Here is a 989881-nt window from a genome sequence, read left to right on the forward strand (position 1 = left end):
CTCCTTCCCCTGGGCATCGGCGCGGCTGCCTCAGATACCTGAGGGCTCCAGTGGAGGCGGGCACAAAGGTTTCCTGAATGATAAGGCTGCCACCACCTCTTGGCTTCACCAGAAAGTGATTTCCTCCTCCAGGAAGTGTGGACTTGAGCCTCCCGCTTGGACCTGTCTTTAGAGAAACCTGAACGTGTCCTTGACTCCCTGAGCCCTTTCTACCACATTTTGCTGTTTCTAGTGTCCTCTTCAGAGCAGAGGTCCTTTAATTTTTATGTTTTACTTCTGGGGTCTTCGAAGGAGTTTCACATCTTGCTTGAGAACAGGTTTTTTTGTTGTTTTCAATCTTTTTTTTTTTTTTTTTTCTGAGATGGAGTTTCGCTCTGTCGCCCAGGCTGGAGTGCAGTGGTGCCATCTCGGCTCACTGCAACCTCCACCTCCCGGGTTCAAGCAATTCTCCTGCGTTAGTCTCCTGAGTAGCTGGGACTACAGGCACACACCACCATGCTTGGCTCATTTTTGTATTTTTGGTAGAGACAGAGTTTTACCATGTTGGCCAGGCTGATCTTGTGCTCCTCACCTCAAGTGATCTGCCTGCCTCAGCCTCCCAAAGTGCTGGGATTACAGGCGTGAGCCACCACATCTACCCAATTTTTTTTTTTTTATTGAGACACTCTGGCACCCAGGCTGGAGTGCAGTAGCGCGATCATAGTTCATTGCAGCCTTGACCTCCTGGGCTCAAGCAATCCTCCCGCTTCAGCCTTCTGAGTAGCTGGGACTACAAGCACATGCCACCATGTCTGACTAATTGAAAAAAAATTTTTTTGTAGGGATAAAGTTTCATTATGTTGCCCAGGCTGGTCTCAAACTCCTGGCCTCATTCCATCCTCCTGCCTCAACCTCCCAAAGTGTTGGGATTAGAGATGTGCGCCATCTCGCAGGTAGAGAGCAGGTTTTGAAAGGGAAAAAACTGGGCCCTGGGGAGAAAGGGAGAGTCTGCAGTCCACGGTCTTTGAGCAACTGAGCAACCTGACCCAACTAAGGCCACTCCTGTTCACCCACCCAACCCTGTGTCCCTCTTCCACCCTTTCCCCGGAGAAATCCAGAGCTCTTGCCTGGAAGAGGGAGGTCTGTTTTAAAGATAAGTGTGAAGTAATATGCCAGAATCTGCCTCAAAATTGTGCTGTTTCACAAGCCTCACCATCTTCACGTTGCCTGCCATAAGATGATAGAGAAACAGAAACAGAAAATGGAGAAAGGACAATCAGGGACCGGGATAAACAGATAAAGTGAGGGGCGTGAATGGAGTGTTTTTAAGGGTAAGTGGATGTATCTTCTGAATCCATGGGGGTTACACATGGTTATATGCATAAGGTGTGTGCAAATACATATGTAAAGCCCATGCATGTGGGGAAACAGGTGCCCAGGTACTTAGCACAGTGCCTGACATGCAGGAGCTCATCACCTGTGTGCCATCAGAGTGAATAAGTGGGGTTTGGGGGAGTAAAGGTGTCTGTGCGGGTTTTTGAGACAGGGTCTCACTCTGTCACCCAGGCTGGGTGACGTGATGCAATCACAGCTCACTGCAGCCTCGAATTGCTGGCCTCCAATGATCCTCCTGCCTCAGCTTAGCTTCCCAAGTAGCTGGGACTACAGGTGCACATCAGCACACCCAGTTAATTAAAAAAAAATTTTTTTTGGCTGGGTGCGGTGGCTCATGTCTGCAGTCCTAGCACTTTGGGAGGCCGAGGCTGGCAGATCACTTCAGGTCATGAGTTCAAGACCAGCCTGGTCAACATGGTGAAACCCAGTCTCTACTAAAAATACAAAAATTAGCCAGGCATCGTGGAGGGCACCTGTCATCCCAGCTACTCGGGAGGCCAAGGCAGGAGAATCACTTGAACCCAGGAGGCAGAGGTTGCAGTGAGCTGAGATCGCACCGCTATACTCCAGGCTGTGTTTTTTTAGAGAGATGGGGTCTTGTCATCTTTCCCAGGCTAGTCTCAAACCTCTGGGCTCAAGTGATCCTCTCACCTCAGGTAATTTTTCTTCACAAGAAAGTAAAGGCAATAAAAAAGCATTAGAATAACAGAAACTGGCTGGGCTAGGTGGTTCACGCCTGTAATCCCAACACTGTAGGAAGCCAAGGTAGGAAGATCGTTTGAGGACAGGAGTTCAAGACTGGCCTGGGAAACATAGTGAGACCACCTCTCTACAACAACAAAATTAGCTGGGTGTGGTGGCATGCGCCTGTAGTCCCAGCTACTCAGGTGGCTGAGGTTGAAGGATCGCTTGAGCCGGGGAGGTAGAGGCTGCAGTGAGCCATGATCCCACCACTGCACTCCAGCCTGGGCAACAGAGCAAGAACCTGTCTCAGTTAAAAAACAAAACAAATAGAAACTGAGAGTAGTATGGTGTGACATGAGGTTGTCTGTAGAATGCTGACCAGCTTGGTCAACATGGCGAAACCCCGTCTTTGCCAAAAATACAAAAATTAGCTGGGCGTGGTGGTGTGTGCCGGTGGTCCCAGCTACTCGTAGGCTGAAGCAAGAGAATTGCTTAAGCCTGGGAGGTGGAGGATGCAGTGAGCCGAGATCGCACCACTGCACTCCAGCCTGGGCGACAGAGCGAAACTCTTGTCTCAATATATATATATGTATATATTAAAAGTAATTTTTGTTAGAAAATTTATTGAGGATTTTTCCTGAACAAAAAATACTTAAAAAAAAATGTTAACTCCATCTCCCTTTCATATTTGATCTTTACCATGATGTTGTAAAGTAGATGGGGGCAGGGATATTTCCTATTCCTAAACCCAAATCTAACATGGAGAAACTGCATCTACAGAGGTGCAGTTTTGCCTGAGTTCGGCCTGAATTCACTCTGCTAATGCAAGACAAACCACACCAAAAGGCCAGTTGCCTACCCATCCCAATATCCTTTCTACTGTATCCATCGCATTGATTTGTGGTAATCTGGAGTTGACAGCAAATTGTGCACTGTATATTTTTCAGACACACTAAAAGATGAGATTTTTGTATTGTGAAGAGTGCAAAAAGATTTGTTATATTTCCATTTTCTCCAAACTTCGGAATTTTTTTCTCACCAGGATTCCAAAAAAATTTAGATACTCTGCATATTAAGGCATAGTCTCTCACCTGGGGGGTGCAGCCATCTAGTAAAGGATACAGCGCACAATTGTAAATCAGGATACATGGGTCCGGCAAAGAACTTTCTTTCTCGTTTGCAAATATAATTATTTGCAAAGCCTGATCAATGTATATAAATTGTTAAATTATGTAATGGATTCTGTCTATTGAGAAGAATCAATTGACACAACCTCAGGGCTCTTCTGAGAATACTGAGACACACTAAGGGGCTAGGAAGTTTGGTTGGAGAAGGAGTGGAGTTTTAGTTACACTTTGAGGGATGGGCACGTTTGGTGGGTCACAGATTAGGGGGATGGAGCACAGGGGAAGATCGAGGGCGCCCAGACGCAGGCAAGGGAAGACCGCTGTGTATGGCCGGGATAAGGGAATGGAAGAGCAGTCAAGGTGAGACGAGATGAATTAGGGAATAGTGGGCCTTAAGGGGAAGTCCAGGGAGTCTGGGTCTGAGGCCACTGCAGGTTTCTGAGAAGGGAAGATCCAGCAGGCAACTGTGCTGGGGCGATCTGGGGAGGCCGGAGCGTGGCACGCAGGAGCCGAGCGCCTGCCCCTGGGCCTGCTGCGTGGGGTCTCTGTCCTCCCCCGATGCTGCCCCACTCCAATTCGATGCCAGCGCCCCACAAGGCGGTCGTGAGCAGAAGCCCATCCACCCCATCGGCCTGGCCTTGCCGGGGGACCCCGCCCGCCGCAGGCAGGCGCCAATGTGTCCTTTCTCTGAATCCTTTGGGAATCAATTAAGATCGCGGTGACAGGGCCCCCAGGCTGTAGGGGGACCCGGACCGCCGCTCCCCGCGCGGCGTGGACGGGCTTCCGGCATCCGTGCGAGGACAGGACTGGAGGCTTCGGTGACCACGGCCGGGTCCGGCCACTCTTCCTTCGTCTGAAGGAAAACGTCGCGGCTGGGGAGGGCCTCAGATTTCCGCGGCATGCGTCCTCTCCTTAGTGGGGAAACTGAGGCCCGGGGCAGGGCAGTTCTGGACCAGGATCATGACGGTGGGGAAAGTGGGCACCTGGCTGAATCTGGCCTTGTCCTTCGCGCCCAGATCCTCACACGCTGTCCCCGACCCTGCGGACAGGGATCGATTCCGCGACCACTCAGCAGTGCCACATTGCCCACCGGCCAGCTCGCCTCGCGCATGCGCACCGCCTTCCCTTCGGGCTCGGGCTCGGCCCCGCCCCCTCCAGGCCGCCCTCTTCGGACCGAGTCCGGGGCTGAGGTCAGCGCAGGCGCAGACGCGTAGCGGTGGAGCTGCCTGAGCGCGGCGCTCGGGAAAGCCTCGGGGCGGGCGGCGCCTCGGCGCTGGGGGCGGGGCGGGGCGGGGCGGGGCGGGGCGGGGCGGGGCGGGCAGGCGCCCACTGCCTGAGCCGGATGGCAGAGCCGCCCCTCCGCCCTCTCCCAGCGCTGGCTTGCGTCCCTGGGTTCCGAGCCCAGCGGCGCGCAAGCTCCGTGGCCGCCAGGGCCAGCCCTGCCCCCTCAGCTGAGGAAGCCGCTCCCAGCCTTCTCCGCCTCATGCCGCGGACTCAGCTCCCGGGCCTTGCGGGCGCTGCCTGTGGGGTGGGGAGGGCAGCGAACCTCTGTCCTCTCGCCGTCACCGCGCGATTGGGAGGGCGCCAGGAGGCCGAGGCCCAGGCTGCCGTGCGCTGCCGGTGCCTCACCCCGCAGGTCGGCCCGCCTCGTGGGCAGTGGGGCGGACGACCGGGAAGCCCCGAGATCTCCAGATCCTCGATCGGGACCGAAAAAGCCCTGAACTTGCGCAGTGACTTCCTATTGAGTCCGCGAGGTTCTGGAGACACGGGAGACGGAAGGAACACCCAAGGCCGACTGCTGCCCTCAGTTATTGGGGTGAGGTTTCCACCTGAGGCCAGCGCCCAGGGCAAACAGGAAATGAGAGTTTTAGGAGATTCTCCAACCGGAATGTCACCTCCCTTCCCCGCCAGAAACGAACCGCCCTCTCCTCTTGTAATTGAAAACGGAAGGGCAGCCCTTAGGGCGAATGAAAACTCCCGAAACCTGGAGGGTCAGGGAGGGTCATCATCTGAATAGAATGACTCTTGTGGCTCCTGGGGTTCCCTGAATCAGGCAATTTAGGAACTGAAAAGGCCTTACGCTCCAGGATCAAGTAGTCATTAGCCTCTCCCTCCCTCCCTGAATCAGTCATTTTAGGAACCGAAAAGGCCTTACCCTCGAGGATCAAGTACTCATTAGCCTCTCTTTTTTTTCCTTCCTTCCTTCCTTCCTTCCTTCCTTCCTTCCTTCCTTCCTTCCTTCCTTCCTTCCTTCCTTCCTTCCTTCCTTCCTTCCTTCCTTCCTTCCCTCCTTCCCTCCCTCCCTCCCTCCCTCCCTCCCTCCCTCCCTTTTTCTTTTCTTTTTTGAGACTCGAACTCCCTGGGCTCAGGTGATCCTCCCGCCTCAGCCTCCCGAGTACTTGGAATTACAGGCGCGCGCCACCATGCCCGGCTGATTTATTTTTACTTTTTTTTAATCTTTTTTGAGACGGAGTCTTGCTCTGTCGCCCAGGCTGGAAGGCAGTAGTAGCCCGATCTCAGCTCACTGCAGCCTCAAACTCCCAGGCTGGAGTGATCCTCCTGCTCCAGCCTTCCCAGTAGCTGGGACAACAGGTGTGCATCATTACGCCTGGCTAATTTTTTTTTTTTTTGAGACGGAGTCTCGCTCTGTCACCCAGGCTGGAGTACAGTGGCCGGATCTCAGCTCACTGCAAGCTCTGTCTCCCAGGTTTATGCCATTCTCCTGCCTCAGCCTCCCGAGTAGCTGGGACTACAGGCGCCCGCCACCTCGCCCGGCTAGTTTTTTTGTATTTTTAGTAGAGACGGGGTTTCACCGTGTTAGCCAGGATGGTCTTGATCTCCTGACCTCGTGATCCGCCCGTCTCGGCCTCCCAAAGTGCTGGGATTACAGGCTTGAGCCACCCCGCCCGACCTTAATTTTTTATTTAAAAGAATTTTTGCTAACTCGGCGCTTGGTGGCTCATGCCTGTAATCCCAGCTCTTATGAGACGCCGAGGCGGGCGGATCACAAAGTCAGGAGTTTGAGACCAGCCTGGCCAATATAGTGAAACCCTGTTTCTACTAAAAATACAAAAATTAGCCGGGCGTGGTGGCGTTCGCCTGTAGTCGAAGCTACTCGGGGAGGCTGAGGCCAGGACAATTGCTTGAAGCTGGGAGGCCGAGGCTGCAGTGAGATGAGATCACGCCACTGCACTCCAGCCTGCCCGACAAGGCGAGACTCTGTCTCAAACACAAAAACAACAAAAAACTTGACTGGGCGTGGTGGCTCACGCCTGTAATCCCAGTATTTTGGGAGGCTAAGGCAGGTGGATCACTTGAGATTGGGAGTTCGAGACCAGCCTGACCAACATGGTAAAACCCGTCTCTACTAAAAATACAAAATTAGCCAGGTATGGAGGCATAAACCTGTGGTCCCAGCTACTCAGGAGGCTTAGACAGGAAGATCGCTTAAAAACAGGAGGTGGAGGCTGCAGTGAGCCGAGATCATGCCCGTGCACTCCAGCCTGGGCAACAAGAGTGAAACTCCGTCTCAAAAATACAATAAATTGGGCTTCTCGCTCTGTCACCAGGCTGGTCTCAAACTTCTTATCTCAAGCAATTCTCCCGCCGCAGCCTCTGTGCTGGGATTACAGGTATGAGCCACTGTACCCGCCTGGCCTCTCTTTGAAACCTGCCCAGTGACAGGGATCTCAATGCAGGGCATTGCATGTCTTCTGACAGGATGCTGGTTTAGGTCACTCCCTCTGCCCTGCAAGCCAGCTGTGTCCCCAGCGTTTCCCAGGGCAGAGACAGATCACTCCCTGTGAGATTGTTTTGGTGGCAGCGTGGAATGGCTTCCCTGTTTGGCCCCCTGGGTATACTGGAACCTGGGAAGGGACCTCTGCAGCTAACCCAGGGCTGGGCAGTGAGTTACTGAAAGGAAAAGGAATTTATTTTTAATTTCCTGGGTTTTCTTGGCTGTTGCTTTGGAGTGGAGATCATTTAGGCATCTGGTACCCTGATGACTTGAGAGGAGAAGGAAAGTCCTTGGAAAGGAGTTAGGTGACTTCTGGGTAAGAATGAGCTGATACAAGGGTGGAGGGTGGGGAAAGCTGCTTAGTGACCAACCTGACCATCCTTGCCCTCTTCACTAGGGAGCTTTTATTCTCATCTGTGTCCTCCTCCTGTAACTTAACACCCAGAAGTGGCAGGGAATTGGATCATGAAAGAGCCATGTAGTCCAATCCACTCATTTGTGTGTGTGTGTAACTGTGACTGCCTATCTATCTATCTATCTATCTATCTATATGTGTGTGTGTGTGTGTGTGTATATATATATGGTTTTTTTTTTTTTTTTTTAGAGACAAGGTCTCACTGTGTTGTCCAGGCTTAAACTCCTGGCCTCAAGCAATACTCCTACCTCAGCCTCCCAAAGGGCTGGGATTACAAGCATGAGCCACCGCGCCCAGCCCCAACCCACTAATTTTCAAGGTGAGGAAACTTGAGGCCTGGAAATGGAAAAATGTGACCCAGGGTCACAGAGGGAGCTGGTGGCAAAGATGAGACTTAAATTCAGGTCTCCCGATTCCCAGGCCTGCCCTTGTTCTACACCCTGTGTATTAGTCAGGATCCAGCAGAAAACGGATTAAATTGGGGACATTTAAAGTGGGGGCTTTGAGGTAGGATATAGGGAAACTGCTATGGAACGTGGAATATTCTGGGGCTGGTGACAGTGGGATCTTACCACCTCTGCACCTGGAGGCAGGCTGTGTGGAGGGCAGGCTTATTAGAGCTGGGACTTTAAGTCAAGGAACTCAAAAAGGGACGTGGAGGAATAAAAACCAAACCCTGTCTCCCCCTTCTCCCTCCCTCTGGTTTTGGTTCCAGGCTCCACATGGACCAAACCCAGCTGGCAGTCAGAGGCCAAGAGCATCTTGATGCACGGCATACTGACCGATTCCAGGGTGCAGTGCACGATGGAAAAGGAGGAACGTACCTGAAGACGCAAATGAAAGATATCCAGCATCACAGGCAACCTTGCTTCTATTACCATAAAAATAGTTTACATTTCTTGAGCACTTAGTCTGTGTCACGCATGTCCATTATCTCATTGCGTCTTCCCATAAACCCGGTTTCCTCCATTGGACAGATAAAGAAACTGACTAGTGAAACAGCTTGAGGGACGGAGGTATGGACAGCTAAGCTGACATCTTCCCATCCAGAGTCTTAACTGGTGAATAGTAGTTCCCCTGTGAATGTTTGTGGAATGAATGAATGAATGAGGAGCAGACATATATAGGGTTAGATGGCAAACCTCCCTGAGGAGCCTTAGCGGGGCGTCTTCTCCATGGGACTCGGAGGGTCTCTGCAGAGATGAGCCCTATGCCTTTTGCTATGTCTCCTGTCAGCTTGTAATAGGCCAGCTTCTTCAGGTTAAAAGGGCAGGCATGAAAGTCTGAAAAAAACCCTTGGACTTGTGCTTGACTTTCCTAGTGGAGGTTAGCTTTTGGAATTAAAAAAGTCTAGGCTGGGCATGGTGGCTTACACCTGTAATCCCAAGGTGTGCGGATCACCTGAGGTCAGGAGTTTGAGACCAGCCTGGCCAACATGGCGAAACCCTGTCTCTACTAAAAATACAAAAATTAGCCGGGCGTGGTAGCGGGCACCTGTAATCCCAGCTACTTGGGAGGCTGAGGCAGGAGAATTGCTTGAGCCTGGGAGGCGGAGGTTGCAGTGAGCCGAGATTGCACCACTGCACTCCCACCTGGACAACAGAGTGAGACTCTGTCTCAAAACAAACAAACAAACACAGTCTCTCTGAAGCCATCTTTACCCACCCTTTGATTCCTAATACCCCCACAGTCTGGGCAGGAGCCCAAGGTGCTACCTCTCTCGCTGCTCAACTCATCCCCACGGTTCCACCCACGAGCTCAGTTCTGCTAATTGCATTACTGGTGCTGCTGCTGGAACACAGTGTTCAGGGATGAACCAACAACCAGTTTGGTGAGTGTTTCACCAGCACCCTGCAAGTGGCCTGCTGTGGAGCAGAAACCTCTGCTGGAAAGCGCCGAGCCATTTCTTCCATGCCTTCCTCTTGCTTTACTGCCTTTTCCCCTTTTTACTGGCCTCTTCTTTCCTAGAGGGTCCCATGAAGTCTTTCAGTTGTTGTTCATAATCTAAGCCCCTCAAGCATAGAAAAGGAACCGGATATATATTGATCACATGCTATGTGCCTGACATGCTGTGCCAGATGCTTCATATCTAGATCTCATTTAATTTCATAGCAATTTATTAGGTAAAAAAGGCAGAGAGCTCACAGCTGAGAAAACTAAGACTGGTTAGGGAATGTGTGGAAGATTACACAGCTGTTAAGAGGGGAGCTGGCATTTGAACTCTGGTCTAATCCCAAAGTCCATTCTGACACACTTCACACTCAGAATAAACCCTATGCCTGGGCAACAGTGAGATCCCCATCTCTACAAAAAATTAAAAACAAAATTAACTGGGCTTGGCCAGGCGCAGTGGCTCACGCCTGTAATCCCAGCACTTTGGGAGGCTCAAGCAGGTGGATCATGAGGTCAGGAAATCGAGACCATCCTGGCTAACACGGTGAAACCCCATCTCCACTAAAAATACAAAAAATTAGCCGGGCATGGTGGCGGGCGCCTGTGGTCCCAGCTATTCGGGAGGCTGAGGCAGGAGAATGGTGTGAACCTGGGAGGCTGAGCTCGCAGTAAGCGGAGATCGCCCCACTGCACTCCACCCTGGGTGACAAAGTGAGAGTCCACCTCAAAAAAATAAAAAAATAAAAAATTTGGCCGGGCGCGGTGGCTCACACCTGTCATCCCAGCACTTTGGGAGGCCGAGACGGGTGGATCACAAGGTCAGGAGATCGAGACCATCCTGGCTAACACGGTGAAACCCCGTCTCTACTAAAAATACAAAAAACTAGCTGGGTGCGGTGGCGGGCGCCTGTCCTCCCAGCTACTCTGGAGGCTGAGGCAGGAGAATGGCCTGAACCCAGGGAGGCGGAGCTTGCAATGAGCCGAGATTGCGCCACTGCACCCCAGCATGGGGGACAGAGCAAGACTCCGTCTCAAAATGAAAATAAAAATAAAAAATTAACTGGGCATGGTGGTGCACGCCTTTAGTCCTGGCTGCCTGGGAGTCCAAGGTGGAAGAATCACTTGAGCCCGGGAGGTCGAGGCTGCAGTGAGCCGTGATCGGGCCACTGTGCTCCAGCCTGGGCGACAGAGCAAGACCCTGTCTTGAAAAACAAAGAAAGAATAAACCCTGCTGCTGCAGGATTTGGGTTTAACTTGTACCTTTGTGAGTCAGAGCCTTTTCCTTGGGCCGTTACCTGTACCCCTGGGGCTCGGGTGTGTGGAAGGTGCAGTCTCAGCTCACCCTTGTGGGTTTCCATGTGGAGTGCCTAACATTTCATTCCGTCCATCGTCTGTCAACTTACATCCATCTATTCCTTTGCTGCTGATGGCTCCTCCATCTGGGAGGCCATTTCATCTGTTTCTGAATGGCAACATCCAAGCCCAGTTCAAATGCCACCTCCGCCATTGTCTCCCTTGGATCTCATTTGCCTCCGGATTCCCAAACTTACCTTTGTTACCCTTCCCTGAAGGATTTCTTACATTACTCCCCATGTTACAGTAATCTGGGCATGTAATTAATTTTCCTTGTTGTGGGAGGCAGGGATTATTCTGCATTAGTACTCGAATCTCTCCACGACCTTAAACTAGCAAGCCGCCAGTGAATACACACATCAGGGGAGCCCTTTATGGGGAAAAGGGTTTGTAAAGTGAAGATGTCTTCCTCTACTTTACATGTTAACTTTGCTTAAAAACAATATTCAGGCCGGGCGCGGTGGCTCAAGCCTGTAATCCCAGCACTTTGGGAGGCCGAGACGGGCGGATCACGAGGTCAGGAGATCGAGACCATCCTGGCTAACCTGGTGAAACCCCGTCTCTACTAAAAAATACAAAAAACTAGCCGGGCGCGGTGGTGGGCGCCTGTAGTCCCAGCTACTCGGGAGGCTGAGGCAGGAGAATGGCATGAACCCGGGAGGCGGAGCTTGCAGTGAGCTGAGATCCGGCCACTGCATTCCAGCCTGGGCGACAGAGCGAGACTCCGTCTCAAAAAAAAAAAAAAACCAAAAAAACCCAATATTCAGCTGTATGATAAATGTCCTGGTTGAGTCTAGGGTGATAGTAGGGCACTCCTAGGGAGAAATTCCTTGTGTTTTCCTTGAGAGCTTCGAATTTTTTTTTTTTTTTTTTTTGAGACAGGGTCTCACTCTATCACCCAGGCTGGAGTGCGGTGGTGTGATCTGGCTCACCGCAACCTCCACTTCCCAGGTTCAAGTGATTCTCCTGCCTCAGCCTCCCGAGTAGCTGGGACTACAGGCACGCGCCACCATGCCTAGCTAACTTTTGTATTTTTAGTGGAAACAGGGTTTCACCATGTTGACCAGGGTACTCTCGAACTCCTGACCTCAGTTAATCCACCTGTCTTGTCCTCCCAAAGTGCTGGGATTAGAGGCATAAGCCACTGCGTCTGGCAAGAGAGCTTCGAATGTGGGGAAGTGAAGAGGCACCAATGAGGGCAGGCAGTGGAGAACAGGCTGCTTAGGTAAAAGGCCCCCCAGATCCCACGTATTCGACTCTCCAGATGGGGCCCAGCAGAGTGGTGAGCTGTGTCCTTTGACTTTTATCACACGCTGCAGCTTTTCTGAGGCCACCACTTGTGCTCCCAAGTCCCTTTATGTTTGTTCTGATCAACGAAGGCCATCACTCCTCCTGTGTTCACCACTGGGGATGAGGGAGACCTTGGCCATAATGGCAGTCCTCCCTCCCTGGGACCCCAGTCAGTTCAGAGCACCTATTTCCCATCACACCCAAGACAGACAGATGCTAGGGCCCTTCAGCAGAGAACGGGTGTGGGCTGGGATGACTCACCTGCTCTGTGGCCGCCTACAGTGCAGCTCAAAGCCCTTGGGAATCAAAACACTTCCTTAGGACAGGCACAGAGGCTCTCCTTAGAGACAGCAGTTTGGGTTCCTGCTTTTGCAAATGCCTGTCACCATACTGATATTTCAAAGTCCAGGTCAGTGAGGAGCCATCCAGCTGGATGGCCATGGAGAACAGGCAGAATCAGTAGCCTCAGAAAGCAGTGCCCTGATCTGGGTATCAGATGACCCAGGTCTCACTTGGGCTTTTCCAGGAGCTCACTGTGTGTTTATAAAGGAAGATCATTCGATTTTTTTTTTTTTTTTTTTGAGATGGAGTTTCGCTCTTGTTGCCCAGGCTGGAGTGCAGTCGCACGATCTTGACTCACTGCAACCTGCACCTTCCGGGTTCAAGCGATTCTCCTGCCTCAGCGTCCTGAGTAGCTGGGATTATAGGTGCATGCCACCACACCTGGCTAATTTTTGTATTTTTAGTAGACAGGGTTTCACCATGTTGGCCAGGCTGGTCTCGAACTCCTAACCTCAGGTGATCCACCTGCCTTGACCTCCCAAAGTGCTGGGATTACAAGCGTGAGCCACCACACCTGGTCTAAGAGCATTCATTCTTTTTTTTTTTTTTTTTTTTTTAAAGACGGAGTCTTGCTCTGTCACCCAGGCTGGAGTGCAGTGGCCGGATCTCAGCTCACTGCAAGCTCCGCCTCCCGGGTTTACGCCATTCTCCTGCCTCAGCCTCCCGAGTAGCTGGGACTACAGGCGCCCGCCACCTCGCCCGGCTAGTTTTTTTGTATTTTTTAGTAGAGACGGGGTTTCACCGTGTTAGCCGGGATCGTCTCTCGATCTCCTGACCTCGTGATCCGCCCGTCTCGGCCTCCCAAAGTGCTGGGATTACAGGCTTGAGCCACCGCGCCCGGCCAGAGCATTCATTCTTTAAGTAAAGTTTTTTTTTTTTTTTTGAGTCAGAGTCTTGTTTTGTTGCCCAGGCTAGAGTGAAGTGATGCCATCATGGGCTCAAGCGATCCTCCCACCTCATCCTCTTTAGGAATCTGGGACTACAGTCCCACCACACCTGGCTAATTTAAAAAAAAAAAAAAAAAATTTTTTTTTTTTTAGGGGTAGGATTTCACCATCTTGCCCAGGCTGGTCTCCAACTCCTGGGCTCAAGCGATCCTCCTGCCTTGGCCAACCAAAGTGCTTGGATTACAGGAACGTGCCACTGCACAAGGCTTAAACTTTTTTTTTTTTTTTTTCTGGGTCCCCTGACTTCTGCTGTGATAACTAAGGACAGAGAGGGTTATGAGAAATCCAAATCTATCCCTCACCATGATGGTCTCTCAGTCTCTGTAAATGAATACAAGTCAGGGTAATGAATGTAATACTGCACTAAGGTGTTTTGAAGTATGGAAGAGAAACTAATATCCTAGGGGAAATGATTGAGTCAGGTTAGATTTAATTGAAGAGATGACATTTGAGCTAGCCCTTGAAACTGGAATTCCTTTGGCCGATTGGAGTAAGTCTGTTGCATCTCTGGGGAATATTGTCAGAGGACTGAAGAAGAGGGTGAGGGTGAAGAGAGACAAGATTTGAAGGTCCGTCTGGTCTCAGGAGTCAAGGGCCTTGGTAGAACATGTGAACTTCGGACCTTATCCTGAAGGCAGCAAGACGTGATCAGATCTGTGTTGCAGAAAGATCACTGTGGCTGCAACGTGGAGGATGAATTAAAAGGGTCAAAGATGAAGAGAGAGACACCAATTACAAGGTTAGACTATTACAGGAAAGTTTGAGGACCTCAACTAGGGTATTACAGAAAAGAATTGCTCTAGATAATCCCTAAAACCAAAGTTTTATGCTCCTGAACCCACCAGTGCTTTGGTGTTTTTTTTTTTTTTTTCTTCTTTCTTTCTTTATCTCTCTCTCTCTTTCTTTTTTTTTTTTTTTTTTTTTTTTTTTTTGAGACGGAGTCTCGCTCTGTCACCCAGGCTGGAGTGCAGTGGCCGGATCTCAGCTCACTGCAAGCTCCGCCTCCCGGGTTCACGCCATTCTCCTGCCTCAGCCTCCCAAGTAGCTGGGACTACAGGCGCCTGCCACCTCGCCCGGCTAGTTTTTTGTAGTTTTTAGTAGAGACGGGGTTTCACAGTGTCAGCCAGGATGGTCTCGATCTCCTGACCTCGTGATCCGCCCGTCTCGGCCTCCCAAAGTGCTAGGATTACAGGCTTGAGCCACCGCGCCCGGCCTCTCTTTCTTTTTTTTTTTTTTTTTTTTTTTTTTGAGATGGAGTCTCATGCTGTTGCCCAGGCCTGAGTACAATGGCGCAATCTCGACTCACTGCAACCTCTGGCCTCCTGGGTTCAAGTGGTTCTCCTGCCTCAGTCTCCCAGGTAGTTGGGATTACAGGCACACGCCACCACACCCAGCTCATTTTTTTTTTGTATCTTTTTTTTTTTGGGACAGAGTCTCGCCGTTAGCCAGGCTGGAGTGCAGTGGCGTGATCTCGGCTCACTGCAACCTCCACCTCTTGGATTCAAGCGATTCTCCTGCCTCAGCCTCCCGAGTAGCTGGGACTATAGGCACGTGCCACCATGCCTGGCTAATTTTTTGTATCTTTAGTAGAGATGGGGTTTCACCATGTTGGCCAGGCTGGTCTCAAACTCTTGACCTCGTGATCCACCCACCTTGGCCTCCCAAAGTGCTGGGATTACAGGCGTGAGCCACCATGCCCGGCTGCTTTGGTGCTTTTCGTACCTGCCTCCTCCCACCCCACTCCTAGCTGATTGTCCTGATTGCTTGCTCATGACCCATCCTTGGGGGACGGTGACCAGTTTGGGTTTTGAACCAATCCAATTTCCCTGTTTATCTGTTCTGTTCATCCCTGAAGTCTTACTTCAGATGAGACTCAGCTCATTGGAGACCAACTAGGAGGAAGCTGTTATCTGTCTCAGAGTCCTTCCCACTCCCACCTCCAGCCCCCTCTCTCCTCTGGCATTGGATTTGAGGTCTTCAGATTGGTGCTGGCGTCTATGCCATCCTTCCCATTACTCTTTCCAGGAGGAAAGATGAGACACCAGGTCTCATTGGAAGATGTTGATGAACAGGAAGTAGGAAAATGGTTTAAAGACTGAGTTTCTGACCTTGGTCTAAGAGCAGAAGGTGAGATACAGGGCAGTCATTGAGCCAGTCTGAGTACCTTGACCTAAATTTAGACCATTTCTATAAAATGTAATCCAAAAACCAGAAGTACATCCCTTCTTCTAATTCCTTCACTGTTTCTGTTCCTGGCCAAGGTTACACATCCTACCTCTTCTTGCTCTTATTGTTTGTAAAACAGTCATCTTGTGATTCTTTTTTGTTTGTTTGTTTATTTGTTTTTGAGACAGAGTCCCGCTTTGTCACCCAGGCTGGAATGCAATGGCATAATTTCGACTCACTACAACCTCTGCCTCTCGGGTTCATGAGATTCTCCTGCCTCAGGCTCCCACCACCACGCCTGGCTAATTTTTGTATTTTTAGTAGGGACAGGGTTTCACCATGTTGGCCAGGCTGGTCTTGAACTCTGGACCTCAGGTGATCCACCCCACTTCAGCCTCTCGAAGTGCTGAGATTATAGGTGTGAGCCACCGTGCCCTGTCCATCTTATGATTCTTAGACCTGTAGACTTTAGCAGTCAACAAATAGATTGGGAGTGCCTATGGTGTGCCTAGCTTGATAGTAGCTGCGACAGGATAGATACACCCCCTGGCTATGTTCTCAAGGAATCAGGAGACTGGTATTTTAGAGTAGTTGGGAAAGCAAAACACAAGAGCTAATTATAGAAAAGAAAATGAGAGTAGTTAAAAGGGTGTTTAGAATTTGGTGATACAGGCCGGACACGGTGGCTCATGCCTGTAATCCTAGCAATTTGGGAGGCCAAGGTGGGTGGATGGCTTCAGCTCAGGAGTTTGAGACTAACCTGGGCAGCATGGTGAAATCCTGTCTACAAAAAATACAAAAATTGGCCAGGCGCAGTGGCTCACGCCTGTAATCTCAGCACTTTGGGAGGCTGAGGCAGGTGGATCACCTGAAGTCAACAGTTCGAGACCAGCCTGGCCAACATGGTGAAGCCTTGTCTCTACCAAAAATTCAAAAAAAATTAGCTGGGCATGATGGCATGCACCTGTAGTCCCAGCTACTTGGGGAGGCTGAGGCAGGAGAATCACTTGAACCCAGGAGACTGAGGTTGCAGTGAACCAAGATCGCACCACTGCACTCCAGCCTGGGTGACAGAGGGAGACTCCATCTCAAAAAAAAAAAAAAAAAAAAAAAAAAAAAAAATTAGCCAGGCTTGGTTGCATGTGCCTATGGGTCCCAGCTACTCGAGAGGCTAAGGTGGGAGAATTGCTTGAGCCCAGGAGGTTGAGGCTACAGTGAGCCGTGATCGCGCCACTGCACTCCAGTCTGGGTGATGGAGCAAGACCCTGTTTCAAAAAAAAAAAAAAAAAAAAAAAAAGAATTTGAGGCCAGGCACAGTGGCTCACGCCTGTAATCTCAGCACTTTGGGAGGCTGAGGTGGGCAGATCACGAAGTCAGGAGTTCAAGACCAGAATGGCCAACATAGTGAAACCCTGTCTCTACTAAAAATACAAAAATTAGCCGGGTGTGGTGGCATGTGCCTGTTGTCCTAGCTACTTGGGAGGCTGAGGCGGGAGAATTGCTTGAACCCGGGAGGCGGAGGTTGCAGTGAGCCGAGACCACGCTGTTGCACTCCAGCCTGGGTGACAGAGTGAGACTCAGTTTCAAAAAAAAAAAAAAAAAATTAATGGTACAGGCTGTAGATACTGCAGAGCCCTAGAAAAGGGAGCAAGTGGCTGGGCGCAGTGGCTCATGCCTGTAATCCCAGCACTTTGGGAGGCCAAAGCAGGCAGATCACTTGAGGTCAGGAGTTTGAGACCAGCCTGGCCAACATGGTGAAACCCCACCATCCCTACTAAAAATACAAAAAATAGCCAGATGTGGTGGCACACGCCTGTAATCCTAGTTACTTGGGAGGCTGAGGGAGGAGAATCTCTTGAACCCGGGAGGAGGAGGTTGCAGTGAGCTGAGATGGTGCCACTACACTCCAGCCTGGGCAACAGAGTGAGACCCTATCTCAACAAAAGAAAAAAAAAAAAAAGGAGCAAGTGGTGTCTAGTTATCTCTAGGTGTCTTGGGTTTCCTCGAGTTTGGAGTTGGATCCACCTAGATCTAGCCTGAGGGTCTGAGCTAGATCCCAGCTAGTCTTAGTGTGGTGTTGGGGGCCAAGCAGCACTTTATGTGGCCTTCCTGGGGAGGCATCCCTATCATCCAAATGTTTATGTTCTTTTCTCAGTCTGCATCTTCCTACTCATCAAGAGTCCCTATTCATCCTTCACGGCCCAGCCCAAATGCCTATATTTTCATGAAGACACTTTTTTCTCATCAGTTAGGATTGTTGCTGTCCTCTGTGTTCCTCTGCAGTCCTTTGTTTACAACTTTATTGTGATATTTATTTTATCTCATCATGTATTTATGAGTGTTTTCATCTGTTCCACAAGACTGTGAGCATCTTGTTAGCAGGGACTATATCTGATTCATTTCCCTAACTCCTGATGACTAGCTTAGAGTGTTATTCTGTTCAGAAAATGTTTGCTAAACGAGTGAACAGATTCTATTCCCTCTGGTATTTGAGTCCTAAAGAATCAGTTCTAGGCTGGGTGTCATGGCTCATGCTTGTAATCTCAGTGATTTGGGAGGCTGAGGCAGAAGGTTCCCTTGAGGCCAGAAATTTGAGGCCAGAAATTCGAGACCAGCCTGGGCAATACATAAAAGAATACAAATAATAAAATAATAAAAATACAAGAAATAAAAATTAAAAAATTAGCAGTGTGTTGGCCAGGCGTGGTGGCTCACACCTGTAATCCTAGCACTTTGGGAGGCTGAGGCGGGTGGATCACAAGGTCAGGAGTTTGAGACCAGCCTGACCAACATGGTGAAACCCCATCTCTACTAAAAATACAGAAATTAGCTGGGCGTGGTAGTGCATGCCTGTAATCCCAGCTACTCATGAGGCTGAGGCAGGAGAATGGCTTCAACCCAGGAGGCGGAGATTGCAGTAAGCCAAGATCACACCACTGCACTCCAGCCTGGGCGACAGAGCGAGACTTTTATCTCAAAAAAAAAAAAAAAAATAGCTGGGTGTGGTGGTGCATGCCTGTAGTTCTAGCTACTCGGGAGGCTGAGGTGGGAGGATCCCTTGGCCCAGGAGGTTGAGGCTGCGGTGAGCTATGATGGCCCCACTGCACTCCCACTTGGGTGGGTGACAGTAAAGTAATCCTAAAACCAGAAGGGAGAAGGGTTGTTTGTAGGGCCAGTTTTTGGCAGAGGAACGCATAGTGAGATTAAAAGTCATTTTAAGTAGGACTTGTGTGGACATACAAAAGAAGGGTGTCAGTCTTCTTTTGGTTTTGACCCTTTAAGACCAAAGGAGCAACAGTAGAGTGTGAGTGCTGGGAAGGCCTCCTCTGGTGTATGGAAACAGCATTGGAATCAGAATCGGGGATTAGTTCTGATGCAATCTCTGGTGACATTATTTGCTTTGTTAACCTGATGAGATTGTTCTGAGAACCAAGTGAGATAAGAAAGATGTGAGTTCTTTGAACTCTCAGATCATCAGCTACTAAGGTCAGCTTGAGCTTGGCCCATCTCCATTTGAATTCAGATCTAGTCCCAAGAGTAGATCCAAGTGGTAAAAAGAGAAGAACACTGTGTGACTTGGGTAAATCCCTTCTAGTCTGTGAGCATCAGTTTTCTTATTTGTGAAACAGAGATAATAATCTCTACCCCACCCAGGCCGGGCGCGGTGGCTCATGCCTGTAATCCCAGCACTTTGGGAGGCTGAGGTGAGTGGATCACAAGGTCAGGAGATCGAGACCATTCCTGGCTATCACGGTGAAACCCTGTCTCTACTAAAAATACAAAAAAAAAAAAAAAAAAAAAAAAAAATTAGCCGGGCATGGTAGCGGGTGCCTATGGTCCCAGCTACTCAAGAGGCTGAGGCAGGAGAATGGCGTGAACCCGGGAGGCGGAGCTTGCAGTGAGCTGAGATCACACCACTGCACTCCAGCCTGGGCAACAGAGCAAACTCCGTCTCAAAAAAAACAGCAATAATAGGCCGGGCGCGGTGGCTCAAGCCTGTAATCCCAGCACTTTGGGAGGCCGAGACGGGCGGATCACGAGGTCAGGAGATTGAGACCATCCTGGGTAACACGATGAAACCCCGTCTCTACTAAAAAATACAAAAAAAAACTAGCTGGGCAAGGTGGCGGGCGCCTGTAGTCTCAGCTACTTAGGAGGGTGAGGCGGGAGAATGGCGTAAACCCGGGAGGCAGAGCTTGGAGTGAGCTGAGATCCGGCCACTGCACTCCAGCCTGGGGGACACAGCGAGACTCCACCTCAAAAAAAAAAACCAAAAAAACCAATAATAATAATAATCTCTACCCCACCTAATTTCTTGGGCTCCTTAGGAGGATTAACTGATAATGAATATGACACTGCCTTGTAAACTATAAGGGCCTGTGCAAATGCTATGCATTTATTTTTAATTAAATAATTTATTTTTAAGGCAGAGTCTTGTGTTGTCACCCAGGCTGGAGTGCAGTGGTGTAATCTTGGCTCACTGCAACCTCTGTCTCCTGGGTTCAAGGGATTCTCGTACCTCAGCCTCTTGAGTAGCTGGGATTACAGGCACCTGTGATTACAGGCACCTGCCACCCCACTCGGCTAATTTTTGCATTTTTAGTAGAGACAGAGTTTTACCATGTTGCCCAGGCTGGTCTCAAAATCTTTGACCTCAAGTGATCCACCTGCCTTGGCCTCCCAAAGTGCTGGGATTATAGGCATGAGCCACTGTGGCCTGGATTTAGTTTTTAATCTGTGTTTGAGGGCTCTGAATGAAATTTGCCAAGGCTGTTGCACATCTAGACAGTGATGTCATATACATGTTATTGAGGTCCAGGGTGGGGCACAGAAGACAGACCCAGAGTCGTGGGGGCAGGGAAGAACACAGTAGGGAACCCCACCCGTTGTCTGCCTGTAGAAGGCCTGATTCTGTTGTCACTCATTTGTCTGACTTGAGGAAATTTGGTCTCCGGGTTTCCAAACTGTCACAGACTCCACCATGACCTCTGTGATCAGGGGTTACTTTGATTAAAGCTCTAGAGTAAGGGTCACTCTAGTTTTTTTCTCTGTCTCCAGGGTTGAGCTTGGTGCATGGACACAAGAGACATTCAGGATAAGTTTGTTGTTGAACAAAATGCAAGTAATGCATTTGTGAGACCTCATTCTTACTTCCTTTGTTTTACAAAGTCAGTTGCACATCAGCCTAAAAACCCAGGACATGATTCACACAAATGGAGCTTGAAAGCATGACTGGTCAATATTAATCAAAGGCCAAGCGACCAGGCACGGTGGCTCACACCTGTGATCCCGGCACTTTGGGAAGTTGAGGCGGGTGGATTGCCTGAGCTCAGGAGTTCATGACCAGCCTGGGCAACAGGGTGAAACCCTGTCTCAACTAAAATACAAAAAATTAGCTGGCCATGGTGGTGTGCACCTGTAGTCCCAGCTACTTGGGAGACTGAGGCAGGAGAATTGCTTGAACCCGGGAGGCAAAGGTTGCAGTGAGCCAAGATCACACGACTGCACTCCAGCCTGGGTGGCAGAGTGAGACTCCGCCTCAAAAAAAAAAAAAAAAAAAAAAAAAAAGATCAAGCTTCAGAAATGGCATGTTACCATCCAAGCGCTTTGTGAATCCCGGGAAGTCACAAAGCCAGAGTCTGATGGGAAAGGCTTTCTGTCTGCCTGTCGCCAGGCAGTTTTTGAACCCCTTCATTGGTCCTGCTGGCCACAGGAGCTGAAAGAAAATGGCGGAATCAGCAAATATTTATTGTGTGCCTGCTCTGTGTTGGGTGCTTTGGAGAATAAGAATAAGGTCAAGTCAAAGAGGAGCAGGGAATTCCTGCCTACAGGCAGTGTTTGCCCAGGGCCAAGGGAGTGGGAGATACTCAGTGACACAGGACCCACTGGGGCTGGGAAGGCTTCTAGAGGGGAAGGAGATGTGTGAAGAAGACATAGTTAGTCGTGGAGACTCACCTCTGCCCGTGAAATGTCTGGTTTTGGTAACTGGCCCCAGTTAGGAGACTATATTAGTTTTCTATTGCTGCGTAACATATGCCCACACAATGTGGCAGCTTAAACCAGCGTCCATTTATCATCTCACAGTTCCATAGGTCAGAAGTCCAGGCAGGCTCTACCGGGCCCTCTGCTCAGGACCTGGAAAGGCTGAAATCAAGGTGTGAGCTGGCCAGGCACTCATCCAGAGGTTCCAGGAAAGAACCCACTTCCGAGCTAACGGAGGTGGGGGCTATTCCATCCTTTCAGCTGTAGGATGAGACCCGGGTTTCCCTGCTGGCTGTCCTCAGGGTGCTGCTCTCCACTCCTAGAGGCCACTCTCTGGTCCTTTCCTCCATTTCCAATCTAGCAGCAGTGCATCAAATCCCCCTCCTATTTTGAGTACCTGACTTCCTCTTCTGTTACCACCTGGAGAAAATAGTCTGCTTTTTAAAAAGAAAATTTCGGCTGGGCACGGTGGCTGATGCCTGTAATCCCAGCACTTTGGGAGGCTGAGGTGGGTGGATCACCTGATGTCAGGAGACCAGGCTGGTCAACATGGCAAAACCCCATCTGTACTAAAAATACAAAAATTACCCAGGCGTGGTGGTGTGCACTTGTAGTCCCACCTACTTGGGAGGCTGAGGCAGGAGAATTGCTTAAACCCGGGAGGTGAAGGTTGCAGAGAGTCAAGATCTCGCTACTACACTCCAACCTGAGTGAGAGTGAGACTCCATCTCAAAAAAAAAAAAAAAAAAAAAGGTGGAATCCAAGATGATCAGCAAGTCTAGAGCATGGGGAAGAAGATGGCAGGATCATTAATAGAAATACAGTCATGCGTCGCTTAATGATGGGAATACGTATGTTCTAAGAAATGCATCATTAGGTGATTTAGTCATTGTGCAAACATCACCGAGTGCACTTACACAAACCTAGATGGCACAGCCTACTGCACACCAATGCTATATGGCGAGCAGTTCAAACCTGTACAGCAGGCTACTGTGCTGAATACTGTAGGCAACTATAACATAATGGTATGTATTTGTATATCTGAACACATCTAAACATAGAAAAGGTACAGAAAATATACTGTACTGTATTATAACCTTATAGAGCCACTGTTGCAGGCTGGGCGTGGTGGCTTATGCCTGCAATCCCAGCACTTTGGGAGGCTGGGATGGGCAGATTGCTTGAGTCCAGTAGTTTGAGACCGGCCTGGGCAACATAGTGAAACCCCTGTCTCTACAAAAAATACACAAATTAGCTGGGCGTGGTGATGCATGCCTATAGTCTCAGCTACTCGGGAGATTGAGGTGGGAGGATTGCTTGAGCCTGGGAGGTCGAGCCTGCATTGAACCTAGAGTGTGCCACACTGCATTCCCACTCCAGCCTGGGTGACAGTGAGAACCTGTCTCAGAAAAAAAGAAAAAGAAGAAAAAAAAAACCACCGTTGCATATGCGGTTCATCATTGACTAAAATATCAGTATCCAGTGTGTGACTGTAAACCCCAAGGCTAATTCTGCGGTGACAGGAAGGGCACCAAGTTTCTGTGTGGATTTCAAATATTCTGTATCCTCAGGCTTTGTTAATCCATGTCTTCTGCCTTCAGAGAAGTCAGTTCCCCCAGCAAGGAGCGGTCAGGGCCACCCAGCTTTATGCCTTGACTCCTGGTTACTGTTTTGAGGCCTAGGAACAGCTGAGACCCTGCAGGTGTTAAGACCCAAACAGGGTGAGGGTGAGGGCGTCAGAATCACCACCAGCCGATGTCAGCATCTGGAGCTGAATACAGAGACCCCTCTTGGCCAAATGTTCTGGGCAGCATCCATGTGCAGGTGGGACTGACTTTTTGGACGCTGCCTGGGAGCTCACACGGACGGTCACACTGCGATGTCAGTGGGGCTGTGAGCAGTCATCGCACCTCCCAGCTGTTCCTCCAGGACAGTCATTTCTGGGCATATCTGCTGGCAAATTAGATCATTGGTCATTTATATTTTTCTTTCCCTATCTCTCTCTACCCATTCTGTTTTCAACAGGTGATGATAATAAAGGTGCTTTCATGGAAAATATGGGATCTCTGTAAAGAGAAGATCCCGTTCTGCGAGTATGGCTTGCTAAGTTGGGTAATTTATCTGTTGACACGCTTCTCAGTCACTTTTTCACCTTGGTTTTTCCAGATGGCTGGGGCTTGATCACTCACAGGAGGAGGGAACTTCTTTGTGTTCTGTTCTTGCACTATTTGGAGAGTTACCATCTCAACAATGCCAACACCCCTAAAACAACAGTCAACATCAGACACGTAATCAAGAGCTTCAGCGGGAAGGATGGCCAAGTTGGATGCTTTCCATCAGGGCCATTCCAGCTGTGATTCTCTGTGCAATGGGAGTCTGGTTGAGAGGGACATCAGAAAGATGACAGCGAGGAAGGGACCTTTTATACTAGGTGTTAAGGGATGGCTGGGACTGGATTAAGTAGGCAGAGATGGGAAGACCTTGCAGGCTTGGTGAGAGCTGAGTAAAGCCATTCAGATTTGAATCAGCATGGTTTATTTATGGAGTGTGAGGCGGCTGCCTTGGACCAAGGGAGGTGTTTCTTCTTAATCTAAGAAAATGGGCCGGGCGCAGTGCTCATGCCTATAATCCCAGCACTTTGGGAGGCTGAGGCGGGCAAATCAATTGAGGTCAGGAATTCGAGACCAGCCTGACCAACATGGCGAAATCCCATGTCTACTAAAAATAAATTAGCTGGGTGTGGTGGGCGCCTGTAGTCCCAGCTACTTGGGAGGCTGAGGCAGGAGAATTGCTTGAACTCGGGAGGCAGAGGTTGCAGCGCGCTGATATCACACCACTGCGCTCCAGTCTTGGTGGCAGAGCAAGACTCTGTCTCAAAGAAAAAAAAAAAGAAAAGAAAAGAAAGAAAATGACTCCCTGCCCTCTTCCTTCTCCCTCATATTAAAGCTTAGGATTTCTGAACTTTTCTCTGTTCCCTAGGGGTCCAGATGAATTTGTAGGGAACCACCCTCTCTGGCTTGGCCTCAACCTCAAGGGCACATCTGTGGGATGCTGTTTTCCCTTTAAGTTTACTCCTTGCCTCCTAGTCAAGGTCTTTTCCCTTGCCCTTACCTGTTTGCTTTAAAAAGCACTATTTTTTTTTGTTTGTTTGTTTTGGTTCAAGTGATTCTCCTGCCTCAGCCTCCTGAGTAGCTGGGATTACAGGCGTGTGCCACCACACCTGGCTAATTTTTATATTTTAGTAGAGACGAGGGTTTCACCATGTTGACCAGGCTGGTCTCGAACTCCTGACCTCAGGTGATCCGCTTGCCTTGCCCTCCCAAAGTGCTGGGATTACAGGCATGAGCCACTGGGCCCAGCCAATTAAAAAGCACTATTTTTAACCAAGGAACTTTACTTGCTTTGTTTTCGTTTTTGCAGACAGATGCAGTATTAAAGTTGAGTGCATTTGAATGCCATTACTGTCCATAGTTCAACATTTGACCTCTTTGGCAACTAAGCAGTATTTTATATATATTATGTTGTTGCACATTTTCTAGAGGAGCATGGCGGGATGGGGTCTGTTTTTGGTCCTCATGTCTTGAAGAGCTTTTTCCTCTTCATGCTGGTGGGCCACACTTCGCTAGAGATTCTTTTCTGTTCTTTGAATCCAGACTACAATAGGACAAATTAACTCCAGTGGTCATACAAGTCATGAAGAAATGAATTTAATAGTGTATCAGTTAGGATTCTGTTATGACATGTACCCAAATCATCTGGAAATAGTTTAAGCCAAAGAGAAGAATTTATTTAAAAGATTCAGGAACATACGAGATCTAAGGCCAGGAATACAACTGTGACTCAGGAAGGGACTTTAAGTAGGAATGGGAAAACCAGCAAGAAGCCAGGCATCCCCTTGGTGTGCTTGCTGCGACGTGCACTCTGTGCAGAGTGGCTGTCCCTGCTTCCAGTCCACCCAGAAGGCAAGAAAGGGCCAGCCTGAGGCCCTCAGATTGTAATCCCCTTCATTCAAGAGAACAGCCAAGGCTGTCTGTGGTGGCTCATGGCTCATCCCAGCACTTTGGGAGGCCGAGGTGGAAGGATCATTTGAGTCCAGGAATGTGAGACCAGCCTGGGCAACATAGTGAGACCCCACCTCTACAAAAAATACAAAAGAATTAGCTAAGCATGGTGGCACATGCCTGTAGTTCCAGCTACTCAAGAGGCTGAGGTAGGAGGATTGCTTGAGCCTGGGAAGTCAGAGGCTGCAGTGAGCAGTGATTGTGCCAGTGCACTCCAGCCTGGGTGACGGAGCAAGACCATCTTAAAAAAAAAAAAAAAAGATAGATCAGGAGACTGGCCAAGACTCAATGAGGATCTGTTTGTCTCATTTCCAAAGGTGTCCTGGAGAACCAACGTTAGTGCAGTCAATAGTGGTCAGTGTGGAGTCGCAAAACACAAACTCCAGCTGTTGGAAGCCTGGCCTCTAGGAGGGGTCCACTTCCTCCAAAGGCACCTGCTTCAAATGTCCCCCCTGCTAAACCAGAATCATTGCTGTTAGGATGACCGTTCTATTTCAGAAGGAACTAGAGGACTCTGCAGAGATGGTGGCGGAGGCGAGATCTATGTCTGGAAGGGCCATGTATAAAAAACAGGGACCTGCCGTGTTTCTGCTCCTTACCACTTCTGAGTTGTCCGATTTTACAGAAGAGGACTTGAAAGATGTAAGACATGGCCAATAACTCATCATCTGCCTCTGCTCCAAAACCACATTCTACTAAAAAAAGGTACTCACAGTGAATTGTTTGAAGGTTTGTTGTTGTTGTTGTTGTAAAGGATGCAGACTTAAAAATTATTTTTGGAAGACAGTTTGCAAACTATTAGTAGAGAATACTAAGAGGAAGCTTTCTGGGGTGGATTTGTTTAAACAGGCCCCTAGCTGATGGGAGAATGGCTGTTTTCATGTTCCTTGAGAACCGTTGTGTTTTAATAGAGACAGCATCGATTCTGGAGTCAGAAGACTAGATTGGGTCTCAACTCTGACACCAGGTTTGTGGCTTTGGACAAGTTATTTTATCTCTACACCTCAGTTCTAATTCTGAGAAGTGAGATAAGTATCATATTAAAATCTACTTCCTGGTGTCAGGAAGAGTAGATGAATTAATGCACATTTATGTACTTGGCATTCTTCTTTGCGCTTAAGCATTCAGTAAATAGTCTTATAAAAATGATGACACCTGTTTGATATTAGTGAAGGGTTAATGAGAAAAGATCAAATTGTGCTTGAGTGTTAATTTTTTAAAGCATATTCTGTGAATCATATTTCTTTAAAAAGCATTTTGCTAATGTTGTCTATGTTTAGCTATTTAATAAAAAGTTATATTTTTATTTTTAAAAGGAAAAAAAGTGAGTGTTTTGTGTGTCATAAGAAAGGCACCCCTGGCCTATGCCTTTTGATGTGGGTCATGAGATTTGTTGTTTGATTTTATTTTATTTTTGAAACAGAGTTTTGCTCTGTTGCCCAGGCTGGAGTGCAGCAGTACAATCTCGGCTCACTGCAAACTCTGCCTCCCGGGCTCAGGCAATTCTCCTGCTTCAGCCTCCTGAGTAGCTGGGATTACAGGCATGAACCACCATGCCCAGCTAATTTCATATTTTTAGTAGAGACGGGGTTTTGCCATATTGGCCAGGCTGGTCTCAAACTCCTGACCTCAGGTGATCCACTCGCCTTAGCCTCCCAAAGTGCTGAGATTACAGGTGTGAGCCACCACACCCAGTCAATTTTTTTGTTTGTTTTAAATTATAATAAAATACACATAACATAAAACTTACTAACTCGGCTGGGTGTGGTGGTTCACACCTGTAAATCCAGCACTTTGGGAGGCTGAGGTGGGTGGATCACGAGGTCAGGAGATCAAGATCAGCCTGGCCAACATGGTGAAATCCCATCTCTACTAAAAATACAAAAAATTAGCTGGGCATGGTGGTGCATGCCTGTAGTCCCAGCTACTCAGGAGGCTGAGGCAGAAGAACCACTTGAACCTAGGAGGCAGAGGTTGCAGTGAGCCGAGATTGTGCCACTGCACTCCAGCCTGGGTGACAGAGTAAGACTCTGTCTCACAAAAACAAAAAACAAAAACCAAAAAAACAAAAAAATTTACTACCTCAAGGATTTTAAAGTGTATAGCTAAATAGTAGTAACAACATTCACATGGTTGTGTAACCATCACCAATCTATCTCCAGAACTCTTTTCATCTTGCAAAACTGAAACTCTCTACCCATTAAACCATAACTCAGCCAGGTGCTGCACACCTGGGAGGTTGAGGCAGGAGGATCCCTTGAGCTCAGGAGTTCAAGATCAGCCTGGGTAACATAGTGAGACCTCATCTCTACAAAAAAGTCTAAAAATTAGCCAGGTGTGGTGGCACATGCCTATAATCTCAGCTACTTGGGAGGCTGAGGTGGGAGGATGGCTTGGACCCAGGAGGTTGAGGCTGCATTGAGCTGTGATTGTACCACTGCACTCCAGATTGTACCACTGGGTAATAAAGTGAGACCCTGCCTCAAAAATAAAATAAAATAAACAATAACTCCCCATCCTTCCATTTGGCAATCACCATCCTACTTTCAATCTCTAGGAATTTGACTCTTCTAGGTAACTCATATAAGTGGACTCATACAGCATTTGTCTTATTTCATTTAAGATAATGTCCTCAAGGTTCATGCACATTGTAGCATGTGTTGTGTTGCCCAGGCTGGTCTTGAACTCCTGGCTTTAAGCTATTCTCCTACCTCAGCCTTCCCAGTAGCTGGGACTACAGGTGTGCACCACCATACCCAGCTAGAATTTCCTTGCTTTTTGTTTGTTTGTTTTGAGATGGAGTTTTGCTCTTATTGTCCAGGCTGGAGTGCAATGGTGCAGTCTCGGCTCACTGCAACCTCTGCCTACTGGATTCAAGCAATTCTCCTGCCTCAGCCTCCCGAATAGCTGGGACTACAGGCATGCACTACCACCCTCAGCTAATTTTTGTATTTTTAGTAGAGATGAAGTTTCACCATGTTGATCAGGCTGGTCTCAAACTCCTGACCTCAGGTAATCCACCTGCCTCGGCATCCCAAAGTGCTGGGATTATAGGCATGAGCTACCGTGCCCAGCCTGTTTGTTTGTTTTTTTGTTATTTTTTGAGACAGAGTCTGGCTCTGTCACCCAGGATGGAGTGCAGTGGTGTGATCTTGGCTCACTGGAACCTCTGCCCCTCAAGCTCAAGCCATCCTCCTACCTCAGCCTCCTGAGTAGCTGGGACTACAGGTGTGCGTCACCGTGCCTGGTTAATTTTTGTATTTTTTGTAGAGACAAGGTCTCACTTTGTTGCCCAGGATGCTGGACTTGAACTCCTAAGCTCAAGCGATCTACCTGCCTTGGCCTCCCGAAGTGCTGGGATTACAGGTGTGAACGACCGCACCCGGCCATAGAATTTCTTTACTTTTTGGCCAGGCATGTTGGCTCACACCTGTAATCCCAGCGGTTTAGGAGGCCGAGGTGGGCGGATCAGTTGAGGTCAGGAGTTCGAGACCAGCTTGGCCAACATGGTGAAACCCCGTCTCTACTAAAAGTATAAAAATTAGCCAGGCGTGGTAGCGGATGCCTGTGATCCAGCTACTCAGGAGGCTGAGGTGGGAGAATTGCTTGAACCTGGGAGGTAAAGGTTGCAGTGAGCTGAGATAGTGCCACTGCACTCTAGCCGGCGTGACAGAGCGAGACTCTGTCCCCCCCCCAAAAAAAAAAAACCTTTACTTTTTAGTAGAGATGGGGTTTCGCCATGTTGGCCCAAAAAAAAAAAAAATTTTTTTTTTTGTATGTATAGACCACATTTTGTTTATTTGTTTATTCATTCATCTGTAGATGGACAGTCGGGTTGATGGACAGCTGGCTATTGAGAATAATGCTACGGACAGGGTGTACAGATATCTCCTAGAGGCCCTGCTTTCCGTTCTTTTGGGTATATACCCGGAAGTGGAATCGCTGATAAGTAGTTCTATTATTAGTTTTTCAAGGAACCACCACGCTGTTTTTCACAGCAGCTGAACTATTTTCCATTTCCACCAACAATGTACAAGGGTTCCAATTTCTCCACATCCTGGCCAATGCTTGTTATTTTCTGTTTTCTTGACAGTAGCCAACCAGATGGTTGCAAGATGGTATCTCATTGTGGTTTTCGATTTGTATTTCCCTAATGACCAGTGATGTTGAGCATATTTTCATGGTTTTTTTGGCCATTTATATATGGGTCGTGAGTTCTTGATTAGACAGTGCTATATGATGATGCTATACTTAGTTGTAGGAAATGTCCCTAATGGGGCAAAATGCTATGTTTTACATCTCTAGAGACAGGAAGTAGATTGGTGGTTGCCTAGGGCTGGGGCAAAATGAGAGTGACTACTAATCGGCAGGGGCTGCTTTCTGCAAACGGTGAAATGTAGTGAAATAGATGGTGGTGGTGATGACTATACAATTCTAGGAACATACTAAAAACCATTGAATTGTACACTTTAAATGGGTGAATTTTATGTTCTCTAGTGTCTCAATAAAGCTGGTCTAATATGCTTTTTTTGGAAAATAGACCTAAAACAGGAGCAGTGATGGTAGGTAGCAAAGGTTGCCACTTCATTGGCCAACTTTACCCAGTAGGAGGGAATGTTCCACGTTTTTGGTGAATTTACAACCAAGAGGTTCTCTCCTTGGAAAATCTGGAGGAGTGCCCCCTTGCAAGCTCACTTCCTGGACCAGGGAGAAAGATCAGTGACTAATAAAGCTAGAGGAAAGACCACAAATGATTTGAGTTTAGAGGTGCTAGAAACGCATTTTAGTAGAGTTTGGGGTAGAGGGTGTTGAGGCCCCTTTCCAACAGTGATACCATCAGAGACCTCAGGTGTTACCGAAGAGAACACCGCCCCTTCACACCTCCTCTCTGTCCTTTTCAAAATGAGGAAAGGGCTGGGCGCCGTGGCTCATGCCTGTAATCCCAACAGTTTGAGAGGCTGCCAGTAGATCACCTGAGGTCAGGGAGTTCCAGACCAGCCTGGCCAACATGGCGAAATCCTGTCTCTACTGAAAATACAAAAATTAGGCCGGGCGCAGTAGATTACACCTGTAATCCCAGCACTTTGGGAGGCCAAGGCGGGCAGATCACGAGGTCAAGAGATCGAGACCATCCTGGTCAACATGGTGAAACCCCATCTCTACTAAAAATACAAAAATTTGCTGGGCATGGTAGCGCATGCCCGTAGTCCCAGCTACTCGGGAGGCTGAGGCATTAGAATCACTTGAAGCCAGGAGGCAGAGGTTGCAGTGAGCCAAGATCATACCACTGAACTCCAGCCTGGGTGACAGAGTGAGAGTCTGTCTCAAAATAAACAAACAAACAAACAAACAAACACACAAACAAACAGAATGAGGAAATGGATCCAGCGAGAGGAAATGACTGAGCCTAGGTGCATGGCCAATTAGTAGCAGAGCCAGAGCTTCTAGCTCTCTTGCCTGGGCAGCTTCATTCAAGCTCCACGCATCCAATCTAGTCCAGCCAACAGCCTCTGTCTCCAGAGCATCAGCTGCTGAGGAGGAGTAGGGATGACGGATACCAACTGCAACCCTCTCCAGAGGGCCTCTGTCCGTGCGCACTGCAAATGTCTGACTTTCCCCACATGTGGTTCCGGCAGCTTTCGTTGGAGCAGCATTCTCTCCTGTTCTCACTCAGCTGCAACTCCCTTCCTGCACCATCTGGAACGCGGCTAGGGCTCTCCATCACTTTGCCCACCCGCTCCGCCATGTTCTGTTGAGTGTGGGCCCACACCAACGCAGATCTCCTAAGTACAGAGAGTTCTCCTTTTATTTATTTCTGATTGCTCAGGGAGGAAAAAACGTTGCTTCTCAAGCTTCAGAATCTTTGCACATAAGCAGTGACAACTAAGAACAAATTTGCAAAATCTTCCCCTTGGTCTGAACTACAGGCCTCCTCTGCCTACACACGGTCCCTGGTCGAGACCTGCATCAGGGACAAGGTTAGTGGTTTAAAGGGGTTTGATCCCTGGGCTACAAGGGGGGCGATTCTGTCCCCTCAGCCTCATAGACTGCTCCTCTGCCACAGCCCTGATCTTATTCTCTGACGTCAGGAGTCCTAGAGAGCTCTACATAATCTTGGAAAGTCTGGCCTGTAACTCAGTCCTTCTGCAAAGGGGGGATGCTCCATCCCCTCTCCTCTCCAACCCCTTCTTCTTCTCCTTCTCCTTCTCCTTCTTCTTCTTTTGTTTTTTGAGATGCTGTCTCACTCTGTTGCCCAGGCTGGAGTGCAGTGGTGCTATCTCCGCCTCCCGGGTTCAAGCGATTTTCCTGCCTCAGCCTCCCGAGTAGATGGGACTACAGACGCGTGCCACTACGCCCGGCTAATTTTTGTATTTTTAGTAGAGATGGGGTTTAACCACCTTGGCCAGGCTGGTCTTGAACTCCAGACCTCAAGTGATCCACCCACCTTGGCCTCCCAAAAGTGCTGCGATTACAGATGTGAGCCACTGCGCCTGGCCCGACCCCACCATCTTTTCCTCTCCTTTCCTTCTTCCTCCTTCCTTCCTTCCTTCCTTCCTCCTTCCTTCCTTCCTTCCTCCCTCCCCTCCCTCCCTCCCTCCCTCCCTCCCCTTCCCTCCTTCCTCCTTCCTTCCTTCCTTCCTTCCTTCCTTCCTTCCTTCCTTCCTTCCTTCCTTCCTTCCTTCCTTTTGTTCTTCTTCTTTCTTCTCCTCCTTCTCCTTCTTCTTTTTTTTTTTTTTTTTTTGAGACGGAGTCTCGCTCTGTCGCCCAGGCTGGAGTGCGGTGGCCGGATCTCAGCTCACTGCAAGCTCTGCCTCCTGGATTTACGCCATTCTCCTGCCTCAGCCTCCCGAGCAGCTGGGACTACAGGCGCCCGCCACCTCGCCCGGCTAGTTTTTTGTGTTTTTTAGTAGAGACGGGGTTTCACCGTGTTAGCCAGGATGGTCTCGATCTCCTGACCTCGTGATCCGCCCGTCTCGGCCTCCCAAAGTGCTGGGATTACAAGCTTGAGCCACCGCGCCCGGCCCTCCTTCTTCTTTTTTTGAGACAGGGTATTGTTCTGTCACCCAGGCTGGAGTGCAGTGGTGCAGTCATAGCTCACCACAACATTAACCTCCTGGGCTCAAGCAATCCTCCAACCTCAGCCTCCTGAGTAGCTGGGACAACAGGTGTACACTATGATGCCCAACTAATGTTTTGTTTATTTTCGTGGAGATGGGGTCTCACTATGTTGCCCAGGCTGGCATCTTCTTTTCATCTCCAGATTTTCTCACCCTTGTGAGCAAACATCATCCAGTTACTATCCATGGGTAACGCTGTCTCAAAGATGTGGCTATTTTCCGCATGCAGCTATGATCATACAGTTGGCTCGTTCATTTCATTTGCAATACAAACCATCTGGCAATGTCTCGGACCAGAAACCAGCTGGAGAAGTTAGGGTGTTCAGGCAGAAATCTCTTTCTCTTTATTTTACTCATGAAGGTGGAAATGAAAGGGTTTTGTTGCCTCTTGGTGCAGGGTGTGACGGGAGCAATGCACACGGAGGTGTCCCTGGTAGTGGCGCTGGCATTCAAAGGGAGAGAAATTCCAGGCAAGGTGTCACCCAGGAGAAACAGGGGCAGAGGTGCTCAGCTCAGTTTTTTTTTTTTTTTTTTTCACCTGGAGCTCCTCTTTATGACGATGAACACAGATTCGGGATATGTAGGAAGGGTATCCCCAGAACCTTCCCTGTCTTTGCCATGAACCTTCCTGCATTGGCCCCTGTATTTGCCTTTTTTTTTTTTGAGATGAAGTCTCACTCTGTCACCCAGGCTAGAGTACAGTGGTGCAATCTAGGCTCACTGCAGCCTCCACCTCCTGGGTTCAAGCGATTCTCCTGCCTCAGGGTCCTGAGTAGCTGGGATTATAGGCACGTGCCACCACGCCCAGCTAATTTTTGTATTTTTAGTAGAGATGGGGGTTTCACCATGTTGGCCAGGCTGGTCTCGAACTCCTGACCTCAGGTGATCTACCCACCTCGGCCTCCCAAAGCGCTGGGATGACAGGCGTGAGCCACAGTGCCTGGGCTGGCCTTCTTATTTGACTAAGAAAGGGTCCAAGAAGCAGCTATGCAGCAATTGTCTGCACTTTGTAATCAGGAAGCACCTATCCCAGCCTCTGACCTCTGTTCTGGTCATACCCAATTCGTCCGTACTTCCCCATATCTCCTCTAGCCTCCATTTGGTAAACATGCTTCCAAGGTCCAAGACCTTGTCTCTACAAAAAAATAAAAATAAAAAAAATTATCCAGGCACATGTGCCTGTAGTCCTAGCTACTCAGGAGACTGAGGTGGGAGGATTGCTTGAGCCCAGAAGCTCAAGGTTGCTGTGAGCATTGTGATCAGCCTGGGTTGCACTGTGGCTCACTCCAGCCTTTGGGAGGCCAAGGTGATCACAAGGTCAGAGTCGAGACTGTCTCAAAAAAAGAAAAAAGGCGGAGCTTGCAGTATCGCGCCACTGACTTTGGGCAACCGTGAGATCTGATTGGATTCCCTTTGCTCTCTCAGCTCTTTGCCCAGCTGAGTAAGACCTGTTGTACTGCAACACTCTGTCATCTGCGAAGCTGGATTTGTTGGCTCTCTTCTGTGCTGCATTTTCCTCTGCCTACCTTCTTCAAAGCTTTTATCTCTTAGCTGGGCGTGGTAGCGTGCACCTGTAGTCCCAGATACTCAGGAGGCCGAGACAGGAGAATTGCTTGAACCTGGGAGGTAGAGGTTGCAGTGAGCTGAGATCGCGCACTGCACTCCAGCCTTGGTGACAGAGTAAGACTCTGTCTCAAAAAAAAAAAAAAAAAAAAAAGCCTTTAAAAAAATTATTATACTTTAAGTTCTGGGATACAGGTGCAGAACATGCAGGTTTGTTGCACATGTATACACATGCCATGGTGGTTTGCTGCACCTGTCAACCTGTCATCTACGTTAGGTATTTCTCCTAATGCTATCCCTCCCCTAGCCCCCCACCCCCCTGACAGACTGTGGTATGTGATGTTCCCCACGCTGTGTCCATGTGTTCTCATTGTTCAACTCCCACTTGTGAGTGAGAACATGTGGTGTTCAGTTTTATGTTCCTGTGTTAGTTTGCTGAGAATGATGGTTTCCAGCTTCATCCATGTCCCTGCAAAGGACATGAACTCATCCTTTTTTATGGCTGTGTAGTATTCCATGGTGTATATGTACCACATTTTCTTTATCCAGTCTGTCATTGATGGGCATTTGGGTTGGTTCCAAGTCTTTGCTATTGTGAACAGTGCTGCAATATACATACATGTGCATGTGTCTTTATAGTAGAATGATTTATGATCCTTTGGGTGTATACCCAGTAATGGGATTGCTGGGTCAAATGGTATTTCTGATTCTGGATCCTTGAGGATTTGCCACACTGTCTCCCACAATGTTTGAACTAATTTACACTCCCACCAACAATGTAAAAGCATTCCTATTTCTCCACATCCTCTCCAGCATCTATTGTTTCCTGACTTTTTAATGATCACCATTCTAACTGGCATGAGATGGTATCTCATTGTGGTTTCGATTTGCATTTCTCTTAATGACCCGTGATGATGAACTTAAAAAAAAAAAAAAAAAGCTTTTATCTCCTTGTGTTGCAACTACCTGTTGACAAGTCTGTGTCCCCCACTAGATTCTGGGCTCTCTAAGGGCAGGGATGTTGATATGAATCATGGTCTTAGCTCCATTCCTGTCACTTGCTGGGTGAATGAATGAATGGAATGGCAAATGCACCCATGTTTGCCAAACATGCATGTGCATTCTAGCCCTTTCTGATCAAATGAAATCTCCAGAGGGAAATGTATGTACTTGAGGTGTTGAGAAGGGGACTGTGTAGGGCAGATGTGTGAATTGAATTTCCACTGATGCTGCGGGGTACTAGTTTCCCACTGCCGCTGTAACAAGTTATACAAATGGAACGGCTCAAAACAAAATATGAGGCTGGGCATGGTGGCCCACGCCTGTAATCCCAGCACTTTGGGAGGCCAAGGTAGGTGGATCACTTGAGGTCAGGAGTTCAAGACCAGCCTGACCAACATGGTAAAACCCCGTCTCTACTAAAAATACAAAAATTTGCTGGGCGTGCTGGAGTGTGCCTGTAATCCCAGCTACTTGGGAGGCTGAGGCAGATGAATCACTTGAACCTGGGAGGCAGAGGTTGAAGCGAACTGAGATCACGCCACTGCACTCCAGCCTGGGCAACAGAGTGAGACTCCATCTCAAACAACAACAACAACAACAACAACAAAAAACCACACACTCGTTTGTTGTTCTGCAGTTCTGAAGCTCAGAAGTCTGAAGTGAGTCTTAAAAAATGGAGCTAAAATCAAGGTGTCTGCAGGTCTGTTCTCCTTCTGGAGGCTTCAGAGAGAATCAATCTCCTTGCCTTTGCAGCTTCTAGAGTCTGCCTGCATTTCTTGGCTCATGGCCCCTTCCTCACACGGCTCCAGTCTCTTGCTGGTACTCACTCTGCTCTCCTGCCTCCCACTTATAAGGGCCCTTGTGATTAAATTGGGCCCAGTTGAATAACGCAGGCTGATCTCTCAAGATCTTTAACTTGATCTCACATCCGCAAAGTCCCTTTGACCATATAAGGTGACATCTTCACAGGTTTTGGGGATTGGAAGTTGGACATCTCTGAGGAGGCAGTTGTCCAGTTTACCACATTCGGAAAGCTCCTGACATGACTTCATATTTTTATTTTATTTTATTTTATTTTTTAGACAGAGTCTCTCTCTGTCACCCAGGCTAGAGTGCAATGGCGTGATCTTGGCTCACTGCAACCTCCACCTCCTGGGTTCAAGTGACTCTCCTGCCTCAGCCTCCTGAGTAGCTGGGATTACAGGTGCCCACCACCACACCCAGCTAATATTTTGTTTTTATTTTTAATTTTTTTTTTGAAACGGAGTCTCGTTCTATTGCCCAGGCTGAAGTACAGTGGTGCAATCTCGGCTCACTGCAAGCTCCGCCTCCCGGGTTCACACCATTCTCCTGCCTCAGCCTCCCCAGTAGCCAGGACTACAGGAACCCGCCACCATGCCCGGCTAATTTTTTGCATTTTTAATAGAGACAGGGTTTCACCGTGTTAGCCAGGATGGTCTCGATCTCCTGACCTCGTGATCCGCCCGCCTCGGCCTCCCAAAGTGCTAGGATTACAGGCGTGAGCCACCGCGCCTGGCTCCCAGCTAATATTTTGTATTTTTTTTTAGTAGAGATGGGGTTTCACCATGTTGGCCAGGCTGGTCTCGAACTCTTGACCTTAGGTTATCTGCCCACCTCGGCCTTCCAAAGTGCAAGTGTAATCCCAAAGTGCTGAGATTACGGGCGTGAGATATCATCCCCGGGCCTGCCATGCCTGCTTATCTGTACGTGTCTAAAGTCTTCCCATCATTCAAGACCTCTGCTGCCTCCTCCAGGAAGTCTTCCTTGAGTCCCTCCATCTGGATGCTCTTCAGCCTTGGTTCCTGCTGCTGCCCTCCACCGTGAGCACATCTGTGGTCAAACAGAGGCCCCTCTTTGGTCTGGGCACATTTCCGCCTCTACTCTTTTACTATGAGAGCCTTCTTTTTCCCTGGAGCTTGCTCACTGCAAGCTCCGCCTCCCGGGTTCATGGCATTCTCCTGCCTCAGCCTCCCAAGTAGCTGGGAATACAGGTGCCTGCCACCATGCCCGGCTAATTTTTTTGTATTTTATTTTATTTTTTTTAGTAGAGACAGGTTTCACTGCATTAGCCGGGATGGTCTTGATCTCCTGACCTCGTGATCCTCCCACCTTGGCCTCCCAAAGTGCTGGGATTACAGGTGTGAGTCACGGCGCCCTGCCTGGTCAGTTTTTGTTTTCGGCATGTGCTCTGCTGCCTGCCCCACCCTCACACACAACAGGACTGAGGTCTCCAGTGCTGTACACAGGGGTTTGCAACCACTAGATGTGTACTAGGTCGAGCTGCATGAAAATGCCACGATTCGGCTGTTTTTTTTTTTTTTTTTTTTTCCCAAGACGGAGTCTTGCCCTGCCACCTAGGCTGGAGTGCAGTGGTGCAATCTCGGCTCACTGCAACCTCCACCTCCCGGGTTCAAGTGATTCTCCTGCCTCAGCCTCCTGAGTAGCTGGGACTACAGACACATGCCACCACGCCTGGCTAATTTTTGTATTTTCAGTAGAGACAAGCTTTCACTATGTTGGCCAGGCTGGTCTTGAACTCCTGACTTGAGGTGATCCACCTGCCTTGGCCTCCCAAAATGCTGGGATTACAGGCTTGAGCCACCATACCCATCCTTTTTTTTTTTTTGGAGACAGAGTCTAGCTCTGTTGCCCAGGCTGGAGTGCAATGGCATGATCTCGGCTCACTGCAACTTCCGGATTTAAGCGATTCTCCTGCCTCAGCCTCCTAAGTAGCTGGGATTACAAGTGTGCGCCACCACGCCCTGCTAATTTTTGTATTTTTGGTAGAGACTGGGTTTCACCGTGTTGGCCAGGCTGGTCTCAATCTCCTGACTTTGTGATCTGCCCGCCTCGGCCTCCCAAAGTGCTGGGATTACTGGCATGTGCCACTGCACCTGGCCGATTTGGCTGTTTTTAACCTACATAATGCTACGTATCTTTGGACAAGGAGACATAGTATTCATTGCTGAGGTGTCCTGACCCAGGGCCTTGGCCTGAGGCCTCCTTCCCGGTGGTGGAGTCCCTGTGCCCTACTGCCTCCCATCCCTCACCGCTCCTGGACACTGCCTCCATTCTGGCTGACAACAAACTGTTTTTGAAATGTGAAATCAGATGTCAATGTACTGATTCACATTGAGAAATAGAACCGCCAGACTAACCAGATATCATCTCTCTCTTGGAGCAGGAAAATCTACCCTGGAGGTCAATTTGCCATGACAAAGTTGCTCTGTAAGAAACTCCCAGGACGTATGCTCAGACTCAGGGGCCTGTGCAGGGATGGGCCAGCCTGAAGCAGACGGGCTGCAGCCCCGCAGGGTCCCTTCTTCAGCAAGGAGGACAGCGTGACAGCTGGGTCGTCTTCGCAGGACTGAATGTGCCCTGTTGCAGATCATGAGAACTGAATGGTGAGCATGCCAGATAATCTCAGGGGTGTGGGGTGATCCTGGGCACAGCTTGGTCCCTATGGAGAGCAGTTTGCAGCCTACTGGGGATACCTGTGGTGTTTGACTATGTGATTTTTCACCCCTGAAATAACTCATGCTGGCCCTCCTTCCCTCCCTGTCTCCCTGCCCTTCTTCCTGTGTTCTGTCTTTATTCCTTTCTTTTGGGGGCTCTTTTTTTTTTCTAATTGTAATTTACTCACAATAAAATGGATATTATATATTTTTAATTTTTATTTGTTTTTGTTATTTTATTTTATTTTTGAGACGGAGTCTCACTCTGTAGCCCAGGCTGGAGTGCAGTGGTGCAATCTTGGCTTACTGAAACCTCTGCCTCCCGGGTTCAAGCGATTCTCCTGCCTCAGCCTCCCGAGTAGCTGGGATTACAGGCTCCCACCGCCACGCCTGGCTAATTTTTGTATTTTTGGTAGAGACAGAGTTTCACCATGTTGGCCAGGCTGGCCTCGAACTCCTGACCTCAGGTGATCTGCCCGCCTCGGCCTCCCAAAGTGCTGGGATCACAGGTGTGAGCCACTATGCCCAGCCTTATTTTATTTTATTTTTTGACATGACGTCTCACTTTGTCACCCAGGCTGGAGTGCAGTGGCGTGATCTCAGCCCACTGCAACTTCTGCCTCCCAGATTCAAGTGATTCTCCTGCCTCAGCCTCCCAAGTAGCTAGGATTACAGATGTGTGCTATCATCCCTGGCTAATTTTTGTATTTTTAATAGAAACGGGGTTTCATCATATTGCCCAGGCTGGTCTCAAACTCCTGGCCTCAAGTGATCCACCTGCCTCGGCCTCTGAAAGTGCTGGGATTACAGGTGTGAGCAACCATGCCTGGGCTATATATCATATTTTAGGGATGGGGTCTTGCTATGTTGCTCAGGCTGAAGTGTGGTGGCTACTCACAGGCGTGATCACAGCTCACTACAGTCTCTAACTCCTAGACTCAAGCGATCCTTGATTTCTAGGCTAAAATGCACATATTTAAAAGGTACAGCTCAAAATGTTTTAACAAGTATGTACATGCATGTAACTCCCATGTCAATCAAGATGTAAAATATCTCCATCATCACTCCAGAAGGTTCCCTTGTACCTTTTCCAGTCAAGCCCCTTCCCAGATGTCCACCTACTGAAATGATAAATGAATAAATGAGCCTAACATGGTCTATCAATACAACAGAATATGATTGAGCCATAAACAGAAGGATGTTGTGACACATGCTACAGCATGGAGGAACCTTGAAAACATGATGCTGAGTGAAAGAAGCCAGTCACAAAGGGTCACATGTTGTATGATTTTTATTTTTATTTTTTTGGAGATGGAGTCTCACTCTGTTGCCAGGCTAGAGTGCAGGGGTTGCGATCTTGGCCTGCTGCAACCTCTGCCTCCCGGGTTCAAGTCATCCTCCTGCCTCAGCTTTCCGAGTAGCTGGGATTACAGGCATGCACCACCACACTCAGCTAATTTTTGTATTTTTAGTAGAGACGGGGTTTCACCATGTTGGCCAGGCTGGTCTCAAACTCCTGACCTCAGGTTATCAGTCTGTCTCGGCCTCCGAAAGTGCTGGGATTATAGGTGTGAGCCACCACGCCCTGCTTTTTTTTTTTTTTTTTTTTTTTTTTTTTTTTTTTGAGACAGGGTCTTGCTTTATCGCCCAGGCTGGAATGCAGTGACATGATCATAGCTCACTGCAACCTTGACCTCCTGGGCTCAAGCAATCCTCCTGGCTCAGCCTCTCCAGTAGCTGGGATTACAGGCACACACCACCATGCCTGGCTAAGTTTTTTTGTATTTGTTGTAGAGATTTTTTTTTTTTTTTTTTTTTAGTCGGAGTCTTGCTCTGTCACCCAGGCTGGAGCACAATGGCACGATCTCGGCTCACTGTAACATCTACCTCTCAGGTTCAAGCAATTCTCCTGCCTCAGCCTCCTGAGTAGCTGGGATTACAGGTGTGTGCCACCGTGCCATGCTTATTTTTGTATTTTTAGTAGAGAAAGGGTTTCTCCATGTTGGCCAGGGTGGTCTCAAACACCTGACTTCAGGTGATTCACCTGCCTTGGTTTCCCACAATGTTGAGATTACAAATGTGAGCCACTTCGCCCAGCCAATATTTGTATTTTTGTAGAGACATGGGGTTTTGCCATTTTGCCCAAGCTGGTCTTGAACTCCTGGGCTTAAGCTATCAACCTGCCTTGGCCTCCTAAAGTGCTGAGATTACAGGCATGAGCCATCGCACCTGGCCTAAAAAGGTGAATCACCACACTCAGCTAATTTTTGTATTTTTAGTAGAGATGGGGTTTCACCATGTTGGCCAGGCTGATCTTAAACTCCTGACCTTAGGTAATCTGCCCATCTTGGCCTCCCAAAGTGCTGGGATTACAGGTGTGAGCCACCGTGCCCCGCCAAGCATTATGTCTTTGAGATTTGTCTGTGTCATTGTGATAGTACCTTTTGCCTTTCCCACCACCCAAATATGTGACTTTGCCACAGTTTATCCATTTTCTTATAAACAGACACTAGAGGCCACTTCTGTTTTTTGACTATTACAAATAATTTTGCATGAGGCTTTTCATGGACATTTGAAATGGAGTTGCTGAAAAAACAAAATTGCTGGGTCATAAGATTGTACTTTTTAGTTTAATAAAGAAACCAGGTTGGGCACAGTGGTTCACCTGCCTCTTTGGGAGGTCGAGGCAGGAGGACTGCTTGAGCCCGGGAATTCAAGGCCAGCCTGGGCAACATAGTGGGATGCAATCTCTATAAAACACAAAACGAAAGGTGGGGTGCGGTGGCTCATGCCTGTAATCCCAGCACTTTGGGAGGCCGAGACAGACTGATCACCTGAGGTCAGGAGTTCCAGACCAGCCTGGCCAACATGGTGAAACCCCATCTCTACTAAAAATACAAAAATTAGCTGAGTGTGGTGATGCACGCCTATAGTTCCAGCTACCTGGGAGGCTGAGGCAGGAGAATAGCCTGAACCCAGGAGGTGGAGGTTGCAGTGATCCAAGATCATGCCACTGCACTCCAGCCTGTGCAACAGAGCGAGACTCCATCTCAAAAAAAAAAAAAAAAAAAGAAAAGAGAAAGAGAACTTTAGCTGGGCCTGGTGTCACATGCCTATACTCCCAGCTACTTGGGAAGCTTAGATGGGAGGATGGCTTGAGGCCAGGAGGTTGAGGCTGCAGTGAGCAGTGATTGCACCATCGCACTCCAGCCTGGGCAACAGAAACAGACCCTGTCTCAAAAAAAAAAAAAAAAAAAGAGAGAGAAACTGATAGACAGTTTTCCAAAGCAGTTTTTGTTTTGTTTTGTTTTTGAGACGGAGTCTCTGTCACCAGGCTAGAGTGCAGTGGCACGATCTTGGCTCACTGCAGTCTCCGCCTCCCGAGTTCAAGCAATTCTCCTGCCTCAGCCTCCAGAGTAGCTGGGACTACAGGCGCCTGCCACCATGCCCGGCTGATTTTTTTTTGGATTTTTAGTAGAGACGGAGTTTCACTACGTTTGCCAGGATGGTCTTATCTCCCGACCTCGTGATCCACCCACCTCGGCCTCCCAAAGTGCTGGGATTACAGGCGTGAGCCATCGCGCCCAGCCCAAAGCGGTTTTATTATTTTACACTCCCATCAACAACATACAACGGTTCTAGTTACTCGGTATTTTTGCCAACATTTGGTGTTGTCAGTCTGCTTAATTGTAGCCATTCTGGTGACTGTATTCAAAATTTTAAATTTTGATGAATTTGTTTATTAATTTTTTATGGAATGCTTTTTGTGTTTTACCTTAGAAATATTTGCCCATGTCAAAGTCGTGAAGATATTTTCCTATGTTTTCTTTTAGATGCTTTATGAATTTAAATTTTTATTTGGCTTTTGGATCCATTTCAATTTAAGTTTTTAGTGTGATGTAAGGAGTTGAGGTTCATTTGTTTTCCTTACAAATAGACAATTTGCTTTTCCTTACAAATAGACAATTATTCTAGCCCATTTGTTGAAAGGGTTTTCTTTCTCCATTGAATTACCTTGGTACATTTGTTGAGAATCAGTTGGCCATATTTATGTAGGTCTATTTTTGGACTCTGTTTTCTGCTCCATTGATTCTATTTTGTGTATCCTAATGCCACTACCAAATGGTCTTAGCTACTGCTGTTTATAGTAGGCCTTCGAATCAGCCAGTGTTTAAGTCCTCTGAATTTTTTCCTTATTAGGATTATTTTGGCTACTCTAGGTCCTTTTCATTTCCACTTACATTTTAGAATCTGCTTGCCAATTTCTAAAAAAAGCTTTTTTTTTTTTTTTTTTTTTTTTTTTTTTTTTTATGAGAGAGGGTCTTTTTCTGTCACCCAGGCTGGAGTGCAGTGGCATGATCATAGTCACTGCAGCTTCAACCTCCTGGGCTCAAGCAATCCTCCCACCTCAGTCTCCTGAGTAGCTGGGACTATAGGCACGTTCCACCATGACTGGTTAATACTTCTAATTTTGTAGAGATGAGGTTTTGTCATGTTGCCTAGGCTGGTCTCAAACTCCTGAGCTCAAGTGATCCTTCTGCTTTGGCCATGCCGGGCTGCCTTCTGTAATTTTACTTGGGATTACATTGAGTCTATAGATCAATTTGAGACAATTGACCCTCACAGTATTGAATCTTCCAGTCCATGAACATGGTACATTTCTTCATTTATTTAGATTTTCTTTAATTTCTTTCAACAATGTGTTACAGCTTTCAGTGGAGAAGATTTGCATATCTTTTATTAAATTTATTCCCAAATAGCATTTTTTATTTTAATGAAGGAAACTGGAAGCCCCAGAGAGGTGAAGGTGAAATGGTAGATGGACAATTATGGGGCTGATGTTTGGGGTTGGAGCTCGATTCAGCACCCAAAATGATTACCGTCAAGAAGCAGCTGGTCATGTGGGGTGATTCTCACTTTGTCCTCTCCATGTGGATGTCATAATCAAGCCAAGTTGCTGTCTGGGGGACATGACAGCTAGGAAGGCTGTGTTCTATTGCAGTGAACACCTTCTTGGTCCTCTCTTCTCGACCCTGGGTGTCCCGCAGAGGTCAGCCACAAGCTGGCTGTGCTTACAGTCCCCTCCTGAGAGAAGCTTCAGTGTCTCCAGCTTCTGATGCACATTGTCAGGCTTTCCCCTGAGCAACAGTGGCCAGTGGCCTCGGTGAGACCCAGGCTTGGACAGCCCTGTCCTAGGGGACTAGAAAATGTAGTAACAACCACGGACTTGGTAGGAGAGGAAAAGCCAAGAAATGGATAAGAAGAGGCAGAGCATGAGAGGGGAGCTGAGTGCTTTAATGGCAGAGCACTGGGGAGGGGGCCCATGAATGGGTCTACCAGACAGGCTGCTCTCCGAACAGCCTTGGGCTTCCAATGGACTTCTGGTTCTGGTGCCTGGTGGGGGGCCTCGCTTTCCTGGGACTCTTGCTTTCCCCAGAAGGCTTAGGTGTTTTGACTTTCCCAAGGCTCCTTTGAGGGCTGGCCATGGCTAAGCTTCCTCTCTTCCTTATGCCACAAGCATCCCGACTGTGCTGCCCACCCACTGTGAGAACTGACTCGGAATCGCTGCCGCTGGTGTCTAGGAGTGCCACACTCACGCAACTGTGGCTGCTCTCGCGGCTCTTGTGTTCCCTCAGTTGGAAGCCTTTTGTTTTCTCTAGGTTACTAGGCTATGTCAATGTGCGGGTGCATACACAAAAATAATTGGGACAACACACTTTGTCTTTACAGTTTTGTCACGCACAGGCAGAGGTCTTAGTGATAATTTGGAGTGGGCCAATCAGAGGCATCCTGGATAGCGGGGAGTCTGAAAGGCAGGCCAGGCCAGGCAAGGCAGCTCACATCCATCATCCCAGCACTTCAGGAGGCTGAGGTGGGAGGATCGTTTGAGCCCAGGAGTTTGAGACCAGCCTGGGCGACAAAGGGACACCCCATCTCTATAAAAATTTGCTGGGGCTGGGTGTGGTGGCTCACGCCTGTAATCCCAGCTGAGGGACTTTGGGAGCTAAGGCAAATGGATTGTCTGAGCTCAGGAGTTCGAGACCAGCCTGGCCAACAAAGTGAAACCCCGTCTCTACTAAAAATACAAAGATTAGCCGGGTGTGGTGGCGCATGCCTGTAACCCCAGCTACTCGGGAGGCTGAGGCAGGAGAATCTCTTGAACCCAGGAGGCGGAGGTTGCAGTGAGCCAAATTGCACCACTGTACTCCAGCCTGGGTGACAAGAGTGAAACTCCACCCCCACCCCAACCAAAAAAAAAAAAAAATTAGCTGGACGTGATGGTGCATACCTGTGGTCCCAGCTACTTAGGAGGCCGAGGCAGGAGAATCTCTCCTTGCCCAGTAGGTTGAGACTGCAGTGAACCACGTTCATGCTACTGCACTCCAGCCTGGGTGACAGAGTGAGACCCTGATTCCAAAAAAAAAAAAAAAAAAAAAGGCTGCAAGGAAGGCCTGGGAAAGCTGGGGTTCGCAGGACAGATGCTTGGGGAGCTTGCGAGACTGCCTTGAAGTAGAACGTTTGCTCCCAATGCCATATGGGGAGGGGAGGAGCTTTCTAGGAGCTGTACAGTCATGGGACAGGCTTCCTGGGACTCTGATTTCTCTATCCCTGGAATAAACAAGCAGATGCTGACAGAGACGCCTGCACTGGGCAGGGTCATGAACTCTTCAAGATCCATTTGACACTGTTTCTAACACTTTACCAGGAGTCAATTCATGAGCTCTCAAGAAAAGCTCTTCAGGGAAGGAGCCCCCCAGAATTATTTTTTTGTTTTTGGAGGCAGAGTCTCACTCTGTCACCCAGGCAGAAGTGAATGCAGTGGTGGGGTCATGGTTCACTGCAGCCTTTACCCCCTAGGCTCAAGAGATCCTACCTCTTCAGCCTCCCTGAGTAGCTAGGACTGCAGGCCTGTGGTCTGGTTAATTATTATTTGTTTATTTTTGAGACAGAGTCTCTGTTCCCCAGGCTGGAGTGCAGTGGCTAGATCTTGGCTCACTGCAGCCTCTGCCTCCTGGGTTCAAGCAATTCTCCTGCCTCAGCCTCCCGAGCAGCTGGGATTATAAGTGCCTGCCACCATGCCTGACTAATTTTTGTGTTTTTAGTAGAGACAGGGTTTCACCATGTTGGCCAGGCTGGTCTCAAACTCCTGAGCCCAAGTGATTCTCCCATCTCAGCCTCCCAAAGTGTTGGGATTACAGGTGTGAGTCACCATGCCTGGTCTGGTTAAGTTTTTTAAAAATTGTATAGAGACAGAGTCTTGCTATGTTGCCCAGGCTGATGTTGAACTCCTGGCCTCAAGTGATTCTCATACTTTGACCTGCCAAAGTTTTGGGATTCTAGGTGTCAGCCACCGTGCCCCAGAAAGACATTTTGTGTGTGTTTGTCTGTTTTTTGAGACGGAGTCTCATTCTGTCACCCAGGCTGGAGTGCAGTGGCGTGATCTCGGCTCACTGTAACCTCTACCTCCCAGGTTCAAGAGATTCTTCTTTCTCAGTCTCCTGAGCAACTGGGGCCACAGGCACATGTCACCATGCCTGGCTAATTTTTTTTTTTTTTTTTTTTTTGAGATGGAGTCTCGCTCAGGCTGGAGTGCCATGGCGCGATCTCGGCTCACTGCAAGCTCTGCCTCCCAGGTTCACGCCATTCTCCTGCCTCAGCCTCCCGAGTAGCTGGGACTACAGGTGCCCACCACCACGCCTGGCTAATTTTTTGCATTTTTAGCAGAGATGAGGTTTCATCGTGTTAGCCAGGATGGGCTCGATCTCCTGACCTCAGGTGATCCACCCGCGTCGGCCTCCCAAAGTGCTGGGATTATAGGCGTGAGCCACTGAGCCCAGCCCACGCCTGGCTAATTTTTGTGTGTGTGTGTGTGTGTGTGTGTGTGTGTGTGTGTGTGTGTATATTTAGAGATGGGTTCTCACTGTGTTGCCCAGACTGGTCTTGAACTCCTGGGCTCAAGTAGTTCTTCTGCCTTGGCCTCCTAAAGTGCTGGGATGACAGGCATGAGCCGCTGCACCTGGCCAATTTCACTTTAAGGGGTCCCATGCTGCTATATGAGAGGCAGCCAACATACCTGGCGTACCCGGCCTTCCTGGCCTTCCTCTTCACCTTTGAAAATGACTTTCCAGGCTAGCCTGTAGACTACAGATGATTTCTCCAGGTGAACCTATTAATTGCAGAAGAGATTCCAGAAATCTCAAAAAAAAAAAAAAAAAAAAGATTTAAAAGTGAAACTGGTTGGCTGACACTTTGGAGCAGAGACTCTTATCATTTACCTCTTTTTAGTTGGCCTGGAAAGTACAGGCCCTGCCCACAGCAGAAGCTCATCGATGTTTTTTGATGATCCAGTGAGTGTCTTTCACCAGTTACAGGATTCCTGAGACAGGCTATAAGATGAATGAACCTTGAGGACACTGTGGTAAGTGAAATAAGCCAGATACAAAAGGACAATATTGCGTAATTTCACTTACAGGAAGGACCTAGAATAATTAAACTCATGGAGACAGAAAATGGAATGATGTTTGTCAGGGAATGGGGAGGAGGGGTGAGGAGTTAGTATTTAATGGGGACAAAGGTTCAGTTTGAGATGATGAAAAAATCTGAAGATAGATGGTGGTAATGGTTGCACAACAATGTGAATATACTTTTTCTTTTCTTTTTTTATTGAGATGGAGTCACTCTCTGTTGCCCAGGCTGAAGTACAATGGCGTGATCTCGGCTCACTGCAACTTCTGCCTCCCAGGTTCAAGTGATTCTCCTGCCTCAGTCTCCTGAGTAGCTGGGATTACAGGCGCCCGCCACCACGCCTGGCTAATTTTTGTATTTTAGTAGAGATGGGTTTTTTCCATGTTGGCCAGGCTGTTCTCTAACTCATGGCCTCAAGAGATCCGCCAGCCTCGGCCTACCAAAGTGCTGGATTACAGGCGTGAGCCACCGCGCCCTGCCAACAATGTGAATATACTTAATGTCACTGAATTGCACATTTTAAAAATGGTTACAGTGGTAAATTTTATGTTACATATATTTTACCACAATCAAAATTATGTGTTTGTAATCTAATCGGCGACCTAAATTTTTGCAATTATTATATAATCAATGATTTCTCAAAGGTGATACAGTCCACCAATATTCGTGAGGTGTAAAAACATTGCTGGGTTTGTTCATTTATTCAGCCAACATGCCTTGGCTGCCTGCTGTGTCAGAGCTCCTGAGCTAAGCTTGAGGATGTAAAGTCAATCATCTCACCACTTTGGGAGGCCATGGAGGAACAGTTAAGGTCAGAGTTTGAGACCAGCCTGAGCAACACAGCAAGACCCCTCTGTAAAAAAAAAAAAAAAAAAAAAAAAAAAATAGAATCACTCAGATGCCTACTCTTTCCGAACTAGGTTCTGAGGGTGAGGATCAAGAGCCAGCCCATGAACCCCTGATTCGGCACGTGAAGCTTGTACTCTGGCAGAACGTCCAGCCTGGCATCTGAGGCAGCACTTATCTGGAGCCTCTTGTATGAGGAGGATCTCAAAAGAACCAGGGGGGAGCCCTGGGAGAGGAACCTGGGGCCAGCCGTGGACACAGACATGGATTCGAGACGGTGTCAGGCCAGCCTGAGAAATAGCAGGAAACCTGGCATGGCGTAGGGTGGGGCTCTAGGTGCCTGATGAAAGTGGGATGGAGGGAGTGCATCGTGGTGACTGCAGAGTCCTCAAAGCCACTGTTACCCTCACCTCCACCTCCTGTCAGCTTGTGACCTTGGTAAGGTTGAAAAAAAAATCTCTTGGGGCTGAACATGGTGGCTTATGCTTGTAATCCCAATGCTTTGGGAGGATGAGGCAGGTGGATTGCCTGAGGCCAGGAGTTTGAGTCCAGCCTGGGCAACATAGCAAGACCCCATCTCTACAAATAATAATAAAAAAAAAAGTCAGGCATGGTGGCATATGCCTATGGTCCCAGGTACTTGGGAAGCTGAGACAGGAGGAAGCTTGAGCCCAGTAGTTTGAGGCTGCAGTGAGCCGTGATCACACCACTGCACACCAGCCTGGGCAACAGAGCAAGGCACTGTCCACCCACTAAAAAAAATGAACAAACGAAACTCTGTAAATCTGTTTTTCTCATTAATAAAACAGATAATACTTCTCACACTGATAGGATTAAATCAGAAAATCTGTGTAAAGTGTTTAGCTGAGATATATTTTTTTTTTTTTTTTTTTTGAAATGGAGTCTTACTCTGTTGCCCAGGCTGGAGTGCAGTGGTGCAATCTTGGTTCACTGAAACCTCCACCTCCCGGGTTCAAGTGATTGTCATCCTTCAGCCTCCCGAGTAATAGCTGAGATATATCTATATTTACATCTCTACCTACAGATGATACCATCTTGTCTATATCTGTATGTACACACACACGCAAGACAGGGCAGGGTGCAAGAACTCTGAAGGTTTGGAAACAAGCCTTGATTATTTATAGGTTTTGCTTCTCTGTTTTGCAGCCAGGGCATTTGGCTCTGAGAAGTGGTGAGAACATCCTGGGTGTGTCTGGCGCCCTGGGTATCTCCAGCCCAGCATCTTTGTCAGAGTGTAGCTGGGGGTGTGGAACCAAGGACAGAGGGAATGGGTGGGGCCTGGGAGTGGCAGCAAGCATGGGTGTTGAGGCCAGGGAAGCCTAAGACTGGTTCTTTCATGGGTTACCATATTGGGGCCCGGGTGAGAAGTCTAATCCTTTGTGTGGCCCAATTTGACTTGCTGCCACAGAAACCTCACCATCTCAGCACGATCCATCCACCCGCTTCCTGCAAAAGCAGTTTGGGAGGCAATTGGATCATTTTATTATTATTTCTTTTTAAAAAACAGAGATGGGGTTTTGCCATGTTGTCCAGGCTGGTCTCGAACTCCTGGGCTCAAGCGGTCTGCCTGCCTTGGCCTCCCGAGGTGCTGGGATTATAGGCGTGAGCCACCGCGCCCGGCCAATTGGATCATTTTCATCAATGAAAGATGGTGCATTCTCACACCTGCATGGGTGTCACATGTGAATGACGTAAATGTGATAGAGCCCAAAGAAACGATTTGCTCAGGAACGGACCGTTGAGGGAGGAAAATGGAGTCAACTCAGGAACCTCTATTAGCCATTTTTGGATGGAAAGAAATTGCATTTTCATTTTTATGAATTCCAAATAAGGACATTTTTATGTCCATCCATTATGAGTATGGCAACAGACCACAGTATTATTTACGGGGCCGTAGCTTCATTGAAGTGGATAGCACAGATACTTAAAGAAGACTGACGTGGAAAATCAGTGAAAAGATCTAGGCTATCTTCTCCACTTTGGCTTCTGCAAGATATGGGGACACAAATGGCATTTGTTCCATTGCTTTACGAGCCATGTCTACTTAACTATTAAGGGAAGATGCCTGGTGTGCTGCCCATGAGGCATCCGGAGCAAACACTTCAGGTTATCATTGGTGGAAATTTCCACAGATGCGTCTTCAGGCTGAGAGGTCAATTTATTGGGCTCATGTGGAAGTCTGGAAAGGCTTCATTAACTAGTCAGTGTCATTCACTTTTTCTTTTTTTTTTTTTTTTTGCCTGAGATGCAGTCTGACTCTGTTGCCTAGGCTGGAGTGCAGGGGCGAGATCTCAACTCACTGCAACCTCCACCTCCTGGATTCAAGCGATTCTCCCACCTTAGCCTCCTAAGTAGCTGGGACTACAGGTGCACGCCACCATACCTAGCTAATTTTTGTATTTTTTAGTAGAGATGGGCTTTTGCCATGTTGGCCAGGCTGGTCTCCAACTCCTAACCTCAGGTGATCCGCCCACCTCGGCCTCCCAAAGTGCTGGGATTACAGGTGTGAGCCACTGCGCCTGGCCTGTTATATTAATTTACTTTAAAGGAAAGTATTTGCCAAAGGACCTTTTCTCATGAGGAATGTTTTGACTAATCACCTTCTTTGTGTCAATGTTAATACTGTCATTTTCCTTACCTATGAGATGTCTGAGTATTCTCAAATTACTCAGCCTTCCCGTGATTTTAACATCTTTCATCCAATCTTCAAATTTTACTTTCACTTCCACACTCTTGTCCAGCTCAGTAGGTAAAAGTTGCATGCCTGGGCATGTTCCCTAGCTGGGCTCTCAGCATAAATTAGATACTGTATCAATTTGGAGTGCATACGGAGGCAAGTAACAGAAAGCCCTGTTTTAGAGGCTGATGACAATAAAGAAGTCCTTTTTCCTGGGTAGGAAAAAGTTCACGGTAGGCACTTCGGAGCTGGTATCCGTATTGGTTAATTCTCACATTGCTATAAAGAAATGCCTGAGGCTGGGTAATTTATAAAGAAAAGAGATTGAATTTGTTCACAGTTCCATAGACTGTACAGGAAGCACGGTGCTGGCATCTGCTCAGCTTCCAAGGAGGCCTTAGGAATCCTACAATTATGGTGGAAGGTGAAGGGGAAGCAGGCTTGTCCTACATGGTTGGAGCAGGAGCAAGAGAAAGAGAGAGGGGAGGTGCTGTCTGTCTCGTTCCTGCTCTACCGATCACTGTCACTATCGTAACAACAGCACCAAAGGGGGATGGTGTTAAACTGTGAGAAACTGCCCGATGATCCAATCACCTCCCACCAGGCCCCACTTCCAGCACTGGGCAGCAAGGAGAGACATGCTGGCGGTTTGCTAAGACCTGAGTGAGGTGTCCTGGGTTATTTTAGAAACCCGGTTCTAGGGTTCAGAATGTGGGCTAATAACCCCTTGCCTGGGGGATTGTATACTTCGAAATCGTACCTTCCTGTCCACGCCCAGGTCTCTCGTGAGAAGCTGGTTGATCAGGGCTAGGACCAGCGTTCAAGTACAGCCTAGGGATTACATTTCAACATGAGATTTGGGTGGGGACACAGATTCAAACTGTATCAGTATTAATGACCATTGATGCCTTCGAGAACCCAGGCTCTTCCCATTTTTCTGTTCCTCTGTCCTTAGCATAGACCTCATTCTCAAGCCTCTTGTCTCATGGTTGCAAGATGGCTGCTGCACCTCCACACCTCACACTGATGTTCTAGGCAGAAAGAAGAGGAAGGGCGAAAGGATGAAAGGCTTTCCCTTAGCAAGTCCTTACCTTCTTATTCAGGAGGGGGAAATCCTCCCCAGAGCTTGGATGAGCCCATCAACAGTGTCTATTTTATATTAACTATCTCATTTAATCCCTATTTTAACCCTTGAGGTAGGGAATTTTTTTTTCTTGAGTCGGAGTCTCACTCTGTCGCCCAGGCTGGAGTGCAGTGGCGCCATCTTGGCTCACTGCAACCTCCACCTCTTGAGGGTTCAAGCAATTCTCCTGCCTCACCCTCCTGAGTAGCCGGAATTACAGGCGCCTGCTACTATGCCCAGCTAATTTTTTGTATTTTTAGTAGAGACAGGGTTTCGCCATGCTGGCCAGGGTGTTATGGAACTCCGCCCACCTCAGCCTCCCAAAGTGCTGGGGTTACAGATTATTTTAGGTAAAAGATTACCTAAAACGGCACCAGGGTTTAGGTAATCTTTTCATAAGCTGGGCGTGGTGGCTCATGCCTATAATCCCTGCACTTTGGGAGGCCGAGGTGGGTGGGTCTCCTGAGGTCAGGAGTTAGAGACCAGCCTGGCTGGCATGGCGAAACCCTGTCTCTACTAAAAATACAAAAAATTAGCCAGGTGTGGTGGTGGGCGCCTGTAGTCCCAGCTACTCAGGAGGCTGAGGCAGGATCACTTGAACCCGGGAGGTGGAGGTTGCGGTGAGCCAAGATTGCGCCACTGCACTCCAGCCTGGACGATAAGAGTGAAACTCTGTCTCAAAAAATAAACTTAATAAATATTTTCTCTGCCTTACAGATGAGGAAACTTAGAGTACTTGTGGAATGTGCCCAAGGTCACACCGTAAGTGGCAGACCTAAGACTAATGAGAACAGACGATATTTCTTTCTAGCCTGTGTTTCCTCTTTATACACAAAGCACCTGCTTATTCATGTTTTCTTTTGGGTCTCCCAGAACTCTTTGAGATGGGCAAGGCAGGTATTAGAATATCCTCATTTTCGGCCGGGCGCGGTGGCTCAAGCCTGTAATCCCAGCACTTTGGGAGGCCGAGACGGGCGGATCATGAGTTCAGGAGATCGAGACCATCCTGGCTAACACGGTGAAACCCCGTCTCTACTAAAATAGAAAAAAAATTAGCCGGGCGAGGTGGCGGGCGCCTGTACTCCCAGCTACTCGGGAGGCGGAGGCAGGAGAATGGCGTGAACCCAGGAGGCGGGGCTTGCAGTGACCTGAGATCAGGCCACTGCACTCCAGCCTGGGCAACAGAGCCAGACTCCGTCTCAAAAAAAAAAAAAAAAAAAAAAAAAAAAAAAAGAATATCCTCATTTTCCAGAACAGGAACTGCAGACCCAAAGAGGTAAACCAGGCCTTGCCTGAGGTACCCAGGTGGCAACTTTCAGAGCTGGGATTCAATCTCAGGTCCAGTGTCCTGTCTTCTGGACCCCGCTGGCTGGGTGTGATCAATGGGCAATCAACTCACTGAGAGATACAGACACACAGAAGCAAAAGGGACAGATGGACTTCACGTGCTTCAGTTTTGCACAAGTCTACTTTTTTTTTTTTTTTTTTTTTTTGAGACAGGGTCTCACTCTGTTGCTCAGGCTGTACTGCAGTGGTGCGATCATGGCTCACTGCAGCCTCTAACTCCCCAGGCTCTGGTGATCCTCTCACCTCGGCCTCCCTAGCAGCTGGGACTACAGGCACATGCCACCATGCTCAGCTAATTTTTGTATTTTTTGTAGAGTTGGGGTTTCATCATGTTTCCCAGGCTGGTCTTGAACTCCTGGCCTCAAGTGATCCACCTCCCTCAGCCTCCCAAAGTGCTGGGATTACAGGCGTGAGCCAACGCTCCTGGCCTGGCGCAGCTTTTTGTGGTGTTTTTGTCATTTCCCTGGCGGGGATGGCAGGTGTATCTGGGACCACAGGGTGATGAGCCAACACTTGGTCTTGGACTCAGCCTTGCACACAGACGTGGTCTGCATTACCTTTTTCTACCAACTGATCTCACGCCTTTTATGTGTGCGTTTTCCAGCCTTGCTTCCAGACTAGTATTTGGTGCCAGAAAGGGAATTTTCTAGATCGAAAAGTCAGACTTTATCTCAATTGTTATCTTCCTCTCCTTGAACACAGGTAGCACAGAGAAGTGGATGTTTCTTGACAACCCAGTCTAGTCATACGGCAAAATAAATGAAAAAACAGAACCCTTGTCCAAGTGAGTTTTCTGCTTGTCTTGATAGAATTAATTATGGTTGGAAGCCAGGCACGGTGGTGCACACCTGTAGGCCTGGGCAAGATGGCAAGACCCCATCTCTACAAAAATAAAGAATAAAAACCATTAGCTGGGTGCAGCAGTGCACATCTGTGGTTCCTGCTACTGGGGAGGCTGAGGTGGGAGGATCTGTTGAGTCTAGGAGCTTGAGGTAGCTGTGAGCCACAGTGATTGCACCACTGCATTCCAGCCTGGGGGACAAAGCTGCAACCTATCTCTTAATTTTTTTTTTTTTTCTTGCAGTTCTGGAGGCTGGGAAGTCCATGATTAAGTGCTGGCAGATTCAGTGTCTGGTGAGGGCTGCTTCCTGGTTCGTAGATGTGCCTTCTTGCTGAGATCTCAGATGGTGGGCGGGGCTTGGCAGCTCTGGAGCCTCTTATAAGGGCACTAATCCCATTCATAAAGGCATCATCCTCATGACCTGATCACCTCTCAAAAATCCCACCTCCTAACACTATCACCTCTGAGGTTATGGATTTTGTTGGAGACAGAAACATTCAGACCATAGTGGTACTCGATAAAATGTTTATTAATATGTATTAATTCTGGGAGTCAAGCAAACCTAATGAATTGATCACTGGGATTTTGGCACCACAATCAGATAAACAATCTAAAAATATGTTGCATATTCTGCGGTTATTCCATGACTCAAAGTTATGTATTAAAATAAACCACTGTCAACTTTAGGAGACTGAGGCGGGTGGATCACCTGAGGTCAGGAGTTCGAGACCAGCCTGGCCAACATGGTGAAACCCCATCTCTAGTAAAAATACAAAATTAGCTGGGCATGGTGGCAGGCACTTGTGATTGCAGCTACTTGGGAGGCCGAGGCAGGAGAATCACTTGAAACCAGGAGACGGAGTTTCCAGTGAGCCGAGATCGCACCATTGCATTCCAACCTGGGCAACAAGAGTGAAACTCCGTCTCAAAAAAATAAAAAATAAAATGAAATAAATAAAATAAACCACGGTCAAAGTAGTGTTGAAAATTAGGGGATGAAGGCTGAATTTAAATCTGCTTCCATCAAGGAAACTTCATATGGTAATCATTTCTTTTCCACTTTCACTAGTGGTCTGAAATGTGGACAGCATTTGCTGCTGACAGAAGCAAGCCGGCTGCCTGCTGGGTGCCCATCAGCTTTTGATTGACACAAAGGAGGGGGCTGCCTGTGGGAGAAATGACATAAATGAATGATGTGGTGTGGCAGGCAGGGCACTGCTGGATGTGACTTGGGAGGAGGGCGTTTAGGCGGTCACAACCACTTGCTGTCCTGTGTACAGTGGAAGCAACTGGGGAAATTCCCTTTCTGTTTGTCAACCAAGAAACAGAGTCCGTGTATTTTGCAAACTCCATGTGTTGTCAAACTAGGTGCTGTTTAATAATGAGCTGCATAATCTGTTTTTTGTTCCAACCTGCATCATCTTGAAGTGGCTTTTTTCTTTCTCTTTCTTTTCTTTCTTTCTTTTTCTTTCTTTCTTTCTTTCTTTCTTTCTTTCTTTCTTTCTCTTTTCTTTCTCTCTCTTTCCTTTCTTTCTTCTTTCTGTCTTTCTTTCTTTCTCTTTTCTTTCTTTCTCTTTCTCTCTTCTCCCCTTCCTTCCTCTTCTTTCTTTCTCTTTCTTTCTTTCTTTCTTTCTTTCTTTCTTTCTTTCTTTCTTTCTTTCTTTCTTTCTTCTCTCTCTCTTTCTTTCTTCCTTCTTTCTTTCTCTTTTTTTTTTTTTTACTTTCTTCTCTCTCTCTCTCTGATGAGGTCTTTTTGTGTTACCCAGGCTGATCTCAAACTCCTAGGCTCAAGTGATCCTTCCACCTCAGCCTACCAAAGTGCTGGGATTATAGGCGTGAGCCACCTCACCAAGCCAAAAAAAGAGCAGAGACTTAAAACAGATATCTATACATGCATGTTCATAGCAGTAATATGTACAGTAGCCAAAAGGTGAAACAAACCAAATTTCCATCAGCAAATGAGTGAATAAACAAAATGCGCTCTATCCATGCAGTGGAATATTATGCAGTCTTCAATAGGAATGATATGATTGCACGAGCCATTAGAAAGGGCAGGCAGAACTCCTGCTCCCTGCACAAAGCCTGTTAATAAGGAAGAAAGAAGCCCCTAGAGCTGAATGACTCCAGGCCAGGCACAGTGGCTCAAGCCTATAATCCCAGCACTTTGGGAGGCTGAGGTGGGCAGATCACCTGAGGTCGGAGTTCGAGACCAGCCCAGACAACGTGGTGAAACCCCATCTCTACTGAAAATACAAAAATTAGGCCAGGCATGGTGGCTCATGCCTGTAGTCACAGCACTTTAGGAGGCTAAGGCAGGCAGATCACGAGGTCAGGAGTTTGAGACCAGCCTGGCCAACATGGTGAAACCCCGTCTCTACCACAAATACAAATATTAGCCGGGCGTGGTGGCGGGTGCCTATAATCCCAGCTACTCAGGAGGCTGAGGCAATATAATTGCTTGAACCCGGGAGGCAGAGGTTACAGTGAGCTGAGATTATACCATTGCACTCCAGCCTGGGCGGCAAGAGTGAAACTCCGTCTCTAGCAATAACAGCAAAAGAACTGAATGACTCCACCTTGTCTCCAGGAACGAGGTGCTGGCCATTTGCCCATGTGACCTGGCAAGTGATGCCATTTAGCTGCCGTGTTTGAGCCAGGCTCACTGACCAAGGGCAGCTCCTAGAACTTCCGGTGGGGACAATATCCACTGAGCACCAGGCTGTGAGCAGGGCTTGTGGATGAAGCCAGCTTGCACTGCCCACCTTCCAGAACGTTTTGTCAGCGGGGTGCTGCTCTCTCACGACAGCCATAACTTCAGGATCTCCTGAGCCTCAAAAATGCACCAGGAATTCACTTTGCAGCAAGGCACATTCCAGATCCCCATGTAGGGCGGCCACACCCAGATTCCAAAGGAGAACCTGGGCAGACTCGGCTCCTCCTTCAGGCCTTCCCCCCTTCTCAGGTGTTTCTGCCCTTGTGACTTTGAGCCGTGGTGTGGCAGGAATGTGGTCTGCTTCTGTACTTGTGCGTGACATCATTTGTCCCCGTCGAGGAACAGGTTTCTTCATTTGAAGCAAATTTCTACAGCTGTCCTGCTTTCACTTTGGCAGCAGATATAGCAGGGGAGTGTGCATGGCTGGCTTTGTGCATGCCTCTTCCTCAAGGACAGCCCTGAGCTCACTCTCTGCCTCTCCATCTTCCAAAGGCTTCCAGCTGGGTGCTGAGCTGCCCTGCACCATGACTGCAACCTGCAGTTCTGCTTCATTTCCTGATGTCTTCTCTTGCGCCTTGTGCCAGGTGGCTTCACTGGTCTGCTTGATCCTCCATAGCACAGCCCACGCTCTTGGGCTTTGTCTGGGACATTTGTCCTTGTGTCTTCTGGCCACTAATCTGACTATATTAGAGTTCTGTGGAGAAACAGAACTGATAGGATATGTGGACAGATAAATGGATAGATAGCTAGATCTGTATCTGTCTATCCATCCACCCACCCATCCATCCATCCACCCACCCACCCATCCAACCAACCGTCCATCCACCCAGCCAGCCAGCCAACCATCCACCCACCCACCTATCCATCCATCCATCCATCCATCCATCCATCCATCCATCCATCCATCCATCCACCCACCCATCCAACCAACCGTCCATCCAGCCAGCCAGCCAGCCAACCATCCACCCACCCACCTATCCATCCATCCATCTATCCATCCATCCATCCATCCATCCATCCATCCATCCATCCATCCATCCACCCACCCACTCACCAATCCAACCAACCATCCATCTATCCATCCATCCATCCATCTATCCATCTATTCATCCATCCATCCATCCCTATCCTCTACCTACCTACCTAAAGGAATTGTCAGTTGGGTGCAGTGGCTTATGCCTACAATCCCAGCAATTTAGGATGCTGAGATGGGAGAATCTCTTGAACCCAGAAATTTGAGAACAGCCTGTACAACATAATGGGACCCCATCTCTACAAAAAATTTTGAAATTATTTGAGCATGGTGGCATGTACCTGTAGTCCCAACTACTCTGCAGGCTGAGGCAGGAGGATTGCTTGAGCCTGGGAGGTCAAGGCTGCAATGAGCTATGATCATACTGCTGCAGTCTGGCCTAGGTGACAGAGTGACACCCTCTCTCTAAATAAATAAATAGTTTTGTGGGATTGGGGGGCCAGCAAGTCTGAAATCTGTAGAGCAGCTCAGCAGGCTGGAGACTCAGGGAAGACCTGATGCTGCAGTCTTGGTTTTTTTTTTTTTGAGATGGAGTCTCACTCTGTCACTCAGGCTGGAGTCCAGTGGCATGATCTGGGCTCACTGCAACCTTTGCCTCCCAGGTTCAAGCAATTCTCCTGCCTCAGCCTCCTGAGTAGCTGGGACTACAGGAGTGCGCCACCACGCCCGGCTAATTTTTCTATTTTTAGTAGAGATGGGGTTTCAGCATGTTGACTAGGCTGGTCTTGAACTTCTGACCTCAGGTGATCCGCCCACCTCAGCCTCCCAAAGTGCTGGGATTACAGGCCTGAGCCACCGCACCCAGCCAGTGCTGCAGCCTTGAGCCTGGAGGCAGAATCTCTTATTTCTCTGGGAACCTCAGTCTTTTCTCTTAAGGCCTTCAACTGATTGGATAAAGCCCACCCACAAAGCGAAGGGTGATTTCCTTTACTCAGAGTCTACTAATTTAAATATGAATTAATCACACCTAAAACAGTACCTTCACAGCAGCAACTGAACTGGCGTTTGACCAAACAACCAAATACCGTAGCCTGGTCAAGCTGACACATAAAACCACACCCTCCTTCAAGGCTTCCCTCCAGTGTGGCTGGTTGATAATAAGCCGGTGTTAGTTGAGTATTTATGGCATACCAGGAATTGTGTGAAGTGCTTTTTTTGGCTTGTTTGATTTAATCCTCATAATAGCCCTATGATGTAGGTTCTATTTTGGTCTTCGGTTGACAGGGAAGAGACCTGAGGTTGAGAGAGGTTGAGTAACTATCCCAAGGTTGCACAGCAAGCTGAAGAGCCAAGGTGTGAAGCCAGGCAGTCCCACCGCGGAGCCCGCTGCTTTAGCTCTTCCAGAACCCGCAGGGACTCCGTCCACTTATCTAACCCCTGGCTCCCAGCTGTCTTCTAACTGGCCGGTTTTGGAGGCACTTTCCCTTCATCTGCCTACATCTTATCCTCCTTCCCTATTTGCTGAGAGCAGATAATGGGTTTGTTGCATTTAAATGAAGCCCAGGATTGCCTGTGGCCAGGCGCCTCTGACCTCTATCACTCTGGAAGCCAGGTTGCTCCTGAATGGCCACTGTCCCTGGCTGGGCACTGCTGAGGCCATACCTCCTGCAAAAGGCATTGTGAACCCCCGGCCCTTATAGTTCCAGCGGATACCAAACCAGGAGCAAGCCCCGCTATGGTCTGAGGGGGTCACACAAGATTAGCCCCCAGCAGGGCGCCGTGGCCTGGCCTCGGCAGAGGCGATTAACACAATTTCCACGATTTCCACCTTCTCAGGAGACTTAAGGAGCCCAGGAATGTGATGTTAGCACTGTCCTGGCAGTGTTGCCCTAGCTCTCTGGGCTTTGCTTGCTTTCCTCGACCTCCCTGAGCCTCATGAACCACTGATTTCTGCCCTGCCTGGCCCTGCGTTCTACCTACTTGCTGCCCAGGGAATCAGCATGCTGGCCCTGTTCTCTGATTCTTGGATGGACGGGTTGCCCAGACCCGCCCAGGGCTGATTCTGCTTCCCACTGCCTGCCTGCCTGCCCCAGGCCTGACCCTTCCTAGGGTTGTGGCAGAGGCAGTTACCCCTGAGGACTGGGGATGCTGTAGGCCCGAATCTGCTTCGTCCCTGAATCAGGTTGGACAGTATTCCCCCAAAAAGACATGTGCAATTCTTAAACCTAGTCCCTGTGAATATGACCTTATTTGGAAATGAGGTCTTTGTGGATATAATTAACCTAAGGATCTCGAGATGTGATTACCTGGGTGGGCCCTAAATCCAATGACAGGTGTCCTTTTAAGAGTGGCCAACATGGCAAAACTCTGTCTCTACCAAAAATATAAAAAATTAGCCAGACGTGGTGGTGCGCACCTGTGGTCCCAGCTACTTGGGAGGCTGAGGTGGGAGGATTGCTTGAGCCTGGGAGACAGAGGTCACAGTGAGCCAAGATCGTGCCACTGCACTCCAGCCAAGGTGACAGAGTGAGACTCCGTCTCAAAAAAAAAAAAAAAAAAAAAAAAGTGGAACTGAACTGGAAGAGAAGTAATTAATGCAGCTGATTAGAAGGCGGCCTTCAAGGACACACCTGAGTTCAATGCTTCCTCTAGTATTTGTTGGCTGAATTTGATTTCCTCAATGGGTGGTTGTGGATCGAAGGAAATAATAAGTGGAAAATGACTGTCACAGAGTAAGTGACCATAAATGGTGGTTATTATTCTAAGGGTCAAGCAGAGAGGAACACTGGGATAGAAACCCGGGGTTCGAGCCCCAGATTCCTCCTCTATCATGGGATGGCTGTGACTTTCCGGGAGGCATTTACACTGGCTCTGAGTCTCAGAGCCTGCATCTGTCTGTCCGAGGGGGCTGGTTTATCCTGTCCTCTTACTTGCAGGACTACTGTGAGACTCGCAGGACTTTGGGTGCAACCCTCTTTTTCCTTTTGAGACAGAGTCTTGCTTTGTTGCCCAGGCTGGAGTGCAATGACGTAATCTCGGTTCACTGCAACCTCTGCCTCCTGAGTTCAAGCAATTCTCCTGCCTCAGCCTCCCAAGTAGCTGGGATTACAGGCGCCTGCTAATTTTTTGTATTTTCAGCTTATTTTTTGTATTACATGCTCAGCTAATTTTTTGTATTTTCAGTAGAGAAGGGGTTTTGCCATGTTGGCCAGGCTGGTTTTGAACTCCTGACCTCAGGTGATCCACCCACCTTAGCCTCTCAAAGAGCTGAGATTATAGGCATGAGCCACCACGCCTGGACTCTTTTTTTTTTTTTTTTTGAGACCGAGTCTCACTCTGTTGCCCAGGCTTTAGTGCAGTGGCGTGATCTCAGCTCACTGCAACCTCCGCCTCCCAGGTTCAAGCGATTCTCCTGCCTCAGCCTCCCAAGCAGCTGGGATTACACGTACCTGCCACCATGCACAGCTAATTTTTGTAATTTTAGTAGAGACGGGGTTTCACCATGTTGGGCAGGCTGGTCTTGAACTCCTGATATGAAGTGAACTCCTCACCTCAGCCTCCCAAAGTGCTGGGATTACAGGTGTGAGCCACTGCGCCTGGCCCAAGAGTTTGGGTGCAACCCTCTTGCAAGCTATTTTTCAAAAGCCCAGGGTGTTTGTATGATGATTTCACATAATACAATGTCCCAGCGTGTTGCACCCTGGTATCTGTGAATGCACTTTTGTGCAACTCAAGAGGTGGGAAAAGGTGGTTTCAGGCTTTGGATTTTACCAGGATTTGACTTGTGCTTTACAAGAGGTGGGAAAAGGTGGTTTCAGGCTTTGGATTTTACCAGGATTTGAACTGTGCTTACTAAAGAAAGTTGACTCTCAACCAGGGAGAACGAAACTGCAAACAAGCATTCCCTTTTCAGCACTGCATGATTTTGCAGCTGCTTCTTGCTTCGTGTGGCCTTCCCTCTCTCCAACTGTGGTCACCGATGCGCTTCTGGTAGCAGGTATGATGAGGGACACTGAAGTGCAGACGGTCTGCACTGAAGCCCCAGAGCCCAGGAGCCAGGCTGCCCCATTGCCGGCCCTTCCTGCACCCCATGTGGGATGAGCCTGAACCTCTGAGCCCCGCTGGGACTGCTTACCCAGGATTATTTCCTCAGGTGGCATAAATGTGACCAGATCATCGCCTTCCAGCTGTTAGAGCCTCAGGTGACACGCACCTAATTTAAAATTTCATGGTGGTAAATAACAGACGCAGGTCCAGACCGCGAGGGGAACACAGGCGAGAGGTCAGCTTTTTCATCTTGGGGAAGTGAATGAAAGCCTCACCTGGCAGCTTTTCTTGGAGTTATTCCCGTGATGAATCCCATCCCAAGAACCTCATATTCCCATCCCTGAAGATTCATGACGAGAGAGGTACATGCAAGAGGGGTAATTGTGCAGGGTGAGGGGTGTGGTTGGGAGAGCCAGAAAAATGACTGTGCAGTGGAAGTAGAAAAAAAAATTAAATTTAAAGTAACAAATACTTTTTTTTTTTTTGAGATGGAGTCCCGCTCTGTCGCCCAGGCTGGAATGCAGTGGTGCAATCTCGGCTCACTACAACCTCCGCCTCCCAGGTTCAAGCGATTCTCCTGCCTCAGCCTCCCTAGTAGCTGGGATTACAGGCACCCACCACCCCACCCGGCTAATTTTTGTATTTTCAGTAGAGACGAGGTTTCACCATGTTGACCAGGCTGGTCTCAAATTCCTGACCTTCGGTGATCCACCTGCCTTCGCCTCCCAAAGTGCTGGGATAACAGGCGTGAGCCACTGCAGTCGGCCACAAATACACTTTTAATTGATCTCAGATAAAAACTACTCAGGGAAGGTCAATAATCGTTTAAGCCCGTAATTTGTTAGAACTTTATCCTAAGTAGCCTTGAGGTTGGGTTAGCTGATTCTTTCCTCTAGTTCCCCCCATCCACTGTGTTAGAAAAAACAAGGCATTGTCTCAGTTTAGGACAAAGGCGTGGCTGGCAACCAATTCCAGTCTCTCGTACTCTGAATTTTTTCTTTAACTCTTCTACTTTGTTGACGTAAGCTTTAGCTTTCGTGGGATCTTCCTTGGCAGCCGCTTTCAGCGCATTCCAGGGATCCCACTTGGCCTTGCCCTTGAAGTCCAGCATCCTGGGCCGCTGTGTATTGATGTTGCCTGCAGTCACTGGTGTATAGCGTCCAGAGAGGACAGCATCTCATCATACGCTGGCTTCATCTTGAAGTGCTTAATATCCTGCACAGCTTTTTCTTTTTGTTTTTTGGAGACAGGGTCCTACTCTGTCGCCCAGGCTGGAGTGCAGTGGCGCCATCTCAGCTAACTGCAACCTCCTCTTTCCGGGCTCAGGTGATTCTCCTGCCTCAGCCTCCTGAGTAGCTTTGATTACAGGTACATGCCAGCCATGCCCCGCTAATTTTTGTATTTTTAGTAGAGACGGGTTTCACCATGTTGGACAGGCTGGTCTGGAACGCCTGACCTCAGGTAATCCGCCTGCCTTGGCCTCCCAAAATGCTGGGATTACAGGTGTGAGCCAGCACACCCGGCCCTCCACAACTTTCTGAAACTCAGCCTGAGACTGACTTGCAAGGACTCCAGGGAGCTGGAGGAGGAGGTAAGGAGCAGGACGCGATTGCTAGGACTGCACTGGCAAGCGCCTTTAGGGGAGGCGCAGCCCCACGCTCTCCGACCCTGCTCGGGAAGTAGAAATGTAAAAATACTGTTTCTCAGGCCAGGTGCAGTGGCTGATGCTTGTAATCCCAGCACTTTGGGTGGCCGAGGTGGGAGGACCACCTGGGCAACATAGTGAGACCACGCCTCTTCAAAAAAAAAAAAAAAAAAAAAAAAAAAAGCTGGGCATGGTGTGTGCAGCTGCAGTCTCAGCTACTCAGGAAGCTAAAGTGGGAGGATTACTTAAGCCTGGGAAAGGGGAGGTTGCAGTGAGCCGTGATTGTGCCACTGTACTCAGCCTGGGCTACAGAGTGAGATTCTGTCTCAAAAAAAGTAAAAAAATAAAATACTAATAAAATAAAATAAAAATAAATTAAAAGCTTTCCTTGCATGATGGGGCAGAATGTGGAATGACTTTCATCCTGACTTTTCAGCCTGGCCCTACCCACCGACCCTTTGGCCTGCTTATCTAGTCCTGCACCTCCTGGCTTGGCCACTTACCTGCCCAGGCCACACCACGAGCTGCTTCTCACAATGCACCCGCTCCCTGGCCCTCAGTGCCTTTCTTTCTGGAACTCTTCCCTCATAGCCCCATGGCTGCCTGGCAGGGTCCTACCACCTCTTTCAAGACACCGTCCTCACCCTTCCTGTACCAAAGATGCTTTTCCAAATCTGCTCTGTCCACATGAACCTCCTGTCTTTCTGCGCTCCCCCCCCGGTCCCTTTCTAATGACACTCACGATAGCCTCCTCTGTTCTGAGCTGTGGGCAGTCTGTACGCTCTAGGAAGGCAGGTGGTGGTGGTTTTCCACTTGCATGTTCTTAGGCTTATGATTTTATTTTCATTATTATTATTTAGAGACAGAGTCTTGCTCTGTTGCCCAGGCTGGAGGGCAGTGGTGCAATCATAGCTCACAGCAGCCTTCAATTCCTGGGCTTAAGTGATCCTCCTGCCTCAGCCTCCTGAGTAGGTGGGACTACAGGCAGAAACCACCACACCCACCTGTTTTTTATTTTTTAAAATTTTTTAGTCCAGGTGCAGTGCCTCATGCCTGTAATCCCAGCACTTTGAGAGGCTGAGGTGGGCGGACCACTTGAGGTCAGGAGCTTGAGACCAGCGTGGCCAACACGGTGAAACCCCATCTCTACTAAAAATGCAAAAAATTTAGCCAGGCATGGTAGCACACGCCTGTAATGCTAGCTACTTGGGAGGCTGAGTTTGGGAGGATGGCTTGAACCCAGGAGGCAGAGGTTGCAGTGAGCAGATATTGTGCCACTGCATTCCAGCATGGGTGACAGACTGAGACTCCATCTCAAAAAAAAAAAAAAAAATTTAGCCGGGCATGGTGGCACACACCTGTAATCTCAGCTGCTCGGGAGGCAGAGGTTGCAGTGAGCCGAGATGGTGCCACTGCACTCCAGCCTGGGAGACAGAGGGAGTCCTTGTGTCAAAAAGAAAAAAAAATTTTTTTTGTAGAGATGGAATCTTGTGTCCTTGCCCAGGCTGGTCTTCAACTGGCCTCAAGCAATCCTCCTGCCTTATGTCCCAAAGCACTGGGATTATAGGCACGGGCGACCATGCCCAGCCTATTATTACTATTATTAATTGTGGTAAAATACACATACCAGAAGGTTTACCACCGGATTAGTTTGTTAGGGCTGCCATATGTAAGTATTGCTGACGAGGCAGCTTAAACAACAGAAATGTACGTTCTCACAGTTCTGGGGCCTAGAAGGCTGACAGCATGGTGTGAATAGGGTTGGTTTCTTCTGAGGCCTCTCTCCTCTGCTCGTAGATGGCTGTCTTTTCCCTGTGTCTCCTCATCATCCTCCTTCTGTGCCTCTGTATGTCCTAATTTCCTCCTCTTTTTTTTTTTTTTTTTCTTGAGACGGAGCCTTGCTCTGTTGCCAGGCTGGAGGGCAGTGGCTTGATCTCAGCTCACTGCAACCTCCACCTCCTGGGTGCAAGTGATTTTCTTGCCTCAGCCTCCCCAGTAGCTGGGACCACAGGTACTGGCATTCGCCACTACGCCTGGCTAATTTTTATATTTTTAGTAGAGACGGGGTTTCACCATGTTGGCCAGGCTGGTCTCAAACTCCTGACCTTGTGATCTGCCTGCCTCTGCCTCCCAAAGTGCTGGGATTACAGGCTAGAGCTGCCGTGCCTGGTCCCTAGTTTCCTCTTCTTATAAGAATACCAGTCATATGGGTGGATCATGAGGTCAGGAGTTCAAGGCCAGCCTGGCAAAGATGCTGAAACCCCATCTCTACTAAAAACACAAAAATTAGCCAGGTTTGGTGTCACGTGCCTGTAATCCCAGCTACTTGGGAGGCTGAGGCAGGAGAATTGCGTGAATCTGGGCGGCAGAGGTTGCAGTGAGCCGAGATCATGCCACTGCACTTCAGCCTGGGCGACAGAGCAAGACTTCGTCTCAAAAAAAAAAAAAAAAAAAAAAGGATACCAGTCATAGGCTGGGCACAGTGACTCACGCCTGTAATCCCAGCACTTTGGGAGGCTGAGTTGGGTGAATCACCTGAGGTCAGGAGTTGGAGATCAGCCTGGCCAACATGGCAAAACCCTGTTTCTATGAAAAATACAAAATTAGCCAGGCGTGGTGGTGCATGCCTGTAGTCCCAGCTACTTGGGAGGCTGAGGCAGGAGACTCGCTTGAACCCGGGAGGCAGAGCTTGCAGTGAGCTGAGATTGTGCCACTGCACTCCAGCCTGGGTGGCAGAGTGAGACTCCATCACAAAAAAAAAAAAAAAAAAAAAAAAAAAGAATACCAGTCATAAGCCAGGCGCGGTGGTTCATGCCTGTAATCCCAGCACTTTGGGAGGCTGAGGCAGGTGACCAACTGAGGTCAGGGGTTCGAGACTAGCCTGGCCAACATGATGAAGCCCCGTCTCTACTAAAAACACAAAAATTAGCCAGGTGTGGTGGGATGAGCCTGTAATCCCAGCTACTCGGGAGGCTGAGGCAGGAGAATCACCTGAACCTGAGAGGCGGAGGCTGGGCAACAGAGTGAGACTCCATCTGGAAAAAAAAAAAAAAAAGAATACCAGTCATAATGAATGAGGGCCCATCCTAATGACCTCATTTTAACTTAATCACCTCTTCAAAGACCTTATCTCCAAATGCAGTCACATTCTCAGGCACCAGGTTGGGGACTTTGTCATCTGGAATTTGGAAGGATACAGTTCTGCCCTTAACATCACCATAACCATTAAAACATTTTTTGTGAGACAGGGTCTCACTCTGTCGCCCAACTTGGGTGCAGAGGTGTGATGACGGCTCACTGCAGCCTCAAACTCCCAGGCTCAAGTGATCCTCCTGCTTTAGCCTCCTGAGGTGCCAGGACCACAGGTGCATGCCATCACACCCGGCTAATTTTTTAAAAAACTTTTTAGCCAGGCGTGGTGGCTCATACCTGTAATCCTAGCACTTTGGGAGGCCGAGGCAGGCAGATCACTTGAGGTCAAGAGTTTAAGACCAACCTGGCCAACATGGCGAAACCCCGTCTGTACTAAAAATACAAAAATTAGCCAGAAATCGTTTGAACCCAGGAGGTGGAGGTTGCACTGAGCCGAGATTGTGCCACTGCAATCCAGCCTGAGCAACAGAGTGAGACTCTGTCTCAAAAAAAAAAATTTTTTTTTTTTTTTGTAGAGATGGGGTCTCATCACCATGTTGCCCAGGCTGGTCATGAACCCCTGGCCTCAACGCCACCCCCCCCCCCCACCCCGCTTTGGCTTCCCAAAGTGTTGAGATTACAGGCATGAGCCACTGCACCTTTTTTTTTTTGAGACAGAGTCTCGCTCTGTTGCCCAGGCTGGAGTGTAGTGTCGTGATCTTGGCTCACTGCAAGTTCTGCCTCTCGGGTTCATGCCATTCTTCTGCTTCAGCCTCCTGAGTAGCTGGGATTATAGGCGCCCACCACCACGCCTGGCTAAATTTTTGTATTTTTAGTGGAGACGGGGTTTCACCGTGTTAGCCAGGATGGTCTTGATCTCCTGACCTCGTGATCTGCCCGCCTTGGCCTCCCAAAGGGCTGGGATTACAGGTGTGAGCCACTGCACCCAGCCGGGTGTATAACCATTTTTAAGTGTACAGTTCAGTGGCATTAAGTATATTTATGTTGTTGTGCAGTGATTATCACCATCTGTCTCCAGAACTGTTTTCATCTTACAAACCTCAGACTCTTTATCGGTTAAATAACTCCCCATTACCTCCACCCTGGTCCCTGGCAACCAGCAGTTTCTTTCCTGTCTCTGTGAATTTGACTACTTTAAGTGCCTCATGTAAGAGGAATCGTATAGTATCTGTCTTTTTGTGTCTGGCACGTTTCACTCAGCATAATGTCCTCCAGGTTCATCCGTGTTGTAGCATGTCAGAATTCCATTCCTTTTTAAGGCTGAACAATATTATACATAGGAAAGCAGGTTAGTTTTACATTTATCTGTAGTATTCAGCGATTTACCACATTGCTTTGTCACCCACATTGCAGTGAGCTGACATACAATCAGGATTTGTTTCATTGAATTGGGTTAATCTACCTGAAGGGCTGGGGTGGAGAATGGGGTCTAGGAAGAACTCTGTGGTACTCAGCTGTCATTCCTAGAACTCAGACTTTCTTTTTTCAATATCAATACAAAGCTATTTTGATAGTCTCTAAAGTATTTTAGACATAGCCTAAAAGTAGAGTTCCAGTTTTTATCAGGGAATTAAGGCCCAAAAAGTATTAGATTGGCCAGGCACAGTGGCTCATGCCTGTAATCCCAGCACTCTGGGAGGCCGAGGCGGGTGGATCACTTGAGGTTAGGAGTTCGAGACCAGCCTGGGCAACATGGTGAAACCCCATCTCTACTAAAAAACACAAAAATTAGCCGGGCATGGTGGCGCACGCCTGTAATCCCATCTACTTGGGAGGCTGAGGTAGGAGAATGGCATGAACCTGGGAGGCAGAGGTTGCAGTGAGCCGAGATCACACCACTGCACTCCAGCCTGGATAACAGAGCAAGACTGCGTCTCGAAAGAAAAAAAAAGCATTAGATTGACTAGAAAAAACTTACAGACCTTGCAAGCCCTAGTTAACTCTTTTTGGTCTGAATAGCTCTTTGGAGTAAGAAGAGATTGTCTCAACACAGTGGGAACCCAGAGTCCCATACCTCTCCTTCCACGGCTCCCACGAACTGAGCCAGAGCGAGTGATAGTGAAGCGTTCAGCGCCTGGGCATGGTGGTGTGAGGCAGGGGGTTTGATTCTTCCCGTCAAGGCCCCAAATCCCCTAGGCCTTTGGAGATGTAGAACAAGGCTTGGACTTGAGGCTACTCTGAGATACTCTCGGTTTCATTTCCAGCCGTGATGGCCTTAAGGTTCCCTCCAAATGGGATGATGCGTGCCCTAGGTTACGAAGGGCAGAGGGGTCAAATGGTGCCCCTGCAGAAAGTTGGTAGTAACTCCCACCTGCCTTACGGATTCGTTCCCGTACTTACGTTTGAGCATGCATGTGTCAGATATTCTGGGAAAGCACTGCCAATGCGATAGTGAAGCCACACTAATGAAGACCTGGCCCTGAAGAAGCTGGGAAGCCATCCAGCTTCCACCTCCTGCCCCTGCTCACCTCCTCCCTGGAACCCGCTGCATGCTGGGAAGAGAGAATGCGTCTCTCAGACTGACTCAGAGTGTTGAAGTAATGTCCGTTAACCACACGCTCCTCGGGGCTGAATTCACAGCATAGACGCCCAGTGATGTATTCCAGCAGTGTGTGTGTCTCTCAGCAACAGTACACATCGCCAAAACAGACCCACACCTAAACACCCCGAGATGGGGAGGGACCAGAGAGAATACAGAATGCGGACCCACTGTCCCCTCCTCCTGGACAGCTGCTCATGGCTGCGTCTGAGAGCATGTGGGTGCTGTTCCAAATGAAAACATGATACCTAGAAAACCGTAAGCTTATGGCTACCAAGAACAGTAAGACTTTTATTATTTATTGATTTTATTTGTATTCTTTGAAACAAGGTCTCACTCTGTCACCCAGACTGGAGTGCAGCAATGCAATCACAGCTCACTGTAGCCTCTACCTTCCGGACTCAAGCTATCTTCCCACCTCAGCCTCCTGAGCAGCTGAGACTGCAGGCATGTGCCACCATGACCGGGTGATTTTTGAATTTTTTGTAGAGACAGGATCTCATCATGTTGCCCAGGCTGGTCTGGAATTCCTGGGATCAAGCGATCCTCCTGCCTCGGCCTCCCAAAGTGTTGGGATTACAGGCGTGAGCCACCGCGCCTGGCTTCTCCTGGAGTTTTTCTGTTTGAGAAAACCTTATTATCTATTGGCATTGTGATCATATCTGTCTGGCTCACAAACTTATTTTATGTTTTTTTGAGATGGGGTCTCCCTTTGTCACCCAGCCTGGAGTGCAGAGGCATGATCTCGGCTCACTGTGGCCTTCGCCTCCTGAGTTCAAGTAATTCTCCTACCTCAGCCTCCCAAGTAGCTGGGATTACAGGTGTGTGCCACCACGCCCAGCTAAATTTTGTATTTTTAGTTATTTTTAGGAGAGATGGGGTTTCATCATGTTGGCCAGGTTAGTCTTGAACTCCTGACCTCAGACGATCTGCCCTCCTCAGCCTCCCAGAGTACTGGGATTACAGTCATGAGCCACTGCACACAACCGGTAAACTTATTTATTTATTTATTTATTTATTTTTGAGACAGAGTCTCGCTTAGTCGCCCAGCCTGGAGTGCAGTGGCGCGATCTCGGCTCACTGCAAGCTCCGCCTCCCGGGTTCACGCCATTCTCCTGCCTCAGCCTCCCGAGTAGCTGGGACTACAGGCGCCCGCCGCCTCGCCCGGCTAATTTTTTGCATTTTTAGTAGAGACAGGGTTTCACAGTGTTAGTCAGGATGGTCTCGATCTCCTGACCTTGTGATCCGCCCGCCTCGGCCTCCCAAAGTGCTGGGATTACAGGCGTGAGCCACCGCGCCCGGCCGGTAAACTTATTTTTGAGTAATGTTAATGATATTTTGGTACTACCCTGTGACTAAAATAAACACGCATCTTCCTAACAAGCCTGCAAGTTTCTCCCGTGCTGGCTACAGAGGCATGCTTCCAAGGACGTTCAGGTTCATCATGGTAGATCCAGCCCCGTCTGCAAGTGACGGCCACAGAACTTCAGGGCAAAGGTCGGCAGCACGCCAATAGGATTGAAGCTATCCCTATGATGGTTTGCTAAGCGAAGGTTTTGATACTGAAGGCTGAGACGACTTCCAGCCTTCCGCCCCTCTCCGCTGAGTGGCAGCAGGCAGGAAGGGTGTTCTCTGGAAAATCTGACTAATTAATCCAAGGAAAAATACCAGCAGATGGTGACACAGGGGTGGGATCCCCTACGAAATGACCTGGCCTGATTATTCTAAAGAACACGTGATTATGAGAATCACCCTGGGAGATTTCCATGCCTGTCTGCGCCCCTTCCCCATCCCCAGATGGTTGCATCCAGGTGGCATCCTCATTCTCCACCCTCTGTTTGAAACCTGCTTTTTCTCTCCAGAGCTTCTCCCTATAGCTCTCTGTAAGTTCTGAAGTTGCACCGCGCTGTGTCTTGGTGTGGGTCTATTTCCAGTCATTGTGTTGGCCACTTGCTGGTCCTTTTCAATCACATCCTTCATTTAGGAAAACATTTCTTGAATGGTTCCTCAGTAGTTTCTCCCTTCTGTGTTCCCTCTTCTTTCTGAAACTATTATTTGGATGCTGGGTTTCTCGGGCTGTTCTTCTCATTTTCTTGTAGAGACAAGAAAATTCCATTACTCTTTTTTTTTCGAGCCGGAGTCTTGCTCTGTTGCCCAGGTTGGAGCGCAGTGGTACAATCTCAGTTCACTGCAATCTCCGCCTCCCGGGCTCAAGTGATTCTCCTGCCTCAGCCTCCCGAGTAGCTGAGATTATAGGTGCCCACCACCACTCCTGGCAAATTTTTGTATTTTTAGTAGAGATGGGGTTTCTCCATGTTGGCCAGGCTGGTCTCAGACTCTTGACTTCAGGTGATCCACCCGCCTTGGCCTCCCAAAGTGCTGGGATTACACGTGTGAGCCACTGTGCCTGGCCCCATCTCTCTGATTTCTTTCTCTCACAGTTCTGGAGGCCAGAAGTGTGAAATCAAAGTGTCCGCAGAGCCACGTTTCTTCTGAAAGTTCTAGGGCAGGATCCCGCCTTGTCTCTTTCAGCCTCTGGAGGCTTCCAGGACCACTTGGGGTTCCTTGGCTGGTGGCTGCATCACTCTTATCTCTGCCTCTGTCTTTATATGTCTTCTGCCTCTGTCTTTATATGTCTTCTGTCTTATCTGTCTTCTCCTTCCCTGCGTGTCTTGTGTCTCTGTGTCTTCTCCTCTTCTTTTTCTTTTTTTAATCTTTAAATATTTTTTTTTGAGACTCTGTCTCACTCTGTCGCCCAGGCTGGAGTGCAGTGGCACGATCTCAGCTCACTGCAAGCTCCGCCTCCCAGGTTCACGCCATTCTCCTGCCTCAGCCTCCCGAGTAGCTGGGACTACAGGCGCCCGCCACCTCGCCCAGCTAATTTTTTTGTATTTGTAGTAGAGACAGGGTTTCACCATGTTAGCCAGGATGGTCTCGATCTCCTGACCTCATGATCCACCTGCCTCAGCCTCCCAAAGTGCTGAGATTACAGGCGTGAGCCACTGCACCGGCTTTCAGTTTAATTTTTTATTTTGAGACAGGGCGCCCAGGCTGGAATACAGTGGCGCAATCACAACTCACTGCACCCTTGAACTCCTGGGTTAAGTGATCTTCCCACCTGAACCTTCTGAGTAGCTGGGACCACAGGTGCGTGCCATCACACCCAGCTAATTAAAAAAAAAACATTTTTGGGCTGGGTGCGGTGGCTCATACCTGTAATTCCAGCACTCTGAGAGGCCAAGGCAGGTGGTTCGCTTTAGTCCAGGAGTTTGAGACCAGCCTAGGTGACATGGCAAAACGCCGTCTCTCTAAAAATACAAAAATTAGCCAGGCTAATGGACCACAGGCATGGTGGTGCATGCCTGTGGTCCCAGCTGCTTGGGAGGCTGAGGTGGAGGGATCACTTGAGCCTGGGAGGAGGACGTTGCAGTGAACCAAGATCATGCCACTGCACTCCAGCCTGGGCAACAGAGCAAGGCCCCATCTCAAACAAAACAAAACAAAACAAAACCATGCAGGGCTCACTCTGTTGTCTGCGTTGGTCTCAAACTCTTGGGCTCAAGTGATCCTCCTGCCTTGGCCTCCCAAAGCCTTAAGGATAGGCATGAGCCACAGTGCCTGGTTCCTCTTCTTAAAATGATGCCAGCCATCAGATTTAGGGCCATGTAGTCCAGTACGACGGTATCTTAACTAATTATGTGTGCAAAAACCCATTTCCAAATAAGGTCACATTCTGAGGATCCTGGTGGACATGAATTTTGAGGGGACATTGTTCAACGCACTTCACAGCTCTTGCATAGTTTTTCCTACACCCAATCCTGGGCTCCTCACCATTGTTCCACACAGGATGGAACGGAAGTTCCAGCAGGAGCTGTGCCAGGTGACAAAGCTGAGTGACAGACACCATGCTTTACTTTGAATCTCCCATCTAAGCTCATCTTGTTGGGGCCACCAATCGGCTCCTCCTTACCTTAAAATGTGATTGCCGGCTGGGTGCGGTGGCTCACGCCTGTAATCCCAGCACTTTGGGAGGCCGAAGCAGGTGGATCACTTGAAGTCAGGAGTTTGAGACCAGCCTGGCCAACATGGTGAAACCCTGTCTCTACTAAAAATACAAAAATTAGCTGGGTGTGGTGGTGCATGCCTATATTTCCAGCTACTCGGAGGCTAAGACAGGAGAATTGCTTGAACCCATTAAAAAATATATATATATATTAATATAACTCCCATAAGCAGTCATTCAATGAATATGTATTGGCCTCTGAACTGGGCACAGCTGGATTTAGAATCTATGAATGTGGCTAGATGGAATACACCTGGTTATGGAGGCACCTGCAAGGTATTTTGGTGATCTTCTCCAAAAGATCTTTTGCTTTGCTGAGACACCTGATCCTCTTGTCAATATGAAGGCAGCTGCTGGAGACTTGTGAACAGCCACCAGGATCAAGGAAGTCAATGGTAGGGAAAAAATGTGGGTACAGGCTAAGCACGTGGCTCACGCCTGTAATCCCAGCACTTTGGGAGGCCGAGGCAGGAGGATCACTTGAGGTCAGGAGTTCAAGACCAGCCTGGCCAACATGGTGAAACCCCTCCTCTACTAAAAATACAAAAATTAGCTGTGTGTGGTGGCATACACTCATAGTCTCAGCTACTTTGGAGGCTGAGGCAGGACAATTGTTTGAACCTGGGAAATGGAGGTTGCAGTGAGCTGAGATCATGCTACTACACTCTAGTCTGGGCGACAGAGTGAGACTCCATCTCGAAAAAAAAAAAAAAAAAGGTGGGTACATTCCTACAAACTCACCCTCATCAGTTGAAAGAGAAAAAGACTCAAAGCTTGTAACTGCAGCTTTGGATGCATGATCAGGCAATAGCAGGGAATCCCATCTTCTAGCAGATGGTTCTCCAAGATTGTTGTCCACCTGACAAATGAAAATCACGTAGGCACTGCCAAGTCCTCAGGGGCCGGTGTGATGAGAATGGCTACAGCTCAATCATTAGGCAGCTTATCTCAAAGCCTATCATGGTTGCCACCCAGTCTGACCTCTGATATCCTGGAGCCAAGGTCCTCACCCATCATGTGAATTTGCATGTGAGGGAGGGTGAGGAGGAGACACGGAGGCCGGCAAGGCGTTCTGCAAGCTTTTGCAGAGTTTGCATGGACACATTCTGATTCCCGCTGTGTCCGGGTGGGAGTTCTGTACACATCACAGACGGAAAAAAGAAAATGTCTGTGGATTTGGCAGCACCCTGGATTGGACGTTTGAAGAAAGCTGTTGCATCTGCCCCATATCTTCTGTGAATCAGGTACCTTTATGCTTCTGGGAGGTCAAGGAGAGAACCCAGAACCCTCCGGTGACTTCCCTTTGGATCCTGGCACTATGAGAAGACGGTTAACCTCCTTTATAGAACTCTCCTTCACATCCAGTCCTTCAGACAAACTAACTGATCCCATCTTCTTAACCCAACCTCTCCCCTGGACATCGTTCCCAAGCCCCTTAAAGAGACAGGTGACGGCCGGCCCGGTGGCTCACGCCTGTAATCCCAGCACTTTGGGAGGCAGAGGCACGCGAATCACGAGGTCAGAAGTTCGAGACCAGCCTGATTAATATGGTGAAACTATGTCTCTGCTAAAAATACAAAAATTAGCTGGGCATGGTGGCGGGTGCCTGTAGTCCCAGCTACACTGGAGGCTGAGGCAGGAGAATTGCTTGAACCCGGGAGGCAAAGGTTGCAGTGAGCCAAGATTGTACCATTGCACTCTAGCCTGGGTGACAAAGCGAGACTCCGTCTCAAAAAAAAAGAAAAAAAAAGAAAAAAGAAAAAAGAAAGAAAAAAGAAGATAAGGATGGCATATCCTTGTACCTCCAGGGCCTGACACACAGTGCCAGGCACCACATCCCCAGTCCCCCGAGGCTGATGGCATGATACACACTCTGACCTGGACACTGGGGAGGTTTTGCCAGCTTATAGGTTTCAACAGCAGTTTCAACAGCAGGGAAAGTGGCCGAATTGCTTCCAGAGAAGTAGGGAGGTGAGTATGATCATTACTTGTGTCTAAAAATCCGACATGACCAATTTACAAACACACAAGTCACCACAAATGATTTGGAGAGGAGAAGAAAAGTGCAGACAGGCGACCTTTCACATGGTTTCAGCGAACCAGGAAGCGGGGAGCACAGCAGTGCAGCCAGCGGCGGGAGATGTAAGCTGTGAGCCCAGGCTCTGAGGGCCTCCCGTCCAGCTGGGCTGATGGAGGAGACGGGTCCAGTCTGTGCTGGGCCATCGTGAGGCTTGCAGAGGGTAGTGCCAGGGTCGTGCAGGGCATCGTGGCCTCAGAAGTCTGAGATCCGCTTTTCAATCTGAACTCATCACCCTTAGTAGGAAACCTAGGATCCGTTTCTCTTCAATCCTGGGTTTCATTTCACATCTTTAAACAAGGGACAATAGTATCTACCTCAGAGGGTTGCGGCAATGACCAAATGTGTCACAGGTGAAAATGTCCAGTAGTTTCTGGCATTTATGACATGTTCTGTCAATGATAGTTCACTATTATTATCCCATTTACTAAGCAAATGCCTGTGATGCACCATGCGTTTCTGAACCTCATATGTGAGAGTGCCTGGCATAGAGTTGATGTTCATTAAAGGTTTATTTTTTAAATTTTTAGATAAACTTATTTTGAAATAGTTTTAGACTTGAAGAGTTGCAAAAATACTCGCGAGTTTCCCTATATCCCACATCCAGCTTCCCTTAATGTTTTTTTTTCCCCCAAGATGGGGTCTTGCTCTGTCGCCCAGACTGGAGTGTAGTGGCACTATCTTGGCTCACTGCAACCTCCATCTCCTGGATTCAAGTGATTCTCGTGCCTCAGCCTCCCAGTTACCCTCCTGAGTAACTGGGATTACAGGCACATGCCACCAGGCCCAACTAATTTCTGTATTTTTAGTAGAGATGGGGTTTCACCATACTGGCCAGGCTGGTCTTGAACTCCTAACCTCAGGAGGTCTGCCTGCCTCAGCTTCCCAAAGTGCTGGGATTACAGGTGTGAGCCACTGTGCCGGGCTCAGCTTCCCCTAATATTAACATCTTACCTAACTATAGTAAGAGGATCAGAACCAGGAAATTAACAACGGCACAATGCTTTTAACTAAATTGCAGATCTTAGGTGAATTTCGCCCGCTCTCCTGCCACTGTCCTTTCCTGTTGCATGTTCCCAACCAGGATCCCATGTTCCATTTAGTTGTTGTATCTATCCCCTTAGGGACGATTCCTAGTTTGTGACAGTTTCTCAGTCTTTGTCTTTCATGACCCGTAAGTGTCCAAAGACACTTTTGATGGGTACTGGTTAATCACTTTGTAGAACAGGTCTCAGTCGGGGTTTGTCTGGTGTTTTCTTGTGATTAGATTGACATTACACACTTCTGCAGGAATACCACAGCAATATGTTACTTCTAGTTTTTTCCTCCTTTGTTGTAGTAAAATACACTCAACATAACATTTACCATTTAAACCACTTTATGTTATTTATTTATTTTTTTGAGACGGAGTTTCACTCTTGTTGCCCAGGCTGGAGTGCAATGGTGTGATCTCGGCTCACCACAACCTCCGCCTCCTGGGTTCAAGCAATTCTCCTGCCGCAGTCTCTCGAATAGCTGGGATTACAGGCACGTGCCACCACGTGCGGCTAATTTTTGTATTTTTAGTGGAGACGGGGTTTCTCTGTGTTGGTCAGGCTGGTTTCGAACTCCCGATCTCGGGTGATCCGCCCGCCTCGGCCTCCCAAAGTGCTGGGATTACAGGCGTGAGCCACCGCGCCCGCCTTAAACTCACTTTAAAGTGTGATTCAAGGGCACTATGTAGATTCATCCTGTTGGATCATTTCTAAACTTTTTCATCATCCTAAAAGGAAACCCCAAGCTTCTTATCTTCCTCCCCTAGCACCTAGCAACCACCAATCTGTATTGCCTCTACGGATTTGCCAATTCGAGACATTTCAGCTGGATAGAATCATACGATATGTGACCTTTTGTGTTTGGCTTCTTTTACTAGCATAATGTTTCCCGGGTTCCTCCACACTGCAGTACGCATCGGTGCTCCATTCCTTTTTGTAGCCGAATAATATTCCATTGCATGGACAGACCACATTTTACTTTTATTTTCTAATTCAACAGTGAGAGCTGGTGTGGGCCCCGGCCCTGGGCGGCGACGGAGGGGATGGAAGAGAGCCCCGTGACTGGCAGGAGGCACTGTGGAGTGTGGGGAGAAAGGGTCGGGGTCTGCATGCTAGGGAGAATAGAATTTTATTTACACGTGGCAATGTTTATGGAGGCCAATGCAGAACTGCCGTTATGGGATGCGAACTCCTTTGAAAGTCTCATTTGTGTAAAAGGAAAAGCAGTAGTTCATGAGGAGGGGGAGAAGGGCTTAAGGGCAGCAAAGGAAACTCCCCCTGGGGCGGGGGAACGGGGTCGTCGGTGGGCCCAGCTATGGAGGGTTGGCCCGCGAAGGTCGCCCCGTGAGCAGGTCTAGGGCAGGCCGAGTGCCCCGGGGCCCGCATTCATTGCTTACAGAGCAAAGGGAGCCTCCCGGGAGGGAAATCCAACGGTTGGAAACTTCGATTTATCCCAAAGGCGTGCCGAGTGGGAAGGCAACATTTTGATTTCCTAAACGTTGCGCCCAGCGGCTCCCTTCCACGGCGCGCGCCTTCAGGTCTCTCCGCAGCCCGGGACCCCGGGCAGCGAGTGGTCTCTGGGGCGCCCAGAGAGGCCCGGCCCGCAGCGCCCGGAGCGCCCGCAGTGTACGCAGCGCGCGGCCGAGGAGCGGCGCCGCCCGGGGCGGAGGGCGGAGCCGAGTGCGCGCCCCGCCCCGCCCCGCAGCCCGGAGCCCAGCGCGCGCACCAAGGCGGGGGGCGGCGCGCGGCCCGTGCGCGTGTCCGGGGCCAGGAGGCGGCGGCGGCGTGCGCGGGGCGCGCGTGCGCGCTGCGGCGGGGCGAGGGGCGGCGCGGGCGCGCGTCTGTCAGTGACAGCGGGCGGGGCAGGGGCCGGAGGTGGTGGCGGCGGCTGCTCTTCCGACATGAGGCAGCGGCCGCGGGGGACACGGCGGCGGGCGCGGCGGCGGCCGCATCTCTAGCTCTGGGAGGCTGCCCCCGGCGTGGGCGCGGGCGGGCGGGCGTCCCGGCTGGCGTCGCAGGAGCCCGGCTCTGCGGCAGCGTCTGCACCGCCGCCCGGCGAGGGGCCCGCGTCCGTGGTTCCACGCGCTCGGTCCCGGGACAGCGGCGGTCCCGGCGGGGGCGGCGGCGCGCTCGGGGGGAAGCAGGCCCCGCTAGACGGGCCGCGCCGACGGGCTCCGCGCACTCGCAGCCCGGGGCGCCCCCACCCCCGGCGCCCGCCGCCGCGGGCAGGGCCGGCCCGGAGTGCGGGAGGCGGCCGGGGAGCGCGGGCCGGGGGCGCCCGCCGAAGCTCGCGGCTCCGGGTCGGGGCCGGGGCCGGCCGCGCGCCGCCTTTGACGCATCGGAGCGCGGCTCCTGCAGGATGGAGGGCTCCGCGCCGCCGGCGGAGTTGTTTGTGCGCAGGCGGCTCGCGGGGCTGGGAGCGCTCAAGGTCTGAACTTCCCTCCGGAGCCGCAGCTGGAGGAGGCGAGCGCGCAAGGAGGAGAAGCCGCGCGGCGCGGAGGCCACCCTCGGGGCGAGCGGCGCTGAAGGCGAGCGAGCACAGCGGTCCCGGACCCACGGCGGCCACGCGGCGGGGACCCCCGGGCGCTCTAGGTCCGTCCCGAGCGGTTCTCGTCCGCCTCGAAGGTAGGGGCGGTGGGGGTACGGCTGAGCCGGGATCCACAGTTTCGGGGAGCAGATGGTGCCTGTCCAAGTCGCGTGCTGGAGCCGCCACCTAGGACGGGAGCAGGTCCCCGGCCTGCAGGTGTGCATGCCTAGGTGGGAGCGCAGCTAACTCTCCCGGTTTTGCTGGCAGGTACTGGTGACCCCGGCCCGGGCAGGCCCCGGGACTCGACAACATGGCTTCCCCGCCCCACCAGCAGCTGCTGCATCACCACAGCACCGAGGTGAGTTGCGACTCCAGCGGGGACAGCAACAGCGTGCGCGTCAAGATCAACCCCAAGCAGCTGTCCTCCAACAGCCATCCCAAGCACTGCAAATACAGCATCTCCTCCAGCTGCAGCAGCTCCGGGGATTCCGGGGGCGTCCCCCGGCGAGTGGGCGGCGGAGGCCGGCTGCGCAGGCAGAAGAAGCTGCCCCAGCTGTTCGAGAGGGCCTCCAGCCGCTGGTGGGACCCCAAGTTCGACTCGGTGAACCTGGAGGAGGCCTGCCGGGAGCGCTGCTTCCCGCAGACCCAGCGCCGGTTCCGGTATGCGCTCTTCTACATCGGCTTCGCCTGTCTTCTGTGGAGCATCTATTTTGCGGTGCACATGAGATCCAGACTGATCGTCATGGTTGCCCCCGCGCTGTGCTTCCTCGTGGTGTGTGTGGGCTTCTTTCTGTTTACCTTCACCAAGCTGTACGCCCGGCATTACGCGTGGACCTCGCTGGCTCTCACCCTGCTGGTGTTCGCCCTGACCCTGGCTGCGCAGTTCCAGGTCTTGACGCCTGTCTCAGGACGCGGCGACAGCTCCAACCTTACGGCCACAGCCCAGCCCACAGATACTTGCTTATCTCAAGTGGGGAGCTTCTCCATGTGCATCGAAGTGCTCTTTTTGCTCTATACCGTCATGCACTTACCTTTGTACCTGAGCTTGTGTCTGGGGGTGGCCTACTCTGTCCTTTTCGAGACCTTTGGCTACCATTTCCGGGATGAAGCCTGCTTCCCCTCGCCCGGAGCCGGGGCCCTGCACTGGGAGCTGCTGAGCAGGGCGCTGCTCCACGGCTGCATCCATGCCATCGGGGTCCACCTGTTCATCATGTCCCAGGTGAGGTCCAGGAGCACCTTCCTCAAGGTAGGGCAATCCATTATGCACGGGAAGGACCTGGAAGTGGAAAAAGCCCTCAAAGAGAGGATGATTCATTCCGTGATGCCAAGAATCATAGCCGATGACTTAATGAAGCAGGGGGATGAGGAGAGTGAGAATTCTGTCAAGAGGCATGCCACCTCGAGCCCCAAGAACAGGAAGAAAAAGTCTTCCATCCAAAAAGCGCCTATAGCCTTCCGCCCTTTCAAGATGCAGCAGATCGAAGAAGTCAGTATTTTATTTGCAGATATCGTGGGCTTCACCAAGATGAGTGCCAACAAGTCCGCCCACGCCCTGGTGGGTCTCCTGAACGATCTGTTCGGTCGCTTCGACCGCCTGTGTGAGGAAACCAAGTGTGAGAAAATCAGCACTCTGGGAGACTGTTACTATTGCGTGGCGGGCTGTCCCGAGCCCCGGGCCGACCATGCCTACTGCTGCATCGAGATGGGCCTGGGCATGATCAAGGCCATCGAGCAGTTCTGCCAGGAGAAGAAGGAGATGGTGAACATGCGAGTCGGGGTGCACACGGGTACCGTCCTGTGTGGCATCCTGGGCATGAGGAGGTTTAAATTTGATGTGTGGTCCAACGATGTGAACCTGGCCAATCTCATGGAGCAGCTGGGAGTGGCCGGCAAAGTTCACATTTCTGAGGCCACTGCAAAATACTTAGATGACCGGTACGAAATGGAAGACGGGAAAGTTATCGAACGGCTGGGCCACAGCGTGGTTGCTGACCAGTTGAAAGGTATGTGCACTTCTTTACCTCAGTATCCCCCCTCCCTGAAACTGATTGTATTAAAAAAGAAACACACACACACACACACAAACTTTCAACCTCAGTGTGTAGAGGCAGCTCAGGTATCTCAGAATGCCTTACCATGGGGGGATCTCAGGGTCAGTGTGACTTTTCCTCCAGCGGGTCAAATATCACAGATCTCTTCACACGGCAGAAAGGGACGCTGTACAGACGTGACCTAGATGCGACCTGTAGAAGGAAGGAGAGCTTTGAACGAGCATAACCACGGTTGGCTGAAGTGCGGGGGTACGTCCGGTGAACGTAAGAGTATGGAGCCGTTCAGCATTCAGCACTTTTCAGCACTTAAGGAAATTGCCTTTGCGTTTCATTTGGTCACCCCGAAGTCCCATCCAAATGTTTCTCTGTGCCCTTTTTGCGAAAACGTGGAGAATAAAACCTTTCTCCTCTCTGGGCCTCACTTTGCTCGTCCTCAAAATAGGGATAGGAAGTCGGCGCAGCCCTGCAGGACTCTGGAGAACTGGAAGGAGTTACTTACCTCTGAGTGCACACTGCCTTTTATCTAGGTCTTTTAAAAAAAGTTTGCATTTTCAGCTTTCAGCCGTCATTTGTTTAAGGATATTTTATTATCACAGTATTTGCCTTAAGTGAAGAACCAGGCATTTTAGAATATTGAGCTTCTGCAGCCGCCGGGTGATCTGGAAGGGAGAGACGTACCCACAGAAGAGCTGGTATTCTCCTCCCTCATCCTCTCAGGTTTGGATCTGGTGCCTGGTCCCTGGTTTCAAGCTCCCTACTGCTATTCTTGATGTTTTTACTGGGCTGCTGCTTTTTTCTAATACAGGACAAAAGTCTTTGAGATCTGGAAAATGATGTTAAAATAAGTAGACGAGAAAGAAAGATTTTAAGTAATCTGCTATATTTCTTCCCCCCTTCTTCCTTTTTAAACAGCCCTTATGTTTTAGCAAAATCTTCAGGATTGAGGGGAACATCTATTTTGGAAGTATGTAGAGAAAATAACGCTGATTTTTTTAAAGCCTGCTTTTGTGAAGCTGTATTGTATTTTGTGGCCTCCCCACACCGCATACTTACACAGTTAACAGCCTCAGGAAAGGGAATCCTCGGAAGGAGAAGTAGTGAATAGTTCCAGAGATGGCAGAGGTAATACTTTCAATCAGAGACGGCAGAAGTAGTAATGTCAGTCAGAGACGGCCAGTGGTTCAGGTAGGGCCTGCACAGGTCGTTGGTGTGAGATCATCCTATATCCCCAGTTGGCATTCTCTTTCTCTGGCTTGTGATCTGAGCTCCTGTATCTTTTATGTATTTGTTATCTGGCAAGGGAACATCATCTTTCTTCTGATTTTTCTTTATTTTACTAACTTTGCTGATGAAGATTTATGGATGTAGACGAAAACTATTTTCACCAAGAATTCCCCTAACCTAGAGCGCTTTAAGGACTATGTTGACGAGATCAGAAACTACACTTTGCCGTTCACTTGAAAGATGCTGCCGTGACAAGTTCTTTCTGTTTAGGGTAGTGGCACTTGCTCTTGAGCCTGAAGGTGTCAGTGGATGGGGCTGTGGGTGTAACCCCTGCTTGACACCTTGGCATTTTTAGGGCCCAGGTGTTGGGAGCTCTGTCCTGGGGGACTGGGGGACGGTGGAGCTGGGCGGCAGTACATTAAATGATATATGTTGGCCCACAGGACAATGAGAACAGTTTTGTAAGCTGTACTTTGTATGCTGTATTACTCGAATTTCAAAAATGAAAAGGGTGTAATCATTTGGAAATTGCCAAGTCATTGAATACCTATTTTGTGAATTTATGAGTAGTTTTAGTTTAAGTTTATAGATCAGGGGACTCAGACACTGAGGCAAAAAAAAAAAAATGCTAGAGTGGGTTTGTGTGTGTATGTGTTTTTAAACCTCAAATAGTGTAAATTTGGTAAATTAACTTTTCTTGACATTTGTGTACATTGTACATTTATAAAAGGTTTAGTACTGTAGGGAGTAGGGAAGAAAGAAGGCTTAGCCAAGCTGCTGATTTTTTAAATGTGATATTCTTCCCTGTAGCTGTTTCCCTGAGACCATGATTTTGTTTTCTTGAGCTCATTTTGCAAACCTTTGTGGATAGGACTCCAGGAATAGAGCATGTCTACACAACTTCCTGGCCCTTTTGGAAACTGTCCTTACAAAGCTAAATTAAGATGATAGCACAGTTTGTGGAAGACCCTTTCACCCACATCGTTAAGCTTATCTACATGTAAGATCGATTTTCGCCTCTGCCTTTAGGCTGGTGGCAAATGTTTTCTCTATACAATGTTGGGTATTGTGGGAGGCTGAGGCAGGAGAATTGTTTGAACCCGGGAGGAGGAGGTTGTAGTGAGCCGAGGCTGTGCCACTGCACTCTGGCCTGGGCAACAGAGCAAGACTCTGTCTTAAAAAACAACAACAACAAAAAACAAAAAAACCCCAATATTGGGTATTATCCTTTCCCTCGTACCCCCTTTTCTGATCCCAGGGTTAAAAAGCACCCAGTAGCGGCCCAGCAGGAGCGGGCATCCGTAGAATGAGAAGGGGCTTCTAGAACTAGCCTGGGAGCACAGAAGGAAGCTCCTCTCATTCGAATTTATCTGAACAGGCTTTGCAGAAGGGTAGTTTCATGATTTCTGCACATTCCCTCACTCTGAAATCTGTGCTGTGCCCCGGCACCGACTGTGCACCTGGCACTGTGGATGTGGAGGAGGATCCGTGATCGTGAGGTAGGGGGTGGGACTTGACTCCAGAGGTAGGGCACAGATGCCAGACCGAATTGGGGACTAGCTAATACAGGGATGGGGCCGAAGCAGCGTTCTGCAAGGTACACCCACCAGTGTGCCATGTTAGTTTACTGTCACCATGGCCACACCTGGAGTTACTGCCTCGTTCCATGGCCATGACCTGACAACTCAGAAGCTACCACCCTTTTCCTAGAAATTTCTGCCTAAGCCGCCCCTTACTCTACATGAAATTAAAAGTAGGTATAAAGTAAGGCCAGGCGCAGTGGCTCACGCCTATAACCCCAGCACTTTGGGAGGCCAAGGTGTGTGGATCACCTGTAGTCATGAGTTCGAGACCAGTGTGGCCAACATAGTGAAAGCCCGTCTCTACTAAAAATACAAAAATTACCCAGGTGTGGTGGTTCGCGCCTGTAATCCCAGGTGCTCGGGAGGCTGAGGCAGAAGAATCGCTTGAACCCAGGAGGTGGAGGTTGCAGTGAGCTGTCATCATGGCCACTGCACTCCAGCCTGGGCGATAGCCTAGGCGAGGCTGTGTCTCAAAAAAAAAAAAAAAAAAAAAAAAAGTGATATAAGTATGATTGCAAAACTGCCCTGAGCTGCTACTTTCTGCCTTTGGGGGAGCCCAGCTCTGCAGGAGCAGTCACGGAGCTGTAACACTGCCTGCCTCTTCAATAAAGCTGTTTTCTTTCCTGCCACCGGCTCACTCTTGAATTATTTCCTGGGCAAAGCCAAGAACCCTCTTGGGCTCTGCCCCACTTTGGGTCTCGCCTCCCCTGCGTTTATAGTTCCCACCCTCCATGAGGTCACAGTTGAAAGTGTTGTGGAGTATGTCCGGGAGTGGGGAGCGCTTTAGAGAGGGCTCCTGCTGGAGCTGGGTCCTGAGATCAGGCCATGGCTCTCCAGATGGACAGAAGAGCAAGGGGCAGAGCGGAGAGGTGGGCGTGGCTGGGCCCTGTGCTTCTCTGTGGGGGCAGGCGATTGTTAGTCGTTGGTCAGGACAAGGAAGGCCACGGGTAACGTGGGAAGGACTTTGGATTTGATCCTGTGGGTGTCAGGGAACCACTAAACAGGGACTTAGGCGATCTGACTTGCAGTTTTAGAAAGTTCACTCTTTCAGAGCTAGTGAGTGTGGGTTGGAAAGAGATTAATGAGGTGTTGAGTAAATCCCAGGTAGGGGTGATGGTGGCCCAATCCAAGGTCACAGTAGCAGTGATGGAGGTGATGGGATGTGAGTGGCGTTAGGAAGACCAGCTTGATGAGACTGCAAGCCAGATTTAAACAGACGACTGGCAGGAGGGGAAGGGCTTAACCATGTGAATGGGAAGTGGCATTTTAAGTTTCTGGAAGTGACTTGGCGACAATGTGGAGTCAGGAATGGGTGAGGGGCCTTTGAAGTTGCTATGGTATGAATGGAGAATGCAGGATGGACTTACAGAAGGAGGCCCGGAACCCCCGGCTTGCTTATTCATTCAGCGAATCATTTACTCTGTGCCAGGCACGGTTCTGGGTTCTGGCAATACAGCTGTAAACAAAACAGATTCCTGCTCTTGTAATAGAGGACAAGAATTTTTAAGTCGGTAATATAGGAGGATCGCTGGAGCCCAGGAGGTCGAGGCTGCAGAGAGCCGTGATTGCACCACTGCATTCCAGCCTGGGCGACAGAGTGAGACCCTGTCTCTAAGAAACAAAAACCAGGCCTTCTAATAGGGGAGATCTAATAGAGGGGACAACAGGCGAGTCAAACCATAAATAAGATAGAAAAAGTGTTTTGTGAAAAAACGTAAAGCAGGAAGGGGATGTAGAAGATAGGGTGTACGTGTGAGAAATCTTATCTAGGGTGGCCAGGCACTGGGAGAAGGTTGCAGGAATTTTTAGCATACTGCTAGGATTTTGGAAATAATTTAAAAAGTGAGGGGCCGGGCATGGTGGCTCACGCCTGTAATCCCAACACCTTGGGAGGCCGAGGTAGGCAGATCACCTGAGGTCAGGAGTTTGAGACCAGCCTGGCCAATATGGTGAAACCCCATCTGTACTAAAAATACAAAAATTTACCAGGTGTGGTGGCAGGTAATCCCAGCTACTCAGGAGACTGAGACAGGAGAATTGCTTGAACCTGGGAGGCGGAGGTTGCAGTGAGCCAAGATCGCACCATTGCACTCCAGCCTGGGCGACAAGAATGAGACCCTGTCTTAAAAAAAAAAAAAAAACAAGTGAAGCACAGTTATTAAAGATATGGAGAAATGGGCGGGGTGTGGTGGCTCATGCCTGTAATCCCAGCCCTTTGGGAGGCCGAGGTGGGCAGATCACGAGGTCAGGAGTTCGAGACCAGCCCGGCTAACATGGTGAAACTCCGTCTCTACTGAAAATGCAATAATTGACTGGGCATGGTGACAGGCGCCTGTAGTCCCAGCTACTTGGGAAGCTGAGGCAGGAGAATCGTTGGAACCTGGGAGGCGGAGGTTGCAGTGAGCCGAGATAGCGCCACTGCACTCCAGCCTGGGCGATAGGGTGAGACTTCATCGCAAAAAAAAAAAAAAAAAAAAAAAAAAAAAAGGGTCTGATTCAGGTGAGGGACCTTCCACAGCATTTGGGGTGAAACTGCTAGGCCTGAGGGAACCGTGGCTGTTGTATTCTGCCTTGGGCCACAAGCAAAAAACGGTGCGATATGTTATCTTGAGCTGTTGGCTTTTCCTGTCATAGATACAGGGTCACAAAGACAGAAAGTGAAACCGTTAGAAAATATCTACAGGCATCTTCTTTTCCCCGGTAAATATTAGGAAGACAGAATGAAGATGCTCCGCCACTCCCATCCACACCCATGGTGATATCTCTGAAGCAGGGAATACCGGGTAGCAATCACGTTGTCAGATGCAGAAATTAAAAAAGCCTTTTTTCCCCAGCCAAACTTTATGCTTGTGGAGTAGCTGGGGGAAGAGACCACTGGTGTGCATTTGGGCAGATTGTCACCTGTTGGCCACTTCTGTGACCAAGACCTTCGCCTTAAAGGAGTTCCTATCTAGACCCTGTCTGGTGGGCCGACAGACCGACGGTGGACGGAGGCATTCTGTATGCGTTAGCCTCTGCAAACACCTGTCTCATGCTGGAAATCTGGGTGCCCTGTGAACCGTGGTCACGGGCCTGCCAGCTGACAGAACCCTAGCTAGGTGTTGGTTTGGGGTTCAGTTGCATGCTCAGGTGTTCCCCTTCCTTCCTCCGTTAGCTTAGGTAGCTTGTCCCCACCTGAGCCTGCAACCCTTGCCACTGGGATGCTAACCCGTGAGCACAGCCCAGTCTCCTTGCTTGGAAATTCTGTGTTGACCTGCATTCTTTTTTTTTTTTTTTTTTGAGACAGAGTCTTGCTGTGTCGCTCAGGCTGGAGTGTCATGGCGTGATATCAGCTCACTGCAACCTCTGCCTCCGGGGTTCAAGTGGTTCTCCTGCCTCAGCCTCCTGAGTAGCTGGGATTACAGGCAAGTGCCACCATGCCCAGCTAATTTTTGTATTTTTAGTAGAGATGGGGTTTCACCATGTAGGCCAGGCTGGTCTCGAACTCCTGACCTCAGGTGATCCACCCGCCTCAACCTGCCAAAGTGCTGGGATTATAGGCGTGAGCCAGCCTTGACCCGCATTCTTGAGCAGGATCTCTAGTGCACTTGGAAATGCAGCCTCTCAGATAGCAAATGGCAGAGATGAGATGAAGCACACAGTTGCCCTCCACAGCTGGGGTGGGAGACAGAAAACAGCTATAGAGTCGACTCTCAAGCCACCCCCAGTGACCATTTGTTCAGGCTCTTTGAGACCTGGCTTCCAGTGATAAGGACAGAGCTGTTAATTCTGAAGACAAGCTTTCGAGTAGAAGTAACCTCTGGTGAAGCGAGAGAAGGTTAAGGTTTGCTGCATTGCCGACGGGATGAAGAAGGAAGGGAAGGCTGTCTTTTCAGGTAGAATGCCTAAGGAAGGGAAACATGGAGAAGGAACAATTAGAGCAAGTCAAGAAGTTTCAAGATTTTTGTCTGCTGGCCAGCTTGGTTAGATAGTAATTATGTTTCTGCATATTGGTCAGTGTTGCCTGTGTACTTTGCTGTGGAATAGTAATCTTGGAAAAAAACAAACCCACATTAATCTGTCCATGTCTGGGCACAGAGTGTGCACGAGCCTGCGTGGGCCGTAAGTCTTGTCTTTCTCTTGGTTGGTGATTTCCGTATTGGCATGTTTGCTGGAATTTCAATATTGTAAGAGTGTGATCATTCACCATTAGAATTCTGCAGGTCCCCTCCTGACTCTGGACTGGCTGAGCTGAGGGGCCTGTCATCCATCTGGCCCTGGGCATATCATTTGTACTTTGCCTGTGACACACCTCAAGACCTTTTCCAACAGGAACTAGCACCCCTCCAGGAAATTTTGTGAAGAGATGAGAGTTTGTGAAACAGGAAGGGAGCTGGCAAGGGAAGTGGCCAGGCACCGGTGCTGCCGCGGAACAGGAGGGAAGGGACTGGGCTGCATCAGAGGGTGGAGGTGGAGCCCCCACCCATGGGTGAGGGCCAAGGGTAGGGTGGTCCTCCCCTGGGAAGACTACAGACAGCAGTGATATTCTTGTAGTCTTGTGGATGTACCCAGTGAACCACACCAGCCAAGCCAACCTGTGGCTAAATTTTAGTCAACTTAGGCAAAGAAGACTGCCCCTTGTAAAACTTGTCTGCTCTTAGAAATCAGGTTTTTGGTCTCATTTTCTCCAGCCTTTGCTAGCATTGCACTTGTAAAAAATTCCTGGCATCCTTTCTGTAGAGTTAAGTGGGGAGGCTCAGTGTTCTGGGATAGGGGGGAACATCGAACCCGCTAGAGGCTGGTGGTGGCAGTGGAGGCAGAACGAGTTGTAGCAGTAGTGGTGGCAGGAGTGTGACCTAGAGGGCAGAAGCTGGGAAACAGGGTGAAATGCTGGGCCCCTGACACTCAGGGATAGCTGCATCTAGTTTATATGCCTTCCTCTAACCCGGTAGAAATTGTTGTTTCTGTAGGTTTTTTTCTTTTCTTTTTTTTTTTGAGACGGAGTCTCGCTCTGTCACCCAGGCTGGAGTGCAATGGCCGGATCTCAGCTCACTGCAAGCCCCGCCTCCCAGGTTTACGCCATTCTCCTGCCTCAGCCTCCGGAATAGCTGGGACTATAGGCGCCTGCCACCTCGCCCGGCTAAGTTTTTGTATTTTTAGTAGAGACGGGGTTTCACTGTGTTAGCCAGGATGGTCTCGATCTCCTGACCTTGTGATCCGCCCGTCTCGGCCTCCCAAAGTGCTGGGATTACAGGCTTGAGCCACCGCGCCCGGCCGGTTTTTTTCTTTTCTTTTTGAGACAGGGTCTTGCTGTGTTGCCCAGGCTGGAGTGCAGTGGTACAGTCACAGCTCACTGCAGCCTCGACCTCCTGTACTCAGATAATCCTCCCTTGTCAGCCTCTCGAGTAGCTGTGACCATAGGTGCATGCCGCCACACCCAACTAGGTTTTTTTTTGAGACAGAGTCTCACTCTTGCCCAGGCTGGAGAGCAGTGGTGTGATCTTAACTCACTGCAACCTCTGCCTCCCGGGTTCAAGCAATTCTCATGTCTCAGCCTCCCCTGTAGCTGGGATTACAGATGCATACCACCATGCCCAGGCGATTTTTTTTTTTTTTGTATTTTTGGTAGAGATGGGGTTTCACCATGTTGGTCAGGCTGGTGTCTAACTCTTGGCCTCAAGTGATCCACCCACCTCAGCCTCCCAAAGTGCTAGAATTATAGGTGTGAGCCACCACGCCTGGCCTAATTTTAAAAATTATTTGTAGAGATTGTGTCTTCCTATGTTGCCCAGGCTTATGTACGTTATTTATATAGGTTGTCTATTGATATTTACAGTATTAGAAATTGAAACAAACTGAGAAGCTTAAAAATATTTTCTTAATTTATTTCAAAATAATAATGAATTCATTTCACTCATTGCATGTTAATATAAGTAACATTTTTATAAAAGTAACTATATTTTTTAAAATGAAAAAATTTGATGAGAAGGGTGGCACTGCCACACATTTTTGCAAATCTCTTTAGTGTCTGGATTAATAAATGGGTGAAGTTTTTTTTTTTTTTTTTTTGATGGATTTTTTTTCCCTCTTGTTGCCCACGTTGGAGTGCAATGGCACAATCTCGGCTTATTGCAACCTCTGCCTCCCGGGTTCAAGCAATTCTCCTGCCTCAGCCTCTCAAGTAGCTGGGATCACAGGTGCGCGTCACCATGCCTGGCTAATTTTTTGTATTTTTAGTAGAAACGGGGTTTCACCATCTTAGCCACCTCGCCTGACCCATGGCTGAAGTTTTTTTTTTTGAGACGGAGTCTAGCTCTGTCGCCCAGGCTGGAGTGCAGTGGCAAGATCTCAGCTCACTGCAAGCTCCGCCTCCCGGGTTCCCGCCATTCTCCTGCCTCAGCCTCCCGAGTAGCTGGGACTACAGGCGCCCGCCACCTCGCCCAGCTAGTTTTTTGTATTTTTTAGTAGAGACGGGGTTTCACCGTGTTAGCCAGAATGGTCTCTATCTCCTGACCTCATGATCCGCCCGTCTCGGCCTCCCAAAGTGCTGGGATTACAGGCTTGAGCCACCGCGCCCTGCCTGAAGTTTTTTAAGTGATGAAATGTACCATGTTAAACACTTTTAAGTGTGTTCGCTGAATTTTCTTAGCTGCTTTGGCCTTCAATTTGTTGCAATATGTTGGACAATGTGTAGAAAATCTGGTTTTATAGAGATACGTAGTTGGGAGAGCATTTTCATAGCCTTTTTGTGTAATTCTGGATTTTTTTCTTTGATTCTGTAGAAACATTCAACAAGTGAGTAGTAGTTTCTTTTTCTTTTTCTGAGATGGGGTCCTGCTCTGTCACCCAGGCTGGAGTGCATTGGTGCTGCCATAGCTCACTGCAGCCTTGACCTCCTGGGCTCAAGTGATTCTCCTGCCTTGGCCTACCAAGTAGCTGGAACTACAGGCATGCACCACCACACCCTGCTGATGTTTTATTTTGAGCGGTAGTTTCTTAAGGGTTAGTTGTAATATGGAATCTGAAATTTTATTATCTTTTTTTTGTACACAATTATATTAAACGCTGTTGGGTTTTTACCCAGGTGTGATTGTATCATGCACTAGTCATTTGGAAAATACTGGTCTTTTGAATGATGCAGCTCTTCCACATGTTGACATCAGTTAGTTCTAATAGTCTGAAGATGTGGACTTCATCACAGTGGCTGATGTAAGTTTTCCAAAAACCCTACTTGAAAATGGGAATTTTTATCTTTGGCAGCAAAAACTGTCAGTTGTTTTCCTGGAAGTGACAGACTCATCCATATCCCCAGGAATGGTCTGCCTGTACTCAAGTCTGAACAACCGTAGTTTGTCTGTAGGTCAGGTATAAGTGACGTTCTACCAAAAAGGTGGCCAATTCAGCCTGCAGCCTGAACAGCTGCATAGCTGCTTTTCTCGAAGACCACTGTGCTTTGACGGGCAGCATCGTCGTAGGCGTGCCTCTCATTTTATCCCTCAGACTATTCAAAAGACACCTACTCAAGCTTGCGATTTAACACAGTCGTTCATGTTGACAGCTTCATCAGGGACATTCTTTCTTTTTTTTTTCTTTTTTTTCTTTTTTTGAGACAGAGTCTCGCTCTGTCACCCGGGCTGGAGTGCAGTGGTGCGATCTTGGCTCACTGCAACCTCCGCCTCCTGGGTTCACATGATTCTCATGCCTCAGCCTCCCACGTAGCTGGAATTTACAGGTGTGTGCCACCACACCTGGCTAATTTTTTTACTTAGAGTAGAGTCAGGGTTTCACCATATTGGCCAGGCTGGTCTTGAATTCCTGACCTCAGGTGATCTGCCCACCTCGGCCTCCCAAAGTGCTGGGATTACAGGCATGAGCCACTGCGCTCGGCCCATCAGGGACATTCTTAAGCGAAGCTGTCTGCCTTTCCTTTCGTAAGTGTGGCGTGGTGAAGGACATGCTGAGGGCTAGCGCGGTTTGGTGCCCCTGCCTTGGGATGTGCTCAGGCACTAGGAGTTCCACCCATGGCTGCTTCTGCACTGCCACTGCAGATGTCAACACTGAAGAAGGCAAATGCTGTCTTAGTGTCATTGTGCAAATAGTTGAGACTCTGCAGATGCCTTGCAAAGGCCTCAAGGACCTCTGAGGATCTGCGGACCACACTTTGAGAACTGCTTCCCTAGCTGGGCTGCAATACGGGAAGACTGAGGGTTTTGTATGTGCCACCCAAACATGCGTTCTCGTGCATGTGGAACAGCGCCAGCTGGAGTCGTGACACACATTACATGTTTCTTGTGGAAATAGCAAGTGACCTTAGTTCATACATTGACGTTTTCTTACAAAATCCTTAAAAATCCTTTGTGATGTCGGTAAGTCTTTGTTGCTCATGTTCAAGGTGTGTGATAAAGACCATCAACTTTGAACTGGCCACGGCTCATGCCTGTAATTCAAGCACTTTGGGGGGCCGAGGTGGGTGGATCACCTGAGATCAAGAGTTGGAGACCAGCCTGGCCAACATGGTGAAGCTCCGTCTCTCCTAAAAATACTAAAATGAGCCGGGCGTGGTGGTGGGCACCCAGCTATTCAGGAGAGCTGAGGCAGGAGAATCACTTAAACTTGAGAGGCAGAGGCTGCAGTGAGCTGAGATGGTGCCACTGCACTCCAGCCTGGGCAACAGAGTGAGACTCTGTCTCAAAAAACAAAACAACGGTTGGGCGCAGTGACTCACGCCTGTAATCCCAGCACTTTGGGAGGCCGAGGCGGGCAGATCACCTGAGGTCGGGAGTTCGAGACCAGCCTGACCAACATGGAGAAACCCTGTCTCTACTAAAAACACAAAATTAGCCAGGTGTGGTGGCACATGCCTGTAGTCCCATCTACTTGGGAGGCTGAGGTAGGAGAATTGCTTGAATCCAGAAGGCGGAGGTTGCAGTGAGCTGAGATCATGCCACTGTGCTCCAGCATGGGCAACAAAAGCGAAACTCCATCTCAAAAACAAAGAAAGAAAGAAACGACCATCAACTTTGTTCCTGTGAATTTTTTTTGGAAGGGCTCACCCTTCGGTTAGGTGCTTGGATTTTGATTTCTGATACATTCGGGCTTAATTCTTGGTTATATGGTTTCCTAACTCTGGGAAGCTTCCTAGAGGCTCTGCAATTTATAGGAATGATGGTGTCTTTGTCAGAGGGTTGTTGGGAGAATCAGCTGAGATAATTCAAGACAAGCGCTTATTTGCATAGTGACTGATGGCGGACAGCCATTCCGTCAATAACTCGCCCTCCCCGCTGGCTGAGTCACATTTTGTATTGCACTAAAGGGTGTTTCTTTCTTCCTGCGCTCAATCCGGCGCACATCTTGTATAATTCAGTACCGAAACCAAGAACACACTAGGGACTGTGATTGTGTCAGTTTCTCGTACTAAAAAGGGCAAGTGTCCAAAATACAAAACGCTGATAGCTCGCCCTGGTTAAACTCTAGCTGCTGAACTTGGCTGCTGCTTTACTGAAAACCCTCGGGGGTTCAGCAGTCTTGTTCCTAGGCTGCTTCAGGTCCCCAGAGTTCTTAAGATGATGGGCCCCTCGATGGTTGAGGAATTATGAGCAAATCTTCAGCTTTGCAACTCGAGGTATTGGCTGTGGTTTGAACTAGAGCGGTTTTTTCAACTGTACTGTATCCTACTGTAAACTCATTTATTTATTCATTAAATATTGAATGGGTTCTTACCATTGGCAAGGCCAGGACTAGGTTCTGGAGATAGAGGGGTGGCCCCTGCCCTCTTGGGGCATAACGCCTAGAAAGGGAAGTAGACAGTGATCAAATAATCTGTACAGGCCAGGTGCAGTGGCTCACGTCTGTAATCCCAGTACTTTGGAAGGCCAGGGTAGGAGGATCACTTGAGTCCAGGAGCTGGAGACCAGTCTAGGCAACATAGCGAGACCCTGTCTCTAAAAACAATAAACAATTAGCCATGCATGATGGCATATGCCTGTATTCCAAGCTACTTGGAAGGCTGAAGTGGGAGGATCGTTTGAGCCCGGGAGGTCGAGGCTGTAGTGAGCTGTGATTGCACCACTATACTCAGCCTGGGTGACAGAGCGAGACTCTGTCTCAAAAATAAATAAATAAATAAATAAAAATGAATAAATTCACCTGAACAAATATTGTGCTAGACTTCTTGATTGTATTACAGATACGGCTGAGATGATCTCCATTTTATAGATGAGAGGACTAAAGCACAGAGAGGTTAGATAACTTGTGATGATCACACAGCCAGAAAGGGATACTAAATGGTGGAGCCAGTATTTAAACCCAAAGGCTGTGTTAGAAAACACTAGTACCCATCTCACAGAATTGCTGCGAGGATTAAATGAGAAAATACAAGCTCTTAGAAAAGTTCTTGGCACATAGTACCTCTCAGTAGAGAAGAGCTAGTATTACTGAAAGTAGGAATAATTTTCTTAGCAGTGGCAGCAACAGCCAAAACATCTATACCTGTCTTTAGCTCTCTCCATTTACAAGGTGCTCTCAGGTACACTGCTGTCTCAGCCATGGTGAAATCCTAGGATCCTGGGAGCCGTGTATGTTTAGATGCTTTTATTTGCTTGGTTCTTTCCCTTTCTATACCATTTACAGACTGAGTTTGTTTTTTTCTTTTTCTTTTTTTGAGACAGGATCTCACTCCGTTGCCCAGGCTGGAGTGCAGTGGCGCAATCTCAGCTCACTGTAGCCTCCACCTGTATCAGACCATTTTCACACTGCTATAAAGATGCTACCTGAGGCCAGGTGCAGTGGCTCATGCCTGTAATCCCAGCACTTTCGGAGGCTGAGGCGGGCGGATCACTTGAGCTCAGGAGTTCGAGACCAGCTTGTCCAACATGGCAAAACCCCGTGTCTACTAAAAATACAGAAAATTAGCCAGGCGTGGTGGCATACACCTCTAATCCCAGCTACTTGGAAGGCTGAGGCAGGAGAATCCCTAGAACCTAGGAGGTGGAGGTTACAGTGAGTCAAGATGGCGCCACTGTACCTCCAGCCTGGGCAACAGAGTGAGACTCCATCTCAGAAACAAACAAAAAAGATGCTACCTGAGATGGGGTAATTTATAAAGAAAGCAGGTTTAATTGGCACAGTTCTGCATGGCTAGGGAGGCATCAGGAAACTTACAATCATGACAGAAGATGAAGGGGAAGCAAGGCACATCTTACATGGTGTCGGGAGAGAGAGTGAGAGAGCGAGCATGTGCAGGGCAAACTGCCACTTTTAAACCATCGGATCTTGTGAGAACTCCCTCAGTATCAGGAGAACAGGATCGGGGGAACCACCCCATGATCCAATCCCCTCCCACCAGGCCCCTCTCTCGACTCGTGGGAATTACAATTCAAGATGAGATTTGGGTGGGGACACGGAGCTAAACCATATCAACCTCCCAGGGTCAAGTGCTCCTCCTGCCTCAGCCTCCCCAGTAGATGAGACTACAGATGTGCACCACCACGCCCAGCTGATTTTTAAAAATTTTTGGTAGAGACAGGGTCTTGCCATGTTGCCTAGGCTGGTCTCAAACTCCTGGGCTCAAGCCATCCTCCTGCCTTGGCCTCCCGTGCTTGTAATCCCAGCACTTGCCTCCCAAAGTGCTGGGATTACAGGCGTGAGCCAAGGCACCCAGCTGAGTTGGTTTCCTAACATCCCCCAAAGGTGATTTTTTTTTCAAGAATCACTCTAAACTCTTGAATTTTAACTTGTTTGGTGTATTTCATTCCATTACAGATGTATTATTTTTGATGCTCAAATTGTCCCATTTGGGGCCCATGGGAGCCCCTTTAAGTTGGCTGCTGAGTCCTCTTCATGCAACCGCGGTGGTCTTTGATAACCTTCGTGCCCATTTAGTAACATTTTTAAAGAGTTGAGAAATTACAGGTATTAAAATCTCATTAATTCTGTTTGTCTGATATGTTTATTCAGAGAGACTGAACTAAAGTTTACCCTCATCTTTTTTGAAAAGAAAATGAATAGAATGTGCATGTTTCTATGAGGAAATAATGCCACCCAAGAAACGGTTCGTGCATCTTCGAGTTCCTTGGAAGCGTTAATTTGCATTCCTACAATTGAGAGCAACGTAGAATTTCTTTCTGTATCTTCCCACTGATGCCTGTTGAGGGGCAGGTGCCTGTGACTGTAGGTAAATCGTGATAAAAAACAATAAAAAGGCCGGGTGTGGTGGCTCACGTCTGTAATCCCAGCACTTTGGGAAGCCGAGGCGGGCAAATCACTTGAGGTCAGGAGTTTGAGACCAGCCTGGCCAACATGGTGAAACCCCCTTCTCTACTAAAAATATAAAAATTAGCTGGGTGTGGTGGCGCGCGCCTGTAGTCACAACTACTTGGGAAGCTGAGGCAGGAGAATTGTTTCAACCTGGGAGGCAGAGGTTGCAGAGAGCCGAGATCGCATCACTGCACTCCAGCCTGGGCAACAGAGTGAGAGCTCTGTCTCCAAAAACAAAACAAAACAAAACAAAACAAACCAATAAAAAAAAATATCCCAAACCAAAATGTAGATGACCTGTTTGCAGACTGAGGAGTCCTGCAGTAAACTCCATCCTCCAGGACAGCTGTGGAATGTTCTAGAAGGCCCAACTCCAGGAATTCCCTTAGTAGGAGCCTTGCTCTCAACAGTGCCTCCTGGAACAATGGGCCAGCCACTGTCTTTTCCATCTTGCATCATATGTCTTTGACTTACTTTGTTTATAATCTGTTTCCACGCCACTGGAATGCATCTTAAGAGCAGGAATTTTCCATGTTTTACTTCCTGCTGTGTTCCTAGTGTTGGGAATATAGCCAGGCATATAATACATGCCTGATAATACTGGTTGAACAAATGAATGAATATTATAGGCCGTACACAGTGGCTCATGCCTGTAATCCCAGCAGTTGGGGAGGCTGAGGCTGGCGGATCACCTGAGGTCGGGAGTTCAAGACCAGCCTAGCCAACATGGTGAAACCCCGTCTCTACTAAAAGTACAAAAATTAGCTGGGCGTGGTGGCGGGTGCCTGTAGTCCCAGTTACTCGGGAAAGTGAGACAGGAGAATTGCTTGAACCCGGGAGGCAGAGGTTGCTGAGACTGCACCACTGCACTCCAGCCTGGGTGACAGAGTGAGACTCTGTCTCCGAAATAAAATAAAATAAAATAAAATAAAATAAAACCCAAAAGAAACAGTAAAAAGAAATCCCAAACCAAAATGTAGATGACCTGTTTGCAGACTGAGGAGTCCTCCCCCAGTCCAGCAAACCCCATCCCTCAGGACAGCTGTGGAACATTCCAGAAGGCCCAACTCCAGGAATTCCTTAGTAGGAGCCTTGCTTTCGACAGTGCCTCCTGGAACGATGGGCCAGCCACTCTCTTTTCCATCTTGCATCATATGTATTTGACTTAATTTTGTTTATAATCTGTTTCTACGCCACTGGAATGCATCTTAAGAGCAGGAATTTTCCATGTTTTATTTCCTGCTGTGTTCCTAGCAGTGGGAATAGAGCCATGTGTGATCATATTTGCTGATAAATGAATGAATAAATAAATAAATATAAGCCGGGCACGGTGGCTCACGCCTGTAATCCCAGTACTTTGGGAGGCCAAGGCAGGCAGATCACCTGAGGTCAGGAGTTCAAGAACAGCCTGGCCAACATGGAGAAACCCCATCTCTACTAAAAATACAAAAATTAGCTGGGCATGGTGGTGGGCACCTGTAATCCCAGTTACTCGGGAAGCTGAGGCGAGAGAATCGCTTGAGCCTGGGAGATGGAGGTTGCTGAGACTGCGCCCCTGCACTCCAGCCTGGTGACAGAGTGATGTTCTTTTTTTTTTTTTTTTTTTTTTTTTGAGACGGAGTCTCGCTCTGTCGCCCAGGCTGGAGTGCAATGGCCGGATCTCAGCTTACTGCAAGCTCCGCCTCCCGGGTTCACACCATTCTCCTGCCTCAGCCTCCCGAGTAGCTGGGATTACAGGCACCTGCCACCACGCCCAGCTAGTTTTTTGTATTTTTTAGTAGAGACGGGGTTTCACCATGTTAGCCAGGATGGTCTCGATTTCCTGACCTCGTGATCCGCCCGTGTCGGCCTCCCAAAGTGCTGGGATTACAGGCTTGAGCCACCGCGCCCGGCCCCCGCGATGTTCTGTCTTAAAAAAAAAACAAACTATAACTCCACATGTGAGTACCCTGTTAGGTGTGAAACCACACCCCAAACATCTACATGGAACAAGCCAGAAAGTAGAGGAAAGGCAATAACCACTTTGCTGGAATGACTGAGTGGTTCATTTAAATAGGGAAGGTCTTGAGAGGCTCTAGTAAAGGTGGTGGCGGAGAGAGCTGACCAGTGCACGGTGCCTGGGAACGTGAATGGGCCCAGGGGCGCCTGAGTGTGGACAGCGTGGGACTGTGGGCTCCGAGGTGCTGCATTGAGGGCGTGGGGCGTAGGGCGGAAACACAGAGGACTGAGTGCTTAGGGAAGGTCCGGGAAATGTGGTGTTGAACGGCTTAGTTCTGGCAATTATTTTTAAGCTTTGTTAAGATGGAGATTTCAAGAAGTATATTTATCTTTAATATTGTAGCTCCTGGTAATTCTTATTTGATTACCATTTATACACATGGAAAACCAGCATACCTTTTTCTGGCAAAGCTCCAGGGTCGTCTTTGTGCATAATTTCCAGGATTTTTATATAATGCTATTAAAATCTGTTTTTTTTTCCCCTTCCAAAGGGGAAGAAGCAGCTTTTGAATCGGTTACGTTCGTGTTTGAGTTGTTTGGGAAATATTAACTACATTTTCTAACGCTCTAGCCTGGAGAAAGGAAGAAACCCCACATGCGTGTGATTCATTTCCTTGTGTATGGATATTAAATGCAATATACCATTCAGGCTATGACATTTTGAGTGAAAGGGTTTACTGCATGTCGATTCAGTTAGTTTTACCCTATTGTGTTACTATTTAAAGTGTGGATTGCATTGCATTCTGGAACCTCATAAATGAGTTCTTTTTCCCATGAGAAAAGGCCACTGCTTCTGATGTTCATTAATGTGATTTTTGTGTGTGTAAATGAGCTGCCTAAAAACTGGGTGTGGTGAGGGTGGTTTCTGAAAGGGAAGCACTTTCATAGCATGATCTTATTTAATTTGTTGTTGTAAATTAGCTTTTGGTGTTAATACATTTCCTCCACTAACGAGCACTTTTGGGCAAATAATTTAACCTCTCTGGTTCTGTTTTTTTGGTATTGGTAAAATATAAAGTTTGAGCTAGATATGCTTAAAATATCCACCATTGTCTAAGAATAGCTGAGATTCTCACAGGATTGGGACAGAGTGCTCGTTCTTAATATGAAGAGTGGTGTTTTCTTTGTCCACTTGTTTAAACTACGAACCCGCATTTAGACAAATTTAGCATAGGGAAGCTCTGATCTATAGAACCACTAAATTGCAGGGCGTGTGTGACATTCGTAACTTCGTAAAAGATTCTTTACTTCCTTTAAATATAAATACGTAAGATTGAGTTCTAGAAGTATAATTTACACATGGTTTCCTGAGGATCACGTTTCCTGAATAAAGCCGGGTATCGTTAGAGGAACCCCATTTGATATTTTTTTGTTTGGTTGCTGTTTTGTTTTGTTTTGAGACAGAGTCTTGCTCTGTCACCCAGGGTAGAGTGCAGTGGTGTGATCTCAGCTCACTGCAACCTCCGCCTCCTGGGTTCAGGTGATTCTTGTGCCTCAGCCTCTCGAGTAGCTGGGACTATAGGCATGCAACATCATGTCCATCTAATTTTTGTGTATTTTGTAGAGATGGGATTTTATCATGTTGCCCAGGCTGGTCTTGAGCTCCGGAGCTCAAGCAATCTAACTGCCTTGGCCTCCAAAAGTGCTGGGATTACAGGTGTGACCCACGGCACCTGGCCTGGGAACCCCGTTTGATTTTGAAAGTCTGAGAAACACTTTTGAAATGGCTTGGAGAAAATGTGAAGTGAATAATTATGATTTTTAAAATGTACTTCAGTTTCCATGTGAACATTAGTTTAGAGAGAGATTGGAAGGTTGGTTGCCAGTAAAATGAATTTCACTGCGTTGGCAAGTTTTTCACTGGTAGGACTGAGCGAATCCTGGACTGACGGTCTTCTTACCGATGATTCCATTGACGAAGGACTTGCTTGCTCTTGTTGCTCTTGACGGTGAGCTTCTGGGTCTACTGGCCCTATGTTGAGGTGCAAGGAGACGTGTTAGTCCTCTAGTTGTCCCCCACATTAATGCATCTGGAAAGTGTCTACCTTAGATCTTGTAATTAGAAATTAGAGGGCTGGGCATGGTGGCTCATGCCTGTCATCCCAGCACTTTGGAGGCAGAGGCGGGCGGATCACCTGAGGTCAGGAGTTCGAGACTAGCCTGGCCAACATGGCGAAACCCTGTCTCTACTAAAAATACAAAAATTAGCCGGGCACGGTGGCAGACACCTGTAATCCCAGTTACTCAGAGGCTGAGACAGGAGAATCACTTGAACCTGGGAGGCAGAGGTTGCCGTGAGCTGAGATCGCGCCATTGTACTGCAGCCTGAGTGACAGAGACGGTCTCAAAAAAAAAAAAAAAAAAAAAAAAAATTAAATGTCACCGATGTTGAAAGGAAACTTGGATTTTGTCAAAGATTTATAAAAAGTTTTGAATGATTTTCTTTATTTTTTTTCACTCAGAAGCATACTTTCCCTCTTAAAATCCCCGATGTGGATCATTTGGTTCCCTGTCATTTCCATTTTCTTTGTTTGGAGTGTCTCCTCTGGATCTCCTGAGTTTCTGTGTGTGTTTTCTTCCTTTTTGCTCAAATGATGAGCACACATGAAAGCTTTTCCTCCTTTGCCTGGGTGAGGTGGTGTTCCAGGTGTGATCTGCAGTATCTGATTATTATATTGTATTAATCTCCTCAATTTTATTTTCTGGCTTGTCTGCATTTTTCCTGTTCTTTCTTCTTCTTTTATTTTTTGTCTTAGTAGAGATGGAGTCTTGCTATGTTGCCTGGCCTCAAGCGATCGTCCCACTTTGGCCTCCCAAAGTGCTAGGATTACAGGCATGAGCCACAGTGCCTGGCCTCCTTTTCTTTATAGTAATTTGAATGTGGTGATTTTAATCCTCCATGGTTTTCTTACCCTTCTTCAGCAAACAGCAAAGAGGCTCCTGGAAAGCCACATGACATTTGCTGTGATTTGCACGGCTGATGGGAAAACAGGACTTGGTTTTGAAGGACAGGGTTGTCATTGGATACCTTTGCCCTCTGCCCCGAGTGAGAATCTCACCTGGACAAAGACCCGAGTTTTGAAATCACATAGAGAAAGTGTGATTCCGAACCTACTGCCGTCCTGTGCTTCCTGAGGACAAGTGAGTGACTGACTCGTGTGCCAGGAATTGCAGGAGGTTAAAAACTTTCAGAACTACCATGCAGATGAGAAACTTCAAAGGACATTTCTCTCACACACATTTCACAGTGAATGTCTCAGCTGGATTAACATAATTAACGCTGTGTTCTTTCTGGCTCCCGAAAGAAACTGTGATTAGGAACACTTTCAGGGCTGATGAGTCTGAGAGATCAACTTTGTCCCTTCCGCCACTTGAAGTTCAAATGGAAATGTTTGCTTTCATAGCTGCAGTCATGATGTTACTTTATTTAGTAGGTATTAAGTTTCTGATTCCATAGACTCCTGGGAGGTGTTGCAGTTCGCACTGAGGCTTCTGTTGCTTTTAGCACCAGTGTGTATGGTGTGCGGAGCGTTCCTGAACAAGGAATAGCAACAACGTTGTTAGCTTAGTAATCATTTTAAGCTATTCTTTGATTTTTTTAAACAATTAATTAATTAATTATTTTGAAACAGGGTCTGGCTCTGTCGCCCAGGCTGGAGTGCAGTGGCCCGATCTCAGCTCATTGCAGCCTCCGCCTCCTGGGCTCAAGCCATTCTCCAGCTTCAGCCTCCCGAGTAGCTGGGACTACAGGCGCCTGCCACCGTGACTGACTAATTTTTGTATCTTTTGTAGGGACAAAAAATACTTTTTTTATGTAGAGACAAAAAAAAAAATGTTGAATGATAAAAAAGTCTTTTATGACTTAATAATATACTTTGAGATTTAGCCGTTTCATTTTCACTAGTGTCCCGACGTTTTCCTGAAAGACGTGATTCCAGAAGATTTAATACTGAATTGTAATTTGACGTAAATGTTTTATATAACCAGTTTTATTTTTTTAAACAGTAGCCTCTTTTCTAGGCCTGCTCTAGGTTGATTAAATACTAAGTTTTCTGATCAGCCAGATCCTTAATAGAGAGCTTCAGGGGTAGCAAATGGTTGACTATGAAGCCAACCTCATTTGCCATGTTGTTAGATATAAATGTCAGTGATAGCACTTTCTGGATAGTTGAATTTTCTGAAGAGTAGAGGATTTTCTCTTTTAGTCAATCAGATAATTTTCTGTTTTAACCAATTCAAACGTTTGATTTTATGTTTCTGAAATAGATAAAACACTTTCATAAAAATGGACTATGCCAAATAAGATGTAATTTTCTTGATGACTCAGTTATTTTTGCTGCTTGTTATTTGGCTTTTACTAATATAGCAATTTCCCTATAAAAATAGGAATCTTTGCTTTTTTAAAAAAACTGAGATCGTTCTGTTTTTCCAGTTCTTATGTTTTTAAAAATAATTTTTTGGGCTTCTTTTGCTATCAATGTATGTAGCTGTTAGTGTGCTTTCTTGTAACACATTTGCTCCTGGTTTTTACTTTGTTACATTAAAAAACCAGACCAACAAGTAATTAAGCTCCTTCAGCCTGCAGATATCGTTTGATGGAAAGGGCTAAGGATTCCGCCTTTGTGCAGGTTTTTGGTTGTCAGCTATAGTCTGAGTAAGTGAGGTTGCTAGGTACATGCATTCAGGGTGAGTAAGATGTTATTACAGTTATTTTTAGTGTATTATTAAGGGGGAGGAGGAGAAAGAGAAATTTGAATCAAATTTGTGTCTTATTAAATAGGGCATGTTTTCCACAAGACCAAAAGGACATTTCTTGTGCTTATGTACTAGAAATGGAAAATGGGAATTAGAGATTAGATTGTATAATTGAACGTCAATTAGAATTAATGAACAAGTCTATAACTAGTTATATGATAAGCTAAAATGTGAATGTTAAATTAGGAAAGTATTGATTTTTATGAAAATTTACCTGAAGTTCAGGAAAGCACTTTGTTTACTTTCCCAAGAAACGTCTGGTAGGAGTCACTGTAGAAGTTGTGTGTGTTCTCTACAACACTGCCCAGGAGCAACTGGCCACATTTCTTCCTACTTGGTTCTTTTGTTTGTTTGTTTTTTGAGACAGGGTCTTGCTCTGTCACCTAGACCAGAATGCAGTGGTATGATCTCGGCTCACTGCAACCTCTGCCTCCTGGATTCAAGCAATTGTCGTGCCTCAGCCTCCCAACTACTGGTAATTACAGGCACCCGCCACCACACCTGGCTAATTTTTTGTATTTTTAGTAGAGACAGGGTTTCACCATGTTGGCCAGGCTGGCCTTGTACTCCCAATCGCAGATGGTCCACCCGCCTCGGCCTACCAGACTGCTGGGATTACAGGCACGAGCCACGGTACCCAACCTGATTTATTTTTAATTGAGGCTAAATTCACATAACTTAATGATTTTTAAGGTGAGCAGTTCAGTGGCATATCGGACATTCACAGTGTTGTGCAACCATCCCCTGGGTCTAATTCCGAAGCGCTTTCATCACCCCCAGAAGGAAACCCTACACCCACTAAGCAGCCACTTGCCAGTTCCCAAACCCTAGCACCTGGCAGCCGCTGTGCTGCGCTTTCCATCTGCAGGATGTACCTAGTCTGGACGTTTCATATACTTGGAATCATGGGGTATGTGGATTCTTCCACTCAGCGTATTTTCAAGGTTCATTCATGTTGTGGCATGGAGTAGTACCTCCTTTTGATGACGGGTGCATCACATTCCGTTGTATGGCTAGACCACATTTTGTTTTTCCATCATCCACTGATGGACACTGGGGCTGTTTCTGCCTTTTGGCTATTGTGAACGGTGCTGCTGGGAGCAGTCGTGTTCGCGTTTTTGTTTGAGTGTCTGTTTTCTCAGTTCTTTGGGGCACAGACCTGGGCATGGAGTTTCTGGGTCACACGGTCACTCTGTTAACTTTTTGACAAACCTCTGCCACTTTTAAAATGAGGAACTTGGGCTGGGCACAGTGGCTCACGCCTGTAATCCCAACACTTTGGGAGGCAGGAGCATCACTTGAGGTCAGGAGTTCGAGACCAGCCTGGCCAATAGGGTGAAACTCTGTCTCTACAAAAAATAGAAAAATCAGCTGTGCGTGGTGGCGGGCGCCTATGATCCCAGCTACTTGGGAGGCTGAGGCAGGAGAATCGCTTGAACCTGGAAGGCAGAGGTTGCCGTGAGCCAAGGTCATGCCACCGCACTCCAGCCTGGGTGACAGAGTGAGACTCGGTCTCAAAAAATAATAAAATGAAATAAAATAAAATAGGAACTTGTATGAAGACCCTGTAAAAAGTTACCTACAGCAGTCGGATGTTTTGGAAAACATCCGAAAGCTTAGGTCAAGTTGGTAATAGATGTGGCTGGCCATTATGTTTTCTTGATTGCAATAATTACTTTGTTCACTACCCTTCAGAATAGTTTTGTGATTAGGATAAAAATTATAATGTAGATAGAAGAGCCTAGAGACTCTTTATGTGAACGCATGAGTTTTGGCTGTTCCCTTCAAACTGGCCTGAGGCTTGGTGACATTGGAATTGTGTGTTAGATAAACAGTTGGTATCTAGGGCAAGCTTGAAAAAAAAGTACTATTTAAATATTGACCAAAAAAAAAAAAAAAAAAAAATCCCAAACAACTGTAGGAACTTTCGTGTTCAAATGAATCCACACCGTCTAAATACAGCGTGGTAACATTAGGCTTCCCCTCTGGTTTCCGTGGGGTCGAGTGAGCCCTGAGCCTCTCGTGCCCTGCCAGGACTTTGCCTGCTGGCTGGCTTTGGAGCACAGGGAGGTGGGACGGTTTCCACGGCCAGCAGTGTTCCCACAGCACTTCCTTAATATAGAACGTTTTTAAAAGCAGCACTGGCCACCGAAAAAGCTCAACTCCCAAACACGGTCATCAGTTCATAGTTCATTTTTATTTTGTTTTCATGTTGTTAAAACAAGAAATAGCATGTAAACATGTCTGCGTTACCGAACATCAGTAGTGTTTAGGATAGAAGAGGAAAACATTGAGTTTCTAAGCAGAAAAAAAATCTGTTTGTCCTTAAAGGCAAAGGAAGGGGCAAGGTCTGTCCTTGAGTAAGTGGATGAGGTTCGAGGCCTCTAGCCGCGTTTGCTAAGTTGTGGGGCTTGAAAGTGTCCATAGGATGTGGGGGGTGTGCTCCAGGGCTGACCTCGGCTGGAGTCCCCTCCAAGTCAGGGTGTCGCTCCGCACGCATTTGTATGAGTTCACCTGAAATGTGCCCTTGTGGGGGGAGCTTGGAATGGCCTGTGGGGCAGCTGGGTCCCAGTGGCTGCCGGGGATGCCTGCCAAGCTGTTAGGCAGCCCTCGGGCTGCGGAGTCCCAGCAAGTGTGGTTTACTGTTTGTTAGGATGTAATTCAAGCCTGTGGGTAGGTAAAACTACCCAGGATAAGGGGGGTTGGCTTTTCCAGGGAACAAAAGGATCCCACCAGGGAGAGGACTGTTCCGGAAAGTGGCCTGGTCCTCTGCAGCCGGGCTTGGTTTGCTCTCTGTTGGAAAGCAAGCTTGGCACGCATGCACCGGTTGAAAAGTTTTGGAGTACCTGCGGGAGGCTGAAGACATGAGCATGAAGAAACCATGGGCCTTGTCTCGGGAACCTCCCAGACTTCCCCCTTCACGGCTAGTGGGAACATGAAATGGTACACTTGCTACAAAAGACAGTCTGGCAGGTACCCAAAAGGTTAAGCATGGAGCTACTGTAGGGCCCAGCAATGCCACTCCTGGGTTTGTGCCTGAGAGGTGAAAACACACATCCACACAGAACTTACAGGAGTGCCCATAGCAGCATTATCCACAATTGCCAAAAAGTGGAAACAGCCCAAATGCCTGTCTGCTGATGAACACATAAACAAAACAAATAACATATCAACAACACGTAACGCCTCCATAGGATAGCGTACGATTCAGCCTTAAAAAGGAATGAAGTTACATGTGACAACATGGACGAATACTGAAAACATGCCGAGTGAAAAAAGCCAGACCACAAAGGCTGCTTTTGGATCGCTTGAGCCCAGGCATTCGAGACCAGCCTGGGCAACATGTCAAAATCCCGTCTCTACTGAAAAAAAAAAAAAAACACACAAAAAAACAAAATTAGCCAAGCATGGTGTCTTGCACCTGTGGTCCCAGCTACTCAGGAGGCTGAGGTGGGAGGAACACCTGCGCCCAGGAGGTGGCGGTTGCAGTGACCTGAGATTGCGCCACTGCACTTCAGTCTGGGTGACAGAGCAAGACTCTGTTTCGAAACAAAACAAAACAAAAACCCAAAATGCCACGTTTTATATGATTCAATTTCTAGGAACTCCAGAATTACTGACACAGAGAGTAGATTAGTGATGGCCAGGGCTGGGGAACTGAAGGGAAATGGGAGGTGACTGCCGATGGGCATGGGGTTTCCTTCTGGGGTGATGAAAATGTTCTCAAATGGGCTGTGGTGATGGTTGCACGACTCTGTGTGTGAAACCTCACTGAATTATAAACTATAAACGAGAGAATTACACGGTATATGAATTCTCTCTCTATAAAGCTGTTTTGAAAAGCGAACCTGGGCCGCGCGCGGTGGCTCACGCCTGTAATCCCAGCACTTTGGGAGGCCGAGGTGGGCGGATCACGAGGTCAGGAGATCGAGACCATCCTGGCTAACACGGTGAAACCCCGTCTCTACTAAAAATACAAAAAACTAGCCGGGCGCGGTGGCGGGCGCCTGTAGTCCCAGCTACTCGGGAGGCTAAGGCAGGAGAATGGCGTGAACCCGGGAGGCGGAGCTTGCAGTGAGCCGAGATCGCACCACCGCACTCTAGCCTGGGCGACAAAGCGAGACTCCGTCTCAAAAAAAAAAGAAAAAGAAAAAGCGAACCTACCAGACCAACATTAACAATTAGAGCATATTGTAGTGCAAGACAGTTGTAGATTGGCGAGATAAGATTGGACATAGAGATTTTGTAGATTGTGGAGCAGAGAGGGGTGAGGTGGACGGTGCTGTTGCAGCCTCTTAGGAGGGACAGAGATACTCAGGTGATGACTGAGCTTCAGGATCTTGTTCGTAATTTTAAGATTAAGAATCTTGGTTTGGGCCGGGCGCGGTGGCTCAAGCCTGTAATCCCAGCACTTTGGGAGGCCGAGGCGGGTGGATCAAGAGGTCAGGAGATCGAGACCATCCTGGCTAACATGGTGAAACCCCGTCTCTACTAAAAATACAAAAAAAATTAGCCGGGTGTGCTGGTGGGCGCCTGTAGTACCAGTTACTCGGGAGGCTGAGGCAGGAGAGTGGCGTGAACCCAGGAGGCGGAGCTTGTAGTGAGCCGAGATTGCGCCACTGCACTCCAGCCTGGGAGACAGGGAGACTCCGTCTCAAAAAAGAAAAAGAATCTTGGTTTGGAATCCCATGCCTGTCATCCCAGCACTTTGGGAGGCCAAGGTGGGCAGATGGCTTGAGCTCAGGAGTTTGAGACCAGCCTGGGTCACATGGTGAAATCCTGTCTCTACAAAATGCAAAAACTAGATGGAAATGGTGGCACGTGCCTGTAGTCCCAGCTATTCTGGAGGCTGAGGTGGGAGGGTCGCTTGAGCCTGGCAAGTTGAGGCTGCAGTGAACTGAGATCGTGCCACTGCACTCCAGCCGGGGCAGCACAGCAAGACCCTATCTAAATCAAAAACAAACCAGAATCTTCATTTCCATCAGTCTTCAGAATTGTGTGAGTTTAGGAGTCGTGATTCATGCTAACCATGAGACCAATGTATAAAGCAGGTGCCAATGTATTAAGTTACTTTGGGGAATATGATGTACTTTTCCAGTGGCTGGAATATTAATATCTACTTCCCAAAGTACTTCCTCCATGAGATCAAGGTATCTGGGAGGCCTAATTAATAGTAACAAGTTAGCCGGGCATGGTGGCACACGCCTATAGTCTCAGCTACTGGGGAGGTTGAGGCAGGAGCATCTCTCGAGCTCACACTGCTGCACACCAGCCTAGGTAACAAAGTGACACTGTGTCACACAAAAAATACAAAAAAAAAAAAACGAAAGAAAGAAAGGAAGAAAGAAAGGAAAGAAAGGGAGAAAGGGGGAGAGAGAGAGAAACAGAAAGAAAAGAAGAAAGGAAAGAAGGAAGGAAAAAAGAAAGAAAGAGAAAGAAAGAACATAAATAGTAACAGGATTGCTTCAGGACTGTAGTATCCGAGCAAAGGATCTGATTTTATTCAGCACATCCCACGAGGGACTGAGTGCTTATGCCTGCCAGAGTCAGTGCCCTCTCTGAACTGTGCAGAGTAAACTCTGCCAAGCTGTTAGCTGTTGTTCTTTTTTTTTTTTTTTTTTTTGAGACGGAATCTCACTCTGTTGCCCAGGCTGGAGTGCAGTGACGCGATCATAGCTCACTACAGCCTCCACCTCTTGGGTTCAAGCAATTCTCATGTCTCAGCCTCCCAAGAAGCTGGGATTACAGGCATGTGCCACCATCCCTGGCTAATTTTTTGTATTTTTAGTAGAGACAGCGTTTTGCCCTGTTGGCCAGGCTGGTCTGCCCACCTCAGCCTCCCAAAGTGCTGGGATGACAGATGTGAGCCACCGCACCCGGCCTTCCTTGTTCTTTTTTTTTTTTTTTTTTTTTTTGAGACGGAGTCTCGCTCTGTCACCCAGGCTGGAGTGCAGTGGCCGGATCTCAGCTCACTGCAAGCTCCGCCTCCCGGGTTCACGCCATTCTCCTGCCTCAGCCTCCCGAGTAGCTGGGACTACAGGCGCCCGCCACCTCGCCCGGCTAGTTTTTTGTATTTTTTAGTAGAGACGGGGTTTCACCGTGTTAACCAGGATGGTCTCGATCTCCCGACCTCGTGATCCACCCGTCTCGGCCTCCCAAAGTGCTGGGATTACAGGCTTGAGCCACCGCACCCGGCCTCCTTGTTCTTAAAGAAGGAGATGTCACAGAACAAACAAAGCTCCATGCAAAACAAAACCTCACCATAAACGAGGAAACTCCCCGCTTCCTGAGGGATGCAGGTAAATGTAGAAAGGCTCACCAAGAAAGCCACAATGGATTTTACGTTGATAGAATGCAGGTAAAAGACGTACCTTGTTGGGATGTAGGGTGCAGTATCAGAATGGAATAGGGTTCAGGCGAGCTCCTGGGATGACAGGATTTGAAGAAGGAGCAGCGCCTTGATTAGGGGAGAATGAAGAAGCTTTGGAGGGCTGGGTGTGGTGGCTCACGCCTATAATCCCAGCACTCTGGGAGGCCTAGGTGGGAGGATCACCTGAGGTCAGGGGTTTGAGACCAGCCTGGGAACATGGTGAAACCCTATCTCTACTAAAAATACAAAAATTAGCTGGGCATGGTGGCGCATGCCTGTAATCCCAGCTACTAGGGAGGCTGAGGCGGGAGGATCGCTTGAACCCAGGAGGCAGAGGTTTCAGTGAGCTGAGATCATGCCATTGCACTTCAGCCTGGGTGACAGAATGAGACCCTGTCTTAAAAAAATCAATAAAAATTAAAAACAGTCCAATGTTTTTGAGATACTTACCGAAGTATTAATGGATAAAATCTCCATTTTGCACTGGTGCTGAGAGTGAGCCGTCCGTCCCCTAAGTAGATTACATTTCATGGTTTTGTGTCAACTTTCTCCGGGCTGATGGGCCCTCTTTGGACACTGACTCAGTCTCCTCACGTCCATGATCCCTCCTGGGTCGGTGCCAGCTGCACGTGTCATCGGAGCGGAGCGTGCGCTTGTCCTTCGTCACAGGCCTGCGTGATGTGTGGCTGACGTGCGTCACATGGGATAGGCTCTCTGATCTCAGGGCTCAGGCTGCCACTCCTGCCACGTGGCTGATTTTCCACTTGCTTGCAATAGACCCTCTGTGGAAGGAACTGGAGAGGCAGTTTCCCTGTCTCTTCTCCTTCTGTGTCGCCCTCCTCCCCCTCAGTAGACGTGACCTCCCCGCTTTGTGCCAGGGTCTGGCAGCACTTGATTTTTTTCTCCTCGTCCTCCCTGTTTTCACTGCGTCATCACCTTCCCCATCCCCAAGCAGCATCCCTCTACCCCTTGGTGCTCTCCGTGTGGCCGTCTGCCTACCTTTGAGTACCCTGACCTGGGCTGGATGACGCCCTACGCATTAGTGGAGTCTTTCTCATTTTTTTTAGGATACAGTAGATACTCAGCGAGTGTGTGTGTGTGTTTTTAAATTACGGAATAAATGAATGGATGTCCGGACACCACCCTGAACACCAACACCCACTGGTCATCCCTGGACATGCATGGGTGGAAGGACCACACTGATTGTCCCCGGAAGAGTAGCTCACCCTCGAGCCTGTATCAACGTCATCTGAGTCAACACGCAGACGTCTGGGCCCCACCCCCGAGAGTCTGGCTCCGCGGGTCCAGGGTGGGGCAAGAATGTGCATTCCTGCGAGTTCCCAGGTGATCCTGAGGCAGCTGCGGGGGGATCCCATTTCAAGAAGCACTGCTCGGAGGCAATGCAGACCTCCCCTCCCTTGTCGACCCTCTGCTGCAGCTCTTGGGAGCCTCTGCTTTAGATGAGTTCCTCCCTGCTCTGACTGGGAGTTGCTGTTTCTATACCGCCTCAGTTGATAGTGTTCACACACACGTTCATTCCACACACATTTATGGAGGGCTCCTGGGTGCTGGGTGCGCGCACTTTCTGCTGCTCTCTTTTGGAACCGGGTGCCTTCTGTCTCTTCTTCATTTCTGAGACAGAGTCTTGCTCTGTCACCCAGGCTGGAGTGCAGGGATGCGATTGCGGCTCATGGCAGTCTCCGCATCCCAGGCTCAAGTGATTCTCCCACCTCAGCCTCCCGAGTAGCTGGGGCTACAGGTGTGCGCCACCGCACCCAGCTAATTTTTGTATTTTTAGTGGAGACGGAGTTTCGCCGTGTTGGCCAGGCCGGTCTCGAACTCCCGACCTCAAGTGATCTGCTTACCTTAACCTCCCAAAGTGCTGGGATTACAGGTATAAGCCACTGCATCCAGCCTCCAGTGTCCTCTCTTTCATCCTCTGGGTGTTGCCAGCCAGTGCCACCACTCAGCCCTGTTTATACCTAAGGCACCAATGGGTAAATGAAGAGACAGGCGTCTGAAGACTTGTAAAAATGTGTGCTTTATTTGGCCTGTAGCTAAACCAGTTAGAAAGCCGGGAGTTGAAGTTGATGTGAGTATTAGAAATGCCCAAGTTAAGTAGTTACTTAAGAAGTCACAGGAATGTGGGTTGTCCCTTGGTGGTTTTCTGATAACCAGCACGCAGCTCAGTTTGGCTATGTTGTAATAGAAACACAGAGATTGCCACTAATTCTGTCACAACATTTCCTGTTTGTTTGTTTTTGTTTTTGAGACAGTCTCACTCTGTCATCCAGGCTGGAGTGGAGTGGTGCAATCATGGCTCACTGCAGCCTCGACCACCGAGGCTCAAGTGATCCTCCCACTTCAGCCTCTGGAGTAGCTGGAGCTACAGGTGTGCACCATCTAATTTTTAAACTTTCTGCATTTTTTGTAGATATGGGGTCTCACTGTGTTGCCCAGTCTGGTTTCAAACCCCTGACCTCAAACAATAACCCCACCTTGGCCTCCCAAAGTATTGAGATTACAGGTGGGAGCCACCATACCCAACCAACATTTCATTTTTTAAAAAATGTTTTATTGAGGCTGGGCCTGGTGGCTAACACCTGTAATCCCAGCACTTTGGGAGGCTGAGGCAGGCGGATCACTTGAGGTCAGGAGTTCGAGACCAGCCTGGCCAATGTGGTAAAACCCTGTCTCTACCAAAAATATAAAAATTAGCCGGGCGTGGTGGTGGGTGCCTGTAGTCCCAGCTACTTGGGAGGCTAAGGCAGGAGAATCACTTGAACCCAGGAGATGGAGGTTGCTGTGAGCCAAGATTGTACCACTGAACTCCAGCCTGGGTGACAGAGGGAGACCCTGTGTCACAAAAAAAAAAAAAAAAAAAAAAAAAATGCTTTATTGAGATATAATTCACATGCCACACAATTCAGCAGTTTAAGTGTACAGTTCCTATACTTTGACATCCATCACCACAGACAATTTGGGGATGGTTTCTTCACTCGACAGAGAAGCCCGGCACCCCTGAGCTCCCACCCCCAGTGTTCCCAGCCCCTGATAGCCCCTAAGCTGCCTTCTGTCTCTATGCATTTGCCTGTTCTGGACATTTCAGCAAAATGGGAATCACATCATATGTGGTCCTTCATGACTGGCTTCTCTCACTGAGCCTCATGTTTTCCGGATCCACCCCTGGCGTAGTGTGTATTCTCGCTTTGTTCCTTTTCATGGCTGAATACTATTCCATTGCATTTGGTTTATCTTTGTTCATTATCAGTTCCTCAGTTGATTGACATTTGGGTAGTTTCACTTTTTGACTGTGATGAATAGTGTTTCTATGAATGTTGGCAGACACGTTTTCCTGTGGACATATGTTTTCATTTCTCTTGGGTATGTACCTTGGAGCGGAATTGCTGGGTCCTATGGTAACTCTATGTTTAACTTTTTGAGGAACGTCCAGAGTGTGTTCCAAAGTGGCTGTGCCATTTTCTCTTCCCACCAGAGTGTGCATGGGCCCTGATTTCCCACGTCCCCACACACAGTTGTTGCTGTTTGTCTTTTTGATTATAGCCACACTACTGGAAAGACACTTTTGTATCAAACACAAACAGAAAACTTATGTATTGGTGATTTTTCTAAAAAAAAGACTTTACGTTTTGATAAAATAAGCTCGTTGTATTGGTTAAGATGGTTTTTGTTGTGAGTTAGTGAACACCTAACTAAAATTACCTGAAACAAACAAACAAAAAAATGAATTTACTATCTCATGTAACAAGAAGTATGGCAGTTCTGGGGTTGATTAATTCAGAGGTTTGATGACATTTCCAGGACCCCAGGTGCTTTTCATCTTTGCTCTCTGCTGTCCTTGCCATGTGGGAGATGTCTTCCCTTGTGGCACAAGGTGGCGGCAGCCATGCCGAATGACACAGTGACATCTAGTAAAGAAGAAGGCCTTTTCCAATCCTGCATGTCTTATTTTACTAGCACGGAAACTTCCCAGACGTCCCCAAGTAGACATCTCTCAGCTGCCTTTGGCCAAGGCGGGGCCATGTGCCACATCCTCCTCAGTCACTGGAGAGGGGAGGGAAGCCCCATTGGGGTGTACATACCCTGCTTCATCTATTTACTGCGGGTGGGCTGTGTGTGTGCATGCATGTGTGTGTGTGTGTGCATGCATGTGTGTGTGTGCGCATGCATGTGTGTGCATGCATGTGTGTGTGCATGCATGTGTGTGTGCATGCATGTGTGTGTGCGCATGCATGTGTGTGTGCATGCATGTGTGTGTGTGCATGCATGTGTGTGTGTGCGCATGCATGTGTGTGTGCGCATGCGTGTGTGTGTGCATGCATGGGTGTGCGTGTGTGTGCATGTGTGCGTGTGTGTGCGTGTGTGCGTGCGTGTGTGTGCATGCATGTGTGTGTGCATGCATGTGTGTGTGTGCGTGCATGTGTGTATGCGCATGCATGTGTGTGTGCGCGTGCATGTGTGTGCGTGTGCATGTGTGTGCGCGTGCATGTGTGTGCGCACATGTATGTGTGTGTGCATGCATGTGTGTGTGCATGCATGGGTGTGCGTGTGTGTGCATGTGTGCATGTGTGTGTGCGTGTGTGCGCGTGTGTGCATCTCCTTCCTAAGCAGGTAGAAAGGAGATCCCCCAAGCAGAATCAGGCTTCTGCTAGTAAGGAAGATAGGTGTGTGGGAACAGGGAGGACATGAAGAAAGAAAATGATTCTTAGGGATGCAGTGCATTAGTGGCTGTGACTAGTTAAAATGTAGAATTTTGTTTGTTTGTTTTTTTTCTTTTGAGACAGGGTCCTGTTCTGTTGCCGAGGCTGGTGGGCAGTGGCAATAGTGGCTCACTGTTGATCTCCTGGGCTCTAGCCATCCTCCTGCCTTAACCTCTTGAGTAGCTTGGAATACAGGCGCGTACCACCATGCCTGGCTAATTAAAAAAAAATTTTTTTTTATAAGGACAGGGTCTCGCTGTGTTGCCCAGGCTGGTCTTGAACTCCTGACGTCAAGTGATACTCTTGCCTCAGCCTCCCAAAGTGCTGGGATTACAGGTGTGAGCCACTGCCCAACCTTCATGCAGCATTTAAAAAATGAAAATGTAGGTGCTTGTTCTAGGAGAAACTTGTGAAATTGGATCATTTAACCAACTGTGCCTGTGCGTGACTTGCCTTCAGTTCTCCAGCTTGGCCTCAATCCCTTCTTCTTGCTGCTTGGAACCCACATCCCCACCAGTGACCTCACAAGGCAGTGCCCCTCCGCACCCCTCCCCTCTCCAAGACTGCCCCGCCATCCCCTCTCTTGCTCTTACCCGCACGCCCCCGCAGACACAGCACCCTCCCCCCACCCCCACTGTCGCACCCTCTCTCGCTCTTACCCACACGCCCCTGCAGACACAGCGCCCTCCTCCCCTGCCGCACCCTGGGCTCCCCGCATGTGCTGTGGTGTTGAAGGTGTGGGTGTCAGGATGAAAGGAAGAAATCTAGATTTGATGTGGTGGGAGGTAAAAGCACTCTTGAAGGCTTTCGAGCCGGGCTATGACTGTCAAGATGAATGTGGTTTTAATGTGTGGAAGAGATTTATTCCTTTAATAGTCACCTGTTAAGAGTCTTAGATTTCACTGATGTGTCTTGTTAAGAAACCTTATAACAAATGTATTTCTTAAACTTACATCTGGAGCTCTGCAAAGCGTTAGCTGTTCTGCAGGAATGACAGAGGGTCTCCTGTGTGGCCAGCTCCTCTGGAGTCAGGGAGCCACAGAGCCGCTCCTGGTTCTGAGGATGGTGACAGCAGGAGATGGAGATGGCTTCATGGTCTGGTGTGAGCAACGTGCAACCTCCTCCCTGCTGTTAAGTGACTGGATTTCCCAAGTGCTGGCTACTGATTAGTTCCAGTTTGTATTCCACGAGAGCAGATGTGTGTGGGGTGCAGGGAATGCCCCCCTGCAGGAGATGGTTTTCTCCTGCCTCGTCCCTCCCCAGGCCATGCCATCCACACACAAGAGCACGCCCGTCTTCCTTTCTCATAAAGCACAGACCTAGGAATATTTCTCAGTTTAAAAATAGTGTTTTCCCTACCTCGAGTCAAGGTTCAGTTCTCATCTCTCTAATTTTAGTTCCTTGTTTTTATGAACTTGGAAATGTTTTCCTTAACCAGAAAACAGAGAAAAGTGCTCACAGAGACAAGGGCAATTTCTTGCTCCATTTCCCTGTAGTGAAGGCATTTCTATGTGAGATTTTCTTTTTTTTCTTGAGCAGGTTATTTAAAACCAAAATTTTGAATTAGGGACTTAAAGAAGAGGCAAGGGGGAAAAAGTGCTCTCTATGGGACTTTGGTTGCCGTGTGGAATGTTTTTTGGAGTGTAAAATTGATATTTTACAAAAAAAAAAAAAAATGTTTCTGGTAGAGGCCTGGAGAACGCTGTCATGGTTCTGAAGGTGTATATATTTTTTATTCTTCCTATCAAACTAATTTTATATAAGACATTAATGAAAAGGTCAAAACACATAATTCTCTGAAGCCTATTATAAAAATTACTTCTGTTGGGCTGGGAACGGTGGGTCATGCCTGTAATCCCAGCACTTTGGGAGGCTGAGGTGGGAGGATCACTCTTGAGGCCAAGAGTTTGAGACTAGCCTGGCCAACATGGCAAAACCCCATCTCTATAAAAAAAAAATTATATATATATGTATATATGCGTGTGTGTGTGTGTGTGTGTGTGTATATATATATACACACACACATAGACACAAAAATTGGTTGGGCATGGTGACACACGCCTGTAGTCTCAGCTACTTGGGAGGCTAAGGCAGGAGAATCACTTGAGCCTGGGAGGTGGAGGTTACAGTGAGCTGAGATTGAGCCACTGCGCTAGAGCCTGGGCAACAGAGCAAGACTGTCTCAGAAAAAGTAAAGAAAAGAAACATTACCTCTGTTAACTTCTTTAAATTCTTAGGTACAGGTGGTAATTTTTTTCTTTGTTAAAATTGATGTCAAGTCATTTTGTGTTTCAGTTTTCTTTTGCTATTTCTTGGGGATTTTTCCATGCACCTACATAATATAGTAGAATTTCTTTGAATTAATATGCTATAGTTTAATCATTTCCTGTTTGAGCTTTTTAGATTGCTTGAAGATTTTTCTTTCCTTTGTAAATATTGCAACTTTAAGGAATTTGTGACTTTTGAAGCTGTTTAGGCAGATGGCAAAGGAGTGACCATCTTATTTTTATTAATTTTTTATTATAAAAGTAAAATATGCTTTTGGTGTTTTAGAAAAGACAGATAAGCAAAAAGAAGATTAAAAAACATTTACCAACTAGAGATAGCCATTTTGAATGTTTCAACATGAGGTTTTTAGACTCTTTCAGTACATATACAATATATATCAAATATAAATATTTATTCAAAATCAAATATATGTCAGTGCATATAAATATATATAGATATAATGGTGTCATATGAAACACACTGTCTTATAACCCCTTTTTTTAACCTAATGGATCATGAATACCTTTCTACTTAAATCTGTATATACATCTTTGTTTATTTTATTTTATTTTATCTTATTTTTTTATTTTATTTTAGTTTATTTTTGAGACAGAGTCTTGCTCTGTCACCTAGGCTGGAGTACAGGGGCGTGATCTCGGCTCACTGCAACCTCTGCCTCCTGGGTTCAAGAGATTCTCCTGCCTCAGACTCCCCAGTAGCTGGGACTACAGGCGTCCACCACCACACCCAGCTAATTTTTGTATTTTTAGTAGAGACGGGGTTTCACCATGTGGGCCAGGATGGTCTCCAACTCCTGACCTCAGGTGATCCACCCACCTCAGCCTCCCAAAGTCCTGGGATTACAGGCATGAGCCACCGTGCCTGGCCAAGGCTGTATATACATCTGTGTCGTCATTTTAAATGACTAATATTTTATTCTGGGGATGTACTATAATTTATTCAGGAAATATCTCTTGTTGCAAATGTAGATTGTTTCCAATTTTGAATCATTGTATATCACAATACCACGCTGTTGATAATCCAGCCATCCCTCAAATCAGAATGCATTTTATAATTTAATGGTATGTCATAGTTTAACTGGCAGCACTTCGTGTTATTTTTTAATAGGACAAAAAGTAATGAAACATCTTATATCATTAACATCTTAGACTCGATGAAATATAATATTGTCAGTTATAACAGTGTGACGAATATCCGTATTTGCCGTTGTTTTTGTCCACAATAATTAGTAGCGGGGCCAAATCCCTTTTTCATATGTGTGTTGCCCTTTTGTATTTCTTTATGAGTTGCCTGTAAATTGCTTGTCTTTTCCTTATTGATTTGTGAAAGTTCTTTATTTATGTAAGTATCTTTAATCTTCGTCTTCCATATATGTTGTAAAATGTGTCCCATTTTCTCATTTGTCTTTCAATTGTGATACTTCTTGATATGTGGAAATTTAAAATCTTTATGTTGGTCTTATCTATCCATCATTGTTTATGATTTCTACCTTTGGTAACATGGTTAGAAAAGCCTTCCACACCTGAGGACTATGTAAAATATTAACCTGTATTTTCTTCTAATATTTTTATGTTTTTCTTTTCTTTTTTTTTCTTTCTTGAGGCAGGGTCTCACTCTGGGCAGGCTGGAGTGCAGTGGCGTGATCTCACTGCAGCTTCGATCTCCTGGGCTTAGGTGATCTTCCCACCTCAGCCTCCCAAGTAGCTGGGATGTGGTTTTAACGTGTGGAAGAGGTTTATTCCTTTAACAGTCACCTGTTAAGAGTCTTAGATTTCACTGATGTGTCTTGTTAAGAAACCTTATAACAAATGTATTTCTTAAACTTACATCTGGAGCTCTGCAAAGCGTTAGCTGTTCTGCAGGAGTGACAGAGGGTCTCCTGTGTGACCAGCTCCTCTGGAGCCAGGGAGCCACGGAGCCGCTCCTGGTTCTGAGGATGGTGACAGTGGGAGGTGGAGATGGCTTCATGGTACACCACCACACCCAACTAATTTTTAAGTATTTGGTAGAGATGGGGGTCTCATTATATTGCCCAGTCTGGTCTCGAACTTCTGGGTTCAAGCTCTCTTCCCACCTTGGCCTCCCAAAGTGCTGGGATAACAAGCATGAACCATTGTGCCTGGACTGGGCATACCACAAGTTAAAAAATTCAGTATATCCGTTGATGAATATTTGAGTTGTTTCCAGTTTTTGGCTATTATGAATAGAGTTGCTGTGAACATTCACAAGTCTTTTGTGCATGTGTATTTTTATTTCTTTTGGTTAAATGCATAGGAGTGGAGTGACTGGGTTGTGTGATGAGTGTGTTTAACTTTATAGGAAACCATGAAGCTGAAAGTGTTGTTTCTTTGTAACTGGCCACTTAATTGAATGCTTATTCTGTTTTTTTTTCTTTTTTTTTTCCCTGAGACAGAGTCTCACTTTATTGCCCAGGCTGGAGTGCAGTGGCACCATCTTGGCTCACTGCCACCTCTGCCTCCTGGGTTCAAGCAATTCTCCTGCCTAAGGCTCCCAAGTACCTAGGATTACAGGTATGCGCCACCATGCCTGGCTAATTTCTTTCATATTTTTAGTAGAGATGGCATTTTGCCATGCTGGCCAGGCTGGTCTCAAACTCCTGACATCGAGTGATCCACCCACCTCAGCCTCCCAAAGTACTGGGATTACAGGTGTGAGTCACCGTGCCTGGCCTGTGTCTGATTTTTAAAAATCAGAGAGCCTTAGATTTTTCTTGGCAGAAAATCATATAAATTTTAAATCCCCTCCTTTTCAGTTTTTACATCTCATTTTAAAAAATTGGACTGAAACGTAAAGGCCAAATATATGCCTGTTCTCTGCTTAGGAGTTACAGTAACATTTGATGTGTGTGTGTGTGTGTGTGTGTGTGTGTGTGTGTACATACCTGTGTGCGTGTGTGTGGGTGTTTTCCCTCTGTAAGAAAAGAAAGCATGATGTAATGTGCAGGGAATAATCATAATAAAGAAAATGCTGGTGTGCTTCTTGAGTGCGCGTTGTTGCTAAATTGGCCATTTACTCCTAAAGGACCTTGGGGAAGGGTGTTTGATCTCTCTACAGCCAAAAAGACCACCTGAAAACCCTCCTGGGCCTCCTGAATGTGCTCGTCTCTCCAGATGTCACAGGAACTGTCCTCGGGGGGCGACGAGGCTGTGCTGTTCCATGCCGGCACAGTCTCAAGCTGTTCCCAATTGCGAGTGAGTTTTGAACAAAACTATAACTTCCTTGCATAGGGCTTACAATTGTCCTCATCTTACACCCCATAGTCCAGTGAGTCTGCACGCTAGCTGTGGAAAGCATGTACAGAAAGGAGTCTGATTTTTTTTTTTTTTTTTTTTTTTGAGACGAAGTCTCGTTCTTGTCACCCAGGCTGGAGTGCAGTGACGCAGTCTCGGCTCATTGCAACCCCACCTCCCGGGTTCAGGTGATTCTTCTGCCGCAGCCCCCTGAGCAGCTGGGATTACAGGCACCCGCCACCATACTCGGCTGATTTTTGTATTTTTAGTAGATACGGCGTTTTGCCATGTTGACCAGGCTGGTCTCGGACTCCTGACCTCAGGTGATCTGCCCGCCTCGGCCTCCCAAAGTGCTGGGATTACAGGTGTGAGCCACTGCACCCAGCCAGGAGGCTGATTCTTAATTATCGATGTCTGGGCCGGACACGAACTCCTGGGCTCAAGTGGTCCTCCCACCTCAGCCTCCCAAGTAGCTGGGACCGCAGGCATGTGCTACCCCACCCAGCTGTATTTTGCATTTGCTCTGTCATCACTTTGTGCTTTTGTGCCTTTCTTTTCTCCTCATTAACTGGGTATCTGTCACTTAAAGAAATAACACCGATGTGTTTCAGGATAATAGAACCCCTATGAACTCTTCCAGACTTAAAATTCATCCGTTTCTCCAAAAAACCCTGCCTGCATTTTTCCCAGATAAGGCAGACGCTCTCAGTAGCTGGGTATCTGCAGGTTGGACCCCTGCCCACCTTACAAGATCCAGTAACATTTCCTTTGGAAAGTTTTTCCTGACTCCTCCCCCCCGCCCCCTCCCGCCCTAGCCGCCATTCCTTGCCAGGTCTCTGTTTAGCTCCTTTCGCCTTAATGGGTCTTTGGAATTGTGTCTTCCCTTCACTGAGCTCTCCAGGACACATTTTGCAACATTTTTGTGTCCCTGGTGTATGGTGCTTAGCAGACGCTCAGTATTTACATGTTGACAGATTGCACACATGGGACCAAGTAAATTTCTCGCCAGTACATCCAGTTTTCCCTCACCTCTTCTGCAGTAAATTAATGTTCCTCTGAGATTTAAAAAATTAACTCAGTGGTTGGCCGGGCACGGTGGCTCACGCCTGTAATCCCAGCACTTTGGGAGGCCGAGGCGGGTGGATCACTAGGTCAGGAGATCTAGATCCTGGCTAACACACTGAAACCCCGTCTCTAATGAAGAATACAAAAAATTAGCCGGGCGTGGTGGCGAGCGCCTGTAGTCCCAGCTACTTGGGAGGCTGAGGCAGGAGAATGGCGTGAACCCGGGAGGCGGAGGTTGCAGTGAGCCGAGATTGTGCCACTGCACTCCAGCCTGGGCGACAGAGCAAGACTCCGTCTCAAAAAAAAAAAAAAAAAAAAAAAAAAAAAATTAACTCAGTGGTTAAAGTAAGAGATTAAAATTAGGCACTGACCAGGCACGGTGGCTCATGCCTGTAATCCCAGCACTTTGGGAGGCTGATGCGGACGGATCAGCAGAGGTAAGGAGTTCAAGACCAGCCTGGCCAACATGGCGAAACCCCGTCTCTACTAAAAATACAAAAGTTATCTGGGCGAGATGGCATGTGCCTGTAATCCCAGCTACTTGGGAGGCTGAGACAGGAGAATCACTTGAACTCAGGAGGTGGAGGTTGCAGTGAGCCGAGATGGTGCCACTGCACTCCACATATATGTATATGTGTGTGTGTATATATACACATACAGGTCTCACGTTGTCACTCAGGCTGGAGTGGAGTGGCATGATCACACGTCACTGTAGCCTCAGCTTCCTGGGCTGAAGTGATCCTCCCACTTCAGCCTCCTGAGTAGCTGGGACTACAGGCATGCACCACCATAGCTGGCTAATTTTTCTATTTTTTCGTGGAGACAGGGTCTCACCACGTTGCCCAGGCTGGTCTTGAACTCCTGGGCTCAAGTGATCCTCCTGCCTCAGCCTCTCAAAGGGATTACAGGTGTGAGCCACTATACCTGGCCATAAAGTAGTAGTTAAAAGTATAACAATTTTACTTAAATCTTTGTTAGATTCAGAATAACCTTTTGAATTTTCTGTGTAAAGAAATACTGAACTTCTTTTTTTTCCCCTCAATCACTTTTTAACCTTACACTTAGTAGACAGTTTGCTAGTGTGTTTTCTTTTTCTTTTTTTTTCTTGCCACAGGGTGTTGCCCTGTCATCCGGACCCGGGTACAGTGGCGTGATCGTAGCTCACTGAAGCCTTGACCTCCTGGGTTCAAATGACCCACTCGCCACTGTTGCCCAAGTAGCTGGGATTATAGGCATACACCACCATGCCTGGCTAATTGTTTTTTTAGTTTAATTTTTTTTTTTTTTTTTGTAGAGACAGAACAACACTATGTTGCCCAGCCTGGTCTTGAACTCCTGGCCTCAAGTGCTCCTCCCACCTCAATCTCCCAAAGTGCTGGGATTACAGGCATGAGCCACTGTGCCCAGCCAGATTTTTTGTCATGATTCTATTTTTATCTCTTCTATCGATTTTTTTCTTATATCTTTTTTCTCACTTATTTTAAGTGATTGCCCGAAATTTACAATGTACATTTTTTATCAGTCTGCCTCCAAATATTATACCATTTGTTATATAAGAAGCTTGTAAGAATTCTTCATAACTATAAGTTACTACAAGGTTCTATAAGAACCTTGTAAACATTTATGATGCTCATAGTGTCATAACAATGTGTTTTATATATATTATAAACCCATAATATGTTGTTGTTATTTTTACAGGAAATTACCTTTTAGAAAAATGTTGTTCGATTAAACTTCCTGCAATGATGGAAATGGTTTGTATCTAGACTATACAATATGGTAGCCACTATCTATGTGTGAACATTGAGTACCAGAAAACAACTGAATTTTAAATAAACTAGTTTAATTTAAATAATTTAAATTTAAGTGGCTGCCATATAGACAGTGTAGTTTTAGAACAATGAAAGATTTGAAAATCTTTCTTCTTTTTAGGCCACTTCAGGAACTCTTCGTTTCTTTGTGTAGATCTATAGATTTCTGTCTCATATCATCTTCTGACTGAAAAACTTCCCTTAACATTTTTTATGCTATAGGTCTTCTAGGAATAAATGATCTCAGCCTTTCTCTGTCTGAAAAAGTTTTTTTTTTTTTTGTTGTTGTTTTTTTTTTGTTTTTTTTTGTTTTTTTTTTGAGACGGAGTCTTGCTCTGTCGCCCAGGCTGGGGTGCAGTGGCCGGATCTCAGCTCACTGCAAGCTCCGCCTCCCAGGTTTACACCATTCTCCTGCCTCAGCCTCCCGAGTAGCTGGGACTACAGGCGCCCGCCAACCCGCCCGGCTAGTTTTTTTGCATTTTTTAGTAGAGATGGGGTTTCACCGTGTTAGCGAGGATGGTCTCGATCTCCTGACCTTGTGATCCGCCCGTCTCGGCCTCCCAAAGTGCTGGGATTACAGGCTTGAGCCACCGCGCCCGGCCCTGAAAAAGTTTTTATTTCCCTCCCATTAAAAAATGTTTTTAGGCCGGGCACAATGGCTCACGCCTATAATCCCAGCACTTTGGGAAGCCAAGGTAGGTGGATCACCTGCAGTCAGGAGTTCAAGACCAGCCTGGCCAACATGGCAAACCCCCGTCTCTACTAAAAATACAAAAATTAGCTGGGTGTGGTGGCGGGTGCCTGTAATCCCAGCTACTCGGGAGGCTGAGGCAGGAGAATCACTTGAACCCGGGAGGCAGAGGTTGCAGTGAGCTGAGATCGCGTCATTGCACTCCAGTCTGGGCAACTGAGTGAGACTTCTGTCTCAAAAAAAAAAAAAAAAAAAAAGTGTTTTTAAAGAGGGTCGGGCGCGGTGACTCACACTTGTAATTCCAGCACTTTGGGAGGGTGAGGCGAGTTGATCACTTGAGGCCAGGAGTTGGAGACCTGCCTGGCTGACAAGGCGAAACCCCATCTCTACCAAAAATTAGCCGGGCATGGTGGCGCATGCCTATTAGTTCCCGCTACTTGGGAGGCCGAGGCAGGAGAATTGCTTGAACCCAGGAGGTGGAGGTTGCAGAGAGCCGAGATCACGTCACCGCATTCCAGCCTGGGCAATAGAGTGAGACCCTTTCTTAAAAAAAAAAAGTTAAGAAAAAATTTCCAAGCAGATCCAAGAGACACTCATTTTTAAGAGTTGGGCTTTTGTTTGTTTGTTTGTTTCTGGTTTTTTTTTTTTTTAGGATATAGAAGTTTGTGTTGAAAAAATTTTTTTGCAACTTATTCTTTAGTACTTTAAAGATACCACACCGCTGTCTTCTGGCTTGTGTTGTTTTGATGAGAAGTCTGCTATAATTCTTCTCTTTGTTCCTCTGAATGTAATATGTTTCCCAGTTCCCACTCTCACCCTGGCAGCTTTTAAGATTTTCTCTTTATTTTTAGTGTTCGACAGTTTGGACATGATGCGGTTTTGGTATTTCTCTTTTTTGGAGTCTTCTAAACTTCTTGGATCTGTGCTTTGATGTCTTTTATTATGTTTAAAAAATTATTGGCCATTATCTCTTCAAATATTTCCTTCTATTCTTTCTTTCTTCTTCAAGCATTTTCTTTTTCTTAGAAATATTTAATAGGGGCTTATGAACAGAAGCTATGTCTGTTCTCAGGCTTCTGTTCATTAGTCTGTGAACTGGGGCTGCAGCAAGACGAGACGGTGGATCCCTGCACCATTATTCCCGGCCCCAGGGCTTGTACACCGTAGGGAAGGGGTGATTCAGCGGGATGTGTAGGTCAGTGTGAGTACAATAACCTCAAAGCTGTTTGACCTAAGGTCAGGATTTATGGTAAGAACTTGGTCTTACACAAGGAACAGTGCATCAACTGGAAATCTTAGAGGGCTTCCCGGAACTGGGGTTAATCAGAAGCCAGCATGTCGGAGTAGTATCCAAGACGGAGCTACTTCAGCCTCCACAGTCCACTCCTGTAATCCAGCTGTTGTAATCTCACATGCCCTCTTCTTCCTTGATGGTCCCTGAGCCTTTAAGGAGGGTGCTTGACACTGTATAGCTTTAGCAGCAGTGCCTTGGTCCTGGAAAACAGATCGGGCCCAGTGGGATTCCAAACGAGGGAGATTCACGGGCTGTTGAATCACCTTCAGTTCTCAGAATGCCGTGGCTTTGGTTCTCTCAGAATAGGCAACACAATGTGAGATACAGAACATCAATCACTTGAATAGTAGAATACTGTGCACACAGAGATTACAATAGAAAGAGAATCCCAGCTACTCAGGAGGTTAAGGCATGAGAACTGCTTGAACCCAGGAGGTGGAGGTTGCAGTGAGCCAAGATTGCACCACTGCACTCCAGCCTGGATGACAGTGAGACTCCATCTCAAACAAACAAACAACAAACAAAACCCAGAACTTGTGTGCCAGAACAACAGTGAAAAAAGAATGTGTTCTGTTAAGGGAGCCAACGAAAATGCATCATGATGAAAATTAAAACTCAGTTCTTCTTTAGAGACTTGTTGCAGCCAGGAAATAATTCAGGATTAGCCCAAATTGTAGGCAGATAATAAAAACTCAAAAGCAATGGTTAAGGCTAGAATCTAAATTGTTCTTTCTCTAGTTTCCCCATTTCTACCAAGGATACATTATATATATGATAGTAAGACCAATTTATTTGCAAAACAAATTTTAGTTGCTTTATACTTGGCCTGATGATTTGCATCAAATGTAGCAAGAATCGTGATCTGCCATACGGGCCCTTTTTAAGTTTACTTTGTAGGAACCTTTATAAGGAATTTGACTTCTTGAAAGCCTCAAGACCAGACACTGATCTGTTTTCAACTTTTTCGATTGATTTATTTATTTAGAGACAGAGTTTCGCTCTTGTTGCCCAGGCTGGAGTGCAGTAGCACCATCTTGGCTCACTGCAACTTCCACCTCTCAAGTTCGATGGATTCTCCTGCCTCAGCCTCCCGAGTAGCCGGGATTACAGACATGGATCACCATGGCTGGCTAATTTTTGTATTTTTAGTAGAGATGGGATTTTAGCATATCAACCAGGCTGGCCTCGAACTCCTGGCCTCAAGTCATCCACCACCTGGGCCTCCCAAAGTGCTGGGATTACAGGTGTGAGCCAAGACGCCTGACCACTACTTGGTTACTTTGTAACCCCACCTCTTTGATGGGTCAAGAAAAGTTGTGGTTATATTGTTGATCTTGGTTTTTATTAATATTATTTTATTTTTTGAGGCAGAGCCTCTCTCTGTTGCCCAGGCTGGAGTGCAGTGGTCTGATCGTGGCTCACTGCAGCCTTGACCTTCTGGGCTCAAAGTAATCCTCCCATCTCAGACTATTGAGTAGCTAGAACTATAGGCATGCATCACAACACCCAGCTAATATTTATGTATTTTTGTGTGTTGATGGGGTCTTACTATGTTGCTCAGGCTGGTCTTGAACTCCTGGGGTCAAGTAATCCTCCTGCCTTGGCCTCCCAAAGTGATAGGATTACAGGTGTGAGCCACTGCACTTGGCTTTTTTTCTTTTTAAAGAGAAAGGATCCCTCTGTGTTGCCCAGGCTGGACTTGACCTCCTGAACTCAAGCGATCCTCCTGCCTTGGCCTTTGAAAGCACTGGGATTACAGGTGTGAGCCACCAGGCGCAGCCAGTTTTAATTTTTGTTAGGTGGAATGACATTCCAGGTTTCTAAAAATAACTTCTACTTGGTTATTTTTCAAAAATTTTGTTGAGTTCAGTAATTATGTGAGATTGATCACATAATGTTATTTGAAACTTTTGTCCACGTCCTTTTCTTTACTGATAGAGAAAAGCCAGGTATAAGAAATACATGTGTGTTTGTCTTTTATAAATATATGTTACCCAGTTTTCCAGTTACTAGCTGCAAGTTTTTTTTCCAGGTCATAATTTGGAGAAAAATATATGCGTGAAAATGGTAACGATAAAGCTTATTTTCTATACGACAAACAGTGAGTGAGATGGAAATGTATGTCCTTACTAGTAGTTTTAAAAGTACAAAAGAGAGTGCCTTAAAAGTACACACACACACACACACACACACACACAATTTTTTTGAGACAGAGGCTCACTCAGTTGCCCAGGCTGGAGTGCAGTGGCGCAATCTTGACTCACTGCAACCTTTGCCTCCTGGATTCAAACAATTCTTGTGACTCACCCTCCTGAGTGGCTGGGATTACAGGCGTGTGCCACCACGCCTGGCTAATTTTTTTGTACTTTTAGTAGAGACAGGGTTTCACCACCTTGGCCAGACTGGTTGCTAACTCCTGCCCTCAAGTGATCCACCTGCCTCAGCCTCCCAAAGTGCTGGGATGACAAGTGTGAGCCACCACGCCCAGCTGCATTATATACTTTTTAAGGCAGAGAAAATTTTCTAAAACTTGATGGGTGGCCTATCGTTGCTGGTTCACTTCTTCTAAAGAACAGAAGTGAGAACTATAATGCTGTCCGAATCCTGGAAGATGAGCCTTAGAAGATGGTCCTGTAGATACAAGAGAACAGTTTACTCAATGATACGAATATGATTGAGAATAGCAAAAACTGAACAGCAGCCAAATTCCTGCCAATAGGTGATCAGTGAGATACCTCTGGCAAGTCAACCTGATAGAATATATTCCATTTATTCATTGTTCATAGGATATATTCTCTTTATTCGTTGTTCTTCCAACCTTTGTTGAAGCCCCACTCTGTGTCAGACTCGGCACGAAGTGTCCGAGATGCCTTCTCTTATTACGTCTTCACGGCTCCCCCGAGAAGTAGACATTAGTTTCATTATCTCCATTTTACAACCAAGGAACCAAGGCACAGAAATATTAAATTACTTCCCTAGGTCATGCAGCTAGTGTGTGGTGGGCTAAATGTACAATCCCACTAATAATAATAATGAATTACAGCAGCAGCATATTGAAATAAGAATACAAATTCGAAAAATCTCTTTGATTCATAAAGATGAAAAAACTGGTTCTAGTTGGTGGTGGTGCGAGGAAAGGGAACCCAGGCGCTCTGAAACACTGTTGGTGGGACTACGAATTGCAGAAATCTTTCTGGAGGACATTTTGTGTATCTTCAGTTTCACATGTCATGCCGTTTCACCAAGTCCTCTCACTTTTAGAGATTTACCCTATGGTGATATTTGCCTAAGTGCAAAAATGTATTTATGAGAATCTTGGTTACTGTCTTTCTTGTAATAGCAGAAAATTAGAAATCACTTGAACATCTATCAAGTGAAAATTATGGTCTGTCCTTATGGTGGAATACTTGTAACCATTTGTAAGAATGAGGTAGATCTGTGTGTACCCATATGTGCAAAAGAGCCATCGTGAATTGTTAATTGAAAAAAGCAGGCAACTGTACCATATGTAAAACATGATCTCATTTTCCATAAAACAGTGTGTTTGATAACGTGGGTCTAGAGAGATAATAATACATGTATTGAAGGATATATACAAATTTATATATAGTGAGTGTCCTCTACAGTGGCATTAGAGCAACTTGTACTAATATGTTTTGTTTCGTTGTTTCTTTTTTTTTTTTACAAGTATAATTTTTTTATCAGAAAAACAAGATTTTTAAAAAACCATTATATGAGTTATCCTAGTTGGCAAAAATGTATGTTTTTCCTCACTTAAGTGAGGAAAAGAGATGCAAAATCAACCTTGGCTGTATAAGGAGTGCAGGTGGAATATGAACTTGTCTGGGTGTGAGAGTATCATGTCCTGTGCATTTTTTTATTTCCTAAACTGCTTAAATTATAAATCATTAATGATAATTATTAAAAGACTTTGTTTTCCCTACAGTTAGAAAAACTTGTTTGAAGACCTCAAATCCCAAAAGTGAAAGAGGAAAAAAAAATTATTGCTGCGTTTTTTTCGCTTAACCCATTTAATTAAAGAATTAATTAAATTCTATGTTGCAGTTTTTCGCCAAAAGTGCAACATAGAGTTAGTTCAGTCACCACAGAAAGATTCAGAGATTGGATTTTGCTGACTTAGGGAAGCTACTAAGATACAAATTCACAAAGTAAATGTTTGCACACATTAGCTACAGTGGCAGAGTGTTTGGGAGGTTGCAGCCGACCTCCCGGGGAGGGAGATCCATCCTCTTGGTCAGCAAAGGCCCTGAATTGAGCCACTCCCCAGGGTCAGCTGCAGGCTGTGTTGATCTCGGAACTTCTCTGGGGGTCCAGTTCTGTTTAGGACAGACCATAAAATACATCTCTCTAGGGTGGGTAGAGCTACCCCATTACTTACCCTTGAAATGGACTCAGCCGTCCCTGGAGGGTGACTCAGTTGAGGCAGAACCGTCTTAATTTGGTAACTCTCCTAATTGGAGCCAGAAGTCCTGGGTTTGACCCAGACCCCTCTTGGTCTGGAGTGGAGTTGTGGTGTGTCTAATGCTGCCAGATCATGTTCACTGTTAGAAGCCTGGGGAAGGGAAGGAACTTGTTCAGCCAACTCAGAAACAGGCATAGCACAAGGAGGAGGATTTTAATAATTTTACTATATAATAAATAGAGTAAACTGATAGTATTTTACTATCCTTGTGAGCTGGTGTTGTTGACAAATATTATTTCAATCTGTTGAACGATTTTAAGAATTCGTATTTTACTACCCTTGTGAGCTGGTGTTGTTTCTGAATATTATTTCGATCTGTTTAACAGTTCCATTTTTTTAAAACCCTGCACTTTGGGCAGGAGTTCTTATTTCTAATTTAGGATGAATTTTTTCTCATCTCCCCCCATTCTGTGATTCTAATTTTTTTTAAAGTTATTTCCGTTCTTAAAACTCTTTCCTAGAGCTGGGCATCAGCTGCAATTTTCTCTGAATCTGTCCCAGATGAGCACTTGCAGCCTAATTGTCTAAAAGATCAGGAAATGCCATAGTGAAGTTGCACTTGCTTTGATGTAATAATGAATGTTTCCTTCATCTGAAGAACATTTGAAATTTACGGAAAAGTAAATCTTTTCTTTGAATTATATGTAAATGAAAATGTTGGGCTGGACCAGGTTATGTTTAACTGGGCAGTTTTGAAATTCTAATAGCTCCTACAAGTGGGAATGTTTTAAAGCTAATTTTTTGATATGAATTATTTATCATTCTAAAGAATAATATTCACTTTTTTTTTTTCCTGGATCTCATGTAAATGTTATTGGACAATATGACCCATGTCTTTAAAAAGTGAAATTGTTGGCCGGGAGCTGTGGCTCGCACTTATAATCCCAGCACTTTGGGAGGCTGAGGCAGGAGGATCACTTGAGCCCAGGCATTTGAGACCAGCCTGGGCAACAGCGAGACCTCATTTCTACAAATAATAAAAAAATTAGCTGGATGTGGTGTCTTGCACCTTTGGTCCAAGCTACTCTGAAGGCTGAGGTAGGAGGATTGTTTGAACCTGGGAGGTGGAGCCTGCAGTGAGCCCTGATCATGCCACTGCACTCCAGCCTGGGCAGCAGAGTGAGACCCCCCAGCTCTAAGTAAATAAATAAAGGTAAAATTGCTGATCGGTCACTAGGGAGAGGAGAGAGAAAAGTAAATATACTCAAAGAGTGGGAAAGGCTTTGAAGTGGCATATCAAAATGAAAAAAACAAGAGTTTTTTTACAGACAAAAGATTTATGGGGAATTATATATTAGAACTATTTAAGACTTCTTTTTTTTTTTTTTTTTTTGAGACGGAGTCTCGCTCTGTCGCCCAGGCTGGAGTGCAGTGGCCGGATCTCAGCTCACTGCAAGCTCCGCCTCCCGGGTTCGGGCCATTCTCCGGTCTCAGCCTCCTGAGTAGCTGGGACTACAGGCGCCCGCCACCTCGCCCGGCTAGTTTTTTTTTTTTTTGTATTTTTTAGTAGAGACGGGGTTTCACCGTGTTAGCCAGGATGGTCTCGATCTCCTGACCTAGTGATCCGCCCGTCTCGGCCTCCCAAAGTGCTGGGATTACAGGCTTGAGCCACCGCGCCCGGCCAAGACTTCTTAACACTTCACGATTGTATGGTTTTGTGGGGCTTTTGGGGATTTTCATAATGAGATGTAGATGGAATGTTCCCATTGCCCATCACAGATTATTCAGGCAAGTTCATACCCACTCCTAGAATGGAGAAGGGTCGCCTTCTCTGTGGTGAGGAAGTGCCCCTGTTCCTTAAGAGGCAGCAGCAGGAGGTGGAACACAACATCCCGCTTGTTAAACTCATGGGCCTTAGGCTGGGCGCAGTGGCTCACGCCCGTAATCCCAGCACTTTGGGAGGTCAAGGCGGGTGGTTCACCTGAGGTCAGGAGTTCGATACTAGCCTGTCCAACATGGAGCAATCCAGTCACTACTAAAAATACAAAACTGAGCTGGGTGTGGTGGCGGGCACCTGTAATCCCAGCACTTTGGGAGGCCGAGGCGGGCAGATCACCTGAGGTCAGGAGTTCCAGACCAGCCTGACCAACATGGAGAAACCCTACCTCTACTAAAAATGCAAAAATTAGCCGGGTGTGGTGGCATACACCTGTAATCCCAGCTACTCGGGAGGCTGAGGCAGGAGAATCGCTTAAACGCGGGAGGCTGAGGTGGTGGTGAGCTGAGATCGTGCTATTGCACTCCAGCCTGGGCAACAGAGTGAGACTCCATCTCAAAAAATAAATACATAAATAAATAAAAATAAAGTCATGGGCCTCGATGGGAGGCTGTACGTTGACATGTGACATTAGACTTCTGCCATTGTTTCAGATTTCACACCTGCCCTTCTGGCAACATGGTGTTGCTGTGAGATCTCGAGAGGAGATGAATGATGCTTTCCAAGTAGTAATATTCCATTAGGGAAAATAGGAATAAAATTGGAAAGCATCAGATATTTGAAAGGAAACGAAAACAGGGCTTACTTTCCCTTTCAGTCGGCGTTAGGAGGGTGCACTTTGGAATGAAAGTGAAAGGAGCATGCAGGTGTTTGGGGCAGGGTGGGGGGAGAGTGAAGATAATTTTAAAGACCCTGGTGCTTTGATCTTAGAGCATCCCTCATTTGTACTCAGTTCAGAGCTAAGTGAATTACTGTGCGGATGACATGACGAGAGAGGGGTACTTTCCAATAGCAGCTTCAGGTCTGGCACGTGGGCCAGTTAGAGATTGACACACGCGGTCGGGGAGCTGCTATAAATTGAAGCCTGGTGATGGACATACTACAGGCTTGGCTGCAGCGAATGCTCATGACCTTTCACTTCTCCTTCCTCTGTCACACTGCGTATTCGCTCTCTCCATTTTCCTCCCTCACCTATTCACCAGCCATGAATCAGGAGTGGACTGATTCATGTGGACTGATTCAGTGGCAAGGATCAGCCTGTAGGGAAGTGATGTGGGCCGAGGGATCTCGCCCTGTGGCCCAGGCTGGAATGCAGTGGCACAATACTGGCTCACTGCAGCTTCCACCTTCTAGGCTTAAGAGATTCTCTCACCTCAGCCCCCAAGTAGCCGAGACTACAGGTGTGTACCATTGGGCCAGCTAATTTTTATTTTTATTTTTTGTAGACACAGGGTCTTACTATATACCCAGGCTCTTCTTGAAGTCCTGTACTCTAGCAGTCGTCCCACCCTGGCCTTCCAAAGTGTTGAGATGACAGGTGTGAGCCACTGTGCCCTGCTGATGCTCAGGTTATTAACTTGAGACTTTTCTTTTTTTCTGATACAGGCTTTTAACATTATACATTTCTCCCTAAGTACTTCTCATATAGCTGCATCCATAAATTTTGATCTGCTGTGTTTTTCTTTTCCTGCAGTTTGAAGTATTTTTAAACTTCCCTTGTGATTTCTTCTTTGACTTTTGAATTATTTAGATATGTTTTCTAATTTCTAAGTAGTTGAGGAGTCCACAAATTTCTTTCTGTTCTTGATTTTTTAAAATTCCATTTTGGTAGAGAACATGCTTTATATGATTTTAATTCTTTTAAATTTATTGACACTTATGCTATGACCTAGTCCATGATTCATTCTAAACAATGCGGTATGTACACTTGAAAAGAATATATATTCTATTTGTTGTTGCTTGACATGGTCTACAGATGTTAGTTAGGTCAAGTTGGTTGACGATGCTGTTCAAAGTACTGATTTTCTATTTAACTGTTATGTCAGTTATTGAGAGTGGAATATTGAAGTCTCCAAACATTATTGTGAATTGTCTATTTCTCCCTTCAGTTCAGTCAGTGTTTGCTTTATTGTATTTTCGCTCTGTTATTAAGTGCATATATGTTTATATTTTTATATATTCCTCATGAATTGACCCTTTCATTGTTACAAAATTTCTTCTTTTTCTCTCATAACTTTTTTGTCTTACAGTTTTAGTCTGTGGGACTTTTTGTGTTTTTGTTTGTTTGTTTGTTTTGAGACAGGGTATCACTCTGTCACCCAGGCTGGCGTACAGTGGCACAATCATAGCTTACTGTAACCTTGAATTCCTGTACTCAAGCAATCCTCCTGCCACAGCCTCCCATACTTTCTCTGATATTATTATAGCTACTGCAAAGCAAATTTCTTATGGTTTTGTTTGCTTAGTACCTTTTTCTCCATCTGCATCTCTTGCAGACAGCACATGGTTGGGACTTCTAAAAAATTTAGTCTGACAGTCTTCACCTTTTATTGGAGTGTTTAATCCATTTACATTTAATGTAATTATTGATATGCTTGGATTACATCTAACATTTTGCTATGTTTTCTGTCTCATATCTTTCTGTTCTATTTCTCCTTACTATTTTCTTTTGTGTTAAATAGATATTTTCTAGTGTTCTGTTTTCATCTGTTTGGTGAGGTTTTTAATACTTCTTTGTATATTTTTAGTGGTTACTCTAAGGATTGCAATATGCTTCTCATCACGGTCTACTTTTTAAATATCTATATATAGTTTTTAAAAAGTAGAGATGGGGTTTTGCCATGTTGTCCAGGCTGGTTTCAAACTCTTGAATTCAAGTGATCCTCCCATCTTAGCCTCCCAAAGTGCTGGGATTACAGGCATGAGCCACCATGCCCAGCCCACAGTCTACTTTAGATTAATGCTAATTCGTTTTCAATAAAATATAGAAACTTTGTTCCATTAAATGTCTATGTCTATCTATCTCTTTTGTGGTAATATGTCATATATATTATATCTTCATATGTTATAAGCCCAGTAGTAAAAGTCTGCAGTTACTGTTGTATGTACTTGTCTTTTAAATCAGCTAAGTGTAAAAAAGAGAATATTTATAAATCTGGTATATATTTGCTTATGTAATTAGTATTACTAGCATTCTTTATTTCTTCATGTGGATTCAGGATATAATCTCGTGTTTTTTTTTCTTTCATCTTGAAGGTCTTCCTTTAGTATTTCTTGTAAGCAGGGTCTGCCAGTAACATATTTTCTGTCTTTTAGATGAAAGGAATATCTTTATTTCTACTTTTTAGTTTTGGGGTATAGTTTTGATGGATATGGACTTCTTGATTGGAAGTTTTTCTTTCAGTGCTTTGAATATGTCATTTTACTGTTTTCTGGTCTCTGTTTCTAACATGAAGTCAGCTGTTAATCTTATGGTAGTGCTCCTTTACATGAAGAACCATTTCGTCTTGATGCAGTCAAGATTTTCTCTTTGTTTTTGGCTTTCAGCAGTTTGGCTATGATGTGTCATGGTGGCTCAGTTTATTGAGTTGGTGTATTTTGAGCTTACTTTGAGTTTGTTAGGTGTGAAGATTAATTTTTTAAAATCAAATTTGAGAAGTTTAGGCCGTTAGTTTTTCAAAAAATTTTTTCTGTTTCCTTTTGCTGCTGCTTCTTTTGAGACTTCCTTTATATATATGTTGGTATGCTTGATGGTATCCCATGTGTTTCTGAGGTTCTTTTTATTTTTCTTTATGCTTTTTTATTTCTTCTTCAGATTGGATAATTTTAAGATCACTGATTTTTTCTTCTCCCATGTCATAGCCGCTCTAGTGAACTTTTCATTACAGTTATTATACTTTTGAACTCTAGAATTTCTGTTTATTTTCTTTTTATAATTTCTCTTTACTAGTATTCTCTATTTGATGAGTCATTGTTATCATACTTTCCTTTAATTCTTTAAACATGAATTCCTTCAGTTCCATTCTTATAGCAGTTTCTTATAACTTTGAAATCTTTGTTAAGTCCAATATCTGGGCCCCTTTAGAGTTTCCAGTTATGACTCTTGCCTGAGTATAATTCACAACACTTTATGTTTCTTTGCATGTCTTGTATTTTATTTTTTTATTTTTTATTTATTTATTTTTTTTGAGACTGAGTCTGGCTCTGTCGCCCAGGCTGGAGTGCAGTGGCCGGATCTCAGCTCACTGCAAGCTCCGCCTCCCGGGTTTACGCCATTCTCCTGCCTCAGCCTCCGGAGTAGCTGGGACCACAGGCGCCCGCCACCTCGCCCGGCTAGTTTTTTGTATTTTTTTTTTTAGTAGAGACGGGGTTTCACCGTGTTAGCCAGGATGGTCTCGATCTCCTGACCTTGTGATCCGCCCGTCTCGGCCTCCCAAAGTGCTGGGATTACAGGCTTGAGCCACCGCGCCCGGCCTGTATTTTATTTTTTTAAACTCTGTATTTTAGGTAATACATTGTAGCACCTCTGGATTATGATCACCTTTGGCAAAATGCAGGTTTGTTGTTTGTTTCTTTTTGTTTGTGACTTTCCTGGACTAATTCTATGAAGTCTGTTTCTGTAGCAGCTGCTGATGATCCTGCTCATTTTTTTTTCTTATTTTTAAAATGTGTTTAAGCCTGGCTTTGCGGGGGTTACCCCTAGGTCACCATCGCTTAGTGGTCAGGCAGTGATTGTTCAGAGGTGTGCTGAAACACCTTGAGCTACTAACGCTTCTCACAATTTGCAGTGGATATGTGTGTGGGTTTAGGGACATGTTCAGAATTCAGACATATATTATACGAGTCTGCCTTGGTTTTTCCTTTTTGCCAGGCCTTTTCTGGCCTCCTTTGTGCATGGGGTAGGCCTCACTTTAGCCAGGGATGAGTGGATAACTAGGACCCTCTTCAGTCTTTCCTGCCTGTGTGCAGCCTTCCAGAGCATGAAGAATGTGTGGGGCTTTACCACTGCCCACGATAGCTCCCTTATTCTCTGTATCTTCTGGCTAGGTTTTTGGCTGGTCTGCTGATCTGTAGGCTGCCACAACCAGTATTGCAGGCTCAGAGTGGCTGAGATGTTGACCTTCTGTACATTTCCTGTTGTTTACAGGAAATCACTGTGGTTTATGTCAGTGCCTTTGGGCATGTGCTCTCCTCCATATCAAGTCAACCCCTCCAGCAGTGGAGCCACCAATTTTCACAGCTTGTCCCAGCCTGGTAGATGTATCAGCACGGGTGAACTAAGGGGAAAGAGAGGAGCCCCTCAGGCCAAAGCATCGCAGAACACCACTGCTCTAACTCAAGGTTTGGTCATTTTTCTTCTTCATTTTATTTTTTAATTCTTGAGATGAGGCCTTGCTCTGTCACTCAAGCTGGCATGCAGTGGCACAGTCATAGCTCACTGTAGCCTCAAACTCCCAGGCTCAAGATATTTTCCTCCTTTTTAAAAAAGGAGCCTCCTGAGTGGCTGAGACTACAGGTGTGCACCACCATGCCAGGCTGACTTTTTGTTTTTTGTCAAGGCGGGGTCTTGATATGTTGCCCAGGCTGGTCTCGAACTCCCAGCCTCAAGCAATCCCCTGGCCTCGGCCTCCCGAAGTGCTACGATTGCAGGTGGGAACCACCATGCCCAGCGGCGTATTTTTTCTTGAATAAACATTTTTCAATTTTTTGTACGTCTTTGGTTGATTTCCATCCCTGTAGTGGTTGTTTTGACAGACTTGTCTAATTTTATTGTTACTTTTTGAGGAGACGTTTTGCCAAGCTTCTCACTTCATTATTCCAGAAGTTCTGCCCCTCTCCCCAGGTCATCTTTTTGTTTTTTTCTTCTAACTTTCTTTCTTTCTTTTTTTTTTTGAGATGGAGTCTCGCTTTGTTGCCCAGGCTGGAGTGCAGTGGCATGATCTCGGCTCACTGCAGCCTCCACCTTCCAGGTTCTAGCAGTTCTCCTGCCTCAGCCTCCCAGGTAGCTGGGATTATAGGCACCTGCCACCATGCCCAACTGATTTTTGTATTTTTTAGTAGGGATGGGTTTTCACCATGTTGGCCAGGCTGGTCTCGAACTCCTGACCTCAGGTGATCTGCCCGCCTCGGCCTCCCAGAGTGCTGGGATTACAGACGTGAGCCATCGTCCCCAGCCGGTTTTTCTTCCAACTTTCTAAGTACTATAAGCTTGTTGTAAAATTTGGCAATATAGAAATGCAAATGGAAATGAAAATCTTTACTAATCCCATCCCTTAAAGATAGCCACTGTTAATAAGTTAGTGAATTGTTTTCCAGGCTAAGGTCTTTCTTTAATCATCATATTTTTGATTATATCCTCTTACCAAAATTCCTTTACACCTTACCACAAAGGTTTCTAATTCAGAGACTTCCTTTAGCTCTCTTGATTCAAGGAGATAAAGTTAATTAGCAATCAGGAGATGACGACAGAATTCTAAGACGGGGGGAGTTTTAGATCCTCAGTGAACCCAGTTCTGCTGCACCTTTCTCAGCATCGTGCCTGCTGGGTCTCCTCCCTGCAGTTTTCTCGTTCCCTGGCTTTTTATCCTCCTGATCACACATACCTTCCCAGGTTCTCCAGGAAGGTAGCGGATCAGTCACTTCCCCTGTGACGTCATTGTAGGCATGATTACGTCTTGAAGCATTCTCTCAACAAGACTCAGTGTAGCATGGGGTTCCAGGCCTGAGCTCTGCTGTCACATTGCTTGGAGTTCAACTTTCAATTCTCCTTTTTTTTTTCCTTGGAGACAAGAGTTTCTCTGTCACCCAGGCTGGAGTGCAGTGGGGCGATCTTAGCTCACTGCAACCTCTACCTCCCAGGTTCATGCCATTCTCCTGCCTCAGCTTCCCGAGTAGCTGATACTACAGGCGCATGCTACCACGCCTGGCTAATTTTTTGTATTTTTAGTAGAGACAGGGTTTCACCATGTTGGCCAGGGTGGTTTTGAACCCGTGACCTCAAGTGATCTGCTTACCTTGGCCTCCCAAAATGTTGGGATTACAGGCATAAGCTACTGTGCCCAGCCTCAACTCTCCTTTTTTTTTTGACAGTCTCACTCTGTCACCCAGGCTGGAATGCAGTGGCGCGATCTCAGCTCACTGCAGCCTCCACCTCCTGGGTTCAAGCGATTCTTCTGCCTCGGCCTCCCAAGTAGCTGGGATTACAGGTGCCTACCACCACGTCCGGCTAATTTTTGTATTTTTAGTAGAGATGGTATTTCACTATGTTGGCCAGGCTGGTCTCGAACTCCTGACCTGAAGCGATCTGCCCACCTCGGCCTCCCAAAGTGCTGGGATTACTCAACTCTCCTTCTTACAGTCCTTTGTGACCTTGGGTTCCCTGGGCCTTGGTTTTCTCATCTCTGAAGTGAGGCCGGGAGCAACCCTTGCAGCACTGGGTTGTGTTCAGGGTTTAGCAGGGCACTGTGTGGAACGTGCTGGCCATGGTGCTCACACATCGAGAACACGCCATAAATGCTCCCCAGGCCTCCGCTTCCTGGTGTCGTCATCCTTATTCAGAACGAACAAGAAATCACTCCTTCAGAGTAACATTTCAGACAGAGGAGAGAGCTTTGAGGGGGCCTCTGGCGTGCTCACAGAAGCTTTGGTATTCGTTCAACCACGTAGGAGCCAAGCATTTCCTACAGAATGCAGGGAGCAGGGCTGGCGGGGAGATAGTGGGTGAAAAGAGAGGCTGGTGTTGGGAAGGAAAGAGACAGAACCGTGGCTGGCAGACACACGAGATAAGCCAGAATGATGGAGTCACTGCAGCTGGGTGCGGAGTTTCTTTCTGGGGTGATGAAAGTGTTCTAGGTTGGTTCTGTGTGAATATGCCAGGCACCACTGAATTGTACCCTGGAAATGGGTGAATTGTATGGTAAGTGATTTATATCTCAATAAAGCTGTTATTTAAAAAATGATGGACAGTCCCAGCTACTCAGGAAGCTGAGGCAGGAGAATTGCTTGAGGCCAGGGGTTGGAGGCTGCAGTGAGCTGAGATTGCACCACAGCACGCCAGCCTAGGCAACAGAACCAGACCCTGTCTCTTTAAACAAAAACCTAAACAATTGTAGATTTTTTTAAAAGGAGGTTTTTTTGTTTTTGTTTTTGTTTTCCTGCCAAAACCCTTCATAGACATGAAATAACGGAAGAGTAAGATTTGTGTGTGGCCGGGGGTGGGGTTCATTAGTACAGGTTACCCGAAAGAACCGAGTTGTTGGTCTGACCTCTGCTGGGACTCGCCATGTGTCATGGCAGGCCTGGCACCCGAAGGAGAGCTTGAGCACTTTGCACTCACATCACCCGGGGCCCGACGTGGGTGATGGTCACTGTCATGACACAGCTTGAGAACAGGCAACCTGGGTGTGGCCACCGTGTCAACCGGAGATAATAAAAACACACAGGTAAACCTCCGCACCTCCATCGTCATGCCACATGATAACAACAGCACGTATTTGCTGAAGTCCTACTATGCACTAGGCATGCTGCTGAGTGCCCGTGATGCAGAGAGGAATTTGGGTGTCAGTCATTTCTGTCCCCGCAGATCACACACTGCTTTCCAGTGTTCCCAGGAGATGAGTTTTCAGGTTAGAATTCTGCTTCTTCCAGTGAGGACTGATTCTGACTCCTGGGAGAATGAAAGCCCCTTTTAAATTTACTTTGGCTGGGTGTGGTGGCTCACACCTGTAATCCCAGCACTTTGGGAGGCCGAGGCAGGTGGATCACTTGAGGTCAGGAGTTAGAGACCAGCCTGGCCAACGTGGTGAAACACAATCTCTACTAAAAATACAAAAATTACCTGAGCGTGGTGGCGCACGTCTATAGTCCCAGCTGCTTGGGAGGCTGAGACAAGAGAATTGCTGGAGCCCGGGAGCGGAGGTTGCAGTGAGCTGAGATTGCACCATTCCACTCCAGCCTGGACGAGAGAGCAAGACTCCGTCTCAAAAACAAAACAAAACAAAACAAAACATTACTTTGAAGCCACAGCATTTTTGCACAGGTAGGAAAACTGCTGGGCCTGGAGATTTTCTATAAATGTGTTGAGATCTGATGTTGAAGAGATTATTGAAGAATCCTGATGTCACAGAGTTTTCTGAAGACAGCCTCCTTGCGGGGAGAAATGAACTTGCAGGTGAACCTGACCGGCTCCTTGGTTGCAGCTTTCGGGTTCCGTATCGCACAACACTGGCTGGGAGCTCCCTGCATGTGTGTTTCCAGCACTGCCTGTCTATGGGAGCTAAGGAAGTGGCTTCAAAACCACTTGCCAGAGATGTGCAGTCACCCAGTCGTTGCGGCGCGTGTACTTGTAGGAGCTGTCTTGCAGGCTCAGGCATCTTTGATAAGGAATTCCTCATACTTAGAAGCGGCACCTTTGTTTTGCTCGCGAATTGTTCCCCAAATACATCTTTTTGTTTTGTTTTTTTGAGACACTCTTGCTCTGTCACCCAGGCAGGAGTACAATGGCCCGATCTTGGCTCACTGCAACCTCCACCTCCTGGCTTCAAGCAATTCTCCTGCCTCAGCCTCCCAAGTAGCTGGGATTATAGGTGCGCACCACTATGCCTGGCTAATTTTTTGCATGTTTAGTAGAGACGGGGTTTCACCATGTTGGCCAGGTTGGTCTTGAACTCCTGACCTCAAGTGATCTGCTCGCCTCAGCCTCCCAAAGTACTGGGATTACAGGTGTCAGCCACTGTGCCTGGTCCCAAAAGACATCTAAAAAGCCTTCTTCACTTGTGAATTCTGCTGAATAGAGCCAGCTTCCTGAGGCCCGGGGGCCCTTCCCAGTGTGGAAGAACGGCTCTGCTGTTGGCTACCACCGTGCTGGGACCTGTACTTGCGCCTCCCCTGCCTCTCTCTGCCTTGTGCACCTCCCCTTCCATGGGGGCCCTGCTCTCTGCCTCTTTCTGACCTTCCAGAGTTTTTGAGTTATAAGTGTATTGTTGAATTTCATTTACATAATAATTAGAGTCAGGGTTTCATGATCTACTTATGTAAAACCCACAAAAACCCTAAAATATCTAGTGTTGTTGTACAGCATGTGGGATTCTTTTGTATAACTTGATGATTTTCAAAATATCCATTTAGGCCGGGCATGGTGGCTCACGCCTGTAATCTCAGCACTTTAGGAGGTCGAGGCAGGTGGATCACGAGGTCAGGAGATTTAGACTGTCCTGGCTAACACAGTTAAACCCCATCTCTACTAAAAATACAAAAGTTAGCTGGGCATGTTGGCAGGCACCTGTAATCCCAGCTACTGAGGAGGCTGAGACAGGAGAATTGTTTGAACTCGGGAGGTGGAGGTTACAGTGAGCCAAGATTGCGCCACTGCACTCCAGCCTGGGTGACAGAGCTAGACTCCGTCTCAAAAAAAAAAAAAGAAAAAAAAATATTCATTTATCAGAGCCATACTTGTTGATTAGCACAGGTGCTTCCCGTGTCTAATACCTCCAGCAAGAAGGTTTGTGAAATGGGCAGAGAGTAATCTGAAGAGTTTCAGGAAGATCGTTTGAGTGAAAATCATTTCAGAACCGAGCTCTGCAAGGTCTTGGTTTCTGCATTCCACCACACTTTGGGAAAATCGAGAATTTTGTTTAGTCCATTTCTATTTTTGTGCACCACAAATATGTAAACAAAGCTGGGATCTTCGTCGGGAGTGGGGGGAAGGGCGACAGAACCCTGACATCTAATACTGGTCATCGGTATTTCCATGTGTTTCCTGATCCCATTGTCTCTGCTATTTAAATTAATTAATTCCACAAGTATGCACTCAGTAAATATTGTGAGCCAGGCACTATTCTCGGCTCTGTGGTTGCATCAGTGAACAAAACAGACGCTAATCCTGCTTTCGTGAGCCATCTGTAATAGAATGGGTGAGTCAAGAAGTGGACACATGCATTAGAATAATATGTAGCGTGTCGCTGGTAAGTGCTTGAGAGCTCATCAGGGAAAGGCAGGGGTTCGTGGAGTGGGGGTGAGGGATGTGGGGCGGGGCGGGGCGAGGGCGGTAAGAGGCCCAGGGCTGCTGGTTGCAATTGTAACCAGAGTGGCCAGGGAAATCCTTGCTCCTGTGGGTAATGCCCTATCCGGAAGACCCTTGCAAATTTATAAAATGCTGTGTTTTATTACCGAGAAAGAGTCGTCTGGGAGCTCTCCGAGGCAAATAACTTTTGAAGTTGGCATGAGCAGGATATTGTGCAATGGGGCTCACTGGCAGCGTCCCAGGCCTCCGCGTCTGATGTGAACCACAGCTTTGCAGCCGGTCCCCGTGCCATCCAAAAATATTTCGTGACCTTGCCCGTTGGCAGTTTTTTTAAAATGTTATTTTCAGTCTCCAAAAAAGGGAAACATCAAAGTGCAGGCTGTCCACTCCTGCCCTTCTTGATAGACACAGGCAGCTGGACCACACAATCAGCCATTGTGGCGACGAGTGCCCAACTGTTATAAATAGACGGCGGGCTCGCACGTGAAGCGCTCCAGAGGAAGGGCAAGTGCTCTGGGGAGGCTGCCAACTGCTGTTTCCGTCGAGAGCCCTTCTCAAAGATCAATATTATTTTATGTCTCAGCGACTGAATTTGAAAAAACAACGACTGTGAAAGCGCCGAGTAACTTAACTATCTCCAGGATTCTACTCCAAACGCATCTGCTCTCTCCACTGTTAATCTGGGATGTTTCCCGTGCTGCTTTAGTAATGACTGCGTTTTACAGTCTCACGCGGCTCAGTTGAAATGGTAGTTATGGATAACCGTGTGGACGTACGTACGTGTGAACATGGCCGGAAGCGCATGCCCGTTAAATAAATCACGTTCGTCCCATATCTTAGCCCCTCTTCCAAGAAACTTTTATTGTCATTTACGTGTGACATGTCAAGACATTTTAAAACTATGCCATTCATGTAGTAGGCTCTCAGTGATTAAAAAATCAGTTTGTCTCTTAAGGAAAAAAAGAATAACAGCATGTGACTCTTGTGAGTCCCTGACAAAGAATCCATTGTTCCTCGTACACTTGAAGAGCTGCTCATGTCAAGAAGAAACTTGTGATTATTGCAGTGTGTGACTTCAGACATTGTCAGATGCGTTCGGCTGAAACGGGACCCCGTCCCAGCAGTTTACCTTACTAAGTTAACATGGTGAGTGAGATTTTAGTATTGTAGAAAAAGCCACATTCAATATTCTTTGAGTAGCATATTCATTTCCTAGGGCTACTGTACCAAAGTACCTCAAACCAGGTGGCTTCAGACAACAGAGTTACACACTTCATTGCTATCTAGTGATTCAAACAACGGAATTCCACACTAGTTGATACCTAGGAATGCTGAGTGAGCGATAGAGGGGGTTTTGGTGGCATCATATTCTAATTTTGAACTAAGTCCAGATTTACAGAGGAGCTCCCAAACAATATAAAGAATTCCCAAATGCTCTTCACCCAGATTCCCTGAATTAACATTCTGACATGTGTGTCTGTTCCTCCTTATACACACATCCCTTTTTTCCGGAATAATTTGAGAATAGACTGCAGAGTGCCCCAGATTCCTCTGTGTGAGTTTCCTAAAAACAAGGATGCCCTCCCGTATAGCCTGCACCGACCTGTCCAAATCAGGACATGGGCACTGGCACGCCACGCCACCAAATTCAGAGGCCCTGGAGCCCGCTCAGGACCACGGGCACGGTCTGTGTCAATGGCTCTCAAGTCTCCTTCAATCTGGGGCCGTTCCTTCATCTGTCTTTCGGGACCTTGACATTTTTGAAGAGAACAGGCCAGTTACTTTGTAGAGTGTCCCTTGGTTTGGGCTGGTCTCATATTCCTTTGTGATTAGAATCAGGCTGTAGGTTCCTGGCAGGAGAGTCCCTGCAGGGATGTCACAGGGATGTCACGACTGGAACACACACAGGTCTGATCAGTCCCATTTCTAGAGGAGTTAACTCTTCTCATTTGGTTGAGGTGGTGTCTACCGGGTTTCTCCACTGTAAAATTAGTTAATTGGTATTTTGTAATTATCGGTGAAAAAGTACTGTTTTTGGTGGGGAGACTTTTTGGGGACTCGGAAGATATCCTGTTTCTCATGAAGCTTTCGCCCATTTGTTTTGGCATCCTTGGATGATTCTTGCCTGAGGGGATCAGTATGAGTTTTGCCAAATGGTGATGTTTCTAGTTGCATTGTTTCTTTTGCATTTATTAGTTGGCATGCCACTGCAAGCTGGAGCTTGCCTGCTGTCTTTCCCTCCTTCCTGTCAATACACTCACAGACTCCTATTTTACCCATTGGGTTATAATTCATTACCATCATCATTTGCTTCGATACCCAGATTGTCCCTGATTTGGCCAACAGGAGCGCCTCCGAGCCGGCCCCTGTGTCCTTTTGATATGTTCATGTCATTCTTTGAGCACATCTTTACTACTTCTTTTTTTTTTTTTTTTTTTTGAGATGGAGTCTCACTCTGTTGCCCAGGCTGGAGTGCAGTGGTGTGATCTCGGCTCACTGCAACCTCCACCTCCTGGGTTCAATCAATTCTCCTGCCTTAGCCTCCCACGTAGCTGGGGTTACAGGCGCGCACCACCACACCCAGCTAATTTTTGTATATTTAGGAGAGATGGGGTTTCACCATGTTGGCCAGGCTGATCTCCAACTCCTAACCTCAGATGATCTGCCTGCCTCGCCCTCCCAAAGTGCTAGGATGACAGGCGTGAGCCACTGCGTCCAGCCGCATCTTTAGTTACTGGTTCTAGGCTCATCTGGAACTTGCTCCAGCCCTGGAATCAACCATTTCTCCAATAAGCCCTGGTTCCTTTTAGTAGAAAGTGGTAGAAACCAGGATCTAAGCATTAGGTGTGTTCACGCTACTGAGCTATTACGGCTACAAGGGCTTCTCAAGCAGCGTAGTTAGTAATTTTTTTTTTTTTTTTTGAGATGGAGTTTTGCTATTGTTGCCAAGGCTGTCATGCAGTGGCATGAACTTGGCTCACCACAATCTCCGCCTCCTGGGTTCAAGCAATCCTCCTGCCTTAGCCTCCCAAGCACCTGGGATTACAGGCATGCACCACCACATCTGGCTAATCTTGTATTTTTAGTAGAGATAGGGTTTCACCATGTTGGTCAGGCTGGGTCTCAAACTCCTGACCTCAGGTGATCTGCCTGCCTCAGCCTCCCAGAGTGCTGGGATTACAGGCCTGAGCCACCACGCCTGGTGTAGCTAGGAAATTAAACATATGCATGTACTTCCCTACATGTACACATGTTTGTATATACACACAGACGGGCACACATACATTTATAGTTCTGTCTATCCATCTGTCCCTCTAGTAGCTATCTATCCATTCATCTAATATAGAAACCATGATACCATCTGAGTCACGTGGTTTGTTTTAGCTTTCTCCTCTTTCCTCGGCTGTGCCCCTCTTTTCTAACAATAACAGTAACAGATAGCTCTTACTATATTAACTATTTTTATTTATTGACTGGTCCCCTTGTATGTAACCAGTCTTCTGACATGCAGGCCATCCAGTCCATGTTCCCGGCCCAGGAACATGGCAGCCAAGGGTCCCCACCCCCACTTCGGCCCCCAGCAGTAGACTCTCGGGATAGTTCTTTTTTTTTTTTTTTTTTTTTTTTTTGAGACACAGTCTCACTCTGTCACCCAGGCTGGAGTATAGTGGTGTGATCATGGCTCACTGCAGCCTCGAACTCCAGGGTTCAAGCGATCCTCCCACCCTGGCTTCCTGAGTAGCTGGGACTACAGGTGTACACTATCATATGTGGCTAATTTTTGTATTTTTTGTAGAAACAGGGTCTTACCTTGTTGCCCAGGCTTGTGGATAGTTCTTTATAGCACTAGCCTAAACAGAAAAACATATCCAACATAAGCTAAGAAAAAGGCCTCCCTTATCGATATTTCTGGGTTAATCTGAAAGACTGACGTTTTGAAGCATCAGCTGGTTGTTGGTAAAGGGACTGTGGACATGGAGGATGCGGCAAGGCTGTGTTGGAGGCGGGAGGTGAGTTTCATGAGCTGTTTTTGACTCAGAGGATTACTTTTATTGTTCTGCTTTGTACCCAGAAGAAAAATCTTCTCACCTGGTTTTGGCTCAGAAGTATCTTAGAGAGTAGACTAAAGAGATTGAAGTTGACATTCCAGTGACTTTTTAAGGATAATTTAAGGTGTTTACTATTTGATTAGCCAGCATCCTTGGGCTCAGCTGGGGTCTTGGTCTGGTCTGAGAACGTGTCGGGGGATTGTGCTGGTGTCGGTGGTGGGTGTCTGTTCGTGGTCATCTGTCGGCAGCTAGGAGTGGGTGCCGCCCCTTCCGACTTTCTCTCCAGTGCAGAGATGAAGCCTTCAGCGTCATTTCCCTGGACCCTCTTCTCTGTGGTCCCAGGTGAGGTTCCGCAGAGCAGTGGAAGGCAGGGGAGAGGATGCCCACGCTGTGCGTGGCCGTTTGGAGCAGACTCAGGGACCAGTGGGACCTCATCTTCTGGGTGAGCTTGGCGGCCACTCTTTTAGAAATTCAAGTTTGTAATGCCTTCCAGGTGAGTCCTGTGAGTCACTTGCTCTTAGTAGTATCCTTTGCTGCCCCAGCCCTCCGCTTCCCTGTATTTAAAACCTTTCTGAGCCAGGATTACGATTTCCTGATAGCATGACTGACCCTCGGTCATTGCGAGTCCTGACGGTCCCAGGAGCTTTTCCTTTATTTGCTTGGGTTTTGAGTTGTGAGCTGGAGACCAGGGGTTTTGCTTGATGGGGACATTACTGGCTCTTCTCCTGGGGAGTGACCATGGGCCTTGCCTAGGTGGGACCCTCTGGATTGGGAGGAGGGACTTGAGCAGCCTCACTAGAGTGCCGCCGATGGGAATACTCTGCATCACCTGTCCAAGCCAGCATCTATCGGACGCTCACTGTGCGTGAGACACGGAGCTTATCCAGCAAGGGCAGAAATGGCAACTCTTGGGAAAGAAGGGAGTGGGGCATGGCTGTGTTCCCTATTATTTGCCACTGTGGCCTCCCTCTCCGGGTGCACCGAGGGGCCCATCTGTGTGATTCTCGAAGGGGTGCTGACGTCCCTTTCATCTCACCCATGTCCCTCGCAAGTGCCGGAGTTGTAGGGCTGTGTTATTCTTAGGTAGCTTTAATGGATCCATTTTCATAATAAACTCTGTTTTATTTTGTTTGCCATTGTACTGCCATTGGCGGAACAAAGAGGAGTTACATAAACCGCAGAAGGGGCAGAATGTGACCCAGGAATAAACTGTTGTGTTTCACAGTAAGTGTATGGAACTAATTTAGGATGATTTTTCATTGTCAAACAAAGAACAAATGGAAATTTGAACAATGCGTGGTTACTTTTCTTTTAACAAAGACTTCATTTTAATGTTATTAGTGTTTTCTCATTTTCAAATGGCAGTGCAAATATAACCTTAAAATAGGATTTATGACTCATTACCTTTCTGTTTTGTATGTCTGACAATTTCCAATTATTGGGTGTTTGTGTTCCCCAGCCCGCCCTCCCCCAAAAATGACAGGGAACAGAAACCAGTGAAAAGATCTCTCTTTGGCGGCCTTCCCAGACTGGGACCTGTTTTGTTCAGGAGGAGCACAGAGGAGAACTGGGTCCTCTTGTCAGGCCGAAGGGGACATCACACAAGCCCCAAGTGGGTCAGGGCGGAGTGTCAGCCAGAACCGCCAGGGCTCACTCCCAAGCTTCAGTCGCCAGAGGCTTCGTGGCTACCTGGGTCAGGGAGGGTTCAGGGCAAGTTAGGGACTGTCTGCAATGAGAAAACAACCCACTCTGGCCGGATGCGGTGGCTCCCGCCTGTAATCCCAGCCCTTTGGGAGGCCGAGGCGGGTGGATCAGCTGAGGTCAGGAGTTTGGGACCATCCTGGGCCAACATGGTGAAACCATGTTTCACCATTACAAAAATACAAAATACAAAATACAAAAATTAGCTGGATGTGGTGGCGCACGCCTGTGCCTGTAATCCTAGCTACTCAGGAGGCTGAGACAGGAGAATCGCTTGAACCCGGGAGGCAGAAGTTGCAGTGAGTCGAGATCACACCACTGCACTCCAGCCTGGGCAACGGAGTGAAACTCCGTCTCAAAAAAAAAAGAAGAAAAAGGAGAAGAAGAAAAAACAAAATCAACACACTCTGGAGGGGATGAGACATCACCCCCCAAAAAAAGGTCTTTTCTCTTGCGTTCTTGGAACTTGTTCTGCGATTTTCAGACTCTGTAAGTAAAGTCTCTTAAGTCACCAGGGAGCCGTCTCCCACCTCTGTCCCTCTGTCCCGCAGCAGCCCACCTGTCTCTGCATGGCCCACCCACCATCCGGGCCAGTACGGACCCAAGAGCAAGATCCCGTCCAAGTTCCCTGACCTCCACATGCCGCTGAAGCTTGGCGCTGGCACTCTGCTTCCATCTGCGCCCGGGAACTGGCTCTGCGTTGTCTCAGTTTGCTTCCTGTTGCTTATAACAGAATACCTGAAACCGGGAAATGTATAAAGACTCTGCAGGGTCCCGAGAAGGTTCAGGGCATCACATGGCGAGGGGGCTGACTGCTCACTCAGGTCTCTCTTCCTCCTCTCATAAAGCTACCAGTCCCACTCCCATGAGAAGCCATTCATCTGTTAACTCATTCATCCATTAACCCACCTGCCGGGCATCACCTCTTAGAGGCCCCACCTCTCAATACTGCCACACTGGAGGTTCAGTTTCAGCATGAGTTTTGGACACACAATCGAACCACAGCAGCATTTCAGTGTATTTTTAAAAAAGAAACGTGCTTCCTGTAGTCTGCCCCACTAGAAAAACTAATCATTAGGGAATGCCCATCCTCACTATGGAGGATAACTGTGCCCTCTGCAAGGACTTGAACCCACGTGTGTACGGTATCAGAAGCAAAGAAGGAAAGATGTCCAAAATTCCATGTATTTTTAATTGTGTGTTGGGCGCCTCTGTACCTGGAGAGGGACAAGGACAGGGAGGGCTGTGATAACCTGGCTGATGTTACAGCAAAAGACTTCAACCAAAGGACGTGATTGGTGGTGGATTTCAACCAAGGACCTGATTGGTCATGGATTTCAACCAAAGGGACCTGATTGGTCATGGATCTCAACCAAAGGACCTGATTGGTCATGGGTTTCAACCAAAGGACCTGATTGGTCATGGATGTCAACCAAGGACCTGATTGGTCATGGATTTCAACCAGAGGACCTGATTGGTCATGGATTTCAACCAGAGGACCTGATTGGTCATGGATTTCAACCAGAGGACCTCATTGGTCATGGATTTCAACCAAAGGACCTGATTGGTCAAGCAGACAGAACTTTGAAGGCTGTCATGAGTGGTGTCCATGCCGTTTCGTTTTCCGTCTTGAAGGAATACCGTTGTGTGTCTAACAGCTCACACAGAAGCCCATTGGTTACAAAGGAGTTGCGATTGTCAATCCAATTGCCCCCAAAAGAGAACAGAAGATTTTTAAATAATGTCTTTGTAACAGTTATGTAATTCCCCCGGCCATTAACTAGAGAAACCACATCACAGAATTTTATTTACTTTATAAATTCTAATATTTTAGAATTAAGATACTTTGTAGTTTAGATGATTTTTGTTAAACTAGTTCTTTTTCTCTCTTCCTTTCTCTCTTTTCCTTCTTTCTTTGACAGTCTCAAAAAAAAAAAAAGGAGAAGGGTTTCCAAACATCCTGGATGAAAATGGCTCCATCCTATCATAGAATTTTATTTACTTTATAAATCCTAATATTTTAGAATTTTAAAAAGATACTTTGTAGTTTCAATGGTTATAGTTAAGCTATTTCATTTTTTTAAAAAGGAAGAAATTAGCATCCAATGTCTGTCTAGAAAACGATCTTATATACAGTCCTTACATGCAGATCTTTTTTGTGGAATATGTTTTCGTGTTTTTGTTTTTGTTTTTGTTTTTTTCAGATTGGGTCTTGCTCTGTTGACCAGGTTGGAGTCCAGTGGTACACTCATAGCTTACTGTAGCCTTGACCTCCAGAGCTCAGTCAGTCCTCCTACCTCAGCCTCCCGAGTCGCTGGGACTGCAGGTGCATGCCACCACACTTGGATAATTAAAAAAAAAAAATTTGTTGTTGTTTTGTTGAGTTGGGGTCTCATTTATGTTGCCAAGGCTGGTCTCGAACTTCTGGGATCTAGCGAAGCTCTTTCATTTTAGAAAAGGACCATAACACCTCGATATGTGAGGTCTGTGGAAAATCTTGGTTTAAGATGATCTGCATGAACTAGTAGCCTAGATTATTAAGAGTCTTATTTTCTTCAGAACTCTGATAGGCACAATTACTAGATTTAAGTTAAAGGGCTGTAAAACAGCCTCAGTACTTTTTCATGAAGTAGACAAGTTTCACGGTGCTTTGGAAATGACTTCTAAGTGACTCCCAGCCCGCTCATTGAGAACTCACGATTCCCTTTGGATAAGTGGAAATGTTGTTGGTTCTGCATTTATGTCATCAGTGCTTAGGAAACACACACACAAGCAACGTGTGCTGGCCCATGCAGTTTTTCCGTATTTACAAAGCTCATGTGAGAATTGTGGCTCTGCTCGTTCATGCATCTGCATGACATATGTTGATGAATATAAGTTCGGGGCCATGGGGGGAGAGGGCACATGTGCTGTGGTACAGTGCTGGGCACTGTCTGCTTCGGTTCAGTGCTGGGCACTGCGTGCTGCGGTTCAGTGCTGGGCACCACGTGTTGCTGTTCAGTGCTGGGTACTTTGTGCTGTGGTTCATTGCTGGGCACTGTGCTGTGGTTCAGTGCTGGGTACTCTGCTGTGGTTCAGTGCTGGGCACCACATGTTGAGATTCAATGCTGGGTACTCTGTGCTATGGTTCAGTGCTGGGCAGTGTGCTGTGGTTCAGTGCTGGGTACTCTGCTGTGGTTCAGTGCTGGGCACTCTGTGCTATGGTTCAGTGCTGGGCACTGTGCTGTGGTTCAGTGATGGGTACTCTGCTTCGGTTCAGTGCTGGGCGCTGCTTGCTGCCGTTCAGCGCTGGGCGCTGTGTGCTGCGGTTCAGTGCTGGGCGCTCTGTGCTGCGGTTCTGGGCTGGGCGCTCTGTGCTGCGGTTCTGGGCTGGGCGCTCTGTGCTGCGGTTCTGGGCTGGGCGCTGTGTGCTGCGGTTCTGGGCTGGGCGCTCTGTGCTGCGGTTCTGGGCTGGGCGCTCTGTGCTGCGGTTCAGCGCTGGGCGCTCTGTGCTGCGGTTCTGGGCTGGGCGCTCTGTGCTGCGGTTCTGGGCTGGGCGCTCTGTGCTGCGGTTCTGGGCTGGGCGCTGTGTGCTGCGGTTCTGGGCTGGGCGCTCTGTGCTGCGGTTCTGGGCTGGGCGCTCTGTGCTGCGGTTCTGGGCTGGGCGCTCTGTGCTGCGGTTCTGGGCTGGGCGCTCTGTGCTGCGGTTCTGGGCTGGGCGCTCTGTGCTGCGGTTCTGGGCTGGGCGCTCTGTGCTGCGGTTCTGGGCTGGGCGCTCTGTGCTGCGGTTCTGGGCTGGGCGCTCTGTGCTGCGGTTCTGGCTGGGCGCTGTGTGCTGCGGTTCTGGGCTGGGCGCTCTGTGCTGTGGTTCAGTGGGCGCTCTGTGCTGCGGTTCTGGGCTGGGCGCTCTGTGCTGCGGTTCTGCAACCCCTGACAGATACGGTTAAGGCTGGGCGCTGTGTGCTGCGGTTCTGTGCTGGGCACTGAATCGGTTCAAACTGGGCGCTCTGTGCTGCCTGGGTGCTGTGGCTGCACTGGGCTGGGCGCTGTGTGATGCGGTTCCAGCACTGTTTGCGGAGTGCTGGCGCAGGAGCTGCGGTTCTGGGCTGGGCGCCTGTGCATGGATGGTTCAGTGCGAGGTACTCCTGCTGTGGTTCAAACATGGGCGCTGTGCTGAAGCAACCCCCATCTCTAGCCCAGGTTCATCAAAATATGAAAAAAATTCAGACCCGGTGTGGTGGTATGCACCTGTGTTCCAACTTTGGGGAGGCTGAAGGGAGGATCGCTTGAGCCCAGGAGTTCAAGACCAGCCAGGGAAACATAGGATGAAACCTCATGTCTACAAAAAAAAAAAAAAAAAAAAAAGCAGGTGTGCTGCATGTCTGTAGTTCCAACTACTGGGGAGGCTGAGATGGGAGGATCGCTTTAGCCTAGGAGTTCAAGACCAGCCAGGGCAACAGGATGAAACCTCATGTCTCAAAAAAAAAAAAAAAAAAAGCATGGTGCTGCATGTCTGTAGTCCCAGCTACTCGGGAGGCTGAGGTGGGAGGATCACTTGAGCCCAGGAGGTCGAGGCTGCAGTGAGCCAAGATTGCACCACTGTACTCCAGCCTGGGCAACAGAGTGAGACCCTGTCTCAAAAAATCCACAAGGATTTTCAAAGCTAGTTACTACCTGAGATCATCTTCCCCTCTTGCATGGATCAAGAAAATTGGGAGGCAAAATTATTTGGCTCCTTCTTTTTTTTTTTATTTTTTTTTTATTTTTATTGATTTTTTTTTAAAGACAGCCTGCTCTGTCGCCCAGGCTGGAGTGCAGTGGTGCGATCTTGGCTCACTGTAACCTTAGCTTCCTGGATTCAAGTGATTCTCCTACCTCAGCCTCCTGAGTGGCTGGGAGTAGAAGTACATGCCACCGTACCCGGCTAATTTTTGTATTTTTGGTGGAGACCGGGTTTCACTATGTTAGGCTGGTCTCTCACTCCTGACCTTGTGATCTGCCCGCCTTGGCCTCTGAAAGTGCTGGGATTACAGGCGTGAACCACCGTGCCCAGCTGCATTTGGCTCCTTCCTAACTAAACAGAGATTAAACTGTTTATTCTTACCTGGGCTTTAATTTTTTCATTGCAGTCACTTTGTTTTCATCTTTTTATCCTTAGCTTCCCCTCAAATATTTATCAAGTGTCTACCAAGGCTGGGAATGATAGTAAAAGGAATTTAAAAAAGAAAAAATAAAAGCTCTAAAAATGGTACTAGACTCTTCCATTCAGGACTTTGTTCAAAGCCTCACTTACAGTGCTTTTGTGGTTTATCCTTATTCCCATAAACTCAGATGATACAAATTCATAGAAGTTTACATTAATAAATATTTCTTGCATGCTTGTCTCATGAGCCATACCGAGCCAGCACAGCCTCATCTCGCAAAGAATTGACAGTCACGTGCGGGAGTGGGGAGCCAGTCGACGTGAGGCCGGGAAGTGGATTGTTGGTCTGGGGAAAGATATATTTTCTGGGGGCAAAAGAGGCGGAGTGGAGAGTCCGTCTGCCTGCCTGGAGTGCTGATGTGGCCTCAGAGCTAGGTCCTGAAACATTGCTGGGATTTAGATGCAGGCTCTCCATCTACAGACATTATTTAAATGTATAATGGTTGAGAAGTGACACTCTCTTGCTATGTTTCTGTTAAAATAGATCAGCCTTCTCTGTTGGGATTTATGAAGCTCCAAAGATAAAACTGATATACATTAAAGTGGCTCGTGGTTAAAGGAAGTATGTTTGTTACTATTAAACCAAGGTTTCTCTGTTAACTAGATTTTAAATGATCTGATTCCATAGGTTTATAACAGAGAAGTCCAGATCTCCAAAATGTGTTTTATTATTTGGGAACCCTTTTTTTTTATTTCCTTTGCTGCATTTGGTAAATAGCCTGGATGAAAATGGCTCTGTCCTGTCATAGAATTTTATTATTTACTTCATAAATCCCAGTGTTTTAGATTTTTTTTTTTTTTTTTTAGATGGAGTCTCACTCTGTCGCTCAGACTGGAGTGCAGTGGTGCAATCTCGACCCAGTGCAACCTCTGCCTCCTGGGTTCAAGCGACTCTCCTGCCTCAGCTTCCCGAGTAGCTGGGATTACAGGCGCACGCCACCACGCCCAGCTAATTTTTATATTTTTAGTAGAGATGGGGTTTCACCATGTTGGCCAGACTGGTGTCGAACTCCTGATCTCAGGTGATCTGTCCACCTAGGCCTCCCAAAGTGCTGGGATTACAGGCATGAGCCACCGTGCCTGGCCTAGAATTTTAAAAAGATTCTTTGTAGTTTAGATGGTTCTAGTTAAGCTATTTCATTTTTTTAAAAAGGAAGAAACTAGCATTCAGTGTCTACCTAGAAAACAAAAATTAAAAAACAACAAAAAAGGAAGAAACTGAGGTCCGTGGCACTTAAGTGCCCTGCTCAAGGTTACAGAGTTCTTAGTGATGTTATTTTTTAATGTACTTTTCTTCTCCTTCTCTCTCTTTTTTTTTTTAAATTTTGGCAGACGATTTTACCAAAGCTTAACTGTACTTTTCTTAATGAACTTTGGAATTAATTTTGAATGTACTCATTCCTACAACGCACAGAAAATTCTAGGCAAAGAAAAAAAGACTTCACATTATTATTTATTATTATTATTGTTTTTGAGATGTAGTCTTGCTCTGTTGCCCAGGCTGGAGTGCAGTGGCGCAATCTCAGCTCACTGCAACCTCTGCCTCCCAGATTCAAGTGATTCTCCTGCCTCAGCCTCCCAAGCAGCTGAGATTACAGGTATGCGCCACCACGCCCGGCTAATTTTTGTATTTTTAGTAGAGACGGGGTTTCACCATGTTGGCCAAGCTGGTCTCAAACTCCTGACCTCAAGTGATCCTCCTGCTTCGGCCTCCCAAAGTGCCGGGATTACAGGCAGGAGTCACCGGACCCAGCCAGACTCCATGTTATGAGAAAACGAGGGAACTGCTTCTGATTTTGTTCCAGTGGTGTATTCCTCTGTCTTATTATAATGCTTTATGTTTACATGTAACACATTATATGATTTTGAAAGCAACCCCACAGGGAAGAGTTTTAATATTTTTAGTCCTGTTTTACAAAGGGGAGAAACGAGGCACAGAGAAGTTTAGGAACTTGCCAAAATCGGACAGTTGATAAGTTAGCAGACCACAGCCGGAATCGTCCAAGTGGAGTGGCACCCAGAAAGCCTTGAAAAAGCATGTATTTTATAGGTAAAGTCACATCCTACACTGTAAATAAAAACCTCTTGGAACACAGAGTTCGTCAGGTGGCTGTTGGATTTTCATCTCAGCGCTGGTCTAGCTCCGTTTTCCAGGATTTTTTGTTGTTGTTATCACTGTATACACTAAAAATAACTATATGTTCATTTCCACTCTTTCCGATAATTAATATTTATGAATCCTAGTCACTAGGAAATACAGTTCAACCAACAATTGAATTGAATGCAGGTCCTCTGGGAACTTACTAAAATTAAATCCTATTTTACCAGAATTAGCCAGATTAAGGTCATGGTGTAAAAATTGATTTTTCAGAAGGAAATGAAAATGCAAAATATCCTAAGAATTCGTTTTGTAAATAATTTAATCAAATAACAGTGGGGCGGGGAAGGAGTCATATATTTTTCCTCTCTTTTTAGAAATGAAGTCAAGGCCAGGCATGGTGGTTCACACCTGTAATCCCGGCACTTTGGGAGGCCAAGCAGGAGAATTGCTTAAGCCCAAGAGTTTGAGACCAGCCTGGGCAACCTAGGGAAACCCTGTCTCTACAAAAAATTAAAAAACTTAGCCAGGTCAGCCAGGCACCATGGCTCACGCCTGTAATCCAAGCACTTTGGGAGGCCAAGGTGGATGGATCACAAGGTCAGGAGTTTGAGACCAGCCTGGCCAGCATGGAGAAACCCTGTCTCTACTAAAAATACAAAAATCAGCTGGGCGTGGTGGTGGGCACCTGTAGTCCCAGCTACTCAGGAGGCTGAGGCAGGAGAATTGTTTGAAACCAGGAGGCGGAGGTTGCAGCGACTCGAGATCATGCCACTATACTTCAGCCTGGGCGACAGAGCAAGACTCCATTTCAAAAAAAAAAAAAAAACTTACCTGGGCACAGTGACACATCCCTGAGGTCCCAGCTACTTGGCAGGCCGAGGCGGGAAGATGGCTTGGGCCCAGGTGATGTAGGCTGCAGTGAGCTATGATTATGCCACTGTACTCCAGCATGTGCAACACAGTGAAACCTTGTCTCAAAAAAAAAAAAAAAAAAGATAAATAAAAACAAAAAATTGTTTAAACTCATGAATCATCAACTTTTTCTTTGCCTGTTTTCTTTTTTTAGTATTAGTGTAGCCTTAAAGTAGTAGTATATAAAGATGGAATTTGTTAGTACTTTATTTGTAATTCCAGAGTTCTATGCTACTGCAATCAAGTCTTCCTTGAATTCAGCAGTAGATTTAAAAGTTTAGAAAAAGCCTAGCTTTTGTTTTTTTGGTGTTAAGACGGGGCCTTGCTCTGTCAGCCTTGCTCGATCGCCCAGTGATCTCGGCTCACTGAACCTCTGCCTCCTCGGTTCAGGTGGTCCTCCTGCCTCAGCCTCCCAAGTAGCTGGGATGACAGGCTTGAGCCGCTATGCCCAGCTACATTTTGTATTTTTAGTAGAGATGGGGGTTTCACCATGTTGGCCAGGCTGGTCTCAAACTCCTGACCTCAGGTGATCCACCCGCCTTGGCCTCCCATAGTGCTGGGATTACAGGTGTGAGCCACCACGCCCGGCCCAAGTCTAGCTCCTTAAAAGGAAAAAACGAGACTTTTCATGCACTTGCAGATTTAGGGGCTCTGTCTATCTTGGAGCATAAATGTCCACTGAATTATTAACAAAATGATTTGTTCACAGAAACCAAAATTTTAGCCTAGATGAAAGCCATCATTGGAGTTATTTATATGAAAAGGCATGTTAAGCTAAATGGTTTTCTTTTCTTTTTGCTTTTCTTGTAAATTTGCGACAGGGTTTTGCTCTGCCACCCAGCCTGGAGTGCAGTGGCACAATCATGGGTCACTGCAGCCCCCACCTCCTGGGCTCAGGTGATCCTCCCACTTCAGCCTCCCGAGTAGCTGGGACTACAGGCATGCACCACCATCCCAGCTAATTTTTGCATTTTTTGTAGAGATGGGGTCTCACTATGTTACCCCAGGCTGGTCTTGAACACCTGGGCTTAAGCGATCCACCTGCCTCAGCCTCCCAGAGTGCTGGGATTACAAGCCTGAGTTCCTGCACCTGACCTCAGTTGTTCCTTTCAGTTAAAGTAAAATTTTAATTTTCAAGGGTGCAAGCCTGCCTTTTTTTTTTTTTTTTTTTTTTTTTTTTTTTGAGACAGAGTTTCGCTCTTGTTGCCCAGGCCGGAATGAAATGGTGCAATCTCGGCTCACTGCAACTTCTGCCTCCCAGGTTCAAGTGATTCTCCTGTCTCAGCCTCCCGAGTAGTTGAGATTACAGGTGCATGCCACCATGCCCGGCTAATTTTTGTATTTTTAGTAGAGATGGGGTTTCATCTTATTGGTCAGGCTGACCTTGAACTCCTGACCTCAGGTCATCTGCTCACCTCAGCCTCCCAAAGTGCTGGGATTACAGACATGAGCCACTGTACCCGGCCTGCAATCCTGCATTTAAAGCATTTTTAAAGTGTCATCGGGCCCTGTGTTCATCATAGCACTGGTCACAATAGCAAAGACATGGAGTCAACGCATCCATCATCAAATGGATGGGTAAAGAAAATGTGGTATATGTATATGCAGCGGAATACTGTCCAGCCATCAGGGAGAACAAAACCCTGTTATTTATAATAACGTGGATGGAACGGAAGGTCATTATTATTACAATTATTTTTATTATTTTTATTTTTTAGAGACAGATTCTTGCTCTGTTGCCCAGGTTAGAGTACAGTGGCATAATCACAGCTCACTGTGCCTTGACCTCCTGGGCTCAAGTGATCCTCCCGCCTCAGCTACCCGAGTAGTTGGAACCACAGGCATCTGCCACCACACCTGTCTAATTTTGTTTATTTTTTGTAGAGATGGGGTCTCACTATGTTGCCCAGGCTGGTCTTGAACTCCTGGGGCTCAAGCAGTCCTCCCACTTTGGCCTCCTGAAGTTCTGGAGTTACAGGCATGAACCACCATGCCCAGCTTGAAAGTCGTTAACTGAGAGAAGCCAGACACAAAAGACAAATATTGCATGTTTTTATATGTGGAAGCTAAAAGGTTTGATCACATGGAGGTAGAGTGGAAAGATGGATAACAGAGGCTGGGAAGGGTGAGTGGCGGGGAGGGGAAGGGTCAAGAGAAGTCGGTTAAAGGGAACAAGCATGCAGTAAGGTAGAAAGAATAAGTTCAAGGCTTGAGAGCAGAGTAATATTATTCTAAAAATTCTAATATATATATATATTCTAACCTAACAAAAAATGTATTGCGGCCAGGCGCGGTGGCTCACGCCTGTAATCCCAACACTTTGGGAGGCCGAGGTGGGCGGATCACCTGAGGTCAGGAATTCGAGACCAGCCTGGCCAACATGGCGAAACCCTGTCTCTACTAAAAATACAAAAATTAAGTGGGTGGTGGGTGCCTGTAATCCCAGCTACTCTGGAGGCTGAGGCAGGAGAATTGCTTGAACCTGGGAGGCGGAGGTTGCAGTGCACCAAGATTACACCACTGCACTCCAGCCTGGGTGACAGAGCGAGATTGTCTAAAAAAAAAAAAAAAAAGACCAAAGCCAAAATGTATTGTATTTGTGTGATGGACACCCTGAATGCCCTGACTTCATCACTGTGCATTATATACATGCCATAAAATTTCTCATCTATCCTCCAAGTTTGTACCAATGAAAAGGGGGCATTGAATAAAGACTTTCAAAGAAAAAGCATTCTGCTCAAAACTCAGAACGGGGTGTGGTATGTATGTGAGTTCTGAAGGAAGTTTGAAGGACTGGGGTTGACCACATGATCGTGGGAAACAGCAGCTCCTGGGTTGTTTCGAGATGCTGTGGCTGTTGGTGGATGAGATCAGCCTACTAGGAGATACGAAGATGCAAGGAGCTTCTCCATTGTGCTGGGAGATCACAGCTCTGACATCATGGGTTCTAAGGAACTGGCTTGTCTTTGGTGAAGACAGTGGGGCTGGGGCCCCTTGGAATCTTTTTTCTTTTTTTTTTTTTTTTTTTTGTGAGACAGAGTTTCACTCATTTGCCCAGGCTGGAGTGCAATGGCATGATTTCGGCTCACTGCAACCTCCGCCTCTCAGGTTCAAGCGATTCTCCACCCTCAGCCTCCCGAGTAGCTGGGATTACAGGCATGCGCTACCACGCCTGGCTAATTTTGTATTTTTAGTAGAGATGGGGTTTTTCCATGTTGATCAGGCTGGTCTCAAAACTCCCGACCTCAGGTAATCAGCCTGCCTCAGCCTCCCCAAGTGCTGGGATTACAGGCGTGAGCCACCACGCCTGGCCCCCTTGGAATCTGTAAGGGCAAGGCCTGGGAGGCTGGAGGTTGAGCATGAAACGAAGTGAAATTTCCCTGAGAAGGAAGAAAGAAGTGAGGATTCCCTGAAACCAAGAAGCAGCTCTGTGTTCCCGTCTTTCCTCATGTGTGTCATTGGCTTCCCATGCATATAGGCTTTGCGAGGCAATCTGAGCATGTGTGCACGTGCGTTTCGTGTTTTTGTGTATAATTGAGTATGGTTGACTTTTGAGTGGGCACCCATAATCACTCAGTATGTCAATTACGCTTATATTAACTTTAATGCATTTCAGAGTAATGACTCATATAATATTTGTTACCCACATATCACTGCGTATTATATATTAAGTCATTATTAAGGTATAATAGCTGTCTTGTGGTTCTTTCTGCAGTTCTGGAATGCATAATTAAATATACGTCTACTTAGCAACTAGCAGAATTCTGACACTGGTTCCCTGGAGTGAGACTGTTATGGTAGCAAAGGCCAAGTAGAAGCTGCCAGAACTGCCTCTATCTACCAAAATAGTCAACCCAAAGCAATGATCACATGCCTGGAAGGATGGCAGAGATGAGTGCCACCATCAGGGACTTGAAAGATGCAAGGGTGGTGATCCTGTCACATCTCCATTTAACCCATGTTTGGCTCGTCTAGAAGACGGATGGATCTTAGAGAATGACAGCGGGTTGTCATAAACTTAACTGGGCGGCGACTCCAGTTACAGCTGCTGTGCCAGATGCGTTTCTGTTGCTGGAACAAATTAACGTGTTTCCTGGCACCTGGTATGCGGCGAATGTCTTCTCCTTCTCTACCTGGTGGTAAATATGACCAGAGGGTCTTGCTTCCAGCCGGCAGGGTCCACAGCCTGCCTTCATAGTTACACTTCAGTGGTCTGTCAGTTCCCAGCCTTATGTCATCACTTCAGTCTCCTCCTTCATTCCACAGGGTGCCAACGGGTAACCACTCAGATAGAATGTAAAAGGACTTTGGGCCAGGTGCGGCGGCTCACACCTGTAATCCCCAGTGCTTTGGGAGGCTGAGGTCGGCGGATCACTTGAGGTCAGGAGTTTGAGACCAGCCTGGTCAACAAGGTGAAACCCCATCTCTACTAAAATACAAAAAATTAGCCGGGCATTGGGACGTGTGTCTGTAGTCCCAGGAGGCTGAGGCAGGGGAATCGCTTGAACCTGGGAGGTGGAGGTTGCAGTGAGCTGAGATCGTGCCACTGCACTCCAGCCTGGCGACAGAGCAAGACTCTGTCTCAGAAAAAAAAAAAAAAATTACTTCAAGGGGAGACTCCTGAGGGTTCCTCCATCTCATGTGTGGACAGAATTTGGCCTCCATTTGGAATCTTGCATATTTAGTTCTGCAGTAAGTGAATCTATGGAAGCAACTCATTTGGAATTAGATTCCAAGCTGTCATACATAATATATTTTTTGTCTCTGGCATTTTTGTAGTAATAGCAAGAGAAAAGAATTTAGGACCAAAACTTATGAGAGTTTTAAATATGTTTTGCTAAGTGCTTATATGTGATTTATGGGAAAATCATAATTTTCACCCTGGAAGACAAACTTACTCAAAAAGCATGGCCATCTTGCAACACCTCCAGGACATTAGTCTGAAGTCTAAGTTAGGTGTGTTTGAATAGCAACCAAATGGCGAGAGCATTTAGTAGCTAGGGGACGGTGGCATTGTTGTGATTGGGTTGCCACGTAGTGGGGCGGGTGAGGGACGGCAGCAGACCTTGGCAGAGCGGAGCTGCGTGGCCGACTGCTTCCTCTTTCTTCCTCCAGTGTCCGATCATAACTTGTTGCTCATGCACTGGCATGCAGCTCTACTTGCTCAGTCTGTTTTTTCTGTAAAGTCTCTTTTTTAAAAAGCGTTATGATACAGGCTGGGCACGGTGGCTCGTGCCTGTAATTCAAGCACTTTGGGAGGCCGAGGTGGGCGGATCACTTGAGGTCAGGAGTTCAAGACCAGCCTGGCCAACATGGTGAAACCTCGACTCTACTAAAAATACAAAAAATAAGCCGGACCTGTTGGTGGGCACCTGTAATCCCAGCTACATGGGAGGCTGAGGCAAGAGAATCGGTTGAAGCAGGGAGGCAGAGGTTGCAGTGAGCCAAGACCTCGCCATTGTACTCTGACCTGGGCAACAAGAGCAAAACTCCATCTCAAAAAAAAAAAAAAAAAAAAAAAATTGTACAATATAGATGGAAGACCCCATAAAATAAATGTATAATCTTTTTATTATAAGGTGACCACCTTTGCATAGCTATCAGGCAGGTTGCAGGAGAACACAGCCAGCCACCCAGCAGCCGTCCTGCCTTCCACCTGCCGCAGAGGGCCAGGTCTTGCCATTCCTGGTGGTCCCGTCTCTGCTCTTCTTGGTTTTCTTTCTTTCTTTTTCTTTCTTTTCTTTTCTTTCTTTCTTTTTTTTAGACAGAGTCTTGCTCTGCTGCCCAGGCTGGAGTGCAGTGGCACCATCTCTGCTCACTATAACCTCCACCTCCTGAGTTCAAGCAATTCTATTGCCTCAGCCTCCTGAGTAGCTGGAACTACAGGCGCGGGCCACCACACCCAGCTAATTTTTGTATTTTTAGTAGAGATGGGGTTTCACCATGTTGGCCTGGCTGGTCTTGAACTCCTGACCCTGTGATCCGCCCAGCTCGGCCTCCCAAAATGCTGGGATTACAGGGGTGAGCCACTGTGCCTGGACTTCTTCTTGGTTTTCTTATCCAACTGTGATTCCTTCAACACTTGGCGTGGGGTGTTTGGCTTGCCTGTTTTTTGGCTTGCTTTTGCGTTTTTCTCCGACTTTTTATTTTATTTTAATTAATTAATTTTATTTATTTATTGAGACAGAGTCTCACTGTGTCACCCAGGCTGCAGTGCAGTGGCACGATAATGTCTGATGCCTCGACCTCCCAGGCTCAGGTGATCCTCCCACCTCTGCCTCCTGAGGATCTGGAACTGCAGGTGTGCACCACCATACCTGGTTAATTTTTGTATTATCCAGTGGTTTCGCCACATTACCCAGGCTGGTCTCAAACTCCTGGGCTCAAACAATTCACCCGCCTCGGCCTCCCAAAGTGCTGAGATTCCAGATATGAGCCACTGTTCCTGGCCTTCCCAACCTTTAATTTTGATAAATTTCAAACTTACAGAAAAGTTGAAATAATAGTATAGTGAACACTAATATCCCACTTCACCTGATTGACCCGTGGTTAACATTTTGCCAAATTTCTTTGGCTCTCTCGGTGCATGTATGTATATAATTATACAGACATTTGTGCAAGAACTCTGAACGGGATATAATACAGTACACACATATGTATGTGCATATGTGCATGTGTGTGTATCTGTCTATATTTGTCCTCTTTTTTCTTTGCTGAGCCATTGAACCGTTACTGACTAAATTGCAGGCATTGTGGCCCTGCACCCTTAAATTCTTCAGCATGTATCTCCTAAGAACAAGGACATTCTCCTGTACAGACAAAACAAAATATCCTACTCAAGAAGTTTAACATTGACAAAATCCTCTTATATATAGTTCATGTTCAAATTTCCCCAGCGTCTAACCGTATCCTTTAGAGCTTTTATGATGTTCATCCAGGGTCCAGTCAGGGATGATCTTTTCCTCGAAAGAGGACACTGAAGATCTAGATCTAGAACGGTTCCCCACATTTTTTTTCTTTACTGCTGCTGGCATTTTTGAAGAGTTTTTTTTTTTTTTTTTTGAGACGGAGTCTCGCTCTGTCACCCAGGCTGGAGTGCAGTGGCCGGATCTCAGCTCACTGCAAGCTCCGCCTCTCGGGTTCACGCCATTCTCCTGCCTCAGCCTCCCGAGTAGCTGGGACTATAGGTGCCCGCCACCTCGCCTGGCTAGGTTTTTGTATTTTTTTAGTAGAGACGGGGTTTCACCGTGTTAGCCAGGATGGTCTCGATCAACTGACCTCTTGATCTGCCTGTCTCGGCCTCCCAAAGTGCTGGGATTACAGGCTTGAGCCACTGCGCCCAGCCTTTTGAAGAGTTTTATTTCCTGTTTTTTAAAATAAATTTTGCATTGAAGTGTAATATGCACACATAAAAATGCAGGAGTTATAAGCGTACAGTTTGAAGAATTATCACAAAAGAAACACACCCACTAAACCAGCACCCAGATGACATAGAACATCCCAGAAGCCTTCCTTGTGTCCTCCCAGCGCTACCCACTTCCTCCTCCTAAAGGTAACTCTGTCCTGACTGCCGGCACCATAAATTGCATTTGCCTGTGTTTGAATTTCATACAGTTGGAACCTGCAGTGTGTATTCTGTTTTGTTTTGTTTTGTTTTTTTGAGACAGAGTTTCGCTCTTGTTGCCCAGGCTGGCGTGTGATGCTGACCTCGGCTCACTGCAACTTCCGCCTCCCAGGTTCAAGCGATTCTTCTGCCTCAGCCTCCTGAGGAGCTGGGACTACAGGCACCCACCACCATGTCTGGCTGATTTTTTGTATTTTTAGTAGAGACGGGGTTTCACCATGTTGGCCAGGCTGGTCTCGAACTCGTGATCTCAGGTGATCCGCCCGCCTCAGCCTCCCAAAGTGCTGGGATTACAGACTTGAGCCACCGCGTCCGGCTAGTATGTATTCTTTTGTGGCTGCCTCTGTCACTCAGTGTTAAGTTTGCGAGCTTCATTCCTGTTGCCTGTTGCTTATGCTGGGGTTCCTGCATCGTCACTGCTGTTGTGCCTTCTCTGTCACATCACAATGTATCCATCCATCCTCTTGACGGACATGTGGGTGGTTTCCGGCCTTTGGCTTTTACAGTAGTCCCTGTAGATATTTACATGCTGTATCCTGATGCACACTTGCATGCATTTCTTTGGCGGAAATCAATGTCTAGAAGGGGAATTATTGAGCCATACAGTATGAGTGTCTTCACCTTCCATCGGTAATACCAACGTGTTTTACAAATGGCAATGCCAATGTATACGCCCCTCAGCAGGGCATGAGAGTTCCTGTGGCTCTGCATCCTCACCAGTGCTTGCCTGTTGAATTTCAGCCACTCTGGTAGGTGGGGGTGGTTTCTTTTGGTCATTTTCATTTGTAATTCTGTGTTTGATTTGCCTTTCCCTGGCTGAGTGTCTTTTCCTGTGTCTGCTGGCCACCTGGGTTGACTCTTCAGTGAAGTGCCTGTTCAGCTTTCTTTTTTTTTTTTTTTGAGACGGAGTCTCACTCTGTCGCCCAGGCTGGAGTGCAGTGGTGCGATCTCGGCTCACCGCAAGCTCTGCCTCCCGGGTTCACGTCGTACTCCTGCCTCAGCCTCTCAAGTAGCTGGGACTACAGGTACCCGCCACCACGCCCGGCTAATTTTTTGTATTTTTAGTAGAGACGGGGTTTCACCGTATTAGCCAGGATGGTCTCGATCTCCTGACCTCATGATCCACCCGTCTCAGCCTCCCAAAGTGCTGGGATTACAGGCGTGAGTCACCGCGCCCAGCTGCCTGTTCAGCTTTCTTACTCATTTTTCTAAGTGGTCTGGTTTTGTTTTCTTATTGTTGGGTTTTGTTTTTGTTTTTGTTTTTGTTTTTTGAGACAGAGTTTCACTGTCACCCAGGCTGGAGTGTAGTGGTGCGATCTCGGCTCATTGCAACCTCTGCCTCCTGGGTTCAACAGATTCTCTTGCCTCAGTCTCCCAAGTAGCTGGGATTACAGGTGCACGCCACCACGCCTGGCTAATTTTTGTATTTTTACTAGAGACAGGGTTTTACCATGTTGGCCAGGCTGCTCTTGAACTCCCGACCTCAGGTGATCCACCCGCCTTGGCCTCCTAAAGTGCTGGGATTACAGGCGTGAGCCCCCGGGGCCTAGCCTCTTACTGATTTTGAGGAGTTCTTTATATTCAGGCTGCCAGCCCTCTGTCAGTTATATCGGGAGGCAAATACCTTCTACCACTCTAGTCTTGCCTTTTTACTATGAAATTGCCATTTTTGAGGGTCAAAATGGTTAAATATTGGCAATTGGCATATAGTTCACCCTACCATAAAATCGATCCACTTTTTCCTTTGTTAGGCGAGGGCTTTTTTTCCGTCCTATTTCTCTACTTCTGAGGTCATGAAGCTATAATATTATTTCCTAGATACTCTATCGTTTTGCTTTTCAGATTTATATCTGTAATCCACGTGAAATGTGAACTGGTATTTTTTGTGTACACTATGAGGTAGGGATCAAGTTTTACTTTAGCTAGGCTGGTTGCGGTGGCTCACGTCTGTAATCCCAGCACTTGGGGAGGCTGAGGCGGTTGGATCATGAGGTGAGGAGTTCGAGACCAGCCTGACTAAGATGGTAAAACCCCGTCTCTACTAAAAATACAAAAATTAGCCATGTGCAGTGGCAGGTGCCTATAATCCCAACTACTCGGGAGGCTGAGGCAGGAGAATTGCTTGAATCTGGGAGGCAGAGGTTGCAGTGAGCTGAGATCACACCACGGCACTCCAGCCTGGGCGACAGAGCAAGACTCTGTCTCAAAGGAAAAAAAAAAAGAAAAAAAGAAAAAAGTAGATAGTGAATTGAGCACTTTTTATTAAAAGCTTTTATTAAAGTATCATTTGCATACTATGAAACTCAGCTCTGAAAAGTATACAATTTTATTTTTAGAAAATTTAGGGTGTCATCTGGTTTTAGAACATTTCCATCATCCCATGAGGTCCGTCATACCTGGTTTCAGGCAGTACCTGCTCCCAGCCCCAAACCACGAATCAACTTTCTGTCTCTATAGATTTGCTTTTTCTAGACATTTCATACAATTGGAATTATGCACTATTGTGGTCTTTTGTAGCTGACTTCTCACTTAGCATATTGTTTTTGAGGTTCTTCTGTATTGTAGCACGGATCAACTATTTAGGTCCTTTTTATTGAGTTAGATTCGGTGGTGTGGATATACCACAGTGTGTCCATCCATTCACCAGCTGCTGGACACGTGGATTATTCCCACATCTTGTCTGTGATAAACAGAGCTGCTCTGAATGTTGCATGCAAGTCTTAGTTGTTTCCATTTCTCGTGAGTAGAGGCTTGGATTGGACTTGCAAGATCGTATGGTAACATATAATTTTATTTTGCTAATTATCATTTGTAAATTGACTTTTTTCTCTTGCTACACGGTTCTAAGGGTCATAACACATGGATAGGTTTTGTAGCCACCAGTACAATCAGGATACAGAACAGTTTCATCACCCCCTGGTGTTGATCTTTTAGTATGGGTTGGCTGTGTCCCCACCCAAATCTCATCTTGAATTGTGACTCCCACAGTTCCCATATGTTGTGAGAAGGACCCAGTGATTGGTAATTGAATCATGGGGGCAGGTCATTCCCATGCTGTTCTCGGGATAGTGAATAAGTCTCTCGAGATCTGATGGTTTTTTTTTTTTTTTTTTGGAAACAGAGTTTTGCTCTTGTCACCCAGGCTGGAGTTCAATGGCACAATCTTGGCTCACTGCAACCTCCGCCTCCTGGGTTCAAGCGATTCTCCTGCCTCAGCCTCCCGAGTAGCTGGGATTACAAGCATGGACCACCACACCCAGCTAATTTTTGTATTATTAGTAGAGATGGGGTTTCACCGTGTTGGCCAGGCTGGTCTCGAACTCTTGAGCTCAGGTGATACTCCCACCTCAGCCTCCCACAGTGCTGGGATTACAGGCGTGAGCCACCGGGCCCAGTTGATCTGATGGTTTGTTGTTTTTTTTTTTTTCTTTTTTGAGACGGAGTCTCGCTCTGTCACCCAGGCTGGAGTGCAGTGGCCGGATCTCAGCTCACTGCAAGCTCCGCCTCCCGGGTTCACGCCATTCTCCTGCCTCAGCCTCCCGAGTAGCTGGGACTACAGGCGCCCGCCACCTCGCCCGGCTAGGTTTTTTGTATTTTTTAGTAGAGACGAGGTTTCACCGTGTTAGCCAGGATGGTCTCGATCTCCTGACCTTGTGATCCGCCCGTCTTGGCCTCCCAAAGTGCTGGGATTACAGGCTTGAGCCACCGCGCCCGGCCGATCTGATGGTTTTATAAAAAGGAGTTCCCCTGCACACGCTCTCTCTCTTCCCTGCCGTCATGGAGGGTGTGACTTACTCCTCCTTGCCCTCTGCCATAATTGTGATGCCTCTCTAGCCACGGGGAACTGCGAGTCAGTTAAACCTCTTTCCTTCATAATTACCCAGTCTCGGATAATTATAAAGTCTTTATTGCAGCGTGAAAACAGACTAATACACCCTTTACAGGTGTTACCAGCAGAGGGTCTTGACTACAAGTTGTCTGGGTTCTTGGCCGGGTTCTTGGCATTTTGCACAAAGAATTGGACAAAATGCACAAACAAAGCAACGAGAAAATGAAGCAAGGGAAGCACAGATTTACTGAAATGAAAGTACACTCCACAGAATGGGAGCGGGCTCGAGCAGGAGCAAGCAGCTGATTAGAGAATTTTCTGGAGCTTAAATACCCTATAGAGGTTTCCCATTTGTTACCTGGTTACACCCTATGTAAGTGAAGGAGTGGCCTGTGGCCAGTCTGATTGGTTGCAGGAGGCGACCAATCAGAGGCTGAAGTGAAGTTGCAAAGTTACATCTGAAGGCCTGGCCTGGGACCAGTCTGGTTTCTTGCAGGAGGGAACCAATCAGAGGTACTTTACATTTTTCATCTGCCACAAGGTGCAAAGGGAGGAGCCTCTGATCCTTTTGTTACCTGGGTGTGGTTTTCGTTTTGATTCAGTTCTAAAAAGTCAGGGTGAATCAGCCTTAGGTTCCCTGCCTCCAGGCCCCTGCCGAGCCAGTGACAACTATCCATTCCCTGTAGTTTTGCTTTTGGGAGCCTGCATTAAAATGGAACGACACAGCATGTACCCTTTGAAGACTGGTTTCTTCCACTTAGTCTGGAGCTATTGAGATTCGTCCTGGGTGCTGCGTGGGTCTCTAGTTCATTCCTTGTGATGCTGAGTAGCGCCCCGTTGTGGGGAGGGACCACCGTGTGTTTATCCATTCATCCTGGGAAGGATATTAGATTGGTTTCCAGGTTTTGGCAATTATGAATAGTGCCGCTACAAGCATCTGTGTACAGCATTTTTTGTAAACATAAGGTTTGATTTCTCTAGGGTAAACATCCAGGATTGGGGTTTCTGGCCATATGGTCATTGCATGATTAATTTTTTTTTTTTTTTTTTTTTTTTTTTTTTTGAGATGGAGTCTTGCTGTTGTTGGCCCAGGCTGGAATGCAATGGCATGATGTTGGCTCACTGCAATGTCCGCCTCCCCGGTTCAAGTAATTCTCCTGCCTCCAGCCTCCCAAGTAGCTGGGACTACAGGTGCACACCACCACGCCCAGCTAATTTTTGTATTTTTAGTATAGACAGGGTTTCACCATGTTGGCCAGGCTGGTCTCAAACTCCTGACCTTGGGTGATCCACCTGCCTTGACCTCCCAAAGTGCTGGGATTACAGGCGTGAGCCACCGTGCCCGGCCTCTACTTTACTTTCGTTATGGGCTTTAATTTTTGAATTAACTTCTTGATGCATCTGCTCATCCATGCATTCATTCATTCATTTCTATATTCACCCAACAAATAGTTAAGTGCCTTACTTGTACCTTTGCTATTTCTTTGCCTTTGGAGCACTGTTTTGAAAGAGCCAGCACCAACTGTCAGCTGTCCAGCTGGTAGCACTGTCATCTGGAAGATTTTAGATACTTTCTCATGAGTGAATCTACACCAGCCTGACTCTCACACCACCCGACATCCTCTCAGGCATAGCCACACTCAAGGGTCCTACTTTGCTGTCTGCACTGCCACCAGATCAAACACACCCCCTTCCCTGAAAGTCTGGGAGTCTGTTTCTTCTTCACAATAGAAGTTGGCCTCTGCTGGTCGTGCCCCAAACCTTCTGGAACTACGGGTTCCGCCTTCTCTGCAGCCGCCTTCCACTGGACCCTCCTGGTCGGTGCAGGACATGGTGCAGCACCTCTGTTCTGCCACACCCCCCAGGCCATTTCCTCGCCAGGGCTCATGCCAGACTTCTGCAAAGGACTGACCATGTGTGCCTTCTCCACCTTGCTCACGCTCGCACGCCAACCCGCCTAACCTGGCCCGTGCCCTTTGCTGCCCAAATGCACCTCTCCCTGGTGTGGTCACTGACAGTCTTCGTGTGGCCAAACCCAGGCTGGCTTTCCTAGTGGCCTCATCTTTTGTCTGCAGCATTTGCAGTGATCAATTCTTTTTTTTTTTTTTTTTGAGACAGAGTCTTGCTCTGTCGCCCAGGCTGGAGTGCAGTGGCACTGTCTCCGCTCACTGCAACCTCCACCTCCTGGGTTCAAGTGATTCTCCTGCTTCAGTCTCTTGAGTAGCTGGGATTACAGGCGCATGCCAGCATGCCTGGCTAATTTTTGTATTTTTTTTAATTAAACAGAGACGGGGGTTTCACCGTGTTAGCCAGGCTGGTCTCAAACTCCTGACCTCAGGTGATTCACCAGCCTTGCCCTCCCAAAGTGCTGGGATTACAGGCATGAGCCACTGCACCCGGCCCCCCTCCCCACCGCTTTGTCCCTCCTCAGAGCCCTGCTGGCCTACCTCCCTGGCCGTTCAAACCACTGCAGCTCCAAGGCTGCTTCCCAGGCCTCCCCAGCCTGCCATCTTCTCCATGGTAATATTATGGACAGCGGATCTCTGGCCCTGAGCCTCCCTTCTGATCTCATGGTGTAGCCTCCTCCTTGTCCCCGTCACTTGAGCGTATCACTGGCGTCTTCAGCTTGAGAGGTCCAGAACTGAGCTCCTGATTTTGCCCCCTAAACTTACACCTCTTCTGGTCTCACTCATCCATCCCCGTACTGAAGGCAGAACCCAGGAACTCGGGAAGTGTACTTGTTCCCTTTGTTCACATCCTGTCGGCTCTGCCTAGACCTTGAATCATGAACCTGACTTAAGGCCACTCCAGCGTTTCCCTGGACCACAGCAACAGGCTAGGAATGAGCCCCCAGTTCTAATCCTGACTCCTCCAGAGCCGTTCACCACCCACAGCGGGAACATAAATCCTGGAACATAAATCAGGTGAAAAATTGGTGAAACTCAAATCAAGTTCATCGTCTAGTTAATAACATTGTACCCATGTTAATTTCCTGTTCTTGATTATGGAGCTGTGCTTAATGTCGTACAATAAGCCATTCACATTAGGAGAAGAAGTGGAGCGAGGGATATATGAGAACTCCCTGTACCGTATATGTAACTTTTCTGTGTGGCTATCATTCGTTAGAATTAAAAAGTTAAAAATATTGGACGGGTGCGGTGGCTCACACCTGTAATCCCAGCACTTTGGGAGGCCGAGGCAGGCGGATCACAAGGTCAGGACTTTGAGACCAGCCTGACCAACATGGTGAAACCCCGTCTCTACTAAAAATACAAAAATTAGCCAGGCATGGTGGTTGGCGCCTGTAATCCCAGCTACTCAGGAGACTGAGGCAGGAGAATCGCTTGAACCCGGGAGGTGGAGGTTGCAGTGAGCCAACATCATGCCATTGCACTCCAGGAGTCTCAAAAGAAAAAAAAAAATCGCTTGTAATCCCAACTTGGGAGGCCGAGGTTGCAGTCGAGACCATCCTGGCTAATACGGTGAAACTACTAAAAAATCAAAAAATAGCCCATTGGCGGGTGCCTGTAGTCCCACTACCAGGCTGAGGCAGGAGAATGGCGTGAACCCGAGAGGAGGAGCTTGCAGTGAGCTGAGGGCACTCCAACAGAGCAAGACTCCGTCTCAAAAAAAAAAAAAAAAGGAAAAAAAAAGAAAAAAAAAGTTAAATAAGAAAGAATCGAATTGTGTGCTCTCTTACTTAAAACACTGCAGAGCTCTTCTGTGTGCCTAGCATGTAAAGTTAGATGCCTCTTGTCGTTTTGAGACAGTCTCCCACTGTCCTCCAGGCTGGAGTGCAGTAGTGTAATCTCGGCTCACTGCAGCCTCCACCTCCTGGGTTCAAGCGATTCTTGTGCCTCAGCCTCCCGAGTAGCTAGGATCACAGGTACGCACTCTGCCTGGCCAATTTTTGTATTTTTAGTAGAGATGGGGTTTCACCATGTTAGCCAGGCTGTTCTCGAACTCCTGACCTCAAGTGATCCACCTACCTTGGACTCCCAAAGTGCTGGGATTACAGGTGTGAACCACTACACCTGGCCAGGCAGACACCTCTTAATGGCACCTGGTCCACCTCATCTCATGCCCCACTTTCTTCCTTCAGTCTGCATCGGGGGCAGTTGCCACCTTTCAGCCAGGTGAGCATGCTGGGATTGTCCTTTCCTTGCCGATCCCTGCATCCCACGTGCCTTCCCGAGACCTACACCACCACGATGGCCTCTGTCTCACTGTGATGTCTCCACTTCAGTCTCATTTCTTCAGCTAGGACGTCCCTGACTCTCTGTCCAAACCACGTGTTGGGTATTCTCTATGGCAGGAAGCTTTTGCTTTTTTCCTGGCTCTCAATCAGAGCTGGTGACTTGGGTCCTTGCTTGTGGATTCTCCCTGCTGCAGGTTCCTACCGCTGAGTGAGATGATGATGGATGCCGTGTTCACAGTTTTATCCCCAGCGTCTAGCCTGGCGTGCTGTGGGTACTCCATGGAACCCATAAACAAACCACTTCTTGTTTCTTATTATGTGAAGAACGTTGATCTGTGTAATTCACTCTCCAGAGAAACGACAGAGGTTTCAGTACTTTGTTCTGCCCTTCCTTGTTCTCTGTGCTGTTTGTGGATGGACCATCGTTGTAGAGACGTGATTCAATTCTTGACGTTTCCGAGTGTCCACGGTGTTGGGCCTTCCCCCAGGTACTACAGTACTGAGATTAGTAAGAGAGTCAATGTAAGGTGTTAGTAGGATTTAGAATAGGTCTAATCTCATTCTTAACGGATTTCAGGAGCTTATTATGTGTTGAAAGAATGAATAGGATACAAGTTATTAAGAAATTTTCTCCATTTAATTTTTATTTATTTATGTATATTTTAGAGACAGGGTCTTACTCTGACACCCAGGCTGGAGTGCAGTGGTGCAGTCACAGCTCACTGAGGCTTTGAGTTCCTGGGCTCATGCAATGCTCCTGCCTCAGCCTCCCAAATTGCTGGGATTACAGGCACGAGCCACCGGATCTGGCCTGTTATCTCCTTTTTAAAAACCTTGCTGCAGATATACACATATACACAAATGCACAGATATACACATATAAATATGTACCTTATACATACATGTATATAATAAATACATACATATACAGAATTGTGGCAGTCTTTTTTTTTTTTTTTTTTTTTTGAGACAGAGTCTCACTCTGTGGCCCAGGCTGGAGTGCAGTGGCGTGATCTGGGTTCACTGCAACCTCCATCTCCTGGGTTCAAGCTATTCTCCTGCCTCAGCCTCCAGAGGAACTGTGATTACAGCGTGCGCCACCAGGCCTGGCTAATTTTTGTGTTTTTGGTAGAGACGGGGTTTCACCATGTTGGCCAGGCTGGTCTCAAACTCCTGGCCTCAAGTGATCCTCCCACCTTGGCCTCCCAAAGTGCTGGAATTACAAGCATGAGCCCCCACGCCTGGTTGTATTTAGTCTTTAACCTGTCCTCAGGCTGATTCCCTCTGGGCAGGGAGAAGCATGGAAAGGGGGATGGGCCCTGGTGGCCATCTTTGAAGCATGGAGGCTCCGATGCCACCCTGCCCTTAGGCTGGGTGCAAAGGTGGCTGAGGGAAGGCTAGTTAGCCGCTGTAGGTGTCCTTTATGGTCTCAGTGATTAAAGGTTGTATTGTCCATGAATTTAATTTTATTTCATGATGGAAAAGAAGACATTGCAAATTAATATGTCACAGAAAGGTAAAGAGTCACCGGGTCTGAAGGTTGAGGGTGAGTGGCTTGCCATCCAGTTTCCAGAAGGCGTTATTACAGATCCTAAAGGGAATTTCATGCGTTTCAAAGACTAACAGAAGTGTTCTGATGAAGTGGAGTCTGGTGCGGGGACCCGCCACTTCAGCCTGGAATTGCCCTCCTGTAAGGCGCTGTAGAAACTCAGAATGGTTGTCGGCCATAAGGGAATTTCTGGGATATGATGGGGGGAACGAATATTGTCACCTCCATTTGTGTCAGGAAGTCTCAGTATGCAGATGAGTCAGCTGCAGGAGGTGGCTGCATGAGGCTGCTGGTGGAGCCCGGAAGCAGTGGGCAGGAGTCTGGCCTCTGATGCTCTCGTAGCTCTGAGTTGGGATGGAGCTTGTGTATCTACAGTGTGCTCACGCAGCCTTGGTGCTGGTGGATGGTGAGGGGATTAGGTTGGCAGGTGGGTAGGGGCCCTCGCAAGGCAGTAGGGTCCTGGAGAGGCTGGTAGAAAGTGGAGATTGGCCAAAGTGACCTGAGTTAGATTCTACCTGGTTTTTGCCTGAGGCTAAGGCTTCAGCGCAAGGGACGGTAGAGTCATACCTTTCCTGAAACACCTGCTGCCGGCGTGGCCTTGTCGGTCTCTGCCAGATCCTGTTAGCACTGTGGCTTCGAGCCTAGTTAAACATTCAAGCCCCATGCAGTCAGAGAGCACCCCTGGCACGCCCGTTGTGCAGTGGGGTGTTTAATACATGTGTTGCTTTTAATGGTGTGAAAGATCAGACAGCTTGGGTGTGTGTTTTACCAACTGCTTTTTAAACTCACATAGTAAAATGTAAAGTATATAAAAAGCAGAAAATACGGTGTATCTTCTAAATACTCACATTTAAAACGTTTTTTAGAAATAATGTATGCCAAGCAAGGTCAAGCTAATGTGTTTCTGTAGGCTCTAAATTAGAGTTGTGAACCAATATCTTATCCCACTTATAGGGTTTTTTTGGAAAATACTCAAATGTTTCCAAGCTCTTTTGTTTCTTTATTCTTAAAGATTATCTACTATTTTGTTTGATAGAGTAACTGTTTCTATTCCACTTGCTTTTTTTTTTTTTTTTGAGACAGAGTCTTGTTCTGTTACCCAGGCTGGAGTGCAGTGGTACGATCTTGGCTCTCTGCAACCTCCACCTCCTGCGTTCAAGTGATTCTCCTGCCTCAGCCTCCTGAGCAGCTGGGACTACAGACATGTGCCACCTAGCCTGGCTAATTTTTTTGTATATTTTTTAGGAGAGAGGGGGTTTCACCTTGTTGGCCAGGCTGGTCTCGAACTCCTGGCCTCAAGTGATCCACCCGCCTCGGCCTCTCAAAGTGCTGGGATTATAGACATGAGCCACCACGCCTGGCCTATTCCACTTTCTTTTTTTTTTTTTTTTTTTTTTTTTTTTTTTTTTTTTTTGAGACGGAGTCTCGCTCTGCCGCCCAGGCTGGAGGGCAATGGCCGGATCTCAGCTCACTGCAAGCTCCGCCTCCCGGGTTCACGCCATTCTGCTGCCTCAGTCTCCTGAGTAGTTGGGACTACAGGCGCCCGCCACCTCGCCCGGCTAATTTTTTGTATTTTTAGTAGAGACGGGGTTTCACCGTGTTAGCCAGGATGGTCTCGATCTCCTGACCTCGTGATCCGCCCGTCTCGGCCTCCTAAAGTGCTGGGATTACAGGCTTGAGCCACCGTGCCCGGCCATATTCCACTTTCTAATTGGCTCTTCCTGCTATTAATATACAGGGCACTCTCCCTCTTATATTTGGGTCTAAATGTCATCTATAATAAATAACAGTGAATACTTACTGGTTTCATATTTAGTTTTACTTTTATCCCGCCCATTTTCTTTTAGTAGTTCTTACAACTTCGCCTTTATTTAATAAAGGTAAAAAAGAGCTTTCTGTTTCCAGTTCAATCCTTTCACCAGTGAGGAAGGAGGTAGATCATTGCTGCTTAATACGTAGCTGCCAGCCTCATGTAGCTGTTTAAGATTTAAATTATAATTGAAATCATTAAAAAATTAGTTCCTTATGCATACTAACTACATTTCGAGTGGTCAGTAGCCAGACGTGGCTGGAGGCCACAGAACTGGACGGCTATAGGACATGCCCATCATCACAGGAAGTTCATAGAAAGTTCGTTCTTTTAGTTCTTTTTTTTTTTTTTTTTTTTTTGAGATGGAGTCTTGCTCTGTGGCCCAGGCTGGAGTGCGGTGACGCGATCTTGGCTCACTGCAACCTTCGCATCCTGGGTTCAAGAGATTCTCGTGCCTCGGCCTCCCGAGTAGCTGGGATTACAGGTGCCTGCCACCACGCCCGGTTAATTTTTGTATTTTTAGTAGAGACAGGGTTTCACCATGTTGGCCAAACTGGTCTCAAACTCTTGACCTCAAGTGATCTGTCTACCTTTGCCTCCCAAAGTGCTGAGATTACAGGCGCGAGCTACCATGCCTGGCATATATCCCTTCTTCTCTCAGTGCCCAGCTGTCTTGTTTGAGGCCAGTACCTCCACTAGTCTGGAACCCTCCTTCCTGGGCTTTCTGCCCACTTCTCTCTCTCCTTTGACAACAGTGGTTTTTCCAGGGTCTGTGCAGAGCTCAGCTTTCTGGCATAAGACAGGCAAGTTTCTGAAGACTCCTCACCCCTTTTGGGAGTGGGGGCTGCTGACTGAAGCTCCAGGGCACTGTTTTATAAAGCACTGTTTTGTGAAGCTCTCCATGTGGTGATGGCCCGGGACCCAGCCTTTGTCCCGTCCTCGGGCACTCACTACTTGCGCCCTCGGTTTTGCTTTCAGTTTTGATTGTGCATTGAGTCCACAACTTGAATGGGATTTTCTTAAGGCATAAATGACAGTTGCCCAGTGTGCAGTGGGAGAACAAATCGCCCAGCCTGGGACATCCCTGGGTGGCAGAGTGGTCCTGCTCTCAACTTGTGGAATGTGCAGCAACACCTTGAGGTTATTAAAAAATACCTGAGTCTGGGCACAGTGGCTCATGCCTGTAATTCCAGCACTTTGGGAGGCTGAGACCAGAGGATCACTTCAGGCCAGGAGTTCAAGCCCAGCCTGGGCAACATAGTGAGACTCCATCTCTACAAAACAAATTTTTTTTTAAAAAAGGTGGGCTTGGTGGTGTACACCTGTCATCCCAGCTACTTGGGAAGCTGAGGTGGGAGGATCGCTTGAGCCCAGGAGGTGGAGGCCGCAGTGAGCTGTGATTGCACCACCGCACTGCAGCCTGGGTAACAGAGAAAGACCTTGTCTTTTAAAAAAACAAAACCACACACACACACACACACACAAATACAAATACAAGTTTGATTCTTCCAGAAAAGGTCAGAAAAAGAAAGTCCAAAATACATAGTCCATAGGATTTCAGCCACTAGCACTGCTGAAGTGAAATTGGAGACAGCAGAGATATCTCGGGAGGAAAATGGAGGTTTTTGGGTTTCTCTGTTAGATGACTTGAGCAAGTCTGCATGTGCTCTGTAAACAAGAAAACAGTCTGGGAAACTGTCAGCCTCTGCCCCAGCCAGTGTGCAAAATACTCTTCAAAAGAGAGAAAACTGGAAAACAAGTTGAAAACCGGGTGATCTGACAAGTGTGGAAATTCACAGCAAGCATGTGCCTGTGCTGCAAATATTATCTGGGAGAGAGCCAAGAGCCTGATCAACATTTCCAGGAAGCAACAGGTGGTGAAGGCAGTGGCATGACTGCTCCCACGGAAGGTTAGTCACGAATGTTCAGCATCGACCGGGTGCGGTGGCTCATGCCTGTAATCCCAACACTTTGGGAGGCCGAGGCGGGCAGATCACTTGAGGTTAGAAGTTCAAGACCAGCCTGGCCAACGTGGTGAAACCCCGCCTCTACTAAAAATGCAAAAATTAGCCAGGCATGGTGGCAGGTGCCTGTAATCTCAGCTACTCGGGAGGCTGAGGCAGGAGAATCGCTTGAACCCAGGAGGCACAGGTTGCAATGAGCCGAGATGACGCCACTGCCCTCCAGCCTGGGCAACAGAGCGAGACTCCGTCTCAAAAAAAAAAAAAAAAAAAAAAAAAAAAAAGAATATTCAGCATCTTGTTTTTTCCTTTGCATGATACGATGTTTATGGGCGAGGTGGCTTCACGGCCTCGGTGGCCTTTCTTCCAGCTGACGATGCCCACAGGAGGTGTCAGTGGAAGAATAACCACCTGTGGGTCAGAAGAAAATGCCTTTGCAAGTAAATGCCCTCCTGGATGAGAAGGTCCATCTGTGTTCCAGGCAAGGACAATGGCCCCTTCTGTGTTTCTGTGGCCAAGCGTCCGGCGTGTGGGTGTGCTGTGCGGGCCACACCTGCGGCAGGAGAAGTGTGTGTGCTTGAAGAAGACAATGTGGGTGTTGGCCCAGCATTTTTAGGTTGGACTACAATAGTGAGAGCTGCAAATTGAATAATTCTTGGAGCTATTTCATGAAGGTCAAATTTTCTTTTGTTTTGTTTTATTTAATCTCTCCCAGACTTCTGAACTCCTGCCATGTTGAATTTTTAGTTCTTCAAGGTTATTTGGCCTTATTCTTGACTTACATGTTTTTCTGCCCTAGCTCTACCACATTATCTAATTTTTTTTTTTTTTTTTTTTGAGGAGTTTCACTCTGCTGCCCAGGCTGGAGTGCAATGGCGCGATCTTGGCTCACTGCAACCTCTACCTCCTGGGTTCAAATGATCCTCCTGCCTCAGCTTCCCGAGTAACTGGGATTACAGGCATGCACCACCATGCCCGGCTAATTTTTGTATTTTCAGTAGAGACAAGGTTTAACCATGTTGGCCAGGCTGGTCTCGAGCTCCTCACCTCAAGCGATCTCCCCAGCCTCAGCCTCCCAAAGTGCTGGGATTACAGGTGTGAGCCACCATACCTGGCTCACGTTATCTATTTCTAAGCCTTTCATATTTTTCATTTACCTGCTATGGCTCACTCTATCTTCTGTTCTTGGGGAGGGTGTGTTTCTTCCCAGCTTTATTTTATTTCTTCTCTAAATCTCAGAATTATTGCACCTTGTTGATGTTCACATTGCTGTATTTAGTTTATTTTATTGTATAATTATATTTGAGACAGAGTCTCACCCTGTCACCTAGGCTGGAGCGTAGTGGCGCAGTCAGAGCTCGCTGTAGCCTCCACTTCCTGGGCTCAAGCCATTCTCCTGCCTCAGCCTCCCAAGTAGCTGAGACCACAGAAATGCACGACCACACCGAGCTTCCTTTTCTTTTTCAAAAAACAGCTTTATTGAAGTATAATTCACATACAATGCAATTCACCCTCTCGGGTGTACAATTCGGTGGTTTTTAGTGTATTCATGGTGTTGTGCAACCATCACCACAACCTAATTTTACATTTTCATCACCCCAAAAAGTAACCCTGCATCTGTTTAGCAGTCATACCCTCTCCTAAACCCATGGCAGCCACTCATCTGCTTTCTGTGTCTACAGATCTCCCCATGCTAGACATTTCATATAAATGGGATCACATGGTGTGTGGCCTTTTGGGACTGGTTTCTTTCACTAAACATCATACAGCTTTCTTTCCATTGTCAATGCATTCCTTTTTTTTTTTGTTTTCAAGTATTTAGCGGCTACCTAGTCTCCGATTTTAAATTTAGTTTTTCATTTCTCTTCTTTCTGTTATTTCTCATCATCTACATTCTGTACTTGAATCAGCATCCTCTTAGAAACCTTCGGATGAGCTGTCAGCTCTCTAGGGACACGAGTGCGGTCTGGGACCCCCCGCCCCCCGCCCCGTCCCTGCTGCAGATATGACCCAACTCCCTCCCTCTGCAGATGTGACTCATCCCCCTCCCTCCCGTCTGTGGCATCTGGTGCATTTGGTGCTGTCACTTCACAGATAGAAACTGATCAGCTGGTGGTCGGTTTCAGTTCTGGTATCTTTCCCCAGCTCTCCTGTTTCATAGCCTCTTCCCATTGTTTAAACTCGGCTCCATGACAGCATTCTTAATAGTTATTGCAGACCTTCTTTTCCATTTTGTTGTCGGCAACTCATTGTTGAAGTGCTGTTTGTTGCTTCTGAACAGCCTATGCACACTTGAACTTGAATGTGTGTGTCTCTCTCTTCTTGTGGGTCCAGATCGTCACTCACTCACTGTCCTCACATTCACGGCTATTCTCAGGACAAGCACCGTCTTTCCCTTTTTCGCATGTCCCTATTTACATGAATGAACTCATTTAATCCTCACAACAGCCCTGTGCTGTGGTATGACCATCACATCATAGTAGTTTCCTTTTCTTTTTTATATTTTTATTTTTATTTTTTTGAGACGGGGTCTCACTCTATTACCCAGGCCAGAGTGCAGTGGCGTGATCTCGGCTATCTGCAACCTCTGCCTCCCGGGTTCGAGAGATTTTCCTGCCTCAGCCTCCTGAGTAGCTGCGACTACAGGCGCCTGCCGCCACACCTGGTTAATTTTTGTATTTTTAGTAGAGACAGGGTTTTGCTATGTTGGCCAGGCTGGTCTTGAACTCCTGACCTCAAGTGATCCACCCACCTCGGCCTCCCAAAGTTCTGGGATTACGAGCGTGAGCCACCACACCGACTAGCATTTCCATGATCTAGGCAAGGGAACTAAGGTCAAGCACTGAAGTGAAAGTCACCTAGGTTGCTTTTTTTCTTTTTTAACCTATTTATTTCTTTCAACCCTTAGCCCAGATCCTAATCTTCGGTAAGTACTCAGTAAGCATTTAGTTTTCTGGGTGCGTGAATGAGCAAATGAGCCAGTGGATGACAGAGATGGCACCTGGTGGGCTGTTCACAGACGTGCCGGATGTGCTGGGTGTCGTCTCTGAGGCTCGTTCTGCAGTCTTTGTGAAGGCTTGTGCTGGTAAACCCTAATTCAAGAGGTCTCTTAGAGGTGGGAGGCGAGGGTCTCTGAAGTGTGTGACTCCGGGACTCTCCCTGTGTCAGCATTCTGGAATGTAGCAGTGGGATATTTATTAACGCAGAATACAGAAGATAAGAAACCAGGCCGGGCGCGGTGGCTCACGCCTGTAATCCCAGCACTTTGGGAGGCCGAGACAGGCGGATCATGAGGTCAGGAGATCGAGACCGTCCTGGCTAACATGGTGAAATCCCGTCTCTACTAAAAATACAAAAAAAAATTAGCCAGGCGTGGCGGCGGGCGCCTGTAGTCCCAGCCACTTGGGAGGCTGAGGCAGGAGAATGGCGTGAACACAGGAGGCGGAGCTTGCAGTGAGCCGAGTGAGCCACTGCACTCCGGCTTGGGCGACAGAGCGAGACTCCGTCTCCAAAAAACAGAAGCCAGAACAGGGGAATGTGGTCATTCAGGGGGGTGCCTGTCATTCCCATTTGGCTGTGATGGCAGCTGTTTAGCCATTACTGGGAGAGACAGGGAAGCTGGGTATAGAAGGTACCTGTTTAGAAGCAGGGGTGGGGAAGCGGGAGAGAGAGAGAGTATGCGTGCACACACTAAAATTTTGTTTTCTGGCTGGGTGTGGTGGCTCACGCCTTTAATCCCAGCACTTTGGGAGACAGAGGCAGGCGGATCACTTGAGGTCAGGAGTTCAAGACCAGCCTGTCCAGCTTGGCAAAACCCCGTCTCTACTAAAAACAGAAAAATTAGCCAGGCATGGTGGCACACACCTGTAATTCTAGCTACTCCGGAGGCTGAGGCAGGAGAATTGCTTGAACCCGGGAGGCAGAGGTTGCAGTGAGCTGAGGTTGTGCCACTGCACTCTGGCCTGGGCAATAGAGCGAGACTCTATCTCAAAAAAACAAAAACATTTTTTTTTGGTTAGGCAGAAGATCAAGTTAAACAGGCAGAGTGAACAGCCTTTGTTTCTTTCACGTTCTTCCATAAATCCATCTCATATTTTATTATTTGGAACTTCTTTTTTTTTTTTTTTTGAGACGAAGTCTCACTTTGTCGCCAAGGCTGGAGTGTAATGGCATGATCTCGGCTGACTGCAAGCTCCGCCTCCTGGGTTCAAGCAATTCTCCTGCCTCAACCTCCTAAGTAGCTGGGATTACAGGCGTGCGCCACCGTGCCCAGTTAATTTTTGTACTTTTAGTAGAGACGGGATTTCGCCATGTTGGCCGGGCTGGTCTCAAACTCCTGAGCTCAAGTGATCCTCCCGTCTCGGCCTCCCAAAGTGCTGGGATTACAGGCGTGAACCACCGTGCCTGGCCTGGGACTTCATATGTTAAGAAGAGGTTAAGTTTCGCCAGCAGCGATTTGTAGTAAGACCTTGTGATTTATCATCAAATATTAGGACAACCAGAATAAATCAGTCCTTATGATTATTTATTGTACATATGAGTAGGAAGGACTTACACCCCTCCGGAGATCATTTTAACGTAAACACGTGATAAATATTCTCTCTTTTGTACCAAAACTTTTGTTCTTCTTACGCAGAAAGAATAGATAATTATAAAATATATCTATAACTCCATAGGCTTTGGCTATTTGATAGATTAAAAGCATTTTTTAACTTTATTTTTCTTATTGGCTGGTTACAGTTTAGTTTAAATAATTCTCATGCTGCTTGGTCATTTCTGACCTAGTCATGAGGAAGAATGCGATGCAAAATGAAAGACGTTTCTGGAATGTTTCTGAACCAGCCCAAGCTGATTGCCTCTCTTCTGTTTATTGTTTTAAGTCATAAGTGACGTAAGCTTCTAGGTGTTTGTTATGCTATGTGGCTGGCTCCCAAAGTCATGTCTTAAAACATTCTTTCCTTCCTGATTATTCTTCTCCTTCTTGTTTTTCTTCTTTTTCTTTTTCTTTTTTTTTTTTTTTGAGATGGAGTTTCATTCTTGTTGCCCAGGCTGGAGTACATGGCGTGATCTCAGCTCACTGCAACCTCCGCCTCCCAAGTTTAAGCAATTCTCCTGCCTCAGCCTCTGAAGTAGCTGGGATTTACAGCGTGTGCTGCCACACCCAGCTTGTTTTTCTTTTCTTTTTTTTCTTTTTCTTTTTTTGAGACAGGGTCTTGCTGTCTTGCCCAGGCTGGTGTGTAGTGGTGCAGTCACAGCTCACTGCAGCGTCGACCTCCTGGGCTCAAGTGATCCTCCCGTCTTAGCCTCCTGGGTAGCTGGGACCACAGGTGCCACCACACCCAGCTGATGCTTAAATTTTTTATAGAGACGGAATTTCACTATGTTGTCCAGGCTGGTCCCAAACTCCTGGGCTCAAGTGATCCTCCTGCCTCAGCCTCCTAAAGTGCTGGGGTCACAGCTGTGACCCCCGTGCCCAGCTGTTTTTCTCTTTCTGTTGAGTTGGCAGTCATGTCCTTGATTCTTGGTGGCTGAGGGTATCTCAGTCCAAGGCAAGAATCCCACAGAAAGAGACCAGGACAAATGAGGCCAGAATTGTCTTTCTTTTCCATAATGGGCTTTGTCAGTGACTCTTCCTATGCTCAGGTCACCAAACCTGATCATCACTATGTGCAAAGCGCAGTTTTAGTTTTCAGAGAAGTGACACTATACTTAAGAATACTTAAGAACGTTAACTGTGTTAGCCTCCTCCACGCACGCAGCCATAGGCAGGTTCCCCCGTCACACAGGAACCCATTAGGAAATGCCCGCCTCTCTCTGCATCCTTTGTAAAATTAAGCTGATAAAAGGCATCACTGTTGTTGAGGTTTAAAATCAATGGATAACCAGGAAAGAACATAAGAAATCATATTAATTATTCTCCTGTTTACACTATACTTAAATCATTTAGCTGCCTTTTTTTTTTTTTTTTTTTTTTTTTTTTTTTTTTTTTGGACCTTCTGCTGTAAAAGAGCCATTCTAATGAACTTGGACCCCAGGCTCCATGTGTGTGGTTATTCATTAAATCATGTTGCTGCAGATTCTCCTGACTTAAGACTTTGGCTGGGCTTGAACTCAGTAACCTGTCCTGATATATTTCTCAGCCGTTTCTGATCAGGCAGCTGCATTCTGCCTTAGCTGTTATGAGGATAACCTTCTGGTTCTGGCAAAAGGTTTCACTTTAACTTAAGCTTTCCATATGGAAGCCTAAATGAAAAGATAACGTATTTCCCGGTTTTGCTCGTTGTGGACTCGGAGGTGTGTTTGGCCTTTGTCACACTAGTAGGATCATGTTATCACTACAGGTTGGTCATTCAGTGCTTCCTAAAGAAAAACTCAAGTCAGGAGCAATTATTGATTTAACAGTTTTGCAAATGCTTTTGTACATAGAAGGTGCATGAAAAAGATTCCAGTGACACGCAGATCAAACACCGTGTCGATAATCACAGCTAATGTCTAGTGCTTGCTGCATGCCGGGCAGTTGTAGAGGCTGTGTGCGTGTTGGTCATCTAAGCCTCACATGTGAGCCGTGGGGTAAGCCGTGCTCCTGTCCTCACCTTAGAGATGAGGAAACCGAGAGGCAGAGATGAAGCAGCTCACTTAGGTCACGGGATTAGGGGGCAGACCTGGACCTGACTCCGAGGCCCCCTCCAGCAGCCAGGTCTCCGCCCATCACGCTTGATTGCTTGTAATCGGAGCCTTGCCTCTTGCTGCCAGTTTGCGGGGAGTAAGTTTCCCGTTTCCACCGTTATTTCCTGACTCCCGTGCCTCCCAACTTCCCACCCGCTGTGGCTGGCATTTCCACCGGCTCCCTGGCTTGTCCTATGCCTCATGCCTCCTATGTGGCTCTTCCTCCTGCTTCCGCCCCCCTGCCGCCGGTAACCCCAGGATGGAGGCTTCCCGGGACGGCCCATACAGTGCCCTGCACAGGTGCTGCGGCTCAGCCCTGGCCATTCCCCACACACATTCTCTGTTCCAGCCACACTGAGTTAAAAGCCATCCTTTAGCTGTGCCTGCTGCAGTCCCCCTCTGTAGAGGACCTTTCATGACCCATTCTAGTAACCCCCCTGCCTGGCGTCAGCCACCCCTGCCCCTTGCCCGGTTTGCTGTTGCCAGGCTGACCTCCCCACGTCTTTCAGTTCTCCGTGTGGAGGGCGCTGATCCGTCTGTCTCCCTCTGCTTGGGAAGCAGTAACAGAACAGCATAGGCTGGGTAATCGATACAGCACGGGAATTTATGTCCTCATGCTTCTGGAGGCTGGGAAGTCCAAGATCAAGGCACCAGCAGGTTCAGGTGTCTGGGGAGGGCTGCATCTTCTGGAAGGGAGAAGAAACGGGAGGGCAAGCGAGAGAACCCCTTGCAGCAAGCCCCTTTATGCAGGTGCTTGATCCCATTGCAGGGGAGGAGCCCTCCTGGCCTCGTCACCTCTTAAAGTCCTGCTTCCTTAAGACTGTCACTCCACAACGCCTGAAATTTGGAGAGGACACATTCGAGCCACAGCCCCTTCCTTCTCGAGGCTTCCTGACATGCCCCGTCCTGTGCTTCCTGGAGCAGCCGTCCTTCCTCGTCCTGGGACTTGGCGTGCCTGACCAGAGTCACACCTGCTTGTCCTTTTGGCCCCTCTTCAGGTGATGGGCTCCACACGGGTCACGATCTTGGCCAAAATAGTCACACATCGTCCCTGTACCTATCAGTGTTTAGTAAACAGGAAGTGCTTAATAAATGTTTGATGAATTAAGAGTGACTCAGTAACCCCAGTTCAAACAAGCAACAGCAGACGTTGGAGATGTGCATGAGGCACGTGCCCAGCTTGTGAGCAGAGGTGGCCGCTGCTGCTCCATGCTACTGCGGGGTGCTCCCTGCTGCGTGCGCCCTGTGGACTGCTGTGCCGAGCGCTGTGAATGTGCCGGCTGTCCCATCGTGCTGCAGCTCTTCAGGCCTCCCTGCCCAGCCTCTCTCCACTTCAGTTCCCACGCACTTCCAGGAGAGGCTGTCTTGACTTTCTCTTGCAGTTCTGGAGCCACACAGGGAGCAGGTACGCAGTTACCTGGGCGAGGGCCCCTTCCTGGGTTTGAGGGGCAGCCCAGTTCATGCTCCCAGGGCAGCCCTTGTGCACCGGGAGCCATAGCCTCAGGCAGGGGCACCCTGAGCCGCCAGCACGTTGCAGGGCCAGCCACAGACATAGTGGAAAACCTCACCCTTCAGCTGCAACTTTTCCTCCCTCCCACCAAAAAAATGGCCTTCCTCTCTCAGTGTGTGGGGACTACGGTCTCCAGAGTGGCCATCCACAGTCACACTGGCTGTCAGTGGCTCCTGTCACCACCCTGCCACCTGGTGACTTGTGGGCCACACTCAGGAGTCACGGGAAGGAGACCCTTAGAGCAGCCCCAGGACAGAAGTTCTCACGTGTACTTCTTTGATGAAGGCGGGAATAAGCCCTGGCAGCTCATTGTCTTCTCTTGTGTCCCCATTGTTTGCATTTTTTTTTTTTTTTTTTTTTTTTTTTTTTTTTTTTTGAGACGGAGTCTTGCTCTGTCGCTCAGGCTGGAGTGCAGTGGCTGGATCTCAGCTCACTGCAAGCTCCGCCTCCCTGGTTCACGCCATTCTCCTGACTGAGCCTCCTGAGTAGCTGGGACTACAGGCACCTGCCACCTCGCCCGGCTAGTTTTTTGTATTTTTTAGTAGAGACGGGGTTTCACCGTGTTAGCCAGGATGGTCTCGATCTCCTGATCTCGTGATCCGCCCGTCTCGGCCTCCCAAAGTGCTGGGATTACAGGCTTGAGCCACCGCGCCTGGCCCGGTTGCATTTTTTAACTCTGGCAAAGTGAAATGGCAGAGTTGGTCCATTGTCGCCTGGGACAGGTCTGAGAAATTGGTGTAAAGATGCCTTCACTGCTACATCATATTCCAGTTCATGTTTCCATTTTGGTGCATACATGTTACAGCCGTGGTTGATCCTGTATATAAATTGGGATGTGGGTTTTTGTTGGAGAAAAAAAATGCACAAAAGTTCAGGACCTAAGTAAGAGTAAAAGATTTCCATTGACCAGCTGCGGTGGCTCACACCTGTAATCCCAGCACTTTGGGAGGCCAAAGTGGGCGGATCACTTGAGCCTAGGAGTTCGAGACCAGCCTGGCCAATACAGTGAGACCCCATCTCAAAAAAAAAAAAAGAAGAAAGAAAGAAATAGCTAGGCATAGTGGCACACGTCTGTAGTCCCAGCTACTCAGGAGGCTGAGGCTATAGGAGGTGGAGGCTATAGGGAGCCATGGTTGCACCACTGCTCTCCAGCCTGGGCAACAGAGCAAGACCCTATCTCTAAAGGAAAAATAAACCATGAAGGGTTTCTTGGGGCCAGTTGGCATCTGAAAATATCTAAGTCTTTTGGTTCTCAGCTATGACCTGGCTACGCTCTAGGATGTCTTTACATGTGTCCAGGACTCTTGGCAAATTCTCAGAACACTTGACTTAAAAAGATAAGCCATGTAGTATTTTGACAAGTAGAGAGGGAGGTGAAATGATGAGATGGGGCCATACTTATAAAATCATTCGGGACCGTTGATGAAGTAGTCCCTGGGTTTCTAATGAATGAATTTTAAAGCACTGACCAAATATGTACCCAGTGTAAGAAGCCAGAGTCGATCAGTGTCGTAGACACGTTGCCTCTTGATGGAATATTTCCGTGCCACACCCTTCACAACCTGAAGCTGGAGCTTCAGCCCTTCAAGAAGGGTCCCTACAACCGGGTGCAGTGGCTCGCACCTGTAATCTTTGGCAGGCCAAGGTGGGCAGATCACTTGAGGTCAGGAGTTCTAGACCAGTCTGGCCGACATGGAGAAACCCCATCTCTACTAAAAATGTATAAATTAGCCAGGCATGGTGGTGCACACCTGTAATCCCCGCTGCTCAGGAGGCTGAGGCAGGAGAATTGCTTGAACCCAGGAGGTGGAGGATGCAGTGAACCGAGATCGCACCGTTGCACTCCAGCCTGGGCAACAGAGTGAGACTCCATCTCAATTAAAGAAAAAAAGAAGGGACCCTGCTTTGTTCATGATTTTATTCTCAGTGCCTGGCATACACCAGGCCTGAAATAAATGTTATTTAAATGTTAAATTACATTGTCCCTCCTTCCGATACATTTGCCATCTGGTTAAATTCCAGTGAAGACAAAGGATGGATTTGTTTAAATAAAGTTTGCTTCTTTTTCAAAAATTCCTTGGGCTTTTCCTGGAAAAGCTGCTCCTTTGCCATCTTCTCAGCAGATTCCCGGGGCGGGATCCACCCGCCTGTTCACAGCTCCTTCCGGTGCGGCGTGGGTCCAGGTGTTAGTTCAGCCTCCAAGGAGAATTGTAAAGATATATGTCAAGTGTCCTTTTGACCACCTTTTTTTTTGTTTCTGTAGAGGGGATTTTGTGAGAGAATAATATGCATGTGGACCTCAGCTTAACAAAAGCTGAATGTTCCTGGGGTGAGTGTTTGAATCCAACAGGAAATAGATGCTCGACGGCTCTGAGTCAGGGGAGGTTTTAATGGCCTGTTGGTGCATGGTAGGGTCTCGTTTTTCGGGGTAGTTTTGCAATCTCTGACACAGGTAAGATGGTCAGTGCCGAAGGCTGCCATGACGTCTACACTGACCGTTGTGAAGGTACTCACCAGACTGGTGTTTACAGAGAGAAATAAACCCAAGCAGGGTCTAGGGTCAACCAGTCTGCTTTGCTGCCTTCACAGGGAGGTCCTGGGACCCTTTTATGGAGGAAGTTTTTAATGCTTATTTTAACCCTGAAGGTAAAACATGAAACACGCAGCCGTTACTCCAAGAAAACGTAATGTGGGTAACAAGTGTCTCGGGGGCCCACGGTCTCCCTGAGGCCGCATCTCTCCAGAGAGATCGTGGACGTCCGTCGTAAACTATGACCTGTTCACATTTTCACTTTACTCTCAACTTTCCAGGAGTGAGTCGTCTCCAGAGAGCAAGACGGAGCTGCGTTTCAACAGACGGTGCTTTCAATCTGTGCTGACTGTAACTTTTATCCATCATAGGTTTGAAGACTTACCTGATATCGGGTCAGAGAGCCAAGGAGTCTCGCTGCAGCTGTGCAGAGGCCTTGCTTTCTGGCTTTGAGATCATTGACGGCTCACAGGTGTCCTCAGGCCCTAGGGGACAGGGGACAGCGTCATCAGGGAATGTCAGTGACTTGGCGCAGACTGTCAAAACCTTTGATAACCTTAAGGTTAGTTTTTTTTTTTTTTTTTTTCCTACTTCTAAAACTTTCTATTAATTCTGCAGTAGAGCACGTGAAATAATAAACAGCCTCCAGGTCTGAGGCAGACAACGTGGAATAACCTTCTATTTGGTTTTCACGATTTTAATATTTAGTCTAAAGTTAGTAGCATTTTGTATTTTTAATATCCTTGCTTTTTGACATACTACGCACCTCCATTTCCTTTCCATTGCATAAGGATGCTTCTCATTTGAATTATTAGTTATTTTCTCCTCCTGGGACCTGTGGTGTTTTGGGATTTCTAGAAGCTAGTAATAAATGACAGTAAAGGTGGCTCTCCTTGGCACCTTGGGTGGAGAGCTAGTTGATAATCTGATTTCAGAGACCACTTTCTCAAATACTTCTACGTCTCTTGAAATCCACTATTTTATGATTATTTGAAATGATGTTGGTGTGGGTAAATCCTAGGACACAGCTCACTGAGAGGACAGGCTGCCGAGAACATTGTAGTATTTCATTATTGGAACCGGGATTTCCTGGTAGCTGCCTAGAAGTGCCTGTTTCTGGACTGACCTGTCATCATAAATTACCAAGGAACTGGCGCGGTCGACCTTGGGTGTGTGAAATCATTTCAGTTTATGAGCTGTTCCTCCGCTTTCACGTTTGATTTAGTTTCCCCACTGGTACCTTCTGTTTATTTTTATAGTTTACACATCTCCTATCTCCATTCTTAAAATGAGAGAGAGAGAGAATCACAACAGCTCCCCTGCGCTGCTTTGTGTTGTCAGATAACACAGTGGGGTATGCATGAGGATGGCGGCCAGTGGTTACGGCTTCACCCAGTGTGTCCCTGCCTCTCCACGTTCATTCACAGGCTTGAAAGCTGCTGTTGGTGTTTACGATGAACAGCCTTCATCATGTGGCAGTCAGCCGGGGTATCCAGATTATTTACTGGGTCAGGATACATAGTGCCTGTCGCCCAGTTACCTGTAACGATGACACCCGGGTTCTGTCAACCCCGCTCGTGTATCATGTTGGTTGGGTGCTTTGTTAGTGTAACGCAGGGCTTCTCACCTTGGCACCGCTGGCACTTTGGACCTGGTAGTCCTGTGTGGTGGGGCTGTCCTGTGCCGTGTCAGATGGCTGGCAGCATCCCTAGCCTCCACCTGCCAGATGCCAGCATACCCACCCGTACCCTACTCCCCAACTGTGCCAACCAATAATGTCTCCGGACATGGCCCAGTGTCCCCTGGGGGTGCAGAGTCATCCCTGAGTGAAAACCACCGGGACAGTGGTGTTGGACCCTCTCTTCCCCGTACTCTTGGCACACGCGTAAAGCTCATGTATCTGAGATTCCCTGGATGCCTGCAAACTTTAGAGACAGCCATCTCGCCTGGGCTGACGTTTTGCAGGAGTCAGAAAATGGAGCTCTGGGCTCCTAGACAGCGGACCCGGGCAGGGAGGGGCTGGCGTGGGGAGGAGTCGGGAATGGTTTTGCTATTTGGGGAAAAATGGTTTCCTCCAGCCTGCACACTGAGCTCTATTGAAGTAGTGAAAGACAGCCCAAGCCAAAAATAAATAATTTGTTGTGTTTGCCATTTTAGCGTCCACATATGTGTGTTTCTGTCCGTTAGGGGATGCGGTTGCAGAGTTCCCCATATCACACGCTCACAGGTTTAGTGACCACGAGTTTAGCCATGGCGATGCAACACTGCTTTGTACTCATCTATATATTTGTTTTGATCAGAATGAGCAAAAACCATTTAGCATATCTCCTTGGCATGTGGAGATTTTCCAAATATCGTTGAACGTTTCTGAGAATCCTGTAATCTATCTCAGGTTGACAGAAGGCCAGGCAGGGTGGCTCACGCCTGTAATCCTGGCACTTTGGGCGGCCGAGGTGGGAGGAACGGCTGAGGCTAGGATATTGAGAACAGCTTGGTCATCGTAGCAAGATATCATCTCTGCAAAAAAATTTTTTTTAATTAACTGGGCTTGGTGGCATGTGCCTGTCATCCCACCTACTCGGGAGGCTGAGCCAAGAGGATCACTTGAGCCCAGGAATTTAAGGCTGCAGGGAGCAGTGATTGTACTGCTGCACTCTAGCCTGGGCCACAGAGTGAGACCTTGCCCTGTCTCAAAAAAAAGGAGGAGGGGTGTCACTCAGTGGTAAAGTAAATTCGGGAACCTCTGGATATTCAACACAGAAAGGGTTTCTTTACTGCAGGACTTCTCAGAGCCTTCGCTACGCTAGTAGATAGTATCTAGGCCTTCGGAAGAGGACGCGGTGTATGCCGCACTCTCAGGCCTCTTTGAGCACAGTTGTTTTCTTCAAGCTGCACCTTGCAGGGCTCATGTGGTCTCACCTTTTGGGGGAAATGCTCATGTAGTGAAAGGAGTTTCATGCCAAGGACCAACACATTAGAGAAAAGGTGTTCAGGAAGCGTTCCCTGAAGGAACACGCGTAGATTTTCGCCTGTGTCCTGTTCCTGCTGCCGCTCACTTGCGATACGCATGGCTTCGCTTTCCCTCTGAACTCCTGGCTGCGTTCACTGTTCAGCTCCACCACGCTTTCCTGTGCCTTCCCAGCCAATAACGCTGTTCCCTCGTCTCCAAATTCTCAGTCCCTTCAGTCTGTCCCACTTGGCTGTAACATACACGATCTTAAATCTTTGTTTCCTATGCGCCTTCCTGTGAGCTCTTTGCATTCAGAGACTGTGTGTTAAATAACTTAAATATTTCCCAAGTGTCGAGCATGGTGCCTGGCATGTAGTAATTAACAGTTTCTTTTTGGCTTAAGTTTTTAATTCTTTAATTAAACACACAGAGCGATGCAGCTCTGCAGAGCCAGGCGAAGGACTGAAGTCAGAAGCCCAAGCAGAACTGTGTAGAACCAGGGCAGCCCCCATGAATGTGTGTCCTGTGTGACCTTAAGTCATCTCCCAGGTCATAGCTGGAAAATTCTTACCTAATGTGACATAAGCTGTGTACTGTAACGACCTACCAGGAAATGGTAGTGATGTCAAAAGCCAGAACTTTGGTCCTGAAGTCATAGCTCCAAGGGAACCCTTTCTACACCCAACTGTCGGCTTCTTTTTGTTTGTTTGTTTAAGAGATGGGGTCTCGCTCTGTTGCCCAGGCTAAAGTACCAGTGGCATGATCTTAGCTCACTGCAGCTCAGACTCCTGGACTCAAGTGATCCTCCCAAGTCAACCTCCTGAGTAGCTAGGGCCACAGGCATGTGCCACCATGCCTAGCTAATTTTTAAATTTATTTTGCTATATTGCCCGGGATGGTTGCAAACTCTCGGGGGTCATACCATCTTCCTGCATTGGCCTTTTAAAATGCTGGGATTACAGGCATGAACCACTGTGCCTAGCCTTGGGTTTTTTTTTTTTTTTTTTTTTTGAGACGGAGTCTCGCTCTGTCACCTAGGCTGGAGTGCAGTGGCACAATCTCTGCTCACTGCAAGCTCCGCCTCCCGGGTTCACGCCATTCTCCCGCCTCAGCCTCCGGAGTAGCTGGGACTACAGGCGCCTGCCACCACGCCCGGCTAATTTTTTGTATTTTTAGTAGAGACAGGGTTTCACCGTGTTAGCCAGGATGGTCTCAATCTCCTGACCTTGTGATCCGCCTGCCTCCCAAAGTGCTGGGATTACAGGCGTGAGCCACTGCGCCTGGCCCCTTGGATTCTTGAAGTGACCAACAGTGAGAGATCCTCACCCGAAGGGCCCTGATATTGCATAATGTGGGGGGACAGATGCTGCCCAAGTGAAGGAAGGAGGGGTCAAGAAGGAAACCAAGGAGTGAGCATTAGAGGTGAGGACACTACTGTCAGCGTTACAGAGGGGAGGCGGAGCATGGCGGGAAGGGCCGCAATTTGAAACAAGACCCTTCTCAAAGCCTTGGCTTTGCCACTGTGAAGAAATTGCAGCCAGGTGCCGTGGCTCACGCCTGTAGTCCTAGCCACTCAGATGGCTGAGGCAGGAGGATCGCTTGAGCCCGGGAGTTTGAGGCTGCAGTAAGCTATATGATGGTGCCACCACACTCCAACTGGGGTGACAGAACCAGATGCTGTCTCAAAAAAAAAAGAAAGGGAAAAGAAAAAAAGGAAGAGAAAACACACACTTAATTCCTCTAAGCAAGAGTTTTCCTCGTCAGTGCAGTGGTGATGAGGAAGGGACCTCTCGGGATTGCTGGGAAATTAGCTGGAGTGGCGCCTGCAGACGCTAGGGCTGAGGAGAAGCCCTGCTCGCACTGGACACTCCTTCACTCCACATAGAGCAGGGACAGTGACCATAGACGGAGCCATGGAGGGCTGGGAGAGGCCGAGAGATGGTCCTGGCTTGCCTGCAAGAGGTCACTGACTCACTGGGGAAGGTCCCATCTTCTCCGCGGTTCCGACTCGAGGGAGATTCTCAGTGATTGTGGCTGACCATTGCTGTGGGTTGGATGCTCTCGGCCATAACCAAGTCACTGGTATGACACGGGAGCATGTGTGCCTTGGCCTGTTGAATGTGACGTCAGCACTCCAGCGGGCGTTTGCTTTCCATTTTCTCATAAACCCTGTGGGTGGTGAGTGGATCTAGATGCCATATGTCAATAAAAACAGCTTTTCCAACATCTTCATGAAGAAAAAGAAAACCCAGCTGGGCTCCGTGGCTCACGCCTGTAATCCCAGCACTTTGGGAGGCCGAGGCAGACAGATCACCTGAGGTCAGGAATTCAAGACCAGCCTGGCCAACATGGTAAAACCCCATCTCTACTAAAAATACAAAAATTAGCCAGGTGTGGTGACATATGCCTGTAGTCCTAGCTACTCAGGAGGCTGAGGCAGGAGGATCCCTTGAACCTAGGAGGTGAAGGTTGCAGTGAGCCGAGACCATGCCACTGCACTTCAGCCTGGGCAATAGAGTGAGACTCCATCTTGAGAAGAAAAGAAAACCCAAAATTGAATTACTTTTATCACATTAGTTCTGATCAGTGAACCATTCGAGCTGTGAAAGCATCTTGGTTCATCTCTGAAAGGCCTCCCCGGGAGTGCACCTGCGTGGCTGGTCTTCCTGAGTTTACCTTCATCTATTATTCAGAACCCCAGGCTGCTTGGCCACTGGGTGTTTCTACATGGACCAGTCAGTAACAAAGCTAATGATGTATATTTACCCATATGGGGATGATTCAGGGAGGACCTGTCTTGCTTTCAAAAGCTTTCTCCTTCCCCTTTGAGGCCACTCACCTCAGGAACCATCCTTTTGTGACAGTGAATTTTGAAAATGATCCTCAATAAATGATCACTTCTTTCATCTACTTGTTTTCTGTGTGTCAAGTCATTATGAATAGGCTCAGCCAGCCTGATTTGAGGAAGGAAGGGGCTTTTCATTCATTACAGAAATTGAAAAAATGATTTTATAGACACATACATATATAAATATATACAGCTTAGAAATTAAATAGGTATTTATTATAAGCGGTAGTCTGAATTGATAGTGGTGATGCTTGCACATCCCTGTGAATATGCTAAAAACCCTGGAGTTATATACTTTAAATGGGTGCATTATATGCTGTACGAATTACATCTTAATAAAGCTGTTGTAAAACCAAAGGGTAGTCTGTGTCAGGTGAGGTGGTCACGCCTGTAATCCCAGCACTTTGGGAGGCCAAGGTAGACGGATCACCTGAGGTCAGGAGTTCGAGACCAGCCTGGCCAACATGGTGAAACCCCATGTCTACTAAAAATAAAAAAATTAGCCAGGCGTGGTGGCGCGCACCTGTAATCCCAGCTACTTGGGAGACTGAGGCAGCAGAATCTCTTGAACCTAGAGATGGAGGTTGCAGTGATCTGAGATCATATCACTGCTCTCTAGCCTGGGTGACAGAGTGAGATTCCATCTCAAAAAACAAAACAATTGAAAAAAAAAAAAAAACCCATCTCTACAAAAACTGTAAAAATTAGCCAGGCATGTTGGTATCCACCTGTAGTCCTAGCTACCTGGAGGCTGAGGTGGGAGGATCTCTTGAGCCTGGGAGGCAGAGGGTGCAATGAGCCAAGAGCGCACCATTGCACTCTAGCCTGGGCACTAGAATGAGACCTCATCTCAAAAAAGAAAGGTGGGGTGGGGGAGGAATAGGAACTTCACAGTGGACAAACCAGGCAGACGCCACCTTCACCTAATGATCCAGGTGAGCCTCCCTGCTAGGACGACACATGGCCATCCTGTACCCCAGTGTGGTGTCCTGAGAAGGGCATGTCACCTCTGCGGCATTCTTTCCGCAAACCCCAAACCTCAGTCTGCTCTGAGAAAGCACCAGGCAGGTCCAGATCCGGACATTTGACAAAATACCTGGCCGGGACTTCAGACACAGCAGGGCCAGGAGACACAGGGAAAGATAGGGGAACCCCCATATGCTGGGGGTGAGCAGGAGGCGTGAGGACTAAATGCAACACGGGACCTAGAGGAGACCCCGAACAGCAAAGGGACATCAGGGAAACCGGGGACATCCTGCAGATGTAAATAAAGCCTGCAGCTTAGCTAACAGTATCGCTCCAGCATGAGTTGCTTCGGTCTTGATAACCGTACTGCGGGTCTGTACGAAGGATATACGCAGACTCCTTGAACTGTCTTTCCCACTCTCTGCAAGTCTAAAATTATTTCCAAGTAAGAAATTATATATGTGTGTAGAGAGAGGGATGGAAATGTATGTGCGGAATCACTGAACTGGCATCGCCCGAGAGTGAAATATTGCACTTCCATGAAGTTTCCCCAAATGCCAAATATTTTCTTATTTTGACTTCATGGAGGACTGTTTCCACAGCTGGTAACAGTCTTCCTGCCTGACAGTCTGCTGAGTATATTTTCATCTATTTTTGACTCGGGTCGTCATCACCAGCCTGGTTATTGAGCCTAGTGGTCCTTTAGGGCTCCGCCCCGTGTGGTTCTGAGATCGTGTGTGTGAGTTTTACACGTGTGTGTTCGTGTGGTGCGTTGTCTGGTATTCTCAGGCCATCTGCTGTCTGTTCTTACCGCTTTGGGGATGTAAGAAAATTTCTTTTTCTGTGATAATTACTGCTTATCTTTTCTTCTAATATTCTACTTCTATCTTACCCTAATGTTTCGTTAGCAGAAATGCTCTATTTTGAAGTACGTATGCCTGTACCTAACCTGTTAGCTTAAACAGCAATGCCAGGGACATAGAGTGTGCCCGGTGGCTCTGCCGCACTGATGGGCTGCCCCGTTCACCTGGAGATTTCCGGGGCCGGGAGCTCTGCTGCCTGGGCTCACCACCCGCTTTATGCGGTTCCAGCCGTACCATGTGGTTCTGGGCCGGTGCCTGCTCTGTCTCAATGTCCTCATCTGTAAAATGGAACCGATCTTAGTACCTGCATCGTGGGTGCTTACGAGGGCTAAGTAGATACAAGGAGTTTCAAAGAACACCTCAGGAAACTGTATTTGTGGTTATTGTGGGTGCATGCCATGACTATTCCTGTTCGCCATGTTCAACATCATTTTGAGTTTGGGAGCAAAGGATGTTTCTGATAACATGACATCTTGCAAAACAGTCCTGTTGAGAAGACGAAGCAGGCAAAGCCAGGGCTCTTCTAGTGGTGTATCCTCCTCATTTCTGAGAAAAGAGGTTTCCCCACTCCCTCCCTTGACAGTTTTGAAAAGGGACAGCTGTTGGCTGAGAAATGATTTATCTTGTGATGAGAAATAACCTTGAAGAAAAAACGGTTTTATAGCTTTGTGCCATATATTTTGACCGGAATGTAGGGTGCACGTCCTGAAATGTGTTAAAAACAAATGCAAATGTGCCCAAGTGTGTTAGAGAAATGGCTACACTCTTCCCTCCAAAGCCCACGTCCACATGGGGGAAGGAGCAAAGATAATCCGGGAAAATGCAGAGTTTGCTCTTGGGCGTTCTCCAGGGAATCTCAGGTTACCCAGGCAACAGCCAGCAAACTCCTTGGCCCGCCAAGCGCGCTGCTGGGAGGACCTTAGAAGTCTTGAGACTTCCCTTGGTGCCCAAGGGCCCAGGGTGCTGCTCGGAAGAACCAAGAGGACAGGCATAGCTGCTCAGGTCACTCTGGGGGAACAAGGCCCAGGAGAGCAAGGTGCCAGGATTATTGCTGGGTCCTCCTTGTGCCAGGAAAGGGGGCCAGAGCCGTACAACGGTGGTCCGGGTCCAGGGCCCTGGGGTCTGTGGCCGTCCGCAGAGCGATCATTGCTGCCTCGCAGTGTGGCTGCAAAGGACAAGATCGCACAGTGGAGACTGCAGATACCACGTGAATAGGGGCGCGACTGGTTCCTGGGTAGGACCTTGGCACATAGACATTCCTAAGTCATGGTAGCTGCTGTCTTTATGACGCTGCTTTTTCTCTAACGTGCCTGCCCATGTGGCTCCCTGTGAGCCAGCCGCTAGGGTTGTCTCCCCAGGCAGTGAGGTGCTTCCACGCCTGGAGCTTCCTGGAGTCAGAAATACCCTTCCCAGGGAGGGCTCAGCAGGGGTGGAGAGGCCTGCAGCTGTGCAGGGGGAGACGCTGTTTAGCCAGCTGGGAAACGTTTCACAGAGGCATCCGTGTTTGGCAAAAAAACAGTTCGTGAAATGTCTTAATCCAGATTAAAATGAAGCTAGCGAATTGCTCAAGGAAAATTGCTGTGGGGGGTGGGAGGTAGGAGGTTGGGGGAGGGAAACAAACCCACCCACCGTGGCATGGTAGGACCCTCCTGGCACAGAAGGGACCTCTAACTACTGCTCAGAAGGGAATGTTGAGATGTGAGAATCTCTCCATTGGGTAGATGGATGTCTGTCTCTTTTTTCTTCTTCTTTTTTTTTTTTTTTTTTTTTGAGACGGAGTTTTGCTCTTGTTGCCCAGGCTGGAGTGCAGCGGCGTGATCTCGGCTCACGGCAACCTCTACCTCCCGGGTTCAAGCGATTCCCCTGCCTCAGCTTCCCCAGTAGCTAAAACTACAGGCGCACACCACCACGCCTCGCTAATTTTTTATATTTTAGTAGAGACGGGGTTTCACTATGTTAACCAGGATGGTCTCAATCTCCTGACCTCATGATCCACCCACCTTGGCCTTCCAGAGTGCTGGGATTACAGGTGTGAGACACCACCCTCGGCCTTTTTTTTTTTTTTTTTTAAAGAGACAGGGTCTTGCTCTGTGACCCAGTTTGCAGTGGAGTGGCACAACCATAGCTCACTGCAGCCTCTCCCTCCTGGGCTCAAGCGACCCTCCCACCTCAGCCTCCTGAGTAGCTGGGACTATAGGCACACACCACTATGCCTAGCTAATTTTTAAAATTTTTAAATAGCTTTTGTAGAGATGGGGTATTGCTACATTGCCCAGGTTGATCTCAAACTCCTGGGCTCAAGCAAGCCATCACACCCAGCTCTAAGATTTCTTTTGTTTCATTTGTTTTAAAGATTTTATCTAGAAAATTTATCCCCCAAAAGGAAAGTAGCTGAGGAAGAAACAGAAAAACAGAAATCCACTTTTTTTTTTGAGCTGGAGTCTTGCTCTGTTGCCCAGGCTGGAGTGCAAATGGCACGATCTGGGCTCACTGCAACCTCCGCCTCCTGGGTCCAAGTGACTCTCCTGCCTCAGTCTCCCCAGTAGCTGGGATTACAGGCATGTGCCACCATGCCCAGCTAATTTTTGTATTTTTAGTAGAGACAGGGTTTTGCCATGTCGACCAGGCTGGTCTTGAACTCCTGACCTCAGGTGATCCACCCTCTTCAGCCTCCCAAAGGGCTAGGATTACAGGAATGAGCCACCACGCCCAGCCAAAATCCAAATTTTCAAAGTGCAGTAAAATGATGGCTGCTGGGTTCGGGTGACACAGGTCCGTGGGGCCACGCCACCCAGCGTGGCCTGGAGTCTGCACCTGGCTCTCCCCCCACCTCCCATACCCCCACTTCCTGGACAAACCTGTTGGGAATGGAATAGGCAGTGAGCACTATCCCGGCCCTCAGGAGGCCGGAGCCTGGGTGTCTACAGCTGGCCATGTGACCCACGCAGCCTTTTCCTTCTGCAAGCACAACCTCTTCTGCCGTTTGTGGGCAGCTCTGCAGGACCTCACTTCTGTATCAGAACTTCTTATCACCGCTGGGTGCAGGCCTCGGCCTCTGTTCAAGGGGATTGTAAGCAAAGCACTGAGTTCCCCACCTGTAGAGACCACTGCCCCAGGCTCCCCAGAGAGCAACCTCATCCTATTGGGCACTCCCGGGCTCCACCGGCCTTCCGGCCCCTCCAAGGGAAGTCCTTGCAGAGGGCATGGAGCCCCCGCTGTCCTCAGTGTGCCCTCTGGTGCCAAGTTGGTTTGACTGTCACGGTGGCATATTCATGGCTTTAAATGCATAGAAAATCTCATAAAGCCAGGAAAGCCAGTGTGCTGTAGGGGGCACTGAAGAAGCAGGTGGCCTCGTCTTAAAGCACAGCAGGGTTGGCCGGGCACGGTGGCTAATACCTGTAATCCCAGCACTTTGGGAGGCTGAGGCAGGCAGAGCACTTGAGGCCAGGAGTTCGAGACCAGCCTGACCAATGTGGTGAAACCCCATCTGTACTGAAAATACAAAAATTAGCCAGGCGTGTTGGTGGGTGCCTGTAATCCCAGCTACTCAGGAGGCTGAGGCAGCAGAACTGCTTGAACCCGAGAGGTGGAGGTTGCAGTGAGCCGAGATCGCCCCGCTGCACTCCAGCCTGGGTGATAGAGGGAGACTCAGTCTCAAAAAAAAAAAAAAAAGAGAGAAACGCACAGCAGATGAACTTGAGGCAAGAAAAATACCTGAAACAGACTGATGCCAGGAGATTCCTGTGACTAAATGGCTACAGAAGAATGATACCAATGGCTGTTCTGTCTGTAATCAAGGACACTGAATTACCAGATGAACTCTTTATGACCAGACAGCATAGTTAACAGAAGTTTTCATATTCACTGCCAGCGTTTACCAAGCACTCACTTACACTTCAGGCTTCGGCTGAGCCAAGTGGGCTCAGTCTTTCACACCTCTGGCTTCCTTTCCTGGTCTACCAGTTAGCCCCTGAAATGGCTGTTGTGCCCCATCAAGCACCAAGCACCAAGCACCCCACCTTAGCCACACCAGAGAGTTCTCTCAGGCATCTGTTATGCATGGTATCAGGCATGCCTACTTTATTTTTCTCTTGGTATTAGATTTTTTTTTCATTTAATAAGATCAGTGGTCTCATTGGCAAGTATGTATATATATACACACACACACATATACACACACACATATACACACACATATACACACACACACATACACACATACACCCACACACATATATATACACCTACACAAATATACACACACATCACACATACACCCACACACATATATATGCACCCACACATATATATACACACATATATACACACACTCACATATATACACACACATACACACACACATATATTTATATATATATATTTTTTGAGACTGGGTTTGCTCTGTCACCCACGCTGGAGTGCAGTGGCACAGTCACAGTTCACTGCAGCCTTGACTTCCTGGGCTCAAGCAATCCTCCTGCCTCAGCCTCCCAAGTAACTAGGGCCACAGGCACGTGCCATCACGCTCAGCTAATTTGTTTTATTTTTGATAGAGACAAGGTCTCCCTATGTTGCCCAGGCTGGTCTTGAACTCCTGTCCTCAAGCGATCCTCCCGCCTCGACCTCCCAAAGTTCTGGGATTACAGGTGTGAGCCAGCACGCCAGCAAAATGTTTGGAAGTTTAACTCTGCCAGTCAATACCAAGAGATGCTTTCAGATAGACTCACTGTATGTTATTGACAACTAGAACATTTGACCTCTGTTGATGATGTCAGTTTTTAAAGAGCTATAAGCAAATGTTATGTGGATGCCATTATTTGTTCAGATATGTTAGTTAATGATTTCGCTAGCTGTTTTGGCGTGTATATTTTCATTTTTTGAATGCATACAAATGTTCAAATTTAGCTTGTGTGTTACATCAGATTCCCAAACTATACAACCCTGTAGAATCTTTGTTTCTTTTATTTAATATAGTACAGGCCTGCAGTTTAACTTAAAATACAACCTGGGTCATATCTTTGCCCTTAGGTAGTGACACTTATTTTAAATTTCCAAAATAATATCTGGCCTCCCATAATTTATTTCAATGTTTTACAGTTCTTACTGCAAGGAAATTGCTTTTGAGTCCTAAAAAAAAAAAATCTTTCTTGCCACAGTTGTCTTCTTCATTGGAAGCTGTTAGTTGCTTTCTTAGACAGTTCCTAGGTTACTGGGTCACATTAATAATAATAATGAGTTTATTAAGGGTATACTGTATGCCAGGAACTGTGCTAGGCTATATATATACTTATTTAATTATTATTATTATTTTTAAGACAGGGTTTTTGTCTCTTGCCCCAGGCTGGAGTGCAGTGGCGCCATCAAAGCTCACTGCAGCCTTGACCTCCCAGGCTCAAACAGCTCTCCCATCTCAGCCCCACAAGTAACTGGGACTACAGGCACACGCCACCAGGCCAGGCTCATTTTTATACTTTTTGTTGAGGCAGGGTTTTGCCATGTTGCCCAGGCTGGCCTCAAATTCCTGCACTCAAGCCATCCTCCCACTCCAGCCTCCCAAAGTGCTGGGATTACAGATGTGAGCCACCACACCCGGCCAATTTAATTTAATTTAATTTAATTCTTAGCAACATACCTTCACTCTTGTTTTATACATGAGGGAACTGAGGTAAAGTGATTTGAACAGAGTCTCCTAGCTAGTAAGTACTTGACTAGGGTTTGAATCCTAGTTTGTGAGAAATAAAGGCTTTGTTCTTTTTAGTGTACCTGTATTAAATCTTGCCTTCTCTTTTCTAGGTCCATTAATTCCTATAAACTTTTAATTACTCCTAGATCTGGAAATCATGTACCTCTGATTATTCAGCCCATCTTATGAGACTAGCTCACCATCACACGGAGCTTAAGAACCTTGGATTTGTGTCCTAGCATAGTTGGTGACCACTTTATTTACTTAATAACAGCTTTGTTGAGATATAATTCACATACTATAACATGGATCTTTTTGGCTAGGCTGGTGGCTCGTGCCTGTAATCCCAGCACTTTGGGAGGCCAAGATGGGTGGATCACCTGAGGTCAGGAGCTCAAGACCAGCCTGGCCAACATGGCAAAACCGCATTTCTAGTAAAAACACAAAAAAATTAGCCAGGTGTGGTGGCGGGTGCCTGTAATCCCAACTACTTGGGAGGCTGAGGCAGGAGAATCACTTGAACCCAGGAGGCGGAGGTTGCAGTGAGCCAAGATCGTGCCACTGTACTCCAGCCTGGGCAACAAGAGTGAAACTCCATCTCAAAAAAAGTTAAAAAATAAATCTTTTCAAAGTGTACAGTTCAGTGGTTTTTAGTATATTTAGCAAAAGGTTGTACAACCATCACCATGGTCAATTTTAGAACATTTTTATCATCCCAAAGAGAAACCCTGTTGAAATACCACAAACCAGGTGGCTTTTAAACAACAGAAATATATTTCTCACAGTTCTGGAGGCTGGGAAGTCCGAGATCAAGGTCCCAGAAGATTCAGTGTCCAGTGAGGACCCGTTCCTGTTTCCCAGATGGTGCCTTCTCCCAGGGCGGGAGGGACGAGGGATTTCTCTGGGGCCTCTTTTATGAGGGCACTAATCCCATTTTGAAGGCTTGTCCCCCATGACCTAATTACCTCCCAAGGCTTTGCCCCCCCTAATGCCATCCCCTTGGGAATTAGGATTTCAGCATCTGACTTTTGAGGAGACACAAACATTTGAACCGTAGCAAACCCCACACCCCTTAGCAGCCACTCCCCCTTCCTGCTCCCATCCCACCTGGTCACCATGAATCTGCCTTCTCCCTCTAAGGATTCACCTTTTCTGAATATTTCACGTAGACGGGATCACGTAATATCTGTGCTGTGTCTGGCCTCCCTCACCGTGCTGCGGCAGGCGTCAGTGTTGCCATCTTTTTCGTGGCTAACAGCCTATCGTTCGAATAGACCACAGTTTGTTGATCCATTGTCCGGTCAGTGAACATTCCCGGTTCCACGTTTCGGGTCACGCTGCGTTCGTGCACGGGTTTCTGTGTGTTTCCGTTGTCACAGGTGGCTTTCAGCTCTTCCCCGAGTGGTTCTGTGCGCCTTCCCCTTGCTCACCACCATGCTGCGTGACGGCAGATTGCAACAGCGGGGCCTGCCTGAATTCAGGGGGGCAGTCGTGGTTTCTGGGTGTGTCCCCACAGTCTGTGTTTTTCCTCTAGACCTGCCCTTCATGCGGAATCACATTTGCTCCCAAATCTGAAGCCGGCGCCGAGGGAGGAGCACCTCAAAACGGCTGCCAAGACGAGCATAAAAACAGCACCAAGGTAACAAGCTCATGGCTGTTGTTCCTGTCAGTTCCTCTCCTGGCGCATCCACCCAAGGTGACATTCCTGTCTTGTCGGCTTCTTAGTTCTGAGAGTAACTCCTCTTGGGTAACACCACTCCGCACCCACGGGTCCTCTGGGTGTTGAAGAGACCGGCAGGGAGCTCGAGGGAGGGTCCGCAGGAACCCACGTGGAATCCAGCGCTCAGGGGCGGAGCTGGGCGGGACTCCTTTAAAGGCCAATAAGGGTTTAAAACGCGTGGATTCGAGTGTTTCAGGGGAAATTTGTGGCACTGGAAGCTGGACTCAATTTATGATAGGATATAGACGGGCGGATACAAGAGGGGGTCTTCACAGCGAGAAAGGCTGGGTGAAGAGAGAGGGTGGGAGTTAGGGCAGGCGGCAGGAAGGCTGCCAGGAAAACCAGACTTGGACACCAGGGCCAGGACTGAGCCCACCCATGAGAGCCTGTCGGGGGCTCATGCAGGGGGCTCCCCTGGGGCGCAGGCTCTCATCCTCCATCTGCCAAAGGATTGTGGGTACACGTCACCCTGTGTCTTCCCACAGCCATGGTGGACACCCCGAACACAAGCCCCTATTTCCATCCACCTTCCCTGTGCCCTGACAGCCCTGGACCCCTTGTCATACTTCTCCCAGCCCCCCAACCCATGCACCCTGTCCCCGGAACCCTGGTGCTGGCCTAAGCAGACTCTGGGGGCCTGGGCTCCTCACTTTCCTCCCTTCCCCTCCACCTCCTCATCAACTCTTCCCATGTCTCACTTTCCTGGCGGCCTGAACACCCAGCATTACCACTGGGCGCTGTTGGGTAACAGGGAGGAGCAGACGGGTAGTCAGGGCTGGGATTGGAGCAGGTCTGCAGGCACAGGGCAGCGGGGGGCCCTTGCAGGGCAGAAGGTCCCATGCCCAGTGCAGTGGGGCCCCGCAGCAGAGGTCAGGGTGGGACCGGCGTGCGTGCCCAGTGCCCGGTGCCACTTCACTTCCCGTGTCTGCGTCCTCTTTGTCTCGAGGCAGGCTTCTGGAGGACCTAATCCCAAAACTCAGAACGGGCTTCTGAGCCCTCCCCAAGAGGAGAAGCTCACCAACAGTCAGACCTCTCTGTGTGAGATCTTGCAGGAGAAGGGAAGGTGGGCAGGGGTGAGCCTGGACCAGTCGGCTCTCCTTCCGCTGAGGTTCAAGAACATCCGGGAGAAAACGGACGCCCACTTTGTGGACGTTATCAAAGAAGACAGGTACGATTGGGGCCATCTGGGAAAAAGCAAAGGTTGCAGGCAGAAGCCTCTCTGCCTTTTTCTTTTCTTTCTTTTTTTTTTTTTTTTAAGACGGAGTCTCGCTCTGTCGCTCAGGCTGGAGTGCAGTGGCGCGATCTTAGCTCACTGAAGCCTCCACCTCCCAGGTTCAAGTGATTCTCCTGCCTCAGCCTCCCGAGTAGCTGGGATTACTGGCACCCACCACCACGCCTGGCTAATTTTTGTATTTTTAGTATAGAGATGGAATTTCACCCGTGGGCCAGGCTGGTCTCCAACTCCTGACCTAGGTGATTCACCTACCCCAGCCTCCCAGAGAGCTGGGATTACAGGCGTGAGCCACCACACCTGGCTTTTTTTTTTTTTTTTTTTTAAAGACTAGGTCTTGCTGTGTTGCCCAGGCTGTAGTGCAGTGGCTCAATCTCAGTTCACTGCAACCTCTGCCTCCCGAGTTGAAGTGATTCTCCTGCATCAGCCTCTCAGGTAGCTGGGACTACAGGTGCACACAACCATGCCTAGCTAATTTTTGTGTTTTTAGTAGAGGTGGATTTTTAACATGTTGGCCAGGCACGTCTCGAACTCTTGGCCTCAGGTGATCTGCCCGCCTTGGCCTCCCAAAGTGCTGGGATTACAGGTGTGAACCTGTGCCCAGCCTAATGTTTGCATTTTGAAATACACAGGCCCAGTCCTTTTATCAAATATTCCTGAAGTTGGGTTGGTTAGATTCAGGCTGTCCCTCTGGCCAGGTAGAGACTGCAGAAGGGATGCCGTGTCCTTCTCAGGGTGTCCTTTCCAGGGACACGCGGTGCCTGTGTGTTCCTCATTAGTGATACTAATTTTGATTAATTAGGCAAGGTGGTGCCAGGTTCTCCGATCTAGGGTTATTATCTTCCTCTTATGACTAATAAGCAATCTGTGGGAAGATACTTGAAGATCTTGTAAATATTTCATTCCCCATCAGAATTCCCTAGATTTAGCATTCACGGATGATTCTTGCCTCAGTCTTCACTATGATGCCTCAAAGGGTGATTTTCAGCCGGGCGTGGTGGCTCACGCCTGTAATCCCAGCATTTTGGGAGGCCGAGGCAGGTAGATCACCTGAAGTCAGGAGTTCAAGACCAGCCTGGCCAACATGGTGAAACCCCCGTCTCAACTGCAAATACAAAAATTAGCTGGGCATGGTGGCAGGTGCCTGTAATCCCAGCTACTCGGGAGACTGAGCTAGGAGAATCGCTGGAACCTGGGAGGCAGAGGCTGCAGTGAGCCAAGATCCCCCCACTGTGCTCCAGCCTGGACAACAGAGCGAGACTCTGTCTCAAAAAATAAATAATAAATAAATAAATGGAGCAGCACAGCTTATCGCAGGGTCACTTCTGCCACTTGTCTGCTAAAATGTGGCCTTGTGCACATCCTCTCTGCAGCTGTGTGGTGGCTCTTCTCAGTCCACAGTCCCTGAGTTGGGAGGAGAGAGGGTCAATGTCCTGGGACAGAATTATTTCTCTTCTGAGTCTGAGGATGTAGGAAGTTACTGGATACGTGGCACAGAAAGGAGAGTGTCCGCTGCACTGCAAGGAGAGGAAGGGGCACACGTGATGAGCTCTACTTTGTGTTGGGTGCACGTGAGGCACTGGACGTATTTCACCTGATTTACTTCATTTTTTCTTTCTCTTTTTTTGAGATGTAGTCTTGCTGTGTTGCCCAGGCTGGAGTGCAGTGGCGCCGTTTCGACTCACTGCACCCTCCGTCTCTCAGGTTCAAGCGATTCTCCTGCCTCAGCCGCCCGAGTAGCTGGAATTACAGGCACCTGCCACCATGCCCGGCTAATTTTTGTGTTTTTAGTAGAAATGGGGTTTCACCACATTGGTGAGGCTGGTCTCGAGCTCCTGACCTCAGATGATCCGCCCGCCTCGGCCTCACAAAGGGCTGGGGATTACAAGGATGCGCCCACACGCCCAGCCTCATCTAATTTACTTCTGATAGTCACTGTATGAGGGACAGAGGCTAACACAGCTATATTTGCTTTCTGAAATCATGTTAACATTCCTTAGTTTCTAGTAATTTTCTGCCCTATAGAAAGGATATTACTATTTGCTGGCAATTCATAAATGAACGAAAGAGTCATGGAAAGCGGGTTTGATTTCCCTGCTATTAAAATCACTGAGCTTTATCATTTTGCAGGTTTCACATGCAATCTGCATATGTGACAATAGCACCAAAATTACGCTAACTATAAACACAATTTTGTGATAACAACCTGTTAGCTTTTACGGTGGCAATTACTGTCAGTGCTCTGAATGACAGGACCGCCGGTTCTGAATTATGGTTTCATTTGAAGCCTCCAAATCCGCGTAAGTACTCTCAGCACAGTGATCTGCGTGTTCTTCACCAAAGACTGTTTCACAGAACAGAAAAGCTGCCCTCATCTCCGAATCCTGGACATGAGGAATGTGTTTTCAAAAACAAGCCTCAGCGGCTCATGCCTGTCACCCCAGCACTTTGGGAGGCCAAGACAGGGAGATCTCTTAAGCCCAGGAGTTCGAGACCAGCCTGACCAACCTGGTGAAACCCTGCGTCTACTAAAAAATACAAAAATTAGCCGGGCGTGGTGGCAGGCGCCTGTAATCCCAGCTACTCGGGAGCCTGAGGCAGGAGAATCGCTTGAAGCTGAGAGGCAGAGGTCGCAGGGAACCGAGATTGCCGTGCCACTGCACTCCAGCCTGGGCAACGGAGTGAGACCCTGACTCAAAAAAACCCCCAAAAAACCAAGGTTCCGATGATGTGTGTTATAATCATGGTGGATGGTCATTCCTTAATGGAGGCGGACCACAAAATATGATTATGCTTAGAGGCACAGAGGACTTCCCAGAGATCTGTTTGAACAAGGGGCAGCTGAGCGGCGTCTGGTCTGCGGACGCTTTGAGACGCAGCTGTTGTAGTGACCTAATGAGCAGCGTTTTGGTCGCTAATTGTGATCTGAAAACATCGGTACGGTGATGGTGCTGGGCATTGATCGACTGCATTTGTTGTGTCTTCCAGCCTGATGAAAGATTATTTTTTTAAGCCGCCCATTAACCAGTTCAGCCTGAACTTCCTGGATCAGGAGCTGGAGCGATCCTACAGGACCAGCTATCAAGAAGAGGTGTGCTCGTTTCTCCTTGTGCTTTTACTGAGAATGTGTCTGTTGTTCTCACGGGGTCATTCACTGTTAGTTTTGTGCTTTAGCAAGGGATGGGAACGTGAAGGCTAACATTCATTTCCCACACTCTGTAAATCCTGAGTGGCAACTGTACGTGAAATGTCTCTTTGCAAAGGAGGAAAAAAACCTTTCTTTAGCCCTTTGTCTTAAAGCGCAGCCTCGCCATTAGTAGACCCTTTCCTCTGCAGTGGCGTCTCCAGGACCCTGTGGCTATCCCCAGTCTTGGAAGGGACCGCCCCCACCTCTCCTGAAAGGGAGCCCCCCACACCTGCCCTGGAAGGGATCCCCTAACCTGCCCTGGAAAGGGGGCCCCCCACCTGCCCTAGAAGGGGCCCCCCCACCTGCCCTGGAAAGGGGATCCCCACCTACCCTGGAAGGGCACCCCCGCCTGCCCTGGAAAGGGGGTCCCCCCAACCTGTCCTGGAGTCTTGGGTGAGGCTCTTCTCTACCTGTTGCCCTCCCTGCTTTCTTTCCCTGAGAAGGACCCAGGAGACCTTCACTTCTCTCTCTAACTCCGGCTCCACGTTTCCTCCGCCGCCCCCACCACCTTAACCCCTTTTCCTTGACCTCTCAGCCCATCGCCCAATCCCACTTCCTCCAAGAAGCTCTCCCTGACCGCAGACTGGATTGTACTTCCCTTCATACACTTCCTTCTCCATGTGTGCCCCATTTTGGAATCTTGTGTGGTTCTGGGTTCGTGTTCCTCCCTCCCTAGATGCTCAGCTTGTGAGGTAGGACCCCAGTCCCTCTCCTCCAGCCTCTCTCACAGCCTCCAGCACAGTCCCAGCGCTCACAGTGCTCTGTAGGGACTTGCTGGAAGGAATAATACAAGAATCTGGAGCCTGGTTTGAATCCTGGCGGCTTCCTAAGTGCATTCTCTCCTCTGGCCCCAAACCTAACCTCTGAGTGTTCCCAACTCAAGAGTGGGTGCCCTCCCCACCCAGAGCAAAAGGGATTTCTCACTCTAATTCCCTTGGTTCCTCCAGCAGGTCTTCATTAAACTCTGTGGTGTCCTGGCCTGGGCTCTAGAAAGACCCTGGTGAGCCCGGTAGAGCCAGTTTATGCCTCGTGGGGTGGGAGGTGCCCCCTTCCGTCAGCCTCCAAGGGACAGTGAATATCCGTTAATGTCCCAGACACAGCTCCCGGAGTGGACTTGCAAGTTGGCTGGTTGGTGGCCTGTAAGGCACAATATCATCTCATTTAATCCTCATAGCAATGCTGTAGGGAAGCTGATGATTATCCTCATTTTACCAAAGAGAAAGCTGAGGCTGAGAAAGGCTGAACAGGTGGCGTGGTCCCATAGCCGGGGTTGGACACGAGCGGTCTGGCTGCCAAGCCAGGCGTCTGGGCCGCTTCTTGCCCTGCACTGCTGAGCCTCCCAGACAGCAGACACCTCTGCCATCCCTTCCTAAAGGCACCAAATGTACGCTCAGCCTCTGCTCTGCCAGGGACTGTTCTTGGTGCTGGGGAAGGGGGAAAGATGTGGCCTGATAGGGAACAGGAATTAGAAACAACATCCGAAGCTGGAGGTCTGCAAATGCCCTCCCAGCACCCGGCAAGGCACCAAGCTCAGGCTGGGGGCTCCAAGAGGGGAGCTCCTGAGCTTGTCTCGGTGGGGAGACTAGGAATTAATGGAATGTAGGAATGAGGGAACATTCTGGAGAGTGGGGCAAGCACCCACAAACGTTAGAGATACCAAAGAGCCCGGTGCATCCAGGGAGTTGCAGGTGCGTCCAGGGCGGGAGTGGCAGGAGGTGGCAGAGGCTAGTTTATGGCTCCCATACCATGGACTGTATGGCAAAGGCCACGGGGAGCTGTTGAAGGATCTGGAACAGGTTGTGTTTTAAGATCACACAGCTCACACCTGTAATCCCAATTACTCAGGGAGCTGAGGCGGGAGGATCACTTGAGGCCAGGAGACAGACCAGCCTGAGCAATACAGTGAGACCCTGTCTCTTCCAACAAAAGGAAAAAAAACATGGCCGGGTGCGGTGGCTCACGCCTGTAATCCCAGCCCTTTGGGAGGCTGAGGTGGGCGGATTGCCTGAGGTCAGGAGTTTGAGACCAGCCTGGCCAACATGGTGAAACCCCGTCTCTACTGAAAACACAAAACTTAGCTGGATATGGTGGTGGGTGCCTGTGATCCCAGCTACTTGGGAAACTGAGACAGAATCACTTGAACCCGGGAGGCGGAGGTTGCGGTGAGCCGAGACCACACCATTGCACTGTTGCACTCCAGCCTGGGCAAGAATAGCGAAACTCTGTCTCAAAAAAAAAAAAAAAAAAAAAAGAGAGAAAAAAGAAAAACATGTATCAGCTGAGTTTTGGAGGGTGATAAGAGTGTGGACAAGACAGGAGGCCACATGACAGGTGGGAGGCTGTTACCGAAACTCAGGGCGGGCGGCCACAGGGTCCCGGTGGGTAGGAAAGGACAGACACCGGGACAAGGGAGCCTCCCAGCTGGCCTGCGTGTGGGGACTCATCGTGCTGAGGGCTCCACATGGGTGCGTTCCTAGCCTAACATCCCACTGCCCACAAGGTGCGAGTACTGGTTTGTGCCTGGTTTTGGATAGAGACTGAGGCATGGCTGGGTGGGTATCACAGCTAGTCATGGCGGAGTGACTTGAGCCCTGGCAGCCCCGCCGTAGAGCCTGCGCTCTGAGGATGGTGGGACGGCCACACCCGGAGGCCCCGGGATGTGGGCAGTGAGCAGGGCGGAGCCAGTGGCACTGTCCCTGGGTTTGGAGCCCACGGGAGAGAGGGCGAAAGAGTGTCATGATGTGGGGGAGCATCATTCTCAGTGGGACTGGGACAGGCGGCACTGCCAGGATGCACAGGGGTAGGGCAGGTGGGCCCGGGGAGCCTCTGGCATCAGGGCCGGAGGTGGCCCAGAGGGAAAGGCTGGGGCCGGGACAGGTGTCTCTGGGAAGCAGCAGGGCAGGCAGGAGAGACCACAAGGGAGGTAGAGGGAGGAGCGGGGCCTCTGCCAGCGTCCATGGATGGGGCAGTTCTACAGAGGACATAGTAGCCCCAAGAGAGAAAGGCCCTGCATGCGAGCCCTTGGCTTGGAAGGTGGGAGGTGTGGGCTCTTGGAAGGACAGCAGCCTGTGTGGAAACCTTCTGGTCTCACATGTGGGCAAGGCAGTGAGGTCTCGGGGGACATGCATGCACCCGGCCCTAACTAGGACCCCTGATGGGCACTAGATGGAGCCCCAGAGAAAGGGGACGTGCGTGTGCCTCTGCCAAGGTGGGTGGGCATGGGCAGTGTCACCCCTGAAATTCCCACACCTGGCCAGGTGCGGTGGCTCACACCTGTAATCCCAGCACTCTGGGAGGCCGAGGCAGGCAGATCATGAGGTCAAGAGATAGAGACCAGGCCGGGCGCGGTGGCTCAAGCCTGTAATCCCAGCACTTTGGGAGGCCAAGATGGGCAGATCACGAGGTCAGGAGGTCGAGACCATCCTAGCTAATGCGGTGAAACCCCGTCTCTACTAAAAAATACAAAAAACTAGCCGGGCGAGGTGGCGGGCACCTGTAGTCCCAGCTACTCGGGAGGCTGAGGCAGGAGAATGGCGTGAACCCAGGAGGCGGAGCTTGCAGCGAGCTGAGATCCGGCCACTGCACTCCAGCCCGGGCGACAGAGCAAGACTCCGTCTCAAAAAAAAAAAAAAAAAAAAAAAAAAAAGAGATAGAGACCATTCTGGCCAACTTGGTGAAACTCCATCTCTACTAATAGTGCAAAAATTAGCCGGGCGTAGTACCACGTGCCTGTAGTTCCAGCTACTCCGGAGGCTGAGGCAGAAGAATTGCTTGAATCCGGGAGGCGGAGGTTGCAGTGAGCCGAGATCGCGTCACTGCACTCCAGCCTGGCGACAGTGAGACTCTGTCCCCCCTGCCTCCGAAAAAAAAAAGAAATTCCCACACCTTCTGAAGGGATTCCAGTGTTGGGACCGGACTTGCCCTTCCGGGGCACATGGACACCTACAGAGCCTCTAGGTTCTTTGGAGGGAATTTGGAACCAAACCCCGCCCCCAGGTTGCCCTGGCGGGGTCCAGCCTGGCATCAGGGCTGACTGGCAGCCTTGCTCCCACCGTCCAGACTCCCCCTCCTCCCTTCCCGCCTAGTTCCTGGGTGTGGTCAGGACACCCGGAGCTGGTTTGTCCCGCGGAACGCACACTGCACCCAGGGCTGCCATGAGACCTCTCCGCTCCCTGCGCCTCCAGCCCCCGCCCCCAGTCCGAGCCCGGCTGGGATGCTGAGTGGACACCCATGGCCTTTTGGGTTGCCAGAAGGTTGCAAGGCCAAATGGAAAGGAGCTGAACTTTCTGCATCCCTCCCTTTCCCAACCACAGCCTCTGCCTTTGGGTCCTGCTCCTTCCTCTAGGTTAGGGGCACACTCAGGAGTCAACCGGTCCACGCCGAGTCCTGGCCTGGCTCCTTGTTCACTGTGTGCCCTCGGGGTAGCCCCTGGCCTTGGCCTCCCAATCTGTACACCCAGATGGGTGGTGTTTCCTGCCTGTGGGGTGTTGTGAGCATCAGTGGAGATCGCACCCCTCTCAGAGCCCTGCAGGGCCTGGGCCTGGTGCACCTCTTGGACATGTCAGCATCATTATTTCTCCCCCTCAACTGCCGAACACTGGTGCAGGCCTCTCTAGTGTACTTGGCACACCTGCCTGTGTTTCCTATCCCTGTCCCTCCTACCTTCCGCTGTGAGCTGCCCAAGGGCATCATTTTGCGTGGGCCCCAGCCCCAAGCACAGAGCCAGGCCCCGTAGGTTCCCAGGCAACGATGTGCCACTTAAATCCCCCTCAGCCAGTTCTGCCCTGAAGCCCCACTTTTGCACCTGCTGAACCTAGGGCTCCGCCAGGCGGCAGAGCTCCCTGCACATTGCTGTCGTGCAACTGCCTTACAGATGCAGAGGCCTCACCTGCGCCAGTCAGTCACTCATCTTTCAGCTAAATATGTAACGTGTCTGTGAGAATGTGCTGGGTCATAATCAGTTGCTCTGTGACCCTGGCAGGGTTTTTTTTTGTTTGTTTGTTTGTTTGTTTTTTGGAAACAGGGTATCATTCTGTAGTGGTGTGATCATAGTTCACTGCAGCTTCAAACTCCGGGCTCAAGCGATCTTCCCACCTCAGCCCCCCAAGTACCTGGGACTACAGGCACGAACCACTAGGCCCGGCTAATTAGTTTATTTTTGGTAGACGGGGTCTCTCTCTGTTGCCCAGGCTGGAGTGCAGTGGCATGATTATAGCTCACTGCAGCCTCAAACTCCTGGGCTCACACAATCCTCCTGCCTCAGCCTCCCGAGTAGCTGGGACCACAGTCACGCGCTGCCATGCCTGGCTAATTTTAAACTTTTTTGTAGAGATGGGGTCTCACTGTGTTACTCAGGCTGGCGTTGAACTTCTGGGCTCCAACGACCCTCCTGCCTCAGCCTCCCAAAGTGTTTGGATTATAGGCGTGAACCCGTGCCCGGCCCCCTGGACAAGTTTAATTTCTCTGTGCCTTGGACTCCCCAGTGTTAAATGGGGTAGTAGAGGGAGACAGTCCTCCGAGAGCCTTCCCGCCCCGTGCCTGGTCCAGAGCAGCAGCGCTCAGCATGTGTTGCCTGTTTCTCCATCCGAACTGTGCTCCTGGCCGCCCGGGGCCACCCAGTCATTCTGCTCCACTCCTGCTCCAAACAGGTCATAAAGAACTCCCCTGTGAAGACGTTTGCTAGTCCCACCTTCAGCTCCCTCCTGGATGTGTTTCTGTCGACCATAGTGTTTCTGACGCTGTCCACCACCTGCTTCCTGAAGTACGAGGCGGCCACCACGCCTCCCCCACCCGCCGCCCTGGCTGTCTTCAGCGCGGCCCTGCTGCTGGAGGTGCTGTCCCTCGCAGTGTCCATCAGGTAAGCGCCGCGTGGGCCGGGTCTCCAGCTCTGAGCCGTTAGCTCCCTCTTCTGGCTCTATGGCTTATGGCTGAGCAGTTGGACTGGTCTCCAGCCAGCTGTCCCTGCTGGCTGATTTCTGGAGATGGGCCCCCGTGTCCTCCCCCGGCCCTGTGCCCCGGCATCCTCCCTCCCTCACATTGGTCCAGATGCAGGGGGACCACCTCACTGGAGGGGGCAGTGCCCCGCAGCCCCGCACCCCGCAGCTCATCCCCGGATCTCCAGGGTGAGAGACTGCAGAGGAGAAGGTGAGAAGATAGGAAATGATCTGGAGGAAGGAAAGGAAAATACATGAGTCGGGGCAGATGATAGGTGGGGCCGAGTCAGCAGGTGCCTCTTCAGAGTGCAGGAGCCAAACATAGACCCATAGCAGCATCTCCGCGTGCTTGCCTCAGGCGGTGGTCTCTTGGGTGTGACGCCAGCAGGAGAAAGAGACAAGCTCAACTTCATCAAAAGTTAAGCCGTTGTGCCGCAAAGAACATCAGGAAAGCGAAAGAACCCGCAGAATGGGAGGGAACATTTGCAGATCAGGCCTCGGACAAGGTCTAACATGTAGAATGGATAAAGAACTCATACAGCCCAATAATAAAAAGCTCACTTTAAAGGGGACAGAGGCTCCGAACAGACCACAGCTGCGTCTTGGGGAAGCCGGGCCCTTAGGACCAGCCCGGCTCCCTGAGGGGGCTTGCAGCGTCTCAGTATTCCTGAGCAGGCAGGTGGCCCTGCGTGGTCCCCATCCTGGGCACCACAAGCCCCTTTCGTGGTCCTGTCACCCTCAACAGGACGGCTGCCAGCCTAGCAGAGTCCCACTAGCAACTGTGCCCAGGAGCTGGGCTTCAAACAGACATGGGGAAGCAGCCCTGACCTTGAGCGTCTGCTGCCCTTATCCAACATCCCAAGGCAGAGACGAATGGCTTTGAGTCTGGCCCGAAGTTCCGGAATGCTGGCTTCTCCCATCTGAGGTGGGCAGGCCGGGATTCCTGCCTCCTCCCTCCCACCTGTGCTGTACCCAGGACCCTTTCGCCGTGGGTCATGCTCTCTGCGGCACATGCTCAGTGTTTCCCAGAACTCTGTGGGCTCACGACCCATTGCCCACAGCGAGCAGCCCTCTTCCTAGCACAACCTCCCGTCCTGCCTCAGTGCCCACCTGTGCTTCTGGGGACCCCTCCCAAAGGAGCCGTCGTCCGAAAGCCCTTCCAGGGCCTGCTTCCCAAGAACCCAAACCAGACATCCTCAGGCCCCTGGTTGGTTTGTTTTTCCTCTTTAAAAAGATCAGCTTTAGGCCGGGTGTGGTGGCTCACACCTGTAATCCCAGCACTTTGGGAGGCTGAGGCAGGTGGATCACCTGAGGCTGGGAGTTCGAGACCAGTCTGGCCAACATGGCGAAACCCTGTCTTTACTAAAAATACAAAAAAAAGAAAGCCGGTCTTGGTGGTGGGTGCCTGTAATTCCAGCTACTCGGGAGGCTAAGGCAGGAGAATCACTTGAACCCAGGAGGTGGAGGTTGCAGTGAGCCGAGATCACACCATTGCACTCCAGCCTACGTGACCCTATCTCAAAAAAGAAAAAAGGATCAGCTTTATTGTGACATGATTTACATACAATAAAGTCATTCAAGTGGGCAAAACTCAGTGATTTCTAGTAAATTTGAAGAATTGTATGAATATCACTACTATGTAACTATCGGGCACCTCCATCACCCCAAAAAGAAACCCGTCCCGGTGGGCAGTCACTCCCCCAGGTCTGCCCTCCCTGGCCCACCACCAGGTTTTCCTCTAATATGGGTGGTTGTAGCGTCTGGAGGGCTCTGAGGCCCGCATTGTCTCCACGCCTTTTTACTTTCACCCTTTAGCCATTATGCCCTACTCCTTCAGACCCAATTCTAAAGCATGGAGGCCAACCCCGGTCTAGACTGCCGAGGGCGGGGGTGAGGTGTGCGGGGACACACTCCCCAAGCTTCTGGTGAAGGTGGTGGCTGCTGCACCCCTAAACAGGCCTCTGGTGGGCTTTAGTTCCATTTACCAGGAATCGTCAAGCCTGGGAGGGGCCCAGACCCTGAAAGGCTTCCCTGGCCCCTCTGAGGGCCGTGTTTTTGACCCCAGCTTGACGGGAGCCTGCGCTGTGGGGCGTACGGGCGCCCCATCCCTTTCCTGTACAGGAGGAAAGCCAGGCGCCTTCTCAGTGACTGGCCCGGGCCCCGCCTACCGCCTCCGGGAGGCTTCCTGCGTCTCCCTCTCTACTCTGCCCCGGCAGGCGTGAGGATGGCAGGTCTCCTTTTCAGATCCCTGCAGTCTCAGGGACCAGCATGAAGGCCCCCCACCACCTCGCATCTTTCCTACTCCTGACTGGGAACTCGGTTCCCTCTGTCCCCCCTCCTGGGGCCTCTGTATTCTGCATATTTGTGGTTATTCTTGGAAATATTCCAAAGCCTTCATTATCCTTTAAATATCAGGAAACCAGGGCTGTCCAGTACCCTAAAAGGGTGAGACTGTGCCTGCGTCCGTGTGGGGAATGGCTGGAGGGTGAGCGTTTCCTCTCCTGGCCACACCACGCAGCCAAGAGGTAGAGGCATGGTAGGTGTTCAGGCCCGAAGGCCGGGCCGCCGGGCGGGGCGGGGGGGCTTTGTGCCAGAGGCTCTTCAACAGCGGCCCCCGTCCAGCCTCTCCTGAGGCAGGGACAGCAGGCCCGTCCCCGGCTGCCTGGCAGCAACCTTGAGAGAAGGACTGTCTCCCCACGAGGACCCCACACCCTCTCTTCGTCTCCCCATGTGCCCCCATCCATTGGCCCAGGGGTCCCTGGGCTCAGCCAAGACCTGTTCCTCCTCCTCACAGTGGTTCTTGGCCCACACGCTCCGCTGCTGCTTTATACAGAACTTTTTATTGTGTCAACATCACCCTCCTGAAACGGGGCCCGCGGAGACACACAGCTGCGGAAGGAGTCAGTGCATACCGTCGCTCTGCTCAGAACGACGAAGTCTTTTCACACAAAATACGTGGTGCTGGACCTCACGAACGACAGGGCCCCGCTGCCTGGAGAGTCCTGAAGCCGCACACACGCGTGATGAACGTGACAGCCCAGATGCAGACAGCACGCGTGTGCGGGTTTAGTGGTCCAGGCGCCACGAGCCGGGTTCGGCCTGTGATGTGATTTTCTGAAACACGGAACAGGCCTTGGTGATGCCCCAAACAGAGCAGAGATGACCGCCACTCAGTTTTCACAGGAGCTGCCCTCCGGGAAATCCAGTGTGTCAGCGTCACCGCAGAGCACTCTCTGTTTGTAGATGGGACACAGGCTCTGGGCTAAGATGCTGTCGGCAGCCTTCCGCCTTTGTGGGTGCCCAGGGGCGTGACTGCTGTGTGGGGTGCAGGGCAGAACCTCCCTGGGTAGCACCTGCCCACATGCAGGACGCCTCTGTCCCTGGCGCCTTCCCACCGGATGCCAGGACCACCTCTCCTGCTGCGACAACTGCAGGGGCTCCTCAGAATTCCGGGGTGCCTCCAGAGCTGCCCCCATCAAGACCTCCTGCCTCAGAAGCTGATGGGAGCAGGTGACGGCAGCGTGGTGACCGCCAGGAGACTCTCCTTGGGGCCTGTAATACTCTCACGTGCTCTCTGAGACGAGCGAAGCGTGTGCTTTTCACAAGCATATTTTATCAGAACACAACATGTGACCCTAGAGTCGGGTACAATGAGCTGAGCCCGGCTTCCTTGCCTTCTACCAAAAGTGAGGGAGACAGACCCCCCACCCCACACCTGCTTCCATGCCCATCCCAGGGGCAGCATGGGAGAGAGCGGAGGGCAGTGCTGGCTGCAGCCTTGCGCTTGTCTCCTGGCCCATGACCCACCCCAGGCCCCATCACTCCTGCTAACCCCTGTCCCTCTCGCAGGATGGTGTTCTTCCTGGAGGATGTCATGGCCTGCACCAAGCGCCTGCTGGAGTGGATCGCCGGCTGGCTACCGCGTCACTGCATCGGGGCCATCCTGGTGTCGCTCCCTGCACTGGCTGTCTACTCCCATGTCACCTCCGAATTTGAGACGAACGTACACGTAAGTAAAGGCTCAGCTGTTTTATTTCCACGTTCTCCTGGACTCCCTAATCTCTCTCTTTAACTCACTTGGGATAGCAATTTAAAAATAAACCCTTTGGCTGGGCACGGTGGCTCACACCTATAATCCCAGCACTTTGGGAGGCCAAGGCGGGCGGATCACTTTTAATCCCAGCTACTCGGGAGGCTGAGGCCGGAGAATCTCTTGAACCCGGGAGGCGGAGGTTGCAGTGAGCTGAGATTGCACCACCGCACTACAGCCTGGGTGACAGAGCGAGACTCTGTCACAAAATAAAATAAAATGGGGCCGGGCACAGTGGCTCACGCCTGTAATCCCAGCACTTTGGGAGGCCGAGGCGGGTGTATCACCAGGTCAGGAGATTGAGACCATCCTGGCTAACACGGTGAAACCCCGTCTCTACTGAAAATACAAAAAATTAGCCAGGCGTGGTGGTGGGCACCTGTAGTCCCAGCCACTTGGGAGGCTGAGGCAGGAGAATGACCTGAACCCACAAGGCGGAGCTTGCAGTGAGCAGAGATCGCACCACTGCATTCCAGCCTGGGCGAAAGAGTGAGACTCCATCTCAAAACAAAATAAAAATAAAATTAAAAACAAAATAAAATAAAAATAAACCCTCGAAGAGGCATGAACTCTTTTGCTATCCTGAGTCGACTTAACACCGGGCTGCCCAGATGCTCACGCCCTGGCAATGGCCGGGCTGGGGAGTCCCCAGTGGGCACAAGTCCCTGCCAATGTGCCTTGTTCTTCATCAAGTTCCAAATGAGTCATTTTCCTTTACACTTTACAAACAAGCGTCTGCCCCACGTTTCCTAACCGTGTGAGAAGCATACCTGGCAGACAGAATTGACTCGTGCCCGGATCGGCTGCTGCTGGTCGGGAAGGGACCTTTGCTAAACTCCGTGGAGAGGGAACCAGCGCGGCCGTGGGAGATGATGCTTCTGGTGCATGGGCTTCCAGGCGGGCTGATGGTGTTTGGCACTTTAGCCCCACATCACATCTCATTGGGCCCTGAGGAAAAGCTTTTTGAAGGAAGCTGATCACACAGTGGTTCTCGAACGAGGGGGCCTCCCTTCCCTTTCCACGGAGACACGTGGCGTTTCCCACGCCTGCAGAGGCGCGTGATACCATGTGAACAGGGAGCCTCATGCTTGCTAGTGAACCTACAGGCTTGATCTGTCCTTGACACTGCCCACTAGCAAAAGTAAGACTGACTGGGGATAGTAAGCAATCAGATGGTATTGGTGATATTTTTAGATTACACAGAAACATGGATTAGGCCGGGCACAGTGGCTCACGCCTGTAATCCTAGACACTTTGGGAGGCCGAGGCAGGTGGATCACCTGAGGTCAGGAGTTCGAGACCAGCCTGGCCAGAGATGGTGAAACCCCGTCTCTACTAAAAATACAAAAATTAGCCAGGCGTGGTGTCAGGAGCCTGTCATCCCAGCTACTCAGGAGGCTGAGGCAGGGGAATCACTTGAACCCGGGAGGCAGAGTTTGCAATGAGCTGAGATCGCACTGCTGCACTCCAGCCTGGGCGACAGAGCGAGACTCTGTCTCAGAAAAAAAAAAAAAAAGAAGGAAACAAGGATTAGTGGTGAATGTTTTGGCGGCCCAGGTATACTGGTGGTGGTTGGGGGGCCCTGGGCGGCTGTCCTAACCCTTCCCCTCTTGCAGTTCCCAGTGTTCACAGGCTCTGCCGCGCTGATTGCCGTCGTGCACTACTGTAACTTCTGCCAGCTCAGCTCCTGGATGAGGTCCTCTCTCGCCACCGTTGTGGGGGCCGGGCCGCTGCTCCTGCTCTACGTCTCCCTGTGCCCAGACAGGTACGCGGCCGGCACTGCGTGCGGGCAGCAGGGTGCGTGACCACCTTTCCTGAGGTCGCTTAGGGCCTGACTGCATTTGCACATTGCTTCTCACGTCTAGATAGAGATGTTTCCCATCATGACCCAAAGTGGCTTTCAGCACATATCATGTCAAAGAGCTAACGAGATGCCCTTAGAATAATATGCAAAAGAAAGAAAAAGAGTGTCATTTAGAACATCACTCTGGATGTTTGAATGTAGACGTCCTGGAAAACATAATGCCGCCATTGCAGGCGTGAGGTGACTTCTGATGAATGGGATGAAATCTAAGAAAGTGGGGCCTGAAGGATTTCATAGAAGATGGTCGAGGCCATGAAAGGGCGGAGGTACAGGTGGACATGAAGGTGGAGAGGAAGCTGGTGCTGACTTTCCTTGAGTAGGGTAGTGTTCGTGAACCAGGACGGGTCACAGCCTGGAAGGAGGAGTGAAGACGTAGGATGATCTGGCAAGTCACCTGGGCCTCATTTCTAAATATTATGTCAGGCTGGGCGCGGTGGCTCACGCCTGTAATCCCAGCACTTTGGGAAGCGGAGGCAGGCAGATCATCTGAGCTCAGGAGTTCAAGACCAGCCTGGCCAACATGGTGAAACCCCGTCTCTACTAAAAATACAAAAATTAGTTGGGCATGGTGGCGAGCACCTGTAATCCTAGCTACTTGGGAGGCTAAGGTAGGAGAACTGGTTGAACCCAGGAGGCGGAGGTTGCCGTGAGCTGAGATTGTGCCACTGCACTCCAGCCTGGGCGACAAGAGTGAGACTACATATCAAAAACAAACAAAAAATAATAAATAGGTCAAAACGATTCCCCATATGATGTCATGAGACATAGGATTAATGATCAGTCATTGAACATAGGTCTTTTATTTTGAAATCCTCTGTATATATTGATTTCTTAAAAATAAGTCCCAGCCAGGCACGGTGCTCACACATATAATCGTAGCACTTTTGGGAGGCTGAAGCATGTGGATTGTCTGAGCTCAGGAGTTCAAGACTAGCCTGGGCAACATGGTGAAACCCTGTCTCTACGAAAAATATAAAAAATTAGCCAGGTGTGGCATTGTGCACCTGTAATCCCAGCTACTCGGGAGGCTGAGGCAGGAGAATTGCTTGACCCCGGGAGGTGGAGGTTGCAGTGAACCGAGATCGTGCCACTGCACTCCAGCCTGGGTGACACAGCGAGACTCTGTCTCCAAAAATAAAAATAAAAAATAAGTCCCAAATTGCCTATTGCACACTTGCAACTGGTTTCAGGGTATTTTAAGCCTTTTCAACAAAATATGTTGTTGGAAATACAGTAATACCTTGGATAGCAGATGTAAGCAGTAGACAGTTTATTCAAATATTTCGTGATATCTTAAACCCATTAAGCTTCCATTCATGTAATAAACTTCTCCCAAATACTGGGCTTTTTCTATAACTGCTTATAAAAATGTTTCACTGTTAGTGTGTATTGAAGAACCGCCTGTTTGCAATTACAGAGGGTTTAGGTGCACAGAATATTTTGAAGTCACATGGGATATTTCTTCCTTGTCCTTGCAGGAGATTTAACATTCTGGCTCCCTGAGTTATTAAGAGAACCAGAGGGACCCCTGGCATTTCCAAAATGCCCCCTTGGAGTGGCATTACTGTCGCCAAGGACCTCTGCTTGAATAAATTCAAAAGCACAAAATGATTCCAGTTGCCGCAATGTTGTCAGTATCAGATGGAGTAGGCATGGGTACCTTTGGTTAAGCAGTCCAGCCATGGGCAGCGTGAGCATCCGTCCTCAGTTTACTCAAGAATCACAATACGGAAGACATTTAAATTCCCTGCAAATTAAGATCAAAAAGGGAATGTGAAATAGGACTGTCATTCAGTACTTGAAACTTTAACAAATAGATTAAGCAAAATAAAGCAGACTTGGATTTTTCTGAAGGTGTGACCATCTAGAACGATGGTCACGATAAGCTCTTTCTCGAGAGTATGAAATCCAGCAAGCTGCTTGTTACCTTTTAAATCCATCACAGGTCCCTCGTCGGGCATTCACAGTGGCCTTTAGTTGTGGCCGCGGGATTTTTCCACCTGGAGCTGGAGAGCCACAGTGATGGGGGACCCTTCTGCCGCCCTTGCGCCCAGAGTTCAAGTAGCAGATCTGGGGTAGGGATGGTGGTTGAAGTTCCCCTCGGCCCAGAACTCCTCCATCCACGTGAGACCCTCAGAGCCCCTAATCCCATCATGGTTGCTAAGCCTCACAAGGATAGAGAGGATGCTGGATGGTAAACAAAGACATAAACTCAGCTTTACCCAGGGAACTGCCCCCAGCATTGGGAGACACAGGCGTGAAGGAAGAGGTAGAAGCAGGTGGCTTTATGTCGATTTCACAATCGCGTCTAAAACAGGAACGTAGTTTGTTCAGACTCCTCAGGTTGTCTTGTAGAACGCCTTCTTTGCTCTTTATAATAACATTTTTCTGCATTTTAATTTCAGTTCTGTATTAACTTCGCCCCTTGACGCAGTACAGAATTTCAGGTAAGCTTTTAATATTGTGCCTCTGTCTGAATAAACGAGAGTGACTATATTACCCCCTCCATTTCTAAGCTTCCTGAAAACAGTGGGATCTTGAATAAAATGAACAATATGTGCAATTCTTATAACAGAAACTAGAAAGTGTGTCCTTGTTGAAATATATCATAGTTATAATGTCTAATGGGGAAAATAAAATTTGTTTTATTATTTTAATAAGACATTAAAGTCATCGTAATTTTATGTAAGACTTTCGCATGCAACAAAGGAAATCTCGCAAATCAAAGAAAAGTTATTTTGTAAAATATTTTAAAATAACTCACTTGAAATTCAAAATACTAAATGTTTGAACCTTGCTTTACTGTAAACATCAGAATAAATTCTAAATAAATCGAAGAGTCGGAAATAAAAATTAAATAATATAAAATCTAGAAAAAGTAAAATTCAATAGTTTTCAAGCCTCTAAAACTGAGATAACTTTCCAGGCTTACAAATAATAACTAGTACCACAAAGAGAAGATGGACAGGTTTGAGAGGAAGGGAGAGAAAATCAAAGAGACAGGAAAAGACCGGACGTGGGGACTCACGCCTATAATCCCAGCACTTTGGGAGGCCAAGGTGGGAAGATTACTTGATGCCTGGAGTTCTAGACCAGCCTGGACAACATAGCAGAATCCTGTTTCTGCAAAAAATTTAAAAAATTAGCCAGGTGTGGTGGTATGCACGTGTAGTCCCAGCTACTCGGGAGGCTAAGGTGGACTTGAGGCCAGGAATTCGAGGCTGTATCGAGCTGTGATGGTGCCCTTGCACCCCAGCCTGGTTGTCACAGCAAGACTCTGTCTCAAAAAAAGAAAAGAAAAAGAAAAAAGAAAACGGCCAGGCATGCTGGCTCACGCCTGTAATCCCAGCACTTTGGGAGGCTGAGGTGGGTGGATCACCTGAGGTCAGGACTTCAAGACCAGCCTAGCCAACATGGCAAAACCCCGTGTCTACTAAAAATACAAAAATTAGCCGGGGTGGTGGGGTGGCACCTGTCATCCTAGCTACTTGGGAGGCTGAGGCATGAGAATTGCTTGAACCCGGAATGCGGGGGTCGCAGTGAGCCGAGATTGGCCACTGCACTCCAGCCTGGGCAACAGAGTGAGATTCTGTCTCAAAAAAAAAAAAAAAAAAGATTCGTTAGCAACTGCAGTTGTCAATAATAAATAAATTAATTGATTCTACATTTATTCAAATATTACAACTGTGAAAATGCAGCAAATATGGAAAACATGTAAGATTTTCATTTACTAGGTGAAATTATGTACTGTAGGTACAACTAGGTATTTGTAATATAGTAGAGATTTGTATGAGATGTAATACTTAGGTTATAATGAATGAGTAATGATTACAGCTGTAGTATTTAAAAGTAAAGCACCTAGCACCTTTTTTTAACCTTTTATTCATGTATATGTCAGTATGCACAGAAGAATACCTGATCATAAAAGGATAGCTCAGTACATTTTCACCAGAGAACACTCTCATTTAGCTACCACCCACACCAAGAAGTAAAGCATTACCAGCACCCCAGAAGTCCCCTAACCCCACCGCTGGTGACTCCCTCTCCCCTGACCTGACCACATCCCTAGGGTAGATTTTAAATGGCACTGAAATATACCAAGGTGTTCACCGAAGCCACATTTGGCTGGTTGGCCCTGCAAGTGATGTTTGCTTTCTGTTTTTCTCGATGTGTCTATCCTTCTTCTCCATGATAATAGATTACACTGTATTTTACTCTAACTTCCATTTATGACTTAAAAATTCACTCCTGCATTTAGTCACATGAAATTCCTCTTTTTGAGCCGGGCATGGTGGCTCGCACCTGTAATCCCAACACTTTGGGAGGCTGAGTGGGTGGATCACCTGAGGTCAGGAGTTCAACACCAGCCTGAAAACATGTTTGTGAAACCCCATCCCTACTAAAAATTCAAAAATTAGCTGGATGTGGTGGCGGGCGCCTGTAATTCCAGCTACTCAGGAGGCTGAGGCAGGAGAAGCACTAGAACCCGGGAGGCAGAGGTTGCAGTGAGCTGAAATGGCGCCATGGCACTCCAGCCTGGGGGACAGAGCAAGACTCCGTCTCAAAAAAAAAAAAAAAATCCCTCTTTTTGAAATGGACCTTTGCTATTTGAATTTAGGAATAGGATCAGCTCCTTGTTCCTTTGGTATTAGAACAGGAAACGCAGGTTCTAGCTGGGAAGCTTCCCTCGTACCTGTTTGTCACAGATGCCTTCTGCGGCAAGGCAGCCCCCTTGGTTTCTGAGTGCACGTCCTGTGTATGATGACTTCTCTTCCTTGGAAGCAAAGGTGGAAAGCAGACTCCATGCTCTGCCTCCCTCTCCCTCTGGCACTAGCCCATGTGCAGCTGTCCCTCCTCTGCCTGGAGGGGCCTGGCCTGCGCCCATCTCCAGAGTCGGCCGTGCTGCTGGCTCCGGCTCCCACAGATTAGAGCAGGCCGCACAAGCGATAACCGATTGAGAAGCCCAGACACAGTCTCCCGTTTCCACCACAGAGACTGGAAACGCCCCCCTGCATGTAACGGGGATGTGAGACCTTGGTGACACCTGCTCCTGAAGGGGACTGTTCTCGGTGTCACCACTTTGAGAAATCAAAAGAAAGGTCAACTCCTCATCCAACAAGACGGGCTCCCAAAAGCTTCCCCCTAGTCCACATTCTCTTCCTGCTCTATTTAAAACCAACCAGAGTGCTCAAGGAGCTGGACAGAAATATGTTTGAGTCATCATCGTGACAAATGGTTATTTTGCTTAGTACTTGGGACGTAGGGTACGTAGTGTCATTTGTTTCAATAACAGTTCGCGAAATGAGTCAGTGAGGCACACGGTGTCTTCCTGCGAAGGACTCTTGGTTCCTGGTCATAGGCATTGAGTCAGAGAAGTCATATCAGGGCTCCCAAGACCAGCTGCGGGTGGACTCCGGACTCCGCAATCCGCTCTCTCATGGCTGTGATTTATTACAGTAAAAAGACATAAAGTAGAATCAGCAAAGGGAAGGGTGTCTGAGTTGATGTTTGGAGGAAGCCAGCACCAGCTTCCAGGAGTCTTCTCGTGGAGTCACACGGGATGGGCTTACTTCCTCCAGCAGTGAGTGGTGACAACACTTGTAACATGCTGTCTACCAGGGAACCTCATTAAACACTCGGTGTCCAGGCTTTGTATTAGGGGCTGTTCAGGGCGGCAGCCTCTGCCTAGCATGTGTAAATTCCAGACTTCCAGCAGGAAAGCGGGTATTCAGTGTAAACGTCCTTGTTTATGCAGTGTGGGCATCGTGAGCCACTCTTGTCAAGGAATGGCAGGAACCCTCCCCAAATCCCAGCTCCCCGGTGCCAGCCACCACCTTTGCAGGCAGGCCTTTCCTGCACAGAACCTTAGGCCAGAAGGGAGGTAGCCATGCTCCAGTCCATATTCACAGCTCACATGCGAGGAAACCGAGACCCAGAACGATGGCATGGCCTAGCCAAGATGCTGGAACTCCCCCGCGGTCCAGCCAGGATGGAGCCCCGGGGTTCTGTTCCACCCACGGCCAGGGCTTTTGCGGTTGTGCTTCACAGAGGACCATGATGACCACACAGGTCAAGCTCATTGTTTTTTAATATCCCAAGTCACAGTTAGTAAAACTCATTAAACCCTTTGATTAAAGAATTGAGCTTTTGGCCAGGCATGGTGGCTCGTGCCTGTAATCCCAGCACTTTGGGAGGCCAAGGCAGGTGGATCACCTGAGGTCAGGAGTTCGAGACCAGCCTGGCCAACATGGTGAAACCTCATTTCTACTAAAAATACAAAAATTAGCCAGGCATGGTGGCACACACCTGTAGTCCCAGCTACTCGGGAGACTGAGACAGGAGAATCGCTTGAACCTGGAGGCGGAGGTTGCAGTGAGCCAAGATTGCACCACTGCACTCCAGCCAGGGCAACAGAGCAAGGAAAAAAAAAATGAGTTTTGGCCGGGTGCGGTGGCTCATCCCCTTAATCCCAGCACTTTGGGAAGCCAAGGCAGACAGATTGCTTGAGCTCAGGAGTTCAAGACCAGCCTGGGCAACATGGTGAGAGCGTGTCTCTAAAAGAAAGAGAATTGAGCTTTCCAGTGTGATGGAGCTGTCTGAACTGTGGATCCGCCTATCGCATATAGAAGTGTGTAGTGACCAAGCCCATTATTGCATCAAATCAACGTTTGCGTGAACAGAACAGTCACGGTGTTGTGAAAAAGAAAAGGACTAGAAGGCAGTTCAACAAATGTTAATAGTGATTGCCTCTGGATGGCAGGACGATGGAGGAATCTTTTTTTTCTGTTTTATTTCTACATTTCCTATGATAAGTGTGTAGTATTTTTAAATGGGAAAAAATGTATTCCAGCCCACTGGGGAGGCAGAAGCAGAATTGTTTGAACCCAAGACTTTGAGACCAGCCTGGGCAACATAGTAAGGCCTCATCTCTACAAAAGGTTCAAAAAATTAGCCAGGTGTGGTGGTGCATGCTTGTAGGCCCAGCTAATCTGGAGACTGAGGCGGGAGGATCGCTTTAGCCTGGGAGGTCCAAGCTGCAGTGAGCTAGGATCGCACCACTGCAGTCCAGCTTGGGTGACAGAGAAAGACCCTGTCTCTTAAAAAAAAAAAAATTTTATATATATATATATATATATATGTATATATGTGTGTGTAGATATGTATGTGTGTATATATATATATTCCAAACAAACTTTAAGAAATTATGCTACTCAGCCAGGTGTGGTGGCTCACACCTATAATCCCAGCACTTTGGGAGGCCAAGGCAGGCAGATCATTTGAGGTCAGGAGTTTGAGACCAGCACAGCCAACGTGGTGAAACCCCGTTTCTACCAAAACAAAAAATAATAATAATCTGGGCATGGTGGCGTGCACCTGTCGTCCGAGCTACGCAGAAGGCTGAGGCAGGAGAGTTGCTTGAACCCAGGAGGCAGAGTTTGCGGTGAGATGAGATCACACCACTGCACTTTAACCTGGGTGACAGAGCGAGACTCCTTCTCAAAAAAAAAGGAGGGGGAGCAGAAACTGGTTCAGCCTTGTTTAGAAGGGCAATTTGGAAATTTCTAAGGAAATTCCAAATGTGCAATATTTAAAATGACTCAGCACTTCCATACGCACAAAGATAGGAGTAGACGAATATTCCCTGTGACACTGTTTGTGGTAGAAAAAGACAGACTCGGGCCCAGTTCCATCAGGAGGAATCTGGTTAAATTACAGAATTTCCGAGTGCTAGAACACCGCACAGCCATGAGAAAATAACAGCACCGGGTAAACTGTTAGCATTGTCCTGAGTGATTTCGGCAAAAAGAATTAACCCAGAATCGGGGAAATGGTGTCTTATCAAACTTTTTTAAATAGGTAGAGAGTATAGAACTCATAAAAGCTGTTTGTAAAATGACAAGTTTATTGGATTAGAAATCTAAAAACCAAGGCCAGGCACGGTGGCTCACGCGTGTAATCCCAGCACTTTGGGAGGCTGACTTGGGCGGGTCACCTGAGGTTGGGAGTTTGAGATCAGCCTGACCAACATGGAGAAACCCCGTCTCTAATAAAAATACAAAATTAGCCAGGCATGGTGGCACACGCCTGTAAACTCAGCTACTCGGGAGGCTGAGGCAGGAGAATCTCTTGAACCTGGGAGGCAGAGGTTGTAGTGAGCCAAGATCTTGCCACTGCACTCCAGCCTGGTAAACGAGCAAAACTCCATCTCAAAAAAGAAAAAAAAAAAAAAAAAAAAAGAAATATAAGAACCAAATATGTCAGAGAATGTTAAATTTCTTGGGTATGATGATGATATTGTAGTTACACAGGGAAACATCCTTATTCTTAGGAGATATATACTGAACTATTTAGAGCCGAAGTGTCATGTCAGCAACTTATTTTCAAAATATTCATTCAGCAAAAAGCCGGCTACAGTGGCTCACACCTGTCATCCCAGAACTGAGGCAGGCAGATCACTTCGAGGTCAGGAGTTTGAGACTGGCCTGGCCAACATGATGAAACCCTGTCTCTACTAAAAATACAAAAATTAGCCAGGCATGGTGGCACATGCCTATAGTCCCAGCTCAGAGAGGCTGAGGCAGGAGGATCACTTGAACTCAGGAAGTAGAAGTTGCAGTGAGCCAAGATCGTACCACTGCACTCCAGCCTGGGCAACAGAGCAAGACTCAATCTTAAAAAAAAAAAAAAAAAAAAAAAAAAAAAAGATGGTAGGCCAGGCACAGTTAAAACCTGTAATCCCGGCACTTTGGAAGGCCAAGGTGGGAGGATGGCTTGAAGTTAGGAGTTTCAGTACAGCCTTGGCAACCAGCAAGACCCTGTCTCTTCAAAAAAAAAAATTTTTTTAATGAGCCGGGTGTGGTGGTGCCTGCCTGTAATCCCAGCTACTTAGGAGGCTGAGGCAGGAGGATCGTTTGAGCCCAGGAGTTTAAGGCTGCAGTGAGCCATGATTGTGCCATTGCACTCCAGCCTGGACAGCAGAGACCATGTCTCTAAAAAAACAAAGGAGAGAGAAAAGAAAAGATTTTTGAAAGAAGCTAAAGACTTCTTAAAAAAAAAAAAAGAAAAGAAAAGAAAAGAAAAATTACCAAACACTTAAAAGAAGTTAGTTACAGGGCTGGGCACAGCAGCGCATGCCTGTAATTCCAGCACTTTCAGAGGCCAAGGCAGGAGGAGCCCAGGAGTGCAAGACCCACCTGGGCAACACGGTGAGACCCCACCTCTATTTAAGAAAATCAAATAAATCAGTTTCAAAAGTTAGTCTTTATTCCTCCACACCTTCAGCCAGCCCGAACCAGAAATGGGCAGCTTGACAGCTTCAGGTTGTTGAAGGCCTGGACTCAACAACGCTTTGCATAGCTAGCGGGGCTGTTCTGAACTTGGAAGCACCGAGCAGTAACCTCTCCCTTTCCCGTGTCTTTGCTCTCCAGTTCCGAGAGGAACCCGTGCAATAGCTCAGTGCCACGTGACCTCCGGCGGCCGGCCAGCCTCATCGGCCAGGAGGTGGTTCTCGTCTTCTTTCTCCTGCTCTTGTTGGTCTGGTTCCTGAATCGCGAATTCGAAGTCAGCTACCGTCTCCACTACCACGGGGACGTGGAAGCGGATCTTCACCGCACCAAGATCCAGAGCATGCGGGATCAGGCGGACTGGCTGCTGAGAAACATCATCCCCTACCACGTGGCTGAGCAGCTGAAGGTGTCCCAGACCTACTCCAAGAACCACGACAGCGGAGGGGTGATCTTCGCCAGCATCGTCAACTTCAGCGAGTTCTACGAGGAGAACTACGAGGGTGGCAAGGAGTGCTACCGGGTCCTCAACGAGCTCATCGGGGACTTCGATGAGCTCCTAAGCAAGCCGGACTACAGCAGCATTGAGAAGATCAAGACCATCGGAGCCACATACATGGCGGCGTCGGGGCTGAACACCGCACAGGCCCAGGATGGCGGCCACCCACAGGAGCATCTGCAGATCCTGTTCGAGTTCGCCAAGGAGATGATGCGTGTGGTGGACGACTTCAACAGCAACATGCTGTGGTTCAACTTCAAGCTCCGCGTCGGCTTCAACCACGGGCCCCTCACGGCCGGGGTCATCGGCACCACCAAGCTGCTGTACGACATCTGGGGAGACACCGTCAACATCGCCAGCAGGATGGACACCACCGGCGTGGAGTGCCGCATCCAGGTGAGCGAAGAGAGCTACCGCGTCTTGAGCAAGATGGGCTACGACTTCGACTACAGAGGGACCGTGAACGTCAAGGGGAAAGGCCAGATGAAAACCTACTTGTACCCAAAGTGCACGGACCACGGGGTCTTCCCGCAGCACCAGCTGTCCATCTCCCCAGACATCCGCGTCCAGGTGGATGGCAGCATCGGACGGTCTCCCACAGACGAGATTGCCAACCTGGTGCCTTCTGTCCAGTATGTGGACAAGACATCTCTGGGTTCTGAGAGCAGCACGCAGGCCAAGGACGCCCACCTGTCCCCCAAGAGACCCTGGAAAGAGCCCGTCAAAGCCGAAGAAAGGGGTCGATTTGGCAGAGCCATAGAGAAAGACGACTGTGACGAAACAGGAGTAGAAGAAGCCAACGAACTCACCAAGCTCAACGTTTCAAAGAGTGTGTGAGGCGGCGCCCACCCGCTGCCCGAGGTGCTCTGTTTGTCGAAACACAATAATATTTGTATTTGGCTGTTGTGCTTTCAAAGTGCCACAGTTTCCCTCCCTGGACGTGGTGTTATGTGGTCATTTCAGCCCTAACTTCTGTGTGGATCACAGTTATTCAGGGTTCATTTTCATCCATTTCTTTCGCCCCATTCCCTGGAAACCCTGCTGCCTCTGGGTCATCCGTTCAGCACGTGGTGGAGAACAAGTGCCTTCAGGGCTGGCCTCAGCCTCGAGTTTTGGGACAGAGGCCGCCAGTGGAGATCATGGCTTTAGGTATTATTTGACTTTTAGAACAAAAGCTGTGGTTAAGATCTCATTTTTATTGCTTTTTCCCACGTCCCGTGAGACTCTATTTTCGGTTCCCTGGCTAATACCCTGTTTTTGAGTTTATTTTGTTTCTGTCTACGTCGCAGTGTTCCCCAGCGACCCGACCTCTCTATGTAAGCACACATGCGCACACACTTGCATTCATGAATCTGATATAAAGTGCCAGTAATCCACCAAGAGGGGGTGCAAAGGGGGAGCATCAGGACAGCTCTGCCACCCCCATTGCCCACCCGCACTTTCCCGGAGCACCGGGCCCCGTGGGCTGTGGGTGATCCACACTCCCTGCACTGAGCGGGTTCAGGGGCTCCCCCACATGCATGCAGGCCAAGACGGCAAATGCCAGCTGGGCACAACGCCCATGTGGCCAGGCCTTGGGGTCTCAGAGCCGCCTCTCACCCCCGACCCTCCACCCAAGGGGTCTCCCTGTCGGGAGGGGAGGCGTTGGTCCCGGAAACTGACTCATCGGAGAGGGAAACACCAAATACACATCCGAGGTTGCATTTATTTATTTATTTATTTATCCGGAAGCATGTGCGCTCCCGGGAAGGGGTGCTGGGTCCTCAGGGTGGGGGGACGTAGCCACAGGGGAGGGCAGTTCCCAGGAAGATAACCAGAGGTCTCTTTTGTGTTTTGGCCACCTGGGGCCACCCCCAACCTCCCCACCCCAAGAGGGGTCTGAGAGAGACCCCAAAGCATGGCCAGTGCGATTCTGAGGCTAGGGGAATAGAAGCCCAGCAGCTGCCCCTGCCGCCCACGGGGGCTCCTCCCTGCCAGGGTCCAGCTCAGGACCACAGGGGTCTGGGCCGGCAGCACTAGCACCATCTTGGCTTCCACAAATTCAGGAAGTTTCTTGGCTCCCTCCCGCTGTCAGACGGCACAGGCCTGTCTGTGGCCGGATTTAATCCGGGGAGCGAATTCCAGCCTCTGAGACGGAGTTCTCACACCGTATCTAGGGACAGAGTCAACTGGGTGCAAACGCGGGGTTTGTGGGGGGCGGAATCCTGAGGGTGGCGTGAGAGACCCAGGGGAGCTCCCTCCGGGCGCTCAGCTGCTGGTCCTGTCTGATTATGTTTTGCCGCATTGAGTCTGAAGTTTATGTGGAAGTGAACTCGCCCGAGTTGTCCAGTTGGAGTCGTAGCCACTCTTTCAGGGGACCCGGCGACGCCGATGAGGCCCTGGGCGCGCTCCTTGTCATTCTTGTCCGATGTCCCTATGCATTTTGCTTTCCGCTGTCAAATCTCACTGTCTCATTCTCACACCGCATCAGTCCCCATCATCACTCCTCCTCCCCAAAGAGATACAGATTGCCCTCATCTCCGGCATGAAGAAGTCACGATTCTGACCCGCCGCCTCTCCAGGGGCGGTGCCCGGGACGGCCACCCAGCAGGACAGCCGGAGCCGGGGTCCCGGCGTCCAGGGGGTCCAGGGCACCCCCGTTAGCTGTAAGGTTTTCCATCAGGTGTGACTGTCAGTTTGCTGGTCTTCCAATACCGAAGAAAGGGTGGTTGTGACAATACCTCTTGCTTCTAAAGAATGTATATTATGAAACACGGCAGATTTTTTTTTTCCTTAAAAAACACTACCTGATACTTTCCTTGTTTGTGGGGATTGTGGTCACATGAAGCTCTTTCTGCATCAGTATTAAGGTGTGTATTTGAATGTCCTCCCCACCCCTTTCCCCTCTGGGCTGTGTAGCTTTGAGGGGCTGGGCGTTTGCTCATGTCCTTGCTGTCTCGCTCAGAACATGCTCTGCAAAGTTTTTCTCTGCACACACTTCTTCCCCATCAAGCCCTTTTCCTTCCCCTACCACAAAGGTCTTTGTGATTCCTCAGCCCGGGAACCCAAGGAGCTGCAAAGTGGAGTCTGGTTCAGCCCCGTGCAAACTCACCCAGAGCTTAACGTTGTCTTTAAAAACACCCTGAGCCTTCCTAACCAGCCAGTGCAGACGTTCTCTCTGGGCCACGAAGCCCCTCGGGTCCTCCCCGTCCCCTGCTCCGAAGCATACCTCAGTGCAGAACCGTGGAGTCTCTGCGGCAGAAACGCCGTGCATCTCCGTCTGTTGGCAGTGAGCACGTCGTGCTGGAGACACGAGTTTCTAAGCAGCTGGCACGAGGGCTGCTGACGGCATGGGTCGTGCTTCAGGGTGGCAATACCTCTTAGGAACTTAGGGCAGGAAGCAATACTGCAGCATTGAATGTGTGTAAATAGTTGCTTTGAGTTGCAATTGCTATTTTCTCAGCCCCAGCTCAGATGGAATTATATATCCATATAGATATATGGTAAACAAGCACACACAATTTTATCCAATGCAAACAAATGTAGAGCATCAGTTACAAAACCCTCGAATAGCTTGAGAGTCCCACAGGCTCTGCCACACCTGTGACTCCATCCACACTGACGTCACCCGCGGGGTCCCACCTGCACATTTGCACACGGTCCGGAGAGCCAAAGGCCGCGTGCTTCCTGTTACATGGGCTGCAATCATTTGTAGTTTCCAAAGACACGTCTGCATTTGAATTTCTAGATTTACGAGGTAAGGAGTTTTTTTTTTTTTTTTTTTAATTGGTTGTTTGGAAAATCACATCATGCCTAGAATCTGAAATTGAATTAGCAAGAACCGACTGTTTGCATTTTCCATATTTCCTTTGATCTGCTCTTTTTAAATTGTTAATTCCAATAATTTCAAAATGCATTCACTGAAGAAATGGACATTAAAATATTCTAAAATTTAAATATTTGGTGCCTGGTATTTTCTTATGGAAAAGATGAGCACTGCTTCAGGGAGGAGGGCCGTCTTCCTGGGACGTCTCGTGTTTCCTGCGATCTGTGGCTCCCTGGGTGGGTTTGCCTTGCCTTCACATCATGACTTCAGAAACAGGGCAAGTAAAAAACCCTGTGTGTGTGTGTGTGTTATTTTTTTAATTGGATATATTTGCTGCAGTTAACTTGAGTTGACAAGTATTTTTACACAGAATTTTTTAAACCATAAAAATAAGGTTGCAGGACAAGTTCTGCTTGTGAGATTTTCCCTGTCAGGCCTTCTCAATCGTTTTCTGCAACATCTTTAGAGAAGGAATTGAGGGGGAAGAGAAAAAAAGCAGGTTTTCTGGCCGGGCGCGGTGGCTCAAGCCTGTAATCCCAGCACTTTGGGAGGCCGAGACGGGTGGATCACGAGGTCAGGAGATCGAGACCATCCTGGCTAACACGGTGAAACCCCGTCTCTACTAAAAATACAAAAAACTAGCCGGGCGAGGTGGTGGGCGCCTGTAGTCCCAGCTACTCAGGAGGCTGCGGCAGGAGAATGGCGTAAACCTGGGAGGCGGAGCTTGCAGTGAGCTGAGATCCAGCCACTGCACTCCAGCCTGGGCGGCAGAGCGAGACTCCGTCTCAAAAAAAAAAAAAGTAGGTTTTCTGAATAGGAAAGAGTGATTTCAGGTACACAGATCACTGGGGTCCCCCGGGTTTTAAGGAAGTCACAGTGCCACTTCAGAATCTGCTTAAAGTCACACAGCCTTTTCCCAGAAAAACACGCATGCCATTTTCTGTGCCTCTTGTGAGTTCACCACACTCCCAAATCTGAGGCCAAACTATGGACCTTCTAGGGGTTAGAGCCACTTCCCCTGTAGGGGTTTTTCTGATGAGTTTATTTATTTATTTATTTATTTAGAGTCTCGCTCTGTCACCCAGGCTGGAGTGCAGTGGTGCGATCTCAGCTCACTGCAACCTCTGCCTCCTGGGTTCAAGCAATTCTCGTGCCTCAGCCTCCCTAGCAGCTGGGATTATAGGCACCCACCATCACACCCGGGTAATTTTTTTTTTTTTTTTTAGTAGAGACAGGGTTTCACCATGTTGGCCAGACCGGTCTCGAACTCCTGGCCTCAAGTGATCCGTATGCCTCAGCCTCCCAAACTGCGGGGATTACAGGTGTGAGCCACTGTGCCCGGCCTCGTGAGTTAAGTATTTATGACCAACTTCAGGGCACAAAGATTCTCTTGTAGACTCCGCAAAGGGAGCTGAATTCACGGATTCCGGTGGTTGCTCACGGACTTGTGGGGGTGCAGCCTCCAGGTGATCCTCTGCTGAAGCCCGGGCCAATGAGGATGCTGTTGGATGAGGTCACTCTCCTCCGAGTCGTCACGGAAGGCCTCCCTGGCCACCTTCCCAGTTTAGGGAATAACCGTCTTTGCTGCCTTGAGGGTCTTGTAAGAATAGAGGTTTTGTTTGGTTGGTTTTTTTGGAGACAGGGTCTCATTTTGTCACCCAGGCCGGAGTGCAGTGACCATCAGGGCTCAGTGCAGCCTTGACCTCCCCGAGCTCAGGTGATCCTCCCACCTCAGCCTCCTGAGTAGCTGGGACTATAGGTGCGCAACACCATGCCCAGCTAATTTTTGTGTTTTTTGCAGAGACGGGGTCTTGCCATGTTGGCCAGGCTGGTCTCAAACTCCTGGATTCAAGTGATCCGTCCTCCTCAGCCTCCCAAAGTGCTGGGATTACAAGCGTGAGCCACCGTGCCCGGCCAAAACGTGGGTCTTTCTACTGGAAGGGGCACCCAGGAACTTAGAGGATTTCTCAAACAACCAAGAAAGGCAGCCTCTAATTTTTGCAAGCAGCCCCAGAACTGATCATTTGCGGTTTCTCTTTCGTCTGAAATCTTGTTCACATGTTGCCTTTCCCCGCTGTGGGAATCTATTGCCGTGGCCACCTGGAATAGATCCCACGTACTCGGAAAGTGAAACTAACTGGAGAAAGCCAAGAGGAAGCAATCAAGAAAAAGTACACACTTGCACGCGATGGACGTGTACATTTAAAATCTTCCCAAGTGTCTATTTTTATACAAAGTTCCTTTGTACAAGTTGTTTTTTAAATAACATGACTCTAAAGAGTCGTTTAGAATATTAGAGTAATTTAAGCTTGGGGAATTCTCGTATCCCTGCTGGGCCTGAAAGTCTGAAGGAGATGTGAATTAAGTAATCCACGTGCCTGTTAGAATCTCATTCAACAGCAGGGATTCTTAATTGTTTTTGTTTTTGTTTTTTTTCAGTGAGAGAGGTTTGGCTCACAAAGGCTTTGATAATTTGATGAAGGTTATGCTTCCTTTGTCCAGAAAAAATACACGTAAAAACAACTCTTGATTTTTTTTCTTTGTTTTGTTTTGTTTTGTTTTTGAGACAGAGTCTGGCTCTCTCGCCCAGGCTGGAGTGCAGTGGTGCGATCTCGGCTCACTGCAACCTCCGCCTCCCAGGTTCAAGTGATTCTCCTGCCTCAGTTTCCCTAGTAGCTGGGACTATACACTCGTGCCACCACTCCCGGCTAACTTTTATATTTTTAGTAGAGACGGGGTTTCACCATGTTAGCCAGGCTGGTCTCGAACTCCAGACCTCAGGGGATCCGCCTGCCTCAGCTTCCCAAAGTGCTGGGATTACAGGCATGAGCCACCATGCCCGGCCAAATCTTTTGGTTTTATATATAATTTCAGGAGTCCACGAATGCAAATAAAGTGCCCCTAATCCACAGCAACCAGAGAAAGGATGACTTTTCATTTCAACTCTCTGCAGATGAGGTTTCCTAGCGTTCTGGACTCCCCGTTGGAAACCTGATTCGGCATGTTAATACTACTCATTGATACATGCATTTTTATTTTATTTATTTATTTTTTTGAGACAAAGCCTCACTCTGTTGCCTAGGCTGGAGTGCAGTGGCACGATCTCAGCTCACCACAACCTGCACCTCCTGGGTTCAAACAATTCTCCTGCCTCAGCCTCCTGAGTAGCTGGGATTACAGGCATGTGCCACCACACCCAGATAAATTTTGTTTTTTTAATAGAGATGGGGTTTCACCATGTTGGCCAGGCTGGTCTCGAACTCCTGACTTCAGGTGATCCACCCGTCTCAGCCTCCCAGAGTGCTAGGATTACAGCCATGAGCCACTGTGCCCAGCCTTGATACATGCATTTTTAATCAAAATTATATTTTAGAATTTAATGTGTGAGTTATCTAAATATATTTGAAGAGCTGCTTAAAAAACATTTCAGTACACACAATGTTAGTTGAATTATTTCCAACAGATAAGTAACATCCAGCCAGTATTCGTTAAGTGCCTATTATGTGCCAAATAATGCCCTAAACTCCCTTTACTTAGGTTTTTTAATTTACCTAGGTTGTTAAATTTGCTGCAATACATGAGAGCATTTGAGAAACAGCTGTGATTAGAAGCTGTGCTTTTCCCAGTGGCGTTACCACTATGAATTCCACTAGTAAACTGAAGGGACTTTCCAGATACGAGGAATCGAGAGACTTTTTTTTTTTTTTTTTTTTTTTTTTGAGATTAGAGTCTCTGTCATCCAAGCTGGAATGCAGTGGCTCAATCACAGCTCACAGAAGCCTCAACCTCCCCGGGCTCAAGCGATCCTCCTATCTCTGCATCCCAGGTAGCTGGGACTACAGTGCACGCCACTATGCCCTGCTAGTTTTTGTATTTTTTGTGGAGATGGGTCACCATGTTGCTCAGGCTGGTCTCAAACTCCTGGGCTCAAGTGATCCACCCACCTCAGCCTCCCAAAGTGCTGGGACTACAGGCGTGAGCCACCATGCCTGGCCGACATTTGTAAATAGGGCTCTCAGTGTCAACCCTAATGCATGCGAGATGATTTTCTTGTCCATGGCTTTATGGAGAATTCAAACTCTGAATAAAAAGCAACCGAGGCCGGGCACGGTGGCTCCCGTCTGTAGTCCCAGCACTTTGGGAGGCCGAGGTGGGAGGATCACCTGAGGTCAGGAGCTCAAGACCAGCCTGGCCAACATGGTGAAACCCTGTCTCTACTAAAAGTACAAAAATCAAATCAGCCAGGCGTGGTGATGTGCGCCTGTGGTCCCAGCTACTTGGGAGGCTAAGGCACGAGAATCCCTTGAACCCAGGAGGCAGAGGTTGCAGTGAGCCAGGATTGCACCACTGCACTCTGGGCGACAGAGGGAGACTCTCAAAAAAAAAAAAAAAAGTAACCGACGAGAAAGATTCAGAGAAAACAACTGCACCACTTCTGTGTTTGTTCCTCCATGAAGGAGCTCATTCCAGCTGCTGCCCATAAGATGATCTTTTTTTTTTTTTTTTTGAGACAGAGTTTCACTCTTGTTGCCCAGGCCGGAGTGCAATGGCGCAATCTCGGCTCACTGCATCCTCTGCCTCCCAGGTTCAAGCGATTCTCCGCCTCAGCCTCCCAAGTAACTGGGATTACAGGTGTGCACCACCACACCTGGCTAATTTTTTGTATTTTTAGTAGAGACGGGGTTTCACCATGGCCAGGCTGGTCTTGAACTGCTGATCTCAGGTGATCTGCCTGCCTCAGCCTACCAGAGTGCTGAGATTACAGGCGTGAGCCACTGTGCCCGGCCCATCCATTTTATTTTTATTTTTTTATTTTTTTTGAGACAGATTCTTGCTCTGTCACCCAGGCTGGAGTGCAGTGGCACGATCTCAGCTCACTGCAAGCTCTGCCTCCCGGGTTCACGTCGTTCTCCTGCCTCAGCCTCCCGAGTAGCTGGGACTACAGGTGCCCACCACCACGCTGGCTTTTTGTATTTTTAATAGAGATGGGGTTTAACCGTGTTAGCCAGGATGGTCTCGATCTCCTGACCTCGTGATCCACCCGGTCTCGGCCTCCCAAAGTGCTGGGATTACAGGCGTGAGTCACCACGGCCCATCCATTTTATTTTTAAAACTCCTCCCCCAGCAGTGTTTGGGGTCCCGGCAGGAGGGTCCCAGAGCCAGGCAGAACAAACACTGGCTTGGGTTGGCTGGCGAGAGCCTTTCAGGGTAGTGTACCCTCCCGCAGGGCCCCCGCTGCTCTTTGAGGGAAGAGCTGATGGTTGGGGACCCACTCATCTCTGCCAATCACCCCCAGCCCAGGCACAGTGGAGGCAGCGCTGGCTCGGCCTCCAGCAGCCTTCCCGAGAGCTGCTCTTTCTGTGTCCAGTCTCCCTCTGACCTTCTTTATTTTCTCATCAAACAAAATCCGTGCCCTCTAGGATGGGAGGGAGATGAACGGGACCAGAAAGAGTCTGGATTTGTGCATGTGATTCTGGGAGAACGCAAACAGGATCAAGAAGGATGTGAAAGGGTTCAGGGAGAGAGGAGCGAAATGCACCCCCGCCCCGCCCTGACACCCCGCTCTGCTCAGGACGCCCGGGGGCACAGACTTGCTTGTGCCAAGACACACCTGAACTGCTCCCCAGCCCTGCCCTCCCAGGCACTCCATCCCGTAGTCTCCGTGGCTTTTTAGCCTTCTCTGTCTCCTCCAGAACTGGCCTGTGGGAACTCCCGGGTCTCAGCTCAGCCCAGCTCCAGCTTTGGTTCTGAGTCTCTAGGACACTTATTCCTCTCCAGGGACACACCTGCCTTCCTCAAGCCCCAGGATGCCAGGGTTCTCCACTCCACCTGTGGCCTCCACCCCCATTCGGCCATCGTCCTCCCTCCCTGACTCTAGGAATATAGGTAAATGTTCAGCAACAAGATCATCAGGCACGGCTTTGACTTCAAGAGAATGACTTTTCCACCTGTAAATTCTGTTTTCACATTTGCAAATATGCCCCTGCCTGGAAGGTAGTCTCCTGTTATGCGATGCTTTTCTGCCAATGAGCTCAAAACCCCTGGAGCCTCGTCTGGCTTCACGATGCCCCACTGAAGTGCTGGCAGAAGCCTTTTCTGTTTAACAGGTTAGAAAGCTCAGGTTCTAACCTGAGCTTCATTGACCGCAGTCTTTCTGCTGGTTGCAGAGCCAGAAACAGAGCACGCTGCTACATCCAAACAGTTTCTTTTCCTTCCTCCTTTTCTTTTTCTTTTTTTTTTTTTTTTTTTTTTTTTTTTGAGACGGAGTCTCGCTTTGTCGCCCAGGCTGGAGTGCAGTGGCCGGATCTCAGCTCACTGCAAGCTCCGCCTCCCGGGTTCACGCCATTCTCCTGCCTCAGCCTCCCGAGTAGCTGGGACTACAGGCGCCCGTCACCTCGCCCGGCTAGTTTTTTGTATTTTTAGTAGAGACGGGGTTTCACCATGTTAGCCAGGATGGTCTCGATCTCCTGACCTTGTGTTCCACCCGTCTCGGCCTCCCAAAGTGCTGGGATTACAGGCTTGAGCCACCGCGCCCGGCCTACTTTTTTTTTTTTTTTTTTTTTTTTTGAGGCGGAGTCTCGCTCTGTAGCCCGGGCTGGAGTGCAGTGGCCGGATCTCAGCTCACTGCAAGCTCCGCCTCCCAGGTTTAAGCCATTCTCCTGCCTCAGCCTCCCGAGTAGCTGGGACTACAGGCGCCCGCCACCTTGCCCAGCTAGTTTTTTGTATTTTTTAGTAGAGACGGGGTTTCACCGTGTTAGCCAGGATGGTCTCGATCTCCTGACCTCGTGATCCACCCGTCTCGGCCTCCCAAAGTGCTGGGATTACAGGCTTGAGCCACCGCGCCTGGCCTACTTTTTTTTTTTTAATGAGAGACATCTGAGGCAATTTTCCAGATAATTTTGGATAAAAGCATGCCTTTTTCCTAAAATATTTCAAATGAGACAAAGTGATTTTATTGTATGAATCAGACAGTGACCCCAATTCTTCTGGGTCACTATTTACTTTTCTTACACAGCCAGCACCAGCGACCACTTTCTCTCCTTTTCAGCTCCTCATTTCCCAGTTTCCCGTCTCTTCATTCACCTGTCTGTTTTATTGGCAGAATGATGACAGCCTCAGACCTGCATGCTTTGAGAGAAAATCTAGCATGTTCTAATACGCTAACCTTGTGGCATGACATGTATGTGTGTCCCCTCGGCCTCTACCTTGGGATAGGTAACAAAACTCCAAAACTGTGTTCCCAACCAATGGCTCTGTCACTGCCTCACACACAGGACCTCCCCATCCGTGTCCACAGCAGTCGTCCCTGTGGATGGCTCCTGCCAAGAGCTCCCCTGTGTGGACGGCAGTGTTGCGTGTGTTCTGAGACGGCCTCTTCCTTTCCTTACTGCCACAGGCAGCAACCTCCCAGCATCAACCTGCGATGCTGGCCCTCAGCCTGCCCCCCAGCCTGCCCCCTTGGCTTCTTGGTGAACCTCGGGTTCCGTTTCTGACGCTTTTCCTGGTCTGGACCTTACACACTGGCCCAGAGGGAGACACTCCTAGCCATTCCCCGTAAGCTGCCACTAAGTCCCAGAGGTCCCTTCTGGTTTCAGCACCAGGCAGCTGCCCAAGCTGCGAGCTGGGAGTTCTGGGCCTGATCCCAGCTCAGAAAGAGGAACTTCATCCATTCACTCCTGGGCTGGCCCAGCAGCAGCATGCCAGGCTCCCAGGCCAGTGTGGGGCCCAGAGAGCCCCACCCAATCCCACCAATGGGAATTAGGGGAGGGGAGGGGAGGGAAGGGGAGGGGAGGGGAGGGGAGGGACAGAGCAGTGAACCAGACTGGGAATGCCCAGAAGAGTGGATGTGGAAGCATCATTGTTCACCAGCACCCAGTGTCTGCAGAGCTCAGCTCCCAGCCTGCCCCGGCCAGCTCGGCAACCCCCATCCTGCAGCTCTGCATGTCAGAAGCCATCGTACGGGGTGCAGCAGTGGGGCTTCTGGGCACATCCTCCTCACCCTGCAGCATTAAACCAAAGTGCTGATAATAACACCCAGATGAGCGCCAAGTGGAAAAATCAGAACCTTAACATCCTCTGTGAAATCCTGAGTCAGTTTCACGCTTTATAGGCTTTTTAGGATTTAGCCATCCCTGAGATGATCCAGTTATTACAATCAAATTCCATTTTCTCAACCCATGCAGCAATCCTCACACCAAAAGCAATTCTGGGAGGCGTAAGAGCTGTGACACGGCTCTGACAGCAACCTCCCCATGTTGATGGTCACTTTGTCCCGATGGGTTGCCAGGACCTGAGGTTTTTGCTGTTCGTGGTGTTGGATGGCTGCAAAGGGGTGACAGCAGTTCAAGCAGGCTTCTGACTTGTCCGTCATATCCCAAAACTGGCACTTTTTCCACACACACTGGCTGAAGCTTCCTGCCTGTGGGCATGGCACCTTGCTAGTCAAAAAATAAGGAAATCACAGATTTTAAAGTATCTGTCCATTCCAAAAGCATGGATAGTTTTTTCTTAATCATCATGTATTCTAGAAATTGCTCGTTTTTTCTTTCTTTCCTCCCCTCCAACCTTCTTCTTACCCGCATTTTCCCATCTTTTATCCAGAAGACAAAAACCCTGTGGAGAGGGGAGACGTCAACTTTCCCTTCAGTTCACGGCAAGAGAGTTGCTGTTCAGGAGCTTAATTGTAAATTTGAAAAAATTAAAACTTGCTTATGCTCCGTCAGTAACCAAAACCAGGAAGGACTGTATCTGTGAAATACATATATATTTTTTGAGACGGAGTCTCTCTGTGTCGCCCAGGCTGGAATGCGGTGATGTGATCTTGGCTCACTGCACCTCTGCCTCCCAGGTTCAAGTGATTCTCCTGCCTCAGCCTCCCAAGTAGCTGGGACTATAGGCATGTGCTACCACGCCCAGCTAATTTTTGTATTTTTAGTAGAGATGGGGTTTCACCATGTTGGCCAGGCTGGCCTCGAACTCCTGACCTTGTGATCCGCCCGCCTCAGCCTCCCAAAGTGCTGGGATTACAGGCGTGAGCTGCTGTGCCCCGCCTGGTTATTGCATTTTTTTTTTTTTTTTTTTTTTTTTTTAAATGAGGCAGAGTCTCGCTCTGTCGCCCAGGCTGGAGTGCAGTGGCGCGATCTCGGCTCACTGCAAGCTCCGCTTCCCAGGTTCATGCCATTCTCCTGCCTCAGCCTCCTGAGTAGCTGAGACTACGGGCGCCCGCCACCACACCCAGCTAATTTTTTTGTATTTTTTAATAGACACGGGGTTTCACCGTGTTAGCCAGGATGGTCTCGATCTCCTGACCTCAGGTGATCCACCCACCTCGGCCTCCCAAAGTACTGGGATTACAGGCGTGAGCCACCACGCCCGGCCAGTTGTTGCATTTTAATCTACCAAGCCAAGCACCAGGCTCCAGGGGCACTACTACTAGGTGGCCGGTCCTTGGCTCTGACGCAGGCGCTTCCAGGAAGAACGGGCTGCGGCTCTGTGCAGCCTGCCTGTGCTGGGGCACCGTCAGCTCCCCTTGCTCGAACAGGATTGGCCAGAACACGCCCTGTGGCTGCGAGCAGCCTTGAATGCCACTGGGGACTGATGTTTAGGCATCCCGTTCCTTGAGCGGGAATCTCTGCAGAAAGGCAATTAGAGGAACAAAGTGCCCTCTCCCTGACGGTCTATCTCCCTGACACCAAAAAGGAAGGTGAAGCATCCTTTTTTGTTGTTGTTGTTGAGACGGAGTCTTGCTCTGTCACCCAGGCTGGGGTGCAGTGGCGGGATCTCAGCTCACTGCAAGCTCCGCCTCCCGGGTTCACGCCATTCTCCTGCCTCAGCCTCCCAAGTAGCTGGGACTACAGGCGCCCGCCACCTCGCCCGGCTAATTTTTTGTATTTTTTAGTAGAGACGGGGTTTCACCGCATTAGCCAGGATGGTCTCGATCTCCTGGCCTCGTGATTCACCCGTCTCGGCCTCCCAAAGTGCTGGGATTACAGACGTGAGCCATCGCACCCAGCCGAAGCATCCTTTTTAAGGAGACCCCTTTTTAAGAACCTGGGGCAGGTGCGGTGGTTCACGTCTATAATCCCAGTGCTTTAGGAGGCCAAAGTGGGAGGATCACTTCAGCCCAGGAGTTTGGGACCAACATTGGCAACAGGAGTTGGAGGCTGCAGTGAGCTATGATCGTGCCACTGCACTCCACCCTGGGCAACATAGTGAGACCCCATTTCTACAAATAATATAAAAGCAGCTGGGGGTGGTGGTGCTGGAATATATACCAGCTATTCAGAAGACTGAGGCAGGAGAATCGCTGGAGTCCAGGAGTTCGAGACTGCGGTGAACTGTGACTGTGCCGCTGCGCTCCGGCCTGGGCAATAGAGTGAGACGCTATCTCTTAAAAAAAAAAAGAAGAAGAAACGTGTGAGATACAGCGCTGCAAATCTGGTTCCAACTTTCTCTGTGATTTTGCTGGAGTTTGTTCAACACTGAGCTCACAGGCAGGAGTGAACCAACACTTGTTTTCTTTGGACTACTTTGAGCAAAAATAGAAGAAAGGGGCTCATTTTTCTCCAGTGATTTTTTATTTTTCATCAATAGTGCAGATCCAATGTAAGTATTTATTCACTGGCCTGATTTCCCAATCTTTTAACTTATAAGTGTGATTGCCAATTTCCTAGGTTTTTAAGAATACGCTGAAAACAAGCCGCCAAGCTTAGGCACCAGGAATCATAGAAAGTTTGTCCACGTGCTTGGACCAGATTTCCAGCACAAACTGTGATGTGTACAACTCTTGACTCTGAGTTTGACTTTTGTTGGCTGTTGTTGGGTGAACAGGTGTGTGAAGCAGATTAGTAACAGAATACAAAGAGAAGTTGTACTTCCGCTGGGAGGAGAATGGGCATTTGGGTTTTTGTTGTTGTTGCTTTTTTAATTTCAGCTCAACTGTTTAGAAAGAAAATTCTTGCTCTCTTTACCACTTCGTGCTGCACAGGAAGGTGGGAAGAATGATTTTAGACGTGCATATTAACGAATGCTCTTATGGGCCGGGCGCAGTGGCTCACGCCTGTAATCCCAGCACTTTGGGAGGCTGAGGCTGGCGGATCACAAGGTCAGGAAATCGAGACCATCCTGGCTAACACAGTGAAACCCCGTCTCTTACTAAAAAAAAAAAAAATACAAAAATTAACCGGGCGTGTTGGCGGGTGCCTGTAGTCCCAGCTACTTGGGAGGCTGAGGCAGGAGAATGGCATGAACCTGGGAGGCAGAGCTTGCAGTGAGCCAAGATCAGGCCACTGCACTCCAGCCTGGGCAACACAGCAACATTCCGTCTCAAAAAAAAAAAAAAAATGTTCTTCTGGCTACATTTTTTGATCCATGCAAAAAAAAAAAAAAAAAAAGCTGGTCTTTTCTTTTATCCAGTTATCAAGTTTGTGTAAAAATAAGAAAGTATATCCTTAAATAGAATTGTGCCCTGGAAGGGACCCAGATGGCTCTCCTGAGATTAAAATAGTCATCCCAGCCGGGCACAGTGGATTATGCCTGTAATCCCAGCACTTTGGGAGGCCAAGGCAGGAAGACTGCTTGAGGCCAGGAGTTTGAGACCAGTCTGGCCGTCTTTACTAAAAATAACAAAAATTAGCTGGGAGTGGTGGTGGGCGCCTATAATTCCAGTGACTCGGGAGACTGAGGCAGGACAATCACCTGAACCCAGGAGGTGGAGGTTGCAGTGACCCAAGATCGCGCCACTGCACTCTAGCCTGGGCAACAAGAGTGAAACTGTCTCAAAAAAAAAAAAAAAAAAACAATTAGGGACATCATTCTCAATTTTTTTGAAGGATACTAGTTTTACCAATTTTGATTTACCAATTTATGATTCTGAGACGTTTCTTCAATTAAATGAGTCACTTTTAGGCACTCATTCTAATTTCATGGCTCTCAGTTTACAGGAACGTAACATTTGATGCCAATGAAATTCATTAGAATTCTGCACGATCCTGTGAACTGCATGCCCATCTGTCTTGTATGTGTTTCCAGGGGTGGTTTACAACAGTCTTCGCCATGTACTGGATGGACGTGTACTTATGAACACTCACACCGTGAGACCCAAGACGGTCCGTCTTAAAACAAGGCCATATCTGATTTGGATTAAAATCCCCATGGAGAGCCTGATGTCACCCAGGAAAGTGCACGTCTACTTGCATGCTCTTGAGAAATGGTTGAGAAAACAGTCCTTCCAGCTCGGCAAATACCATTTTGTTTCTGTCTGCTCACCACCCTTGCATTTGCAATAAACCTGACAAAAACTTCGAGAGCGAAAATGAGAATGTTCATATTTGAAGGAGATGTTGGCAGACGGCCACAGTCTTCAAGTACGCAAGCTCATTCCGCTCTTGCTTTTCTGCCAGTAACTCCTTGGCCTCCGCACACGCTGCACAGGCAGGGCCTGAGGACGGATCATGAACGTGTCCGATGATCATGGACCCGCCGAAGACTCCCGATGGAGACGCGATGAGTCACAGCCAAGTGAACTTTCTCTGCTCCTGAACAAATTGCTTCTCCTCCTCGTCCCACTCCAAAGCTAGAGGTGGGGCAACCCCAGCATCCCGGGCGTGAACGCACCCAGCTTGATTATCTGGAGACCTCACGCCTGCCTGGCATAGGCCAACCCAGTAATGTTCATTTAAAGCTGGCTTTACTGGTCCTTCCTCCACAATAAGAGGTGACCCTTCACTTCACCGAGAAAGGAAGGAAGAAAGGTGGGTGCAGGAAGGAAGGAGAGAGGGGGGAAGGGAGATGGACTGAGCGGGGTGAGAAAGAACGAGAAAGAGGAAAGAGTCAAATGCGTTTACTGCTTTTAAAGTGGATTTGATGGCCGGTAGGATTACAGGCCGGGCGCGGTGGCGCACATCTGTAATCCCAGCACGTTGGGAAGCCAAGGGGGGTGGATTTGAGGTCAGGAGTTCAAGACCAGCCTGGCCAACATAGTGAAATCCCACCTCTACTGAAAAATACAAAAACTGGCGGGGCGTGGTGGCACACACCTGTAGTCCTAGATACTCAGGAGGCTGAGGCACGGGAATCGCTTGAACCCAGGAGGCAGAGGTTGCAGTGAGCTGAGATCATGCCACTGTACTCCAGCCTGGGCGACAGAGCAAGACTCTGTCTCCAAAAAAAGACAGTTGAGGTCACCTCAGGAGACCCAGGGATCAGCTCAGCAGGAGCAGGCCCCTCCCCACAACAACAGATCCTAGAATGTTCCAGAAACATTTTAAAAATTGTGTTCTATGATATTTGTCAACGAATTCAGCCTCCACTATCCCCACTCTTCTCCTGGTTGGCTGGACACAGCCAGACTCTCGGAAAGTGGGTGGGGGTGGGGAGAGTGGTCCCAGGAGTGGGGCCGAGGGTAGGAGGAAGGGACTGATGACCGAGGCTATAAATAGCCAGGCAGCTGCTCAGCAGCTGGTGCAGGGAATTGTCTGGACCAGGGGACGCATCCAGGAAGGGAACAATGAAACCGCACTGGTCACCAGTCAGAGAGCAGAGAAGGAGGCGGTGGGGCGAGGGGTGGAGTCGTTCTGGTCCTTCCTCCCCCTCAGGTGTGACTCTGCACTTTTGGAGGCGCAGAGGGGAACCCTGGACAGCTCTAGAGGCAGTGGAGGGAGCCTCGTGCTTCACCTCTTTGTGCCCAGAACCCACCCCTGGCTTAGGACTGGACGAAAGAAAGACAGCCTGTCACCTAAACTTTTGCATCGGAGGAGTCTGCCCGCTGGGGCGGCCATGTTGTTTGCACGTCAGTGTAGGCAATTTTTTAAAACCCTTTAACTTTTTGTTGGGGTGCAACTTCCATCAGTAAAGCGCACATAACTCAGTGAGTTTTCACACATTGATGCACCCATACAACTATCACTGCGAACAAGATATATGATATTTTTAGAAGCTCAGCAGACTCCCTCTGCCACCCAAGGGTCACCTCTGTTTCCATCACTGTCATCCTAGATTGCATCTTCCTTTTGACTTCGGGGTTGAGTCATATCACAGAAATCATGCAGTAAGGACTGTTCTGTGTCTGGCTTCTTTCAATCATCAATCTGCCTAGGAGATTCCTCCCTGCCATGTGCAGCAGAATTTTGTTTCTTTTCATTGCAGCATAATATTTCGTTGTGTGAAGAGGCCATGATTTCTTCATTCCGCTGAGGATCACTTGAGCTGTTTCCAGTTTGGGGCGTTATGAACAATGCCGCAGTGAGCATTCTTGTCAGTGCTGGCGTATCTCATGGTAGGTTTGGAAATAAATTCTGATGGGAATTAAAACTGGTGTAACCTCTATAAAGGGCAACTTAGCAAGAGCTGTCAAAATTTAAAAAACACGTGCCCTTCTGGGAATTAATTCTACAGATCTGCCCAAACATGCAAAATGTCTCATGCACCAGGTTCTTCTTTGCAGCATTTATTTGCAAAAGGTGAGGGTAGAGACAACCTAAATATCCATCAATAAATATTTATCCATCCGTAGACTAGAATACCAGGCAGCCATCAGAAGGAACGAGAAAGCTCAGTACCAGCAGGACCTCCAAGTTAAGTAAAAAAGCAAGATGCTGAGCAGTACATATAGTTCTCTACCATGTAGATTAAAAAGGGATGGAATATATTTGCTTGTATTTGCATAAAATATCTATGAGTATACTCAAAAAATAGATAATATGATCTATGTATGCGGGACGGGGGGAAGGAAGATGTTTCCATGTATATTCCTTTGTAATCATTGAATTTTAAGCCATATGAATGCATTGTCTACTCAAAAACTCAATTTATTGTGAAAAGACTAAAAACCACTGAACAGTACACATTAAAATTCTATGGTATATGATTTAGATCTCAATGAAAAATGTATATTGAGGCTGGACGTGGTGGCTCATGCCTATAATCCCAGCACTTTGGGAGTCCGAGGCAGGTGGATCACTTGAAGTCAGGAGTTTGAGACCAGCCTGGCCAACATGGTGAAACCCTGTCTCTACTAAAATACATAAATGAGCTAGGCATGGTGGGGGGTGCGCTTGTAATCCCAGCTACTCAGGATGCCAAGGCAGGAGAATCACTTGACCCTGGGAGGAGGCAGAGGTTGCAGTGAACCCAGATCACACCACTGCACTCCAGCATGGGCGACAGAGCAAGACTCTATCTCAAAAAAAAAAAAATTACATTTAAAAAAGCTCAGGCTATAGGGTCCGGCATGGAGGCTCACACATGTAATTCCAACATTTTGGGAGGCTGATGCAGGAGAATCACTTAAGCCCAAGAGTTCAGGACCAGCTTGAGCAACAGTGAGATTCCGTCTGTATTAAAAAAAAAAAAAAAATTAGCCAGGCACGGTGTCACACATTTGTAGTCCCAGCTGCTCAGGAGGCTGAGGCAGGAGGATCACTTGAGCCTGGGAGTTTGAGGCTGAAGTGAGCTATGATGGCGCCACGACGTTCCAGCCTGGGCGACAGAGTGAGAGCCTGTCTCTAAACAATATATAATAATAATAATAATAATAATAAATAATTAAATACATAATAAGGCTTAGACTAAGAGGGAAGGCAGAGCACACTCAGGTGCATTCGGCCTTCTGGATGCTACCAGGGAATGCCAGACTTCAGGGAGAAACAAAAACCCACCTGTTGTCAGGGTGCCCAGCCCAACCTGTGGCCCTCCAGAAACTGTCGTGGTCGTCATCCATTCATCCATCTATTCATTCATCAGTTCACCCTTCAGAGAGCTGCAGAGGGCCTACGATCGCCAGGAATCTCTCCATGAGCAAACTGTGGGGCATTGGGAAGACAGTGGCCACAGTTAGAGGTGGGAGCTGCACAGACAGATGGAACCGCAGCGGCCGCAGGCCCTGGCGGATCTTTGGCCATCCGTGCTGGCTTGGAGGCCCTCCTGGGTTTCTTCACACGGACTTAGGGCTTCGGGGACCCTGACTGGGACAGCCTCAACCTGTGCTGAGCCTCTGAAGATTCCTGTAGGCGCTGCACCCCGAGTGGAGACTGCAGCTTGGCCTCCCTACGTCTGCACTGCCTCCCCTGCTGCAGGGGTGTCCCCGAGGGCCCGGGCCGTGCTCCTCCTACCGCAGCTCCTGGTCCTGGTGCCTCCTCCATCCAGAGACACAAGCGGCCTCCCGCGTCAGACCTCATCTCAAGCACCAGGCAATACTCATTAAATCAAAATGTGCTAGAACTGCAAGGAATAAATCTCTCACTATGATGGATTCCTGGGGTTCCAACAACCCCTCAGCAACGAGTATATTAATTCTAATAAAATGTTTGAAAATTCAGTAAAATGCAAGGAATCTCATTTTACAAGAAGGCAAACAAAGGCTCAGGCATATGGAGGGCACACAGGGAGTGACGGCCAACCTGGGAATTGGACTAAGGTTTCTTTCCTCTCTGTGCCTTGGTAGAGAATCCACCTCAGCTCCAGAACTTGCAGCAGAAACAGGGTCCTCTTCCCACACCCCACTTCTCGGGAAGGGCTCAAGCCGCGTCTGCCTCTGGAAGCAGATATCCGTGACTATAATGGCTCCTTGGAAGGCAGCCAGGCATGAGCTTGTGGCTTACATTCCTTAATGCTCAAGCACATTCCTTCATGTTCAAGTATACGTGGTTGGCTCGAGCACAGAAGTACAGAGCTGAGCAAAATATTCAGCGCCTTTTTCAGAGAACGCTGGCTGGTGCTGGTGGATGTTCCCGCACCTTCCTCCACCATGAAATATATATATATATATATATATTTTTTTTTTTTTTTTTTTTTTTGAGACGGAGTCTCACTCTGTCGCCCAGGCTGGAGTGCAGTGGCACGATCTCGGCTCACTGCAAGCTCCGCCCCCCGGATTCACGCCATTCTCCGGCCTCAGCCTCCTGAGTAGCTGGGACTACAGGCGCCCGCCACCTTGCCTGGACTAATTTTTTTTGTATTTTTAGTAGAGACGGGGTTTCACCGTGTTACCCAGGATGGTCTCTATCTCTTGACCTCGTGATCCGCCCGTCTCGGCCTCCCAAAGTGCTGAGATTACAGGCGTGAGCCACCATACCTGGCCCACTATGAATATTTTTTAAAATTAAGGGGAGGCCGGGTACAGTGGCTCATGCCTGTAATCCCAGCACTTTGGGAGGCTGAGATGGGAAGATTGCTTGAGTCCAGGAGTTTGAGACCAGCCTGGGCAACACAGTGAGACCCCATCTCTACAAAAACTAAAAAATTAGCCAGGCAGGGTGTCATGTGCCTATAGTCCTCGCTACTCAGGAGTCTGAGGTAGGAGGATCACTTGAGCCCAGGAAGTTGAGGCTTCCATGAACCATGTTTGTGATGCTGCACTCCAGCCTGGGTGACAAAGTGAAACCCTATCTCAAAAAGAAAAAAGAAGAAAAGAGCCCAGGCACAGTAGCCCACACCTGTAATCCCAGCACTTTTGGGAGGCTGAGTTGGGTGGATCACCTGAGGTCAGGAGTTCGAGACCAGCCTGGGCAACATGGTGAAACCCCATTTCTACTAAAAACACAAAAATTAGTTGGGCATGGTGGCAGGTACCTGTAGTCTCAGCTACTCGGGAGGCTGAGGCAGGAGAATCGCTTGAACCCAGGATGGGGAGGTTGCAGTGAGCCGACATGGTGCCACTACACTCCAGCTTGGGCGACAGAGTGAGACTCTGTCTCAAAAAAAAAAAAAAAAAAAGTCCAGAAAAGGCAAATCTATAGAGACAGAAAGATCAATGGTTGCTGGGGCAAGGGAGGAGAACTGTCACAAGTTGAGAGTAAAATTTTTAGGATGTATAGGGATGTTCTAAAAATTGGATCATGTTGGTTACATGACTCTATTAAAAAGCATTGCTTATACATTGAGAGTGGGTGAATTTTACTATATGTAACTATATCTAAATAACACTGTAAAAATAAAAGAAAGTAACCTGCAAGGTAGTAAGGCCTAGATGAAACAGTTGGCAATAGGATAATCATTTTGTAAGTTGGGTAATGGGTAACAGGATTCATTATACTATTATTTTTGTTTACACTTGAAAATTTTCATTATACTAAGTTTAAAAAATTAATACTTGCTCCTCTGTGCTTCCAAACACAAAAATACATGTGATCCCATGAAATCACAAGCACACTGTATTGGCATCATTTACAAGCCTTCCTTTCTACCGAGTTAGTTAGTGAGTTTCCTACAGGCCGGGATGCTTTCCCATTATTTTCTCCTTTTTTGTATTTCCAGGATCTGACTTTGAAGGCTGGCAAATAGATGTTAATTGAATAAGTTATTTAAGTAAAATGAGGAGAGAAAAAACGAGAAATATCTAGTAACATAGAAAAGATCATTTTCCGGCCGGGCGCGGTGGCTCACGCCTGTAATCCCAGCACTTTGGGAGGCCGAGACGGGCGGATCACGAGGTCAGGAGATCGAGACCATCCTGGCTAACACGGTGAAACCCCGTCTCTACTAAAAAATACAAAAAACTAGCCGGGCGAGGTGGCGGGCGCCTGTAGTCCCAGCTACTCGGGAGGCTGAGGCAGGAGAATGGCGTAAACCCGGGAGGCGGAACTTGCAGTGAGCTGAGATCCGGCCACTGCACTCCAGCCTGGGCAACAGAGCAAGACTCCGTCTCCAAAAAAAAAAAAAAAAAGAAAAGATCATTTTCCAAAAGCCAACTTGAGTTTCTTGAAAGGAAATCTTTGCAATTCTCAGAGCTTCGAGAGACCATCTTATTTCCATGTATGTTTGGCTATTGCCTTTTTGTTTGTTTTTGGATTGTCCTGCTTTAGGGAGAGCTACTGTCAGTAGAAGCATGAGAAATGGATTCCTTGTTCTATTTTTTAAAAAATTATTAAAGCACTCTAAATGAAGATAATGCTGAACAAAATTGGATTCTTCTTCTTTTTTTTTTTTGGAGGTGGAGTTTTGCTCTTGTCCCCCAGACTGTGGGTGCAATGGTATGATCTCAACTCATTGCAACCTCCGCCTCCCAGGTTCAAGCGATTCTCCTGCCTCAGCCTGCTGCGTAGATAGGGTTACAGGTAGGCACCACCACGCCTAACTAATTTTTTTTTTTAGTAGAGATGGTGTTTCACCATGTTGGCCAGGCTGATCTCAAACTCCTGACATCAGGTGATCCATCCGCCTCAGCCTCCCAAAGTGTTGGGATTACAGGCATGAGCCACCGCACCCAGCCTGGATTCTTCTTGATTAATTATTTTTTTTTTTTTTCTGAGACAGAGTTTCGCTCTGTTGCCCAGGCTGGAGTGCAGTGGCGCGATCTCGGCTCACTGCAACCTCCGCCTCCCGGGTTCAAGTGATTCTCCTGCCTCAGCCTCCTGAGTAGCTGGGACTTGAGGCACGTGCCACCACGCCTGGCTAATTTTTGTATTTTTAGTAGAGATGGGGTTTCACTATGTTGCCCAGGCTGGTCTCGAACTGCCGACCTCAAGTGATCCACCTGCCGTGGCCTCCCAAAGTGCTGGGATTACAGATGTGAGCCATCACTCCTGGCCAACATTTTGTAATGTCTCAAAGCCCTCATTGGGAATCTCCTTTCCCATCACATTGAGATAGGAAGCGGAACTTGATTCCTGGTGGAGACCAAATTGAGGACTAGCTAAAACAGGGCCTGGGCATAAGCAAATGTTCACAAGACCTGCCCACCAGTGCACTGGGTTGGTTTACCGTTGCCATGGCAACACCTGGGCGTTACCACCCCTTTCCATGGCAACGACCCAGCACCCAGAAGTTACCACCCTTTTCCTAGATTCTGCATAATCTGCCCCTTAATTTGCATGTAATTAAAAGCGGGTATAAATATGACGGCAGCACTGCCTCTGAGCTGCTACTCTGGGCACACCGCCTGTGGGGTAGCCCTGTGTGGCAGGGAGCAGTCCCTCTGCTGCTGCTGGACACTGCCGCTCCAATGTAAGTTGCTGTGTAACACCACTGGCTTGCCCTTGAATTCTTTCCTGGGTGAGGCCAAGAACCCTCCGGGGCTAAGCCCCAGTTTGGGGGCTCACCTGCCCCGCATCAACATTAGCATAGAAAATACACTTATTTGAGTCTGTTCTGATAAATTTCCTGTTTTTTAAAATATGTGATTTTTTCTTGCCAATTGACAGGGAGGCACAGGAAAATTTTGAAGAATCTTCCAGATGTGGCTAACAGATGCGCATGACCTCACAAGACAGATGTGCCACTTGGACCCTTTCAAGAGCAGACCGGAGGGAAGGGGGGTGACGTGGATCAATCACAGATGTGGGTGGCTTTATTTTTTATTTTTTGTTTTATTTTGAGGTGGAATCTCCCTCTGCCACCTAAGCTGGAGTGCAGTGGTACAATCTCAGCTCACTGCAACCTCCGCCTCCCGGGTGCAAGTGATTCTCCTGCCTCAGCCTCCCAAGTAGCTGGGACTATAGGCACACGCCACCACGCCTGGCTAATTTTGTATTTTTAGTAGGGACAGGGTTTCACTATGTTGGCCAGGCTGGTCTTGAACTCCTGACCTCAGGTGATCCGCCCACCTTGGACTCCCAAAGTGCTGGGATTACAGGTGTGAGCCACCGTGCCCAACCTGTGTGTTGCTTATTGACGGACACCCCTGAGAAAGTCGACATAAGGCAATTCCGTCATTGTGTGAACATCACAGGTGCACCTACACAGACCTAGATGTCACAGCCTACCACACACCTAGGCCACATGGTGTAGCCTATTGCTCCTACACTACCAACCTGTACAGCTTGTTACCCCACTGAAGACTGTAGGCAACTGCAACAAAAGGGTAAGTGATTGTGTATCTAAACACTTCTTTTTTATTGTTATTATTGTACCTTAAGTTCTAGGGTACATGTGCACAACATGCAGGTTTGTTACATAGGTATACATGTGCCATGTTGGTTTGCTGCACCCATTAACTTGTCATTTACATTAGGTATTTCTCCTAATACTATCCCTCCCCCTGCTCCCCACCCCATGATAGGTCCCAGTGTGTGATGTTGCCCACCCTGTATCCAAGTGTTCTTATTGTTCAATTCCCACCTATGGGTGAGAACATGCGGTGTTTGGTTTTCTGTCCTTGTGATAGTTTGCTGAGAATGATGGTTTCCAGCTTCATCCATGTCCCTGCAAAGGACATGAACTCCTCCTTTTTCATGGCTGCATAGTATTCCATGGTGTATATGTGCCACATGTTCTTTTTCCAGTCTATCATTGATGGACATTTGGGTTCCAAGTTTTTGCTATTGTGAATAGTGCCGCAATAAACATACATGTGCATGTGTCTGTATAGTAGCATGATTTATAATATTTTGGGTATATACCCAGTAATAGGATCGCTGGGTCAAATGGTATTTCTCGTTCTAGATCCTTGAGGAATCGCCACACTGTCTTCCTCAATGGTTGAACTAGTTTACACTCCCACCAACAGTGTAAAAGCATTCCTGTTTCTCCACATCCTCTCCAGCATCTGTTGTTTCCTGACTTTTTAATGATCGCCATTCTAACTGGTGTGAGATGGTATCTCATTATGGTTTTGATTTGCATTTCTCTGATGACCAAACACTTCTAAACACAAAAAATGCACAGCACAAATACAGTATAAAAGATTAAAAATGGACCGCACGGTGGCTCATGCCTGTAATCCCAGCAACTTGGGAGGCCAAGGCAGGTGGATCACCTGAGGTCAGGAGTTCGAGACCAGCCTGGCCAACATAGTGAAACCCTGTCTCTACTGAAAATACAAAAATTAGCTGGGCATGGTGGTGGGCACCTGTAATCCCAGCTACTTCGGAGGCTGAGGCAGGAGAATCGCTTGAACCTGGGAGGCGGAGGTTGCCGTGAGCCGAGATTGCACCACTGCACTCCAGCCTGGGCAACAGAGTGAGACTCCATCTCAGAAAAAAATAGATTAAAAATGACACACCTGTATAGGGCACTTACCATAAATGGAGCTTGCAGGACTGGAAGTTGCTCTGGGTGGTGAGTGGATGTGAAGGCCTGGGACGTGACTTTGCACCACTGTGGACTTTATAGATACTGCACACTGAGACCACATGCAATTTATTTAAAATTTGGTTTTTTCTTCTTCAATAATAAATTAACCTTAGCTTACTAGAACTTTTTACTTTATAAACTTTTTAATTTTTTTAACTTTTTTACTTTTTTGTAATAACACTTAGCTTAAAACACAAACACATCAAACATATTATACAAAAATTTATTTTATGTCTTTATTCTACTAGCTTTTTTTTTTTTTTTTTTTTTAGATAGGGTCTCACTCTGTCACCCAGGCTGGTGTACAGTGGCACAATCTTGGCTCTCTGCAGCCTTGACCTCCCAGGCTCAAGCGATCTTCCCATCTCAGCCTCTCAAATAGCTGGGACTACAGATGCACATCACCACCACCGGCTAATTTTTGTATTTTTTGTAGAGACAGGGTTTCGCCACCTTACCCAGGCTGGTCTCAAACTCCTGAGTTCAAGTAGTCCACCCAATTCTGCCCCCCAAAGTGCTGGGATTACAGGTATGAGCCACTGCGCCTGGCCCTGTTAACTTTTTTCTTCTTCTGGACAGAGCCTCATTCTGTTGCCCAGGCTGGAGTGCAGTGGCATGATCTCGGCTTACTGCAACCTCCATCTCCTGAGTTCAAGCAATTAATTCTTCCTGCCTCAGCCTCCCACGTAGCTGGGATTACAGGTGCCCACTACCATGCCTGGCTAATTTTTGTATTTTTTTAATGGAGATGGGGTTTCACTATGTTGGCCAGGCTGGTCTCTAACTCCTGACCTCAGGTGATCTGCCCGCCTCCCAAAGTGTTGGGATTACAGACGTGAGCTACTGTGCCCGGACAGCCTTTTCTATCAAATTTTTTTTAACTTTTTAAACTTTTTTATTAAAAACTAAGACACACATACACATTAGCCTAGGCCTACCCAGATTCAGGATCATGAATGTCACTGTCTTCCACCTCCACATCTTACCCACTGGAAGGTCTTCAGAGGCAATGTGTATGGAGACTGTCATCGCCTATGATAATAATGTTTTCTTCTAGAATACCTCCTGAAAGGCCTGCCCGAGGCTGTTTTACAGGTGACTTTTAAAAAAATATGAGTGCCCTCTAAGTAACAATAAGGGCCAGGCCCTGTGGCTCAGGCCTGTAATCCCAGCACTTTGGGAGGCCAAGGTCGGAGGATCGTTTGAGCTCAGGAGTTCAAGGCCAACCTGGGCAACTTAGTGAAACCTTGTCTCTACTAAAAATTTTTTAAAAATAGCCAGGAGTGGTGGCGCACACCTGTAGTCTCAGGTACTCGGGAGACTGAGACAGAAGGATTGTTTGAGCTCCAAAGGCCACGGCTACAGAGAGCTATGGTCGCACCACTGCACTCCAGCCTAGGCAACAGAGCGAGACTCTGTCTCCATAAAAACAAAACAAAATGAAATGAAAAAAGTATAGTGTAGTAAATACCTAAGCCAGTAACACAGTTATTATCATTACCGAGTATTATGTATGGTACATAATTACATGTGCTAGACTTTTATATGACTGGCAGCACGGTAGGTTGGTTTACACCAGCATCACCACAAACTCGTGAGGAATGCGTTCCCCTATGAAGTCTCTAGGCCATAAGAATTTTAAGAATTTTTCAGCTCCATGAAAATCTTATGGGACCCAGGTGCTATATGCAGGCTGTTGACCCACACCTCTATGGGATGCACGACTATCCATCCCTCCCATGGGCTGGGCCAAGTGCTGGGCCTTGAAAAGGCATTGCATGGCACCGCCCAAGGATCCTATAACTGGGCCACGCAGGGGGTTGATGATCTGCCTGCGCCAGAGCAGGGAGACCCCGGCCGGCTTCAGGTTTCCCCAGGGAGAGCCTGGAGCGCTCTCGGGCGCCACCTAGCGCCAGCCGGAGCCGGAGCGCTCAGGCTTGAGACCCCAAACCCCAAAAGAGGCCCCGCGGCTTCAGGAGCCCCAGGCTCCGGGACCGAGCGAGCGTGGCCTGGGCATCCTGGGATTCAGAGCCAGCCTCTGGGCGCCCTCGGGACAGGCGTCCGCAGCCAGCGTCCCCCACGCGGCGTCCTGCCTGGGGTCCAGGCGCTCTCCCTGTTGGGTTTCTGGAGGCGCCGTGCCAGGGGTGGGACGGGCGCTGGCTCAGGAACGGGGATGGGGTCCTAGTCCCTCCTCAGTCCTCCCGGCACCCCTTTCTTCATGCAGGCGGAAGTGGCCCCAATGCCACTCAGGGGCTCTTCCAGCTCTGCAAACACGAGACCAATTGCACAGACCACCTCCAGCCCCTGACCCATCCTTGGAAGCCGCCCAGACTCCTGCAGTTTCTTAACTGTGCAGGTCACATTGGAGTCACTGTGAAACTTTAAAAAAAAGACAAGTATCTGGGTCCCACTTTAGACCAGTCGAATTGGGGGTGGGGGCGCTGGATGTCAGTATTCTTCCCGTTCACCAGGCGATCCCAATCCTCTGCTAAGCGTTGAAAACGCCGCCTTACGCTTAGCGCGCGTCCCCTTTGCACGCCCATGCACTCCTTTCCTGCAAAATCTCACCTTGCCCTGGAAAGCATCCGCTTGGGGTCTAGCTCTGGTGTGTCTGACCGAACCTCTCTCTCAGCCTGGATGGTGGAGGCAGTGGGGGAGTTGGAGAGGGGCTTCTTTTAACCAGAGGCCTGAGAAGCAGTACTCTCTTTGCTCCAACTCCTGGTTAGCGCAAAGCCAGGACTAGAATCTGGATCTTTGAACTTTTTGTACCGTGAATGTTTCCAGATTTAGCAAATAAAAATACAGGGTATACACGTAACTATGAGGGTCAGATCAACAATGAATAATTTTTTGGTATAAGTGTATCCCAAATATGCATGAGTTGGGATATATTACATTAAAAAAATAATTTGACATTTGAAATTATTTGAAATTCAAATTTCGGCCGGGCGCAGTGGCCCACGCCTGTAATCCCAGCACTTTGGGAGGCTGAGGCAGGAGGATCACCTGAGGTCAGGAGTTTGAGACCAGCCTGACCAACATGGTGAAACCCCGTCTCTACTGAAAATACATAAATTAACCGGTCATGGTGGCACATGCCTGTGATCCCAGCTGCTTGGGAGGCTGTGGCAGGAGAATCGCTTGAATCTGGGAGGTGGAGGTTGCTGTGAGTGGAGATCGTACCACTGCCCTCCAGTCTGGATGACAGAGTGAGAGTCTGCCTCAAAGAAAAAAAATAAAAATAAAATAGATAAATGTAATAGGGTATACTGTTTTTTCAGGCAAAATTACATCTATGTCTATCCATTTATACATATGTAAATAATATAGCTGGTTAAAAATTGCCCAGTGCCTTTTATCCAGGGCCAGCAGCTACCCTTCTCCCCAGGCTGGTGTACACCCATGCCAAATACTGAGCACCCCTGGCTGGCCCTTCGAGAGTGCTTCCCCGCTAGCCTGAGACACCTCCACCCCAGCTCTGCCTGGAGAGCCTGGCTTGCTGCCCACTGACCGTAAGGAAGGTGGCTGGAGCCTGTGGTGTCTTATTGGACATGCCCTCGTAGCTGGGGAGCCCAGGGAAGCTGAGATGTCTACAGTAGTGTCCTTAACTAAAATGCTCAGCAAAATGGGCCAGCTACTGGCAACATAAAGACACAAGTTTAGAGTTTTATCCAATCCATATTCCTCTAGTTTCTTTCTTCTTTCTTTTTTCTTTCTTTGAAACAGAGTCTGGCTTTGTCACCCAGGTTAGAGCTCAATGATGTGATCTCAGCTCACTGCCACCTCTGCCTCCTGGGTTCAAGCCATCCATCCTGCTTCAGCCTCTCAAGCAGCTGGGACTAAGACTACAGATGTACACCACCACACCCAGCTGATTTTTGTATTTTTTGCCTCACCACATTGGCCAGGCTGGTCTCGAACTCCTGAACTCAAGAGGTCTGTCCACCTCGGCCAGTGAAAGTGCTGGGATTACAGGCGTGAGCCACCATGCCCGGACGTATTCCTGAACAGTTTCTTGAACTTCCCTGACAATAAGAATCCCTGAGATTGGAGCCAGTTGCATAAATTTTAGGGCCCAGTTCTAAACGAAAATGAAGGACCCCTTATTCAAAAAGTTGGATCAGGCTAGGTGCCATGGCTCAAACCTATAATCCCAGCACTTTGGGAGGATGAGGCAGGAGGATTGCTTGAGCCCAGGAGTTCGAGACCAGCCTGGGCAACATAGGGAGACCCCTGTCTCTACAAAAAAAAATTTAAATTAGCCAGGCATAGTGATGTGTGCCTGTAGTCCCAGCTACTTAGAAGGCTGAGGTGGGAGGATCACTTGAGCCCGGGCAGTTGAGGCTGCAGTGAGCTGTGATCATGCCACCTCACTCTAGCCTGGGCAACAGAGGGAGATGCCATCTTAAAAAAAAATTGTTTTTTTTAAGTTAGAACAAAGTGCTATGAAAGTTGTTAACGTGTAAACTTTCTTCCTTTCTTCCATGGTCTCTCTCCCTTGACTCGTCACAGTGTTATTTTTTTATTTCTGTTTAATGTCATCCTACGTAAAGAAAAATAAAATTGTAAATTATCAGCATGAACTTTACTGTTCATCCATATATTGTGCAATGCCAGTTTTAAGTGCAAATATGAGAGCATTTAACTTGCGTGCAGAATCACAGAAATTACACCATTTGTGTTGTGCTTTTGTCCTTGGGCGCGCTGAAAGAGACCAATGCAGGCCTGACTCTGAGAGGATGGAAGGAGGAAAAGGGGGTCCCCAGGCATGGAGCTCAGGCAGGGCGCGTGGGGACCCTCTGCGGAGGTCGAGCCAGGCATCTCTTCTCCCATATGCTCACTGCCCCACTGCATTGCAGACAGGGACCCCCAGGGATTTTGAACATCTGTGCCAAGAGGGGCGGGGCTCACCAACCCCACCAAGACAGGTATGCCCGGCGCTGTCAGCCCGGGGCAGGAATGGCCACAACCCCACAATGTTGCAGGCAGCACACCCGACTCCAGTCCTTCCCACACTTGTGCCCAGGCCCTCTGGGGACAAAGGATAAACGGCAGAGCATGGCAGTGCACGAGGCAGGGGCAGGTAGGGGAACCAAGCCTGGGGCATCCAGGTGTGGGGGGACTCCAGGGAGAGCCTTCCCAGGGAGGCAGAGGGTGGGTCGGGGGTGAGATCACAGGTGCGTAGAGCCCGAGCCCCTGGCGCACATCACACTGTCCATCACTTACAAAACACACATTCGAAGATTATCTTATTAAGAATTTCAGCCCAGCGTGGTGGCTTACACCTGTAATCCAGCACTTTGGGAGGCCAAGCGGGGCGGATCGCTTGAGGTCAGGAGTTTGAGGCCAGCCTGGCCAACATGGTGAAACCCCATCTCTACTAAAAATACAAAAATTAGCTCGCCATGGTGGCACGTGCCTGTAGTCCCAGCTACTCGGGAGGCTGAGGCACGAGACTCACGTGAACCTGGGAGGCACAAGTTACAGTGAACCAAGATTGCGCCACTGTACTTCAGCCTGGGCAACAGAGTGAGACTGTCTCAAAAAAAAAAAAAAATGAATTTCAGGCTGTTGACTGCTGAGGTTTGAAGCAAGCATGGCCCCTCGAGGGTGAGCTGTCAGTGGCTGCTCAGGTCTGGGAAGCTGGGCCCGCCTGGGACCCTTGCTGGTTCCTGGGTCCTGCCTCAGACCCAGGAAATAGAATCTCCGAGACGCCCTGGAATCCTAGAGTTAAAGAATGCACCAGGCGGTTATTATCAGGGAGTTGGGAGCCAATGCCCCAGGTTTCCAGATCTGGGGATCATTAGATTCCTGTGCCCCCTCCCCTGCTGACTCACATTGAAAATCCCTAAATTCTGCTCTCCTCTTCCCTCCCCACCACTGCATGGAATTCTGCTAGATTTTTAGAGCCGCTCTGCCTGGATCCCGTAAGTGCCACCCCTACTATCCACTAGCTGCGTGATTATAAACAAGCTGTGTAAACTCTCTGTGCCTCACTTTTCTTATCTGTGAATGGGGGGAGGATAATTGAACCTTCCTCCTGGAGTTGTAAGGATTCAGTGAGTTGCTGTAGACAAAGGGTTCAGAATGATGTCGGCTACATTGTAAGTCCAAAGGAATAGCTGTAGCTGTTTTTATGACCACGGGTTCTCAGCGCAGGGCTGCGTATGACAATAACTGTTGTTTGCTTTCTTTGTTTGTTTTTAGTTTGTTTTTAAATACCAGTGCCTGGGTCTCACTGGAGAACAATGACATGCGAATCGCACAGTGATTCTGATGCATGAGGACTGAGGCACGCTGATACTGAATTGGGATTCGCTTTGTTCATTCCCGTGTGTGTCATGGAGTTCCTTCCTTATATGAGGATATACAGATCCACACTATCATTTTCAAAAACTTTTTATTTTTGAGGCCTGACCTGGTGCCTTATGCCTGTAATCCCAGCCGTTTGGGAGGCCGAAGTGGGCGGATCACCTGAGCTCAAGAGTTCAAGACCAGCCTGGCCAACATAGTAAAACCCCGTCTCTACTAAAAATACAAAAATTAGCTGTGTGTGGTGGTGGGTGCCTGTAATCCCAGCTACTAAGGAGGCTGAGGCAGGAGAATCGCTTGAACCAAGGAGACGGAGGTTGCGGTGAGCCAAGATGGTATCACTGCATTCCAGCCTGGGTGACAGAGTGAGACTCTGTCTCAAAAAAAAAGAAAAAATAATAACTTTTTATTTTTGAGGTAGTTACCCTATCATTTTAACTGCTTTATGTATTCCATGGCACAGACACATCACAATCTAGTTAATCCCATGTATTTTTGGTGTTTTGTTTTTGCTTTTTGAGATAGGATCTGGCTTCGTCGCCCAGGCTGGAGTACAGTGGCACAATCACGGCTCACTGTAGCCTCAACATCCTGGGCTCAAGCAATCTTCCCACCTCAGCCTCCCAAGTAGCTGAAGTGTATGCCACTATGCCCAGATGATTTTTTAATTTTTGTAGAGACAGGTGTTTCATTGTGTTGCCCAGGCTGCTCTCAAACTGGCAGACTCAAGCAATCTGCCTGCCTTGGCCTCCCAAAGTGCTGGGATTATAGGTGTGAGCCACCATGGCAGGCCTAATCCCATGTTATTGCTATTGGCCTAATCCCATGTTATTGCTATTGTTCCACTGTGCTCATCCCAAAACTCTGTGAGATAAAACTATATCCCCCTTTATGCCCGGGGATCGCCCCAGTCAAGTTCAGAGATGTTAAACACCTTATCCAAGGTCACACAGTTAGAAAATAGCAAAACAGATAATGGATCCAGTCTTTTTTTTTTTTTTTTTTTTTTGAGGCAAGGTGTCACTCTGTCACCCAGGCTGGAGTGCAGTAGCGTGGTCATGGCTCACTGTAGACTCAAACCTCCCAGGCTCATGGCATCCTCCCACCTCAGCTTCCTGAGTAACTGATACCACAGCTGTGTGCCACCAAGCCCAGCTAATTTTTACATGTTTTGTAGAGACGAGGTCTCCCTAAATTACCCAGGCTGGTCTCAAACTCCTGGACTCAAGCAATCCTCCTGCCTTGGCCTCCCAAAATGCTGGGATTACAGACGTGAGCCACAGCACCCAGCCTGAACTTTTTGATTGCTTATGTTTTTGGGGATTAGTTTGCCAAGTTGTATTTTTTCAAAAGAACTGTTGGGATGTTCACTGGGGTTACACTGGATCCGTAGATCAGTCTGAAAATTGATGTACTTTCATTATTGAATCTTCTTATCAATGAATGTTTTATTGTATCTCTCCATGTTTTGAGGACTTTTAAAAATTTCTTGTAATAACTTAATTTTTTGTTTCCTATTTACAGGTCTTTGCATATCTTTTGCTCGTTTTAGTCCTAGGCAATGACATATTTTAAAGGTATTGTAAATCAAATCTCTTTTAAATGTATTTTTCTGTTTACTTTCTAAATGCTCTTGATTTCTGTATATTGACTCTATATCCATTAACCTTGCTAACATCTTTTAACTTTAATGTTTATCAGTAGATTCTTTTGGATTTTCTTCAAATAGAATTGTTATATAAGAATAATGGCTCTTGGCCGGGCTTAGTGGCTCACGCCTGTAATCCCAGCACTTTGGGAGACCAAGGGAGGTGGATCACCCGAGGTCAGGAGTTCAAGACCATCCAGCCTGATCAACATGGTGAAATCCCTTCTCTACTAAAAATACAAAAACGGGCATGGTGGCGCATGCCTGTAACCCCAGCTACTTTGGAGGCTGAGGCAGGAGAAAGGCTTGAACCTAGGAGGTGGAGGTTGCAGTGAGCCGAGATTGCGCCATTGCACTCCAGCCTGGGTAACAAAAGCAAAACTCCGTCTTAAAAAAGAATAATAAAATAAAATAAATAATGATTGTTTTAGGTGGGTTTTTCCCCACTTCCTAACCCTTTATACTTTTTTTTTTTTTTTTTTTAAAGAGACAGGGTCTTCTTTTGTCACCCAGGCTGGAGAGCAGTGGTACAATCATAGCTTACTGTAACCTTGAACTCCTGGGCTCAAACGATCCTCCTGCCTCACCCTCCTGAGTAGCTGGGACTACAGGCATGCATCACCATGCCCAGCTAATTTTTTGTAGACACAGGGTCTCACTATATTGCCCAGGCTGTTTTCAAACTCCTGGCCTCAAGCTGTCCTCACGCTGTGGCCCTCTCAAAACACTTGGCTTCAGTTTGGCTTCTCAAAGTACAGGCAGGAGCCACCACACCAGCTGAATTTCCTCCTTCAGTCTATTACCATGGTGGGGTCTATCCACTGATTTCCTAATGTTACACCAAAGCTGCATTCCTGGAATAAATCCAATATGGTCGTTATGTATAATCCTTTTATATGTTGCTTGATCTGACTTGCGAATATTTTGTCTAGGATATTTGCAGTTATATTATGAGTGAAATCATCTGTATCTTTCTTTCTTTCTTTTCTTTCTTCTTTCTTTCTTCTTTCTTCTTTCTTCCTTCTTTCTTTCTCTCTCTCTCTCTCTCTCTTTCAACTGTTCTTGTTGGGTGTTAGTATAAAGGTTATGCTAGTCTCCCAAAATTAGTTCGTGATTCTTTTTCTGCTCTCTGGAAAAATATGTTATAACTTAGCTTTATTTCTTTCTTCAATGTTTAGTCTTATTCCCTAATGAAGGAATTTTGTCCCCGAGTTTTTACCATAGCATGTTTTTAAATTGCAGTGTAGTTTATCTGATAGTTACAGGACTAAGATTTTCTTTTTTTATTTTTCTTTTGAGACGAAGTCTCAGTCTTATCCCCCAGGCTGGAATGCAATGGTGCGATCTCAGCTCACTGCACCCTCCTCTTCCCAGGTTCAAGCAATTCTCCTGCCTCAGCCTCCTGAGTAGCTGGGATTCCAGGCGCCCGCCACCATGCCCGGCTAATTTTTGTATTTTTAGTAGAGATGGGGTTTCACCATGTTGGCCAGGCTGGTCTCGAACTCCTGACCTCAGGTGATCCGCCCGCCTCAGCTCCCAAAGTGCTGGGATTACAGGCGTGAGCCACCATGCCCAGCCTTTTCTTTTTCTATTTTCTTTTTCTTTTCACAGATGCCTTTGGTGAAAACTGTCAATTCATTTCCTTTTAATCATTCTCATAAGGTGTTAGTCAATTTTATTAGTGGTTTCAATTTTGGCTTTGTTGATTCTCTCTGTTGTGTGTTTGTTTTTATACTTATTATAGATTTAAATCATTTCCTCCTGTCTACTTTTGTTGGGTTTCTTGGGTTGTCCTTTTCCTGACATCTTAAAATTAATGGGCTTAGCTCATTCTATTTTAAGCCTTTCTTCTTCCCTAAAATACGCAATTAAGGCTATAAATTTCCCTCCAAGCACTGCATTAGCTTTACTCCATAAGGTTTGTTGTATTTTGTCTTTTATTACATATAGTATAGTTCAAAGTAATTTCAAATTTCCATTTTTATTTCTTCTGAAACCCATGCGTTATTTGGAAGTATATTTTAGAAGCATGTTACTCGAAAGTATCATTTTCAAAGATACAGGGACTTTTTAATATTTTTGTTATCGATTCTTAAACTATTTGCAATATGTTAGGATAACATTATCTGCTTTATTTTAATCCTTTGAAATGTGTTGAAACTTGCATTTTGGCCCAGCAGATCATCATATTTTAAAATGGATGATATCTTCTTGAAAATAACATATTTTTCACTTGTTGGATGCACAGTTCTCCATATGTTCATACAACAAGATTGTTCATTATGTTGTTTCAAATCTTCTACAGTGTTATTGATTTCTTGTCTGCCTGTTCCATTGATTACTGAAAAAGCTGTGTCAGACATCCCACTATGAATATGGACTTGTCTATTTCTCCATATAATTCTGTTCACATTTGCTCTATGTATCATGTAACTAGGTACATACAAATTTAGAATAATCATTTATTATTATAGAGTGACCCTCCTTACCCTCCTTAATTCTAGAGACTTTTCTTTTTCTTTATCAAGCAAACATATGTTTGCTTGATATTGGGATTTACTACACTGGCTGACCTAATAGTATTTCAATTGTATATAATTTTTTATTATTTTCCTTTCAGTCTTGCTTTATCTCTCAGTATTACATGTGTCTCTTGTATTTAATATGTGTTGGATTTGGTGTCTATCCAGTATGATAATCTTTGTCTTTTAGCTGGAGCATTTAACCCACTTACCATTAATGTAATTATTGATATGCAGTTTGCCATGAATGGGCTTTCTATTCATCACTGATTCTCAATAAGTCCTTTTTTTTTTTTTGAGACGGAGTCTCACTCTGTCGCTCAGGCTGGTGTGCAGTGGTGCGATCTCAGCTCACTGCAACCTCTGCCTCCAGGTTCAAGCAGTTCTCCTGCCTCAGCCTCCTGAGTAGCTGAGATCACAGGCACCTGTCACCATGCCTGGCTAATTTTTGTATTTTTAGTAGAGACGGGGTTTCACCACATTGGCCAGGCTGGTCTCGAACTCCTGACCTCAAGTGATCTGCCTGCTTCAGCCTCCCAAAGTGCTGGGATTACAGGCATGAGCCACTGCTCCTGGCCTTCTCTGTTCTTTTATCTAATTTTGCCTTTGTTTAGTTTGGTTGAATTTTTACATTTTCATTTTGTTCCTGTGTTAGTTTGAGAGTTATTCAGTTTTTTTTTTTTTTTTACCATTTTTAGTAATTATTCTAAAAATTACAATAAGCGTTTGGGCATGGTGGTTCACACCTGTAATTCTAGCACTTTAGGAGGACAGATCACTTGAGGTCAGGAGTTCAAGGCCAGCCTGGCCAACATGGTGAAACCCTGCCTCTACTAAAAATATGAAAATTACTCAGGCATGGTAGCACATGCTTATAATCCCAGCTACTTGGGAGGCTGAGGCGGGAGGATCATTTGAACCCAGGAGGCAGAGTTTGAAGTGAGCTGAGATCGTGCCACTGCACTCCAGCCTGAGCACCAGAGTGAGACATTTTTATCCCTTTTCATTCCTTCCTCTATCCCCAACCTCCCCTCTGGGACAATTTTTGCTTCTGCCTGAAGAACACCCTAGACTTCTCTTTACTGAAGAACTTTTCCACTGAGTAAAATTCTAGTTTGGCAAGTTTGCTTGTGTTCTTTAGTTTTCTTTCCAACAGATTGAAGATATTATTCTGCTACTTCTAGCTTCCATTGTTGCTGCTCAAAAGTCAGCAAAAGTTGTACTTTCTTTTTTTTTTTTTTTAGACAGAGTCTTGCTCTGTCCCCCAGGCTGGAGTGTGATGGCACAATCTCGGCTCATACCACCTCCCAGGTTCCGGTGATTCTCCTGCCTCAGCCTCCTGAGCGCTAGAATTACAGGCACGCGCCACCATGCCTGGCTAATTTTTTTTTTTTTTTTTTGAGACGGAGTCTCACTTTGTGGCCCAGGCTGGAGTGCAGTGGTGCGACCTCGGCTTACTGCAACCTCCGCCTCTCGGGTTCAACCAATTCTCCTACCTCAGCCTCCCAAATAGCTGGAATTACAGGTGCCCACCACACGCCTGGCTAATTTCTTTGTATTTTTAGTAGAGACAGGGTTTCACCATGTTGGCCAGGCTGGTCTCGAACTCCTGACCTCAGGTGATCCACCCTCCTCAGCCTCCCAAAGTGCTGGGATTACAAGAATGAGCCACCATGCCCGGCCTGCCCCTCCCTTCCTCCCTTCCTTTCTTCTTTCCTTCCTTCTTGTTGTTGTTTCAGGTTCACAGCAAACTGAGCAGAAAGCAGAGAGAATTCTCATACACCCATTTCCCCACATACGTACAACCTCCCGACGATCAATATCCCGCCCTGGAGTGGTATGTTTGTTACAGTCAATAAATCTACACTGGACAGCACTTTGGAAGGCCAAGGCAAGAGGATTGCTTGAACCCAGGAGTTCAAGACCAACCTGGGCAACAGAGCAAGACCTTGTCGGTAGGTAGGTAGGTAGACAGACAGATAGCATCAGTCTACACTGACACGCCATCATTACCTGAAGTCCACAGTTAACATCAGGGTTCGCTCTTGGTGTTGTACATCCTATGGGTTTGGACAAATACATAATGATGTGAATCCACCACTATAGTATCATACAGAATAGTTTCACTGCCCTAAAAAATCCTCTGTGCATCACCTATTCATCCCTCCCTCTTCCTTAACCCCTAAAAACTAGTGATCCTTTTACTGTCTCCATAGTTGTATAGCTTTGCCTTTTCCAGAATGTCACATAGTTGGAATCATATACTATGTGACCTTTTCAGGTTGGTGTCTTTCACTTAGTAACATGTGTTTATAGTTCGTCAATGGCTGGGCACAGTAGCTCACCCCTGTAATCCCTGCACTTTGGGAGGCCGAGGCGGGCGGATCCTCTGAGGTCAGGAGTTCGAGACCAGCCCGATCAACATGGTGAAATCCCATCTCTACTAAAATACAAACATTAGCCAGGCATGGTGGCGCATACCTGTCATCCCAGCTACTCGGGAGGCTGAGGCAGGAGAATCACTTGAACTGGGGAAGCAGACGTTGCAGTGAGCAGAGATTGTGCCACTGCACTCCAGCCTGAACAACAGAGCAAGACTCCGTCTCCATAAATAAATAAATAAATAAATAAAAAATAATGGCTGGGTGTAGTGGCTCACATCTGTAATCTTAGCACTTTAGGAGGCTGAGGCTGGAAGATTGCCTAAACCCAGGAGTTCAAGACCAGCCTGGGCAACATGGGAAGACCCCATCTCTGTTTTAATAAAGTTAAAATTTTTATTAAAAAAAGTTCCTCCATGTCTTTTCATGACTTGATAACTTTTTGGCACTGAATAATATTCCATTGAATTTCTTTTTAGCACTGAATAATATTCCATTGAATTTCTTTTTAGCACTGAATAATATTCCATTGAATTTTTTTTTAGTACTGAATAATATTCCATTGAATTTCTTTTTAGTACTGAATAATATTCCGTTGTCTGGATGTGCCAAGGTTTAGTTATCCCTTCACCTACTGAAGGACATCTTGGGTGTGTCCAAGTTTTAACAATTATGAATAACGCTACTATAAACATCTATGTGCAGATACTTATGTTGAACTAAGTTTTCAACTCATCTGGGTAAATGCCAAGGCATGTGATTGCTGGATCATATGGTATGTTCAGCTTTGTAAGAACCTGTGACACTGTCTACCAAAGAGACTGTACCATGTTGCATTTCCACTGGCAATGAATGAACATTCCTGTTGCTCTGCATCCTCACCAGCATTTGGTGGTGTCAGTGTTCTAGATTTGGGCCATTCTAATAGGTGTGTAGTGGTATCTCATTGTTGTTTTATATTTTATTTTATTTTTGAGACATAGTCTCATTCTGTTGCCCAGGCTGGAGTGCAGTGGCATGATCTCTGCTCACTGCAACCTCTGCCTTCTGGGTTCAAGCGATTCTCCTGCCTCAGCCTCGGGAGTAGCTGGGACTACAGGCGCCCGCCACCACGCCTGGCTAATTTTTTGTATTTTTAGTAGAGACGGGGTTTCACCGTGTTAGCCAGGATGGTCTCGCTCTCCTGACCTCGTGATCCTCCCGCCTCGGCCTCCCAAAGTGCTGGGATTACAGGTGTGAGCCACCGCGCCCAGCTTATTATTGTTTTAATTTGTATTTCCCTAATGACATATGATATGGAGCATCTTTTCATATGCTTATTTGCCATCTGTATCTCTTCTTTGGTGAGGCGTCTGTTTAGATCTTTTGCCCATTTTTTCAATCCATCTGTTCATGTTCTTATTGTTGAGTTTTAAGAATTCTTTGTGTATCTTAGATAACTGTCCTTTATCAGATATGTCTTTTGCAAATATTTTCTCCAAGTCTGTAGCTTGTCTTTTCATTCTCTTGAAAGCATCTTTCACAGAGCAGACGTTTTTAATTTTAATGAAATCCAGCTTATCAGTTATTTCTTTCATGGATTGTATCTTCTTTGTTGTTTGCTAAAAGTCACTTCCATGCCCAAGGTCATCTGGATTTTCTCCTATGTTATATTCTAGGAGTTTTATAGTGTTGCATTAACTCAAAATGGTCTGAGATCCATTTTGCATTCATTTTTGTGAAGGGTGTAACAGCGTCTGTTGATATGGTCGTGTGATTTTTCTTCCTTAGCCTGTCGATGTGATGGATTACATGAATTGATTTCCAAATGTTGAACCAGGCTTGCATACGTAGGATAAATCCCACTTAGTAGTGGTGTAGACTTCTATTTATACATCGTTGGATTCTACTTGCTAATATTTTGTTAGGAATTTTTGCATCTATGTTCATAAGATATATTGGTCTGTAGTTTTTGTTTCCTTTTCTTTCTTTCTTAAATTAAGACAGGGTCTCACTCTGTTGCCTAGGCTGGAGTGCAGTGGCACAATCAGGGCTCACCGCAGGCTCAACCTCCCAGGCTCAAACAATCCTCCTGCCTCAACCCCCCGAATAGCTGCGACTTTGGGTGTGCCCCACCACACTTGGCTAATTTTTTTTTTTTTTTTTTAACTGAGTCTCACTCTGTCACCCAGGAGGCTGGAGTGCAGTGGTGCGATCTTGGCTCAATGCAACTTCCACCTCCCGGGTTCAAGGGATTCTTGCGCCTCAGGCTCCTGAGTAGCTGGGATTACAGGCCTGGGCCACCATGACCAGCTAATTTTTGTATTTTTTGTACAGACGGAGTTTCACCATGTTGGCCAGGCTGGTTTTGAACTCCTGACCTCAGGTGATCTGCCCGCCTCAGCCTCCCAAAGTGCTGGGATTGCAGGCGTGAGCCACCACGCCCAACCTTTTTTTTTTTTTAAATTTTAGTAGAGACAAGCTCTCACTATGTTGCCCAGGCTGGTTTTAAACTCCCTGAGCTCAAGCAGTCCTCTGCCTCAGCCTCCCAAACTGCTGGGATTATAGGCAAGAGCCATTGCACCCCGCCTTGTAGTTTTTCTTTCTGGAAATGTCTGGTTAAGGTGATGCTAGTCTCATAGAATGAGTTAGGAAAGGTGATGCTAGCCTTATAGAATGAGTTAGGAAGTATACCCTCAGTTTCTCTCTCTGAAAAGAGATCGTAGAGAATTTGGTATAATCTCTCCCTCAAGTATTTGGTAGAAGTCACCAGTGAGCCCATCTGGGCCTGGTACTTTCTGTTTTGGAAGGTTATTAATTACTGATTCAATTTCTTCTCTATTGCGGTTTCTTTTTAAGCTGTCTCTTATATTACTGCAGATTGTTGAACCATCAATTATGTATTGATTGTTTTTAGTCTGAATATTCAGGGTGATATTTTCTTTCCTAGTCCTCACTTTTCATGGGTGCCTCAGAGTAGAATTTGTACCCTTATCTTATGCACTTATTATAACAAGATATTCTTTTATTGTTAGCCCTATCCAGTCCAGGTCAATCATTTCACAGATGGCTGGAGGGATTATAGGAAATCCTACCACACAGACTAAAAAGAGACCCCTGACCCAAAATTCTTTTTCTTTAAACAGCTTATAATTCTTTAAACAGTTTTATAATTCTTTAAACAGATATAATTCACATACCACATGATTCACTAGTTTTTGGGTATTTTTTTAGTTTTTATTTTTATAGAGACAGGCTCTCACCATGTTGCCCAGGCTGATCTCAAATTCCTGGGCTCAAATGATCCTCCCACCTTGACCTCCCAAAGTGCTAGAATTACAGGCATGAGCCACCATGCTTGGCCTGACTCACCCTTTTAAGTACACAATCCAATAACTTTTCATATATTCACAGAGTTGTACAACCATCACCATGATCCACTTGAGGACATTTTCATTATCCCAGAAAGAAACACCATTATCTCTTAACTATCACTTCCCTAATCCTACTAGGGAAGCCATTCCCCAATCCTAACTCCAGACAACCACTCGTCTACTTCCTGTCTTTTTTTTTTTTCCGCAGACAGAGCCTTGCTCTGTCACCCAGACTGGTGTGCAGTGGTACAATCTCAGCTCACTGCAACCTCTGCCTCCCGGGTTCAAGTGATTCTCCAGCCTCAGCCTCCCAAGTAGCTGGGATTACAGATGCCCACCACCACACCCAGCTAATTTTTGTATTTTTAGTAGAGGCTGGGTTTCACCATGTTGGCCAGGCTGGTCTTGAATTCCTGACCTCAGGTGATCCACCCGCCTCAGCCTCCCGAAGTGCTAAGATTACAGGCGTGAGCCACTGTGCCTGGCTTCAGTCCTATTTATGGTTGAGTAGTATTCCACTGTATGAATAGACCACAATTCGTTTATCCATTCGTTAGTTTGTGGATATCCGGGTTGTTTTCACTCGGGGCCGTTAAAGGCAATGCTGCTGTGAGCATGCCTGCACACGTTTTTGTGTGGATGGTGGCTTTCATTTCTCCTGGGTATATATACCTAGGAGTGGAATTGCTGGTAACCCTGTGTTTAAACTTTTGGGGAACGGCCATGCTATTTTGCACAATGGCTGCACTTTTTTACATTCCCATCAAAGGTGTGTAAAGGTTCCCATATCTTCATGTCCCTGCCATCACTTCTCATTCTCCATGGTTTTGACTGTGGCATCCTCGTGGACATAAGGTGGTGTCCCATTGTGGCTTTGTTTTTTGTTTGTTTGTTTGTTTGTTTGTTTTCAGACAGAGTCTTGCTCTTTCGCCCAGGCTGGAGTGCAGTGGTGTGATCTTGGCTCACTGCAACCTCTGCCTCCCAAGTTCAAGCAATTCTCCTACCTCAGCCTCCCTGGTAGCTGGGATTATAGGCGGGCACCACCATGCCTGGGTAAATTTTGTAATTTTAGTAGAGATGGGTTTTCACTATGTTGGCCAGGCTGGTCTCGACCTTCTGACTTTAGGGGTGATCCACCTGCCCGGGCTTCCCAAAGTGTTGGGATTACAGGCGTGAGCCCCTGAGCCCGGCCTCATTGTGGGTTTGACTTGCAGTTCCCTGCTGAGGAGTGGATCTTGACTGGGCTGGAACCACAGCTGCCTTTGGGTGGCCTTCTGCTGCTGTTACTTTCAGCTTCCCTGCCTCACCCTCAACCACAGACCGAGGGTGAACCCCTGAGTGCATTCTGCAGAGAGAAAGGCGCTTCTCAGCCTACAGCAGCAAGACTGGCACCTGCTTCCTCCCAGTTTTGCAGGAATTTTTCCCCATATCAGGTTTTCTTTAAGGGGCAGGTTTCCCAGATTGTTCTCTAACACTTAAAATCACTCACCTTATCTTTCCCCATTAAACAAGTACATCTTACCCAATTTCTATCCAGTTTTTAAAAAATCCCCCTTCCAGACAGGCAAGGGTCAGGATGAGCCAGGACCACCTAACCCCTCCACAGAGTTTCCTGCCCAGCACAGCACCTCCCACCTCCCACCTCCCACCTCGGAACAGGTTTTCCTCGTTCTGCCAGCGGCTTCCTCCCTGCCCTTTCCAAGTTCTGGGCTCTGGTGGCTGCTCTGGGGCATTTATGCAGGAGGTCTGGCCAGCGAGTTGATTTCCTGCATGATGATTGGCAGCTCATGGACCCGGCAAGCCAAAGCTGCCTCTCTGCCCGGGACAGTGCGTGGCAGGGGCCCCACTGCAGCCAGGTAAGTGTTGGCCATTTGCCTGAAGTCAAAGGAGGTTAACACCAAGAAGGTGTGTGTGTTACTCCAAGCAGCTGCCTAGGCTGGGAGAATTGCCTTCAGCGGCGGGAGAGTTCTTTCTGGAAACTATCTGGCCAATACCTTCCCAGTTTAGGTGATTGAAGAATTGAATAAGAAAAGACACTTCTCCTCTTCCTCCCCTACACCTCCTCCCGCGTCTCTAAGAAAAGGACGAAATAGCACAACCTTATTATTTAGTGTATTCTCTTTCATTAAACACCTTTTTTTTCTTTTGTTTTTTTTTTTTGTTTTTTTTTTTTTTGCTCTTGTTGCCCAGGCTGGAGTGCAATGGTGCAGTCTCGGCTCACTGCAACCTCAGCCCCCTGGGTTCAAGCAATTCTCCTGCCTCAGCCTCCTGAGTTGCTGGGATTACAGGAGCCGGCCACCACGCCCAGCTAATTTTTGTTATTTTTAGTACAGACGGGGTTTCGCCTTGTTGGCCAGGCTGGTCGTGAACTCCTGACCTCAGGTGAGCCACCCGCCTTGGTTTCCCAAAGTGCTGGGATTACATACGTGAGCCACCATGCCCGGCCCATTGAATGCCTTTTAACACTTTGTTTGTTTTACCATCTTTCCAGCCACTCAGGAAAGATGAAATCTTTCTATAGGGGAAAAAATCCTGGTGGAACAATCAAACAGGATGGAGAGACAAAGTTTGGGTAAAGGCAACGCCAACCATGTTTCACAGATGTAGCTCTCACGTCTGTGCTGCAAGACGGGTGCTGGAAGGTGAGCCGTCGCAGGTCTTATCGGTGGGAGAAAAGGTCTCATCAGCTCACCAGGCGTGTCTTGGGCAACTTTCCCCTGCAACAGCCGGGATCTCCACACTGGGGCTTTGTGGCTTGGCCCCTCGTGTTCTCTGGCAGAATCTCCTGCCCGGCACAGCCAGCCCACCAACAGTGGGCTGTCTATGGGCAGGACCGACTATGGGTCTGGGACCCATACTATGGGAAGGGCCCCTGAGGTCCCAGCATCCACACAGAACCCGTTTTTCTAGACCACAAGAGTGGTAAACTCCCTACCGGGAGGCGTAGCCACAGAAGGATTCATGAGATGCACAAGAGGCCAGGAATTTGGGGTCCGTCCATTCGTCTGAACGTTCATTCGGCAACTGTTTAACGAGAAGGTGGTGAGAGAATAGTGAGAAAAATAGTTGTGGAGTCGGTTGCGTGGAAACCTCGTCACTGTGGGATTAGGAAATGGACACATTCAGCACTTGGGGAGGCAGAGGCCGAGGCAGGCAGAGGCGGGCAGATCACTTGAGCTCATGAGTTTGAGACCAGACTGGGCAACTTGGCGAAACCCCATCTCTACTAAAAATACAAAAATGAGCCGGGCGTGGTGGTGCACACCTGTAATCCCAGCTACTCGGGAGGCTGAGGCAGGAGAATCACTGGAACCCGGGAGGCAGAGGTTACAGTGAGCTGAGATCGCGTCACTGCACTCCAGCCTGGCAACAGAGCGTGACCCTCTCTCAGACAAAACAAAACAATACAATGAACTGGGCATGTGCTAGGAAGGCCAGACCCCAGAGTGGGGAGCAGGGTCCCTGGACCTGTCTAAGGCTCAGGGAAAGCTACCTTGAGAAAGGGAACGAGGAACTGTCTTCAGAAGGAAGAGGGGGATGTTTTCAGGTCAGGCAGCTCCTGGGAAAACAGCCACTGTCGAAGCCCCGAGGGAGCACAGCGTCTTCGAGGAGTGGATCAGAGACCAGCACGACTGGACATGGAGCAGGCAGGCAGAGGACGGCAGGGTCTTTGGCCAGTGGGGAGGTCAAGGCAGGGTCTGGGTGACTCCCAAGAGCCAGGCTGCCGTTCAGCCGGCGAGCCCCGGTTCAGCTAGTTTGGGTGTTGAAATCTGTGAATACTCCAATGTGGCTAGGCCTCATAGGCCTCCCTGCCATTCCAGCCCCCGCCCCGGGGACCCCTGGACTTCCCTGCAGCCAGACAGTAATAGGGCAGCCTTTGGGACCCAGCTCCACTGTGACGGTGGGGTCCCTGCTGGGTAGCTCTGCCCGTGCCTTCCGCTGCTCAGAGTCCCACTTGGCGTTCAGGTCCCACTAGCTCCCTTGGGTCAAAGGCTCCTCCAGGGTGTCCCCCTACAGGTATTTCTGGCTGTGCCTGTCCTATATGCCTTGGACTGACCCCAAATCCACAGCAGTCCTGGGGAAGAGGTTTGCATCCTACAGCCCTGCAGTCACTGGATCCTTGCTCTACACAGAGGGACGGCTGGCCTGGCAGACCCCACAGGAAAACCCACCCCAGGGAAAAAATCATGGTGTTCCAGTCCATGTGTGTTACCTGGAACTAAATCAAGGAAAGACGTAGCTCCCCTCAGAACACCAGCATTTGCAAACCCCTAAGAACTTTCCTGGATTAAAATGATCATGATGCAAGTAAGAAAGGTTGTAAGAACTGCACGCTGGAAGAAAGGCTGAAAGTGATTAACTTCCTTCATGGAAGGATTTTCCAGATGGTGCCTCTGGAACCTGGCGCACCTCCAAAGCTTTCAAAAGGGCATGTGATTGCTATTGAAAAGCTCTCCAGCCCACAAACATGTGTCAAGTGTCTGTGGTGTGTCTCACACATTTATTATCTCACAAGTCTCTGCTGTGTGTCCCTCCTAGCCCCTGGAGCAAGCACAGCAGAGGTCTGCTCTGAAGGAGTTTCCGTGCAAGGGCTGGCTTCAGACAATAATCATGCAGACAGGATATTTTAGCTGGTGCTAAAAATGATGAGATGATGTGGTCAAGAGGAGCTGGGGTGGGGCATGCTCTGAGAAGGTGACACTAAGTAAAGATAAGAACAACAGGAAAGAAGGCAGCCTTGTGAAGATCAGGTGGAAGAATAGTCTGCGTCAGAGAAACAAAGTGTGGTGATCTGGTGAGTTTGCAGGGCATGGAGAAGAACATCATGAATGGTCACATTATGGGGTCTGGGGTATATTATAGGAGTCTTGTAGCCATGGTCACGGGTTGGGATTTTTACTGTAATGATAAAGGGAAGCCATGGAAGGGGTTTAAGCAAGAAGTGATATGATCTAGGCAAAAAAAATTTTTTTTTAATGTTTAACAGCATACAGACCGATTTCTTTGATCCTTTGTTTAGAAGCGAGCACGGGCCTCCCCCAATGTGACAGGGTCTCTGGTGGGCAAGGCCAGGGGAAAGGCAAGCCTTGGGAAAAGGAGGAGGAAGCCAGGAACCTGGCTGGAGGGCTGGCCCCTGTGTGGGCATAACCACAGTCCAAACCTTGCCACCATGAGGAAGGGGCTGCTGAGACCTCAGTGTGGAAAGGAGCTGATCAGACTGAGGGTCCATTGGGTATCTGGCCCCTTGTGTATGTTGGCCCAGTAAATCCTGACGCATACCTTGAGATAAGTCTATCAGTTATCTATTACTGTGTAACAATCTACCCCCCAAAACATATTAGCTTAAAACAACAAAAATTCATTATCTCACAGTTTCTGTAGTCAGGAATTCAGAAACATCATGGTCATTTTAATCAGGGTGGCTCTGGCTCAGGGTCTCTTGTGAGGTTGCAGTTGGGATGTCTGCTGGGGCTGCCGTCATCTGAAGGCTCAAATGGGGCTGGAGGAGCCACCTCCAAGATGGCGCCTTCATGTGGCTGCTGGCTGGAGGGTTCGGTCTTCACCAGTGGCCAACACAGTGCTGTTTTAATGACATAGCAGCTGGTTTTCCCCAGAGGAGGGATCTGAGTGCAAGGGAGGGAACAAGTAGGAACCCGCAGGCCTTTTATGACCAGTCCCCAAGGTCATACAGTGTCACCCCTGCCTTATTATTTAGAAGTGAGCCACTAATTCCATCCCACATTCAAGGGCAGGGGATGAGGCTCCACCTCTTAAAGGGAGGAATATCAAAGAGTTTGTTGTGGATATATTTTAAACCACAGCGGGCAGCAGCATTCGCATCCCAGTTTAAGAGTCTTTAATTAACTTGCCCCAGATCACACACAAGGAAGTGGTGAGAATGAGATTAGAATCCAGCTCCCAGCCAGGCATAGTGGTGCATGCCTGTCATCTCAGCACTTTGGGAGGCTGAGGCAGGAGGATCACTTGAGTCCAAGAGTTTGAAACCAGCCTGGGTAACATAGTTAGGCCTTGTCTCTACCAAAAATCAAAAAATGAGACAGGAAGATTGCTTGATACCAGGAGGTCAAGGCTGCGATGAGCCATGATTGTGCTATTGCACTCCTGCCTGACTGATGGGAGTAAGACTCTGTCTCAAAAAAAAAAAAAGAACCCAGCTCCCCAGAGCCCATGTCCTTCCTCTGGTACGTGCTGCCCTCATGGGAAGAAGCAGTCATAACCCAGCCAGCTCTCACCTTGACCTTGCTACAGCCCCTGAGAAGATGCCACTGAAGGCTGTGTCTATGTGTACACTCAGACAAATTGGCCGCTACGGCTTCACCAGGCTGCATCTTCTCTCTCTGGACTACTGGTGGCTACTATCATCACCAAAGCAGTGTCTGTGCCCTGTTTTGTAGGGTAAATTGCTCATCTTTACTTATGGCATATATACATCCCCAGGTTCCTCCTGCTCTCTGGCTATGTACGCCACAGGGTCTGAAGAACCAGAGGGGCCTGCGGTGTTGGTATGTGATAGGCCGTATAACTATTCCAGGTCAGCTCACTGGGCCTGGCTCCTCCCTTCCATGGGTGAGTGATTTGCTGGAAGCTCCTTGTCCTCTGCACAAGCTTCTGGTGAGGCCCGACCCACTGGCCCAACATGCATTTCCAAAACATCTGAGTCCATCCCAGGTCCCAGCCTGGGCCCGAAACTAGGGTTTCCCCCATCAGGAAACAGGGAAAGGGAGCCCAGGACGTTTGAGCCAGGGCCACCTGTCATGCTTAAGGCACAAACACGGATCCAGATGCCACCGAACGGTACATTGCCTGTGCCAGGCTGGCTCAAGGCCCAGAGGGGCCAACCGCCAGGTGGATCTCCATGTGCCCAGCAGAGAGGGGCTAGGGAAGGCAGAAGCCGAGGTCTCCTCTCTCCTCCTCTCCCTGCCCTGCATCCATCACCGGGAGGTGCTTCATGATGGAAGAGCCAGAGGGGCCTGCAGTGTTGGTATGTGATAGAACTTGTTTGATCACTCCCTGCTATGCAATTAAGGGCAGATTCCCCACGCTGTGGGGAGTGCGCCAGACCCGCCCTCTGTGCAGTGTGGGACTCGATGCTGTCACTGTGAGCTCAGATGAGCCTTGGTGTCCTGCTGTCCTTGAATATGTTCCTGAGCTTAGGGTGATCCATTTGTAAAAGGGGAATAGGGGCATCTACTTCCCAGAGCAGTTGTGAGGAGTCAACAAGATCGTGCATAGAGAGCGCTTGACTCAGCCCTCCTGGCAGGGTAATCGCTCAGTGGGTGTCTGCTGTTGGAGGATGGTCCGACTATTGTCACCATTGTCACCATTAGAGGGGTGGCCACCGTTGTCACCATTCAGAGGGGTGGCTGCATTTTGCACATTCGTTGCCACGGTGTGGCCCTAGGACTGCTTCTACAGGGCTGGTCTTCTCGCCATCAGTCCAGGAGTGCTGTGACGCCATCAAGAACCACTGTTACTCTACATGGGCCTTCAATTTGCATCATACAAGTCAGACTCCCGAGAGGGGCTGGACTCCCAGGGAAGGGCTCTCAAGAGCGCAGGACAGGAAGCTTTGTGGGTTAGGAGAGAGCTGGGCCCATTCACATCAAATGCGTTTGTCCCAGAACTGTTTCTACCCTCCAAGGAGCATCTTGCAATTGAAGTAGGTAAAGTCCGCTGTTGCTGTTGCCCATGGGAGGTCATATATGTCCTGGTTTGCATAGGGGCTATTTTGGAGGGTTCAGAGTGGTTAAGAGGAACAGAAGCACCCATCGAAGGTCATGGCCAGACACCTGCAAGAACAGGTGGAGGAGGCAGAGAGAAGTGAAAGAGGGACAGAGGACTTAAAGGAAAGAAGAGGCCACCAGGTAGCAGGAGAGCACCAAGGAGGCGCGAGTCCTGGATCCTGCGTCTGTCTCTGTGTCCTGGGGGAGTCCAACTCCCACTGCAGCTCACCCCAGCAAGACAGCTTGACAAAGCTCTGCTGTCTCCTGATCCTGGTGACAAATAACCCATCTACTTGTTTTAGGGGTGCCTAGGCCTGTTGTACAATGCAATGGGGTAAACCCTGCAGACATCAGCCTTCCTTATTCATCTGCTGTTTGGCACTAAGCATTCAGTATTTATTTTGGCCAGGCACAGTGGGTCACGCTTGTCATCCCAGCACTTGGGAAAGAAGAGGTGGGAGGATTGCTTGAGGCTGGAAGTTCGAGACCAGCCTGGGCAACTTAGTGCCCAATCTCTACAAGAAAAAAATTAGAACCACCCCGGCATGGTGGTCCACATGTATAGTCACAGCTACTCAGGAATGAGGTGGGAGGATTGCTTGAGCCCAGGGGTTCAAGGCTGTAGTGAGCCATAGTCATGCCACTGCACCCCAGGCTGGATGGCCAAGAGAAACTCTGTCTCTAAAAAAAATCAAATAAATAAAAATCTTGGTCGGGCGTGGTGGCTCATGCCTGTAATCCCAGGAATTTGGGAGGCTAAGGTGGGTGGATCACCTGAGGTCAGGAGTTCGAGATCAGCCTGGCCAACATAGCAAAAGCCCATGTCTACTAAAAATACAAAAATTAGCTCAGCATGGTGGCACGCACCTGTAAACCCAGCTACTTGGGAGGCTGAGGCAGGAGAATCGCTTGAACCCGGGAGGCAGAGCTTGCAGTGACCCGAGATCATGGCACTGCACTCCAGCCTGGGCGACAGAGTGAGACTCCATCTCAAAAAAAAAAAAAAAAAATCTTACTGCTGCAATTGACTAGTCTTACTTTTTTTTTTTTTTTTTTTTAAATATTATCCCAGGCCAGGCACAGTGGCTCATGCCTATAATCCAAGCACTTCGGGAGAGGCTGAGGCAGGTAAATCACTTGAGGCCAGATGTTCAAGACCAGCCTGGCCAACATGGCAAAACCACGTCTCTACTTAAATATATATATATATAAATTATCTGGGTGTGGTGGTGCATGTCTGTAGTCCCAGCTACTCAGGAGGCTGAGGCACAAGAATCACCTAAGCCTGAAAGGTAGAGATTGCAGTGAGCCGAGATTGCGCCATTGCACTCCAGCCTGAGTGACAGAACGAGACTCTGTCTCGAAAAAAAAAAAATTACCCCAAAAAGAGAACTGTTAGACAGTCCACGCATCTATGCATGGATCATGGATGCACAGAACCATGCATGCTGCAGTTTAAGGGATTGTAAGGATCATGAGTCACGTGGAGCAAACATGATTTCATCATCATTTAGAGCCCACAGTAGACAGGACGCTGCAGTTTCAGCTGGGGCTGGGCTTGGGCAAGTCACTAAACATCCATGTGCCTCAAAGTTAGTAGAAGCCGTACGTTCACAGCAAATTGGTGACCAAGACACAGTTCGTGGATACCGGACGCCGATCCCCACCTGGGCCCTGCAGTCTACCCTATGGCCACCCAGCCCAGGACACTCAAAGGCAGCCTCATCCCTGCTCTCATGGCTTCTTCATGTACCACTGAGTGGCCCTAAGGGAGGGAAAGGATCCACACGCAGGGCTCCCACTATGCACTAGGCACTGAGCTCATTGCTTTCCACGATCTGGTAACCACCATTTGCTGGGCAGCGCCTATGCTCCTCAGATGCTCACAACATCTTAGCAAGAGGAAATCCAGGTTCTGAGAACCCAGCTTGCCCAGAGTTGCCTGCTAGTGGTGGCAAAGCCTGTAGATGAGCCACCCAGCCCCTCCTGAGTCGAAAGCCCAGTTTGCTGTGCTGCATCCTCTCTCCCCATCACCTCATCTGAGCCTCATGACAACTGGCAGTAGGTGATGAGATCAGCCTCGTTCTACAGGCAATGAGATGCAGGCTCCAGACTGGGACTCGGCCTCATTCCCCGGTTCTTCCAACGCCCTTCATGCCCGTGGACATCACAGAGGAGAGAGGGGGGCCTGGGGCAAAGAGAGAAAGTGCCACACAAATGGCATCACAGCCTCATCACTTCTAAGAACAAAGGTCTTCTGGGGAAGCACCATGAGGAGGCCCACATGGCCACGTGCTGAAACACGCCTGTCTCTCAGCAGCCACCCGCGTCCTCCTTGAAGGTGAATGTCTTTCTCAGTTGCTGCCTTTTGATTTGATTTGACTTTTTTTTTTTTTTTTTTTTTTTTTTTTTTTTTGAGACGGAGTCTCGCTCGGCCGCCCAGGCTGGAGTGCAGTGGCGCGATCTCGGCTCACTGCAAGCTCCGCCTCCCGGGTTCACGCCATTCTCCTGCCTCAGCCTCCCGAGTAGCTGGGACTACAGGCGCCCGCCACCTCGCCCGGCTAATTTTTTGTATTTTTAGTAGAGACGGGGTTTCACTGTGGTCTCGATCTCCTGACCTTGTGATCCGCCCGCCTCGGCCTCCCAAAGTGCTGGGATTACAGGCTTGAGCCACCGCGCCCGGCCTTGACTTTTTTTTTTTTTTGAGATGGAGTCTTGCTCTGTCACCAGTGCGATCTTGGCTTACTGCAACCCCCGCCTCCCAGGTTCAAGCGATTCTCCTGCCCCAGCCTCCCAAGTAGCTGGAATTACAGGCACTCGCCACCATGCCCAGCTAAGTTTTGTATTTTTGGAGAGATGGGGTTTCACCATGTTGGCCAGGCTGGTCTTGAACTCCTGACCTCAGGTGATCTGCCCACCTCCGCCTCCCAAAGTGCTGGGATGATAGGCATGAGCCGCTGCTCCCAGCCTCATTTGACTTTAGAGACAGGGTCTTGCTCTATTGCCAAGGCTGGAGTGCAGTGATGCAATCACAGCTCACTGCAGCCTCGACCTCCTGAGCTCAAGTGATCCTCCAACTTCAGCCTCCCAAGTAGCTGAGACTACAAGTGTGAGCCATCACACCCAGCTAATTTTTTTTTTTTTTCGAGACAGGGTCTTGCTCTGTCACCCAGGCTGGAGTGCAGTGGCACAATCTCAGCTCACTGCAACCTCTGCCTCCAGGCTCAAGTGATTCTTGTGCCTCAGCCTCCTGGATAGTTGGGACTACAGGCACATACCACCAGGCCCAGCTAATTTTTGTATTTTTAGTAGAAATGGAGTTTCACCATGTCGGCTGCTCTGGACTCAAACTCCTGGCCTCAAGTGATCCACCCACCTGGGCCTCCCAAAGTGCTGGAATTACAGGCATAAGCCACTACATCCATCCAGCTAAATTTTTTTTTAATTAAAAAAACATTTTAAGGGACGGGTCTTGCTATGTTGCCCAGGCTAGTCTCAAACTCCTGGGCTCAAGCGATCCTCCTGCCTTGGCGTCTGAAACATTGGGATTACAGGCATGAACCACCATGCCTGGCCAGTCACTGCGTTTTGAGATTTCATGTCCAGTGGCCATTGTCCCTTTGGTTGCCCCGGGAAACATCCTTTGGCTTCCTGGAAGGTACAGAATCAAGAGAACACTGAGGGCACCTCCAGTCATGGCTGAGTTTTCCCTCTGAGTACCCTGTGATCCCTAGAGCAGAGCAGAATGGACAGACTCCAAGTACAGGCCCAAATGGGGCCCCATTGTACAATATCAAAATATGGATGATAAGAAAGAACACCATGAGGCTCGTACAGTTCCCGACTTCATGGTTGAGTTTACCAGCAGAGGAGCCTGGTGTCACCAGGTGCAGTGTGACTATTATTTTTATGTGGCAACTTGCCTAGGCTGCGGGATGCCCAGAGAGCTAGTGAAGCTATTTCTGGGTGTGTCTGTGAAGGTGTTTCTGGAAGAGATTAGCATTTGTTTTTTTAAAATTTTGTTTTGTTTTCCATTTTTGAGAGAGAGTCTTTCTCTGTCACGCAGGCTAGAGTACAGTGGTGGGATCTCGGCTCAGTGCAGCCTCCACCTCCTGAGTTCAAGCAATTCTCATGCCTCACCTTCCCCCAGTAACTTGGATTACAGGCGTGCACCACCACACCCGGCTAGTTTTTGTATTTTTAGTAGAGATGGAGTTTCACCATGTTGGCCAGGCTGGTCTCGAACTCCTAGCCTCAAGTGATGTGCCCAACTCGGCCTCCGAAAGTGCTGGGATTACAGGTGTGACCCACTGAGTCCGGCAAAGCTTAGCATTTGAACTGGGGTAGAGTCAATATAGAAGATCACCCTCACCAATGCAGGTGGGCATGTACAATCCTGAATAGCACAAAAGGGTTGAGGAGGGGTGAATTCTTTCGGCTCGAACTGGGACGTCCTTCTTTTCCCGCTCTCTAACATTGGTGCTTCTGGTTCTCAGGCCTTTGGACTCAGACAATGACTTAACTCATGGGACCCCCAATTCCCAGTCATTTGAGTTTGGGTTGGAACCACACCTCCAGCCTGCAGATGGAAGATCTTGGGACTTCTCTGCCTCCATAACCACGTGAGCCAATTCCTCATACTCAACCTCTTTCTGTGTATCTATATACATCCCAATGGCTCTGTTTCTCTGGAGAACACTGACTCATACATGCCGTCTCCCAGTTGATATCTCGGGGCCCTAAATTCCTGGGAAGGTACCTTTGACTGGCTTGGCCCACACAAAAGCACTTAAAACTTCAACCTTGACCGCTTCCCTTTATCCTCGGTGGAAAGTTTCAAAAGACAGCCAGATATGGTAGCTCACAACTGTAATCCCAGTGCTTTGGGAGGTCAAGGCTGAAGGATCACTTGAACCCAGGAGTTTGAGACTAGCCTGGGCAACACAGTGAGATCCCATCTCTACACGTTTCTTGTTTGTTTGTTTGTTTGTTTTTAATTAGCCAGATGTGGTGGCGTATGCCTGTAGTCCCAGCCACTCAGGAGGCTAATGTGGGAGGATTGCTTGAGCCTAGGAGGTTGAAGCTTCAGTGAGTGGTGATTGAGCCACTGCAACCCAGCCTGAGCAAGAGAGTAAGACTCTGTCTTTAAAAAAGAAAAGTTTCAAAAGACATCCAACCAAGCCATCAGGCCTCCTTTCTCTCCTAAGCTGGCCTGCTCACCTGCTCACCCTAGAGGGGCAGGGCGGAGGGGGAAACTCTCTTGGCTGCAGCACTGGGGGTGCTGACGTGGGGGTGGGGTCTGCGTCTCCCCTGCACACCACATGTTGCTCTCAGCACCATCAAGAGAGGACAGTTCACGGCGGTGGCAGGTAGGGCTATTCATGTTGCCACCCTTTCTGAGGAGCTCCTAGAGGCGCAGAGACAAATGCAACCAAGACCCTGCCCTTCCTGGAGCTCACTGGTTGCTCTTAGTGTTGCCATAGAAACAGAAGCCTGGACGGCGGCCGAGGACTCAGTTGTGGCCTCCCCTAAAAGATACATCCACCTGGAACCTCCAGGATGCGATCCTATTGGAGTAAGGATCTTGGCAGATGTGATTAAGCTGAGGCTCTCGAGATGAGATCATCCTGGATTACAGTGGGCCCTGTGACAAGTCCTTAGAAGAGAAGGGGAAACAGATACAGAGACTCCGAGGAGAAGGCCATGTGAAGATGGAGGCAGAGACTGGAGACATGCAACCACAAGCCCAGGAAGGTCTGGAGCTGGGAGAGGCAGGACGGGTCCTCCCCTAGAGCCTCTGCAGGCAGTGTGGCCTGCTCACGCCTTGATTTTGGACTTCAGGCCTCCAGAACTGTGTAAGAATAAATTTCTGTGGTTTAAGGCACCCAGTTTGTGGTCATTTGTTTTGGCAGCCTCCAAAAAGAATATAAGGCGGCCAGGCTCAGTGGCTCATACCGGTAATCCCAGCAATTTGGGAGGCTGGGGTGGGTGGATCACCTGAGGTCAAGAGTTTGAGACCAGCCTGGCCAACATGGTGAAACCCTGTCTCTACTAAAAATACAAAAACTAGCCAGGTGTAGTGGCACACGCCTGTAATCCCGGCTACTCAGGAGGCTGAGGCAGGAGAATCACCTGAACCCGGGAGGCAGAGGTTACTGTGAACTGAGATTGTACCCCTGCACTGCAGCCTGGGCAACAGAGCGAGATTGTCTCAAAAAAATAAATAAATAAATAAATAAAAGAAAAGAAACAAAGAATACAAGGGAGGCTACTGTCGAAGACGGGGCTCCCCAGGACGCATGCTCTGAGATGGAGAGGAGCGTGCAGAGATTTCTCAGGGGTGCTCTTGAGGTCAGCTCACGTGGGGAAGTGTGGAAGCTGGGCGGGCCCGGGAGACGCTGGGCTGCATCACAGGCTGGAGCATGGCCTCAGCAACCTAACCTCTGCTTCAGACCAAGCTTCAGGGAATGGACTGAGATTCTCCCTCTGCCTCAGCCACCTCGAAGCAGACCCCAGAAAGGGGATGTGACCTTCAATAAGGCAACTCTCCTCAGTCACGGGCAATTCACAGGGCATTCCAGCAGTCAGAGGGAGCCCAAGTCATTCAGTCCAGAAGGGAGGGCGGAGGGTCATCATGCTGTCCCTACAGCCCCAATTACTTTTATGCCAACAGCGGGCAGAGGGATCCCCTGCTTCGGGGGAACAGGGCTGCCTGGCCCTGATCCAAGTGTCACCTGGAACTCAGCATCCACCATGTAGCTTGTTCCAGCCCAGCAGCCTGTGTGAAGCACCCCACCATTTGTGGGTATCCCTGTGAGGGGCTGGGGGAGGCCAGGCCTGAGTCACACTGGGTTATTACTGCAGGGACTTAAGTGGGGCCTCCACAGGCACGGTGGCATGTGCCTGTAGTCCCCACTACTCAGGAGGCCGGCATGGGAGGATTGCTTGAGCCCAGGAGGCAGAGGTTGCAGTGAGCCGTGATCATACCACTGCACTCCAGCCTGGGCAACAGAACCAGACCCAGTCTTAAAAAAAAAAAAAAAAAAAAAAAGCCAGATGCAGTGGCTCACACCTGTAATCCCAGAACTTTGGGAGGCTGAAGAAGGAGGATCACCTGAGGTCAGGAGTTCCAGACCAGCCCGGTCAACATGGTGAAACACCATCTCTACTAAAAATGCAAAAATTGGCCGGGCGCGGTGGCTCAAGCCTGTAATCCCAGCACTTTGGGAGGCCGAGACGGGCGGATCACGAGGTCAGGAGATCGAGACCATCCTGGCTAACACGGTGAAACCCCGTCTCTACTAAAAAAATACAAAAAACTAGCCGGGCGCGGTGGCGGGCGCCTGTAGTCCCAGCTACTCGGGAGGCTGAGGCAGGAGAATGGCGTGAACCCGGGAGGCGGAGCTTGCAGTGAGCCGAGATCCGGCCACTGCACTCCAGCCTGGGCGGCAGAGCGAGACTCCGTCTCAAAAAAAAAAAAAAATAAAAAATGCAAAAATTAGCCAGGTATGGTGGTGCGCACCTGTAGTCCCAGCTCCTCGGGAGGCTGAGGCAGGATAATCACTTGAACCTAGGAGGCGGAGGTTGCAGTGAGCTGAGATCATGCAATTGCACTCCAGCTTGGGCTACAGAGTGAGACTCCATCTCAAAAAAAAAAAAAAAAACCGGATGCAGTAGCTCATGCCTGTAATCCCAGCACTTTGGGAGGCCGAGGCGGGGAGATCATGAGGTCAGGAGATCGAGACCGTCCTGGTAACACGGTGAAACTCCATTTCTATTAAAAAAAATATATATATACAAAAACTTAGCTGGGAATGGTGGCGGGTGCCTGTAGTCCTAGCTACTCAGGAGGCAGGAGAATGGCATGAATCTAGGAGGCAGAGCTTGCAGTGAGCCAAGATTGCACCGCTGTACTCCAGCCTGGGCGACAGTGCGAGACTCTGTCTCAAAAAAAAAAGGGGGGGGTCCTTTGCACAAGCTTGCCCCAGATGCCTGATTGCTGTGTTCCATGATGTTGCCCAGGACAGGTAGGGCAGACCTTGTTGCAGTCGTGTTTGCCAATATCTCAGTTCTTACCACTCAGTCTCCCTCCCGTGCTGTGGTTATCCACTCTCATCCTCCATAAGAGAAAGCACTCTGTGCCCTGGGCTTCTGTTGATGGCTCTGAGGGACCTGGGGACTCACGCAGTGGCCAAACAGAGCTCAGCTCCACCCCAGCCTCTTTGCTCAGCCCTCTGCAGGCCCTGCCCACACCCCAGTCCCCTGTAGGTATCCAGGCAACTCCCTTGGCTCCTCCTTAAAACTGGTGACGCCTTTTAATCCTTAATTGAAAATGGTTCCTCTAGTCCCTGGATTGTTCTCACAATTTTTTTTTTTTTTTTTTTAGATGGAATCTCGCCCTGTCCCCAGGTTGGAGTGCAGTGGCGCGATCTCGGCTCACTGCAACATCCACCTCCCAGGTTCAAGCGATTCTCCTGCCACAGCCTCCCAAGTAGCTGGGACTACAGGTGTGCATCACCACGCCAGGCAAATTTTTGTGTTTTTAGTAGAGACAGGGTTTCACCATGTTGGCCAGTCTGGTCTCGAACTCCTGACCTCATGATTTTGCCTGCCTTGGCCTCCCAAAGTGCTGGGATGATAGGCGTGAGCCACTGCGCCTGGACTCTCATGATTTTTTTTAATGACTTTACTACTTTTTTTTAATTGTGGTAAAATACGTATAACATAAAATTGATCATCTTAGTCATTTATATTATTTTTCCCTCCTTAAGCATTGTGGGTTTTTTTTTTTTTTTGAAATGGGGTCTTGCTCTGCTGCCCAGGCTGGAGTGTAAGTCACAATCACAGCTCACTGCAGTCTGAAACTCCTGGGCGCAAGCAGTCCTCTCGCCTCGGCCTCCTAACGTGCTGGGATTACAGGCACGTACCCGGCTGAGTTTTTTTGTTTGTTTGTTTGTTTGCTTTTTGTTTTAAAAACAGGGTCTCACTCGGTTGCCCAGGCTGGAGTACAGTGGCACAATTATAGCTAACTGTAGCCTTGATCTCCTGAGCTCAAGCGATCCTCTCAACTCAGCCTCCCACATAGCTGGGACTCCAGGCACATAGAGAGATGGGGGTCTCTCTTTATTGCCCAAGCTGATCTTGACCTCCTGGACTCACGTGATCCTCCCGCCTTGGCCTCCCGAAGCACTGAGATTACAGGTGTGAGCTACTATGCTCAGCCTGCCGTTCTACTTTCTGTCTCTATGGATTTCACTCCTCCAGGTACCTCATGTAAATGGAATAATAGATTAATAGTATCTGTCTTTTTATGCCTGGCTTATTTCACTTAGCCTAAGATTTATCCATATTGTAGCGTGTGTCAGAATTTCCATCCTTTTCAAGGCTGAATAGTATTCAATTGCAGGCATGGCCTGTATTTAGTTTAGCTGTTTATCTGTCATTGGACAGTTGGGTTGTTTCTACATTTTGGCTACTGTGAAAAATGCTGCTATGGACATAGGTGTACAAATATTTCTTCTAGACCCTGCTTTTGGTTCTTCTGGGTATGAAGCCAGAAATGGAACTGCTGAATCATAGGGTAATTCTATTTTTAATTTTTTAAGGAATTGCCCTACCGTTTTCCATAGTGGTTGCACCAGCTTACCTTCCTACCAGCAGTGCGCAAGGATTCCGATTTCTCACATCCTCACCTACACTCGTTATTTTCTGGGTTTTGGATAGTAGCCATCCTAAGGGGTGTCAGATGGTATCTCATGGTGGTTTCAACTTGCATTTCCCTAATGATCAGGGATGTTGAACATCTTTTCATGTGCTTTTGGTTCTTTGTATGCCTTCTTTGGATAAGTGTCTATTCAAGTCCTTTGCCCATATTTGAATCAGGTTGTTTGTTTTTTGTTGTCGAGTTTTAGGAGGTGTCTATATATTCTGGATGTCAATCCCTCGTCAGATATATGATTTGCAAATATTTCTCCCATTCTGTGGGTTGTTTTTTTACTGTATTCATAGTGTCTTTTTATGCACAAACTTTAAATTTTTTCGTGAACAGCTAGCTGGGCATGGTGGCTCACCCCTGTAATCCCAGCACTTTGGGAGCTGAGGCAGAAGGATCACTTGAGGCCAGGAAGTTGCGACCATCCTGGGCAACATAGCAAGACCCTGTCTCGATAAAAAAATTAAAAAATTAGCCACATGTGGTGGCATGCACCTGTAGTCCCAGCTACTCGGGGGGCTGAGTCAGTAGGACCAGTTGAGCCCGGTAGATCAAGGCTGCAGTGAGCCATGATTGTGCCACCTCATTCTAGCCTGGATGACAGAGAGGGACCCTGTCTCAAAAAAAAAAAAATTTTTTTTCATGAAGTTTAATTTGTCTATTTTTTTTTTCTTTGGTTCTTGAGTTTTTCTCATAATTCTTAAAAAACTTAATTTTGGAGGTGGCAGGAGAAGGAAGAGCATCAGGATAAATAGCTAATGCATGTGGGGCTTAATATCTAGGTGATGGGTTTATACCTGCAGGAAACCACCATGGCACATGTTTACCTGTGTAACAAACCTGCACGTCCTACACGTGTACCCCAGAACATAAAATAATATAATATATATACGATTTGAAAACTTTAAATTTTGAAAACTGTTGCAAGTGATACATGGGTTAATTTGTTTGCTTTTAGTTTTTTTTTTTTTTTCTCTCTGTTTTTTGACCCCAGGCACCAAGCATTGAGTGATTCACCTCTTGGTTCATGATTCATCTCAGCGCTGTGCAAAGCCTCTCTTTTCTTTTGTAAAGTGTAGCTGGCATGCAGCCTGAGGACAGAAACCCCAGGGGGGTGGTGGCCAAGATGGCAGCATAGACTCAGAGGGTAGCCGTGGTGTGGCACTGGCAGCAGAGGCAAGCTGGAGGCCTGTTGCTAAGAACAGGAATTCCCATGGCAGAGTTTCTATCCATCCAGAGACCCTGACTTGACCGGTGTTTGGCTTCAGTTATTCTCACCTGTGGAACTGTCCAGAAGGGCACTTTGGGAGGCCGAGATGGGAGAATCGCTTTAGGCCAGGAGTTTGAGATCAGGCTGGGCAACATAGTGAGACCCTGTCTCTATTTTAAATTTTTAATTACTTTCTTTTTTTTTTTTTGAGACAGAGTTTCACTTTTGTTGCCCAGGCTGGAGTGCAATGGCACAATCTCGGCTCTCTGCAACCTCTGCCTCCTGGGTTCAAGCCATTCTTCTGCCTCAAGCTCCCAAGTAGCTGGGATTACAGGCGCCCGCCACCATGCCTGGCTAATTTTGTATTTTTAGTAGAGACGGGGTTTCTCCACCTTGATCAGGCTGGTCTCAAACTCCCAACCTCAGGTGATCCACCTGCCTCAGCCTCCCAAAGTGCTGGGATTATAGGTGTGAGCCACTGCGCCTGGCCTAATTAATTTTTTGAAAAAAAAGAAAGAAATCACTGGGCTATGCATGGTGGCTCACACCAGTAATCCAGCACTTTGGGAGGCTGAAGCAGGAGGATCGCTTGAGCCTAGGAGTTGGAGGCTACAGTGAGCTATGATTGTGCCACTGTGCTCCAGCCTGGACAACAGAATGAGATCCTATCTCTTCTTGATAAATAAATAAATAAGTTAAAAGGCTGAGGAAGGCTTTCAGGGGGTGTGTGAAGCCAGAAAATCTGGCAAACTGAAAGTGGTGATCATTCATTTCCTGGGTTCTCTTTCATGCCATCAGGCAGTGGGCTACCAAAGATACTGCAGACCCTCCAGAAGGGACATTCTCCCCAATGTCCAGTGCAGGTGTTTCCACTGTGACCTCATAACAGGGTTAGAGGGGACAAAGGACGTGGCAGATCCTGGGGGAGAGCTGGATGGTGGGCGGTGGAGGTGAGGCCAGATCTACTGACCAAATAACTCGCTCCACCATCAGGGCAAGGACCTCTTACCACCCTGGACATCAGAATGTACATGCCATGGGCAGGTGACCGCCCTCCTAGTCTCCCCTCTCCACAGAAGGGGGGGTTTTGGATGTTTTCTGTTGCGTTTTTTTGGCTTTGGTTTTTTTTTTTTTTTTGGTTTTGGTTTTCCAAGATGGAGTCTTGCTCTGTTGCTCAGGCTGGAATGCAGTGGCACAATCTCAGCTCACAGAAATCTCCACCTCCCAGGTTCAAGCAATTCTCCTGCCTCAGCCTCCCGAGTAGCTGGGATTACAGGCGCCCACCACCGCGCCTGGCTACTTTTTGTATTTTTAGTAGAGACAGGCTTTTACCACATTGGCCAGGCTGGTCTTGAACTCCTGACCCCAAGTGATCCACCCACCTCAGCCTCCCAAAGTGCTGGGATTACAGGCATGAGCCACCACACCTGGCCTGGGTTTTGGATGGTTTTATAGGTCTCTTTCTAGAATACCCCCTTCATGGGCTGGGTTGGTCAAATTCTTCAGTCAGCCATAGGTGGTTAGACTATAGGGACCCACATCGCAGACTTAGCAGAAAGTCCAAGTCACCAAAGATTCCAGTCCTAGATTTAGGAGGCTAAGACAGGAGGATCACCTGAGGCCAGGAGTTCGAGACCAGTCTGGCCAGCATGGTGAAACTCCATCTCTATTAAAAATACAAAAAAAAAAAAAAAAACCAGGTGTGTTGGCACCATGCCTGTGATCCCGGCTACTTGGGATACTGAGGTAGGAGAATCACTTGAACCTGGGAGACTAAGGTTGCTGTGAGCCGAGATTGTGCCACTGCACTCCAGCCTGGGTGACAGAGTGAGACTCTGTCACAAAAAAAAAAAAAAAAAAAAAAAAAAAAAGATTCCAGTCCTAGAGTGGGAAACTGTGGCTGGATAAAACTGGGTTGGGACTGGGTATACTGGCTCATGCCTGTGATCCCAGCACTTTGGGAGGCCCAGGCAGGTGGATCATTTGAGGTTAGGAGTTCAAGACTAGTCTGGTTCAAGACCAACCCCATCTCTACTAAAAATGCAAAAATTAGCCAGGCAATAGTAATGCATGCCTATGGTCCCAGCTACTCAGGAGGCTGAGGCAGGAGAATTGGTTGAACCCTGTGGGCGGAGGTTGCAGTGAGTCGCCAAGATCGTGCCATTGCCCTCCAGCCTGGGTGACAGAGTGAGACTCTGTCTCAAAAAAAAAAGAAGAAGGAAATAAAAGAAAGAAAAACTCAGTTTGCTCCTCCAAAGAGGAAGTAAATGCATGGTCAGTGTGAGCAGATGTGTCTCTGTGGCCGTGAGTAAGGAAGGAGGGTATTTGTGGCTATTGGGCATCCAGGAAGGCATAGGTATTGCTGCGATTGCCCAGGTACCCCTTTGCTCATCTCTGGCTACTGTCCCCTGCTGTTCACTTGGAGGTCCACATCTCCTCCAGTCTCAGCTCAGATGAGGCTGAGTAAGTGAATCAGGACGAAACCTATTCCGGCATCACATCCTCAGTAGGAGCAATAGATCCAGGAAGGACACGAGGCTCCTTGAAACTCAAGGATGAGGCCTTGCTGGGGTTTGCAGGAAAGACTTTAGGTGCTGCTGCTGCTGCTGCTGGTTCTGGAGCTATCGTCTCTATTCTGCCTCTGCAGGAGGCCTGAGATTGAAGCCAACAGAAGGAGGCCAAGGCTAAGGTGTGGAGAGAAGCCAAGTGTGGATTTTGTCATTTGAAACCCTGAAGCCTGGGTGTCTGAAGCAGGACCTACTCATGGCCTCAGGCCTGGCGATATCATTTGCAGGAGCCAGTGCAAAATGAAAATGCAGGGCCTCTTGTTCAAAAAGCAGGTTAATCCCAGCACTTTGGGAGGCCAAGGCAGATGGATCACTTGAGCCCAGGAGTTCAAGACCAGCTTGGCCAAGATGGCGAAAACTGTCTCTACTAAAAATATAAAAATTAGCTGGGCTAGCTGGGTGCAGTGGCTCACGTCTGTAATCCTAGCATTTTGGGAGGCTGAGGTGGGAGGATCACTTGAGCCCAAGGATTCGAGACTAGCCTGGGCAACATGGCAAGACCCCGTATCTACAAAAAATACAAAAATTAGCTGGGTGTGGTGGCAAGTGCCTGTAGTCCCAGCTACTTTAGAAGCTGAAGTGAGAAGATCGCCTGAGCCTGAAAAGTTGAGGCTGCAGTGAGCCATGATCATGCCACTCCACTCCAGCCTGGGTGACAGAGTGAGACTGTCTCAAAAAAAAAAAAAATATATATATATATATATACACACACACACACACACACACACACACATATCACATATATATATAATTATCTGGCCATTGTGGCACATGCCTGTAATCCCAGCTACTCAGGAGTCTGAGGCGTGAGAATCATTTGAACCTAGGAGGCAGAGGTTGCAGTGAGCCGAGATTGCACCACTGCACTCCAGCCTGGGCAACAGAGTAAGACTCTGTCTCAAAAAAAAAAAAAAAACACTGTAGCTAGGCAAATAAGCTAGGCGTAGTGATGCACACCTTTGCTCCCAACTATTTGGGAAGCTGAGGCAAGAGGATTGCTTGAGCCTGGGAGGTGGAGACTGTAGTGAGCCAAGACTGCGCCATTGCACTGCAGCCTTGGCAACAGAACTTAAACAACCAAAAAAAGAATAATGAAACTGGCCGGGCGTGGTGGCTCAAGCCTGTAATCCCAGCACTTTGGGAGGCCGAGACGGGCGGATCACGAGGTCAGGAGATCGAGACCATCTGGCTAACACGGTGAAACTCCGTCTCTACTAAAAAATACAAAAAAACTAGCCGGGCGAGGTGGTGGGCGCCTGTAGTCCCAGCTACTCGGGAGGCTGAGGCAGGAGAATGGCGTAAACCCGGGAGGTGGAGCTTGCAGTGAGCCGAGATCCGGCCACTGCACTCCAGCCTGGGCGACAGAGCAAGACTCCGACTCAATAAAAAAAAAAAAAAAAAAAAAGAATAATGAAACTGGCCAGGCACAGTGGCCTGCATCTGTAATCCCAGCACTTTGGGAGGCTGACGCAGGAGGATTCCTTGAGGCCAGGAGTTTGAGACCAGCCTGGGTAAAATAATGAGACCTTGTCTCTACTAAAATTAAAAAAAAAAAAAATTAGCCAAGTGTGGTGGCACATGCCTGTAGTTCCAGCTACTCAAGAGGCTGAGGCAGGAGAATGGTTTGAGCCTGGGAGATGGAGGCTGCACCTTTGGTCCCAACTACTTGGGAGGCTGAGGTAAGAGGACTGCTCGAGCCCAGGAGGGAGCAGTGAGCTGTGATCATGCCAGTGCGCTCCAGGCTGGGTGACAGAGTGAGATCCTGTCTCAGAAAAAAGAAGAATGATGCTAAGAACTTTGTGTGCAAGTCTGTGTGCAGATACATGCTTCATTTTTCTTGTGTAGATACCTAATTTTTGTGGAATTTCTGCATCATATGGTAAATTTAACTTTTTTTTTTTTTTACAATTGAATGGTTTTGATATACTCACAGAGTTTTGCACCATTGCTGCAATCAGTTTTTGAACGTTTTCATTATGGCAAAAAGAAGTCCTATACCCTTTATCACTTCCCTTCCCCGTACCCTTATCCTCACCCTCCACCCTGAGCAACACTAATCTACTTCCTGTTTCTATGGATTTGCCTATTATGGACATTTTATATCAATGGAATCATGTGACATGTGGCTTTTGTGTTTCTCCTAACAGAATGTTTTCAAAGTTCCTCCATGTTGTAGTATGTATCAATACTCAATTCCTTTCTATAGTTGGATAATATTCCATTGCATGGATAGATCACATTTTTTTCATCCATTCATTAGTTAATGGACATATGGCATGTTTCTACCTTTTGACGATCATGAGTGATACTGGTAAGAATGTTTGTGTACACGTTTTTCGTAGACATAGGTTTTTATTTCTCTTCGGTATATATCTAGGAGTAGAATTTGCGGATCAAATGTTTAACATTTTGAGGAACTGCCAGACTGTTTTCCACAGAGGCTACAGTATTTTACATTTCCATCAGCAGTCCACAACGGTTGTAATTTCTCTACATCCTTGCCAACACCTCTTACTTTTTCTCTGTTTTTTTTATTATAGCGACCCTAGTGGGTGTGAAGTGGTATCTCACTGTGGTTTTGATTTGCCTTTCCCTGGTGACTAATGATGTTTATATGTTTTTGTGGGCTTTTTGACCATTTGTATACTTTCTTCAGAGAAATGTCCATTTAGATATTTTGTCCTGTTTTTGTTTCTGTTTCTGTTTTTTGTTTTTGAGACGGAGTCTTGCTCTGTCGCCCAGGCTGGAGTGCAGTGGCGTGATCTCCGTTCACTGCAACCTCTGCCTCCTGGGCTCAAGCGATTCTCCTGCCTCAGGCTCCCGAGTAGCTGGGATTAAAGGCACGCAACCACGCCCGGCTAACTTTTGTATTTTTAGTAGAGATGAGGTTTCTTCTCACCTCTTTGGCCATGCTGGTTTCGAAATCCAGACCCCAGGTGATGTACCTGCCTTGGCCTCCCAAAGTGCTGGGATTATAGGCGTAAACCACAACGCCCAGCCCTTTTGTTCATTTTTAACTGGGTTATTTGTCTTTTAATTATTATTAGTAGTAGTAGTATTATAGAAACGGAGTGTTGCTCTTTTCACCCAGCTGGAGTGCAATGGCGCAATCTTGGCTCACTGCAACCTCCACTTCCCAGGTTCAAGAAATTCTTCTGCCTCAGCCTCCCGAGTAGCTGGGATTACAGGCACCCACCACCACGCCCGGCTAATTTTTAGTATTTTTAGCAGAGATGGGGCTTTGCCATGTTGGCCAGGCTGGTCTTGAACTGTTGACCTCAGGTGATCCACCTGCCTTGGTTTCCCAAAGTGTTGGTATTACAGGCATGAGCCACCACGCCCAGCCGTCTTTTTATTATTGACTTGTAAGAGTTATTTATATCTTCTAAATACGGTTCTCTGATAGACATATGATTTACAAATTTTTCCCCATTATTTTCACTTTCTTGACAGTGCCTTTGAAATATAAGTTTTAAATGTTGATGAAGTCAAATTGTTTTATTTATTTATTTATTTATTTATTTATTTATTGCTACTTGTGTTTTTGGTGTCATGTCTGAAAATTTGGGTTTTTGTTTTTGTTTGAGACAGAGTCTCACACTGTCACCCAGGCTGGAGTACAATGCCGCAATCTCGGTTCACTGCAAGCTCCACCTCCCGGGTTCAAGCGATTCTCCTGCCTCAGGCTCCCGAGTAGCTGGGCTACAGGCACGTGCCACCACGTCCAGCTAATTTTTGAATTTTTTGGTAGAGAGGGGATTTCACCATGTTGGCCAGGCTGGTTTCAAACTCCTGACCTCAAGTGATCCACCCACCTCAGCCTCCCAAAGTCTGGCACTAAAGGTATGAGCCACAGTGCCCAGCCAATCTTAACCATTCTTTAAGCATGCAGTTCAGTGGCATTAGCCATATTCACATTGTTGTGTGACCATCACTGCTATTTTTCTCCAGAACTTTTTCATCTTCCTAAACTGAAACTCCATCCCCATTAAACATGAACTTGCCATATTCCCCTCCTCCCACCTACTGTAACCGCTATTCTAGTTTTTGTCTCTGAATTCAACTTTTTTTTTTTCTTTTTTTGAGATAGAGTCTTGTTCTGTCATCCAGGCTAGAGTGCAGTGGTGTGATCTTGGCTCTCGCAACCTCCACCTCCCGGGTTCAAGTGATTCTCCTGCTTTAGCCTCCCCAGTAGCTGGGGCCACAAGCATGCGCCACCATGCCTGGCTAATTTTTTAATTTTTTGGTAGAGATGGGGTTTCACCATGTTGGATAGGCTGGTCTCAAACTCCTGACCTCAAGTGATCCACCTGCCTTAGCCTCCCAAAGTGCTGAGCTTACAGGCGTGAGCCACCGCACCTGGCCTCTGAATTCACCTATTCCCTTTGACTCTTCTACTTGTACGAGGTACATCATATAAGTGGAATCATGCAATACTGGCCCTTTTGCATGTGGCTTATTAGCAAGTCTTCAAGGTCCGGCCATGTTGTCCATGTTGTAGCAAGTGTCAGAGCGCACTTCCTGTTGAAGGCTGACTCACAGCCCATTGTATGGATGGACCATAGTTTGTTTCTCCATTTATCCATGGAAGAACACTTGGGTCGCTTCCACATTTTGGCAATTGTAAATAATGCTGCTGTGAACACGGCTGTAAAAATATATCTCCAAGTCTCTGCTTTGACTTCTTTAAGGCATTCACCTTGATATGGGGTTGCTGGATCATATGGTAATTTTATGTAAATGTTTGAGGAACCACCATATTGTTTCCACAGCAACTGTACTGTTTTATGTTCCCACTTGCAATGTACATAGTTGTTATTTTCTGTTTTTTATTTTTTGGTAATAGCCATCCTGGTGGGTGTGAAGTGGTATCTCATTGTAGGTTTTGTGTCTGTGTGTGTGTATTTTTGAGACAGAGGCTCACTGTGTCACCTAGGCTGGAGTACACTGGTGCAATCTTGGCTCACTGCAACCTCCGCCTCCTGGGTTCAAGTGATTCTCCTGCCTTGGCCTCCTGAGTAGCTGGGATTACAGCTGCGCGTCACTAGGCCCAGCTAATTTTTGTATTTTTAGTAGAGACGGGGTTTCACCATGTTGGCCAGGCTGGTCTCGAACTCCTGATGTCAAGTGATCCACCAGCCTCGGACTCCCAAAGTGCTGGGATTACAGGTGTGAGCCACCGTGGCCAGCACAATTTATCTTTTTTTTTTTCTTTTGTTGCCTTGTACTTCTGGTGTCATACCTAAGAATATATTAAACATGTATATATTTATTTATTTATGGAGATAAAGTCTCACTGTGTTGGCTAGGCTGGTCTTGATCTCCCGGGCTCAAGGGATCCTCCTGACTTAGCCTCCCAAGTAACTGAGGCTTCAGGCATGCACTTGGCTACATTAAACTTCTTAAAGAATTGCTGAACTATTTGTTCCGAAGAGTGCCATTTTACACACCCACCAGCAATGTATGAGTGATTTTGTTTCTGCTCGCCAACGCTTGTTATTTAATTAATTAATTAATTAATTAATTATATTGTAGCCATTCCTGGTGGTTAAGTATTATCTCGGCTGGGCGAGGTGGCTTATGCCCATAATCCCAGCACTTTGGGAGGCCAATATGGGCAGGTCACCTGAGGTCAGGAGTTTGAGACCAGCCTGGTCAACATGGTGAAACCCCGTCTCTACTAAAAATACAAAAATTAGCCATGCGTGGTAGCAGCCACCTGTAATCCCAGCTACTCGGGAGGCTGAGGCAGGAGAATTGCTTGAACCCAGGAGGCGGAGGTTGCCGTGAGCTGAGATCACACCATTGTCCTCCAGCCTGGGCGACAAGAATAAAACTGTCTCAAAAAAAAAAAAAAAAAAAGAATTACCTCATTGTGGTTTCAAATTGCACTTTCCAAATGATCAATAATTTTGAGGATCTTTTCTTCTCTCTTTTTTTTTTTTTTTTTTTTGAGACAGTCTCACTCTGTTACCCAGGCTGGAATGCAGTGGCATAATCTTGGCTCATTGTAACCTCTGCCTCCTGGGTGTAAGAGATTCTTGTGCCTCAACCTCCCCAGTAGCTGCAATTACAGATGCCCGCCACTGCGCCGGCTAATTTTTGTACCTTTAGTAGAGATGAGGTTTTGCCATATTGGCCAGGCTTGTTTCAAACTCCTGGCCTCAAGTGGTCCGCCTGCCTCAGCCTCCCAGAGTGCTGGGAATAAAGATGTGAGCCACTGCACCCGGCCTTGAGGATCTTTTCATATACCTACTTGCTATGTGTATTTTTTTTTTTTTTTTTTTTTTGGTAAAATGTCTAATCAAACCTTTTTCGATTGATTTGTTGGGTTGTTTTCTTATTTCTTTGTAAGAGTTCTTTGTGGCCGGGCACGGTGGCTCAAGCCTGTAATCCCAGCACTTTGGGAGGCCGAGACGGGCGGATCACGAGGTCAGGAGATCGACACCATCCTGGTTAACACGGTGAAACCCCGTCTCTACTAAAAATACAAAAAACTAGCCAGGCGAGGTGGCGGGCGCCTGTAGTCCCAGCTACTCAGGAGACTGAGGCAGGAGAATGGTGTGAACCCGGGAGGCGGAGCTTGCAGTGAGCTGAGATCCGGCCACCGCACTCCAGTCAGGGTGACAGAGCGAAACTCCGTCTCAAAAAAAAAAAAAAAAAGAGTTCTTTGTGTATTCTGGATACATGTGCTTTAATGAGTAAGTGTTTTGGAAATATTTTCTCCCCATGGGTTGCTTACTTTGCCATTTTTTTAATGGTATCTTTTGAAGAATAGAAGATTTGCATGTTGATGAGGTCCAATTGATCAATTTTTTTTTTTTTTTTTTTTTTTTTTGAGGTGGAGTTTTACTCTTGTCACCCAGGCTGGAGTGCAATAGCGTGATGTCGGCTCACTGCAACTTCTGCCTCCTAGGTTCAAGCGATTCTCCTGCCTCAGCCTCCGGAGTAGCTGGGATTGCAGGCATGCACCACCATGCCTGGCTAATTTTTGTATTTATGGTAGAGACGGGGTTTCACCATGTTGGTAAGGCTGGTCTCAAACTCCTGACCTCACATGATCCGCCTGCCTCAGCCTCCCAAGGTGCTGGGATTACAGGCATGAGCCACCGCACCTGGCCCCAACTGATCAATTTTTAAAAATGTATTGCACTTTTGTTGTAGGTTTTCCTTTTTTTTTTTTTTTTTTTTTTTTTTTGAGACGGAGTCTCGCTCTGTCACCCCGGCTGGAGTGCAGTGGCTGGATCTCAGCTCACTGCAAGCTCCGCCTCCTGGGTTTACGCCATTCTCCTGCCTCAGCCTCCCGAGTAGCTGGGACTACAGGCGCCCGCCACCTCGCCCGGCTAGTTTTTTTTTTTTTTTTTTGTATTTTTTAGTAGAGACGGGGTTTCACCGGGTTAGCCAGGATGGTCTCGATCTCCTGACCTCGTGATCCGCCCGTCTCGGCCTCCCAAAGTGCTGGGCTGTTGTAGGTTTTCTACGGATGCCTGTTATCAGGTCAAAGAAGACCTCTTCTATTTTAGTTTGCTGAGAGTTTTTTTTTCTTCTTCTTCCTTTTTTAAAAAAAAATTATGAATAGGTATTGAATTTTGTCAGATGGTTTTTTTTTTCATCAAAAGAGACAATTATAAGATTTTTCTATTTTAATCATGTATTTGCTAGCTGAAGCTGCTGTAAGAAATTGCCACAAACTTGGTGGCTTCAAACAACGAAACTCAGGCCAGATGTGGTAGTTCATGCTTGTGATCCCAGCATTTTGGGATGCCGAGGCAGGCGGATCACTAGAGGTCAGGAGTTTGAGACCAGCCTGGCCAACATGGTGAAACCCTGTCTCTACTAAAAATATAAAAATTAGCCAGGTGTGGGGGCACACGCCTATAATTCCACCTACTCAGGAGGCTGAGGCACAAGAATCCCTTGAACCCAGGAGGCAGAGATTGCAGTGAGCTGAGATTGTGTGCCACTGCACTACAGCCTGAACAGCAGAGCGAGAGAGACTCTGTCTCAAACAACAACAACAACAACAACAACAAACAAACCAAACAACAAAAGTCTATTATCTAACAGTTCTGGAGGCTGGAAGTCTGAAATTAAGGTGTCATCAGGGCCACACTCAACCTGAAGGCTTTGGGGGAGGAATCTGTCACTTGCCTCTGGTTTTTGGTGGCTGCTGGCATTCCTTGGCTTGTGACTGCATCACTGAAATCTCTGCCTCTGTCTTCATATTTTCTTCTCTGTGTGTCTGTCTCCTCTTTCTGTGTCAAGTGTCCTTCTACCTTCTTTTTATACGGACACTTGTCACTGCACTTAGTAATGGAGCCAAGTGTCACTTAGCAACAGAGATATGTTCTGAGAAATGCATCATTAGGCAATTTCGTCATTGTGTGAACATCGCAGGGTGCCCTTACACAATCCTAGATGGTACAGCCTACCACACACCCGGGATACATGGTACAGCCCATTGTTCCTGGGCTACAAACCTATGCAGCTTGTTACTGCACTGAGTACTGTGGCAATTGTAACCTTGTTGTATTTATGTATCTAAACATGTCTAAACATAGAAAAGGTACAATACACATACAAAACTACAGTTTTGTTTTGTTTTGTATTTGAGATGGAGTCTCGCTTTGTCTCCCAGGCTAGAGTGCCATGTCATGATCTTGGCTCACTGCAACCTCCACCCCCTGGGTTCAAGAAACTCTTGTGCCTCAGCCTCCTGAGTAGCTGGGATTACAGGCACCCAACACCACACCTGGCTAATTTTCCTATTTTTAGTAGAGACAGGTTTCATCATGTTGGCCAGGCTGGACTCAAACTCCTGACCTCAAGTGATCCTCCCACTTCAGCCTCCCAAAGTGCTGGGATTATAGGCGTGAGCCACCTCACCCGGCCTTTATTTTATTTTTTAACATATGATTCAAAGGCCTACACAAAAAATACAAGACATCCTGGAGAAAAAAAATATTAATATGATTGGAACTAATAGAGTAGTCTGGCAAATTTGTTGGATCAGCCAAAAGATGGGCAGGCCCTTATGGAGTAAATTATAAAACTTTATTGCAAGACAGAAGAAAATGTAAATAAATGAATAGCTATATCATGTCTGTGGATGGAAAGACTCAATATTTCAATGTTTTTATTGTTATACTATAATGCTAATATGTTATTATACTTTTATACTATAATAATATACTGTATAATAATACACCATTTAATAATAATCACTCTGTTGCCCAGGCTGGAGTAAAGTGGCACAATCACAGCTCACTGCAGCCTCAAACTCCTTAGCTCAAGTGATCCTCCTTCCTCAGCCTCCCAAGTAGCTAGGACTACAGGTGTACATCACCATGCCTGGCTAAATTTTTAATTTTTTGTAGAGATGGGGTCTTGCTGTGTTGCCCAGGCTGGTCTTGACTTCCTAGCCTCAAGCAGTCCTCCTACCCCAGCCTCCCAAAGTGCTGAGATTATAGGCAGGAGCCACCACACCTGGCCCTCATATTTTAAAATCTTTTATTATGGGAATTTTTGAAATACACAAAAGTATGCAGAATAATGTAATGAATTCTCAGGTACCCATCACTCAGTTTTTTTTTTTTTTTTTTTTTTTTTTGAGACGGAGTCTTGCTCTGTCGCCCAGGTTGGAGTGCAGTGGCCGGATCTCAGCTCACTGCAAGCTCCGCCTCCCAGGTTTACGCCATTCTCCTGCCTCAGCCTCCCGAGTAGCTGGGACTACAGGCGCCCGCCACCTCACCCGGCTAGTTTTTTTTTGTATTTTTTAGTAGAGACGGGGTTTCACCGTGTTAGCCAGGATGGTCTCGATCTCCTGACCTCGTGATCCGCCCGTCTCGGCCTCCCAAAGTGCTGGGATTACAGGCTTGAGCCACCGCGCCCGGCCCACTCAGTTTCAATAACTATCAATTCCTGACCAATCTTGTTTCATCTATTATTCCTACTCTCAGGCATCCTATTATCATACTATATTTTATATACATTTATATCTGTTGTATTGTTTTTAGATTATAAATATTTCAGCCTATGCCTCTAAAGAGAAGAACTATTTAAAAATACATAATCACAATGTTACCATCACACTTTAAATAATTGGCTGGGGGCAGTGGCCCACACCTGTAATCCCAGCAATTTCAGAAGCCAAGGCAGGTGGATTGCTTGAGTCCAGGCAATACAGCAAGACCCCACCTCTACAAAAATGAAAATATAACAAAAAATTAATGGTAACTTCTTAGTGTCATTCCATATCAGTCATTGTTTCAATTTCTTTCTTTTTTTTTTTTCAGATGGAGTCTTGCTCTGTCACCAGGCTGCAGTTCAGTGGCATGATCTCGGCACACTACACCCTCTGCCTCCCAGGTTCAAGCGATTCTCCTGCCTCAGCCTCCTAAGTAGCTGGGATTACAGGCACCCACCACCATGCCTGGCTAATTTTAGTATTTTTAGTAGAGACAGTGTTTTACCATGTTGGCCAGGCTGGTCTTGAACTCCTGACCTCAAGTGATCCACCTACCTTGGCCTCCCAAAGTGCTGGGATTACAGGCATGAAACACCGCCCCTGGCCAAGACACACTATTTTTAAAATGGCAGTTTTCCTCAAATTAATTTACAAATTCAAAGCAATTCCAATGAAAATCCCAACTTTTTCTTCACACTCCTTGAAAAATTGAAATTCACATGGAAGACCAAAATAGTCAAGAATAATAGTCAAGACAATTTTGAAAGGGAAGAGGGGTGGGGGAAACTCTCCTCTCCAGAGACCAGGAGTTACCCTTACCTGGAAAGATTTTATACATTGTAATATCGGCACAGGGGAATACAAATAGGCCAATTGACAGAAGAAAGAGGATCTTGGAGCCAGGCTCTGTGTCTGACGCCTGTAATTCTAGCACTTATAGTGGCCGAGGCAGGCAGATCACTTGAGGTCAGGAATGAGTTTGAGACCAGTTTGGCTGGCCAACATGATGAAACCCCATATCTACTACAAATACAAAAATTAGCTGGGTGTGGTGGCACGTGCTTATAATCCCAGCAACTCGGGAAGCTCAGGCAGGAGAATCACTTGAACACAGGAAACGGAGGTTGCAGTGAGTCAAGATTGTGCCATTGTACTTTAGCCTGGGCAACAGAGCAAGACCCTGCCTCAAAAGAAAGAAAAAGGAAAGGAAAGGGAAAGGGAAAGGAAGAGCATGAGGGAGGGAGGGAGAGATGAGGGAGAAAGAGAAGAAAGAAAAGGAAGGAAGGAAGGAGGGAAGGGAGGGAAAGAAAAAAGAAAAGGAAAGAAGAAAAAAGAGAAAGAAAGAGGATCTTGGCCAGGCGTGGTGGCTCAAGCCTGTAATCCCAGCACTTTGGGAGGCCGAGACGGGTGGATCACGAGATCAGGAGATCGAGACCATCCTGGCTAACACGGTGAAACCCCGTCTCTACTAAAAAAATACGAAAAACTAGCCGGGCGAGGTGGCGGGCACCTGTAGTCCCAGCTACTCGGGAGGCTGAGGCAGGAGAATGGCGTGAACCTGGGAGGCGGAGCTTGCAGTGAGCTGAGATCCGGCCACTGCACTCCAGCCTGGGCGAGAGAGCCAGACTCCGTCTCAAAAAAAAAAAAAAAAAGAAAGAGGATCTTGTATAAGAAAAGAGTTGACATTGGCCGGGCGCGGTGGGTCACGCCTGTAATCCCAGCACTTTGGGAGGCCAAGGCAGGCGGATCACGAGGTCAGGAGATCGAGACCATCCTGGCTAACATGGCGAAACCCCGTCTCTACTAAAAATACAGATTAGCTGGGTGTGGTGGCAGGTGCCTGTAGTCCCAACTACTTGGGAGGCTGAGGCAGGAGAATGGCGTGAACCCGGGAGGCGGAGCTTGCAGTGAGCCGAGATCGCGCCACTGCACTCCAGCCTGGGCGACAGAGCGAGACTCTGTCTCAAAAAAAAAAAAAAGAAAAGAAAAGAGGTGACATTAGAAATCAAAGACACAAAGATGGAGTATTTCATAAAGGGAACCAGCTCTCTGTAAGGAAAAAGAAGTAAATCCCTACCTCAAACAATGAACATGTGCATGCCCACATGCACAGTCCCAGAATGCACCGAACACCCAAATGTGAAAAAGCATAACTAAGATTTCTAGAAGAAAACATGGGAGACCATCTTTATAGCATCAGAGTAGGGAAGGAGATCTAAGCCACAGATACATACCATGAAGGGCAAGAGTAATCAATTTGAAGAGATGAAAATGTAAACATCCAGCCAGGTGCGGTGACTCAAGCCTGTAATCCCAGCACTTTGGGAGGCCAAGGCAGGTGGATCACCTGAGGTCGGGAGTTCAAGACCAGCCTGGCCAATGTGGTGAAACCCCATCTCTACTAAATATACAAAAATTAGCTGGGCATGGTGGCAAGCACCTATAATCCCAGCTACTTGGGAGGCTGAGGAACGAAAATCACTTGAACCCGGGATGGGGATTGCAGTGAGCCAAGATCATGCCACTGCTCTCCAGCCTGGGCAACAAAGCAAGACCCTGTCTCAAAAAAAAAAAAAAAAAAAAAAAAAGAAAAGAAAATGTAAAAGTTCTGTATAACAAAAAATACTGCAAGGGAAAAGATAAGTCACAGACAGAAGAGAATAGCTACAAGTTTTTTGTTTGTTTGTTTGTTTTTGAGATGGGGTCTCACTGTGTTGCTCAGACTGGAGTGCAGTGGTGCCATTATAGTTCACTTCAGCCTCCAGGTTCTGTGCTCAAGAGATCCTCCCACCTTGGCCTCCTGAGTAGCTGGGGCTACAGGTGCTTGCCATTACGCCCAGCCAATTTTTATTTATTTATTTATTTTTTGTAGAGATGGGGTCTCACTGTATTGCCCAAGTACATCTCAAACTCCTGGGCTCAAACGATCCTCCTGCCTCAGCCTCCCAAAATGCTGGAATTACAGGTGTGGGCCACTGCACCTGACCAAACAGTTACAATTTATTTATGAAGGATTAGCATCCAAAATTTAAAAAGAAACTAATTAATGAATCAGAGAAAGATAAACAATCCAACAGCAAAAGAGCAAAGGATAAGGCAATCCACAGTACATAAAACCTCCCCTAAGCAAATAAGTACGTGAAAATACTCAGCCTCATTAGTAATTAGGGAAAAGCATATTAAAATTAGGAGGCACCGGCCGGGCACGATGGCTCAAGCCTGTAATCCCAGCACTTTGGGAGGCCGAGACGGGCAGATCACGAGGTCAGGAGATCGAGACCATCCTGGCTAACACGGTGAAACCCTGTCTCTACTAAAAAATACAAAAAACTAGCCGGGCGTGGTGGCGGGCGCCTGTAGTCCCAGCTACTCAGGAGACTGAGGCAGGAGAATGGCGTGAACCCGGGAGGCGGAGCTTGCAGTGAGCTGAGATCCAGCCACTGCACTCCAGCCTGGGCGACAGAGCGAGACTCCATCTCAAAAAAAAAAAAAAAATTAGGAGGCACCATTTCATCCCCGAAGGCTGGGAAACAACTCAAATTAATGAAAATTAAGTCTGGTAAATAACAGCAAATGTCGGGAAAGATGTGGGTATATGGATAGCATAAGTTGCTGGTGGGAATGTAAATGGATAAAATCATTTTGGAAAGCAAATTGGGCCCAGTGCGGTGGCTCACGCCTGTAATCCCAGCACTTTGAGAGGCTGAGGCAGGCGGATCACCTGAGGTCAGTAGTTCAAGACCAGCCTGGCCAGAATGGTGAAACTCCATCTCTACTAAAAATACAAAACAACTGAGCTGGGCATGGGGGTGCAAGCCTGTAATCCCAGCTATTCGGGAGGCTGAGGCAGGAGAATGGCACGAACCCAGGAGGCGGGGCTTGCAGTGAGTCAAGATCACACCACTGCCCTCCAGCCTGGGCGACAGAGCAAGACTCCATCTAAATAAATAAATAAATAAAAGCAAATTGGAAATTCCCCCTACAGTTGAGGATGGCTATACTGTATGTGCCAGACATCTTCTGGATAGCCTTCCAATCGATCCCTTCACCCCTTTCCCCGTTGTCCTGGCCTCAGGAGGCTGACTTGGACAGGTTGCCATGTCTCGGGCATGGGTTCCTAGTGGGCAGCCTGGTGGGAGATCAGAAGGAAGGAAAGGCTGGGCGCAGTGGCTCACACCTGTCATGTCTGCACTTTGGGCAGCTGAGGTGGGAGGATTGCTTGAGCCCTGAAGTTTGAGACCAGCCTGGGCAACATAGTGAGACCCTGTCCCTACAGAAAGTAAAAAAAAAAAAAAAAAAAAAAAAAGCCAGGTGTGGTGGCACATGCCTGTAGTCCCAGCAACTCGGTGGGCTGAGGTGGGAGAACTGCTTGAGCCTGGGTGGTCAAGGCTGCAGTGAGCTATGATCGTGCCACTGCACTCCAACCTGAGACCCTGTTAGAAAGAAAGAGAGAGAGAGAGAGAGAGAAAGAGACAGAAAGGCAGACAGGAAAGAAGGAAGAAAGAAAGCTAGGCATGGTGGCTCACGCCTGTAATCCCTGCACTTTGGGAGGCGAGGTGGGCAGATCACCTGAGGCCGGGAGTTCGAGACCAGTCTGGCCAACATGGTGAAACCCTGTCTCTACTAAAAATACAAAAATTAGCCAGGCATGGTGGCATGTGCTTGTAATCTCAGCTACTTGGGAGGCTGAGACAGGAGAATCGCTTGAACCCAAGAGGTGGGGTGACAGTGAGCCAAGATCGCGCTATTGCACTCAAGCCTGGGCAACAGAATGAGAATAGAAAGGAAGGAAGGAAGGAGAAGGGGAAGGAATGGGGGAAAGGGGGAGGGGAAGGGAAGGGAGGGGAGGGGAGGAGAGGGGGAGAGAAGAAAGAAGGAGAGAAAGAAGGATGGAAGGAATGAAGGAAGAAGGAAAGGAAAGGAAGGAAAAAAAAGAAAGAGAGAAAGAGTGATCACGGTATTTGGTCACCTCAAGTCAGCTGAGTCCCTCTGCAAAAGATCACCCCTCTCAAGATGACCATCTCTACACAATTATTTTCTTTCCAGGTCTGGGAGGCTTTCCCTTCTGTGTCTCTTTGGGCCTTGTGGCAGTAACAGCTCAGCTGCTACAAGCCCTAGGTTGCTGCTCTATCCCTTATGGTTTCCCTGCCCTAACTGTGTAGGCAGTTCCTCTATGAAACCTTCCATAAGTTGGCTGATTTTAAGTGTGCCATCTCCTTCTACTGGGGCTCTGCCTGATACAACCTTAAACCCAGGAAATCCACTTCTCAGTGTTCATCCGGTGATACTCTTAGGTGCACAAGGAAACCCGTACAAGAACATTAATTGCGGCCCTGTTTGTAACAAGAAAAAAGTGGGAACAAACCAGTCCCTTAGGAGAATAGATAAAATGTGCTTTGTTCCTGCAATAGAATACAAGACAGTGGCTAAAAGGAATGAACTGAAAGATAGCACCTCACACCCATCGGAATGACTATAATCAGAAAAGAAAAGAACAAAATGGCATAAGTGTTGGTGAGCATGTGGAGAAACTGGAACCCTTGTGCACTGCTGGTGGGAATGTAAAATGATGCAGCTGCTATGGAAAACAGTATGGGAGTTCCTCATAGAATCAGAAGTAGAATGACCATATGAGACAGCAATTATCCCACTTCTGGGTATATACCCAAAAGAACTGAAAGCAGGCAGGGTGTGGTGGCTCATGCCTGTAATCCTAGCACTTTGGGAGGCTGAGGTGGGAGGATCACTTGAGCCCAGGAGTTTGAGACCAGCCTGGGTAACATGGCAAAACCCCATCTCTACTAAAATACAAAAATTAGTCGGGCGTGGTGGTGAGCACCTGTAGTCCCAGCTACTCCGGAGGCTGAAACACGGGAATCGCTTGAACCCCAGAGGCAGAGGTTGCAGTGAGCCGAGATCATGTCACTGTACTCCATCCTGGTGACAGAGCAAGACTCCATCTAAAAAAGAAAAAAAAAATTGAAAGCGCGGTCTGGAAGAAAAGAAATACATCCACGTTCACCACAGCATTAATCATGATAGCTACATGGTGGAAGCAGTTCTGTGTCCATCAACAGATGAGTGGTTAAGCAAACTGTGGTCCATCCATACGACCTAATATTCACCGTTCATAAGGAAGGGAATTCTCTATGGGCACGGTGGCTTACACCTGTAAACCCAACACTTGGGAAGTTGAGGCAGGAGGATCACTTGAAGCCAGGAGCTCAAGATCAGCCTGGGCAACACAGCAAGACTCCATAAAAAAAATTAGCTGGGCACAGTGGTGCACACCTGTGGTCTTAGTTACTCGGGAGGCTGAGGCAGGAGGATCACTTGAGCAGGAGATGTCAAGGCTGCATTGAGCCATGACTGTACTACTGCACTCCAGCCTGGGTGACAGAGCAAGACCCTGTCTCAGAAATAAAAATAGGCCAAGCACGATGGCTCACGCCTATAATCCCAGCACTTTGGGAGGCCGAGGCGGGCAGATCACCTGAGTTCAGGAGTTCAAGACCAGCCTGGCCAACATGGTGAAACCCCCATCTCTACTAAAAATACAAAAAATTAGCCGGACATGGTGGCGGGTGCCTGTAGTCCCAGCTACTTGAGGCAGAAGAATTGCTTGAACTGGGGAGGCAGAGGTGGTGAACCGAGATCGTGCCACTGCACTCCAGCCAGGGGGACAAAGCGAGACTCCATCTCAAAATAATAACAATAATAATAAAACAAAAATAAAAATAAAAAATAAACACAGGGCATGGGAGAAGAGGAGATGAGCCCAGCCTTTGTAGACAACTTGTTCAAGTTTCCTTGGCTGGGGATGGAAGAGACAGGGTGGAATCAGGGCTAAAGCTGGAGCTGACTGCCAATGTGTTTGAGGAGAAGGAGGCACTGGGGTAGGTGAGGGAGAAAAGATTCAGGGGAGGTGATGGTAAAAAGCAACAGCAAGAGAGGCGGGTGCGGCCTCCCATGTGGAAGGCAGAGAGAGGGGAGGGGCCTCTCCCCTTTGAGCACTTGCTTCCCACTGCCCCAAATAGCAGCTGCCTTGTATGGTGCCTTGGTGTGCCACGGACTCCATGCACCCTCCATCTCATCTCCACCGCACCTCAACTCTCTCAGCAGGTGAGGAGGTATTTGTTTTTTTTCTTTTTTCTTTCTTTCTTTTTTTTTTTTTTTTTTTCTTTTATTGAGACGGAGTTTTGCTCCTGTTACCCAGGCTGGAGTGCAATGATGCTATTTCGGCGCACCACAACTTCTGCCTCCCGGGTTCAAGCAATTCTCCTGTCTCAGCCTCCCAAGTAGCTGGGGTTACAGGCATGCACCTCCAAGCCCCGCCGATTTTGTATTTTTAGTAGAGACGGGGTTTCTCCATGTTGGTCAGGCTGGTCTCGAACTCCTGATCTCGGATGATCCGCCTGCCTCGGCCTCCTAAAGTGCTGGGATTACAGGCGTGAGCTACCGCACCCGGCTAGGGTATTTGTTTTCAGCACAGCTAAGAAAAAGCAGTAGGTTTGGGACTTGAACCCAGCTCTGTCTGGATCCCTCCACACCACCAGACCACAATCTGCCTTCCGTCCACAAGGAACTGGCTGGAATCCTTCTCTCTTGGGACTACTCCCCCAGGCCTCTGCCCCGCAACCCCCGGACTTCCACCCCTGGGGGATCAGTTACAAAAAGCAGTAGGTTTGGGACTTGAACCCAGCTCTGTCTGGATCCCTCCACACCACCAGACCACATTCTGCCTTCCGTCCACAAGGAACTGGCTGGAATCCTTCCCTCTTGGGACTACTCCCCCAGGCCTCTGCCCCGCAACCCCCGGACTTCCACCCCTGGGGGATCAGTTACGGTGTTGTGCTCTTCTGACTTGGATTCTCTGCTTATCTTTTCAATGTGTGTTGTGTTTGTGTTTTTCTCCCCAATGCTGTTCTGCATCGCTTGAAGGCAAAGTCCAAACCTGATGTTATCTTTTAATCTATTTAAGCCTAGAAAGGGACAATCAATATCAAATTGCAACAATTCCATTTCTTTTTCTTTTTTTCTTTTTTTCAGATGAAGTTTCACTCTTGTTGCCTAGGCTAGAGCGCGATCTTGGCTCGCTGCAACCTCCGCCTACTGGGTTCGAGCAATTCTCCTGCCTCAGCCTCCCAAGTAGCTGGGATGACAGTCGCCCGCCACCATGCCCAGCCATTTATTTGTATTTTTAGTAGAGATAGGGTTTCACCATATTGGCCAGGCTGATCTTGAACTCCTGACCTCTGGTGATCCACCAACCTCAGCCTCCCAAAGTGCTAGGATTACATGCATGAGCCACCGGTCCTGGCCAACAATTCCATCTTTCTCTTTATTTTTATTTTTTAGACAGTATCTCACTGTTGCCCAGACTGGAGTGCAGTGGTTTGATCATAACTCACTGCAGCCTCGACTTTCTGAGCTCCGGTGATCCTATTGCCTTGGCCTCCCAGGCAGCTGGGACTACAGGTGCACGCCACCACGCCCGGTTAATTTTTTTAACATTTTGTTGTAGAGATGAAGTTCTCACTGTTGCCCAGGCTGGTCTCAAACTCCTGGGCTCTAGAGATCCTTCCACCTCGGCCTCCTAAAGTGTTGGGATTACAGGAGTGAACCATCGTGCCCAGTCCCTTGGTTGTTTTTTAATGTGGTCTCTGAGACTGGAGAGAGTGAGGTTTGTGGAAACAGCAGGAAGCCTTAGGTGTGCACCGGAGTGAAGCCCCTTAGTGGCTGGATGACTTGTCCTCCTTTGGGCCTTATTTCCTCATCTGTGAAATGAGGACAAGTTTTCCTTCCAGGATTGTAGGAAGTGCTATCCATGGGAGGCATGGCAGAGCGGTCTGGTATCCCCAAGGCACTCACTTGTCAGTGGTGATCCCCAGCTAAGTGAGTGCAGGCAAGAGCCATGCTTCCCTCCTTGCTATTCTCCCATCAGTGTCTGAGCTCAGGGTTCTTTGAGTCAGACTGAAGGGAGAAGAAATCGAAACAGGAGAGAACAATGAGACAGGAAAACGAACTGCAGAGCAGGTATATTTTGAGGGTGGAGCATGGAGAGACAGGAAGACTAGGGGCTTTGGAGAGTGAGGACCTGGGTTCCAGGCCCAGCCTTGCCATGTCCAGGTCATTTACTTCTGAGTCCTTGCAACTGGGTTCCCTTGCTTTCCTCTGTAAAATGGAAACCTGTCAGGCAATGGCTGAAGCTCCTGTGCACACTTCTGTGTAAGCCACTTACCAAGGGAACCCTGGGGGGCTGCATGCCCCACTGCCCCAAAGCAGGCCCTAAGGCCTCTAGGTGGCTGGACACCTTGTCCCCTTTGAGGAGTGGCCTGGAGCCACCTCAGGCTGGGGCCCACCCTTTTCAGTGACCTGAAGGCTTCTAGGACTCAGGGCACCTGACACAGCTCATCACTCATTTATTCAATTTTACAAACCTACTTCTTCTTGCAGAGCACTGTTTCTGTGACTAAGACACCACCTTTGCCTCCAAGCAGCTCACAGACCCTTGGTGAGATGGACATTCAGATATACGGTGTGGCCTGCCCTGTGCCACTGATAAACTTCTTGCCTTTCCTGTGCCAATTGACTTCTTGAATGCATCCATTTATGGTTTCCAGGGTATGCTATTTTAACTCCTTGAATATACGGGGATCTCTTTATGTTTGGCCAAGGGGATTAGCACAGTCTCAATGCCCTTGGGATTTTCAAGAGCTATTTGATGCATAAGTAAAAACATGAACTAATTCAGGGGCAGTGGAGGGCAGGAAGATGGGGCAAGATGTGTTATGTGTTCTCTCACAGAGCCCAGAAGTGATATGGGAGCCGAGAAGTGGGTTAGGAGGGCTTCCTGGAGTAGGTGACATTTGAACTGGGTCCTGGAGGATGAGTTAGAATTCGCTAGGCATGTGCTCTTAGCACAGGGAACAGCATTTGAAAAAAAAAAAAAAAAAGCCTGAATGATGAGAATTGCCTACTGGCCAAGTGGGTATAGGATGATGATGGTGAAGTGAGCCATGTAAAGTGGAAGAGACAGATTCAAGAGGGGTGTCGCGGTGCAAGGTTTTGAGCAGTACAGATAAACAGAGAAAAGCAGAAAGTTCGCTCAATCTTGACACTCAAGGACAGTCACCATATGTACATATACCTATGTTTTTAAGAGAATTCATACATGTTCTTTTTATTTTATTTATTTATTTATTTTTTTTGAGACAGAGTCTCGCTCTGTCACCCAGGCTGGAGTGCAGTGGCCGGATCTCAACTCACTGCAAGCTCCGCCTCCCTGGGTTCAGGCCATTCTCCTGCCTCAGCCTCCCGGGTAGCTGGGACTACAGGCGCCCGCCACCTCGCCCGGCTAGTTTTTTGTATTTTTTAGTAGAGACGGGGTTTCACCGTGTTAGCCAGGATGGTCTCGATCTCCTGACCTCGTGATCCGCCCGTCTTGGCCTCCCAAAGTGCTGGGATTACAGGCTTGAGCCATCGCGCCCGGCCACATGTTCTTTTTAAAAGAAAGACTACATATGCAGTGTTTTCTTTTTCGGTGTCAGGGAGTTCTGTTTCGTTTTGTTTTTGAGATGGAGTTTCACTCGTCGCCCAGGATGGAGTGCAATGGCGAGATCCCGGCTTACTGGCCTCCCGGGTTCAAGGGATTCTCCGATCTCAGCCTCCTGAGTAGCTGGGATTACAAGCCCACGCCACCACGCCCAGCTAATTTTTGTATTTTTAGTAGAGACGGGGTTTCACCAAGTTGGCCAGGCTGGTCTTGAACTCCTGACCTCAGGTGATCTGCCACGACGCCTAGCTGGTCTTGAACTCCTGACCTCAGGTGATCTGTCACGACGCCTAGCCAGGGAGTTGTTTTAAACAGATTTTTTTTCCCTCTCTTCTCTGGACGTTAACTTTGGTGCTGGGTGGGGAGAAACGTGGCAAGCAAAGAACAGTTAAGTGAGCAGCTGCCACCATAGCCACCGGGACAGTGCGGGAAGAGCCGTCTCCCAGGTAAAGACCGTGGGTAGAGGGGCGCGTGGTGGGTGAGAGGGAGGAGTCTGCGCTGACTCAGGGTTTCTGGCTTAGGAAACAGTGGAGCTGCTGATACCTTTATGAGGAAGCCCGGCTAGTTTGGAGGGGCAGATAACTAACTTGGATGGGAACACCTCGGGTGTTCGTGGAAGTGTCCCGCGAGCTGTGGTCTCGCGTGGGGGACTCCCCAGGCCCGCAACCCTGTCTGGGGCACCTGCGAGGCGCCAAGCGAGTTGCCTGGGGCGGGGAGTGCGGCCTGGGCGTCCAGGCTTAAGCCCCGATGCGCGGGCCCTTCTCCACCCAGGCCGGCGCTCGCCACCCCGCTCTCCAAGGTGAGGGTGTCGGCCCCACCGCCTCGGGCTGGGAACAGGCGTGAGGCCCCCTTACTCCCTAGTGTCACCAGGTGGGGCGGGACCCGAATCCCGGCCCTGCCACTTGCTGCCTCGACGACTTTGGAGAAGTTGTTCTCCCCCCTCCTGCCTCAGTTTCCCCATCCGCCCACCTCGTCGGCAGACCTGAGGCGGTTTGTAACCTGCAGGGCCATTCCACTTCCCTGGCCGGCGGCGAAGGCTAGTGGTGCGGCTTGGGCTGGGGTCGCCCCGATCGTCCCCGCCCGACGCCACCGAGGAGGGTATCGGGCAGGGACGCGAGGAGCTGGGAACACGCAGCGCCGCCCCAGCCGGACGGGCGGGCCCGGGCTGGCGTCGAATCCGCGCCGGAGAGCCCAGCCCGTGGCCAGGCCGCTGCTCCCGGAGCCCGCTGGGGCCCGGAGCCCCGGCCCTCGCCGCCTCGTCGCCATCAGAACAAAAGCCGCGGCTCAGCCCGGAGCCCGGGCGCCCCGCAGGCCTGGCCCGCGCCCGGCAGCCAGCCGCCCTGCGCTTCGCGGCCGCGCCTTCGGGCCTTCGGCCCTTCGGCCCGAGCACGCTCGGCTCTTTCCGCCACGGCCGGCGCAGGTGGAGGGGGCGGGGCGGGGGCCGTGCGTGGTGACGCCGCGGGGGGGGTGACGCACCGGCGTGCCCCGCCCCCACCCCCTCCCCGTTCAGGCTCTGGAAAGAGAAGAAAAAAAACTTTCTTTTTTTTTTAATTGAGGAATCAACAGCCGCCATCTTGTCGCGGACCCGACCGGGGCTTCGAGCGCGATCTACTCGGCCCCGCCGGTCCCGGGCCCCACAACCGCCCGCGCACCCCGCTCCGCCCGGCCGGCCCGCTCCGCCCGGCCCTCGGCGCCCGCCCCGGCGGCCCCGCTCGCCTCTCGGCTCGGCCTCCCGGAGCCCCGGCGGCGGCGGCGGCGGCAGCGGCGGCGGCGGCGGCGGCGGCGGAACGGGGGGTGGGGGGGCCGCGGCGGCGGCGGCGACCCCGCTCGGCGCATTGTTTTTCCTCACGGCGGCGGCGGCGGCGGGCCGCGGGCGGGGAGCGGAGCCCGGAGCCCCCTCGTCGTCGGGCCGCGAGCGAATTCATTAAGTGGGGCGCGGGGGGGGAGCGAGGCGGCGGCGGCGGCGGCACCATGTTCCCGGGGACTGCCTGAGCCGCCCGGCCGGGCGCCGTCGCTGCCAGCCGGGCCCGGGGGGGCGGCCGGGCCGCCGGGGCGCCCCCGCCGCGGAGTGTCGCGCTCGGGAGGCGGGCAGGGGATGAGGGGGCCGCGGCCGGCGGCGGCGGCGGCGGCGGCGGCCGGGGGCGGGCGGTGAGCGCTGCGGGGCGCTGTTGCTGTGGCTGAGATTTGGCCGCCGCCTCCCCCACCCGGCCTGCGCCCTCCCTCTCCTTCGGCGCCCGCCCGCCCGCTCGCGGCCGCGCTCGCTGCTCTCCCTCGCAGCCGGCAGGGCCCCCGACCCCCGTCCGGGCCTTCGCCGGCCCGGCCGTCCGCTCCCGGGGCTGTTTTCGCGAGCAGGTGAAAATGGCCGAGAACTTGCTGGACGGACCGCCCAACCCCAAACGAGCCAAACTCAGCTCGCCCGGCTTCTCGGCGAATGACAGCACAGGTGAGGAGGGGTCCGGGGCGGCGGGGGCCCGGGGCGCGCTGTCACCCCCACCTGAAAGAGAGTGTCCGGGGGTGGTGGTCGCGGATACCTACCGAGCCGGGAGCCCAGAGCAGGCCCCGCAGCCCGTTCCCTTCGCCCCGCGCCGGAGGGTGGAAGTTCGTCGCAGGACTGTCACTGGGCCCGAGTTGGGCAGCACACGCCCGGTGCACTCGGCCTCCCCGCACCCGATCAGCCCTCCTCGCGGGGACCCGAGTGGCACTCCAGGAGGGAAGAAGTAAAGTGCAGTGTGTGTGTTTGTTTGGTAATGTCCTACGCATCCATCCGCGGCCGTGTCCACACGCGTGGCCGTCCAGAGGAATGACAGCGGAGGGTACCTTTGATGCTTAGAGAAAGCAAGATCGCGGCCAAAGGTAGCGCAGTGTATTTTCTGGATTGGCGACACATTGATCAGGCTGCAGTCAGAGGATACTCACAGCAGCCGCCAGCTTACGAGTTAGAACCGAAGTTTCTTGGAATGAGTGAGTTCCTTGGAAAGATGCTTAGTGCTTATTTTCAAAACTCTTTGTTTTTTTTGTTGTTGTTGTTGTTTTTTTTTTTAGTGAACTAGTCATTCCATTTTTCAAAATCCAAACTTCGTTAGCAGGATGTCATTAAAGTTGCTGTGGTGTGTTTCATTTCCATGTGTAACTTCAAAAGAAAGTTAAACAGCAGATTTAAGTTCATTTGGGCTGCCATCTCCATTTGAGTTTGTGTTGCTTTCACAGTGTAGATGTACAAAAAATTATGTTAAGGCATGTAGGAATTCCAATTTTTCAAAAAAATGTAGCAGGATACTGAATAAATCATCTTTTGTTTGTTTCCTCTCATTTAACAGCTTCCCTGGAAACTTTCTTAAGTAATCATTGCTGCTTAAGAGAAGTATTTAGTTTTCTATTCATTCAGTAATTCTGGGTCCTACTGCGCTGGTTCATGGTAACATGAACTAGTTGTATTTCCTCTTTTAGAGCTCTCTCCTTTGCAGCAGAAACTTCTGTGCCGCTGCGAACAATTCCGTCTCCAGCGCAGCTTGCATTTCTCCAGTAGTCTTGCAGTGGCAGCATCTGAAAATCAGTTTCTAATGAATGAGTCCAAATTGAATTACATTGCTGCCTTCAGATTTGCGCTAGACACAGCTGTTCAACTTGTGGAAATAGTTCTGTGACCGACCACTAGCATATTCAAAAAACTGCTATTGCTGTTGAAACAAAACTTGAATTTTGTGGCTTAAGTTTGAATACAATTCCTGGAATCAAGTTATGATAAGAGACATTTAATATTAATGTGGAAGTGAAAAATGATTTTTAAAAATCAATCATAAGGAGATTCTTATCTAGTTAAAATTTCTTAAACAGTGGGGAGGAGTAAATGATGCTCATGGTATGTAAAAATCACTAATAATGTTTTTCTTTTTAGCTGATAAAAGTTGAGTTTGACATTAATCTTATGAAATGAACTTACTGAAGTGAGAAATTTGGAAACAATAGTTTAAATGCCGTTGTACTGCAAAACAGATCTCAGTTGCTTCATTAATCTTGCTGTGTTTGAGTAGTCTTCAGTTCTGTGAGACGTAGGTCATACGAGGCGAGTTCAGCTTTGAAGCTTGTCTTCTGAAACTGGTAACCTGGATGGCTTTGTAGCTTTGCTATTGTTGAATGAATTTGTTGTAGATTTTGTCTTAAAAAGGGGGACAATTAGTAACACAAGACTTAACAAAAAGGCTTATCCTACTGTTTACATCCAGCTGTTTCCAAGATGGAGCCCAAAGGATAGCTTTTTCCATAGTAGTTTCCATTATTGGATGATCAGATGCTTAATAACAAGTTGATCAGAAAGGATTTTCCACACTTAACCAGCTTTTCCCTCTTCCTTTCCAGTTTTGATCCTTGTAAGGCACAGGGGCTCTTTTGTGGGACCAAAAGTCAGCTTTAAATAATCCAAAGTAGAAAGTCGACATCATACTTAAGTTGGGTCCTGAGTTACACGTTCATCACCATCACACTATTGTGAAAGGGTCTGTTAGTGTGGAGGACCAAGGAAGGGATCATTGTCAAGCACGTTGAACAAGGGGCTGGATGCCATGGATCATGCCTGTAATCCCAGCACTTTGGGAGGGGGAGGCTGGTGGATCAACTTGAAGTCAGGAGTTCGAGAGCAGCCTGGCCAACATAGTAAAACCCCATCTGTACTAAAAATACAAAAAAATAGCCAGGCATGGTGACATGCACCTGTAATTCCAGCTACTTGGGAGGCTGAGGCGTGAGAATCGCTTGAACTTGGGAGGCAGAGGTTGTAGTGAGCCGAGATCGCACTGCTGCACTCCAGTCTGGGTGACTGAGTGAGACGCTGTCTCTAAAAAAAACAAGGGACACCTTGTCTGGTGTAACTACTAGTCTAAGAAATTGAGTAATGAGATGGACAGAGATCTTAGGGATGTATATTAAACAAATAAATGGCTTGAGTTTTTACATTAAATACATTCAAAGGACTGAAGGCATTTGGTTAGGTGGGACAGACCCGAGAATAACATTCTTGAGAGACTCAATCTTATTTTAGTGAGGGGATGTGTCTCTGAGGCTCCCAGGGGAAAATTGGGCCTAGGGGAGCAGGGTCTGTGCTCTGTGCATGAGATCAAATTTGATCAAATTTGAGGGAGGGGGACCTCTGTCTGGGAGCTGAGGGATTGAAAGGAGGAGGAGGCCTTGGCAGCCTGAGAAACAGGAGCTACTTAGACTGCAGTGCATGTCTGTAGAGACTGGCCTGTGGGGCCACCAGTGTCACTTAGATGTTTCTGTGCAGGGTAGCAGTGAGCTGAGAGAAGAGTGCCCCCAACACTGGGGAGCTGCTCAGCCAGGGTGCTGCTCATCGGGGGCATGGATGTTGCAAACAGCACTCCCTAAGGTCAGGCAGCACCTCGGAGTGAATTAAATGTCACTGCCACTGATGACAAACAGAAGTCGCTGAAGGCTGGGAAGCTTACGCAGATGTGATGCAGAAATAGGGAATGTGCTGCGAAGGAGGGTAGCAAGAGGAAGAAGGAAAAACAGTACCTTTCACCCTGCTGAAGCAGCAGCCCCGGAGAGGCACAGAATTGGATGGCCTCAGATGTAAAAGTAGCATTTTCTTGTATTGTGTTGAAGCCTTAACACTTTCTCATAGATGAGGTCTTCCTTTACTTGGCACCCTTACAAAAAGTGGGGACTTCATGTTTCCAGTATATAGTTAGTTGGGTGTTTTGGAAACTTCTTTATTTAATATATCCAAGTTAAAATAGTGTATTGTGTCTTTCAACAGCAGAGATTCATGATTTAACAGTATAAGACAAATATCCAGGCAAGCAGTAGACTTTATTTTTGTTTTGCTTTTTGTTTTCTAGGGTTTTTTTGGTCAGCTTTATTGCAAAATTTGCACACAACAGACTGTTTCTAAAGTTTTTGAAATTGCAGACCAGGGTGGTAGCTCATGTCTATAATCCCAATGCGTAGGGAGACTGAGACAGGAGGATTGCTTAAGGCCAGGAGTTGGAGACCAGCCTGGGCAACATAGTGAGACACTATCTCTACAAAAGAAATTTAAATTAGTTGGGTGTCATAGTACAATCCTGTAATCCCAGCTATTCAGGAGGCTGTGGCAGGAGGATCGCTTGAGCCCAGGAAGTTGAGGCTGCAGTGAGCTGTGATCATGCCACTGCACTCTGACCTGGGTGACAGAGACCCTGTCTCTGGGGGAAAAAGGAAAAGAAAAACTACATCCTGAAGATTGAACATAGCTATATTTCATCCTGTGCTGTATAAGTGGCTCTAAGCAGTTTTGATTACATTTTATAACGTGAATCCTTTTAAATGCAATAGGGAAGCTTATTTAAAGAAAGCGATGGCGAATACAGTTGTCAACCAAATGATCTGTTATGTATGTCTGGTATGTATGTATTATGTATCAGAGTGCTTTTCTCCATATCACCTCAGTTTGTTCCTTACAGCGTCCTGTGAGGAAGGGAAGATGCTGTTACTGCTGTTTTCTAGGTGAGGAACTGGACTTGAGAGGTGATACAGGGTCAAAACCAGATCCAACCTAGATTGTTAAAGTCAATGGTTCTGTGTATTTGTTTTCTAAGTCTCTATCTGTAACAATGCACTTACTTGAACTGAGGACCCAGGAACCTCCCATGCTTGGTAAGTTTCAGTAGCGGCCCTCTCCCACCGAAATGACGTCACTAGGGGGTAGGTTTGTAACCACCTGTGGTGGGGGCAGCCAGGAGTGTATTCTTCCTCTGGGTTAGGGGCTCCCCCTTTTCCCTCTGGTTCTGGTGTTATCCTCAGCGTGAAGTGTGTGGGCTCATGTTCCTGTTTACCTCAGGGAGAATGGGAAACAGTTATGTTACCCCATCAGTGAGTTCTGTCTAAATACGAATAAAAGTTGTCATAGAGACCTTTAGGGCTAGGACGTTTCATGACCGTGCTTCACTTTTGAATAACAGAGGGGTGACAGCGGTGACCCCATTCAGAGGTCCTCAGGGATGAAGGTAGGCAAGGACAAGTCATGTGCAGGGCACCTTAGAGGGCCTTCAGAAGATGGAAAGTGGCTCCTGGCTGAACATTCAGATTTGATTCTGTAAACGGAATTGAACATAACTTACAAAGAGACTGAGTCCTGCAGTTGGAAGTTGATGCTTAGATTAGTAGCCTGTGTTTTCACAGCTTCTAAGTTGTGCATTGTAATTGTGTGACAAAGTATGTGATTACTTGGGGGGTCCATAATTGCTTGTGTTTTTACTTGATGTATTTGAAAACAGGAAAATGATTTTGCCAAAGTGTGTCTTACTTTAGTTAAGATGAAATGTACCTTATTGTGAGTTTCTGAAGATTGCAAAAGCTTGTCAGTTTAGTTTTTGGGGTCCCATTGGTGAGGGCACCCCTCTTTACCTCACTCAAATCAGCTCTTCACATGTATTCCAAGAAACTAGAGGGCATGCTAAGAGGTGTTTCTCAACAAAGGGTTTGTACTCAGATGCGGTTGGTTGTCGCTGAGGAATCTGACTGCGGACTTTCCCAGAGCCTTGGTGTGCTGATGGGGCACTGTGAGCGAGGGGCTGCAGTTGGACCACTTTCAATCCTGTTTGACCCTAGAACTCTTTTTAGCCTATTTATGGGTCCGCAGACTTTCTCTGTAAAGGGCCAGAGAGCACGTGTGTGGCTTTGTGAGCCATAAGGTCTCTTGTTACAACTACTTAAGGCTGCCATTTCAGCAAGAAAGTAGCCATATTCGAGTGGCCATGGCTGTGTTCCAGTAAAACTTTAGTTGTAAAGACTGGTGTCTGAGGACTTGACCCATGGGCTGCAATTTGGTGACTCTGATGTAACGTGGGACTTAATTCTCTGAGCACCCCTTGGGGAGCACTGGCCTGCCACGGCTGCAGAGACAGCTTTAAGGACAACAGCAGCAGGGCAAGTTTCCCCAGCTGCATGAAGTGGAGCCAAGAGAGCCCAGGTGAGCAGCAGGCTTGCACGGGTCTCCTGTCTTGGAGCACTTCAGAGCTTAGCAGGGTCCTCTCCCTCTGTCTTTTTTGTTCTATGGATGACTTGATTTAAAATCAGACGAGTTTATCAGAAAGTCAGGTGACCCTCTGCATTTTTCTTTGTTCTTTTGCTTTGTGTTGACCCCGGTGGCCCACATGGTATTTCTCATCCCTCTTTGTCGTCTCAGGCTCTAGGCTTCCTCCCCTTCCTGTGACACCAGAAGGTGAGAGTCAGCAAGAACTCTAGAGCCTTTCTACAGCCCTTTTCCCAGTGCTTCCCTCCCCAGGGACAGCGCCTGACAGCTAGTAGGCCCTCAGGAAATATTTGAGGGAATTGGTGAAAGAGTTATATGGTATTTGTCCCTTAAAGTTCTCATCATTTTCTTGTTAAGATTTCACTTTTAAGCAAATTGCCACCTATCTTCAAGTTGGATCTGTTATTTGCTTCCGTAATCCAAGTTCCATACCCATGGTATCCCACCCGGTCACCAAACCAACTGGCCTTAGGAGTGCTGGGGCCAGAGCATGTTTGGGGCAAGTTATATCAGCTCTCTGAGCTCAAAGTCTCCTCATCTGTAACATGGAGATAATAACAATTCCCATCTCAGGGTGGTTATGAGGGTGGCCTGAGATGATGTATGTCTGGCATCTGCGCTCAATGAGAACTGACACTGGCGTTAACCAGGGACGTTGTTATACCGTATAGTCCTAGGACTTACTGGGAGTGCTAGTCTGATTGGACCAAGACCTGTTTCTCAGCAGTTCTGGAAAGGACAGAAGCCATGTGCTCATATCCCCAGAAACCAGTGTGCAGGCACGCATGTGGTAGTGTAACACATACATAGCCGGGAATTCTGTCGTCTATACCATTGACTCTGTCTCCATTTTTTATTGTATTTTTAAAATAGGAATATGATGGCCATGAAATTTTAAAATTAGGAGAACTTAAATGGTGTCGTGGGTTCCGAAATTTTTCTTTTAAATCAGATCAGGATGTACACTGAAAATTGATAATTTTGTAGCATATTTCATGGACTGATTAAGCAGCAGACAAGTATGTGATTCTGTTTCTTTACTGTGTGTAATTTATCTTGAGGTACCTGTTAAGCAGTAGCAGTGTACACAGGATTCTGATAGATAGATGCCTGTGAGTAACTTAGAACCATCTTGACAAGATGAAACCTCGAGGCAAAACTTAAGGAAAGAATACAGAAATGCAGTTAAGTGCCAAAACTCTGGAACCAGAAAGGGTGATCTGAATAAGTCTTCATTTGCTCCCTCCCCTGTTTCCTGAGTGTCCCCGTGTGCGGAAGTCCAGGGCTGCATGCCCCAGTGGGAGGCAGGCCCTGGCATGGTTGAGGAGCCCTGGGCTCCTGTGACAGCCCTCCTGCTGAGTCAGCACAGAGCCAGGAGTTGGGGAAGCCTGCCTGTTTTCCATGCATTCCTGGCTGTTGGGGAAAGCACCCTGACCATGACAGTTTGTTTCCTGGGGTATCGTTGTAGGCCCATGACTTGCTTGCATCTGAGTCGTCTTCTGGTTGTCCCCAGACAGTCTCTCCTAAGCTCTGAAACTCCTGGCCATGCCATCTGCTTTTTAGCACATGTGCCCAGCGTTCCCTTTAGTCCTCTCTGAGGCCTTTTCCTTGCAGTGCATCCCTCCAGATACACTCCTTGCTTTAACTGGAAAAGGATGCTACTCTTCCCAGTCAGTCTCAAACTTGGCTTTCAGGAAAATTCTCCCATTGCATGAGTCTTTGATGCAGAAATGTAAGCCTTGGGAGCAGTGCCTGTGGGGGCTTTTGCCTGTTCTCCTTTGCCTGGGGCTGTGCTCTGCTGACAGGGGTGCCACAATAGGCCACGAGCAGAGTCCCTGGGGCGTCCTGGAGTGGTCAGGACTTGAAGAGATTTGAGCATGGGCACACAAATCAAATTGGGGAAGGCTGTGTGAAAGGCATGGAAGTAAACAAAAGTGGCCCCTCTCTTTTTAAAGTTTTTTTTTTATTAATTTCCTAGACAGTATAGGCAGTGACTGTGGCTGTATTTAAAATACTGCCTTTAGGGTGTTTTCTGGTTCTAAATTTAGGAAGCAAGGCTATTTTTGAGCTCTGTCTCCAAAAGTTGAATTCCTTTTAAAACTTACCCTTAAGAAAGATTTGGATATTATCCCGTGTGACATTTTCCCCCGTGTTTCATTTCCATTAATCAAAAGACTGTTTAGTTGAACCATCGCTAAGAATAGTAAAATCTAATGGGGAAAATAATTCTACATGATTAAATCCGACTTTACTTTCCCATTTCTAGGTGTCCTGTCTGCTGTTGTTTGAAAATGTCTTAATTTGCCTTTCTAATATGCCTGTACTATGCTGTATACAGTAGGTGTATCTTCCAGTTGCACCTAATTCAACCTTTCAAATTTGAATAATCTGTGATAAGGAGAGAAAACTAGCTGTGTAGTGGAGTTGTACAATTCTGTTGTAAAGCAAATCTTTTTATAATTCAGAAGCTGCTTCTCCTCCCCCTAGGTTGGATTTTTCTTATTAAAACTGCACCACCTAAACATGTTTTAACTTTATGGTTAAAATAACCAGTGAAATAGAAAAATAAGTCACTATTCTCTATGATAACCTGTAGAGAAGGCTTGTACAACATATAAATAAGGAGATTTGGGTATTTGATTACAAACTGAATGAGGACATTCAGGAGCTATAGAAATTTATCAGGTAATTAGGGTTTGCTTAGACAATTATGGACTCGACGAGTTTGACCCATTTGCTTTGGATTAAAATATTTTGAGTATTTGTCACCTGATTAAAAGTAGAACCTTCTAACCGTGAGTCACAGTTGAAGGAAATGTCAGAGCTTTTTATACTGGGAGGCGGTCAGTGTAGTGCTGAGGAGGGAGCTCTGGCTCCTGCTCAGAGTGGACTCTTGAGTCCCAGCTCCCAGCTCATCAACGCTGTGACTTGGACTGGTGACATCACATTTGAGTTTTGCAGGGTGGGGTGTATGTGTGTGAGAGAGAGACACACAGAGAGGGAGATCTCCAAAAGGGACTTTTTTTTTTTTTTTTTTTTTTTTGAGACGGAGTCTCGCTCTGTTGCCCAGGCTGGAGTGCAGTGGCGGGATCTCAGCTCACTGCAAGCTCCGCCTCCCGGGTTTACGCCATTCTCCTGCCTCAGCCTCCCGAGTAGCTGGGACTACAGGCGCCCGCCACCTCGCCCGGCTAGTTTTTTGTATTTTTTAGTAGAGACGGGGTTTCACCGTGTTAGCCAGTATGGTCTCGATCTCCTGACCTCGTGATCCGCCCATCTCGGCCTCCCAAAGTGCTGGGATTACAGGCTTGAGCCACCGCGCCCGGCCTAAAAGGGACTTTTTACCCTGCAATATTCCATTTCTCTTCTCTTCTCCCCTTCCTCCCTCCCTCCCTCCCTTCCTTCCTTCCTTCCTTCCTTCCTTCCTTCCTTCCTTCCTTCCATCCTTTCCGTCTTTCTTTTCTTTTCCTCCCTCCCTTCTTTCCTTCCTTCTTTTTTCTCTTTTTTCTTTTCTTTCTTTTCTCTTCTCTACTGTACTCTACTCTTCTTCTTTCCATTGGGGTCTTGCTTGCCCAAGCTGGTCTTGAACTCCCAGCCTCCAGCAGTCCTCCTGCCTCAGCCTCCTGAGTAGCTGGGATTGCTGGTGTGGGATGGAGTCACTGTGCCTGGCTCTGTTTCTGCTTACTGTGATTAGCTTGGTACATTGGGCTACTAGGGTGCCTGGCATATAGCAGGTTGAGGCAGCTGTTATTATTGTTTAATTGTATGGGAAAACATGAGCCATCACCTACCTCTTGGGCCAGTGAGGACGGAGATGATGTAGCCTGACCCAGAATCAGGAGGCTTCTTACTGAGTACATGGGAAGCTTCTGCCCCTACCTATTTGGCTTCCAGTACCAGCTCTAGTGCAGTTTGGGAACCAGTTTGTAAGAAAATGAATTAAGAGCTAAGATTCGAGAATCTTACAAAATGGGTAATCGTTTGACTCATTTTACTGCGTCTGTGTTTGCAGTTCAACTGTTCTTTATTGGAAAATTGAACTCTTAATTAAATGGAACTGTGTTTCTAGTTATTGCTTCAGAACAAGGGCTTGATTTAGATTAGGACTTAGAGAAAAGGGAAAAGTGAATGCAGAGAAATTATAAACATAGTATTTTATTGAAAACAGAGTTGGAGAGAAAATGGCCTTGGGATCACTGTCCAGTTTGGTCAGGTTGGTTGAAAGGAATACCAGTGAAACTCAATTTCCTCCCGGGCTCAGCTACACAGATCTTGAAAGGAACAGATTCAGCTCTGTGCTGTACTGTAAGACTTTTCTCTTCCTGCAGATTCATAATAGGAAATTCTTTAAATGGAGGTTACTGTTTTACTGTTCTCCTAGATTCGGTGTGATTATTTTTTTTTTATAAGTAAAAGTTACCCCGTGGTGGACAAAGAATTTTTCCCCTAATTTGTGGATATCTTTACTTAAATCTGATTTACATATTCAGTAAGTCACATTTATTGAAAATAACAGAAAGACATAAAATATTAATAGATTTTCTGTGTCATTGTGGTTGTTCCTCTACTACCGTGGGAATCGGTTTTTGTTTGAAGAGCACACCTGCCCATAGTTGAACTTCTGTTGAAAAGTCTCTGAGGGAATCATTTGAATGATGGCGAGAGAATCAAGTGTTTTGCTTTCACTGATGGCTTTCTCAGTCACTGAAACTTAGGGGAGAATGGATTCTTTCCCAGCAGGAAGAGGGTGGATTGAGATGTTTCCTTTTTCTGGGATGCCTTTGTTCTCAGGATGCCCTCCAAGCCAGCGCTGTCCAGTGGTCCTTTTTGGGAGGGTGGCTCTATGTTGTATCTGTATGACATGGTACTGGAACCGCGAGCCATGTGTGGCTGTTGAGTACTTGAATTGTGATTAGTGTGACTTAGGAACTGAATTTTAAATGTTATTTGATTTAAGTAAATGAAGATAGCCACATATGGTTAGTCGCTACGGTATTGGACCGCACAACTGTAAGTACATTTACTTATCCTGTTTGTCTAGAGTTTTCTTTAAGATATGTATCACCTAGATATTTATGACAAAGTTCCTTTAAAACGATCATTTTTTAAAGATGCAAGACTCCAAAAAAACAAATGATGAAAGACTCCTTCAAAAATATTCATGGCTTAGGTCACGCTGTTCAGGATTATTCACTAATTTAGAAAGTATTTGTTATGCTGTGGTGTAGGCCCTGGCGATCCAGTGGGGACGTGACAGGCCCTGTCTCTGCCCTCATGGGTGGTGATGGATACTGGACAGGTAACCGCAGTCAGGTGTGACCTTGGAGGGGACATACTGTGCACTGACTGGGGCACCAGACAGGGTCTGAGCCTGTTTTGAAGGGTATTGGAAGTCCCCGGGGGCTGTGACGTTAGCACTGACACCTGAGGGTGAATAGGAGACAGCAGATAGTACTGTTCCAGGCGGGAGGGAACAGCACACATAGCAGGCATGGAGGACTGACTCTTGTGACAGTTTTTGGGTTATATTCACTGGGCTACCAGAATTTAGGAGGCCTCATGGTTTTGCTTCTGAGAGGGTGGAGACTAAAGGTGTGGTTCTGCCCTGCAGGGGTTGGTTGGGCCTGGGATCCAGTCTTGACTCCTACCAGTTCATTCTTTTATTCAGCAAATATTTAAGCACATTTTATGTGTATCACCTGTGGTGATAACAGTGGTGGCAGAAGCTGCTTCTGTCCTCAGGGAACTCTGAGTTGTGTGGTGTGGGTGAGCAGTTCCGTGGTGCCCACCATTGCCTATAGCATTTCACACCGAGCTCGATGTCTGACTGGAAGGAAGTGGATGCCTCAGGCTGGGTGGTCAGGGAGGCTTGTTGGAGGAAGGACACCGGAGCTCATTGAGGGTGAGTAGAGCTTCAGCTTCGGCATCTGAAGGTGAGGTAACGTCACCAAGGGCCTTGAATGTCAGACCAATGAATCCAGTTTATTTTTTTTTAGGGCTTATAAAACACAATTAAGTTTTTAAAAAACCCATGTCTGGAGTAATTGGGGGAACTCTTGTGATTTATTTTCCAGAAGTTTAGATTAGCTTTTTCCAAGGTGTATTTTTTCATCCAAGCTCAGGTCTGTAGGGAGAGTAGACAATGCTTTCCCCTCCTGAGCCCCATTTTTGGGAGGAAAAGGGCCCCATGGAAAGCAGCTTAAGAACTGGAGCTAGTGTTTTTATTTAAGATGTTAGGAAATTTTTGTACAATTTTCTTTTAAAAGTTTTTTTAAGTTCTTTTCAGTAGAGAATATATTCATATGGTTCAGAATTCCAAAAAAGCAGAGTAATTGGTGAAAACCCTTCCTCCTCTCTGATTCTGGTGTCACTGGTCATAGGCAACCAGTGTTAGCTGTTTCTTACATAATCTAGAGATGTACTGTGCGTAGCCAGGCAAATATGGTCTCTTCTTACTCTTTTTGCCCTAAGTAGCCCATTATATGTTATTCTACTATCAGTGCCTTTCAGACTGATAACGCATCTCAGAGCTGTTGGAAATGTTAGTATTAGAAATGCAGGCTTTGTTCTATTTTTTTTTTTTTTTTTTTTTTTTTTTTTTTTGAGACGGAGTCTCGCTCTGTCGCCCAGGCTGGAGTGCAGTGGCCGGATCTCAGCTCACTGCAAGCTCCGCCTCCCGGGTTCCCGCCATTCTCCTGCCTCAGCCTCCCGAGTAGCTGGGACCACAGGCGCTGCCACCTCGCCCGGCTAATTTTTTGTGTTTTTTTTTTTCAGTAGAGACGGGGTTTCGCCGTGTTAGCCAGGATGGTCTCGATCTCCTGACCTTGTGATCCGCCCGTCTCGGCCTCCCAAAGTGCTGGGATTACAGGCTTGAGCCACCGCGCCCGGCCTGTTCTATTTTTTTTTTTAATTTATTTTTATTTATTTTGAGACAGGGTCTCACTCTGTCCACCAGGCTGGTGTGCAGTTATGTGATCACAGCTCACTGCAGTGTCCACCTTCTGGACTCAAGCAATCCCACCTCAGCCTCCCAAGTAGCTAGGATGACAGGTGCATGCCACTATGCCTGGCTAATTTTTTTTTTTTTTTTTAGTAGAGATATGGGGTCTTCCTATGTTGCCTAGGCTGGTCTTGAGCTCCTGGGCTCAAGCAGTCCTTCCACCTCAGCCTCCCAAAGTTTAAGGATTACAGATGTGAGCCACTGTGCTTGGCCCAGGCTTTCTTTTAATTAAGTCTTCTTTTTTAATGGTAAAATGTTTTGGTGCTGCACTTAGATAGATAACACAAAACAATTTTAATGTTTTCACTATATTATATAAATAGGAATAATTGAAGTTTTCTTGTTTTTTGTTTGAGACAGAGTCTTGCTCTGTCTGTCACTTAGGCTGGAGTGCAGTGGTGAGATTATATATAGTTCACTGTAGCCTCAAACTCCTAGGCTCAAGCCATCCTCCCACTTGAGCCTCCATAGTAGCTTGGACTACAGGCATGCACCACCAAGCCCAGATAATTTTTTATTTTTATTTTTGTAGAGACAGGGTCTTGCTATATTGCCTGGGCTTAAAGTTTTTTTTTTTTTTTAAATCCATGTCATCTCAAAGAATATTAGAGGTTTTGTTATTGTCATCAAAATGCATGTCATGCAGCCAGCTCACACAGCAGTTGTGTTTATTGTCTCTCAATTCCTGGAATCGATTCTTAAAATTTCTGGTTTTTATTACCTACCTTACTTAGTATTTGAAATAGAAGTATCTGTGGGTTAGCAACCTATTTCAACGCCAAGCAGATACAGTTTCTTGATTGGTAGGACTTCTAAGAACATTCTCATTAACTCCAGACCTTTTCATTAATTTAGTTAATTAATGTAGAGATTGTAAAACACTGAGTATGACTCAGAAATCCTTTAGAAAAGAAAGGGTAAAATCAGTGAAGCTCCATCAGAAGAGTAGCTGAGTTCCCTGGCATTGCAGATCCAGTTGAGGGAGAGTGATGGGTACTTAGGAGCGAAGACAAGATTGAGAATCAGTAAACAAAGGATTGAGAGCAAAAATGATAATTAGATCTCTTTTAGGGGTAGAAAGAGATATGCTAATGGTGTATATAGGAAATTTCTAGAAGGAAATTTCTAGAAATTGTTTTTCGGGGTTGAGCTAGGGATGTTTTGGGGGCTGTTTTTCATTTTCTTCTGAGTTTTTTTTTTTTAAAAGCAAAAAACCATAAATGTATTACTTTCATACTGAAAAAAGAAAAACTAGTTAAAAACAAATTCAAAACAAAACATATTTTGGGGGTATATATGTTTTTGTATTGTTTTATTTTTATATTTGTGATTAGGATAATCTGTTAAATGGTGACAAGCAAAGTTTTGGTTAATTCGTGTTGCAAAACCTTTAGACCTGTAATGAGAATTATTTGAACAAAGTACAAATTACCCCTAAGAGGTGCCATCCAGAGATAGGAAAATGTGACTGTTTTAGTGTGGCATCTGATCATCACGTCCTTTGTCACAAGCTCCATTTTTAGCATCATTTTTATATTAGAGGTTTCTTCATTGATTTGCTAGAAGCCACAAGACCTGACAGCCAACTAGTTTTTGAGTATTTTGAAATAATGTCAGATTTCCCTATGTGAACATTGGGTACAAAATGTTACATGTCGATTGTCACATCCCTTTAGAAAAGAATACTTACTTTTGAAAAGTTCTTCTTTAAAGTGCCCTTCTTTTCTAGCCTTTTAAGCTTATTTGTACACTAAATACACTTTAAACTAATAGTAAGCCCATTTCAGATTTTATCCTCAAATCATAAACACTCTAACTGGAAACTGGAGCACCGGGAATCATTCCAGGTGTTATCACCTGGTGCTGAAGTTAATCACCTGGACCAGTACACCTCCAGTGGGGGTGCCTTAAAAAAATCAGTTTCTTGGCCTCCCTGCACTTTGGGAGGCTGAGGTGGGTGGATCATGAGGTCAGGATATTGAGATCATCCTGGCCAACGTGGTGAAACCCCGTCTCTACTAAAATATAAAAATTAGCTAGGCCTGGTGGCGTGCACCTGAGTCCCAGCCACTTAGGAGGCTGAGGCAGGAGAATTGCTTGAACCCAGGAGGTGGAGGTTGCAGTGAGCTGAGGTTGCGCCACTGCACTTCAGCCTGAGGAGCAGATCGACTCCCATCTCAAAAAAAAAGTAGTTTCTTTAATTACTTAAACTAGTAGTTCATTCACATGGCTCAGAAAACTCAGAGGACGAAACTTGTAGAGAGAGCCACCTTCCACCTAGTTCCTGCCAGGTAACCACTGGAAGTAGTGCTGTCTTCCAGGGTTTATCTGCATTCAGGCAGACACTGTTGTCTCATAGTTCTCTCTTCCCCTTTCCTGCCTTTTTCTTCTTAACTGAGGTAGCATAGTGTACACATGGCTGCATACCTTTATTGTCTTCTTATAGTTGCCTACCATTCCATTATGTGAGCTGTGCCATAATTGCTTTAATCCTGTCCCCACTGATCGACATTTAGGTTATTTCCAGTCTTGTCTTCTCACAAACAGAGCTTTAATGAATAGCCTTGTAAAGTTATGCAGGCAAGCAAATCTATGGAACAGATTCATAGAGATGGAATTAGTGGTTAAAAGGCATATGCATTTATAGTTTTGATCATAGCAGATTTTCCTTCAAGAGCCTGTGTGTTGGTAGAGTCTTAAAATGTGAAAAGCAGGCCGGGCGCAGTGGCTCATGCCTCTAATCCCAGCACCTTAGGAGGCTGAGGCAGACGGATCACGAGGTCAGGAGATCGAGACCATCCTGGCTAACACGGTGAAACCCTGTCTCTACTGAAAATACAAAAAAAATTAGCTGGGCACGGTGGCGTGTGCCTGTAGTCCCAGCTACTTGGGAAGCTGAAGCAGGAGGATGGCCTGAACCCGGTAGTGGAGGTTGCAGTGAGCCGAGATCTTGCCACTGCACTCCAGCCTGGGCGACAAAACAAGAGTCCATCTCAGAAAAAAAAAAAATGTGAAAAGCAGCACATATATATTCTCAGTATATACATTGTTAGATATGTTGCAGATATTCTTTTTTTGAGATGGAGTCTTGCTCTATTGCCTAGGCTGGAGTGCGTTGGCATGATCTTGGCTCACTGCAGCCTCCGCCTGTTGGGTTCAGGTGATTCTGGTGCCTCAGCTTCCTGGGATTACAGGCATGTGCTACCATGCCCCGCTAATTTTTGCATTTTTAGTAGAGGAGGGGTTTTGCCATGTTGGCCAGGCTGGTCTCGAACGCCTGACCTCAGGTGACCTGCCTGCCTTGGCCTCCCACAGTGCTGGGATTACAGGTTTGAACCACCGTGCCCAGCCACAGATACTCTTTATCAGCATAATCTGTGATGAGTAACACTAAGGTTGTTCTTCAGCTTGTGATTCTCCATGTTGTGCTTCTTAGTTGTTTCTGAATTCTCTCATTTTATGGTGTACGTTATCATTATTATTTTGAGTCAGGGTCTCACTGTCACCCAAGCTGGAGTGCAGTGAGGTGATCTCGGCTCAATGCAGCCTCCATCTCCCAGGCTCAAGCAATTCTCTCATCTCAGCCTCGTGAGCAGCTAGGACTACAGGCACGTACCACCATGCCTGGCTAATTTTTGTACTTTTTTTTTTTATAGAGACCAGGTTTTGCTATGTTGTCCAGACTGGTCTTGAACTCCTGGACATAAGCAGTTCACCCGCGTCGGCTTCCCAAAGTGTCGGGATTACAGGCGTGAGCCACTATATCTGGTCCTGGCATACTTTTTGGACTTAAGACATTCATTTTCTGTTTGTGGCTCTCAAATAGCCCGCACGCCTCCACGTGTTCGTTGTACATGGAATTGGCACTTCCAAGTCTGCTTTCACGTCTGGAATATGCTCTTTCCCCCTTTCTTGACTTCTTGTTGCCACCTGCCAGCTACATCTCACAGCATTTGGGGCAGAGGACCTGGTCTCTGGATGTCCGTTTGCTTAATCTTATGGTATGGCTGGGGAGTCTGAGGTGGTTGGGAATCTGGGGTCTGGGGCTGCTTCTGCAAAGGCTAGATCCTAGCTCGGCCCCAACATTCTTCCTTCTCCAGAACTATTCTTGGCTGGAGAATCCTCCCCCTGTAAGCAGGGTGGACAGGCGGCTGACTATAGCACCTCTCCGGGGTCTGGTGCCCCTCTCAGCTCTGCTGGTGGTCAGCAGTCAACCCCTTTTTGCTCTCCTGTCCCAGATAATTGGGCTAATGTGCAGGGGCTGCTAGGTCATTACTGTGTTCTGGTGGGAGCTGGCTGCTATGACAGCCACCTTCTGTTCCACCCTTGTACCCACCCTTCAGGGCTGAGAGAGGCAGCACGCAAACCATGTTGAGGAAACTAACATTGTCTTGGCTGTCTGGGGATGGCACTTTCCTGTGACTTATAAGTGCACCAAATAAAAATAGACTGGCTGCATTTCCAGGACAGTTTAGGGTCCCAGGTGACAAAGAACTTTGAATAAGGACTGTCTTGGGTTTTTTTTTTTTTTTTTGAGACAGAATCTTGCTCTGTCACCCAGGCTAGAGTGCAGTGGCATGAGCTCGGCTCACGGTAGCCTCTGCCTCCCGAGTTCAGCAATTCTCCGGTGTCACCCTCCCAGGTAACTAGGATTACGGGCACCCACCATCACGCCTGGCTGATTTTTGTATTTTTAGTAGAGATGAGGTTTCACCATGTTGGCCAGGCTGGTCTTGATCTCCTGACCTCAGGTGATCTGCCCACGTGGGCTTCCTAAAATATTGGAATTACAGGCATGACCTACTGTGCCTGGCCCTGTCTTGCTTGGGTTCTTTAAATGGAAGGTAAATAGCAATCATTCAGCGAAGCAGGATGTTTTTGATACCTGATACCCCATGAAGTGCATTTGAGAATGAATAAAAAAGCTAAAATTTTATAATCAATTACACAAAGTAGATTTTACCTTTTCCAGGTAGCATTCTTGAAAATTGTATTAAGTGCTTTTGATAAATCAGATATTTCCCTTCTGATTTACATCACAGTTTCTAAGGTTCTGTAATTTTTATTTCAGTTAGTTTAACCTAATGCCGTAGCTTGATTTCTTTCCCCTACCTTCAAATTTTGAAGTTCATGATGTTTCCATATCAAATGTACTTACTAGGCAGGTTTCCATCTAAAAGAGTCCCCCTGGATGGACCCTTCTGTGACATGAAGAATATCCTGTAATTTAACTTTCAAATAAGAGGCAAACATTGAACAGAGCTTTAGAGGGAAAGGACACTAAGAAAAGACAATTCCAAAGAGGCAGGAACAGAAGACAGCAAGGCAGGCAGGCAGGCAAAGATGGCTGCTCTGCCGTGGAGAGCTTCAAGGGAAAAACTTCAAGATGGCAGGAGCCCCTCAATAGCTACGAATTCGATACAGTGGGAAGGGCCTCACTTTGGTAGATATGTGGATCTGATACAGTAGGAAGAACCTCACTAGAATGTACTATATGATGAATGGACTCCTTGGGGAAGATCATTGTTAATGTCCACTTAAATATTGTTCATCATACAAAACACAGCATATGACAGGAAAACAAGAAAACCCGAATTCTAGGCTCTAGTATAAATGTTAAGTGCTGTCTTGAGGGCTTTAAGACAATTCAGTTTATTAAACCTAAATTTAATAACGCAAGATTGTGTCACTGCACTCCAGCCTGGGCGACAGAGCAGGACTGCCTACCGTAGTGAGGCCCTTCCCACTGTATGGAACTCGTACCTACCCTGGGGTTCCTGCCATCTTGGAGTTTTTCCCTTGAAGCTCCCCACACCAGAGCAGCCAGCTCTGCCTGCCTGCCTTGCTGTCTTCTGTCTCTGTCTCTTTGGAATTGTCTTTTCTTAGTGTCCTTTCGCTGTAAAGTTCTGCTCAGAATTTGCCTCTTATTTGAAGCCTTTCCTACTTTTGTTCACTACCTTATTCCACTTGGCTGTAAAATATGACATACGTGTTAATCAGTTTAAGTTTGTGACTTGGTGTCCATGGGCTGTCTTCCTGAATTAGAGTACGGTCCTCTGGGGAGGCCGACTTCTATTCTAGTCTCAAACCAGCCAATCCTGCACTGAGTGAGGGCTGCTGAGCAGTGACTTGCAGTGACTTGCTTCCTTCTGGAGGGTGGGGGCTGCCAGCCAAGCTCCCTGGCTCTTCAGCAGATCACTGATTCTGAGGAGGGGCAAGACTTAGTCAAGATAAGATCACTGTTGAGAGTGAAGTACAACCTCATTATTCTGTTCTAATTAGGGGTTGGTGTGTCTGCATAAAAGAAGCCTGAATTACAGAAGATTTTAGAAGGAGGTTGCTTTAATTATTTCCTAATAGTCATTGTAAAAAAAGAAAAAAAGTTAGATGTCTTTTGGGAACTTGTTTAAATGCCTAGATAAAAATTACTTACGATGGCATAAATATTAATAAAACAGCTTTTCTCTTTCCTTTTTTTTCTTTTTTGGTATGGAGAGTTATTCCGTTATATATTTTTTTGTATAATCCCCAAGAACTTTCAAAGCAAAGTAACCTTTAATTCTACTAGAATTGCCAGAGATCACCAGGGTTGAGTTTATTAGCAAGTCACTACCATTGATAAGTAGTGACTGTTGAGCGCCTGCTCTGTACCAGCCCTGTGGGGCCAGGTTCTTACAGGCTTTGGGTGGTTCAGCCCTCGTAGGTGCCTTGGGAGGTGGGCTTGGGACAGTGATAATAATGACTAATATTTTTTGAGTCATTACTGCATGCCAGGCTCAGTGCTAAATGCTGTATGGTTTAATTCTTTGATCAACGATCCTGTGAAGCAGATGCTACTGTCCTTCCATTTTATTTTATTTTGTTATGTTATGTTATGTTATGTTATGTTATGTTATGTTATGTTATGTTATTTGAGACAGAGTTTTGCCCTTGTTGCCCAGGCTGGAGTGCAGTGGTGCAATCTTGGCTCACTGCAACCTCCACCTCCCGGTGATTCTCCTGCCTCAGCTTCCTGAGTAGCTGGGATTATAGGCACCTGCCACCATGCCCAGCTAATTTTTTGTATTTTTTAGTATTTTTAGTAGAGATGGGGTTTCACCATGTTGGCTAGGCTGGTTTCGAACTCCTGACCATAGGTGATGCACCCGTCTTGGCCTCCCAAAGTGCTGGGATTATAGGCGTGAGCCACTGCACCAAACTGTCCTTCCATTTTAGAGCTAAGGAGCAGTATACAGGGAGGCAGTAGCCATGATGACAGCTGTGATCTGAACCAGGGCTTGGTTGAGTACTCTTCTCACTACACCAGACTGCACTTCCTGTGTCCGTAGTGTCTAATTAGTAAGAGATCAGTAAACACACCGAGAGCCTAGTGTGGCCTCCAGGTCATTGAACAATAATAGTAATGCTGTGAATCCTTCCACCACTCTCTAGATTCCTCATCTTTAGATGTGAACTTTTTCAGGATGCTTTGTCCTTGCTGGATCAAGTTTTTTGTATGTAGATTTTTTCCTTCAAATTTTAATTAACAAATAAAAATTGCATGTATTTATAATATACAACATGATGTTTTGAAATATCTATACATTGTGGATTGGCTAAATTGAGCTAAGTAACATATGCATTACCTCTTCCTGTGTCTAGTGTTAATTTAGAAATTAAAAATTTTTTTTGGAGCCACAGTGGCACATGCCAGCAGTCTTGGCTACTTGGGAGGCTGAGGCAGGAGGATTGTCTGAGTCCAGGAGTTTAGGAGTTTGAAGCTGCATTGAACCGTGATCACACTTGTGAATGACCACTGCACTGCAGTCTGGGCAGTACAGACCCCATCTCTTAAGAAAAAATTCCTTTTGGAAGTTTTTTGAGGGTAGGTAAATAGGTGAATAAAAATGTGTAACTTTTGAAAGATTTAATAGAAGCATTTGAGTAGTCAGGGTTGTAGTACAAGTCTGAGGATGTAGGGAAAAATCAGGTTTCTCCTATACTCATTTATTTCTATATTCAGTGTCAACAGTCAATACAGAACACTTCTGGGACCAGATTTGTGGAGGTTCTCCCAGCCACACACATACACTGAGTAAGCACTTGGTACTGCAGCAGGCACCAGCTGACATGTAGATGGTGTCAGATCCCCCGGTTGAGGGCTCAGTCCCCAAGACTGCTCCCGCCCCCTGCCGTTTACAAGCCCCAAGTTGTTTTACCTGTGCTTCTGACTGGCTATAAATAGGGTTCCCACAGGCCCCTCCTTGGGTTCAATTAATTTGCTAGAGCAGTTGACAGAGCTCAAGGAAACATGTTTACGGGTTTTTTTTTTTATCGTAAAAGATATTAAGAAGGATACCACTGAATATCAGGTGATAGGGCAAGGCATGTGAGAGGGCCATGTAGCTTTTTTGCCCCCCTCCAGGTATGCCACTCTTCAGGAACCTCCATGTGTTCAGCTATCTGGAAGCTCTCTGAACCCTCTACTTTTGGGTTTTTATGGAGGCTTCATTACATAGGCATGATTGATAAACCAATGGCCGTTGGTTATCAGCTTAATTTAACATTTCTCCCTTCCTGGGAAATTGAGGATGGGCTGAAAGTCCCAGTCCTCTAATCAGTCATGCCTTGGTCTTCCTGGTGACCAGCTCCCATCCGAAGCTATCTAGGGGCTGCCAGCCATCAGTCAATTCGTGAGCATACAGAAAGACATTACTGGCTGGGTGTCGTGGCTCACACCTGTAATCCTAGCACTTTGTGAGGCTGAGGCGGGTGGATCACCTGAGATTGGGAGTTCTAGACCAGCCTGACCAACGTGGTGAAACCCTGTCTCTACTAAAAATACAAAAAATTAGCCGGGCGTGATGGTATGCGCCTGTAATCCTAGCTACTTGGGAGGCTGAGGCGGGAGAATCATTTGAATCCGGGAAGTAGAGGCTACAGTGAGCAAAGATCTTGCCACTGCACTCCAGCCTAGGCGACAGAGCCAAAAAAAAAAAAAAAAAAAGAAACCAAAAAAAAAAAAAAACCTGCTTTGGAGAGTCCCAGGATTTTAGGAGTGGTATGCCAGAGACAGGGTGGAAGACCAAATACATATTCACGGTATTACAAAAGTAATGCAAAAGACAATCTAAAGAAACCATGAAAAAAAAATCTAAAGAAAGGAGACCTTTTTCACAGGAAATAGGGATGTGAGAGAGAAATTAGGAGTGGGTGAGGAAGATAAAATATGTGTGGGAGGGAAAGCAGAGAAATATGAACACATCACAAAACAGCATCTGAACTCTTACTTGCTTATTTCTCACACTACTGTTGCTCATTCCACATTATGCCATTTACTCTGTGTATCAGTTCTAGGGTTGGGGTTCATTGATGCTGAGTTTGTAGTCAAAGACTGAAATATACTTGGGTGGTCCCCTAAAAGGTAAAGAGGGCAATAGGAAAAAGTCTTAAAGAGAAAGATGAGTTAGTGTAATATTTCTAGAGACCTCTTTATTGTTTCTGTTTTCAGAAAGTAGTAGTAAACGTTAAGATTACTTAAGATTACTGCTTTATATCTTTGACTTGACAGGCAGCTTGTTGATACTGTGTATCCTCTATAATTCGTGCACTCAGACGTGGGTTTATTGAGTGCCTAGTACATACGAAACATTTTATGCTAGGCACTGAGTAGATAAGCAAGACAGGATCCCTGCTTTCAGGGAGCTTACAGCCTCACGCGTTATAACGTGAAGTTGTTAGCATAATTTTAATGCATTATGTCTGTAGGAGCATAAAATAGTTCTTATTTCCAGGAGAAGGTGTGATAAACCAGTCCTGTCCGTACAAATAATTTGGGACTCCAAGTGGAATTCGAAGAAAAAAATAAGGTATTAGGAAAGAAGAGACTATAAAAAACCTGAAGAAAGGTGTGTTTTGTGGATACTTTGGCTGATGCCTTTGACATTTTTTTCAGATGAGACTGTTTTCAAATGTTATTGGCTGCACAGATTGATTTAGCCACCCGCCTGGGGTTTGATTCTAATAGTTCATTCCTTACTTAAGGTGAAATGCTGATTTCTGATCATGAATATTAAGAATGGATCCTGGAACAGATGTGGGTCCCATTTGTCTTTCAGGGTTTAGGAGTGATCCCCATCTGACAGTCTCTGTGTGCGGACTGCCGACTTGGGTTTCCGAGTATAGAAGTGAATGTCTCTCTACCTTGCTTGGTAAACAGCTTGTCTTTCCTGAGGCTGCCTGAGTTTGGCTGTAACTTTCTCCTTCCTAAGTCCCTATTATTTTCCTCATTCCTCACTGGGTCTTCCCAGCCTTGTATGAGTGTGATAGAAATGGGAAGTGTGTAGCCTCTCTTTACTCTCATTTCAGCTTAATGAAAGGGGTAGCCTCCTGCTTGGCAGCCAGGAAGCTCCAAAAGAGAAAATTCCTGTCCCTAGCTATGAAAGTATGACAGGCAGTGTTTGCTATTCGACATTGGCTGGGGAAGTCTCCCTTCAGATGCAAACGCCCTGGGTGCAGGGTGCCCACAGTCTCCTTTGCTTTGCGTTCTCCTGGGCCCCTGGTGACGGTCAGAGAGAAGAGAGCTTACCTGGGACTGGATCGCTGTCAATCCTGAACCTTAGGAACTTCCGATGATACAGATTGCTCTTGCTCAAGCCATGTGTTGGGACACTTTGGTGTGTAGAAAGCAAAGCTGTGCTGTGTTGCAATATCCTGGCCTGCCTCCTTCACTCCCCTTTGTCAGTTTTTTTGAACTAGGGAATATGAAAATGTGGTAACAGTGATGAATAGAAGGGTGATGGTACGACTATGTGTGCCCCTATCTTGTCTTTTAAAAAGCCACACCTATATATTTGGCTTTACACATATTCATATGGTGAATTACAGAAGAAAAATCAGTCAACTCTCCCTTCACCCAAACAGCTGGTATGTGTATTTGGACTGAAATAGGATGAAAAAGTGGTCAGGGTGGTCAGAACATAGCAGACCAGTGAAAAACAAAAACACTACCCAGGACAGAAGCCCTGCTTACAATTTGGAAACTTGCCTGTGAATTTGAATTTGGTAAGAACTAGAATAAATCACAAATGAAAACTGATACTCTGAGAGTGGCAGGATGATAGGTGAATTTTTTAACTCTGGGGTGTTGGTACCCTTGTTTTACAGGTGGGGTATGAAGATGCAGAGATGAAGCAGTTTGCCCAAGGATGCAGGATTTGAACTCCTGTGCTCAGCTTCCAGGTGTTCTGTTCCCATTGGCCTACACTGAGGCCAGCCCTGCTGGGTTTCACTAACTACTCTCTGAGTTTGTCTGCTCTTCTGTGGCCTGGCCTCCCTCTCCTAGGAAGAGTGCTTAGGGATGTTTGAAATAGCCAGTTAGGTCGCCTTTTGCAGATTTTTCCAAACTTAAACATAAAATATTTGGCACTTGTTTGCTTCTGGGTTACAGTGCTTGACATGGTCTCTTCATCCTTGCCCTGGACAGAAAGGAAGGAAAGCTGATCTCTCATGTAATGGCTCCACTTCCTGGTTTAGATGAAGTTTCATTTTCATGCTCATCAGTTAAGGAACACTGCATTTTTAAAAGTTATTTTGGACTGCAGTGGCTCATGCCTGTAATTCCAATGCTTTGAGAGACTGAGGTGGGAGTATTTCTTGAGGCCAGGAATTTGAGACCAGCCTGGGCAATATAGCAAGACCCTGTCTCTACAAAAAAATGATTTTTTAAAATTAGCTGGCAAGCCTGGGAAACATGGTAAAACCCTGTCTCTACAAAACAGTACAAAAATTAGGTGAGTGTGTTGGTGCGAGGCAGAAGCTGCAGTGAGCCTACAACTTGACTGCACTCCAGCCTGGGTGACAGAGCAAGACCCTGTCAAAATAATTAATTAATTCATTAATTAAAAATAAAATAAAAAATGAGCTGTGTGTGGTGGGGTACACCTGTGGTCCCAGCTGTAGGGGGGCTGAAGCGGGAGAATTGGTGGAGTCCAGGAGTTCGAGGATACAGTGAGCTGTGATCGCGCCATTGCACTCCAGCGTAGGTGACAGAGCAAGACCCCATCTCTAAAACATAAAATAAAAAATAAAAAGTTGTTATTTTTGGAGAGTACGTATTTTATTTTTTCCTTTTATTTGTAGTTGACGTGTAACAGTTGTATGTATTAATGGGGTACAGAATATTTTGTAACATGCATGCAGTGCTCAATGAGCAAATCATAGTAATTAGGATATCTACTACCTCAAACATTTATCATTTGGGTTGGACAAAAGTATTTATTAGGGAGTACTGAGTAAAAGTGTGTGTGCGGGTGGACAAAGCCTGGAGGGCAACAAAGAAAACAGTAGTTATGTTAGGACTTTTTTTTTTTTTTTTTTTGAGATGGAATCTCTCTCTGTCACCCAGGCTGGAGTGCAGTGGCATGATCTCGGCTCACTGCAAGCTCCGCCTCCCAGGTTCACGCCATTCTCCTGCCTCAGCCTCCCGAGTAGCTGGGACTAGAGGCACCTGCCACCGCGCCCGGCTAGTTTTTTTTTTTTTTTTTTTTTTGTATTTTTGGTAGAGACAGGGTTTCACCGTGTTAGCCAGGATGGTCTCTATCTCCTGACCTCGTGATCTGCCCACCTCGGCCTCCCAAAGTGCTGGGATTACAGGCGTGAGCCACCGCGCCTGGCCTGAGAGGACTTTTTAATAAAATGTTATATTGTGCAGTCTTTGTATCTGGACACCTCAGTAAATCTCCAAATTTAGGATAGCATAATAGCATAAAAACTATGGATTGGGACCCTCAGAAGCATGTTGAGTCCTAGTTCACCAGGTACGGGCCCTGTGTACTCATGGAGCTGTCTGCTGTATCCGGGATCAGATTCCTGTTTCTTCAGAATGACATGTCCTGTAACCATGAGGAGGTATCCCAAATTGAAGGACCTTCTACAATAACAACTGGCCTCTATTCTTCAAAAATGTGAGTTATGGCTGGGTGCAGTGGCTCACGCCTGTTAACAGCACTTTGGGAGGCCTAGGCAGGCAGATCTCCTGAGGTCAGGAGTTCGAGACCAGCCTGGCCAACATGGCGAAACCCCGTCTCTACTAAAAATACAAACGTTAGGCGGGTGCAGTGGCGCACACTTGTAATCCCAGCTACTCCGGCTGAGGTTAGAGAATTGCTTGAACCCGGGAGGGAAAGGTTGCAGCGAGCCTAGATTGTGCCACTGCACTCCATCTAGCCTGGGTGACAGAGCAAGACTCTGTCTAAAAATAATAATAATAAATTAATTAATAATAAAATGTCAGTTACGAAAGACAAAGGCCAGGGAATGTTTGAACCTTGTTCGATTAAACAAGGTGACAAAGACATGACAATTAAATGCACCATGATCCTGAATTAGATCTTGGATCTTGTAATCTCACGGCTATAGGACGTGTCATTTTGAAGAGACAGATGTGAAAAGAGCATTATTGGGACAACCAGCAACATTTGAGTAAGGGCAGTATATTCAGTATTGTATCAGTGTTACATTTCCTGAGTTGCACATGCATGCTGTGATTATGTAAGAGGATGTTCTTGGGAGATAGGTACTGAAGTACTTAGGAGAATAGTGTCATTTTGTCTGCAGCTTACTCTCAGTCTGTTTTTCTGCAAAAACTGTTGCATGCATGTACACACTCCTAAATCACACCTCATTCCTTATAGACAGGTGGGAAGATACAAGTGTGTGTTAGACATGATTTTCTGGGCTGACAAGAGGGACTGTTCAGTTGGGCAGGGGCAGCCCAAAGTCTTCATAGTTGCTGTGTCTAATCTCAGTGAGAACTGAGGTGAGTTTTAGAACGAGAGAGAGATTCAAGAAGAAAGATTCCCAATGCATATGCCAGCTCTTAGTGTTGTGGCTGGAAAGTAGGAGGCATCTGGTGGTGTCCTGTAAAGGCAGGCCGAGAAGATAGCCTCACGTGCCATGAGAAGGTGTTTGAACTTCTTCCATAGACATGATGGGTCTGTTAGGGTTAGGGTGAGGGTTAAACTCTGGCTAAAATGGCTTAAATGATAGTAAGTGTATTTTCTCACATAACATGAAGTTCGAAGGTGGGAAAGTACCATGGTTGCATCACTTAGCCGTTCAGAGATGATCTACCCACCCCAGGTGTTTGTGTTTTTGGCTACCGCCATTCTCAGCATGCAAGTGGTGTCTGCTCTCCTGGCTACAGGGTGGTTGTCACCCGCCCATGACGAGATCTAGTGAAGAAGAGGAGAGAGATTTCTTTCTGAGCATCCCTTACTGTTAGGAAGGAACACCTTTTCCACAATGGTTCTGGTTCAGTGTACCTTCAGATTCCCTTAGCTGAGATTGTGTCACCTGCAGAGGGGAATGTGATCATGGTGGTGGGCTTATCTGGTCACTCCCCCTCCTGTGGCCAGGAAAGGTGTTGCCCTTCCTCAGAGGAACCTCCCAGGGAGCCACCTCAGATCATGTGGGTGTTGCCAGCAGCATGGGGCCAGGGGTATTGGGTAAGCAGACATTAGGGTCTGCCACCATGCAGAAAAAATGTTTTAATTTTTTCTTTTTCTTTTTTTTTTTTTTTGAGATGGAGTTTCACTCTTGTTGCCTAGGCTGGAGTGCAATGGCGATATCTCAGTTCACTGCAACTTCCACCTCCCAGGTTCAAGCGACTCTCCTGCCTCAGCCTCCCCAGTAGCCACAATTACAGGCGCCTGCCACCACGCCCAGCTCCTTTTTGTATTTTTAGAGGAGACAGGGCTTTGCCATGTTAGCCAAACTGGTCTCGAACTCCTGACCTCAGATGGTCTGCCTACTTCAGCCTCCCAAAGTGCTGGGATGATAGGCATGAGCCACAGTGCCTGGCTGATGTATGGTGTTTTTTGTTTGTTTTTTTGAGATGGAGTCTCACTCTGTTGCCCAGGCTGGAGTGCAGTGGCACGATCTTGGCTCACTGCAAGCTCCACCTCCCGGATTCACACCCTTTTCCTGCCTCAGCCTCCCGAGTAGCTGGGACTACAGGCATCCGCCACCACGCCCAGCTAATTTTTTGTAGTTTTAGTAGAGACAGGGTTTCACCGTCTTAGCCAGGATGGTCTCAATCTCCTGACCTCATGATCTGCCCACCTTGGCCTCCCAAAGTGCTGGGATTACAGGCATGAGCCACTGCGCCTGGCCTGATGTTTTAAAGTATTATACAGCAGCTTATTACACCTCCTGTTATGGATAGCAGTAATAATAATACACAGTACTTAGCATTTACCACCCACAGGCACTCTTTGTTCCCAGTCGTGTTTTACACTTATTTATTCATTTGGTCCTCACAACAGCCTTATGAGGTGTAGAGGCCATTGTTACCCCTAGTTTCCAGATGAGGAAACTGAGGCAAAGAAGGGCTGAGTAACCTACCAAGGTCACATCACTAATGAATGGGGAGCTGGAGTCCAGTGTGGGCAGCCCCAGTCTAGATTCTGTAACCACTAGGAAAAACTGCCTCTGGGTACTTTTTGTGCTTTTTTTTTTTTTTTTTTTTTGGATGCTACAGATAATACTAAGATGAACATATTTCTACATACCTCTTCCTTTGCACATACATGAATAGCCTGGCCATCGTGGGTTAGAGTACGTGGGAGATGAGAAGGTAGAGATGACATGTGTAGACCACACTTCAGAGAAAAGTTACTTTGAAAGGGACCAGAAAAAAAGGGTTGTTTTAGTTCCCATTTGTTTCCTTATCAGGAAGGATGGATTATTTTGTTTAGTGTTTTATCTCCCCTTGGGATGATGACCTGCTTATGTCCTTTTATAGTCGGAACTCAGTGTGCTTCTCATCTTCCTGTGTGATTGACATTTACCCTTTTCATATACTACAAATACTTTTAGTCTCTTTATTTTCTTTTATTTTCAACTCTCTGTATTTTCTGTGTATGTCTTTATTATCATTTCCTGCAGCTTCAACACTTTAAGAAATCACTGATTTCATTTTGTGTTAAAGCTAGTTTATTTTTTGTTTTTTAACTTTTAAATAATGTAATTGGCGGGGCACGGTGGCTCACGCCTGTAATCCCAGCACTTTGAGAGGCTGAGGCGGGTGGATCACGACGTCAGGAGATTGAGACTATCCTGGCTAACACCATGAAACACCGTCTCTACTAGAAATACAAAAAGTAGCCAGGCGTGGTGGCGGGCGCCTGTAATCCCAGCTACTCTGGACACGGAGGCAGGAGAATGGCATGAACTCGGGAGGCGGAGCTTGCAGTGAGCCGAGATCGCGCCACTAGGGAGACTCCGTCTTAAAAAAAAAAAAAAAAAAAAAAGTAAGATTGACTTTACTGTCCTTAAATTGCTGTTCATGCAAGTCAGTGCCCAATTACTTTTCTACACATGTGCATTGTTTTTTTTTGTTGTTGTTGTTGTTTTGAGATGGAGTCTCTGTGTCGCCCAGGCTGGAGTGCAGCGGCGCGATCTCAGCTCACTGCAAGCTCCGCCTCCCGGGTTCACGCCATTCTCCTGCCTCAGCCTCCCGAGTAGCTGGGATTACAGGCGCCCACCACCTCGCCCAGCTGATTTTTTGTGTTTTTAGTAGAGACTAGGTTTTACCGTGTTAGCCAGGATGCTCTCGATCTCCTGACCTCGTGATCCGCCCACCTTGGCCTCCCAAAGTGCTGGGATTATAGGGTGAGCCACTGTGTCCGGCCACACATGCATTCTTAAAAGCATTTTAAAATTATAATTCAGTGAATTTGGGGTCTTCCCATTGTTTTCTTTTAATTTGTATATCTGAGTTTGTCCTCACACCACACTATTATGATAAATCTAGTAGGGCTGTCCTCATCTGTTTAACTTTTCTGTCTTCAGAATTGGAAGGATTTTTTTTTTTTTCCCCAATAAACTTGTAAATCATTTTGACATTACTCTTTTTTTTTTTTTGAGACGGAGTGTTGCTCTTGTTGCCCGGGTTGGAGTGCAACGGTGCCATCTTGGCTCACTGCAACCTCCGCCTCCCGGGGTCAAGCTATTCTCCTGCCTTAGCCTCCGGAGTAGCTGGGATTACAGGCATTCGCTACCACGCCTGGCTAATGAGATGACTCTTAAGACATGCTAGTGTTCGTGCTGTATGCCCCATTAGGTTAAGATCGTAGAAACATGGCAGTTGGAGAGCTGTTAAGGTTGCTTAGTTTCTCATTTCCATTTCTGTTTAATTTCTAGATTTTGGATCATTGTTTGACTTGGAAAATGATCTTCCTGATGAGCTGATACCCAATGGAGGAGAATTAGGCCTTTTAAACAGTGGGAACCTTGTTCCAGATGCTGCTTCCAAACATAAACAACTGTCGGAGCTTCTACGAGGAGGCAGCGGCTCTAGTATCAACCCAGGAATAGGAAATGTGAGCGCCAGCAGCCCCGTGCAGCAGGGCCTGGGTGGCCAGGCTCAAGGGCAGCCGAACAGTGCAAACATGGCCAGCCTCGGTGCCATGGGCAAGAGCCCTCTGAGCCAGGGAGATTCTTCAGCCCCCAGCCTGCCCAAACAGGCAGCCAGCACCTCTGGGCCCACCCCCGCTGCCTCCCAAGCACTGAATCCGCAAGCACAAAAGCAAGTGGGGCTGGCGACTAGCAGCCCTGCCACGTCACAGACTGGACCTGGTATCTGCATGAATGCTAACTTTAACCAGACCCACCCAGGCCTCCTCAATAGTAACTCTGGCCATAGCTTAATGAATCAGGCTTCACAAGGGCAGGCGCAAGTCATGAATGGATCTCTCGGGGCTGCTGGCAGAGGAAGGGGAGCTGGAATGCCATACCCTACTCCAGCCATGCAGGGCGCCACGAGCAGCGTGCTGGCTGAGACCCTAACGCAGGTTTCCCCGCAAATGACTGGTCACGCGGGACTGAACACCGCACAGGCAGGAGGCATGGCCAAGGTAAGTGAGCTGACGTGCTTTCAATACTTCCTATCTAACCGCGGGCTTTCCCTCTGAGTAATACGTAAAATGGGACCTTGTGGCCCACTCCTGTTTCTCCTCTTGGGCTCTGCATGTGCCACTCATACTTGGAAGATACAGATTTCTTTCTAGGTTAAAGATCTCTGCACCATTTCTGTCTTTAAAATGAGAATTCTTAAAGAAGTAGGATAGCTTGCAGGTCAGGCAGTTGGAAAATACAGGGCCTGATGTGTCCATGAACCTGTTAAAGGTTGTTTCCTGCCTCTGTACCGCCCACTGAGGAGGTGATTGTTAGTCTGTGTGCTCCTCTATGGGTACCCAGTGAAGTGTCTGTTGTCACAGTGTCCATTTCACTGAATGAGAAAGCTGTGTTCCAGAGTTGTCAGCTCACTCTCTGCCATGTTAACAAGCAAGAGGTGGCAGAGCCGGGGAGAGGCATGGGCATTCGGGTCCCAGAGGAAACACTAGTGCAGTGGTGCTTGAAGTGGGGTCCCCCAGACCAGCAGCAGCAGTAGCAGCAGCAGCATGCCCTAGAAGCTTGTTAGAAATGCACACTTCTATATTGACTCAGAAACTCGGGGTGGGGCCTGGGCTTTAAGAAGCCTCCAGATGGATGCTGGACGCAGTGACTCATGCCTGTGATCCCAGTACTTTGGGAGGCTGAGGTGGGTGGATAGCTCAAGTCTAGGAGTTCAAGACCAGCCTGGGCACTGTAGCGAAACCCTCTTAAAAAAAAAAAAAGGCAGCAACAGCAGCCTCCAGGTGGTTCCAAGCTCAACCACATCCCCCCAACACACACACACACACACACACACACACACACACACACACACACACACACACACACTCTCTCTCTCTCTCTCTCTCTCTCTCTCTCTCTCTCTCTCTCTCTCTCACACGGCCAGGAGCTCTGCTAGGGTAGGGAAAGGCCTGGACTGGGATTTGCAGCCACCAGCCTTACAGCTGCCTTCTACAGTAGGAACTGAACTTGGAGAAGAGGGAAGGCATATGCCTAGATAGATGTGAGACAGCTGGAAAAGCCCAGGGCTGACAGGGAGGAGTGCAGAGAAGGAAGCGCCGCCTATTCCCACTGAAGCGACAAACACTGTGGATGCTCTGCAGCCAGAGGCTTCTCAGCGGCAGCCACCAGGCACGCCTTCAGGCAGTAAATTCCGCACATCCCAGAACAGAAAATCAGTTTGGGTTGTTCTTTGGATTTGTTTAGTCCCAAGTAGGAGTGAGGGAGAAATAAGAGTAGTACACAGTTTCCCCACAAGGTTGGTGAGAGTGTTGGGTGATGGGTCCGAAGCCCTGTGACTGTCGGAAACAAGGAGAGGATTTTTTTTTTAACTTAAGAAATGAAGGTGGAGTAATTCTCAGTGTTTAAATTGCATTTGTCTCTTTTGAAATGTTAGTAGAGGGGAACGTGAACTTAAATTTTACTTGTACCTGGCATTTGAAGAAGAGTCTGTATGAGTGTGTCATTTAGAGTCGATTGAGAAGGAATTTCTCATGGGTTTATGGTTCCTGGAGAGATGATCTGATCCGTGTTCCTCGTCCTAATTCAGTCATCACTCTATTCCTTACTAACCATTTTTAAAACTCCGTCTATTCTGGAGAGTTTAAATCATACGAAGTCGACATAATAGTATAAAACAATGATTCCCAAACTTTTTTTTAATCTCAAGACTCCTGAATAATCTTAACAATTACTGAGGACCCCAAAGAGATTTCTTTAATATGTGCAGTATACCTCTCAATGTTTACTGTGTTAAATAGTAAAACAGAATTTTGAAACACATTTCATTATCCGTCCAGCTCAGTGGTATCACATATCACAAAGTAACTAGAAAACTAGATCTACTGTGTTCTTGTGAGAGAATGAGAGGGAAAAGGCAAATCATGTCTTAGTATTTTATGGAAATAGTTTTGACATCATGGTCCCCCTGAAAGGGCTGGGACCCTGGACTGTACTTCAAGAGCTTTTGATAACATGTATGTAGAAGTTAGACTTTGTAGACCTAAACACAAAGCCATTGTCACATGTTAACAAATTTAACAGTAACTTCATGTCATACAGTATCCACAGAATAGCCACGTTTCCAGTGGTCTCATATGTTGTAATTTGTTTATTTTTTTTTTCGAGATGGAGTTTCACTATTGTTGCCCAGGCTCTGGAGTGCATTGGCGCCATCTGGGCTTACTGCAACCTCTGCCTCCTGGGTTCAAGTGATCCTCCTGCCTCAGCCTCCCGAGTAACTGGGATTACAGGCGCCTGCCACCACACCCGGCTTTTTATATTTTTAGTAGAGTCGAGACCAAGCTGGTCTCGAACTCCTGACCTCAGGCAAACCGCCTGCCTCGGCCTCTCAAAGTGCTGGGATTACAGGCGTGAGCCACTGCGCCTGGCCTGTAATTAGTTTTTATAGATTTTAACTGAAAATGTACGTTTCAGTCAGTTGATATGCCTCTTAAGAATCTGTTATCTGTTGGTCTGTGGGATCCTTACAGTTTATTTATTGAAGAAACATGTTTTGGTTGTTGTCTGCTATTTATCCTGGGAAGTGTCTTCCAGAGGTTGGACTTTGCTGATTACACCTGTAACACTTCATGCTCCTCTGTCCACCCAGGCTTTTCATTCCATCCTGGGGTTCCTTTACACAGAGTGGTCTTTCTTTCAAACAGGAACTCGTGGATGTCACTGTTTGGAAAGTGAGCCTCGTTAGCATGCTGGGGACAGTTGTCTCTAGTTTCCTATAGGTATCTCAAAGCAGCCCACTAGAGGTGGGTAGAGTGCATTTTTTAAAGATGTGTCATGGCCTTTGGGTGGAATGAAGGACCAAGTCGTGGTGGGCAGAAAGTGAGAACAAGAGACAAGTCCATTTTAACCCATTCCCTCTCTAGAACCTTATGACAGCAGAGCCAACTAGATTTTAAAATGCACAAGGAAAAGGCAATTTTTTTAAAAGATAATTTTGTTTTAAGAACTGTTACACAGGAAGTACATCCTATGAAATAATTAAAATAATAGGAAAAAAGCAGCATCCTCCTTACAGATAAAGTTTTAAAATACATAATGAAACCAGACTGCATAAGCACCTTGCTGTTTTACTTGACAGTGTACCTTGATGGCTTTCCGTGACACTGCACAGATATTTTTTTTTTCTTACTGATAGCAAAGTATTCCATTATATGATGCATCATAATTTATTGATCTAATCCTCTGAGGATGAACGTTTGGATTGTTTCTGACTTTTCACTAGTACAACAATGCCTGTCCACATATGTCATGGATTAGATTCTGAAAAGGAAAATTAATGGGTCACAGACTTGTTAAAAGTTTTGTTTTTAGAAAGTAAACATGCGTGTGATTTAACAACAAACAACCGTAAAAATACTCTAAGGGTAAGAACCAAAGAGTTAATCCTTAATTCTTGAATTTTGGTTCTCCCAAATTCTCACCAAAGGCAACTATTATTTCTTATCTGTCCCACTAGAGATGGTGTATGCATATAGAGGCGTAGAGAGAGGCGTGTGGGCATGTGTGTGCTATCTCCCCAGACATAAAGAGTAGCATTACAGAACATTTTGCTGTGAGTGTAGATGTTCACCTCCCCACCCACGGCTTACCAATACAAGTTGGAAATTCTTCCATGCTCCGTGTAGCTGTCAGTCATCCTTCATAGGTACAATAGGAATTCTTGATTTGGGTGTATCATAATTTAAGGACTTGTGCTATGTAGGCTGAGCACATGTAGGTTATTCCCAGTGTCTTGCTGTTTTCACAGTTTTACTTTGAACACATTGTACATACATCTTTGTACAGCTGAGTGACCATATCTGCTAGATAATTTATTGGACGTGGAATTTCTTTTTTTTTTTTTTTTTGAGACGGAGTCTTGCTCTGTGCCCCAGGCTGGAGTGCAGTGGCGCGATCTCGGCTCACTGCAAGCTCCGCTCCCCCGGGTTCACGCCATTCTCCTGCCTCAGCCTCCCGAGTAGCTGGGACTACAGGCGCCCACCACCTCGCCCGGCTAATTTTCTTGTATTTTTAGTAGAGACGGGGTTTCACCGTGTTAGCCAGGATGGTCTCGATCTCCTGACCTCGTGATCCGCCCGTCTCGGCCTCCCAAAGTGCTGGCATTACAGGCTTGAGCCACCGCGCCCGGCCTGGACGTGGAATTTCTGAATTAAAAGATACTGAGATTTTAAATAAGCGTAATCTCAGATACTCTTCAGAAATATTGTGCAAATTACACCTTCACCAAGAGTGGATGAGTCTCCATCCAGATCTTGACCAACACTGAATATTACCATCCTTTTACTTACTTGACATTCTGTTAAGCAAATTGTCTTCTTTGTTAAGTGTGGCTTTTCATAAGGTCACTGGCAGTTGTATTTTACTGATTGTTCGTAATCTTTGTCCATTTTTCTCTTGAATTGTTTGTCATTTTTTCTCATTAATTTATATTCTTAAGTCTCTTAAAACATGTTTTTCCCCTTTGTTATTTGCCATAGTCTGTTTCACCAGGAACATGGTCACATAGGTTTACAATGTTTTTACCAAGTGTATGTTTTCAGTTTGTATAGAAACACATTTATCCATTTATTTCCTTCATGACTTTTAGGTTTTATGTCACATTTTAGAAGTACTTTTTCAGGCCGGGCGCAGTGGCTCAAGCCTGTAATCCCAGCACTTTGGGAGGCTGAGACGGGCGGATCACGAGGTCAGGAGATCGAGACAATCCTGGCTAACACGGTGAAACCCCGTCTCTACTAAAAAACACAAAAAACTAGCCGGGCGAGGTGGCGGGCCCCTATAGTCCCAGCTACTCGGGAGGCTGAGGCAGGAGAATGGCGTGAACCCAGGAGGCGGAGCTTGCAGTGAGCTGAGATCCCGCCACTGCACTCCATCCTGGGCGACAGAGCGAGACTCCGTCTCAAAAAAAAAAAAAAAAAAAAGAAGTACTTTTTCTATTAAAAAATTATGAAATATTTTCCTGTATTTTTCTCTTTATTACTTGACTCTTTTTTTTTGGAGATAGGGTCTCAGTTTGTTGCCCAGGCTGGAGTGCAGTGGCATGATCTCGGCTCACTGCAACGTCCGCCTCCTGGGCTCAGGTGATCCACCTGCCTCAGCCTCGCCAGTATCTGGGACTACAGGCACGCAACACCACACCTGACTAATTTTTGTATTTTTTTGTGGAGACAGGGTTTCGCCATGTTGCCCAGGCTGGTCCTGAACTCGTGAGCTCAAGCAATCCACCCACCTTGGCCTCCCAAAGTGCTGGGATTACTGGCCTGAGCCACCGTGGCTGGCCTCCTTGAATCTTTAACTCAATTTATTTTGGCATAAGGAGTGAGACACAGAGATCCAGCAGTATATATTTTTTCATGTTATAATCATCTTAGTACCATTTATTTAGATTTCGGTAATCCATCTTTTCTCCCGCTGATAACGATATGCTATTTTTGGTATATACCTTTTTTTTTTTTTTTTTTTTTTTTTTTTTTTTTTGAGACGGAGTCTTGCTGTGTCACCCAGGCTGGAGTGCAATGGCCAGATCTCGGCTCACTGCAAGCTCCGCCTCCCGGGTTCACGCCATTCTCCTGCCTCAGCCTCCCGAGTAGCTGGGACTACAGGCACCTGCCACCTCGCCCGGCTAGTTTTTTTTGTATTTTTTATTAGAGACGGGGTTTCACCGTGTTAGCCAGGATGGTGTCGATCTCCTGACCTCGTGATCCGCCCGTCTCGGCCTCCCAAAGTGCTGGGATTACAGGCTTGAGCCACCGCGCCCAGCCGGTATATACCTTATTCTCTTTTCAGATATATAGGATTTGGGTCTTATTTCTGAGCTCTTTTCTTTAGTTCCATTGATCTTTGCTTGTTCCTGTGCCAGAAATGTATTAACTTAGCTGTGTGATGAATTTTAGTATATGACCACACTAGTTATTTCTCACACAAGTGGTTCTCAACTCTGTCTATACTTTATCAGATTTATCTGGAGAGTTTTTAAAAATATGATGCCTGAACCCCACTACAGAGCAATTAGTTAGAATCTGGGGGATATGATAGAAGCATTCATATAGTGTGTAGTTCCTCAGATGATTTTCATGGCAGCCAGGGTTGAGAACCCCATTGTGTTAGATAAATTTAGGACTTTTTGTTTTCAAATTTTAAAAACAAAAAATCTTTGGAATTTTGGATTTATAAGAATCAGTGCAACTTTATAAGTCATTTTAGGAGGCATGTGACATTTTAACAGTTTTGTGACTTCCTGAGTCTTCTTATGCGTGCAAATTATCTTTTCTGGGGGTCTTATGTTGCTTGGAAGCATAGTATGGTTTTATCTGTGTAATCTTTCTCACTAAGTTTATTTCTGGAGGTATGGGGTTTTTGTTGCTGTTGGTGATGAGTTATATTTCATTATCTAACCGGCTATTTTAATACAGGAAAGATGTTATGTATATGCTTCTCTGATAATCTGGCTGCTTTGTGGGATTATCTTAATTATTCTAATATGTTTTCAGGAGATTCTCTTGGGTTTTCCAGGGACATAGTCATCTTTTGCATTATTGATACTCTTATTTTCTCCTTGCCAATATTTTTACCAGTGTTTATGCTCTTAGGCATCACTGTCACGTATCCTACTTAAATGGAGGTGTATCTAGTGTTTTATTATTAAGAATAATGTGAGTTTTGGTTTGCAGTCAGTAGTATATTTCTTTTAAAGTCGGGGCATAATCTGTTCCTCATAAAATAAATGATAAAATCTAAATGTTAGGTTTTATCAGATTTCTTTTTGATACCTACCTATGTTGATTACCCTGTGATTTTTCACTTTCCGTTTATTTATGTGACAGATTATCTGTGTAGGTTTTATAATATCAAATTGAACCATCTCTGTAATTGTAAAATCAAAAGTTAATGTATTGCTGAGTTTTAATTGCTAGTGTTTCATTTAGAATTTTGTTTCTCATTTATCAGTGATGAAATTGATCCATAGTTCTTTTTGTGCTTTGTCAATTTTTATATCAGTGTTATATTAACTTGGTCAAAAAGAGTTTGAAAGTCTTTCATATTTATTTTCTGAAGCAGTTTAAATTAATTTGGAATTATCTATTCCATGAAGAATTGAGACTTCACCCTTACAGTAATGTGGGTCTGAAGCCTTTTTTTTTTCTAGGAAGTGACTGAAGATCTTTGACAACAGTGCCGGTCGTGGTGGCTCACACCTGCAATTCCAACACTTTGGGAGGCTGAGGTGGGAGAATTGCTTGAGCCCAGGAGTTCAAGACCATCCTGGTAACATAGGGAGACCCTGACTTTAAAAAAAAATTTTAAAATTTGCTGGTCATGGTGGCACATGTCTCTGATCTCAGCTACTCAGGAGGCTGAAGCAGGTGGATCGCTTGAGCCCAAGAGTGCAAAGTTGCAGTGGACCAGAATCGCACCACTACACTCAAGCATACCAGCAGAGTGCGACTCTGACTCAAAAAAAAAAAAAAAATCTTTGACAACAACTTTATTGCTATTTTCTATAAATATTGGCTCTTTTAGGCTTTCAGTAGTCTCTTAGGTCAATATAGTTTTTATGTAGTAAAGTCTAAATTTGCTTTGATTTTGAGAAAAACTAAAAGATACTTAACTTTTAATCTTTGTTTAAAAAAAAATAGGAGGTAGGCAAGTCCCATGTTACAGATTAAGAAGTGGAGGCCGCCAGTGAGTGGCAGAACCAGGTTTTTTTTTTTTTTTGCATCCACACGGTCTGGCCGGGGGACTGCTAACACTAACGTAGTGCAGTCCGTTCTTTTGTAAGGTTTGCAGTTTCTGTTTTAGTAGAAAATTCTTTTCATCTAGTCTTTAAAATTTATTAACTTAAAGCTGTGCAAAAATGTGTGCAGTTCTTTGTCATTGTTGATGTTTGTGATTATTTCTCCTTTTCTCATTCCTAATTTTTTTTTTTTTTTTTTTTTTTTGAGATGGAGTTTTGCTCTTTTTGCCCAGGCTGGAATGCAGTGGCGTGATCTCGGTTCACTGCAGTCCCCGCCTCCCAGGTTCAAGCGAATCTTCTGCCTCGGCCTCCTGAGTAGCTGGGATTACAGGCACCTGCCACCACGCCCGGCTAATTTTTTGTATTTTTAATAGAGGCGGGGTTTCACCACGTTGGCCAGGCTGGTTTTGAACTCCTGACCTCAGGTGATCTGCCCACCTCAGCCTCCCAAAGTTCTGGGATTACAAGCCTGAGCCACCACGCCCAGCCATCTCATTTCTAATTTTATGTGACTCTTAAAATATTTACAGTAGGAAAAACACGACCCGTGTTGACAACATGGCAATATTAACAATACATGATATTACTGTTTTTTTCTTTTGCTTACTCTTGTGATAGAAGGCATGATAAGACTTTTTTAAATAAAAAAACAAAATAATACAGTTGCTTTATTTCGACAGTAGCAAAACTTAACATGTAGTCTTTCGAGGGGAGCGTGTGCTCATTTTCTACTGAAAATAACTCCTATACTTGTCCTCTAGAAAGAAAGGAAAAAAGATCAATTTAGGTGGGATTTAGAAGCCGTACAGACACTCTCTCTCGGCTACAGGTGTTGAGAGATGTTGCTTGGCACAGAGATGACCGAAGGAAGTCAGAAGCTGGTAGAAAGAGGAAGGTGTAATTTCGCGTCAAGGGGTCCGGAGGCATTCTCATTTTAAGGTTGATAAGAATTTGCTTTTGTGATCTTAGAAATCTTTTAAGTACTTTCTTTTAACTAACAAATCTGAAATGTGTCCAAAATAGTTTGTATGGTAATCCATCTTCACAGGGGGTCAGATTAGGGCTTATTTTTTGAATAAAGTTTTTGGAATATTCGTCTTTTTTAGAAAGTGGTCAGAAAACACAGGGCTTGATTTTTGACTAGAGGTGTTCCTGGAGTAAAGGTTTTAAATTAGATCAGCTCCCAGGACTCAGTCAGTCCATCATTTTGGTCAGATACTGTAAAGCAGTGGTTCCCAAACTTTGAACATTCAGCAGAGTCACTGCAGGCTTGTGAAGACAGATTTCTGCCTCCAACTTTCTAAGTTTCTGATTCAGCAGATTTTGGCCGGGACCTGAGAATTTACAGTTCTAACCAGCTCACAGGTGACCCTAATTGTGGCGATCAGGGACCACACTGAAAATCCGTGCTCTAAAGGAATGGAGTGGCGGAATATAGTCAGGAAAGAATTAGTAGAACCAAGTTGACTAAGAAATGACTAATCTACCTTGTCTATTTTGGGTAGATTATTGGAAATCTCTAATTTTATTTATTTATTTTGAGACAGGGCCTCACTGTCACCCAGGTTAGAGTACAGTGGCATTATCGTGGCTCCCTGCACCCTCGAACTCCTGGGCTCAAGCAGTGCTCCAGCCTCAGCCTCCTAAGTAGCTGATACTACAGGTGTGTACCATCATGCCTGGCTAATTTTTTTTGATTTTTTAAAAATAATAGATTCTCAGCTGGGCGCGGTGGCTCAAGCTTGTAATCCCAGCACTTTGGGAGGCTGAGGCGGGTGGATCACGAGGTCAGGAGATCGAGACCATCCTGGCTAACATGGTGAAACCCTATCTCTACTAAAAATACAAAAAACTAGCCGGATGTCGTGGCGGGCGCCTGTAGTCTGAGCTACTCGGGAGGCTGAGGCAGGAGAATGGCGTAAGCCCAGGAGGCAGAGCTTGCAGTGAGCCTCTCCAGCCTGGGCGGAAGACGAGACTCTGTCTCAAAAAAAAAAAATTGATTCTCTTATATACACCTTTATTTGTACTGAAAATTGTAAGAAGAGCTCAAAGTTTCCTCTTATTGCAACCCAAATTTTTCTTATTATTACACTCTAGCCAAACTACCCAATGCTTTCTTTACCCACAAGTGACTTTGCTTCAAATTCTCGATGTTGGGTTTCATCTCACTGACTTTGGGCTTCTAAAACACATGGGGATACTTACGTCCTTTTGGCTTCTTTGAGTCAAACAGTAGAGCTGAAGTATACTGAAGTTATTCAGATATGTTCAAACTACACAGACCCATTATACGTCACTAGTATCGTGGTAGAAAGGAAAAGATACAAGAAAAATACATCCTAGAACTCATCAAAATTTTTGGTATATAGTGTGTTGTAGCATAGAGTAGCTTTCTCAACCTGCTACATAAAATTACCAGCAAGAACAAAAAGTACAAGAATAAGGTTTATGGCTGAAGTGGCTCAGTGTTGTAATTCCCTATTCTAGCACTCTCAAAAGTACCCCATCTGTTACACATGCAGAAACTGCAGCAACATCTGAAATGTCCACTTCTTGATTCATTCTGAACTCCCTTAAGCCCAGTGTTTGTTGGTTCTCTTTCAAGCCTAGGACATCTGCCAAGTAACAGGTATCTCAATTTTGCCATCCTTTCTTTTTGCATAGACAGCAGTATTCTTCATCTTCTCCTGTCAAGCAAGTTGTCTCTGATTTCCCTGAGGATCATTGCTCCAGTATACTGTTGTTGGGGTGAGCCTTCTGGTAGAGGGGAAGAGAATTTGGTACTAGGGTTGATAGTCAAATTACAAAGGTTCTTCATCAACATTTCAGAGCCTGGCTAATTTTTGTATTTTTAGTAGAGACGGGGTTTCATCATGTTGGCCAGGCTGGTCTTGAACTGACGTCAGGTGATCCTCCTGCCTCGGCCTCCCAAAGTGCTGGGATTACAGACGTGAGCCACCTCACCTGGCCTTACGAATTTCTTTTTTAAACTTTTTCATTAAATGAGATTGCATATGAATATTAAATGGATTGACACACACATAGTACTTAGTATACTTACTGCAGTAGCAGTAGTAATAGCAGCAGCTCAGACTGCCTTCTGCAGATGTAGTGGCTAATTGCTTTCAAGCCTGGCATGGGCTCTGGAATAAGCTGCCTCAGTTCACATCCAGGCTTCACTAATTATTAGCTATGGGAAACTTATTTAATTTCTCTGGGTTTTAGGTTTTTTTGGCTTTTTTTTTTTTTTTTTTTTTTGAGACGGAGTTTCGCTCTGTCACCCAGGCTGGAGTGCAGTGGCGGGATCTCGGCTCACTGGAAGCTCCGCCTCCCAGGTTCACGCCATTCTCCTGCCTCAACCTCCCGAATAGCTGGGACTACAGGCGCCTGCCACCATGCCCAGCTAATTTTTTGTGTTTTTAGTAGAGATGGGCTTTCACCGTGTTAGCTAAGATGGTCTCGATCTCCTGACCTCATGATCCGCCCACCTCGGCCTCCCAAAGTGCTGGGATTACAGGCGTGAGCCACCGCGCCTGGCTTTTTGGCTTTTAAATGAGGATAAGAGTAGCTGCCATTGAGAATTGTTCTATCCATTAAAAATAGATAATAATCTCTATCTTACAGAATTGCGTGCCGATTAAATGAGATAATGTATGTAACATTCTTAGTATATGCATAGGTTTACTGAAAACCTTTCAGAGAATATCGAGTAGTGAACTGGTGAGGTGCTTTGCCACATAAAATATTTGAGATAGCCACAAAACATTTGAAGTGATAATGAGACTGCTTTTCAAATGTTTTCTGACAACTTTTTTTGGTAGTAAAAATAGCTGTTGAGCTTGGTGGCTCATTCCTGTGATCCAGCTACTTGGGAGGCAGAGGTGGAATTATTGCTTTAGGCCAGGAATTTGACACCAGCCCGGGCAACAGATCAAAATCCTATATCAAGTTTTAAAAAGTTGATGTTTGTTACACAAAATTAGCACAGAAATGTCTAGAAAAGAAAATCTTGCTTATAAGCCTATCACCCAGTCATACTTGGCACTAAAGAAAACATACTCCTGATGTTTTCTCTACCAGTCTTTTATCTATAATTATGTATCTTTTTTAAAGTCAAAGTTGGAGTAGTATTTCCAGTTAACTTTGTGGCTTCTGTAACACAAACTGAATGAATGTTTGGCATGATAACAACAGTGAAGATTTTTATTTGACGTTATCTCCCAGGTGACCATCTTGAAGAGTAACTTAGACATGTGTCGCTTAATGATGGGGGTGAAATGCATCCTTAAGTGATTATGTTATTGTAGGAACATTATAGAGTAGTTATACAAACCTAGATGGCATAGCGTATTACACACCTAGGCTATGTAGTATACCCTGTTGCTCCTAGACTCTAAATCTGTACATCATGTTACTGTAATGAATACTGTGAGCAGTTGTAACACAGTGCCACAATGCTAAGTATTTATAAACCTAAACATTTCTTTACATAGAAATGGTATAGTAAAAAATACTGTGTAAAAGATTTAAACTGGTACACCTGACCAGGCACTCAGTTCCATGCCTGCAATTCCAGCACTTCAGGAGGTTGAGGCAGGAGGATCACTTGAGCCTATGAGTTGGAGACCAGCCTGGGCAGCATAGATCCTGGTGTGTGTGGCAGGGGTGGGCGGGTGTGTGTGTAAAACACACCTGTATAAGGCATTTACTATGAAAGGTGTTTGCAGGACTGGAAGTTGCTGTGGATGAGTGAATGAGTGGTGAGTGAATGTGACAGCCAAGAATATTGCTGAACACTGCTATAGACTTTATAAACACTATACACTTAGGCCACACTCTTTTTATTTATTTTTTTAATTTCAGTAATAAATTAACCTTGGCTTACTATAACTTTTCACTTTATAAACTTCAGCTTTTTAAAAACTTTTTTATTCTTTTGTATTAACACTTAGCTTAAGACACAAACACACTGTACAGCTGTACAAAAGTATTTGTGCTTATTCTATAAGCTTTTTTCTATTTTAAAATTTTTTATTTTTATTTTTATTTTTTTTGAGACAGAGTCTCGCTCTGTTTCCTAGGCTGGAGTGCAGTGATGCAATCTCCACTCACTGCAACCTTCGCCTCCTGGGTTCAAGCAATTCTTCTGCCTCAGCCTCCCGAGTAGCTGGGATTACAGGCACATGCTGCCACGCCCACCTGATTTTTTGTGTTTTACTAGAAACAAAGGTTTTACCTTGTTGCCCAGGCTGGTTGCAAACTCCTGAGCTCAGGCAATGCGCCCGCCTCGGCCTCCCAAAGTGTTGGGATTACAGGCGTGAGCCACTGTGCCCAGCCAGTTCTTTAATTTTTTAAACTTTTTTGTTAAAAACTAAAACATAAATGTACACACACACACACTAGCCTAGGCCTGTACAAGGTCAGGATCATGACCTCCACATCTTGTCCCACTGGAAGGTCTTCAGAAGCAATAACATGTATGGAGACTGTCATCTCCTATAATGACAATGCTGCCTTCTGGAATACCTCCTGAAGGACCTGCCTTGAGGCCATTTTACAGTTATGAAAAAGTAGAAGGATTATACTCTAATAAGTGTAGTAAATACATAAACCAGTAACATACTCATTTATTATCATTATCAAGTATTATGTACTATACATAATTGAGCCATGCTTTTATACAGCTGGTAGTGCATAGATTTGTTTACACCAGCATCTTCACAGACACCTGAGTAGTGCCTTATGCTATGACAGTTTCAACAGCTTCTACATCACTAAGCCATTGGAATATTTCAGTTCCGTGATAATCTTATGGGACCACTGTATATGAGGTCTGTAGTTGTCTGAAATGTTGTTATGCAGTACATGACTGTACTTGTATGAAAAACCATTATCTTCGTTACTTTATCAACTAAAGGTAGCTATTAAGATCTGGAGTTAAAGACCTACGTATATTAATTTTTAAAATATTTTTATTCTTTTATTATTTTTGGAGTTGTAATTTACATAGCATGAAATGTACAGATCTTATGTTTGTCAAAACCCTTTACCCATGTAGCCCATACCCCTATCAAGATTCAGGACATTTCTCTTAGCCCAGAAATTTCCTTTGTATGCCTCCGTTTTTCTGTCCCCACTCATCCCCGCACAATTACTGCTAATTTCTTTTTTTTTTTTCTTTTGAGACTGAGTCTCACTCTGTCACCCAGGCTGGAGTGCAGTGGCACGATATTGGCTCACTGCAACCTCCACCTCCCGGGTTCAAGCAATTCTCCTACCTCAGCCTCCAGAGTAGCTGGGACTACAGGTTTGCACCACCATGCCCAGCTAGATTTTGTCTTTTTGGTAGAGACAGGGTTTCACCATGTTGCCCAGGCTGGTCTTGAACTCCTGACCTAGTGATCTGCCACGTCAGCCTCCCAAAGTGTTGGGATTACAGGCATGAGCCACTGCGCCCGGCTGCTAATTTCTTTGACCATGGATTGCTTTGCCTGTTCTCAGACTTCATATAATGGAATCTTGTAGTACGATGACTTACAATATGTGCTTTTTTTATAAGGCTTCTTTTGCTCACAACTTGTTTTCTGAGATTCATCCGTGTTGTTGGCATGAACTAGTTATTTTTTATTGCTAAATGGTATTCTATTTTGTGACTATAGCATAATTTGCTTGTCTATTCTCCCATTAGTGGACATTGGGGTGGTTTCTAGTTTGAAGCTATTAAGAATAAATCTGCTGGGCGCGGTGGCTCATGCTTGTAATCCCAGCACTTTGGGAGACCGAGGTGGGCGGATCACGCAGTCAAAAGATCAAGACCATTCTGGCTAACACGGTGAAACCCCCATCTCTACTAAAAATACAAAAAATTAGCCGGGCATGGTGGCAGGTGCCTGTGGTCCCGGCCACTCAGGAGGCTGAGGCAGGAGAATGGGGTGAACCCGGGAGGTGGAGCTTGCAGTGAGCCGAGATCGCGCCACTGCACTCCAGCCTGGGTGACAGAGCAAGACTCCATCTCAAAATCAATCAATCAATTAATCAGTCAATCAATCAATCAATTTTCTGTGGACATTTTTGTACAACTTTGTTTGTGGGTATAGAAGTTTTCATTTCTTTTAGATAAATAACTAGGAATGAAATTGACTGTACAAGGAGGTGTCTGTTTCTGGACTTTGTAGTCTAAGAGCAAACTATAGCCCACAGGCCACATCCAGCCCTATGACCTGTTTTTATATGGCCTGCTATGTAAGAGTGGGTTTTATAGTTTTTAAGGATTGTTTAAAAAGAAAACAATCTGGAATGGAAACCATAGGTCATCTGCAAAGACTAAATTATTTATTAACTGGTGGCACTTCATAGAAAAAAAAATCCCTGTACCTCTGTTCTAGTCTATTCAATTGATCTATTTTTCTATTCATTTAGTTTGTTTTTAAGAAAAGCTTTTAAAGATTTAATTTTTTTTTAGAGTAGTTTGGGCTTCACAATGAAATGAAGGTACAGAGATTTTCCATCTATCCCCTGTTCTCCTAGTTCATAGTCTCCTGCATTATCAACATCTTCCCCAACTCCCCTGTCTAGAACGGTACAGTTGTCACAGTCAATAAACTGGTATTGATACATCATAATCAACCCGAAGTCTGTAATTTACATTAGGGTTCACTCTTGGTGTTGTACATTCTGTGGACTTGGACAAATGTATAATGATGTGTATCATTATAGTGTCATGCAGAGTATTTTCACTGCCCTAAAAGTCCTCTGTATTTCACCTCTTCATCCCTCTCTCCTCCCGCGAAACCCTGGCAACCACTGATTCTCTCCATAGTTTTGCCTTTTTGTAAAGTTACCGTCATACAATGTATAGCCTTTTCTGATTGACTTCATTCATTTAATAATAGTATTTAAAGTTCTTCTGGGTCTTTTCATGGCAATTAACCCTTTACCTACTGAAAGACTTCATGGTTGCTCCCAAGTTTTGGCAATTATGAATAAAGCTGCCATAAACATCCATGTGCAGTTTTTTGTCTGGATGTAAGTTTTTACCTGTTTTAGGTAGATGCCAGTGAGCACAATTGCTGGATCATATTGTAAGAGTATGCTTAGTTTTGTGAGAAACTGCAAAAATGTCTTCCAAAGTGTCTGTATCATTTTGCATTCCCGCCAGTGAAGAATGAGAGTTCCTGTTGCACTACATCCTCGCCGGCATTTGGTGTTGACAGTGTTCTGGATTTGGCTTTTCTAATAGGCAAATAGTGGTATCTCATTGTTTTAATTTGCATTTCTCTGATAAGCTATGGATCATCTTTTCATACGCTTATTTGCCATCTGTGTATCTTCTTTGATGAGGTGTGCGTTGAGGTCTTTGGCCCATTTTTAAACCTGGTTGTTATTGTTGAGTTTTGAGAGTTCTTTATATATTTTTGCAAATAGATCTTTATCAGATGTACCTCTTGCACATATTTTCTCCCAGTCTGTGGCTTGTCTTCTCATTCTCTTGACATTATCTTTGAAGGGGCAGTTTTAATTTTAATGAAGTCCATTTTATCAATCATTTCTTTGATAGATGAAGCTTTCATAGATGTACTTTAGTTTTACAGTAAGTATTAAAGTCAGGTTGCTTAGTTTCTCATTTTCATTTCTGTTTGATTCCTAGATTTTAGATAGTTATTTGTTGCTAGTGTGGAGAAGTATAATAAACTTTTCTGTATTAATGTTGTATCTTGTAACCCTTCTGAACTCACTTATTAATTCTATAAGATGTCTTAGAATTTTCTGGGACATATCTGAGAATAAAAATAACTTGTTGCTTCCTTTTTCATCTGTATGCATTTTATTCATTTTTCTGGCTTTAATGTTCTGCCTAGGACCTCTAGTGCAATGTTTTGTTTGTTTGTTTTGGGTTTCTTTTGAGATGGAGTCTTACTCTGTAGCCCAAGCTGAAGTGCAGTGATGCTGTCTTGACTTGCTGCAACCTCCACCTCTGGGGCTCAAGCGATTCTTGTACCTCAGCCTCCTGAGTAACTGGGACTACAGGCATGCACCACCACACCCAGCTAATTTTGTATTTTTAGTAGAGACGGGGTTTCACCATGTTGGTCAGGCTGGTCTCGAACTCCTGACCTCAGGTGATCCGCCCACCTTGGCCTCCCAAAGTGCTGGGATTATAGATGCGAGCCACCATGCCCAGCCAGTACGATGTTTAGTAAAAAGCAGTGACAGTGTTCTTCCCTTGTCTTATTCATGACCTGTGGAAAAAAGCATTCGGCCTTTTGTTAAGTATAATGTTATTGTAGGCTTTAGGTATCATTCATTAGGATGAGGAATTCTGTTAGTAGTTTGCTGAGTCTTTTGATCATAAGCGATTACTGAATTTTGTCATGTCTTTTCTTCATTTATTGAGATGAATCATAGGGTGTTTTTTTTAAAATTTGAATGTGAATTACATCTTTCTGAATGTTGAACCAACCTTACATTCCTATGAGATAACTCCACTTGATTGTGGAGTGTTAATCTTTTTTATTTATCACTGGATCTGATTTATTAGAATATTGTTCAGGATTTATGCTTCCATAGTAATGTGCTACATAACGAATTTTGGTCAACAGCAGTACTACATATACAACAGTGGTCCCACAAGACTATAATATATTTTTACTGTGCCTTTTCTATGTTTAGATACACAAATACTTACAATTGTGTTAACAGTTGCCTCCAGTATTCAGCACAGTAACAAGCTGTACAGGTTTGTAGCCTGGGAGCAGTGGGCTGTACCGTACAGCCTAGGTGTGTAGTAGGCTGCACCATCTAGGTTTGTGTAAGTACACCCACAGTGTGAGTTCCCACAGTGACCAGAATCACCTGATGACACTTTTCTCAGAAGATATCCTTGTCTTTGGGTGAAACATGATGGGTATATTCATGAGTGATATGGGTCTATAACTTTCTGGTTTTTTGGAGTGTTCTTATTTGGTTTTGGTAACAATAATATACTGGCTTCATGAAGTTACCTGGGAATTGTTCCCTCTGAAAGTTCATCTAAGATTAGTATTATTTATTCCTTAAATGTTTGATAAAATTCACCAGTGAAGCAATCCAGGTCTGGAGTTTTCCTTGTGGGAAGCTTTTAAAATTATGATTCAGTTACTTTAATAGGTATTAGTTATTCAGATTTTCTGCTGCTTGTTCCTCATTTTGGTAATTTGTATTTTTAAGTAATATATCCATTTTATTTAAGTTCTTGAATTGATTTGGCATAAAGGTGTTCATAACATTTCTCCACTGTTCTCTTTTTTTCTTTTTTCTTTTTTTTTTAGCTGAGTCGGAGTCTCCCTCTGTTTCCCAGGCTGGAGTGCAGTGGCACAATCTCAGCTCACTGCAACCTCCACCTCCTGGGTTCAAAGACTTCTCCCACTTCAGCCTCTCAAGTAGCTGTGATTACAGACGTGTGCCACCACACCTGGCTAAGTTTTGTATTTTTAGTAGAGGAAGGGTTTCGCCATGTTGGCCAGGCTGGTGTCGAACTCCTGACCTCAAGTGATCCGCCTGCCTCAGCCTCCCAAAGTGCTGGGATTAGAGGCGTGAGCCACCATGCCCAGCCTCTCTACTCTTTTCTTAATGTGGATAGAATTTACAGTAATGTCTGGTGTGCTCTCTTGTTTTTCCTGCCTTGATCTAGGTTGGGGTTTGTCCATTTTATTGGTATTTTCAGAGAGCCAGCTTTTGATTTTGTCAGCCTTTTCTTGTTTGTTTTCTATGTCATTTATTTCTGTCTTTATTTTCTTCTGCTTATTTTGGGGTAGAAGTTTGTATCACTGATTGTAGAGTTTTCCAATATTAAAAAGGGCAATAAATTTCTACTCAAACCCTGTGCATCTTTTTCATTTACCATTTCTTTGAATCCTTTAAATCCATAAACCTAAAAAGGTACCCCAAATACTGTTGTTAATTGCATCTCAAATTTTAATACATTTTAAAAATTAGTTTAAAATGTTTATATTTTGCATGTGACTTATTCTTTGACCCATGAATTATGCTTAAGTGTGTTTAGTGTAGGAATTTTGCAGATACTTTGTTACAGGTTTCTCACTCCACTGTGTTGAGAGAATGTGCTTTGTATGATTGTTGTCCTTTGAAACTGGAGACTTGTCTTACAGCCCAGCAAGTGGTTTTTCTTGACAAATATTCTGTCTATACTTGAAAAGAATGACCAGGCACAGTGGCTCATGCCTGTAATCCCAGCACTTTTGGAGGCCAAGGCGGACAGATCACTTGAGTTTGAGACCAGCCTGGCCAACGTGGTGAAACCTGTCTCTACTAAAGATAGAAAAAAAATTAGTAGCCAGGCATGGCGGTGCGCATCTGTAGTCCCAGCTGCTTGGGGAGGGGGCCGAGATACAAAAATCACTTCACCCCAGGAAGCAGAGGTTGCAGTGAGCTGAGATCGTGCCATTGCACTCCAGCCTGGGCAGAGGAGCAGAAACTGTCTCAAAAAAAAAAAAAAGAACGTGTATCCTACAGTTGTGGGATGTGATGTTTCATAATTGTCAATTAGAATAAATTGGTTGATGGTGTTCAAATCCTTATTGATTTTTTTTGTTCTGTTGGTTACTAAGAGAGGATTGTTAAAACCTACAATTATAATTGTAGGTTTGTCTAGTTTTTCATTTAGTCAGAACAAAATGTAACTACTTGTTTCGTGTAGTTTGAAACTCTTATTAGGTTAATATGTATTTTGGATTGTTATGCCTCTGGTAAATTTAGCCTTTTATCATTACGAAATATTTGTTTTTGCTGATATTCTTTGTCTCCTTTTTCTTATGTTTAATGTGGCCTCCTTATGATTAGCATTCACAATTTTTTTTTCCACTCTTTTTGTTTTGTTTTGATACAGGATTTCACTTTCACCTAGGCTGGAGTGCAGTGGTGCAATCTGGGCTCACTGCAACCTCTGCCCCCACCCCGGGTCAAGTGATCCTCCCACCTCAGCCTCCTGAGTAGCTGGGACCACAGGCACACACCACCACGTCTGGCTATTCTTTTATGTTTTTAGTAGAGACAGGGTCTTGCCATGTTGCCCAGGCTGGTCTCAAACTCAATCTAGCAATCTCCCCACCTCGGCTTCCCAAAGTGCCGAGATTACAGGCGTGAGTCACCACATCCAGCCCACTCTTAACTTTGTCTTTACATTTAAAGTATGTCTCTTGTAAACAGCATAGCATTAGATATTGTTTTAATTTATTCTGATAACCTTAGTCTTTTAATTGTAGTGTTTGGTTTATTTATATTTAATACTGATAATTGTTGAGTTTAAGTTTCTGATCTTTTTTGTTTTCTGTTTGCCCCTTCCATGTTTTGTTCTTTTTTTTTTTCTCCCTTCCTGTTCTTTTATAGGCAAATTCCAACATCTCTGTCATCTCCATCTGTTTCATTTGCAGTCTTTTGTTTGTTTAAATATAGAATTCCTGGTTATGTGTCACATCTTCCTGCTCCTTGGCATGTTCAGTACTTTTAGAGTGTGCAGTGGACATGGTGGATAACATTGCTGAATATGGGTTTTATTGTCCTTTAATAGTGTGTTTTGTTCTGGCAGGCACTTAATTACTCAGATCAGTTTGATTCTCTCAAAGCTTGTTTTTATACTTACTTAGGACAGGTCTTGAAGCCCTGTTCCTTAGACATGGTCTTTTTTGGGGTCTCAGTTTAATTCCTGGGGTGTTCAGCAAGATCTTGAAACTCTGGCTGATCAGAACTTCTTTGTCTCTAGCGCTGTGCGACCTCTGGAATCTGTTCAATTCAGAATTCCTTTGTAGTCCTGCACTCTTAGTCACACCTTCAGTAAGCCCTAGGAGGTGTTGGTGATGTGATTGTTGTGTGTGGTTGCACTGGGAGATACTCTCCATTTTAATGGTGTGAACATAACATTATGGTATATAACGGTTGTCCCGTAGTGACTGTGTATTTCACACTTTAAACGTTCTCTCTCATCTTCTGAATCGTCTGAGGATTAAGTTCAGTGTAGAAACTTGGGAAGTGCCACATCTAACATTCTTAATGTAAATGGGTCCAAATCATAACTTCAAGGATCAACTTTTCCAAAATATTTTTGCTGTATTTTAAAAAGAGTTACATTTATACAAATTACCAGAGACAGTAATTTGCTGTCCATCTGTCACCAAGTTAAAATATCTAAGGGTTTTTATTTTGATTACCATGTATTTTTTTTTTTTCATTTTTCAAAATTATATATATGACTATAGCATAAAATTTCAGTGTGATCCCGGTATGAGCAAGGATAACAATCACTATATTTATTCTTCCTGAATTACAGTAAGAGGAAGAGCAGAAAAGGACATGCCTATTGTATTGGGCACTGTGCTGGGTGCTTTGCAAACATGATCTTGCTTCATCTCATTTTTAATAATCCTGTGAGGTGGGTGCCATATGTCTTTTATAACAAGGAGTAAAATATTCTGAACCACTTTCCTGCCTATCCAGAAAATTATTCAAGATGACACATGTTTGAAAGTGGTAGACTTTTACTTAAAATCCACCTGTGATTGACTCCAAGTCTGTATTTTTTTTCTACTACATAATTTTGTTTGTAATATAGCTGTATTCAAACTATGGTGGGGAGATACATAAGACCTTATTTTCTGTGGATCAGGTTTTCCCCCATACTGAAAATTTATAGAAAGATAACCTGGAGAGTGAGTCTAATTTCCCAGGACTATTCTTGTCAAATGAAAGAATGTACGCTTATTCGTTTCTAGAAACATACTCTTGTATGCTGTAAACTTTGCCTGTGGTCTTATGGGGCTATGGCTCTTAATCCGAAATACTAATTCAGCCAAGCAATTTTTGTAAGACCCATAAAGAAGTCAGCTTTGGCCAGGCGCGGTGGCTCACGCCTGTAATCCCAGCACTTTGAGAGGCTGAGGCAGTGGATCACCTGAGGTCACAAGTTCGAGACCAGCCTGACCAACATGGAGAAACCTCATCTCTACTAAAAATAAAAAATTAGCCGGGTGTGGTGGCACATGCCTGTAATCTGAGCTACTCAGGAGGCTGAGGCAGGAGAATAGCTTGAACCCAGGAGGCAGAGGTTGCGGTGAGCTGAGGTTGTGCCATTGCACTCCAGCCTGGGTGACAGAGCGAGAGACTCTGTCTCAAAAACAAAACAAACCGAAAAAAGAAGTTAGCTTTTCTGGCTAGAAAAATGTACTTTGGCCTATGTGCAAGAGGCCAGCATAATTAATTTTCTTAAACATTATTTTTTAAAGTGATCTTGGCAAGGTGCAGTGCCTCATACCTGCAATTCCAACACGTTGGGAGGTTGAGATAGGAGGATTGCTTGAGCCAAGGAAGTTGAGACCAGTGTGGGCAGCACAGTGAGACTCCATCTCTACAAAACATTTTAAAAATTAGCTGGGTGTGATGGCACGTGCCTGTAGTCCCAGCTACTCGGGAGGCTGAGGTACGAAGATCACTTGAGCTCAGGAGGCCAGGGCTATAGTGAGACGTGATTGCACCACTGTACTCCAGCTTGGGTGACGGTGTAAGACCCTGTCTCTAAAAAAATAAAAAGTAACCGGGCATGGTGGCTCACACCTGTAATCCTAGCATTTTGGGAAGCCGAGGTGGGTGGATCATGAGGTCAGGAGTTCAAGACCATCCTGGCTAACATGGTGAAACCCCATCTCTACTAAAAATACAAAAAATTAGCCGGGCGTGGTGGCAGGCGCCTGTAGTCCCAGCTACTCGGGAGGCTGAGGCAGGAGAATCTCGTGAACCTGGCAGGGGGAGGTTGTGCCACTGCACTCCAGCCCGGGCAACAGAGCGAGACTCCGTCTCAATCAATCAATCAATAAAATAAAAAGTAAGCAAGATCACTTTTTGAAAAATATTTTTCTTCAATTACAGTAGCAGAGAAAGGTTTGATTTTTATGTTCTGAGTGTTTAAAATTTTCAACACAAGAAAAAGGATAGTATAACCAACACCTGTGTTTTTGTTAGAATTAATGCCTGTTGATATTTATCACATTTCCTTCATAGTCTTTTTTTTTTCTTTTCATTTTTTAAGTAGACTTAAATTTTTTTTAGAGAGATGGGTCTTCCTATTATGTTGCCCAAGCAGTGACCGTTCACAGGCGTGATTATAGTGTACTATAGCCTTGAATTCCTGGGTTCAAGCGATCCTCAAACCTCAGCTTTCTGAGTAGATGAAACTACAGGTAGTGCAACTGACTGAGTAGACTCTATGTTGAGAACAGTTTTAGATTTACAGAAAAATTGAAAGAGAGTACAACAGGGTTCTATATCTCCTCCCCACTGCCCACGCACTTTCCTATCGTTAGCGTCTCACCTTTCCTGTGTTTGTCAGAAGTAATGAACCAATATTGATGGCTGTGATTAACTGAAGTCCACACTGTAATCAGATTTCCTTAAATTTTCCCTAATGTCCTTCTGTTTTAGGATCCCATCCATGATACCCCATTACTTTTAATCATGCTGTCTCCTTAGGCGCCTCTTGGTTGTGACGTTTTCTCAGACTTTCCTTGGTTTTTAATGACCTTGACAGTTTTGAGGAGAACCAGTCAGGTGTGTTATAGGATGCGGCTCTGTACAGATTTGTCTGATGTTTTTCTCATGGTGAGACTGGGCTTATGGGCTTTTGAAAGGAAGATCATAGCAGCCAAGGGCCATTTTCACGTCACTTTAAGGGCACATCCTGTCTTGGTGACTTACTACTATGGTTGATGCTGCCCATAGCCACCTGGCTGAGATCGTGCCTCTCAGTTTTCTCCACCATAATGCTCCTTTTCCTTCCTCCATGCCATCCTCTTTGGAAGGAGTCACTATGTTTAAGGGTAGGGGGTTTATACTCTACCTTCTTTAAGGCAAAGTGTCTACATAATTTATTTGGACTTCTTCCATGTGGGAGATCTGTCTCTTCATAGTTTTTTACTAAATGAAATCAACTTTAACAGTAAAAATGAAAGTGTCTTTTACGTGATATGTATTCATCTTGCTTCCCCCCACCCCCCCCAACCGTCCTGAGACTGGGTCTGGCTCTGTCATCCAGGCTGGAGTGCAGTGATGTTATCTTGGCTCACTGCAACCTCTGCCTCCAGGGCACAAGCAATCCTCCCACCCCAGCCTCCCAAGGGACTACAGGTGCATGCTACTGCACCCGGCTTTCTTTTTTTTTGTAGAGATGGGGTTTTGCCATGTGGCCTAGGCCGTTCTCAAACTCCTGAGCTCAAGCAGTTCACCTGCCTCAGACTCCCAAAGTGCTAGGATTACAGGCGTAAGCCACCACACCTAGCCTCATCTTGCTTTTTTAAGAACAATATTAAAATTCATACATATAGATTTGATTCATTTATTCTAACCTGTTCATATGATTATGAATTCTTCCTTGTAGTTTTTTCTATTACAGTTTTCTCTATGCTTTTGAAGATACACAATGACATTTTAATGAAAACTGTGTCTCTTATAAGAGGTTCAAATGGTGTGGCTGAATCTCAGAAACAAGAGATTTTCTCTTCGTAATTTTTAAAATAAAGGCAAAGTTACTCATAAGTTAGGCTTCCCCCAAGCACCTTTAATCATCTTTGATTATTTGATAAAAAATGCCTTCTAACTGTGTGTAGATCTCATTTTCTTTTTTGTTGTCCGAAGAGGACTGAATCCCTTTTCTGAGTGCTCTACTGAGGCAAGTGTCCAGAGCCCTCCACTTAGAGCTAGGAACTGAATGTCAGTGACATTTTCTTGTCAGGAAGTGTAAATACTTATCAACTAATAGCAATTCCAAGGCCATACTTCCATAGATATACATCTTTATAATTATTACATATTTTTGGATAAGAATGTGGCACTGTGGTTTGTGGCTTTCAGAAAATGGCACATGGTCTGAAGTAGTGTGATTGCAGGGATTGCATTTTTATTTACTAAATAAAAATTCAATGCCCTTAGCAGTGAGTCATATTATTCATTTCATGTTTTTCTACCAAGTAATGAAGAATGAAATGGAAAACAAGCCATCTGAAATCCTTCCTAGAACAAAGCAAGAGATAGATAATACTGAGAAATGCCAACTTTAGACATTGTCTTGCAATTATTGATTTTAAATTATTGTAGTAAGGATGCATACCTGTTTTCAGTACTGTACAAAATCTGTTCATTTTATAGAGTCCTATCTCATGTTAGAGATTTTCTGTGCTCTATTTTTGGAAAGAGATCTTAAAGCCACCTCAAGATTGCACAGTGCTTTTTGGTTTTCAGAGCATTTTCCCATGTGCTGTCCCATTTAAACAAGAAACCGGAACTTAGAGTGGCCCTGTGTAAATGGCAAACAGGAGTGTATATATTAGTGATGAGTGGGCACACTGTTGAGGCACAGGGAGTGATTGGGCATAGAGACTGGGGACAGTCCAAGGAGGGGACGGAGTGTGTTTTCTCCCCTAAAAACCTGGCACATTTTGCTTAGAGAGTTACTCTACAACAGGAGTCACTGGCCTGCTTGGCAGTTGTAGTCTCCAAGTTGTCCAGGTGTGATTCAGCCTAGGTGTGCTGCCGCCGCGTGTGGGCTCAGTGAGGCAAAGGCGTGTGGGGATGGGAGTGGCCAGAGGTGGGAGTCACTCTTGACTTGAGTCTGTCAGGATTTGAGTGGAGAGATCAGAGCAGTGTTTGTTCCTGTCTGTCGATGTTATGAGTGATGCTCTTCTGAGACAGTGCTTGCCTTTTGTGACTAACCATCAGCGTGAATAACCAGCTCTCTCCTGAGCTTTCCAGTTTCCGTGTTCATTTTAATTAACACGTTAGCTCTGTCAGTTAACCCCCAGCCAGATGGCTGCACAACTTACCATTTTTTTGTGGACATTTAGATTATTTGATTAGAGATAAACTTTGAAACTGCAAGATTTGTGGCTATCCAGGCCCCTCCCGGAGGTGTTTCACCCCATTCTTGTTCATGGCGAGGTTGCAGGGGCATAGCCGCCATCGACTGTGGCCGTTACCATTTAGCTCGCCTTTGTAGGCCCAGCTCTTGACCCCCTTGCTGGCCTCCCAGTCAGGACCCCTCTCCCTCTTCAAACTCCATTTAGCAGTCAATGTTGGTGGCACCTGTTAACAGCACATGTCTGATTTCCTTGTGGCTTGTGTCTCTTACCTTTGGCTTGGGAGAACATGGCCCTGTGTGCGTCACCACTGCACAGTATCTCCCTTCTGGAAGACCTTAACACACTTTGCATTCCTAGATAAGTGTGTGTGTGTGTGTGTGTGTGTGTGTGTGTGTGTGTGTGTGTGTGTTGCCATAGCCTTTTCAACTTCCAGTGTCCTAAAGATAAGAGCATCACTGCTGAAGAGAGCTAGGGGCGGTTTGTGACGTGATAGCTGCCTAGTGGTCTCCTTGCCGGAAAGGTCTGCTGCTCAAATAGGCACTGTCTGACTAGAAGTGTGCCTCGCCCTGGAAACTTGGGAACTAAATGCATTCAAGTCCATCCCTCATGCTCTAGTCTCTTGCTTTGAAGATCACCTACTGATGATCTAAATGCTTACTGCTTTATAGATAAGGAAAGCTAAGGGACCAAGAGGTTTGTCCCAGTTACATGGCTGATTGGGGCAGAAACAGGATTAGAAATAGTTTCTCCAGTGACTTTGACCCATTGTTTTTACTTATGTATTAATGTGGACTGCACCCTGTGGAGCCAGCATCTCTAACTGTAAAGACCTGCCAAGGTGTACCAGTAGTATTAGGGTGCCAGTTTGACTGCTGGCAGTTCTGGAGCAGTTGGGTGACTAACAGTGAAGATACAGGCCTGCATTTCCACTCTTCTTCTAAGTCACATTCTGGTCATGGCTGTGTGTTTGTGTACACAGTGGCTCAATTATGGATCACTATATCCTCGACCTCCTGGGTTCAAGCAGTCCTCCCACCTCAGCCTCCCAAATAGCTGGGGCTACAAGCACACGCCATCATACCTGGCTAATTATTTTTTGTAGAGAAGAGGGTTTTGCTTTGTTGCCCAGGTTGGTCTCAGACTCCTGGCCTCAAGCGATCCTCATGCCTGGGAGGATCTTAACCCAAGAAGAGGAGGAATGCTTCTGGAAAGACATTATTCGAATGAAATACACTGAGTGTTGCTAAATACTTTGTTACTAGTCTTCCAATTAGGAGTTATCCTTCCAGGGCAAATGTTCAGACCTGGGGGCTGCACATTTTCTTGAATGCATTCAAAGTTGGCAGCACGTAAGAGTTCCATTGAGGGGGAGGGTGGGCTGCTTACCTGCCCAGGTGCTTTAGCTGAGCTCTCCTGTCCCAGGCGCACCCTGGACAGCCAAGTGCTGTCTATGGCACTGTAATCAGTGGTGTATTTCTCCCTACTCTGTATTTGCCAAGTTGATATACTGGAAGGATTCCAGGAGCAAGCGGGTGATAGCAGACAACTGAATGCAGTCATGTCTTTCCATGAAAACTGCTTTTCTTGGCTTTCTTCCAACAATGGTAGGTTGCCAAGAGAAAATGCTTTTGGCTTTACAAATGATCTGGCCATAGTCTGGGTTAGTTCTGGTTCTTTATGTCATTGAAAACAATAAATATTTCTGGCTATTAAATTATTTAGCAAACTTTTGCTCTTGGTGTACTGAACTGAGTTGTGTTTTTACACCTTATATGAATTTGTGGTTTTACGTGTGTACCAGCTCGTGGAGAAAGATGCTAAAAACTCCAGCTTGAAAAATATGTCAGGTTAGGCTGAAGCCGCATCAAATGGAAGTTTGCTGCTGTGTCGTGGCTGGCTTATGATTGGTAGTTGCATCAGTTTCTTTTTTCATGGGAGTGTTCTTTCATGTTCAGTTCTTCTGTATTTTGGTTTAAATTTCAACCCAAGAATGTTAGGCTAGGGTATTTTGATCATATGTCATTATTGCTTATGATTTACTTTAAGTTTGAAATAAACACCCTGAGTTTATTGTTTTTAAAGTTGTAAAACTATGTAGAGTGAAAACTGGAAACGCCTGTGATTTATCAGGACAATTGGAAAATAATAGCCTCTTCAGAGTATTTCTGCAAATAGCAAATGCATAAGATTGTTGTTGTCACAAGTGTTTCTCTGAAAATGTCTCATAATCAAATGCCAATAATCCCAGCTGGCCTGTCCCTGTCGCCTTATATGTTGGAACCACTCTCCACCATCACACGTTCTCTGAAAAGCATTCCTTTATTTCATTACTGCTTAAGCGTGGTCAGGAAAGAAATCATATGTAATGTAGAATGATTCCTCCCAAAGCTGTCTCTCATCTCCTCACCCCTGGTACTCACTGTGGCAGCTGCTCATCTTAGTGCTTCGCATATAGGAACTTACTTAGTTCTCACACAACCCTTAGAGGAGGTGCTGTGATCTCCATTTTATAGATGATAAAACTAGGGTGCAGAGAGGTATAAGTAAATCCCTAGCAAGTGGCGGAGCCACCATTCAGATACCCCAGAGCCCACTAGTTGACCACAATGGCATACTGTCTCTATGAATGAAATTGTATTTGTGGCTGTGTTCCAATAAGAAAAATTTTGTTTTTTCGTAAAGAGGCATTGGGCTGCCCGCGGGCCGCACTTTGCCACCCTGTTTTCATAGACAGTTCCTGTCTCTGTCCCAGGTACTGGCATGAGGCTGGTGAGCTTGAAGGAGACAGAGTTCCATTAAGCAGGGAGGTGATGAGTCCCCGTGCAAGGGCGAAGTCTCCGTGGGGGCGGTGGGGAGCGCCTGCTGAGTTCTCAGGCTGATTTAGTGTGTCCCTGTGCTTTTCTGGGGACCCTTTCATCACCTATGAAGCGGTAAATTTTAACTAGTCTTACTTCTCCACTTGTCTTTGCAAAGCTTATTTCTGAACATCATATTTTGGTTCCTTTCTGTGTGTTTCTGACCAGCATCAGTGACCTCCGTGGCCAAAGCCCACTTCCTGTGAGTGCTCTGCTGTGTAGTGTGGCTTAAGGCGTGTCTTGAGGCATGAGGAAAACTGCTGAAGTAGTCAGCTGCTGCAAAAACGGACTTATTGGGCTCCTCAGAACCACCTCAAGTCCAGGCACGGTGGCTCACGCCTGTAATCCCAGCCCTTTGGGAGTCCAAGGCGGGTGGATAACTTGAGGTCAGGAGTTCGAGACCAGCCTGGCCAACATGGTGAAACCCCATCACTACTAAAAATACAAAAATTAGCCGGGCGTGGTTGCATGCGCCTGTAGTCCCAGCTACTCAGGACGTTGAGACGGGAGAATCACTTGAACCAGGGAGGCAGAGGTTACAGTGAGCTGGGATGGTGCCACTACACTCCAGCCTGGGCGACAGAGTGAGACTCTATCAAAAGAAAAAAAAAAAGAAAACCCAAACATCAAACTCGGCACTTGCTGCACTGAGAGTTTCTGATGGCCTGGCCAACTCTAGGTCAAGTTCTGGGTTGCAGTGCATTTCTGGCCATCCTCCTCCCCGACCACCCATTGGTCACACGGTGGCCCCCTCAGGGGCGTACTCATAAGTGGTTATGGTCAATCCCTTCTTGTGAGTGTGCGCTTCAAAAGGACATTAGGAGATGAAAACTGGGGGAGTTTGTCAGAGTGGTGGTTTTTGTGAGTGGTTGATGTCTCTGGAAGTGAGCTATTTGCAAAGGCTCCCATACGTGGCACGGGGTTGTGTGAGATCAGGAACCAGCTTGCCCTTCCCTGAAAATGAAGGACGTGAAGGAAGTTTCCTTCCCCCAAGGACAGGTATTCTTAATCTTTAGGAGATCTTAGAGTGTCCCTCAAAAATGAACATCACACAAAATTGTGGACTGGTGCCCACCCAAGTGCTCCCTCCCCTACCCCCATGGACTGCCTGGCCCATTGCCTCCTCTCAGTGGAGTTTGGTCTGTGGATGGCAGGAGAGGAGCTATAACCTGTGTTGGCCCTAACTGCAAAGAACGTGTTTCTCTGACCTTGTTCAACAGAAGAGCAAGAAAATGGATGCCTGACTTGCTACTATTGTAGAGACCTGTTCTGTGGAGATACTTCTATTTTGATGATTTCTTCTATAACCTTTCAGTCTAAACCCCTTTTCAGTATCAGGAGTTTTTCTGCTGATATTGAAGGACTTGACCTGACTTTTCTCTCTCTTTAAACCCCTTAATTACTTCTTGGATTTCCGTTTACTAACTTTTTTACGAGACTAGATCTCACTTGAGAGACGGGGAGTTAGGTGAGTAGTAGAGATAATTCTCCTGGCTAGTGAGTGGAGAGAATGTTTCTGGTCTTTCTGAGCCTGGAACTTGTTTTCTTATGAATGTTTTGATAGCTGTCATATCATTACAAGTAGAAAATGATAGTACTTGTCCCACATTCTGAGGTAAACAGAGGAGGCTGTTGGCAGCCAGAAGTGACCATGGAGGCTGATGGGTCAGTAATTCTGTGTGCAAGTGGAAAGCTCTGGGTAAGAGCATGAGTGGGGCCTTGTACCAAAGCCAGGGTTTTCTTGGCCCAAAGATGTAGCACAGAGGGCCCATTTTATAGCCAGACTAGACTTCTGTATCTCCTGTGATCACACACACACGTTTCACTGTTCCGAAAACCAACTCCGAGGGCCTGTTCTCGTTCTGCCCGACTTTTCAGCATGGGAAGGTAGCTGTCCACTCCAACTAGTAGCTGAGATCCTTGTTTGGCAGTTTTGAAGATAGAAAGGGGACTGTTCCTGCTGCCTCTTCTGACGCCCCCTCCAGCCAGCGCTGACTCTCTTTGTGCCTTGACTTTGGTCACTTGCTCGTGGTTCTTTGACCACCTCCTTCCTGGCTCTACTCCTAGGGGCTGCGTGGCATGGTGGTGCTTTGGCGTGTTCATTCATTTGGGTCCTTCCGCTGCATCCCTGGTATGTTGCAGGGGATACAGAGAATGTTCCAGGAAGGTGAGAAGTTTTATCCTAGTTTTGTGACCAAAACAGGTTCAGGATAGATTATTATAAGCATTTATGTGACAGATAATCCTCTAGAGCTGTGTGGTACTTTGTACTTTCCATGGTACCCATGTCTGCTGGAGTAGATGGAAAGTCATTCTGCCTTTTCCCTCCTCTTTGTTGATGATGGTCACTCACCTACTTGCCACACAGCTCAGGCCCACAGCAGCAGGATTTGATGGATGGGCTGGGCTCAGCACCAGAATTTGCTGTGGGTGCCCCTTTGTATTGTTCTTGGGTTTTGAGCTGAGCTTAAAGAGGAATTTCCTCATCAGAGCTCACGCTGCAGTCATGTTAAGGCTAATCCAGTTTCACCCCCATTCTTTCTTGGGGGCAGTGGTTGGAGTTGGGGACATCTCAGGATCTGGCTTCAATATTTTTCTTATACACAAGGACTGTGGGTTACATATTTTTACTCTCTGAGTGCAGTAATAGAAAACAGAAGTAGGTTCTCAAACAGTTAAATGATTGATACGCTTGGTCACAATGCTTTTTCATGGGAAACCTGGCAAAGTGCTGGAATTACAGGCATGAGCACGTGACCTACCAAATTATTATCAAGTACATGTTGGGACATTTAAAGAAATATAGATTTTCATTAATTAGAGTTAGACATCTTGATGTTAGTATTTCATTTTGGGCATTGGTCCTAAAAAGTATATGTTAGCCTAGGCTTGGGGACCACAGTGCTCAGTTTGATTAATGGAGAATAGATATAGACTAGGAATTCAGAAATCTGGAATCTCTAGAAGCAAATGGTTTTTATTCATAACTGCAGCCTAGGACCAGTTCATGGCTCTTGAGTTCTGCCAGGAGATGGTTTGGCACCAGGAGGTAGCCTTGCCTGGGCAATGAGCAGTCATACCCTGTGGGAGAACTGACCTCTTTAGCCTGGTTAGTAACTTGCTCTGATAAGGAGAGGCTGGGGCTGGCCCTGGTGCCAGAGATTTGAATCCTAACCTCCTGCATATAACCTGGGTTTTGTTTGTTTTTATCATAGGCTAAGGACGGGATTTTTTCCCCTATTTTTGAGAATTATGTAGATCCCTTTGGGCTGGACGTTCCTTACATACCGTTCATGATCTTTGACTTGCCATGTTCTTTACCTTGTGAGAATCAAGGTAAGAACTTGGTGAGACTATTTCCTTGGCTGTCTTTTCTGATGGCCAAGAAGAAAAGGTACAGACACGTTTCCTGATGAAATCTGTCAGAGCGCTTCCAAATACTGGGTTGCCCTTTGAAATTGACCAGTTATGGCTGGGGGTGGTGGCTTATGCCTGTAATCCCAACACTTGGGGAGGCTTGAGGTGCATGGATCACTTGAGGCCAGGAGTTCGAGGCCAGTGTGACCAACATGGCAAAACCCTGTCTCTACTAAAACATACAAAAATTTGCTGGATGTGGTGGCGCCTGCCTGTAAACCCAACTACTTAGGAGGCTGAGACACGAGAATTGCTTGAATCTGGGAGGTGGAGGTTGTGGTGGGCTGAAATCATGCCATTGCGCTCCAGCCTAGGCAACAGAATGAGACTTGTGTCTCAAAAACAAAAAAACACACACACACACAAAATAAACAACAATGACCAGTTAGAAAAGGGCCCCAGGCCAGGCAAGTATTACCCACCTGATCACACACATACACCTCAAACTCACCCTGGCAGGGCTATCTTAGGAAAATTGTCAAAATATCTGGGAAGTTTTGAAAATAAACTTTGTGAAGCAAGTCAGGTGAACTTTGAGGTCCATGGAACACCTTTCAGAGTGCGCTGGCCTCTTGGTACTGTCCCCTCTTCTCTGGAGCCAGGGTACCTAGGCATTTGGTGTGGAAAGAAGATGGTTACCTGTCCCCTTCCCCACCCCATCAGCTGTCACCCACTTTGGTTTGTCAATGCTGGGCCTAATTAATTAGAAACTTCCAAAAGACGTTGATTTTTTTTGTTGTTGTTTGTCAAATTGGTGGACACAAGGTGTGAGCTCTATGACAAGTAGGAAATGCATCTACACAACCTCAGAACTGGGCTTGGCTCATAGCAGGCACTTGGTGAATACCAGTTGACTTTGAGGATGAATTGATTGAGGGAAGATGAGTATATGTGTTCTGTCATATTTTGTCCAAAGTGAGAAATTTAGGAACTGGAAAAAAAAGAAACACTGTATTTTTTGTTGTTGTTCGTGTTCTTGTATTCAAGTTCTAGGCTTCCGAGAACAATGTTTCAGCAGTTTTATTATACATAATAAGACAAATTCTGAGAGTAGTAATTGTCCCATGGAATTAATTTAGTGTAGTAGTTTCTGAAAATATAAATTCCTGCTTCAATTAAGTTTCAGATGACAGTTGAAGGAAGCTTCTTACAAATCAAAAATGTGCTTAATATTTATTGAGCTACCATCTTGCCTTGATTAAGTCACTTGAACTCGAAAGTGAGTCTGGTTTGTGGATTTGGTGAAGAATTAGCATCTCAGTTCACTTAAGTAGAGCACCTAGAATGTGATTGCTTTCAAAAAGGTGAGAAATGTCACCTAGGAGGACTACATGTGGAAGGAAATCACCTGTGTATGAAATGCATAGAGCTAGAACTTTCTGGTTTTACTCCTTTAGTTTTTATTTGTGTTTTTGTACGAGCATTTCAGCAGAAAGGGCCAGTTGTGTTGAGTGTTGATTTGTTTATAGCCTAGACTTTTAGAGCTGAAAGAAATAACGCGATCCATCTTGTTGAAGACACTCATCTTACAGGCGAGGAGATTGAAGTCCATAGAAGGAATGTAAGTTACCCAGAGTGGACATGCTGGCGTGGCAGTCACCAGGTGAGGCTGATGGAGAGAACTGAGCAATGATTTCTTGACTGGAAACTCACCCCTGGGAGGTTTTCCGTATGTGGGGACCTTTCCCAGTCCATCAAACTGACCACTACACCAGAAATGCAGAACACACAATAGACAGAAGGTGGAATATTAGAGCTTTGCGAAAAAATAAAGACAGGCAGCCCAAGCATCTGGTTTCTTAATTAGCCTTTGTTCCTGCACAGGGAAAAAGGTAGGTACTGGGGTATTGCCATGGCAATTCCTGAATTGACCTGTGGAGGCTGGAACTGGGGGTCATCAGGGAACTTGGCCCACGTCTGTTGATAGAAGGAATCCCAGTTGGTTGCAGGCCCTCACGGAAGCATAGCTGAGGGTTCCTCTTTCCCTATCCTGCCTTTATCTACTATATATTTGATTTCAGTTCACTTTAATTTTATAAAATACTTTATTATGGAAAATTTTAGGCCAGGTGCAGTGGCTTACACCTGTAATCCCAGTATGTTGGGAGGCCGAGGTGGGCACATCACCTGAGGTCAGGAGTTCGAGACCAACCTGGCCAACATGATGAAACCTTGTCTCTACTAAAAAGACAAAAATTAGCTAGGTGTGGTGGCACGAGCCCATAATCCCAGCTACTCAGGAGGCTGAGGCAGGAGAATTGCTTGAACCTGGGAGGTGGAGGTTTCAGTGAGCCAAGATCATGCCGCTGCACTCCAGCCTGGGTGACAGAGTGAGACACTCTCAAAAAATAAATAAATACATAAATTTTACACACGTACAGTGGTAGGATACTATAACCTCTGTGTACCCATCGCCTACTGCTTGGTTAGTGATGATCAGTACCTTACCAGACTCTCTCCATCTGTGCCCTTTTCCTACCATCTCCTCCTGCCCAGTGGATTAGCGATGACCCTTGAGCAACTCAGGGGTTAAGGGTGCTGACCCTGCCAGTCGAAAATCTGCTTATAACCTTTTGACTGCATAAAAGCTTGACTACTACTAATCCCCTGCTGTTGATCGGAAGCCTTACCAATAGCATACACAGTTGCTTAACACAAATTTCATGTTTTAAGTCTTATATACTGTATTTTTACAGTGAAGTAAGCTAGAGAAAAGAAAATGTTATTAGGAAAACTGTAAGGGGCTGGGCGCGGTGGCTCATGCCTGTAATCCGAGCACTTTGGGAGGCCAAGGTGGGCAGATCACCCGAGGTCAGGAGTTTGAGAACAGCCTGGCCAACATGACAAAACCACGTCTCTACTAAAAATACAAAAAAATTAGCCAGACGTGGTGGCGTGTTGTTCCTGTAGTCCCAGCTTTTCAGGAGGCTGAGGCAAGAGACTCGCTTGAACCCAGGCGGCAGAGGTTGGCAGTGAACCGAGACCGCTCCACTGTACTCCAGCCTAGGCCACAGGCGACAGAGTGAGATGCCGTCTCGATTAAAAAAAGAAAGAAAGAAAAAGCCATTAAGGAAAAGAAAATATGTACCATTCACCAAGTGAAAGTGGGTCATCGCCACGGTCTTCATCCTCGTGGTCTTCACATTGCTGAAGAGGATGAGGAGGGGCTGTTCTTGATCTCTTGGGTGGCAGAGGCTGAGGAGGTTGAAGGGGAGCAGGAGAGATTGAAAACTATGTCCATATATGTAGACCCACACAGTTCAGACCCATGTTGCTCATGGGTCAAGTGTATTTTAAAGCAGATCCCAGGTGTTGTATCATTTCATTGCAATATTTCCACTCCCTGTTTTGAACTAATGGAAACTTAGTTCCAATCTGATGGGGAACCTAACAGAAACTAGATACTTATAGAGTAATTAAGGATTAAACTGAAAGAATTCCCCTTGGGTATCAACTTTGGAAAGTTTTGTTTTCCAAATGACTTTCTTCAGGTGTTGGTGCCGTTGTTGGGGCCGGAGGGGTTAAGTGAGGAGAGTAGCTGAGAGTGGGGGGAAACAGCTAGGCTTCTTCTGGGATGGGGTTTAAGGTGAGGAGAGAGTGGCTGGTAGGAGCAGCTTCATGAGCCTTCTGCTTGGAGCGTGTGAACCTGAAAATGAACCTTGAATTTATCATTGCAATGAGTATTTCATAGAAAACCATGTGAGCATTTCCCAGGCCCTTCCTTTTATATGTGACCGCATCACCACAGCTGATGTTACCTCTTTTTGTTTCAGATGGGAATAACTGGGAACACAAGTCCATTTGGACAGCCCTTTAGTCAAGCTGGAGGGCAGCCAATGGGAGCCACTGGAGTGAACCCCCAGTTAGCCAGCAAACAGAGCATGGTCAACAGTTTACCCACCTTCCCTACAGACATCAAGAATACTTCAGTCACCAACGTGCCAAATATGGTAAGTTACCCTTGGCTCTCAGTGCTGTGGCTCTCCGGTGGGTGCTGTGGTCTATGGATTTTTATCATGCTCACAGTGAAAATCTGTAACTAAAAGTGTGTCAGTAGGTGATAGGAAGAGAACCCAGATTTCTCATGAGTAGCTCTCTAAATGAGTTTTAACATTTTCTGTGATGAGCTAGCAACAGGAGAGATAGGTGAGGATGATTCAGCTGCTCCTCCCAGGCTCCTTTTGTTGATGGAGAAAATCCATGTACACGAATTGCTTTACCTTTCTCTCCAGAATCATGAGAACCAGAGAGACTGCCTTTTTTTACACTTCCTGTTTGTTAGTGGCTTGATGGTATCAGTAGAAGCCCATTGATTTGTATTACCGTCAGATGAAGGACATTTATCTTCCAAGGACAATACTCTGTTGATGACTTGTGTATTATGTCCAACACGATAGATGATTCCACGTGTCTTCATCCTCCCTGAGGTTTGAAGGGATTTTATAGGTGGGAAATCTATGAAATAGGAACTATCCTTATCACTTCTCAACCTGATGAATCAAGATATTAATGGGAAACTATTTGCTTTTGTGCCACAAAATAATAGAATCTCTTTTATTTCAAAACACTGAGGGGTAGTGCATTATTTTGTTCAGCCTCTCTTGCTCACCCCAGCTGCTGCATGTCTAGTGTGCCCTTGGTGGTGGGTGAAGACCACAAGCAGCCGTCTCTCCCCCGTGTGCTTGTTGCTGGGAGCCTGGCCTTCCCAGCTGCCGTAGTGATTTGGAAAGATCACAAGAAAGTGAGAGGATTATGTTCAGAAAAAGTTGCTTTTTGTCTTTCAGGTTTTTATACTTTTTATTTTGAAGTATTTGTTGTTGTAAAGATAGTACAGAGAATTCCTATATATCCTTCACCTCATCCAGCTTCCTCTGATGTATCTTATATAACCTTGGTCGTTCCTCAAAACTAAGTAATTAACATTGCTTACAGTGCTTAGAAGTTTTGAGGCTATTGGGAAGCAGAGAGAGCCAGATCTCTTTCTCTTCTTGTTTGATAAAATCAGGAAATGGGAATAATGGGGTGTCCTGTCAGGTGCTGGCTCCCTGCTGTATGGTACCTCCATTTAAAAAGGTGGTTGAGGCTGGGCATGGTGGCTCACACCTGTAATCCCAGCACTTTGGGAAGCTGAGGTGGGTGGATCACGAGGTCAGGAGTTCGAGACCAGGCTGGCCAAGATGATGAAACCCCGTCTCTACTAAAAATACAAAAATTAGCCGGGTGTGGTGGCGGACACCTGTAATCCCAGTTACTCAGGAGGCTGAGGTGGGAGAATTGCTTGAACCTGGGAGGCGGAGGTTGTAGTGAGCCGAGATCGCACCACTGCACTCTAGCCTGGGTGACAGAGCAAGAAAATAAGTAACAAAACTTGCTCTCAAAACTATGAAAACAACCTGAAGTTCTTAGGACTTCTTTATTTCTTCTGACAATCCCCTTGTAACTTTCCTTGATATGCTTCTTTCTTTCTAATAACTTTTTGTTACCAGGATTGCCCTGTTCCTGATAGTACAGGTCCAGAACCCGAAGCAGAGCCCAGAGGACCCTAGGTCAGCCCCTCAAGTTCAGGGAACAGTACTGACCTGCATAATGCTGGGCTCTGTCTCCACACAAATCCTGTTCTCTCCTGCGCTTACTTTTCCAGTCTTCACTGAAAGGACAGCAGTGTGGACTGTGGGGTTGGCTGTCATCGATTGTGCCTGCTCAGTAACCAGGAGCACATTTGGCTTCATAGTGAAAGCATTTGCTTTTCGCAAGACTTCCTGTGTTTTACAGTCAGGGAAACCCTGACCTAACATTTTCGTCGCTTTTCTCTTTTAAAATATTCTCCAGCCCCACTTCCCCATCCCCTCTCCTTTATCCACAACTTAGTGACAGAATCTGTGCTCTGGGCCCCTCTGCTGCCTCCACTACTGCTCCAGAGGGCTGAACTTGGCAGGTGTGATATGCTTGTCAAGGGCAGGTTCGGCCGGGAATGCGAAGAGGCTACTCATTCCCTTCACCTGCAGGAGGGCTGGAGCCCTTTGGCCCGGGGCAGGCCCCCCTCTGCCTCTGCACTAATGGCAGTTCTCTGCTGTGAACCGGTTGTGCCCCAGAGGATGTTGGGCAGCATCCCTGTCCCTACCCATTGGGTGCTTATGACCTTCTCCCCTAAGTCATGACAATCAAAAATGGCTCTAGGCACCGACATATGTTCCCCAGGGCATAGTCTCCCCCAGTTAAAAACTGCTCTGGAGAGTGGTTAGGAGAAGCAGTAGCAACAGCATCTCATCCTTTTGCCTGTCTTCGAGACATCTGACAGAAGTAGAACCACTTCTCTTCATCTCTGCCTGTCTCTCTTTCTCCCCTCCGCCCCGCCTTTCCCTTCTTTCATCCCTCCCTTTCCCCTTCTCTCCCCACCCTCTTCTTTCTCTCTCCCTCTCTTCTGTTTCTGCCTCTCTCTCTGGTCTTCTCAGGGTAAACTGAGAAAGCATTTTCATCCATGGAAACTGCATTGCTTGCCTGGTGGCCACTGTCTCACAAGAACCCCTGTGGACTTTGAGACAGATCCATAGATGCCTCTTGGGGGTAAACTGACACCACTGACCCTGGAGGGCACAGATCAGATGGGGCTGTGCCCACATGTGCCTTTGTGAGGCAGCCTGACCCAGGAACAGCCTTCAGTGCTCCACATAGTGGTAGGAACTAGAGGGGACTGGTGGGAAAGTGGGGTACCAGCACACATGGTCTCCCCGACATCTTTCTAGGTAATTTTTACCCTATTCCTGCAATAGTCTCTTGAGAGACATCATTGCAGGTCCCATTTTACAACTGAGCAAGTTGAGACTCTGAGGGGTTTGGGTTATTCAAAGCTATGTAGCTTCCTGTTTGCAAAGCGTAAAACTCCTCACTTATGTTCTGAGGTCATGTTTTTGTAGCCCTGAGCCTGTCAGGAATGCTTCACCAGCCCGTGCTTACAGTTTGTCTGCAGTTCCTCAGATGCATGTTGTAGTCTTTTTGAATTTTCAAAATTATATCTGGCCTCAAAACCCACAGACTTTTGCACACTGAGGGTAAACACTTACAGAGAAATCTAGATCTATTTAGTGAAAAAATAAAAATATGAGGTGTCGAACATATTTGCATTTATTGTCATGCTTTGAGGGGTACCCAACTAAATTTGGTGTCCCAAACAATCCCAGTCAGGACTCCGGTGCCCAGTCACCTGGTGCCCTCTGCAGCTCTTTCCTGGGGTGATTCAGCCACGTGGTCTTGGGCCAGGGAGCTCTTATTCCTCTCCCCTCCTAATTTCTATAGGAGTTCAACATCACTGGGTAGCATTGAGGAAGGGAAGGATATGATCATTCAATTAATTTGTCACATGTGTTGAAAGCCTTTTGTGGGCTCAGGTGCTGGAGTTGGCTCCCCAGAAGGCAACTGGGAGTGCCCAGAGCTCACTCCACTTTCATGAAATGGAGGGTGTAGTGGCCATGGAAAACATATCATTACAAACTGCTCCAAGAGGTCTGAGTAGCAGTCAGCGGTTCAGATTGACACAGGGACCTCTTTAGATGGAGCCATCAGAGAAGGCCACATTGAAGAAGGAGATTTAAAGGCAAGAATGGAAAGTTGAGAAGCCATAGAGACCCCATGGTACTGGGAGAGCACTGGCTTGCGTAGGAACTGGTAGAAGTCCAGAAAGGCCACCATGAGGGAAGGGAGCACGGCGTGAGTGGAAGTTGGGAGCTGAGCAGGAACCAGTTCAGGAGGCCTTGGAGGGAAGGTGGGCCATCGGCTTACAGGGTAGGTTGTGATGCAGGAAGTAGAAGCCACTTTAGTTGAGTGAGGAGAAGTTCAAGGGCGGTCCTTCTGGAAGCGGAACCCACCTGATTCTTGGTGACGTCTTGCTTAAGCTTTGGATTGGGCTTTCTGACATTTTTCACAAAACGCCGTGTAGAAGTGGGACACGTCTTGGACTGAGAACATTCAGTGACCAGAGGGGCCTCATCTTCAGGTTCTCCCACGTGGTCTCCTGCAAGAGTTATTTTTAATGTGATTTTTTTTTTTTTTTTTAAGAACTGCATTATGGAAACTTCATCGTCCTTTTTTTTAATTTTGTTTTAACTTCACCATTCTTAAAGTTGAGATGCAGGAGATTCATCAGGAGTGCTGCTTATTTAAAATTGCTCATGAGAGTGATAGTACTATTTGTTGTGATGGAGTGTCAGAATTTTGGAGTTGAGGTTGTGGACAGGGCCCACAGCAGCTGCTGATCTACATCTCTGAACGGAAGGGTGGTGTGACTGGAAGACTGTGTCCACAGGAGGATGGGAGAGGGGTCTTCTGTGTCCTGCCAGAATATCACAGCTGCGGCAGTGACACTGGTAGCTCCTGAGTGGCAAGCCATGTGCTGGGATCCTCCAGGCCCCCCTGTGTCGAGGGGTTCATTCCATTGCTGTCTCAGCACCTGTCCATGGCCCCACTGCGTCTGAGTGACTTGCAGTTCCTGGGCCTCACCCAGTCCTCCCGATTCACAATCTCTTAGGACAAAGGTGCAGAATCTGTGTTTGGTAGTCACTCTTGTGAAACTTCAGCTTTATTCTTTCTCAGTTTCCCAATTAATACCACCTAATTCCCTGTGATATAACTCAGATAATTCCTGAACACATGGGCTTGCGGTTCTTGGTGTTTTGCTGGAACTCGTGGTTTTACATGAGCTGCTCCACTGATTCTGATCTGGAATAAAGACCATGAAAGCCACTGTCCACTGACACCGTGAGCCATTGGCGTCGTGACCAGCTGTCCCACTGTAGAGTGGACTTACTTTGTTGGTCTTCATGTCCACGTTAGTACTTCAGAAGACTTCACTAATCTTCCTTCACCCCCCAACCTTGTTTGTCAAATTTTCATAGTTTTCTGTCCCGTGTCTAGATTGTGATCATTGAGGGAGCAAGACTTAAACTGACTGCACAGGATTAAGCTTCATGAACGCCGGAGTCTCTGTCTTTGTTGTCATCTTTGATGAGCTCCTCTCAGTTTTGGTTTCCTTGCATGGATGCCTGTGTTCCCTAACATTATACACAAGCTCCTTTCACTGCACAAGTAGAAATTGTAAAATCACTGCTTGTCTAATACCTCCCTCTAGCCTAGGACTAAAGAGAGTCCATATAGAGTTCTGTGGAGACGGCAGGTGAATAGTCTTGTCATCTCTTCACCATAACAGTGTCTAGAAAAATTACACCATGATTATGAATTGTGTTTCACTAACTGAATTGGAAAACGTGGGGAAGGTTTGGAAGTAAGCCGTTGTCCATAATTATTAGTGATTTAAGTGTTTGTGTATTCTTAAGAGTTTACATGTATTGCCTCCATCTGTGTCTTGAAGATCACTGAGAAAACATGTATGCAGGGCCTTCAAATGCCACTAAGTATAAATATTCCGTTCAAACTTATCCCCATTGGTTTTGGCAGTAAGAATCAGCTGGGAAACATAATTTAAGCACAAAATAATGATATGTGATGTGTTGCAAATAACAAGAAACTAGAAATTGAGAAAAAGTAGCCAGTCCTTTGGTATCGGGGCAGCCCCACATATTACAGGTGCTCAGTCAAGGTCGTTTAACTTTCTTTCCAGTATAGGTTTCCCATTAACCAGCAGTATCTTTTCTAGAGTTTGATTAGCATAACCCTTTCTTTTTTTTTTTTTTTTGAGACGGAGTCTCGCTCTGTCGCCCAGGCTGGAGTGCAGTGGCTGGATCTCGGCTCACTGCAAGCTCCGCCTCCCGGGTTCCCGCCATTCTCCTGCCTCAGCCTCCCGAGTAGCTGGGACTACAGGCGCCCGCCACCTCGCCTGGCTAGTTTTTTTGTATTTTTAGTAGAGACGGGGTTTCACCATGTTAGCCAGGATGGTCTCGATCTCCTGACCTCGTGATCCGCCCGTCTCGGCCTCCCAAAGTGCTGGGATTACAGGCTTGAGCCACCGCGCCCGGCCTAGCATAACCCTTTCTTCAGCAAAACCTCCTAGGTGTAAGCATAAATCATCTCAGAGATACTCATGTAAAGTGGAGGCTCACCCAGAAGGTTTTTTTGTTTTGTTTTTTGTCTACACAAGATGTACTGCATACTTACTAACAACCAGCATTGCAGCCTCTGCCTGCCTGCTGGAAGTATAATAAGGATAGCAGGGATTTCTGAGAAATGAAGTGACTTCTAGAAGAATCAAGTAAATACACCGCAATAGTCCTGCAAGAAGCAACAACTCAGTAAACAGCACAGGTCATGGGTCTGGGTGAGGTGAGTCGTAGCTGGCAGTAATGCGAATATAATACTTCACTTCCTCTGGAGTGGCGTGAACTACATCAGTCTCTACACAGCCCAAATCACCCTAACTTCCTTTTACCTTTTCCACAACCTTTGGAGATGGCCCTGAGGTTCAAGTCACCAAAAAGACAGTCTGTCCAGTAACTAATTTGCCAAGTTACCAAAAAATTATTGTCTAAATTTTTGTTTGTGTTCCTTTTTTCCTCTAATCCTTAGAACCTATCAATGTCATAAGTATTGTTGAAGAATATATATATATCAACAGTATTGAAGAAGAGTATTCTGAAAACTTTATGTTTTTAGTAAATTGGTAATTCTGTTGAACTTGGTCGTTCGGCTCCTAGTCTGGTCCACCTGTCCCTTTGACCGTAGGAATAGATCCAGTGCCCTCTACCTTGCAGGTTGTCTTTTTTGTTGTTTCTTTGGTTGGTCGGGTATTTTTTTTGAGGTGGGGTCTCACTGTCACCCCAGTTGGAGTGCAGTGGTGTAGTCTCAGCTCACTGCAACCTCTTCCTCTCAGGCTCAAGCGATCCTCCCACCTCAGCCTCCCGAGTAGCTTGGACCACAGGCATGTGCCACCATACACAGCAAATATTTTGTATTTTTTGGTAGAGACAGGTTTTGCCGTGTTGCTGAGGCTGGTGTCAAACTCCTGAGCTCAGGAGATCCACCCACCTGGACCTCCCAAAGTGCTAGCATCAGAGGTGTGAGCCACCTCTCCCGGCCACTTTATAGGGTTTCTTTGTGCTGTAACAACTAACTCCCACCCCTTCTAGGTAGACTGCTGGGTTCCGAAGTCTGTGGCTGTGGGTCCAGAAAGAAAGTGGGGAGGGAGTGGCAGGTCCGCCACGCTTGGCCACATTTCTTACGCCGAGCCTTGGCCTTGGGCTCGGGCTCTCCTGCTTCCGTTGGCCATTTGCTTTCTACTTTAAATCACAGCTTTAAGATTACTTATAAATCCTTCTGGATTATTCCCCTATTGAATTTAGATGTTTTGTTTCGTTTCGTTTCGTGTTGTTGTTGTTGAGACAGAGTCTCTATCTGTCACCCAGGCTAGACTGCAGTGGCGCTGTCTTGGCTCACTGCAACCTCCGCCTCCCAGGTTCAAGCTATTCTTCTGCCTCAGCCTTCTGAGTAGTTGGGATTACAGGCACCCGCCACTGCACCTGGCTAATTTTTGTATTTTTAGTGGAGACAAGGTTTCACCATGTTGGCTAGGCTGGTCTTGAACTCCTGACCTCGTGATCCACCCACCTCAGCCTCCCAAAGTGCTGGAATTATAAGCGTGAGCCACCGTGCCCGGCCTGTATTTAGATCTTAAATCAATAAACACAAAGCAAAAAGAAGAAAACACAAGAAACGTTTCGTCTATGAAAATAGCTATGTTGTGTTTCTTACCAGTTTATCACCTGAGAGGTGATTATCACTTCTTCCCAGGTTGGCAGCTGTGTACAGTTAATGAACATTTTCTTCGTTTTATGGCGCCACAGCTTTGCATACCCAACTGTTGTAGGTCCTTATGAGGGAACCTGAGCAAGCGGTTATTGCAGAGCCAGCCTTCGTTCTGCCTGATGTTCGCTTTGGTGTCGTTTTCTGATTCTCGGTGGAGGTTGTGGAGGAGACGGGTTTCCAGGTGGGTGGGGGAGCATCTAAGGAGCATGGGTTTGGACCCTGTTGGGATGTGGAAGGTTAGGCATGAGCAGCGGGAATCCCAGCCCGGTGTGGATCGGGGCACTGGTGGCACAGAGGGGCGACACTGTCCTTCCTTGTTCTTTCTTGGTCAGTCTCTCACTGTTTGGAACACAGGGTCCTTTGAAGACATGATAACCTACTCTTGGACACACAGTAAAAAATGACTTATTTTTCTGTGAGGAATGTGAGGATAAATGTTATTATTCACATTCTGTATGCACATCTCTGTTATGTTCTTAGCATAGAATACAGGCACTATAGGAAAAATGGCATTGGGGCTAAATTACCCAAAACCTATGTAGCAATAACAATCCTAGTAAAAATGCATGTTAGACTCTTTTGAAAATTAAGGAATGGGCTGGGCGTTGTGGCTCACTCCTGTAATCCCAGCACTTTGGGAGGCCGAGGCGGGCAGATCACTTGAAGTCAGGAGTTCGAGACCAGTCTGGTTAACACAGTGAAGCCCCATCTCTACTAAAAATACAAAAAGTAGTCAGGTGTGGTGGCACACGTCTGTAAGCCCAGCTACTTGGGAGGGTGAGACAGGAGAATTGCTTGAATCACAGAGGCAGAGGTTGCAGTGAGCCAAGATCATGCCATTGCACTCCAGCCTGGGCGACAGAGCGAGACTCCATCACAAAAAAAAATAAAAATAATAAAAAAAATTTAAGTAATACCAGAGTAAATGTAAAGAGTTTGTTTTTAAAGGTAGTTTGACGGCTGGGCACAGTGGCTCACACCTGTAATCCTAGCACTTTGGGAGGCGGAGGCGGGTGGATCACGAGGTCAGGAGATCGAGACCGTCCTGGCTAACATGGTGAAACCCCGTCTGTACTAAAAATACAAAAAATTAGCTGGGTGAGGTGGTGGGCGCCTATAGTCCCAGCTACTTGGGAGTCTGAGGCAGGAGAATGGTGTGAACCGGGGAGGCGGAGCCTGCACTGAGCCGAGATTGCGCCACTGCACTCCAGCCTGGGGGACAGAGCGAGACTCCATCTCGGGGGAGGAAAAAACAGGTAGTTTGACAGTGGAGTATACACAGTGGTTGAGGCTGCCAATTACGTAATAAGCAACACATGCAAAGAGCCTGTGGCTAAACCTAGTGCAGATGATAAGTGGGGTGAGTGGGCTCAGTGAGCTTTGTGTTTACCTGCCATTACTCAGTGGCTCAAAATAATAACACGAAGGGGAGACTAAGGTTTAAACTAGTACGGCTCTCACACCATACCCACCTCCTCCTTCCACATTACAAATTGCATGTGAAATGATCCTTGCTCCAGAAACATACATTGCATATATTTTAAGGCTTTTGACAGATAGCATTATAGTGCCTTCCAACAAAAGCCATGTACCCAATTACCAGCATCACACCATCTTCCCAAGGCTAGGGACTGTCACCCCGTCCTTTTGTTTTTTTAGAGAGAGTGTTGCACTTGTTGCGCAAGCTGGAGTGCAATGGCGCAATCTCTGCTCACTGACACCTCTGCTTCCTGGGTTCTAGCTATTCTTTTGCCTCAGCCTCCCGAGTAGCTGGGATTACAGGTGCGTGCCACCGCACCCGGCTAATTTTTTGTATTTTTGGTAGAAATGAGGTTTCACCATGTTAGTTAGGCTGGTCTCAAACTGCTGACCTCAGGTAATCTGCCCACCTCAGTCTCCTAAAGTGCTGAGATTCCAGGCGTGAGCCACTGTACCCAGCCCACCTTACCCTTTAATAGGAGAAAATGATGTCATCTTATTTTGATGAGCATTTCTCTCACGAGTAAGATTTGAAGTGCTTATGTTTAGAGACATAGGCATTTATTTGAGTTGCTTCGGTCCTGTTCTTCACCAGTTTTCCTGTCACATTATCTTAGAACACTTTATAAAGCAAGGTGGTCAGCCCTCTGTGGAGGAGGAACACAGAGAGCTGCAGGATTGCGGCTCTGCTGCTAAGTGGCTGGCTCATCACCCAGGAAAGGCCCTTTCCTTGGGGCCTCAGTTACATCACCTGTCATGTGTGGCTAGTTCCCAGAGCACTCCTCCCTTGGGGAGTTGTGTGTCTTCAGTGAGCTGCTGTACCTCGGACCCTGAACACAGAGCCTGGCACAGAGTGAGGAATAAAGGTGGACTGGGAGAAGAAGAAATAATAGCTCCATCATGATTTGTTTTGTCTTGTGTCTTTCAGATTTAATTTTTCCTGGTTCATCAATGGCCTTTACACTTGTTCCTAGTGGTTTTAGTTGTAGAAACAATGCTAGTCTTTATGTAATCTAGCCTCTCACACCTATTTAGTGGTACATACAGTCTTCTCCTGCGTTGGAATCGCCCCTGGAGCTTTTGTTCTTTTTTCTCTCTTTTCTCAATGGTTTTGGTTTTGGTTTTGTCTTTTTTTAGCAACAGGGTCTTGCTTTGTTGCCCAGGCTGGGGTACAGTGGCAATTCACAGGCACAATCATGGGACACTATAGCCTTGATCTCCTGGTCTCCAGCAGTTCTCCCACCTTCGCCTCCTGAGTAGCTGGGACTACAGGTGTACCACCACTCCTGGCTTCTTAAATGTCTTTATTCTCATTGTAAAGGTACATATATGTTAGTTTTAGAAAAATTGGGAAAAGTCTAAATTAAAAAAAAAAAAAAAAGCAGCCTTGTCTCTTAGGGGAAAATGGGAGGATCTGTATTTTGAGAATTTTTACTGGAAGGCTGGGCACAATGGCTCATAGCTATAATCCCAGCACTTTGGGAGGCCAAGGCGAGAGAATTGCTTCTGCCCAGGAGTTCAAGACCAGCTCGAACAACATGGCAAGACTCTGTCTCTACAAAAACTTTTAAAACTTAGCTGGGCGTTGTGATACACACTTCTGTGATCTCAGCTACTCAGGAGGCTGAGGTGAGAGGATCGCTTGAGCCCAGAAGGGTGAGGCTGTGTGAGCCGTGATTGCACTACTTTACTTCAGCCTGGGTAACGGTGAGACCCTGTCTCCAAAAATAAAAAGAATTGTTACTGGTAATAGTGAGGAACACTGCTTTATGTTCTGTGACTAAAGCCTTTACTGTCTTTGCGTAACAAAGCGCTCACCTTAATTACATTCCAATACTTTCACAGTTTAATTTTTTATATTTAATTCCTCATCATTTTCTTACTGATTCTTCTGATTTTGTTTTCTCAGGAATTTTCCCCCAGAATGGAATGCTTTTTGATATAAAAATAGTAGTCACTTAAAAAGCTTTTTGTTGAAGCATAAAGGTCTACCTTATTGTTGTTACTAACTTGTTGCCTTAAATAACAGTCATTGGATGTTCTCTCCCACGAATTCAGGCAGGGCTTGGTTGGCCCATTCCCCTGCTCCACATGGCTTTGACAGGGGTTATTTGAGGTCTGCCTTATTTTTCATGGCTGCCTCTTACTTCATTGTAGGTCTGTAGCCATAGGATGTTTAATTAGTCCACCTTTAATAGGCATTTATAATTTTTTCCAGTTTTTAATATTGAATCAAAATGTGATGCATTATCTTTGCACATATATTTTAACATACTTGTCCAATTACTTCCTTAATAATAAATAATGAGAAGTGGAATTACTGTCTAAAGAAATGCGTATTTTTCTCTTTGATACATGTTGCTTTCCAAAATTATACTGGATTTCCAGAGTACTTGAGAATTGCCATTTCTTTATATCTTCATCAATACCAATTAGCAGTTTTAAAATCTTGGCCATATTGATAGATTAAAAATGCCTCATTCTTTTATTTCTATTTCTTTAATGATTAGTAAGAACTTTTTAAAAACAGGTTTTTAAGATATAATTCATGTACCATATAGTCCTTGCTTTAAAGTGTGCAGTTCAGTGGTAGTGTATTGTGTAACCATCACCACAGTCAATTCTGAAATATTTTCTCCACTCCAAAAAGAAACCCAGTACCATTAGCAGTTATTCCCCATTTCCCCTGAACCCCCATCTCCAGCCAACCTTTAATAGGCTGTCTACCCCCATGGCTGTATCTCTTCTGGGCATTTCCTAGAAATTGAATCACACAATATGTGGTCTTTTGTGACTGGCTTCTTTGACGAAGCATGTTTTCAAAGTTCGCATTGTAGTATGTGTGGTTACTTCCCTTTTTATGGTTGAATAATATTCCATTTCGGATATATACTATGTTTGTTTTTCCCTTCATCACTTGATGGGCATTTGAATTGTATCCATTTTTTGGCTATTTGTAAAAGGCTGTTGTGAACATTTTTTACAGTTTTTGTGTGAACATGCATTTTCAGTTCTTTTGGTTATATACCTAAAATAGGAATTGCAGAGGTCATATGGTAATTTTATGTTTGACCTTTTGAGGAATTGCCAGACTTCTACATCCCACACCACTGTATGAGGATTCCAAGTTCTCCACGTCCTGGCCACCCTGTTGCTATTGGTTAGCATTTGGCTTTTTATTATAGCCACGTGGTGGGTGTGAAGTGGTATCTCACTGTGGTCTTAACTTGCATTTCCCATCTTTTCATGTGCTTATTGGCCATTCATGTATCTTCTTTGGATAAATATATATTCAGAGCTTTCACTTATTTTTTAATTGGGCTATTTGTCTTTTTATTAACTGAGTCGTAAGAGTTTTTAAAATATGTTCTAGAAGCAAGTGCTTTATCAGACCTGTGATTTGCAAATATTTTCTCTTTCACTTTCCATTTTCACAGTTCATTATTTTGTAATGGTATCCTTTGAAGCATAAAACTTTCTAATTTTTTATGAAATAGGTTTATTTTTCTTTTATCACTTGTGCTTTTGGTGACATACTAAGAAACTGCCTAATCCAAGGTCGTGAAGATTTATTCCTGGTTTTCTTCTATGAATGGTATGATTGTCACTCTTACGTTGAAGTCTTTGCTCCACCTTGAGTTCATTTTTGAGTAGGAGGTAGAGAGGAGTCTGCCTGCATCCTTCTGCCTGGGCTGTCCAGTGCTTGCACTCCTCTTCATTGAGAAACGATCCTCTCTCCCTTGTGTTGCCTCGGCACCAAGGTGTAGAACATTTTTGTATTTGTTGTTTCTTTGTATTTTGTGAGGTATCTTGCATTTTCTTTGCCCAACTTTTTAGTGGGATAGTGTCCTTTCTTTATTGAGAGCATTTGCACAAAAGAAAACCAACAAATTTGCTCTCAGTTTTTCACTTTTTAAACTTTATCATGTGTTTACGTTAAGAAGGCTTTCTCATCCTCGCGTCCTAAAAGTATTTTAAATTTTTCTCTCCATTTTAATCCATTTTTATTCAATTTAGTCCATATGAAGTGTTTTTTTGTTTTGTTTTGTTTTGTTTTGTTTTAATAGAAGATAAGGATCCAAAGATGCCTCACCACTCTTGAATATAAAGCACCACCTTTAGGAGACAGTCGTCCTCTCTTATCAGGGGTTTCACATTCTGGGGTTTCTCTTACCAGCAATCCCAAAATAAGTGAGTGTAGTACAATAAGGTGTTCAGAGAGAGAGAGAGACCACATTCATGTAGCTTTTATTATAGTGTATTGTTATAATGGTTCTATTTCATTATTAGTTACTGTTAATCTTACTATACCTAATTTATAAATTAAACTTTAGCCTAGGTGTGTGTGTATAGGACGTAATACAGTATATATAGGATTCAGTACTATCTGAAGTTTCATGCACCCATTGGGGTTCTTGGAACCTGTCCCCTGAGGATAAGCGGGGACTTCTGTATGCTAATTTGATGTATACATATGTCTGTTTCTGGACTTATGTAAAGAAATTAGCTTTGTAGTATGTTTCAGTATCTGGCAACATAGAGTGCCCCTTTATTTTTACTGTTTTTCAAAATTTTCTTGGCTCTTAGAAAAACAAAATCACACAAAATGTAGATTACTTTTGGGGCAGCTTCCATGACGATGGCTTTGTTCTGTGCTTTAAAGGGGGGTTCTGAAGTACTCTCCCTCCATCCTTAGTGCCTGCTTGCCAGTGGGAACTGGGCAGGGAGGTTGGGGAAGTCTGAAGGATGCTTCTGACAGATTTGGGGGCCACCTACAGTTCACATCTAACTCTCATGGCTCATTGAACACCAGTCTGCGAGAGGAGGAAAGTAAGTGTGCCCCTGTATTTGTAACTACTTTGCAAAACTAAGCTAGTCCCAGACAAATATACAGAATTCCATGGGGAGGGCCAGACACAGGGTCATAAGACATTTTCCATTCTACCGTTGACTCAGCTTCACCCTCAGAATGGCTTTTGAGATGCATGTTGTAAACAATATGTAGAGCTCATTAAACTGTACATTTGTCCTCCATCCAGAGGTAGACAAATAACAGACCAAGTTTTAAATTTGCCATATAGTTTCCAACCATATTGTTTTGACATCTGGTCAGGTGTAGTGCAAAAGACACTATTAAAAATACATGCCAGGCCTCGCATGGTGGCTCACGCCTGTAATCCCAGGCCTTTGGGAGGCTGAGGCGTGCCGGTCACTTGAAGTCAGGAGTTCGAGACCAGCTTGGCCAACATGGTGAAACCCCATCTCTACTAAAAATACAAAAAGTAGGCAGGTGAGGTGGGCACCTGTGATCCCAGCTACTTGGGAAGCTGAGGCGGGAGAATCGCTTGAATCCGGGAGGCAGAGGTTGCAGTGAGCTGAGATGGTGCCACTGCACTCCAGCCTACGCAACAGAGTGAGACTCCTGTCTCAAAAAATAAATAAATAAATAAATACAAGCCAGCTGGGTGCCACCACACATCTGTGATCCCAGCTACATGGGAGGCTGAAGTGGGAAGATCACTTGAGCCCTGGAAGCCAGCCTGGGCAACATAGCAATACCTTGTCTCTGAAATGTAAAAAAAAAAGAATCTTTAAATCCCAAATGAAAAGCAGCGTGTTAATTTTTGGTGAATTAAGAACAGCCTGCTTATAATTTATTGGTAGAGTTAAAATTTTTGCCTAATTTTTATGTAATTTTTTTGGTGATATTTCCGTACTTTAAGAAACAGTGCGAGGACAACTATGTAGTCTCTTCAACAAAGGTAGTGTCAGGAGTAAAAGAATGGAAGACATAATAGATTAAGAACCTTAAGAACAACCAAATACAGGATGTAGGCCTTCATGGAGTCCTGATTTGTGCAAACCAGCTATAAAAGATGTGTTTTGGACAACTAGAGAAATTGGGATATGACTCAGTATTAGCTGATACCCAAGAAGGATTGTTCTTTTTCTTAGGTTTAATGATGATATCCTTTCCTTTCCATTTTTCTGTATGTTTGAAATTTTCATAAATGTAAAAGAAAGAGACCTAAATGAGGCTCATTTTGTGTTTCTCCCATTCTTCTGTGTCTGCATTCCTGTTGATTTCTGAATGGACCTTCCAATCCACAGGAATAAGCCAGTTGAGCAGTGGACTTAACGCCAGTATTGCATGCTTGCAGGGGCAGTTTAAGGGCTGTTTGCTTACTGAAGCTTTATTTACAATTATAAAAAATAAAGGAGGGGGCCAGGGATTCCAGTTTATGCCCCATAACAAGAACTAGTTCAATGAGTGTAAAGTTGTAGAGTAACATGCTGTTCGTTCCAAGTCGTCCCAGCCACTGTCTGAGACAGTTTAGTGGTATGGGGCAGAACATGGAAAAACACTAAGCAAAACGTGTGTGTTGCAGGGGAGATACGAGGCTCTATTGATTATGGTTCATACATAAGCATTTATATAGAAAAAGGAAGGGGGAAAAAACCTGTCAACACTTTAATAGTGGACTCCAGGATAATGGGATTTTAATTGTTGTTAATTATTTCTGTAGTAGTTCTCTAGCTTTCCAAAATTCCTGCAGTGTATATATATACTTTCATAATCAAGAAAAAATAAACGTAAGGGAAAGAGGCTATTTTCTTTTAGGAGTTGAGCCCTGCATTCGTGGTGTTCTGCTTCTCAGCTAGGATGCTGATTTTGCTTTGGGTCCTTCTCAGAATTGCTTTGCGTCCTTCTGAAACTTCCAAGAATTTTACTACCAAGCCCAGCCACCCAGCTTTTCTACACACTTATTTTCTAGTTCTCATAACGGTAAAACCGAAACAGAACACTCTATAACCTTTTAAAAATGAGCTTTGATTCATTAAAAATTATTTTTATAGTTTCCTCTCTTCGTGAATGTACAGTTTTGATTCATATATATATATATATATTTTTTTTTTTTTTTTTTTTTTTTTTTTTTTTTGAGACGGAGTCTTGCTTTGTCACCCAGGCTGGAGTGCAGTGGCCGGATCTCAGCTCACTGCAAGCTCCGCCTCCCGGGTTTACGCCATTCTCCTGCCTCAGCCTCCCGAGTAGCTGGGACTACAGGCGCCTGCCACCGCGCCCGGCTAGTTTTTTTGTATTTTTAGTAGAGACGGGGTTTCACCGTGTTAGCCAGGATGGTCTCGATCTCCTGACCTCGTGATCCGCCCGCCTCGGCCTCCCAAAGTGCTGGGATTACAGGCTTGAGCCACCGCGCCCGGCGATTCATATATTTTTTAAAAAATCAGAGTGGCATACTTTAGGGGAGGTAATGAGGGTTGTGGAAGCAAGCTGGAAATATCAGAGTACTAGAGAAAATTGGAAATCTTGGAACTGTGGTTGATACTGTTGCACATTAGGAACACTTCTCTTATTGCCTAAGTCTTTTTTATTAAGTTTATCTGAAGAATGCTTATAGTTTATGAAGAATAAGACTCTACGGGTCCCCTTTTCCATTTTCCTTGCTGTTAAACGGTTTGTTTGGTTTGGCTTGTTATTTCAGGCAACTGAAAGCAAACTCTTTCTGTATTTTTAGCAGATCACCAAATCTTTAAAAATTATCAACTGTCTGAGTGGAAATTTTAATGAGAAACAAAGCATAGGACAGGAATGCATTTCCCATTGTACTGGGTGGTTGTATTAAGGCTAAGTGTCATTAGTCTTTAGGAGAGGTAGTGTTCGCTGTGAAATCAAGCTGCAGGCATTGCCCTTCTAGTCATGTGATAATGAAATCCAAAAGGTAGCTCTGATTCTTTCTGCTACATCAGATGTTTGCAGTACATTGCAATTGGTCAGGCCTTGGCAATCTTTTTTTTTTTTGGAAACGGAGTCTCTCTCGCCCAGGCTGGAGTGCAGTGGCGGAGCGATCGCAGCTCACTGGAAGCTCCGCCTCCCAGGTTCACACCATTCTTCTGCCTCAGCCTCTGGAGTAGCTGAGACTACAGGCGCCTGCCACCACACCCGGCTAATTTTTTCTATTTTTTAGTAGAGACGGGGTTTCACTGTGTTAGCCAGGATGGTCTCGATCTCCTGACCTCATGATCCACTCGCCTCGGCCTCCCAAAGTGCTGGGCTTACAGGCGTGAGCCAACGCACTGGCCGGGCCTTGGCAATCTTTTTAATTATGTTGAACCCTATGAAATTGCTGGTGTTTGGCCATTTGGGACATACAGAAGCAGCAGTTTCATATGGTCCAGCTGATATAATACACAGCTTTTCCTGTAGTTGTGTACATCGTAGAGTGAGTTGGGTTTTGGTTGCCACAGTGAAGAGCCAGCCATTGTCTTGCTTGGATGATAATTGTATACAAGTGAACTTGAATCAGCCTTGCTGCTGAGTTGGGTTGATTTCTGTGGTTCTGAATCTTCTTAAAGTCATCAGTGGATTAGAGAACTACACCAGCCTTCTTCTCTCTGTGGTCAGTATTATCCATCAACTTTTGCTTTTGTTTGAGAAATAATTAATGAATATGAGTTGGAACTCTGAGAGGTTAAAGTATTTTTATTATTTTGCTTTATTTTAGTCTCAGATGCAAACATCAGTGGGAATTGTACCCACACAAGGAATTGCAACGGGCCCCACTGCAGATCCTGAAAAACGCAAACTGATACAGCAGCAGCTGGTTCTACTGCTTCATGCTCATAAGTGTCAGAGACGAGAGCAAGCAAACGGAGAGGTTCGGGCCTGCTCGCTCCCACATTGTCGAACCATGAAAAACGTTTTGAATCACATGACGCATTGTCAGGCTGGGAAAGCCTGCCAAGGTAAGTGCTGTTTTTGGAACTCCTAGTGGCAGAGTTCAGGAAGAATTTGTCTTTATTGTTCTTACAGCAGGTCTCTGGTTCATAAGGCTCCGGCAGCCTGAGTACTACCTTCCATTTGGTGTGGCAAAACATATTGCGCTCACGTTCCCCACACAGTGACAGTCAGGTGCTCCAGGAAGTCTTATCTACTGAAGAGAAAGGCGATTTGGTTTTCTGATACTCTGTGAACTTCTGCTGTTTGAAGCTGTGCCCCGTATTTTGTTCTTTTCTTCCTTCCTCTGTCATGGAAGATGTTGGTCACTTCTTGAGCACTGTCTTTGTTGTGAATGTCTAGATCGTGGTTTTCTTTTGGGCAATGAACATAGCACACGCACGTGCAGGCACATGCCCTTTCTGCACCCCAGCATCTGTCTTGGTGGCCTGCGGCCTTGCTCCTCTGTCCTGTGTCTTGAGGCAAGTCCAGATGGCAGTGAAGTTGTCCTGGGTGACTGGCAATGACATGGGGAACTATGCACTGTATCATCCCAGGGGAGGTGGTGAACTAGGCACTTCACGTGCCCTCTGTCTCCCCTTTTACTGCAGACACCTCATTTCTACCAAAGGAAGTGTTTCCTATTAACAGCTGTACTTTCCTTTAATCTTTATTCTCTTTCCTTCTCTTCTTATGCTCATAAACCTTGGGGGAATCTCTCCCTGGTCTCCCTGTCTCCCGTTGTGACATTTGTGAGTCCCCAGAGTAATCCTGTCGTAACAGAAGCAGAGAAGGGTAAGGTTAGACCTTTAGAAGATGAAGCCGGAATAACCAGGGTCAGTTACCCTCTCGAGTACTTGTTCACCAGGTGCCCAGAGTCCCTTTCAGAATCTCTGCAGGCTTCTCATGTGCTTCTCTATCTGTATTTCTTCACTGTAGTGTTTAGGTGGTTTCATCTTGAAACATAATTGAACGTTTTTATTTTAAATAGTTACATCACAGAACTATTACTTGTTCTACCTTTCGTTGCAGTTGTTTGGTATTCTAGGTTGAATAGTTTTTGTTTTGTTTTGTGAGCTGCCCTTAATCACCCATCCTTCATAACATTGCTTCTAGGGGAAGTTTTGTTTGGATTTCTCAACAGTCAACTTACAAACTTTTTGGAAAACAGCCTGTTTGTAAGTTGAGGACTGCCTATACTGTGTTATGGTTACACTTGTTACCATTTTCTTATGGAATCTGGCATTATAATTTAGGTATAATTGAAAGTGTGACGATTTGGATAGAAAAATAACATCTCGTTGTTTTTCTGGTCATAGTTGCCCATTGTGCATCTTCACGACAAATCATCTCTCATTGGAAGAACTGCACACGACATGACTGTCCTGTTTGCCTCCCTTTGAAAAATGCCAGTGACAAGCGAAACCAACAAAGTAAGTGAGCACGGGGGCAGAGAAGCTTGGAGATGAGAATAGAAGTTGTTTCTAAAGAAAATTCAGAGAGTAGGTAGGGAGTGGGCAGGGGTTATGAGCCACGGAGTGCAGGGTGAGGTAGGGCGGACAGTGGCCCAAGGTACAGCCAAGCTCAGAGGGCAGGCAGGCTCTCTGTGTCAGGAACTGCTGTGATGATGTTGGACCCTGACTCATTCACTGCCTCTCCCTCTCCCTGCCCCCTGCATACACGCACTTGAAGCAGCATGGAACAGCAGAGTCACTTTGTTCACTGAGCCAACATGAAGACATGGTATTTCCTGACAGTTACTCCATATGTGAGAATTTAAATTCCATGTCGCTATAATGGCGGTGACGTCTTGGGGAGGGGGAGAGAGGGGGCACTTCTTTTGGAACTGGAAAGCCCTTATCCTGAAGTAAATTTTGAAGGCTCCGTCAGTCAGGCTGGGTCAGTATAAAATCCCACACGAACATTTTTGAAGGTTTCCCTCTGCGTGGATCTATGGTCTCCAGACCTCTTTGTATAACTGACCATTCACTCTGCTTGGCAGTGAGAGCCTCTGCCTAGGGCTGCTGCATCCTGGTCATCCCCGTTGTTTTGCCATTGTCTAGGTTGTCTGTAGCCCTTGGCAAGACTGGTTATGCAGCAGTCCCTGCTGGTTGGGAGGCCTGCCTGGGGCTCTGAGGCTCCCTGCTATTTGTAGGCTTCAGGCAGTAAGAAGGATGAACCTCCCTCCCGTTTTTCAACCCTCTTCCTGTCATTTTAGAGGTAAAACCGTGGTCTTTGGGTGTGTCCTTCAGTTTTGGACAGCTAGGAAGTGCCCTTCAATCTCCTGTCCCCTCTGGCTGGAGGTGCTCCCTTAGCGACCCTTCCAGCACAGCACAGTCTTCCTCATCTTCCTCCATCTCGTCTGTGCCATCTTGCCACCCTCCCCTGTCTTGTGTTTTCTGTGTTCATTCCTCTCATTCTTCTTGATCATCCTTCCTCAAGACCCCGCAGCTGCCTAGAGAATATGTGCTACTTTTCTTTCTGGTTGTTTCCGAGTGGCCCACGTAAAGACAGAAAAAGTGCTTTGTTCCTAAGAGTACTGTGGAGTGGCGTGCCAGTGACAGCCCCCGTGGTTTTCCTTTTACTGAGTCCAGCCCACCTCCCTCTGGCGACAAGGGAGTAGGCAGCAAGCTGACGCTGACCCTGCTTCATGTAAAGCAGGGTGTCCCTGTCACAGAGAAGAGAAATGCCAGGGTAATGGGGCCTGTTATCTGCCTCCCTACAAAAGAACCACAGCGAGTTTCCTTTAAAAACCAGTTTCCTGACCAGGTGCGAGGCGGGCAGATCACCTGAGGTCGGGAGTTCGAGACCAGTCTCTACTAAAAACACAAAATTAGCCAGGCATGGTGGCGCATACCTGTAATTCCAGCTACTGGGGAGGCTGAGGCAGGAGAATCGCTTGAACCTGGGAGGCGGAGGTTGTGGTGAGCCGAGATCTCGCCAGTGCACTCCGGCCTGGGCAACAAGGGCAAAACTCCGTCTCCAAAAAAAAAAAAAAAAAACCACTTACCTAAAAGTCAATTAAATTATTCTTTGATTGACTAAAATTTGAATTAATAAACAATTTCCTTGGACATCTCTTACATAAAGTGACATTCTGGAATCCTGGGTCTTCTAGAACCAGATATTTGGGACAGTTGTTCTAATGGAATAGAGTCTGTTTTTCCTCCCACGTTACTGTAAAACTTTTTTCTTTAGTATATTGTGATGGCTAAATTTCTTGTGTTTTAGGGCACATTTCAGTAATAGGCTCTTTAAGTGCCAAAATATTTGTTGTCAAGTTTGTAGTTATACAATATTCCATGAATAATGAGCTAGAATTTTATTCTTAACTTTTAATTTGAGGGTGTGGCTTTTTGGGGATCTTTTGTTTTTAGTACATACTACCATGACAGTTGTAAACTTTTGTGATTTCTCTTTTTAAGAAACGCTTATGTGGTTTTTGTTTTAAAAGAAAAAAGAAGTGTATGTGGTTTTTTTTTTTTTAACCATCCTTATAACTGCCGGAGTGTTGTGAAAATTGATTGTGCGCCTGCTCTCTCAAGTGGTAAACCACAGGTTTTCTACTAGTCATAATGTAAGATATTACCAGGATGATTTTATAAAGTCACAAGGAAGATTTAGATTAACTTGCTGCAGGGTTTTGGTAGTTTTTTACAAAAGTATGATTGACAGGGTTTCAGCAGTATCCTTTCTGTACATTTTGTTGTTTTTTTCTCTTCTCCCAAAGCAAATTATGCTTATGGTGTGTGAACTCTTGAGTTAAGAACCCAGAGAGGAAAATGTGAATCTGACCCTACTTTGGCTTGAGGTTGGGTTTTGAAGACGATATATATGTTAAAAATAATGTAAGGGTGACCTCCCTCAAAGGACTGAGGTAGAGACAAGTCAGTGCAATCAACATTCTTTTTGAGGAGAATTGGAGTGCACCTGACTACTTTATAGAGGAACGTGAGACTTCGTGGAGCCCAGTGCAAACAAAATAAGGAAGGAAGAACATTTCAGACAGTGGGGACAGTGTCTGCACAGTGCACAGCTTGTGAGGACATGCATTTGACTGGACTGGAGTTCCTGTGCAAACAAGGTGAACCGAAAGGTGGACTGTGGTGAGCTCCTGGAAGCCTCAGGGACTCTGCCAAGACCCACCTGTGCTTGCTCTATGGAGACCGACTTAGGGGCCCCAGGACTCTGCTTTTTAGGCAGTGTTCCCCACAGACCAGCGCTGGTCTTACATGCTGCATCTTCTAACTTCTGTGATTAATGTCTCTACTGAGAGAACCTTCCAGAATCACCTGTGGAGCTAATCTGAGGTTCTTTGAAATGAAGCGCAGACCATTGATTACCTTTTTGGCCTATGTTGAGTTTTGTTTGGTTGATTGGTTTGTTTTGAGACAGAGTCTTGCTCTGTCACCCAGACTGGCTTGTAGTGGCGTAGCCACGTCTCATGGCAGCCTCAACCTCTTGGGCTCAAGCAGTCATTCCACTTCAGCCTCCTGAATACCTGGGACTGCAGGCATCTGCCACCACACCTGGCTAATTTTTGTATTTTTTGTAGAGATGGGGTTTCACCATGTTGCCCAGGCTTGTCTCGAACTCCTGAGCTCAAGTGATCTTCCCACCTCGGCCTCCCAAAAGTCCTGGGATTACAGGCGTGAGCCATTGTGCCTAGCTTCATTTAATTTTTCCTTGAATAAAGATTCTATAATCACTGATCTCGAATTAACCATCCCTTATAACATTTTTCAATTTTTGTTGAATAATTAGGACTTTCCAAGTTATGTACCTATGTCAGTCCTGGCATCTGACCTCCAGTAAATTCAGTGCACAGAGTGGCATAGAGGACTGTGGCATAGAGGACTCGTGACCAACGGATTCCCTTCTTGGGGCTCATGTTGCCTCACTTGTGAAGTTCTGGCTGCTGAAAGTGTAGACCTCAGGCAAGCCATAGAGGCTCTCCCAGGTTGCTTGTAAGCAGTAAAGAAATTGGGGCCCTGTTTCAGACCTCTTATATTAAAACCTGCATTTTTACAAAATTCCCAGGTGATTGGTGTGCGCATTAAAATCCGAGATGCACTGCTCTGGATGCCTTGAAATACCAGGTGTCTGGGCCAGTGCTGGTCAGAGGTTTTGAGTCATTCTCTGAGAGAGACCATGGGTTTTCCAACCCAGAGTGCCCCAGGGACTGTCGAAGCAAGTGCACAGGGTCGGTCCCAGAGCCAGCCTAATGCATGCACTGCCCCAGCTGTGTCAGCCATGGCCCCAGCTGCTGCCAGACATCTCCATGAGTGTAGCACCCACTGCTTCACCTGGCAACATGTTCCATCTGTAGGTGCCTCAGATTGTTTAAAACACCTCCTTTCGGCCGGGCTCAGTGGCTCACACCTGTAATCCTTGCACTTTGGGAGGCTGAGGCAGGCGGATTGCCTGAGCTCAGGTTCAAGACCAGCCTGAGCAACACAGTGAAACCCCGTCTCTACTAAAATACAAATAATCAGCTGGATGTGGCGGCATGTACCTGTAGTCCCAGCTACTCAGTATCCTGAGGCGGGAGGCTGAGGCAGGAGAATCATTTGATGAACCCGGGAGGCAGAGGTTGCAGTGAGCCAAGATCGCACCAGTGCACTGCAGCCTGGGCAACAGAGCAAGACTCTGTCTCAAAAAAACAAACCAAAAAAAACCTCCTTTCATTATATGGCGTCAAGATCTCCCTCCTTTGAACTGCCACTCATCGAATAGCCCATCAGGTGTCCAGTGAGTGTGTGTGGAGCAGGCCCTTTGTTCACTTGAGGGCCCTTTGGAGATTTTCACCTCTTTTGACAGACTGTGGTGGGATGGGGAACAGCAAGGAGCAGAATCTGAAGGTTGTAGAGAGAATAGTGGCCTTGATTGACCCTGACTTAAGTATCAGAGGGTCGTGGGTGATGTGTTACATCTGAACAACTTTGCTCCTTGATAGCAAGGAGAATGTCGCTGCGCCAGTGTCACTTGGCTTCTGAAGAAAGCCTTTTGCTTGAGGGCTTGTGGCCGTGCCTCATGGGAGGCTGAGTCTCCAGCCCCCACACAATGCCCGCAAGGTACAGTGGTGCCACCAGCAACTTTGTAGAGATGTCTGCAGGTCTGGATAAATTCTCTCTCTTTTTTTTTTTTTTTTTTTGAGACAAAGTCTCACTCTGTCACCCAGGCTGGAGTGCAGTGGCGCGATCTCAGCTCACTGCAACCTCCGTCTCCCTAGTTCAAGGGATTCCTGCCTCAGTCTCCCGAGTAGCTGGGATTATAGGCACATGCCACCAGGCCTGGCTACTTTGTGTATTTTTAGTAGAGATGGAGTTTCACCGTGTTGTCCAAGCTGGTCTTGAACTCCTGACCTCAGGTGATTCCCCCACCTCAGCCTCTCAAAGTGATGGGATTACAGGCGTGAGCTACCTGAATAAATTCTAGCATTGCTTGTTTAGTAGAAATCTAAGTGTGTTGGTATCCTCGGGAAACTGGTTCCAGGACCCCGCAGGTATACTGAAACCAGGCGGACTCAAGCCCCGCAGCTGGCCCTCCCCATACACAAGTTTCGCCTTCCACAAGCACTGTGTTTCTGGCCTGCGTTGGGTGGCCCCTCGGCTCACTGTTGTGCTGCTGACGGATCAGCTGTAGCACCTACTGCTCTGCTTCATGGTGTATCTCCCCCTACCCTGACAAAGTTTGGACATTTAATTCGTGTCTGTTTTAACTGAATTTCCAAATGGAGTTCAGTTTTATAAAGAATGATTAGGGGCTTAAGTTGTCTGAGTAACTTGAGTGCTTTGCATCAGCGACATAGACTGTACAGGGAACCTCTTAGTGGAACATTCTTTTTTTCTTTTTTCTTTCCTTTTTTTTTTTTTTTTTTTTTTTTGAGACAGAGTCTCTCTTGCCTAGGCTGGAATGTAGTGGTGCGATCTCAGCTCACTGCAACTTCCACCTCCCAGGTTCAAGCAATTCTCCTGCCTCAGCCTCCCAAGTAGCTGAGATTACAGATGCGCACCACCACATCCAGCTAATTTTTGTATTTTTAATAGAGACAGGGTTTCACCATGTTATTAGCCAGGCTGGTCTCGAACTCTTGACCTCAAGTGATCCAAAGTGTTGGCATTTCATGCGTGAACCACTGCACCTGGCCGCACCTGGCCTCTTAGTGGAGCATTCTTTGTGCGTGAAGAATGGCAGGTAAGTCCAGGAAAGCCTGCTACAAAACTTGGCCTTTTTTTCATAGGCCATAGGCTCCTTCTTGGCTACATCAGAAGGTGGTGAGGCTGAGGGCACTGGGGAGCTTTAAAGAGGGAAACATCCGGGGCAGGAGTATTACCTGATAGGCCCAGAAGAATCCAGCCGGTGTGTTAGTGCACTGCAGGTGTGTTGTGGCTTCCTGAAAGTTAGAGCTTTATGCTCTAGCAAGGAAAAAAGATGTAAAAATGGCCAAATGAGCATACAGCCTTGACATTGGAAGAGGTAAGTGGCAATAATGTGGAAAGGATAAGTAGAGAAACTTCGTTCTTAGGGATGCCAGGTAGATGGAGCAGTGCTATCTGTAGCTCTCCCTGCGTTTGTGTTCAGTTCCAAGGCGCTCCATGGGCTGCAGTGGGAGGGCCCACGGTGTGCTGGCCACTGCACTATACCTCACACATCCCCTGGACACTGCACAGCAGGTTACGTGGCCCATGTGGCAGGTGGTGAAGAGTAAAACCGAGTTTCACGTTAATCCCACCTTTCAGGGATGCACAGGGAACGTGAGATGAGCCTAATTTCCCCTGTCCCAGGGTTCCAAGGTGCAGTTTGGGTGCGTTAGGTGATTATTAGATAATCTTTTGTCCCTCTTAACAGATTCTAGGCTCAGGGAATGCAGAGATTGTGCCCACACCATATCTGGGAGCCTGGCAGAGTGTACTCACTGAGTCTGTCGTGTGAGTGAGTGAATACACGAAGGGTCAGTGTCTAAAGACCAGCAGCGGTACAGGAGGCACTGACTGGGATTTCAGAGAGGGATCGGGAATACCACCATGGAGCACGTGGAGCATCTTGAGGTGGCAGTACGGTTGGTGGTGGCTTGTACATAATGACTCCCCTTTCAGTCAGCCATCACCCCACAGTGAATGCCTGAGCACCCTTACCCTTCAGTATTTGTGTCATTTCATCTAATAGCATTATTTGGACTTCAAATTCAGCCGTGCTTAAATGGCAGAGAGCTTCTCTATTTGTTTGTAATTAATTTCCTTTGCTTCTGAATTTTAGAAATGGTGAGTTGCAAGTGCTTCTCATAGGTATATTTTCTTTTAAAATAAAAATATAATAATGTTTACTTTTAGAAAATGAATGATTTTAACACAAAATGCAGTGACCATGTCAGCAGCTTGCATGGGAGGCCTGTGTGAGTATGAGGCATTGGCTGCCCTGTAAGTGGCTGTGGGCTTAGGAGTAGCATTCACCGTAAGGTGGTGCATTTTAGTTAAGTAGATGGCACTTGGGGAGGTGTCGATAAAAGGGAAATATTGTAGGAAGAAGTCAATAAAGCATTCACTGGGAAATGGAAGGCTACATACTTTGTTTCTTTTAAGTTCCTCTCCACAGTGCATCACCATGTGTGTTAAATATAGTGTAGCCCTGTTCTTACATCGCAAGGTTGTAGAAAAATAAACTATCCTATCACTGGTAACTTTGATTTCTATACCATAGTGCTTCTTAAAAATGTAAGATGTCAGTTTCAGAAGTATGGTGGACACATGTTTAAAGTTTTGGGGAGTAGTAAGTATTAGAATACTTTTAAAGGTATTGTGCATGACTTACTTCAGCTACACACTTGTCATAAAGTGCACCTTGGGAGTTGCTTTTCGTTTATGATAATGAGTGCTTGGTGTGTGTAATTGTGTCTGATGAGTGTTAATGAGTTGATCTGAGTATCCTTATTAGAAAAGTTAATAGTATGGAATGTATAATTACCAGGAATTTTCTTTTCACACATTTTAGTTTAATTAGGTCGCTCTGGGTAAGTATTGGGGTTACTATAGGTGCACTGATGGTTGAATGTGAGAATATTACTGTTACACATAGTGGTTGGAATTTGAAAGAAAGGCTTTGTGATCGTGTTTTATGTATCAAAAAATGATGTGTTATAGTAGCAACACTGTAGGATGCTATTTTTAACATGACTCTAAAATTTGTGGAAGTTAGAAAGGAACTCAAAAATAAGAATAAATAGTATGATGTAGAACTTCTGCCATATGATAAATTTTCACACAACATTTGGGTTGTTGGGACGGATGAGTGGGCAGGCAAACAGGTGGGTAGGTAGGTGGGTAGATGAATTGACTTTGAAATGCCCAAGTTGATGCAAGTTGATGCAAGTTTGGAGTAGTCTCTCCATTACCTTGGAAGCCCTTTGGGATGGAGCTTCTTATGTTGACACCAGTTTTTCCTTTAGTCTCCTGGGGTTAGCTAGCTGAATGGGGCAGCTTCCCTGCCAGCCAGCAGTGGGCCTGGGTAGCAGAATCTGATGTTGGCCATGTGAGGCAGAGCCACCTCCTGAATATCAGAGGTGCTGAGGTGGCCCCGGATAACAAGACCCATGCGGAATTGCGAAGCCTCACTCCAACCTTAATTTCAAACAAATCAGTCAATCAGTCAAGTTCAGTATTTCTTAAACAGCTTCATATAACCAGAGAGCTCAGCATGGTGCTCTGCTGCATAGGAATCCCGTCAGAAGGATGTGTTCATGCTGTCATTGCTTGTGTAAGTTTCAAGGACTTGCAATTATGTGATTTAGAAGAGCACACCATAGATTTATTAATCAAAACTGACCAACGAGGTATCATCTCTGCTCCTTCTCTTAAGCCCTCTGTACCTGTGCAGGTGAGCAGTGAAGGACAGGGTTGGGGTTAACAGCAGGAGGGTGCTCCTCTGTTCATCTCAAGGTGTCTGCTGCCCACCAGAGAATCAGACGTTTCCCTTGTCATACATTTGCCACTCCCTGGAACTGACCTCTTGAGGAGTCTCTAGGTTTTAAAACATACTAATTTTTTTCAGGTGTTATCTGTGAAATTTTATGATCTGTTGCCTGCTAAGATAGAAACTTCACTTTTCTTTCACTTTTTGTTCCTCACTTACTGCTAGGCAGAATACATGAGTCCTTCAGCACAGTTCCTTTCTCCCTAGCCTTGTTTTACTGCTTTATGATATTCATGTGTAGTATTTTGATGAAATGTATTTGCTTCTCAGTAGTTTTTTAAATCATTTGTGGGCTTCTCCCTTTTACTTACCTTTCTCGTTTGTCTGTCTGTTTGTCGTTATAGCCATCCTGGGGTCTCCAGCTAGTGGAATTCAAAACACAATTGGTTCTGTTGGCACAGGGCAACAGAATGCCACTTCTTTAAGTAACCCAAATCCCATAGACCCCAGCTCCATGCAGCGAGCCTATGCTGCTCTCGGACTCCCCTACATGAACCAGCCCCAGACGCAGCTGCAGCCTCAGGTTCCTGGCCAGCAACCAGCACAGCCTCAAACCCACCAGCAGATGAGGACTCTCAACCCCCTGGGTAGGTGAAGAAACTCTCAACTTCATTCTTACTTGTCCAAATATAGCAAAGGGAATGGAGTGATGGAACCCAAGGCAGTTTTCAGTTTGTTTTGTGTTTTTTACTACAGTGGTTGAAATAAAAATCTCCCAGTAAAAAGCTGAAGTGTCTAATGCAAGGAAAATGTTATATGCTTATAAAAAGAGCAGCATTTGCAAATGAAGCAATGTTTTTGTTGCTTGCTGTGCCACTTCTCTCTGGACAGTTTTCATAAAGAATGTGCCATGTGGCTCAGAATGCAGATCTCACAAGTCAGGATGCTGACTGGACCCCTCGTGCTGACTGTTGTCATTTATTTGATGGAGAACTTGCGTTTGCCACTTCCTCACACATCTTGGTTAGGGTCTACCCCACAGTTGGAAGTGACCAGCCTGGACTTCGGCAGGTTAATGACAGGAGCCCTGGAAACTCTTTTCCCAGGCTGCTGGACATGTCAGCATTTCTTTTGTCACCCCAGCCCATTATTTGCCCACCTTTGGTCATTTGCTCACACATACCCATGATTTTTGCCATTTCTGCATATGGTTTCCTTAATATTTTTCTTTAAGTGGACACAGTCCCTTTACATCTAGGCTTAAGCTAAGCAGTGATGTCTGTGAAGTCCAGACTGGCTGGCTGGCTGTGCTAGTTTTGTTCTTTTCCTAATAAAGTATTTTACGGTTAACAATTATTCCTTAAAATATGCCCAGCTAAAGTCATCTTATTTGTTGCTTTTTGGAAAACAACTGCCCCAGTGAATGTCTAATAGTGGCCAGGAGACTGGGTTAGATTCCTGAGACCCAAGTCTTAATCTAACTCCTCTCCTGTTGATGGTATAATTTAGGACAAACTTAACCTTTATTAATCTCGGCCTTCCTTTACTTTAATATGAAGATTGTAGACAAATTGACCTCTGCATTTTTTTCCTGAGCTTAATTTCTATGATTTTATTTTCTGATATTGGGGGTGGAGACACAGAGGTATATGTCAGTGCAGCTGAGTCACTCAGGAGTGATACTAATGAAGCAGAATGAAAGTCAGAGGCTGCATATGGATCATTTATAACTTTTTCACTTAGATACCAGCTAATCTCCATAAACACACCTTACTTTGGTTACAAAGTAGAGTGGGGACGTGTCCACTGATTATTTGTGCACGTTGATTACCATTATTGAAAATATGACACTCGGGGTTCCTGCCTCAGTGCTTATTATAACTGACCAGAATCACTTATTTAAATAATCACCAATTGTTTATGTGATGACATGTTGGTTATCTGTCATCAAAACTTTGAAGTATATATTAAAATTTAAGAGTTGATTGATTTCTTTCTGTCTTTAAAGGAAATAATCCAATGAACATTCCAGCAGGAGGAATAACAACAGATCAGCAGCCCCCAAACTTGATTTCAGAATCAGCTCTTCCGACTTCCTTGGGGGCCACAAAGTAAGACCCTGTTTCAGTTCTGAGTGACAGTCCAACAAGAACGTGGACTGAGAACCACACAAAACTGATTCTTTCTAAATGTGTGGCAGAGAAAATAGTTTAAATGGGGTGGTGAGGGGTGAATGCTGTTTTCCTTTTTTTCTTTAATTGTAAGTGTAGAGCAGATAATAGATTAAACATAGTTTAAGTTTTATTTATATACATTACTTGGCTCTCCTGACTTAAACTTTTAGAAGTCACATGTGGTGGTAGAAGAACCTTATTAGACAAAGTATGTTTGAGTCGCTTCAGTAGATGGATGAAGTGTCCTTATTTCCTCCATAGCCCACTGATGAACGATGGCTCCAACTCTGGTAACATTGGAACCCTCAGCACTATACCAACAGCAGCTCCTCCTTCCAGCACTGGTGTAAGGAAAGGCTGGCACGAACATGTCACTCAGGACCTGCGGAGCCATCTAGTGCATAAACTGTACGTAACAGTTTTACAGTTTCATAGATGTTTGATTTTGTTCCTGTGTTGCCCATTGACTACCGGATGACAGTACCCTAGGATCCTATACAAGTCACGTGCTTATTTAGGGAGCCACTCTCACTGCTGGTAGAACTCTGGCAGCCCTAGGCAGGCCAGAGATTCCCGCACTTCATGTCCTCGGTGAGCGGGGGTGACAAAGAGAGCATTGGTGGCTCTGTACTGCCCAGGGGCACTGACTTACAGCCCCTGTCACGGAGGCAAAGACCCTCAGTGCAGCCTGGCCTTAATGCTGCATGAGGCGGCTGGGGTTAGCTCAAGAACCTCACCTTATTTTGTAGTTCCAGATTCTAGTTGTGGAGACTCCTCAGAATTGGATGAGTTTATAGATGGCATGTCATTATCACCTTACAGTTAGTTAACATAACAAAGTTAAGTTAACTTTTTGGTTTTTTTGAAGACGGAGTCTCGCTCTGTACCCTAGACTGGAGTGCAGGGCGCAATCTTAGCTCACTGCAACCTCTGCCTCTCAGGTTCAAGCGATTCTCCTGCCTCAGCCTCCCGAGTAGCTGGGATTACAAGTGGGTGCTACCACCCCTAGCTAGTTTTTGTATTTTTAGTAGAGACAGGGTTTCACCATGTTGGCCAGGCTGGGCTCAAACTCCTGACCTCAAGTGATCTGCCCACCTTAGCCTCCCAAAGTGCTGGGATTATGAGCCACTGCGCCCGGCCTTTTTTTTTTTTTTTTTTTTTTTTCTTTCTTTCTTTCTTTCTTAGAGACAGAGTCTTGCCATGTTGTCCAGGCTGGTCTCAAACTCCTGGCCTCAAGTAATCCTCTTGCCTCGGCCTCCCAAAGTGCTGGGTGGCATGAGCCACCACACGAAGCCTAACTTTGTTGAGCTAGTTATTTTAAATGAACTAGACTTATATTCCCTGAGTTTTTTCCATTCCTTATTTTGATCAAATTTTTTTAGTAGTAAGTAGTTTAAAAATCAGGGATTTAAAAATCGTGTTATTCTGGAAATGACCCAGCACATACTTGTTAATAGCAAAATATTGATGTGTTTGATGTGTAGATAAGTTGATAAGTCAGGTTTGTCTCCAGGGAGTTACTTCATTCATATATTGATATGCTGGGCAAGAGAGGCTTGGCATTTCTCTCCACAGTGTATTGCCACCAGAGATACATGATCCTGATTTTGTAGTGCTCATTTGACAGCATTGGGAGTAGCTTCAGGCCAGGTGCAGCAGCCCCCACCTGTAATCCCAGTGCTTTGGGAGGCTGAGGCGGGAGGATTGCTTGAGCCCAGGAGTTCAGGCCAGCTGGGGCAACATAACAAACTCCATCTGTACAGAAAATTTAAAAATTAACCAGGCATGGTAGTGTGCACCTGTACCTTCCTTCTTAATTGAGAGGCTGAGGTGGGAAGATCACTTGAGCCCAGGAGTTCAAGGTTGCAGTGAGCTATGATCATGCCACTGTACTCCAGGTTGGGTGACAGAGCGAGACCCCGTGTCTTTTTTTTTTTTTTTTTTTTTTTTTTTTTTTTTGAGATGGAGTCTCGCTCTATCTATTGCCCAGGCTGGAGTGCAATGGCACTCAGCTCACTGCAACATCTGCCTCCCGGGTTCAAGCAATTCTCTTGCCTCAGCCTCCCGAATAGCTGAGATTACAGGCACCCACCACCAGGCCCAGCTAATTTTTGTATTTTTAGTAGAGACAAGATTTCACCATGTTAGCCAGGCTGATCTCAAACTCCTGACCTCAGGTGATTCTCCTGCCTCAGCCTCCCAAAGGGCTGGGATTACAAGCATGAGCCAGCGTGCCTGGCCAAAACCCCATGTCTTTAAAAAAAGAAGAAAGGAAAAAAAAGTAGTTTGATAGATGTGTTATCCTTTCAGCGTCCAAGCCATCTTCCCAACACCTGATCCCGCAGCTCTAAAGGATCGCCGCATGGAAAACCTGGTAGCCTATGCTAAGAAAGTGGAAGGGGACATGTACGAGTCTGCCAACAGCAGGGTAGGTTGCTGCTTATCGTGCTCTGGCCTCTACAGCATCTGTAGTAGACAGCACTGCATTTGTCTGCTTTGTTATCTAGAAATTGTGGAATCTGTGTAGTTGGGAGAAACTCCTCACCTTGAGGCCACTGGCCAAAGAGACTTCCCAGATAAGACACAAATTTCCTGCAGAACTCTCTTGGTTAGTTACATTGGTACATGGAATATATAAATTTACATTATGTCCATGGGATATATTTTTCACAGTAGGTGGTGGGTGTAATATTGCTAGCATCAGTGAATATTCAAAAGTTCATTGGTATGAAGTGGGCCGTGTATTTAGTACCTATTATTTGATATGTCCTATAAAGCTCCTGGTGCATCAAGTATTTATTTGCATACTTACTTTTGCCAGTGTACTCAATGAAGAAGTTCATTAGTTAGAACCTACAACACAGATCATTCAGTTGCTTTTTACAGTTTTAACTGTTTCATATTGAATATTGTTGCTTTTTAGGATGAATATTATCACTTATTAGCAGAGAAAATCTACAAGATACAAAAAGAACTAGAAGAAAAACGGAGGTCGCGTTTACATAAACAAGGCATCTTGGGGAACCAGCCAGCCTTACCAGCCCCGGGGACTCAGCCCCCTGTGATTCCACAGGCACAACCTGTGAGACCTCCAAGTAAGCATTTTATTTCCTTCTGCCATCCCTTAGCCTGTTTCCTTGGTTTTCCTTCGTGTTTGGGGTGTATTTCTAAGAACAGAGAATTAGAATCTCTGATGCGTGCACTGCGGAAACTGTTGATGTGGCAGTGGCCCTGACCACCTGCCTCAGGCCGTGTTGGGACACTGAGTTTCTCTCTTGGGAAGGCCCTTTACAGGGTCCGCTGGCATTGGAACACACGTGCCTTTGGACCTATTGGCTGTTTTCCCTTTTAAGTTTGAAGTCCTAATAAGAAATTTCCTATTCCTGAATCAAGGATTATATTAAATAACTAGGGTGGTTTTGTTTTTGTTTTTGTTTTGCCACCATAGATGGACCTCTTTCCCTGCCAGTGAATCGCATGCAAGTTTCTCAAGGTATTGAACTAATTTGCTGTGAATCATATTTTAGTTTAACATTCAACAGCCATAACTTTCACTGTTTTTTTCCTCTCCCCCTGTGTATTTCTTTCTAGTCCTTTCTTCTTTCCATTCCTTTTTGCTGATGAGCAGAATTGTTCTACAGGTAGTATGGATCTGTTTATAGTATGAAATTTGGAGACTATAGGAAAGATCTTTCAAGAGATAAGAAGCAGTTTTTAGCTATTTATTTTATTTTATTTTTATTTTTTTGAGGTGGAGTCTCGCTCTGTGGCCCAGGCTGGAGTGCAGTGACGTGATCTTGGATCACTGCAAGCCCTGCCTCCTGGGTTCACACCATTCTCCTGCCTTAGCCTCCCCAGCAGCTGGGACTACAGGCACCGGCCACCATGCCCGGCTAATTTTTTGTATTTTTAATAGAGATGGGGTTTCACTGTGTTAGACAGGATGGTCTTGATCTCCTGACCTTGTGATCCAGCTGCCTCAGCCTCCCAAAGTGCTGGGATTACAGGCATGAGAGCCCCTGCACCCAGCCTTAGCTTTTTTTAAATTTTATTTTATTTTATTTTACTTATTTATTTTGAGACAGAGTCTCACTCTGTTGCCCAGGCTGGAGTGCAGTGGTGCAATCTCGGCTCACTGCAAGCTCTGCCTCCTGGGTTCACGCTATTCTCCTGCCTCAGCTTCCCAAGTAGCTACAACTATAGGTGCCCACTACCACGTCCGGCTAATTTTTTGTATTTTTAGTAGAGACGGGGTTTCACTGTGTTAGCCAGGATGGTCTCGATCTCCTGACCTTGTGATCTGCCTGCCTCAGCCTCCCAAAGTGCTGGGATTGCAGTTGTGAGCCACTGCGCCCAGCCCAGCTTTTTATTTTTTTAATGGATGGTGAAGGGGCATGGTACATTAGTCTTAGGAAGAGTCTGAGAAAGAAGCACTCTAGATGTGGGGAGGGAGTGCTTCTCAGTGCTGAGAAGGAGAGGCATGCAAGACACTCCTAGACTGCTGAGCACTTGCACAGGCTGACATGGGGACGGCGTGGGCTGCTCCTGGCCCTAGGGGTTAAGCCCAGCTGGCTGGATGTCAACTTCTGGAGTGTGTGTACACACAGGTCCTGTGCCAGGTTGGGGTGGCAGCAGCTGTCTCAACAACCTTGAAAGTTTCTTAAGTAGAGAGCCTATGGTTTTTGGTTGATTGAAGCAGTGATTTTTATTTCGGGGCAGGGAGCATTTGAAAACCCTGTAGCTCTTGACTATTGAGACCCAAGCAGTAGGACATTTTTCCAGATTGTGAAACAAGGTGGTGACATTATCCAGAAGACTCTGAGGAAAGAGGCTTTATTGTGGTTTGCAGAGTAGTTTGGGAGGGAAGGTAGAAGAGATCATTTTAAAAGTTGTATTCGGGCCAGGCGCGGCGGCTCACGCCTGTAATCCCAGCACTTTAGGAGGCCGAAACAGGCAGATCACGAGGTCAGGAGATCGAGACCACCCTGGCTAACACAGTGAAACCCCGTCTGTACTAAAAATACAAAAAAAAATTAGCCAGGTGTGGTGGCGGGCGCCTGTAGTCCCAGCTTCTTGGGAGGCTGAGGCAGGAGAATGGCGTGAACCTGGGGGGCGGAGCTTGCAGTGAGCCGAGATCGCGCCACTGCACTTCAGCCTGGGCAACAGAGCGAGACTTCGTCTCAAAAAAATAAATAAATAAATAAGTTGTATTCATATTGCATCCTGGAAAAGACATGATAAGCTGATATTATGGAAAAAAACTTATCAGGGACTTGTTTTGATGGACTAGATTTGAGGGGTGAAAGAAATCAAGGAGTCAGGCTAGGCACAGTGGCTCACACCTGTAATCCCAGCACTTTGGGAGGTCGAAGCAGGAGGATCACTTGAGGTCAGGAGTTCGAGACCAGCCTGGCCAACATGGTGAAACCCCATCTCTATTAAAAATACAAAAATTAGCCGATCATGGTGGTGCACATCTGTAATCCCAGCTACTCAGAAGGCTGAGGCAGGACAGTCACTTGAACCCAGAAGGCAGAGGCTGCAGTGAGTTGAGATTGCACCACTGCACTCCAGCCGGAGCAACAAGAGCAAAACCCCATCTCAAAAAAAAAAAAAGAGAAAGAAATCAAGGAGTCAGAGAAATTGAGCCTTAGGAAAGTGGCTGGATGCTGTGTTGGGGATTGGTCCAGGACTTGGGCCTAAATAGGAGGATGCTGCTGGTGTGGGGTATGATGAGCATGCTGTTTACCAGCAGAATATTGGAATAGATGTTTTCTGGTTATGCACTTAGCATCCTCCCTACCAGCACATCTGGGTAAATACAGATTTGTTTAAATGCTGTTCCTTAGTAATTGTTTTTCATTTTGTTTAAAAAAATTCTCAAGGAGAGGGGAAGGTTACATTACAGACTCCCTGGAAAGTCTTCCTGGTCTGCACTGGCACTCAGTTATTTGAAGGTACCATTTCTGGGTAGTCGTTGAAGGTAGTGCTCCGTGAGAGAGTCATCCTTCGAGCCTTCTCATGACTACAGCACCGCTAAGGCAACACCTTCCAGAAATTCTCTCAGATTTTAGTGTTGGTCCTAAGACTTATTTGAACTGGTGCTTCTTTAGACTCAGAGTTTACAGAGTATTGTTATAAATTGGAAGGAACTAGACACCACAGTCTGGAGACACTTACTGGCTGTGAAGTGTCTTTCAGTGATGCGTTGCTCCTGTAAACTACAGGAGGCTGGGGTTGAGGATGGCTGACCCTTGGGCACTTCTTAATGCTTAAAGTGCTTGCAAAATTAAAAGAATGTTTGGAGTCTTAGCACAGATTCTAACAATGAATGTAAACCCAGCAGAGAGCTGGGAAGCCTCAGTTATGGGCGCCAGCTGCTCCGGAGGCATTAGGTATAGGTGTGCACAGAAGCTTGCCCTGGTCTCTGGAAACATCTCTTCTGTAGATTGTGGGGGTGCTGTCCTTTCAGGGCACCTCCTCACCCTCTTTGTTACTATGATACTTTGTTCGGTATTCTGTCCTCTGGCTCAGCTCTACCTCAGCCTCATTTAATGTCTCACTTACTTGTTCCTGTCTTACCCAACCTTATGCCTTCATGTCCTTGTCCTTCCCTCGAACCCCTCACCGTGCCACCCTCACCACCCCCACATTGATGCCATTTTCTCTGGATGTGGAGAAGTCTGTTCCTTCATCATCTTCATTGATTAATTGAGTGATTGCTTTTCAGTCTTCTGTTGCCTGTGTGTTCCATCTTATTTTACTTAGAGTTTATTTAGCAAGTTGTAATTCTGTTTTCCTGTGGGTGCTTTTCCTAATGAACCATTGTGGGTACATTTACAGGGATGAATTCGTTTAACCCCATGTCCTTGGGGAACGTCCAGTTGCCACAAGCACCCATGGGACCTCGTGCAGCCTCCCCAATGAACCACTCTGTCCAGATGAACAGCATGGGCTCAGTGCCAGGGGTAAGTGTTCTCTTTAGCTGTGCTGCAGATAGCCCTCCCTCTCACATGGAACATTAAGCAGCAGAATTCATGTCACTTGAGAATCCTGTGGTTCTTTCTTTGAATTTGGGTTTTGCTTTATTTCTTTCACCTCTCCTTTAAAAATTATCTTCATTACTACACAGAATTATTTGACTGTTAGTTATTTTATTGGAATAACAAATTCATAGGAATGTGTGACTTTGTGAGAATGTGGCAGTTCCAAGGCTGGAGAAGGCAGCCTCAGATATGTGGCCAGCAGGGAATTGTCAGCATCTATTGACCGAGAGCTCGCTCTTCCGAGGCTGCTTTCTAAACACTTTAGAGAACTCATAGGCAGGCATGTCTTAAATTTTAAATTATAGTCTGCTATTGATTTCTATTCAGAGGACATTTTGAAGCTGGCTCATTTGAGAGATTGCCTGAGAAAGTGTGTAAAGTGCCCAGGAGCCTGGGAGTTCTTAGCAAGTGGGGATCTCTTCCCATGAGGAAGGGCAGGATGTGAGCCCTGTGCTTGGCATCCTCTGGGGTTGTGAGGCCTTGGATCATTCTGGCTCACCTTGAAAACTCTGGCTGTCAGCTTTGGAACTACAGCTCTGGTGGTGCTTGTTGTCTTGTAGATGGCCATTTCTCCTTCCCGAATGCCTCAGCCTCCAAACATGATGGGTGCACACAGCAACAACATGATGGCCCAGGCGCCTGCTCAGAGCCAGTTTCTGCCACAGAACCAGTTCCCGCCATCCAGCGGGGCGATGAGTGTGGGCATGGGGCAGCCGCCAGCCCAAACAGGCGTGTCACAGGTACTGTGCCCCACTGGGAACCGTGCTCCCTAAAAGATAAAATTCTCGTTTTAAGGTGTTTTGTTTTGTTTTGTTTTTTCCTGTCTTCCTTTGTGGAAATTAAAATTCCACAATGCGCATTTCATTTCTGTGTATCAGCATCTCTTTTATTTTCCCCACCTTTGTCTTGTAGTCCTTACCTTGTTTGGACTTTTTCTTATCCTCTCTGAGTTAACTATATGCAAAAGTAGTAATGGATTTACATTTTTTGGTTTGTATGCTTTTGTGTTTTGATCTTGGAGTTTTTGTTTTCCTATTTTTTGTTTGTGTATTTTAAATTCTAAGTTTAATGTGACTCTGAGAGACATAAGGATTTTGTTGTTGTTGTTGTTGTTGAGACAGAGTCTCGCTCTGTTGCCCAGGCTAGACTGCAGTGGCCGGATCTCAGCTCACTGCAAGCTCCACCTCCCGGGTTTACGCCATTCTCCTGCCTCAGCCTCCCGAGTAGCTGGGACTACAGGCCCCCCCCACCTAGCCGGGCTAGTTTTTTGTATTTTTTAGTAGAGACGGGGTTTCACCGGGTTAGCCAGGATGGTCTCGATGTCCTGACCTCGTGATCCACCCGTCTTGGCCTCCCAAAGTGCTGGGATTACAGGCTTGAGCCACCGCGCCCGGCTGACATGAGGATTTTAAAAAGGGAGTGAAAAGGATCCGTGAATTCACTTTTGGTGATTCGGCTTTCTTATCTTTTGGCCTGTCCCCACTGCCAGGTGAAGTCAAGCTAATAGAATCATTTCAGTATTTCTCTTCTTGTTGAATGTTTTTAATTTCTCAATCTAGAGCTGAAGAAAATGATTTTCCATTTATTCCTTTTTTTTTCCTCTTTTGTTGTAGTGCATATGATTGCTACTGTATACAAAATATACATGTATTTAAAACAGACCAAATCCTCCCTAAAAGATAAAATTCTTGTTTTAAGTTGGTTGTTTTGTTTTGTTTTGTTTGAGACAGGGTCTCGCTCTGTTGTCCAGGCTGGTGCGATCTCAGCTCTGCAATCTCCACAGATTCAGAGCCGCAGGTTCAAGCGATTCTCCTGCCTAAGGCTGCCAAGTACCTGGGATTACAGACGCGCGCCACCACACCCAGCGTGTGTGTGTGTGTGTGTGTGTGTGTGTGTGTGTGTGTGTGTGTTTAGTAGAGATGGGTGTGTGTGTGTGTGTGTGTTTAGTAGAGATGGGTGTGTGTGTGTGTGTGTGTGTGTGTGTTCAGTAGAGATGGGGTTTCACCATGTTGGCCAGACTGATCTCAATCTGACATCAGGTAATCCACCCACCTCGGCCTCCCAAAGTGCTGGGATTACAGGCGTAAGCTGCTGCACCCAGCCTTGTTTTGAGTTTTTAATGTGAAATAATGCAGCATAAGTCATTATTATATATTAGATTTCCTCACTAAATAATTATTCTTAATTTTCCGTAACATTTCATTGCTCTAGAACAGGGATCAGCAAACTTCATGTAAAGGGCCAGATACTAAATATTTTCAGCTTTGCAGGCCATTCAGTCTTGGTTTTCATTTACTTCTGTTCTTGTAGTGCAGAAGCTGCCATGCTACATAAATGAGGTGGCTGTGTGCCAATAAAGCTTTATTTACAGAAACAAGCAGCTCAGTGTGTTTGGCCCTGGGATTTTGCCAACCCTTGCTCTAGAACAGTGATTCAGAATCATTTTTAAAATGTTCACAAATAATTCTGAAGTGCCTGCCCAGTATAGAACCACTGCACTGGAACAGTTCTCTTTCAGTAACTAATTTTGTGTGTGTGTGTGTGTGTGTGTGTCTGTGTGTGTTTCAGAATGTTTTTTAATTTTTAATTGTTAAGGAAGGGTACTTATGGATGTATATATTTATGGTCAATAACTTTTTTTCTTATTTTTATTTATTTTATAGTTCCCAGGTAAGAAGCAACTTTAAAAAAAAATACCTTTTTCTAAGCTAAGCTTAGAAAATGTTAAAGAACACTGAGTACATGTTATAGAACATGAAGCTTATAGGCTGAGTGAATGTACGGTAGCCCCCTGATCTGCCTTTTCACTTTCTGAGGTTTCAGTTACCTGGGGTCAACTGTGGTCCAAAAATATTAAATGGAAAATTCTGGGAATAAACAATTCATAAGTTTTAAATTAATTAGCCAGGCATGGTGGTGCATGCCTATAATCCCAGCTGCTGAAGAGGCTGAGGCAGGAGAATCGTTTGAACCCGGGAGGTGGAGGTTGCAGTGAGCCAAGATCATGCCATTGCACTCCAGCCTGGCTGACAGAGAGAGAGACTGTCTTAAAAAAAAAAAAAAAGATTTTAAATTGAGTGCCATTCCAACTTGCATGAACTCCCTCACCATCCACTCTGTGCCACCAGAGATATGAATCATTTATTTGTCCAGCATTTCCACACTGTAGACACTATCCGCCTGTTAGTCACTGAGTGTCCACCTTGGTTGTCAGATCCAAAAAATCTGGGTAAGTACCAGGTTCCGTACTATCTGCAGTTTCAGGCATTCCAAGAATGGGGGTCTTGGAATGTATCCGAGTGGATATGAGGGGACTGCTGTAGATGTGTTTGTTTAAGCCATAAGTTTCAATGGTTATTTTAATTATATAAATCAGACTATAAGAAATGTGTATAGTTTTATCATTATTGAGGAGTGCACATTACAAGTGTATAGCTCAATGAATTTTCACAAACAGAATACTCCCAAGAAAATGTGATTAAATTTCTATACATTTGGCTGGGCGCAGTGGCTCACCCCTGTAATCCCAGCACTTTGGGAGGCCGAGGTGGGAGGAACACTTGAGGTCAGGACTTCAAGACCAGCCTGGCCAACATAGTGAAACCCCATCTGTACTAAAAATACAAAAATTGTGCTGGGCGCTGTGGCTCACACCTGTAATCCCAGCACTTTGGGAGGCCGAGGCGGGCAGATCACGAGGTCAGGAGATCGAGATCATCCTGGCTAACATGGTGAAACCCCGTCTCTAGTAAAAATAAAAAAAATTAGCCGGGCGTGGTGGCGGGTGCCTGTAGTCCCAGCTACTCGGGAGGCTGAGGCAGGAGAATGGCGTGAACCCGGGAGGCGGAGCTTGCAGTGAGCTGAGATTGTACCACTGCACTCCAGCCTGGATGACAGAATGGAGTCTCAAAAAATAAATAAATAAATAAATAAATAAATAAATAAATAAATAAATAAAAATTTTAAAATAAAAATACACATACAAAAATTAGCCGGGCGTGGTGGTGGGCACCTGTAATCCCTGCTACTCAAAAAGCTGAGAAAGGAGAATTGCTTGAACCCGGGAGACGGAAGCTGCAGTGAGCCAAGATAGCACCATTGTATTCCAGCCTGGGCGACAAGAGTGAAACTCTGTCTCAAAAAAAACAAGAAAAAAAATGTCATACATTTAATTTTTCAAATGTTTTGTCACATTTTCAAACGTGGGAAATAAGTTTAACATACTCTGTCCAATTCTTATAGGGACAGGTGCCTGGTGCTGCTCTTCCTAACCCTCTCAACATGCTAGGGCCTCAGGCCAGCCAGCTGCCTTGCCCTCCAGTGACACAGTCACCATTGCACCCAACACCGCCTCCTGCTTCCACGGCTGCTGGCATGCCATCTCTCCAGCACACGACACCACCTGGGATGACTCCTCCCCAGCCAGCAGCTGCCACTCAGCCATCAACTCCTGTGTCATCTTCTGGGCAGACTCCCACCCCGACTCCTGGCTCAGTGCCCAGTGCTACGCAAACGCAGAGCACCCCTACAGTCCAAGCAGCAGCCCAGGCCCAGGTGACCCCACAACCTCAAACCCCAGTTCAGCCCCCGTCTGTGGCTACCCCTCAGTCGTCGCAGCAACAGCCGACGCCTGTGCACGCCCAGCCTCCTGGCACACCGGTAAGCCTCTCTCTGTCTGCTGTTTTTGGGTCAAGACTCTTAGAAAATTATTTTCCCATAAAAATTGTCTGTCGGGCCAGGTGCAGTGGTTCACACCTGTAATTTCAGCACCTTGGGAGGACAAGGTGGGAGAATCACTTGAGCCCATGAGTTCAAGACCAACCTGGGCAACATAGTGAGACCTCGTCTCTACAAAAAAAAAAAATTTTAACTAGACAAGTATGGTGGTGTGTGCCTGTAGTCCCAGCCACTCAGAAGGCTTAGGTGGGAAGATCACTTGAGCCTAGCAGGTGCAGGTTACAGTGAGCCAAGATCGCACCACTGTACTCCAGCCTGGGCTACAGAGCGAGGCATTGTCATCTTTTGTTTGTTTACTTAAAACTCCATTGAGGCTGGGCACGGTGGTTGACGCCTGTAATCCCACCACTTTGGGAGGCTGAGGTGGGTGGATCACCGGAGGTCAAGAGTTCGAGACCAGCCTGGCCAAAATTGTGAAACCTTGTCTCCACAAAAATTAGCCAGGCATGATGGCGGGTGCCTGTATTCCCAGCTACTCGGGAAGCTGAGGCGGGAGAATCGCCTCAGCCTAGGAGGCAGAAATTGTATTGAGCTGAGATCACGCCATTGCACTCCAGCCTAGGTGACAGAGCGAGACTCCGTCTCAAAAAAAAACAAAAAACAACTCCATTGAGTAAGAATTTGCAAGCTAGGAATTCTTTTAGTGGTTCCTTCTTGTGATGTTCATTTACTCCCTCAGCCCCCGTGTTCCTACCGTTCACACAGGCTGGATAACACTCTGTCTTTGGGTAAGCGCTTGATTTCCCTCCCTTCAGATGTGCTTAGACATTCATAATTCAGCCTTTTACCATACACGTTAACCACCGTATTGAAGGGAATTAATTTCAAAATATGAAGTTTCATGATTTAGCTAGAAAACTTCGAGAAAATAATTTTATATCAAAGTTTGAAAAGCTCTGCTGTTTCCTCTACCTTTGTGGCAAGACCTGAGTTGTGCCTCTGGCTGCTGTTACCTCCCTCTAGAACTTATTCCTACTTTAACCTCTGTTCTTTGGTTTCACAGAAGGGCACCTGCTGGATCAGTATTGAGAAGTCTTAACGGGAAATTGTAGGTTGCATGAGCAGCATAGTTGAAGATCATTTATGTTGCCTTGCTTACTGAAGTCAGTGCTTTTGGTTTTTTCACAGCTTTCCCAGGCAGCAGCCAGCATTGATAACAGGGTCCCTACCCCCTCCTCGGTGGCCAGTGCAGAAACCAATTCCCAGCAGCCAGGTCCTGACGTACCTGTGCTGGAAATGAAGGTGGAGACCCAGACGGAGGACACTGAGCCCGATCCTGGTGAATCCAAAGGGGAGCCCAGGTCTGAGGTGGGTGCTGCTCCCTAGGAATGTGTTGATGGCTGTGTGTCACAACTTCCCCCAGGTGTCCTTGGGCGAGGCTTGGAGCCTGCCATGGGTATCCCTGACTTTAGTTAAAATATTCTGGTCGAATGTGGGCTCAGAGTTCAGTATGTAGGAAACTGATTTAAAACAGCTTGGTTTTTTCATTTTTAAATATGAGGGGTGGGTTTATTTTGCCAGAAATGAAGAATACTGGCCTATATTTGAAATATTTGAATCATCCAACAGCCTTTTATTTGATGTTCTCCATTCATTTCTAGTTCTGCAGAGGTAGACTACAGAAGGGGTGGTGGATTCATTTACTAATTAACCTATGACAGAAGTGAAAACTGGCAGACCGTGGGCTGGATCCAGCCTGTAAATGTGTTTGGCCCACACAATACCTTAAAAATCAGGAAATTGCAAATAAAACTCTAGATTTCTGGCTTTTCTTGAAAAATGAGATGCTTTCAGCATTGTGCCTGCATCCCTGTGTGACAACAGTCTGGTTGTAAACACCAGCTGTGGCGGGTTCTCCAGTTAGCCACAGTCCCCAGTGCTCCTTCCTGTCTCATACCACACCTCCTGCCTCTGAAAAGGACTTTCGGTCCCTGCCCCAGCTTTCAAGGAGATTCTTATTCCAAATTAAGAAATATCTGTATGTGAAAAATCTGAGTATGTGCAATTTTTAAAGCACTTTTACATTTAAAAACTTTTAAATTAGGCTGGGCATTGTGGCTCATGCCTGTAATCCCAGCACTTTGGGAGGCCGAGGCGGGTGGATCACTTGAGGTCAGGAGTTTCAGACCAGCCTGGCCAACATGATGAAACCCCATCTCTACCAGAAATACAAAAAATTAGCCAAGCGTGGTGGCATGCACCTGTAATCCCAGCTACTCAGGAGGCTGAGGCAGGAGAATTGCTTGAACCCAGGAGGCGGAGGTTGCACTGAGCCAAGATCATGCCACTGCACTCCAGCCTGGGTGTCAGACTCCATCTCAAAAAAAAAAAAAAAAAAAAAAATCACTTTTAAATTTAGGACCATAATTGCACTGACTCTGTATTGAAGTGACTTAATGAACACCAAGTACTTTATTTCTTCTTCTGAAAGAGAAGAGGAATCATAAATGCAACTCTGACTAGAGGAAGGTTTTAACAAACCCATCTTAGGCTTGTAAGAGCCTTCCAGTGAGGCTGAGGTAACATAAAGGTGTTTAATATTTGTGTGTTATCTGTAATGTTTTTCTCAAGATGATGGAGGAGGATTTGCAAGGAGCTTCCCAAGTTAAAGAAGAAACAGACACAGCAGAGCAGAAATCAGAACCAATGGAAGTGGATGAAAAGAAACCTGAAGTGAAAGTAGAAGTTAAAGAGGAAGAAGAGAGTAGCACTAACGGCACAGCCTCTCAGTCAACATCTCCTTCGCAGCCACGCAAAAAAAGTAGGCTGTTTATTCATTACCTTATTAAACCATGCTGCTTTTCCACGGTGTTGGGATTCCACGTGGAGGATTAGAAGCTAAAGTAGAAACGTAATTCTATCTGCCCTTTTACCTTTCTTGCCTGCCATTCCACAGACTTTCCCTTGCAGAAACACTGAGGCTGAGCAGGACCCCAGCCCTGTGCCTGTGGGGCTCATGGTAGGAGTGAGAGATGAGCTATGACTCTGAGGCCACCCTGGCTGCAGAGCTGTCTTCTGAGATGATGCTGGCAGGGGCCAGGGTTGAAATGTGTCTGGGTCCTTGAGCAGGCTAAGGAGCTTGGCTTTACTCATAAAAGTGTAAAGAACCAGTGATGTATGTGAGTGGGAAAATAACCAAAAAAGCCATAATTTAAGGAAAATGATCATTATGACAGCACAGGGGTGAGCTGGAGGCAGTTTTCTGCTGGTGCAGTGAGGAAGCTGAGCATGCAGAGTGAGGGGCAGGGTGGTGCCTAGGGACCCCATGTAGGGAGACATGGGGAGGGGTAGGTTAGGCAGCTTTGGGGTCTGAGATGTGTGGGATAAGCCCGCCTCACAGTGGAAGTTGGATGGAATCCATTTGAGATGTATCCAAAGTAAAGAGATAACAGGGTATCAGAAAATTGTCAAGTGAACCTTAGAAATGGGATTTGGGACTCAGAAAGTCCAAGGCTGCAGATGACACTTTTGGGAAAGATTGCAGAGAAATGTTAGAGACTGAGACCATGTTACTCTGCAGCTGGAAGGGGACCCTCGAGAGTGTGGAGTACAGTGAATCTTAGGGCTTTTTATGCTCTTAGAAATTGAGGGCCCCAGAGAGTTGTTGTTTGTGTGGATTACCTATCATTGCTTACTCTATTGGAAATTAAAATTGAGAAATTTGAGTACAGGGCTCACACCTGTAATCCCAGCACTTTGGGAGGCCTTGATGAGAGGTTTGCTTATGCCGGGATTTCAAAACCAGCCTGAGCAACATAGCAAGACTCCATCTCTACAAAACTAAAATAAAATTAGCTAAGTGTGGTGGTGCACGCTACAGCGGAAGCAGCAGGATCGCCTGAGCCTATAAGTTTGAGGCTACAGTGAGCCCAGATCACATCACTGCACTCTAGCCTAGGAGACAAAGTAAGATTATTGTCTCAAAAAAAAGAGAAAAATTTTTAAATATTTAGTTCATTTAAAATAGTCTGTTGGCCGGGCGCGGTGGCTCAAGCCTGTAATCCCAGCACTTTGGGAGGCCGAGACGGGCGGATCACGAGTTCAGGAGATCGAGACCATCCTGGCTAACACAGTGAAACCCCGTCTCTACTAAAATACAAAAAAAAAAAAAATTAGCCGGGCGAGGTGGCGGGCGCCTGTACTCCCAGCTACTCGAGAGGCTGAGGCAGGAGAATGGCGTGAACCCGGGAGGCGGGGCTTGCAGTGAGCTGAGATCCGGCCACTGCACTCCAGCCTGGGCAACAGAGCTAGACTCCGTCTCAAAAAAATAAATAAATAAATAAAATAAAATAAAATAGTCTGTTACATGGCACCCATAGAAAACATTTATATGAAAAATAATTTTTCCAAAACAAAAATAAGAATAATGATGTTATTAAGGGCATCTGCCTCTGCATTTACTGTGTTGTGATTGGTTATTTTGGTTGAAGTGTGTGAAGAAAATCCTGTAGTTGGTAAAGGGAGAAGTATTTTCATAGCCTTTTCAGCTGATTGTGGATAGTCTTTGATACTATACCAAAATTAAACCAGTGAAAGTTTCTTAAAGGTTAGTTACGACATTGAACCAGAATCTGTAGCACTGGATATTTCATACTCTATGACATTAGAATCCATTGATCCATCTTGTACTTGGAATGGATGGTTTGTGCTTGCATTATTTTTTTTTCAATTGACACTAAGTTCTGCAGATTTTCCATATGTTAACATATTTCACTATACAGTGTCAAAAAAAAATCACATTTGTTAATACCACCATCAGTCTCTTCAAACAAGTCTTACCAACTTTGAAAAGCAGGGCGTGCGTGGTGGCTCACGCCTGTAATCTCAGCATTTTGGGAGGCTGAGGGGGAAAGTTTGCTTGAGCCCAGGAATTCAGGGTCTATGATTGTACCACTGCACTCTAGCCTGGATCTCAGGAGTTCAAGACCAGCCTAGGCAACATGGCGAAACCTAATCTCTATTAAAAAAAAAAAAAGCTGGGCATGGGTAGTGCATGCCTGTAGCTGCAGCTACTCAAGATGTTGAAGTGGGAGAATCACCTGAGCCTGGGAGGTCAAAGATGCAGTGAGCCATGATCATGCCACTGTACTCCAGCCTGGGTGACAGAGTGAGGCCCTGTCTCAAAAAGTAATAGTAATAATAAATTTTGAGACGATTTCAAGCCCATGTACAGGTTTTCCAAAACATTTGATTTTTTAATGAAAGTCCAGATTTTATCATTGGCAACAAATATTGTCAGTTGTCCTTGAAGTAACTGTCCCTCTTTGTTCATTTCTGAGAAAATGTCTGACATATAACTAGAGTTAGTAACTATAGCTTATCTCTCAGTCATTCTTGAAAGTTTTAAGGGGTCCATGAGGGCAAGCAGCTACTTCAGCTGTAAATTCTGACACTTGCACAAGTACTGCCTCCTAATGTGGCCACTGTGCATATGCAGCACACATCTTTTATTCTGTGTGATGAGATACACTGAATATTTCATCACACAGACTAAAAGACATGTACCAGGAGGCCAGGCGCGGTGGCTCAAGCCTGTAATCCCAGCATTTTGGGCGGCCGAGGCGGGCGGATCACGAGGTCAGGAGATCAAGACCATCCTGGCTAACACGGTGAAACCCCGTCTCTACTAAACAAAATATAAAAAATTAGCCAGGCATGGTGGCAGGCACTTGTAGTCCCAGCTACTCGGGAGACTGAAGCAGGAGAATGGCATGAACCCGGGAGGCAGAGCTTGCGGTGAGCCGAGATCGCGCCACTGCAGTCCAGCCTGGGCGACAGAGTGAGACTCCGTCTCAAAAAAAAAAAAAAAAGATGTACCAAAGGCTGAGCTTTAATACAAGGAATACTTCTTACCACCTCGTCAAGAATATTTTTTCGGCCAGGTGTGGTAGCTCACGTCTGTATTCTCAGCACTTTGAAAGGCCAAAGTGGGAGGATCACTTGAAGCCAGGAGTTCAAGACCAGCCTGAGCAACATAGTAAGACCCTGTCTCTACAAAAAATTAAAAATTAGCCAAGTGTGGTGGTGCCTGCCTGTAGTCCTGGCTACTCAGGAGGCTGGGGCAGCAGGGTCACTTGAGCTCAGGGGTCCAAGGCTGCAGCAAGCTGTGATGGCACTGTTGGACTCCAACCTGGACAACAGAGCAAGGCCCTATCTCAAAAATAACTAAGAAATGAGTGGGCACAGTGGCTCCCACCTATAATCCCAGCTCTTTGGGAGGCCAAGACAGGAGGATCACTTACAGCCAGGAGTTCAAGACCAGCCTGGGCAATGTAGTAAGACCCTGTCTCTATAAAACAATTTAAAAATTAGCCAGGTGTGGTAGTGCACCTGTGGTCCCAGTGGCTCAGAAGGCTGAGGTGGGAGGATTGCTTGAGCCGAAGAGGTTGAGGCTGCAGTGAACCATGATTGTGCCAATGCATTCTAGCCTGGATGAGAGAGTGAGACCCTGTCTCAAAAATAAAGAATATTTTTTCTTGGCCGGAAGCAGTGGCTCATGCCTGTAATCCAAGGACTTTGGGAGGCTAAGGCAGGAGGGATACTTGAGGCCAGGAGTTCAAAGCAGCCTGGGCAACATAGCAAGAACCCATCTCTACCAAAAAAAAAAAAATTTTTTTTAAACAAATTTTCTTAAGCATGGCTGGTATTTTTTTCTTGGGACTGTACAGCAGCAGCAGCGTATGATAACAATAGAGTTTGATGATGTTGGCTTTCATTTCCTTTGCTTTTGCTTTTTAGCCGGGTGTGGCAGCATTCACCTGTAGTCCCAGCTACTCAGGAGGCTGAGGCAGGAGAATCACTTGAACCCAGGAGGCGGAGGTTGCAGTGAGCCGAGATCACACCACTGCACTGCAGCCTGGGCAGTGGAGTGAGACTCCATCTCAAAAAAAGAAAGATTGCTTTTTCCCATCTGTGCAGATGTCTGACGTAGCGCAAAAGGCAAATGATGATCTAGTGTTGTAGAAGTTGTTTCAGGCCGGGCGTGGGGCTCACACCTGTAACCCCAGCACTTTGGGAGGCCGAGGCGGGCGGACCACCTGAGCTCAGGCGTTCCAGACCAGCCTGGCCAGCATGGTGAAACCCTGTCTCTACTAAAAATACAGAAATTAGTTGGGCATGGTGGCGCATGCCTGTAATCCCAGCTACTTGGGAGGCTGAGGCAGAAGAATCACTTGAACCCAGGAGGCGGAGGTTGCAGGGAGCTGAGACCGTGCCATTGCACTCCAGACTGGGCAACAAGAGAGAAACTTCATCTCAAAACAAAACAAAATTGTTTCAAGCTGGGCATTGGGGGGGTCACACCTGCAATTCCAGCACTTTTGGAGGATCACTTGAGGGCCAGAGTTCAAGACCAGCCTGGGCAACATGGTGAGACCCTGTGTCTACAGAAAAAATAAAAATATAGCTGGTTGTGGCACGCTTATAGTCCTTGCTACTCATGAGGCAAAGTTAGGAGAGTTGCTTGAGCCTAGAAGGTCAAGGTTGCATGCAGTGAGCTGTGATTATACTGCTGTACTCCAGAAGACCTCGTCTCAAAAAAAAAAAAAAAAGTTTCAGTTTTGATGAAATAATTTTCATCTTACAGTACATAGATAACTTGAGCACCTAAAATGTGACCAGGGTGGCTGGGCGCGGGGGCTCACGCCCATAATCCCAGCACTTTGGGAGGACGAGGCAGGTGGATCACGAGGTCAGGAGATTGAGACCATCCTGGCTAACACGGTGAAACCCCGTCTCTACTAAAATTACAAAAAATTAGCCGGGCGCGGTGGCAGGCGCCTGTAGTCCCAGCTACTCGGGAGGCTGAGGCAGGAGAATGGCGTGAACTCTGGAGGCGGAGCTTGCAGTGAGCAGAGATCGCACCACTGCACTCCAGCCTGGGCGACAGAGCAAGACTCTGTCTCAAAAAAAAAAAAAAAGTGACCAGGGTGACCGAGGAACTGAGTTTTTATTTTTTGTAATATTATTCATTTGATGAAATTTCTCATTTGGTGAAATTTCAGTAGTCACAGGGGCTGGGGACTGAGATATGAGACAGCAGCCTCCAAGGGCCTGAGAGACGCATTTTTGGGAGCTGCTGGTGCGCTGCAGCAACCCTGCCGTGTGTGCAGTTCACACACACTCCTGACTTCACTTCTGCACATGTGGGATCTTCTTACAGAAAGGTGCTGGTAAAGACAGGAGTTTGAAAATGCTCTCCTCGGCCGGGTGCAGTGGCTCACGCCTGTACGAGATCGCACCACTGCGCTCCAGCCTGGGCAAGGGCGAAACTCTGTCTCAAAAAAAAAAGAGAGAGAGAAAATGCTCTCCTCAGCAGGGAATTTTGAATAGTTATTTAATGAATGAATAAATGGTCAACCAAAGTGACCCTTGTTTCAGGCCCTGTCACTCCCAATTACCACTGGGGCGGTGACAGGGTCTAGAACAGGGTCTGCAGGCCTTCTCCGTGCAGAGGCCTGGTGTTCCATGCTGTGGGCTTTGTGCATCCTGAGGCCTCTGTTACCACTCCTCAGTGCTGCCACTGTGGTGCGGAGGCAGCTACAGATCCTATATGAACGAATGAGCATAGCTATGCACCAATAAAGCTGTATTTTTGGAGACTAACACTTGAATTTTGTGTGATTTTCACATGTCATGAAATAATATTCTTTTCTTTTTTTTCTGCCAAACGTTAAAGAATGTGAAATCCATTGTTAGCTCTTGGGCCATACAGAAAAGCAAGCAGCTGGCGACATTTGGCCTGTTGGTCATAATTTGCCAGCCCCTCATTTAGAGAAATCAAAAGGCTATTCGTTACATAATTGTTTTCTTATAATGAGTTATTCAAAGACTACCAAATGCTACTTCATCTCTGCATAAAACAGAAGAAAGGAGTTAGTGTGAAGCAAGGATGTGTGTTTCTGATGCTTCTGAAGGGCACATCTGCACCCTAGACCAGGCCTTTGCACTTTCAAGTGCTGGGGACCGTGTGCTTGAGTGCTGCATCTCGGGGTTTTTACCTGGTTGCCCAGACCTCAAGCCGCTATCGGAGGTCTGAAGCAGCCAGGTGCCCTAGAGAGGAGGTGGTGTCTGCGGAGGTTGGTCAAGAGTCTGGATCCTGGGCTCTGATGGGAATGAGCCCTGAGGCATGTTCTTGGTGCGCCTGTTTTCATCTCTAAAGTGAGCCTCTTAAACAAATGGGGTTTTCCTTCGAATTTTAACTTTTGCTTTCACCAGTTAGGAATCATATGGTGCTTTCTAGAATTTGTCAAGTTAGACCATCTCCACCCCACACAAAATTGATGGCAGATCCATGTACCTCATACTTGCCCCTTCCCAACTGGAACTTTAAATGTTTACCATATTTTAATCTGATTTTTAAATTACAGTTTCCCACTTATCTGTTGTAAGAAATCTTTTCAGCTGGGGGCGGTGGCTCACACCTGTAATCCCAGCACTTTGGGAGGCTGAGGAGAGCAGATCACCTGAGGTCGGGAGTTCGACACCAGCCTGACCAATATGGAGAAACCCAGTCTCTACTAAAAATACAAAATTAGCTGGGTGTGGTGGCACACGCCTGTAATGCCAACTACTCGGAAGGCTGAGGCAGGAGAATCGCTTGAACCCGGGAGGCGGAGGTTGCACTGAACTGAGTTCGTGCCATTGTACTCTAGCCTAGGCAACAAGAGCAAAACTCCATTTCAAAAAAAAATATTTTCAAGATACAAAAAACGGACCAGGCCCCAGTGGCTCACACCTATAATCTTAATTGCTTTGAGAGGCTGGAATCACTTTGAGGCCGAGAGTTCAATACCACCAGCCTGGGCAACATACTAATACCACAAGATCACTTGAGCCCAGGAGTTAGTGGATGCAGTGGCTATGATGGCGCCACATTGCACTCCAGCCTGGGCGACAGAGCAGGACTCTGTCTCTGAAAATATAAAATGAGCTGGCCATGATGGCTAGGCACAGTGGCTCGTGCCTGTAATCCCAGCACTTTAGAAGGCCAGGGCAGGTGGATCATTTGAGGTCAGGAGTTTGAGACCAGCCTGGCCAACATGGTGAAACCCCATCTCTACTAAAAATACAAAAATCAGCTGGGCGTGGTGGTGGGCACCTGTAATTCCAGCTACTCGGGAGGCTGATGCAGGAGAATCGCTTGAACCCAGGAGGCAGAGGTTGCTGTGAGCCAAGATTGTATCACTGCACTCCAGCCTGGGTGAGAGAGCAAGACTCTGTCTCAAAAAAACCTGGGCACGATAGCTCAATGCCCGTAACCTCAGCACTTTGGAAGGCTGAGGCAGGGGGGAATGCTTGAGCTCAGGAGTTCAAGACCAGCCTGGACAACATAGTGAGAGCTCATCTCCACAAAAAAATTTAAAAATGAGTCAGGCATGGTAGCACACACCTGTAGTCCCAGTTACTCCCGAGACTGAGGCAGGAGGATGACTTGAACCTGGGAGGTTGAAGCTGCAGTGAGCTGAGATGATGCCAGTGTCCCCCAACCTGGGCAACAGAGTGAGACTTTGTCTCAAAAATAATAAATTAAAAATTACAAGAACACAAAGAAAAAAATACGTGTCACTTGTAAGCCAAGGCATCAGAACGCCTGAGACATCTTTGCCTCCAGTTTCTTCTCTGTGTGAGTGAACATGAGCCAGGTGGGGTCATGACACGCTGCCTGCTGACTGGCCGGCCTCCCACACCGAGCAGCTTCCCCGGCACCTGTTCCCATACTCATTGAGGGTTTGTATGAATGTACCATCTTGAATGTATTTGGCAGCCAGTATTTATGTTTGTATTAGTGACAATAGAAAATGTAGTAGGCAGTGAGGTGGCTGAGGGGTTGGAGAAATTCGCATTAGTAAATGTGGGAGTAGCAATATGGAACTTTTTATTAAAATGCTTTATTTTGTATCTCTATTACTGTTTACGTTTATGAGATTCAAAACCATTTGTCTCTAGTGGCCTGAATTTAATTTAGCCAAGAATAAAAAGACTTTCCTCAGAGGATCTTTTAAGGTCCCTTCCAATGAAATGACTTTTTTTTTTTTTTTTCTTTTTTCTTTTTTTTTTTGAGACAGAGTTTTGCTCTCGTTGCCCAAGCAGTGGCGCCATCTCGGCTCACTGCAGCCTCCATCTCCTGGGTTCAAGCGATTCTCCTGTCTCAGCCTCTCGAGTAGCTGGGCTTGTAGGCCCCTCCCACACACACGGCTAATTTTGTGTTTTTAGTAGAGACAAGGTTTCACTACATTGGTCAGGCTGGTCTTGAACTCCTGACCTCAGGTGATCTGCCCGCCTCAGTCTCTCAAAGTGCTGGGATTACAGATGTGAGCCACCACGCCCAGCCTGAAATGGCTTTATTTGCCACCCAGTTTGATGAATGAGACAGATTTGGGAGTTAGCTTTACTTTCTTTTTCAGCAAGTTTTTAAATGTTGGAAACCTTTCATAGAAGATGCAAACTTCTCGTTGTATTTTGCCTCTCAACCTGAACGCAGTTCTGACACTAGTGTGTTTTCAGAAGCTTTAGTCCTTATGGTGATGGACGAGAGCCCCTCGAGTGCCTTAGGAGCATCATGGTTGGGACGTCACAGCAGCCAGGATTCTGTTTTAAATGTGAGGTAGGAGGGATCTGAGCACCTTTTACAGAGTGTCTTTTCTTGATGTTTTCTCTGCAGTCTTTAAACCAGAGGAGTTACGCCAGGCCCTGATGCCGACCCTAGAAGCACTGTATCGACAGGACCCAGAGTCATTACCTTTCCGGCAGCCTGTAGATCCCCAGCTCCTTGGAATTCCAGTAAGTTAATTCGTAAAATTAGATTATAACTTTGCTGGTGTGACTTTTGAGTGTCCATTGTTTTATCCCTTGAAATTAGATTATAACTTTGCTGGTGTGACTTTTGAGTGTCCGTTGTTTTATCTCTTGAAATTAGATTAAATAATCCCCCTGCCTTGAAGATTGTTCTCCTAATATAAAAAACTGTTGTCTGTTAACAGTTATCAATGAAAGTGTTTATTTTGTTTGATTTCACTTGTTCATGAAGCCCCGGTCGTTGGAGGGGTGCACTGAAGCAAGGGAAGCACATGCCCCTGAGACTTCACTTTATATTTGGATCCTTGTGTCACTTTTGTCTGAAAGAATTTATGAACATCAAATGTAAAAAAATATTTAGGCTTCTCTCTTTTATATTCCTGGATAGCCTTGCAAAGGCCATGGGGACCCAGCAGATTCTATGTAGCAGTAATTACTAGCTTTGTGTTTATATTTGTCTTGGAATTTCATTTTGCTTGCCAGGATCAAGAGTGAATATCTAGAAATACACACTGTTTGATAAACTGGTTCACTATTTTAATTCAGTGGATTAAAGATCTATTTTTAAAATTTTCTGTTAGAAGTATCTTTTAACAATTTTTCTTTTTTTTTTTTTTTTTTGAGACGGAGTCTCGCTCTGTCCCTGGGCTGGAGTGCAGTGGCCAGATCACAGCTCACTGCAAGCTCCGTCTCCCGGGTTTACGCCATTCTCCGGCCTCAGCCTCCCGAGTAGCTGGGACTACAGGCGCCCGCCACGTCGCCTGGCTAGCTTTTTGTATTTTTTAGTAGAGACGGGGTTTCACCATATTAGCCAGGATGGTCTCGATCTCCTGACCTAGTGATCCGCCCGTCTCGGCCTCCCAAAGTGCTGGGATTACACGCTTGAGCCACCGCGCCCAGCCAACAATTTTTCTTTATCTTTGCCTTTGAAGTATTATAATGCGATCATACCTGAAAATACTAATTATACTTTTAGTGAGTAAAGTCAGTTGCATCAGAGGTTATTTTCTTTTCATTTCCCATTTGTTACTGTTGGGAATGGAAGTTATTTTGGTACTTTCTGTTTCTATTATTTTAAAACAAAGCTGCCAGATATGACTGGCATTTGGATGTTGGGGGATTCCCTGAGACCATTGTTTTTTTTAAAAGGATTATTTTGACATCGTAAAGAATCCCATGGACCTCTCCACCATCAAGCGGAAGCTGGACACAGGGCAGTACCAAGAGCCCTGGCAGTACGTGGACGACGTCTGGCTCATGTTCAACAATGCCTGGCTCTATAATCGCAAGACATCCCGAGTCTATAAGTTTTGCAGTAAGCTTGCAGAGGTCTTTGAGCAGGAAATTGACCCAGTCATGCAGTCCCTTGGATATTGCTGTGGACGCAAGGTACAGTTTTAAGTTTTTCCAGAAAGTGAATTTTCCTAGTTAATCCAGCCAGAGGGGTGTTACACTAATATGAGACCACACCTGTGTACTGGGAGTGCATATGTGCAGTCTGCTCTCTGGTGACACAGTTGATGCCTGAAGTGATGTGATGGGTGATCAGAGCTGGGTGTATAGGCACTTACTGAGGGAGGCCATGAGGAAGTATTTCTGGCTGCCCCGCTGCCCGTGGTACCTGTCTGTAATAAATGTTTCTTAGAGCCAGTTGTATCACATGCTATCTCAAAATGTCTTTAAAGCTACTAAAATTGTTAGAAAACTATCTAATATAATAACAGAGATAATTTACTAGTCTTTATAGTAGACTAGAACATTATAGGACAGTAAATGGAATGTGTTTTTATATAAAAGTATTTCTCCTTTATTTTTGCAGTATGAGTTTTCCCCACAGACTTTGTGCTGCTATGGGAAGCAGCTGTGTACCATTCCTCGCGATGCTGCCTACTACAGCTATCAGAATAGGTAAGTGTCAAGCAGCATCCTGTATTATGTCTTAGGGCAAGGCACGTTCATCTGGTTATAGTCTGTGTACATTATTTCTTTCCTGAAGTTCCAATAAAAAGTGGCCCAATTTCAGGCCGGGTGTGGTGGCTCACACCTGTAATCCCAGCACTTTGGGAGGCTGAGGTGGGAGGATCGCTTGAGCCCAGGAGTTACGTTATCAGCCTTGGCAACATAGTGAGACCCCCATCTCTATTTGAAAAAAAGAAAAGTAGCTCGATTTCAGTGTCTTGTTAGTCACACGGATGGCCTCTTAGTTATAAAGCATACTTTTATAGTGTAAAAACTGTAACCTCTGAGTCAAGTCTTGCCGTACTACTTAATTAGGTACGTTCTTTCTTCAGCCATGCCTGTTCTAAAACGCAACCCTAGAAGCAAGCCTCTGAAGTTGAGAGTAACTCTGATAAAGGTTGGCATGCCTTTTTAAAGATGTTCATAGAGTAGAAAATGTGGATTTTACTATTCTGCCTGCAAATATTTGCCTGGGTAATTTGGCCAGGTCAGTCTCATGGAAAGACTTGCACAAGTGCTACTTCCTTTGAGGCAGAGGAAAAGGGTCCATGATCTTTATTTTTAAATTTGACACTAGCAGCATGATACAAAATGAGATCTGGTGTTTTAATTGAGTTCAAGAATCACCCTCCTATTATAAGATGGCCATTTCAGGATTTTGTGAGTGGTGGATCTGCCTAAGAAATACTTGCCATTCTTTTGGAATATGAAGATGGCTAAAGAATAGATCTCCTGTCTTAAAATAGATGGAGAATGAAAATAATATTTTTTGTTGTGGTTTCCCACACAAATACACCTTGCGTAGTTTTGGGGTTGTTTGAGAAGTCAGCTTATCTGTACCGCAGCGTGTAAGTGTCCATGTGCGGCTGCAGTGTAAGCACACCATGCGTGGAGGCACAGGTCAGGAATCTTGCTCAAACTGTGACGTTGCCTCCATTTTATGAGCCAGCAGCTGGATTCTCTGTGGCCAAGATAGAGCTTTGTGCCTATTCTTTGTCTTTAGGTTCAAGTATTAACCGTCAACACTGGAGTTTGGCGTTTTGTATTATTTCACTCTCGTTTGGATGCAGTAATTATGTCCTATACTTCAAAGAAGACAGAAGCCTGTTTGTTATTTGTTCACAGGCCTGAAAATGTTGGAATTTTGTGGTTGTTTTAATTCTTCTATGTTTTTTAAAAAACCATATTCAAGATAAGTAGTAACTCCCATCAAAATCCTGTATTTTAAAAAATCCTTTTGACACAAAAATGTCTCTAAAAAAAGGTTCCTAAGCCTTTTCTATTAGGAATAAGCCTGGCCTGCTTATTCCTATTACTGTTCAGTGTAGTGAAACACCAGTGCAAGGGAGAAGGGCAGACCCTAAACTGCATCTCTGCTGGAAGTGCAGCCTGTGCAATTGTCCTGCTGAAAATAGTTTAACATTCGGAGTCTGATTTCCATCTCAACTTCCCCTTTATCAATAGAAACATTTTATGATCAAGTTTAAAATGATACCATAGCCCCTTCCTAATGGAATCTTTCCCATAGTGACTTGCTGCTCTTCTGGAAGTTCTGGCCACTCCTTTTACAGTTTTAGCCCCATGACTTCAGCACACCCCATGATGTATTAATGTATTAAGCTTAGCTTTGTCCATGATACAAACAATAGCGTCTTCCCTCGCAGCCTCATTTTGTCAAGTCCCCAATGATGCAATAATGAATAGGAATGCACTTTAAAAACCATTTGTGCCAAGCAAAATAAAGTTAATGATATCTTAAGAGAAAGGTTGATATTAACTATACCCAGAAAAATGCCACCTCTGCTACATTGCCCAACACAGTTTTGGTCTATAAGAAAGGTAGATTGTTTACCACTCTCTCTAAAGTGTTGTGGGGCCTGTTCCTGAGTCTGTTGGGACCCTGCCTTTGCTGATTTGCACAGGTTTTGGTCTTTTACATTGAGAACAATTAAAGTTAAATGGAATTGGTAGGATCAAAGAGTCATTGATGGCGTATAAACACAGGACCATCTTGAAAGTTCTGAAACGTCTTATTTCTGTATAGAACTTCATTTTTACTGGGCACTTAGAACAATAAAAAATCCTGCAGACCATTTAAACAAGTGAAACCCTAATATATAAGTGAGCGTATGGTTACGTTTTCACTTGTTTTCATACTTTGCAAATTTGAAAGTAACTCATGTTGGAAAAACTGTTCTTTAGCTTTCCCAGTTAGTATCTATAGATAATATAAATATTATCTATAGATATTCCCAGTTATTCATATGTACTGATATGGTACTTAAAACAATCTGCATTTGAAAACTTACTCCATATATTAAATTACCCTTACAGATAAACTATGCAGTTACATTGTACTAACTTTAGCAACCCTGAAATGCATCATTACTGGATTATGTGAAGTATTTCTCCTTTGCAATTCCATATTCATCAAGCTGCTTCCTTCACACCAGGCAAAATGTCATCTGGGTGCTTAAGTTGAAAAGCAAATTTCTAAATCTTTATGTGTTTCCGGGGAGAATAAAGTGTGGACTAGGTAAGAAGGTAGGGGCAGTCTGACAATAACATCTAGCATTCACTGACTGCCAGGGTTGCTCTAGCTGATTTTACTAGTTGGGGGTGACTGGTGTCTGTTCTGTGTGCTTTCTTCATCTCTCAGAACAGTAATAAAGTGAAGCCATGGGCCCCTCTTCCTCCCCTTCTTAAACATGAACAGGCTAAATTGTCCATTTCTCCAGCAGTTTTGGGGCAGACAAGGAGTCTGTTGACATGCTTTGCCTCCCCGGTTCTGATCCTTGGATTTTCCAGGATGAGAGTCAGTCATACAGGAAGAGTCTCAGTTTCCCAGCCACCGCAAGCGTTGCCATTCCACCACCAGTGTCTCCCTCTGTGTCACTTTCCTCGGTGGGAAAAGATAGGTTTATGGTCCTTGTTTCCTGGATGTTACTGGGCTTGCTGTCCTTGAATAGAAGCAAAGAATTTCTCCAGGATTTTAAAACCATTTAGACTCACCTGTGATTACGATGGGAGTTTCATTTCAGAATGTCTTGAACCGTCCCTTCTAGCTGGCCATAGTGCTGTGTGTTTGATTGTTAACATGAATGGAGCACTCAATTTGGAGTTTTACTTATAAAAGGGAAGTATTGGGGATTGAGGGAATGTCTTTTTTGCATATCGTTTTGGTTGCCACTGAATTGGTTTATAGTTTCTGTACTTTAATTCCTTCTTGCCAGTGATGACCATGCCCTCCTGCACATGGAAGTTCTTCTCCATACAGGATTTTAGGATATTTACAAAATAGTGAATGGCCAGAATATTGCTGTAGTTCATTCAGGAAAAAAAAAATACATATTTAAAGAAAAACATTAATCTGCCTGTTCCCTGTCAGAGTTTTAAATCCTGACATAATTTATTAGTTGAGTTAGTCCCAAATAAATTAGTCCCAGCAAGAAACCTTCATTAATCCAGTGAATCTGTCATGTTCCTCATCAACCAAAGGCAAAAAAAATGGCTCATCTTGAGATGTTGTGCATGCTCTGAAGTTGTATGCTTTAAAATGTGCTGTGTGTGTGGGGTTAGTGAAATACAGCAGACAAAATGCTCAGTATATTGAATTAAGATTAGATTTGGGACTTGTGGGGGACCTGTCCTAGTGGTGGTGAACTGGCCACACGGTGGCCCACACCTCAGTCTCCTGTAGCCGTGTGAATGCGCAAGTGAGTGAGACTGCAGCTGCCGTGTCCCGTTCTGCACTTGGTGGTTCAGCCTGGCGCTCGAGTCCTATCGCACTGTTTTTAATACTAATCCTTCCTGGCATCTCGTAGACATAGTTTTGAGCACTAAACTGCATTCGTGCTGCCGTTGCTACCTGACACTCATTCTTCTCGCTTGTGTGATCCACCTCCGCCCGCTTGTTTATTTTTACGGTATTCTTGTGTACTCGTGTCGTTTTATGCAGCATCAGCCTGATTTCTGTTGATTTCTCATTTATGTTCTTTCCAAACATTTAGTAGTTTTTATTTTAGTTGTTCGTATTTGATAGCTTGAGCCCAGGCTCTATATTGTCTTACAAGAAATTGGGGTGATGGATAATTTCTCAAATGCAGATTGTTCTTTAAAGATTAACTCTAAATTCACTTAACTTGGATTGCCCCCAAGTCAGAACAGTCATTGGCTAAGTCTCTCCGATTGATGGATGATTGGTCCCAGTACCAAAAATGTCACATCAAAGCTTAGAATTGAATTTTCAAAGATTGTTCATGGATTTACATATATTGTATTTCTTATACAATATATCACATTTCTTACTCTGTATATTCATATTGATAAATGGGTGGAAAGTCTTTGACCCTGACTGCATTTATGTTAAATGTTTGTCTAGAATATGGATTTGGTTTCATTTGTATTGTAACACAATTAACTGAATGATTAACATGAAAAAAAAAAAAACAGGAAAAAATTAAAATCAGTTCTGTAGGCCGGGCGCGGTGGCTCAAGCCTGTAATCCCAGCACTTTGGGAGGCCGAGACGGGCGGATCACGAGGTCAGGAGATCGAGACCATCCTGGCTAATATGGTGAAACCCCGTCTCTACTAAAAATACAAAAAACTAGCCGGGTGAGGCGGCGGGCACCTGTAGTCCCAGCTACTCGGGAGGCTGAGGCAGGAGAATGGCGTAAACCCGGGAGGCGGAGCTTGCAGTGAGCTGAGATCTGGCCACTGCACTCCAGCCTGGGCGACAAAGCGAGACTCCGTCTCAAAAAAAAAATAAATAAATAAAATAAAATAAAATCAGTTCTGGGTGCTCAGCATTTTCATGCATTTAAAGATCTGGCTTAATACCGGAAATAAAATCTCTGAATTGCTGTCAAGCATAAATTTTCCATTTTGAAAAATAAAGCTATTTCAGTTTAAATTGCTTTTTTAAGGCCTTTTGTCAGACTGTTTTGTTCAAGTAAATTTTTCCATCTCAAACCCTAGAGTTATATTTTACTTTCTCTGAGTAAGAACAAAATTCAGATTCCTAAATTTGGGCTCCATGCAATTGTAGTATTAACAACTCCTTGAAAACATTTGCCTCTTGGAGCCGGACCGAGCCTGTCGTTGTTAGTGATGATGGCCTGTGATGTGTGCAATGAGACCGAATGCTAATCAATGCTTTGCCTTGGCTTTCTGCTCTGTGTTGTCTTGGTGTCTGCGTCTTACCTCTGTGTCTGTGCTATTTGTTCCCTTCCTTGTTCTCTAATCCTGCCTTTCCCCACCTGCCCCCTGTTCCTTTCATTGTCCTCACTGACCCATCAATCAACCAACAACGCCCCCCCTTCGTCGTGGTGCTCTGCCCTGCTCTGATTGGTGGCTTCGTTGCTTGGGTGGCTGTGTGTTATGATGGACCAGTTCACCCAAGTATGGCCTTCTTGCTGACAGGTATCATTTCTGTGAGAAGTGTTTCACAGAGATCCAGGGCGAGAATGTGACCCTGGGTGACGACCCTTCACAGCCCCAGACGTAAGTACCGTCCTGTCATTTTTTCTGGGGTGAGGGAGGGTGACCTTAAATTGTTTTTTCCTCTTACCAATGACTGTAAGGAAAGTACCACTGCCATTTTGACTTTCATGCAATGTTTTTTGGTTTTTTGTTTTTGAGACAGGTTTTCATTCTGTCACCTGAGTGGTGTGCAGTGGCACTATCTCAACTCGTTCAAGCAATCCTCCTTTCTCAGCCTCTCAAGTAGCTGGGATTACAGGGGCATGCCACCATACCCAGCTAATTTTTTGTATTTTTTGTAGAGACGAGGTCTCGCCATGTTGCCCAAGCTGGTCTTAAACTCCTACACTGAAGCACAATCCACCTGCCTGGGCCTTCCAAAGTGCTGAGATTACAGTGTGTAGTGTTGTGGGGTTTGTTGCATATTAATTATGCTCGCATTTAATTTGAATATGTGTATACATACATATTTACACTGAAAAATGTGTTTTGGCTGAACCACAGTGCCACTTCTGCCTTTATCATTCAAGGCAGTGGTACTATGGCTTACCACTGTAGACCACTGCTCTCTCTTGACCTTGGTTTGTCTTTTCTTCTAAAATAATTGGTTTTTCCTAGTTGTTGTCAACTTCCATTTTGGGGAATTATAAATTTTCTTTATTTTAATTTTTATTTTTTTAAATGGGGTCTCACTGTGTTACCCAGGCTGGTCTCGAGCTCTTGGCCTCAAGCAGTCCTCCTGCCTTGGCCTTCCGAAGTGCTGGGACCACCATGCCTGACCGTGTAAATTTTCAGTTATACCTGAGAAACCAGGTAGCCCCATTAACAGAACTGGCAGTAGCAAAAAATGAGTTTGGTGTACATCCCCTGCCCTTTACATTTAGTTTATCTCTACTTAAACCTCCATCCTTTCAGTTGCTGAGCTCTAATGCAGATTAATGGATTCCAGTACCCCATTTTTTGGCCTAAAGTATAAATGTGTCTCCTTCCCTCACTAGTGCTTTCTTTACCTATTGTTTATCGGCTCCAAAGTGGACAGGTATGACTTTGTTAGTTCATTCCTGCACAGGATTAAACTTTTATTTCCAGTATTTATTATCCAGCTGTTACTTTCGAGTGATACAATGGCGTGTGTGTGGCAAGAAAAAGCAAATGCACAAATTGTGTTATCAACTCATTTCTATGCTTGAAATATCTAAAAACCTGCCAGCCACCCACCTCATCTGCCCAGGTCTACCGTTCCCTCTTTTCGTCAGACTGAGTTCCCTAGTCCTCCATGATTCCTAGCACCCTACCCACAGTGTGACTTCCCCCAACAGAAAGGAAGGCTTTGCCACAAGAGCGGTTTCCAAGCAGTGTAGGCACTTACGCTTTACCATTTTCTTTGTTCAAATGCAGGAAAAAACCTAACTTGTAAGACATACAAACCAAAGTGACTGAAATTCTACATTTTTAATTTATTTCCCTTGTCATCTTAATTCTCTTTAGTTGTGTGATTAATAATTGGATTGTTGCTTGAGCAACATAGTGAGACCCCCATCTCTACAAAAAATGAAAAAAACTTAACAGGTCGTGGTGGTTTGTATCTGTAGTCCCAGCTACTTAGAACCGGGGTGAGTTTGAATTCAGCCTGGGCAACATAATGAAACCCCCATCTCCACAAAAAATCAAAAAATTAGCCAGTCGTGGTGGTGCATTCCTATAGTCCCAGCTACCCAGGAGGATCACTTGAGCCTTGGAGGTTAAGGCTGCAGTGAGCCATGATCGCGGCACTGCACTCCAGCCTGAGCAGCAGAGCAAGACCCTGTCTCTGAAAAAAAAGAAAGAAAAGAAAAGAAATGGTAATGGAATATGTGGAAAAAGAAATTGTAGTGTTCTGAGAAATTAAATTTTCTGTTCATTCCGTTATTATATGTACTTGAGATTTTAAAGGACCATCATGTCTTTTTGTTTGAAGAACTAGTTACAAAATCACATTCCACAGGCCCTATAGTTTATACTCAACAGATAAATTTTAGTTAATACAACATGTTTTCTTTTTTTTAAAACAAGGACAATTTCAAAGGATCAGTTTGAAAAGAAGAAAAATGATACCTTAGACCCCGAACCGTAAGTATATAGCTATTTCTTTTTTACTTTTAATTTTGGTATGAAATTGCTAAAGTTACTCCTTATGGAGTGGGTTGTGGGTAAAAACATTGGAAAGATGTTGCAATAAGTGGAATTTCTGGTGTGAGGTTATCTTTTAGATATAGATTCTTTTTAAACTTAAACAAAATATGTATGTCTCTGTAACATGTTCTCTAATTACTGGATTTTAACAATGATAAAATTAAATAGATGTTTCAGTTCTATGAAAACCTCTCTAATAATTTGGTCATGGGTGTCTTTAAGAAGCCATTTAGTATGAATCTTTAGAGACCAAAGGTAGGAATATTTGGTGGGATAGTACTAGTAGTATCATTTAAAGGGAAATACCAGAAAGAAAATCTCTTGGAAACTGCTTTCTCAAATAATGTAAAGCTTGGTGCATGTTCTTGCCATTGTTAAGCACTTTCTACAGTGATGAATGATAGTGTTGCATTTGCTAACCTTGCTTCATAACAGCCCCTAAAGAGATGCAGAATTTCTTCAGTGTGGTAGCCTCTTCCCAGGTCTCCAGTGTAAAGTTCTGAGGGCACTCCAAATTGGCATGGCGATACTGGCTATTTTTTGTCCCCACGGTGAGCACAGGCTCCAGGAGCATTGGCTGCTTGGGAAATGTGGGCTGTGACTCAGCCAAAGCAAGAAACAGATCCTGCTCTCCCTATCCTGACCCTCTCACTCCAGGGAAGCCAGTGGCTAGAGTGGCAGGCACAGATTTTTACCCAGGCCACCTCTGGAAACCTAGCTTGACTTTCAGCAGGTTATTTCATCTCTCCCAGCACCTGGTACACAGACAGGATGATGATGTGAAATCCTAGAGCTGTAGTCTTGGTGAGACGGCAGGGCAGAGCGCCCACCCCTCTCGTGACCAGCAGATCGTTTTTCCTGACTTTCTACCTTTCTTTTCACATTGTGTCTTTCTCTCCGTGGCTTTATAGTTTCATTATGATTTATATCTACTTCTCTTTTCCACCCCACCCCCCGAGATGAGTGTTGCTCTGTCCCCCAGGCTGTAGAGCAGTAGCACGATCTCGGCTCACTGCAACCTCCGCCTCCCGGGTTCAAGCAGTTCTCTGCCTTGGCCTCCCGAGTGGCTGGGATTACCAGCCCAGCTAATTTTTTTGTGTTTTTAGTAGAGATGGGGTTTCACCATCTTGACCAGGCTGGTCTTGAACTCCTGACCTCGTGATCCACCCATCTCGGCCTCCCAGAGTGCTGGGATTACAGGCGCGAGCTACTGTGCCTGGCTGACTTATATCTACTTTTTAATTTCAAAATATATTACATTCAAGTAGTAGGTGCCAGGCAGAGGGAATACATGGATGGGTAAAGGGGTCTCCTTCTTCATGCTGGTTGTAGTCTAGAGAGACAGCTGGGTAATGGCACAGCCTGCAGCAGGAGACAGTGCAAGTGAGTCCCAGACAGAAGGGACCCCGCCTGGGCAGAGCGGCATCATCACAGTTGGGCCTGGTTTCCTGGACAAGGTGATACTTGTGTTGAAGCTGCAGAGCATTCTAGAAACAAAGACATGAAAGAACACAGGTTGCTCAATAAAACTACAAGTCCCCTAGAGTGGGTGGTTGGTAGGCAGAGATTAACTTCGTGAAGGGCCATTTCACTGTCTCTTGACAATAGACTTTATCCTATAATGTGCTGAGGAGGTTTTGAAGAATAGCATTGGTTCTAATGTAGGAAAGTCACCCTTGGTCTATGAGGTGAATTGATCAGAAGAGGAAAGACATTGTTCTCTAGTAGAGAAATTAGTTAAGAGACACAAAGCAGCAGGAGGCAAGAAACTGAAACCCTAATTAAAGCAAGAGTTTTCGGAGCCAGGCAGGGGGTCTTGCTGGCGGGCTGAGGGAAGGGGAGCCACCTAGTTGGCCAATAATAATTGGGAGTGAGAGAAAGGGGGAAATTCAAAATGGATGTCATGGGGTCTAGAATACAGTGTTTTGTTTGGATTTTGTTTGTTTGTTGTTTTTGAAACAGGGTCTTGCTGTGTCACCCAGGCTGGAGTGCAGTGGTGCAATCATAGCTCACTGCAGCCACAACCTCCCAGACTCAAACATCCTCCCAGCTCAGCCTCCTAAGTGACTGGGACTACAGGCACACACCACCATGCCCAGCTAATTTTTTAATTTTTTGTAGAGATGGGGTCTCCATATTTTACCCAGGCTGGTCTTAAACTCCCGGTAAAACAATCCTTCCACCTCAGCCTCTCCACATGCTAGAATTACAGGTGTGAGCCACTGTACCTGGCCCAAGTGTAGTTTTGGGGGGCACTCCTTTTCCCTGACATGGGAGGGAATAGTTGAGAGCAGGGGACCTTTGGAGACGGCACAGGAGTTGAGGAAGTTCTTAGCCCCAACCTTGGAAATTCTTAGCATAAGGGAAGAGCTCAGTGACTGGGTTTTCAAAGACAGGGCTTGTGGAGGACAGCACTGGAGGAAAGAAGTGCAGATTCAGAGCAGCTGCCACGTGGAAGGCAGAGGGAGCCAGACGGAGCTGGGTTGTCAGAGAGTGCCACAGGACCGTGAACGGGTGCCGCCATGGTTTCACAGTTTTGTGTGTGTGTGTCTTTTCTTTCCCTCCAGCAGACTGGGCAGAGAAGCCTGATGAGGGTAGACCCATGGCTAAGGGCTTGCATAGCACGTGCAGTGGACAGATTAAGGGAACAAGGGCAGGGGCACACTGTAGAGGAGCCATAGCTCAGAACTCAGGAGCACACAGGGAGTCACATTACTCACCAGTCCCTTCAGCCCCTCCTCGGAGGTATGCATTGTGGAGGCAGCAAGGGAGGGAGCTGACAAAAACCAAAGGTCTGACCTCAAGGCATCTTGGCATTTAAGATTCCTGGGTAAGTCAGTTCCTGGAGGTGACGGAGCTCTGGTGAGCCGTGGTTGTGGGCTGCCATAGAACAGTGTGGAGGATTTGTGGGGAATGGGTGGTCCATCCTCTCGCTTCACCAGTATTTACTTGAACAAACCCCTGTCAACTTACCAGCAGGCCTGACACGTTCCACCCTTTTGTAACTGACTCCGAACTGGTGTTTTTGTGCCTCCGGCCTAGCGTGGCTGCTCTGAACTGGCCATGTTTCCCATTAGTATCCTAAACAATTTTAGACTTAAGAGCACATGTTTAGAATGCTAAAAGTATTGTTCTCTATTTTTTAAGTCAGTTTAGGCATGTGAAATCACCTAGAGAAGGCATTGTTCTTGAAAATGTGTAGTAGTGTCAGAAATACCGGCCTGTGAGATATGTATTTGTCACAGCAGTTTTTAAAAATAAAGTTTCCTTTCTGGTTGCAAAGGGAGATTGGGAGAAAAGAGGAATGAAGCACTTGTACAAAGAAAAGAAGAAAGCTTTTTCCTATAGAAGATATCATATGGATGCATTGTAAAATATAGCTGAATCAGCCAACTCATGCATTAATGTCAGCACTACTCAAAGTAACCCAGAGAACAAGGTGTGGATGCACACATAGACATCTACAAGTGACTCCGGTCGTGTGGTTCCGTGTGCTTTAACAGTGCGCCTTCTTTGTCTCCTAGTTTCGTTGATTGCAAGGAGTGTGGCCGGAAGATGCATCAGATTTGTGTTCTGCACTATGATATCATTTGGCCTTCAGGGTAAGTAGTTTCCCCTGGCCTGGAGGGCATTTCTACACAGAGCCAATGGTGGGGCAGTTGCAGTGGCTACTGCATCTCATTCATTGTTGTCAGCAAGAATTCAACAATGAAGAGAGATGGCAGTTGGTTCTAAATTTAAGTTCTAAGTGTTTGTCTGCTTTAGGAATTGTGGCATCAAAGCAGTCTGCCTCTTCACTCTTTAATTTTATAATAATAATGTGATTTAAACTGCCAGCAAAATATCTGAATGCTGCATTTTGTTGGTTTGACAATTTACATCATTATATACAGTCTCATCATACCACTATTGTTTTTGCAGTTTTGTGTGCGACAACTGCTTGAAGAAAACTGGCAGACCTCGAAAAGAAAACAAATTCAGTGCTAAGAGTAAGTTTGGGGAAGCTTTCTGTTTCCTGGACTGCACATTTTAGAAACTTGTAGAAATTGTCCCCATTGTCCTTTGGTTCCTCTTAACACATGGTTTTGAGGTTTGGCTGTCAAAGATTTTTGTGAGTTTTTTCCCCAGTACTTTGTATTTTTCTTGTCTCATCCTTAAGGAGAGCCAGGCCAGTCATGAGGGTAAGAACGCAAGAATGTTCTTCAGGGGCTTCACTGAGAATAGGCAGCACAGCTGTGAGTCCCTGAAGTCTGTGTTTCTCAGAATGGTCATCTCAGCCACGGGACTACTGAGCACGGGGCTTGGAGCAGGACTGGCAGCCTTGGGCTGTGGATCTTCACCGAGTGTAAAACCTCTCAGTCCACCCTTAAAGGGAATATTTAGCTTGATTGTTATTCAGCTTTTATGATCCAGTGCATGTTTTAGATGAAAGGTTAGGTGTACAGTAAACTTTGTAAATTCTCAGAGAAAATTTGTCAACAGATTATTCTCAAGTGGCTTAGACCTAAGACCCCTCACCCCTCGTGCGTGCGTGTGTACACACTGGGGTAGTGTTGGCCAGCCCTGTCTAACCCTGGGCCCTTTGTGGGCTGTCATGGGTCCGTCCCGTGGGTGCTGGGTTCTGCTACAGTGGAGCATGAGCCATGACCCCTGGGAACCAGCTGCCACCCTGGGAGTAGGAGCCTGGCCTGCATGTGGACTGGCTGGACATGTTACTGCAGCTGGTGGTGCCTGTGCAGAAATAGAACAACCTGTTACTGCTAGAAGTAACTTTGCATGAGTAGACTTTCTTTTTTTTAATTTGAGACAGTCTTGCTCTGTCGCCAGGCTGGAGTGCAGTGGTGCAATCTCAGCTCACTGCAACTTCCGCCTCCCGGGTTCAAGTGATTCTCCTGCCTCAGCCTCCCGAGTAGCTGGGACTACAGGCGCCCGCCACCGTGCCCAGCTAATTTTTGTATTTTTACTAGAGACGGGGTTTCACCATGTTGGGTTGGCCAGGATGTTCTCAATCTCTTGACCTTGTGATCTGCCCGCCTCAGCCTCCCCAAGTGCTGCGATTACAGCCGTTAGCTACCGCACCCGGCTCACTTTTTTATTTTTTTAAAGACCGCATTGTTTTCAAAAGTTTATGATTATTTAATCTTTATAATAGAGTCAATTCTCAAGTCTTGGGATGGCCTTCTGCAGCTTGACATGCCAGGCTGTCCTTTTGCTGAGTTAACTAGCAAAACCACACAAGAAGGACAACTGCAGCAGCATTCTAACGTTCACTTGCCTGCTGCTCCCTACAGCTGTCACCTTTCTGTGGCAGGACAGGTGACTGGCATGTTGCTCAGGAGATCCCCAACAGAACCAGGGTCATTTGGGGAGCTCAGAGTAGAAGAGAGATGGAAATGCTGGGATGTACCATGCACTGGGGGAAGGGGAGGAGGAAGCTACCTGTAGACTTGAGACTGAGTCCTAAAGTTCAAACTCTGTTGTTAACCAACATCCAAAGTTATCCTATAGCTTACACTGCCTTTGTTAAATTTTTTGAAATACCACTCATTGATAAACTATCGTAATACTTAGCTCAGTTTCTCATCTAAGCCACTATTGACATTTCAGGCCAGGTAATCCTCTGTTTTGGGGGCTGTCCTGTGCATTATAGGATTTTAGCAGCATCCCTGGCCTCTACTTACTCAGTGCCAGTAACACCTTCCTCACATAATGAAATGACCAACAAATTCATTATGTCTGTCAAAAATGTCTCCAGACATTGCCAGATGTCCCCTGGAGGAGGGGCACAGTTGCTTCCATTTGAGAGGCCCTGCTTCAGAGGATTCATTCTGAATGAGTTCACTAATGCATTTGAGCAAATTGGAAGTTCTTCCCTGGGCCAGAGGCTCAGTAGCCAAAACAGAATTACCCAGAGAGCTAGACCTCCATAGAACAGTCATTGCCTGGAAGAGGCAGGAGGTGACTAGGGGGAATGACACAAGTGGCCCCAGAGCGGGTCCGATCCCACTCCCACTCCAGCATCCAGAAAGACCCATGGGCATTCGGTGGATGAGCCCAAGATCTAGAAATGGAACATTACAGGAGAAAAGGGCCTAGGAGACTAGAGGTAACTCTACTCTGTCGGTGTGAGCTTGTGTCAGCACAGGGGTTGTGGTGTGTGTGATCACAGAGTGAAGGTATGCTTCCTTAATCTTGCATTGAAAACCACCTCCTTCGCACACACCATACGCAAAATCAAATTCAGGTAGATTAAAAGCGAGAAAAGTAAACAAAACTACAAATGCATTCAGGATAAAAGTAAGATAATAATTTTACTGTGTTGAGTTATGAAAAGCCTTCCTTAAAAAGATACAACCGAGCAATGAGAAAGGAAAAGGCACAAAGGCCCGTCATGTGCCGTGGATGAAAATGTAAGTTGAATGCCAGAAAGCGAGGGGCACAATTTAAAGTGTTCATTTTTAGATTTAGCAAGTCTACTTTCACACATGTATCCTATAAAAATATTTGCACATATGCATAAAGGCACATACAAGGACATAACTGCAGCAGTGGCAAGGAGTAATGAAAAAGTAGTAACAGCGGCCAAATCAAGTGATAACAGAAAAGGAGGCAGCACCGTGAGGAAGGTGGCACTGTGTGCACTGCAGGTAGCATGGCCTGCCCCTAGACCCCTGTGCTGTCTGAGGCCACCTCTGGAGTATGCAGCCATATATGGATCACAGGTGTCAAATAGCGAAGTTACTATGGAAGAGTGTTTGTTTGTTTGTTTTTTGAGACAGAGTCTTGCTCTGTCACACAGACTGGAGTGCAGTGGCGCGATCTCAGTTCACTGCAAGCTCTACCTTCCAGGTTCACGCCATTCTCCTGCCTCAGCCTCCCGAGTAGCTGGGACTACCGGCGCTTGCCAACACACCTGGCTAATTTTTTTTTTTTTTTTTTTTTTTTTTTGTGTGTTTTTAGTGGAGGCGGGGTTCCACCGTATTAGCCGGGATGGTCTCCATCTCCTGACCTCATAATCCGCCCACCTCAGCCTCCCAAAGTACTGGGATTTACAGGTGTGAGCCACCATTCCAGGCAGAGTGTGTTTTGTTTTAATATATATACATATGAAAATATGTATTTTCGCCGGGCGCAGTGGCTCACGCCTGTAATCCCAGCACTTCGGGAGGCTGAGGCAGGTGGATCACAAGGTCAGGAGATCGAGACCATCCTGGCTAACACGGTGAAACCCCGTCTCTACTAAAAATGCAAAAAATTAGCCGGGCGCGGTGGTGGGCACCTGTAATCCCAGCTACTCGGGAGGCTGAGGCAGGAGAATGGTGTGAACTCTGGAGGCGGAGCTTGCAGTGAGCCGAGATTGCGCCACTGCACTCCAGCATGGGCGACAGAGCGAAACTCCGTCTCAAAAAAAAAAAAAAAAAAATATGTATTTTCCCCATGAGAAGGTGTATCGCTAAAATTTTTATTTCTGAGTGTGCTGGCTCCTCTACCCCCTACATGTGCCTTCCTGCACACAACACGTTGTTGGTTCTTGGCAGCTGTTTAAATGTCTCTTTATATAGTACAGTTAATTTAGGTGATTTGAAGAAAAAAGTAAAGACCTAATGTAAAAGGTTGATTCTGGCCACTCATGGTGGCTTACGCCTATAATCCCAGCACTTTGGGAGGCTGAGGCGAGAGGATCACTGGAGCCCAGGATGTCGAGGCTACAGTGAACTAAGATCGTGTCATTGCACTCCAGCCTGGGCGACAGAACAAGACCCTGTCTCAAAAAAAAAAAAAAAGGTCAATTCCTTCTGTTTGCTGTTTGAAAATGGTAGTGTGTGGGGCCACCCTTTCACATGGGGAAAGAGACAAGATATTGGTGTTTGCTGCAATGTGGCCCTTCTTAGCCGTGTCTAACTTTCTCAGCTGGAAGCCACTTCGTTTGGGAGCAAAACTGGTCAGCAGTTGCACGAGGGTAAGAATGCAATAATGTTCTTCAGGGGCTTTACTGAGAATAGGTAGCATAGCTGTGAGTTCCTGAAGTCTGTGTTTCTCAGAATGGTCATCTCAGCCACGGAACTGCTGAGCACAGAGCTCGGAGCAGGACTCGCAGCCTTCATGGAGTGTAAAACGTCTCAGTCCACCCTCCCCTACCTTTTTTTTTTTCTGAGACGAAGTCTCATTCTGTCACCCAGGCTGGAGTGCAGTGGCGCCATCTCGGCTCACTGCAAGCTCCACCTCCCGGGTTCACGCCATTCTCCTGCCTCAGCCTCCTGGGTAGCTGGGACTACAGGCGCCCGCCACCACACCTAACTTCTTTTTTCCTTTGTATTTTTAATAGAGACGGGATTTCACCATGTTGGCCAGGATGGTCTCGATCTCCTTACCTCATGATCCACCCACCTCAGCCTCCCAAAGTGTTGGGATTACAGGCGCGAGCCACCACGCCCAGCCCACCCTCCCCTTATTTTTATAGTTTTGCCAACTTTTACATTTCCGTGGAGTTTTTATTTCTTTGCCATTGTACTTTTTTTTTTTTTTTTTTTTAGAGACAGAATTTTGCCCTTGTTGCGCAGGCTGGAGTGCGATGGCGCGATCTCTGCTCACCGCAACCTCCACCTCCCCGGTTCAAGCGATTCTTCTCCCTCAGCCTGCCAAGTAGCTGGGATTACAGGCATGCGCCACCACGCCTGGCTAATTTTGTATTTTTAGTAGAGACAGGGTTTCTCCATGTTGGTCAGGCTGGTCTTAAACTCCCGACCTCAGGTGATCCGCCTGTCTCAGCCTCCCAAAATGCTGGAATTAAAGGTGTGAGCCATCGTGCCTGGCCTAATTTCACATGTTTAGTGAAGATGGGGTTTCACCATGTTGGCCAGGCTGGTCTGGAACTCCTGACCTCAGGTGATCCATTCGCCTCAGCCTCCCAAAATGCTAGGGTTACAGGCGTGAGCCACCATGCCTGGCTTAATTTTGTATTTTCAGTAGAAACGGGGTCTCTCCATGTTGGTCAGACTGGTCTCGAACTCCCAACCTCAGGTGATCTGCCTGCCTCGGCCTCCCAAAGTGCTGGGATAACAGGCGTGAGCCACTGTGCCCAGCCACATATTTCTTTTCAAATCATTTTTATTCAGGTACAACGTACCCAAAAAGCAGCACCACTGATTTGTTTATTGCAGCAAAATGAAATTTAGAAGTTTGGTCTAAATTTTCCAGCTCACTAAGGAATCTTCTAAAATTCCCAATTTTCCTATTTCTCACTAACATAGGAAATATTTGAAAGCCAGTACAGAAAGAAACGTCTTTTAAAATCTCATTGTCTATAAGTAATCACTAAGAACCTTTTGCAACTTTCCCTTATAGTTTTTTAACCTGTGTATGAGGAGTTCTCTGTACTGATATAATGTCCTGCCACTGGGCAGCTCCTGTGACAGTAGCCACCCGGGGTTGGCCCTGGCTGAGGAGGGGTGCAACACGGAGGGGAGCCCAGGAAAGGCTGCCCTCATCAAGGATCGGAAACTTCATTCATGCACCACACGAGGCGGTGGCTCAGGGCAGGCTTGGAGGCCAATACTTTGCCGGCTCCTGAGGCACCAGGCAGGCTGTGGCCACAGCTTGATTTGTCAGCCCTAGAACATTCCATGCTCATGTCAGACTCTGTAGTAGGGACTTTCTCCTCAGAGCTGGGCAGGAGGAACCCACTGAGGGTGTGCCATCTCTGCCCTCCAGGGAAAGCAGGAGGCATCTCGTTCTAATAGCAATAGGGAAACATCCCACTGCACCACCCTAGAGCCCCTGTCAATTTTGGGCCCACCTCTGTAGCTCTTCTGCCCCATACTATTATCAAAAGATGCAGGTTACCTGGGCATGTAAACAGTTTTCAGGAGTGAAGTGCCTGAGATCCCAGAGTCCACCTTTCCCTTATGTAACACTCCTGTCACAGGACAGATCAGATTTCTTCCATGTTTGGAGAACATTAGTCCTTTAAAATATCAGCCTGTGCTGCAAAGTGGGGTGGATTCTGTAGTCTCAGTCACTGTCTCAGCAGTGCTGCTGAAGCCTTCTCACCTGCTCCTTCTGGACTTCCTAGGGCTACAGACCACGAGACTGGGAAACCACTTGGAAGACCGAGTGAACAAATTTTTGCGGCGCCAGAATCACCCTGAAGCCGGGGAGGTTTTTGTCCGAGTGGTGGCCAGCTCAGACAAGACGGTGGAGGTCAAGCCCGGGATGAAGTCACGGTCAGTGTGCCTGCTCTCTACAGTGCTCTGCGAGCAGTCACCACTCCCGCTTGCCAGAGCCTGCTCTCTGCAAAGCTCTTGGGTTTGATGTCATCCTTCAAAGACTTTGCAGCAGCAAACGTGTGCAGTAGCTCCCTCAGTCTCGGTTGTCCTGTTTGGGTTTCAGTTACCCGATAACAGTGCAGTAAGCTATTTCAAGAGAGAGAGACCACATAGCATATTACAGTATACTGTTTTTATAATTGTCGTTTTATTATTACTTATTAATCTCTTGCGGTGCCTAATTTATAAATTAAAATTTTGTCACCAGTACAGATGCATAAGAAAAAACACAGAGGTTGATAACTGTCCACGGTTTCCAGCATCCACTGGTGGTCTTGGAACATACACCCCATGGATAAGGGGGACTGCTGTATATAGCCAGTCCTACTCAGAATTCCGTATTTCATTCACAGTGGTGCAGTTCTCTAGTGAGGGAAACTGGTCAGAAAGCAGGCACTCCCCGCTCCAGGGCTGATTGGCCCATAGGGAGGACTCCAGGCCACGGTCTGAGGAGGTGGACATGCCTCCGCTCATCTGCAGCGGCCAGAGTTAGAGGAGCAGGCCTGGTGTGCAGAAGCACTTTGTTAGCAACAGCCTTTGTAAATGTCGGACTCTGACTTTTGTTTCAGGTTTGTGGATTCTGGGGAGATGTCTGAATCTTTCCCATATCGAACCAAAGCGCTGTTTGCTTTTGAGGAAATTGACGGCGTGGATGTCTGCTTTTTTGGAATGCACGTTCAAGAATACGGCTCTGATTGCCCCCCTCCAAACACGAGGTAGTTTTCCAGCTCCTTCTGGGGCGTGTCATTCAGTGAGCTGTGTTAGGGTAGACCAGGGCTCTTAAGTGTCCCAGAGGAGCCTGTGAGCCTTCATAGGGGATTAAAGTAAATCAAACCACAATTAACCAAAGTAGTTAGTTTTGTTTGCCATTAAACTAGCGGGAAATGAACTGTTGAGCTGACTGCAGTAAGCGTGTTTTGTGTGGTGAGTCTGTGTGAGTCCCGGTCTTATCTAAGGCAGGTAAACCTGGGGAGTTGGGATGGGGCAGCCTGGTACCTGCACAGAGGAAGTAGCTCTGCCACGAGGGACTTCATGTGCCATCAGGAATCTGGGCAAGAGAGAACTAAAAGTGGCTTTTCTCATTTTGCCCCAACTGTGGCTCTCTGTGCCGAGTGGTGCCATTCATCCTTTTATTCAATGACGAAAACTGAATTCCATTTAACTGGTTGGCAGCAGAGTTGGTGACCAGTTTTTTTTGTGTTTTTGTGCGTCTTTTTGGTTGTTTTGTTTATCACATCCTTTTTGTGGCCAGTGTAAATACCATCAAAACAAAAACTGGCCATGGGCAGTGGCTCACACCTATAATCACAGCACTGTGGGAGGCCTAGGTGGGAGAATCACTGGAGCACAGGAGTTTGGGACAAGTCTGGGCAACAAAGTGAGACCCTGTCGCTACAAAAAATAAATTATCTGGGCATGGGGGTTCATGCTTTGTCATCCTAACTACGTGGGAGTCTGAGGCAGGAGGATTGCTTGAGCCCATGAGGTTGAGACTGCAGTGGGCTGTGACTGCACCACCGCATTGCAGCCTGAATGGCAGAGTGAGACCCTGTCTAAAAATTAAACTTCCAGGGTGTTTTTTGTTGCTTGTATTTGATTTCAAATTTGAGGGGATACCCTGAGTTAAACATGTGCCTCCTTTCCACAGGCGTGTGTACATTTCTTATCTGGATAGTATTCATTTCTTCCGGCCACGTTGCCTCCGCACAGCTGTTTACCATGAGATCCTTATTGGATATCTAGAGTATGTGAAGAAATTGGGGTGAGTTTGGATTAAATTATTTGGAACTAGTAAAAACCATTTTTTACTGTTTGTTTATTCTGTGACATAATGGGTGTTTTAAGTTTTATATGTTTTTATTTTTACATCCTAAGATCAATTCAGAATCTCTAAAGCACCCCTTTCCAGGTGCTCCCGGAGCCTCACAGATCTGGCTCGTGGGCACTTAGCAAGCTCTTTCCCTACCTTTACCTTCTTTTCATTCCTTTTTTTTTTTTTTTTTTTTTACCTTTATTGAGGCAAAATTTATATATCATAGAATTCCCCTTTTTCGGGTGTATGACTCAGTGGTTTTTAGTAACTTTACCCATTAGTGCAAGTATCACAAGTCAGTTTCAGAATATTGTTACTGGCCTGTAAGATCCCTCCTGCTGCGGTGGATCACCTGAAGTCAGGAGTTTAAAACCAACATGACCAACATGGTGAAACCCCACCTCTACTAAAAATTTTTTAAAAGGCTAGGCTCAGTGGCTCACGCCTATAATCCCAGCACTTTAGGAGGCCGAAGCAGGTGGATCACAAGGTCAGGAGTTTGAGACTGGCCTGACCAACATGGTGAAACCCCATCTCTATTAAAAATACAAAAGATAGGCCGGGCGCGGTGGCTCACGCCTGTAATCCCAGCACTTTGGGAGGCCGAGGTGGGCGGATCACAAGGTCAGGAGATCGAGACCACGGTGAAACCCCGTCTCTACTAAAAATACAAAAAATTAGCCGGGCGCGGTTGTGGGCGCCTGTAGTCCCAGCTACTCGGGAGGCTGAGGCAGGAGAATGGCGTGAACCCGGGAGGTGGAGCTTGCAGTGAGCCGAGATCGCGCCACCGCACTCCAGCCTGGGCGACAGAGCCAGACTCCGTCTCAAAAAAAAAAAAAAAAAAAAATTACAAAAGATAGCCAGGCATGGTGGCGCGAGCCTGTAATCCCAGCTACTCAAGAGGCTGAGGCAGGAGAATTGCTTGTACACGGGAGTTGGGGATTGCAGTGAGCTGAGATTGTGCCACTGCACTCCAGCCCGGGCGACAGAGCAAGACTCCATCTCAAAAAAAAAAAAAGAAAAAAAAGAAAAATACAAAAAAAAATTGGCTGGGTGTGGTGGCTCACCCAGTCTGTAATCCCAGCACTTTGGGAGGCCAAGGCAGGTAGATCACCTGAGATCAGGAGTTCAAGACCAGCCTGACCAACATGGTGAAACCCTGTCTCTACTAAAAATACAAAAAATTAGCCGGGTGTGGTGGCAGGCGCCTCTAATCCCAGCTACTTGGGAGGCGGGGGCAGGAGAATCGCTTGAACCGGGGAGATGAGGTTGCTGTGAGTCGAGATCATGCCATTGCACGCCACCCTGGGCAACAAGAACGAAATTCCGTCTCAAAAAGAAAAACAGAAAGAAAATTTCCTCCTGCTCCTTGCTGTTAATCCATCTCTGCCCCAGGCGACCACTAATCTACTTTGTCTCTCTGAATTTGTCTTTTGTGAATCCTTTGTGCAAATGGAACCCTGCAGTGTGTGCTGTCTCGGGTCTGGCTTCCTTCTCTAGCACTTGGTTTCTGTACTCTAGACCTGCCCCATTCCCTTCTGAAACTTGAAAAGGTTAGGGGCATTTGATCAAAGTGTCTTGAACAGAAGGAATGAGATTTATGTTGATACTGACCCTTGGAGAGAAATAGATAACTAAACTGCCTTTACAGTGCACAGGAGGAAGGGGATGGCATTGCCTTCATGAGCCATCATATTCCCTGGTTCTTTAATGAGGCCTCAGGTTTCCTTTGCAGCCTTGGCCGGGCCCTCTGTGTGCACCCCGAGGGAGAAGTGTTTCAGGGCCAATTTGCAGGCTTGCATTTGCTTGGGATAAAGTTCCAGCCTTGCCCCCACCACACCCAGCCTTGTGGGCATTCGTTCTCTCTTGTCTCTCTGGTTACTTCTGTCCTGGCTTTAGTCCTTGCTCCTCTGCTGTAACTCCTTCAAGGCAGGGCCAATTTCACTGGCACTTTCATCTGACATGTATGTGTGGGTCCTGCAGGTATGTGACAGGGCACATCTGGGCCTGTCCTCCAAGTGAAGGAGACGATTACATCTTCCATTGCCACCCACCTGATCAAAAAATACCCAAGCCAAAACGACTGCAGGAGTGGTACAAAAAGATGCTGGACAAGGCGTTCGCAGAGCGGATCATTCATGACTACAAGGTACTTGGTGCTGAAGGAAGGTGTGGTGGCTTTTGTCACAACTGAGTGAAGGATGTTTGTGTGCCTTTTTCTTGCATTTACATACTTATTAATTACCTTCACTTATGAGGATTAGAAAGCAGAAAAATAAAAGCCTAAAGTAAGAATTTTCTTCAGCTGATTGAGGCTTTCCCCTGGCCGTCTGAGAGCAGCACAGTTGAAGCTGTTTCTGTCAGTAGGCATTGGGGCCTGTGCATCACTGTTGCACACACGGGCTCCAGCACCGTGGTGGGGGGTGCACATGTGTAGGGGGGGTTCCGCCATACCGTGGTGAGGGGTGTGCTTGCGTGGGGGTCTGCCGCACCATGGTGGGGGGTGCGCGTACATGGCCCTGATCTCACTGTTGTGCTTTGCCCACTCAGGATATTTTCAAACAAGCAACTGAAGATAGGCTCACCAGTGCCAAGGAACTGCCCTATTTTGAAGGTGATTTCTGGCCCAATGTGTTAGAAGAGAGCATTAAGGAACTAGAACAAGAAGAAGAGGAGAGGAAAAAGGAAGAGAGCACTGCAGCCAGTGAAACCACTGAGGTAACAGACGCTTGTCTGAACCCCACTGCCCATGTGTCCCGCCAGAGCTGCAGGGTGGCAGGCTGGGAGGCGCATGTCGACTGTTAGGTCCTTTCTGTGGTGGTGTCTCCGTTCACACACGCATATTGACACCATCTGCAGCACAGGGCGTTGGTGGGCAACAGCGTGGGCTCTGCGCTCTGTGCATGGTGGATGCTCTGGGGAGCTGGGGGTCCACTTAGACTCGGAGAGGAGAGAGAGGAAGACAGAAAATGGGACATGGTGGCAGTCAGGACACAGCCCGCTGATGTAAAAAGTGAGTCAGGAGGCACAGGGTTGCCAGGCCTTGTCCCCGTGTTTGGTGGCCACTTCGCAAATGGTGCTCATGCCCTACTGCCCTCTCCTTGGCGCTGCCCCTGAGTGCCAGGCAGTGCAGAGTGAGCCAGACAAAACCGCATCCCTGGCCGGGCATGTTGGCTCACGCCTGTAATCCCAGCGCTTTGGGAGGCCGAGGTGGACAGATCTCAAGTTCAGGAAATCGAGACTAGCCTGCCTAACACGGTGAAACCCCATCTGTACTAAAAATACAAAAAATTAGCCAGGTGTGGTGGCAGACGCCTGTAATCCCAGCTGCTAGGGAGGCTGAGGCAGGAGAAACGCTTGGACCCGGGAGACAGAGGTTGCAGTGAGCTGAGATCACGCCATTGCACTCCAGGCCAGGAGACAGTGCAAGACTCTGTTTCAAAACAAACAAACAAAACCCTATCCCTGCCCCCAAGGGAGTGGCTGTGTCCTGGTAGGATGTGAAACAAAAAGAACTCAGACCCGAGCATGGTGTGCTCTGAGTGTGGTGGAGCTCTGAAAGGGAAGGAGCCTTGGGGAGGTGATGTGTGGGCCAGACCCGCCCACCACAGGAAGGTGCTGGAAGAGGACCCTCCAGGCAGTGGGAGGAGGCGTGCCATGTGCGGGTTTCTGCAGCTGTCTGGGAAAGAGATGATGGTGGTGTGGGTGTGGGCTGTAGCTGTAGGTGTAGGGAGAGCGATGACGAATGTTGAAGGCTGCAGCTCCAGATCTCAGGACAGGCCATTGTGACCAGTGAGGAAAAACCATGAATGGAGGTGCCTCCTGCATGGGACTGAGCCGCTGCCAAGGGTGAGGCAGCCGGGTGCCGGCTGGGGACGTGTTGCCACTCTGGTGCTTGTCGCATATGAGAGCAGGTCTGTGAGGTGGGTGCCGGTTGGGCTGCGGACTCAGTGTGGGGCCTGGGCCGCTTCCGCCACGCACACTCGTGCTCACTGCACAGGTGGTTGAGAGGCAGCCGCCTGCTGGACGGCACCCCAGAGTGTCATTCACAGGACAGAGGAGGCACGGGCAGGGGACGGCGTGGGTTTACATCCCAGGTGGTTCCTAAGCAGAGCTCCTGGCCTGTTGTTTTCTGACTTGCTCCCGCTGGAGTGTAGCAGGCCTCACTGGTGTCTGATGAGGTAATGCTTGAGTTCCATCTCCTGAGGGTGACACAGAAGGATACCGCGTCCAAGACAGGCTTTGAAGGGGGCAGTGTTTGTGCTTAGCACAACAGTGACAGCTGGTTTTGCGAACCCAGGCTCTGCATCCCAGATGCTGCAGCAGGAGGCGGCCTGATAAGAGCTGCCGCAGTCCTGTATGGGGTGGCAGGGGTCACTGCAGAAGAAGGAACCTGGGCCACCAGGCATGGAAGCCTCTAGTGTCCATCAGAGCCAGTGCCCTGACCACTGAGCTCCCAGAAGCACTCGACAGAGCATAGGGACACACCCCCCTGCTGCTGCAGGGAGAGGGCTCTGAGGGAGAACACTGCTGAGTCCCACCCCAGGAGGGGGCACCTGCCTGTGGCATGGCAGCAGCAGGGCTGTCCAGAAGACAGGCCCGATAGGGGCTCCTGCTGGGGCAGCCTTCCCTGTGCACCGGGGACATGCATGTACTAGGGAGGGCGGGATGCTGAGGTGTCGGTATGTAGACCTGCTGTCCCGTGTGTGTTTGGTTCATGGACAACAATGGGCAGGGACATGCCTTCATCAGCAGCACCCCAGGAGCTCGGTCTGGGGGTTCCCTTTAGTGAGGGCCCGTGCGTGGGGTGGAGCACTGCTTTGCCATTAAAAATCATGCTGTCGAGTCTGGGAAATGGGGAAAGGCTCGCGACAGTGTCAGGTGGGGTGAGAAATGGAACCAGCTCCCTATATGTACTCCCAGCTTCATGAGGAATGTCGCAAACACAGAGACAAACGTACCCAGGGAAAGCTCCAGAACACAGAACACTGCTGCTCAGGAAGACCAGAAAAACAAAACTTTTTAAAATTACTTGTCTATATTTTCTTAATTTCATGAACATATTTATTTTACAATTTTGTAAAAATAGACTTCCAGGCTGGGCATGGTGGCTCACGCCTGTAATCCCAGCGCTTTGGGAGGCCAAGGCGGGTGGATCACTTGAAGTCAGGAGTTTGAGACCAGCTTGGCCAACATGGTGAAACCCCGTCTCTACTAAAAATACAAAAATTAGCCGGGTGTGGTGGCGCGTGCCTGTAGTCCCAGCTACTCGGGAGGCTGAGGCAGGAGACTCCCTTGAACCTGGGAGGTGGAGATTGCAGTGAACCGAGATCGCGCCACTGCACTCTGGCCTGGTAACAGAGCAAGACTCCAACTCAAAAAAAAAAAAGAAAAAATAGATACCGGCCGATGCAGTGGCTCGTGCCTGGAATCCTAGCACTTTGGGAGGCCAAGGCAGGCAGATCACTTGAGATCAGGAGTCTGAAACCAGCCTGGCCAACATGGTGAAACCCTGTCTCTACTAAAAATACAAAAATTAGCTGGGTGTGGTGGTGCACGCCTGTAGTCCCAGCTACTGAAGAGGCTGAGGCAGGAGAATCGCTTGAACCCAGGTTGCAGTGAGCCAAGATTGCACCACTGCACTTCAGCCTAGTGACAGAGCGAGACTCCGTCTCAAAAAAAAAAAAAGGCTTCCTTTGTTTTAAGGCTGACACACAAATTGAGCAGAGAGTTCCAGTATATTCTAGCACCCAGTTTCTTCTCTTACTAATGTCTTAGCGTGGCACGTCTGCTGCCACGGTGAGCCATTTGTTGATGTTGATGCATTATTATTAACTAAAGTTCACACTTTGTTCCAATTTCCTCAGTTTTCCCCTCATGTCCCTTTTCTGTCCCGAATCCCATGGAGGACCCACGTGACATTTGGGCTCCTTGGGCTCCTTGTCAGTGAGGCGGGATTGTTGAATTCTCTCTGGACTGACCCCTCTCTTTGAACACCAAGTCTCTCTCTCTCATCTTGTTAAAAATTAAGCTCTCTGGCTGGGCGCAGTGGCTCCCGCCTGTAATCCCAGCACTGTGGGAGGCCCAGGCGGGTGGATCAGCCGAGGTCCGGAGTTTGAGACCAGCCTGGCCAACATGGTGAAACTCCGTCTCTACTAAAAATACAAAAATTAGCTGGGTATAGTGGGCCGCGCCTATAATCCCAGGTACTAGGGAGGCTGAGGCAGGAGAATCGCTTGAACCTTGGAGGCAGAGGTTGCAGTGAGCCGAGATCGCGCCACTGCACTTCAGCCTGGGTGACAAGGACAAGACTCTGTCTCAAAAAATTAATAAGTAGCCGGGTATGGTGGGGGGTGCCTGTAATCCCAGCTACTCAGGAGGCTGAGGCAGGAGAATCACTTGAACCCAAGATCACACCACTGCACTCCAGCTTGGTAACAAGAGGGAAACTCCATCTCTCAAAAAAAAATAAAGCTATCTGTGGAAGTGTAAGTGAGTAACAAGCCTGCGTTCTTTCCAGAGGAGGAGCCTGTGGGCTGAGAGCAAGCCCAACTTCAGCCAGTCAGGTGCAGCACTGATGGCCCCGGCAGGGAGCCAGCCTGCTCTCAGCAGGCCTTGAGTGGACCCTGCAGGGGCCTTGGAGTCCCTGCTCTTGATGGGGCAGCTGCTTTTCCCATCAGCAGCTCTCCTGTCTCCTGAGAGCTCTCGCTTTCTCGGGTGTGTAGAGCCTTCCTCAAGGCAGGCAGCCGCTGACCACAGCTGTGACGTGCAATCTTCCGCCTCTGGTTGTGGTGCAGTGGAAACGGCGCCCACTGCCCTAATTTGTTAATTTCTGAACTTGCACTCTGCGTCTGTTTTCCACTCTAGAGGCACTGTGGCATAAAGCTGATAATGGCACCAGCCTAGCCGAGGACAGGCCCTGCTCTGTCCCGAAGGCAGCAGCACCTGCAGCCACCTGTAGCTGTGCACGTGTGGGGTCTGCCTGGCAGTGACCTGCTTTGGCCTGAGCTTCCTGATGCCCACGGCCTGGGAGCTGGGAATCCATGCCAAGTGTGGAGGGGCACTTACCTGGTCTCACAACCTTGCGTGTTGTTGCAGGGCAGTCAGGGTGACAGCAAGAATGCCAAGAAGAAGAATAACAAGAAAACTAACAAGAACAAAAGCAGCATCAGCCGCGCCAATAAGAAGAAGCCCAGCATGCCCAACGTGTCCAATGACCTGTCCCAGAAGCTGTATGCCACCATGGAGAAGCACAAGGAGGTAGGCGTGGGCTGCAGTGCTGCAGCCAAAAGGAGGGAAAGACTTGCAGCTGGCGGTCGAGGGCCCCTGTGCAGGTCTGTGGCGGGAGGGAAGTGGTCCCCAGGAAGCCAAGTGGACCAGTAGGGTGACACCATGCAACGTGTCACCAATTCCGTTCCATCCCAAGTCATCAGGGCCTTCAGGCTCAGCCACCTGCCTTTTGTGCGGGCTGGCTCGGAGCGACTGCCCTGAGCTCACCACTGGAGGTGCCACATCCCTTGTGTGAGACTAAAGCCCCTCCTCTCCTGCAGGTCTTCTTTGTGATCCACCTGCACGCCGGGCCTGTCATCAACACCCTGCCCCCCATCGTCGACCCCGACCCCCTGCTCAGCTGTGACCTCATGGATGGGCGCGATGCCTTCCTCACCCTTGCCAGAGACAAGCACTGGGAGTTCTCCTCCTTGCGCCGCTCCAAGTGGTCCACGCTCTGCATGCTGGTGGAGCTGCACACCCAGGGCCAGGACCGCTTTGTCTACACCTGCAACGAGTGCAAGCACCACGTGGAGACACGCTGGCACTGCACTGTGTGCGAGGTAGGCCCTGTGCCGCCCCCACCCCCACCCCCGAAGCTGGCTTGGGGTCTGACGAAGCATCCTGTCCCTTTGCATGGGTGCCAGGGTTGGTGTCTGTACCAGACGGCGGCTGCACTGACTCCTCCAGAAGTAGGACAGTGTCACAAGGCAGAAGGCGTTGCCGTGTGTGTTTCCTAAACCTACTCTGTGTAGCCACAGCCACAGGCCTGACCCTGGGGATAGCCAGAGGGAGGCTATGCTGGGAAGTCTGGCCTGACTGTGCCCAGTTATAGTCTTGCTAAACGGCTGGAAACACCCACTGTCCTGTTGGCGGCTTGGGCCCCTCTGGTCGCTTGTTCCCGACAGACCCCACAGTCATGCTCCCTCACTCCCCTCTAGGAATTTTAACCCCACTGCAAAATGGCGCAGGTGTCCCTTGCATGGGTTGAGTCAGGCTGTGCAAGGCAGGCAGGTGACAGATCCCACCATCCCCTCCCAGGACAGTCACCATCACCTGCCAACCCGGAGCCCACTTACTTGCTGTGGTGTCTGTAGGGAGGTAGAACGGGTTCTCAGCAGAGTGAGGGCCTTTCTTCTCTCCCCACCCTCACACACCTCTCCTGCTTTCCACCTTTCTCCAGTCTCCTTTGTCCTCTTTCTAGTTTCTGAATACGGCAGTTTTCATATCTTTCTGTGAACACAGTCATCGTACCTGGTCCTAGGACTCCATCAGGTTGCCAGGTGCAAGCAGTTTTCAGTAACTTGGGCTTGCGCATTGGGGAAGGCCCACTGATGCGCTGTGGATAGCCCAGGCCTTCCCAGAGGCACTTCCTGGCAGCTATTGGCGCTTTGGGAGGGACCGGCCTCTCTCAACCTTTCACTGTCAGGCTTCATAGTTTGAGTACAGGAGTTGAACAGGCTGTGGCAGGGGCCGATGTGACTCCTAGGGCAGAGGAAGTCAGAAGGAACAGGGGCTGGTGTCTACTGTCCCTGAGCTCACAGGCCAGGGCTTCTCAGGGCATAGGTCAGGTTATCTTTGAGCCTTCAGGGCTGTTCCCAGGAGTGAAGGTCCTTGGGAGCAACACATAGATGGTCCATGTCCCCGTCCTGTCCGTGTTCCCATCCTGACTGTGCCCCCGTCCTGTCCGTGCTCCCATCCTGTCCATGCTCCCATCCTGACTGTGCCCCCGTCCTGTCCATGCTCCCATCCTGTCCGTGCTCCCATCCTGTCCGTGCTCCCATCCTGACTGTGCCCCCGTCCTGTCCATGCTCCCATCCTGTCCGTGCTCCCATCCTGTCCGTGCTCCCATCCTGTCCATGCTCCCATCCTGACTGTGCCCCCGTCCTGTCCGTGCTCCCATCCTGTCCATGCTCCCATCCTGACTGTGCCCCCGTCCTGTCCATGCTCCCATCCTGTCCGTGCTCCCATCCTGTCCGTGCTCCCATCCTGACTGTGCCCCCGTCCTGTCCGTGCTCCCATCCTGTCCATGCTCCCATCCTGTCCGTGCTCCCATCCTGTCCGTGCTCCCATCCTGACTGTGCCCCCGTCCTGTCCGTGCTCCCATCCTGTCCATGCTCCCATCCTGACTGTGCCCCCGTCCTGTCCATGCTCCCATCCTGTCCGTGCTCCCATCCTGTCCGTGCTCCCATCCTGACTGTGCCCCCGTCCTGTCTGTGCTCCCATCCTGTCCGTGCTCCCGTCCCGACTGTGCCCCCGTCCTGTCCGTGCTCCCGTCCCGACTGTGCCCCCGTCCTGTCCGTGCCCCCGTCCCGACTGTGCCCCCGTCCTGACTGTGCCCCCGTCCTGTCCGTGCCCCCGACCCTACTGTGCCCCCGTCCTGTCCGTGCCCCCGTCCCGACTGTGCCCCCGTCCCGACTGTGCCCCCGTCCTGTCCGTGCCCCCGACCCTACTGTGCCCCCGTCCTGTCCGTGCCCCCGTCCTGACTGTGCCCCCGTCCTGTCCGTGCTCCCGTCCTGACTGTGCCCCCGTCCTGTCCGTGCTCCCATCCCTGACTGTGCCCCCGTCCTGTCCGTGCTCCCATCCTGACTGTGCCTCTGTCCTGGCCGTGCTCCCATCCTGTCTATATTCCCGTCCTGTCTGTGCACGCTTCCTGTGTGGGTCTCCCACCTGTCCGTGCTCCTGTTCTGTCCGTGCTCCTGTTCTGTCCGTGCTCCCTTCCTGTCCAAGTTGCTCACCTGTCCACGCTCCCATCCTGTCTGGGTCTCCCACCTGTCAGTGCTCCCGTCCTGTCCAGGTCTCCCGTCCTGTCTGTGCTCCCATCTTGTCCGTGTCTCCCATCCTGTCCTGTTCATGCTCCCGTCCTGTCCATGCTCCCATCCTTTCCGTGCTCCCATCCTGTCTGGGTCTCCTATCCTGCCTGGGTCTCCTGGCACAGACCCAGACTTAGAGGTGTAGGGAAGCAGCCAGGGTGCCTGGTGGTACTGGGCCCCATGCTGACACCGGGCCTGTCCCCTTTCCTTGCTTGCAGGACTACGACCTCTGCATCAACTGCTATAACACGAAGAGCCATGCCCATAAGATGGTGAAGTGGGGGCTGGGCCTGGACGACGAGGGCAGCAGCCAGGGCGAGCCACAGTCAAAGAGCCCCCAGGAGTCGCGCCGGCTGAGCATCCAGCGCTGCATCCAGTCACTGGTGCACGCGTGCCAGTGCCGCAACGCCAACTGCTCGCTGCCATCCTGCCAGAAGATGAAGCGGGTGGTGCAGCACACCAAGGGCTGCAAGCGCAAGACCAATGGGGGCTGCCCGGTGTGCAAGCAGCTCATCGCCCTCTGCTGCTACCACGCCAAGCACTGCCAAGAAAACAAATGCCCCGTGCCCTTCTGCCTCAACATTAAACACAAGCTCCGCCAGCAGCAGATCCAGCACCGCCTGCAGCAGGCCCAGCTCATGCGCCGGCGGATGGCCACCATGAACACCCGCAACGTGCCTCAGCAGAGTCTGCCTTCTCCTACCTCAGCACCGCCCGGGACCCCCACGCAGCAGCCCAGCACGCCCCAGACGCCGCAGCCCCCCGCCCAGCCCCAACCCTCACCCGTGAGCATGTCACCAGCTGGCTTCCCCAGCGTGGCCCGGACTCAGCCCCCCACCACGGTGTCCACAGGGAAGCCTACCAGCCAGGTGCCGGCCCCCCCGCCCCCGGCCCAGCCCCCTCCTGCAGCGGTGGAAGCGGCTCGGCAGATCGAGCGTGAGGCCCAGCAGCAGCAGCATCTGTACCGGGTGAACATCAACAACGGCATGCCCCCAGGACGCTCGGGCATGGGGACCCCGGGGAGCCAGATGGCCCCCGTGAGTCTGAATGTGCCCCGACCCAACCAGGTGAGCGGGCCCGTCATGCCCAGCATGCCTCCCGGGCAGTGGCAGCAGGCACCCCTTCCCCAGCAGCAGCCCATGCCAGGCTTGCCCAGGCCTGTGATATCTATGCAGGCCCAGGCGGCCGTGGCTGGGCCCCGGATGCCCAGCGTGCAGCCGCCCAGGAGCATCTCACCCAGCGCTCTCCAAGACCTGCTGCGGACCCTGAAGTCACCCAGCTCCCCTCAGCAGCAACAGCAGGTGCTGAACATTCTCAAATCAAACCCGCAGCTAATGGCAGCTTTTATTAAACAGCGCACAGCCAAGTACGTGGCCAATCAGCCTGGCATGCAGCCCCAGCCTGGCCTTCAGTCCCAGCCCGGCATGCAACCCCAGCCTGGCATGCACCAGCAGCCCAGCCTGCAGAACCTGAATGCCATGCAGGCTGGTGTGCCGCGGCCCGGTGTGCCTCCACAGCAGCAGGCGATGGGAGGCCTGAACCCCCAGGGCCAGGCCTTGAACATCATGAACCCAGGACACAACCCCAACATGGCGAGTATGAATCCACAGTACCGAGAAATGCTACGGAGGCAGTTGCTGCAGCAGCAGCAGCAGCAGCAGCAGCAGCAACAGCAGCAACAGCAGCAGCAGCAGCAAGGGAGTGCCGGCATGGCTGGGGGCATGGCGGGGCACGGCCAGTTCCAGCAGCCTCAAGGACCCGGAGGCTACCCACCAGCCATGCAGCAGCAGCAGCGCATGCAGCAGCATCTGCCCCTCCAGGGCAGCTCCATGGGCCAGATGGCGGCTCAGATGGGACAGCTTGGCCAGATGGGGCAGCCGGGGCTGGGGGCAGACAGCACCCCCAACATCCAGCAAGCCCTGCAGCAGCGGATTCTGCAGCAACAGCAGATGAAGCAGCAGATTGGGTCCCCAGGCCAGCCAAACCCCATGAGCCCCCAGCAACACATGCTCTCAGGACAGCCACAGGCCTCGCATCTCCCTGGCCAGCAGATCGCCACATCCCTTAGTAACCAGGTGCGGTCTCCAGCCCCTGTCCAGTCTCCACGGCCCCAGTCCCAGCCTCCACATTCCAGCCCATCACCACGGATACAGCCCCAGCCTTCGCCACACCACGTCTCACCCCAGACTGGTTCCCCCCACCCCGGACTTGCAGTCACCATGGCCAGCTCCATAGATCAGGGACACTTGGGGAACCCCGAACAGAGTGCAATGCTCCCCCAGCTGAACACCCCCAGCAGGAGCGCGCTGTCCAGCGAACTGTCCCTGGTCGGGGACACCACGGGGGACACGCTAGAGAAGTTTGTGGAGGGCTTGTAGCATTGTGAGAGCATCACTTTTTTTCCCTTTCATGTTCTTGGACCTTTTGTACTGAAAATCCAGGCATCTAGGTTCTTTTTATTCCTAGATGGAACTGCGACTGCCAAGCCATGGAAGGGTGGATTGATGTTTAAAGAGACAATACAAAGAATATATTTTTTTGTTAAAAGCCAGTTGATTTAAATATCTGGTCTCTTTCTTTTTGGTTTTTTTTTTTTTCTTTTTTGGGGGGGTTCTTTTTTTTCCGTTTTGTTTTTGTTTGGGGGGAGGGGGGTTTTGTTTGGATTCTTTTTGTCGTCATTGCTGGTGACTCATGCCTTTTTTTAACGGGAAAAACAAGTTCATTATATTCATATTTTTTATTTGTATTTTCAAGACTTTAAACATTTATGTTTAAAAGTAAGAAGAAAAATAATATTCAGAACTGATTCCTGAAATAATGCAAGCTTATAATGTATCCCGATAACTTTCTGATGTTTCGGGAAGATTTTTTTCTATAGTGAACTCTGTGGGCGTCTCCCAGTATTACCCCTGGACGATAGGAATTGACTCCGGCGTGCACACACACGTACACACACCCACACACATCTATACATAATGGCTGAAGCCAAACTTGTCTTGCAGATGTAGAAATTGTTGCTTTGTTTCTCTGATAAAACTGGTTTTAGACAAAAAATAGGGATGATCACTCTTAGACCATGCTAATGTTACTAGAGAAGAAGCCTTCTTTTCTTTCTTCTATGTGAAACTTGAAATGAGGAAAAGCAATTCTAGTGTAAATCATGCAAGCGCTCTAATTACTATAAATACGAAACTCGAGAAGATTCAATCACTGTATAGAATGGTAAAATACCAACTCATTTCTTATATCATATTGTTAAATAAACTGTGTGCAACAGACAAAAAGGGTGGTCCTTCTTGAATTCATGTACATGGTATTAACACTTCGTGTTCGGGGTTTTTTGTTATGAAAATGCTGTTTTCAACATTGTATTTGGACTATGCATGTGTTTTTCTCCCCATTGTATATAAAGTACCGCTTAAAATTGATATAAATTACTGAGGTTTTTAACATGTATTCTGTTCTTTAAGATCCCTGTAAGAATGTTTAAGGTTTTTATTTATTTATATATATTTTTTGAGTCTGTTCTTTGTAAGATATGGTTCTGGTTGTTCACTCATAGCGGAGAGGCTGGGGCTGCGGTTGTGGTTGTGGTGGCGTGGGTGGTGGCTGGGAACTGTGGCCCAGACTTAGTGGCTGCCTGGAGGCTTTTCTTCCCAGAGACTGAGGTGGGCGGCTCAGCGTTGGCCCCACACATTCGAGGCTCACAGGTGGATGTTGCTCACACAGTTAGGGTCGTCAGTTGGTCTGGAACTGCACGTGGCCAACTCCTCCATCCTCCCTGTCCATCACAGCTGCCACCCCCAGAGGCAGGGCTGCTTCCCGTGTTCAGGTGGCTCCCCACATACACAGCTCCCACAATCTGAGGCAAAGGGTGCTCCAGGCTCGCGAGGTGCTTCCTGACTTCCCCCCACATCCTGCGGCTGCCATGCAGCATGTCCTGTGTGGCCTTTGAGGAAATGCTGAGGGACAGACACCTTGGAGCACCAGCTCCAGTCCCTGTTGCAGTGAGAAAGGCACCCACTTCGGAGGATACTTGCATTTAGGCACATGGTCTGCCTCCCTTGGAGTCCAGTTCCAGGCTCCCTTACTGAGTGGGTGAGACAAGTTCACAAAAACCATAAAACAGAGGAGGACCATCGGCGGGGTAGCTGAAGTTCATCCCCTAGCCTACCACCCCCGATACCCAGAGAACTCACTGCATCCCTAGTCCTCCAGCAAAGGCTGGTCTTGGTAGGGGGTGATGGTAAATTTAGAAATCGTGGCCCAAATAGCTTCCATTTGGGCCCTTTACATTCTCAGGTATTTATTTTAAATACTTGAATACTTGGTTTGGGAATCTAAATTCGAGGAACGTGTCTGAGAAATTGGAAACATCCAATCTAGTTTTAGCACAGAGTTTTGAACCTTGAGTTATAAAATGTAGAATAATTAAACCAAGTAAAAATAAGACCACCATCTGGCACCCCCGACGAGCCCCCGGTTCACCCCATCCCAGGAGGGGAAGCACAGGCCGGGCCTCCGGAGATTGCTGCCCCTGCTCGGCCTGCTGGGTTCTTACACCTCCACCGTCCTCTTCACCTTTTCCAGCCATAGGGAAGCCTTGAGCCATGTGTTCAAACAAGAGGTGGGGCTAGAGCCTGGGAGCAGTAGCTCTAAGCTCACACCCAGAAAGTGGCACCCTCCTGGTTGTGCAGCCTTTTAATGTGGGCAGTGGAGGGGCCTCTGTTTCAGGTTATCCTGGCATTCAAAACTTTATGTACCAACCTCATCCTCTTTGGAGTCTGCATCCTGTGCAACCGTCTTGGGCAATCCAGATGTCGAAGGATGTGACCGAGAGCATGGTCTGTGGATGCTAACCCTAAGCTTGTCGTAAGGAAATTTCTGTAAGAAAGCTGGAAAGCCCCAACGCTGTGTCTCATGCTGTATACTTAAGAGGAGAAGAAAAAGTCCTATATTTGTGATCAAAAAGAGGAAACTTGGAATGTGATGGTGTTTATAATAAAAGATGGTAAAACTACTTGGATTCAAAGATGGTTCAGATTGGCTAATGACTTAGAGTTAGCTCAACAGCTCGTCATTATAGGATTGCAGATGCGGGCCGGGCGCGGTGGCTCACGCCTGTAATCCCAGCATTTTGGGAGGCCAAGGCGGGTGGATCATGAAGTCAGGAGTTCGAGACCAGTCTGGGCAAGGTGGTGAAACCCGGTCTCTATTAAAATACAAAAAAATTAGCTGGGCGTGGTGGTGGGCGCCTAGAATTGCAGCTACTCAGGAGGCTGAGGCAGAGAATCGCTTGAACCCAGGAGGCGGAGGTTACAGTGACAGTGAGCCGAGATCGCACCCCTGCACTACAGCCTGGGTGGCAGCGAGACTTCGTCTCAAAAAAAAAAAAAAAAAAAAAAAGATTGTAGGTGCTGGTTGGGCTTGGTGGCTCATGCCTATAATCCCAGCACTTTGGGAGGCTGAGGCGGGCGGATCACATGGTCAGGAGTTTGAGATGAGCCTACAAAAAATTGACTGGGGTGCAGTGGCTCATGCCTGTAATCCCAGCATTTTGGGAGGCCAAGGCAGGCGGATCACGAGGTCAGAGTTTGAGACCAGTCTGACCAGCTTGGTGAAACCCTGTCTCTTCTAAAAATACAAAAAATTAACGTGGTAGCGCACCCCTGTAATCCCAGCTACTCAGGAGGCTGAGGCAGGAGAACCACTTAAACCCAGGAGGCAGAGGTTGCAGTGAGCCAAATTGCACCACTGCACTCCAGCCTGGGCAACAGAGCGAGACACTGTCTCAAACAAAAAGAAAAGAAGGCCGGGCGCGGTGGCTCAAGCCTGTAATCCCAGCACTTTGGGAGGCCAAGACGGGTGGATCACGAGGTCAGGAGATCGAGACCAACCTGGTGAACATGGTGAAACCCCGTCTCTACTAAAAAATACAAAAAACTAGCCGGGCGAGGTGGCGGCGCCTGTAGTCCCAGCTACTCGGGAGGCTGAGGCAGGAGAATGGCGTGAACCCGGGAGGCAGAGCTTGCAGTGAGCTGAGATCCGGCCACTGCAACTCCAGCCCGGGAGACAGAGCGAGACTCCGTCTCAAAAAAAAAAAAAAAAAAAAAACAAAAAGAAAAGAAAAGAAAAACATAGCTGGGCGTGGTGGTATCCACCTGTAGTCCTAGCTACTAAGGAGGCTGAGGCAGGAAAATCAGTTAAACCCAGGAGGTGGAGGTTACAGTGAGCCAAGATCATGCCATTGCACTCCATCCTGGGCAACAGAGTGAGACTTCGTCTCAAAAAAAAAAAAAAAAAGAAAAAGAAAATTGCAGATGATTAGTGGAGTTTTTCTCCACAGAGCATGTGTTTGATGCTATCTTTGAAATTCTAGCATGTTAAAAACACAGAATGAGCTGTCCCTGGATAATGTGCTATGGACAGGCTTCTGCTTCTAAGATGTCAAGTTGGGCCGGGCACAGTGGCTCATGCCTGTAATCCCAGCACTCTGGGAGGCCAAGGTGGGCAGACTACTTGAGCTCAGGAGTTCACAGCCAGCCTGGGCAACATGGTGAAACCCCGTCTACTAAAATACAATAACTTAGCCGGGCGTGGCAGCATGCGCCTGTAGTCCCAGCTACTCGGGAGGCTGAGGCAGGAGAATTGCTTGAACCTGGGAGGCGGAGTTTGCAGTGACTGAGATCACGCCGCTGCACTCCAGCCTGGGTGATAGAGCAAGACTCCAACTTTAAAAAAAAAAAAAAAAGATCTCACGTTGAAGACATGTAACTGTCTTCCTTTTTTCTTTTTGAGACAGTGTCTGTCTCCCTCTGTCACCCTGGCTGGAGTGCGGTGGCATGATCTCGGCTCACTGCAACCTCTGCCTTCCGGATTCAAGTGATTCTCCTATCTCAGCCTCCCAAATAACTGGGACTAGAGGCATGTGCCACCATGCCCAGCTAATTTTCGTATTTTTAGTAGAGTCAGGGTTTCGCCATGTTGGCCAGGCTGGGTCTTGAACTCCCGACCTCAAGTGAGCCACCCACCTTGGCCTCCCAAAGTGCTGGGATTACAGGCGTGAGCAACCATGCCCGGTCCTTTTGATTACTATAAAATGGAACCAAAAATTGTATTCGAACCAAAACATGCTTTGAGCATTGCATGGCAAAATAAACTGTTTTAAAAAAAGAAAAACACCTTCTCATTAAGGAGATGATTGCACGTTGGTGGCCATTTTGCTACCAGGAAGTTCTTAGCACAGGACAGTGTGTTCCAGGAAGCAGAGGCTGTACCCACAGTGCCGTAACAGATGGGCAGGGGCATGCAGGCGTGAGAATAACTTCATCTCAGACCATGAAGGCATCACAGCCTCATGGACATATGGATTTTATGTGTTAAGTTCACATTAGTTACTTGTATACATTTCATAATAAATAGTCAGAGGTGGGAAACACAGGTCCCTTATAAGATACTGAAGGAATTTAAGTGAATGTAATGTCCAGACTAGCAAAGTAGACGCTGAGGAACTTTGATGAGTAGATGACAATGTTTTGCAGTTGATCTAAATTGTGCATAAAACGGTGCTTTTGACATGCTCACATCTTTTTATAGAGGATTTACAGGAATTTTTTGGCTATGAGACCACTGTTAAATCAACTCATCAGACAGAAAAGTTCAATGGGAGCTAATATCTATAAAACACCTCAACTAAGAAAGTATTGCATGAAGAAAAAAAAAAAGGGCCAGGCGCAGTGGCTCACACCTATAACCCCAACACTTTGGGAGGCTGATCCGGGCGGATCACCTGGAGGCCAGGAGTTTGAGACCAGCCTGGCCAACATGGTGAAACCCTGTCTCTACAAAAAATACAAAAATTAGCCAAGTGTGGCAGCACATGCTTGTAATCCCAGCTACTCGGGAGGCTGAGACACAATCGCTTGAAACAGGGAGGCAGAGGTTGCAGTGAGCCAAGATTGCACCACTGCACTCCAGCCTGGACGACAGAGTAAGACTGTCTCAAAAAATAATAATAATGAAATAGATACAGCTGGGTGCAGTGGCTCACACCTGTAATCCCAACACTTTGGGAGGCTGAGGCAGGCGGATCACAAGGTCAGGAGATAAAGACCATCCTGGCTAACACAGTGAAACCCCATCTCTACTAAAAAAATACAAAAAATTAGCCGGGTGTGGTGGTGGGCCCCTGTAGTCCCAGCTACACAGGAGGCTGAGGCAGGAGAATGGCGGGAACCCGGGAGGCGGAGCTTGCAGTGAACAGAGATGTGCCACTGCATTCCAGCCTGGGCGACAGAGCGAGACTCCGTGTCCAAAAAAAAAAGAAATAGATACAAGAAAGTATTGCATGGCCCAGGCACAGAGGCTCATGCCTATAATCCCAGCACTTTGGAAGACCAAGCTGGGAGGATTGCCAGAGGCCAGAAGTTGGAGACCAGCCTGGGAACATAGCAAGACCCCTGCCTCTATACACACACACACACACATAAAATTTTGAGACACAGTTTCACTCTGTTGCCCAGGCTGGAGTGGAGTGGCATGATCTCGGCTCACTGAAGCATCCACCTCCCAGGTTTTTGCGTGTGTTTGTTTGTTTGTTTTTGAGACGGAGTCTCACTCTATCGCCTAGGCTGGAGTGCAGTGGCGCAATCTCGGCTCACTGCAACCTCTGCCTCCCGGGTTCAAGTGGTTCTCCTGCCTCAGCCTCCCAAGTAGCTGGGATTACAGGCGCCCGCCACCACGCCTAACTAATTTTTTTGTATTTTTAGTGGAGATGGGGTTTCACCGTGTTGTCCAGGCTGGTCTTGAACTCCTGACCTTAGGTGATCCACCCACATCGGCCTCCCAAAGTGCTAGGATTACAGGCGTGAGCCACTGCACCCAGCCGACCTCCGGGGTTTAAGCAATTCTCCTGCCTCAGCCTCCTGAGTAACTGGGATTAGAGGCCCCTGCCACCAGGCCTGGCTAATTTTTGTATGTTTAGTAGATACAAGGTTTCACCATGTTGGCCAGACTGGTCTTGAACTCCTGACCTCAAGTGATCCTCCTGCGTTGGCTTCCCAAAGTGCTGAGATTACAGGCTTGAGCCACCACACCCAGCCTATAAAATTTTTTAAAAGAATTAGCCAGTCATGATGCCACACACCTGTAGTCCCAGCTAAGGAAGAGGCTGAGGTGTGAGGATTGCTTGAGCCCAGTAGGTTGAGGCTGCAATGAGCTACCATCGCACCACTGCACTCCAGCCTGGGCAACAGAGCAAGACCCTGTCTCTTAAAAAAAGATCCCAGCACTTTGGGAGGCCAAGGCGGGCAGATCACGAGATCAGGAGGTCAAGACCAGCCTGGCCAATATAGTGAAACCCTGTCTCTACTAACAATACAAAAATCAGTGGCACATGCCTGTAGTCCCAGCTACTTTGGAGGCTGAGGCAGGAGAATCACTTGAACCCAGGAGGTGGAGGTTGCAGTGAGCCGAGATCGCACCACTGCACTCCAGCCTGAGCAACAGAGTGAGACTTCATTTAAAAAAAAAACATAAAAAGAAAATGAGAGAGAGGAAAAGGCTGGGCACGGTAGCTTATACCTGTAATCCCAGCACTTTGGGAGGCCAACGCAGGCAGATTACCTGACATCAGGACTTTGAGACAAGCCTGGCCAACATGGCAAAACCCTGTCTCTACTAAAAATACGAAAATTAGCCAGGTATGGTGGCGTGCACCTGTGGTCCCAGCTACTTGGGATGCTGAGGTAGGAGAACTGCTTGAACCCACAAGGCAGAGGTTGCAGTGAGCTGAGATCACACCACTGCTCTCCAGCCTGGGTGACAGAGCGAGATTCTGTCTCAAAAAAACAGAAGACAGGCTGGGCATGGTGGCTCACGCCTGTAATCCCAGCACATTGGGAGGCTGAGGCAGGTAGATCACGAGGTCAGGAGATTGAGACCATCCTGGCTAACATGGTGAAACCCCATCTCAACCAAAAATACAAAAAAATTAGCCAGGCGTGGTGGCGAGCACCTGTAGTCCCAGCTACTTAGGAGGCTGAGGGAAGAGAATGGCGTGAACCCCAGAGGCAGAGCTTGCAGTGAGCCAAGATCGCGCCACTGCACTCCAGCCTGGGCGATCCAGCCTGGGCGACAGAACCAGATTCCATCTCAAAAAAAAAAAAAAAAAAAAAAGTTGTAAGTATTACAGATATTTTTAAGGAGATTAGGAAGAGACTCGGACAGAGAAGATTATAAAGGTTGAGCTGTGGCTCTGTGAGGCTGAGGGGATTGACAAAGGAACACCACCCAGCCAGGAGTCCTGGGCCTGGAGTAAGGGCCTCGGCATCAACTTTAATTGAGTTCCCAAATTCTGCCTTCCTCCTGTGGGTAAGAAAGTGAAGAGATGGGAAAATACGGCATGTGACGAATGCTGTTTACATGTATTCTTGTAGGAAAACAGAGGTGGTTAAGAAACCATCAAGTTCACAGAGCAGCGAGGGACAGAGAGGGTGCCAGTCCTTAACCCTCTACTGGAAAACTGTCCTACACGTCCGCCTCTCCTCTCTCCACACGTTCACCTCGGACTCACTTTGGGGTGCCTTGGGAAAGCGAGGAATTTATAATGCACCTACGTAGCCCGCGAGCATCGTGGCGGCAGTAAGCGGTAACCAAGGCCTTACAGAGGCCTGGTGGGGATCGGCTTGCCTGTGTTGGACTGCCCACTGGTTAACTTTGGCATTGGAGAAAAAGAAACGTTGACAGTCCTCATGCTGGGCACCCCTAGTGTCCACAGCGCCAAGCTCCTGGTGTGGGTGACGCTGATCCATCCCCACCCAGTGCATGGAAGGGAACTGAGTGACGAGCAGGCTTTATCATCTCTGATCTGGAGTCCCCATGGCTCCAGACTAGCAGCAAGAAATAGTTTTCTTGGTCAGGCGCGGTGGCTCACGCCTATAATCCCAGCAGTTTGGGAGGCTGAGGTAGGCGGATAACTAGAGGTCAGGAGTTCCAGACCAGCCTGGCCAATGTGATAAAACCTTATCTCGGCCGGGCGCGGTGGCTTACGCCTGTAATCCCAGCGCTTTGGGAGGCCGAGATGGGCGGATCACGAGGTCAGGAGATCGAGACCATCCTGGCTAACACGGTAAAACCCCGTCTCTACTAAAAATACAAAAATTAGCCGGGCGCGGTGGCGGGCGCCTGTAGTCCCATCCACACGGGAGGCTGAGGCAGGAGAATGGCGTGAACCCGGGAGGCGGAGCTTGCAGTGAGTGGAGATTGCACCACCGCACTCCAGCCTGGGCGACAGAGCGAGAGTCTGTCTCAAAAAAAAAAAAAAAAAAAAACAAAAACAAAAACAAATAAAACCTTATCTCTACTAAAAATACACAAATTAGCCAGTCGTGGTGCCTGTAGTCCCAGCTACACGGGCGACTGAGGTGGGAGAATTGCTTGAACCCGGGAGGCAGAGGTTGCAGTGAGCCGAGACTGTGTCACTGTACTCCAGCCCGGGCGACAGAAGGAGACTCCATCTCGAAAAAAGAAAAAAAAGGACGTGGCACCCAGTGGCAGCCTCAGGTCCTCTGCAACAGGATAGGAGTCTCGGCAGAGCTAAGGCTGAGAAACACCAGGGGCAGCCAACAGTCCCTGCAGTGGGCTTGAAACCTGAAGTTACCGGAAGGCGTTCCCTGACCATGTTGCTTGCCCCTGGAGAATACAGAGGTGCTAGGAGATGTCCTTCCTGTTCACTTGTGACAAGTGCAGGTTGTGAGGGAAATTGAAAAGGGAATCAAGTCATGCTTGCTTTTCAAAGACATAATTAGGGATGCCTAGCATTCCCGACCAATCACCCAGGTGAGGTGGAACACGTTTCCACCATCCTTCACGTTTCATGAGCTGCAGGGCCAAGGCTGTGCAGGCCAGCGTGGCACCACCATAAAGTGATGGGGCTAACAGGGGCGATGGACAACATCCCCCTTCACCTCATGCCTGGGGGAGTTGGCTTCTTCAAGGCCAGACATCAGGAAAGATAGCAGATGGTCCGCATTTCCACCTGCCCGAAGTGCTGTCCTCCATCCATGCCCCAGGGACCAGCTTGAGAACCGGGACTGAGGGGCTCTGTTTACACCCAAGGAGACCCCGGGATAGCAGGCGCTGCTCAGGACACCAACCTTCTGGAATCCAGGCCCACGGCACCCAGGTAAAGGAGCAGTCTTGAGGTGGCAGGGTGGGGTGGTGGGGACAGAGCCACCAGGCAGCCACACCAGCCAGGAGGGGGCCTTGCAGAGCTGCCCAAGTGGCCTGTGCAATTCCCCTGGGCACATAGGACTGAGCTGCCCTTTCACTCTGTTTTCTCTCAGGCCAGACCAATCCTCACTTGTTTTTTATTTATTTATTTATTTATTTTTGAGACAAGAGTCTTGCTCTGTTGCCCAGGCTGGAGTGCAGTGGTGTGATCACCACTCACTGCAGCCTCAACCTCCTGGGCAAAAGCGATGCTCACACCTCAGCCTCCCAAGTATCTGGGACTACAGGCACCACCACACCTGGCTAATTTTTGTATTTTTTGTAGAGACAGCATTTTGCCATGTTGCCCAGGCTGGTCTTGAACTCCTGGACTCAACAGATTTCCCTGCCTTGGCCTTGGAAAGTGCTGGGATTGCAGGAGTGAGCCACCATGCCTGGCTCACCTGGCTAGTATTTGTGTTTTTTGCAGAGTCAGGGTCTCTCCTGGCTTCTTTATTTGATTTTATTATTTTATTTTTTTGAGACAGAGTCTTGCTCGATCACCAGGCTGGAGGGCAATGGCACAATCTTGGCTCACTGCAACCTCCACCTCCCAGGTTCAAGTGATTCTCCTGCCTCAGCCTCCCGAGTAGCTGGGATTACGGGCATGCACCACTATGCCTGGCTGATTTTTATATTTTTAGTAGAGACGGGGTTTCACCATGTTGGCCAGGCTGGCCTCGAACTCCTGACCTCAAGTGATCCGCCCACCTTGGCCTCCCAAAATGCCGGGATTATAGGTGTGAGCCACCTCACCCGGCCACTTCCTTCCTTTTTTTGGCTGAGTAATATTCCATTGTATGAACAGACCACATTTTGCTGATCCATTCATCTGTCCATGGATACCTGAGTTGCTTCCACATTTTGGCTATTGTGAATAAAGCACCGGGCATTTGTCACGGCCCTCAGCTGTCCCCAGTGGAAGGCAGGGACTTTGTATGGCAGCCTCATACTGGCCATAGAGGTGGGCAGGAGACTTGGGGATTCTTCCCTTTCCCTCCAAAAGCAACTCCCGGTCATTCTCCACTAATTCAAGTATGTCTGCGTGTAAACATGTTTTCCTCTTTCTAGATTATTGGTTTACGCAGAGGCTGAAATCTGTGTGTGGCCATCTTAGGGCACGCCTTGGATCCCTCAGTACCTTAAAAAGCCACAGGTCGGGCAGGGCGCCATGGCTCACGCCTATAATCCCAGCACTTTGGGAAGCCGAGGCGGGCGGATCACGAGGTCAGGAGATCAAGACCATCCTGGCTAACACGGTGAAACCTCGTCTCTATTAAAAATACAAAAATAAATTAGCCAGGCGTGGTGGCGGGCGCATGTAGTCCCAGCTACTCAGGAGGCTGAGGCAGGAGAATGGCGTGAACCCGGGAAGTGCAACTTGCAGTGAGTCAAGATCGCACCACTGTACTCCAGCCTGGGTGACAGAGCAAGACTCCATCTCAAAAAAAAAAAAAGATGATTTCCTGAATGTGGCGAAAAAGGGATGAAATGTGAAGCCAAGACGCCCCCCAACCTTGCCCACATTCCCTGGGCATATGCTGGAAAGGGCTCTGCCTGGAGCGTGGTGATGGGGAACACAGGCAGGCCCATGCAGGCCTACAGGAGGAGGCAGGAGTCTGGAAATGATTCTAAGGGCATGCATGTGTGTTGGCAGGGGGATCATTGGAGGATCTGAGAGACGGAGTATGATCTGGCTGCCGTGGAGGATGGGAGGCTGTGAGAGTGGAAGCAGGGGCCTGTCGTGGCTGCTGGAGTGGTCCAGGTGAGAGGACCCTGCTCTTCCACCCAAATCTGCCCACCCTCTTTCTGTTCCCCTTCTCAATTGCTTAAGCTGGGAACTTGCCACTTTCCACCTGGAAGCATTTCCTGACACATCCTCTTCCAACACCCAACTCTGTCCCGGCCCCTCTGGAGGTCACGCTCCTGGCTCCCGCGCTTCTCTGCAGCACCTGCCACGAGCTGGAGTCGCTATTTTTGTACAGTTATTGGAGTATGGCAGTGAATCTTCAGTGTGCCTCCCAATTACCTGGGAACCTCAGTGGAGCTGCCTGGGCCCTACTCTGGGACTGAGGAGGTGCTGGGAAATCAGCATGATGAGGTTGCAGCTGGGTTTGGACCAAATGTTAGACCAGGGTTTATGGTCTGAATCTCCAACTAGACTCTAACCTCCAGCAGGGTGTAAGGCAAAAATAAATTCTTTTTGTTGTTATTTGAGATGGAGTCTTGCTCTGTTACCCAGGCTGGAGTGCAGTGGCACGATCTTGGCTCACTGCAACCTCCGACTCCCAGGTTCAAGCAATTCTCTGCCTCAGCCTCCCAAGTAGCTGTGATTACAGGCACCCACCACCACACCTAGCTAATGTTTTGTTTGTTTGAGATGGTTGCTCCTGTTGCCCAGATTGGAGTGCAGTGGCGTGATCTCGGCTCACTGCAACCTCTGCCTCCCAGATTCAAGTGATTCTCCTGCCTCAGCCTCCCGAGTAGCTGGGATTATAGGCATGTGACACCACGCCCGGCTAATTTTGTATTTTTAGTGGAGATGGGGCTTCTCTATGTTGGTCAGGCTGGTCTCAAACTCCCGACCTCAGATGATCCGCCTGCCTCGGCCTCCCAAAGTACTGGGATTACAGGCGTGAGCCACCGTGCCCAGCTGGCAAAAATACATTGTAAGTCCCCAACCCACGGAATGGACCATTCCTCTCAGCCAAGGGGATTTCAAAGACACCTAAAAAACTAGTTCAGGCCATAATTGGAAGGAGGGGGTCGGTCATGCCTCGTTATACGCTCCTCCCCTTGGAAATGAGGCATAACTGACCAGCGTTAACATTATAAAGGAGTTTTTTTGTTTGTTTGTTTGTTTTTTGTTTTTTGAGACGGAATCTTGCTCTGTCACCCAGGCTGGAGTGGGAGTGCAGTGGTGCGATCTTGGCTCACTGCAATTTCTGCCTCCTGGGTTCAAGCGATTCTCCTGCCTCAGCCTCCCGAGTAGTCCCAGCTGTACCACAGGTGCACACCACCACTCCCAGGTAATTTTGTGTTTTTTTGAGACAGACCTTTACTCTTGTTGCCCAGGCTGGAGTGCAATGGCACGATATCAGCTCACCGCAACCTTCACCTCCTGGGTTCAAGCGATTCTCCTGCCTTAGCCTCCTGAGTAGCTGGGATTACAGGCATGCACCACCACGCTTGGCTAATTTTTTGTATTTTTAGTAGAGACGAAGTTTCTCCATGTTGGTCAGGCTGGTCTCGAACTCCCGACCTCAGGTGATCTGCCCGCTTCAGCCTCCCAAAGTGCTGGGATTACAGGTGTAAGCCTAATTTTTGTATCTCGGCCTAATTTTTGTATTTTTAGAAGAGATAGGGTTTTGCCATGTTGGCCAGGCTGGTTTCAACCTCCTGACCTCTAGTGATAAGACCACCTTGGCCTCCTAAAGTGCTGGGATTATATGCGTAAGCCACCACATCAGGCCACCTTTCCAAGTCTTTTTCTGATTCTGAAGAGATTGGCTGAGGGTCTAGGAACTTTTAACGGTCTGAATAGAAAACATCTGCAAAAACGTTTGTCATCTATTACCTGTAAGGGTGGGCATCTATGAGACTTCCTCTACATAATAAGAACCTTGGTCTCCACAACCTCTTGCTTTTATTTTTATATTTTGAGACAGGGTGTGGCTCTGTTGCCCAAGCTGGAGTTCAGTGGCATGAACTTGGCTCACTGCAACCTCTCCCTCCTGGGCTTAAGCAATCCACCCACCTTAGGCTCCCTTATAGCTGGGATTACAGGCCTCTGCCACCCACATCCAGTACAGGTATGTTTAGTACAGACAGGGTCTCACCATGTTGCCCACGCGGTCTCCAACTCCTGACCTCAAGCAATTCGACCACCTCGGCCTCCCAGTGTTGGGATTACAGGCGTGAGCCACCGTGCTCATGCCCACAACTTCTTATCTTCACTCAGACACTCTTTTCATTAATTCCAGGTCTGTAAAACTCTATTTTTTTTTTTTTTTTTTGAGATGGGGTCTCAGCTTTGTAGAACTCAACTTTGTATTTATTTATTTATTTACTTTTTTTTTTTTTTTTTTTTTTTGAGACGGAGTCTCGCTTTGTCGCCCAGGCTGGAGTGCAGTGGCCGGATCTCAGCTCACTGCAAGCTCCGCCTCCCGGGTTTACGCCATTCTCCTGCCTCAGCCTCCCGAGTAGCTGGGACTACAGGCGCCCACCACCTCGCCCGGCTAGTTTTTTGTATTTTTAGTAGAGACGGGGTTTCACCATATTAGCCAGGATGGTCTCGATCTCCTGACCTCGTGATCCGCCCGTCTCGGCCTCCCAAAGTGCTGGGATTTATTTATTTACTTTGAGACGGAGTCTCAGCTCTGTGGCCCAGGCTGCAGTGCAAGTGGCACGATCTCGGCTCACTGCAATCTCAACCTCCCGGGTTCAAGCTATTCTTCCGCCTCCACCTCCGCCTCCCCAGGAGCTGGGACGACAGGTGCCACCTTGCCCGGCTAATTTTTTGTATTTTAGTAGAGATGGGGTTTCACCATGTTGGCCAGGCTGGTCTCCTGACCTCAGACAATCCGTCCACATCAGCCTCCCAAAGTGCTAGGATTACAGGCGTGAGCCACCCCGCCGAGCCGGAACTCAACTCTTTGAACCAATTGCCAATCAGAAAATTTTTGAATCCACCTATGACCTCTAAGTATTTCACCCTTTGGGTTGTCCTGCCTTTGCATACAGAACCAACTTATGTCTTGCATGTATTGACTGATGTCTTATGTCTCCTTAAAATGTATAAAACCAAGCAAGCTGTAACCCAAACCACCTTGGGCACAAGTTCTCAGGACCTTTTGAGACTCTGCCTCCCTCCATGCACACTAATATTTGGCTCAGAATAAACTTCTAAATATTTTAGTTTGACTCTTCTCGACAAGGGCAAAAGAAGTGGAATACACGAATAACCGCAGTTTTCCTGGTGGCGTTGGTTACTGGGTTCACGTTTTGGTGTAGCCAGTCAAGCCTGGAATTCCCTTCCTCATTCGTTTTAGCTTTTTGGCCAGTCTTGGTTTGCAAGAGACTTGCAGAGGCCTATACGGATGGCCGGGATTCACAAAGGTCGCAGAGACGGGAACTGCTTCTTCCCCGACGCCACCTCCACACTCTCGCGTGGATACTGACATCCGCCCCGTTCCAGGAATGCGCACAGCTAGGCGCAGCCGACCAGCGTAGGCCGGGCGCGGCGGGGCCACCTCCCCCAGCTCCGCGCGCACGCCCCGTCGCCCTTGACAACGCGACCCAAGGTCACAGAGGCCCCGCCCCCAGGCTTACTGTCCACGCGAGGGGTCGTACCCCGCCACGCGCCAGAGCAGGCAGCTGCCCGGACAGCCCGGGGCCCGCTGTGACGTCACCGCCCCGCGCCCGAGGAAAGCCCCGCCCCGCGCGGCCTCGTCCCGCCCCGTCCCATCCTGTTTGGTCCCGCGTGGCTGTGCGCGGCGCTCTGGGAGGACGACATGGCGCGCGAGTTGCGGGCGCTGTTGCTGTGGGGCCGCCGCCTGCGGCCTCTGTTGCGGGCGCCGGCGCTGGCGGCCGTCCCGGGAGGTGAGGGCGGCCTGGCTGGACGGGCAGCGGGCGGGCCGGGCCACGGAGACTGCAGGGTCGTCCCTCCTAGGTGCTCCGGGGCGCGAGGCGCCGGCACCGGCACCTGCTTCACGGGCATGGGAGGTCCGGCGAGGCCCATCTCTGCAGGCGCGTTTCCTTTCGCTCCACTCCTCGCCAGCTCCGGCCGGGCTGCCTTTTTCTCGGCTGGACTCGTCTCGACACCGGCTTCTCCGAGCCTTGAAGGAGGTCGGGGCTTGGGGCGTCGCGGGGTCGGGCGGAGCGGCCGCGGGGTCGTCCCTCCTGGAGCTTCCGGTCCAATCAGGTAGCGCACGAGCTGGTGGAGCCGCTGCGGAGCGCGGAGTCTCTGCGGGTGCGTGTGGCGGGGAACGGACTCACTCGGGGTGATCGTGCGAGTTCCCTGGATGGTGCTTTACCCCTCCCCGCCCCTCAGTAGCGCACTGACTGTTCATTTGTTAAATCGTTCATTGGACGCACATGTGAGCGCCCGCTCAGTGCCCGGTGCAATACGGGTTCTGGGGACGCCGTAGTGAACAAAACCAACAGCAGTCACCCGGGTTTCCAGAGCAGGTGGACTCGATGTCGTTGATGCAGTTGTGTCCTCGGGGCCTGGAATAATGGATGCGCCAATAAAAGAGAGAATGACCCTAACCTCTGCTTTCCCAGTCCCCACTCGGAGGTAACAGCAGTGAACAGTTCTGTTCCTTTAGGGCTGTACACACTGTTACGCGTGTAAACATAAATGTCTACGTATAACTGTTTTCACTCTAAAAAGCCTAAACTATGTTTGCATTGTGGTACGTTATGCTCCAGAAAATTTTAACTCTCCCAGCATTGTTTCCACATCTTTTCAATTCAGTGTACACAGGTCCACGTGCTTTCCAGTGACCACACAGTATTCTGTATGATGGACTTGTCATTTGCTTAAACATTGTCCTATTAATGGACTCAATAAAGATTATTTCAGGTTTTAATTTTTATTACAATACTGCATAGAATGGATAAGTACTTAAATATTTGTCCACGTGCAGTATTTCTTTTTTTTTTTTTTTTTGAGACGGAGTCTCGCTCTGTCCCCCAGGCTGGAGTGCAGCGGCGCGATCTCAGCTCACTGCAAGCTCCGCCTCCCGAGTTCCTGCCTTTCTCCTGCCTCAGCCTCCCGAGTAGCTGGGACTGCAGGCGCCCGCCACCTCGCCCGGCTAGGTTTTTTTTTGTATTTTTTAGTAGAGACTGGGTTTCACCGGGTTAGCCAGGATGGTCTCGATCTCCTGACCTCGTGATCCGCCCGTCTCGGCCTCCCAAAGTGCTGGGATTACAGGCTTGAGCCAGTGCGCCCGGCTAATATTTCTTTAGCTTTATATAATTAGAGTTTTAGAATTGATGTTTCAGAGCCTATGCATTTTTGAAATGTTAGCGGATACTGCCAAATTGTCCAAGAAGGCATTATCAATTTATATGCCCATTAGCAGGCATCAAGACTGCCTATTACAAAGCAACGCTGAATATTATGTCTTTTCAAAACCAGTTGCGTATAAAAGCATACCTTGTGACAGGGCGCGGTGGCTCACGCCTGTATCCCAGCACTTTGGGAGGCTGAGGCGGGCAGATCAGGAGTTCACGACCAGCCTGGCCAACATGGTGAAACCCCATCTCTAATAAAAATACAAAAATTAACGGAGTGTGGTGGCACATGCCTGTAATCGCAGCCTCTGGGGAGGCCGAGGCCGGAGAATCACTTGAAACTGGGAGGCAGAGGTTGCAGTGAGCTGAGATTGCACCACTGCACTCCTGCCTGGGCGACGGAGTGAGACTCCATCTCAACAACAAAAATAATAATAATTTTCCCTCAGAATGTGATGCTGTTGCTTTCTTCTAGCACCGCTGTCTGATCAATTATTTATTTATTTATTTGTTTTTCTTGTCTTTATGAGGTGGGGTTTCACTACGTTGGCCAGGCTGGTCTCAAACACCTGACCTCAAGTGATCTGACGGCCTCGCCCCTCAAAGTGCTGGGATTGCAAGCGTGTGCCACTGTGCCCGGCCAACTGTCCTATTAATTTGGTTCTTGTTTCTTTTGTAGCTGACTCGGGTTTTTTCCTCCTTGGAGATTGAGGTTTTTTCTCTTTGTCGTTTGTGGTCTCGCGTCCACAGGTGTTTGTGATTTGTGGTCTGTATCATGCACTGTTGCTTCCATTTGGAAAATATGTCAGTTTTCAGCTCAGGGACATTTTAATTCTTATTTTTTTTTTTTTTTTTGAGACGGAGTCTCGCTCAGTCGCCCAGGCTGGAGTGCAGTGGCCGGATCTCAGCTCACTGCAAGCTCCGCCTCCCGGGTTCACGCCATTCTCCTGCCTCAGCCTCCCGAGTAGCTGGGACTACAGGCGCCCGCCACCTCGCCCGGCTAGTTTTTTGTGTTTTTTAGTAGAGACGGGGTTTCACCGTGTCAGCCAGGATGGTCTCGATCTCCTGACCTCGTGATCCGCCCGTCTCGGCCTCCCAAAGTGCTGGGATTACAGGCTTGAGCCATCGTGCCCGGCCAACCAACCTGTTTTTTTAATTTCCACCGTCACTTCTTAAGTTAAAATGAATTCCAGATGGGCCATAGAAGTAAAAATAAAAGCTAAAAGTACTGAAAGAAAACATGAAATATTTAATAACTTTATTGACATATATAGGTCAGGAGTTCGAGACCAGCCTGGTCAATATGGTGAAACCCCATCTCTACTAAAAATACAAAAAAATTAGTTGGGCGTGGTGGCGGGCGCCTGTAGTTCCAGCTACTCGGGAGGCTGAGGCAGGAGAATTGCTTGAACCCAGGAGGCGGAGGTTGCGGTGAGTAGAAGCTGCACCACTGCACTCCAGCCTGGGCGACAGAGCGACAATCTGTCTTGGAAAAAAAAAAAAAAAGACAAATAAGATATTCTGAGGACAGGTGACTGGGCCTGGCAGTGTCAGGGGTCAGTGAGGCCTGAAAGGGTAAGAGGGCTGAGCTCACGGGTGACTGAGGTAGTGCAGTATGGGCGAGAGGATTCCACAGATACAAGACGTACACATGTGAGGCCAGGCACAGGCTAGAACCTGGAAACACTTTCCCAAGAGAAAAAAAATTCAAGAAGTCTGGATTTTCTATATAGGTAGATCTGCCTAAACCATTATTTCTCCCCTGTTGCACAAGACAAGTATTGTCTTAGCTAAATTCACTCATCATTCAATCAATCCAAACAATTTACCTGCCCACTCATCCACACAGGTGACAATGGCAAGGGCATCTGCAACACAGAAGGCTGCCAAGAACACGTTCCATTTCTTAGACTCAGGCAGAGGAATGCCTGAACCACTGCACCAGGAGGAGGAGAGGACAGAGATGATTAAGAAAGAGATAAAGGGCCGGGCGCGGTGGCTCACGCCAGTAATCCCAGCACTTTGGGAGGCCGAGACAGGCGGACCACGAGGTCAGGAGATAGAGACCATCCTGGCTGACACGGTGAAACCCTCTCTCTACTAAAAATACAAAAAATTAGCCGGGCATGGTGGCGGGCGCCTGTAGTCCCAGCTACTCCAAAGACTGAGGCAGGAGAATAGCGTGAACCCAGGAGGCAGAGCTTGCAGTGAGCCGAGATTGCGCCACTGCACTCCAGCCTGAGAGACAGAGCAAGACTCCATCTAAAAAAAAAAAAAAAGGCCGGGTGCGGTGGCTCAAGCCTGTAATCCCAGCACTTTGGGAGGCCGAGACGGGCGGATCACGAGGTCAGGAGATCGAGACCATCCTGGCGAACACGGTGAAACCCCGTCTCTACTAAAAAATACAAAAAACTAGCTGGGCGAGGTGGCGGGCACCTGTAGTCCCAGCTACTCGGGAGGCTGAGGCAAGAGAATGGCGTAAACCCGGGAGGCGGAGCTTGCAGTGAGCTGAGATCCAGCCACTGCACTCCAGCCTGGGCGACAGAGCCAGACTCCATCTCAAAAAAAAAAAAAAAAAAAAAAAAAACAGGTTGGTCTTGCTATGTTGCCCAGGCTGGTCTAGAACTCCTACTGGCCTCAAGTGATCCTCCCAACTTGGCCTTCGAAAGCACTGGGGTTACAAACATGAGCCCCTGTGCCCTGCTGGAAATGAATTTAAATTCTTTTTCATTTTTACTTTTTGAGAGTTGGGGGGTCTCACTATGTTACCTAGGCTGGCCTCCAACTCCTGAGCTCGAGGGATCCTCCTCCTGCCTGATCTCCCTCCCAAAGTGCTGGGCTTACAGGTGTGAGCAGCCATGCTTGGTCTGGAAATTTATGTTAATAGTGTAGCTTTATATTAATGTTCTTTAATATTTGATAGTATTTCCTCTTTTTTTTCAAAATTTCCTTGGCTATTTATGTACACTTAACTTTTCCATATGAATTTTAGAATGAGAATAGTTTAAAAATGTGTTTGAGATTTTGTAAATGTGTTTGTTTCTGGTAAGTTTGTAAGTGTTTTTTATAATGCAATGTTTTGTTTTGAGACAGAGTCTCACTCTCGCCTAGGCTGGAGTGCAGAGACGTGATCTCAGCTCAGTGAACCTCCGCCTCCCAGGTTCAAGCAGTTGGTCTCCCAAGTAACTAGGATTACAGGTGTGCACCCCCATGCCCAGCTAATGTTTGTATTTTTAGTAGAGACGGGGTTTCACCATGTTGGCCAGGCTGGTCTCAAACTCCTGACCTCTGCTGATCCGCCTGTCTTGGCCTCCCAAAGTGCTGAGATTACAGGCATGAGCCACCTCGCCTGGCCTGTAATGTTAACTTTTGTAAATAGTTTTATAAGTAGGGTATTTTGTAGATAGACTATTGATATATATAGTCCAATATGCAAACGATACAGAGGTATGTCTGATGAAAAGCCCATCTCCCACTGACATGCCTCAGACACCAGCCCTCCTGGTGGAAAGTCCATTAGCCAGTTTTTGGGTGTCCTTGCAGAGATCTGCCTGGCATATGAGAATAGCTATGCATGCGCGCATCACATAAACATTATGTATATGCATTTGAACAGCATGGTAATGTGTGCAAACCGCTGTTCTACCTCGTTTTTTTTCTTTGTGTTAGAGGTAATTCAGCATCAGCACACGTTACACAGCGTTGCCCCATTTCTCTCTGATGCTTTCCAAGTGTTAGGTAATGTCTGTAGTTTACTTACTAGCCTTCTGCCTGTGAATGTGTAGTGTATGTAACAGTCTTAAGCGGGTTATTTAATGACAGTCCTTGGCCCTAGTAGTGTTTCAAAGTTTTCTTAAAGATCTTGCCAAAGAAGAAAAAAAGGAAAGATTTTGCAGCTTTCTCGGTGAATGCATTATGCATTCTTAATTGTTTAGTTTTTGTTCCTGGGGTCTCATGTCATATTTTCTAACTAGTTTTCTGTATATAGGATGGCTGTTGAGTTTTGTATTCTACCATCTTACTGAATGCTTTTTTTTTTTTTTTTTTTTTTTGAGATGGAGTTTCACTCTTGTTCCCCAGGCTGGAATGCAGTGGCACCATCTCGGCTCACCACAACATCTGCCTCCCGGGTTCAAGCGATTCTCCTGCCTCGGCCTCCCAAGTAGCTGGGATTACAGGCACGCGCCACCACGCCTGGCTAATTTTTTTTTTTTTTTTCTTTTCAGAGACAGAGTCTCGCTCTGTCGCCCAGGCTGGAGTGCAGTGGCCGGATCTCAGCTCACTGCAAGCTCCGCCTCCCGGGTTCACGCCATTCTCTTGCCTCAGCCTCCCGAGTAGCTGGAACTACAGGCGCCCGCCACCTCGCCCGGCTAGTTTTTTGTATTTTTTAGTAGAGACGGGGTTTCACCGGGTTAGCCAGGATGGTCTCGATCTCCTGACCTCGTGATCCGCCCGTCTCGACCTCCCAAAGTGCTGGGATTACAGGCTTGAGCCACCGCGCCCGGCCTTTTTTTTTTTTTTTGAGACGGAGTCTCACTCTGTCGCCCGGGCTGGAGTGCAGTGGCACGATCTCAGCTCACTGCAAGCTCCACCTCCCGGGTTTACGCCATTCTCCTGCCTCAGCCTCCTGTGTAGCTGGGACTACAGGCGCCCGCCACCTCGCCCGGCTAGTTTTTTGTATTTTTTAGTAGAGGCGGGGTTTCACCGTGTTAGCCAGGATGGTCTCAATCTCCTGACCTCGTGATCCGCCTGTCTCGGCCTCCCAAAGTGCTGGGATTACAGGCTTGAGCCACCGCGCCCGGCCACTAATTTTGTATCTTTAGTAGAGATGGAGTTTCTCCATGTTGGTCAGGCTGGTCTCAAACTCCCGACCTCAGGCGATCTGCCCATCTCAGCCTCCCAAAGTTCTGGAATTACAGGCATGAGCCACTGCACCCAGCTTTTCTTATTTCTTTTAAAGACAGGGTCTCGCTTTGTCACCCAGGCTAGAGTGCAGTGGTATGATCTCAGCTCACTGCAGCCTTTACCCTCTGGGCTCAAGTGATGCTTCCGCCTCAAGTACCCAAGTAGCTGGAACTACAGGTGTGTGCCACCATGTCCACCTAAGTTTTTGCATTTTGGGTAGGGACGGGGTTTCACCAGTTTGCCCAGGCTGGTCTCAAACTCCTGGGCTCAAATGATCTGCCTGCCTCAGCCTCCTAGAGTGCTGGGATTACAGGTTTGAGCCACTGTACTAGGCCTTATTCTTTAAAATAATCTCCCTCTTGAAAAATGAAAGTCTTGGCCGGGCGCAGTGGCTCAAGCCTGTAATCCCAGCATTTTGGGAGGCCGAGGCGGGTGGATCACGAGGTCAGGAGATCGAGACTATCCTGGCTAACATGGTGAAACCCCGTCTCTACTAAAAATACAAAAAACTAGCCGGGCGTGGTGGCGGGCGCCTGTAGTCTCAGCTACTTGGGAGGCTCAGGCGGGAGAATGGCGTGAACCCGGGAGGCGGAGCTTGCAGTGAGCCGAGATCACACCACTGCACTCCAGCCTGGGAGACACAGCGAGACTCCGTCTCAAAAAAAAAAAAAAAAAAAAAGAAAAATGAAAGTCTTTTCTCAAAAAACTTCTTCCCAGGTCTGTGAGGCAGCACAGTGGCCCCATCTGGCTCTCATCTTGTACCTCGTCCTTGTTTGCCTCGAGCATAGGACCTTCTCTGTGTTCGTGCCTCAGGACCCCTCCCTCTGTCGCTGGGTCCACTTAGCCTGGTCATTGGGCCTTGGCTCCTGAGAGGCCCTTAGACTGAATTCCTCATCCGATGTGTCCATACCAGCTTTCACGTGACGTCAACATTGACAGCAGGGAAAACATTAGCACTTTTGTGACAGCTTCATATTTTTTTGCCCCCCCGCCGAGACGGAGTCTCGCTGTGTTGCCCCGCCTGGGATTACAGGCGCACGCCACCACACCCAGCTAATTTTTGTATTTTTAGTAGAGACAGAGTTTCACCATGTTGGCCTGGCTGGTCTCGAACTCCTGACTTTGTGTTTCACCCGCCTCGGCCTCCCAAAGTGCTGGGATTACAGTCGTGAGCCACTGTGCCGGGCAGCCTCATATTTTTTATAATTTAATATCTGTTTTGAATAAATAAATATGGTTTGATTGAAAAGCCAAAACCATATGAACAGGTAAACCTTGAGAAGCCTTGCTGCTGCTCAGAGCACCTGCTGCCTTCATAATTACTATTAATTACCTGTGGGTCCTGCCACTACTTACTTGTACTACTGTAGTAAGTGCAGATATACATCTTCCCTCAGGGACACACCCTTCTCTGTGTTCTGTTACTTTGGAGCTCGTAGAGAGCTTGCTGTGTTCATACATAGTTTGCTGCTGCTTTGCCTTCTGTAGCCACCGTGAAATGCCGTTCATATCTTTTGCCCCAGGTTTTTCTTCTGGACTGGCTGGCTTTCTATTTTTTCTTTTTTTTGGGGGGGGACAGGATCTCTCTGTCGCCCAGACTGGAGGGCAGTGGCGCGATCTTGGCTCACTGCAACCTCTGTCTCTAGGGTTCAAGCGACTCTCCTGTCTCAGCCTCCCAAAATGCTGGGATTACAAGCATGAGCCACTGTGCCTGGCTTCTGTTTTGTTTTTTGGTTTGGTTCTGTCAGTTGTTGGGAGAGGAGTGTTAAGATCAACTATGATTGTGGAATTGTTTTTTCTTTAATTCTTTCCATTTTAACTTCATGTATTTTGAAACTCTGTTATTAGGCAAATACATACTTGTGCTTACATTTTCCTGATGAATTGTTCCTTGTGGTATTCTGAAATATCCTTCTTTTTTCCTAATGTTTTTTATTTTGAAATATATTTTACTTGATATTAGTAGAGCCACTCCAGCCTTCTTAAACACACTTTTTGGATGGTATGTATTTTTCCATTCATTTGTCTTCAGTGTATCTTTTTCTTTATATTTAAAGTGACTTGTAGATAGCATATAATTACGTCTTCCTTTATTAATTCCGACAATCCTTGCCTTACAGTTAGAGTTCAGTTCATTAATATAAGAGTAAATATTGATATAGTTGGATTTATTGCTACCATTTTATTATTTGCCTTTTATTTGTCCTTTTGATTTTTTCCGTTTTTCCTTTCCTTATTAATTAAATATATTTGAGATTTCCATTGTGGTTCATCTAATGCTTTTTAAAGCGATTCTTCTGGTTACTCTGGTGTTTGAAATATGCCCCCTTGGCCAGGTGTGGTGGCTTACTCCTGTAATCCCCGCACTTTGGGAGGCCGAGGCAGGAGGATCCCTTGAGCCCCAGAGTTTGAGACCAACCTGGGCAACGTAGCAAGGCACCCATCTAAAACAATTTTTTTAAAAGAAATATGCACCCTTGTCATAGTCTAATTTAGAATTAGTATTATAATACTTCATGTAAAATGTCAAAATCTTGTAACTCTATACATGAATTCTCTTCCCCACCCCATCTTTTATGTTACAGTTGTCATGTGCATCACACTCACATATGTTACAAATACCACAAGATAATGCCTTAAGTTTTGCTTTTGACTGTCATATTTTATTTATTTATTTTTTTGAGATGAAATCTCACTCTGTCACCCAGGCTGGAGTGCAGTGGCATGATTTTGGCTCACTGTAACCTCTGCCTCCCGGGCTCCAGTGATTCTCCTGCCTCAGCATTCCCAGTAGCTGCGACTACAGGCGCCCACCTCCACGCCCAGCTAATTTTTTGCATTTTTAGTAGAGACGGGACTTCATTATGTTGGCCAGACTGGTTTTGAACTCCTGGCCTCAGGTGATCCACCTTCTTTGGCCTCCCAAAGTGTTGGGATTATGGTGTGAGCCACTGCACCTGGCCTGTCATATATAGTTTAAATATATTAAGAGAAAAGTACTTTTTTTTTTTTTTTTTGAGATGGAGTCTCACTCTATTGCTCAGGCTGGAGTCTGGTGGCATGATGTTGGCTCACTGCAACCTCCCCACCTCCTGAGTTCAAGCGATTCTCCTGCTTCAGCTTCCTGCAGAGGTGGGATTACAGGTGTGTGCCACCATGCCTGGCTAATTTTTTTTTTTTTTATTTTAGAGACGAAGTTTCACCATGTTGGCCAGGCTGATCTCGAACTCCCTGACCTCAGGTGATCTGCCCTCCTTGGCCTCCCAAAGTGCTGGGATTACAGGCGTGAACTACTGTGCCTGGACTTAGAACAATTGTTTTTTGTTGTTCTTGAGATGGAGTCTCCCTCTGTTGCTGAGGCTGGAGTGCAGTGGTGTGATCTTGGCTCACTGCAACCTCCACCTCCAGGGTTCAAGTGATTCTCCAGCCTCAGCCCCCCGAGTAGCTGGGATTACAGGTGCCTGCCACCACAACTAGCTAATTTTTTTTTTTTTTTTTTTTTTTTGAGACGAAGTCTCGCTCTTGTCCCCCAGGTTGGAGTGCAGTGGCTTGATCTCGGCTCACTGTACCTCCGCCTCCCAGGTTCAAGCGATTCTCCTGCCTCATCCTCCCAAGTAGCTAGGATTACAGGCGCACACTACCACACCTGGCTAATTTTTGTATTTTTAATAGAGACAGGGTTTCATCATGTTGGCCAGGCTGGTCTCGAACTCCTGACCTCATGATCCACCTGCATTGGCCTCCCAGAGGGCTGGGATTACAGGCGTGAGCCTCCACACCTGGCTGAGAAAAATACTTTTTATCTCAGGTTACCATTACTGATACTTCTGCATTCCTTGCTGAAGATCTAAGTTCCCATCAGATAGGATTTTCATTCAGCCTGAAGAATTGCAACATTTCTTTTAGTGCACATCTGCTGTTGAAGGCTTTAAAAATGCTCTACCATTGTCTTCTGGTCTCCATCATTTCTGGTGAGGAGTTAGCTGTCATTCTTCTCCTGTGGAATGTGTCTTTTTCCTCTGGTTCCTTCCAAAACTGTCTCTTTTCCTTGGTTTTCAACAGTTTGTTTATGATATATCTAGATGTTTTTTTTTTTTTTTTTTTTTGAGACAGAGTCTCGCTCTGTTGCCCAGACTGGAGTGCAGTGGCCGGATCTCAGTTCACTGCAAGCTCCGGCTCCCGGGTTTGTGCCATTCTCCTGCCTCAGCCTCCCAAGTAGCTGGGACTACAGGCGCCCACCACCTCGCCTGGCTAGTTTTTTTGTATTTTTTAGTAGAGATGGGGTTTCGCCGTGTTAGCCAGGATGGTCTCGACCTCCTGACCTCATGATCCGCCCATCTCGGCCTCCCAAAGTGCTGGGATTACAGGCTTGAGCCACCGCGCCTGGCCGATACATCTAGATGTTTTTCTTTGAAATTTTCCTATTAGTGGTTCATGGAGCTTTTTGAATCTGTAAATTTATGTCTTTAACCAAATTTGGGGGAAAATTTTGTTTGTATATTTCTTCAGTTTTTTTTTTCTGTCCCATTATATTTCTCTTTTTCTGACACTCCAGTTACATGTATGGTAAACTTGTTTCTGTTGTTGCAGATATCCTAAGGCCCTGTTCATTTGTTCTGAATTTTGTTTTTTTCATTTTTTTTTTTTGAAACGGAGTCTCACTCTGTTGCCTAAGCTGGAGTGCAGTGGCGCAGTGTCAGCTCACTGCAACCTCCACCTCCTGGTTCAGGCAGTTCTCCTGCCTCAGCCTCCCGAGTAGCTGGAATTACAGGGGCCTGCCACCATGCCCAGCTACATTTTGTATTTTTAGTAGAGATGGGGTTTCACCATCTTGGCCAGGCTTGTCTTGAACTCCTGACCTCGGGTGATCCACCCTCCTTGGTCTCCCAAAGTGCTGGGATTACAGGCATGAGCCACTGTGCCTGGCTCTGAATTTTTTTCGTCTCTGTTTTATGTTGAATAATATCTAGAGTTACAGCTAAAGATAATGCATCTGAAATATCCCATCTTTTATTTTGGGCGTATTTTATTTTGTCGTATAGTATTTTTGTAATGGCTGCTTTTAAATCTTTGTCTTTCTGATTCCAACATCTGGATCTTCTTGGGATTGGTCTCCATTAATTAGCTATTCTGTTCAGCAGGGGTCACATTTTCCCATTTCTCTGTCAAGTAATTTTTGATGACATCCTGGATACCGGGGATGCATCTTCTGGAGTCTCTGAACTCTGTTATGTTCTCCTGAAAAGTTGTTTTTTTCAAGTGGGATCTTGGCTGGACTCAGACTGCAGACCCTTTTTCGTAGGCAGTGGTTCGTTTCTTTTACCCGTAGCCCCGCACATGCATGGTTCAGGGGGCCCAGGCAGAGACCTCTGAGAGTTTATTTGCAGAATTTGGGGCTCTCTTCCTTTGACTTTCCTTTCAGGGGTCTCCCCTTACTTTCCAGCTTCTTTGGTTGCCCTAGTCTCTAACCTGGATATTACGACCATTAGAGGTATACATTGTACACATTTTCTCCTAGTGTTTTCCCCACTCTTGAGTGGCACGATTGCACCGTCCTCATTTGGTGCTGTTCCCTTCCTCTGCGTGTCAGCCCTCCTCCAGAAACTGCCTGCTTTTGCCGACTCTCCAGAGCGTGCTCGTAGTCTTATTTTGCTGACATTCTGAGTTCCTATAGGAGCTCTGTAGGTAATAACCTATAGAGCTCTGCTGGGACACAATGCAGCCGTACAGGAAGGGGCATTCTGTGGAGCGGAATTAAATCTAAATGTGAAATTATTCTCTGTGTTGCACGTGGTAAAATTTTAGGCTCATTGAGACATGTAGTTTCAGAAAAATAATTGAGCATTTCTCACAGCTGAAAAAAAATACTCAGCATGTGTATGTAAAGAGCGTAACTGAAGATGCCGTCGAGAAGCAGAACCACAGAAGAACTGTGGGTGGTGTACGGGACAGATAGGTGTTTTTCTTCAAGCACTGAGCATGCGCAGTGCGCTCTTCCTCATCTGCCTTACTTGAGCGACCCCTGTAGGCAGTTGCCGTTTTTAATTTTTGTTTTTTGTTTGTTTTTTTTTTTTGAGACAGAGTTTTGCTCTTGTCACCTGGGCTGGAGTGCAGTGGCAAGATCTTGGCTCACTGCAACCTCCGCCTCTCGGGTTCAAGTGATTCTCCCGCCTCAGCCTTCCGAGTAGCTAGGATTATAGGCATGTGCCACCACCCCCGGATAATTGTTGTATTTTTCGTAGAGATGGGGTTTCACCATGCCATTGGCCGGGCTGGTTTCAAACTTCTGGCCTCAAGTGATCCACCTGGTTCAGCCTCGCAAAGTGTTGGGATTACAGGCGTGTTTTTAATCTTGAAAGTGAGTTTGAAATGACCTTGCAGGACCCCTGACACCATCTTTTGGCTCCCTGAATGTGCTTCTGCTTGAGCACAGTGAGGTTTATGTCTATTAAAAAAAAAAATTTGTTTGTTGCCAGGCGCGGTGGCTCACAACTGTAATCCCAGCACTTTGGGAGGCCGAGGTGGGCGGATCACCTGAGGTCAGGAGTTCCAGACCAGCCTGGGCAACATGGAGAAACCCCGTCTCTACTAAAAATATAAAAATTAACTGGGCTTGGTGATGTGCATCTGTAGTCCCAGCTACTCGGGAGGCTGAGGCCCGAGAATGGCTTGAACTGGGAGGCGGAGTTTGCAGTGAGCCGAGATTGTGCCTGTGTACTCCATCCTGGGCGACAGAGTGAGACTGCGTCTCAAACAAACAGACAAAAAAGTCTGGGCGCGGTGGCTCATGCCTGTACTCCCAGCACTTTGGGTGGCCGATGTGGGCCGATCACCTGAGGTCGGGAGTTCGAGACCAGCCTGACCAACATGTAGAAACCCTGTCTCTACTAAAAATACAAAATTAGCCAGGCGTGGTGGCACATGCCTGTAATCCCAGCTACTTGGGAGGCTGAGGCAGGAGAATCACTTGAACCCGGGAGGAGGAGGATGGGGTGAGCCGAGATCATGCCATTGCGCTCTAGCCTGGGCAAGGAGAGCAAAACTCTATCTCAAAAAAAAAAAAAAAAAAAAAATTTTATAAAGGGTAGCTTTTGTGGTAGATGCTTTGGCATACCAAGAAATAGGGATGTTCCTGTCTTCAAAGAGTGTTACTGAGAAATAAAAGCTTGTCCCTGCCCTAAGTTAGTGAGATAAATTATACATTAACCAAAAAATTAACAGTGGGAAATGTCATATGCTGGCATATAGCAGCAGTTTCAAATGAGCAGCACAGGCCGGGCATGGTGGCTCAGACCTGTAATCCTAGCAGCTTTGGGAGGCTAAGGTGGGAAGACTGCTTGAGACCAGGAGCTTAGCCTGGTCAACATGGAAATACCCTGTCTCTACAAAAAAAAAAAAAATTTTTAATTAGTCATGTGTGATGGTGCGTACCTGCAGTCCCGGCTATTCAGGAGAGTAAGGCAGGAAGGTCCCTTGAGCCCAGGAGTTCAAGAATGCAGTGAGCCATGACTGCACCACTGCACTCCAGCCTGGGTGACAGAGCAAGCCCTTTTCCTTTTTTTTTTTTTTTTGAGACGGAGTCTCGCTCTGCCACCCAGGCTGGAGTGCAGTGGCCGGATCTGAGCTCACTGCAAGCTCCGCCTCCCGGGTTTACGCCATTCTCCTGCCTCAGCCTCCCCAGTAGCTGGGACTACAGGCGCCCGCCACCTCGCCCGGCTAGTTTTTTGTATTTTTTAGTAGAGACGGGGTTTCACCGTGTCAGCCAGGATGGTCTCGATCTCCTGACCTCGTGATCCGCCCGTCTCGGCCTCCCAAAGTGCTGGGATTACAGGCTTGAGCCACCGCGCCCGGCCAAGCCCTTTTCTAATAAAGAAAGAAAAAGTAAATACGTGAATAATTCTTTTTTTTTTTTTTTTTTGAGACGGAGTTTCACTCTTGTCGCCCAGGCTGCTGGAGTGCAATGGCATAATCTTGGTTCACTGCAACCTCCGTCTCCCAGGTTCGAGTGATTCTCTTGTCTCAACCTCCCGAGTAGCAGGGATTACAGGCACTTGCCACCACGCCCGGCTGATTTTTGTATTTTTAGTAGAGATGAGGTTTCATCCTGTTGATCAGGCTGGTCTTGAACCCCTGACCTCAGGTGATCCACCCACCCACCTCGGCCTCCCAAAGTGCTGAGGTTATAGGTGTGAGCCACTGCACCTGGCCAGTGCAAAAATTTGTTAAATGGGCAACATAAAAAGTAAGTACAGTGAATTCATAGGAAGAGATTATTGTGAACTGCAGGGGCCAGGGAGGCCTTAATGGGAGAGAGGGCCTGCAGCCGGGTCCTGCAGCAACTCGGATGGGAAGGAGTCCCAGCTACTGGGACTGCTTCTGCAGAGTGGAGGAGCTGCATGGGCACTCGCAGTAGTGGGTAGGGATGTAGGGGTGGAAGGGGAGGGATGTGTGGTGTCACATTCAGACTATCAGTGCTTCCCATTTTGTGCAACTCCAAACCACCAGATAGTTTAACCTTGTAGTCTGACATTGAGGTTTGTGGTTTTTCCTGTAGGGTATAGGAGAAACACAAAGACAGAAATTGTGCAGATAGCATGTTTGGTATCTGGTTCAGGCAGATTTATTCCTCTAGTGGTTTATTTATTTCTTTTTTTTAATTTTTAATTTTTTTTTGAGACAGGGCCTGGCTCCATCTCCCACCCTGGAATACAGTGGCATGATTTTGACTGACCGCAACCTCTACCTTGTAGGCTCAGGTGATCCTCCCAAGTAGCTGGGACTACAAGCATGCACCACCATACCTGGCTATTTTTTGTAGAGATGGGGTTTTACTTTGTTACCCAGGCTGGTCTCAAAACCCTGAGCTGAAGCGATGCTCTGGCCTTGGCCTCCCAAAGTGCTGGGATTACAGGCATGAGCCACTGCACCCGACCTAGTGGTTAAAAGTTATTGTAGAGGCTGGGCGCGGTGGCTCACACCTGTAATCCCAGCACTTTGGGAGGCCGAGGCGGGCGGATCATGAGGTCAGGAGATCGAGACCATCCTGGCTAACATAGTGAAACTCCATGTGTACTAAAAATACAAAAATTAGCCAAGCATGGTGGTGGGCACCTGTAGTCCCAGCTGCTCGGGAGGCTGAGACAGGAGAATGGCGTGAACCCGGGAGGTGGAGCTTGCAGTGAGCTGAGATCATGCCACTGCACTCTAGCCTGGGCGAAAGAGCGGGACTCTGTATCAAAAAAAAAAAAAAAAAAGGCCGGGCGCGGTGGCTCAAGCCTGTAATCCCAGCACTTTGGGAGGCCGAGACGGGCGGATTACGAGGTCAGGAGGTCGAGACCATCCTGGCTAACATGGTGAAACCCCGTCTCTACTAAAAAAAATACAAAAAAAACTAGCCGGGCGTGGTGGTGGGCGCCTGTAGTCCCAGCTACTCGGGAGGCTGAGGCAGGAGAATGGCGTAAACCTGGGAGGCGGAGCTTGCAGTGAGCTGAGATCCGGCCACTGCACTCCAGCCTGGGTGACAGAGCAAGACTGCATCTCAAAAAAAAAAAAAAAGAAAGAAAAAGTTGTTGTAGAAAGTTTGCATAACCTGAAGTCAAATCTGCTTTTAACAATGCTGTCAATTAATGTAATCTTGAAATTAGGATACAAGGTCTTGCAGTTCTGGCTAGTAATATAGATTTATTTTTTTCTTTTTCCCAACTGTGAAGACTTCTGTGTACTCCTCCCATCATGAACATTATATTAAATCCTTTTAAAAATACAGCCTGGGTGTGGTGGCTCGTGCCTGTATTTCCAGCACTTTGGGAGGCCAAGGCGGGCGGATCATGAGATCAGGAGTTTGAGACCAGCCTGACCAACATGGTGAAACCCTGTCTCTACTGAGAAAAAAAATAAAAATAAAAAAAATTAGCCAGGCATGGTCGCATGTACCTGTACCCAGCTACTTGGGAGGCTGAGGAAGGAGAATTGCTTGAACCTGGAAGGCAAAGGTTGCAGTGAGCTGAGATAATGCCATTGCGCTCCAGCTCTGGGCAATAGAGCAAGACTCTGTCTTGGGGGGAGAAAAAAAATTCTGCGTATTAATTGGGGAAAAACCAAAAAGACTAGAAAAATGAAACATGGGGAAATCATGCTTAATCTTAGAATAAGGAAAGCTTTTACAACCAAAAGACTAATTTCCTTAATATATAAAAAGCTCTTGCAAATCAATACGATTTAAAATGTAGCAGAAAAATCATCAGAGGATACCAGCAGTCCCTTAACAAAAAAGGAAATAGGAAATATTTCAAAATATGGGACAGTGCTCAGTTTTGCTTATAATAAGAGAAATGTAAGTGAAAACTACAGTGAAAATTTTATCTGACCAATAGGCAAAGATCCAAGAGTTTTATCTCAGCACTGGCTTGGCAGGAATGTGGGATGATATGCACTTTAGTACATTGCTGTGGTAACGTAAACTGATAGAATCTCTGTGGAGTGTGACTTGGCAGTATCTACCACTACTTAAAATACATAACCTTAGGCTGGGCGAGGTGTCTCACGGCTCTAATCCCAGTACTTGGGAGGCAGAGGCTGGGGGATCACTTGAGCTCAGGAGTTTGAGACTAGCCTGGGCAACATGGTGAATCCCTGTCTCTACAGAAAACACACAAATTAGCCGGGCATGGTGGCATGAGCCTGTAGTCTCAGCTACTCAGAAGGTTAAGGTGGATCACTTGAACCTGGGGGCTCGAGGCTATTGTGAGCCAAGATCACTTTACTGCCCTTCAGCCTGGGCGACAGAGTGAGACCCAGTCTCAAAAAAAACCACAAAACACACAATTATTTACAAGTGGTATTACACGCTTGTAGTCCCAGCTACTCAGGAGGCTGAGGTGGGAAGATGACCTGAGCCCGGGAAGGTCGAGGCTGCAGTGAGCTGTGATTGTGCCATTGTGATCCAGTCTGGGCAACAGAGTGAGACCCTGTCTCAAAATAGCAGTAATTTATACCTGCTACAGTTATTACTGTGGTGTTTCCTGATGGTGCGCTGTTTGCTGCCATTCCTTGTGTTTATTCATTGGAATTCTGCTGTGATGACAAGCTGCTGCTGCTCCTCTGTTTCAGTGTGCACCGATGGTTGCTCGATTCGCCAGGTCCCAGCTTACAATCCTTTATTGTCGTTATTTCGCTGCACAAATTGTCCTAGATTCTGCCACTGGGAGCCCTTCTGGCTGGGTTGTGTGTCCTCTTGACACATTCCGTCCTTTCTCGTCCTTCTGCACACCACAGGGTGTCCTGGGCTCCTCCGTGTGCTCCACAGGGATCTCTGCTTCCTGTTTTTGGAGAGAGATATTCACAAACCAAGATCTGGCTTCCAGGTAGGGTGACCAACCGTCCTAGTTTGCCAGGACAAAGGCTTTCCCTGGGACGTGGGACTTTAGAGTGCTGAAACTGGAACAGCTTTTGGACTTTGCTCTCTGTAGCCTAAGTGGGGGGTCATCGCGCCTGGGCCCTGTCACGCGTCGGTGGACAGAGCGGAGGAATGTGTGTGTGTGTGAATCCTCTGATACTGATTTCTGCATCCAGTCTGTACACATGGGAAAGGTCGTGAGCCTATACTGATGCCTGCGCCTCCACTGCCACACCTCAGGGTTTTTCTTTGTCGCTTTCCTTATCATTGACTTTTCTTCAACCGTGAGGACCCCAGCTCGTTAGCCACAATGAGCTTGTCCACTTGATCTTGGCACATGGGTAAGTCGGGCTCAGACCTGCTGACCTCTCGGTGGGCGCGTCTCCTGCCCGAGCCCGGTGATGGCACTGCCCGCCGAGGGCAGTTACACAGTACAGTCATGGTGCCCTTTCTAAAGTCTCTTGGGTTGGTTCTTCTTTCAGAGTGGTGATGTCATTGTCACAGCTGTACGTATTTGCTGTTTGTATTTCATTTTTTGTTCCTGTGCACCATGTTTTGTTTTCATGGTTTCTTTTTTTCTTTTCTTTTTTTGAGACAGAGTCTCACTCTGTCGCCCAGTCTGGAGTACAGTGGTGTGATCTCGGCTCACTGCAACCTCCACTTCCGTGTTCAAGCAGTCCTCCCACCTCGGCCTCCCAAGTAGCTGATAACTACAAGTGCGCTACCATGTCTGGCTAATTAATGTTTTTTTTGGGGGAGGGTATGAGAACACTGACCGTGGTTCTGAGAGAGACATACAGAAGATGTGCGTGGAAGTGTCACATTCCTCAGCTCTGCCGGCCCGCTCCCCTTCCCACTTTCTTTCCATTTTCCACATCTATGCTGGTTGGAGGTTGAATTGTGCCTCCCCACAAAAGAGGTTAAAGTCCCAACTCTCAGTACCTGTGAATGTGACCATGTTTGGAAACGGGGTCTTTGCAGGTGATCAAGTTGAGTTCACTTGAGTGGGCCCTAATCCAACATGACTGTGTCCTTATAAAATGGGGACATTTGAACAGACACGTGTAGAGGGAGAAGGGCAGATGTCCTGGCGGGAAGACACAGGGAGAAGACGACCACCCACAAGCCTAATCTATGCCAGAGGCTGCAGAGGCTGGGAGAGGCGAAAACAGACCCTCCCTCCCAGCCTCAGGAGGAAGCAGCCCTACTGGCACCTTGATCTTGCACTTCCTGCTTCCAGGACTGTGGGAGAATCAGTGTCTGTTACTTTAAGCTACCGGGTGTGTGCCACGGGGAGCTTCATACACACCTCCTGTAGGTAACCGAGCTGTGGGGTTCGAAGGCCGGGCACAGTGGCTTATACCTGTCATCCCAGTGCTTTGAGAGGCCAAAGTGGGAGGATTGCTTGAGTTCAGGAGTTCAAGACCAGGCTGGACAACAGAGAGAGACTTTGTCTCTATTTTTATTTTTTTTAAAAAAAGAGGCCAGGTATGGTGGCTCATGCCTGTAATCCCAGCACTTTGGGAGGCCAAAGTGGGTGGATCACTTGAGGTCACGAGTTGGAGACCAGCCTGGCCAACATGGTGAAACCCCGTCTCTTCTAAAAATACAAAAAGCTGGGCGTGGTGATGCGTGCCTGTAATCCCAGCTACTCGGGAGGCTGAGGCAGGAGAATCGCCTGAACCCAGGAGGCGGAGGTTGCAGTAAGCTGAGATCAGGCCACTGTACTCCAGCCTGGATGACAGAGCGAGACTGTCTCAAAAAAAAAAAAAAAAAAAGATATGTTTGCGTCCTGACCCCTGGTACCTGTGAGTGTGAGCTTATTTGGGTCATTTCAGGTGTATCAGGTTGTGATGAGGTCACACTGCATGGGGATGGGGCTTAACTCCAGTATTCCTGGTATCCATATAAGAAGAGGGAAATTTGGACACAGCCAGGACTCCACATAGAGAAGAGCTTGCCATGTTACAAGAGGCAGAGCCTGGAGCATGTGCAAACCATGAAACACCAAGGATGCCAGCTGCTGCCAGAAGCTGGGGAGAGGTGCGGGATGGACTCTCCGTCAGCACCTCCCGTGGGCACCACCCCTGCCCAGAACCCGGGATCTTTTTTTTTTTCTGAGACAGGGTCTCACTGTCTCACCCAGGCTGAAGTGCGGAAGTGCAATAGTGTGATCTTGGCTCGCTACCGCCTCAACATCCTGGGCTCAAGCAATCCTCCCACCTCAGCCTCCCAAGTAGCTAGGACTACAGGTGCACACCACTACACCTGGCTAGTTTTTGTGTTTTTTTATTTTTTTATAAGACGGAGTCTCGCTCTGTGCCACAGGCTGGAGTGCAGTGGCGCGATCTCAGCTCACTGCAAGCTCCGCCTCCCGGGTTCACGCCATTCTCCTGCCTCAGCCTCCCGAGTAGCTGGGACTACAGGCGTCCGCCATCACGCCCGGCTAATTTTTATATTTTTAGTAGAGACGGAGTTTCACTGTGTGAGCTGGGATGGTCCTGATCTCCTGACCTCGTGATCCGCCCGCCTCGGCCTCCCAAAGTGCTGGGATTATAGGTGTGAGCCACCATGCCTGGCGCAGAACTGTGGACCTTTTTGAAACTGCATAGTTTGTGGTGCTGTGTTTCAGTAGCCCTAGGAAACAAAATACACAGTCACATCAGTTTCTGGTTTATCCTTTTTGTGTTTCTTTTACACAAATGATCAGAAACATGGATACGCTCTGCGGGTGGGTGGGTGGCGCTTGGGCGCTTCCCTCCTGTGTTCCCAAGGCTGGCTCTGCTCTGGGTGGAGGCAGAGGCTTCAGCGCCCTGGTTCAGTGTAGACTATTCACGAACTCCTCTAACACCAAATACCATTTAATTCCACAAGAAATGTCCCGGGATTTCTTTTTTCTTTTTAGCTGTATGAATAAAGTGAACAATTACGTAGACCCAAATAATTGGATATTTACATGGTTTGGAAACTGAATATTTTCTGAATTGCGGTCGATGTTTTTAAGGTGTCTGCATGGAGATAAAGGCTAGGGTTGGCTGGGTGTGGTGGCTCACACCTGTAATCCCAGCACTTTGGGAGGCCTAGGTGGGCGGATCACCTGAGGTCAGTAGTTCGAGACCAGCCTGGCCAATAAGGTGAAACCTCGTCTCTACTGAAAATACAAAAATTAGTCAGGCGTGGTGGCAGGCACCTGTAGTCCCAGCTACTTGGGAGGCTGAGACAGGAGAATTGCTTGAACCTGGGAGATGGAGGTTGCAGTGAGCCGAGATCACTGCACTGTAGCCTGGGTGACAGAACGAGACTCCATCTCAAAGAAACGAAAACAAAAGGCTAGGTTTGTGCTGTTTGTAAGTCCAGGAATAAACCTAAAGAATAGGCAAGTTTTGACTGGGCACGGTGGCTCATGCCTGTAATCCCAGCACTTTGGGAGGCGGAGGCAGGCAGATTGCCTGAGGTCAGGAGTTCGAGACCAGCCTGGCCAACATGGTGAAACCCTGTCTCTACTAAAAATACAAAAAATAGCTGGGTGTGGTGACGGGTGCCTGTAAACCCAGCTACTCGGGAGGCTGAGGCAGGAGAATTGTTTGAACCTGGGAGGTGGAGGTTGCAATGAGCCGAGATCGCACCACTGCACTGCAGCCTGGGCAACAAGAGCGAGACTTGGTCTCAAAAAAAAAAAAATAGGCAAGTTTGTGTACCTTTTAGGAGTATGAAAGTTGATATGTTAATTTTTTTTTTTTTTTTTTTTTGAGACAGACGTGCTCTGTCACTCAGCCTGAAGTGCAGTGGTGCAGTCTTGGCTCACTGCAACCTCCGCTTCCCGGGTTCAAGCCATTCCCCTGCCTCAGCCTCCCGAGTAGCTGGGATTACAGGTGCACACCACTGCGCTCGGCTAACTTTTGTATTTTTAGTACAGACGGGGTTTCTCCATGTTGGCCAGGCTGGTCTTGAACTCTTGACCTCAGGTGATCTGCCTACCTCGGCCTCCCAAAGTGCTGGGATTACAGACGTGAGCCACCTCACCCCTGGCTGATATGTTAATTTTTAAAACCTTGATTCCTGGATATTCTGTGTCCATCTTTTGTACTCATTACAAATTTGTGAAGAACAGGAGAGGCTCCCAGTTAGATGTGGTTCATTTAGGCCTAGACTTTCACATGGCGTAGCTGGCTGGCCACGTATCCTTGATGCCACCGTGTATTGCAAATCTGCTGACCAAGGCAGGATCCTGGTGTGTGGTCCTGGGGTCAGTGGGTGATGGTGTTGGGTGGGTCCTGTCCTGTGTTGGAGTGAAAGTGTCTGTGGTTTCTGTAGCATCAAAGGCTGGGCCTGTGTCGGTGAACTGCGTGCGGCTGGGGATACACTGGCTGCTTTCCTCCCTCGCTGGACTCTGCAGGCGACTTTCTCAGCCCACTGGGCTGATCAGGAAGTTACAGAAGACAAGTCTCCTTCCTAGTTACAAGGTAGAACCCATCGTCAGCTGTTTTTCAGTTTTTAAAGTACACTAATTTTTTTTAAAAAGTCTGTTTTGGGCCGGGCGCGGTGGCTCACGCCTGTAATCCCAGCACTTTGGGAGGCCGAGGCGGGCGGATCACGAGGTCAGGAGGTCGAGACCATCCTGGCTAACACGGTGAAACCCCATCTCTATTAAAAATACAAAAAAATTAGCCGGGCGCGGTGGCGGGTGCCTGTAGTCCCAGCTACTCGGGAGGCTGAGGCAGGAGAATGGCGTGAACCCGGGAAGCAGAGCTTGCTGTGAGCCAAGATCATGCCACTGGACTCCAGCCTGGACAACAAAGCGAGACTCCGTTTCAAAAAAAAAAAAAATCCGTTTTGGATGAAAAAGTCATGGAAAAGAATCAACTTTTAGAACATGATGAGACAGTTTGAGAATATTAACATTTAAATATTTGGATTCCTTTCGGGAGCATTTTTTTTTTCTTGACTGTTAAGAGCAAGGAAGTGTGGCCCATCGGGGGCTTCTGCAGGGCCTGTGAGGATCGAGGCAGGTTTGAGTTTGTGGGTTCTGCAGGGGCTGCGAGGGTCGAGGCAGGTTTGAGTTTGCGGGTTGATGGAAAATCTCACCTGTGAGGTGAAAGTGGGAAGTGCTGTCAGCAGGCACCTGCCAGCTGGGCGCGGTGGCTCATGCCTGTCATCCCAACTCTTTGTAAGACCAAGGCAGGAGGATCGTTTGAGCCCGGGAGTTCGAGACCAGTCTTGGCAACATAGCAAAACCCCATTTCTACAAAAAACTTTTTAAAAATTATGGGGGCTTGGTGGTCTATGCCTGTGGTCCCAGCTACTCGTGAGGCGGAGGCAGGAGCATCGCTTGAGCCCGGGAGGTCGAGGCAGCAATGAGCCGTGATTGCAGTGACAGAGCGAGACCCGCTCTCAAAAGAAGGCAGCAGCCCACCCACTCCAGTTTCGCTTCGGCGGTTCTGAGCAGACCCCATATCTTAAGCTGACGACGTGTGTGAGGGCTCCTTGCCGAAACCACACCGTGACTCTGTGGCGTTTGGTCCTGGGGATTTCTCTTTCAGCAACAACCCGACTTAGAGGTATGCACACTGGCTTTTGCTGGACACCCTTGACGGGACAAATTACCATATTGTTTCTCGTGTCTTCCTAATTCTCGTTCTTTCTGCATATTTGTCTTTTCAGGAAAACCAATTCTGTGTCCTCGGAGGACCACAGCCCAGTTGGGCCCCAGGCGAAACCCGGCCTGGAGCTTCCAGGCAGGACGGCTGTTGAGCACGCAGACTGCTGAGGACAAGGAGGAGCCCCTGCACTCGATCATCAGCAGCACGGAGAGCGTTCAGGGTAGCCTGGGCTCGCGCTGTGGTCTGGGAGGGCTTCTCGGTTCACTGCTGTGCATAAAGGGGCATTTTCAGGGTGGAGGCAGTGATTGGCAGAGCCACCGCCTCAGGTCTGAAATCAGAAGGTTTGGCTGTAGGGAGTGCTGTGCCCTCCATTTCTGTCCCAGCGAGGGACTTCTGCCAGTGTCGGGTGTGTCTTGCCCCCTCTGGTGGCCACCGGTGAGTTTGCCGTCCAGCACCTCCCCTGAGTGGTGATTCATGGCACATCTGCTAATAATCATGGAAGCGGGAGGGGAAACTCAGCATTGGCTCAGCCTGCGCAGGACCGAATTCCGGAGCTGACTTTTCATTCCCTCTGAAGTATAAAAAAGCGGTCTTTGGAGCCAGTCCTGAAGTGGGTCCATTTCTGGCTTTTAAGTGGGTCGACAAGAGTAGAATCTTTGAAGTTAAAAAGAGAAGTGAGGTTTTCTTATTTTGATTTCTAAATAATTAATTTGGAAACCGCTTATTTGAAGAATGTAGGCCGGGTGCAGTGGCTCATACTTGTAATCCCAGCACTTTGGGAGGCCAAGGCAGGAGGATTGCTTGAGGCCAAGAGGTCGAGACCAACCTGGGCCACATAGACCCTTTCTCTACAAGAAAAATTAAAAAGTTAGCCAGGCATGGTAGCACACACCAGTGGTTCTACCTACTTGAGAGGCTGAGGCAGGAGAATCAGTTGAGCCCAGGAAGTTGAGGCTGCAGTGAGCATGATCATTCCTCTGCATAGCAGCCTGGGCAACAGAGCCAGATCCTGCCTCTAAAAAAAAAAAAGAAAAGGAAAGAACATATAATCTGGTTCTTAGAGGCAGCCCAGTTCTCGTGACCGTGCACATCGGGAGACCAGGCTGAGCAGTCCCTCGACGTAGCCCCAGGCCTGTCTGGCCTCAGCTGTGGGAGGATTGTTTCCCCTGTGTTCTTTCTGTGCAGATGGGAGCCTGATTTGTCCTGCCCTGAGACCTCCTTTCTGAGAGACTTTGTTTCATTTTGTTTTGAGACAGGGTCTTTCTCTGTTGCCCGGGCTGAGTGCCGTGGTGCAGTCATGGCTCATTGCAGCCTCGACCTCCCTGGCTCAAGTGATCCTCCCACGTCAGGCCCGTGAGACTGGGACCGTAAGTGTGCGCCACCATGCTCAGCTACTTTGTGTAGTTTTTGTAGAGATGGCAGGGTCCTCCTCTGTTGCCTAGGCTGGTCTTGAACTCCTAGGCTCAAGTGATTCTCCTGCCTTGGCCTCCCAAAGTGCTGGGATTACAAGCATGAGCCATGGCACCCAGCCAGACTTTGTTTCTGTCTACTTCTTTCTTTTTGTTCACGATCTTAAATGTTTGGGAGGCTGAGGCGGGCGGATCCCGAGGTCTGGACATCGAGAGCATCCTGGCTAACACGGTGAAACCCCGTCTCTACTAAAAATACAAAAAATTAGCCAGGCATGGTGGCAGGTGCCTGTAGTCCCAGCTACCCGGGAGGCTGAGGCAGGAGAGTGGCGTGAACCCGGGAGGCAGAGCTTACAGTGAGCCGAGATCACACCACTGCACTCGAGCCTGGGTGACAGAGCGAGACTCCATCTCAAAAAAGAAAAAAATGTTTAAAACTCATAAACATTCTTTGGAATGTGACGTAGCATATTCTTGCACAAAAATAGAAATTAAACTTTATTGGTTGTGTCTGTGTTTCATTACTAGGTTCTATTTCCAAACATGAGTTCCAGGCTGAGACAAAGAAACTTTTGGACGTCGTTGCCCGGTCCCTGTACTCAGAAAAAGAGGTGCGTTCCCTGCTAACCTGTCTGATGCTAGCAAAGTTTCTTTTCACAAAGCTGTTTTTTTGCCATTCTGGAGAATTGCCAGATAATATATTAGCTGTGAGAAAGCATTAAACTTTGGACAGGTCCCCATCTTAAGCTACTAGTGAGAGGAGTTTTACCAGAATCTGTTTTGGTTTTGTGAGTAAGTGTATCCAGATGGTTCTTTGGGCTGGATCAACTCTGGGAATTAATTGAATTTTGCCAATAATGTTAAAAATTCCCCAAATACAGGCCTGGTGCAGTGGCTCACGCCTGGGAACTCAGTGCTTTGGGAGGCTGAAGCGGGAGGATCATTTGAGCCCAGGAGTTTGAGACCAGCCTGGGCAATACAGCAAGACTCCTTCTCTACAAAAAATTTAAAAAATTAGCCAGCTATAGGGGCACTGACCTGTGGTCTCAGCTACTCAGGAGGCTGGGGTGGGAAGATGACTGGAGCCTGGCAGACTCTGGGGTTGCAGTGAGCCATGATCGTGTTACTACACTGACCTGCACGACAGAGTGAGACCCTCTGTCCAGAAAAGAAAAGAGTCCCCCAAATTCTAGCATGCAGCTCTGCTGAAACCCATTTCTGTGGAGCTTCGGGTGTGCTCTGAGGCCGCTTTGCCCAGTGTGACTACCTGCAGGTCTCGGGGGCTTTGGCTGCCAGAGGAGGAAGATTCCCCAGTCCTGTGTGTGTGGAGCAGGGAGGAGTTACTGAGGAAATTAAAACGCATCTGGCTCTGGGTGCGGTGGCTCACACCTGTAATCCTAGTACTTTAGGAGGCCAAGGTAGGAGGATTGCATGAGTCTAGGAGTTTGAGACCAGCCTAGGCAATGTGGTCAGACCCCGTCTCTATTAAAAAAAAAAAACCCCACAAAACTCATTTGGGTGACAGGACAAGGAAAAAGAAAAATGAAGGCCACCATCGTTGACATGCTGATTATTGCTGGAAGGCAAAGGAGAATCTGGAAGAAAGGTAAAGCACCAAATTTCGAAGCTCAGAGGGGCTTCCAGGAGCTGTTTCCAGGTTTTGTACTAATGAGTGCTGCGTTCCTGCCTCCCAGCGACCTCCAGCTTCCGCTCAGATCAGCCGCTGCTTCCTGAGCTCTTGCGGACTTATTTTTTCTATTTTTATTTGTTTTGTTTTTTATTTTTTTGGAAAAGGGTCTGGCTCTGATGCCCAGGTTGGAGCGCAGTGGTATGATCTCGGCTCACTGCATCCTTCGCCTCCTGGGCTCAAGCCATCCTTCCTCCTCAGCCTCCCAAGTAGCTAGGACTACAGGCGCGCCACCCTGCCTGACTGATATTTGTATTTTTTGTAGAGACGGGGTTTTGCCATGTTGCCCAGGCTGGTCTTGAACTCCTGGGCTGAAGTAATCCTCCTGCTTCAGCCTCCCACAGTGCAGAGATCACAGGTGTGAGACCACCCCTGGCGTCTTTCACTGACTCAAATGGAAGGTCTGTTTGAGGTCAGGGTGCTTTTCAGCTCCTGAGGGACAGCTGGGCCCTGCGTCCCGTGTTTCTCGGGGTGTGTTTTTGTGGAGTAGTAGTGTATTCGTCTGTTTCCACACTGCTGATGAAGGCGTGCCTGAGACTGGGCAATTTATGAAAGAAGGAGGTTTAATTGGACTTACACCTCCATGTGGCTGGGGAAGCCTCACAGTCATGGTGGAAGGCAAGGAGGAGCGAGTCCTGTCTTACATGGATGGCAGCAGGCAAAGAGAGAATGAGCAAGACGCAAAGCAGAAACCCCAAATAAAACTGTCAGCTCTCGTGAGACTTACTCACTACCACAAGAACAGTACCGGGGAAACGGCTCCCATGATTCACTTATCTCCCACCAAATCCTTCCCACAGCATGTGGGAATTATGGGAGTACAATTCAAGGTGCGATTTGGGTGGGGACACAGCCAGACCATATCAAGGAGAAATGGATGTTTGAGTGATTTACTGTCATCCTTGTGCAGGAGTTAGGAAAGAAATTGTTCCTCGCAGGGCTCTTTTGTTTGTTTTTTTTGAGACAGAGTCTCTCTGTTGCCCAGGCTAGAATGCAGTGGTGCTATCTTGGCTCACTGCAACCTCTGCCTAATGGGTTCAAGCGATTCTCCTGCCTCAGCCTCCTGAGTAGCTGGGATTACAGGCGTGTTCCATCACTCCCAGCTAATTTTTATATTTTTAGTAGATACAGGGTTTTACCATGTTGGCCACGCTGGTCTTGAGCTCCTGACGTGAAGTGATCCGCCCACTTCAGCCTCCCAAAGTGCCTGGATTACAAGTGTGAGCCACCGCACCCAGCCAGACGGCTCTTCTTAAAGTTTTAATTAACAGGTGGACACATAACTTCAGGCTTGATTAAAAATCCTCAAGAGGGCCAGGCACCGTGGCTCACGCCTGAAATCCCAACAGTTTGGGAGGCCGAGGCACAAGGATCACTTGAGCCTAGGAGATCAAGACCAGCCTGGGCAACATAACAAGACCCTGTGTCTATACACATTTTAAAACAATTAGCTGGTTGTGGTGGTGCATGCCTGTGGTCCCAGCTACTTAGGAGGATGGGGTGGGAGGATTGCTTAGGTCCAGGAGGTTGAGGCTGCAATAAGCTGTGATTGCAGCCTCCAGCCTGGGTGACAGAGTGAGACTGTCTAAACAAATCCTGAAGGAAAGATCAGTAGAAGTTAGCACCTTTAGTCACTTTGTGACCGGCGCAGAGGAACTGCCTTTGACTAAAGCAGAAACTCTTTATGCTTTGAGAACTGAATATTCTATGATTGTTCTCCTCTACCTTTTAACAGTTATTGGAAGTGCAGCTGACCAGATAGATCCTGCAGGATGAGTGTCCTTCATTGTCTGTGCCTCCCGTTTCTATTCCTGTAGGTGTTTATACGGGAGTTGATCTCCAATGCCAGCGATGCCTTGGAAAAACTGCGTCACAAACTGGTGTCTGACGGCCAAGCACTGCCAGAAATGGAGATTCACTTGCAGACTGATGCCGAGAAAGGAACCATCACCATCCAGGTACCTCCCTCAGTGTCCAGGCATGTGGTGGGCCCGGCCATGCAGCAGGGACAGCATCTGCCTTCTAGTGATGTCTCTGGGGTCCCAGGGATGTACTAGCCGTCCGTACCACCAGGATAACTCTGGTTAGAATTTATTGTTAAAGTAGCACTCATTCATTATAGAAAATTTTGGAAAAGCAGGTATAAGCAGAAAAGAAGAAAATTCGAAATCACCCCATCCAGCGACAACTACTGGTAACATTTTAGCATATGGCCACACAGGGTTCTGGTGTATGCAGTTATTAACATATCTAAACATATCTTATTTTTAATGTACTCTTTTCATATTTTTAACTGTGTTTTCCCCTCAAAATGCAGATGAAGCAGTGCTGTGGCTGCTGCTCTAGCCTCGTGGAAATTTTAAGGCTGAAAAGTTAGGCCAAAGAGGGTCAGGTGGGGGCCCTGAGAGACATTGCATCCCAAGACAGCGGCCTTAGGACCTGTCGTCCCAGGGTCACGGCATCATGGCGGGGGTGTCTATCTCTGTGGAGAGGTGGACAGACAGGCCTCGGTGGGTTCTGAGTATCCCCTTTTAGGGTGCTGGCTTGCTCTGAAGGCCTTGTCAGATGAATGAATGCAGGCACGTGTGAGTGAATAGACTTGTGAAGGGACGGCTGTTTTAATTGAAAGAGGGGCTTTTGTGAGGTGTCGGCTTTATGTACTCCCTCTTGGGTTTAGAGAATCCAGACTGAGCCCTGTGGTATGTGCCAGCTGTTTGTCATAGCCCTTGGTCATAAGGATTGGGTGGGGAGTGATTTCTTCTCTCCCTGCCTTCGTCGAGCTGACGTGGCTGTGGAATGGGCCCTGTGGGCAGGGCTAGGGCACAGGGCTGGGATGTGCTGCTGGGGCGCCCTGCACTTCCCTCCTGTTTTCAGCACAGAGGTTCCTTGCAGGTGATTGAAAATGGATGTGTTGGGGCGAGGGGTCATGGGGATGTGATTCGTGGTCTTCAGCAGAGGGCCCTGTCGTATGTGCCAGTACTTCCTGGTACCAAGACTATTTATGTTACAAGAATGATTTTTGGTTTTGTCTTTTGTCTTCTTTTTTCTTAAAGAACAGTTCTAGATTTACAGAAAATTTGAGCAGATAATTCAGAGTTCCATTATATCCTTTGGCACCCAGTTTTTCTATTCTCAACACCTGATGTGAGCATGGTCCATTTATTTATTTATTGATTGATTGATTGATTTTTGGAGACAGAGTGTTGCTGTGTCACCCAGGCTGGAGTGCAGTGGTGTGATCTCAGTTCACTGCAACCTCTGCCTCCCGGGTTCAAGCAACTCTCGTGCCTCAGCCTCCTGAGTAGCTGGGATTACAGACGTGTGCCACGATGCCCAACTAATTTTTGTATTTTTAGTAGAGATGGGGTTTCACCATGTTGGCCAGGCTGGGTGAACTCCTGCCCTCAAGTGATCTGCCTGCCTTGGCCTCCCAAGTGTTAGATTACAGGAATGAGCCACCATACCTGGCCCATTTATTACAATTAATTAAGTAATATCGATATGTTATTCTTACCTAAGGTTTTAGAAAATGAAGGGTTCTTGTGGAGTCTCAGAGATATTATGCCACTCTGTCTCTTCTACTGATAGCTACATTGCCTTTTGTTATTTTTAGGGGATTTTTTAGGGAATAAAATATGAAGCCTTAATTTATCACTGTCTAGCTTGAATTAATATTTAACACTTCAATGTAAGAATCTTACAACAGTATCTTTCCAATGGCAGAATCATCTTTTTCTTTTGATGTCAAATATTTTATGTATATACCTGTTGTAAGCCCTCACAAATTCCTTTTTATTTTTAGTTTTTTGAGACAGAGTCTCACTTTATTGCCCAGACTGGAGTGCAGTGGTATGATCTCACCTCACTGCAGCCTCAGCCTCCCGGGTTCAAGTGATTTTCCCACCTTAGCCTCCCAAGTAGCTGGGTTTACAGGTACATGCCACCATACCTGGCTAATTTTTGCATTTTTAGTAGAAATGGGGTTTCACCATGCTGGTCATGCTGGTCTCGAACTCCTGACCTCAAGTGGTCCGCCTATCTTGGCCTCTCAAAGTGCTGGGATTACAGGCATGAGCCACTGCCACTGGTCTCACCATTTCCTTTTAAAATCACATCGTGTGGGTCGCCTGGCAACAGATGATTTCTGTCTACATCTGAAAAATCTGTATTTTTTTTTTTTTTTTTTTTTTAGTAAATATTTTAGAACAGATTTAAATTTTCAGAAAAATTTTAAAGATTGTACAGCATTGCCATCTACTCCAACACCAGCCTCCCTTATGATTGAAATCTTATGGCCGGGCGCGGCGGCTCACGCCTGTAATCCCAGTGCTTTGAGAGGCCAGGGCGGGCGGATCACCTGAGGTCGGGAGTTCAAGACCAGCCTGGCCAACATGGTGAAACCCTGTCTCTACTAAAAATACAAAAATTAGCCGGGTGTGGTGGTGCGCACCTGTAATCCCAGCTGCTCAGGAGGCTGAGGCAGGACAATCGCTTGAACCTCGGAGGTGGAAGTTTTGGTGAGCTGAGATAGTGCCATTGCACTCTAGCCTGGGCAACAAGTGTGAACCTCGTCTCTCCAAAAAAAAAAAAAAAAAAAAAAAAATCTTAGTATATTAGATTGGTTACAGTTAATCAACCGGTATGGATATATTATTCTTAATGCAAATCTGTTCAGATTTCCTTAGTTTTTACCTCATGTCCTTTTTCTCGCCCAGCATCCCACAGATGTTTAGTTGTCCTGTCCCCTTAGGCTCCTCTTGGCTGTGACAGTTTCTCAGACTTTCCCTGTTTTTGATGACCTGGAGGATTTTTTTTGTTTGTTTTTTTTGGAGGGGGGACGGGGTTTTGCTCTTGTTGCCCAGGCAAGAGTGCAATGGCGTGATCTCAGCTCGCTGCAACCTCCGCCTCCCGGGTTCAAGCAATTCTCTTGCCTTCAGCCTCTCGAGTAGCTGGGATTACAGGCTTGCACCACCATGCCTGGCTAATTTTGTATTTTTAGTAGAGACGGGGTTTCTCCATGTTGGTCAGACTGGTCTTAAACTCCTGGCCTTGGGTGATCTGCCTGTCTTGGCCTCCCAAAGTGCTGGGATTATAGGCATGAGCTACCATGCCCAGCCTGACCTAGAAGGTTTTTGGTTTGTTTAGAGTCAGGATCTTCCTCTGTCTCCAGGTTGGGGTGCAGTGGTGCTATCAGGGTTCGCTGCAGCCTTGACCTCCTGGGCTCAAGTGATGTACCACCTCAGCCTCCTGTAGCTAGGGCCACAGGCACATGCCACCATGCCCAGCTAACTTTAAAAAAAATATTTTTTTAGCCGGGTGTGGTGGCCCACGCCTCTAATCCTAGCACTTTGGGAGGCCATGGCGGGTAGATTGCCTGAGCTTATGAGTTCGAGACCAGCCTGGGCAACACGATCTCTGCTAAAAATACAGAAGAAATTAGCTGGGCATGGCAGCGTGTGCCTGTAGTCCCAGCTACTGGGGAGGCTGAGGCAGGAGAATTGCTTGAACTTGGGAGGCAGAAGTTGCAGTGAGCGGAGATCATACTACTGAACTCCAGCACTCCAGCCTGCATGACAGAGCAAGAAATTTTTTTTTTTTGTAGGGACAGGGTCTTGCTTTGTGGGCCAGGCTGGTCTCAAATACCTGGGCTCAAGTGATTTTCCCACCTTGACCTTCCACAGTGGTAGGATAATAGATGTGACCTGTTGTGTTACATCTATTTTCTTCTAGCAGTTTTATAGCTTTAGCTCTTACATTTAGATCTTTGATGCATTTCAAGTTAATTTGCGTGTATGGTGTGAGGTAGGGGTTGAAGTTTATGTTTTGTTTATGAGTGTACAGTTGTTGCAGTACTGTCTGTTAATAGATCTATCATCCCCCATTGAATTACTGTGGAATCTTTGTCAAAAATCAAGTAATACACTCTCTGTGCAGTGCTGTTCCTGTGCTCTGTTTGGTTCTTTGATCTATGTGTTGATCCTTAAATGCCCACATCACACTGTCTTAATTATTGTAGCTTTATAGGAAGTCTTAAGTATTTTAAATTCTCCAACTTTGTTCTTCAAAATATTTTGAAAATATTCTAGGTTCTTTGTATTTCTAAAATATACATTTTAGAATCAGCTTGTCATTTTCTACAAAACCGGTAAGGATTTAGATTGGGATTGCAGTGCAGATCAGTTTGGGAAAAAATAAAAATAAATTGAAATAGGAGCTATTAGTTGCATTTTCTCCTTTACCTTGGTCTAACATTAACCTTTCCCTTAAGGGACTCTATTTAAGTTTCTGATGTATTAAAGTAAACACTTAAATGAAGATTATGTTTAATAACTGATGTCAACTAGATATTAATTTTAAGTAGTTTTTTATTCGTAATTATAACATGATCTACAATAAATGAATCAGGCTGGATTTTGGACTCTTCATACCAGCACCTCAGAAATAATTGCCCAGAAGCCTCTTGGTGCCATGTTTCCTGTTGGCTGCTGGGGCCCATGGAACATGCACACGTGTGCACTGGAGTAACCGGTGGTGATGTGGTTTTGGCACCCATTCTGCCTGTGCTGCCTACAATGGGAAGGCTGACAGCTGGCCAGTCTCCCCGGCCTGCTGCTTGCTGTGGATTATTTGCTGAGTAGCACTGACCACCCCCGCTGTGCCAATGGAGACAGCACTGCTGCCCGGTGCTAGTGGGCTCCCATGGCCCCTGCGGGCTGTCCTGGAGAGGAAGCCTTTAGAAAGGAACTTCCTAGAAGGAAGTTCAGAAAACTGCTTCTGAGGGCCTTTGTCCCAATTCATAGATGTGGAGGCTTGGAGCGAGCTCTTTCTTTTAAGGTGGTCTGCACATCGTAGCAGAGCAAGCTGGGGCTGTGGCTGTGTTATGGGCATGTTGAGCAAGGAACTCCAGATGGGCGTCTGACCGGGCTTTGAGGAAGGAGGAGGCCATGGTCAGTAAGGCCTTGTGTGTTCACCGGCGCATTGGTCTGTGTTGTGATTCAGGCTGCTATAGCAGAATACCTTAGACTGGGCAATTTATAAACAACAGAACCGTATTGCTCACAGTTCTAGAGGCTGGGAGGTCCAAGAGCAAGGGGCCAGCAGACTGGGTGTCTAGCGAGGGCCCTTTGTCTCAGGCAGTGCCTCTTGCATCTTCACACAGAAGGTGGAAGGGACAGACAAGGTCCCTCAACCCTGTTTTCTGAGGGCCCTCCTTCCATTCATGAGAGTGGAGCACTCATGACTTGATCACCTCCCCAAGGCCCCAATCCCAGGGCCATCCCTTGGGAGTTAGGTCTTAACATATGGATTTGGGTGACATCAGCGCTCAGACCAGAGCAGCTGCAACAGGATAAGCCAGATTGAGGCTCCCACGCGAGGGCTGCGCCTTCCCGCAGGAAAGGCATCCGTGCCCGCTCTTCCCATGGTGGTAGGGTGGGTGCGGGGGCCGCGCGCAGGGCTGCGCGATCTCCTCAATCAGATCATTCTGCTGGATTGAGAGAGCCACCAGAGGAGGGGACCGCTGTTCCCCGGAACCACAGCCAGGGAGAAGGCGGGGGGTCACATCTTCATGACGGGAGAGCTGTGCTTTCCTCCTAATTGCTGGCATCATGTTTTCTTTTCAGGATGGTTTTTAACAAACAAAGCAACTTTCTGCTGTCCCTTCCTGTTTTATCTGGTGAGGCCGGGCTGCTAGGGCTAGAATTAGTCTTTTCTGTTTTTCTTTTCTTTTCTTTTTTTGTTTTTTTGAGACGGAGTCTCGTTCTGTCACCCAGGCTGGAGTGCAGTGGCACAATCTCAGTTCACTGCAGTCTCTGCCTCCTGGGTTCACTGGGTTCAAGTGATTCTCCTGCCTCAGTGTCTGAGCAGCTGGGACCACAGGCGCTCGCCATCATGCCTGACTAATTGTTTTTTTTTTTTTAGTAGAGATGGGGTTTTACCATGTTGGCTAGGCTGATCTTGAACTCCTGTCCTCAAGTGATCCGCTTGCCTTGGCCTCCCAAATGCTGGGATTACAGGCATGAGCCACTGTGCTTGGCCCCTAGAATTAATCTTTTCTGATGAGCATCTGGTGCTACCTGGCTGGGCCCTGTCTGGCCAATGTCATTGACACCATTTGAGCCCCTGGGGCTGCTGGTGCACCTGCTCCCCAGGTGCTGGGGGCTTGGCGCTTAGCGTGTCTCTCTCCTCAGGATACTGGTATTGGGATGACACAGGAAGAGCTGGTGTCCAACCTGGGGACTATCGCCAGATCGGGGTCAAAGGTAAGCGTGGGCCCCCCACACGGCCTCCCCCTTCCCCTCAGGGTGCAAGGATCCCTCCAGTAGGGGTGGCCCTGGGTGCCAGATAGAGTAACAACATTGTTGCATGCCACGCAGCGGGCATTGTGGGAACACCTCATGACATGACAGCCATCCCTCAGTATCTGGGGGTTGGGGTTGGATCCAGGATCCCCCTTGCATACCACAATCTGCAGATGCTCCAGTCCTGGATTAAAGTGGTGCCGTATTTTGTAGACATGTCTTTCTGTATGCTTTAAATGATCTCTAGATTACTTATAATACCTGATACAACGTAAATGCTATATATAGATATAACATAGTTATGTTTTTTATACTACTTTTTATCATTGTGTTGTTTTTTATTTTTTTCTGAGTATTTTCGATCCTTGGCTGGTTGAATCTGCAAATGTGGAACCCTGGAGATGAGGACCGACTGTATTGGCTCACTGCAACCTCTGCCTCCCAGTTCAAGCAGTTCTCCTGCCTTGGCCTCCCAAGTAGCTGGGATTACAGGGGTGTGCCACCATGCCTGCCCAATTTTTTGTATCTTCAGTAGAGACAGGGTTTCACCATGTTGGCCAGGCTGGTCTTGAACTCCTGACCTCATGATCCACCCATGTTGGCCTCCCAAAGTGCTGGGGTTACAGGCGTGAGCCACCGCGCCCGACCTAGTGTTCTCATTTTATACATGAGGAGATTGAAGTAAGGGCTTTGCCCATAGCTGGAAAAGGGTGAGAGCTGGAGCTTCCCAGGCTGTTGGTCTGAGTCTAGATGTGTTGTTCTGCCTCACGACACTTTTCTGCAAAGTCGATTCCCTGAGCCTCGTGGGCTTGATGCAGAGAGGGTCAGAGGGATCAGTCTCCTCTCACACAGCGCCATGCATGAGAACAGGCTTGGGATGCGATGTCTGTGGGTTTGATGGTTCTGCTCAGAACCGCTCTGTGGGTCTGGGCGTGGTGACATGCACCTGAAGTCACACCTACTCAGGAGGCTGAGGCTGGAGGATCGCCTGGGCCTAGGAGTTCAAGGTTGCAGTGAGCTATGATTGCACCACTGTGATCCAGCCTGGGCGACAGAGCAAGATCCCGACTCTGTAAAAGAAAGAGAGAAAGGGGGAAAGGAAGGAAAGGGAAACTGCTTTGTAGGGGCAAGTCAGCCCTTAGGTCTAGGGTGTCATTTGGCTGCTGGTGTGACTGCAGTCTGCAAAGGGAAGACAGGTGTGGGTGCTCAGGGTTTCCTCAACAGTGTCTGTGCCAAACTAGGACAAAGGTGGGTGGCCTTGGGTCACCCTGGTGCCCTCCTTACTGGCTGAGTGCTTTTCTGCCTAGTTGTTGTTAGCCTGAGTGCCGCCCATGTGGCACTTGGTACCAACTACTTGAAAATAGAGCAATTGTTGATCCAAAGTAATTCACAGAAATTTCTACATTTATTTATTTATTCATTTATTCGTTGATCCGCTTATTCATTCAGAGACAGGGTCTCACTCTGTTGCCTAGTCCGGAGTTCAGTGGTGCAATCACAGCTCACTGCAACCTTGAACTCCTGGGCTCAAGCAGTCCTCCCACCTCAGCCTCCTGAGTAGCTGGGTCTACAGGCATGTGCCACTATACCCAGCTAATTTTGTATTTTTTTTGTAGAGACAGGGGTCTTGCTTTGTTGCCCAGGCTGGTCTCAGACTCCTGGCCTCAAGCAGTCCTCCTGCCTCAGCCTCCCAGAATGCTACGATTACAGGCTTGAGCCGCTGCATTCAGCCAGAAATTTCTACTTTAAAAAAACTACCTGCCCAGGTGCTTTGGCTCATGCCTGTAATCCTAGAACTTTGGGAGGCCGAGTTGGGTGGATCATGAGGTCAGGAGTTCAAGACCAGTCTGGCTAACATGGTGAAACCTGTTTCTACTAAAAATACAAAAAATTAGACGGGCATGGTGGGAGCTGTCATCTCAGCTACTCAGGAAGCTGAGGCAGGAGAACCACTTGATCCTGGGAGGCAGAGGTTGTGGTGAGCCGAGATCATGCCGTTACTCTCCAGCCTGGGCAACAAGAGCAAAACTCCATCTAAAAAAAAAAAAAAAAAAAAAAAACTGGGCTGAGCATGGCGGCTCACGCCTGTAATCCCAGTACTTTGGGAGGCCTAGCAGGAGGATCACCTGAGGTCAGGAGTTTGGACCAGCCTGACCAACAGGGTGAAATTGCATCTCTACTAAAATACAAAATTTAGCTGGGCGTGGTGGTGTGCACCTGTAATCCCAGCTACTTGGGAGGCTGAGGCAGCAGAATCACTTGAACCTGGGAGGCAGAGGTTGCAGTGAGCCGAGATCGCACCACTGCACTCCAGCCTGGGTAACAGAGTGAGACTCCATCTCAAAAACAAAAACGAAACCCCCCCCCCCCCAAAAAAAAAAAAATAAATAAAAACTACCATAACTGACTTTACCCGCCACGTTACGTTTTTTGTTGTATTTCTCTCGAGGTTGGTCTGCTGTCCTGTGTGGCGGCCACCAGCTGTATGTGGCAGTTTAAATGTAAATGCATTAAAATTAAATAAAAGGGGGCATCGAGCTTCTCAGCTGTACAGGCCACATTCCAGGTGCTCGGCAGGCTGTCCAAGTGCACCTGGCAGATGCAGAATGTTCCCATCATCGGAGAAAGTTCCATCAGACAGCATGGGCCAGGGCAGTGGGTGTGTGCATTTTACTCGATTTTTGGCCTTAGGATCTTTGGCAATGTTATAGTAGAAAACTTGAGTGCTGTGCGGTGCTTACAGACGCATGTGCGTGATTTCCACTCTTTTCCCACAAAGTGTAGTCTCTAAGAGAGTTGAATCTGGAAGCCAGTTTGGAGGCTCTCCTCACTCCTGGCCTTCCTATGGAAGGAGCTTATTCAAGGGAAGGAGCTTATTCAGGCTGCTCCTTCTCCACTCCAGGTGTGACCCGCAGGCCTCCCCCTGTCTGGGACAGGCAGGACTACAAGCTTTGGGAATCAAATGGAATACACACTTGTCCCACTGCTGCCAGCTGGGTGTCCTAGGGCCAGTGTGTCACCTCTCTGTGACTTAGCTCTTCATGTGTAGAATGGGGTGGAAAAGTAGTCGGTGTGGCTGTTTTAAGGATGAAGAGGTCTTAGCGGTACTGGCAGAACAGCCGCGGTGTCGTGAGTGTCTCCTCTCTGGAGGGGAGTCTGCCTCCCTAACTGGCCTCTGCCCCACAGGCTTTCCTGGACACGCTGCAGAACCAGGCTGAGGCCAGCAGCAAGATCATCGGCCAGTTTGGAGTGGGTTTCTACTCAGCTTTCATGGTGGCCGACAGAGTGGAAGTCTATTCCCGCTCGGCAGCCCCGGGGAGCCCGGGTTACCGGTGGCTTTCAGATGGGTGAGTGACGAATGTCGCCTGACAGGCAGCTCAAAGCTGAGCTGGAGCCCTTAGCATGGAGTTTGGAAAGGGTTGGACTCAGAAAACGCACACAGGCATTTTCTGGGCTTTTTTTTTTTTTTTGAGATGGAGTCTCGCTCTGTTACCCAGGCTGGAGTGCAGTGGCGCTATTTCTGCTCACTGCAAGCTCCGCCTCCCGGGTTCCTGCCTCAGCCTCCTGAGTAGCTGGGATTACAGGCACGCGCCACCACGCCTGGCTAATTTTGTATTATTAGTAGAGACGGGGTTTCTCCATGTTGGTCAGGCTGGTCTTGAACCCCTGACCTCAGGTGATCCGCCTGCCTCGGCCTCCCAAAGTGCTGGGATTACAGGCGTGAGCCACCGTACCTGGCCAGAAAATGCACACAGGCATTTTCTGGGCTTTTTATGTAAAATCTGACTCTTCCACTTTGGGGAGTCAGTGACTTTTGTGGCTCCAAGTGGCCCATGGCGCCTCTCTGGTCCCATGTGGTTGGTCACCACCATTGCACTTGGGAAGGCAGGCCCAGCCCACACTGAGCTCCTTCCTCAGTGGCTGGGCTGCAGGACTGGCCTCTCGCCCAGTGGCCCCTCTGCAGCCTCCTGTGACCGACCTTCTGCAGGAGCTCATTCTGCTTCCTCCCAGCCCTGGCATTTCCTGGCTTTGCCTCCCCAGCCCACCTCTGCCTCTGTAGGGTGAGGAGCCTGCTGTGGGCTTTTTTTTTTTTTCTTTTGGGACGGAGTTTAGTTGCCCAGGCTGGTGTGCAGTGGCACAATCTTGGCTCACTGCAACCTCCACCTCCCGGGTTCAAGCAGTTCTCCTGCCTCAGCCTCCACACCCAGCTCTGGGGGCTTTTTAGCAGGTGAGCCGCTTCCAGCCAGCTGAGGTGTCCTCCCTCCATGATGCCATTTCTGTTCCACAGTGTGTGCCGTGTGCTCAGCTGGACTCCCCGCTCTCCCAAAACTCACTTTCCTGTTTAATTCCATGAGAGCAGGGCTCACAGTAAACTTGGGTCAAGGCATCCACATGACCCTGCTGGGGGATTCCACGCTCCTGTGCTTCTGAGATGGTTTTCTGTTCTTCTTAGGGGGCGCCTGGCCCCCTGGCCTTTGTTTTGGCCCCTGGGCATCCGGCAGCTGATTTGGAGCTGGGCCAGGCTCCCACAGTGCCCCAGGGTTTTCGGGGCAAGCCCAGGAGCTTCTTCCAAGCCCAGGGTAGGTGGAGGACCCCCGGCCCACCACCCAAGGGAACCAGAACTCTGCCGCCCGCCACAGGGCCATCATTCCTGATAGGGATTTGATGGCCTGAGTGGTGCCCTGGGGTCAGAAATGGGGCATTTGAGGTGTGTCATGTGTTGGTTTGGGCTCTGCCTGTGAAACCCTAGGGAACTGCTGGAGTCCCATGCAGGGTGTGTCCCAGGGTCGTGCCCACCTGGCTTTTCCTTTCCTTGCCTGCTTTAGCTCTGGAGTGTTTGAAATCGCTGAAGCTTCAGGAGTTAGAACCGGGACAAAAATCATCATCCACCTGAAATCCGACTGCAGGGAGTTTGCTAGCGAGGCCCGGGTGCGAGGTGAGCAGGAGCCTGGGCCCAGGCTCACTCCGGGATCCATGTGTGGCCTGGAGGCCACCAGGTCAGCAGGCATTTTCCTGGGTTCTGCCTGCATGAAGGGTGTACAGGAAGAGCCACGAAGGACCGAGGTGCTGTAGGATTGGGAGGGGCTGCCCGCCAGGGCTGCGTAGCACTGAGCTCCTGCTGGTTCCGTGTGCTGGGACTGGGAGGAAGCCGGCCTGGCTGAGGCAGGCCTCATTCTCCTTCCTCTGCGTAGCGCCTGGCCTTTAGCGCACCTGGGGATTTGGCGCAGTCCTGTCTCAGGATGTGGGTGTGGCCTTCCCTGTATGTGTCCTGCTGGATGCTCAGGGAGGCCCTGAGTACCCTCCAGGAGTCAGCCCAGAAAGCCATGTTTCAGCCACGAGCTGGCATTGCAGTCTCGCAGCCGCCGGGGCCTCCACAGATCTGGTTCTCACTTGGGCTCTGCTGCTGCCCCCGTGAGACTGGCGGGAGGACAGGTGTCCCCGTGTGCCCCATTTCTGTACCTGTGAAGTGGGCACAGCATGGAGGACCCTTCCCAGCAGGCTGGCGCTCACCCTAGAGCTGCTGCAAAGCTTGCATTTTCACCAGCATTGTAGATGCAGTGTGGTTTTTGTTTTGTCCTTTCCAGATGTGGTAGCGAAGTACAGCAACTTCGTCAGCTTCCCCTTGTACCTGAATGGAAGGCGGAAGAACACCTTGCAGGTGGGCCCGAGCTCCTCCACGGGCTGCTCAGCCATGGAGACGAAGCTGTACGTTTCAGGGCAGCGGGGAAGAGATGAGCCCGGGGGTTGCGGCCCAGAGTCACAGGGCAAGCTGCTCTGTAGAGATGAGACCTGGGTGTGGGGATGAGGCAGGGCCCAGCTCCACCACAGCCCACCCCTGTGTACCGGGCAGCTGGGGTCAGGAGTCAGTGTTCACTGAGGTGTACTGCCCATCCCAGCTGGGTCACCACGTTAGTGTGCAGCCATGGTGTTCAGTGCAGCCACCCCACATCAATTCCAGAACATCCCATCACCCCAAAAAGCCCTTTCCCCACCACCCTTCCCCCCGCCCCTGCAGCCACGGTCTCCTTTCTGTCCGTTGGGCTGCCTGTTCCAGACATTTCTTCTGGATGGAGTCATGCGGACTGCTGTCCTCAGTGACTGACTCCGCTCCTCGCGGTTCAGCTGTGGTGCAGCGTGGGTCATCCTCGCTCTCACAGCCCTCACCATATTTGTCAGCTCGCCCTGCTGGGCAGCGTCGTCCTCTCCCACAGGCCCCCTCAGAGCCCGGCTGGTCCATCTGACATGTCGTCCTGAGGTGCCCCAGAGCCTTGTGTGTCTCCCCTGCACTTCCCAGCGCAGCCCACTGGTGGGGCTGGAGAGGGGTCTACACCTGAGACCACTGCCTGTCTGTCCCAGGGGCCTGTCTAGGGACAGGCGCTGCGGTGGCTCAGGCCTGCACGGTGGTGGGGAATACGTGCGTGGTAAACACGACGCTCTCCCCGCCCATCTCTGTTTCCAGGCCATCTGGATGATGGACCCCAAGGACATCAGCGAGTGGCAACATGAAGAGTTCTACCGCTACATCGCGCAGGCTTACGACAAGCCCCGCTACACCCTGCACTATAAGACGGACGCGCCGCTCAACATCCGCAGCCTCTTCTACGTGCCGGATACGGTGAGCTGCTGCGGCAGGCCCGTGGCCCTCGGGGGGACTCTTGTTTTGTCCCCCCGTGACGTCAGCTCTGCAGATGTCACATGATTAACGTGGCCGCGTGAGGGCATAAAAAACAGGTAGTGCTGGGTGCAGTGGCTCACGCCTGTCATCCCGGCACTTTGGGAGGCTGAGGAGGGTGGATCACCCGAGCCCAGGAGTTGCAGATCAGCCTGGCCAACATAGTGAGACCTCATCGCTGAAAAAAAAGAAAGAACAGATGCCTCTGGGTGGGTGACCACAGATGTTTCCTCCCTCAGGGGTCACACATGGCGAGGGAAGGATTGATGGGCATCTCAGTGCAGGCTGGGGTGGGGGCTTGTGGACTGGGGCCTGCCTGGGGAGGGCCCTCAGAGCCTGCATCACCTGCTGTGGATCAGTGGATGCTGTCCTGCCAGGCGCTCTGGGAAGGCCTGTGGTCTGCCGCTCTGTGGGCCTCTGTGTGCTTCCTCAACACCCTCCAACTCCCCTGCTTTCCTTTACCACACTGAAGTGCCCACAGATCCTGCCGTAAGGAGACCTATTGGGGGCTGAGCCAGCCTGTCCCGCCCCAGGCTTTCCTGTCCTTGTCTGCCTGGAACTCTCGTAATGTCCCGCACAGTTGGCATCCGTCTTGGAAAGAGCCACCCAGGTGTGGCCTCCAGGGGCTTGTTAGAGTCTCAGGCCCCACCCAGGGCTCCTGCGTGGGAGCCCACATTTTAACAAGCTCTCCCCGCATGTTAACAAGGTCCCCCTGCATTTTAACCAGATCCCTTGGATGTTAAGCAGACTCCCTGGATTTTAACCAGGTCCCCCCACATTTTAACCAGGTCCCTTCACATTTGAACTAGATAGCCCCACATTTTCACCGGATCCCCTGTGATGAGGTGTGGGTCCTGGTTCCGGAAGTGCCAGTATGGAGCAGGTGCTGGCAGATGGGTTCCGTGAGGGACAGACAGGAACTGAGCCAGACAGGAGCTGGCCCCGGCTTTTCGGACCTGGTCTCTGTCGTAGCCACTAACCCTGCCGGGTGAGGAAGCAGCATCGCCCATGCTGCCCCCCGAGCACACAGGGCTGGGTCCCATGAGCTGCATAGACACTGAAATTTGAATTTCATCTTCATGTCTCATGAGATCCTCCTTTCCGAAATCTGTCCTCAACTGTTTATAAGTGTGAAAACGACTCTTAGGCTACACAGAGGTAGGCCGTGAGCTGGATTTGGCTGGAGGGCTTTTTGCTGACCCCTGACCTGTAGCAAGGTTTGGCTGTGTTCAGGGTATTCAGGGGTACGTGCAAGGTTCACTTTCTTGTGTCCTCCTTAGGGGGTGGACTGGGGAGGGCAGCAGCTGCCAGAGAAGGCCTTCGGCCCCTGCAGAGCCACAGTGTGGGGCACTGTGGGGCCCCTGCACTGGGCTTCAACTCAGAGCAGATGCCGGGGGAGGGTGAGGGGGGCAGTGGGCGCTGGATTCATCGCGTCTGCCCCCTGCCTCCCAGCGAGGACCTACCTGGGGAGGGTCAGTGCCACATGATGGCGTGTTCTCCTCACCCCCAGAAACCGTCCATGTTTGACGTGAGCCGGGAGCTGGGCTCCAGCATTGCACTGTACAGCCGCAAAGTCCTCATCCAGACCAAGGCCACGGACATTCTGCCCAAGTGGCTGCGTTTCATCCGAGGTACGCTGCCCAGAGTCCGTGAGCTGTGCCCCTGTGGCCCGGTGTCGCCTGCTGCATCTGTGAGGGACCTGGCTGATTCCGTTCTCAGCAGCCATCTGCAGCGAGAGCACCACCATGGGCCTGCACCGCCATGGGCCTGCACCACCACGGGCCTGCACCTCTGTGGGCCTGCACCACCACGGGCCTGCACCGCCATGGGCCTGCACCACCATAGGCCTTCACTGCCTGTGGGCCTGCGAGTCAGCCACGTTTACACACCCCGGGAGCTGCCCCGCCTCCCTGTGTGAATGGCTGATCTTGGGGGAGCACTGGGGTGTTCACATTGAGGTCTTTCCGTGTGTAGGAATATTGTGTGAGTTTCAGGTTTATATGTGACTTGTGTTACATTTGAGTGAGATTATAGTTTAAGAAAGACTTCAGTATTTAAGCCTTGGTACACATAGGTGCAAACCATCCCTGATGGTTTTTTTTTTTTTTTTTTTTGAGATGAGTCTTGCTCTGTCGCCCAGGCTGGAGTGCGGTGGCACAGTCGTGGCTCACTGCAACCGCTACCTTCTGGGTTCAAGTGATTCTCCTGCCTTAGCCTCCTGAGTAGCTGGGGTTACAGGCATGCACCACCACGCCTGGCTCATTTTTGTATTTTTAGTAGAGATGGGGTTGCACCATAATTGCCGGGCTGGTCTTGAACTCCTGACCTCATGATATGCCTGCCTGAACCTCCCAAAGTGCTGGGATTACAGGCATCAGACACCGTGCCCAGCCAGAGTTACGATTTTTAACATAAAGCCCAGGCTGTGGTTGTCCAAGTGTATCCCGAGGCTGGCCCGCCCACCCACAGCCCAGGTCACTGTTCTGGGAGGTGGCAGGACGTAGAGGAAGCTCCACCAGTGCCGCCTCTCTGCTTCCCTCTTAGCACACGTGCTGGGTTGAAGGCCAGGCCTGAAGACAAAGGACAGGTTAATGGGGAATGTTGGGTGGTGTGGAGGGCCGCAGCCCCCGGAGAAGCTGACCGCCGTGTCTCCCAGGTGTGGTGGACAGTGAGGACATTCCCCTGAACCTCAGCCGGGAGCTGCTGCAGGAGAGCATGCTCATCAGGTGAGCCTCGGGCCGTGGGGAGAGGACCGTGCTGGGGACAAGGCCCCTACCCGCTCCTTTGCCCCCAGAGGGCCCTAGCCATGGCCCATGGAGCTGAGAGCAGAGGTGGATGGGGAAGCCTGGCCTGCACATGGGGGCCCTCAGGAGCCTTCCAGGTGCTGGCCTGGCTTCTGAGGCCTGTGGTCCAGAAGAACGTGGGGACAGCTGGTCATGGCTGAGGTTGGAGTCTGGATAGGGGGAGGGGCCGCAGAGCCAGACCTGCCCACCTGTGCCCCAGGGTTGTGACTGCAACCCTGCAGCAGGCCAGCCCTGTGTGGAGGGGACTCCAGTGCACTAGCTCCGGGTTCTCCATCAGTAGCTATGACTTCCCCATCCTGGCCCCAGGTTCACCAAATAGTCTTTGTTCAAAACCTCGCTTACTGGCTTTTTTTCCCCTAATGCAAGTAATATTTCCTTACTAGAGCACATTCAAGCCACCTGTGCTCTCCCCCAGAGATGACTGCTGTTGACGGTTTAGGGTTGGGTAGATTGGCAGCCACATAGGGCAGGTTTCAGAGGGAGCCTGTGGGGTGAGGATTCAGCTGGAATTAGGAGCTCGGGAGGTCTCTCAAGAGCCCACCATGTGCAGCATGCCATGGAGCGGGCCTTGTCAGAGCCCGCCACGTGCCTACAGTGCGTTCTTCCACCGATTTTTCTCCAGTGTTGAAATGGAAGCGGCTTCTCGGGTAAAGGATGAGGCTGGGTAGTTGGTGTGTGTTTGGGCTGTACTGTGGGGATGGCGAGAGGCCCATACTGAGAGGCACTGGTCCTCAGAGATTCTGTCCTGTGCCATGGGCAGGAGCAGGTCTGGGGAGATGGTGGACAGTGTGGCTTCCTGCCTGGTGGGTCCATGCCCAGCCCTGCACAGGTCACATGGCCTGCCGGTGATGTCCTCCCACCTCACTTCAGAGGCAGAGAGAGCCACGGAGATTTTTTTCTGTTTTCAACCAAGCAAGCCGCAGTAATGCTTTTATTGGTTGACTGATAGGGTCTTGCTGTGTTGCCCAGACTGGAATGCAGTGGTGTGATCACAGCTCATTGTAGCCTCAACTTCTCGGGCGCAAGCAATCCTCCCACCTCAGCCTCCCAAGTAGCTGGGACTACAGGTGTGAGCTACCATGCCTGGCTAATTTTTTTGTATTTTTTGTAGAGTTGGGATCTTACTGTGTAGCCCAGGCTGGTCTTGAACTCCTGGGCTCAAGCAATCCTTTGGCCTAGCCTCCCAAAGTGCTGGGATTCCAGGCATGAGCCACTGTACCTGGCCACTTAGATTTTTTGTTTTTGTTTTTCACACAACTGAATGCATATTGCTTATACTCTGTTTCCTTTTTTCTACCTAGTTTATTTGCAGCAGTTCCCATGTCATTTTTTGGAAGCACTTTTAGTTGCTACATCATGGGATATCACAGGGACATACCGTAGTTTACCGATCCCGTCCCTCGGGGCTGCACAGCTGGGCTGTCTCAGCGTTTCTGCTGTATGACACTGCAGTGCACATGTTTATCTTTGTTGTGAAATCTTTTTGTGTGTGTTTTTTTGAGACGAAGTTTTGCTCTGTCACCCAGGCTGCAGTGTGGTGGTGCGATCTCGGCTCACTGCAAGCTCTGCCTCCCGGGTTCACACCATTCTCCTGCCTCAGCCTCTCAAGTAGCTGGGACTACATGCGCCCGCCACCTCGCCCGGCTAATTTTTTGTATTTTTAGTAGAGACGAGATCTCACCGTGTTAGCCAGGATGGTCGTGATCTCCTGACCTTGTGATCTGCCTGCCTTGGCCTCCCAAAGTGCTGGGATTACAAGTGTGAGCCACTGCACCCGGCCTGTTCTGAAATCTTTACCTGCAGCTATATTTCCTTAGGATAGAATACTAGGGGTGGGGTTACTTGGACAGAGGATTTGACCATATAAAAGGTATTTTCCTTGCTCACTACAGATACGTTATATAATCAATGAAAAGGGGACCTCAGTCCTTGTTTCCCCACACAGCCGTGCTGGCTCCTGACAGCAGGACCCCACCTTGCTGCTGACATGACCGCAGGGCAGCAGATGTGCTGACCTCGGCAGGATGCGTCCCCGCCCCACAGCAGTAACTGTTCTGTGATCGTTAGAGTCGTGCTCTTTGGTGTATTGACCGTGCGTGCTTGGAGTACGCCTGTGGGTTACTGGTGGTCTGCCCAATGTTTCAGTTCACTTCAGTGAAGAGAGGGCTTGGGGCTGACTCCCGGAAGATTATTGCTGGTACTGGAGTTGTCCCCACCCTTTGTCCACCCCCATCACCCTGCCCAGGAGTGGCCACAGGAGGGGAGGTTCCTGGCACAATGTCCCTGGGCTGGATAAAGCAAAGGACACCCACTGAACTGGGGACACGTCTGGCCTCATCTGGGAAGCTCACGGATGAAGTGGAGGCAGGGGCCAGGCCCTGTGGAGAGGGAGCTCCTGGCGTCCCTGCAGGCTGAGGCGACTGCATTCCTCTCCCGTTTCTGAATGTGTTTCCTGAGTGTTTCTTCTTCACTGAGAACGGTGCTGAGCCTGCATAAACACCTGCTTCATCCTGTGAGGGGAGCCGGGAGTCCTCACTCATAGTTGTGGAAACTGAGTCACAGAGGGGTGGTCTTCCTCAGTAAGGGAGCTGCATTCCTGGCTGTGGCAGGCTTGCTGGCCCCCTGGTGGTGCCCAAAGCTGCAGAGCAGGAGTCCTCATCCCAGCTTGTGGTTGTCAAAGGTTGCGTTGTCAGTCTGAGAACTCACCTCGGTCAGAAAAGAGTCAGCTGAAATTAGAGCTTTTAAAAGAATCACAGACTTAAAAGTTGGAAGCATGGTACCAAGAACATGTTTTTCCTCGAACCCTGTGAGAGGAAGTTGGCTTCCCGATGCCTTTGGGTGCATTTCCAACAAACAAGGATGTCCTCCCCTTTGTAATGAACAGATGTGACAGGGGTGGTATTTTGAAGCTATGTAAATGTCACATTCTTCATGAAACTCTCAATATATTCATTTATTTACTTAAAATATTTGTGTGTTGGCCGGGCAAGGTGGCTTACGCCTGTAATCCCAGCACTTTGGGAGGCCGAGACGAGTGGATCACCTGAGGTCAGGAGTTCGAGACCAGTCTGGCCAACATGGTGAAACCCCGTCTCTACTTAAAAAATAGAAAAATTTGGCTGGGCACAGTGGCTCACGCCTGTAATCCCAGCACTTTGGGAGGCCAAGGCAGGTGGGTCACAAGGTCAGGAGTTACCAGCCTGTCAAGATGGTGAAACCCATCTCTACTGAAAAAACAAAAAAATTAGCCAGGCATGGTGGCAGGCACCTCTAATCCCAGCCACTCGGGAGGCTGAGGCAGAGAATTGCTTGAACCCGGGAGGTGAAGGTTGCAGTGAGCCGAGATCGCGCCACTGCACTCCAGCCTGGGCGACAGAGTGAGACTCATCTCAAAAAAAAAAAAGAAGAATTAGCTGGGCGTGGTGGTGGGCAACTGTAATCCCAGCCACTCGGGAGCCTGAGGCAGGAGAATTGCTTGAATCCGGGAGGTAGAGGTTGCAGTGAGCCGAGATCGCGCCACTGCACTCCAGCCTGGGGGACAAGAGCGAGACTCCGTCTGATTAAAAAAAAAAAATTGTGTTATGTTTATACTATTTATAATTTATTCATATGGGCTGATTTCATGTTTTATTCAAGAGTTTATAATATGTTGCTATTATTACTAAAATTTTTTAAAAATTATTTATTTATTTATTTATTTTTGAGATAGAGTCTTACTCTGTTGCTCAGACTGGAGTGCAGTGCAGTGGCAAGATATTAGCTCACCGCAACCTCTGCCTCCCAGATTCAAGCGATTTTCCTGCCTCAGCCTTTCAAGTAGCTGGGACTACAGTCACCCACCACCATGCCCTGCTAAGTTTTTGTACTTTTAATAGAGATGGGGTCTCACCATGTTGACCAGGCTGGTCTCAAACTCCTGATCTCTGGTGATCCACCTGCCTCAGCCATCCAAAGTGCTATGATTACAGGTGGGAGCCACCATGCCCGGCTTATTACTTTTTATAGAGACAGATTTTCACCATGCTGATCAGGCTGATCTCAAACTCCTGACCTCAAGTGATCCAGCTGCCCTGGCCTCCCAAAGTGCTGGGATTACAGGTGGGAGCCACCGCATCTGGCCTATTATTTTTGACGTTCAGATGGTCCCTGATGTGGCCGGTGTGAGCCTCTTCATGGTCTCCCATCCTTTTGGACAGGCCCTGGGCAGATCCTGCTCTGAGGACTTCCTCTGGTACTAGATGTTCCAGGCTCACCTTGTATTGCATGAAGCCTTTTAGCCCTAGGACTACTACTTCTCTGAGGATCCCTATCTCCTTTAATGGAGAATGGTATTTAGAAGCCAAGATCTGGGCACTGTGGGTGTTCATCACTATTAAGGTGTCAGTGCTCCCAGGCCCTCTTAGTAGATAGAGCTTAGGAAGAGGAGAGACAGAGAGTGGTGTGTGTGTGTGTGTGTGTGTGTGTGTGTGTGTGTGTGTGTACATACCTATACCTATACCTTGATTTATTTTTCTCATGTTCCCACTGATACCTCCAATATGAATAAAGTGCCACTGGGATGCTCTGGTCTTTCCTTCTCCTGTGTCTGAAAGTCCCTTTGGACAGTGAGAAATCTGTCTCTCATTCTTTTTGTTTTGTTTTGTTTTTGAGACTGATTCTTGCTCTGTTGCCAAGGCTGGAGTGCAGTGGTGTGATCTCAGCTCACTGCAACCTCCACCTCCCAGGTTCAAGCGATTCTCCTGTCTCAGCCTACCTGAGTAGCTGGGATTATAGGCGCCCGCCACCATGCCCAGCTAATTTTTGTATTTTCAGTAGAGACAGGGTGGTACCATGTTGGCCAGGCTGGTCTTGGAACTCCTGACCTCAGGTGATGCACCCACCTTAGCCTCCCAAAGTGCTGGGATTACAGGCATGAGCCACCTCGCCCGGTTGATTATTCTTTTTTTTTTTTTTTTTTTTTTTTTTTTTTTTTTGAGACGGAGTCTCGCTCTGTCACCCAGGTTTAACACAGTTACCCATTTGACCAATCCCCCTCCATGTAACCAATCTACCATTGCCACTGCCCTCTTCTGCGGATGTCCCTGTCACCCACTTGGGCTCTGACTCTCCACAGTGGGCTGGTCATGCCCCCAGCCTGGACACCCTTCTCTGGGGTTCTTGGGCTCTGACACCCATACCAGGCACTTCCCAACCATGGCCCTGCATAGACGCTTTCCCTGGGCTCTGCACCGCATCCTGGGCTACTGTCCTGTCCCATTCTGCCCTGTGGCTGAAGCACTGAGTCACTGGGGATGGAGTGCAGGAGGAAAGGCTATAAATGAACTTGATATAGTGTTGTTCCCTTGCTCTGGATTGTTGAAATACGTTGTAATTTACCTGCTTAAAGGAAAGGCGAAATATTAAGAAGGAAATAAAAATATCCCTAATCCCAGTGATAAAGTTGTTCCTAATTTTAGGCCATTATGTAATGCTGCAGTAAATATCCTGATCCCTCAAATCCCAATTTTGAAAAATGAGAGTGTACATATATTCAGTATAAACCCCAAATTACAGTGCACATATATAGTATAGACAATGCTGCTCCTAATTATGGAAAATTGTTACGTACATGTAGAATGTACAGTTTTTGCCTGTATCTATAGACGTACTGTAATTTACCCATATTGGGATTTTTCTGGTTTTTCTTTCAACAGTTAACTTTCTCATGTCATTGAGGATTATTAAAAGATGCTTTTTGTTTAAAGGCCATTTAGCATTACATAATTTTAGCCTATATTCTTGAACATGAAGTTGTTCATAATTATATTTTCTGTGCCACAGTGAAAATCCTGGTACGTAAATCTTGGTGTGCTCACGTGTTTCCTAAGGTGCAGTTCCTACAATCGGAACAACTGGCTCAAAGGTTGGAAGTGTTTTCTGGGTGTGGGTATCTGTCTCTGGGGGCAGCGGTTCTCCTCCCGCCTCCGGGGGGTGTGTGCGCTCCACCCTGCTGCCTCCTGTCCGGCCACTGCCCAGGGTTTCTGTCTTTCTGCTCAGTCTTTTTCAGTTGGGCCAATAACGGTACCTTGTTGTTTTCACTATTTTGATTCTTAGGGGGGCTGAACATTTTTTTGTACCCTCTGGCCATTTGTATTTCATAGAGGCTGCTTGTATGTATTAAATGCATTTCTTTTCTGTAGGAAACTCCGGGACGTTTTACAGCAGAGGCTGATCAAATTCTTCATTGATCAGAGTAAAAAAGATGCTGAGAAATATGCAAAGTTTTTTGAAGATTACGGCCTGTTCATGCGGGAGGGCATTGTGACCACCACCGAGCAGGAGGTCAAGGTAGGAGCTGTGTTCCAGGCCTTTCTCTGGGCCGCCTTGTCCCTGGGGTTGCTGAGGAAGCTGGTGGAGGCATCCCCTGACGTGATGGTGGTGCAGCTGGGCCCCCTGGCTACTGCTGCTGCTGCTGCCAGGGTCAGGAAATGGAAAGTCGGGCCTCTGGGCCTCTGGCACCTTCCAGCCGCGTCCTGACCCTCCTGCCAGTGCTGTGCTCTATTCTGAAGGGCTCAGCCTCACTGCTGTCTGAAGTTGCAGCCCAGGTAGTGGCAGGAAGGGGGTGTGCGCAGACTGTCTCCCCGCAGAGGATGTTGGGGGCTGGGGAGCCACAGAGAGGCGGGACAAGCCAAGGACTGTGATCCTGTAGGTGGGGAAGGGGGTGGTCTCAGTGTCTGTTGAGGGACTATTTATCATGTACTGGATATCAGTCTCCAAATACTATGCTACTGGGGCCAGTCATTCAGTTACTGAAACAGTGGATGGCTGAAAAACAAAACATTTGTTCCATAAACATTTTTTGTCCATTTTTTATTGAGATACAATTTACATAGCATCAAATTCACAGAATTCAGCTTTTAACACGTACACTTCAGTGGCATTTAGTGCATTCACAGTGTGGTGCAGCTGCCTCCACCGTAATCCCAGAACATTTCATCCTAGGAGCCCATCCTGTGCTGATGTCCCTTCTCTCCAGCAGCGGGAGGAGGGTGGCCACGCGTGTGGGGTCCCAAGGAGGCTGCGTTCTGGTTGTCTGCAGACTCCTGCAGCTTCTGACACAGGCCTCTTCATTCTCGTTTATCTTCATTTGAGTTAATAGCACATAGGTAGGAGCCAGAGACATTTCTAGGTCTTCGTAGGTGTGCATGTGTGACATGTCTTAGTGCAGACCCACCATGTGTGCAGGGGTGGCCTGGGCCCTGCTGGGTGGATGCCCAGCTCCTTGCTTTTCCCTCTTTCCGTCTGTTTTCCCCGCTGTGTCCTTCCAGCTGCAGCTCCCATGAGCTCCAGAGGTCACAGTTGTGTTCAGGTGATGGGGAGGAGGGCAAACCCCTCCTCTAAGGGTCCTTCTCCAAATCCTACTGACACCCACTGGCCAGCTGTGAGGAGGACTGAGAACCGTGGACTTCACCCATGTCCGTGTGCTCACCAGAGACTGCCTCTGTCGCTGCGGGGAAAGGGAAGATGCTAGGTCCAGGCCAGGCTCTGCTGTTGCGGGGCAGGGGGTCCCCTCCCAGGGCATGGTGCGCGTAGCTCCCTGGAGAGCCCCTGCAAGAGGTGCTTCCCAAGTCCCCAGAGCTCCCGAAAGGGGCCTGATGGGCAGAGCAAGGCCTGCTCTCAGACAACCCCCAAGTCTACTACTGTCCTTCGCGTCTGGGCCAGCCTGGAGTGTCAGGAGGCCATGGGCATCAGAGGGTTTGCACCCAGCTGGTTGAGGGACATTGAGCCCATGGGCCTGGAGCAAATGGTGACCTGCCCTGTCCCTTCCAGGAGGACATAGCAAAGCTGCTGCGCTACGAGTCCTCAGCGCTGCCCGCCGGGCAGTTAACCAGCCTCTCAGAATACGCCAGTCGCATGCAGGCCGGCACCCGCAACATCTACTACCTGTGCGCCCCCAACCGGCACCTGGCAGAGCACTCGCCCTACTATGAGGCCATGAAGAAGAAAGACACAGAGGTGGGTGAGCGGTGGGTGGGGCAGGCTCCTGGGGCTGCAGCCGGGGGAGGGTCTTGACCTTCTCAGCTCTCTGCTGGGTGAACCTGCCCACAATGCAGGGTGGGGCTGCACGGTGAGTCAGGGTCACGGACACAGAGGCTGGACTGACTGTGATGGTTGTGTGTGTCACTTGGAAGTCACATGTGCGTTTTTTTGTTTGTTTGTTTGTTTTTGAGACAGAGTCTTTGCTCTGTCGCCCAGGCTAGAATGCAGTGGCGTGATCTCGGCTCACTGCAGCCTCCACCTCCCAGGTTCAAGCCATTCTCCTGCCTCAGCCTCCCGAGTAGCTGGGATTACAGGCGCCCGCCACCACGCCCAGCAAATTTTGGTATTTTTAGTAGAGACAGGGTTTCACCATGTTGGTCTCGAACTCCTGATCTTGTGATCTGCCCGCTTTGGCCTCCCAAAGTGCTAGGATTATAGGCATGAGCCACTGCACTCAGCCACATGTGGATTTCTTTATGCGTGGAGTGCTTCTGCCTTGAAGGCAGATGAGAGCCTTCCTCAGACCCAGGTGTGGCAGTAACTGTCACGTAGGCCTGGGATCCCCACCTGCCCCAGTGTTCCCCCGTGTGGCCCGCTTGGCTCCCTCAGCCCTCCTCCTTTCTTCTGTGGTGGGGGGAGGCCCCCAGGCCTGACCGAGCTGCTCTTGACCACCTGCAGGTTCTCTTCTGCTATGAGCAGTTCGATGAGCTCACCCTGCTGCACCTTCGTGAGTTTGACAAGAAGCAGCTGATCTCCGTGGAGACGGACATCGTCGTGGATCACTACAAGGAGGAGAAGTTTGAGGACGGGTCCCCAGGTCGGCATCCCTTGCTTTCTAGGCATGGGGCCAGTGCCTACTCCCTGCACGCCTCTGCTGTCCTGCAGTGACGGCTTCCCTTGGGTTTTCCTCAGTTGACCTGGGCTCAGCCACCCCCGAGAAGAGCCTCGTGGGAGCACCCTGGTGACGGGGGGGAGGTGCCTTCTGGTTTAGATACCAAGGATCCGTCCAGTGTTCCTACCATGCTGGCTTCTGGAGCTGGCCCAGCTTCTTGAGAGGCTGTGTGTTGTCTTTTTAAAGCCCTAACCAAGTTGTATGGGCCTCAGGCAACCTGAAGCATCCTTTGAGGTTTTACTTTAAGATGAAAAGCATCTTGCTAGCTTCTATCTCCGTCCTGGCGGGAGAGGAGGTGGGAGCTAGCAGGATGCCGCATGGCCCCCATGGAAGCTGGGGAGTGGGGGTGTAGGCCTGAGCTCACTCTCGCCTGCTCTTCCGCAGCTGCCGAGCGCCTGTCAGAGGAGGAGACGGAGGAGCTCATGGCCTGGATGAGAAACGTGCTGGGGTTGCGTGTCACCAACGTGAAGGTGAGGCTTTCCCGGGGATGGATGACCACTTAGCCACTGTGGCCCTCAGTGTGCCTAACAGGCCGGCCAGCTGGTAGCTTCTAGAACCTGGCCCGGTGGGTGTCCTTCCAGCAGCAGCAGAAGCCCATGGTGTCAGCTGGAGACCCTGTGGGTCGCTGGTGGGCACGTGTCGCCCGGGAGTGCCGCTGAGGCAGGAGGGCAGTGTCTTCCTCCCGGCCCTGCTCCCGAGCAGCTGCGAACTGAAAACGGAAAAACCCGCAGCCCCAGTGGACTGTCCCGGTCGCAACCCTCAGCAGGAGCTGAGGACGTGGGGGTTCCGAAGAAGGGACATGCTACCCCAGCCCTCAGGAGCTCACTTCTCCCTTGGGTTCTTAGGGGGTTTTGGGTGGGCTTCAGAGAGCTAAGACCCGCCCCCGCCCCCACCGAATCAGTCTAGCTTGGAGCAAGAAATGAGTGTCCCATGCATGGTCACTTGGAGGAGGGGCCTCATGCAAGGTGGGCTGGCGTGGACCAGAGGATGGATTTGGGCAGCTCCTGGAGGCAGCAGCAGGGGACCAGGGTGGTGGAGCCCTAAGGCACAGTATCTGTGTGGGGCATCAGCTCAGGGCCCACAGGTTAGTGGGTCATGGGGAGGGAGTAGCACTGGCACGGGAGAGTCCTTGAGATCCTGCCTGCTACCTCGGAGTCTGGGTGACCTTCACCCCTGGTTAAGATGCTGCCAGTCCCCAGCCCTCTCACATTGGGAGCCTTTATCACCCTCAACCCCTGGCTTTGCTCACAGGTGACACTCCGACTGGACACCCACCCTGCCATGGTCACCGTGCTGGAGATGGGGGCTGCCCGCCACTTCCTGCGCATGCGGCAGCTGGCCAAGACCCAGGAGGAGCGGGCACAGCTCCTGCAGCCCACGCTGGAGATCAACCCCAGGTGAGGCCACACTCCTGGCCCTTCCAGCCTGTGGGATCCCCCAGAATCCTGTGTGTGGTGTTCTTCTGTTGTGGAATGTGACACAGAAGAGAAGTGCGTGAGGCCTGTGGACATGTGGGTAACTCTGAGGAGCTGTATTCAGTTTAGGCTGCACCCATGTGAAACGGAACCTGGCCGGCCAGCTGCATCCCAACTTGTGACCATGTCCTTGTTTTGGTCTGTGGCTTTGCCACCTGTGCATGTCCTGAACATGCTCCGTTTTGCCTGTTTTGAGCTTTGTACGTGGATCTTGGTGTTTGCTGAAGTCTCACATTGCTCACTTGGCATGAGGGTTGCCTACGCAGAGGGGCTGCCACAAGTTCATTTTCACAGCCGAATGATATCCGCTGCAGAAACCCACCTCGGGGCAGCAGACTCCTCCGTTCTGCTCTGCTGGGCCTCGGGTGGTTCTTGGTCAGAAGTGGTGGAGAACCACGCTGCTCTGAATATTCTTGTCCGCGCGTCTGGGGCTTGTGTGGGTTTCTCTGTGGCCCCGGTGGTGGGAGCTGCTTCCAGGGTGGACCAAGAACCCCCAGCCCTGACAGTGGCTAAGCATGTAAGATTTCCCTCCTTTCTTCCCGCTATTCTTTATATGCCCTTTATCTGTTGTAAATGTCTTTTCACCTGCCTTTAGGTATCTTTTGATGAGTAGGTATTCTTAATAGAACATTTACGTTTTCATTAGATGCTTTTTTGGGATCTTAAGAAATCTTTACAGAGTCATGAATTCATTGTTCCTATGTTTCTTTCTTTTGAGACAAGGTGTGTGCTGCCCAGGCTGGAGTGCAGTGATGTGTGCACCCTCAAACTCCTGGGCTCAAATGATTCTCTTGCCTTAGCCTCGTGAGTAGCTGAGACAGTGTGAACCATCATTCCTAATTCTTAAAAAAAATTTTTGTGGAAATGGGATCTCATTATGTTGCCCAGACTGGTCTCAAACTGGCCACATGTGATCCACCGTGCTGGGATTATAGGTGTGAGCCACTGCGTCTGGCCTGTTGGGGTTTGACTGAGATTGTTTTGAGATTCCCTAAATGAGTTTTCAGGAGAATTGACACTGTTACAGTATCACTTATTTGCACCGATGAATGTGATATTTTTATTTAGGTCTTCAACATCCTTTGGTACCTTACATTCTCTGTAGAGTTCTGGTACCATTTTTAAAGAATTATTCTTTGATGTGTCTTAGTGAGTATTTTAAAATTTCATTTTCTAACTTGTTATAGATGAAGTTTCTTTTCTGGGGGAAATTTTGTATACAGCAATTTTTTAAAAAATGAAGTTACATAAACAAGTTACCAAAAATGTTAGAAAACAACAGAAAGGAAATAAAAATCCATAGCCTTATCACTCCCCACAATGTAGCCTAAGTCGTATTTTAATTTCTGAGACAGGGTCTCACTCTGTCCCCCAGGTTGGAGTGCAGTGGGGCGATCTCAGCTCACTGCAACCTCTACCTCCTGGGCTCACGCGGTCCACCTGCCTTGGCCTCCCGAAGTGCTGGGATTACAAGTGTGGGCCACCATCCCCAGCCAGGGTTTGTTTTGTTCTTTAGTACATGTCTAGTTTTGTTTTTTTTTTTTTTGTCATTTTAGAATCTTACCTTTAAAAATTATACTGGCGGTGAGGGAGATGCATTGTCCTGGCCGTGGCACTGCTGGGGGAAAAGCTGACTTGGCTTATGGCTGTCAGTGCCGAGTAAGCACCTTCCCACAGCAGCGCCAGTTTGCAGAATGCCTGCGCCTCTGCTGGAGCAGCTCAGTGAGGCAGACACCATGTCACTGTAACTAGTTTTGGTGCCAAACTAGTTTTTTAAGATAGCTGCAGAAGTGCTCGTTTCTGTCTATTGCCAAAGGACTTCACTTTTGGAGACAGGGTCTTGCTCTGTCACCTAGGGTGGAGTGCACCAGTGGCGCCATCAGAGCTCACTGCAGCCTCGGCCTCCCAAAGTGCTGGGATTATAGGTGAGAGCCACTGTGCCCAGCCAGGTTCACTTTTATTTGTTTTAAAATTTGGTGTTCTGTCCACATAGTTCAGAATTCAAAACTGTTTACAGGGGGAAATTTCCTCCTACCTGTGTCCCCAGTGCAGCCAGCATTAGGGCTTTTGTATTTCTGCAGAGATGATGTGCTCTTGTGGGCAGCTGCACCCTTGGATTTCCTGGGGGTAACCTGCTGTGCAGTGGGTCCTTGCCTTGCTTTTCTCCCGTAGGGTAACTAGGTGATCTCCGCATTAGCATATTAAGAATGTCCTTTTTTCCAGCTACATACACTAGAAATGTGAGGATGTGCATTTAAAGTGTTTCCTGGTTTAGGCCGGGTGCGGTGTCTCACGCCTGTAATCCCAACATTTTGGGAGGCTTAGGCGGGTGGATCCCTTGAGGTCAGGAGTTTGAGACCCTGGTCAACATGGCGAAACCCCATCTCTACTAAAAATCCAAAAACTAGCTGGGGGTGGTAGTGGGTGCCCGTAATCCCAGTTAATTGGAAGGCTGAGGCAGGAGAATCTCTTGAACCCGGAGGCTGCAGTGAGCCAAGATCATGCAATTTCACTCTAGCCTGGGTGAAGGAGTGAGAGTCCATCTAAAAAAAGAAGTATTTAAAGGGCTACAGTTAGGAAGTGGAATAGCTGAGTCTCAGCACATCCACATGTGGTTTTCCTGAGTTCAGTTGTCCTCTGGAGAGGTTGTACAAATGTACAGTTCCCCGGAGCCCTCGGTTTTATCAGACTTCTCCTAAGTGAAAAATTGTAATTTTCATGTTAAATACTACATGATGCTTTTTTGGCTTTTGGGTTTCCCCTTCTGAGATTATGAAGCATTTCTTCCCTAGAATTGTGCTTTTCATCTTTGATCCCTCTGGAATTTACTCTGGTCTAAATGGTTTTCTGCATGGCTCCCAGTTATCCCAGTGCTGCCGGACGGAGTGATCTGTCTCCTCCCTCTTCTGTGAAATACTGTCCTCATCAGGCCAGTGTCCACCCTCGTTACATGGAGTTGTTCGCCTTCCCCCTTTCCAGAGCTAAACTGTTTTATTTACTAGAGCCCTATAATATGTTTCAACATGTGGGACTTCCTCCCTTCTATTATTTATCTGGGAACCAAGGCATGTCTTCACATAAGCTCCTTTTGTCCCTTTAGTGTATTTTGATCTTGGAACTTGGCTACCTTACAGCATTTTCTAATACTGACACTCCTGCTTCGCTTGGGTTTTCTGGTATATAATCATATCATCTATATACCTTTAAAAAACTAAATATTCTGATAATCCCAAAACATGAAGGGAGGGTTGCAGCACGTGGTCCTGAGCTGCTTTTTCTGGTGGGTTCTGTGTTGCAGGCATGTGCTCATCAAGAAGCTGAATCAGCTGCGGGCAAGCGAGCCTGGCCTGGCCCAGCTGCTGGTGGATCAGGTGAGTGCAGCAGCTCAGGATGACTGCACAGATCCGGGCTACCAGCCCTGAGAGCCTACCTTCAGGCTGGAACAGCAGTTTCCTCCAAAATCCTGCCTTTTTTTTTTTTTTTTTTTTTGAAATGGAGTCTCGCTCTGTTGCCAGGCTGGAGTGCAGTGGCACGATCTTGGCTCACTACAATCTCCACCTCCCGGGTTCAAGCAATTCCCCTGCCTCAGCCTCCCAAGTAGCTGGGATTATAGGTGCATGCCACCATGCCTGGCTAATTGTTGTATTTTAGTAGAGACGGGGTTTCACCACGTTGTCTCCTGACCTCGTGAGCCACCATGCCCAGCCAAATTCTGCTTTAAAAAGGGAAAAATGGCCAGGTGTGGTGGCTCACGCCTGTAATCCCAGCACTTTGGGAAGCGGGTGGATCACTTGAGGTTGCAGTGAGCCAAGATTGTGCCTCTGCACTCCCGCCTGGGCAACAGTGAGACTGTCTCAAAAAAAAAAAAAAAAAAAATGAAAAGATGCCCCACGGCCCTCATAATGGGTTTCTTCTCTTGCCTTTCAGATATACGAGAACGCCATGATTGCCGCTGGGCTTGTTGACGACCCTAGGGCCATGGTGGGCCGCTTGAATGAGCTGCTTGTCAAGGCCCTGGAGCGACACTGACAGCCGGGGGCCAGAAGGACTGACACCACAGATGACAGCCCCGCCGCCTTGAGCTTTATTTACCTAAATTAAAAGGTATTTCTTAACCTGAGTGTTGGGCTGTTTGTCTGGCTCCTGCGGCAGGATGGGTCCTCTCTTCCTGTAGTTCAGCTGGCGTGGGGAAGGCTGCTCACTTCAGCATCACCTCCACTGGATAGTGGTCACTGATGGCTTGGGCCTGCAGGCAAGTGGGCACAGGGTCTGGGCTGACCCTAAGTTCCTGTGTCCCATCCCCATGTGACTGTGCAAGGGAGGACACGTACCAGTTGGTCACTCAGGCCATAGGCAGCCTGGAAGTTAAAGGGAAGAGCCGAGTCGGGAACAACGGCGTCCTGGAGCAGCGTCCCTGCAACCACGATCCTGATGGGTGTTGGGAAGAGACAGCAGGTTCCCCTGTCACCCATGGGCCTGGCTCAGGGCTCACAGGAACTAAACTAAGAGCCCTGGGACCTGACAGTGCAGGTCTGTGGGCGCCCAAAACTGCACACCCTGGCCTGTGCCCCTCAGAGTGGAAACCACGTGACAGCCTCATGTGTCTGCCTCTCCTCTTATCCCCAAACGTGCTTTTCCTAAAAAACTAAAAATCGTGGCTCTTGTTATTCCGTTTCCTGAGTAGATCAACTGAAGTTCAGTTGGGTGAGCGTCCAAAGGCCTCGAGATTTCTGAAGCCGGACGTATCAGTCACGGCTGCTCTTTGCCCTAAGCGCGATACCCTGCTCACCTGTCGTAGGCGCAGTGCGTCGATGTAGCTGTGGTGTCAGCGGTGTCAGGGATCAGCCACTGGAAGGTGGGGCTCGTCCGCAGGCGGATGGATGACCACTGGGAGGGTCTCACATAGCTGCAGCCCGCATTGAAGTCGCCCATCAACATGACGTCCTACCAGGAAACGTTGCCTGTGGGCCCAGGGACAAGCGGAGGCCGCTGGTGCCCACTGCCCCGGGAGGGTCTCACCTCCAAGCCCCATTTCTCTTGGACATCCAGGTAGACATCATAGAGAGCATCGATCTCAGCTACTGCGTCCTCCGGGGCCGCATGCAGGGGGACAATGGCAAACTCCCTGACCTCTGTGCAGCGGCCACTCCCTGGGGGCAGGTTCAGTCACCATGTCAGTTGGAACTGTGAATCCTGACAGTCCCCCTGGGGGGTCATGTTCCAAATGAGTGGAAAACCCAAGCCCCAGGGACTGGGAGGGCAGTGTGTGACACAGGCATTCCAGGTTCCCTAGGAGGGGGTGGAGGCTGTAAGCACCAAGCTGTGCCCCACCCTGGCCCAGGCAGCACCCAGTGTGGCAGCACCCACCTGTGAATGGGCAGGAGAACCTGACGATGGCTGGCTCTCGGCTGAAGGTGTCGTTCCCACAGGGCTCGCAGCCGTCATCGTAGTAGTAGCTGTCCACCACAGACACCTGGTCAGGCCTGCGGGAAGGCCGGGCAGGAGGAGGTGACCCCAGGCTGGAAGCTGCCCCACTCCTGCTTCCCAGGAGGCAGGCATTGCGTCACAGACAGGAGGGCGGGCAGGCAGGCCGCCACCTGCTCACCCCATGGGTCCGGGATCTCAGGAGGGTGTTTTGACTCCACCCTGGACCTGCCCTGCAGCCTCAGGTTCTTGCCCCATAGGACAAACTCCTTCCCTGCTCTGCTGGGGCCCTCCCAGGTGAAGGAGGAGCTTCCTGGCTTTCTGGACCACCCACCTGTACACGAACAGGTAGCGCTCCTTATAGCTGTTCCGTCCCAGTGGTTCACTGACCACATAGTGATAGGTGTCTGGTGCATCCCTGGATTGAGGAAACAAAAGGTCCCAGTGGGCAGGGGGCTTAGGGGACACCTCTGGCTGCCAACAGCAAGGCTGTGCCCAGGTCCCCACCCTTGGGGCCCAAGTGAAGTGAGACTGTGCCCTGGACGAGATGTCACCTCCCTAGGACCCTGCCACTGTCACCCACTGATTGAGGTTGTCCAGCAGCTTCCCCACGGCAGTCAGGTGGCTGTCTCTGACCTCCTGGACCAGGGCGATGTCGTAGCGGCTCAGGATCTGGGGGCAGGGCCACAGTGGTGCTGAGCAGGGCTGGTGCCACCTAGGGACCCCACACTGCCACAAAGGGAGCCACAGTTGATGCTTGTGGCATTGCTCGGTTTAGCTGCAGCCTCATGTTTCTGCCTGGACTCCTGCTGCCAGCCAGGGACAGCACAGCAGGGACGAGGACCTTGGTCCGCAGCTAAGAGCCTGTTCCGCCGGGCTGGGGGCAGAGGCGCTCAGTACCCCACACCAGACACACTGTGGCCCCACAGGGCTGGCACCGCCCACCAGCCCCAGACTCCAGAGCCCCTCTGCTTCTGGGGAGAGGCCGCCCTGGCCTCACCTGCACAATGTAGCTGACGAGGGTGGCATTGGACATCTTGGTCTCTCCAAATGTCTGGATGTTGAAGGCTGCGATCTTCAGGGACACGGCCCCCTGCAGTAGGGCCAACAGTGCCAGCAGAGCCCCCAGCAGCCTCATGCCCCTCATCCTGGGAGAGCACAGGGCGCAGAGACATAACAGAAGTGAGACGTCATCCCTGCCACAGCACTCCAGCCTCCAGGGGCCCAGCTGGCAGGGGCTGGTGCAGCTGAAGGTCGGGGGACGTGGGCAGGGGAAACCCCCGCAAGCCTTTCCTACAACGTCCAGAAACCCAAACAGCTGGCACCACGTGGAGGACCCCGAGTCACTCTCGCATCCACCAGAAAACCCGCCCGGGAGGGACGCTGGAGCCTCCTCCTCACTCTCCGCTGGAGGACAAGACGCTAAGCCTCCCTCCCTGCTCCGAACTGGCCAGTCACCCGGAGGCTCTCCACCTGGTGCTCACCTGAGATGATGGGGCTGTCCTCGGAGATGATGAGAAGGCTATCAAGAATCTGGAATATCCTTTGATGTCAATTTTCTCCTTTTGCTGCTTTAAGAAAAAAAGTAGTTTATGAAGAGAGGTCTCTGAAGCAGCACTTCAAGGCCCTGGCAGTGCTGCTGGGTTCCAGATCCTGCACAGGCAGTGTGTGTCCGGGAGTTTTAAAGGTTCAGGCAGCTGTGACCTTCCCTGGGGCAAATGTCACCTGAGGGTGCAGAAAACAAGGGCTCTGTGTGGCTTTCCGCATAGGTGGGTTGCTGGCATGTGTTTATTTCTGCAAGCACAGGTTTCCTGCTGCTATAAAAACTGCATCTGATAATCATGTTTGTACTTGGTTTTAAAATATCTGATAACAAGGCCAAAGGTTCCTGTCCTGTGTCCCTTGCACGTGCAGTGGCCCCCATTTTCCAGGATAGGGCAGGGATGGGCCAGGTATGTGCAGGAGGGTGGGGCTGGGCTCCAGTCTCCCTGTCTCTTGTCTGGGGGCCCCCAAGGACACCTTGGACTAAGAGGCCAAAGCCACATCCAAGGTTGCAAATGGAGCCCCCTGGTGGCTGAACAGCCATGACTGCTCTGTGGCCCAGGACACGCCTGCCTTCCGGATTCATCGCCATCAGGTGCAGGCAACCCTGCAGGAGGCTGAGGAGCTTGGAACAAGCAGCGGCGGGCGCCTGCAGCACCAGCGCCATGGGGCTAGGACAGGTGGGGGCTGCAAGGCCCACCCCAATTGCCAGCCAGGCAGTGGGGAGCCTTCTTGAAGTGGACAATAGGCTGTGTGTTTGGGCCCAGGGGATCCTGAGTGACCAGATCACAAGGGCAGGGCAGCAGCTAAAGGCCAGGCCTCAGGTCTAGTCATTTCTTGTTTTTGTTTTGGGTTTTTGTTGTTTTTGAGACAGGGTCTTGCACTGTGTTGCCAAGGCTGGAGTGCAGTGGCACAATCATGGCTCATTATAGCCTTGACCTCCAGGGCTCAGATAATCCTCCCTCCTCAGCCTCCTGAGTAGCTAAGACTATGGGTGTGCCACTGTGCCTGGCTAATTTTTAAATTTTTTTGGTAGAGTCTTGCTGTGTTGTCCAGACTGGTCTTGAATTCCTGGCTTCAAGCAATCCTCCCACGTAGCTGGGACTATAGGTGCATGCCACCAAGCCCAGCTATTGGGTTTTTTGTTTTTTGTTTTTTTTTTTTTTTTTTTAGGCAGAGTTTTGAAGTGAAGTGTTGCCCAGGCTGGAGTACGGTGACGCTATCTGGCTCACTGCAACCTCTGCCTCCCGGGTTCAAGCGATTCTCCTACCTCAATCTCCTGGGTAGCTGGGATTACAGGCACACACCACCACACCTGGCTAATTTTTGAATTTTTAGTAGAGACGGGGGTTTCACCATATTGGTCACACTGGCCTCAAACTCATGACCTTGTGATCTGCCTGCCTCGGCCTCCCAAAGTGCTGGGATTACAGCACCCAGCCTATTTTTTAAAGTTTCTCGTAGAGACAAGGTCTTCAACTCCTGAGCTCAAGCAATCTTCCCGCAAATGCTGGGATTACAAGTGTGAGCCACTGCACCCGGCCAGGTCCACTCATTTCTTGGAATCTTTTTGATTTTCCATTTGTATTTATCTCCTGAGGCTGCTGTAACTACCACAAGTTTGGTTGCTTAAAATAATAGAAATGGATCCTCTCACAGTTCTGGAGACTGGACGTCTGCAGTCAGGGTGTCAGCAGGACCCTGCTCCTCCTGGGGGCCCTGCGGGGACGCTCCTTGCCCTCCAGTTTCTGCAGGCTGCCAGCAATCCTTGGCCTTCCTTGGCTGTGGCTGCATCACCCCAGTTGCTGCCTTGTCTTCTGATGTGTGTGCCTGCATTTGGGGTCCTCCCAGAGAGCAGGGATGATGTCCTTATCTCACCAGCCTTTACTCACATCTGCATCCTTTTTTGCTACAAAAATCAACATTCAGAGGTTCCAGGGCGAGGGCACAGCTATCTTTTGAGCCACCCCTGGGTCTTGCCCGCTTGGAAGGGGTGTGCTGGCCCTCCAAGGACAGCCCTGCACATAGTATCTGTGGTCTTCCTGGGGGAGGAGGGCCTGGAGGGCTTGGCAGAAGTCCAGGCGAGATTCAGGTATGAGAACTGCAGGAAATGAATACAAATGGGGTCTGCAGGAAGCCTCAAGGGCCAGAGTCAGCAGGGGCCAAGGTCAAAGGTCAGGAAAGTGCTAGGTCTGGCCAGCTGGCCATGAAGCAGAAGGTGGGCCCAGTGGGGACTAGAAATAGGAAAGTAAACCACCCTCACCAAGACTGGCGCCCCATTCCATAAAGACACGCCGACAGACACCTCTGGCTGGCAGCGCCAGTGCACTCATCTGTCCCTCCTATTGAGACGGCATCTACCAGATGGAAACACCGCCACTCCTCAGGCTGCCAGAGGCCCCGTTGCAGGCTTTTCCAAAGGTTTCAGCGATGGTTCTTCCCTGTTTTCAATCTCTGAGTCTAGGACAGCCTCCAGCTGTCAAAATCCAGTCCCCAAGCAAGGCCACCAGAGGATTTGGTGTAGGAATTAGTCCTCTGCCTTTGGTGTTTGCCTTTCCTGGACACACATCTCACAGCGACCCATCACGGGGAAGGGAGTAAGGCTAGAGGGCGGCCACTGTCCTCCACCAAGAAGCTGCCTGGTGCAGCTTCCAGGGGGGCACAGGGACACCAATTATAGCTCACAGAGCAAGTGCCCAGCCCCCCACATGCACTCAGCACATGGGACAAGGGTTCCCCTCTGGTCTGTCATCCCCTCCTGGCTCTTGACCAAATGCTGCCCCATCTGCTTTCAGGTGCTCCCAGGCAGTGCCCCTACTTCCTCTACCTGCCAGAAGGCAGGCTGGAACTTGGGCCTCGCTGTACAAATGGCGAGCACTGCCTGCCATGTGGCTGCCCTCAGGATGGGCTTTGGTGACAGCAGCACAGCCCTGGAGGAGCCTGGTCTGACGTGGGGCCTGTCTGGGATCACTGCTGGGCCTTCAACCATCTGGACCCTCCATGTCTTCCTCTGTCAGATGGAGTGACGTTATTCCCAGAAGAATCATGTCACCTCCTCAGAAGCCATCCTGCCCCTGTGGCCTGTGGCCTGTGGAGTCTCCAGCACTCTCACTTCTCCCTTGTGGATCTCTTTTCTGTCTGTGTCACTCAATGCTGCCATGTAACAGCCACCTGAACACTCAGTGTGTACACACGCATTTCTCTCACGCTGGCAGCTCAGCTGGGATGGCTCTGCTGCCTGGGCCTCGTCCTGGGACTGAGCTGGAGGGACTGCAGCTCCCTGGGCACCCTCTTCCCACAGCATGGAAGGTGGAGGCTCCCAGAGCACATGCAGGACACGCGCCGCCCTAAGGCTGAGGTAGACCCGGCTGCTGTCGCTTCTACCCACATTCCATGGGCGCTGTCGAGCTGCAGGTCCAAGCCCCACATCGGGAGTGAGTGGGGTACACTCTTCCCATGCTGGGCCCCACTCTGGAGACAGGCCTGGGGAATGCCCAAGGAGAAAGCCCAGCGTCTCTGGGATTTTCACATCCACAGGGAATGGGTGCTGTCAGCCAAGGGCGACAACGAGAAAAGCTGACCGCCTTCTCAGATCAGGATGAGCTGTTTTCACATCAACCCCGAGGATCTGCAGCCTTCTCAGGTTAAATTAAACCTGTCCCAGACACAGGAAAGGAAAAGAGCACATAACAACAGTTATCTTGACATCTAAGCCAGGTCACATGCTCTGATTTGGCTGAAATTACAGGATAAAGGAAAAAATCCTACAGGCACCATGGCTGGAAACAAATGGCCTCAAAGGAATACCGGTGGCGGTGGCTTTGTGCAACCACAGCCGGTGCTGTGTGACCCGGCGACGTGCAGGCCAGGGAGGGTACCTTTCTACCGATCAAGAGCGAAAGAGGGAAGGACGCAGAGCTGTGGTTTCCAGTCTACACGGAGGCACCCCCGTGAACTCACAGGGCACCATAAGATCCTCCTTAATGTTGAAGGAAGCAGTGATGCTCTGCTCTGCTCAGGGCCGTTCATGGTCTCAACGTTAACATTACCTTGCTTTGTAAGGGTGTCTTCCCTCTCTCTGCCATGCTGGGTTGTGGCAGTTACTGAACAAGCAATTACTGTGAAGGTCGATGAAAAACGAGGCAATGAGGGTGGCGGTGTTCTATCAGATTCCAAGTTGAAGAGGTGCTCGACAGGCACACACATCCCATGACTAAACAAATACGATGAACATTTTTCCTTATGTATTACTTTTCTAGACATCCACTATAAGCCAGGACACAAATACTTATTAGTGGGGTTTACTTATTTAATAAACGGAACTGTGAGGGATTTTTCTTTTTTTTTTTTAAATGACCATATAATCTGGACTTACTAACTTTAGGTCACAATAAGTTAAAAGCTAGAAAAGGGTCTCATATTACAGGAATTCAAAAATTGACCATATAATAAATGATGAAGAAAACTGACAATAGAACAGGACAATGTTCGAATAGCTCAATGGGGCCAAAAGATCAGCGTATATCCTGCATCATCTTTCATACAATGTCTCAGCTTTTTTCCCCCAAACATAAAGGCAGATTAATACAAATTAGCCTTATTTAGAATATTCATTTACGTTTCCTTCTGATATTGATATCTGAATGGAAAATGTATGAATAACTCATGGTTTCTACTGAAGTTTAAGAGTCCACCAGATGATGCTCGGATTTACACGATGCTAGAATAAGACACTACTGGGTGATGATTGCAAAGTATGAGCTGCAGATAAAATCTAAAAGGACATACATAATAACAAATATGTTATAATTTAAAAGACATATAGTAAATATAAATGAATTAACTCACACGACCTACTTACAAACAAAACTAGAATAAACACAACTTGTAGGAACCAACTCCAGTTGATTTTACCACTTAACAGTAGCAAGTTCTCAGGTGGGTCGTTTTATTTAAGGATGACTTGAAATTTTACAAGGCCACCTTAGCTCCCACATACGAAAACTATTGAAGAATTTTTTCTTATCAACTGGAAGTTGGGGAAAACACACTGAGATATACAATGATATAGTTTCTCACACACTTGAAGGCCCATATCATGCCTACATTTCTACTGATTTAACTTAAGAAGCTCCTTGCCCTGAGAGATTCTTTATCCCACAACACTGTACTCAGATGTGGCAGAGAGTCCCAGGACACTACCCAGGCCACAAGATAAAAATCACAACCTGTCTCCTATCTGGCACCACTGTCAGGGATTTCTTTTGGCCGACTATTAAAATAATTACTGAACCTTAATCAAGAGTGCTCTGAACTGAGAAAGTGTGAAGCTCTGATCTGACCTAATGGGTATGCCGGAGTTAGATTTCCTACTTTACCGAATATAACTTCTTTCCTAGCCTTCATCATTCACCACTGCTTCAACATTCTGTCACAAAGAAATTCTCAGTTCTACAAATTGCTACTGAAAAGAATAATTGCAAAGGATTAAACATACCACCGTGTTTCAATACATAAGTTCATGGTGGCATAAAGCCACCTTAGGGGGACGCTAGGAAGTCAACTTCTTATTCTGCAAAAAGGCAAAGTCAAAGGATCAAGGCGGTATTCTGCCTTTCCCATGAAAGAGGACTGCCCAGTAACCCATAGTTCAAGAAGGCTCTCTTTAGATAGGTGGATTCCAGCTAATACATGAAGAAGGAATGCTAGACTTGAAAGTCACCATTTTGCAGTCCCTAACCTTAGCCCTGATGTAGTGGCTGCTAACATCACAAAAGACAGCCTCTGTCCCTTCTAATCCAATACCACACACAGCAGCACTTAGCTGAGTTCTTGCCAAAACAATCTTGAATCTGATCAAACCTCTAGATCTAAATGACAACTTAAAGCAAATACAAGGACAGAGGCTCATGTTCAACAGCACCATGGGGACACAGTACGACTCAGACTGGGAAATCGTAGATGGCAAAGGACAGGCTCCTCATAGATTTCAAAATGAAAAGAAAGAGAGGCAGAACTCAGATTAAAAAAAGTTCACATTTTGAGATGGATGATAAATGATAATAAAACTTGAGATATATCAATAAATGTATGGACCTTAGATCCTATAAAACATCCAATCTTTTATTCATGCAAACAGTTATTTGTGTAACAAATCATGTAAGAGGCAATCAGGGAAAGCAGAACACTGGCCCGTAACTGGGAAGTATTAATAGTAAACTCTTAAGTTTGTAATGGCTCTTATTGGTGTTTATGTTTTGTTTTTAAATAAATTATTTTAGGAACAGGGTCTCACTACATTGTCTAGGCTGGGATGCAGTGGCTTTTCTTTTTTCTTTTTTTGAGACGGAGTCTTGCTCTGTCCCCCAGGCTGGAGTGCAGTGGTGCAATCTCGGCTCTGCACTGTAGCCTGCCTCTGGGGTTCGTTCACACCATTCTCCTGCCTCAGTCTCCCGAGTAGCTGGGACTATAGGCGCCCGCCACCACGCCCGGCTAATTTTTTGTATTTTTAGTAGAGATGGGGTTTCACCGTGTTAGCCAGGATGGTCTCAATCTCCTGACCTCGTGATCTGCCCGTGTTGGCCTCCCAAAGTGCTGGGATTACAGGCGTGAGCCACCGCGCCCGGCCTTTCCAGTGGCTTTTCACAGGCACGATCGTAGTGCACTGCAGCCTGGGCTGAAGGGATCCTCCTGCCTGAGCCTCCTGGCATGTGCCACCACACCTGGTTTTGTTTTGTTTCTTTTGAGACAGGTTCTTGCTCTATTGCCCATGCTGGAGTACAGTGGTGCCATCTTGGCTCACTGCAACCTCCGGCCTCCCAAGTTTGAGCAATTCTCCTGCCTTAGCCTCCCTAGTAGCTGAGATTATGGATGTGTGCCACCATGCCTGGCTAATTTTTGTATTTTCAGTAGAGACAAGGTTTCACCATGTTGGCCAGGGTGGTCCTGAACTCCTGGCCTCAAGTGATCTGCCTGCCTCAGCTTCTCAAAGTGCTAGGATTACAAGTGTGAGCCACCACACCCGGCCACACCTGACTAATTTTTTTAAAAAAAAAAAAAAGGAAAAAAATTTTTTTTTTTGTAGAGATGGGGTGGGGATCTCACTATGTTGCCCAGGCTGGTTTCAAACTCCTGGGTTCAAGTGATTCTCCTGCCTTGGCTTCCCAAAGTGCTGGGATTACAGGTGTGAGCTACGATACCTGGCCTTATATTTTAGAGTCACATACTATTAATAAAAGATTGAAAGATGAAGTGGTACAGTACCTGGGATTTGCTTCAAAATGCCGGCCCTGAGGCTGGTAATGGGTACGTGCAGGTGCGTCATACTAGTCTCGAGTTTGAATATGCTGAGATTTTCTGGCTGCATGCAGAGCCTCGCGCCTCTAACTCCCGCACTTTCGGAGGCCACAGTGGGAGGACTGCTTGAGCTTAGGAGTTCAAAACCAGTCTCGGTAACGTGGCAAGAACCTGTCTCTACAAAATATTAAAAAGTGAGCCAGGCATGGAGGCACACATCTGTGGTCCCAGCTACTCGTGAGGCTGAGGCAGGAGGATTGCTTGAGCCTGGAAGGTGAAAGCTGTAATGGGCCATGACCGCACCACTGCACTCGAGCCTGGGTGACAGAGCAAGACCTTGTCTCAAAAAGAAACAAACAAAAAAATACCATTATTAGTTTCTTAAAATTCTACAAATCAAAAGCTTTTTAAGCAATACTGCTTGATCTGATGCAGCATCCAAAAAAAAGGTAACAATTAGTTAATGTTAAAAATGAAACCACACACAAAACATTCAATGCCCAGGTTTCCATCTTAGAAAGACCGTCTGGTCACGCCTGCTCAGGAAACACTCCCCTGCTGTCCTCTGAAGCAGGGGCTTTGTCTCACACTTTAGCTGTGGCTGGGACATCTCCCCTCGGACAGGTCTGATGGGCATCAGGCATCATAAACTTGCTGCAGCCGCAATGGCCCCAGATTACTTCCCTGGCCTTCCCTGCTCATGTCTATGGCCCCACCACCATGCAGGTGCTAGAATACCTGAGATCATCCTAGGCCCCGCTCCCCCTCCAGCACCACCCCCACCATACACCCTGCGTCTGCACGTCCTCCAGATTCTGCAGCCTCCACACCACCCATCGTCACCACTTCACCCTTTGGCCGCCCTGCTTCCAGGTACATGTCCCAACCATCCCCACAGCCCCCAGAACATCTTGCAAATGTGTAATTAGATCTCATTATTCCCCTACTTAAAATCTGTCACCAGTTTTTCATTGTCCCTAACACGAAATCCAATGCTGACCGTGACCTATGCGATTCTAAGCTCTGAGCCTTCCGCTCTGCCTGCAGAGCTGGGGCCTTCTTGTCATTCCAGTTTCAGCTTAAATGTCACCTTTTCAGAGGACATCCTCTCCCCGCTCAACCCCTACACCGCCATGGCCCCAGGTTCATCTCTGCTGGCCCGTATGGCTCATTTGCTCTAGTGTGTTTACCCGGGTACCTGTTTACCCTCGTTTATGGCCGGCTTATTTATGGCTGACTTCCAGGAACACAAGCTCCAGGAAGTGGTGGCCAGGAAAGCAGTGGTCTTTCTTGCCCATGAAAATATTAGTGGAGCAGAGGAGGTACTCCACAGCCAGCCACTGGACACAGCTGAGCCACAAGCCCACCTCCTACCCAGCAGCTCCAGGCTCCAGGCTCCCCGCAGACCCCCCAGAGAAAAACCTTGACAACCCAGCACAGTGGACACTGCAGGGCATCCAGGTGGCACTTGGACATTCTGGGCACTGGGCTTGAGCTGACTGGAAGCTCCCAGGGGTGCAGTGGCTCCCACAACCCTACAAGGCCTACCTGCTCTCGGCTGGCTTCACTTGGGGTTCCTTCTCTCCTCTCCCTTGGGAGGTGTTTGCTGGCCCCAGGGACAGAGCGTCTTAGAGGACAAAGGGCTACTATCCTGTACTCAGGTAAAAGGCCAGTGTCTTTGCCATGACAATGTTTTAACCCCATGTCCCACAACCTGAGCAGGATGCAGTCATCACAGCCCAGTGCACTGCCCTTGGCCTGCGCCCCAGCCTGGTTGCACCATCCCTCATGAATTAATTTCTGTTCATTATAAAGAAAGCATTAACCCAGGATGGGAAATTTCTCAGACCACCACACATCAGAATCACAAAGACTTGCAACAGCTGCACAGTCACGCTCGGCAGGCAGCAGACCGCCCCTTCCCCAACCCGGCCTGCTATGGAAGGTCAGCACTCGCCTTCTGCCTTTCACGAGGTATGGGCCTGAATCACAGCATGTTGGCTCAGCCTGCGCTGGCTGCCCCCGTCCCTCCCTACACGCTCCCAGTGCTGCCGCTTCCTGCACTCTGCTTTGAGGAGATGCAAACGAAAAGAAGTTTGGCTAGAAAGCCACTTTCTCACCGGGGAGGTTAGCACACCCACAGCCTGAGTCCCTGAGGACAATGAGAACTCATGTTCCCAATGAGGATTTAAACAAAGCCACAAGGCGAACTGCAACTGGACTCCACTGTGCTGATGTTTCCAACAAGGGTCGCAATGAAAAGTAATCCCCCAATTCCCCAATTCCAAAGCCACCTCGGTCTCTCCCAAGTACAAAGGCCTTCTCAGCAGGGCCCCCTCCCTGTCCAAGGCTGGGGGGCCACAGAAAGGAGAAGGGAGGGTGCCCTAAGGGTCCAGGAAAAGGACACACAATGTAAAGTGAGCTGGTTGTGGTGGTATTTGCAAGGTATTTTCTCTTTAATTTTTTTTTTATTTTAAAGAAATGAGACAGGGTCTCTCGCTCTGTCACCCAGGCTGGAGTGCAGTGACACGATCTCAGCTCACTGCAGCCTCCCAGGCTCAAGTGATCTTCCCATCTCAGCCTCCCAAGAAGCTGGGACCACAGGCATGCACCACTGGGCCTGGCTAATTTTTTGTATTTTTTGTAGAGATGGGGTTTTGCCACGTTGCCCAGGCTGGTCTCGAACTCCTAAGCCCAACTGATCCGCCTGCCTTGGCCTCCCAAAGTGCTGGGATTATAGGCATGAGCTACCATGCCAAGCCCCACAACTTATTTTTCTATTGACCTTTCTTCTAGAGCACTAATCCTTTTTTCAGCTGATTCCAATCTGCTGGTAAATACACCTACTAGATTTTTTATTTTTATTTTTTGAGACGGAGTCTCGCTCTGTCACCCGGGCTGGAGTGCAGTGGTGCATTCATAGCTCATTGCAGCCTCCACCTCCTAGATGCTAGCAATCCTCCCTCCTCAGTCTCTCAAGTAGCTGGGACCCACGCATGTGCCACCATCCCCGGCTAATTATGAAAAATCTTTACGGTTTTGAGACCCAGTCTCACTCTGTTGCCCAGGCTGGAGTGCAGGGGTGCAATCTCAGCTCACTGCAACCTGTGCCTCCCAGGTTCAAGCGATTATCCTGCCTCAGCATCCTGAGTAGCTGGGATTACAGACACCCGCCACCACGCCTGGCTAATTTTTCTATTTTTAGTAGAGATAAGGTTTTGCCATGTTAGCCAGGCTGGTCTTGAACCCCTGACCTCAAGTGATCTGCCTGCCTCGGCCTCCCAAAGTGCTGGGATTGCAGGTGTGAGCCACCGCGACCAGCCTAATTAAAAAAAAAAAAAAAATTAGTAGAGACAAGGTCTTGCTATGTTGCTCAGGCTGGTCTCAAACTCCTCACCTCAGCCTCCCAAAGTGCTGGGATTACAGGTGTAAGCTACTGCACCTGGCTGAATTTTAAATTTCAGTTATTGTGCTTTTCTGTCTTAGAACTTCCATTATATTTTCTATGAATTCCAAGTCTATGAAATGATCCATCTCATCTCTATTCTTTGCTTTTTTTTTTTTTTTTTTTTTTTTTTTTTTTTTGAGACGGAGTCTCGCTCTGTTACCCAGGCAGGAGAGCAGTGGCCGAATCTCAGCTCACTGCAAGCTCCGCCTCCCAGATTTACGCCATTCTCCTGCTCAGCCTCCCGAGTAGCTGCGACTACAGGCGCTGCAACCTCGCTCGGGTAGTTTTTTTGTACTTTTTTAGTAGAGACGGGGTTTCACCGTGTTCGCCAGGATGGTCTCGATCTCCTGACCTTGTGATCCGCCCGTCTCGGCCTCCCAAAGTGCTGGGATTACAGGCTTGAGCCACCGCGCCTGGCCTCATCTCTATTCTTTAAAATACCTGTGATTGACTGGGCGTGGGGGCTCATGCCTGTAACCCCAGCACTTTGGGAGCTCGAGGTGGTGGATCACAAGGTCAGGAGATCGAGACCATCCTGGCTAACATGGTGAAACGCTGTCTCTACTAAAAATACAAAAAAATTAGCCAGGCGTGGTGGCGGGTGCCTATAGTCCCAACTACTTGGGAGGCTAAGGCAGGAGAATGGCGTGAACCCAGGAGGTAGAGCTTGCAGTGAGCCGAGATCACGCCACTGCACTCCAGCCCGGGCAACAGAGCAAGACTCCATCTCAATAAATAAATAAATACATAAAATAATAATAAAATAAAATAAAATAAAATAGATGTGATTAATATCCTAAAGTCCATGTCAAAAACCAGCATCTCAGTCTCCTGTGGGCCCATCACCTTTCTTCCTCTGGCCCCCTTTCCCAGTGTACCTGGTGGTCTTCAACTGAGTGTCAGGGACTATGTGTGACAGAATGGCAGGGGGTCTGAACGTGTCCCCCGACAAGGACAGCCCACCCCCTCCATGGTGGGCAGCAGTGAGACAGTGAATCAGGAACTCCACTGACACTGAGCTCCTCTGCAGTCTTTGTCAAGACCAGCCCAGCTGTGGCTAGTCTCAGGTGAGACAGGGTTGGTCCCAGATGAGAGCCTGGGATATTTCTTAGGGCCCTCCACCTGACAGGCCCCAATCTATTCCCTAACTCCACGAAACTGCCAAAAATCCCACTCTGCTTTTCAGCCACTTTCTGCCCCTCTGCCCTAAGCAGCTTCATCAGCAGATGGCTAGAGGGACCAGTTCCTAATGTCCATCTCTCTTCTCTGGCTCCTTCGCTCAGGGGTCTTGGCCCCTCAGGTCTAGCCGCCTCGGCAACCCCGAGCGCCCATCTTGGTCTCGCAGCCTCGGGATATTTCCTGCAGCTCTCTGGCTTCCCTGCCTCTCAGCAGCCGCCCCTACCCAGCTTCTCAGCATCCTGCCCAGCCAGTGCCCCAGGAAGACGGGCCCGCGTGGGAGCAAGAAGTGCGGCTCATCTCCGAAAGCTTGCCTGTGTCATGCTGCTGGGTGGCTCTCCGGTCCTTCAAGGTGGGGCCTTCTGAACAGTGGCCAGCTCCTCAGGTCCTGGGAAGAAGTGCTTCACCGTGAGCTCTTCCACACCAGAGGCAGAGCCTGCAGGACCTGGAATGAGTTACTGAAAAGGGGAGGGGGTGAGGACATGGACTGATAACCAGTCAGGCTGGTCCAACTAGCACAGGCCACAAGGACACCTTCCAGCCATAACTGTCCCATCCAGAGATACGCCGGACAATGAGAGTGCCCCAGGGACACAAGGCCGTTTCCCTCTGCCCAGCCAAGCATCCTCTAGGACAGAATATCTCTGCGTCCTCATGTGAACTCTAGGGTTATGTCTGATGTCCTAACAAGACAGCACATGCCAGGACATGGAAATTGCTTCCACCAGCTCACCCTACAACTCCTCAAAGAGAATGGGGGTGTCTGTCCTCAATACAGACCCCTACCCTGCCCCTAGAGGCTTCTGACAAGAACCGCACATCAGTGCTGCTTCCTGTCCAGGGCTGGCCATGGGGCTCATTTGCAGACACGACTGCCTGCTTCATGTTGACAGTTTCAGGCCTTCACACCGTCCCTCCCCTCAGTGCTCTGCCTCCTCCACAGCTTGTCCCTCCCTTCGCTAGAGCCTCTTTCGTATCATCCAGTTTCAGCGAGCACATGCTGTCCCACCACTCCATCTCCACCCGGGGTGTCTATTCCTCACCACGAATCACATCTCACTCACACTGTAGTTACACTTTCCTGTCAGATGCAAGCCCCACGAGAGCTGGGCTCCGCCGGCAGCACCGAAAGCAAGGCCTAGGCCGTGGCAGGCGCTCATGGAGAATATGCTGGATGAAAGGTGTGTCAGAGGGGCCTTCTGCTCTGGACCCACGGTTTAAGAGCTCCACTCTCTCCAGCTGCTGGTTGCCCCTACTCAGGGTGAACCCAACGCAAGCCTCTCTGAGGAAGGAGTGAGGGGACAGGCTTCTGTCCCATTTGGACTCTTCAGCCTCCACATCCCATGGCCTGGCAGGATGGTGGAGTAACCACAGGAGACATGGGAGGGCACGGTGGTCTGTGGACTAAGGCACCTGTCAGAAGGCAGGGCTTCTAAGGCAGGGCTGAGCCTAAGGCAGGGCTCAGAAGACGATGCTGCCAGATAGCAGAGAACTCAGAACGATTCCACGTGACACAGAGGCCCCAAGCAAAAGATTGAGAGCTGTTGGGCAACAGATCCTGGGGGGCTGACATGGGCCTGTCTCCACGGCCAGGAGGGGCTCCCACACCGAGCCCAGTAGGAACTGCGTGCTAGTCTGCACTGGTCCACAGTCCTGGGGCCACTGCCAGGGTCATGACGCAGCCCCCACGACACAGCCGCCACCACGGCTATAGACACCCTCGGGTCTGAGGCCAAGGCCAAGGCAGTGCTGTATTTCTTCCAACTCCGCCCACTCCTTTCCTGGGTGGGATGGCTGAGAAGGCTGGTTCCACAGTTCTCCCCAGGTCCCTGTGAGCCACTGGTCCCCGGCCCTTGCTCCCCTTCCAGCCCCCAGGCACCCTGAACTGCAGGGTGCAGGACACTAAGGCAATGTGGGCCTCCCAGTGGGCAGCCCCACCCAGGATGTGGGAGGCCACGGGCCCCAAGCTCTCCTGGAGACTTCTCCCACTGCCCTACCCTCAGGAAGCCATGAGCTGTCACCTTCTCTGTAACCAAACTCTTCTCTGGGGGCCAGGACACGTGCAGAAAGCACTTTGTGTTTTCTCAGGGCACTTGTGGAGCTGAACTGTTTGGAGAAGCCATTTCACAGGGAAGGAGTCGCACAAAAGAGGCCTTCCCGCAGGGGTGGTCTCCAGGACAGACGCCCCCCAAGCCTGGGATCGGTGGAAGATGCCGTCCCTCACTGTGCCCCAGACTCCCCACCAGCCATGAGCGGCTCCCCAGAGGGCCTGCCCATGCTGGGCCCTCGAGCATTCTCCCTCCAAGGGTCCAGCCCTGGGAACAGGAAAGCACCCCAGGAGGAGAGCAGGCAAGGCGTCTGCAAGCCTCAGCCTCCCCAGGAATCACAGGGCTCTGGGAAGCGGCACTGATTCTCACCTCTCACCACATAAATGCGTCCACTCCCCTTGCCAGGGTGGCTTCCTAGGCTCCTCCCCTGTGGCCCACATGGAGGGGTGGCTGCTCATCGGGGCCACGCCCCTCCCCAGCATGGAGCTGCAGCAGGGCCACGCTGGCCACCACCAGCCACCCTGCCACACAGCTGCAGCCGTGGATGGGGTCTCGGGCAGGAGTAGCAACAGCAGCTTGGGGCTGGGGATGAAGTCTAGCTTGGTCCTGATCCACCCAAAGCCAGAGTTACCACACACGAGTGGCCCTGTTGGGCCTGCTCCCCACTGTCCAAAGTCCACAGGAGTCACGGTGGAGCCGTCGAGACAGGACAATGGCTCTGCCCTTGCGAGCTCATGGGTGACAGACTCCTGCCCTCACTTGAGCCCCAGAGGAGGCGCTGATCTTCGGAGGTGCCTGGGCCCAGCAGTGACAGCCACAGGAAGCCAGTAACATGCAACTTGCTGGGGAGGCCACTACCCAGGCTGGCGCTGTGCCACTTACTCAGCAAGCCTTTGCCATCTTGCTGTTCCCGTTCACACTGTGGTCACTAAAGGGAGAAGGGGAGTGTTAATCATGTCCATCAGCTCAGCCAGCAGCACCTGTTCTGAAACCTCAGCAAGCTCCCGACAGGCTGTTCTGTTTGTTCTGTTTATATACTCATGTAGGATGCAGCAACAGGGAACCCTGAACACCTGGAAAACTGGACAACATACTTTCGTCTTCAGTTGGTGGAAGACAGTGCAGGACAGTGATTCCAACCGAAGGGAAACCAGAGAGCGCGTCCTATGACTGCACCAGTTACAGCCAGGAGGCGGGTTCCAGACTGCAGCACAGGGAGGGAAACTCAGCCGGAACCGCAGTCTCTCTGAGTTGGGAAGACAGAGTTCAAAGGTCAGGGAGGCCAAGGCTGCTGTTATTTGCAGGGCAGAGTCCTGGGGAGGAAGCAGCTGCACAGACAGGCAGAGCCAGGATCTGCCCAGGGTCTTCTGGAGTCTTTAGCTGAAAACAGATCTGTGCCTGGGTGAGAAAAAACTATATGAGAAGGCCAAGAAAAGAATCCTGAGGAAGCAGCAAACAAAAAAATCCCCCGAGTTCACACAGGGAATATTTTGTGTTCCCACAAGCCACTGTGGAGAGATGTCCTAACTCATGGGGTACTGGGTAGACTCCGCAGAAGGGTATCACCCTTAGTAATGGAGCTAAGTCAGCTGCAGATTAAAGCAGCACCGGACCCACTGAAAAGCTCAGACGCCTCTAAAGGATCGCTGCTTCCAAGGGACTTAACTGCATTCCAGACCCAAATCCAACACTATTCAAAGAAATTTAACAAAATTCACCAGCCAACAATTTATTTTATTTTTTTGTAGAGAGAGGGTCTCGCTATGTTGCCCAGGCTGGTCTTGAACTCCTGAGCTCAATCGATCCACCTACCTCGGCCTCCCAAAATGCTGGGATTACAGGCGTGAGCCACCATGCCCGTCGTACTTTTCTTACTCTTAACCGTTAACGGTTTGTTCAACCCAATAACAGCAAGAGCTAGGCATGGTGGTGCAAGCCTATAGACAGTTAAGAGGCTGAGGCAGAATAGCTCGAGTCCAGGAGTTCTGGGCTATCTGGACTGAATGTCTGCACTAAGTTTGGCATCAAAATGGTGACCTCCCGGGAATATGGTGACCTCCCCTCCTTAGGCACCACCAGGTTGCCTAAGGAGGGGTGAATAAGCCCAGGTCAGAAATGAAGCAGGTCAAAACTCCTGTACTGATCAGTAATGGGATTGCATTTGTGAATAGCCACTGCACTCTAGCCTGGGCCACATAGTAACGCTCTGACTCTATTATTAATATTTTAAAACGCTGGGTACAATGGCTCACACCTGTTAATCCCAACACTTTGGGAGGCTGAGGTGGGCAGATCACGAGGTCATGAGTTCGAGACCAGCCTGGCTAACATGGTGAAACTCTGCCTCTACTAAAAATACAAAAAATCAGCTGGGCATGGTGGCGGGCGCCTGTAGTCCCAGCTACTCAGGAGCCTGAGGCAGGAGAATGGCGTTAACCCGGGAAGGGGAGCTTGCAGTGAGCCCAGATCGAGCCACTGCACTCCAGCCTGGGCGACAGAATGAGACTCCATCTCAAAAACAAATAAACAAACAAAAAAACTCTGTCGCAACAACAAAAACAAAAACCAGCAACAATGTATTCAATGGTTATGGTTTATGAATAAGTGAAATTAATGACAGCAATATCATAAGGGACGGTAAGGATATCATAAGGGACGGTAAAGATGAACTGGGAATACTCTGTTAGAGGGAACTCGTACAACCCATGAAGTGGTATAGCATCAGTTGAAAGTGGAATTGGATAAGTTGTAACTGTAAATACCAAACTCAAGGGCAAAGATTTTTTTTTTTTTTTTTTTTTTTTTTGAGATGGAGTCTCGCTCTTGTCAACCAAGCTAGAGTGCAGGGGCGCCATCTCGGCTCACTGCAACCTCCACCTCCTGGGTTCAAGCCATGCTCCTGCCTCAGCCTCCCAAGTAGCTGGGATTACAGATTACAGGCACCTGCCCCCATGCCCAGCTAATTTTTTGTATTTTTAGTAGAGATGGGGTTTCACCATGTTAGCCAGGCTGGTCTCAAACTCCTGACCTCAGGTGATCCACCCTCCTTGGCCTCCCAAAGTGCTGGGATTACAAGCATGGGCCACTGTGCCCAGCCAAGACTTTTTAGAAGTATAAAATAAGAAGCATAATTGACATGCTAAGAGAGAAAAAAATGTAATCATATAAGATGTTCAGTTAAAGTCAGAGAAAGCAGGAAAAGAGTGGAAGACCAAAATAAAAAGAAAAGGGAAGAATAAAAGCAATAGAAAACAGTAATAAATACGGCAGATATTAATCTAACTGCACCAATAATCTTTTTAATTGTCAATGTTCAAGCAAATAAGAAATAGAAAATGTCAGAATATATCCAAAAATAAGATCCAAGCATGTGTTGGGTCAAAAATGAAGAGAAATAAAGACTTTCTCAGAAGAACAAAAATTAAAGGAATTTGTCATTAGTAAATCCACCTTGCAAAAAATGTTAAAAGAAGACCCAGGAAACTCACTTTAAATATAAAGACACAGGTAGATTAAAATTAAAGAGATGAGGCTGGGCACGATTGCTCATGCCTGTAATCCCAGCACTTTGGGAGGCTGAGGCGGGCAGATCACCCGAGGTCAGGATTTCGAGACCAGCCTGGACAACATGGTAAAACCTCGTCTCTATTAAAAATACAAAAATTACCCAGGTGTGGTGGCACACACCTGTAATCTCAGCTACTTAGTAGGCTGAGGCAAGAGAATCACTTGAACCCAGGGGGTGGAGGTTGCAGTGAGCTGACATCGCGCCACTGCACTCCAGCCTCGGTGACAAGAGCAACACTCCGTCTCAAAAAAAAAAAAAATTAAAGAGATGGATAAAGACATACCAGGAATCAAAAGAAAGTCCCAGTAGCTATGCTGATTTCAGGCAGAGCAGACTTCAGAGCAAGGAAAATTACCAGGGATAGAAAAAGGATATTACAAAATTATAAAGGAGTATTTCTCTAAGATGAGATAACAAACCTTAAGTGTATACGCCTAACAACAGAGCATCAAAATCCTCAAGGCAAAAACTGAGAACTGCAAGGAAAAGCAGATGAATTCACTATTATACTTGGAAACTTCAACACCAATCTATCAAAACGGACAGATCCAGCGGGCAGAAAATCAGTGAGGACATAATGAACTCAACAGCACCATCAAGCAACGGGATAGAACTGACATCTACAGAGTACTTCATCCAACAACAGCAGGATACACATTCCTCTAAAGCTCACATGGAACATTCACCAAGATAGATCACATTCCGGTCCATAAAACACACCTGAGCAAACAATTATGAGTTTACGTTTTGGGGCACACAGTATATAACAATGTAATTTTGTGACAACTGAAAGGGGTGGAGATGAAGCTATAAAGAAGCAGAATTGTTGCATGTTACTCAAGTTATACCGCTATAAATTCAAATTACAGTGTTACACAAAATAAAATGAGAAAATAATTAAACATGTTACTACAAAAAACAAGAAAGAAAGAAAAAAGAAAACCTACAAAACTGCAGCTAAACACAAAAGAAGACAATAATGCAGGTAATGAGAGATTTTAAAATCCATGGCCGGGTGTGGTGGCTCATGCCTGTAATCCCAGCACTTTGAGAGGCCAAGGTGGGTGGATCACCTGAAGTCAGGAGTTCAAGACCAGCCTGGCCAACATGGCAAAACCCCATCTTTACTAAAAATACAAAAACTATCCAGGCATGATGGCACATGCCTATAATCCTGCTACTAGGGGGGCTGAAGCAGGAGGATCCCTTGAACCTGGGAGGCAGAGGTTGCAGTGACCTAAGATCGTGCCACTGCACTCCAGACTGGGCAACAGAGCGAGACTCCATCTCAATTAAAAACAAAAAACAAAAAACCCTATAAGGTGGCCAGGCATGGTGGCTCATGCCTGTAACCTCAGCACTTTGGGAGGCCGAGGCAGGTGAGGTTAGGAGTTGGAGACCAGCCTGGCCAATATGGTGAAACCTTTCTCTACTAAAAATACAAAAATTAGCTGGGCATGGTGGCAGGCACTTGTAGTCCCAGCTACTAGGGAGGCTGAAGCAGAAGAATTGCTTGAATCTGGGAGGCAGAGGTTGCAGTGAGTCGAGATTGCTACTGCACTCCAGCCTGGGCAACAGAGAAAGACTCTGTCTCAAAAACAAAACAAACCCAAAAAATTAGCTGGGTGTGGTGGCACATGCCTGTAGTCACGGCTACTTGGGAAGCCGAGGCAGGAGAATCGCTTGAACTCGGGAGGCGGAGGTTGCAGTGAGCCAACACTGTACCACTGCACTCCAGCCTGGGTGACAGAGCAAGACTCCATCTCTAAAAAAATAAATAAATAAAATCCTATTAGGTATATAGAAAAGAAACAGCAAAATGACATATGTCTTTCCTGATCAGTAACTAAGTGTAAATGGATTAAACTCTCCAATCAGAAGATAGAGATTAGCAGCATGGAAGAAAACTACATTACTCCATTATATGCCATCTATAAGAAACTTACTTTTTTATATTTACTTTTATTTTTTAGAGAGACAGGGTCTCCCTATGTTGCTCAGGCTAGATTTGAACTGCTGGGCTTAAGCAATCCTCCTGCCTCAGCCTCCCAAGTAACTGGGACTACAGAAAAGAATCACTTTAGATCCAAAGACACAAATAGATTGAAAGTCAAAGGATGGAAAAACATATTCCATGCAAACAGTAACCGAACGAGAGCAGGGCTATATTACTGTAAGACAAAAGAGACTTTAAATAAAAAAATAAGAGATTAAAAAAAGGACAATCAAGAAGATAAAATTATGAACAGATTGCACCTAATAACAGACCATCAAAATATATAAAGCAAAACTGACAGAACTGAAGGGAGAAATAACCAGGAACAGTGGCTCATGCCCATAATCCTAGACTTTAGGAGACTGAGGTGGGCAGACTGCCTGAGCTTTGGAGTTCAAGGCTAGCCTGGGCAACATGGAGAAAACCCGTCTCTACAAAAAAGGACAAAAATTAGCCAGGTGTGGTGGTGTGGGCCTGTAGTCCCAGTTACTTGGGGCACTGAGGTGGGAGGATCGCTTTGAGACTGGGAGGTCGAGGCTGCAGTGAGCTGTGATCACGCAACTGCACTCCAGTCTGGGTAACAAAGTGAGACCCCGTCTCAAAAACAACACAAAAACAACAAAAAACAAAACAACAACAACCCCCCCACCCCACACATAAAACAAAAACAAACAAGGGCTGGGTGTGGTGGCTCACGCCTGTAAACCAGCACTTTGGGAGGCCGAGGTGGGCGGATCACCTGAGGTTTGAGACCAGCCTGGCCAACATGGTAAAACCTCATCTCCACTAAAATAAAAATACAAAAATTAGCCGGGCATGGTGGCGGGTGCCTGTAGCCCCAGCTACTCGGGAGGCTGAAGCAGGAGAGTCGCTTGAACCCGGGAAGCGGAGGTTGCAGTGAGCCAAGATTGTGCCGCTGCACTCCAGCCTGGGCAACAGAGCAAGACTCTGTTTTAAAAACAAACAAATTTAAAAGCCCCTACCAAGACTAAATCACAAATAAACAGAAAATCTGAATAGATCTGTAACTAGTAAGCAGATTGAATCAATAATAAAAAATCTCCTAACTAAGAAAAGTCCTGGACCTGAAGGCTTCAATGATTAATTCTACCAAACATTTAAACAACAATTAGTACCAACCCTTCTCAAAACTTTTCCAAAAAAGTGGAGAGTAAGAAATACTTCCTAATTCATCCTAAGAGGCCAGTATTACTCTCATATCAGAACCAGGCATTCAATAAAAGAAAACTACAGACTAATATCCCTTATGCACATTGATACAAAAATCCTTTACAAATACTAGCAAAGTGAATTCAGTAGCATTTTAGAAGGATTATATACCACAACCAAGTGAGATTTATTCCTGGAATGCATGGATGGTCCAACCTACAAAATTCAATGTAACATACCACATTAATGGAATAATGGGAAACACATAACATCATCTCAATTGCTGCAGAAAAGGCATTTGACAAAATGTAACATCCTCTCATAATGAAAACATTCAACAAACTAAAAGTACAAGGGAAATATTTCAACATAAAGCCATATTTGAAAAACCTACATTGTTAAACCTGAGAAAGCTTATTACAATTTTTTTTTTTTTTTTTTTTTTTTTTGACAGGGTCTTGCTCTGTCGCCCAGGCTGGAGTGCAGTGGTACAATTTCGGCTCACTGCAACCTCTGCCTCCCACTTCAAGCAATTCTCCTGCCTCAGCCTCCCAAGTAGCTGGGATTACAGGCGCCCACCATCACACCTGGCAAATTTTTGTATTTTTAGTAGGGATGGCATTTTATCATGTTGGCCAGGCTAGTCTCAAACTCCTGACCTCAGGTGATCTGCCTGCCTCGGCCTCCCAAAGTCCTGGGATTACAGGCGTGAGCCACCGTGCCCGGCCTAAAAGTTTTCGAGGCAAAAAACATTGAACATCATACTCAATAGTGAATGACTAAAAAATTTTCTTCTAAGATGAGAACATTCACCTTTACCACTACTATTTAACCTACTACTGGAAGTTCTAGCCATAGCAATTAAGAAAAAAAATATATATCCAAATTGGAAAGGAAGAAGTAAAATTATCTCAATTCACAGAAAAATCAGGCCTAAAGATTACGCACAAAAAATAATCACAGTAAGAGAATCAGCAAAGCAGTAGGATACAAAGTCAGCGCACAAAAATCATTTGCATTTCTATATACTAACACTGAACAATTTGAAAAGGAAATTATAAAAACAATTCCACTTATAATAGCATTAAAAAGAATAAAATACTTAGGAATTTTAACCAAGGAGGTAAAAGACTCATACAATGAAAACTACAAAACATTGCTGAAAGAAATTAATGAAGATATAATTAAGGAAAAATATCACACTTTCATGGGTTGGACGATATTGTTAAGACAAGATATTGTGATATTGTTAAGATGTCAATACTCCCAAAAATGAGCTACCGATTCATATGTAAACTGAAGCAAAATCCCAATGACTTTTTTTTTTCCCCCCCCAGAAACAGAAAATACATGCTGAAATTCATACGGAATCTCCAGGGACCCCAGAGAGCCAACATCATGTTGAAAAAGAAAAACAGGGCCAGGCGCGGTGGCTCAAGCCTGTAATGCCAGCACTTTGGGAGGCTGAGACGGGCGGATCACGAGGTCAGGAGATCGGGACCATCCTGGCTAACACGGTGAAACCCCGTCTCTACTAAAAAATACAAAAAAAAAAAAAAACTAGCCAGGCAAGGTGGCGGGCACCTGTAGACCTAGCTACTTGGGAGGCTGAGGCAGGAGAATGGCATAAACCCAGGAGGCGGAGCTTGCAGTGAGCTGAGATCCGGCCACTGCACCCCAGCCTGGGCGACAGAGCGAGACTCTGTCTCAAAAAAATAAAAGAAAAGAAAAAGAAAAACAGACTCAAGATTCACACTTCTTGATTTCAAAACTTACTAACAAACTGCAGTAATCACAACAATATGGTACTGGCAGGAAGACAGACATATATACCATTGGAATAGAATTGACAGCCCAGCAATAAACCCTGGCATGCATGGTCAAATGATTTTGACAAGGATGCCAAGACCATTCAATGGGGAAAAGACAGTCTTTTAAATAAATGTTGCTCAGAAAACTGGATATCCACATGCAAAAGAACATGGATATCATATCAAAGGCACAGGAAACAAAAGAAAACACATATAAGCCAGGTGCACTGGCTCATGCAACACTTTGGGAGATTGAGGTGGAAGGATCACTTGAGCCCAGGAGTTCCAAACCAGCCTGAGCAACATAGTGAGACCTCGTCTCCATAGAAAAATTTAAAAAAATTAGCCAGCCCTGGTGGCACACACCTGTAGTCCCATACTCAGGAGGTTTAGGTGGGAGGATGGCTTGAGCTAGAGTTCAATGCTGCAGTGAGCCATGATCATGCTGCTGCACTCCAGCCTGGGTGACAGAGCGAGACCCTGTCTCAAAAAAAAAAAAAAAAAAAAAAAAAAAGATATGTCATGCAAACACTAATCAAAAGATAGCTGGAGTGGCTATATTAATGTCAAACAAGCAAAGTAGACTTCATAGCAAAGAAAATTACCAGTGATTAAGAGGGTTGAGTGCAGCAGCTCATGCCTGTAATCTCAGCACTTGGCCAACATGGGAGGATCACTTGAGGCTAAGGAGTTTCAGACCAGCAAGGGCAACATAGGGAGACCCTGTCTCTACCAAAGAAAAAAAATTTAGACAGGCATGGGGGCATGTGCCTGTGGTCCCAGCTCAGAACACTGAGGCAGGGGAATCGCTGGAGCTCAGGAGTTCAAAGCTGCAGTGAGTTTTGATCACATCACTGCGCTCCAGCCTGGGTGACACAGCAAGACCCTGTCTCTAAAAAACATAAAATAAAATAAGTAAAAAAGGGCTATTACATAATGATAAAAAGGTCAATTCATCAAGACAGCATAATCCTAAGTGTATATCCTAACAAAAGAGATTCAAAATACATGAAACAAAAACTGACAAATGAAGAACAGACAAATCCATTATCAGAGCTGGAGACTTCAACACTTCTCAATATGTAGAACCAGTAGACAGAAAATCAGCAACCTGAACACCACCATCAACCAACTGGATCTAACTGACATTTAGAGGACACTCCGCCTAACAGAAAAATATATAGTGTTTTCAAGTGTTCAGGTTTGAAGCATTCAAGACAGACTATATTCTAAGCCATAAAAGTCACAAAACAAATTTTTAAAAATTGAAATCATATAAAGTGTGATCTCTGACCATAATGGAATTAAACTAGAAACTAGTAACAGAAAAAATGAGGGACTTCTCCAAACACTTGATATTAAGCAACATACTGCTAAATAACCATGGCTCAAACAGGAAGTTCTTACCACACTAGCTATTGTCTAGCAGTTGTCTTCATTTTATTCATGCTGCTGCTGAGTTTAGTGATCGTTCACTGTGGTTTAATTTGCATTTTCTTTGACTAAATAAGTTGAACATTTCATATATCTGTTGGCCACTCACGTGTCTCTTTTCTCTTTTTTTTTTTTTTTTTTTTAGGATTTATTAGTCCTTTGTTATTGTACATATGCTAGTCCTGTGCACATCACACACATTTTCTAGTCTGTGACATCTTTACACCCTTTTTTGAGACAGGGTCTTGCTCTCCAGACTGGAGTACAGTGGCAGATTCAAGGCTCACTGTAGCCTTGGCCTCTCAGGCTCAAGCAATTATCCCACCTCAGCTTCCAGAGTAGCTGGGACTACAGGCACATGCCCCTACACTTGGTTAATTTTTAAGTTTTTTGTACAGACGGGGTCTCACTATGTTGCCCAGGCTGATCACAAACTCCTGGGCTCAAGTGATCCTTCTGCCTCGGCCTCCTGAAGTGTTGCGATTACAGGCATGAGCCACCATGCCCAGCCCTTTACACCCTCTTAATGGTGCCTTATAAAGGTTCTTAATTTTAATGTCATAGAATTTGTCACTTCTTTACAGTTAGTGGCTTGTGTCCCTGTTTAAGAATTTTTTGCCTACCTCAAAGTCATGAAGATTTCCTCCTATGCCTTTTTTAGCACCTTTATTCTGTATTGGCTGTTTCATTTGTTTTTTTGACACAGGGTCTTGCTCTGTTGCCCAGGCTGGAGTGCGGAAGTGTGATTATGACTCACTGCAGCCTCGACCTCCTGGGCTCAAGTGATCCCATTTCAGCCTACTGAGTAGCTGGGACTACAGGCACGTGCTACCATGCTGGCTTATTTAAACAATTTTTTTTTGTAGCAACGGGTTTCACTACACTGCCCCAGCTGGCCCTGAACCACTGGGCTCAGGCAATTCTTTCTCAGTCTCCCAAGTTTCAGGGACTACAGGAATATATCACCATGTCTAGCCCCATTAGTTTTTGTTTTTGTTTTTGTTTTTTTTTAGAGACAGAGTCTCACTTTGTCACCCAGGCTGGAATGCAGTGGCGCGATCTCAGCTCACTGTAACCCCTGCCTCCAGGGCTCAAGCAATTCTCCTGCCTCAGCCTCCCAAGTAGCTGGGATTACAGGCATGCACCACCACACCAGGCTAACTTTTGTATTTTAGTCGAGACAGGGTTCCACCATGTTGGCCAGGCTGCTCTCGAACTCCTAACCAGCATGGTGATTAGGGTGGTGATCCACCCACCTAGGCCTCCCAAAGTGCTGGGATTACAGGAGTGAGCCACTGCTCCCGCCCCCATTAGGTTTGAGTAAGAAAAATTGCAGGCTGGGCATGGTGGCTCACACCTGTAATCTCAGACTGTGAGAGGCTGGGGCAGGCAAATCACTTGAGCCCAGTTCAAGATCAGCCTGGGCAACATGGCAAAACCCTATCTCTACTTAAAAAAAAAAAAAAAATTAGCCAGGCATGGTGGCACAAACCTGTATTCTCAGCTACAGAAACAGAATATAGGCTGAGGTGGGAGGATTGTTTGAGCCTGAGGCAGAGGTTGCAGTGACCCAAGATCCTGCTACTGTACTCCAGCCTGGGTGACGACAAAGTAAGACTCCATTTCAAAAAAAAAAAAAAAAAAAAAAAGACAAAAGAAAAAAAGAAAAGAAAAAGAGAAAAAAGAAAAAAAATTGCAAAAAAATTGTTACACAATGTTTGCTGGTTTGGGCCACTACTGGGAATGGCTGTCTGTCTAGATGCTCAGATGCTGGGCACAGTCTGCCCAGTCGGACTGCTCCATGTGGAGTACACAGTGGCTGCTAGATTCAAGGTCTTACAGGAACAGCTTCAGCCACTGTGAACTCAGCCGGGGCAGCAAGGGCATTCTGACAGGTTAGAGCTCAGCACGAGGGACACTAACCCAGTGCTAGAGGACCACCAGGCACCTTACGCAGCTGGTCAATAAAACTTTGAATGTGAAAATAAAAACTCGGCCGGGCGCCGTGGCTCAAGCCTGTAATCCCAGCACTTTGGGAGGCCGAGACGGGCGGATCATGAGGTCAGGAGATCGAGACCATCTTGGCTAACACAGTGAAACCCCGTCTCTACTAAAAAATACAAAAAACTAGCCGAGCGAGGTGGTGGGCGCCTGTAGTCCCAGCTACTCGGGAGGCTGAGGCAGGAGAATGGCGTAAACCCGGGAGGCGGAGCTTGCAGTGAGCTGAGATCCGGCCACGGCACTCCAGCCCGGGCGACAGCGCGAGACTCCGTCTCAAAAAAAAAAAAAAGAAAAAGAAAAAGAAAAAACAAAAAAAGAAAAGAAAAACTCTAGAAGAAAACATGAGGAAAATTACTTTATAATCTCAAAGTAGAGAAGACCTCGCTAACCAAGGACACAAAAGCCACTAACCGCCGGGCGCGGTGGCTCAAGCCTGTAATCCCAGCACTTTGGGAGGCTGAGACGGGCGGATCACAAGGTCAGGAGATCGAGACCATCCTGGCTAACACGGTGAAACCCCGTCTCTACTAAAAAATACAAAAAACTAGCCGGGCGAGGTGGCGGGCGCCTGTGGTCCCAGCTACTCCGGAGGCTGAGGCAGGAGAATGGCGTAAACCCGGGAGGCGGAGCTTGCAGTGAGCTGAGATCCGGCCACTGCACTCCAGCCTGGGCGACAGAGCGAGACTCCGTCTCAAAAAAAAAAAAAAAAAAAAAAAAAAAAGCCACTAACCATTTTTTGTGAGACAGAGTCTCGCTCTGTTTCCCAGGCTGGAGGGCAGTGGCAGTCCAGGGTGACTGAAACCTCCGCCTTCTGGGTTCAAGCGATTCTCCTGCCTCAGCTTCCTGAGTAGCTGGGATTACAGGCGTGCACCACCACGCCCGGCTAATTTTTGTATTTTTAGTAGAGACAGGGTTTCACCATATTGGCCAGGCTGGTCTTGATCTCCTGACCTCAAATGATCTGCCCGCCTTGACCTCCCAAAGTGCTGCGATTACAGGAAGTGCTGCGATTACAGATAGTGAGTCACCACACCTGGCCTCCATACTGTTTTCTATATAGAGGTTATACTAATTTACATTCCCATCAAGAGCATAGAAGCATTCCCTTTTCTGTGCATCCATGCCAACATCTGTTGTTTTCTGACTTTCTAATAATAGCCATTCTGACCGGTGTAAGATGGTATCTCACTGTGGTTTTGATTTGCATTTCTCTGATGATTAGTGATGTTGAGCACTTTCTCATATTTGTTTGCCGCTTGTAAGTCTTCATTTGAGAAGTACCTGTTCTCGTCCTTTGCCTACTTTCTCTCCAATTCTGGCCTCAAGTGATCCTCCTGTCTCAGCATCCTGAAGTGCTGGGATTACAGTTGTTAGCCACCACACCTAGCCTTTGCTCACTTACTAATGGTTTTTTTTTTCTTGTTGAGATCCTTGTAGATACTAGGTATTAGTCCTTTGCCAGAGGCTTTATTTGCAAATATTTTCTCCCATTCTATAGGTTGTCTATTTACTCTGTTATTTCTTTTGCTGTGTAGAAGTTTTTTCATTTAATTAAGTACCATTTGCCTATTTTTCTTGTTGTTGCACTTGCTTTTGAGGTCTTAGTCATATATTCTTTGCCTAGGCTAATATCCAGAAGAGTTTTTCCTAGGTTTTCTTCTAAGATCTTTAGAGTTTCAGGTCTTATGTTTAAGTCTTTAATTCACTTTGAGTTAATTTTTGTATGTGGTGAGAGATAGGGGTACAGCTTCATTTTTCTATATATGGTTAGCCAATTTTCCCAGCACTATTTATTGAATAGGGTGTCCTTCCCCCACTGCATATTTGTCAACTTTATTGAAGATCAGTTGGTTGTAGGCAAGTGGCATTACTTCTGGGTTCTCTATTCTGTCCCACTGATCTATGATACAAAAATATGTACAAGTACCATGCTGTTTTAGTTACTGCATGAGTAGCTAGGACCACAGGTGTGCACCACCATGACCAGCTAATTTTTTTGCGGGGGAGGGGGGCAGGTACATTAGAGACGGAGTCTTACTATGTTGCCCAGGCTGGTCTCAAGCAATCTTTTCCCCTCACTCTCCCAAAGGAGGCCTTGAAGGATAATTTCAAGTCAGGTAATATGATGCCTCCGGCTTTGAAGAACCTTTGTTCATTACAAGACATCATTAAGAGAATGTAAATGTGAGCCAAACACCGGAAGAAGGTATGTGCATAAAAGTCAATTTGATTACAAAAAAACTGTAAAGCTCTATGTGGAAAAAATTTTATTAAAAATCAAAGACAAGCCGGGTACAGCAGCACGTAGCCGCTATTTGGGAGGCTGAAGTAGGGGGATCACTTGAGCTGAGGAGTTCAAGTCTAGCCTGGGCAACCGGTGAGACTCCATCTCAAAAAAAAAAATTTTTTTTTAAAGTCAAAGACAAATGATAAAAACTGGGAAAAAGTATTTGTAACATTGTAACACTAGATCCATTTCCATAATATAGAGTTCTTACAAATCAATAGGAAAAAGATGAATCACACAATCTTACAAATCAATAGGAAAAAGATTAATCACACAATCTAAAAGCATGCAAAGCCCACAAACATGAGGTCATAGGTAAACAAGTAGCTTTTAATCATGTGAAGAAAATACTCGTTTCCTTAATGAAAGAAATGTAAAGTAAAGCTACAAGACACCAATTTTTAACCGCTGAAATAGTAAAAGAACAAAATGTTTCATGATAAATTCTGTGAGTGTGGATTATGAATAAAAAGACATTCATTGTTAATGGAATGGAAACTGATTCAGCCTCCATTTTTGTTTTTGCTTTTTTTTTTTTTTTTTTTTAAAACTGAGTCTTGCTCTGTCACCTAGGCTGGAGCGCAGTGTTGTGATCTTGGCTCACTGCAACCTCCACCTTCCAGGGTAAAGCGATTCTCCTGCCTCAGTCTCCCGAGTAGCTGGAATTATAGGGGTGCGCCACCACACCCAGTTAATTTTATATTTTTAGTAAAGACAGGGTTTCAACATGTTGGCCAGGCTGATCTTAAACTCCTGACCTCAAGTGATCCACCCGCCTCAGTCTCCCAAAGTGCTGGGATTACAGGCATAAGCCACTGCGCCCAGCCAATTCGGCTTCTTTAGGAGGTAACTGGGTACACCCAAAAACAGTCTGATTTACCCATATCCATTGACCCAGCAATTCCACTTATGTCACAGGAATATCCTACAAATATATGTGCAAATCTGCATAAAAGTATATACAAGTATGTTCAATGCGCCATTAGCCACTGTAGAAGGAAATGAAAGCAATCTAACGTCCCTTGATAGTTGATACAATAAAGTATGAATATCTCCAAATGATGACATATAAGACTGCTAAACAGAATGATAGATTTATATGTAATAAGGAAAAATCTCCAAGATAGTTTATTAAGTTGCAAAAACGAGGTTCAGAACAATGGTAAAATGTGCTACTGTTTATTTACATTGGGGAAAAGCAGAGATATATTTTAATATATACTTGTATGTGCACAGAATTATCTGGAATATTTCAAGAAGCCTCTGAGGAGGGAGTTTGGAGGTCAGGGGGCCAGAAGTAGGATGGAATTTTTGTACCCTTCTGAAGCTCCTGGAAAAAAAATTAACAATGTACAGGTATTTTTTTCTAAAACAGGTAAACCAGGCAAGAGCAATAGCTCATGCCTGTAAACCCAGCACTTTGGGAGGCAGGAGGATCACCTGAGGCTGAGTTTAAGATCAGCCTGGGCAACATAGCAAGACCCCCATCTCTACAAAAATTGTTAAGTCAGTTGGGTGTGGTGGCACACGCTTGTACTCTTGGTTACTTGGGAGACTGAGGAAGGAGGATTGTCTGAGCCCAAGAGTTCGAGTCTATGCTCGTGCCACTGCATTCCAGCCTGGATGACAGCAAAACCCTGTCTCTAAAAAAAATAAAAAACAGGCCAGGCACAGTGGCTCACGCCTGTAATCCCAACACTTTGGGAGGCCGAGGCGGGCGGGTCATGAGGTCAGGAGATCAAGATCATCCTGGCTAACACAGTGAAACCCTGTCTCTACTAAAAACACAAAAAATTAGCTGGGCGTGGTGGCAGGCGCCTGTAGTCCCAGCTACTCGGGAGGCTGAGGCAGGAGAATGGCATGAACCCGGGAGGTGGAGCTTGCAGTGAGCCGAGATCGCACCATTGCACTCCAGCCTGGGCGACAGAGCAAGACTCTGTCTCAAAAAAAGAAAACACTTTTTCAATTCTTTTGGACTTATCTTTAGAAGTAGAATTGCTGGATCATATGATTTTATCTTTAGCTTGTTCAGGAACCTCAAACTGTTTCCCACAGCAGCTGCACCATTTTACATTCCCTCCAGCAACGGATCAGAGTTCTAACTTCTTTACATCCTCACCAATACTTATTTTTATTTTTTAAATGTTTTTTAGGAAATGGCTGTCCTACTGGCCATGAAGCAGTATCTCACTGTGGTTTCAATCTGCACTTCTCTAATGATTCATGATGCTGATCATGTTTTCATGTGCTTGTTGGCATCTGCCATTCTTTGGAATGTCTAATCAAGTCCCATGTCCTTTTTCTTTTGGTCTTGGCTTCCTCACAGGACAAATTCTACCATACCCATTTTCTGAGTTGTCCTTTCATTGAGTTGTAAAAGTTCTTTCTATATTGTGCCACTAGATTATCTTAGTCCATTTGGGTTGCTCTTACAAAATACCATAAGACTGGGTGGCTAATAAACAACAGAAATTCTCTGTTCTGGAGTCTGGGAAGTCCAAGATCAAGGTGTTGGCAGACTCTGTCTGAAGGCCCACTTCCTCAGATGGAAGAAAGGGCAGGGGGTTTCTCTCTTGGGCCTGTTTCTTCTTTAAAAAAATTTTTGTAGAGATGGAGTCTCATCTTGCTGCCCAGGATGGTCTCAAACTCCTGGGCCCAAGCAATCCTCCCGCCTCCGCCTCCCAAAGTGCTGGGATTACAGGCATGAGCCACTACACCTGGCCACAGGGGCCTCTTTTGTAAGAGCACTAATCCTATCACCTTGCGGGTAAGGACTTCACATATGAATTGGGTGACAGGAGACATAAACATTCAAACAGCAGCATAGACTCTTGTCAGGTATATGATTAACACATATCTCCCGTTCTGTGGGTTGTCTTCTTATTTTCTTGATAGTGTACTTTTACACACAGAAGTTTTTAATTTTGATGAAGTCCAATTCATTATTTGTTGTTGTTTCTGCTTTTAGTGTCACATCTAGAGTCTACTGCCAACTCCAAGGTCATAAAGATTTAATCCTTGTCGTCTTCTTTTTTTTTGAAATGGAGTTTCACTCCTGTTGCCCAGGCTGGAGTGCAGTGGCGTGATCTCGGCTCACCGCAACCTCCGCCTCCTGGGTTCAGGTGATTCTCCTGCCTCAGCCTCCCGAGTAGCTGGGATTACAGGCACACGCCACCACACCCGGCTAATTTTGTATTTTTAGTAGAGATGCGGTTTCAACATGTTGGTCAGGCTGGTCTCAAACTCCTGACCTCTGGTAATGCCAAAAGTGCTGGGATTACAGGGGTGAGCCACCACACCCAGCCTACCCTTGTATTCTTCTAAGAGGTTTATAGTTTTCACTCTTACATTGGGTCTTTGATCCATTCTAAGTTATTATTTGTACATGGTATGAGGTAAGGGTCTAACTTCATTCTTTTGCATGTGATATCCTGTTATCCCAGCTCCATTTGTGGAAGACACTATTCTTTCACCATTGACTAGTCTTGGCATCCTTGACAAAAATCAATTGCTCATAAATGTAGGTGTTTATTTCTAGACTCTCACTTCTCTTCCACTGACCCATATGTCTATCCTTATGCTAGTACAGTACCACAGAGTCTTGATTACTATCGCTTGTAGTAAGTTTTGATATAAGGAAGTATTTCTTGAAAAAGAACAAAGAGGCTATTAGGGTTTTGGGTATTAGGAGCCCCTTGCAATTCCATATGAATTTATTTATTTTATTTAATTAATTAATTTATTTACTTCAGACAAAGTCTCACTCTGTTACCAGGCTGGCCCCCCCCCCCCCCCCCCCCCCCCCCCCCCCCCCCCCCCCCCCCCCCCCCCCCCCCCCCCCCCCCCCCCCCCCCCCCCCCCCCCCCCCCCCCCCCTCCCCCCCCCCCCCCCCCCCCCCCCAATGCAGTGTTGTGATCTTGGCTCACTGCAATCTCCATCTCCTGGGTTCAAGGGATTCTCCTGCCTCAGCCTTCCAAGTAGCTGGGACTATAGGCACCCGCCACCACGCCTGGCTAACTTTTGTATTTTTAGTAGAGACGGGGTTTCACCATGTTGGCCAGGCTGGTCTCGAACTCCTGACCTCAAGTGATCTACCTTCCTCAGCCTCCCAAAATGCTGGGATTACAGGCATGAGCCACTGCACCTGGCCAATTCCATACGATTTTTAACATGAGTTTTTCCACTTCTGCAAAAAAATTAAAAGGTTGTTGGGATTTTGATAGGGATTATGCTGGTAGATACTTTGGGGGTTGTTTTGCTGTCTTAAATCTCCCCTAAATTTGTCTAGCAGAATAGACAGAGCAAACGCACAGAAAGGCAGCAGTGGCAGGCAGCACACTAACAGAAATGCAGTGTAACTCATCTCGAATAACTTTTGCATACTTATACATGTAAAAACAGTTATTTCCTCTCCTGATTTCACCAATTTTAGCAGTCTAGAAAATGTGAATATACAACAGTAAATAAAAGTTAACACGACCAAAGAACTGAGGAGACAATTCTTTCCTTGTTCAACCTGCCATCTCCCCAACTCCTGTCAAGATAAATGAGCGGAAGGTGGACAGGTTATGGCTTTACAATTTATAATCAAACCACAGACCTGGGATAAGGGCCCTTCAATTCATCCTCCGAACTGTGTAAAACATTAACTCTGTGGGAGATGCCAGAAGCTTTTAAAAAGGAAATATTCCAGGAGGGTAAGGACATTATAATCACAGTGTCTTCAACCTTTGCCTTTTTGCCCTGAACCCCTAAATTACTGACTCCTATGAACTGGGAAAACAGCACATCTATTTGGAGTAACACAATTTTTTCATGTACTTCTGCATCCATTTTCTCTTTCAGATAAACCTTGTAAAGTTAACCAAACACAAGGACTATCTGCACCTTTTAATATCTGACATCATCTTTCATCTCCCCGGTTGTTTTGACAGTGCAGTGGGTTTCCGCCTCAAATGCTGACAGGGAACGCACAATACTATTCCTACCGAAATAACATCCATCTAGTAACACTGTTTCTCAACACTGCCCCTCAACTTAGTCACACTGGGTGGCTTCTGACTAACAGCATGAACCCTAGGGCTTCTGCTAGAGTTAACAGTCACAGTAGGGTCCAGGACAAGGCAGCTCCCATTGTTCACCTTGGGCCCCAAGAAGCAGCTGCCCCAGTTATGGATGGCATTGTTCCTTGAAGGGAGGAATTTATGTATAATTCAAAATTCCATGCACCACCCTGACCCAGGTCTTGGCATCTCTCCTATACTTAGCCTACAGTGTTCACCTGGTGCTGGTTAAATGCAGTGCTTCACAATCTTGAGAACATCAGAATCATCTGTGAAACTTTCAAAAGACACACGTTCAAAGATTTATTCAGTAGGCCTAAGAATAGTGTCCCTGAATTTCCAATTAAAAAAAAAGTTCCACAGGTGACTCCGTTGAGAATCTCAGGTTTAAGAAAACTCTCTTCTCTAAACCACACTTCAACTAATTTATTTTACGTAAATAAATAATAGAGCCAGATTTGGGGTTGGGGGAGGTAGAAGAGACTTTCTTCATTAGGCCTCTAAGAGATTTAAATCCTAAATAGGAAACAGGCACTTCATTTTCAGTCTGACTGGAAAAAAATAATTTCTACCATTACAGCTATCCTTCATATCATCCCAGCCACATCCATGTTTATTAGCTGTTTAAAATTTTTTTCTGTATTTTATGATATTTTGAAATCTTAAAAATCTTGCTGGCAAGGAGACTGCCTCTCCCAGGGCTAATTTCTCAACCATCCCTTTTATCTAACTCTCACCAAGCCAGTATTTCTCCTGCCCTAAATCATGCATGGCCAGGTACCAAGCAACTAGAGACCACCCAAAGGCAAAGCCTGATGGAATTATTTAAATTATCCAATCCTAAAATGTTTACTCCGCCCTGACTTGCTATTCCTGAGGAACCCCATAAAGGCTCTGGCCTAGACTTTCTCCTTGTTCCTACCTTTTCCTTCTAACCAAAAGGTGATGCCTCCCTTGTGGCTCTGAATGTGGTGGCATGCCTCCTTTTCTTGAGAAATGTAAGTAAGAAATGGTTTCAGGCCAGGCGCGGTGGCTCACGCCAGTAATCCCAGCCCTTTGGGAGGTCCAGGCAGGAAGATCACCTGAGGTCAGAAGTTCGAGACCAGCCTTCCCAACATGGTGAAACTCCATCTCTACTAAAAATACAAAAAATTATGCTGGGTGCGGTGGCTCACGCCTGTAATCCCAGCACTCTGGGAGGCCAAGGCGGGCAAATCACCAGGTCAGGAGATCAAGACCGTCCTGGCTAACAGAGTGAAACCCTGTCTCTACTAAAAATACAAAAAATTAGCCGGGCATGGTGGCGGGCACCTGTAGTCCCAGGTATTCGGGAGGCTGCGGCAGGAGAATGGTGTGAACCCAGGAGGCGGAGCTTGCAGTGAGCCGAGATCGCACCAGTGCATTCCAGTCTAGGAGACAGAGCTAGACTTTGTCTCCAAAAAAAAAAAAAAAAAAAAAAAAAAAAAAAAAAATATATATATATATATATATATATATATACACACACACACACACACACACAACAAAGCCAGGCGCGGTGGCTCAAACCTGTAATCCCAGCACTTTGGGAGGCCAAGACAGGTGGATCACGAGGTCAGGAGATCGAGACCATCCTGACTAACGCGGTGAAACCCCATCTCTACTAAAAAAAAAACCCAAAAAACTAGCTGGGCGGGGTGGCGGGCGCCTGTAGTCCCAGCTACTCGGGAGGCTGAGGCAGGAGAATGGCGTGAACCCGGGAGGCGGAGCTTGCAGTGAGCTGAGATCCGGCCACTGCACTCCAGCCTGGGCGACAGAGCAAGACTCCGTCTCAAAAAAAAAAAAAAATTAGCCAGGTGCGGTTATGGGCGCCCGTAATCCCAGCTAAATGGGAGGCTGAAGCAGGAGAATCGTTCCAGGGAGGTGGAGGTTGCACACACCACTGCGCTCCAGCCTGGGCAACAAGAGCCAAACTCCATTGAGAAGCAAGGGAAGGAAGGGAGGAAGGAATTATTTCAACAGCACTGGCTTCTCCACGTTGTCACTCAGTCTCCTCTATAAAGTCCCAAGACACCCTGTCCTACCCATGCCTCTGGGCTGCTTATCATTCTTATTCTGTCTACTTTATCAAACTGGAAGCCATATTACAAACAAACTTAGATTTCCAAGCCAAAGAGTAAGTAAACACCTCCTACATCCTTCATCAAGGAAAACCTCTTGGAAGGTTTTGTGTTTTTTTTTTTTTTTTTTTTTTGTTTTGTTTTTTGTTTTTTGAGACGGAGTCTCGCTGTCGCCCAGGCTGGAGTGCAGTGGCGCGATCTCGGCTCACTGCAAGCTCCGCCTCCTGGGTTTACGCCATTCTCCTGCCTCAGCCTCCTGAGTAGCTGGGACTACAGGCGCCCGCCACCGCGCCCGGCTAATTTTTTGTATTTTTAGTAGAGACGGGGTTTCACCGTGGTCTCGATCTCCTGACCTTGTGATCCGCCCGCCTCGGCCTCCCAAAGTGCTGGGATTACAGGCGTGAGCCACCGCGCCCGGCCGGTTTTGTGTTTTTTGTTTGTTTGTTTGTTTTTGTTTTTTGTTTTGAGACGGAGTCTCGCTCTGTCGCCCAGGCTGGAGTGCAGTGGTGCGATCTCGGCTCACTGCAAGCTCCGCCTCCTGGGTTCACGGCATTCTCCTTCCTCAGCCTCCCGAGAAGCTGGGACTACAGGCGCCCGCCACCTCGCTCGGCTAGTTTTTTGTATTTTTTAGTAGAGGCAGGGTTTCACTGTGTTAACCAGGATGGTCTCAATCTCCTGACCTCGTGATCCGCCCGTCTCGGCCTCCCAAAGTGCTGGGATTACAGGCTTGAGCCACCGCGCCCGGCCTCTTGGAAGGTTTTGAAGCTCAACATTCAGAATTAAATGTAGTCTTACCCAGTAATTCCACTCCTAGAACACAAAAACTTGTGCTAAGAACACCAATGTTCATAGTAGCGTTATTTCTAACAGCCAAAAAGTAAAACATCCATATGCCCATCACCTGATAAACGGATAAACAAAACATGGTCTATCCATACACGTGATTATGTAGCCATGAAAAGGCATGAAGTACTGATTCATGCTACCTGGATGAACCTTGAAAACATGCTTAATAAAAGCCCAGCAGAGAAGGCCAAGTATCACATCATTCCATTTACATAAAACGTACTGAATAGGCAAAACCACAGAGACAGAAAGCCGATTAGTGATTGCCAGGAGATGGGGTCGAGGGAATTGGGGAGTGACTACTAATGGGTATGGCAGGTTCCATTTGGGGTTTTACAACATTCTGGAATTAGCGATGATGGCTGCAAATCCTGTGAATGTACTGAAAACCACTGAAAGTATACTTCAAGTGTGAATTTTATGATATTTGTATCTTTTAAAAAACATATTGTTTGCCCTGCAAACTGATTCCTTTACATTTCTCCTGTGTTATTTCAGTGACTGGATGCACACTACTCAGATGCTAAGGTCAGAAACCGGCAAATCGTTAACAATTGGGTCATGACTATGCTCGATATTTCTCCATGCTTTTCGCTCCACTTCCTAATTCGGGCCGCCCCCACTTTTCATCTAGATTATGTAATAGCCTCCTAATGGATGTCCTGGCCTCATCTGTTCTCACTGTAATTAGGCCTTTAAAAACACAATCTTACGCCGGGCGTGGCGGCTCACACCTGTAATCTCAGCGCTTTGGGAAGCCCAGGCGGGAGGATCTCTTGAGGCCAGGGTTCGAGACCAGCCTGGGCAACATAGTGAGACCTCCCGTCTCTACTTAAAAAAAAAAAAAAGCCAGGAGCGGTGGCTCACGCCTGTAATCCCAACACTTTGGGAGGCCAAGGCGGGCGGATCACCTGAGGTCAGGAGTTGGAGACAAGCCTGGGCAACACGGTGAAAACCAGTCTCTACTAAAAACACCGCCTATAAACCCAGCTACTTGGGAAGGTAAGGCACAAGAATCGCTCGAATCCGGGAGACAGAGGTTGCAGTGAGCCGAGATAGCACCACTGCACCCCAGCCTGGGCAACAAGAGCAAAACTCTTGTCTCAAAAAATAACAAACAAACAACAACAAAAAACCTTCAATGGCTCCCGACGACCCCAAGTTGAAGCTCAAAGCCTTAATACGATGTGTAAAGTCCCTCAAATGCCAAGCCGTGGCAAACCTCTGCCACCTTTCCCTCAGGCGCTAGCTGGCTTCACCCTAGCCCTGCTCGGGCATCCCCTCCAGGCCGCTGCAGCCCGGTATAATCCCCTCTTCACGTAGCTAACCCTCCCCGACCTCCAGGCCTCGACTCTCACGCCACCCCACCTGAGAGGAAGATTCCCGGGCCCCCAGGCCAGATTCGGTGCCTCTCCCGGTTCCCTTCACCCGGTCCACTCTCCGCTCCACAGGCAGGTATGCCCACAGGGGGCCGCCATTGTATCCGCGAACATTTCCTGAGCGAGCTGGGGAGGAACCAGACTTTATCTCAATGCTGCCACAGTGCCCTAAACTTGCCCTAACTCTTTATCAAAACTAATAGACTCCATCTGCAGCAAGCGCCGCTTCCGCCTCGCCCCGCCTCCTTCCGACCGGAAGCGCTGGCCGCCGCGCGCCGCGCCCGTAGCCGCAGAGGAAGACGGGAAGTGAGGCTGCCGCACCACCGCGCGCGTCCGCTCTGCGCCTGCGCGCAGGCAATTCTCCGCGGGGGCGCGGGCGGCGCATGCGCAGGCGCGTGAGTCTCCGTTAAGAAGGTGCCGCGGCGCCGCCGGAGGTAGGAGGAGCCGGGCTGTGGGGTTGGGAGTCTGCACCCGGGAGGTGGAGGTCCTGTCACCTCGAGCCGTTCTCGCTCTTCTTAGGGAGAAGAGCCTTTCTCTCCCGTCTCCCTCGCTGACTCCGTGGCCTCTGCAGGCCCGCAGCCCCGACGGAGAGGCAGGAGCTGCGCTCGGGTGGAGAGGGGCCGGGGCCCGCCTGGAGGGAGGAGGGTGGCTGATCTGTATCCCCACGGCGGTCTCGGTCTGGGCCAGTCCGGGGATCGGGGTTCTCCGTCTGACTTTAGAGCCGTTAGAGTCTTTGGCAGCCCTTTTCCCAGGCAGGGAATCCCTCAGCCCCTTTCCGTAGGTCGCCGGGTTGGGGGAAGCGGGAGGGTCCGCCCCTCACCGATCCATTCATTCATCCCGCTCCTGCTGTGAGCCGTGCGCTGCGGTAGGTAAGAAGCGAGGAGGCACAAGTCCCCTTTCCTCTGGAAACCTGTAGGCTTGCAGGATCCGTTATGTCATTCAGTAAATATTGATTGGGCACCTACAGGAGGAGATAGACTGTTGTGAGGTTCATATCTACAGAGATGCAGAGATCAGCACAGTTGTGGAGGGTGGCATTTGTTCCAGCCGCTCCCCACATCCAACACGATAAAATTCACTTTGCCTAGCCTGACCTTCCAGGCCCTTGTGAGCCGATCCCTGCCTCTCCCCGCAGCCTTTTCTCCTACACCTTTCTATCTACTCCCATTATACCAAACTCTTTGCAATTCATGAATTCAACAAGTAGTTGTCGAGCACTTACTTCAAGTCAGGCACTGGATCAGCCAAAGAGGATGCAAAGTAAAATAGATGGATCTCTACCCTCCTGAAGTGTTGAGCATAATGGGGGACAGATAATAAGCCGATGAATAAAGATACAAGAGCGGATAGTTTGGAACGACGCTTCCTGGGTTTGATCCTAGCCCTGCCACTTTGAAAGCTATTCCTGAACTAGCTTTGAGCCAGTTCCTTATTCTGCTTGCGCGTTTCCTTGCTGTAAAGAGAGCATGACAGGAGATTCCACCATATAGGTTTCTTGTAAGGATTAAATGAGTTTGACTTGAAAAACAATTGGAACAGAGCTTGGCACACAGTAAGCATTCAATAGATATTATCTGTTTCATATGATTATAACCTATGACAGATGCCATTGTGAAAACGGTGGACGATGATAGGGATGCGGATGGAGAGGGTCCATAAAGGATTAGAGGACACTTCTCTGAGGGGAAAACACAGAAGAGAATGAGCCAGCCATACAAAGTAGATTCTAGGTAGGGGTATTTTCAGCTCTGGAAAACAAAATGATTAATCAGATTCTTTGGACAGTGGAGATTGCATTATTGTATTTGAAAGGAATAAGTTTTTGCCATTGGGTCATTCAGTTTTCATTTTTGAACCACACTAAGCATGCGCCAAAGTAAAGAGCCATGCCCACAAGGCCCAACCTTTGTATAGAGGCGACATTCCAGTCATCCAGGTTTGGAGAGCCTTGCTGGGTTGAGAAGATAAGGAAAAGTGACCTTTTGTCTCCTGAGTGTTCATGAGAATATAGTTTCTCTTCCTGTCTCTTATGTTCCAGTATTTACAGAAACAGCCTCTTTAACAGCCAGGGGTCTTAAATCAGTGTAGGAGATAGTTTTCCGAGATTTGGGGATCATCCTTTTTCTATGGTGACTGCCTTTCATGGGGTTTGCTCCCTAAATTTCAGTTAAGAAAACACTCTCCCAAGATGCACACATGTTAATTCCTGTGGAAGAACATGCTTTGACAGGTTTCTGGATCCTTCTGTCGTGATGTCTGATAGGACGATTAGACCATGTTAACCAGGCTGGACTGAGTATTTGACAGTATTGTTACTCTGAAGACTTTTCCCTCACTCCACATGCCCTTGTCCCTCCCTGGAAGAACTGGCATAAAATGACAATGTCCGATTACACTTACATGCTTTTGGTTTTCCACAGATGTGAAATTAAGTGAACCATATATGTTTCATCATCGTGGAGATCTTGGAGAATTATCTGAGCACCAGGTTCATATGTATTCAATCTAGAGGCATCTATTGGACAACAAAACACTCTTTTTCAATTGTGGACTTTATTTATTTATTATTATTATTTTTTGAGACAGAGTTTTGCTCTCATTGCCCAGGTTGGAGTGCAGTGGCACGATCTCAACTCATTGCAATCTCCGTCTCCCAGGTTCAAGGGATTCTCTTGCCTCTGCCTCCCGAGTAGCTGGGATTACAGGCGTCTGCCAGCACACCTGGCCAATTTTTTGTATTTTCAGTTGAAACGAGGTTTCACCATATTGGCCAGGCTGGTCTCGAACTTCTGACCTCAGATGATCCACCCCCATTGTCCTCCAAAAGTGCTGGGATTACAAGCGTGAGCCACCGCACCCGGCCCAGTTGTGGACTTCAACAGAGGGAAGCTTTAAACATGTTTAACCACCGGCCCAATTTGAACAAAGATACTTCAGTCATTATAGAGAGGAAAACAGTACTTTTTGTTCAATTGTGCAAACTCTCCAAGTATCTATTTGAGAAGTAGAGAGGAACCCTAATGAAACTGTGAGTGTGAATGAGGCTCAGCTAGGCTTCTACTTGGGTTCACTTTCTCATCTGTCTGCATGTCCCAGGATTGACCCTCGCTCCTCTGAAGACCAGCCTGAAAGCCTTAAAACTGGTCAGTGATGGATGAGTCTGATGAGGACTTTAAAGAACTCTGCGCTAGCTTTTTCCAAAGGGTGAAAAAACATGGAATCAAGGAAGTGTCAGGAGAAAGGAAGACACAAAACGCCTCCTCAAACGGCACTCAGGTAAGACGCAAATTGAAAAGGACCAAACAAACTGCTACCAAGACCAAAACCCTTCAAGGCCCTGCAGAGAAGAAACCTCCATCTGGCAGCCAGGCCCCTAGGACTAAAAAGCAAGGGGTAACCAAATGGCAAGCAAGTGAACCGGCCCTCTCTGTGAATGGGGAGGCGGGTGTGCTCGCCTCTGCTCCAGATCAGCCTGTGCTCTGGGAAACAGCACAAAACACCCAGACGGGTAACCGGCAAGAACCATCGCCAAACCTTTCCAAAGAGGAAACCACAGGTAATTTGTACTCTTTTAAACCGGGGGCTGGAAAACTTTATGGAAAGAGCCAGATTGTAAATATTTTGGCTTTGTAGGCCATACAGACTCTGTCGCAACTCTGCTGTCATAGTGAGAAAGCAGGCGTGGACAATATGTAAATGAACAGGCATGGCCATATGCCAGTAAAACTTTATTTACAAAAATAGGCAGCCAGCCACATGACCATAGTTTGTTAACTCTTGGTTTATTTTTAATTTTTTTTTTAATTTTTAAATTAAAAAAAAAAAAATTTAGAGCTGGAGGTCTCACTATGTTGCCCAGGCTGGTCTTGAACTCCTGGGCTCAAGCAATCCTCATGCCTCAGCCTCTCAAAGTGCTGGGATTACAGGCGTGAGCCACTGCGCCCGGTTGACTCCTGGTTTAAACAACAGTCAAGAAAAATATAACCCCTGTGTGAATTGCTCACATGGTTATGTTTGGAGTCCTCTGCTCTTTGAGAATTTCCTATGAAACTCTGTTATATGGTTGACATGAGTTACACAAACAACACAATAATGTTGCTTCTCTTGTTTTCTTGAATTTATTCCAAAGTGGGTACGTTGGACGGGGTCAGCCAATTTGGAGAGGCTGCTGAGAGGGCCGCATGAGGGCGCTGTGTGGGCTCAAGTCCCAGGAGAATCTTCAGGTTTTTTGTTTCTCTCTCAGAAGACCTTTTAATCTTTTCCTTTGTTATTTTTACTGATTTATTTCCTTACTTAGTTTTTAGAGACAGGATCTTGGTCTGTCACCCAGGCTGGAGTGCAGTGGCGCTATCATAGCTCACTGCAGCCTTGACCTCCCAGGTTCAAGCAGTCCTCCCTGCCTCAGCCTCCCGAGTAGCTGGGACCACAGGCACCCGCCACCGCACCTGGATAATTTTTTAACAGTTTGTTTACAGCAGTTTTCTTGCCCTGTTGCCCTTGATATACTGAGCCATATGCTTAGTACACATTCTTCATGCAAAACTGAAAACCAGCCTTGCATGTATAATACACCATGGGCTCTCTGAGCTCCTGAGTTCTGTTTCTCAATTTTCCTTGCCCTGACTTCCTGATCTTAATAACCTCTCGGTAGAGTGGTTAGAGTGGTGGTAGAGTCTCAGGCCGCAGAGACTGCTGGAAGGCGTCAACAGTGTTGCCTCACCAACTTTACTGGTCTCTCGTGCTCTTTTCCAGTCAGATGAAATCTATGCGTGGTTCCCCCAAAACACGTATCCATGCGCACACCTGCAGAACTGGCATTCAACTTCATGGGGTTCCTGGATCCCCACTGAAGATCTGTGGATCCCAAGTTAAAGAAGAACTGATCTAGGACATAAACCTTTGTCATTAATATTTCTTTAATAATAGCTTTATTGGGGTATAATTGACATTCCATAAAATTCACCCTTTAAAAGGGTATGGCTCAGTGGTTTTTAGTATATTCACAGAGTTGTCCAACTCCACCACTACCTAACTTGAGAACAGTTTTATCCTAAAACTAAACCCCGTGCTCATTAGCAGTCACATCCCATTCCCCTCCTGTCATTGATATTTATGTCTGTATTGCCATAAACAAAGAGGTTACCAACAAGCAACCAGTCCTCTTCACGTTTGTGAGTCAAACCTAAACTAGTTGATAAAGGACGCCTGAAACTTGCGTCTAACCTGTATCTGGTGGAAAAGTCTTTTATTTCTCCAGCTACAACAGATGGTTGTGAATATTTCCCTCCTTGCCAGAGAATGCGCCTAACAGCGACTCTCAGCCTCCTCCTTCCTGTTTGACAACAGCAGTGCCAAGTCCCTCCAAACCCCGCACAGCACAATTGGTCCTACAGCGAATGCAGCAGTTCAAGAGAGCAGACCCCGAGCGTTTGAGACATGCTTCAGAAGAGTGCTCCCTCGAGGCTGCACAGGAAGAAAACGTCCCAAAGGATCCTCAAGAGGAGATGATAGCGAGGAATGGTATGATGGGTGTGTTTCTGTCTTCCACACAGAGATAGTTTATGAACATAACTGAGGAAGGGAGGCAGGAAGGAATCAGCATTTGTTGGGTTTCTTCTGTGGATAGACTCTCTGCTTGATGTTTTACCTTTGCCACTTCACTGGATCTAGCCAGAGATTGAAGAGTCTCTGGGGTCATTTCCCACCTAGCTTCCTTGATGAGGTACCTCTTCCTCTTTTTTTTTTTTTTTTTTTTTTTTTTCTGAGACAGAGCCTTGCTCTGTCACCCAGGCTGGAGTGTAGTGGCATGATCTCGGCTCACTGCAACCTCCGCCTCCGAGGTTCAAGCAATTATCTTGCCCCAGCCACTGGATTTACAGGCATGCGCCACCACACCTGGCCAATTTTTGTATTTTTAGTAGCGACAGGGTTTCGCCAAGTTGGCCAGGCTGGTCTCGAACTCCTGACAAGTGATCTGCCTACCTCAGCCCCCCAAAGTGTTAGAAGTACAGGTGTGAACCATTGCGCCTGGCCCTCTTCCTTTTTTTTTTTTTTTTTTTATTTGAGATGGACTCTCGCTCTGTTGCCCAGGCTGGAGTGCAGTGGTACGATCTCAGCTCACCTCCCAGGCGCAAGCTCCGCCTCCCAGGTCCAAGCCATTCTCCTGCCTCAGCCTCAAGGTAGCTGGGACTACAGGCGCATTCCACCATGCCTAGCTAATTTTTGTGTTTTTAGTAGAGATGGGGTTTCACCATGCTGGCCGGCCAGGCTGTTCTCGAACGCCTAACCTTGTGATCTGCCCGCCTCAGCCTTCCAAAGTGCTGGGATTACAGATGCGAGCCACTGTGCCTAGACAAATATACATATTTTTCTTCCATATTATCTGAAAGTAAGTTATAGACATCAGGATCCTTCACCCCTAGATTCTGCTGCATAACTACAATACCATTATCATGCTTAATTCCATAATAGTGCCTGGCATCCAGTTCAAATTCAAATTTCCCCAGTTGTCTCAAGGTTATTTTTTGTAGCTGGTTTCTTTTTTTTCGGGACAAGGATTCAGTAAGTTCACATGCTGCATATTGCTGTAGCTCAGCAGTCTCCTAAGGTCTAGATTCTAGAATAGTCCCTTTGTTTTCTTTTGTTTTCCATGACATTGACTTTTTTTTTTTTTTTTGACAGAGCCTTGGCTAGAGTGTAGTGGCGCGATCTCGGCCCACTGCAACCTCGGCCTCCCAGGTTCAAGCTATTCTCGTGCCTCGGCCTCCTGAGTAGCTGGGATTACAGGCACCCACCACCACACGCGGCTAATTTTTTTGTATTTTTAGTAGAAATGGGGTTTCGCCATGTTGCCCAGGCTGGTCTTGAACTCCTGAGCTCAGGCGATCTGCCCTCCTCAGCCTCCAAAAGTGCTAGGATTAGAGGTGTGAACCACTGCACCCAGCCCCATGACAAAAACTGAGTTTTTGAAGAGGCTAGGCTAATTGTATTATAAGATTTCCCACTCTCTGGATTTGTTTATTTCTTTATGGGATCCTTTAACTCCTTCCTCTAACCCTTGGGTTGCCCCGGGTTGCCCCACTCTGAGTGGATTAGAGGCTCATTGGCTCCAGGTGACAGCGTGTGGAGACAGTGCCCCATAGCTGCTGTGCACTTGGTGTAGCACCAGCTCCATAAGCATAATAATGCCAGGTGCTTCTGTTCTCCATCCTTGAAACAATATGGATTCTCATTTCTGATGAAAATTTACAAAGGGAAAAGAAATAGGAAGAAACTATTATTGGCGGACCTAGAGCTAATAAGTATGCAGGCTCTTGGCATTGCATTGCAGATTTCACTTCAGTAACACCGAGGAGTCTCAGGCCGCCCCAGGGTCCACAGCAGGCAGTGATTTGATGTCCTGCCGAGGCATCAGTCCTGGATGCACATGTGAGGTGTAGAGGAGGCACCCAGCTGGTGTGAGCTCCGCCCCTGCCCAGCATTTGACTCAGTTCTTTCTGTATCTTCACATCACACCCAGCAAGCTCTCAGAAAGAGATAAACCATTTCTTTGTTAAGAAACCAAACCAGGCTGGATGTGGTGGTTCACACCTGTAATCCCAGCACTTTGGGAGGCCAAGGCAGGCAAATCACCTGAGGTCAGGAATTCAGGACCACCCTGGCCAATATGGTAAAACCCCGTCTCTACTAAAAATTAGCCAGGTGTGGTGGTGTGCACCTGTAATCCCAGCTACTGAGGAGACTGAGGCAGGAGAATCACTGGGACGTGGGAAGCGGAGGTTGCAGTGAGCTGAGATCGCGTCGATGCACTCCAGCTTGGGGACAGAGTGTGAGACTGTCTCAGGAAAAAAAAAAAAAGACGACCAAACAAAACAGGGCACCAAAATGAAGGTGTGCTGTTTTGCTGGCCTCAGTGGCAGGCACTGGTAGGCCACAGCCATCAAAAACTTGGGGGTTTATGAGGCGTTCAGGGCGTATCCCTTGTGAGTGACGGGGTCTGCTCCAGCAATACCAGATGGGCCACCCTGGGAGCCATCTCAAGACCAGAATCAGTCCATTCTAGCGTCTGATGCTAAGTAAGAGATGCTGCTTTTTAACCGCCAAGGGCATTTCACTCTGCCCTGGTTTTATCACGGGCAGTAAAAGGTCAGCAGGAAAGGTTGAGCTTCGAAGAGAACATCTAGCTTTGTTGGAATATGAGCCTTGTGAACCTGCAATGCCCAAGGTAGCTGACTTCAGCAGAAGTGGGGAAGTGTAGGTCCTTGCTACTCAGAGTGGTCCTGCGGTGCCAGCATCGCCAAGCCTGGGGGCTGCTAGGAAGGCGGAGAGTCTCAGGCTGCACCTGGACCCCCTGAACTTGAATCCGAGTGTCGACAAGCTTCCCAGGCAATGCATATGCATGTTAAAGTTGGAGATGGCTGTTGCAGAAGTGCTGACTAGTGCCCAGTCTCACTGGACAGTGCCTGAGTCACCGGTCTGCAGAGTGGAGCTGGGTTCTGGTTTATTTGTGCTCCCCCTGCTCCCCATGGTCTGCAAGAGCCGACAGAGCAGAGGTCTGAGGGTGAGCTTGTCTTTGGAGTTGATCCTCACGGATCTTTGGTGCTTCTCCACAGTGTTTGGGCTTGGGCCCCCTGCCCCAGAGAGCGACGCTGCGGTGGCCTTGACCCTGCAGCAGGAGTTTGCACGGGTAGGAGCATCGGCACATGATGATAGCCTGGAGGAAAAAGGGTTGTTCTTCTGCCAGATTTGTCAAAAGAACCTCTCAGCCATGAACGTGACCCGAAGGGAACAGCATGTAAACAGGTGGGGGCAGCGTGGGCCGTCACCTCTCCCGTGTACGTGACCAGAATCCCCGGGCACCCCAGGGCTGGAGTGGGGATCTCCACACCTTACTGTGAAAATAGCACCTCAGCTTTGTTGTCAACCTACCCCTTTTTAAAAAATAACTTTGTTGAGATATAATTCACAGAACATATAGTTCACCCATTTATTCACACAGTTGTGCAACTGTCACCACAATCACTTTGGATTTTCATCACCGCCAAAAGAATCTCCACACCCATTAGCAGCCACTCCCTATTGCCCCTCTCTCCCCTGACAACCACTAATCAACTTTCTGTCTGGATGGATTTGCCGATTCTGAAATTGCACAGTTGTCCTTTTGTGTCTGCCTTCTTTGACTGAATATGTTGTTTTTGAGGTTCATCCATGTTGTAGCATGGGACAGGCTTCATTCCTTTTTGTGGCTGAGTAGTATCTCATTGTATGGATAGACTGTGTTTTTTTCCCATTCTTAGATGAGGAATATGACCGTGGTTTATCCTTTCATCCATTGACTGACATTTGGAGCATTTCTACTCTTTGGGATTGTGGATAGAGCTGCCGTGAACATGGGTTTCATGTATTTGTTTGGGTACCTGCTTTCAGTTCTTGGGGGTCTATACTTAGGAGTGGAATTTCTAAGTTATCATGTAACTGCATTTAATCTTTCCTTGCTTTATTTAGCCAGCTTTGCTAACAGATACCTAAGTGTAGTGTCTAGGGGCTGACTGCCAGGAGACGGAGTCAGGCTGTGTGGAGGGATTGGCTTTGGGGAACTTGCTTTCACCACAGCACATCCATGATGACCTAGACCCACATGTGCTCCAATCCACATTCCCGGGGAGGGTGGTTCTCCTGTATTAACTGTCTTCCTTCAGGTGCCTGGATGAAGCTGAAAAGGCACTAAGACCTTCCGTGCCTCAGATCCCTGAGTGCCCGATTTGTGGGAAACCGTTTCTGACCTTAAAGAACAGAGCCAGCCACTTGAAGCAGTGTGCTGTGAAGATGGAGGTTGGCCCCCAGCTCCTGCTGCAGGCCGTCCGGCTGCAGACAGCACAGCCTGAGAGGAGCAGCAGCCTGCCCGTGTCCAGGTGAGTCAACGAAAAGGAAGAAAACCAAGCCAAATATTGCTGTGTGCACTCAGGGCCTTTTCTATTTAAAAAAGCTTTTTATGGGCCAGGCGCAGTAGCTCACACCTATAATCGCAGCACTTTGGGGGAGGTCAAGGTGGGCAGATCACCTGAGGTCAGGAGTTCGAGACCAGCCTGTCCAACATGGTAAAATCCTGTCTCTACTAAAAATACAAAAATTAGCTGGGCGTGGTGGCGCATGCCTGTAATTCCAGCTACTTGGGAGGCTGAGGCAGGAGACTCACTTGAACCCAGAAGGTAGAGGTTGCAGTGAGCCAAGATCACACCACTGCACTTCAGCCTGGACAAGAGTGAGACTCCGTCTACAAAAAAAAGAAGCTTTTTATGGTGGAGGAAAAAAGAGCCCTCTTTCATTCTGGAAATGAAACACTTAGGGTGGAAATCAGGCACAGTCTAGAAGGGAGTGAGGAAGGGACAGAGTCTGCATTCTGGAAGGCTCTGGACCTGCCCCTTTATGTGGGTGCAGAAACGATCATCGCACTATTTTCCTCAAGGTCCTTCCTGAGTTTCCAATCCCATGATCCCGCAGTCGGTACCCTCTAGTGCAGGGGTCCCCAACCCCCTGGCCTCGGACCAGTACCGATCTGTGGCCTGTTAGGAACCTGGCCACACAGCAAGAGGTGAACAGCGGGCAGGCAAGTTTTACCGCCTGAGCTCCGCCTCCCGTCAGATCAGTGCTGGCGTTAGACTCGTAGGAACACAAACCCTATTGTGAGCCGCGCATGCATGGAATCTTGGTTGAGCTCTCCTTATGAGACTCTAAAGCCTGATGATCTGAGGTGAAACACTTTGATGCTGAAACCATTTCCCCGATTCGTGTCCCATGGAAAAACTGTCTTCCATGAAACCAGTTCCTGGTACCAGAAAGGTTGGGGACTGCTGCTCTACCACATCTAAGAATTTGGTAGTCACTTTACTCCATCCATTTCATTGCTGTATGGCATGGTTTCCACCTCAGCGCAGTCCAGTGTTCACACTGTTAACATAAGATTATTCAGCACAGTTCAAAGAGTTGGTGATTGGCCAGGCACGGTAGCTTACACCTGTAATCTGAATACTTTGGAGGCCAGGGCAGAAGGATCACTTGAGCCCAGGAGTTCAAGACCAGCCTGGGCAACATAGCAAGACCCATCACTACAAAAAATTAAAAAATTAGCTGGCTGGTGCTGCACACCTGTAGTCCCAGCTACTTGGGAGGCTGAGGCGGAAGGATCGCTTGAGTCTGGGAGGTCAAGGTTGCAATGAGCTGTGATTGCACCACTGCACTCCAGCCTGGGCGACAGGGCAAGAACCTGTCTTCGTAAAACAAAAACAACAACAAAGTTGGTGAAACAGAAGATTTTTTAGAGGCCCTGCTCACAGCCAGGACACAAGTCCTCAGCATGCAAACCACAGCCACACAAGTGCCAGAGGGCTGGCCCTGCTCTACCCTGTCCTGCTGCTGAGGACGCTAGAGCTGACACCAGGTTCATAGTGAACAAAGGCAGCTTGGACCTTTGACTCCTCTAGCTTTGAGACCGCTGTCAAGAGCAAAGGGAACGCCAAAGGCGATGACTCTGTCCCGCCCACTGCTTTGCACACAGGTCATGGGCAGCCGAGCTGAGTTGGGGATGAGATGGCAGAGGGCAGAAGGGATTCTCTTGGCGGGGGAGCCCATCTGTATTTAGCACCTCCACACCAGCATGGTAGGGGTGCAAGCCTTGAGGCCTTAGAATAGAGGTCATCTAAGCCATTGCTTCTTTCTTGTCAGGACCACACCAAAAGCACCTGCTCAGATAAAGTATGTCTGCTTTTTAGAATATTTCCAAGTACTGAAACTAGATGTATGTGGATCCATTTAGAAGGTTGTTAGAGTAGAAAACTACAGGAGCTGGATGCCCTTATGGGGTCTTTGAACCCCTCCCTCCCCCAAGGCCAAGCCTGTGGTCCTCAGAACGCATGCCACGGCCAGAGTACCTCATACTCTTTCCCCACAGTCCAAACCTGGCCTGCTGGGGAGTGAGGAGGGGACAGAGTCTGCATTCCCCTCACAGAGGCAGGGTCCTGGGCTGCCCAGGCGGCTCCTTTCCCATTGGGAGGCTGTGATTATCCAGGTTCCTAGGAAGGTGAATTTGAGCCATCCCTGGCCCCGTGGAGAGCACGGGCTTTTGCAAAAGCCAGAGGCATGACTGCAGTGCAGGGAAGGTGGGCCCGGTTTGTGCTAAGTTCCTTTGTTGCCTCTGCCCTCCTCCTGCCCAGCTTGTTGGGAGTCACCCAGGCAGCCTAGGTTCTCTCCAGCTGAAAACTCCTGTTCATTTCCTCCCAACCAAATGCGCTGCTGCCCACTGAAAGTGCAGAGTCCCGTGGCGGCTGGTGTCATGTCGACCATTGGCAGCCTAAGCTGGGAAGCCCTTCCTTCTGGCCATGGGCAGAGGCACTGCCCTGAAGCCCCTGCAGGAGGGAAGGGATCCTTTTCTGCCGGTGTGGCCAGGACCATGTAAGGAGCATCGGAAGTATTGATGGGTGAAGGTGGTGGGAGTCCAGGGAGCCTGCTTAGAGCCGTCGACTGTTGACTCCATTGGACGGGCTTGGCCACATGAGGATGTGCAGGTACCACAGATGGCTCTGGACATCTGCCATGAGCCTGCTGGACAGCAGCACGTGAAGGAACCCAGACCCTCCCATGCCTGGGCCATGTTGAACTTTTGGCCTGTGATTGAATGAGTTCACACAAGGCAATAGAAGTGGGGGATGCGTCTGCCTGGCAGGTCCACATCCGTCACTTTTCTCTCAGGCCCAGCCCTCTCCAGGCCAGTGTGACCAACCTGAGAAGCGTGCACTCCTCTAGCCCCAGTAACTTTTCTTTTTGGCTGTCTTCTCGCTTCAGTGATCACGGTGGAGGTCTGAAACGGAGAGGACCCGCCAGCAAGAAGGAGCCACGGAAGAGGCGGAAGGTGGACGAGGCACCGTCCGAGGACCTGCTGGTGGCCATGGCTCTGTCCCGGTCGGAGATGGAGCCGTGTGCGGCTGTGCCAGCGCTCAGGCTGGAAAGTGCCTTTTCTGAGAGGATAAAACCAGAAGCAGGTTTGTGTGGCCAGAACAGTGGCCCTGGGAGAGACCACCGGCGGGTCGCGGGGGAGTGGGCTGACTCCACCGTTGATGGTGTCGCTTTTGTTTCTCTCTAGAGAAGAAAAGTCGCAAGAAGAAACCCCCAGTGTCTCCCCCATTGTTGTTAGTCCAGGACTCTGAAACCACAGGCCGACAGATAGAGGACCGTGTGGCCCTGCTCCTGTCTGAGGAAGTGGAATTGTCTAGCACGCCACCACTTCCTGCCAGCAGGATTTTAAAGGAAGGGTGGGAAAGAGCGGGCCAGTGTCCTCCTCCACCTGAATGCAAGCAGAGCTTTCTGTGGGAGGGCAGTGCACTGACTGGGGCCTGGGCCACGGAGGCCTTCTACACGGCCAGGCTGGTCCCTCCCCTCGTGCCCCAGCGGCCTGCCCAGGTGAGTCCCTCCCCTCAGGCACATGGGATAGGCTTTTGCGGGAGGCCGGCGGTCCCAGAACTGCAACACTGGGTATCCACAGCCAGGTGATGGAAAGTCCAGGAAGAAAAGGCAGAGGCGGGAGGAGGCCAGAGGGGCGCTCGGTGGCTGCAGCTTTCTTCTCTGTCCAGCAACTAAACGGTACTCTGGGTAGGATCAGGGAGGACCCTTGGTTTCCACCAGAGTGTGTTCCTGGAGTTTGTTGAAAATGCAGAGTCCCGGTTGGGCGCGGTGGCTCACACCTGTAATCCCAACACTTTGGGAGGCTGAGGTGGATGGATCCAGAGGTCAGGAGTTTGAGACTAGGCTGGCTAATATGGTGAAACCCCTTCTCTACTAAGAATACAAAAATTAGCCGGGCATGGTGGCACACACCTGTAATCCCAGTTACTTGGGAGACTGAGGCAGAAGAATCACTTGAACCTGGGAGTCAGAGGTTGCAGTGAGCCGAGATCGTGCCATTGCACTCTAGCCTGGGCAACAAGAGAGACTCTGTCTTAAAAAAAAAAAAAAGGGCCGGGCGTGGTGGCTCAAGCCTGTAATCCTAGCACTTTGGGAGGCCGAGACGGGCGGATCACAAGGTCAGGAGATCGAGACCAGTCTGGCTAACATGGTGAAACCCCGTCTCTACGGGGTTTTTTGTATCTAAAAAATACAAAAAAAATTAGCCGGGCGAGGTGGCGGGCGCCTGTAGTCCCAGCTACTCGGGAGGCTGAGGCAGGAGAATGGTGTAAACTCGGGAGGCGGAGCTTGCAGTGAGCTGAGATCCGGCCACTGCACTCCAGCCTGGGCAACAGAGCAAGACTCCGTCTCCAAAAAAAAAAAAAAAAAAAAAAAAAAAGCAAGAGTCCCAGGCAGCTGGCAAAATGCCTCAGACGGAGCCCGGGAACCTGCATTTGAAACACACGCTCCAGACAGTCCTGCAGCAAGTGTCCTCCTGCCATGGACTTCAGGAGGGTGGCAGGCCTGGGCCCCCCTGGCCTGACAAGCCTTTGTGCAAACAGATGCCAAGGCCTGGGCTTGGCTGTGACAGAGGAGGAGCATGTTGACATGAGTGCTGGGGAAAAACGTCCCAGGACTGCCCCGGGCTGTGGCTGGAGCTCCGTCCCCACAGCCCGCGTCCTGCTCTGTAGTTTTAGGTCCAGCCATGCATACCACACGTGACGGCTTCTGCAGTGTGTGCGTCAGTGACAGCGACCACACGGTCACTCTGCTTACTGGCTTCTTTCAGGGCCTCATGCAGGAGCCTGTGCTGCCGCTGGTGCCACCTGAGCACTCAGAACGAAGGTCACCCGCTCTCCACGGCACCCCCCCTGCAGGCTGTGGCTCCAGGGGACCGTCGCCTTCGGCCAGCCAGAGGGAGCACCAGGCCCTGCAGGACCTCGTGGACCTGGCGAGGGAGGGACTGAGCGCCAGCCCGTGGCCCAGCAGTGGGGGCCTGGCTGGCTCGGAAGGGGCTGCAGGTGAGATGCTGGGTGGGACTCTAGGGCCAGCCCTGCCCTCCTGGGCCTCCCTTCCCCGCGGCTGAGGCTGCTCTTGTGCCGCTGTGGCGGCAGCTCTGACCTGGTGGGAGAACACACAGCCTCTGGGCGCTTTCATTTTTTCTCAAAGGTGAATGTGGCGTTGACAACTCTGTCATGACTTTCCTTCCACTTTAACCAAAGACAGAACTGTCTGCCCACAGCGAGTGAATCCTCTGGGTGAACTGTTTTGCTATTCTCTCACCTCCCTGGTGGGGTGCGGATCACAAGGTCAGGAGATCAAGACCATCCTGGCTAACAGTGAAACAGAGCGTGCGGGTTTGCTTTGCATGAAGGCATCCTCGGGAAGCAAGCGCCTCTCAAGGCACCGCAGGGGCCGGCTCAGCCCGTGGTCAACGCTGTCTTCTTGGTGGTGGATGTGGCTGGGCTGTGACGTTCCTTTAACCTGTGAATCCTCTGCTCAGGGTTGGACGTGGTGCCCGGCGGCCTTCCTCTGACTGGGTTTGTGGTGCCATCGCAGGACAAGCACCCAGAAAGGGGCGGCCGCACCTCGGTAAGGACTGGCTCTGTCCCACGCTCTGTGGTCCTGGCCACTCCCGCTTGCCACGTGTGTGATGGGGTTGGCTCACCGCTGGCCTCTGGCCCCCAACGCAAGTGCAGGGGCCTCTCAAGAAGGTCTCTGCTTTCCAGAAGGCTGTCACATCCTGACATCCGTGAGCAGAGCCATGGACCCATAGCCACCCCAGCGCCCGCTAGGGGCTCTGCCACAAGGCTTCTGCCTTTTCTGTCTGTGACTCCGTGGGGCACCTTGGGGCTGAGGCCCCAGAGCCTGCTCTGTCCCGGGTCCCAGGAGTGTAGAGGGACCACAGTTTCTCAGCACGGCTGCCCCATCCAGGCACTCTCTGCTCGTTCCTCAGTAGCTGCGAGCTCACTGAGGGCTTGCTGTCCCTCCCCTCTGTGCAGGTCCGGGCTGGGCTCCAGAGCACAGCTGAGCAGACTGGCCCGGCCTCCCTGTCAGTGTGCTGTGTGGGGAGGACCCAGGGTGGGAGCTGGCTTTTCTCTAGAGTGGACCTCCTCCCATTTGCATGTCAGTGTCAACCAAGCACTTCATGCCAAGGCCAGCCTAGGGACATCATCATATACTGGACCCGGCTGTCCTCTTGGCCAGGTCCCCGAGCTGCTTGGACTCAGGGTGCTTGTCCGTCACAGGGGACGGGTGCACCTCCTCAAAGCCTAGGTATCCCACAGCCTGGCCCACACAGTGCAGGAGCTGCCAGCGCTGTGAATTCACATCTAGCCCCATGTCTGGCCTCTCCACGGGCGCCAGGGAACCCACTGGCAAGAGCCAGAGGAACAAGCTAGTGCTTTGCTCTTCTGTGCTGCTCAGGGCCTTAGGGTCACTCGGAGGTTGAGCCCATCGTGGGAACCATTTTGGAGAGGAAAGGAGAACGCAGGTCCTGGCTCCTGGCCCACCCTAACGCCACCTCCATGCGGGGAGATTCCCACTGCCCCAGCAGAAGAACAGAGGTGGGGAGGTGACGGCTCTTCCTCTCCTCCCGCTTCAGCTCTCCCTTGGGCTGCTGGTTGCTGACTTTGGTGCCATGGTCAATAACCCACACCTGAGTGATGTCCAGTTCCAGACAGACAGCGGGGAGGTGCTTTACGCCCACAAGTTCGTGCTTTATGCCCGATGCCCGCTCCTCATCCAGTATGTAAGTACGCAGGCCGCCGTGTGCCCTCCTTTCCTCTCTCTCCCTCTCTAATCCTGCCTTTCTCCAACCAGGCCTCCCCATGTCTCAGATGCCCTTTCTACCACCCCCATCTCCCTCACTTCCTGCCCCATAATGTTCTCACCTCCTCCCTCCCACCCATCCCTTTCTCTAACACACGGAGAAGAGATACAGACCCACGCTTGAGGTTAGGAGTGGGTGTGAGGGGTGGCCTTAGAACTGGGAAACATCAGTGTTTTGTTCTGTTGAATGAAAATCCATTGTTTGGCCGGGCGCGGTGGCTCACGCCTGTAATCCCAGCCCTTTGGGAGGCCGAGGCATGCGGATCACAAGGTCAGGAGATCAAGACCATCCTGGCTAACACAGTGAAACCTGTCTCTACTAAAAATACAAAAAAATTAGCCGGGTGTGGTGGTGGGCATCTGTAGTCCCAGCTACTCGGGAGGCTGAGGCAGGAGAATGGCATCAACCTGGGAGGCGGAGCTTGCAGTGAGCTGAGATCACGCCACTGCACTCCAGCCCGGGCAACAGAGTCAAAAACAAAAAAACAAAAAAGAAAATCCATTGTTTCCCAGAATTGTTTTCTCTTTCCTCTATTTGCATAATTACAAAAGCTCATAATTGATCTCTTCAGGGATGAGTTGCTGATGAACCTTCTGCTTTCTGACTGAAAGCATTTGACTTGAGTGTGGGCAGGAACTCAGGGAGCTATTCTCAGTCTCTGTCAAAGTTCTGGAGCCCAGTTGTGTCTATCAGGAGGACTCTAACTGGGTCCTAGAATATCTAGTCCCAATACGATTTGACAAAAGAGGAGTGTTAGGCCTCACCTGTAAAATTATTGGCCAAAAATCTGCATAAACAGTGCCTAATGCTTTTCCTGGGGCATGGAGCTGCTTATAAGACTAGGGACTGGGCACGGCAGCTCATGCCTGAAATCCCTGTACTTTGGGAGACTAAGGTGGGAGGATCCCTTGGGGCCAGGAGTTCAAGACCAGCTTGAACAACATAGTGAGAGCCCATCTCTACAAAAAAATTTAAAAATTAGCCTAGGTGCTGGGCGCAGTGGCTCACGCCAGTAATCTCATCACTTTGGGAGGCCGAGGAGGGTGGATCACCTGAGGTCAGGAGTTTGAGACCAGCCTGGCCGACATAGCAAAACCTCGTCTCTTACTGAAACTACAAAAAATTAGCCGGGCATGGTGCTGGGCGCCTGCAATCCCAGCTACTTGGGAGGCTGATGCAGGAGAATCGCTTGAACCCAGGAGGTGGAAGTTGCAGTGAGCTGAGAGCTCGCCACTGCACTCTAGCCTGGGCAACAGAGAGATAGTCCAACTCAAAATAAATAAATAAATAAAATAATTACAATTAAAAATTAGCCTAGGAGTTCAAGGCTGCAGTAAGCCATGATCACACCACTGCACTCCAGCCTGGGTGGCACGGGGAGACACTGTCTCTAAAGAGAAAAATAAAAAGACTAGTGACTTGCAGGACACCCCAGAGCGTCTCCTTTGCTCCAAGTTACAAGTGTCTGGTCAGTAAACCCTCTGTGTTGCATTTCACCTTCAGGTGAACAACGAAGGCTTCTCCGCTGTAGAGGACGGGATTCTGACCCAGCGTGTCCTGCTGGGTGACGTGAGCACTGAGGCCGCCTGCGCATTCCTGCACTACCTCTACACCGCGGACACTGGCCTTCCTCCTGGCCTGAGCTCTGAGCTGAGTTCCCTGGCCCACAGGTCTGGATTGCTCCCCAGCCTTTGAAATTAACTGACGAGGACTGGCAGGTTGACAGCTCTGGGGAGGCTTGTGCTGCTGCAGAGGGCTCGGGGCTTCGGGGCTGAGGCCGAGAGAACTAACAGTCCTGTGTATACCTTTTAATCCCAAGTTCATGACCAGCGATGACCCTGTAGAACAGGGCGTGTTAGGTGAAAGTCAGGCCAGAACTGACACTTGCAGGGGTGCCAAGCACTGGATCAGGAAGACTCTATTGAGTCCCATGGTTTTTAACCCCCTAGGTGTGACAGAGAATGGCCCTTGGCTACAGTGCCCCCCAAACACTGCTGCTCAGTGATCATTCCACTGCTAGACCTGAACAATGGCAGTCCTCTCCAGAGTCCCATAAAACGGGCATGGAGAGAATGCTTAGGCTGCATCCCAGATGCCGCAGCTCCCCTGGCTTGCCCAGCCAGCATCTTAAGAGAGAGGCAGCAGCTCAGAGGGACAAGTGTGCCTCTGCACAGGGCCTGGGTCGCTAATCCAAGCCTACGTCCTCCCTCCGCTGCTTTCTTAGGAAAGGAACAGCTCAGCCTCTGGGGTTGGAAATATACTGGCTAGGCCACAGAGCCTTTAAGCAGGTGGCTGGCTGGCTTGCCCATTGGCCTGGGCTGATGCAAGGACTTGGTCTGCTGTGGATTGTATCTGATGCCATGTCTTTTCATTTATGTTCTATTTTTTGGAGAGATGGAGTGTCGCTATGTTGCCCAGGCTGTTCTTGAACTCCTGACCTCAAGCAATCCTCCTGCCTCTGCCTCCCAAAGTGCTGGGATTATGGACATGAGCCACCATGCATGGCCTTTTTTATCGTTTTAGAGACAGAGTCTCTTGCGGTTGCCCAGGCTGGAGTGCAGTGGCATGATCACAGCTCACTGTAGCCTTGAACTCCTAAGCTAATTTTTACATTTTTTTATAGAGATGGAGACTTTCTATGTTGTCCAGACTGATCTCAAACTCCCGGCCTTGAGTGATCCTCGGCTTCCCAAAGTGCTGGAATTTCAGGCATGAGCCACCATGCCTGACCCTGACGCTATGTCTTGAGAGCCTCTGAGGCAGCAGACTCCCCAGTTTTGTAACTCTGCCAATCCCTGTTACTTTACATTCAGCCCGACACACCCCTTTATGTCTGCAGCTGTAGTTAGCAAGCCCTGCTTTAAGTGTTGTCAGTCTCTGGTTTCTGGAACGAAGTGGCCTGGGTGTTTCTGGCAAGGAGTGTGGGCTCCATCTTCAAAGGGAGCAGGGCCTGGGTCATGGTCATTTCTCCTAGTGAAGATTCTGTTCTGGTCTGCTACCCCACTGGGGTGCCCAGAGACCATCTCCATGCAGAGTGGCGATGACCCTTGGTGTTTCATGTTGCAGGTTTGGTGTGAGTGAGCTTGTTCACCTGTGCGAACAGGTGCCTGTCACCACGGACTCAGGGGGCAAACCATGGGAGGAGAAGGAAGCCGAGAATTGCGAAAGCAGGGCCGAGAATTTCCAGGAACTCTTGAGGTCAATGTGGGCAGATGAAGAGGAGGAAGCGGAGACTTTGTTGAAATCCAAGGACCACGAAGAAGATCAAGAAAACGTGAATGAAGCAGAAATGGAAGAAATTTATGAATTCGCAGCTACTCAGCGAAAGCTGCTCCAGGAAGAAAAAGCAGTGGGTGCTGGCGAGGATGCTGACTGGCTGGAGGGTGGCAGTCCGGTTTCTGGGCAGCTCCTAGCAAGTGTCCAGGTGCAGGAACAGTCGGACAAGGTGGAGGAGATGGAGCCGTCGGAGCCAGGAAGAGATGAGGCCACCACCACCTGGGAGAAGGTGGGACAGTGCCCTCTCCCACCACCCCAGGGCCAGCGCTCAGGGGCATGGGGAGCAGAGGCCCCCGAGCAGGAGGCGCTTGGCCGTTCCAGTTGCTCCACCCCTTCCAGGGGCTGCCGCGCAGAGAGAAAAGAAGGCCCCCTTCCGCACTCGGATGGTGCCGGTGATTACGAACAGCTCTTCTCATCAACTCAGGGAGAGATCTCAGAGCTGTCCCGAGTAACAAGTGAGCCTGAGGAACGAAGTGGCACTGTCAGGGAAAGGGGGCTGGAGGTTTCTCATCGCCTGGCTCCCTGGCAGGTGTCTCCACCACACCCGTGCCGCTTCCTACTGGGGCCTCCCCAGGGCAGGAGTCCCCGCGGGTCTCATCAGCCTCATCGCACAAGCGGGTTGCCCCTGTCAACACCCCGGTCCCGTGGCGGAACTTCCCAGGTGGGCTCCCCAACCTCGCTGTCTCCAGCTGTGCCATCAAAGCAGAAAAGGGACAGGAGCGTCCTCACGCTGTCTAAAGAGCCAGGCCACCAGAAAGGCACAGAGCGTCGCTCCATGCTGGAGTGCAGAAATAAGGGGGTCCTGATGTCCCCAGAAAAATCTCTGTCCATTGACCTAACCCAGTCAAATCCTGACCATTTGAGCTCCACGTCTCAGAAGTCTCCATCCAAAGTGAACAAAGACGACGAGGTCATCCTCTTACTGGACTCGGATGAGGAGCTAGAGCTAGAACAAACCAAAATGAAGTCCATTTCTAGTGATCCTCTGGAAGAAAGGAAAGCTCTAGAAATTAGCGCTAGGTCCTGTGAGCTGTTTTCCGTCATTGACGTCGATGCAGATCAGGAACGTTCTCACAGCCCACCAAGAAGGGAAGCTGCGCTGCAGCGGGAGGATGAGGGGGCGCTGCCGGAGAACCGGGGCTCTTTGGGCAGCAGAGGGGCTCCCTGGCTGTTCTGCGACCGTGAGAGCAGCCCCGGCGAGGGCAGCACCACAGACACCTCATGGCTGGTGCCCGCCACCCCGCTGGCCAGCAGAAGCCGCGACTGTTCTTCCCAGACCCAAATCAGCAGCCTCAGGAGCGGGCTGGCCGTGGAGGTGGTGACACAGCACACGCCCAGGGCCTCGGTAGGAAACAGGGAAGGGAACGAGGCTGCACAGAAGTTTTCCGTCATCAGGCCCCAGACACCACCGCCCCAGACACCGTCCTCCTGCCTCACTCCCGTCTCTCCAGGAACTTCTGACGGCAGAAGGCAAGGCCACAAAAGCCCTTCCCGTCCCCACCCTGGGGGCCACCCGCACTCCTCTCCGCTGGCTCCACGTCCCATCTCAGGGGACTGTGCCCACTTCAGCAGGCGGTTCCTGAAACACTCGCCACCTGGGCCAAGCTTCCTGAACCAGACCACAGCGAGTGAAGTGGTGGAAGTCGGGGACAGTGACGATGAGCAGGAGGTGGCCTCCCATCAGGCCAACAGCAGCCCCCCGCTGGACAGTGACCCTCCAATTCCAGTCGACGACTGCTGCTGGCAGATGGAGCCCCTCTCGCCAATTCCCATTGATCACTGGAACCTGGAGCGGACCGGCCCCCTGAGCACCAGCAGCCCCAGCCGCAGGATGAAGGAGGCCGCCGACAGCTGTGACTGCCGCTCCCCGGGACTCCTGGACACCACCCCCATCCGAGGAAGCTGCACTGCCCGGAGGAAATCGCAAGTGGGCGCGGGTTCCCCGGGGAACAGCAGGCTGAGCTTTCTGAATTCGGCTCTGTGGGACGATTGGGACGGGGAAGAGCAGAGGCCTCCAGAGACCCCTCCTCTAGCGCAGATGCTAAGCGTCGGTGGAGCTCAGAAGCCCGAAGGGTTAGAGACACCCAGTGAGTAGCCAGGAGAGCTGGGGAAGGGGACTGTCTTTGTTACTGTTTTACACTAAGTGGGTGTGGAGGTCGGTCATGAGACCCAGGGGCTGGCGGCGCTGAATGTCTGCTGACCTGAGGCACGACACTTCCGCTGCCTTCCAGACTCCCCTCCACGGTGGAGGAGAGCCAGGCTGGCTCTCACGCTGCACTTCTTAGCCAGTAAGTCAGTGTTTCCCAGACTTACCTGGATCCAGTGCTCACCTGGGCACATGTTTAAAATCCACATCTACGGACCCTTCTCCAGAACACGGAGCCGGCACCTCCGAAGGCCGCGAGTCATTCAGCAAGTATCGGCGAGTGGTTCTTCAAAATACTAACTGCGGAACGGCTGTAGGACCCAGCAATCCCACTTTTACCTGTGTATCCAAGAGAATTAAAACAGGGGCTCAGACATGCACGTTCTTAGAGGCGCTGTTCACAGTCGCCAAAAGGGGGAAGCAACCCAAACACCCGCCAGCAGATGAACAGGGAGCCCAGCGCGGCCCATCAAGAGAACGGAATAGTGTTTGGCCACAACGAGGAAGGAGGCGCTGCCACGCGCTACCGCGGGGACGACCCTGGAAAACATGCTGCCGGGTGAGAAGCCAGACACACAAGGTCATGTAAGGTCTGCATTCATGGATATGAAATGTCTAGAATAGGCAAATCCAGAGAGAACTCAGGTTAGTGGTTGCCCTCGGCTGGAGGGAGGGGGAATGGGGAGTGACTGCTCCCCATTTTTGGGAGGTACAGGGTGTCCTTTTGGGGTGCTGAAAATGTTTAGGAAATGGATAGAGGTGATGGTTGCACAACACTGTGAATACTTAATACCACTGAATTATTCCCTTTACGATTTCTTTATGTGAATTTCACCTCAATTAAAAAAAGAATCAGGTGGGACAAGTGTGAGAGGCTGTGAGGTCCGTTATTCCTGGTCCCCTCAGGTGCAGGAATGCCACCTCCCTGCTCATTTCAGTCCCCGGGGAGAGTCAGAGCCCCAGGTGTTGGCCCCCTCAGTGCTGCTGCTCCCATCCAGGCACCTCCAGGGAGGGTCAGGAGGGCTGGGCTGGGCTGAGCACAACTGGGAGAAAGGCCAGGCTGTGAGTGAACACCTGCCTGTGGCCTGGGGGCCTGTTTCCTCCCAAATCCAGATGAATGAGGTGACTGACAGTGCCCTCGGCCCTCAGGGGCTTCAGAAGCACCTGGAGAGCTTCTTATAGCACCGGTTGGCCCAGCCTGCCCTACAGCCTCGCTTCAGGAGGGTGACCAAGAATTTGCATTTCTAACCAGTTCCCAGGCAGTGCTGTGAGAACGGCTGCAGGAGGCTACAGAGCAGATCTGAGGCGGGCTTCAGGATGATGCTGCGGCCACAGGAAGAATCGTGCCTTTCTCAGGAGACAGAACCTGCCACTTTCATCGGGGGCTCAGAGGGCTCCATGGTCATAAAAGGGAGAAGCAGCAAAGTCTGACTGTTCCTAATGTGTCACCAGGCTAGAGTGCAGCGGCGCGATCTCGGCTCACTGCAACCTCCGCCTCTCAGGTTGAAGGGATTCTCCTCCCTCAGCCTCCTGAGTAGCTGGGACTACAGGGGCCCGCCACCACTCCCAGCTAATTTTTGTATTTTTAGTAGAGACGAGGTTTCCCCATATTGATCAGGCTGGTCTTGAGCTCCTGACCTCAGGTGATCTACCCTCCTCGACCTTCCAAAGTGCTGGGATTACAGGCATGAGCCACCTCGCCCAGCCTATTGTTTTTTAAAGTAACAGCTTTATTTAGATATAATTCACATACCATAAAATCTACCCTTTTAAAATGGACAGTTCACTGGTTCTTAATACATTCACAGTGTTGTACAATTGTCACCACTCTCTAATTCCGGAACATTTTCATCATCTCAAAAATCCCGCACCCAGGGGCAGTCTCTCCCCTTCCCCTTCCCCAGCCCCAGCAACCAAGAACCTACTTTCTGTCTCTGTGGATTTGCCTATCCTGGACAGTTCATATAAACAGAGCCGTGTATTACTAATGTGTGGCCTTTTGTGTCTGGCTTCTTTCAGTTAGCATACAGTTTTCAAGATTCATACATGTGGCACGGATCAGTATTTTATTCCTTTTTATTTATTTATTTTGAGACGGAGTCGCGCTCTGTCGCCCAGACTAGAGTGCAGTGGCACGATCTTGGCTCACTGCAAGCTCCACCTCCCAGGTTCAAGCGATTCTCCCACCTCAGCCTCCCGAGTAGCTGGGATTACAAGCGCCCATCACCATGCCATGCCCGGCTAATTTTTTCATATTTTTAGTACAGATGGGGTTTCACCATATTGGCCGAGCTGGTCTTGAACTCCTCCTAACCTCAAGTGATCCACCCACTTTGGTCTCCCAAAGTGCTGGGATTACAAGCCTGAGCCACTGTGCCTGGCCTGTTTTTGAATCAGGGGTCTTGCTCTGTCACCCAGGCTGAAGTGCAGTGGCACAATCACAGCTCATCGCAGCCTCGACCTCCCAGGCTCAAGTGATCCTCCCACCTCAACCTTCTGAGTAGCTGGGACTACAGGCAGCTGCCACCATGTCCGGCTAATTTTTTTTTTTTTTTAGTAGAGACAGAGTCTTGCTATGTTGCCCCAGCTTTGAGCATACTGTCTGACTAATACCCCACTGATGCTATGCCACATTTTGCTTATCCATTCATCTGTTAGTGGACATATGGGTTGTTTTTACTTTGTGGTTATTAATAATGCCACTTAGGAATATTCATGTGCAAGTTTTCGTGTAGACATAAGTTTTCATTCTTCTTGGTTCTATACTTAGGAGTGGAATTGCTGGGTCATATGGCAACTGTGTTTAGCATTTTGAGGAACTGCTAGACTGTTTTCCAAAATAACTGCACCATTTTAAATCTCCAACAACACTTGTTATTCTGTTTTTGCTGTTGTTGTTTGTTTGCTTGTCTTTTTGAGACAAGGTCTTGCTCTGTCGCCCAGGCTGGAGTGCAGTGGCGTGTTCACAGCTTGCCGCAGCCTCAACCTTCCTGGCTCAGGTGATCCTTCTGCCTCAGCTCCCGGATAGCTGGAACAACCACAAACAGCTGCCCACATTGGTGGCTTTGGCCACCACACCCAGCTTTTTTTTTTTTTGGTAGAGATGGGGTTTTGCCATGTTGCCCGAGCCCTCTGTGTTTTTTGTTACGGCCATCCTAGTGGGCGTGCAGTGGTATCTCATTGTGGTTTTGACTTGCATTTCCCTGATGACTAACGATGTTCGGCACCTTTTCACATGCTTATTGGCCATTTGTAGATCTTCTCCGGAGAAATGTCTGTTCACATCCTTTGCCCATTTTTTAACTGGGTTTTTTTAATTGATGAATTTTTTTTTTTTTTTTTTTTTTTTTTTGAGACGGAGTCTCGCTCTGCCGCCCAGGCTGGAGTGCAGTGGCCGGATCTCAGCTCACTGCAAGCTCCGCCTCCCGGGTTCACGCCATTCTCCTGCCTCAGCCTCCGGAGTAGCTGGGACTACAGGCGCCCGCCACCGCGCCCGGCTAGTTTTTTTTTTTTTTGTATTTTTTAGTAGAGACGGGGTTTCACCATGTTAGCCAGGATGGGATGAATTATTTTTTAAAAACAAAACTGATGTCTAAGCCTGTCTGAAGAGTATCAGTGTGGCCCATTGTCGCCTCAAGTTGTCACTGCAGGGCAGACATTTTGAAGTTTCCATGCCTAAGTTTTAGTCACATGCCGGGCTGTTGGGTTCCGCAGCCCCAGGAGCCACGTTCAGCCGGTATCCGTGTGATACAAGGTGTGGTCCTCAGTGCGTGCCACCGATGCTGTCATCGGGAAGCCCCTGCTCCAGACAGGGAAGGGGTGACTGTTGTTGCTTTCATGGAGCAAAACGATGCTTGGGTTACCTTCAAGTGCAGTATTCCTCTTGGTCACGCTACTGGGATCAGACATGGTCAATCCGTGTCCCTCGTGCTAAAACGTGTGCTGCTTTTGTTTTACCCAGAAGGTGTACATCGGAAGAAGGACTTGCCTCCCAAAGTGCCCATAACGCCGATGCCACAGTATTCCATTATGGAGACGCCGGTGCTGAAGAAGGAACTGGATAGGTTGGTGGTCTTCAAAGCTTGTTGCCCACAGTGGTCTTCTCCCTCCCACAAGTAACCAGGTTTCACACGCCTGGGGGCGGAAGGGTCCCCTGTGTGTTCTCTTTGGGTCTGGTGGATGCAGCTGGCTTGGGCTTGGGAAGAAAGGCCTGCAGTCGGCTCCTTAGGGAGCATGCGTGACTGCTGGGTGCCGGGTGAGCCGCCCAGTTCTCTCTGCGTACCATTCCCCAGGGAGGCAACACATGAGACTCCTGTATGTCACCCCTGGGCAGCAGGTCCCCATGTTCCGTGTGGATAGACATGGCCCTCTAGCCAGAGCAGTCTGAGTGAGGAGGCCTGATTTTTTTGTTTGTTTGTTTTGAAAGACAGAGTGTCGCTCTGTCACCAGGCTGGTTGCAGTGGCACAATCCCGGCTCACTGCAACCTCTGCCTCCCGGGTTCAAGAGATTCTCCTGCCTCAGCCTCCCGAGTAGCTGGGACTACAGGCATGCGCCACCACGCCAGGCTAATTGGTGTTTAGTAGAGATGGGGTTTCACCATGTTGGCCAGGCTGGTCTCAAACTCCTGACCACGTGATCCACCCGCCTCGGCCTCCCGAAGTGCTGGGATTACAGGTGTGAGCCACCATGTCTAGTGGAGGCCTGATTTTTTAAAAAAGAACATTTAACTCTCACATCCACATGACACTCCTCTTACACTCGGGCACCCGGGGAAGCTTCTGCTGCCACCATCCCTCAGAACTGGGAGCAGCATATCTTTTGTTTATTTTTTATTTTTGGAGACAGGATCTCACTGTTGCCTAGGCTGGAGTACAGTGATGTGATCTTGGCTCACTGTAGCCTCAACCTGCGAGGCTTAAGCAATCCTACCTCATTCTCCCTCGTAGCTGGGACTCCAGGCAACACCACCATGCCTGGCTAATTTTTGTATTTTTTGTAGAGACGGGCTCTTGCTATGTTGCCCAGGCTGGCCTTGAACTCCTGAACTCAAGCTATCCTTCTGCCTCAGCCGCGTGAAGTGCTGGGATTGTAAGTGTGAGCCATTGTGCCTGGCTGACAATGTTTCTTTTGGAATATTCAGAGTAAGCTTAGTTGGCGCCTAGAATAGACACTAACCTCTGATGCTCACAGAAGTCAGGCATCTATGGTTTGTCACACAAGCCATTCGCTGAATGCATTGGGCATCACTCTTTGCTAAGATGGGGAACATTGTGGAGTGTGGACCAGCTGTGTGGGTGGGTCCTGAGGCCCACCTGTCCCTCCGTCAGGTTTGGAGTCCGCCCTCTGCCTAAACGCCAGATGGTTCTGAAGCTGAAGGAGATATTCCAGTACACTCACCAGACCGTGGACTCAGACTCTGAGGATGAGAGCCAGTCCTCACAGCCGCTACTGCAGGCGCCTCGCTGCCAGACCCTCGCCTCCCAGACCTACAAGCCTTCAACGGCAGGGGCCCATGCCCAGCAGGAGGCCACCACAGGACCTGGGACCCATAGGCCCAAGGGACCTGCTAAGACCAAGGGCCCCCAACATCAAAGGAATCATCATGAAAGCATCGCACCCGCACCCCCAAGCAGGTCGCCCACCAAGGAGGCACCTCCAGGCCTTGATGATGATGCCCAGCTCCCAGCCTCCCAGGAATCCGTGGCCACTTCTGTGGACGGCAGTGACAGCTCCTTGAGCTCACAGAGGTAACAGGATAGACGCGATGGGGTTAGTGGCCTCATGTATCCTCTGGCCCGTGGGTGTGAGGGTTGGCATGAGTGAGGCCTAATGGCCAATCTTCAAAAACCCCCATCACCTTCTGGGTTTGACCTATGGGAAAACCAGGTGGGTTTAGGGGGCTGGTTCCCTGACCCCAGCCCTGCACAGGCCTCCTGGTTCCCGCCCCACACGCTGGACATTTCTGGCTGGGGCAGGATCCCACTGGAGTAGCCTGCAGGGATCTCTCAGGCCAGGCTCCATGGGACCTGTAGACACCCTCCTTCCTTTAAAGAGGCACCTGGTCTCAGGTGCAAAACATCCTGGTCTGGCCCTTTTCAGTTCTTCCTCCTGTGAGTTTGGAGCGGCATTTGAGTCTGCAGGTGAAGAGGAGGAGGGTGAGGAGGAGGTCAGCGCCTCACAGGCAGCCGTGCAGGCGGCGGACACAGACGAGGCGCTGAGATGCTACATCCGCTCGAAGCCGGCCCTGTACCAGAAGGTGCTGCTGTACCAGCCCTTTGAGCTGGGGGAGCTGCAGGCGGAGCTGAAGCAGAACGGCCTCCGTGTATCCTCGCGCAGGCTACTGGACTTCCTGGACACCCATTGTATCACCTTCACCACCGCCGCTGCCCGCAGGGAGAAGCTCCAGGGCAGGAGGCGGTGGCCTCGGAGCAAGAAGAAGGTGGCGCGGAACTGACGGGGCGTCCCGACCCCACCCCACCCCGCCATCAGCAGCCCCCACCCCCACCATTTGCAGGGAGGACCTGGGACACCCGGTGTGGGTCAGGCCTCCACAGGCATTTCTGGGCCTGGGGACCACATCAACTCTGCACTGTGATAATGACCACAGCCCAGTCCGAGGCTTCCTCCTCTGGGCTCTGCTTTCTAGGTGGCATTTGGAGCATGTCACCCACTGGATTTAGAGACTCTAGCCCCTGCCTCTGTCCATGCCCACAGTGTGTCTCCCTTTTTGGTTTTTTTTTTTTTTTTGAGACAGAGTCTCGCTCTGTCACCCAGGCTGCAATGCAGTGGCGCAATCTCAGCTCCCTGCAACCTCCGCCTCCCGCGTTCAAGCGATTCTCCTGCCTCAGCCTCCCAGGTAGCTGGGACTACAGGCACACACTGCCACGCCCAGCTAATTTTTTATATTTTAGTAGAAATGGGGTTTCCCCATGTTGCCCAGGCTGGTCACTAACTCCAGAGCTCAGGCAGTCCGCCTGCCGTGGCCTCCCAAAGTGCTGGGATTACAGGCATGAGCTACCACACCCAGCCCAGTGTGTCTCCCTTTAACCCAGTAGGGCCCTCAGGTGTCCCAGGGGGCAGTGGGCCATCACCAGCTGGCCAGGGCATGGCCTATTCTGCCACATTTGCCACCCTCTGAGCCCACCAGTCCTGGGCACAGCTGCCCCACACGTCTGTTCTGAGATGGACATCAGGTCCAGCCTGCCCCAGCAGCCTGGGCCCGTCCTCCTTAGCACTCAGGCCAACCCCAGCCACCACCAGCCTGAGACCAGGTGTCCTCAGACTCCCTGCACTGCCACAGCCCAGGTGCAGCTCTCCTGGCCAGCCGTGCTACCCGGACGCTTGTCATTGTTACCAGCAGTCTCCCAACTGGACAGTGCACAAGGGCCCAGAACAACTCTGATGCCCGCAAAACAAACATGTTCACTAGCGGGTTCCACTCTTTGGGTTAAAGCTGCCTCCAGCCTCAGGAGCAGTGTGGAGGAAGATGAGGGCCAGGAAAGAAGGAAACCTCGGTCTCTCCATCCCTGTGAATGTCCTCGTCTGTTTCAAATACGGTGCAGTCAGTTTTATATGATGTGCAATAAACCAAAAAGGCTTTATTAAAATCTCCTGGCTGCCACACTCCAGGAAGATCAAGAGGGAAACAGGTGGGAGTTGGAGACACCGTGGCCCTGAGCCCCCGCCCCACGCCTGCGGAAGCCCCCACCTTGCACCTGCCCTTCGGAGTAAGCTGGGCCTGCTGTCTCCTTATTTCAGTTCCTAGACCAGAGATGCAGATGTTCATTAATCCCCACACCCACATCCAACAGAGCCCTGGCTGGGTGCCAAGCTCCAGCCCCTGCTCCTTGAAGTGGGGCCCAAGCACCCCCAGCAGCTGCCTCAGCTGGGGGTTGCTAGAAAAGCGGACTCAGACCCCCGCCACCACCCACCCCACCACACAACTCACCGAGTCACCACGTGCCTTTACCAATGCGTCCAGTCCAGTAGAGGAGACAGACACTGGCCTATCCTGGACTGGTGGGGGGTTGGGCTTCGGTGGCCTGAAGGGCTGTGTCAGGGACAGCCTCCCAGAACTGGGGTTTGTGAGCTGCATCTTAGGGCTGAGCAGAATTTAGGGGGTGAAATGTGGTTTCTGGCACACATACTGTGTCCTGGCACGTAAGCCAGTGAAGAGGCCCCGGCTTCCCAGCTTACGGTGTCCGGGGCGGACAATTTAGAGCCTGAGATCAGCTGTGATCAATCTGAGGCTGGCCTCTGGCCTGTTTTGGAAGGCATCACGCGCTGCTTCCTTGATGGGCTGATCCCCCTCCCTGGTGTTAGGGAAGCAGGAGGGAGTGGTGAAGGTGGGGCACTCAGGGCCCCTGTCCGGCGTCGCAGGGTTTGTGGTTTGGACGCATGTGTTGTGTGCCATGACTTGAAAGTTCAGAACTTCAGGGCTGGTAAAGACCGGTTGGGGGAGGGGTTCCAAGTAGTTAACAAGCCAGGTTAGGAGCCTTGAGTGCAGTGTGAGTCCAAGGCCGGGGGAGGCATGGCCTGGGGCCTGGATCCAAGCCTCGCAGTGACCTTGCTTTCAGTTGGGGACGCTGGACATTTCCTGGGCCAATGGGCCAACACTGGGCAGAGGCTCAGTTTATGCACTGCCACCCGGCCAGGTGACTAGATGCTGGCCCTGAACCTGTACAAAGAAACATTTCCTTGTCCTGAAACAAGCTGTGAAGCAGCTGATGCCTCCAGAGGGAAAGGGGTTGAAGGAGTCACTGTAGGAGCCCACAGAGGTGTGGTGGCATCCAGGAGTAGACCTGGCCCCTGCCACGGGGATGATGCTGACCCAGGCAGCATAAAACCAGGTCCAGCTGACAGATGGAAAATGCCTTCTCACAGCACCCGCAGCAAGGCTGGCAGGCAATGGGGCCTCCTCGTGGACAAGGCGGGAGAGAATTCCCTTCCACGTGTGACTGAGAAGGAAGCTGGGAGCCCGGGCACGGTGGCTCCCACATGTAATCCCAGTGCTTTGGGAGTCCAAGGCAGGAGGATCACTTGAGCCCAGAAGTTTGAGACCAGACTGGGCAACATAGTGAGGCCAAGTCTCTATTTTGAAAACAATATTAACAAAATTTCTAAAGGGGGTAAAAAAGGCTGGCAGCAGAACTTTCATTGGTAACAACTAAATCAGAAAACGGGTCTGTCCCTGCCTCACTGTAATGTGAAGAGGCCTTCAGGCCTGTTCCACTTTTGGCGGCCCGAACCCGGCACGGCTTGGGCACGGCCCCTCAAGGCAGTTACAGGGGAGCCACAGCCCAGCCTGGGCCCAGGCGAGGAGGTTCACAGAGAAAGAGCCTGCAGGCAGGGGCCTCATGCTGTCGCCAAGTTAGGAAGGGCTGAGGCCACTGCCTGTCCGGCTGACCCCAGCTCTGGGTGGAGAGAAAGCCTCAGAGTGAGAACAGTTAGGAAGCCCCCAGCCCAGCCTCCTCCTCCACCAGGAGCCAGGAGGACGGCCCATCTGGTTCTCAGCAGAGCGGGCAGAGTGGGGAACGGGACCAGCCCTGTGTGGACTGATGGACATTCCTGCGAGGGGGAGGAACAGGGGCTGGGCTGCTCCCCAAGATCCCATGGAGGAGGCTGTGTCCTCTCAGGCTCCACATCCATCCCCCGTGAGCCACGAAGGGAGGCAGAGTGAGCCTTTGGCCCTTTTCATGTGACAGATACCCACCGGGCCCTGCGGTTTCCAACATCCTGTGGGCGGCCTGGTTTCAGGCGCCTTTGCTGCTCCTCACAGCCGAGGCTGCAGCTGCCGGGTCTGCACTCTGCCTGCCTGGAGCCTCAGGCAGCCTTCTCGAGGGCCCATGGTGTCCTCCCAGCACCCAGCACGTTCCTGCATGCTCAGCATTGTTGGGAGGGAGGCAGAGGAAGGAGGGAAAAAAGGCAGGCAGGGGAATGTGCAGGAGCACTTCTGGTCTCCTGCCTCAGTTCCCTCCCCCCATCACCCACACAGGCTCTGGGGAGCCAGCTAACCCTCCCACCTCCCCTGAGCCACAAGCTGCTCTATGAGTCCAGACCTACTGTTCTCCTGCTCTACAACCATCGCAGGCTCCCACTTGCTTGCTGAGGAAAATTCAGACCCCAAGACCCCTGTCCCTTGGCTCCCACCTTGTCATCTGCTTCCCTCAGTGGCCCCATGTTGCTTGCTCCCTGTCCCCGGTGGATGTCCCATACTTTTCCTTTATTGTAATTTTTCTCACGTGGCTTGCTCTGGGCCATGTCCTTTCCCCTCACGCCCTTCCCTGTCAGGGCAGGCCATCCATGCGCCGAGTGGGATCCCTTGCTGCGGACAGTGACATTCTCCTGTTTCCTCTTAGGGTACAGGTGACCTGCCTCTGGGGAGCCCTTTGGTCACAGGAAGATGTTATGGGGCACAGCTGAGTCAGAGGTGCCTACTGAATGACAGAGAGAAAAGAAGGCAAGAGGTGTTCAAAGGGGGAGCACAGTGGCTCACACCTGTAATCTCTGTGTTTTGGGAGGCCAACGCAGGAGGATCACTCGAGCCCCAGGAGGTGGAGGCTACAGTGAGCCGAGATCACATCACTGCACTCCAGTCTGGGTGACGGAGCAAGATCCTGTCTCAAAAAATAAATAGGCTGGGTGCAGTGGTTCACGCCTGTAATCTCAGCACTTTGGGAGGCCAAGGCGGGCAGATGACCTGAGGTCAGGCATTCAAGACCAGCCTGGCCAACATGGCGAAACCCCTCCTGTACTAAAATACAAAAATTAGCAGGGCATGGTGGTGCATGCCCGTAATCCCAGCTACTCAGGAGGCTGAGGTAGGAGAATCTCTTGAATCCGGGAAGGGGAGGTTGCAGTGAGCTGAGACTGCACCACTGCACTCCAGCCTGGGCAACAGAGCAAGACTCTGTCTTAGATAAATAAACAAACAAATAAATAAATAAATAGGGCAGGCCACAGGGTGGCCTGGAGGTGGGAGGGTGCAGTTCGGTCCTGGTGGGGTCACCCTCTAGTTGCGTGACTTCAGGCTGCTCACTTGATTTCCTGACCACCACCCGCCTGAAAACAAGCATTTATCGATAGCAGGGCAGCTTCCTTTGTGGCGGGATGGAGGTGATGTTTCAACAATCTTGGCACCGGCCACTTTATCCTGAGCATGCCACCTGCAGGGACACAGTCCCAGAGTCAAGACCCCCAGCATCACCGCCACACTTGACTTACAGGAGGGCAGTGACCAAGCCTGGGAGCCCTGGCTCCTCGATGTGTCTGTGAGGCTGTTGGCTGTTGAAATCAGACAGGAAGGAAGGTTGAGGTGGAGCCCAGCACAGGAAGAGGTGACGACCCGGAGCTGCAGGGACAGCCGGTGGGCTCGGCGGGGCTGCAGAAGGTCAGGGCTACACTACTCTCGGCCGCCGCATGGTCGGTCGGTTGGCGTGGGAAGCGCCCTGATCCCTGGTCCTGAGGACTCGGGCTGGCACAGGGATCCCCAGGGCATCTACCACCACCCAGCTGGAGCAGGGCTGAGCCCAGGAACACGGAGATGGAGCCCCCAGGCCCCCCAGTCTTGGTGTCCCTGGAGCAGCATTGAGGCCCGAGAGGTAAGCTGGGTCCAGGTGACCTCAGTGCAGGGCAGGGGAGGGAGAAGGGATGCTAGCAGGAAGGATGGTGGCCTTAAGGCCTGAGCTACTCTGGGGAGGGGGACTCGGGAGACTCCACAAGACTCCAAGGTGTCTCCGGGGGGAGGACTGGCTCATGCTGTAGAAAAAACAGACGTGGCCAGGGACAGTGGCTCATGCCTGTAATCCCAACACTTTGGAAGGCCAAGGCGGGCAGATCACTTGAGGTCAGGAGTTTGAGACCAGCCTGGCCAACGTGGTGAAACCCCATCTCTACTAACAATACAAAAAAAAAAAAAATTAGCCAGGCATGGTGGCAGACGCCTGTAATCCCAGCTACTCAGGAGGCTGAGGCAGGAGAATTGCTTGAACCCAGGAGGCGGAGGTTGCAGTGAGCCGAGATCGAGTCACTGCACTTAATCCTGGGTGACAAAGCGAGACTCCGTCTCAAAAAAAAAAAAAAAGAGAAAAAAAAAACAGACATGTGCCTAAGGATAGCCCAGGACAGGTCCAGGGCAAAGCCCAGCTCCCCCAGGTGCCAGTGATGGCCCAGGAGGAGCAGGAAGCATCTTGAAGGTGCTGGGGGTAGGCGGTGGTGATGCTGAGCCACGGCCCGGGGAATCATCAGACCCGGACACCCTTCCTAGCACTGGGACCCCCCATGGGAGGCTACTTACTTCTCTGGGCCTCAGCTCCCCACCTGTAGATGGAGGTGACAACACAGGAGGGGCAAGGTCATGAGCGGCAGGGAGGGTGCAGACGCCGCCCCCAGGTGAGTGGGCAGCCCCAGGGCCTCTCCCGGCCACAGCCTTGGGTGAGACAAGGCTCGAGAGAGATGGCAACCACGGAGGCCTTCTTGGGAGAACTGCCACTGCCCTGGGCCAGCCTAGGTGTTGGCTGCAGGGTCTTCCCCTGTGGCCAGGCTCCAGGGGCCCTGGTGTCCTTGCTGGTCCCCTCCCTGGAGGTGCCCCCCAAGCCTGGGGCTCACTGTCAGCCATCACAGGCTGTAGGCTGCACGACGCCGCGCTCTGTGCCAGGGTGCTGGGCTCCCCAGGGCTGGGCCTCTCCACCCCTTGGACTCTAGGGGTCCGTGCAGTGAGCAGGGTGGGGCCCTGAGGTGCAGGTGCCTCTTCCTTCGGGAAGGCTTTGAGCTCAAGTGATGACGCTGGGGCCACCTCGAGAGGACCGAGTCCTGAATTTCGAGGCCCTGGGAGGGGAGAGGGGCAGCGTGTGGGAAGAAAGGACTGTCCAAGCAGCCGCAGCGGGAGATACCGGCAGCTCAGGTGGGCGGCCAGCACCGGGAGGTCCCACCTGGGCGCCAAGTGGCAGGAAAGGACCCAGCAGGTCCCCGTGAGGACTGAGGCACAGACCAGGTGGGCGGGTGATGGGCAGAGGCGGCGAGTCCGTCAGGGCTGAGGCTTCTCAGGAATGAGGCAGCAGCCCATTCGCAGAGCCTGAGGGACTGCGCCTGAGCCCACACCACACCAGGAAGGCCTCAGGTCCACCTCTGCCCACAGACAAAGCTCTAGGGGTGAACCCTGGTGCTACCTGGGAGGCTCCCGGGGAGGAGGCAGCAGTGGCACCTACTCGTCCCTCTGGCCTCACCCTGCTCACGGCAGCTCAGACCAGCTGTGGATCGACCTCTGGTCTTCAGATCCCCCAAAGCAACCCGAGGCCCACCTGTCCTCAGTCTGTCTTTCAGCCGCACTCACAGGGGCTGCCTGACCGTCCATAGTGGCATCTGTGGCCTCGCGACCTCACTCTGCTGAGAGGTCTGTGGAAGGCTCCAGCCTGCCAGACGGATGTCAGGGCTGTGTGCAGGGCCTGGCAGTGGTGGCAGCCAGGTCACCAACCCCCATCAGCCTCTGGGGCTGGCCCTGGGAGGTTCTGGCAATGCGGGGGTTGGTTCACCCCTCCTCTGTCCTTTTTAGGGAAAGTGTCCGAGTGTGAAAGCCAGTTTCGTCTGAGTGGGGCCTGAGTAGGGGTGCCAGATCAGATACAGGACAATCGGTCAAATCTGAATTTCAGATAATCCATTTCTTTGGTAGAAATATGTCTCCAGTATGACATGAGCTATGTCTATACTAAAAATTATGTCGTTTATCTGAAATTTAAGTATCTGTGGGTATCTCGTATTTTTATTTTATTATTATTTTTTGAGACAGCCTTGCTCTGTCACCCCGGCTGGAGTGCAGTGGTGCGATCTCAGCTCACTGCAGCCTCCGCCTCCTGAGTTCAGGCGATTTTCCTGCCTCAGCCTCCAGAGCAGCTGGGACTACAGGTGTCCACCACCACGCCCGGCTAATGTTTGTGTTTTTAGTAGAGATGGGGTTTCACCATGTTGGTCAGGCTGGTCTTGAACTCCTGACCTCAGGTGATCTGCCCACCTCAGCCTCCCAAAGTGCTGGGATTACAAAGCTGCACCCAGCTTTGTCTTGTATTTTAATTTGCTGTATCTGGCAACCCTGGACCCAAGGTTGTGGGCCCACAAAGAGGGGTGTCTGGTCAGGAGGGAGTGCTGACCCCCAACACTGAGAGACTAATGAGGCCGCAGAGGCAGGGGTGCTCGCCAGCCCCAGCCCCGCCTTCCCAGGCACATGTGAGTCCTGCCTCGCCCCAGCCCCTGACTCCTGCCAGCACTGTCCCTCCCTCATTCCTCTCCCAGCCCCGCTCAGGTCCCGTGGTTCTCAACTCTGGTTAGAATCACCTGAGGAGTTTAAACTAGATCCACATGGCCCAAGCCAGACCAATCGAATCTCTGGGTGGTCAGGGGGAGCACCGGTTATTTAAAAACCATGCCCCACAAGGCCAGGCGCGGTGGTTCACACCTGTAATCTCAGCACTTTGGGAGGTCAGGAGTTCCAGACCAGCCTGGCCAACATAGTGAAATCCTGTCTCTGCAAAAATACAAATGGTATTGATGGTGGGTGCCTATAATCCCAGCTACTCAGGAGCCTGAGGTGGGAGAATTGCTTGAACCCAGGAGGCAGAGGTTGCAGTGAGCTGAGATGGTGCCATTACACTCCAGCCTGGGCAACAGAGTGAAACTCTGTCTCAAATAATAATAATAATAAGTTAAAAATTAAAAATAAAAGATAAAATGGTTACCATGGGCCAAGCATGGTGGTCTTCACCTGTAATCCCAGCTACTCAGAAGGCTGAGGTGGGAGAATTGCTTGAGCCCAGGAGGTCAAGACTGCAGTGAGCCAAGATCGTACCACTGCACTCCAGCCTGGCTGACAAAGCAGGACCCTGTCTTTATATTTTAGTGACAAAGCAAGACCCTGTCTCTATTTTTTAAGGAAAATTATTTTTTAAATGGTTAAAATGGTAAATTTTGTGTTATGTGTATTTCACCAAAATTTTAAATCAATCAATAAGACTCCAGATGATGCCCCACCGGTGCTGAGAGGCCTTGAGCTGGGACTTCTTCCGTGTGGTCCTCTCATCCTCCAGGCCACTCCTGCCCCCAGCAGCAGGGCTGGTCACCTGTTGGGTGCACCTGGACATCCAACAGGAGACTGTGTCCACCTGGGCCACACCCTAATGTCACACAATGGAGAGAAGGACAGAGGCTCCCGTGTCCTGGCCTCTGGCCTATCAGGCAGACAGCAGCACCACTTCGTTTGGGCTGACATACCTTTGAATGTTTAGATAGTTGCTAGTTTAACTTTTTTTTTTTTTTTTTTTTTTGAGACAGGGTCTTGCTCTGTCATCCAGGCTGGAGTGGAGTGGTGAGATCTCAGCTCACTGTGGCCTCGATGGTGAGGGTTAAGCGATTCTCCCACCTCAGCTTCCTGAGTAGCTGGGATTACAGGCATGTGCCACCGTGCTCAGCTAATTTTTTTTTTTCTACTTTTTATAGAGACAGGGTTTTGCCCATGTTGCTCAGGCTGGTCGGTCTCAAACTCCTGGGCTCAAGCAATCCACCCACCTTGGCCTCCCAAAGTGCTGGGATTATAGGGGTGAGCCGTGGTGCCCAGCCTCCATACCTCCTTTCAATGTTTTTTGATTTCTCTCAGTAATGTTTTATAGTTTTCAGTATAGAGGTCTTGCAAATTTTTGCTACATTTATTCCTAGATATTTGATTCTTTTTTTTTTTTTGGAGATAGAGTCTCGCTCTGTCGCCCAGGCTAGAGTGCAGTGACACCGTCTTGACTCACTACAAGCTCTGCCTCCTGGGTTCAAGTAATTCCCTGACTCAGCCTCCTGAGTAGCTGGGATTACAGGTGCCCACCACCACGCCCAGCTAATTTTTGTATTTTTAGTAGAGATGGGGTTTCACCATGTTGGCCAGGATGGTCTCCATCTCTTGACCTCATGATCCACCTGCCTCAGCCTTCCAAAGTGCTGGGATTACAGGCGTAAGCCACTTGCGCCTGGCCTTTATTTTTATTTTATTTATTTATTTATTTATTTATTTATTTATTATTTTTTGAGATGGAGTCTCACTCTGTTGCCCAGGCTGGAGTGCAGTGGCGTGATCTCAGCTCACTGCAAGCTCGGCCTCCCGGGTTCATGCCATTCTCGTGCTTCAGCATCTCAAGTAACTGGGACTACAGGCACCCGCCACCACACCCAGCTAATTTTTTGTACTTTTAGTAGAGACGGGGTTTCATCGTGTTAGCCAGGATGGTCTCGATCTCCTGACCTCATGATCTGCCTGCCTCAGCCTCCCAAAGTGCTGGGATTACAGGTGTGAGCCACTGCGCCCGGTCACATATTTCTTTAGGATAAATTCCTAAAAGTGGAATTTCTAGGACAAAAGATATTTCATGACAATAGATAATGGTAAATTATAATCCAGAATTGTTATACTAATTTATACTTCCACCCACTATGTATTAAGATTCCCACTACAGGCCTGGCACAGTGGCTCATGTCTGCAATTCCAGCACTTTGGGAGGCCAAGGTGGGAAGATTGCTTGACCCCAGAAGTTGCAGATCAGACCAGGCAACATGGCAAGACCCTGTCTCTACAAAAAATATAAAAATTAGCTGGGTGTGGTAGCATGCGCCTGTAGTCCCAGCTACTTTGAAGGATCACTTGAGCCCAGGGAAGTTGAGGCTGCAGTGAACCCTCATCGTGCCACTGCACTCCAGCCTGGGTGACACAGTGAGACCCTGTTTCAAAAAAAAAAAAGATTCCCACTACCTCCACATTCTCACCAATGCAGTCTGTTATGTTCTTATAATATTCACCAATGAGACATATGAAAAATGATAGTTTGTTCTTTTGCTTTTTTCTTGATCCTTAGTGACATTGAGCATCTTTTCAATATCTTGGTCATTTATACTTCGATGAATTCTCTGTGTCCTTTTTTCTATTTCATTTGGGGTTCATAATTTTATTTGGTTACTTATTATTGATTTATCACCATTCTTTATATATTAAGGATGTTCATATATTTCATGTATGTTACAAGTGTTGACTCCTGGCTTATGGTTTTTCTTTCAACTTTATGGCATCTATTATTACTTATAAATAGGTTAATTATTTAATATCAAACTAAATATTTAATATTTTAATTCAATTAAGGCAAATATACTAGTCTCCCTCTTCATGAATTCTTTTTTTTTTTTTTAAGCCAGGGTCTTGCTCTGTCATCCAAGCTGGATTGCAGTGGCACGATCATAGCTCACTGCAGCCTCAGCCTCCTGGGCTCAAGGGGTCCTCCTACCTTAGCCTCCCCATAGCTAGGTCCACAGATGCCTACCACCAGGCCCAGCTATTTTTTTTTGTAGAGATGGTGTGTCACTATGTTGCCCAGGCTGAGACTTCTGAGTTTTATGTCTCACTGTAAAAAGCCTTTACCCAAATAATATTTTAAAATACTATCTCATATTTTTTAATTGTGCTTTTATGGTTTTGTGTTTACAACTTTAACTCCTTAGTTGACCTGAAAATAAATTTTGTGTTTAATGTGAAGTAGAGCTGGAAAATATTTTTCATAGGCTGGTCAATTGCCCCAGTGCCATTTTCACTGATTTGAAATGCTATTTTTGTCATGTTACCAAACTCCTTAATATGTAGATAATATAAATATATTTGTTCCTGGCCTCTATATCCTGTTCTATTAACTTACATATCTATTCTTGTGCTAGCCCATGCATTTTTTACATATATGGAATATATACATCTTCTATTTAATAATATAAATGGAAGATTGTATTCTAGAATGCAAAGTTGGTTCAATATCAGAAAATTGTTTCGTGTAGCTCATGGATTCCAGGAGAGATCTGATATCCATTGCTCATGTCACTCCCCCCATTGGCTCCCCACCACACTTAAAACAAATCCAAACTCCTTACAACAGCGATGACTGGCTTTCCCATCCCAGGGGGGTGGTGCCACTTGCTCACTTACTGTGCTCCAACAGCATTTCCTCTAAGCACCTGCTGTTTCCTTGGCCTGAAATGCCCCTCCCCTAGCTCTCTGCATGACTCTCTCTCGCCCTCTCTGCTCCTAGATGCTTTTTCTCAGAGGCCTCTCACAGCAGTCTTCCCCAATTACCACCTCTGCTCCCCCTCCTCCTAGAATTCCAGGCCTCTTTGTCACTCACAGTTTATTCCACCCACAGCACTAACCACCAGCAGAAACTGCCTTGCTTATTGACTTGTTTTCCTTTCCATTGTCATTATTCCTTACCTGTCAAACCCCAGGTCAAGGACTTGATCTAACTTGGTCACCTTCACATCCCCAGGGCCTAGAACATACAACAGGCTCTCCATAAATATTTGCTGGTTGAATAAATGAAGAGAAATAAATCATATATCAATATATGCTAAAAAATAATTTGCTAATTTAACAGACATTCCTCATTTTAAAAAAATGTGGCCAGGCACGGCAGCTCATACCTGTAATCTCAGCACTTTGGGAGGCCGAGGTGGGTGGATCACTTGAGGTCAGGAGTTTGAGCCTCTGTCTCAAAAAAAAAAAAACAAAAAAACAAAACAAAGCATAAAACTACCTTAAGAGGCAGTAGATTATACAGCACAAGCACTGGTGTCAGTGAAGAATTGGTTTCTATCCCAACTCCCACTTCCCAGCTATGTATCTTTGAACAAGTCACTTAACCTCTCTGAGCCTCAGTGTCCTCATCCGTAAAATGGGAGAAATAATGGTATTGAGAATTATGAGAAATAAATTATGGAAATATAGTGCTTAACAGAAAATCCAGAACACAGTATGCCTTCAGCAAATATTACATAATAGTATTTGAATGGTAACAGAACACAAGAAATCTTCCTCCATTGGAGAAGAAAACTAGAAATCTGTCACAAACATCACACCTAACAGTTTGGGCAAGAACCACTCCTGGTCTAGTCTAGAGTAAAAGAAGAAGGGCTGCAGCAACTTCACTGCTCCAGGGAAGTGATAGGCCAATGTGGTAAAATTGTTCAAAATAAGAGTTACAGATTTTGGGCTGGGTGCGGTGGCTCACACCTATAATCCCAGCACTTTGGGAGGCCAAAACGGGAGGATCACTTGAGGTCAGGAGTTCGAGACCAGCCTGGTCAACATGGTGAAACCCCATCTCTACTAAAAATATAAAAATTAGCCAGGCATGGTGGTACATGCCTGTAATCTCAGCTACTGGGGAGGCTAAGGCAGGAGAATCACTTGAACATGGGAGTAGAGGCTACAGTGAGATCGTGCCACTGTACTCTAGCCTGGGTGACAGTGCGAGACTCCACCTCAAAAAAAAAAAAAAATATATATATATATATATATATTTTTTTTTCAGAAATGAGATAAAAATTATTCTTGCTGAAGAATTTTTTTTTTTTTTTGAGATGGTGTCTCTCTTTGTCACCTGGCTGGAGTGCAGTGGTATATTCTCGCCTCACTGCGACCTCCTCCTCTCGGGTTCAAGCGATTCTCCAACCTCAGTGTCCCCAGTAGCTGGGATTACAGGCACACACCACCACACCCAGCTAACTTTTGTATTTTTAGTAGTGATGGGGTTCTGCCATGTTGGCCAGGCTGGTCTCAAACTCCTGACCTCAAGTGATATGCCTGCCTCGGCCTCCCAAAGTGCTGGGATTATGCGTGTGAGCCACCGTGCCCAGCCTTGCTGAAGTAATTTGAAAACCTGAAGAAAATTAACTGGAAAATGATGAGAACCAATGTGAGTATTTAATACGCTGATGAGACATGAGATAAAATAAACAAAAGTCAATCATCTGTTATGCCAACAATATTCATCATACAACAAAAACTATTTTTAAAAATACCTAGATGCAAATAAGAAACTGGCAAGATCGAGGTGAGAAAAAATATAAAGTTTTACCGAAGGATCTAAAGGACCTCAGATTACCCACATGGACCCATGCACATGAGGCAATGTCAATTCAAATCCTATCTTTTTCTTTTCCTAAGACAGGGTTTCACTCTGTTGCCCAGGCTGGAGTGCAATGGTGCAATCTCTGCTTACTGCAGCCTCAGCCTCCCAGACTCAAGCAATCCTCTCACCTCAGCCTACCGAGTAGCTGGGACTACAAGTGTGAATCACTATGCCTGGCTAATTTTTTAATTTTCATTTTGTAGAGCTAGGGTCTCACTACTTTGCTCAGGCTGGTCTCAAACTCCTGGGCTCAAGTGATCCTCCTACCTCAGCCTCCCAAAGTGCTGGGATGACAAGCATGAGCCACTGTGCCTAGCCCAAAATCCCATCTTTTTTATCCCTCTTGGTTTTGACATTTAGAAGAATAAAAGAATGGGAAGAGCCAACAAGATTTGGGCAGCATAAGGAGATTGGCCTGGCCTTGGCCTGTTCCTAATGTTCCAGGTTAGTTCAGCTGGCCTGGGTGCCACCAAACTCAAATTGATCACACTCCTTACTTTTTCGACACCATGACGTGAATGCCTGAAAAATGGTATTTTACTTATTTTTACTTTACTATTTTACTTATTTTTCTTTACTATTTACTTATTTACTTATTGCTAAGCTTCTTTTATCATTTTCCAGATAAAAAGCATCACCTGTGTTAAAATGCCAGGCTCGGCTGAGGTGGGCGGATCACGAGGTCAAGAGTTCGAGGCCAGCATGGAGAGCACAGTGAAACCCTACCTCTACTAAAATTACAAAAATTAGCCAGGTGTGGTGGCGGGTGCCTGTAATCCCAGCTTCTCGGGAGGCTGAGGCAAGAGAATCGCTTCAACTTGGGAGGCAGAGGTTTCAGTGAGCTGAGATCACACCACTGCACTCCAGCCTAGGTGACACAGCAAGACTCCGTTTCCAAAAAAAAAAAAAGAAAAAGAAAAAGCCAGGCTCCCCACTGCAAATCCAAGGTGAGGGAGCCTGCTGAATCCCAAGGCTGCAGACAGCAAGTTTTTTGTTTGTTTGTTTGTTGTTGTTGTTTTTTGAGATGGAGTCTCGCTCTGTTGCCCAGGCTGGAATGCAGTGGCATGATCTCAGCTCACTGCAACCTCCGCCTTCCAGGGTCAAGCAATTCTCCTGACTCAGCCCCCTGAGTGCCTGGGATTACGGACGCCCACCACCACACCCAGCTCATTTGTATTATTAGTAGAGATGGGGTTTCACCATGTTGGCCAGACTGGTCTTGAACTCCTAACCTCAGGTGATCCGCCCGCCTTGGCCTCCCAAAGTGCCGGGATTACAAGTGTGAGCCACCGCACCCAGCCTAACAGCAAACTCTTAAGCTAAACATTGAGAACCAGGGAAATGCCCTGTGGACAGGTGGGGTCCAACCTGCTTCTCTGTGCAGTGACACCACCTGGGGTTATTTTTGAATGCAGGGTTGCCATCAGCAGCAGTGGGCCATCACCTCTGCTAGCCACATTGTGTTTTTTCTCCTAGAACCGTGGACAATGGAGGGCTGAGCCCCATCCATTGAGTTTCTGGGGCCGCGTTGGAGGGGCTGCTGTGGCCAGGGCGCCTGGTGAGGAGGGAAGCAGGGTGGGTGGGGGCAAGCTCGGAGCCTCAGTGTCCACCTTGGCTGTGGGAGGGCTGTGGGGGCAGGATGACAACCAGTCTTGGCAACAAGGAGGCAAATGGGAGTGGGGGGCCTCGGCTTTGCCTCTCTGAATTTCTGCGTCACTGTCCCCAGCAGCAGCAGGCCAATAGCGCTGTTGGGAGCCCAGGAGTTCCTGCACTCCCAGGAGACCCCAGGAACATAGTAAGAAAAACAGCTGCTCTGAGAACCAGCATTTTCTCTTTTTCAACTCCTCCTCCTTCTCTCTTTTATTTCCTTTTTGTAATTAATAAGCTTTTCCTTGTAAAGCAATTTTAGGATTACGGAGTCTCGCCCTTTCCCCCCGACTGGAGTGCAGTGGTGCGATCTCAGCTCACTGCAGCCTCCACCTTCCAGGTTCAAGTGATTCTCCTACCTCAGCCTCCTGAGTAGCTGGGATTACAGGCACCCCCCACCACGCCTGGCTCATTTTTTTTTTTTTTTTTTTTTTTTTTTTTTTTTTTTTGAGACGGAGTCTTGCTCTGTCGCTGGGGCTGGAGTGCAGTGGCCGGATCTTGGCTCACTGCAAGCTCCGCCTCCCGGGTTCACGCCATTCTCCTGCCTCAGCCTCCCGAGTAGCTGGGACCACAGGCGCCCGCCACCTCGCCCAGCTAGTTTTTTTTTTGTATTTTTTAGTAGAGACGGGGTTTCACCGTGTTAGCCAGGATGGTCTCGATCTCCTGACCTCGTGATCCGCCCGTCTCGGCCTCCCAAAGTGCTGGGATTACAGGCTTGAGCCACCGCGCCCGGCCTACGCCTGGCTCATTTATTATTTATTTATTTTTTGAGACAGAGTTTCGTTCTTGTTGCCCAGGCTGGAGTGCAATGGCATGATCTCAGCTCACTCCAACCTCCGCCTCCCAGGTTCAAGTGATTCTCCCGCCTCAGCCTCCTGAGTAGCTGGGATTACAGGCGCCTGCCATCACGCCTGGCTAATTTTGTATATTTAATAGAGACAGGGTTTCTCCATGTTAGTCAGGCTAGTCTTGAACTCCTGACCTCAGGTCATCTGCCCGCCTTGTTCTCCCAAAATGCTGGGATTACAGGCGTGAGCCACCGTACCCAGTTAATTTTTGTATTTTTAGTAGAGATCGGGTTTCACCATATCAGCCAGGCTGGTCTCAAACTCCTGACCTCAAGTGACCTGCCTGCCTCGACCTTCCAAAGTGCTGGGCTTACAGACATGAGCCACCGCATCTGGTCAGGCTTATAGAAAAACTGATAGGAAAGTACAGAGACTTCCGACACGCCCCATGCCTGCCCCCACCCAGACTGCCACTATCACCATCCCCTGCCACAGTGGTCCATTGATTACAATCAATAAACCTACATGGGCATGTTGCCATCACCCAATGCCCATAGTTTATATTCTGGCTCACTCTTTTTTTTTTTTTTTTTTTTTTTGCTTTAACTCAGTAGCAAGAATAATTAAGAGATTTTTGTTTTATTTTGTTTTTCTTAGAGATGGGGTCTTGCTCTGTCACCCAGGCTGGAGTGCCATGGTGTGATCATGGCTCACTGCAGCTTCGACCTCTTGGGCTCAAGCAATCCTGCTGCCTTGGCCTCCCAAGTAGCTGGGACTACCGACACATACCTCCAACCTGGCTAATTTAAAAAAAATTTTAGAGATGGGTTCTATGTTGCCCAAGTTGGTCTCAAACCCCAGGTCTCAAGCGATCCACCACCTCGACCTCCCAAAGTGTTGAGATTAGAGGTGTGAGTCACTGTGGGGCTCACTCTTGGAGTTGTACATTCTGTGGGTCTGGACAAATGTATAATGATAATGACATGGACCCACCACTATAGTACCCTACAGAGTCATGTTACTGCCCTAGGAATTGTCTATGCTCCACCGGTTCACCCCTCCTCCCAACCCCTGGCCGCTACTGGCCTTTCTTTCACTGTCTTCCTGTCTCCATACTTTTGCCTTTTCCAGAATGTCAGTCAGAATCACACAGTGTAGCATCCCCAGAGTGGCTTCTTTTTTTTTTCTTTTTCCCACATCTTCCAACAGGGTGGCTTCTTTCATTCCTCCCTCCTTCTGAGCGAACTTACTTGTAGCCTCATCACCATTTCCAGGTCACAAATGAAGACACCAAGGCACAGAGAGGAGACTCAGCCTGCCCACGGTCACCTATCTGGTAAGTGGCAGGGCCACGGTGCAAGCCCAGGGCCCCAGTTCTCATCCACTGGGCCCCTGCATTCGTGTGATCATTGTCACCATCCAGAAACAAATGGCCCTTCCAGTCTGTTCTTAGAAATCAGGTCAGTGAGGCTGAGGAAAGAGGAAGAGGGGATCTCTGACCCCATTCCTGGGGGCTTGCTCACCTGTCCCAGGCTGCTGGATGGCGGGCATGGCAGGCAGCAGGTTCAGGCCCTCTCTTCACAGCTCCTGGAAGTAATACCCAACTCCATGAGGAAGCAAGAGGTGCGGACCGGCAGGGAGGCCGGCCAGGGCCACGGCACAGGCTCCCCGGCGGAGCAGGTGAAAGCCCTCATGGATCTGCTGTCTGGGAAGGGCAGTCAAAGCTCCCAGGTGCCTCAGGCCCTGGACAGGACACCGGACTCCTCGCTGGGGCCCTGCAGCAGTGGTAGGACTGGCTTGGGAGGCAGACACGGGGTGGGGGATACCTGGGCTGTCTGTGCCCACTCTTCCCTTACCCACCCTCCCCACTGGCCTCTCTCCCACAGATTCCATGATACAGAGGCACCGCAAGGCCCTTCTGAGCAAGGTGGGAGGTGGCTCGGAGCTGGCTGGACCCTGGCACAGGCTGGCCTCCCTCCTGCTGGTGGAGGGCCTGACGGACCTGCAGCTGAGGGAGCACGACTTCACACAGGTGGAGGCCACCCGCGGGGGTGGGCGCCCCGCCAGGACCGTCGCCCTAGACCGGCTCTTCCTGCCTCTCTCCCGGGTGTCTGTCCCACCCCGGGTCTCCATCACCATTGGGGTGGCCGGCATGGGCAAGACCACCCTGGTGAGGCACTTCGTCCGCCTCTGGGCCCATGGGCAGGTCGGCAAGGACTTCTCGCTGGTGCTGCCTCTGACCTTCCGAGATCTCAACACCCACGAGAAGCTGTGTGCTGACCGACTCATCTGCTCCGTCTTCCCGCACATCGGCGAGCCCAGCCTGGCGGTGGCAGTCCCAGCCAGGGCCCTCCTGATCCTGGACGGCTTGGATGAGTGCAGGACACCTCTGGACTTCTCCAACACCGTGGCCTGCATGGACCCCAAGAAGGAGATCCCGGTGGACCACCTGATCACCAACATCATCCGTGGCAACCTCTTTCCGGAAGTTTCCATCTGGATCACTTCCCGTCCCAGTGCATCTGGCCAGATCCCGGGGGGCCTGGTGGACCGGATGACGGAGATCCGGGGCTTTAACGAGGAGGAGATCAAAGTGTGTTTGGAGCAGATGTTCCCCGAGGACCAGGCCCTCCTGGGCTGGGCGCTGAGCCAAGTACAGGCCGACAGGGCCCTGTACCTGATGTGCACTATCCCAGCCTTCTGCAGGCTCATGGGGGTGGCGCTAGGCCACCTGTGGCGCAGCAGGACGGGGCCCCAAGACGCAGAGCTGTGGCCCCCGAGGACCCTGTGCGAGCTCTACTCATGGTACTTTAGGATGGCCCTCAGCAGGGAGGGGCAGGAGAAGGGCAAGGCAAGCCCTCGCATTGAGCAGGTGGCCCACGGTGGCCGAAAGATGGTGGGGACATTGGGCCGGCTGGCCTTCCATGGGCTGCTCAAGAAGAAATACGTGTTTTACGAGCAAGACATGAAGGCGTTTGGTGTGGACCTCGCTCTGCTGCAGGGTGCCCTGTGCAGCTGCTTCCTGCAGCGGGAGGAGACGCTGGCATCGTCGGTGGCCTACTGCTTCACCCACCTGTCCCTGCAGGAGTTTGTGGCAGCCGCGTATTACTATGGCGCATCCAGGAGGGCCATCTTCGACCTCTTTACTGAGAGCGGCGTATCCTGGCCCAGGCTGGGTTTCCTCACGCATTTCAGGAGCGCAGCCCAACGGGCCATGCAGGCAGAGGACGGGAGGCTGGACGTGTTCCTACGCTTCCTCTCCGGCCTCTTGTCTCCGAGGGTCAATGCCCTCCTGGCTGGCTCCCTCCTGGCCCAAGGCGAGCACCAGGCCTACCGGACCCAAGTGGCTGAGCTCCTGCAGGGCTGCCTGCGCCCCGATGCTGCAGTCTGTGCACGGGACATCAATGTCCTACACTGCCTGCACGAGCTACAGCACACAGAGCTGGTCCGCAGCGTGGAGGAGGCCATGGAGAGTGGGGCCCTGGCCAGGCTGACCGGTCCTCCGCACCGTGCCGCCCTGGCCTACCTCCTGCAGGTGTCCGACGCTTGTGCCCAGGAGGCCAACCTGTCCCTGAGCCTCAGCCAGGGCGTCCTTCAGAGCCTGCTGCCCCAGCTGCTCTACTGCCGGAAGCTCAGGTGGGCGCCAGAGCGGGGGTCGGGGCTGTGGAAGGGGCAGAGGAGAGAGCAGAAGCCATCCCCTCCCCACCACCGAGCTTCTCCATCAGTCTTCTAGGGCTGCTGTAACAGAGGACCATGAACTTAGTGGCTTAAAACAACTGAAGTGTGTTTTCTCGCAGTTCTAGAGGCCAGAAGTCTCAAATCAAGGTGCCAGGAGGGCCATGTGCTCTCTGAAACATATAGGAGAGGTTCCCTCCTGCCTCTCTAGCTTCTGGTGTTTGACGGCAACCCTTGGCTAAAGGCTGCATTACTCCAGTCTCTGCCCCATTGCCTGGCCATCTTCTCCCTGTGTCTGTCTCCACATGGTGCTGTCCTCTCTTTTTTTGAGGTAGAGTCTTGTTCTGTCGCCCAGGCTGGAATACAGTGGCGCGATCTCGGCTCACTACCAACTCCGCCTGCTGGGTTTAAGCAATTTTTTTTTTTTTTTTTTTTTGAGGCGGAGTCTTCACTCTGTCGCCCAGGCTGGAGTGCAGTGGCACCATCTCGGCTCACTGCAAGCTCCGCCTCCCGGGTTCGCGCCATTCTCCTGCCTCAGCCTCCCGAGTAGCTGGGACTACAGGCGCCCACCACCGCGCCCGGCTAATTTTTTGTATTTTAGTAGAGACGGGGTTTCACCGTGTTAGCCAGGATGGTCTCGATCTCCTGACCTCGTGATCCGCCCGCCTCGGCCTCCCAAAGTGCTGGGATTACAGGCGTGAGCCACCGCGCCCGGCCAGGGTTTAAGCAATTATCCTGCCTCAGCCACTCCAGTAGCTGGGATTACAGGTGCCCACCATCATGCCTGGCTAATTTTTGTATTTTTAGTAGAGACGAGGTTTCACCATGTTGGCCAGGCTAGTCTTGAACGCCTGACCTCAGGTGATCTGCCCACCTCAGCCTCCCAAAGTGCTGGGATTACAGGTGTGAGCCACTGCTCCTGGCCAGTGCTTCCTAGTCTTAAAAGGACACTGTCACATTGGATTACAGGCGCACCCCACTCCAGCATGACCCCCCCTTAACAAAGTACATCCGCAGTGACCCCATTTCCCAATAAAGCCACATACTTGGGGCACCGGGGGTTAGGACTTCATATCTTTTGTGGGGACACAATTCACTTCATAACCCCTCAGAACCATCCAGTCTGACAGAAGCTGCCCCCCTGAATGCTCTCAGCCCACCCCCCGCCCACTGCTCTGGACCTTAGTGAGTAGGGAGGAAAGGACACAGGCTGAGGGTCATCCAGGTGTCCCGCAGAGGCAGGCGGCGTGTGGGGTGGTGAGGACGACAGCCCATGGAAGATGCCATTCTGCATAGGAACTGCAGGTCTCATGGGGACCGAGCCTCCTGTTCACTCTCATGGGAAAGGTTCGAGCACTGGGGCTGAGCGCAGATCTCAGAGCTGCGGTGATGGCGCTGAATGGGACAGAGAGAGGCAGAGGCCCCGGGCCAAGGCCCCCACCCTGCCAGTGGGCGGGTGGGACACTCACTGTCACTGCTCCCCTTGGCCAGGCTGGACACCAACCAGTTCCAGGACCCCGTGATGGAGCTGCTGGGCAGCGTGCTGAGTGGGAAGGACTGTCGCATTCAGAAGATCAGGTAATGCAGACCCAGGGGACCCCCAGGGTGCCCACGGTCTTGTGGGGTATGGAACCCTCTTCTCATCATCCTCTACTCAGCAGGCCAGTGGTGCTGCCACGGAGAGGTGTCTTGGAGCATGTGGCTCCAGATGCAGCCTGCTTGTTTCTGCCCAATTCCAGAAAGTGCCAGAGGCTCAGGTGCCTCATCAGGAGGAAGAGGGAGGTGACCTGGCCGAGGACTTGACACCGTTGTGTACGGGCAGGTGTTTCCACAGCACTGCATGTGCTGACATAATACCAAGCACGATGTTCTCTAAGCACCTCTCCAAGTTTGCTGTCCAACAGCATTCTAGGCACAGGATTGCATTTTTTCCCCACCGAGACAGAGTCTTGCTCTACTGCCCAGGCTGGAGTGCAGTGGCACGATCTCGGCTCACTGGTTCTTACCTCACTGGAGGCAGGTAACCTCTGCTTCCCAGGTTCAAGCAATTCTCCAGCCCCAGCCTCCCGAGTAGCTGGGATTACAGGCACCCACCACCACGCCTGGCTAGTTTTTGTATTTTTAGTAGAGATGGGGTTTCACCATGTTGGCCAGGCTGGTCTCGAACTCCTGACCTCATGATCCACCTGCCTCAGCCTTCCAAAGTGCTGGGATTACTGGCGTGAGCTACTGCACCCAGCCAATTGCATTTATAATTAAAATTTTAAATTTCAAATTTAATTTAATTTCAAATTTAATTATAAATCAGTTTAAGCAATTTTTAATTAAAACTGCATCTTGGCCGGGCGCGGTGGCTCAAGCCTGTAATCCCAGCACTTTGGGAGGCCGAGACGGGCGGATCACAAGGTCAGGAGATCGAGACCATCCTGGCTAACACAGTGAAACCCCGTCTCTACTAAAAATACAAAAAAAAAAACTTAGCCGGGCGAGGTGGCAGGCGCCTGTAGTCCCAGCTACTCGGGAGGCTGAGGTAGGAGAATGGCGTGAACCCGGGAGGCGGAGCTTGCAGTGAGCTGAGATCCGGCCACTGCACTCCAGCCTGGGTGACAGAGCGAGACTCCGTCTCAAAAAAAAAAAAAAATAAATAAATAAAACTGCATCTTGGCCAGGCGCGGTGGCTCACGCCTGTAATCCCAGCACTTTGGGAGGCCGAGGCGGGCGGATCACAAGGTCAGGAGATCGAGACCACGGTGAAACCCCGTCTCTACTAAAAATACAAAAAATTAGCCGGGCGCGGTTGTGGGCGCCTGTAGTCCCAGCTACTCGGGAGGCTGAGGCAGGAGAATGGCGTGAACCTGGGAGGCGGAGCTTGCAGTGAGCCGAGATCGCGCCACTGCACTCCAGCCTGGGCGACAGAGCAAGACTCCGTCTCAAAAAAAAAAAAACAAAAAAAACAAAAAAAAACTGCATCTTGTGGCCAGGCGTGGTGGCTCGCACCTGTAATTCCAGCAGTTTGGGAGGCCGAGGCGGGCGGATCACGAGGTCAGGAGATTGAGACCATCCTGGCTAACACGGTGAAACCTCGTCTCTACTAAAAATTAGCTGGGCGTGGTGGCGGGCGCCTATAGTCCCAGCTACTCAGGAAGCTGAGGCAGGAGAATGGCGTGAACCTGGGAGGTGGAGCTTGCAGTGAGCTGAGATCGCGCCACTGCACTCCAGCCTGGGCAACAGAGCGAGACTGTGTCTCAAAAAGCAAAACAAACAAAAAACCCTGCATCTTGTTTTTTTTTTTTTTTTTTTTTTTTTTTTTTTTTTTTTTTTTTTTTGAGACGGAGTCTGGCTCTGTCGCCCGGGCTGGAGTGCAGTGGCCGGATCTCAGCTCACTGCAAGCTCCGCCTCCCGGGTTTACGCCATTCTCCTGCCTCAGCCTCCCGAGTAGCTGGGACTACAGGCGCCCGCCGCCTCGCCCGGCTAGTTTTTTGTATTTTTTAGTAGAGACGGGGTTTCACCGTGTTCGCCAGGATGGTCTCGATCTCCTGACCTCGTGATCCGCCCGTCTCGGCCTCCCAAAGTGCTGGGATTACAGGCTTGAGCCACCGCGCCCGGCCGCATCTTGTAATTAGACAAAAGTTCACATGCTGAATGTGAGCTTATGAAATCTCTCCTGGAGTAACATTCCTGGATCTGAGAAACTACACACACCCAGGGTTTGTGGTTGAATCGATGTGAGTGATCCTCTAAGGGTGGCTGTTGGAGACCTAGGGAGGTGAGTTTAAAGAAGAGAACCCCAGGGGTAATTTTTTCTTTTTTTTTTTTTTTTTTTTTTTTGAGACAGAGTCTCACTCTGTTGCCCAGGCTGGAGTGCAGTGACACTATCTTGGCTCATTGCAAGCTCCACCTCTCAGGTTCAAGCCATTCTCCTGTCTCAGCCTCCCAAGTAGCTGGAACTACAGGCACCTACCACCACGCCCAGCTAATTTTTGTATTTTTAGTAGAGACAGGGTTTCATTATATTGGCCAAGCTGGTCTCAAACTCCTGACCTCAGGTGATCCATCCGCCTCAGCCTCCCAAAGTGCGGGGATTACAGGTGTGAGCCATCGCACCCAAGGGTAATTCTTCATTCTCATACAAGCCTCTGGGTTCTGAAATAATCTTTTTTGTTTTTTTTTTCTTGAGACAGAGTCTTGCTCTGTCGCCCAGGCTGGAGTGCAGTGGCGCCATCTCGGCTCATTGCAAGCTCCGCCTCCCGGGTTCACACCATTCTCCTGCCTCAGCTTCCCGAGTAACTGCTACTATAGGTGCCCGCCACCTCGCCCAGCTATTTTTTTGTGTTTTTAGTAGAGATGGGGTTTCACCGTGTTAGCCAGGATGGTCTCGATCTCCTGACCTCATGATCCACCCGCCTCGGCCTCCCAAAGTACTGGGATTACAGATGTGAGCCACCATGCCCGGCTGAAATAATCTTTATCTGAGTTAATGGCAATTTAGACTGATTCAGGAACAAAAATAAATCACTGGGGAGTGTGGTTAGAGGTGTAGGCTCTGTGTGAGTTTGAACAAGTCATTTCTGTGCCTAAAGAGGGTAAAAATGGGGTTAGAAGGGTATCTAGGCCAGGGGCGGTGGCTCACGCCTTTAATCCCAGCCCTTTGGGAGACTGAGGCCGGTGAATCACTTGAGGTCAGGAGTTCGAGACCAGCCTGGTCAAAGTGGCAAAACTCTGTCTCTACTAAAAATACAAAAATTAGCAGGGCGTGGTAGTGGGTGCGTGTAATCCCTGCTACTTAGGAGGCTAAGACAGGAGAATTGCTTAAGTCCGGGAGGTAGAGGTTGCAGTGAGCCAAGATTGCACCACTGCACTCCAGCCTGAGTGACAGACCAAGACTCCGTCTCAAAAAAAAAAAAAAAAAAAAAAAAAAAAAAAAAAAGAAGAAGAAGAAGAAGAAAAGAAAAAGAATGACAAATTCTCATTATTAATACTTTTTTTCCTTTGTGAGAGCCCCCAGCATTTTTAGCACATGACAAAATAGCCAACTTTTAGTTTTGCTTAAAGGAGGCTAGGTAGTGCTCAGAAATTATTCGGGGGCCAGGCACAGTGGCTCTTTCCTATAATACTAGCAATCTGGAAGGTGGGGGGATTATCTGAGGCCAGGAGTTCAACACCAACCTGGGAAACATATGGCAAGATGCCATCTTTACTAAAAATAAAAATAAAAGTAAATTATTCTGAATGAAGTCAAAAATCTCTTCTCTGGCCACATGCTCTTCTTTACCTCTCTGTAGTTGATCCTCAGTGCCACATCTCTATTTCAACTATCAGTTAAATACAACTTATAAAATACCATAAAGTCTCGGGGGATGGAAGCACTTTAGAATTTGAGAACATTTATATAGAGGTGGCCTGGGCGAATGCTGTGAATTGAAGTTCTCTGAAAAGGAATTTAGAGAAAAGAGACTTTATTCCAGTGAACAGTTTGCTTGAATATAGCTTGAAAAGTACCAGGCCGGGTTCAGTGGCTCATGCCTATAATTCCAGCACTTTGGGAGGCCAAGGCAGGAGGATCGTTTGGGCCCAGGAGTTTGAAACCAGCCTGGGCAACATAGTAAAACCCTGTCTCTGCAAAAAATTAAAAAACTAGCCAGGTGTGGTGGCATGCACCTCTGTTTCCAGCTACTTGGGAGGCTGAAGTGGGAGGATTCTTGAGCTCGGGAGTTCGAGGTTACCAGTGACCCATGATCGTGCCACTGCACTCCAGCCTGGGTGACAGAATGAGATCCTGTCTGAAAAAAGAAAAAGAAGAGCACCAGCCTGGGGATTCTAATTGAACTACTATATCTCATGGGGCTGAATGCCTACAAACGGCAAAGAGCCTAGACAGCTACTATTTCTGCAACTGGAAACATGAAGCAACACTGTTGATCCATCACCATATTCCCAGAACCATGCTCTCAAGGCAGATCAAGATGTGCTTTTTTTGTTTTGTTTTTTTGTTTTTTGTTTTTTTGTTTGTTTGTTTGTTTGTTTGTTTTGAGACGGAGTCTCGCTCTGCCGCCCAGGCTGGAGTGCAGTGGCCGGATCTCAGCTCACTGCAAGCTCTGCCTCCCGGGTTTACGCCATTCTCCGGCCTCAGCCTCCCGAGTAGCTGGGACTACAGGCACCCGCCACCACGCCCGGCTAGTTTTTTGTATTTTTAGTAGAGACGGGGTTTCACTGTGTTAGCCAGGATGGTCTCGATCTCCTGACCTCGTGATCCGCCCATCTCGGCCTCCCAAAGTGCTGGGATTACAGGCTTGAGCCACCGCGCCCGGCCTTTTTTTTTTTTTTTAAAGCTAATTTTAAATAACTCTACTATTTGCCATTTTGCACTAGAAAAGAGGCTAGGATCAGCAGTGTGCCTAAATTCATTTGTACCAGTTCACAAGAGCTGATTGTTAAATTTTCAGGAATTTTGCAAGCTGGATGTGCTTGAACTTAGTGTTGGTGGGAGTATTTATACCGTGGAAATTGGCAAATGCTACAAATCAGTTTGGTAGCATTTGTTTTTGCATTTGCTTTTTGTTTTGTTGTTGTTTTGGGACATGGTCTCACTCTGTCGCTTAGGCTGGAGCGCAGTGATGTCACTGATCATGACTCATTGCAGCCTCTACCTCCTGGGCTAAATCCTCCTTCCTCAGCCTCCTAAGTAGCTTGGACTACAGGTGTGCCACCACACCTGGCTAATTTTTATGTTTTTTTTGTAAAGACAAGATCTTCCTATGTTGCCCAGGCTAGTCTGAAACTCCTGGTTTCAAGTGATGCTCCCACCTTGGCCTCCCAAAGTGCTAGGATTGTATAGGCATGAGCCACCATGCACAGCCCAGTTTTTGAAATTTTGTTTTTCCTGGGAGCCAGTTTACCAGCACACCACTGGCTGCCATCTGCATGTTAGGCTTCTGAGATTTCCATTTTCTTTGCTGTGCTGTTTGTGTAGAAGCTGTTGTGCTGGATTCTGGTTAAACTTTTTTCTGGGACCCTTTGCCATGGTGAGGGTCTGTCCTCCCACTCTGGCCCTATGCTGCCCAGGCTCAGGAGATCTGCTGTGCCTGGCATTCTGCTCCAGGGGTCACCTCATCTCCAGCTGTGTCCAGACCCTGATGATGTGGGGAGGCCCACAGGAATAATCATGGGCACGGTGTTGAGGAAGAGGCCATGAGATGTGCATGCCCAAAATAACCACTCCTCTCCCTTTCCTTGGGCAGCTTGGCAGAGAACCAGATCAGTAACAAAGGGGCCAAAGCTCTGGCCAGATCCCTCCTGGTCAACAGAAGTCTGACCTCTCTGGAGTAAGTAGGACAACCAAGGCCGAACCTTTGCCATTGGAACCAGAAGAGTTGTGAGGCATCTCGTGAAGTCCCCTCCCCTCGTAGGAAATGACTGGGGTCTTACCTGTCTGTTCGTCCCTGATTCCCATGATTCAGCCCCTGGGTAGCATCTGGACATAACACCCATACTTCATTTGGAGTAGCTTCTAAGACTCCTGTGGGAGTAAGACACAAGGAGGCCACACCTTAGCGCACATGCCTTCCTGGTGGGACGGAAGGACAGCCGGGCAGAACCATGGCTCCTTAGTTGCTGGGCTCCAGCCAGGGACACACCAGATGTTTGGTCCTACATCTGGGGCCATGATTCTCATCTCCACATTTGGCCCAAGCCCACTAGTCCATCAGATCCTGCTTTCTTTCCCCCCAACACCTGGGACAGGCTTGGGGAAACTCCTTCCTGGTTCATATAAGGATCTCTGCCCCGGTTCCACCAAACATGAGATCCTAAGCCCTCATACATTCACTTAGAGGATCATGAATTTCAAGGTCAATGCAGTTTGTTTCCCCTTCCCTGCCTGGGAAACAGATGGAGGCGTCTCTTTCTCTCTTCCTCCTTCAGCCTCCGCGGTAACTCCATTGGACCACAAGGGGCCAAGGCGCTGGCAGATGCTCTGAAGATCAACCGCACCCTGACCTCTCTGAGGTGTGTGTCACCTGTTCCCTGTCTTGTGACCCCAAGAGAGGGCCCAGAAAACCCTCTCCTCAGGCACCAACTATGAGAATGGGAGGTGATTCATGATGGCAGGCATGGGGCTGGGCGCAGTGGCTCACACCTGTAATCCCAACCCTTTGGGAGGCTGAGACAGGTGGATTGCTTGAGGTCAGGAGTTTGTCAGCAGCCTGGCCAACGTGGCAAAACGCCATCTCTACTAAAATACAAAAATTAGCTGGCGTGGTGGCAGGTGCCTGTAGTCCCAGCAACTTGGGAGGCTAAGGTAGGAGAATCGCTTGAGCCTGGGAAGCAGAGATTGCAGTAAGCCAGGATCGCGCCACTACACTCCAGCCTGTGTGACTGACAGAGTAAAACTCCGTCTCAAAACAAGCAAACAGGCCGGGCGCGGTGGCTCACGCCTGTAATCCCAGCACTTTGGGAGGCCGAGGTGGGTGGATCACGAGGTCAGGAGATCGAGACCATCCTGGCTAACACGGTGAAACCCCATCTCTACTAAAAATGCAAAAAATTAGCCGAGCGAGGCTGCAGGCGCCTGTAGTCCCAGCTACTCGGGAGGCTGACGCAGGAGAATGGCGTGAACCCGGGAGGCGGAGCTTGCAGTGAGCCAAGATCGCGCCACTGCACTCCAGCCTGGGCGACTGAGCGAGACTCCGTCTCAAAAAAAGAAAAAAGAAAAAAAAAAAGAAACAAGCAAACAAACAAAGATGGCAGGCATGGGATACTGGCTTCCATCCCACTGGGTTCTGGGGATCTTGTGCCCTAAACAAGTTTCCAGGCTCCAGCTCTTCCCTAGACTTTGAGCTTGTGTGTGTGGCCCGAGCAGGGGACAGATGTGTCATGTGGTTTGTTATGTCTCTCTCTCTTTTTCTTTTGAAACGGAGTCTTTCTTTGTCATCCAGGCTGGAGTGCAGTGGCGCGATCTTGGCTCACTGCAACCTCGGCCTCCCAAGTTTAAGCGATTCTCCTGCCTCAGCCTTCCAAGTATCTGGGATTATAAGCACCTGCCACCAAGCCCGGTTAATTTTTTTGTATTTTCAGTAGAGACGAGGTTTCACCATGTTGGCCAGGCTGGTCTTGAGCTCCTGCACTCAAGCCATCTGCCTGCCTTGGCCTCCCAAAGTGCTGGGATTACAGGCATGAGTCACTGAGCCCAGCCCGTTGTATTGCTTTTAAGAGCCTGTGGTTGTATCTATCATTAGTTGAGTGGGTACCGCTTTTCTGTTCTGTTTTCATTTATTTATTTATTTTTATTAGGGTGAAATTCATGTACCATAAAATTGACTGTTTTAGGCAGGTCCCAGAGGCTGATGCCTGTAATCCCAGGCCTTTGGGAGGCCAAGGCGGGTGGATCACTTGAGGTTGGGAGTTCGAGACCAGCCTGGCCAACATGGTAAAACCTCATCTCTACTAAAAAAAAAAAGTTCAAAAAGTTAGCCGAGCATGGTGGCAGGTGCCTGTGGTCCTAGCTACTCAGGAGGCTGAGGTTGAGTTGAGCCTGGGAGGCGGATCGCGCCACTGCACTCCAGCCTGGGCGACAGAGTGAGACTCCATCTAAAAACACCTGTTTTCAAGTGTACAGTTCAGTGACATTTAGCACATTCACAATGTTGTGCCACCATCACATCTGTCCAGTTCAGAATATTTTCATCACCCCTGAAGGAGACCTCATACCCACAAGCAGTCACTTCCCATTCTCCCCTTTCCCCAGCCCCTTGCAATCACCAATCTGCTTCCCATTTCTAAGGATTTACCTATACTGGACATTTCATGTAAATAGATTTATATAGTCCAGCCTTTGGTGGCCGGTTTTCTTCATTGAGCATGATGTTTTTAAGCTTCTTCTGTGTGGTACCATGTGTCAATGCTTCCTTCCATTTTATTTTAACTTTTTTTTTTTTTTTTTTTTTTTTTTAAAGACAGAGTCTCACTCTGTCACCCAGCCTGGAGTGCAGTGGCATGTTCTTAGCTCACTGCAACCTCTGCCTCCTGGGTTCAAGCGCTTCTCCTGTCTCAGTCTCCTGAGTAACTGGGATTACAGGCATGTGCTACCACACCCAGCTAATTTTTGTATTTTTAGTAGAGATGGGGTTTCACCATGTTGGGCAGGCTGGTCTCGAACTGCTGACCTCAAGTGATCCACCCACCTTGATATCCCAAAGTGCTGGGATTACAGGTGTGAGCCACTGCACCCAGCCTCTTCCCTCCATTTTAAGGCTGAATCATATTCTGTGGGATGGACAGACCATGATGTGTTGAGCCATTCACCCAATGACGGCCATTTGGGTTGTCTCCACCTTTTGGTTATATGAATAACGCTGCTGTGAACACTGGTGAATAAGACTTTCGGTGCCTATTTTCAATTCTTTTGAGTATATACCTAGGAATGGAATTGCTGGGTCACATGGTCAACCCATGTTTAACCTTCTAAGGACCTGCCAGACCATGTTCCACAGAGAGCAGACCTTTTTGCATTCCCATCAGCATTGTTGCAGTTTCTCCATATTCTCACCAACACTTGGATCCTGTGTCTTTCAGCTGTAATGAGGATGATTGATGACCCTGTTGTGGTTATTCAGAGAGCTTGTTCCCAGGTGGCAGGCAGATGCTTAGCAACCCAAAGAAAAACCTAAGCTCCAGGCAGTGGTGCAAAGGGTCAACTGCTCTCCCTGCATGGTGGGCAGTGAGGGCACATAGTGGTCAGAACTCCTTGCTCCATAGAGGTGCCCCCACTGCAGAGACGGTTCAGGCCACTGGGTTCCAGCTTCTGTTCCTCTTCCTCATCAGTGATGCGCCTCTTCTTGTCTCTGCAGCCTCCAAGGCAACACCATCAGGGATGATGGGGCCAGGTCCATGGCTGAGGCCTTGGCCTCCAACCGGACCCTTTCCGTGCTGCAGTGAGTGGACACGTCTCCTCTCTCCTCTCCTCTCCCCTCCTTCTCTCCCTTCTCCCTCCTCCTCCAAGGGCCTCTCCGCCTATTACCCGCTAGGAAGAATGGATGGGGCTAGGACCTGAGGCCTTCTGACCCATTTGGATGGCCTCTGGAAAACCTGATGCCCACTGCTTTTCAAGAGAGCAGGTGTTGGGGAAATAATTAAAAATAAAACCTCCAGGCTGTGTGCAGGGACTCATGCCTGTAATCCCAGTACTTTAGGAGGCCAAGGCAGGCGGATCACTTGAGGTCAGGAGTTTGAGATCAGCCAGGCCAAAATAGTGAAACACCGTCTCTATTTAAAAAATAAAAATAAAAATAAAAATAAATAACTAGGCGGGGTGGTGCAAGGCTGTAGTCCCAGCTACTTGGGAGGCTAAGTTGAGAGAATCGCTTGAACCCTGGAGGCAGAGGGTGCAGTGAGCTGAGACTGTGCCACTGCACTCCAGCCTGGGCGACAGCAAGACTCTGTCTCAAAAAATAAAATTAAAATATAAAATAAAATAATAAAATATAAAATAAAATACCTCCTACCAACCCACAAATGTAGGAAGGAATACAACAATTAGTGGATAAACATTAAACTGACTGCACAGTGCATCAGGGCAACCCACCAATGAGAGTGTAAAGACAGAAGCTCGCTTTTCTAGAGCCAAGCCGATGTCCTCAGGCAAGAGGGCCAGGCAGCACCATTTGCCGTTTATCCTAAATACACCGGATAATTGGAGTGGCCATTTGTGGTCCCTAATTGCCTTTATCCAAAGGAAAAGCAAAGCTTCTTTTATCTTTTTGACATGCAGGTACTTTGGAGCTTCAAGCCAGATGCCTAGCCTAATTCCCACGAAGGCAGGGAAAGAGGGACTCTATCTTCCTTAACGTTTACATTTCAAAGAGATGGCTCCAAACCCTTATAAAAGACATTCCCAGGCTGTGAAACTGGCCAGAGGCTGATTTTGCTTTTAAAAAGATTTACATACATCTTAAAGGGACAGAGGCAGCATGTGCAACCTCAAGTCTTTCTCAGGAAATGCTCTAAGAAAATGGGGGTGGTGCGGAGTCTCTTTCCTTTTTGGAACCAGGGAAAATTACATTTTTGAAGATTTGTATTTAGCCTCACACAGGAGGGGTCCTGCCTGTCTGTCCTTGTAGGATGAGGACAGGGTTTCTCCTGTGCTGTCTCCCTCCACCAGATTTAGTGCAAGAGGAAGTAGCTTTTTCAGAAGAGGAACCTAAGCCAGGGTCTCCCTAGGGAGGTTTCTTTTTTTTTCTTTTTTTTTCTTTTTTTTGTTTTTTTTTTTTTTTTTTTTGAGACGGAGTCTCCCTCTATTGCCAGCTGGAGTGCTGGCAATAGAGGTGGATCTCGTCTCACTGCAACCTCTGCCTCCCTGGTTCAAGTGATCCTCCTGCCTCAGCCTCCCAAGTTGCTGGTACTACAGGTGCACGCCACCACGCCCCACTAATTTTTGTATTTTTAGTAGAGACGGAGTTTCACCATGTTGGCCAAGATAGTCTCGATCTGTTGACCTCGTGATCCGCCCACCTTGGCCTCCCAAAGTGCTGGGATTACAGGCGTGAGCCACTGTACCCGGCCCCTAGGGAGGTTTCTTGGGGTGGGAGGCAGCCTGCTGGTCTAGATGGGAGGCAGATTGGCGGGTGAGGCACCAGAGAGACTTGTCCATGGAGTTCCCCACTTGAGAGGTTGTTGGGCATTATCAGCTGATAATCTGATCTCTGCTTTCTACCCCTTGCAAGGGAGGTTCAGCTGTTCTGACCCCTTACTCTCCCTCATCATAACGTCGGTCCATTATCACTTAGGCAACAATCCAAAGACCTATCTGGAGAACCCCCTCCTCGCCTGCTCCAGTAAATGAAGAGGGCACACTAGTTGTCCCTGACCTTGAACGTTGGTCTGGGAATGGCTGTAACCAGCCTTTCTAAAGGACCCCTCTCTTTTCTCCCACAGCCTGCAGAAGAACAGCATCGGGCCCATGGGAGCCCAGCGGATGGCAGATGCCTTGAAGCAGAACAGGAGTCTGAAAGAGCTCATGTGAGACACATGAAAGGCCCACATAGTATTCTCAGTCCAGCACAATGCCCAACCCAGCACAAATATTTGTGAGCCTGAGGATGGATGGATGAATGGATGAATGGATGGATGAATGGGTGGATGGATGGATGGGTGGGTAGGTGGAAGGGTGGCTGGGTAAATGGATGGATGGATGGATGGATGGATGGGTGAATGAATGGATACACTGATGAGTGGATGGATGGATGGATAAGTGGACTGACAGATGAGTGAGTGGATAGATGGATGGATGGTTAAATGGATGTACGGGTGGGTGGATGGATGGATGGGTGGGTAGGGGTGGATGGGTAGGTAGGTGGATGGATGGATGGATGGATGGGTGAATGGGTGAATGAATCGATAAATGAATGAGTGGATGGATGGATGAGTGGATTGATGGATGGGCGAATGGATAGATGGATGGATGGTTGAATGAATGAGTGGATGAATGGCTGAGTGGATGGATGGATGGATGGATGGATGGATGGATGAGTGGATGGATGGGTGGATGAGTGGATGGATAAATGAATTGATGGGTGAGTGGACTGAGGGATGGGTGAATGGATGGATGGGTGGATGGATGGCTGGGTGGGTGGGTGGGTGGATGGATGGATGTGTGGGGGGTGGATGGATGGATGGTTGAATGAATGAGCGAATGGATGGATGGATAGATAGATGGATGGTTGAATGAATGGATGGATGGTTGAATGAATGGATGGACGGTTGAATAAATGGATGGATGGATGGATGAGTGGATGGATGGATGGATGGGTGGATGACTGGATGAAAGGATGAATTGATGGGCAGATTGGTGGATGGGTGAATGGATGGATGGATGGTTGAATAAATGAGTGGATGAATGGGTGAGTGGGTAGATGGAGTGATGGATGGATGGGTGGGTATGTGGATGAATGGGTAGATGAGTAGATAAATGGATGGTTGAATGGGTGAATAGGTAGGTGGATGGGTGGGTAGAGATGGATGGGTGGATAGGTGGATGGGTACATGAATGGATGGATGGGTGAATGGGTGAGTGGATAGATAAATGGGTAAGTGGATGAATGGACAGGTCAGTGGATAGATGGATGGTTGAATGAATGAGTGGATGAATGGGTGAGTGGATGGATGGATAGATGGATGGATGAATGGACAAATGGATGGATGGGTGGATGAGTGGGTGGACAGACGAATTGATAGGTGAGCGGACTGATGGGTGGGTGGATGGATGAGTGGACAGATGAATGGGTAAGTGGGTAGGTGGGTAGGTAGATGGATGGATGAATGACTGGATGGATGGATTTATGAATGAGTGGGTGGGTAAGTAGATAAATTGATGGGTGAGTGGATGGATAGACTGATGGATGTGTGGGTGCTGGTTAGCTGACTTTGGACTCCAAAAGCACTAACCGAGGAGAATGGAGACTCCCAGGACTGGATGAACCCCAACCTTCTCGGGCTCACATTTACTATCTTCCCACCTGGCAGAAGAAAACATTTCCTGACCATCTTCACAAAACCCCCCAAAATACTTATCACTGAAGGGTTGACTCTTCTTGCCAGGGAGTCAAGAGGGACTTTGCTATCCTGATTTCTCACAGGCAACAGGTGGTCACATGCAGAGACTACAGTCAACAGGCCTCAGGCAGAACAAACTGTGCACTGGCCATCCTTGAGACAACAGAGCCAGCCCTCCCATGAGGGCTTCCCTGACCCTGATCCCTCCGCCCAGCCCTGCCTGGCAACTCCTGGAGGCTGGCTCATCCATATCCCTTCTCTTGCAGGCTCTCCAGTAATAGTATTGGTGATGGAGGTTCCAAGGCCCTGGCCGAGGCCCTGAAGGTGAACCAGGGCCTGGAGAGCCTGGAGTGAGTCCACCTGACCCCTGCCAGGGTGACGAGTCCCCCTGCATTCTCTTTCCAGTAGATGGTGGGCTGGCAGTCCTGAAATATGGCTGTCCCCCAGGGCCATTTCCCTGCCAACATCAACCCTGGGTACACACTGCCCTCAGTGCCCCCTGCCCCACTAGCTCCATTTCCCTAGACGGTGGGGGCTGGGGTGGAGTCTGGAGTGTTTGGAATGATGAGCTCCAAGTGTCCTTGAGAAGCCAGCAAGGGTGACTAGAGAGGGAGTCAGCTGTAGCAGCTTTGGTGGGGGCAGGAGAGCTCAGCGCTGCACCTACACTTGGGGAGCCTGCTGCACCACTCCCTCTGGGGGCTGCAGACCCAACACACCCTGCTCTGAGGCTGTCTGGGGCCACCCACATCAAGGCAGGGTCTAAATTTGGGGGTTTGTTGCGCTAAACCCACCTGCCCTCCCCTGGCAGGGGCTAGGTGAGGGGATGGGCAAGGAAAGAGAGATGAGGAGAGGAGCAGTGTGGCTGCCACTGTCCCTGGAGCCCCCAACTCCCTGTTGAACCCAGTGCCTGCTGTCCCAGACTGGACAGGGCAGCTCCCTCTGGGTCCTGCGACAGCCACACCCAGGGTGCCTCCTTCTCTGTCCGCAGTCTGCAGAGCAATTCCATCAGTGACGCAGGAGTGGCAGCACTGATGGGGGCCCTCTGCACCAACCAGACCCTCCTCAGCCTCAGGTAAGTCCCGGCCACCCTCTCCAAACATGGCGTTTCTTTGACCGGGCACCTGTCTGCAGGGACTTGGCACTGGGAAGCCTGTCTCAGGGATATCTATTGCTGGGGAAGCCTTCCTGGCAGCCTGGCCCTCTTCCTGATCTCTTGGGGTGCAGGGGACAGCTGCTGCCCGCAGTGGCCCATTCTGCTGCTCCCTTCCCAGATGCATGCTGAGCCACCTGTCCCCTTGCACCTCTGGGGCCCTGTCATCCTATCCTCTCCCTGTACTGTGGATGGTCCTAAAGTGGGGCGCCTGGCTGGCCCAGCACTGGCTTGCTGGCATTGGCTCCTTCACACCTCAGCCCAGACTGTGCAGAACCCTAGGTCCCCTGCCTACAGTTTCTTGGGCTTCCAGAAGCCTAAACACCTGGGCTTGGCTCTGCCAGATGCCTCATCTGCCCTGTCAGAAGCTCAGGTCTTCCCTTTTTTTTCAGCCTTCGAGAAAACTCCATCAGTCCCGAGGGAGGCCAGGCCATCGCTCATGCCCTCTGCACCAATAGCACCCTGAAGAACCTGGAGTACGTGGTGGGGGCCTGTGACTCCACAGGCTGTTCATGCCATGACCACACCCACACTGAGCCTGGGCTGACGGGCACCCTCGCTGCATCACAGGGTTGGAGAAGGCGCTGACTGGGGAGGGTGCAGCCAGGCTACCTGGCATTGGGTGGCAAGTCCCCCACTCTCATAGTGTAAATTGCATGAGGGTGAGGCTGGTATGACACCATCTGCCTTACCTGGTGGGGATGGATGAGGATGTGATCATGCCATTGGGCAGCGTATCCCCAGGAAGCTCCCCCACATCCTGGCTGTGTGACCTGGCATTGAGCCCTGGAATCCCTGGTGACCAAGGACCAGAGGCTTCACAGCCAGCCCCGCTCACTTGCTCCTGTTCCCTTTCTCCTAGCCTGACAGCCAACCTCCTCCACGACCAGGGTGCCCAGGCCATCGCAGTGGCAGTGAGAGAAAACCGCACCCTCACCTCCCTTCAGTGAGTCTGCAGCTCTCCACCCTGCCCTGTCCCACTTCTGCAGAGCTGCCGGGCTCCACCCAAACCAATGATGTACAGGTCAAGCCTGGTTTGGGGACACCCCTTGCAAAGGTCTCAGGGGCTGCCCAGGCTAGACTGCTGCCAGCAGACTGTGCCCCATCCTGTGCTCTCCTGACCCACAGACAGACATGTGTTAAGAGGTGGTCACAGGGTTGCAGGAATTCTCCTGCCACATCCTGCAGGGATTCCACCCCCTGCCATCAGAGCCTCCTTGGCTCTGCCCCAGGGCCACATAGTCACATAGTCACATGTGTCTGTGTCTGCCCAGCCTGCAGTGGAATTTCATCCAGGCCGGCGCTGCCCAGGCCCTGGGACAAGCACTACAGCTCAACAGGAGCCTCACCAGCTTAGAGTAAGTTGGCCTGCCCAGGGGCTGCAGGGCGGGGGCTGTCGGGGACAGGTGAACCTGCTGGTACCCACCAGGGAGAGGCTCAATCCAGTGACCCTTGGCACACAGCCTCCTCTTCCCTAAGGCCAGCGGGCACATTTCAGTCCTTGTCTGCCTTTTAAATGTATTGGCCGGGTGCGTTGGCTCACGTCTGTAATCCCAGCACTTTGAGAGGCTGAGGCATGTGGATCATCTGAGGTGTCGGGAGTTTAAGGCAAGCCTGGCCAACATGGGGAAACCCCATCTCTACTATAAATACAAAAATTAGCCGGGCATGGTGGCACATGCCTGTAATCCCAGCTACTTGGGAGGCTGAGGCAGGAGAATTGCTTGAATTTAGGAGGCACAGGTTGCAGTGAGCGGAGATCACGTCACTGCACTGCAGCCTGGGCGGCAGAGCAAGACTCTGTCTCAAAATATATATACACACACACATATATGTACACATATATATATACACACATATATACATATGACGGCTTTATTGAGATATAATCTTCACACCAGAAGATCTGCCCACTTAGTATACAGTTCACTGGTTTCTAGTGTATTCAGTGATGCAACCATCACAATCAATTTTACAACATTTCCATCACCCCAAAACGAACCCATCCCCATTAGCACTCACTACCCATTCTCCCTTTCCCCCAACCACTAATCTACTGTCTCCATGATCTTCCTACCCTGGACACTGCATATAAATGGAATTGTGCGACACATGGCCAAAAATGGAATCATACGACACATGGCCTTTTGCGGCTGGCGTCTTTCATTTGGTGTCAGATTTTCAAGGTTCATCCACATTGTAGCCAGTCTCAGTACATAGTTCCTTCGTAAGGCTGAATGATATCCATTGTATGAGTACACAGGTTTTATTTCTCCATTCATCAGCTGATGGACATTGGGTTGTTCCTACTTGGCTGTTAGGAACGGCGCTGCTGTGGACCTTTTTAGGAACGGCGCTGCTGTGGACCTTTGTGCACAGTTTCTGTGTGGACGTGAGCTTTCTTTCTCCTGGGTGGATATACCTGGGAGTGGAGTCGCTGGGGCGTGAGGGAACTCTAGGTTTAACCCTTGGAGCCTCATTGGTCTTTCTCCTTGACCATTTCTTCTCCTTCAGCTTCCAGGATGTCCCCTCTAGCTGGGCCTTGTCCTCTTTTCTTCTGTTTGGCTCTTCAGTGCAGGGCTCCTCAGGGATCTGTCCCATGTCATCTTCCCTTGCCTGGCATCTCTTTTCCTGGAGCTCTTGTTTCCCTGGGCTCCAGTGATCTTTAAAGTCCTAACGACTCCCATGTGCATGTCCCAGGCCTCTCACCTGAGCCCCAGACCAGCACGTCCACACTCCCTCTGCACCTCCCCTCAGGGTCTTGCTGGGGTGCGGGGTCCCTGCATTCTCTCCCCCAAAAACCTGCTTCTTGGTTCCCCATCTTGTGAATGGAACCAACTGTGCAAGCTAGAAACAAGGACTTCACTCTCACCTCCCACTTCCTTTTCTATAATTTTTATTTTACTTTATTTTTGAGATGGAGTCTCTCTGTTACCCAGGCTGGAGTGCAGAGGCATGATCTCAGCTCACTGCAACCTCTGCCTCCCGGGTCCAAGCGATTCTCCTGCCTTAGCCTCCCGAGTAGCTGGGACTACAGGTGTCCAACACCACGCCTGGTGTTTTTTGTTTTTTGTTTTTTGGTTTTTTTTGTTTTTGTTTTTTTTTGAGACGGAGTCTCGCTCTGTAGCCCAGGCTGGAGTGCAGTGGCCGGATCTCAGCTCACTGCAAGCTCCGCCTCCCGGGTTCACGCCATTCTCCGGCCTCAGCCTCCCGAGTAGCTGGGACTACAGGCGCTGCCACCTCGCCCGGCTATTTTTTGTATTTCTTAGTAGAGACGGGGTTTCACCGTGTTAGCCAGGATGGTCTCGATCTCCTGACCTCGTGATCCGCCCATCTCGGCCTCCCAAAGTGCTGGGATTACAGGCTTGAGCCACCGCGCCCGGCCTGTTTTTTTTTTTTAATAGAGATGGGGTTTCACTATGTTGGTCAGGCTGGTCTCGAACTCCTGACCTTTAAGTGATCCTTCCACCTTGGCCTCCCAAAGTGCTGGGATTACAGGCATGAACCACCACATCCACATTATTTTTTAAAATAATATTTACAATTTTTTAAAAGAGATGGGGCCTCACTATGTTGCCCAGGCTGGTCTCGAACTCCTGGGCTCAAGCGATCCTCCCACCTTGGCCTCCCAAAGTCCTAGGATTACAGGTGTGAGCCACTGTGCCTGCCCACCTCCTGCTTCCTATTCACTGTCAAGTCCTGTTGGGTCAGTCCCCTCTGTGTCCCTGCCACCCACTCAATTCCCTTTGCGTCCACGGCCCCCACCCAGGCCATCGGCACCACTCATCTCCATCCCTGTGGCAGCCTCCACCTCAGTCCATCCTCTCACACTGCTGGCTAGAGACCTTTCCAAAGCAACTCTGTTCCATCTTGGGTGCCATCCTTGAATGGCTGCTCAGGGCCTGCAGAGTAAAGTACACACAGCCCCTCAGGGTGGCTTCTGGGGCCCCTAAAATCTGCTTCCTTTGTCCCTCCCTGGACTCATTTCTCACTTCCCCAGGAACTCAATTCGTTTGGGTTCCTTAGCTGAGCCAGGCACACTCCCCACTTTGGGTTTGGGTTTTGACTTGTTTCTTCTGGGGAGCCTTCTGCGGACACCCTGGGGCGGGAGACGCTGCTTGCTTTTCCCTGCAGCCTGCACTTGGCCTGTTGTACCTGCTCATTTAATCACGTCTTCCCACCTGAGCTTCGAGAAGGGGACTCAGGTCCACTGCCTTATACAAGCCCTAGCACATGAGACGCACTGAAATGTTGTCTTTTTTATTTTATTTTAATTTTTTGAGACGGAGTCTAACTCTGTCGCCCAGGCTGGAGTGCAGTGACACGATCTTGGCTCACTGCAACCTCTGCCTCCTGGATTCAAGTGATTCTCCTGCCTCAGCTTCCCCAGTAGCTGGGACTACAGATGCCCTCCACCACTCCTGGCTAATTTGTATATTTTTAGTAGAGACGGGGTTCCACCATGTTGGCCAGGCTGATCTCGAACTCCTGACCTCAAGTGATCCGCCCATATCAGCCTCCCAAAGTGCTGGGATTAAAGGCGGGAGCCACTGTGCCCGGCCACACTCAAATGTCTGTTAAAATAATGAACGCAAACAGCTCTTAGCCTTGAATGTATTAATGTGCACCTGAGTTAAACTCAGTCACTTATTGCACCAGGGCCTGCTAGTTCCCTCCAATTTAGAAGGGGAAAAAATGACACAAAACCCTAATAAGCAAGAATGGCCAAGGAGGTTGGGCATGGTGGCTCCTGCCTGTAATGCCAGCAATTTGGGATGCCAAGGTGGGAAGACTGCTTGAACCCAGGAGGTCAGGACCAGCCTGGGCAACATAGTGAGACCCTATCTCCACAGAAGAATAAAAATATTAGCCAGGCATGGTGGCATGTGCCTGTAGTTCCAGTCTCTATTTAAGTATTTTAGTCTCCTCGGGAGGCTGAGGTGGGAGGATCGCTTGAGCCTGGGAGGTTGAGGCTGCAGCGAGCTGTGATCTCACCACTGCATTCCAGCCTGGGTGGCAGAGTGAGACCCTGTCTCAAGAGAAAACAAGACAAACAAGAATGGCTCAGGGATTGAGGCTTTCAGTTCATTTTCTGGTTGGCTGTGAAAAGCAACCCTTTTTGGGTCCCAAGCCCCTACTGACAAGTCACTCTATGTGTCCCATTTCCTGCTTGCCTCTGGCGGTTCAGACTCATGCAGGCCCCCAGACCCTTCTGTGTGCTTAGTATGAGGCAGCGGGCTGCAGGGCCTGTAGAGGAAGGGCAGTTATCCCCAGGCAAACCCTGGGAGTCTATGTCTATGGTGTGTGTAGTCAGTTAAACCTGGCAGGTCCAAGCGTGGCAGGGCCTTGCTAGAATGCTCCGTGTGCCCCATGCACCCAAAGAGGTCACACTCTGTGTCCAGTTTACAGGAGAACGCTATCGGGGATGACGGAGCGTGTGCGGTGGCCCATGCGCTGAAGGTCAACACAGCCCTCACTGCTCTCTAGTAAGTCCTAGATGTGCGCAGCAGTCAGGAAACTGGCCCCTCCACCATCCTTTCATGTTTTTTTTTTTTTTTGTCTCGAGACAAGACTCTTGCCCTGCCACCCAGGCTGGAGTATAGTGGCGCAATCTAAGCTAACTGTAACCTCCGCCTCGTGGGTTCAAGTGATTCTCGAGCCTCAGCCTCCCAAGCAGTTGGGATTACAGGCGTGCGCCACCACACCCAGCCTAATTTTTGTATTATCAGTAGACGGGGTTTTACCATGTTGGCCAGGCTGGTCTTAAAATCCTGACTTCAGGTGATCTGCCCACCTCAGCCTCCCAAAGTGCTGGGATTACAGGTGTGCGCCAACACACCTGACCTAGACATTATTTTTGTTTACAAGTCAAAGAAGGTGTATTTGATTTTCCTAGTATTATTATAGGAAATATTACATTAGCAACTGGGGGCTCAAACACCTAGATAGTAGTAATGAGGAGGTGCAAGGAGCGTTCTCCCCGAGCCCTTCCAGGGATAGCCTGTATTTCTCGTATCCTTAGCATCCAGATTTCTGTCTTAGGCAACAGTGTAGATAGGAGATGGAGTGCCTAGACATAGCGCTGGCCAACCATTCTCAGTGCTGTTTCTCTACTTTCCACCCTGAATCAAGGGGTGGTGAAAGGGAATGGAGTGTGTAGAGGGAGGTGGGCCCAGCTGGCCCATATTGACAGCACCCTCCCCACCCCAGTCTCCAGGTGGCCTCCATTGGTGCTCCGGGTGCTCAGGTGCTAGGGGAAGCCTTGGCTGTGAACAGAACCTTGGAGATTCTTGAGTAAGTATTCCAGTCTCCAGCTATGGTCTTCAGCCCCCCCAAAAAACAATGAATCCTTAATGAATAGATATGGGGACAAAGTTTACAGGTAACTCACAAATCATCCTAGTGATCTTCATTTCGGCACAAGTGTACCAGCTTCCCAGCCCCACTTCATGCCTTTTCCTGGGAGTCGCTATCATTTGCCCTCCTCTCCAGGTTGGCCTTGCCAGGCTGAACACGTCTAGAGGCCCGGTTTATGGGTCCCGGGGTGGCTGATCTTGTTCTCTGGGCAGATCCAAAGTCCTGGGATGAGGCTACAGCTCTGAGGCTCAGGCATGTCCTCAGAATTCCTGCCCTTGCTGGGGGCACTGCAGACCTGCCCGGATGGAGGGCTGCCTCTCTTATCTCAGCCTTGCTTTTCTGTTTGGAGTGGAAGAGGAGGAAGGCTCCAACAACCCACCTGGCTGGGCCAGCCATGCCCCTTCCTGTCTGCCCTGCTTCCCACAGCCAGCTCTGCCCTGCTGCCCTGGAGTGAGGAAGACAGAGCCCTGCTCTCCTGTGACTGCTGAAGTCCTTGTTTCCTCTACCAAGTAGCCCCAAGCCCACCTGCAGAGGTCAGGATCACCTCTCATCCTGTACCCATGCCTTAGGCTTCCTGTCTTTCCCCACAGCTTAAGAGGAAATGCCATCGGGGTGTCTGGAGCCAAAGCCCTGGCAAATGCTCTGAAGGTAAACTCAAGTCTCCGGAGACTCAAGTAAGTGGCTGGAGGGCCTTACCTGCATCCTGGAGCAGCAGAGTTCTCTGCTGTGTCCTCCTCGACAGGATAAAATGCTCCTGATTTCCTCTGTAGCTACTTCCTCCTGAATATAATCAGACTTATTATAGTCCACATTCCACTGCAGCTGGGTTTGTTGAGTCTGCTTAGCTTCAGTCAGAAGTCACTCGCATCTGCGTTTATGGTCTTATATCCTCCATCGCACTTGGATGGGACAATCTGGCCACTTGTAGACACCTGTCTCCAGGGTCAACTCCCACCTGGCGTTGCCATGGCACTTGTCGATACATCTGCCTGGGTTACTGCCCCCAGACAATGCAGTGTTGCTTCCCCGGATGTTTCCTTCTGCCCTGATGGCTCACCGTGTGTCTCCATCTCTTCTCCACTTAGTCTTCAAGAGAATTCCCTGGGGATGGGCGGGGCGATATGTGTTGCCACGGCACTGTCTGGAAACCACAGGCTCCAGCATATCAAGTGAGTGCACCTGCCCTTCCTGCTTGCCCTTAGAACTGCTTCCAGGTCACGCATTGCCTTTTGCTCAGTTCTGAGAGCCAGCTGACCCCCAGACCCCTCAGCAGCCCTACAGGGAAACCTGGTCTAAGGGGGGCTACCCTGAGCCTTGTCCATGTAGCGAGGGGATCCTAGAAGCACAAAGGCTTTGCATGGGGTCCTGCATTTTCTATCTTATGACCTGCTCTACTAAAGAGAACCTGTAGGCTTCAAGCTCTGCCTTAACCGTTGTCTTCTAGCCTCCAAGGAAACCACATTGGGGACTCCGGGGCCAGGATGATCTCAGAGGCCATCAAGACAAATGCTCCCACGTGCACTGTTGAAATGTGAGCAAAAGGAGTTCCTGGTGGATGGAGCAGGAGGATGGGCAGAGACTCAGCTGGAAGCTTTTGAACAGAAAGGCCGACTTCTGGGGACCTGCTGGGAGCTGGGAACGCTGCTCACTCAGCACGAGAGTGGGGCTCTGCACGGAGAAAGGAGAGGTGCTGCCAGAGGAGGTCGTGAGCTCCCTTCCTGGTGCAGGAGTGGTTCAGGCAGGGGGCGACGGGTACTCTGCTATGGCACAGAGGAGGGAGGGGGCCACCACCAAGGGACTAGGGGACAAAGGCCTGAAGCTCAGCAGTGTAGGAGGCTGGTTCCAGCTTATTTACACCCTGAGTACTTCATATGCCCCCTACCTTTAAAAATGTTTATTACTGCCCCGTTCCACTCACCTGGTTAAAAATCATCCCATGCTCTGAGATAAGCTGCCATCTCAAGCTCGTGAGGAGCATCCGTGTGGCAGGGGCGACAGAGGGGACCCTTATTTTTTCAAGAAGAAAGTTTTAGGGTATCATCCTTACAGACATGAAAAAACTATAGGAAAATTGTGAAGATAAATGAGTTTTAATTCTAGCATTCTGGAAACAGAGACAATAGAGTTCTCCAAGGAGTCTGCCTTTTTTTGTTTGTTCGTTTTTGAGATGGAGTCTTGCTCTTGTCACCCAGGCTGAAGTGCAGTGGTGCAATTCGGCTCCCTGCAACCTCTGCCTCCCAGGTTCATGTGATTCTCCTGCCTCAGCCTCCCCAGTAGCTGGGATTACAGGCACCTGCCACCATGCCCAGCTAATTTTTGTATTTTTAATAGAGACGGGGTTTCACCATGTTGGCCAGGCTGGTCTCGAACTCCTGACTTCAGGTGATCAGCCTGGGCCTCCCAAAGTGCTGGGATTACAGGCGTGAGTCACCGCACCTGGCCCCATTTTTTATTTATTACAAAATCAAAGACGTGGGTGATACCTGGCACATGTTATCTGGAGTCTGGCACACTGGTTATCAATAGCACATTCAATGTATTCAGTGATGTCATTCTTTCTTTCTTTTTTTTTTTGAGACAGAATCTGTCACCCAGGCTGGAGTACAGTGGCGTGATCTTGGCTCACTGCAGTCTCTACCTCTTGGGTTCCAGTGATTCTCCTGCCTCAGCCTCCCAAGTAGTTGGGTCTACAGGCACACACCACCACACCCAGCTAATTTTTATATTTTTAGTAGAGATGGGGTTTCACCATGTTGATCAGGCTAGTCTCAAACTCCTGACCTCAAGTGATCTGCCCGCCTCAGCCTCCCAAAGTGCTGGGATTACAGGTGTGAGCCACTACACTTCCTTATTAGGCTTCCAAAGCCACTGCTGTGGCCACAGCTTCCATGGAGACAGGCAAGCTGAGCCTCTATGTGGCACCAATTCCTGCAGCTGTTTGTGTTGGAGGGAAAAAAATCCAAATGGACATCACAGCTCTCATCAACTAAATAACCACAGAAAGTATTTATTAAGACTATAAAGCAATGATCACTTCTGAATTTGAAAGGAATAGCTATTTGAAATGTTTCTTCAAAAGTGAGCATCTGGACAGGATGCTGACATGGATGCTAAGGCCATGTCTTGGGAAGATGATATCCTTGCAGTCTCAAAACAGCACCCCACAAAGGTGATATCCTAATTTACAAAGGGAAAAAGGTACCTTTAATCTGAAATCTGGCAAATGCAGCCTCAACAGAAGTGACAGAATTGAACATCACCAATAATGGGACACGTGGACATCACATGCCCCCAGTCTGATGCAGCACGGAGTCGTCTGATGTATTCTTGTCAAAAACTGTTTGCCTGATTCTAATCATTGAAGGAACAATTAGAAAAAAATCCAAATTGACAAATATTCTGCAGAATAAATGGCCTGAACTCATAAAAAACATCAATGTCATGAAAAATGCAAAACGTTGCAGATAGTGTGAAATTGAAGATTACAGAGATATAACTTAATGCAAGATCTTTGACTGGATCCTAGACTGGAGGAAAAAGTCTGTTACAAAGAACATTTGGATCACTTGTAGTAGCTGGGAAATAAAACAAAACAAAACATTATTTGTAAAAGGGGGGAAATCTGAACATGGGTCTTGCAGTATTTATGACGGTTTTTGCTGGGCATAGACTTCTAGATTGACAGCTGTTTTAGTACTTTTAAGGTGATGCTCTGTCTGCCGGTTTGCATTGTTTCTGTCTGAGTTAAGAGCTTAGCAGAACAGAGTTGCAGTAGCCAAACGCTGGAGAAAGCTGGGCCCTACAGAAACCTAACACTGAAGAAACCTCAGGAGCCAAAGTGGTGGAGAAAACAAACAGTCCTCCCTCTCTCCCTTTTCAAATAATGTTCATACATCTTCAAGCTGTCTGAAATGGTTAAAGAGTTCAGTCTGTCATCAGGGACACACCAGAGCCAGCTAGCCCACACAGACCCCATCAGAGCAAAACAGACAAGACAATTTAATTCATATCCACACAGAAAGGACTTCTAGGTAGGAGGTATACCCTTTAGCTCCCTTCCAATTAAAGGAGTCCTCAATTCTAGCACCTGAGAGTCCCCTGGGTCTAACAGCTGTGATATTTATGTCGTGTGTTGCTTACCTAAATGAATACAATTTCCTTCCAGACATGTGACACTGATATTAAAGTGCTAATGAGAGGGATCTGTTTCTTCTTGTCCAAGCTAAAAGAGAAACAGTCGTTCAGATTTCCCATCAGAAGTCCGAGGACTTTGTTCTTGATAACTACTACCAATAAAAATTGAGTATTTGAAAAATTCCTTTGTATTTTCCATCAATACACATTTTTTAAAGCATTTGAGGAAGTCTTCTAATTATATAGTAAAAAATTATCAGCAATGGCCTGCTAGTTTTTTTTTTTTTTTTTTGAGACGGAGTCTCGCTCTGTCGCCCAGGCTGGAGTGCAGTGGCCGGATCTCATCTCACTGCAAGCTCCGCCTCCCGGGTTTACGCCATTCTCCTGCCTCAGCCTCCCGAGTAGCTGGGACTACAGGCGCCCGCCACCTCGCCCGGCTAGTTTTTTGTATTTTTAGTAGAGACGGGGTTTCACCATGTTAGCCAGGATGGTCTCGATCTCCTGACCTTGTGATCTGCCCGTCTCGGCCTCCCAAAGTGCTGGGATTACAGGCTTGAGCCACCGCGCCCGGCCGGCCTGCTAGTTTTTTATTGACCTAATCACAACCATCCTCCTTAGGTCCTGAGGTCTGCTCTACTGCTTGGCCAAAACCAAATGGTGCCAGGTCATAAAGCACTTGCACATGTGACTCCTGGATCCATTCTACAATGGGTCACCACTTTAGTAATGACCCACTACAATGGGTCATACTTTAGTAAAAACGATAGAGTACAAACAGCTTGTTGTTGACAGAAACTTCCTTGCTCAAGCAAGGCAGTGCTATACATGGTGAGACTTTGCACAAAGTCAGTTAACTAACAGATGATCTAGAAGCAGGTGACACAATGAAATACCCTTTGGAGCTGTTGCCTATGTCTGTGGATGGGCTCTTTGTAGCTAGGTTAGTCTTCTGTGTTAAAGTGCGTTAGAAGAAAGCATCACATAAGGAAAACAGAACTCTATTTGTATGTTTTTTCAAAACAGAAGTCAAGTCACATTCAGGCAAACCAAATCCGTAACATCCAAAAGGTGCAGTGACTCTTCTGCGTCTTGGAACCACGGCGTCTGAGGTGGCTGGCATGGCTCCAACACGCTGGCTTCCCTGTCAGCAGATCGTTTACAATATGGTGCATTTCAAATTACTGGTGAATTCACTGAATGCTGGCCTTTTTTTTTTTTTTTTTTTAAAGGGGTAATCTTATACATAAAATTTATGAAAAGAAAGAGAAAAAAGCAAAAATGACAGAAATAATTGTCGAAAGTTCCTAAAATCTATGTGTATCTTTTCATACTTGTGAACTCCTGAATAAGTATTTATATCTGACAGGTACAAATAAAATAATTATGCTTTTAAGTAAAACCTATTTAATAATATGAAATATGGTGTTAAAAACATTTATTAAAAGTAACTTCAGAAGTCTTCTGACTTTTTAATTGTAAAAATAAGTGAAAACTGTTTTGTGCTTTTCTTTTTAATTTACTGTATTTTTTTTTTTTTTTTTTTTTTTTTTTTTTGAGATGGAGTCTCACTCTGTTGCCCAGGCTGGAGTGCAACGGTGTGATCTTGGCTCACTGCAACCTCCACCTCCTAGGTTCAAGTGATTCTCCTGCCTCAGCCTCCCCAGTAGCTGGGGTTACAGGCATGTGCTACCACGCCTGGCTGATTTTTGTATTTTTAGTAGAGATGGGGTTTCACCACGTTGGTCAGGCTGGTCTCAAACCCCTAACGTCAGGTGATTCACTCGTCCTGGCCTCTCAAAGTGCTAGGATTACAGGCGCTGGCCTACTGTATGCTTTTTACAAGCAGTGTGCTTTTATTTTTTTTTTTGAGACGGAGTCTTGCTCAGTCGCCCAGGCTGGAGTGCAGTGGCATGATCTCGGCTCACTGCAAGCTCCGCCTCCCGGGTTCACACCATTCGCCTGCCTCAGCCTCCCAAGTAGCTGGGACTACAGGTGCCCGCCGCCAAGCCCAGCTAACTTTTTGTATTTTTAGTAGAGACGAGGTTTCACTATGTTAGCCAGGACGGTCTCCATCTCCTGACCTCACGATCCGCCTGCCTCGGCCTCCCAAAGTGCTGGGATTACAGGCGTGAGCCACCGTGCCCAGCCTTCTTTTTCTTTTTTTTTAAGATAGGGTCTCACTCTGTCACCCAGGCTGGAGTGCAGTGGCACAATCACAGCTCAGTGCAGCCTCGACCTCCTGGTCTCAAGTGATTCTCCTGCCTCAGCCTCCTGAATAGCTGGGACCACAGGCATGCCCCTCCACATCCGGCTAATTTTTAAATTTTTTGTAGAGATGGAGTCTCACTTAGTTGTCCAGGCTAGTCTAAAACTCCTGGGCTCAAGTGATCCTCCCACCTTGGCCTCCTGAGTAGCTGGGCCCACAGGCGCTTGCCACCATGTCCAGCTAAGTACTTTTCATATTAAAAAAAAAAGAAGAAGAAAAAAGAAAAAAAACCAACTCCACTTCTAATTTCACAACAGAAAAAATATTCTAGTGCTACTACTCTACCTAATTCAATCCTGTGTTGTTGTTTTTTTAAGTCAGAAACATGAATCTGTACCAACACCTTTTTCTTAATAGGCTCCTTCCCCTACAGAAACACTTAGGTAGCGAGCTGCAGGAAACCTATTTGTCCCTGTGTTGTGCACTATATCTTTCCACACTTTAGACAAAACAAAGCTCCTTTAGAGAAACTCTGGCTGGAGGGAAGGAGAGTGTCCCGGCTGTCATTGCCATGGGAGTCTGGAGTCTCCAAGAGGGCAGCTCAGGTCACCAGAGTTTCCAAATTTAGTACCAGCCGTGGAAACATGAAGGTGGCTGTAATCCAAGGTGAACTTGACTCCCAGAGGAATGTCAGCTTTGGAAAGAAAATGGAGGATTCCTCATCTGGAGCCTGTCTCTATCGCCTGATTTTCAAGGAAACCCAGTTTTCATTTAACTTTAGCTAAGCTTCTTTCAGAAAATTGTAGTAATTAAAATACATTTAATGTCTGGTATTGTGAACATGCAGAAGAAAGAAAGATGACAAAATGAAATAAGGGCTAGAATTAAAAGCCGAAGCACAGGAAATGTTCTCAACTGTGCAAGTGATTAACAGCCAGATGTCCCCCTATGATTCCGAACATGAGTCCCCAGTGCCAAGTTCTAGCCTCAACTCTGCTGGACTCTCGGAGAAAATGTATAGTAAAAAAGCAGCCAAGACTTGTGTGGCGTCAGCTCTTATTTCTCCTTGAGATTTTGTCCCATGGATGTGAATCACTAAGAACACATGCATTCCTCAAGTTTTAGGAGATAAATAAGGTGAAAAAAAAATCTTAGGGATTTGTTTCAATTCTTATTTAAGCTTCATGGAATGCAAACATAGGAGGCTGAAGCAGAAATAAGTATTGCTTCAGTAATCATGAGTCCAGCCAGCTTAGTGAACAAAACAGGTGTTACCTTCCTAACCTTCTAAGTTCCCATTTACCTACAAGTCTGAGGGTTTTAATCTGCCAGGGTCCCTTGGCAAGAGGGTCAGAAGTCATTGTCACTCTCATCCAGGGGTTCAGGTTTCCGGACCCTTCGATTGGGCTTGGTTGGTGAGAGAGAAATGCTCTCATCTTCCAAATCATCATCCTCATCATCATCATCATCTTCCATGTCGATTTCACTCTCCTCTGAGTCCTCCTATAGGAAAAAAATGGCAGATGTAACAGGGGGTTCCACCTCATTCCTGACATCTTGTCCTAAGATTCTCTGCCTCCCTTTCTATAGCACCATCCCTGCGTGAAGGAAGAGGCCGGCAGAGTGGCAGGCAGGCTGTGGGAGGGCATATGGATGGGACCGAGGCGATGTACTGCTGGCTGGAATTTATCATCCAACCAGAATCCTCCAAACTCCAGGTGCATCTGAGTGTGGTGCTGCAGGGGCTGGCTTTCCCACAGTGTCTCAGAAGCACTCTGGATCTGCATTGAGGGCCAATGGACCCAGAGACTCTCCCTACCAATGGCAAGAAGGACAGGGGCTTGGAGACAGGGAAGGGAGGCCTATTTTGGCTTTTTGCAGATTGTGGATAAAAAGCAACACAGGCATGGGTATAAGGAGTGAAGTGAATCCCAGCTACTCAGAAGGCTGAGGCAAGAGAACTGCTTGAACCTGGGAGACGGAGGTGCAGTGAGCCGAGATTGTACCACTGCACTCCAGAGCAAGACTCCGTCTCAAAAAAAAAAAAAAAAGAAAGGGAGCAAAGTGAAAGACACACCTTCTCCCTCCTCATCAGATCCAGGGCAACAACTCAGCCCAGCTTTAAAACGGCAAGTCCTGCGTCCCATGTAAACCAGGATGGCTGGTCGTTCTATCTAGATCATTCCCATCGGTGCACACAAATGCTGTAATTTCCTTCTTGGAAAAAAACCCAAACGTAATCCCATTTTCCTCTCCAGCTGCTCTGCCCTGTCTCTCTCCCCTCACACAGAGCTCCTGAGCGAGTCGTTGAACTCACTGTCTGCACCTCTGCCCCTCACGAATGCTTCAGTTCCCCCGGACTCTCACCCAATGACCCCAGCACTGCTCCTATCAAGACGGAAACATGCAATGGATTAGGATTGATTCTGAGGCCTCATTCTGCTTGGGCTGTGGAATCACCCCTTCATCCTTTAAACCCATCTTCTCCATCCCCCAGGGCCCCTTCTCTAGTCCAGGTCCCCCTCCCTCACTGCTGATGCCCCCCAGCCTCCCCTGCCTGCCCCTTCCTCCCTGACCTCTGCAGGGCAGGTGCACGCAGGACCTTGGGTCACCTCTCTTCTCGTTCTACTTGCTCGCCCTAGGCAGTCACATCTATCCTTGTGGCTTAGGTATCAACCAAATAAGAGTGGCTCCCAAAATTCAATATCTAGCCCAGACCTGGCTCTTGAACTCCAGACTTAAATTCCACCTGACTACTCAACCCTAGCATGTGGCTGTCACACTCAGAATGTCCAAAACCAAACTTTCGATCTGCCCTCCAAGCCCCTTTGTCAAGTCGGCCCCATCTCAGAAAATGAAACTCTGCTTTCTGCTGATTAGACCCCGCCCAGGCACCCTCATTTCTCTCTTTCTCTAACAGCCTGTGTCCAATCAATTCACAAAACCTGATGGTTCTTAGAGACAGACCCAGGACCTGACCACTTCTCAACACCTCTGCTGCCACACCTTCGACCAAGCACCATCACCTCTGACCTCCACGGGTGCAGGCGCCTCCTAACCGACTTCTCTCAAATGGGTGTCAGCTCTTGACCCTTCCGGGCTCACGATTCTCCAGGGTCTCCCCATCACACTCAGAGAACAGAGTCTTCATCTCACCCTGCAAGGCTTTGCATGGCCCCTGCTGCCTCTCACGCTCACCCACAGTCACACCAGCTGCCTCTGCTCCCCAACGTGAGGAGCACATTCCACATGCCCAGGTGCCGCCAACCCACGGACTCGCTCCCTCCACTCAGGCCCTGCTCAAACACCACCACGTCAGAGCCCTTTGCTGAGCTCATGGAAGATGCCACCCCCTCCTTGTTCCCTGTCACTCCCTGTCCCCTGAAGCTGTTACTCCTTCCGTTAACACCATGAGCCTTGGATCCGCCGCTCCATCATTATTGCTGGGGGCTTGTCTCTGCCCCCTGCTGCGTTCCCCGTAATCCATGACAGCACTGGCATGTGGCAGGCACTCAACAGACACGTGTTGGATGCCTGAACACGTAAAGCACGGAACCCTGTGCCTGGAGGGCTGCATGGACACAGCCTCCTTGAAATAAACAAGTGAGCACCAGGCATAAAGCTCAGCTGCGACTAATGCATTCGCTCTGAGAGAAGGCACACCTTGGAGAAGAGACAGGCGGTGCTGCTCCAGCATCCCCATGCCACACTCCCTCTGCTTCTCTCTTGGATGGGCAAGACAGAGAGAAGCTATTTACCAACCACGCCCGAGCTTGTTAAGAAAATTATATTCTAGTTGCTCTCTCTGCTTCTCTACAGACCGTGCCCTATGAATTCAAGGCCTGATCTCTGTGCCTCCTGCTGGCAAGCCTGAGCGGCCTCTCCCCACTGTGAATTCCGCAGCAGCACAGGCTGCGGATGCGTGAATCTGTGTGCAAGAACGCAAGGGCCTGCTTCTGTCTCTGTGCTGCCACTAGCGCCATGCCACAGACACAGGTGTATCCACCAATGGAGGCAGCCTGGGGTCAGTCTCTGTCTAGTCGCCCTTCGCTGTGTGGGCTGAGCAGCACTGCCAGGGATGCAACAAAGAACGCAGACTTGAGTAATGCCCAGCAGAGCCCTGATGACCGGATCCCACCAAGGTCCCCTAGACTCCCCTTTGGTTAAGTGCTCCAGGGAGTTATCCACTCAGTAAAGCTCAAGGCAGCCTGATGTCTCAGCCTCATGCCTAGCACCCCAGAGGCCTGGTCTGGGGACAGTGCTGCTTCACCATTCCTTCCCCAGCACAGAGCAGGGAGGAGGGCTGGTCCTGAGCCCAGCCCTCGGCGTCCTCCTTCATTTCTAGGTTACGGCCCAGGGCCTGAGGACTGCCAGCCTGAGCTTTCCCCATCTCCAGGCTCGGTGCTTGCGCCTCCTCTTTAGCATAAGGGCCTTCAGTGATCCCGCTGTCACCATGGGATCCCTTTTGAGTGGCTTTTTGCCCAGGAGAGAGGAAGCAGCACTCCTAGGGAGAGGCCCCTGGCTGGCCCTGGAAGGGCTGACAGACACCCACAAACACATGAGGCAGAACAGAAAACCAACCTGCTTCTTGGAGTTGGAAGTCTTGCATTTACCTAAGAGAGCTGGTGCTGCTTCCATCTTTGGAAAGCGAGAATGGAAAGAACAGTGAGAAGGCAAAAAAAGCAGAGCAAGCACATTCACTTGAAAAGAAATGAACCATCCACGAGCAAGGAAGAGTCCAGAGCCTCATGAGGCCAAACCTTGCCATTCATCGAGGCATAGCTGGACTGACCACAGACGGCTCCCTGGCTGCTGGCAGCAACTCAGCCACTCCCATCTATGGGACAGCCAAGCCCAGAGCACACAGAACCGCTGAGGGGAGTGGGGGACTTACATTGTCATCGGAGTCTCCACCTTGCATCGTGCCCACAATGCGTTTGCCGGGTCTTCCTGAGAATAACAAAAGCATGAAGAAGTCATAAAGATCTTGGAAAATAAAGCAGGAAATAGCATTCAAGATTTGTTTTCTGACCAGGCATGTTGGCTCATGCGTATAATCCCAGTACTTTGGGAGGCTGAGACAGGAGGCCAGGAGTTTGAGGCCAGCCTGGGCAACATGATGAAACCTCATCTCTACAAAAATTTTTAAAAAAAATTAGTCAGGTATGGTGGTTCACACCTGTAGTCTCAGCTACTTGGGACGCTGAGGCAGGAGATTCGCTTGAAACAATGAGGCAGAGGTTGCAGTGAGCTGAGACTGTGCCTCTGCACTCTAGTCTGAACAACAGAATGAGACTCTGTCTCCAAAAAAAAAAAAAGTAACAGTGCTCCAAACATTAACAGGTGGTAGATAAGAAATGTTTTTAAAGGCAAATATAGGAGAATTTTGTAGTATTAAATCAAAAATTTGCAGAACCTTTGACCTAAGAATTTGACTTTAAATGATGCAAGCTAAAGATAGGCAGACATGGCCGGGTGTGGTGGCTCAAGCCTGTAATCCCAGCACTTTGGAAGGCCGAGATGGGTGGATCACCTCAGACCAGCCTGGCCAACATGGTGAAAACCCATCTCTACTAAAAATACAAAAACTAGCTGGGTGTGGTGGTGCAGGCCTGTAATCCCAGCTACTCAGGATTATAGGAGAATCGCTCTCTCCGGGAGGCGGAGGTTGTAGTGAGCCAAGATCATGACATTGCACTCCAGCCCGGGGACCAAGAGCGAGACTTTGTCTCAAAAAAAAAAAAAAAAAAAGTAGGGGGCAGATCTATTACTGACAAAAGAAGAGTTCCAATTGTATTTTTTTTTTTTTTTTTGAGACAGAGTCTCGCTCTGTCGCCCAGGCTGGAGTGCAGTGGCCGGATCTCAGCTCACTGCAAGCTCCGCCTCCCGGGTTTACGCCATTCTCCTGCCTCAGCCTCCCGAGTAGCCGGGACTGCAGGCGCCCGCCACCTCACCCGGCTAGTTTTTTGTATTTTTTAGTAGAGACGGGGTTTCACGGGGTTAGCCAGGATGGTCTCGATCTCCTGACCTCGTGATTCACCCGTCTCGGCCTCCCAAAGTGCTGGGATTACAGGCTTGAGCCACCGCGCCCGGCCCCAATTGTATTTAATTTTTAAAAACAAAAGCAAGTTGCAGAACCATACATACCGTCTGGTTGCACTCAGGCTAAATTTTTCAGGTGATCTTTGTGTGTGTATGCGTGTGTGTGTGAGTGTGCATGTGTGTACATATGTATATGTACAGAAAGGTAATCTGTAAAGACACACCCACCCTGGCCACTAGCCATGAGCCCTCCCAGGTGGGAGTAGGACATGAGGAAGACCCCAGGGCAGCATTCACATTCGCTCTACAAATGTTGTTGCCTGAGTCTTTTTATGTTTTAACTTAGTTTTAAGAGCCCCTCTATGTCGCCAGGCCACTGTGCAGTGGCTATTGCCAGACACAATCATCACACACTGCAGCTCCGAGCTCCTGGGCTCAAACGATCCCCCGGCCTCAGCCTCCTGAGTAGCTGGGAATAAGGCATGCGTGACTGCGCTGAGCTTTGTTACTTGAATCTTTTGTGATGAGTAAAGGAATTAGAAAAACATTTTTTTTAAGGCAGAGATGCTCATTTAAGTCCCTTTCTGCATTAATTCTCAGGCTATTAGGTATATCATTGCACTGACAGTGGCAGAGGCAATGTGTTCTTGTGGCTCTGTGAGAAATACCAAGCCATAAATATGAACCATCCAGTCTTGGGATCACAGACAAGTAAGAATATTAGGAGCAAACATGACCACTGAACAGTTCAAGAGCCATAAACAACAGGACAGGATAAACCTGAGCAAGAGCTGCTTCCAGGGGCCATTCACAGTGCGCTTGTGGGCCTCAACACTAAGCAGCCTGCCCCAGTCCTGGCCAGGTGTTCTGTGAAACGGGGCACATGGAGGAAGGCCAGCGAAAGGTGCGGGGGTACCTTGCATGAGCACCTCCATGGCTGTCCGCGGCTTGGGCAGCCGCCTTTCTTCCAACTCACTGTCGGATTCGTCATCCTCCTGGATGTCTGCGTCCGAGTCATCGTTACCTGGCAGGAACACAAGCAGGCAAAACAAAGGAGTGGCTTCATCATCACAACTAAACAGCTCTGCCCAGTAAGGTTTGCATGCATTAGCCTTTCTTTGGATGCATTAGATTTTATAAGACTCTGGATTTGCCTGTAGATGCATAGTGAAGAATTAATGTGGACAATGATGTGCTGTTTTTTTAAAAAAAAATAATTTTCCAAAGCAAGGAAAAAGTGGCTCGGATATATTAGTTAGAAACACTATTACAGTCATCAGAACAGCGACGCAAATGCCTCCAATTCCATCCTTCTAAAACTTGCATGGCTCCCTGGGTGCAGAGAAATCAGGTGCCAAGCAGTGAAGTTTTTACATATTCTCTGCAAAGACTTTTGGAAGATAGTTTTCAAATTAATTGTGTTGAAGCCCTTGAAGAAAATCTGAAAATTTAAAAACTGAATAGCCAGCTGTCAAGTGCTTGGTTAGTTCAGGGAAAAACCCATTCTCTGACTAATGTTAGGCTGCGTTACCAGAACTCAAGTTCCTAGATCGTGACAAAGATGAGGAAGTGGAGGCTGCTAATAAGGTAACACAGCAAGACTGGAGGCAGGGAGGCCAGGCTAGGAATGGCACGAATGGGGCTGCCCTGAGGAGAACGATGATCTTAGTGACTGGCAGTGAAAACTGGTGATGTGATGTTCTCCCCTGGGGAAAATCCCATCACAAAGACAGATTTTTTCCAAAGTAATTTTTTTTTTTTTTTTTTGAGACGGAGTCTTGCTCTGTCGCCCAGGCTGGAGTGCAGTGGCCGGATCTCAGCTCACTGCAAGCTCCGCCTCCTGGGTTCACGCCATTCTCCTGCCTCAGCCTCCCGAGTAGCTGGGACTACAGGCGCCCGCCACCTCGCCCGGCTAGTTTTTTGTATTTTTAGTAGAGATGGGGTTTCACCGTGTTAGTCAGGATGGTCTCGATCTCCTGACCTCGTGATCCACCCGTCTCGGCCTCCCCAAGTGCTGGGATTACAGGCTTGAGCCACCGCGCCCGGCCTATTAATTTCTTAAATACATTCTTTGGAGTCTTACACCTATAGGCTGAATATTTCCTAAAGGGAACCTATAGAAGGAGTCTCCACTGTGGGGAGAAAGACCTTTCACTGCCTGGCACCTGACTTCTCTGCACCCAGGGAGCCACACAGGTTTTGTAAGGACGGACTTGGAGGACCCTCTTCTGATGATTGACTCAGAAGTTAGTTTGGAAGAACAGTAATTGTTAGTCTGCCCAAAGGCTTTGCTATGCCCCTACTATAAGAGGGTAATGTGGCCGGGCGCAGTGGCTCATGCCTGTAATCCTAGCACTTTGGGAGGCTGAGGTGGGCAGATCACCTGAGGTTAGGAGTTTGAGACCAGCCTGGCCAGCATGGTGAAACCCTGTCTGTACTAAAAATACAAAAACTAGTCAGGCGTGGTGGTGCGCACCTGTAGTCCCAGCTATTAAGGAGGCTGAGGCATGAGAATTGCTTGAACTCGGGAGGCGGAGGTTGCAGTGAGCCGACATCACACCACTGCCCTCCACCCTGGGCAGCAGAGCGAGACTCCCTCTCAAAAAAAGAGAGAGTAATGAAATGGTAACAGTATCTAGCTAGGCACTGTGGGAAGGTTTTCTGCTTTCTTTAGCCATGGAGAGAAGAGCTGTGCTTTATAGTACAGGAAGGGCCAACCTAGGAGCTGGAGAAAGTGTCAATAACAACATCCTGGGCTTCGACACAATTACTTTGAAACCTTCTGAAAGTCTTTACAGAGAATATTATTAAATATTAACATCAATTAATGACTACAAAATGAAACCACTATTCAGCTTAGTTCATTTCTTATGCCATCCAGGAAATTAAGACATTAAATCCTTATCCCATGCAATGCAAATCAAATTATATAATCAATTTTAAAATAAAATTAATACATGTACCTCAGGCTCAATAAAATTTCTTCTTATAACTCAAACCAATACAGACTTGAGAAGTGAGCAGGTAAACTAAAGTCAATTGCTATCATATGATTTCAATGTGTCTCTGAAAAGCACGCGTTGGAAACTTAAATCCCAAAGCAACAGTGTTGGGAGGTGGGGCAGATTGGGAGGTGTTTAGGTCACGAGGGCTCCGTCCTGAAGAACAGACTAATGCTGGTTATAAAAGGGCTTGAGGCTGTGGGTTTGATCTCTTGCTCTCTCTCCCCCTTTCTTTGCCCTTCTGTCATGGGATGGTGCAGCAAGATGCAACTCCTTGATCTTGGACTTGCCCCCAGAACTGTGGCTCATTAAGTTTCAGACAAGTAAATTTCTGTTTATAATGATAATAATATAAACTAATACTAATATATTATATGTTATATAATTGTCATATGTTATATATGGCAGTATATGTCATATTATGTATGTCATATATTATATATTATATATATGTCATATATTATATATTTTATATATATGTCACATATATATAAACACACACACATACAGACACATACAAAACTAGCCCTCTGTATCCATGGATTTCACATCCATGGGTTCAGCCAACCATGGATCTGAATTATTTGGAAAAAAAATCTACAATTATTTGGAAAAAAAAAAATCTACAAAGTTCCAAAAAGCGAAACTTGAATTTGCCACATGCCAAGTACTATGCTGAATCCATGTGAATGAAGTGATATATAGGCATTATGTTAGGTATTTTATGTAACCTAGAGATGATTTAAAGTATACAGGTGGATGTGCATAGGTTATATGCAAAAGACTTGAACACCTGTGGATTTTGGTATCCACAGGTGGGTTCTGGTACCAGTTCTCCACAGATATTGAGGGATGACTGCATGTATCCATATATATAATGCTGTATATATTTTATGTAAAATATATAATTACCCAGTCTCAGGTATTCTGTTATAGCAGCACAAAACAGACTAAGACATTAATGCATGCTGACACTGAAACCACTGAGCTGACAGTGACAATTAAAATTAAGTATGGCTGACCACATGCCAGTATAATTCAATGGAGAAATAATAGTCTTTTCAACAGATGATAATAGGATGACTGAACAGCCACATGCAAAAGAATGAAGTTGGACCCCCTGTCTCACACCATATATAAAAATTAACTCAAAGTGGATCAGAGACCTAAATGTAAGAGCTAAAACTACAGAACTCCTAGAAGAAAACACAGAGGTAAATCTTGGTGAATAAAGCAAGATCAGCATGACAGGTCTTAGCATCCTGGCCCAGGGACAGAATGGGATGCAAGTAACCAACCAGGGCTCCTACCTGAGTTGGGCCTCTCGCAAGGGACAAACCTCATGCAGGCTGATCACTGAGGGCTGCTTCTCATGCTCCTGACTGACATGGAAATAAAAAGGGGAGGGCTGCTTTGGCTAGACATGCCCTTCAAATTTCCTAACCTTGTTCCTGGAGGACTTCCCAGCAGTCCGTATCCTTCCTCCAGGGTTTCCTGAGATTCAGACGACAGAGTCATAGAACAGGTGCAAAATGAGAGAGATACAAGGGAAATGGCAAAGAAAGAGAAAGAGAGAGAGAGTACGCTGCCCTCAACATGAGATCAAACAGAATATTTCGCCATGAAGAAAAGAAAGAGCAATCAGCAAGAGGAGGAGGAACTCTGTGCAAGAAGGCTGTTGATTCAGCAGGAAGATCCTGGGCTGCTACTGGTCCCTGACAGTGACTTGACACTGAAGTTCAGGGATAAGGGAAGCTGCCTGGTCACAGAGAGCTCCTTCCTGGAATCTCGGCCTTGTATGGACGTAACCCTGTGTCTCTCCAGCTGAGTGTCTTGCTGAGCCATTCTGGATTATGGGGGGCATCTCAGCGGCATGGGGACCATCATGAAGCGAGTGGCCCCTCTCCCTGCACTGCATCCCAATGCTTGTTTTCCATCAGTCAGCCTGAAAATACAGAACCCTACACACCTCTAGGACCACCTTTTCTTACAGTTACACATCATATATAATTCAAACTATAATTTAAACAGGGGAAAACACTATCTTAACTGGCACAAGAATGAAATGTGTTTTAAATGCTATATTTAAACCAGACTCTTGAGTGAATACAATGGTACACAAAATAGAAGTTGTGAGAAAACTGCCTTTTGAAAATATTTTTGTACCTATAGTCAACAATATTTTACTATACTTTTCAAAATTGAAGATGTAAAGTGAAGTGTTCTTATTACAGTAAAAAAAAAAAAAAACTGCTGAAAAAAAGAAGAAAACACATATTTAAATATATATATATATACACACACACACACACACATACACACACATATATCTCAAGGCTGAAAATGCTAGTTCAGAGTAAACTGCTCATCTACAAAGCCCAGCCTTACTTCCACTCTTCAGCAGGCGCTTCTCTTCCTCCTTGAGCTTGTTCTGTATCAGGCAGAGAGTGTTTTTAGCTTCCTGTGGAAGAGGAAAAACAGACTCAGGAGAGACGGCCCTTTTCTGGACTGTTCTATTCTTCTTCACCACTGCGTAAGGACTGCTAAGTTTGTGCTACAGAACAAAAAAAGAACTAAACTCAAGGAAGGGGAAAAGAATTAACACGGCCTGAGCAACTCCAGGGTCCCGAAATTTACTGCCCTTTCTCTCTGAGGTCACCTGGTGGCCTGGTGGACACGGGCACCCAGAATGAAGCAGCTGCCCCACCCCCATGCTTCTCCAACTACACTTCCCTGCCTCTGAGGAGAACTAAATGCCCACCATGCATGCCTGTATGGCCTGGGGACACAGAACAGATACATTTAATTTTAGGGTAGAGACAGGCCTCTTGCTTTCAAAGGAAGAAAGTATAGATTTTATCATTTATCTTTCCTGCCCTGCCTTCAGATTCCAGCTCAAAAGATGCTAAATGGTAGGATAGGTAAGGATGGGAATAGGGGTGGGGAAAAGAGGAAACATCTCAGATCATAAAATACGGCCTTATTATCAAGAAAGAAAATGGGGGCTGGGCGTGGTAGCTCACACCTATAACCCCCATGCTTTGGGAGACCAAGACAGGAGGATCACTTGAGCCCAGGAGTTTGAGACCAGCCTGGGCAACATAGGGAAACCTCATCTCTACAATACATTTTAAAAATTTAGCCAGGTATGGTGGCACGTGCCTACAGTCCCAGTTACTCAAGAGGCTGAGGTGGGAGGATCACTTGAGCCTAGGTCTGAGGCTACAGTGAGCTATGATCACACTCTGCACTCCAGACAGAGTGACAGGTAACACAGTGAGACCCTGTCAAGAAAGAGAAAGAGAAAGAGAGAGAGGGATGGGGGGTGCGGGGTGGGGGAGGGACAGACAGAGGGAGGAAGCTGGCTTTAAATATTGTTGTTGTTCTAAACATTAAAAATAAAGCACTGTGTTTCAGTCATGGGGTATTTCGAGGGAACAGGTATTCTAAGGACAGAGTGCGAGAGTGAGTAAGAGAAAAAGAGATGTACTCGTTGAAGGAAGGGTAGGGTAGAGGGCTCCCCCGGAAGTCTCCTGGGCCACCTATCCGCCATTCTGAGGCATACTGTTTGGTTTGTTCTCTGAACCCAGAGGTGGCCCCAGATAATACAACAAAATGTTTCTTTTCACTGCCCTTGACTGTTCTTTCCCAGGTACCCAATGTTTAAAATGTTCTAAACTCCAGGCTCTTTCCAGTGCCCTTGAAATGTGCCTGTCCTGTACCATTTCTCCATGGCCTGCCTCTGTCACAGAGTAATGCTATTAATGAATTCCTCATCAAGATGACATGTGTCCACATGGATGCGTTAGGTACTCCCAGTTAGCCCTCCTGGACAACACACTAGCTCTGCCCAACTCAAATGCTCAGAATTGTAATAACCTTAATGCCAAAAGCTGTCAAGGGCATGAGAAGGGGAGACTGCAGACCAATTTCATCATGAAAATGGAGTCTAAAAGACCATTCTCAGGTTAAGGATAGGGCAATTCAAAAATTGATCACAACTTGGTTCAATTTCTTTTGCTCTAAATTCCACATTTATCAACTCATGCTCGGATCTGAAATACTCTTTCCTAAATGGCCTTACCCATGGGGATGAAAGGAACCTGTAAGATGGTTGGTCAGGTACAAGGCCACATATATTTCCCACAATCAACCAATAAACTGCCATTCCTCTTTACAAAACAATCTCCAATGAGCTATTTTGGTGATTCAATTAACCATAATTTGAAAATCTGTTTTTTCTCTTTTTTTTTTTCTGTTGAGACGGTGTCTTGCTCTGTTGCCCAGGCGAGTGCAGTGGCGCGATCTCTGTTCACTACAACCTCCGCCTCCTGGGTTCAAGCAATTCTCCTGCCTCAGCCTCCCAAGTAGCTGGGATTACAGGCGCCTACCACCATACCAGATAAATTTTGTATTTTTAGTAGAGGGGGTTTCACCATCTTGGACAAGCTGATGTCAAACTCCTGACCTCGTGATCCACCCACTGTGGCCTCCCAAAGTGCTGGGATTACAGGCGTGAGCCACCACACCGGGACCCCCTCCCCGCTTTTTTTTTTTTTTTTTTTTTTTTGAGACAGTCTTGCTCTGTCAACCAAGCTGGAGTGCAGTAGCATGATCATGGTTCACTCCAACTTCAAACTCCCAGGCTCAAGCAATCCTCCCATCTCAGGCTCCCAAGTAGCTGGGACAATAGGTGTGCAACACCATGCCCAGTTAGTTAGTTTGTTTGTTTATTTATTTATTTATTTGAGACAGTCTCGCTCTGCCGCCCAGGCTGGAGTGCAGTCATGCGATCTCGGCTCACCACAAGCTCCGCCTCCTGGGTTCACGCCATTTTCCTGCCTCAGCCTCCGAGTAGCTGGGACTACAGGCGCTTGCCACCACGCCCGGCTAATTTTTTGTATTTTTATAGAGACAGGGTTTCACCATGTTAGCCAGGATGGTCTCGATCTCCTGACCTCGTGATCCATCCGCCTCGGCCTCCCAAAGTGCTGGGATTACAGACGTGAGCCACCGCGCCCGGCCTAATTTATTTTTACTTCTTTGTAGAGACAGGTCTCACTATGTTGCCCAAACTGGTCTCGGATTCTTGGGCTCCAGTGATCCTCCTGCCTAAGCCTCCCAAAGTGCTGGAATTACAAGTATGAGCCATTGCACCTTGCCTTGAAAATCTTTATGTAAACTTACTAAGCAAGCTTTGTTTTTTTATTTCTGGAGACAGGATCTTGCTCTGTTGCCTAGGCTGGAGTACAGTGGCACAATCTTGGCTAACTACAGCCTCTGCCTCCTAGGTTCAAGAGATTCTCCTGTCTCAGCCTCCCGAGTAGCTGGGACTACAGGCATGCACCACCACACCCAGCTAATTTTTTTATTTTTTATTTTTATTTTTATTTATTTATTTTTTGAGACAGAGTCTCGCTCTGTCGCCCAGGCTGGAGTGCAGTGGCCGGATCCCAGCTCACTGCAAGCTCCGCCTCCCGGGTTCACGCCATTCTCCTGCCTCAGCCTCTCGAGTAGCTGGGACTACAGGCGCCTGCCACCTCGCCCAGCTAATTTTTTTTTGTATTTTTAGTAGAGATGGGGTTTCACCGTGTTAGCCAGGATGGTCTCGATCTCCTGACCTTGTGATCCACCTGTCTCAGCCTCCCAAAGTGCTGGGATTACAGGCTTGAGCCACTGCGCCGGCCTAGTTTTTTTATTTTTAGGAGAGGCAGTGTTTCACATGTTGGCCAGGCTGGTCTCAAACTCCTGATCCCAAGTGATCCACCCGCCTTGACCTGCCAAAGCCAAGCAAGCTTTTAAATCTGCACTCGAGACCAGCTACGTAATTTTTGGGATCAGCGGAAAATAAAATACACTTAAAAATTATTATGGGCCGGGCGCCGTGGCTCAAGCCTGTAATCCCAGCACTTTGGGAGGCCGAGATGGGTGGATCACGAGGTCAGATCAAGACCATCCTGGCTAAGACAGTGAAACCCCGTCTCTACTAAAAAATACAAAAAACTAGCCGGGCGAGGTGGCGGGCGCCTGTAGTCCCAGCTACTCGGGAGGCTGAGGCAGGAGAATGGCGTAAACCTAGGAGGCGGAGCTTGCAGTGAGCTGAGATCCGGCCACTGCACTCCAGCCTGGGTGACAGAGCAAGACTCTGTCTCAAAAAAAAAAAAAAAAAAAAAAAGATACAAAAAACTAGCTGGGTGAGGTGGCGGGTGCCTGTAGTCCCAGCTACTCGGGAGGCTGAGGCAGGAGAATGGCGTAAACCCGGGAGGCGGAGCTTGCAGTGAGCTGGGATCCGGCCACTGCACTCCAGCCTGGGCGACAGAGTGAGACTCCGTCTCAAAAAAAAAAAAAAAAAATTATTATGAATTTCCAGACATTGACAACAGGGCCTGAAAGCAAGCACAGGCCCCATGTTGGCACAGGGTCTTATGCAGCCGCATAGGCCTCACGTCGGCCCTGTCTGTACTCTCAACTGACTAAACCTGCTGAAATATGACATCAAAGATTTGACAACCCTGGAGTCCAGGGTACACTGCCAGCAAAACAAATGCATGACATGAGCAATCCTCAGAATGACCAGGGAGAAAAAACATGTACTAATATTTTTTTTACAATAATATTAACAAAATGACCTGTTACCCAGTACAAAATAACACACCAGAAGGAATGGCTGAACAGAGGACAGGCTCAGCTCACCTCAAACCTTTCTTGCTCCATCCTATGATGCTCTTCAAGCTGCTGCTCCAGGTAAGTGAGATTTTGAAATTTCTCCAGATAAATGTCATACTGCTTTTGTAATTCTTCCTCAGTCTTCTCATACTCATCCATAAAACATGGCCTAAGACAAGCAAATGAAATAAAAAGGGAAAGGTGAGTTAATGTGCAGTAGTTTGAAATGGGTATTCACAGTTTTAGACTCCATGGTGGCCTTCTCTGGAAACCCTTAATTAGAGAAGGGCCTTCATTCTTGTAACTGCTTACAAATATTTTCCCTCTTCTCCTTTCTCCCCCGAAAATGGACATACTTCTTTTTCATCATAAGATGTACTCTTTGTAAAAACTTGAAATAATCCTGAAAGTATGAAGAATGATGTAAAAATTACTGATAATCCCATCACCAGGTATAAGCGTTTGATAGTTGACATATATCCTTCCAGACTTTTCTATGCATATAGACAGGAATGCATTTTAAACAAAAATTAAACATACTAAGAAATTCTATAATCTTTTTTTTTCATTTCAATATATCATAATGTCAATAGAGTTAAAAAAGATCAGGCCGGGTGCATCGGCTCACACCTGTAACCCTAGCATTTAGGGAGGCTGAGGTAGGAGAAGGATTGAGCCTGGAGTTCAAGGCAGCAGTGAGGATCCTCTGACCTTGCCATGGCACTCCAGCCCTCCAGCCTGGGGACACGCTGAGACCCCATCTCTAAAGGCAAAAAGTCACATACCAGACACATCTCTCAAAATCAACAAATATATATATTATTATCTTATTTGGGTATAATGTTCTACTGTCGGCCGGGTGTGGCGACTCACGCCTGTAATCCCAGCACTTTGGGAGGCCAAGGCAGGCGGATCAACTGAGGTCAGGAGTTTGAGACCAGCCTGGCCAACATGGTGAAACCTCGTCTCCACTAAAAACACAAAAATTACCCAGGCATGGTGGCACATGCCTGTAATCTCAGCCACTCAGGTGGCTGAGGCAGGAGAATCGCTTGAACCTGGGAGGTGGAGGTTGCAGTTAGCCAAGATTGCGCCACTGCACTCCAGCCTGGGCGACATAGCGAGACTCCATCTCAAAAGAAATAATAGTAACAATAATAGTGTTCTACTGTCAGGCTATTACAAATTTTAAGCAATCCTCTAAAAAGGGGACCATAGGTTGTTACGAATTAAAGCTGGTGTTTTTTTGTTTGTTTTTTTGAGACAGGGTCTCACTTTGTCACCCAGGCTAGAGTGCAGTGGTGTGATCATGGCTCACTGAAGCATCGAACGCCTGGGCTCAGGTGATCCTCCTGGCTCAGGCCCCCAAGTAGCTGGGACTACATATGCCACTATGCCCGACTATTTTTTATATATATTTTTTGTATAGATGGGATTTCGCCATGTTGCCCAGGCTGGTCTTGAACCCCTGAGTTCAAGCGATCTGTCCGCCTCGGCCTCTCAAAGTGCTGGGATTATAGACATGAATCACTGTGCCCAGTCTAAAGAGGTTCTTAAATGATAAAAAAATTTTTAAAAGGCCAGGCGTGGTGACTCACACCTGTAATCCCAGCACTTTGGGAGGCCAAGGCGGGTGGATCATAAGGTCAGGAGTTCAAGACCAGCCTGGCCAACATGGTGAAACTCCATCTCTACTAAAAATACAAAAATTAGCTGGGCGTGGTGGCGGCTGCCTGTAATCCCAGCTAGTTGAGAGACCGGGGCAGGAGAATTGCTTGAATCCAGGAGGCGGAGGTTGCAGTGAGCTGAGATCGCACCACTGTACTCCCACCTGGGCAACAGAGCAAAACTCCATCTCAAAAAAAAAAAAAAAAAAAGCAATAAAAACAAAAACAAAACAAAACCAAAAAACATAAAAATCTATTTCAATTGATTTGTTGAACTTTTTTTTTTTTTCTTATTATTGACCTTAAAGGAAAAATTCGGCCGGGCGCGGTGGCTCAAGCCTGTAATCCCAGCACTTTGGGAGGCCGAGACGGGCGGATCACAAGGTCAGGAGATCGAGACCATCCTGGCTAACACGGCGAAACACAAAAAATTAGCCGGGCGAGGTGGCGGCGCCTGTGGTCCCAGCTACTCGGGAGGCTGAGGCAGGAGAATGGCGGGAACCCGGGAGGCGGAGCTTGCAGTGAGCTGAGATCCGGCCACTGCACTCCAGCCTGGGTGACAGAGCGAGACTCCGTCTCAAAAAAAAAAAAAAAAAAAAAAAAAAAAAGAAAAATTGTACTCTTTTAAAAATATAAGCAGATAAACTAAGAAATAATTATAATCTTTTGAACTACAGCAAAACAAAGAAACTTTTTTTTCTGTTAAAAGGATTTGGAGCTTAACAAAAATGAATTGATGCTTTAAAGGTGGAATATGTTGAGGAGATCAATCTATCTGGCAGCACTGACTTCTGGTTTTTTTTCCCTCTGTGAGGCTCCAGAGGTAAATAGCCAGTTTCAGGAAGGGCCTCGGCTTTGTGCTGGGTGGGGAGGAGCCAGGGCGCTCCCTGTGGTTGCTGTCACTGCCCCAGGTGCTGTCTCCCCACAGACCTTGGGACAGTGGCCAGGGTGTAGCCAGCCACCAACATCCAAAAAGGCAAAACATATTCGACCAGAGCAGGCAGCTGGGAAGAGGAGGGAGCCAAGAAGAAAGAATAATAAAGGGAGAACGAAAAGGGAGAAAGAGCAGAAGCACGGGGGAGGGAAAGAGGTGCAGAACGAAGAAGAGAACAGAGGGCCGGCACCACTATTCTCCATCAGTATTCCTGGGAAATACATTTCCAATGAGGTAAAGTAGGAAGAAAGACGAATTACTGACTGGTGAGGAATGATCAAGGTTTAAATAAAGTCTAAAATCTATGCCAACAAAGAGGCAGGAGTATGTTTCTGTTTCTACCTAATTTATGGCAAGATCTTAGCAGACCACGTCTGGATTTCCCCATCTGGATTCACTTACTCTGCCTTGAGTTCCAAGAAGCTATAAAAAGCTTAAAGGGCAGTTCAAGCATAAAGCACTTTTCCAGACATACTGCAAGCAGTAAAGAGAATGAGTTTAGCCATCTGCTTGTTACGACAGGCAACACATGCACATTTTGAGGTGAAGATATCTTTATGTAAGGCTTTTTTTCATTGCTTAAGAAGAGTTAAGATCATATTCTATTCTCTTAAGTCTTTGTTCTAACTTTTCTTTTTTCTTTTAGAGTCAGGACCTCGTTCTTTTGCTTAGGCTGGAGTGCAGTGATGCAACCATAGCTCAGTGCAGCCTCAACCTCCTGGGCTCAAGCAATCCTCCTGCCTCAGCCTCCCAAGTAGCTGGGACTACAGGTGTGTACCACCACACTGAGGTAATTTTTAAAAATTTTTAGAGATGGGGTTTCATTATGCTGCCCAGGTTGCTCTCAAATTCCTGGGCTCAAGAGAACCCCCCGCCCCAGCCTCATGAGTAGCTGAGATTTCAGACATGAGCCACTACGCCCAGTTTGTTTGAACTTTCCAGGACATCTTTCTACTCATTCTCCAAGTGTTCATATCTACCTGACACTTTGCAGAGTCTCTAGTCGCTTCCGATTTCTTTCCAGTTCTAATTTTCTCTTTTCAATTTTGGCTTCTAAATTAGCTTCATCAGAGGCCACATTATTGAGCAGGTCTTTAGTCTTCTGAACCTGTGTCTATATTTAATGGGAAATAATGAGACAAGGTGGCAATAAAAACAGCCATCCTAACTCACAGAAGAATTCTGCAACTCTTCAGGCATGGCAACATTATGCTCAACAAACACAAAAGCAAATAAATAAAGTAGACACTTCCCCAAGCAATGACTCACTTAACCCACTAGTTCCAGGGAGAATGTCACACAGGTCCAGAAAAAGTTATCTTTTTCTCCCCCATGAAAAGCAGGCATTTCTGCCCAGGGAAAGAAGTGAAGATGGAAAGAAGAGTGTCCTGGTCAAGGTGGAGAGGCCTGCCATCTTTTGTCTGGCTCACTCGGTTAGAATAAGGTACACATCAGTCTGGATGGTCAATCTGCCTTTTTATCATTCAGGCCATGCCCCTAGTTACAAACACCCGACTTACAGAATACACACACACCAAGTACTGCTAGAGGGGAGAGAAAGAAACAGCTGGTCCCAGCCCTAACCCACTGCCTGCTGGGACTGAGAGAAGGTCCCTCTTCCCTCTCCCTGGCAACAGAAGCTTGACTACAGACTAAAAATGAGAAGAAACCATGCTGAAGTCAGTACAAAAGCAGTTCCCGCAGTGGCACTGGCCACACTGACGTGCACCAGCTCGGGAAGGGGCCCAGAGCAACAGTCAGAGAGAGGCCCTTGGGCAACAGAGGCTGAGTAAAGAAGGGAAAGGGGACACGGGCCCACTGACAATGACACAAGTCTCCCTATCCTAAGAAAAGGCTCATTTGAAGCAGGTAGAATGACAGGTAGTGCACTGTCTTCACATGCGTCTTGTCCAGTGGCCTGCCAGGTCACATGCCTGTGGTTCAGGCTCCAATCTCTTCATGAGGAATCTGGACTGCCACCCAGCTGAGCGTGGAACTGCCACCCCAGGGTTCTGGCTTTCCAGCCCTGCATTAAGTTCCTGGTGGCCAAGGTGGGGCTTTCTCCTCCAGCACTTTGCCTACGTGTAGCATCCCGTAAAGGGGTTACTCTGTTTTCCTGCAAGTCTCTGAAAAGCTATGGGCTCCACAGAGAAATGGCCTAAGAAGCCCAGACACTCTCCACAACTCTCAGGGATGGTGTGTTTTGGAAGCAGCCACTGTTACTGACAATGCATTTACGGTCTGATTTTTTTGGTCTAAGTACACTGGCCATTTTTAAGATACTTTCATTAAAATAATCGAATCCTTATCATCCATTTGCTGCAAGTGCCTTAAGCCCCCAGGAGAAATGTGAGTTCACCCTCACAGGAAGAAAGGTGGGTCTCCTTTCTAAACAACTTCAGTCAATGGCAACTATTTCCTTGAACCAAAGTCAGATTAAAACCTTGTACATTTATCCCACCTTAAACGTATCTGTTCCTCAAACAAGAAAGATCCACAATGCAAAACAGCTGTGTAAACACAAACAAATTTCCCTGTTTTCTGAAATAAATGGCCTGTACTTCCTAACCCCTTTTAAGTACCCATGTTGTTGTTTTGGTTGAGTTTTTAGAATGATCAAACATCACAGATATTTTCTAACAATGAAAGGAGTCTTAAGAGATTTCTACCAAGAAATGAACCCTGTCCCCTCTTGGGTGTTCTACTTTTAACATATTAGTGCTAAGGGCACATTCATGCTGTGTTTGCCTGATTCAGTTAGAACACTGGCAAGCATTTAGAGGTATAACACTTTTTTTTAAATTTTTAAATTTAGAAACAATCAAAAATTTACGTAAGACCTGTTGTACAACACAAAACGGTTTTCCCAGCCTAGTTAAGTTGCTGACCAGATGTTCCAACATCCTAGATACTTTAGTGTGTATTTCCTACAAATAAGGACTTTTTCCTACATCCCCACAATACAATCATCAAAACAGGAAGCCAGCACTGACACACTACCACCATCTAACCCCAGCCCCACTCCACTGTCCCCACTTGTCCCAGTGAAGTCCCCAACAGCAGACAGGAGCTGCCTATGTGTCCAGTCATCACATCTCCACAGCCTCCCTTAGTCTGAAATGCCCCCTCAGCTTTCCTTGACTTTCAGAACCTTTTCACTTTGGGAGCATACAGGCTGCTTAATCTGTAGAATGCCCCTCAATTTGGCTTTGTCTCATTAGAGTCAGATATGCATTGTTGGCAGGAATACTCAGAAGTGACTGCATCCTACCAGGCGTGCATCATTTTGATTTGTTCTACAACGATAATCTTCACTTTGATCACTTGATTAAGGGGGTGACTGACAGGCTTCTCCCTGAGAAGCGACTCTTTTCCCCTCTGTAATTAATAAGTACTCTGTGGGCTAGGCACGGTGGCTCATGCCTGTAATCCTAGCACCTTGAGAGGTCAAGGTGGGCGGATAACCTGAAGTCAGGAGTTTGAAACAAGCCTGGCCAAACATGGCAAAACCCCATCTCCACTAAAAAAAAAAAACAAAGATTAGCTGGGTGTGGTGGCACATGCCTATAATTCCAGCTATTCGGGAGGTCGAGGCACAAGAATTGCTTGAACCCAGGAGGCAGAGGTTGCAGTGAGCTGAGATGGCGCCACTGCACTCCAGCCTGGGTGACAGAGCAAGACTTCGTCTCAAAAATAAATAAATAAATAAAATAAAACAAAAATACAAAATTAGCCAGGTGTGGTGGTGTGCCCCAGTAATCCCAGCTACTCAGAAGGCTAAGGCATGAGAATCACTTGAACCTCAGGGGCAGAGGTTGCAGTGAGCTGAGGTTGTGCCACTGCACTCTAGCCTGGGTAACAGAGCGAGACTCTGTCTCAGAAAAAAAAAAAAAAAAAAAAAGTACTTTGTGGAAAGCTACTTTGAAACTGTGTGAATGACCTGCTCCTCCTCAGCTTCCAATATTCTTTTTCTTTTTTTTTTTTGAGATGGAGTCTCGCTCAGTCACCCAGGCTGGAGTGCAGTGGCATGATCTCGGCTCACTGCAAGCTCCGCCTCCTGGGTTCACACCATTCTCCTGCCTCAGCCTCCCAAGTAGCTGGGACTATAGGCGCCCGCCACCACGCCCAGCTAATTTTTTGCATTTTTAGTAGAGACGGGGTTTCACCGTGTTAGCCAGGATGGTCTCGATCTCCTGACCTTGTGATCTGCCCGCCTCGGCCTCACAAAGTGCCGGGATTACAGGTGTGAGCCACCGCGCCCGGCCTCATTTTTTTTTATGCCAGTGAGAACTCATGGTTTCCTATTTCATTCTATTATGCCATAAAATTAATTATTCTAACTTATTTTGATGCTTAAGTTGTCCTTACTTTGGCCAGGAGAGGCCCACTCAAGTTGACTTCTGCATGCTTGCAACAGCTCCCTTTCCTCCTTTGAGCTTTTCCTTACTTTCTTGTACTGCTCCTGCCCAACTCTGGAATCAGCCATTCACCCCTAAGAGTTCTGGTTCCTTTTGGTGGAGAATGGTATTAAGCCAGGTGCTAGGTGTGCTCAGAGCTAAGAAATGTATGAGTGTGGGTGTGTCTATGTGTATGTATACAAATAAAACATACTTATATACATATGTATGTAATTCCTTAAATGTACATACATGCATATCAAAATTTATTCCTATATCTATCTATATATTGAAAACTATGCATTTAACCAACACCTCCAATTTCAGGTTCACTCTAATTTTCTCTCTTTCCATTTTTGTGACATTTTTGTGACTTTTTTCTCCAACAGTGAGGAACGTGGCTTCGTTATCATTACCATATTTTTACTTATCTGATCCATCTGCCTATCTGTCACCAACCTCCAAACCAGGGCTGTGGTGCCCTTCTCCCCCTGTGAGGCTCTGACTTCCTGGGCTGGGCTCCCCAGGGGTTACTACAGTATAATGACAAGAGAATGATATATTTTTAAAAACCTATGATTTTTAGAATTTTGTGTAACTCATAGCAAATTCTTGTTCTATGCCTACTCTGAATGTACACAGGGGCCCCCATCTGTGTCTACTGAGTAAAAGAAATCATCAGTGATGACTGAATATCTATTGTGCATCAGAGACGAGGCTTGATATGCCCTGTCGTGATTAATATTTATAAGGACCCCACACAGTTGGGAATGCAGTTCTTGCTATTTTACAGATGAGGAAAATGAGGCACAGAGAGGTTAAGTAATTTGCCTAAGATCACACAGTGGAATTCAAACCCAAGCAATCTGAGTCTAAAGTCACCCTCATGATCTGCCTTCCAACTGACTCCTTTAGAGGAGAGGATAACTGATGTGGGTGGGCAGTAAACAATGGTGATCCTTCTACTTATTACAGTGCTGTCTGGAATTTAGAAAACCCTGAAATAATTTAAATACTAAGCAGTGAGGAATTGGTTAAATAAAATAAAATAGAACATTATTTATTAAAATTCTTGAATAACTGAAAATTATCAAATTACTGAAACTGATGAATTTTTAACAACATGAGAAGTTGTTTTTATTTATAACGAGGGGAAAAAATGATAGCAAGTGACCTAGGTATGCTCCAATGTCCTCTGAGTTTTTCATTTCCCCACTAACACATCCCTCGTTACTAAGTCTAGCTTGTTCTGTCTTGTACGGGCAAGAAATCAGTATTTTTGAATCCCAGGCATTAAAAACATTACATAAAAGCAAAGTTATCTTACCAAAATCTCTTTTATTGCAATTCTCATCACTTTTTCAGTCTCATTTATTTCCAGAGGTCTGGCAATGGCTTCTGTTCTCATTTCCTAGGGAAACGGTAAAATCATTTACAAATATTTTCAGAAAAGGAGTTCTCAAAATCAGTATTCCTAGATCTAGACGTGCCTTATGGACTGATTCTCCAAAGTTTCATTACAACGTGAATCTCTGATGCAAAAACACTTCCACCATCACCTCCTATAATGTCTTCCATCATCTAAGTGCCTACCCAGCCTCTCTCCAGAGCTCAAGATCCTCCTTTTCAGCCAGAGGCCCATGTGACCCCAACTCTATGAGCAAAACTGAATTTAGCATCCATTATTTTTTCTCCCAAATTTACTTGCTTCTTCTTCTTTTTTTTTTTTTTTAAGAGAGATAGGGTCTCACTATGTTGCCCAGGCTGGTCTCAAACTCCTAGGCTCAAGTGATCCACATTCCTTGGCCTCCCAAAGTGCTAGGATCACAGGCATGAGCCACTGTGCCCAGCCCCAAATTTGCTTCTTTACCTGCATTCTGTCCAGTGACGCCCAAACTAAGTACAGTTCAACTTGCTGTCAGGATCCCCTGCCAGCCTCTATAATCTTTCTTAGGATGAAGTCCCTCTCAGTTGCCTATCGCTAACAAACACAACCGACAAGAACAGTTACCATGGCCCTGCCCCTAGCATGAACCATTAACCAATCAAGGGAGACATCCGTGACTATCACATCAGTGCTGAAAACTTCTGAGACATGGGATTTTAATGTGGATATAGTTATGAGGCTTGCTATAGACAATATTTGCGTGACTCCAAAATTCATATGTTGAAACTCTAACCCACAATGTGATGATGTTAAGAGGTGAGGCCTTTAGTAGGTGATTAGCTCATAAGAGAAACCCTGGGGAGATCCCTCACCCCTGCTGCCATGTGACGAATCAGCAACAAGGCAACATCTGTTGGGAACATGCCCTCGCCAGACACTGAATCTGTTAGTGCTTTCATCTAGAACTTCCCAATCTCCAGATCTGTGAGAAAGAAATCTGTTATTTACAAGTCACACTCAGCTTATTGTGTTTTGTGACGGCAGCCTGAATGGAGTAAGACAAGGTTCCTAGAGCACTGTGTCAAAACTCGTCTTGTGCTTCCTTTCTTCCACGGTGCACCTGCACACGCTGGTGGGAACGGCTGAGGGCAGAGTGAGGACTTAGTCAAGGAGGCAGAACTCAGTGCCTTGCCTGTGGCTGGGGCTGCACCTCAGTAAATGTTTACTGAATGAAAGAAAAACAAACATTGGATAGGGGCTCTTCCTCGGATCATGACTACATACAGAGTTTGAAAAGTACTACATTCAGGGTCTCTCTTGGTTTCCTTGGGAACAGTTCTGCCACTGGTTACTTCATCATTCTTTACAGGATGGTGCTGAAAGAGTCCCTGTGGGATGGAAGTGAAGTCTCACAATGATGCCACAGCTCTAGTGGCAATCAGCAAGTGTCCAGCTCCTGTCTCTGGGTCTCTTAGGGACACACACAGACATATGTACACCACTGCACTACAAACAGAACAGGGGAAAGCCTGTAGGTGCCTTATTCATCATCTGAATTAGCTAGCAGATGTCAGTGGCAGTTTCATTCTGCCAACCACACTTCATCGGGTGGCAACTGACAGGTCAATATATGATAAGCAAACATAGCAACCTGGCACCTAAGCCCCTCTTCCCCAGACTTCCACTTCCGGTTTGCTCCCAGGGTATGCCAAACATAGGCAAGGCAGTGAGAGAGAGAAGCCATGGATGGCATTCCTGATAGGAAGTGAATGAAAGAAATTCATTTAATTTTTTTTTTTTTTTTTTTTTTTTTTTTTTGAGACGGAGTCTCACGCTGTTGCCCAGGCTGGAGTGCAGTGGCGCAATCTCGGCTCACTGCAAGCTCCGCCTCCCGGGTTCCCGCCATTCTCCTGCCTCAGCCTCCTGAGTAGCTGGGACTACAGGCGCCCGCCACCGCGCCCGGCTAATTTTTTGTATTTTTAGTAGAGACGGGGTTTCACTGTGGTCTCGATCTCCTGACCTTGTGATCCGCCCGCCTCGGCCTCCCAAAGTGCTGGGATTACAGGCTTGAGCCACCGCGCCCGGCCTCATTTAATTTTAAAGCAGTAGATTGAGCACATGTGCTTCAAGTGCCATAAATCTTTTTTTTTTTTTTTGGAGACAGAGTCTTGCTCTGTCGCCCAGGCTGGAGTGCAGTGGCATGATCTCCGCTCACTGCAAGGTCCGCCTCCCGGGTTCACGCCATTTTCCTGCCTCAGCCTCCCCAGTAGCTGGGACTACAGGCGCCCACCACCTCGCCTGGCTAATTTTTTGTATTTTTAGTAGAGACCGGGTTTCACTGTATTAGCCAGGATGGTCTCGATCTCCTGACTTCGTGATCCGCCCACCTCGGCCTCCCAAAGTGCTAGAATTACAGGCGTGAGCCACCGCGCCCAGCCCAAATGCCATAAATCTTTACAGGTAAGGATTAAACACTGCTCCACTCTAGGCCAGACGCACGGGTTCACGCTTGTAATCCCAGCACTTTGGGAGGCTGAGGAAGGCGAATCACTTGAGATCAGAAGTTTGAGACCAGCCTGGCCAACATGATGAAACCCTGTCTCTACTAAAAATACAAAAATTAGCCAGGCGTGGTGACACACATCTGTAATCCCAGCTACTCGGGAGGCTGAGGAAGGAGAATCACCTGAACCTGGGAGGCGGAGGCTGTAGTGAGCCGAGATTGAGCCACTGCACTCCAGCCTGGGCAACTGAGTGAGACCGTCTCAAAAAAATAACAAAATTTAAAAAATAAAAAATAAACACCACTCTACTCTTAAACAGCTGCTTAAATGTAGGTGATGGCACATACTTCTTGGCTGGCATTGGCTGCAACAAGGATTGCAAATCAAATCACTCTGCATTGCAACATCAACTTCAGCTGACTGGAAGTGACACCAAGATCGCTGGTCCCAAACTCTGCTGTTAGAATCACCCGGGAGAATCTGAAAACTCCCAGTGCCCAGGTCACATTCCATAACAAGGAACCCAGAGTGAAAGCCAGGCTTCAGAAGTCTTTAGAGGTTCCCAGGTGTTTGCACTGGATAGCAAGGTCTGGGAACTGCAATCTCAGAAGATCATTTTTGAGAACAATGCTGAAGCAGGGTACACCAGAAAAAAGCATCATGACCAACAAAGTCTGCCAGGGCACAACAAGGACAGCTCAGTCACATGCCATGGAGCTGCCACTCCTAAACGAGGAGTTAAAGGTAGATCAGTGCTGGGCACGGTGGCTCATGCCTGTAATCCCAGCACTTTGGGAGGCCCAGGCAGGCGGATCACGAGGTCAGGAGATCAAGACCACCCTAGCTAACATGATGAAACCCTGTCTCTACTAAAAATACAGAAAAATTAGCCGGGCGTGGTGGCAGCGCCTGTAGTCCCAGCTACTCGGGAGGCTGAGGCAGGAGAATGGTGTGACCCCGAGAGGCGGAGCTTGCAGTGAGCCGAGATCACACCGCTGCACTCCAGCCTGGGCGACAGAGCGAGACTCTGTCTCAAATAAATGAATGAATGAATGTAGACCAGTGCCCACCAGAAGCAGGAAGGGCAGCTAACATCCTGTATCACCTTTCCATGTATTTGCTCATTCAACCAGGTGTATTTCATTAAATCAGAACTGAAAAGGGAGAAATAGAATTGAAAAAGAAAACCTTGAAGAGAAAATCTGCATAGTTAAGGAGTATTGGAATGCTTACCCTCAACTCTACTTCCATGCCAAGCAAGTCATACAGAGATGCTCCTTTGGAGGTGATTTCAGACGCAAGCTGCCTGGCTGCCTTCAAATCTGCAATCTGGAAGGAAAATAACAAAAACAGAACCCTCAGCAACAGATTTTTTTTTTTTTTTTTTTTGAGACAGAGTCTGGCTCTGTCGCCCGGGCTGGAGTGCAGTGGCCGGATCTCAGCTCACTGCAAGCTCTGCCCCCCGGGTTTACGCCATTCTCCTGCCTCAGCCTCCCGAGTAGCTGGGACTACAGGCGCCCGCCGCCTCGCCCGGCTAGTTTTTTTTTTTTGGATTTTTTAGTAGAGACGGGGTTTCACCGTGTTCGCCAGGATGGTCTCGATCTCCTGACCTCGTGATCCGCCCGTCTCGGCCTCCCAAAGTGCTGGGATTACAGGCTTGAGCCACCGCGCCCGGCAGCAACAGATTTTTTTAATAGAGACAGGGTCTTGGCTATGTTACCCAGGCTGCTCTCTAACTCCTGGCCTCAAGTGACCCTCCTACCTCAGCCTCCCAAAGTGTTGGGATTACAGGCAGAACCACCATGTTCAGCCACTCATAGATTTCTTTCTTTTTTTTTTTTCTGAGATGGACGGAGTTTCGCTCTTGTTTCCGAGGCTGGAGTGGCACGATCTTGGCTCACCGCAATCTCTACCTCCCAGGTTCAAGTAATTTTCCTTCCTCAGCTTCCCAAGTAGCTGGGATTACAGGTATGTGCCACCACGCCTGGCTAATTTTGTATTTTTAGTAGAGACAGGGTTTCTCCATGTTGGTCAGGCTGGTCTTTAACTCCTGACCTCAGGTGATCCACCCACCTCGGCCTCCCAAAGTGCTGGGATCACAGGCGTGAGCCACTGCGCCCAGCCAGCCACAGATTTTTAACATGCATTTAACCACCAGCCTGTTCATGTCAGCTCCTACCTTTGGTTGGGACACGTGACCACAAACATGTGCTTCCCCAGTCACACGCTCACAAGCTTCAGGACACACACTCAAGAAATGATCATCTAAGTACTAAAGAGACCAATTTCAGGATGCTTAGGTCTCTCCAAAAAACCTAATGTCGCATCAAACTGAAGCCCCAACCAGGAGGGCATAGCTGGGAGAAAGCCCACATGCCTCCTACTTGGACTCTGTCACAGTAGAGGGTGTCCGGCAGCAGCAGAGTGACCACATGAAGGGACAGCCTGAGGGACACACATCCTCTTGCAGCAGCCTGACAGCCTGTGTTTTGTACCCCCCTGTCCTCCTTCTCTGCCTCAGACTTTCCTCCACAGGCTTGGAGAGGCTCAAATGGGGTGGCACCCACTAAGGACTTACAATGGTTCTGGGCTCCACAGAGGGGCAGCTGTTGCCAGGAAGGCGATGACAAGCACAGTGAGGATTTAGCACCGATCCCTTTGCACAGGCTTTTTAGGATGCGCGTGTCACCCCCTCTTCCTGGAATATGCTAACTCTTCTAATGAGCCCAAACATAAACGTCTCCCTGCTCTGCTCACTCTCCCTCTCTCCTGGACAACCAATCCCCACGTTCTGGCTCTCATTTTCAACCCACTAGCAACAACTCTCCCTCTTCATTCGCAGCTGATGGCTTTGATAGCTTGCTTCCCTCTTCCTTAGTCCTCCAGGATCCCGCCTGCTCTGGCTCTAGCTGCTTTTCTCCCTTCCGAGCAGCACATCCCCAAACTTCTTTGCAGGAGTCTGTCACCTTCTCTGCTTCTCAACACTGGAGGGAGTCAGTGTCGTCCCGGGACCCCCTGTCTTTTCTGCTGGCTCTGCTCCTACCCACACGGCTTTAATACCATCTGTGTGCTGATTCCTCCCCCAGCTCCCAGATCCAGCCTGGGCTTTCCCTGGGCTCTAGTCTCACATACTAGCTACCTGCGCACCATCTCCACCCGGACAGCCAATGGGCGTGGCAAATGAAGCATGTCCAGAACCGTCTCTGCTTCAGTACATGGCAACTTCATCCTTTCAGGGGCTCACATAAAAAACTTCAGAGCAGTGATGTCTAATATAGTAACCACTAGCCACATGTGGCTATTTTCACTTAAATTACTTACAAATTAAAGAAAATGCAGAACTCAACTCAGTTCCTCAGTTGTGCTCGCCACATGTGGCCAGTGGTTCCTGTAGAGTACAGCACAGAGGTGGAACACACCCACGAGCTCTGCAAGCTCTGCCACACGGCTGCCCCAAGACCTTGCCTGTAGCACCTGGCTTACTCTCAACCCACGCCTCATCCCATGAGATCTACCATCAAAATATGCCTCAATCTCTAGACACTTCTGCTGACAAGTGTCGCTCCTGGTTAAAAACCCATGTGTGAGGCCAGGCGCAGTGGCTCACGCCTATAATCCCAGCACTTTGGGAGGCCGAGGCAGGCAGATCACCTGAGGTTAGGAGTTTGAGACTAGTTGGCCGACATGGGGAAACCCCATCTCTACTAAAAAAAAAAAAAAATACAAGGCCGGGCGCAGTGGCTCATGCCTGTAATCCTAGCACTTTGGGAGGCTGAGGCGGGTGGATCACCAGGGTCGGGAATTCAAACCAGCCTGACCAATATGGAGAAACCCTGACTCTACTAAAAGTACAAAATTAGCCGGGCGTGGTGGCGCATGCCTGTAATCTCAGCTACTCAGGAGGCTGAGGCAGGAGAATCACTTGAACCTGGGAGGCAGACACTGCGGTGAGCTGAGATCGTGCCATTGCACTCCAGCCTGGGGAACAAGAGTGAAACTCCATCTCAAAAAAAGAAAAAAAAAAAATTAGCCGGGCATGGTGGTGTACACCTGTAATCCCAGCTACTTAGGAGGTTGAGGCAGGAGAATCTCTTGGACCTGGGAAGCGGAGGCGCAGTAAGCCAAGATCGTGCCATTGTACTCCAGCCTGGGCAACAGAGTGAAACTCTGTCTCAAAACAAAACAAAACTAAACATCTATGTGTGACTTTTCAAGCCCAACCATAGACAATGACAAGGCCTCACCTAGCAGGCCTCACAGGGGAAGCTTTCTTCCCTGCACCAGACTTGGAGCTCGGCCAGCACACTGTGGTTTCAGGCACCCCGCGTGGCCACGCTCCTAGGTGCATTCCCAGCCCCGGGGCCTTCTTTCCTAGGTCTCCTGCTCTGAGGCCTTGGGCTTAACTAAAGGCTTAACCCTTATTTCTGGCTTGCTGCTGCAGTGGCTCCCTGACACCTGACAGCGCCTCTCCCACCACCACTCTGCTCAAAGCCATGGTCACCCCTCACTCTTCAAACAGGTTCGCTGCTTCCAGTCCTGCCTCCCGCTTCAGTCTGATGGCAGCTCAGCAGCCAGAGCAACCCTTTGGATGGGAAATAAGCACAGAAGATTCTGCTTGGTTCCCAATAATTCCCACCTCAGAGGCAAAGGCAAAGGCTTTCCAGGGGCTTCCCAGGCACTAGAGGGTCTGTCACTCCCAACCCTCATCACATTGCCTCCTTGCTTTTTCTCAAACACACAAAACACATTCTTTTTTTTTACCCCCCAGATAAGGTCTCGTTCTGTTGCCTAGGCTGGAGAGCAGTGGCCTGAACATGGCTCGACTGCCTGGGCTCAAGAGATCCTCTCACTTTAGCCTCCTGAGCAGCTGGGACCACAAGTGTGCACCACCACGCCTTGCTAATTCTCTTCTTTATTTGGTAAAAATGGCATCTCACTATGTTGCCCAGGTTGGTCTCGAACTCTTGGCCTCAAAGGATCTTCCCACCTCAGCCTCCCAAAATGCTTGGCTTACAGAAGTGAGTCACCACACCCAGCCCCAAACAAATTCTCATCCTGAGACACCCTGTCGCCACCCGCCAACTGCACAACTCACTCTTTCCCTCCCTCAGATCTCTGCTGGAAACGTCATCCAATCTATGAGGCCTTCCTGATCGCCCTATTTAAGATCACCCCGGGCAGCGTCCATCCCCATCCCAGCTTATTATTCTCCGTAGACTGCACTGCATCTGACCTTCCACACCTCTTACATTATTGTTCACAGTCTGACTCCTCCAACTAAAGAGCAGAAACACGTGATTTCTGTCCTTTTTGTCCACAACTGTATCCCCAGCGCTTGAATGCTACCTGACAAATACTAAGCTTTTAATAAATAGTTGAATTACTAGATTGTGAATTTGCCTTTATCCAAACGCTGATGAGCACAAAACTGACAAACTGCCCTCAGTTGAGGAGGAAGAAAAGCAGCGGAGCTGTATCAGACTCCTTCCATTTCAGAGTTCAAGAAATCAATGCTCCATCGCTCACTACAAGGCTTTCGTTATCCTTACCTTTGAGCCAAGATCAAACTTGAATTTGTTGACATCTTCCTCTACTATTTCAGAGCCCTCCATCCCCTTGGTCTTCATAGCATTATAAAGGACAGATGTGATCTTCAACAGCTCTTTTACTGCATACCCATCTGCTTGATAAAGCTTCTTAGTGTTGAGTTTTATATGTGCCTTGGTGGCCTATTTTTAGACCAAAAAAAAAAGTTGAGGGCCCTTTCCATGTAATGTCTAAACCAAATCCCATGTAGGTAAGTTGAAAATGCCTCTGCTGACAACTGGGATACAACCTAATAAGAGTAAGCATTCAAGTGACTCAAACATTGTGAGTGGGTATATAAACTAGGACAATCTTGATGGAAAGCAACTTGGTAAAAGACGCCAAAATTACAAATGCACATATCTTTTGATCCAGCAATTCCAAATCTAAGAACTTATTCTAGGGACACACTCAAACAAAAACAAAATGAGATGTACAGGGTACTTGTTATAGCACTGTTTCAAACAGCAAAGCTTGAGACAACCTAAAAGCCTACCTATATAAATTACATAAATTATGGCATATCCATGCAAACAATACCACTCAGGTATAAACAGAATGAGGAAATTCTATATGTATTTGGAAAGTTCTCTAAAATATACCACTAAGTAAAACAAGATGCTAAACACCTTGTAGTGTACAGTAAGTACATCAAGTAGTATACAGTACCATTTGTTTAAAATAAAGGAAAAAAATATTTTTATTTGCAGATACACACACACACACACACACTCTGGAAGAGATTTAAAATAGTGATTATTTGGAATAGAACTCGGCCCAGGACAGATAGTGTAGAAAGTCATTTTACTCCATTTTGTTACATAATGTTTGTAATTAATTTATTTATTTTTTTAAACATAGGGTCTCACTCTGTCACCTGGGCTGGAGTGCAATGACATGATCATGGCTCACTGCGGCTTCAACCTCCCGGGCTCAAGCAATCCTCCCACCTCAGCCTCCCAAGTAACTGAGACTACAGGCACATGTCACCAGACCCACCTAATTTTTTTTTAATTTATTTTTTGTAGAGACAGGATCTTACTACATCACCCAGGCTGTTCTCAAACTCCTGGACTCAAGCTATCCTCCCACCTTGGCCTGCTAAAGTGCTAGGATTACAGGCATGAACAACCAAACCCAGCCTACTTTCAATCTGTGAGCCACGAAATATGTTACCTATTCAAAAATAAAGAAACAAAATTCTTTTTTTTTTGATGGAGTCTCGCTCTTTTGCCCAGGCTGGAGTGCAGTGGTGTGATCTCAGCTCACTGCAAGCTCCGCCTCCCGGGTTCACACCATTCTCCCACCTCAACGTCCCAAGTAATTGGGACTACAGGCACCCACCACCACACCCAGCTAATTTTTTGTATTTTTAGTGGTTAGCCAGGATGGTCTCAATCTCCTGACCTCGTGATCCGCCTGCTTCAGCCTTCCAAAGTGCTGGGATTACAGGCATGAGCCACCATGCCTGGTATAAACAAAATTCTTAACAAATAATGAATTAAAAGACAAACAAACAAAAAGAACTTCGCTGGTGAAATGGCGCCACAGAAACCCAGCAATGGAATGGTTTTAGAAGGCAAACTCAGGCCAGGCATGTGGTGGCTTACATCTGTAATCCCAACACTTTGGGAGGCCAAGGCAGGTGGATCACGTGAGGATGGGAGTTTGAGACCAGTCTGGCCAACATGGTGAAACCCAGTCTCTACTAAAAACACAAAAATTCGCCAGGTGTGGTGGCGTGTGCCTGTAATCTCAGCTACTCAGGAGGCTGAGACAGGAGAACCCCCCAGGAGGTGGAGGTTGCAGTGAGCCAAGATTGCACCACTGCACTTCAGCCTGGGCGAGAGAATGAGACTCCATCTCAAAAAAAAAAAAGAAAGAAAAATTCAATTACTCAGTTTCAAAGTAGCCCTAACGAGGAGTCATCCTTTCTAGTTTACTTAATTTTACAACTCCACAAAATAAGTGTCCACTAACCATGAACTGGGCAATTGCCTTAATGAAGAAAACTCGGTCCTGTTCAGTGTCCACGTCAGGCGGGATGTCAGTCTGGGGCTCATACCTATCAGAGAGATAAGAGGAGAGAGCACAGGTTAACCAAGGAGAAAGTCCACTAAAGAGAATGTGGGCAACTGAGAGGACAGGGGGTCTGGAACAAAGCTCTCCAAGTCCCCAAGTGTGATAGTAAGATCAATGCAAACTTCAAAAGTAAAACCAAAATACCAAGGGAGCAAATCTCCACCTAAGAACAAAAGATTTCAAAAACTAAATGTGGGTCTCAGCTTATAAAATTAAATCTCTCTCAGACCTCAACATATCATGAAACTAATCAGAGCTGCTACCCTGGCTGACGGCCCTTGACTCAGAGCAGTACTAGGGCTGATTAGTCAGCTCTAAGCAGCAGCAGAGTTGACGAAGTTATTTTCTTCAAGGTATTGATACCAGGGGTCAGCAGACTGCAGCCTCCAACCTGTACAGCCTCCAAACTAAGAACTCTTTTTACATTTTAATAAAAAGAAGAGGCAATAGAGATCGTATGCAGTCTCTTAATTTTATGTTTAGCAAAGGTAAAATGTTTATTATCTGGTCCTTAACAGAAAAAGCTGCCAACCCTGAATCATATATCATATTCAATTTTTCACAGAAAAAGAAACCTACATTATTTCTAATCAACTGTATTGATTAGAACGTGCAAAAAGTCCCCTGTCACTCTGCAGTGAGGGGCTGAAGAGCAGCCTGGCCCAGCACCCTACTGAGGAATAGTCAGTCTCCTTTCACCACTTCCTGGTATATTTCCCTCTCCCACAGCATTTTTTAAACTCCACTGATTTTTTTTTTTTTTTTTTTTTTTGAGACACAGTCTCAATCTGCCCGGGCTGGTGTGCAGTAGCATGATCAGTGGCACTGCAGCCTCAAACTCCCAGGATCAGGTGATCCTCCTGCCTCAGCCTCCTGAGTAGCTGGAACTATGAGTGTGCACCACCCACGCTCAGCTAATTGTTCTTTTGTGTGTGGAGACAGGGTCGTGCTATGTTGACCAGGCTGGTCTCGAATTCCTGAGATTATAAAGTGCTGGGATTATAGGAACGAGCCACTGTGCCCAGCCACAGCTACATTTCAACAGATTACAATTGGGTCTGTCAAACTCAAACAACTCTTCCTTTTGCAGCGTCACAACTATGTCCTGTTTTCTAGGTGACTAACAAATAAAATCCAGTATTCACTCTTAGACATCAATAAAGTGCAGTTCTAACCTTTTCACAAGCCAGAGAAGCACTTCAGATACAAGTCCAAAATTGGGTGTACGGAAATTTTCCATAGAAATATGTCGAGGGTATCCCAGGGCTCTCATCATCTCTGTGAAATCTGTCCAGGGAAAAATATAATTCATTCAGTTCCCCGTCACATAGCAACTACTTGTTAACTTAGATATTGTCTTTACTTTTCCTTCTTATTGCCAATCTATTGACAGCTTTAGGGATTATCTGTCAACTTTCTACAAGGGAACATAAAAAAGAGATAAAATTTAAAATACCAAAAATGCTACCTAAAAAGCATGTAAGTTCAATGGGAGAAGTAGATGGCTATACATGAAAATAGAATTGAGGGATTAGCTGTGAATTTCATCTCTTTAATATCTCATTTCTTTTTACTGCTAAAAGTAAGAAACACCTGTCCTTATAAAATGTCATGAAGAAAAAGTATTTTTATCTTTTTCTTTTTTTTTTTTTTTTGAGACGGAGTCTCGCTCTGTCGCCTAGGCTGGAGTGCAGTGGCCTGATCTCGGCTCACTGCAAGCTCCGCCTCCCGGGTTCACGCCATTCTCCTGCCTCAGCCTCCGGAGTAGCTGGGACTACAGGCGCCCGCCACCACGCCCGGCTAATTTTTTTTGTATTTTTAGTAGAGACGGGGTTTCACTGTGTTCGCCAGGATGGTCTCGATCTCCTGACCTCATGATCCGCCCGCCTTGGCCTCCCAAAGTGCTGGGATTACAGGCGTGAGCCACTGCGCCCGGCCTAGAAAAAGTATTTTTAAATGTCAACAGTGGTCTGACTCAAATTCAGCTGATTAAAAATTGTTTTAAAATGTTAACAGTGGTTATCTCTGAGGCGAATCGGTAGGATAACATTCATGTTTCTGAGTTGTCCTTTTTTTTTAAATTTTAGTGAGCATATAGGACCCAAATAACATGTTTTAAAGATCAGTTGCCATGTATTTAGGGAAATCTTAAATACAGTGGTTGAACTACACAACCATGTTTAGATTTATTACAAAACAGATTAAGTAATAGTATTACTAATACTTGTTGATCCATAGGTTGGGGTCACCTCGGGAAAAGCATTAGTGCTTTCAAGAGAGCAAGACTTGGAAATGAACACCACAAACATTGTTGAGCTCCCATGATGTACCAAGATTTACATTCAGTGTGCTTCCCGGTTATTTAAGGTCTGTCTGCACTCTTCTTGAAGATCCATGTTCAAAATGGTCCATCAGTGTTCACAAGTAACCTACCCGGGTACTGGAAGTCAGGTCAGACTTCGCAAGACAATGGAAGAAAAAGTGTGAGCACAGGAAACAGCAAAGTCACAAAAGGGACTCTGTAACTGTTTTCTGGGAAATGTGAATATGGAGATTAAAAAAAAAATAGCTGGGTGTGGTGGTGCATGCCTGTGGTCCCAGTTATTCAGCAGGCTGAGGTGTGAGGATCACCTGAGCCCAGGAGGTTGCAGTGAGCTGAGATCATGTGACTGCACTTCAGCCTGGGTAACAGAGTGAGACCCTGTCTCAGAAAGAAAAACAAAAAAAGGCCGGGCGCGGGTGGTTCATGCCTGTAATCTCAGCACTTTGGGAGCCAAGGAGGGTAGATCACCTGAGGTCAGGAGTTCAAGACCAGCCTGGCTAAAATGGTGAAACCCCACCTCTACTAAAAATACAAAAGTTGCTGGGCACCGTGGCTCACGCCTGTAATCCCAGCACTTTGGGAGGCCGAGGCGGGCGGATCATGAGGTCAGGAGATCGAGACCGTCCTGGCTACCACGGTGAAACCCCGTCTCTACTAAAAATACAAAAAAAATTAGTCAGGTGTGGTGGCAGGCACCTGTAGTCCCAGCTACTCGGGAGGCTGAGGCAGGAGAATGGCGTGAACCCGGGAGGCAGAGCTTGTAGTGAGCCGAGATTGCATCACTGCACTCCAGCCTGGGCCACAGAGCAAGATTCCATCTCAAAAATAAATAAATAAATAAAAACAAAAATACAAAAGTTAGGTGGGCGTGGTGGCGGGCACCTATAATTCCAGATATTGAAGAGACTGGGGCAGGAGAATCACTTGAACCTGGGAGGCAGAAGTTGCAGTGAGCCAAGATCACACCATTGCACTCCAGCCTGGGCAAGAGAGCAGCCTTTCCTTCACACAGTAAGGCACTGCCTAAATACTTCTGACTACTAGGTACTAGTCAAGTTCTGTTAATGTTGCAGTGTTATTGTCAAAATAGAGACTAATTTGAGTAAGATCCTTACCATACAACGCACAACTGCAGAACATTAATTTAAAGTCAAAATATTTTGAAATCTCCGTGTATGGTCTTCCCAACAAAACCCCATTCTACGTCCCCTGCCAGGGTGCTGGCCTCTCTAAAAACTATGTGGGAGGAGACACTCATCCTGTATGATGTGTGGCCACCAAAAACCTTCAAACTCCAGAGGACAGGATTCACACTCTGGTGCTCAGTGGCTGCATGAATAAAAGGTAATGCGTTTTCCTAGATATTTTTATATTGTAGAAAAGAGCAATTCATAACCAAAGGAGTAATCTCTAATGCTAAAATTTCAGGCACCAGCAATTTGCTGAGAAAATTGACTCTTTAAGAGACCCCTAAGATCACACCAAATTGGCAATCATCTACTATTCCTTTTTTTTTTTTTTAAGACAGTTCCACTCTGTCGCCCAGGATGGAGAGCAGTGGTATGATCTCAGCTCACTGCAACTTCTGCCTCCAGGGATCAAGCAATTCTCCTACCTCAGCTTCCCAAGTAGCTGGGACCACAGGTGTGCGCCACCATGCCCTAATTTTTTGAATTTTTAGCAGAGGCGGGGTTTCACCATGTTGGCCAGGCTAGTCTTGAATTCCTGACCTTCAGTGATCCGCCTGCCTCAGTCTTCCAAAGTGCTGGGATTACAGGCGTAAGCCACTGTGCCCGGTCGTAACCAACACTCTTAGCCTCATTCTTCCACTTCCCCACCCTCTTAGCAAAGGAATTCGAGCTCCCTTCTCCTCACCAGCCCTGCAGAAAGGATGCAGACGGAGTTCAGGAGGTCTGGAGTTCAGGCAACCTGAATTCAATCCCCAGTGCCACCTCCTATCGCCTGTGTCACCTGCTCAAGTTACCTGACCTCTCTGTGCCCGTTTCCTCACTTCCAGATGCAGGCGGTACAGTTGTTCAGATGATTAAAATGAAATGCACATAACACAGAGTGGGCCCTGGCACATCGTTAAAACTCAAAAAATGTTAGCTGCAATGATCATCACCCAGCCCCTCTCCTCGGTTTCGCTGCTGTTTTTTTGTTTTGTTTTGGTTTGGGGTTTTTTGTTTTTGTTTGTTCGTTTGTTGGTTGAGATGGAGTTTCGCTCTTGTCCCCCAGGCTGGAGTGCAATGGTCCGATCTCGACTCACCGCAACCTCCGCCTCCCGGGTTCAAGCGATTCTCCTGCTTCAGCCTCCCGAGTAGCTGGGATTACAGGCGCCCGCCACCACCCCCCGGCTAATTTTGTGATTTTAGTAGAGACGGGGTTTCTTCATGTTGGTCAGGCTGGTCTCGAACTCCCGACCTCAGGTGATTCGCCCGCCCCGGCCTCCCAAAGTGCTGAGATTACAGGCGTGAGCCACCAAGCCCAGTTTTCTAAGAGCTAAGCAAACCCAACTCAAAAAATAGTCTCTAAATTATCCATGCATTTTCCAATACTGTAGCTAACAGCGGCATGCAGCTACACAAATAGAAATGAGTTACACTTAAAATTTCAGTTATTCATCTGCACTAGCCACATTTCGAGCGCTTTGAGCCAAACGCGGCCAGTGGCAGATAAAGAACTTTCCATCCTCGCTAGAAATGGCCTAAGAAGGGCCTGGGGCACTGGGCTGGGTTGCAGCCGCGGGTCAGAGGCGTTCCTTGAGGCGCAGAGGCCCGAAAGGAGGCTCTGGCAGCGCAAACCTCAGGGGTCGCCTACATAGGGGACCCGGCAGGCGGGAGCCCTGACTCTCTGGAAGACCTGCAGGTCACAGGGGCGCGGGGCTGCCTTACTGCGGAGGTCGCGGAAAGACATGACGCTCAGGTCCCCAGGAGCCCAGGGTCGCAGCTGCTCGCCCCTCAGCGCTCACAGGCCCAGCGCTCGCCGGTCTCTATGGCAACCAAAGGACCCTTGGACGGCGCACGGTCAGGGACAAATAAGGAGGGAAGCGAAGGCGCCGCGGTTCGTGCACGCGTACAGGGAGAGCGGGCGGGCAGAGGGCGCTCCTGAGACGTCTAGGGCAGAGGGCGTGGTGATCCCAGCTTCTATGGGGGCTGCAAGCTCCCCGGCTTCTGGGCCTGTGTTTAAACGCTTTGCGGACGTTTCGCGCTGGCTGACAGACTCTAAGTACCTACTATGTGCTTGACATTGCGCTAGGCGCTTCCCATAATGCTTATTTCCCCCTCATTTCTATAAAGAATGCACGATACTCGGCCGGGCGCGATGGCTCACGCCCATAATCCCAGCACTTTGGGATGCCGAGGCGGGCTGACACTTCAGGTCAGGAGTTAGAGACCAACCTGGCCAACATGGCGAAACCCCCGTCTCTACCAAAAAATACAAAAATTAGCCAAGTGTGTGGCGCACACCTGTAATCCCAGCTACTCGGGAGGCTGAGGCAGAAGAATTACTTGAACCCGGGAGGTGGAGGTTGCAGTGAGCCGAGATCACGCCACTGCACTCCACTCCGGCCTGGCGACAGAACGAGACTCTGTCTCAAAAAAAAAAAAAAAACAAAGAATGCACTATACTTAGGAAGCCGGCCTTCCCGGGTCCAAGGCACAGCGCGCTCGCCGTCGGAATCCGGTTGTGGAGCGGAGGACGGGAGCACTATGGGCGGCCAGAGGCAGGCCAGGCCCGGGTCTCGCGCACGCGCAGACGGCTCGGGCTTCTCAACAGGCCGGAAAGCTGCCCACAGCCGCGCGAGCCGTGCGGGTCAAGGAAGCCCCGGCGTCTGCATGAGGGCGCCAGCAGGCGGCCGGAAAGGGCCCCCCCATGTGTGAACTGGGGAGATACCCCGACAGGCGTGGCACAGCAGCCGGGTTTTGTAAGGTAGCTTGAGCAGGAACAAGGAAACAGCGTAGTGCACAAAGCGATTGGTTGGCATCAGGTTATTTCAGATGCGTTTCTTTGTATGGGTTAAAGCAGAGGGGGCTTCCTTATGCCAGCCTAGGTGGACAGGGCCCCTTCTGTTGGTTGCAGTGAATCTTTTGTGTTTTGGCACACTGGCCTGTCTCTAAGTTCGCTTTGATTACGTGGCACCTTGCACTAGCGGTTCCATTCTGGTTTGGTCTGGTCCGTTGGTACCTTGTGCAGGAGCTTGCTCCAAAACAATGGCCTCCCATAAATGTTACTTCACGTGTTATTAAGAAAAACAAAAGGTAAGCCACAGTCTAGAAGAAAATATTCACAAAACACATATATGATAAAGAAACGTGTATTCAGAATGTATAAAGAACTCTCAACACTCAATAAGAAACAGTCTAGAGAATGGAGAAAACATTTTAAAAGATGCTTCACAAGGCCGGGTGCGGTGGCTCACATCTGTAATCCCAGCACTTTGGGAGGCTGAGGCGGGTGGATCACCTGAGGTCAGAAGTTCAAGAGCAGCCTGGTCCACATGGTGAAACCCCATCGCTACTAAATATACAAAAATTAGCCAGACGTGGTGGCAGTCGCCTGTAATCTCAGCTACTCGAGAGGCTGAGGCAGGAGAATTGCTTGAAACCGGGGGTGGAGGTTGCAGTGAGCCGAGATCGCACCATTGCGCTCCAGCCTGGGCAACAAGAGCAAAAACTTCGTCTTAAAAAAAAAAAAAAAAAAGGGTACTTTACAAAAGAAGATATATGGATGGCTAATATGCAAATGAAGAGATGATCAAGGTTATTATTAGAGAAGTGCGTATTAAACCACAATGAGATATCACTATGAAGTTATTAAATTGGCTAAAACGTGCCATATCAGGTAACACGTTAAAAATCTAAAAATTGGCGGGGCGCGGTGGCTCATGCCTGTAATCCCAGTACTTTGGGAGTCCAAGGCAGGCAGATCACGAGGTCAGGAGATCGAGACCACGGTGAAACCCCGTCTCTACTAAAAAATACAAAAAACTAGCCGGGCGTGGTGGCAGGCGCCTATAGTTCCAGCTGCTCTGGAGGCTGAGGCAGGAGAATGGCGTGAACCCGGGAGGCGGAGCTTGCAGTGAGCTGAGATCCGGCCACTGGACTCAAGCCTGGGCAACAGAGCCAGACTCCGTCTGGGGAAAAAAAAAAAAAAAACCTAAAAATTAAATCTAGATAAAATGGCTAAAACAACAAAAAACTCTTGACAATGACAAGAGCTTGAAACGATGTTGATCAACTTGAACTTTTTTATTTTTATTTCATTTATTATTATCATTACTTGAGACGGAGTCTTGCTCTTGTTGCCCAGGCTGGAGTGCAGTGGCACATTCTCAGCTCACTGCAACCTCCGCCTCCCGGGTTCAAGTCATTTTCCTGCCTCAGCCTCCGGAGTAGCTGGGATTACAGATGTGCACCACCACGCCCAGCTAAATTTTGTAATTTTAGTAGAGATGGAGTTTTGCCATGTTGGCGTGAGTCACCGCACGCAGCCTGCATTTACCTGATGATTAAAGATGTTGAACATCTTTTTACATGTTTGGTGACCGTTTGTATATTTCCTTTGGAAAAATGTCCAGTCATGTTCTTTGCCCATTTCAAAATTGGGTTGTACATCCTTTTGTTTTTGAATTGTAAGAGTTCTTTATATATTCTGCATATGAGACCCTTATCAGATATATGATTTGCCAATATTTTCTTACATTTCATAGGTTGCCTTTTCACTTGTTTATTTGCATTTATTTATTTATTGTTTTGAGATGGCGTCTCGCTCTGTCACCCAGGCTGGAGTGTAGTGGCGAGATCTCAGCTCACTGCAAGCTCTGCCTCCAGGGTTCACACCATTCTCCTGCCTCGGCCTCCTAAGTAGCTGGGACTACAGGCGCCTGCCACCGCGCCCAGCTAATTTTTGTATTTTTAGTAGAGATGGGGTTTCACCATGTTAGCCAGGATGGTCTCGATCTCCTGACCTCGTGATCCACCTGCCTCAGCCTCCCAAAGTGCTGGGATTACAGGTGTGAGCCACCGCGCCTGGGCTTTTTTCACTTGTTGTTATTGTTGTTGTTGTTGTTGTTGTTTTAAGACAGGGTCTCACTCTCTTGCCCAGGCTGGAATGCAGTGGCGCCATCACAGCTCACTGTAACCCACTCCTGGGTTCAAACAATCCTCCTGCCTCAGCCTTCCAAGTAGGTGGGACTACAAGCACATGCCAACATTCCCAGCTTGTTTTCGTATTTTTTGTAGAGACAGGGTTTTGCTATGTTGCCCAGGCTGGTTTCGAGCTCCTGGGCTCAAGAGATCTGCCTGCCTCATCCTCCCATAGGGCTGGGATTACAGGTGTGAGCCACTGTGCCCATCTTCTTTTTTCTTCTTGATGGATGTTTTGCAGCATGAAAGTTTTTAATCTTAATGAGGTACAATTTATCTATTTTTTCTTTTGGTGTCATATCCAAAAAATCAATTGCCAAATCCCTGTGTTTTCTTCTGAAGGTTTTATCGTTTTACCTCTTACATTTAGGTTTTGGGTCAATTCTCAGTTAATTTTTAAATTTGATGTGAGATAGGAATTCAATCTTTTTTTTTTTTTTTTTTTTTTTTTTTTTTTTTTGCATGTGGCTGTTCATTTCTCCAGCAACATTTGTTGCAGAGACTATTGTTTCCTACATTGAATGGTCTTGGTACCTTTATCAAAATCAATTGACCACAGATGAATGGGTTTATTTCTGGGTTTTCTATTGTATTTCATTGGTCTAGATGTTTATTCTTATGCCTGTTACACACTGTTTTGATTACTGTGTTTTGTAGTAAGTGTTGAAATCAGAAAGTGTGTTTTTGATTTTTTTTTTTTTTTTTTTTTTTGGAGTCTTGCTCTGTCACCCAGGCTGGAGTGCAGTGGCACAATCTCGACTCATTGCAACCTCTGCCTCCTGGGTTCAATCGATTCTCCTGCCTCAGCCTCCCAAGTATCTGGGATTACAGGTGCCCGCCACCATGCCCAGCTAATTTTTTGTATTTTTAGTAGAGACAGGGTTTCACTATGTTGGCCAGGCTGGTCACAAACTCTTGGCCTCAGGTGATCTGACCACGTCAGCTTCCCAAAGTGCTGGAATTACAGGCGTGAGCCACCATGCCCAGCTGTGTTTCTAGTTTCTTAAGATCTGCTTTTCCAAGATTGTTGTGGTTATTTGGGCTCCCTTGTAATTTCACATGAATTTTAGGGTTAGCTTTTCCCTTTCTGCTTGTGATGATTAATTTTGCATATCAACTTGACTGGGATGCCTGATAGCTGGTAAAACCTTATTTTTGGGTGTGCCTGTGTAAGTGTTTCCAGAAGAGATTAGCATTTGAATTGGTAGACTGAGTAAAGAAGACTGCCCTCACCAATGTGGGCATCATCCAATCTGCGGGGCACCCAATTACGACAAAAATGCAGAGGAGGGGTGAATTCACGGTATCTTCATGGACTGGGACATCCTTCTTCTCCTGCCCTTGGACATTGGAGCTCCTGGTTCTTGGACTTTTGGACACCAGGACTTACACCAGCCCTCACCCCCAGCCCTACACAGATTCTCATGCTTTTGAACTCAGACTTAATTACAGCACCAGTTTTCCTGGTTCTCCAGCTTGCAGGCAGCATATTGTGGGACTTTTTGTCCCCAATAATCACATAAGCCAATATCCCTAATAAATCTTCTCTTGGCCGGGCACGGTGTCTCACGCCTATCATCCCAGCACTTTGGGAGGTGGAGGCAGGAGGATCACGTGAACCCAGGAGTTCAAGACCAGCTTTGGGCAACATGGTGAGGTCTCCATCACTAAAAGTAAAAAAGTTAAAAATTAAAAAATAAAAATAAATTTAAAAATTTGCCAGGCCTGGTGGCGCACACCTGTAGTCCCAGCTACTTGGGAGGCTGAGGTGGGAGGATTGCCTGAGCCTGGTAAGTTGAGGCTGCAGTGAGCCATGATCATATCACTGTACTTCAGCCTGGGCAATGGAGCAAGGCCCTGTCTCAAAAAAAATTATCTTATATAAAGAGATTTATTTATCCCCTAATAAATGTTTTATCTATAAATATCTATCTACATCCTGCTGATTATATTTCTCTGTAGAAACCTAATACACTACATGAAGGCCATTTTGATTTTGATAAGAATTGTACTGAGCACTTTGGGGAGTATTGCTATCTTAACAATATTAAGTCTTCAGTCCATGAACATGGAATGTTTTCCAATTTATTTAAGTCTTTAGATTCTCTCAGCAATGTTTTATAGTATTCAGAGTTGTCTTATACCTCCTTGGTTAAATGTATTCCTATTTTATTCTTTTTATTTTTTGCTAGTATCTAGAAATACAATTAATTTTTGTGTGGTGATTTTATGACTTGAGATTTTTCTGAGCTTCATTAGCTCTGAAAAAGCTCTACTAGGTTTAGGATTTTTTTTTTCAAGTGTGAATTATTTAATATTTCCTATATACAAGATCAGGTTGCTGGGCGCGGTGGGTCATACCTGTAATCCCAGCACTTTGGTAGGCCGAGGTGGGCGGATCACCTGAGGTCAGGAGTTTGAGACCAGCCTGGCCAACATGGCGAAAGCCCGTCTCTACTAAAAATGCAAAGATTAGCTGGGCGTGGTGGTGGGTGCCTGTAATCCCACCTACTCGGGAGGCCGAGGCAGAAGAAGCACTTGAACTTGGGAGACTGAGGTTGCAGTGAACCGAGATCGCGCCACTGCAGTCCAGCCTGGGCACCAAAGCGAGACTCCGTCTTAAAAAAAAAAAAAAAAAAAAAAAAAAAGAATCAGTCAGGTTGTCTGTGACTAGAGAAAACTGAATGTTTAACTTTTTTTTTTTGGTCAGCATCCAAAATCTTTTTAATAAGAGGGTTGGTTTTTGTAGCCTCTTGCTGGCCCATCAGCCTCTGGGGCGCTCGAACTTCTGGTCCCTGGAGCAGAAATAGGGTTTGGTGTGGCTGTGCGGGGTTCCCAGGGCCTTGCCGAAATGCCGGTACACCTGTCGGCCCCTGCGAGGACCGGAGAGCAGGACGGTGCCGCCGCCCTTGAGGAAGTCCAGGCCCAGCTGGTCGAAAGTCAAGATCTTGCCCCCCACCCTGAGGATGCCGCTGCGGGCCGGCTGGTCACGGGCAGCGCACACACCCTCAGTTTGGGCACCTCCTGAACCCGCGCGTCATCCGTTAGCGTCCCCACAACCACGGCCGTTTTGTTTCCCATCCAGGAAGCTTCATCTTCCGGATCATCCGAGGAAGGGACAGAGGTGGCCGGTTGGTGCGACTCATAAACAACCTCTTCAGCACAACCTGGTTGAATGTGGAGGTAGTTCGTCTGGCCAGTAACCTGCACAGCTTGACCAACAGCCTCAGGTAGATATCCTGGCTCTTGGGCTCCTTGCGCCAAACCTTTAGGTCCTTGTTGCGGCGGATGTCAACTCCCATGATGGCGCCTTCTGCTCAGCCAGGTCAGGGAAGATGAATGTTTTGTCTGTTTGTTTGAGACGGAGCCTCGCTGTGTGGGCTGGAGTGCACTGGCGGGATCTCGGCTCACTGCAAGCTCCACCTCCCGGGTTCACGCCATTCTCCTGCCTCAGCCTCCCGGGACTACAGCCGCCCGCCGCCACGCCTGGCTAATTTTTTGTACTTTTAGTAGAGATGGGGTTTCACCGTGTTAGCCAAGATGGTTGTGATCTCCTGACCTTGTGAGCCGCCCACCTCGGCCTCCCAAAATGCTGGGATTACAGGCGTGAGCCACCTCGCCCAGCCTGAATGTTTAACTTTTTAAGAAACTGCCAAACTATCTTCCAGAGTTGTTGCACCATTTTACACTCCCACCAGCAGTATATGGGAGTTCCAGTTCCTCCACATCCTTACACTTGATGTGGTCTACACAATATATGTAACTGATTAACTGGAAAATGAACAGTTAGAAAAGTTAATTGCTCAGTCACCCAGAACAACCTTCCCTCCGGAACAACCTTCCCTCCCTCTCTCCCTCCCTCCCTTCCTTCCCCTCTTTCTCTCTTTCCTTTCTCTCTTTATTTCTCTCTTTTCTTTCTTTCTCACGGAGTCTAGCTCTATTGCCCAGGCTGGAGTGCAGTGGCACGATCTCGGTTCACTGCAACTTCCGGGTTCAAGTGATTGTCCCACTTCCGCCTCCCGAGTAGCTGGGATTACAGGTGCACACCACCACGCATGGCTAATTTTTGTATTTTTAGTAGAGATGGGGTTTCACCATGTTGGCCAGGCTGGTCTCGAACTCCTGACCTCAACTGATCCTCCTGCCTCGGCCTCCCACAGTGCTGGGAACACAGGCGTGAGCCACCGCGCCCAGCCCCTTTTCAGCATTTTCAAAACACTGACCTAGGTCTTCCTAGGTCTGTACTCCTGAACCCTCATTTCCCACCCCAGATGAGGAAGCTGGTCCCAAGAGATCGCCTCAGAAAGGGACTCCCAGTTTGCCAGAACTGAGTCTGTTTTATGTGGCCTGACCCTAGCCAGAGGGACCAGGGACTTCCCCCGGGGTTCTGGCCCCTTCCCATGCCTTCTTTTCACCCTGCCCTTGCCTTGGGCACTGTCCTCTCCCAAACTAGGGGTCCAGGAAAGGTGGGAGTCTTCCCTGTGATGTCATAAGAACCAGTTGCCAGGGGAGACCTGCCAATGTACCCCCTAGGCAGGGGAGAGCAGGGCCCTGCTGCACCCAAGTCCTGGTCGCTCCTCCCCACCACACTGGCCCTCCATGGAAGCCTTGGTCTGTGCATTTTCTGAGCTGCGCATAAGAGAAGGTGCCGGGCTGCAGGGAGGAGTGGCAGGAAGAGAGATGGACTCCTGTTCCCACCTGGGCCCAAAGCCGTGGGGTGGCCTCAGGGACATGTATGCTTGGGAGAGGGGAATGGCCACTGGGCCAGGCCATGAGTCCCTGGGCTGGTCACTTTCTCTCAAACCCACTGTGCAATTTCTCTGCAGGGACCAGAATACTCTTTCTAGGGTAGTGGGCAGAACAGGGTAGTAGAAAGGACTTGAGGTTCTGAAAGCACTCTTAGTACCAAGGCCCTAGGCTTCCCAGGCCTCCCTGTTGGTTGGTAGTGGGAAGAGGAGTCATGTCTTGGGCATGGGCAGGGGGAGGCAGTGGACTGAGCCTATTTGACACACAGGTAAACTGAGGCCAGGCTGGCTGGGGGTGCAGCCCATCATGTGAGCTGGTCTCAGAGGCATGTGACCGTACCCTCCCCTCATGGCTGCTGTGGGGGGCTGGCCACCACCCTCCCGCTGTCTCCTCTGCAGATGCAGTGAGCCAGGCCCAAGGACGTCCCGGCCACCCCGACATACCCCCCAACATCTACGAGGGGGGCCTGGGGTCCCCGCAGCCGCAGTGCCCCAGTGCCCAGGGAAGCAAGCCCAAGAACTTCCGGCTGCGCCACCTCCGGGGCCTGGGCCTCTACCTGGAGAGCCACCCACCACCAGCTGGCCAGTGTGAGAGCCACTGGCTGAGCCGGCTCATGGCTGGGGGCTGCCTGCCACAGCCTGAGGGCACAGCCTGGGCCCTGGACCTGCCACAGGGCACTCTGGGCCCAGGTAACAGCCTCTGCTCAGCCCTTCTGGAAGCCCGATTGCCCAGGGACAGCTTGGGAAGCAGTGGTGAGCTCTGTCAAGGCAGGACTGGGCAAGGGGGGAAGACCCTAGGGGATGGTTGGGCTAGGGCCTCAGACGGGCCCTTCTCCACTCCCAAGCCTCCACAGTGGTGCCATGCCCCAGGAGGCCAAGATCTTGATGAATCTATCCCTATCGCTGTGTCACGCACAGCTGGGTGGGGCCTGGAGAATCCACCAGGGACAAAGAAGTGCGAGAAAAAGGGAGGCTCTGGGAGGGAGGTCTGGGTGACTGCCCCAGCTCCACACTCGGTGAGGGGCCTTGGAAGCTGTCTCCTTTGCTGGGCCTCAGTTTTCCCACTTGTAAAACGAGGATTCAGGTTAGATGAGGGTCCTTCCAGCTTGAACCATTCTTTTCCCTCAACCTCCTCCCTTCCCTGGGGATTCTGTCAGGGAAGAAGCATTGCCCTCTTCCCTTCTGTTTTCAAGAATATTGGATGCTGGGAACCCCAGGGTGGGCTGCCAGCCTCCCCGCCAGCCTCCCCTTGGGTTCCTCGAGTGACTCCTCTCTCCTCTTTCCTCAGCTTCCAGTTCCAGCATGGACCCAGACAAGGGTGCCCTCCCCCAGCCTGGTCCTTCTGAGGGCTTCGGACTCAGGCCCAAGAGGTCCTGGGGGGCCTGGGAAGAGGCCATGTGTCCCTTGTGCAAGAGAACCCGCTCTGGGGCCCTGGAGAGGCTATAGGGATCCCAAGTGCCAGGACTGGGGACAGGAGGGGACGGATGGCCGAGGAGGCAGCCCGAGCAGGAGGGGCTCAGCTCCCGGCAGTGGCCCTGCCACATGGGGTGGCCCAGGCAGCGGCCCAGTGCCCAGGCCTGGGCCTCGGGAGATGGGGAGTGGGAGGAGGAGGAGGTCCCGAGGGAGGGGCAGAAGCAATAGAAGCATGGCCATGCCCTTGCAGCCCGCTCAGACTCCAGTCAGCCACTTGTACCTGGGAGGCTGGGCTGAGTGGAGAATCAGGCTCCCCTGCCTCCTACCTGAGAGGCCGGGGAGCCCACAGGTCTGATCTCAATAAAAGCCAAGGCCTGCACGTTCTTGTCCATCTGCCTGTCTGTCATCAGGCCAGTTTGGTGAGAAAAACAGTCCTGTGTCTCTCCAGGGATGGGTCTGCTGTGCCCCCTGCCCTTAGTTGCCAGGGCATGAGAAGCGTGAGCTGGGGCAAGGGCCTATGGGAACACCAAGGAGGTAGTCTGGGAGGGCTTCCTGGATGAGACACTGCTGAGCTTGGCTCCACAGGGTGGGTAGGGGCTCAACAGCCCACCTCATGAGCCACGATGCCCGGCTAATTTTCTATTTGTTTGTTTTGTTTTGTTTTTGTTTTTATTTTTTGAGACAGAGTCTTGCTCTGTCGCCCAGGCTGGAGTGCAGTGGTGCAATCTCGGCTCACTGCAAGCTCCACCTCCCAGGTTCATGCCATTCTCCTGCCTCAGCCTCCCCAGTAGCTCAGACTATAGGCGCCCGCCACCATGTCCGGCTAATCTTTTTGTATTTTTTTAGTAGAGATGGGGTTTCACCGTGTTAGCCAGGATGGTCTCGATTTCCTGACCTCGTGATCCAGCCACCTCGGCCTCGCAAAGTGCTGGGATTACAGGCGTGAGCCACTGTGCCCGGTCTAATTTTCTATTGTTTTAAGAGTTGGGGGGGTCCTGCTATGTTGCCCAGGCTAGTCTTGAACTCCTGAGCTCAAGTGATCCTCCCACCTCGGGAGGATCCTAAATGCAGGCCATGGCATTGTGGGTGGAGGGCACAGTGGATGAAGGAAGGCAGGGCCGGGTCACGGAGGGCACCAGGGAGGAGAGCAGCCGAGGCAGGGATGTGGACCTAGGCCCTACCTGCCCCCTACCAGGTGAGGTCACTGCTCTGCGGGACCTCAGCTACCAGGTCCCTCTGGGCAGGATGAGCACAGCCCTTCTCCTCCCAGCTGGACCAGACTCTGGACACCCAGGCATGGGCTTCCTCTGTGCCGGGGTGTCTCCACTCGACTCTGTTGATGTTTGGGATTGGATCATTCTTTGGAATGGAGGCTGTCCTGTGCATGTAGGATGTTAAGCAGCATCTCTGGCCACCACCCACTTGGTACCTGTAGCACCCTCCTCTAAGCTGTCACAGCAAGTGTCTCCAGACATTGTCTGGTGTCCCTGGGGAGCACTGTTACTGTGAGAAGCCTGCTGTGTCTTAGGCTTAGGTTAGGCTGTGTCCCCACCCAAATTTCATCTCGAATTGTAATCCCCACGTGTTAAGGGAGGGACCTCATGGGAGGTGACTGGATCATGGGGTGGGGTGGGGGGTTCTGCCATGCTGCTCTCATGATAGTGAGTTATCACAAGATCTGATGCTTTAAAAGTGTTTGGCAGTGGGCCAGGCGCGGTGGCTCACGCCTGTAATCCCAGCACTTTGGGAGGCCGAGGCGGGCGGATCACGGGGTCAGGAGAGTGAGACCATCCTGGCTAACACGGTGAAACCCTATCTCTACTAAAAATATAAAAAATTAGCCAGGCGTGGTGGTGGGCGCCTGTAGTCCCAGCTACTCAGGAGGCTGAGGCAGGAGAATGGCGTGAACCTGGGAGGTGGAGCTTGCAGTGAGCCAAGATCGTGCCACTGCACTCCAGCCTGGGTGACAGAGAGAGACTCTATCTCAAATAAAAAATAAGCAAACAATAAAATGTGTTTGACAATTCCACCCTTCCTGCCCACCACTGCCTCTCTGTCCTGCCACCTTGTGAAGAAGGTACCTGCTTCCCCTTTGCCTTCCGCTGTGACTGTAAATTTCCTGAGGCCTCCCAGCCACGTGGAACACTGAGTCAATTAAACCTCTTTTGTTTATAAATTACCCTGTCTCAGGTAGCAGTGTCAAAACGGACTAATACACTTGCTCTGTTCCACCAGGCCTCCATCCTATGGGGAGAAGATGGGAGCACCCGGGCTTTCCTCAGTGACCTTCCCGTCTGGCGACTACAGCCTGGGTCAGGCTAGGGCTGAGCGCCACTGGGCTCCTGCCAGGTCGCATGCTCTGGGCTCCTGCCAGGTCACATGTGATGTGCCCAGGCCTGCCAGGCTCCTTCCCTTCCCCTGTACCCTGGGCCCACCCTGGACAGTTCTTGTGTCCCCGGGAAAGCAGATCCTGGAGACTTCAGTCCTTGGGTGGTTTTTGGGTTGTTCTAAGTATGCAAGCATGGCCTGGGGTGGTGGACACCCAGGGCTGTAGCGGTCCCCAGGAGGGGGAGCTCTGAGAGAGCAGGTGTTTAGATGCTGCACCCAAGAGCAGCTGTGATGGGGCAGGTGTGGGTGGGATGCAGCTGGCCTGAGGTCCACCACATGGGGTGGTGGAAGGGCAGCTGCCTTCTCTCTCTCCCACAACACCCACTCCCCAGAGACGCAGAGGCCAGGTGGACCCAAGAGACCACTTAAAGACGGACATTAGGGAGGCTGCTGAGGGAACACCAAGTGACACCTACCCCAGCGACCAGCTGTGGATGCTGGGCAGAACTGAGGCCGTCCAGAGGCCAGCAATACAAAGTCCTTGGAGTCTGGAGACCATTAGGGGCCTAATCCACTTTTTTTCCTTTTTTTTTTTTTTTGAGACAGGGTCTCACTGTCTCCCAGGCTGGAGTGCAGTAGCATGATCTTAGCTCACTGCACCCTTGAACTCCGGGGCTCACGTGATCTTCCTGCCTCAGCCTCCTGAGTAGCGGGAACCAAAGGCACTTGCCACCATGTCCAGCTAATTAAAAACTTTTTTTTGGTAGAGAAAGGGTCTCACTATATTGCCCAGGCTGGTCTTCAACTCCCAGCCTCAAGTGATGCTCCCACCTCCACCTCCTGAAGTGCTGGGCTAACAGGTGAGGCTCCACACTGGGCTCTATGTTTAACAATCAGAGCTCACTGCAGCCTTGAGCTCCTGCACCAAGTGACCCTCCCATCTCAGCCTCCTGAGTAGCTGGGACCACAGGTGTGGGACACCATGCCCAGCTAATTTTCTATTTTTTTAAAGAGATGAGGGTCTCACTATGTTGCCCAGGCTGGTATTGAACTCCTGAGCTTAAGAGACCCTCCTGTCTTGGCCTCCCAAAGTACTGGGATTACAGGCCTCAGCCACCATACCTGGACTCCACTCACTTCTGAACAGAGTGGAGGCTCAGAGAGAAGCACCGTTTTCCCCAGGCTCCAGATTGTGTGTGTGTGGGAGGGTCCCAGGCTGTGGCCAGTGGCCCCTCTGCTACCCCGATGAGCCATGTGTCTTGGTGTTCTGGCCCCTGTGTAGCCTCCTCCCCCTGAATTGGGACAGGCTCCAGATCTTGCTTTACCAGTAGAATGTGGCAAAAGTGGCAGGGTGTCACTTCTGGGCAGTAAGGAAGCCTGGCAGCTTCCCAGGAGGTCAGTGGCCCCATAAAGAGTCTACCCTGGGACTGTGGTATGGTGCAAAACCAGCCTAGCCTGAGGAAGCCATGGAAGGAAGGAGCCAAGCCCATGGCCACTGCTGAGCTCACTGAGGACAGCCCTGTGGGTAGCGCCATCTTTCACACAGGTCCTCCAGCCCCGCCAGCCTGCCTAGCTAATGCCACATGGAGTCCCTGCTGACTCCTGTCCCAGCTAGAATTGGAAGCAAACAGAATGGCCCCTGCTTAGGCTGTGAAACTTTAATATAGTCTGTTACTCGGGTGGGTGCGGTGGCTCACGCCTGTAATCCCAGCACTTTGGGAGGCCGAGGTGGTTGGATCATGAGGTCAGGAGATCGAGACCATCCTGGCTAACACGGTGAAACCCCGTCTCTACTAAAAATACAAAAAAAAATTAGCCGGGCATGGTGGCGGGCACCTGTAGTCCCAGCTATTCGGGAAGCTGAGGCAGGAGAATGGCGTGAACCCGGGAGGCAGAGCTTGCAGTGAGTTGAGATTGCACCACTGCACTCCAGCCTGGGCGACAGAGCAAGACTCCGTCTAAAAAAAAAAAAAAAAAAAAAAAAAAAAAAAAAAGACAGTCTGTTAGCCACAGACAGCAGTAGCCAGGATTTTACCCCTGAGAAAGACATCTGCTGCAGCCACATGCTGGCCCCAAAGAAAACTGGCTCTAAATTGGCCTCTAGACAGTTCCTCCTGCAAAACCTCCCAAAGCCTTTTGGAGAAGCACTCCAACAGGCTGAGAGGCAAAAAACCCACAGTCATGGTGTGCTGGGGCGGGAGTCCATGTGGAGAAAGCAGCACCTGGCCTGAGCAAGCGGACGCTCAGGAAAACACACATTGAGCATCCCTGGGCACGCCCCTCACCCTGTGAGTCCCTGAACACCGGTGGGCTGGGAATGAAGGACCAGGAGTCTGTCTCCGTCCTGGAAGTATGAAGGACCCCTACCCTGTAGGAGATCCTTGGGTGGTGCATGCAGGGACCGGGGAGACCCAGGGCTGCCTCAGGCTCCACCCCTGAGCAGGCCTGGGGCAGAGCCGGCTCCGTTCAGGGCTGGCCTCCGTGCTATGTCTGGGTGCATCCCGTGTGAGTGTCCCATCTCTCCCTGCGTCCCACACTCCCTTTCTGCCCCCCAGTGGAGCAGGAGCATTTGTGTCCCAGCTCTGCGGTCTGGTGGGGCTATGGTGAGAGGCCTGGAGCAGCGACAGTCCTGCCTGGCCTCACTGAAGCAGGGCCTGAGGAGCCGCAGCCCCCCCACCTGGGCAAGTTACTAATTGGTCACACGATTGACCAAAGGCCCCCAAGAGGTACCCTCTTAAACCTCAAGGTGACTCATCAGCAAAGGTGAAACTGTCCTTGCTGGAGTAACCGAGACTGTACTTCCCCAGCAGACGCTCCTGTGGGCAAGCTCAGCGGGTTAATCTGGTTTCACTCACCCCATGGCTTTGGACATGTGTCCCCCATGCCCAGCTGCCTGGCCTCCCAGGGCACCAGCTACTCCTCAGTAGCTGCCTCAGACCCTCTCCTGAGAGGACCCTCAGCAAGTTGCATGTCTCCCGGCCACTGACTGAGGTCAACAGCACAGGAATGGTGTATAACAGAGCAGCCACGCAGGCTTCAGAGTGGTCCAGGCCTGGGCCCAACACTCACAAACTGCATGGCCCCTGGGCAACTCCCAGACCCCAAGCCAGCTCTCCTCATCTCTAACAGGAATAGCAACATCCCCTGAGGGTGGCCAGGAGTTGCCATGAGAGGCTGATGGAAGCACCAGGTCTGTGCTGGGCAGGCACCCACCTCAGGCTCCACAGTGGGGTGCACCCAATCACCCTTGGAGCCGCCTGTCTGGACTGGGCCCCAGCTCAAGGCCTACAGCCAGGGACATGCCCAGACAGGGCAGCTGCTGGGGACCTTCCAGTGAAAAACTGACCCAGTGTGCTTCTCAACTTTTTTTTGAGACAGAGTCTCACTCTGTCGCCCAGGCTGGAGTGCAGTGGCGCAATCTCAGCTCACCATAAGCTCCACCTCCCAGGTTCACGCCATCCTCCTGCCTCAGCCTCCCAAGTAGCTGGGACTACAGGTACCCACTGCCACGCCTGGCTAATTTTTTGTAATTTTAGTAGAGATGGGGTTTCACCATGTTAGCCAGGATGGTCTCGATCTCCTGACCTCATGATCCGCCTGCCTCGGCCTCCTAAAGTCCTGGGATTACAGGCGTGAGCCACCGCACTTTAGAACCTCTTCCCCAGGTTCGAATTCTTTCTTTTTCAGGAGTCTTGCTCTGCCACCAGGCTGGAGTGCAGTGCCATCCTCTCAGCTCAATGCAGCCTCCGCCTCCTGGGTTCAAGCGATTCTCTTGCCTCAGGTTCCCAAGTAGCTGGGGCTACAGGTGCACACCACCACGTCCGGCTAATTTTTGTTATTTTAGCAGAGACAAGGTTTCACCGTGTTGGTTAGGCTGGTCTCGATCTCCTGACGTCGTGATCCACTCACTTCAGCCTCTCAAAGTACTGGAATTACAGGCGAGAGCCACCGTGCCCAGCCAAAGGTTCTCATTCTTTGGCAGGGTTAATCACACAAAACCATCGGCCTGTTTATCTGGAAGCAATCCTGGGGCCTTGCCAGTGACAAGCAGCTCCAGGCCAACTTCAGCTACAGGGCGAGGCCCGAGGTGCAGCCAGGTGGGTACGGGAAACAGGCTGTGACCAACTCCAGTGAAAGTCTGTTTATTTGCTCATCATGAGACAGAACGCTACAATCTGTTCAACACTGGGCTGGACATTGCAGTGATTAGGGGCAGGTGTGAGGCAGGGTAAGGCCTCTGAGCCCGAGGACAAATGTCCATGACAGAGGCTTCCAGAAGACTCGTCCCTTACCCTGCGGGGCAGAAATAGAAATCACATGATCACCGCTGATTTGCAGTGGAGAGGGCGCTGAGCTGGGCCCGGCAGGCAGGCAGCCTCAGCAGAGGTGCAGGCAGTCAGCATGGCGCGGCCCTCCCGCCAGCACCGTCAGGTCAGCAGAGGTTCAGGCAGTCAGCATGGCGCGGCCCTCCAGCCAGCACTGTCAGGGAGGGGGATGCTGCTCCTGCCTGGGGCCTGCCTTCATTTTGAGGGCCCCTGGCCCCAGCTGAGGTCAAGAGGGGACCTGGGGCTGCCCCAGCACCCTGAAAGCCCCGGCTGGGCAGCTCTGGAGGAGAAAGGACACAGGTCCCTGAGGCCCCGTCTGCCCAGGGTTGTTCCTCCCCCTCCCTCCTCCTCAGGCTGGGGCAGGGTGGCACTGCTAGGACCCTCTGCCATGGCTTTGTGACACTGCAGCTATGCTCGGCGGGACCCTCCCCCTGTCCCCCACCCCACCCCTGCATCGGAGTGTAGGGCAGGCAGCAAGCAGCATTTGGGGGATGCAGGGTGGAGAGGATGCTAGAAGTGTGTGATGCACCCACGGCACTGACAGCCTCTCCACCCGCAGAGGCTGAGGGCCCACAAGGCACAGGACTGCCCCCTGCCCACCAGGCCCTACGAGACACATGGCAGCCTTGAGGCCCAATGACGAGCTCAGCTTCCTCCTGTCTGCACGTGGCCAGGCCTCGGAGCAGCAGCTCGTGGCAGCATGAGGGAGGGCGGGGAGGACCCAAGGAATCTTGGCAGTGCCTGTCCTCAGCAGGTCAGCTGAACGGGGCATGCCATGGTCCAATGGGCAGCGTGACCCCAGGGCACTGGGAACTGCACGGAAGGTGCCAAGGAGCAGGAACCGTCTAGGCGTGTGACCGCCTGTGCTGGGGGGCTGAGCCTCAGAGCTCTGTGCTTGCGAGGAAAGCCTCCCCCAGGCTGCCCACCCCTCATCAGCCCCTCATGGAGGACTGGGGGCCACTCCCCACCCCCCAGGCTTCTTTGGGCTGGTTCTGGAGGGGGATGGGGCATTCCCTTTATTGCGCCCCCTTGTTCCGAGGCTCCTGTGCCTTTACGGTCAAGTGTGTCCATAATACTTGTGTTCCTCCCTTGCAGCAGAAAGTCCCCTCCGGCTTTGCAGGAAGGAGCTGCAGGAACAGGCAGCAGGGTGGGAGAGGCCCGGTGAGGGCAGCCCCCTCCCAGTGAATGCAGCCACACTGGGTCAGCCCTGGGGACGGTGCATGCGCAGGTAGGCAGGGCCAGGGCGGCAGCAGAGGCAGAGGTTTCCAGAAGCAGGAAGGGGAGCTGAAGAGCCTGTGGGGAAGAGAAGAGCACGGCAGGGTGAAGGCCCGGCGGAGACACTCTGCCCACCCCACACCCTGCCTATGGGCCACATATCTGGGCCTGGGTGCTCCACGAGCATGAGCCCTTCTCCAGGCCATGGTGTCTCCCTGCAGCCACCAGGCACCTCCCAGTCCCCACACAAATAAAGGCACTGATGGATCCAAAGTTGGTTGCACAGCCCAGTGGCCGTGGAGCCTGCTGTGTGAGCTTGGCACAAGTCACCAAACCTCTGGGCTGTGCTGGTGCACAAGGTGGTGGACTCTGCAGTCCCCACGGCCCCTTCCAGCTCTGCTGTTCTCTGTGCCCATCCAGGGCCTTCTGCTTTTGTGGCTGGAGGCACCAAGCTCCCATACCCTCCTGTCTGCTGTGGCATACCTGCCACAGATGGGCACGCTCTGCGCGTGCCCACGATGTTCTGTTCCCGAGCCCGTGTAGCACCGGGCCTGCAGCTGGGGCAGGCCGACGAGCCCAGTAGATGGCTGGCAGCTCCTTGCAGAAGATAGCAGGGGTCAGATGGACAGAAAGGCGGGCTCTGCAGGGGGCCAAAGGGTGGGGCCTGGCAGCGGCTGCCCAGCCGACATCACATGGTCCGGCTGTACTCGATGCCACTCTTGGAAGAGATGCCCGACCATGGCAGGAAGCTGCAGAGCAGGCTATGGGCCTGGCGGTAGACTCTGTGCGGGATGGAGCAGGGGCTCAGGCTGGCTAGTGCAGAGCCCAGGTGCTGGATGTAGTCCGTGGGGCTCTGTTAAGGAAGATTCCGACTTGCCCTGACCATGCTCACCAGGGCACAGTCATCAGGGGCCCACACAGTGGCCTGCGGGACTGTGTGCAGACGGCAAGCCACGCTCGGGAGGCAGAGAGCCCGCTAAGCCTCTGCAAAGCTGGAAAGGCTCATGAGACGAAGTGGCCTCTGTTGTGCAAAATAACAAAGGGTGGCGTCTGGGGACAGAGGGGGCCTTCTGAGTGAGGCCACGGGCATGTGGACACCCCTACAATCAGGGATGTACAGCGGGTGGGGAAGGGGCCTGGCAGAAGAGCAGGTGCTTCTGGTTCTCCCTAGATCCTCAACCCTTGAGGCAGCAAGAGGGACAGAGCCCTGTCCTTACGACAAGGAGGGGGTCAACAGTGCTGACCCCTAGATGTCTGCAGGGGCCCGTCTTCAAGGCTAGAAGGCCTGTGGAGTGTGGCGTCACCCCTCTCTTTCCTGCTTATTATTCTATGTAATGAATAAATGCTAGACTCCTGAATTTGAAAGCACACACACACGCACAGCATGTTTTGGGCCACATTCTGTGACTATTAGTTTCCTGGCTTCCTTCCGACCTGTCAGGGGCCAGTGAGAGTTAAGGAGAAGGAAGCGGGGAAGGGCACACCTTTGGGTCATGCATCCCATAAGGAAGGTTTGAACCCAGGTGTTCAAAAAAAGTAAAAATCTCTTCTCACCGCACTTGTTTCCCCTCTGCTAGCACGGGCTCTGAGAGGGCAGGAGATCCCGTCTGTTTTGCGCACTGCTGATCCCCAGTGCAAATGGAGTAGGAGGCTCTCCAGCTGGGTGTGGGGGCTCATGCCTATAATCCCAGCACTCTGGGAGGCTGAGGCAGGCGGATCATTTGAGCTCAGGAGTTCGAGACCAGCCTGGGCAACATGGTAATATGTACAGCTGGATTTACCCAAATGTGCATCAGATTTACCCACAACACGATCAGATCAGGGAGAGAAGCGTCCATAAGCCTGGCCACCTGAACATCATCTGAGGGGGACCACCGTTCCAACTTCCTCACTGGCTCTGCCACCTTACGGACAGGAAGCCACAGTCCCTCTCCCCCAGAAGTTAAGGATATAAAATCGTCCAGGGAGGGTGGCCGCCATTGATGTAGAGGACATAGGTGAAGCCATCTTTGAGGACCCCTCGGATGGAGTAGTAATAGGGGAGATAGTGGTGCTGCTTGAAGTCTCTGTTTTCGTAGAAGCTTATTGCTGTGTTGTTGGTGGTGAGGACATGAAGGTAAATGGCTTTGCAGTGGTCCTGGGCGGTGGTTGATATGTGATCCTTTAAACTTTCAAGTAAGAGGGAACCTTGGGGAGAAGGGGTAAAGGTTATCCAGGCAGAGCAGTTAGGAAGGAAGGATGACTGGACTAGGAAGGGGGCTTTGCACGAGTCTCTCAGAGATGTCTCGGTCCACCGTGTCAGAGACCAGCCTTCCTTCACCACCATTGTCAAAGTCCCTAAAATCTCATGGCCAGAGGGAGCCTGGTAGCTACAGACTGCTGGGAGGGACTGCAGAGGTGGCCTGGTAGCGCCCTCCCAGGGGCTGGGCCCGCAAGGAGACTCCCTTTCAGACAACAAACAGGGTAAATGTGAGCCCAGGAAAACATGGACTAGATGGGCCTGGGTTTAAAATTAATTAAGACTCTGCCGCTCACTGGCCGTGTGGCTGAGTGGGATGGGACATCAGAGAAACGGTGAGTGGTGCTTCCTTGTGTGTGTTCACACTTTCTACTCTGAATCATGAGCAGTGAATACACATGAGTTGTACGTGTGGCGGCAGCAGGAGTGAGAGGTGCCCGTTTCCTCAGCTCCATCCTAGGGGCTGAGCAAGGCTGTGGCAGAAAGGCCTGAGGGCATGTGGAAAGAGGATGGCTGAAGGTGGTGGCTGTGCTGGCAGGGGAGGGATGATGAAAGTCTGGCCACATGGGGATGGGGATGGAAGATGAGACTGAGGGATGTTCACAAGCCAGAGTTGTTCGGGTCAGGGAAGAGACTGGGTGCAGATGGGACGGGGGTGGGGTGGGACAAGGGGGTGGGATGGGCGCCAAGCCACAGGCCCGGCTGCCCTTACCTATGCCGTGCTTCCTGAACTCTTTTACGACGCCCAGACTGAGGATGTACGCGACTTGTGTGTCAACAGAGAAGCTGGACGCTAGAATATCTCCATCCTAGAGGAAGAGTCAGACAGAAAGTCAGGCTCACGCTCCTGGCACACAGCTCACTGCACAGTCCGGCCCCGGCGGGCTCTGCACCGACTCCCCACCACGACAGCCAGAGGGACACCGACTAGAGGGGCAAAATCAAGAGGCAGTGGAGAGGGGCCCCCATTCCCCACGGAAATGAGAGCGTTTATGCCCTTCTGGTGAAAAATGGCTGAAGTAAGAACACACAGAAAAGAAGCTTCTCTTGGAGGTGTGTGGGAGGCCTAGCCAAGGACGGGAATGAGGCTCTGATGCCAGCACGAGGTAAAGTTATGGCACGAAGGGAGCAACTACACAGCACCGCACCGGCCTCATGGGAATGCACGCGTGTCACCTGGTACACCTGGATGCAGGACAGCGGACAAATGCAGTTTTAGAGGTTCCGTTAGAGAATCGCACGCTGCCCCAGGTGGTGTTGGAGGAGGGAAACTCGGGCGGCCATCCAACCCCCTCTGCTACCCCTACAGGGAGAGGACGCCACCACACCTACGTAAAACCACCCACCATCTCTTGGTTCTAGAGATGGATTTCCGGGTGGGAGTCATGAATCCGATCAGCATGAGGCTCTTAACATCTTCCAACTGGTAAAGAACAAGAAGGCCTTTCTGCTCCCACGTGCTGGGCTGGGGTCATCCTGTCCAGGCTCCCTGTTCTCCCAGCCCTCTTCAAGCCACAGTTCACCCGGACATATCAGTCCAGGGAGGAAGGCGTCCTTATCACTCGTTACTCCAGGCCTGCAGGAAGGGTGTCTGTTCCCCAGCTGACATCTCCTAACAGGGTCTACTTTGCCCTGACCTTGAACTCACTAAGTCTGAGAGGAAGGCGGGGGAGCCGAATGAGTGCCAGCGTGCAGGCCAGAGGGCCCTCTACTGAGAGCCAGGAACACGAGCCAAAGGGTCCCCATGTCAGCCTTGAGGTAACACAAACACATTCAAGGGGAGGAAGAGACCCAGCCGCCACCTGAGGGCAGGCGCACAGTCACCAGGGGGCACTCAGGAAAGCCACCCGGAGGCGGAGGGGGTTCAGGGGAATGAGTCATGGAGGGAAGGTGGGGGCCATGTGTCCCATCAAGAAGAGAGATCAGGCTGGGCACGGTGGCTCCCACCTGTAATCCTAGCACTATGGGAGGCCGAGGCAGGCAGACCACTTGAGGCCAGGGGTTCCAGACCAGCATGGCCAACACGGTGAAACTGCATCTCCACTAAAAATACAAAAATTAGCTGGGTGTGGTGGCGCACGTCTAAATCCTAGCTACTTGAGAGGTGGAGGTTGCAGTGAGCCGCAATCAGGATCGCACCACTGCACTCCATCCTGGGTGACAGTGAGACTCCGTTTCAGTAAAAAAAAAAAAAAAAGCCGGGGGGAGAGAAAAGAATGTTGACATTTGCATTCTGCTACATCTTAGCTCTTAAAAATCAAACAAAAAAGCTCAGGAGGAAGCTAGGACATAAAAAGTGACGCAGGAGAAAAAAGCTGTGCCAGACAGAGCATGACCATAGGCAAAACAGGGTAGATGCCAGTGGATTCGGGTCCTTAAAGGGAGAGACACACCTTCTTGCACTTTTATTTACTTATTTAGAGACAGAGTCTCCCTCTGTCACCCAGGCTAGAGTGCAATGGTGCAATCTCAGCTCCCTGCAACCTCCGGGTTCAAGTGATGCTTGTGCCTCGGCCTCCGGAGTAGGGGGGATTAAAGGTGTGCACCATCATGCCTGGCTTATTTGTATTTTTACTTTTAGTAGAGACAAGATTTCACCATGTTGGCCAGGCTGGTCTCAAACTCCTGACCTCAAGTGATCTGCCCACCTGGGCCTCCCAAAGTGCTGGGGATTACAGGTGTGAGCCACCGTGCACAGCCCCTATCTAACTTTTCTTTTTTTTTGAGACGAAGTCTTGCTCTTGTCCCTCAGGCTGGAGTGCAAAGGTGCGATCCCGGCTCACTGCGACCTCTGCCTCCTGGGTTCAAGCGATTCCCCTGCCTCAGCCTCCCCAGTAGCTGGGATTACAGGTGCCTGCCACCACACCCAGCTAATTTTTGTATTTTTAGTAGAGACGGGGTTTCACCAGGTTGGCCCAGGCTGGTCTCGAACTCCTGACCTCAGGTGATCCGCCTGCCTTGGTCTCCCAAAGTGCTAGGATTACAGATGTGAGCCACCGCGCCTGGCCCTTTCTCTAACTTTTAAAGAAATAACCTCAAGCCAAACAAATTGAAGCATCTGCCAGTTGTTGGTGGGTTTTTCCGTCCTTGGCTAAATCCTTGGGTGGTAAACATTATCTCAGATGCTGGGATGACCAACATTATCATGCAGAATCTTGACCAAAGTCAACCATTTGGAACAACGCGGCCATGGCCTTACTGTTTACATTGAGAGTGGGGTTTGCTAGCCTGGAGCGGGACTGAGGTGGGTCCACGGATGCCCAAAGGGTTCTTAGATCTTAAAGGGCTCTGTGAAGTCAGAGGAAACAAAATTATCTCTGTACTTTCCCTGACCTCTAACTGTAACTAGCATTTCCTTCAACAAGCTGAAGCAGTCTTAGCGGTTTCTATGACACCGCCGCCAACACAAATCAGGGATATTTTCATATCACGTTATAACTGCAGATTCTCAATGCATCATCTGTGCTCATTCCTGCTTCAGAACGACAGTGGTTATGAAGCCTGCTGCTGGGCATGACTGGAGGCCCATGTGCCACGAAATCACACACACACACAGAAAAGCGCCAGCCGGGGACGAGTGCCATTGGACACTTGGATTCCTCAGGCCAAAGGCTCCTTGGACAACAGCTGTGGAGCAGGCGGCATGATTCCATCGCAAGCCCCCTGGGGCTGTCCAGTGACAATGATTGCCAAGTCATCCCCGCATACACGTACGTACCTCTTTATGTATTTTGGTCCTGTTTTTAATTTCAGCTACTATCATTCCCACAATGGCACCTCTGTAGGTCGCAGCAAGGGAAAAGAACTTCTTGTTGGATGTGATATCACGATACCATGAGTCTGGGTACCTGACAAAGAAAACATACTCGGGTGAACCTGCCATAGGTCAAGTCCAACTAAGGTCGTGCTCTAGACATGAGAACCACAGGGAGCTCTGGGCCACTTCCGCCTGCTGCTCTAAGGCTGACCCATCACTTAGTCTCTACCTAACTGTCACAGCCACCTTCTTTTTTTTTTTTTTTTTTTTTGAGACGGAGTCTCGCGCTGTCACCCAGGCTGGAGTGCAGTGGCCGGATCTCAGCTCACTGCAAGCTCCGCCTCCCGGGTTCACGCCATTCTCCTGCCTCCGCCTCCCAAGTAGCTGGGACTACAGGCGTCCGCCACCTCGGCCGGCTAGTTTTTTGTATTTTTTAGTAGAGACGGGGTTTCACCGTGTTAACCAGGATGGTCTCGATCTCCTGACCTCGTGATCCGCCCGTCTCGGCCTCCCAAAGTGCTGGGATTACAGGCTTGAGCCACCGCGCCCGGCCGAACAGCCACCTTCTTAAAGCAGTAATCTGTCTAGACAGGACTGGGGATCTCTGGCGGGAAATTATTATTATTATTTTTTTTTTTTGAGACAGAGTTTTGCTCTTGTTGCCCAGGCTGGAGTGCAATGGCGTGATCTCAGCCCACCGTAACCGCTGCCTCCTGGGTTCAGGCGATTCTCCTGCTTCAGCCTCCCGAGTAGCTGGGATTACAGGCATGTGCCACCACGCCTGGCTAATTTTGTATTTTTTTTAGTAGAGATGGGTTTTTTCCACGTTGGTCAGGCTGGTCTCAAACTCCCGACCTCATGTGATCTGCCCGAGTAGCTGGGATTACAGGCATGTGCCACCACGCCTGGCTAATTTTGTATTTTTTTTAGTAGAGATGGGTTTTTTCCACGTTGGTCAGGCTGGTCTCAAACTCCCGACCTCATGTGATCTGCCCGTCTTGGCCTCCCAAAGTACTGGGATTACAGGTGTGAGCCATCGCGCCCGGCCCAGGAAAAATAGTTTCATCTGACATGAAATTGTCTCCATGTAAGCAACTCATGGAGGGTGACCAGCAGGGCCCTGTTCTTCCACCAGGTGAGTGAAGATTTTAGGGCCTTTGTCACCCTGGGACACTGGATGAGTGCCTATGAGAATCTGTGAGACTTCTGGACACTGAAGACTAGGGGAGTGAGTGATTTGAGGAAGAGCCGGGTTCACAGCTGACAGGTGTCTGAGTTTACAATGCCTCCCCGGACAGGGAGGAACCTGCCCTTAAGGGGAATGTGAGGCTGAGGCTGCTAACGACTGCTCACCAAGAATGAGGCCAAGACCCCACTGAGAGGAGCAGGGAAAAAAGAACAGTGGGCATAAAGGCCCAGGACATAGTCATTAACAGGCGAATCCATCCTCAGAGAGACAAGGTCAGGAGGGCAGAGGCATGTGGAGTTTCACGGGTGTGTAGGTTTAGTTTTCCCGCCTCATGGCCCGGTTCATGTCACAGTCTTGGGAACCTGAGGCCTTAGGCTCACGAGGACTGCAGGAGAGACAGGCAGGCTGAGTGGCTCACATGGCCGAAGTCCACAGTCCAGCATGTCTCCACTGGCTCTCAGGCAGCCCTAGGCAGAGTCTGATCTATGCACTCACCACAGCTTTTATTTCTCTAGATTAGTTTCCAGCAGTGAAACTGCTAGGCTGAAGAACACTTTTTTAATTTTGGTTTTTTTTCAGATGGAGTCTCACTGTCACCCAGGCTGGAGTTCAGTGTTGTACTCTCAACTCACTGTGCAACCTCTGCCTTGCGGGTTCAAGTGATTCTCCTGCCTCAGCCTTCTGGGTAGGTGGGATTACAGGCACGTGCCACCACGCCCAGCTAATTTTTTTTTTTTTTTTGAGACGGAGTCTCGCTGTGTTGCCCAGGCTGGAGTACAGTGGCCGGATCTCAACTCACTGCAAGCTCCGCCTCCCGGGTTTACGCCATTCTCCTGCCTCAGCCTCCCGAGTAGCTGGGACTACAGGCGCCCGCCACCTCGCCCGGCTAGTTTTTTGTATTTTTTAGTAGAGACGGGGTTTCACCGTGTTAGCCAGGATGGTCTCGATCTCCTGACCTCGTGATCCGCCCGTCTCGGCCTCCCAAAGTACTGGGATTACAGGCTTGAGCCACCGCCCCCGGCCTTTGTTTTTTTTTTTTGAGACAGAGTCTCACTGTCACTCAGGCTGGGGTGCAGTGGCGCAATCTCGGCTCACTGCAACCTCTGCCACCCGGGTTCAAGCGATTCTCCTGCCTCTGCCTCCTGAGTAGCTGGGATTACAGGTGCCTGCACCATGCCCAGCTAATGTTTTTGTATTTTTAGTAGAGACAGGGTTTCACCATCTTGGACAGGCTGGTCTTGAACTCCTGACCTCGTGATCCACTCGCCTTGGCCTCCCAAAGTGCGGGGATTACAGGCGTGAGCCACCACACCCAGCCCAATTTTTGTATTTTTAATAGAGATGAGGTTTCATCGAGACCAGGCTGGTCTCGAACTCCTGATCTGCCTGCCTCGGCCTCCCAAACTGCGGGATTATAGGCATGAGCCACTGCACCCAACCAAGAACAATTTTTTAACTCATGTTGCCACCGTCGGCCCACGTCACGTGGACTGTGACAGTTCCCCCCTCCACAGAGACAGTTCCCCCTCCACAGAGATGCACAGGGGTCCCCGCCACCGCCCTGCCAAGAGCATGAGGTTCAGTCAGTCTGAGGTGAACACTCAAGGAAATGCTGATGGCTGGCAAGATCTTGTTTATTTTCCATTTTCAAACTTTGTGTCAACTTTTTTCATCAAAAAAGCTGTATGTGCATATAATGTAGGCAAGACAGACCAGAAAAAACAATCATAGGGCCTAATATTAATCTACCTACCTCAAACTACTGAAACACTATTAATGGTACATACCCCCTTGTAAAATTTTTTTCACTCCCCGCCCCCCCCAGTTCATACCTATCATTGTAAAATTTTATCTTGTACATGTTTTCAAATAAAAATAGGATCATGGTACATACTGTTTTCTAGTCTGCCTTTTTTCTTTTAATAGCTTTTTTTTTCTGAGACGGAATATTGCTCTTGTTGCCCAGGCTGGAATGCAATGGCGTGAACTCAGCTCACTGCAACCTCCGCCTCCCAGGTTCAAGCGATTCTCCTGCCTCAGGCTCCCAAGTAGCTGGGGTTACAGGCATGCACCTCCACACCCGGCTAATTTTGTATTTTTAGTAGAGACGGGATTTCTCCATGTTGGTCGGGCTGGTCTTGAACTCCCGACCTCAGGTGATCCTCCCACCTCGGCCTCCCAAAGTGCTGGGATTATAGGCTCCTTTAACATCTTGTAAAAAATATTTCTCCATCAAAAAATATACCTCTTTGACAGGTTTTTTTTTTTTTCCGGCTGAATGAATAATATTGCACTTTTATATGCACATATTCTTAATTACTCTAATGCATGTAACCAACTCCTTGCTGTTAAGATACTTGGGTGGCTTCTACATTTTCTGAATTATAAATAGTACCACACCCGATAGCTCTGTAACTGAAATTTCTCACAGAGCCCTTCTGGGGAACTCTGCACACCCTGAGAGGTGGAAAGAGCCCAGGAACAGGGGTCCCTGGATGAGCTGGGTGACCTGGGACCTCGTGGCCACTCCAGGCCATTCCCGCCTTTGCAGCATGGCCCTAAAGGTCCAAGAGGCCCCCACCCCCGCCACCCAGCTTCTGCACCTGAGGCTCGTGGGCTCTCCCCAACCCTGCAATCCACTCCACTTACTCGATGGGGAACCAGTCGCCACACAGGTGCTTCACAGTGTCTATGTCATCGTGGCAGAGGAGGCGCAGGCTGACCTCGCTGAGCGCGCTGGATGGCACCACCTCTGTCATTCACACCTGTGGGGAAGGGTGGGGGCGTCACCTCAGAGCCTGGTCCTCCTCATGCTCTGCTTGTGAGGTAGGCGAGACACAAGAGCATGGAGCATGTCCCACAGATGGACGCTCCTCGGCCAGCACTCAGAGGCCTCTGCCCCTCACAACCGCCCTTGCACCAGGCGTTGCAGTCACCCTCCTCTGCTGAGGAGACCCGGGCCCAGGAGGGCAGACAGGATGGGGAGCCAGCCCCCTCGCTGCTTAGCCCCAGCTGGGGGAAGCCCTGGCCAGCCTGTCTCTCCTCTCCCCCCATCTGAACTGGTCTCACATCTTAGGACAGTGGTCCTTCAGAGGGTCAGTGGCCCCAGCCAGCCTGACTTCTCTCAACCCCAGCCGTTGGCTGCCAATGACAGTTGTGGGTTCAGCAGCCCCCATGCCTCGTCCCCCTTCAAAGCAGCCTGGCAGCCGGGGCAGTGAGCGGCTGGATTTGCAGGGGAAGTGGCACGGCTTTATTACCAGGGTGTGGGTCTGTGCTGAGCAGGTCACACCCAATTTCTCCTCCCCACCCAGCAAGCAAACACTCCTGGGCGGAAAGAAAGAGACTTCGGGGGATACCACAGTTCAAGTCGGGGGTCACGAGTGGCCAAGGACTCTTTTAAATCAGGAAAATGCATCCAATCCAGGGGCTGGAGAAGAAGCCCCCCTTGTTTTATTTAACAAGGAAGTTACAGAAAGGAAGAGAGGAATGGAGGGAGGAAGGCTGGCCGGCGGCACTGAGAAGGGGAAAAACAGAAGCCTTAGTTCTTTAAGTTGTAAACCGGTCGTTAAAAGGAAAGGATGGGGCCTGGTGTGGTGGCTCACGCCTGTAATTGCAGCACTTTGGTAGGCTAAGGTGGGTGGACTGCCTGAGGTCAGGAGTTCAGGACCAGCCTGGCCAACATGGCAAAACCCTGTCTCTACTAAAAATACAAAAATTAACCAGGTTTGGTGGCGGGCAACTGTAATCCCAGTTACTGTGGAGGCTGAAGCAGGAGAATTGCTTGAACCCGGGATGTGGAGGCTGCAGTGAGCCAAGATTGCGCCACTGAACTCCAGCCTGGGCAACAGAGTGAGACTCCGTCTCAAAAAAAAAAAAAAAAAAAAAAAAAGAAAAAAGAAAAAAGGAAAGGATGGAAGACTGGGCGTGGTGGCTCATGCCTGTCATCCCAGCACTTTGGAAGGCTGAGGTGGGAGGATCGCCTGAGCCCAGGAGTTTGAGACCAGCCTGGGCAACATAGCAAGACCCTGTCTCTAAAGATAAATAAATAAACCCATAAATAAATGGGAAAAGATGCTGCATTCATCCTTCCTTTTTAGGAGGAATTGTGTAGTTCATCTCAGGGTTGAGGAAAAGTTCTTTTTTACACAAGAATGCCGGCTAATAAAAGTAGAAATGATGACGGAATTAGAAAGTCACCATTTTGGAATCACCAACAGAAATGACTGAGTCAAAGAAGAATCAGGAAAGCCTGTGAAATCTGCAGGTCAAAGCGGCTGGGGGCAGGTGCAAGGTGTGAAGGCAGAGCCGCTGGGCTCCCAGGACTCACTCACTGCCCAGGAAAGGCCTCGTCTTTATCTGGCAGTGCCCACTCCACTGGCGGGACGAGCCCAGCCTCTCTGGGCTCCCGCCCTCCTGCTGCCATGGGTGGGAAGTGCCCACGGCCGTCCACTGTCCAGGCTTCTGCACAACCTTCCCCTTCCTGACAAGGGGAAAAATTTAGAAGCCGAATCTGGTGTCTCTGCTGGCTCAGCCTCAGCTAATCAGATTCCTGGAGCCTCCTCTGTGGAGTGGAGATGGCCAGGCCCCTCCCCAGGGTGGTTCGGTGCTGGAACGAGCTGATGGGGTCCAAGTGTCAGGACAGTGCTGGCAGGGAGGCGGTGCCCCTCTACACCAGCCTTGAGCACCCACTACTAGCTGATACTTGGCCCGGTCCAGTCACTTCCAGGGGTATACCCTTGATCTGGGACAGGGCCAACACTGATGTCCTGAGCAGCTCTGCTCTGACTCCTAACTTGTGTGGTTCTCAGCTCCTGGTTCAACGTCAGGCGTGCCAAGTAGTTCATGCTCAGCTTTATAGGGAGAAGCCTCTTTAAACTCACACCCCCACCCCGCCCTTGTGCCCACCCCTTTGTTCCCACGGTTCTGGATCCATGCACTGTTGACTCCAGACCCTTTAAAAATAGGCCGGGCGCAGTGGCTCATGCCTGTAATCCCAGCACTGTGGGAGGCCAAGGCGGGCAGATCCCCCGAGGTCAGTAGTTCAAGACCAGCCTGGCCAACATGATAAAACCCCATCTCTACAAAAATACAAATATTAGCCAGGCATGATGGCAGGTGCCTATAATCCTGGCTACTCAGGAGTCTGGGGTGGAAGAATCACTTGAACCCAGGAGGTGGAGGTTGCAGTGAGTCAAGATTGTGCCACTGCGCTCCAGCCTAGGCAACAGTGCAAGACTCCATTTCAAAAAAAAAAAAAAAAAAAAAAAAAATCTGGGGCCAGGCGTGGTGGCTCACACCTGTAATCCTAGCACTTTGGGAGGTCCAGGCAGGTGGATTGCTTGAGGGAATTTGAGAACAGCCTGGCCAACACGGTGAAACGCTATGACATGGTTTGGCTGTGTCTCTCCCCAAATCTCATCTTGAATTGTAGCTCCCCAAATTCCCATGTGTTGTGGGAGGGCCCCGGTGGGAGATAACTGAATCATGGGAGCAGTTTCGCCCATACTGTTCTTGTAGTGGTGAGTAAGTCCCACGAGATCTGATGGTTTGATAAGGGGTTTCCCTTTCTGCTTGGCTCTCATTCTCTCTTGCCACCACCATGTAAGACGTGCCTTGCACCGTCCACCATGATCGTGAGGCCTCCCCAGCCACGTACAACTGTGAGTCCATTAAACCTAGTTCCTTTATAAATTACCCAGTCTCAGCTATGTCTTTATCAGCAGCATGAAAACGGACTAACACACCCCATCTCTACTAAAACTATAAACATTAGCTGGGCGTGGTGGTGCACCTGTCATCCCAGCCACTCAGGAGGCTGAGGTTCAAGAATCACTTGAACCCGGGAGGCGGAGGTTGCAGTGAGCTGAGATGGCATCACTGCATTCCAGCCTGGGTGACGGAGTGAGACTCTGACTCAAAAATGAAACTAAACGAAACAAAACAAAACAGATGACAAAAAACACACAAAGAAACAAAACCTCTAAAAGAATAGATGAAGGTGTTAATCTTGTCAGGTGTGAGAAAAGCCTTGTGGTTATGTACAAAAAGTCCGTATTTTATATTAACAGATGCACAGTGGAATATGCAGAGGCAAAATGACAGAATGTTCCAGAATTTAGTTTTAGTTGGAGCAAAAAAGTGGCAAAATATTAATGAGCGTTAGAGCTGGATGACGGGTATGCCACGTGGATCTTTGAAAATGTTCTTAATTAAAACCAACCAGGGCCGGGTGTGGTGGCTCATGCCTGTAATCCCAGCACTTTGGGAGGCTGAGGCAGGCCGATCACAAGGTCAGGAGTTCAAGACTAGCCTGGCCAAGATGGTGAAACCCTATCTCTACTAAAAATACAAAAAAATTAGCTGGGCACAGTGGCAGGTGTCTGTAATCCCAGCTACTTGGGAGGCTGCGATGGTAGAATTGCTTGAACTTGGGCGGCAAAGGTTGCAGTGAGCCAAGATCGTGCCACTGCACTCCAGCCTGGGTGACAGAGTGAGATTCTGTCTCAAAAAACAAACAAAACAAACAAACAAAAGAAAAAATCATAAAAAAACAAAAACAAAACGCCCAAATTTCTCATTCCAGAAAGACTGGGTTTCCAATGTGGATTGTGGGTTTTCCAGGTGACTGAATGAAAGGCCTCTGGTGTCTACACCGAGAGCTCTGGAAAGCAGCGCTGTGTGCCGCAGCTGCCACCATGGGCTGCGGGACCCTGTATCCCTGGGAACAGTGGGTCCTGGGCACATGGCTGGCACTGACACACACTGGAACTGCAGGGGGAAAGCACCTGGTTCACTGTCAGTGGGGGGATACTACTCAGGGCCTGCACACTCCACTGAGGTCTCAAAACGCGACAGGACACCGGGTGGGCGTATAACTCAAGCACAGGTACTGTGTTTTTAGGAAGCCAGCTGAGGGCAGGCTCCCGCCCCTTTTCCCCTCAGGGCTAAGAAAACCGGCAAATCCAGAAACCACTTACCCACACTTTGAACCTCTGAGACAAAGCCACTAACCCTACAAAATCGAAGGCAGAGGCCGAGGCCGGTTCCTCAATTCAGCCTTTCCAGAGACAGCTCCTGACACAAGGGCCACAGCACATGGCCTCCTCCTTGCTACAGGAACCAGCACGGGGAAAAGGTCGCCTACCTGGCCACCCTGGGCAGAGCTCCAGAGCCCATAGGCCCAGCCGCCCAGGTTTCTGAGCTCCTGTGGGGCCAGCTGGCTCTGAAAAAAACACCTGCTCAGCTCTCACTGGACAGGGCAGGATGAGCACATGCAACCTGTGAAACCAGCCCAGGTCTGGAGGCCACAGACAGACCTGCCTGAGAGCTGGGTCCAGGAAGTGGGTTGACAAGGCCTTGACCTCCCTGGTTGCCTGGGGCAGGGATGACTTCCTGAGGGGATGAAAATGTTCCAGATCTTTTAAAAAAATTTTTTTTGTCTTTTGAGACGGAGGGAGTCTCGCTCTGTCGCCCAGGCTGGAGTGGAGCGGCACAATCTCGGCTCACTGCAAGCTCCGCCTCCCGGGTTCACGCCATTCTCCTGCCTCAGCCTCCAGAGTAGCTGGGACTACAGGCGCCCACCACCATGCCTGGCTAATTTTTGTATTTTTAGTAGAGACGGGGTTTCACTGTGTTGGACAGGATGGTCTCGATCTCCTGACCTTGTGATCCGCCCGCCTCGGCCTCCCAAAGTGCTGGGATTACAGGCGTGAGCCACTGAGCCCGGCCAACGTTCCAGATCTTGATTGTGGTGGTGGTGGCTACACAGACATCAAAGCTCACTGAACTGTACACTGAAAACCGGTGCAGTGCATTGTACGTGGATATCTTAAGCTTCAGTCAAATTGATTTTTGAAGATTTTCACAAATCTCTGTATTGTCGCTTGGTACTAAAGACAGATTCATAATGAGCTTGCATTTCTCATGTCCTGGGACTGCACATTTCCCCCAGTATCCTCATTTGTTTCCAGTTTGACTTTCAAGAAAAACACTGGGCTCCAAGATATACAACGATCTGCGGATTCTCAAATCCCTACTAAAAGTGCTTCTGTGCTTCTGGAGGCCAGTTCTTTAGACTCCTTGATTTAAAAATCGAAACACATCACACTTAAGTCAGGACCAAATGCAGCACGCATCACAGCACCTCATGTGTCTCAGCCCAACTGACGGGCAGAGGAGAAGAGGCAGGAAGGTGCATGAAAGAGAGACTCAGGTTGCCTGTGTGCCCATGAAAGGAAGAGATGGGGTCAAAGAGGGCAGCCATAGGTCCACTGCTATGGAGGCAGTGAGGGGGACCGACATGTGCCCTGGCCCATCAGCCTCTCTCTAGAGCTAGGGGTTCATGCTGATCAAGTCAGAGATGATCCAAAGGCAGGGCCAGCGGCCCCCCATCCCCACTGGCCCCTGTCCTGCCGTTGCTCCCTCTTCCCACAGCTTTCCTGTCTCCCCTCATGTGCCCACCTAGAACCTTCTACTAAGAACTCATCTTCCATTGTCTGCAGGCCACCCGCAGGACACAGGGACAAGAGTGCTGAGAACAGGGAGCAGCAGGGTGAAGCCAGAGTGAAGCCCCACCAGGCAGGTGCTCTCTGCTCTCCAAACAGGATGGGTACTCGGGCAGTGCCGTGCGGGGCAGCAAGGCAGGGTCAAGAGAGAGGCCCCGCCAGGCAGGTGCTCTCTGCTCTGAGCCCTCCAAACAGGATGAGTACTCAGGCAGTGCTGGGGGGATAGGAGCACTAAAGTTGCAGTTGCCCAAGCCATCTTTCAGAACATGTTCCTAAAAAGGCACAGGACGCGTCTCTACTACAACAAGCAGGGAAGTACTGCATGGGAGAATGGGAAGCTCTCTTGAATTTTTTTTTTTTTTTTTTTTTTGAGACGGAGTCTGGCTCTCTTGCCCAGGCTGCTTGGCTCACTGCAACTTCTGCCTCCTGGGTTTAAGTGATTCTCATGCCTCAGCCTCCCAAGTAGCTGGGATTACAGGCACGTGCCACCTCAGCTAATTTTTGTATTTTTAGTGGAGACAAGGTTGTTGGCCTTCTCAGGCCAATATTGGCCAGGATGGTCTCGATCTCCTAACCTCGTGATCCACCTGCCTTGGCCTCCCAAAGTGCTGGGATTACAGGCATGAGCCACTGAGCCCGGCCACTCTCTTGAATTTTTAAGTTAGAATCTGGAGTTTCAAAGGCTCATGCCTGCAGTGAGAAATCTCCCCCGGCTGGCCTCCTGCGTCTGCATCACAGTTCTCCGCCTTCGGGAGGTGGTGAGCGACACGATGCAAGGAGGGAGGCACTGATCCTGCTCAACCCAAACAAAAGCCGTGCTTGTGCCTCAGCCCTCATGCCTTCTCTGCTTCCCCCAACTCCCTGCTCCTGAGCTGCCTGCAGACCTCATCTTTCTTTTACATGGAAATGACTCTTTGGATGCTGTCCTGAGACTGCTTTCCTCCGAGGACTGGCAGTAGCTGGAAGGGGCTGGTGTCTGGACTGGCAGAGCCAAGCTGAGCCCCTGACCAACATCACTGCGAGGCAGGAGAATAGGATCTGGAGGCAGGGAACCTAAGGCCAATTCATGCTGACTTCTTAGAACTAAATCCAAAGAAAAACTCCAACTTTCCATCTCCGAGTAACAAAAGGACCAGAGACTACTCCCTTCACACTCCCTGCTTTTCGAGGAGGCAGATAAATAACTGAAAGTACCTCTGATTGGTCTCTTCCTGCAACCAATCAAGCTGGTCTCCGGTCAAGTCTGTATTTGCATAGGAGTGTAACTTTGTTTTTTCATTTCAGCCTCTGGTTGGCTGCTTTCCTCAACCAATCAGACTGATCACAGGTCACTTTCATTTACATAGGCCATGCACCAAATAACCAACGGGCAACCTCTAGAGGGTATTTAAACCCCAGAAAATTCTGTAACCAGGGCCTGCTCCCACCCTATAGAGTGTACTTTAGATTTCAATAAATCTCTGCTTTTGTTGCTTCATCCTTTTCTTGCTTTGTTTGTGCTGTTTTGTCCAATTCTTTGTTCAAGATGCCAAGAACCTGGATACGTTCCATCGGTAACAACTGCCCAGGAGCCCATGTGCTCAGCCCACAGGGGGCTACGGTGTGAAACCAGAGTAAGGGCCGCCAAGGTGTCTCCAGCACCCACAGGTGTGTCTGCCCTCCCCTGCCACTGTCAGGTGCTGAAAATTCAGAATCTGGGGAACACAGAATGGACTGCGTTTCAGTTACCAGAAGGGTTTTCTGACACCCTCATGATGCCCACAGGGTGCTCCACTTGCACCCCAGGTAAGAAAGCCAAAAACAACCCTGTTTCCCAGTGCCCTCTCTCCTTGGCAGTCCCTGTCCTAACGCCCCAAGTCCACGGGGGCCTCCTCCTCCTTCGATGGCACTGCTTCAAGACCAACGAGTCACACTGCGCTTGGAAAGGCCACTCTCTTAATGGCTTGAGAGGTGCCCTGGCCTCTGCCCACGACTTCAGGAGCAGACTCCCAGGGTTCAGCTCGCCATGGCCATGCTGCCCTGCCCTCCCTTCTCTTCCTTCTCGCTCACAGCTCCGCCCTGCCAGTCCCTACCTGCACTCTGAGACCCCAACATGCTCCCAGACTCTGCAGGGATCTCAGGTGTTCTGAGACGGCTCTCCCGCCACATGCTTCAGCTTCTCAGCTGTAGCCTGAAGATTCTCCCACCTCCCTCAGGGTCGCTGGGAAGGCTGCATGAGATGCTGCTTCTAAAGGCCGCCCCCAACCCCTGGTCTGGCTCCTCAGGCCCTTTCTCTCAGGCCCTAGCACCCACTGTCTGACGTTTTCAATCTCCTCTTTTGCACAAACTCCCCTCTGACAGGCTGTCCGCACCCTGCAGGCACCCATCTTGGGCAGGCCTCCCTGCCACCTCCTTTCCAGGCTATGGAACCACTCACAGCTCAACACCTACTGCCACCTTTCTGCTTTACTCTGCCCTTCAAACACTTATTCCTCACTCACCCCACTTTCTGCCCTAGCACGCTGGTGAAGGTGCACCAACAGCTGCCCCTCTGCAAAATCCAGAGGCCCTCCAGGAATCCTCGCCCCAAACTCCAAGCAGCTTGCATCTCAGTAGATCTCCCTCTCAGGCCACCTTCCCCCTTTTCCTCTCAAAGCACCACCCCAGTTCTGCTCGTTAGCACACCAGGCTTCTGCTCAAGAGAAGCTCAAGGGAGATTAGCATGTGCTTGTCCACACCACAAGAATTAACCACCACTGGCAGCTGCAAGGTTTACTAGCTTGAAAAATCCAACGCTCATGAACTCCATGCTCCTGGTCTTTGGGGTGGAGCAGGGGAGAAAAGGAAAAACACACCAGTGACAGATATAGGCCACTGTCTTGCACATCAGTGAAATGGGCTCAAGAGCTAAACGTGGAGGATGTCAGCAGCTGACACTGCGCATGGCTTGTTTCTCAAACGAGCCGCTGCCCACAGGAGAGCAAGCCATCTCCTCAGCAGCCCGGGCTTCTTCCAAAGCGTCAGAGTAGCAGGAGAATGAATCATTTACCGGGTGACAAGAAGCAAACACCCACCACTCTATTTCCAAACAGCCTCTCTCTGAAGACCATCATGTGCCGAGGGGAGCCCGCAGAGTGGTCGCATACAACTCGATGCACGTCTCTTCAAGGGCAGACGAGTGACACTGGAGGATTCTGTGTTTACGACACTATGGAACTGGCCAAACAAATCGCTGGTGCTGGCACCCAGAGCGGTGAAGGGGGAGCTGAGAAGCGCGATGGCGATGTGCTACGTCTCGTTTCGCAGTTGTCAAAATGCATGGATCTGCCGGGTGAAGCTATGCATTTGGCTGCATGTTAATTACACCTCAGTTAACAACAGCAACAGCCACAGGTGTTCTGGTAAGGTCCCGGGTCCGACTCAATCTTCCCTGGGTGGAACGTTCTGTCACGCCTTACGTTTCAAACTGAGAATCCATTCAGTCGTTAATTTATCGAAATTGCATTGAAAATTCAGGCCCTATCCTGGGTATTGGGGTCTCAGCAGTGAGCAGAGTCAGACTCTCTGATTACATGGGGGGGACGTACCAGGGTGTAGTGGTGCTTTCTGGCACCATTACCTAAATACTCACAAAACCCACTGCTTTTGCTAGAGGAATCTCATGGCAAACACGAAAAGAGCCACCCCCGGGCTGAGCAGGGATGCTCCCCCACCACAGGGGTCACACGGAAGAAGGCAGGGATCCATCCCTCTGCATCCTCCTGGAAACTGCACCCAAGACACACAAGCCGTCTGTGGTTGCTGTACTAACCTCCGTCTGCAGCCTGGGGGACAGCACCTTCCCTGCTCTTAGGCCAGGGCTGGATTGTGGCCGGCGGGGAGGGCAGTAGGAAGGGCGCTCACCTTTTGTGGCCCCACTGGGTCAGTGTCAGAAGCGGAGATGACAAGGACGAAGAGGGGATGATGAAGAACAGAGACAAGAACATGACCCAAGAGAAGGAGAGAACGCTAAACAGGGGACCAGATGTGGTGCCAAGACGGGACCCCGTGGCTGCCTCCCTCTTGCTTCGGACAAGTTTCCTTTTTCTGGAATAGAAAATGGGGGTGCAGATGAGCGTCTGCTCCCAGATCTCACATTCCCACTGAAAGAGCAGCTCGAGACAATTGAGGTGTGGGCTGGATGGAGCCAACAGGGTGGCTGCCAGAGCAGCACCTTTGTCCCAGTGATGCTTTCAGCTGGGATCTTGGCAGGCAACTGCCTGAGAGGTTGTGCCTGGAATATACTTCCTAACTCAGACTGAGTGAGTCAGTCAACCTGTTTGGTTTAAAAACAAAACAACAACAAAACTACCTGTAAATAATACTAGGTTTGGGGGCAGATGGGAATCAAATGATAGTAAAACGTATTTACTTGAATAGCATTCTTGACTAACACCCAAGACTGGACCCTGTCTAAGACTCAACCAAGAACTTGTCTGTTCTCGGACAGAGAACTTAAGGCTACAGGAAACCCTCTGTACTGCCTAGGAAGCAGCGGGCGAGATGGACATGGCAGCTCCTCGGTTTAAAAGGAAAAAGCCCAGCAAGAGAGGGTCGGGTTTCAGAGCACCTTCTATGCCCGCTTGCCCCTCCCTGGCTTCTTCACTTTCCATCACCATCTGCTAGGTTTTGTTGCCTTTTTGCTTTTTACTCTCTGCTTCTCTGGGTTTGCACTTAAGATCCTCTGGAATCAAGTAACTATCAAATATAAAAGTTGGTCAAATTTGGTATTGGTATGAACTATCATCTGACTGAGTCTAACTTTTATGACTAAAATGATATTTTAAAATTAATCTAGGCCGGGTGCGGTGGCTCAAGCCTGTAATCCCAGCACTTTGGGAGGCCCAGACGGGCGGATCACAAGGTCACAAGATCAAGACCATCCTGGCTAACACGGTGAAACCCCGTCTCTACTAAAAAATACAAAAAACTAGCCAGACGAGGTGGCGGGCGCCTGTAGTCCCAGCTACTCGGGAGGCTGAGGCAGCAGAATGGCATAAACCCGGGAGGCGGAGCTTGCAGTGAGCTGAGATCCGGCCACTGCACTCCAGCCTGGGCGACAGAGCGAGACTCCGTCTCAAAAAAAAAAAAAAAAAAAAGTAATCTAGCTGGGCGTGGTGGCTCACGCCTGTAACCCCAGCACTTTGGGAGGCTGAGGTGGGTGGATCACTTGAGCTCAGGAGTTTGAGACCAGCCTGGCCAACATGGTGAAACCCTATCGCTACTAAAAAATACAAAAATTAGTCAGGCATGGTGGCTCATGCCTGTAATCCCAGCACTCTGGGAGGCCGAGGCCAGCAGATCACTTGAGGTCAGGAGTTCGAGACTAGCCTGGCCAACATGGTAAAACCCCATCTCTACTAAAAATGCAAAAATTAGCCAGGCATGGTGGCTGTAATCCCAGCTACTTGGGAGGCTGAGGCAGGAGAATCGTTTGAACCCAGGTGGAGGTTGCAGTGAGCCGAGACTTCACCACTGCACTCCAGCCTGGGCGACAGAGTGAGACTCTGTCGCAAAAAAAAGAAAAATAAATAAAATAAAAGTAATCTAAATTTCTGCCTGAATCTGCCTCAGCAATTGCGGCAGACGGTTCCATTCTGTATCACTTGTTTCTGTATTATTGGATCTTTTTTTGCAATAACCTTGGGTTGTTTTTATTATCAGAAAAAAGTGAAGATGTTGTATGTGAAAATTATGAACATACATACGGATTTTTTTTTCTAAGACACAGGATCTCATTATGTTGCCCCAGCTGGTCTTGAACTTCAGGGTTCAAGGGATCCTTCAACCTCAGCCTCCCAAAGAGCTAGGATTACAGGCACATGCCACCAAGTCTAGGTTGAATTTCTTTTTTTTTTTTAAATAGAGACTGGGTCTCCCTATGTTGTCCAGGCTGGTCTCCAACTCTAGGCTCAAAGGATCCTCCCACCTCAGCCTCCCAAGTAGCTGGGATTACAGGTCTCAGCCACCGCATCCGGGCCAGCTTGCATTTACAAAAAAAAAAAAAACAGGGTCTCACTCTGTCGCTCAGGCTGGAGTGCAGTGGCATGATCTTGGCTCACTGCAACCTCCACCTCCTGGGCTCAAGTAATCCTCCTACCTCAGCCCCCCAAGTAGCTGACAGTACAGACACTGAGTTACTACACCTGGGTAATTTTTGTATTTTTTGTAGAGACGGGGTTTCACCATGTTGGCCAGGCTGGTCTGCAACTCCTGAGTTCAAGAAATCCACCCACCTCGGCCTCCCAAAGTGCTAGGATTATAGGTGTGAGCCACTGTGCCCAGGCTCAGCTTGCAATTTTATATTAAAATAACCTCACAGGCTGTTTTTAGTTAGCAACAACTTGTGTATTTAATAGTGTGTTTTCAAATTATGAGTAGAATTACCCATTTTGCCCTAAAATAGACTCAGCGTTGACTCTGAAACTCTGTGCCTTGGAGTAACATGGCATTTTATGCACTCATCCCGGAAATAAATGTTCTAAACACAGAGTCAAAGTCGCAAAGAAACAAAGAGGAGGCTGTGGACAGGGAGGCCAAGCAGCGTTGCAAAAATACTTTAAAGTATTCCTACGTAACCACTGAAGAACAATTTGCGTGGCTATATAAAATCTAATTTTAAAAAATATTTAGAAATTTTAAGACAACCATTTCAAAAAAAATATATAAAAAATGCATTTTCCTTTTCTTGAGAAAGGGGAGTCCTTTCAAGCCTTTAAATTTGTCAAAGTAACCCATGTTCATAGTAAAGTAAGAATTCATGTGCAACACAAAGCAAAAATTCAGAATCCTGCATGCACCCCATCCCTAGTATAATTACTACTAGTGGTTTCTTGTGCTTCCAACAAGAAAAAGCCTTTCTTAATAGGAGAAGGGCTTGCCTAGTAAGGGGCCCATGTGTCTTCTGGCGTTGGGGGTGTACAGGTTATGTTCACGCCATGTCAACTCGTCAAGCAGTGCACTTTTCTGTGTGTATACACATCAATGAAAAGGTTAAAAATGGGAGGCCACAGGAGATGCAAAGTAATCTGAAACTAAGTAGAAAGAGAAGGGCAGCAAGTGGCAGACTAGCAAGACATTCTGAATGTAACAGACTCTAGAAAGAATAATCTCTGAACAGTTTACAACAGGAGTCAGAACGAGCTATCTTCTAGAAAGAAATAAGTTTGGAAAAGCATTCAATAGAACACCCGTGAACGCCAAGGGAATGAGGGAAATATTGTTGCATTAACATTTTCCAGAAAAGAACCCTTTTTGGTACCTAAGGGAAAATTACCCACCTACTATTTTATAAAATGAAATTGCTTTCTTCAGTAGGTATTTTCAAGATGGGTCCCAATGTCAATACTTTGCTGGCCAAATCGACCCTATTTCAGGAATACACTAAACAAAAAAAGAGAAACACTGTCTGCTTTTTAATAACAATAACTACACCACAAAAAACACTGAAAGGTTTTTTTTGGGGCGGGTATATAAGGTCTGGCTCTATCACTCAGGCTGGAGTGCAGTGGCACCATCTCAACTCACTGCAACCTCCACCTCCCGGGTTCAAGCCATTCTCCCACCTTAGCTTCCCAAGCAGCTGAGATGACAGGTGTGCACCACCACGCCTGGTTGATTTCTGTATTTTTTTAGAGATGGAGTTTTGGTACGTCGCCCAGGCTGCTCTCGAACTTGTGAGCTCAAGTGATCCATCCACTTGGCCTCCCAAAGTACTGAGCCCCTGTACCTGGCCAAGAATATTTTTTTAACATGGTTTGTCAAAGATGAGAAAATACCTTTGTCTTTCTGTGGAAGCAAAGGGAATATTTCTCAAACATTTGTTCTGCATGTCTGTCCACAACCACCTCCTCTTCATTGCAACTTTAATTCTGCGTTTAGAATGTTTATTTCTGGCTTCAAAGCACAAAATACATGCTATTCTAAGTGTATGGGGGTTTAAGAGTCCATTTTAGGGCAAAATGGAAAATAATTTCACTCATAACTTGAAGAGACACTGGAACATCTCTAAGCTGTCGCACTCACAGCCAGTCCTCGCGATGGCTTCTCCCTGGCCGAGAATCCCGTCCAAGTTACTGACAAGGGGGGACTAGGGAGTGGCCCTTGTTTGCTTCCCTCTATCTGACCATCTCAGCTTAGACCTGTGGCCACTTTGGGGTGACTGGCACCTCTCTGCCCACCTCCGGAGTGGGGCACTCTGGCTCCATTAAGCACCATTCACTGTTGACAACGACCCCAAACCACTTCCTGCAGAATGCCCGGGCTACCCCAGTTCAGACTCCCTTCCTATCACTCCCACAAGCACTATGCAAACGCCTTAGTGTTCACAGCAGAATGTTAATCCCATTACACGCCCGTTTGGTTTTCAAACACACGTCTCTCTTTAATCAGCAGTGTAAGATGTGTGGGCTTCAGATAAGCCCTGAACTGTCCTGCCAGCCTCCTATCAGAGGTCATGCTAAAAAGAATGATACAGAGCCTGGCAAACTGTCTCACTCCTGTAACCCCAATGACTGAGGAAGCTGAGGTTGGAGGATGGCTTGAGGCCAGGAATTTGAGACCAGCCTGGGCAACATAGCAAGACTCCGTCTCTAAACATATGTACATACATACATATCAAAATAATGATATGTAGGGAAGGAGTCCTGACCCTGGATCATTCTTTGCACTTCAAGGCACTCACAACTATCTGCTGAATCAAATTCGGCATTTAAATTTAGCCAGAAAGAGACCCAGGACTTCCAGCATCTTTTTGCAGATCAGCATTTTACTTGAAAGCACTTCACATGGACATAAGCAGAACCTGCTTCGATGCAGGGTCCACACCCCAGCCTTGCTTTCTGCAAACCAGGAAAAGAGGTGTAAAAGCCATGAGGGCAGGCTGGATGCGGTGGCTCTCACGCCTGTAATCCCAGAACTTTGGGAGGTTGAGGCAGCGGATCACCTGAGGTCAGGAGTTCAAGACCAGCCTGGCCAACATGGCAAAACCCCGTCTCCACCAAAAATACAAAAAAATTAGCTAGGTGTGGTGGCATATGCCTGCAATCCCAGCTACTCAGGAGGCTGAGGCAGGAGAATCGCTTGAGCTCGGGAGGTGGAGGTTGCAGTAGCCAAGATTGCCCCACTGCATTCCAGCCTGGGCTGGAATGATAATCTGTCTCCAAACAACAACAACAAAACACAAAAACAAACAAAAAGCCATGAGGGCTTTGTGGATTCCTTCCAGAAAGAGATGGATAGGGGAGATAATGGAGATGACGCAGATGTGGAGGAGCTGCCATTTAAGGAAACAGTGTCTGATAAGCAGCCAGCTTTCTATTCAGGTGAGAGCTGTCACCAAGCACAAGGGACTTCCGGGCTATTTCAGCAGAGCAAGGCCATGCATTGCCCTAACTCAGAGGGCAGGGAAGCAAGCAAAGCCATGCACTGCCCTAACTCAGAGAAGACTCTTTTCTGCATCTGTCGCTTCCCCGTGGCTGCAATGCGACCATTCTGGATTCTGTGTCCACCTGGTCTAACCACCGCTGCTAACAGGTACACCCAGTCTCCAGTTACAAGCACCCAGTTAGCAATGACAGGGCACGACCCCTCCTGGTCTCCTTTTAGGTGTATCTTTTATCCCTTAAATCTCCTCACGCCCAGGAACTTTCTTCCATTCTAGTCAGAAGCATGCCGTTGCTAAGCAACCCAGACAAGTCACATCTAAAGATACTCTCCATACTGTCCCAGAGTGGGCCTGGTCAAAACAAACAGGGCGACAAAGTCACTTCAAGTTACAACCAGGAGAGGCTAAAGATAGGACGTACACAGACCTTGTAAAAAGTTGTCTGTGTGTTTTATTCTGGCCTGCTGACACCAGATCATGCCTTGACTTTGCTACTTTCAGTTTAAACCATTGTCACAGAAACCCAGCGCGTCTGCAAGCTCAGTGAGATGAAACTCCAGCAAAACACAGCCCAATCATGCCTGCCCCATTCTCCAAGGGCAACTCTGCACATTACTGTAGAAAATCCTACAAGAAGGGAGATGAAGACCAGCCTTCAATGCTGTGATGAACCTGTGTGTTTGGAAAGATAACTGGGACTCACATTGCAGTCTCCCTTGAGTTTCTTCTGGTCTTTAAGGTCATCTTCTCTAATCGAGCTTAAAGCAGTTCACTGATATGTGTGTATTTATTTGTTTTTGCATCAGATCCTTTTTAATTCAATGATGTTGAAGACCCCCCCCACTCCCTGCCTGTGAACACTGACCCATATATCAGAATTTCTACATCACAGGGCTACACGGACTGCCGCATTTCTAGAGATGACCTTTGGAGTCACTTGACTTTCATGGTGCACTCAGTTAAGCATTAACTAGGGGTTTTATGCCTTCAGTGACCTGGTAAAAGGCAAACATCTGTAAACGGCAATGTTCTCTCTGGTTCTGGCACTCGGATTAACTATCGGATACCTACCAGATACCAAAGCAAACTACTCTGCTGGGCTGTTAACCTTTTCTTTCAAGACAAATGAGTGACACAAAAGTGTACGGCTCAACGACTTGGCAGAGTAAAAACACACCCACAAAACGGGCAATGTCCACGTTTACTGCAGAGTACCCCTTGCCTGATGTCCAGACCCTGGGTCCTGTCTCCGCTTGGGCACACAGATTTGTGGGGTGGTCGTCCAGAGAAGGCCCACCACTTCCCCCCAGATTTTTCCAGCAGGACAAACCACAAAAGCTACAGATTCCCTCTACACCCTGGGAAGTACCCAATCTGGGGAAGAAAGTCGGACACCGGGGTGTGGATTCTATAGGGCCGGTCTATAGGCCGATTCTATAGGACCGGTGGATTCTTCCGGTCCTGTAAAAGGCCAGGAAGGTAAAGAATTTGAACACAGAAAGCTGGGAGAGTAAGACTTGGGGGAGACCTAGACGGAGCCCCTGGCTTTCAGGAGTTCAGAGGAGGGCAAACAAGTCGCAAATAACTCCAATCGGTGCAACAAGTACCAAAACAGGCCCGGATCAGGCCAGGCGGGAGCGGGTCGAAGGCGCAAATCGCTGACCGACTGAAATGGCCTGGCTCTTCACCTCGCGCGAGACCCCACAGGGTACCCATGAGGGCCACCCTCTAGTTGCAAATTGTCACGACCCCTCGTCTCGGGGTCCGGCACTGACGCAACCCCCAGGCAGAAGGCCCGACTCCCACCCAGCATTGAGAGCCGCGACCTCCTCACCCCTCGTCCCTGGCCAGCGTCCACTCCCCGCCGCCGTCCTCGAAACCGGCTCCCGGGCGGGCTGTGCGCCGACGGTGTGGGCGCGCTCGTTCCCGGGGGACGCTGGCCCCCTTGACCCCAGCGCGGCCTCCCCGCCTACCCCGCCCCCTTCGGCGCCCCGCCGCAGGTCCGAGCCCCGACGGCCGACCCCCGCCACCTCACCTCGTGGGGGGAGCCGGCGGCCGCTGAGGGTTTCGTAGGGCTCAGCGCATCCTGGAGGCACAGGGAGCCGGGAAGTGGGGCCGCGCGGAGCCCGCAACGAGTTATGTAACCGGCAGGGGCCGCAGCCGGGATGCAGGCTGCAGCCCGCGGCACTTCCGCCTCCCGCTCCCGGCCGGCAGCGCAGCCCCGGAAGCCCATTGGCCACCGCCCCCACGTGGCCCCGCCCCGTGAGGCCGCCGCCGCCGCCATCTTGGGAGCGGGCAGGCCCCGTGCGAAGCCAGCCCCAGGATGCCGTCTGCGGGGCACTGGCGAGGGCCGGCTCCTTCCCTGTCCCGCGCTCCGGGGGGTCGCCGAGACATGGCCGGCCAGACCCCTGGGTCCATCGGCCTAACGTGTGCGGACGCCGGTGGCGCGGCTTCCGAGTGACCCTCAGCACAGGCCCTGGCAGGCGCATCCGAAGCTTGCGAGGGCCTGCAGCGCCGCGCCTGGCAAACCGAAAGCAGGTGCACGAGGCTGGCTCCCGGCCGACCACCCTGGGCCAGCGGGCAGCACCACCCCGCGACGACACTGACATCTCAGCCGTCCGATTCTGACGGAAGGCAGTTTAGGGCTGTCCCTGCGTAAAACAGGCAACCTCAGCTGCTCTCCGGTTGCAGGGGTTCTATAATGCAAGATCTAACGCAAAGTTTTTGTTGTTGAGACAGGGTCTCGCTCTGTCTCCCAGGCTGGGGCGCAATCTCAGCTCACTGCAACCTTGAACTCCTGGCCTCCACCTTAGTCTCCTAAGTAGCTGAGACTACAGGTGTGAACCATCATGCCTGGCTAATTAAAAAACAGTTTTGTTTTTTTTTTTGTAGGGATGGGAATGTCATTATGTTGCCCAGGCTGGTCTTGAACCCCTTGCCTCAAGTGTTGTGCCCGCCTGGGCCTCCTAAAATACTGGGATTACTGACGTGAGCCACCACGACCAGCCTGGGCTGTATATTTCAACTCCAAGCCTTCCAGAATCCAATTTGAAGAGAACTGGTTATAAGATTGGAGTCTTGGCTGGGCATCGTGGCTCAAGCCTGTAATCCCAGCACTTTGGGAGGCCAAGGCGGGTGGATCATGAGGTCAAGAAATCAAGACCATCCTGGCCAACACGGTGAAACCCCGTCGCTACTAAAAATACAAAAATTAGCTGTGCATGGTGGTGCATGCCTGTAATCCCAGCTACTCCAGAGGCTGAGGTGGGGGAATCGCTTGAACTCAGGAGATGGAGGTTGCAGTGAGCCAAGATCGCGCCACTGCACTCCAGCCTGGGACAGAGCAAGACTCCATCTCAAAACAAAACAAAACAAAACAAAAAAACCAAACACTCGGTGCCGGGCGCAGTGGCTCACGCCTGTAATCCCAGCACTTTGGGAGGCTGACGTGGGTGGATCACTTGAGGTCAAGAGTTTGAGACCAGCAGACCAGCCTGGCCAACATGGTGAAACCCTGTCTCTACTAAAAATAATAAAATAAAATAAAATAAAAATTAGCTGAGCATGGTGGTACATGCCTGTAATCCTAGCTATTCGGGAGTCTGAGACATGAGAATGGCTTGAATCCACGAGGCTGAGGTTGCAGTGAGCCAAGATTGCACCACTGCACTCCAGCCTGGGTGACAGAGCGACGCTCTGTCTCAGAAAAGAAAAAAATACTCTTTTAAAACACAAATGAGAAAATAACTATTTCTCCACAGCTTATGTGTGAGGCATTGTGTTAAACATGTTATGTAAGATCTCTTTATCTTCACAACAGTTCATTCAGTTAGGCACCATGTGTTACTACAGGAGATATTCAAGGGTATTTGTACCCTAAAAAAATTCCACCCTTTCTCTGTGTGTTTGTAGCACTGACTCTACCCCTTGTTCCAGTGTGTTCCCTAAGTGTTCTAACCCATTAAGGTCATCCCATTCTCCCTTGGCTCAGTGATGAGTTCAGAGGACCCCTGCCTAAGCAAGTCAAGCAGAGGGCCATCTACGGGTCACAGGGATGGCTCAGGAATGGGCTGATCACCACCGACTTTAGGGCCGATTGGTCCTCCATCTCTTTGCTTTCCTGGTTCCTCTCTCTCTCTCCTTTCTCTTTTTGCTATGTTTGAGTGTTTCTTCCACTCGATCTAACAGGCTACTCCATTTGTGCTGACCATTCTCTCCTTCAGTTTATCTATTAAACTTCTGAGTTTCTTTTTTTTTTTTTTTTTAAGCTTTTTGGTTCCAGAAAGTTTTGCTATAATTGAATCTCTTGCAGAAGTTGTTTCACCAGAACCCCCTATTTATGAGAGTCTGTCTGCTCCTTCTCCCTCTGGCTCTAAGGCCTCTTTCAGCATATTATCGCTTTTCTCTTGCCTACTTACTCATGCCTCCTTTCACCCTCTGGCCATGGGTCTAGCAGAGACACCTAAAGGCACTCCCAGTGGTGGGAAGCCAGCAGACTCCTGTAGTACAGCCACATACCAGGCTGCCAGGCCGTGGCACTCACCTGTATCCTCAATTCCTACATCCTCAGCTGCACAACCCTCTTTCAGCCTTGGAGACAGGGAGGCAAGCAGGCTCCTCTGGCCCAGGGAGAGCAGCAACCTACCATCTACATGGTCAGCTTCTACCCTTCCTCTCTGAAGTCCCATGAATCTCCGAGGCCAAGACTGCTCCTGAAATTAAGGCATTTTAATTTTCACCCTAGGCCTCTTCCCCACAATCCCCAGGCTCTCATTTACCCACAGAGGAACTAAATCCAGTATCCAACCCCAGGTGATTCCAACCACCACCTCCCCCAAACCCATACCCTGTTCTGGATCCTGACCACCAATGGCCCTACTCAAGCTCTATTTGGGAAAGGTAGTAAGCAGATGGACTGGGGTTGGAGCAGGAGGAGAGGACCAGGTTTCCCCACTGAAACCTACACATTCAGGTCAAAAACAATATTGCAATTTACAATCTTGTACACAAATCTGCATATGTTCTGATTATTTCCTTAGGGAAAATTCCTAGAATGTTGGTTCAAATTATTATTGGCTGGGTGCAGTGGCTCACACCCGTAATCCCAGCACTTTGGGAGGCTGAGGCAGGCGGATCACCTGAGGTTGGGAGTTCAAGACCAGCCTGACCAACATGGAGAAACCCCGTCTCTACTAAAAATACAAAATTAGCCAGGCGTGGTAGTGTGGGCCTGTAATCCCAGCTACCTGGGAGACTGAGGCAGAAGAATCATTTGAACTCAGAAGACGGAGATTGTGGTGAGCTGAGATCATGCCATTGCACTCCAGCCTGGGAAACAAGAGAAAAATTCTGTCTCAAAAAAATTGTTTTTGCATTGTTATTATTTCATTATTGGAGACAGAGTCTCGCTCTGTTGCCCAGGATGGAGTGCAGTGGATCTTGGCTCAATGCAGCCTATGCCTCCCAGATTCAAGCGATTCTCTTGCCCCAGCCTACCCAGTAGCCGTGACTACAGGTGCATGCCACCATGCCCAGCTAATTTTTTGTATTTTTAGTAGAGACAGGGTTTCATCATGTTGCGCAGGCTGGTCTCGAACGCCTGAGCTCAGGCAATCTGCCCACCTCAGCCTCCCAAAGTGCTAAGATTACAGGCATGAGTAAAATTATTTTTAATTAACCACATTTAACTTTGGAAACAAACCCTAGACTGCCTGCCAGAATGTTTTACCAATTTATTCTCATACCAAGAGTGTGAAGACTCTACACCCACTATAGCAGGGCAAATGGCCCACAGCCGCACCAACACAGGGGATTAGTCTTTTTTAATTTTTTGGAGACAAGGTCTCACTCTATCACCCAAGTTGGAGTGCAGTGACATGATCACGGCTCACTGCAGCGTTGACCTCCTGGTCTCAAGTGATCCTGCCACCTCAGCCTCCCCAGTAGCTGGGATTAGAGGCACACACCACCATACCTGGCTAATTTTTTGTTTTTTGTAGAGACAGAGTCTCACTATGTTGCCCATGCTGGTCTCAAACTCCTGGTGCAAGTGATCTGATCACTTCACCTCCCAAAGTGCTGGGATTACTGGTGTGAGCCACCATGCTCAACCAAGCATTCTTTTTTTTTTTTTTTTTTTGAGACAGGGTCTTGCTCTGCCCCCCAGGCTGGAGTGCAGTGACACGATCTCGGCTCACTGCCACTTCTGCCTCCTGGGCTCAAGTGATTCTCGTGCCTCAGCCTCCCGAGTAGCTGGGATTACAGGCGCCTGCCACCAGGCCCGGTTAATTTTTTGTATTTTTAGTAGAGACAGGGTTTCACCATGTTACCCGGGCTGGTCTCGAACGCCTGAGCTCAGGCAGTCTGCCCACCTCAGCCTCCCAAAGTGCTAAGATTACAGGCACAAGTAAAATTATTTTTAATTAACCATATTTAACTTTGGAAACAAACTCTAGACTGCCTGCCACAACGTTTTACCAATTTATTCTCATGCCAAGAGTGTGAAGACTCTACACCCACTACAGCAGGGCAAATGGCCCACAGCCGCACCAACATAGGGGATTAGTCTTTTTTAATTTTTTGGAGACAAGGTCTCACTCTGTCATCCAAGTTGAAGTGCAGTGGCGTGATCACGGCTCACTGCAGCGTCAACCTCCCGGTCTCAAGTGATCTGCCACCTCAGCCTCCCCAGTAGCTGGGATTACAGGCACACACCACCATACCTGGCTAATTTTTTGTTTTTTGTAGAGACAGAGTCTCACTATGTTGCCCAGGCTGGTCTCGAACTCCTGGTGCAAGTGATCTGATCACCTCACCTCCCAAAGTGCTGGGATTCTGGGATTACTGGTATAAGCCACCATGCTCAGCCAAGTATTCTTTTTTTTTTGAGACAGGGTCTTGCTCTGTCCCCCAGGTTGGAGTGAAGTGGCGTGGTCTCAGCTCATTGCAATTTTTGCCTCCTAGGCTCAAGTGATTCGGCTGCCTTAGCCGCCTGAGTAGCTGGGACTACGGGTGCCTGCCACCAAGCCTCACTAGTTTTTGTATTTTTTGTAGAGACAAGGTTTTGCCATGCTGCCCAGGCTGGTCTCCAACTCCTGAGCTCAGATGATCTACTCACCTTGGCCTCCCAAAGTGCTAGGATTACAGGCATGAGCCACCACACCTGGCCAGGTATTATTCTTTACCTTTCTGCAATCTAAGTGAAAAAGAGCTCATTGTTTTAATGCACATTTCTCAGTAAGTTCGATCGCCTTTTCTATTTTTGAGTCATTTATATGTCATCTTTTATAATGAGTGTTACAGATGTATCTAAACATATTTTGGTTTTGGTTTAACTTGGGGGGTTTTCTGACACTAAACATTTTTATAAGTAATGCATGCCTGTGGTAAATTATTTTAAAGCAGAACAAAAGGATACATTGGTGAAAAATAAGTTTCCCTCCCTCCAACTCAGTATCCAAGTTCTCCAGCTAATTCATCTCACCATTTTCCTGGTATCCATTCAGAGATATTATTTACACTGACAAGTACTGTATTTTCATAAATAAAAGGCAAGTGCAAGTGAAATGGAGGCTGAGCTTAGATACTGGATTCTTTTCATTTCTTCGTTCCCCATTCTGGGTACAAATGGTGACCAAGGAAATATATGATTACACAACATCCTGCCTTTGAGGAATTATGTGATTACAAGACGATCTGATAAGCACTGCAAGAGAGGTGTTTTGTACAAACAACAATGGAGCTTCTAGAATGGAACAGAGTTAATGCATTATTTACTAAGTGTCTGCTATACGCTAAACACTGAGTTATAATCCCTCCTGTATGTTCTAATTTACTTCTACCTTACAATGCTTGTACTGTATATTCTGATTTACAATGGCGCTAAAGTTCAGTATTGTTGTCCTCATTTTACAGATGATGAAACACCCACCCAAGGCCTCTGTACCATACAGAATGATGCCTCTCTCCAGTGGCCGCCCTGAGCACATGCCATGAAGAATGAAAGCCAGGAAACAAAGGAGCAAACTGGTTCATCATTAAAACCCGTATGCTTTCCCTTGGATCACAACTTTTCTTCTTCTTTTTTTTTTTTTTTTTTGATATGGAGTCTCGCTCCGTTGCCCAGGCTGGAGTGCAGTGGCGCAATCCTGGCTCACTGCAAGCTCCGCCTCCCGGGTTCACGCCATTCTCCTGCCTCAGCCTCCCGAGTAGCTGGGACTGCAGGCGCTCACCACCACGCCCGGCTAATTGTTTGTATTTTTAGTAGAGACAGGGTTTCACCATGTTAGCCAGGATGGTCTCGATCTCCTGACCTCATGATCCGCCCGCCTCGGCCTCCCAAAGTGCTGGGATTACAGGCATGAGCCACCGCACCCGGCAGGATCACAACTTTCCTGATTCACCCAGGAAGAAATCCACGAGTTTCCAAAAGCAGCCTTTTCAGGCAGACCCTGAAAACATTTTTCCCAGGGTTCTAGAAACAAATCATGAACAAACCACTTTATGGCAAGCCCTGTCGCTCGCTGACCAGCCTCTGCTCTGCCTGAGAGGCCTCGAGACCACCCTGGGAGCACTCCCAGAAAAGCGCAAAGTTCCATGAGACTGACATGAGGGACAGTGAATTATCCCAACTCATGGTTCTGAAGGGTTTATTAATGTATGCATGGATCAAAACCCTGGATGCCAAATATTTTGCTTCCAAATAAATTCTTGTTTCCTTTTTTTTTTTTTTTTTGAGATGATGTACTAGTCCATTTTCACACTGCTGACAAAGACATACCTGACACTGGGCAATTTACCAAAAAAAAGGTTTAATGGACTTAACAGTTCCACGTGGCTGAGGAGGCCTCACAATTATGGTGGAAGGTAAAAGGCACGTCTCACATGGTGGCAGACAAAAGAGAGCTTGTGCAGGGAAACTCCCCTTTTTAAAAACCAATGGATCTCGTGAGACTTATTCACTATCACAAGAACAGCACGGGTAAGACCTGCCCCATGGTTCAATTACCTCCCACCAGGTCCCTCCCATAACACATGGGAATTCAAGGTGAGATCTGGGTGTGGACACAGCCAAACCATATCAGATGGAGTCTCACTCTGTCACCCAGGCTGGAGTGCAGTGGCATGATCTTGGCTCACTGCAACCTCCACCTCCTGGGTTCAAGCAATTCTTCTGCCTTAGCCTCCCGAGTAGCTGGGACTACAGTCAGGCACCACCACGCCTGGTTAAATTTTTGTGTTTTTTAGTAGAGATGGGGTTTCAACATGTTGGGCAGGCTGGTCTCAAACTCCTGACCTCAAGTGATCTGCCTGCCTCACTTCCTAAAAGTGCTGGGATTATAGGCATGAGCCACTGCGCCCAGCCCTTTGGTTCCTTCTTTATGAGTAGATGATGAAAAATAAATTTTTAACAAAAGAAATTCTCCTTTGGTACAAAATGATGCAAGTGTATAAGACGGATCACTAAAGATGATACTGCTTCCTTTGATTAGAACCAAACCAGAAGTGGTACAGGATGACCACCACATGGCTACACAGACCAATCTCGGGGGGGTCAGGGCAGCACACTGGGAGAGTCTCGTTCTCCACTAACATTGTCAATGTGCCCTGAGACTGGGCTTACCAGTCGGACTCACAAGAGACTGATGCTTAAACCAAATCTTGTTTACTTGTTTATAGTTGAGAGAGGCTAGCATACTTGTACTGTATCCTTGTGTACCTAATGCAAGAATATACTCATTTACCCTCCTAGCAAGAAAGTGAAAGCATTTGTTTCACTAGATGCCTTCTATTGTTCAGTACTAAAAATTAAGAAAATATTTAAACTTGACAAGTCAAAAATAGATTTCACTTAAGTAGGCTTCCTCTGACTATGAGAGCATCATTCATAGCAGGACACAGAGGGCTTTGACTCACTCTCTGGAGCTCTACTCCCAACTCAGGCTGGCTCCGCACTTCCTTCTTCCAGGTACAGCCGTTCTGTATGCTGCAGGGGAGAAAGACACAAGGCCATCACTTCACTCCTGGCCATCCCATCTCTACAACTCATAGGCTAGTGAGTGTCAGACAAACCCTGGATCTCAGAATTTCAATCTGATGGGCCCTTTTGGGGAAATAATAACTATCTAAACAGGTAGTTCTCTAAACTACAAAGCAACCCATCTTTTTTTTTTTTTTTTTTTTTTTTTTTTTTTTGACAAAGTCTTGCTCTGTCATCCAAGCTGGAGTGCAGTGGCGCAATGCTAGCTCACTGCAGCCTTGAACTCCTGGACTCAAGTGATTCTCTTGCTTCAGCCTCTAGAGTAGCTGGAATTATAGGTGTGAGTGACCACACCCAGCCTCCAACCCATTATTTCTTCTCTGTCCTCACTGTATCTAACCTGCATTCTCTGTACCTCTTACTACCCTCCAGGAGTCTTTGGTTGCAGCTTCTAGTAACAATAATTATTCAGGATCAGTAGGTGAGGAACATTTCTCTGGAAGCACCTCTGGCCTCAGTGACTGAAAAACAATTCTGCTGGAGTTAATACAGAGCAAAGCCAGTTTTTGGTAACAGAATTAACATGTCAAAGGTACATTTAGAGCCTGAGCCTTTTTCTCATTTTAAGACTCCTATTAGTTTCAAGTCAAGGCTAAATGAAACTAAAAAGATTCCCATCCAGCTAGAAGTTGCACTAATTTCAAAACTGTGTGAGCCTCTTGTTCTTGCAGGCATGAGTTGCAGCCATTGTTTCCTTGATAAGACTGGAGACTAGGTAGCAACAGTTTTCTAACTGCTCAATCAAGCATTCTGAACACCAATAAGAAAACCTCTTGCTGAATTTGGGATAAAGATAATCTTGCTTACCTAGACTCCCTTGGTGTAGGTGAGAAGGCTCTGTGTCAATTTCGGATCAGTATCAACTTCTCATGAAGGATACAGTAAAGGCCATAAGAACCAGAGCCATATTTATGTTTAGGTAATAGACCTTAAAAGGCAGTACCACCTGGGAATGGAAAACACACCAAACATAGTGAGCAATTCATTCTGGAAATCATGTTAAACATCGCCAGGGAAGATACCCCATTTACCTTGAAGTGATTACGCATTGCATGCCTGCATCAAAACATTTCATGTACCACATAAATATATACACCTACCATGTACCCATAAAAATTAAAAATATAACTACCACTAACATTTTAATAGTCTTCAAAAGCGACTTTGTTATTATTTTTGTTTCATAACCAATTTTACTCCCCAAAACGAGTACCTTTCCATTTCAATATATAGCTGCATCATCATAAAAAAATCACTAGGGAAAAAGTAACCAGGGGCAGGGGCTCACGCCTGTGATCCCAGCACTTTCAGAGGCCAAGGTGGGCAGATCATGAGGTCAGGAGTTCGAGACCAGCCTGGCCAATATGGGGAAACGCTGTCCTCTACTAAAAATACAAAAATTAGCCAGGCATGGTGGCGCACACCTGTAGTACCAGCTACTCGGGAGGCTGAGCCAGAAGAATCGCTTGAACCCAGGAGATGGAGGTTGCAGTGAGTAGACCAGGTGTGGTGGCTCATACCTATAATCCCAGCACTTTGGGAGGCTGATGTGGGCAAATCACTTGAGGCCAGGAGTTTCAGACCAGCCTGGCCAACATGGGGAAACCACATCTCTACGAAAAATACAAAAATTAAATGGGTGTGGTGGCATGCGCCTGTCATCCCAGCTACTCTGGTAGATGAGGCATGAGAATCACTTGAACCCGGGAGGCGAAAGTTGCAGTGAGCAGAGACTGCACCACTGCACTCCAGTCTGGGCAACAGTGAGACTCTGTCTCAACAAATAAATAAATAAATAAATAGTAAATAGTGGTGATCTCTGGGTGACAGGAATGTGGTGCCATTTTTCCCCCTGTATTTTCTAACTTTCTAAAATGCACATATACTGCTTTTGTAATTATGTTATTTTTAATATTTTTAAAAAGATAATTTTCAGAGAAAGCAGATGCTGGGCTATAGAAAGAATTTTAACACAAACAGGTTGTAGTTGTTATTACTGGTACCATGTTAAAGACAGAAATGGAAAAACTTGCAAAAGATTGTGGTGGAAGGATTTTTAAATTTTGATAATTAAAATATGTTACTTGAACATATAGTAGATATACAGTCAAGCATTTGTGATTTTTTACAAAACTGAGTTAGGGGTATAATGCAGTCTAATTTTTCAATCTTGGTCTATCTTGGACTTTGTATGTCATCTCTTTATTTTCAGGAAGATAAAGCTTTCAAGCTTCCTCCTCCTTGTTCTACTTGTTTATAGTTTTGATAGCTCTTAGGAAAGATAGTCTAGGGAAGATTGTTTCCTCTCCCATTTCAGGTATATCCCTCTCTCTGGTAATCCACTGAGTTAATATCACAGGCTTCATTTCAAAGCCTTGGAAACTGTGTTTATTTCTTTGTAATTATGGCAACAGGATTTAAAGAAGAGAGCCATGGGAGTCTCCTGTTCTTGGTGAAAGAGCCACAAATCCAGATCAGGAGAATCTCAGACTACAATGAGACATCACTGATGTAAGAATAGCATTAAAGGCCGGGCGTGGTGGCTCAAGCCTGTAATCCCAGCACTTTGGGAGGCCAAGACGGGCGGATCACGAGGTCAGGAGATCGAGACTATCCTGGCTAACACGGTGAAACCTCGTCTCTACTAAAAAATACAAAAAAAATAGCCGGGCAAGGTGGCGGGCACCTGTAGTTCCAGCTACTCGGGAGGCTGAGGCAGGAGAATGGCGTAAACCCGGGAGGCGGAGCTTGCAGTGAGCCGCGATCCGGGCACTGCATTCCGGCCTGGGCGACAGAGTGAGACTCCGTCTCAAAAAAAAAAAAAAAAAAAGCATTAAATAGGCCGGGCGCGGTGGCTCATGCTTGTAATCCCAGCACTTTGGGGGGCCAATGCGGGTGGATCACAAGGTCACGAGATCGAGGCCATCTTGGCCAATATGATGCAGCCCCATCTCTACTAAAAATACAAAAAAAAAAAAAAAAAAAAAAAAAAAATTAGCCAGGTGTGGTGGCAGGTGCCTGTGCCAGTTACTCGGGAGGCTGAGGCAGGAGAATCACTTGAACCCAGGAGGCAGAGGTTGCAGTGAGCTGACACTGTGCCACCACACTCCAGACTGGCTACAGAGTGAGACTCTGTCTCAAAAAAAAAAAAAAAAAAAAAAGATAAGCACAAACCGAGAATGGAAAGATGACTACGTTAACACCACAGTGACTCAATAATGAACATTTATTTGGCTTACACCTTCATATACAGGCTATTAGTTCTTCTTCAACATGTATGCTTTGGACTGGTCTAGCCTGTAGGGAAGTTTGTTCTTACCATTCTTCCACCTGTCCTGGAAGCACCTTTACTGGGACTCCCCAGGTACCTCTTTTGTGATCCATCCCCATAAGGTCTAGCTCTTAGCTGTCAAGAGATGTCATTTGTGGCAGATACTGCTGTTTCTTATCTAACTTACTTTCCACATCTCTTTTCATTTGTAACAAAGCCCTGATTTTGTGCAGGTAGAGTATCATGGGAGGCTGGGTCCTTCCCCTAGTGATAAGGGCTGAAGCATGATGGGCCCCAAATAATTATGATATTTATTCTTGGTAATAACTAGTTTAGGATGGGTACATGACACAATACATGTCTGCATATTTTACCTGGATTCTACTGTCAACTTTACCAACATGCTAAAGGTGGCAGAGGAGAAGCACTGGGACCTTGATGTTGTCACTGGGCCACCAAATTAACCAACCTGCAACTGCTCTTTGAAAATCATTTCGGTGGGTTTGCTGTTACTTGTAGCTGAAACTATCCTATCAGATATTCCACAAAATCACATTACCTAACTTGTCAAATCTCCTAATATTGTTTTAATAACCATGCAGCCATTCATTAAGCTTTTAGATACAGGGATGTGCCTGGCACTAGAATAAGGAAATATGTTGAGACTTTTCAGGCTTTTCTATCAAGGAAGGTACCTATCATTTTCGTCTTTTTTCCCCCCCCAAACACCTTTATAAACGGACAATTTCTTTCACTTACATTATCTTATAATCTGAAACTACCCTCTGAGTTAGCCCAGAGAGGCATCCTGAGCTGTTTGCAGCTGAGGAAAGCAAAGTTGTAAACTGGCCAAGATTACCAACCAATCAGTGTCAGAGCTTGGGACGGAGTTCAATTTTCCAATTCCAAATCTCTACACTAGGGCACTCCCTCTTCCGCCAACAAACAATAGGAAATAACTGGCTCTAGGGTAGGCTGAATGTGAGGTATCTGGGGGCGAACAATGTCCCGCGACGCAAACCTAGGGCTCTATACCCGCGTGGGGTCCTCTGTGACTATGGAGCTGACGCGGCTCGGTTAGGCTGCAGCTACGGGTAAAATACATAATGCCTCTAGAACACTTGGAGTTGGAGCCTAGCAACCTGGCCTACACCAATGTCAACGTTGTGAACGTAGAAAAAGACATTCCTTCATGTTCTACGGCCCCACCATCCGCCCAAGACACAAAGGACAGCTCAAGCCCAGGCTAGGCCCGAACCCCCGGCCTCTCAATCACCCCGCTCTGGCCAGACCAAAATTTCAGGCCTACAGGGCACTGTTGGCCAAACCCACATTTTGTTACCGATTTTCTTTCGAGTTCCGGTGTCTCCCAGTCTTCTTTCTGCCCTTCTTCTCGGAAACATTACGTCCCTCTGGGTTCACCCTAAGACTCTACTTTAGCGGGTAAACAGGCCCGGAGCTCACAGGGGAGACCCCGCCAGCGGAAGCGGAAATGCTTGCTTAGAGAAAAGGAGGAAAACTACTTCTCGCAGCTGCCCAGTAGCTACAGGTCCTCGGTTAAGGTGTTCGATTGGTCAACACAAAAGAAGGACTTCCCCTTCGGGAGAACTCCGACCAATCAAAGGGCAGAATGGCGGATAGGGCTGGGGGCGGGTCGCTTCCGGCGGCTTTTCCTGCAGCTCTTGCGTAGAGGAGCATGAGAGCGTGGGAGTTTTGCAGCGGCCGTGGCGTTCTTCGTCGCGTCCCGGTCGGGCGTCGCTTTCTGCAGCTCCTGTCCGGGAGCGCAAAGCCTGTCATTAGCAGCCGAGCGGTAAGTGGGCCCCTTTCGAGGCCGGGCCAGGAGGAGGTGCAGTCAGCGTAGGTTTTTAAGGGGGGTTCGGAGGTAATCGAGGGAGGCTGGGGTACTGGAGGAGCCTGGCCGCAGAATAGGTCCGTTTAAAGACTATTCTCTCCCCCCGCAGCTTCGTCTCGAAGTCCCTGTGGCGTCTTGAAGAAGGCATTCCCCATCCGCCAAATGGCGTCCATGCCCCCGACTCCCGAGGCCCAGGTGAGTGGAGGTACCTTTTTCGTCCAAGTTTGTTGCTGCTTTCGGTCTCTTCCTGACCCCCTCCTTTGGAGGAGGGTTGGGCATTCATGTTGTGGTAGGAGTGCACCTGAGCCCCAAATAGCCCTTTGACCAAGCGTTCTTCTTTCCAAGACCAGGCATATAGAAGTGGTTTACCAACTTCCTTCTTTCAGAACTGCCAACTGGGAGCGGGGCCCTTGGAGGAATCTCTGAGAGAGTTTCTCAGTGTCTTATCTGTTTTGTTTAGAGATAAGGTCTGGCCTTGTCGCTGGAGTGTTGCTTTTCTGGCTGGAGTGCAGTGCTGACATCATAGCTCCATCTGGAACTCAGGGAATCCTCGCGCCTCAGCTTCTCGAGTAGCTGAGAGGCGCGCATACCACAGTGTCTGGCCACTTTTAAAAATTCTTTATGGGGATGGAGTCTTGCGGCTTTGCCCAGGAACTCCTGGCTTTCCAGCTGTCCTCCCATCTCGACCTCCCAAAGTGCTAGGATTAAAAGTGACTTTCTGGAATGGTTCCCAAAAGTACAGATTTGGTACTTATCCAATTTGAATGGATTTTTAAATTAAGCACATTTCTAGACTCTGCACTTGTAGAGTAATAGTAAATCCCAGGTGATTCATTATCACACCATTAGGGAAGGTGGGGTAGGCCTGGATGAAGCGCTGGAGTGAGCTTAGCAATGAGTGTCATGGGGACGAAAGAGAGGAAATAGCAAAGGGAAGGATGTTGGGAGAATCCTGTAACCTTTATCTCTTTATGATTCTTCCTGGGCTACCCAACCTTCTTTTCTTTTCTTTTTTCTTTTTTTTATTTTTTGAGATGGAGTCTCGCTGTGATGCCTAGGCTGGAGTGCAATGGTGCGATCTCAGCTCCTTGCAATCTCTGCTTCCCGGATTCAAGCGATTCTCTTGTCCCAGCCTCCCAAGTAGCTGGGACTACAGGGACATGCCACCACACCCAGCTATTTTCATTTTAATTTGTTTTTATTTTATTTATTTATTTATTTATTTATTTATTTATTTATTTTTTTGAGATGGAATTTTGCTCTGTTGCCCAGGCTGGAGTGCAGTGGCACAATCTCGGCTAACTGCAACCTCTTCCTCCTGGGTTCAAATGATTCTCCTGCGTCAGCCTCCCAAGTAGCTGGGATTACAGGCATGCGCCACCACATCTGGCTAATTTTTTGTATTTAGTGGAGACAGAGTTTCACCATGTTGGTCAGGCTGGTCTTGAACTCCTGACCTCAGGTAATCCACTCGCCTCCACCTCCCAAAGTGCTGGGGTTACAGGCATGAGCCACTGTGCCCGGCCTTAATTTTTGTAATTTTACTAGAGACAGGGTTTCACCATATTGGCCAGGCTGGTCTCGAACTCCTGACCTCAAGTCATCCGCCCCCCTCAGACTCCCAAAGTGTTGGGATTACAGGCATGAGCTACCGCACCCGGCCCCAACCTTCTCCTTTTCTTAGAGCATCCTTACTTAATGGTTTTTCCCCCAAGAGCTGTTCCCTTATCTTTTCTCTTCCAAGATAGACTATAATTGTCACAGTCCACCATCCTTATACCACTACCTAAAAATATCCATGATTACTCTCTTCTTTCCAACCCTCACCCCACCCCTTAGAACCCATTTACCCCACTCCTGCACTCAAGAACCTTTTACACCAAGCCCTTTTATCCCATGCATCTGATGTTTCTAGCTCTTCTCATCCTTCCTAGGTTAAGTAAGGGACTGACCCTCCACCCTCTTGTACTGACACAGGCTCTTATGTTTCAGGGACCAATACTCTTTGAGGATCTGGCAGTGTATTTTTCTCAAGAGGAGTGTGTGACTCTGCACCCTGCCCAGATGTCCCTCAGTAGAGATGCTACAAAGGAGTGTTTGGAGGATGCGGCCTTGATGGGTAAGGCAATTGTTTTTCTTGCATCTGGAACTTTTGTCAGTTCTAGGATGAGAACTTAATGCTTTTTCCACATGTTGGTATGGTGGAGTGGGACCTGTGCCTGAGTAATTTATGTGGAGATGATAATTGTATGAGAGAAAAAGTTTTAAAATATGAGATGATTTCTTTCTTTCTTTTTTTTTTTTTTTGAGACGGAGTCTGGCTCTGTCTCGCAGACTGGAGTGCAGTGGTGCGATCTCTGCTCACTGCAAGCTCCGCCTCCTAGGTTCACGCCATTCTTCTGCCTCACCCTCCCGAGTAGCTGGGACTATAGGCGCCCAACACCACGCCTGGCTAATTTTTTGTATTTTTAGTAGTGACGGGGTTTCACCGTGTTAGCCAGGATGGTCTCAATCTCCTGACCTCATGATCTGCCCGCCTCAGCCTCCCAAAGTGCTGGGATTACAGGCATAAGCCACCGCGCCCGGCCGAGATGATTTTTTAAAGACAAAACTTCAGTCTAGTACAGTGCCTGTGGTTTACTACAAGAGATGGCAGTATTTGGTAATCTTTCACAAACATTTATTGCAGTTAGTTTACAATTTTACTTGGGAAATCCCGTTAGTATCGATCACTATCATTTGCTAAAGACTGGAAATTGATTTACTCTTAAGGGGTGCTATGCCTTTCTCACCTATGGGGAACCATACACAGATGGACTCCTGTGCCTCAGTGGATTTTATTTCTGACTAGGATTGAGTATCTAAACTATTCTATTTATTTGTTCTAAGTAATTATTCTAAATAATTTGGAATAGTTTAGATACTCAATCCTAGTCAGAAAAGAACAACTAGAATAACTAGTTATTCTAAATAACTCATATTTTCTATCTTCCACTTTTCTCTTCATCATGTTCATGTTGTCTTCTATCTGCTTAAACTTATGGAGTATATTTATAATGGTTATTTAAACTTTTTTTTCCTGCTAGTTTTATCATTGATGTGGTTTCTGGGTCTGTTTCTATTAATTGATTTGTCTTCTAGTTATGGGTTATATTTTCTATTTTCTTTACTTTCATGTAAATTTTGGTTGGATGTTGGATTAAGAATTTTATGTTTTTGGAGCCAGGATTTCGTTGCATTTTTAAAAATATTTTGGATTTTGTTGTGGGAGGCGGTTAAGTTACTTGGGGTCAGTTTGATTGTTTCAAGGTGTGCTTTTTTTTTTTTTGCTTTGTTAGGATGGGTTCAGATCAAGCTGTCTGCTAGGGCTTATTTGAGTTACTGCTAAGGCAGTATTTTTCCGTGGACATTGCTGCTCAATGTCTTATGTCTTTCCACTTTGGCTGGAGGCAACATGGACTGGTTATTGCTCTGTTACTCCTTTTAGGCGGTTCTTTCCACAGCATTGGGTAGTTTCTTCATGCACTTGTAGATTACTCAGCCAAAGTTGTGGGTTTTTTTGTATTTGGTTTTGTTTTTTGATACAGTATCTTGATCTGACGCTCAGGCTGGAGTGCAGTGGCACAATCACGGCTCACTGCAGCGCTGACCTCCCAGGCTCAAGCAGTCCTCCCACCTCAGCCTCCCAAGTAGTTGGGACTACAGGCATGCACTACCATGCCTAGCTAATTTTTTTGTTTTTTTTGTAGAGACAGGGCTTTGCCATATTGCCCAGGCTGGTCTCGAACTCCACGGCTCAAGTGATCCTCCCACCTCAGCCTCCCAGTGTGCTGGGATTACAGGTGTGAGTCACTGTACCTAGCCTCAGGAAAGTCTTAAGAGGACCCCATGTAGATGACCTGAGCGCTCTTTCTGAGCAGCTGCCTCTTTGCTGTTTTGCTTTCAAATTCTAGCTGCCTTGGCATCCCTGATCTCTGAACTCAGTCTCCTCAAATCAGCAAAACCACTTGGTACTGTTTGGATTCCCATGCACTATACTGCAGCCCTTTCTAGTCAGTGAGTTGGGAAAATCATAGAACTTTGTTTCTCTGGAAAGAAAGGTTCCTTTTGTATTGATATATCTGCGTTATAACTGAAGAATACTTGGAAAATATTACAAAGGAATGTTAGTTTTGTCAGCCATCCTTGTAAGTAGATTGGCTGTTATTTTCATGCAGTACACATAGCCTTCTACCTTGATCTTTCCTCAGTGAGGGATAAAGAGATTTTGGAGAGTTCTCCTGTTGATAATGAAACTGTTTCTGATAACCTGTGTGCTTCTCTGTTATAGGAGAAAAATGCTCACTTGATTGCTTTCTTTTCTTTTTAAAAATTATTTTCTTTCTCCCTCATTCTTGCTGTCATCTTATCTTTTTTTTTTTTTTTTTTTTTTTTTTTTTTTTTTTTTAAGAAACAAGTCACCTAGGCTGTCACCTAGGTTGGAGTGCAATGGCACAACTCAAAACTCCTGAGCTCAAGTGATCCTCCTGCCTCAGCCTCCTGAGTATCTAGGACTACAGGCATGTGCCACCAAGCCTGGCTAATTTTTTTTTTTTTTATTTTTTTAATTTTTTTTTTGAGTCTCGCTCTGTCGCCCAGGCTGGAGTGCAGTGGCCAGATCTCAGCTCACTGCAAGCTCCGCCTCCCGGGTTCACGCCATTCTCCTGCCTCAGCCTCCCAAGTAGCTGGGACTACAGGCGCCCGCCACCTCGCCCGGCTAGTTTTTTTTGTACTTTTTAGTAGAGACGAGGTTTCACCGTATTAACCAGGATGGTCTCGATCTCCTGACCTCGTGATCCGCCCGTCTCGGCCTCCCAAAGTGCTGGGATTACAGGCTTGAGCCACCGTGCCCGGCCAGCCTGGCTAATTTTTAAAAATTATTTTTTGTAGAGATGGAGTCTCACTATGTTGCCCAGACTGGTCTCAAACTTCTAGCCTCAAGTTATCCTCCCACCTCAGCTTCCCAAAGTGCTGAGATTACAGGCGTGAGACACTTGCCCAACCCCTCTCTTTCGTGATAAATATGAATCCTAATCTTTTTTCCAATTGTTAATTGTTCTGCTGTCGCTTGAGATAGCTTCAAAAATGAAAGGCTCTTGAGGTGTAAATAGACAAGCTGGAAAAGTTCACCTCTAGACAGCCACTACCGAGATTGTCCTTAGTACCTATCCCACTGGACTCTGACTTAGTTATAGCTATTCTCCCCTCCTTACCTTTGGATATTCACCCAAAACTGGATCTTCTGGGAGACCAGGAGAGTCTGCTTCGTCCTGATTTTGTGTGTTTCATGTCTGGGTTATAGGATAACCCTTCTAAAGTTTCCTGGTCTTCTTTGTAACTACCTTTTAGCTTACTTTTTTCCCAGTATCCCTTGAAGGTATTGTCTATGTTTTGCTTTCTTTTGTTTTTATCAACAGGAGAGGAAGGCAAGCCAGAGATTAATCAGCAGTTAAACCTAGAGTCTATGGAACTTGACGAGCTTGCCCTAGAAAAGTACCCCATTGCTGCACCCCTTGTCCCTTACCCACAAAAATTCTCTGAGGATGGAGTTGGAAACCCTGAAGGGAAAATATTAAGTGGAACTCCCACTTGCAAGAGAAGGGTCATCAGCCTTTTAGTTACCATTGAAAACCACACCCCGTTAGTAGAACTCTCTGAATATTTAGGAACCAACACACTTTCTGAAATTCTTGATTCTTCCTGGGAAGGAGCCAAAAATGTGTATAAATGTCCTGAGTGTGACCAAAACTTCAGCGATCATTCATACCTGGTTTTGCATCAGAAAGTTCATTCAGGAGAGAAAAAACATAAATGTGGTGACTGTGGGAAGATCTTCAATCATAGAGCCAACCTGAGGACACACAGGAGAATCCATACTGGTGAGAAACCTTATAAGTGTGCCAAGTGCAGTGCCAGCTTTCGCCAGCACTCGCATCTGTCCCGACACGTGAATAGCCATGTAAAGGAGAAGCCCTATACATGTAGCATATGTGGTAGAGGTTTTATGTGGCTCCCAGGATTGGCACAGCATCAGAAAAGCCACAGTGCTGAAAAAGCTTACGAATCTACTAACCGTGATAAACATTTTAATGAGAAACCAAATCTTGCTTTGCCTGAGGAAACATTCATATCAGGCCCCCAGTACCAGCACACTAAGTGCTTGAAGAGCTTCAGGCAGTCCTCATATCCTGCCCTTTCTGAGAAGAGCCACGACGAGGACTTTGAACGCTGCAGCGATGATGGGGACAATTTCTTCTCATTCTCAAAATTCAAGCCCTTGCAATGTCCTGACTGTGACATGACCTTTCCTTGTTTCTCTGAGCTTATTTCCCATCAGAACATTCATACAGAGGAAAGGCCCTATACATGCAAAACATGCGAGAAAAGTTTTGCTTTGGACTCAGAACTTGCATGCCACCAGAAGAGCCACATGGTAGAGGAAACTTTTAAATGTACTGTGTGTGGGAAAAGTTTCAGGTCAAATTTGCATCTCATTACTCATAAGCGAACTCACATAAAAAACACCACATAAATTTAACAACTTGTTATTAGTGATTGGGCTTTTCAGTATCTGTATGATGGGAAGCAGTTACTGTATATGTCCCAGGCAATGTGCTAAGCACTTTACACACATTCCCATGTAATACTTAATTCTCACCACAACCTTGATTTAGGCAGTATCATTTCCATTTTATAACTAGGGACGCAAAATCCATGCCACAAAGCTAGTGAATGAACCCAGGATTTGAACTCGGTTACTGTTCAACTGTGAGCCAGAAAAAGATACAAAACTTTTGTTTAAATTCAATTTTCATTAAAATGAAGGCTCTTGCTAGAGTTCTTTTAATTTTGTTTACGTAGTTTCTAACTTTTAGAAGGAGGAGAATTTATTTATATTTTGCCAGTTCTGCAGCTATATCTAGGAAAGTAAATGCTTTTATATGTTTTATACTTTTTTTTGCTATAACTATTTGAATGTAATATTTGTATAAGATTGCTGTTTTACATGTGCATTCCCATAGGCATTTAGAAGTTTTTTTCTGCCCTGTAAAAGTTCTCAAATGGGTGGACTAGTTTATATCTTGATGGCCATTAGTATCCACAGAGTTCTCTGTCATGGTTCTGATGCCAGGGGCAGGTACTGGCATTTAGGACCCAATTGTTTGCAAGAATTTTAGAAGTCTAACTGCAGCCCTTTTCTGGAGGCTGGACTTGACTTGGGGAGGGGAAAAAGTACTTGCTCTTTTCTAAGATTTGCCTCCAAATCGCTACTGAAGCACATTACCTGTCTTACTATGAATAATTGTAATTGTTTCTCAGTGAGCATGCTAGCTACTTTCGATATATTATCTAATTTAATTTTCAGAATAAATCTGTGACAGAGGGAAAAAAAAAAAAAAACCTTTGTTTCATAAACGAGGAAACTGAAGTCCTCAGAGGGTAAAGTCAGTACTTTGCCCAGCACACAAATCACATTGTGGTGAAACTGACATTAAGCTTGGGTCTCTGTGACTCCAAAGGTCTGCAAGACTGCAGCATTTGTTGGCATTTGCACCACGTAGTAACACTGCAAGCAGCCAGGGAAAGGGGAGCTGAGATAGGTAGGTGAGAATGGTCATCATGAAGGCGATTCAGTGTGCTTGCATCCTGGAACCCCTTCATTCCCTTTGTGCTGTACCCAAAGCCTGACTTACATATACAGTTGTAAAGCAGCAGAAGACTCTCCAGGACTTCAGGTTTGAATTCTTGTCTCTCTAATCAGATAAGAGATTTCACACTTTGCAGAGTACAGTACTGAAGGTCTTAGTTGGGTTTTGGTTTTTTAAAAAACACCCATAACATTTCCTCTCCATCTCCAAAGAAAATGCATATAGAAAATTGTTAGATTTTAACCAAAATACTTAATAATATGTAGATCTTTACATACTGCTATTATAGATAAATATTGGAGCAAAATACTGTTAAATAGTATGGTTATTAATGTTAAAGAACCACAGAATTTTGTAAATATAGATTCATATACAATTTCTCATTAAAGTTGATTGTATGCCTGTCAGCAAAACAGTATTTACATGGGTTTTGATTAGGATGGAAGAATGCTCTCATTCTACTTAAATAGACAGTATAAAAGTATAATATTTGCTAAAATTGAATTGTTGCTGGGAATCGTCATGAGAAAAGATAAAAGACTCTTGAGGACTAATTGTATGGAAGGTAGCAGAAGGTGGTCCTACAGAACAGCAGATTGAGGACTGAATGTATAAAAAGATGCTGGCTACTCAGCTAAGCTCTTATTACTGAGTAGAGGCAGGAAGATACTGTTCAGGTGAGAGGAAAACTGAAACTAACAAAAACCCAGAGAGAGTTTCTCTCTTTTTGTCATTTTTGTCTTGTTTCTGGTTTGCAGATCCACAGTTGAGACTATGTGCTGCTCTGTATGTCAAGGTCAGACTTGGCTCTTTGTTTCTGATGTCTCCACTCTTAGGAGACAGGACACCAGCCTCCAGGTTTCTCTGAGGTGCTTTGAAATGTGTAGAAAGATAGTCTCCAGTTAGATTACGTATTAGCCAACTCTGAGATTATCATGATCTTTGTTAAATAACAACAAGAACACCACCTCCTTGCTCTCCTGCTTTTGCCCTCAGTGGGAGAAACTGGCAGGTGCCTCAGCACTTATCAGGGACCCTAATATTTCAGTCAAAGATCTAATGAGTCACAGGATGGGGGATGAAATTGGGAAAGGTCTGGATTAGCAGAGTTGCTGCAGAAAGAAGTAGAGGGGAATATCTTAGAAGGCACTTGGACAGAATGGGAGTGATACAAAAGATGGATGCTGTCATTTTTGTTTTGGCTCCTAGAAAACATAGCAGAAAGCGAGAGTTTGTGCCATACATCCTGTTTTGCACCTTAATAGGGAAGTTTGCCTTTTCACATGAGTCTTCCTTCACAATTAACCTCTAATTTTTACAGTTTATTCTCCAGATTTTGGAAGATTATGACAAACTTCCCTAAAAGATTAGAAAAAATAGCCCTTTTCAGAAACATTAACATACATGTGGGTATAACTAAAATGGCTTTTTGGTATAATACTGTTAATGATTGGTATGCAGAAAAAAATGAAAATCCCCTAAGTGTCAGTTACTGGGAAATAGGCATATTTTCAGTTGTTTGCTTATTGTGCACTTGTACTTAAATACATTTGCTGGATGTAATTCAAGCTGCTTTGCCCCCAGGGAATTGAAGGAAAAGATGTATCTGCTGGTGAGCTTCAGGCTTTTTGTGATGATGGCTTTTCACCCTTCTGTTTACAGTGTCAATTGATGGAGATAAATTCCATAAAATTGTCCTTAACTCAGAGATACTAGCCTATACCATGTTAGGTGCTATTCACAAATACTGGATAAAAGTTAATATGGGAATGAAAAACTAAATGCAAGAGTTTATTGCTATGAATGATTGGTTAACTGCATTTTGCAGCATGGAAATCACACTATGAGAGTGAAAACTTTATGCTGAATAAATTGACTCAGACAAATTTCTTCGTTTTTGTTGATGCAGTGATGAAAATGTGTTTCCAACAGTTCCTTAACATGATTGCTGGAATAAACAGTCTGTTAAACAATCATCATTGATGGAAACAGCATTTTTCCAATGGAATTCAGCTGTCAGCAGTTTACATTTTGTAATTTAAGAAATTGTGGAATGTAGTTGTTTTGAATGAGGTGGACTCAAAATAGTTTTATTTAGAGCTTTGTTGCTACAGGTGGTAGTCTATTGACACCTCCTCATTTAACATAGAAAATGACTAACCCAATAATTCAGGGAGTTAAAACTCTAATGACATTTCACAGTAAATGCCATTTTGAGTCTTTGCCTCCTGAGTTTCCACATAATTAAGTGGCAATGTTCTAGTGACTGCAGCATAAGATGTCATACAATCTGAAACTGCAGAGTCTGATCAAAGTAATCTGCAATTTACTGCCTATGTGTACAAAGGGAGACATAGCAGGTTATAGTTTATATGAATAGTCTATTTTGAATGTTCATTAAACTTGTTATCCCTGTGGGATTTTAGTAGGGAAGTGTTTTTGCTTTGACCATCTGTTTAACAAAATGATGTTCATTACATTAGAAGTGTATATATTCATGTGGTTTACTTTTGTAATTTAGGAGAGCTATTGATCTGATTCAAAGATGACCATTACCCATCTTTCCAAGGCCCATCTAAGTAGTACAGGTGTTTTGTCTTTTAAAATTGACATTCCTCGTTGCATTAAGTCTGTAGGGGAGAATACAATATAAATATTCTTCTGTGTAAACATAAGAATGTGCTGTAATCCCCAGTTCCTTTGGATACCTCAGAATTATATTTATTGTATACACTTATACTGTTTGTTTAATGTTTTGGTTTTACTGTTTTTGACATATTCTCATCAGTCTTCGCTCTAGTTTGCAAGCTCTGAAGTTATTGATTACGTCTAATGTGCAATTTGGCTTCTAATAAATGATATTTTATGATGATGGCAATGAAGTGAACTTTTTAAAAAAAATACTTAAGTGGTTTTAGGTGGCAATGAGGTAAATTTTGAAGACTGTTAGGATTGTGGTTTAGAAAGTGAATGACTTTGTGCTGCTTAATAAGGGAAGTAAAATCGCTTGCTCCCTGGAACTCAGCAGAAAATTCCGGCGTCATTCTGGGAAGCTAGCGCTAGACCTCAATTTCCTTTCGTCTTTGCTGTACACAGAAGTACAGGGGCAATGACCTCCGTCTTCACGGAGCAGCTACTGCTTGGCGCGGGTCGCCACTTAAAGCTTGGAGTCCGAGTAGCGGATGTGGTGAGTAGGACTCCCAGAAGACCTCGCGCGGCCTCAGGGAGATCCTGGGTCTCCGCTTGGCCACCAACCGCACGGGTCAGCGGAAGTGCCAACGAGATGACTTGCGCTACAGCGGCACACTGGTGAGGAACCGGAAGCCACGAGCCACTTCCGGTGCCCGGTTCCGGCAGCGCCTGCGCATTCCTGGGCAAGTGGGATGTGGTGAACGGTGGAGATCCATCAGTGGGGTTTGGCCGTGTGCCTTGCCATGTCTACTGCATATCGCTAGGTGATCTCCATGTAAATCTAGCAATATGGGTAAAAGCGTTTGCGGAGGAACTCCTCAGGTCTCTTCCTCCACATCAGCAGGAGGGTAACACGGGTGTGACTGTCGGGCACTAACACGAATCTCCATCCCATGATTCTAAGTGTTAGGACTGGAGAAGAAGCTGTGCGCCACCGTCCCAGCTCTAGTCCCACTTAGGCAATGCAGAGCTGTGGGCCTGTCTAGCATGTGTGTCTCTGGCTTGTTGAATTGGATACTTTGTGCATCTCACTTGTGCTGGATAGAGTGTCTTTTCTTTAGGACCAGTACCAATCTCTTAGGCTTTTGGTATGCTCTGCAGCCAAATTCTAACATGCTTCTGGTTAGCTGAACTGTACCCTCGGCTTACCTTTGGTAAATGGTATCTTCCCCAGGTGAGCTTAGCCACTTCCATGGCTACAAACACCTCACTTTAGGTCAAACTCCAACTTCTCTTCTATGTACTCCAGATTCCTACTTTCAAGTACCTACAGGAGATCGTCCTTTGGATGTCTCTCAGGCATCAAAACACGTGCCCTTAACTCATGCTTTTAGCGCCTCATCTGTTTGCCTCCAGTATGTGGGGCCACATCCATACAATTGCTCATGATATCAACAAACACCTCCTCTTTCCTCTTGCTATGGCTTGAATATTTGTGTACCCTAAAAATTCATGTGTTCGAATTCTAACACTTTAATTGATGTTATTAGGAGGTGGGGACTTTGGCAGACCCCTCATGATTGGGATTAGTGTCCTAATAAAAGACACTGCAGGCCGGGTGTGGTGGCTTATGTCTGTAATCCCAGTTCTTTGAGAGGCCAAGGTGGGAGGATTGCTTAAAGCCAGGAGTTCAAGACCAGCCTGGGAAACATAATGGCACCCCGTCTTTACAAAACATTTATGTAGCCCGGTGTGGTGGCTGGTGCTTGTAGTCCTAGCTACTTGGGAGGCTGAGGCAGGAGGATTGCTTGAGTCCAGGAAGTCGAGGTTACAGTGAACTGTGATTGGGCCACTGTGCTTGAGCCTGTGAGGACCCAGCAAGAAGGTGCCAACATGGAAATGGCCCTCACCAGACACTGAATCTGCCAGTGCCTTGATCTGGGCTTCCTAGCCTCTAGAACTATGAGAAAAAAAATTTTGTTGTTTATAAGCTACCCAGTTGATGGTAATTTTTTATAGCAGCCAGAACAGACTAAGACTGGATTCTACCTCAAAAGTATCATCAAAACCTGAATGTTTCTGTCTCCACTGTCCCCATCCTGTCCAATGATACTCACCTGGGTTACCTGAAATAGCCTGCTGATGACTTTCATATCACTCTTGTTCTCTGTCAACACAGCTAACACACTGCCATGTAATAAAAGAAGTATTATAAAATTGCTTGCTCCCTGAAACTCAGCAGAAAATTCCAGCATTATTGAGGGAAGACAACACTAGATGTTGATCTTTCCAGTCTTTGCTGCACAGAAGTAGAGGGCCAGGTACCAGATGATTATGATTATCTCATCATCCAACTTGACATCTTCCATTGGCTTCCCATTGTCCTTAGGGACATTTAAATTTTCAACAAGACCTTCCTAGTCATTACTTCCCTGCCAGCATCAACTCCAGCTGTTCTTTTTCTCCTACCCCTCTCCAGCTACACTTTCGCTCAATTCATCAAATATACCAAGCTCTTTACTTTTCCTTTGTGCACATACGTTTTCTTTTACTTGGAACAACCCTCTCAATTCCTGCATTCTTTGTTTTACCCTCCTTATAGCAATATGCTTGTAATCGAATAGTAATTATGTAACTAATAAAATTTCATTGTCTCTATAGGAGCAGAGACCAGGAACATGGTAGATGCTTAAAATTATGCACTGAATGAAACTACTACAGCTGTCACTTTTATACTGTTGGTTTCAGCTTAAAGACTGACAGAGGGCCGGGTGCAGTGGTTCATGCCTGTAATCCCAGCACTTTGGGAGGCCAAGGCAGGCAGATCACGAGGTTAGGAGTTCGAGACCAGCCTGGCCAATATGGTGAAACCCCATCTCTACTAAAAAAATACAAAAATTAGCCGGGCATGGTGGTGTGCACCTGTAGTCCCAGCTACTCAGGAGGCTGAGGCAGGAGAATTGCTTGAACCCAGGAGGTGGAGGTCGCAGTGAGCTGAGATTGTGCCACCGCACTCCAGCCTGGGCAACAGAGTGAGACTTTGTCAAAAAAAAAAAAAAAAAAAGGACACTGGTGCTGTCAGTTACTAGTAGGCAAGAGGTGTAACAGTGTACACAAAGAAACTGTAAGGAGTTTAGAAAAAAACGAAGAAAGCTTTCAGGATAAATATATAATGATGCCCTATAGGCTTGAAGGGAATAATTTAGCAAAGATGGCCAGTGCAGTGGCTCACGCCTATAATCCCAGCACTTTGGGAGGTCAAGGCAGGAGGATTGCTTGAGGCCAGGAGTTCCAGACCAGCCTGGGCAACATAATAAGACCCATCTCTACCAAAAATTTAAAAATTAGGCCGGGCACAGTGGCTCACGCCTGTAATCCCAGCACTTTGGGAGGCTGAGGTGGGCAGATCACGAGGTCAAAAGGTCGAGACCATCCTGGCCAACATGGTGAAAGCCCATTTCTACTAAAAAAAAAAAAAACATAGCTGGGCATGGTGGCACACACCTGTAGTCCCAGCTACTTGGGAGGCTGACACAGCAGAATTGCTTGAACCCAGGAGGCGGAGGTTGCAGTGAGCCAAGATCGCACCACTGCACTCCAGCCTGGGGGGACAGAGAGAGACTACGTCTCAAAAAAAAAAAAAAAAAGCCGGGCGTGGTGTCACATGCCTGTAGTCCCACCTACTCAGGAAAGGATCGCTTGAGCCTGGGTGAAGGCCTTAGTAAGCTATGATTCTTCCACTGCACTCACCCTGGCTAAAAGAATGAGAACCTCCTCCCTGCCCAAAAAAAGTTTCATTTCACTGAGTGGGCATCAACAATATACAGAATGGGAAACTTCTGACTTTCCTTCCTTCCATGGATGCACTGAATAAATATCTACACATGGATCAGTTCTCTGTGAGAGAAATATAGAAACTAGTTGAGACTCCTACACACTGGGCAACTGAGAATATATCCACATCAAAATGGGTACCAACAAGTTGAGACACAATGTAAACCACAAACCTGGGCACAGTATCTTACAATTGGGAAGGAATCCCCAAATTCCAGATTTTTGAAGAATGAATGGTGTAGGCCAGACATACTGCTCCCAAACTTAAACAGTTTCCACCTGAGAGTTTGGCTCCTCAATCGTCTTACTCTGGGAATGGACAGGGTTCAGCATTTGTGAGTCCCCTGAGAAAAAAGAGGACATTTATTTATTTAGAGACAGAGTTTCGCTCTTTTCGCCCAGGTTGTAGTGCAGTGGCAAAATCTTGGTTCACTGCAACTTCCGCCTCCCGAGCTCAAGCGATTCTCCTGCCTCAGCCTCCTGAGTAGCTAGGATTACAGGTATGCGCCACTACACCCAGCTATTTTTTTATTTTTATTTTTTTTTTGAGACGGGGTCTTGCTCTGTCTCCCAGGCTGGAGTACAGTGGCACAATCTCAGCTCACTGCAACCTCTGCCTCCTGGGTTCAAGCGATTCTCCTGCCTCAACCTCCCGAGTAGATGGGACTACAGGCACATGCCACCATGCCTGGCTAATTTTTTGTATTTTTAGTAGAGATGGGATTTCACAGTGTTAGTCAGGATGGTCTCGATCTTCTGACCTTGTGATCCACCCACCTCAGCCTCCTAGAGTGCTGGGATTATAGGTGTGAGCCACCATGCCCGGCCATAAGAGGACATTTTAAACAGGTATGTGAGCACTTTCAGTGGCTGTCCCCCAGGGTCAATGCAGAGCAAGCAGGCAGAAAGGCACCGTTCTGGCTGGGCACCATGGCTCATGCCTGTAATCCCAGTGCTTTGAGAGGCTGAGGCGGGAGGATCACTTGAGGCCAGGAATTTGAAAACAGCCTGGGGGACAGTTTTTTTTTAATTAGCCAGGTGTAGTGACATATACCTGTAGTCCTAGCTACTCAGGATGCTGAGACAGGATGATTGTTTGAGTCCAAGATTGAGGGTTGCAGTGAGCTATGATGGAGCCACTGCATTACAGCCTAGGTGGCAGACTGAGACCTTGTCTCTGAAAAAAAAGAAAATAAGATTAAAAAAGAGAATTTAAAAAAAAAACAGTTTCATAGTCTTCCTAAAAGGGATTTGTCTACACATTTTCCCCAACTGCTGCTTCAACATTAGGCTTCTAAGTAGCCTACATATAGTAGCTGATAGGGCTGGTAAACAATAGACCTCCAGGAGCATGAACAGGCACGTGGGAACTTCACTGGTGTTCTCCCCTCTGCCACTGCTCCATTCAGAGATAAAACTAGGGGCCAGGCATGGTGGCTCACCCTTGTAATCCCAGAACTTTGGGAGGCCGAGGCGGGTGGATCATTTGAGGTCAGGAGTTCAAGATGAGCCTGGGCAACATAGTGAAACCCAGTCTCTGCTAAAAAAAAAATGCAAAAAATTACCTGGGCATGGTTGGGGGGTGTCGGGGAGGTGTGCCTGTAGTCCCAGCTACGCTGGGGGCTGAGGCAGGAGAATAGCTTGAACTCGAGAGGCAGAGGTGGCAGTGAGCTGAGATTGCACCACTGTACTCCTGCCTGGGTGACTAAGTGAGACTCTGTCTCAAAAATAAAGCAACAAAAGTAAAAAAACTAGGCTTCTAGCTTCTTCCTGGATGGTGTACCCCAACTTTTACAGCTTCCACCCAAGGGACCAGCTCCTAAGCTCCTAAATCATCTGTCTCTGGGAATTAATGAGACTGCATTCACAAGTCCCCTTAGACTACAGAGAAGAAAAGTGATTTTAAAAGGGTGTTTGAGCAGTTCTAGCATCCGTTTCCCCTGAGTACAAAGTGAGCAGACAAAAACACCCAGCTCCCAGTTTACCCCCAGGAAGGGGTTTGACTGCACACCTAACGTCCCAACTTTCCCAGCCGCTGTCCACAAGTCAGGCCTCTAGCCTATATCTTCTAGCCTATATCTGGCCACTGACTGGGCAGGCAATAAGTAGTCCTCTGGGAGCCCGAATGGACATGCAGTCGCTTTCTGCAATTCCTTTTGCAGGCTCACTCTAGAGATGGAGCCAAGCCTCTGAACAATCCATCTGTCCCTGACAGCAGATAGGAGCTACTATTCACTAGGCCCCTGGGGGTAACAACACATTAGGCAATGGGTTGAAAGAGTGTGCGGTCTGAATGAGAATGCATGCATTTGCTACATACTATCTCCCCAGCTTAGTACAGGGCAAGTGGGAGATGAACAACAGTTCCCAGCTTCTCCTTGAGGATAGAAGGAACTGGAACACATAACACCCCAACTTTTCTAGCTAAATTTCAGAAACTGTCCTCAATATCACCAGTGTTAGGGCACTGATGGCATTTGGTGCACCCCAGTCTCTTGCAGCTACTAAGAACAAAGACAGCAGTTTGTACAAGCACAAAAGTTTGAGAGGCACCTAGAATCTCTGGTTGGGTTGATTGGTGAGGTTCATCTCCTACAAAAAATCAGATATTAAGACTTGGAAAGAGAGTTGTCTTATCTAATGCATGAAAATCAACACAGTCAACAAAAAAATCAAGAAATAGAAAATACGTTTCAAACAAAAAAATAAGATAAATCTCCAGAAACCAATTCCAATGAAATGTAGATTAGTGATTTTACCTATTAGAGAATTAAAAATAGGCCGGGTGCAGTGGCTCATGCCTGTAATCCTAGCACTTTGGGAGGCCGAGGCGGGCAGATCACCTGAGGTTAGATGTTAGAGACCAGCCTGGCCAACATGGCGAAACCTCATCTCTACTAAAAATACAAAAATCAGCCAGGCATGGTGGCAGGCACCTGTAATCCCAGCTACTCGAAAGGCTAAGACAGGAGAATTGCTTGAACCTGGGAGGCGGAGGTTGCAGTGAACTGAGATCATGTCATTGCACTCCAGCCTGGGCAACAGAGCAAAACTTCCTCTCAAAAAAAAAAAAAAAAAAAAAAAACTAAAAACTAAAAACAATTAAAAATAATCATAAATATGCTCACTGATGTCAGGAGTGTAATGTATGAACAAACCGAGACTTTCAACAAAGAGAAAATACAAAAACAGGGTTGACACGGTGGCTCACACTGTCATCCCAGCACTTTGGGAGGCCAAGGTGGGAGGATTGCTTGAGCTTAGGAGTACAAGACCAGCCTGGGTTACATAGTAAGATCCCATCTCTACAAAAAATTAAAAATTAGCCAGGTATGGTGGCATACACCTGTGGTTCCAGCTCCTCTAGAGCCTGAGGTGGGAGGATGACTTGAACCTGGGATGTCAAGGCTGCAGTGAGCTGTTATCACACCACTGCACTCCAGCCTGGGTGACCAAGTAAGACCCTCTCTCAGAAAAGAGAGAAAATATAAAAACATACCAAACAGAAGTTGTAGATCTGAAGTATGTAATAACTCATCTGAAAAATTATCTAGAGGGTTTCACCCATAGACTAGATCAAGCAGAAGAAAGGGTCAGTGAATTTGAAGACCAGTCATTGGAAATCATCCAATCAGAGGGGCAAAAAATGAGAAAAAGAGAATAGCTTAAGGGACTTAAGGGACACCATCGAGTAGACTAATGTATGCATTACTGGATTTTCAGAAGGCAAAGAGAGAGAGCAAAATGGACAGAAAGCATGTTCAAACAAACAATGGCTGAAAACCTTCCAAAATTGGGGAATTAAATAGAAGTCGAGACCCAAGAAGCCCAAGGAACATGAAATAAGATGAATCCAGCCAGGTGCAGTGGCTCATGCCTGTAATCCCAGCACTTTGGGAGGCTGAGGCAGGTGGATCACTTGAGGTCAGGAGTTCAAGACCAGCCTGGCCAACATGGTGAAACCCCCCGTCTCTACTAAAAATACAAAAATTAGGCAGGCATGGTGGCATGTGCCTGTAATCCCAGCTACTCAGGAGGCTGAGGCAGGAGAATGGCTTGAACCTGGGAGGTGGAGGTTGCAGTGAGCCTAGATCGTGCCACTGCACTCCAGCCTGATCGACAGAGCGAGACTCTGTCTCAAAACAACAACAACAACAACAACAACAACAAAACAAGATGAATCCAAAGAGACCCACACTGACATACATTACAATCGAATTGTCAAAAGTCAGAAACAGAATTTTGAAAGCAACCAAGGGAAAAGCAAATTCTGAGTACAAGGGACCCCCACTAAAACTATCAACAGAGTTTCCGGCATAAACCTTGTGGGCCAGAATGGAGTGAAACGACAGATTCAAAGTGCTGAAAGAAAAAAAGTACCAGTCAAGAATGCTATATCCAACAAACCCATCCTTCAAAAATGAGAGGGAAATAAAGACTTTCTCAAACAAAAGCTGAGGAAGATTATCACCACTAGACCTGCCTTACAAGAAATGCTAAAGAGAGTTCTTAAGGTTAAAACAAAAGTATGGAAAACAGCAACATGAGCACACAAAGTATGAAACTCATTGGCAAAGGTAAATATATAGTCAAAACTAATATTGTATTACTATAATAGTAGTGGGTAAATCAATTTTAGTTTTCTTATAAAAGTTAAAAGACAAAAGTAGTAAAACAACTATATTATGTTAATTGGTACAATATAAATAGGTGTTAATTGTGATATCAATAGCATATAAGCCAGAGGAGGAAAGAGAAAAGCAAAGTTCTGACATGCAAGGGAAGTTATCAGCTTAAAGTAGACTGTCATAAGAGATTTTATGTAAACAACTTGGTAACTACAAAGAAAATGTCTATAGAATTAAAAAGAGAAAAGAATGAAAACATAAATACAAAAGCAATGAAATATGGCCAGGTGCAGTGGCTCACGCCTGTAATCCCAGCATTTTGGGAGGCTGGGGCGGGCAGATTGCTTGAGGCCAGGAATTCGAGACCAGCCTGTCCAACATGGCAAAACCCCATCTCTACTAAAAATACAAAAATTAGCCAGGTGTGGTGGTGCACACTTGTAATCCCAGCTACTCGGAGAGCTGAGGCAGGAGAATTGCTTGAACCCAGGAGGCGAAGGTTGCAGTGAGCTGAGATCGTGCCACTGCCCTCCAGCCTAGGTGACAGAGCAAGACTCCGTTTCAAAAAACAAAACAAAACAAAAAACAGTGAAATACAAAAGAAGACAGTGAGAGAAAAAAGAGGGAAAGAAGGACTATAAGACTAACAGAAAATAGTTAATAAAATGTCAATAGTAAATATTTCCTTATTTTTTATTTTTTGTTTGTTTGTTTTTGTTTTGTTTTGTTTTGTTTTTGAAACAGAGTCTTGCTCTGTCTCACCCAGGCTGGAGTGCAGTGGTGCTATCTTGGCTAACTGCAACCTGCACCTCCTGGGCTCAAGCAATTCTCCTGCCCCAGCCTACCAAGTAGCTGGAATTACAGGTGTGTGCCACCATACCCAGCTAATTTTTGTACTTTTAGTAGAGACGGGGTTTGGCCGTGTAGGCCAGGCTGGTCTCTAACTCCTGACCTCAGGTGATCCGCCCGCCTCAGCCTCCCAAAGTGCTGGGATTGCAAATGTGAGCCACTGCACTCAGCCAACAATAATTTTTTGAATATCACACCAAAAGCTCAGGCAAAAAAAAAAAAAAAAAAAAAAAAAAAAAAACAAAGCAAGACACAAGAAACAAGTAGGAATACATGAAGCTAAAAAACTGCTGCAAAGCAAAGGAGGCAGTCAACAAAATGAAAAGGTAGACTATGGATTAAAAGAAAATACCTGCAAATAATATACCTGATAAAGTTATCAAATATATGAGGAAATCACACAACTCAATAACAAATTAACCAAATAACCCGATTCAAAAATGGACAATGAACTTGAATGGACACTTTTCTAAAGAAAACATAAAATAACCAACATATTGAGTGAGGAAAAGCAGGATGCATTCCCTTTGAAAACTGGCACAAGTCAGTAATGCCCTCTCTCGCCACTTTTATTCAACATAGTATTGGAAGTCCTGGCCAGAGTAATGAGGCAAGAGAAAGAAATAAAAGGCATCGAAATAGGAATAAAAGAAGTCAGACTATCCCTGTTTGCAGATGACATGTTTCTATCTGGAAAACCCCATTGTCTCAGCCCAAAAGTTCCTTCAGCTGATAAACAACTTCAGCAAAGTTTCAGGATACAAAGTCAATGTACAAAAATTACTAGCATTCCTATGTAGCTACAACAGCCAAGCCGAGAGTCAAATCAGGAAGGCAATCCCGTTCACAATTGCCACAAAAAGAATAAAATACCGAGCTGGGCTTAGTGGCTCATGCCTGTAATCCCAGCAAGATTCCATTAAAAAAAAAAAAAAAAGAAAGAAAGAATAAAATCCCTAGGAATACAGCTAATTAGGGAGGTGAAAGATCCCTACAATGAGAATTACAACACACAGCTGAAAGAAATCAGAGATGACACAAATGGAAAAACATCCCATGCTCATGGATAGCAAGAATAAATATCATTAAAATGGACATATTGCCCAAAGCATTTTGTAGATTCAATGCTATTCCTATCAAACTACCAATGACATTCTTGACAGAATTATAAAAAGCTGTTTTAAAATTCACATGGAACCAGCCCAGTGCGGTGGCTCACACCTGTAATTCCAGCACTTTGGGAGGCCGAGATGGGCGGATCATGAGATCAGGACATCGAGACCATCCTGGCTAACAGAGTGAAACCCCATCTCTACTAAAAATACAAAAAAATTAGTTGGGCGTGGTGGCGGGCGCCTGTAGTTCCAGCTACTCGGGAGGCTGAGGCAGGAGAATAGCGTGAACCCGGGAGGCGGAGCTTGCAGTGAGCTGAGATGGCACCACTGCACTCCAGCCTGGGCAACAGAGCAAGACTCTGGCTCCAAAAAAAAAAAAAAAAAAAAAAAAATTGGAACCAAAAAGAGCCTGAATAGCCAAGGCAATCCTAGCAAAAAGAACAAAGCTGGAGGCATCACATTACCTGACTTCAAACTGTGCTACAGGGCTACAGTAAACAAAACAGCATGGTATTGGTACAAAAACAGGCACATAGGCCAATAGAGCAGAATAGAGAGCCCAGAAATAAGGCCACACTCCTAAGATCAGCTGAACGGCAACAAAGCTGACAAAAACAAGCAATGAGGGGGAAAAAATCCCTATTCAATAAATGGTGCTGGGATAATTGGCTAGCTATATGCCGAAGATTGAAACTGGACCCCTTCCTTACACCATATACAAAAATCAACTCAAGATGGATTAAAGACTTAAATGTAAACTCCAAAGCTATAAAAACCCTAGAAGACAACCTAGGCAATACCATCTTGGACATAAGATCAGAAACTATTTCATGACAAAGACTCCAAAGCAATTGCAACAAAAGCAAAAATTGAGACATGGGACTTAATTGAACTAAAGAGCTTCCTCTGCACAGCAAAAGAAACTATCAACAGAGGAAACAGACAATCTCCAGAATGGAAGAAAATATTTACAAATATGCACCTGACAAAGGTCTAATATCCAGCATCTATAAGGAATGTAAACAAATTTGCAAGAGAAAAACAACCCCGTTAAAAAATAGGCAAAAGACATGAACAATTTTCAAAAGAAGACGTACATGCAACAAACAATCATAAGAAAAAAAGCTCAGTATCACTAATCATTAAAGAAATGCAAATAAAAACCATAATGAGATACCATCTCACACCAGGGAGAATGTCTATTATTAAAAAGTCAAAAAATATGCTGGCAAGATTGCAGAGAAAAGGGAACACTTATACACTGTTAGTGAGAGTATAAATTTAGCCCAACCATTGTGAAGAGCAATATGGTGAGTCCTCAGAGAGCTAAAAATAGAACTACAGTTTGATCCAACAATCCCATTACTGGGTATATACCCAGAGAAATATAAATCATTCTCCTGTAAAGACACATGCACATGAATGTTTCCAGCAGCACCATTCACAGTAACAAAGATACGGAATCAACTTAAAGGCCCATCAGTGACAGATTGGATAAAGAAAACATACATATACACCATGAAATACTATGCAGCCATAAAAAAGAATGAGATCATGTCTTTTGCAGGAATATCGATGGAGCTGGAGGCCAGAAAATACTGTACAGAACTTTTTTTTTCTTTCTTTTTTTTTTTTGGTGTTTTTTTAGATGGAGTCTTGCTCTGTCAACCCAGCTGCAGTGCAGTGGCAGGATCTCAGTTCACGGCAACCTCTGCCTCCTGGGTTCAAACGATTCTCCTGCCTCAGCCTCCCGAGTAGCCATGCCCAGCTAATTTTGGTATTTTCAGTAGAGACGGGGTTTTGTCATACTGTCCAGGCTGGTCTTGAACTCATGACCTCATGATCTGCCCACCTCGGCCTCCCAAAGTGCTGGGATTACAGGCGTGAGTCACCACACCTGGCTTGCATGGAACTTTCAGTACTGTTCCACTGACCAGCCATATTTCCATCTGTCTTCCTGTCCTTGGGCCTTCCTTTTCCCTGAGACACAAAAATATTGACATTAGGCCACTTAAGAACTCTACGATGACGTCTAAGTGTTCAAGTGAAAGGAAGAGTCACATATCTCTCACTTATTTTTGGAGATGGAGTCTTGCTCTGTCGCCCAGGCTGGAGCACAGTAGCATGATCTTGGCTCACTGCATCCTCCACCTCCCGGGTTCAAGTGATTCTCCTGCCTTAGCCTCCCGAGTAGCTAGGACTACAGGTGCGCACCACCACGCCTGGCTAATTTTTGTATTAGTAGAGATGGGGTTTCACCGTGTTGGCCAGGTTGGTCTCCAACTCTTGACCTCGTGATCCGCCCACCCTGGCCTCCCAAAGTGCTGAGATTACAGGCATGAGCCACCACTCAGCCCATCTCTCACTTTAAATCAAAAGGTAGAAATGATTAAGCTTATTGAGAAAGGCATGTCAAAACCTGAGACAGGCCAAAAGCTAGGTTTTCTGTGCCAAATGTTTAACCAAATTGTGAATTCAAAGGAAAAGTTCTTGAAGGAAATTTGAATTGCTACTCCAGTGAACACAAGAATGATAAAAAAGTGAAACAGTCTTTTTGCTGATATGAGGAAAGTTTGAATGGTGTGGATAGAAGATCAAACCAGCTACAACATTCCCTTAAACTAAAGCCTAATCCAGATCAAGGCCCAAACTCTCTTCAGTTCTGTGAAAGCTGAGAGATGTGAAGAAGTGCAGAAGAAATGTTGGAAACTAACAAAGGTTGGTTCCTGAGGTTCAAGGAGAAAAGCCATCTCCATAACATAAAAGTGCAAGGTGAAGCTTCAAGTGCTGATGGAGAAACTGCAGCATGTTATCCAGAAGATCTCGCTAAGATCATTGATGAAAGTGGCTACAATAAGAATAGATTTTCAATGTAGACAAAACAGCCTGCTACTGGGGAAAGACGGCATCTAAGACGTTCCTAGCTAGAGAGGAGAAGTCAATGTCTGGCTTCAAAGCTTTAAAGGGCAGGCTGGTTTTCTTGTTAGGGACGAATGCAGTTGGTGAAGCCAGTTCTCATTTACCATTCTGCAAATCCTGAGGCCCTTAAGAATTATGTTTATTCTGCCTGTGCTCTATCAATTGAACAACAAAGACTGGATGACAACCTATGTGTTTACAGCATGGTTTTCTGAATATTTTAAGCCCACTGTTGAGACCTACTGCTCAGAAAAAAAAAAAAAAAAAAGATTCCTTTCCAAATATTACAGTTTATTACAATGCACCTGGACAACCAAGAGCTCTGATGGAGATATACAAGGGAGTTAATGTTTTCGTGCCTGCTGACACAACATTTATTCTGCAGCCCATGGATCAAAGAGTAATTTCATCTTTCTCTTTATTTTCTTTTTTTTTTTGAGATGGGCTCTCACTCCCCCAGACTAGACTGCAGTGGTACGATCATAATTCATTGCAGCCTAGCTGCTGGGCTCAAGTAATCCTCCTGCCTTGGCCTCCCAAGTAGCTGAGACTACAATATGTGTCACCACATTTGCTCAATTTTTAAAATTTTTCTGTAGGCTGGGTGCGGTGGCTCACGCCTGTAATACCAGCACTTTGGGAGGCTAAGGCAGGCAGACCACAAGGTCAGGAGATCAAGACCATCCTGGCTAACACGGTGAAACCCTGTCTTTGCTAAAACTACAAAAAATTAGCCGGGCATGGTGGCACGTGCCTGTAGTCCCAGCTACTCAGGAGGCTGAGGCAGAATAATTGCTTGAGCCGGGGAGGTGGAGATTGCTGTGAGCCAAGATATTGCCACTGCACTCCAGCCTGGCAACACAGCAAGACTGTCTCAAAAAAATTTTTTTTTCTGTAGTGATGGGGTCTTGATATGTTGCCCAAGCTGGTCTTGAACTCCTGGGCTCAAGTGATCCTCCCGCCTCAGCCTCCCAAAGTGCCGGGATTACAGGCATGAGATACCGCCCCCAGCCAAAAGTGTTTTGTTTTGTTTTTGCTTTTGTTTTTGTTTTTTGAGACAGAGTCTCACTGTGTTGCTCAGGCTGGAGTGCAGTGGCGTGATCTCAGCTCACTGCAACCTCCATATCCTGGGTTCAAGCGATTCTCCTTCCTCAGCCTCCTGAGTAGCAGGGAGTACGGGAGCATGCCACCACACCCAGCTAATTTTTCTGTTTTTGTGGAGATGGGTTTCGCCACGTTGGCCAGGCTTTTCTGGAACTCCTGACCTCAAGTGATCTGGGTGCCTCAGCCTCCCAAAGTGCTGGAATGACAGGTATAAGCCATGGCACCCAACCATTTTGTTTCTGAGACAGGGTCTTGCTCTGTCACTCTGGCTGAAGTACAAGTGGCACAGTCACGACTCACTGCAGCCTCAGCCTCCCAGGCTCAAGTGAACCTCCCACCTCAGGCTCCCAAGTAGCTGGGACTACAGGTGTACACCACCATGCCCAGCTAATTTTTAAATTTTTTTTGTAGAAATGGGGTCTTCCCTGTGTTAACTCCTGAGCTCACAGAGCAGTCCTCCCACCTTGGTCTCCCAAATTGCTGGGATTACAGACATGAGCCACTTGCCCAGCCTAAAAGTGTTTTTTTGAGATGGAATCTACTCTTGGTAAAGATGCTGTGAATGTTGTTGAAATGACAGCAGGATTTAGAATATTACATAAACTTAGTTAATGAAGCAGCAGCAGGATTTGAGAAGATTTTGAAAGTTTTACTATGGCCAAAATGCTATCACCCATTATAACATGCCCTGAATAAATCTTCTGTGAAAGGAAGAGTCAACTGATTTTGCAAACTTCATTGTTATCTTATTTTAAGAAATTGTCACTGCCACCCCAACCCTGTGCAGCCACCACCCTTATCAGCATTACCTTTATCTGATGTAATACTTTTCCACACTTAATAGACTACAGTATAGTGTAACCATAGGTTTTATATTCACCAGGAAATCAAAACATTTGTGTGACTCATTTTATTGGGACATTCACTTTATTGTAGGGGTCTGGAATCAAAACTGCAATATCTATGAGGATACTGTGTATACCTAAGGTACATTATTTACAGTAGCCAAGACTTGAAAGCAACCTAAGTGGCTACTGGTGGATAAATGGATACACACACACACACACACACACACACACACACACAGTGGAGCATTATTCAGCCTTAAAAAGGAGATCTATGTGCCAGGTGCAGTGGCTTACCCCTGTAATCCGAGCACTTTGGGAGGCCAAGGTGGGTGGATTGCTTGAGCCCAGGTGTTTGAGACCAACCTGGGTAACATAGTGAGACCCCATGTGTACAAAAAAAATTGTTTTATAAAATAAGCCATAAAATAACCCCATCTCTACTAAAAATACAAAAATTAGCTGGGCATGGTGATGCAGCTGGCTAATTTTTTTTTTTGGTGGAGACGGGATTTCACCATGTTGGCCAGGCTGGTCTTGAACTCCTGGCCTCAAGCGATCCACCTCCCTCGGCCTCCCAAAGTCCTGGGATTACAGGTGTGAGTCACTGCGCCTGGCCCCAAGCCTTATAATTAAGTAGAAATCTATGTTCCTTCTCTTTTAGGACAGATGCTCTTTGTCTAACTTGATTCAGGATGGGTATATGTGGTCGGTTGAGTCATGGCACCCCAAATGTTTCCACATCCTAATCCCTGGAACCCATGAAGTTTACCTTATATGGCAAAAGGGGAAGGATCTTGAGATGGGGAGATTATTCTGGATTATCCCGGTGGGCCTGACATCATAACGGTCCTTATACAAGGGAAGCAGGAAGGTCATAGAGGAGAAGGTGGTGGAATCAGATTGGAGTGATGCATTTTGAAGATAGAGGCCAAAGGATGTGGGTGGCTGCTAGAAGCTGAAAAAGTCAAGGCAAGAGATTCACACCTCAGAGCCTCCAGAGGAACCAGACTTGCCAACAGCTTGATTTTGGCTGAGTGAGATTAATTTCGGATTTGTGACTTCTAGAACGATAAGGTTGTGGGAGTTTTTTTGTTGTTTTGTATTTCTTTTTTCTTTTTTCTTTTTTTTTTTTGAGTCCGAGTTTCACTGTTTTTTCCCAGGCTGCAGTGCAGTGGCACAATCTCGGCCCACTGCAGCCTCTGCCTCCCATGTTCAAGTGATTCTCCTGCCTCAGCCTCCCTAGTAGCTGGGATTATAGGCATGCACCACCACACCCGGTTAATTTTTATATTTTTAGTAGAGATGGAGTTTCACCATATTGGCCAGGCTGATCCTGAACTTCTGACCTCAGATGAACTTCTGACAACCTTGGCCTCCCAAAGTGCTGGGATTACAGGTGTGAGCCACTATGCCAGGCCCCAGTTTGTGTTGTTTTAAACCATTAAGTTTGTGGTCATCTGTTACCACACCAATAGGTACCTAATACAGATGTGACTATGACTTGGAGGTTAAGGGACAACAGTGAAATCAGCCTGGTTTCAGTAGGGTGAGGTGGAAACACAATGAGGAAGAAAGAGGGCTTGACCAGGGAGAGGTATCAGGATGGAGCCAGGTATGGGGCAGGTCGGATACAGAAGCTAAATTCTTCGTGATTTAACATAACAGATGGGAATGGGATCTGGGCCTAAAGTACCTAAAGGACCATAAAAGCTATAAGGAAGGCCGCTGGGCCTTCAATAAGCCTCTGCCCAAGAGACAGAAGCTCACTTGTGCATTCAACAGATTGTCACGAGGATCTCTGAATTCAGGCAGAAATGGGCCCTTGGATACAGCGGGGATTCTCAACTGTTTAAATATTGAACATCTGTTTCTCTTGGCTGCGCGTTGGCAAAGCTAAAGTTATGGAAAAACAATGTTCTTGTTTTGAAAGAGCTTTTATAGTGCATGGTAGTTTCCCAGCCTTGGCGATACTGATTTTTTGGGCCAGGTCATTGCTGTGGGGGCTGGCTGTCCCAGCACTGCAGGAGGTGCAGTAGGACCCACTGGAGGCCAGCAACAACCCTCCCTCCCTCAGTCATAACAACCAAAAGTGTCTTTGGACATTGTCCGACATCCCCTGGGGGGTTCCCAGTTTAGCAGCCCTGGTGTATAGGGTCTAGTAGAGAGACTGGACCCCAATTTTAACAGAAGTCTGCCTAGGGCTCCTCAGGGAAGCCTTTGAGAGAAGGAAACTCTTGTGAGAGGGAGGAGGCAGGAGGGAATGGGAAACATCAGGAACTAAAGGCAAAGGAAACAATTGTGTGCAAGACCCCAAAGAGGACTTGTAGGTGTGCACATGTCCCTCAGCAGTTAGGAGGGACAAGAGATTCCTTGTGGGGGACAGAAGAGCTCAGCCCACAGCCCTGAGGTGACTGGTAATCACTTGATGATACTGATGTTTTGGGAAGAATGCTACCTTGCTGAGCGTACACCTGTAATCCCAGCACTTTGGGAGTCTAAGGTGAGAGGATGGCTTGAGCCCAGGAGTTCGAAGACAGACTGGGCAACACAGTGAGACTCTGTCTCTACAAAAAAAAATAGAAAAATTAGCCAGGCATGGTGGTGCATTCCTGTAGTCCCAGCTGCTCGGGAGGCTGAGGCGGGAGGATTGCTTGAGCCCAGAAGATTGAAGCTATAGTAAGCCATGATCACGCCACTGCACTCTAGCCTGAGTAACAGAGTGAGACCCTGTTTCAAAAAAAAAAAAAAAAAAAAAAGCTACCTGGTTCTATTTGCCGCATCAGGAATGCACTAATCTGCCAAACTTTTTCTCTAAACTGAGCAATGAGCTAGGAATTATATACTGATTTGCATTTTAATTTCCACTTTGAGAAAACAAGGAGGTGGCATTAGCCGATCTCTCAGGCTTAGTTCCAGGATTCATTTTATATAAATATATTTTGTCACTTAAAAATATGCTGTTGAGGTACAATTTACGTATCATAAAATTAGCCCATTTCAGTGATTTTAGTAAATTTACTGACTTGTGCAACCATTACCGTAATCCAGTCTTAGAATATTTTCATTACCCCAATCCTTTTGCTATTTTTTTTTTTTTTCCTGAGACAGAGTCTCACTCTGTCATCCAGGCTAGAGTGGAGTGGTGCAGTCATAGCTCACTGCAGCCTCTAACTCCTGGGCTCAAACGATACTTTTGCCTCAGCCTTCAGAGTAGCTGGGATTATAGACATGCACCATCATGCCTGGCTTATTTTTGTATTTTTTGTAGATCAGGGCTTAGCTACATTGCCCAGCCTGGTCTCAAACTCCTGGGCTCAGTCATCCTGCCTCAACCTCTCAAAGTGTTAGGATTACATGTGTGAGCCACTGTACCCTCACAGCATTTTGTTATTCTTAAAGCTAATGGGCTAAGTGAGAAAGGAGAGTAGGAAGAATTCCCTCTTATATCTCCTTAGTATTCTTCGTCCACTACTTTCTTCTCACTGTAGCTTTTCCTTATGTGTTAGGCTGGGGTTGCAGCAACTGTATAGATGTTTTTTGTTTTGTTTTGTTTTTTTGTTTTTTGTTTTCCCTCAAAGGTGCTTTGAGAACAGGCACGGTGGTTCACACTTCTAATCCCAGCACTTTGGGATGCCAAGGCAGGAGAATTGCTTGAGTCCAGGAGTTCGAGACCAGCCTGGGCAACATAGCAAGACCCTGTCTCAAAAAATAAAAATAAAAGATGCTTTGATACAAAAAAGATCCCTCAAATGTAATTTTCTTTTCTTTTTGTAAAAGCAGCATCTAATTACTTGGAAACTCTTCTCACACAAACATGCATATTCTCATTTAATTCATCCTTTGCTATAAACAGCTAGTAATTACAGAAAGAATATGAGGGATCTATTTTCCAATGAACTTTGCCTTGAAATTCTGGTAGATCACTCATCTTTATTAAAGAAGCGTGTGCATGATAAAAAATTGTCTGGTATGACAGCAAATGCATAACTATATATAGAATTTATCCCTTAACATATTTTAGAGGATAAAGCAACAGAGGGACGATTTAACAATAAGCAGGCCACCTGCAGGATTGTCCTGATTCTCTCTCAGGAGTTACTCCTTGCTCTCTGCAGAGACTTAAGTTCTCTTTGCCCCAATACCTAGAACTGCCATCTCTTCACCATGTCATCATGCACGGTTGGGCCCTGGTTGGCCTTTTCTGGGCCTCCTCACAGCAGAATGTGCATCATCATTCCTCATGGGCCTCTTGCTTTCCTTGTAAGTCACACAGTCTTTGTGATTTACATGCAAGTAAGGGAGAGGAGAAACACAAACACCTTCCTTGTGAATCTAAAGCATGGAGTGCTCCTTTCAATCCCCATGGTGGAGCCTGTGATGCTGGTGAAGGTTTGAGCTCTGGCGAAAGCTTTTCCCACACTGGCCACACTGGTATGGCTTCTCTCCAGTGTGGATCCTTTGGTGCAGCTTCAGGGTTGACTGCCGCCCAAAGCAGTTTCCACACTCTCCGCACGTGTAGGGTCTCTCTCCTGTGTGGACTCTCTTGTGTCTCTTCAGCTCTGAATTCCACGTGAAGCTTTTCCCACAGTCATCGCATTTGTAGGGTTTCTTTGCTGAGCGGGTGGGCTGGTGACCAAGATGTTGCAAACGGTTGCTCAGGCTCCGTTTACCTCCTTTGCTTTTCTTCAGCTCTCTCAGTGGGTGGCTTTTTAGGGGGCTGCTGATGTATTCCACCCTGCAATGTCTCTGGTAGTGAGCAAATGGCTTTTGAGCATTTGGGGGGCTGACCTGCCTCCGTGACAACCGAGGTTCACTCATATTTGCCCCTCTCGGTTCAGGACTCTGCAGACCATTCCCTTTGGATCTGCCAGCTGACACTGCACATGGCTTTGCTCCTTTAGCCCCTTCCTGTTGTGGATTTTCCTTGTTGTCACTTCTCATTCTGGGGGCCTCTATAATTAGAAAGAAAATGCTTCATTTTCTGCACTTGGAAGAAATAACTTCAGCAAGAGTTATGAAATACTCTGAAAGTTTCTCAAAGGGTGGCCCTCCATTGGCAACTTGCATTAGAATCATCTGGGCCATTTGTTAAACAAACAGGCTCTTCACCCTTCCCCCAAAGCTGCTGGGTCAGAATCTCTGGGGGTTGGGCCTGATAATCTGCACAGTTAGCAGGCTCCTGGGATGATTGTGATTTATATTAAATTTAGGAACCAAGTTCTCCAACCTCCTTCCTCCTTTCTCCCTTTAGGGAAAGGTTTAGGAAAGGAAGAACAGGGAAAAGCAAACCCATCAGAACTGGGTATCGACCAATGAATGAAAGAAGGAAGAGAGGTGAAATCTCAACATTGTAAATTTTACTGCTGTAGTCTGGTGCCTGAGCTATTTCAACAAATACCCCTCACTTCGTAAACACTAACTGACAACCACCTTCTCTTCAAAAGATAGTAAGTTCAGAGACTGTGATGTTTTCTTTCATTACAAATTTGAAGTATATGAGTTCAGAAACTGGAATATGGGCTTAGCCATGTATCCTAATTACAGAAGGACTGACAGTCTGGATGGAGATGAGCTGGAATAGCCTGTGGGAAGTCACAGGATCTGGAGAAGGATCCCTTGTGATGTGGAAAATGCGTGTGTGTGCATGTGCATGCACAGGCACATGCATGCTGTTCAATATGGCAGCCACTAGCCACATGTGACTGTGTGGCTACTGGGTACTTGAAATGTGACTACCGTGACTAAGGAACCTAATTTTAAATTTTATTTAATTTTAATTCATTTAAATTCAAATGTAAATAATCAGCCTATACAATCAGGGTCAATTGCTTTTTGACAAGACAATTCAATGGGAAAAGAATAGTCTTTTTCATAAATGATACTAGGACTGCTGGATTTCCACATACAAGAGAATGAAGTTGGACCCTACTATGGTCTGAATATTTATTACCCCCTGTTCCCTGACACACATATATTGACAGTCCTCTGTGCAGTGGTCTTGGGAGGTGGGGCATCTGGGAGGTGATTAGGTTATGAGGGTGCAGTCTTCATAAATGGGATTAGTGTCCTTATAAAAGAAACTCAAGAGACTACCATTTATGAGGAATGGGACCTCGCCAGATACCAAATCTGCTGGCACCTTGATCTTGAACTTCCCAGCATCCAGGAACTGTGAGCAATAAATTTCTGTTGTTTATAAATTACCTAGTCTAAGACAATTTGTTATAACAGCCTGATCAGATTAAGACAGACCCCTACCTCAAATCCTATATAAAAATTGACTTGTTTCTTTATGTATGGAGGAAAATTTAACTTTAAATGGACCAAATACCTAAAAGTAAGAGCTAAATCTATGTCTCTTTGAAGAAAACATAGCTGTACATATTTGTGCCCTTGGATTAGGCAGTGGTATTTTACACATGACACCAAAGCCTAAAGAAATAAAAAAATAGATAAATTACACTGTAGCAAAATGAAAACCGTGTGCTTCAAAGGACACTATCAAGAAAGTGAGACAACCCACAGAATGAGAGAAAAGATTTGCAAATTACACATAAGGGTCTAGTGTCTAGAACATATAAAGGACTCTTATAAAAAATGAAGACAAATAACCCGATTTAAAAATGAGCAAAGGATCTGAACATTTTTCCAAACAAGATATGTAATTGGATAATAAGCACATGAAAAGATGTTCGACACCATTAGTCACCAGGGAAATGTAAATCAAAACCTCAAATCAAAATTTCTCAACCTAATAGGATGGATAGAAGACAATAACAAGGGCTAGCAAGAATGTGGAGAAATCGGAATCCTCACACAGTATTGGTGGGGATGTAAAATGGTACAGATGCTTTGGAAAACAGTCTGGTAGTTCCTCATAAGTCAAAGATAGAATTACCATATGACCTAGCATATGGTAATTCCACTCCTAGGTATATACTCAAGAGAAATGAAAACATGTCTACACAAAAACACACACATTTATAGCAGCATTCTTCATAATAACCAAAAAGTGGAGACAACCCAAAAGTCTATGAACAGATGAACCAACATGAACAAAAAACCAGCATGTAATATATCCATACAATGCCTATTATTCAGCCACAGAAAAGGAATGAAGCACTGATTCATGCTACAGCATGGATAAAACTTGAAAACATGCTCAGTGAAAGAAGCCACACACGAAAGACCACATATTGTGTGATTCAATTTATTTATTTATTTATTTATTTATTTTTGAGACAGGGTCTTACTTTGTCACACAGGCTGGAGTGCAGTGGCACAATCTCAGTTCACTGCAGCCTCGACCTCCCAGGTTCAAGTGATCCTCCTGCCTCAGCTCCCCCAAGAAGCTGGGATTACAGGTGTGCAGCACCATGCCCCCCTAATTTTTGTATTTTTTTTGTAGGGATAGGATTTCGCCATGTTGCCCAGGCTCGTCTCGAACTCCTGAGCCTAAGCAATCCGCCTGCTTCAGCCTCCCAAAGTGCTGGGATTACAGGCGTGAGCCACTGTGCCCGGCCTGTGTGATTCCATTTATATACAATGTTCAGAATAAGCAAGTCTAGAGACAAAAGTAGACTGTGGTTGCCAGGGGCTGAATGTTTATGTTCCCCCAAATTCATATGAAATTCTAACTCCCAAGGTAATAGTGTTAGGACGTGGGGCCTTTGGGAGGTGATTAGGTCACGAGGGTGTTGCCCTCACTGGAATGGAATTAATGCCTTCATGAAAGAGCCCCACAGGAGCCTGTCTTCCCCTTCTGCCACATGAGGACTGAGAAGTAGGCAGTCTGTGACCTGGAAGAGGAGCCTCACTGGAACCCAACCATGCTGGCACCTTGAACTCAGACTTCCCAGCCTCTAGAACTATAACAAATAAACTCCTGTTGTTTATAAACTACCTAGTCTCTAGCATTCTATATTAGCAGCCTGAACAGCCTAAAACACAAAGTACCTCATTGAATGTAGCAAATGTTAAGAAAATAAGGATTTTTGTCTTCTTGTAACTCTCCTCTCTAATGTGCTGATTGTATCTTGTATTCACATCACCAGGCTTGGCCAAAATGTCACTGTCATTCAGGCTTAGAGATCACAGGACTGTGTAGAACAAGGCCAGCAGTTACACAAATATCACACCAGAGAAAGGGAAATAGATTTGAGGATTTAAAGTATAAGCAACATCACGGAGGAGGACAAAGATATATGATATAGGGTGAGCTTTTTTTTTCTACCAGGCCCCTTCTAAACAGAGGAGCATTTTAAGCAATGAAACTCAGCCATAGCTTGCATGGAAGTTCATCTGTGGCCATATTTGGATCTGTCTTTTCTATAAGAAGTTCTGAAAGGGACAGAAAAGTAGGTACAACCCTGTCATGCAGTGGATTGTCAAATATTCATTAACAGAAAATGACAAAACATACTTATTTGTAGTATCACCACCATTCTAATTAGTGAAATTTGTTTAGTGAGTAATCATCTACTATTATATACAACATTTTAAAAAACACACACATGTGGTCTATGCCTTTGCAGAACCATGAGATACACTGATGGAGATAAAGGGCTGATGAGAGGGAGAGAAAAGGCAGAGTGTTTACCTGTCCCAGCCAATTTGGGGGTTGGTTCTTGGAGGAGTGGGGATTTCTCCCAATGATGGGGGCTCAGCTGGTCATAAGCTCCCGCCTGGGAAGGTTCTGCTGGAGAGCTCTCCCTGAGATCTCTCCTAGGAGTCTGCGGTTGAAAGTCTGGCAGTTCCTGTTCTCCAAGCTGAGATCCAGTTTTCTCCAAGAGCACCTTTTGCCCCTGCATACAAACGGCCACCTAGGAACAAGCCCCATTAATTCCATCCATCAGGACTGAGGGAAGCTTGATCTCTCACTGTTGTATAATGACCTGTTTACCTTGGGAATTGCTGATAACCATCTAGAGGTCAACTTTCATAGAAACCACTGAAACCCTCAAAGGAAGTAAAGGGAAGGATGTGAAGAATGACAGGAATGAGGATGCTACAAGTCAGCCGAGTGGCTTCCCCTAAAGCTTGGGCCTTTCTGAAGGGCCAGAGTCAAAGTTATCAGGGTAGCTGCTGGCACAAATATCAGAGTCAGTCACGACACTGGACCATCAGATGCCCACTCTACACACCACGCCCCCGCCCCCCCGCAACCTACTTCTGCTGGAAATAGGTCCTGTAGGAACAGGAAGCAGTATGGTGAGAGGCTGTTACAAACTCTTCTTATCTAATACATTGTTCTGCCAAAGGCTTTCCTGGTAAGGAGATTCCAGTAGTAGTAGGGGTCTAAGAGGACTACCCTACCCTCATTCCCTAACAAGTTCTATTTTCGGAAGTACCTGCTGTTTGCTTCTTGCCCAGGTCCTGACTGGGGTCTGACTTCGGGGAGGGGAGTGGCCAGCAGTGGCAACACTGGCCAGTTAAACTGTAACTTCCTGATCCAAAGACAACAAGCTAGTCAGGCACTGTGGGGCTCACTCCTGTAATCCCAGCACTTTGGGAGGTCAAGACAGGTGGATTGCCTGAGCCCAAGAGCCTGGGCAATGTGGAGAAACCCTGTCTCTACAAAAGTACAAAAATTAGCCATGCATGGTGGCATGTACCTGCAGTCCCAACTACTTGAGAGGCTGAGGTGTGAGGAACACTTGAGCTGGATGTGGAGGCTGCAGCAAGCAGAGATTGCACCACTGCACTCCAGCCTCAGCAACACAGTGAGACCCAGTCTCAAAAAAAAAAAAAAAAAAATCAAAGACAATAAGCTAGGCCAGGTGTGGTGGTTCACACCTGTAATCCCAGCACTTTGACAGGCCAAGGCGGGTGGATCACTTGAGGTCAGGAGTTCGAGACTAGCCTGGCCAACATGGTGAAAACCCTCTCACTAAAAAATACAAAAATTAGCTAGGCATGGTGGCAGGTGCCTGTAATCCCAGCTACTCAGGAGTCAGAGACCTGAGAATCACTTGAACCAGGGGGCAGAGGTTGCAGTGGGCTGAGATGGCACCACTGCACTCCAGCCAGGGCAACACAGCAAGACTCCATCTCAAAAAAAAAAAAAAAAAAACAATAAGCTAGAACTTCCAATGAAATGAAGTTCCTCAAAGTCCAACTGCTACTAAACAGGGTGACCCTGCCTGCTAAGAATTCTGCTTGTAGGAAAACTAAGACGGTGTGGGAAGAGCTGACAGAAGGGATTCAAGAACCTTACAATTTTTACTTCTGGTGACATAAGGTGCATAAAGGAATGGCAAGAACGTTGGTCCTCTGTTGCCTCACTGGGTATCAGTAGTTAGATTTTCTAAAAACCTGTTAACAACTCGGAATAGGTTCCCAGACAGAGGCTGGAAGCAACTTCTGAAGCCATCCAGTCCACTTCTGAGACTCAGTCCTTAAATAGGGAGAGATCCAGATACCAAACATTACCTAGATGAAAAAGAAATCCCCAGGATGATGGGAGAGGACCCTCCTTACCCACTGCTTTGGTTTCTTGGATGCTCTGTGAAAATCTTCCACGAGGGTCACAATCTCCTTGCTGTTCATTGGACATCGATGCCTGACCCGAGCCTGGATCTCTGGGGGCAGGATGGTCAGGAACTGCTCCATCACCAGAAGCTCCAAAATCTGCTCCTTGGTGTGCAGCTCGGGTTGCAGCCACTGACGGCAGAGCTGTCGGAGCTGGGAGAGTGCCTCTTGGGGTCCAGACACCTCTTGATAACAAAAGCGTCTGAAGCTCTGGCGGCAGAGCTCAGGATCGGGGCAGTTTGTTTGCAGAGTAGGCCCCCGTTTCTCTTCTAGTTTGGCTATTATGTGTCTCTCTTGCTTGGAGGAAGCTTCAGTGTTGGAGCTTAAAGTTATCTCCATTTTAGCTGCCATTTTGGGCGTCAGGAGACAACTCTCTCCTTGTAAACGTGTTAAGCCTTTGGGATCATGACCTTGGAGAAGTCTCTGAATACTAGAAAGACTCCAAAAACGAACGTTCTCTGAGGATGTTAGGGAGAACGGGATGCAGAGACAAGGCCTCACTTGCTAGCCTTTACTAGCCAAACTCAAGACAACGCGGTCCCTGGGAGTGGGAAGAGTTTTGTCTTCCTGTCAGTTTTTTGAAGTCTTGCAAAGGAGAAAAGTCATAATGTCCTAAAAGGACTCTGGGGAAAAAATATTTCTTTTATTTCAGTAGCAAGCACACAGGTCTCGGGTTTAATGAGCAATACGCTCTAACTGGCGGGTGGAGCGGAATCCCTAGGAAAAGTTCAAGCTGTCACAGGTAGCTTGCCCCAACTCTCCCGCATGACGGCAGCAACCGACCTGGCGCATGTCACCGGGTGTTAAACGGTAGAGTTGAGCAAGGCCACAGCGCCAGCCGGGGGTGTGAGGTAGCGAACAGCTTCCTGCACGCGAGCGAAGCGGCTGCTCCCTGCCCAGGCGCCGCAGGCCCGGTGGCTCCGGCCTCCAGGGCGGCCCCGCGGCCCAGCCAGCCCCAGGCCTGGCGAAGCTGCCGCAACCCGGTGCGCAGCTGAACTCCACGGCCGGTGCGAGCTCGGACTGGCGACTGCGACACCGCTACCCCGAGCAGCCCGGCGCCCCGCACCCACCTGCAGCCGACTCACCTCTCTGGGAACCCGGGACCGCGGGACTTGAGACCCGGCACCTGCGAGCACGGGCTGGGGGCGGGGTCGATTCCACTCGCCGCGGAGACGCCCACTGGCTGCTGAGGAACTACCGAGAGGGCCCGCCTCCTGTCAAGAGCATCCTCTACCGTCTATTGGCTGCTGCCTCTGTCAATATCGTCGCAGTGCATCCCGGGAGCTGCAGTCCAGCAGCTCGACTTGCGGGCCTGCGCAGGGGCGTGCGTAGTGGGCAGAGCGAATCGCGCCCCTGACTTCCGGCCCGGAGGCTGAGGGAGTTTGTGGAGTCCCGAGTACTGGTATCCGGTGAGTCCTCCGCTTCCTTGCGGCCGGCGGGACTAGCGGCTGGGTCCTGCAACAGCCGAGGAGTCCCTCCCCGCTGAGAGCCTTCTCGGAGGCGTTTGGGTCCGACTCCGATGGGCGTCTCCGTGGGACAGGCGGCCTCCCTCAGGCCGGGCTTCCCCAGACGCGCCGCGGTCACGTGCCCCGCTCCCACCGCGCGGATCACCCCGAGCCTAAGTGCCGGCGCCCCGGGACCCCCTGGCCTTGACCCTGCTTATCTCGTCCCTGTCTCGTCCACTCCCTACTCATCCACAGTGCCTGACTCTGGCACCGAGTGCGTTCTGAGTACTCAATAAGTAGTTACTAAGTGAAAAACCTATCCACTTGGCTCCCCATCCTCATGCTGCATTTTTTTCCCAGGGTTTGGGCCATCGCTAGAGTGAAGTAAAATTTTCAGAGAACAGCATTTTAAAATTTAACGATGAGTGGGATGTAAGGGGTCAAAAAGGGCCCAGAGGGGTGCAGGTTCCGCCTTCTGCATGAAGTTAGAAGAGCATTTATTAAATTATTCTTCAGCCAGGTAAGGTACAGGATGAACATAATGAAGGCAAGGGGTGCAGGTTCTAGTCCTGGCCTTGCTGCCTAGAGCTCTGCTGTGTGATGCTTTAGGCAAGATACTTCATCGCTCTCAGTTTCTTTTTGGCTAAAAAGCAGTACTAACAATAATAATGCCTTTGATTTCTCTATCTCTAGAAGCACCGAAATGTAAAGAGAATTTAAGTGAAGGCAGTTCAACTTCTTTGAGAAAAGGGAACCCAAATCCATTTTTAAAATATAAAAAATTTTCTTTTTAAAAAAACATTTACCATCTTAACCATTTTTAAGTGTACAGCTCAGTAGTCCTGAGTATATTCATATTGTTGTGCATGCTGGATCCATTTTAATACCACGTGGTGAGGGTGTGTCAGCTCCTGTAGAAAATGTAAATTATGATCTGCTTTAATCTGTGTTTTAAGTAGTTAAAAACCAACACAAACTAATGAAAAAAAGACTGCCTTCACTGGTGCAGTGGCTCACACCTGTAATCCCAGCACTTTGGGAGGCCAAGGTGGGAGGATCATTTGAGCACAGGAGTTTGAGACCAGCCTGGGCAACATAGTGAAACCCTATCTCTACAAAAAATACAAAAGTTAGCCTCTATTTAAAATTGTTTTTAAGGTCGGGCATGGTGGCTTATGCTTTTAATCCTAACACTTTGGGAGGTTGAGGTGGGAGGATTGCTTGAGTTCAGGAGTTTGAGACCAGCCTGGGCAACAGAGTGACACTCCATCTCTAAAGATTTAAAAAAAAAAAAAAAAAAAAAAACATAAAATTATTTTTAAAAGTTATTTATTGTTTAATTTTAAATTATATAAAACTTTTTAAAATTAACTCTCAAAAAAATAAAATATTGCCTTGCATAAACTGGCCTTGGAGATCCAAACATGTTTTCAGGACTCGAGTATATTGTCCTCTTGTGAACAGGCTCCTGTGACGGAAGAGTGGAGTAGAGAGTGGGACATAGTTGCAGACAACTCTGGTCTTACATTTGGCCAATTTAGCAATTCCCAGAAAATTAAGAGCTTTCCCTACTTCTCACGTAAAATTTGAGAAAAGAATTTTAATAGGCCTAGCTGTGTGTCATATGCCCACTTCTGGGGAGGCAGGTATTGTAATTAATATCCCCACCAGAACCAATCAATCAATCTTTCTTTCTTTCTCTTTCTTTCTTTCCTTCCTTCTTCTTTTTTCTTTCTCTCTCTCTCTCTCTCTCTCTCTCTCTCTCTCTCTCTCTCTCTCTCTCCCCCCTCCTCCCTCCCTCCCTCCTTCCTTCCTTTCTTTCTTTATTTTTGAGACAGTCTCGCTCTTGTTGCCCAGGCTGGAGTGCAATGGCGAGATCTCGGCTTACTGCAACCTCTGCCTCCTGGGTTCAAGCACTTCTCCTGCCTCAGCCTCCTGAGTAGCTGGGACTACAGGCGTGTGCCACCATGCCCGCCTAATTTTTTTGTCTTTTTAGTAGAGATGGAATTTCATCTTGTTAGCCAGGATGGTCTAGATCTCCTGACCTTGTGAGCCACCCACCTCAGTCTCTCAAAGTGTTGGGATTACAGGTATGAGCCACCACACCCGGTTGAGAGGGACTTTTTCACAAAGGAAGAAGATGCTGCTATTAGAAGTGGGAAAGGAATGCGGGAAAATAAAAACATACAGCAAACCCAAACAGTCACTTATCTACGTTGTGTGTGGAATAATAGTGATGACGAAGTTAATTAAGAAGTGCACACACACTAGTACTCTCCTGAGGAGAGGGTAGCGACTGGGAACATGAGTCCAGGCTTCTTGAGGATAGGGAAGGACAAGAAAAAGACTTAGGTACGTGAGGGAAGAAGGGAAGGAACAGGTGAACTACATCGTCAGGAACAGTTTGAGTAACTTGTTAGCAGACACAGAATCTTGGCTGGGAGAAAACTATTTTTTGCTACTGTAACTGCCCAGTGGGTTCATCTTGCCCACTGCCTAGATAAAGCCAATTTGTCAAGACAGGCGAATTGCAATAAAGAATTTAATACGCATAGAACCAGCTAAATGGGAGACAAGTTTTATTACTCAAGTCAGCCTCCCCAGAAATTCAGAGGCTAGGGCTTTGACAGGCAGTTGGGTAGGGAACGGGGAATGCTGACTGGTTGGGGATGCACTCACAGGGCTGTGGAAAATGGCTCTTGTGTGCTGAGTGCGATTTTGGGTGGGAGCCACAGAGGAGTCCCTAGTCTGGGTGGGGCCATCTGGTTGTCAGAAAGCAGAGGCCTGAAAAGACATCTCAAAAGGCCAATCTTGGGTTCTACAATGGTGATGTTATTTAATTGGGGAAGTTGCAAATCTTGTGACCTCTGGATAATCATTTCATTAGGCCTACATCTTAGCAGAATTCAGGCCCCTCTCATCCTCCTAACCTGGTGGTCTTTAATTAGTTTCACAAAGGAGTTTAGTTTTGGGAAGGGTTATTATCATTCAAACTATAAACTAAATTTCACCCAAAGCTAGCTTGCCTCATGCCCAGGAATGACCGAGGGCAGTTTGGAGGTTAAAAGCAAGATAGAGTTGGTTAGATCCTATCTCTTTTAGTGTCATAATCTTCTCACTGTTAACAGTTTTTGCAAAGACAGTTTAAATATTTCTAGTGTTTTGGATCATTGGTATAGATTTGTGGAGGGAGGAAAAGGATAGAAAGTAAATCACAAGAAGCAGAGTGAAGGAATGTGATAGGTTTATATTGTCTTTTTCCATCCTCTTCAGACATCCTTCAAAGTTGAGCCCTTATTTTCAGCTGTGAGTCTCTATACATGTCTGACACTCTCATGTCTCACGGATTAGAGAAAGACATTCCTTGCAGGAGAACATGGTTTCCCAGTGATGTGGGAAGAGATGGACTCTGATCTCCAGGGTAGAAGTGGCAACCAGAGTAAGCCAGTTCGTCGAAGCAAATGATGGCTGCAGCAAAGAGTCCCGAGGCACACCCATCCTCAAACAAGGATCCCACACAGGGCCAGAAATCAGCCCTCCAGGTTAACAGTCCTGACTCCGAAGCCTCTCGTCAGCGCTTCAGGCAGTTTTGCTACCAGGAAGTAACTGGCCCCCATGAAGCTTTTAGCAAACTCTGGGAACTCTGTTGTCAGTGGCTGAAGCCGAAGACGCACTCGAAAGAGGAAATCCTGGAGCTGCTGGTTTTGGAGCAGTTTCTGACTATCTTGCCAGAGGAGATCCAGACCTGGGTGAGGGAGCAGCATCCAGAAAATGGGGAGGAAGCTGTGGCTCTGGTTGAGGATGTACAGAGAGCTCCTGGACAACAGGTGAGAAAAGGAAGTCGGAACTTTGTGGTTTGGGTTATGAAGAAGTTGGGAAATCCAGTTACTGGAGGGGTGCTTGGTTGAGAAACACACAGTAGCCCTCTGCTGCCCACAGAAGGTCTTGGCTATCTCGGGTTGGTCCTATGCCCTTATAGTACGGGAAGAATTTCTCATCTGTGGATACAGCTGTTAGACATTCATATATTTAGTAATGTTTGAAGTCCTTAATTAAAGTGGTAAAAACACTCAGAAAAATTCTCCAAAACAAGGCCAGGGAAAGGACAACTATCCTTCACTCAGGGGATGGAGGAAAAGTAGAGATGCTGGTGAACGAAAATCTAGTTTCTTGCTAAGAGCTTCTTTGAGGGCAGAGTGCCATGTGTCGTACACTCAACAAAATTAAGTTAGAGCCAAGCCTTGCCCTGGTTCTTGCTGCCGAGATTAAGTGTTCAGTATGGGACACTGATGGATTTATAAAATATCCTCTTACGGTCAGGACTAGGTGTGAGATCTGATCAGTGTAACCAGCTTATATCTTCTGGGAGCAGGGAGGTGGGAAAGGCACAGGAAGAGAAAAGTAACACGCCAGCTTTGGTTGTGGAGGAGTTGGTAGGAGGAAGGCAACTGAAATCGGTTAAGTCTGGGAGAGGCCTAGAGTAATGGAGGGCACAGGTCAGAGGAACGTTGGTCAGCCTGAGTGGGTCTGTGATCAGAGCAGGAAGCAGCTTGCTAGGTGCCAGAGTCTGCATAGCTGGAATGGGAAGGACCTAGGCAGCAGATATGCTTGTGTTTCCCAGTGAGGAGGTAGGGATGTGCACGGCCTGTGGGAAGAGGAACGGGTGAAGGGGGATGTAGATGAAATTTGGTAGGATTGAGGAGTTAGTACTTTTGACTTAATTTAGAGACGGGAAGAGCAGCTTGGTGGTGATGCATCAGGGAAAAAGTTGAGGAAATTAGTCCGAAGTCTATGGGACTGGGACTCTTACTCATAAGTAAGATTGAATGGAGAGGTGCAGTAGCACTTGTAAGAAGGTAGAGCTTGGAGAACTGAACTATTCCCAGCATGCCAATAGTCATCCTAGCCCAGGTCCCCTTCCATCACTCTGTTTGATGCTCTCTCCTCTTATCCTTAACCATCTCGGAATCACACTTAATTTTATTTTATTTTACTTTATTTTATTTTTGATAGGGTCTTGGTCTGTCATTTAGGCTGGAGTGCAGTGGCATGAATGTGGCTCACTGCAGCCTCAACCTCCTGGGTTCAAGTGATCCTCTTGCATCAGCCCCCCAAGTAGCTGGGACTACAGGTGCACACCACCATGCCCAACTAATTTTTGTTTTTTATTACAGATGAGGTTTTGCCATGTTGCTCAGGCTGGTCTTGACCTTCTGAGCTCAGGCTCCTAAAGTGTTGGGAATACAGGTGTGAGCCACTGTGCCTGGCCCACACTCTTAATATAAAACAGTGCAGGAGTGTATAGGTTAAACACCTATTTGAAACCTATTGTATTAGTCCATTCTCACACTGCTATACGGACATACCTGAGACTGGATAATTTATAAAGAGAAGAGGTTTAACTGACTCACAGTTCTGCATGGCTAGGGAGGCCTCAGGAAACAATCATGGCAGAAGGGGAAGCAAACACATCCTTCTTCACATGGCAGCAGGAAAGAGAAGAATGAGAACTGAGTGAAGGGGAAAGTCCTTTATGAAACCATCAGATCTTGTGAGAACTTACTATCACTAGAGTAGCATGGGGGAAACTGCCCCCATGAATCAATTACCTCTCACTGGGTCCCTCTAATGACACATGGGGATTATGGGAACTACAATTGAAGATGAGATTTGGGTGGGGACACAGCAAAACCATATCACCTATCATGAAAGTGAAGGAGAGAGCAAGAAGTGGAGGTGGGTAGTAGTAATAGAGGTTGACATAATTTCTTAGGACCCCACTTGCCTCTCAGTACCTCTCCTCATTCCCTTTAAGGGTGTCTGTTATAAGCATGGGACTTAAGGAATGAAGATGGCTCTGAAAGACAAAAGTTGATTTTAAGTGACTGTGATATTGGGGATTTTACAGTGAACAGGACAGGCATGGCCCCTGGCCTGCTGGAGCCCGCAGTCCATGGGGGAAACAGACAATCATAAATCAAAAGTAAACCATAAAGATCGTTTCAGATGAGTACTTGGAAGGAAATGAGCACAGTGATGTGGTAACTGGAGTGTTGGGAGATAGGTGGTGAGGCAGGGCCTCTCTGAGGTGACACTGAAGGAGAAGGAACCAGTTGTCCCAAGAGTTGGGGGAGAGTACTCCAGACAGAGGGCACAGCACATACCAAGAGCCTAAGGTGGTAAAGGACTGGGCAGGTTTGAGAGGAAGGGAGGGCTTGTGGCTGGAGCTCAGAGACTGGGGAAGAGTGCTGTGAGAGAAAGGGAGGAGGCAGGGCAGAATCATGCTGGGCCTTTTAGGCTGCGAAGAAGAGTTTGGATTTTATTCTGTGTGCAGTGGGAAGCCACTGAAGAGTGTTGTTACTATGGAGGGATAGGAGTCTAGATTTTAAAAAGATCACACTGAATTCCACGTAGAGAGAATGGATTGGAGGGTTCAGCAGTAGAGAGGATACAGACAGCAGATAGTGTCCTGGACCCTGATGGAGCTGGGAGGTGGAGAGGACCAAAGGAGGTCTCTTTTGAAGACAGAACTGATATTGGATTTGGGAGGGGGGGCAGAGGAAATGGCCTAGTGTGGAAGTCATGGGGGCATGCTAAAGTGAAAGCTGACATTCTCTCTTCTAACAAATATATACCAGTTTTTAACAGTTCTGGTGTGTCAGGCTCTATGCTAGGTGCTGTCATATAAATAACCACTTCAAAGACTTTTTTTTTTTTTTTTTTTTTTTTTTTTTTTTTTTTGAGACAGAGTCTTGCTGTGTTGTCCACGCTGGACAGCAGTGGTGTGATCTTGGGTCACTGCAACCTCTGCCTCCTGGGTTCAAGTGATTCTCCTGCCTCAGCCTCCCAAGTAGCTGGGGTTACAGGCTCACACCACTACACCAGCTAATGTTTGTATTTTTAGTAGAGATGGGGTTTCACCATGTTGCCAGGCTGGTCTTGAACTCCTGACCTCACATAATCCACCTGCCTCGGCCTCCTAAAGTGCTGGGATTATAGGCGTGAACCACTGCACCCTCAAAGACCTAATTCTATTAATTTTTATTTTATTACAGCAGCAATACAGTGGCTCCTAGATGTTTCTCTTCTGCTTCCTTATGTTACACATTATTTTTTAATGCCACTCTTAGGAGTTGTAAAGTCCAGCTTAGGCAGGAATTTGTAGTGATGGATGATGGGGTCTGTCCTCAGGTCCCAGATTCTGAGAAGGACTTGAAAGTACTCATGGAGGAGATGGCCCCTTTGGGAACAACCAGAGAATCACTGAGATCCCAATGGAAACAGGAGATTCAGCCAGAGAAGCCGACTTTAAAGGGATCACAGAGCTCACACCAAAGACCAGGGGAACAGTCGGAAGGTAAGCAGAAGCCTCTGTCCTCACCTGAGGCAGGTGAGGAACAATCATTTACTGGAAACAAAGGTCTGAACTGGGTCCACTCAAGGGTTCCAGACTAAATGCCTTTGAAATATATCCAAAAACCGGCCAGGCGTGGTGGCTCATGTCTGTAAACCCAGCACCTTGGAAGACCAGACAGGCGGATCACCTGAGGTCAGGAGTTCGAGACCAGTCTTGCTAACACTGTGAAACCCAGTTTCTACTAAAAATACAAAAAATTAGCTGGGCATGGTAATCCCAGCTACTTGGAAGGCTGAGGCAGGAGAATCGCTTGAACCCAGGAGATGGAGGTTGCACTGAGCCAAGATCACGCCATTGGTATTCCAGCCTGGGCTGCCTCAAAAAAAATAATAAAAGAGAAATATATCCATATCCAAAAGCAAGATTACAAATTTCAGTTGAAGGTAATAGCACTTAAAGTAGGAACAGAGATTCTTTATGTGTTAGCATAATTCTTTTTTATTACAATTCTGTTACTAAAGAATCAGGCATCCTTAAAGGTGTACATGTTACCTTCACCTTCTGCACAGCAGTTCTTCATATACTTGAAGACATTAAATCCCCTTCCCCACCCAACTTAATCTTTTCCAGAATATATTTGTATTATTTTTGCCTTTCTTCCAGAGCTCTATTTTTTGTTTTTACTTGTCTTAATTTTTTTAGAAAACTTTTTTTGTTTTTTGAGACGGAGTCTTGCTCCATTGCCCAGGCTGGAGTGCAGTGCCACGATCTCGGCTTACTGCAAGCTCTGCCTCCCAGGTTCACCCCATTCTCCTGCCTCAGCCTCCAGGGTAGCTGGGACTACAGGCGCCCGCCACCATGCCCGGCTAATTTTTTGTATTTTTATTAGAGTCAGGGTTTCATTGTGTTAGCCAGGATGGTCTCGATCTCCTGACCTCGTGATCCACCTCCCTCAGCTTCCCAAAGTGCTGGGACTACAGGCATGAGCCACCACGCCCGGCCTTAGAAAACTTTAACTAAAAAAATTATCTTAGCTGGGTGCGATGGCTCATGCCTGTAACCTCAGCACTTTGGGAGGCTGGAGCAGGAGGCAGCTTAAGCCTAGGAGTTCAAGACCAGCCTGGGCAACATAACAAGATCCTGTCTCTACCAAAAAAAAATTGTTTTAATTGAGGGAATGTCACATAACATAAAATTAACCATTTCAAAGTGAACAATTCAGTTATGCTTAGTACATTCACAGTGTTATGCAGCCATCACCTCTATCTAGTGTCAAAACATTTTTATCATGCCGAAAAGGAAACCCTGTACCCATTAAACAGTTGCTCCCCATTCTGTCTCCATGGATTTACGTGTTCTGGACATTTCATATAAGTCGAATCACATGTATTATGTGACCTTTTGTGTCTGCCTTCTTGTCACTTTCCATGTTTTGAGCATGTCAGTACTTTGTTTCTTTCGATGGCTGAATAATATTCCATTGCGTGGATATACCAAGGGTCTGTATTTTTATGTCTTTTTCCATGAAGTAATTTGGCTATATACTTGCTGCCTTTTCTGTTTAATTGAAAGCTGCCATTACAGGTTGCTAGGTAAGTTTTTTTAAGAGACAGGGTCTTGCACTGTCGCCCAGGCTGGAGTGCAGTGGTGCCATCATAGTTCACTGTTGCCTCAAACTGCTGGGTTCAAGCAGTCCTCCTGCCTCAGCCTCCCAAAGTGCTGGAAAACAGACATGTGCCACCACACCCAGCCTGAAAAACACTGTGTCTTGATGATGTTTAAGTTGGCAAACTGTGTTGATAAAGTAGAAAATTGTCTCAGATTTTAATTTTTTTTTTTTTGAGATGGAGTTTCGCTCTTGTTGCCCAGGCTGGAGTGTAATGGCATGATCTCAGCTCACTGCAACCTCTGCCTCCAGGGTTCAAGTGATTCTCTTGCCTCAGTGTCCCGAGTAGCTGGGATTACCTACTCCTGCCACGATGCCCGGCTAATTTTTTGTATTTTTAGTAGAGAGAGGGTTTCGCTATGTTAGACAGGCTGGTCTCAAACTCCTGACCTCAGGTGATCCGCCCACCTCAGCCTCCCAAAGTGCTGGGATTACTGGCATGAGCCACCGTGCCCGGCTGATTTCAGTTTTTTTTAAGCAAAGTAATATTCTTGTTAACATCTTTATAAACTTTGCTACTTAGCATTTATTTCCTTTTAATCCTTGGGAACCCCTGTGTTCTCTGTGTGTGATTTCCAAGGCTTTGGGACAGCAGGGGCTGTGAGTAAAAAGCAGGACTCCCTTCCAGGCTAGGCTCCCTCTGCTTCCCAGGCCCATGGGCCACTCACAGATCTGGAATGTTGTTACCTCTCCAGGGGTCACATACCTCTGAGTTGCCATTGAAGTTTCATTAATAAGTAGTAAACATGATTCATTTTATTGGTACAATTTTTTTTTTTTTGACACGTAGTCTCACTCTGTTGCTCAGGCTGGAGCGCAGTGGCGTGATCTCGACTCACTGCAGGCTCCGCGTCCCGGGTTCATGCCATTCTCCTGTCTCAGCCTCCCGAGTAGCTGGGACCACAGGCGCCCGCCACCACACCCGGCTAATTTTTTGTATTTTTAGTAGAGATGGGGTTTCACCATGTTAACTAGGATGGTCTCGATCTCCTGACCTCGTGATCTGCCTGCCTCGGCCTCCCAAAGTGCTGGGATTGTACAATTTTTTAAAAATTTTTCCTATATTTTTAAGCAATGTCACAGTCATATTTGTACAATTCTTGAAGTTGGAGACTTGAGAAAAAATGTATTATCTTGGTCTGAAAAATATAAAAGGTTTCTGTTACTGTGGTATTTTAAAGAGTACTGTGGTTATCTTTGGGTGGCAGGGCTATGGAGATATTTTTGTTTTCCCACTATGATTCTCTTTTTTTCCCTGACATGTATCTTTTTCTTTAAAATGAAAAAAAAAATTAAAGCTCTTATGCCAAGAGGAATCTCATGAAAGGAACTTCTCAAATCACAGAGGCCATGTGCTCTGGCAGTGGTTCTCAAACTTGAGTTTGCCTCAGACTCATCCAGGGTGGGAGAGTCCCAGGCCCCACCTTCAGAATTTCTGATTTAGAAGATCTGAGGTGGGGCCCCAAGATTTGTATTTCTGATGGGTTGCCAGGGGCTGCTGATGCAGCTGGCCCAGGAGCCCACTTTGAGAGCTTCTGCTTTGTGCTATTGTGTGGAAGCCGCCCTCTAATAGCGGCTATTTTTTCCCCCAGCCTGGCTTGCTCCTCAGGCTCCCAGGAACCTGCCCCAAAACACAGGTCTCCACGACCAGGAGACAGGTGCTGTGGTCTGGACAGCTGGGTCCCAGGTGAGCTGTGGTTGATGCGTTCTGTCTCCTGATTACCCACTCTCACCCCAAAACCCTCATTTCCAGAGACATGAGAAGGATTCTGTGTGGTCCACGGGGCTTCTCGGGTTATTTTGATTCTGTCCACTCTGACATCATCACACGGCTCAGAACCTGTCCCTGGGGGCTGACCTCCCCTGCCTTTGCCTTGCCCCTGATCTGACAACTGTGATCCTGTCTCTGCCCCCACCCCAGGCTAGAGTGGTGCTATTTTACCGGTAGCCAGCTCCAGTGTTGTTACAGGGACCAGCCACGTGTGACAACAGAGCTGTATCCCTCTGTCAGCAAGAATGGATGTGCCCAGGCCCTGCACGAAAGGCCCTCTACAGGGGTGCCACGCAGAGGAAGAACAGACACATCTCGCTGGGTAAGGATCCATCTTCCCTCCAGGTCCAGGTGGATGTGTTCAGTTGTTCAGAGAAGCTGAAAGGACGTGAGAGGAAGGGAGACAGAGGGAGTGGGGAGACTGTTGGGTGGAGGGAAAGGAGGAAGTAAATGGGGAACCAGAGCAGGCGAGAGAGACACAGGCAGAAATCAAAAGAAAGGGGTAGCATGTGTGACAGGCAGTCAAGAACATGGGAGATGAAGGGTGAGGGGGTGGAGAAGCAAAAAGTGATAGTGAGACAGAGTCAGAACAAGCAGGCCGGAGCTGGAGCCAGACAGGTGGCCAACAAGAGCACAGATGTGCTCATGCTGAACGTGTGCTCGTGCACACAGGTAGCAGTAGTCACTCCCGAGTTTCTCCAGTGGCACAGGAGATTAACAAATAAAACCACCCAACTAGGACAGTCTACTATGCCCAGGCCTTCCAGGCCCTTTCCCAGCATCTCAGGACACTTGGGGAAGGTTCTGCCAAACAGACCGCTCTCTTGCCTTTCTCAAATCAGTTCTGTCCCATCTGGGCCAAATGCCTCCTCCTCAGAGCAGCCTCCCTGACTATCCAGATTCAGAGACAGACACTCTGCAGCTCACTGGGCCTAGATGTCTCATCTGCTGCTTCACATGCAGGGTTCTCCTGGCCAAGCCCAGGGTGGGAGGGACTACACAAGGCCGTGAACACAGGCCCTGTGACACTGCCCCTGCCTCACTTTACAATGTTGTCCTCCCCAGTGGTGTGTGGTTTTTCCCTGCTCTGCCCCTGCCATCCCTCCCCTCCTTTGCCAGGAACTCCCAGTTTCCTGGCTTCAGCATATGCCATTTCTTGCTGCTTTTTCAGGCTTCTCCTGCACCTTATCTTTGTCCAGTTGCAGGAGAGTATAGTGTCTTTTTGAGCTTTGTACTACTAAATATATATGGATAATACAGTAAGGTGAGATATAAATATTTTTGTATTTGTGATTTTTAACTTATTAGGTGAAATTCACATGACATAAAATTAACCACTGTAAAGTGAACAATTCTTTGGCATCTAGCACATTCAGAGTGTTGTGTAATTACCACTACGTCCAGTTCCAGAACCTTTCCATCACTCCAAAGTATGATCCCACAACCATCCAGCAGTTTCTCCCCGTCCTCCCCCTGCAAGCCTCTGGCAGACACCAGTCTTCATTCTGTCTCTATGGATTGCACTATTCTGAATATTTCATGTAATGGTACCTGTAATTTTAATTTCTACAACATTAGGCTTATCAAATGAAGGCTTGTATTCCCCACACACTTTTGGTTTCTTGTCAACCATTCAGGATCCTTTAAAATTAGAGGTAAGAGTTGAGACAGAATGTGGGAGGACAAGTCATTCTTTCCACAAATATTAACTTAGTGCCTATAGTATCTCAGACCTACTTCTAGGTCGTTAGGTATACAACAGTGAACAAACAGATAAAGATTCCTGCCCTGTGGGAAGAGATAGACTATAGCATAATCAGTAAGCGGCAGAAGATGTTAGAGGGCGATAAGCACGATGGGAGAGAAACAGCAGAGCAGAGTGATGGGAGTGCCAGGACAGAGATTGGTTTTCAGTTTTCAGTTTGGGTCCTCAGGGTCACTCTCACTGAGAAAATGACATTTGAAAAGACTTACCGAAGGAGGAGGGATGAGCCATGCAGCCATATCCCACATGGAGGAAGAGTGTAAGACAGACGCAATGACAGCTTGGAGCGAGGTGGGCATGCCAGTTCACTGGCACAGAGTGCACCCATGAGTAATGAGAAAACGAGCTCAGAAAGCCAGCTCAAATGAGTGCTGTTAGCTGAGACTGAGAGGGAGCAATTAGAAACTTTTATAACAATTTAACATTGCTGCACTTTTCAGTTGTATTTTTATTGTATTTTACAAAAGAAATAAGCACAAGACTCCCGTCCTTCATAGATAATTTGAGAAGTACTAATACAGGATCGTCAGGCCCTACATGAAGGACTTTTTTATTCTGAGTTAAATGGGGGAGTCTTGTGTGGTTCTGGGCAGAGGAGTAATAGTTTTAAAAGGACCACTTTGAGTATTTCACTTTATTTGGCACTTAACTCTATGTAAACATTTATTCATGTCTCTTTTTGCTAGAGAGACTTCTACAGGACTGTGACCTCCTTGAAGCCAGGGTTCATGTAATATTTATATTTCTTAGAAACTGGCATTGTAGGCACTGTTAGTTAAATTGAGTAACAAAGGAGAGGACTCCCTCTGGCTGCTGGGTTGAAAGTTGACTGTAAAAGGTCCAGAGTGGAAGCAAGAAGACCAGATAGGCTATGGCAGTGATCCAGGCATGAGGTGACGGTGGCTCAGTGTGGAGCAGAGGGAGTGACAAGAAGAGGCTGGTGCCCTTCAGAATATCACAACCAGATGTTGGAGTGCACTTGCTGGGACAGCTCTAGTCAAATCAGTCCTCATCAACTGGCCCAGATGGGCAGCAGGAGTGTGTGGTGAGGGTTCTTGAGTAGCCAGTCATCCTGAACTGCTCTTCTCAGATGTTTACTGCTTATTCTTACCTTGGTGTGTTAACTGCTGTCATTTTCTTGTATCTACAAGGATGACAGGAGATATAAACAGATAGAGATGGGCCAGATGAGGAGGTATTCCTGTATCAGGGAGGGAACAGGCAGCTATATCCTTACAACCAGCTCCTCTGTCCCCTGAATCTTTGCTTTACTCAAGCGTCACCTGTTCGCTGTGTCCTGTTATGTGGCCACCCTCAGGAAGTCCCACAACTGTCAAGGCAGGCAATACACTACCCTTATTGCCAGCCATCTCTCCAGGAGAAATGAGTAGGATTGAGGATAATTAAAGACAAATTTAAAAGGCAGCTTGAGTAAATAACCCTACAAGTCCTTCTCAGTGGAGGGAATGTCTTTTGTATTATACTAAAAGTTTTCATGTTTTAGACAAATGGCCACAGTGAGATTTCTTCCTAGAAATAACAATAGCCAGTTGTGGCACAGTTTGAGAAACCAGGATGTAACTTTTTTTTTTTTTTGAGATGGAGTCTTGCTCTGTCGTCAGGCTGGAGTGCAGTGGCACAATCGCAGCTCACTGTAACCTCTGCTTCCTGGGTTCAGGTGATTCTTCTTCCTCAGCCTCCTGAGTAGCTGGGACTACAGGCACACGGCACCATACCCAGCTAATTTTTTTTGTATTTTTAGTAGAGACGGGGTTTCACCATGTTGGCCAGGATGGTCTCGATCTCTTGACCTTGTGATCCGCCCACCTTGGCCTCCCAAAGTGCAGGGATTACAGGTGTGAGCCACCGCACCCAGCCTAGGATGTAACTTTTTAAGCTGCTAAAACCTCACACTGCAGTATGTACAGTCCTCCATGATCTAACTGACAGATCTGATTGAGCTATTCTTTGTCTCCCAGCAACCGGTGTGCCCTGGGGCTATGAAGAGACCAAGACGCTCCTGGCTATTCTTAGTAGTTCTCAATTTTATGGAAAACTCCAAACCTGTCAGCAGAACAGCCAGATCTACAGGGCCATGGCGGAACAACTCTGGGATCGGGGTTTTCTACGGACCCCAGAACAGTGTCGCACCAAGTTCAAAAGCCTACAGTTGAGTTACCGCAAAGTGAGGAGAGGCTGTGTGCCTGAGCCTTGTATCTTTTACGAGGAAATGGATGCTCTTTCAAGCTCCTGGGCCTCTGCACCTCCTATGGCAAGTGATGCTGTTCCTGGCCAAGAAGGAAATGATATTGAGGCGGGAGAGCTGAATCACCAGAACGGGGAGCCCACGGAGGTAGAAGATGGCACTGTGGATGGTGCAGACAGGGATGAAAAGGACTTCAGGAATCCTGGCCAGGAAGTCAGGAAAGTTGACCTGCCAGTGCTGTTCCCAAACAGACTTGGTAAGACTCCCTTGGCTCTGATAGTCAAAGGATGGCAAAGTCCACTTTAGAGGCCATTAGTCTAGCAGTTGAGTGGGAGCTGTCACTGATCCTGGCATTATCATCATCTTGATGTGTCACCCTATCCAAGCCAGGAGTTTTGGTTTTCATGGAGTTTAAAGATTATTCCTCTTGCATTTTAGAGCCCTGATTTTGCATTTGCCAACCTCTTTCACTAAGTTCATGTCATCTTTTCCCATGGAGTTTCACTACTTTGCATTGTAAGACTGCTGGTTAGGCCTCCAAACCAGGTCTATCTTCTCTCTCCTCCTCTAGCATGGCCTTGCCTTTCACAGCCTGAGCCTATGCTGGCTGGGTACTTAGCACTTTGCTTTCTTCCTGTTTGAGCTGGCCAAGACCAGGGTTGCCTTTTGTTGTTCTGCTGCCAGAAGTTAGAACATTCAAGAATTGAGGGTACACCTATAAACAGACTGGCAGATGACATAGAGCTTGACGTCTTGCCTCAGTCTGTCATTATGTCAGAACATCCGAAAAAAGATAGGAGAAAAGTTGGAGTTTAGGGCATAATTTTTCTGTAATAATTTGGAGCTCAAAAATATTACAATTAGAAAATAAAAAGCTGTTAATTAGCAGGAGACTTAATCACATGAAGAATTTCAATTAGATATTTCTTCTACATAGTATAGTTATAAGTTTGCATTCCATTGTTTTCCTTCTCTATAGTCCATTGTATTTCTGTGGGGTTTTTTTCCAGATTTTGAGATCAAGAATGAGATTAAAAAAGAAAATCTAAAATGGGATGATTCAGAGGAAGGAGAAATACACAAGGCTTTACAGAGGAAGTCCAGAGGAGTTTTTTGGCACTCTGAGCTACAAAAAGGCTTGGAGAGTGAGCCAACATCAAGAAGGCAATGTAGAAATTCTCCAGGGGAGAGTGAGGAGAAAACTCCATCCCAGGAGAAGATGAGTCACCAGAGTTTTTGTGCCAGGGACAAAGCCTGTACACATATCCTCTGTGGGAAAAACTGCTCTCAGAGTGTGCATTCTCCCCACAAGCCAGCACTCGAACTGGAAAAAGTATCTCAATGTCCAGAATGTGGGAAAACCTTTAGCCGAAGTTCTTATCTTGTTCGGCATCAGAGAATCCACACAGGCGAGAAGCCTCACAAGTGCAGTGAGTGCGGGAAAGGCTTTAGTGAGCGCTCCAACCTCACTGCCCACCTACGAACTCACACAGGGGAGAAGCCCTACCAGTGTGGGCAGTGTGGGAAAAGCTTCAACCAGAGCTCCAGCCTCATTGTCCACCAGAGGACCCATACTGGGGAGAAGCCTTACCAGTGCATTGTCTGTGGAAAGAGATTCAACAACAGTTCCCAGTTCAGTGCTCACCGGCGCATCCACACTGGGGAGAGCCCATACAAGTGTGCAGAGTGTGGGAAAAGCTTCAACAATAGTTCCCACTTCAGTGCCCACCGAAAAACCCACACTGGTGAAAAGCCTTACAAGTGTTCTCACTGTGAGAGAGGCTTCAGTAAGAACTCTGCCCTCACCCGTCATCAGACAGTACACTCGAAAGTAGTACTCTCATCACAGGAAGGAAGAGACGTGTTATGAGTGTGTAGGAAAACTGTCAGATTAGTTCCTCAGGTCAGCATGTATGCGTTCCTTAGGGCTTTCTTCTGTTATGGAGAGATCTAGCCAGTCCGTGACTTGGCAACAGACCTACTGACTACTGGATCTTAGGACCCATGTCCAGGACCAGGAATCAGCATAAGGATGCTGACCTCTCCTGGGTGTGCCTGTGACTCCAGAGTCCTATCTTACTGTGACTTAAAGTTTGATGGAGAGAAAGCTGTAGGGTCCATAAATTCTGCCAGGAAACCAGGGTCTTCCTGTTCTTAGAACTGAGAATGGGCACCCAGTGATCTGAGAATACGTTCTGGGCTAACGTAGTCCTCACACAGGGCTGAGAAAGAAAGTGTCCCCTTTCCTGGGAAGCACATGTAGAAATTAAGAGCCTGAATCTCTTCTAAACCAATAATTGACCTCTAGGCACCTGCCATACTAGTACTAACTTCAGGGAAGAAGACACTACTCTTTGTAACCCAGCCACCACCAAAAAGGGAACAAAAAGAAGGAGGGTTAAGCCATTGGATAATACTGAATCTGTTTCCCTAAGTGACTTAGCCTTAGAGCAAGCGTAACATCCAGGTTAATTTTTTATAAGACTTATCCTTTTATTATCGCCCTCATCATAGTTCCTGATTGTCTCTTAAAGTGGTTTATAGACATTACTATTTCTGATAATAATTTACAAACTAAACAAATTTATAAACATTACTAATTTCTGATGAAAATAAAGTTGTTTCTCCCTCCACTTCCTTGGCCTTTGGTTGTAATTTTCTCCATTAGAAACTATACTCATGCAGAAGCCTGCAGGGTCCTGAAAATGACATATATGTAAGTGTAGAGTCTGCTTCAGGGAAGTAGGACATGCAGAGAAGGAATAGGGGTAGGAAATAGGGAAAAGAGGAAACGAATTGGGTTGGAAAGGGTTTGTGCCATCATGAGAGTGAAGATCACAGAAGCAAGGGAAAAACAAGGTTCATCAGGAGATTCTGACTCCTGAAGAGTTTGGTAGATGAGAATGGTAGATGAAAGGAAGGATGGGAATGAGATGCACTAGGAACCAAAGTTAAAATTCATCTATGATGAGTCACAGATACTTAAACTTTTATGAAATCGCCATGGATAAAAAGTGGTAGAAGACAGGTACATTTGTCTACGGTTGTTGGCTGGTGCACACAAGGTAGCAGGACGTTGTCTAAGGTATGGTGAAAAGCATCATGGTCTCTTGAGCTTTTTGAAAAGTTAAGCATTTGCCCCAAGAATACTTGCCAGCAGTGCTTGCAGCTGCAGTGTTTACCCTGAGATAACTTTGCCACAAAATATCTTGCTTTTATTATTTTATTTATTTATTTTTTTGAGACACGGTCTCTCTCTTCACCCAGGCTGGAGTGCAGTGGTGCAATCTCAGGTCACTGCGACCTCTGCATCCCAGGTTCAAGCAATTCTCATGCCTCAGCCTCCCAAGTAGCTATGACTACAGGCCTGCACCACCATGACCGACTAACGGGGTTTGCCATGTTGACCAGGCTGGTCTTGAACTGGCCTCAAGTGATCCTCCTGCCTCAGCCTCTCAAAGTGCTGGGATTAGAGGTGTGAGCCACTACTCCTGGTCATCTTGCTTTTAGTATTTTCACACTGCTCTAGTATATCAAATTTGGAAGCAAAGGACATCATTCTATTTACAGCATTTAGTAGTGGTATTTCCTTTTACAAAATACAGTAATTCTCGATCACTGAAAATGTCAAATCCTAGAAAATGTAGCATTCTTACATATGATGTTAACATAATTCTCTAACAGTTGTAGGCCAAAGATCTATTTGATGAATCTGATTTTTCTGAAAGACAATGCTGATGATTCAGGCTATTCTAATGTTAGTTCTGTTTAGAAATAACTCCAATAATAGTTTTTATATTTTGTTTTCACATTGAAAATCAATCCCATACAAGTGTGCACAGTGTGGGAAAAGCTTCAACAATAGCTCCCACTTCAGTGCCCACTGAAAAACCCACACTGGTGAACAGGTGTTCTCACTCTGAGAGAGGCTTCACTCACCCATCATCAGGCGGGGCAGGTGCAGCTGAGCAGAACAGAATTAGAAGAGCAGTCAGACATTCATGTGGCCAAGAAGCACATGAAAAAATGCTCATCACTAATCAAAAGAGAATTGCAAATCAAAACCCCAATGAGATACTATCTCACAGCAGTCAGAATGGCTATTACTAAAATGTCAAAAAATAACAGATGCTGGTGAGTTGCAGAGAAAAGGGAATGTTTATACACTGATGGTGGGAATGTAAATTAGTTCAGCCACTGTGGAAAGCAGTTGGGAGATTTCTCAAAGAACTCAGAGCTACCATTCAACCCAGCAATCCCATTACTGGGCATATAGCCAAAGGAATGATCATCCTACCAAAAAGACACAGGCACACATATGCTCATTGCAGCACTATTCACAATAGCAAAGTCATGGAATCAATCTAGATGCCCACAATGGTGATGCAGATAGAGAAAATGTGGTACATATACACCATGGGATACTACACAGCCATAAAAAAGAATTAAATCATGTCCTTTGCAGCAACATGGATGGAGCTGGAGGCCATTATTTTAAGCGAATTAACCCTGGAAGAGAAACCGAAATACCATGTGTTCTCGCTTGTAACCGGGAGCTTACAAGTACACATGGATACAAAGAGGGGAACAACAGACACTGGGGCCTACTAGAGGGTAGAGAGTGGGAGGACGATGAGGACTGGAAAACTACCTATTGGGTACTATGCTCATTACCTGGGTGACAAAATAATCTGTATACCAAACTTCCTCGACATGGAATTTACCTGTGTAACAAACCTGCACATTTACCCCCGAACCTAAAATAAAAGCTGGAAAGAGGAAAAAATAAAAGAGTGGTCAAGGCCTTAGCACCACAGGGACATAGAACACATCAGGGTCCTGTTGGCTTAGGGCAGTGCAGGAAGGTCTGTGGCCCCTTCCACCCCAGATCCACAGCTCTGTCACACCGTGCTGCATAGTACCCAACCCCACTTTAGTCCCCCTTCTCGTTTTTTGTTTTTTGTTTTTTTTTTTTTTTGAGACGGAGTCTCACTCTGTTGCCCAGGCTAGAGTACAATGGCGTGATCTCGGCTCACTGCAACCTCCGCCTCCCGGGTTCAAGCCATTCTCCTGCCTCAGCCTCCTGAGTAGCTGGGATTACAGGCGCGTGCCACCACACCCAACTGATTTTTGTATTTTCAGTAGAAACGCGGTTTCACCATGTTGGCCAGGCTGGTCTCAAACTCCTGACCTCGTGATCCGCCCGCTTGGGCCTCCCAAAGTGCTGGGATTACAGGAGTGAGTCACCGTGCCTGGCCTTCAGTCGTCTCTTGGGCAGAAAGCCAGTTGTATTGATCTGTTTGGGGGAGAGGTGTGACTCAGACACTGAGGACTTATCTAAAGCACCCACACCTTGCTAGGCAATGCAATCCCTCCATCACAGAGCAGGCCTTTCAGGCACCAGGATATTCTCATTCAGAGCAGGACCAGGTGAACATAACCTGCAGAGGAGAAAGGATGCATTTTACAGGACACAAACCTCCCATCCTTAATATTGTCCCTCTTTGGAACAGCTTTTAGACCCTAGGAAATAACTTTGCTCCAAAGAGTAAAAAATATTACCACCATAGTTGGCCCAAAAGCAGCCACCAATTAGGAAAGCATTTAAGGCCAGGCACGGTGGCTCACGCCTGTAATCCCAGCACTTTGGGAGGCCGAGGTGGGTAGATCACCTGAGGTCGGGAGATTGAGACCAGCCTGACCAACATGGAGAAACTCCGTCTCTACTAAAAATACAAAATTAGCTGGCTGTGGTGGTACATGCCTGTGATCCCAGCTACTCGAGAGGCTGAGGCAGGAGAATCACTTGAACCCAGGAGGCAGAGGTTGCAGTGAGCCAAGATTGCGCCATTGCACTCCAGCCTGGGCAACAAAAGCGAAACTCCATCTCAAAAAAAAGAAAGAAGAGGCCAGGCGCGGTGGCTCACGCCTGTAATCCCAGCACTTTGGGAGGCCGAGGCGGGTGGATCACGAGGTCAGGAGTTCAAGACCAGCCTGGCCAAGATGGTGAAACCCCATCTCTACTAAAAATACAAAAAATTAGCCGGGCGTGGTGGTGGGTGCCTGTAATCCCAGCTACTTGGGAGGCTGAGGCAGAGAATTTCTTGAACCCAGGAGGCAGAGGTTGCAGTGAGCCGAGACCGTGCCACTGCACTCCAGGCTGGGCGACAGAGTGAGACTCTGTCTCAAAAAAAAAAAAAAAAAAAAAAAAAAGAAAGAAGAAAAAAAGACCTGTAATCCCAGCACTTTGGGAGGCCGAGACGGGCGGATCATGAGGTCAGGAGATCGAGACCAACCTGGCTAACATGGCGAAACCCTGTCTCTACTAAAAAATACAAAAAAACTAGCCGGGCGTGGTGGCGGGCGCCTGTAGTCCCAGCTACTCGGGAGGCTGAGGCAGGAGAATGGCGTAAACCCGGGAGGTGGAGCTTGCAGTGAGCTGAGATCCAGCCACTGCACTCCAGCCTGGGCGACAGAGTGAGACTCCGTCTCAAAAAAAAAAAAAAAAAAGAAAAAAAGAAAGCTTTAAAGCTCAACATCAATTATTTTAAATCCTAATCACTCTACTGAACTCCTAACATTACATTACACTAATCTATTACTTAATAGAAGCAATAATGTTAATATAAGTAACATGAAGATATTCTCCATTATATAAGCTTACATCAAACCAGAATAATCCACTGATAGTTAACAGCCTAATATTAACAAATAATAAATACCCCATTTATACTATTAATCCAACACAGGTATGCTCTAAGGAAAGATTACAAAAAGTATAAGGAACTCGGGAAATCTTACCCCACCTGTTTACCAAAAACATCACCTCTAGCATTACCAGTATTAGAGGCACTGCCTGCCCAGTGACATATGTTCAACAGCTGCGGTATCCTGACAGTGCAAAGGTGGCATAATCACTTGTTCCCTAAATAGGGTCTTGTATGAATGGCCACACGAGGGTTCAGCTGTCTGTTACTTTCAATCAGTGAAACTGATCTATCCGTGAAGAGACAGTATAAACAAATAAGATGAGAAGACCCTATGGAGATTTCATTCATTAATGCAAACAGAAACTCAAAAAAAGGCTACAGGCCCTAGCCTACTATCTCTGCATTAAAAATTTTGGTTGGGGTGCTGGGCGCAGCGGCTCATGCCTGTAATCCCAGCACTTTGGGAGGCTGAGGCGGGCAGATCACGAGGTCAGGAGATGGAGACCACTCTGGCCAACATGCTGAAACCCTGTCTCTACTAAAAATACAAAAATTAGCTAGCTGGGTGTAGTGGTATGCACCTGTAATCCCAGCTACTCAGGAGGCTAAGGCAGGAGAATGGCTTGAACCCGGGAGGCAGAGACAGCAGTGAGCCAAGATCGCGCCACTGTACTCCAGACTGGCGACAGAGCCACACTCTGTCTTAAAAAATAAAAAAAAAAAACAATAAAAAATAAAAGAAATTTAAAATGTGGTTGCGGTGACCTCGGAGCATAATTCAACCTCCAAACAACCTAAACTAAGACCGCACTAGTCTAAGCGAGTTAGCACACACTGACCCAATAATTTGATCAACGGAATAAGTTACCCTAGGGATAACAATGCAATCCTATTCTAGAGTCCATATCAACAATAGGGTTTACAGCTTCGATGCTGGATCAGGGCATCCTAATGGTGTAGCCGCTGTTAAGGCTTCGTTTGTTCAGTGATTAAAGTCCTATGTGATCTCAGTTCAGATCAGAGTAATCCAGGTCGGTTTCTATCTATTTAACATTTCTCCTTAGTACAAAAGGACAAGAGAAACAGGGCCCACTCCACAAAGCACCCTTGCCCACATAAATGATGCTGTCTCAATCTAACAAATCATCACACACCCTACCCAAGAACAGCGTTTAAGATGGCAGAACCCAGCAATTGCATAAAACTTAAAACTTTAAAATCAGAGGTTCAACTCCTTTTCTTAATGATATGCCTATTATCAATCTTCTCCTACTTATTATTACCACTTTAATCGCTATAGCACTCCTTATACCCATTGAATGAAAAATCTTAGGCTACATACAATTACCTAACACTGTAGGTCCTAACACTGTAGGTCCCTACAGACTGCTTCAACCATTCGCCGATGCAATAAAACTTTTCATCAAAGAACCTGTACGTCTCTCAATGTCTACTATTACCCTTTATGCTACTGCTCCAACCCTAGCCGTTCTGATCGCTCTCCTCTTGTGAACTCCCCTCCGCATACCAGATGCTCTAATTTTAATATAGGCCTCCTATTTATACTAGCCACATCAAGCTTAGCCGTCTATCCTATGATCAGGATGAGCATCTAATTCAAATTATGCACTAATCGTCACATTACAATCTGTAGCCCAGACAATTTCATATGAAGTCACTCTAGTCATTGTCCTTTTATCAGTTCTACTAATAAGTGGCTCATTTAACTTACATGCACTTATCATCACACTGCAAGAATTCCTCTCACTGCTTCTACCATCATAACCCCTAGCCATAATATGATTTATCTCCACACTAGCAGAAACTAACCGAGCCCCTTTTGAACTAACAGAAGGAGAATCAGAGTCAGTCTCAGGCTTAAACATCGAATATGCCGCAGGTTTATTTTTGCCCACTTCTTATAGCAGAATATATGAATATTATCATAATAAATAACTACTACCATTTTTCGAGGAGCACTACACACTGTATAGTCACCAGAACTCTATACCACAAATTTCATTACCAAGACCATTCTTTAACCACCGTTTTTATGAACTCGAACAGCATACCTCCGATTCCGCTATGACCAACTTATATATCTTCTATGAAAAAATGTCCTACCGCTTACACCAGCACTCTGCATATGATGTATCTCAATGCCTATTCTAATTTCCAGCATCCCACTCCAAATATAGGAAATATGTCTGACAAAAGAATTACTTTGATAGAGTAAACAATAAAGGTTTAAATCCTCTGATTTCTAGAACTAAGGAATTGAAGCTACCCCTGAGAATCCAAAATTCTCTGTGCTACCCATTACACCAAGTCCTAAAGTAAGGTTGGCTAAATAAGCTATCGGGCCCATACCCCAAAAATGTTAGTTATACCCTTCCTGTACTAATTAACCCATTAGCTCAACTTATTATTTCCCTTACTATTTTCACAGGAACTCTTATCACAATGCTAGGCTCATATTGATTTCTCATCTGAACATTATAGCTCTTATCCCAATCTTAATTAAAAAGATAAATCCAGCCAGGCACGGTGGCTCATGCCTGTAATCCCAGCACTTTGGGAGGCCAAGGTGCGTGGATGACGAGGTCAAGAGATCAAGACCATCCTAGTCAACATGGTGAAACCCCGTCTCTATTAAAAATACAAAAATTAGTTGGGTGTGCTGGCGCATGACCGTAGTCCCAGCTACTCAGGAGGCTGAGGCAGGAGAATCGCTTGAACCTGGGAGGCAGAGGTTGCAGTGAGCCAAAATTGAGCCACTGCACTCCAGCCTGAGGACAGAGCAAGACTCCGTCTCAAAAAAAAAAAAAAAAATTTACAGTCTAATGCTTACTCAGCCATTTTACCCTTTTCCCACTTATGTTCATTAATCGTTGATTGTTTTCAACTAACCACAAAGACATCAGAACACTATATTTACTATTCGGCGCATGAGCAGGAATAGTGGGCACCGCCTTAAGCCTTCTAATTCGAGCAGAATTAGGCCAACCAGGAACTCTGCCAGGAGAAGATCAGATTTACAATGTTACTGTTTCCACCCATGCATTAGTCATAATTTTCTTTATGGTCATACAAGTCATATTTGGGGGTTTCGGCAACTGGCTAGTCCCTCTGATTGGTGCACCTGATACGGCACTCCCCCAGATAAATAATATGAGCTTCGGACTTCTCCCCCGATCTTTTCTACTCCTACTTGCATCTTCAGTAGTAGAAGCCGGCGCTGGAACTGGCTGGACAGTTTTTTAGCAGGAAACCTAGCAGGAGCCTCTATGGATCTAACCATCTTCTCACTCCACTTGGCAGGTGTTTCTTCTATTTTAGCGGCCATTAACTTTATGACAGTTATTAACATAAAACCCCCAGCCTTGTCCCAATATCAAACACCCCTTTTCATGTGATCAGTCCTCATTATGGCAGTCCTTCTCCTCCTTTCTCTCCCAGTCCTAGCCGCCAGCATTACCATACTATTAACTGATCGTAACCTCAATACTACTTTTTTTGACCCTGCTGGCAGGGGCGACCCTATCTTGTATCAACATTTATTCTGATTCTTTGGTCATCCTGAAGTCTATATCCTTATCCTTCCAGGCTTCGGGATAATCTGTCATATCGTAACATATTACTCTGGAAAAAAGGAACCATTTGGGTATATGGGCATAGCATGAGCCATAGTATCAATTGGCTTCTTAGGATTTATCGTATGGCCTCACCATATATTTACATTCCTATGTAGGAATGGACGTAGACACACGAGCATACTTCACCTCCATTACTATAATTATTGCTATCCCTACTGGAGTCAAGGTCTTTAGATGATTAGCTACACTGCACGGTAGTAATATCAAATGATCTCCCACAATATTCTGAGCCCCTAGGATTCATTTTCCTATTAACAGTAAGAGGTTTAACTGGCATTATACTAGCTAATTCATCATTAGACATTATTTTACAAGATATATATTATGTTGTAGCCCATTCCCACTATGTTCTATCAATAGGAGCAGTATTTGCCATCATAGGAGGCGTTGTCCACTGATTCCCCCTATTTTCAGGTTATATACCTAATCAGACCTACACTAAAATCCACTTCATCATTATATTTATAGGCGTTAATTTAACCTTTTTCCCACAGCACTTCCTCAGCCTATCAGTGTGCCTCAACATTACTCCAATTAACCCAATGTGTACACCACATTAAATATTATCTAATCAGTAGGCTCATCGATATCATTAACAGCAGTCATACTAATAATTTTCATAATCTGAGAAGCCTTTGCTTCAAAACGAAAAGTTCTAACAACTGAACAAGCATCTACTAATTTAGAGTGACTTTACGGCTGTCCACCACCTTACCACACATTCGAAGAGCCAATCAACGTGACAACCTAGACGAAAAAGGAATCGAACCTCCAGAAACTGATTTCAAGTCAATCCCATAACCTTTATGACTTTCTCGATATTAGTAAAATCATCACACAACTTTGTCAAAGTTAAGATATAGGATAAACCCTGTATGTCTTAATGGCTCACCCAGTTCAGTTAGGCCTTCAAGAAAAACTGCTCACTTTCCATGACGACACTCTTATAATTATTGTCCTAATTCAGTTGCTGCAACTCTGAAGAATCACCTCCTGCTAGTTCTGATAAAAACTCTACTCTGGAAATAGAAAGAGGTCAGTGTGAGTTCGTTTCTACTTCACTTTCTTAACTCTAGCAAAGAAGGTATAGATTTCTCATCCCATTCAAGTCAGCTGTGCATATGGGACACAAGGTTAACTAGTGGAAATAACGCAGACTTTATCCTTCAGGTGAATCTGGTTTGAGTCCAAGCTTAACTCCCTACTAAGTGATTTGGGGCAAATTATTCAACTCCTATGATCCACTTTTCATCATCTGAGGATAACACCCACCTTGCAGGGCTGGGTGCGGTGGCTCACACCTGTTATCCCAGCACTTTGGGAGGCCGAGGCGGGGGGGGGGGGGGCGCGAGGGGAGGATCACTTGAGGTCAGGAGTTCGAGACCAGCCTCCAGCCTGGCCAACATGGTGAAACTCCCGTCTCCACTAAAAATACAAAAAAGATTAGCAGGGCGTGGTGGCAGGTGCCTGTAATCACAGGGAGAATGAGGCAGGAGAATCGCTTGAACCCGGGAAGCCGAGGTTGCAGTGAGCCGAGACTGCGCCACTGCAGTTCAGCCTGGGGGACAGAGCAAAACTCCCTCTCAAAAAAATAAATAATAAATAAATAATATCCATCTTGCAGGATACAGGAAAAGAGTAGAGATATCAGTAAAGTATCCAGGCCAGTGCTTGGCACTCAGAAGGAAGTAAATAAATGGTATGTGGTGGTAGGAAGAGAAACTCCATCTTGCAGGAACTTCATAGCATATATTACTACTTGACATATAAGTTTTAATGTCTGTCAAGTCCCCCGCCCAAGAATGTAAGGTTTTTCAGCTCAATGCGGAATCCTAGCATCTTGAATAGTGTTTAGTGCTAAATAGGTATCTGGCAAATGAATGAATAGGTGAAAAAATAAAAGGAAGACTGGGCTCATCACACCTGATTAACCAACTGCGCATCAAATACTTAAGCATTATAAAGAACACAAAATGAGGCCAGGCGCGGTGGCCTACGCCTGTAATCTCAGCACTTTGGGAGGCCGAGGCGGGCCGATCACGAGGTAAGAAGATCGAGACCATTCTGGCTAGGACGGTGAAACTCCGCCTCTACTAAAAATACAAAAATTAGCCGGGCATGGTGGCGGGCGCCTGTAGTCCCACTTAGTCTGGGGGCTGAGGCGGGAGAATGGCGTGAACCCGGGAGGCGGAGCTTGCCGTGAGCCGAGATTGCGCGCCACTGCACTCCAGCCTGGGCGACAGAGCGAGACACTCTCAAAAAAAAAAGAGAGACAAAACTCAATATGGTCTCCGGCTGAGATGTCTCCAACATCTGCTCTCTCCATTTCCGCTGTCATACTAGGGTAGGGTTTCAGAACCTCAGCACACTCACATTTTGAGCCAGATCGTTTTTTTGAGTTCTTGGGGGTGGGGAGTGGGATAGGAACCCTGTGAACCTTGTAGAATGTTTAGCTGCATCCCTGGTCTCCACCCACTAGATGTCAGTAGCACCACTCGGTAGTGATAACAAAATTGTCTTCACACAGTATCAATTGTGCCCTGGGAGGGGGGCGCTGGTTGAGAACCCCTGGTCTAGGAACATATAAGTGCCTTTGCTCACCAAAATTTTCCCTCCTTAAGTCGCCAAGACCTAATTCATCCTTTCCATAGATAATAAACACGAGAGACAGCTGATCTCTACCCCTCCCAATCAGGAAAGGGCCCCTGAGCCTAGGTATTGGAAACGTCGAAGAAAAATTTCATGTCCTCAAGGAGTGCACCATCAAAGACAAAAACCCCAGGATGAGGACTGATGACACTACTACCCCCATCTTCTTGAAGCATCCTGATCCTCTGAACTCTCCGGTCCTGTCTGTAACGTTTCTCAGGGTGCTCCATCTTAACCCGCCTAACGCTGTAATTTGTTTCTGGTGGGTTTATCCACGCCAACAGTTTGGGGGCTCGCTGAGGGTAAACAGTGTTTCTGTGCTGTCTTCGTGTCCCCACCGCTCAGCACAAGGGCGCAGTCGAGCTTTAGGAAACGAGTGTTTTCTTAGCGTGAAGGGCAAGAGTCACCGAGCCCTTTAAAGGAGGCCTCACTGGGGAACCCGAATGGACTGGAGGTCCGAAGGGCAACAAGGCAGGCACTCCGGGCTGCCTCGTTCCCCACGCGTCCCCAGAGGACCCAGTTCACTCTGCATCACGCAGCCACTCCGAGTTTTTGCGTCCAGGAACCCAGAGTGCAATCTGAGAGCCTCAGGACAGAAAGCGGAGCCGCAACCCTTAAGCCCCGCCTCACCAGAAAAAGCCCTCAGGGGCACGACGCGCCTACCACGCCATCTTCTCTACTGCGTCATGCCGGAAGCCGTTGCGGAGCACGCCGGAAGCTGTTGCGGGGCACGCCGGGAACCTCAAGAGGGCCAGACGCATGAGCAGTAGCTAAGCCTGAAAAGAAAGGAGCGAGTCGCGCAAGTGTGGCACTAAAGGACCGCCCTCACCGCATGGTTTCCGCCCTTCGGTAATTGACAGCAATTCCATCAATGAAACCCGCCTTGCGTCATATGCTGGGACCAATCACAATGCCTGAGAACCCAGGGCCCGGATCCAGCTGGGTGCGCCTTCCTGTTTTACAGTTAGGTGAGAACAGCCCTGATGGAAAAGGTGGCGGTTGCTGTGTGCCATGCGTAATTGTAAACATTTACACATTAACTCATACTTACAGCAACCCTACTAAGTCAATTATATTACCATTTTCATCTTCCAGACGAGGAAGCCAAAACAGTTTAAGTGACTTTCTTTAAGGACTAGAACTCGTTTTTTTTGTTTGTTTTTTTTGTTTGTTTGTTTGTTTTTGAGATGGAGTCTCGCTCTGTTGCCCACGCTGGGGTGCAGTGGCGCGATCTGGGCTCACTGCAAGCTCCACCTCCTGGGCTCACGCCATTCTCCTGCCTCATCCTCCCGAGTAGCTGGGACTACAGGCGCCCGTCACCATGCCCGGCTAATTTTTTGTATTTTTAGTAGAGATAGGGTTTCACTGTGTTAGCCAGGATGGTCTCGATCTCCTGACCTCGTGATCCACCCGCCTCGGCCGTTTCTAATCCTGTGTTTTTTCCCCCCCACTCTAAGGTGTTTTCATTTCTTAATATTAAGTACTGCAAAACATTCTCACTTAAAACTGAAGTCTCCATGCCAGTGTTTTTCCATGCTCCTCCCCACCTGCCCCCACCACAATATATATAATCCACCATTCCTCTTTTGGTGGACATGCAAATACTTTTCTACTTTTCACGTGTGTGTTATTCTGGATTGGGTATTCTGGATATATTTTGAAGAAGGAGCTACTGGATTGAGATGTGGAGTGTGAGAGAAGGAAGAGTGGAGGATCATACTAAGGCTTCTATGTAGTCTTTCTGCCTTCAGTCTTGCACCCCTTCTTTCATCCATCATTTATGAAGGCCCTTGTAGCACAAAGGAGTAGTAGCTCATGAGGATATAAATACAGGGAGTGGGATGTGAAATAGGTTGATGACACTTCCAAGAAATGTATGCCCTCTTTGATTAAGAATAACCATGGAGGAGTTTTCCAAACACATACATTTCTTATGTAGATTATCTATTTTGATTCCTGCAATGTTCCTGCCACCTATTATAGTCATTTTACAGATGATGAAACAGAGTGCTATAGAGAGCCACTGACTACCCTAACTAATTAGTTGCAGAGTGCACCCAAATACTCAAGCTCTTGACTCCCAGAGCATTGAACTTTCTGGGGCACCCTGCTGCCTTTGTATTTGGAGGGCAGGGTAGTAGATGACTAAATGGACAGAAAAGAGAGAGAGAAAGAGAAAGCAGAGCCTGAGTGTAGGAAAAAGCAAGGGCAGAGCACTGCTTTGCATGTCAGATATATGTATATACATATATATACGCACATATGTATTTCTCTTTCTGTGGCCTGGCGGTTGGAGACCCTTGTTATAAACCATTGAATAAAACAGAAAACTTTAATTGCATAAGATAGAACCAAATAAATGAATAAATTGAGTTGAATTAGTAGCAGGATATTTACATAGTTTCAAAGTACTTCCCCATAAGACACTTATTAATTACAAAGAGGGAAACAACGGGAAAGCTGGTCAACACAACCTTCATTTAGTGATCCAAGTAACACCATTAGAAATAAAAACAACTGAAATATACACCCCCTGATAGGACACAATGAGATGCTAACCTGAGTCTATGTGTGAAGAAACATCAAACCCAAATGGAGACATTGTCTATCAAATAACTGGCTAACAATCCTTTATAGTGTGAGAATCATGAAAGTCAAGAAAAGACTGAAGAACCATCTCAGACTGACAAAGACTAGAGACATGACAACTAAATGCAATGTATGATTGTGAAGAAAATTATTTTGCTATGAAAGGCATCCTTGGGACAGTTGGCAAACATTGAACGGGGTCTGCAGATTAGATAATGTAATGTATTAATGTTCATTGAAAAAAAATTTTTTTGAGATGGGAGTCTCGCTCTGTTGCCCAGGCTGGAGTGCAGTGGCGCTATCTTGGCTCACTGCAGCCTCCACCTCCCGGGTTCAAGAGATTCTCTTGCCTCAGCCTCCTGGGTAGCTGGGATTATAGGCACGTGCCACCATGCCCAGCTAATTTTTGTATTTTTAGTAGAGATGGGGTTTCACTGTTTTGGCCAGGCTTGTCTTGAACCCTGACCTCAGGTGATCTGCCCACCTCAGCCTCCCAAAGTGCTAGGGTTACAGGCGTGAGCCACTGCACCTGGCCAATTTTTCTAATTTTGATGGTTATATTGTGGTTCTGTAGGATAATGTCCTTGTTTGTTGAAAATACACCCCAAGATATTTGGGGAAGACAGGGTATCAGGTTGCTAACTTACTCTCAAATGAATGGAGGTCAGGGGAAGTCTTTGTTTCATGCTTCCAACTTTTCTGTAAATTTGTAATTTTTTTTTTTTTTTTTTACAAAAAAAGAGTACGCACAGCTTTAGAGTCAAGACGATTATGCTTTGATTCCCTGCCCTAACACAGCATAATCTTGGGCAAGTTTCCTTTTGTGCTGCAGTGCCCTCATCTTAAAATGAGGACAAGCATATGCAGTAAGCCGAGATCCCGCCACTGCACTCCAGCCTGGGCGACAGAGTGAGACTCTGTCTCAGAAAAAAAAAAAAAATTAAGGACAAGCATAATAGCACATGGCCCATGGGTTGTGAGGATTGAATGAGTGGAAGTGTGTAGAGTTTAGATCCTCATCTAGCACATGGCAACCACTCAGTACACTTAGCCACCGTTGGTCAAATAGACTAGACCTTTTTGCAAAGTCATTAATAGAGCTTCCAAATTAGTCTATTATTTATTTAATTATGTATCTATATGAGACAGAATCTCACTGTGTCACCCAGGCTTAAGTGCAGTGATGCAGTCACGGCTCGCTGTAGTCTTGAACTTCTGGGCTCAAACGTTCCTCCTGCCTCACGGTCCTGAGTAGCTGGGGGTATAGGCAAGCACCGCTACACTCAGCTAATTTTAAAATTTTTTAGTAGAGATAGGATCTCACAATGTTGCCCAGGCTGGTATTAAACTCCTGGGTTCAAGTGATCCTCCCTCCTCGGGCTCCCAAAGTGCTGGGATTACAGGTGTGTGAGCCACTGCATCCTGCCTTAGTCCCTAATTCAGAGCTCGCATACTAGAGCGTATATGTATCAAGCCAAAGTCACTTTTCAATTTCTATTCCTTCCATTTCCTTGATTCTAATCTTTCCTAATCTTTCCTGGACTTGAGCCTGAAGGCTGAGAATAATGGAAAAGGATTGACTCTCTTCATTGGCAGCTTCAGAATTTGCTCATTTGAGGTATTCAGGCAGCCTTTGATACCTTAAAGGGAAAGGTATGGGATCCAGACAGACTCTGAGAAGGGCTCTATGAGATGGGCTCTCAAACTCACTTAAATCCACTGAGCAGATGAGCATATTCAAATGCTTTTCATTTCTATTTTACTAAGGTTGGTGAACCTTTCATAGGTCTTGGTGGTTTTATTGGTTTGTTGTTGCGGTTGTTTGGTTTTTTTTAAGACAGAGTCTCATGTTGGCCAGGCTGGTCTTGAACTCCTGACGTCAAGTGATCTGCCCACCTCATTCTCCCAAAGTGCTGGGATTACAGGCGTAAGACACGGGGCCCGGCCCCTTGGCAGTTTTTTTGTTGTTGTTGTTGTTGTTTGTTTTGTTTTGTTTTGAGATAGAGTCTCGCTCTGTCGCCCAGGCTAGAGTGCAGTGGCGCTATCTCGGCTCACTGCAAGCTCTGCCTCCCGGGTTCACGCCATTCTCCTGACTCAGCCTCCCTAGTAGCTGAGACTACAGGTGCCCGCCACCACGCCTGACTAATTTTTTGTATTTTTTTTTTTTTTAGTAGAGACAGGGTTTCATCATTTACAGGATGGTCTTGATCTCCTGACCTTGTGATCCGCCCACCTCAGCCTCCCAAAGTGCTAGGATTACAGGCGTGAGCCACCACGCCCAGCCCCTTGATGGTGGTTTTATCTGTCATTTCCTGAATTTCCAATTGAACAAGACACCAAACATTTTTTTTTCCTGGACACCTAGAAATAGAACTCCAAACTCTCAATAACAAGGAACTTGCTTCATATTTGCTTCTTTTCCTCCCAAATTTTGACCTTGTTTCATGTACACCATTGAGAATGGAACATAAGCGTATGTGCGTTGATGAAGTTATATGTGGTCCCTGTGATGTATTCATTTCCTCATCATAGCCAGTTAGCTTGTTCTTCTCCCTCTAATTCCCTGTGTCTTACCACACCCAGAACTCCGTGTTAGTTATAAAATGTCCAATTTTTTCCATATAGAGGCTCTGTGGCACTCCAAAATGTCTCAGGAATACCTGTCCATTTTCTTCCTATTTCCTCCCAAGTTATTTCACAACTTAAATGAATTGACTGGAGGATATGACTGTTCAGTCTCTTGGTACTGTTCTCATAAATTAATCAGCTGGCATTTTGGTTTACATAACAGCTTTAGGAGCTTGGTCATTGTGAACCTACCTCCTGAGAATTTGACCTAATCTGAGTGTACTGATCAATGAAAATGTTGAGCCTGGCCATGTGCAATGACTCACACCTGTAATCTCAGCACTTTGGGAGGCTGAGGATGGTGGATTGCGTGAGGCCAGGGGTTTGAGACAAGCCTAGCCAACGTGGTGAAACCCTGCCTCCACCAAAAAGAAAAAAAATTGGCTTGGCATGGTGGCTTACACCTGTAATCCCAGGTACTCAGGAGGCTAAGGCACAAGAATTGCTTGAATCCAGGAGGCAGAAGTTGCAGTGAGCTGAGCTTGCCACTGCACTCCAGCCTGGGCAACCAAGCAAGGCTCTGTCTCAAAAAAAAAAAAGAAAGAAAGAAAGAAAGAAAAAAAAATAGTGTTGAGCCTGCAAGACTCTGGACTTTAATAAATTCACCAAGATAATGTTACCAGTTGTCTACTTCTGGAGATGTATTTGAGTATTGCTGTATGAGGAACTGACAAAATGGCTTTGATCTGCTATTGGAAAAACAAATTCACAACAGGACAGTATGATTAGATGTCTTTGGAAGGAATTATGGGAATGTGGAAAAGGGAACATTTATCATTGTTTGTTCAATGCTGTCCAAGGGATGGGATGACCCCAAAGTGGAAAACATGAAAACAGTCCATTTGACAAATTTAGTTCTTAGCAAGATAAAGGAGGACTCATGAGCTTATTAATTATATTTGCTAAACATTTATTGAGTATCTACTATGTATAAGACATGTGTTTTGAAATTATGGGGACACAAAGCCAAAGGCCCTTTTGAACTAGTTCTAAAACCTATTGATTTCCTTTTCTATGGTAACGTAATTGTCATGCAACTTTCTTATATTAACCTGGTTTCTCTGTCTGGGAAAACAGTAAACTGTGGTAGCAGGTGGGGATCCCTTTGGCAATTGTAGGAATGTGCAGAATCACATATTGGCATTCGGATCCCAACATGTGAGTTCCTGAAAGATGAGTTATTGTGTGCGAACCGATTGCTGAATTTTAGGAACTGCAGGGTTGCAAGACTAGATCTTGAGGCAGAGAACATACTTTATGGATGGATGATCTTTCCTGGGGTCTTAAATTTGCATAAAGAATCTTAGGACATTCCATTATCCACTGACCAGACTAGCATACCCAAATGCTGGTAGGACATCTGATGGCTGGGACTTTTGGGTGGGATGATTTCAATAAGACAGTAGCAAAGGACCCTCTTTGGCTAGAATCAAAAGGCAAATGACCTTTTTATTTTGTTTTGTTTTTGTTTTTGGAGATGGAGTCTTGCTCTTATCACCCAAGCTGAAGTGCACTGGTGCAAGCTCAGCTCACTGCAACCTCCGCTCACTGCAACCTCCACCTCCCAGGTTCAAGCAAGTCTCCTGCCTCAGCCTCCTGAATAGCTGGGACTACAGGTGTGTGCCATCATACCCGGCTAATTTTTGTATTTTTGGTAGAAATGGGGTTTCACCATGTTGGCCAGGCTGGTCTCAAACTCCTGACCTCAGGTGATCCGCCCACCTCAGCCTCCCAAAGTGCTGAGATGACAGGCATGAGCCACTGCGCCCAGCTGCAAATGACCTTTTTAATCTTTTCTTTTGGTTTTGTTTGTTTGTTTGTTTTTGAGATGGAGTTTTGCTCTTATTGCCCAGGCTAGAGTGCAGTGGCGCAATCTCGGCTCACGGCAACCTCCACTTTCCAGTTTCAAGTGATTCTCCTGCCTCAGCCTCCCAAGTTGCTGGGATTACAGGCACCCGTCGCCATGCCCAGCTAATTTTTTTGTATTTTTAGTAAAGACAGGGTTTCACCGTGTTGGTCAGGCTGGTCTCGAACTGCTGACCTCGTGATCCACCTGCCTCGACCTCCCAAACTGCTGGGATTACAGGCGTGAGCCACCATGCCTGGCTTAATCTTTTCTTATTAAATAATAGATTAGTAGAAGAGAAATTGGAATGTAGGCATAAGGGAGAGGGTAAACAAGATGATGGAGAGATATATGGATGGAAAGCATGGAGAGATATACTGCATTATTGTTATTATTATTGTTATTATCATTATTGAGATGCAGTTGCACTCTTGTCGCCCAGGCTGGAGTGCAATGGCACGATCTCAGCTCACCACAACCTGTGCCTCCCAAGTTCAAGTGATTCTCCTGCCTCAGCCTCCCAAGTAGCTGGGATTATAGGCATGTGCCACCATGCCCAGCTAATTTTGTATTTTTAGTGGAGACAGTGTTTCTCCGTGTTGGTCAGGCTGGTCCTGAACTCCTGACCTCAGGTGATTCGCCCACCTTGGCCTCCCAAAGTGCTGGGATTACAGGTGTGAGCCACCGCACCCGGTGGTATACTGCATTATTAAGAAGAGACAGGCCAGGTGAGGTAGATCATACCCATAAGCCCAGCACTTTGGGAGGCTAAGGCAGGAAGATTACTTGAGGCCAAGAATTCTAGACCAGCCTGGGCTGTTAACATAGTGAGACCCCATCTCTACAAAAATAAAAATAAAAATTAGTTAGGTGTGGTAGCATGTGCCTATAGTCCCAGCTACTCAGGAGACAGAAGGATTGCTTGAGCCCAGGAGTTGAAGCCTGCAGTGAGCTATGATCATGCCACTGTACTTCAGCCTGGGCAACAGAGCAAGACTCCAACTCTTAAAAAAAGTGAAGAAGAGATAAAGAGAGATAGGCAAAGATGATGACAAATAGGGTAAAAAGATGAATTGTTTGGGTCTTCATATGAAGTTAATAGTACATCGCTTGATTTTATGGAATGATAGTAACATTATATAAGATACTGCAAGTGGGGGTACTTTGCTTAGAAAAGTACAGAATTCTGCAGAAATATAAGGCATAATAAATAACATGTGGGCAACAGAGACAGAGACAGTGAGACAGGTCTGTAACAGGTCAATAACCTCTGAGCCCTCAACAACATGTCTGCCCTGCTATTGGTAGTCCACAGTAGGATTTTTGGTGAATAAGTGTAGAACATTACAAATAACACTAACCATGTTCCTGACAGCTTAGGGCTGTCAGCTTAGGGTTGTCAGGAACATGCCTTGGTTTTACCGGAATTAGTATTCTTCATGTTCACCTGGCCAGAGAGTTAATGAGAAACGCATGTAGAGATGAAGAGGCAATAAATAACGAAGGAGTGTTCTCTCAGCCAACTTATCTTCCTTTCCCCAGCAACCTTCTCAGTGCGCCCTTCACTTCCATGTTCCGCAGCGTGTAGATGAGAGGATTCACCATGGGCGTGACCACTGAGTAGAACAGGGAAATGAACTTGCCCTGGTCCTGGTTGCTGTTCTTGGCCGGAAGCAAATAGCCATAGCTGGCTGAGCCATAGAAGAGGAACACCACCAGCAGGTGGGAGAGGCATGTATTGAAGGCCTTTCGCCTCCCCTCTGCAGAGTGGATTTTCAGCACTGCCTGAGCAATGAGGCAGTAGGAGATCAGGATGATGCTTAGTGGGACTGCAGTGAAGAAGGTGCAGACACCATTGAGCACAGCCTCCTTGAGGCTCATGTCGCCACAGGCCACTTTGATCATGGCAGGCACCTCACAGAGGAAGCTCTCCACCCTCCGGTGCCCACACAATGGGAGCTGCAGAGTGAATGTTGACTGGATCACAGAATTGCCCAAGCCACCCAGCCAGGCAATCACAGCCAGCAGCCAGCAGAGCTGGGGGTTCATGATGGTGGTGTAGCGGAGGGGCCGACACACTGCCACGTAGTGGTCAAATGCCATCACCATGAGCAGGATGCACTCGGTGGCCCCCAGCCAAAGGAAGACATAGAGCTGGGTCACGCAGCCACCATAGCTGATGGTCTTGTCTGGTCCCCATAAATTGATCAGCATTTGGGGGACTGAGCTAGTAGTGAAAGCAAGGTCCAAGGAGGAGAGGTTGCTGAGGAAGAAGTACATGGGTGTGTGGAGCCGGGCATCCAGGCAGGAAAGCAAGATGATGACTGAGTTCCCAAGTAGGGTCAGCTAATAGGAGAAAACGATGGCTATGAAAAAGATCATCTCCAGCTGGGCATGGTCAGATATGCCCATCAGAACAAAGCCCTTCAAGGAGCTGTCATTGGCCCCGTCCATCACTGGTTGCCTTCAGTCACTTGACAAATTCATTCAGAGCAAACTGCTGGGAGAAAAGCAAGTCAAGAAGAAGCTGTTGGCTGAGGTGGATTTGCATCAGGAATGGTCTAATAGTTATCTGGGATCCATAGTTAAGTAACAACCTATTTTTTGTTTTTTGAGACAGAGTCTCTCTCTGTCACCTAGGTTGGAGTGCAGTGGCACAATCTCAGCTCACTGCAACCTCCATCTTCCTGGCTCAAGCAATCCTCTTGTCTCAGCCTCCCAAGTAACTGTGACCACAGGTGTGTGCCACCACATCCAGAAAATTTTTGTATCTTTTGTAGAGATGGGGTTTTGCCATGTTGCCCAGGCTTGTCTCCAACTCTTGGGCTCAAGTGATCCATCTGCCTCAGCCTCCAAAAGTGCTGGGATTACAGCCGTGAACCACTGCACCTGGACTCCAACTTACTTTTTAAGATTGCAAGCTTTTTTTTCTTTCTTTTTTTTTTTTCTTTTCTTTTTTTTTTTTTTTTTTTTTTTTTTTTTTTTTTGAGACAGAGTCTCACTCTGTTACCCAAGCTGGAGTGCAATCTCGGCTCATTGCAACTTCCACCTCCCGGGTGCAAGCAATTCTCCTGCCTCAGCCTCCTGAGTAGCTGGGACTACAGGCATGCGCCACCATGCATGGCTAATTTTTGTACTTTTAGTAGAGACAGGGTTTCACCATGTTGCCCAGGCTGGTCTTGAACTCCTGACCTTGTGATCTGCCCACCTCAGCCTCCCAAAGTGCTGGGATTACAGGTGTGAGCCACTGTGCCTGGCCTAGATTGCAAACTTTTGTTGTAATCCCCATCTAATGTTGGTTACACAACGAATGGAAAAGTTGATTCCATCAGAATGTCAGGCATGAGCTAACACGGAAATGAAGGAAATACCTCATGATGACAGAACCAAAAGACCCCAAGAACTGAGGGGCTCTTCAGTTGAGAACAATGGCTATGACAGGATAGAGAGAGTTGACCATTAGAAATAGATGTGAAAATTCTCAAAAGACAAATTTCAGTCAGGCATGGTGGCTCACACCTGTAATCCCAGCATTTTCAGAGGCTGAGGTGGGAGGATCGCTTGAGCTCCAGTGTTCAAGGCTGCAGTGAGCCACTGTACTCCAATGCCTGAGTGACAGAGGGAGACCCTATCTCTTGAAAACAACAGCAACAACACATTTCCCCAGCCAAGGTTTTCATACGCTCAGGGAAGGGGGAGGCAGACACATTGCATTTGGAAAAGCTCCCCAGAAATCTCTGTTAAATTTCCTCTGCTCTCTTCTACATCCCTCCCCTCTGAGTTTTACCTCAGTGCTAGATCTAGAAAGATGACGTTTGAGGAATAACATGATGAATCTATAAAATCGCAGAAATAATGGAAAGATTAAATATTGACTTATGCTCCAAATACAGAAGCTGGGAATATACAATTTAAGAGGAGGTCAATGTAGAGCAAACAAAACTTCGCTTAAGCTTAAATAAATTTAGGTGGAAAAGGCAAAATATACAAACAGAGGTTATGCAAAAAGGGGTTAAATTAGTTAATGGGTAATTAGTAAGGGAAATTACAAGATTTACAGAGGAGATCCCTATCTTTTCAGGTATATAACTACTATGCCCACCTCTAACTCATCAAATAACTCTTTTTTTTTTTTTTTGAGATGGAGTCTCCTTCTGTCGCCCAGGCTGGAGTGCAGTGACACAGTCTCGGCTCACAGCAAGCTCTGCCTCCTGGGTTCACGCCATTCTCCTGCCTCAGCCTCCCGAGTAGCTGGGACTACAGGCACCCGCCACCATGCCCGTCTAATTTTTTTGTATTTTTAGTAGAGACAGGGTTTCACCGTGTTAGCCAGGGTGGTCTCGATCTCCTGACCTCATGATCCACCCGCCTTGGCCTCCCAAAGTGCTGGGATTTCAGGTGTGAGCCACTGCGCCCGGCCAATCATCAAATAATTCTTAACATCTCATGAGACCAGGTACAGTCTTTCTTTTTCTTTTCTTTTTAATTTTTTTAGACAGAGTCTAGCTCTGTTGCCCAGGCTGGAGTGTAGTGGTGCAATCTCAGCTCACTGCAACCTCTGCCTCCCTGAGCCAGGCCTACTTATTCTTTTCATCTAGGACTTAACAGAGCTGAGGAACTGAGTTACTAACCTAATAATCAGCTTATCTTTCTTTTCAGAAGTTCTTCCTGAAATCCATTCGACTACTTCCTGCCAGTTCAAGTGCTCGTTCCCTTGTGTCCCTTTAGGGAAAAGAAACAGACAGGGCTGGGCACAGTGGCTCACACCTGTAATCCCAGCACTTTGGGAGGCCAAGGCAGGCAGATCACTTGAGGTTGGGAGTTCGAGACCAACCTGGCCAACATGGTGAAACCCGTCTCTACTAAAAATACAAAAATTATCTGGGCGGGGTAGTACATGATGGAAATCCCAGCTACTCAGGAGGCTGAGGCAGGAGAATCACTTGAACCCAGGAGGCAGAGGTTGCAGTCAGCTGAGATCACGCCATTGCACTCCAGCCTGGGCGACAAGAGTGAAACTCCACCTCAGAAAAGAAAAAAAAAAGAAAGAAAGAGAAACAGACAGAAAGACAGTGCTCATCTTCTTCCAAAGTTGTTTGGTCTGGGGGGGAGCTGGTATTAGACAAAGTGAACAGGGATTTTCCTCCTCCCCAAATCTTAGAACTCAAGAATAAGAAATGGGGGAGTTTGAATCTTAAGTCAATTAACGATGAATGAAAGAAAAAAATGCATAGTTAATAGTAAATTTATGGAAATTGTTACTGCTAAGAGACATCACAGTAATAAGATGTCTTGGCTCACTGTGACCTCCACCTGCTGGGTTCAAGCTATTCTCCTGCCTCAGCCTCCCTAGTAGCTGGGATTACAGGCATGCACCACCACACCTGGCTCCCAAATCAGTGCCTTTAAAAAGCTATTTAACACTGTCCGTTTTCTCTCTCCTTCTCTATCTGCTATTTTCCTTTTCCCATCTTTTTTTCCCCCTTTGCCTCTCTCTCCTACATCCTGGATTCTCTAATAATCAGTCTAGGGATTGTTTATGGAAATGTACCTTTGGCCTCGAGATTCCCCCACATCCATCCGCTGTCTCCATGCTTAGTGAATCAAGTAGAGAGGGCAGGCATGGGACCAAGGAGGAGGCTGTGCTGCGCTCCTCCTGCCCGCGAACTGGGGCCACAGCTTTTAACCTCGGGGCTCTTCTGGCCCTGGAGAAACATTGGGTCTCATTTGGAAGTCTGGCTTGCTCTGGCTGACTCTGTAAAGCCCAAGGGTAGATCTCCACCCCTGCACAAGCAATAAGCACAAAGCGCCAGTGTGGCCAGAACACAGGAAAAAGCTGTCCCTGAAGAATCGACTCAGTCTTTCACCTGAACTCCCTCCCCAAACACAGATTAGTAATTGAACTAGTAATAAAAATGACAGTATTTCTTAAATAATTGCTAATTATATGATTTTATTCTTTTCACGGTGTTGTGACATTATCAAACTTAGTTCCTAAAACACTATACGATGTGGGGGGGTGTGGAAGGCAGGTGGCCTTATCTCCTCTTGGCAGAGGAGTAAGTTGAACATAAAGTGGTTATATGACAGGCTCAGGGTCACACAGGAGTGACCTGACTCCTGTGATGGCTTTTCTACAGGCTATCCTATGCAGAGGAAGTTGCTCTTTTTGACTCATCATCTGAGAGCTGTCATCCTTGAGTTTTTGTTCTTTAGAGGGGCAAGGGCAGAGAAGGGGAGTCCCGCTTCTCTGGTTCCAACATAAACCACAAATCAGGGACATGAGCCTTAGACACTCACAGGGTACCCTGTGAAAAGCAAGAACTTACAGCCACTATTCAATAAACACATAACAGGTGCCTGGCAACCTGAATAGGCCACTAGATGTCACAGAAGATGAATTACCCTGAAACTACTGGCTCAGAAACCACATTCATTCAAGACACAGTCTCTAAGGGTGGAGAGTATGCCAGGTGCAGGTGGGGTACAGGGTGAGCAAGATCGGTCTGGCTCCTGCCCAGTGGGGCCCACTGTCCCGTGGGCCTGGCCCCAGCAAATCTCTCCTGATCATAGAACTGTTTGCTGGCTTGTGCTGTGTGCTGGTCACTGTGTCCAGCAGTTTATAAACATGATCACAACCACCACACCAGGCAGGTGTTATTATTCCTGTTTTACAATAGAGGAACTGAGGCTGAGAGGTATTCAGTAATTTGTCAAAGGGCAAATGGCTAGTAAACTGCACAGCCACTAAAATGAGGTCTATCTAACTCCCAAATCCATACTTATGAGAAACTGGATAATCTCAATGTCCATCAGTAGGGGAATTCGGTAAATGATGACTCCTCTATGGAATGCTGTGCTCGCTGTCATCATTGGTCTCTGCAAGACCTCTCTTAAATACTGTATTTTATTCACTTTTTCCACTTTATTCCCAGTCCCCATTCTCGTTCCTCTGCATTGCCCCATAGGCATCTAATGCATTTGGTCTATTAGTGTTTGGATAGATATGTGTCCTTTAAAAATATATAGTGTTATTTTGTGTATGTGCATGTTTTAATTTACACTAATAGCCCTCATTCTGTTTCTTACCTTTTCATAACTTTTTCACTTTGTTTGAATAGACATCTACGTTGTTAGGGATGCACTTAATGTTTCTATGCTAAATATGCATCTATCATATTCTATTTATCCATTTAATTAGAGATGAATATATAACTTGCCTTTAATTTCCACCTACCACAAGAAAATGCTATAGTGGGTGTGTGCGTGTGTGCATGTGCGTGTGTGTGTGCATGGGTGTTCATGTGTGTGCGTGTGTGTGCATGTCCGTGTGTGTGCACGTGTGTGCGTGTGCGTGTGTGTGCGTGTGTATGTGTGTACTCTTTTAAGGGCTAGATCTGCAGGTTCTGATATGGAAGAACATCCTAGGCATATTGCTAAGTGATAAAAGCCAGTTGCAGAGCATTGCACGTCGTATGATCTCATTTTCTGAGAAAAACCACATATATGTACATATTCGTTTGTATGCAAACAGGAAACTCTGGAAGGAAAGAAAAAAGCAGGCAGCTGATATGAGGAGTGGAGGTGTGGACTGAGGAGGGGACACTGCACTACAGCCTGGGCAACAGAGCAAAACTCTGTCTCAAAAAAAAAAAAGTATGTGTGTTGTTTGAATATCTTACAGTAAACCTGCATTACCTTGATAATTTAATTAGTTTAATTTAATTAGAGATGGATCTGGCTCTATCACCTAGGTTGGAGTGCAGTGGTGCGATCCTAGCTCACTGAAGCCTCCAATTCCTGGGCTCAGGCTATCCTCCCTCCTTACCCTCCTTAGCCACCATCCCTGGCTTTTTTTTTTTTTTTTTTTTTTTTTGAGACAGAGTCCTGCTCTGTCACCCAGGTTGGAGTGCAGTGGCACAATCTTGGCTCACTGCAACCTCTGCCTCCCGGGTGCAAGGGATTCTCCTGCCTCAGCCTCCCAAGCAGCTGGGATTACAGCCTGGCCTCCCCTTTTATGGAAGCCGGGGGTGGTGGCTCACACCTGTAATCCCAGCACTTTGGGAGCCTGAGGTGGGCAGATCACTTGAGGCCAGGAGTTTGAGACCAGCCTGGCCAACATGATGAAACCTTGTCTCTACTTAAAAAAATACAAAAATCAGTCGAGTGTGGTAGTGGGTGTCTGTAGTCCCAGCTGCTCAGGAGGCTGAGGCACACGAATCGATTGAACCCAGGAGGCAGAGGTTGCAATGAGCCGAGATCGCGCCATTGCACTCCAGCCTGGGTGAAAGAGTGAGAGCGACACTCTATCTAAAAAAAAAAAAAAAAAAAAAAAAAAAAAAATGGACATTTTCATTAAAATCTTTTAAGTGACAAAGAGTTTAAGTTAAACATTTTTTAACATTCAGAGCAAGAAAGAACCCTCATATATCATCTAGTTTTTTTGTTTGTTTCCAATTGAGGTTGCTGGAACCCTGGGTGGCCCACTCAAGGGGACCATAGGTCTGGTTAATGGCAGACTGGACTGACTTTTTTTTTTTTTTTTTTTTTTTTTTGAGACGGAGTCTCGCTCTGTCGCCCAGGCTGGAGTGCAGTGGCGCGATCTCGGCTCACTGCAAGCTCCGCCTCCCGGGTTCACGCCATTCTCCTGCCTCAGCCTCCCGAGTAGCTGGGACTACAGGCGCCCACAACCGCGCCCGGCTAATTTTTTGTATTTTTAGTAGAGACGGGGTTTCATCGTGGTCTCGATCTCCTGACCTTGTGATCCGCCCGCCTCGGCCTCCCAAAGTGCTGGGATTACAGGTGTGAGCCACCGCGCCCGGCCTGGACTGACTTTCAAGCCAACCTCAGAGTCCAGCTGGACATATTCGCATCTCCTCTGAGATCCTCTAGACTTCATACTTTGCCTTTAAGGTTGGTTACCTTTTCCTATTCATTTATTCATTCAACAATCATTTTCTCAGTGACCCCTATGTTCCTGGCCGTGTCTTAGGTACTTGGAATATAGTCTATGCCCTGAGGGAGTTTGCAATCTGATTGTAAAGAGTCAGAACACACACACACACACACACACACACACACACACAGAGTAAAGCAAAGTCTATAACATATCAAGTGATGATAAATTTTATGAAGAAAAATCAGGCTGAGTGCAGTAGCTCATGCCTGCAATCCCAACACTTTGGGAGGCCAAGGCAGGAGGATTGCTTGAGTCAGGAGTGCAACCCCAACTTAGGCAACATAGTGAGACCTTGTCTCTATACAAAAATTTAAATATTAGTTAGACATGGTGGTGCACACCTATAGTCCCAGCTACTCGGGATGCTGAGGCAGGAGGATTGCTTGAGCCCAGGAGTTCGAGTCTGGAGTGAGCCATGTTTGCACAACTGCACTCCAGTCTGAAAGAGAAAGAAAGAGAGAGAGGGAGGGAGGGAAAGAGGGATGGAAGGAGGGAGAGAGGGAGGGAGGAAGGAAGGAAGGGAGGGAGGGAGGTAAAGGAGAGAAAGGAAAGAGAGAAAGAAAAAGGAAAGAGAGAGAGAGAGAATGAGAGAGAGGAAAGGAGGGAGGGAAGGAAGGAAAGGGAAAGAATCCCCATGCTTATTTCTCTCTACTCCCTCATAGGCACCTACTCTATTGATGCGTTTGATATGTGATTGTTTGGATATGTATATGAATGATACATATATGTGCATCCAAACAAATATATACATATGTGTGTGTATATATATATACCATGTGTATGTATATCTTTGTAAAACATATAATGATGTTTTGTGTATCTAAATGTTTTAAACTTACATCAATGGTATTGTGCAATACCTCTTATTTTATTTCTTACTTTTTAATTCACTTTTTCCCCCACAATGTTTTCACTTATGTGTTCAAAGGTACATGTCCATATTGTTGTGTGTACGTTCAGTTTCATGTTTCTAATGATCAATATGCATCTATCACATTTTATTTGTCCATTACACTAGGGATGAACATATAGCTTGTCTTTGATTTCCTACAATGACAACAATGCTGTAATTAGCATATTATATATGTATGTATATTTATACATATATATACACACACACACACACATATATGTGATAGACTCTTATTCTGGTCCATAAAGGGAGATATATATATTTTTTGCATAAATGGATAATTGACAATGCTGAATAATAGAGATATACCCAGTTGTACCAACAGGCTGTCCCAAAGGGGTTGTAGCAGTCTACAATTCCTACCAGCTATAGAGGGAGGTTCCTGATTTTCCCATGTTCTACCCAACACTTAGTATAGTCAAACATTTTTCTTTGAGACAGAGTCTTGCTCTGTCACCCAGGCTGGAGTGCAGTGGCACTGATCTCGGCTCACTGCAACTTCTGCCTCCCAGGTTCAAACAATTCTCCTGCCTCAACCTCCCAAGTAGCTGGGACTACAGGTGTGTGCTACCACACCCAGCTAATTTTTTGCACTTTTAGTAGAGATGGGGTTTCACTGTGTTAGCTAGGATGGTCTCGATCTCCTGACCTCGTGATCCGCCCACCTGGGCCTCCCAAAGTGCTGGATTACAGGCATGAGCCACCGCGCCCAGCCATCAGATTTTCTAATGTATGCCAATCTGATGGGCATAAAATGTTATCTCAACTTTATTTGCATTTCTCTGATAACTAATGAGGTTGAACATTTTCAAATAAATATATTAGCTATTTTTATTTCTCCTTCTGTAAATTGCCCATTCATATCCTCTGTTTACTTTTCTCTTCATTATTCTGTTTTTCTTGTTTATTTGCAATAGTTCTGTTTTTTTGTTTTTGTTTTATTATACTTTATATTCTATGGTACATGTGCACAACGTGCAGGTTTGTTACATATGTATACATGTGCCATGTTGATGTGCTGCACCCATTAACTCGTCATTTACATTAGGTATATCTCCTAATGCTATCCCTCCCCCGTCCCCCCACCTCACAACAGGCCCCAGTATGTGATGTTCCCCTTCCTATGTCCAAGTATTCTCATTGTTCAATTCCTACCTATGAGTGAGAACATGCGGTGTTTGGTTTTCTGTTCTTGTGATAGTTTGCTGAGAATGATGGTTTCCAGCTGCATCCACGTCCCTACAAAGGACATGAATTCATCCTTTTTTATGGCTGCATAGTATTCCATGGTGTATCTGTGCCACATTTTCTTAATCCAGTCTGTCATTGATGGACATTTGGGTTGGTTCCAAGTCTTTGCTATTGTGAATAGTGCCACAATAAACATACATGTGCATGTGTCTTTATAGCAGCATGATTTATAACCCTTTGGGTATATACCCAGTAATGGGATGGCTGGGTCAAATGCTATTTTTAGTTCTAGATCCTTGAGGAATCGCCACACTGTCTTCCACAATGGTTGAACTTGTTTGCAGTCCCACCAAAGTGTAAAAGCATTCCTATTTCTTCACATCCTCTCCAGCACCTGTTATTTCCTGACTTTTTAATGATTGCCATTCTAACTGGTGTGAGATGGTATCTCACTGTGGTTTTGATTTGCATTTCTCTGATGGCTAGTGATGATAAGCATTTTTTCATGTGGTCTATTAGCTGCATAAATGTCTTCTTTTGAGAACTGTCTGTTCATATCCTTTGCCCACTTTTTGGTGGGTTGATGGGTTTTTTTTCTTGTAAATTTGTTTGAGTTCTTTGTAGGTTCTGGATATTAGCCCTCTGTCAGATGGGTAGATTGCAAAAATTTTCTCCCATTCTGTAGGTTGCCTGTTCACTCTGATGGTAGTTTCTTTTGCTGTGCAGAAGCTCTTTAGTTTAATTAGATCCCACTTGTCAATTTTGGCTTTTGTTGCCATTGCTTTTGGTGTTTTAGACATGAAGTCCTTGCCCATGTCTATGTCCTGAATGGTATTGCCTAGGTTTTCTTCTAGGGTTTTTATGGTTTTAGGTCTAACATTTAAGTCTCTAATCCATCTTGAATTAATTTTTGTATAAGGTGTAAGGAAGGGATCCAGTTTCAGCTTTCTACTTATGGCTAGCCAGTTTTCCCAGCACCATTTATTAAATAGGGAATCCTTTCCCCATTTCTTGTTTTTGTCAGGCTTGTCAAAGATCAGATGGTTGTAGATGTGTGGTATTATTTCTGAGGGCTCTATTCTGTTCCATTGGTCTATATCTCTGTTTTGGTACCAGTACCATGCTGTTTTGGTTACTGTAGCCTTGTAGTATAATTCGAAGTCAGGTAGCGTGATGCCTCCAGCTTTGTTCTTTTGGCTTAGGATTGTCTTGGCAATATGGGGTCTTTTTTGGTTCCATATGAACTTTAAAGTAGTTTTTTCCAATTCTGTGAAGAAAGTCATTGGTAGCTTAATGGGGATGGCATTGAATCTATAAATTACCTTGGTTGGTATGGTCATTTTCACAATATTGATTCTTCCTATCCATGAGCTAAAGATGCTAAAGATCATTAGCCATTAGAGAAATGCAAATCAAAACCACAATAAAATCCCACTTCACAATCATTAAATGGCTATAATAACATATAAAATAGGAAAATAATAAGTGTTGGCAAAGATGTAGCAAAATCAGAACTCTCATACATTGCTGATAGGAAAGTAAAATGGTTTAGCCACTGTAGAAAACAGTTTGGCAGTTTCTCAAAAAATAAACAGAATGACCATATAACCCCACAATTCCACTCCAAGTTATATACCCAAAAGAATTGAAAACAGGTACTCAAATAAACATGTACATGCATATTTATAGCAATACTATTCATTTAGAAAAAGAAAAAAAAAAAAAAAAAAACAAATGTTCACCAACAGATGAGTGGATAAACAAATTGTGGTATACTGAAATGTTATAGAACATTAATCAGTCCAAAAATGAATAAAGTACCGATATATGCTACAAGGAAGATGAGCCTAAAATATTAGGCTAAATGAGAGAAGCCAGACCCAAAAGGTCACATATTGTGTAATTCCATTTATGTTTAATATTCAGAATATTTAAATCCATAGGACCAAAAAGCCAATTTGTGGTTTCCAAGGACTGTGGGGAGGGGAAAACGTTTATACCTAACAAATAAGGAATCTCTTTCAGGGTGATTAAAATAGGGTTTTTTTTGTTGTTTTTTGATTTTTTTTTTTTTTTTTTTTTTTTTTTTTGAGACAGAGTCTTGCTGTGTTGCTCAGGCTGGAGTGCAGTGGCCCGATCTCGGCTCACTGCAAGCTCCGCCTCCTGGGTTCACACCATTCTCCCACCTCAGCCTCCCCAGGAGCTGGGACTACAGGCACCCACCACCATGCCCAGCTAATTTTTTTGTATTTTTAGTAGAGACGGGGTTTCACCGTGTTAGCCAGGATGGTCTCGATCTCCTGACCTCGCGATCTACCCACCTTGGCCTCCCAAATTGCTGGGATTACAGGTGTGAGTCACCACGCCCGGCCAATTAAAATATTTTGGAACTAGATGAAGCTAGTGGTTAAACAACATTGTGTACGTACTAAATGTCATTAAATTGTTCACTTAAAATGGTTAATTTTATTTTATGTGACTATCACCTTATTTAAAAAGTTGCCTATATTTGACTCCTGTCCAGCCCCACAGAAAACCAAAAACAAGAGAATCAGACTTCCATATCCATGATGCCCCTTGCCCCCAATCTGCCCAGCACCAAACACATGGAAAAATTTCCAAGTCATGGTTTCTACACTGGAAGATATGAGATCAAGGTGGACAACCAGCTTCCTCACCATCTTGGGTCCCCTGGCAGGAAACCTGTCCTTCCCTCAACACACAGGAAGCATCATGAGTGCCTTAAGGGAGAAATATCCCTGAGAACTGCCAGAGTCAAAGGGGGTAAGTGGAACCACCATTCCCAACCCTGAAATCTCTGCTGTGTAACTCAGTCAAAGGAGACACCAAATCAGAGTGATTGTTTGGCTGCACCATGCCGTAGGAAGTGCATTCCACAGGTCCTCTGGACCCAAACCTTAGCCAGTCTTCCCACACTACTGGGATAAGCCCTTTGGGACCTTCCCCATTCAGAAAGGTCAGTGCTCCAATCATTCACTAGACACAAGGCAAACCTGGGCTTAAGGCACCGTCTACTGCCAAAAATGATGCAGTGACCTACCTAGGGTTGGGGGCAGCTTGTGGGGAGGCACAGGGGAGAAATAAATTCAACAGGTAAATTACAAAAAATCCCTAAGAAAACATATTCGATAAAAATCAAAGCAAGCCAGACAGAGAAGACCAGAATAAATAACTACTCCTTCAATGCAAAGACAGACAGACATCCACAAGAATCCACAGCAAACACGGAAACCTGACCTTCATGAATGGACCAAGGACGGAACCAGAACTGTCCCTAACAAGATAGCAATATGTGAGCTCTCTGACCCACATTTCAAAATAGCATTTGTAAGGAAACTCAGTGGTCATCAAGATAATACAGGAAAACAATTCAAAAATGTATCAGAGAAATATAACAAAAAGATTGAGATAATTTTTTAAAAAAATCAAACAGGAATCTTGGAAATGAGAAATATACTTGCATCATTAGAGATGCTCAACAGCAGAATGGATCAAGAAGAGGAGAGACAGGCTATTTTTTTGTTTTGTTTTGTTTTTGAGACGAAGTCTCGCTTTGTCGCCCAGGCTAGAGTGCAGTGGCACAATCTCCTCTCACTGCAAGCTCTGCCTCCCAGGTTCATGCCATTCTCCTGCCTCAGCCTCCTGAGTAGCTGGGACTACAGGTGCCTGCCACCACGCCTGGTTAATTTTTTGTATTTTTTAGTAGAGACGGGGTTTCACCATGTTAGCCAGGATGGTCTCGATCTCCTGACTTCATGATCCACCCACCTCAGCCTCCCAAAGTGCTGGGATTACAGGCATGAGCCACCGTGCCCAGCCAAGACAGGCTATTTTAAAATACACAGTCAGGGCTGGGCGTGGTGGTCCATGCTTGTAATCCCAGCACTTTGGGAGGCTGAGGCAGGTGGATTGTCTGACGTCAGGAGTTCGAGACCAGCCAGGGCAATATGGTGAAACCCCCATCTCTATTAAAAATACAAAAAAAAAAAAAATGTTTTTTAATTAGCTGGGCATGGTGACCCTCGCCTGTAATCCCAGCTACTTGGGAGGCTGAGGCATGAGAATCACTTGAACCCAGGAGGTGCAGGTTGCAGTGAGCCAAGATTGCACCACTGCACTCCAGCCTGGGAGACAGAGTGAGCCTCCATCTCAAAAAAAAAAAAAAAAAAAAAAAGGCTGGACACAATGGTTCACGCCTGTAATATTAGCACTTTGGGAGGCTGAGGTGGGTGGATCACCTAAGGTCAGGAGTTTGAGACCAGCCTGACCAACATGGAGAAACTCAGTCTCTATTATAAATACAAAACATTAGCCAGGCATGGGCTGGGCACAGTGGCTCATGCCTGTAATCCCAGCACTTTGGATGGCCAAGATGGGCAGATCACCTGAGGTCAGGAGTTTGAGACCAGCCTGACCAACATAGGGAAACCCCATCTCTACTAAAATTACAAAATTAGCCAGGCGTAGTGGCACATGCCTATAATCCCAGCCACTCGGGAGACTGAAGAAGGAGAATTGCTTGAACCCAGGAGGCGGAGGTTGTGGTGAGTGGATATCGTGCCATTGCACTCCAGCCTGGGCAACAAGAGTGAAACTTTGTCTCAAAAAAAAAAAAAAAAAAAAAAAAGAAAAGAAAAGAAAAAGAAATTAGGGCTGGGTGCAGTGGCTCACACCTGTAATCCTAGCATTTTGGGAGGCCGAGGAAATCAGATCACCTGAGGTCAGGAGTTCAAGACCAGCCTGGTCAACATGGCAAAACTCCATGTCTACTGAAAACACAGAATTAGCCAGGCATGGTGGCAAGTGCCTGTAGTCCCAGCTACTCAGGAGGCTGAGGCAGGAGAATTGCTTGAAACCAGGAGGGAGAGGTTGCAGTGAGCGAAGATCATGCCACTGCACTGCAGCCTGAGCAACAGAGCAAGACTCCATCTCAAAATAAATAAATAAATAAATAATAAAGAAAAAGAAAACTACAGGCCAATATTCCCGATGAACATAAAAATTCTCAACAAAATGCTAGCAAACCAAACTCAGTAACACATTAAAAAGATCATTCACCATGATCAAGTGGGATTCAGCCCAGGGATGCAAGGATGGTTCAACTTATACAAATCAATAAACATAATGCATCATATTTACAGAACCAAGAATAAAAACCATATTATCATTTCAATAGTTTCTGAAAAAGCATTTAATATAATTCAACATCTCTTTGTGATAAAAACTCTCACCACCTAGGTATAAAAGGCATACACCTCAAAATAATAAAGTCCATATATGACAGACCCACATATTGACATAGGGAAAAATTGAAAGCCTTTCCTCTAAGATTCAGAATAAGACAAGGATACCCACTTTTACCACTTGTAAACATAATACTGGAAATTCTGACCAGAGTAATGAGGTAAAAAGAAAGAAATAAAGGGCTTCCAAATTAGAAAGGAAGAAGCGAAGTTAGTCTTGTTTGCACATGACATGATCTTATATACAGAAATACCTAAAGACTCCACACAAAGTTTTTTAGAATTAATAAACAAGTTCAGTAAAGTTGGTAGATACAAAATCAACAAAATCAACCCAGTCTGGTCAACATGGTGAAACCCCATCTCTACTAAAAATACAAAAACTAGCTGGGTGTGGTGGTGGACACCTGTAATCCCAGCTACTGGGGAGGCTGAGGCATAAGAGTCGCTTGAACCCAGGAGGTGGAGATTGCAGTGAGCCAATATTGCACTACTGCACTCCAGCCTGGGCAATAGAGTGAGACTCAATCTGAAAAAAAAAAAAAAAAAAGCAGTAGCATTTATACATGCCAATAACAAACAATCTGAAAAATGAAAAAGAAATAAAGAAAGCAATCCCACTTGCAATAGCTTCAAATAATATATAATACCTAGGAATCAATTTAACCAAACAAGTAAAAGATCTATACAAAGATAACTATAAAACACTGGTGAAAGACATTGAAGAGTATACACACCAAAAAATAGAAAGATATTCCATACTCTGGCGTGAACCCAGGAGGCGGAGCTTGCAGTGAGCTGAGATCCGGCCACTGCACTCCAGCCTGGGTGACAGAGCGAGACTCCGTCTCAAAAAAAAAAAAAAAAGAAAAGAAAAAAAAAGAAAGATATTCCATACTCATGTATTGAAAGATTTAAAATTGTTAAAATGACAAAACTATCCAAAGCAATTTACAGATTCAATGCAATTCCTATCAAAATGCCAATGACATTCTTCACAGAAATAAGAAATTCCTATAAGTTATATAGACCCAGAAAAGACCCCTAATAGCAAGTAATCCTGAGTATAAAGAACAAAGTGGAGACGGGCATGGTGGCTCACACCTGTAATCCCAGCACTTTGGGAGGCTGAGGCGGGCAGATCACCTGAGGTCTGGAGCTTAAGACCAGCCTGGCCAACATGGTGAAACCCCATCTTTACTAAAAACATAAAAATTGGCCAGGCATGGTTGCACACACCTATAATCACAGCTACTGGGGAGGCTGAGGCAGGAGAATCACTTGAACCCGGGAGGCGGAGGTTGCAGTGAGCCGAGATTGAGCCATTGCACTCCAGCCTGGGCGACAAGAGTAAGACTGTGTCTTTAAAAAAAAGAAAAGAAAAAAGAACAAAGTGGAAGCATCACGCTAGCTTTCTTCAAAGTATACTACAAAGCTATAATAACCAAATCAGCATGGTACTGGCATAAGAACAGACACATAGGCCAACGGAGCAGTATACAGAACACAGATATAAATTCATGCATTTATAACCCACTCATTTTCTTTTTTTTTTTTTTGAGACAGAGTCTCACTCTGTCGCCCAAGCTGGAGTGCAGTGGCTGGATCTCAGCTCACTGCAAGCTCTGCCGCCCGAGTTTACGCCATTCTCCTGCCTCAGCCTCCCGAGTAGCTGGGACTACAGGCGCCTGCCACCTCGCCCGGCTAGTTTTTTGTATTTTTTAGTAGAGACGGGGTTTCACCGGGTTAGCCAGGATGGTCTTGATCTCCTGACCTCGTGATCCGCCCGTCTCGGCCTCCCAAAGTGCTGGGATTACAGGCTTGAGCCACCGCGCCCGGCCAACTCACTCATTTTCAACAAAGGTGTCAAGAATATACAATGGGAAGGCTGGGCATGATGGCTCATGCCTGTAATCCCTGTGTTTTGGGAATAGTTTAGACTCAAGTAATCTGCCCACCTTGGTCTCCCAACATCTGCACTTGGGAGGCTGAGTTGAGCAGATTGCTTGAGTCCAGGAGTTCGAGACCAGCCTGGGCAACATGGTAAAACCCTGTCTGTACAAAAACTTAACAAAAATTAGCAGCTGGCTGAAGAGACACAAGACTGTAATCCCAGCACTTTGGGAGGCCGAGGCGGGCGGATCACAAGGTCAAGAGATTGAGACCATTCTGGCCAACATGGTGAAACCCCGTCTCTGCTAAAAATACAAAAACTAGCTGGGCGTGGTGGTACACGCCTGTAGTCCCAGCTACTCAGGAGGCTGAAGCGGGAGAATCACTTGAACCTGGGAGGCAGAGGTTGCAGCGAGCCGCAATCGCACCATTGCACTTCAGCCTGGCGAGAGAGTGATACTCCATCTCAAAAAAAAAAAAAAAAAAAAAAAAAATTAGCCAAGCATGGTGGGGCATGCGCATAGTTCCAGCTACTCAGAAGGCTGAGGTAGGAAGATCACCCAAGTCTAGGAGGAGAAGGTTGCAGTAAGCCAAGACTGCACCACTGCACTCTAGCCTGGGTAACAGAGTGAGACCCTGTCCCCTCCACACACACACACACACACAAAAGAATATACAATGGGGAAAGGACAATCTCTTCAATAAATGGTGCTCAGGAAAGTGGATATCCATAGGCAGAATAATAAAACTAGCCCCCTATCTCTCACCATATACAAAAATCAACTCAAAATGGATTAAAGACTTAAATCTAAGACCTGAAACTATGAATTACTAGAAGAAATCACGGGGAAAATGCTCCAGGACATTGGTCTGGGCAAAGATATTTTTGTGTAAGATCTCAAAAGCACAGGCAACAAGACAAATGAATTACATCCAACTAAGAAGCTTTTGTACATCAAAGGAAACAATAAAGTGAAGAGACAACCCATAGAAAATATTTGCAAACTCTCCCTCTGACAAGAAACTAAAAACCAATAATATAAGGCACTCAAACAACTCAATAGCAAAAAAAAAAGAAAAGAAAAGAAAAAAAATCCAATTAGAAAATGGGCAAAAGATCTGAATACACGTTTCTCAAATGAAGACATAAAAATGGCCTACAGGCATATGAAAAAATGTTCAATATCACTAATCATCAGAGAAATGCAAATCAAAACCACCATGAGATATCATCTCACCCCATTTTAAAATAGCTTTAATTTTAAAAGACAGAAAATAACAGATGCTGGCGAGGATGTGAAGAAAGGGGAACCCTTGTACACTGTTGTTGGGAATGTAAATTAGTACAGCCAGTATGGAAAACTGTTGGAAGTTCCTCAAAAAACTAAAAATAGAACTACCATGTGATCCAGCAATTCCACTACTGGATATATATTCAAAAGAAAGGAAGTCAATATACTGAAGGGATATCTGAATTCCCATGTTTATTGCAACACTATTCATAAAAGCCAAAATGTGAAAGCCACCTAAGTGTCCATGAATGGATGAATGGATAAAGAAAATGTGGTGTATATATATATATATGCAATAGAATATTATTATTTAGCCATAAAAAAGAATAAAAATCTTGTCATTTGTAGCATTACAGATAGAACTGAAAGTCATTACGTTAAGTGAAATAAGTCAAGCACAGAAACACAAATAGCACATGTTCTCACTCACATGTGGGAGCTAAAAAAGTGGATCTCATGAAGCCTGAGAAGATTAGCAGAGGCCAGGAAGGGTAGGGGGAGGGGAGGATAAAAAGAGGTTGATTAATTGGTACAAATATACAGTTAGGTAAAAAAAAATAAGAACCAGTGTTCAATAGGTCACTAAGGTGACTATAGTCAACAACAATCTATTACACTTTTCAAAATAGCTAGAAGAACGTCTGTAATCCCAGCGCTTTGGGAGCCTGAGTGAGGAGGATGACTTGACCCCAAGAATTCAAGACCAGCCTGGGCAATATGTCAAGACCCTGTCTCTACAAAAAAAAAAAAAAAATTTAAATTACAAATTAGCTGGGCCTGGTGGTGCACACCTGTAGTCCTAGCCACTCAGGAGGTTGAGGCAGGAGGATCTCTTGAGCCCAGCAATTTGAAATGGCAGTGAGCTGTGATTGTGCCACTACATGCAGCCTGGGCTACAAAATAAGACTCTGTCTCTAAAAAATAAAAATAAATACCTAGAAGAGAATAATTCAGATGTTCTTAGCGTAAAGAAAAGATAAATATTTAATGTGATATACAAATGGTTCTCATTTGATGTTTACACATTATATGAATGTATTCGATGATCACGTGTACCTCCAAAATATACACATATATGTATCAATAAAAAAATAAAGATTATAATAGTTCAGAAGGCAAAAAAAAGTTACCTATGTAAAACTAATTGGCTCTATCTATGTGGGTCTATTTCTGGACTCTCCATTCTGTTCCATTGATCTATGTGTCTATTCCTTTACAAACACCACACTATTTTTGATTAATGGATTAATGTAGCTTTAGAAAAAGTCTTCTAATTAGCTGGGTGCAGTGACTCATACCTGTAATCCCAGCACTTTGGGAGGCCGAGGCGAGCAGATCACGAGGTCAGGAGATTGAGACCATCCTGGCTAACACGGTGAAACCCCGTCTCTACTGAAAAAAAAAAAAAAAAAAAAAAAAAAGTTAGCTGGGCATGGTGGTGGATGCCTATAGTTCCAGCTACTCAGGAGGCTGAGGCAGGAGAATGGCGTGAACCTGTGAGGCAGAGCTTGCAGTGGGACGAGATCACGCCACTGCCCTCCAGCCTGGGCGACAAAAGCAAGACTCTGTCTCAAAACAAAAACAAAAAACAAAACAAAACAAAAAAACAAAACCAAACACACTTTTTCTTTGATGTTGTTAAATTTTAAGGCCAGATGCGGTGGCTCACACCTGTAATCCCAGCACTTTGGGAGGCCAAGGTAGGCGGATCACAAGGTCAGGGGTTCGAGAGCAGCCTGGTCAATATGGTGAAACCCCATCTCTACTAAAAATACAAAAATTAGCCAGGCATGGTGGCGGGTGCCTGTAATCCTAGCTACTTGGGAGGCTGAGGCAGGAGAATCACTTGAACCCGGGAAGCAGAGGTTGCAGTGAGCCAAGATTGCGCCGCCACTGCACTCCAGCCTGGGTGACAGAGCGAGATTCCGTCTCAAAAAAAAAAAAAAAGGTTGGGTGCGGTGGCTCACACCTGTAATCCCAGCACTTTGGAAGGCCGAGGCAGGCATATCACGAGGTCAGGAGATCGAGACCATCCTGGCTAACACAGTGAAACCCCATCTCTGCTAAAAATACAAAAACTTAGCCAGGCATAGTGGCGGGTGCCTGTAGTCTCAGCTACTCAGGAGGCTGAGGCAGGAGAATGGCATGAACCTGGGAGGCGGAGCTTGCTGTGAGCCAAGATTGTGCCACTGCACTCCAGCCTAGGCGACAGAGCAAGACTCCATCTCAAAAAAAATAAAATAAATAATAATAATAATAATTTACTGTAATGTTTCCAGGTATGCATGTTTTTCCCTCTTTTTGGCCTTTATTCTTATCTATCCTGTAAACTCTTTCCTTGGTGTTCTTTTGTCTTTAATCCTGGGACATTTTTGGTCATTCTTCAGATATTTTCTATATTAATTATTGTTTATTTTTCTCTCCTAATACTCCTTCTCACACAAATGCAAGCGGAATGTTTCCATTTCTTCTTCCCACTCCGTATCTAAGTTGTGTGTGTGTGTGTGTCTGTGTCTTCCCTCCCATCCCTTCCTGATGCCTTCTAAAGGTGTTCCTCTTTCTGATCTTTCTGCTTACTGACTCCTTATTTGACTGTTTCCTTTGGCTCCGTCAGTGAGCCAAGATCGTGCCATTGTACTCCTGCCTGGGTGACAAAGTGAGACCCTGCCTCAAATTAATTAATTAATTAATTAATTTTCCTAGTCAGCCCAACTGTTTTATTTCATGTGTCTTTATTTCATGTGTCGTGTTGACTGTTCCCTGTGCACATCAGCTACCTTGGTGATAAAGTGAGTGAAGGAAAGACCAAAGGTCAGGCCCCAGCTGTGCTCCACCAGGCAAGTTTATACAGGGAGTGGAGCAACACCCTCAGAGCATAGTACTTCTGGCAACACTCTCTGGGCTTGAACTCTTCCTATTTGTCAACCCTGTTTGTCATTGCTCCACCAGGGACCCTGCCTTCAGTTAACGTGCTATGCTTCTGATTTGGGTATGTTCTTTTCAAGAGAGTTGTTGGGATAAGGAGAGGGAGGGTGAGCACAGAATCCCAAAGGGGAGACAGTTTCCTATACCAGTTGTTTTCTGCTCTCCATCCTAGTCTGGCTACCTACCCAAGCTTACATTGTCCTCCCGGGAGACAGGTGCTAGGTTTTTGTTGTTTTCCCTCCCTTGCAGTTTTGACATAAAAAGTGACCAATAAATATCTTCCCAACGTTGAATGAATGAATGAGCACACAGAGTACATATCTTTCAAAAAGTTTTAGGGAGTAAAATTAGGCAGAGTAATCCTCAGTAATCCTTAGGCAGAGATAAGAACAGAATGAGCCAGGCGCGGTGGCTCAAGCCTGTAATCCCAGCACTTTGGGAGGCCGAGACGGGCGGATCACGAGGTCAGGAGATCGAGACCATCCTGGCTAACCCGGTGAAACCCCGTCTCTACTAAAAAATACAAAAAACTAGCCGGGCGAGGTGGCGGGCGCCTGTAGTCCCAGCTACTCCAGAGGCTGAGGCAGGAGAATGGCTTAAACCCGGGAGGCGGAGCTTGTAGTGAGCCGAGATCTGGCCACTGCACTCCAGCCTGGGCGACAGAGCGAGACTCCGTCTCAAAAAAAAAAAAAAAAAAAGAACAGAATGAATTTTTGTCAGCAGGCTAATGTAAGTGTTGACTTGAGAAATGCAGAAGGTAATTAACAGTAGCTTATGGCACGAGGAATTCCGGTTGCAAGTAACTCTTGGTTGGCTAAGTATGTTTTTATAAAACCACACTGATAAATTATGGCAAGTATTAACTGGCCATAAAGGATCTTTCGCAGCAGTTTGTAGCACACTTCTTGACTATCAGGACATTGGGTGTTAAAGTATAGAGTAACTACTTTAGAAAAACTCCAGACAGAGGATCAAGGTAAGGAAGGAACACTAACCAAGGGAAAGGAGAGAAAATTCCTCATTACAAGGAAGCATGATAACAAATGAGGAAGAAAGTAGAATAGGGATATTAAATTTTGAGGTCATTTTTCTTCTTAGAAGTTACCCAAATGGGATGGTCAAATGCTAATTAAAACAAAATAAAATCAAGCAAGTACACTAAGAGGGAGGTGAACTATAATGAAATTTTAATGCTTTGAATATTTATTTACACATTGTTTCAAGAAAAAGAAATTAAAGCCAATGCAAGTGAGTAAATGAGAAAGTCTTCTGAGGGCACTTTGAACTCCTGGGGAGATGCCCAGTATAATTATTATTAGTTTCTTGTTCAGTAGGCTTTCTGGAAACCGACAATTAACTGATGCCACTGAACTCTTAATGAATGAAGCACTCTGGGGCTTGTTAAAAGTGCAAGAGTAGATCACTTAGTTTCAAGTTATTAATAAGTTGCTCCAGGGATCATTACAGGTATCTAGTATCCCTTCCAGACCACTCTCATTATGAGGCATCTGGGATGCCTGGTGTTCTCATAAATGGATGCTCCAGGGAGGAGGTCAAGAGGGTCCTCTTACAAAGCCATCTTGAGAAGTTGTCAGTAAAGTTTTGGTCGCCCTCTGGGGAAGGGAAAGGCAGCTCCCGTGTTTTCGATGAGCTTTGCTCCTATGGGAGAGAGGTCCTCCACTGAGTGGGAACTGTTCCTCAAAGATGGTTTAGGGCAGAGATTGTCAAGACTTATCTCTTACAAACTGAACTATTTATGGGTAAAACGTTAGAATGTCTGAGATGTACTTTAAAATACTCCAAAGCAAACCAACAACCCTCTAAAAGCAAAAAATAAAAAATCTGGAGGGGATAAATGAAACAAGATTGGGAAAATGTTGGTGATTTTTAAGGCCTGAAGGGGGTTCATTATACTAGTCTCTTTATATTTATATATGTTTGATAACTTCCATAAGAAAAACCTCGCCGGGCGCGGTGGCTCAAGCCTGTAATCCCAGCACTTTGGGAGGCCGAGACGGGCGGATCACGAGGTCAGGAGATCGAGACCATCCTGGCTAACACGGTGAAACCCCGTCTCTACTAAAAAATACAAAAAAAAAAACTAGCCGGGCGAGGTGGCGGGCGCCTGTAGTCCCAGCTACTCGGGAGGCTGAGGCAGGAGAATGGCGGGAACCCGGGAGGCGGAGCTTGCAGTGAGCTGAGATCCGGCCACAGCACTCCAGCCTGGGTGACAGAGCGAGACTCCGTCTCAAAAAAAAAAAAAAAAAAAAAAAAAAAAAAAAAAAAAGAAAAACCTCTAAGTGGGTACATAGAAAAGGATTGTCCATTTCCTATATATATTATTTTAAATCAGTTATTACTCTATGTATTTATTAGAATTCTTTCAGTTACAATTAACAGAATCCCCAATTCACATTGGCTTAAACAATAAAGGGAATGTATAGATTCATGTAGCTGAAAAGTACTGGGCAGTTCTAGGTATCAGGTGATGCTTGATCCTATAGCTCAATGATGTTACCAAGGACTGAATTTCTATCACTCTGTTCTGTTTTCTATGATGTTGGTTTCATGCTAAGGATCATATATCTCCCAGTTTCAAGAAGATTGTGAACAGGTACTGGATTACATGCGTCATCCGGCAAAAGCTGGATTTGTTCTAGCATCTCCAAGAAAACTCCCAACAGGACCAGCTTAAGGCCATATGCCTAACCCTGAGCCATTGTCTAATCAAGGAGGTAGAATCTTTCTCTTACTGAGGTTAGGTCACATTCTCCATTCCTGGAAACCAGGATCAGGAACCTCTCAGATCTCCAAATGGAATCAGGATTGATGGAAAGGAAAAAGGGTGAAATGGATGTTAGGAGGCCATCAACAAATGTCTGCTACACTCCCCATGTGTAAAGCTTCTAGTAGAATAGAACAGAGGGCATTGAACCATATCTTCTAAAACTGCAATAGAGGTGTGAAGCTGTGGTCAGAGATCAAGGACCTAGATAGTCTGTAGAGGTGGAACATTTCCTTAAGGCAGTGTCTGGTGTGGATGGGAATGGTTTTGAAAGTGCAATGTGCTTCATTTTGGAGAGTGTATTTACTCCTGGAAGAAAGGCATCATTTTGCCTGGTGTAGGGCGAGTGCTGGGTTTGTTCTGGGCATCCCAGGCTGTCATGATAAGAATGCACTTGAGCCAGGCACGGTGGCTCACGCCTGTAATCCCAGCACTTTGGGAGGCCGAGGTGGGCCGATCAAGAGATCTGGAGTTTAAGACCAGCCTGACCAACGTGATGAAACCCTGTCTCTACTAAAAATAAAAACATAAGCCGGGCGTGGTAGGGCGCACCTGTAATCCCAGCTACTCAGGAGACTGAGGCAGGAGAATCACTTGCACCCAGCAGGCACAGCTTGCAGTGAGCCAAGATCGCGCCACTGCACTCCAGCCTGGGCAACAGAGTGAGACTCTGTCTCAAAAAAAAAAAAAAAAAAAGAATGCACTTGAGTACTCTTGCAGTATAATATCTCCATGCTTTGGAGATAATCTCCATCACTAATACTCACATCAGGTACCTACATGCCTCATTTAGCGTGGCAATTTGAGAAATATTTTATATTTTTACATTTTTTCCCTTTTACACCAACAAAGCAAAAACGTAATGAAAAATGTCTTAATATTTAACAATATATACACTTAAGATATCTATCTATATGAAATATAGGTATCCATAGAGTGTATTCACATACGTATTAATGTACAGGCATAACTTATTTTATTGTACCTTACTTTATGGCACTTCACAGATACTGTATTTTTTATGAATTGAAGGTTTGTGGCAAGCCTGTGTTGAGCAAGTCTATCGTTACCATTTTTCCAACAGCACATGCTCACTTCGTGTCTCCATGCCAATATTTTTATTTTATTTATTTATTTTTTTTGAGACGGAGTCTCGCTCTGTAGCCCAGGCTGGAGTGCAGTGGCCGGATCTCAGCTCACTGCAAGCTCCGCCTCCCGGGTTCACGCCATTCTCCGGCCTCAGCCTCCCGAGTAGCTGGGACTACAGGCGCTGCCACCTCGCCCGACTATTTTTTGTATTTCTTAGTAGAGACGGGGTTTCACCGTGTTAGCCAGGATGGTCTCGATCTCCTGACCTCGTGATCCGCCCATCTCGGCCTCCCAAAGTGCTGGGATTACAGGCTTGAGCCACCGTGCCCGGCCTATGCCAATATTTTTAAATTAAGGTATATATGCATTGATTTTTTTAGACATAATGCAATTGCACATTTAAAGACTATACTACAGGCCAGGCGTGATGGCTCACATTTGTAATACCAGCACTTTGGGAAGCCAAGGCAGGAGGATCACTTAAGCCCAGGAGTTTCAGACCAGCCTGGGCAACATATTGAGACCCCATCTCTATTAAAAAATAAGTAAATAGGCCGGGCATGGTAGCTCATGCCTGTAATCCCAGCACTTTGGGAGGCTGAGGGAGGCTTATCAGTTGAGGCCAGGAGTTCAAGACCAGCCTGGCCAACATGGTAAAACCCCATCTCTACTAAAAGTACAAAAATTAGCTGGGCATGGTGGCAGGTGCCTGTAATCCCAGCTACTTCAGAGGCTGAGGCAAAAGAATCACTTGAACCTGGAAGGCAGAGGTTGCAGAGAACTGAGATGCCACTGCACTCCAGTCTAGGTGACAGTGAGGCTCTGCCTCAAAACATACAATATAATACAATACAATACAAAATTGAAAAATAAAAAAGACTACAGTACAGTGTAAACATAACTTTTATATGTACTGGAAAACCAAAAAATTTATGTAACTCACTTCACTGTGATATTCATATCATCGCATGGGCCTGGAACCAAACCTGCAATATATTTGAGGTAAGCATATATATGTATATGTAGGTATATAGTATATATATGTATCTGTGTAGGAGCGAGGTGTGATGGCATGCACCTGTAGTCCCAGACTTTGGGAGGTTTAGGCAGGAGGATCACTTGAGTCCAGGAGTTCAAGGCCAGCCTGAGTAACAGAGCAAAACTCCCATCTCTAAAATATATATAAAACAAACATACACAGAGAGAAATCCATTACAACACTCAGCAGTTTAGTTAGATATTTTTCTCATGATTGCTTGATCAATTCGGTAGAGTGAGTACTTTGATTTGGTCTCAGAACATGAGCCTGACGCAGCATAATGTGCTTTCCTCAACTCAATGGCCTTTGCCAATCTATTAACTCTGCTATGCAGGTGAATTGCCTGAGCTCAGGAGTTCAAGACCAGCCTGGGCAACATGGTGAAACCCTGTCTCTATTAAAATACAAAAAATTAGCCAGGTGTGGTGGTTGACACTTGTGGTCCCAGCTACTTGGGAAGCTTGAGGCCCGATAATTGCTTGAACTGGGGAGGTAGAGGTTGCAGTGAGCTAAGATCGGGCAATTGCACTCCAGCCTGAGGAACAGAGTGAGACTCTGTCTCCAAAAAAATAAAATAAAATAAATTTTTTTGACCGGGCACGGTGGTTTATGCCTGTAATCCCAGCACTTTGGGAGGCTGAGACGGGCGGATCACGAGGTCAGGAGATCAAGACCATCCTGGCTAACATGGTGAAACCCCATCTCTACTAAAAATACAAAAAAAAAAAATTAGCCAGGCGTGGTGGCGGGCGCCTGTAAGTCCCAGCTACTCGGGAGGCTGAGACAGGAGAATGGCGTGAACCCGGGAGGTAGAGCTTGCAGTGAGCCAAGATCAGCCGCTGCACTCCAGCCTGAGCGACAGGGCGAGACTCCATCTCAAAAAAATAAAAAATTTGTTTTTCCTAACTCTTTTGTGTAACAAGCTGTTGTTCCCTATGATACTAAATTTTTAAGGAATTTTTCTAATGTTACAAATATTTAATTTTGTCTTTGTGAACAGTAAAGATCCTTTACTTTTTGATTGTTTCAAATGCTTTGAAATCATTCAGTTGATTGTACAAATCATGGACAAATGCTTAGTGTGAAAATTATGTTGGAAGTATATCTATTGGTTTTAAAAATTCAACAGTAAGGATTAGTAGCACAACACCAGAAAGATGGCAGAGCAAGAGCAAAGAAAAATCCCTTTGGTTCCACAAAAATCTCCTGAAAAATAGGAAGACTTAAAGAAGGAGCAGTGGAAAGGAAAAGGTTCAGGTTTAAGCGACTGGAATCATTCCTACATGATTCCAGAAACGTGACAAGGTGTGTCTCAGATGACTAAAGTGAAACCTCGTGTCTTGGAATTGCCAGAAAAACATTCCTTGACCTTTGTTGTACGCATCAAAAGGATTAATGGCGTGAACTTACTGGTGCAGAGAACCACTGCAAGACTTCGCCTAAAGAAAATTTTTAGTGGTGTCTTTGTAAAAGTCACCCCCCAGAACCTAAAATTGCTGCATATAGTGGACACTTATGTGATCTGGGGATTTCCAAATCTGAAGTCTGTCTGGGAATTCATTCCGAAACGTGGACAAGCCAAGGTCAAGAATAAGACCATCCCTCTGACAGACAACACAGTGATTGAGGAGCACCTGGGGAAGTTTGGTGTCATTTGCTTGGAAGACCTCATTCATGAAATTGCCTTCCCAGGGAAGCATTTCCAGGAGATCTCACGGTTCTTGTGCCCTTTCCACCTCTCAGTGGCCCATCATGCTACCAAAAATACAGTGGGCTTCCTCAAGGAGATGGGCACACCTGGTTATTGGAGTGAACACATCAATCAGCTCATCTGCCAGCTGAACTAGACCCAGGTGCCAAACTACAGTAAAAAAAAAAAAAAAATTTTTTTGAGATGGAGTTTTGCTCTTGTTGCCCAGGCTGGAGTGCAATGGCACGATCTCGGCTCACCGCAACCTCCGCCTCCCAGGTGCAAGCAATTCTCCTGCTTCACTCTCCCGAGTAGCTGGGATAACAGGCATGCACCACCACACCCAACTAATTTTGTATTTTTAGTAGAGACGGGGTTTCTCCATGTTGAGGCTGGTCTCGAACTCCTGACCTCAGGTGATCTGTCCGCCTCGGCCTCCCAAAGTGCTGGGATTACAGGCGTGAGCCACCACGCCTGGCCAAAACTGCAGTAAATTTTTATCAGTGAAGTGGAAGCATGTGTGTTTTTTTGTTTGTTTGTTTGTTTTTGAGATTCTTTATCAAGTATCTTCAGAGATTATTTCCTGCTTTATCTTCAAAAACTGGAAAGGAAGGGTTAAAGAAAAGACAGTAGCTTATGTTCATGGCAAGTACCTCTCATCGCAGTCCAGTTCCAAGGAAAAATTCCAGCGTTTTCTACATTGGCTGCCGCCTTGTCTGCTGAAGGAGTTCTGCTTTGTTGCATCTTCTCTCCTAGGGTTTAATGTTGGTAAATGAGTAACTCTGGCATTTGTACAAGGCTCCCTAAGACTCCTGGAGCAGTCGACCAAGTCCGGGGACATAATTGAATCTGCAGATTCCTGGGGACTTGTTTTGAAAAAGACTTGAAATACACATAGGAAGAAAGGCCCAAAAATAAATGTTAACTTGTCAAAAAAAAAAAAAAATTCAACAGTAAGCTTTCTTAGTTTTTCCTAAAAGGTGCATCGTATCCAAACACTGTAAAGCTTAATTTTTAATGTTAGCACTAAGATTGGTGCAACTCAAGATTCATTATCCAAACTGTGGCAGAAATGAAAAGTGATTCAGATAGTTTTTCTAAATCTGAAAATCTGAAATGCAATGCAAGAGGTAGCTTGCTTAATTCCTTTCACAGGAGGGATTAGGACTAGAGGAACTGCTTTAGGCAAAGTACATGCATTATCAGATTTGGGTGAATTGTACAGGAGAAAAGTCTTACAGATGCTTGACTGAAGAAGGCATTTCAGTACAGCCCATCTACCATTGCCCAGTGGAAGATTAATATATGAAGGAATCTTAGGCACGTAGCAAATTTGGTTGATGTTTCAAACAGTGCCCTCGCCTTGGTCCCCAGTGAACCCACACAAGAAAGAAAAAGCGACAAGTGTAGAAAAGATTCAGAAACAAAAGTATGCTTTTTGTTTGGGTGGATTTCTACTGGGACGAACAGTAAAAACGCGAAGTATGGGCAAAACTTTGTTTCCCACTTGAGGGCACTTCAGACAGTCTATACAGCAGAGAATTCAGTCCACAGAAAGAATGTGGGGAGAGTTTCAGCAAGTATTTATGCACTAGAAAACCTCTAAGTGAAGAGTAACAGGGCAGCCTTCATTATACATAACAGGTAGGAGTAACCAGGAAATGCAGGAGTAAATGCTTCAGTGGCATGACTCAACAAATATTTGGAAAATCCTTTATGAACTCCAATCTTTTGTTACCAGTTGTCCATTTGGATAAAAGAGGCTGCTGGGCATTCTTCCACAGACTCACCTGGGACATTCAATGCTGTTCTTAGTAGTTCCAAAAGTTAACAGAAACCCTAGGAGTTTTAGTTTTGAGATTTAGTTTGATTCTAAGCCCTTCTGTTCTTTCCCTCAAGTTAAAAGATATCTGCGGTTGGGCATGGTGGCTCATGCCTGTAATCCCAGTACTTTGGGAGGCCAAGGCAGGAGGATCACTTGAGCTTAGGAGTTCAAGATCAACCTGGGCAACATAGCAAGACCTCATCTCTACTAAAAATAAAAAAATAATAACCCAGGCATGGTGGCACATGCCTGGAGTCCCAGATACTCAGGAGGCTGAGGTGGGAGGATTGCTTGAGCCTGGGAGATTGAGGCTGTGGTGAGCCCAACCTGGGCAACAGAGTGAGACCCTTGTCTCAAAAATAAAATGTATCTGAGGTTCTCAAGGTGAGCTCAAGGTTCCAGTCTGCTTAATGGCAGGGAGAACTCTAGGTCTGGGATGGTCCCAGCACTGTACTTAGACTAGTGCAGGGGAGAGGTCAGGAGACTAGACGGGGTCAAAGATACAGTTCTCGGATATAACCTTGAAGCCATGGTAAGGCTGCTATCTGAACATGCTAAAATAAAGCTTCCTTCTTGTTTCCTGGAAATCACCTGCTGGTTTATGGAGGACATATTTGTGAGAACTTTAGTACTAATGTTTAAGGCTAAACCTAGGATTATGTGTTTCTCATATTTCATTTTTAAAGCAAGCCTCAATAGATTTTAATATCATGGTATAAGTAATCTGTTCTCATATCATCTGGTATCATTTTAGTAATCCAGTCTCATCTCAAGCTACAGAAAACCCTTCTTCCACTCCCCACCCCACAAATTCGAAGGTTGTTATGAGACATCATGTTATGCGCAACAGCTGAGTACTGGCTATGACTTTCCCCCTGGAGGATTCTCACTCCACAACTGGAACTGTCCTGCTCCTGCCTCCCTGCCCAAGTTTCTCCCCAATTGTCTATCATCCCTTAGTCCAGGAAGACAAGACACCTTACTGTCTACACTGATCTGGGCAAATTTGCTTTTGCCCTGTATCTCATCTGTTTTCTGAGGCACAACTCACTGAAGATACGACAGAGGTAGTTAACAAACCATTCTTCGAAATCTGCACTCATATGAGGGAGGCAATCCCTACCCCCCACCACAGCCCATTCAATAGAAATGCCTGTTTTGTGCATGAGGCAACGTGCTGGGAGACAAAGAATAAGGGAAGTGGGCCAGATAGGGAAGGAGGGTTGCCTTGTCCCCTTGAACTGACCTCCCATAAGATTTGTCCCAGACAGCAATGTCTTTCTTCCCTATCATCTACAATCTTGGGAGCTCCTATGTGGTCCCATTAGTGTTGCATCAGCTCAGTTTAGCATCCATGGGAAGCCAGATCTCTTTTGAGGGTCAAAGGCTAGGTAGAATGAAAATAGAAAGGTTCAGAGCTCCAGCAGAACAGTCACTCCCCCAACTACCCTTTTCTAAGCTCTATTAAGATTGGCCAGGTTGGCTGGGTGCGGTGGCTCACGCCTGTAATCCCAGCACTTTAGGAAGCCGAGGCGGGCAGATCACGAGGTCAGGAGACGGAGACCATCCTGGCTAACAAGGTGAAACCCCGTCTCTACTAAAAAATACAAAAAATAGCCAGGCGTGGTGGCGGGCACCTGTAGTCCCAGCTACTCGGGAGCCTGAGGCAGGAGAATGGTGTGAACCCAGGAGGTGGAGCTTGCAGAGAGCCAAGATTGCACCACTGCACTCCAGCCTGGACAACAGAGCGAGACTCCGTCTCAAAAAAAAAAAAAAAAAAAAAAAAAAAAGATAGGCCAGGTTATGGTACAGAAACACACAACACCAATGTCTCAGTGGTTTAATAGAACGAATGTTTATTTCTTGTTCTCACAAAGTCCATTATCGGTCTGGAGACTCTCAGGAATAGCCGCCCTCCATGCAGTGGCTCAGTGTTCTGGACTGCTTTGATTTCACGGCTCCTCTCACTGTATGTGGTTCCATGATTAAGGCAGGAAAGGAGAGCACTGGTCTTGTACCAGAAAAAAAAAGAAGGAAAAAAAAAAAAAGAAAAGCTTCAGCCAGAAGTGAGGCTTCTTCTGCTCACAACTCATTGACCAAAACTGTCTCATAACCTCATCTTAGTGCAAGGAGCAGGAAAGCAAAAACCATTCTTTTTATTGTTCACTACAAGTTCCATGAGGGGATGCAATTTTGTCTCTTGGCCACTCCTGTGTCCTCAGAGTATAGGACAGTGCCTGGCACATCATAGGCCTTCATTAAATTGACCAGAATGAATGAATGTAGTGCCAGAAAGAAAGCCACACATGATCTGGGAGAAGAAACAGAATCCTGGAGGTCTTAGGTTAAGAATGTGCTGGGTAAGAGCTATGCAGACCAGAGCTCCAGAGTTGGCTGTACTTAAGAAACAATAATTAGTATAGGCTGGGCATGGTGGCTCATGCATGTAATCCCAGCACTTTGGGAGGCCGAGGTGGGCGTTTGAGGTCAGCAGTTCAAGACCAGCCTGCTCAACATGGTGAAACCCCGTCTCTACTAAAAATACAAAAAATTAGCCAGGCGTGGTGGTAGGCGCCTGTAATCCCAGCTACTCTGGAGGCTGAGGCAGGTGAATCACTTGAATTTGGGAAGCGGAAGATGCAATGAGCTGAGATCACACCATTGCACTCCAGCCTGGGCGATAAGAGCAAAACTCTGTCTCAACATAAATAAATAAATAAATAAGCAGTTTGGAAGAGGTCAGTTATTTAACCCCTTTCCTGATATACCTAAGAGCTCTAAAAGGAATGCACCTGAGTCACTGCTGTACCTAAATAAGCAAGTTGTAAGAAAATCCATAGGCTATACAGACTTTTGGCAATCCATCAAATTAATCACCTGAGGCTGCTGTTAAATGCTGTGCTGGAAAGAACAAAGACAGGTAGAGCTTACAGTGTAGGACAAAACAACATGGATGTGGATTTGCTCATCCTCGCCCAACACGCAGCACCAGTTCCCAAACCCTTTATTTAGGGAACCGTCTCCTCCTGACTAGATGTCCAGGTCTCCATGCCAAATGAGCCACAGGATCCTGTCTGCAGCACACACACTCCAACTCCCATACAAACATTAAGTCTTTTTTTTTTTGAGACGGAGTCTCACTCGGTCGTCCAGGCTGGAGTGCAGTGGCGCGATCTCAGCTCACTGCAAGCTCCGCCTCCCGGGTTCACGCCATTCTCCTGCCTCAGCCTCCTGAGTAGCTGGGACTACAGGCGCCCGCCACCACACCCGGCTAATTTTTTTTATTTTTAGTAGAGACAGGGTTTCACCTTGTTAGCCAGGATAGTCTCGATCTTCTGACCTCGTGATCCACCTGCCTCGGCCTCCCAAAGTGCTGGGATTACGGGCGTGAGCCACCGTGCCCGGCCAAGTCTCTTAGTAACAAAGAAAAACCAATTAAAAAGTAAATAAACAAAATTCTGAGTTGATCTTAATTCCCACTAATTTTCTTTCAGGCCTTGGCCAAGTATGAATTTTTATACCTGCTTTATCCTACTGACATTGTAAGTCTAGTTTCTTTTATTGCAGAAAATTCTTTACATCTTATATTCCATGGCTACAAATTCCAACCCGTTTACCCATGATTCCATTAGAGATGTTTTCTGTTTTCCAAACATCACCAATGAGAGAGGCACAAGTTAGTGCATTAATAGTTCATCTGAAGATTCCCTAGTGGTGAAGTTAACATGATTTCATCACAGTAGAAAACTGTGATAACAGGATCCAAGAGCAGAAGTTGCCAAAAAGTTCAAGAAGGAACTCAAATGATGTTCAACTTTGCAAACCGTGTCCAATGACAAAAGAAAGAAAATCCAATTTCATTCTTGGAACACTTTACATTGTAATTCATTTCTGCCTCATGAGACTATTGAAATTAGTAAGCCTGCTACTGTGAAGAGAATGGTATGCAATTAAACATGCATGTTATTGCTTTTCATTTTGGAAGACCACGCTGCAAATGTATCTATTGGATGTGTTCAAGAATGACTGGAGAGATCAATGCAAAACGAACAATGTTTACTTCTGTGACCACAGAAAACTACTGAGTGGCTGCAGACCAAGTCTTGATTTTTTTTTTTTTTTTTTTTTTTTTTTTTTTTGAGACGGAGTCTCGCTGTGTCTCCCAGGCTGGAGTGCAGTGGCGTGATCTCGGCTCACTGCAAGCTCCGCCTCCCGGGTTCACGCCATTCTCCCGCCTCAGCCTCCCAAGTAGCTGAGACTACAGGCGCCCGCCACCACGCCCAGCTAGTTTTTTGTATTTTTAGTAGAGACAGGGTTTCACCATGTTAGCCAGGATAGTCTCGATCTCCTGACCTCGTGATCCACCCGCCTCGGCCTCCCAAAGTGCTGGGATTATAGGCTTGAGCCACCGCGCCCGGCCGTCTTGATTATTTTCTGTGAAACATATGTTTATCCCCGCCATTTTCTGATGTAAAATTTTTCAAGGTTTGTGATTTCTGTTTTACACAAGTTTTAGTGTCAAGCTCCATTTGGTGAATGTCTTCAGAATGAGGACACTGGACAAGCTTCTCTTCACAGGTGGAGTTTCTGGTGTCTAAGAAGGCTTGACCGCCTGCTGAAATTTCTCCTGCATATGCTGCAAGTGTATGGCTGCTCACCTGTGTGGGTTCTCCGGTGTTTAATAAGGTGGGAGTTCTGACTGAATTTTTTTCCACATTCATGACATGTGAAGGGCTTTTCTCCTGTATGAGTTCTTTGGTGTGTATGTAGATTTGTATTTTGACTGAAGCTTTTCCCACACCATGAACATTTATATGGTTTTATTCCTTGGTGTGTTGTTAAGTGCTTATTAAGATCTGAACTCCACCTAAACCTCTTATCACACTGTTGACATTTATAGGGTTTCTCTTCAGTGTGAATTCTTTGGTGCTTAATCAGGTCAGAGCTAACTCTGAAGGTTTTCCCACATTCCTGACATTTAAAAGGCTTCTCTCTTGCACAATCCTTCTTGTGACGATCCATAAGTTTGAGCAGCTCTTGTTTCCAGGTTGAAAGTTTCTTCCTTTTCTTCACTGGAAAATCTTGGTGCCATTTCCCCACTCTGTGAATATCAAAATGATTTTCTTTGCCTGCTGTTTTCTGGGGAACTTTTACTTTGGCCTTTTTTGATATGATGTCTGTTGATGCTTGTATTTCTAAGTCAGAAAGAGATACAGGCTGATGATTTTCAGTGTCATTTTTGAGCTTTAACCCTGTTGGAATAAACATAATCACCCATCTGTATCCCAGAACAAGAAAATCATAGAAATAAAAAGAAAAATTCAATGATTTTAAAAAAAAGGAACAAAATCTTAAAATGTTAAGCCCTTGCAAAAGTTCATATCAAGGCACACTTCTCCACTTCCCATGGTATATTTACCTGTAGGAGATTTTCCGGCACTATCCTTAAACTCGGGGGATACTTGAACCCATGGCTCTTCCCCTTGCTCTAGACAGGAGATCACTTTAGGTTTGGGGAGCACAAACAATGCTGTCAAATGGACAAAATGAGGTCAAGGACTGGTAACTTAACAGTGAATTGGTCCACTAATCCCAGACTGTTTCAGGATGACCAAAGACATTTTACAATTTGTTACTCCAAATGGTTAAATGGATAGACTCCAAGATCTAGTATCATGTTTATACTGTGCTATACTTATAGGTAGCTATGCAAAGCAGAGACTAAGAAATAAACCTATGGTGGATCAGTGAAAAGGATACAGGGAATGGGAATCCAGTACACGTTCTCCCTCTTTTGCCATCAATACCCTATATCCAACCAAGGGGGAACCAAGCTCCAGAAGTTGCAGGGAATATAAGCTGGTCTTATTAACTCTTTAGAAGGACTCAGCCTGGATAAGACCAGGTATGGCGGAGCCAATGTGAAGGATGCTGACTTGAGTATCATAAGCACAAGTGATTACTATTATAATTACAGTTACTTTTTATTTAGCCTTTATTCTTTAGCCACAGGCCCTCAGCTAGGATAGATTTCTACCATTCCTATAGATTACTGGTTCATATGCAGGTACAAGAAATAGACCAAAATCACTTCGTGAAATTTCTCTAATTACAGATTGCTAGATATGAAACTGTCACTCATTCATTCAACAAACATGTACTGAGTGGCTATGGTGTGTTAGGCACTGCTCGAGGGCTAGGGATATAGCAGTGAAGAAGACCCCTAATTTCATGGACTTTACATTATAGTATAGGGGTGGCACAATCAATCAATAAACAAAATAATGTCAGGGAGTGACAAATGTTTTAAAGAAAACTAAATCATGGTAAACAGTATTTAAGATTCTGCTCCTGTGAAGCTATTTTAGATAAGGTCCTGTGGGACACCTCTTTGAGAAAGTAATACTTGAGCAGAAACCTAAAAGTGAGTTTTGCCGCATGGCAGAAAAGTATGCAAGGCAAAGGAAAAGTGGAAATAAGCCTGGCGAGTTCAAGTAACAGAAAGATGACCAGTGTGGCTAAAGAGGACTGAGTGCACAAGCACACCAGTAGCAAGACACATGTGCAAAGAAGTCCATAGTAAACAGACCATGGCGGGTCCTGAGGCCTTGGTAAGAAGTTTAGATTTTTCTCCAAATATGGTAAGAAGTAACCACAGCCTTCTGAAGCAAGGAAACGCAACCATCTGATTATGTTTTCAAAAAATCAATCGGGGTTCTGTGTAGAAAACAGACTGTGGGAGGACAAGAGCGGAGGCAGGGGACCTGTTAGAAAGCTACTGACATTGACCTGCTTCAAGATGACACTGGCTAAGATCAGGATGCTGGCAGTGCAAGGAGCTGAAACATGGTTGCAGTCAGGATATGTCGAAGTAGAGTTAAGAAAACTTGCTAATGAATTAACAGTGGGGTATGATGGCAAGATCAGGGTAAAAGATGACAGTACTAGCTGGGCACGGTAGCTCATGCCTGTAATCCCAGCACTTTGGGAGGCCAAGGCAGGCAGATCACAAGGTCAGGAGATTGAGACCATCCTGGTTAACATGGTGAAACCCTGACTCTACTAAAAAAATACAAAAAATATTAGTTGGGCATGGTGGCGGGCGCCTGTAGTCCCAGCTACTTGGGAGGCTGAGGCAGGAGAATGGTGTGAACCCGGGAGGCAGAGCTTGCAGTGAGCTGAGATCACGCCACTGCACTCCAGCCTGGGTGACAGAGCAAGCCTCCGTCTCAAAAAAAAAAACAAAGATGACAGTACTTTGTTCGCCCTGAGCAACTGGATAATGGTGGTGCCCCTTACTCAGATGGGAAAAACATGATGGAGAAGATTTGGGGAAAGGGAAGGAAGGGATCAAGATCTCCACGTAGGATAAGGAATGAGCATGTACATTTGGAAAAAGCTCCTCAAGTGATCTGGATACACTACCTACACCCTCCCCTACACTGTCTAGTTGAGAATCAACCAGCTCCTGGAACACTGAGACCCTCTCACAGGGGTTCATTCTCAGTAAGCTGGGCACAGATTACTCAACTTCTACACAAAAAGAGGGGAGAATCTTTACCTAGAGAGATGACAGTCTCATAGTTTTCCTGCATTACATCATTGTAGAGGGCCTTCTGAGTGTATTCCAGTAACTCCCATTCTTCCTGGGAAAAATATATGGCCACTTCTTCAAATGTCAACAAGTTCTAAAGAAGAGAATGGACTTCAGCTCCAAACTTGCCACTGCAGAAGCAGCCTAACTGGGTATGAACTGCATGGTAGGCCAGGCGCTAAAGAAATTAACAACACGATTTAAGGGAAAAAAAAAAAAAAAAGCAGGGCAGAAGGCAGAAAAAAAGGAGCCAACGGGTCAGCAAACAGCCTAGGAGGTACCCAGTTCCCTCTGGGCCAAGCCTAATTGTCCAGGGTAGAACCTCTGGGGCTAACATGCCTCAGGGCACATGCTGGGCAGTATGGGTCTTGGGCAGCAGGGAAAGGCAGACAAGGTCATGCTGAGGTAGCCCTACACTGCTGGAAAGCACAGCTCACCTGGGATTGAGGCAAGAGGAGCTCAGGTGCCACTGTCCAGTCTTTGGTGTTTGTCTGCTCAGGAAAGACTAAAATCTGTTGAGCAGGCAAAGCTGTGGGTGGAAAAGAGCCAGAGGGCATTTCTCTTGTTTCTATGAACATCCGTAGCTCATTTCTAAAATACAGAAGATTCTGATTCTTTCTGGAAAGATAGGACGCCTTTTTAAGAGTGTATATGGTAACCACCTGGTTCTTTGTAAATTAGAACCAAGTGTCTACCAGCCCCTAGAACCGGTTCCCCAGATGATTATCCTCGGTTTTCATGAGGCAAGTTAATAAAAAGAGATATGTATATATATATGGGTTTTTTTCCCCCTCGCATGATATAAATTGTTCTGAGTTGAGCAAAACTTAGAAGTAGTCAATTTGAAAATGAAGTACTCAGGAAGCCCAGTGTGCCAAATAAAATTAAACAAGAGGGTAAAAATGAACTTGACAAATTCAACTAACAGCAAGGAGACCAGCTAAGTGGCTGGTAAGGACTGAGCAAGGGCTTGAGTAGCAGATGAGGGCAGACAGGTGAGCAGGAACCAGACTGTAAAGTGTTCTGGAGCCCTGGTAATATCAGACTTTTTTTTTTTTTCTGAATGTAAGTGACCACAGGCTTTTGAGGCAAGGAAATGTCATGATCTGATTAGGTTTTTAAAAGATCAATCTAGCTTCTGTATAGAAAACAGACTGTGTAAGGGCACAAGGAGATGCAGGGGCCCCTGTTAAAAAGCTACTCATGTACGCCTGGTTCAAGATGACACTGGCTTACACCAGGATGCTAACAGTGCAAGAAGCTGAGACATGGTTGGAGTTAGGATACGTCAAAGTAAAGCTAAGAAAACTTGCTAATGAATTAACAATGGGGTATGATGACAAGATCAGAACAAAGGACGACTGTTACTTTGTATGCCTTGAGCAACTGGATAATGGTTGTGCCCCTTACTGAGATAAGAAAGACATGGAAGAGGAAGTTTGGTGGAAGAGAGAGGGAAGGGATTAAGAACTCCATGTAGGGTAAGCAATCAGCACGTACATTTGGAAAAAGCTCCCCAGGTGATCTGGATACACTACCTACACCCTCCCCTACACCATCTAGTTGAGAATCAACCAGCTCCTGGAACAGTGAGACACCCCTCACTGGGGTTCCTTCTCAGTAAGCCAAGAATAGAGTACTCAACTACATAAAGGGAAGGGAAAATCTTTACCTAGAGAGATGACAGTCTCATAGTTTTCCTGCATTACATCATTGTAGAGGGCCTTCTGAGTGGGATCCAATAACTCCCATTCTTCCTGGGAAAAGTACATGGCCACTTCTTCAAATGTCAACAAGCTCTAAAGAAGAGAATGGACTTCAGCTCAGAACCTGCCACGATACAGAAGCAGCCTAGCCACCTGGCTCTGAACTGCACGTTAGGCCAGGCGATAAAGGAATTAACAGAACATGATTTTTTTTAAGTGAGAAGGCAGAAAAAAAAGGAGCCAAGGGGTCAGCCCACAGCCTGGGAGGTACCCAGTTGCCCAGAGAACACCCGGGACTAACACACCTCTGAACCCCTCCTGGACAGTTTGAATCGTGTATAGCAGAGAAAGGTAGCCCTAAACAGCTGGAAAGCACAGCTCACCTGGGACTCAGGCAAGACGTGCTCAGGTGTCACTGTCCAGTCTTTGGTGTTTGTTTGCTCAGGAAAGGCTATAATCTGTTGAGTAGGCACAGCTGTGGGGGGAAAAGAGCCAGAAGAAATCTCTTTTATCTATAAAATCCTGAGCTCATTTCTAAAATACTGATCCTAAGTACAGATAGGACACCTTTACACGTGTGGTGTATGTGATGCCTGAAGCAGTCTCTTCATAAATAAGAACCAAATATCCACCAGCCCCTAGAACCAGTTCCCCAATTAACCATTTCCTCAGTCTTCATCAGAGAAATAAAAGAGAAATCTCTTTTTCCTCTCATATTTTTCTGAGTTAGACCAAAATTTGATATCTTAAAATGAAGTACTCAGGGACTCCACCGTATGGTAGGAGATGAAGTTTTTTGTCTTTTATTATGTTTTTCCTGGTACACAATTGTTTTCACATTCTGCCACTAACAGCCCATCTGATCCCAACTCCTTCTGTATTTTATGAGGATGAGGTGACCCTAAGCCTTCTCACTCTATTTCTTTCCTTCCTCTCCACTTTTCTAAGGAACAGAGTTCATGTGTTATTACCAAGAAGAGTTCTGGGGTTTAGCTATTTCTGTTCCCTCGGCCAACTCCCACTTTCATCCACAGTTGGCATTTCTACTGCTGTCTGGAAGGACATCATAGTTGCCATCAAAGCTGGTTTTACAAATCCACAGAGCAGAGTATTCAAAAAATGCCTATGACATTTTGGGTGAATAAACTATTATCACAGCTCCCAGGAGAAGGAAATTATCATGAAGCTCCTTACCCCTCTCATACACAGGCTCAGTGTCTTTATGAGTATTCCTGCTGAGCTGTTCTTGCAGACCCTGGTATGTATTCCAAAATTCTTCATCTTGGGATACGTCCACTGGTTGGGAATCTGCTGACTTCAGCCTGAAACTTGAGGCCTCTGCTGTTTCTCCCAAGAGCACTGCCTCCTTTCCCAGCTCATGGACTGCAACCTAGAAATAATTCCCATCCTTGTTACCACAGAACTTACTTTTGGTTTGTGGGGATGGAGGCAGAGCAACAGGTATACAGCCCACATTGTCAGTAGTGTAAGACACTAAAAAAAATGACAAAGGCTTAAAGATACTGGGCCACCAATGTTCCACAAATGTCTATACACAAATAGGAGAAAACTAGGGTAAAAGGAAACAAACCGTGATTCCTGCCAGCCCTTCAACACAGCAGCTTCTACTCCTCTGTATATGGTCTAGGTCAGGCCACTGGCAGGGTTGGGCAGGCCACTCATCTTTTTTTTGTTTTGTGAAGAGTTTCGCTCGTTGCCCAGGCTGGAGTGCAGTGGCATAATTTCGGCTCACTACAACCTCTGCCCCCTAGGTTCAGGTGATTCTCCTGCCTCAGCCTTCCAAGTAGCTGGGATTACAGGTATGCACCACCATGCCCGGCTAACTTTTGCATTTTTAGTAGAGATGGGGTTTCTCCATATTGGTCAAGCTGCTCTTGAACTCCCGACCTCAGATTATCTGCCCACTTCGGCCTCCCAAAAGTGCTGGGATTACAGGTGTGAGTCATTGTGCCCGGCCGGGCAGGCCACTCATTCTAATGCTGTCTTGTCAGGCTTTTTCTCTTGACTTCAAACCCACAATTGTGGTTTTCTATCTTCTACTTTTCACTAAAATTCAAAGAAATTTAAAAGTCTTCCTGTCAGCCTGATTATGCCTACAGCCACAGGTTTTCAGAGAATTGGGACAGAATGGAGAAAAAAGGGGAAAGAGTGGCTCCAACCTACCTCCAGATGATTTTGACACAGTACATAGGTCCTGCCCTGTATTCTTCCCAGCAGACCTGAGGTCAGTAGATGTGTCGCCACCCACCAAAGTCATACCCTGGCTCCCTACTTGTTAGCAGAGCCAAGGAACCACCATTAAGGGAAGGCAGTAGAGGCTTTCATCTACTGTAGGGAGGACATTACCCATCAGTGCATTTCTTCTCCTTGGCTATTCTGTTGGGATTTTTCTTTTTTCCAAATCTTTGTTTCCCTTTTTTCTATGTTTTCTTTTCTTTTGCAGTCTTCCCCTAGTTATTATTATTATTTTTTTTTTTGAGACAGGGTCTCACTCTGTCACCCAGGCTGCAGTACAGTGGTGCAGTCATGGCTCACTGCAGTCTCAGGTGATCCTCCTACCTCAGCCTCCCGAGTAGCTGGGACTACAGGCACACGACACCACGCCCAGCTAATTTTTGTATTTTTTGTAGCGACAGAGCTTCACCATGTTGCCCAGGCTGGATTTTTCCTAATATTTAAAAACATTTTTTTTTTGAGATGGAGTCTCGCTCAGTTGCCCAGGCTGGAATGCAGTGGTGTGATCTCAGCTCACTGCAACCTCTGCCTCCTGGGTTCAAGCAATTTTCCTGCCTCAGCCTTCTGAGTAGCTGGCATTACAGGCACATGCCACCACGCCCAGCTAGTTTATGTATTTTTTGTAGAGACGGGGTTTCAGCATGTTAGTCAGGCTAGTTTCAAACTCCTGACCTTGTGATCCATCCGCCTCAGCCTCCCAAAGTGCTGGGATTACAGGTGTGAGCCTCCGTGCCCGGCCTAAAACATTTTTTTTTTAAGAGACAAGGTCTCACTCTGTTGCTCAGGCCAGAGTACAATGCTGCAATAACAACTCACTGCAGCGTCAAACTTCTGGGTCAAGCAATCCTCTCACCTCAGCGTCTTGTGAAACTGGGACTACAGGCATGTGCCATTAGCCTGGCTTGTTTTCTTTTTTTTTTTCATAGCAACAAGGTCACACTATGTTCCCAAGACTGGTCTCAAGTGATCCTCCCACCTCGACCCCTAAAGTGTTCAAAATATAGGCATGAGCCACCGAACCCGGCAATTTCTCCTTTTCTTTAAATGTCCTTGTTTTCCTGTGTTCTCCTTGTGGATCTGCCCCCTTTTTTTTTTTTTTAAGACAGGGTCTCACTCTGTCACCCAAGGGAGTGCAGTGGTGCGATCTCAGCTCACTGCAACCTCCACCTCCTGGGCTCAGGTGATTCTCCTGACTCAGCCTCCCAAGTAACTGGGACCACAGGTGTGTGCCACCATGCCTGGCTAATTTTGATGTTTTTTGTAGAGATGGGGTTTCACCATGTTGCCCAGGCTGGGCTCAGGGGATCTGCCTGCCTCGGCCTCTCAAAGTGCTGGAATTACAGGTGTGAGCCACTGTGCCCGGCCCCCCCCTTTTTTTTTTTTCTTCGTGAGATGGAGTCTTGCTATGTCACCCAGGCTGGAGTGCAGTGGCGTGATCTTGGCTCACTGCAACCTCCCAGGTTCAAATGATTCTCCCTCCTCAGCCTCCAGGATAGCTGGGATTACAGGCACCAGTCGTCATGCCCAGCTAATTTGTTTATTTTTGTAGAGAGAGGGTTCCACCATGTTGTCCAGGCTGGTCTTGAACTCCTGATCTCAGATGATCCACCCACCTCAGCCTCCCAAAGTGCTGGGATTACAGATGTGAGCCACTGCACCCGGCCTCCCTGACTCTTTATTACCTTTTATTCTGTTTCTAAGTACTTAAGTCCTGTCTCCTTGGCCAAGCCAGACTAGGCCCATCACCCTCAATTCACCCTGGCTCCAAAGAGGGCAAAAGCAACTCTCTTTCTCTAAGGCCAGGGAAGTATCTGCCACAATCTCTGAAACCTCTGAACTTTTCTGTGGGTCTGTAGTTTCAACTCCCACCTTAACTGTCCTAAAAAAAAAAACAGTGACCTAATGCATCTAATTTCTCAACTAACTGCCACCATCGCTACTATATCCACCTGCATCCTATTTCACTGTACATGCCAGGAATCTTTCTTCTCACCCCATTCCATGTTTGACCAGATTCCCTCTGCAAGTGTTCTACCAGAACCACAGCCTCCTCAATGCTCTGTGGATGGTGCTTCTGCATCTGGGTCTGTGTCTCCCTGGGCAGAATAGTCAGGAACTGCTCTAGCACAAGCAGTTCCAGTATCTGCTCTTTTGAGTGGATCTCTGGCCTCAGCCATAGATGACATAATTCTTGAAGTTTGCTGACAGCCTCACGAGGTCCAGCTGCTTCATCATAAGTGAAGTTCCGGAAGTGCCAGCAAGAGCTCTTAGGATCGAGACTGTCCATTTGAGGAGATTTTTTACTCTGACCGGAGCTCTCTCTTGCAGGTCCCTTGGTCTCCCACAAAGCCCTGATCTGAGGGTCCAAGTATGCAGCCACTTTCAGATCTACCATCATCATTCTGCTCTAGGAAGTTCTGTTCCTATGTTAAGACACCCAATTGGTACCACGTTTGACAAATGAGATCCCGTCTGGTCTTGTACAAAAGCAATAAAAGGATCTTCTTCCTAAAAGCACTGAGGACAAGAAAAAAAAAGTACATATCAATAAGAAACTCACATGACCCTCATCACTTGCTACTTATGAGAAAAAAGAACAGAAAAGATGTCCTGTCTTCCCTTCAAAATCAACTAGCAGGTTCTTTGTTTTTCTCCTTTTCTATTATTCAGCTCAAGCACAGCACAAAACAGACAAATGTCAGTGGACAACTGTCTTTTTTATAAAAAGAAAAACAATTTAGGAAAGGTTGGTGGGTAAGAAAATTGGCACCCACTGGCTGAAAGGTATTTTGGGATTTTCCAAGGATTTAACTGGTGTGCCTCCTATCCCATCTTCCCCATAAGAAAAGAATAGGAGAAAATAAGATTAGGAAAACATTCTGAGATTCTCTTAAATTTTAACAGATCATCCCAGTCTGTCTTTAGTAAGGGGAGTACAACTTTTATGACCCTTCACCCTCTTGTGAAGATGGAAGCCTTCACTTTAAAAACATTTTAGGCCAGGTGCAGTGGCTCATGCCTGTATTCCCAGCACTTTTGGAGACCGAGGTGGGAGGATCACTTGAGCCAGGAGTTTCAGACCAGCCTGAGCAACATAGCAAGACCCCGTTTCTACAAAACACAAAATTAAAAAAAAAAAAAAAGCCAGGATGGTAGAGCACACTAGTAGTTCTAGTTCAGGAGGCTGAGGTGGGAGAGTCACGTGAGCCTAGGAATTCAAAGTTGCAGTGAGCCATGACCTCATCACTGCACTCTGGCCTGGGAGTTAGAGCAAGACTCTGTCTCTCTAATTTAAAAACTAAAAATAAAGGCACCTTAAAAAACAACATTTTAGATTTTCCATTGTAGGAATACTGGCAAAAGAGCTGAGACAGTGAGATCAAAATACAGTAGTACCCCCTTATCCAAAGGGTGTAAGTTCCAGTACATTCTGTGAATACCTAAAACCCCCAACAGCATCTAACTGCATTTTACTATTTTCTCTATGTATACATGGCTATGATAGTTTAATTTATAAATGAGATACAATAAGAGATTAACAATAAAACACTGTAATAAGTTACTTAAAACTGGCGGGGCGTGGTGGCTCATGCCTGTAATCCCAGCACTTTCGGAGGCCCAACGTGGGTGGATCACCTGAGATCAGGACTTCAAGACCAGCCCGGCCAATATGGTGAAACCTTCTTCACTGAAAATACAAACATTAGCCAGGTGTGGTGGTGCGTGCCTGTAGTCTCAGATACCCAGGAGGATGAGGCAGGAGAACTGTTTGAATCCGGGAGGCAGAGGTTGCAGTCAGCTGAGACCGCGCCAGGGCACTCCAGCCCGGGCAGCAAAGCGAGACTCCATCTCAAAAAAAAAAAAAAAAAAAGGGTTAAAACTTATGAACTATTTATTTCTAGAGTTTTCCATTTAATATTTTTTGTACCGCAGTTGACAGCGGGTAAGTGAAACCCAGATAAAGTGGGGGGAGGGGTTACTACAGAAGGAAAGTAAAAAAGTAAACTATTTTCAGACCATGTCTCCCAAGTAAGCAAAAATATGCCCATCATTCTTCTTTGCAAGACACATAAAGCGTGCCATGCAGATGATTTATATTAATTTTTTTTTTTTTTTGAGATGAAGTCTCTCCCTGTCACCCAGGCTGGAGTGTAGTGGCGTGATCTCAGCTCACTGCAACTTCCACCTCCCGGGTTCAAGTCATTCTCCTGCCTCAGCCTCCCGAATAGTTGGGATTACAGGAACACACCACCATGCCCGGGTAATTTTTGTATTTTTATTAGAGACAGGGTTTCACCACCTTGGCCAGGTTAGTCTCGAACTCCTGACCTCGTGATCCACCCACCTTGGCCTCCTAAATTGCTGGGATTACGGGCGCGAGCCAACGCGCCAGGCCTACACGCATTTTTAACTGTGCTTACTTGATCTGGACAAAATCACAACTGGTCTGTTTACAAAATATCACGTTGTAAGAAAGGATATTTTATTTACAAAATATCAAGTCATATTTTCTTTTTGTCGCTGATGTCTACGAAATATCAACTCCAATAGGAGCTGGTGACGATGAAAGTGAAACTTTTGCTGACTTTACATTTCTCGGAAGGTCATTTAGACTTCTAAGTGGGGCTGAGAAGAGCCGTGAGCCTCACTTTTCCTGAAGTAAGCCAGCAGAAACGGCACCGAAATTCTGGCCAGGATGCCACCGGTATTCAAAGAAGTGGCCAGCGCCCCGCTGCCCACCCCGGCTCCGGAAGCACAGAGACACTTCCTGTGTTTTTGCATCAGCAGAAGCCGCTAGCCCTGAGGCTCAACCGACCGCATAACATCAGCCGGACACGGAAATGCCCGCGGAGGCGGTAAAGGGTCTGAGGTAAAGGAGCTGCAGGCACTGCTGCCTGCCAGCACTCGGATTCGCCACAGCTTGTGTCTGCGACAGGCGTGCCGGCGGGCACTAGGCAAGCGGGCAGTGTCCCAGCGAGCTTCAGCCGCGCCTCTGGACTATAGCTGCGAAAAGCAGGGAGAGAATGGTTTCTCAAGCCCGACGGGGGCCCCGCCTCAGGATCCAGCCGCGCGGCCCGGAAGCGCCGCGGCCGCCGCCTACGGAAAATGTCTGCCTCCCTGCGGCCGCCGCCGCTTCAGCGACTTCAGGGTCTAAGCCATAGGGGAAGCTGCTTCTCGGTTACCTTGGCCAGCCTGGCTTCCGTGAAGGCCGCTCCTCGCTTTCTGACGCTCAAACTCAAGCCGCCGCGCGGAAGGTTGCCGATCTGAGGCGCGCAACCGCCGTCCCACAGCGGTGCTGCCCTACCGCTGCCCTGTCCAGGCTCAGAGCCCGAGAGCCGGCCGGAAGTGGAAGTGACGCTTTCCGAGGGCGCGCGGAGGCCCGCCTTCCGGCTAAGGCGTCTGAAACCGGCCTACTTCGTCGCCAGAGAAACTGCTGCCGGCCCCGGAGGTGGGGAAGGGTTAACGCTACCGAGTCTCCAGACCCGCGGAAGCCTAGAGGGCCTTGAACCGGCTCACCGCGTGGCTGTCGCCGTCTGGTGTCCCCAGTGGGGGAGGCGTCGCACTGCCACGTCTGTTCTGTGTGGCTGTCGGGGCCCGGGAGCCTCGCCGGGTAAGGGTCGCCGCCCAGCTGCGCGCGCCGCGTCCTCGGGCTTCCCGCGGCCCGGCCGGCAGTGCTCGAGCTGTTGCTGGGCTCGTCGCAGCCTCCTCGACGTAGAGGCATTTTGTCCGGGTCGGGCCACTGGCTAGCTCAGAAACAACGGCCCCCCGAGGGTTTTGTACCGTTTTCTAGGTCTCGTGACGCATTCCCCACAACTATTTTTTCTTGTGAGGTAGGTTTGAACCTGTGAAATAGGTACTTTTTCTACCTCTCCTTGACAGAGAAACGAAGACCTAATGACTTGCTCAGGGTCACATAGCTCAGCAGTGGCGGCGGCTAATCGGAAATAGCTCTCCTGTTGTGATATCTTCTGCGTTTTCCACTCCAGTATTCTTCCCAGGAAAATGGGAACCTTGTTTTCATCTCGTATCTCATGCAGCGCCTAACATAGTCACCTGGATAAGATAAGCATTCCACACATATTTACTGAATCATAGTTATAAGAATCTAAGTGTTTTGGGTGTTCGGTGATCTCTGAATTAATCAGTTTTTGTAATGTCAGTCTGTACCAGTTGAGGGATTATTTAGTAAGTCCAGTATGAGTGGTTTCCGAATTACCAGTTTTTGTAACGTCAGCCTATAGCAGTCAAGGGACTATTAAGTCAGCTATGCGTAGCCAGTGTTACAGAGCTGAGTAAGACGTCTTTGTCCTTGACTGGGCGCGGTGGCTCAAACCTGTAATCCCAGCACTTTGGGAGGCCGAAGCGGGTGGATCACGAGGTCAGGAGATGGAGACCATCCTGGCTAACATGGTGAAACCCCGTCTCTACTAAAAATACAAAAAACTAGCCGGGCGTGGTGGCGGGCGCCTGTAGTCCCAGCTACTCGGAGGCTGAGGCAGGAGAATGGCGTGAACCCGGGAGGCAGAGGTTGTAGTGAGCCGAGATCGCGCCACTGTACCCCAGCCTGGGCGACACAGCGAGACTCCTTCTCAAAAAAAAAAAAAGACGTCTTTGTCCTTAAGCAGTCTATTGAAAGGACTGAGGCAATGTCATGAATATCAGTAACACAAAGTAAGAATAGGACATAAACTGAATTCTGTGAGAACTCCGAGAAAATCAAAGTTGATTTGGGGTTGGGGAAATTATAAAAGACCTTTTGTCCACAGGGATTTTGTCCACAGCAGGGTATGGAGACACATTCCAGGCAGAGGGAAGGGTGGGAGTAAAGGCTTTAAAAGCTGGAAACTATTAGCGTGTGAGATCTTAAGTACGTTTTTACTGAGTTGGGCTGCATTTAGAGGAAGAGTTTTAAAAGTTAGAAAACGAGTTTATGTAGAACTTATACTGGAGTCCTTTGAGTGGGAATGAAAAGAATGCATTTAAGAAAGTAAATCCTGAGGGGCCGGGCGCGGTGGCTCAAGCCTGTAATCCCTGCACTTTGGGAGGCTGAGACGGGCGGATCACAAGGTCAGGAGATCGAGACCATCCTGGCTAACATGGTGAAACCCCGTCTCTACTAAAAAATACAAAAAAAAACTAGCTGGGCGCAGTGGCGGGCGCCTGTAGTTCCGGCTACTCGGGAGGCTGAGGCAGGAGAATGGCGTAAACCCGGGAGGCGGAGCTTGCAGTGAGCTGAGATCTGGCCACTGCACTCCAGCGTGGCCAACAGAGCGAGACTCCGTATCAAAAAAAAAAAAAAGAAAAAAGAAAGTAAATCCTGGAGCACCATTTGAGCGTTTTTGACCGAGCTTCTTTCTAGGGCAGTTCATCTAAGGTAAGTTTAAGGTGAGAATGAAAATGAGAGGCCATTGCCAGGTCATTATGCTATTTTTGCTTTTGGATAGGATGGGATGTAACTCATCTTAGGCATAGATCTTGATCCTTTTTAAGTGAGAGAGAAAGATAAACAGAGATTTAATAATGAGCGTCTGCCTAAGTCACTTGAATATGTGTCTAAGTAGGTTCATTTCCTTAATATCTCAGCCAGGTTGGGACTTCATTTCTTCAGAAGTAAGTATTGTTCTCAGTCTATCAGAACCAGTGGACAGTAACTCCCTCAGCATTAAGATTCTTATCACTTGGCCCAATGCTGAATATATAATTAGCATTTATTAAGTTGAATAAGTGAAGTTCTGCTAGCAGTGCTAAGCAGTGCCCTTGGATATCATTGACAGGCCTGATTCATAATATAGTTAGGAAGTTGGTTAAAGGGAGAAGAAAATGGAAAAGGGATTCATGGGAAAAAGAGGCATGCAAGGCACAAATTGTGAATAGTGAATGAGGGCCACTGATGATTTTCATTATGTGAGGTTTGCTGCCATAGTGGCTTATCCTTTGAAGCCCACAAATGTTTCTCGAGCCTTTCCTTTTGGTTTCATTCACCTCCCCTTGCTTGGGCACTGTTTTAGAGATGATGACCATAGCTGGCGCAGTGGCTCACACCTGTAATCCCAGCTCTTTGGGAGGCCTGTGTGGGTGGATCACTTGAGGTCAGGAGTTCGAGCCCAGCCTGACCAGCATGGCAAAACCTTGTCTCTACTAAAAATACAAAAATTAGCGGGGCATGGCGGTGCGTGCCTGTAATCCCAGCTACTTGGGAGGCTGAGGCATGAGAATGGCTTTAACCCTGAAGGCAGAGGTTGCAGTGAGCTGAGATTGCGCCACTGCACTCCAGCCTGGGCGACAGAGCCAGACACCATCTCAAAAAAAAAAAAAAAAAAAAAAAAAAAAAAGAGACGACGGTGCAGCTGAGAAGCATTGAAAGCAAATACATTAATTCTGAGACACCCACACAACTGCCATAGTGAACTGAATATTTTTGCTAGGTGACTGGCTGGAGTTAATGCTATTGGTTAGCAGATACTTTATTTTTCCATTTACAAGTGAAAGAAATAAACCAAGATTTATCTCTGAGTTACCACTTACTAATTGCCTTATAGTTGCCTCATTTAGAAAGTTGCTTGATCTTAGCCTGCCATTGGCTCCACACCCTAATTACTACCATATTCTCTTGTAATCTTCTCCATGCTCCATCACTCATAGTTGGCATTTCTTGCAATGAATGTTAGAGGAAAACCAGTAGTCTGACTCTTCTGGGTTATTAGATGAGAGACTTAAGAGATTTCTTTGGGCTAGGCGTGGTGGCTCACGCTTGGGAGGCTGAGGCGGGCGGATCACCAGTTCAGGAGTTCGAGACCAGCCTGGCCAACATAGTGAAACCCTGTCTTTACCAAAAAAATACAAAAAGTAGCCGGGTGTGGTGGCACACACCTGTAGTCCCAGCTACTCAGGAAGCTGAGGCAGGAGAATTGTTTGAAACCAGGAGGCGGAGGTTGCAGTGAGCTGAGACAGTGGCATCGCACTCCAGCCTGGGTGACAGAGCAAGACTCTGCCTCAGAAAAGAGAGAGAGAGAGAGAGACTTCTATGTAGTTGGGGAATGAATGGGCCAGTCAGATTCTGCCCTAAATAAGAGGAAGAATAACTGAGATACCAGCCATTTCCCTTATTTCTCTGACATACTTTTCTTTCTTCATAGCACCTGGAATGGATAAAAGTGGCAGTTTTTGTTTCTTCCCATGAGGTTGTGTATCTGGAATGAGAACCAGGAAATTAATCTAGACTAAGACATTTCTAAGGACCTGGAATGGCTTTGGGGAGCACCAGGAGGACCCGAAAAGAGTATTTGAGGGCTAGAGGGACAGAAGAGTTTGCCAGCAGGATTTATGAGAAACAATTGATCAGAAACAGCAGCAGAGAAACCTTTTAGATTTCTTCTGTGGAAAAGTTGAGTCTTGGTTCAAATTAAGTAAAATAAACACTGAAGAGAAATCAAACTCTCAAATATGAAAAGCATGTTACTTACAATGTAAATTTAGGAAAGCAAATGAAAGGACAGATCTTTAAAATGTTTTAACTATGGTGAAATATTTGTAAAACTTTTGGGCTCATCTCTAAGAATTACTGTGATTCTGAAACTTGTTCTCAGAGAACAGTTTCAGTGAAAAATAGCACTTGAGAATACATCAGATGTTCCAAGAAAGAAGACCTGAGAATGGTAAAGTGCCACTAACGAATTATTTACATACTTATATATTACCTTGGCAAACACAAGAGACACTCAAGTTAAAGCACGGTGCTTGAGAATACTATATTGAATGCAGTAAAAGTTGGATTTCTTTCATACGTACAACAAAAACTACTTACTTTCTTCTTCACTTCAAGATTCGGTACAACTGTTCCTAAATTCCAACTCTCCATACATCCCGATGTCAGGGTCCTTGTAGCCCTTATCCAGATAAATGAACTGCTGCCCAGTGAGCGCTATATACAAAGCAATATGAGCGCCATTCTCTTTTCGGGCAGTGAGGTAAAATCAGGTCTTTTTGGAGGGGGAGAAGCCACATTGCATCTCTGCTACACACAAGATTACTCTGTCATTGCCTTTGGGTCTTTCACACTCCCTTCTTCTCAAGCATCGGTTTTTATTGAAACTTATTCCACCTGGGTCCTTTCTTGTGAGCACATCTTGCTCAGTCCCTCCTCTCTTGATATTGTCCCTTTTCCTGTATTGAGTTAGGGAAAGTATGCAGGTATCCTTGTCATTCCTGACCGAGGCTGTTATATCTGTCAAAAGAGAAGAAGTAGGTGGCATTCCGAAAAATGATGACTCATGGCTTGCAGGAGCAAGAGCCAGACAGGACTTTGGAACTGGGAGCTTTCGGAGTACGTAAGACCTCCACCTCTAGACTAACTCTTCAGCCATGGTTATCCCCTTCAGTCCATTATCCTCCAATACAATGCCCATGCCTTCTGGGGCTTTGAGCTGTTTTGTTTTAAAAATGTGGGGGGTTTTTTTGCCAGTTCATTAAGGCTTTTCCCTTTGTTTTTTCCTGTTGGTTGTTCAGAGTTAAATTCAGTATGAATAAGAGAGGGAAATATACAACACTGAATCTGGAGGAGAAAATGAAGGTTCTAAGTAGAATTGAAGCTGGACGATCACTTAAAAGTGTAATGGATGAATTTGGAATCAGTAAGTCAACATTTTATGACATTAAAAAAAATAAGAAGTTAATTCTAGACTTTGTACTAAAGCAGGACATGCCATTAGTAGGGGCTGAGAAGAGAAAGAGGACAACCGGAGCCAAATATGGTGATGTAGATGATGCGGTCTACATGTGGTACCAACAGAAACGCTCAGCTGGTGTTCCGGTAAGAGGCGTGGAGCTTCAGGCTGCTGCAGAGAGATTCGCACAATGTTTTGGGCGAACAGATTTCAAAGCTAGCACTGGTTGGCTTTTTAGATTTCGAAATCGGCATGCAATTGGGAACCGAAAAGGATGTGGCGAACAAGTCCTAAGTTCAGTTTCTGAAAATGTTGAACCATTTCGACAAAAACTGTCCATGATAATCAAAGAGGAGAAGCTGTGTCTAGCTCAGCTATACAGTGGGGATGAAACAGACCTCTTTTGGAAGTCAATGCCAGAAAATTCTCAGGCAAGTAGGAAGGATATCTGCCTACCAGGGAAGAAAATAAACAAAGAAAGGTTGTCTGCCCTTTTATGTGCAAATGCAGATGGAACTCATAAATTAAAGTCAATCATTATTGGAAAATCAAAACTGCCCAAAAGTGTGAAAGAGGACACAAGTACATTGCCTGTGATATATAAACCCAGTAAAGATGTTTGGTTCACCAGAGAATTGTTTTCAGAATGGTTTTTTCAAAACTTTGTTCCTGAGGTCCGACATTTTCAACTTAATGTCCTAAGATTTCATGAAGAGGACATCAGGGCGTTGTTACTTCTGGACAGTTGCCCAGCTCATCCTTCCTCTGAATCACTAACCAGTGAGGATGGTCGAATAAAATGTATGTTCTTTCCCCATAACACTTCAACCTTGATTCAGCCAATGAATCAAGGTGTGATCTTGAGTTGCAAACGACTGTATAGATGGAAGCAACTTGAAGAGAGTCTTGTAATATTTGAAGAAAGTGATGATGAGCAAGAGAAAGGAGATAAAGGAGTTTCCAAAATTAAAATGTACAATATAAAAAGTGCAATTTTTAACTGGGCAAAAAGTTGGGATGAAGTAAAACAAATAACCATAGCAAATGCATGGGAAAATCTTCTTTACAAAAAGGAACCTGAATATGATTTTCAAGGCTTAGAAGATGGGGATTATAGAGAAATTCTTGAAAAATGTGGGGAGTTGGAAACTAAGTTGGATGATAATAGGGTGTGGTTAAATGGAGATGAAGAAAAGGGTTGTCTCCTAAAAACCAAAGGTGGAATAACAAAGGAAGTTGTTCAAAAAGGAGGAGAAACTGAGAAGCAGACTGCTGAATTTAAATTATCTGCTGTAAGAGAGAATTTGGACTACCTTCTTGACTTTGTTGATGCCACACCTGAGTTTCAGAGATTCCACTTCACACTGAAAGAGATGCAACAAGAAATAGTCAAGAAACAGTTCCAGAGTAAAATCTGTTCTAGAACTGGTAGCTTTTTGAAACCTAGGCCTCATAATATTAAGGACTCCTTCAGTGGGCCTTCAACTTCTGGTTCTAATCATTAGATTTTGTGTTTAAAGATTTCTGCCATTATTATATGATGTAGGCCTGCTGTGAATTGTCATGTTTTAGCAACTGACATTATTTTGTATATCAGTGCCCATTTATATAATGGTTATAAAATTTACAATTTGAAAATAACACATTTGTGTTTCTTTAAATTTATTTAAATAAATTTATGTTTCATAAATTCATTTTTTTTAATTCTACATAAGGATCTGAATAATGAAGTATTGTCCCAGATTATCTAAGGTGGAATACCTTTGAGAAAAGCATTAGTTTGTAATCATAGCCTACGACAAGGAAACTGTGCTGACTAGTTCTAGTTAGCTTTAAGATAAGGATAGGTTAGGTTTTCAATTTAATGATAAAACACACTGCTTTCTTAACTCTGTTACTACCTATTTAGTGTTTGTTTTCCTCTTACTGTGAAAGTAGCATGCTGATTATAGGGATATATAAAAAAGATCAAAAGCACTCAATTCTGTTGACTAACGATATCCTCAACACTTTGGTGTATACCATATATTTTTTAAATAGGCAGATTACATTGTAAATAAAACCCTACCTCTTACTGTCTTAACATATTTTATGGTTTGTTAATAAGTTAGCATTTATTGAGTATATAGGATTGTATATATATGTTAGTCTTCATAATAATGCCTTCCCTTTTCAAATACATAAGGAAACAGATTTAGAGAGATTAAGTAACAAAGGTCACATAAACTAGTAAATAGCAGAGATGAGACTTAAATTCTATTTAATGCCAAATCTCAGGCTTTTAACCATCATTCATGCTGCACTATTTCTTAGAGTTTCCCTTAGATCATTAAAATCTCTTAACCTCACAATGGATGGTTTTTTAATACCCCAACAGGGGATGTAACATCAGTTGAACTACCAGGTCAAAGAATGAAGTTTTGAAAAAACTTCCGATACACACTGTTAAATTGCTTTCACATTCCCGCCATTATTTTGAAAGTACTTCTCCCTATGCACCAATCCCAACATTGAATATTGTTATGCTGTTAGTTTTTGCTAATTTTGTAACCAAAAGAAGGGTATCTTTATGGCTGTTCCCTATTTAGTATAATATAAGGTGTCAGGTGAGTTGATATTTGCAAATAATAAGCTTGCTTTGGATAATTAGTTATTGGCTTTCAGTGTTTCCTTTCTCATATATTCAAGAATCTGTTTCCGAGATGCATATTCTATTACACTGGTGAATACTAGGCAATTATAGTATAAAATTAGTGACTAAATACAGTACTACTGGTGTCTACTCTTGCTCTAGTACCTTGCCGTTTTCATTACTGGTTAATGTGAATTTTTCTTTTTTTTCTTTTTTCTTTTTTTTTTAAGATGGAGTCTCACTCTGTCGCTTAAGCTGGAGTGCAGTGCACGATCTCAGCTCACTGCAACCCCCGCCTCCCGGGTGCAAGCAATGCTCCTGTCTCAGCCTCCTGAGTAGCTGGGATTACAGGCATGCGCCAACACACCCGACTAATTTTTGTATTTTTAGTAGAGATGCGGTTTCACCATGTTGGTCAGGTTGGTCTTGAACGCCTGACCTCGTGATCCGCCTGCCTCACCCTCCCAAAGTGCTGGGATTACAGGTGTGAGCCACCGCGCCCAGCCTGTGAATTTTAATAAAAAGCAAATGCCCACTTTCCATGTTTGAAAATATACAAGCTATTTTTACTATCCTGAGTCACCTTCAGCATAAAATTTATTCAAGCCTCCTCCAGACACCAACTCCCTCTGGGAATTTATTCATAACTTAAGTAAAATTGGGAAGAATTTACATTCCTTTTTTCTCCTTTCAAATTGTAAGTGCAGTTTTCATTTAATGGAGTTCTCATATTTTTTATTGTTCCTAGGTAGGTTTGTTGTTGCTGTAAGTGGGATCCTTTTTTATTAGTAGTGATTGCTGATATTTTCACCTTATAAATTCAGTAGTTATCTCTTTTTTGTCTTATTACCCAGAACTTGTAGACAAAGTGTATCCACATTGCCACTGGGCATCCTTTTTACATTCAGTTTTGGCTTGATTTGTGCTTCCCTGGCTTATTCAGTCTGCAGCTTGGTGGAAGGTGGGAGACCTTTCACATGAAGCAGCTTGACTTTTTTTTTTTCTCAGATTAGTCCATAATGACCGCACGCTGGGGTTGGGTGCGGGCGAGGGCAGTAATTACTCTTTGCTTGTTGTTTTGCCTCTTTTGAAAGACCTTACAAGCCTGGGACAGGATGGATTGTGGAAGTGGAGGGGAATGGCAGATGAGGACTCTGGGCAGTTCTCTAGTTCCTTTTAGTTTGGGTCTTTGCATCAAACATCATTCTTTTTAGTGATAATAAATTCCTAGAGTGACCGAAAGTCACCCCAGTTTTTTTTTTTTTTTTTTTTTTTTTTTTTTTTTTTTTTGAGACGGAGTCTCGCTCTGTCGCCCAGGCTGGAGTGCAGTGGCACGATCTCGGCTCACTGCAAGCTCCGCCTCCCGGGTTCACGCCATTCTCCTGCCTCAGCCTCCCGAGTAGCTGGGACTACAGGCGCCCACAACCGCGCCCGGCTAATTTTTTGTATTTTTAGTAGAGACGGGGTTTCACCGTGGTCTCGATCTCCTGACCTTGTGATCCGCCCGCCTCGGCCTCCCAAAGTGCTGGGATTACAGGCGTGAGCCACCGCGCCCGGCCCCCAGTTTTCAAAAGTACTCATTGATTCTGGAAACTTCCTGTTAACTGTTTCATGTCACTAGACAATAAGCATGTTGTTGGAGATTCAGCTCTGAATAACCAAGAAAATGAATGAGAACAAACCACCATGGCATGTGTAAGGGCGGGAGCCAAAGTGAACATAGGAAGGGGCTTTGAGACTTGGATAGCAGGGGAGGTGTCTGAGAGGACAGTGCATGACTTTTGAGATGGGCTTTAAATTTGTGACGCAGGGGCTCAGTCTCTGCGATGTCCCAGGCAAGCTGAAAGGTCCCTGGACCGTTGCCTTGGGGGCCTCTGGCGGAGAAGAGCAGGAAAGAGGTCAAGGCCAGGGTCTTTGGGGGACATCCTACGATTTTAGACGGGTCTCGGCCCACGTAGTCTTGACCGCTACACTTCCTGGATCTCTCGTCTCTACTCTTCCTCCTCACTCCCCTGCCCTGGTCCAGGCCCCGTTGACCCTCTGCCTCGACTCTGCCTCTTCAGTTGCCCTGCCTGCCTTTTCTGTCCCCTCTCCATTCTTTCCGACCCTGTACCAGAAGAGAGCGAACTCAAACAAAAAGAGAAGCCTCGGGCTTTAGACGCTTCGTGGGCCTCCCACTGTTTAAAGAGAGGCCCAGCCCCTAGGGCGGCCCCGCGCTTTCCCGGCACCCGCTCGCACGCACCCCGGCTCGGCTCTCCCATCGCCTTGCTCGGCCCTCCGCGCCTCCCGCTAGACCGCGAGGGTCGACGGGAGTTTTAGAGGTTGCAGGTGCGCCACCGCCTCGAGTCTAGGAGAGGAAACCCCTGCGGCTGTGCGTGCGGCCCGGAACCACCGTACACCACCCGGGCGGGAACGCGGGAAGGAAGGGGAGGGGCGTGATCGTGGCCCCAGGGGTTTGGGCACAGGTCCCAGGACGGCCGCGTAAGTAGGACCGGCCAGAGGGAAGGGAAAGGCTGGGACCGGGCGCAGGGCGGCCTTCGCCTCTAGGGGCACAGCCGAAGCTGAGGGGAGCGGCAGCCCCGAGGCCTGGGACGGCGGTTGGAGGAGGCTCGTGGGCCCGGCCGCGTGTGATCCGATGCGGAGCAGGAGTCGTCTGCTTTGCCCAAGCCTGAAAAGGGAGTCTCTGGTTCTGCAAATCACTCCTGGGGACTGGAACTTCTCCGAGAAGCCCAGGCACTCACCCTTGTACCGTGTGCTGGGGCTGGACTCCTCCCGAAAAGCCCAGCAGAGCCGAGAACTCCCTCAAGGGCAGCAGCACCTCAGGAGTAGGGAACTGGCCCCCCTGGACGTAATGGAGGGCAAGCAATTTCCTCATGATGTCCAAAAGCATAGCCTGGACTTGAGAACGATACTCCTTAATGTTTTTCTTTCCCATTCTCGCTGCCTGGAGAAATATTACTCTCCTTGGAGCAGGTTGGGGATGCTTGAGAGCCACCAGATTTCTGACGGAATCTTTTGAGACATTTAAGGTGTCTCTGCAGCTAATTGAGAACAGTAACATTAACTGGAAGATCAGAATTTTTTTTGTGATCTGAGTCGTTTTTCCTCAACCATTTTGTCCTTAACCTAGATCATCCCAGTGCCTCTTCACTGCACCACTCAATCAAGGTTTAGCTGCTCTTACTAAAAAGTGTATGATGGGAAGGAAATATTAACTGCCCTTTCAAGAACAGAAGTCAATTTTTAATTGGGAATGCTCGCAAGCTAGACTGAAGAGTAAAAGAAAATACTTCAAATAAATAAATGCATTTTGCTTGAATTCATCTAGCTATTCCTGAGTTCCTGACCCCCAAAATTAAGTCTCCTAGTGCTAAGAAATTTGCTAGTTGGTTTTCCTGTAACACACATTAAGACACTTTACAATACTTAGTTGTTTCAAATGCATGTGAAACATTTACAAAAATTACAAGTTGTAAAGCAGTGCTGACTTTGCACATTCCTAAATTGTATCAGTTAATGTAATGAATCTACAGTAAACTCTTCTTTAAAAAGTGCTGAGTCTAGGCCGGGAGGGCGCGGTGGCTCACGCCTGTAATCCCAGCACTTTGGGAGGCTGGATCACGAGGGCAGGAGATCAAGACCATCCTGGCTAACATGGTGAAACCCCGTGTCTACTAAAAATACAAAAACTTAGCCGGGTGTGGTGCCAGGCGCCTGTAGTCCCAGCTACTTGGGAGGCTGAGGCAGGAGAATGGCGTGAACCCGGGAGGCGAAGCTTGAGGTGAGCAGAGAGTGCGCCACTGCACCCGAGCCTGGGAGACAGAGCAAGACTCCATCTCAAACAAAACAAAAAGTGGAGTCTAAGCCCTCAAATTTCAGATTACGGTGCCGAGACCCAAAAGTTCTTTCATTACAGCAATCAAAACTTTTAAAGTGACTTCTGATGGGTTTTTCTGAAAAATTCAGTGCTTTTAAAACACTTGCTTCCAGTCTGTGTCCCACCTCTGGCTTTGTCAGTATTGCTCCCCAACCTGACCCTGCCAGGCCTTTTCACACTGCTTAGATGTGGCACTGCTTCTCACCCACCAGCCTTCCTGCTGGTTTCATGTGCTACCTTTGCTAAGGATGTGTGGCTGCTGCTTAGGGTCACTCCACATCTCCCAAGACCCCTTTGTACCCATTTGGACTTAGGGGCTAGAGGTCCTTATTGTCCCAGGGCTAGTCTCCCTTTGACATAAGTGCCACTCAAACTCGGTTTTGGCTTCTTTTACAAGACCCCTAGTGGGTAAAGTATTAATGTAAAAAAGTATGTATGAAAAAGCACTAACTTGGACATCTCTTGCAGTGACCTAGTTCTCACACTGCTATGAAGATACAGAGACTGCATAATTTATAAACAAGAGGTTTAATTGATTCAGTTCTGTGTGGCTGGGGAGGCCTTAAGAAACTTACAATCATGGTGGAAGGCAAAGGGGAAGCAAACACGCAAGTGAAGGGGGAACTGCCACACTTTTAAAATCATCAGCTCTCGGGAGAATTCAGTATCACGAGAATAGCATGGGGGAAAACCGTCCCCATGATCCAAGCACTTCCCACCAGGTCCCTCCCTTGACACGTGGGGATAACAATTAGAGATGAGATTTGGGTGGGGACACAGAGTCAAACGGTATTAGACTTCATGGGGGCCTGCAGTAAGGGAATCAGACCTGCTCTCTGAAAGATGAGTACAAGGGAAGGAGATGTCATCAGTCCCTGAAATTGCTGCCAGTGTGGTCTTAGTGACCTCAGTCAGTGTTAGGTGCTTAGAAGGAAATCTTTTGGATCATCTGTCGACGTTTGGCACAAATACTTCCTTACATGCCAGGCATGGTGCTGCTTTATGTAGTTATTTTCTGTGATGTCATCTCATTAAAACAAGCCAAGAACAGCTACGCATGTGAAGTTTGCTGGAAGGGGAACTAGACTGAAGATTGAGTGAAGGGTTCCACTGGAACGCCTTTTTAGGGCAAATACCTGAGAGTCATTTTCTAGCTTCAAGCTGTAGTGTTCCAAGTATGAGCAGCATCAGTTGGAGCACATCATAAGATCTGTGTGGGTAATGTTACCGAGGGAGAGTAGATGGAAGGGGCGCTTTCCAGTCTGTCCACATAAACTGCCATCTTAACCAGAGTGCTTTGTAGGAACACCAGCTTTACATTCCACCCAGTTCATGGCATCAGCAGCCTGGCTGACCCTGCACTGCTCCACTGGAGTGTGTTCCTGCTCCCACCACTGTTGATCCTACACTGATCTCTCTAATCCTAAGCCTCCACTTCCCTGCCCTCAACCCCCACACCACCACTGCCCTCCTCTGTGAACAAGGTGATTAAGAGGAAGTTACAGAAATGAGAAATAGTGAGATATTTAAAAACTGGCTCAGACAACCAAAGAAATACTAAACTAAGGCAGGGCTGAGAGGAGGAGCAACGGAGCACTGTTTCCATGACTTCAAGTTGCTATATCCATCAACCTATTGCCAAAGGACTGTTTCTTCATCTTTTTCACCCAAAGAACAGCTGGATACCTTCCTCCAGGGCCATATCCTGAGGTGTTTTCCTGGCATCTGATTTCCTGCTCTTAGTATACTCCCCCATTTCCCACAGATACACACTACTAGAATTGCTATTTCTGATATGCCATTCTAAAATGTAATGCTAGTAATCCCAGCACTTTGAGAGGCCAAGATGGGAAGAGCGCTTGAACTCAGGAACTCAAGACCAGCCTGGGCAAACAGTGAGACCCCGTCTCTACCAAAAAATAAATATAACGTTTTCCCTTAATAATTGTGCCATCCCCTGTATCTTCCCACCATTAATAATCAATAACTCAATTATACTGGGACCATCTTAGCTTCTACCCTGGAAACCAGTTGCAAGACCAAAATATCCTGTCCTCCAAGAGTCAGATCTTCCTCAGCTACTGAACAAGAATGGAAACATTCTAAACAAAGAATTGGAAACATTTTTACTGCTATAGACTGCAGAAGGAATGAATACTTTCTAGAGACCCTATGACAGCATCACCCCAGCAGCCATTTGGCTTGATCCTTTGTTACCACATGGCAGTCCCAGCCTGAAGGCTGCCAGGCCCTCACCTGCCTCTCCCTGTCTGCTGCCTTGTCAGAATCTTCCTGACCAACCCAGTAAGTCTATGAGAAAGCAGGGCCTCTGACCAAGGCAGACGGGAGACAGATCAACACTCGGGGTTCTAGACAGCAACTTTCAATGAAGACTCACACACATGTATGTTTCCTGAAGATATTTATTCCTATCCAAACATTTTCAACAGGGAAAGACACAATCCCTAATTTCCCCCCTAGGATCCACATTTTCAATTTTCCAGGGAATCTCTTTTCTAGAACACTCTTGTTCCTCTGGAGTCAGGAACACGACTCCAGAGCTGTTTATTTTTCTCACACAGGTGGGGAATCGCATTCTCCACAAAGGGTTATCAGACAACCACTTCCTCTGCCAATTCCTGGGCTGACCTGCAAATTCCACCTTATTATTGCCCTTAGTCCTCTGGTTCCTTTTTGTCTGAGGTCACATTTACATATGTGATCTGCCAATGGGCACTCCTGTTAGGCCGTCATAGGGCACTTGGTGGCTTGATCTGGACTGCCCATGGCTTCCCAACTGGGGCCTTCAGGACAGGTGCAACTCACAACCAGTCTCTTGTTGACCTTCAGCTGATTTCCCAGGGCACTTGGCCCCTCTTCTTTGGTCTCAGGGGCCCCAGAAGCCCAAATGCTCCTGCTGAATGTCCCAAATGAGGAAGAAGTATCAAAATCATCACATGGATTCCCAAAGTTGTTAAGGTAAACGGGACAATCAGGTGCCTAAATCACACCTTGGCTAAAAAGACCAAGAGGGTAGGAGCACCCTGGGGCAGGGTGGACTTAACAGAGAATTCCACCCTGAGGTAACCTCAGAGACTTGCTATCCTTTCTCATGCAGACGGAACTCCTTTTCAGTTTTATGCCAATCCTCTGCTGCCTCTGCACTTCCCTCTCAATGAGCCCCAATTACCTGAAGAATGCAGAGGTCATTTGGTTGGCTGGGCAGGGAATACTAGCTCTTGCCAACAGGCTCCTCTGAATATGCCACCTCACCTGGGGCAAAGAGAAACCCCACTGTTACTAACCCGTGTGAGTTCTCTGATGACTCATAAGACGGGAACTCCGAGAGAAGCTTTCTCCACATTCAGAACATTTATAGGGTCTCTCTCCTGTATGCGTTCTCAGGTGGCGAATCCGATTGGAGCTGTGTGAAAAACTGTCTCCACACTCATGACAGGTATAGGGTTTTTCTCCTGTGTGGATTCTCTGGTGCCTGATTAAGTTGGATCTATGAGAGAAGTTTTCCCCACAAAGGGTACATTTATACGGTTTCTCTCCTGTGTGTGTTCTCTGATGTCTGGTGAGGTGCATGCCCTGCCGGAAGCTTTTCCCACAAGTCAAACATTCAAAGAGCTTCTTCTCCGCCTTGTGGGCTCCATGGTTTGTAAGAAAGGGGGTGCTATCACTCACGGCTTCCCCACACTCAGAGAAGGGGTAAAGTCTCTCTCTCTCATGAGTTCTTTCGTGAATGACAAGGTGTGAACTCCGAGAGAAACTTTTCCCACACTCGGGACACTTATAAGGTCGCTCTCCGGTGTGAATTCTCTGGTGCCGAAGGAGGTTGGAACTGTGAGCAAAGATCTCCCCACACTCAGGGCACTTGTAGGGCTTCTCCCCTGTGTGTGTTCTCTGGTGCCTGTGGAGGTTGGAGTTGCAGGAGAAACATTTTCCACAAATGTTGCACTGATAGGGCTTCTCGCCCGTGTGGGTGCGCTGGTGGCGAGTCAGATGGGTGTTCTGACTGAAGCATTTCCCACATTCAAGGCACTTGTGGGCCTCCTCTCCCAGGTGTGCTCTGTGTAGTGACAGGAAACGTGGGTTCCCACCAAAGATTTCACTGCAGTCCACACCCATACACAGTCTTTCAGCTGCATGTATTCTCTGGTGCCTAATTAGGTTTGAGTTGTTAGAGAAATTTTTGCCACACAAGGGACATAAATGGAGTTTCTTCGGCTGCAGTTCCTTCGGTTGCCCCAGTTCTCTGCCACTTGAGGCTCCTGCCAAGGCCTGCTCCATTCCACCCTCTGGGGGAGGCGCCCAATCCCCTTGCTGCCGGTCACGAGGTCTTCCCAGCTCAGGACTCCAGGGCACCTCTCCTCTGGCCTGGTCAGGAAGCAGCACCTGAGGGTGGGTGTTCTCAGAGGACACAGACGGAACACCTTCTTCCAGGTTCTCAAATTTCTCTTCTCCTGGTAGAAAGAGAGACACCAAACCCGTATATTATTTCTATGCTGGAGAAAAGAAAATCCCACCTGTCTGCTGCTGCCTGTTAGGTCAGCCGCCCAGAAGGGCTGCTTCTACCTCAGTCTCCCATCCTCTCCTAAAGGTAAAACACTCTGGAGAAGCATCAGAATAAAGGGTGGGGCCACTGATCAAGGAATCAGAGCCAAGACCAGTCTTACAATTTTCCTTTCCAGCTGAGCCTCTCGCTTCTGCCCCTCAGGAATGGGTGGGATGGAGCAGGGCTGAGACTAGGGTGGGACAAGTGAGCTCAAGAGTAAGAGCCTCCTTGAACTCTGCACCCTGGGTTCCTCACTTGCCTCACTGGGATGGAGAATGGCAGGGGGAAAGGACATAATGTACCTCTCTGGCAGCTGTGGTGGGCTGGCCCTGCACCCAAATCCTCAAATGCCTCACTCTGCTGGGCATGGTGGCTCACGCTTGTAATCCCAGCACTTTGGGAGGCTGAGGCGGGTGGATCACCTGAGGTCAGGAGTTGGAGACCAGCCTGACCAACATGGAGAAACCCCAACTCTACTAAAAATACAAAAAATTAGCAGGGCGTGGTGGTGCATGCCTGTAATCCCAGCTACTTGGGAGGGTGAGGCAGGAGAATCGCTTGAACCCGGGAAGCGGAGGCTGTGGTGAGCGAAGATCGCTCCACTGCACTCCAGCCTGGGCAACAAAAATGAAACTCCATCTCAAAGCAAAACAAAACAAAATCATGCCTCACTCTTAACTGCGAGAACCTTGCTGCTTCTGGGCAGGCCACTCGTCTTCATTCCTTACCTGGAGCTGCGCCTCTGGGGCTCAGGCCTTCCTTGCAGCTCTGGACACTGGGATCCCATAGCTTTCCTCCTTGTCCCACCTGGGTGCCTGGGACCTCCTGACTGGGAATGTGAGACTCTGTTCACAATGAAAGAAACAGATTTCTGTATTGCCACTTTCCTCTACCAGGGTAGGGAAACAAAGATAGTCTTGTTCCCTGCCCTTAGTGGATAGATACAGAATGCTCCATAAATCTGACAGCAGTTACTTGGAATATACACAAACTGACCCCAGTGGATACCTCTAGAGATAGAAATTAGGGGAGGGAGACAATTTTTATTGAGACAGAGTCTCACTCTGTCGCCCAAGCAGGAGTGCAGTGGCATCATCTCAGCTCACTGCAACCTCTGCCTCCGAGGTTCAAGAAATTCTTCTGCCTCAGCCTCCCAAGTAGCTGGGATTACAGGCATGCACCACCACACACGGCTAATTTTTGGATTTTTAGTAGAGACGGAGTTTCACCATGTTGGCCAGGCTGGTCTCCAACTCCTGACTTCAAGTGATCTGCCTGCCTCGGCCTCCCAAAATGCTGAGATTACAGGTGTGAGCCACCAAGCCCAGCCAAATTTTTTTTTTTTTTTTTTTTTTTTTTTTTGAGACGGAGTCTCGCTCTGTCACCCAGGCTGGAGTGCAGTGCCACGATCTTGGCTCACTGCAAGCTCTGCCTTCTGGGATCACACCATTCTCCTGCCTCAGCCTCCCGACTAGCTGGGACTACAGGCGCCTGCCATCACGCCCAGCTAATTTTTTGTATTTTTAGTAGAGACAGGGTTTCACCATGTTAGCCAGGATGGTCTCGATCTCCTGACCTCGTGATCCGCCTACCTCGGTCTCCCAAAGTGCTGGGATTACAGGCGTGAGCCACCGCGCCCAGCTGGAATATTTTTTTGCAATGAGAATGTACACTACTGTAAATAAAACAACTATAAAATGAACATGGTCAGTTCCTTGAATAATCCATTTAATATCATAAAAGAACCTTGTCTCTACATATAAATACAAAATAGAACTAATTTGACTAGGCAACTCCAGGGAAAGAAAATATAACATAATAGACAATCAGAAAAGGACCCAGGGCTCTAAGAGGACCATGAGATTAAAACTCACAAGTGCCATTTCTGTGCTGTGCCAAAAAGAAAAACAAAAACCTCCACCTCCAGCAAACATGGACTCCAACAGAAGTTTAATTCCAACAAGCTGTAATGTGATCTTTTGCTATTTAGCAATCTCTCACTAAAAGGGCCATGTTCAACTTTGGACATCACAGCCATGAAAAGTAATATGGAAACTGGTACAGTGGCACACAGGCTGAGCCAGGAAGATTGCTTGAGCCCAGAAGTTCGAGAGGAGCCTGGGCAACAGAGTGAGACTCATCACTCAAAAAAAAAAAAAAAGAAAAAAAGAAAATAAAAGGCCGGGTGCGGTGGCTCACGCCTATAATCCCAGCACTTTGGGAGGCCGAGGTGGGTGGATCACCTGAGATCAGGAGTTCAAGACCAGCCTGACCAACATGGAGAAACCGTCTCTACTAAAAATACAAAAAATTAGCCAGGCATGGTGGCGCATGCCTGTAATCCCAGCTACTTGGGAGGCTGAGGCAGGAGAATCACTTGAACCTGGGAGGCAGAGGTTATGGTGAGCCGAGACTGCGTTTGCAGAATTAGTGTCAACAAATGTATAATCATGATACTTTTTAGGCAAACCTGATATATGGAAACAATGTGCAGTGTGTCTTTTTTGTTTGTTTTGAAACAGAGTCTCACTCTCACCTAGGCTGAGGTGCAGTGGCATCATCATAGTTCACTGCAGTCTTGACCTACCGGGCTCAGGTGATTTTCCCCTCAGCCTCCTGAGTAACTGGGACTACAAAAGTACACACCACCACACCAGGATACCTTTTTTTTTTTTTTTTAAAGATACAGGGTCTCCCTACATTGCCCAGGCTGGTCTTGAACTCCTGGGATCAAGCACTCCTTCCATCTCAGCCTCCCTAAGTGCTGGGATTACAGGCGCCACCATGCCCAGCCTGCAGTGAGTCTTTCTACTGGTGTGTTTCAACATAGGTATAATCATAATGTATACACAGTCTTAAGACTTCCCCCAACTTTTCATTAAAAGAATTTCTCATACATACAGGAAAGTTGAGGGAATTGTATAATACATACCAGCATATCCTCCACCTAAATCCAACCATATGTCAGTGTGTCATATTCCGCAGGCATAATTTTAAAACTCTGAGTAACAGTACAAGACATAGGTGCATCCTAATTTATGATTTAGAGCTATACATTGTTTCCAAATTTCCACAAGACCCTCCCCGCTTTCTGAATTTTTATGGTCTGTGAGAGATGATAGGCTGGAATGCTGATCCCACTACCCCTGAAATTTTTGTCTTTGGGGATGAGCCCAGAAACAGTAATGGAGCACAGGAAACACTGGCAAGCTCAGAAGAATAAGCATCTCAAAATTGCAAGGAATTAACCATTTAGAGCCCCCCCAGCATCCTGGGACACTGCATGTGTGTGACGCTGGCAGGTTGTCACTGCACTGGATTTGCTCTGCCCTGGGAAGTCCATATGGCTCAGACTCGCCTTAGGCTCTGGCAGCTGGGATTCCAGTCCAGTGCTGCCTGTGCCAACTGTGCCACTTGGCAGATACATGACTCTCATACAGAGAACTTTAGACAAAGGGAAGTCTCCTGTGGAGGCTTCTTGGCAAAACTCAGAGTCTGTGTCCAGGAGGTGAATGAATAAGGGGCAGAACCCTGGTCAGAAATGGCGCAGTCATCATCCCTGGAAAAGAAGTCCTTACCCAGTGAGTCCACATTCTCATAACTCTCCTGCACCGTGTCCCTGGAGAGGGCCCTCTTACTAGGATCCTGATGCCCCCACTCCTCCTGGGAGATGTACATTGCCACGTCCTCTAAGCTCTCAGGCAACTGAAACAGCACAAGATCTCCTTTAGCCCCTGATGCACCAAGAACAATTCAAGCAGAATCATGGGTTAAAGGGGCAAAATCCAGGGATGCCAAGCACACGTCATGGGGAAGAAGGGTGTCAGGTCTACAAGTGAGGTGTGAAAGAGACAAAAGCAGTGGGGGAGACACTGTGGTAAGGGAGAAAGGACCTTCCACGTGGAGAACCCCCCACCCCCAACACTCAGCAGAGGAAGGGTGCTGGGGGAAGACAATGGAAACTTCCACATCACCTGGGGCCCAGTCATCTCCTTGTCTTCCATGTTCCCTTCAGGAGGAAAAAGAGAAAGCCAGGGAGCAGATAATGCTGAAGGTGACAGAAATTATAATGAGAATGGCATTCCTAACTCTTGGCAACCCAAGGATTATTAAAACACAGTATCCATTCCCCAACACCCAGTCTCTGCTTTTGGGGATGACACTAAACTGCCCAAAGGCCTAATAAACTGATATCCAAAATGACAGGGTTAGAGGGAAGGAATACCAAGAGTAGCACTCCAAACCCCTCACCATTCAAGTGGTTCTAAATCGCCTCTGTTCTACATAAAAAAGGGCTCCACTGAGACTCCCTTCCCTTCCCCCAGCCCCAGGAGAACCCACACCACCAACTGCAGGTCTTTCATTCCACGTGTGAACCTTAACTACAGCAATTCCTTCTCCTTCGACATCCTGCTTGTGTCGGGGGCAACCCCCAAGCCCCTCCTCCCTCCCACCTGCCCAGATAACTGTGCCTCACCCCTCTCCTTTACAGCCTGGGGGTCCCTTTGGGGGCTGGGGCCTAGCAGCTCCTGCAGCCTGGGGCCAGGGCTTCGCTCAGTCTCCATTGGCTCCAGCTTGAAGCTCGGTGACTCTCGTGCTGTTTCCAGAGGCAAAGGCTCCTCCAAAAGCACTTCTGTTCCCCGCCCATGGTTTGTGACCTGGGAACCAACCCACATCACTCATCATCACAACAGGGCCCAAAGGGAAGGGAAATTAGTATAGGATACTGAGAGCAAGCCTTCAACAGAGAACCTCAGGCCATCCCTTAGGGCCCAGGCAACAGAAAAATGGTTTACACTAAAGGCTTTTTTGATCCCCTGTGCAGCGCGAGGGGTTAGGGAAAGGGCCCACTCCCAGAGCACACCTTCCCCACACAGCTCTTAAGATACACCTCACTCCCTTTTGCTCTCCCCACCTTTCCTAGGTACTTCTTTCCTCACTATAGGATAAGCTAAATTGGGGTAGCCCTGGGGGCCAATGACCTCAGGGCCTCGGTGCCAAATTATCTTTCAAAGTTCACAATTAACGGAGGCCCAGCTTTGCAGAAGACCAGACCGTAGACCCTAATATAACAACAGCTAACAAGTACTAAGCACTCATTATAAGCTAGCAGTGTTATCACGACTTTACACGCTGCTCTTCCTGTAAGCCCTATAAAGTATGTTAATATTCTCATTTTACGAGTAGGAAAACAGGCCGAAAGACATCAAGTAACTTGGCAAAGTAACAAAGCTAGTACTAGCAGATTGAGAATTTGAATGCTGGCGATCTAACTCCACGGCTAACACTAACTGTTCCAGGGACACTGCCTCGCGTGGAAACAGGGCACTCTTCACTGCTTTCTGTTCATTTGGGGAAAATATGGAGGACGAGTGTTCTTCCCCATGTAAGGTCTACTCAGGGCAATTTACTTGAATTCGACCGGGGGGGCAATGTCCCAGTCCTCGGGGCTAAACAAACCACAGATAAAACAGCTCGCTCTCTCTCTCACCTGTTGTCTCAGTCTCCCAAGCTCTCTCTGCATATCCTCCACAAGGGTCACCGCTTCTTCGCCGCTCTCCGGATGCAGCTCCTGCACCCTGCTCTGGATCTCCTGGGGCAGGATGGTCAGGAACTGCTCCAGCACCAGCAGCTCCAAGATCTGCTCTTTCGTGCGCATCTCAGGCCGAAGCCACCCATGGCAAAGCTCTTGGAGCCGGCTGAGGGCTTCGCGAGGACCAGCTGCCTCTTGGAAGCGGAACCGTCTGAAGCGCAAGTGGGAGGCCTCGGGGCTCGGCCCTGGGTCAGGCGGGGGCAGCTCCTGGCTCCAGGCGCAGTCCTCCTCCAGCTTCACTATCAGGAGCCCTTCCCGTTCCTGGGGGCTTGGGCCCGACGCCATCGTCGGGTCTCCAGAGCGCCTTAGCCCGAAACCAGCCGTGCCCGCCTACGAAGGCGCCCTGAACCCGTGTAAGGATAGACGGCGCCGGCTGCAGCCCAGGGCCGGAGGCTCCCAGTCCACGCCAAGGAGCCCCGCTCCAGCCCAGGCGCGGACGGCTCCGGCGCCTAGGCCTCAGTAGGTCCCAGGCGCCGCCACGCCGGCCCCGTAGCCCGTCCGTGCCAGGACTTCCCCGAGACAGGAACCGAGCGCCGCGCTTCTCACCCTACAGGATACCCACGCAGGACCCAGACCTCCGCTCCCACGCCGGAAGTCTCAGCGCGGGAGTTAGGCGTCCACAAGCCCACGGCGCCTGCTCGTGACCAACTTCCGGGTCACGTTTTGCGAACTACAGCGCCCATTGGGTCAGGGTTCGCCACACACTCACCACCTACCAATGAGAAGGGAAGATTTGCCTGCGGGGGCGGGACGAGCGAGGGACCAATTGGAGACGAGAAGCGGGGCCACGGGGCGCGTCCTGAGATTCTGGGAGTGGCTGGGGCAGGGCCGCTGGATCCAAACGAAGAAAACAAGCCCGAGGCGGTTGTGACTGGCGGGCAACCTGGGTTAGAATTACTCCGGAGGGCTTGCGAAAACGCAGATCCCAGGGCCACGCGCTCTCCAGTGCGTCCGTGTCGGGGCGAGGCCTGGAAATCTGAATTGTTAATAAGCTTCCCCCGATGAATCCTTCCCCAAGCCAGGCCCCACCCGCTTCGGGTACTCTGGGCTGGCTGAAGATGGTCCCACTCGCCCCTGCGGCGGCCTCGGCATCTCGGAGAGGCTAGGGAGGTAGCCGCCCGCCCAGTTAGTGGCGCCGCGTGGCCTGCGGCGCGGGGCCTGCTGGGAGATGCAGTCCGCGGCGCGGCCTCGCGACTGCGCGAGCGCCCTGGGGGAGGGCCCAAGAGCCGGGCGATTCTGAAACCCCGAGTCCCTCGGAGACCCCCTGCTGTGCTTTGGACTCTCTTCTGCGGCTGGACATCCCAGAGGAGCGCTTGGGGCCGGGTTCGCGGTACCTGCTTCCGATTTTAGATCGGATTTTAAACCTGCCCGAGACGTGCGGCGCCTGCAGTGCATTCTCCAAGTTTCAGTTTCTTGCCCAGCCCAGCAAGGGCGGGATCTGCCTCCAGCTCCGCCGTGGACTTTGATAGTTGGGGGTGAGTGACAGGAGGGCCGCAGGGCCGATTCCCTATTGGGCGCGGTTGTGAGCTTTGTGTCGGTGAGCGGGGCTGCCCAGTTGTGAGGCGGCCCAGGTCCTCCGGGCCGTGAGATCCGCAAATGGAAGCGTCCTGGGATTGAATCTGACTACCCGTTACCGTGTGTTTAGCGCTTATATGCAGATCCATCCTGAAAACACGTTTGTATGAAGCAGATGCTATTACCAGCCCCTTCCAACAGGTGGTGGCACTGAGATAAGTCATTTGCCTGGGGTCACACAGCTAGTCTGTCACCAAAGGTGAGGTTACCATGATAGTAGAGGGTAATATGGGATTGAAGAGGTCGGTTTGGGATGACTAGGTGAAAACAGTACTGATATTTTATCTTATTTTATTTATTTATTTTTTTTTTCCGAGACGGAGTTTTGCTCTTGTTGCCCAGGCTGGAGTTCAATGGTGCAGTCTCAGCTGACTGCAACCTCCCCCTTCCCGGGTTCAAGCGATTCTCCTGCCTCAGCCTCCTAAGTAGCCGGGATTACAGGTGTCCGCCACTACGCCCGGCTAATTTTTGTAATTTTAGTAGAGACGGGGTTTCACCATGTTGGCCAGGCTGGTCTTGAATTCCTGACCTCGAGTGATTTGCCCGCCTCAGCCTCCCACTGTGCTGGGGTTACAGGTGTGAACCACCACGCCCGGCCTTTTTTTTCTTATTATATTCCAGGGAAGATGACAGATCCGCAGGCTGTCGTGGCAAATGCAGAGCCAGTGACCCCATAGCACTCAAGGTCCAGTTTGGAAAATCTTGTTTGCTCCCTAGGACCATTCTGATGGTTTTAGGCATTCCTGTTTTTTTGTTTTTGAGATAGGGTCTTGCTCTGTCGCCCAGGCTGAAGTGCAGTGGCACGATCATTAGACATTCCTATTTCAAGAGACATAAATTCTAGACTGAAGCCTCAAAACCACTTTTTTCTGACATTTACTATGTAATCTCAGGCAAATTATGTAATCTCACCAAACCTCAGTTTCCTCATCTATTTTGAGGGAATACTATACGCACCTCACCTCATATCACTGGGTTAGGAAGAAATAAGCTGAGCTACACAGGATGCTTAGAACAGTACCTGGAGTCTCGCCCTGTCACCCAGGCTGGAGTGCAGTGGCAGGATCTCAGCTCACTACAACCTCCGCCTCTTGGGTTCAAGTGATTCTCCTGCCTCAGCCTCCTGAGTAGCTGGGATTATAGGCACCACACCCCCACACCGGCTAATTTTTGTATTTTTAGTAGAGACAGGGTTTTGCCATGTTGGCCAGGCTGGTCTCGAACTCTTGACCTCAGGTGATCCACCCGCCTCAGCCTCCCAAAGCACTGGACTTAGGGTTTTCTTTTACCTGTACCACATGCTCTTTGATCCTATTCCTAGCTTTGAAATCTGATCATAAAAAAATAGCAAATTTAAATGGCATTTCATTTGAAATGCATTTTATTTTTATTAATATGAAATATATTACCTTTCTTCATGAAAAGGTATATGATGCATTTTACTCCACTTATATTTTGATTAAATGTTCTGGAGTTTAAATTTTCCTTTGGATTAACGTTAACCAAACTGTCTTACTAATATTGTTTGATAATGTTAGTATTTAGACGTATTCCTCTATTTGCATATTAGATCACTGTTTACCAACCTATTTTTGTTTTGTTTTGAGACGGAGTTTTGCTCTTGTTGCCCAGGCTGGAGTGCAATGGCACGGATCTCGGCTCACCACAACCTCCACCTCCCAGGTTCAAGCGAATCTCCTGCCTTAGCCTCCCTAGTAGCTGGGATTATAGGCATGTGCCACCATGCCCGGCTAATTTTGTATTTTTAGTAGAGACAGGGTTTCTCCATGTTGGTCAGGCTGGTCTCGAACTCGCGACCTCAGGTGATCCGCCCACCTCGGCCTCCCAAAGTGCTGGGATTACAGGCATAAGCCACCATGCCCGGCGTTTTTTGTTTTGCTTTTTTTTCAGACGAGTAAACTGTCAGAGATGAGGAGGGAGAGGAAAGAACTTGGAAAGAGGGTACAACCCAAACTTTTGTCAGGGAAGGCATGGCAGGACACGTGGGAGACCACACTGGGGAACATTTTACTAATTTTCTGGATTGATGGAAACACTGTTAGATATTTGTTTTGGTTAATATCAAGACAATCTAATTCTAGGCTTCAACTAAAACAAATGTGTAAAGATTGTTTTTGCTGGTTGCCAACCAAACCAGTTTTGTTTTTTTTTTTTTGAGATGGAGTCTCACTCTGTCGCCCAGCCGGATCTCAGCTCACTGCAAGCTCTGCCTCCCGGGTTTACGCCATTCTCCTGCCTCAGCCTCCTGAGTAGCTGGGACTATAGGTGCCTGCCACCTCGCCTGGCTAGTTTTTTTGTATTTTTTAGTAGAGACGGGGTTTCACCGTGTTAGCCAGGATGGTCTCGATCTTCTGACCTCATGATCTGCCCCTCTCGGCCTCCCAAAGTGCTGGGATTACAAGCTTGAGCCACCGCGCCCGGCCTCAGATACCAATTCTTATTTGAAAGTCTCTTAACTGAAATTAATCCAGGACATAGTTTAACTATCACATTTACCTCTCTCTTCTCTTGGATTCAATAAGAGAATAGTTCTCAGTTTTAATATAGTCAGAATTTTAGGACAATTAACTTGATATTTTGGTTCTTAGATAATTTTATTATCAAAATATTCAAAAAATGAGGTAAAACTAAATCAGTGCATTGACGTTAGCAGAATTAATTCACTCCTCTTCCCAGAGACTGGAGAATAGCTTTGAATTGAGCACAAAAGGATCTTCCCCCTATTTTGTTTTTGTTCTGTTTATTATTTTTGCAGTAAGCCTTTTGCACTCCTAGATTTTGTTCTAATGTTGAAAAACTGCCTGTTATGCTAGGCACAGTGGCTCACACCTGTAATCCTAGCACTTTGGGAGGCCGAGGCAAGAAGATTGCTTGAGCCAGGAGTTCAAGACCAGCCTGGGCAACAGAGAGAGCCCTTCTCTCTACAAAATTTTTTTTAAATTATCAGGACATGGTAGCACATGTCTGTGGTCCCAGCTACTCCAGAAGCTAAGGTGGGAGGATCCCTTAAGCCTGGGAGGTCAAGGCTGCAGTGAGTTGAGATTGTGCCACTGCAGTCCAGCCTGGGAGACATTGCAAGACCATGTCTCAAAAAATGCCAACTGCCTGTTAGAGGCTCCAGGTGAAATAATCCTAATTTAGAAGGAAATGAATATGGAGAGGCCATCTGTCCTGGAAATCAGCCTGAACTCAGGAAAAATCAGTGTGACCCAGACTATCATGTTCCCTGTATTTCTTATGACCAGTATATCTAGTCCCAAACCCTGACCTGTACTTCCCATTGGAGCATAGAGAAGAGCCATGGGTGCAGGAATAGCAGGATTCCAAAGGAAAGAAACAATGACTTGGCTCCAGGAGAGGTGAGTGTTCACTGGAAAGAAACAGGAAGAAAGAAAAGAAAAATTCAGCATTACTTGGAATAAAAGCCTTTGGGATTCTATTTAGCAGTTTCTATTTTCTCTCTACTACTTGAATACAACTCTTTTTTCTGCCTCTCTCTTTCTCCTTGGACAAGGTGATATCTGCAATTTCTTTTTCTTCTTACAGGTTTTGAGATCAGGAGAGAAAATGCAGATTCTTCAAAGCAGAAGAAATGTCTGACTCTACATCTATTGTTACTTCAGAGAAGAATAAAATTGAATCACCAATTTTACAAAAAAAAGACTATAAACATTTAGGAAATCAGTAGAGAAACACCCCAGATTTAGCCAAACTTGTAGATGATCAGAACCTCTCTATAAGGAGAGAAACCTGAGAACAGAATGGGAAGGCAAACTCAGCTCTTAGCTTTTCCTTAGTGTTTATAAGCAATCAGCTCCCAAATCAGGGTGTTTTAACAACTGGGAAGCCATCCCATATTTCCAGTCTAGGAGGCATTTCCCAGCACTTTGGAAGGCATAGGCAGAAGGATCACTTGAGCCCAAGAGCATGGGACCAGCCAGGACAACATAGTGAGATACCATTTCTACAAAAAAATACAAAAATTAGCCAGGTATGGTGGCAAATGCCTGTGATCCTAGTTGCTTGGGAGGCTGAGGTGGGAGGACCGCGTGAGTCCAGGAGATCGAGGCTACAGTGAGCCATGATCGCACCACTGCATTCCAGCCTGATACCCTAGAAGCTAATACCATGACACTGGGTTTCTGAAAAAAGAAAAGCTTTGTATTGCAAGTCGACTCACAAGGAGACAAGAATATCAAGCTCAAAGCTGTCCCGTGTTGGCTTTAAGGCAGTTATTTTTATTAGAAAAGGTTCAGGTGGTGGATTCTGAGATTAGTAGGTGATTAGTGGAAGGAAAGGGGACGTCTGGAAAGTCCTTGGGCTTTCACAGTTATCTCTTCAGGCTACGTAATGGTTCTCGTGCAAATTCAGGGACAGCATGAAACCTGTGGTGAAAATTCAGGCTGTGATGTCAGCAAGCTCGTTCTGTGCAGACTCCAGTCAGCCTTATTAGCTCCAACAGATTTCTGCTTGTTGTTCTTCTATCTCATAAGGAAGGAATTTCAGCATTTCGTCAGCATTTCAGCAAGTTGTTTCTTCTCTTTTCCATTTTTTTTTTTTTTTTTTTTTTTTTTTTTTGAGAAGGAGTTTAGCTGCAACACCCAGGCTGGAGTGCAATAGTGTGATATAGGCTCACTGCAACCTCCGCTTCCCAGGTTCAAGTGATTTTCCTGCCTCAGCCTCCCAAGCAGCTGGGACTACAGGCGCCCACCAACATGCCGGGCCTCGAACTCCTGACCTCAAGTCATCCACCCACCTCAGCCTCCCAAAGTGCTGGGATTACAGGCGTGAGCCACTGCACCTGGCCAGCAAGTTGTTTCTCATCTGCCATCCTGCAGACTCAAGAATTTATGTTAGTTACTGATTTCTTTAACTCTTTGGGGCACAGTTTCAGTAGCCACACATTTTTTTTAAGGCTCCTAGAAAATTAAAATAGCACAAAAATTGTGGTATATTTTACATATCTGCATTTAGATAACATCTTCAACACTCAACACAAGACCACAGCTGGATATTTTACTGGTGATAACTTCAAAAATCTAAAACTTAAGACCTTTAATAAACATGAAACCATACTAAATAGCTCTACTTTGTACTCTTTTCGTTTTTTGTAGAGACAGAGCCTTGCTATGTTGCCCAGGTTTGTCTTGAACTCCTGGGCTCATGCGATCCTCCCACCTTGTCCTCCCAAACTGCTGGGATTAAAGATGTGAGCCACTGCACCTGGCTCCTACTTGGTATTTTATGGTAACTCTTCAGCCATCTCTCCCCAATTAGGACCCCTTTTTAAGAGGAAGGGAAGCTGACGGTCAGCAGGAAGGACTAGAGGCCCCTCACCTTGGTCAGTGAATGGGAGGGACACACTTCCACCACCTTGTCTCCTGGGTTTTATTTTTTTAAAATAATTTTTAACTTTTAAAAATTTCACAAATCTGTAACAGCCAAATCTTCTGGGTTTTAAACATGGTCACAGATGTTTTTTGCCACTCATCCCATCAAGAAGTGGGGCGTCTGTCCCTCTGCCTTGTATCTGGGCGGCTTGTGACTGCTACCAATGAAATACAATGAAATACAGATGCGGTGTGGCCTCCAGGGTGAGGTCATAAAAGGCCTTGAAACTTCTATCTTGTTTGCTGGGAGAACTTGCACGTGGAGCCGGTGTAAGAAGTCTAGTTACCCTGAGAACATCATGCTGGAGTGGCTGCACATAGCTGTCTGGTGGAGAGTCCAGAGGTGCTTTTGCTTCTTGTAAAATAGGGGAAAAAAGTCAAACAAATAGACACTGCCATTGATTAGTTGTGGATGGTGGTCATATAGGTATTTGTTAGGTTTTGTGTATTTGAACTGAGGCAGAATAGGGTCTGGAGGCAGGGAACTGAAAGCCAATTCACCCTGACTTCCTAGAACTAAATCAAAAGAAAAACCCCAACTTTTCCACACATAAGTAACAAAAGGATCAGAGGTTACTCCCTTTGCCAATGCCCACCCTTTCTGACCGGCAGATGGTAAATTGAAAGTACCTCTGACTGGTTGCAAAAAGCAACCACTGAAGCGAAACTTTGTAACTTCACTTTTGGGGGACACCACTTAATTTAGGTGGAGTGAACACCAAGTGGCCAATGGGAAACCTCTAGGGGGTGTTTGGATCCAAGAAGATTCTACATCCAGGCCCTTAAGCTGCTGCTTGGCTGGCTGCCACACTGTGGCATGTATTTTCAATAAATCTCTGCTTTTGTTGATTCATTCTTACCTTGCTTTGCTGTGCATTTTGTCCAGTTCTTTGTTCAAAACGCCAAGAACCTGGACAATTTGTGTCAAGACCCTCTACCGGTGACAGAACCATTTCATTTCAAAAAAAGATCAAGGAAAGGGGCATAATTAGCAAGGTTATCTCTTGCTGTTGGTTTGAAGTCACTGACTCCAGCCTCAGAAACAAATCTTATCCAGAAAGGGGAAGAAGGTTGTAGGTTCTGCTGCAGGGAGGTTGGCTGGGAGCATAAGGGGTGGGTCCTCCTGTCTGTCCTGCCTGCTCTAATGTGCTAGGAGAAATCCCTAGTCACTTGTATTATTTGTCAAGATCTTGCGAAGACAGACACTCCCACCATCCTCCTCCTTCCTGAGGGTACCCCTCTGTTTCTTCCTCCCAGAAATTTAAGGTTGGCCAAATTTCCCTAAGTGCTTTCCTTATGTTTGACCCTCATTGCTCTTAAAGAGAAAAGCTTCAAAGCAAATAGCTCCAATGGGGTAAGGATTGTTGGTAGGGTCTCAGAGCTTCCCCTAGGAAGTGAGCAGACGATTTGTTTATGTTATTCCTCAAAGTGCCATGTTTTCTGTCCTTAAAACCATTTTGCTCAACGAGGAAAGGACTGGCAGGGTAGGAGTCAGACCTAGCACTGGCCACAACTGCTATGTGCAAAGATGTATCGTTCTGGCTGTAGCAAGGGACTGAAGGCTGCAGGTTCTTCAGTGGTCTTCCGACTTTCAAAACAGAAGAGGGTGCCATGGGGAATAGGAGTCAGCCCTGGAAAGACAGGAGGCAGTCTTTCACCATCAGTCAAGGTTTCCTACAATTCTGTGACCTGGCCTACATGGCCAACCAGTTACTTTGCCCATAGTCACTTTTGGCAGCTGTGCACTAATGAGACACTCCTGGAAGCTGCTGGTGATGGAAGAGTTACTCACCATCTAGATCAGAGGGTCTAAACCTTGGTAAACATTAGAATCACCTGGGGACCTTTTTAAAATTCCAATTCCTGGCTGAGCGTGGTGGCTCACATCTGTAATCCCAGCACTTTGGGAGGCCAAGGTGGGTGGATCGCCTGAGGTCAGGAGTTCGAGACCAGCCTGGCCAACATGGTGAAACCCCGTCTCTACTAAAAATAGAAAAATTAGCTGGGTGTGGTGGCGGGCACCTGTAATCCCAGTTACTTGGGAGGCTGAGGCATGAGAATTGCTTGAACCCAGGAGGCAGAGGTTGTAGTGAGCTGAGACTGTGCCATTGCACTCCAGCCTGGGCAACAAGAGCGAAATTCTGTCTCAAAAAAATAAAATAAAATTCTGCAGGGGCCTTTGAAAACAGTATGCTGAGAATAGATAGGGCTCAAGGACAGTATCTCCAATTGAACTTTTAATGAACTCCCGTAGGCGCCAAGAAGGCGGGCAGATAAGGAAGAGCATAGAAACAAGGAACTGAGTAGAAGGTTACATCTGGGAAAAGAAAGTTTGTTTTGCATTGCATTCTTTCTGCTGACGTGGGGTTTATGGGGTATAAATAAAGTGAGGAGGAGGCTCTGAGTGCGGCCGCCATGTTCTCTGTGTGTCTTTGTCTTTTGTGTGTTCTTTCATTCTCCACCACCCCCGGCACGGACCCCAACAAAATTCCAATTCTTGGTTACCACATCTCCTAGAAATTCTAATGTGTTTCATCTGGGCCTGAGGCCAAGCTTTTTATTTATTTATTTGAGACTGGGTCTCGCTCTGTCACCAGGCTAGAGCGCAGTAGCACAATCACGGCTCACTGCAGCCTTGAATTTCTGGGCTAAAGCAATCCTCCTGCATAGCTGGGACCGCAGGCACATGCTATCACACTTGGATAACTTCTGTATTTTTGTTAGGGACAGGTTTTGCTACGTTGCTCAGGCTGGTCTCAAACTCCTGAACTCAAGCAATCTGCCCACCTCAGCCTCCCAAAGTGCTGGGATTACAGGTGTGGTCTGGGCCACAGTCCAGCTATTTAAAGCTCCCCATTAATTCTAATATGCAGCCAAAATTGAGAACTAGTGCTCTATATATTAATTTGAGTAATGGCATAAGAAACTTGGAAGGAAAAAACAGGCTTGATAGAGGATTTCCAAATAGGTGGCGCATTTTTCTTGACTGGTAAAATAAATGAAGGATGGTGTGCTCTATTTCAGTGAATGTTATTATAAATCATAGGTCAGGCTGGATTTCTTGTGAAAAAGTCTTCATTTTTTAACATTACATAAAAAGCCTAACTTGAAACTGCCATGCTGTAAGGAAGCCCAAGCTGTCCACATGGAGTAAAACAGATGTTCAGTCATCAGCTGTTTCTGCCATCCCAGCGTAAGCACTAGACAAATGAGTGAAGAAGCAATTTGGGACATTCCAGCCCCAGCAGACACAAAGGGAAGAAGAATCAATGAATCCATCTATACGCCAGGCATGGTGGCTCACGCCTGTAATCCCAGCACTTTACGAGGCTGAGGAGGGCTGATTGTTTGAGGTGAGGGGTTCAAGACCAGCCTGGCCAATGTGGCAAAACCCCATATCTACTAAAAATACAAAAATTAGGGCCAGCAGTTTGGGAGGCCAAGGCACGTGGATCACCTGAGGTAAGGAGTTCCGGACCAGCCTAGCCGACATGGTGAAACCCCATCTCTACTAAAAATACAGAAAACTGGCCGAGCATGGTGGCTCACGCCTGTAATCCCAGCACTTTGGGAGGCTGAGGCAGGCGGATCAAGAGGTCAGGAGATCAAGACCATTCTGGCTAACACGGTGAAACCCTGTCTCTACTAAAAAATACAAAAAATTAGCCGGGCATGGTGGCGGGCACCTGTAGTCCCAGCTACTCGGGAGGCTAAGGCAGGAGAATGGCGTGAACCCGGGAGGTGGAGCTTGCAGTGAGCCGAGATCGTGCCACTGCACTCCAGCCTGGGCGACAGAGCGACACTCCATCTCAAAACAAAACAAAACAAACAAACACACAAACAAAAAATACAGAAAATTAGCTGGGTGTGGTGGCGTGTGCCTGTAATCCTAGCTACTCAGGAGGCTGAGGTAGGAGAATCGCTTGAACCCAGGAGGCGGAGATTGCAGTGAGCCGAGATTGCACCACTGCGCTCCAGCCTGAATGACAGAGTGAAATTCAGTCTTAATTAGAAAAAAGAAAAAGAAAAAGAAATCCAACTATAGACAGCAAGTACCGAAACCCCAGACATACAACCCCAGTCTAACTATTCCAGTGTTCTCCAGCTGTTGGAGCCACCTTAGCTGAAGATTCAGCCATTGTGGAACAAGATGAGTTGTGCCTCTGTGTCTTGCTTGAAATCAGACCACCAAGTTGTGAGCATAATAAAAAGGCTGCTCTTTTACACTATTAAGTGGGGTGTTTTTCATGCAACAATAGATAAGTGGAACAACAGGCATGAATGAATAAACCTTGTAGAAGATTCAATGAATATAGATGTATACAAACAAAACGAGGGTCTGGGCACAGTGGTTTATGCCTGTAATCCCAGCACTTTGGGAGGCCAAGTGGGGAGGATCACTTTAGGTCAGGAGTTCGAGACCAGCCTGGCCAACATGCTGAAACCCCGTCTCTACTAAAAATACCAAAATTAGCTGGGCGTGGTGGCGGGCGCCTGTAATCCCAGCTACTTGGGAGGTTGAGGCAGGAGAATCGCTTGAACCTAGGAAGTGAAGGTTGCAGTGAGCTGAGATCACGCCACCGCACTCCAGCCTGGGCAACAAAGCGAGACTCTGTCTCAAAAAAAAAAAAAAAAAAAAAAGAGGGACTTTTCCATCACCCCTACCTAATGTTTCCATGCTGTGCATCCTCCCAGCCTCCTGAGGAACTTCATGTACCTATATGAATTATATGTACATATCATGCTATACGTATTTTGCAGATCTTCTTTTTAAATATTAGCAGTGTGCCTTTGATATCTATCTAGTTCCAGATGAATAGGCCATTGCCACTCTAAACAACTGTATAGCATGCATACTATGCATATACCACAGCTGTATTGACTATCTCCCCATTTAGATTGTCTCCAATTGTTTCCTTTAACAACCAATACTCCAATGAACATTTCAAACATGCATATTTGTGTACATTTGATATAGTCTTAGTAATGGAATCACTGAAGCAAAAGCCTTGTGCTTTCTTTCTTTTTTTTTTTTTTTTTTTTTTTTTGAGACAGGTTCTCGCTCTGTCGCCCAGGCTGGAGTGCAGTGCCATAATCTTGGCTCACTGCATCCTTGACCTCCTGAACTCAAGCAGTCCTCCCACCTCAGCCTTCAGAGTAGCTGGGACCACAGTCATGTGGCACCCAGCTAATTTTTTATTTCTTATAGCAACGAGGCCTCACTTTGTTGCCCAGGCTGTTCTCAAACTCCTGGGATGAAGTGATCTGCTCATCTCGGCCTCCCAAAGTACTGTGATTACAGGCATGAGCCACCGTGCCTGGCCTAGGCTTGTGCATTTTTAATTTTGAAAACTTGCATCAAATCGCCTTCCAAAACAGCTTCACAGGCCAGGAGTGGTGGCTGACACCTGTAATCCTAGCACTTTGGGAGGCCAAGGTGGGCAGATCACCTAAAGTCAGGGGTTTGATACCAGCCTGGCCAATGTAGTGAAACCCCATCTCTACTAAAAATACAAAAATTAGCCAGGCATGGTGGCGGGTGCCTGTAATCCCAGCTACTCGGGAGACTGAGGCAGGAGAATCACTTGAACCTTACAGGTAGAGGTTGCAGGGAGCGGAGATTGCACCACTGCATTTCAGCCTGGGTGACAGAGTGAACCTCCATCACAAAAAAAAAAAAAAAGGCTTCACAAATTTAACTCCTAACTTGAGATGTGAAAGTGCTTCTATGTCTGCATGCTCATTAAAGGTAACTGTGGCAATCATATTAATTTGTGACAATATAGTGGGTGAAAAATAATGTCCCCTCATCTGGGGGTGGTGGCTGAGGCCTGTAATCCCAGCACTTTTGGAAGGCCAAGGCAGGAGGACTGCTTGAGCCCAGGAGTTCTAAACCAGCCTGGGCAACATAACAAGACTCTGCCTCTATTTTTAAAAAAGTAATATCCCCTTGTTACTTGTCATGTTTCTGATTACTAGCAGACTGAGCATCTTTTCACGTGGTACTTTGTATTTCTTCTCTGAGTTGCATTTTTTTTTTTTTTTTTTTTTTGAGACAGAGTCTCACTCTGTTGCCCAGGCTGAAATGCAGTGGTGTATTTCAGGATCTCAGCTCACTGCAACCTCCACCTCCTGGGTTCAAGCAATTCTCCTGCCTCAGCCTCCCAGGTAACTGGGACTACAGGCACATGCCACCATGCCTGGCTAATTTTTTGTATTTTTAGTAGAGACAGGGTTTCACTATGTTAGCCAGGATGGTCTCGATTTCCTGACCTCATGATCCACCCGCCTCAGCCTCCCAAAGTGCTAGGATTACAGGGATGAGCCACCACGCCCAGCCATGAGTTGCCTATTTAAGCCTTTGAGCATTAAAAAAAATTGTAGTACTTTAACATTTCAGGTATTATTGTATGTACAAATACTTTCTCTGTCACCTTTTTAATTTTTATTTTTTGAGACAGGGTTTTGCTCCATCACCCAGACTGGAGTACAGTGGTGCAATCACAGCTCACTGCAGCCTTGACCTCCTAGGCTCAAGCGATCTTTCCAATTCAGCCTCCTGAGTAGCTGGGACCACAGGCACACGCCACCATGGCCCGTTAATTTTGTGGTGGAGGGTAGATATGGGGTCTCCCTACATTGTGGCCTTTTAACTGTATTCATGGCTGTTTTTGTCATACTGAAGTTTTCTAATTTTTCTATTTAACTGAATTTTTAAACTTTTTCAGCTTTTTTGTCTTGGTTAGAAAGATCTTCCTCACTGCAAACTTTAAACAAATTTACAGATGTTACACTTTGTATTTCTTTAAATTATCCGGGCCGGGTGCAGTGGTTCACGCTTATAATCCCAGCACTTTGGGAGGCTGAGGCAGGTGGATCACAAGGTCAGGAGTTCAAGATCAGCCTGGCCAACATGGTGAAACCCCGTCTCTACTAAAAATACAACAAATTAGCTGGGCGTGGTGGCACACACCTGTAATCCCAGCTACTTGGGAGGCTGAGGCAGAGGTTGTAGTAAGCCGAGATTGCGCCACTGCACTCCAGCCTGGGTGACAGCGTGAGACTCTGTCTCAAAAAAAAAAAAAAAAAATTAAAACGTATAGACGACATAGAGGGAAAAGGCCAACTCCTACCCCCAATTCTACTCTTGAGAGATAGTCGTGTTTATTTCTTGCATTTCGCTCCAGATACTTAAATTTTAACAATATTTTTTCTCTTATTTACAAACATTGGATCATACTATCTGAACTTTACTGCAAACGTGCTTTTTCCACTGAATAATACGTAGACCATCTTTGCACATTAGAACACAGAAATTCACCACACTGGGGCCGGGCATGGTGGCTCACGCCTGTCATCCCAGCACTTTGGGGGGCCGAGGCGAGCACATCACACGTCAGGAGATGGAGACCATCCTGGTTAGCACGGTGAAATCCTGTCTCTACTAAAAATACAAAAAAGGAACCGGGCGCGGTGATGGGCGCCTGTAGTCCCAGCTGCTGGGGAGGCTGAGGTGAGAGAATGGCGTGAACCCAGGAGGTAGAGCTTGCAGTGAGCCAAGATCGTGCCACTGTACTCCAGCCTGGGCGACAGAGTGAGACTCCGTCTCAAAAAATACAAAAACAACAACAACAAAAGAAATTCACCGCACTGTTTTCAGTGGATGCTGTGTAGTCCAAGGAATGGATTCACCAAAACTTATTCAGCCAGTGCCCTGGTAACAGACATTTAAGTGGTTTACAGTTTCTAACTAACTGGCAAGTGTGGCAGGCAGGGAAATGATCTAGGATGATTACCATCATTTGTATAAGAAAGTGTCCCTGAGACTACCATGAAGGTGAATACGGCCTCGATATGCTTACCTGAAGACAGTAGTCTTGATGGGTAGGACTTAAATCAAACGTAGGAACTAGAAAAACAGACCATCTAGCTGGGTTTCCAAGCTTTTTCATGGGCTGCAATACACTTGGATCAAAGGAACTCTTTCTTGACAGTTCAATATGTAAAACAGTTAAAAAGTAGTGGCTGATTTGGCATTAGTTGGGGGGGAGGGAAGGGAAGGAGGGAGGTCTATGCCTATGAAGCTCCTGAAATAAGAAACCAGATACATGTGCCTTCTTTGAGCCAAACCATTACCTCTCCGCTCATAGCATGTTACTAGATTTGTTCAAAAGCAAAAAACAAGTTTCAGAAACTGTACTCTAGGGTTCTGAGGGGGCAGAGTTTGAGAATCCTTGCTCTAGCCTGCCTCTGCTAATTATAAATGAGAAAACGGCAGTGCTGCTGTTAGGCTGAAATATCTGTTCCTTTCACAGCTTTGTTATAACTGGTAATTACCATTTATTTGTTCTCGGCCTCTTTGGAACAGGGATCTTGCCTGACACGTGCATACTCGCACGTGGCACGGTAAGTGGGACACAGTAGGCGCTCGTAAAATATTTGCTGTAAACATGAACGAAAAAGGGCGACAGGCTAATAACGGGTGGAAAGATTTTGGGGTCAGCACAGCCCCAGGACGTCCCATCTCCGTGGGCCGCGGGCCGTCCGGAAATTCGACGACTCCACTTCCCGGCGCCGCTCCCGGGATACCAGCGATAACAGCTGCTCCTTCCCGGTAAAGGACGCTCGGCCCCTCCGGCGAAAAGCCGCTATAGGCTGTCGCGGCTGCCAATCAGACCAACGAAGCCGCGAACCGGAGACCTCTGGGAGACGTGGGCCCCCGCTTATCCGCCCTCCAATTGGCTCGCGTGCTCCCGGGGCACTCTGGGAGATGTGTTTCTGGGAGTGTTCCGCGCATGTGCGTGCGTGAGGGCGGGGGCGTCAGGGTCATAGTGGAGTGTCTGTCGCGCCTTTTGTGGGCCCCTCAGCAGAAGACACGTTTTCGGCAGAAGCCGCCCTGGGTCCCTTCCGTCCCGCAGGCAGCCCGAGACCCCGGCGGAAATTGCGCGCGGGTCGGGTCTCGCTAGACCCTAGCGCCTCTCCGAGTCCGGGCGCACTGCGGACAGTTCCTCTTTATCCTCGGCCGCTCTTCCTGCAGGTCTCCTCCCCCAGGCCGCTTCCCCTCGGGGCGCCGGGCCAGGGAGGAGAGGCCGGGCCGGAGACCCCCGGAGTGGCGCCGACTTCCGCTCGGGCGTGGGGTCCGCGGGGCGTCGGCGGGAGGGGTCCTGGAGGGGACGGCTGTGCCGGGTCGGGATTCACTGTCCTCTCCACAGAGGCGCTCCTGACAGTCATGCCAGGCGCCGCCCCGGGCTCTGGGGACGTCCGAGGACGCAGCTGGCGGTTCCTCCCGCGGTGCCCGGCACTGTTACTTCCTCGAATTCCCAGAACAACCCATTTGATAGGAAACGGAAGCTGAGAAAAATCGAGTTACTTACCCACGTCACACGGCCACCAGATACTTGAATCTCGTATTTCCCACCACTTCGTGGCTTACAGACTCATAAACAAGCAGTTGCAAAACAGGGTGATGCGTGGGAATGACAGCAGCAGGGGGCAGGGAAGGGAAGTGGGAAGCGCCTTAGACGGCAGGATTCAGCAAACGGAGCCCCAAAGGAGAGAGTGTCAGTGCTGCTTCTTGGTAAGAAAACACAGGGCCGGGCGCGGTGGCTCACGCCTGTAATCTCAACACTTTGGAAGGCCGAGGCGGACGGATCACGAGGTCAGGCGTTAGAGACCAGCCTGACTAATACGGTGAAACCCCGTCTCTACTAAAAATTACAAAAATTAGCCGGGCGTGGTGGTAGGCGCCTGTAGTCCCAGCTACTCAGGAACCTGAGGCAGGAGAATCGCTTGAACCGAGGAGGCAGAGGTTACAGTGAGCTAAGATCGTGCCACTGCGCTCCAGCCTGGGCGACGGAGTGAGACTGCGTCTCAAAAAACAAACAGAAGAAAAGGAAAAACAAGGGGGGTAGTTGCCTTCCAGACACAGTTTTGTTATTTTTCTGTCCCTTTTGCTAGCCTGTCAGCCCTCTGGTGACCGGGGACTGCGTGTCCAAAGCCTGGCTGCTAGTCATGTCCCTATAAATATTGTATTGGTAGGACAGAGCGTTTTAAAGTTTTTGTAAGTTTTTTTTTTTTTTTTTTTTTTTTTGAGACGGAGTCTCGCCCTGTCGCCCAGGCTGAAGTGCAGTGGCGCACGATCTCTGCTCACTGCAAGCTCCGCCTCCCGGGTTCACGCCATTCTCCTGCCTCAGCCTCCCAAGTAGCTTGGACTACAGGCGCCCGCCACCATGCCCAGCTAATTTTTTGTATTTTTTTTTTTTTTTTTTTTTTTTTTAGTAGAGACGGGGTTTCACCATGTGGTCTGGATCTCCTGACCTCGTGATCCGCCCGCCTCGGCCTCCCAAAGTGCTGGGATTACAGGCGTGAGCCACCACGCCCGGCCTTTATAAGATTTTTAAGCACAGGAAAGTTGAGGGAGTAACATGAATACCCACGTACTCTCCACCTAGATTTAATAATCAGAATAAATAATCTGTGTAGGCCTTTATTTTTTACAAACCCTCTTGTTTAACGTTACCGCATTCCAAATGAAACTCATTGGTGAGTGGTGTGGGGATCTATTCAGATCCCCATGACTGCAGCCCTTAAGCAGAGGTAAGGCCACCTGCCACACCCTACTTCCTCTCCCTCCGTTTCCATCCTGCTCAGGAGGTGCCGTCAGAAAGATCAGTTACAAATATGGTTATCTGTGCGTAGGGGCCTGGGCAGCAAATCTCATTAATCTGGGCTGGGATAGGCAGGTGGGTTGGTCCAAATTAAGGAGATCCTACAGAAACTCTTAGCTGCCTGCAGGATTCAACACGAACTCCTTAAGGTACCAACAAGGGCCCTTTGTAAAATCTGGCCAGAAACAGGTGTCCTAGATGCTTCTTCACACCCCTCAGTATACCATGTATCCATATCATGTCAGCCTGGCTTTCAAAATTACCCAGAATCTGACCCTTCTGCCTCCACACTGGCTCAGGGCCCTGCAGTCATTTTCCTGCGTTTTGACAATAGATTGCTTTCTCCTGTTTTCACCTTTCTCCTCTTTTGTCTCTTATGGAAGCCAGAGCCCCTCCCCTCCCCGGAAACAAGATTCTCGCTCTTTCACCCAGGCCGGAGTGCAGTGGTGCGATCACGGGTCACTGCAACCTCCGCCTCGAAGGTTCAAGTGATTCTCCTGCCTCGGCCTCCCGAGTAGCTGGGACTACAGGCGCATCGCCGCCACACTCAACAAATTTTTCTATCTTCAGTAGAGACGGGGTTTCACCATGTTGGCCAGGCTGATCTTGAACTTCTGACCTCAGGTGATCCACCTGCCTCAGCTTCCCAAAGTGCTGGATCACACGTGTGAGCCACCGCGTCCGGCCCAGGGTGTTTTTTTAAAGCGTAACTCCAATCATGTCACTGCTTTACTCAAACTCTCCAGTGTCCCCTCATCTCAGAGTAAGAGCCAAGTCCTTGCTGTGTCCTGGGAGCCCTCCTACTTGATAGGCGACCCCAGTTCCCTCTCTAACCCCTCCATCCACTCCTCCCTGCTTCTGCTCCAGCCACCACTCTTCTTCAAACACTAAGCACAAAGTTACCCCTTTTGCACTCTGTAAATAGGCAAAGACTGCTCATCCTCAAAATGAATACCTGGCTTACTCCTTTTCCTTTGGGTCTCTGTTCAAGCACAAAAGCCTTCTTCAAGTGCCCTATTAAAATGTGAAACCGGCCGGGCGCGGTGGCTCAAGCCTGTAATCCCAGCACTTTGGGAGGCCGAGACAGGCGGATCACGAGGTCAGGAGATCGAAACCATCCTGGCTAACACGGTGAAACCCCGTCTCTATTAAGAAATACAAAAAACTAGCCGGGCGAGGTGGCGGGCACCTGTAGTCCCAGCTACTCGGGAGGCTGAGGCCGGAGAATGGCGTGAACCCGGGAGGCGGAGCTTGCAGTGAGCTGAGATCCGGCCACTGCACTCCAGCCTGGGCGACAAAGCGAGACTCCGTCTCAAAAAAAAAAAAAAAAAAAAAAAAAAAAAAAAAAAAAAAATGTGAAACCGGGGGCACAGTGGCTCATGCCTGTAATCCCAGCACTTTGGGAAGCCAAGGTAGGCGGATCACTTGAGGTCAGGAGTTCAAGACCAGCCTGGCCAACATGGTGAAACCCCATCTTTACTAAAAATACAGAAATTAGCCAGGCATGGTGGTGTGCGCCTGTAATCCCAACTACTTGGGAGGCTGAGACAGGAGAATCACTTGAATCTCGGAGGCAGAGGTTGTAGTGAGCCAAGATCGTGCCACTGCACTCCAGCGTGGGTGACAGAGTGAGACTGTCTCAAAATAAATAAATAAAAATAAAAAATAAAATATGAAACCAATCCCCTGTACTCACTAAAACTATTATTCTGCTGTTTTTTCCCCCAATTTATCACTCCCTGATACATTGTGTATTTGTTTGTTTATATCAATTCACACTTTCCTATAAGAATGTGGGCTTGGCCGGGCGCGGTGGCTCAAGCCTGTAATCCCAGCACTTTGGGAGGCCGAGACGGGCGGATCACGAGGTCAGGAGATCGAGACCATCCTGGCTAACACAATGAAACCCCGTCTCTACTAAAAATACAAAAAAATTAGCCGGGCGAGGTGGCGGGCGCCTGTAGTCCCAGCTACTCGGGAGGCTGAGGCAGGAGAATGGCGTAAACCCGGGAGGCGGAGTTTGCAGTGAGCCGAGATAGCGCCACTGCACTCCAGCCTGGGCAACAGAGCGAGACTCCATCTCAAAAAAAAAAAAAAAAAAAAAAAAAAAAAGAATGTGGGCTTTTGGCTAGGCGCAGTAGCTCACGCCTGTAATCCCAGCACTTTGGGAGGCTGAAGTGGATAGATGACTTGAGGCTGGGAGTTCGAGACCGGCCTGGCCAACATGGTACATTTTAGTCTCTACTAAACATGCAAAAATTATCCAGGCATGGTCGTGGGTGGCTATAATCCCAACTACTTGGGACGCTGAGGCAGGAGGATCGCTGGAACACTGGAGGCAGAGGTTGTAGTGGTGAGATTGCGCCACTGCCCTCTAGCCTGGGCGACAAAGTGAAATTCCATCTCAAAAAAAAAAAAAAAAAAAAAAAGAATGTGGCTTCTTCTGAAGGGCATTTATATCAGAAAAAAAAGAATGTGAGCTCTGCGAGAAATTTTTTCCTGTTCAGTTCTGTATCCATAGTACCTAGAAGAGCATCTGGCATACAGCAGGTGCTCTATGAGTAAATTAATGGCCCTGTGGTGCCTCTTCCTAGCTAGACATGTATTCAGTATGTCAAGTAACCCATCTATACAGGGTGGGCAATTGTTCCAATTTCCCAGGACTGAGGTCGTTCCCAGAACTAGGCTTTCAGTGCTAAGACTGGGCACATTGGGTTTTGCTCCTAAGCAAAACGTGTTGGTCATCCTACCTCTAAGCCTACATTTCGTCATCTATAAAAAAAATAGTTGGCTGGTCACAGTGGCTCACGCCTGTAATCCCAGAACTTTGGGAGGCTAAGGCAGGTGAATCACAAGGTCAGGAGTTCAAGACCAGCCTGGCCAACATGGTGAAACCCTGTCTCTACTAAAAATACAAAAAAATTAGCTGGGCGTAATGGCGGGCGCCTGTAATCCCAGCTACTCGGGAGAGTGAGGCAGGAGAATCGCTTGAACCCAGGAGGCGGAGGTTGCGGTGAGCCGTGATCTTGCCACTGTACTCCAGCCCAGGTGATAGAGTGAGACTCCGTCTCAAAATAAAATAAATAAATAAATGAATGCATACATACTATATACCTCCTTTATCATGATGGTTTAGGGGCACAGGACTGATACTCCCTTAGAAGTTAAGCTAATTCTGAAAGACTTTTTTTTTTTTTTTTTAAATACAGAATCATGCTCTATTGCCTAGGCTGGAGTTCAGTGGTGCAACCTTGGCTCACTGAAACCTCCGCCTCCCGGGTTCAAGCAATTCTCCTGCCTCAGCCTCCAGAGTACCTGGGATTACAGGTGCGTGCCACCTCGCCTGGCTAAGTTTTGTATTTTCATTAGAGACGAGGTTTTGCCACGTTGGCCAGGCTGGTCTTAAACTCCTGACTTCAAGTGATCCACCCGCCTCGGCCTCCCAAAGTGTTGAAATTACAGGCGTGAGCCACCGCACCCGGCCTGAAACACTTTTTAAAGCTATCTTTTTTGCTCATTACGAATGTAATACAATCTTCATTTTTTGAAATCCCAAAATGTGCAGAAGTGAATGCCATAGAAAGTGAAACCCCAGGTGACCAGGACTGGAGTGAAGGTCGTGGTGTCCGAGCCACACATTTCCCAGGAATAACAGCAGAGAGTGGACCCTTTGCAGCAGCTTCGTAGGGTTTAGATTTGCCATGTCCCCCCAAATAAGGTCACACATCCAATGGCAGGGGCACACAAGAGAGCCCATGACCATTCCACTTTGATTATTAAACATTTGAATGACATTACAAGGGCAATAATTCTATTTTCACTCTGAGAAATTACCGGAACCCCTCCAAACAAAAGCTTTGTGAGCCTGCCTTGCCCTAGAAAGTCCAAAGTGGCATCAAAACACTGCCTTCCAGAAGTCCTGCCTCAGAACAGCCTCTGTTGCAAAACGTGTCACCACAATTGCAAAATATCCTGCTTTAGACCAGAAAGTATCGTTCCCTGCCCAATTCTGTCATGGCGTTTTGGTCTCAGTTCCGAGGAGTTTTCTGACCAGTCAAGATGGGATCACACAGCACCCACAGCGTCACTGCACAGTCCCATCCTTTCTCCATCTGGTAGTGGGAGACTGCCTGGGAGGTGCTGGGTTGCCACTGTCCAGAATCAGGGACAGGTGCTGGCCCCAGTGATACCCTAGTCAACACCCTTCTTCTGGCTCAGCCTAAAAATTCCAAAAATCTGTCGTCTGCACCATCAATGTGCATTTCAGCCATGGTTTGTTTTTTTTTTTTTTTTTTTTTTTTTTTTTTTTTTGAGATAGGGTGTCTTGCTCTGTCACCCAGGCTAGAGAGCAGTGCAATCACAGCTCATTGCAGTCTCAACCTAGGCTCAAGCAATCTTCCTGCCTTGGCCTCCTGAGTAGCAGGGACCACCAGTGTGTGCCACCACACCCAGCTAATATTTTTTCTATTTCTTGTAAAGGCAGGGTCTCCTTATGTTGCCCAGGCTAATGTCGAACTCCTGGGCTTAAGTAATCCTCCTGTCTCAGCCTCCCAAGGGCTGGGATTGCAGGTGTGAGCCACTACACCCAGCCCAATTCACCCACTTTTTAGAGAAGATGTTGGGCTCAGAAAGATCTAGTGAACTGCATGTTTGTTGTCAGCTATGAAAATAAAGCAAAAGCATCAAATACTCTGTGAAACAGAAAACAGGTGGACCAGCTGGATAGTAAGTAAAATTCAACCAATCAGAACTCATCAAAGCCTTGAACCCCTGGCTGGGCACACACAGAGGCACTCACACCCAGAGATGAGTGTTCAGCTAGGCATCACAATGTTGTGACTTACCTGTGGAAGTGACCCATCCTGGACCTCAGTGGTCAGCTGGAAATGTGACATCCATGGGTAGTCATGAATAATAAAAAGTAAAATCACAAATTATTGTCATGCAGGAGACGATGTTGTGAAGTGGTTTGATGTTTGGATCCTGGCTCTGGGCAAGTCACTAAGCTACAGATTCTTGGCTGCAGAGGAGGATGATAAATGCAGTCCTGCAGGGTACAGTCCTAGAGATTCTAGGAGGTAGTGTTTATAAAGCAAGTGGTGGCTGGTGCAGAGGAAGTGCTGGTGAAGGGTAAACTGCATTATTAACAAAACTTCTGGACGGGCACAGTGGCCAGATTACAGGGATTACACACCTGTAATCCCAGCACTTTGGGAGGCCAAAGCGAGTGGATCGCTTGAGCTCAGGAGTTCAAGACCAGCCTGTGCAACATAGTGAGACCCTGTCTCTATAAAAAAATACAAAAATTAGTCGGATGTGGTGGCATGCAGCTGTAGTCCCAGCGACTTGGGAGGCTCAGGTTGGAGGGTTGCTCAAGCCCAGGAGGCAGAAGTTGCATTGAGCCAAGATCCTGCCACTGCACTGCAGCCTGAGTGACTGAGCAAGACCCTATCTAAAAACAAAAAATTAAAAAATTAGGGTATGCAAGTAATTTTTTATTTTTTTGAGACAAAGTCCCGCTCTCTCGCCCAGGCTGGAGTACAATGGCACAATCTCGGCTCACTGCAACATCCGCCTCCCGCGTTTAAGCGATTCTCCTGCCTCAGCCTCCCGAGTAGCTGGGAATACAGGCGCGTGCCACCATGCCTGGCTAATTTTTGTATTTTTAGTAGAGATGGGGTTTTACTATGTTGGCCAGGCTGGTCTTGAACTCCCAACCTGAGGTGATCCACTCACCTTGGCCTCCCAAAGTGCTGGGATTACAGGCGTGAGCCACCACGTCCAGCCCCCGACATGTAACTTCTGTTAGCTTCAAAGCCACCTCTGGGGCCCTGCACCAGACTATGAGCTGAAGGACACCCGTGCCTTTTCACCCCTGTAGCTCCAACATCCTGGCACACTGTCTAGAATGTTCAGTGAATGTGCACGGAAGGGCATTCTGGCTCCAGGGAGTGAGAACTGAGTCAGCTCTGGGAACAGATGAGTCAGGCTGGTGGTCGAGGCATTGCTTTTCAAGCCCTTCATGTGGCTGGAAGAACCAGACAACTGGAACTGGATCAACAGGGGTGATGGCGTGGCAAGAGTTATCCCCCGGCAGTGTCCTTCTGGCCTCACTTGCCTTCTTGGGCCAGGAAAGGCAAAGCTCACGGGGCTGTATTTACTGCCCACCCCTTCCCCCATCCCATGCCATTGGCTCTGGAGGGTCTGTGAAACCCTGAGTCTGGAGGAGAACAGTTGACCAGCAGGGCTGGCCCTCAGCATAGTCCTCTCTGTTCCCATTCACCCGCTCTGCCAGCCCCAGATCCTGGCAGGAAGGGAGATTGGAGGGGTTGTCTGGAATCCAATCCTAGACCTTCCCTTGCAGACTTGCCCACCTGTCTGTGGTCTAGTGTGGAGATGAGGTCCAGGGTTTGGGAGGGGTGTGGGGACAGATGTCTGCCAAGGCACTGAGCCCTCCCAGCTGGAAAATCCTCTGAATCTGTGAGAAGAGAACACAGCCAGCATGGACACACCCTTACCCTTAGTCTCAGTTCCCACCAAGACACAGAGCATTTCCTGTGCCTTTTCCGCTATTTCACAACCTGCTTTTTCTTGCTCACCAAGGTAGAGGCTTCTTCTCCTGCCAGAAGCCAGACAGCTAGCTCCAGCGTCTCCTGCTCAGCGCCATGGCCAAGACCCCTAGTGACCATCTGCTGTCCACCCTGGAGGAGCTGGTGCCCTATGACTTTGAGAAGTTCAAGTTCAAGCTGCAGAACACCAGTGTGGAGAAGGAGCACTCCAGGATCCCCCGGAGCCAGATCCAGAGAGCCAGGCCAGTGAAGATGGCCAGTCTGCTGGTCACCTACTACGGGGAAGAGTACGCTGTGCGGCTAACCCTGCAGGTCCTGCGGGCCATCAACCAGCGCCTGCTGGCTGAGGAGCTCCACAGGGCAGCCGTTCAGGGTAAGCGGGCCCAGGCTGCCTCCTCACCCAGCGCTGAGGCCTGGTTGCTTTGTGGGAAAAGGGACCAGGAGCTCAGAGCAGCTCACTCTGACTTGGGGGTCGGGAGTCTCAGGTCTACCAAGATCCAGGTGACTTTAGTTCAGGAACGTCCCTTCCTTCACTCTGGCTTTTGGCACTGGGTTAGTAAACTTCCTTAAGGCTCCCAATGGGTTTTAAAGAAGCAGGTCAGGGTCAGGAAAGGCAGGAGCTGGAGCACCTATTCTTTGAGACTTCTTCACTTCATTTATGATTAATACTCATGTCAGACAAACATCTCTAGGTTAGCAAAAAGGGATTGCTATGCAATCGTATGAACGGGGCTGGTATAGAATCTTTTCAGTGCTGTTCACCATGTTGGCCAGGCTGGTCTCAAACTCCTGACCTCAAGTGATCCTCCCGCCTCAGCCTCCCAAAGTGCTGGGATTTCAGGCATGGACCACCGTGCCTGGTTTATTTTTATTTTTGAAATGTATAATCTGGGTTTTGCTGACCTGTGTAAGATCTTATTTGAAACAGTTGTCCTGCTTACAACGTTTGAAAAGTACTATTTGAGGAATACATGGTGGCTCACACTTATAATCTCAGCACTCTGGGAGGCTAAAGTGGGTAGATTGCTAGAGCTCAGGAGTTCGAGACCAGCCTGGCCAACATGGTGAAACCCTGTCTCTACCAAAAATACAAAAAAAAGAGCCAGGTGTGGTGGCACACACCTGTATTCTCAGCTATTGAAAAAACAGAAAACAGGCTGATGTGAGAGGATCGCTTGAGCCTGGGAGGCAGAGGTTGCAGTGAGCCGAGATCACATCAGGGCCACTGAACAAGATCCGGTCTCAAAAAATAAAATAAGAGAGAGATAAATATGTAGCAACATCAAGCATGTTCTTACTGAATGGTAATTGACTGCCGTTGTCTAGGAAGTCCTGAACTTTTGTTTTTGAAATGGAGTCTCGCTTTGTCACTCAGGCTGGAGAGCAGTGGCGCAATCTCAGCTCACTGCAACCTCCACATCCCAGGCTCAAGCGATTCTCATGCCTCAGCCTCCAGAGTAGCTGGGACTACAGGTGCACACCACCACGTCTGGCTAAATTTCGTATTTTTAGTAGGAACGTGGTTTTGCCATGTTGGCCAGGCTGGTCTCGAACTCCTGACCTCAAATGATCCTCCCAACTTGGCCTCCCGAGAAGCTAGGATTACAGGCATATGCCACCACGCTCAGCTTATTTTTGTATTTTTAGTAGAGACAGGGTTTCACCCTGCTGGTCTTGAACTCCTGACCTCAGGTGATCCTCCCGCCTCAACCTCCCAGAGTGCTGGGAATACAGGCATGAGCCACCGTGCCCGGCCCGTTTTTTCCTCCATTTCTAAAGTTTAATATCCATGGGGATTCTCTCTCCTCTCCCCTGAATCTTGGGCCCTAAACGTGGGACAGCTTCAAGACTTTGTAGCTGGTTGTCTTTCCAGAATATTCCACACAAGAAAATGGCACAGACGATTCCGCAGCGTCCAGCTCCCTGGAGGAGAACAAGCCCGGGAGCCTGAAGACTCCAGACCACCCCGAGGGGAAGGAGGGAAAGGAGGGGAACGGCCCTCGGTCGTGCGGGGACTGGGCTGCCAGCCTGCGGTACAGCCAGCCCGAGGCCGGGAGGGGGCTGTCAAGGAAGCCCTTGAGCAAACGCAGAGAGAAGGCCTCGGAGAGCCTGGACGTGCAGGGCAAGCCTCGAACCCGGAGCCCGGCCCTGCCGGGCGGGAGAAGCCCCGGCCCCAGCCCCTGCAGGGCGCCAGAGCCAGGCCAGGCCGAGGTCCTCCTGCGCAGGAACGCCAGCTCCGCGGGGAGGCTGCAGGGGCTGGCGGGGGGCGCGCCGGGGCGGAAGGAGTGCAGGCTCTTCGAAGTGTACCTGCCCTCGGGAAAGAAGCGGCCTAAAAGCCTTGAGTTCACCATTTCCACAGGGGAGAAGGCGCCCCCAAATCCAGAAACTCTCCTGACTGTAGAGGAAACGACAGCTGCGAATCCGGACTCGGCAACAGGCGCTCAGGCAAGGCCCACTCCGGATGGAGGGGCGTCTGCTGACCTGGAGAAAGGCCCTGGGAATCCAGAACATTCGGTCACCGGTAAATTGTGTTTTTTCCTACTTTATATCGGCTGCAAAGAAAGAACAGCTGGCCGGGCACGATAGCTCATGCCTGTAATCCCGGCACTTTGGGAGGCCAGGGCTGGAGGATTGCTGAGGCCAAGAGTTTGAGACCAGTCTGGTGAACATAGTGAGACCCCCGCCATGTCTATAAATAAAATTAAAAAAATAAAAACCCAAAGGTTGGACAGGGCGCCATAGCTCACGCCTGTAATCCCAGAGCTTTGAGAGGCCTGAACGGGAGGATCTCTTGACCCCAGGAGTTCCATACTAGCCTAGGCAACACAGTGAGACCCCATCTCTACAAAAAATACAATAGTAGCACTTGCCTGTAGTCCCAGCTGCTCGGGCTCACTTGAGCAGGGGGAGTTCCAGGCTACAGTGAGCTGAGATCATGCCAGTACACTCCAGCCTGAGCAACGTAGCAAGATTCCACTTCTACAAAACTAAAAAAAAAAATTAGCTGGGTGTGCTGGCACATGCCTGTAATTCTAGCTACTCGAGAAGCTGAGGCAGGATGATTGCTTGAGCCAGGGAGTTCCAGGCCTCAGTGAGCTGAGGTTGTGCCACTGCACTCCAGCCTGGGCAACACAGCAAGACCCCGTCTCTTAAACATTTTGGGGGGGTAAAAAAAGAAAGAAAGAAAACGTCCAATTGAAAAAGGCAGTCAGGTTTTATTCAGTGGCCAAAGAATAGAGAAGGGGAGCTCGCCTCTGCAGGCATCTGCTTGCCAGGGATGGGAGGCAGGGGGATTTTAGAGTCCCAGGAGGGGAAGGGAGGTAGATAAGCAGGTCCAGGGCAGGGTTCCATACATGAAGGCGCTGTCCCCAGCGTGCTTTTTCCTACATCGCATGGACGTGAAACCCTGGCCATCTTCTTTTAGGGGAGGGGCCTTTAGCCTTATAATGATGTGTAAATGATCTAAAGGTAACTGGAAGTTACCTGTTCCAGTTTGCACTGGTTTTGCTCTGAACTTCCTCTGGTTTTTGGCAAGGGATCAGGCAGCTCCAGGCCATCTGGATTTTTTAAAGCAGCTGTCCCTATAGGTAAAGAGACCAGAGAAAAACTGTAAAAGAAAAATGCCATCAGTTTAGAGGGGATTGAGGTTGTCCAGGTGACAATTCCATGCTTGTGGTGGGGGTAGCATTCAGAAACACACCTTCTTTTTTTTTTTTTTTTTTTTTTTTTTTTTTGACACAGAGTCTCAGTCTGTCTCCCATGCTGGAGTGCAGTAGTGTGATCACAGCTTACTGCACCCTCAACCTCCTGGGCTCAAGCGATCCTCCCACCTCAGCCTTCCGAGTAGCTGGGACTATAGGTGCTCATCACCACACTGGTTTTGTTTTTTTGTTTTTGTTTTTGTTTTTTTTTTTGTAGAAAGGAGGACTCGCTATGTTGCCCAGGCTGGTTTTGAACTCCTGGGCTCACGCAATCCACCTGCCTTAGCCTCTAAAAGTGATAGGTGTGAGCCACTTCACCCAGCCTATGGAACACACTTTCTAATACATTGTTGGCTGGAGAGGAGAAATCACAGCATTCAAAGAGGAAAAATAGAACTGGGGGTCCAGGCCGGATGTGGTGGCTCATGCCTGTAATCCTAGCACTTTGGGAGGCCAATGGGGGCAGATCACCTGAGGTCAGGAGTTCAAGACCAGCCTGCCAACATGCTGAAACCCCATCTCTACTAAAAATTCTAAAATTTCCGGGCGTGGGGGCAGGTGTCTGTAATCCCAGCTACTCAGGAGGCTGAGGCAGAGATTGCAGTGAGCCGAGATCACGCCATTGCACTCCAACCTGGGCAACAAAAGCAAAACTCTGTCTAAAAAAAAAAAAAAAAGATCTGGGGGTCCAGGGACCCCTGAGACCTGGGAGGGAACAGGACATGGTATACTGCATAAGTCTTCAAATCCAGAAGTCCCTGGGTCTTCTGGTGAGAAAGGACCCTGGGATCTGGAAAACCTAGCATCCTTAGGAATAGTGACCTGAAAAGTACTAAAGTACTTCCCCCCTAATTTTCTTTTATCCCCACTGTATTTTTTTAAATTTTTATTATATATATATATTTTTAGATATGGGGTCTCGCTATGTTGCCCAGACTGGTCTCGAACTCCTGATCTCAAACAATCCTCCCATCTTTGCCTCCCAAACTGCTGGGATTACAGGTGTGAGCCACTGCACCGGATCCCCACTGTATTTATATAATTGGGATTCCTGGGTGCCTCCTGGGGCCACTTTGTTAATCTGGTGCAGGCTTAGACCCTGAAAAATGCATATATGCACAGCTTCACAAATGTCACATCAAATTTCAGGTAGTTCTTGGACACTCTGAAGTCCATCTTTAGAATCCAAGGGGTTTGTGGACACCAGGTAGAAAATCTGGGGAAGACTGGTTAAAAATACTGCCTCTCACAATAACCTCACAGCAATGTGTCATAATGGGGTTGAGATTCTACCATTTGCCTTTCTCTGAGCAGAAAGGAAAGCCTATTGGCTAAAGTCCTAATTATCTACTGCTGAGGTAGTCATTAAAATTGTTGGGTTGTGAATAATAGAAACACCCAAATAACAGTAACCTGAACAGAAAAGAAGTTTGTGCCTCCTTCACATAAATGATACACAGGCAGTCCCAGGCAGATCCGTGGGCCAGGATCCTGGGGTCCTGCTGTTGCTCTGCTCCACCAAGTTTGTCCTCAAGCTCGTGCTCTCAGAAGGTGACGTCCTCATGCCAGGCAGCAAGATGGAGGAACAGAGGGGAATAGTATCCCTTAGGGAAGGCTGTAGAAATTTCTAGAAGCTGCTTGTGACCCCCCCCCCCTCCATTTACATCCCTTTGGCCATATTATGGTCAAATAGCCACACCTAACTGCAAAGGAGGCTGAGAAATGCAGGGTATTTGGGGGGGCAATGGGAAGAAGGGAAGCAGTCCTGTGGACAATTAATTCTATCAGGAGAGAAGGAGGAAGAATAATTTCTGGTGGCTACTAGCAGTCTCATTTACAGATGTGCTATGAATTTCTGGGACACTGTGAGGTAAGGAGGGAGGAGGGGCTAAAGGATTGAGTGTGTTTCTATTTTTTTTTTTTTTTTTTTTTTTTTGAGATGGAGTCTCACTTGGTCACCCAGACTGGAGAGCAGTGGTATGATCTCGGCTCACTGCAGACTCCATCTCCCAGGTTCAAGCAATTCTCCTGCCTCAGCCTCCCAAGTAGCTGTGATTACAGGTGCCCACTACCACGCCTGGCTAATTTTTTAATGTTTTGTAGAGATGGGCTCTTGCCATGTTGCCCGGGCTGGTCTCAAACTCCTGAGCTTAAGCAATCCTCCCACCTTGGCCTCCCACAGCACTGGGATTATAGGCATGAGCCACCACGCAGCCCCTTCTTTGCTTTTATTGAATGGTTATTGAACTCAGATGTGAGCAGTGGTCTATTTATTCCTTCATTCAATAGTAGTTTTCCAAATGCTTACCATTTGCCGGGTACTCTGCTAGGGGCTGGGATCCAACTGGGAGCGAGGCACGCAAGTCACCATCCCCTGGGAGCCTCCACTCACGTTATGGGCAGCCAGGGACAGGTTCAAGTGGCAAAGGAACACTGGTCAGAATGTCTCTTTCCTTGGCATCACCTGCTAGATCCATGTCTATGCAGGAGGAATAGCACAAGGCCATGGGTCTGTCTTTAGGATAAATGCCCAAGAATTCTAAGTCTCAGGAATGTCTGAGGTCTAGCCCTTAGCTCTCAGGCCCAGTGGCCTGTTTGCTGCCTCACTGGATGGAAGTCGGAGGAGGACAAGCTAGGAAGTGGGCAGTTTAACCAAGAACTCACACGTCTCAGGCAAGGGCTGTTTCTGCTGTGTTTTGTGATACCTCTTGGTAAACAACTTGGGTTTGCCATTCTGGGGATTTTTCCACTGCATGTCCCCAGGAAGGCCACCAGACAAGGCTGCGAGTCCCCGTTGCCACACCCAGGAAGGAGACCCTGTTGGCGATATTTGTGTGCGTGATTCCTGCAGCTGCCCTGAGGCAGCTTCTGGGCACCCCCAGGCCTCAGGCAGCCGCTCACCTGACTGCCCCCGGTGCCAGGCCTCCCATGAAAGGAAGAGCATGGGAAGTCTAAGCCCCCAGCCCCTTCCACAGTGTAAGCGCCACATGAAGCAGGTCCAGCTGCTATTTTGCGAGGATCACCGTGAGCCCATCTGCCTCATCTGCAGTCTGAGTCAGGAGCATCGAGGCCACCGGGTACGCCCCATTGAGGAGGCTGCCCTGGAACACAAGGTAGGCACTCCCTGCCTGTGGGCCCTTCTCTGCCAGGCACTTGGACACACTGGGCCTTGCTTCATTTTCCCAACAACTCTGGGATGTTGGTGCATTAGCCAGCATTCCTGGGCTGGAAATGGAAAGAACACAATATAAACCAGTCCAGCAAAGAGGGGAGTTACAGGTTTATGTTGCTCAGAGATCCAGGGGGAGCTGGTTTCAGGTATGGCTAAATCCAGAAGCCCAGAGGAAGTGCCTCTCAGCTCTGCTGCCTTTGGCGATGCAGCCATTCCTCCCTCCTCTTTTCTGAGCACCCTTCCCATGCTGCTGGCAGCAGCACCCTCAGCCTTGCTACCAGAAGATGTTCCCCTCCAGAGTTGGCACCAGCTAAAGATGGCAGGAGCCAAATTCAAGCTTTTCAACAAGTGCTATTTTTCCAGAAGCAAATTCAGAAGCAGCTGGAGCATCTGAAGGAGCTGAGAAAATCAGGGGAGGAGCAGCGATCCTATGGGGAGGGCAAGGCAGTGAACCTTCTGGTAAGGACAGTCGTGGCTGGTGGCCCATCCTTCCCTGGGAGGAGGGTGAGAAGAGTGAGCAGGGGTCCCTGAGATTTTGCTGTGGTTCAAAGGGCAGCAGGGATGGCCACCTCCTCTCAGGGTGCAGAGAGGTAACCAGCAGCCAAGGGTGAACTCATCCCTGTAGAGGGAGACCACCCCCAGCAGGCAGGGGTCACCTCTGAGGATCCTGTCATGCTTTCTCATACTCACCAGAAGATAGTATACAGCAACCTATGCCGGTGACTGTCGCAGAAAGATGGGACTGAGGAAAGGGGAGGAGAACGCCGCAATTTTTATTTTTTTTATTTTTTTTATTTTTTTTGAGACGGAGTCTCGCTCTGTCACCCAGGTGCAGTGGCATGATCTTGGCTCACTGCACCTCTGTCTCCCGGGTTTAAGCAATTCTCCTGCTTCAGTCTGCTGAGTAGCTGGGACTACAGGCACCCACCACTATGCCCGGCTATTTTTTGTAATTTTAGTAGAGATGGGGTTTCACCATGTTGGTCAGGCTGTTCTCGAACTCCTGACCTCATAATCCGCCCACCTTGGCCTCCCAAAGTACTGGGATTACAGACATGAGCCATCGCGACCGGCCAAGAACACTTTTAACTTTAAAATTCTCTTGTTTTGGCCGGGCGCGGTGGCTCAAGCCTGTAATCCCAGCACTTTGGGAGGCCGAGACGGGTGGATCACGAGGTCAGGAGATCGAGACCATCCTGGTGAACACAGTGAAACCCCGTCTCTACTAAAACTACAAAAAACTAGCCGGGCGAGGTGGCGGGCGCCTGTAGTCCCAGCTACTCGGGAGGCTGAGGCAGGAAAATGGTGTGAACCCGGGAGGCGGAGCTTGCAGTGAGCTGAGATCAGGCCACTGCACTCCAGCCTGGGTGACAGAGCGAGACTCCGTCTCAAAAAAAAAAAATAAAATAAAAAATAAAAAAAAATTAAAAAAAAAAATTCTCTTGTTTTTTTTTTTTTTCCCAAGGTGGAGTCTCACTCTGTTGCCCAGGCTGGAGTACAGTGGCACAATCTTGGCTCGCTCCAACCTCCACTTCCCAGGTTCAAGCAATTCTCCTGCCTCAGCCTCCTGAGTGGCTGGAATTACAGGCGCTTGTCACCGTGCCTGGCTAATTTTTGTATTTTTAGTAGAGACAGGGTTTCCCCATGTTGGCCAGGCTGGTGAGAGCAGCCTGAGACTCCTGACCTCAGGTGATCCACCTGCCTCAGCCTCCCAAAATGCTGGGATTACAGACATGAGCCATTGCACCCAGCCTGAATTTCCCCATTTTATGAAACAACATTTATATTGGATTAGGGACCCACCCAACTCCAGTAGGACCACATCTTAACTAATTACATCTGCAAGAACTCTATCTCCAAATAAGATCACATTCTGAGTACTGGGGGTTAGGGCTTCAACATGTAAATTTTGGAGGGGACACAGTTAAACCTTAACACCAGGTTTGAGGACATTTTCCCAGAGCTAGCCCCAGCCATGCTCAGTCTGTTCTGGAAGGTTCCAGACAATATTGCCTCCTGCTGTGGAATCTAGGCCTCGAAGAGGCAGCATAAGCTCACCTGTTATCCACCTCCAGGAGGTGAGCCTCCGGGGGTTCCTGGACATACACGTCCACCCAAAGCACAGACCCTCATACCTCCCTGTCCTCTGCTCCCCAGAAACAGACTGAAGCGCTGAAGCAGCGGATGCAGAGGAAGCTGCAGCAGGTGTACCACTTTCTGGAGCAGCAAGAGCATGTCTTTATGGCCTCGCTGGAGAACGTGGGCCACATGGTTGGGCAGATCAGGAAGGCATATGACACCCGCATATCCCAGGACGTCGCCCTGCTTGACGCGCTGATTGGGGAACTGGAGACCAAGCAGTGCCAGTCAGAATGGGACCTTCTGCAGGTGGGTGTGCCTGGGCCTGGCTTTCTTGGGTCCCCTGTGCCCATTAGGATGCCTCAGACTCTCAGCTCTGCCATCAGCTGTGCGGGAACCAGTGGGTGAAGCCCCTAAGGCCTAGGATAGGACTTGGTCTTGGTGACCCACAATGCCTCTTGTGCCCAGACCCCTTTGACGAAGTCTCTCAGGAGCCCAGGGTGGCCCAGCATCCAGGGGATCCCTGCCATTTCCCAGAAGGGATCAGCAGGGCTTGAGGGTCGTTCCATTGCAGGCCTTGCCACCTGGGATGCCTGAATCCCTGTGGTTAGAATTAGAATTGAAGAAAGGTGCTCCACTTCCCCTGACACCCTAGGGCAGGGAGCCCTGGTAAGTGCAGGGGGGAGCTAAAAGTCCAGGAGCCCAGGAGTAGAGGCCAGGTATCAGCACAGCCTCTGGGAGCCTGATAATGGACAGTTTCCTTCTTTTCTCTCCTAGGACATCGGAGACATCTTGCACAGGTACAGCAAGGTCCTATGGTGTACCCTGGGGTGTCTTGCAGGAAGCATTTTGGGGGAGACAGTCCCAGAAGGGACCTGGGAGGGAGATGTTCCCAACACTGGGGTCTGTGATTCCAGACTCCTCCCTTTTTCTGCAGGTTCCCAAAGCCCTGGGAGGGAGAATGATTGGCCGGCAGGGAGCCAAAGCCTCTGGATTTGCTAGGGAGAAGGGGGTCTGTGATTCCAGACTCCAAAGCCCTGGATTTTCTTAGGGCAGAAGGGTTCCCAAAGCCTCTGGATTTGCTTAGGGAGAAGGGGATCTGGCCGGCAGGGAGCCAAAGCCTCTGGATTTGCTTAGGGAGAAGGGGATCTGGCCGGCAGGGAGGCAAAGCCTCTGGATTTGCTTAGGGAGAAGGGGGGGATTCTGGCCGGCAGGGAGCCAAAGCCTCTGGATTTGCTTAGGGAGAAGGGGATCTGGCCGGCAGGGAGCCAAAGCCTCTGGATTTGCTTAGGGAGAAGGGGATCTGGCCGGCAGGGAGCCAAAGCCTCTGGATTTGCTTAGGGAGAAGGGGATCTGGCCGGCAGGGAGCCAAAGCCTCTGGATTTGCTTAGGGAGAAGGGGATCTGGCCGGCAGGGAGCCAAAGCCTCTGGATTTGCTTAGGGAGAAGGGGATCTGGCCGGCAGGGAGCCAAAGCCTCAAAGCCTCTGGATTTGCTTAGGGAGAAGGGGATCTGGCCGGCAGGGAGCCAAAGCCTCTGGATTTGCTTAGGGAGAAGGGGATCTGGCCGGCAGGGAGCCAAAGCCTCTGGATTTGCTTAGGGAGAAGGGGATCTGGCCGGCAGGGAGGCTGACCAGGTGTGGAGCTGCAGACTGGGAAGGGTGAATTCAGCCCATCCTAAGATGGAGGCTCCCTAAGAAACTTGCCGAGTGCATTGTGTCCCGTGCAATTCACCTTATGAAAACTGCCCCTTCAGGCCTACTGGTGGCCTTGGGAAGCTTGTTTGGAGTGAAGCTGGGTTGAGCCCAGCAGGAAGGGGAGGGAAGGGACAGGAAGAGGCTAAGCCTTAAAATCACCTGGGAGCTTTACAAAATCCCAGTGTCCTTTTGTGTCTGGCTTCTTCACTTAGCATAATGTCTTCAGGCTTCATCCATGTTGTAACGTGTATCAGAATTTATTTTCTTTTTATGGCTGAATAGTAGTCAATTGTGTGTTCATACTACATTTCGTTTATCCATTCATGGACATTGGGATTTTTTCTAACTTTTGGTTTGTGAATAATGTTGCTATGAACATGGGCATACAAATATCTATTTGAGACCCTGCTTTCAGTTATTTTGGGTACATACCCAGAAGTGGAACGGCCGGACCATGTGGTCATTCTGTGTTTAATTTTTTTTGAGGAACCACCATCCTGATTCCCACAGGGGCTGCACTGCTTCCCATTCCCACCAGCAGTTCACAAGGGCTCCAGTTTCTCCACATCTTTGCCATTACTTATTTTCTTGTTTCTCTCTCTTTCTCTCTTTTTCTTTTTTTTGGAGACGGAGTCTTGCTCCATCATCCAGGTTGGAGTGCAGTGGCGTCATCTTTGGCTCACTACAACCTCTGCCTCCCAGGTTCAAGGGGTTCATCCACCTCAGCCTCCCTAGTAGCTGGGACTACAGGAGCGTGCCACCATGCCCAGCTAATTTTTTTGGTAGAGACAGGGTTTCACCATGTCAGCCAGGCTGTTCTCAAACTCCTGACCTCAAGTGATCCACCCACCTTGGCCTCCCAAAGCGCTGGGATTACAGATGTGAGCCACTGCGCCCAGCCATTTCTCTCTCTCTCTCTCTCTCTCTCTCTCTCTCTCTCTCTTTTCTTCCTGAGACAAGGTCTCATTCCCATCACTCAAGCTGGAGAGCAGTGGCACAGTCACGGCTCACTGCAGGCTCAACTCCTGGGCTCAGGTGATTCTCCTACCTCAGCCTCCTGAGTAGCTGGGACTACAGGCATGTGCTACCATTTCCAGCTACTTTTTTGTATTTTTAATAGAGACAGGGTTTTGCCATGTTGCCCAGGCTGGACTTGAACTCCTGGGCTCAAGCAATCCAGCTGCCTTGGCCTCCTGAAGTGCTAGGATTACAGGCATGAGCCACCATACCTGGCCTATTTTCTCCTGTTGTTGCTGTTTTTATAATAGCCATCCTAATGAATGTGAAGGGGTATTTTATTGTTTTTTTTTTTTTTCATTAACTACCATTTTTATTTCAATAGAAAGAAATAAAGGGATGTATAATCAATTTGACATAGATAATTCTGGTAGATAATATCAATGTCATTTTAAGTCCATTCTGAAAACTCCTTGTGGTTTTGATATCCATGTCTTTAAAGCGCCCCAGTACATGACAATCTGTGGCCAAAGTTGAGGACCAGCATTTAGACCTCTGAATCCAGAGAAGACTTTTCTTTGTGTAGCTCAGGCTGGGCTAGGTGTGCCCTGTGGAGAATGTAGATCATTTCCAGCTCACGGGTACTTGGGCCATCCCCTCGTTCCAGCCCTCTCTGGCCAACAGTCTTTTGTCTCTAGGGCTAAGACAGTGCCTCTCCCTGAACGGTGGACTCCTCCTCAAGAGATGAAACAGAAGATCCAACTGCTCCACCAGAAGTTAGAGTTTGTGGAGAAGAACGCAAAGTACTTCTTAGGTAGATGGGCTTGGGAGAGGATTGGAGGTGCATGCTTGCTTCCGCCCTAAGATTCACATAGCCCAGAGCCCCTCACTTCCCTCCTCCTCCACCCCTGGTCTTGCGGACCTGCCTTCGACCTCTCTTCCATCTGTCCCTAGCTGAGGGACCTAACTCCAGCTTCTCTCTGTTCCCTTTCCCACATTTTAGAAACCCTGCGTTCAGAAATGGAAATGTTCAATGGTGAGTCCAGCGGTAATAGTGTGTGCTGGCCTGGGATTGTTGCAGTGTTTCCTTGTGCTGTTGACTTGAGGGGCCCTATTTAGAAGACAAAAAAACCCAAAAACACCTGGAGCAAAGGCAGGAGAAAGGTCATGGCAGGCCCCCCAGGCTCTGTGCATGACTGCATGACTCACTGGCTGAGTTGACTCATTAGACCACAGTTCCCAACATGACCTGGGTTCCTGGGAGGAACGGGATTATACCCAACATAGCATGCAGGGCCCTAAGCAGGGGGTTCCTTGCGTCTCCTTGTTGTCGGGACATTGTAATTTAGCCCCTCTGAATACAAATGCTCAGGACTTTTTTCCCTATCTCATTTTTCTCTGTAGTTCCAGAGCTGATTGGCGCTCAGGCACATGCCGGTAAGTGCCCAGATCAAGGCAAGTGGCCCTGACCTGCTGGATCCCTGTGCTCTCCCCCACCACGTTCGAGAATAACTGCCCTGTCCCTGTTTTCCTGCAGGTGGGGATAACCCTGTAGGGATGTTGCCCACGGACCCCTAGCTAGGTATTCAAATTTTCTTTGCAGTTAATGTGATTCTGGATGCAGAAACCGCTTACCCCAACCTCATCGTCTCTGATGATCTGAAGAGTGTTAGACTTGGAAACAAGCGGGAGAGGCTGCCTGATGGCCCGCAAAGATTTGACAGCTGCATCGTTGTTCTGGGCTCTCCGAGCTTCCTCTCCGGCCATCATTACTGGGAGGTGGAGGTCGGAGACAAGACAGCGTGGATCCTAGGAGCCTGCAAGGCATCCATAAGCAGGAAAGGGAACATGACTCTGTCACCAGAGAATGGCTACTGGGTGGTGATAATGATGAAGGAAAATGAGTACCAGGCATCCAGTGTTCCCCCAACCCGCCTGCTAATAAAGGTGCCTCCCAAGCGTGTGGGCATCTTTGTGGACTACAGAGTTGGAAGCATTTCCTTTTACAACGTGACAGCCAGATCCTGCATCTATACATTCACCAGCTGCTGTTTCTCTGAGCCCCTTCAACCTATCTTCAGCCCTGGGACACATGATGGAGGGAAGAACACAGCTCCTCTGACTATCTGTCCAGTGGGTGGTCAGGGGCCTGACTGAATGCCCAACACTGCATCTCTCTTCCAGCTTCTGGCCTTGTATCTTGCATTCACATACTCAACAGTCACGGAATGCCGCCTGGGTGCCAGCTGCTACAGGAAATGCAACGAATAACAAAATAGTTACTGTGCCCATGGAGCCTCCCCGATTGTAGCAGAGCTAAGTTAGGAACGAATGTATTAGTAAATCCGCTAAACAAGTGTACTGATGACACACCATGGATTTCAGAGGAGGAAGTACAGGGTCGTTGCATAATCCATCCCTGGTGAATGGTACTCTCAGGTGCTCCTGAACAGAAGATTTGGCCCTCATTTTCCCTCAGAACCCCACGGCAAGGACATGTCCCCTGGTTCTCTCTGCTTTTGTCTTGAGGACATGGGAAGTCTAGAGAAACACAAGCAGACTGGATTGGGATAGAAGTATTTGTGTACCTGGATTAATGAACTATGACTTTTTTTTTTAGACGGGATCTTGCTTTGTTACCCAGGCTGGAGTGCAGTGGTACTATCTCAGCTCACCGCAACCTCCACTTCCCAGGTTCAAGTGATCCTCCTGCCTCAGCCTCCTGAGTAGCTGGGATTACAGGCGCATGCCACCACACCAGGCTAATTTTCTTGTATTTTTAGTAGAGATGGGGGTTTCACCATGTTAGCCAGGCTGGTCTTGAACTCCTGACCTCAGGTGATCCACCCACCTTGGCCTCTCAAAGTGCTGGGATTACAGGCATGAGCCACCCCGCCCGGCCTATGATTCTTTTTTTTTTTTTTTTTTTTTTTTTCTTTGAGACTATTCTTGTTGCCCAGGCTGGAGTGCAGTAGTACAATCTTGGCTCACTGAAACCTCCGTCTCCCGGGTTCAAGAGATTCTCCTGCCTCAGCCTCCCAAGTAGCTGGGACTACAGGCGCCCGCCACCACACCCGGCTAATTTTTTGTATTTTTTAGTAGAGACGGGGTTTCACCGTGTTAGCCAGGATGGTCTCGATCTCCTGACCTCGTGATCCGCCCGTCTCAGCCTCCCAAAGTGCTGAGATTACAGGCTTGAGCCACTGCGCCCGGCCAAAGTTTACTTCTTAAAATAGGAAGTGCCATATTGCCCTCTTAAATAATTGTATTAATTTGCTTTCAGAATTCTGAATATTATTTTTGTAATTATTCTTTTAAATTTCATTTCTTTAATTGCATGTGACTGTAGCCATCTTTTCATGTTAAAAGGCATTTATAGAGATATATATTGTGTTTACACCCTTAATTTATGGTATCATTTCAAATCCATTTATGTCATTTATTTTACGGATTAGATTCTAAAAACAGGATTCCATCCAATTGTTTTAAAAAATCTTTTTTTTTTTTTTTTTTTTTTTTTTTTTGAGACGGAGTCTCGCTCTGTCACCCAGGCTGGAGTGCTGTGGCCGGATCTCAGCTCACTGCAAGCTCCGCCTCCCGGGTTCACGCCATTCTCCTGCCTCAGCCTCCTGAGTAGCTGGGATTACAGGCGCCCGCCACCTCACCCGGCTAGTTTTTTGTATTTTTTTAGTAGAGACAGGGTTTCACCGTGTTAGCCAGGATGGTCTCGATCTCCTGACCTCGTGATCCGCCCGTCTCGGCCTCCCAAAGTGCTGGGATTACAGGCTAAAAAATCTTTATCGCTCTTTTTTTCCATCAAATTAAAAAAAAAATCTTTATCGTTCTTTTTTCGTCCCCTCCTCCTCCTGCCTCCCGAGATGGAGTCTCGCTCTGTCTGTCACCCAGGCTGGAGTGCAGTGGGCACGATCTCAGCTCACTGCAACCTCCGCCTCCAGGTTCAAACGATTCTCCTGTCTCAGCCTCCTGAGTAGCTGGGATTATAGGCATGCACCACCACGCCCGGCTAATTTTGTATTTTTTAGTAGAGATGGAGTTTCACTATGTTAGGCTGGTCTGGAACTCCTGACCTCAGATGATCTGCCCACCTCGGCCTCCAAAAGTGCTGGGATGAGCCACCACGCCCAGCCTATTGTTCTATTTTTTTTAAGGTTTTATTATTTTTAGTTACCAAATTGACATGTGCTCATTAAATGAAGTGACACAATTAAAAAAAAAGTGTAATCTCCCCCTTTTCTCCATTTCCACTGCCTCCCTATGAGTAACTTTTATTTTTATTTTATTTATTTATTTGAGACAGAGTCTTACTACTCTGTCGCCCAGGCTGGTGCGCCTGTCACTCAGGCTGGAATGCAGTGGTGCAATCTTGGCTCACTGTAACCTCTTCCTCCACCTCCTGGGTTCAAGCAGTTCTTGTGTCTCAGCCTCCTCCCAAGTAGATGAGATTATAGGTGCCCGCCACCATGCCCGGCTAATTTTTGTATTTTTCGTACAGATGGGGTTTCCCCATGTTGACCAGGCTGGTCTCGAACGCCTAACCTCCAGTGATCAGCCCACCTCTGGCCTCCCAAAGTGCTGGGATTACAGGCATGAGCCACTGCGCCTGGCCATCCCATGAGTAACCATTTTAATAGTCTAATGTGTATCCCTCAACACATACATAGGTGTTTTGTTTGTTCCAAAAATATAATTATGCATGATATATGTAGCTCTGAAACTTTTTCATGTAATATTTTATGGCCATCCCTCCAGGTGTACCTATAGTTCCAATCCATTCTTTTTCACAGCTGGGTAATTTCCAGAGTATGAATGCACCAATTTACTCATTTCCTTACGTATGAACATGCATGTCATTTCTAGTTTTTGTCACTATAAAGAATTCTACAAGAAATCTGTAGACATCAGATTCACAGATGAGATTGTGAAGGTCAAAGAGTACATATGGGCCGGGCGCGGTGGCTCAAGCCTGTAATCCCAGCACTTTGGGAGGCCGAGACGGGCGGATCACGAGGTCAGGAGATTGAGACCATCCTGGCTAACACAATGAAACCCCATCTCTACTAAAAATACAAAAAAATTAGCCGGGCGAGGTGGCGGGCGCCTGTAGTCCCAGCTACTCGGGAGGCTGAGGCAGGAGAATGGCGTAAACCCGGGAGGCGGAGTTTGCAGTGAGCCGAGATAGTGCCACTGCACTCCAGCCTGGGCGACAGAGCGAGACTCCGTCTCAAAAAAAAAAAAAAAAAAAAGAGTACATATGTGTACTTTTAATTTTAATATATATTACAAGATGACTTCATACACTATACTACCAGTAAAAGGAGTGCCTATTTCTCCACCTTCGTTGTTTGATAGGTGAAAAATGTTGGTCCCTTTAAAAGTGATAATCTTGACTAGTAGTCTGGTTAAGCATCTTTTCAAATGTTAATGACCAATTAGGTTTCCTCCTCTCGGGAAGAGCTCCTCATTGCCTTTGCTTTTTGTCAGTTGGCAGGGGTTCATTTCGTCTTGGGAATGTCTAATCCTTTGTGTAGCTAATCTTTACTACTATCTTCCAGTCTTATTTCTTGTTTGTTAACAGAGTCAAGAAAAAGTATTTAAAAAATACAATCACATGCCGGGCGCGGTGGCTCAAGCCTGTAATCCCAGCACTTTGGGAGGCCGAGACGGGCGGATCACGAGGTCAGGAGATCGAGACCATCCTGGCTAACACAATGAAACCCCATCTCTACTAAAAAATACAAAAAAACTAGCCGGGCGAAGTGGCGGGTGCCTGTAGTCCCAGCTATTCGGGAGGCTGAGGCAGGAGAATGGAGTGAACCCGAGAGGAGGAGCTTGCAGTGAGCTGAGATCCGGCCACTGCACTCCAGCCTGGGTGACAGAGCAAGACGCCGTCTCAAAAAAAAAAAAAAAAAAAAAATACAATCACACAGGTTTATATTTTACTTCAAAACATCTCAGTTATCTGTTTTGCCTCATAGTTCAAACCACACTGCTTTGATTAACGGAGCCTTTTTAGTAAATTTTGATCTGAAAAGGCAGATATTCCTTATTTTTCTAGAATGTCTTGGTGCCACACAGTTTTCATACTCGTTTCTTTGTGACATATTTTAAGCCATCGCTAAACGATTAGTCAGCTGTAATTAACTTTAAGAAGTATTCATTTATATTTTTACTTTTGTCAACTTTCTGGAGGCTGGTGTTACATCGAGAAATAAGGCCACACCTGCCCACAAGTTGTCCCAACCCTGATCAATGCCTCACTGGCGAACGAACCGAGTATGGATACAACGCACAAAGACAAAACTCTGTTCGGCCTCCGTAGGAAGCTGAAATTGAGAACAGAGACAGTACAAGAAGGGCAATTAAGATACCTTTAAAAACAAGACGGCCGGTGGGGACAGCAGAGTAGAAGTTAGAAAGTTGGAGGTGGCAACGTAGGTGCCCCAGCTCTAACCTATGGGAGTCACCAGAGCAGAGGCGGAGTCCCATGCCGGCCACACCCTCTCCGCCTCCGCAGTCCTTTTACTGGAAAACCGCAGTAAAAGGAGGAAACGCGCGGAGGCGTCTTGATCTTCCGGTCCGAGAGCTCGCTTCCTTCAAGCCTTGGCGGGGGAACGGGGGGGTTGGAGGGGGTCTGCCTTGCCCCAACGGCCGCGCCTGACGGTCGTCCATTGGTTGTTTGCATTCGAACTACATTTCCCAGGAGGCCCTGGGGTTAGACTGGCCGCAGCTGGAGAAGTGCCAGCCCGTCATGGATGACTGGAGCCAGCCTCTTACCTTCCGTCTTCCAGGCAGAGCCACAGAGAGACAGGCTGCAGCCGTCTGGCCTCCCTCCAGCCCTGAGAGCTCCCTGGGCCCGTCTCAAGCGTTACCGTCTCAAGCGCAGATTGCCCGCTCTGAACGGGGAGACCAGGCTTCTGCACCGGAAACAAGGCACCGGTTGTGACGTGACGGCTGCAGAGCGCCCGACCTCCCAGAAGGCACCGCGTCCCTGCAATTCACCTTAACTGGTCACGGCGCGAACGAATAGTCGCCGGCGACCTGTGAGGGCACTCGGAAGGGCGAGGGGAGGGCTCGGCCGCTCGCGCCTAGTTTTTCTCTCTCTCCCGGAGCCTGAGTCTCTGAGCCGTCCCCAGCAAACGCTCAGGGGCTGCAGAGGCCCCGAGAGGTGAGGGGCTCCGTGAGGGCGGGAACCAGGCTGAGGCCGCCTCTGGGGAACGGAGCGTGTCCGTTGCTGAGGGAGAAAGGCCGGGTAGGGAGCCTGGTGAGCGCCTCAGGCAGGGGCGCACGCTGAGCTTTACGGTAAAGGTGTTCCTTGACCAGCGGAAGAGGCCCCAGAGTGAGCCTGGCCCGGCGGGCCTTAGTGGGATGTCGCCTGCCGCTCTCAGGAGAGCTTTGACGGCGGAGAGGAGTCGGCAGGCGGTGTGTGGACCCCTCCTCGGCCTTGCGTCTGCTCCCCGGGAGAGTCACCAACCGCCTCCCCGCCCAAAGGGCACCGGAGGGAGCTTCGGTTCGAGGGGTACAGTATGGCCAGTTTCAGTGACCAACCTGCTTCTAGGCGGATGTCCGCGGTATTGACCCCAGATTTCCTGTCTTCTAGCCCATTGCTCTTTCTCCAGACCTGATTCAACCTCTTTCTGGTGGGTTTTACACACCGTCTTTCTGTCTTTTCTTTCTCCTTTTATTTTCTTTCCCTTCCCTGACTCCCTTCCTCCTTTCCTTTCTCTTTTCCTTTCTTTTTTAGAGTCAGGGTCTTGCTTTGTCATTCAGACTGGAGTGCAGTGGCGCGATCACAGTTCACTGCAACCTCGACCCCCTGGGCACAAGCAATCCTCCCACCTCCCGAGTAGCTGGGACCCACAGACTTGTGTCGCCCCGCCCAGCTAATTTTTTATTTTTATTTTTTATAGAATCGGGGTCTTGCTGTGTTGCCCAGGCTGGTCTTGAACTCCTGGACGCAAGCGACCCACCCACCAGGGCCTTCCAAAGTGCTGGGATTACAGGTGTGAGCCACCGGTACCTGGCCACACTTTGTATTTCTCAGGAGGCTGGACCTTGGCCTTCTCCCCGCCATTACTCCCTTGCCTTTGGACTTGAGGTTTGCAGAGTCTCTTTTTTATTCTCAGGATCTTCCTTTAACATCTTCCTAAGCATATCTTGTTCAAATACTGCGTTTCAGTTATGATTTCCTAACCCCAGCTGTCGTTTTCTTTAGATCTCCTGTAACCTCACTACCCATGCCACATACTGGAGTGCAGTAATGCCTTGCCTGGTCTTGTGGGTAATCCCTGGTTTCTCTGTCTACAGCTTGGCTCTCTGGCAGATTTCCTCTAGTAAGAGGTGGCTCAGGAGGCCCCGCGAAACGAGTGTGGTGTGTGGTTGCAAGGCATGATGGCTGCAAAAGTGGTTCCTATGCCCCCAAAGCCAAAACGGTCCTTTATACTGAGAGTTCCACCAGACTCCAAGCTGGGCCAAGACCTACTTCGAGATGCCACTAATGGGCCCAAGACCATCCACCAGCTAGTGCTGGAGCACTTCCTCACCTTCTTGCCCAAGCCAAGCCTGGTCCAGCCCAGTCAGAAAGTCAAGGAGACCTTGGTTATTATGAAAGATGTGAGCTCAAGCCTTCAGAACAGAGGTGAGAAGCACATGCTTGTTTCACTAGAAGAGGAGGAGGAGGTACTGGAGTCTAAGATAGGCTTCTGTGTTAGTTATAAATTCAAATTAGGATGGTGTATATTGAAAAAGGAGTCAATTCTAGTGTTGGAAAGAGGAAATTCTTCTGAAGTGCTGGGTGTGGGTAAAGCCACAGAATAAACAGTGTGCATCTTTCTGTAGTGTCGGTTTTATCCAAACATTCTGAGGGAAATATCTTTTTTTTTTTTTTTTTTTTTTTTTTTTTTTGAGATGGAGTCTCGCTCTGTCGCCCAGGCTGGAGTGCAGTGGCCGGATCTCAGCTCACTGCAAGCTCCGCCTCCTGGGTTCACGCTATTCTCCTGCCTCAGCCTCCCGAGTAGCTGGGACTCCAGGCGCCCGCCACCTCGCCCGGCTAGTTTTTTGTATTTTTTTAAGTAGAGACGGGGTTTCACCGTGTTAGCCAGGATGGTCTCTATCTCCTGACCTCTTGATCCGCCCGTCTCGGCCTCCCAAAGTGCTGGGATTACAGGCTTGAGCCACCGCGCCCGGCCGAGGGAAATATCTTTTTGGGATAAATCAGATGAATTATTGAGTTAGGTTTATGTGGAATTTTAGAAATTTTCTGCTCTTTCTGGGCATCTTCACACTTTACATTGCCCCGAGCTCTCCTTTAGTAATACTCTATGGGAAATTCTGAAAGGTGTGTAGAGAGGTCATTATTTTCATAAAAGGGAGATGCCATAGGTTCAAGACCCTAGAGTTTATGGCTTGACCTCCATAAGGGCTCACAGGAGCAGAAAAGCCCATGAGTTACCTGTCAAAGGAATGAGGACAGCCTGACCTCAAGGTATGGGGAGTCTCTGTGTTAGAATCACTGAGTTTTTCACTAACGACACCTTCCTCTTTCCCCAGTGCATCCTCGTCCCTTGGTGAAGCTTCTGCCCAAAGGAGTCCAACAGGAACAAGAGACAGTGTCTCTGTATTTGAAAGCTAACCCTGAGGTGGGTTTGGTTTTCCTATTCACTGTCTGAATCCATCACCTTCCATGCTTGGCCAACGTGTGTGTAAAAACACATTCTTAGGAGTTGGCCTTCTTGGGTGTTTTTCTTCTGCTTTTTCCTTGAGCCCTTCTCAGCCTGGCTGTCCTGTCTTTGCTGCACCTCTGTGGGATTTATAGGTCCCTTTTGCCATCCCTTCCCTTGATCTTTGTTCGTCAGTTTTTGTTACCAGTAGGGCTGTCAGTGAACCTCAGTTACTAAGATGAAAGGGGCCTCTTGCTCTTTCAGGAACTGGTGGTCTTTGAGGATTTGAATGTATTTCACTGCCAGGAAGAATGTGTGAGCTTGGATCCTACTCTCACCTCAGAGAAGGAAGATGACAGCAGTGTCGGGGAGATGATGTTACTGGGTAAGAATCACAGCCCAGCCGGGCGTGGTGGCTCTCGCCTGTAATCCCGGCACTTTGGGAGCCCGAGACAGGCAGATCATGAGGTCAGGAGATCGAGACCATCCTGGCTAACACGATGAAACCCTGTGTCTACTAAAAATACAAAAAATTAGCTGGGCGTGGTGGTGGGTGCCTATAGTCCCAGCTACTCAGGAGGCTGAGGCAGGAGAATGGCGTGAACCCGGGAAGCGGAGCTTGCAGTGAGCCGAGATCGTGCCACTGCACTCCAGCCTGGGTGACAGAGCGAAACTCCGTCTCAAAAAAAAAAAAAAGAAATCACAGCCTTTGTGTGTTCAGATTGTTTACTTTGGGACAAGCACATCCTTCATCTCTAGCTTTGGGGGACAATTCACACCTGGTAAGCCTATGTACACACACACATTCTATTTTACTTTTGTTTTATTCTGTGTGGCAGAGCCTTTCCACAGCTCCAGCTGTGGGTGGGTGGGTGGCCATTTTCCCTATATGTTGGGTGCAGTGAGGGGAGAGGTAGGGAAAACCTGCAGACAGAAACTGTGGGCATAGAAACTGTTCTGAACCCATTTTCTGAACTCTGTTCTCAACAGGTATATTTGAATGTTTTCATTGAACACATGACTAGCTCTTCTAATCCCCGTCCCCTTTTTGATGTTCAATAGATGTGAAGACTACTAGCCTAAGTGAAAATATATTCCACTATTGATGAAAGTAATGTTTAACACTTAATGAGCACTTACATGCTGTTATATGCTAGGCACTAGTCCAAATGCTTTTCATGTGTTTATTGTCTCATATACTTCTCAGAGTAATATTGAGTGGTATGGAAATTACTGCCACCTTACAGGTGACAGAACTGAGGCAGAGAGGGGTTAAAACATTTGCTAAAGGTCACACAGTTGTAAGCAATGGAACAGGGATTCGGACTCAGGGAATCTGACATCAGAATTTGCAGTAATGGCCCAGGGCTGTTCTGCCTCCTAGATGCATTTCTCATAATTTCGTTGTTGGTGAATGGGGCATTCTTTTTTTTTTTTCTTGAGACGGAGACTCGCTCTGCTGCCCAGGCTGGAGTGCAGTGGCGCGATCTTGGCTCGCTGCAATCTCCGCCTCCCGGGTTCACGCCATTCTCCTGCCTCAGCCTCCCGAGTAGCTGGGACTACAGGCGCCCGCCACTACGCCCGGCTAATTTTTTTTTATTTTTAGTAGAGACGGGGTTTCACTGTGTTAGCCAGGATGGTCTTGATCTCCTGACCTCGTGATCCGCCTGCCTCGGCCTCCCAAAGTGCTGGGATTACAGGCGTGAGCCACCGCGCCAGGCTGGGGCATTCTTTATTTGTCCTCATTTCCCGGTAATAGTTGACAAGTGTTCTCCAGTGCTGTGTATGAACTGATCAGGCAGAGCCCCTCTATAATTTGCTTAGAGACACTTTACCTTTTCTTTAGAAATGCTGCAACCCTAGAGGCAGAGGCCCACACAAATGTCTTTACTGAGTGCCTGACACTTTTTACTTTGCCTTCAGGGCTGTTTGCTTCTGAGGGTGAAGTTGTACAGAGAATAGGTTTTAGGAGTTGCCTGGGGTGATAGAAATCCATTATGACTATGAAACTCTTAGCTGTAATTATACCATATGGTCAGAAGTATTGGTATGTAATGAGTCTAGTTAATTTCCCACAGGTTGCTCTATGTGATATCTTCTTTATTTTAGAGAAAAGTATAAAAAGATCAGATTTATTACACTGAGTTTTTCCTGAGTCTTGGGCAGAGCTAGCATTTATTTTGGGTGGCCGGTTAGTGGATATATTGCCTCCAGGATCACTTTGACTATGCACTTTGGGGCCCCTGAGACCCAGTCCTCACCCTCTGTTTCCCGCTTCCTCCACCCGTACCCTGAAGCTGATGGATTAAGCTTAGTCATTTACCAGCATTTCATAAATGTACTTGTTTTTTCCTCAGGCAGGATTGGGTTCTGGAATTGTATTTATAGGTTACAAAGATGCTGTATTCCTGCCTTTTATAACCTTCCAATTTGGTTTATAAGACAAGTCACTCCTTAAATGATAAGCAGTGTGAAATGTTTATAGGTATAATGAGCTATCGCAAGACTGAAGCAAGATTTGGACCCAGGAGCAGAGTAGGGAAGAAGGTGGAATTTATTTTGGATGAGATTGAATCCATGATAGGAAATAAAATGAGATTATCCTCCAGATATTTGGAAATTGGGGATTGGAGTTCAGATGTGAGGATACAGGGATTGGGGAGTCATCAGTTTATAGGTGATGATAATTGAAACAGTAACATTTAACCAATTTTTGTGAAAGAAAAACTATAACCGATTGAGCATTGTGGTGACAGGAATCAAAGGAGAGTCCTTAATAACCTAGGGAAACAGAATGTGTGTGTTGGCCAGATGAACCACATAAAAACAAGGAAAAACGTAGAACACTTAAACAGATTCTCAGTAAGATAATTCTTATTATAGCTACTATATGCTGTGATAGGAGAATACACCTTTTCAAGATTGAAGAAAATTGACTAAATACTAGGCAACAAGGAAAAACTCAGATTCCAAGGAGTAGAAATAAAGTAGGATCTGTCACAATGCAGTACAACTAGAAATTAATAATAAAGATCAGTAAATTAAAGTTGCTTCCACCTGGAAAATTTAAAACTCTTAAGCAACTGTCTTAGTCCATTTTGTGCTGCTATAAAAGAATACCTGAGGCTGGTTAATTTATAAAGAAAAGAGGTTTATTTGGCTCACAGTTTTCTGTAGGCTGTACAAGAAGCATGGCGTCAACGTCTGCTTCTGGTGAGGGCTTCAAGAAGCTACTCATGGTGGAAGGAGAGCAGACTTCACATGGCAAGAGAGTAAGGAAGAGAGTAGGAAGGTACCAGCCTCTTTTAAACAGCCACATCTTTAGTGAACGAACAGCGAGAAATCACTTACTATCTTGGAAGTAAGGGCATCAAGCCATTCCATGAGGGATCTACCCGCATGATGCAAACACTTCCGACTAGGCTCCACCTCCATCACTGGGGATCAGATTTCCCTTTTTTTTTTGATACAGAGTTTCACTCTTGTTTAAATTTGGAAGTTTCCTTCTTTTTATATACTCTGGAAATTTTCCTAGCATTTGAATTATTTAATTTTTAAGAGTTTAGAAGAATTTTCTGTGGAACTGTCTGAGGCTGGTGCTTTTCTTGGGTAGGTGGCTATTCTTTTTTGATAATTTCAATTTTCTCTATGGAAATTGATTTAGTTTAAATCTTAGTAGTTTTTTTCTGTTTTTAACTCATTACTTTCTATTTGGTGTTTATTAATACCTTTGTTCTTTTAAATCAGAGGCTTTATTCTCATTTTTCTAAATTAAACATGTTTTTACAGCCATGAACTGTCTCATGAGCATCACTGTCAGTTATACCATAGATTCTGATATACACTTGTCCTTGGTATTCATGGGGGATTGGTTCCAGGACCCTTGCTCAGCAAAATCCTTGGATGCTCAAATTTATTATATAAAATGGTGTAGTATTTGCATATACTCCACACATATCCTACGATATATTTTATTTCTAGATTAACTATAATACCTAATGCAAAGTAAATGCTACATAAATAGTAAATAGTTGTTATACTAAATTGTTTAGGGAATGACAAAAAAACTGAGTATGTACAGACAAAACCATCCTTTTTTTTTTCTCTCAAATATTTTCCCTCCTTGGTTGGTTGAATCCTCACATGCAGAACCCATGAATATGAAGGTCTGTATAATGTTTTCTAGAAAAAAATACGCAATTTTAATTTGTCTTTACCCCTCTGACCCAAGGTTGCTGATACAGTTTGGATATTTGTCCCTTCCAAATCTCATGTTGAAATCCAGTCCCCATGGTGGGCACAGTGGTTCACACCTGTAATCCCAGCACTTTGGGAGGCAGAGGCAGGCAATACCTGAGGTCAGGAGTTCGAGACCAGCCTGGCCAAGATAGCAAAATCCTATCTCTACTAAAAAAAAAAAAAAAGTTAGCCGGGTGTGGTGGTGCATGCTTGTAATCCTAGCTACTCCAGAGGCTGAGGTAGGAGAATCACTTGAACCTGGGAGGCAGAGGTTGCAGTGAGCTGAGATCGCATCATTGTATTCCAGCCTGGGGGACAGAGTGAGATTCCATCTCAAATAAATAAATAAATAAATAAATAGAAATAATACAAATCTATTAATATTTATTATATATAAAGGAGAAAAATCCTGTGTTTACTTGTATAGTCATGAAAAGATACTTACCGGGCGCGGTGGCTCACGCCTGTAATCCCAGCACTTTGTGAGGCCAAGGCAGGCAGATCACGAGGTCAGGAGATCGAAACCATCTTGGCTAACACAGTGAAACCCCATCTCTACTAAAAATACAAAAAAATTAGCCGGGCATGGTGGTGGGCACCTGTAGTCCCAGTTGCTGGGGAGGCTGAGGCCAGAGAATGGCGTGAACCTGGGAGGCGGAGCTTGCAGTGAGCCAAGACTGCACCACTGCACTCCAGCCTGGGCGACAGAGTGAGACTCTGTCTCAAAAAAAAAAAAAAAAAAAGAAAAAGAAAAGATACGTGACAAAATTCAAGCCTCTCCTTTATAAGAACATTTAACAAAATAGTAATTAACGGATACTTCCTTAATAGGTAGAACAGAGTAATCTGAAAACTTAAAAATAAGAACATTTATTTGTCTTAACTACTCTAAAGGGAAAAAATGAGACTATTCACTAAAGTAGTGGGAGATAAAGTGTATAAACAGAAATCATTGGCTTTCACATATATAAACAAGTTCATTTAGAAGATACAATGGAAGGCCCCATTAGACTAGAAACATGAAACTTTAAATACTTAGGAGTAAAACTCAAGAAATGTGCAAATTTATGAGGAAACTTTAAAACAAGTCTAAAGGACAGAAGAGTAGATTCCAATGAATGCAAAAAAATACTATGTTCTTGGCTAGGAAGACAGTATCGTAAAATGGTCATTTCTCTTGTTGATTTATGAATCTGATGTCATTTTTCTTTTCAACAATACCAATAGCATTTTTCCCTTGGAACAAGACAGTGTGATCTCAGAAAGTCCCAAAATAGCCTCAAATACACATGGGAGTTTAGTGTGTGATAAAGTTGGTATATTAGTCTGTTTTCACACTGCTATAAAGAATTGTCCAAGACTTGGTAATTTATAAAGAAACAGGTTTAATTGACTTACAGTTCAGCATGGCTGAGGAGGCCTCTGGAAACTTAAAACCATGGCAAAGGCAAGGGGAAGCAAGGCACCTTCTTCACAAGGCAGCAGGAGGGAGAAGTACAAGTAAAGGGGGAAGAGCCCCTTATATAAAACCATCAGATCTCATGAGAACTCACTATCATGAAAACAGCATGGGGGAAGCCCCTGCCCATGACTCAGTTACCTTCACCTGAGTGGTCTCTCCTTGACATGTGGGGATTATGGGGATTACAATGTAAGATGAGACTTGGGTGAGGACACAAAGCCTAACCATAAAGAGGGACTTTCTGATAAAAGGTGTTAGGACAACTGATAGCCATTTGATAAATTAGTACCTTACTTTACATCCCAAGAAAAAGTCCACATGGATCAAAGATTTTAAATGTTTAAAACAAATATAAAAAGCACATTTAGAAAATATGAGTGATTCCTTTATAACCATGGGATAGGAAGGTTTTTGTAATTAAGACTCAAAAGCCCAGAAGCCTTGAAAGAAAAGATTGACAGATTCAAATACATAAACAGGGCTGGGCATGGTGGCCCACGCCTGTAATCCTAGCACTTTGAGAGGCCGAGGGAGGTGGATCACCTGAGGTCAGAAGTTGTGAGACGAGCCTGGCTGACATGGTAAAACCCCATCTCTACTAAAAATACAAAAATTAGCTGGGTTTGGTGGGGCATGCCTATAATCCCAGCTACTCGGGAGGCTGAGGAAGGAGAATCACTTGAACCCTGGAAGTGGAGGTTGGCAGTGAGCCAAGATTGCGCCACTGCACTCCAGCCTGCATGACAGGAGCAAAAAGAAGTGCAAATTAAACCGCTAGTGAATTAACATTTTTGTATTTCCTATTTATAGAAATAAAAACATATTGATGGTGAGGTTGTTAAGAAACAGGTATATTGCTGATGGGCATACAAAATGGTACAGTCCCTGTTTAAGGGTAAATGCATCTGTAACTACCCATCTTACCCTTTGTTCCAGCAGTTCAATTCTGGGAATCTGACCTACAGATACAGCAACAGAGCACATTTGAAATGATGTACAAACAAGATTATTTGCTGTGGTATTGTTTGTAAAAACACAAGGTTGGAAGCAGTCCAAATGTAGTTGAAGAGTTCAGTTAAAAATTAAACAAGAAATCATTGACAAAGATTTACATTTATAAAAGTCTTAACCCAATAGATTATTTGCATAATCAAAATCCAAAGTAAAACTACAATGAGAAACCATTTTATACCTATTATTTCAAAATTTAATGCTAACAAGATTAGGTAAAGTTAATATTCATGTATTGATGGTTGCATTGAAATTAGTAGAGCTGCTTTTGAAAGCAGAATGGTAGTTCATGTCAAGAGCTGTGGTAAAAATTGGCATTTCATTATCCTAAGGGAGTGATTAAAAAGAATAATTAAGGCTGGGTATGGTGGCTTACACTTGTAATCCCCAGCACTTTGGGAAGATTGCTTGAGTACATGAGTGCAAAACCAGCCGGGGCAACATAGCAAGACCCTATCTCTGCCCAAAAAAACTCAAAAAAGTGAAATTAAAAAAAAAAAATCTATTGGTGTGAAACTGCGAAATCCAGCAGAGATTCCTACTCCAGCTTCAGGATCAGCCCCATGTCTTGGTGGTTAATTTGAACCCTTGACTCTTAGTCCAGAGTTGAGGGGTCCCTTGTCACACAAGTATGTCCACAGCATGCTTGTTTTTCACTTTGTTACCTAATCTTTATAATCTGCTTACACTGACTTTTTTCTGAAGTATTATAGAAATATAGAAAAAGCCTACCAATCATAAATATATAGCTGAAGTTTTCACAAAATTTTGTACACACTAATCACCATCCAAAATGGGGACTTTTTTTAGCATCCCAGAAATCCCTTTTGTGCCCTGCACCCAGTCACTACTTCCTTTCCTACCCAAAGAGAAACACTACTGACTTCTAATCCCAAAGCTTCATTAGTTGTAGTAATCTCTTTAATCGCCAAAGAATAAACTTTTTTTTTGTTTTGAGACAGAGTTTCGCTCTTGTTGCCCAGGCTGGAGTGCATATGGCATGATCTCAGCTTACTGCAAACTCTGCCTCCCGGGTTCAAGCGATTCTCCTGCCTCGACCTGCCTGGTAGCTGGGATTACAGGCATGTGCCACCATGCCCAGCTAATTTTGTATTTTTAGTAGAGACGGGGTTTCTCCACATTGGTCAGGCTGGTCTCGAACTCCCAACCTCAGGTGATCTGCTCACTTTGGCCTCCCAAAGTCCTGGGATTACAGGCGTGAGCCACTGCGCCTGGCCAATAATAAGCTTTTGTATGAATATGCTGTGCCCTCTTTAATTTGGGTTATTGGAATTGTTTCCATTTTCTCATTGTAAGACATTATAATATTATTTAGTGCTATAATAGTGTGATAATATTTAATATAGTGAAAACCTACAAGTGGTTCATCTTACTATTCAGTTACCAGACTCCTTCAAGATGATGAGTGGTGCCGTTATAGATTTGTAGTCTTCATCCCTAGTCTTTAGCTGAGTGCTCTGCAGAGTATAAGGTGAATATGAACTTGTCGAGTAATTAACACCTATGAAGAGAACAAACATACGAATTCTTTCTGTGAATTCCCACTCATTTTTATTTCTTTAAAGTGTGCTTGCATTGTGGTAGATGGAAAGATTTATCAGTTATGTATCCCACCCTCAATAAATGTGGTAAAGGAGTGCGATGGCAGTATCCGCCACTCCTCAGATTGACTTTAAAGGTGGCTCTGGCTTAAGAAACATGACTTGTTTTTTCCTGCCTGATGTCATATCTCTCAGAAGTTGTTAAATTCTCTCTTTGTTTGAACAGTCAATGGCAGTAATCCTGAAGGTGAAGATCCTGAGAGGGAACTTGTAGAAAATGAAGATTATAGAGAAAAGTCTTCAGATGATGATGAAATGGATTCTTCCTTGGTCTCTCAGCAGCCTCCAGATAACCAGGAAAAGGAAAGACTAAATACATCCATTCCACAAAAAAGGAAAATGAGAAATCTGTTAGTTACCCTTGAGAATGATGCTCCTTTAGAGGAACTCTCAAAATATGTAGACATCAGTATTATTGCACTTACTCGAAATCGGAAGACAAGGAGATGGTACACTTGTCCACTGTGTGGGAAACAGTTTAATGAAAGTTCTTACCTTATTTCCCACCAGAGGACTCACACTGGAGAAAAACCCTATGACTGTAGTCACTGTGGGAAAAGCTTCAATCATAAAACAAACCTCAATAAACATGAGCGAATTCATACAGGAGAGAAACCTTATTCCTGTTCTCAGTGTGGAAAAAACTTTCGTCAGAATTCTCATCGGAGTCGTCATGAAGGAATCCATATAAGGGAGAAGATATTTAAGTGTCCAGAATGTGGGAAAACCTTCCCAAAGAATGAGGAATTTGTGCTTCATCTGCAGAGTCATGAGGCTGAGAGACCATATGGTTGCAAAAAATGTGGGAGAAGATTTGGTCGGCTGTCAAACTGTACCCGGCATGAGAAAACCCACTCAGCCTGTAAGACTCGAAAGCAGAAGTAATACCAGGAAAGGGGTCTGATGGTGCTGCCTCAACCTGAGAGCTTTCATAAGTAGTTCTAAATACCCAGGCTGCCTAAAAAGATATAAATATGTAAAAATCTCATTATTGCCAAAATTGGATAAATGCCCATCTTGGCTAAAACCTCAAATTGCTAGAAAATTCACAGGGAAGAAAACATTTCAAGGGCTATACCTCAGCATCTAGGCTTTCTGGACTAAGGACCTTTCCTTTTTGAAGTCATATGATAATGTACTGGTCACAGATCCCTTTCCCAAGACTTTGAAGATGAATCTGGAGTCTGCTTACTTGCAAGGTAAAGAGTGACTTGTGTCTATTGGAAGTATATCCATTTTTCCCCCACATGGGGATTCATACTTGAGAAATAGTGCAAAGATGCTTATCTGGAACTGTGTTCTCGTGAAAGAACCAAACTACTGGCTTGTTGAGCCAACAGCTTCTGATAGCAATTCATATAACCCTCTAAGAACACCTGTTTTAAGTCTTGAGTGTTGAAAGGAATTATTTACTTTGGAATATAGGAAAACAACAATTGAATGTCAGACTCTCATTTGTATGTGATCTAAATTTGCAATCAATTTCAATATTTGCAATTTGTGATAAAATTGACTTTTACAGATTCCTTTTCACAACATAATTTAAGTGTCTACTGTTCTTACTGTATTTTGTTCAGCTATTGATCTCTCCAACAGGCGTCTCATGCTTCTCCCTTGCTAAAAGAAGTTTGGATTACTCAGGCAGGGCCATCCAGCCCCACCACTAGAAAAGCATTTCAGAATCTTGTCCCTCTGTTGAGCCCAGATCTCATGTGCTAGGAAGGAAACCCCAAGACCCAGAGAGGAGGGGTTGACCTGGAGGCAGGAAAAAGTTGGCTTGGATCCATGTCTCATCAATAACCTTACCACATGCTTAGGTCCCCTCTATGCCGTCATCAGACCTTTGGCAATGGGGTGTTCACTACCTCACAAGGCAAAGTGTTGTATATTTAGAAATTACGTCTATAGTGGTTAGCTCACATTGCCCCTCAAGAGACAGGTTTCCAGGTGTCTTCACTGTAGTGGGTATTCATTGTCTTCAGCCTCTTGATATCCAGACCTTCCTGTCCTCTGCCTAGAAGCAAGGCCAGCGGTGCCTTTACGGGACCAATCCTGTGGCGCGATTTACGGATTCTTGATCAGTTTTACTTGCTTTAGGTTTCTGGAAGTTATACATTGGTGTTTTGATTGGAAGAAAGAAATCCTATAAATAATTTGGGAAAAATTATAGTGTATGTTTCCCATCCAGAAACATGCCTTTGTATTTATTGGAGTATTATATTCCTGTGAAAATTTTTCTAATTTTCTTCACGTTTTACACAATTTTGTTACTGTAGTTTTTTCCATTATATTTTTATAGTTGATTATTGCTTTTACATGGGAAAGTTATTTTTTATTACATATTTGTGTAACTAGTCACCTTACTGAATGTTGTTAATTTGTTATTAATTTTCAATAGTTTCTTGGTTTAGTTCTGTTACAACTTTTGGTAAAATGACACCATCTACAAAGAATAGGTTTGTTTCTTGCCTTCTGCCTACTGGTCTTTTTTGTTTTGTTGTTGTTATTAACATGTAATTCTGAAGTTTCTTGTTTTGGCACAAAGCATTCTGAAAGAAGGACATTCTATGATACAGTTCAGTCCTGAGTCATAATTTAAAAACAAATCCTCCACAACACAGAAAGTCCACAAAAAAACTGTCTTTACCAACGTTATATTTCAAGCCAACAGTAAGTACCCTGTAAAGCCAGCAAAGCCAACAAAACTGGCTGCCCACAATGTTACTCGCTTACTTGAAATTCTGGCCAGTGCTCTAGGACTGGGATCCCAAACTGTGTTTCCAGAGCCGGCAAGCTGTTACCATGTGCAGGGGACCTGCCTGTGTACCCAGAAAAATAGCTGCCAGGCAGTGAGTGGTGAGAGTCTCCACTCACTCACTCTTTGGCACCCCTGCCCAGAGTCGGGTGTTTTTATCAGTCCTCATGCAGCCGTGGCACAGTACCCAAGACACTTTTTTTTGAGACTGGCTCTGTTGCTAAGGCTGGAGTGGGGCGATCTTGGCTCCCTGCAACCTCTGCTTCCTAGGCTCAAGCAATCCTCCTGCCTCAGCCTCCTGAGTAGCTTTTGTTTTTTTAAGTGTAGGTGAGTGAAGCCACCATGACGCACACCATCTCCTGCGCTGGGGAGGTGCCCACGGTCAGGTTTGCTGTCAATCCGTACCCAGTGTCCCAGAGGGCAGGACACAGGCCTCAGGGTTTCCTTCCGCACCAGTGGGGCCGGGTGGGACTGAGAGGAGTGCCCCGACCAGGACCAGGTACGGCCTCCTAACTCGAGAGCCCCTGGAAAGTTGTCGGATGAGTAAGTTCTCTTACCTAAAGAGCCTGATCACCAGTTAAACTGAAAAAGTAGACAACAGCTAATAGTTTTACAGCGGTAGAGCGAGAGTTGGAACATGTAAGAGACCAAAGATCCAATTCCAGTAGTAACTACAGAAAATAGGCCGGGCGCGGTGGCTCACGCCTGTAATCCCAGCACTTTAGGAGGCCAAGGCGGGCGGATCGTGAGGTCAGGAAATCGAGACCATCCTGGCTAACACGGTGAAACCCTGTCTCTACTAGAAATACAAAAAAATTAGCAGGGCGTAGGTGGTGCACGCCTGTAGTCCCAGCTACTCGGGAGGCTGAGGCAGGAGAATGGCGTAAAACCCGGGAGACAGAGCTTGCAGTGAGCCAAGATCGCGCCACTGCATTCCAGCCTGGGAGACAGAGCGAGACTCTGTCTCATAAGTAAGTAACTACAGAAAATATCAATCCCCTGAAGACGCAGCGCTAGGCTCACAGCCCATGGAGTTTTCTGGAGGTAAAGCGGACAGAGGTCCAGAATCTCTCGCACATGTGTACCTGGCTACAAACTGACCGCTCCAGGAACCAAAGGATTCTAGAAGAGAATGAGGGCTCTGGGACACACAGACAGTAACAAGACAGAAAGAGACCATTTTTAGATAATGAAACGAGTGGCTGAAAAACATGAAAGGATGTTCAGACTTACATAATCTAAGAATTATAAATTGAAAGAACAAGATATCATTTTAGGTGTATCAAATGAGCAGAGGGAGGCCAGGCATGGTGGCTTATGCCTGTAATCCCAGCACTTTGGGAAGCCGAATCAGGAGGATGGCTTGAGGCCAGGAGTTCAAGACCAGCCTGGGCAACATAGTGAGACCCTGTCTACAAAAAAAAAAATAAAAATTTTTGGTCGAGTGTGGTGGCTAACGCCTGTAATCCCAACACTTTGGGAGGCCGAGGCAGGCAGATCACCTGAGGTCAGGAGTTCAAGACCAGCCTGGCCAACATGGTGAAACCCCATCTCTACTAATAATACAAAAAGTAGCCGGGTGTGGTGGCAGGCATCTGTAGTCCCAGCTACTCAGGAGGCTGAGGAAGGAGGATTGCTTGAACCCGGGGGGAAGCGGAGTTACAGTGAGATGAGATTGTGCCACTGCACTCTAGTCTGGGCTATAGAGTGAGATACCGTCTCAAAAAAAAAAAATTATTTTTAAAATCTAAAAAGCAGTATCAAGATGGCATGGTGGCATGTGAGTGTAGTCCCAGCTACTCTGGAAGCTGAGGTGGGAGGATTCCTTGAATCCAGGAGTTAGAGACCAGCCTGGGCAACTTACTGAGACCACATCCTTTTTTTTTTTTTTTTTTTTTTAAAGAAACAGGGTCTCACTCTGTCACCCAGGCTGGAGTACAGAGCTGTAATCATAGCTCACTACAGCCCTGAACTCCTAGATTCAAGAGATCCTTTTACCTAACTCTCCCAAGTATCTGGGACTGCAGGGACATGCCACCTCACTCAGCTAATTATTTTTATTTTTGTGGAAACGGGGTCTTGCTATGTTGTCCATGATGGCCTCAAACTCCTGGGCCCAAGTGATCCTCCTACCTTGGCTTTCCAAAGTGCTGGGCTCGTCTCTTTAAAAAATAAAATAAAATCAGAATAAATGGGAGGTTGACTCCAGCATGACAGTGTGAGAGTGCCTGCTCAAACGAGTGGCAGAATTAGGGCTTTCTGAAACTCTAAATACTTCTCTTGACTGGGCGCAGTGGCTTACACCTGTAATCCCAGCACTTTGGGAGGCCGAGACTGGCATATCTCGAGGTCAGGAGATTGAGACCATCCTGGTTAACACAGTGAAAACCCAGCTCTACTAAAAATACCAAAAATTAGCCAGTGGTGACACGCACCTGTATTCCCAGCTGCTCAGGAGGCTGAATCAGGAGAATCACTTCAACCTGGGAGGCAGAGGTTGCAGTGAGCCAAGATTGCGCCACTGCACTCCAGCCTGGGCAACAGAGCGAGACTCTGTCTAAAAATAAAATTTAAAAAAATTAAATAAATAAATCCTCCCCTTCCTGCCCCAACAAAAGTCTGATCTTTCCATCAGATGTGTTCGTGTCAAGGTCTCTGTTGTGAGAAAGAGTAAACAACCCTGATAGGAGTTGGCCTGGCCCTCACAGCAAGGTTTTTGTGTTCTACTGATAAACATAGAGAATTTCACTGAACATCAGTATCTAATAAGGCCACACTCTGACTGTGCTAGAGCAAAACAAAGCAAGACCATTCTGCAATGATGTCTCATCACAAAAACATGACATTGTCATAGCCACAAAAATAACCAAACATCCCCCTATGCTGGCTGAAATGAGTGACTGCTATTCCTTTGGCAATCACAGCTTTGGCCTCTTCTTTCCTTCTAGATAAAATATATTAAGATACCCTTTCAGAATTATCCCTATTGTGTAACGGCATCTACTCCAGAGCACAAACTCATTCCTAATTCCTCACCATTACAAAAGCAGAGGTCCTTTTTAGGACTCTTCCAATGAGACATCTCACTATTTCCAATGCTGTGTATTCTCCCTTGTTATAATGAGTAGTAAATCCAACTTACTGAACTACAGGTGTGTTCCTTCTTGGTTTTGGCAGGAGGGCATTGACAATTGGAATTGTCGGGTCATTTAATTAAAGGATCTCTTTCCATCTTTAACCTGAAGAGTCTATATCAAGGGTTTTGTTCTCCCAAAATAGATACCAGATGTTTCTCTTATAAAAACAAACGCTGGCCAGGCGTGGTGGCTCACATCTGTAATCCCAGCACTTTGAGAGGCCAAGGCGGGTGGATCATTTGAGATCAGGAGTGCGAGACCAGCCTGACCAACATGGTGAAACCCCATCCATCTCTACTAAAAATACAAAAAAAAAAAAAATTGGTTTCACATATCTGTAATCTCAGCTACTCAGGAGGCTGAGGCAGGAGAATCTCTTGAACCCAAGAGGCAGAGATTGCAGTGAGCCAAGATCGCACAACTGCACTCCAGCCTGGGTGACAGAGTGAGGCTCCGTCTCAAAACAAACACATAATGCTAAGTTTCATACAGTAGAAAAAATAAACAGGATTATCTCAGAAATTAGCTCCTTCTAGGAATTTCTTAGTCCATATCATTATTGAACAGAAAAGAATTTCACAGCAATCACTTTTACAAGAGCCCCTTTTATGTCCTTGTTCCTCAGGCTGTAGATAAAAGGATTCATCATGGCAGTCACCACTGTGAACATCACAGCAGCTGCTATATCTCTCTGAGCTGAGTGGGAGGATGAAGGGCTGAAATACAGAGATATGATGGTACCACAGAAGAGGAGAACCACAGCCAGGTGGGAGCCACAGGTGGAAAAGGCTTTCCATCTTCCCTTCATGGATAGGACCCTCAAGATGGCACAGGCGATGTGCATATAGGAAGCCAGGATGCAAAGAAATGGGGTGATCATGACTACGGCAGTCTCAGTAAGAATCATCACCTCATTGAGGTGTGTGTCTGAACAGGAGAGTTTCAGGAGGGGAGTCACATCACAGAAGATGTGGGGGATGGTGTTGTCTGCACAGAATGAGAGTCGAGCCATCAGCAGGGTGTGCAGCAGAGCATTCAAGTTGGTAACCACCCGTGATCCAGTGACCAGCAGGGCACAGAGCTGATGGGTCATCTTTGCTGCGTAATGGAAGGGGTGGCACACAGTGACAAAGCGGTCATAGGCCATCACAGCCAGGAGGAAATTGTTCATGTCAGAAAACATACAGAGAAAACACATCTGCATGAGACAGCTAGAGAAGGAGATGGTCTGAGTCCCAAGTATGTGATTGGCCAGCATCTTGGGGACGGTGGTGGAGGAGAAGCAGACGTCCACGAAGGACAGGTTGCTGAGGAAGAAGTATATGGGGGTGTGCAGGCGGGAGTCTGTGCTGACGGCCAGGATGAGCAGGTTCCCCAGGACGGTGGCCAGGTACATGCTCAGGAAAAGCATGAAGAGGAGATGCTGCTACTGGGGCTGCCTGGAGAGTCCCAGGAGGAGGAACTCAGAGACGCTCGACTGGTTTGTCCTGCTCATGGGCCTGATCCCAGATGCAGATAAGACAGACAGAGATCAGCAATGTAGAAGCTGAGGCTCCAGACGCAACAAGTCAAGCTTCAACCATGGCCATGTTAACAAACCTGTATTAGGGTCACTCAGTTAGGGTCTGCCCCTCGTCCCTACACCCCCAACTTCCAATGTCCAGTCCTGGATGATGTGGGTCCTCCTATACTCACTCTTTCAATTTTATAAAATATAACACAAAAAAACATGCAGACCCATACACAGCCCTCCTGTGCGATTATGCAGGTCTCTTAATATTTCCAGGCTTCTCCCACCCCCTAGGCACTCATAGAGAGGCAAAAGAGCTGATTATTACTATGTCTGTGTCAAGCTCCAGCTGATGGATTCAGGACTCTTATTATTTCTCCCTGGATGTGGCATATTTAGAAAAGGCGCTCTCTCAAAGAACTCCAGTCATTAGTCATATATATCTGCTGTTATAATCTTACCTTGAAAGAACTTAGTTAATGCTCCTAATTATTCTAAGGATGGCAAAGTCTTAGAAATACAGGCAAGTCCTGAGCAAGTGAAGAGCAGATGTTCATGGCCTTATCCCTCTGTGCAGGATGAATGTTTGGGAGAATCACAAACGGGTATTTACGGTAGCTTCCATAGCCACTGGGACTAGACTCCCTGACAGTCTCTACTTAGAGACAAGCAGAAATGAATTATCCCACCTATTTCTTGGTCCTTTGGTACCCAGCAATGATGGCAAAGTATATTCTCTAACTACTGGGTCAGAACTTGGAGATAAAGCAATCTTGGTGGAGCTAAGTCCCAAAGAAAATTCACTGAGACCTCAAATTGCATCACTTTGCTGATCTGGGCTTATGTTTACAGGTTTGAAAAGTTGGTTATCAGAAAGTTGTTCTTCTTAACTTCCTAGCTCAGAAGCTGAGATTATAGCAGTGTTATCTGAACCCTTCCTTTTTTTTTTCACATATATGGTCATTTTCTGCATTGACTTGATGCGTTTGCTGATGCGGATGCAGAGGCTGGGGTGGGGCAGGTGTAAGGGTGGCATTGCAGAGTTGTGCTTAATTTTTTTTTTTTTGAGACGGAGTCTAGCTCTGTTGCCCAGGCTGGAGTGCAATGGCATGATCTCGGCTCACTGCAACCTCTGTCTCCTGGGTTCAAGTGATTCTCCCACCTCAGCCTCCCAAGTAGGGGGGACTACAGGTGTGCACCACCACGCCCAGCTACTTTTTGTATTTTTAGTACACACGGGGTTTCACTATGTTGGTCGGGCTGATCTTGAGCTCCTGACCTCAGGTGATGCGCCCGCCTCAGCCTCTCAAAGTGCTGGGATTACAGGCGTGAGCCACCGTATCCGGCCTGTGTTTAATCTTTTAAAGCATTTGATGTAAAGGATACCCTTTTTGTAATGGGAGAATATATCAGGAAATGCACAGCATGCCATGACTGAAGAACTCCATGTTCCTAAAGTAGACTTCATTTAGGGATGCCTTCCCAGCTCACACTGGGTCAGCCTTTTCTGAAAATGGCCCCCTAATCCATAGGTGTATGGACTCCAGCAGCCCAGTTTATACTCTATCATCCTCTTCCCAGTGAGGATTCATGATTGGATTAGGGCAATTGGAACTGGGACCGAGGGCCCACGGATCATACTCACTAGGACTTGGCCTGTAACGAGTAATCCCAGAAGGCTGCAACTGTCTTTTGGCTGACTTATAGATGGATAAAAAGCAAACGTCTATAGATAAGAGCAAAAGATGTAAACACACAGAGAGAAGAGCTGGAGAAAGTACGGATGGCTGTTCAGTTCACAGTTCAAGTCATTTTCTAATGACTGGCTACATTCTGGCCTCATTCACAGTTCTTGGTTGCAAATAACAAACACCAGCTCTTGCTGAGTTAAGCAGGAAAGGATTTCACGAAAATAATAATGAATACCTTTCAAAATCCCTGGGCAGCTGGAGAACCAGGCTCGGAAGACCACACAGCAGCTATAGTGAAAAAAATAATACCAATGCAGCTGCTGCCTCCAAGCATAAATGTTGCCGTTCATAGTTTTGACACAGTCATCACTGGCCATGAGGTGACACTAGTAGCACTGCTGCCACTGCTGCCCCAGGAATCTATCTTGCTGCAATGGCTACCACTGCCAGAAAAGGTTCCTCTTGGTCTCTTCTTCCTTGTGCCAAAGGCTGAGTCAGGGGTATCTGATGGGCAGTCACATGCCCACATCTTTGGGGCAAGAGAGACTGGGAAATCAGTTATTCTGGATTTCCTGTTTTATAGGAAGTAAGTTATTTTCCCCATAGTTATGAGGCAACAGATTACCTAAGCTTTGGAAGGAGTTGCAGAAATTCAGAAGCCAAAAACATGATAAATGCTCACTAAAATCCATCCCTTCAGTTGCATATGAATACATAACCCTCTTACCAATTTACCCCGAAGAAACAATCTGGCCTAACATAGTGCAGCTATATTTCCCACAATAGGAAACAATGCAAAGTCCCATCAGTTACTCCATCAAGGTGCATAACAGGATCCCCTCTACTCCAATCGTGATCCCATCCTGACATTCTGAAACTTCTGAATCCAGCTTGAAAGCTAACCAAGAACTACACATCCTGTGTATATAAAATATGGAGAAAACAGAAAGGATAAAAAGGAGGAAAATATGAACAAATACTGTAATCTTTATTTCTGCAGGTAGCCACAAACCCTTAGTTGATATTAATAATTATTCTCGTCCACAAGCTAATTCCTTTTCCTTGTCTTTAGCCAATGTCTCAGCTGTTCCAGGTTGTTTTTTAATCTGACGTAATCACCCAAAACTTTCATGTCTGAGAGATTTGGCCTCCTTATAGTCCTGCTTATAATGTCTAAGATTGTTCCAGTTTTTCATGTTATCAATGAACATGTCAACTCCAGAATTCTCTGAGATTTTTCTATCCATAATCCTCTTTGCTACCCCTGTGAAGCTGCAGAACTATGTTCTGTTGATAGTCAAAGCCATAACAATGTTAGAATCCCCTTTTTGGTGGTTTATTCAGTAACAAATGGAGCCCAAATTGGCCAGCAAGAAGTATCTACAAAGTCCGGTGTTTCCAGGATAAGAAACAAAATTTTGCAAGTAAATCACTAGGTATTGCAAGAAGACATGTCCACTTGTACCCCTCGTTTCCTTGCTCTATAAATTCCTGGCTAAGAAAAAGTTCCGCATATATTGTCCACTGGTATGAATCTTATAATAACCGTAAAACAGCACCCAAAACTTATAGGGTAGCTTCAAATGGTGCCAAAACTGAGTGTTTAAAACACCATCTCACTATGCCATAACGTCAGCTGCTTGTGTTGATGGTGTACAATACCCATGAATCCCGCGCACACCAGTCGGACCCCTTGTGTTAATTACCTATTGTTGCATAACAAAGTATTCTAAAATTTAGCAATTTCAAACAGTAAACATTTCTCTCACGCAGATCTTGTGAGTCCTGAATCTGGCCGTTGTTTAGCTGAATGGTTCTGGAACACAGTTTCTCATGAAATTGCAGTTAAGTTTTCAGCAGCAGCTCAGTCATCTGAAAGCCTGACTGAGGCTGAAGGATGGGATTCCAGGATGGCTCCTTCACGTTATTGTCAGCAGGAAGCCTCCGTTTCTCACATGGACCTCTCCATAGAGCTAATGAGACATGTTCTCACACATAGTTTGTTTCCCCCAGAGCAAGTGCTTCAAGAGAGCAAGATGGAAGTTACAGTATCTTGTACCACCCAGCTCCAGATGTCATACATCATTTCTTATATCCACTATTGCTGAGTCTATCAGACGAATTCAATGTAGGAAGGGATTACACAAGGCTAGCATCATTGAGAGTCATCTTGGAAACTGACTACCACGTCACTTTTACTATAAGTTGGGTTCCTTGGTTAGAGACAATGTCTGTGGGATGCCAAGTTGGTGAATAAACCCATGCATCCCTAATACACATTCCGCCTTTTCTTTCCACCTCAGGTTGACCGAACACCTCTTTTTACACCTTTCCTGGGTGCTTCTGCACATTCTCAAGCACCCATGTTCACCGTAGGTTTTCTACCTATAGCACCCCATATCACAACTTTCGTTTTATCATCCTGATTAGGTGACCAGTGATGTCTAAGAGGTCATTAAAGATCCAGAGAGTGACTCACAAGTCTCAAGTCTTATTGTCTTCATTAGGTTTGCAGTATAGGCCACCGTCTGCACAGCCAAATGCAGATGTCAACACTGTCTCCTAAACACAAAATCTTGGGAAGCGTATGGCAGCCATTCTGAAACGTTAACGCGCGCATAAATCACCTAGGGATGTTATCAAAATGAAGATTCTGATTCAGGAGGCCTGAGATTACGTATTTCTAACAGTCACCCAAGCCATGCCTGTCCTCAGACCTTATTATAAGCCCTAAGTAAGGGCTTAGGTTGAGAAGAAGAGAACCCGACCCACCTACATCCATTTCTGCACTGCTGGCTCCTCAGCCAACCTCGCCTTTTTAAGATATCCAGACTGGGCCGGGCGTGGTGGCTCACGCTTGTAATCCCAGCACTTTGGGAGGCCGAGGCAGGTGGATCAGGAGGTCAGGAGGTCGCGACCACCCTGGCTAACAGGGTGAAACCCCGTCTGTACTAAAAATACAAAAAACTAGCCGGGCGAGGTGGCGGGAGGCTGTAGTCGCATCTACTCGGGAGGCTTAGGCAGGAGAATGGCGTGAACCCGGGAGGCAGAGTTTGCAGTGAGCCGAGATTGCGCCACCGCACTCCAGCCTGGGCCACAGAGCCAGACTCCGTCTCACAAAAGAGAAAAAAAGGAAAGAAAGAAAGAAAAGAAAGAGAGACAGAGAGAGAAAGAGAGAGAAAGAACGAAAGAAAGAACGAGAAAGAAAAAAAGAAAAACCAGAGCCAACGCACAACCCTGGCCCAAGCGGCTGACTCCTGGCGGCAGTACTCCAGGCGAAATATGGCGCCGCACTTCTTTACAGAGACGGCGCCGAGCTTAGGCCCCGCCCCCTTCGATGTAATTGGACAGGAGGGCGCCAGCGGAGAAAATAGTCCTCTATTATTGGATAAGCAAAGAAAAACCTGCAGGGGGCGGGGCAAGGAGAGCTGGACGACGCAGCCTCGGATTGGTCCCGTTCGAGGGCTTGTGCGGCGCTTTCTCAGGGAGGGACTTCCGGGTTCGTCCCTGCCGCCCTGCGCCTGCGCGTGGTGGACTAGCCAGGGGCTGTTCACTTGCTGGGAGAGGTCGTTTGCGTCCGGGAGACTCCCGATTTCGCGCAGGCAAAACTGAAGCACGCGCAAAACTTATTGGGGCCAAAAAAATTTAGTAATGAAGATAAATAATATTTTAATGCGATATTTTTAAAAAGCAAACTTAATGCAAAGACCAGTAAGATACAAGCTATATTTTAGCTCTTCATTTGGTCAAAAGACATTGTCAAATACTCTGGCAATTCTTTCAGTTGAAACCAAGGTAAGCAAATAATTAGATTTTGAAAATACTGTTGATGTTTGCTACCACTGGCGCTGGGAATGTAATACAGTCGTGGGCCCCCAAATGATGTTTCGGTCAACAACAAACCGCATATACGACTATGGTTCTCTAAGATTATAATACCGCATTTCACTCCACCTTTTCTGTGTTTACATATGTTTAGATACGCAAATGTTTGTGTCGCAGTTGCCTACACGGACTGGTACAGTAACACTCTCTTCGGGTTTGCAGCCCAAGAGCAACACATTTCTCAGAGGGTATCCTCCTTATAAAGCTGCGACCCTATTTTAAAATATTTTGGTTTGAGGCCGGGCGTGGTGGCTCACGCCTGTAATCTCAGCACTTTTGTTTTTATTTTTGTTTTTATTTTTTTTTTTATTTTTTTATTTTTATTTTATTTTATTTATTTATTTATTTTTATTTTTATTTTTATTTTTTATTTTTTGAGACGGAGTCTCGCTGTGTCTCCCAGGCTGGAGTGCAGTGGCGTGATCTCGGCTCACTGCAAGCTCCGCCTCCCGGGTTCACGCCATTCTCCCGCCTCAGCCTCCCAAGTAGCTGAGACTACAGGCGCCCACCACCACGCCCGGCTAGTTTTTTGTATTTTTAGTAGAGACGGGGTTTCACCATGTTAGCCAGGATAGTCTCGATCTCCTGACCTCGTGATCCACCCGCCTCGGCCTCCCAAAGTGCTGGGATTACAGGCTTGAGCCACCGCGCCCGGCCAATCTCAGCACTTTTGGAGGCTGAGACAGGAGGATAGCTTGAGCCCACAAATTCGAGACCAGCCTGGCCAACATAGCGAGACCCTGTCTCTATTTAAAAAAAAAAAAAAAAAAAAAAAAAAAGCTGGCTGTGCTGGCACACCTTTATTCCCAGCTACTTGGGAGGCTGAAACGGGATGATGGCTTGAGCTGGAGAGGTTGAGACTGCAGTGAGCCATGATTGCACCACTGCACTCCAGCCTGAGTGAAAAAAAACAAGATCCTGTCTGGGTACAAATCAGTGAAGCTTAAAATAGTTTGGGTTGGTTTTTTTTTTTTTTTTTTTGAGACGGGGTCTCGCTCTGTCACCCAGGCTGGAGTGCAGTGGCTGGATCTCAGCTCACTGCAAGCTCCGCCTCCCGGGTTCACGCCATTCTCCTGCCTCAGCCTCCCGAGTAGCTGGGACTACAGGCGCCCGCCACCTCGCCCGGCTAGTTTTTTGTATTTCTTAGTAGAGACGGGGTTTCACCGGGTTAGCCAGGATGGTCTCGATCTCCTGACCTTGTGATCCACCCGTCTCGGCCTCCCAAAGTGCTGGGATTACAGGCTTGAGCCACCGCGCCCGGCCTGAGTTGGTTTTTTTTTTTTTTTTTTTTTTGACGGAATCGCACTCTGCCACCCAAGCTGGAGTGCAGTGGCGCGATCTGAGCTCACTGAAAGCTCCGCCTCCCGGGTTCACGCCATTCTCCTGCCTCAGCCTCCCAAGTAGCTGGCACTACAGGTGCCCGCCACCACACCCGGCTAATTTTTTGGATTTTTAGTAGAGACGGGGTTTCACCATGTCAGCCAGGATGGTCTCGATCTCCTGACCTCGTGATCCGCCCCACCTCAGCCTCCCAAAGTGCTGAGATTACAGACGTGAGCCACCGCACCTGGCCCAGTAGTTTGAGTTTTAATGTAGCTACTTTTTCGGTTTTTCAATTTTTTTATCTTTTTAAATTTTATGTTGCCCATACTGGTCTTGAACTTCTGGGTTCAAGCAATTCTCCCACTTCGGGCCCCCAAGTGCTGGGATTACAGGCATAAGCCACCTCATCCAATCGTTTTTCCATTTTTTTTTTTAACTCTTTTAAGTGTTCTGGAAAAACTAACTGTTTAAAAAAATACATAAAAACATGTGTATGATGGTATGTATTTTTCCTTTCACTTCAGGCTTTAATATGGCTTGGGCAACTTTGGTACAAGGTGGGTGGGGGAGAACTGAGCCAAGCCCATCATCTCCTTTGGGAAGCTTTTCATCTTTCTCTCTAGTGACTTCCACATCATATTCGTTTTCATGTAGTCATTTATTTAGGCAAACAATAGTCGTATAGCAACTAGAACATCCCAGGAACAAGGTGATAAAACTGGGCCCCTGCACTCATGCATACAGCTTAGTTTCAAGATAGGGAGAAGACAAGGAGAAAGACACACAAAAAAATCCTCGGGGTACTGATTCCTTCTATTTGTTCATTATTTGTGAAACATTATACACTTTACTTGAACCAAACCCAGTGCGTAGCACTTACATGCACAAATGTGAATAATGATCTGATCTTTCTTTTAACACTTCCAAAGGCTTTATAAGCTCATGGCAGAAGACCTAAGAGGAATGCAAACAACAGCAGCCGAAGGCTGTACAAGGCATTGAGAAGGATAAGGCAAACAATTCTATTAGGATGATGTATTCCTATGGCCACTGTAATGAAGTACCACAAACTAGATTTTAAAAACAACAGAAATGTATTATCTCATTGTTCTGGAGGCTTGAAATCCAAAATCAAGAGGTCGGCAGGGCCGGGCGCGGTGGCTCAAGCCTGTAATCCCAGCACTTTGGGAGGCCGAGACGGGCAGATCACGAGGTCAGGAGATCGAGACCATCCTGGCTAACACGGTGAAACCCCGTCTCTACTAAAAAATACAAAAAAAGTAGCCGGGTGAGGTGGCGGGCGCCTGTAGTCCCAGCTACTCGGGAGGCTGAGGCAGGAGAATGGCGTAAACCTGGGAGGCGGAGCTTGCAGTGAGCTGAGATCCGGCCACTGCACCCCAGCCTGGGCGGCAAAGCAAGACTCCATCTCAAAAAAAAAAAAAAAAAAAAAAAAAGAGGTCGGCAGCATTTATTTCTTCCGAAGGCTGTTCCATGCCTCTCTTCTAGCTTCTTTTGGCAGTCAGCAACTCTTGGTTTTCCATGTCTTGCAGATGCATCATTTCAGTTTCTGCCATCATCTTCACATGGCATTATCCCTGAGTGTCTTCTGTGTCTTTGCATGGGGTTCTATGTGTTCAAATTTCTCTCTTTCTCTTTTTTTTTTTTTTTTTTTTTTTTTTCTGAGATGTAGTTTCACTCTTGTTGCTTAGGCTGGAGCGCAATGGCATTATCTTGACTCACTGCAACCTCTGCCTCCAGGGTTCAAGCAATTCTGTCTCAGCCTCTCAAGTAGCTGGGATTACAGGCGTGCGCCACCACGCCTGGCTAATTTTTTGTCTTTTTAGTAGAGACAGGATTTCACCATGTAGGTCATGCTGGCCTCGAACTCCTGACCTCGAACTCCTGATCCACATGCCTCAGCCTCCCTAAGTGCCTGGATTATAGGCGTGAGCCACTGAACCTGGCCATTTCCCTCTTCTTATAGGAATACCAGTCACTGGGGTAAGGCCTACCATATCCTGCATAACCTCATCTTGATTACATCTGCTAAGACTCTATTCCAAATATGGTCACATTCATAGGTACTAGGAGTTAGGACTTTAACATATATTTTGGGAGGATACAATTCTACCCACTACAGTAAGAAATAATTTTGAAGGATGTTAAGGAGGTAGCATGCAGAGTAATTAGTGACTGTTTGAATATGTGGGATAAGGGAGGGGGTAAGAGGATGGCCACATGGTGGTACCATTAATTGAGATAGGCAGTGTAGGCAGAAAAGAAGTATATGGTGTGTCTGTGCATGTTAGTGTGGGTCGTGGTGTTGATGGTAGCAGTGGGGAGATACTGGGTTCCATTTAAGAAATGTTAAGTGTGAAGTCATATAAGACATTCAGTTGGAGGAGCCCAAGAGCTGGACATCATGGGTCTACAGGCCAAATGGAGGTCTGGCAGATACAGATTGAGAAGTCACCAGTATATACAGGTTCAGTTATAGAAACGAAAGTGGATGTAATTGGCCAGGGGAAGAATATAGAGTGAGAAAGAAGTCCAAGGATTAAGCCCAGGAGGAACATAGGGGATGATGGAAGAGGAGAAGGTGACAAAACCAATGGGGCAGCTGGGCGTGGTGGCTCATGGCTGTAATCCCAGCACTTTGGGAGGCCGAGGCAGGTGGATCACCTGAGGTCAGGAGTTCAAGACCAGCCTGGCCAACATGGTGAAACCCCATCTCTACTAAAAATACAAAAATTAGCCAGGCATGGTGGTGGGTGCCGGTAATCCCATCTACTTGGGAGGCTGAGGCAGGAGAATCACTTGAACCCGAGAAGCAGAGGTTGCAGTGAGCTGAGATGGTGACATTGCACTCCACCCTGGGCGACAGAGTGAGACTCTGTCTCAAAAAAAAAAGTGGGGGGTGGGCAAGGAAACAAGAAACAAGCAGAGAATGGTGTTTAAGAAACTGATGGCATCATAAGTTTTAAAAAGAAAGTAATAGTAACAATGCGAATCACACAGAGAAATCAGGTGAAATGACTGGATAGCTTCACTGTATCTTGCAAAATTATCTCTTCAAATAAAATACCGAGTGCTGTTTTCAAAGAAGGGTTAGTAATACGGCAAATGGATTAGCCCCTGGCTTTTAATCTCTGGTAAGGCAACATGGTGTAGCTGAGGTAGGAGGCGGGACTTGACTCTAGAGATGGGTCTTGTACACTGTACCAGATTGAGTACCAGCTAAAACAGGGTCCCTGCAGAGGCAGCTTTCAATCAGACACGCCTACCAATGTGGCATGTCAATTTACCATTGCCATGGCAACATCCCAGAGTTACCGCCTCTTCCCATGGCAATAACCCAATGACCCAAAAGTTACTATCCCTTCCCTAGAAATTTCTGCATAAGCCACCCCTTAATCTACATGCAATTAAAAGTGGGTACAAATGTGACTGCAAAACCTCCCTAAGCTGCTGCTCTCTGCCTCAGGGGTAGCCCCACTCTGCAGGAGCAGTCAGGGAGCTGTAGCACTGCTTCTTCAATAAAGCTGTTTTCTTCTACCTCTAGCTTGCCCTTGGATTCTTTCCTGGGCAAAGCCAAGAACCCTCGCAGGCTATGCCCCACTTTGGAGCTCACCTGCCCTTCATCATAGCTGTTCTTGTTCACTGTTGTCATGCTGTTGTTACTGTTATTAAAACGTTGTCTCACATTGGGTTCTCCAGAAGCACATGCTAAGGCGGAACTTGGGGTAGAGATGTTTACTGACCATCAATGCCTTTGGGTGGGAGGTAGGAGCCAGAAGGGGATTGGGCAGTGAAGAAAGTGAAACCCAGAGGCAGCCATGAACAGCTCTGGAGATGAGTGGGCCATCAGAGTTGTATTGGGCTGGGCAGAAATGTCAGGGCTTTTATACCTCCCAGGGATCAGTCACTGAATGTTGTCTACCTGGGAGTGGTATGATCTCCAGAGAGTCCCCTCTCTGCCTCTGAAGCCATCCCAGAACGAGCTGACAGCAAGAAGTTTGGTTGCTGACAGCAAAGGCAACCAGAGCCCTGAAAGGAAAATTAAGCAGCAAATGTTAAATAATAAAAGTGAGTTACAAACACATTCAAGCATATTGGAATACTTCAATTTTTAAAGTTTTAAAATGAAGACATTTGTGAAGGAGGTAATTTCATCTTGATTGTGTGCCTATGTAGAATTGACAGTTCTTTATCGTTTTCTTTTCTCCTCTCAAATTTAAGCAAAGAAAAGATTAAAAAGGGCAAAAGTACTATGTGCACAGTCCTCAAGTGAATACGTGGCATTCATGAACCTTGGGCATGGCCGACTCCATTGGATGAGTGAGCTTTGGGATCCTTTGCCAACGACAGGAGAGGTGAGACTCTCTGATAATAAAGGCCAGTGGAATTGGGTGGAAATAACTAGATAAGGGAATATGACCCAATACTTGCCCTTGTGGTTGAAATGTTACTGGTTATCTGTGGAAATGTTAATGAATGCAAACAAAGTTGTGTGGGCCTGATGTCCACTGCAATGTAATTTACATGTGTAAGGGAATTGAATCTGCTCAAAGTTGGTGGGCATTAAGCCAAATAAATTACAATACATCCATATCATGAAATGTCACACAACCGTAAACATCAAAATTGAAGGTATTTGACAACATGGGAAATGGTAAGTGGAAAAATCAGGATGCAAAATGGTATACATAACCTGAAATCAACTCTGGTTGAAATTGTTTTCAACCAAAATATTTTTACCAAAGTATTTTTATCAATGTTTCAATATGTTACTTTAATTTTCTGTCTTATATTTTTTGAAATCTTTTCTAGAATGTAAATATTATATTGTTTTTCCCAAAATATAATTTTTAAGCCTCTAGCCTGATTAAAGATGTCAAATTGAAAGTTAAGATGATGTTCATTCATTCACATTCAGTATAAGTGGGTTGCTGCGGGATGTGGTGGCTCACACCTGTAATCCCAGCACTTTGGGAAGCCAGTGTGGGCAGATCACTTGAGGTCAGGAGTTCAAAACCAGCCTGGCCAGTATGGTGAAACCCCATCTGTACTAAAAATATAAAAAATTAGTGGGGTGTGATGGCGGGCACCCATAATCCCAGCTATTCAGGAGGCTGAGGTAGGAGAATCGCTTGAATCAGGGAGGCGGAGGTTGCAGTTAGCTGAGATTGCACCACTGCACTTCAGCCTGAGCTAGAGAACGAGATTCTTTCTAAAAAAAAAAAAAAAAAAAAAAAAGTGGGTTGCATAAGTAATCTCTGTCAGGAGCCAAGCTTTGTATCTGAGGGGCACAGTGTATGTCTGAGTCCTATGCATCTCACATCGGTAGAGGGCTTTGAGGATGAAGCAGAAGTTAGGAGAAGCAGCAGCAATAAACGAACTGGGTGGTCTTGCATGTACAATAATTCAAATAAGAGTGTTCTGAGGGAACCCAGGAGAAGACATGGCTGTCTCAGCCTACGGGAATTAGTAAAGGCTTCAGAGAGCAGGAGACGTTAACTTGGATCTGGAAGATTTACGTAGAGTTTGCTACTCAGAAAGAAGACAGGTGAGGCATCCTGGACAGAATGAATAGCAAATTTATTTCTTTGAAATCGAAGACACACATTATGTTAAATATACCCCCATAAAGTAAGGCAGTCAAATTAGAGGAGGAGACACTGAAAATTATGAAGTATTCTTCGGAATCCGTGTGAGGCCCAGGAGTGTGAATTATGGCCAAAAGGAACAGCCTCAGCCTTCCCAGCACATTTTTGCCCACAGAGAACTTCTAGCGACTCCATTTTTCACCTCTATTGGCTTTACCCAGATTGAACCTCGGATTTCCTTAGGCAGGGTTTCTAGGCTCACTCTTCATAACGAGCAATCTGAAAGGAGATCCAGAGCAGGGTGACTTTCAGCTCCAAAGGGCCGTTAGACCCACAGCTTTTATTATGCTGAATGAGGAAAGACTAAAAGCCTTTCCTCTAAGATCTGGAACCTGTGCCCACTTTCACCATAGTTATTCAACATAGTACTGGAAGTCCTAGCTGGAGTGATCAGAGAAGAGAAAGAAATAGAGGGCATCCAAATTGGAAAGGAAGAAGTCAAATTATCCTTGTTTGCAGATGATATGACCTTATATTTGGAAAAACCTAAAGACCTCACCAAAAAAATTATTAGAACTGATAGACAAATTCAGTAAAGTTGTAGGATACAAAATCACACAAAAATCCGTATCATTTCTCTATGCCAACAGCGAACAATCTGAAAAAGAAATCAAGAACGTAATTCCATTTACAATAACTACAAATAAAATTAACTACCCAGGAATTAAATTAATTAAAGAAGTGAAAGAGCTCTACAATTAAAAACTATCAAATGTTGATCAAAGAAATAGAAGAAGGCACACAAAAATTGAAAGATATTCTATCTTCATGGATTGGAAGAACCAATATTGTTAAACTGTCCATACTACTTAAAGCAATCTACAGATTCCCTACAATCCCTATCGAAATACCAATGACATTCTTTACAGAAACAGAAAAACAAACCTAAAATTTATACGAAACTACAAACGACGCAAGCTAAGCTATCAGGATGCAAAGGCGTATTGGATCTGGGGGACTCAGGAGGAAGGGCGGGATGGGGGTGAGGGATAAAAGACTACATATTGCCGGGCGCGGTGGCTCAAGCCTGTAATCCCAGCACTTTGGGAGGCCGAGATGGGCGGATCACAAGGTCAGGAGATCGAGACCATCCTGGCTAACATGGTGAAACCCCGTCTCTACTAAAAATACAAAAAACTAGCCGGGTGAGGTGGCGGGCGCCTGTAGTCCCAGCTACTCGGGAGGCTGAGGCAGGAGAATGGCGTAAACCCGGGAAGCGGAGCTTGCAGTGAGCTGAGATCCAGCCACTGCACTCCAGCCTGGGCGACAGAGCGAGACTCCGGTTCTCAAAAAAAAAAAAAAAAAAAAAAAAAAAAAAAAAAAAAAAAAAGACTACATATTAGCTGTGTACACGGCTAAGGTGATGGGTGCACCAAAGTCTCAGAAATCGCCACTGAAGAACTTATCCGTGTCACAAAACGACCTGCCTCCCAAAAACTATTGAAATAAAAAGAGGCCGGGCGCGGTGGCTCAAGCCTGTAATCCCAGCACTTTGGGAGGCCAAGACGGGCGGATCACAAGGTCAGGAGATCGAGACCATCCTGGCTAACACGGTGAAACCCCGTCTCTACTAAAAAATACAAAAAAAAAAAAAAAAACTAGCCGGGCGAGTTGGCGGGCGCCTGTAGTCCCAGCTACTCCGGAGGCTGAGGTAGGAGAATGGCGTGAACCCGGGAGGTGCAGCTTGCAGTGAGCTGAGATCCGGCCACTGCACTCCAGCCTGGGCGACAGAGCGAGACTCCGTCTCAAAAAAAAAAAAAGAAAAAGAGAAAGTCATTGAACAAAACGTTGTTGGAGGATGTGCTGTGTATATTTTCAAAGTGCCCCACATGATACTAAAATGCAGCTATGATTGAAAACCAGTGCTGTAGAGCCTAATAGCATTTACAACAGGAAAGTGCAAAAATATTTGTAACATATAGCCTTTTTTTTTTTTTTGGAGATGGAGTCTTGCTCTGTCTGGAGTGCAATGGCGGATCTCGGCTCACTGCAACCTCCATCTCCCGAGTTCAAGTGATTCTCCTGCCTCAGCCTCCCAAGCAGCTGGGATTACAGGCACCCACTACCACGCCTGGCTAAGTTTTGTATTTTTAGTACAGATGGGGTTTCACCATGTTGGCCAGTCTGGTCTCAAACTCCTGACCTCAGGTGATCTGCCTGTCGCTGTCTCCAAAAGTGTTGGGATTACAGGTGTGAGCCACCATGCCTGGCCAACATATAGCCTTTCAAAATGATTACTTGGAAAGGAATAGTTTGACTTTTATGTAAAAGTATTTTAAATATCATAATTAGAAACAAATGTATTACCTACTTAAGAGAGCAGGGTTGTAGTTAAGTCAGAGTTCATTGATAAGTATCTACTGGATGTATTTATTCTAAGTTCCTTGAAGACACTTTGACAGATAGACTGCTACATTTCAATGAGTTGGCAAAGACTGCTATGCCTGGAAATGACAGATAATTCCACAGGACGTCCATCTGTAAGAGCATGTCTTCCTGCCAACCACTTTGCCAAGAGCCCATTTTATGTCCTTGTTCCTCAAACTATAGATAAAAGGGTTCAGCATGGGACTCACTACTGTGAACATCACAGCAGCTGCTATATCTCTCTGAGCTGAGTGGGAGGATGAAGGGCTGAAATACAGAGATATGATGGTGCCATAGAAGAGGAGAACCACAGCCAGGTGGGAGCCACAGGTGGAGAAGGCTTTCCATCTTCCCTTCATGGATGGGACCCTCAGGATGGCACAGGCGATGTGCATATAGGAAGCCTATATGGGGTGATCATGACTAGGGAATTATATGGGGTGATCGTGACTAGGGCAGCCTCAGTAAGAATCATCACCTCATTGAGGTGTGTGTCTGAACAGGAGAGTTTCAGGAGGGGAGTCACGTCACGGAAGACGTGAGGGATGGTGTTGTCTGCACAGAATGAGAGTCGAGCCATCAGCAGGGTGTGCAGCAGAGCATTCAAGCTGTTAACCACCCGTGATCCAGTGACCAGCAGGGCACAGAGCTGATGAGTCATCTTTGCTGTGTAATACAAGGGGTGGCACACAGCGACAAAGTGGTCATAGGCCATCACAGCCAGGAGGAAATTGTCCATGTCAGCAAGCTCACTGATAAAATACATCTGCGTGAGGCAGCCAGAGAAGGAGATGGTTTGAGTCCCGAGTATGTGTTCTCCACCCAACTAGTTAGCAGCTCATAAAGAGACTGGAGGAACGACTGATGGTTACTGGGTTAATCTCAAGTGACAACTGATGGATTCAGGACTCCTATACTTTATTTCTCTGTACTGTACTATTTACTTCCTGTATCTGGATGATGTAGAAAAGAAGATTCCTAAAAGAACTTCACATCTGAGCCAACACATATTTAATTTTTCACCTCTGCGACCTTACCTGGAGAAGGTTGGTGCTGTCACTATCAGTTGTTCCTCACTTCTACATAACTGGTCAATGCTTCTACTTATTGTGGGAGTTGGAATGTCTTGGAAACACAGGCGGGTCCCGAGTGTGTGAGGAATAGGGGCTCATGGCCTTAGTCCTCTGTGTAAGTAACTGTTTCGGGCAATCACAGAGCAGGCATTTGCAGGAACCTCCTTTGGCCACTGGGACCAGATTCCCTGAGAGCCTCATTAGGGACAAGAAGAACATAATTGTCCCACCTAATTTTGGCCCCTTTGGACCAAACAATGATGACATACAATATTAACTAAGGTTTAGATAAAACTCTTGGATCAAAACTTGAAGATAATTAGAAATGAAGCCATCCTGATAGAGATAAATCACAGACAAAATTCCTTGGAACCACAAACCTCCTCACCTTGTGATCTGGTGTTGTGCCTATAGATGTGGAAATTCTGTCATGAAATCCTTTGCAGTATCACTGCCTCTGTTGAGATATGGGGCTGTCCCTTGTTTTCTGTGCAGCCCTTGCTTTCCTCTGCCTGGCCATCTTCAGAGATTAGCGATGCTTCATGTTTTCCATTTTACAGGAGGAAACGTTAAAAGCACATTACTGATATGGGCTTAATTCATGAAAATATTTGGGGCCAGGCACGGTGGCTTAAGCCTATAACCCAATACTTTGGGAAGCCAAGGTGGGCAGATCACCTAAGGTCAGGAGTTCAAGACCAGCCTGGCCAACACAGTGAAACCCTGTCTCTACTAAAAATACAAAAATTAGCCAGGCATGGTGGCATGTGCCTGTAGTCCCACCTACTTGGGAGGGTGAGGCACAATAATTACTTGAACCCAGGAGGTGGATGTTGCAGTGAACCGAGATCATGCCACTGCACTCCAGCCTGGGCAATAAAGCAAGACTCTGTCTCAAAAAAAAAAAAAAAAAAAGGAAAAAGAAAATGTTTGAGATGAAGGGTAGTCTGATTCTAAGGGAGGTTTTCTCCAGGAGAACCCAGGATGCTGTGATTTATGAGCTCTAGACCCCTAGGATGGATATATTTTGGGATGTCCCTCCAACTCACATGGTTTACCCTTTTCTTGGTCTAGAGCTCCCTAATCTGCATAGGCACAGTGTGGTGGGGCCCCAGGAGTCATGTTTATACCACCTCCCCTTCACCATAGCTGGCTGAACCAGAGTATTTAGAATCAGGATTGAGCAAAGCCATCACTACGTGCTTGGCTAGAATGTATAAATCCAATCACCTTCTCCCTGTCCCATTGTTTTTTTTGTTTTTTTTTTGAGACAGAGTTTCACTCTGTCATCAGGCTAGAGTTCAGTGGTTCGATCTTGACTCACTAAAACCTGCGCCTCCTGGGTTCAAGAGATTCTACTGCCTCAGCCTCCCAAGTAGCTGGGACTACAGGCACACGCCACCATGCCCAGCTAATTTTTGTATTTTTAGCAGAGACAGGGTTTCACCTTGTTGGCCAGAATGGTCTCGGTCTCTTGACCTCGTGATCCACCTGCCTCAGCCTCCCAAAGTGCTGGAATTACAGGTGTGAGTTACCCACCCAACCTCTCTCTCTTTCTTTCTCTCTTCCTTCCTTCCTTCCTTCCTTCCTTCCTTCCTTCCTTCCTTCCTTCCCTCCTTTCTTTCTTTCTTTTTTCTTTCTTCTTTCTTTCTTTCTTTTTTTTAGATGGAGTCTCTCTCTGTCACTAGGCTGGAGTGCAGTGGCGCAATCTCGGCTCACTGCAACCTTCACCTCCCAGGTTCAAGCGATTTTGCTGCCTCAGCCTCCCAAGTAGCTGGGACTATAGGCGCACGCCACCACGACCAGCTAATTTTTTGTATTTTTAGTAGAAACAGGGTTTCACCATTTTGGCCAGGATGGTCTCGATCTCTTGACCTCGTGATCCACCTGCCTCGGCCTCCCAAAGTGCTGGGATGATAGGCGTGAGCCACTGCGCCTCGCCCCCTTTCTTTTCTATTCTTTTCTTTTCTTTTCTTTCTTTTCTTTTCTTTTTTCTTTCTTTCTTTCTTTCTTTCTTTCTTTCTCTCTCTCTCTCTCTCTCTCTCTTTCTTTCTTTCTTTTTCTTTCTTTCTTTCTTTCTTTCTTTCTTTCTCCCTCTCGCTTTCTCTCTTTCTCTCTTATTTTTCTTTTTGGAGAGTATTTTTAAGATGAGATTAACATTTAAATCAATAGAATTTGAGTACAGCAGATTAGCCTCCATAGTGTGGGTGGGCCTTATCTAATCAGTTGAAGGCCACAATAGAAAAAGTCAGCCGACTGCCTTTGGCCTCGAGCTGCAACACCAGCTCTTTGCTAGGTCTACAGCCTTCTGGTCCACCTTACATATTTTGAACTTGCCAAGCCTCCACAATTACGTGTGCCAATTCCTTTGAATTTAAAATCTTACCTTCCCACCCACCCTACCCACCCTTTAGCAATATATTTTGTTGACTCTTTTCTCAAGAGAACTAAAAAACCAGTCTTATGACTGAGCGTGGTGTCTCATGCCTGAAGTCCCAGCACTTTGGGAGGCAAAGACAGGAGGATTGCTTGAGGCCAGGAGTTCAATATCATCCTAGACAACATAGTGAGACCCCATTTCTACAAAAACAAAAACGAAACAACAACAATTAAAAAATGCATCTGTTAACAGTGCCCCAAATCATGACTCCAAGCCAGCTAGTGAGGACACCAGTGCTGCTGCCACCAAGCACTAGATGCTGCAGATTGCATTTCTGATGTTCTTCTCACAGACATTCGCTACTACCCCTAGCATTACTGTTGTCACATTCCAGGAATCCAGGTCCCTACAATGGCTGCCACTGCCAGAGCAAGTTCCTCCTGGTCTCCCCTTCTCTGTATCAAATGCAGGGCAGGTATATCTGATGGGCAGAGAGCCTGTCACTTGTTCTCATTCTAGCTGAAAGAGACACTCAGAAGCAAGTTTCTGGTGTACTTATTTCTTTTTTTTTTTTTTTTTTTTTGAGACGGAGTCTCGCTCTGTCGCCCGGGCTGGAGTGCAGTGGCCGGATCTCAGCTCACTGCAAGCTCAGCCTCCGGGGTTTATGCCATTCTCCTGCCTCAGCCTCCCAAGTAACTGGGATTACAGGCGCCCGTCATCTCGCCCGGCTAGTTTTTTTTTTTTTATTTTTTAGTAGAGACGGGGTTTCACCGTGTTAGCCAGGATGGTCTCGATCTCCTGACCTCGTGATCCACCCATCTCGGCCTCCCAAAGTGCTGGGATTACAGGCTTGAGCCACCGCGCCTGGCCTGGTGTACATATTTCTATAGCGGGAGGTGAGCTGTCTTCCCAACAACATCCATAAATTAGGGGACTCTACAAAGTTTGGAAGTGGGCCCAGATGCTGGGAAGCCACAAAGTCTAACAAATGTCCACTAGAGTCATCCTCTGGCTTGCAATATTAATATGTACACCTCTTCCCCAAAACACACCCTTCTGAAAATCTTAGGATGGATCCTAACATAATGCAAGTATCACTTACAAAACCGAAAGCCCCACTCACCCATCTTCAAAAGAGGGACATTCAAAGGTGAAAATTAGTAGATAAAAATATACATGGAATAGCAGAGACAAAAGTGTGTAAGATAGACAAAAGACAAATTGAAAAACAGAATCTTTTTTTTTTTTTTTGAGACAGAGTCTTACTGTCGCCCAGGCAGTAGTGCAGTAACACGATCTCCACTCACTGCAACTTCCACTTCCCAGGCTCAAGGGATCCTCTCACCTCAACCTCCTGAGTAGCTGGTATCACAAGAACCCACCACTATGCCCAGCTTTTTTGTATTTTTAGTAGAGATGCAGTTTCACCATGTTGGTCCGTCTGGTCTCAAACTCCTGACTTCAGGTGATCTGACTTCCTTGGCCTCCCCAAGGGCTGGGATTACAGGCGTGAGCCACCATGCCCGGCCTAATTTTTTCTCACATGCTGAAAGCTTTGAAAAGGAAGATCTTGATACAGAGGGAAGGAGCCCTTCATCCAAGTAAACTGTTTCAGAACGTCTGAGAGAATGAGCAAACACAAGAAAGTAGAATGAGTAATATTAATATTAACCAAAGTACAGTTTAAGCGGAAACAAGAATTGAAGAGGACAAAGATCATTCTGTTACTAGAAGGTATTTAATATAATTCATAATCAATGGATAACATTCACCAACCTCCAGGCCTTCTGTGTTAGTCCATTTTCGCTACTATAAAGGAATACCCGACACTGGGTAATTGATAAAGAGAAGAGGTTTATTTGGGTCATGGTTCTGCAGGCTGTACAAGAAGCATGGTGTGGGCATCTACTTCTGGTGAGGCCTCAGGAAGTTTGCAATCATGGCAGAAGGTGAAGTGGGAACAGGTGTGTCACCTGAAGAGAGAAGAAACAAGAGGGAGAAGGGGAAGCTCCCAGGTTCTAACAATCAGAGCTCATGATAACTTATTACCATGTGGGGGGAACCAAGCCATTCATGAGGGACCCACCCCCATGAACTAAACACCTCCTGCCAGGTGCCACCTCCAACACTGGGAATCACATTTCAACATGAGATTTGGTGGAGACAAACAACCAAACCACATCACCTCCATCACCAAACATCAAATCAAAAAGTAAAGCTGGCTCCACATGGTAGCTCATGCCTGTAATCCCAGAACTTTGGGAGGCTGAGGTAGGCATATCGCTTGAGGTCAGGAGTTCAAGACCAGCCTGGCCAACATGGTGAAACCCCATTTCTCTTATAAATACAAAAATTAGCCAGGCATGGTGGTGGATGTCTGTAATCCCAGCCACTCAAGAGGCTGAGGCAGGAAAATCACTTGAACCCAGGAGGCAGAGGTTGCAGTGAACCGAGATCATGCCACTGTATTCCAGCCTAGGCAACAGAGTGAGACTTCATCTCAAAAAAAAAAAAAAAAAAAAAGATGTTAAAAAAAAAAAGTAAAAGCTTACTGCAATCATCCTGTAAATAAAAAAAAAAGTAAAAGCTATTAACATATAGAAAGAAAAGAATTGAAATGTTAATTATTAGACTTCACAAATCAAATAAATTAATAAGAAACAGTCAGAATTCAAATATTATAATCTTCGTATAGACCTATTTGAATTATATTTTATAGCTACAGCTATATCATGAGAAAAAAATAGATTGAAGTCAATTCCACATAAAAAGGTCCCAGGGACCCAAAGGGAATCTCAAAGGAATAAGCCTGGATCTGCTCTGGGTGTTCCTGGGGAAACTTGGTTTGACACAGTGGGACTGGAAGCCCCAGGGCCAGGGAGTGGGTATATATCTGGAGGCAGATTTTTTTTTTTTTTTTTGAGACAGGCTCTTGCTTTATTCCCCAGGCTGGAGTGCAGTGGTGCCATCACAGCTCACTGCAGCCTCAACCTCCTGGGCTCAAGTGATCCTCCCACCTCAGCCTCCCAAGTAGCTGGGACTACAGGTATGAGCCACCATGCCCAGTTAATTTTTTAATTTTTTGTAGAGATGGAGTCTCACTATATTGCCCAGGCTGGTCTCAAGCTCCTGGGCTCAAATGATCCTCCCTCCTTGAACTTTAAAAGTGTTGAGATTACAGGTGTGAGCCACCACGCCCAGCCCGGAGTCAGATTTTAATGGAGAATAACATGAGTTTGAACACAGATAACTGTGATCTGAACTTAGGTGGGTCCCAGTGTGACCCCCAAAGGGATGGGGCACAGGCATCTATATTGCAGCACACAGGCTTCCAGCTGTTCAGACATCGAAGGGCAGGGACTACGCTGTGTACCAGCAACTCACAGGATCGTGCCAGTGGATGCTTTCAGCTCCGCATTCTCTCCCTCTCTCCACCTGACTGACTCCTTTGAGTGAACTTCTGGGGTGCTTTTTGACACCCACAGGGAGATGCTGGTAGTAATGGCAGGGTATGGTTAGGCAGAAATAATGAATAACAAAGGAAAAGTGACATTAATTTTTACTTCAAGCTGGAGAAATAGATCACTCAGGCTACCTGTGGCAATAATAAATACAAACAACGATTCACACACAAGGAAGTGTGCAGCAGTGTTTGTTATAGTACAGAAACACTTGAAATTGTTCAGAGTTGGGGAATGGGTGAATTATATCACGTCCCTGTGATGAAATATTATGCAGCCATTAAAATCACATTTCTGAGTCAAGCATGGTGGCTCATGCCTGTAATACCAGCACTTTGGGAGGCCAAGGCGGGTGGATCACGAGGTCAGGAGATCGAGACAATCCTGGCCAACATGGTGAAACCCCATCTCTACTAAAAATACAAAAAGTAGCTGGGCGTGGTGGTGTGTTCCTGTAGTCCCAGCTACTCAGGAGGCTGAGGCAGGAGAATTGCTTGAATCTAGGAGGCGGAGGTTACGGTGAGTCAAGGTCGCACCACTGCACTCCAGCCTGGTGACAGAGTGAGATTCTGTCTCAAAAACAAAAACAAAACCAAAAAAAGTCACATTTCTAAGACCTCCACTGACATGGGAAGTAGGAAGTGGAAAATCAGAACTCAAAATTATATGTAATCGATTGCAGCCAACTTTTGTAAAACAATATTCCAAGTGCCTAACTGTGATTACCTTTGAGCTGCAAGGATACAGGTTACTTTAATGTTCTTCTTTATGATTTTTGGTGTACCATAGTGCATAGGTAGACACTAGCTTTCAGCTAACAAAATGATTTTTTGTTATTTGACCCCACCCCCTAAGTCAGGCAGCCAATCAGGGTGCTCCTGGCCAGTTCCCACGGTTCAGCATCTCTTCACCTCCGCACCACCTGGGCTACAAGCGGGCCAGGGCCCAAGTCTCATCTGAAATGCTTGTTACTTGCTGTAGTACTCACATTTCACTCTGCTATTTCTTTCTTATTGTCAAGTAACTCTCTCCAAATTAAAATGTATGGCAATATGCATTCACCTATATTTTTTCCTTTCAATTAAAATTGACGATCACCTTTAGTCTAGAAGCAGTGCTGGACACCGAGATACAAAGTGAGTCGTGTGTGTATTCAGATCTGTAGGTCTCCTAGTCTGTGGAAAGCCCTTGTGAAGAGGGAATGATAAACCAAAGAAAAACAGAGCTCTGACAGCCGGAAGAGGGAATCCAGAGGCTTCATGGAGGAGGTGGTGGCATTGACTTGGTTCTTGAAGGTGTGGGTGGGAGCTGACTTGAGAACAGAGCCAGGGGCAGTTGGTCTGGATGGAGGGAAGACCAAATGTCGATTTGTTTCCCCGATGTCAAAGACCTGGCTCCAGTTGACCCCGCCCCCTAAGTCAGGCAGCCAATGAGGGTGCTCCTAGCCGGTTCCCGTGGTTCAACCTCCCTTCACCTCTGCACCACCTGGGCTACAAGCGAGCCAGTGCCCGAGGCTCATCTGAAATGCTTGCTACTCGCTGTAGTACTCACATTTTACTCGGCTCTGTCTTTCTTCCCTCCCCTCCCCTCTCCTCCCCTCCCCTCCCCTTCTTTTTTCCTCTCCCCTCCCCTCCCCTTCCTTTTTTGACAGAACCTTGCTCTCTCACCCAGGCCGGAGTGCAATGGCACCATCTTGGCTCACCGCAACCTCTGCCTCCCAAGTTTAAGCAATTCTCTTGCCTCAGCCCCCTGAGTATCTGGGATTACAGGTGCCTGCCACCACGCCCAGCTAATTTTGTATTTTTAGTAGAGACAGGGTTTCACCATGTTGGCCAGGCTGGTCTCGAACTCCTGACCTCAAGTGAGCCACCTGCCTCAGCCTGCCAAACTGCTGGGATTACTGGCATGAGCCACCACACCCGGCCTCACTCTGCCGTTCTTTTGCCTGAGTGTTTTTGTGACCCACCCTTTATGCTTGACCATTGCGGAGGACACATAAAAGGAGGATGAGGCCAGTGAGTCTTCACCCGGGCTGCACTGGTGGTGCACACCTGTAGTCCCAGGTACTCGGGAGGCTGAGGCAGGAGAATTGCTTGAACCTGGGAGGTGAAGGTTGCAGGGAGCTGAGATGGTTCCACCACACTCTGTTGGGGGAACCCACCCCCAATATTTCAACATAGGTTCTTTCTATTTTCCCTAAATGTCGGCCGGCTGAGAAATAAAGAGAAAGTGTACAAAGAGAGGAATTTTATCCTGGGGTGACATCACATATCGGTAGGACCGTGATGCCCACCTGAGCTGCAAAACCAGCAGGTTTTTATTAAGGACTTTAAAAGGGGAGGGGGTGTACAAACAGGGAGTAGGTCACAGAAATCACAGGCATCAAAGGGCAAAAAGGAGAATAAAGATCACATGCTTCCGAGGCCAATAAAGATCACAAGGCAGAGGGCAAAGATCACAAGGCAAAGGACAAAATCAAAAAACTCCTGATGGCCGGGCGCGGTGGCTCAAACCTGTAATCCCAGCACTTTGGGAGGCCAAGATGGGCGGATCACGAGGTCAGGAGATCGAGACCATCCTGGCTAACACGGTGAAACCCCGTCTCTACTAAAAAAATACAAAAAAACTAGCCGGGCGAGGTGGCGGGCGCCTGTAGTCCCAGCTACTCGGGAGGCTGAGGCCAGGAGAATGGCGTGAACCCGGGAGGCAGAGCTTGCAGTGAGCCGAGATCCCGCCACTGCACTCCAGCCTGGGCGACAGAGCAAGACTCCGTCTCAAAAAAAAAAAAAAAAAAAAAAAAAAAAAAACTCCTGACAAGGGTCTATGTTTAGCTGTGCATGTATTGTCTTGATAAACATCTTAAACAACAGAAAACAGGGTTCAAGAGCAGCAAACCAGTCTGACCTCAAATTTACCGGGCTGGGTTTCTTTCCCCACACTAATAAGCCTGAGGGTACTGCAGGAGACCAGGGCGTATTTCAGTCCTTATCTCAACCGCATAAGACAGACACTCCCAGAGCAGCCATTTATAGACCTCCCCCCAGGAATGCATTCCTTTCCCAGGATCTTAATTTTTTTTTTTTTTTTTTTTTTTTTGAGACGGAGCCGCTCTGTCACCCGGGCTGGAGTGCAGTGGCCGGATCTCAGCTCACTACAAGCTCCGCCTTCCGGGTTTACGCCATTCTCCTGCCTCAGCCTCCCGAGTAGCTGGGACTACAGGCGCCCGCCAACTCACCCGGCTAGTTTTTTGTATTTTTTAGTAGAGACGGGGTTTCACTGTGTTAGCCAGGATGGTCTCGATCTCCTGACCTCGTGATCCACCCGTCTCGGCCTCCCAAAGTGCTGGGATTACAGGCTTGAGCCACCGCACCCGGCCCAGGATCTTAATTATTAATATTCCTTGCTAGGAAAAGAATTCAGCGATATCTCCCCTACTTGCACGTCTGTTTATAGGCTCTTTGCAAGAAGAAAAATAGGCGTTATTCTGCCCAATTCTGCAGACAGACCTTATGGTTCCCTAAAATCACTGTTACTCTGTTCTTTTTCAAGGTGCACTGATTTCATATTGTTCAAACACACATGTTTTACAATCCATTTGTACAGTTAGATACAATTATCACAGTGGTCCTGAGGTGAGGTACATCCTCAGCTTACAAAGATAACATGATTAAGAGATTAAAGTAAAGACAGGCATACGAAATTATAAAAGTATTAATTTTGGGAACTGATAAATGTCCATGAAATCTTCACATTTTATGTTCAGAGATTGCAGTAAAGACAGGCATAAGAAAATATAAAAGTATTAATTTTGGGAACTGATATATGTCCATATTAAAATGAAATCTTCACAATTTATGTTCCTCTGCCGTGGCTCCAACCAGTCCGTCCGTTCAGGGTCCCTGACTTCCCGCAACAGTACTCCAGGCTGGTGACACAGCGAGACTCCATCTCAAAAAAAAAAAAAAATTAGCTAGGCATATGACACACACCTGTGGTCCCAGCTGCTCAGGAGGCTGAGGCAGGAGGATCACTTGAGTCTGGGAGATGGAGGGTGCAGTGAGCTGAGATTGCGGCACTGCACTTCAGCCTGAGTGACAGAGCATGACCCTGTCTCAAAAAAATTATAATTAATAGTTTAACTTAGTGTAAGTAATATGATCTCCCCCTATGTGCCACTAGCAAGAACATCATTTAGTGCAACAACTACTGCATTAAACTCAATTGGTGAAAAATAAATTTCCTTGGGAATGAGATTCAGTCTTGATTATTTCATCAGACAGAAAACACCACCCTGCCAACTACTTTTTTCAAAGCCCCTTTCAAGGACCTGTTCCTCAGGCTGTAGATAAAAGGGTTTAGCATGGGGGTCACCACTGTATACAACACGGTAGCTATAGTGTCTTTCTCAGCTGAGTGGGAGGACAAAGGATTAAAATACACAGCAATGATGGTGCCATAGAAGAGGAAAACCACAGCCAGGTGAGAGCCACAGGTGGAGAAGGCTTTCCACTTTCCCTTTGTGGATGGGACCCTCAGGACAGTGCAGGTGATGTGCATATAGGAAGCCAGGATGCAAAGAAATGGAGTGATCATGACCAGGGCACCCTCACTAAGGATTATGACCTCATTGAGGTGTGTGTTCGAGCAGGAGAGTTTCAGGAGGGGAGTCACATCGCAGAAGAAGTGAGGGATGGCATTGTTTGCACAGAATGAGAGTCGAGCCATCAGCAGGGTGTGCAGAAGGACATTCAGGTTGGCAGCCACCCACGATCCAGCAACCATCAGGGCACAGAGCTGATGGGTCATCTTTGCTGTGTAATGTAAGGGGTGGCACACAGCGACAAAGCGGTCATAGGCCATCACAGCCAGGAGGAAATTGTCCATGTCCACAAACATGAAAACGAAATACATCTGCGTGAGACAGCCAGAGAAGGAGATGGTCTGAGTCCCGAGTATGTGATTGGCCAGCATCTTGGGGATGGTGGTGGAGGAGAAGCAGACGTCCACAAAGGACAGGTTGCTGAGGAAGAAGTACATAGGAGTGTGCAGGCAGGAGTCTGTGCTGACAGCCAGGATGATGAGCAGGTTCCCCAGGATGGTGGCCAGGTACATACTCAGGAAAAGCACAAAGAGGAGATGCTGCTGCTGGGGCTGCCTGGAGAGTCCCAGGAGGAGGAACTCGGAGACACTCGACTGGTTTGTCCCGCTCATGGGCCTGGGATCCTGGACACAGAGGTAGACAAAGAAGATGAAATGCAGCACCTTGGAAAATGCTGGTTAAGATGGGGCACAGGAATGGCAGTAGAATTTTGCTTGCAGGATGTAAATGATAATATTGTCAACCCTGCTGGGACTGCTACTGCTAAGTTCAGGGCTCAGGTTTACAGAAGGCTGAGCCAGACCTTCTTGGCTATATCCACTGAGCTCCCTGAGTCCAATTTGTAAAATTAAAATGGAACAACCCAGAGGTCTGGGCAGAAATTCAGTCAGTTTGTGTTCCCCACAGTTCAGGATGTCAAACAGACTAGACAGAGACTGGTCCTGACTGGGTGATTGAAAGGAACTGCTGCTGAGCTCAGGACTGTTCTTCTGGCTCTGCATAATGGAAAGGAAGGAGTGTCCCTCCGAGGCTTTACGTCCTGACAAGTAGTTATCAGTGAAGTCCCACTGATCTTTCTTTTTTTTTTTTTTTTTTGCTTTTTTTAGACAAAGTCTCACTCTGTCACCAAGCTAGAGTGCAGTGGCGAGATCTTGGCTCACTGCAACCTACAACTCCCTAGTTCAAGTGATTCTCCTGCCTCAGCCTCCCAAGTAGCTGGGATTACAGGCACGTGCAACCACGCCCAGTTAATTTTTTGTATTTTTAGTAGAGATGGGGTTTCACCATGTTGACCATGATGGTCTCTATCTCTTCACCTCGTGATCCGCCCGCCTCGGCCTCCCAAAGTGCTGGGATTACAGGCGTGAGACACTGCGCCTGGCCACTGATCTGATTCTTACCCAGAAAGAGCAGCAGTCGTTACTGTCTCCCAAAGTCCTGGGTTGGCTTCCCTTTTTCAGACCTGGCCAGAGGTTATTGGTCTGAGGGAGAGTGACTCGTCACTGGAGCTTTGAGGATGAGTATCTCATGAATCAGGAGCTGGGCTGCACAGACTCAGCCCTTGACGCAGGAAGGATGTTTGGAAGAATCACAGGGCAAGCTCTTTACAGGAGCCTCCATGGCCACTAGGGCCATATTCCCTGAGAGCCTCATTAAGAAAAGCAGAGAGTAATTGCCCCTTCCCCTTCTTGGCTCTTTTGTGTTCAACACTGACGATAAAGCTTTGCCATATGTAATTCCTGCCTCAGCGCTTGGCAACACTGAAAATGATGCAATCTAAGAGGTAATCATTGGCAAAAACACTTCTGCTAGAGGAAACTCACAGCCCTGTATTATATCCCCCACCCAGCTGGGATGGTGTTCTTGTTGGGAGATACCTGTGAAGCTGTACTGGGATTAAGAACATAACATTTGGATTTTCACAGACCAGCACTCAATTTCCAGATCCACCATTACCAGTTGCATAGCCTTGGGAAAGCTAGTAACCTCCACTGAACCACCAGCTCCCATCATCTATAGAGTGGAGAAATAATATTCACCTTGTAGGGCTGTAATAACTAAATTAGGCAATTTATGTTAAATATCTCATGACTCGGCCAGGCGCGGTGGCTCACGCCTATAATCCCAGCACTTTGGGAGGCTGAGGCGGGCAGATCATGAGGTCAGGAGATCGAGACCATCCTGGCTAACACGGTGAAACCCCATCTCTACTAAAAATACAAAAACAAATTAGCTGGGCATGGTGGCAGGCACCTGTAGTCCCAGCTACTACTCGGGAGATTGAGGCAGGAGAATGGCGTGAACCCGGGAGGCGACAGAGCTTGCAGTGAGTGGAGATCACGCCACTGCACTCTAGCCTGAGAGACAGATCGAGACTCTGTCTCAAAAAAAAAAAAAAAAAGAAAACCAACTCAAATCATCAGCGTAGGGAGAAATGACAGGTTAATATCATTACAAAATCCAAAGCGTCTTCTTGCAAAGCCTGTGTGTTTCACGCAAGACCAAATTCAGGGATCTGAATAATAACATCAGGACCCTGTATTTCTCTATCTCACTACTGTTTTGGCTTCTGCTCAGCTTCATTCTGCAGATTACCTCTCCTCTTGAGGTAGCAAGATGTCCACCAGTAGCTCCAAATACACATCCTTCCAGACTAGCAGCCACAGGGCACATGAAACTTCTCTCTACCAATGTTTATTTATTAATAACATTGTACTGATGCAGGACAAACGAGCGCCAAAGTGAGGCCTAGTCTGCAAGGGTTCTTGGTTTTGCCCAGGAAAGAATTCAAGGGCGAGCCAGTGGTAGAAGAAAACAACTGTACTAAAGCAGCAGGCGGTGTTACAGCTCCCTGACTGCTCCTGCAGAGGAGGGCTCCACCATAAGTATACTGAGAGTAGCAGCTCTGGGCAGTTTTGCAGCCATATTTATACCCATTTTTAAGTACATGTAGAATAAGGGGCAGTTTATGCAGAACTTTCTAGGGAAGGGGTAGTAATGTTTGGGTCATTGAGTTATTGCATGGAAAGGGGTGGTGACACCTGGGTGTTGCCATGGCAATGGTAAGCTGACATGGCACACTGGTGGGTATATCTTATGGAAAGCTGCTTCCACCCCATCTATTTTAGCTAGTTCTCAATTTGGTCCAGTGTCCAAGCCCTGCCTCCAACCTCAACTCCAGGTACAGCTGTGATCATCCCTTCATGGGTCATGTGTCCAAACCAGAACCAACCATTCTGCATGGGAGAACGGAGAAC

General features: G+C 47.6%; 20 protein-coding genes, 1 long non-coding RNA gene and 5 pseudogenes across 79 annotated transcripts; 13 read left to right on the top strand and 13 right to left on the bottom strand.

Annotated features, from left to right (window-relative positions):
• Window positions 1–13227: 13227 nt before the first annotated feature.
• On the top strand, window positions 13228–51745 carry LOC126944812 (uncharacterized). Its single transcript, XR_007722196.1, has 3 exons — window positions 13228–26075; window positions 38259–38478; window positions 47916–51745. It is a non-coding gene; the product is annotated as an uncharacterized LOC126944812 (long non-coding RNA).
• A 26452-nt stretch (window positions 51746–78197) lies between these two features.
• ADCY9 (adenylate cyclase 9) lies at window positions 78198–231854 on the top strand. Of its 4 annotated transcripts, none has more exons than XM_050774174.1 (11): window positions 78198–78686; window positions 78889–80624; window positions 187172–187362; window positions 201645–201749; window positions 202781–202998; window positions 206050–206152; window positions 211897–212105; window positions 216031–216190; window positions 217888–218036; window positions 220541–220582; window positions 227564–231854. In XM_050774174.1, the coding sequence occupies exons 2-11, from the start codon at window positions 78932–78934 to the stop codon at window positions 228753–228755; spliced, it is 4062 nt and encodes a 1353-aa protein (XP_050630131.1). In that variant the 5' UTR covers window positions 78198–78686; window positions 78889–78931; the 3' UTR covers window positions 228756–231854. The 4 variants fall into 4 exon arrangements, with proteins under 4 accessions (XP_050630131.1, XP_050630128.1, XP_050630129.1 ...); XM_050774171.1 differs by having other exon boundaries at window positions 78427–78719; window positions 201645–201806; XM_050774172.1 differs by having other exon boundaries at window positions 78427–78686; window positions 201645–201806.
• TRAP1 (TNF receptor associated protein 1) lies at window positions 115145–542611 on the top strand. The gene is made up of 19 exons (XM_050774272.1): window positions 115145–115148; window positions 483790–483916; window positions 507297–507455; window positions 509173–509255; window positions 512149–512289; window positions 518521–518592; window positions 521818–521978; window positions 523458–523567; window positions 524217–524290; window positions 525092–525247; window positions 526815–526935; window positions 527961–528030; window positions 534288–534435; window positions 535918–536103; window positions 536806–536944; window positions 537404–537489; window positions 538271–538416; window positions 541793–541865; window positions 542422–542611. Exons 2-19 carry the CDS (start codon window positions 483829–483831, stop codon window positions 542521–542523), a joined length of 2115 nt encoding a protein of 704 aa, XP_050630229.1. The 5' UTR covers window positions 115145–115148; window positions 483790–483828; the 3' UTR covers window positions 542524–542611.
• Window positions 313250–471065, top strand: CREBBP (CREB binding protein). 4 transcript variants are annotated; one of them, XM_050774143.1, is made up of 31 exons: window positions 313250–314146; window positions 343914–344626; window positions 380362–380538; window positions 398338–398578; window positions 399869–399982; window positions 408863–409105; window positions 410467–410569; window positions 410894–411040; window positions 412943–413060; window positions 413556–413727; window positions 414081–414125; window positions 417476–417600; window positions 418239–418418; window positions 421921–422337; window positions 423544–423723; window positions 424987–425176; window positions 434078–434196; window positions 435361–435600; window positions 436031–436119; window positions 441594–441674; window positions 443706–443762; window positions 447350–447427; window positions 447747–447814; window positions 453898–454048; window positions 454720–454866; window positions 455799–455912; window positions 457947–458112; window positions 458514–458681; window positions 463062–463223; window positions 463514–463795; window positions 466264–471065. In XM_050774143.1, exons 1-31 carry the CDS (start codon window positions 314062–314064, stop codon window positions 468421–468423), a joined length of 7332 nt encoding a protein of 2443 aa, XP_050630100.1. In that variant the 5' UTR covers window positions 313250–314061; the 3' UTR covers window positions 468424–471065. The 4 variants fall into 4 exon arrangements, with proteins under 4 accessions (XP_050630100.1, XP_050630102.1, XP_050630103.1 ...); XM_050774146.1 differs by having other exon boundaries at window positions 313984–314146; window positions 441564–441674; XM_050774145.1 differs by lacking the exon at window positions 399869–399982 and having other exon boundaries at window positions 313859–314146.
• DNASE1 (deoxyribonuclease 1) lies at window positions 542556–583359 on the bottom strand. Of its 5 annotated transcripts, XM_050774496.1 has the most exons (11): window positions 583132–583359; window positions 547118–547290; window positions 545403–545643; window positions 544919–545066; window positions 544502–544590; window positions 544253–544336; window positions 543862–543977; window positions 543514–543644; window positions 543284–543438; window positions 542826–542922; window positions 542556–542740 (listed from the first exon to the last, which is right to left on the bottom strand). In XM_050774496.1, the coding sequence occupies exons 4-11, from the start codon at window positions 545063–545065 to the stop codon at window positions 542693–542695; spliced, it is 867 nt and encodes a 288-aa protein (XP_050630453.1). In that variant the 5' UTR covers window position 545066; window positions 545403–545643; window positions 547118–547290; window positions 583132–583359; the 3' UTR covers window positions 542556–542692. The 5 variants fall into 5 exon arrangements, with proteins under 5 accessions (XP_050630453.1, XP_050630454.1, XP_050630451.1 ...); XM_050774497.1 differs by lacking the exon at window positions 547118–547290; XM_050774494.1 differs by lacking the exon at window positions 547118–547290 and having other exon boundaries at window positions 545403–545486; window positions 583072–583359.
• Window positions 583360–583462: 103 nt separating this feature from the next.
• On the top strand, window positions 583463–612877 carry SLX4 (SLX4 structure-specific endonuclease subunit). 2 transcript variants are annotated; one of them, XR_007722119.1, is made up of 15 exons: window positions 583463–583516; window positions 585503–586638; window positions 588378–588602; window positions 591695–591884; window positions 592781–592993; window positions 595920–596116; window positions 596218–596534; window positions 597805–598036; window positions 598519–598607; window positions 599620–599766; window positions 601351–601517; window positions 602914–605210; window positions 609231–609333; window positions 610270–610358; window positions 610598–610678. XR_007722119.1 is itself a non-coding variant. In XM_050774162.1 (15 exons), exons 2-15 carry the CDS (start codon window positions 586233–586235, stop codon window positions 611722–611724), a joined length of 5358 nt encoding a protein of 1785 aa, XP_050630119.1. In that variant the 5' UTR covers window positions 583463–583516; window positions 585503–586232; the 3' UTR covers window positions 611725–612877. The 2 variants fall into 2 exon arrangements, 1 of the variants encoding a protein (XP_050630119.1); XM_050774162.1 differs by lacking the exon at window positions 610270–610358 and adding an exon at window positions 611370–612877 and having other exon boundaries at window positions 610598–611017.
• A 3713-nt stretch (window positions 612878–616590) lies between these two features.
• NLRC3 (NLR family CARD domain containing 3) lies at window positions 616591–657713 on the top strand. 7 transcript variants are annotated; one of them, XM_050774220.1, is made up of 21 exons: window positions 616591–616870; window positions 626714–626795; window positions 626964–627032; window positions 628947–629008; window positions 629257–629458; window positions 629559–631308; window positions 632839–632925; window positions 638586–638669; window positions 639268–639351; window positions 642192–642275; window positions 644275–644358; window positions 646158–646241; window positions 646880–646963; window positions 647434–647517; window positions 647904–647987; window positions 648316–648399; window positions 652444–652527; window positions 653252–653335; window positions 653989–654072; window positions 654484–654567; window positions 654843–657713. In XM_050774220.1, the coding sequence occupies exons 5-21, from the start codon at window positions 629281–629283 to the stop codon at window positions 654931–654933; spliced, it is 3198 nt and encodes a 1065-aa protein (XP_050630177.1). In that variant the 5' UTR covers window positions 616591–616870; window positions 626714–626795; window positions 626964–627032; window positions 628947–629008; window positions 629257–629280; the 3' UTR covers window positions 654934–657713. The 7 variants fall into 7 exon arrangements, with proteins under 7 accessions (XP_050630177.1, XP_050630173.1, XP_050630178.1 ...); XM_050774216.1 differs by having other exon boundaries at window positions 628947–629458; XM_050774221.1 differs by lacking the exon at window positions 626964–627032.
• Window positions 655727–872986, bottom strand: CLUAP1 (clusterin associated protein 1). Of its 5 annotated transcripts, XM_050774376.1 has the most exons (15): window positions 872975–872986; window positions 699223–699306; window positions 695181–695292; window positions 693904–693988; window positions 691887–692066; window positions 687571–687666; window positions 683774–683857; window positions 679030–679163; window positions 675476–675617; window positions 671171–671243; window positions 666697–666804; window positions 664633–664688; window positions 664320–664376; window positions 661042–661241; window positions 655727–656575 (listed from the first exon to the last, which is right to left on the bottom strand). In XM_050774376.1, exons 2-14 carry the CDS (start codon window positions 699242–699244, stop codon window positions 661089–661091), a joined length of 1302 nt encoding a protein of 433 aa, XP_050630333.1. In that variant the 5' UTR covers window positions 699245–699306; window positions 872975–872986; the 3' UTR covers window positions 655727–656575; window positions 661042–661088. The 5 variants fall into 5 exon arrangements, with proteins under 5 accessions (XP_050630333.1, XP_050630335.1, XP_050630334.1 ...); XM_050774378.1 differs by lacking the exons at window positions 655727–656575; window positions 699223–699306; window positions 872975–872986 and adding an exon at window positions 699961–700015 and having other exon boundaries at window positions 659028–661241; XM_050774377.1 differs by lacking the exons at window positions 655727–656575; window positions 699223–699306; window positions 872975–872986 and adding an exon at window positions 698313–698671 and having other exon boundaries at window positions 659028–661241.
• LOC126944691 (60S ribosomal protein L18-like) lies at window positions 702893–706310 on the bottom strand (annotated as a pseudogene).
• On the top strand, window positions 705619–709014 carry C20H16orf90 (chromosome 20 C16orf90 homolog). 3 transcript variants are annotated; one of them, XM_050774561.1, is made up of 3 exons: window positions 705619–705707; window positions 707622–707975; window positions 708511–709014. In XM_050774561.1, the coding sequence occupies exons 2-3, from the start codon at window positions 707837–707839 to the stop codon at window positions 708666–708668; spliced, it is 297 nt and encodes a 98-aa protein (XP_050630518.1). In that variant the 5' UTR covers window positions 705619–705707; window positions 707622–707836; the 3' UTR covers window positions 708669–709014. The 3 variants fall into 3 exon arrangements, with proteins under 3 accessions (XP_050630518.1, XP_050630517.1, XP_050630516.1); XM_050774560.1 differs by lacking the exon at window positions 705619–705707 and adding an exon at window positions 706998–707122; XM_050774559.1 differs by lacking the exon at window positions 705619–705707 and adding an exon at window positions 706998–707088.
• Window positions 715090–717111, bottom strand: LOC126944144 (uncharacterized; annotated as a pseudogene). The gene is made up of 2 exons (XR_007721960.1): window positions 716987–717111; window positions 715090–716581 (listed from the first exon to the last, which is right to left on the bottom strand). The product of XR_007721960.1 is annotated as an uncharacterized LOC126944144 (transcript).
• On the bottom strand, window positions 717001–756407 carry NAA60 (N-alpha-acetyltransferase 60, NatF catalytic subunit). 4 transcript variants are annotated; one of them, XM_050774525.1, is made up of 8 exons: window positions 756238–756384; window positions 752442–752580; window positions 751511–751580; window positions 726338–726453; window positions 722461–722590; window positions 719455–719551; window positions 718456–718690; window positions 717001–717348 (listed from the first exon to the last, which is right to left on the bottom strand). In XM_050774525.1, the coding sequence occupies exons 4-8, from the start codon at window positions 726445–726447 to the stop codon at window positions 717192–717194; spliced, it is 729 nt and encodes a 242-aa protein (XP_050630482.1). In that variant the 5' UTR covers window positions 726448–726453; window positions 751511–751580; window positions 752442–752580; window positions 756238–756384; the 3' UTR covers window positions 717001–717191. The 4 variants fall into 4 exon arrangements, with proteins under 4 accessions (XP_050630482.1, XP_050630479.1, XP_050630480.1 ...); XM_050774522.1 differs by having other exon boundaries at window positions 756248–756369; XM_050774523.1 differs by lacking the exon at window positions 752442–752580 and having other exon boundaries at window positions 756248–756407.
• On the top strand, window positions 756478–767315 carry ZNF597 (zinc finger protein 597). Its single transcript, XM_050774382.1, has 4 exons — window positions 756478–756715; window positions 756867–756952; window positions 758750–758876; window positions 762214–767315. Exons 2-4 carry the CDS (start codon window positions 756920–756922, stop codon window positions 763326–763328), a joined length of 1275 nt encoding a protein of 424 aa, XP_050630339.1. The 5' UTR covers window positions 756478–756715; window positions 756867–756919; the 3' UTR covers window positions 763329–767315.
• ZNF174 (zinc finger protein 174) lies at window positions 786284–794083 on the bottom strand. Of its 2 annotated transcripts, XM_050774397.1 has the most exons (4): window positions 793989–794083; window positions 792853–793526; window positions 790973–791195; window positions 786284–787325 (listed from the first exon to the last, which is right to left on the bottom strand). In XM_050774397.1, exons 2-4 carry the CDS (start codon window positions 793252–793254, stop codon window positions 786727–786729), a joined length of 1224 nt encoding a protein of 407 aa, XP_050630354.1. In that variant the 5' UTR covers window positions 793255–793526; window positions 793989–794083; the 3' UTR covers window positions 786284–786726. The 2 variants fall into 2 exon arrangements, with proteins under 2 accessions (XP_050630354.1, XP_050630355.1); XM_050774398.1 differs by lacking the exon at window positions 786284–787325 and adding an exon at window positions 790580–790713 and having other exon boundaries at window positions 792853–794045.
• ZSCAN32 (zinc finger and SCAN domain containing 32) lies at window positions 794197–811746 on the top strand. Of its 5 annotated transcripts, XM_050774274.1 has the most exons (7): window positions 794197–794312; window positions 797622–798175; window positions 801540–801705; window positions 804964–805058; window positions 805341–805464; window positions 808887–809369; window positions 810124–811746. In XM_050774274.1, the coding sequence occupies exons 2-7, from the start codon at window positions 797810–797812 to the stop codon at window positions 810981–810983; spliced, it is 2094 nt and encodes a 697-aa protein (XP_050630231.1). In that variant the 5' UTR covers window positions 794197–794312; window positions 797622–797809; the 3' UTR covers window positions 810984–811746. The 5 variants fall into 5 exon arrangements, with proteins under 5 accessions (XP_050630231.1, XP_050630232.1, XP_050630233.1 ...); XM_050774275.1 differs by lacking the exons at window positions 801540–801705; window positions 804964–805058; XM_050774276.1 differs by lacking the exons at window positions 794197–794312; window positions 797622–798175; window positions 804964–805058 and having other exon boundaries at window positions 801608–801705; window positions 805293–805464.
• Window positions 830619–833408, bottom strand: LOC126944700 (olfactory receptor 2C1). Its single transcript, XM_050774479.1, is given in 1 exon segment — window positions 830619–833408. A coding segment is annotated over 1 exon segment (939 nt). The 5' UTR covers window positions 831646–833408; the 3' UTR covers window positions 830619–830706.
• Window positions 852799–876927, bottom strand: ZNF75A (zinc finger protein 75a). 15 transcript variants are annotated; one of them, XM_050774319.1, is made up of 9 exons: window positions 876796–876884; window positions 873606–874129; window positions 870551–870746; window positions 869740–869831; window positions 869323–869449; window positions 868088–868179; window positions 867618–867744; window positions 858885–858983; window positions 852799–853287 (listed from the first exon to the last, which is right to left on the bottom strand). In XM_050774319.1, the coding sequence occupies exons 2-9, from the start codon at window positions 874011–874013 to the stop codon at window positions 853220–853222; spliced, it is 1209 nt and encodes a 402-aa protein (XP_050630276.1). In that variant the 5' UTR covers window positions 874014–874129; window positions 876796–876884; the 3' UTR covers window positions 852799–853219. The 15 variants fall into 15 exon arrangements, 13 of the variants coding, with proteins under 13 accessions (XP_050630276.1, XP_050630278.1, XP_050630277.1 ...); XM_050774320.1 differs by lacking the exons at window positions 852799–853287; window positions 858885–858983 and adding exons at window positions 861887–862067; window positions 865476–865586; XM_050774314.1 differs by lacking the exons at window positions 852799–853287; window positions 858885–858983 and adding exons at window positions 864479–865251; window positions 865476–865586.
• LOC126945077 (60S ribosomal protein L7-like 1) lies at window positions 853402–858406 on the top strand (annotated as a pseudogene).
• A 100-nt stretch (window positions 876928–877027) lies between the features above and the next one.
• Window positions 877028–883917, top strand: TIGD7 (tigger transposable element derived 7). Of its 5 annotated transcripts, none has more exons than XM_050774343.1 (2): window positions 877028–877223; window positions 880750–883917. In XM_050774343.1, exon 2 carries the CDS (start codon window positions 882132–882134, stop codon window positions 883779–883781), a length of 1650 nt encoding a protein of 549 aa, XP_050630300.1. In that variant the 5' UTR covers window positions 877028–877223; window positions 880750–882131; the 3' UTR covers window positions 883782–883917. The 5 variants fall into 5 exon arrangements, with proteins under 5 accessions (XP_050630300.1, XP_050630303.1, XP_050630302.1 ...); XM_050774346.1 differs by having other exon boundaries at window positions 877096–877223; window positions 882119–883917; XM_050774345.1 differs by lacking the exon at window positions 877028–877223 and adding an exon at window positions 877232–878987.
• Window positions 883918–891190: 7273 nt separating this feature from the next.
• ZNF263 (zinc finger protein 263) lies at window positions 891191–899984 on the bottom strand. Of its 4 annotated transcripts, none has more exons than XM_050774280.1 (6): window positions 898838–899983; window positions 897824–898004; window positions 897321–897394; window positions 896925–897051; window positions 894075–894191; window positions 891191–893254 (listed from the first exon to the last, which is right to left on the bottom strand). In XM_050774280.1, exons 1-6 carry the CDS (start codon window positions 899222–899224, stop codon window positions 892086–892088), a joined length of 2055 nt encoding a protein of 684 aa, XP_050630237.1. In that variant the 5' UTR covers window positions 899225–899983; the 3' UTR covers window positions 891191–892085. The 4 variants fall into 4 exon arrangements, with proteins under 4 accessions (XP_050630237.1, XP_050630238.1, XP_050630239.1 ...); XM_050774281.1 differs by having other exon boundaries at window positions 897321–897355; window positions 898838–899982; XM_050774282.1 differs by lacking the exon at window positions 894075–894191 and having other exon boundaries at window positions 898838–899984.
• Window positions 899985–913218: 13234 nt separating this feature from the next.
• On the bottom strand, window positions 913219–916105 carry LOC126944723 (translation initiation factor IF-2-like; annotated as a pseudogene).
• Window positions 916106–919853: 3748 nt separating this feature from the next.
• On the top strand, window positions 919854–937090 carry MEFV (MEFV innate immunity regulator, pyrin). The gene is made up of 11 exons (XM_050774262.1): window positions 919854–919919; window positions 923196–923534; window positions 925035–925682; window positions 929626–929975; window positions 930398–930493; window positions 932192–932422; window positions 932891–932913; window positions 935464–935579; window positions 935769–935801; window positions 936170–936202; window positions 936369–937090. The coding sequence occupies exons 2-11, from the start codon at window positions 923258–923260 to the stop codon at window positions 936920–936922; spliced, it is 2361 nt and encodes a 786-aa protein (XP_050630219.1). The 5' UTR covers window positions 919854–919919; window positions 923196–923257; the 3' UTR covers window positions 936923–937090.
• A 4433-nt stretch (window positions 937091–941523) lies between these two features.
• ZNF200 (zinc finger protein 200) lies at window positions 941524–955245 on the top strand. Of its 6 annotated transcripts, none has more exons than XM_050774412.1 (5): window positions 941524–941826; window positions 943091–943421; window positions 944333–944421; window positions 944707–944827; window positions 952943–955245. In XM_050774412.1, exons 2-5 carry the CDS (start codon window positions 943172–943174, stop codon window positions 953659–953661), a joined length of 1179 nt encoding a protein of 392 aa, XP_050630369.1. In that variant the 5' UTR covers window positions 941524–941826; window positions 943091–943171; the 3' UTR covers window positions 953662–955245. The 6 variants fall into 6 exon arrangements, with proteins under 6 accessions (XP_050630369.1, XP_050630366.1, XP_050630365.1 ...); XM_050774409.1 differs by having other exon boundaries at window positions 941724–942302; XM_050774408.1 differs by having other exon boundaries at window positions 941724–941951.
• A 3948-nt stretch (window positions 955246–959193) lies between these two features.
• Window positions 959194–964635, bottom strand: LOC126944713 (putative olfactory receptor 1F2). Its single transcript, XM_050774501.1, has one exon. The coding sequence runs from the start codon at window positions 960077–960079 to the stop codon at window positions 959225–959227; it is 855 nt and encodes a 284-aa protein (XP_050630458.1). The 5' UTR covers window positions 960080–964635; the 3' UTR covers window positions 959194–959224.
• Window positions 964636–972941: 8306 nt separating this feature from the next.
• On the bottom strand, window positions 972942–984007 carry LOC126944145 (putative olfactory receptor 1F2; annotated as a pseudogene).
• Window positions 984008–986296: 2289 nt separating this feature from the next.
• Window positions 986297–987474, bottom strand: LOC126944701 (olfactory receptor 1F1). Its single transcript, XM_050774480.1, has one exon. It carries the CDS (start codon window positions 987233–987235, stop codon window positions 986297–986299), a length of 939 nt encoding a protein of 312 aa, XP_050630437.1. The 5' UTR covers window positions 987236–987474.
• Window positions 987475–989881: the final 2407 nt, after the last annotated feature.

Source organism: Macaca thibetana, chromosome 20, assembly GCF_024542745.1.
Source record: "Macaca thibetana thibetana isolate TM-01 chromosome 20, ASM2454274v1, whole genome shotgun sequence".
Taxonomy (NCBI): domain Eukaryota; kingdom Metazoa; phylum Chordata; class Mammalia; order Primates; family Cercopithecidae; genus Macaca; species Macaca thibetana.

Bases quoted from the DNA above. Each gene is read 5' to 3' on its own strand.
- ZNF263 (XM_050774280.1), bottom strand. From the start codon at position 899,224: ATGGCGTCGGGCCCAAGCCCCCAGGAACGGGAAGGGCTCCTGATAGTG. The intron at 894,192-896,924 runs GTAAGGACTTCT...CATTGTGAACAG, and splicing joins TGAGAATGTGGACTCACTGG to AGTCTCACATTCCCAGTCAG. The intron at 893,255-894,074 runs GTAAGGAATGAA...TCTTTCTACCAG, and splicing joins CCCCAGAGGCGCAGCTCCAG to GAGAAGAGAAATTTGAGAAC.
- ADCY9 (XM_050774171.1), top strand. From the start codon at position 78,932: ATGGCTTCCCCGCCCCACCAGCAGCTGCTGCATCACCACAGCACCGAG. The intron at 206,153-211,896 runs GTGTGCTCGTTT...TGCTCCAAACAG, and splicing joins GGACCAGCTATCAAGAAGAG to GTCATAAAGAACTCCCCTGT. The intron at 220,583-227,563 runs GTAAGCTTTTAA...TTTGCTCTCCAG, and splicing joins GACGCAGTACAGAATTTCAG to TTCCGAGAGGAACCCGTGCA.
- ZNF200 (XM_050774412.1), top strand. From the start codon at position 943,172: ATGATGGCTGCAAAAGTGGTTCCTATGCCCCCAAAGCCAAAACGGTCC. The intron at 943,422-944,332 runs GTGAGAAGCACA...CTCTTTCCCCAG, and splicing joins CTCAAGCCTTCAGAACAGAG to TGCATCCTCGTCCCTTGGTG. The intron at 944,422-944,706 runs GTGGGTTTGGTT...TTGCTCTTTCAG, and splicing joins ATTTGAAAGCTAACCCTGAG to GAACTGGTGGTCTTTGAGGA.
- CLUAP1 (XM_050774376.1), bottom strand. From the start codon at position 699,244: ATGTCTTTCCGCGACCTCCGCA. The intron at 693,989-695,180 runs GTTAGAACTGCA...TCTCTCTGATAG, and splicing joins CTTCTCTGGCTTGTGAAAAG to GTATGAGCCCCAGACTGACA. The intron at 679,164-683,773 runs GTAAGATAACTT...CATTAAATATAG, and splicing joins TTGCAATAAAAGAGATTTTG to ACACAGGTTCAGAAGACTAA.
- ZNF174 (XM_050774397.1), bottom strand. From the start codon at position 793,254: ATGGCAGCTAAAATGGAGATAACTTTAAGCTCCAACACTGAAGCTTCC. The intron at 791,196-792,852 runs GTAAGGAGGGTC...GCTTGTTCCTAG, and splicing joins CCAAGAAACCAAAGCAGTGG to GTGGCCGTTTGTATGCAGGG. The intron at 787,326-790,972 runs GTAAACACTCTG...TTCTAATTATAG, and splicing joins CCCCAAATTGGCTGGGACAG to AGGCCCCCAGAATGAGAAGT.
- NAA60 (XM_050774523.1), bottom strand. From the start codon at position 726,447: ATGACAGAGGTGGTGCCATCCAGCGCGCTCAGCGAGGTCAGCCTGCGC. The intron at 722,591-726,337 runs GTAAGTGGAGTG...TTTCTTTGTCAG, and splicing joins GGCGACTGGTTCCCCATCGA to GTACCCAGACTCATGGTATC. The intron at 719,552-722,460 runs GTACGTACGTGT...CTCTTCCTCTAG, and splicing joins GGACCAAAATACATAAAGAG to GATGGAGATATTCTAGCGTC.
- ZNF75A (XM_050774313.1), bottom strand. From the start codon at position 874,013: ATGATGATGGTAGATCTGAAAGTGGCTGCATACTTGGACCCTCAGATC. The intron at 867,745-868,087 runs GTGAGCTGTGCT...TCTCTTCTTTAG, and splicing joins TCCTCTTGCCTCAATCCCAG to AACTTGTTGACATTTGAAGA. The intron at 865,309-865,475 runs GTAAATATACCA...TTATTCCAACAG, and splicing joins TGCCGGAAAATCTCCTACAG to GGTTAAAGCTCAAAAATGAC.
- C20H16orf90 (XM_050774559.1), top strand. From the start codon at position 706,998: ATGTACCCCCTAGGCAGGGGAGAGCAGGGCCCTGCTGCACCCAAGTCC. The intron at 707,089-707,621 runs GTCTGTGCATTT...TCTCCTCTGCAG, and splicing joins GGCCCTCCATGGAAGCCTTG to ATGCAGTGAGCCAGGCCCAA. The intron at 707,976-708,510 runs GTGAGCTCTGTC...CTCTTTCCTCAG, and splicing joins GGACAGCTTGGGAAGCAGTG to CTTCCAGTTCCAGCATGGAC.
- MEFV (XM_050774262.1), top strand. From the start codon at position 923,258: ATGGCCAAGACCCCTAGTGACCATCTGCTGTCCACCCTGGAGGAGCTG. The intron at 923,535-925,034 runs GTAAGCGGGCCC...TTGTCTTTCCAG, and splicing joins CCACAGGGCAGCCGTTCAGG to AATATTCCACACAAGAAAAT. The intron at 935,580-935,768 runs GTAGATGGGCTT...CCCACATTTTAG, and splicing joins GAACGCAAAGTACTTCTTAG to AAACCCTGCGTTCAGAAATG.
- SLX4 (XM_050774162.1), top strand. From the start codon at position 586,233: ATGGATGAGTCTGATGAGGACTTTAAAGAACTCTGCGCTAGCTTTTTC. The intron at 596,117-596,217 runs GTTTGTGTGGCC...GTTTCTCTCTAG, and splicing joins GAGGATAAAACCAGAAGCAG to AGAAGAAAAGTCGCAAGAAG. The intron at 611,018-611,369 runs GTAACAGGATAG...GGCCCTTTTCAG, and splicing joins AGCTCCTTGAGCTCACAGAG to TTCTTCCTCCTGTGAGTTTG.
- DNASE1 (XM_050774497.1), bottom strand. From the start codon at position 545,065: ATGAGGGGCATGAGGCTGCTGGGGGCTCTGCTGGCACTGTTGGCCCTA. The intron at 544,591-544,918 runs GTGAGGCCAGGG...CCCTGCCCCCAG, and splicing joins TCGTCAGCTACATTGTGCAG to ATCCTGAGCCGCTACGACAT. The intron at 543,645-543,861 runs GTGGGTGCTGCC...ACCTGCCCCCAG, and splicing joins GTTCTCCTGCCCATTCACAG to GGAGTGGCCGCTGCACAGAG.
- ZSCAN32 (XM_050774274.1), top strand. From the start codon at position 797,810: ATGATGGCTGCAGCAAAGAGTCCCGAGGCACACCCATCCTCAAACAAG. The intron at 798,176-801,539 runs GTGAGAAAAGGA...GTCTGTCCTCAG, and splicing joins AGAGAGCTCCTGGACAACAG to GTCCCAGATTCTGAGAAGGA. The intron at 801,706-804,963 runs GTAAGCAGAAGC...TTTTTCCCCCAG, and splicing joins ACCAGGGGAACAGTCGGAAG to CCTGGCTTGCTCCTCAGGCT.
- LOC126944713 (XM_050774501.1), bottom strand. From the start codon at position 960,079: ATGCTTTTCCTGAGCATGTACCTGGCCACCGTCCTGGGGAACCTGCTC.
- CREBBP (XM_050774146.1), top strand. From the start codon at position 314,062: ATGGCCGAGAACTTGCTGGACGGACCGCCCAACCCCAAACGAGCCAAA. The intron at 409,106-410,466 runs GTAGGTGAAGAA...CTGTCTTTAAAG, and splicing joins GAGGACTCTCAACCCCCTGG to GAAATAATCCAATGAACATT. The intron at 418,419-421,920 runs GTACTGTGCCCC...CAATTCTTATAG, and splicing joins CCCAAACAGGCGTGTCACAG to GGACAGGTGCCTGGTGCTGC.
- TIGD7 (XM_050774343.1), top strand. From the start codon at position 882,132: ATGAATAAGAGAGGGAAATATACAACACTGAATCTGGAGGAGAAAATG.
- TRAP1 (XM_050774272.1), top strand. From the start codon at position 483,829: ATGGCGCGCGAGTTGCGGGCGCTGTTGCTGTGGGGCCGCCGCCTGCGG. The intron at 507,456-509,172 runs GTAGCCTGGGCT...TTTCATTACTAG, and splicing joins CAGCACGGAGAGCGTTCAGG to GTTCTATTTCCAAACATGAG. The intron at 518,593-521,817 runs GTAAGCGTGGGC...TCTGCCCCACAG, and splicing joins TCGCCAGATCGGGGTCAAAG to GCTTTCCTGGACACGCTGCA.
- NLRC3 (XM_050774216.1), top strand. From the start codon at position 628,954: ATGAAGACACCAAGGCACAGAGAGGAGACTCAGCCTGCCCACGGTCAC. The intron at 629,459-629,558 runs GTAGGACTGGCT...TCTCTCCCACAG, and splicing joins GCTGGGGCCCTGCAGCAGTG to ATTCCATGATACAGAGGCAC. The intron at 648,400-652,443 runs GTAAGTTGGCCT...CTCTGTGTCCAG, and splicing joins AGGAGCCTCACCAGCTTAGA to TTTACAGGAGAACGCTATCG.
- LOC126944701 (XM_050774480.1), bottom strand. From the start codon at position 987,235: ATGAGCGGGACAAACCAGTCGAGTGTCTCCGAGTTCCTCCTCCTGGGA.
- ZNF597 (XM_050774382.1), top strand. From the start codon at position 756,920: ATGGCGTCCATGCCCCCGACTCCCGAGGCCCAG. The intron at 756,953-758,749 runs GTGAGTGGAGGT...CTTATGTTTCAG, and splicing joins CCCCGACTCCCGAGGCCCAG to GGACCAATACTCTTTGAGGA. The intron at 758,877-762,213 runs GTAAGGCAATTG...TTTTATCAACAG, and splicing joins GGAGGATGCGGCCTTGATGG to GAGAGGAAGGCAAGCCAGAG.